This window comes from Macaca mulatta, chromosome 11, assembly GCF_049350105.2.
Source record: "Macaca mulatta isolate MMU2019108-1 chromosome 11, T2T-MMU8v2.0, whole genome shotgun sequence".
In the NCBI taxonomy this organism is placed as follows: domain Eukaryota; kingdom Metazoa; phylum Chordata; class Mammalia; order Primates; family Cercopithecidae; genus Macaca; species Macaca mulatta.
In genome coordinates this window covers 28,306,372-29,431,450 of record NC_133416.1, presented here as the reverse complement: position 1 = coordinate 29,431,450, position 1,125,079 = coordinate 28,306,372, and the positions used below count along the sequence as shown (strand labels likewise).

The 1,125,079-nt window shown below is 39.3% G+C and overlaps 8 protein-coding genes and 2 pseudogenes across 21 annotated transcripts; 6 read left to right on the top strand and 4 right to left on the bottom strand.

Annotated features, from left to right (window-relative positions):
* Nucleotides 1–27,816: 27,816 nt before the first annotated feature.
* On the bottom strand, nucleotides 27,817–41,477 carry MED21 (mediator complex subunit 21). The gene is given in 4 exon segments (NM_001258120.1): nucleotides 27,817–29,291; nucleotides 30,128–30,228; nucleotides 37,227–37,341; nucleotides 41,403–41,477. Coding segments are annotated over 4 exon segments (435 nt in total). The 5' UTR covers nucleotides 41,445–41,477; the 3' UTR covers nucleotides 27,817–29,114.
* Nucleotides 41,478–49,601: 8,124 nt separating this feature from the next.
* Nucleotides 49,602–94,284, top strand: TM7SF3 (transmembrane 7 superfamily member 3). The gene is made up of 12 exons (XM_001099269.5): nucleotides 49,602–49,908; nucleotides 65,022–65,176; nucleotides 68,635–68,785; nucleotides 71,150–71,270; nucleotides 72,593–72,764; nucleotides 77,033–77,210; nucleotides 84,709–84,795; nucleotides 86,929–87,009; nucleotides 87,635–87,787; nucleotides 91,273–91,370; nucleotides 91,964–92,126; nucleotides 93,695–94,284. Exons 1-12 carry the CDS (start codon nucleotides 49,818–49,820, stop codon nucleotides 93,955–93,957), a joined length of 1,713 nt encoding a protein of 570 aa, XP_001099269.4. The 5' UTR covers nucleotides 49,602–49,817; the 3' UTR covers nucleotides 93,958–94,284.
* Nucleotides 94,285–101,667: 7,383 nt separating this feature from the next.
* FGFR1OP2 (FGFR1 oncogene partner 2) lies at nucleotides 101,668–130,047 on the bottom strand. Of its 2 annotated transcripts, XM_015151148.3 has the most exons (7): nucleotides 129,809–130,047; nucleotides 114,299–114,447; nucleotides 111,936–112,053; nucleotides 110,525–110,667; nucleotides 107,682–107,795; nucleotides 104,854–104,967; nucleotides 101,676–103,681 (listed from the first exon to the last, which is right to left on the bottom strand). In XM_015151148.3, the coding sequence occupies exons 2-7, from the start codon at nucleotides 114,431–114,433 to the stop codon at nucleotides 103,544–103,546; spliced, it is 762 nt and encodes a 253-aa protein (XP_015006634.1). In that variant the 5' UTR covers nucleotides 114,434–114,447; nucleotides 129,809–130,047; the 3' UTR covers nucleotides 101,676–103,543.
* INTS13 (integrator complex subunit 13) lies at nucleotides 129,971–163,694 on the top strand. Of its 8 annotated transcripts, none has more exons than XM_015151324.3 (17): nucleotides 129,971–130,249; nucleotides 131,710–131,945; nucleotides 133,890–133,964; nucleotides 139,955–140,157; nucleotides 140,586–140,666; nucleotides 143,051–143,141; nucleotides 144,444–144,572; nucleotides 146,241–146,325; nucleotides 151,210–151,299; nucleotides 151,504–151,593; nucleotides 152,763–152,941; nucleotides 154,356–154,526; nucleotides 154,807–154,961; nucleotides 155,265–155,495; nucleotides 157,647–157,786; nucleotides 162,429–162,564; nucleotides 163,339–163,694. In XM_015151324.3, exons 1-17 carry the CDS (start codon nucleotides 130,138–130,140, stop codon nucleotides 163,376–163,378), a joined length of 2,244 nt encoding a protein of 747 aa, XP_015006810.2. In that variant the 5' UTR covers nucleotides 129,971–130,137; the 3' UTR covers nucleotides 163,379–163,694. The 8 variants fall into 8 exon arrangements, with proteins under 8 accessions (XP_015006810.2, XP_015006809.2, XP_077809880.1 ...); XM_015151323.3 differs by having other exon boundaries at nucleotides 151,486–151,593; XM_015151326.3 differs by lacking the exon at nucleotides 129,971–130,249 and adding an exon at nucleotides 130,531–130,714.
* An 86,240-nt stretch (nucleotides 163,695–249,934) lies between these two features.
* On the top strand, nucleotides 249,935–745,532 carry ITPR2 (inositol 1,4,5-trisphosphate receptor type 2). Of its 2 annotated transcripts, XM_028829349.2 has the most exons (57): nucleotides 249,935–250,443; nucleotides 293,552–293,622; nucleotides 350,150–350,265; nucleotides 351,172–351,258; nucleotides 353,361–353,519; nucleotides 360,071–360,169; nucleotides 360,478–360,561; nucleotides 360,850–360,996; nucleotides 365,041–365,136; nucleotides 380,564–380,608; nucleotides 393,500–393,648; nucleotides 397,496–397,595; nucleotides 398,132–398,292; nucleotides 406,930–407,071; nucleotides 409,138–409,299; nucleotides 413,829–414,001; nucleotides 414,972–415,091; nucleotides 415,210–415,395; nucleotides 416,543–416,794; nucleotides 417,242–417,386; nucleotides 418,665–418,815; nucleotides 440,169–440,362; nucleotides 444,003–444,132; nucleotides 448,177–448,234; nucleotides 450,115–450,280; nucleotides 451,226–451,399; nucleotides 468,038–468,127; nucleotides 468,249–468,374; nucleotides 477,775–477,897; nucleotides 478,555–478,755; nucleotides 483,243–483,494; nucleotides 486,725–486,850; nucleotides 502,203–502,331; nucleotides 503,518–503,638; nucleotides 519,522–519,712; nucleotides 525,120–525,262; nucleotides 531,130–531,238; nucleotides 587,134–587,242; nucleotides 588,063–588,250; nucleotides 594,829–595,012; nucleotides 595,738–595,994; nucleotides 598,228–598,428; nucleotides 600,888–600,998; nucleotides 605,068–605,163; nucleotides 606,659–606,781; nucleotides 639,020–639,127; nucleotides 643,363–643,555; nucleotides 646,352–646,477; nucleotides 654,834–655,009; nucleotides 664,079–664,243; nucleotides 667,801–667,996; nucleotides 672,181–672,273; nucleotides 684,043–684,173; nucleotides 685,351–685,516; nucleotides 697,294–697,454; nucleotides 742,079–742,240; nucleotides 742,933–745,532. In XM_028829349.2, the coding sequence occupies exons 1-57, from the start codon at nucleotides 250,352–250,354 to the stop codon at nucleotides 743,017–743,019; spliced, it is 8,103 nt and encodes a 2,700-aa protein (XP_028685182.1). In that variant the 5' UTR covers nucleotides 249,935–250,351; the 3' UTR covers nucleotides 743,020–745,532. The 2 variants fall into 2 exon arrangements, with proteins under 2 accessions (XP_028685182.1, XP_028685185.1); XM_028829352.2 differs by lacking the exons at nucleotides 684,043–684,173; nucleotides 685,351–685,516; nucleotides 697,294–697,454; nucleotides 742,079–742,240; nucleotides 742,933–745,532 and adding an exon at nucleotides 674,070–674,228.
* Nucleotides 480,623–481,865, top strand: LOC107000802 (protein tyrosine phosphatase type IVA 1 pseudogene; annotated as a pseudogene). The gene has a single exon (XR_001447951.3). The product of XR_001447951.3 is annotated as a protein tyrosine phosphatase type IVA 1 pseudogene (transcript).
* A 20,652-nt stretch (nucleotides 745,533–766,184) lies between the features above and the next one.
* LOC708597 (eukaryotic initiation factor 4A-III pseudogene) lies at nucleotides 766,185–767,668 on the top strand (annotated as a pseudogene).
* Nucleotides 767,669–848,869: 81,201 nt separating this feature from the next.
* On the bottom strand, nucleotides 848,870–961,609 carry SSPN (sarcospan). Of its 3 annotated transcripts, none has more exons than XM_028828917.2 (3): nucleotides 961,476–961,609; nucleotides 859,692–859,778; nucleotides 848,870–852,890 (listed from the first exon to the last, which is right to left on the bottom strand). In XM_028828917.2, exons 2-3 carry the CDS (start codon nucleotides 859,746–859,748, stop codon nucleotides 852,525–852,527), a joined length of 423 nt encoding a protein of 140 aa, XP_028684750.2. In that variant the 5' UTR covers nucleotides 859,749–859,778; nucleotides 961,476–961,609; the 3' UTR covers nucleotides 848,870–852,524.
* On the top strand, nucleotides 958,587–963,304 carry BHLHE41 (basic helix-loop-helix family member e41). The gene is made up of 5 exons (XM_015151321.3): nucleotides 958,587–958,905; nucleotides 959,041–959,104; nucleotides 959,447–959,554; nucleotides 959,885–959,996; nucleotides 960,460–963,304. Exons 1-5 carry the CDS (start codon nucleotides 958,844–958,846, stop codon nucleotides 961,560–961,562), a joined length of 1,449 nt encoding a protein of 482 aa, XP_015006807.2. The 5' UTR covers nucleotides 958,587–958,843; the 3' UTR covers nucleotides 961,563–963,304.
* Nucleotides 963,305–1,009,396: 46,092 nt separating this feature from the next.
* Nucleotides 1,009,397–1,124,612, bottom strand: RASSF8 (Ras association domain family member 8). Of its 2 annotated transcripts, NM_001266170.1 has the most exon segments (6): nucleotides 1,013,113–1,013,570; nucleotides 1,014,567–1,014,711; nucleotides 1,016,909–1,017,798; nucleotides 1,025,718–1,025,928; nucleotides 1,087,733–1,087,826; nucleotides 1,124,500–1,124,612. In NM_001266170.1, coding segments are annotated over 4 exon segments (1,260 nt in total). In that variant the 5' UTR covers nucleotides 1,025,821–1,025,928; nucleotides 1,087,733–1,087,826; nucleotides 1,124,500–1,124,612; the 3' UTR covers nucleotides 1,013,113–1,013,448.
* Nucleotides 1,124,613–1,125,079: the final 467 nt, after the last annotated feature.

The following is a 1,125,079-nucleotide window of genomic DNA, read 5'->3' as shown; positions in this document are numbered from 1 at the left end:
AGTAGCTGGGACTACAGGAGCCCGCCACCACGCCCAGCTAATTTTTTTGTATTTTTAGGAGAGACGGGAGTTTCACTGTGTTAGCCAAGATGGTCTCAATCTCCTCACCTTGTAATCTGCCCGCCTTGGCCTCCCAAAGAGCTGGGATTACAGGCATGACCCACCGCCCCAGCTGGGGTCAGGATTTTTTTATCCTTGCATCATCCACACTTGGGAGGCATTGTAATCTTGGATCAAGGTGGTGCCCTGCAGCCAAGAGCAATTTCAAATGAAGGATGCACCTATGAGCCAGCACTTCCAGCTGCTTAGGAATGAGTACATCATCCCTGAAGATGAGATCAAGATGGAGACCATAATACCTACCTTCTCCTTACAGACACATTTGTATTGGGACACATTCTCTTTTTCATTCTTCTACTCATTGTTCTGTATCAGGGCAGTTTACAGAGCACCTTATTACAGCCGTCCCAGTCTCTTTACATATCTCCCCTACCTCCTTTTCTTTGGGATTATTCACATTTATACAGTCAGATATCATTTTATAATTTCTTCCCTTTATTCTGTTACATATGCTGTATTTGTCTGTTCTCACACTGCTAATAAAGGCATACCCGAGGATGGGTAGTTCATAAAGGAAAGAGGTTTAATGGACTCACAGTTCCACATGGCTGAGGAGGCTTCACGATCATGGTGGAAGGCAAATGAGAAGCAAAGGCACGTTTTACATGGCAGCAGGCAAGAGAGAATGAGAGAGCCAAGCAAAGGGGGAAACCCCTTATAAAGCCATCAGATCTCATGAGACTTATTCACTGCCACAAGAACAGTGTGGGGGAAACCACCCCCATGATTCAATTATCTCCCACCCGGTCCTTCCCACAACATATGGGAATCATGCAAGCTACAATTCAAGATGAGATTTGGGTGAGACACAGCCAAACCATACCATATAGTGTTTTTCTGAATCTTTATAAATCTGCTTTCTTAAACCTATACATTCTGTTAGAATGCTATTATTTCATAGTAACTTTCTCCCATATAACCAATCTTTTCTTTCTTGTTGGTTGAAAAAAATTTTTTGAATATTATTTGCCATTTTGGTTTTATCTACTTTCTAAGAATGTTTTAGTTAGAGTTATTGGTTGTAAACAACAGAAAAGAAATCTGGCTCAGTTAAGGAGAAAACTAATTTTGGGAAGGGTTAAAGGTTGCACAATAAGCAAGAAAACTTACCAAACTTGGGCAGGAAGCTAGACAGACAAAGCACAGCCAAGGTCCTGCCCAAAGAGCCATTGGTGTAGGATGTTCTGCTGGCAATGATCCTGTTGGAGAGACAGCTGTGCTGCTGATGTCTGCAGCCTCTGGATGCTAACTCTCATGCCTCTGAACTTACAATGTCTCTGTAGATAAAGTAACTGTACTCATGTTACAGTCCATGCTCTAGCTACCAGAATTAAGGAGAAAGGCTGGGCCAGGCAGGGGGGCTCATGCCTGTAATCTCAGCACTTTGGGAGCCCAAGGCAGGTGGACTGCATGAGATCAGGAGTTCAAGACCAGCCTGACCAACATGGTGAAACCTCATCTCTATAAAAATACAAAAATTTGCCAGGCGTGGTGTCAGTTGCCTATAATTCCAGTTACTCAGGAGGCTGAGGCAGGAGAATGGCTTGAAGCCAGGAGGCGGAGGCTGCAGTGAGCCAAGATCATGCCACTGCACTCTGGAAGACAGAAGACTCTGTCTAAAAAAAAAAAACGAAGGGAGAAAAGCTATCATTCCCCTGCAGCTTCCATGTAGTGAACAGAGACTGGCATTCCTTATGTTTCCCCTTGTGACTCTCCCAAAGAGGAAGGTGGTCATATCATGATCTACCAAAATAATAAATGACCATTAACACAAGACTCAAGAAATGCAAGAATTGTAGCCGGGCACGGTGGCTCACGCCTGTAATCCCAGCACTTTGGGAGCCCGAGGCCGGAAGATCAACTGAGGTTAGGAGTTTGAGACCAGCCTGGCCAACATGGCGAAACCCCATCTCTACTAAAAATACAAAAATTAGCTGGGTGTGTTGGCGGGCACCTGTAGTCCCAGCTACTCAGGAGACTGAGGCAGGAGAGTCTCTGGAACCCAGGAGGCAGAGGCTGCAGTGAGCCATGATCATGCCACTGCACTCCAGCCTGGGAAAAGAGTAACACTGTCTCCAAAAAAAGAAAAAAAAGAAAAAAATGTAAGAATTTGTCAATAGTATCCCTCAAGATAATTAGTTTTCAGAATGTTGGTATACTTGGATTCTTACATGCCACTTTTACTTGCCCCTCTGAAATGTTTATAATTTATGTTAGGAGAGCATCTTTTTTAAAATAATTAATTAATTAATTTGAAAAGTTTTTGTAGAGAATGATGGTTTCCAGCTTCTCAGCAAACTATCGCAAGGACAGAAAACCAAACACCGCATGTTCTCACTCATAGGTGGGAACTGAACAATGAGAACACTTGGACACAGGAAGGGGAATATCACACACCCGGGCCTGTCATGAGGTGGGTGGAGGGGGAGGGATAGCATTAGGAGAAATACCTAATGTAAATGACCAATTAATGGGTGCAGCACACCAACATGGCACATGTATACATATGTAACAAACCTGCACGTTGTGCACATGTACCCTAGAACTTAAAGTATAATTTTAAAAAAAGAAAAGTTTAAAAAAATTTTTTTTTAAAATTTTTTATTGTAGACAAGGTCTCACTGCATTGCCCAGACTGGTCCTGAACTGGGTTCAAGTGATCCTCCGACCTTGGAGCACTCCCAAAGTGCTCCAATTACAAGTGTGAGGCACCCAGATAAGAAAGAGTTTTTTATATAATCTGCTGTTCTATGTCCTTATTATACTCCAACAACAATAGCATTTTTGTTTGTTTCTATTTTTTTCTAGGCTGAGGTTTTATCAGATGTTACAAATGTGTTCTGTGGGGGAAAATAATATGTCTTTAATCATATAAAATGAGAAGTGCCATAAACTATAACTCTCTTTTGAACACAGTAGCATATGAAAGGTTTTGAAAAATCCAGAAGTAAAGAGGTAGACATAGGTTGGGCACACTGGCTCACGCCTGTAATCCCAGCACTTTGGGAGGCAGAGGCAGGAGGATCTCTTGAGGCTAGGAGTCCAGCAAAAATGGGACAGTGGCTCCCAGAATCCTGAGCCATCACTGGAATTCCTAGCTTCTTGCAAAACAGCAGTGGCAGTGTGGTGTTAGAAATCTCCGCAGCACAGCACTCATGGGATCTGGGCAATGTTCCTTTCCCTTTTGCTCCTCCAGCCTTAGGAGTTGGCAGCTTCCAGTACTTACTGATATCTGGGTTGCATCCATTCACATTTTTGTCTCTTCAACCCCACTAACACTTTTGCAAACTACCTGCTGTGTTAATGGCTCAGTGTTAGAAATACCTAGAGTGGTTTCTGTTGTTCTGACAGATCAGTTAAATATTCAAACATGGCATTTTCCCCCCAAGAAAACATATTAACATTTGTATGACTACAGTATTCTGCACACCATAGTTTAGGAAATATAAAAAACCTAGAGTTATTTATATTGTTCTGACTAGACACTGAAATATACAAACATGGTATTTTCTCCCCAGAAAATATATTGACATCTTTTATGATGATGATATTCTGTATGACATAATTTATTTAGGAAATGCAAATAGACCAAATCCCCTTCACTTTTGTTTTCTAGTTGTTTTTTTCTGCAAATAGGAACTTTGACTACTACACTACTATTATTACTCACATTATATTACTTTTTTTTTTTTTTTTTTTTGAGACAGAGTCTCACTCTGTTGCCCAGGCTAGAGTACCGCAATCATGGCTCACTGCAGCCTCAACCTCCTGGGCTCAAGTAATCCTCCTACATCAGCCTCCTGAGTAGCTGGGAGGATCGCTTGAGACCAGGAGTTCAGGACCAGCCTGGGCAATGCAGCAAGACTTTTTAAAAATTAATTAATTAATTACTTTTTAAAAGATGCTTCCCTATATAAAAATACAAACCCCCATTGTATTTTTAGTAGCGACAGGGTTTCGCCATGTTGCCCAGGCTGGTTTCAAATTTCTGAGTTCAAACAATCTGCCTGCCTTGGCCTCCAAAAATGCTGGGATTATAGGTGTGAGCCACCAGGCCCAGCATATTACATATTTTTAACCAAAGTTTCACTTAAATTCTATATTCCACATACATGTTCCACCCAAGAATTCTTATTGATACCTATAAAATCAAATATCAAGCTTATTTTATTCACCATCATTCTGTCTACTGATATATGGACATAACTCTCAACCAACCCATTTATTTATTCTTGAGATAACTTATATGCAGTAAGGTGCATAAATCTTACATGTACAGCTTAATTAATTTTTACATAAGCATCAACTAAAGATACAGATATTTCCAGCATTCCACAAAGCTTCCTCATCCCATTCCATCAATATGTCACTAAAAATGATGACAGTCTGAACTTTACCACAGATTAGTTCTGCTTGCTTTTGAACTACATACAAATGAAATCATACAATATATTATTTTTATGTCTGTCTTCTTTTAATATTTTGTATGAGATTCATCTATGTTGTTGAATGTGGTTTGTTCATTCTTATTTCTGTATCATTATTATAGCATTATCATTCATTCACAATTTATTTGTTCATTCCACTCATGATGAACATTTGAATTTTTATCAGGTTAGGGCCATTACTGTAATTGCTATGAACACATTCATCCATGTCTTTTGGTGGATATAAGCACTCACTTCTGCAGTGTTCATACTCAAGAGTGGAACTGCTGGTTCAACGAGTGTGCATACGTTTGACTTTGTAGATACTGCCAGAATTTTTTCCAAAGTGGTGTACAAATTTGCACTCCCATGAGCAATGTATGAGAGTTCCATTTGCTCCGCATCCTCACCAAAACTTGCTGTTGACATTCTGGTGGAGGTATAGTATTATTTCATTATGGCTTATATTTGGTTTCTTGATACCTAAGCATGATGAACACCTTTTACACTTAGTGGCCATATAGATATTCTCTTTCTTTCAGTTACACATTTCCACTCATTTAAGAATATTGAATTGTCTGTCTTTTTATCATTAATTTGTAGGAGTTTCTTACAGGAGGAGCCTTGGAAAAGTTCACGGAAAATGTGTATTATGAAAAAAAAACAAAACTATGCATAGATTTATTTGTTTTTGCACCAAAATAAACTCATACTAACTTAATATAACATGTCTGAACAGGATCTAGTTTGAAGTCCTAAGAAGGATAAGACATCAATTTGAAAAGAGCCCTTATCAGAGCAACATGAATTCAGCTAAAATTGAAGCAATAACAAGACATCAAATTTATGGTGAAGCTTAAGTGGAAGAATGGTGAAATTACAGATGTTTTACAAAAAGTTTATGGGTACAATGCTTCAAAGACATTAGCAGTTTACAAACGGATAACTCATTTTAGGAGGAATGAGGTGATACTGAAGATGAAGCCTGCAACAACACACCACTCACATCAATTTGCAAGGAAAAAATGTAATTTTCTTCATGCCCTAATTAAAGAGGACTGACAATTAACAGCAGAAACAACAGCCAACACTATAGGCATCTCAATTGGTTCAGTTTACACAATTCTGACTAAAAAATTAAAGTTGAGCAAACTTTCCACTGGATGGGTGCCAGAACCATTGTGCCCCCAAGAGCACAACTTTCCATGGAAATTTTAAACAAGTAGGATCAAGATCCTAAAGTATTTCTTCAAAGAACTGTAATAGGAGATGAAACATGGTTTACTAGTACGATCCTGAAGACAAAGCACAATCAAAGCAATAGCTACCAAGAGGTGAAAGTGGTCCAGTCAAAGCAAAAGTGAACTGGTCAAGAGCAAGGGAGGGCTGAGCACAGTGGCTCATACCTGTAATCCTAGCACTTTGGGAGACCAAGGCAGGAGGATCACTTCTCAGGAATTCCAGACAAGCCTGACAACATAGTAAGACCTTGTCTCTACAAAAAATTTAAAAATTAGCCAGGCAAGGTGGTGTGTGCCTATAGTCTCAGCTACTTGGGTGGCTGAGGTGGGAAGATCGCTTGAGCCCAGGAGTCCCCTTACATAGTCTATGTATGAGTTTTTTATTGGATACATGTATTAAAGATATTTTCTCTCAAGGCCCGGCACAGTGGTTCACACCTGTAATCCCAGCAGTTTGGGAAGCTGAGGCAGACAGATCACTTGAGTCCAGCCTGGGTGACAGAGCAAAACCCTGTCTCAAAAAAAAAAAAAAACACACACACACACACACAAGAGCAAAGATGATGGCAACATTTTTGGGAGATGCTCAAGGCACTTTGCTTATTGACTTTCTAAAGGACCAAAGAATGACAATATTGCCAGGCGTGGTGGCTCAACGCCTGTAATCCCAGCTACTTGAGAGGCTGAGGCATGATATTTGCTTCAACCTGAGAGGCAGAGGTTGCAGTGAGACGAGATCACACCACTGCACACCAGCCTGGGTGACAGAGTGAGACTCTGTCTCAAAAAAAAAAAAAAAAAAAAAAAAAAAAAAAAAAAGCCAGTATTATGACAATGCTTATTGTGAGAGTTTTGAGAAAGTTGGCCAGTTAGCAGAAAAATGCCTGGAAAGCTTCACCAGAGAGTTCTTCTCCACCATGACAATGCTCCTGCTCATTCCTCTCATCAGTCAAGGGCCATTTGTGAGCATTTTGATGAGAACTCATTAGACATCTACCTTACAATCCTGATTTAGTTCCTCCTTACTTCTTTTTGCCTCAAAATATCTTTAAAGGGCACCAATTTTTCTTTACTTGATAATGTAAAAAAGACTTCATTGACATGGTTAAATTCCTAGGACCCTCAGTTCTTTAGGGGTGGACTAAATGGCTGGTATCTTCACTTACAAAAGTGTCTCGAGCCTGATGAAATATGTTGAGAAATAAAGTTTATGTTTTATCTTTTAATTTCATTTTTCATGAAGTTTTGGAGTCCTCTTGCGTAGTCTACGTATGAGTTTTTTATTGGATACATGTATTAAAGACATTTCCTCTCAAGGCCAGACACAGTGACTCACACCTGTAATCCCAGCAGTTTGGGAAGGTGAGGCAGGCAGATCACTTGAGGCCAGGAGTTCGAGACCAGCCTGGCCAACATGGCAAAACCACATCTCAAATGAAAATGCAAAAATTAGTGGGTGTGGTGGTGCGACTGCAATCCCAACTATTCAGGAGGCTGAGGCACAAGAACTGCTTGAACCCAGGAGGCAGAGGTTGCAGTGGGTTGAGACTGCCACTGTACTCCAGCCTGGGCAACAGAGCAAGACTCTATCTCAAAAAAATATGTTTATGTCTATATCTATCTTCCCTCAGTCCATTGCTTTTCTACTCGATTAATTCTGTCTTTTGATAAATAGAAGTTCTTAATTATTTTTTCTTTGAGACAAGGTCTCACTCTGTCACCCAGGTTGAAGTGCAGTGGCCCATTCATGGCTCACCGTAACCTCAACCTCCTGGGCTCAAGCTAATCTCCCACCTCAGCCTCCTGAATAGCTGGGACTACAGGCATGTGCCACCACACCTGGCTAATTTTTTTTAAATATTTTGTGCAGATGGAATCTTGCCATGTTGCCCAGGCTAGGACATGACCTCCTGGACTCAAGCTATCTGCCCACCTTGACCTCCCAAAGCATTGGGATTTCAGGTGTGAGCCAACACACCCAGCCTGAAGTTCTTCATTTTACTGAAGTATAATTCATCAGTCTTTTCTGTTACAGATAGTACATTTCTGTGCTGCTTATTATATTTTTCTCTACACTAAGGTCATGAAGATATTTTCCTATATTTTCTTCCAGAGCTTCATTTGGACTGGTCTAAACCTACATCTAGGTCTTTGACCATCTCAAATTAATTTTTTATGGTATACAGTAGGAATGAGGGTTAATTTTTTTCCACATTGATACCCAGTGGACCTGGCACCACTTATTGAAGAGACCATCCTTCCCCCTGATGAATTGTAGTGGTGTCTTTCTTACAAATCATGTGACTGTTTTCATGCAGATCTGTCCCAGGATCAGCATTCTGTCCTACTGATCTGTGTGTCTATTCTTGAACCAACATTACACAGTCTTAGTTATTAGAGTTTCAAAGTCAATCTTGTTATTTCTTGGCCCTTTGCATTTCAATGTATATATTTTCAAGGAGAATCTTCAGTCTAATTAAATGTAATTATCAAAATGCTTGGGTTTAAGTGTACCATCTTTCTACTCTTTGTCCCATCTGTTTTTTATTCCTTTATTTCACCCTTCGTGCCTTGTTTTGTATCAAACTATTGTTATTTCATTTTTCTCCTCTATCAGCTCTTAGAACTACAGGTGTGTGCCACAGTACCTGGCTTTATGTTTTTTTTCTCTTTTTTTCAGGCAGAATCTTGCTCTGTCACCTAGGCTGGGATGCAGCGGCACGATCTTGGCTCACTGCAACTTCTGCCTGCCAGGTTCAAGCGATTCTCATGCCTCAGCCTCCCAAGCAGCTGGGATTATAGGTATGTACCACCATGACCTGCTAATTTTCGTATTTTTAGTAGAGATGGGGTTTCACCATGTTGGCCAGGCTGGTCTTGAACTCCCTGCATCTGCTCACCTTGGCCTCCCAAAAGGCTAGGATTACAGGTGTGAGCCATGGTGCCTGGCCTGCGCCTGGCTTTCTATTAGCATTTTCAATAACTTTATTGAAATATAATTCATATATCATGTAATTCACCCATTTACAGTATACAATTCAATGGCTTTTAATCTATTAAAAAAGTTGTGCATCCATCACCTCAATTGCTTTCACATTTTCGTTGCCACAAAAAGGAATCCTGCAGCCCTTAGCTATTATCTTCAATTCCCCCATATCCCCCAGCCCTTGGTAACCACTAATTTTCTAACTCTATAGGGTTGCCTATTCTGGATATTTTGTATAAACATTTAGAAAACTGTACACAATGGATATTGGTGTGATATTATCTGAGTGTGTGTGTATATATAAGATAGTAAAAAGGAAAAAAGATAAACTTCTGAATAACATATGGAATGAGGAAAGAATGGGAAGAGAGAAAAAGTGGGGATAAATTTTTATATTTTCATGGGCATGGATAATCATGGGCACTTAAAGATCAGATTTATGTTTATAAGAAAAGAACAACTATTAAAAAGTGGGTGAAGGACATGAGCAGACACTTTTCAAAAGAAGACATATGTGTAGCCAACAAGCATATGGAAAAAAGCTCAACGTCACTAATCAATAGAAAAATGCAAATCAAACACACAATGAGATACCATCTCACACCAGTCTGAATGGCTCTTACTAAAAAGTCAAAAAATAACAGGTTCTGATGAGGTTGCAGAGAAAAAGGAGCACTTATATGCTGTTGGTAGGAGTGTAAATTAGTTCAACCATTGTGGAAAGCAGTGCGGTGATTCCTCAAAAAACCAAAAAACAAAACTACCATTTGACCCAGCAATCCCATTACTGGGTATATACCCAGAGGACAAATCGTCCTATCATAAAGACATATGCATGCATACATTCACTGCAGCACTATTAATAACAGCAAAGACATGAAATCAACCAAAATGCCCATCAGTGGTAGACTGGACAAAGAAAATGTGGTACATGTACACCATGGAATACTATGCAGCCATTAAAAAGAACAAGATCATGTCCTTTGTAGGAATGTGAATGGAGCTGGAGGTCATTATCCTTAGCAAACTAAGACAGGAACAAAAAGCCAAATACCACATGTTCTCACGTATATGTGGGAACTAAATGATATGAACACATGGACACATAGATGGGAACGATAGATACTAGGGCCTGCAGGAGGTTGAAGGGTGGAGGGTGGGAGGAGGGAGAGGATCAGAAAAAATAACTAATGGGTACGAGGTTTAATGCCTGGGTGACAAAATAATCTGTACAACAAACTCCCATGACACAAGTTTACCCATGTAACAAACCCGTACATGTACCCCGTACTTAAAAGTTAAAAAAGAAGAAATCAGATTTATAAATTAGGATGCTGAATTCCAGGTTCTTGGTGAAGTTTCTTAAAAGAAACTAACATTGCACAGATGTGCCAACAATCCTAAGCATAAAAGTTTTGGTTCTCAAATATCTGCTGAAGAAAGACTGGTACACATTTTGGCACTGTAATAAGAATCAACAAGCTGAAACCAGTTTTTTCCTTCAAAATACTTCAAAGGAAATGTGCATCTCAGCCACTCCTATCCTTTTTTCTAGAAGGTAAATAAAGATGACTGATGCAACTGGTGATTAAAAGCCTGTGTTGTTCTTAAATGGACAAAAAGGGCCTTGTAAGGATTTTTAGTTTCGTTATTTATAATTATTTTTTCTTTTTATTTCAAGAAAGTGCCAAGCTTGTTCCTACCTTAGAGTCTTTGCACTTGCTGTTCCCACTGAATGAGTCCTGGTTCTTTGCTCAGTGGTTTCCTCTAATGATCAAAGTATTGAGGGCCGGATGCAGTGGCTCATGCCTGTAATCCCAGCACTTTGGGAGGCTGAGGTGTGCTGATTACTTGAGGTCAGGAATTTGAGAACAGACTGGTCAACATGGCGAAACCCTGTCTCTACAAAAAATACAAAAGTTACCTGGGCATGGTGGCACATGCCTGTAATCCCAGCTGAGGCATGAGAATCGCTTGAACCCAGGAGGCAGAGGTTGCAGTTAGCCAAGATCGTGCCTCTGCACTCCAGCCTGGGCAACAGAGTGAGACTGTCTCAAAAAAAAAAAAAAAAAGAAATACTGAGTTCATATGCCACCTCCAAAGATAAGCCTTTCCATTTAACTATATCTAAGTCTTCCCCACTTCTCACCATCTCTTCCCATCTCCTGTATCATCCTGTTTTATTGTCTTCTTAGCTGTTATTTACACTATCTGAAATTGTCTTTTTTATGTATTTATTGATGGAATAAATGTTATTCTCCTCCCTCTACAATGTCATTTCTATAGGAACAAGAACTTTGTCTGATATATCTATTGCTGTATCTCAGTAGTGCCTGCATACAATAGGGGCTGCAATAAATATTTGCTGGATAAATTAATATATAAAAGAACTTTCCTAGTATCCTCAGTTTTTCAGGCCACTGTGCTGAACTCTCTACAATATTGTCTCTGCCCTATTATCACATTCAGGAAAAAACAACATATAGTCAACAGAAAATTAAATAAACTCAATAATTAAATAACATACGTTTTGTTCAAGGAGAGTCAAAGTTCAATATCATACACTTTTTTTTTTTTTTTTTTTTTTTGATACAGAGTCTCGTTCTGTCACCCAGGCTGGAGTGCAGTGGCGGGATCTTGGCTCACTGCAACCTCCGCCTCATGGGTTCAAGCAATTCTCCTGTCTCAGCCTCCTGAGTAGCTGGGACTACAGGCGTGCACCACCACTACTGGCTAATTTTTGTATTTTTAATGGAGACAGGGTTTTGCCATGTTGGCCAGGCTGGTCTGAAACTCCTGACCTCAGGTGATTCACCCACCTCAGCCTCCCAAAGTGCTGGGATTACAGGCATGAGCCATTGCACCCAGTCTCATACACTTATTAATTCTACAAATCTTCTTAATTCAGTGAAGTCTAAGACCATGTAAGACATTGAGCTTTTATGATGTTTCTGATTCCTACACTTACAAGACATAAATGAAATTTGTAGATTTAGAATGATATATTGGGAAGTGCCTTGTTTGGAACCACAGGAACTGCCACACACAGGCTCTGGGTCAATGGACAATTAACTTCTGAGCCTCAGTTTACTCTTGGGAATAAACTCAATTTACCCTTAGGGATACTGTCTTAGTCTGATTTGTGCTGCTATAACAGAATACTAGAGACTGGGTAATTTTAAGTGAATAGAAATTTATGTCTGCAGGCGGGGAAGTTCAAGATCGAGGTACCAGCATCTGATGAGGGTCTTCTTGTTATGACATCCCGTAGCAGGAGGTGGAAAAGCAAGAGAGCTTGAGAGACAGACAGAAACAAATGGGGCGCCAAACTTGTCCTTTTAGAAGGAACTCCGTCCTGTAATAATGAACCCACTGCCACAATAATGTCGTTAATACATTTATGAGAGCTCTCATGGCCTAATCACCTCTTAAAGGTTCCACTTCTTAGTACTGTTACAACAGCAATTAAATTTCAACATGATTTTTGGAGTAGACATTCAAACCATAGCAGATACCTACCCCACAATAACTACAGGGATGTTGTGAGGCTTAAGAAATAAATCAAACCAGCCTGGCATGGTGACTCACACCTGTAATCCCCGTACTTTGCAAGGCCAAGGCAGACAGATCACTTGAGCTCAGGAGTTCATGAGCAGCCTGGGGCAACATGGTGAAACCCTGTCTACAAAAAGTATTAAAAATTAGCAGGTTGGGCGTGGTGGCTCACGCCTATAATCCCAGCACTTTGGGAGGCCAAGGTGGGCAGATCATGAGATCAAGAGATGGAGACCATCATGGACAACATGGTGAAACCCCATCTCTACTAAAAATACAAAAATTTTTGTATTTGTGATGGCACACGCCTGTAGTCCCAGCTACTTGGGAGGCTGAGGCAGGAGAATCGCTTGAACCCAGGAGGTGGAGGTGGCAGTGAGCTGAGATCATGCCACTGCACTGCAGCCTGGTGACAGAGCAAGACTCTGTCTCGGAAAAAAAAAAAAAAAAAAATTAGCTGGCCATGGTGGTGTTTCTGTGGTCGCTGCTACTCGGGAGACTGAGGCAGGAGACTCACTTGAGTGCCACTGCACTCCAGCCTGGGCAATGGGAGTGAAACTCTGTCTAAATAAATAAATAATAAAGCAAACCAATTATAAACAACATTTACTGGTCGTTTAGTACCAGACTAAATCCTTTACATGTATTATTAATATAACCCACATATATAATATGTATATTATATAATATGTATATTATATATGTGGGTTATATTAATAATACATGTAAAGGATTTAGTAAGTATTTAGCAGTATGTTATTGTTATTTTGTATATATGGTAACCGAGACATGGAGTGATGATGGGACTTAACCACAGTCACATGATGCGTAAGTGGTGTTATAGCCAAGGTTCAAACCCAGAGCCTGTGCTCTCACTCATTGTTCTTTATGTTTTCCATATAGTAAAGAGTTTTTCAAGGATGATTTGTCAAAAATGCTTTGACCAAGAAGGTCTTGCAGCAATAATCAGGAGTTCACTTAGTAAGATTCTGCCTTTCCTAAACTCAACTCATGGCTACTAAACCTAAAGCCAATGCTACTGGTATTCTCGATAGCTGCATCTGATTCCCAGCAAAGTCATGAGACTAAAATGCAATGCTGAGTCATCTTATATGTCCCAGGTTCTGCATAATGTGCTTTACTTGGCAACAATTCCCTTGCTTTGCTTTAGCCAAACTGGGGGGGAAAAAAAAGCTGACATTGCACTTAAATCTCAAGTCTGAAAAAGCCTTTCTGAATTCCTATGCATCAACTGTAGTTAAAATAAGTACAAATCAAGAGAATTAAGTTTAATCCATCTAATAAATAAAGAGAGCCTTAGCCAGGGCTAGGGGAGTATCTGTTCCAGCAGTGTTCTAAGGAAGAATAGGTAATTACTGTACTCTTTGATTACTTGCTGATGCATTTAGAATAAGCCAGTGTCTGAGACAGCATTCTATGTGAGGATGGAACTTAACTGTCTTCTAAAATTACAATGCATATTTAATCTCTTATTGGATCTTTTTTCTTTGGAAGGGACTTGTTCTCAATAATTTCTTCATTGTGCTGAGAACAATAATTTTAAGATTATGGATATGACCATGGTATCTAGGAGTTTTATTACATTTTTGGCTCTGGCAGAAGAAAATTGTGATTTAAGAAAAGTTCTCCAACTTTTGCCAATTTGGGGTCTGAAAAATATAAATATAATTAATGTAAAAAGTCTGGATAATTCTTTTAAAAATGAACCTCTTTTACTCTCAGAAGAGTTATATGATTTATGAGGGTCATCTATATTATAAGAATTCTGATTTTTTTTTTTTTTTTTTTTAAAGTAGAGGTGGGGGTTTCACCATCCAGGGTGGTCTCGAACTCCTGGCCTCAAGTGATCTGTCTGCCTCGGCCTCCCAAAGTGCTGGGATTACAGGCATGAGCCGCTGCGCCCTCCCAAGAAATGTTTTAAAATATGCTTTGTTTTTATAAAATTTGGGTTGGTATTGATGGATTTCATTAAGCAATATTTCAAAAATAACAATTGTTAATATTATCACTGGTCTCATCATAAATATATCAGAAAAGTCTCTAAATATTGGGAAGCTGTCAAGCTCATAGGGAGGATACAAGTTTTCCAAAATTCCAGTTTTCACTTGAAAACTCAATTTTTTTTCACTAGCAAACAATACTGTTCAGTTGTGTTCCTAGAAGTGATGGGAATACTTGCTTCATTTTATGAGATAAAATGATATGATGGTCTGGTTATAAGTTTAGTTTACTTCAATATTTGATGTTAATGGCCCTCAAAGCTAAAAACAATCCTGCAGAGAAGTATGGATTCAAAGGGAAAGGTTAGCTTCACTTACTAAATCAGAGTATTAATTTTTCAGTTCATTCACCAATTAAAAAGATATGTTAATTACCCTGATCTAATCAGTATACAGTATATGTACTGAAACATCACTATGTACCCCATGAATATGTACAATTATTTTTCCAGTTATAAAAACAAAACAAAAAAGAAAGAGGAGCAGAAAAGGGAAATTTTTTAAGTAATAAATTTATATCTTCTCTGATGTCAATAAATTACTCTTGGAAGCAACAAAAGGTTTTGCATTTTCACATTTTAAACAAATAAGTTCAAAACTAACTTTGAAAATACTTAAAACTAGAGCAGATAAATTTGTTTTAGCAACATTTTAAATCTTCAGATAGGAGAGTTTTATAGATGGACATACATCATTTTTGACAATAAACTCTTACAACTATGGAAATATTTCCAATTATCTTGTGTCAAAATGCATTTTGTTTTGGAGTTTTTTTCAAAATGTGGATATATATGTTCTCACTTATTGTAAAGTGTTCCCTTTTTCTGGAAGTGAAACATTAAACATGTTTTGGTATATACATTTGTTTTATTTTGTTTATCATTTTTATTTCCATACAACCACTATGAAACATTTTACAGTTTTTTAAAAAAAATTAAATACTATATACACCTATTATATGATCCAGCCATTTTACTCCTAGGTATTTACCTAAGAGAAATTAAAGCTTAAGTCCATACAAATACTTCTTTGTAAATGTTCATAGTCACTTTATTTGTGTTGGGCAAAAATTAGAAACAACCCAAATGTCCTTCAACAAGTAAACTGATAATGGTTTAGCCATACAGTGAAATATGTCACAGTAACAAATATCTAAGTAACAAAAAGGTATGACCTATTGATACAAATAAAGTACATATTGTAGATTCCATTTATATAAAACTCTAGAAAATGCAAACTAATCTACAACGATAGAAGGAAGATTGGTTGTCTGGGGTAGGGAAGTAGGAGCAAGGAGGAGAGAGAAGATAGCATTTCATAGGGGTATGAGAAAACTTTATATATTTACCATCAATATCATCAAGATGATCAATATATTTGTCATCTTGATTGTGTTGGTTTCATTGGTGTATACATATGTCAAACTCATCAAGTTGTACAGTTTAAATAGGTGCAGTTCATTGTATGTCAATTATACCTCAATTTAAAAATGAAATGAAAAAACTACAGTGAGTTACCACTATACACCCACTAGAATGGCTAAAGTTAAAAGACTCTGCCCAGTGCTGGTGAAGGTGTGGGGCAGCTGGAACCCTCATACACTGCTGGTGAGAACGCAAAAGGGTACGATGACTTTGGAAAATAGATTGGCACTTTCATGAAAACTTAAAATACATTTGCCAAATATCCCAGCCATTCCACTCCTACATATTTATTTCAGAAATATGGGAACATGTCCACACAAAGACTTGTATATAAATATTCATAGCAGCTTTATTCATAATAGCCCAAACCTGGAAATAGCCCAAATGTCCATCAACAGGTCAATGGATAAACACATTTGATAGATCTATTAAATGGGATACACTATTCAACAATGAAAAGATTGATATACCAACAAGATATATAAATCTCAAAATCAATATACTTAATGAAAGTAGCCAGACCAAAAAAAAAAAGAATACATGCTGTATGATTCCGTTTATATAACATTCTAGAAATGCAAACTAACCTATCAGAAAGCAAATCAGGAGTTACCTGGGGCTGGGGGTAGAAGGAAGGATAAAATTAAAAGGAGCAGGAGGAAACTTTTGGGGTTGATGAAATGTTCGTTGTCTTGATTTTGATAATGGTTTTATAGATATATGTCGAAACTTACCAAATACGGAAGGTTAAGGTTGCAGTGAGCTATGATTGCGCCATTGCACTCCAGCCTGTGTGGCAGAGCAAGACCCTGTCTCAAAAACAAAAACAAACAAAAATTTAGCAAATTGTGCACTACACACACATACATACAAACACATATGTAGTTTATTGTCATCAATTATACTTCAATAAATCTGTAAACAAACAAAAAACTGGAATATGATGGTTGCTAAATGCTATCAATGAATACTTTGGGGGAAAAATGAAAGGCTAAGAGTATTAATCATCGATTGAAGGCAAAGTGTGAAAGCTAGAAGGCCTCTTTGGCAGCAGATGCTCATCTCTTGTAGTCTGGAGGCAGAAAAAACTGAGGATCAGATTCAGCCTTTAATTCCAAGAGTAGTGAACAAGCTCTAAAATATGTGATTCTCAACTCAGGCAAGTTGGCTTCATCAAGGTCAGGGAGGGTATTGATGAGAAGGACTGTGATCTCAAGACTTGGAATGGGTCCTCTTGGTTAATATACTGAAAATCTTGAATCGCAATTCCCCTGATTCCTCTGGGCTGGCACAAGCAGCCTTCTCTTCTCCCTCTCTTAAACGTTCTACCCATTTCCTGGAAGATGATACCAAGTCCTCTGCTTTGCAAGATAGATGCCACCCCCCACCCACCCACCTGTGCCACCTGATACACTTTGGATGTGTGTCCCCACCCAAATCTCATATAAAAAATCCCCAGCGTTGGAGGTAGGCCATGATCAGAGGTGACTGGATCATGGTGGCAGATTTCTCATGAATGGCTTAGCACCATCGTCTTGGTACTGTCATCATAATAGTGAGTGAGTTCTTGTGAGATCTGGTCGTTTAAAAGCACCTCCCCCTCATTCTCTTGCTCCTGCTCTGGCCATGTGATATGCCTGCTCCCCCTGCACCTTCTGCCATGGTTGTAAGTTTCCTGAGGCCTTCCCAGAAGCCAAGCACTCGTTAGCATTGTGCTTCCTGTACAGCCTGCAGAAATGTGAGCCAATTAAACCTCTTTTCTTTATTAATTACCTAATCGCAGGTATTTCTTTATGGCAACGTGAGAACAGAGTAGTGCAACTCCCACCTCATATTCTGGCTACCCAATAATAAATTAGGATCAATCATGATATAACACAGCTTGGGGGTGCTGGGCCTGTTATGGAGGAAAAGGTGCTGCAGGTCCTAGTTAGGATATACTGGCAGGAGCTGAGAAAATACACATGAGACTGGAACATGAAAATGCAGTCAAGGAGAATAATGTTGGATAAGGGAGAGTATATCGACATAGTGATGGATCATTCTCCTGTCATATTACATTCAACATCTTGGGTAACAACTGGTTCATAAAATTTCTACAAATGTAACAATCTTGTGAGAGTTGATGAGAACAAATCCATCTTGTGAGAGCTGGTTCTAGACACCACTGGCTAAGGCTGATGGTTGATGTTGGTACCAAACTACGCTACCTGATGGCAATGAGAATAACAGGATCCCCAAACAAAAGGTGCCTGGTGGCAAACCTAAATCATCAGAACCAAAATAAGCTTAATTACTCTAATAATAGTAAAGTCTGAGTAGCAAGTAATGGAGTTTCTGACCCTCGGAGAGCTATGAAGATTAAGAGAACATGAGTCCCTAAGAGCAAGAGAGATGGGCAGCATTGCAATCAATGGAATCAATTAATGGGATGCTATTCAAAAATAAAGACTGATGCACTAACAATATGTGTAAATCTCAAAATCATTGTACTTAATGAAAGAAGCCAGACAAGAAAGAGTATGCCATATGATATACAACAGATGACTAAAATCCTGAGAGCACTTCCCAACAAAAAGTCATGATCTCTTCCCTGTTTCAGAACTTGAGACCCTTTCAGATTCAGAACCCAATGACTGAATAACAATGAGGATCTTGCATGAGAAAAACCCTATAACACAAGTGTTTACAATGATTCTCTCATACCTATCCCAAAGAAACTTGTGGCCATTTACTCAGGTTACTGTATACAAGGGAAAGAGACAAGCCAAGGCATTTTGAGGAGTGTTGGTGGCAGAGTCTGTTTTGACATTAATACCTAAGAATTAATGCAGGATTAATTCAAAGGGGCATTATCAGTGGTCACCTTGTTGGGGAAGAGGGTTATGGTTGCCAGATAATACATGGGATCCTTGCAAAGATCCCACTCACAGTAGGTCCACTGGTCCACTGGTTTCATGACCCATCACTGATTATTTCCCTGGTCACTAACTTTGTAGTTAGCACAACCCGCACACTGGTTTCTTAACCAGTGGTGTAAGAGCTATGGAAGTAGGGAAAGTCAAGTGGAAACCCCGAAACTGTCCCTCTCATCCTGTCTCAGCCAATATAGTAAATTTTAAAAGAATACTGCATTGACAATATTGTACATAAAAGACAAATATTATAAATAATTGTAAAAATGTAAAAAAATTATAATATATTATAAATTAAAAACAATATTGCCTGGGATTATGGTAGACATTAAAGTCATCCTTAAAGACCCAAAAGTTGCAGGCACTGTGATCCCCATCACGTGCCTACTTAATTCACTGGTCTGACCCTATAAAAACCAGATGTCTTAAAAAGGATGATACTGGACTCCTGCTCATCTATAAACTGATTTACCTTCCATAAAAATGCCATGAGTTAGTTACTAATATTATCCTCATTTTACAGTTGCACTGAAACATAGGTAACTTGCCCAAGGTCACACAATTCAGTGGCAATGCTGGGGCTGGAAGGCACAAAAGCCTGTATTATTAATCATATTTTTATACTGCATTTTCATATAGGACTGTCCTTTGGCTATGAAGTGGCAGATTTCTCATGTGTGGTCTGTCAACACACACAACACATGCACATGCACATAGAAGATAATTTATCATCCAGAGAAAGTGCTCACACAACTTTCTTTGTGGTTGATGCCAGTGCTTCACTTCTTTATGGTGGGCCTAAATGGACACATACCACGAAGTTGTGTCCCTAATATTTTGTTTTGCTTTCAGATGAAATACACATTTGGTCATCATATTCATGTTACTGGCTCCAGGTATCTTCCTGACACTAGAATCATAACACCAGCTCTGTTTGGATTCCAGGGTAATCTTAACTTGTAGCTGCTGCTACCAAGCTAGCTAATCCCCAGTAGTATTTGAGTCAGGAAACATCCTTTCCAACCATTTCCTCCAACCACTTCCTGTATAAAACCAAAGTTCATGCCTGTAATCCCAGCACTTTAGGAAGCTGAGGCAGGCGGATCACGAGGTCAGCAGATCAAGGCCATCCAGGCTAACACGGTGAAACCTCGTCTCTATTAAAAACACAAAAAATTAGCCGGTGTGGTGGCACGCGCCTGTAGTCCCAGCTACTCGGGAGGCTGAGGCAGGGGAATCACTTGAACCCGGGAGGTGGAGGTTGCAGTGAGCCGAGATTGCGCCATTGCACTCCAGCTTGGACGACAGAGCGAGACTCCCTCTCAAAAAAAAAAAAAAAAAAAAGTTCAGGGTCAAACTGCCCTCTTGTGGTGAAATATTGCTATCTGGTCTTCAACACTTGCCCTTTGCATGTAAGTTTTCGATCCGCCTGGCATTATTATTTTTTTTATGTTATGTTATGTTATGTTATGTTATTTGAGACAGAGTCTCGCTCTGTCACCCAGGTTGGAGTACAGTAGCGCGATCTCGGCTCACTGCAAGCTCCGCCTCCCGGGTTCACGCCATTTTCTTGTCTCAGCTTTCCGAGTAGCTGGGACTACAGGCATGCACCACCACGACCGGCTAATTCTGTGCTTTTAGTAGAGACGGGTTTTCTCCATGTTGGTCAGGCTGGTCTAGAACTCCCGACCTCAGATGATCTGCCTGCCTTGGCTTCCCAAAGTGCTGGGATTACAGGTGTGAGTCACTGAGCCTGACCGGCATTGATTTTTTAATTTTTTTTCCCCACCCCACTCCCTACCCCTCTCTGTCGCCCAGGCTGGATGGAGTGCCAGTGGTGCCATCTCAGCTCACGGCAGCCTCTGCCTCCCGGGTTCAAGCGACTTTCCTGCCTCAGCCTCCTGAGTAGCTTAGATTACAGGCACGTGCCACCACATCCGGCTAATTTTTGTACTTTTAGTAGACATGGGGTTTCACCATCTTGGTCAGGCTGGTCTCGAACTCCTGACCTCATGATCCGCCCGCCTCGGTCTCCCAAAGTGCTGGTATTTTAAAAATATTTTTATAACAGTTTTATTGAGATTTTATTCACATACCATGCTTTAAAAATATGCATTTCAGTGGTTCTTAGTATATTCACAGAGTTGTGCAACCATCACATCTAATTCCAGAACATTTTGATCACTCCTCCCAACTCCACAGGCATTGACTTTAATGTAATGGCAATACACATATACAAATACATATATAAACCAATTATTCTAGCACCATTTCCATTCTTTCCCCAGGGACTGCAACCTCATCTCTCATAAATCAACTTTTCATGTCTGTGTGAATTTGGTTTTGATCTATTTAGAGACTGGTGTACAGTATTTGTCTATTCCTGCACAAATTATTAAAGCAAGCTTTGCCATTCTGTTATTCTTCCTCATGACTATCTTGATTACTATTGGCCCTAACTCATCAAGTTCCACAGAAATCCCAACTGGAATCTTAGTTAAAATTGTGTCATCTGTGGAGCAGTTGAAGAAAACTGACACATTTACAATACTGACTCTGTTCCACAAAGATGGTATCACTTTCTACTTACTTTGTTTAAAAATGTTTTAAATGAAGTTTTATAATTTTTTTTGTTATATGCATCCCTAGATATTTTACATTTTTGTTATATTCATTGTATTCCTGAATCCTTATTATTTAATGTCACTGAAAATGTGCTTAAAAAAAAAAACACCTGTTTTTCTTATCATTTGTTGCTGGTATGTTACATATTGTTTTTATGTCCAACGACCTTCCCAAAACCTATCCATGGAATCTTCTTGATTTTCTATGTAATTATATCATCTTTAAGTAATGAGAGTTTTGTTACCTTTTTCTCTTGCAATTTTTATTTCTTTCATGCTTAGATGTGTCGGTGAGAATCACCACCTCAAAGATGAGTAGATGTGGTGGTCTTAATAGGAAGCTCGGTCTTATTCCCAAGCTGAAAGGGAACAAATTTGACCTTCCAGTAAGATGGTTACTATAGTTTTGTACATACCCTTTATATTTTAAAAATTCTTTGCTGTTTCTCCTTTGTCAAGAGCTTTTTCATAAATGGATTTTGAATTTTATCAAATGCTTCTCGCAAATCAAGATAGATGATCATACTGATTCTGATTTTGATCTGTTAGAATGGCAAACTACATTATTATATTTGATCAAATCAAAGATTCTATCAATTTTAAAACACATCATTATTTTATGTTTCAGCAAGGAAGAAAATAAAACAGCTGCCCTTTGAACATTCCAATTTACAATGTTTTTTAAAAGGGCATCTCTAAATTGACAAAAATACAAAAACTACATTTTCTAAAGATAGAACTGCCATGCATTTCTGAGATTAAACACACATTTATTGGGATACATGTAATTTTTAATACCCACTGTCTCTAATTTGCTATTTTTCCATGTTTAAGAGTGAGACCTGGTTGTTATTTTTAATTTTTGTACTGATACTGTAAAATTTTGGCAAGAGTTTTATACTTTCTATATAAAATTGGAATTCAAAGAAACATGGCATATTTAGCAAAACTAACTCACTAACTCACTATTCTCATTAATAAAACTCTCTAGGCTTGGTAGCTAGAAAGTTTTATTACTGCCTTTTGTTTTTGTTTTGAGACAGGGTCTGTCAACAAGTCTGTCACCAGGCTGGTGTGTGGTGTCACGATCACGGCTAGCTGCAGCCTGTACCTCCCAGGCTCAAGCGATCCTCCCAACTGAGTAGCTGGAACTTCAGACATGCACTACCACACTGGGCTAATTAAGCGTTTTGACAGCTGGGCACAGTGGCTCATGCCTGTAATCCCAACACTTTGGGAGGCCGGGGGCAAGCAGATCACCTAAGGTCAGGAGTTCAAGACTAGCCTGGTCAACATGGTGAAACTCTGTCTCTACTAAAAATATAAAAATTAGCGAGGCGTGGTGACTGGTGCCTATAATCCCAGCTACTCAGGAGGCTGAGGCATGAGAATCGCTTGAACCCAGGAGACGGAGGTTGCAGTGAGCCAAGATCACGCCATGCACTCCAGCCTGGGAGACAAGAGTGAAACTCCGTCTCCAAAAAAAAGAGTTTTGACCATTGAGTCAAATCAGGTGTGGTGGCTCATGCATGTAATCCCAGCACTTTGGGAGGTCGAAATGGGCAGATTGGTCGAGCCCAGGAGTTTGAGATCAGCCTGGGCAACATTGCAAAACCCCATCTCTACTAAAAATACAAAAATTAGCTGGTGGAATAAGCCTGCCATCCCAGCTACTTGGGAGGCTGAGGTGGGAGGATAGCTTGAGCCCAGGAGGTCAAGGCTGCAATGAACTGTGATTGTGCCACTACACTGCAGCCTGGAAGACAAGAGTGAGACCTTGTTTAGCAATTTAAATTTATTTATTAAATTATGTATTAAACTTTTTTTTTTGAGATAGAGTTTCAGCTTTGTTGCCCAGGCTGGAGTGCTCGGCTCGCTGCAACCTCCTCCTCCCAGGCTCAAGCGATTCTCCTGCCTTAGCCTCTCAAGTAGCCAGGACTATAGGCGCCCACCAACACGCCTGGCTAATTTTTTCTATTTTTAGTAGAGACGGGGTTTCACCATGCTGGTCTTGAACACCTGACCTCAGGTGATCCACCCGCCTCAGCCTCCCAAAGTGCTGGGATTACAGGCGTGAGTTAGCCAAATTTAAACTTTTTTTGAAGTTTAAAGGATTAAGTTTGAAGGATTTAAAGGACAATTTAAATTTTAAATAATTCAATCAATAGTCAAAACTCTCTTTTTTTTGACCATACTCTTTTTGAATCTCAACTTTGGGCTTTGTTTATTCTATGGTATGGTTGTTTTCTTAATTTCTGCTGTTATCTTTATTGTTTCTTTCTCTTTCAGTTGGACACTTACCTTGCTAATTTTCAGCTTTTTATCCTAATATATGCAAGAAAGGTAATACTTGCATTTTCTCCTACATGCTGTCTTGACCGAATACCACAAGTTTCTATGTATAGTTTGTTTTCATTACGTTCTGAATTATGCTCTGATCTTTCTCATTTCTTCTTTTGACTCCTGAGTTACATCTTAGTATTGGATTTTTAACTCTTCACCTTTATTAATTTTATCCTGAATTGCACACAAGGTGATCTGAAACAGATTTCTTACCTCACAGTAAATGAGTGCCTCTGCTCTCTTTGCCCTAGCCTTACCCCTGGGGCTATCAATGAGAGTCTATGAGATTTTTTTCCTACCCAAGTGAATGAGGTCAAGCAAAACAAACAAAAATCCAGACTAGGTACAGAATGACTATATTTGAAATGATTATTAAAATAGCGCTATGCTCTGAATGCTTGTGTCCCTCCCAATCCCACAAATCTATATGTTGAAATCCTAACATATGAACGATGATGGGTCGAGCCTTTGAAAAGTGACTAGGTCAAGAAGGTGAAGGCCTCACGAGTGGGATTAGTACCTCTAAAGAGGCCAAGAGTTTCCTTTGCTGCTTCTACCATGTGAGGACAGTGAGAAGGTGCCCACCAGACATGAAATCTGCCAGTACTTTGATCTTTGACTTCCCAGGCTTCAGAACCACGGGAAATAAATTTCTATTGTCTATAAGCTATTGGCTTATGGTATTTTGCTATATATAGCAGCCCCAATGGATGAATACAAACAGGGAGAGAGGAACTATTGCAATAGGGTCAGGGAGACTATTGCAATAAGGAGAATGCTTCAAAGGTAAGATCTGCAAGCATCTCAAAGATCAGGTACAAACAGGTTTTTCTCTTTTTCTCTTACAGGGAGGAATAAACAGGCTAGAAAAAAACTAGTGTGGAGGAGAGGAGCAGGTGACATTAACGGGACAGTTGAACAGGAAATGTCCTTCCTGGTGGCTAGCCAATTTTCAGGAGGGGCGGTTAAGGGGGGACTATTCCACAGTCCAGTGCTGGTTCAGGCTGAGGGTGGATCAAAGTCCAGCGGTTTACCGGGAAGGGAGAAGCATAAAATTGGGTCAAGTTAAAGGGAATTTTGTTCAGATTAGTCTATGAGGAGAAATAGTTCAACTAATTATTCTGAGGCAAAGAATAGGATTTGGAGGGTCTGAGTCTGGCTTAATCATAGGTAAATGAAGGGGTTATTCACAGTTCTAGTGGTTCTTTGCAATAAGCCATTTCCTGAAATGTAACAAGAGGGAGAGATTTCTTAACTATCACTGTTTTCCAGGAGCACAGGGCTCAAGTAAAGGTTAATACTGTAGTCAGAGGCCAGGTACCACATAAGCAGGAGACAGGGAGACAGGTTGGGGACTGTTTTACATGTCATACTACTACCTCTCTACATTTAGCATGTCCTCAATGGGACTATTCTCACTGGCATTTGTGTTTAGGGGAATAATAATTATATCTATTCCAGCAACACATCTGAAGTATAAGCCATGATCACAATGTATCAAGTCAACCTGAAGGGTCTTAGCTACCAAGTAATATTCATCTCCCTACCTCACTGGTTACCTTGCCCAGCCCCCAAGTTGAATTCAGGTGCCCCTTCTCCTTACTGGACCAGTTATCATAGTAATTTAGGCACCCGTATTAAGAAACCATGAAGCTTTTCTTTCCTTCTTTCCTCCTTTCCCATAGGCTTCCAGAAAATTCCGCAGGGGTATAGAGTCTGTGGTCCTTCAAGAATAGAGAGAATATGGCTTAAACCTAAGGATATTTCTCCTTTAAACAACTTAGATATGGGTAAAAGAAGAAAGAGGGACCTGGGAATGCAAGACACAAACATCGTTTTTGGTCCTCTCGAAGCTGGGTACTAGGCAGTAAGGTCATTGCTGATAAATCCATTTTGGCTTTGAGAACCCCCTAATCCAATAGTCGTATCACACAGTTTTCCAAGTGGGGCCAAGGGGTGTGTATGTCTTGGGTGACCTGGACTTAACTGGCACTACAATAACCTTGTTAGCAATAATGGCTTCAGAGTGATGTGGTTAGTGAATTTTTTTTTATTCTCCTTCTTTCATTCTTTCACTTCCCTAACTCTTCCCGTATTTTGTGTAAATGCAATTCCTTGATCAAATTCCTTATTCCTGTAATGTTTGTAGGAGCATTATTTCTCATGGCTACATTGCATTAAGTCTACCTCATATTGACACGTTTTGCTACCAGAAGTGGTAGCGGAGACACAGAATCTTAGGGATGGAAATCTGGAATTTGTTCTCTGATCTGACTGGATCAAAAGGCAATAATGTTTCCATTGCCAAGGTAATTGACAGTCTATGGTAAAAGTTACTTATCACTTGTAGTCACTTGGTTTGTTAACTAATGCCTAGACACAGGATTTACTTATATTAAACCAAAGTGAAATGCCAGAATATCCTTCCTTGGTATACAGGGAATGGTATCAAGGAATGGTATCAAGGGGTGAAATTACACATAACTTACTCACTCACATCCTATCTTCTCTGGAAGGACCCAGAGGACACTCTCTTCATTAAGGCTTAAAAAAAAATCATTGGCAGGGGGTACTATTCTTGAAAAGCTCTAATGGCTATTATCACAGGTCAGGAGTGATAAAGGATACGCCCATTGAAATTGGCTTCTGGCCAGGGGCAGTGCCTCATGGCTGTAATCCCAGCACTTTGGGAGGCCGAGGTGGGTGGATCACCTGAGGTCGGGAGTTAGAGACCAGCCTGATAAATATGGAGAAACCTCGTCTCTACTAAAAATACAAAATTAGCCAGGCATGGTGGTGCATGCCTATAATCCCAGGTTATTTGGGAGGCTGAGGCAGGAGAATTGCTTGAACCCGGGAAGCGGAGGTTGCGGGAAGCCAAGATTGTGCCATTGCACTCCAGCCTGGGCAACAAGAGTGAAACTCCATCTCAAAAAAAGAAATTGGCTCCTTAAATTCAATGGAGATGATGGGAGTTAGGATGTAGTTAAAGCACAAGCGGAAAGATTTAACATCCAGAAACAAAGAGTTTGGTTACCATATCCGGCAGCAGAGCAAAACGGTAATCAAAATGGTTTCACCCACAAAAATCTTTAGGGTTAACTGACAGTGGTGCCTAGAACTGAAACAGAGAAGTAGGATATTAAACTTTTATTAATTTACATATGAAAAAAGCAAACTGTAGGTCGTGAATAAATTTCTATCTTTAATTACAAGCCACAGCTTCTTATCTAGTTTTTAGATTTAAATCAGCTTAGATCATTGACATTTAATTATTGCTTTATTAATGAAATAAAATAAAATTTAGGTTTACTATTGTTTTATTCTGTTTCTTGTTCCTGGGTTACCTGAATCTTTTTTAGTATTCTACCTTAATGTACTGATGCTTTTGAAAATAATCTGTGTAGGTTTTTAGGGAAAAAATCTGTGTTGCTCTAGGGATGATACAAATACTTAATTTCTTATAGTCTACTGTATAGTATCAATATCTTGAGGTCAGGAGTTTGACATTAGCCTGGGCAACAGAGTGAGACCCCATCTCTTAAAAAAAAAAAAAAAGAAAGAAAGAAAAAAATTAGCTGGACATGGTAGTACATGCCTGTAGTCCCAGTTAGTGAAGAGGCTGAAGTGGGTGAATCACCTGAACCTAGGTTGAAGCTGCAGTGAGTCATGATCACAGCACTGCACTTCAGCTTGGGTGACAGAGAATTCAACTTAAAAAAACAAACCTGTATATGCTCTACAGAGAATCACATAAAACAATGTTAATTTTTTTCTTTCAATTAACAAATGTAATTTTTAAAACCTCAAGAGAAGTCTGTTATATTTACCCTACACATTGTGCCTTCTTTATTCCCGCCATTCTAAGTTTCCTTCTGCTATAATTTCCCTTCTAGAAAGAAGGGAAATCTTTTTAGCAGCTGTTTTTTTAGAATTTTTTTTAGAAAAAAACTTCCCTTGACAATTCTTTTAGAGCAGGTTTACTAGTGATAAATCCTGTTAGTTCTCCTTCATTTGAAAAATATCTTGACCTTTTCTTTTTATTTGTACCTTTTTGACTCCTTTATAACACTTAGGTACTTTGAAAAAGTTTTCTGATCAAATCTTCTCTCCCCCCAAAACTATAATGAAGAGTACAGATTTATGCCAAATGTCTGTGATAGCAAAGTGTTTTTAATAAACATCAATGAAAATACACATAGTTAAAAGTTCAAAAAATTTCTATGACTAGCCAATAAATTGCTGCAACTTTTACAGTTAATGCTGGTGTTCCTGAAATTTGAAACATAGTACTTTTCAAGAACTGTGGACAAGTTTGATTACCACAAAAATAACAGGCAGAGTGTTCTATTGTTTTTTTTCCTCCTGAAACTTAAACTCTGAATAGCAACAGATTGCAGCAAATGTAGCTCAGGATATTCTGAAAAATACAGCCCCAGGAGATGGCCAGTTAAAATGTGGACCACATTTCAATTCCACCTTTCCAGTAGAGATAATCAGTAGACTCAAAGAGATCCAAGGGTTGGATGAGTAACCATAGTTGAAAATGCTGACACAAAGTATTATTTGGCAATAATAAACTGAGGTGAAATGGTGCCAAGTAACTGATGTAGTGGAAGTTATGTTCTGGTCTGACTAGAATACAGCAATAAAAGTTGAGAGGTTAATAAGCGTAAAAGACAGAACCTTCAGATAAATGAAGAGAATGAGAAAGAATTGATTCAAAAAACATACTTCATTGTGATGACAAGCAAATTAAGGAGAAGGATGAAAAAAAGCAAGGTGAAAAGAAATAGGAAAAATAGTTCAGGCTGTAGAAAAATTTTTTCACAACAGCAAGGAAATTCTCTTGACACAGAAATTTCTTGGTAAAATAAACATGGAGATGAACTAGAACAGGTATGAGGTTCTGGAAGAAGAAATATTTGCATAAATGTGACTTTCTTATCCAGCCACACTAACTCTATTTCTTAAGAGCAATACAATTTCCAAAACTTTCTTGTTCAAAGCTCAGATTTACACAATGCCACTTCTAAGAGGCAGGACACTAGCCTAAACTAAAATGTTCCTTATGTCTGTTCTTACTGTCTTCTCCTCTGGCTTGAGAGATGTTTTGATTTGCAAAAGTACTGGCCAATACAACAAAATAAAGACATAAATTAAGTCATAATAGAATTTTACATGTTTCCTTATATTATGTTCATTAATGCATTACCTGCCGCAATAATTTCACTCAGTTAAAAAATGAGTATGATGGTTTAAAGCTGGTTCAGTCATGATTTTATAAGCTTATTTATCAAGAGTGAAAATAGAAGACTATTAAAAATAGCTAAAAAGGTAACGTGTCATAGTGTTTAATGTTTCTGTAATTGTTGATAAGGCTTGTATCTAAGTCTGATGCAGAATTATTAATGGCACTCAAATAGTTCTTTTCTCAGCCACATAGTATCCACTGGTGCTATGAATCTGGAAGAGACTGGCTATGGCTACCACTTCTTGTCTTCAGTTGTGACTGTGCAATATCAGCAAGTGCGCTTTGTATCTTTTCCAGAAGCATGTCTCCTCGATAAACAACATCCTCCAGACATGTAGCAGCTTCATGGTTTTCTTCTTCTAGCTTATATAAGCTAGCAGCCTTTGTAAAACACAAATTTTAAAATCTTTAGAGTTTAGAAGGAGAGAAGCTGTCGCAGATGTACTTATTTTTAAATCTGGATGACTTTGCAATCATTGTGATATATTTTTCAGTAAAAAAATTCTAAAAATCAGATAACTTTTAAGAATTTTCCCCATGTGAATTATTAAAAAGAATGACTCTTCAATTAGAGATCTCTAGATATCTGTAACTCCCTTCCACACTACGTTTGGACACCATTATTCTACTCCACATCTAGAATGCCACCCTCCTCTCATTCTTCACTAGGAAAAGAGACAAAATTGAGGAAAATAAGAGGTTTTCTTATCAGGGAAAATTGAATATTATCACAAAAGGTACTACGATTTGAATGTGTCCCCTCCAAAATTCATACATTAAAATCTAATCCCCAATGTGATGGTACTAAGAGGGGGAGGGGCCTTTAAGAGGATATTAAGTCATGAAGGCAGAGCTCTCATAGATGGAATTAGTACCCTTAAAATATGGCTTGAGGTTGAAGAGGGAGCTCTTGCTCTTCTGCCCTTCTGCCTTCAGCCATGTGAGGAAACAGGAAGAAGGTCCTCAACATGGTCCTAAACATGGTACCATGTTTAATAAAAATTCATTACTCATGCACAATGAGTAATAAATGCCTTGATCTTGGACTTCCCAGACTCCAGAACTGTGAGAAAATTAATTTTTGTTCTTTATAAATTACTGTCTCAGGTATGTTGTTATAGCAGCACAAATGGACACAGACAAAAGGTATTAAATCTACCTCCTTTAATTCAAAATTCTCTATTACTGGTAAAATTCTCAAAGGAATAGAGGCTTACCTGTAAAGCAGCTGTAGATTCTTCACTGGGTAAGGAATCTATCAAAACATCAATGTCTTTTGCGGTTCGGGCAATCAGTGCTGCAAAAAGCTGGGCATACTCTAGAGATAAAGATACTGCTAGATTAGGATATTAGAAAACCTCAAGTTTTCAGAAACAAATTTTAAGTTCATGAAACCAGAAACTTCATATAGCTTTTTCTGTCCTAAGATTCTAATGATTCGGCCAGGCATGGTGGCTCACACCTGTAATCCCGGGACTTTGGAAGGCCAAGGTGGGCAGATCACAAGGTCAGGAGTTTGAGACCAGCCTGACCAACATGGTGAAATCCCTTCTCTACTAAAAATACAAAAATTAACCAGGCGTGGTGGCATGTGCCTGTAATCCCAGCTACTCAGGAGGCTGAGGCAGGAGAATCCCTTGAACCTGGGAGGAAAAAGTTGCAGTGAGCCAAGACTGCATCACTGCACTCCAGCCTGGGTGACAAAGCGAAACTCCATCTCAAAAAAAAGATTCTAATGAGTCTAATGATTAAATATGCACCAATCCTGTTATACATTTAGCTCAAATTGGGAATTAAGCATAATGTATGTCATTTCATTTATCATGACAATATAGTGGTCACTTGAATAAAGAAATTTATAGGGGGGTGGAGCAAGATGGCCGAATAGGAACAGCTCCAGTCTCCAACTCCCAGCGCGAGCGACACAGAAGACCCGTGATTTCTGCATTTTCAACTGAGGTACTGGGTTCATCTCACTGGGGAGTGCCGGACGATCGGTGCTGGTCAGCTGCTGCAGCCCGACCAGCAAGAGCTGAAGCAGGGCGAGGCATTGCCTCACCTGGGAAGCGCAAGGGGGAAGGGAATCCCTTTTCCTAGCCAGGGGAACTGAGACACACAACACCTGGAAAATCGGGTAACTCCCACCCCAATACTGCGCTTTAAGCAAACAGGCACACCAGAAGATCATATCCCACACCTGGCCCGGAGGGTCCCACACCCACGGAGCCTCCCTCATTGCTAGCACAGCAGTCTGTGATCTACCGGCAAGGCAGCAGCCAGGCTGGGGGAGGGGCGCCCGCCATTGCTGAGGCTTAAGTAGGTAAACAAAGCTGCTGGGAAGCTCGAACTAGGTGGAGCTCACAGCAGCTCAAGGAAACCTGCCTGTCTCTGTAGACTCCGCCTCTGGGGACAGGGCAATAACAAACGCAGCCGAAACCTCTGCAGACGCAAACGACTCTGTCTGACAGCTTTGAAGAGAGCAGTGGATCTCCCAACACGGAGGTTGAGATCTGAGAAGGGACAGACTCCCTGCTTAAGTGGGTCCCTGAACCCTGAGTAGCCTAACTGGGAGACATCCCCCACTAGGGGCAGTCTGACACCCCATACCTCACAGGGTGGAGTACACCCCTGAGAGGAAGCTTCCAAAGCAAGAATCAGACAGGTAGACTCGCTGTTCAGAAATATTCTATCTTCTGCAGCTTCTGCTGCTGATACCCAGGCAAACAGGGTCTGGAGTGGACCTCAAGCAATCTCCAACAGACCTACAGCTGAGGGTCCTGACTGTTAGAATGAAAACTATCAAACAGGAAGGACACCTACACCAAAACCCCATCAGTACATCACCATCATCAAAGACCAGAGGCAGATAAAACCACAAAGATGGGGAAAAAGCAGGGCAGAAAAGCTGGAAATTCAAAAAATAAGAGCGCATCTCCCCCGGCAAAGGAGCGCAGGTCATCGCCAGCAATGGATCAAAGCTGGACGGAGAATGACTTTGACGAGATGAGAGAAGAAGGCTTCAGTCCATCAAATTTCTCAGAGCTAAAGGAGGAATTACGTACCCAGCGCAAAGAAACTAAAAATCTTGAAAAAAAAGTGGAAGAATTGATGGCTAGAGTAATTAATGCAGAGAAGGTCATAAACGAAATGAAAGAGATGAAAACCATGACACAAGAAATACGTGACAAATGCACAAGCTTCAGTAACCGACTCGATCAACTGGAAGAAAGAGTATCTGCGATTGAGGATCAAATGAATGAAATGAAGCGAGAAGAGAAATCAAAAGAAAAAAGAAGAAAAAGAAATGAACAAAGCCTGCAAGAAGTATGGGATTATGTAAAAAGACCAAATCTACATCTGATTGGGGTGCCTGAAACTGAGGGGGAAAATGGAACCAACTTGGAAAACACTCTTCAGGATATCATCCAGGAGAACTTCCCCAACCTAGTAGGGCAGGCCAACATTCAAATCCAGGAAATACAGAGAACGCCACAAAGATACTCCTCGAGAAGAGCAACTCCAAGACACATCATTGCCAGATTCACCAAAGTTGAAATGAAGGAAAAAATCTTAAGGGCAGCCAGAGAGAAAGGTCGGGTTACCCACAAAGGGAAGCCCATCAGACTAACAGCAGATCTCTCGGCAGAAACTCTCCAAGCCAGAAGAGAGTGGGGGCCAATATTCAACATTCTAAAAGAAAAGAATTTTAAACCCAGAATTTCATATCCAGCCAAACTAAGTTTCATAAGTGAAGGAGAAATAAAATCCTTTACAGATAAGCAAATGCTTAGAGATTTTGTCACCACTAGGCCTGCCTTACAAGAGACCCTGAAGGAAGCACTAAACATGGAAAGAACAACCGGTACCAGCCATTGCAAAAACATGCCAAAATGTAAAGACCATCGAGGCTAGGAAGAAACTGCATCAACTAACGAGCAAAATAACCAGTTAATACCATAATGGCAGGATCAAGTTCACACATAACAATCTTAACCTTAAATGTAAATGGACTAAATGCTCCAATTAAAAGACACAGACTGGCAAACTGGATAAAGAGTCAAGACCCATCAGTCTGCTGTATTCAGGAGACCCATCTCACACGCAGAGACATACATAGGCTCAAAATAAAGGGATGGAGGAAGATTTACCAAGCAAATGGAGAACAAAAAAAAGCGGGGTTTGCAATACTAGTCTCTGATAAAACAGACTTTAAACCATCAAAGATCAAAAGAGACAAAGAAGGCCATTACATAATGGTAAAGGGATCAATTCAACAGGAAGAGCTAACTATCCTAAATATATATGCACCCAATACAGGAGCACCCAGATTCATCAAGCAAGTCCTTAGAGACTTACAAAGAGACTTAGACTCCCATACAATAATAATGGGAGACTTCAACACTCCACCGTCAACATTAGACAGATCAACGAGACAGAAAGTTAACAAGGATATCCAGGAATTGAACTCATCTCTGCAGCAAGCAGACCTAATAGACATCTATAGAACTCTCCACCCCAAATCAACAGAATATACATTCTTCTCAGCACCACATTGTACTTACTCCAAAATTGACCACGTAATTGGAAGTAAAGCACTCCTCAGCAAATGTACAAGAACAGAAATTATAACAATCTCTCAGACCACAGTGCAATCAAACTAGAACTCAGGACTAAGAAACTCAATCAAAACCGCTCAACTACATGGAAACTGAACAACCTGCTCCTGAATGACTACTGGGTACATAACGAAATGAAGGCAGAAATAAAGATGTTCTTTGAAACCAATGAGAGCAAAGATACAACATACCAGAATCTCTGGGACACATTTAAAGCAGTGTGTAGAGGGAAATTTATAGCACTAAATGCCCACAAGAGAAAGCAGGAAAGATCTAAAATTGACACTCTAACATCGCAATTAAAAGAACTAGAGAAGCAAGAGCAAACACATTCGAAAGCTAGCAGAAGGCAAGAAATAACTAAGATCAGAGCAGAACTGAAGGAGATAGAGACACAAAAAACTCTCCAAAAAATCAGTGAATCCAGGAGTTGGGTTTTTTGAAAAGATCAACAAAATTGACAGACCACTAGCAAGACTAATAAAGAAGAAAAGAGAGAAGAATCAAATCGACGCAATTAAAAATGATAAAGGGGATATCACCACCGACCCCACAGAAATACAAACTACCATCAGAGAATACTATAAACACCTCTAGGCAAATAAACTGGAAAATCCAGAAGAAATGGATAATTTCCTGGACACTTACACTCTTCCAAGACTAAACCAGGAAGAAGTTGAATCCCTGAATAGACCAATAGCAGGCTCTGAAATTGAGGCAATAATTAATAGCCTACCAACCAAAAAAAGTCCAGGACCAGATGGATTCACAGCTGAATTCTACCAGAGGTACAAGGAGGAGTTGGTACCATTCCTTCTGAAACTATTCCAATCAATAGAAAAAGAGGGAATCCTCCCTAACTCATTTTATGAGGCCAACATCATCCTGATACCAAAGCCTGGCAGAGACACAACAAAAAAAGAGCATTTTAGACCAATATCCCTGATGAACATCGATGCAAAAATCCTCAATAAAATACTGGCAAACCGGATTCAGCAACACATCAAAAAGCTTATCCACCATGATCAAGTGGGCTTCATCCCTGGGATGCAAGGCTGGTTCAACATTCGCAAATCAATAAACATAATCCAGCATATAAACAGAACCAAAGACAAGAACCACATGATTATCTCAATAGATGCAGAAAAGGCTTTTGACAAAATTCAACAGCCCTTCATGCTAAAAACGCTCAATAAATTCGGTATTGATGGAACGTTCCTCAAAATAATAACAGCTATTTATGACAAACCCACAGCCAATATCATAGTGAATGGGCAAAAACTGGAAAAATTCCCTTTGAAAACTGGCACAGGACAGGGATGCCCTCTCTCCCCACTCCTATTCAACATAGTGTTGGAAGTTCTGGCTAGGGCAATTAGGCAAGAGAAAGAAATCAAAGGTATTCAGTTAGGAAAAGAAGAAGTCAAATTGTCCCTGTTTGCAGATGACATGATTGTATATTTAGAAAACCCCATTGTCTCAGCCCAAAATCTCCTTAAGCTGATAAGCAACTTCAGCAAAGTCTCAGGATACAAAATTAATGTGCAAAAATCACAAGCATTCTTATACACCAGTAACAGACAAACAGAGAGCCAAATCAGGAATGAACTTCCATTCACAATTGCTTCAAAGAGAATAAAATACCTAGGAATCCAACTTACAAGGGATGTAAAGGACCTCTTCAAGGAGAACTACAAACCACTGCTCAGTGAAATCAAAGAGGACACAAACAAATGGAAGAACATACCATGCTCATGGATAGGAAGAATCAATATCGTGAAAATGGCCATACTGCCCAAGGTAATTTATAGATTCAATGTCATCCCCATCAAGCTACCAATGAGTTTCTTCACAGAATTGGAAAAAGCTTTAAAGTTCATATGGAACCAAAAAAGAGCCCGCATCTCCAAGACAATCCTAAGTCAAAAGAACAAAGCTGGAGGCATCACGCTACCTGACTTCAAACTATATTACAAGGCTACAGTAACCAAAACAGCATGGTACTGGTACCAAAACAGAGATATAGACCAATGGAACAGAACAGAGCCCTCAGAAATAATACCACACATCTACAGCCATCTGATCTTTGACAAACCTGACAAAAACAAGAAATGGGGAAAGGATTCCCTATTTCATAAATGGTGCTGGGAAAATTGGCTAGCCATAAGTAGAAAGCTGAAACTGGATCCTTTCCTTACTCCTTATACGAAAATTAATTCAAGATGGATTAGAGACTTAAATGTTAGACCTAATACCATAAAAATCCTAGAGGAAAACCTAGGTAGTACCATTCAGGACATAGGCATGGGGAAAGACTTCATGTCTAAAACACCAAAAGCAACGGCAGCAAAAGCCAAAATTGACAAATGGTATCTCATTAAACTAAAGAGCTTCTGCACAGCAAAAGAAACTACCATCAGAGTGAACAGGCAACCTACAGAATGGGAGAAAATTTTTGCAATCTACTCATCTGACAAAGGGCTAATATCCAGAACCTACAAAGAACTCAAACAAATTTACAAGAAAAAAACAAACAACCCCATCAAAAAGTGGGCAAAGGATATGAACAGACATTTCTCAAAAGAAGACATTCATACAGCCAACAGACACATGAAAAAATGCTCATCATCACTGGCCATCAGAGAAATGCAAATCAAAACCACAATGAGATACCATCTCACACAAGTTAGAATGGCGATCATTAAAAAGTCACGAAACAACAGGTGCTGGAGAGGATGTGGAGAAATAGGAACACTTTTACACTGTTGGTGGGATTGTAAACTAGTTCAACCATTATGGAAAACAGTATGGCGATTCCTCAAGGATCTAGAACTAGATGTACCATATGACCCAGCCATCCCATTACTGGGTATATACCCAAAGGATTATAAATTATGCTGCTATAAAGACACATGCACACGTATGTTTATTGCAGCACTATTCACAATAGCAAAGACTTGGAATCAACCCAAATGTCCATCAGTGACAGATTGGATTAAGAAAATGTGGCACATATACACCATGGAATACTATGCAGCCATCAAAAAGGATGAGTTTGTGTCCTTTGTAGGGACATGGATGCAGCTGGAAACCATCATTCTTAGCAAACTATCACAAGAACAGAAAACCAAACACCGCATGTTCTCACTCATAGGTGGGAACTGAACAATGAGATCACTTGGACTCAGGAAGGGGAACATCACACACCGGGGCCTATCATGGGGAGGGGGTAGGGGGGAGGGATTGCATTGGGAGTTATACCTGATGTAAATGACGAGTTGATGGGTGCAGCACACCAACATGGCACAAGTATACATATGTAACAAACCTGCACGTTATGCACATGTACCCTACAACTTAAAGTATAATAATAATAAATAAATTTAAAAAAAAAAAAAGATTTAGAAAAAAAAAAAAAAGAAATTTATAAATGGGATGCCTTCCTTGTTAAGGTCCCTCACTCAGCTAAATTAATACAAATTCTCCTCTAAAGGAGTAACAATCTATTATCTGACATGAACCAGAATTATGAGATGTTAGGTGAATTGACTAAGTTTTTTACAACAAACAAAACTTGCAATATCCTCAAGTAACAATATTTTTAGAAACAAAATAAGCTGAATTTCTCAAGAAATCTAATTTTAAAGTATAACAAAAAATGTGAGAGTCAAAATAAAAGAAGCTAAGAAAATCTGTTTACCTTCTGTAGGGTTAGCAGGCTGGTCTTTGTTAATTGCTGTCTGAATATTACTGAAAGAGGCAGGAGGACCACATTGCTGCAATACTCCAATGGCATTACAAAACTGATCTGCAAGCTTAGGCCAAAGAAAACATGTCAAGGTTAGAAAGGACTTATCAGTTTTAAGGACTTTATTGGTAACAGCAACAACAATAAGTTTCTGTAATGCTAATCTCTGAGCAAGGGAATAAAACAGAAAGGAGTAATTGTTGATAAAATAAGCCAGTTGATTACATGTTTTAATTCTGCAAAGAAACTAAGTTTGGTATCAATCTAGGTGAAGTTAAATTTGATATAAATCTAGTTGGAACAGTTGAAATACAAAACAATCTTTCTTTTCTTGTTATAGTAAAATGATAAGAGAACACTGGCCAATACTTATTTTAAGCCACAAGTAAAGACTTTTTGCGGACAGTGATGGAAAAGAGCAAATTTGACTTGTAAATATCTAAGTATGGCATCACGTTTAATAAAAATTTATTACTCATGCACAAAGTATATGATTCCTTTTCTGAGACTGGAGTAGTTATAAGTGTAAAAAAAATAGTGGGGAAAAGGCTGCTCAGAAAAGCACCTTGAGTAATCAGAAATGTATCTGTTCAAGACTCAATTTTTAAACTCTTGTACTCTAAAAGTACTCCGTAAGTACTTTTAAAGATGGAGAATATCAATTCCTTACCATCTCCAAATTAAATACACCTATCCTCCCCACCAATTTCTCTCACCTAGTCTTGACCTCTCAAACCTCCTATTTCTAATAAGCATTTCCTTTGGGTTTCTCTGCCATTGTTTCAATGACAGAACTCAAAGGCAACTGTTTCCTCTGTTTAATATTTAATTTGTATTGAAAGTCTCCTAGTCAACCAGTCTAACTTCAGATTCTTGCTTTCCTTTGATCTTCAAATTATGCTAATACTACAAATCTTCCTCTTTTCCTTCTATCATTATTGTTGCTTAGTTCAACCAATTATCTCACACCAGAATTATTACAATAGCCTTCTTGTTGTTTGCCAGTTCACCAAGTTATTTATTTTACCCTGATAAAAACATTTGAGCTTACTCCACCACTGTCTTCAAGGTAAATCTCCAACTCAGGCTGTTTTGAAGCTTTCAACAATCTAAGTCAACTCTACTGACTTGTTTTCCACTACTCCTTCATATTTACCTAACTAGTCATAAAGTCACTTATGACTAAATGGCTTTGCCCAGGTTTTAATAATAGTAATGGAGCAGTAAGTGCTCAGACGCTATACAAACGTAGATCCCAGCTCTATTAACCCAGGTAGCATTTTTCATTTTTAAATTGGATACATTCTCCTATTACAGCATTGTTGTGAGGAAGAGGAAATACACAAAATATTCAACACAGTGTCTATCTGTTCCATCCTTCAAAAACTTTTAGGCCAGGCGCGGTGGCTCAAGCCTGTAATCCCAGCACTTTGGGAGGCCCAGATGGGCGGATCACGAGGTCAGGAGATCGAAACCATCCTGGCTAACACGGTGAAATCCCGTCTCTACTAAAAAATACAAAAAACTAGCCGGGCGAGGTGGCGGGCGTCTGTAGTCCCAGCTACTGGGGAGGCTGAGGCAGGAGAATGGCTGAGGCAGGCGAGTGGCGTAAACTCGGGAGGCGGAGCTTGCAGTGAGCTGAGATCCGGCCACTGCACTCCAGCCTGGGCGACACAGAGAGACTCCGTCTCAAAAAAAAAAAAAAAAAAACTTTTAAGATCCATTTAGTCAACAAAACTTTATGGAAAATAACTATGACAAGTACTACATTTAAACACTATAGAGACATAGTGAATGCGACATAGCTTCTGCACTCATGGTTTTCAGAGGGTAGAACAAATGTTAAAAGTTATACAAATCTGATTAGGATAAATGCTAAGAAGATTCCCTCTATTTTGGTTCACATCACTCCATATTCCAATTTACTTCAGAACCTAAAGCTGAAAATACTCAATTCATTATAACTCCCTAACCACATACTGTTTTTCCATCACTTAAATGTCTCCTGAGTATATGACATTTTTTTAACCTCCTTAAGGAGTATCTCTTTGCAAACATGATAGTGCTTATACACAGTAGGCACTCATACTAGTTATCCTAAAGGCTTTTCTCCAAAATCCAATTATCAGCATGCCTAACCTGGAGTTAAGGCCATATTCACTCTGTCCTTACTATCCTTCTAGTTACAAGACATGTATGAATATGCAAAAGTTTCCCTAAAATAAGATTTCTATCCAGCAGCATCATTACAATTTGATTTTGTAAAATCTCAAAGGAGTAGTTCCCTGAGGAAGGCTGACTGGCAGCTCAGGCAAGTCCCTGCAGGGCAGAATTTATCTTGGTGAATTCAACATTTAGAAGCTGGTCCTCTCAGCCTTAAAAACTAGTGTTATTCACCCAGGGTAGATCAGTTTATCACAAGTAGATTCACACTCTTCAAGTGTACAAAGCCTGATGTATTAAGAAAAATGCCAAGTTATTAGCTTACAGTGAGGAAAAAAAACTGGCAAAGAAACCAGGTACTTAGGTTTTCCTCTCAGCATGTTTTCTCTCTAGCCCCTCATCTAGGACGTTAAATCACAATCAGACAATGAGAAACATAACTATCAATGGAAAACTATTTAACAGAAAACTATGTAACTGGTAATGGTAATAAGTATACCCATTGCAGCAAGAGAATACCCACTGACGTCTTGGTCAACGGGATGCATATATTATGTCGGTCCCCTATGGTTATAACAACGCTGAAAAATTCTTACTGCCTAGTGACATCATAGCGGTCTGTGCTTGTGGTGACGCTGCTGTAAAGCAACCTACGGCACTGCCAGTGTATGAAAGTCTAGCACATACAATTAAGTACAGTCCATGATACTTGATAATGATACTAAATGACTTTGTTACTGGTTTATGTATTTACTGTTTCCTCGTTATTATACATTGTACTTCTACTTATTAAAAAAAAAAGTTATCGCCGAAACCATGCATTTCTCAGAACATAACCCCTTCATTAAGGGCCCATGACTGTATGCGCATCCTCTGGCTTTGCTTCTGCTTTCCACTCAGGCATAGCTTGGAGGAAAAATTACCAGAAGGAACAAAGCTGGGGAGCTACCTACAAGACTTGGCCTTTAATAGAGCGTAGAATTTGGGGGAGACGTTAAAAAAGACTTGTAAGCCGGGCACGGTGGCTCACACCTGTAATCCCAGCACTCTGGCAGGCCGAGGCGGGAGAATCGCTTGAGGCCGGGAGTTCGAGACCAGCCTGGGCAACATGGTGAAACCCCGTCTCTACTAAAAATAGAAAAATCAGCCGGGCGTGGTGGAGGGCGCCTGTAATCCCAGCTACTTGTTTGGCGGAGGCGGAGGGTGCAGTGAGCCGAGATGGCACCACTGTACTCCAGCCTGGGCGACAGACACAGTCTCCAAAGTAAAAAAAAAAAAAAAAAAAAAGGAAAGAAAAGAAAAAAGAAAGACTCAAATAAACGGAAAGACATACGAGAATCAGAAGATTTCCTATCATAAAGATGTCCCCAAACTGATGCATTCTGAGGGGTGGCCAAGAGACAAGAGATGGAAGGAGGCTCTGGGCCCACAGGAAGGAGCGAAGATGAAAGAAAATCTCTCACCTCAGCGTCGCTCCGCACCAACCTGAAAGCGCTGGTGAAGGAATACTCTCGGCTGGCATTTCATTACAAAAACCCAGTCATCCACAGCACGAGATCTCCCTTGGTGGATTCAAATTGATGAGGAAAGAAAAGAGCTCCTGCTTCTCCTCCCAACCCCCAAAAGAGATCCCGTAAGCACCGCTGCCAAGAAAATAAAACTGTCCTCAGGGAATACGACAGGACCGCGCAGCCGACAAGTCTTGGCGGCCCCACCCGGACAAGAGCAATCTTCCCGGTCTCCTCAAGCGAAAGAGGCTGCTCCCTCCCGCACCTTCAAGCACCGCCCGGCAGCCGGCCTCACACCTCCGAGTTCGCGGTGGCGCCTCCCGAGAGAGCGCTTTATGCCGAAGCCCTGTTTCTCAGTCCGCTTTCCACTTCCAAGTTTTGCCTCTTGGGCCCCTTTTCTCCCTTGCTTTACCTCAGGAAAGAGAAAGACAGAGGCTAATCGAATGAAATTCCTCACCGAATTCACAGCGTCTTGAAGCTGCGTGAGCCGATCCGCCATGTTCTTCCTGCAGCAAACAGACGCCAAAACAGCTGCTCTTCCGCGACTGGGCAGCTCTGGTACGCGTCATGGCCAATCCCAGCGCTGCCTTCTTGGAAGGGGTGGGGTCGGAGAGAACTCCCCGCCCCGTCAGGAGTGGGTGGTACTGCCGAGGCGGCCTTAGAGCGGGCTACACCAGAGGAGAGGCTGGATCTTTTGAGTAACTGGGGAGCGGCCTGGGGTCCATCGCTTTGAGGGGCTGAAATACTCTCTTTGAGGTTGTTAGGTGTTAAAGGCTTCAGAGATTGTTGGATTCAGCGGGGATTTTTTTTTTTTTAGTGATTTCTCCTATCCTCTCATGTGTTTACTTATTGACTACATTGAAGAGTAGATATATTTATTTATTTTGAGACGGAGTCTGGCTCTGTCGCCTAGGCTGGAGTGCAGTGGCGCGATCTTGGCTCACTGCCAGCTCCGTCTCCCGGGTTCACGCCATTGTCCTGCCTCAGCCTCCCGAGTAGCTGGGACTTTAGGCGCCGCCACCACGCCCGGCTAAATTTTTTTTTTTTTTTTTTTTTTTTTTTTTTTTGTAGTAGAGACGGGGTTTCACCATGTTAGCCAGGATGGTCTCCGTCTCCTGACCTCGTGATCCGCCCTCCTTGGCCTCCCAAAGTGCTGTGATTACAGGCATGAGCCACCGCGCCCGGCCAAGAAAAATCAGCTGCACAATTTAGATTTAGAGTTGGGACTTATTGAGAGATTAAGTGTGAAGAGTGATAATAGAAACTTGGTATTTAAGGAAATTTAGCCTGAGGATAGTCTGGTAAGAAATGAGTTTGGAGTCGGCAAATAACAGGTTTGGAGACATCAAACAAACTCTCATATCCTCTTTCTCAGGTTGATTATCCGTGATTACCTTCCTGCGGCTGCGGGGTAGGTGGTGGACACAGTCCCCGGGGAACTCAGCTTGCTGGATTTATCCCAACCCTTGCTGGGAAGCACCACTTCTGCTTCACACCCATGCCCCACCCTCATCCCCAAACAGTCTACAGACTTACTGGGGCCTCATTAAGAACGTGGATGAGGCATGCTCCCCATAATGGAACTAATGAGAAATCACTCCATAATTTGTTCTAACTGTAACTTGGGGGAATCTACAACCTTTTCCTCCCACCTTCACTTGAGCGTGTACCTTACTGAATGCCTGCCACATGCCAGGAAGTATATCCAGTGCTCAGTGTGCAAAGATGAATAAGCCAAGGACTCACCAAGAGGAAGGTTTTGCAGTTGTCCAAGATTAAGGTGAGCTGGGCCTAGAATAGGGTGTTGGTTGACCCTGATAAGAGAGGAAAAAAAGACTAAAATATATTTTTGAGAAAAATAATTAATACGGATTGGTGACTGATTGAATACAGTTTAGTCCACTCCGTAAGGATACTAAGTTTTGCAGCGTGATTGAAGGGAACTTGGGCACTTGAAGTAGAGAAGTCACTTCAAGACAACTCATATTGTGACACAGTTTTTGTCCTGCCACTATCTTCCTAGTAGGTCTTCCGTGCCTCCACAGAGACCTCAGGTTGATGTCCAACTATCTCTGCCTAGTTGTCAAGATTTACTATAATCTGGCTCCAGCAAACAGACCCAGCCTCACCTCTTGATAATTTTCTGAGTGAAATAATCCTCTGTTTCAGCCAAGGGCCCTGACCCCTTGGTTTTTCTGGTTCTTCAGCCTCTTTTGGCCACGGATCTTTTTAAGAATCAGATAAAAGCTGTGGACCCTTTCCCCAGACCAGACTCTCAACTTAGCCTACATTTGAAAAGGGGTTTATGAAGCTCTTGAAGCCATAGACTTCAGGAATAACCCACCTGCCAAATATAGTCTGTGCATCTAGCTCAGGATTTCTCAATGGCCGCACTCTTGACTCTTTAGGCTAGATTATTCTTTGTTGTGGGATGCTGACCTGTGCATTGTAGGATGTTTAGCAGCATCCCTGTCCTCTACCCCGGAGATACCAGCAGCATCCCCCCAATCCATTTATGACAACATGAAGTATCTCCAGATAGTCCCAAATGTCCCCGGGGGGCAAAATTGCCCCCAACTGAGAACCACTGGTCTAGCTGTTTCCTCATTCTTTACCTTTCCCAAAGCAATTTCTTTCCTGCTATTTAATCCTTACCCTACCTTTTTAAGTTTCACACTTCTCATATAAATTTTATGAATTGCAAGAGTCCATAGGGACCTCTCCTTTCTTCCTTTCATGATTTGGACACTTTCTCATATGCTTTTTCATTTGCTTCTCTGGCATCACCAACTGGATTATATGGTTTTAGGAGCAGGAACCCAGTATTACAGATCTCATATTTTAAACACACAATTTTGGTGAATACTTTCTTTGAAACTTTATATTATTAAAAGTTTCAAAGATATAGAAGAGTAGAGAATATAGTGAACCCTCACATAACCTTCACCAGCTTCAGCAGTGAGCCACTCAATAGTCAATCTTGTAAGTGCTTTGGTTTTTATGACTGTAACAACTATTTTTTCAGAAAAACACCTTTAACAATTTTTAAATACCTTTAATACAGTTGCAATTTATTAAATATCTAAAATGTTCCTAGTGCCGGGATGAATAACTATAAATAAGCATTTTTCTACACCACACTCCTTGAAATTCCCTAAACATGTTCTGCTGTTTTACAAAAATGCACACCATATAAAAACACCTATAATTCTTTCTTCCATGTATGAAATGCCCACACTTCCATCCACATCTCCACTTTGCTCCCTTGGTGATTGTCCACACAGTCCTAAAACCTTATTTTATTATTTATTTGCTTATTTGAGACAGAATCTTACTCTGTCACCCAGGCTGGAATGCAGTGGTGGGATCTCGGCTCACTGCAACCTCTGCCCCCAGGGTTCTAGTGATTCTCCTACCTCAGCCTCCAGAGTAGCTGGGATTACAGGCGCCTACCACCACACCTGGGTAAGTTTTTTGTATTTGTAGTAGAGACGGGGTTTTGCGATGTTGGCCAAGCTGGTCTCGAACTCCTACCTGAGGTGATCCACCCACCTTGGCCTCCCGAAGTGCTAGGATTACAGGCGTGAGCCACTGTGCCCGGCCTATTATTATTTTTTTACTCACCACTATACTAGTGAACAAAATCTTATTTTGAACATATCTTTATAAAAGACTTTCCTGAATTCTGAAAGTAAGTTAAATGCTCCCAATCTTTAACATAATTGTTCCTTACACTTCTGTTATTGCACTTAGCACACTGAGGTATAATTATTTGTACCTCACGCTAATTCACCCACCAGTCCACGGGCTACTTGCAGGCAGAAAACATATCCTGTTTCGATATTTCCGGTACCTAGCACCTAACATTTAGCCTGGCACATATTTATCAACCAAATGAATGAGTTTCCTAGCATAATAATTTCCATATTATAGCTACTAAATAAGCATTTATTGAATTTAACTTAATGAACAGTCAAATAATGTAAATCACTACCCACAAAAGAGCACACGAATTAAAAAATACAGGATGAAGGTGAGATTAGAGTGGGAAAGAATGAACGGGCAAATTTCACAGAGGTTCAATCCTGCCTTTTCCCTGGATCCCCGCTCCCAGCTCCATTTAAGGTATCTTAGGTTTTATTTAAAAATCTAGGGTAAGTTTTTTTCCCTTCCTCCTTCTCCCCCTCCTGCCCTTCCTTCCTTTTCTAAATTTTAACAGACTTTTGTTTTATTAGATACAGAGTCTTGCTCTGTCACCCAGGCTGGAGTACAGTGGCATGATCATGACTTGCTGCAAACTCAAACTCCTAGGCTCAAACAATTCTCCTGCCTCAGCCGCTTGAGTATCTAGGACTACAGATGTGCCCCACCACGCCCAGCTAATTTTTTTTTCTGTGTGTGTGTGTTTTTTTTTTTTTTTGTAAGAATGGGGATCTCACTATGTCGTCCAGGCTGGTCTTGAACTCCTGGACTCCATAGATCCTCCTGTCTCGGCCTGCTAAAGTACTGGGATTACAGGCATGAGCCACTGAGTCTGGCCTAAACAGACTTTAAGGCTCTAGTAATGCGTATCTTGGATTTGGGAATCTTTTCAGTTTCTGCATTTCCTTTCAATACATAGGAAAAATGAACTCATCTGCAAAGTTGCTAAGCTTGTTTGCTTCTCAGCTCTCCAATGGAACTCTGACATGAGCATGGAACCCCAGCCAATCATCCTCCCAAACTGTCACAATACCGTACTTAGAAGCCAAGGTAATGAGGCCCTGTTCTGATTGCTGACACATCTGTGATCAGCTGTCATGCATGCACAGGCAACTGCAGGCCTGGGGAACTGCGATGCAAAGGTATGGAGGAGAGAGAATAGGCTCAGATCAGGAAATTGAAATTAATTCAACGTGACCCGCATGTAGAGGTCTGATTTTAGTTGCAGCAAGAACCTAGGGAAATGAACAGGAGTTGCATCACAAAAAGCATGTATGTGTCATACTTAGGAAGATGTACTTATATCTTGAATGCTTTTACAAGAAAACCTTTAAAATTATATGTATCTTTTACAAAATCATAATTTCTTATTCAAAAATGATACACTTCAATGTAGAATTTTTACACAGAAATGTGCAAAGAAAATCATTCTTAACCACCTAAAGATAACTATTTTAAACATTTTGGCATGTATTTTTCAACCTTTTTTTCTATGCACATAACCAGGAATGCATACTACAAAGAAAACAAGGCAGGCACAGTGGTTATGAGCCTGCAGTCCCAGTTAGTCTGGAGGCTGAGGTGGCAGGATTGCTTGAGTCTGGTGACAGAGCAGGAGCACCGTCATCTTGGACAAACACCGCCACTTTAAGTTCCAGCTCCCTTTCTAGCCTCATGCATTTCAAGGAAATCACTTCTCTTCTAACTATAAGCAGCCAGAAAGAGGAGACAGTAAAACACAGATAAGACAGCTCAGGCACAAAGGGAGGTGAGGGGAAAGTCTCTTGGGTAACTGCCAAACTTCACCCTCATACAATGGACCCCAGTAAAACAGTGGGCCTTAATAAGTACATTCCGTTCCCTTCAGATGCACTAAGATAGGGAAGGTAAAAGCAGACTCAGGGATATGCCTGCAGCTGCAAAAAGATGTATGGGAACAGACACACAACTCTCCCTCCCAGATAAGCACAACAGACACAGAAGCAATCTAAGCCTCTGATAAACACTCCCACCCTAAATCCTTAAAAACTCTTAGTCCGTAAGAGAGTGTGCCTCTAACCTAACTGGCCAGAAGCCCCTCTCAGGTTTGTTTTCTCTACAATAAACCCATCCTTGACTTCTAAGTCACCTTTCCTGTTTTTTTCTCTTTCTTCAATTCTTACATCTGGGAGTTTGAGGCCAGCCTGGGTAACATAGTGAGATCTTGTCTTTTAAAAAAAATTACAGGCCGGGTGTGGTGGCTTATAATCCCAGCACTTTGGGAGGCCAAGGCAGGCAGATCACAAGGTCAGGAGTTCGAGACCAGCCTGGCCAACATGGTGAAACCCCATCTCTACTAAAAAAATTAGCTGGACATGGTGGTGTGTGCCTCTAATCCCAGCTACTTGGGAGGCAGAGGCAAGAGAATTGCTTGAACCCAGGAGATGGACGTTGCAGTGAGCCAAGATTGCTTCACTGCACTCCAGCCTGGGAGACAGAACAAGACTCCATTTCAAAAAACAAACAAACAAACAAACAAACAACAAAAGTGTATCCATTCCTCTGAGTCAATAAAAGATGTGTTAGAAAAAAAAAGAAAAACCACATACTATATATACTTATTGCATCATCAGTTGCCTTTCCATAAAGACTTCAATCAGAATATAAATGAAGGGCTGCACAGGATTCTATTATAAAGCTGTATCATAGGTTATTTAATTCCTAATTGTTGGGCATTTAGGTTGTTTTAGATACTCTAAATAATACCTTCATGAATAGTTTTGTACACTAAATTTTTTTTAAGAGATGGGGTCTCACTATGTTGCCCAGGCCGGAGGGCAGTGGCTATTCACAGGTGCAATCATAGAGCACTGCCCCCTTGAACTCCTGGGCTGAAGCAATCCTCCTGCCTCAGCCTCCTGAGTATCTGGGACTACAGGCATGTACCACTTCCCCCAGCTTATACTAATTTTTATATGTGTATTTAATTACATACTTAAATCTTAAAGTGGATTATACCAAATCTACAAAAATAAGATTTTTAAACATTTTTGATGCGGATTACTTTATTGAAGTGTATATTCCCACTATCCCTACCTACTAAGAATGCCTCCTTCTCAGCTCTTTTATCCGTACTGGATGTTCTTATACTTTAAAAATATTTACATATTAATTTCTTAATTTGATTTGTTTGTTTACTAGTGAGATTGAACTTTTTTCATGTATTTACTGGTAATTTGTATTTCTTTTTTTTTTGGGTGAAATTCCCTATTCGTGTCCTTAGCTAATTTTTATTTTTTGGTCATCAACTTGCCTTTTCATATTGCTTACGTGTTTAATAAAATTTAAATATTTATGTAAAAAGTATTTATGTAGCCAAGTCTACCAATATTTTCCTTTATGGTTGTTTCCTTTGCTGTTTTGCTTCTTAGAAAGCTCCTCCCTTTTTGAGATCAATTTATTAAAAAAAAAAAAGAGAGAGAGCCCTCTTCTGCTAGTTCTTTTATGGTTTATTACTTTGCGGTTTTGTTTTCACAATTAGTGTGAGATAGTGTTCTGATTCTTTCTGCCCATAGTGCAGCTAATCAGTAATAACACAATTTATTGAATAATCCATCCACTGATTTAGATGCTACCCTTATCATAATTGTTCCTTTCATGTTCCTTGGATTTCATCTACTGAGGGTTATAGGAATAGGGGCACGTGGGAGAGTGAATAAGCATTACAGAAATAGATAGTAGTACCAAAGGTGTGAAAATTTGGACGGGGCAGTGTGAGAGCAGAAAAGGAACTGTGCCTGTGGCAAAGATTATTTGCTTGGCCAAACTTTAGTACGGCTTCTGAATCTTCTGCTAGGTCCATCTGTGCACTTCTTTGTAAAAATCCAGTTTTAGCGAAGATCCCCCCTTTCCTCCATATCTAATGTTTCCTCACCCTCCACCATGCCCCAGGTGATGTTCTGTCTTCAGGATGAGTCCTGTTAGAACGTCAGTTTCACTAAATGCCCCTTACCTCTGATGTTTCCTCTTAGTAATTTTCCATCCGCTGAACTCCATGCTGCTGGTTGGCTACCAATTCCCTCTTCCCCGTGCTGTATTCAGAGTTGAGCCCAGTCCCTCTTCCGCACTGCAAGACCCAGTTGCAGTGGTCCCTATGCCAACTGAGACAGTCCTCAATAGTCTTCGTTCGTTGCTTCAAGTATCATTGAATAATTTTGTCTTTAACACCTCTTCACATTATGGTCACAGCTATAGATGGTTAGTAGTAGGTTAACTGAACATGTAATTTCCAAGCTGTAAGTTGCTCATCAAAATATGTAAGTAAAAAAACCAAAACCAGGGAAGGAAAGCAAGACAATCCTCCCCAAATAACTTTAAATCTATGCGTCTAATTCCACATCATCGATGAGCCATCTGTCACATGGACTACTGTCCCTTAAACAGCACTCAGGTATGAGACTTGAGAGGAAGTTCAGACCAAGGCCGTGTCTTCGAGGATATTTCGCTTAGAGAAAACGAAACTGTTTTTAAATGTAGTGCTCATGACTAGTGCGCTACTACACAAACAGCATTCTCCTGGCGTTGTTACACTAACATAAGCCTCAGCAGCGAAGACAGTTGCTACCGGGGGAAATAACCTTCGACTGTGTTTTTCGCAACCGATTCCTCTTTTTTTTTGCTGTTGTAAAGGACCGTTAAAGACGGAAACAGAAGGTTGGTGACGTTAGTCCGCAACAGAAAGTTATTTTGTACTTTCACAGTGGCTTGCCTACTTGGTGAGATAAAAGTGGGAAGACTGGACCTCAAGCCAGGATGTCCTGGGGGCTCCCGGGAGCGTCGCGGGCTGCGTGTTCCCCGCGCGCCGGCAGGAGGCGCGCGCTGCCTGGAAATGCCCCAGCGCCGCCCGCGCCCGGAGACCCGCAGCAGTGACGCAGCGAGAGCCCGGGAGGAGGCGCGGGAACGCGCGCCTGGGGTCAGGTGCCGGAAGAGGAAACCTCTCGCTGGCGCTAGGAGTGCGGCGGGGCGCGCGCCGGCGGCTGCGGAGCTGGCAGGTGCTAGGCGTCTGCACCTGGCAGGCGATGACGCCCGGTGCGGACGCCCCGGGATAGCGCGGGCGAGGCTGCGGGGCCCCGGCGCGCACGCCCGCATCCCTCCCTGGCCCTGGCGTGGGCCCAGCCCGGCCCTGGCAGCAATGGGGCTCCTGCAGCTGCTGGTCGTAGCGGTGCTGGCATCCGAACGCCGGGTGGCGGGTGCAGCCGAGGTCTTCGGGAACTCCAGCGAGGGTAAGGTCGGGGCACCTGGCTTCTGCCTCCCAAAGTTGCTTTTGCATTTCTTGCAAGGTCAAAATCAGCCCGGGGTCTGTCAGCCTAGCAGGGCGATGGTGCTGGGGTACTTGCCGGGTGGTGAGTCCAGAACGGGCACGAATGGTGTTTCCTGCAGTGGAAACACGCATGGCTAAGGAGGCCTTATTATTAACCTCCTCATTTAGCGGAGAAAATGGGAAGAGACAAATAATTCTCTTTCTTTTAACGCAGTATTATCTCCCTTAGGGAGCAGCCATGTTTGTGGCTTTAATTTAACATACTAAAGCGCCTCTTTACTCCCCAGTGGACTGAGCTTCTGGACAGCAAGACTTGGGGTGGAACTAGGGGCTTAATGACTGATGGCTCTCAAGCTGCATGGAACTTTTACACCCCCCAAATCTAGAGGCTTTTCAAATTGGTTATGTTCTGCAGAGTTTGAGAGGAAAAATGAATCCAGAATGGGGCTTTATTTATTTTTAAAGAGCCTTTACCATCTAATTTATTAATACCATCTGGAGACAGGAAAACATTACATACTCACAATGAGAAATAAAGGACTTTCTGAATAACAGATACATAGACATATAGATAGAGAATGTACACCCTCAATTCTACAGGTTCAGCCACAGATGAAAAATAAACACAGAAACACAAAAGCTTGCCAGTCCAGGTATCAGAGTTGTTCTCCTTACTTGAGGGCAAGAAATTTCTCATCGATTTGACCTCAAAAAAGACAAGTGGACAAAAACTGTGTTCTCTGTTGTCTCATATCCAACAGGAAATAGGTCTCTATGAGATATTAATTCGTTTACAGATCACAAAATTCCCAATCATTGCAGCTACCAACAGGAAATAACTTGTCATCCATAAGTGAACTGTAAAAAGTAACAATTTAATAGAGAGTAAAACTAAAATGAGAAAAACAAGAATCAACGAAGTTCTCTTGCCACTTCAAATTCACCTGTGGGAGCCAAGAAGAAACATGCCTGGGCTTGGCTCCCTATGAGTACACCATTTTTGATGATTTCAGGTGCCTTTTTTTTTTTTTAGCCGGAGTCTCATTCTGTCACCCAGGCTGGAGTGCAGTGGCATGACCTTGGCTGACTGCAACCTCCGCCTCCTGGCTTCAAGCGATTCTCCTGCCTCAGCCTCCCTGGGTAGCTGCGATTACAGGTGCCCGCCACCACACCCAGCTAGTTTTTGTATTTTTAGTACAGACGGGGTTTCACCATGTGTGCAGGCTGGTCTCGAACTACTGACCTCGTAATCTGCCCGCCTTGGTCTCCCAGAGTGCTGGGATTACAGGCGTGAGACACCGCGCCCGGCCGATTTCAGGTGACTCTTGCTCATCTCAGTGAGAACTCAGAATGGAGTGTTAGATTGTAGGTCTTGTGCTTGGTGAATGAGTTTGGGCAACAGCTCATGGTTTGTTAATATAAAATGTCAAAGGCACTAGTTGTGCCAGGCAGATCATCATGTGCTTTTCCATGAAATTAAGCGCATTCTGTTTTGTTTTGAGGTTTATAGACTAGTCGCAGTTCTGAAACATAATATTTTCTGAATAATGTGATTGTGTTCCTATGCACTTATATTTGAAAAGCCCTCGTGCAAACTGAATTCTAGGATCTTTGTATAGGACTGAGGCCAAAGTTGAAAAGGGCAATTTTTTTTTTTTCCAGAAAAACCTTGCTTATAATAGAGCACTAACATTCCCTGTGTATAGTGTGTGCCAGGTGCTTTCCATGTGCAGTGTTATTTAATCCCTACCACCCTACAATATAATGATCTTCCTCACTTATCAGAGGAACAAATGAACAGCTGCTAGGGTTACAGATGGGACTTGGACCCAGGTGAGTCTCCCTGCAAATTTCATAGTCCTTCCACTTCAGTAAAGCTGCCTTCCAATAAGAATATCTTACATGGCATGGTGCTTTGTACTTAATCCTTCTGTGAATCCTCATTCTTCAAAGTAGCTTTATGATGGAGGTAGAAGAGATGCTATCTCCATTTTAACAGGTGAAAAATTTGAGATATTAGAGTTTTTACTTGATCGAGGCCAGCCCGAGTCAGAAGAGCAGGCATCCAGACCTTTTTCTTTCTAGTTGGTGTTTTAGTATTTCATACCTAGAAATTTTTATACAAAAGTTAAAATATATGAATAAGTTGAGAAATTAATATTTTTTCAGACACTATTTTTTTACCTCTCTGCTATGATTAATAGCACTGATATTCCTCAATGTTATTCTTTTTGCCTTGCATTGGTATTGTCATTCTGTGCAAAAGAGGGACAATGTGGGGACCTAACTGCTGAGTGATAATAAAAGCTGATATTCTCCACATCTGTCAGATAAAAATCAGTGTGGAAGGGTAGAAGGATGTAGTTCAGGATTTGCATAATCTTCCTAGAAAATGGCTGGATTGATGTTTGATGATGATGATTCTGATAACCATACAAACTGAAGAAACTGAGCATCTGCTGTAATTTAGGAGGATTTACCCATCTTTGGCAGGATGAGCTAACTTGCATGACTTCGGTAGTGGCCTGAATGCTAAATAAATTTTGGAACGTGGCAGATGGAGTTCCTAGAATGTCTGAGGAGGGTGCTTTCTGTGACCAGTGGGCACATGAGATGGATCACACTTTTAAGCAGTTTTTCCTTCTCTTGGAGTCCCAGTTCACTGCTGCCTTTAACATCTTTCATTTGCTTAGATTCATATCCAGTAACTCCCCTGGAATTTCATAGTAATTGGACTTGAGCACAGCATCATTTGGGCCTTGCAGTCTTCGTGCTGTTGATGGTGCTTTACCAAGGTAGCAGGCCATTTGTGGTTAGTTGCAAGTGCTGTCTTTCTCTAAAAAGTGTATGATGCTAATATGTTTATTTTTGTGTTTCCTTTCAACCTTTAGGGCTATTGAACATTTGTAAGAAGATAACAATGAGAAATTGGGAGGGGCAGTTGACAGCTGACCAACTCAAGTAGCTGAACTGTTTTTGTTTTTAATCTGAAGAGAAGACTAGGCTATGATAGATTTCTCTTAGAATTTGGTTGTTGTGTTGAAACACAAACAGTGGAAGTAAATTTTAGTAAAATAGTAAAAAGGAGGAGTTGGAAATTTTTATGGTTGCCAGATTAGGATCTGATTCGGAAAGAAAAAGGAAAAGGTTAGGATTGGGCAGCACTTTTTAAAGTGGAATTATTGGAAAGAAAAAGTGATTCTGAGTAAGAATGGAAGATGGGTGTGAAAATTGTTTCAAGTCCCTTCTATAGGTCAGATGGCAAAAAAAAGCCATTTCTTTTTAGAGGAAAGCTAGTGGAAGTGCCCCAACTTGATGTTAGCCATTTGCTTTGTAATATCTTTTGATGTGCTGTCTTTTTTCCTCCTACTCTCCAAGTCATAAGATCTAATTATGCCTCATAAAATGCTTCTAATAAATCCTTTTCCATATGCCTTAGAGGTGAAATTAAATTCCTGTTAGCTTCTTCAGGATATCTTTTGGGTATGTGTCTTCTTTTGCTAAATCTGTTTTTATGAGCAGAAATTGTATGAGTTTCTAACAGACTGAGCTGTTTAAGTTGCCTTGACTTTCAGTATCTTTTGTTGTCACTCTGTGGAAGTCTATTTCTCAACGTAATGCTTATGATGTGCCTGGAATTTCTGTGACTGCCCTGTACATGTTAGTCCCTTTCTTCCCGCTAATTTATTTGTAGGGCTGCTTTGAGTGCCTGATTCTTTTTCTTTCTTTCTTTCCTTTTCTTTCTTTCTTTCTTTTTTTTTTATTATTATTATACTTTAAGTTCTAGGGTACATGTGCACAACGTGCAAGTTTGTTAAATATGTATACTTGTGCCATGTTGGTGTGCTGCACCCATCAACTCATCAGCACCCATCAACTCGTCATTTACATCAGGTATAACTCCGAATGCCATTCCTCCCCCCTCCCCCCTCCCCATAATAGGCCCCGGTGTGTGATGTTCCCCTTCCCGAGTCCAAGTGATCTCATTGTTCAGTTCCCACCTATGAGTGAAAACATGCAGTGTTTGGTTTTCTGTTCTTGCGATAGTTTGCTGAGAATGATGGTTTCCAGCTGCATCCATGTCCCTACAAAGGACACAAACTCATCCTTTTTGATGGCTGCATAGTATTCCATGGTGTATATGTGCCACATTTTCTTAATCCACTCTGTCACTGATGGACATTTGGGTTGATTCCAAGTCTTTGCTATTGTGAATAGTGCCACAATAAACATACGTGTGCATGTGTCTTTATAGCAGCATGATTTATAGTCCTTTGGGTATATACCCAGTAATGGGATGGCTAGGTCATATGGTACTTCTAGTTATAGATCCTTGAGGAATCGCCATACTGTTTTCCATAATGGTTGAACTAGTTTACAATCCCACCAACAGTGTAAAAGTGTTCCTATTTCTCCACATCCTCTCCAGCACCTGTTGTTTCCTGACTTTTTAATGATTGCCATTCTAACTTGTGTGAGGTGGTATCTCATTGTGGTTTTGATTTGCATTTCTCTGATGGCCAGTGATGACGAGCATTTTTTCATGTGTCTGTTGGCTGTATGAATGTCTTCTTTTGAGAAATGTCTGTTCATATCCTTTGCCCACTTTTTGATGGGGTTGTTTGTTTTTTTCTTGTAAATTTGTTTGAGTTCTTTGTAGGTTCTAGATATTAGCCCTTTGTCAGATGAGTAGATTGCAAAAATTTTCTCCCATTCTGTAGGTTGCCTGTTCACTCTGATGGTAGTTTATTTTGCTGTGCAGAAGCTCTTTAGTTTAATGAGATACCATTTGTCAATTTTGGCTTTTGTTGCCGTTGCTTTTGGTGTTTTAGATATGAAGTCCTTGCCCATGCCTATGTCCTGAATGGTATTACCTAGGTTTTCTTCTAGAGTTTTTATGGTATTAGGTCTAACATTTAAGTCTCTAATCCATCTTGAATTAATTTTCGTATAAGGAGTAAGGAAAGGATCCAGTTTCAACTTTCTACTTATGGCTAGGCAATTTTCCCAGCACCATTTATGAAATAGGGAATCCTTTCCCCATTTCTTGTTTTTGTCAGGTTTGTCAAAGATCAGATGGCTGTAGATGTGTGGTATTATTTCTGAGGGCTCTGTTCTGTTCCATTGATCTATATCTCTGTTTTGGTACCAGTACCATGCTGTTTTGGTTACTGTAGCCTTGTAGTACAGTTTGAAGTCAGGTAGCGTGATGCCTCCAGCTTTGTTCTTTTGGCTTAGGATTGTCTTGGCAATGCAGGGTCTTTTTTGGTTCCATAAGAACTTTAAAGCAGTTTTTTCCAATTCTGTGAAGAAACTCATTGGTAGCTTGATGGGGATGGCATTGAATCTATAAATTACCTTGGGCAGTATGGCCATTTTCACAATATTGATTCTTCCTATCCATGAGCATGGTATGTTCTTCCATTTGTTTGTGTCCTCTTTTATTTCACTGAGCAGTGGTTTGTAGTTCTCCTAGAAGAGTTCCTTTACATCCCTTGTAATTTGGATTCCTAGGTATTTTATTCTCTTTGAAGCTATTGTGAATGGAAGTTCATTCATGATTTGGCTCTCTGTTTGTCTGTTACTGGTGTATAAGAATGCTTGTGATTTTTGCACACTGATTTTGTATCCTGAGACTTTGCTGAAGTTGCTTATCAGCTTAAGGAGATTTTGGGCTGAGATGATGGGGTTTTCTAAATATACAATCATGTCATCTGCAAACAGGGACAATTTGACTTTCTGTTTTCCTAACTGAATACCCTTTATTTCTTTCTCTTGCCTGATTGCCCTAGCCAGAACTTCCAACACTATGTTGAATAGGAGTGGTGAGAGAGGGCATCCCTGTCTTGTGCCAGTTTTCACAGGGAATGCTTCCAGTTTTTGCCCATTCAGTATGATATTGGCTGTGGGTTTGTCATAAATAGCTCTTATTTTGAGGTACGTTCCATCAATACCGAATTTATTGAGCGTTTTTAGCATGAAGGGCTGTTGAATTTTGTCAAAAGCCTTTTCTGCATCAATTGAGATAATCATGTGGTTTTTGTCTTTGGTTCTGTTTATATGCTGGATTACGTTTATTGATTTGCGTGTGTTGAACCAGCCTTGCATCCCAGGGATGAAGCCCACTTGATCATGGTGGATAGGTTTTTTGATGTGCTGCTGGATTTGGTTTGCCAGTATTTTATTGAGGATTTTTGCATTGATGTTCATCAGGGATATTGGTCTAAAATGCTCTTTTTTTGTTGTGTCTCTGCCAGGCTTTGGTATCAGGATGATGTTGGCCTCATAAAATGAATTAGGGAGGATTCCCTCTTTTTCTATTGATTGGAATAGTTTCGGAAGGAATAGTACCAGTTCCTCCTTATACCTCTGGTAGAATTCAGCTGTGAATCCATCTTGTCCTGGACTTTTTTTGGTTGGTAGGCTATTAATTATTGCCTCAATTTCAGAGCCTGCTATTGGTCTATTCAGGGATTCAACTTCTTCCTGGTTTAGTCTTGGGAGAGTGTAAATCCCCAGGAAATTATCCATTTCTTCTAGATTTTCTAGTTTATTTGTGTAGAGGTGTTTATAGTATTCTCTGACGGTAGTTCGTATTTCTAGGGGGTTGGTGGTGATATCCCCTTTATCATTTTTTATTGCATCTATTTGATTCTTTTCTCTTTTCTTCCCTATTAGTCTTGTTAGCAGTCTATCAATTTTGTTGATCTTTTCAAAAAGCCAACTCCTGGATTCATTGATTGTTTGGAGGGTTTGTTGTGTCTCTGTCTCCTTCAGTTCTGCTCTGATCTTAGTTATTTCTTGCCTTCTGCTAGCTTTCGAATGTGTTTGCTCTTGCTTCTCTAGTTCTTTTAATTGTGATGTTAGAGTGTCAATTTTAGATCTTTCCTGCTTTCTCTTGTGGGCATTTAGTGCTATAAATTTCCCTCTACACATTGCTTTAAATGTGTCCCAGAGATTCTGGTATGTTGTATCTTTGTTCTCATTGGTTTCAAAGAACATCTTTATTTCTGCCTTCATTTCGTTATGTACCCAGTAGTCATTCAGGAGCAGGTTGTTCAGTTTCCATGTAGTTGAGCGGTTTTGATTGAGTTTCTTAGTCCTGAGTTCTAGTTTGATTGCACTGTGGTCTGAGAGATTGCTATAATTTCTGTTCTTGTACATTTGCTGAGGAGTGCTTTACTTCCAATTATATTGTCAATTTTGGAATAAGTGTGATGTGGTGCTGAGAAGAATGTATATTCTGTTGATTTGGGGTGGAGAGTTCTGTAGATGTCTATTAGGTCCGCTTGGTGCAGAGATGAGTTCAATTCCTGGATATCCTTGTTAACTTTCTGTCTCGTTGATCTGTCTAATGTTGACAGTGGGGTGTTAAAGTCTCCCATTATTATTGTATGGGAGTCTAAGTCTCTTTGTAAGTCTCTAAGGACTTGCTTTATGAATCTGGGTGCTCCTGTATTGGGTGTATATATATTTAGATAGTTCGCTCTTCCTGTTGAATTGATCCCTTTACCATTATGTAATGGCCTTCTTTGTCTCTTTTGATCTTTGGTGGTTTAAAGTCTGTTTTATCAGAGACTAGGATTGCAACCCCTGCTTTTTTTTGTTCTCCATTTGCTTGGCAGATCTTCCTCCATCCCTTTAGTTTGAGCCTATGTATGTCTCTGCATGTGAGATGGGTCTCCTGAATACAGCAAACTGATGGGTCTTGACTCTTTATCCAATTTGCCAGTCTGTGTCTTTTAATTGGACCATTTAGTCCATTTACATTTAAGGTTAATATTGTTATATGTGAACTTGATCCTGTCATTATGATATTAGCTGGTTATTTTGCTTGTTAGTTGATGCGGTTTCTTTCTAGCATTGATGGTCTTTACATTTTGGCATGTTTTTGCAATGACTGGTACTGGTTGTTCCTTTCCATGTTTAGTGCTTCCTTCAGGGTCTCTTGTAGAGCAGGCCTGGGTGGTGACAAAATCTCTAAGCATTTGCTTGTCTGTAAAGGATTTTATTTCTCCTTCACTTATGAAACTTAGTTTGGCTAGATCCTTTTCTTTCAATAAGGAGACGAACCTGTGAAGCACAGGAAAGCTAATGGAAGTTAATAAATGATACTTTATTGTATAGCCTTGCGCAGTTTAAAAAATTGTTTCCCATTTGTTTGAAACTTTCAGCAGCCAATTGGTGGCACTCAGTTACCTCAATTTTACTTTGAGGGAACTGAAGCCCAGAGGAAATACATTACTTGCCTGAGGTCATGTAGTTCAGCCATCATTTAACAAACATTTACTATATGCCAGTTAGGTGACTATACTGTGTTAGACGTTGGAACATCAAAAATGACAAAATCCTGCACAGCCAAGAATCAAACCACAACTGGTTTGGTTAAAGCGATCTTCTGATAAAATTGTGCAATGGATGTCGGATTGCCAAGGTTACACTGCCAAAGTATTTTCACACAGAAGTTAGGTTAAAGATAACTAAGACTGGGAAAAAAATACATATATATCCTTTGCTTGTTTATCAAACACTGTGTTAGGAGTTCTCAAACCTGGCTAAGCATTAGAATTACATGGAGAACTTTTTATAAAAAGTATATTGGTGAAGAGACAGCTAGAAATAGAAATTTAAAAGAAAAAACAGGGCCAGGTACTGTGGTTCAGTCTGTAATCCCAGCACTTTGGCAGACTGAGTGGGGGAGGATCTCTTGAGGCCGAGCGTTCGAGACCAGTCTGATCAACATAGCAAGACCTCGTCTCTACATAACGTTAACAAATAAAATTAAAGAAAAGAAAAAGTACATTTAAAATAGCCTCAAGAAACATTACGTATTCTGGGATGATTATCATGGGATATGTAAAGAGCTCTACAGAGAAAATGACATAATACATCTCAACATTCTTTAGTTAAATTGAGAAACTAAAGAAATAGAGGAATATCGCAGATTCATAGATTACAAAATTCTAAAGATAAAGATATTTTAAAGATATTATTTCTCCCTAAATTAATGTATATAGTCAGGGCCATCCCAATCAAAATCCCAGCAGGGTTTTTTTTTTTTTTTTTTTTTTTTTTTTTTGGTGGATATTGACAGGCTGATTTCTAAAGCTTATATGGAAATGAAAAGGACCAGAAATAGTCAAGATAAATTTGAGGAGGAAGAACAAATTTGGAGCAGGAGTTAAGAGAGTTGTAATATTTGTGTTAGGATTGGTGTCTATAGCTAGACAAATAAGCCAGTAGAATACAATTGAGACTCCAGAAGCAAACACATACGTTCACTTGACTTATGTGAAAGGTGGAACTGCAAAGCAGTAGGGAGATGGTGGTATTTTTAAATTATTTTATTTGTATAAACTTATGGAGCACAAGTGTAGTTACAGGATATATTGTGTAGTGGTGAAGTCAGGGCTTTTAGTGTATCCATGGCTGGAATTACGTACATTGTACTCATTAAGTAATTTCTCATCTTCGGCCCCCTCCCACCTTCCTCAGTCTTCAGTGTCTATCAGTCCACAGTGTAGGCCCCTGTGTACACATTACATAGCTCCCATTTATCAGTGAGAGAACATGCAGTACCTACAGGGTGGTATTTTTAGTGAAGGTTGCTGTCAAGTAGATAAACATATGAAACAATGAACTGTGACTTCTATCTTACACCATGTATAAAAATCAATATCAGACTGATTTTTAGCTCTAAATGTGAAAGATAAAACAAACTTCTAGAAGTTAACATGGGACTGTATCTTCATGATCTTGGTATATGTTGGCAAAGATTTCTTTAAAATGACACAAAAAGTACTAATCATAAAGAAAAAATCTGAGAAATTGCTAAAATGAAAACTCTTAATCTAAAGGTAACAAGAGAGTGAAAAGACAAGCAACAAGAGTAGGAGAATATATTTGCAACATATCTGTCAAAATACTCATATCTATGATGTGTTAAAAACTCCTAAAATTGAAGAAGGGCAGACAGTTCCATTTTTAATATGTGTAAAAGACTTGAACAGACTGTTTTCACAAAGAGGATATCCAAATAGCCAATAAGCAAAGCAAAGGGTTCCCAACACCCATGAGTAATTAGGGAAGTGCAAATTAAAATCACAGTCAGATACCACTATCTACCCAGCAGATAAATGAATGATACCAAGTGTTGGTGAGACTGTTGGGCAGTTGGAATACTTTCCTACAGTAAGTTGATGAGGTATACATTGGCAAAACATTGTTGGAAGACTGGCAGTATCTACTGAAGCTGAAGATGAGAATACCCTATTACCTGATAATTCTACTCATAGATTCCACCCAACAGAAATGTGTATATGCATGTACCAAAAGACATGCACAGAAAATGTTTAGAGTTATTTATAACTCTAAACCAGAAATACAGATGTTTATTAACAGTAGAACAGATAAATACATTGTGGCATGCTCATTTCATGAAGTATACAAGAACGGTAATGAGTTATGGCTACTTATAGCAGCTGGAATGAATTGCACAAACATAGTGCTGATTTTAAAGAAGCCAAACACACAGAAATTGTGCGTACATTCTATTCAGTTGAATTCCCCCAACTAAATTCCTAGTGTTTGAACTTAGGACCCTGTTTCCCTCTGGGGGAGGAAAGAAGATGTGATTGGGAGGGGCCACAAGGGGACCCCTAAGGTGCTAGAATGCTGTTTAGGTGCTGTTTAATTCATGGGTGTGTAAACTTTGTGTATTTCTCTGCATAGTATTTAATGAATATTTGTTTTTTAATTGATACCTGGACCTTAGCCCCAGTGATTTTGATTTAACTCATCTGGAGAGGGTCCCAGGCAGCAGTGTTTTGGTTTTTTTTTTTTTTTTTTTTTTTTTTTTTTTTTTTAATCCACTGCAGATGTTGTAATAATGTATAGCCAGAGCGTATAATCACTGTATTATAATTTCTTATGAAGAGGACACCTTGTGGTCACTATAGAAAATTTTAAAAATAAGGAAATGTGTAATGAAAAGAAAAAAAAAATCACTTAAAATACACTCCCAGAGATGTTTCCTCTTAACACCTCTACCTATTTTGTCAAGTGACCAGGTTTTATATAATGTATACAATGTCCCTCCCTTTTATCATCTGGCTTCCCTCCCTTTTATCATCTGCCTGGTTCCCACTGTAGGCATTTGAGGAAAGGAAGATGATGAGGCATCATTTTCCTATAGCTTTTGGGAAATCCAGGAAGTAACAGCTGAAAGTTATAATTATTCCTGAAATGTAGGTATATTTCTTGAAGAAGAATTCAGAAGCAAAGACTGCAGATTAATTTTTGGTTCTAATCGTTATGTATTCTCTCATGGTCTGTTTGTTTTTATTTCTGGATTTCTTAGACTAAAACAAGACTTTTTAGGTACAGTTTAACCATTTAAGATCAAAGGTCATCTGTTACACTGTCAAAGCAAAAACTCTCTCAGATAGATTTATTGCCTGACACATATGCTTTCTGGAATAGTCTTCCACAAAATCAGAACTATTTTATTTCTTACTAATTTATTATTCATGCTGTAATGGTAACAGCCTAGATGTTCATTAATAGGAGATTGGGTAAATGATTATGGTACATACCCAGAATGGAATACTCTGTAGCTTTTAAAATGGTAAAGCTAGAATTATCTGTGTTGTTGTGGAAAGATACATTAGACCTGTTAAATGGGCAATATCAAACATACATATATCTTTTTCCATCTGTGTGGAAATATGCATGCTGATATCTGCCTAAGCCCTAAAAGATATATCCCAACTGTTAGCAGTGATGATTTCTGTACAGTGTGCTTGCTGGAGGAGTTGACTTTCTGTTTATTTTGCACCTTTTATAAGGATTATATATTTTCTAGAAAAATATTACCATTTTAAGGGAAAGCAAAACAGTGACAGAATGTTAACAGAGAGTGTATGTTCCTATTTTATAAACATTTAAAATGTAGAGTTGGCCTGGCGCGGTGGCTCATGCTTGGAATCCCAGCACTTTGGGAGGCTGAGGTGGGTGGATCACGAGGTCAAGAGATTGAGACCAGCATGGCCAACATGGTGAAACCCAGTGTCTACCAAAAATACAAAAAATTAGCCGGACGTGGTGGTGGGCACCTGTAGTCCCAGCTACTTGGGAGGCTGAGGCAGGAGAATCTCTTGAACCTGGGAGGTGGAGGTTGCAGTGAGCTGAGATCATGCCACTGCACTCCAGCCTGGCGACAGACCCAGACTCTGTGTCAAAAAAAAAAAAAAAAAAAAAAAAAAGAAAGAAAGAAAGAAAAAGAAGGACTTGTGTGAAAAAAAGAAAAGTCAGCTGGGAGGGGTAGCTCATGCTTGTAATACTACCACTTTGGGAGGCCGAGATGGGCGGATCACTTGAGGTCAGGAGTTCGAGACTAGCCTGGCCAACATAGTAAAACCCCGTCTCTACTAAAAATACAAAAATTAGCCAGGCGTGGTGGCACATGCCTGTAATCCCAGGTACTCAGGAGGCTGAGGCAGGAGAATTGCTTGAACCTGAGAGGTGGAGATTTCAGTGAGCTAAGATTGCCCCACTGCACTCCACCTAAGTGACAGAGTGAGACTGTCTCAAAAAAAAATAAAAATACAAAATAAAAAAAAGAGTCAGTTAAAATATGCTCCCAGAGATACCTGCTTTTAATATTCCCCTACTTATTTTGTCAAGTGATCAGTTGTTTAACAGTGTATTTTAGTTTCCATGGTTCTGTGTTTCCGTACTGTCTTTCCAAAGTTTTGTTTCTCCAAGTGTTTTTGAGTTGTGATTCATCCTCATCCTGGGTGATAGGTTAAGGGAAGGTTAAGAAAAGTTTACCATGAGGCCTTCTCTAGTTGATGGCTTCAGTCTCTTCCAGGGCTTTTAAAGGCTCTGTATGCTGTTCTGATGGAAGGCCCATGTCATGGGAGATAGACATAAGGATTATTAAAACATTTTCTAAAATATATCAAAGGGCAAATTTAAGTGATAATTACAGAAGTCTTGGATAACCTTTATGAATTTGTTTGTATCAGTTTTGATAATGGTGCCCAACAACTAGAGTGCCTACTCTACAAGTACCTTATAAATATTTGCCAAATAGGGAAAATGAGAACAAAAGGGAAAAACAGAAGATGTAGACTAGAAAAGGCAGGGTAGTGAGTGAGTTGAGTGCTGTGAACTGTGAAAGGATAGAAATCTTATTAATTTCTAGGAAAACAGGCTGACACTGCCAAAACGGGTGGGAATTTTTAAGACTTGGAGGATGCATGATGGATGGAACCAAACTTGAAGGGCAATACGTGAAACATTTTTAGTGTAATTTACTGAAATCCATGTAGTTTTATGTATAATTTGCTTTTCTAATAAAATAATCATGATGATGGGAAGGCCTGGAAAATATAAACATGTTTTTCTTGTTTCTCTTTAAAAAGAAAAAACACACGCACACAATTTTTTTCAGACTTCCCTACCCAGATTCTGTTGACCGCTCCTTAATATTTTAACCTCTGTTCCAGCTGGAGTTTGGTCCATATAAGATGTAAAATGTCTTTCTGGTTCCATAAATAGGAAATATACTATCTTCATTTGTCATTGTTAAAACTACTAAAATTTTCTCTAGAGTTTTAGAAATGAAGTTGTAACCATAAGTAACCTTGTGTTCTATCATGATTTTTTTTTTTAAAAAACAGTAAGTTATGAATGTAATATAGCATCACAGAACTTAGGGAAAATATATAGAGGTTAACATTATTCTAGTCTTAGCACTATTTGTGTCTTCTTTATAGCTCTTCTTCCACAGGCTACTCATTCTTGATTTTTTTTTTTTTTTTTTTTTGGTTCTGTTTGGTTTTAAATCATCCAGTGGAGCTATTGTACTAAAAAAACGAAGTGTTGAAAATTGACCTTCTTGGGACATGGTATATAAGAATGTGTTATTAAGTTATTTAGTATCTGAAATGTTTTCTTTTGCCACCCACTGACTCTAATTTCCTTCTAAAATAAAACATGACAGTTCCACTGTGGGACTCGGGTGAATTATAATCTTTTTTTCATCAACTCCTTTTCATCTATATTTAATCTAAATCTTCTGTTTATTTGTTTAGAATTGAACCCCGCAAGACTGCTTATGGGAAGCTTGGGATCTCTTCTGCTTTTCATGCAGACAGATACTGACTGTAGGATGGGGGGTCAGGTAGGAATCCAGGACTACACAGGAGTAAAAGCAACCTAATTAAAGGAATATTTGAGAGTTAGATCGAAAAAAGACAGAGCTAGTGTGCAGCTGGCAGAAACACACCATGGAGAAGTGGGGACAGAGTCAGTGAGATGCAGGCCATGGAGGAAGTAGACAGATGGGACAGGCCTGGAAGAGGTGTTGAAAAACTGTCCTTGTTTAACCTATCTTTTTTATGGACTCTGAGCTTGATCCTTAAGCAAACAAAAGCTCTCTTTTCCAGGATGCCTGTGGTTCACAATAGTATGTGCAGTGCCTGATGTGGGCCCTCAACAGACATTTTTGTCAGTACTGATGGCACCTTCCTTTGCAGTCTCCGTTAGACAGATGAGGAAATTGAGGCTTAAGGGGATTTAAGGAACTTGCCTAAAATCACACAGCTGGGAAACGCTGGTGTTAAATTGCAGCCACCTGTGTCTCTTCAGGCTATGCTGACTTCAGAATTCACTAGACAGTTACAGTACTTTAACCCCAGCACATTCATGATTGTTAGTAGCCCCACAGGATTGTCATCTTCAAATTCAAGGACTCTGTTCCGAAGATGATTGTTACAGCTGCTGCCAGAGGGGAAGTTTCTCTGGGCTCCAGGAGCCTGTCTTCAGCATATCTTTTGAAACACCTCTTGCATTTTAGTTCTGAGCTCTATCGTTCACTGGCTGGATGACCCTGGGTGGGCTGCATCACTTTTTAAGCCACATTGTCTTTAGCAGGGAAATAGGAGCAATAACCGTATTTACCTCAAAGAGTTTTTCTGAGGATTAAATTCCACATTCATTTATGAATGCGATTTCTGCAAATTGATATGAGAGTACAAGTGTTGTAATGAAAAGTTTATCTCGTTGTAGGTCTTATTGAATTTTCTGTGGGGAAATTTAGATACTTCGAGCTCAATAGGCCCTTTCCAGAGGAAGCTGTTTTGCATGATATTTCAAGCAATGTGACTTTTCTTATTTTCCAAATACACTCGCAGTATCAGAATACAACCGTTTCCTTTTCTCCGGTAAGTACAAATAATTATTTTAGTAAAAATCATTTCTATATTTTGGGGTCTGGTATTTAGTATGAGCATTAGAATTTGGTATCTCTCTCTCTCTTCTATGTTTATGACCTTATATCTTAAATTTTAAAAAATCAAAATAGGATGTTTTCAAGTTAGTGATTGAGAGTATCTCGGGCCTTTCTTGAGTGTGGCGGTCTCTGACCTAAAAAGGGGTAATGGAGACCTGAGTTGGGGGGAAGGGCCCCCTGTGCCAATTGTCACCACTGTGCAGGCAAGTTTTTTTCGTGATTTCCCACCTTTTCATTTTCTTACTTTAGTGGGGCCTTAATAATTTTTACCTGAGAATATACGTTTTAATGAATTTTCATTGTTGTTTAGCTATAGTATTGAACTTTACCAAGAACCCTATAATATCAACTTTATTCTTTGGACTCTGTCATGCAAACAACAAAAAAATTATAGTGCTCAGTTCATCCAGCCCTGTGCTGTGCCTCCAGCAGTGTTAAGGACTTTATTGTAGAGATCATCACTAAACCCCTTAACCTCAACCTCAGCTTTAGAAAGTTTTTAAAATTCCCTGGGTTAGCTAGCTTAAGCTATGAAGAATCTGCCATTTATGTAATCTTTTACACATCTATATTTAGTCTCTATGATGCCCTAGACCAATACATGCATTTCACCTTGTATGAAGTTATACTTCATTTTATTTGTTCTAAGCTTATCTTATAATATTCTGGAATTTGGTAAACAAATCTGTCTTAATCCAATTCGTATGTAATTTTTAAAAATTTTTATTTTTATTTTTTTAGAGATAGGATCTCGCTTCATCACCCAGGCCGGAATGTGGTTGTGTGATCATGGCTCAAATTCCTGGCCTTAAGTGATCCTGGAACTACCGGCACGTGTCACCACACTTGGCTAATTTTTAACATTTTTTTTGTAGAGATGGGGTTTTGCTATGTTGCCCAGGCTGGTCTTGAACTCCTGGCCTCAAGTGATCCTCCTGCCTGGGCATCCCAAAGTGCTGGGATTACAGGCATGAACCACTGCACCCCAGCCTATATATAATAGTATAGGCATTGGTCACACTACCTTTCTTACTATTGTATTTTTTTATTCCTGCCTTCTTGCCCCTACCATAGAGATTTGGAAATTGTGTGCATGTGGTTGTGCATGTGTGTGCGTGTGTATTGTGGGGGTGTGGGGGGGTAGTTAATAGACTGGGAATGGAAGAGTTCAGCTGAGGAAAAAAGGAAAGGAATAAATAGTATTAATTACAAGAGATACCGATGTCACGCATACGTTGAATTTGCCCAAGTTCTTTGCAGCTAGAGCAGAAGGTAAAGCATGTTAAATTTCATAACTTCCTTAGAAAGGAAGGAGCATGCCAGTTCCTCAGGGGAGGCAAGTTTTTTATGGCACTGAATTCAAAAGACAGCTTCCTATTCAGGCTCTTACATAGGAGACTTAGTAAAATGGCACATAGATGAGTTCTTTCTTCTTCTTTTTGAACTAGATCTATTAAAACAATTTTTAATTGACAAACAGTATGATTTTCTTCCTAATGACATTACAGCAAGACAACATTTGAAGGAAAAGAGAGAGGATGGGGGAAATAAGGATTTATATTTGTTGAATGCCTACTATGTGCTAGGCTAGTGGTTCTTAAGCTTCTGGAGCCGTAGACTGCTCAGGTCTGTGGACTCAAATATAAATATATAATTTCTTGGGGCCCTTCAGAAACCCTCAGGCCCCCAGTTAGGAACCCCTGTGTTTGGTTTCCATATGGTTAATTCTCATTAAAGCTCAACAAAGTGGTAGTGATACCTGTTTCTACATCTGAGGAAGCAGAGCTTGGATGAAGAGATGCCAGCATCACCAGTGATAAAATAGATCTGGATGGCAGCATCTTGGGCCTTGATTCCTATGCAGAAAGGGCCTTAGTTGTCCTTAATTATCATTTCATTTCTTGGACTGCCTTTAGTTCCCACTGTTATATTACTTAGAATATGATGGCCAGAACTGCACATGGCTCAGGAAGTGAGTGGTCTGTGTGAAGAGAAGTGCTTCTGTTTCCTGTGCCCTTCCTGATAAAGTGTGGTACTTTTGGTTTTTTTGGGTCGTGAGGGCAGTTGGCTCTTTGAAACTGTTGACTTGATCATTTATCAATTAATATTTGAGCCATTCTTTCTTGTGCTTATCAAATTGAAACTGCTCTGCTGCCTTTTCCTTCCCATTTCCTTAACTTTGATAGAACCTCTTGAATCTATTACCTCTTAGCTTAGCATTTTATTATTCAAAAAGCTTTCCAAGCAGATGGGAGTGGGGGATGGTAGAGAGGAAGTGTGTGAGGAAGGATTAGGAAGGGGCACAAGGAAACTTGGGGTGATGCATACATTTACTATTTTGATTGTGGTAATGGTTTCACAGGTGTCTATGTATATCAACACTTAAAAGTATACTTTATGGGCCAGATGCGGTGGCTCATGCCTGTAATCCCAGCACTTTGGGAGGCCAAGGCGGGCAGATCATGAGGTCAGGAGATCAAGACCATCCTGGCTAACACGGTGAAACCCTGTCTCTGGTAAAAATACAAAAAATTAGCTGGGCCTGGTGGCAGGTGCCTGTAGTCCCAGCTACTCGGGAGGCTGAGGCAGGAGAATGGCATGAACCTGGGAGGCAGAGCTGGCAGTGAGCCAAGATTGCGCCGCTGCACTCTAGCCTGGGTGACAGAGCTAGACTCCGTCTCAAAAAAAAAAAAAAAGTATACTTTATGTACAGTTATAACACAATTTAAAAGGTACTTCAAAAACTGAACTCCTTGGGGCCAGGTCTCATGTTTTTGTCTTAGTGGTCTTAGACACGAAGACAAAACATTATTTGACATAGTAAATCTTAATTCAAGTTAATTGAAACACTTGGGAATTTCACTGTGCATCTGCTATTCCTGCTCAAAGATTATTTTTACAGGCAGAATGTTTGTGTCTTCGCAAAATTCACAGTTGAAATCCTCATCCCCAGTGTGTTGTATTAGGAAGTGGAGTCTTTGGGAAGTGATGTGGTTCAACAAGAACAGGTGCAAGAGGTTGTTGTATCCTGAGTCTTCAGCCTATAAGAGGGCCCTCATCAGAACCCAGCTGTGTTGGCATCCCTATCTTGAACCACCAGAGTCTAGAATTGTGAAAATACATTTCTGTTGTTTATAACCACCTAACCTGTGGTACTTTGTTATAGCAGCCTTAACTAAGACAATCATATATTTTTCAAGAATGCTTTTTCCATGTATATGTGTGGGCATGTGAACATAGAGATGAAAAGAATTCCCTGGATATTTGAGGAAGGTTTTTTTTTTTCTATTTTGAGAAGATCTGGAATAGGACATGCGCACTGGATCAGCTCGGTAATTTATATGTTTTGCTCAACTTCCTATTCATGACGATGTTTCTTCTTGACTGCAGACTCTCCTTTCCAATGCCTCGGAAACAGGCACTGCCAGTGGACTGGTTTTCATCCTTAGACCGGAGCAGAGTACATGCACTTGGTACTTGGGGACTTCAGGCATAGAGCCTGTACAGAATATGGCTATCCTACTCTCCTACTCAGAAAGAGGTAACCCTTCTGTCTTCTCCTCCCTCCTTCTCTTTGGAATATGGAATGTGTTCATGAAACTTTAGGGAAAATGATCCTATTAAGATTGTTTGTTGCAAGTATAATGTATATAATCAGAAATATTTTACAGTAAGAGAATTAGCATGATGACTGAAAGCTCAGGTAGTAACTAGGAGAACACATTTATTCATTCAGAAAACATGTAGGGAGCCCTTGGAGAAGCAGTAATAGTTAAGGCAAGACATAGTCCTAACAGTGTAGTTATTCTGAGCAGAAGCAGTAAGCTCTACGTCATGAAGAAGAATGATTTGGAGAATGGCGCGTTGTGGGTGTGGCTGCCGCTGGAGTGTGGAGGGCCTTGCGTACAATTTGAGGTTTGTACTTTATTTCGAGGTAGGTTCTAAGGTGGCATAGAGTTTTTAAGCAGAGGAATGGTGTGGTCCATTTCATCTCTTAGAAAACCAATGCTAGAAGCAGTGTGGGGATGGATAGGAGAGGGCACAGCAGAGTCAGGACTCAGCACAAAATGAGAAATGAGGATCTGAACAGAGGCCATGAGAGGCAGGATGGAGAAGAGGAGCTGGATTTGAGATATCCAGAAGGTGGAATTGATAAACACAGTGACTGGTGGTCACGGATTATAAGAGGGAAGCATAGGTTTCCTATTTGGGCAGCAGGGAAATAGTGATACAAAATAGGTGTGGGAACAGGGTTATGGTGGTGCCAAATGTTTTGGGAGGTGGGATGGAGTAGATGATGACTTCAGTTTGGGACACAATCTGAGATGCTTGTAGGACATTTGGATGGAAATGCACAGTAGATAATTTAAATGACGGCCTGGAGTGGAGGGATGAGATTAGATTCCCAACTAAATAGCTGTTATTAAAAGCTGTGGCAGTGAATGAGATTATCCAGGCATGTACTTGGATATTTAGGGCAAAAATCATAGCAAATACTTTCATAGTGCCTACTGTGTGTCAGCTACTCTTTCTAGCAGATAGTAACTGCTGAGGAGTAAGCACAAGACTGTGTAGTAGTCAAGTAGGTAGGAAGAGAGCCTGGAGGTTCTGCCTTTAAAAGGGAGCAGGCCAGGCATGGTGGCTCACACCTGTAATCCTGTAATCCCAGCACTTTGGGAGGCTGAAGCTGGTGGATTACCTGAGGTCAGGAGTTTGAGACTAGCCTGGCCAACATGGTGAAACCCTGTCTCTACTAAAAATACAAAAATTAGCCAGGTGTGGTGGCGGGTGCCTATAATCCCAGGTACTCAGGAGGCTGCGGCAGGAGAGTTGCTTGAACCCGGCGGGTGGAGGTTGCAGTGAGCTGAGATTGCGCCACTTCACTCCAGCCTGGGTGACAGAGCGAGACTCCATCTCAAAAAAACAAAACAAAACAAAAAAAAAACGGAAGTGGTAAGTTATACTCTACAGAGAGGTCAAGAGAACTAACTGAAGGTGTCCATATGCTAGAGCAAGTAGGAGTCAGCAGTGGCCCTTTACGAGAGTCACTTTAGTGGCACAACAGTGATGGAGGAGTGAAGGTGAGGTGAATACATTTAGACTACTCTTAAAGCTTGGGGGTAAAGGGAAGGAGAGGGAGCACTAATTAGGAAAGGAGGTAGAATCCAGAAGATTACTGGAGTAGAAGATAGGAAATGTTAGCTGTAACAAAAGGCTAATTACCTGATAAGAAACCATAGACTTAATTAAGGCTCTCATCAAGGGCAGTGTACACAGAAAAATTATGAACAGAGGAGCTTCAGCTGGCATACGCACCATTTGTGGTGTGGTAAAGATCCGTAAGTGCAGAAAAAGGAGAGTATGAAAGAAGAGCATAGAATTTGAAGGAAGTTTCCAACATGATACTGAAACTTATATACACACTGTGTATCTGCATTCCAAACCTGGCCAGAAGTAGTCAACCAATAGCCAATCTTTTTAACTCTAGAGCAGAGGTTGGCAAACTACACACCATGAGCCAGATCCAGCCTGCTGCCTGTTTTTATACTTTTAAAGTTTTACTGAAACACAGCTATGCCTCTTCCTGTACGTATTGCCTGTGGCTGCTTTCTTGCCACAAGGACAGGAGTGGGTAGTTACTGCAGAGACCATCAGACTGACAAAGCCTAAAATACTATCAGGCCTTTTACGGAAAATGTTTGCTGTGCCCTGCTCTAGGGCCCTGAACCTCAGTTAACTCTACCCTCTTTAACCTCAGTTCATGAAATAGTATAAGACTAGAAGCTCTACATTTATATTTAACTTCTATTTGGAAAGTTCTTCTAAGAATAGAGTTCTGTTTTTCTGAGTATGATTTGGATATGTAAGAATTGTTTTTTTGGTAACTTCCCTATTTCTTATCCAGATCCTATCCCTGGAGGCTGTAATTTGGAGTTTGATTTAGATATTGATCCCAACATTTACTTGGAGTATAATTTCTTTGAAACGACTATCAAGTTTGCCCCGGCAAACCTAGGCTACGCGAGGTATGTCTGTCTCCCATCTCTGAGAAATGCTTTTAGAACATACATGACGACAGTTGTGTAGATTTGACCAGCTCTCTCAAGTCCCTAGTTCTCTGTAGTAAAATTGAGTTCTTTAATTTTTGGGGGTAATTGATGTAATTTAAACTTCATTATTAATCTTTGGGCTGTCATTTACAGTTAATATTTTCCCACTTCATTCTTGTGAACTCTTTTTATTTGAAGAGCCAGATGCGAGTCTATTATGAGCTTGAAAGTACATCCTGGTTTTTATAAAGCACTTTAAATATGGATAGCGCTCAGTAGCCCTGAAACATCCTTATATTTTTATAAAGATTCATTGTTTTAATTAAAGCTGTGCCTCAGTTTCTGCTTTAATAGTAATGATAGCTAACATTTGAGAACACTTGAATGCTTCCTGTGCATTGTCCGTGGTGCTGAGCGTTGTTATGTTCTTTGCCATTTAATCCTAACAATTTTATGAAGAAGGGCAATTGCTGTTATTTTACAGAAAGGTTCCCTAGGGGTTATGGAGGTTAAGCGACTTGCTAACAAATGACAAATCTGGTATATTCTTTTCTTTTTTTTTTTTTTTTTAAATCAGAGATGAGGTCTTTCTATGTTGCCCTGGCTGGTCTTGAACTTCTTAGCTCAAGCAATCCTCCTGCCTCAGCCTCCCAAAGTACTGGGATTACAGGCATAAGCCACTGTACCCAGCTTTTTTTTTTTTTTAATTTTTTTTGTCTCCCCAAAGCTGTAGTATTACTCTAGGCCTGACTGTTACCAGAATCCAGTGATGTAATCACCCTTGCCTGTTGGTGTTAGTCTTAGTTTGTGGTGCTGTAACAAAGTAGCACAGACTGGGTGGCTTATAAACTTCTTTCTCACAGTTGTAGAGGGTAGAAGTCCACGATCAGGATGCCAGCACAGTTGAGTTCTGGTGAAGGTTCTCGTCCAGGTGACAGACTGCTGGGTTGTCATTGTGTCCACACATGACAGAAAGAAGGCTAGAGGGCTCTCTGGGATCTCCTTTATGGGGGCAGTAATTCTATTCATTAGGGCTTCACCTTCATGACCTAATTACATCCTAATATCATCACATTGGGAGTGAGGATCTCAGCATATTAATTTTGGGGAGACACAAACATTCAGTCCATAACAGTGCGTTACTTTTCTTCAGAATACCAATTGTTGCCACTGCAAAAAGTGAACTGTTAAATTGTAATTATTGTTGCAAGTGTTTGAAATTAGGGCTCTTGGTTCCTTTTTATAGATGGGACTTGCACCACAAGAGATTGATGTTTCATTTTGTTGGTTGACTTTAGAGGTGTAGATCCCCCGCCATGTGATGCTGGGATGGACCAGGACTCCCGGTGGAGGTTGCAGTATGATGTCTATCAGTATTTTCTGCCTGAGAATGACCTCACTGAGGAGATGTTGCTGAAGCATCTGCAGAGGATGGTCAGCGTGCCCCAGGTGAAGGCCAATGCTCTCAAGGTAAATCTGAGTCCCATGATTTGTGTGGCTGGATTGTGACACCTGTGTCAGAGTTGAGACAGGGAGAAGCTACCAGGATCTTATTTCTTTACTCTTTTCTCCTTTACTGGGAACACTCACTTTATTCTCTTTTATTTTGTTATCATCTTGGGAGTCTTTGCTGGTGATACCTCAAAATGATGTTGGCCTTTGAGGAGATGCATGTTATGTTAAGTTTTAGTTGCAGCCACATCTATGACTTGGTAATCTGAAATGTGAATGGAAGGAGGTGGTAATTTTCTATGTACTCCCATGACTACTGGGTAAACATTTTTGGCAAGTATGAAGATTACATTGTTTTGAGAAAAAAAAAATGAGAAACTGCTTAAGGATACATACATTGGCATTCATATTTGAACCCAAACTCAAAGTCTGTAACTTGGAGCAAAATTCTTCTCTGAGCTTTTGAATCCATGGACCAGTGGCATTGGCATCACCAGAGAGTTTGTGAGAATTGTAATTCTTAAGCTCCACCCTGGAACTACTGAATCAGAATTTGCATTTTATAAGATCCCTCCAGTGATTCTGGCTGGGTGCAGTGGCTCACGCCTGTAATCCCAGCACTTTGGGAGGCCGAGGTGGGTGGATCACCTGAGGTCAGGAGTTCAAGACCAGCCTGTCTACCATAGTAAAACCCTTTCTCTACTAAAAAGACAAAAATTAGCCAGGCGTGTTGGTAGATGCCTGTAATACCAGCTACTCGGGAGGCAGAGGCAGGAGAATCATTTGAATCCAGGAGGTGGAGGTTGCAGTGAGCCCAGATCATGCTGTTGCACTCCAGCCTGGGCGACAAGAGTGAAACTCCATCTCAAAAAAAGAAAGAAAAAAAATATCTCTCAGGTGATTCTTATGCATATTAGATTTTGAGACTCACTCACTGCAATAGATCATTTTTGTGGAGGGCAGGATTTTATCTTTATGTCTTGAAAAGTGCCTAACTGCAATGTAACATATGAGGTCATCCTTCAGTCTAATGGTTGACGGGTGGAGTTTTTCTAGACAGCGTCATTGTGCTTATTCACAAAATAAGAAGGTCTGTTAGTAAGGTTTATTAGTTGCTTTATTAGATATGACATACTATTATTATTTTTATGAAGAATATAAGAACTTGTTTAATAGGCTCCTTTTAGGTTACTTTTTAACTTTTAGTTAAAAGAATATTTTGTTCCAGAATGTGGGGAAACCCTCAAAGACTAATGAGGGTGTGTCAGAGATTCAGGAGCCTGTTTGAAGGGCTTACACTACCAAATTTGGGGCAATTCAAGAATCAAGAAAAGAAAAAGATTGTGGTTGTCAGCCTTGAATAAATACAAATGAAATCTTCCTCAGTTGCCACCACTGGAGGAAACTCTTACACCAAATGACTCCAAAAATTGATAAAGGAATTTAGCCTGCCTTTTTAAAGGAGGAACTAATTCTTCCCCAGGTGGTGAGAGAAAGCTCTTTGCAGAAGAGCGCCAGCTAATATATGTAGAAGGAATAATAGAGAATTAGATGATCACCATTTTGTGACCCTCCATGAAATAAATCCAGCAAGGATCAGCAGGTGAAGGTTTTTAGGGGACAGGATATTTCTAGGGTGTCTAAGTAGCATCCTTCGATTAATTCTCATTGTAAAAGGAGAACCGCTTCAAAATGGAGTGACCTGATAGTCTCCACCTCTTCCAGGTGGGCAAAGCTAGTTTCACTGAAAATGGGTCAGCCTGTACTATGAGCTCATGTAGTGCAGTCTGACATTATCACCATCGCCTGTGGTATAGTCTAGCACAAAATGTCTAACCTGAATTTAGTCCATTGGATTCCCTATCTACAGGAAGTATGGGGGATAGAAGAATAAGTTAGACACAAGATTGTGGAATACTTTGTGAGAATACTGACTTCATCTCTTCTGCAGTCATTGGGTGGCTGAGAGAGAAAGGTGAGACAGACTGCTCTAGATTACTGAGATTGGCCATAAACAGTGTGCATGGAACTTGGTTTGATCTTGGGTAAGAAGGAGAAAAGCTAGAAAAGATGTTAGGGGTCAGGAACAGTGACACACACCTGTAATCCCAGCACTTTGGGAGGCTGAGGCGGGCAGATCGCTTGAGCTCAGGAGTTCGAGACCAGCCTGGGCAACGTGGCAAAACCTCATAACCACTAAAAAAACCCAAAAAGTCCCGAGCGTGGTGGTGCGTGCTTGTAGTCCCAGATGTTGAGGAGACTGAGGTTGGAGGATCACTTGAGCCTGGGAGAAGTTGCAGTTTGCTGAGATCACGCCACTGCACTCTAGCCTGGGTGACAGAGTGAGACCCTGTCTCACAAAAAAAGAAAAAAAAAAAAAAAGGAAAAGACATTAGGGAAAATCTGGATCATGTATTAGCTAATAAGAAATTACTCATTTTCTTAGGTGAGCTAAGGTATTGTGTTTATATAGGAGAATATTCTTGTACAGATGGTCCCTGACTTATGATGTCTTGACTTACGATCTTTTGATTTGAGTTTTGATCATTTCCTAGGCTAGCAATATGATACTTTTGCAACACTGAGCAGTGGCTGTGAGCCATAGCTCCTGCTTAACCACATTGGTAAACAGCTAACATTCTACAGTGTACTGTATTCAATAAATTACATGAGCAATTAAACACTTTATTATAAAATAGCCTTTGTGGGCTGGGCGCAGTGGCTCACGCCTATAATCCCAGCGCTTTGGGAGGCCAAGGCAGGAGGACGAGGTCAGGAGTTGGAGACCATCCTGGCTAACATGGTGAAAACCTGTTTCTACTAAAAATACAAAAAATTAGCTGGGCGTGGTGGTGGTGGGGGGTGCCTGTAGTCCCAGCTACTCGGGAGGCTGAGGCAGGAGAATGGCGTGAACCTGGGAGGCAGAGCTTGCAGTGAGCCAAGATTGCGCCACTGCACTCCAGCCTGGGCAACAGAGTGAGACTCCATCTCAAATAATAATAATAATAATTTAAAAATAGCCTTTATGTTAGATAATTTTGTTCAACTGAGTCTGATGTAAGTGTTCTGAGCACATTCAAGGTAGGCTAGGGTAAAACCGTGATGTTTGGTGGGTGAGGTATATTAAATGCATTTTGACTTTACGATGGGTTTATCCTGTTGTAACCCCCTTGTCAGTCTGTACTTAGACTTACATCTGTACTGAGTACCTTGTTACTCAGAGTGTGGTAGGTGGTTGCATAGCATTGGCATCATCTAAGATGATGTCTAGATCTGCTTTTTAACAAGACTGCCCCTCTGCGATTCACAAGCACATTAAATTTGAGAAATACTGTGGTAGGACATGCACAGTGAAGTGTCATGATATCTGTAACTTACTTTCAGCAGGAAAAAAACAGAGATGGGGAGAAAGGAGTGATAGAGAAGCAAATATGGTAAAATACTAACAATTGTTGATAGTAGGCAGTATATAGTCTATTTATTGTGTTATTCATTCAACTTTTCTGTGTGGTTTAAATTTCTCATGATAACTTGGGAGTAATATTAACAGTCTGTTGAACTTGATCAGACCTTTGCCCAGGAAACAAGTTATTGAAGGCTAAGCAGTATTTTTAAACAGTGGTACTCTGATGTAGTAGGGCTTGTAATTATTTACTCCTGAAACCCTAATATTTATTTTTCTCCAATTAGTAGGAACATAGGTATTATTGTTCTATAAAGCATTTGTTTTTTCTATTTTATAGTTTACAGTGGAATTTCTGAAGTTGAGAACTACTACTACATAGCAAAACCTTATGTAATATTTTCTTGTTTCAGAGACTGTTAGACAAAAATAAGTGGGTACTGTCTGTGAGATGTTAACAGACTGTCTACATTAGTCTGTGGCTAATATTGAACACATCCTCTGTGTTAGGCATTGGGCTGTACACTGAGGAAAGAGCAGTGCACAAGAGAAATACAGTTCCCATCCTTGTTTATAGTCTAGCAGAGGAGAAAAAAACCTTTTTACGTTGTCCTAACTAGCATTTATACATTATTTGTATCTCATTTTCCTTAAACTATTAAAAAAAAATCTTTGGAAGCATTTTGTGTAAGAGCTTGCTTACATTAGCACATACAAACCATGTAAGATGGCCTTTTGACCATATTAAATGGGTTGGTGAATATTTTAAACAAGAATTATAATTTATAAATATACCATTTAATATTACACGTAGGTTGGATTATCACAGAATAGCTTAAAAAAAATCCCCTAAACACTAATCATGTGTTATTTTTGGCTGCAGGTGGTTACCCTAACAGCTAATGATAAGACAAGCGTTTCCTTCTCCTCCCTCCCGGGACAAGGTGTCATATACAATGTCATTGTTCGGGACCCGTTTCTAAATACATCTGCTGCCTACGTTCCTGCTCACACATATGCTTGCAGCTTTGAGGCAGGAGAGGGTAGTTGTGCTTCCCTAGGTGAGTATATGGATTTAAACTTTTACAAATTCTCCTTTGGCCTTGCAGATAATGCTTTTGTCTAGTTCTCATTCATTCATTTAACACATAACCTTTTGAGCCCCTACATTATTCCGCTCTCTGTTCTAGGCACTAGGACATAGCAGTAAACAAAACAGCAAAAATACTTGTTCTCCTGGAGCTTATATTATAGTGAGGGAGATGAGACAGACAAGATAAATTTATAAAATATGTAATACATGAGAAACTGGTGAGTGCTAAGAAGATAAAGTAGGAAAGGGAGAGAACATGTGCCAGTAAGAGGAAAATTCGAGATAGATAGAATGGCCAGGGCAGTCCTTGCTGTGCCACGCATGTACCTGGGTGTGGCGTGTACCAGGCAGAGGGAGCAGCCAGGATGAGGGCCTGCACCTGGGAGCCTGCCTGAGGGTGTGAAGAGCTCTAGTGAGGACAGGGGTTGCAGGAGAACGAGGAGGGCAAGGGGAGTAGAGGTGAGGCGAGAGGTGCGGGGGCAGGCAGCTCGCGTGTGGCCTTGTAGATTGTAGTATGGGCTCTAGCTTCTATTCTGAACGAAAGGGAAAGGCATTGGAAGGTTTTGAGCAAATGGTGCCATGATCTGACATATTTTAACGGGATCACTGGCTGCTTTTTGAGAAAAGACGGAGGCAGGAGCAGACATGCAGATTGGTTAGGAGGCCACTGAAGTAATCCAGGGGAGAGAGAACAGTGGGTTAGGTAGAGTGAGGGCAGTGAAGGTGTTGTGAGGTGCATGTGTGTGTGTGTGTGTATATTTAGCAGTTTATCTTGAAATAGTTTCTCAGAAAATATGCAAAAATAGTATGAAGAATTTCTGTATAATCTTCATCCACATTCCTCAAAGCTTAATGTATTAGGCGATTTGCTTTTCATTCTCTCTTCTTCTCTCTTTCTTTCTATATACAATTAACCTTTGAACAGTGTAGGGTTTGTGGGGGTGACTCCTGTGCAGTGGAAAATCTGTGTATAACTCTTTTCTTTTTTTTCTGAGACAGGGTTTCATTCCTGTCTGGAGTGCAGTGACGTGATCTCGGCCCACTGCAACCTCTGCCTCCCAGGTTCAAATGATTCTCCTGCCTCAACCTCCCGAGTAGCTGGGATTAACAGGCACACACCACCATGCCTGGTTAGTAGAGTCGAGGTTTCGCCATGTTGGCCAGGCTGGTCTCAAACTCCTGGCCTCAAGTGATCCACCCGCCTTAGCCTCCCAAAGTACTGGGATTACAGGCATAAGCCACCAGACCTGGCCCGTGTATAACTTTTGACTTCCCCAAAACTTAACTACTATTAGCTTAGTGTTGACCAGAGAAGCCTTACTGATCATGTAAATACTTGATTAACACATATTTTGTATGTTATATTTGTCATAGACTATAGTCTTACAATAAAATGAGCTAGAGAAAAGTAAATGTTATTAAGGAAATCGTAAGGAAGAGAAAGTATATTTATGATTCATTAAGTGAGAATGGATCATCATAAAGGCCTTCATCTTCATCCTCTTCACATTGAATAGGAAGAGGAGGAGGAAGAGGAGGGGTTGGTGTTGCTGTCTCGGGGTGGCAGAGGTGGAAGGGGAGGCAGGAGAGGCAGGCACACTCAGTGTGACTTTTACTGAAAAAACATCTGTAAGTGGACCCATGTTGTTCAGGGGCCTACTGTATATGTATAGATATGTATGCACACACAAACACACACACTACTCTTTTCTTCTCTGAACCATTTGAGAATAAGCTGCAGATATAAAGACTTTTTTGCCCTTAAATACTTCTGTATTTATATCCTTACATACCCATAGTAAAATTATCAAAATTACAAAGTTAACATTGATACGGTTGTGATTTAATTCACATGTTACCACATTTGCTAGTTGTTCCAATAGTGTCCTTTTTAAGCAAAAAAAAATTTTTTTGTCTGGGTGCAGTGGTTCACGCCTGTAAGCCCAGCACATTGGGAGGTCAAGGTGGGCACATTGCTTGAGCTCCGGTGTTCAAGACCAGCCTGGGCAACATGGCGAAACTCTGTCTCTACAAAAAATACAAAAATTAGCTGGGTGTGGTGGCACTGCCTATGGTTCCAGCTACTTGGGAGTCTAAGGTGGGAAGATCACCTGAGCCCAGGAAGGTCGAGGCTGCAGTGAGCCATGATTGTGCTCCTATACTCCAGCCTGGGCAACAGAGCGAAACCCTGTCTCCCCATCAACAAAATTTATTTTTTCCTCTCACCAGAGTTCAGTTTAGGATCCCACATTGCATTTAACTGATGTATCTCTTTAGAGTCCTATAATCTGGAACAAGTCTTTTTTTTTTTTTTTTTTAAATTTTAATCTTTTAAGATCCTGACCTTTTTGAGAAGTACAGAATATTTATTTTTTTTTAGAGTGTCCTCAATTTGGGTTAGTTTGATATTTCCTCATAATTAAATTTTGATTATGCTTTTTTGGCAGGAATACAAAGGAAGTGATGTGTCCTTCGCAGGAGACACTTGTCTCTTTATTTATTTGTCTTTTTACTGGTGGTGACACCCTTCATAACTTGGTTAGTGGTGTCTTGCCAAGTTTCGCTACTGAAGTAACTGTTCCTTTTTTTTTTTTGAGACGGAGTCTGGCTCTGTGGCCCAGGCTGGAGTGCAGTGGCGTGATCTCGGCTCACTGCAAGCTCCGCCTCCTGGGTTCATGCCATTCTCCTGCCTCAGCCTGCCGAGTAGCTGGGACTACAGGCGCCTGCCACTACACCCAGCTAATTTTTTTGTATTTTTAGTAGAGACAGGGTTTCACCATGATAGCCAGGATGGTCTCGATCTCCTGACCTCGTGATCCACCCGTCTCGGCCTCCCAAAGTGCTGGGATTACAGGCAAGAGCCACTGTGCCTGGCCAATTGTTCCTTTTTTAAAGTGTCTTTAGGGAAAATACTTTGAGTGTCAGTAAATATCCCATTCTCAAACTCTCGCTTCCTAGTTTTGGCATCCAGTGATCTTTGCCTGGAACATTTATTACTAGGTGGTTGCCAAATGGTGTTTTTCTAATGTATCACTCCTTCTATGTTTATTTGTTGCCATTCTACTCTAAGGAAGAGTTTTCCCTCCCCTCCCATTTATTTATCCATGTATTTATTTTAAGCCTGGACCTGTAGATTCCTATTTTATTCTCTGGATGAAATCCTTTACTGTCATTTATTTTCATGTTCAAATTGTCCCAGATTTGGCTCATGAGTGGCTGGATATGTTTGGAGTACAGTGTACTGATGGATTGGATGAGGGGTTTGAGAGAAATAGGTGTAAAGGACTTTGTAGGTTTTGGCCTGAGCAACTGGAGAGAGAGAGCGCAACCATTCACTGAGGTGGGAAGGACTGTTGGAGGAGAAGGTTGGGAGGATACATTGAGAGTTCAGTTTTGGACAAGTTCAGTTTGAGAACCCTATTGAACGTTTATGTGCAGATGTTTAACTGATGGTTGATTATATATATAAAAGCCTGAAATTCAGAGGAAAGTCTTAGCTGGAGAGCATCTTGGAAGTCTTCAGACTGAATATATGGCATTTAAAGCCTCATGCTAGATGGTGTTATCTATAAAGGGGTGGCAGAGGTGGAAGGGGAGGCAAGAGAGGCAGGCACACTCAGTGTGACTTAGAGAAAACGGAGGGGTCTGAGGACTGAGCCCTGGGTAGTCCAGTGTTTAGAGCTCAGGAAATTGAAGATCCTACCAATGGGCTGAGCCAGATTGGTAAAAGGAAAGTGATGTTTGTTGAAGCCAAGGGGAGATGGTATTGCACGGAAGAGAGAGCAATCAACTTTGCGAATGCTGCTGATAGGTCAGCTAAGAAAGAGGCTGAAAATGACCCTTGGATTTAGCAACATGGAGGCCATTGGTACCAGTGAGAGCTGTTGCAGTGGAGAGGTGGGGTGGGAGCCTGACAGGAGCATGTTCAAGAACAAATGGGAGCTAGGAGCACAGAAATTGGAGAAAGTTCAAGTAGCTCTTTCAAGGAGTTTTGCTCTGAAGAAGAAAGTCTGGTAGTTGTGTTCAAGCCAGAGATTATGGTTCTCTCCCTCTGCTAGAGCCATACCCCACTGTTAAATGAAAAAAAAAAATCAGTGACACTAGTTAAAGCACAGTGAGGAAGATTTTATTCAAGGTAGGGGGTAGTATTACAATAGGCACGGGGACCACCGTGATGGAATTTTGCAGTGGGGAAGAAAGATTGGGCTCAACTCCTGAGTACAACATGGGCTAGTGGGAATTTGTAGCCACGGAGCAGGGTGGGAGTCAGTGGATAGAAAATTTCTAAGGGGAAACATGAGGGGCAAGGGGGCATTCTGTCTGCACTGACCTAAGGGGATTCTTACTGAAGACAGACCACGGTGGTCAGACATCACCTGGGGGATGGATGGTGGAGGGTGAAGAACTCGATTAGATATTGAGGGTGATTTGATATCAAGCATAGGGGATTCTTGCTAAGCTGGCTTATCAGAGTTCTTGCTGAAGCTGGATTTTACAAAGATGTGCTCAGATGGGCCTAGGAGGGGGTTCAGGAGACTGACTGAAATTTAGCCAAGCAAAGACTCTTTGTCACCACTCAGTCTTCCATTCTAGACAATCTTCCACTCAAGATCCTTGAGGGATACAATGCAAGAGACCTAGGCAGATATAAGTTTGTGTGTATGTATATATGTGTGTGTGTGTGTGTATATATATATATATATTTTTTTTTTTTTTGAGAGAGTCTCACTCTTGTCACCCAGGCTGGAGTACAGTGGCATGATCTCGGCTCACTGCAACTACTGCCTCCTAGGTTCAAGTAATTCTCGTGCCTTAGCCTCCAGAGTATCTGGGATTATAGGCGTGCACCACCATGCCCTGGTGATTTTTCGCATTTTTAGTAGAGACCTGACCAACCATGTTGGCCAGGTTGGTCTTGAACTCGTGACCTCAGGTGATCTGCCCTTGGCCTCCCAAAGTCCTGGGACTACAGGTGTATGCCACCTCGCCTGGCTAATTTTTGCATTTTTAGTTGAGACAGGAGTTTACCATGTTGGCCAGGCCGGTCTTGAACTCCTGGACTCAAGTGATCCACCCGCCTCAGCCACCCAAAGTGCTGGGATTACAGGTGTGAGCCACTGCGCCTGGCCCTGTATTTTTAACCCATGAACTGAAGTATGTCTCGGTTCCCCCATTTCTTTTCCTTGAACCCTCCATACAAAAGCCGCTTCTAAATAGAAAGCCCCCCAGGCCTGTCTCTCTCTCTTAGGCTTAGGAGACAGAGAGCTCTGAGCCAGTTGTTCTTCCCACCCAAAGTTGAACCTTCCTAGTGATGTTGGTTCTATTTTTCCTCTCATTTTCACAATTGATGAGTACTTGGGTGCTTTTCCTGAGCTTGGAATAGGAAGGCTATATCCATATTGCCTCCTAACTAAAACCTTGCCCTGTGGTTCATAACCCTTAGCAATACTGTCATAGTTAAAGACACTTTAACCTTCAACTTGCTCCTGTCCTAGTTTATTCACTCCTTTCGTTCCCCAAAGTGACTGCCTGTTTTATGTCTTGTTTTATCGTAGATTCTGCTTTTGATGAAACCTTCCATACCCTCTCACTTTACTTGTATAATTGTTTCTCTCCTTCCTTCCTGGTATTGTGATAAGGGATTTAGTTCCCCTGTAATGTTATGGAAGAGTATCTAACTGTGTCTTAGTTTTTATTGGGTTGGAAGACCTTGCTGTCTTGGTGATTATACTTGCTGAAGAGTTCCACGGGATTTTCGTTTGAGAAAATCATCCCAGCGAATTTAATGGTTTTGGTGTAAAAATTAAATTCTAGAACGATAGTCAACCACAGGTCTGAAATAAACAGAATGTGGTGTTTTTATCTTTCGTTTAATGTTTCTGGGTTTTTTTTGTTTGTTTGTTTTTTGTTTTTTGAGATGGAGTCTGGCTGCAACACCCGGGCTGGAGTGCAATGGCCTGATCTTGGCTCACTGCAACCTCTGCTTCCTGGGTTCAAGCAATTCTCCTGCCTTGGCCTCCAGAATAGCTGGGACTACAGGCATGTGTCACCAGGCCTGGCTAATTTTTGTATTTTTAGTAGAGATGGGGGGGGGTCTCACCATGTTGGCCAGGCTGGTCTCCTGACCTCAAGTGATCGCCCACCTCGGCCTCCCAAAGTGCTGGGATTACAGGTGTGAGCCACTGTGTGCAGCCATCGTTTAATCTTTCTTATGGGCTCCTTATTCTCAGAAAAGCTGATATGTAGGCATATACTATTCCCTGTGAATTCTGCTCTTCTGTCTTGTGTTTCTTATTTTACTGTATGTCTTCATGGTTTCTCCATTCTGAACACTGTTAGGCATTTTATGTATTTTGATTTGTAGCAACCTTGTTATATTTTAGCATGAGATTGTATAGATGTTTTGGTTTTTCATTCAGGGATTATTTTCTTGCATTTATCTCTGAGGAGTCATGATGGTGGGTGATGAATTTAGTGAGCATATTTTTCTCTTCAGTAAATAAATGATACCATGCTTCATCATTGGTTGTAATGCAACATTTTTCTCCAAGGCAATATATGTAATTGAGAAGACTGGTAGTAGTTTGTGTATGTGTGACTTACACGTGTAATACATGTTTTTAAATTGTGCGTTTTGGTTTAAATTTTTTATTGTGAAAAACTTCAGCGAACCTCCATATACCAATTATCCAGCCTTAACAATTTTGATTTATGGCCATTATCTTGTTTCAGCTGTGCTCTACCTGCTTCTCTGCCTCTCCACCTCATCACCCTCCTTTATCACTTGATAATTTTAAAGCAAATCCCTGATCATCATGTTACTCACAAATATTTCAGTATGTATGCCTTAAAGATAAGCACTTAAAAAATAGAACCACAGTGTCATTAACATAATTTTCATTTTAAAATATGGAAAATATTTCATTAATAGCATCAGATTAACAGCCAGAGTTTGCTTCTGGAGTCATCTCAATTGTTTTCCACAGTTTGTTTGAATCGGGTTTCAGATGAGATCTATACATAGTATTTAGTTGATGTATCTTTTAAATCTCTTTTAACCTGTATTTTCCCTCCATCTCCCCCACCGCCTCCTCCCCACTCCCCGCCACCTTTTGTCCATGCAGTTTGTTTGTTGAAGAAACAGGATTATTTGTTTTAGGAACACTCTCTCTCTGTTTCTCTCCACTCTACCGAGGAATATGTCATAGGAAGTGTTCCATACCTCTTTCAGCAAGCATATATTGTCTGGATTCTCTTTTTGTTATAGCAGCAGTTGTTGATATTGATTGTCTACATAGGTTCATTCATTAGGGGTGGCAAGGGTATTTTAAAGATAAATTTGTAATATACATGTATGGGATAAATTATGTCAGTTCACTTAGCTTTTTTGATGAAGGCGTTCTATAAATATTAATACAAAGTATCAAATTGGATGTATTATCCACTAAATTTTCATTATTTTGTAGGAAGAGTGTCTTCCAAAGTGTTCTTCACTCTTTTCGCCCTGCTTGGTTTCTTCGTTTGTTTCTTTGGACACAGATTCTGGAAAACAGGTATTATGTCCAATGTAGTTGCTGTTTCCATTTTGCGGTCTTTTCTCTTTAATGTTGCTGGGGAATGACCTGTGAGGAGAGTAAGCACTTATTTATCTGTATTATCTTCATAGATTTGTAGCTGGGGTCTGTAGTCATGAGTCTACTGAGTTGTACTGCATTTTTATTTTTTTCTCTTCTCCCTACAGTGGAGTATAACCTTCTTATTAACAGGGGAATACAATTATGCAGTGAATTTTATCAGCTGCTAGATCTGTTAGTTGACTAAAGATAACCAAGATTAGATATTGGTTGTCAGGGTCAGGCTCAGTGGCTCATGCCTGTAATCCCAGCACTTTGGGAAACTGAGGTGAGAGGACTATGTGGGGCCAGGAGTTTGAGACCAGTCTAGGCAACATAGTGAGATGCCTTCTCTACCAAAAAAAGAAAAGTTGGGGCTGGGTGTGGTGGCTCACACCTGTAATCCCAGCACTTTGGGAGGCTGAGGCAGGCAGATTACTTGAGCTCAGGAGTTTGAGACCAACCTGGGTAACTCGGTGAGACCCTGTCTCTCCCAAAAATACAAAAAAATAGCCAGGCTTGATGGTGTGTGCCTGTAGTCCCTGCTACATGGGGAGGCTGAGGTGGGAGGATTGCTTAAGCCTGGGAGATGGAGGTTGCAGTGAGCCAAGATGGTGCCACTGCACTCCAGCCTGGATGACAGTGAGATTCTGTCTCAAAAAAAAAAAAAAGTTGGTTGTCTTTGTAAAAATATGTGTGGATTGTGGTGATGGCAATTGACTTGGTTTCGCACGAATCAGGCTATGGGGCTGCAGTGTATAATGAGTTTGAAATGTCTGCTCAGACCTGAGAGATTCAGATGCCAAAGGGAACGCCAGCATCTACATCCGTGAAACACATTGAAGAACTGGGATGTAAATCATGCTCACTGAATTGGTTTGAATTATTTGGGCTGCCTTTTATATAAGTGATGTTTTTGATTACTAAAAAATCCTTATTTAATCAACAAGGTGTATAACTGAGAATCAAGGTAGCTCAACTGTAATCCTGATCTAATAAAGCTCTTTAAACTTGTCTCAAATTGTTTGAAATAGCAACTCCTTTCCTGCTGTTATGACACTTTTTTTTATTAATTGGGAAGAGAGTATTGTGAAGAATATATAATATCTCAACATGTAGATTGATTCTGTAACAAAGAACTTAGTTGCTAAGCTGTGGTCTCAAAGTTATCACTAGCTGTTTTTTTTCTTTTTGAAGAGATGGAGTCTCACCGTGTCTTCTAGGCTGGAGTGCAGTGTAGTGGCTGTTCACAGGTACAATCATAGTGCACTACAGCCTCAAATTCCTAGCCTCAAGTGATCCTCCCACCTCAGCCTCCCAAGTAGCTGAGACTACAGGCACAAGCCACCATGCCCCACTCTGGGTTTTTTTGATATGTTGATATGTATCATTTTATATTTATTGAAACTGAGATACAGTACAAGTATTACCAAGAACAACTGTGAAGCAATTTAAGAAAATAGGTAGAGCTGTGGCCTCCATGATCAGGATTAGGCTTATTTGTGGGAACAAAGTTATCTGTATGCTTGCATTACCAACTGTTTTAATGGATGAAGGTAATGATTGATCATTCTAAACAGGATAGGATGAATTAAAAGAAGATATAAAAGTTATATTTTGCTTTGGAACAGTTTGGGTTTCTTTTACCTTTTACGTTTTGTTTTTACTTACAAAACTATTAAAATGTGTAATTTCATATCAGACACACGTGATAAAGTGCTATTCTTGTTTTAAGCAGAAAAAATAAATATATTAAAATGAGCTATGAAATGAACAAATAACCATTTAACAATGGAAACTGACCTATATACAAGAAAGTGTATCCTGTAGTTAGTACTTCAATATTGTATCTGTTTAATAATAACTACTCCCATGACTGCTGAATTTCTTCTGCCTTTCAGATGTTTTTTTTCCTCTGAATGCTGTAACATGTAAATTCCAGGAGCTTAAGCATGTATTTGTAGATTAAGCATGTATTTGTAGATTAACTATTTAAATTGCACTGTAAAAAGAGTGCCTAACCATAGCTTTCGTTGTTTTGCTTTTTTCCTTTCCTGGTGGTTTGCCACTTAGAATTATTCTTCATAGGCTTTATCATCATGGGATTCTTCTTTTACATACTGATTACAAGACTGACACCTATCAAGTATGATGGTAAGTGAAAATTATATAGTTTAACTGGGTATTCAAGAAGGCAGGTGCTGTGTTTTACTTTACCTTTCCTTCTACAGTTTGTGGTATTGTGTGTGACAGCCTGTTACGCGTGTAAAATAATGGTCCACCTAGGCTCGGAACACCTTTTCTGAACTACTCATTCAGACCTTCTGGGTTTTTAATCTGTATGGTGAATTCCTTGGTACTTAGGGAAAGGAGGATCCATGTTGATTATAGACCTGTGTTCTGGTTATGTGATATGTTGAAGATAGGAGATGTACAGCAAGCAAAATGTTGAGGTTTTCTTTACCTGAAAACAGACACCCCCCTGCCCCATTACATTTGACAGAATGCTTGTCACCTTTTCCTTCTCAATCCCAATTTATTGACAAGCCAAGCCTGTCACTGGTCCTGTGAGGTTTAGCTCCCTGGCTAATTTCCTTGTCTCAGCCCAGACCCCTCCCTAGAGAGGGTTGCTCAATGCTGGCTTCGTGGCGCCACTGAAGAGCCCTTGGTGCCTGACCTACAGAAAGCCAAAGCTGGCGTTGGTAACGGTATTGTATGTCTAAGGCACGCAGTTGGAAGTACTGCCGGTGATCCAGCAGTTCATCCTCTCTCTGTGCAGTGCATCTGATTCTGACAGCTGTCGCTGGAAGCGTCGGTGGGATGTTCTTGGTAGCTGTGTGGTGGCGATTTGGAATCCTCTCGATCTGCATGCTCTGTGTTGGACTAGTGCTGGGGTTCCTCATCTCATCAGTGACTTTCTTTACTCCACTGGGTAAGCGATAAGTAACTGATGTTTTGTGTGAGTCACTGTTTGAATACTGCCTAATTGGATTTGCATCCTGGAGTGGCATTGCATGTCAATGCTGCTTCTGTGGAGTTCTGCAGATGCATTGATGGTGTGACACTGTCAGACAGCACCCGTACCAGTAAAAGTCCCTCCTTCCTCAAAGGCACATTAGATGAAATATAGAATGTCTGTAGAGGTAGCTTTGTGTCTATTTGTTGTGTTAAGGGGTGTGTGTTTATTAGAAATAATGGAGGTAAAGGGGCACTGCTCTGATGGCAGCTGAGTTGGGGAACCTGCTACTTTGTTTCTGGTCTTGTACCCTCAACTTCCACTCCCACCCTTTGCCAAACCCCAGGTGTCCCTGAGGTACTTAATCACCCTGGGGCAGTAGCACAGGGATGGTTCTGGGGTTTTTTGGTGTTTTTTAAAAAACTAATTCAATTGCTATCAGTTTTTAAAATCTGGTTAACTTATAAGTTAACTTTCTTTGCCATTGTTTAATAATTTACATTTCCTGATTGTTGTCAAAAACAAAGTATCTGTACTCAAAAGTATTCTATTTGGCTGTTTCCTTTCTGTGACAGTGTTCTTAAAACACTGGAATAAAGTTGATGGGACTTTAGATATAAAAATAGCCATTTCATGAGGCTGTCAACTCTATAGAGAATGCAGGATATAATGGAGTACAAGTCTTGTGTCCCTTGTCTCCCTGAAGATTTTTTTTTTCTAAGACTACAGAGAATTGACAACCTGTGTTTACTGTCTAAAGCCCTTTGTTCTGACTTTAGCAAACCTAGAGGCAAGCATATTCCTTCTGGCCCTGCTATAGGTAGCCTTTTATCTGGATAGTCTGATGAAAAGCAGTGTTGTGTAGGCTCAGCTAAATGACAGATTCACATGGGGATGTTTTGGAAAATACAGATTCAAGGCTCTACCCAAGATGTGCTAAATAAAATACTACCTAATGACTGGGCATGGTGGCTCATGCCTATAATCCCAGCACTTTGGGAGACCAAGTGGGAGGATTACTTGAGCTCGAGTTTGAGACCAGCCTGGGCAACATAGTGAGTCCCCATCTCTACTGGAAAAAAAAAAAAAATAGCCAGGTGTTGTAGTGCACACCCGTGGGCTCAGCTACCCTGGGAGGCTGAGGCTAGAGGATGCTTGAACCTGGGAGGTTGAGGCTGCAGTGAGCTATCATGGTGCCACTGCACTCCGGCCTGGGCGACTGAACAAGACTCTGTCTCAAAACAAAACAAAAAGACCACAAAAACCAACTATTACTTAATGGGCTTCCCCGCTTTCGTTAATGCTTAGAGGATGGAGGGATGATAGGTTAGAATTTCTATTAATTTAATGTACTTTTCATGAGTTGAATGAGCATAAATTATACAGTCAGGAAAAAACCCTCTATATGCATTCTGGCTCTGTCACTAGTTCTCTTTCTAGCTTATAACCTTGGACAAGGTATTGAAACTTTGTTCCATCATCTGTGAAACGATCTGATAGGACAGATGTGAGGAATGAGAAAACAGAAGTAAAGAGGTCTCTTAATTTTCATCTTTATAAAAGTCTAGAGCAGTTGTCTCTAAACTTTTTGACATACTATTCCTATTGTTAAAAATTATTTTAGCGTATTCCCTTTATATATGTTTATTTATGAACTATCTCATAGCTCAAGGACAGAGTGATCATCTCCTCACTGCTAGTGGGTGCAAACCCATATTTTTATTTTTTAGAGACAGGATCTCTTTATGTCACCCATGCTGGACTGCAGTGACACTATCATAGCTCACTGCAACCTCAAACTCCAAGGCTCAAGCCATCCTCTTACCTTAGCCTCCCAAGTAGCTGGGACTACAGGTGTGTGCTGCCATACCTGCTATTTTTTTTAGTAGAGACAGAGTTTCATTGTTGCCTACGGTGGTCTTAAACTGGGCTCAGGCAGCCCTCCCACCTTGGTCTCCCAAAGTGTTGGTATTACAGGCTTGAGCCACTACACGTGGCCTACATACACACACACGAAATATATATATATATATATTTTTTTTTTTTTTTCCCCCGTGAGACAAAGTCTCACTCTGTCTCTCTGGGTAGAGTGCAGTGGCGCAGTCTTGGTTCACTGCACCCTCCACCTCCCAAGTTCAAGTGATTTTCCTGCCTCAGCCTCCCGAGTAGCTGGGACTAGAGGTACGCACTACCACGTCCAGCTAATTTTTATATTTTTAGTAGAAATGGGGTTTCTCCATATTGGCGAGGCTGGTCTCAAACTCCTGACCTCAAGTGATCTGCTCGCCTCAGCCTCCCAAAGTACTGGGATTACAGGTGTGAGCCACCATGCCCGGCCAGGAGGCCTATGCATATTTTTAAGCATAAGCATTTGAAAAATATTTGGCTGACCGCTACAATCTGATTAGATTGTTAGTTTTCACCTTATGGGGGAAGCAATGAGCTTATTCTCAGAAAGGGTCCGTTCTTCATATGCATACATCATAACTGTTTTTAATACCTAGATTTCTTGAAAGCCTTTTAAAAAAAAAGCCATGTATGTATGTGAAGGTGAATTTATAGTTAAACTAGAGAATATAATCTGTAAGTTCACCTCAATGGCATGTTGCTGTTGGCTTCAGAGAATATGGAGTCTCAAGGTCCAATCCTGTAGCCGAGGGACTCCCACTCTTCCACTCTGACCTGGATATGTAGGTCTTGAGGCATGGGGCCATTTACAGATGGACTGAACGGTGGTGCCAGTGTCAGTATTAAACAGCAGTCAGGCTATTCTTGCTTTTTAAACTTAATTTATAAAGAGGAGTTCTTATATATTTGTTCTGGGTCAGCCTAAGTTGTGCAGCATTTTAGAGTCCAGCAGCAGGAGAAGGGTTTAGGAAGAGCAGATGGTTGGTTGGTTCCCCTTTCTTGATACGTGAGGAAATCACACGTCACAGTGTGCAGTGGCATGACAGGACATGCTTTGATGGTAAAAATCTGTTAAGTGGATTTGCTGTTTACATTGGGTTCATGGCTTAACTTCTTAACTTTGAATGCCTTTTATTTATATTTTTTTATTTTGCAGTACGAAATCATGAAGTCAGAAATGTAGAGCTAACGGGTGATTTAGAGCTTGGAGATATAATTCAATGTCGTTTTGAGGGTTAGGAAACTGAGGCTCAAGTTCATAGAGCTAGTGAATGGAAGAGCTTGGGCTATTCCAGTCTCTTCTAAATGATTGTTAATAAATGTGCAGAGCATTGACCTACTTGATTCCCCCCACCCACTTTCTAGAACACATCCTTCAAAGAAGATTGTATTGACAGTTAAATGAAGAAAATTAGAATTCATTTCTAGTTGCCAACATATTCCCTGGTTGTTACTTTAAGCCTTTGATGTATATGTGTGTTCATATGTTCCAAGAAACTAAATCTAACTTGGTAAAGCTGTTGTTTACTCTTAGTTTCTTTTTGCTTTTTCAGGAAACCTAAAGATTTTTCATGATGATGGTGTATTCTGGGTCACTTTCTCTTGCATAGCTATCCTCATTCCAGTAGTTTTCATGGGCTGCCTAAGAATAGTAAGTGTTTCATCAAAAGTTAGATTTATTCATTATGCTATCCTGTGTTCAGCTGATCACTTATTTCATCATTTTGCATGTTTACTGGGGAGGGCTGTGTTATCTGTATCAGATGATTGCTTCTAAATAGCCTTGTTACTATGAAAGCAAAGGAAATTCTATTTATGATTACCACATGGTGTTTGGCTTTTTCCCCCCCCATCAAATGGAGCATCCCAGTCAGTATGCTTTTAAGTGGGAGCAGAGAAGGTAGTGCTTACTCTAGTACACCAACCCGATGGGTCATTAGTTTCCGCTGGCTTCAGAAGAGTGATTCTTCCTCTAGTTAGATTTTATTGTTGAAGTTCCTTCACAGGGAAGATGTTTTCCATAGTATTTGGATAAGCTGAACTGTGTTTTAAGAACTCATATGGATGTTGAAGGTTGTTTTCAGTTTATCTTTCCAGGGAACTTCTGTTCAGCTCTGAGTGGGTCTGGTCCCTTTTCATGCCTGAGGGAGCAGAGGTGATTTCCTGTGACTGAAGCCAGTGGAGGGTTAGAAACTATTTTTGTTCTACCATGGATGATGCCTAAACTCTTCCACTCTTCCACAGCTGAACATACTGACCTGTGGAGTCATTGGCTCCTATTCGGTGGTTTTAGCCGTTGGCAGTTACTTGTCCACAAGCCTTTCCTACATCACTTTGAATGTACTCAAGAGAGCGCTCAACAAGGATTTCCACAGAGCTTTCACAAATGTGCCTTTTCAAACTAATGGTAAGACTCTTAAATCCAAAAACCAGTGTGACAGCACAGTAGGAGTCTTAACCCACCTATGCTAACCAGAGCACTTGGAGACTAAATTTGAAGAAAGTCAACTGGGACAAAAGGAGGGAACACAGCATAACAATGCTGTGAGAACCCTCTGTTATGATAACTTAGGATCGTGGGAACAAAGCATTTAAAATTTTAAGATGAAGATAAAAATCTACTAAATGAATTTCCTTAAGAAATTTCCAAGATTATTTAGGTTTACCTGGTCATTCTCAGTGGGGAGAAAAATGCTGACAGTAAAGACATTTGACACTTATGGGTGGGGATGGAATGAGGGATGAGAATGACAACCTGATTGAATTTTAAGTTATTCCCTTGTTTCCCTCCTTTAATGAAGCATGCAGTTTGCTAGTTGAAAGAGTTTTTAATTAGCAAGCATGTAGTTTCCCTCACTTGTAAGATTCTATCCATTACAGATTTTCTATAAATTTTTTGAAGAAAAAAATAACTGCCACATGAATTGTTCAAATTGTAAGACACGTTGACTTCAGAAATGTTGAAGTGTGGAGAGTGAAAAACCATGTCTTAGAATTGAAGATATATTGCATAAGCACAATTGTGACTGTTGCGATTTTATTTTAGGGCAAGTCTTTCCCTCTACCATCCAGAGCAGGGGATAAGAGGTTGATGGTAGAGACCTCGAAATCCTCGAAAACCTTAAAACTCTTGCAAATTTTAAGTACCAGACAGTGTTTTGCCGAGCCTTTTACTAGAAGCTGAGTACTGGCCGGGCGCGGTGGCTTATGCCTGTAATCCCAGCACTTTGGGAGGCCGAGGTGGGTGGATCACGAGGTCAGGAGATCGAGACCATCCTGGCTAACACGGTGAAACCCTGTCTCCACTAAAAATACAAAAAATTAGCCAGGCGTGGTGGCGGGCGCCTGTAGTCCCAGCTACTCGGGAGGCTGAGGTAGGAGAATGGTGTGAACCCGGGAGACAGAGCTTGCAGTGAGCCAAGATCGCGCCACTGTACTCTAGCCTGGGCGACAGAGCAAGAGTCTGTCTCAAAAACAAAACAAAACAAAAAACAGTACAATTGGTTGAATCTTTTCATGCGCTTCTGTACCTACACTGTGAGTGCAGTAGGGCCCCATATGGAGTGGAATGGGAAAGAAATGAGCATGGTGGCATCTGATGTTCCATGACGTACATATGTGAAGTATAACAAGATCACTGCCTTCCTCCCTGAACTCCCTCTGAAAAAACACACAACCAACTGTGGGTACTTGTTACATAATGTTGGAAGGCCAAGGATCCAAACAACTGATTTTTTTACAACCTGTCTGGACTTTCAAATGCCTGTAATAGAAAAATCCTAGTTTCAAAAATAAGACTGTGGCTTCCCCACTGATTCCTTGGTTTGTAAGTGAGGAACTACATATGTGTTTGGACTAACTCACCAGAAAGTCTGTTAGAAAGGAAGATACAGATTTAGTCCATGAAGGCTTGTGTTATTATGTTAGATTTTAAAATACTAGAGTTCAAACTGTACTTTTTCTACTGTTTTTTAGACTTTATTATCCTGGCAGTATGGGGCATGCTGGCTGTAAGTGGAATTACATTACAGATTCGAAGAGAGAGAGGACGACCGTTCTTCCCTCCCCACCCATACAAGTTATGGAAGCAAGAGAGAGAGCGCCGAGTTACGAACATTCTGGACCCTAGCTACCACATTCCTCCACTGAGAGAGAGGCTCTATGGCCGATTAACTCAGATCAAAGAGCTCTTCCAGAAGGAGCAGCCAGCTGGAGAGAGAACGCCCCTGCTTCTGTAGATGTCCAGGGGTTTGGTTAGTGTGCCTCAGCTTTGGAGTTCATGCCTGGAGTGATTCAGCAGTCTCTGGTGCAAGTCTAATAAGAGATCAGGCATATAGATCTGTGCTTTGCATAATATTATGGTGCCCTTATTGATATATGGTAAGGGTATACTAGGGGATTAGGATGATTCTAAGAGAATGAGAAAGATGGCCAAAAGGTTGGTGGTAGGGAGGCTTTTCCTTATTTCCAAATACTTGAGAAATTACCTTTTGGTTTACAAATCTATGATCAACTTATTCCATTAAATAGATACATTTAGAAAATTAAAAACTGATTCTCCTGCAGAGCCCTGGTGTTTCTTTTTATAGCCCCTTGAAACAAGTCTCTCACCTGAGTTTGTCTAAACTTTTGGAGGGAGTTTATTATTGAGTCTTTATTTGTGACAGTATTTGGACATTTAGGGATTTGATACTTAGGCCTTTGAATTTTAGAATACAAAAAGAGAAGCAGGCCAGGCATGGTGGCTCACACCTGTAATCGCAATTCTGGGAAGCCAAGGTGGGAGTATCGCTTGAGTCCAGGAGTTTGAGACCAACATGGGCAACACGACAAGACCCCATCTCTACAAAAAAATTAAAAAATTAGCCAGGCATGGTGGCATGTGCCTACTCCCAGCTCCCAAGGAGACTGAGATAGAAGGATCTCTTGAGCCCTGAAGATTGAGGCTACAATAAGCCACTGCACTCCAGCTTGGGTGACAGAGACCCTATCTCAAAAAGCGAAAGAAAAAAACAAAAGCAACTTATTTTCTTACTAAAAGCAGTCTGATTACTTAGTTGCATGTCCTTCTTAGTATCATACATTATCCAAAAGTTACCCTTTTGTTTAAAAATTTTTAAATCGTGATAAAATACACATAAAATTTACCTTCTTATTCATGTTTAAGTGTACAATTCAGGAGGTTCCCTTTGTTTTTGCCTTTTATGGCTTAAAATGGTCATTGAAATAGCTAAATTATTATTTGAAAATAGGCCAATTTATATAGATAATAGAATTTTACAAGGGTGATTTATTTATATTCCAAATAAAGGCGCCCCCTTTTTTTCAAGGCCTTTTAAAATACTGTCAACAGGTGATCTTTAACTGCATTAGATGACATATGGCTTATGTTTGTTTTTAGGAAATAACCCCCACCTTAATCAATATTGCCTACCGGGTGCGGTGGCTCACGCCTATAATTGCAGGATTTTGGGAGGTCAAGGTGAATGGATCACCTGGGATCAGGAGTTCAAGACCAGCCTGGCCAACATAGTGGTCTCTACTATATTCTAGTATAGTAGAATATATACTCCTATACCCCATCTCTACTAAAAATACAAAAATTAGCTGGGCATTGTAATGCAGGTGCCTGTAATCCCAGCTACTCAGGAGGCTGAGGCAGGAGAATTGCTTGAACCCAGGAGGCAGAGGTTGCAGTGAGCCAAGATCATGCCACTGCACTCCAGCCTGGGCAACAGAGTGAGACTCTGTCTCAAAATAAATAAATAAATAAATAAATAAAGTCTATATTGCCATTAATAAGAAAACCTTAGAAAAATTTGTACTTCATAGTTCTTTCTGCTCAGTTAGCTGTGTTAGCATTAGTATAAAATATAACTCTTAATAATTTCTTTTCTGTACAAAGCCTTTGTACAGAAAGGCTTCATCCTTAAAGTGATGAGGGTGGAGTCAAAAAGGATTCAGGCGTTTAGAGGAGCTGCTTTTCATTATGACCTTGGAGAGTCCCCTCAGTTTTGACACCCTTGTTTCACCACAAGAAAGCACCCGACACCCTGGGTTGCATACTTACTACTCAGGGGCTTTCCCCCCAGCTTTCAGAGCACTAAATTATTGTGAGCTGGTGCCTCTGCAGGCCTGAGTATTAGGGTTGGTGAACGCTGTTGCATACACATTTGTGAGTTAACCACTATTTAAATGATGCTGCTTTTTAAAGTTTTTTCAAAGTACAATAGGTTTTTGAAGTTTCAGGTAACTGGAAAAATCTTTAACTTTTACTTTAAGTGTTTGGGGCAGGATAAAACAACATACAAAATATAAAACAATTTTTGCTTTGAAAAATTCAATGCAGGTGACCATTTACTGCTTATTCTGTAATGCTTACTGTCTATAACCAACTTCAGTAACACTGAAACTTGATGAAAAGTTTTTTTAAATTATTTACTGTAGGGACAAGGTTATATGGAATGTTTGTGAGTTGGTTTCTACACCATCTGAATGTACCGCCAGTGAAGACTGTAAAGACACAACACACTATTTAGGAGGGAGGATACAAATTGTTTAAAATTTTTCATAATTTGTGAATGATAAAAAGTTTGTATAGTTTTTATAATAAATCCCTATTTTGAAAAAAATGCTAAAAAGCTTCATTAAATACTTTCATAAATTTTTTCAGATTATATTTGTACAATAGCAACAAGACAAGGAATTTCATAGCTATAAAAAAGTTATTTAATATGGGCAAACAATATAGTTCTTCATTTTTAAAAAATCACAAAGATAATTAACAGGAAGTGAAACCTGGGGCAATGTGTTAAAAGATTAATTTGGTGTTATTAGCACTTCAGGTGTGTCAAACTAAAGAAAAGTAGTAGTTAACAGGAAACGCTGTTGAACTGTTCTTTAAAATGTTTTCAGAAATTTCTGAAAATTTTATGTTATAGGTTAGCTACCAGATTGCCAAACCATACTAGGTATATTGTACCACAGGCCAGTTGAGTTTTCTGTAGCAGGTGAAATAGAAAACTGATTCCAACAAAGAAATTGCTAGAATATTAAACCTTCAAAGGACTTTAGAGATCATGTTCACTGACCTCTTTATTTAATACCTGAGGAAATTCTTAAATTAATGATATGAAGTCACAGAGTTATCAAGAAGTAACAGTGCTCAGACCAAAACTGGGATGCCTGACTCCCTATCCAAATGTGCTTTACACTCGTCATGATGAAGATGTAAAGCACCAGGTATTTTCTATTTTCTTCTGCTGATGAATTGATAGGATGTTTCTAATATAAATATTACTTTTTATTGTTCTTTTTGAAAATTATTAATTTTACACAGTGATAGCATGTTTTTCCAAGTTAATTCTCTGAAGTAATGGACCATTTATTTCAAATGATTGGTACATAATATTTAAAATTTCCAATATCCATATCTCCACAGCATCATCTGTAGAAACTTGGTCCAAAGTTCACTCCTAGGTGATGTACTTAATAACTGTTAGTAACATTCATTCAAACCCAGAGTTCTTGGCTCTAATTTCCTGAGAACAGGGACTTGCCCTAAGGCACAGCCCCTCATTGTACCCCAGCCCTTGTTGGGAGGGCAGCTATCTATGGTTTTCTGATAAACTAAGCTGTGCCCCCCAACAAATTTATATGTCGAATCCCTAACACCCAGTACCTCAGAATGTGACCTTATTTGGAGATGGGGCCTTTAAAGAGGTTCCAAATTAAATTGAGACTATTACAGTGGGTCCTAATCCAATCTGACTAATGTCTTTGTAAGAAGGGGAGATTAGGGCACAGAAACACCAGGTGCATGTGCTCACAGGGGAAAAACAGTGTGAAGAACAACAAGAAGGTAGCCATCTGCAAGCAGAGGAAACCATCCCTGCTGGCACCTTGGTCATGAACTTCCAGCCTCCAGAACTGTGAGAAACGTACTTCTGTTGTTTAAGCCATTCAGTCAGTGGTATTTTGTTATGTCAAAAGAATTCACGTTGCAAACCTTTTTACCCTGATTGTTGATTGAAATGCCTCTTGGCAATTTGGCCATTGTATTTGCAAGGACCACTCTTTATGAAATTGACACAAAGAGGGGCTTAAGTTAGTGGGAAATCTGGACTTACCCAGGGACTACCATGTAATCATTACACTGGAGAGGCTGGTAGGTCTGGATCAAGCTTAAGATTTTTTAAAAAATTGTTATACAGGAGTGGTGTGGTGGCTCACACCTGTAATCCCAGCACTTGGAGAGGCCGAGGCAGGCAGATTACTTTAAGTCAGAAGTTCTAGACCAGCCTGGCCAACATGGTGAAACCCTATCTCTACTAAATATATATATATATATATATATATAAATAAATGAGCCAGGCATGATGGCACACACCTGTCAGCTACTTGGGAGGCTGAGGTGGAAGAATCACTTGAACCCAGAGGGTGAAGGCTGCAGTGAGCCAAGATTGCACTATTGCACTCCAGCCTGGACAACAAAGCAAGACACTGTCTCAAAAAAATACATAAAAATTATATATATATATGATAGTGAGGCTTTGACTTATATCTCACATTCACTCATTAAATATTTGTTGAGTTCCTGTATGCCAGGCAATGCCTTAAGCACTAGGAGATGGAAAACACAGGCATGGTCTTTGCTGTCTGGGACTGGAGTGAAGTGAGACAGATACTAAAACAGTTACACAAGATGTATAATATGCAATGAAAATGTATAATGGGGTAAGGGTAGAAAGTGGGATGCCAGGGAAGGAGTCCTTGAGGAAGTGACATTCCAGCTGAAACTTGGAGGTTGAGTAGGAGTAGCCAAAAGTATGTCCCGTGTAGGAGGGGGAGTATTAACAGAAGCCTCAAGGCCTCCCCTTCTCATTGTGGAGAGCTATAAAACCAACACATGCCAATTGTAACCTTGGGTCTGCAACCTAAGTGTAACTCTTAAAACCAAGTTTTGTTAAATCTCACACTGACAATGCTGATAACAAGGTTATCTTCGCATGTACAGAATAAGGATGAGACAAGATCAACCACTCTTCTGCCTACCCTGAGACAGATGGATAATTGAGTCTTTACTACCTTTTTTCAGTTTACCTTATCTTATATGAAACATAGATTTACTGAGCATTAATCAGAGCCTCACAAGAAGGTAATCATTTGCCTCACTGCCTAACCCCTCTCCCTTTTCCCTCCTCACTCTCTCCCGTAAATAATGAGTTTCCAAAACCCTCTTTAGAAAGCTCAGGTCACAGATGCTCATGTGACTTGCATTTTTTCCCTGGCATGTCTTTAAACTTTGGCTCAATAAACCTGATTTATCAAAGACACTTGACTCAGTCACTTTTTTTGGTTAACAAGTTTTCTGATTCACAAGAAACTTATGACCTCTAGGAAGACAAGAGGCTGTAGGAAGAGGTTTACTCTGAATTGCAAATTTTTTACTGTGCTAGATTTTTAAGTGTACATTTATTTTTTCATTTAAAAAATAAAACATGACCTAACAAACTTCTGGGAATTTGCATGCTAGAAATTACAATAAATAAAGGTATGTATATGGATGTTTACTGCAGCATTATTTTATGTTAAACTTTGCAAACTAAATAGCCATCAATTGGGGGAATTGATGAATAAATTACAACTCCATAATGGGAGCTACAAAATGCTTGATTTATAGGCATCAGAAACTGACTGGCTAAACCATACAATTAGCTGGAAGAATACTGATGCTATTTGTTTCAGGACATTTCCCTGTATGCATCTGATTTTTACATATTTGTAATTATATATGTAATTTATGTTAAGCTTTTTAATGCAAATTTAGGTACTTTTTTCTTCCTGTTGCTAGCATCTTCAAGCCAGAGTGTAATCAACTGTATTGAGTGGATACTGATACTTAACTATTCCCCTACTGTAGGATATTTAGGTTGACTCCAGTTTGTATACCTTAACACTACCATAATGTAGCTTTGACCAGGGGTAGCAGTGGAGGAGAGAAATGGTTGGATTCTGATATATTTGGAAGGAAGAGCCAACAACAGGATTTGCTGATGAACAGGATGCATGATATGAGAAAGTGGAGTCAAAGTTGCCTCCTAGGTTTTTGGCCTTAGCAACTCAAAGGATGGAGTTGTCATCAAGCAGGATGGGAAAGAGTGTGGAGAGGTTCTGGGAGATCTGGAGTTTGGCTTTAGACATCTTAAGCTTAAAATGTCTCTTTGACAGTCACAGCTGCATGAATCCGGGATGAGAGGTCTATGCTGGAACTGAATTTAGCAGCCATCAAGCATAAAGGTGGTATTTATTTATTTATTTATTTATTTATTTATTTATTTATTTATTTTGAGACGGAGTCTCGCTCTGTCGCCCAGCCCAGGCTGGAGTGCAGTGGCGCGATCTCGGCTCACTGCAAGCTCCGCCTCCCGGGTTCACGCCATTCTCCTGCCTCAGCCTCCCGAGTAGCTGGGACTACAGGCGCCCACAACCGCGCCTGGCTAATTTTTTGTAATTTTTAGTAGAGACGGGGTTTCACCGTGGTCTCGATCTCCTGACCTTGTGATCCGCCCGCCTCGGCCTCCCAAAGTGCTGGGATTACAGGCGTGAGCCACCGCGCCCGGCCAGAGGTGGTATTTAATCATGAGACTGGGGGAGATCACCAAAGTGAGTAGAGATACTGCACAGAATAGGTATAAGGACTGAGCCCAATGGCTCTCTAATGTTAAGAGGTCAGAGAGAAGAAACAAAGGAGACTGAGGAGCAGCCAGTGAGGTAAAAGGAAAATGTCTCCTCAAATTCCAATTAGAAATTATCTTCATCAGTATTTTACTAAAAAATGTTCTATTTCACTCTGACAATGAAAAAAGGTAGTGACCACCAAGATTAAGTTATGGATCTATGATCTTCCATTTTTCATTGAAGCAATTTCTTTTTTTTTTTGAGATGGAGTTTCACTATTATTGCCCAGGCTAGAGTGCAATGGCACAGTCTCGGCTCACTGCAACCTCTGCTTCCCAGGTTCAAGCGATTCTCCTGCCTCAACCTCCCGCGTAGCTGAGATTACAGGCACCGGCCACCACCCCCAGCTAACTTTTTGTATTTTTAGTAGAGACAGGGTTTACCATGTTGGCTAGGCTGGTCTTCGAGATCACTCCTGACCTCAAGTGATCCACCCCTCTTGGCGTCCCAAAGTGCTGAGATTACAGGGAAGCAATTTATTTCTATAAAATCTTAGAAGTCACCTTGATATTGAAGAATATAAAATTAGAGCAGAAATTATCTGTGAGGTTATAAATAATTGGTTTTTAAGAGCTGTTCTTTCTTATATAAAATAAAAAATATAGTTGATAGATGATAAATAAATGATGTCTTAAGTTTCCTAGGGTTACTGTAACAGATTACCACAGGCTGGGTGAATGAAAACAACAGAAACTTATTTCCTCACAGTTCTGGAGGCCAGAAGTCTGAAATCAAACAGGCTTCGTCCTTTCTGGAGGCCGTGAAGAACCCATTCCATGCCTCTTGCAGCTTCTGGTGGTGACTAGCAGTCCCTGCGTAGTTCACTGCCTCTGTCCTCATGCAGCTATGTCTGTGTTTCATGTCTCCTTCTCTCTTATTATAAGGACACTAGCCACTGGGTTTGGAGCCCACCCTAAATCCAGGGTAATTGTATCATAAGATCCCCTAATGACATCTGTAAAGACTATTTCCAAATATGGTCACCTTCCCAGGTGTATCAGGTTAGGACTCAGACTTAACCTTCTAGGGGACATGACTCAACCTACTACAGATTGTAAGAAATTCTGCAGGATCCCACACTAAGAAGCTGCTAATTCCTAAGGCATACAGATAGAGGTCACTGCTTTGTAGTAAGAAGAGACAAAAGACCTTAAAATTAAACCATATATAAGAATAAATGTAAGCACTTTTCAAATTAAATTGGGGACCATACCAATTTTAATCACTCATCTTTAATAATAAAATAGGTTCCTATACAGTACATACCTCAAACATAAACTTAAGGTTCTGTTTAACAATAACCAAAAAAAAAAGATGGAAAAGCGTCACTAAATAACAAAGTAAATGTCTTTTTAAACATGAAGACCTTAAATTCATATCCAAGCAAAAAGACCAGTAAGTTAATCCAACTTGTTTACAAAAATAATTATTTATCAAGCAATCTTTTATAGCAGAGTTGCCTCAATGAACTGCCTCAGACTTAATCTCAATTGTGTAGCTTATTTCGTTTCTTTATTATCAGGGATAAAAAGTATCTGAATGAATGTGTCATTAAATTAAGGGATACTTTCCCAAAAACAATAAAAAAGTTTCAAAATAAAAACTTGTCATTTATTTATAAAATATCAAATAAGGCCTCTGACTGAAAAAAGAAATCTATGTCATGTTTGGGCCATTAGCCCTTTTCTATTCAATCAGTCTCATCGACCCCACTCACCCCAAACTTAAGATAAAAAAATTCTAAAGTGTAGTTTTAAATTTTACCAATATACGAAATTATACACAATTACCATATAAAGTAATATTTAACAAATTATATACTCAAAGTATAATTTTGTCTTAATATGTATTCAACAAAAATAAGTACAATATATTTAATCATGTTTGACACTCTTCTTTTATCCCTTTTTAATATAATCACAACATAAGAAAATTTAGGTTTCAAATGATGTCAAAGCACATTTCTGCATCTGGTGGTTTTTTAAAAAATTTACATATTTGACATTTTAAAAGACAACAGAAACAAATCCACAGATTACTCCGCCTCTACCCCACTTTCAGCTGAAAGGTTTTAAGAAAAAAGTTACAGGTTATGAGGACCAGATGGAGCTTAAAAACAGATCCGGAATTTTTTTTTTGAAAATTTAATTTACCTTTTTTTTTGTATCTCAAGAATACTTAAAGAAAAAAAAAGGGTTATATGAGCCAGAGGAATTCCCAATTCACTTTGAAATTACCATACCTATCTTGCTATATCAAACATTTCAAGTCTGTTGACTAAATGAACTACATAATATCCTTAAAAATCAGCCAGAGAAGAGAAAAACAAATCTCATCTTCTTTATCAACTTTGAACCAAAACTTATCCTTTTAAAGTAGTTTAACCTACTAACTATTATAAGATCTTCTTTCTTAGAAAGTAGTATTCCTTCTTTTTCATTCCTGAAATGATATTTCTTACACTTAAACTAAGTTATGGACAATTGTTAGCTAAGTATCAGTTATGGTAAATTGCTAAAATTAAATTATCTGTTTAAGGTACATATAACACATTCCTATAGCCTTTAAAACTAAATTTTCTTTCACAAAAATTTAAATAAATGTGAAAGTAGGCAATCACTAGAAGTCTCATGGTACATAAACTTTTTATTAACTTTGACGCCAAATAAGAAGGATGAAATTTAGGATACAAATCTTCCGTTCACAAAACAGTGGCAAAAATTTATATTTTTAAATTGGTATAATTTATGAATTCTCAAACATTTATTGGGAATATTCAAGTTTACCTAATTAATCACCCAGAAAGCCAGCAGTACTGCCAAAAGCTCTTGGTATATTCAGGAGTCACTGTGAAAACCTTTCATTTCTCTACCAACTAGCAATGGCTCAGTTTCTATTTTCCAATTATGTTTTGGAATAAAGTCTATGACCATTAACTATGCATTTTTTTGTTGCTATCTCATAGCCAGTGCACTGTACATATTTACAGAGAAAAAAATAAAGGATTGAATTTTCTGTCCATTCATTCATTCACTTATTTGACCATTTGGAGTCATGTAAGAAGCTCACAGACTCAGAAGCTCTTCAGCTCTTCCTCAGACTCAAGTCACTGTTGGTCACTAATGCTGACAAAGAAGTACTTTCCGATGCGTCATCTTTCCTTAGGTTCAAAAATGATTCTCGAGTTATTTGAAGGATCTCTCTCAAGCCTTTGTTTTCTTGCTATAAGAAGGCAAGCAAAAACAAAAATGCAGTCACCATCTACAAGGTAGCTACAACAGCACAAACATATGTTAGGAAAAACTAAACATATGAAAGTATAACAAATAAGCAAGTTCTGTAATTGGTATTAATCTACTCAATGATATATGCAGTTGGCAACTTGAATCTAAAGAACACTTATGCAGCTAGGAATTGTGTTCAACATCTTCCACCACTGCAAAGCCTTCTAATTAAGCAGCTACAATTGTAAGTAGAAGCTCAGAAATTGCCTTATTTTACAATCACATTAGAGATGAAGACAATAACATCTAGATTTATTTTTATTTAAACTTATAAAGCCAGTGAATAGGCTAGAATCTCTCAGTACTTTTTGGTATTTTTATTACTTTCCATGATAGCACAGAATGCAGGACAAGTTTATCTCACTGGTATTTGAGAGCAGCAGAGTAAGGGTAGCTGATGATATTTTTCAAGAAGGAAAGTAAGTGACCAAATCTGGCACTGGTAGATAGCTTTACTTTCCGGCCTCCTTTTGGTTAGTTACTGTAAAAATATTTGTAGACATTTAACAATAACCTTTCATAATTTATTCTCTATCACTGTCTTTCTAAATTTTAGTACTCACTTTCTAAATTCAGTCTCACTTTCTAAATTTTAGTACTCTAAAGCAGATTCCCCACCATGATTTCAAAATGAAGCTCTTAAAGCATAAAAGTCTATTGTACTGATTTCAGTTATTCAGAGACTGGTACTTTCACTATCACAAAATAAAGGACAGATGAGACAAAGGTTTTTAGAATCCCCAGAAAAAGTAAGAATGCCCCTAAATATTTGTGGATTAAAAAAAATTGCCCTGTATCACTATGATCTCAAATAGAATAAACAAAATTTTAAAAATTACTCAATTGAAGAAGTACATTCACTTCATAAGATAAGCAATATAGAATCAAACATCAATTTTCTACATTACTGATATATTGTAAATTACTAATAATCCGAGATTCTTGCATCACCACATAAATGGTCTTGCATAATATGCCCACATAAACAGCATCCAGGAGACCATTACCAGTACCCAAGAAAAGTAAATATGTATTTAAAAATGGGATATATTTTCTGGCATAAATCTTTGTATGCACAGTTTTCATCTACATTTGCAATGTAAAACTTACTTCAAGTTGAAATATTCGTTCTTGTTCCTTGCAACCCTGTTGCTCGTCAATTTCAATGGCTTTCCTCATTACTGCTGCCATTTCAGTTATCTGGTCAACATGTGCTTGCAGTTCCTGAAAGAGAGGGATGGGAGTTGGAAATCAGCAAAATACTTTATTTTTGGATCCTCTCCTTTTTATAAAATCTGCAGTACCACTTAACATGAATATTCTTACATTGTCACTTCATATGAATAAAACAAATATTAACAATGAAGTTGGTTGACCACAGATGGGCTTTTGAAATCAGATTTGTCAGGACTAAAATTAAGAATAAGCAGCACAATAAAACTAAACCTAGCAGCAAGAAAAATATTCATATTTTACATTCCTCTCACCACAATGATCAACTTTGTCTTTTTTTTTGCACTTACATACACTATTGTTCAAAGTAATGTGAAAGATAAAAATTGCCGACGCATTCAATCTCTTTTCCTCGCTGAAGTCGTCAATGATTTAGAAATCTTTTCTGTATTTGTTCAGGCCTATAAATTTATCTCAATCCAATCTGTAACCTTTTCTAGGTCATAATCCTCTCTGACAGCAGGAACTGCATCTTTACATCTGCCTTCTATTTAGTGTATGGTATATGATAAATACTGAATAAAATGAGCACAATTCTGCTTTTCAGTGTTAAAATATTAAATGGCCTTCTTTGCCAACTGTTGAAAATATAGTATCACTGTAATACAGACATCCACATTTGTTAGGCGCAGCAAGTAACATAAATTCTTCCAATCTCATTTTCTTATTTTGCACACCTATGATGTGCCAGCACTATGCTAAACAACAGGAATACAAAGACTGTTAAGACATGTTCCCTGATCTGAAGAAGCTTACAGTCTAGTGAAAGAAGACAGACAAAAAAAGGTTTAAAATCAACAGAAACTTGAGAATAATCATTTTCTCAATGAACAGCTTCTATAGACCATTATTCACTGGCAATTGAGAGATATTTTATCATATTAAGCCCAAGACTTAAATATAAAAGTGAGTAACTCCCCAAATAAACATTGTCTCTTCAGTAATTATATATATATTTTTTGTAAAAAGGATTTTACAGTACTCCAAGAAACCCACGGAACTAATAAGCTGGAAGAAATGACAATAGTATCTCTGGCAAACCACATTTAATAACCTCTTAACCAACAAAAATGTAGGTCCTTCTAATGGGGAAACCTAAACACTGCTAGTACTCAGCAAGAAGGTACTAGAAAAGGCTAATCTGTGCTGTCCAAAACAATCTTATTTAAACTTAATTAAAATCAATACACTTTTAAAAATTAACAATTCAGTCCCTCAATTGCATTAGTGACACTGCAAGTGCTCAACAGCCACATGTGGCTACTGGCTTCCACACTGGACAGCACAGAGAAAAAACATTCCCATCATTTCAGAAAGTTCTACTGGATAGTTTTGAATTAGATTATGGTAGGAAGAATGATATGAAGAAAAATATGTCATATTCTGCAAGTTAATCATTAAAATTCCTCCCATTGTCAAGGAAGTATAATATGTAAAAGCAGGTAAGTACAGATCATTGCAGCAGCAAACTGAGTAAGGGTAATGAGTAAAAATTTTGAATACCAACAGCATGCTCAACTTATGATTTGGTCAGTCCTATGGCACTGACCTAAGTTAAAAAACTACACAGAAAGCAAGTATTTCTTTCCCTTTTTTTATGAGATAGTCTCGCTCTTGTTGCCCAGGCTGGAGTGCAATGGCCAGACCTTGGCTCACTGCAACCTCCCCCTCCCAGGTTCAAGCAATCCTCTTGCCTCAGCCTCCCGAGCAGCTGGGATTACAGGAACCCGCTACCACGCCCAGCTAACTTTTCGTATTTTTAGTAGAGATGGGGTTTCACCATGTTGGTCAGGCTGGTCTCCAATTCCTGACATCAGGTGATCCGCCCACCTCAGCCTCCCAATTACAGGCATGAGCCACCAAGCCTGGCTGAAGCAAGTAATTCCTTGCCTTTAAAATAGAAGGAAAAAAACTACTGATTGTTTCAGTACCAAGTCTAACAAAGCTCATCATGAGAAAAAACCCAATACTTCAAGTAGGACAGCATTTTTATAGGCCAGGGTAATGATTCACTTATTAACTATAAAATCTTCAGAGAAGTATCACAGACTTTTTAACAAGCACAAGAGGCAAGATCTGTGCTTTCAAAACTGTCTGGAAGACAAGAAGTATCACCAACATAACCCTTGAACTGTCTTGAAATGTCTTTCGTTTCTAACTCCCTGTCTAGGTTTATTCCTCCTTTATTCAATAAAGACCTGCCACAAGTGAGTTAAAAAAAAGTCGAGACACAATGGAGAGAGCACTACTAGACTTAATCCTAACATCTAAACAAAGGCATTTTAATTTCATTTGCAAAATCAAAGGACTACAAACTATCCACAATCTGAATTAAAACATTTAATACTTTGACCAAAATTTTTATGAAATCAGGTTAAAATTAATGCCAAGAAAACATCTTTGATGTCCAGAAAGGAAATGACTGTTTTACAGCAACAGCTAACAAGAGCAAATAAATAAAGAGTTGGACTGAATAACCTATAAAACCTGCAAATATCTAACAGGCTGTACATAACACACAGAAAATTAATGAGAGATTTAAAGTTTCTACACTGAACAGCATGGCTATTAACGACACAACATTCTTTTAACGAATCTCATTTATTTGCTGATCTAATCTGGGAGGGAAATTCAACGTAAAAGAACTTTTGAAATGGACCCCCCTTCCATCCACACCCCAAAAGTTGACTGTTTATTTAGTGTACATTCTGATTTGCTTCCAAGTGCCTTCTCTCCAGTCCATGTTGAGGTGCTTCAAGGATGTGTCGAGATGCATCAAGGAAGAATCCTTCGGACTTGTTACGATGTACCATGTCAATCTGTAGTATAGAGTCATTATAATGTTAATACGGATATCATCCGTAATTTAAAAACTGAATGAGTGTTAGTTCATGCGTGTTAGCCAACTGTTTGAAATGTTTGCTTTTTTAAGATTTCCAAAAAGGCATCTGTTCAAAAATAACATGAAAATCATTATTTGGGTAAAAATGAGCTCTCAAACTTTCTACTGATTTTTTAAGTATGTGCTCAAAAACTTCTAGGTAAGGGCAAAGTTCTGTATTACAACAGTCTCGAAAGGATCTCTTACTCCAATCCAAAATGCTGTTATCTGTAACTCTGTTTCTTAACCCTAAATGTGTTGTAAAATTACTTTTGTGTTTAGGCATATCAGAGCACTAGTACCTAAACACATCCTAGAATACCATACTTTTTGTGCTTTTATTATATACAAGTTTCTCTGCCCATTCACTTCTGCTTGTTTACCTACCTGCCCATAATTAATTCAAGGCTGGACTGAGACAGATTTTCTTCCCTTCCTTGACACCGTTCCAGATTTTCCTTATGACAGTTAATATTGCTCCCTCTAGCATTCCAGTAACAATTCATATCTCTACTTTGGGATTCATGAAACCCTCCCTTATACAGGTTGTTATGTTTGTGTCTGCATCTCCCACTATACTGCAAGCTTGTACATTCCTCTTATTATTACCCATAACTAATCCAGTGCAAGTATTAATGTTTGTTTAATTAAGTCAAAGTGTCTCCTTTTTGGGAAAAATCAAAATCACAAACATTAATATGTATTAGTGAGAATTAATAACAAGTAACTGAATAGTCATTTTATGGGAGGCAAGGATCATCTGAACTTAGATGAAGAATTCAGTCTACATAATAAAAAAGGATGGCTTACAGCTATCTTAGGAAATGTTTAACCTTACTAATTAATAAACCAGCTCTGGTGAATAGTAAAATCTAATGCATTTTAGAAAACATTTGCTTCTGTCATAGTTGCTACCAGATGAGATGGTATTCTTCCCTTGAGATCCTTAACATTTTATTTTTAGGTTATAAAACATACAAACCTTTTAGAAATTCTCAAGATTACATTTATTTTACTAATAATACTAAGTCAACTCCTCTTAGTGCCTTTAAAAAAGTCTTAGTTATTATAGTTATTATTATACCTTTAAATTTAAATGATTTTAGAATGGTCTCATTAACAATAGTTACAATTTGTATTCAAAAGATCACCACTTAAACATCAACGGATTGCCATTTGATTAGGAGATGAATAGCATAATTAGAAAACTTTTTTTGTTTTTTAATTAAACACAGATTTTTAATTTATTATTTTACTGGTTGACATAAGAGGTACCTATCATTAGGTTTTCTAATATATAAAGGCATATAAAGAGCTATTTGATAGGTATTTAATTCTAATAGAATTAATTACTAATAAGTGAAAAACACCTACAAGCACCAAAATGGAAGAAGTAGTTTAAAGAATCTAAAATGTGTTTCAATAATAGAGAAATATAAAAAGACGTCCTTTCCTATTTCTGCTGTAACAAATGGGGAAAAGAAGGCTCATAATCACTATTTCTTAAATAATATTGATAATAATAGTCAGATCATCATTATCTAATACAGATAACAGCTTAAGTTTCCATAATCTAGTTTAATATTTTTATTTCATATCAGCAACTAAAACTCAGTTTAAAATAAATATAAGTGAGAAAGGATTATTCTACTTGTCTTCATAGCAGTTGCCATAAAATATGGAGCCATACCAAAGGGAATAAACACAGGGATGACAAAGGGATGAAAAGCAGGTAAAACACTAATTTCTAACTACTTCAGCTTTGTTTCTAAAAAATGATGTCAATTGGTATATAATACTGGGGCAAGGGAGCAAAATTTTAATATGTTGGTTCTTCTCCTCAACCCCATGTTTTTTCCATTATAATAAACAAGATGATTTATAGTCTGGATGAATTAGCCTTATTCAGAAAATAGTCCTAAGAAAAACAAATCTACATTAAACTGCTTTCAGGTTTTACAAAAAAGTTTTCAGTATTTTTTGTTTATGCAAGAGAAGTCAATACACAAATTTATTAACAAAAAAAATTATTAAAAAATTATGTTTTTTAAGAGACAGGGTCTCACTCGGTTGTCTAGATGGGAGTTGGCATGACCATAGCTCACTGTAACCTCAAACTCCTGAGCTGAAGCGGTCTATCCACCTCAGCCTCCTGAGAAGCTAGGACTGCAGGCATGTGCTACCACACCCAGCTAGTATTTTTACTTTTTGAAGAGATGGAGTCGCACTATGTTGCCCAGGCTGGTCTTGAACTTCTGGCCTCAAGCGATCCTCCTACCTTGGCCTCCCAAAGTGCTGGGATTATAGGCGCGAGCCACCATGCCCAGCCTTTTAAGAAATATTTCTTAAAAGCACATAGCCCTACAAAAATAATGTTGAATAGAACAGACTTACCTTTATATCCAAAATAAAACTTATTTTTCAATGTACAAATTAAAGTTTCTAAGAAACAGTGAGAGTTATAAATCAAACAGAAAATGATACATAACAAGCAAGAAATGGAAAAATAAGAAAAAGGAGAAAATGGCAATTAAAAAGATGAAACATTCAACATCATGTTAAAATGCCATTACTAGATACCTGTGATTTTTTACAAAAAAAATCTGAACACAGGATAATCAATCGTCTCTCTTTTCCATTTCAGGTCACATTTATAGAATGGATTACCTTGGAGTGCTGCTCTTTTAACTTCATTATTATACCCGGATCATCTTTTTTGCTAGCCATTAGCAATCTGAACATTTGTTCTCGATACTTGCTCATTATAAGTTCCAAGGCCGACTGATGTTCTTCCAGAGATGTACGCAATTCTATCAAGAATAATATTGTACTTTATTCCAACTTGAGTTAAAAGTACATAAAATTTTCCACTAAGCAACTTATGAATAGGACATTTTAAAAAGAAAACACAATGCACAAAAATCTAGCCATATAACAATAAGAGACACCAAATGAAGTCCCTTATTAGATTTCTGAATGAGCATTTTAACCTTATTTTTTGAGAATCATTTCAACAAAGATGTACTTAAACAGCAATTAAATACCAGCCCAGGCTCTCTCTATATTAATACCAAAGGGCCACAGACCTCAAGAGTCTAGCAGAGAAAACAAGCATGTGGTTGGTGCAGAGTGGAGTGTCAGTCAAATAGATTTAAGAGATATCTGTGGGAAAAAATTGGTGGAAGCTTTGTAAAAGTACAGTGTGAGTTCCCTCAGTTGAAAAGTGAAGGAAAGGACCTTCTAAGCAGGGAGGCATGAAAACAGATGATGTGTTTAGGAAGTGATTTGTGTTGGCAAGAGCAAAGGGTTCACGGTGAAGAAAGCTGTGGGAATAAGATTTAAAAAAAAAAAAAAGGCTGGGAATTGATTTTTAGGGTCCCTGTAAAAGGTAATACATATACAATGAAAGTTCTTAGGCAAAAGAATTACATGATCAGGGCTGGGCACAGTGGCTCACGCCTGTAATCCCAGCACTTTGAGAGGTTGAGGCGGGCAGATAACAAGGTCAGGAGATTGAGACCATCCTGGCTAACACGGTGAAACCCCATCTCTACTAAAAATACAAAAAATTAGCCGGGCGTGGTGGCAGGCGCCTGTTGTACCAGCTACTTGGGAGGCTGAGGCAGGAGAATGGCATGACCCCAGGAGGCGGAGCTTGCAGTGAGCTGAGCTGGCACCACGGCACTCTAGCCTGGGTGAAAGAGCAAGACTCCGTCTCAAAAAAAAAAAAAGAATTACACGATCAGATTGATTTTTGAAATATCAATCTGATGGTCATATTGAAGACAGCTTGGACAGGAAGGGGGAAGAGAGACCGGAATCAGGGAGATAAGTTTGGACATTTCAGGCAAGAGACTGAGCATCTAATCTGGGGGCTAATGCAGTGGGACTGCAGAGAATGAAGCTGAGTTATTTCATAGCTAACAACAGCAGTGCTAACTGGATTATTGAGGATGAGAATCTAAGAGGATGTCAAGCAAGGCAGACGTTCAAATGTGGGACAGGATAAAGAGCAATAAATATGATTCAGGAATACAGACTAGAAACGGGATTAATGTCAAAAAGTAACGTATCTTGCCTTTGTTTTCTTGTTGCAATTCTCTGATTTGTCTGTTTTCTTGCTGGATTCCCATAACTAACGTGGACCGTGGCCGATGTCTTGCGACTTCATTAAGTTCTTGAATTTCTTCCTGATACTAATGGGGAAAAAACATGCAGGATGAAAATATCTGCAAATATATATATCTGATATATAAATACAAATATATCTGAAATATACATATAAACAAATATCTGATAAGAGCTTAGTATCCAGAATGTATAAAGAACTCTTACAACTCAACAATAAAATGAAAATAACCCCATTTTTAAAAGTGGCAAAGGATTTGAATAAACATTTATCTAAAGAAGATATACAAATGGCCAATAAGCACATGACAAGATGTTTAATTAAAATAACTAGTCATTAGGAGAATGCAATTCAATATATCCCACTAGGATGATTATAATGAAAAAGACAATAACAATTGTTGGAGAGGATGTGAAGAAATTGCAACCTTCCATACATTGTTGATGGAATGTAAAATGATGTAGCTCAGAGGTGTCCAATCTTTTGGCTTCCCTGGGCACACTGGAAGAAGAATTGTCAGGCCGCACATAAAATACACTAACACTAACGATAGCTGATGACCTTTTTTTTTAAAAAAAAAATCTCATAATGTTTTAAGAAAGTTTGCAAATTTGTATTGGGCTGCATTCAAAGCCATCCTGGACCATATGCAGCCAGCAAGTCACAAGTCGGACAAGCTTGGTGTAGTTGCTTTGGGAAACAACGTGCCAGATCCTCAAAAAATTTAACAGAGTTATTACGTGACCCATCCATTCTACTTCTACATATATACCCAAGAAAACTGAAAACATATGTCTACACAGAAACGTGTACACAAATATTCATAGTAGCATATATTCTTACCAGCCAAAAAAGTAAAATAATCCAAATGCCTATCAAATGACGAATGGATAAGCACAATGTGCTGTATCCTTACAATGCAATATTATTTGGTAATAAACAGGAATGAAGTACGGATAACATGCTACAACATAGATGAACCTTAAAAACATTATGTTAAGAAGCCAATCACAAAAAGCTGCATATTTTATCATTTCATTCATATAAAATGTCCAGAATAGGCAAATCCATACAGACAGAAATATTAGTGGTTGCCAGAGACTGAGGAAAGGGGAAACTAGAGAGAGACCACTGATGGATGTAAGGTTTTGTGGTGATGAAAATGTTCTGGAATCAGATAGTGGTTATACTGTATAACCTGCAAATGTGTACTAAAATCCAATGAACTATACCCTTCAAAAAAGTAAATTTTATGGTATGTGAATATCTTAATAATAATAATAGCACATGTACAAAAGAAATGCAGAAAGACTTTCCATTAAGAAAATGAGAATCTTATTTTACAATTGCACTAATTTATTTTCAAGGCATTCTCACGAGACACTTAGTAATATATTCATTATAACACTCCTGGTTCTTAACTTCAGATGTGAAACTCCCTTTTTAACAACTCAATACCAGATATATGTTCACTGAAGTGCCTGAGTCTAGCTGGACAGTTGGTTAGGGATGCAGGTAATCTGTTTAGGGCAACACAGTTGTAAAACCAAATAACTAAACTTGCTCCACTATTTCCAGTAGCTTTGTTAAAAATACTATCCCAGAATTGCTTCCTTTTACAAAACAGATGAGGAGAGTTAGCCGTGAATATACATTCTCCCCCTCTGATTTCCATCATAATGTCAAAGATTTTATAATTTTCTTAAATGACTTGAAAATTTTTACCAGAAGGTTAAAATAGTGTCTAAACTCCGTGGCCCATGGGAATATTCTGTTACACAACAGTAAAAATAGCAAGAAGAAAGCCCTTTTTATGTATTCTTTAATTGGTAGCACTGAATGAAAAATAAGGCAGCAAGTATGGGTATAATAACTGCACAGAGTGTAAATCACATATTACCTTGCATCATTTTCAAAAGCTATTTTGTTGTTAAACAGCATCACCTTAAGTACTTTTATAAAGAAAAATATGAACATTTCCACATTATACAAGACAGAACAAAATGTGTACCAACATTAGTAAAAGGTATTATCTGGTCTTTATCAAATGTTTCTAGATCTAACAAATTCATTTATTTTCTAAACTCAAATGCGCAACTTTGTCAGCAAAATAAGTAATCAAATCTAGGGTTTAGAAATATATGTCCATGTATGTCACCTGAACACGACAAAATTAAAGTAAATCTGAAATACACAGGTCAAGCTACTTTAAAATTTTAGAGAATGTTGAAAAAACTAGATACTAATTAGCCAGCAATACATAAATGTCAATGACTGCTTTTGATAAATGGAATGAACAAGAAAAATCAAACCTGTTTCATGGCTTCTACTCGCTTGTTGAGAGCTGTGGTTTGCTCAATCAGAGATTCTGCGGCATCGTCATGATCTCTTAATCTTTCAACAAGAGCTTTAGCATCAGCAAGTGCCTTCTCAATTGTGCAACTCATTTCTAAAGATATATCTATAATTAAAATTAAAATCAAGACTCAAAGTCAACATATCTATTTTAGTTTCAGGTCAACACAGATATGCTTCTTAAGACACATTTGTTACAGTATTGTTCACTGTCCAGGGAGGAAAAAACACCTAAGAACACTGTGGTTTTGCTTCTGTTAGGATGGTACAAACTTGAAAGTAAATTTACACTGCTACAAAAAAATTAGAACACAGTTAAAAGATTTACAGATGGAACTAGAGTGTATTTAAAACACTCAGAACTTACAGTGGGGAAAAAAGTACATGTCCAGTGAATATAACGTTATATAGAAATTTGCCCTTTATGAAGGCATTCCCTATCTTGTCACTTTTGAGAAAGATCATTTGGTTCGTTGTTCTGTATTCTGGGGTCAATGACCATCAGATCTCTGACTGTAAGAATGCTTCCTAACCTCTGCTTGGTCAGGGGACTTGAGACACCGTTCACAAACACTGCTGACCAGCCAAAGTGGCCTCAATGTGTCATGCTACATCAAAGTCTCAACCTCCTCTTGGAAGAACTTTTGCTTCTTACATAAAGTTGCATTATAATTCTAACGCTTGCGTCTTCCTTAGTAAATTGCAAAAAAAGAGTTTTGACTTAGGACAAAACTGGTAATTACAGGAAACGTCCAATATGTTAAAATCAGTAAGTAATATGTTTAAGAGTAGCTGAAAAAATTATGAGACAAAACATGAAACAGTCAATTGTCAGCTTCTTCAACTGGTATACAGAAACCTCAAACAAAATTTTAATAATTTTAAACAGTCTCTTTCCAAAACTTAAGTTTCTTCTGAAACTTACCCTCCTTGAAATCTTTTATCTTTCTTTTTTTTCAATTTGAAATAGAGTCTCGCTCTGTTGACCAGGCTGGAGTGCAATGGCATGATCTCAGCTCACTGCAAGCTCTGCCTCCCAGGTTCATGCCATTCTCCTGCCTCAGCCTCCCAAGTAGCTGGGACTACAGGCACCCGCCACCACACCTAGCTAATTTTTTTTTATTTTTAGTAGAGACGGGGTTTCACCATGTTAGCCAGATGGTCTCGATCTCCTGACCTCATGATCTGCCCACCTCGGCCCCCTCAAAGTGCTGGGATTACAGGCGTGAGCCACCATGCCCGGCCGAAATCTTTTCTTTCTACTAAGTTTTACCTAACTTTCAATGCAAGCCATCCTTTCTTCAGAGTTTTCTCAAAAAATAAAATCACACTAAATTACCAGGCCAGAAGCCAGGTCTACAGAAGTTAAATTAAAACTTTGGTGTAGATCCAAGTGAAGGGTTATAAACAAAGATTTTCATTAACTGTAGTAAAACAGCGATTTGCCACAGAATTCAGGACTCTGTTATGTAACACTGCCCTGGACTACAGATCTGTACTAGTTCAATTAATGATTATCCCCTCCAATACACACCCACACACACACCCACACACACACAAAGCAACAAGTAGAAAAGAGAAGATTTAAATAACTCAACAGTATAAAATATTTCATAAAACATATTAGGCAATTTCAGAAGACTTTCTCCTGTTATTTAAATCGCCAATTTAGAAAATGTCCAATATATGACCAGACATTTCCACGGAGCCTTAAGAAGTAAACAAGCTGGAAATTAATATAACTTCTGGCTCTCTAGAGAAAACAACCACAAGATCTGTCTTGTAAGATTCAGGAGGTTTAGATAAGGATACCTGAAAATATGACAAGTAAAAGGGCCATTAAAGGAACCAATATTGTCTGATACTGGCTAATACCCAAAAGGACAACTACCCAAAAATCTATCCAAAGATGCTGCTCTGAGAGAGCCATTAGCGCCCAACAATACCCTGTACTTCCTCTAAATTTCCAAAGGGAATTATCTAAAATTGTAGATAGACAACTTTCTTACTTGTTAAGAAAGTTAACATAAATGGGTTAAATGGATATCACTACAACTCCATTAATCCCATTACTATAGAACATCAGATCCTTCTTAGTAAGCTTTTAAAGCTGTCTGTAAAGCAAAATTAAAAAAAAAAAAAAAAACAGGACAGGTGCTGACTTGTAATAAGAAAAATGAAATAACCAAAAAAAAAGGTTTTATAGTAAAAATAATAGGTTGTAACACATGGTGAAAAAAATAAAAGACAAATCTGAAATTCTACAACAAATTATAAAAGATTTGAGAGAAAATAAAGTTTATCTTGGTTTAATATAACTCTCTTGGTTTAATAGAACTCTCTAACGGTCCTAATCTGTAAATGATATTGCTGGGACCACAAGAAGAACCCTTCTTTATTCACTAAAGCGTAACATCTACAAATGCAATAGATAGGATCTGTTTCCCAAAAAAATGCAGTAAGGTCCTATATATGATCAGATAGCTCGACAGCCCTCAGTCTAGACAGTCTTCCTACATAATCATAGATCTTTTTGAGTACAAAAATAGTACACTGTGTTCAGGGAGCATTAACAACATGACATCAAAAACCCCACCTGCCTATTATATTGCGTACCTTAGGCTGGGTGCACTGGCTCACTCAGCACTTTGGGAGGTCGAGGAGGGCAGATCACTTGAAGTCAGGAGTTTGAGACCAGCCTGGCCAACATGGTAAAACACTGTCTCTACTAAAAATACAAAAATTACCTGGGTGTGGGGGCACACACCTATAATCCCAGCTACTCCGGAGGCTGAGGCAAGAGAATTGCTTCAACCTGGGAGGCAGAGGTTGCGATGAGCCAAAATTGCACCACTGCACTACAGCTTGGGCAACAGAGACTCTGTCTCAATAGATAAATAAATACATACATACATACATACAAAAATTAGCCAGGCTTGGTGGGGAGTGCCTGTAATCCCAGCTATTTGGGAGGCTGAGGCAGGAGAATCGCTTAAACCTGGGAGGCAGAAGTTGCAGTGAGCCATAGCACCACTGCATTCCAGCCTGGGCCACAGAGTGAGGAGCCGTCTCAAAAAACAAAAAAAACAAAAAAAAACAAAAAAAGAAAGAAAGAAAGAAATCGTATACCTTAATTCAGTAGCTACGGTTTAGCTTCCCTGCCTCAGAGCAATTATAAACCTCAACTGAATTAATCAAAGCATCTTCAGAGGTTATACTAGGTCTTTAAACCTCAGGTTACCATGCATAGTAAATCCCTGTTGCTAAAGGAAACCACCCAAAATTTCTGTCACTTGAGTAATTATGAAATATTGTTACTCTCTCTTTTTCACATTACCATCCACTGGTGTAACAGTGTTAATTCAACAACCTTTACCTACTGCAAGGAAAAATCTCATGATTGTGATTCCATAACTCAAGAAGTATTCAAGTCCAAAACAAAACTTTTTAATTTTCTAGTACCAAATCCTGACTTTACTGTTTGTTAATGGGTTTTATCTTAAAAACAAAAATCAGCAATATCAGGCTTGATATGCAAGAGGTACATCAGTTACTGTGGTAAAATTCAATTTTTTACCAGAAGCTAGACTGATCAAGTGACTTAACTGTAGTCCACTAAGATAGAGCAACTTACTAAAAGTAAATATATACGCGAATAGCTGATATGCTTTTAGAATAATTCACTTCTCTGAAATGCTGCAAAGAAAAGAGTTCCCTCCGATATCCTTTAAAAAACAATGAATACATTAACTACTTGATGGCTTGATGGTAGCTGCCTAATATAACTGCTATCATAAAGGTAGAAACAATATTGTAGATACCACAGAAATACCTTAAAGTTCATTACTATAAGCGGGATGCTTTGACTAAACATCATTATGCAAAGGCTTCATATGAAACTGTAAAATAAATCCAAGAAGAAGTTCAAAGATTCCATGACAGATACACAAAATTTGGCCTGTCAAGTTTCAAAAGAACCATATGACCATCAAGTTGTAAGATCCATGAAGATAAAAACTGTCACAACCAGAATGGCTACTTGATAGTACCACATAACACCTCAAACAGGGTCAGGCATGGTGGCTCACTCCTGTAATCCCAGCACTTTGGCAGGCTGAGGCAGGTGGATCACCTGAGGTCAGGAGTTCGAGACCATCCTGACCAATATGATGAAACCCCATCTCTACTAAAAATACAAAAATTAGCTGGTGTGGTGGCATGCGCCTGTAATCCCAGCAACTCAGGAAGCTGAGATAGGAGAATCTCTTGAACCCGGGAGGCAGACGTTGCAGTGAGCCGAGATCGCGCCATTGCACTAGCCTGGGCAACAAGTGCAAAACTCCATCTCAAACAAAACAAAACCTCAAATAGATACTACTCTATGAAACATTTCATTTAAGTAGAAAAAAATGGCCACAATATTAAACACAGATGGGAAAACTTACCTTGCATAGCATAGGATATTGGTCAATTCATGATTCACTTATAAATAAATTTAATCTGGAAAAATTGTAGGCCAGGTGTGGTGGTGCACGCCTGTAATCCCAGCACTTTGGGAGACCGAGGTGGGTGGATCGCCTGAGGTCAGGAGTTTGCGCAGCCTGACTAACATGATGAAACCCCGTCTCTACTAAATATAAAAATTTTAGCAGGGTGTGGTGGCACAAGCCTGTAATCCGAGCTACTTGGGAGGCTGAGAAAGGAAAATCGCTTGTACCTGGGAGGTGGAGGTTGCAATGAGCTGAGATCACGCCATTGCACTCCAGCCTGGGCAACAAGAACGAAACTCCATCTCAAAATAAAAAAAAAAACAACTGTAATGGTAAATCAAGGACTAAAACCATTCCTAAACAACTTTCTAAACATCTCTAAGATTTTATAGAGTTGCCTCTATCTTTTAGAAATATTTATTATTATTTTTAAAATGTTAATTATTTTAAGAGATGAGGTCTTGCTGTCACCCAGGCTGGAACTCCTGGACTCCAAAGACCCTCCACTTCAGTCCCCTGAGCAGCTGAGACTATAGGTGCATGCCACCATGCCGGGCAATATTGTTAAATATACTAGTATGTTTATGTTATGAATCCCTTAGAAGAGTCCCCTATTGAAAAGACGCAATATTCACAATCACTGAAATACTATATTTTGTGTATTTTCCCAAGGGCATTCTAACTTGTCATCCAATAATATAAAAACATATTTAACTGCAATAGTTGAAACTTATACATTTCGACGATATAACACTTTGCTTCTTTCTAAGAAACTTTGTCTTCATCATTCCCAGTCCTCAGGAAACCCCACGTAGGAGTTTCCAACAAGATCTAAGTCCAGACACATTGTCATCACATTTCCGAAAACTAAAGACAAAGAAAAAATCTGGAAAGCAGCCACAGAAAAATGATACATTACTCATACAGAACAATTTGAGTAGCTATAGGTTTCCCATCAGAAATGAAGGCCAGAAAAAAGTAGAACAACATTTTCAAAATGCTGAAATAACAGACCTATCAACCCAAAACTCTATATCCAGCAAAAATGTTTCATATATGAAGGTAAAATAAAAATCATTCTCAGCTGAAGAGAAAGAAGAATTTATTTCCAGTAGACTTATTATAAAGAATAATCTAGTTAGAAGCAAAGCGTTGTCAGAAGGAAACTTAGAACATCAGGAACAAAGGGAGATCAACGGAAATTATAAATATCTGGGTAAATATTTTCCTCTTAGTTCTTTTAAACATCTAATGTTTAAAAACAAGAATTATAATATTTATCTAACGAGATTTTTAATTTATGCAGGGAAATATACAACTACAACAAAAAGGGAGGAGGCTAAAAAGGCTTTTATAGTGATCAGATTTCTACATTTCACTTGAAGTCGTAAAAATAACAATTTTATGTAGACTTAAAAATTTACATATACTGTAATTCCTAAGAAATCCCTAAAATAACTGTACAGAGATAATAGTCAAAACTACAATAGGTTAATTGAAATGAATTAAAAAGTGTTCAATAACCCAAAAGACAGAGAAAAGGCAAAACAAAGGAATATCAAAGGAACAAAAAGAAAACAAATGGTAAGATGGCAGAACTAAATCCAAACATGTTAATAATTTCACTAAATATAAATGTCCTCAACACATGGATTAAGATAGATGATCAGAATTTTAAAAGAGGACCCAACTATGCATTATTTATATGAAATTCACTTTAAACATGATATGGGTAGGTTAAAAGTAAAAGGACAGGCTGGGCGTAGTGGCTCACACCTGTAATCCCAGCACTTTGAGAGGCTGAGATCGGAGGATCGCCTGAGCCCAGGAATTCAAGACCAGCCTGGGCAACATGGCAAAACGCTGTCTCTACAAAAAATTTAAAAATTAGCTGAGTTTGGTGGCACATGCCTGTAGTCTCAGCTACTTGGAACAGTGAGGGTGCAGTCAACCCTGGCTGTGCCACTGCATTCCTGCCTGGGTGACAGAGTGAGACCTTGTCTCCAAAAAAAAAAAAGTTAAAAGGATGGAAAATAGGATATATTATACAAATACTAGTCAAAAGAAAACCAGAGGGCTAACAACATGAAAACACACTCAACATAACTAGCCATCACTGAAATGCAATTCAAAACCACAATGAGATATACCTACTAAGATGGCTATAATAGAAAAGATAGAAGTATTGGCTAGGATATAAAGAATGTGAAATGGTATAGCCACTCTGGAAAAGTCTGACAGTTACTCAAAAGGTTAAACACGTGATCCAACAATTCCACTCCTAGGTACACACCAAGAAAATGAAAGTATGTCAATGCAAAAAACTGTATGTGAATGTTCACAGCATTATTCAACTGATAAATGAATAAATACGATGTGTTCATACAGTGGAATATTTGGCAAAAAAAAAAAAAAAAAAGTAGGGGGGAATAATGTCCTGAAACAGGCTACAACATGAATGAAAACTGAAAAAATTATGCTAAGTGAAAGAAGTCAGTCACAAAGACAATGTATGATGCCATTTATATAGTGTCCAAAAGAGGCAAATCTACAGAGGCTGAAAGTAGATCAGTGGATGCTTAAGCCTGGGGGAGTAGGAAAAGGTAGGAGGAACGGAAAGTGACTGTTAATGAACATATGGTTTCTTTTTGTGTGGGAAAAATGTTCTAAAATCGATTTTGTTGTGATGGTTACACAACTCTGAATACAATGAAAACCCTAAAAGTGTATACTTTAAATAGGTGAATAGTATGGTATATGAATTATATCTCATGGAGGCGTTATATTTAAGAAAGAGCTAGAGCGGCTATATAATATCAGACAAAGCCAGGCGCAGTGGCCCACGCCCATATAATCCCAGCATTTTGGGAGTCTGAGACTGGCGGATCGTGAAGCCAGGGGTTCCAGAACAGCCTGGGAAACATGGTGAAACCCCATCTCTACTAAAAATACAAAAGATTAACCGGGCATGGTGGTACACACCCGCAGTCACAGCTACCTGGGAGGTGGAGGTAGGAGGATCACCTAAGCCCAGGAGGGTGAGGCTGCAGTCAGCCATGATCATGCCACTACACTCTAGCCTGGGCAACAAAGTGAGACTTGCCTCAAAAAATAAGTAAGTATCAGACAAAGTAAACTTCAGAGAAAAGAAAATTACTGGGACAGAGGAACATTACATGATGATAAAAAGCCCAATTCACCAAGAAAATATAAGCAACCTAAATGTATATACAACTATAATTAAAGAGCTTCAAAACACAAAAGCACTAACTCAAACAACTGAAGGGATATACAGGCACATCCCACCCTTACTGCTGAGAAATTAAACACTCCTTTCTCAGTAACTGGCAGACCCTGTACACAAAAATCAGCAAGAATATAGACAAAATGAACACCATCTACTAAATGGCTTGAATTGATATTTATGAAATGCTACAACCAACAACAGCAGAGTACACATTCTTTTTAAGTGCACAAGACATTCACAAGGATAGATCATATCCTGGATCACAAAACAAACCTTAACAAATTTAAAAGAACTGTAATCATACAAATTATGCTCTTTTTTGAGATGGAGTTTCACTCTTGTCACCCAGGCTGGAGTGCAATGGCACAATCTCGGCTCACTGCAATCTCTGCCTCCTGGGTTCAAGCGGTTCTTCTGCCTCAGCCTCCTGAGTAGCTGGGATTACAGGCTCATGCTACCATGCCTGGCTAATTTTTGTATTTTTAGTAGAGATGGGGTTTCACCACGTTGGCCAGGCTGGTCCCGAATGCCTGACCTCAGGTGATCCACTCGCCTCGGTCTCCCAAAATACTGGGATTACAGGCGTGAGTCACCGCAACCAGCCAGTACAAATTAAGCTCTTTGATTACAACGAAATCAAACTAAAGTAAATAATTAAGATATAACAAGAAAATCTCCAAACACCTGGAAGTTAAACAATGTACTTCTACACAATAAGTCAAAAAGGAAGTCTCTGGAAATTAGAAGATACTTTGATCTAAATAAACATGAAAATACAAAATATCAAAAATTTTGGCATGTACGTAAAACTCTACTTTGAGGCAAATTTATAGCATTAAATGCTTATATTAGAAAATTAGAAAGATCTCAAATCAATTATATAAGCCTCAACCTTTAGGAACTTGGAGAAGAAGAGCAAAATAAACCTAAATTAAATAGAAGGAAATAATAAAGAGTAAAAATCAATGAAATTGAAAACAGGAAAGCAACAGAGAAAACCCCATGAAATCAAGCCAGTTCTTTGAAAAAAATAAAAATTGAAAAACCTCCTGCAAAATTAACCAAGAAAAAAGACAGCAGACATAAAGTACTAACGGAAAGAAGAAACAGGAAAGAAGGGATATTAGGAAAGACGAGATATCACTACAGGCCTCTAATTCATTCAAAGGATAAGTGAATACAATAATAAATTCCATACACATGAATCGGATAATTTAAATGAAATGGACTAATTCTTCAAAAAACACAAACTACATAAAGTCACAGAAGATGTAACAGACAACTATGAATAGTCCTATTATAACTATTTTAAGAAACTGAATTTGTAATTAGAAATCTATAAAAAATCTCCAGACCTGGATGGATTCAAGGACAAATTCCATCACACATTTAAAGTAGTAACACCAATTATTATAGAATTTCCTAAAAAAAGAATAGAAGAAAAGGAAATACTTGTACTTTGAAACTCGTAAAATCATGTATTACTGATACCAAAACCAAAGAGAATACAAGAAAACCACAGACTAATATCCTTCATTAACATAAACAAAATATCCTTAAGGAAATATTTGTAACTCAAATTCAGCAACTCATAATGAGAGTAATATACCCTGACCAATGCAACTTTATCCCAGATTCAAGGCTGTCTCCAGTGTAATCCACCGAAGATGAAAATCACTTAGGCATACCAATTGGAGTATTATTTTAAAATTCAGCATCCTTTCATAATAAAAATTTTCTGCAAGCTAGGACTAGAAGAGGATTTTTTTAAACTGAGAAAGGGCATTTTCAAAAAACTTATAGCAAACATCATACTTCATAATGAAAGACTGACTGCTTTCCCAATAAAATTAGGAACAAGGGAAGGATGTCTCCAGTCACCAGTCCTGTTCAATACATTAGTGCAATAAGGCTAGGAAGGGGGGAGAAAGCATATAGGTTGCAAAAGGAGAAATAAAATGGCCCCTTTTCACAGCCAACATTGATGTCTATGTAGAAAACCCCAAAGAATCCAAAAAAGAACTTCTAAAACTAATATATGATTTTAGCAACGTCACAGGATACAAGCACAAGAATCAACTATTTTTCTATATACTGGCAACAAACAAATGGAAACCAAAACTTTTTTTTTGTTAAACACACATTTACAATAGCAAAAAAAAAAAAAAGAAGAAGAAGAAGAAAGAAAAGGAAAAAAAAACAAAACAAAACTGAGATTCCTGGGCATAAATTAAAACATATGCAAAATCTGTGCTGATAACTACAAAACGCTAATGAAAGAAACTAGAGAGGATCTAAATGAATGGAGAAACATACTGTGTTCAAGGACTGGAAGACTCAACATAGTAGAGAAGTTTTCTTTTTCTTTTTTTTGAGACAGAGTCTTAGTCTGTCGCCCAGGCTACTGGAGTGCAGTGGTTCGATCTCGGCTCACTGCAACCTCCGCCTCCTGGGTTCAAGCGATTCTCTTGCCTCAGCCTCCAGAGTAGTTGAGATTACAGGCGTGCGCCACCACGCCAAGCTAATTTTTGTATTTTTAGTAGAGGCAGGGTTTTGCCATGCTGGCCAGGATGGACTCGAACTCTTGACCTCAAGTGATCCTCCTGCCTCAACTTCCCAAAGTGCTGGGATTACAGGCGTGAGCCACCATGCCCAGCCGAAACGTCAAGTTTTCTGTAACTATTCTACAAACAGTACAATTTCCAATCAAAGTCCCAGCAAGATTTTTTTAGAGAAATTGATAAGCTAATTCTAAAATTTCTATGGAAATGCAAAGAAACTAGATAAAACAACTATGAAAACAAAAAAAAGTTGAAGAAACTATTTTTCAGAGTTTTTTCCACACTACCAAAGTTTAAGACTTACTATAAAGCTACTGCAATCAAGGTGGCATAGAGCTGAGAGACAGAATAAGTTTAGAAACAGGGCCATACAAAAATGACCAACTGATTTTTGAAAAGGTGCAAAGGCAAGTCAGAGGAGAAAGGTTGGCTTTTTCAACAAATGTTGTTGGAGGAACTGGACATCTATATGCCAAAAGTTTAATCCCAACGTAATTCTTACACTTTATACCAAAATTAACTCAAAATGGACCATAAGTCTAAATGCAAAATTAAAAACAATAACACTTCCAGGAAAAAATTAAGAGAAAATATTTGTGACCTGGGGTTAGGCAAAGGTTTTTGTAAACATGACACTAAAAGCATGATTCATAAAAGAAAAATTTGATAAACTGAACCTCATCAAAACCACAAACTTTTGTTCTGGGAAAGACACTGTTTAGAGAGTTTGAAAAGACAAGCTACAGGCTGGGAGAAAATATTTTCAAATTACTTATCCAACAAAGGACTTGTATCTAGAACACATAAAAACCTCTCGAAACAGTAAGAAAATAATCCAAATAAAAATGAATAAAAGACTTTACTCGTGAACCAAAAAGATATGGACAAATAAGAAACAAGAAAAGATGTTCAACATCATCAGCCATTAAAGAAACGCAATTAGAACCATGATGAAACCTGCCCTCTTAAAATGACGATTTATTTCTGCATCAATACCACATTGCCTCAAATGTAACAGCTGTAAAATAAACTCTTGCTAATATGTATAAGTCACTGTTTTCTTCTTTAAAATTGCTTCACCTATTCTTTGCCTTCTCTCTAACCTAACTCTATCCAAATGGATCTCTAGAGTACCCTAAAGGAAAATCAAACTGTTAGGTAATAATTTTAATTAATTCAAACTGTTGGTAGCCTTCTGAATCTGAGCAATAACTACTTTATACTGTCATTTGGGCAAGAGGACAAGTGTTATTCCCATTTTACCAATGAGGAAATAGACCCAGGAATTCCAAATCTAAAAAGCTGAGTGGCTCACGCCTGTAATCCCAGTACTCTGGGAGGCCAAGGCAGGCGGATCACAAGGCCAGGAGATCGAGACGAGCCTGACCAACATGAAACCCTGTCCCTACTAAAAATGCAACAATTAGCCGGGTGTGGTGGCGCACGCCTGTAATCCCAGCTACTCGGGAGGCTGAGGCAGGAGAACTGCTTGAGCCCGGGAGGTGGAGGTTGCAGTGAGCTGAGATTGCGCCATTGCACCCCAGCCTGGGCGACAGAGCGAGACTCCAACTCAAACAAAAAAGCCGAATGACAGCGCCACAAAGAAAGGAAGGAGCCAAACTACCAACAAAAATAGAACTTCTGATCCCCAGTCTAGTGTCCTATTCTTAAGTCACACTGGATTCCCAGGGTTCTGTTTGCTTTTCACCTATACAGAAATCATTTCAATCTCATTAGGTGGAAAACAAAAGAAAGTAAATTCTCTGACCCTACCCCACAAATGGAACATCCAAGATATTTTTTAAAATTTTCAAGCCGCCATAGAAAAGAAATGGGAATGTATATGAAGACAAATTTTAAAGAATTAAAAAAATTCAAATATTTTCCAGACTTAACAGCCTAGCAAGCAACCATTTTAATTAGGTGTCACAGTTAATTACAAGATTAATGAATGTTTACTGATTGGCTTTTTAAAATTGCAATTAACATCCACTTTATGAAAAACATTCTCTCCTCTCCAGATTGCATAATGAAATACTACTATCAAAATGAACTACATTTAAAATTTGTTAACTATAAAAACCTACCTATTCAGGGAAAGGAATTATAAACAGTAGATAGCTCAAAGCATAATTTTTTTAGCATTTCAGAAACACAGTGACAACAGTTTCTAAGAATTTGCATGTTCATTTCCTGTAAGTGAAACCACACAAAAGTTTAAAATATTTTTTAATATGCATTTACTTTATCACCTTTTTTGAAGACCATTATGCTTCCCCTCTTTTTTGGCCAGGAAGTGGAGTGGGAGGAAGAAGACTGTTTTCCAAACTCTCTAACAAGTTTCAAATTTTAAAAAACAGACTTCACTGGGAGGCCGAGACGGGCAGATCATGTGGTCAGGAGATTGAGACCATCCTGGCTAACAGGGTGAAACCCTATCTCTACTAAAAATACAAAAAATTAGCCGGGCGTGGTGGCGGGTGCCTGTAGTCCCAGCTACTCGGGAGGCTGAGGCAGGAGAATGGCCTGAACCCAGGAGGTGGAGGTGGAGCTTGCAGTAAGCCGAGATGGCGCCACTGCACTCCAGCCTGGGCGACAGAGCAAGACTCCATCTCAAAAAAAAAAAAAAAAAACAGACTTCAGTAAAAAAGGAATATTCTAAACTTTTTGACCTATTTTTGTAGTGCCTATCTTAACTGGCCATAATACACTTACTTACATTATTTTCTCTAGGCAGGTCCAAATTACAGGTGAATCTTTTTTTTTTTTTTAGCAAGTTAAAAAAATTATTTTTTTCTTTTCTGCATTAGTCACATTCTCGCCCACTTTACCACCCAAAGACTTTTGCAGTCAGACTCCTGGCAGAAGGCTCAGAACATTCTGCTGCTGATAAAAGAGAAACCACCACCCACCCAAGACAGCAATTGCCAGCTGTTTACTTTCAGATTTTGGTTAAGAAAAATTTAAGGAAATTCAAGTCATATTTTTCAAGCCAACCTCAGAAAATAAATGGGAATATATATGAAATGTAAGAGAAATTTTAAGGACTAAAAAAATTTCAAGTATTTTCTAGATAATAAAAGCCTAGCAACCATTTTAATTAGGCGTCACATTAACTATAAGATCAATGAATGTTTACTGATTGGAAACTTTGTTTCCCTTATCGGCCAATCCACTACTCCTACCACTACATCTACACAGAAATACTGTGGCTACTGATACACCACAGATGTGTTTTTAAATGTCGACAATCTAGTTTAAATTTTTTCATGTTCAGGTATATATCTCTAATATTATATGAACTGACCCATATGAAAATAAAAAAACTAAAAGGTATAGTCATGGTTTTCAAATAAACTTATAATCTTAAGAATGCAAGAAAGAATGCATGTAAATTACATATAAAAACAAGCATTTACACAGACATATCGCTGTATCTGAAAGCAAAGAAAATTTTCACTGTTCTTGAAAACAGTGGAATGAATATACGTTTGTAAATGTATAGACACTTTCTGAAGAAAATTAATTTTTAAAGTTGGAAGAAAGATTTTGGAAGTAATGACACGAGGATTTTTTAAAATATTACACGTTCCCTTAGAATTATGGCTGAATATAAGTTTCATATACATATGTTTAAACAGTTATGACAATTCAAGAAGGAACCTAATATAAACCAGCTATTTCTAACCTACAGGCGAAGGAGTCAGTGGAAGAGTTGCCTGAATGCACATACTCCAAGCACTGTCTGTAGTCAATGGAGATTTCTGCTCCATTTCTCAAATATAAAGATACTACAAAAATAAAATACAAAATCATTTAAAAGCATAGTAGTTTTCTGTCATTATACGTAATTTCAATCAACAATTACTAAAAGTACAACTGCGTGTGTATTAGAAGTGCAGGGTTTCTCACATTCAAAACAGGTCAGGAGCCTTTAAGCCAATGTACAGAGTTCCTTCTGGCTCCAAAATTCTATGATTTTAAAGGATGAAGAACTCTTATGGTGAATTCTTTAGAACTATTCAATTTCAATAAATATACATATGTATATATAAATAATGCTTGCTACGTGTCAAGTATTGGACTTTTTCTCAGAGATGAGTAAGACCTGATTCCAGACAGACCCAGGTTCAAATTGGCAGGAGAGGCAGATACAGAAACAAATAATACAACCTAATAAATACTGCAGAAGAAATGTTTCAAATGCGTAGGGAGCACAGCGGTATCAATGTCACCTGGGGGAGTATGAGAAGACAATGATTTATGAATTGGGTTTTGATAGGCGGTAAAAGAGAGGAACAGTAAGTATCCTAGACAGATGGTACTGCACGTACAAAAGTACAGAGCTGTCAAAGTGCATGGCATGTTTGGGGAAACAGCCAGTATAATCTGGTATGGTCGGATATTAAAGCAAGACTAAAAGGTAAAATGGATTGGGGCAGACTGTAAAAGATCCTGAATGATGATGTGCTTAACAATTAGGATTTGATTCTGTCAGCAATACAGTTACTAAAAAGTTTAAGGAAAGGACAGAGATAAATATGTATTTTAGAATAACTCTATGGAAGGATTATAGCAGAGAAACCAGTGGAGGGCGGGGGGCGGGAGGGCAACCGCACTAATTCTGGCGAAAAAAATAATAATAATACAATGCAGTGTGAGTGGAAATGAAGAACCAAGGATGATTCCTGGTTTTCCAGTTTGGATAGCAGGACAGATACTGGAACCGTTATCAGAGATGGGATACAGAAGAAAGGCAAGAAGTAAACCAGAAAAGAGTAATACCCCTTGGAGAGCAGTTTCAAGAAACAAGTTATCTCCATTAGACGCTGCAAACAGGTGACTGAAAGGGTCCCCCGTCCGGTGGTGAGCCCGCAGGTGGCCAAGGCAGGATGAAAGTAGATACGGAAGGTGTGTCCAAAGCGTTAGGGCCAAGGCTTTTCACTAAACTTTCCGCACCCCATCTCCATTATGAGGAGCTCGGAGCCGGAGGGGTGCGGAGAGGAACTCCGGTTCCCAGGAGCTGGGAACCTGCGGCTGGAAGCGGCCAGGGCTGCGCGCCGGTGGTTCAAGAGGCGCAAGGCACCGGCCCGGGCGAAAGACTGCCCCAGCGAAGGACGCCTCCGAGTCGCCCACCCCTGCTCCCGTCCCTGGATTTAGTCCACTTACTCTGCTCTTAGTCCCTCGCAGCCGTCAGCTGTGGCGATGCGGACTCAAAGCCTCTACTAACCGGGACCTAGGCACTCAAAGGAAGAGACTCTGCGCCCCTAATCCGCCTCCTCAGCAAGCAGACGCAGAGCCGCACGGAGGCAGCGTAGGGGTGTCCGGGCAGACAGTGGCGTTCAGCCCCATCACCGGATGGGTAGACACCTCCGCCGACCGCCTCCGACAGGCTCTCCCGGAGGACTCCAGCCTCGCGAGATTTCCTTCCTCGCGTTACGGTGGGGCAAAACCGACCACTCTCCGCTTTGCGCGAGAAAGCGGGGCGGGGCCCTTGTATGTCCCTCCCTATTCCTCCCCTCCCAGGCCTTCGCTCGGCCTCTCGCAAAGTCTCGCGAGTTTTTCCAGGGGAAACCGGCCAGGGTGGAGAGACAGAGAAGGGGAGACCGGGTGGGTGGGCCGTACGCTCAGGGGGCCGTGGTTGGTACTTCGCTGTTGGGGAGGCTTTCAGGTCGCCCAGATCCTGCTTCCCAATGGGTGACTGGGAAAATTAGTGGGTGGAAAATCTCGAGGGGTGGAGGCTTTTTTTTCCTCTTTGGCCCCGCCCTCTTCCTGTTCGGCGACTGGGAAGCCTGGCCCTCCGAGGGGGAAGGGAGACTTGGCGGGGCTGTCGGAGATCGCTGTGCGCACGCGCGAGCCCGAGTGTGTGAGTGTGCACGCGCACGCGCGCTCTTGCTCTCAGGAAGCCTGGGAAGGACCGGTGTGCTAGGAGATGATCGGGGAAAGCATAGTCCCCTGTCTGTGGCACCAGACACTCCCGACTGTGCGCTGACTCTCCCCACCCAGCCAGCAGCCTTTTCCAGAGAGGCTGTGGTCCATAGCCTCTTCGTTTTCACTGCAGGACCAGGCACGAAAGTAAGCGAACCTCGATCCTGAGGTCTTATCCACTCACCTTGTATTTTCCACCCCCCACCCTGCAGCAAAGTGGGTCTAGAAGGTTTCTCAGAGAGTTTTGCGTGAAGGGGAGATGCGTCTTGAAAGCAGGAGGTGAAAATAGCTGGATCGTAAGAAATCAGTTCGTTTTGATTAACACTTTGGCTTTGCTTGCCATGTGCTTTTCGAATGTGGATTGTCTATTCAGTATAAGATTTTGTTAGCGAAGCAGGGGAGTACCATATGCTCTGTTTTAATAAGTAAAAGTTTTAAAAGTTTTAAATTTCCTCTTCCACACCAGTGTGATGGTAACAACTAAGTTTTTCTGCTCTACCTTGTAAATTACTGTGATGTTTCAAAAGCTAAGGGGAGAGTGTGAAGTTGGGGTCCTCATCCTAAGGCGAAGACCTAATGTGCGGTTATCTTAGGAGATGTTTATCTTTGTTTTGGCCTTTTCTTTTGCTGTCACTCCACTTTCCTGTTAATTCCGCACCCCTACCCCCCAGTCCCCCTTTTCCAGAAATCTTCAAACGTTTTTCTAGGAGGGAAGTCCAAAAATACTGGCTTGGGGTTTATATGTGACGAACGTCAATTAGCAAGGACCATAAAGGTGTATTTCAAGAGTATTTGTCACTTACTATGTTTCGTATATGTAAGGGAATCAAATACAATTAAATGTCAAAATGTTTCCCTCTGACAATTTTAAGTTCATTTTAAAAGCAAAACCAAAAATGTATGCACTAGTAATTTTGTCTGTGCCTGGTAGAGTAACAGCCTCATATGGTGTATTGATACCGTTGCTTTCTGGTCATGACCTCATTAAACTGTCCTTTGTTGGACAGATTTCTTTGAACATATTACTCATGTTCCCTATCAAGTCTTCTTGAGGAAAAGAATCTTCTTGAGAAAATAAGAAAAAATTTAAGATACTAAATGTTATGTATAAATATTTGGCTAATATGTTTTTCCCTTTACAGGTCAAAACAAAATGAAGATTTTTTCTGAATCTCATAAAACAGTGTTTGTTGTGGATCACTGCCCTTATATGGCAGAATCATGCAGGCAGCATGTCGAGTTTGATATGCTGGTGAAGAATAGAACCCAAGGAATCATTCCTTTGGCCCCCATATCTAAATCATTGTGGACTTGCTCAGTAGAATCTTCCATGGAATATTGTAGAATAATGTATGATATATTTCCTTTCAAAAAGCTGGTGAGTGTGAAGTACAAACAAAATCATGATTTTGGGGATGTACTTAACTGCATAAATGAATTTTTTATATGAATTTGCTGTAGATTATGACTGTGTGTTTATTACTTAAAATGTGGTACATAACGCTGCCCTTTGGGATGAATATATAATGGATGTTTAATTGGGGCCGGTAATAATAACAGCTAACAATTATTGAGCACTTACATGTACCAGACATATTTCAAAGTGCTTCATGCTTATTAATTTCTTTAATTCTCATAACAGTCATCTTAGGTAGGAACTGTAGTTATTGAAGCAATGGTCAAAGTATGTAACAACCAGTATAGAACACAGACTGACCATTGAGAGCTGTTGTCAAACTGTGCTGGCATGTAGCAGCTGAGTGTCAGTCTTGTTTGTTGCTTCCCTGTTGTAGATCCAGAAACTGAGGTAAAGAGAAGAAACTTGTCCTGAGTCACATAGTTACTTAGAGGCAAAGCCAGAATTTGAACCTAAGCTGGCTGGCTGCTTGCAAGTTTAGCAAATATATACTAAACCGCTGTATTGTTTGGCCATATTAGAAAGAAATACTTCTTTAAGAACGCTGAGTGGAAATGGTTTATCAATAAGAAGAGAAATGGATGATTGATAGAAATTACAGGTATTAAAGTTTAGTCTTAGAATTCAGTATCTTAAATGTCTTATTTTGGGGAAGTCATTTGGTTAGCCACAAGTGGAAGACTTGCTTTCTGTCTTACTTGAAGCAGCCTAGACTGGGACCTAGCCAATTCTTAGACTGAGGAAGGTAGGGCAGTAGAGTAAAGGTGAACATAGTCTGATATTATACATTCAGATATATTCCAAATTAAAATATAAGCCCTTCTTAAAATTTGTGTGCATTCTGTGTACGATAAAAATATATAATGAGAGGGAATATAACTGATGTAGAGCACAGGCTTTGGTTCAGACCTTGGCATGGTTAGCTACCAGCCGTGTGACTTTGATCATATGTCTTAATCTCTCCAAGCCTCAGTTTCCTCCCATGTCAATATAACACTTCCTTGATGTAAGCTTTAAAAGAGATACATCTAAGTGAAGTGGCTTGTAAAATATGTCCCTGTCAGATAAGCCTTGGAAGAGAAGACCAATTATCAGACTTCTTGGGGGAGGAAGGAAAACTAGTATTTCATCGATATATAAGGAAAAAGATCATAGATTAGATCGTGTTGTCCAGAGTAAAGAGAGAACTCTAACCCTCTACCCAAAAAGGAACATGGGTCAGAATCATCATTTGATAAGTTTTCGAAAATATTCCTTGTCATTATCTTACCTGATAGCAGGTAATTTTAAATTTTCAAATTTGCATTTTACTTTAAAACTTAGCGTAAAGTCCATATACATTATTTTGGCTTTCAGTGCCCTATACGATACAGCTCCTGCCTATTTCTCTGAGTTTGTCTCCTCTCCCACTGCCTGCTCTGACTTTCGCCCTTTCCAGTGTATGTGCTCAGATGCCTTTGCATTTGTTGTTTGCTGTACCCAGATATTCCCTGATTTACAGTGGCTGGTTTTGGATTGCCTTCAGTTGCCACTGCTATGGAGAGTCCTTCTCTGATCACCCAATCTAAAGTAGCTAATTAACTTATTTTTCATAACGTTTATCACTCTCTGAAATTATCTTGTTCATTTATTTGTTTGTAATCTTCCTGCAATGCCCTTTGTCCTGGTAGACTCCCCTCCCCTGACTTTCCCCACATTGTAACAGAACGTTTTTATTCATCACTGTATTCCCATATACTCAGTGCCAGCAATAACACCTGGCATGTACTACACATTCTGTGACTATAAAATGAGTGAATGAATGAATCAGTGAAACAGCGTTAGAAATTGCATGTTACTTGAAAATATGTTGGTAATTGAGTGAAATTGGAGTTGAATACTAATTGTTTCTTTGGAATCTATTAGGTGAATTTTATTGTGAGTGATTCTGGAGCACATGTTTTAAATTCTTGGACTCAAGAAGACCAAAATTTACAGGAGGTATGGTTAGATTTTGAGATGTGGCCATTTGTAAAAATTATCTAAATGTAGTAATACTTTTTTAAAAATGACCAATTTTTTAAATCACTCTAGGATTTGCATATAGTGTTAAAATGCCAAGTTATATGAAAAGAAAACAGCTATCTCCATTCTAGTCATTCCCTACCCCGAGCACCCCCAAGCAAACTTCCATGTTTTAGCGGTTGTCGTATTTACTTGCAGATTTCTAAATAACGTGTTTTTATTCCTGTTTATTGAGTTTTCTGTTTGTTCATCTACTTATTTATTTATTTATTTATTTTGAGACGGAGTCTTGCTCTCACCCAGACTGGGGTGCATCGCGCCATCTCAGCTCACTGCAACCTCTGTCTCACAGGTTCAATAGATTCTCCTACCTAAGCCTCCTGAGTAGCTGAGACTACAGGCACGTGCCACCACGCCCAGCTAATTTTTGTAGTTTTTAGTAGAAATAGGGTTTAGCCATGTTGGCCAGGCTGGTCTTGAACTCCTGACCTTCATGTGTCCAATGCCTGCGCCCTTCCCTTGTGTTCTCAATATTAATATGTCAGTTTTCAAAGTTTCATGTTTGCATTATAACATCTACGTAAAGTATTATTCACTGTTAAGCCAAGTAATATATATGGTTAGTTCCTTATATAGCTTTTTGTTTATTCCTAGAATTATTTAGTATCTCCTTTTTGTCCCCTTCATGTGCTTTCTTTTCATAATATCCATTGCTGCTTTTCCTCATGCTTCTACAAAACCGCCCAATATTGTGATCATAAATGTATTAGATAATTCAGCTGTTTGGTTTTGTCCCCTGAGGAATTTCTTGGAGCACAGTCTTCTGCTCCAGTTTGAACTGGCTGCTTTCTAGGCCCACTGCACTGCTATCATCCTTCTCTCCCTATTTTTCAGATCCCATTTTTTTCCTCTCATTTTCTTTTTTTTTTTTTTTTTTTTTTTTTTGAGACGGAGTCTAGCTCTGCCGCCCAGGCTGGAGTGCAGTGGCCAGATCTCAGCTCACTGCAAGCTCCGCCTCCCGGGTTCACGCCATTCTCCTGCCTCAGCTTCCCGAGTAGCTGGGACTACAGGCGCCCGCCACCTCGCCCGGCTAGTTTTTTTTTGTATTTTTTAGTAGAGACGGGGTTTCACCGTGTTAGCCAGGATGGTCTCGATCTCCTGACCTCGTGATCCGCCCGTCTTGGCCTCCCAGAGTGCTGGGATTACAGGCTTGAGCCACCGCGCCCGGCCTCTCTCATTTTCTTTGTGTAATCTTTTGTTTTGGTAGAACGTAACCTCTGGGATGCCTGTAGTTTACCTTGCCCTTTGCTGATACTTTGGGTGTAGAAAATCCGTGTTGGAAATAACTTTTTCCTCAAAATTTTGAGGGCATTATATACTCCACAAAATTATATGTTTTATAGCCTCCAATGCTGAGAAACCTAACACCATTTTTCTTTATAATTTCCCTCTGAAAGCTGTTAGAATCTCAGTGATGTGCCTTGGTGTTGATCTGTTCTCATCCGTAGTGCTAGGCTTCGTATTTTCTAGTACAGGGAAATTTCCCTGCATTGTTCTTTGATAATGTTCTTGTCTCTGTGTTCTGTGTCTTTCTGGAATATCCATTCTTGGGATGTTAGACCTCCTGCATTAAATTCCTTACTCTTTTTCTCACTGATCATCTCATTGTCAGTCATTCTGCTTTTTTGAAGCTTTTAACCCTTGTATAGAACTCTTTATTTGGTTGTACTTTTAATTTCCAAGAACTTTGACTTACACTCTAATTATGTCTATTTTTGGCATATCCTTTTCTTGTTTTACGGGTGTAATTTTACCTGCAAGTATTAACATTAGTTTATTTGAGGTTTTCTTTTGTTCCTTCTGTGTTCTCAAGTTCTTTTCATGTTGAGGCTTTTCTTAAATGCCTGCTGATACTTAGGTAGGCAGTCTTATTTAAAAGCAAGGCACTAAATGGCAGATTAGAAAATCTACACGTTGTGGAGTAGGTATTGCTGACTATACTTCATTGTAGTTTAAGCCAATGGTTTGCACTAGGGAACCTCCAAACATTGGAGTTGACAGATGGTCTCTCTGGGACTGTTCTTCTACTCTTTTATCTGTATGACAACTTGGTTGTCAGCTCTCTGGGAGACAGGGGAGAGGGTAAGTTATACCATTTCCCCTGTAGCATTAGCCATATTCAGATGCACAGTAAGTCTCACATGGATAGCGGCTACTGTATTGGACAGCACAGATAGAGAACATTTCCATCATCACAGTAAGTTCTATTGTGCAGTAGTGATTTAGTATCTTACCTTTACTCTCTCATGTGCTTTTGGTATCCATGTTTGATACCTTTCAGTTTCAGTTTTTCCAAGGAGTGTGATTCTGTATCTTGTCGGGTAGGGGAGAGGTAGTCACTTACACAGGTAGGGTGTAAGTAAGATCTGGGAGTCAAGTTGTTCTTTAAACTGACTTCAAGCTATTGACATTTTTAGTATCTTGCCTTACCCCGCTGTGTTTGGTAATTGGTGCCTCCAGTTCTTGAACTTCTCCTGGATTCTGCAGGGTATATTATTTTGCCTTTTACCTTCCACGGGCACTTAGATTTCTGCATATTCAGTCCTATTAAGTTCATCACCGCTTCTTCATCCATTTTTATACATTCTTGTTGGTGTCTATCTTGTTTGTTCTTGTCTCTTCCACTCACTTCATGCTTGTGGGTTTATGCTTTCTTTTTTGGTTTCTGTGTTGTTTTTGTTTGTTTGTTTTGAGACTGAGTTTCGCTCTTGTTGCCCAGGCTGGAGTGCAGTGGCGCGATCTAGGCTCACTGCAACCTCTGCCTCCTGGGTTCGAACAATTCTCCTGCCTCAGCCTCCTGAGTAGCTGGAATTACAGGCACCTGCCACCACGCCTGGCTAATTTTTGTATTTTTAGTAGAGATGAGGTTTCATCATGTTGGCCAGGCTGGTCTTGAACTCCTGACCTCAGGTGATCCGCCCGCCTCGGCCTCCCAAAGTGATAGGATTATAGGTGTGAGCCACCACGACCAGCCCTGGTTTATGTTTTTTAAAAAGTAAAATCTTTTACTTCGATTTTAGTGGAGGAAGCAGAAACCAACTCATGCTCAACCAGTTAGGTTTATGTTTTAACATTGTATAAAGATATTGAGTTACTAGTAGCTTATGTTCTTTGCTGTTATTTAATTGGATAGAAGACTTCAGTCTATGAGGTCCTTCACAATGAATATGAACAACATGAGAAACAAGGCTTTAGTGAAATAATTGAACACATTATTTGAATTATTTAATGTCAAAATTTTTTTGTGAATGGGTGCTATACAGTGGTAACAATCCCATCTGAGGTGTTTTTTTTTTTATTACTATTTTTTGTTTTCCTTTTCTTTTCCTTTTTGTTTTTTTGAGACGGAGTCTCACTCGGTTGCCCAGGCTGGAGTGCAGTGGTGCAATCCCGGCTTACTGCAACATCCGCCTCCCTGGTTCAAGCGATTCTCCTGCCTCAGTCTCCCAAGTAGCTGGGACTACAGGTGTGTGCCACCACGCCTGGCTAATTTTTTGTGTTTTTAGTAGAGATGGGGTTTCATCGTGTTAGCCAGGATGGTCTCGATCTCCTGACCTCAAGTGATCTGCCCGCCTCGGCCTCCCAAAGTGCTGGGATTACAGGTATGAGCCACCACGCCCGGCCTCTTTTTCTTTTTTTTAATTTAATGTAATTTTATTTTTCTCCGAGGTTAGTTTTAAATGGAACACTTTTAAAGAAAATGTGTTTTATCATACTGTTTGGTCTTAAAATGTGATTAGTATAATACATGTAAGCATAGCTAATTTTTCATTCTTTTGAGGAAATTCACTCAGTAGGCTTTGATTGACTTGGCTTTGCACTAATATCATTACAGAATGTTCTTAATATACTATTACCTGAAAAAACAATTTTAAGAATTCCATACATTTCCACTGTACTGTCTTTTTTAAATACTGTGAAAGAAATGTTTTACCTTTTTCAAGAGGTACTGTGAAAGAAGTGTGAAGGCTTTCTAGCAGTATATGAATAAAAATAAGTACAAATCTACGCAGATTTGTACCTACTGTACCTCTGCAGTTCAGTAAAAGTGTGCTTTTGATGGACAGGTATGCTGGTCATAAAGGAATTATTACTTTTTTCTGCTTTCCCAAGGTGAAGATACATGATATCCCATTCATTGCTTTTAAATTTTGAATGGAGGGGGAGACTCCACTTGTGAAAGCAACTGTATAGCAAATCACTGGTGTTCAAGAATATGTAAAAGAATTTACATTTTGTATAAATTATGTATCATCTTGTCTATATTTAATGTTTAGCTTTAGTTATCCATTTCACACCTTTTCCCTATGTTAACCTTTCTATGTCTCTGTATCTATCCTGTGCCAGTACCACACTATCTTGATTACCATTGTTTTGTAGTAAGTTTTAAAATAGGAAGTGTGACTCTTCTTACCTTGTTCTTTTTGAAGATTGTTTTGGCCAGTCTGGGTCCCTTGCAATTCCATATGAATTTTAGAATCACCTTATCAATTACTACAAAGAAGTTGGGGATTATGTTGACACTGTAGGTCAGTTTGGATAATATGGCCATCTTAACAATATTAACTCTTCCAATCCATGAGCTTGGTATGTTTTTTCATTTTTTAGATTTTTAATTTCTTTCAACAATGTTTTGTTGTTTTCAGAGTGTAAGTTTTATAGTTCTTGTTAAATTTATTTCTAAGTATTTTATTTTTGATGCTGTTTTAAGTGGGATTTAAAAGAAAATTAGTCTTCGGATTGTTTATTATAAGTATATAGAAATACAATTGATTTTTGTGTATTAATCTTGTATACTACAAGTTTGCCAAACTTGTATATTAGTTGTAATAGTTTTTTAGTGGATATCTTGGGATTTTGTAAATTCAGCATAATGTTCTCTGCAACATAGAAATAGGTTTACCTCTTTCTCTTCAATCTGGATTCTGTTCATCCTCTCTCTCTCTCTCTCTCTCTCCCTTCCTTCCTTCCTCTTCCCTCTCCTTCCTTCCCTTTTTCCTTCTTCCTTCCTTTCTCTCTTTCTTCCTTCCTTTCTTCCCTTTCTTTCTCTCTCTCCCCTTCCTTCCTTCCTTTCTTCCTTCCTTTCTGTCTTTCTGTCTTTCTCTCTCTCTTATCTCTCTTCATCAATTAGGCCAGAGTTCAGAGGCTGACCTCCCGGACTCAAGCAATCCTTCTGCCTCAGCTTTCTAAGTAGCTAGGACTATGGGTGTACACTACCACACCAGCTGATTTTTTAGGTTTTTTTTCTTTCTTTTTGTAGAAATGGTGTCTTGCTTTGTTGCCTAGCCTGGTCTTGAACTCTTGGCCTCAAGCAATTGTCCTGCCTTGGCTTCCCAAAGTACTGGGATTACAGGCATGAGCCACTGAGCTTGGCATGGATTTCTTTTATTTCTTTTTCTTTCCTATCGCCCTGGCTAGAGCTTCCAGTACAGCGTTGAATAGAAGTGATGAGAATAAACTTCTTTGTTACTGATGTGTAGGGAGAATTCATCCAATCTTTCACCATTAAGTATGATGTTAGCAGTGGGATTTTCATAGGTGTCCTTTGTCTTCTTGAGGAAGTTCCCTTCTGTTCCTAATTTTTTTAATTATGAAAAGGTCTTGGATCTTGTCAAGTGCTGTTTCTGTGTTTATTGAGATGATCGTGTGAGTTTTATTTTATTGATGTATGATGTATTGTAATAATTGATATTTGTATATTAAATAAACTTTGCATTCCTAGAATAAATCCCACTTGTTCATGGTGTATAATTCTTCTTTGTGTGTTGCTGGCTTTCGTACTGTTTTTTTAAGAATGATCGTGTCCATATATATAAGATACATTGGTGTGTAGTTTTCTTTCTTGTGATATTTTTATCTGAATTGCACATACTCTTGTCAACATAATTGTTTTCCCTTTTACTTAGCTAATGGCGGCATTAGCTGCTGTTGGGCCTCCTAATCCTCGGGCAGATCCAGAGTGCTGCAGTATTCTGCATGGTCTTGTTGCAGCAGTGGAAACTCTCTGCAAAATTACCGAATACCAACATGAGGCTCGTACTCTACTCATGGAGAATGCAGAACGTGTTGGAAATAGAGGACGAATAATCTGCATTACTAATGCAAAAAGGTGAGGTGTTGATTATAGCAATTCTTTCACTGTGGGAATTTTTAAATCCTATTGTAGTTTTTCAAAAAACTAGAGACAGCATGTTCACATGTTTACGTTTAAGCATATTACAAGTGGCCTTTCTGATTTTTTTTCCTTTTATTTTTTTGTTTTGCCTTTTAATATTGAGGCTGTGTTCCATTCTAAAATAAAGACTCATCTCATTGAAAACTGTTTAGATTGCCATCGTGTAGATAAATTTAACATTTTTCCTCAATGGATTTTCATCTAGTTGTTTAGTGGTATGACTGAGCACACTAAAGATAGTCCTTATTGAAGTAACTTTAATGTCTATAACATGGTAATAGAAGAATATAACACAGCAGAAGAGTGTTTTGAACTTTTACTGTTTATTCCTTTAAATTTGCTACATCTTTTTTATGCCATAGTGATAGTCATGTGCGAATGCTTGAAGATTGTGTCCAGGAAACGATTCATGAACATAACAAGCTTGCTGCAAATTCAGATCAGTAAGTATAATTCATAATTCATAAATGAAATAAATATATTCACATTGATAGATATATGTTATAATTATTTCCAATAACTTAAAAGTGACTGGTAGCATTTCCCTGAATTCTCTACTGACTCAACAAATTAGTCAAAAAACGTATGTTTGATCAGAAACTTTTTTTTTCATTTTCTCTTTCACTTTAATATTTTACTTTTCTCCCACAAGAAAGGTGGTCAAAAGGATAAAATGATACATAAATTTATAATGTGTATTTGTTTTGATGGTTTAGTCTCATAGTTGTGTTTCAAATTTCTAAAATGTGCTGGGTGTAGTGGCTTATGCCTGTTGTTCCAGCTCTTTGGGGGGCTGAAGCAGGTAGATAACCTGAGCTCAGGAGTTGAAGACCAGCCTAGGCAACATGGCAAAATCCTGTCTCTACACTACGAAAAATACAAAAATTAGCCAGGCCTGGTGGCATGTGCCTGTAGTCCCAGCTACTCAGGCCCCTGAGGCAGGAGAATTGCTTGAGCCTTGGAGGCAGAGGTTGCATTGAACCGAGACTGTGCCACTACACTCCAGCCTGGGCAGCTACACTCCAGAGCAAGACCATGTCTCAAAAAAAAATAAATAACATTTTCATTTTAATTTTTTAAAAATTGTAAAATATGCAAGTTGTTAGTGGCATTATTCACTATGTACCACATCTAAACGTAACAAGTAGTTCATTGTGTGATTTTTCAAAAAACTTTTTCTGTTTCTGAAAAGGAAAACAGTTTTTTTTTTCCTCTATACTCACTCTAGTACTTTTGATCAAATGTGTGGGTTTTTCTTCCACACCAATTAATTCTCCAACTCTGTGGATACCAACTGTGTGTCCTACAATTCAATTGTGACACTCCTTGGAGTTAATACAGACCCCACAGATTAGTTATTGCAGACTCAGTTCCACAAGACTGTACCCCACTTAGACACAAATCTCGACTAGTGGTTCCCCACACTTTCGTCTGACTTGGCTACAAATTAGGTGTTTCCACAATCCCCTCCTCACATTCAATACTTTGTTCTGATGGGCTCATAGAACTCAGGGAAACATTTCAGTTTTCTGATTTATTATAAAGGAAACAGATGAACAGCCACATGAAGAGGGTGAGGTTGGAAGGATCCCAAGTGCATCAGGTTCTGTCCCTGTGGAGTTAGGGTGTACCACCCTCCCAGCACATGGATGTGTTTACTAACCTAGAAGCTCTCTGAGCCCCATACGTAGGGATTTTTATAGAGGCTTCGTTTGGGTGTGATTGATTATTAACTCACTATCTAGCTTCTCTGCCCTCTCTGGAGGATAGCAGAGCGGGGCTGAATGCTGCTGAGCTTCTAATCATTGCTTGTTCTTTCTGGTGTCCAGACCCCATTGGGGAGCTGTCCAGGATCCCACTAAAGTTGCTTCAGTAGAAGAAAAGATGTTCCTGTCACCCAGGAAATTCCAAGGAACTTAAGAGCTATGTGTCAAGAACTGGGGTCAGAAACCAAATGCTAGAGCAAAAGATGCTCCTAGCGCCCCTGTCATTTAGGAAGTTACAAGGATTTCAGGAGCTCTGTGCTAGGAAGCATGAGCAGAGACCAATATGTATATTTGTGATTGTGTCACAGCTAGTAAAGACATGTTTGGATATTGCAATGTGGACTTTTTTAGAGTGATTATTAATTTTCTTAGGTGCAGTCATAGTATTGTTATGAGTAGGATTGTTCTCACTAGGAGAAGCATGCTGAAGTGTTTAGGACTGCACGTCAAGCCCTCTGCAACTTACTCTCAAATAGTTTAATTAAAAAGTGTGTATCTACTTAGTTATAGTATATAGAGAAAGCAAATATAGCTAACAGTGACTCTAGGTGAAGGACATATGGTTGTTCATTTAATAGTACTTTTCTTTCAACTTTCCTGTAGGTCTGGAAATTTCAAAATAAAAAGTTGGGGGAAATTTTTAGCATTACCAATCCTATATTCTTGGAAATAACTAATTATAGCTAATGGTTAGTATTGCCTGATTTTATCCTTAAGAAACATTAGTATAAGGGAAATTAATACAATATTTATTCATTTTTACTGTTGCAGTTGTCTATTGAAAATTATACTTAATTATAAGAGTTTTATCTTTATTTTATCCTTCAAACACAGCAAATTATTATTTTTTGCATTTAAATTAAATTTGTATACTCATTAAGTGTTCATACTGGTATAGCAATTGCTTATACTGCCTATCTAATATTTAGCTTTTGGGTTAAGAGTAATATCTGATTGTAGCAATATGCTGTTTTAATACGTTAAGGTTTTAATAGTTCACCTGCCTGAATTCATTACATACTATGTATTCTTATATTTTAAGTCAAAAATTTCTCTTTAAGTCTCATGCAGATTCAAAAATGTGAGTTGGTCTTGATCCATACCTACCCAGTTGGTGAAGACAGCCTTGTATCTGATCGTTCTAAAAAAGAGGTGAGTGTTGAAATAATGAAAGAAAAGACCATTGTGGTTAATAATAATAAATACTGAGAAGGGTTATTATTAAAATGATCCATTACCAATATTTTCTGCCAAGAAAATATTTTGAGTTTTCAAAGTAAACCTCTATGGCAAGACATCTAGGGTGGTTCTTTATGGTCTAATTGTAGATTTTAAAGTGTTTTCTATTCTGCCTGCCTCTTGATGTTTATCAAAAAGTATTACAAACCATACATAGTTTGTATTGCTCCTAAAATTTTTATTACTTTAGTGATTATTTTTATTCTATAAAAATATTTTCCTTATTAGAGAAGCAATACACTCTTTAACAAAAATATATTCCAATAAAAAATTAATTTTACACATTCAGAGGGAGAAATCTTATTTTCCAACGTTAGTTTTACCTTTTAAATAAGTTTGAACAATTTTAAAGGAAAAGATGATCCTGTTGATTGTTAAATGGATCCACATCATAATATTCTCTATCAGTAATTTATGTTTAGAAATGTAGATATATTCTATATATCTGAGTTTTCATTTTGCATTATTTAATATAAACATCGCGAGTATTACCTTAGTCCATGAATTTTTGTAGTTAAGTGGTATTTTTAGTCATTATTGCTATCATTGTGTTTTTAAGTGGTTTCCAGTTAAAAACTGGAAACTGTTTTTAAGTGGTTTCCAGTGTAAGCCTCTTTTTTATTAACTTTTTTCTGCCTTTTTTGATAATGTGGCAATGTTAGTTTTATTTTATGATAATGAAAATTTATTTGTAATTAATATTATTGCCCTGGAATGAGTAAGATTTTGTGTTATCTTGTTGTACACTACTTCTAGCTGCCTTATTATTGATGACAGAAAGAAATTTTTGTAGTGATTTCTACATTCTTTCTTTTAGTTTTATCTGCAGGGTTTTGTCCTCTCAACAAAATAAATTATTTTTCTACAGTATCCTTCAAATCCATTTTGCATATAGATAGAAAGTAATAATTATAAAGAAATCTATTTAAATATTTCACTGTAAATTTCAGGAGGACAGGGATCATGTCTATTCACTGCTGTGTTCAATATACTCAGTTTCTGGTATCTAGCAAACTGATTAATACATATGTGGTGAGTGAATGAGTGCATGAAAATATATCGCTAAAATAGTTGTCATGGTTAATTTATGGACCTTTTTTTTCCAACTTCTAAAAAGTTAAAAATACTTAATTTTAATGGATTTATAGTAAAATAGCAGTACGTTACAATGAATTAATATTTTGTGGATAATTTTTCTTGCATATTTTTCTGTAGTTGTCCCCAGTTTTAACCAGTGAAGTTCATAGTGTTCGTGCAGGACGGCATCTTGCTACCAAACTGAATATTTTAGTACAGCAACATTTTGACTTGGCTTCAACTACTATTACAAATATTCCAATGAAGGTAGGCAGTTTTTTTTCCTGCTGTTTTGAAAGCACTGCTTTGCTTTTTAAGTATTTGTTTGAGGCCAGGAGCGGTAGCTCATGCCTGTAATTCCAGCACTTTGGGAGGCTGAGATGGGAGGATTACTTGAGGCCAGGAGTTTGAGACTAGTCTAGTCGACATAGTAAGATCCCATCTCAATATAAAAAAATAAAAATAAAAAATTGTTGGACATGTATTATTTATTTTAATTGAACCTTTACCTTTTCTCCCCATATCGTATTTTCTGTTTTGCTAGCCCACATTCAATGTCTTTGACCAGGTCAGTAAATACTGAAAAGCAACCGGAAAGGATCACAGAATAAAATGCTATATTTTTGTTTTCTAAAAGAACATGTTATGTGAGCTCTCTTAAAAAAAAACAAAAAAAAACAAAAACAAAACGCTCTCATTGTTTTCATCAAAATACAATTTCTATTTTAAATTATTATTCTGTGATTCTTTCCCTGACAGCTGTGTTATTAGATTTTGCTTACTTTGTGTATTCTAGTGGATCTTTTATTCTCTATATTTTTGATGTTGCCCACTCGGTATAAAGGTGTCTATAGCTAATAGGTCTAACTAGGGGAAAATAGCTCATAGTTTTAAATTAGTTTATTACTCTCTAAGTGAAAGACCGTAGATGTGAGCCCTGTGATTTTACTGGTGGATTTTTTAAGGAACGTATTGCTACCTGTTGCTTTTCATCATATTAACGCTATCATTAAGTTGTTCTAGGGCTCGCATAGTGGCTGGCCTGTAGTAAGCTTCAAATGAGTTTTTACTGAGTGAAATTGAATTTAATTGTATTGATTATGTTTACAAATATAAAGTAGCCACTATATCTGAAAATTCAAATTTTTCTTACATTCCAGTTTCTATTTTCTGCCACTATATTATGAATAATAAATAGCATGAGAAATATAATCTTTTCATTATTTCTTAATGCCATTGGCTGGTTTTTCACTACAAATTTTAGGCTTACCCTGTAGAACCTTTTGGATGCAGAAGTAAATAACATAATAGGTACACTTTAATATATATAATGTCACGTTATAAGAAAAATACTCTGATAGCTTGCCTGTTAATTTTGATCATATTTGTGTGCTACTGGTGTGACTCTTCAATCTTTGTGTTTTTTGGTAAATAGATAATGTTGAAATTCCTATTTCCTATTACTGAAAACAAGTTACTAAACTTGTTTGTTAGTTTGTATTTTATATAATTGATATTTGCTAATTCACTGTAGGTATTTAAAGATGCTATTTCCTCTTTTTAACAATGATTTCACTTTAAATGTATGTAAATTATTTCAATTACATTATATTTGCATATTAAAAATATTGGCAAGACAATGCATTTGGAGTAAAAAAAATTCAAAATTTCTGAATTAGTCATCTTTGTTAATTCTGACATAATGTAAAAAAATCATTAAATACTGTATTACCTGTATATGGCCAGTTGTTTTTTAATGGAGTTTATGTTGCATGGAAAACTTGCATCTTTAAATAGATTATCCCATTGTTTTAGCTAATTATTATTGAATGTATTTGACCTCATTTTAAACAAAAAGCAAAATGAATAATTAATGATTTTATTATTTTGAAAGCAAAACCATGTTTTTTTAAATGTTTGAAATTTTGCTTCAAGGAAGAACAGCATGCTAACACATCTGCCAATTATGATGTGGAGCTACTTCATCACAAAGATGCACATGTAGATTTCCTGAAAAGTGGTAAGAGACATTTGAAAGTATTATTTTGTATGATCTAACATATGAAAGCATATTACAGTAGCCCCCATATCCTCAGGGAAGACATTCCAAGAACCCCAGTGGATGCCTGAAACCTCAGATGGTCTCGAACCCTATACTGTATATACTGTTTTCTCCTATACATACATACCTATGATAAAGTGTAATTTATAAATTAGGCAAAGCAGGAGGAGATCAAGAACAATAAGAATAAAATAGGACAATTTTAGCAATATATTATAATAAAAGTTATATGAATGTAGTCTCTTGGTCTCTCTCCCTCTTTCTCAAAATATCTTATTTTACTGTACTCATCCTTCTTGGGATGATGTGAGATGATAAAATACCTACATGATGAGATAAACTGAGATGAATGATATAGGTACTGTGACATAGCGTTAGGCTACTATGGACCTTGAACACAAGCACCATGATACCTCGACCATGGATCTGATAACCAAGAAGGCTACTAATGGGCTCGTAGCGTTTATAGCATGGATATGCTGGAAAAGGAATGATTCACGTTCCAGGCAGGACAGAGTGGCCTAGTGTGAGACGTCATCATGCTACTCAGAATAGCATGCAGTGTAAAACTTATGAATTGTTTATTTCTGGACTTTTGTATTTAATATTTTTGGGCTGCAGGCTGGGCGTGGTGGCTCACACCTGTAATCCTACCACTTTGGGAGGCCAAGGTGGGCAGATCACTTGAGGTCAGGAGTTCGAGACCAGCTTGGCCAACATGGCAAAGGCCCATGTCTACTAAAACTTAAAAAATGAGCTGGGTGTGGTGGCGCATACCTGTAGTCCCAGTTACTTGTGAGGCTGAGGCAGGAGACTCTCTTGAACCCGGGAGGTGGAGGTTGCAGTGAGCCGAGATCATGCCACTGCACCCCAGCCTAGGCAACAGGGTGAGACTCCATCTCAAAAAATACATGTATATCTTGGGACTGCAGTTGACCACAGGTAATGAAACCATGGAAAGCGACACAGCAAAGTTGGGGGACTACTGTAACAGCTTTGAGAAGTTCTTCAGTACAAGCCAGACTGACTATAGTTCATCCCTGTGCAAACTTATCTGTCAATATCACCTATTAATGGCCATGGAACTAGTGTCCTGTGGAATTTACTTCAGAAAAGACTGGGCTAATACAACAAATACTGAGAAAGATAGCCATGGCTTTCTCAAACTCATTACAGTTTCATTTGCAGGCAGACAACCTTGAGGAAGGGAAAAGAATAGGAGCAAACTCAAAAGAGTGATAGACTTTCAACTTGGCCTAGAAATTAAATTTGGAAATTTAAATTAGTTTTTTTTCCTCTAAAAATTATTTCAGTCCATAGATCTCATCTCCCAAACTGATTTCTGCAACTGTATTGGCTTGGTTTAGGGGAGAAGACTCTGGAGTTAGGAAATAAGTTTTAGCTAAAGCTTTGCCACCAACTGGCAAGTCCCATATGTTTCTAGATGTATGTTTGCATGCTTATGAATTAAAGATGCTGGATTAGATGAGCTGTAGTATTCCATTCAATTCTAAAATACAATGAAAATTTTAAGACTTTGAAGGTCATTTTAAAAGCTTTTAAGCTTTGACATTTGGTTAAATTCTTTAGAATGTTTTCTAGTAAATTGATGCTGCCAGAGAAACGGTTGACTTTGATTATGTTGTATGCATCTTCTGAAGCATAATCATGAGCCAGTCCTGACATTTGTTACATATCTGAGGAATCTTAGAATAAACCTAATGAGTTGCTAACATGAAAGAAACTATTATGATACAGAAATATATGAACATTTAACAAAGGAATATAGAGAACTTGTTTTTGAAAATATATTACATGGAAATTGCTATGAACCTGTGATGTTATATCAATTTTTAAAATGTTATTTTAAAAACTTACAAAAATGAGCCAGGCATGGTGGCTCACGCCTGTAATCCCAGCACTTTGGGAGGCTGAGGCAGGAGGATCATGAGGTCAAGAGATCATCCTGGTCAACATGGTGAAACCCTGTCTCTACTAGAAAATACAAAAAATTAGCTGGGCATGGTGGCACGCACCTGTAGTCCCAGCTGCTCGGGAGGCTGAGGCAGGGGAATCGCTTGAACCCGGGAGGCAGAGGTTGCAGTGAGCTGAGATTGCACCACTGCACTCCAGCCTGGCAACAGAGTGAGACTCTGTCTCCAAAAAAAAAAAAAAAACTTACAAAAATGTCAAAAATATCCTTTGTAACACAAAATAGTTCTTTAAAATAGTTAGTTGTTGACTTGGCCTGTAGTTATATGCATTACTTGTGGACACTATGTGTCAAATTTATTTTAACAATGGGAACAGAGCACTGTGGGAGCACACAGGAGGCTGCCTGTGGTGCCAGTAAGAGTTAGGCAAGTTTTACTGAGGTGGTAACAGGGTAGCTGGGTCTTGGTGAGTAGGCTTATACTTTAACCCAGATACCTTCTTTTTTTTTTTTTTTTTTTTTTTTTTGAGACAGTCTCACTCTGTCTCCCAGGCTGGAGTGCAGTGGCACGATCTTGGCTCACTGCAAGCAAGCTCTGCCTCCCAGGTTCACGCCATTTTCCTACCTCAGCCGCCCGAGTAGTTGGGACTACAGGCGTCCGGCACCACGCCTGGCTAATATTTTGTATTTTTAGTAGAGACAGGATTTCACTGTGTTAACCAGGATGGTCTCGATCTCCTGACCTCGTGATCCGCCCGCCTTGGCCTCCCAAAGTGCTGGGATTACAGGCGTGAGTCATGGCACCCGGCCCCTAAATTCCAGATCTTTATATTCTGCTGCCTAATTGTATCTCTTAGATGTCTCTCAGGCACCTACATCTCAACATGCCCAAAACAACTTAGGAGCTTTGCCACCTGAACTAGTCTCCCTTTTCAGTGAATGGCCCTGTTGTCTATTCATTTATATAAGGCGGAAACCTCAGAATCACTTCTGAGGCATCTAATCCATCATCACATTTTCTTGATTTCATCTACTAATATTTCTCACATACATCAAAATCTCCATCTCAGCTACCAATAACATTTCCCTAATCCAGCCTTTCATTTTCTTACCTGTTATCTCACAGTAGCCTCCTAAATGGCCTGTCCCTATCTACTCTTTACCCTCCAGCTACAGTAACTTTCAGAATGCTAATCCTGACCATGTTCTCATGACCTTAAACCTGCCCCCTGCCCATGCTTTTCTGTTGCCCTTAGGAAAAGACAGAGCTGTTTAATGTCTTACAAGGCCCTTCATTGTCTGCTCCCCTCCCCGTTTTTATTCTCATCTCAGAACATACTAATCTTCTCTGTTTCAGCCACACAGATCTAATATTTTTCATGCTTCCTCCTGCCACAGTATCTTGGTATCTACTGTTCTTTTGCCTGAGTAGTCTTTCCTCTATTTCTTTTTTTTTTTTTTTTTTTTGAGACGGAGTCTCACTTTGTTGCTCAGACTGGAGTACAATAGTGTGATCATAGCTTACTGCAGCATCAACCTCTTGGGCTACCAGCAGTCCTTCCACCTCAGCCTCCAGAGTAGCTGGGACTGCAGGTGCAAACCACGAAGCCTGGCTAATTTTTGTATTTTTTCCATAGAGACAGGGTCTCACTATGTTGCCCAGGCTGGTTTCCTGACCCCCTAGCAATCCTCCCACTTAGGACTCATAAAGTGCTGAGATTTTAGATGTGAGGCACTGCATCGGGTCCGTTTCTTTAGTTAATTTCTACTCATCCCCTTGTAACTCAGACCAGTCTTCACTTCGCAAGGAAACTTCCCCTGGTGTCTTGGAATAGGACAAATCTCCCTCTTTAGGCACTCATAGCACTAGATATTTCCTTCAAAGCCTTGTCAGCTTTATGGTTGCACATTTGTTTATTATTATTAGATTAATATCTCCTTATGTATTTACTTTCCAGATCCCTTGGTTTGTGTTTCTTCTAACTAAACTTACTAGAATTCAGTATAGGTGTGCATTTTAGATTCCTTAATCTTTTTCTGAGTACTTAACCATGTCATTTTATCATTTAATAGTGTGGGCAGGGAAGAGCAGTTGTAGATGCTTGAAATTTTTAAAATTTTCGCTATTGACTTTCAGTGCAGTGACCTAAATGATTGGTTTAATAATGAATGTGGAGGAAAATTACTATTTATTTTAATTATAGATAATATCTATACTTTATTTGGTATTTGTCCAGGGGACCTGATAAAAAGATGTTGTCTCAGAGATATTTTCTCTTACAGAGTTTAACCTCATTTGGAAATCTTGGTAAACAATTTGAAGCTTGTGATCTACTTGATAATGTTAGTGTTTCTCTGACATTTTTTTCATTGTTGTTTTTAAATGAACTTTTAATTTTAGAGTAGTTTCAGATTTACAAAATAATTGTGAAAACAGTACAGAGTTCCAGTTACTCCACACCCAGTTTGCTCTATTACTTTTTTTGCTTTTATTATTACTATTTTTTTTTATTATTTTTTTGAGGTGGAGTCTCACTCTGTTGCCCAGGCTGGAGTACTGTGTCGCGATCTCAGCTCACTGCAACCTCTGCTGCCCAGGTTCAAGTGATTCTTCTGCCTCAGCCTCCCGAATAGCTGGGATTACAGGCACCTGCTGCTGCGCCTGGCACATTTTTGTAGTTTTAGTAGGGACAGGGTTTCATCATCTTGACCAGGCTGGTCTTGAACTCCTGACCTCGTGATCCACTCATCTCAGCCTCCCAAAGTGCTGGGATTACAGGCGTGAGCCACCATGCCCAGCCGCTTTTATTATTTTTTAAATTAACACATAATTGTACATATTTATGGGATATGGTGTGATGTTTTGATACATGTATACAATGTGTAATGTCTCTGACATATTTTTAAAGGTGATTCACACCTAGGTGGTGGCAGTCGAGAAGGCCCGTTTAAAGAAACGATAACATTAAAGTGGTGTACACCAAGGACAAATAACATTGGTAGGTATTTAAGAATAACTGAAAAAGACTAAATCAAAAGATTCTTCAGGTATTATGTGGGGGTCAATTAATTGATTCTGTTTTGCATTTTCGTTTTTCATTGTTTCAGGACTGAATGAACTCAGTGAACAAGTTTTTTTTTTTCTTTTAATTGTGGGAATATTTCTTTATATTCTTTCAAATCAGTGTTTTCTTCTATTTCAGAATTACACTATTGTACTGGAGCTTATCGGATTTCACCTGTAGACGTAAATAGTAGACCTTCCTCCTGCCTTACTAATTTTCTTCTAAATGGTAACTTTCATCATTTAATGGTTTTGCCTGAAATTATTTATATTATTTGAATTATTTATATTATTATTAAATTATTATTTGAGTGAAATTATTAAGAGTATGAACTCTGGAAAGCTATTTTCATCACTATAGCTTTGCCATTTATTTGTGAAAGCTGTTTTAAACTTATGTAATTTGAAATACCCTTTAACAGCTTTTACTAACATTTAAAAGATGACTGTAGGTTTGGCTTTCAGGCTATTATATCTAAGCAAGTTTTATTTAATAAAATTGTGAGTATTTCTATTTTAAAAATTTGACCTTTAGAGTCTAAATTGATTTGTTTTAGAAGCTATAATTAGAAAATAGATTAAAAAAATAAAATAGAAGCTGGAATAATGTAGACTATTTATCTTGGCCCACTGAATTTTAAATCAAAGCAAAGATGGACTTAACTTGAACACGATACCTTTATCATAAATAAATATTATGTTTTTAATATTATACCATATGATTCTTACCTATGACCTTAAATCTGTGGTTTCATTGTGTGAAATTTTTTTTACAAGTCTAAATTATTGGATTCCAAATTAAAAGCTTCTCTGGTAATTCTTATGATCATCTCAGGTTTTGGAACTAGTGATCTAAAGAGTCAGTCTGTCTTTATCATAAGGTTATGTCATTGTTAATTAAGCATAATTTGATTATCAGACTAGGTGCAATTCAGATTAACATTTGGACATGTAGAATAGAAAGTAGTTATGATTACGGTGTGGATGAGGAACTGTTATGTAAGTGAACTGGGACTGTGCCTTCTCCCTAAATGTTCTGTAGCATTAATAACCTGAGGATTATGGAGCAGTTGTCTCACTTTTCTTCTTGAGGTCCAGGAGGAAAATTCAATATGTACATGTAAATTGGATGAACCATATAGCCAAATGTATTATTTCAGAGACCACTATAGTTGTTGTGGGAAACTGTATAACTATGTAACCTTGGAGTAACTAAGATATAGTTAAGGCTAGAATTCAGATTTTTAGGCATGGAAGAGTAGATACACTAAATTAGCAATGCAGGTTAAAATACGGGGATCAATAAATAAAATGAAAAAATCTAGATGTAAATCTCAAGGAAATAAATGAGAGCCCGTTTGAGTTTCATTACTGATAGTGTAATCTTATTTTTGACAGGTCGTTCTGTTTTACTGGAACAACCACGAAAATCAGGTTCTAAAGTCATTAGTCATATGCTTAGTAGCCATGGAGGAGAGATTTTTTTGCACGTCCTTAGCAGTTCTCGATCCATTCTAGAAGATCCGCCTTCAATTAGTGAAGGATGTGGAGGAAGAGTTACAGACTACCGGATTACAGTAAGACTCTAATATCTATAAATTTTAAGTTTTGAATGTGTCATCATTCAGCAAGTAGTTATCAAGTGCTCGTTAAATGCTAAGATCTGTGGAAAAAAAGAGATTTGGAAGAAGTTGATTATTATTTTAATTAGGTGAATTTCCTGCAATATTTGCTCAAAAGTTCTATTTATCATTGTTTAATCTTATTTTATATTCAGTGTATAGTGAGATGTATCTGAATTGCAATGACACACTGGAATTGTAGGAAATAATAAATTTATTTGAACTAATATTTTAGGTGAAACTTAATTTCTAGTAATTTAAATGGCAAACAGAAACCTGGAATATTTGGATTGCTGCTACTTTGAAATAACATAAACTTTTGTATTACTGGGAAGAACATAAAAGGAAATATATGTCCTTTTTTGGTAGAAATTCTGTTCTAATTTTGATTTTTTATTCTCCCTCCTCTCTTTCCTATTTGGTATTTCATAGCTGTTTACTTCTTGAGGTGGTTGTAAAAACTAAGTGTGATATATGTATATGAATATACTTTGTAAACTACAAAGTGTTATATACTGTAAGTAACTTTTTAATTAGGATTTTTTTAAAAACATAATATTTAAATAAGGAAAAGCCTAATCAATATTTATTGTAGAAAATTTAGAGAATATAGATGTCTTAAAAAAACACTCCACCTGTAAATTACCTATAATTTCGTCATTCACAGATAACTCTTGTTAACATGTTTATGTTATGTGAAGGTAGTTTGTTTGTTTGTTTTGAGACAGAGTTTCACTCTTGTTGCCCAGGTTAGAGTGCAGTGGTGCAATCTTGGCTCACTGCAACCTCCGCCTCCTGGGTTCAAGTGATTCTCTTGCCTCAGCTTCCCGAGTAGATAAGATTATAGGTGCCTGCCACCATGCCCAGCTAATTTTTGTATTTTTAGTAAAGACGGGGTTTCACCATGTTGGCCAGGCTAGTCTCAAACTCCTGACCTTAGGTGATCCACCTGTCTCGGCCTCCCAAAGTGTTGGGATTACAGGTGTGAGCCACCGTCCCCAGGCTCAAGGTAGTTTTAAATAAGCAAATGAGTCTTCTAATATGATTAACTGACTCTTTTATCTTTATGTGATAGAAAAGTTAAATTATAGAAGGGGGAAAAAAGTGTTTCTTGGTTTTTACAAAAGGTGGGGAAAACATACCATGAATGCATTTATGTTTGAGGCTTTCTTCATTTTCATCGTATAAAGGCTGATAGGTTTCAAGTTCAGAAAGGATAAAAAAGTAGTGGAATTGAGGGATACTGTTAGAAAAAATGTTTTGTTGCACATCACAGGACAGAAGACATCAGGGAAACAGACTAGTACATGTAATCCATACTGAAACATTAGATATAGTTTCTAATTTTATCTTATTTGGTTATCATTAGGATTTTGGTGAATTTATGAGGGAAAACAGATTAACTCCTTTTCTAGACCCCAGATATAAAATCGATGGAAGTCTTGAGGTCCCTTTGGAACGAGCAAAAGATCAGTTAGAAAAACACACCCGTTACTGGCCTATGATCATTTCACAAACCACCATTTTTAACATGCAAGCGGTAAGTGTTAAGTATCTTCAACTTTTCTTATAGATTAGTTATATATTCTTTATAGAAACAAATTAGAAAATTTGTAATTTATACCATTTCTTAAGCAAAGAGTGAAATATATGAGCTTGCTAAAGTTAAAGAATTAATAATTAAAAATTGAAGTGATAGTTACAGATTCCTTCACCATGATAGTCTTTAAAATCCTTTCAAAAATCAAGTTCTGCCTAGATGTTTTGATATTTATTTTTCAAGACAGATTTTCTTTTTTCTTTAAAAAAATATCTAACAGGTAGTTCCATTAGCCAGTGTTATTGTGAAAGAATCTCTGACAGAAGAAGATGTGTTAAACTGTCAAAAAACAATATACAACTTAGTTGATATGGAAAGAAAAAATGATCCTCTACCTATTTCCACAGTTGGTACAAGAGGAAAGGGCCCTAAAAGGTAGATTTTTTTTCTTATTTTCTTTATAGATCACATTTACTTGATACATACTGTTTCTCAAGATAACTTACTCTATATGTAAATTTTATTTGAGGACTTGTGTGTGTGTGTGTGTATATATATATATATGTTTGAGATGAAATAATACAAAATCATAGAAAATGATATATTATAGCTTAGAATTTCACTATTAACTACCAAGAAAGAGGAAGGAAGTCCACATTTCATTATTTCTTTTTACTTTACCAGTAGAAAGTGACACTTCAATATTATTTAAAGAGTATTTCCAAATCTCTACTGCAGAGATGAACAATACCGTATCATGTGGAATGAATTAGAAACCCTTGTCAGAGCCCATATCAACAACTCAGAGAAACATCAGAGGGTCTTGGAATGTCTGATGGCATGCAGGAGCAAACCCCCGGAAGAAGAAGAACGAAAGAAACGAGGAAGAAAGAGGGAAGACAAAGAGGACAAGTCGGAGAAAGCAGTGAAAGATTATGAACAGGAAAAGTCTTGGCAAGACTCAGAGAGGTGACTTCTTGGCACTGATATAGCACCACGGTGCCTTTTGTTATATCACATTCTGCATAGAGCATTTTCATACATTCTAACCTGATTTAATAGTAGTTCATTTAATACATGTTTATTCATTTTCATTACTGTAATTTTATCATTCTTAAAATCTAAAGGATCTTTCTTAGATGTAAAAAAGTGTGAATTTTTACTGTTGGGGCAAAGTTAGTGTTAGTTTTTCCTAATTAACTTCTGAAAATCATAATGCATGATGTTTGATATCAGTATGTGCTTTATGTTTTGTGAACTTCACAGATGTAATTTTATTCCTCTGTTCACTAAATATTTATTGAATGCTTAGGATGTGCCAGGCATTTGGCACAAGATCCCTACCCTTGAAGAACATACAGTGTGATGATAGAGACAGACAATTAAATTAGTGATTGCAGGCTGGGCGCAGTGGCTCACACCTGTAATCCCAGGACTTTGGGAGACCGAGGCGGGTGGATCAGTTGAGGCCAGGAGTTTGAGACCAACCTGGCCAACACGGCAAAATCCAGTCTCTACTTAAAAAAAATACAAAAATTAGCTGGGTTTGGGAGCACATGCCTGTAATCTCAGCTACTCAGGTGGCTGAGGCATGAGAATCGCTTGAACCTGGGAGGCAGAGGTTGCTGTGAGCCGAGATCACTCCGCTGCACTGCAGCCTGGGCAGTAGAGTAAGACTCTGTCTCAAAACAAACAAACAAACAAACAAACAAAAATAGTGATTGCAGCAAAGTGTGGAAGGTGCTATTTTAAAAATAGGCATAGGATGGCCTTGGAAGCACAGAAGAGCATACAGTCTATTCTGAAAATGTTCCTTAATAGTATACTCTTTTCCTTTAGTTTGTGATTTATATTATGATGTCAAAGTTAAATCTGAAAAAAAATAAAAATAATAAAGGCTTATAAATAGAAATAGCGTATCAGCTGGCTATATCTTCTGTCCCCTTGCCAGAAATCAGACCAACACCAGGTAACTTTTTTTTTAATTAATTAATTTTTATTTATTTTTTTGAGACAGAATCTCACTCTATCACCCCGGCTGGAATGCAGTGGCATGATCTCGACTCACTGCAGCCTCTGCCTCCTGGGTTCAAGTGATTCTCATGCCTCAGCCTCTCAGGTAGCTGGGATTATAGGTATACACCACCATGCCTAGCCAATTTTTTGTATTTGTGGTAGAGATGGAGTTTCACCATGTTGCCTAGGCTGTTCTCGATCTCCTGACCTTAGGAGATCTGCCCACCTTGGCTTCCCCAAGTGCTTGGGATTACAGGCATGAGCCACTGCGACTGACCAAAAACACATCTTTTTATGATGGAAAATTTCAAACATATGTAGCAATAGAACAGATAGTTACTCATCATCTACCTTCAATGATTAACAATTCATGGCAGATCTCATTTCATATATATCTTCATCCACTACCTTCACCACTACCCCATAGGAATACTTTGAAGCTAATTCTGGAAATCGTATAATTTTATCCATTAATAATAGAATGCTTCTATTCTCTTTGACTTTAGAAGCTCATGTTTTCCTTAGGGCTACTGAGCTTCTGAAACAAAACTGGCTCACCGTAAGAGGGAAAAAGTACTATCATTCAGATCCCACTGAGCTTCAAGTACACTCTTGTGTATTTTGCAAGTGTTTTTGTTCTCTAATGAAACTCTATAAAAGCTTAGGGTTAAGTTTCTGATTTGCAGAGCATAAATACATCTGCACAATACATAGACTAGAGAATAAATGGGATTAAACTTATTTGTAATTTGAAATTCGGTATTATTTTGTTCATATCTTTAAAAATCAAAATTGTGCAGTTTCTTCTCAAGATCACATCATTTCCTACCTTTTAAATTTTAATTTAATTATTCTTTTTTTAATATTTTACAGCTAATTCCTGAATTGTTACGTTATTATGATGAAGGAAAAGGGAAACTTGTATTTAATTGATTAATTTCTGTTACTGGTTTTAGATTGAAGTTTTTGATTAGTCCCTAGGTTTATTTTATGAGATTAACCATCTTCTATAAAGGTTGATATGCAAAGGTAGTTTAATTATTAGACCATTTTTAGACTTCTAAAAATTTAAACTTTACATTTCATTATTTGTCACTCTAAAAGATTAAAAGGAATCTTAGAGCGTGGAAAAGAAGACTTGGCTGAAGCTGAGATTATAAAAGATTCGCCTGATTCCCCAGAACCTCCAAACAAAAAACCCCTTGTTGAAATGGATGAAACTCCACAAGTGGAAAAATCGAAAGGTAAGGTACAGCTGTGGTAACTAGGTTTATACAAAGTTTTCCGGGCTGGGTGCGCTGACTCACCCCTGTAATCCCAGCACTTTGGGAGGCCGAGGCAGGCAGATCACCTGAGGTCAGGAGTTTAGACCAGCCTGGCCAGCATGGTGAAACCCCACCTCTACTAAAAATACAAAAATTAGCTGGGCGTGATGGCACACACCTGGAATCCCAGCTACTCAGGAGGCTGAGGCAGGAGAATCACTTGCACCTAGGAGGCAGAGGTTGCAATGAGCCAAGATCGCACCATTGCACTTCAGCCTGGGCGACAGAGCAAGACTCTGTCTCAGAAAAAAAAAAAAGTTTTCCAATGAAGCTCTGTTTTGTACAGTGTTATTTAATATTGTCGTGTATATGTGAGGAAGAGTTCTTAGGTATTCGTGGATGCTGTTAAGGAGATTCTCTGTTTACAGCCTGTATTAGTCCAGTCTCATGCTGCTAATAAAGACATACTGGAGACTGGGTAATTTTTAAAGGAAAGAGGTTTAATTGACTCACAGTTCCAGCATGGCTGGGAGGCCTCAGAAAACTTACAGTCGTGGCAGAAGGAGAAGCAAACATGTCCTTCTTCACGTGGCGGCAGCAAGGAGAAGGGCAGAGCAAAGGGAGAGGAAGCCCCTTATGAAACCATCAGATTTAGTGAGAACTCACTCACTGTCACGAGAACAGCGTGGAAATTTGGGTGGGCACACAGCCAAACCATATCACAGCCTTAGAGAATGTAGGCAGTAAATATGTTTGTCAGTGTTAAAAACAGAAACAAGTAGTGTCATACTTTCATTAATGAAGCCTTTGGAAAATAAGTATATAAAGTTTGTGTTTTAAGAAATTTTACATATGTAAATTTGAATCTGTTTATGTTCCTGATACTATAGTAAGAGCTGGGATATTGAATACAAACTCTTTTACCCTAAACTCTTACTAAACCTAGAAATAATGTATTATAACTCATTTAATGCTATATTAAAATGTGTTTGAGTTTCAGTGTAGTTATAATTATAAACAATATTTTCACTGTAAAGCCTCTTAATCTCTTACTTATAGGTTAAAAGTTTAGTTTCCTCTTGAAGGAATTCTAGGCACCAAGGATATGATTTGGGATTGGCAGCTCCTGAAATCCTTCTAGGCCTTAGTTATCTTGAAGGCAAACTAGATTTAGTCTTTTTAGGATACATGTGTAATGGTATGCCATCATTAGACTACCTGATGTCCTGCCACTGTGCCTCTCCTAAGGCAGTAGAACCAACTTGTGAATATTGGCAGCTCATCCTAGGGAGAAGGCAGGCTTGTTTGCTTTTGATATGCTTGTTATAGTGTATATATATAGTGATACATATTATATTCTTCAGTTCACTAGTTTCTTTGAAGCCAGAGATCACCCTTGAGGTGATCTTCTTATATTTGCCTTTCAGGCATTTGCTAGAGGGCCCAGAAAATAATAGGATTTAAGTAGATGTTTTTTGATAAATTGTTTCTCATATGACAAAATACACTACTGTTCATTAGGATGAGAAATTTAGGTATACTCTAAACAGTGTTTCAGCATTGCTTGGCAAATAGAACTCTCAAGGAGGATTACTGAGGCGGAGATTGCAGTGAGCCAAGATTCTTGCCACTGTACTCCAGCCTGGGCGACAGAGTAAGACTCAGTCTCAAAAAAAAGAGTATTTATACTGGCAAAAATTGCAAGCAACTAAAAGCCACATTAGTAAGAAAATGACTGAATAATGGTGTGTCCATAGGGTGGTATGTATGTATTTATTTATTTATTGAGACGGAGTCCACTCTTGTTGCCCAGGGTGGAGTGCAATGGCACTGTCTCAGCCCACTGCAGCCTCTGCCTCCTGGGTTCAAGTGATTCTCCTGCCTCAGCCTCCCTAGTAGCTGGGATTACAGGTGCCTGCCACCATGCCCGGCTGATTTTTATATTTTCAGTAGAGACAGGGTTTCACCATGCTGGCCAGGTTGGTCTCGAACTCCTGACCTCAGGTGATTCGCCTGCCTCAGCCACCCAAAGTGCTGGGATTACAGGTATGAATTACCACGCCCAGCCCCCACAGGGTGGTATTTATATAGCCCAAGAATAATTATTGAATGAATATGTAAATGAGTAAGTTTTTTTTAAAGCAGATTACATAAACATATGTACTGTGATCTCAATTTTAAGTTTTCATACACATATGTACTAGCTTGTCACTTAGATGAAATATCAGCTACCATTAAATTAAATGGATCCCTGATGCTTTTCACCATAGAAATATATGGAATAGCTCATATGAGAAGCAACTTGATGGCACATTACTGCCTTTCCTTGTAACTTTCTGTTTGAGCCTGATATTTGAAAAGTGTTTGTTTTTTCTTTCATTCTATTTTATAACCTAAATTGCATATCTCTTCTGATCAGCAACTTATCTGGGCCTTTTATTATACCTCAGTTTTATCTGCTTTGGAAGATGACTTCCCAGGCCTCCCCAAAGTGAATTTTGTGCCTGCTGTATACACTGCACTTAAGGTTGGGCTATTCCAAATGTGCCATCTAGATTTGGCAAACGTCTATTCACCTGTCTTTGTAAGATGCAGTAACAAAACAAAACAAAAAATTTGTTGATATAGATTGGCACTGGAAAAAAGAGTAAAATTTTTAGTTGTTAGAGCAGTGGCAATAGGATGATTTTATTTCCTTCTTTATGTGTTTTATTGTTTTCTAAATTTGTTCTCATGAACACGTATTAGTTTTATAATAAGAAAAATAAGAATTTTTAAATATATATGACAATATTAGCTCTTTTTGACGTACAGTTCTATGAGTTTAGACAATGCATACCACCATCACAATCAGGGTACACAACAGTCTGTCACCTGAAAAGATTTCCTTGTATTGCCCCTTTGTAGTCATCCTTCACTCTCCTTCTCCCGAATCCCTGGTAACTACTGATATGTTTTCTCTTCCTATAATCGTGCTCCCTGTAATTTTTCAGAATGTCTTATAAATGAAAGAAAATATCATGCCACCCTTTGAGATTGGCTTTTTTCACATAGTATTATAATGACTAATTGTATAAGAAACTGCCAACTTATTTTTCCAAAGTGGTGGCACCATTTTGCATTCCCACCACCAGTGTATGAGAGTTCTGGGGGTTCTGCATCCTTGTCCACTTACTGTTGTCAGGGTTACTGTTTTTGTTTTGTTTTGTTTTTCATCCTATAAGGTATGTAGTGGTATTTCATTGGTGTTTTAATTTACGTTTCTCTCATGATTAATGATGGTAAAACTCTTTTCCTTTGCTTATTTTTTATCTGTTTGTCTTCTTGGGTGAAAGGTCCATTAAAATATTTTGTACATTTTTAAATTGGGTTGTTTGTTTTCTTATTAGTGGATTTATTTATCTGGATACAAGTTCTGTGTTGGATATGTGATTTGCAAGTATTTTCACCCAGTCTGTGACTTGTTCTTCTCTTAAACAATGACTTTTGCACAACAGAAGCTTTGTATTTTGATGAAGTCAAATATATCCTGTCAAATATATGAAGTCAAAAATTTTGCTTTTATGATTATGCTTTAGGTGTTACATGTTAGAAATCTAACCCAAGGTCACAAATGCTGATTTTCTTATAGGAGTTCTGTAATTTTAGGTTTACATTTAGGCCATGATCAATTTTTGAGTTATTTTCTATAAGGTACAAAGCATGGGTCAATATTAATCCTTTTGCATACAATGTCCTAATGTTCCACCAGCATTTATTGAAAAGATTATCCTTTCTTCATTGAAGTATTGTACATTTATCAGAAATTTGTTGACTATGTATATAGTCACAGTCACTTCAAATTAAGTCTTGTAATGAGGAAGTAAGAATCTTCTTTTTTCTTCTTTTTTGAAATTGTTTTGGCTCTTGTAATTCTTTTGCCTTATCATATTGTGCAGGAGACAGTTAACATAGTAGGCCTGAGACTATTATAATTAGAAAAGCCTGCTTGCAGGTTTGGCTCTTGGCTGACATCTGGGAACTTGGCTTTTGAGATGTTGCCCAGATAATGAACTGAACACCTGCTTCCCTTCTGAAAGTCTAGAACTTTGGTCGTTGTGGTTAGGCAGAGAATACCCACCTGATCAGCCCCCAGTAAAAACCCTGGACTCTACTCAAACAGGCTTTCCTGGCAGAAATATTGCACACGTGTGGCTGCATGTTTGCCTATGGAGGTGGTATGCACTCTTCATAAAACTCATTGGAGAGAGTGAGCATGGGAAGCCTACAAATGGATTCTGCCAGTCTCCACCTCATGTGATTCTTCTGCTTACCAACCTGGCTGTGTCTCCTTACTGTATTGCTGTAATCATTCTTAACCAGGAGTATAACTTTACATGTAGTCATTTGAGTCCTTCTATCAATCACTGAACTAGTGGTTGCTCTTGGGGACCCTGAAACACATTAATTTCAGAATAAGAGGAAAATGATTGCCTTAATTGTGTAAAATGAACTACAGAATTAACTACCTTAATTGTGTCAAATGAACAACAGAATTAAAGGTAAGTGTAAATTTGTAAATTCGGAAGTAGTAAATTATTCTATCTTTTTTTTCTCTCTCTCCTTTTAAATATAACACCAGGGCCAGTGTCCTTATTATCCTTGTGGAGTAATAGAATCAATACTGCCAATTCCAGAAAACATCAGGAATTTGCTGGACGTTTGAACTCTGTTAATAACAGAGCTGAACTGTATCAACATCTTAAAGAGGAAAATGGGTTTGTGTTATTTATTGTCAAAATTGGTTTTGTCAATTGCCTGTACAGTACCTTAACAAACATTGCTTATTTGTAATAATCAGCAATTTTTTATTACTAATATTATGAACTAATACATGTTCCCCATAAGGAGAAAAAATTAACCTCTTTGATTTTTGCTTGTAAAAGGCTCAATTATATTGATTGTAACCCTGAAAGTATTTACTCCTTAGAGCATTTCTTTTCAATGCTTAGTAAACATTATAGAGGGAAAAATTATACCACTTAGGATATAATACCAATCTCTGTATAATAACAGGGAAATGTTTTCCTATTAAGGAATACAATATTAAGAATATTGATTATAATAAAATAAATCTCAGATCTGATTATTTTGATTTTTTTTTTTTCAGAAGAAATCCTCTTTAAAAATTTGTTGGTAGAAATACATTTATTTAGTGCAAAAGGAAGTAAATTCTGACTAAATCGTAGAGATTTTTTCCTTAGTTTTGCTTGGAAAGGGAGAGTGTGGTATAGTCAAACAAACAAACAAAAAACAGTAGCCTTTGACATGTGACCTTGGGAAAGTCACTTGGTCTCTCAGGGCCTCAATTTTCACTGTAAAATGAAGCTGGCTTAGCTAGAGGAACCCTATCGTTAGTCTTTTCCTAAAATGCTGATGTTCTGTTCTGTGAATGTATTATTTTAAGTTTCATGTGAAAGGTAGATAATTAAGGAGACAAAAATGTTAATGAATATTTATTTTATCAACTCATTTTTTCCTCCTATTTTCAGGATGGAGACAACAGAAAATGGAAAAGCCAGCCGGCAGTGAAGAGTGACTTGAAGAACTAAATTTAGTGTATTGCAAAAATATTTTGGGTGGAATTCGATATAAGTACTTTTACAGCGAGATTGTATAGTTATGTTGCCTGGACTGGTTTTTACATTTTTAAAATATTTCAACTATCGTTTTTGTACTAATTATAAAATTGGCACATAATTCAAAAATATACATTTGAGATGATTTGCCCTCCCAAATTATACAAGTTTATTTTATGGTATAAAGTGTTCTCTCTGGAAATGTTTTTAAAAAAATTCTTAGGCTTCTCTTTGCCAAATAAAACTATTAAAATATTTGAAATGCAAAACATTTGAGAATTCCTTTAGAAAATACATTAGTCACTTAATGACTGAAAACAACCTGTAGGAATTTTTAAAAATTTGATGAGAGTTTAAGATTTGCAATACTTAATATAAAATCTTTCCTATTAAGCTGCATCGTATATTGTGCTTTTCTAAAAAAGAACATTGTTTTTATTTTGTTTTAAGTTATTTTGCATATGTGTTCTTAATCCATTTAAAAGTAGAGTTTTCAGTTAGGTTGTGTAATTTGATATATACTAGTATTGGGTAGTTTTACTCTTTACGTTTTTCTGCCAAATATTTTCCATCCATTTGCTTTTCTTACTGAAAGAGAAGCATAAAGGAAATCACTTCACAGATTTAGAAGCAAGGAAAGTTACTAGGTTGTTTTTATCTCTGGATGAATCTTAGTCTCATTTCTCAGAAATGTCATGGTTATATGTTACATGTTTCTTGGGCCTTTTTCCTGTGCTTCTTCATCTAGAGGTTTATAACATGTTACAAGAGGTAGGTGATTTCAATGTTAAATGCTAATTGTAAGTTTGCCATTTTTTTCCTTGAGTGTTTATTAGAGAAAGGAAGCTCTTTATACAGACTCAGTATTTTCAACTGAAAAAAACAACTGGTCTTTACACAGGGGTTCAGCAGCCTTCCAGGTCAGCCTGGTGAAATTGACATTACTCTCCTTTATCGACTCCTGTCTCATTCTCAGCCCTCTTCCCTAAGATAGAGCTACTTTTACTCAATTCCACTGTGTTTAGATATACATTGACACAAACCATACACAGGCAGGGCCAGGCCTAATTAGCATCTTAGACTTGTGGGGTTTAAGGAACTGTATCTCAGTAGCTAATTAATAGATCATATTTACATTTGAATGGGCTCTGACCTTATATTTATTTATTTATTTACTTATTTATTTATTTATTTTACTTTAAGTTCTGGGATACATGTCCAGAACGTGCAGGTTTGTTACATAGGTATACATGTGCCATGGTGGTTTGCTGCACCCATCAACTTGTCATCTGTATTAGGTATTTCTCCTTATCTTATCCCTCCCCTTGTCCCCCACCCCGCCAATAGGTCCCGGTGTGTGATGTTCCCCTCCCTGTGCCCATATGTTCTCATTGTTCAGCTCCTACTTAAGTGTGAGGACATGCAGTATTTGATTTTCTGTTCCTGGAAACCATGGATGGTTTCCAGCTTCATCCATGTCCCTGCAAAGGACAGAACTCATCCTTTTTTCTGGCTGCATAGTATTCCATGGTGTATATGTGCCACGTTTTCTTTATCCAGTCTAACATTGATGGGCATTTGGGTTGGTTCCAAGTCTTTACTATAGTGAATAGTGCTGTGATAAACATATGTGTGCATGTGTCTTTATAGTAGAATGATTTTTAATCCTTTGGGTGTATACCCAGTAATGGGATTGCTGAGTCAAATGGTATTTCTGGTTCTAGATCCTTGAGGAATTGCCACACTGTCTTCCACAATGGTTGAACTAATTTACACTCCCACCAACAGTGTAAAAGTGTTCCTATTTCTCTACATCCTCTCTAGCATCTGTTATTTCCTGACTTTCAATGATCGACATTCTAACTGGTGTGAGATGGTATCTCATTGTGGTTTTGATTCGCATTTCTCTAATGACCAGTGATCATGAGCTTTTTTTCATATGTTTGTTGGCCACATAAATGTCTTCTTTTGTGAAATGTCTATTCATACTCTTCGCCCACTTTTTGATGGGGTTGTTTTTTTTCTTGTAAATTTGTTTTAAGTTCCTTGTAGATTCTGTATATTAGCCCTTTGTTTAATGGATAGATTGCAAAAACTTTCTCCCATTCTGTAGGTTGCCCGTTCACTCTGATGTAGTTTCTTTTGCTGTGCAGAAGCTCTTTAGTTAGATCCCATTTGTCAGTTTTGGCTTTTGTTGCCATTGCTTTTGATGTTTTAGTCATGAAGTCCTTGCCCATGCCTATGTCCTGAATAGTATTGCCTTGGTTTTCCTCTAGGGTTTTTATGGTTTTTCTTCTTATGTTTAAATCTTTAATCCATCTTGAGTTAATTTTTGTATAAGGTATAAGGAAGGGGTCTAGTTTCAGTTTTCTGCATATGGCTTGCCAGTTCTCCTAGCACCATTTATTAAATAGAGAATCCTTTCCCCATTGTTTGTTTGTGTCAGGTGTGTCAAAGATCAGATGGTTGTAGATGTGTGGTGTTATTTCTGAGGCCTCTGTTCTGTTGGTCTATATATCTGTTTTGGTACCAGTACCATGCTATTTTGGTTACTGTAGCCTTGTAATATAGTCTGAAGTCAGGTAGCGTGACGCCTCCAGCTTTGTTCTTTTTACTTAGGATTGTCTTGGCCATACGGCCTCTTTTTTGGTTCCATATGAAATTTAAAGTAGTTTTTTTCTAATTCTGTGAAGAAAATCAGTGGTAGCTTGATGGGAATAGCATTGAATCAAATTACTTTAGGAGGTGTGGCCATTTTCACAATATTGATTCTTCCTGTCCATGAGCATGAAATGTTTTTCCATTTATTTGTGTCCTCTCTTATTTCCTTGAGCAGTAGTTTGTAGTTCTTCTTGAAGAGGTCCTTCATATCCCTTGTAAGTTGTATTCCTAGGTAATTTATTTGCTTTGTAGCAACTGTGAATGGGAGTTTGCTCATGCTTTGGCTTTCTGTTTGTCTGTTATTGGTGTTTAGGAATGTTTGTGGTTTTCGCACATTTACTTTGTATCCTGAGACTTTGCTGAAGTTGCCTATCAGCTTAAGGAGTTTTGGGGCTGAGACGATGGGGTTTTTTAAATATACAGTCATGTAATTTGCAGAGATAATTTGACTTTCTCTCTTCCTATTTGAATACACTTTATTTCTTTCTCTTGTCCGATTGCCCTGGCCAGAACTTCTAATACTGTGTTGAATAGGAGTGGTGAGAGAGGGCATCCTTGTCTTGTACCAGATCTCAAAGGGAATGCTTCCAGCTTACATTCAGTATAACATGGACTGTGGGTTTGTCATAAATAGCTCCTATTAATTTTCAGGTAGATTCCATCAATACCTACTTTATTGAGTGTTTTTAGCATGAAGGGGTGTTGAATTTAACAAAGGCCTTTTCTGCATCTATTGAAATAATCATGGTTTTTGTCATTAGTTCTGTTTATGTGATGGATTACATTTATTGATATGCATATGTTGAACCAGCCTTGCATCCCAGGGATGAAGTCGACTTGATTGTGGTGAATAAGCTTTTTAATATGCTGCTGGATTCGGTTTGCCAGTGTTTTATTGAGGATTTGCACATCGATGTTCAGCAGGGATATTGGCCTGAAATTTTCTTTTTTTGTTGTGTCTCTGCCAGGTTTCAGTATCAGGATGATGCTGGCTTCATAAAATGAGTTAGGGAGGAGTCCCTCTTTTTCTGTTGTTTGGAATAGTTTCAGAAGGAATGTTACCAGCTCCTCTCTATAGTAGGATTCAGCTGTGAATCCATCTGGTCCTGGGCTTTTTTTGGTTGGTAGGCTATTAATTACTGCCTTAATTTCAGAGCTTATTGGACTATTCAGGGATTCAACTTCTTCCTGGTTTAGTCTTGGGAGGGTGTATGTGTTTAGGAATTTTTCCATTTTTTCTAGATTTTCTAGTTTATTTGGATAGAGGTGTTTATAGTATTCTCTGATGGTAGTTTGTATTTCTGTGGGATCAGTGGTTCCCCTTTATCATTTTTTATTGTGTCTGTTGGATTCTTCTCTCTTTTCTTCTTTATTAGTCTGGCTAGCGGTCTATCAATTTTGTTGATCTTTTCAAAAAACCACCTCCTGGATTCATTCATTTTTTGAAGAGTTTTTCATGTCTCTGTCTCCTTCAGTTCTGCTCTGATCTTAGTTATTTCTTATCTTCTGCTAGCTTTTGAATTTGTTTTTGCTTCTGTAGTTCTTTTAATTGTGATGTTAGGGTGTCGATTCTAGATCTTTCCTGCTTTTTCTTGTGGGCATTTAGTCCTTTAAATTTTCTTCCAAACACTGCTTTAGCTGTGTCCCAGAGATTCTGGTACATTCTGTCTTCGTTCTCATTGGTTTCAAAGAACTTATTTATTTCTGCCTTAATTTTGTTATGTACCCAGTAGTCATTCAGGAGCAAGTTGTTCAGTTTCCGTGTAGCTGTGCGGTTTTGAGTGACTTTCTTAATCCTGAGTTCCAATTTGATTGCACTGTGGTCTGAGAGACTGTTTGTTACGATTTCCATTCTTTTGCATTTGCTGAGGAGTGTTTTACTGCCAATTATGTGGTCAGTTTTAGAATAAGTGTGATATGGTGCTGAGAATAATGTATATTCTGTTGATTTGAGGTGGAGAGTCTTGTAGATGTCTATTAGGTCCAGTTGGTCCAGAGCTGAGTTCAAGTCCTGAATATCCTTGTTAATTTTCTGTCTTGTTGATCTGTCTAATGTTGACAGTGGGGTGTTAAAGTCTCCCACTATTATTGTGTGGGAGTCTTAAGTATCTTCGTGGGTGTCTGAGAACTTGCTTTATAAATCTGGGTGCCCCTGTATTAGATGCATATATATTTAGGATAGTTAGCTCTTCTTATTGCATTGATCCCTTTACCACCATTATGTAGTGTCCTTTTTCTTTTTTGATCTTTATTGGTTTAAAGTCTATTTTATCAGGGACTAGGATTGCAACCCCTGCTCTTTTTTGCTTTCCATTTGCTTGGTAAATCTTCCTTCATCCCTTTATTTTGAGCCTATGTGTGTCTGCATGTGAGATGGGTCTCCTGAATACAGCACACTGAAGGGTCCTGACTCTTTATCCAATTTGCCAGTCTGTGTCTTTTATTTGGGGCATTTAGCCCGTTTACTTTCAAGGTTAATATTGTTATGTGTGAATCTGATCCTTCCATTATGATGCTAGCTGGTTATTTTGCCCATTAGTTGATGCAGTTTCTTCATAGTGTTGATGGTCTTTACAATTTGATTTGTTTTTACAGTGGCTGGTACCAGTTTTTTCCTTTCCATGTTTAGTGCTTCTTTCAGGATGTCTTGTAAGGCAGGCCCACTGGTGGTGACAGAATCCCTCAGCTTTTGCTTGTCTGTAAAGGGTTTTATTTCTTCTTCACTTATGAAGCTCAGTTTGGCTGGATATGAAATTCTGGTTTGAAAATTCTTTTCTTAAAGAATGTTGAATATTGGCCCCCACTCTCTTCTGGCTTGTAGGGTTTCTGTGGAGAGATCCACTGTTAGTCTGATGTGCTTCCCTTTGTGGGTAACCCGACCTTTCTCTCTGGCTGCCCTTAACATTTTTTCCTTCATTTCAACCTTGGTGAATCTGATGATTATGTGTCTTGGGGTTGTTCTTCTCAATGAGTATCTTTGTGATGTTCTTTGTGTTTCCTGAATTTGAATGTTGGCCTGTCTTGCTAGGTTGGGGAAGTTCTCTGGAATAATATCCTGAAGTGTGTTTTCCAACTTGGTTCCATTCTCCCTATCACTTTCAGGTACACCAATCAAACAGAGGTTTGGTCTTTTCACATAGTCTCATATTTCTTGGAGGGTTTGATTTTTCCTTTTCATTCTTTTTTCTCTCATCTTGTCTTCGTACTTTATTTCATTAAGTTGATCTTCAGTCTCTGATATCCTTTCTTCTGCTTGATCGATTCGGCTATTGATACTTGTGTATGCTTCACAAAGTTCTTGTGCTGTATTTTTCAGCTCCATCAGGTGATTTATGTTCTTCTCTAAACTGGTTATTCTAGTTGGCAGTTCCTCTAACCTTTTATCAGGGTTCTTAGCTTTTTTGCATTAGGTTAGAAATGCTCCTTTAGCTTGGAGTAGTTTGTTATTACCCACCTTCTGAAGCCTACTTCTGTCAGTTCATCAAACTCATTCTCCATCCAGTTTTGTGTCCTTGCTGGCGAGGAGTTGTGATCCTTTGGAGGAGAAGAGGCATTCTGGTTTTTGGAATTTTCATCCTTTTTGTGCTGATTTTTCCTTATCTTCGTGGATTTATCTACCTTTGGTCTTTGCTGTTGGTAACCTTTGGGTGGAGTTTTTGGGTAGTCATCCTTTTTGTTGATGTTGATGCTATTGCTTTCTGTTTGTTTGTTTTCCTTCTAACAGGCCTCTCTGCTGCGGGTCTGCTGGAGTTTGCTGGGGGTTCACTCCAGACCCTGTTTGCCTGGGTATCACCAATGCAGGCTGCAGAACAGCAAAGATTGCTGCCTGCTCCTACCTCTAGAAGCTTTGTCCCAGAGGGCTACCCACCACATACCAGTTGGAGCTCTCCTGTATGAGGTGTCTGTTGACCCCTGCTAGGAGATGTCTCCTGGTGAGGAGTCATAGGTGTCAGGGACCAGCTTGAGGAGGCAGTCTGTCCCTTAGCAGAGCTTGAGCACTGTGCTGGGAGAACCTCTGCTCTCTTCAGGGCCGGCAAGCAGGAACCTTTAAGTCTACTGAAGCTGTGCCCACAGCTGCCCCTTCTCCCAGGTGCTCTGTCCCAGGGAGATGGAAGTCTTATCTATAAGCCCCTAAATGGGGCTGCTGCCTTTCTTTCAGAGATGTCCTGCCCAGAGAGGAGGAATCTAGAGAAGCAGTCTGGCTACAGTGGCTTTGCGGAGCTGAGGTAGACTCTGCCCAGTTCGAACTTCAGGCAGCTTTGTTTATACTGTGAGGGGAAAACCGCCTAGTCAAGCCTCAGGAATGACAGACGCCCCTCCCTGCACCTAGCTTCAGCATCCCAGGTCGATTTCAGACTGCTGTATTGGCAGCGAGAATTTCAAACCAGTGGATCTTAGCTTGCTGTGCTCCGTGGGGACAGGATTCGCTGAGCTAAACCACTTGGCTCCCTGGCTTTAGCCCCTTTTCCAGGGAAGTGAATGGTTCTGTTTTGCTGGCATTCCAGGTGACACTGGGGTATGAAAATAACCTCCTGTAACTAGCTCAGGGTCTGCCCAAACAGCCGCCCAGTTTTGTGCTTGTAACCCAGGGCCCTGGTGGCGTAGGCATCTGAGGGAATCTCCTGGTCTGTGGACTGCGAAGACCGTGGGAAAAACATAGAATCTGGGCCAGATAGCACTGTCCTCATGGCAGGGTCCCTCACAGCTTCCCTTGGCTAAGGGAGGGAGTTCCTCGACCCCTGGCACTTCCCAGGTGAGGCAGTGCCCCAACCTGCTTCTGCTCACCTTCCATGGGCTGTACCCACTGTCTAACCAGTCCCAATGAGATGAACCAGGTACCTCAGCTGGAAATGCAGAAATCACCCGCCTTCTGCATTGGTCTCACTGGAAGCTGCAGACCGGAGCTGTTCCTATTCGGCCATCTTGCTCTGATCTTTTATATCTTATTCTTGTTATACAGTTTTCATCTTGTGCTGTCCATTTCTTTCATTTGGGGTCCCTGGTTTATTTCTTGATCCAGAGTTCTTTCCTTCACAACCCATCTTCAAAGACTGGGATCTTGTTTTACTCTGAGTTTATGTTCCTTCCTTTTTCATGGTCTAAGGCCATGCTACTGGTTGACAGTCATATCTACTTTTCAGCCTCCATTTGTATATACTATTTATTAACTCCTGTTACTTTGCTCTACCGACTGGGAGACTATTTCTATGGCTGAATTTCTAACTGTGCCAGTAGCTTTCTATATTACTCCATATTGTTGATTGATAGGCTCTCCAGCTAACAATTATTATTATTATTATTTTTTTTTGAGATGGAGTCTCGCTTTGTCGCCCAGGCTGGAGTGCAGTAGCGCAATCTCAGCTCACTGCAAGCTCCCCCTCCTGGGTTCATGCCATTCTCCTGCCTCAGCCTCCCAAGTAACTGAGACTAGAGGTGCCCACCACCATGCCTAGCTTATTTTCTGTATTTTTAGTAGGGACAGGGTTTCACCGTGTTAGCCAGGATGGTCTCGATCTCCTGACCTCGTGATCTGCCCGCCTTGGCCTCCCAAAGTGCTGGGATTACAGGCATGAACCACCATACCTGGCCTCTCCAGCTAACAATTCTGCAGGATTAACCAGATGTTCTTTGGACACCCACTTCACCCTCCAGAGATGGTTCATATTGAGGATTTAATTAATCAAGAGAAGTGGACAAAATGTAAATTATAAAATACTTATCACTCATGGTTTTATTCCATTTTCTGCTGCTTTAACAATATCACAGACTGGGTAAATTATAAAGGAAATAAATTTATTTAGCTCAAAGTTCTAGAAGCTGGGAAGTCCAAGATCAAGGGGCCACTCCTGGTGAAGGCCCTTGTGCTGTGTCATTACATGGCAGTTGGGCGGGTGAGCATGAGAGACAGAGAGAGGAAATTGGGCCAAACTCCATTCTTTTATCAGGAACCCACCCCTGCAACAATTAACCCAGTCCTGTGATAATGGCATTAATGTATCCATGAATGGGAGCTCTCATAGACTAATCATCTCTTAAAGATCCCACCTCTTCATACTGTTACGATGGCAATGAAGTTTCGACACGAGTTTTGATAAGAGCATGGAAACCATAGCACTCATCTATACTGGAATCTTAAGTCCAGACTTAATGATTGTGGGAATCAAAGTTACACTAACAGAGAATATATGTACTTTCAGTTATATTAAAACATTCTACTGACTGAAGTTATTTTTATAACTATAAGGCAAAATTTTTACAGCACTCTTACTATCACATGGTATGTTTGACAAACGATTACACACAATCATAAATACAGTGAGATTTTTCTCCAGAAAATTCCAGTGTATTGGAATATTGTTCAAAATCACCATATGGACGTGCAACCATCATTACAACTTGCATAGAATTATTAATACGAACATTGACGTTAATGCTTTGGGTAAGAATTAAGAATCAGCTTGAACAATACACAGCTTGGTTTTGGAGGACCATCAATTATTTGAATTCTTTAGTACTGGCATTCTTTACAGTGAACTAAGGTGCTCTTAGAGCAAAACAATTTACAGTACTTTAAGATTGTTTTATGAAGCACTGAGTTATTTGCTTTGTTATTTCTGGCACATTTCAATTAAAATCATTAGCGTAATTTCACATATGTGGAGAACAAAAGCATCCAAATGGTAATTTTGTTACAGAGGTGCTGCTAAATGTGAGCAAATCTAAAAATTTCCGTATCATAATGATGGGAAGCATTAGACTTAATTTAGGAGATTCCAGGATCTGAATTTATTCTTAAGATGTTTGATTTCATCGAGATTTCTATCTCAGTGATTAAAATGAACATCTTAGCTTGAATAATGAAATTACCATTTTTATATGCAAAGTATATTGAATATTGGCAATTTGTTATGGTACAATATGTATGTTTGTCTTTATATCCTGTCTGAATATTCAATAGAAACTAAATTTAGCAGCTTGTGTATATTGAAACAAGTTCCTCCTAAAGAAAGGTACAAATTTAATTTAGTGTTTAATTAGAAATTTTCTTATTTGTAACATTTTAAATTAATTCCACAGCTGTTTTGAATCAGTTGAAAGTGAAAAGACCCAAAGGAGAAAAGGTGATATTAAGTGCCCCTATAATTTCTTAGTAAGAAATGGGGTAGTAAACAATAAACTCTTTAGATTAGAAGATTAAAAAGAAAATATTGTCTTACTTTAAAATAATCACCTTAAGTTTGTGTACTTACCAAGTTCAAGAACAGGCCTTGGGGATCAAGTTTAAAGGGACAGAAGAGGGAAAAAAAAGGTCAAAGAGGTGGGCATAAACTGCCACGGGAGCTGCAGAGATGTTCAGAAGACACAGTTAAAACAGTGCATTTGGATATGCCAACCAAGATGCTGGTAATGACTTCCAAAAGGCCATTTCCATGGAATGGTGGGAATAGAAACAATTGTAACAATTAAAATGTTACATGAATGAAGTTAAAAGTAGAGGATGATGAATGTTGTCAGCTGTTTCAGAAATACGGTAACAAAAAATGCTCTTGCCTGTTGTGGTAGCTTGGTAGAAGAGAATTGAGAGAAGTTTTGTTATTTTTTGGTAGTCTTTTTATATCATCCAGTGTGTGGATTTTTAGAACAGTGGCATGAGCTTGTTTGTAAGCGAAAAGTAAAATACAACGAAGAGGTAAAGATTCCATAATTTTTTGCCCATACATAGTAGGACATCAACCTATTCGTGTATTTATTGTTGTTAAATTAATCATGCCTTTATGTGGAGGGTTGTAATGAGTGCCTTGCACTGGTGGTTTATAGCACTTCTCACATTTGGAGATGGGATTGCCAGTGGTGGCATTGCTGACCATAATGGATGAATCATTACATGAATTGTTTATGGTAGTGGTGGCCTGGGTGATGGCCACCAATTTATAATTGATATCCAGGCTTTCAAGGGGATATAACTGATACAATTGACTAGGCTTTCAAGGGGAAATAACTGATTAGAATTCACTGGGAGTATGTTAATACAATTAACACAGAGGACAAATTATTGCTTATCTTTTGACAATCTGATTGTTGATTTTACCTAATTTCCATATTGATTAGTCCTATTTCTTGAACAGTAGTTGATGCATTTAGATTTCTGATGACAAATTTATTTACTCTTCCTCTGACTAATGAGATCCATTTCATAATGAAATAGGGGTTGATATTTTGGAGGTAGGAGAAATATCTGCTCTTGTTTCCATGCCAGCGATCACATTTTCTCTGTAAGCTTGATGTTGAGAAGACAGTGGTAACCCTCGCCATAACTGAGGGGAAGGTGGAACTTCACACTCCAGAATGGGTGGCTTTCGGGGCCTTAGCACATCCATTTCTTGGGCGGTGTTACTTGTTAGCATTCTTCCTTGAAACACCAGGGACTGAGGAACAAGAAAAGTCCGACAACTCTTACGGAAATGGTAAGCTACACTTGCTGCTGCCGCTACCACAACTAGTAGACCGTACTTAGCAGCAAGGCCATGAGAACATTTCTAATCCAGGGACTATTTTCTGTGTTAGATGAAGCTACAATGCTGTTTCCAGTTAACCCCATTGTCTAGCTCCAGAGTAAGGCAGATTCCACTATATGTGATGTTCTCAACTGTGCCAATTTTGTATTCTGGCAGCGCAGTATATACAAAGTTGGGATGGACATTTCCATCAGGCCTCCTTAGTTTAAACATTGTTTCCTGGATTTCTTTGTTAGGACACCGTTTCAGAGAACTGCTGTTGACTAAACATAAGGCCCTGTTATACCAGGATATAATAGTAGACCCTGATCTCAGAGTAATTAATACAATCTGTTCAGGGTTACTAGAGTTTAGTCAGTCAGTGAGTTTAGCAAAAAATAAACCAATCCTCTCTCTCCTTTTAAGGAATGAGTAGAAACTGTTTTTTGTGCGCAGAGTGTAAGCGTGGCAGGGAGTATTTCTGGGCAGTTTCAGTTCAATAGTCAAAGGCATCTGAGCAACCAGGCCCCCGGAATCAGTGGCACAGAGAAGAAATTCCTGAGGGGAGTATTGGAAATCCAGTTCTAGGGGATACCCATACAGTATTTGATGAATCACAGCTTTCTGGGCCCGAAGGATACTCATTTGCTGATTTTATTTCCAGGGTCAAGTGAGTTGAGTTGCCATCTTCCTGGTCATAAAACGTGTCAGGAGGGATTGGGAAATGAAATGTGTGCCCAACAGTTGCTGTTATCAATTGGATTGAATTAACAACTGTTGGAAATGTGTTGGGTTGACCTAGAAGAAGCGAACAAGAAATACATTTCAATAAATACTACTATTTATTTAAATGCTTAAGGTTGTCTTGATGGTTAACTTGTTTCCTCCCTTAGTTTTACATAGGGAAGTAGGAACACTTCTATTGATCTCCTCTCTGTCTCTCTCTCTCTCTCTGTATACACACACAAAGATACATTTATATACACAAAGATATATATATATACACACACACACAAAGATATACACACACACACACACACACACAAAGATATTAGTATTACCAACTAATCAAATCTGGTTTAGGGGACTTCAGAAAAACAATATTTTGGCAAAGAGCCTAAATTCTTAAAACTGATTTTTTTGTTTGTTCGTTAAAAATTGAACAGGAAAAGTTTCGTTTTTTTGTTTTTTGAGGTTTTTTTTGAGACGGAGTCTCGCTCTGTCTCCCAGGCTGGAGTGCGGTGGCGCAATCTTGGTTCACTGCAAGCTCTGCCTCCCTGGTTCATGCCATTCTCCTGCCTCAGCCTCCTGAGTAGTTGGGACTGCAGGTGCCCGCCACCACGCCCGGCTATTTTTTTTTTATTTTTTTATTTTTTTGTATTGTTAGTAGAGACGGGGTTTCACCGTGTTAGCCAGGATGGTCTCGATCTGACCTCGTGATCCGCCTGCCTCGGCCTCCCAAAATGCTGGGATTACAGGCGTGAGCCACCACGCCTGGCCCAGGAAAAGTTTTAAAGATCAGTACATACAAGTTACATAATGGTGCATGTTAGTTACATAATGGAACAGAATCATAGTAACAAACTAGTGCTCAAATTTCAATTAACATTTAAATCTCAAACTACAAAACATTTCAAGCTCTGCATAGATACATTTTGGTGTTTTCTGAGCAAGATGAGATAACATCACAAAAATGGGGCTATGATGCAATATAGCAAAGGCAGGTGGCTCTAGATATTGTGGGGAGCATTAAGTTGGAAAGAAGAGGTGTATCATGCTACTGAAAAAAAATGAATCAAGATAGAGTAGTGCAATCACCTGATAAACAGAAAGACTATTTGAAAGTGACATCTAAGTACTGTTGCATATTTAATGGGATTGATTAACAGTGTAAGTCCTAACTAGTAGGGAGATCTGTTTCTACTGAATTTCAAACAGCATCAAGTTCCATCAGCGTTACCATTCCATGATGATAGAATTGCTTACCTGGGTGTGACATGGTCTCAGGTTTCTGAGATTCAGAATGCAGAGCACATGTCAGCATCTATGTTACTTGAAGCAGGTCATATTTAGTGACAGATAAACTGGTTGCACCTTGTCCAACTAATGTTTCTGTAAACTTTGTAGTTACTCCAAAGGAACCTCTTTTTGTTGTTGTTGTTGTTTTGTTTTTATTTTTTAAGACAGGGTCTCACTCTGTTGCCCAGGCTGGAGTGCAGTGGCATAGTCATGGCTCACTGCAGCCTCAACCTCCCAGGCTCAAGTGATCCTCCCACCTCAGCCTCCAGAGTAGTTGGGACTACAGTCATGCGCCACTACACCCGGCTAAATTTTTAAATTTTTAAATTTTTGTTTGTTTGTTTTTGTAGAGACAGGCTCTCACTATGTTGCCCAGGCTGGTTGCAGATTCATGAGCTCAAGCAATCTTCCTGCCTCAGCCTCCCAAAGTGCTAGGATTCAGGTGTGTGCCACCACACCTGGCCCTTAATTTAGACATTTAATTTAAACAAGGAAATCTCCCCCAAATTAAAGATCAATGAAAATTTCCATGGAAATTGCCATACAAGTATGTTTCAATTTGAAACAAGTTCTAAAGCAATCACTCTGATATGAGTTAGCTAGTTGAGAGAAGAGAAGATGAGCAGAGATGATGGCTTGCATTTAATGAATCATGTGTCAGGCACTGTGCTAAGTACATATTTCATTTTATCTTCACAAACTTTTGGAATAATTATCCTCAGTTTATGAATGATAAAAGTAATATACTAATGTGAATACCTAATATTACACATATAGTACATTATACAGCTAGATTTCAAACCCCTTTTTCACCATAGATACTGAGTTCTTAATCATCATACTGCCTGTTTGCAGTATATCATGAGATAAATAAACTAAATGAAAGAGGATGGTTTTAACTTTAGTTGTAAAGTTTGAATCTGTTAGCAAGCATTTTTCTAACTGTGGTGGTCTGTAAGACTGCAACAGGGTCGGGCACGGTGGCTCACGCCTGTAATCCCAGCACTCTGGGAGGCTTAGGCGGGTGGATCACCTGAGGTCAGGAGTTTGAGACCACCCTGGCCAACATGGTGAAACCCCATCTCTACTAATAATACAAAAAAAAAAAAAAATTAGCCAGGCGTGGTGGACACCTGTAATTCCAGCTACTTGGGAAGCTGAGGCAGAAGAATTGCTTGAACCCAGGAGGTGGAGATTGCGGTGAGCTGAGATCACACCATTGTACTCCAGCCTGGGCAACAACAGTGAAACTCAGTCTCAAAAATAAAATAAAGACTGCAACAGATGAATCATTTAGGAATAATAATAACTGGACGGAGTAATGGCTTGAAGTTCCTTCCAGATTTGTGAGTCTTTGATCAATCTATTGTAAACACAGTACACATTAAATAATGTGTATAAGGCATAAGATGGGTACCATATTTTGTTATTGACTTTTTTTTTTTTTTTTTTTTTTGAGATGGAGTTTCACACTTGTTGCCCAGGCTCTTGCCCGATCCTCCGGAGTAGCTGGGATTACATGTACCTGCCACCACGCCCAGCTAATTTTTTGTACTTTTAGTAGAGATGGGGTTTCACCATGTTGGCCAGGCTGCTCTCGAACTCCTGACCTCAGGTGATCCTCCTGCCTCGGCCTCCCAGAGTGCTGGGATTACAGGTATGAGCCACCGCACCCTGGCCTGTTGTTGACTTTTCTTACATGATATGTTCTTAAAGTTTTTTCTCCTAAAAATAACTCTGTTCCTTGAAAAAGTTGGAAAATATAGACAAATGTGGAGAATAAAATCAAGCATATATAGTCTCATCACATGGTTACCACTAGGTTATTCTGTTTTAATTATTTAGATGGTTGCTGCTGGTTAGTGTAAAGATTCTCTGAAAAATATGGCAAAGAGAAAACTCAACAACTCCCATGATCTTACCTTGTACCTTGTTAAAGTCAGAAATAGTCCCGTATCTTGTTGTTAATACATTTTTGGAGGTATGTGGGTAACTTAGAACCGTTTCAGTGGAATCCAGGTTAAGTACTGTATTGCCTGGCAAAATCTGGCTAGTTCTTGAGAATCCACTGAAAGCTCAATGTTCTGTGCCTGAGAACCAGTCACTAAGAATATGCATCATAGTTTTTGAGCCCATATTTTCGAGTAACTCAAATGCATTTGAAAATTTAGACAGCTCAGAAAGGGACAGTTCAGATAAATCATGTAATTGAGTATATGATGGGGTCTCCTTAGAATATGATTGAGTTTTCATTATCACATCACTATCACACAATAAGCCTTCATCTATGAGGTTGCTGGTGAAACAATCAGTTTCCATGGGCAAAAGAGTTGAGTCAGATGTACTATTCCATAGAAATTTTGTATTTATGCTCATGCCGGGAGCTGAAATTATTTCTGTAGGAATGGTGAATGAATGAATCTGTTGAGAAACTTCAAGAGTGTCAGATGTATGATTATGCTCATGAAGGTGCTGTTGACTTAGCTGATTTGACAGGGGTACTTGACTGAACTCAAGGGGAAAATGGGAGGCTGCCAGTGTCTCCCTTGCTGATGCTGTAGGTGTCAAGAGACTGTCAGGTGAATGTACAGATTTTTCCCGGTGGACTGGAAGAGAGCCACTCCATTTGCTGAGAAATGTTGTCATTGAAGACAGTACTTCTGAAGGCATGACTGTATCCTGCATTACTGAGGGCTTAAGAAAATGAGAGTACTTGGATAATGAAATGAGAGCTTGTGAATGCTGGGCTTGACTAATTGATTCTGAGACAGGTCCGGTAAAATAGTGTGCTTTTGTATTTCTGTCCTGTGGATTAGGGTGTGCCCTTTTAGTCCCCACTCTGGAGAGTCTAGTTTTTCTAATAACATTGACACAGTAGAAGTTCTACCCTGAAGGAAGTAAAAATCTGTGAATGCAGTAGCTGTTAGTACCATCGAAGGAGTGACTTCCGGAAAAGCAGGTGAATATTCAAGGTTTGTAGTCAAGGACATTTCCTGTAGTGAATTCTGCGACACTGCTGTATGCTGTGGCCTTTTGGTCTTTGTGCACTTTTGGAGTAAACTCCTTGCAGTATTTGGAATAAAGTTGGGATCAAGGATAGGAGTGATCTGTCTTAAGGCAGCACATATGCTGGGAACTGGCGATGCCTCATCTTTGGGCATCCAGTGAGTCATTGAAGTGGGTAACAAAACAGAGAAAGGTTTGCTTAGCTTCGTAGTCAGTTCAGTTGGCCCCATTGTTGAAGTGGGGATTGCTCTTAACTGCCTGGGTCTTCTTGTTTGAGATTTTTGAAGTAATCTCCAACCTTCAATTGTATATCCTAAAACTTGGGCAAGATATTTAGAGGAAGCTTGCTTTTGAAACCCTTGCATTAGCTCTGGCAGTACTGTGGAAACCTTATATCCTATAGGCCAGTGGAATTGTAGAAGGTCACCTTGTGAAGTAATGACATGCCTAGGATCTTCAGCCATCACTGGAAGATTCCACAGATGCTTGTTTATCTTGCTTCGGAATGGGCTCATCGTCACTGAAGAAGGATCTAAGTGGAAATAGTCGGCCAGTGTGTATACCAAAAAGAGACGCTCCTGGACACCAAGAGCTTCAGCAGCTACTTTAAGAGTAATTTCAGCTATAATGGCAGAAAATTCCCTTGAACCTCCTTGGGCCCTAACGCTGAAGATTTAAAACAAAAACACAGCATGGATTACTGCTTGATTAGCAATCCCTTATTTTTATATATTCCTTCAGAGTTTATATGGTATTCTCACATACATCATCTCATTGCTACATCCAACAACTAGGAGGGAAGAGAGGGCAGCTATTATTGTTCTTAGTTTATAGTTGAAGAAACTGAGGTTCAAAGTAGCTAAGTACTCAAAGACGTAGAGTAGGCACCTGATAAATCCAGGTATTCTAACTTCAGATGGGAAAGCAGGGGATTTCAATGGAAAAACTATGGGTGTTGGAGTTTAAACGTTTAAACTCCAATTTATCACTTAGACTGGCATTATTTTGAGGTATTTAACCGATCTGAGTCTCAGTTTCTTCAAATAAAAAAGGGGAACAGCATTTAACTTGCAGGGATGTTCTGAATATTAATTGAGGTAAGACACTTTGCGAGTGGGCTGGCACACTGATGAGCCTTTCACTCTCCTGGGCCTTTACTGTTCCTTCCTTTCCTTTCTCTTCCCCTCCCTCTGGCCTTCCCTATCCTTCCTTTCCTCATGCCCCTCCCTCTGGCCTTCCCTATCCTTCCTTTCCTCATGCCCCTCCCTCTGGCCTTCCCTATCCTTCCTTTCCTCATGCCCCTCCCTCTGGCCTTCCCTATCCTTCCTTTCCTCATGCCCCTCCCTCTGGCCTTCCCTATCCTTCCTTTCCTCATGCCCCTCCCTCTGGCCTTCCCTATCCTTCCTTTCCTCATGCCCCTCCCTCTGGCCTTCCCTATCCTTCCTTTCCTCATGCCCCTCCCTCTGGCCTTCCCTATCCTTCCTTTCCTCATGCCCCTCCCTCTGGCCTTCCCTATCCTTCCTTTCCTCATGCCCCTCCCTCTGGCCTTCCCTATCCTTCCTTTCCTCATGCCCCTCCCTCTGGCCTTCCCTATCCTTCCTTTCCTCATGCCCCTCCCTCTGACCTTCCCTTCATTATTCCTTGTGTCCTTTCCTTCCCCATATCCTTCCTTTCTTTCATCTGTCTTTATCCCTTCTGCTTTGCTTGTTTATATATATATGTGTGTGTGTGTGGCACACTTTTTTTTGTTTTTTAAGATGGAGTCTCACTCTGTCTCCAGGCTGGAGTGCAGTAAATGGTGCGATCTCGGCTCACTGCAACCTCCGCCTCCCGGGTTCAAGCAATTCTTCTGCCTCAGCCTCTGGAGTAGCTGGGACTACAGGTGTGCGCCACAACGCCCAGCTAATTTTTGTAATTTTAGTAGAGTTGGGGTTTCACCATATTGGTCAGGCTGGTCTTGAACTCCTGATCTCAGGTGATGCACCTGCACTGGCCTCCCAAAGTGCTGGGATTACAGGCATGAGCCACTGCTTTGCTACATTTCTTTATCTCTTATCTTTTTTGCAGCTAGAGACGGTGAGTCCTCTCTCAGATGCAAATACTGGTCAGTGGCCCCTGCAGTTACTGAATGTGCTCTTTTCAGTAACAGCCCATGGTGGGGCTGCAGTTCAGAGCTGGAGTCGGAAGCCAGCGGCTCTAGAAGAGTGTGGCTTCGCTGAATGGAAACCAAAGTAGTAATTCTCACAGGCCCAGAAAGGCTCTGAGGGTGGGACAGCCCAGTTGAAATGAGCAGGCATGCTAAAAAATAAGCATATGATAGTGTAAAAACAAGTCTAGGTTCTTCAAGAAAAGGAAAATAGGGTTAAATGAATCGATTTTTAGGGGTGAAATGAATAGATTCTGTACTTAATCCATTCTTCCATTTTGTTCTTCCATCTCCGACTTTCAAATACAGTAATTGTCATAGAGTCCACATGGTTTTCCAAGATCCAGGTTCTGCTCCACTCTCCAGCCTCATTTCCTGCCACTCCCCAACTCATACCATGTTCCAGCAATAGCAGATTTTATGTAGCTTGCCAAGCACACCATGCTATTTAATGTTTCTGTAACTATTGGAACAGGTTCTTCTTTGAACCTATAATGCATTTCCTCCTTTCTGGCTAACTTTTTCAACTTTAGAAATCCTTTATGGGCTGGGCGCGGTGGCTCACACCTGTAATCCCAGCACTTTGGGAGGCCAAAGCGGGTGGGTTGCTTGAGGTCAGGAGTTTGAGACCAGCCTGACCAACATGGTGAAACCCCGTCTCTACTAAAAATACAAAAAATTAGCCAGGCACGGTGGCAGGTGCCTGTAATCCCACCTACCTGGGAGGCTGAGGCAGGAGAATCACTTGAACCTGGGAGGTGGAGGTAGCAGTGAGCCAAGGTCACGCTACTGCACTCCAGCCTGGGCGACAAAGCTAGACTCCCTCTCAAAAAAAAAAAAGAAAGAAAGAAATCTATTATGGGCATTCTGTTTTTGCCAACACCCTCCACCCTCCATCTTCATTCTGTTTTTGCCAACACCCTCCATCCAAATTAAAACAACCATATTAGTTAAAGCTACTAATTTAGTCTCTGTATCTTATATATGGTTCTGTTATTGTGGTCATTATACTTTTAAATACTTTTATATATTTTTAAATTTTATTTATAAAATAAATTTATAAAAATATTTAAAAATTTATAAATAATAAAATAATAAATAACAATTTAAAATTTATTATAAAAATTTATAAAAATAGAAAAATCCTTTTTTTAATTTTTATATTTTACATTTCTGTATACCCTACTGGAATACTACACTATGAGTTGCTTGACAGCAACTTATTCATATTATCTTCAACTCCTATCTCAGGAGTCTTGTATAAAATAGGCACTCACCAAATTCTTATTGAACAAATGAGTGAGTCAATGAACAAAAGAATGAAAACAGATGGAATGACATATGTGAAAGTACTTTATAAATTGTGAATTGCTGTGTGGGAGTTAGTTATTATTGGCCTGATCTATAATTTTCACAATTTTGCATAAAAATTCTTTTAGAAGATAGAGGCAACTTTCTAGAGAGAAAACTTCAAAGTTTAGGTTGAGAGAGTAAATGACATGGTTATGTCTATATTTGAAAATAATTTGAGGAAGATAAAAATACTTGAATGTGAATCGTTAAGCTATGTAGAAATGCCTTTTAACGTTTTAAAAATAGATAATACATGAACACAATATAAAAATTCAAAAGGTAAAATAGATTAGTTGCCCAATCTCCTAGTTTCTTTCACTTATGTTACCAGAATATTCAGATACGTTCTATGCTTTTATAGACGTATACATACATAAGAAGCTGCCTTTCGAAAGAGAAAAAGAGAAAGGACTGTTTTCAGCTAGTGCCTGGGCCATGAGTGTAAAATAAAATGATATGAGAAATAAAAACTAAGTTCTCCAATTTTCATTTACTTGGGAGTTGTTTTCCCATTCAAGGGATTATCTCGTAAGAAGCTTTGTTTGAAGGTCTTATTGTTTAGCAACATTATGAAAACATCTCTATGTCTTCTGTTCTTCATTCTTTTTTAAATACAAGATTTTATTTCTTCAAATCCTACCCTTGCTTTTTGACTACACTCGTAAACTGAGCATTACACACAGCTACCCTGGTACTTACGCATTTGGAGAAGGAACCAAGCTTTCCCTCACCTCATTCCCAGCCAGCACATGAAGGGTAAAGATGAAAGTTGTTTGTGTTTGCTGAAAACAGAGATCCCCAGACACTAGCACCATGATTTGGTAACTTCCTCCCTCATCTTCTAAGGGCAGTCCTTGCAAGGTCTTGGTGGGAGAATGATATTCTAGCCATCTTGGCAGTTTGACATCATCAGCCAGTGTAACCTGTTCAGGTATACAAGAAACAAAGTCTGAACCTGCCTTTAGGAAGAGGTTTGAAACTTGCTTGCTCTGTCCCTGTGGCAGCGCATTAATACTGAGTTAGGCTGGGCACGGTGGCTCACGCCTGTAATTCCAGCAGTTTGGGAGGCTGAGGTGGGCAGATCACAAGGTCAGGAGTTTGAGACCAGCCTGACCAACATGGTGAAACCCCGTTTCTACTAAAAATACAAAAATTAGCCGGGCGTGGTGGCACGCGCCTGTAATCCCAGCTGCTCAGGAGGCTGAGGCAGGAGAATCGCTTGAACCTGGGAGGCAGAGGTTGCAGTGAGACAAGATTCCACAACTGCACTCCAGCCTGGGCGACACAGCGAGACTCTGTCTCAAACAACAACAACAACAACAAAACCCCTAAGACCTCTGCTGAGGTATAAATGTCAAGTTTCCTTACAAACCTGTTTTTTTGTTTTTGTTTTTATTAAATTCTTAGAAAGACATTCTTTCATCTCAGGTTTATAAGTCCTTATAAAAAATACAAACTTTTGCTAGAAACCACAAAATAATCACTAGGCTCATTAAAATATTTGGCTAAGTATTTTTCTTAAAAATTTTTTTACCAAAGCCTAACAACTACCTAATATAACTGATGATTAAGGTTTGTGTCTTAAAAAATGCTATATTCTATTAAGGTATTAAGTTCCTCTTCCCAAATTGGGTTCCCCATAATCAATTATTATTTATGAGCCTTTAAAAGTACTTTTATTTTCTCAGTTAATGCTCTGAGACACCAACATAAAAATTATTATGGGAGTAACTTGAAAAATTTGGGTTCTATTTATTTTAATATCTATGAGAGCACAACGCTGAACAGATAGGTTAGAGATACATAGATGCTTACCTGAAACTGACTTATGTTCCCATGGAAGGCATAGGGAGAAATTGGATAAGAGAATAATTTTCCAATAATAGCAACCGTGTCTGGCACACCATGATGAACTTGGATCTCTTCACATGAGTAGTGGATAGTCACAGCTAGCATATTCACAAAGAAAGATGTCAGCACCAGCACAAGATATGGTATTGCTGAAACTCTTCTGATCCATTTCAGGGGCAGATGGGTGCCAGCGATGCCTGCCCCCATGCTTTTCTTACTGGTATCCATTGCCTCAGTATAGTTAGCTCTCCTTGGGTAACTGGATATCACTTCACTGAACCTTACACTGCTTAAAAACAAAAGCAAAAACATTTGAGCTCAATTAATTGGCACTTCTTGGGAGGAGGAAATAGATTTTATCTATTTTTGGAGCAATATTTAAAGTTTAGAATTCTTTTGTTTTCATATATCATTTGCATCAGCTAATGGAGAGTTAAAATAAAAACCCCTACTACCTCCAAACATCACTGCTCTGTGGTGACTATGAAACGAGTAAGAGAAACCATAGATGCATTTTGACCTGGTGTCCGCCTTGCACTGCTCCTTTAGGGATGATCATGCTCCCGTATCCAGCTCTACTTGGAGTTTAACATCGACTCTTAAGAGGACAAATGAATTAATGTAATAATATATTGAAAATATAAAACAAACATAAACTACAACAAACAAAAGCCTTTCTCCGCATTGGCCTTATTCCCATTTTTCCTCTGTGACCCTGTGAGAGACATTAGAGGTTTATGCCTTTCAGAAGCTTTGTTTTGTTTTTGTTTTTTTTTTTTTTTTTGAGATGGAGTCTCGCTCTGTTGCCCAGGCTGGAGTGCAGTGGCGTGATCTTGGCTCACTGCAGCCACCACCTCCCGGGTTCAAGCAGTTCTCCTGTCTCAGCCTCCCAAGTAGCTGGAACTACAGGCGCACGCCACCATGCCCGGCTAATTTTTGTATTTTTAGTAAAGATGGCATTTCACTATATTGGCCAGGCTGGTCTTGAACTTTTGACCTCGGGTGATCCACCCGCCTTGGCCTCCCAAAGTGCTGAGATTACAGGTGTGAGCCACAGCACCCAGCCTAGAACCTTTTCATCTATGTTCCCTTTTTAGTAGTAACAGCTTTCCTTTGGGAAAATTTTCCTCTCCTACCTCATGATGAGCTGACAGCTGCCAATCAGTCACCCATCTTTTTGGTCGAAGGAGTAAGCAAATGATTCAGGCCTCCTCAATAATAATACTCAGCATCTCTTGCTAGGGGGAAAAACCCATTAGAGTAGGAGACCCAGGCTCAGCTCACCAGAGTCTTTTACTGTTTTCTGTGATTTTATATGGAGACGCTGGGGCATTAAATCTCTCACTTTCTCTCGGGTTGCTCTGATGTTGCCATGTTAACCTACAGCATCACTACTGCTATTACCACAGTGATGACTATCACTACTGTCAGTACGCATCTCTACCTCCTCCTACCTATCTCCATTTCCTCTGTCCACTCTATCCTAGCCCTTTCTCAGTCCACCAAATCCAGCTTCACTGGTTTCTGTTACTTGCTATGAAAAAGCTCAGCGATACACAGGTACCTTTGAAAATGTCGAATAACCACTTGTTTCAACTGTCAATTTATTTCCTCTTAGCTCCTGTATCCTCTATGATGGGCTACCCTACAGCATTTGTCCCTCGTAGTGAGCACAATTTTCAGACTTGTCAGTAGAGGGCGATAAAGAGACACTGCGGAGGGAAAAGGCGCTCTTGGTTTCAGTCCACGTTGTGTGTGAACCGGTATATCCAGTGGCGCTCCGCTGCAGCCACTCTGCTCCCTTGGTGATTTGTATGCAGCCCAGCCCAGGCCTAGTGACCCACTTCATCATGACTCTCCTGACAAGGACACTGGCATGTTCCAGACCTCCCGTTGGCAGTGGCACCCCAACTCTCTCTGTGTACCTGCCCACCGGCCTTTGGCTCATCTGTGCCCTGGAGGGCTGTTTCCTGCTGCCTGGTGGCTGTGGACCGGCGCTGGCCCAGGCAGCCCAGCTGACATCTCTGCATAAAGTGGGCTGCACCCATACTTTCTCTAATGAAGTCTAAATCTCACTCGTTGGGGGGTGGACTTTCCTCCAGGTTTTCCTTTCCTTGGGTGGTACTCTATTACCCTTAAGACACGCTTTTCCTTCCTTCCTTCCTTCCTTCCTTCCTTCCTTCCTTCCTTCCTTCCTTCCTTCCTTCCTTCCTTCCTTCTTTTTCTTTCTTTTCTTTCTTTCTCTCTCCCTTTCTTTCTTTTTCTCTTTCTTTCTTTTTCCTTCCTTCCTTCCTTCCTTCCTTCCTTCCTTCCTTCCTTCCTTCCTTCCTTCCTTCCTTTCTTCTTTTCTTCCTTTCTCTTTCACCAGGTCTCACTCTGTCACCCAGGTTGGAATGCAGTGACTGCAATCATGGCTCACTGGAGCCTCCACCTCCCAGGCCCAAGAGATCCTCCCCCATCAGCCACCTGAGTAGCTGGGACCACAGCCACCACACTTGGCTAATTTTTTAATTTTTGTAGAGACAGGGTCTTGCCATGTTGCCCAGACTGGTCTCAAACTCCTGGGCTCAGTGATTCTCCCACCTCGGCCTCCCAAAATGCTGGGATTATAGGTGTGAGTCACTGTGCCTGGCCTCTAGTTCCCTTTCCATCTTTTTTAGTTTAGAAGTAGAATATAAATTGCTAAATCTTAGTTTAGCAATTTATATTCCACTTCTTCTGTTCAAGTTACTGAGTGGTTTCTGTCTCCTGATGGGACCCAGATTAACCCTTATTCTTACCATTGCTTGACTCCTAGTTTCTGTGACCAGCTTGATTTTTTTTTTTTTTTTTTTTAATTTATTTATTATTATTATACTTTAAGTTGTAGGGTACACGTGCATAACGTGCAGTTTTGTTACATATGTATACTTGTGCCATGTTGCTGTGCTGCACCCATCAACTCGTCATTTACATGAGGTATAACTCCCAATGCAATCCCTCCCCCCTCCCCCCTCCCCATGATAGGCCCCGGTGTGTGATGTTCCCCTTCCTGAGTCCGAGTGATCTCATTGTTCAGTTCCCACCTATGAGTGAGAACATGCGGTGTTTGGTTTTCTGTTCTTGTGATAGTTTGCTAAGAATGATGGATTCCAGCTGCATCCAAGTCCCTACAAAGGACTCAAACTCATCCTTTTTTATGGCTGCATAGTATTCCATGGTGTATATGTGCCACATTTTCTTAATCCAATCTGTCACTGATGGACATTTGGGTTGATTCCAAGTCTTTGCTATTGTGAATAGTGCTGCAATAAACATACGTGTGCATGTGTCTTTATAGCAGCATAATTTATAATCCTTTGGGTATATACCCAGTAATGGGATGGCTGGGTCATATGGTACATCTAGTTCTAGATCCTTGAGGAATCGCCATACTGTTTTCCATAATGGTTGAACTAGCTTACAATCCCACCAACAGTGTAAAAGTGTTCCTATTTCTCCACATCCTCTCCAGCACCTGTTGTTTCCTGACTTTTTAATGATTGCCATTCTAACTTGTGTGAGATGGTATCTCATTGTGGTTTTGATTTGCATTTCTCTGATGGCCAGTGATGATGAGCATTTTTTCATGTGTCTGTTGGCTGTATGAATGTCTTCTTTTGAGAAATGTCTGTTCATGTCCTTTGCCCACTTTTTGATGGGGTTGTTTGTTTTTTTCTTGTAAATTTGTTTGAGTTCTTTGTAGGTTCTGGATATTAGCCCTTTGTCAGATGAGTAGATTGCAAAAATTTTCTCCCATTCTGTAGGTTGCCTGTTCACTCTGATGGTAGTGTCTTTTGCTGTGCAGAAGCTCTTTAGTTTAATGAGATCCCATTTGTCAATTTTGGCTTTTGCTGCCGTTGCTTTTGGTGTTTTAGACATGAAATCTTTGCCCATGCCTATGTCCTGAATGGTACTACCTAGGTTTTCCTCTAGGATTTTTATGGTATTAGGTCTAACATTTAAGTCTCTAATCCATCTTGAATTAATTTTCGTATAAGGAGTAAGGAAAGGATCCAGTTTCAGCTTTCTACTTATGGCTAGCCAATTTTCCCAGCACCATTTATTAAATAGGGAATCCTTTCCCCATTTCTTGTTTCTCTCAGGTTTGTCAAAGATCAGATGGCTGTAGATGTGTGGTATTATTTCTGAGGACTCTGTTCTGTTCCATTGGTCTATATCTCTGTTTTGGTACCAGTACCATGCTGTTTTGGTTACTGTAGCCTTGTAGTATAGTTTGAAGTCAGGTAGCGTGATGCCTCCAGCTTTGTTCTTTTGACTTAGGATTGTCTTGGAGATGCGGGCTCTTTTTTGGTTCCATATGAACTTTAAAGCAGTTTTTTCCAATTCTGTGAAGAAACTCATTGGTAGCTTGATGGGGATGGCATTGAATCTATAAATTACCTTGGGCAGTATGGCCATTTTCACGATATTGATTCTTCCTATCCATGAGCATGGTATGTTCTTCCATTTGTTTGTGTCCTCTTTGATTTCACTGAGCAGTGGTTTGTAGTTCTCCTTGAAGAGGTCCTTTACATCCCTTGTAAGTTGGATTCCTAGGTATTTTATTCTCTTTGAAGCAATTGTGAATGGAAGTTCATTCCTGATTTGGCTCTCTGTTTGTCTGTTACTGGTGTATAAGAATGCTTGTGATTTTTGCACATTAATTTTGTATCCTGAGACTTTGCTGAAGTTGCTTATCAGCTTAAGGAGATTTTGGGCTGAGACAATGGGGTTTTCTAAATATACAATCATGTCATCTGCAAACAGGGACAGTTTGACTTCTTCTTTTCCTAACTGAATACCCTTGATTTCTTTCTCTTGCCTGATTGCCCTAGCCAGAACTTCCAACACTATGTTGAATAGGAGTGGTGAGAGAGGGCATCCCTGTCTTGTGCCAGTTTTCAAAGGGAATTTTTCCAGTTTTTGCCCATTCAGTATGATATTGGCTGTGGGTTTGTCATAAATAGCTCTTATTATTTTGAGGTACGTTCCATCAATACCGAATTTATTGAGCGTTTTTAGCATGAAGGGCTGTTGAATTTTGTCAAAAGCCTTTTCTGCATCTATTGAGATAATCATGTGGTTCTTGTCTTTGGTTCTGTTTATATGCTGGATTATGTTTATTGATTTGCGAATGTTGAACCAGCCTTGCATCCCAGGGATGAAGCCCACTTGATCATGGTGGATAAGCTTTTTGATGTGTTGCTGAATCCGGTTTGCCAGTATTTTATTGAGGATTTTTGCATCGATGTTCATCAGAGATATTGGTCTAAAATTCTCTTTTTTTGTTGTGTCCTTGCCAGGCTTTGGTATCAGGATGATATTGGCCTCATAAAATGAGTTAGGGAGGATTCCCTCTTTTTCTATTGATTGGAATAGTTTCAGAAGGAATGGTACCAACTCCTCCTTGTACCTCTGGTAGAATTCAGCTGTGAATCCATCTGGTCCTGGACTTTTTTTGGTTGGTAGGCTATTAATTGTTGCCTCAATTTCAGAGCCTGCTATTGGTCTATTCAGGGATTCAACTTCTTCCTGGTTTAGTCTTGGAAGAGTGTAAGTGTCCAGGAAATTATCCATTTCTTCTAGATTTTCCAGTTTATTTGCATAGAGGTGTTTATAGTATTCTCTGATGGTAGTTTGTATTTCTGTGGGGTCGGTGGTGATATCCCCTTTATCATTTTTAATTGCGTCGATTTGATTCTTCTCTCTTTTCTTCTTTATTAGTCTGGCTAGTGGTCTGTCAATTTTGTTGATCTTTTCAAAAAACCAACTCCTGGATTCATTGATTTTTTGGAGGGTTTTTTGTGTCTCTATCTCCTTCAGTTCTGCTCTGATCTTAGTTATTTCTTGCCTTCTGCTAGCTTTCGAATGTGTTTGCTCTTGCTTCTCTAGTTCTTTTAATTGCGATGTTAGAGTGTCAATTTTGCATCTTTCCTGCTTTCTCTTGTGGGCATTTAGTGCTATAAATTTCCCTCTACACACTGCTTTAAATGTGTCCCAGAGATTCTGGTATGTTGTATCTTTGTTCTCATTGGTTTCAAAGAACATCTTTATTTCTGCCTTCATTTCGTTATGTACCCAGTAGTCATTCAGGAGCAGGTTGTTCAGTTTCCATGTAGTTGAGCGGTTTTGAGTGAGTTTCTTAGTCCTGAGTTCTAGTTTGATTGCACTGTGGTCTGAGAGACAGTTTGTTATAATTTCTGTTCTTGTACATTTGCTGAGGAGTGCTTTACTTCCAATTACGTGGTCGATTTTGGAGTAAGTATGATGTGGTGCTGAGAAGAATGTATATTCTGTTGATTTGGGGTGGAGAGTTCTATAGATGTCTATTAGGTCTGCTTGCTGCAGAGATGAGTTCAATTCCTGGATATCCTTGTTAACTTTCTGTCTCGTTGATCTGTCTAATGTTGACAGTGGAGTGTTGAAGTCTCCCATTATTATTGTATGGGAGTCTAAGTCTCTTTGTAAGTCTCTAAGGACTTGCTTTATGAATCTGGGTGCTCCTGTATTGGGTGCATATATATTTAGGATAGTTAGCTCTTCCTGTTGAATTGATCCCTTTACCATTATGTAATGGCCTTCTTTGTCTCTTTTGATCTTTGATGGTTTAAAGTCTGTTTTATCAGAGACTAGTATTGCAACCCCTGCTTTTTTTTGTTCTCCATTTGCTTGGTAAATCTTCCTCCATCCCTTTATTTTGAGCCTATGTATGTCTCTGCGTGTGAGATGGGTCTCCTGAATACAGCAGACTGATGGGTCTTGACTCTTTATCCAGTTTGCCAGTCTGTGTCTTTTAATTGGAGCATTTAGTCCATTTACATTTAAGGTTAATATTGTTATGTGTGAACTTGATCCTGCCATTATGATATTAACTGGTTATTTTGCTCATTAGTTGATGCAGTTTCTTCCTAGCCTCAATGGTCTTTACATTTTGGCATGTTTTTGCAATGGCTGGTACCGGTTGTTCCTTTCCATGTTTAGTGCTTCCTTCAGGGTCTCTTGTAAGGCAGGCCTAGTGGTGACAAAATCTCTAAGCATTTGCTTATCTGTAAAGGATTTTATTTCTCCTTCACTTATGAAACTTAGTTTGGCTGGATATGAAATTCTGGGTTTAAAATTCTTTTCTTTAAGAATGTTGAATATTGGCCCCCACTCTCTTCTGGCTTGTAGAGTTTCTGCTGAGAGATCTGCTGTTAGTCTGATGGGCTTCCCTTTGTGGGTAACCCGACCTTTCTCTCTGGCTGCCCTTAAGATTTTTTCCTTCATTTCAACTTTGGTGAATCTGGCAATTATGTGTCTTGGAGTTGCTCTTCTCGAGGAGTATCTTTGTGGCGTTCTCTGTATTTCCTGGATTTGAATGTTGGCCTGCCCTACTAGGTTGGGGAAGTTCTCCTGGATGATATCCTGAAGAGTGTTTTCCAACTTGGTTCCATTTTCCCCCTCACTTTCAGGCACCCCAATCAGACGTAGATTTGGTCTTTTTACATAATCCCATACTTCTTGCAGGCTTTGTTCATTTCTTTTTCTTCTTTTTTCTTTTGGTTTCTCTTCTCGCTTCATTTCATTCATTTGATCCTCAATCGCTGATACTCTTTCTTCCAGTTGATCGAGTCGGTTACTGAAGCTTGTGCATTTGTCACGTATTTCTCGTGTCATGGTTTTCATCTCTTTCATTTCGTTTAGGACCTTCTCTGCATTAATTACTCTAGCCATCAATTCTTCCACTTTTTTTTCAAGATTTTTAGTTTCTTTGCGCTGGGTACGTAATTCCTCCTTTAGCTCTGAGAAATTTGATGGACTGAAGCCTTCTTCTCTCATCTCGTCAAAGTCATTCTCCGTCCAGCTTTGATCCGTTGCTGGCGATGAGCTGCGCTCCTTTGCCGGGGGAGATGCGCTCTTATTTTTGGAATTTCCAGCTTTTCTGCCCTGCTTTTTCCCCATCTTTGTGGTTTTATCTGCCTCTGGTCTTTGATGATGGTGATGTACTGATGGGGTTTTGGTGTAGGTGTCCTTCCTGTTTGATAGTTTTCCTTCTAACAGTCAGGACCCTCAGCTGTAGGTCTGTTGGAGATTGCTTGAGGTCCACTCCAGACCCTGTTTGCCTGGGTATCAGCAGCAGAGGCTGCAGAAGATAGAATATTTCTGAACAGCGAGTGTACCTGTCTGATTCTTGCTTTGGAAGCTTCCTCTCAGGGGTGTACTCCTCCCTGTGAGGTGTGGGGTGTCAGACTGCCCCTAGTGGGGGATGTCTCCCAGTTAGGCTACTCAGGGGTCAGGGACCCACTTGAGCAGGGAGTCTGTCCCTTCTCAGATCTCAACCTCCGTGTTGGGAGATCCACTGCTCTCTTCAAAGCTGTCAGACAGAGTCGTTTGCGGCTGTGCAGAGGTGTCTGTGTGTCTTAGTTTACTGTGCCCTGTCCCCAGAGGTGGAGTCTACAGAGACAGGCAGGTTTCCTTGAGCTGCTGTGAGCTCCACCCAGTTCGAGCTTCCCAGCAGCTTTGTTTACCTACTTAAGCCTCAGCAATGGCGGGCGCCCCTCCCCCAGCCTCGCTGCTGCCTTGCCGGTAGATCACAGACTGCTGCGCTAGCAATGAGGGAGGCTCCGTGGGTGTGGGACCCTCCCGGCCAGGTGTGGGATATGATCTCCTGGTGTGCCTGTTTCCTAAAGCGCAGTATTGGGGTGGGAGTTACCCGATTTTCCAGGTGTTGTGTGTCTCAGTTCCCCTGGCTGGGAAAAGGGACTCCCTTCCCCCTTGCGCTTCCCAGGTGAGGCAATGCCTCGCCCTGCTTCAGCTCTCGCTGGTCGGGCTGCAGCAGCTGACCAGCACCGATCGTCCGGCACTCCCCAGTGAGATGAACCCAGTACCTCAGTTGAAAATGCAGAAATCACCGGTCTTCTGTGTCGCTCGCGCTGGGAGTTGGAGACTGGAGCTGCTCCTCTTCGGCCATCTTGCTCCGCCCCGTAGCTTGATTTTTGTCTTACCTTTATATCATCATCATCATCACCATCATCATCATCATCACCATCATCATCATCGTCATCACCATCATCATCATATCTCTGAAGTCTGTAAAATGGGAGAAACAATGCCTCTCTTACCTAATGCTGCATGTATGGGAGAGTTTGTAAATTATAGGATGATATTTTATGTTTGCTGTATGTATTACCGAACACTTCCTTATCTTTGCTGGATTTTCTTCCATCCCTTCCTCTCTCTAAACATTCCCAGGAGGTTGGTGCTTGGCTTTTGCCTTCTCTCTGTTCCTGGGCTTTCCCAATCTATTGCTTCATCCAAATATCTTGCTTAAACTCTCCCCCTACTCCACCCCGCCCCCCGTCTCTACTACTGTCATCACTTATTCTCCATGGTCTTCATGCTGGAAGATAATGACCTAAATTTTTAATTTTATGGTCAAACTTTATTCATTCAACACACATGAGGCCCTATCATGGGCACACAGTTGTGGGTACTGAGCACAAAGAATTGAACAAGACAAGCAAAGCGCCTGCTCTTACGGAGTTTACATTCCACAATGTAACCCTACTCTAATCTTCCAGACTTCTCTCTCTACATTAACTTGTGCTCCAGGGGAAAGTGAATGTCTCAATGTTATTTTTCTGCCTTTCTACCAATTATCCCACCTGGAATGACCTCCATCCCCTCTGTCTGCCCAAACCCTGTGCATTTTCCAAGACCCAGTTTAAATCCATCAATGAATCCTCAGTAGAAAACTCCAAATCACTTCTTACAGCAGTGATTCACAACTATTTCCAGTAGCAACATATTTGAGAGATAACACTGCTTTTTTGTAACAGTGACTCCATATGCATTGACTCTCAATGAGTAAAGGGAGATTTTTACCAGAATCTCAGCACTTAGGTATGGAGAGCATGCAGTTTCAAAGAATCTCTCCATTGATTCTGATATGTCTCCATAGAGGGCGTCCTTCCCTCTACGGAGTTCCTTCCTTCTTCTCCACACCCTGTTGAGAATCACTGGTATTGGTTATACGTGTCAGAAGCATGAGTCGATTGGACCATTCTTCCTGGTGGCAATTGCAGGAAAAGTAACAGAAGTAACTACCCTTGCTTGCTTGGCTTTCAAGAGGGAAACGGTTTTAGTACATTGGAGCTGCTATAACCAATTACCATAGACTAATTGGCTTATTAACAACAGAGGTTTTGTTTGTTTGTTTGTTTTGTTTTGTTTTGTTTTTTTGAAACAGGTTCTGACTCTCTCACACAGGCTGGAGTGCAGTGGCATGATCTCGGCTCACTGTAACCTCCACCTCCTGGGTTCAAGCGATTCTCCTGCCTCAGCCTCCTGAGTAGCTGGGATTACAGGCGCATGCCACCACGCCCAGCAGAATTATTATATCATTTATTCTTACACTGATGACGTAGCCTTTTAGGACCCCAGTTTAGATTCTTCCTTTTTGTGGGGCCCTTCAGCTTTGTTTCCTGTCCCCCATGTCCCATGCAGCCATTTAAGTAGGGATGCAGTCTTCAAGGTCACTCAGGAATGCTCAAGGGCAAAGCTTGCTTACCTTGTAAGGTGCCTGCCTTTACTAGGTTTGGAGAGCCGAGTATTTCTTGCTTTCTGCTGTCTCAAGAGTTTAAAAAGATACTTTTATCCAACATTTTATTTGTTTCTATTGGGAAAGTCATTTAGGGCATCTAATCTGCATTACTACTGAAAATGGAAAAGTCTGGTAAAATTCCAACTTGAATGCAATTTATTTTTATCAATAGGATTTCTTTTTCGACACAAAGAACCCAGTGACTAGAAAGCCTCCAAATTTGGATTCAGTTTAGCAGACAGAGAAAAGGAGAATTTATTACAAGGTAGAGGAACTATAGTTCTAGCTATTTTCTTTAGGCCTTTGTGGCTGCCAGGGCACCCAGAACCTGTCATTTGCTGGCTTTCAGATTTGACTATTCAAGATCTGTATCATTGACACTGAAATGTGAAATGTGAGTTTTGAAAGAGATGTGGATGAAATTCCCCCTAGTAACTTACTGTTTATAAACAAGTTATATGGAGGTAAGTGAGAGATTCACTCTGGGAGTGGTGAGTACTTGATACTAGATAGGATAATGTAAACTCCACTGATAGATGTAGCCAGGTGTGCTGTACTGACACCCAGAGAAAACAGTTCTCCTTGCCTTACCTTTTTTCTTTTGACTTGCTCAGTTGTCTCGAGATCAAAACAGATATTGTTTTCTGAGAACATTTCTGAAAAATAGTTTACTTTTTAAATTCATGTGAGCGAACTACTCTCAACACCAATAGCAAGACAATAAATGCTGTGTTCTTTAAAAAGGCAAATGACTATCTTCCTCTTTCTTCCACTCTAGGGACAATGAAGCCTGGTGTAGTGAGAGTTCCTGGAGCAAACCAACAAAATGAGGCACACTCCATGCTCTACGTCTGCTGCCTGGAGCCCACATTGACCCAAGATTTCTTCCAGCTTAAAAGTGCTGTCATTTTCAAGAAAATGTGGCACATATACACCATGGAATACTATGCAGCCATAAAAAAGAATGAGTTCATGTCCTTTGTAGGGACATGGATGAAGTTGGAAATCATCATCTCCAGTAAACTAACATGGGAACAGAAAACCAAACACTGCATGTTCTCACTCATAAGTGGGAGTTGAACAATGAGAACACATGGACACAGGAAGGGGAACATCACACACCAGGGCCTGTCGGAGGGTGGAGGGAAAAGGGAAGGAGAGCATTAGGACAACTACCTAAAGTATGAGGGGTTTAAAACCTAGATGGTGGGTTGATAGATGCAACAAACTGCCATGGCACATGTATACCTATGTAACAAACCTGCATGTTCAGCACATGTATCCCAGAACTTAAAGTAAAAAAAAAAAAAAAAAAAAAAAAAAAAAAGGCTGTCATTTCTCTGATGTACTGCAGGCTGCTAATAGAAACTTCCATGATCAGTCAGAAGCAGTTAGCTGAATGTGGCTTCTCAATATATGGTGAGCAGCTCATGGCCAGTGACAAGACCATCCGCTTCCCCTACAAGTCTTGTTCACTGGCCAAAAAGACACCGGTAAGCAGTTTAGAATGCCTGAGTTAAAGCTCCCACAAACAGCAGATTATTCAATAATTTTATAAACATTTCTTGGCCAGATGTGGTGGCTCACACCTGTAATCCCAACACTTTGGGAGACTGAGAGGCGGGTGGATCACCTGAGGTCAGGAGTTTGAGACCAGTCTGACCAAGATGGAGAAACCCTGTCTCTACTAAAAATACAAAATTAGATGGGTATGGTGGCACATGCTTGTAATCGCAGCTACTCAGGAGGCTGAGGCAGGAGAATCGCTCGAACCTGGGAGGCGGATGTTGCAGTGAGCCGAGATCATGCCTTAGCACTCCAGCCTGCGTGACAGAGCATGACTCCATCTCAAAACAAAACAAACAAACAAACAAAACACATTTCTTGAGTGCCCACTATGGTCTGGTTTTGTGTTGAGTGCTAGAGATAAAACAGTGGACGAGACCCATCCCCTACCGACTTGCACAGCTCGTAATCCTCTAGTGGAGGACACAGACAAGAAAAGAGGCAATTCTGTTAGAGTTTGGTGACTGCCAGGATAGGGGTGGTAGACGCTGCTACCTAAATCATCTCTGTGTCTACTTTACTGAAAGGATTACTGGCTGCCCATTGAGAATTTTAGTCAAAATTATAATACACAGCATAACAACACGTATAATATGGTATGCTGGAAATGAACTGCCATGCATAAAAGAGGAGATTTGGAGGATAGGGGAGGGTGGCAAGAAATGATGTTGGAAATATTATAATTATTTGACTTTTTTTTAACCTTTCAGAGGGTTTTCAGACACATTATATCAAGAGAAGTTGTTTCATAAATGACACATTGGTACATTTTCCGGGCATGTACAACACGTAGAAAAGAGTAGGGAAAGGAAATAAAGAACATTTTTCATTTGGAACGAAGATATCAAATTTTAGCATTTTTTTCATCACCACAAAACTCTTATTTTTAAAATTAAAATCCTTATGTAAAGAATGTTTGACATCTTCATTGTGAGCTCTGAGCACACCTCTTTTCTAAGGCAGCCACGTAAGCAAATCAGACATTCATGTACCAAAAAGTTCATCAACACACAGGCTTGTCAATGAACAGGAATGGCAGGAGCACCAGAATGTGCTGGTGTTTTCTAAGGAATAAGAGTTAAATAAAGCTTGACTCTCTCAGTGGCACACGGCGCCAGCACGCTGGCCCACAGACACTTCATGGTTAGGTAGTTCCTGCTTGTCAGCACCTGTGCTTCTCTGTGCTTCTTTTGCTTGAGCTCTGGGCCCAAAAGTGGAGTCTGATAGTTAAGTATTTTAGCAACTGTCTCCATGGTGACTGGGCCAGGAAACCAGCTTTGACCTGACTCTATTGTATGTAGTGGGAGCCCGGCTCCAGGCCCTGAGCCTTCTTCTGCACCTTGCCTGGAGAAGCTACAGCTGGCATCCTTCCCCTTGGGCCCTGGCCAGCTGGCCCACTTGCCAGGGATTGTTTTCTCCACATCAGGAGATCTGGGGAACCACTCCCCTCTGAGAGGCAGCTGCGAGGGAGGGTGTGGGAGTGGAAAGCCTATTTTAAGTAGGGAATAATGGGAGACACAAGGCTTCCCAGGACAGCCTGGTGTGGAAAGAAAATTTTATTTCAGTTTTTTGATATCTTCAACAACATTCTTCTGTGCAGAATGTCTTTCTCAGTACTAGTTCTACCTGGAATGTTTATACTTATTGTCTCTTATTGAGCGAAACATCTTGGTTCATTTAAAAACATTCCATTATTTTAGAGGGCTGTTTTCAGTACTGGGCTCTTTGCCTCACATTGTCAGGTCACGAAGAGAAGTTGTCTTAGCGAATGGGACATAAAAGACAGTGTGGTTTGATGCGTTCCAGGAAAATGAAATGCCATCTCCTGGGACACAGTCTGTGGGTGGGATCCTGTGTGGGAACCCTGCATGCCAGTGACTGTTAGTGTTGGTGGGAGTGAGTTAGGCATCTAGAGGGGAGGGATGGAACAGGAAAGAAGGTTAACTTGCCCTACCTTATTCATTTTGCTTAGGGCATAATTAGCATCATAGCATAGATTCATCCAGAGGTAATTTTCCTAATTACCAGAGGGGGACCTGGCTGACTATAGTCAGGTGATTGCGATTTTTTTTTTTTTTTTTTTTTGGAAACGGAGTCTGGCTCTGCCGCTCAGGCTGGAGGGCAGTGGTACGATCTCGATCTCGGCTCACTGCAACCTCTGCCTCCCGCGTTCAAGCGATTCTCCTGCCTCAGCCTCCCCAATAGCTGGGATTGCAGGCACCTGCCACTGTGCCTGGCTAATTTTTGTATTTTTAGTAGAGACAGGGGTTTACCATGTTGACCAGGCTGATCTCAAACTCCTGACCTCAGGCAACTCACCCGCCTTGGCCTCCCAAAGTTCTGGGATTACAGGCATGAGCCACCGCACCCGGCCTGCATTCTGCACTCTACATCTAGAGAAGGAAAACCAACTGGTTTTCAGGATGAATTGGGGAAGTCCAGCTTTTCATATAGCTGTTAAATCAGATGCAACTTCATGCTTTATGTGGATCCTTACTGGCAGATTAAAAAGCTTGATTAGATTGAGGTGGTGGTGGTTGTTTATCCATGATGGCTTCCATTTTTACTAAATTTTTAAAAAATATTCACTCAAGTTTCTGCACACCTGTAGTCCCAGCTAATTGGGAAGCTGAGGCAGGAGGATCCCTTGAACCCAGGAGTTTCAGACCAGCCTGGGCAACATAGTGAGACCTTGTTTCTAAGAAAACAAACAAAAATTTATAAGAATTCAAGTTTCCTTTTTTTTTTTTTTTTGGTCTGGTTGGTTGGTTTCCAAGACTACAGTATGTACGTATGTATGTATGTATGTATCTTGAGACAGAGTTTCACTCTGTCACCTAGGCTGGAGTGCAGTGGCGTGATTTGGCTCACTGCAACTTCTACCTCCTGGGCTCAAGCGATTCTCCTGGCTCAGCCTCCCGAGTAGCTGGGATTACTGGGGCCTGCTACCACGCCCGGCTAATTTTTATATTTTTAGTAGAAACAGGGTTTTGCCATGTTTGCCACCTGGTCCTGAACTCCTGACCTCAGGTGATCTCTCTGCCTCAGTCTCAAAAAGTGCTGGGATTACAGGGTTGAGTTACACACCTGGCCCAATTGGAGTTTTTAAACCTACCGTCAGGCACGTTTCATCCATTCCTGTGAGATTCCAACTGATTGTGGTTGGCAAAGGAATCAGATCTGACCCTTTTATCTCATACACTACATCCAAATCCTATTGGTTTAACTTTCAGGATAGAGTATATTTTTATTCCAAGTACATCTCAACATTACCATCTTAGTTCAAAGTACCATATCTGTTTCCTGGACCACTGCAAAGTCCTGTAATGGTTTCTTTTCTTCCCCTACCCTTCTCCCCCCAATGGTCTATTTTCAAAACATCAGTCAGAATGATATTTTAAAATAAAAATCTGACCATAACATTCTCCTGCCCTGTAATGGACAGGTGAGGGAGGCAGGCAGGTTGGGGGAAAAGACCCTTCCGTCAGTGTCTCACCACGTTTAGAAAATGCCTTATCAGGCCTCACCAAGCCCTCCAGCATTTGGCCCGGGTGTCTCTGCCAGACTTCACCTCCCATCCCCTTTCCCTCCAGGCACGTTGGGCTTCTTTATGTCTGAAACAGATGCTCTAACATTTGCAGTGCCCTCCGTCTGGTGCATTACTTGCCCAGACTTTACATTTTACTTCTTCATATCACTCAGGCCTGTCTTCTGACTTCCCTATCTAAAGTATCATCATCCTCCCTCTTTATCCCTTGGTCTGTTTAATCCATTTGTAGATTATTATTGCTGTAAGCAATTTTTTTTTTTTTGGAGATGGAGTCTTGCTCAGTCGCCCTGGCTGGAGTGCAGTGGCTGGATCTCGGCTCACTGCAAGCTCCGCCTCCCGGGTTCACACCGTTCTCCTGCCTCAGCCTCCTGAGTAGCTGGGACTACAGGCGCCCGCCACCATGCCCAGCTAATTTTTATATTTTTAGTAGAGTCGGGGTTTCACCATGTTAGCCAGGATGGTCTCGATCTCCTGACCTCGTGATCCATCCGTCTCGGCCTCCCAAGTGCTGGGATTACAGGCGTGAGCCACCGCGCCCGGCGCTGTAAGCAATTTCATCTTCTTTTTACTTCTTTCCTTATGTATCATTTTTCTCCCTTACTAGGAGAAAAAACGTCTGCCTCTGCCTTGCTAACTGGGGGCTCAGGGGGAAGTGGGGGTGATAGGGGTGAGGGATAAACGACTACACATAGGGTACAGTGTACACTGCTTGGGCAATGGGTGCACCAACATCTCAGAAATTGCCACTAAATAACATCCATGTAACATACAAACCACCTGTTCCTCAAAAACTATTGAAATTAAAAAATATATTAAAAACTAAAACCTGTCAATCCCCAGCACCTAAACAGTGCCTTGCACAGAGCAGACACTGAATACAAATATAAAATAAAGGCACCTAACAAACTTACATCTGGCAGGTACATCTCCTCATGGGTTCCTCCTAGCACCTCTCCAGCTCTTCCTTGCTTAATCCGAGAAAAGTTTCCATTTCTCCAGCTTGAACCATCTCATTACCCTATTCCTTCACATACTTTCATCTTCTCCTCCTCTTTCCTTCTCTCCCAGGCATTAGTTTGCTAGGATTCCACTGATTGCAAACATCAGACATTGTGCTAAGGACTTGACTTGCATCGTGCTGTGTGTCATCCCTGACAGTCCTATGAGTTAGAAGCTATTATGATCCCAGTTTTGCAGATAAGAAACAGCAGCTCAGAGAGGCTAACCAACTTGACCAGATTCACATGGCTCGGTGAGTGGCAGAGCCAGAATCAGACCTGGTCTAATGCCAGAGCCCATGCTCTCAATCTTTTTGCTGTCAGGAAGGTGCTTTTGTAGAAAAGGAATCTTAAAATCATCACTGGTAAATATAATATTTACAGATGGAAACAGTACAAAGAAGAAGCCTAGGTTAAATATATCAATTGGGTAAACATTTTTTTCAATTCCTACCATGTGCCAGGTATAGTTTCAATACATAAGACTGGGTAATATGATAATTTCAAAATTAAGTTTATGTATGATTCTAAATCCTTTGTTGTCATTTCAACAGTATTCACAGCAACTACACCAAGAGTAGATTCCATCTCAAGAAACCACTTTCTTTGTTCAACCATCAGAAACAATTCCTCATCTGTACAAGTTTTATCATGACATTGCAATAATTCAGTCACATCTTTAGGATCCATTTCTAATTTTAGCTCTTGCTGTTTCCACATCTATAATTACTTCCTCCACTGAAACCTTGAACCCCCCAAAGTCATCCATGAGGGTTGGAATCAGCCTCTTACAAACTCCTATTAATGTGGATATTTTGACTTCCTTCCATGAATTACGAATGTTCTTAGTGGCATCTGGGCCATGCTTGGTGGCTCACACCTGTCATCCCAGCACTTTGGGAGGCCAAGGCAGGTGGATCACTTGAAGTAAGGAGTTCCAGACCAGCCTAGCTAACTTGGTGAAACCCCATCTCTACTAAAAATACAAAAATTACCTGGGTGTGGTGGTGCATGCCAGTGATCCTAGCTACTCAGGAGACTGAGGCAGGCAGGAGCATTGCTTGAACCTGGGAAGCAAAGGTTGCAGTGAGCTGAGCCTGAGCAGCAGAGTGAGACTCTGTCTCCAAAAAAAAAAAAAAAAAAAAAAAAAAAGTGTTCTTAGTGGCATCTGGAATGGTGAATCCTTTCTAGAAGGATTTCAATTTACTTTGTCCAGATTCATCAGAGAAATCACTATCTGTGGCAGCAATCGCCGCAGAAAATGCATTTCTTTAATAAGACTTGAAATTCAAAAGGGCTTCTTGATCCAAGGGCTGCAGAGTGGATGCGCATCAGCAGGCAAGAAAATAACATTAATCGCCTTGTACACCTCCAACACAGTTCTTGGGTGACCAGGTGCATTGTCAATAAGCACTAATATTTGGAGAGTAATCTTATCTTTTTCTGAGCAGTAGGTCTCAATAGTGGGCTTAAAATATTTTGTAAACCACGCTATAGAAGATGTGCTGTTATCCAGGCTTTGTTGTTCCATCATTCAGAAATCACAGGCAGAATACATTTAGCATACTTCTTAAGGGCGGTAGGATGTTCAAAATGGTAAATGAGCATTGACTTCAACTTAAAGTCACCAGCTGCATTAGTGTCAACAAGACAATCTGCCTGTCCTTTGAAGCTTTGAAGCCAGGCATTGACTTCTCCTCTCTAGCTCTGAAAGTCCCGGGATGGCATCTTCTTCCAATAGAAGGCTGTTTAATCTAATTGAAAATGTGTTATTCAGTTTAGCCATCTTCCAACAGTGATCTTAACTAGATCTTCTTTTTTTTTTTTTTTTTTTTTTTTTGAGACAGAGTCTTGCTCTGTTGTTGCCCAGGCTGGAGTGCAGTGGCACGATCTTGGCTCACTGCAACCTCTGCTTCCCAAGTTCAAATGATTCTCCTTCCTCGGCCTCCTGAGTAGCTGGAATTACAGATGCCCGCCACCACGCCCAGCTAATTTTTGTATTTTTAGTAGAGACGGGGTTTTGCTATGTTGGCCAGGGTGGTCCGGAACTCCTGACCTCAGGTGATCTGCCTGCCTCGGCCTCCCAAAGTGCTGGGATTACGGGCATGAGCTACCGTGCCTGGCTTAACTAGATCTTGTGGATAACTTGCTACAGCCTCTCCATCAGCACTTGCTGCCTCAGCTTGCACTTTATGTTATGGAGACAGCTTCTTTCCGTAAACCTCATAAATCAACACCTGCCAGCTTCAGACTTTTCTTCTGCAGCTTCTTCACCTCTCTCAGCCTTTATAGAATTGAAAAGAGTTAAGACCTTCACCTGAATTAGGCTTTGGCTTAAGGAAATGTGTTGGTTGGTTTGATCTTCTATACGGACCACTAAAACCTTCTTCATATCAGCAATGAGGTGGCTGTATTGCTTTCTTATCATCGGTGTGTTCACTGGAGTAGAATGTTTAATTTCCATCAAGAACTTTTTCTTTGCATTCACACCTTGGCTAACTGTCTAGCACAAGAGGCCTAGGTTTTTGTTTTTGTTTTTTTTTCCAATCTATCTTAGCTTTCCACATGCCTTCCTCACTAAGCTTAATCATTTTTAGCTTTTGATTTTAAGTGAGAGACTTGAGACTCTTCCTTTCTTTTGAACACTTATAGGCCATTGTAGGGTTATTAGTTGGCCTAATTTCAATATTGCATATTGCTATGTTTCAGGAAAGAGGGAAGCTAGAGGAGAGGGAGAGAGATGGGAGAATGGCCGATCAATGGAGCAGTCAGAACACACACAGCATTCATTGATGAAGCTCACCGTCGTATATGGGTCTCGTTCATGGCACCACAAAACAATTCCAATAGTAACCATCGAAGACCACTGATCACACATCACCACAACAGATACCATCATTTAAAAGTTTGGGCCAGTTCAGTGACTCATGCCTGTCATCCCAGCACTTTGGGAAGCCGAGGGAAGAGGATTGCTTGAGCCCAGGAGTTTGAAACCAGACTGGGCAATGAATGTAGTGAGACCTCATCTCTAAAAATATATATATTTTTTAGTTTGAAATACCATAGGACTTACTAAAATGTCAAACAGAGATAGAAAGTGAGCACATGCTGTCAGAAGAAGAGTGCAGATAGATTTGCCTGATTGAGGTTGCCTTAAACCTTCAATTTTTTTTTAAACACAGTATCTGTAAAGTGTAATAAGAGAGGTGACAGTAGAACGAGGTACACCTGTACAACGTATTTGCTCCTGATTCCCTTAACCTAAGTTAGAAAATCATCTAACATGGCTGGTGCGGTGGCTTATGCCTCTAATCCCAGCACTTTGGGAGGCTGAGGCGGGCAGATCACCTGAGGTCAGGAGTTCAATACCAGCCTGGCCAACAAGGTGAAACCCTATCTCTACTAAAAATACAAAACTAGCTGGGTGTGGTGGCAGGTACCTGTAGTCCCAGCTACTCGGGAAGCTGAGGCACAAGAATTGCTTGAACCCAGGAGGCAGAGGTTGCAGTGAGCTGAGATTGCACCACTGCACTCCAGCCTGGGCGACAAAACAAGACTCCATCTCCAAAGAAGAAAAACAGAAAATCATCTAAGAATCTCCTTTTCCCAAGTCACACACCTCTATCTTTCCCTCCTTTGGACCCAGGGATCACATCAGCTGTCTTCTATTCTTCTTGGGCCTATCTTCTCTTGGGCCTTCTGCTGAACTGAATTCAGCTCTTCAACCTCTCTTCACATCTCTTCATTCCCTTTTCAGACACTCCCCCTCAAAACTCTTGACTTTAGAAAAATATTTGTAGTCTTTAGGAACTATATTGAAGTGAACACATGAAGGTAAAAATGAAAAAATAAAACCAAACATCAGAAAATTACTAAATTTAAGAAAAGAAGAATGAAAGCTGAAAAGTATGCATCTGCAGTTCCCAAATAGGTGTGCAGTGAAATTTGTTTTGCTGGTCACGAGTAAGCAGGCAGGAAAGTGTTTTGTATTCAAAGCTTGGAAACTCTGGCTTAAACAAAGTTATGTCGGTTTATTTGTTGCAGACCTTCTCAGCTCCTTTAATATGCCATAATAATTTTGAGTTTCCATGAGGAATTTTAGGCCTTGGTGTTCCTAACTTCTCTGACCATTTTATGGCATGGTGATAATATTTCTTGCACCGATGGCTGTCCTTGGCCAATTGTAGATGGGGCGGAGCCTGGTCTGTCCTATGTGCAATTGTCTTCCACTTATACTCACTTATAGTATAGGAAATTCTTATAGGAATTGGCGCTATTCACTCTCCTCTCCCAATCCACTCCCCATTTCTGAGACTGGTTTTCCCTGCTTGGGTCAGCAAGACTTGTCCTTGGTCCTTTCTCCTTTTGCCTGACAACGTAAGTCAAAGAAGTGGAACAACAGCTGTTGTTAGGCCGCTGAGTCTCTAGTGGTTCAAGTGGCAACATTTCCTCAAAGAAATTGGCTGTGTGGTCAATTTGTTTTTGTCTCTTTGGGGAGGGTCATCTCTGGATCATTCCTGCACAGGTGCTTTCCCCACTGGATCATTCCCCACAGGTGGGGAACTGGAAACTATTAAGTAAGACTGAAGGAGCTGCTGTGGTGTGTGCTGCACAGAGAAGAGCCATATACATACTATAGCTTGTGTTGGACAGGAGGACTCTTGCAAAGAATTCAACCAATAAATGACTCTCATCAAAAAAACTTCTGCTTCACTCTAAACAAATCCCAGGGTGAAGGTTTACGATCAGAGACTCTGAAGCATATAAGCAGGGAAGTCCTGTTAACTCACCAGGAATAACGTGCAGGTATTTTCAATCAAAGATAAACTTGGGGTTCTACCAATAGGATGACCTCAGTGAAATATAATGGCTTTAAAAGCAGTGGACAAGCTGAAAGGGACATTTTGTCCCTAATGAGTTTCTTTTCTCCCCTGGATTTCCATTTGTAAGCCTCACATACTGTTCCCTCCTTGGACTGTTCTATCTGAAGTAGGACTATCTACCGCAGGTACAACTGTAGTGATGTGAACGCCAGGCCGCATATGTAACTGTACAAGAAATCTATGTTTATTTTCCTGTAACGCAATCTAATTTTTGTTTGCCTCCATCCTTTCAATGTAGCAGAAATCCATCTCTGTCAATTTGGGGAGTTCGCCCACCCTTCCCAGGATTGCACCTAACTTCTGGAGGATGTTCCCAGTGACAAAAGGTGGCACATGGGGGTATAGGGTTTGAGTCTGGTCTCTGGCCATTCTCTGGTCTAAGGCATTCACTGTGACGGCCAACACTAGGGTCACAAAAAATCTCCCACCACTCCAGCTCCCATGGAGCTCACACCTCAATATTAATCTCCTGGATGCACCTCAAAATCATTTCTCTTCCAGGATATTCTTGCTTTATCTCTTTGATCTAGGAATCTACAGACCTGTCTGAAGCTTGAGTAATCCTTCCTTCCCTTCTGACACTTGAATGGGGGAGGGAGGGAGGGAAGGGCCCTTCTCAGTGGTCACCTTCACATCCCTGTGCTCTTGACTTCCAACCCCTTCCTTCCCCCCACAGCTGGGGAATCTCTGTGTAATCTTGAGTGAGATTTCTTCCTCTCGCTTAGCAAATAGGCTTCTAAATCTTATGTAGGCCTGTATCTTTCCCATTCCCCATGGGGACTTGAGTTTTGGAGACTCAAAAGTCAAAAGAAGCTCATTTTTTCTCTACTTTCTGTTAACCTACCCTGCCTAGGGGTAGGGGAACTCAGAATAGTCTATCTGCTATTTGAAAGATGGTAAGAATGAGGTCAGAGAAAATATTACAGGAAAACAGTGACTAATGCTTCAAAAGTATGTCGTACCTCGTTGATTAATTCCCTAACAGAAGTGGCTGGAATGGCATTTGGAACAAAGATGAAACCTTTTGATATGTGCTAAATGGCACATAGAAGCTCTAATATAATACATAGGAGATCTTAAGAAAAATATTATTTGTAACAAATAGAAATTATTTAGGATATTCATGGATTATATGGAGGTCCCTCTCTGCTGTGACTTGGCTGTAGAACCTGAGGCTCATTGCTTCTCCTTCTAAGTACCGGTTTTCTCGTTTGTTAAGTAGTGATAATAACCCTGACTTCACAAGATTTTTGTGAGAATTAAATTCAATTAAATCATCAAGGAGATGCATGATAGCTATTTAGCAAATGCTTGTTTGCCCATTTGCTCTTTCATCCATTCACGTTTATCTTTTCTCATCAGATATGCACACCTTACTCCTCCATAGCAAGACCACAGCCACTGTTAATAAACCTTGTGTAATACATATAATAGGTGGTTGGGTGGGTGTGGCTCCATCCTACCCACTTATCTCATCCGTTACAAATGTACACCCTAAGTAAAATCCATAAAGGTGAGCCTTGGGTTCACTATTCCCATAGAGCTGATGAATCAATATTTATGACTAAGACCTCCCCATGGCCCTTAGTGGTTCCTAATGAATGAGTTTTGAGCAGAAACATTATCTTTAATGACAGCCTTTAAGCACGCACAGCACCCGCCTCCCCACATCTCTAAGTGAACGTTATCAATGATATTTTCCAGGCTTCACATACAGCATTGGAGGAGATAAAATCTTAGATCTAGAGTGGAATTCATAACTGCTATGTTTCTTTTTTAAATTGAGGTACAGTTTTCACACAATAAAGTGCACAGGTCTTAAGTGTTCAATTTAGTGAGTTTTGACAATTCCATACAGCCATGTAACTGCTACCCAAAACAAAAATTTAACATTTTCATCACCCCAGACATTTCCTTATGCTCCTTTCCGGTCAACCCGCCCCCAAGTATGGCAGCATTTTTCAGTATGAGAGCTCCCACATGTTCTTAGGGGTGTGCTTTCTATTTTATTTAACATTGAAATGCTCACAACTGCCTTCTGTTGGAAGTAGGCTAATAATGAGAGCCCACACTTGCTAAGAAGAGATTTGCATGCATCATCGCACTTAATATTTATAACTATCTTATGAGGTAGGAACTATTATTTCTTCATTTTACAGATAAGAAAACTGAAGCTTAACGAGATAAAGTTGCTCATGGGTCAATGAGCTCTTCAGTAGCAGAGCTGGGATTTGAACCCAGATTGGTCTGATTCCAGAGCTTGACTTCGAAACCACTATGCTACTGTGCTAAGGAGCAGAGGCACCCCAAGGTTTAGACAATGAGTGCAATTTTACCAGGTCTGGATTTTGTGAGAAAGGAAAAAAAGTGTAAGCGGTCTGATATATATATATATATGTGTATGTATATACACACTCACAGTATAATCCCATTTCATTTAATATCCTTATGAGACTTGTTCCCCTTTCATTAAATTGTGCCAGCAAGATTTTTACCAGTTGACTCTTAAAAACGGGTAATAATAATAATGATCATAATAATGATGACTTTCATGAGAGCAATCATTTTTAAATGCTTACTATGTGTCAGGTGCAGCGTGTCAGGTGCTGTGTGAAACACTGCACCTAAATTTCCTTATTTAGTTCTCGTAATCACTCTAATCACGTAATCACGTAAACAGGTAGTGTCTGTTACTAACATCTTTTTTTCTTTTTTTGAGACAGGGTCTTGCTCTGTCACCCAGCCTGGAGTGCAGTGGCAAAATCATGGCTCACTGCAACCTTGACCTCCTGGGCTCAAGTGATTCTCCCACCTTAGCCTCCTGAGTAGCTGCGACCCACCATGCCCGGCTAATTTTTTAGTTTTGTGGAGATGGGGTCTCGCCATGTTGCCCAGGTTGATCTTGCATTCTGGGGCTAAGCAGTCCTCCCACCTCAGCCTCCCAAAGTGCTGGGATTACAGGTGTGAGACACTGCGCCCAGCCCATTTTTACAGACTAAAAGTGTGAGGCTTAGAGAGTCTGAGTGACTTGTGAGAGCTGAACAGCTAGAAAGTGGTGGAGCCGATTTTGAATCCTGGCAGTCTATACACCGAGAGCCTCTACTTTCAACCACTACATCCTCTTGATCCTCTGCGTATGCCCTCAGTGCTGTTGATCAAGAACGGTCTTGGTTCCTGCCTGAACCAGCTTTCATCAGAATTCAATGTGTGTGTGTGAATTCTGCCAGCTGGCTCTCTTTTAGATAAGATCCTGTTAGTTCCAAACACTTAGGTCCACCTGGGCTTCAGGACTTGGAAAATAGCCAGGCTGGTCCTGGGCCCAGTTGTGAAGTACAGGAAGTGCGTCTGGGACATTTTATCCTCCTCTGCATGCTGCCATACCCTCTAACGATCCTGTCAACCAGAGACTGCTCACCTTTCAATTCCTGGAGCCCAAATCTTGCCAGAGGGACTGAGTCCTGTAGCTGTGGACTTCTTGAGAGCCCTGCTTTTGCCCCTCCCTCGCCCCAGCCTGTGGTGGCTTCTCCCATTTATATGGAAGCCAGTTTCACTCTAGCTTTCCTGTCCAAGCCTGTGCTGATAGCCTTAGGAAGGGAGGCTGGTAGAGGCTCTCCGGACATCCAAGGCTCTCTAGAAATAGGGCCTTTATTAATTTTTGGCAACCTCAGAGGTGTGTCTTCCAGTACTGATAGGAAAGGCAGGCAGGGCAATCTTACTAATAACAACAGCTCATCTGCAGATCGCATTGAATCTGTGCACTGTGCTTTTCTGAGTGCTTTATAATATGTATTGGTTTATTTAATCCTCACTACAGCCCCAGGCAGTGTGTTTGTCAAGGCCCCGGCAAGAGACGGGGGTCACACAGGTGGAATTCTGAAGAGAATTTAAGGAAGGGACTATTTACAGATGAGTAGGTAGATTTAAGTGAATCCATGAGGGATGGGGAGGCATCCAGGAAACTAGCATCAGTGGGCAGCTGTTCCCAGCCCTGGGCGGAAGGGGCAAGCCAACGACCTCGTGTAACCGGAACCTGACGAGGAGCTGCTGTAGGAAGGGCAGCTCTGCGGAGCTGTGTCTAGAGGGATGTGGCCAGAGCCCCAGTGGTGTGTGGGCAGGTGAGGAGTGAGGGAAACACTGACGCTTTCTCTTTCCTGTTTCTTTCCCATTTCCCAATTGGCTGAAACAACCAAAAGCCTGAGGTCAAGGGGTCAGTCCAGGTGATACAGGCTTGATGTGTCAGTCCCCAGAGGGCTCAGTACAGGGCCTAAGGGCACACCAAGAATAATCAGCCCATGAAGGAACTGAGGCAGAGACAGGCTGAGCCATAGGCCCACATTCAAGGAACTGGGAACTGGTGGAACCGGGATCTGAACTGAGGCTGATTAATCTGTTCTTAACCACTCCACCACAATGGCTCTAGTATTTTCTTTCACACTTACATAGTGTCTTACAGTTTTCAGATTGGTGCCAAAAGACCTGAGGAAAGTATTTTAGAAGGTGCCCCAGTCATATTATTCCCATCGAACTGCTTCTAGGATCAGATTTTTGGTGTCACTATTAGGTAGAACTACTGGGATGAATGCAGTCCAATCTATGTAAGTCGTAAATTAAAAATAATATCGTAAGTCCCCCACCAACTGAGTGGAACTGTTTTGGCCAAGAGGACCCCAGAAAAACCTTAAAAACTGAGTTGCCAGGCTGGGCTCAGTGGCTCACATCTATAATCTCACCACTTTAGGAGGCTGAGGCAGGCGAAAAGCTTGAGCAGCCTAGGCAACAAAGTGAGAACCCCATCTCTACAAAAAATACAAAAGTTAACTGGGCGTGTTAGCAAATGCCTATGGTCCTAGCTACTTGGGAGGCTGAGATGGGAGGATAGCCTGAGCCTGGGAGGCAGAGGTTGCAGTGAGCTGAAATCACACCACTGCACTCCACTGGGCAACAGAGCCAGACCCCGTCTCAACAAAGTTGCCAGCCATGATGGGACAGGCGGCCAGACATGCCTTATTATGTCCCCTCTTTTTTGGAGTTTAGACAGAACAACTGACCAACATTCATGTCAAAATAGAGATCATAAGACTGACAGAACAGACTGAGGCAATAAGATATTAAATGATAAACAAGACCTTAGGCCATGCCAGGCAAAGGTGAAGTCAGATACCGCTACACTTAAGGAATAGACTATGTTCTAACTGCCACAGAGCTTTTTTCTTTTTCTGTAACAGCTAAACAAGCACTAGCCTCCAGATGAGCATCATTAAAACAATCAGTAGCTCCACCAGATGCTGACTAACTAGCCCCCAGTCACTGTTCCACCAGCCGTCACGGCAGCTCTGACTGGACAAGAGACTGATTTCAGTCAGTGATCTCCTGGTAAGAAGACCACCCACCGTGAACTGGGTCCTGGCTGGTTTACAGGGACTATGCACTTGTATGCCTTCATGTCCTGCAGAAACCTTTTGACATATAGAACCTGATTATAATACGTTTAAATGTTAAGTCTCCACCGGAAGTGAACATGGGATGTACATTATATGTGTGCTTGTCTTGGGACCAACTTTGTGAATATTCATAGCTCCTCGTGTGACCTGTTGAATATGTATGTTTAGTCAATGGTTCAGCATAAAGCTCTTATTCCGACCCCTCCTCCTTTGAAGCGCCTATCTTTGGTCTTGGCCTGAGGCACATTTCCCAGCCTGTGGGATGGCCAGCCACCTTGCAGGCTGTAATTCTTTCTTTTCTTTCTTTTGTTAAAATTATACTTTAAGTTCTGGGGTACATGTGCGGAACGTGCAGGTGTGTTACATAGTTATACATGTGCCATGGTGGTTTGCTGCACCCATCAACCTGTCATCTGCATCAGGTATTTCTCCTAATGCTATCCCTCCGCTAGCTCCCCACCCCCGACAGGCCCTGGTGTGTGATGTTCCCCTCCCTGTGTCCGTGTGTTCTCATTGTTCAACTCCCACTTATGAGAACATACGGTGTTTGGTTTTCTCTTCTTGTGTTAGTTTGCCAAGAATGACGGTTTCCAGCTTCATCCATGTCCCTGCAAAGGACATGAAATCATCCTTTTTTATGGCTGCATAGTATTCCATGGTGTGTATGTGCCACATTTTGTTTATCCAGTCTATCATTAATGGGCATTTGGGTTAGTTCCAAGTCTTTGCTATTGTGAATAGTGCTGCAATAAACATATGTGTGCATGTGTCCTTATAGTAGAATGATTTTTAATCCTTTGGGTATATACCCAGTAATGGAATTGCTGGGTCAAATGGTATTTCTGGTTCTAGATCCTTGAGGAATTGCCACACTGTCTTCCACAAGTTGAACTAATTTACACTCCCACCAACAGTGTAAAAGTGTTCCTATTTCTCCACATCCTCTCCAGCATCTGTTGTTTCCTGATCGCCATTCTAACCGGCATGAGATGGCATCTCATTGTGGTTTTGATTTGCATTTCTCTAATGATCAGTGATGATGAGCTTTTCTTCATATGTTTGCTGGCTGCATAAATATCTTCTTTTGAGAAGGGTCTGTTCACATCCTTTGCCCACTTTTTGATGGAGTTGTTTGTTTTTTTCTTGTAAATTTTGTTTAAGTTCTTTGCAGATTCTGGATATTGGCAGGCTGTAATTCTTTACAAGAAATAGTCTCCTTTCTAAATTTATAAATTACATTTTTTTTTAAGTTAACAAAACACATGTGTGTCTTAAAATGGTTCCCACCGGTAACAGAGATCCTAGTGATGGAGAAAAAAAGCTTTATTCATCTGCTTAAAAAGTCCTTGTAAATAGTAGGCCCTAAACAGAAATTACTCGTGATAGACACAGGTGACGGTAGGCCTTGGCCAATTCAGTCAGTTGATAACTAAGATGGTCAAGTGTATGAAACAGAAAGATCACAAACTACTAAATGACGGAAAACTGCTGGTAAGACGGGGAGAATCATTTTGTTTCAAGTTAAGAAAGACTGACACTTGTGGTTTCCGTGTGAGAGGAGTCAGTATTCAGTTTGAGCAACTTCTGCAAAAAAAAAAAAAAAAAGTACCCTCCTGGGTTGAATCCAGTTGAGGCAAGCCAACTGATAAAAAATACAAGCACTGTGTAGAAAGGAGGTATTAAAAAGCACTCTTTTGTGAAAAAGATACAAACTTCAATCAAGATAAATAAAAAGATTAGAATAAGCTCTTCTTATATTAAAGAAGTAAAGTCTAATGATAGTCTTTTATGGTTTATTATTTCATTTCTAATTAAGGTTTATTCTAATAAAATTTTATTTCTAAATAAAATCTTAATTAGAAATAAAATATTAATATTTAATAGAAATAAAATAAAATTATTGCTGGAATAATTAGCCAGCAAGCTTACTAAAGTACAATTTTTTTCTCCTTTTTGAGACAAGGTCTTGCTCAGTTTCCCAAGCTGGAGTGCAATGGTATGAACATAGCTTACTGCAGCCTCAACCTCCCAGGCTCAAGTAATCCTCCCACTCCGGCCTCCTGAGTAGCTGGGACTACAGGTGTGTGCCACCCCACCTGGCTAATTAAAAAAAAATTTTTGTTTTTTTTTTTTTATAGAGACAGGAGCCTCACTGTCTTGCCCAGGCTGGTCTCAAATTCCTGAGCTCAAGCAGTCCTACCAACTCAGCCTACCAAAGTGTTGGGATTACAGATATCAGCCACCTCACCCAGCTAAAGTACACCTTTAATGTTAGGCAGACAATAGTTTCTAGAAAGAAACAGGATGAGAGAGCTGTGTGTGGTGGCTCATGCCTGTAATCCCAGCTACTGGGGAGGCTGAAGTGGGAGGGTTGCTGGAGTCCAGGAATTCGAGCTTGCAGTGAGTGAGCAATGATAGTGCCGCTGCACTCCAGCCTGGGCAACGGAGTGAGACCTTGTCTTTAAAAAAAGAAAAAGTAAAAGAGTGAAATTGGGAAGGAGAGTAGAATAAAGGAGATAGAAAACAGAGATTAAAAGTATGCTTTGTCTCTTGTCTCTTACCTTGGGAGGTAAGAAAAAAAAATATGTCTGTTGGGGTCTGACAACACATTATCACCATTTACATTTTAGTTGTCCCTGAGTGCTGGTGGAAAGGCAAAGTTATCCTTAATGGGGGGATTACTTCTAAACTGCAGGCTGTAATTTTACGACAGCTATCCCCTGTAGACTCATGTGCCTGCCAGAAAAGTAGGGCTTCCATGAGGTAAATCCACCCTTTCTATCCACCCAACTGCCCTTCTCTGGAATCTGGCGCCCACCTTTGGGAACTGCATGTCTCCTGGCATTGATTCATCCTCAATAGACAGGTACCCCCCACCCCTGCAGCCCACACTCTTTCCTGTACTTTTCTTGATTTAATTGCCTGGACCCTCCCTGCCCTAGGTAACTGGTGTCTCTTAAGAGATGATAACACTATCAAGGATGAGTGTTTCCAAATGTAAGAACACACCTGGGGAGACAATTTTAAAGTAAGGGAGGTTTAGATATTAAAAAACAAGTATTTTTGTAAATACCAGCTTTCCGGACATCTAACTCTCAGTGGGTCATTGAAAGTTTCTCCCCTCCCCTGTCTTACTGTCCCCAGAAACTGGAGTTTTAGTTAAGAGGGGACTGGTGAAGCAGGAGAGGGATGAGGCAGCACCTGCAGCGGCCACCACTTGCTGAGCTATTGTGCTGCTTCTCTACCTGCCTGTCCTCATCTTTAGGTTAAATTACAGACATCATTAAATATCACCCATAACCAAGATACTATTATAATACCTAACCCAATTAACACCAGTTCTCCACAACCCAGACCATATGCAAATTGTTCCTGTTGGCAGGGTCTCAATATTTTGCCCAGGCTGGTCTCAAACTCCTAAGCTCAAGTGATCCTCCCACCTCGGACTCCCAAAGTGCTGGAATTACAGGTGTGAGCCACCACACCCAGCCTCTATCATCCATAAGTTGGAAAGAAAAGGGTTATTATCTCAAAGGATTTTTATGATTATTTAATGAGTCAATACATGTGAAGAAATTGCATTGCTTCTGGCACATCGTAATGGTTCAATAAAAGTACTTGTTATTTTTTGAGAGATTTGGAGATGAGAGGGAGAATCAGAGCAATAAGATTATGAAATGAGATAAAATACAATGACTCTCACAATATAATTACAATATTTTTATTAAAAAGATATGATTCAGTATATGACAGCCCTGAAACTACTTTCAACATTTTCTTTTCTGGTAAAGATGTCAGTTTCTCATCACACGGGCTTGGTTGAAGTTACCTTCATGCATTTCATGATTTGCAGAGAGGAACGAGAAATTAATATTAAATCGAAAAATTCAAATATTAATTTATACATGTAAATATATATAGACAGAGATGATGGAAATAAGGTTCAGAGAGGTTAACATTCCCAAGAATAGACGAACTAGTAAGACGAGAACAGGGATTAGGTCCCAGAGGGTTAGGTCCCAGGGCCCAAACACTCAACCACTAACTTCAAGTGTCTCTGTAGATTTTTTGATGAGTTACACTGCAGAAATGGTCAGCCTACTTCTCATCTTTGTTCTGATGCATGCTGCTTATAAACATGGCTGACGGCTTAAGGCGCCATACACATGTCCTCTTCACTCCTGCCCTGTGTCCTAATTTCCTGTCGTCCGTGTTCCTTATGTTCTCCTTGAGGTCCCCTCATCTGATGCCATAGTACTCTGATCACTATGTCCAGGGAAGCTTGCCTCTTAGCTGGTTGGTGGATGTATTGTTGATCATCCTCCCTGTCTAGATATCTGAATCATTAGGAAATCTCATGTCAACCAGAGATGCAGGAAAATGGGAAGACTGGGTCTCCAGGATCCGATTATTCTCTGTAGATAATGGAAAAGGGATTAGCCTTCTAAGAAGAGCCACTTTGGATTTCTTATGAAGCTGTGGCCCTCAAAATTCTTTTTTTTTTTTTTTTTTTGAGATGGAGTCTCGCTCTGTCACCCAGGCTGGAGTGCAGTGGCCGGATCTCAGCTCACTGCAAGCTCCACCTCCCGGGTTCACGCCATTCTCCTGCCTCAGCCTCCCGAGTAGCTGGGACTACAGGCGCCTGCCACCTCGCCCGGCTAAGTTTTTTTGTATTTTTAGTAGAGACGGGGTTTCACTGTGTTAGCCAGGATGGTCTCGATCTCCTGACCTCGTGATCCGCCCGTCTCGGCCTCCCAAAGTGCTGGGATTACAGGCTTGAGCCACCGTGCCCGGCCGGCCCTCAAAATTCTTGATCACCACCGTAAGAAATAGGTTTTCTGGCCGGGCGCGGTGGCTCATGCCTGTAATCCCAGCACTTTGGGAGGCCGAGGTGGGTGGATCACGAGGTCAGGAGATTGAGACCATCCTGGCTAACACGGCAAAACCCCATCTCTACTAAAAATACAAAAAATTAACTGGGCATGGTAGTAGCACCTGTAGTCCCAGCTACTCGGGAGGCTGAAGCAGGAGAATGGCATGAACCCAGGAGGCGGAGGTTGCAGTGAGCCGAGATCACACCACTGCACTCCAGCCTGGGCGACAGAGCGAGAGTCCGTCAAAAAAAAGAAATAGATTTCTATTGCAACTTACAACACATATATTTACATACATATAATTGAAAAAACATGTCATAAAACAACACTTACTATGTAGAATGTGCTCTGAAAGTTTCTATTCTGTTCTATTCTTTCTTTAAAAAAAATACTGGTGGAAATCCAGTAAATTGACTTCACAATTCCCTGATGGGTCATGATTGGCAGCTTAAAACCACCACCATAGGCCAGGCGCAGTGGTTCATGCCTGTATTCCCAGTACATTTGGAGGCCAAGGCAGGAGGATCACCTGAGGTCAGGAGTTGGAGACCAATCTGGCCAACATGGCAAAACCCCATCTCTACAAAAAATACAAAAATTAGCCAGGCGGGGTGGTGCACGCCTGTAATCCCAGCAACTCGGGAAGCTGAGGCAGGAGAATCACTTGAACCTGGGTGGGGAAGGTTGCAGTGAGCCGAGACTTAGGCACTGCACTCTAGCCTGGGCAACAGAGCGAGGGGTTCTGTCTCAAACAAACAAACCAAGAAAAAAAAAATGCTACCATAAATATTTATTTCTAACTCAGCATACAATGATTTTTCATAAATGATAGATTTAGAGCAAAATATGAATTCATTGTTTAGATTTGAAAAGGTTTTTCAAATGATTAGTGCTTTCCTCTGTTCCATGTCCTTGCTAGAGATCAGCGTGGCCATCGGGGGAGCAGTATGTGGGAAAGATGTTAATTAAGATTAGATGTAAAGGCTGAGGTTGTGTTCGTATGTGGACACGTGATTATGGCCTTTCTTTACAGGTCAGCTAAAGATTACCCCTACAGTGCTAATATAATCCTTTAAAATATGAAGATTTGGTCCTTTACATCTTGGGGTCAACAGGAACAATTTGTGTATGGTCTGGGTTGTGGAGAACTGGTGTTAATTGGGTTAGGTATTATAATAGTATCTTGGTTATGGGTGACATTTAATGATGTCTGTAATTTAACTTAAAGATGAGGACAGGCAGGTAGAGAAGCAGCACAATCGCTCAGCAAGTGGTGGCCGCTGCAGGTGCCGCCTCATCCCTCTCCTGCTTCACCAGTCCCCTCTTAACTAAAACTCCAGTTTCTGGGGACAGTAAGACAGGGGAGGGGAGAAACTTTCAATGACCCACTGAGAGTTAGATGTCCAGAAAGCTGGTGTCATGGTTCTGGTTCCAGGATAGATGGAGTAAACGCACTGCTCCCTGTCTCTTATCTCTTAAAGTGTGCAGCTATAAAATCTGAAAAGAACACTGGAACTAGCTCTCTGAGGACTCTGAAAAGTAATAGAATCAGGCAGGTTGGGAACAAAGAGTAGAATTCAAAGTAACATGAGACTGGCAGTGAGTTTACTTTTTTTTTTTTTTTTTTTTTTGAGACCGAGTCTCACTCTGTTGCCCAAGCTGGAGTGCAATGGCACCATCTCAGCTCATTGCAACCTCTGCCTCCCAGGTTCAAGTAATTCTCATGTCTCAGTCTCCCAAGCAGCTGAGATCACAGGTGTGCACCACCATGCCCAGCTGATTGTTGTTGTTGTTGTAGTTTTAGTAGAGACAGGGTTTTGTCATGTTGGCCAGGCTGGTCTCAAACTCCTGGCCTCCAGTGATCCGCCCACATCAGCCTCACAAAGTGCTGGGATTACAGTCGTGAGCTACGGCACCTGGATGAGTTTACCTTTTTTTTAAAAAAAAAAAAAAAAGAAAACAAAACTTTAATATTGCCTAGCCTAGATTCAAGGCTGCCTGCAATCTGGAACTGAACAACGGTATGGACAGAGAGAGAGAGCTCCACGACAAGCCTCTAGTTCAAGCTTGATGAGCAGGAAACAGGTTAGACAAAGGCACAATCTGTAAAAGAAAACCTTTGTCAATTAGACTCCATTAACACTTAAAACTTTTGCTCTATAAAGACATTACTAAGAGAATGAAAAGACAAAGTACAAACAGTGAAAAATTTTATAAATCACACATTCAACAAAGGACTTCTATCCAGAAAACTGTAAAAAGGCAAATAACCCAATTAAAAAACATGAGCAAGGCCGGGCGCAGTGGCTCATACCTGTAATCCCAGCACTTTAGGAGGCCGAGGCAGGTGGATCACTTGAGATGTGGAGTTCAAGACCAGCCTGGCCATCATGGTGAAATCCCGTCTCTACTAAAAATACAAAAATTAGCCAGGTGTGGTGGTGTGTGCCTGTAATCCCAGCTACTCAGGAGGCTGAGGCAGGAGAATCGCTTGCACCCGGCACGTGGACGCTGCAGTGAGCTTAGATCGTGCCACTGCACTCCAGTCTGGGCAACAAAGTGAGACTCACAACAACAACAACAACAACAACAACAAACCATGAGCAAAAGACTTGCACAGATCTACTTAAGAGGATATGCAGAAGACAAATAAACACCTGAAAAATGTCCATCTTTAGCCCTTAGGGAAATGCAAATTAGAAGGACAATGAGGTATGAATATACACTTATAAGAATGACTGAAATTAAAAAAAAATAGTAATAATACCAAGTGCTAGCAAAGATGTGGGGCAATTAAAACTCTCAAACATTGCTAGTGAGAATGTAACATAGTATCCCCACTCTGGGTTTTCAGTTTCTTATAAAGTTAAACAGTTACCATATACCATGGAAACAATGCTACTGGGTATATACCCTGGAAAAATACAACTATGTTCACATAAAAACGTACACATGAATGTTTATATCTGTTCCATTCGTAATTGCCTCAAACTGGAAACAGGCCAACTGTCTTTCAATGGATGAATGGATAAACTGTGTGGCATTTTTATTTTGGAATATTAGTTCTGCAATGCCTTGGAGAGATCTCAAAGGCATTACTCTGTAAAAGATGCCAGTCTTGGCTGGGCATAGTGGCTCACACCTGTAATCCCAGCACTTTGGAAGGCTGAGGCAGGCGGATCACCTGAGGTCAGGAGTTCAAGATCAGCCTGACCAACATGGTGAAACCTCATCTCTACAAAAATACAAAAATTAGCCAGGCATGATGGTGGGTGCCTGAAATCCCAGCTACTCAGGAGGCTGAGGAGGGAGAATCGCTTGAACCCGGGAGACAGAGGTTATAGTGAGCCGAGATTGCACTGCTGCACTCCAGCCCGGATGACAGAGCAAGACTCCGTCTCAAAAAACAAACAAACAAAAAAGATGCCAGTCTTAATAGGCTACATATTATATGATTGCGTTTATAGCACATTCTCAAAAAGACAAACTTATAGTGACAGACACCAATTCAGTGGTTTCCAGGAGTTACAGGTGCGAGGAGAGTGTGATTACACAGCTATTCTGTGAGAGATTTTTTCGGGCAATGGAACTACTGTATCCTGATTGTGATGGTGGTTACATGAATTTATACATGTATTAAAATTCATGGAACTGTACACCAAAAATATGAGTTTTACTGTATGTTGGTTGAAAAATCAAAGTTATAAAAGATGAGTTAAAATTGCTAAAATATTAACAATTTTTAAATATAGAAAATGGGTAAAGGAATATGCATTGTACTCCTGCCTCTACTTTGCTGTATGTTTGAAATTTTTCAAAATGAAAAGTCAATTTTAAAAAGTTTAGTAAGAATAGTAGTTTACAGCACAGCACGACACATCAGACAGCTTCTGATGTTTTTATTCTTTAGGTTTAAGTTCTGTCTCTGCATCTAACTAGTTGTGCTAGCAGGTTAGTAAACCATCTGAGGCCTCAGTTTCTGAGTCTGTCAGATGGGAATAGCAATAGTATCTACCTCTTACGGCTTTTGTAAGGATTGAGTGTCTAAATAGTTACTACATACATATAGTAACTACTGATACATGTTATCCGTTATTGTTTTATTACCTTCAACTGTTGACATAAATTGGAGGTTTAAACATTAATTCTTTAACAGATTTAATAAAAGTCTGTCTCTGATTCTTATTCTAAGAATAAGTCAAATATGACACAGAACATCACTGTTTTTCCACTATTACAGAAATTCTTTACTTGATTTCCTTCCAGTCTCAGGAAAAGGAAAAGTTGATTAAGAAAGTACTTGGATACTATGGTGGGAATTGTTGTTTTCTAAGATCATTATTAGGTGCTAGTATTCTAGAAAATCTTCAAGAGAAGAGAAGGTAGATTCAAATTAGTTTTAATATAATTTAAATTAATTCATTAAGTAATTTTTGAGATGAAGTCTTGCTCTGTCACCCAAGCTAGAATGCAGTGGCACAATCTTGGCTCCCTGTAACCTCTGCCTCCCAGGTTTAGGCAATCATCCAACCTCAGCCTCCTGAGTAACTGGGGCCACAGACACTTGCCATCACACCTGGCTAATTTTTGCATTCTTTGTAGAGATAGGTTTTGCTGTGTAGCCAAGGCTGGTCTAGAACTCCTGGGCTCAAGTGATCCACCTGCCTCAGCTACCCAAAGTTTTGAGATTACAGGCATGAGCCACCATGCCCTGCCTTAACATAATTTTTAAAAAGGATAAACAATATACATATATTCTGATATCTTCTGAATATTATGCAATCATTCTCTTTTTGAAAAGAAAAAAATAATTTATATTCATCAAACTGAAGCCTATGAACCCGTTATTGGTCATGCACAAGTTACTAGATCAGATTTGTAAAGTAATGGTCTATGAAGGACTAGAAAAGAAAGCTGTGATTATCAGAAACCAGCACAGATTAACAAAGAGCAAGTTCATTGTATTAACTTCATTTCCTTTTTTGATGGGGTTACTACCTGGAAAGTTTGGACTAGTTCAAGGCATTTTGTGAAAGTCTTATGATAATCTTTTGGATGTAATTGAATAATACACACTGGCATGGTGGCTCACGCCTGTAATCCCAGTACTTTAGGAGGGCAAGGCAAGAGGATCACCTGATGTCAGGAGTTCGAGACCAGCCTGGCCAACATGGTGAAACCTCATCTCTACTAAAAATACAAAAATTAGCCAGGCATGGTGGCATGTGCCTGTAGTCCCACCTACTCAGGAGGCTGAGGTAGGAGAATCGCTTGAACCCGGGAGGTGGAGGTTTCAGTGAGCTGAGACCACACCACTGCACTGTAACCTGGGCAAGAGTCAGACTCTGTCTCAAAAAAAAAAAAAAAAAAGAAAAAATTGAAAAATGTAGACTAAATGAAATATAAGGTCACGAATAAATGATGGTTCACCAAACCAAGAGGGAGATCCATCTTTCTTGGTTTTTCTCTTTGTCCTCCCTTATTCAACAATTTGATGATTTATTTATACAGGAAGACATGCTTATAAAAATATCAGAAGATTCCATGAAGAACTAAAGGACTGTGCACAGTTGGATATGGGAAGCAGTTTTAAATTAATTCTTCATAATTGAAGGGAGAGATGAAGCAAGCAAAATAAAATTAACGGCAATAAGCATTAAGATTTTGTTCTTATGTCCAGAAAACCAACTATACACATGTAATATGTAGTTTAGCTAAAATATATATAAGTAAGACTTTGCAACTTAAGCTAAATATGAGCATATTAGCTTCTTATTTCTGCTGTAACAAATAACCACACCCTTAGTGGCTTAAAGGAACACAAATTTATTCTCTGACAGTCCTGGAGGTCAGAGGCTAAATGGGCCAGCAGGGCTGGGTTCCCTCTGGAGGCTCTGCGGGAGAACTGGTTTCCTTGCCTTTTCCAGCTTCTAGAGGCTGCTCACATTCCTTGGCCCAGGATCATGCATCACTTCAGTGACCACTTCGGTTGTCACATGTCCTTCTCGCCTCTTTTATGTAAGAAGCCTTGTGATTATACTGGCCCATCTAGATAATCCAGGATAATTTCCCCTTCTCAATATCTTTAATTTAACCACATCTGCAAGGCCTTTTTTTGCCACATAAGTTAACATATTCACAGGTTCTAGGGATTAAGACATGGACCTTAATAATGGTCCTTTGGGGGACCATTATTCAGCCTACTACAGTGAGTCAATAGTGTGATGTCATTGCCATGAAAGTTATGGAATCATTGAATGCATTGATATTTTTAATGAAATATTATTTTGATAATGTGTAATAAATAATATAGCAAACAATAAATATATTTATATAACATATATTTATAATAAATATAACATTTACATAATAATATTTTTATAACATTATATATGTAATAAATATTACATATATAAACACAATACTCAAATTACATATATATAAATATAATACTCAAATAAGAGATTATAGTTTCACTCTACCCATCCTTATCAGAGAATACTGAGATAATTATCTTCAGCTCTGGGCACTACACTTTAAATTATAATCATACTGAGATACAATCAGATAAATATTATAAAAGGACATAAGAAGGTGAAAATAAAAGAAGTTGAGATGTGTACTGGAGAAAAAAGTTGGGTAAGTGTATGATAGCTATCTTCTTTCTTCGAAGGGTGAGCATGTGGAATAAGCATTAGTGTAGTTGTGACAAATTTTGATGGGGTAAATCCGGAATTGCTAGAAACAGCAGGTAGATGATTTCAGTGGAATGGAAGAAAGAGCCTTCCAACCTGGAATGGGTTCCCTTGATAGCTATTGAGTTCTCTGTCACTGGAGACTGCACAGACTCCTTGTGATTTATTTTTAAAAAGTGATAACACTTGGAGAGTACTGAGCTAGATCAACGTCAACACCCCTCCCACATTTCAGGTTTCGTGATTGGAATGACTAAATGTTCCTGCTTCAGGGAAGGCAAGAGAAACAACCACAGCAGCAGAGTCAGGCAGCAGATAAGGCCTTTGTAATGGGCTAAATGGGCTGTTTTGATGACTGACAGTTTTACGATGGAATAACTTCCTCTGTTTGTCCTTTAATGAGTGTTTGTACCTTGAGTTTGCAGCAAACTCCTTGCCCTGTGAACATTTCCAGATGGATTTCAAAGAAAGGAAATGGTTTTGCTTAAGTGACAATCTAACAGAATTCCTGCTGATTAATTTTTTTTCCTTGTTGTTTTTATCACAGGCAATAGGTAGCTATTTGTTTCAGGGCAATAAATCTGAAGTCTTATGATTTCAAGATAAAAGTTCACATTAATTTTATTTACACAGTCTGTAATGTCCTTCATGCCTAAACTTTGTGTGAATTCTTTTATTTTGAATACAGAAATATGAACGTTATTACTCCAGAAACATCTTAACACCCTCTCATAGCAAGTGTTGCTTTCCGAGGAAGTTGTCAATCTATTCACTTTCTATTTTACAAATAAGAATTTTCCTCTCACCCTTTTTGGTTATTTTGCACATTTCCCTCTCTCTCTTAACCCTACCACTTTCTCTTACTGTTTCCTTTGCTTTGTCCTAGTTCATGGAGAAAAAAAGGTGTTAGACTGAGCTCTCCCATTTTTCCCACAGCAATCCTGTGAACATTCCCGTTTCTGCACCTATCATCTTCCTGCTCCTTCTATGTCAATGGAAGAAGTGTCCCCCTTCTTGAAGGGTCAGTCCCATCATTTGCTCTCTGGATCCCCTTCCATTTCCAAGGACTTCACCAAAACTGTTCTTGGCAAGCTCATTAGTGACTTCCAAATTGCCTAATTCAAAGGACACTTTTCAGTTCTTATCTTAATTTATTGATCAGTAGTGTTTGATACAGTTTTATATTTTTAATCTCATCATGTCTAGTGAGTTTCAATTTTATATATTCCAGTTAATTTACAAACATTACCAACTGGATGTGTCAAGCATCTGGAACTTCAGTCGTTCAAAAACCGGACTTTTATCTTCCAACTCTTCCAAGGGAGCCAAACCTATTTCCCTCCTGTTTTCCACACCTCATTTAGTAGCCCTATCATTTTCCCCATTGTCCAACCCATATGCTGGAAGCCATCTTTGGTTCTTTCTCTTCCTTTCCACCTCCATCCAATCCATCATTAAATCTTTTGATTCCACCTAATTTTAAGCAAATCAACTTCTTTCTTTTTCTATCACCACCATGGGCATTCATACCAATATTATTTCTTGCCTAGACTACTACATTAGCCTTCTCACTTGTGTACCTACATTAATTCTTATTCTTTTGGGGTCCCTTCTTCACACAGCAGACAAAGCAATCTTGTATCATATGTTGCTGAGCCTGCAAGGTGTCCATTAGACAAACAAGTACAGATGTCTAGGCAGTTGGATATAGACTTTGGGGTTCAAGTTGGAATGGAAAATTTGTGAGTGAAGGTAGACTGAGAAGAGAGAGGTCCAATGTCTGAGACGTGGGGCACTCTATTGTTTAAATGTTGAAAATATAAAAAAAGAACCAGCAAAAGAGACTGAGAAGTAGTGTAGTACAAGGAAAACCAGGAAAGTGTGGTGTCCCTGGAAGCCAAGAAAATGTATCAAAGAGGAGGGAGCCATCAGCTATACAAAATGCTGGCAGTAGATCAAGTAAGATGAAGACACATAAATAACTGATCATTCTTTAGCATCATGACGGTCACAGGTGACCTTGACAAGAGCAGCCTCAGTGGATTCATGGGGCAGAGCCACAGTGTTTAAAAGAAAATGGGCGGGGAAAAACTAGAGACAGTAAATACACACAGTTCTTTGTGAGAGATTTTCTGTAAGGGGATTAGCTGGGGTGGGGGTGAGTTCATAACAGCAGGATGAGAGGCATAGAAAATGGCACAGATGCATTGGCAGGTGCTTGTGGAAATTCTGTTTTGATTGCTTCTATTTTTTCCTTAAAACAGGAAGCAAGACTAACAGCAGGTTGAGAGTAAGGACTGGGGAGAAGGTGTTGGCATTTGAGGAGGCGAGGAAGAAGGTATGAAGTAGTCATCTAAGAGAAAGAATGGATTAAGATAATGTATTATGACTCCCACACTCACTTGAGGTTCAGTAGTTATGAATTCAGAATGAGACTGGCTAGTGTCATTTTACATTTTTCTCTAGCCATGTGAGTCGGGGGTGCAGGAATAGAGTAGGCTGAACATTGGACTTAACCAGGGTTGGAGTTTATCAGGTGAATAATACAAAGAAGGAAAGGACAAAGAGAGTTGAAGGTAGTGCATGGGAATGATTATAATAATTAACTGTAATCCAACTGAGTTAGAAGGGAAAATAGGGCATGTGAGAGGCAGGTTACCACGTAATAGTGGTGGATCAATGGGTTTTGGGGTTGAAAGCTGTTGGAGTTAGGGTATTTAGGGGGTGCAAGTAGAAAGACAGGATGTAGATGCTAGTAAGGGAGTAAGCTGCTTGAAAATGATTTTGGGCCAGGTGCGATGGCTCATGCCTGTAATTCCGGAACTTTGGGAAGCTGAGGTTGGCAGATTGCTTGAACCTGGGAACTCAATACCACCTGGGCAATGCGTGGACACCTTGTCTCTACAAAAAATTAAAAAAAAATTAGCCGGGCATGGTGGAGTGCACCTGTGGTCCCAGTTACTTGGGAGTCTGAGGTGGGAGGGTCACCTGAACTCAGAAAGAGGAGGCTGCAGTGGGCTGTGATAGTGCCACTGTACTCCAGCCTGGATGAGAGAGTGAGCCCCTGTCTCACAAAAAGAAAGGAAGGAAGGAAGGAAGGAAGGAAGGAAGGAAGGAAGGAAGGAAGGAAGGAAGGGAGGGAGGGAGGGAGGGAGGGAAAGGAAGGAAGGAAGGGAAAGGAAGGAAGGAAGGAAGGAAGGAAGGATGGAAGGAACGATGGAAGGAAGGAAGGAAGGGAGGAAGGAAGAAAGGAAGGAAGGAAGGATGGAAGGAAGGAATGAAGGAAGAAATGAAGGAAGAAAGGAAGGAAGGAAGGAAGGATGGAAGGAAGGAAGGATAGAAGGAAGAAAGGAAGGAAGGAGGGAGGGAGGGAGGGAAGGAAGGAAGGAAAAGAAAGAAAGAGAGAGAGAGAAAGAGATAGATATTATGAGTTGTAACTATAGAGTGACGGACTAAAGCAGAGAGGAGGAATTGGGACTAAGCGAGAAACCAGGGTAGAAGATAGGTCATTTATATAGATATTGAAAGTATTGTGAGTTATGACCAGAGAACTGTTGGCAAGAGTAACAGTTAGCTAGGAGCTAAATCTGCAAGGAATTGAGAAGGATGATTCAGGCGTCGATAGGTGACTGCGGCAAGGATGAACCATGTAAATTTATAGTCTGATGACATCAAATATTCAAACCTGGGAGCTGCAGGACAGTAAAACTAAAAAAAAAAAAAAAAAAAAAAAAATTCCACAATGCAATAGATCTCCCAGAATAGCACAAAGTGCTCTCAGAGTACTTGTTAAATGATTTGTTAAAATATGGATTACTGGGCCTCACTCCTCAGAGTTTCTGCTACAGTAGTTCTGGGATAGGATCTGACAATTTGCATTTCTAACATACTCTCAGGTGATGCTATGATGATGGTCCAGGAACCACACTTTGAGAGCCTATGTGCTAGGAACATTCAGAAGAAGAAGGGGTTGCTTCTGGTTGGAGAGATCAAGGAAAGTTCCTGGAGAGTATTTTTTATTTATTTATCTGCATGTGGTTAGAAACAGTGGCTTGACATAATCAGATATCATACATTGACTAATTAGAAAGAAAGTTGTACTTTTATGTTGGGTTACATATTTCCTGGCTCTGCAAGTCAGAAGAGCAGAGGAAATGTAGTTCCTTCATTTGTCTAAAACTTCATCGTCTACTGCTGATCTGATCAATGCATGGCTCCACCTGCTGGATGGCCAGGAAACCTTCTTTAACCCTTCTTCAGTCCCTTCTTTAAAATTTGATTCAGTGACAAAAACGCAATCTCTTGAGGTAAATATCTACTCTCTTTCGAAGAAAATGTTTCATCTTTCAGATTTCACCTGGTAGTATGTGGTTTTGTGACCTTGTGGCTGTGGGGGGCTAGGGTTCCGAGGTCCGTTTGATGTCCTCGTTCTGTGCTCTGGCCTCTCTGGGGGCAATGTCTCCTGTCTGCCAGGTTGCTGTCCATTCTGTTGGCACTCCTGGCTGAGGTCCACCAGAGGTTTAACTCATGGCTGGGCCACTTTCTCAGTGTGATGGGACCCAGTGGTTCTCCTTGACTGACTTGGCAGTACCTTCCTCACTGTGGTCCCTTCTGAGTTTCTGCCCTGTTCTCTATCTGGCCCCTGGCCCAGTGGATGATGGGATCATCTCACCCTTTGCCACAGAGTTGCCACTGGGTCTCAGTTAATGTGCCTTCACATTCTCACTCTCGGGACCAGCACTTTGGCTCCTATCTGAACCATATAGGAGTAGAGGTAAACTTGGGGACCTGGCTTTCACCTCCCTTTCTGCCCCATTACACCGAGTCACTGCTTTTTCTCTGACATGGCCCCCCACTTGTCTGCATTAGTGTGAGGAGTGCCCAAGAGGCAGCCTCCCCTCCAAACCCTACTGGAAGCAGGGCAAGACCCCTGCCCCCAGCGGGGGCTTCAGCTGAGCTTTAAAGCCCTCGAGTGGGCAGATCAGAGCATCGCACCTGGCCTTCTTGCTTCCTCTTTTGTCCTTTCTTTTACTCTATTTCATGCATTCTAAGATGCACTCTCCAACCCCCTCCATATTTTCACATCTTTGAAATGGGGTCTTAGAATTCCTGTCATGTCCTAGTTTAATTAGCAGAATGTTTTTCTTTGTTGGTGGTATAGTGGTGCACCTTGTAATCAATGCTCTCTTAGACTCTATCAAACGCAGTATGTCTCCATTTCTCCCATATCACATTTTCCTACTTTTCACTTTAGCCACAGAGCTGAGTGCATTAATGGCACCAAAGGCACATTCCCTACCCTGTAGCAGATGGTCTTTGCTAAGTGGGAGACAAAGGATTTAGTAAATTCTTTTGCCACCAGCCTGGATTTCTAGCTTATTGTCTTGATCAAGAAGCCCCCAAAAGTCCATTCTAGCCATAGTACAAAAAATCTGCAGGGCTTGATATCTGAGGGAGAAACCTGATTTAAGGAGTTGGGAGGTATAAAATGGGTCCATTTAATATTTGCAAAATGAATACAATACCTGTTACACATTTAAAAATCAGAGTAAAAAATACTTTCATAAAGGTATTTGCTGATAGTGATGGCAACAATTTCAAATATGTGGTCATCTCAATAAATTTTAATTGTTAATAACTAAATTTCTAAAATTAATTGGTAAGTATTAATATAGATTGAACTATCTTTAAATTCTTTATAACTGAAGTAAGCATTTGAAAAACAAAGCACATAAAATGTATTCATAATGGAAATCTAGGATTGTCCCATTTTTGTAAAAGAATATATTATCTGTATAAATATACATAAATAACAAATACTAAAAGGGGCCAGGTGCAGTAAATCCAGCACTTTGAGAGGCTGAGGCAGGTGGACCACTTGAGGTCAGGAGTTCAAGGCCAGCCTGGCCAACACAGTGAAACCCCGTCTCTACTAAAAATACAAAAGTTAGCCAAGTGTGGTGGCATGCACCTATTGTCCAAGCTACTCAGGAAGCTGATGCAGGAGAATCACTTGAACCTGGGAGATGAAGGTTCCAGTGAGCCAAGATCACACCACTGCACTCCAACCTGGGCTACAGAGCGAGACTCCATCTCAAATAATAATAATAATAATAATAATAATAATAATAATAAATGCTAAAAGAGTACACCATGACAATTAGAGCACTTATCTCTGGAAGGATAAATGGGTGTTTTTTTCCCCTCTAATTAATCTTTATTTTCTATTTTTCTATTAAAGCATGATTTATCTGTATATTATTTTAAAATTAGGCATAGTTACTACAATTAGGATTAACAATGAAAAGACAGATTCGAAAAAGAAAGTTATGATTTAATTTCTGATTTATGGATGAGTCACCCAATTTATTTGGTCCTTAGTTTTTTTTCATTTCCACATTGGGAAAAAGATGATATTCATCTAGGTGTGGAGATGTTACCAAGTCTGGGAGTGTACTGTTTGCAAAATCAATGGAAAATTGAGTTCAAACAAAACAACAAAATAGAAAGAAAAGCACATACCTAAGCTTAAACTCAAGAAGTTGGCTATTTCATAGGGCATGAATCATCCAGAGAACTGCTTCAGTTCTCCACCTTGTTTTGCACTGTTAGTAAACACCAACAGAAACATCCACAAAACTAAGTGTTTCTACTTACCTACAAAATGTTAAGTAATTTAAAAATATTAACTGAAGGTTATCTATAGAAATAGTCACCTTATTATTGCTATTTTAGGGACATTAAAGATAATTAATTTTGTTGATTCAGTCATTTCTCATACTAGGGTTGAGTAATATAAAGTTCATGATCATTGATTCCTTTCACTTCTCTCAGGGACACCCTCTACTCCTATAATACATCTTGGAGTATATAGTATGTTGAACAAACTGATGAATAAGGAATTTCCTGTTCGTCTGGAATAGTCAAGTGTTACAGTGAGATAAAAGAATTTTCACTCTAAAGTTAATGGCGACATTATAGAGTATCTTCCAGGAATAGAGATTTGATCTTTACAGAATTTGTTGCAAATTTATATGGTAATTTTCTCCAGGTTACGTGGAATTTAACAATATAAACTTCGGCATTGTCCCACATAGAGAAAAGTTACATTTTCTGCTAATGAAGTCCAATTTGAGAAATTCCTCTATTAACTCAGAATGAAGATAAAAAATCCAATGGTGGACAAACTAAGTACACAGCTGGAAGCTCTTAGGGTGTTTTTCGTTAAAAATTAGGAGATTGATAATAATTGAGAAAATACTATTCATTTTTGTTTGCCCAGAAAAGTCACCAAAGAAACAAATTCTAGTAATTTAAGTATATACCTCACAGTCTTGCTTGCATTTACTCTTATCCTTCTTATTTTTGGACCCATAATGCCAGCATTTCCCCCCTTTTTTCACTGTACCTATTTGAGCATAATTCAACTAAGTATAAAAGTAATTCTGAAAATTCTAAAAATTATTAGAATATGTGATAAGTGGCAAAGTTGTTCTAAGCAGTCCTTATTAGGTTAGGCTAAGATAATTTTGTTATTAGAATTTAGATTTAATATTAATATTTACACAAGTCTGTGTCTTTATACATAGACCATGTTATTGAGAAGGGATTGTGATATGGAGGTTTTTTCCCTTGCTGGGCTTCGATGAGTCCTGGTGAGCTGAAAATTGCCAATGAACAATAGGTAGTTGATGATAAGTGGTATACGCTGGTTTGATAATTACTACAATTTTCTGCTTTGTTTTGGCTTTGCAAACATTTCTTTATTATCCACATTACTACATACTAACTTTAAAAAGGCATAAGACCAACTGTGTACCCTCAACTGCAACTTTTGCAAATATGACATGAACCCAAAATATACCATATATTTGATTAAAATTAATATGCAAATTCTAAGTCTGTAAAACTTTTTAGAAATTCATAATTTTGCCTTCTTTAGAAGTTAAAAAACACATTTGCAAGTGTCATTATACTTATATTAAAGATACACTTCCAAAATAATGTTTGACTGTAAGATGTTCACACACACAAAGCAAACACTATGCATCTATTTCAATTTGGGATAAATAATGAAAACAGATAATAAAAAAATTTGGCTTTTATAAGTAGAAAATACTGTTCACAGAAATGCTGAACCTTATTGCTTAGCTATTTTGTTGAGCTTATATATACATACATATATAATCTCTATCTCTATCTCTATCTCCATCTCTATCTCTATCTCTATCTCTATCTCTATCTCTATCTCTATCTATCTCTATCTCTATCTCTATCTCTATCTCTAGCTCTAGCTCTAGCTCTAGCTCTATCTCTAGCTCTATCTCTATCTGTATATTTTGGAGACAGGATCTTGCTCTGTCAGCACCCAGTCTGGAGTGCAGTGGTGCCTGGTCCCATCATAGCTCACTGCAGCCTCAAACACCTGGGCTCAAGCTATCCTTCTGCCCCTACTCTCTGAGTAGCTGGGACTACAGGCACATGCCACCATGCCTGTCTAATTAAAATTTTTTTTTTTGTAGAGACAGGGTCTTGCTGTGTTGCCCAAGCTGTTAATATATTTTGTGATTGAAAATATTTAACATTCTTCTATTGTCATACAAATAACTCACCTACCTTTTCTATAATTAATAGTCTCTATAATTAATAATTATCTTAAAATATTATGTTTTGAAGGTTTTTTTGGCATGTATGACTTGGAGGACATGTGTCATTATACTTATTGTTTATGAATGACCATATATGGTTTGATTCTTTTTTTTCCCCTCAGATTATTGGTTTTCTAAACCCTTATTTCCCCCACCCCACCATGTGCTTTTTAACAACATATATGACCATATCTCTCTGTTACTGGAATGTGGCAGCTCAAGAAATTTAGGGGCTTAATTTTTATTATGTGAAGTAGAAGCACAGTCCAGTTTAATTTGGCTTAATCTTTTGTTTAGAAAATAAAGAGGAAAATAACCATTTTAGTAGTGGAGGAGACTTTGCCTGCTTCTCACTAGGGTTAGCACCTGGAAAGAATGTGAGAAGGGAATTGTTCATTTGCACCATGCCTTTGGGAGAGTGAGTATCTGACCATTCTTGATGAGATTCTAATGCTTAAAAGCTAATTTTTTCAGCCTGGGCAGCATAATGAGACTCCATCTCTACAAAATATATAAAAAAATAACCAGGCATGGTAGTGCACACTTGTGGTCCCAGCTACTTGGTAGGCTGTGGGGGGAAGATCACTTGAGCCAGGGATGTTGAGGCTGCAGTGAGCCGTGATGGCGCCACTGCATGCTAGCCTGTATGAAAAGTGAGACTCTCTCTCTGAAAAAAAAGTTTTGTTCTTTAGTTAACTCAGTTTTTGCTTTAATTCTGATTTTAGATGTCAATCTTCAAACAAGATGTAACCGGACTCTGTAATTCATAAAAAATATTAATTTTTCCTTTTTCCCTAAGACCATTTTACATGGCTTACAAAAATGGCCTAATGTTTTATAAGCGATAGTTAGGTCCAACTCCTTGCTGGATCTTGTATAACTACCACTTAACATAATGCTTGCCACATAGTAGGTGCTCAATAAATATTTGCTGCATGAGTAAAATGACTGCCAGTGTATTCCGTTAACTTTCAATAAACAGTTACTATTTGTTCAATTTATTTTTGAGACAGGGTTTTGCTGTATCCCTCAGGCTGCAGTACAGTGGTGCGATCTCCTGAGTAGCTGGGACTACAGGTGCGCTACGCTATGCCAAACTAATTCTGTTCATTTTTTGTAAAGACAAGGTCTCACTATGTTGCCCAAGGCTTGGGATTGCGGGTGCGAGCCACCACAGACCAGTTACATTTTAAAGCATTAACATGTTCATATCTGCTTGCTTTATAAATAGAACGTTGTCAGAGGACAACATCGTCTTTTTCCCCCCAAATCCTGTACCTGATTGGCTACAAGTTGACCCAGTCATGGTGCACACCAGTTTAGAGAAAAATGAAAGCTGATATTTTTATTAGTGTGGGGGAAGAAACGGGTGAATATTAAGAAGTGGAGGCTGGATGTGGTGACTTACACCTATAATCCCAGCACTTTGGGAGGCTCAGGTGGGAGGACTGCTCAAGCCTGGGAGCTCGAGACTAGCCTGGGCAACATGGCCAGACCCTGTCTCTACAAAAAAAACAAAACAAGTTAGTCAGGTGTGGTGGCGTTATGCTTGTGTGCCTTGCTATTCAGGAAGCTGAGGTGGGAAAATTGCTTGAGCCCAGGAGGTTGAGACTGCAGTGAGCCTTGATCACACCAGCCCGGGCAACAGAGGGAGACCCCATCTCAAAAAAAAAAAAAAAAAAAAAAAAAGGGCAGGGAGCAAGGTAAAAGCATCTAATGCAACATTGACTTACACAAAAGCTATATTATTAGGTTAGTGCAAAAGTTGTTGCAGTTTTGCTATTAAAAGTAACTTTTGTACCAACCTAATAGAAACAACCACGATGGCTGGGAATAGTGGTGTGCACCTGTATGTAGTCCCAGTTACTCAGGAGGCTGAGGCACAGGATCGCCCGAGCACGGTAACTCAAGCCTGCAGTGAACTGTGATTGGGCCACTACATTCCAGTCTGGGCAACAGAGTGAGACCTTGTCTTTAAAAGCAAAAAACAAACCAAAATCATGAATGGTGCCTGATGACTGATGCTGTTTGGATTGACGGGATGTGTCTTAGCAGGGTGAGAGTAGAGAGAAAGAGATCTCTCTCCCAAAATACTCATCTTTGGTTGAAGAATAGGCTGACAAGAAGAAAATCTGTAGGGAAAAAAAAAAGTTAGATAAACATCAAGTTAGAAGAAAATACTGACTAACAACCAGATAATAATTTTAAACTTCAAGAGTGAAAGTGCGGCCGGGCGCGGTGGCTCAAGCCTGTAATCCCAGCACTTTGGGAGGCCGAGGCGGGTGGATCATGAGGTCAGGAGATCGAGACTATCCTGGCTAACATGGTGAAACCCCGTCTCTACTAAAAATACAAAAAACTAGCCGGGCGAGGTGGCGGGCGCCTGTAGTCCCAACTACTTGGGAGGCTGAGGCGGGAGAATGGCGTGAACCCGGGAGGCAGAGCTTGCAGTGAGCCGAGATCACGCCACTGCACTCCAGCCTGGGAGACACAGCGAGACTCCGTCTCAAAAAAAAAAAAAAAAAAAAAAAAAAAAAAAAAAAAAGAGTGAAAGTAAAGTTAATGTAGCTTTTTAATATAGTTGCTGAAAAACCAATATAATAGAACTTTATATGGATGTGTGTATACCTGTGTGTTGGAGGAATGACATATATTAAGAATCCTTAGTATCAGAGATACAGGCAATTATGGAACAACTCTAGGAGAAAACATTCCGGACAAGTGGGAATGGAGAAATTGTGGCCTATGGGTAAAATAGCATGCTTTTAGGAAGCAAACAGAACAGTTACTGCTGGCCAGTTTTCTTAATCTACCTGCCTACCCTTTAGTTCCACACATTGCCATTTACACATTCTTTCAGAAATTCCACAATACAGATGCTTAAACAGTCTCAAGGAAGTGAGCACATATTCAAAACCTGGTGTCCTGTTATCTCAGTTTACATACAAATATGGGTAGGAAGTGACGTATGGAGCAGGTGTCTATCATTTCAGGGAAATGAAAGTCCGTGTGAAGCAGCTGTGATGGGTATATTCATACTATTTGAAAAACATTTTGAGTTTTCTGTAGTGTAAACCTATTTCAATGGAAAAATACTGATTAGATTCACACCTGTCTTAGAACATTCTTCAGAGTAGATGGAAGCTGATCTGGAAGAGTTTGGGGAGCTAAGTTTAGATCCATATATTTGACTATCTCTGAAAAGCTCCTATTGAAAAGAGTTTAGCATCTTACCTCTCTGTCAGTGTCTCTGTGTCATTTATTGCCAGTTTTATTCAATGCAAAGCCTGCTCCAGTTTGATAAGCAGAGATTGTAATGGTGAGCGAGGCCAGATGTGTGTTTAGCCGGGAGCTCATAGCTACCGCAAAAATGGTAACAAGTTTAGTTGCAACACTTTCCTGGAACATGGTACTCAGAAATAAGCAGACACCAGACGCTGATAAGGTTGTCATGGAGAACTACATTCCAGTCTTCAGAAATCTATTTCTGCCAAGAAGGGTGGATTCAAATCCTACTGGCTTCCTGAATTTCCACATGTACTTCTTTTCCTCATATGCCAGGAGATACCGGCCCAGGAAAAATGAATTACTAAAATGCCACGAAGCTGTATGTGCTGTCCTTATGATTTCACTACAAAGAACATGATAATCATTTTCTTAAAAATATGCACCAATAGGAAAAGATCAATTAAAACACCAAGAGGGAATTTCCCATCATGTCTTCTGCACCGCGGAAACTGATGATTCCATCTTTTACTGCTCTGCCCTCACTCTACTGTGCCATGATCAAATTTTGCTGGAAAAAGCCTTTCTTATAATTATGGGGGGAATTTTTTTTCTTAAAAGCAAAAATTTTTAAGAACAGTTTATATTTTTCTTTAAAAAATAGATCCTCTCTAAAACACTAGGAAAGGAGAAAAAATTACCATAGTTTTATAATAATAGTCTTTTTTGTTGGTTTTTTTTTCCCTAGTGATTCTACCTTGCTTTTATTTATTTTTTTGTTCTTTTTTTTAACAAATAAATTTTATTTTGTATATGTGAGGTTTACAACATTATGTTATGGGAACTATAGAAATAATAAAATAGTTACTATAGTGAAGTAGATTAACATAGCAATCACTTCATGTAGTTACTTTTATAAGCTTTTTTGTTAAATTTATTTAACAAAATCTCTAATACAGTTTTATCAGCTATAATTCTCATGTTGCACATCTGTAGATGTCTAGACTTGCTCACTCTACATATCTGCTACTTTGTATCCTTTGCCCTGTATCTCCCTATTTCTCCCCTCTCCCACACCCCACTGTTCTCTATCTCTGTATACAGTCGAGCATCAATAATGATGTTTTAGTCAACAACAGACTGCTTATATGACAGTGGTCCCATAAGATAATAATGGAGCTGGACATTTTCCATAGTCTAGTGATGTTATAGCAGTCACAATGCATTCATTACTCAAGTGTTTGTGGTGACGCTGGTGTAAACAAACTTACTGTGCTGCCAGTCATGTAAAAGCATAACACATTCAATTATGTGTCACACATAATAATAATGATAACAAATGACTGTTACTGGTTATGTGTTTACTGTATTATATATTTTTATTGCTAGTTTAAAATGTACTCCTACGTATTCAAAAAAAGTTAACTGTAAAGCAGCCTCAGCCAGGTCTTTCAGGAGGTATTCCAGAAGAAGGCATTGGCATCACAGGAGATGACAGCTCCACGAGTGTTACTGTCCCTGAAGGCCTTCCAGTGGGACAAGATGTGGAGGTGGAAGACCATGATATTCATGATCCTGCCCTGTGTAGGCCTAGGCTAATGGGTGGGTCTGTGTCTTCTTCTTTTTTTTTTTTTATACTTTAAGTTCTAGGGTACATGTGCACAACGTGCAGGTTTGTTACATGTGTATACATGTGCCATGTTGGTGTGCTGCACCCATTAACTCGTCATTTACATTAGGTATATATCCTAATGCTATCCCTCCCCCCGCTCCATCCCCACAATAGGACCCGGTGTGTGATGATCCCCTTCCTGTATCCAAGTGATCTCATTGTTCAATTCCCACCTATGAGTGAGAACATGCAGTGTTTGGTTTTCTGTTCTTGCGATAGTTTGCTGAGAATGATGGTTTCCAGCTGCATCCATGTCCCTACAAAGGACACGAACTCATCCTTTTTTATGGCTGCATAGTATTCCATGGTGTATATGTGCCACATTTTCTTAATCCAGTCTGTCACTGATGGACATTTGGGTTGATTCCAAGTCTTTGCTATTGTGAACAGTACCGTAATAAACATACGTGTGCATGTGTCTTTATAGCAGCCTGACTTATAACCCTTTGGGTATATCCCCAGTAATGGGATGGCTGGGTCAAATGGTATTTCTAGTTCTCGATCCTTGAGGAATCGCCACACTGTTTTCCACAATGGTTGAACTAGTTTACAGTCCCACCAACAGTGTAAAAGTGTTCTTATTTCTTCACATCCTCTCCAGCACTTGATTTTTTTAATGATTGCCATTCTAACTGGTGTGAGATGGTATCTCATTGTGGTTTTGATTTGCATTTCTCTGATGGCCAGTGATGATGAGCATTTTTTTAATGTGTCTGTTGGCTGTATGCATGTCTTCTTTTGAGAAGTGTCTGTTCATATCCTTTGCCCACTTTTTGATGGGGTTGTTTGTTTTTTTCTTGTAAATTTGATTGAGTTCTTCATAGGTTCTGGATATTAGCCCTTTGTCAGATGTGTAGATTGTGAAAATTTTCTCCCATTCTGTAGGTTACCTATTCACTCTGATGGTAGGTTCTTTTGCTGTGCAGAAGCTCTTTAGTTTAACGAGATCCCATTTGTCAATTTTGGCTTTTGTTGCCATTGCTTTTGGTGTTTTAGACATGAAGTCCTTGCCCATGCCTATGACCTGAATGGTATTACCTAGGTTTTCTTCTAGCGTTTTTATGGTTTTAGGTCTAACATTTAAGTCTCTAATCCATCTTGAATTAATTTTCGTATAAGGAGTAAGGAAAGGATCCAGTTTCAGCTTTCTACTCATGGCTAGCCAATTTTCCCAGCACCATTTATTAAATAGGGAATCCTTTCCCCATTTCTTGTTTTTGTCAGGTTTGTCAAAGATCAGACGGCTGTAGATGTGTGGTATTATTTCTTTTAAAGTCATCATATAGGCAGGGCATGATGGCTCACACCTTTAATCCCAGTACTTTGGGAGGCCGAGGTGGGTGAATCACCTGAGGTCAGGAGCTCGAGACCAGCCTGGCTAACATGGTGAAACCCTGTCTGTCTCTACTAAAAATACAAAGATTAGCTGGGCATGGTGGTGGGTGCCTGTAATCACAGCTACTCGGGAGGCTGAGGCAGGAGAATTACTTGAGCCCAGGAGGTGGAGGTTGCAGTGATCCAAGACCGCGCCACGGTACTCCAGCTGGGTTGATAAGCAAAACTCTGTTTCAAAAAAATAAATAAATTAATTAATTAACTAAAATAAAGTCATCATATAAATCATTTTATATGTTATTACATATTCTTAGTAAGAATTGCTTACTATATTCCCTGTCAGCTGCTACAGTGTAATCACTAATTTGCTACTGTTCAATATTTATTTTCTTCTCCATTCTTATTATTATTACTATGATAAACATAATTGTGAATAAAGCACTTTTCATACATAGGATTATTTCTTTAGGTTATATTCCATATGTCCACATTGCCATTAAAATGGTTGTACAAAATACAAGATTGGTTGTTTGACTAGTAGCATTGGTTACAACAATTAAAAACCTATTTTGCTAATCTAATGCATGAGAAATGATATCTCACTATTATACCTTTTTTGCCTATAACCAACCTTTGCCTATAGTATTTGTTGCAAACTATTCCCACTTTGTTGTTTTACTTTCATTTGAATTTTTTATTACATTTTAAAAATAGAAGTAAAATGTACATATATAATTTACCATCTTTAGCATTTAAAGTATGCAGTTCAGCGGTAGTAAATACATTTATATTCCTTTTTGTTTCCTTCACTTGCCTTTCCCTTTCCCTTACTGGTGTTAGAATTTTTACATAAAATTTAAAGTTGTAAGAATTAAACTGACTTGATAATTTGCTCTATGTTTTTATATTAATGCATATGTATTTCTAAGCAGAGATATGCCTTGTTCTTAAGATGGCAAATATTCAATTCCCTTTATTTTGGTGAATTTTGAATTCAGGTGAATACATCAAGTCATTAAATATAAAATTAAATAATTAATTTATTTTTGAGACAAGGTCTGTGTCACCCAGGCTGGAGTGCAGTGGCACCATCGTGTGTCTCACTGAAGCCTCAAACTCCTGATCTAAAAAGATCTTCCTGTCTCAGCCTCTGAGTAACTGGGACTATGGGTGTAGTTTTTAAAATTTTTTAAATTAAATTTTTTTTGAAAGATGGGGTCTGGCTGTGTTGTCCAGACTGGTCTCAAACTCCTGACCACAAGTGATCCTTCCACCTTGGCCTCCCAAAGTGCTGGGATTACAGGCGTGAATCACTGCATCTGGCCCTGGATTTATTTTTAAGATATGTGATAGCTTAAAACTGCTAAACTAGTATCCTCCATATAAGTAAATAACATCATTTCTTGCATAATTTTATGCTTTCCCATTGATTTCTGATGTTTTCTTTTTTATATGTTGAGTTCTTACATATAATCAGGACTGTAGACTGTGGTACTGTGCCTATAGGCGCAAAAAACAGGTACAAAACAGCTTCCTCCACGTCTAGGCGTTCACTCTGAAACAAAAAGTACAGCACAGAGATCTTGCCTTAAACAAATTGATGCTAATTAGTTGGGTAATCAGGATGTATACATCTGAAATAATGCACTAAAGTAGACCCACATTACTGCATCTCAAACTAGATTCATAAATGAGAGAAAACAAAGGTAAACTTGGGGGAACCACAGGCGTGAGAAAAAGGACTCCAGAAAGTTTCCCTGGGTTTATCCTCCCTGGTTTTGCCCAACTAAAGCATTATGTTTTCCCAAAAATCAGGAACTACAAGCACGACAGCACTCTCTGGTGTTAGATGGCAGTTTTCTCTGTGGGTTTTATCTGCTACCTTCCTTGAAGAGATAAAAAGCTGTCAGCTTGTGGAAGGCAGAGTTCTCATGTGACAATTGTGGGTGGTTTTATAGCACCAGGCTGGAAATTTAGCCATTCTGTTTCTTTTGTTTCAAAATTTGCTTTTCCCTGTTGTCTGAAATGTGTCTGTTAAAAACATTGATTGCTTTCTCTTAAGCATATTTTTTTAAAAAATTCAAATTCCTTGAAAGAGAAAAATTTAATAATTATCAAGCATTTTGGCCTGGCTCAGTGGCTCATGCTTGTAATCCTAGCACTTTGGGAGGCAGAGGCGGGTAGCTCACTTGAGGCCAGGAGTGCGAGACCAGCCTGACCAACATGTGAAACCCCGTCTCTACTAAAAATACAAAAAATAGCTGGGTATGGTGGTGGGTGCCTGTAATACCAGCTATTCCAGAGGCTGAGGCAGGTGAATCACTTTAACCTGGGAGGTGTAGGTTGCCGTGAGCCGAGATGGCACCACTACCCTCCAGCCTGGGCGACAGAGCGAGACTCATCTTAAAAAAAGCACACAAAAAACCCAAAAAAGCAACAAAAACAAAAGAATTCACTACTATTGATGGAAGGGATTGATCTGTAAATGACAGAGCTGGTGGCCCAGAGGCTCTGGAGACAGCTCTGGTGTGGGTTCAGTCACTGGCATGTCTTATTGCACAGACAGCAACACCTCCGATGCTTGGTTTTATTTATTTATTTATTTATTTATTTATTTATTTATTTATTTATTTATTTATTTTGAGATGGAGTCTCGCTCTGTCACCCAGGCTGGAGTGCAGTGGCCGGATCTCGGCTCACTGCAAGCTCCGCCTCCTGGGTTCACGCCATTCTCCTGCCTCAGCCTCCTGAGTAGCTGGGACTACAGGCGCCTGCCACCTCGCCCAGCTAATTTTTTGTTTTTTTGTTTTTTTGTTTTTTTGAGACAGAGTCTCGCTCTGTCGCCCAGGCTGGAGTGCAGTGGCCAAATCTCAGCTCACTGCAAGCTCCGCCTGCCGGGTTCACGCCATTCTCCTGCCTCAGCCTCCTGAGTAGCTGGGACTACAGGCGTGCACCACCATGCCTGGCTAATTTTTGTATTTTTTGTGGAGATGGGGTTTCGCCATGCTGCCCAGGTTGGTCTCCTGGGCTCAAGCAATCCACCTACTTTGGTCTCCCAAAGAATTGGAATTACAGGTGTGGGCCACAGCACCTGGCTCATTTTTATCTGAAAACTCCCCATTCTTTTCTGTTATAGAGACTGGGCTATTTTCTCTTTTCTTCAATATTTTGATGATTCTCAGTTCTAACTGATCACAGTTCTTAGAACCAAATGGTATCAGCTGTATCAGTTCTTCATAAAATACTTCTAATTGCAACATCTCTCCTCTTTTTCATTTCCAAGCCCTTATAGAATTGTGACATTAGGGTCAGATCAAGCCATAAGTGATTCAGCAGCAAGTAGTGTAAATACTTCTAAGAGCTGTGACCCTCAAATAGGTCAGAAGAATATTTTAATGGGATGTTAAGTTGGGAGTTTCAGTGGAGGCATGGAAATACCATCAATAACACCAAGATGCAAATTTTGAAAGAAAATATTTGACCACAAGGGATACAATGCTTAAAAGTCTTTCTCCCAGACCAAGGATATAAAACAGTTGCGCTGTTGGAGATGTGAGTGTTTTGGAATGAGCTACTGCTCTGTTGGGTCCCACACCGTACATACCCAGTGCAGGACAGAAGAATGTGTGCACGCATGTGTGCGTGCGTGTGTGTGTGTGTGTTAGTCATGGGGAGGGAAATCTTTGACTCTCAGAGCTAATCTAGCGAGAAGAACTTCAAAGGCACCACTTGGAAAGCTTATATTTGTCTCCTGCAGGTAGGGAAACACAGTAGATTAATATCAAATTCTGGCTTTGGAAACAGACTGGGTAAGGGTCAAAAGATGCGTCAGACAATATTTTTGAGATGAATGTCAGACTTTTTGTGCCTGGAGATTGGCCTGCAATTCCAGAGTTTTCCCAGGCTAAGATTGTTTCTTCTGGGCTACATCTTCAAAAGAGATCTGGTTTGGGATAATTCCTAAATTCCTGTCCACTAGACAACACTCTGAGAGTGATCAAAACTAACACCATCAACAAAGAGCAGGTATAGATATACATCGTGTGCCTAAGGTGAGGGTGCCCTGGGAAGAACACATAATCATTTTTGTAGTATTCTGGCTAGAAATGCTTAACCTAATTGTGAAATACAAGACAAATCCAATATGGAACAGCCTATAAGTAAATGGCTTGTATTCTTTTTTCTTTTTTCTCTTCCCTCCCTCCCTCCCTCCCTCCCTCCCTTCCTTCCTTCCTTCCTCCCTCCCTCCCTCCCTCCCTCCCTTCCTTTTTTCTTTCTCTCTCTCTCTCTCTCTCTCTCCTTTCTTTCTTTTTGAGACAGTCTTGCACTGTCACTCAGGCTGGAGTGCAGTGGCACGATCTCGGCTCACTGCAACCTCCACCTCCCAGGTTCAAGCAATTCTCCTGCCTCAGTCTCTTGAGTAGCTGGGACTACAGGCACCCGCCACCACACCCAGCTAATTTTTGTATATTTAGTAGAGACGGGGAGTCACCATGTTGGCCAGGATGATCTCGAACTCCTGACCTCCAGTGATCTGCCTGCCTCGACTTCCCAAAGTGATGGGATTACAGGCGTGAGCCACTGTACCTAGCCAAATGGCTTGTATTCTTAAAAAATGTCAATGTCACTGAAGCAAAGTGTGGCTAAAGAATTGTTACAGATTGAAAGAGACAAAAAAGACATGAAAACTGAATGCTCTATGTGATTCTAAATAGCATTCTGAACTGGAAAAAAAATGATGTAAAAGACACCATTGGGACAGTGGTATATCAGAGTTAAATTTCCTGAACTTGATGGTTGTTCTTTGCTATATATTTGTTCTTAGGTATACATGAAGTGTTAAAAGGCGACAGGGCATGATGTATGCAACCTACACTCAAATGGTTCTGAAAATAAATTGCATGCGTACGTGTGTAAAGGCAGTGATAAAACAAACGTGGCAAATTATAAAAATTACTGAATTTAGGTCACAGTTAGGTATTCTTGTAACTTTTCTGTAAATTGGGGGTTATTTATGTAAGTTTGAGGTTCTTTCAAAATAAAAATTAAAAAAAAACCATTTTCTTAGCCACTAGCGAGGGTTTGTTTCAGCTTCCTCTCCCCAACCCCTGCCCACATACAATCACCCGCTTCAGGAATGTTAGTAAGTCCCCCTGCAAGACCAGCTAAATCAGAATCTCAGGAGATAAGGCCCAGGGATTTGTGTTTTAACAAGTTCTCCAGATGGTTCTTAGGTGTACTAAAGCTTGAGAAGCACTTGTTTAGACTAGTTAAGAACCATGCTTGGAGTAGGGGGTGGGGTTAACCCCATTGGGCTGTTACACTATGGGGGAAAGGTGGCTGGGTATAGGGGAAATGGCCACAGGATCTGCCTCACAGGAGTGTTAAGATGATAGTGGCTGAGATGGTTACATTCTCCCCTATCCCGTCCACCTTTTTCCTTTTAGCTTTGACCCAGAGGCCTTAAGGACACATTTTTAGTCCAACATTTCACAACAGGAGATATACATGACTAATGTATATTTATTAGAGAGCAAATTCACAAAACTCTCCACACTGAATACAAATTGATTATGGTGAATTAGCAGAGTTGTCCATTTTTGGTCTAGTGAGGAGTAGTAGAGATTTCCCCTTGTCTAATTAGAGGATATTTCAGAAGGAAATTTGTAAAGAGTGGTAGTGCCTACAAGAACCTGGCCTGGGATGTTCTAATTGGAAGTCATTTGGTATGTCAGATTTGTTGATCTGTCTGAGTAGGGAAAAAGGAATTGGAGATTGATAGAAAGATTGATGGAATGAGGGGGATCAGTGGAACAGTTTACACGCCCAGTCTCTGGCATGGTAAGGATGCCTGTATCCAGAACTACCTACATAAATTTTCATGGCTCAGTGCAAAATAAAATTGTGGGGCCTCTTATTAAAAAATAATCAAGAATTTCAGGATGACACCAACAAAACATCAAACCAATCACCGGGCTCTGTGCTATTACATGGGTTGCAACACCATGAAGCAGACCCTGCCTAAATCTCTTATGGTCAAAAGGAGGCCAGACTTGCTAGAACCCTCCCAAGAGGTTGGTTGGCCTGTGGATGATAGTGTCGGGGTGGAGCTGAAGGGTTGAGAAGTCAGGCTGGGGCAAGCTCTCCCACTTCGAAGAACTGTGCACTGCGAGGTCTTTCAGAGCTTTTAAAATCTTCACCCACATGCCCAGCATAGAACTGCCATTTGACAACCACCTGACAAGAAGGCCCCTGCAACCAGTCAGAGTTTACTAGATGAGCAGTGGAGTCCTGAGGACTGAAATTGCAAACCAGGTCAGAATGATACGTTTGCTCATTTCATCCTGATCCTGCGTTCCCTTCCCAACACCCAAGTAGCTCAAATGTGAAGATGTATGGGAAGGAGTAAGAGAGCAGACCACATCCCTCCCTGATGCTGGCCTATTGATCTAAGGAAGTCTGGAGTGTGTGTGTGTGTGTGTGTGTGTGTGTGTGTGTGTGTGTATGTTTTGAGACGGTCTCGCTCTGTCACTCAGGCTGGAGTGCAGTGGCGTGATCTCAGCTCACTGCGACCTCCACCTCTTGGGTTAAAGCGATTCTCATGCCTCAGCCTCCAGAGTAGCTGGGATTACAGGCATGTACCACTACGCTCTGCTAATTTTTGTATTTTTAGTAGAGATGGGGTTTCACCATGTTGGCCAGGCTGGTCTTGAACTCCCTACCTCAGGTGATCTGCCCACCTCGGCCTCCCAAAGTGCTGGGATTACAGGTGTGACCCATCGCACCCGGCCATGTGTGTGTATTTTTAATAACTGAAAATAACAATGACTCTAAATCTAAGGGCTCTCCTTGAAATACTATTAAAAGACAGAACATATAGATTTGATAGAACATTTCCCTTTGTTGAAAGGGAATGATTTAAAACCCCGTATTTTATTTGCACCTCATGAAGCAGACTGCTCAATAAACCAGTTACTATTAAAAATTATATTTAGGCCAGGCACGGTGGCTCACGTCTGTAATCCCAGCACTTTGGGAGGCTGAGGTGGGCAGATCACCTGAGGTCAGGAGTTCCAGGCCGGCCTGGCCAACATGGTGAAAACCCATCTCTACTAAAAATACAAAAATTAGCCAGGCATGGTGGCGGGCGCCTGTAATCCCAGCTACTTGGGAGCCTGAGGCAGGAGAATTGCTTGAACCCAGGAGGTGGAGGTAGAAGTGAGCCAAGATTGTGCCACTGCACTCCAGCCTCGGCAACAAAGAGCGAAACTCTTTCTCAAAAAAAGAGATTATATTTATTACAATGCAGGGAGTAAGAAAAGGAATTCACAAAACACTCAGTTGACAGATAATAGATTGCAAACCCTTTCACTTCTAGTATTGATCTGAGGATATCCAAATGAACACTGAATGTAAATTACCCTGAGAACATCTCCGCTAGAAGAACTGGTTACTGAAACCTTATTTTTAATATAGGCAATCCTTTGGGAGTAAACATTTCAAATATTACACTGTGCTCTATTTATTATCTCTCCCTATGGGTTTTTTAGGGCATGATAACTTGGGCTTTTGCTAAAGTGACTCATAGTCTCAGCACAGGAGACTTTTTGAATATCATTTGGTGGACTATTCTCATCATCTAAAGTAATAAAAATATTTAAGCATTCAAAAATTCTACATTAGTTATTTCATTTATCTATTAAATATTTATTGAAGTCATAAATGGGTACTGCTAGGCCCCATGAGGGATAAAACATGAATTAGACACTGTTCTCATTTTCAGGATGTTTCTAGTTTGGTAAGACTCAAGATGTACAGATATAACAAGAAGGCAAGGTGGAAAGTGTTGAGAGGTACCTTTAAAGGGATGTGCCCTTAGACCAGGCAACTGAGTTCCTGACCTGGGCTCTGAGTTTTACAGGATCTTCTTCTGGATTAAGGGGACATGCTCACCAGGAGCCTGAACCTCCTCCTCCTTCTAAACTGTGTTCTGAGTGTCCAAGATCCCAGAATCTCATGCATAAATTCATTTTCTCAAGTGTAGAGACAGAACCTGGAAACGTGGGCCAACTCTCTCGACACTACACCACCTTGTACAGTTTATTAGCCAGTTAGCAACCTTTAATATTTAGATTATGTAATAAGGGCCTCTGATACTCTTGGCATGGAAACCCACGAATGTTAGGTGGCAAGTTGGCCTGGCTATGGGAATTCAGGAGGACGTAGAACTGTGCCTTGGCAGTATATGGGACGTTCCACTGGGGAAGTAGAGCTTGGGCATGCAGAGGTGGGAGAAGGGAGAAGAGGGACCTCTGGCAGAGGGAACATCACACTCAAAGACATGGAGACTAAAAGTGCCAGGTTACATGTGGGAAGTCTGGCTTTCCTGGATACCAGGAATGGAAGGGCAGAAACTCAGGTTGTAAAAGGAGAAGGAGACCAGATCATGGATGGTGTGGAATATAGGACATGGTGAGAGAGGGTTTGGCAAACTGTCTCATATTCTCAGCACAGGAGAATCTATTTAGAGTGACTGGGGTTCACATCTAACACTCACATCAGCAGGTAGGCCTTACTGTAGACAATAAGCTGTCATTGGAGGTTTGAGCAGTTTTGAAGAGATCAACTTTATAAGTATAAAGCTCTGGCTTGCTATGGAATAGCACATGGGAGAGACTGGAAGGGTAGAAACAGGCAACTGTGTAGAAGAGAGTAATGATATAGGGGAAGGTGAAAAAGAGACATATTTGAGATAACAGAAAAGAAGAACTAGGTAGAAAAAGAAACAAAAAGTGATCACAAGACTTTATATGAATCCCTTGGCCATCCCTTAGGCCACCCCTGTGTGGCCAGCTAACTATCTTTGCCATGCCAACACAGAAGAGTGACAAGCTCCAGTCCCCAGACTATGTTGGATGCCTCTGTGGGTGTTGAGTGGTGGGGGGTGGGGACAGGGTGAAGAGGAAGGAAGACATTGGATTTGGGTACATGGTTTGAAGTTTGCACCTGTTCAGTAGCATAAACAACCACTACTCGTTTTGTATGTGTTGTCTGCAGATAGTTTGTGACTTGAAACAAAGATCATTCACGATTTCGATCAATAATTTGGGTACATGGTTTGAAGTTTGCACCTGTTCATTAGCATAAACAACCACTACTCATTTTGTTTTGTTTTTTGAGATGAAGTTTCGCTCGTTGCCCAGGCTGGAATGCAATGGAGCAATCTCGGTTCACTGCAACTTCCACCTCCCAGAATCAAGCAATTCTCTTGCCTCGGCCTCCTAAGTAGCTGGGATTACAGGCACCCACCACCAGGCCTGGCTAATGTTTTTGTATTTTTAGTAGAGACGGGGTTTCACTGTGTTGGCCAGGCTGGTCTCAAACTACTGACCTCAGGTGATCCACCCACCTCTGCCTCCCAAAGTGTTGGAATTACAGGCGTGAGCCACCACGGCTGGCCAACCACTACTCATTTTGTATGTGTTGGCCACAGATAGTTTGTGACTTAAAACAAAGATCATTCATGATTTTGATCAATAATTGAGCATCCACTGGATGTATAGCACAGTAGTGCTGTCAATATGGGGAACAATAGAATGTAATGCATAGCTCTCCTGGATAAACAGAAACTTCCATTTCCAGGGTCATTATGTTGTTCCGTCTCAAGCTTTTTAATAACTCCTATGCCCAATGCCTTGGTGGCTCCCAACAGTGATATGTGTGTAGACAGAGCAGGGCTGGATCGTGTAACAGGCATTTCTAAGTTGTCAAGTAACTTTTTACAAAAGAGGACACAAAAAAGGAGATCTGTCAGCTGCATGCTATTACAATGACTGGGTCTAGTTTATCTCAACACACACAGGCTTTACACTGGTGTTTCCTGGATTCAGTGTCTATTCTCTTCTAACTAGCAGGCTTTTTAAACACAAACTTTTGTTTCTTTGAGACACAGTATTGCTCTGTCGCCCAGGTTGGAGTGCAGTGGTGCCATCTCTGCTCACAGCAACCTTTGCCTCCTGGCTTCAAGCAATTCTCCTGCCTCAGCCTCCGGAGTAGCTGGGATTATAGGCCTGTGCCAACATGCCCGGCTAATTTTTGTATTTTTAGTAGAGACGGGGTTTCACCATGTTGGCCAAGCTGGTCTTGAACTCCTGACCCCAAGTGATCCTCCCGCCTCAGTCTCTCAAAGTGCTGGGATTACAGGAGTGAGCCACCCCGCTTGGCCTTTTGAATTCTGGGCTAATTCTTTCATTTTCTATTATGTGATTATAAGTCTCAATGTAAACCATCTTTGAACTCTAAGACATGTAAGACATCTGACTGTAAGTTACATTTTGGTCAGTTGCACAATTTGACACAACATGCTTCTGCACACCCCCAGTTCCTCCGCCCTTCTGCAAACTTTGCTCTGTGGGGATTACTTATGTAGCACTTTTAAATTAGGTGGCTGGTATCAAAACCGCCACACAGTTTGCCTCCAACATGTCTTCTAGAAGGGAAGGACAAAAGGTTTTTAAAATCATGTTCTAAGAAGAGGGCTACAGAAGCAACAGAGAAGGCGTGGAAAAGTGTCTAGCTGCGTTTTGTTTATAACGGCTGGAGCTTTAAGAGTCAGCAGCTTTAAACGTAAACAAGCTAGGGCCGTCTTGAGCAGGAGACCTACGGCTGATGGGGGTGGAAGGTTAACCTCGGCTTGGAGTTAAGGAAGCGCAGGAGGCGCGGCCTCGGAGGCTTAAAGCTCAGTTCCACTGAGCCCTCGCCGCCGAAGGTTGGCTACAAAAACTGACTCGGCCAAGTGACGTTTACCTCCCTGGAGGTTCGCGTCCACCTGGACATCAGCGGACGGGTCGAGTTTCATTAACGCCGCATACTTGAGAAAAGAAGAGTTTGAAAAGACCACCCAAACTACGTAACTAAATCGAGATCATCCTCCTTCCCTCAGTCTCTTTCTTCCTCTCTTCTACTTTCTTTATCATGCATTTTTTTTAATTTGTACTTTTTTTCCTTTACTTCAACGCCTACCTCTTCCTTGGCCAACAAATTACCCACCCGGCTCGGGCTCCACCTTTTCGTCTCCAGCGGCTCCGGGGCTCTCTCCACTGTGCCGGGGTCCTACAGTGCGCTCGCCGGGCCGCCAACTCTCACCCTCCCTGCCCCCATAAGCTCCTTCGCTTTCCCAGACAGCGGCTGTCGCGCCCCAGGTCCGGCCTCTCCAGGGCGGCCGCACGCGCCCGCTCCCCAGTCCGGGTACCCCGTCACCCCTCCAGCGCCGCCCAGCGTCGCGTCCCCTAGCGGCCCGGTGCGGCGGCAGCGGTTTCCCGGGTGGCCCGGCCTCCCGAGGGTCGCCCCGCCCCGGCCCAGCTCCGCCCCCGGCCGCCGCTCCCTGATTGGCCGCCCCCCCACCTCTCCCGGGCTCCTCTCCTCCCCCTCGCCCAATGGGCACCCGCACCTGGTCCAAAAATTCCCCCGAGGGGACCGAGGGGGCTCTGCCACTTCGAGCTCCCGCCCGGCGGCGTGACTGCCCCGGCGAGTCGCAGAGCGGGGAGTGGACACGGAGTAGGGAGCGGAGAGGGAAGGAGGAGGAGGAGCAAAGGTGTTGGAAAGAAAACTTCAGAAAGGAACAGGAAACCTGCCGGGGAGGCGGCGGCGGCTGCGGCTTCTCTGGGCGCCCGGGCTGCGCTCTTCGCGGGGTGTCCGCAGCTGCGGCTTGGCCCCTGCCTGGCTTCCCAGGCGCGCACGCACGGCTGAGCCGCGACGCTTGGTGGCTCGGGCCGTGCCCTCCGCCGCGACTCTTGGCCGCTGCCGTCCCGTGCTCCAATCCGCTCGTGCCTCGGCGGCTCCCTGGAGAGAGAGCGGCGAGGGCGCAGGGAAGAGGAGGGACGTCCACTGTGGAACATGAAGCAGCATGACTGATAAAATGTCCAGCTTCCTCTACATAGGGGACATCGTGTCCCTGTACGCGGAGGGCTCGGTCAACGGCTTCATCAGCACCTTGGGGTAAGCGGGAGACGCGGGCTGGGCAGTGCTCGCGCTCCGGGTCCTGGGAACCCGTCCCTGTCCCTCCTCCGCCTCCAGGTCCTCCCGCTGCCGCGTGCAGTGGCCCGGCCGGGCAGGGTCGGCGCCCGCGGACAGTGCCGTGCGCTCGGCTCTCTTGCTCGCCCGCTCGCAGGAAGCTGCCCTGAGAGGCAAGACTTTCTCAGCAACTTCGTAATCTCGAGCTCAGAGACACATCAGAAAGGAGGAAGTGATTCAGAAGCCCGGAGACGGGCCCGGCGAAGAGGTCTTCGCTGGCTTTTCCCTGGGTTGTTTTGATTAAAATGTGTGCTTGTTTTCTCTGGAAGGTAAAACAAAACACCCCCCTTTTCCACCGTTTCTCGCCACCGTTCTCAGCCCCTGGTCTCTCAGTGCCGGGTTTGAAAGAGCAGTCGATAAAAGTCCGTGGCCTTGGACCTGAGATTCAAGCGATGTGGTGAGCCGAAGTGTGGCGTTGTCCTGCGGGAGGAGCTCACTGTCCCCTCTTCGCTGGAGCAGTTTCCTTTTGGCCTTGCCGAACGAGGACTCGCCCCACCAGCCTGGGCAGCCCTAGGGGCATCCGCAGCGCTGTGACCCTTGGACGTCTCTGAGGGCTTCCTGGGTTCTAGAACTCAGACCTGCTATCTCCCCTTCCCAGGCCTTGGCCCACTGAAATGCTGAGCCTCTCTTGGAATTTAGCCAAGTGAAGAGTTCTTGAGATTCGAGTTGGATGGGGAAAAAAAAAAAAAAAAAATATATATATATATATATATATACACACACACACACACACACACACATATATGTATATATTTATGTTTATGAATGAGGGAAATATATAAATATGTTTATATATTTTATGTATATGATACATATATATATATATATAAACAGTGTGCTAAATGGTTAAATAGGACTTCCTTGTTTTCTCTCTGTTCTAATTGGAAATAGCAGTGTGCAGTTTAATTGCTCGCTGCAGTATATTTTGATGCACAGGAAATGTTTTGTTACCTCATTTGAGCACTTAGATCCCCCCGCCCCACATTTCAGGCTGTGGAACTGGTGTTTCCACTCCTATCTGGCTATGGTTTTCAGCTGTTAAGCTTTGAGGCAGATGACTTAACCTGCAGTGTCCCTGGACAGTGACTTTGAGCTGTGTTGTAACGGAGTGCTGCCTACTAAACACTGGGACTTGGAAATCACCAGTGCTTCCACAGTTCCTGTTACTTGTGCATTCCCCCTAATGAGTGAAAGAAGGGAGGTAGATTTAATTCAGTCCCTTTTCCATCAGTGTTACTTTCTTATGCAACTAAAGTGTGGAAGGAAAACCATGTTAGTGCCAAGTGCTTCTGCTGGATTTGTGAATCAGGAGCTACCACTGTTTTTGAGATCATTCATGATACAAGTTCAGTTTCTGGGCCCCCTGCAACATTTTGCAGGTGGCCTCTGCTGCTCTTCACCCTCCGTAGACTCTCCAGGTGTGTGTGTGATGTAGTAGTTAAGCAGAGGGGGTTCCATGGACAGAATACTTGGGGTTTGAATTCTGGCCCTTCCACTTGTAAACCTTATGACCTTGGGAAAGTTACATAATCTCTCTGTGCCCCAGTCTCCTCAATTCTACAAATGGGAATAAGCATGGTTTCTACCTCATAGGGTTGTGGTGAGAAAGAAGAGATGAATATATGTAAAGTGCTTAGCATGGTACCTGGCGCATTATAAGCACTTATGTGTTAGCTATTGTAATTATCATTGCCTTGGTGACTGTGAGCCGTAGTGTGGACAAAATAATAACAAGGACTAGGAATAGAGTACAAAACCTAGACAAAGAAAAGAACTTTTTTTTAGTGTCTTATTCAGCAAAGGTATGCTTATAGATAACTTATAAAACAAATACCAGAAGGACTACAGATGGCAAATCAGGAAGCTACAAGTTTAACAGTTATGGAGTCGACCCTGATCATTTTAGAGATTAGGAATTGAGGTTAAGAGAAACGAAGCTACTAACCCAAGAAACAGAGGGCATTGATGCCAAAAGCTGGAACTCTAACCCTGTCTCCAGATTTCCAGCCAAGAGTGCTTTTCTTTGGTTATATATAATAATCTTTAAACCTTGAGAAAAATAAGCTAGAATAACCTTTAATGTACAATATACATTTGTGTAAATATTTCTAATATGTATTCAATTTTCTTGTTGGTGTTTTGAAGGTTGAGCTTCCTTAGTATGTTTTTGTGCAATATATTATTTTTCTGTTAATGAACTGAGTCTTGTTAAAGTTAATATGACAAAGTCTTCGGGCTGCTGGATTCTAAGGTGAAGAAGGGTCTTTAGAAATGCTGCCACTGGACTGGGCGCGGTGACTCATGCCTGTAATCCCAGGACTTTGGGAGGCCGAGGCAGGCAGATCAGTTGAGGTCAGGAGTTTGAGACCAGCCTGGCCAACATGGGGAAATGCCATCTCTGTTAAAAATAAAAAAATTAGCCGGGCATGGTGGCGGACGCCTGTAGTCCCAGCTACTTGGGAGGCTAAGGCAGGAGAATCACTTGAACCTGGTAGGCGGAGGTTGCAGTGAGCCGAAATTGCGCTACTGCACTCCAGTCTGGGGGAAAGAGCGAGACTCTGTCTCAAAAAAACAAGCAAAACAAAACAAAAAGAAATGCTACCGTTGGTGAAACTTGGTGCTTTGATTGGATATTCTTTTCCTGAGATAGACTGCTCAGAGTTTCTTTTTCTAGTACTCTAGAAGTCAGGGGTTGGATATGACCGTGCCTCCCTCCTGGTACTTGCTTCTGAACATCTTTTCAAAGAGCAGTTATAGTAAAAGTCATCGCTGATGTGCCCTGATGCAGTTTCCTGGCTTTCACTGGAATAGTGTCCAAAGGATACTCAAGGGAAGCATGGTGAGCCTAGGACTTAAATGGGCCCTGGGTGGAGTGAATCTATTTATAGAACAATTAAGACAAACTGTAAAATTAAAAATGCCGTGGTCCAGCCTGGGAAACATACGGAGACCCTGTCTGTACAAAAAATATAAAAAATTAGCCAGGTGTGGTGGTGCACTCCTGTGGTCCCAGCTGGCCCCAGCTACTTGGGAGGCTGAGGTGGGATGATCACTTGAGCTTGGGAGGTCAAGCCTGCAGTGAGCCACAATCACATCATTGCATTCCAGCCTGGGTGACAGATAGCCCCTGTCTAAAAAAAAAAAAAAAAAAAAAAAAACACAACGGTGCTGTGAAATCTCACTTGACAAATGTGCATCAAGTTTTAATGATGCATAAAAATATAGCACTTTTCTACTTTGCAAACACGGCAGTGCAGAAAGCATTAATTTTTTATAATAAAAAATTGGGAATATCAAAAAATTAAACCTGAAATTATTATTTTATTAATGAACATTTCCAAATTCTGCTGTATGTCAGCTATGCAAATAATGTTGCAAACACTTGAAAGTTGCTTTCAGAAAGCATCTGGCACCTCATTGAAAAAGGCTCATGTAATTTCTGACGAAACCATGCTGTTCATTTGCTATTCTTCTAAATATTAAATTTAAAATTCATATAAGAGAGAAGAGGAAGCTTAGGAAGAAAGAAATGAATTGATTTTCCTGACCATAAGTCTTCCATCTCAACAGAACTATGTGAGCTCTTGTGCCCAGGGATGTCGGTTTGCCCACGGCTCCTTGCAGTCCTCTACTCTGTACCTCCAGCCATCAGAGTGCGTATTTCTGTGGCAGTTGTTAGATAAGATGCTAAAACTGACTTTTGGCTTTGATAACTAAACCAAAATACTTTATCCTAATTTAAACTGAAGTATTTTGTGCTAAAAATCTCATCGATTTTTATTAACATGTGGGTGGTTTTCAAAGTTGGGGATTCCGTAAATAAAATAATTTCCTAAAATTCAGGGGTGAAAAAGTTTTAGCTGTTGAGAAATATTCCCATTTAATTTCATAATGGCTTAATTAAGGCCATTTGATGCTTTTATCCTGAGAAGTCAGACTGATTCATGATTTTGTTCCTTCTGCTTTCTGTCTGTGACATTGCAGTTTTTAAATGGTCGGTCGTGCTTGATTTTAGTACTTTCTTAAGGCTGTAGACTCACATTGGGCTCAGATTTTTAGGAGTTGTAAAACTCATGGGAACATATGTCTGTGCCACGTGAAATCTTATCTAGGTACATGTTGGGGTAGCACCCCCTATATTTTACCTCGGAGTACAGTTGGTAGGTATTTTATTTTGAAGTTGGTTTTAGGGCTGTGAAACCAAAGCAGAGTGGTAGTTGTAATTTCTCATTGTCTTGTTGTGGGGTCATTATATGTACACATCCTGCGTCAAAGACACAGTACATCTCTCTAGCTGAATTTTCTTTCTCTTCTGTTAGTTGGAGGTCTGTTGTTCCAGGTCTGCTGCTAATTAGCCTTGTGGCCTTGTTCCTATCGTTTATTCTTTTTTCATGTCCGCATGTCTTCCTGAAAACTAAGAAGGGGAGAAGATGCTGTTGCCCATACCCCTGGGGGTATTATAAAAGCAAGTGATAGAGACAGAAAGAAAAGATTTCTTTTTTAGAAAATTGCTAGGAAAATCTACATTATGCTTATATTTTTGCATGTCAAATTGCACATTTTCTTCAAAGGCGTATGAATTGTTAAAGTGAATCAGATTGGAGACATTGACACTGTATATATTTAGCCGAAATTTATTCTACTGTCATATTAAAAACACAACGGGGGAGCTAAAAATTAGACTAAAAGTTTTTGATTTCCATTTTAGCTCTTCATCCATGCATGATGGTTAGTAGCATGATGCTTTTTCAAAGTCAGCTTAGCAAGGTGTTTAATGAGAACTGAGTTTACACAGTATTTCAAGATAATGAATAGACATTTATTTGCAAATAAATCTTGTTTGATTTTAATGTTTAGCGTGTAAATATGTTTTGGATGATATATATTTTTACTATGTAGTTGCTGGGTATTTTTGCCATAAGGTAATGAATTTTTCAGCTGGAAAAGTCATGGAGTTTCACTATATTTGAGTTTACCAGGCCCCTCTTGGAGGCCCCTCTGACTGGAGATGTGGGAGGATTTTCTTAGGCTTAGTGACCCAGCTTCTCAGGTTGATTTATCAGTCTGTTTGTGTAAAATTTGAATGCCCTAGTTGCAAAGATTGGCATTTCTCCTTTTTTCCCCATTATCCTTTACCTGTATTTACTAGATGTTTCCGAATCTTGAATTGTTGCAAGCCAAGTTACAGTTATTGTTCTTTTCTCTGTGTAAGTGCAAAGGGGCCTGGTTTGTATTTCCTAATTTAAAATTTCATCTAAAGAATCAATGTAAGAAATACTTGTATTGACTTATGGACAGTTGCTTTAAATCCCATTGGGTGAAGATGGTGAATATATTTTAAATAAACTATTTTTATTTTCTACTGGCACGTCTTAAGGTTATAGTTTTTGTGTCTCTTTTAAAGGTGAAGGAGGAAGTCTTGGGATATGCTGTCCAATTTCGAATGTAGTGTTGATTGTCCCTTTCTCCTCCTTCCATTTTTTCTATACTAGGATTTGTCTTTCTTGTTGCTGCCACATCTGATGACAACAGATATTCACATTTCTGTGTACATCAACTTGACCAATGGTCAGGTACCACAGAGTAGGGACTGAGCATAGCAGAATTCTTGGGATAGTGGGATAGTAGAATCAGTGAAAGGTGCATCAGTCCTTCCTTGGCTGTTCTCGGCATGGTTGAGGGGTTAGTAAATGATAAGTATGTATATGTGTGTGTGTGTGTGTGTGTGTGTGTGTGTGTGTGTACGTCTGTATATGTATGTTTAAGTGATAGCTACCTTTGCCTTGAGGTTTCTTCTCAGGATCGCCTCAGAACCAACATCTAGGGGTTAAGGTCTCAGTAACTATCCGGTGACTACCAATTGATACGCTGACTTCAAAGCATCATAAGCATCATCATCATAGTCTCTTAGTCAGAGTGACAAAGGATTGGAGTCCTTATTTTTACTTCCTGCTTGATTTTGGCCAATGCAATTAACTTTTCCATTCTTTTGTTTCCATGTTCAGGGATGGATGTCTGGTAGGGTGATGGGGAGGGGGAGTCACACAGTTTATAATTCTGACTTAATTCCTTAGATGAATGAGATCGTGTAACTGTTTACATTTTACTATTCCCAATTGTGGTCCCTCAAATTTCTCTTCCTGATCTTTTTTCCTGCTAAACATTTTTGAGGTTTAACTAGTTGTAGATTTGGTTTATTATCTTATTTAATTATGCTGTTTTTATTATAGTTTTAAAAATATTTTCCTCAATAGGCCTTTTTTTTTTTTGAGGTGTGACCACGGCTCACTGTAACCCTGAACTCCCGGGCTCAAGTGATCCCTCCACCTCAGCCTCCCAAAGTTCTAGGATTACAGGTGTGAGCCATGACACCTGGCCTCAATAGGACTTTTTGATCAGTGGGGAGTTGTAGATGAAGCTTGGAATGGTTGTAATTAACTTTTATTTTTGTATAAGATGTTTAGTATCTTCCAAACAGAACCCTTCCAAATGACGGCTGTTGTTTCCTGCCATAACCAGGCATATAAGCTTAGCATTGTTTTGGCTAAGGCATATGATAATGTGATAAATATATCTAAAAGTCCATTGGACATTTGCATGTGTGTTCACTGTGGAGGAAGAAGATGACAGAAGCTTGAATACTGAGTTGTTTTGGAAAGTCTAAGTGTTAGAAGTGTGATGTTGTGGAACTTGAAATTAACTCAAGTACAAAGAGAGTTTCTGAAGTGGTGAACATTAAGTATTTAAAGCTGAAAGGGTGACTATTTCTTAAACCTAAAAGTCATTCTATAAATACCATTGCAGCTTTTCAGCCCCCTGTGGCAATGAGAGCTCAGTCAAGTAAACAACCACCCCTCCTCAAGAGCCCTAATGGCTTGACTTTGATAGAAGAGAATTCAGAGGCAACTGCTGGGCTTCATTCTAGGTGTAACAGGGGCATTTTCTTTTTGCACAGGTAGTGCTTTTCACAATGACACTTTTTTTTTTGTAACTGTTCTCATGTAGATAGTGTGTAGATAACTTAGAGAATATAGACAGAATACTATAGACTCAAACTTTAAAACTTACATTCCAGGCAGAGGGTCTTCATATATAAATATAAAACAAGTAACAGTGGACTTTTATGACCAATTTATATTCTAATAACAGCAAATTTTATGGTTTTTTAGATATCAGGACTTGGTAATAGATCACTGCATTATAATCAGATGTGAACTTTTAATGATCATTCATTCGTTCATTCACTTATTTTTATTTTTTATTTTCTTCGGAGACAGGGTCTTGCTCTGTTGTCCAGGATGGAGTGCAGTGGCGTGATCTCGGCTCACTGCAACCTCTGCCTCCTGGGTTCAAGTGATTCCTGTGCCTCAGTTTTCAGAGTACCTGGGATTACAGGTGTGCGCCACCATGTTCGGCTAATTTATTGTATTTTTAGTAGAGATAGGGTGTTGCCGTGTTGGCCAGGCCGGTCTCAAACTCCTAACTTCAGGTGATCTACTTGCCTTGGTTTCCCAAATTGCTGGGATTACAGGCATGAGCCACTGCGTCCAGCCCATTTGCTTATTTAATGAATAAAACTGTGCCTTTTGAATGTATTGATGGCATTTTTTGGTGTCATGTTTCTACTCCCATGATGACTTAGATGGGAATGTTTAAAAATATAAGCTATATAAGCTTTAGAAATATAAGCCATATAAGCTTTAGAAAACCACAATTTTAATAAAAAATTTTCAAAACAATATATATGGAAACTAGAACAGCATATTAGCAGTGGTTGACTCTTTATGGTGAGTATGTAGATGATTTTAATTCCAATTTTTATTTCTTCTGTATTTCCCAGTTTTATGTATGTTTTTAAAATTAAACATCTATTACTTTTATAGCCAGGAAAGTTAACTAAAATGGTTTTTAGGGACTCTTCAATTTCTTATTACTGTTAATCAACAATATTTACATTAAAAAGCATAAATAAATTATTTTCCTAGTTATGGTCAGTGGAGGAAAACCACCAACTGAGAAACTGTTATTATTGAAATAGACAGTCATATATTTCCCATGAAAATTTTTTTCCTGGTTATTATTGGTATTTTAAAGTGTATTGTGGAAAAAATGTTTGATCAGTAATGCTGAGCAATTAAGTGGGTTGATTTAACTCATGTAGTAAATGTATACAGATGATAACGATTTACAAAGGTTTGATAGTTTGATTTACAATTTTTCAACTTTATGATGGTGCAAAAGTAATATTCAGTAGACACCATATTAGAGTACTCATATAACCATTCTGTTTTCAACTTTCAGTATATAGTGTTCAGTAAATTACATGAGCTATTCAACACTTTTATTACAAAATAGGCTTTGTATTTGCCCAGTGTAGGCTAATGTAAGTGTTCAGAGAACATGTGAAGAAGGTTAGGCTAAGCTATGTTGTTTGGCAGGTTAGGTGTATTAAATGAATTTTTGACTTAGAATATTTTCAACTTACAATGGGTTTATTGGGATGTAACCCCATTGTAAGTTGAAGAGTATTGGTAGTCTTTTATTTTAGAAGTCTATTGACACATGTAAGAAGTATCCATTTTAGCATGGCTGACTTGTTCATTTTAGTAATCTTAGTACTCACTATGAAACTTTTATTGCTTGAGTCAACTTCTATAGTATTAGTTTTTGAGGAGTTTTGTGTGTGTGTGTAATTGAAATTTAATAAACTGTTTTTGTTGACTATCTTTGAAACAGATGGATTAGCTCTCTTGAAATTCAAATCAATAATGGGTTAACAATAGCTATTATACAGTTTATACCAACCTATCCAAAGATTTCCAACCTTGAATTAAGAATAAGTTAAAATATCAGGTTATTTAGACAAAACTTTAATCATATAATTTAAAATGTGAAAATGTGTCCACATTAAGACACATGTGACTATCCTGGCGATGTGGTTTATGTCTGAAGCATGCTGCAGAATGACTCATTAATTCATTCAGTAGATATTTCTTGAGCCCTTTCTGTGTGCCCGGGAATATGTGTAAAGAGATGCCAGATATAAAGCTGTTTTTAATTATTATCTCAATGGATTAATTAATTAATTTGTTATTTTAATTGTTATCTGAAAAGCTTACTCTTCCTTTGCGAATTTGTAGTATGGCTCTTGGCTACGATCTGTGGGAAACATCAAGGCATTTAACACTTTTTTTGCTCTCAGCGTTGCAAATGTTGCCAGGTCAGGAATGGACACTGTCTTAATCTTGTATGCTCAGCACCTGACAAAATTGCTGGTATAGAGTAGGTGTTTAATCAATATTTGTGCAATTATTGTAGTTATTATTTAGCAATGGAGATAACACTGGTATTGAATAACTGCAATATCAGGCAATTTTTTTTTCAAATGCCCAAAAAGATGATTAAAACAGCACCATAGAAAGTCAGAAGAGTCAGATTCTTTCTCTCCTGATTGGGATGACCTGGTGGGAACTTCAAGGAGGCGGCAGCATTTTCGCTGAACTTGGAAGGATTATTAGAATGGATATTTGTCTCAAACCTATGCCCATGATTGATCATGTATTCTTGGTACTTTTTTCTTTCTTTTAAAAGAATTGGTAAAATTTTACTGTCCATTTTAATAGCTCCAAAAAACTAAAGCAAACAATTCAATATTGTTGAGATATGCAAAGACAGAAGAAATTATCTGAGAACCTATTTTATGCTTATTTTCCAAATGCGAGAGGTTTAAGCTTGGTTCAGATCCTCTGAGATTAAGATGGCATTCCATCCTTGTCACATATGGTGAATTTACTGAGACCTGAGATAATGAGGCTAGGACTATAAAGCCCAGTCGGGAAGAAACTTGGCAGTTGCTTGGGAGAAATTTATGCGACATACCCAGTACCTTTGGCTATTATATTTTTACTTCGTTTCCCCGTATTTGTTTCTATCTCTAGTATTTCATAGTAGTTTTTCTTCATGAATCACGAACTTAAGTAGAATTGTATAAATGCCTGGAAACATTGGCAATATGGACATCTTTTTATCGAATATTAAGAAATATTTTAATGGTTCTTAATATAGCACACACATACACGAGTTTCCCACTTGGTATAGAATACCCTGCTGGTATGTATCGAGTCTGTCATGCTCTGTTTTCCTTTTGGTGTTTTAACATGTTTAAAAAGCCATAGATAGATTCCCATGAATGTAGGGAAGACTAAAAGAAGTGAACAAAGCAAAATCTGAGTTCTTAGACTTCAACTATGTGTTAATGAGTTTCTATCTATTACTGAGATGTTTGATTCACTGTACAAATATCATCATAAAAATTTCTTTGTGCAGATTACAAAATGCTGGACTTTTATTATATATTAATTATCCCAGAGATTTCCTCAACAGAGTCCTAGAGAAAACTTAGATTTTTAGTGAAGTAATATCTAGTTCTCTAGCTCTCTGAGATCCTGGAAGGACTAATTATGAAATAATCACTAAGGAAAAGAGGATTCTTCTCATTATGTAGGGAACTTATATGGATCATCAGAGCTAAAGATAAGAGCTCAAATGACCAGAAAGGCAAACAAAACCCAACAAAAACCCAATAAACAAAACTGGTTTAAAACCTGTTAATTTTCTAATGGCAAATCAAAATGTATTATCTGTAAAAATTTCAGAGAATAGAGTACTCACGAACTCAAGTTGCAGCTCACATTTAATTAAATTATTTGCAAACCTTGTAGTGAATTGCTCTGAAACTCTTGAAAACAATTTTTAGGCATCCCTTATTATCCTCATTCTTACTATTTGATCTCAAAAGCTCTAAAGATTTGGAAAGCAAGGGATACTTGGATATCACTTTGCCCACATGGATGAAGTTTAAGAATTGAAAAACTCTATTAGAAGTAACGTTCTTTGTTGGTAAGGAACAGAAACCGTCTCTGACTAGCTTACAGAAAGAAGGAAATTTATTGTGAGAATACTGGAGGAGCTCCAAGAAATAAAATGATGAGCTCAACAACTGAGTATCAGGAGAGGCAGGAACCTAGGGCTGCTGTTGGAATCTCAATAGCAGGACCTACTCTCTGGGTCCCATCATATCCACGACTTGAATCTAGCAATTTCTGTATTCAGTGTCCCTCTCTTTAAACTGCAAATTATGAGGTGACAGAATTTGGCCCCACTTGGATCAGGATTAATCATTAATATCCATAAAGGCAAGTGCAGTGCCCAGATCTGGCTATCGGGGGAATCACTGTGACCAGAGCACTGTGACCATTTCTGCTTGCTGCGGGGGCAGTGTGGTATGGGGGACAGAGAACAAAGACGCTGGGTGTGAGCTGGATTTCACTGCTTACTAGGCACCTTAATAGTGAGATTTTAGTGCCTTTTAAAGTAAATTGTTATAAAATATACATAAAATTTATCATTTTAACCATTTAAAAAGGTACAATTCAGTGATATTAAGGACATACACAATGTTGAGCAACCATCACTGCTCTCCATTTCCAGAACTTGTTTTTACTATGCCAAACAGAAGCCCTGTATCCTTTAGATAATAAATTCCCATTCTTTCCCTCTCCCAGCCCCTGGTAACCTCTAGTCTACTTTCTGTCTCTATGAATTTGCGTATTCTAGGTACCATGTATAAGTAAAAACATGCAATATTCGTCCATCCTTTCGTGTGTCTGGCTTGTTTTACTTAATGTTTTCAAGGTTCATCCATGTTGCAGCAAGTGTTAGTACTTCATTCCTGTTTATTGAGAATACTATTCCGTTGTAGACATATGACTCATTGTGTTTATCCATTCGTCAGTGGATGGACATTTGGGTTGTTTCCACTTTTGGGCTATTATGAATAATGCAACTGTGAATATTTATGTACAAGAAGTTGTGTAGACATATATTTTTAAAAATTCTTTTAGGTTTATACTTAGCAGTGGAATTTCTGGGTCATATGGTAATGCTATGTTTAACATTTCACCTTGGCCTTTGCTATTTGCTTTACCCTGTGTTACCTTTCCTTCCTCCATATAATCTTATTACATACAATATAATTTATTATTTATTGTATCCATTGGGTATCTGTCTACCTCGATAGACTGTAAGTTCTTTGAAGGCAGGGATCTTTTTGTTTTGCCACTGAATATCTCAAGCGCTTGGCTCTATAAATATTAATAAATATTTGTTGCATTACCATATACATATTTTATTTTAAAATCTCTAAGTAGCTGTTAACATCAGTCCCACTCTGGAAAAAAGTCAATATAATTTTTCGTATTTCTTAAATACTTTGAGATTCATGGGCAATTCTTTTAAAATGGTTGGAAGTTGTCACTGGGTTTATGGTATCATTAAATCTTGCCATTATCAGTCTTTTAATAATCTCTTGTGTCGTATCTCTCTACACACTCAGATCAATATTGGTAAAACTTACACTCTGAAAAAGTAATGTACATGGCCTTTTCATTTTTTGAGACTGAATCTCACTCTGCTGTCACCCAGGCTGGAGTGCACTGGCATGATCTTGGCTCACTGCAACCTCCGGCTCCCGGGTTCAAGTGATTCTCCTGCCTCAGCCTCTGGAGTAGCTGTGACTACAGGCTTGTGCCACGATGCCCAGCTAATTTTTTTTGGTATTTTTAGTAGAGATGGGGTTTTGCCATGTTGTCCAGGCGGGTCTCCAACTACTGGCCCCAAGTGATCCACCTGCCTTGGCCTCCCTACAAGGCCTTTTTTGATGATTTGTATGCTATAGCCACATTAAAGAAAGGTTGATATTTCTGTAAATTCAGTTTTGTTTTTACATGAAGAGTAAATTTGTAAGCATTTTGTGAAGCCATTTCTTAATTTACATGGGCCTTTTCTCTTAGTGGGTAGTACATTGTACATGCAGGGAGACATTTTATACTTTAACTACTATTGACAGAAAAGTTTATTTAAAAAGAATTTACTGATAAAAATGCAGCGAGTAGTTGGGAAATTTATAGTACTTTAGAAAAATAGAATAGAGCATAGGACACTTTGTAATTTTCTTTTTAAAATTCAAGAATAAGTGTTTGGAAAATGATAAGCCTTTAAACACAGATTAAGGGGAACAAATGGGCAGTATTTTGTTCCTCGTTAATTTATATCATATCTATTGACTAAGTCTGTTGTAATGAGCTTTGCCTTAAGTCAATACCAAAAGATACAATATCCAGCCAATTTCTTCAAGAATTTGAAATTCTCCAATGTTATTATTGACTCATGCTAGGAATCTTCATTGGCAGCAGTGTTACAAATGAGGACTTGTTTGAGAGTTATTTGCATATAGGACAGAGAAATAAAGTGAGCAATATAGATATGTACAAATTACAAAATAACTTGAAAAATAAAACAATATATTTTGATTTCTTCTGGTTCTAACATCCTGTAATGCTCTTTGCTAGATATTTAAAAATGTAATATCTTTAGAAAAGCAATTTTGAGGTGAAGATACCAAATATTATCAGAATTTTGTTTCATTTCTATAACATCCACGCTTATAACATACTTATAACATTTAAGTATATCATACCAATAAAGATAGTGAGTTAAAAAAAAATTCTGTTACCCAAATCACGAAACACAGTTACATGAGGAATCCAAAGTAAGTTAATGATTTAAGGAACAGTTACTGTGTTTGGCTAAAGTTTCAAGGTCATCACTAATATTGGGGACATAACTACTTAAACATTTGCATTTCAGGTAGATCTTTGACTTCAACCATATTTTCAAAGACGATGATTTCAGTTCTGGTTCTTTACAGTAGCAGGGAAGGTAAAGAAAGGAATTTTGTTGTACTCAGAGTCCTATACTTGTGGCTAGGAATGATAAATATTAAGTGACCTTTTAAGTTAAATCAAGATTTACTGTCAGTGAAAATGTTAGTTATTAAAAACTTGACCACTAATCCATGTGCAGGAATATTAATAAATGAGAAAAGGACTTTTATTTACCTTTCTTCCTTTATTTACCTGACAGGCCATGATTTAATAGTTGAGTTCCAATTTAAAACCCATGCAAAGAATGAGCCTCCTTTCCTGGTCAGTACAAACGAAGTCATTGTTATCTGTTAGGGGAGAAACCAAATGGATCCTTTCAAAAAGTCTCAGTGGCTAAAGAATCTCTCAGAAGGTCTTTTAAAGTATTATCACATTGCAAATGTAAAAGCACTTTGTTAAGAATGGGAGAATCTGAATGAAGAACTATTTGGGTAAGTTGTCACATAGGAGTTCTGAGAGGCAATCATTTCTTTGGCAATAGATACCCATAAAGTGATTCTATAAACATTTACTAAAGATTAGATCAATATTTGTATTACACATTTTTTTTCAAAATGGAAGTTATAATTAATCCAATAAATTCCAAACAATAACCACATTATTTAGTTTTAAACATATTTAATTTAACAAAATGCATGCTAATTTTAGTTTTTGTATCATAGACTGCTAGTGATTTCTCCAAATTCATTTTTCCCTTCTTCCATACTAATATAAGTACTTGAGTTTGTAGGTACTCAGAATAAAGACCACATTTTCTAGCCTCCCTTGTAACCAGGTGTGGCCACAGACTATACTTTGCAGTCAGGTCTTTTAAGGAAGTATTTATTGCCTCCCCCACCCTCCCTCTGCTCCTACCCCATTCAACTGTTTGAAATATGGACATGGGAAAATGGCACCTTGGATCATACAGATGAGGTCAATCACTAGGGATAACGGAGCATCAAGAAATGAACCAGTTCTCCAGATGTCCTCAAATCCTGGCTCTACTATATATGGTCTAAAAAGATGAAACTAGGTGGGTAGACAAAAGCCAGATTATGTATTCCCTTTTAGGTGATAGGAAGTTATTGAAGGATTTTGAAGCAGGAGAATGAAATAATCAGACTTTGCTCTAGAAAAATCAGTCAGTGGTAAAAAGGAGGAATAGAGAAAGGCTGAAAATGGCAGGCAGAGGAGGACTTGGTACACAGCAGCCTGCACCAAACAGCTGTAGTGGGGCTGAAAAGCAGCTTGTCAGCCGAAGCACTGAAGGACAGTGTCTTTAGTGTTTCACTTTAGGCCTAGAAGAGATGTATGAATTAAGATAGTCACCACCGCTGTCGAGGCCTTATTACTTTTGAAAACTGAGCATACAGATTTGAAGTTTCTCTTTCATTTGCTCACATTTGAATAACATGTCATTATACCCAACATTACTGCAGGCTTTTGAGGTTTCTGAGATACAAACGTCATCTTGTGTCATTTCTCCTTCCTCTAGCTCTCTGCTTTGTGTGTACTGCGTTTTTTTCAAAGGGACTCTTGCTCTGTCGCTCAGGCTGGAGTGCAGTGGTGTGATCTCGGCTCACTGCAACCTCCGCCTCCCAGGTTCAAGCAATTCTCCTGCCTCAGCCTCCCCAGTAGCTGGGACTACAGGCTCATGCCACCACGCCTGGCTAATTTTTTTGTATTTTTTAGTAGAGATGGGGTTTCACCATGTTAGCCAGGATGGTCTTGATCTCCTGACCTCATGATCTGCCCGCCTCGGCCTCCCAAAGTGACCTTTTTTACCTTTCTAGTTACACAAACATTCTGAGTTCCCTTTCACCACAGAGCCTTTTTACATGCTTTTCCCTCTGTCTGGTCAATTTCCCATCTTACCTGCACACCTCTCACTTGTTTGTTATGTAGATTTCCAGTTCTCTGACTCATCTGGAATGAACTGTTCCTGATCTCCCAGACTATGTGAGGCCCCTTTGCTGTATCCTCAGATAGCACCATATTCTTTTCCTTCACAAAACTTATTGCGATTGTGGTTTTAATTTTGCTTCTGTTTCTGTGAATATTGGATTCTGTTTGTTTCACCTACTATACTTTAAACTCTGTAAGGGCTGTGACTATGTCTGACTTTGCTAATAATCATGTCCTCGGATCTTTCACGATATCTCTCACGTAGTAGATACTCAAGAATTATGTTGAGGGAATGAAAAATGTTTTAGCATATGGTTAACACGAGCTTTTGGTTCCGACAAACCTGGTTTTATATGATGACTCCCCTCTCTCATGGTGTGATCTTCAGAAGTTATATTTAATACTGAACACCTCAGTTTCCTTATCTGTAAAGCAGGATTATTGTTCAGTTTGTAGTATCACCATGACATTAATGGCAACTAACATATGTAAAACACTTAGTAAGTGTCAGGCTCATAGCATCAGATAACTAAAGTATGAAATACAAGGAAGCTATTCTTATTTATATTATTAGTAGTGTATCTGAAAAATCAGCATGAGTCTCTTTTTGGAAGCTTGGTTAAGTTCATATTACATTGATATTAAAAGTTCTGCTGTATTATATCATTTTTGCAGTACACTTGTTTTTTTTGTTTTTTTTTTTTTTTGCGACAGAGTCTCGCTCTGTCGCCCAGGCTGGAGCACAGTGGCGCAATATCGGCTCACTGCAAGCTCTGCCTCCCAGGTGCACGTCATTCTCCTGCCTCAGCCTCCCGAGTAGCTGGGACTACAGGTGCCCGCCACCACGCCTGGCTAATTTTCTGTGTTTTTAGTAGACATGGGATTTCACCATGTTAGCCAGGATGGTCTCTATCTCCTGACCCCGTGATCTGCCCGCCTCGGCCTCCCAAAGTGCTGGGATTACAGGTGTGAGCCACTGCGCTCAGCCACAGTACACCTGTTTTTAAGCTGATATTTGTTTAATAGGCTGTTCAAAGGCATATTGCCTTATCTATTATTTATTTTGGTTTTGGTCTTTTTTTTTTTCCTCCCTTACTTTGATAATGCATGCTACTCAGTTGCAGGTACTTGTGTTTATCTTTTGTTAATGGTTTGATGCATGCTATCCTTTTGATGTAATGCAAACACCTGAACTATATCAACATTAATAATAACATTAGAATTGCTTGGCATATATATATACAACATCTTCCTTGACTAGAATTTTCAACTTTTTAAGTATTTTAAAGCCAGCATGTTATTTTAGTTGCTAATATTTCATCCCGATTAGAACATAGTAATAGAAAGAAACAATTTAGTTTTATTTTTTGAGATAAAATGAGTGTTTGTTTTGGAGCCATTAGAATAGCTTTTGCATGTTTTCACTGGACAGATGGTGCTACTGTCCCTTCTCTGAGACTTCCTTTTTTTTTTTTTTTTTTTTTTTTGAGACTGAGTCTTACTCTGTCACCCAGGCCAGAGTGCAGTGGCACAATCCTGGCTTTCTGAAACTTCTGCCTCCTGGGTTCAAGTGATTCTCCTGCCTCAGCCTCCTGAGTAGCTGGGGACTATAGGCATGTACCACCACACCTGGCTAATTTTTGGTGGAGATGAGGTTTCACCATGTTGCCCAGGATGGTCTCAAACTCCTGACCTCAAGTGATTAACCCATCTCGGCCTCCCAGAGTGCTGGGATTACAGGCATGAGCTACTGTGCCTAGAGTCATATTCTGTTGGCTAAGAATTCTGATTAAACTTTTGTGACTGTTAGAGGAATTGGCAAAAACACTTATCTAGTTTGGATAATTAACCATTTTACAGATAAACAAATTTATTTAGGAAAATCTTGTCAAATTTTAAACAGTAACTTTCAAATTATTATGCTTACTTCTCTTGTAAATATTAATGATTTTTAGACAAGCCATTGGGATTGAAAAGGTGTAGAGTGTATTTTATTTCTGCTTCTTAGATCTACCTAATGAATAAAAATTATTCAGGCCCTAGCCTTCTTTCAGTTGTGCCACAAAAGGAGATTTTACTCTTTATTGGAAACTTAGTATATACATGTATACAAAATATTGAAAAACCTTTAAAAAAATTAAAGCATTAAAAAACACTTTGAAGAATAAACCACTTTATAAACTCTTATTTGAAAATTTCTCTGTGAGAAAATATTTCTTTTTAGCTAACATAAATTCCTGATGGTGAAGTCTGAGCTAGTTTGCTATTTCTAGGGATTCTGGAGTACCTGGTGATGGAGAAGAGCTTGCAAAGTGCCACACTCCTGGATGTGACAAAGAACTGGTGTATCTATTTTGTAACTCTTAATTTATTTTTATTTTGAATTTTGAAATTCATTCCTTCAACAGAACTGGTGTATCTGAAGACACTAGTTTTATTAGTTAGGGTGTTTTTTGGTTGCAAAAGTGAGAAAACTCAACTGAAGCAATTTTCACCCCAAAAGAGGACCTGGTGAACAAGGTAACTGAGAAATTTGGCATAATCTCCTAAGTCCCTTCATTCTGTGTCATCATTGGTGTTAGTCCTGCCCTTTGGCAGGTCTTTTGTTTATGGCATGGCTGCTAGCCACTCCAGCCTTACCTCTGTCCTCTTATACCAGAGCTGAAAAGAGTGCCTCATTCCCCTAAGCTCCACAAAAAAAAACACTATAGTTATTACTGTTGCAATGGCTGGCTCGATGATGGTCCAGCTGCTCTGATGGCAGAGATGACGTCATCATGAGTGGGAGAAGAGCAGTTCTCCATTCTTCAGGCTGTGTTGCCAGAGGAAGGATGATGGATAGGCAGAGACAACACATGTACACTGTGGCCAAATAAAATCACCCCTTTACCTTCATGAAGCCACATTTCCTAAGTCCTTACACGCAGGATATAAAAATTGGAAGCCTTTAATGATTTTGGTATTGATACTATTCTTATTTCCAGTTCACTGCTCTGGGGCTTTATTTTAGGACTCTTTACGGTGGCGTACCCTTCCTGATGGAAAGGAGAATTATCTGAGTCTTTCTGCATGCCACAAAGCCTTAACGCTCTGGTCTGGTCTAAACTTCACCTTGACATCAGCTAATGAAAAACAGGATTCTAAGGAAATCAAGGGTGGGGGTAACGGTGAGGGGTCAAAGAGGAAAGGCAGCAGTTTGATGTGGCTAAATTATACCTCAGTAATGCTGCTATGAGATTTAAAAAGGGAGGGGAGTTTCTGAAACAAACTTCCCAAATAATCACATTATTCATAATAACAGAACTTTGATAAATGAATCTCATTCATAGAAGCATATGTTTATGAATATTTCTCCCAGTAAATTTGTGAATATTCCCACTTTTAGCGTAGATGCAAGTAGCTTATCTTGTGTCTATGAATAATTGTGGCTCTTTATGTGTACACAACAAGCATGAATTAATTATTGTGATGGAGATGAACACAAAGCAAGGTGTAATATAAGCAGGGTTTACAATTTTCAAAATTTAAAATTTAAATTTTATAAGTAAGGAATTGTTAATTTAGATCTCAGAAATTAGAAAATCTTACTGCTAAAATGCTTTTTATTAAAAATTCCCTAGTAGAACAAATATAATTTATTTTATGCTACAACTAAATAGGAACTATAACATAATATTTGAAATGTGATCTTTATGTAACTTTTTTGAAAAGTCAAAGTAAAGTTTTTGCATTCTTAAAAGTCAATATCTTCAACTTATTTTTGTTTCTTTTGTTTTAAGTATTTAAAACTCAGGTCCATGTTGTACTATTGAAGACATTGGTTGGTTATGACATGACTATCTAGAAAATCAAATTTAATTTCAAGGTTAAAGTTAAATCATTGAATAAATGGATGTTTGATAGTGGCTTTTTAAAGGCAGTGTTGTTTGCAGAGAGAGCTGCTCAAGCCCTTGGGTCTGAATTCTGTTCTGTCCTGAAGGAATTCTGAGAAATTGAACACTTCATTTAACGTCTGAATTCAATTCTTCATCTTTATATTGGGAGTACTAGTAACACTTCTCTTGTGTTCCTCAGTGGCCCTTTGGAGTTAAGAAATGACATTATACCTGTTTCAGTATCTGGAAAGCTGTAAGCTGTACTGGTACAGCTAGACATTTAAAAATTAGTATTAGTTTGCCTTTTTTTTTTTTTGAGACGGAGTCTCTCTTTGTCGCCTAGGCTGGAGTGCAGTGATGCGATCTCGGCTCATTGCAAGCTCCGCCTCCCGGGTTCATGCCATTCTCCTGCCTCAGCCTCCCGAGTAGCTGGGACTACAGGCACCCGCCACCACACCTGGCTAATTTTTTATTTTTATTTTTAGTAGGGACGGGGTTTCACTGTGTTAGCCAGGATGGTCTCGATCTCTTGTTCTCATGATCCGCCCACCTCGGCCTCCCAAAGTCCTGGGATTACAGGTGTGAGCCACCACACCCGGCCGTATTAGTTTTTTTTTTAAATGATAAAATCATAAGGTTACCTAAACTTATTTATTAGCAGGAATTGAATCATATGACACATTTTAGTGCCAATGGATTATTTTTCTATATTTCTGTACCTTTTTTTTGTTTTTTTTGAGATGGAGTCTTGCTCTGTTGCCCAGGCTGGAGTGCAGTGGCATGAGCTTGGCTCACTGCAACCTCTGCCTCCTAGGTTCAAGCGATTCTCCTGCCTCAGCCTCCTGAGTAGCAGGGACTACAGGTGTGTGCCACCATGCCCAGCTAATTTTTTTGTATTTTTAGTAGAGACAGGATTTTGCCATGTTGGCCAGGCTGGTCTTGAATTCCTGGCCTCAAGTGATCCACTCCTTGGCCTCCCAAAGTGCTGGGATTGCAGGTGTGATCTACCATGCCCAGCCCTAGATTTTTTTTTTTTTTTTGAGACGGAGTCTTGCCCTGTTGCCCAGGCTGGAGTGCAGTGGCATGATCTTGGATCACTGCAAGCTCCACCTCCCGGGTTCACACCATTCTCCTGCCTCAGCCTCCCAAGCAGCTGGGACTACAGGCGCCCGCCACCACGCCAGGCTAATTTTTTGTATTTTGTTAGTAGAGATGGGGTTTCACTGTGTTAGCCAGGATGGTCTCGATCTCCTGACCTCGTGATCCGCCTCAGCCTCCCAAAGTGCTGGGATTACAGGCGTGAGTCACCGCGCCCGGCCGCCCGGCCCTAGATCTCTATACTTTGAAAAACAGAACAATATTTCCTCTTCTGCAGTGATGCAAATAGGAAGAAAATGTTGAATTAGTTTCATATCCAGGTATTTTCTTGATTTTATTTTGTGTTTATTGATGAAGAAACATATTTGGAAAACAGAAATAATTTAGGTTCTATACAAAATTAAACATCTTGTTTTAGGCAGTCATGTTAAAACTACATTCCAAATATCTAACTATAATCCAGCAGGTCTGTCATGATATTTTGAGTGTCATTAGGGTATCCTTCCCTTTTTTTTTTTTTTTTTTTTTTAAAACTTAAAACACAAGAGAGGAGATGAGACATGAATTTAAACTTCGCTGTTGTTTAAAAAAACAGAACAGGCCAGCTGTGGTGGCTCATGCATGTAATCCCAGCATTTTGGGAGGCTGACGCAGGAGGATTGCTTATGCCCAGGAGTTTGAGACCCGTCTGGGCAGCATAGTGAGATCCTGTCTATGAAAATAAATAAATGAAACCAAACAAAAAATGCAACTGGTCTAACTGTTTCTTCAAACTCCAGCAGCATTCAGGGAAGTTAAAGGGCGAAATACTAAACACAATTATGTGTCTAAGTCAAGATGTACATCCGTGAAAGGAAATGTAACATTAGGGGAGAGAAAACATTTCCTATCACATCCTTTTTGTTCCTGTTTTTAAATCCCAAGTCCTTTAAAGAAAACTGCTGCTGCTTAGCAAGTCTTCAGGCAACGCTTGGAATGTTGCTGCAGAGACTGGCCCAGCGACAGCCCTGGACTGCCAAGTTCTTGGAATGGAGACAGTCAGGGAAGAGGCTTTTGATTGGTGTGTGAAAGGAAGGGAGGCTGAATGTCCGAGCGGGGCTGTGCTGAGCAGAAGGGAAGTAGGAAAAAGGTTGGACACAGGGATAATAGTGAATCCCCACTTTATGCCTTTTTTTTGTGTTTCGAACATTGAATAAAGAGGTAACTGATGAGATGTCATTTCACTGATTTAACACTGAAATATAGGACACTATGAAAAAAAAGCTCTAAGGATTTGGGGCAACCGTTCACCATAGGAACTATCCGCAAAATTACTTTATAAGAAAACTAAAAAAGGAATGGGGTAGTTCTACTGGCAATACTAAATCTCCTTCCAGAGTGAACCTTTCAGTCATGTGCCCATCACAGACCCTCTTCAGACTAGACAAAAGCATGGGCAAAGTGAGATTGCAAAAGTTATTTTATTCTTTTATGATTTAGGATAAGTCTTACTTCCCCTGGCAGGAGATGCCATCATCTTGCGTGGATGTGGCCTTTCAGTGACAAAGCCCTTAGTGTAAAATCCAGAAACAACACACAGTTGAGGAATTGTTTGTCTTCTAATGGATGTATTTTTCCATGTAATTTGTATTTATGAATGGCATTATGACTTAATGTGCAAAGCTAAGAAAACTGAAAAAAGAAAAGCTGAAATCTGTATTGGAGTGTGGGACAGAGGGAGTCTATTATTAAATCTGTGCTTGTTATTTATAGCATGCCCAACAAGATAAGGTAACTGTGGAGGTTTGTCTCTCTCATGATTAGGTTTGGTTGGAAATCATCAGATTGGCAAGACCATCAAACCCTAGGAACAGCTGCTAAACTACCCACCCCCAGCAAGCCCCTGAAAACCAGTTAAAAATATTTTGGATAAGTTTTACTCAAAATATCTTTAAAGCCTGACATTATAAAAGAGAATGAGAAAGGCAGATATGGATAGAAGGTCATACCCACTTGGGGAGAACTGGTAAAATCTTACCAAAATGTCAAATGAGATTGCCTGTTCCTAGGGAGATATTTCATAGGGAAGAGTGAGGTAGTGGAGATTATGAATTAGTGAATTATTTGGGCAGGATAAAAAAAGTCATTGTGTACATTTGATTACATAGTCTTCAGTTTCATTCCATAGGATAGCAGAAGGTTGAGAAAGAAGTTGTTTTGCATTGAAAAGGAATCTGCTTTTGGGAGTCTATAAGTAGGAACAGCCAGAATATAAGCCACTGAGTCACATTCTTAGGGGAAGTTTAGGGACAAAATAATTATAATGAAATTAGCTGCTGTTTAGACATCTCTGGAAGGCATTTTTTGAATAAGGAAAAGCAGCAGCCCTGGTTCCTGTTTTTCCTTTTAACCAGAGAGAAATCTGATCAGTATCAGTTTAGAAGAAAACCATTTTGCAGGTGAAAGGAGATACCCTTTCCTTTTGGGTCCAGGAAATGCAGGTATGAAACATATGCTTCAAAAGGAATAAGAAAGTAGAGACTGAGATGTTCACCACCCACTCAAATGAAGGGCAGAACAGAGGTGGTTAAGGCTCCAGTTGTTAGCTGTTAGTTTTGTTTTCATAGGAAAAAGGATTATTAAAGGAATTAATCTCTTAATGTATTGTAAAGGCGTGTAGTATTTCTGTGAAACGCCTGTTAAATAGAGTGTGTTCTCTTTGAACACACTTCTGTGTTAGGGTTAAGAGATCAGAATTTCCATAATCATTTCGAGACATATTGATGCCAAGGCATGCTTATGTTCTTAGAGTTTTTCTTAATGTTTTCTGGGGTCATAGGTGTCTTTAAGATTCTGAGAAAATTTATTGTGCAGCTTCCCATAACTATGCCTAAACACAAGATTTTACAATATTTGAGGGTCTTCAAGATTCCTTGAAGCCTACCCTTTGGACCCAAGCTTGGGGTACTTGTGCTAACACTCAATAATGGCTCTAACATTAAAATTTAAGTTCTAGATTTGATCTGTCGTGTATACTGCTCTATCCCCAGTGCTTAGAACAGTGCCTGGTTCATAATCAACACTCAATAAATATTTGTTGAATGAAGAAATCAATGACAAAAGGAGCATTTTATTTTTTTAGTATGTGGCAAGCGTGAATTTTTTTGGTTACTTATATTTTATCAGTTCTTTACTAGCCGTGTGACCTTCATGGCTACATTTACTTCTACTGAAAGGAACAGACACCCACATAAGCGAAATAGAAGCTGGCTGGTTTGTATTGCTGGGAAGTTCAAGGGAGGGATCTGGCTTTAGGTACAACTGGAACCAAGGGCTCCATTGATGACACCAGGATTTTGCCTCTCTTTCTTGACTTCTCTCCTTCTTGTAGGCTTTGTTCTCTGGCAGATTTTTTCCCAGCCATGGTGGGGAAGAATGGTTTCTAGGCCTATAATTTTCCTCTTGATGCTTGATCTTAGAAGGAAGTGGAACCTGTGTGGCATATCTGCTTCTCGAAAAGCACTTTGGCCCTGCTTGGGTTAAGTACTTGCTCCTTTGGATCAAGAGCTGTGTCTGGGGGTAATGGGAGAGAAAGAAGCCAGCTTAGGTCTCATACCTTTCCTTGGGTGGTGGAGGAATTCTGTTGATTCTTCATGCCATGTTAAGAGTTGTACCTGGGAAAGAGAAGTCTCTGAAAGGGAAAGAAAAAGACTAAACTGTAACTGATATCCATGGCTCCTTTCATGAATAGTTTAATTTGGTGTTGATATTATGGTCTTAAGATGTCGGCAGGTCCATTGAGTGTCACTTACCAGGCAGCTGGTTTTCTGCATGCTATCACCAAAGACACTTACATTCTGAAAGTAAAGACTATCTTTCTTGCAGAATTTTTAATAATTAGGAGAATAAATACCGACATCTGTACAAAAGAAAAAAACTAGGAGAGCATTATAGGAATCTTGTAAAACCTGTTATATAACACGGAGAGCTGCTGTCTTCAGACTACAGAGGCAATGATTTGGATTCCTCACATGTGACATTGTGTTCCAGCTTTGACTTCTCACCTGCCCTCTGATGCCTCCAGCAGGACATTGGCATGGACTGAACACATTGTACTTGGCTGGGTTCATAAGTGGAATCAGTGCAGGTTGATTTTGAGTGGGGAAGGAAATACTTTGCAATGTATGGGTATTGCTGAAATACTTTTCTATGTGTTTTATTACAGTGGAACATAGTATCAATGACCAAGATTTCAAATGACTACAATTTCAATTATTCTTTTTTTGACATCTATTTCATTTAACATGGATTTTCGAATAATGCATATATATGTATATATGTGTATATATATGTATATATTTATGTGTGTGTATATATATCTCCCTTCTTTTTAATTTTTTTGAGACCGTGTCTTGCTGTTACCCAGGCCCGAGTGCAGTGGTGCAATCTCGGCTCACTGTAACCTCCACCTGCCGGGTTCAAGTGATTCTCGGGCCTTAGCCTCCTGAATAGCTGAGATTACAGGTGCGCACCACCATGCCTGGCTGAATTTTGTATTTTTAATAGAGACGAGGTTTCACCATGTTGGCCAGGCTGGTCTAATAGTGCATATATATATATATTTCTTAAAGAGAAGAGGGATCTTTTCTTTGTATAATTATTGTGAAAGTTTGAGAATAACACCCTTAGGATGATTCAAATGCATTTAAATCTTTCACATGTATTTTGATAAATTGAGATGGTTGCAATGGGCCGGGCATGGTGGCTCATACCTGTAATCCCAGCACTTTGGGAGGCCGAGGCAAGAGGATTGCTTGAGCAAACGTGCTTGAGACCAGAGTGGGAAACGTGGTGAAACCCTGTCTCTACAAAAAGACAAGAATTACCCAGGCATGGTGGCAGGTGCCTGTAGTCCCAGCTGCTACCACTCAGTAGTTCCAGATCCTTATCCTGAAGTTCTTTTCATGTTTAGTAACAAAATGTGAACTTACCCAGAATATTCCCACACATTTATTCTTTTATTTCCCCTTAAGACATAGTGAAGGGATTCAACTAGAAGGTAGTGTGGTACTTGACACACAATGGGTGGTCAGCTATATTTGTTTAAAAAAGGATGAGTGAATGTAAATTAATGTTTAACAAACAGTATAGTGTCAGAGTAGAGGGTACCACAGTCTCTTTTTTTTTTTTCTTTTTTTTTTTTTTTTTTTTGAGACGGAGTCTCGCTCTGTCGCCCAGGCTGGAGTGCAGTGGCGTGATCTCGGCTCACTGCAAGCTCCGCCTCCCGGGTTCCCGCCATTCTCCTGCCTCAGCCTCCTGAGTAGCTGGGACTACAGGCGCCCACAACCGCGCCCAGCTAATTTTTTTTTTGTATTTTTAGTAGAGACGGGGTTTCACTGTGGTCTCGATCTCCTGACCTTGTGATCTGCCCGCCTCGGCCTCCCAAAGTGCTGGGATTACAGGCTTGAGCCACCGCGCCCGGCCTCTTGTTTTTTTTTTCCAAGGCTTTTTCTATGTCTTGATTTTTCCTATTAAAAATCATGTTTGAATAACATTTTCCACCAAGAAGTTGAGTCCATTCATATTTACTGAACTCAGTAAGTGAATATTCAGTGTTTACTCTGTGCCAGGCAGGGTCTAGTTTTTGGACTCTGAAGTACTTAACTGCACCATATTTATGGTCATTACTGTCTTGCCATATATAATTCCACTCCAAAATCAATATAACAGCTCTCAAAGAAAGAGCAACTGTTTGTATCTCCACTGAAATTTCCTGCTGTGCTCCCTAGTTGGGAGATTGATAGCTTTTGACAAACGTATTTATGGACCCTCACTTTTCTTACCTGGATTGCTCTGCTGGTTTCCAAAGCGGTCTTCCCACTTCTGTCTCTCTCTTCCCCACCAGTCTATCTATTCTCAACTCAGCAGCCAGAGGGATCTTTTTAGAAATAGGCCAGATCATGTTGACCTATCTGCGCTCGCAATGCTCCTGTCTCACTCAGAATGAAAACAAGAGTGTTTCCTATGACTTGGGAGGCCCTGCAGGTCTGGCCTTCCATTCCCTGATGGTTCAGATGTCCTTGCCAATCACCTCCTTCCTGGCTCCTGCCAGCCATATTGGCTTCTTTGCAGATCTTGGAACATGCTGAACGTGGTCTCACTGTAGAGTCATTGCCCTGGAAGGCAGTTCTCCTACATGTCTCCCTCACCTTCTTTAAGTCTTTTTACCATGTTTTTTTTTTTTTTTTTTAAATGGAGTTTCGTTCTTGTTGCCCTGGCTGGAGTGCAATGGCGTGATCTTAGCTTACTACAACTTCCACCTCCTGAGTTCAAGCAATTATCCTGCCTCAGCCTACCAAGTAGCTGGGATTACAGGCACCCGCCACCACGCCCGACTATTTTTTTTTTTTTGTATTTTTAGTAGAGACGGGGTTTCACTATGTTGGCCAGGCTGGTCTTGAACTCCTGACCTTGTGATCCACCTGCCTTGGCCTCCCAAATGCTGGGATTACAGGCGTGAGCCACGTGCCCAGCCAGTTTTACTGTGCTTCCTTTTTTCTATAGTGTTTATCCCTTAGCGCGCTATGTAATTTATTGATTTACTATGCATATTGCTTGTGATTTGTCTCCTCCCCACTCCCTCCTGCAAGAGTATTAGTTTTGTTTGCTCTTAGATCAATGCCTGGCACAAAGTAGCTGGTCAGTAAATATTTGCGGAATGAATGCATTTCTTTGTGAAGATATTTAAATTCATTTTTTTCTGAAATTACTGTCTTACTGGTGAACTTCTTTCAACAATTAAGCAGTAATAAATAATGATGATGAAAATGGCAATAGCCAATCATTTTTGAGTATGTACTTGGTGTCAGGTGTTGAATAAATAACATTAATAATGATGATAATGATGACTAACCTTTATTGTATATAACTTTGTACTGAACATTTTGCTTTATTAAATCAGTTAATTTTCAAATAAACCCTATGAGGTTAGTACTAGTATTATCTCAATTTTGTAGTTAGGCCAGAGAAATGACTTTTCCGACATTATAGATTTAGCATGGGACAGATAACAATTGTGATATTAGACTCTTAAATAGAAAAATATATTGTTAAATTTATATTTTCCCATTTTAGTCCTATTGGGTTAGAAACCAGTATGTCTCTTTAGGAGTTTTTATTTGTGGTGATGATCACTGTCTGAACGATTCGGGCTTAGAATTAGGGGTCTCTGGCATGGTATGGTAGTTTACGCCTGCAATCCCAGCACTTTGGGAGGCTGAGGTGGGTGGATCTCTTGAGCCCAGGAGTTCAAGACCAGCCTAGGCAACATGGCAAAACCCCATCTCTACTAAAAGTACAAAAATTAGCCAGGTGTGGTGGTGCATGCCTGTAGTCTCAACTAATAGGGAGGCTGAAGTGGGATGAGTGCTTGAACAGGGAGATCGAGGTTGTAGTGAGCCGAGATTGCAGCACTGCACTCCAGCCTGGGTGACAGAGTGAGACCTTGTCTCAAAATAAAAAATAAATAAAATAAATAAATTAGGAGTCTGTTGTATTTATAGATAAATTCATTATCTATTATTAATTATAAATTCTACTTTAAGAGTACTACTATTTCTGCCTCTAGGGGTTAGAAATAATATCCAGCCTATAAGCCAGGGAAATGATTTAATTTAATGCATACAGATGTAGCTCTTTTCAGCCATCTGACTTTTCTGCTTGTTTTTGTTTCCTTTTGATTTTCCCCTTGGTTGGCTCAGCTTTCAGAGGGCATGTGGGTTGCTTCATTATTTTCAGGTAAGGACTTATTCACTCCCTCCCAGAAAGAGAGGTCTCTGCACTTTAATTAAAATGCTTCAGAAGAAGGCGTATCTGTCATTCTAGCCACAATTAGTCCCTTGCCAGTAACTTGAATAAATCTGAGAATATTTTCTTTGTGTACAGAAATGTCTTAAAAGAGGGATTGTACGCCCATTGAGTCCATCCATACCAATTAAAGGTGTGAATTTGGAGTGACAACTGTATTTTTCTTCTAAAACCCACATTTATTCACATTTAGCCAATGTCAAATGTTGGAAGTTCTGTCTGAAGGAATTACCTGGGAATGGGAAGTCGTTTTGTTTTTTAGCTTTTTCCTTTTCTGGTAGTTTTCAGAAAGATTCTAGTTTTTAGTTGACTCAGAAACAACAGTCATCTGCTTGTAACTTTCACAAGGTAACTTAAAATTATTTCTTTATTTTTTATTTATATATAATAGTTGCACGTATTTTGAGAGTACATGTGATATTTTGTTACTTGTGTATAATGTGTAATGATCAGATTTACACCCTCAAGTTTCTGGTAGTATGAGTCTAGTTTCTCATGCTGTAATGACTCTGGGAATTGGTCTACAGTCGCCCGAGGTTTTTCTGGCCAGGGAAGTTCTCTTGCCAACTATTTCCTCCTAAGAATGTTTCTCTTTTATGTCTGATCAGTCAGGAAGTGGTAGTTGGTTCTCATGTTCATCTCTTTTTGAAGAAGGAGGCATGAAGAACAGGGAAGAGGCAGGTCCTTAGGCTACAGAACGAATCACTGACTGCATTGTAGTCTGAAGATTTCAAAGGAAAAAAATATTTTGGTTAACTGATGTTCTGTTCTCTGTAGGAGCTCTTACTAACTGGATTATTTTCAGAGGTCTCCTCTAGCCATCCACTTCTAGAATATGTAATTAAATGTTACTTTATGGTTTGCTGAGGGTATGAGCCAAGGACAAACAGCTATATCATTATTACATACTTGCTTCATCTTTCCTTCCTATAATCTTTCTTTCTTTCTGCTCTATCATCGCTTACCTCATTTTGTCTTCTGCAGTTTGTTTTCTTTACCTTTAAAATATCAATGGATTCATTTAACATTTTTTTTTTTTGCACTTACTATATGACAGTCACTGTGCTGGGTATTGAGGAGATAAAGATTAAAAATATACTGTGCTGTCCCCAAGGAGCTCATTGTTTATTGGAGACATGTAGTTAGAGGTATCATACAATAAGATAACAGCTTGAACTATAATACAATAAGATAACAGCATGTCAAATATGGTGGGATCCTAGGAGACCCTAAGCCCCTGGAGGATGGGTGAGCGTGGGGGTTTTTAGTTAAACATAAGTTCAGTGTAAGCCAAGAAAATAATAGTTTTTTAAAAGCCAAACCTGTAAATTTAGGCTATATTTTAGAAATAGAATGGAGATATGAAAACCATATGATGAAAACAGTTAAGGAAACTGGCATGTTAATATTCCATATATGCTCAAAAAGAATATATTTTCTATTTTATGTGCGTCCATTAGATCAGGCTTGTTGATTATAAGTTTCAAAGCTTATATCCTTACAAATTTTGTCAGTTTGCTCTATCAGTAATTAAGAAGTGTGTTGAAATCTCCCAGTAAGATAGTGTATTGTTAATTTCTCCCTGTAGTTTTGTAAATTATGTTTATTTTGAGGCTGTTGCATATACATTTAGAATTTGTGTATCTTCTTAAAGCAGTGAAACACTTCTCATGATGTAATGGCTCTCTTTATTCTGAATAAAGCTTTTTTCTTTTTTTGATTTTTCTGATCTATAGATATCTATCTCTGTCTATCTAGATAGATATATATATCTCCTCTGCAGTTTGTTGAGAAACATTTCTAGGAGGAAATAGTTGGATATATATATAAATTTAAAGAGACAGAGTCTCACTACGTGGCCCAGGCTGGTCTTGAACTTCTGAGCTCAAATGCTCCTCCTGTCTCAGCCTTGCAAAGTGCTAGCATTACAGGCATGAGCCACCATGCCTGGCCTATTTGTCTGATATTATCACTGCTACTATACTTTTCTTTTTAAAAAATTATTTTTATTTTTTTTAGAGACAAGGTCTTGCTCTGTTGCCCAGGCTGGAGTGCAGTGACATGATCATAGCTCATTATAGCCTCCACTTCCCAGGCTCAAGTGATCCGCCTCAGCCTTCAAGTAGCTGAGACCACAGGTGCATGCAATACGCCAGGCTAATTTTTAAAATTTTTTTGTAGAGACAGGGTCTTGCTATGTTGCCCAGGCTGATCTTGAACTCCTTGCCTCAAGTGATCTTCTCATCTCACCTTCCCAAAGCACTGGGATTATAGGCATAAGCTACCACCCCTGGCCCATACCTTCCATTGGCTAGTATTTTCCTGCTTTGTTTTGTTCTGTCCTTATATTCTAGGTATGACTCTTGTAAATAGCCTATGGCTGGATTTTTTCATCCAACTACAAAATCTAGCTTGTTTTTTTAACATGAGGTATTTTTATTTTGTTAAATCCTTACAACAGTTTCATTTTGCAGATGAGAAAGCTGAGGCCCAGAGTTTAAACAATTTGTCCAAAATTATACAGTGAGTAACTGGCAAAGAGCTGGGATCTGCAGTCTGACTTCTGGCACATGTACAACCAATACCAGAGTTTATTATCTCTATTGTCCAGAGGAAAAAAACTAGGGGTATCTTAAAATCTCTTGACATCTCTAGTTAGTACCTGATAACTGAGGGAGAGGTTAGGGCCTGAGAACCAATGATACAAAGACCCAGAGGGATCTATTTTAATTCTTCTTCATTTGAGTAGAGAGAGAGAGAGACAGGCATTCTCCAAAGCAAATCCAACCCTAGCGTGACGTCAAGGAAGGTAGCAGTAGGTGGTATGGTCAGCATCTTGGTTCCAGGCATCATGCCAATCATATCATATCTCTCATCATCCTTATGGAGGAACCGAAGCCCAGAGAGGTGAAATGACGAGGGCAGTCCTGATGCAAATTTTCCTTCTGGATCCTGTTGTTCAAGGTACGCATCTCCCATGCTGAAGGTTAAATGGAGGTCATTTGCCAACACATTTTGGGGGTTGGTTCTCTGTGCCACGTTTCCAGCCAGTCCCAGGTTGGAATGTTCTGGGCATAAAATATCCCTTAAGTGGCCATCCCTGATGCAGTGTCCACGTCCATGCCTTGGTCAGTGGCTACGTTGCCCAACCGCATGGCAGTGGGAGACTGGGACAGGACCTCCTGGGCCAGTGCTTGCCCCCAGTGGTAGGCGACATCACCCTCCTTGTTTTGGGCCACAGCGTGATTCACCAGCCCCAGTGCCCACTCAGTTGTCAGCCTGTGAAGATGAGCTCCTTCACCAGGGTCACCCCCAGGCAGCGTGGCAGCCTCTGAGTGCCTCCTGTCCCTGGGAGGAGCCCTCGAGTGGTCTCTCAATCAGTCCTGTGACTTTCGAGGAAGCTGCCACTTGGAGGTCGCAGGCCAGGGCAAGCTCCAGGCCTCCACCCAAGGCGAACCCATCCATAGCCACAATGGCTATGGATGCTAACTATATATGTGTGATAACCTTCTCATCTAATGCTTTATATATCTTAAACTTCTTTCATATTTTCTCTATCCTTGTTGTCCTCTGCTTCATTCCAAGTAATTATTAAAACCTTTCTTCTAACATATTAATTAGCTGTGTCTGATTTACTGTCTTCAATCCACCTGCTTATTCAATAATTATTTTTCATTCCTAGGAATTCTTTACTAAATCTATCTGGCCATATTTTTTAAGGCGATGGGGTCTTGCTATGTCACCCAGGCTCAACTCAAACTCCTGGGCTCAAGCAATTCCCCTGCCTCAACCTCCCAGGTAGCTGAGACTACAGGGGTGTACCACCATGCCAAGCTATCTGACCATTTTTGATGTGTTCTTCCTCCTTGCCCTTTTTATAAAATTTATCTTCCATTTCTTCAAACATTTCATAATAGTTATTTTATATTTTTTTAGTTGATAATTACAATATTTGTTATTGTTTTTGGTGACTCATGCATAGTAACTTGTTTCCTTGTCTTATTAGTAATTTTAAAAATATTTGAGTTCATATTTCTTTGAATTTAATCTGTAGTATATCAAGTATAAAATTTTTTTTGGTCTTTTTTTCTGAACGGAAAGTTTTTTCTTGATCACAACTGTAAATTCTGGACAAAATGTAAAAAACAACTATGTGTAGGTCACCGAGAGTGACCAAAAGCAGACAGAAACCTGGGGTGGTGGAGGTGTCTGTACTTGGAAGAAGAGAGTGAAACTAGGTGGGTTTCTGATTTTTATGGCCCTTTTTCCCCCGAGAGCACCTGCAAATTGGTGTCAACCAGGTGGTGAAAACTCAGATAGGAATGACAGTGTGGTGGTGGTAAAGATCTGGACTTGAACTTGTCTAGTGAGTCACTTTTACTAGCACCAATGATTTTCTGGCTCTTTGCAGGTGGTTGAGAACTGGTAGTAGTTAAGGTCAGCTCAGCCACCACTAAATAATTGACCTCAACTGGTAGAGATGCCTGTTCATATTCTGAGAAAGGTACTTTGCAGATGCTTTGACTTTCATGAGAACTGTAATGGACAAGCTAGGACAAAATGCTTCACAAACTGACTTACAGTAACACTGGGTTCAAAGAGGTTGAGGAGGCAGGGTCAAGAGGATCAAGAAAAGGAAGTTATTAGATGGAGAAAGAGAAGCCCAGAAGAAAAAGTTATGATTATTTTTCTTTGGCTGGATTAGGACTGTAAGCTTTCAAAATATACAGGCAAATCCTCTCTGAAATCATTGTCAGATAGATGTGTTTCTCTTTGAAAGGTTGTATGTAACTTTTTAAGTTGCTTTTCCCCATAGTTTCAAAAGTACTGATACTCTGAAGATAATCGCTTCACAAGATGATGGCTTCTTGCAGTGCTTTTTTTTTTTTTTTTTTTAAATTATTAAGACGAAGTCTCGCTCTGTCGCCCAGGCTGGAGTGCAGTGGCAAAGCGATCTCAGCTCACTGCAAGCTCCGCCTGCCGGGTTCCCGCCATTCTCCCGCCTCAGACTCCTGAGTAACTGAGACTACAGGTGTCCACCACCGCGCCCAGCCAATTTTTTGTATTTTTAGTAGAGACGGAGTTTCACCGTGGTCTCGATCTCTTGACCTCGTGATCCGCCTGCCTCGGCCTCCCAAAGTGCTGGGATTACAGGTGTGAGCCACCACGTCCGGCCCTGCAGTGCTTTATAAAAAGATTAATATGTCAGAAACAGCATTCTCTTTGTAGTCATGTGATACCCATATTTTAAAAAGGTAGTTAATAGTTCAATCATTTGGTCAGAGTGATAGCATTCATCAAAAAAAATTTGAATTTATGGATTCATCCAGTATTTTTAGTAGTACTTCAAAGTTTAGTGTTTATGCTGTAATTTATGTGTGGGTATAGATTAATTATGTCTTTCATGGAAAAATAAGTGGGAATATTTTGAATACCTAAGAGCAAGCACAATTCTAACTCTGAGTGAAACCAGTTTTAGAAATATTGGCAGCAACAAACCTATGCTTGATTGAAAAACTTATATATGGAATTAAACATACTTTTAATGTTTAAGCCAAAGTATGTGTTAGTCAAGAACATTATTGAAATTAGACATGTCTTAAAAGAGGAGATAATGCTAAATTTGTTTGTTTAATTTTAAAAACCATTGAAAACCACACATTTCAAGTGGCAAACAAACGTGCACTTAACTCCTCTTGTCATCATAGACAGGCAAAATATGAGCGTAGCTGTGAGTGAATGTGGCATGTTATATCTGTTTTGCATTTATAAGTTAGAAACATTTTGGCAGAAAGTTTTGCAATGAAATTACTTGCTTCTTAGCATGATTTGAATTATTTATGGTCTTGTACAGGAGAGTCCATAGGACCTCCTATATAAGGAGATGTAAGGTGGGAAACTGGACATTTGTAGAACCTTGCATTTCTTAAGTTATTCTGGATTATGAGAAAAATTAATTACCATACAAACATGAATTAACATCCTTGGGATCGACTTCTTATTTGGGCAACTTGAGTGTTGGCTAAATTAAAAAATATACATATTACTAAATGGCAAGATACTACATTTTAAAAATAATGTGTTCTAAGACGATGGTGAATGAATGGAACAAAACCACTTAGTGCTAGTATTTAGCTTGTAATGATAAAATAATTTGTAAGCTTCTAAAAAATAGATGCTAAACACTTAAACTTTCAAACTACAGTGTATAAATTATGATACATGTCAGAGGGCGCTAGTGAAGGATGATAAGCCAACTCTAGTCACAAAACAGGAGAAGAGAAACAAGAAACCACAGAAATATGAGGAACTTGTGGGAACACAGCTGCCCCATTTAAAAAATGCGGCACAGTGAGGTTCAGTAACTAGCATAAACACAGCTGGTCAAGGATGAGAAGTCAGGTTTTTTTCTTCTCTTCTACTGCTGCTTCTAAATGCAGGTGAAGGAGGGAGTTGAATGACGTGCCAGAGTTGTGGGGGGCCTGTGGTAGATTGGTGGGGTGGAGGGATAGTTTAGGTGAGAAGCCAGAAGATTGCAGCTGAGGGAGAAATTCATGTAGTCAAGCAGAGTGAAAATCCCAGTGTTGGGGGATCAAGTTATTTGTGATAAAGTTCTGAAAGTTCTTTTAAAGACAATTCTGCTGGGCACAGGGGCTCACGCCTATAATCCCAGCACTTTGGGAGGCCGAGGTGGGCGGATCACCTGAGGTCAGGAGTTCGAGACCAGCCTGACCAATCTCTACTAAAAATACAAAAATTTTCCGGGCACGGTGGCGTGCGCCTGTAATCCCAGCTACTTGGGAGCGTGAGACAGGAGAGTCACGTGAACCTGGGAGGCAGAGGTTGCAGTGAGCCGAGATCCCGTCGTTGCACTTCAGCCTGGGCAACAAAAGCAAAACTCCATCTCAAAATAAAAATAAAAATAAAAATAAAAATAAAAATAATTCCATGATGCTTATGAACCTGGTCACATCTTAACCGCCTCTCTAGTAAAAGCTTTTAGTAATGTCCGTTGTGGATGCCCCACCTTCTCTTTTTCCCCAAATTCATTTTATTTAAATGCATTTCAGAGCCATTTTGTTAGAAATGAACTATATCACTTAGTGGTAAATGGATCAGATATATGTGGTAAACAAACATCAGGAAAATAATATGCTGATTTTATAATGTATGCCAGATGGAAATAGCATTTATGGCTTCATCAGAGAAAAGATACAACTAATATTTTATCAGTTATGTGGCATTTTCTTTGTAGCTGTTGGAATAATGAGGGACTGGAGACAAAGGAATTACTTGCTTTCTTTCAGAAATCTATTTAAAAATCTGATAGCCATACATTTTATACATTAATTTTTTATACCCCGTGTGTATTCCTAAAACATATGCTGTTTAGTATAGCCTATATATGCATCTATACAATGGAATTATATAACATTTATTATTTTTGGACTTGAGTTTTTTAAAGCTCAACTTCATGTTTTTGAGATTTTTAGTGTCATTGCATGCAGTACAATTTATTAATTTTTTTGGTAGTTATCTATTGTATGAAATTATTCATTTAGTCATACCTTTTTTTTTTTTTTTTTTTTTTGAGACGGAGTCTCTGTCGCCCAGGCTGGAGGGCAGTGGTGCGATCTCAGCCCACTGCAACCTCCACCTCCCTGGTTCGAGCAATTCCCCTGTCTCCGCCTTCTGAGTAGCTGGGATTACAGGTGCAGGCCACCAAGCCCAGCTAATTTTTTTTTTTGTATTTTTAGTAGAGACAGGGTCTCACCATGTTGGCCAGACTGGTTTTGAACTCCTGACCTCAGGCAATCCGCCCGCCTCAGCCTTCCAAAGTGCTGGGATTACAGGTGTGAGCTACCACGCCCGACCTAGTCATAACTTCTTTATCCATGTTACTATTGATGAAAATTGTGTTTTTTTCAGTTGTTGCTATCATAAACAGTTTTGCCTCGAACACTCTTGTTCATACATGTCTTCAGATGCAAGTTTGTAAGATTTCTGTAGAGCATATATGTGTCTAGAAATACAAATGGTGAATAGAAGGGCAAGCACATGTTCAACTTTTAAATGTCACATTTTTTCCAAAGTACTTTTTCTAATTTCTACTCCCTATGGCAGTGAATGAAAATTTGCATTCATCCAAAACCTTACTAACATTTAAATTTTTTCCTACCTTACTTTTTACCAATTTGTTGGATATGTAGTAAGATTTTAATTTGACTTAAATTTTTTTCTGATTACAAATGAAGTTGAACATTTTGTCAGACTTCTAAAAGATATTAGTGTTTCCTCAGGCTTGTTGATGAGTTATTTTGCATTTTTCTGTTTGGTTGTCTTTTTCTTATTGATTCTTAGGCATTCCTTATAAATTTCTGATACTAAACGTTTATAGCAAATGTCTTCTCCTAGTTTGTAACTTATGTGTTAAGGGATGCCGTTAGTATTTATGGCTTCTTTGTATGAATGAGAAAAAAGGCCTCTGTTGGCTGCACAGGCTGTTCTCTTGCACAAACATATGATTACTTCTGGGCAGATGCAGCTTGTGCCACGGTATATGGCTTCAACAGTGGAACATAGACCACATTTCAGAACTGATTTTGTGTACTGCCACCTTTTTTTTTTTTTTGAAACAGAGTCTCACTCTGTTGCTCAAGCTGGAGTGCAGTGGCCGTGATCTGGGCTCACTGCAACCTCCGCCTCCTGGGTTCAAGCGATTCTCCCACCTCAGTCTCCAGAGTAGCTGGGATTACAGGTGCGCGCCACCATGCCCTGCTAATTTTTGTATTTTTTGTAGTGATGGGGTTTCGCCATATTGACCATGCTGGTCTCGAACTCCTGACCTCAGGTGATCTGCCCACCTCAGCCTCCCAAAGTGCTGGGATTAGAGGCCTGAGCCTCTGTGCCCGGATGCTACCACCTTTTTTATAATATGCTTGTACAAATGAACAAGCATAGCAGTGGCCTTGTGAGTCTTCTGTCTCTTTATATTGTCCTTGGGTGGATGGAAGTCTTACTTTTAATGTAGACAAACTTACTGGTCTTTTACATTTTATCCTTTTTATTTAGTCTGGCTTAAATAATTTTTTCTACTCTCCTGTTCATAAATATCATCATCCATGTATTCTAAATGTTTTATAGCTTTACTTATCACATTTGAGACTTTAATTCATGTGGTATTAACTTTTTATGTGAAGAAGGGATTGTGTCATTTTTCCCCAAATAGACAACTAATTATCCTAACATCATTTAATAGTTCATCCTTTCCTTACCTTAATGTGTTTTGGTGTTGAGTTTCTAGATATGGCACAAATCAGGAAGGCATTATGCAAATTAATGATGTTTATAAAATACTTGAGTATACAATTGTGCTTTCTAATTTTAGATACTATAAAAATGGAATTACGGAATTATGAGATGTTAAAGCTGGAATAGACATCAATGAAAGTCAGTTAGCATTTCAGTAAAAAATATTGGAGTGTCTACTACATCTCCATTATTGTAACATGCATGTATACTTGGAAAGCAGAGTATGTGGATATATAAGAGAATACAAGTTCAGCTGGGTAGAACAGAAGGAGGGAGCCAAGTCTTTGGTCTTGTAGATCTGGGTCCAAATCTTAGCTTTGCTCATGAGCTGTCATCTCCACCATTATCATCTGATCTCTCTAATCTGCAAGAGAAAATATTTTGCAAAATTGTTTTGAAATTAGTAATTATGTTTATAAACATATAGAGCAGTACTTGGCATGCAGTTAGTGATTGATAGATTATAGTTGTTATTTGGTTGGGAAGATAAGACTAATGTGTATGTCATACTTATATCTTGTAAACTAGAAGATACTCTAAAATTGCTATGAGATTTCAGAGAAGATTCTCCCATCAGGGGGAATATAGCTTCAATGAAGAAATGAAACTTGAAGATGTGTTCAAAGGATGGATTTCAGGTAATTTCTGTAGATTGAAGCCAGGTTGGAAGGATGGATTTCAGTTATGTTTCTGGACATGGACAGCAGTAGAGTGTCTTTTTTTGTTTTTGAGACAGAATCTCGCTCCATCGCCCAGGCTGGAGTGCAGTGGCACCATCTCCGCTCACTGCAAGCTCCGCCTCCTGGATTCGCGCCATTCTCCTGCCTCAGCCTCCCCAGTAGCTGCGACTACAGGCGCCCGCCACCACGCCCGGCTAATTTTTTGTATTTTTAGTAGAGATGGGGTTTCACCGGGTTAGCCAGGATGGTCTCGATCTCCTGACTTCGTGATCCGCCTGCCTCGGCCTCCCAGAGTGCTGGGATTACAGGCGTGAGCCACCGCGCCCGGCCAGCAGAGTGTCTTAAACAACAGAAACCTAGAAATCAGATAAGAAAGCAATGCATTTTCTCTTGACTGTTGGCATTTGTGAAAATAATTAATAGTGTACTTTATTTTTAACAAGGTATCAGTGGACTTGAATTTAATGCATAAACATAGCTTTTTCATGTAGATATTATACTTCTCACAGAATTTTTAAGACTCTTGTTATGTCCAGTTAAAATTCCATTCACATTTACAAAATTCATACTTATGTATAAAATCAAAGTAGCTATTAAATTTTCCTTATACTTTCGAAGATCTAATCGTTGAGTGATTTTTTGTTGTAAGTAAATTTGAACAAATAATTTACAGTTATGACCATATGAAGAGAAAAATAGGTAGAAAAAACAATGGGTTTTATGTTAGATGAGTTTTAGTGAAAAATTGAGAATTTTAGGCTAGTGCTATAAATCACTAGTTAGTTCTAAGAAAAATAAATGTAGCCCATTAAGATGTGCACTGAGGGATTGGATTGAAAGATGCTACCTGAGATATTGTTTTTTAGAGCAGGCTCTTTTGGCCTTTTTCAGGATATGACATTTTTGATAATTTTCTGGGACATACCTACATAGGGAATATTTCCAAATCTCTCTTCCGTCTCCTATTAGTCAACCGTTTATTGCTTCTAGTTATTTTATTGTTTATGTTAACTATCAAAAATAGCATCACTGATTTTAAATGTCACTTTAATCATCAATTAATTATTTAGCACCATCTATATTTTAAGCATAATGCTTAAAGATAGCCCTATAATGGTGAGTAAGACAGAAATGGGCTGACTCTCTTGGAGCTTATAATGATGTTGCATATATATATATATGTGTGTGTGTGTGTGTGTGTGTATATATGTATATATGAAATTATAAAGTTATACTGGACTGTGATACAGTCTATTGGTAGAGGATGGCCTAGAGTATTGTAGGAGTGCAGAGCAGATCCTCCTACTCCATTTAAAGAGCGTTAGAGAGCTTTTTAAAACACACAGTCCTTGTCCCCAGAAAGTTTTATTCTAATAGGTCTGGACAAAGGAAAGATTTTTTTTGGTTATCCTTACTATTTTTAACTCCCCAAATGATTCAGCCAAATTTGGGGAACATTGATCATGAGTGGTTAAAATGGACAAAATCATGACATGGTCTAAATGAGTTAACTAGGGATGGAATAGATCAATGTTTTTCAGATGATTTTCTTCTCATGGACCAAAGGTCAGTCTTTATATTTATCCCTGTTTGGTTGTAAATTCTGGTCCTTAGGTTATAAAAGTTAACTGCCCTACTGGTGGGTGGGAGAACCTGGCTTATCAGTGGTACACATGTAAAGGACCTGGAATTATTGTTTACTATAAACCCAATGAAAGTCAGAGGGGAACCTTAACTGCCACAGGAGCTACTAAAATTGTAGGATGCATTTCTGTAAGTTTAGTATCAGAAAGAAGGAGGTAATAGTCCTCTGTACTCTGCCCTTGTTGGGGCGCATCTAGACTCATGTGGATAGTCTCTAGGATCACAGGTGAGGGGATGCTGGCACTTGGGGTGTATGAAGGATGTTGAACTCCTGGTAAATATCCACATGGGGAAGGACTGGAGAGAAATCAGTTTGCTCATCTCAGAAAAAGAAAACTTAGTCTATATAGTTCCAGAAGAAAGAACTGGGAACAGACAGGGAGAGTTAGTTGGGAAGCCGACATCATTTATTCACTGACTCATTTATTTATTTAACAAATATATATTTAGTATCTATTGCACTTCATTCTAGTAGATGCCAAGGATATAATGATAAACAAGATGGATTCAATCTCTGACTTCATGGAGCTTAAAATTTATTGGAAGACTCAAGACAGTTAGGCAAGTAGATAGAAGAAAATGGGATAAGTACTGGGAAAGATAAGGTACTATTTCACCTCCATATAAAACACATTTCTAATATTAGTGCTGTCAGAATGATGGTAAATGGTAAATACATTGGCCTTGGAAGTATTCAAGAAGAGGCTGTTGGGGATATTGTAGAAGTTGTTCTAGGATTTTGGCATTAAAAGTCAAAAAGGATTCCAACTACCATTAAAATCCTGTTTGACTTTTAATGCCAGTGTCATGTATGTCTTGTAACAGATTTAGACTCCTTGCTTCTTCGTGTCCTTTCCTTCCTTCCATTCTCTTCAAATTCAGTTCCAATTCTTTGAGTCTTCAGGATGAAATGACTGCCTTTGTGATTTTCACAGACGTTTTTGTGTAAGGAATAGGACCAATTTTTAGAACTGAAGTCATTCTTAGTTATTATGCTTTTATCTGGGCTATCAGATAATTGAGGATAGATATTAGCGTTCACATAAATACACTGCCATCTGATTTATAGCTTCAGTTCCCATTCTTCTTGATGGCTGGTCCACACAGGCAGGGACTCAGTGACATTCATAGGAGTCTGTGTTTTTGTGGGAATGCACAGGTACAAGGAATGAATAGAATGTCAGTGTCATTTGTAATTTTTACATTATCAAATTTTTATGTGCTCTAAATAAGACCGTTTTGACCATTGTATTCGAATTCTTAACATGTCTTGACCAATTAGAAAAGCCAACCTTTCCCTCACAGCCCTTTTATTTACATCTTATGTTGTAATATTCTCAGAACTATTGGAGCCTTTCAGATTCAATGTTACAGGCTGAAGTTGGACATTGTGGAAGTTTGGGTTTGCTTTCTCTTGACCCAATGTGACTTCCTGTTTCTAATAAATCAGTTTTTAGAGACTCTTAAAAGGAATTTCTTGCATGCCTGGCAGCTCTTGTAAAACCACATTTTAGTAAACCAGTGTGAATGAAGGATATATTAAAAAAATCAAAGAACTGTATTTCTTGACCAAATCAGCATATTGTTTTATGGAAATTGAATCCCACAGAAAAATCTGTTGATTTAGGAAGTGTCTGCTTCCAGTAACTAGATAAACTAGGAACCAAAAGTTTCATTTTGATTAAGTCAGTCATCCTAGTTCAACTCCTATGGTGGAGTTGATGCATGCTAGTGAGTCTGGTTAATACTTCTTCTTCTTCTTTTTTTTTCTTTTTTAAACTACCAGGTTGCAATTTGGACATCTCCCTTTAAATGATTCATATACATGTAATTAATTAACATGCATTCTCACAATATTCTGGCGAAAAACCTGGGTATTCACATCACGTAACCGATGGAGAAATGAACGTTAGTGAGTCTGGTGTTAACAGATCTTTCTCTTTGAGCAAGAGATTCATGTCTCTTGGCTCTCAGTTCAGAGATTCAGCTTCTCTGTCTTGAAATTGTCCTACAAATTGTCTTCTCATAAATATTTTAATAGAGATTAAACATGTTGTGGCTACAAAGGCAGTTTATTCATCTGACTTATATTTGTTGAGCACTTGTAGTGTGTCAGACACTCTTCTAGAAGCAGAGAATATGTGAAGACACAAGGTTCTTGATTTTATTTGTCCATTGAATGGAAACTGCCAGAAGTCGTACTAGGTACTTTAAAAATACTAAGTCATTTAATCTTTCTAACAATGCAGTGAGGTAGATATTTTTATCCTTATTGTTTAGGTATAAAGAAGGAGGCCTGAAGTCACCTAGCTAGGAAGTGGCCAAGCCAGAGATTGAATGCAGGCCAGGAAGGCATAACCACCTACTCTATGGGCACTCCAGAAGCCTGATCTCATAAGCTTACATCTTCCCTGTAAAACATACGTACACGCAGGAAAAAAAAAAAAAAGACAGGAAAATAAAAACTGTGGGTAATCTGACCACTCTTAATATTTTGCTGTGTTCCATTTCTTATATATGTATGTGTAGAAGTGCATGTGTGTGTGTTTAAGCATACATGTATCTTATTGATTGGTTACCACTACATTCACAACACACTGTAAACATTTTGCAGGCCAGTGCATTTTGTTTAATGTAGTTTTAAACAGCTCCACAGTGTTCCATGTCATGAGTTATCTAACTAGTTTCCTACTACTTAACAATGTTTCCTATGTTTCAATTTCATAAACCAGGCTTTAATTAATATCTCTACAACCAAATCTTTTTACAGACCCATGATTATTAAAAAATTACTTAGTGAAGAAAGGTATTAAAACTTTTGGTAAATATTTATGCAATATCCATGTGCAGTCTACGATTTATGAATATGACAAGGATGTTAACAATGTAAACATGCTTTTCCTTCTAGGTTAGTGGATGACAGATGTGTGGTGCACCCAGAGGCCGGGGACCTTGCCAACCCTCCCAAGAAGTTCAGAGGTAAGAAATACATATATATATTTTTTATTGTATGAGCTAAGAGGGAGGATTATTTTTGTGTCTCAAAGTAAGTAATGTTAAAACTTTATTCAATGTGAAACTTTCAGATATAAATATGTTCACTGAAAATTCTTTCAACAATTTTTCCATTGTTTTTCTTTTACATATTGAGGGATTTGCAATGAAAGAATAGTTTTAATTTTTGTTTTGCCAGACAATGGTCTATCTGTTAAAAGGAAATCTTGGTAATTAACTGTGAAAGGCTACTTGTCAAGCCAGTAAATGCAGCTGAACAGTATTTATTTATATACTTCTCTGACAATTATAAATGTTATAGTGTTTCATTGTTAGCTTTTTAATTTATCTTTGTAAACTCAGGAGTGTGGCAATGATGTGTTAGCTTACTTTTTAAAATAGCAGTTTTGATGGTGTGTAATAACTGACAATTGTCTTAGAACCCCTAAGTATAATTTTAGAAATAGCTTGATAATTTCCTCAAATGAGAAACTGATCCTAGTAAGAGATTGATTATAACTCAACTCTTACAAAAGGAGGATTAATGGAATCTATAATCACAGAAAGCTAAAACTAGTCATTAAAAGCTTGCCCAAATCAATTTCATAATTGATACATACTTATAATAATAAAAATAATTTTAAAACAGCATTTATTTTGAACAATGTATAACCATTCATTCTCATAATGGTGAAAAACGGCCTTAATAAAGGATTAAAAACTGGAGAGAGACGGAGGGATTCTCAGAGCCACCAGCCCAAGTGAAGATTGCTGCTTACTGCAATGGAAAAGGGAGACAATTAGCATTGGGTTAATGTTTACCATGTTTTACTCTCTGGGATAGGCATTTTATTTACACTATCTCTTATGGGAATATTTTATTTATTTCATTTTCTCTAGACTGAGATCCTTGCAGAGAAACTGACGTGCACAAAAAATGTCCTTTGAGTTAAATTGGTCACTTTATCCAGATGTCTCCCCAAGTAGAGAAATTTGCGTAAGACAGAATGTGGAAGACAAACTGCCCATTGGAAACATCTGCAAAACCACTCAGTAGGGATACTCTCCTAACCCTGGGCAAGTGAGGTCTTCCTGCAGTAAACAGTTTCCACTGAGGATGGACTTAGAATGAAGCTACCTTGAGGGTAACATGTAGGAACAACCTGCCAGAGACAATGCAGGAAGTGTGTGTGAAATGACCCAAAAGATAAGAGGGTAGAGAAACCCTAATGGAAGGACAGATAGTGTGAATAAAGGTAGATTCGGAAAAGAATGAGCTAGCACATTGTGTAAAGATGAGGAGAGAATTAGGGCTCTGGAGGAGAGATCTGAGGAAACTACCCAGAATGTAGCACAGAGAGATACAAAGAAGGAAAATTTGGATGAGTCATGAAAAGCTTGGAGGATAGGCTGAGAAGTTCCCACAGTATCTAACTGAATTCTAGAACGAAAGACTAGGGAGACTGGGATAGAGGCCATATGTGAAGGAATGTGGGTGAGAACTTGCTAAACTGAGGAAAAACACTCTTCCCCAGGTGGAAGAGGCACATTGAGTTCAGAGCAGTGATGGTAAATACAACCACATCTACCGCTAGACACTCTTTGGTGAACTGTAGACAAAGAAAAATTCTAAAAGCAAACTGGGACAACAAATCTGTATTTGTAGCAGGAAAAAGCATGAGGTTCAGGTTTTGACTATACTGCTTGCTGGCTGTGTCATTTTAAGTAGGTCACTTGCCTGCTTTGAGCCTCAGAGGACCTCTGTCATTGGCTAATGGGAGTAGAAGTGGTTAATAACAAGAACAATGACTACCACACAAGGTTTTATGAGCCTTGAAATATTTCCAGAGAATAAATATAAAAGCATTTTAAGTCATTATACAAATGGGCCGGGCACGGTGGCTCACACCTGTAATCTCAGCACTTTGGGAGGCCGAGGTGGGTGGATCGCCTGAGGTCGGGAGTTCGAGACCAGCCTGACCAACATGGAAAAACCCTATCTCTACTAAAAATGCAAAATTAGCTGGGCGTGGTGGCTCATGCCTGTAATCCCAGCTACTCAGGAGGCTGAGGCAGGAGAATCACTTGAACCTAGGAGGCAGAGGTTGCAGTGAGCCGAGATCGCGCCACTGCACTCCAGCCTGGGCAACAAAAGCGAAACTCCATCTCAAAAATAAATAAATAAATAAATAAATAAAGGATAGTTACCTTATGATAGAAAAGCATAATGCATTTCTATTAAGCATATTTGACTCAACCCTTACATTATTGCCTCTCCAAGAGCAGGATTTTATTTACTTCTTTTTGTGTTTTCCAGGCATAGTGCTCTGCCCATAGTCTGTATCCCTCAAAATAGCCATTAGGTACTTTTGGATGAGACACCCAAACTTTTTCTGGGATCATGTGATAAAACTTGGTTTCCAGGGGTGCCCACATTTCACAGGCGTGAGCCTGGGCAGCCTTGCTCCTCTGTTGGTCAGAATTAATCTTTCAAAGACAAACATTTATGCTTCATGGGTGCCTTTCTTTTCCTCTTTCAATCCACAGTGAAGTGAATTGTTTTAAATTTGCAAAGATTATTTTAGAGTGTTTAAGGGAACCTGGGATAACAGCTCTGTACCCACTAGGTAATTATATGCAGATACTTGGTCTCATATTATTCACTGGGCACTGGTTCAGAGCATGAATCACTTTTTCAGACACTCCATCCTTCTGGTGAAAGGCTGGCTTTTCCTGTAATCCAGTCATTGAGGTCATTATCCTTGCTGGTTTACTCTCATTTTCTACCTCCAGTGTTAGATTAAACCATTTATCTTACTACACTCATCATTGGAAAAGGAGGGTTCTTTCCTATTGGGAACTCAGGGTTCTCTCTTATCTTAAAGCCCCAGCCTTTCTTCCATGATGCATTGTTTATGCAGCTGGATTCTCAAAGAATTCCCTGAACAGGGCTTGCCTCTGCCCTGGACTTCTTAACAGTAAGGAGCAGACAGTGCCTGACCAAATGCCTCATCCTTTTGCATAGCTTGTCGTTATGGCTCTTGCCTTAGGCCATTCTCTGCATGAATATATTTCCCCCATTTTTTTTTTTTTTGGCTTTAAAAGCCATTGCTGTTTCATAGATTTGCCTCCCAGAATCACCATCCCAGCATTTCCAGACTCCCCTGCCAAGTTTCCTGAGCACCCTCCCTTATTGTTACTTTTTAGATAAGGTGAAGAAACAATAGCATATCAACAGTTCAGCTGTACCTCAGTTCCTCTTGCCTCAGCCAGACACATGATATTCTCAAATTAATTTTAAAAGATTTTTGTTTTTCATACTCATGCTATAATTTGTTCAAGCGAATCATAACATTTTAGAGCCAGTAGGCAATTAAAAGTAAATCTAGTACAACTCCAATTTTTTTGACTGTGGCAACCAAGTTCCACAGTGAAATGTTCTTTTGTGTCGCATTACCTCACTTGTGAACTAAGTTTTACCAAATAAACAATTTCCAAAGGGTTATTTCAAACCTGGTGGACAGCCATTTTTGTGTAGAAACCATGCAATAGATTGATACTAACAGAAACATAGTAGCTTTTTCTTATGTGAGTAACATTTCTTTAATGATCAAATATTCTGCATTTTTAAGAGAAACTGTAAACATTGGAATATATGTAGCTGTACCGAAGACTTGTGAAAACCTACAGAGAGTTCTCTTCCACTCTGTTTCCCCTGTTATTTGCATCTCACTGGGGACATTAGTCTAAACTAAGAATTTACCGTTTGTACATCACTACTGACTGCATTTCCAGACTTTAGTCGTGTTTCACCAGCTTTTCCACTAAAGTCCTTTTCCTGTTCCTGATGCCATCCATGATCCTGTGTTGCATTTAGTCATTGTGTCTCCTTAGTCTGCTCTATTCTGTGACCCGGTCTCAGTCTGCCCTGGTTTTTCATGATCTTGATACTTTTGAAGAGTACTAGCTAGGTATTTTATAGAATGTGCCTTGTGTGTCTGTCTGACGCTTTTGTCATGGTTGGACTGGAGTTAAAATTTTGAGACTACCACAGTGGTTATGCGCTCTTCTCTCTGCATCATACCAGAGGGCATGTAATACCAACAGAGTTCATCACAGGTCTTATTTTTTTGATGTACACTTTAATCCTCTTCCCTTTAATAAAGGCAGTTATTTTAATTTTTGATTTTATATTCTTTTGCTTTTTCCTGTTCCTTTCCACCCTTCTCCCCCTTCTCTAGAAAACTCTTCTTAGTATTATTTTTCTAAAAGTCTGCGTATTTATGTATGTGCCATTTCTTTTAGGAGAAGTCAACTTAAATCAACTTAAAGAGAGGTTTATGTCCTTCTCTTACCATCAGGGTGATAAAAGATGGAAGTAGTGGAGAACCCAGGGACCATTTCCTGGAGGATGGAGGGAAGAGAAGACAGCCCCTTCTCCTGGTTGATTAGGTATTTCCCAGTGTTGGGCCATTTGGTCTTGAAATTTCCAGTTCTGAGATTCTCCGATCATTTGTCACTTACCTATTTAATAATGTACCACGCCTACCTTGGGGCCACTTGTAGCAAACAACAATCAGTCATTTTGAAGTAATAAGTCAGAATGCTTCAGGAATTGGAACTAATATAGAGAATTTCTTTGCTGTGCAATGAACACTAAAGCAGGTAGTAAAAATTAGGGACTTGGGGGAAAATGGGCAAAATCTCTGCTTTAACTCAGTTCCTTTTCTTCAAATAATTCAGGGAAGCCCTTTTGAAGGCTGGACCTAACATTTTGCCTCTGCTCATGGAGGTTGCACACTCACATGCATAAACGAAAGTGTGTTCTTGCTAGGCAGTTGCTTTGACTTTATATGGAGTCGAACATGTCAAGCTTGTCTAACAGAGTGATTCCCCACGCTCAGCCCATGATGAATATTTGCTCCATCAGCTTAACAATTGCTATATTGAATTTCTTCAGGTTTGGTGTTAGAATACTTTCAGTTGTTATTGTCAAAGACTGAAACTATTTCAGATTTGAAATCAACGAAGATTTATTGAATATGTAATACATGCTACACTGTACTTGAGGCTTCCCGTGCATTATTATTTAGTCATCACATGAAGTAGAAATTATTGCTATCCTAATTTTGCAGTGGAGAAAGTAAGTAAAAAGAAGTTATGCAACCAACTTAAAGTTGCTGAGCTTCTTAGTGGTAGGACTGGGGCTTAAACCAAGGTCTATGACTCTAGAACTGTTTGTTTTTAACCACTGTGCCATATTATCTATTGAATTAGTCCCACCTATAAATTCTACCTGTTAGTCCTATAAAGTCAGATGGATTGAATCTAATCCTTTTTCCACACAATAGCCCTTTAAGTATTTCTTTAGAATGACCATATTCCTGTGACTCTTTTCTTCTAGTCTTACTTTTTTTTTTTTTTTTTTTAGTTCTTTTAACTGTTGCCAGCTACAAATTCTTTAGGGATTTTTCTGTCTTCATTATACTACTTTGTTTGTTTTATGGTTAGGCTCCTGTTTGTCAATTTAATTCTGAGCCATGTAGAAAGAACTGAACATAGTGCATTTGAGTTTTGTCTAATGAGAACTCCTCACATTTTTGGATGCCACATTTGCAGCCTCTTTAGTCAGGGTTCTCTAATAGGGGCAGAACTAATAGGATATAGTTCTGTATAATAGGATAATAGGATATAAAGGAGAGTTTATGTTATATATATGAGTTTATTAAGAACCTATTAAGAACTAATAGGATCTCTCTCTCTCTCTCTCTCTCTCTCTCTCTGTGTGTGTGTATATATATATGTGTGTGTATATATATATATATATTTAAGTAGTATTAACTCACATGATCACAAGGTCCCACAATAGGCCGTCCGAGTCCCAAAGCTGAAGAACTTTGAGGGCAGGAAGCATCCAGCACAGGAGAAAGATGTAGGCTGGGAGGCTAAGCCAGTTCAGCCTTTTCACGATTTTCTGCCGCTTTATATTCTGGTCGTGCTGGCAGCTGATTAGATGGTGCCCACCCAGATTAAGGGTGGGTCTGCCTTTCCTAGCCCACTGACTCAGATGTTAATCTCCTTTGGCAGCACCCTCACAGACACACCCAGGATCAATACTTTGCAATCAAGTTGATCACTTTAATCCAATCAAGTTGACACTCAGTATTAACCATCACAAGTCCACCCCTTGTCAACTTGAACTCATAAACATCTCCTGAGATCATACATAATCTTCAAATAAAGACAGTAATAAGGTCATAATTATGCCTGATATGACGCAACTATCCTTTGTACAACTGGAAATGCACCAATCCCCGACCCAAATACTATTACATAAAGTTAACAATACTTAAATGCTGATGTAAAGTCAATAAATCTTATGCCACATAATAAACGAAAAAGAGAATAAAATGAAGATATTTTCTTAGTACAAGTTTATACATATATGTACATGCTAAAAATATGTTTTTAGCAAAAGGAGGAGGAAATAATCATGGCAATTACAGTCCTAATTTTTGCAACTAATCATGTGGTCATAACTGGTACTAATGACTACCTTCTTCTACAACCCATTCTGTATTCCTTTTACCTTCAGCAAGCACCTCAGCAGGTCGTGGTTTTTCCCTGGTGAAGTGACCCAAACCTTCATTCCTGAAGGGTCTGGGCCATTTGTAATCCTGCCTGAATTGGGCTGTTGTAGTTTCTCATTGACCTTAATCACAGGGCATGGTAATACTAAGAGATGCCCCAAGGGATCTCCTGTATTTCCTGCATACTCTTCCTTACTTCCATTGTGGAGTAGTAGACTGATTTCATCTTGATAGCCTTGGTCAGTCACCCCAGCTAACACTATAACTCCCTTCTTAGCCTGTTGATTTAAAGGTAAGAGGAACCCAAAGTGTCCAGGTGGCAATCTTAACTTCCAGTTTAATGGAATTGTTGCTGTGTGCCCTGGTGGCAGTGTTCCTTCCTCTGGAGCTAAGACCTCTGGGCCAGCAGAACATAATATTTGAATGAACAGAAAGCAAAAATTTTGTTAGTGGATCACTGTGGGTGGTAGTGAGTGGTGCCTCTTCCATTTCTACCCCTTGATTCCTGGACCCGTGAATCCTGGCTATGAGAGAAATAGTACCATATATTGGAGGCTGATTCGGAACATATACAGCTTTCTGGAGAACTTTGCCCCAACCCTGCAAAGTATTGTCACCTAGTTGGCATTGTAATTATGACTTCAAAAGGCCATTCCACTGTTCTGTCAACCCAGCTGCTTCAGGATGATGGGGAACATAGTAAGACCAGTAAATTCCACGAGCATGAGCCCACTGTTGCACTTCTTTAGCTGTAAAGTGAGTGCCTTGGTCAGTGGCAATGCTGCGTGGAATACCATGATGGTAGATAAGGCCTTCCGTGAGTCCACAGATGGTAGTCTTGGCAGAAGCATTGTGTGCAGGATAGGCAAACTCATATCTGGAGTAAGTGTCTATTTAAGTGAGGACAAACCTCTGCCCTGAGCTGCAACATTAAATGCAGAGTCCCTACTTGGTGGGCTCAAATCAATAAATTCAGCCTGATCCAACTCTGTGTTCCTTCCACCATTATTCCATACCCTTAATATCTATTCCCATGTATTTTCTCCAGATTTCTGCTAATATAAATTAGAAAACTCAAGCAATTCTTTTCGAGTGTAGTGCACCTCCTCATGGGTCTCACTCTGAACCTCACCTCTAGGGGCCTGCTAGGACTTTTGTCTAGTTATAGGTCTAGAAGCAAACAGGGGTGTTGAGGATGGCTCCTGAGGAGAATCTACATTATCTTGCCTGGCAACTGCCTCAGGGGAGCCTTCACTGTTGCTTCAGGCAGTGCAGGGTTTATCAACTCAGACAAACATGGAAAGGCTGGTGGTAACATGAGTTGGGGAGGGGATGTTGCCACTACTGGGGATGGGGAAGATGTTTCTTCTGGCAAACATGGTTCATCAGAGTTTACAAGCTCAGTGTCCCCAGCTTCATCAGGGTCCTCCCACACATCCCCATTCCTAGTTGCAGGGTCCCGTTCTTTTCCAGTCAACGCCCTCACTTTAGCAGTAGACACCTGGCAAGGCTGTGCATGCACTTTTTGTTGCAGGTCAGCCACTTGCATGATAAGAGCTTGTGTCTATTTTTCTACAGTTTCAGCTCTTTCTCTACAGGAGATAAGACTCTTACTCAGGACAATCTTAGCAGATTTGAGGCTCAGTAGCTGCTTCTGAAGCCAGGAGTTAGAATCCCTGAGTTCCTTATTTTCTTTCATCACTTTGTCCAGTGAACTTAGGAGCAACCAACCAACTTCATTAGGTTCCTTGGTTCTCTACATATGATCAAAGGTATTATGTATAGAGTCACTAAACTCCTTGCTTCTCATGAGTGGTGAGTCAGGAGTGTCAAATGCATTTATTTTGCATAATTCTCTAAACAGTTCACGCTAAGGACTATCAGTGTTCTCCATACTATTAGAAGTAGAATCCTTAGCATTTTGGGGTCTAATCATGTTAAGCAGCCAGCTCCAGAAACCCCAAAACCAATGAAAGAACTCCATCCTTAATATTCTGTTCCTCTAGAATCACTCCTGGTACCAAAATCTGTATTAGTCAGGGTTCTGTAGCGGGACAGAACTAATAGGATATATATATATATATCCTGGAATTTTATAAATTACTCTCACTCATATCTCATATGTATATATATGTAGAGGGGAGTTTATTAAGTAGTATTGACTCACGATCACAGGGTCCCGCAATAGGCCACAGCAAGCCGAGGAGCAAGGGAGCCAGTCCGAGTCCCAAAGCTGAAGAAGCATCCAGCATAGGAGAAAGATGTAGGCTGGGAGGCTAATCCAGTCTAGCCTTTTCAGGTTTTTCTACCTGCTTTATATTCTGGCCATGCTGGCAGCTGATTAGATGGTGCCCGCCCAGATTAAGGGTGGATCTGCTTTTCCCAGCCCACTGACTCAAATGTTAATCTCCTTTGGCAACACCCTCACAGACATACCCAAGATCAATACTTTGCATCCTTCAATCCAGTCAAGTTGACACTTAATATTAACCATCACACAGCCCAAGAATCTTGGCCCAAGAATCTTGGGCCAGAGTCCCTGACTCTCCTTTGCTTTTAGTCAACTCAGACTCCTGATGCTTTTTCATTTGCATCTCTGGATTCTGTTTCGTTCCCCCTGTGCTGTGTGATTGGTTCTTTGGAATCAAGTGGAGAACCTGTTACTTTTCACCTTGTTGCATTGGTTCATTGTTCTAGGTTTGTTTTAGCCTAATAAACTTATGTTTTATTCTTTTTCTTTAAATCTTAACTCTCATTCAAATTATTTATTCTAATTCCCAACCTCATGACATCTTGAAATTTGTAAAGTTAATAAAAGGTACGTATTGTGATAATCTCATTTCATGTTATTCTGGTGTTATTGAATATATCTGAGGAGAAATAGATTGGATAGTATAAGTTGGGGTACCTGTGGATCAGACCCTGGAAGACTTGGTAGAGGTAATCTATTTGGGAGGTGATCCCAGGAAGCACAGATGAGGACTTGGGGGAGAATGGGGTGAAAGGAAGGAAAGGCAAGATGGTGTGCATTAGTGAAGCTCAATCCTGGTGGAAGCAACTGAAGTTCAGTCCCACGGGGCCTCTGGGAATCCATGCAGAACATGCCTTAGAACCTCCTACCCAAGGACAGGAAGGCTGGGGCCAACTTCCATCCATCAAAGGTTTTGGTTTGCACCAGAGGGTGTTGTCATTTCGTTCCATAATATGCTTCTGCACTGTTCATACTGTTTCTCCATGTGGCAGGGAGACTCTCATGCAGAGAAAAAGAGAGATCTAGGAAGTTGAGATGGGAAGCTGTTCGCATGTTGGAAATTATCTACTACACTTGTTGGTGAACTTGGGTCTGAGGACGCATGTTCACATTCTTGTGGATCGTCAGAATTTTATCTGTTTCTTTAACTGAAAGACCTGTGATTAGACTGTAAACTGTATGAGGGTCAGGACTGTGTTAGCCTTGTGCTCTGCTCAGTCACCAAGATCAAGCACAGTGTTTAGCATATTGTTGGTGCTGACTTAATTTTTGTTGAATTAATGAATAAAGTTCTAGAAAAGAATTAATTAATTAATTAATTTTTCTATAAACAAGGTTTCACTATGTTGACCAGGCTGGTTTCGAACTCCTGGCCTCAAATGATCCTTTCACCTCAGCCTTCCAAAGTGCTGGAATTAGAGGCATGAGCCACCACACCCAGGCTAAGAACTATAATTTTTAAAGGCAATATAGTTTCAGTTCTGTCTCCAGATGCTTTTTCAGTGTCTTACTACTATCCAGCATGTAACATAGTTGTTTGACTAGTTGTTTTATGTTAAAGCAAGGTGTAGACCTATTAGTTTGTTATAGTCTTAAATTCTACACCTTTAGATTTAAGTTCACAGGTGGATTCTAACAAATCTTTAGTGTAAATAACAGAAGACAAAAACTTCTCCATGTATTAAGTGAAGATGTTTTTAGTAGTTTGTAATTTGCCGCTACTCAAAGAAGTTCAGAAAATTGCAGTGGATTTCCAAGTCAGTAGTTACATGCTTTATACTAAAAGAAAAAAAAAATCATTAAAACTCTCCAGTTGAATGTTGTTGCTATGTTTATCCTGTGTGTTTGTGGTGAGTCATCCTGTTTATAACCCTTACTGCTAATGCCATATTATTAAACTCTTAAGTGGCAGTGGAAATTGGATAATAAGTTTATTCTCCTCCATGAGGTTTCGGAGAAGGGCCAAAGGATGAAATGAGAACACATTGCTTTGCCTCTTTGCCTCTCCTGTCAAAGCTAGTCAGGATTGTAAAAGTGCTTATGCTTTAAATTAGTCTCCGTATTGGGAAGAGGGAAGTTGCTGTGGTTCTGAGTGATAGTAGGACTGTTTTGGAAGTCTCATGAACCACTGTTTAAGGCAGCACTCACACAATTAATTGTGTCTCTGAGTTATGAACAATGTGTGAATTTTGAGTGATTTGTGGCTTTAATTGTGAGATTCGGTTCTCTCCCTTCAGAATAGGAACTGATGGGCAGAAAAGGAACAATCGTGGTGCATGTGGTGTAGTGGGGTAAGAACAGCTCTCCAGTTCCCTCACTTACCCATCCTGTGTCCTGGGGTTAATTTTCCTGAGCTGCAGGCTCGTGTGTAAAAATCTCCCTTCCCGTGGTGTATATGAAGTGAGTTGCGTGTCTAAATTCTTAGTGAGTGCTGAATGAATATCTTTTTTTTTTTTCTGTGAGTATTTTAACAGCCAAGACTATTCAAGAATAGAAAGTCCTAAATATTAAAATTCTTAACTTTGAGTACTTATAACGGCCTTTCTCCATATTAGCCTACTTAATCCTGAATAGCCTTGTTTTACAAATGTGGAAACCACACTTTAGAGAAGCAGCATGCTTAAGTCACATAGGTGGTAGGTGGGAAGGTAGGCTTGTTTTTCAACACTGTAAGATCTTGGGCAGCCATAAAAAAGCATGAGTTCATGTCCTTTCCAGGGAATGGATGAAGCTGGAAGCCATCATTCTCAGCAAACTAACACAGGAACAGAAAACCAAACTCCGCATGTTCTCACTCATAAGTGGGAGTTGAACAATGAGAACACATGGACACAGGGAGGGGAAAATCACATACCGGGGCCTCTTTGGGGGTGGTGGACAAGGGAAAGGAGACTATTAGGACAAGTACCTAATGCATGCGGGGCTTAAAACGTAGATGACGGGTCAATAGGTGCAGCACACCACCATGGCACATGTACATCTATATAACAAACCTGCACGTTCTCCACATGTATCCCAGAACTTAAAGTAAAAAAAAAAAAAAAAAGAAAAAAAAGATCTTGGATACATGTAGCAGATTTATGAAATATACACCATGTGCAGTGCAGTGTATGAAGTAGTTACTACAGCTCAGACGAGTCAGAAACGAATGCTGCTCTCAAGGAATTTATAATCTAATGAGGAAGATAAGATACATATATGTAATATAACACAAGGTAGAAAGTGATAAGGGCTAAATAAAAAGATACAATGACGTGTTGTGGGAGGATGAAGATTTTAATTTCCTGTTTCGAGTGATGAGGAAAGCTTCTTAATTAAGATGGCATTTGGCCTGAAAGATTTGTGCCTGTGGGGAAGGAGAGGTAGATTTTTTGGGCCCAATACGCATCTTTATGAGAAATTAGTTCCTAGGATGATGTTTGGTGTGCCAAGTTTGGTTGCATTTCTTCTTTAAACAGTAATGGAATGGTTAGTATTCTTTTGAGTATAATACTGAGATGAAAGTGCCAAGCCTTTGTCCTAATCCATTTGACCTTCTGCAGGTGTTACACAGTAAATCAATGACAACTAAATGTGACAAGGGTACCACTACTATAAATAACTAATATTTATTTAGTTCTTACTACATGTCAGGTAATGTTCCAGCTGCTTTATATTCTATTAATGCATTTAATCTTTTGCAGCAATATGAGGTATATATTATTATTAAATATTATCTCCATGTATTAAAGTGCTGTGACATAAATGCCCCCAAAGCCCAAAAAACAAACAAGCAGTCTGGGCGCAGTGGCTCACGCCTATAATCCCAGCACTTTGGGAGGCCGAGCAGGAGGATCATGAGGTCAGGAGATTGAGACCATCCTGGCTAACACGGTGAAACCCTGTCTCTACTAAAAAATACAAAAAGTTAGCCAGGTGTGGTGGTGGGCACCTCTAGTCCCACCTACTCAGGAGGCTGAGGCAGGAGAATGGCGTGAACCTGGGAGGCGGAGCTTGCAGTGAGCTGAGATCGCACCACTGCACTCCAACCTGGGTGACAGAGCGAGACTCTGTCTAAAAAAAACAAAAACAAAAACACAACAAACAAAAAAAAATAAACAACCCACAATGACTTCTATATGTAGTAGAAATATATTTCTCTTTCATCTAATAGTCCCTAGGTGAATGGTCCAGTACCATCTTGGCAACTCTGTCATTCTCAGCACGTGGCTTCCAAGGTTGTTCCAGTAGTCAGCATTTCCTAGTTGGTAGACAGGGGGTAAAGGGAATACAAGGAAAGTAGATTCTTCCTTCAGGAGGGCTCCCGGAATTTTATAAATTACTCTCACTCATATCTTGTAGTCATGTAGCTTATTGAATCGAATGGTGGCCCTGCAAACTATATGTCCATGTCTTTATGTATAACGTCTTTTTATATAATATCTGGGCACTATAAGTGTGATGTTATTAGGAAGAATGGTCTATGGAAATTAAATTAAGCATCTTGAGATGAGATCACCTTGGATTGCCCAGGTGGATTCTACATCTTATATATCCTTGTACAAGACATACGAATAAAAGGCATACACAGAAGACCACATAAAGACACAGTGAGAAAAGGACTTTTGCTGCCATAAGCTGAGGAGGCCTTCGAGCCACCAGAAGCTGGAAGAGGCAAATGAGAATTTTCTCCTAGAGCCTTCAGAGGGAACATGGCTCTGTGTACACCTTGACTTTAGACTTTTGGCTTCTAGAACTATGAGAGTGTCAATTGCTGTTGTTTTAAGCCACCGATTTTGTGTTGATTTGTTGTGGCAGTCACAGGAAACTAATAAACTTGACTCCCTGTTGCTGCAAGGAGCCTGAGGAACATGGTGGTTAGTGGACTGGTCATGTGCCAACCTAAAACTACCTAAAGGAAGAAAAGAATGGATATAGGGTGGGAGGAGGAGTAACATTCTCTATCATATCTCATTTTATAGATGAGGAAGCTGAGGCACAGAGAAGTTAAGTAACTTGTTCCTTGTCATACATCTAGGAGGAAGAAAGCAAAGTTGTGATTGAAATCTAGACACTTAACTACCAACTATACTGTCTTTAAACCCAAGAGACTGTAGAAACAGAGAAGAGAATTGTGATTGGCTTTGGAATTCAGAGGAAGAATGACCAGTTGTTAACCAGGCAGAGAGGAGGGGATGATGGAGAAAGAGGCATTTCTGGCTGAGGCACAGAGGTATGAAATAGCATGACCAGTTTGTGGGGGTAGTTAGAAGCTCAGTTGACCCAGAAATACCCCTTGACTTCACTGAAAAAAGAATAAGCCTCCCCAGTCTACAGTTCTGTGACTTTTTTCACCTCTAAGGCTGGCTGTGTGGGAAGATGGAGAAAGACCTTATTTATTCAATCCTTGCCTCTCTCAACCCATATAGGAAGGTCCTTGGTGAAGTCTTCAGATATTTATATGATACAGATCTACTTTTGGAGAAAAGGATGATCCTTATAACAGTACAACAGAGTACATTTTAATCATTTTTATGGGATGTTGCTCTCCTAAATGATGTGGAGGTTATAGGATTAGAGTATTTCTATCTATGCTATATTCATTATTAAGTTTGTATTCTTTAGGAAGTTATTCCCAATCATGTTACACCAATAGAATTTCCCTTGGAAAATGCATTCTTTTGATAATGTATTTCTAGGAACAGCTGTGGTGAGAAGCATGGACTGTTTGTGGAAATGAAACTTTGGCTCACTCAAAATACTTTTCATCAATTAAATATAGCTGTTTTTAAGTAAACCATTCCCCCATCCGCTCTTCTCTTGTGTCATGTATTAGGCATATTAAAATATCAAATCAGTTCCCTTTTTACCTATTCTGTAGTATAAAGTGTCTCCACTGAGAAGGAGGGTATTATATACATATTTATTATTTTATGTGGAAATATGTGTGCATTAATATTAATATTAATATTGGTAGGTGGGCCTTACTTGTTTTTCTCTCTTCGGAGTATTAAACAGATTAACAAAAGTTATATTTTGTTTATGGAAGTCTCTGTGTTGCTCCATAATCTTAATAATCATTAACTTATTCAAGCTACCACCAAGAGTTTTAGATAAAAGATTGATTTGTACACTGTGTATTCAAGCCCAAGTCAACTGCCTTTCCTTCCCAGGTGTTGATTTAGTGAGTGAGCAGTTTGAAGATCTTCTCTGAACAGGTGCCCTTGTTTACAGTTTGTGGTTTTCAAGGTAAATACGGCAATTTCAGAATAAAGCAAACATTGCTGGTGGGTGGCAGTGTTTGTTTTACAAGTGCTTGGAAGTGGTTTAGAAATTGTCTTTTAAAGAATAAGGTGGATAATAACCCAATAGAGCAGCCCACATGAATAGAGATCAAGTCTCAGTTGGCAAGGCACCACTGACTCACCCTTGTTCTCCTGGAGCCTTGCTTGCCCTTTAGCTGGCACCCCTGTAAGAGAGACTTATGGCCTGAAGATGAAAGTGATGGCTCCCCAGGAACCCACTAAGTCCTGGTGCTTCTGTAATGTTTACTATATGACTGAGATTGGGGTGTGTGTGTGTGTGTATGTGTGTGTGTGTGTGTGTGTGTGTTCTACTGGATGACTTGGAGGTGGTCAAACTTACAGAGACTCTGAAGGGCCATGAAGAACTGGAGGATAATACGCTTACCTAGAGAGTGTCCTATCTTGGAAGAACCCTAAAAGTGGTTTTTACTAGCATTTTTGAAAGAGCTGAAGCTTCAGGTCTGTTTAGAAATTGGACTGTGGACATTTGTCCTTGCTTCAGCTCTGTTTAGAAATAGGGCTGTGGACATTTGTCCTTCTGTTTCTATTTAGACAGGCTGCATGAAACACAAGTGCAGTTACAAATTGTTGGAGGAAGCCTCACAGTTATGCAACTTGAACTCTGATTATATCTGCATAATTAAATACCCGGATATGGGTCCTTAATAATTTTTAAGAGTGCGAAGGGGTCCTGTCACCAAAAAGTTTGAGAAATGCTTGCTAGAGGAACAGTCAGGAAACAGGAGTCTTTTTTTTTAATACTTTAAGTTCTGGGATACATGTGCAGAATGTGCAGTATTACATAGGTATACATGTGCCATAGTGGTTTGCTGCACACACCAACCTGTCATCTACATTAGATATCCATAAGCTTAGTTCAGCTATAGGGAAAAAGCATGTTAAAAGCAGTAGATAGGCAAGGATTAGGTAAGAACCATGGTCAGGGAAAGTAATTAGAAATCAGGAAATCAGCGGGTATACCAAGGAGGCAGCATGAAATAAGGGAGCAAGAGAAAGCCTATTTTCTGTGAGCTTTCTGAGGGCCCACATTGTATCCCTACCACTGAGCTTATAGCAGGATATTTGTCAATGATTGACTTGATAAGTATAAATAACGTTGAATCAAACATATGTTAAGAAACATATGAGATGAGATGTTTACCGCAGGATTGTTTATAATGGAAGAAACAAATATATAAAAAGAAAAAGATTTAATGCATCGTAATTTATTCTAGGAGGGAATTAATGTTTTCAGGTAATATTTAATGACATTACAAAATGTGAAATGGAAGGGAGACTTCTTGTGAAACTGTGTATATAATACATTTCTGGTTATCTAAAATATATATGCATGTGTAAGTGTACACTTTGGCAAACTTGTCTGTCTCTCTAAAGATACATAACAAAATGATAATCATGTTTAACTCTGCGGCATGAAAAGAGGTGTGACATTTTCTTTATAGTCTTTTGATTTTCCAAAATGTTTTCAGTGGTGATACATCAATTTTACATTTAGAAAAAAGTCCAGGTTTTTCACACATACATACATGCTTTTTCTAAGCCTCTAGAGAAAGGTTCAAGTCAAGTTTCTATATTGAAAGAGCTTTCTGCCCTAGACTCAGAACTTTATTTATTTGCCGCCTGTGTGAAGCCGCTCTGAACCTCTGGAGGGAGCAGAGGCAGGTCAGAGTTCCAGGCAGAGGTGGGCATTGGCAGCCAGATACTGCCTACACTAGAGGAAAGACACAAGTATAAGAAATTGCTTTAATTTGAACTGCAATACTTGATGCTCCATGTGAAGAACTTTTAACAAACTCCAGGCTCAGAAGGAGGCCAGCCTGCTGCAGGGCCATCAAGGAAAGCACAAGAAAGCTTGTAGCAGTGAGAACAAGAAAGGAAAGAAAGAATGACTGGGGGACTGGCAGCCTTGCTTTCCCTTTGCCATTTGGAAGGAAAATAACCTAGGCTTATTATAGGAGGAAAAAATAATAATTAAAAGTATGTATGATATATATTATATATACACACACATGCACATGCATATATACATAGCACTAGCTAATGTTTTCAGTGGTTTGCACTTTCTGGTGCTATAGAACACAAATGGTCCTATATTGCCTCAATTTTACCTTTTTTCCTTCTCTCAAAGTGGATCATAGACCTCAGTATAAGAACTAAAACTATATGACAATCAGAAGCAAACATAGGAGTAAATCTGCATGACCTTGGGTTAGGCAGTGATTTCTTAGATACAACACCAAACCATAGGCGACAACAGAAAAAAATGGATAAACTGGACTTCTTAAAAATTAAAAACTCTTGTGCTTCAAAGGACACCATCAACAAAGTGAAAATGCAGTCCAAGGAAAGGGAGAAGATATTTCCAAATAATTTATCTGGTAAGGGACTTGAATCTAGAATATATAAAGAACTTTTAAAAATTGGTAATAAAAAGACAACAAAAAGACAACCCAATTGAAAAATGGGCAAATGATCTGAATAGATATTTCTCAAAAAATACATAAAAATGGTCATTAAATACATGGAAAGATGCTCAACATCATTAAACATCAGGAAAAATGCAAATAAAAACTGCAATGAGATATCACTTGAAATCTAGTCCTTATCATTCCCTCATTTCTGAAGGAGAGTCTTGCTGAGTGTAATAATCTTGGTTGGCAGTCCTTTCTTTCAGCACTTTGAATATATCATCCCACTGTCTCCTGGCCTGCAAGGTTTCTGCTGATAAATCTGCTGATAGTCTTATGTAAGTTTTCTTAATTGTGATGAGTTGCTTCTCTGTTGCTGCTTTCAAAATTCACTTTGACTTTTGAGAATGATTTAATGTGTTTTAGTGAAGATCTCTTTATAGTTTATCTATTTAGTGTTATTTGGAATTCAGGAATCTGAATGTTCATTTCCTGTCCAAATTAGGGAAGTATTCTGTTATTATTTCTTTAAATAACTGTTCTGCCCCCTTTTCTTTCTCTATTCCTTCTGGGACCCTGTACGTAATTCCTGTATCGTTTCTCTTGATGATATCCTATACACATGTAGGCTTTTTTCAGTCTTTTTAAATTCTTTTTTTCTCACGTTTCTCTGACTGACTAGTTTCAAATGACCTGCCTTTGAGTTCACCTTCTACAGCTTGATCAAATCTGCTGTTAAAGTCCTTTATGGAATTTTTTAGTTAAGACATTGTATTCTTTAGCTCCAGAATTTCTATTTAGTTCTTTTTATGGCTTCTGTTTCTTTGTTGAACTTCTAATTTTGTGTAATTGTTTTCCTGATTTTTGTTTGGTTGTCAGTCTGAGATCTTACAGTTTACTGCTTCTTTTTTAGAGACAGGATCTTGCTCTGTTGCCCAGGCTGAAGTATGGTGGCATGATCATAGTTCAGTGCAGCCTTGAATCCCCAGATTAAAGTGATCCTCCTGCCTCAGCCTCCTGAGTAGCCGGAACTACAGGCATGTGCCACTATGCCCGGCTAATTTTTGAAAAGTTTTCTGTATAAATGTGTTCTTACTGTGTTGCCCAGACTGGTCTCAAACTTCTGGCCTCAAGTGATTCTCTCACATCCACTTCCAAAGTGTTGGGAATTACAGGCATAAGGCACCATGCCCAGCCTCACTGAACTTTTTAAAGAAGATTATTTTGACCTCTTTATCAGAAAATGTTTAGCTCTCCATTTCTTTAGGGTTGTTCATTGTTGCTTTGTTTTGTTTCTTGTTGGTGATTTTGTGTTTCTCTGATTATTTGTGATTTTTGTGACCTTGTGTTGGTGTCTGCACATTTCAAGAATTAAGTGTCTAGTCTAGTCTTAACTAACTTCAGCAAGGAAAGTCCTTCACCAGTCATCCCGTCCAGAGATTCTTGATGAGCTGTCTGGTGGATTTATCAGGCAGGATTGCTGATAGAGTCCTTGAGCAGGCTGGCCTGGTGCCTGGGTAAGTAGGTATATGAGTCTGGTGCTAGAGTCTATGGGGTTAGGCCTGGAGCCTTGGTCCACTAGGCTTGCTTGGCACTTAGGTCCATGGGGGTGGACCTGAAACCTATAACCATGGGGCCTGGCCTGAAGCCTGGCTCTACGCAACTTGCCAGGTGCTGGGGTGGGCCTTAAGCCCGAACCTGTGGGAACCAGGTTAGAACCTGGGTCCACAGGGGTGTTCCTGAAGGCTGGATCTGTAGATGCCAGCCTGGTGTCTGGGACCATGGAGGCTAGCCTCATTGCCTTCAATTATGAATGTAGATAATAAATTGTTATTCTGGGAGGTTCCATCAGCTTTACCAGAGTACCATGGCACATTCCTAATAGAGTATTTTCCTAGGAGTAGCTTTGCTGGATCATCTCAGGGAATGTGTTTTCACACTCTTTTTTTTTTTTTTTTTTTTTTGAGACGGAGTCTCGCTCTGTCGCCCAGGCTGGAGTGCAGTGGCCGGATCTCAGCTCGCTGCAAGCTCCGCCTCCCGGGTTTACGCCATTCTCCTGCCTCAGCCTCCCGAGTAGCTGGGACTACAGGCGCCCGCCACCGCGCCCGGCTAGTTTTTTGTATTTTTTAGTAGAGACGGGGTTTCATCGTGTTAGCCAGGATGGTCTCGATCTCCTGACCTCGTGATCCGCCCGTCTCGGCCTCCCAAAGTGCTGGGATTACAGGCTTGAGCCACCGCGCCCGGCCTGTTTTCACACTCTTAATAGGAAACCATCATACTCTTCATTCCAGTCCTTCTTGCCAGGATTCCTAATCTATCACAGAACACAGATAATAATGTGTACAACTGTTTTCTTAGTTCTCCAAAGGATAATATATAACCTTCCTTTTCATTTTGAATGGGTAGGAGAGAAGTTCATTTGTTATATACAAGGGATTTGTTAGGACATTAGAGCTTACTTCTCTCCTGGAACCACACACAGTTTTGGTATCAAGTTCTTTATTGGTGCTATGAAACTTCTCTTTCCAGCCTTGGGGTATGATAGGGTCAAACTGATTTGTACTTAGACCCTGGCACTGCCACTTACTGGGAGTGTGACTTTGAGTGGTTATTTAAACCTATTTCATTTTCAGTGCACACACTGTAAAATGATGGTGATATAGACATCTTGGGGTTATTTAGAAATTAAAATAATTTGTGAAAAGTAACTAGCACATTTATTGGCACAAAATAGAATGGCACTGCCATTCTCTGTATTATAAGAAATCAGAGATGTGTATGTTAATATATATAGTTGGCCCTTTGTGTCCGTGGATTCTGCATCTATGGATTCAGCCAACTGCAGATTGAAAATATTTGAAAAAAATTCTGCCAAATTCCATAAAGCAAAACTTGAATTTGCTGCACCCTGAGTACTGCATTGAATCTATATGAATAAAGTGATGGATAGGGAGTATTAGGTGTTATAAGTAATCTAGAGATGGTTTAAAGTGTACAGGAGAATGTGCATAGGCTGTATGCAAATACTACAGCATTTTATATAAGGGACTTGAGCTTCTGTAGATTTTGGTATCTGCGGGGGGTCCTGGAATCCATTCCTCAGCAGATACCCAGGGGTTACTAATTATATCTTCCATCTCTTTCTTTCTTCCTTGAAATGCCGAGAGTTATTTTTAATTTTATTTTTGTTAATGCAGTGAAATCAGATTTGATTCTGTTGGCTTCCATATTGCTATTAGTTTTTTTAGTTCAGACTTTGCTTGGGCTTAGTGGAAGAGTTGTCACTAATCACTAGAAGCTCTAGAAAAGATGATGTGGAGGTCATAAAGAGCCCTTTTTTTTGACTTGTCAAAAGCTGCTATTTCAGTGTCATTATTGCACCCTGCTTTAGTTGTGCTCTGCTACGTCTAATTGCTCTTTTGTCTTTGAAGTAATTCTTGTCACTTTGCCTTAGTAAGATTGTGTGTTCCAGCTCCTACTATCAGTAACTCTGTATTTAATTTGGCTAGATTTGCTTCGTATTTGCCAAATTAGTGCAATTTCCTTAGGTAAAATATAATTTACAACAGGATGACACCTCATAATTTAAATAGCAGCTGTTGAAGGAAGGCAAACAGTTACAAATTACTCTTTCTCTTCCTTTGAAAAAGAGCTGTGCTATGGTGCTGTGAGGAAATGAACGAAGTGTTTTAGGACATTCTTGGGCTTATGTTGTTTGATTTACATGGACAAAGGGAAAAAAAAACTACTCATTTGAATTTGCTTTGAAATGTTAACACAACTTAGATTCCTGTAAGATAATTTTGAAAGAACAACTCTCTTGTTACTAAGAGAAAGAAATTCTTCGTGTTTGCTAGTTCACGTAATGGATAATGGCCCAATTCACCTACATCTGGGGAGGGGAGGGGGTGTTTCTTTTTTGAAAGGTGAGAATTTCTGTGCATGTACCATTCATTTATTTCTGAAGTATTTACTGAACACTTTTTATGTGTTAGGTACTTTGATAGACATTGGAGATATAATCGTAGGCAGTATGGATACTGTTTCTGCTTTCCAGGTGCGAATGGTCCATGATGTCTAGAAGGTTTAAATTTGATCTCTTGATCTCAGTCATGGAAGAGACTGTATGCAGGAGGATGTGATTCACAGAGGATCAATAACCTGTTGTTTGAAAAACTATAAGTTTAGTGTATATTTCCTTTGGCAATTAAGAACGTTTAAAAGAAAGTGCTGGTGGATTTCATTTGAGCTAAGTAGAACGTAGGAAATTCTTCTGCCATCCATATGCCTTGTTCTATGTAGGCAGCCACAGACCAATGAGGGAAGAGTATGTAAGTTGCATCAGGTGAAACAGCCTTACTGGAAATTGACACTTATTAAGGCAATCTGGCTGCTGGGTCAGATGCCCTGTCTTACCTGGAGCTTCTCATTCCAGTGCCTCATCTGTGAAGACTTGAATATCCTGTGTTCTAATAAGAGGCCTTATATACTAGACATGCAACTTTTAACAGTAACATTATAAAGTTGGATTTTTGGGGACCATTATGGCTAGAAAGACTGTGCAATGGAGAAAGGCTAGCATTAAGATGGGGAGTCCTGTTTTCTCCCCATTAAGAGCCATTGATCCTGACAAAATTAATCAAGGGCCAATTGTAAGGCAAAAATATACAACAAATAAACTAAATGGGGAAATGAGTGAACATTAACAAACATCTATTAGGTACTAGGTAGTATTTCGTTATTTCTAAATTTTTATATTCAACTAATCTTTTATAACTTAGAAAAGGAGACATCAATGTGTATTAAATGAATACTTAAAATATGCTTTTTTGTATACTATCTCTAGTTAAGGAAGTAAGAAGGTTAGAAATGGGGGATGGAGAGTGAGAAAGGTGAGAGAAAAGGATGGGGATGACACTGACTCAGGTGAAATTGACAGAGACAGAGGAGAAGCTACATGGAGGGAAAAGGAAGCAGGTGGAGAGGTTCTCACCCGGATTAGTAATTTGGGCAGTTACTTCAGAATCAAATTTTAGTGACTACTACTCTTCTTTAGAATTCAAATTAATGCTTAAGCAATTACTTTTTTAATGCTTCTAGAACTATTGTTGAATTTCTAGAAATCATCAAACAGTAGTCACAGCAGCCATCTCCACCCTTACTTTCCCATCTTCCACATCCCCAAGAGGATATTTTGCTAAGGACTCTGCCTAAATCACTATCACAGTATGGGATATTTCCTGAGAGTCCAGTAAAATTAAACAGAGATAGACTTGGATCAGATAGAGAAAGAATGACAGTTGAATTAAGTATTTTCATGTATTTGAAAAGTCATGCAAAGTATGAGAACCAACCACAGTTGTCCCTCAAATTACAATGGGGACATGTCCTGATAAACCCATCACAAATCAAAAATATCATAAGTCAAGCTGTTCCAGGAAGGGGTCCCAATCCAGACCTCAAGAGAGGGTTCCTGGATTTCATGCACAGAAAAATTCAGGGCAAGCCCATAGAGTAAAGTGAAAGCAAATTTATTAAGAAAGTAAAGGAATAAGGCTGGGTGTGGTGGCTCATGCCTGTAATCCCAGCACTTTGGGAGGCTGAGGTGGGCAGATCACCTGAGGTCAGGAGTTGGAGACCAGCCTGAGCAACATGGCAAAACCCTGTCTGTACTAAAAATACAAAAATTAGCTGGGCATGGTGGTGGGTGCATATAATCCCAACTACTGGGGAGGCTGAGGCAGGAGAATCGCTTGAACCCGGGAGGCAGAGGTTGCAGTGAGCTGAGATTGTGCCATTGCACTCCAGCCTGACGACAGAGTGAAACTCCATCTCAAAAAAAAGATCCCAGCACTTTGGGAGGCTGAGGTAGGTGGATCACAAGGTCAGGAGATTGAGACCATCCTGGCTAACATGGTGTGAAACCCTGTCTCTACTGAAAAATCCAAAAAAAAAAAACCCAAAATTAGCCAGGCATGGTGGCAGGTACCTGTAGTCCGAGCCACTCGGGAGGCTGAGGCAGGAGAATGGCGTGAACCCGGGAGGTGGAGCTTGCAGCGAGCCAAGATCGTGCCACTGCACTCCAGCCTGGGCAACAGAACGAGACTCTGTCTCAAAAAAAAAAAAAAAGAAAAGAAAGTAAAGGAATAAAAGAATGGCTACCCCATAGACAGAGCAGCCCTATTGGCTGTTGCTTGCCCATTTTTATGGTTATTTCTTGATAATATGCTAAACAAGGGGTGGATTATTCATGCCTCCCCTTTTTAGACCATATAGGGTAATTCCTGACATTGCCATGGCATTTGTAAACTGTTATGGCACTGGTGGAGGTGTAGTGGTGAGGATGACCAGAGGTCACTCTTGTGGTTATCTTGGTAAAGGCTTCTTTACTGCAACCTGTTTTATCAGCAGGGTCTTTATGACCTGTGTCTTCTGCTGACCTCCTCTCTCATCCTGTGACTTAGAATGCCTTAACCATCTGGGTATGCAGCACAATAGGTCTCAGCCTCATTTAACCGAGCTCATATTCAAGATGGAGTTGCTCTGGTTTAAACACCTCTGACATTTCCTCCCTCCCCTTTAAAAGAGAACCTTTAATCCTAAGGGTTGCAGAGGGATGAAGATCCATCTCTGTAACTTTTTCAGGCTGAATAGGGGCGATGGTATTTCTACCTATTAGTGTCTCTTGTGTTCAGGGTAGGGAGGAGCTCAGTCAGAAAGTATCAGTATGACGAGGGCTATCCATGACTCTTGAGTTCCAACACGAGGCAATATCTGAAAGATTAATAAGTGTTCAGTTTAAGAAAACATTCGGAAAGCTTGTCCTGCATTTCTACACAAAGACTACAACAGCAATATATTCCACAACAGTAAAGCAACATAAGTAAAATTACTTCAAGAAAACTAAGTAAGAAGGCTTTCCATGAACTGGGCAACTGTTAGAACTAAGCTGAAATAGGGTTGCTAGCCAATTCCAATATATGCACAGAATTAGAATACTGATCCAGATTTTTCCAATACCCATCCATTTTGTTTTTTTCTGAGCAGCAGTCAGAGATCACTGGTTGGTTCACAGGAATAAGCAGCATTAGCCTAAGTTGCAGAAACAAACTTAAAAACAACTGATGAGACTAGAATCTGATAACAAGTGTACCATAGTTCTTGAAACATATTTTTTCTCTCTCCAGTTTCCCATTTTTACTAAAGACAAATCATGGTAAGACTGATTTGCTTTATTATACTTGGCCTGATTATTTGTGTAAAGTGCAGCAAGAATAATTATTTTTCACATATGCTCTTTCAAATTGGCTTTGATGGAACTCTGTTCCATAGAAGGAATCTTAGATAAGACTTTTTTAAGAGCTGAGTCCTGCTGTGGGTTTGTACTCTCAAATACCAAGAGTTGGGTAAATTCCTTTCCTTTTGAGGTCCAAAGATAACTTGGGGCTCCTGGACTTGTTGGAAAGTGACTTCTTTACTTACCACAGGTCAGAAACTCTGTAAAGGGACTGTTGTAGACAAGGTCTAATGCCAGTTCCCCAAGTGGCTTTCATTGACTTTACAAGTCAAGTTTGATTCCTTAAAGGAAAGCACACCATTCCAGTCAAAGCCTTGGTAAAATAACCAGTTTCTTCAATTGTGTCTTAGTATTGCAAAAGAAAACAGATTTGTATTGCACTTATGCAAGTTACTATATCACCATAAATTAAGAGTACTTACAACTACTTTCCAAATTCTGGAGAAATAAAGTAGAGAGAAACAAATATGCTCCAAATTTTGTTCACAGGAGTTTGCTCAATTGTTACAAGCCTTAAATAGCTCAAAACAAAAGTCTTTTAGACTCTGAAAAACAAAGGATCAGCAACATTTTAAGCACAGTTAAAGAGATTACTTTAGACTTCTGTTGGTTCAGTCAATTCAGTTAACTCCTGTTTTGCTTGATATTCATAAACATTTCAGCTTTCCATGAATCCTGAAAGTTTTTCCCTTTTTTTCTGATGTCACAATCTCCAAAGTTATCAGAACCCTGCATTCAAGAACACCTGCTAGAAGTTTATAGTTAATTATAAATCAACTTCTGAAGAGGACCAAAACAAGACAACAATTATTTGTGGATGACAAAATATCTTGGGACAACCACAGTCAGAAAACACGATTGATAAAGAAATTTGGTTACCTTTGTGGCATACAATGATTTTATGTAACAATTATTAAAAGCATACACTAAGTCATATTAGAATTATAGGAGTTTCCCATAATTTTGGAACATAGACCAAAAACCGGTTATACAAATACATCCCAAAGGAAATGAAACACCATTTTGTGTTTGACAATGCTTCTTGTAGGATTTTAATATCAAGTAAGCCAAATGTCACTGTTGCATTAGTGCACTACTGATGTTAAACCCAATTTTTAATGAAACCTTATAGACAAATGTATTCAATCTTAATCAGTTTGATTATAAGTTAAAATTTTAATAAACCTTTTATAACCCTTTACAATTTTTTAGAGCAGATTGTAAGCAGATTTTTGCTGTAAGAAAAACCTATTATGCTTTTATTCCAATATTTAATTTATGAAAAACAGAATAATACCCCTTTAACTTTAGCCAATATGTTCACAAACATAATTTGTTTTACAAGATTAATTTTTCACAAACTTTCCACAACTAGCTTAAAAGTTCAGCTTTCCCTATCTTACTTAAAACAATCTTTTAGCCCTCTAAACTTAGACAAAAAAACTCCACATTCCCATGGCTTCTTATAATCTTTTACCAAAAACACATTTCACTTTCTTTATCCACTTTGCATGTAAAACTGTTCCTTCAGCAGTCTCAATTACATGTAACAGTGTTAACTCTTAGCAACTTTTACTTTTGCTGAAAACCTTGGTAAGTTCGGGATTTTAATTATGTGCCAGGTGTGGAGCCTAAGACAGCAGACAGAAGTGCAGATGAGGCTGACTTTTTCCACCATAGCCAGGGGTGTGGCTAACTCCACATGTCCCTAGCTGTATCTAGAATCTAATGCTCCAAAATTAATTGAACGGTTTTCAAAAGTCAAAGAAGCAGTTTATGACCTTAAAGCATTCACTAAACTTAATATCTAACCAGCATAATTTAGACTAAATGTTTGCATTTCTGAAGATATTTTTATTTTACCAATAATCTTTTACAACTATCTTTATTTCCCAAAGATTACTTAAATCACATGAACTAAATAAAAGGCATTATGCCTTTTACTTTTCTCACAAAATATTTTATTTAACCTCTTATTATTAAACCAATTAATTAAAGCTCTTTCATATATAAACATCACACACACAATACATATAAATATGCAGACAGAAGAAGATAAAGGACTCATCCCCTAGGCTGGGAATCGAACCCTGAACCCAGGCTGCCATTGTGAAAAGAGAAAGCATGGCCACATGGTTACAAGGCTAAGCTCCCAAGGGCATACAAGACAAGAGGGAAACCTCATCCATTTTTTTTCAGGGACCTGCAGCAAAGTTTGTAACTGACCAGTTTGTTGAGTCATCTTGAACAGCAGGCTTATAGATGTCCAAAGCCTGTGTTTTATCCTAAGGTACCCCTCTTGGTGACAGAACAATACAGAAAGACATACCGGATTCGTTACTGCTTAAGACTAGCCTCACAAATCCTTTTTCCCATGAATCAAAACTTTACAGGAGATAAACAATGATTTTTACCATTCATTCAACCAGTTTGTGCAAAGAGAGAGAGAGGGAAGCATTGCCTGAAGCAGGGTGGGGAAGACGAGTCACTTAGGGAGGCCAAGGAAGATCCACCCATTGCAGCGACACTGAAAATTTCAGGTGGCCACTTGTCGGTAATGAAGGGATATTTTCCAGCAGTCCCATCAGCTCTCGAGTTTCAAGCTTTCTCGCGAAAAAAGCTCCCCATGTCCCACAATCCTGTACATGCCTAATTCTGTCACCCATAGCTGTCAGCAAAGAGTACAAGGCAGATTATTCCAAACAGAATAGCAGTTAACATCCCATAGTGTCAAATCTGTTCTTAGGCAAAAGGGACTTTACCAAGAGGGACTTTACTGAGCGAGGCCTTTAACCCCCTAAGTCTTAGAAGGGACTTTAACCCTCCTAAGTTAGGGGCTTTTAACCCAAGGTCATTCAAGTGTCCTTGCCTTTTATTAAGAGTGTCCTCTAATCCGCTCTGTCTTAGGAGAGACTCTAATTCCCCTAAGTTGGGCCTCTAACCCAGTCCCATTCTTTACTCAGCTACGCCACCACTTACGCAAAGTCATCGAATCAGTGCTGCAGTCTGTTTCCTTTGGGTGGGGGGTCACCTCAGTATCATCCATTCTGTGGTTCACCAGAAAGATGTTACTGGATTTCCGCACTATACCAGGAAGATGTTATAGGACACCACCACTTACCCAAAAGTTAGCCTTTGGGTCAGGGTTTCCTCACTGTAGTCCCTTGGTGGTCGCCAGAATAATGTTACAGGAAAGGGGTCCTGATCCAGACCCCAAGAGAGGGTTCTTGGATCTCGTGCATGAAAGAATTCAGGGCAAGTCCATAGAGTAAAGTGAAAGCAAGTTTATTAAGAAATTAAACACATAAAAGAATGGCTACCCCATAGAGCAGCCTCCAAAGGCAGCTGCTTGCCCTTTTTTATGGTTATTTCTTGATAATACGCTAAACAAGGAGTGGATTATTCATGCCTCCCCTTTTTAGACCATATAGGGTAATTCTTGACATTGCCATGGCATTTGTAAACTATCATGGTGCTGGTGGAAGTATAGCAGTGAGGACGACCAGAGGTCACTCTTGTGGCTATGTTGGTTTTGGTAGGTTTTAGCCAGCTTCTTTACCGCAACTTGTTTCATCAGCAAAGTCTTTATGACCTGTATCTTGTGCTGATCTCCTGTCTCATCCTGTGACTTAGAATGCCTTAACCATCTGGGAATGCAGCCCAGTAGGTCTCAGCCTCATTTTACCCAGCCCCTATTCAAGATGGAGTTGCTCTGGTTTAAATGCCTCTGACAAAACCATTATAAGTCAAGGACTATGTGTATAGTGATTATCTGAACTGATAATGTAATAGGAGAAACAAACTCAAGTATTCTGAGGAACTTAGCATAGACAATAAGAACTTAATTACTAACAAAGAGGGCTATTAAAATTAAGGTGGGTTTTTAGATGTCTAATGTGAAAATGTAACAAATTTTTGGAAAAGGAGACTGTTTACCCATGAAAATTAATTGTTAATTTTGTATATGCATTGATCCACTTAAGACTATAGACATATCTCTGTAATTCTGGGATTATGCACGTGATAAAAATAATTTTATGTCTGGGTATAAAATTATGTGGTTTTAGAGTGTTGGTTTTAGGACCTGGAAATTTTTTTTTTTTTTTTTTTTTTTGACAGAGTCTCACTCTGTCGCCCAGGCTGGAGTGCAGTGGCACCATCTTGGCTCACTGCAACCTCTGCCTCCCAGGTTCAAGTGATTCTCCTGCTTTGCCTCCCAAGTAGCTGGACTACAGTGCCCGCTACCACGCCGGCTAATTTTTGTATTTTTAGTTGAGACGGAGTTTCACTGTATTGCTAGGCTAGTCTCGAACTTCTGACCTTGTGATCCGCCCACTTCGGCCTCCCAAAGTGCTGGGATTACAGGAGTGAGCCACCACACTTGGCCTGTAAAACTTTTTATATAAGATGATATTTTTTATATTTCAAGGTCAGATGATTTGTGTTGATGGGAGTTCATTGTCAGAATACATAGAGTAGTAAGAACATGAATTGATCTCGTTCCCCCTGACCTGGGCCTCAAGGCTACAACACTGGTTCTAGTAGTTTGAGATTAGTCCTGTTTATGCCACAGTAACTGTAAAAGCAGTTCTAAACTCTAGGACAATGACCTTTCAACTTTTTTATTTTAACATTTATTTTAGGTTCAGGGGTACTCGTGTAGGTTTGTTATTATATAGGTAAACTCCCTGTGACATGATCTTTCAACTTTTTGGATCATATGTCCCATCAGAAAAAAAGTGCGCATAATTGATACACACTTATTTATAAGTTATGTATGTATGTATTACTATAATACTGAGTTGTGTACATTATTGAACATAAGCAGAAGAAAGTTTTTAAATAGGGAATAAGTAAAAGTAAATCCGATTTCTGGAATTTTCCTCCACATCCTAGTAGATTGTTTGGGTACTCCCCTGAAATGTGCACACCCTTTTTGAACCCCCTGCCCTGGTCCTTTGCCAGTATGGTGACTCAGCCATTTTTGTTGCTTGGGCGGTGTTAACTACCTGCATGATCTTGAGCAGATATCTTTATTTAACTGATTTGTAAAATGATGGTAATTGTACATATCTCATAGCATTGCTTTGGAGATTAAATGCAACCTGATCTCTAAAGTTTTTAGCACAGTGTATGAAACATTAGCTGTTTTTTCCCATTGATGAGTTTCTCTTTATTTTCCTCTATTTCACAACTTTTCATTCATATACCTATTTCCTTTCCTTCTGCATTAGGACTTTGCTTAGAGCCTTCTGTGTGTTTCTTCTGGTTTCCTTTGTAAGTCTCATGTACAGAGAGGGGATCTGTTTGGGCTAATTGGTTAGAGCTGTATGACCCATTTTGCCTGGAGCAATCCTGGTTTCCACCAGTTGTCCCAGTATGACTATGGTGGTTCTTTTACCTTTTTGAGGGTCCTGAGTTGGAAATAAAGCACAGGATGAACTTCTTAGTAAGTCACCATCAAGTATAGATGACCTGTTTAGGGGGTAGATATCTTGTATGAAGGATGCCTCCTTATCATTGCACAACTTAGAGGTGGCTTTCTGGCTATCTTCAGATGATGTGTTAACCAGAAGAGGAGGGTCCTATCTGTAAGGACATGATGGGATGGCATGGTGAGTGTGACATGACCTCAGAGAGATATCTAGTACTAGAGGTGACTATTAATCCACAGAACAATAGATGACTTTAGGAGAGGGTTGGACAGTTGGAGTCTATAACCATGGTGGCTGTCTACCCAGATTGCAAAAATGAAAATCCAGAATTTATTGGGTATTGAACTTGGAAATCTGAACCTGCAATCTGAGGCTCAACATCATGGTGAATATTTTCTAAGTTGAGAAAATGTTCTTTTGATTTGGAATAAAATGTGCTACTCTTATGTAAGGTTACACTCACACTCATAGCAGGAATTCGAAATAGGTCTTCTTGTTCTGCACCAGGTGCTCTAGAAAGAGCAGAATAGCTTCTTGTTCTCCTAATGTTTACTAAAAACTTGTTGCTACTTGTCTTGTGGGTTTTTCAATTCTGGCTTCATGTTTTAACCCTACTAGACACTCATCAAATATGAATTAACAATTGTGAAGTTTATTCTAACAGTGTCAGCAAAAAAAAAAAAAAAAAACCCCAAAACCCGTATATGATTACTGAATAATGCACATTTTCTTCACTTTCAAGTAATTTCTGTAACTGTGTTATTGAGGCATAGTATTTAAAATTACTACTTTACTTAGGAAGTCATAGATAGGGGACACATGACACTATGAAGAAAATGGAATATTAAGGTGTTTTGGTTTTTAATCCTATTTCATGACCTTTATTGGAATTGGTAACATAAGAAACTAATGGAGAAGTTAACTTTTATCTTTCCTGAGGTCTGTAGGCTTGGATTTCTAAAGCGAACATAATCCTGTGATCATCAACCTGAAATTTTACAAGTCTGACACAATACTTGAAAACAAAGTTTTTTTTTTATTTCCTCTCTTAGAATCAGGAGCTGGTGGTGAATGTATTAGACCACATCAATATTTCATTGTTTCTTCAGGAGAAAAAAAATAGTGATTGAAACCTTATGATTACTAGAGTTAAAAAATCAGTTACGACTTAAAAGATAGCTGCAGTTCAGACTTTTCCACTAATGCTTGACATTTTACATTATGGAATAAGCAGTAACTTTTCTTTCAGAAATGTATGAGTCATATGTCCGAGTGGTTGCTGCTTTGGATCAGAGTTCATTTTTAATGACCTGACTTGGATATTTAAAAGTCAGTCCTAACTAATCATAATCATGAGTTCAATTTCTTCCTCTAGTTTTCATCTTGAACTTTCAAAATGCAGAGTAGAGATAATAACCCATAAATGATTAATAGGGAATCAAGCTAATACTTTTGAAGAAAGGCTGCAGGTATTTGAGTATACCTGATATCACACAGTCAAATCTGAGTAATGAATCTCACTTCTTTTAGTCATTTAACACATACATAAAAGGTATGATTTCCCTAGGGTTTGCCCATTTCCTTCACGCTCTTTGTACTTTCATTTTTAAATGTTATCTATTTCTGTGGCTTAAATTACTAAAAACTTGTTGCTACTTGTCTTGTGGGTTTTTCAATTCTGGCTTCATGTTTTAACCCTACTAGACATCTTTGTACTGATGGACTGAACAATTTACATTTTAAGTTCCTTGTAACTTCCCCAGTCTCCCCCGTGACTCATCACCCATGGGTTTCCTGAAGGAAATGGTATTTTAGAATCCCACCTACTGTTTCACAGTTTAAAAAAATAACTTAAGCAAGTGTCAAGGATAACCATCATAATTCTCACTAAGACTAAAATGCAAATCTGTCTCACATGAAAAATGGGACACCCAGTGGATATATTCTGCAGACAATTTAGAAGTCATCGTACTTCTCTTGTGAGAAGGTAGTTTAAAGATATATATCTGAAATTCAGATAGGAGCAATTGTCAAAACTATTAGTTTGGTGCAAACATAATTGTGGCTTTTACTATTACTTTTAATGGCAAAAATTGCAATTATATTTGCACCAGCCTAATATTAGAAAGAATGATTTCTTTGTAATAGTGCAGGATTGAATGTAATAAAGTTAATTAGGAAAGCCTTGGCTGGGTGCTGTGGCTCACGCCTATAATCCCAGCACTTTGGGAGGCGAGGTGGGTAGATCATTTGAGGTCAGGAGTTCGAGACCAGCCTGGTCAACACGATGAAACCCTGTCTCTACTAAAAATATAAAAATTAGTGGAGCGTGGTGGCAGGTTCCTGTAGTCCCAGTTACTTGGGAGGCTGAGGCAGGAAAATCACTTGAACCCAGGAGGCGGAGGTGGCAGTGAGCCGAGATCACGCCATTGTACTCCAGCCTGGGTAACAGATGAGACTCCATCTCAAAAAAACAAAAAAACAAAAAAACCCCACAAACTCTTAGAAAGCCTTCCTGGAAAAATTATTTCTTCAGGGTTTTGACATTAGAAGGGACTTGCATTGGTGGAAGTTGATAGACTGAATTATTCAGATACTGGAGTAGCACACAGAAGTCCCTTAGGAAGGAAGAACAAGCTATTGAGTTTGGGGCAGCGAATTTTGTCTAAAATAGAAATCTGTTGGAGAATAATGAAAAAAGGCTAATGAAATAATGACATGAGACTGGTGACGTGGTGTAGGATGCTCAAGAAGAGATACATTTGCATTTGATACGGAAGAATTCTTGAACAGGGAAACAGAAGCATTGTTGGAAGAACCTGAACCATTTGTCTCAAGATTGGATTGGAACGGGAGAGTCAAACAAGGATACATTCTCACTTGTTCTGCTGAGAGGTGATGAGCCATGAGCTTCAGTGATGTTTAGGAAGTGGAGAAGTGTGGTAGTAAAAATAGAGCAAGAGACATATAGAATAGAACATATACACATAAAATAGAACAAGGAAAGACCTCATGGATTTGATTAGATAAATCTTTATAACGTTTGCATGGGTGACATGAAGAGGCATCGAAGATGTTTATAAACCTACATTAGGGTTAACCTGTATGAAGTTACTAGTATTTTACTTTTTAAACCCACAAAGGTGGTAGTTTTAAATGGTTCCTTGTAATACACACCTGGCTTGGGTTGGAGATGACTACTCTCCAAAATGGATAATGGCATCAGTGAAGAACCAAGAATTGCAAAGATAGTAGTACTACCAGTTAAATGAGGACAAGAGCCTTAAGTGATTACGGGCATTTTCAGAGCTCTAAGCTGGTAGCATAGTGAATTATAGTATTGAGAACAAAGGGAAGGAAGGAAGGAAAGGAGAAAGCAAGCAAGCAAATTTCATGAATACTTTTTCTTTGAAATTTCAAACATGTATGTTTTTATGTACAACAGAAAGTCTCGTATAAAACAATACAGGCTTTGACTATATGGCATTTAACTAGTGTAGAGAAATTTTGGGAGATTGATTACTTCATCAGACAGTTTGACCCTGATCTGGTCAATTGCTCAATTTGAAGTTACTTGAATATTTAGCAAGAGAAAAAGTATTGTTGTGCATTTGAAAAGGAAGCATGTTTTTGCTTACTTTTCTAGTCATTTTTAGATAGCCACTAAGAGGATCAGACCCAAGTTAGTTAAGAAAGTAAATGAAATGACACTCCCTAGCATGCTGTCTCACACACACACACACACACACACACACACCCCTGATAAGAGAACACTTGTGCTCTTTGGAGAGAAAGGTAGATACATGCAACAACACACTGTTTTAAGATACCCAATTTGGCTGCATTACCTTGAAAATTCTCTCCACTGCTTCATGCAGATCTGATTGGTGAGCATAAATTAGTCACAAATGGCACATGTGTGCATCAGTAATAAAGAAGATAACAGCACTGCGACGCTAAGTTTGTGATGCTCTCAACAAGCCAGGGGTGGTAGGAGTCTATGGATGAAATCCCCCACAGATTCCTTTGAGAAAGACATGAGTCATGACACCAGATCGCTAAGAGGCAGGACACACTCCGTTAGGACCAAGCCGCAGCTAGGGAAAGTTTACATGTTTTAGAGTGGCAAATTGTCAGGTTGTTTCTGCTCATTTTCTATTCAAACTCACGTCCCGGGCTTCCTGAGTACCACAGCAAACACTAGCTCTGTCTTCTCTAAGCTCAGTGAATGTGGGACATGGGGCAAACCAGAATGGGCTCATTCTCCAGGTTCCCTCCATTTGCATGCATATTTTATTAGGTCTTCAAAGAAGCAGCTCGTGAAGAGGCATGCAGGAACATTTGTGTGTGTGTTTGTGTGCGTGTGTGTGTTGTAGGAATACACAGCTATTTGTGCTCATGTGGGATGAATGGGGTGAGATGTTTCATATTTATCCTACTCTGTGCCCTCACAGAACCCCTATTCTTCTGCGTAATTCAGAAGAAATTTAATGTGTAGTCTTTGAATTTGAGGGATTCACAGTCTAGGTGGGGAGATAAGGATCTATACAAAAAATCATTACAGAACAAGAATAGTTTGTAATCGTTGGATAGTAAGTATTACAGGAGTCTGAGAAGTGGGTTTCTTGTGAGCTAATATAATCAGGGAAGACTTCTTGGAAACATGAGGTTTCAGTTTTAAATCTCATTAAATGTCAATTAAATTGACATTTATTGAATATTTATTATGCCTGTGTGCTCAATCATGGGACTAAAATTTGAGTTATGAGTGAGAAACCATTCTGGTGTAATCCTCTTTGTATTAGGTGGAGCCATGTCAATGCTTTTTGATAATTGTGTTCCACAAAAAACACATTATAACTACATCTCTCTCTCTCTCTTTGAAACCAAGTATTTTCTGATTTTTGCTTCATTAAATTGTGATTCCCCTATAGACTTCTACGCCTTTGGTAAGTGAGGAATTTGTTAGGGAATTTCTTCTTTCTTGAGGCTGTGATTCTGGGAAGGAGTTCAAGCGTGCTTCTTCAAACAATGAAAGTCAGCTGTCTTGGTAGCAATTGTCCTAACAAGCAGATAGTTCAACTTTGTAGTTTGGGCTATAGAAAAATAATGCTGTAAACGGATTGTTAGAGTATTCAGAACTTATGCCTCAAATAAACTTTTATGTCTGTGGTGCAGAGGGTTGCTTTTGTCTTTTGCCTGGATTCAGTCCTACAGAGTGGGAACATCACCATGTGCAATCATTAGAAGTGCAATCGAAACTGAGCATCAGTTGAACCAGCTCATATTTAGTGAGGTCACATCTGCTGTATGTCTGTGTTTGTTCAAGGATAAAAGGAAAGAAGCGCCAGGGCTTCTTTATGTTCTCATGTTTTCATCTAGCGGGCAAGGAGCACAGGAGGTCTGTTGTTCGTCATTCCTGGATAACATCAAAGCCCGTTCTGGCAAAGCCGTTGCTAATCTGTGGGCAGGATGACCCTGAGAACACTTATAATGCTGCTACTTGGGAAATATTTCTCATTTTTGCAAAACATTTTATCTGAAAAAGGTTGTACCTACCATCGTTTGCCTAACTTTTAACAGAAAACTTCTGACAATCTGTACGTGCCTAACAGTTTGCCTGCAAAATTGTTGTCTTCCATACTCACATTTTCCTTTTAAAAGCTCACAGTAACCTCTTTCTTTATAAGGCTATGTATTTGATGAGGCAAACAAGAAAAGAGAGTATATTTCCTTTTGCTTTCTGGGTTTTTGTTGTTCTTTTTAGGCAGATCATGAATAGAATCCAGTGAAATTATAGGCTGCTATGACTGTGTTCTCTACTTTCTGTTTGTGATCCAAAACAATCCACATTTGTGATAAAAATTCAAATTGTACCAAGGGTTTTAGGATTTCATTCCATATTCAGGAATTAATACAACTAATGTTTGTTCCTTTTATTCATATATTCATGTCTGTGTTCCTTCAGGAAACATTCATTGAGCACCTACTAAGTGCTAGGCATTTATCAGAGGGTGACATACTATGTAGAGAAATAAAGCAAGGTGACCAAGAGTGCTAGCTTGGGAAGTGTTGCTGTTTTTGCAGTGCCAGGGCAGTCCTCACTGATACTTGAGTGGAGGCCTGAGTAGGGGCAAAGTTGCCTATGCAGAAATCTTGGGGAACAGGCAGAGCTGGAGAGAGTGTCCAGGACAAAGTCCCTGAAGTGGAGATGTCCTAGATAAGTTCCAGTAATGGCAAGTAGGATGGTGTGGCTGGGGTGGAGCCAGTGAGTGGCCAGGTGGTGGTGGGGAGGTCAGGCCGGTCATTAGGAGTGGCAGAGCCAGAGAGCAGCTCATATAGGGCCCTGTAGGCCACAGGGAGGCCTTTGGCTTTTGCTTTGAGTAAGGTGGAGCCATTGAAGGGTTTTGAGCAGAGGCTGATGGGCCCTGACTTCCGTTTAACAGGCTTACAGTGCTTGCTGCATGAAGAATCCACAGTCGGGCAGGGGCAGAAGTAGAGACTTGTTAGTAGGCTGTTGCTGCAGCCAGGAGGGAAATTATGGTGATTTAGATTAGGATCATGAGTTGGTAAGAAATCAGTTGCTAGATCTATTTTAAAGGTAGAACCTATAGAAGTTTCATTGTTTTAGACATGAGGTTTTTTGTTGTTGTTGTTGTTGTTTCTGTTTTTTTTTTTTTGAGATGGAGTTTTGCTCTTGTTGCCCAGGCTGGAGTGCAATGGCGCAATCTTGGCTCATCTCCTAGGTTCAAGTGATTCTCCTGCCTCAGCCTCCTGAGTAGCTGGGACTACAGGCATGCGCCACCACGCCCGGCTAATTTTATATTTTTAGTAGAGGTGGGATTTCTCCATGTTGGTCAGGCTGGTCTCGAACTCCCAACCTCAGGTATGATTTCCCCCCACCTCAGCCTCCCAAAGTGTTGGAATTACAGGCATGAGCCACTGCACCTGGCCTGGACATGAGGTGTTTAATGTAGGTAACTAGCAAAATTGCTAAAATTACTAAAATTGCTTCACTGAGCATATTATATGTTCTAAACATGGTTCTAGGGGTTTATATCTAATAATGCATTGATCCTCATCACAATGCTATGGAAAAAATATTTTTTCTAAAATATCTGCTGAAATACTTAACATTCAATGAAACACATAAATCTTAAGTGTAAGCTTAAGTGTATTAATGTAAGCTTGATACATTTTTATATGTGTATGTATATACAAACATATATACATATATAAAATATAAATATAAATATTTATGTAAGTATCACCTAGATCATGATATAAAACATTTATACCCTGCCGAGGTTCCTCTGCCAAAGGTAACATTGTTTTTACCCTCATACCATAGATTGTTTTAGTCTGTTTTCAAATTTCATATAAATGAAACCATACTATACCTATCATTTCTTTAATTGGTTTTATTGATATAATTTTATATCGCAAAATTCATCTTTTAAAGTATACAATTCAGTAGTTTTTAGTGTATTCACAAGTTTGTGCAACCCTTGTCACTTTCTATTCTAGAAGTTTTTCATCACCCCCAAAAGATGTAGCCATTAGCAGTCACTCCGTTTCCCCCTCCTCCCAGCGAAGCTCCTTTCCATCTATATACATTTGCCTATTCTGAACATTTCATGGAAATGGAACCATACCTTATGTGGCCTTTTGTGACTGGCTTCTTTCATTTAGATAATGTTTTCAAAGTTTGTCCGTGTTTTAGCATGAATCAGTACATCATTCCTTTTTTTTTTTTCCCAAGATGGAGTCTTGCTCTGTCACCCAGGCTGGAGTGCAGTGGTGTGATCTCGGCTCACTGCAACCTCTGCTTCTGGATTCAAGGGATTCCCCTGCCTCAGCCTCCTGAGTAGTTGAGATTACAGGCGCCTGCCACCACTCCCGGCTAATTTTTGTATTTTTAGTAGGGACGGGGTTTCACCATGTTGGCCAGTCTGGTCTCAAACTCCTGACCTTAGGCGATCCACCCGCCTCAGCCTCCCAAAGTGCTGGAATTACAGGTATGAGCCACTGCACCTGGCCACATCATTCCTTTTTAAGGCTGGATAATATTCCAAGATGTGGATATATCGTATTTTGGGTGTCCATCTATCAGTAAATGGACATTTAGGTTTTTCTCTTTTTGACTGTTATGAATAATGCTGCTCCTAACATTAGGTTTTGTGTGGACATGGACAGGTTTTCCGTCATACGCTCTTGTGGCTGTTTCTTTGTTCAACATGATATCTATGTAATTCTTTAATGTTATTACATGTAGCAGTTCATTCTTTCTTGTTACTTTCTACAATTCCATTCTGTGACCATACTACTATTTATTTATCGCTTATCCAATCAGTGGGCTGTGATGAATCCTGTGACATGTTTCGCATGTCTTTTGGTGGGCAAACGCACTCATTTCTCTTTGGTAAATACTTGGCCATGGAATTGCTGGCTCATTCATCTTTTTCTTTATCTGTCCTCTCACAGTGTTCTGTCATGCTTGTTCATGTTGGTGTGGGCACTCCCTTGCAGAGGAAATGTGCTTCCTGTAGACCTGGTCCAGGAACCTCCCTTCCCTGCCTGGGCCCACATTTAGGACTGACTTATCTTCTTTCTACTTCTCTAAAGCATCTTTTAGGAACCCTCTCCGTCCTAATGTATTTCCTCTTCCATTGTTTAACAAAGGAGAGTTTAACTCATGCCTGCTTGCAACTGACTGTGTTTGTATAGTTACTGGCTCGAGAGCCTAAGATGACTTATAATGGCACACTGCCTTTCAGGTGTGATTACTATGGGTTTCTGAGGGGCCTAGATCCCTCTCAGAATCTGATAACAGCATGCATCCTCCCATAGAGAAATGGATCTGTGAATGCGCACACACACACACAGTTTTTCTTACACGTTCAGGGAATTTGTCGACCTCCATGAATCCCATCCACTGTAGGCTTGTGGTTCCCACATTAAGAATCCTTCTTTTCTACTTTGTAATGCCTTGACATTTTTTTTTTTTTTTCCAAATAAAACTTCCCCTGTGTCAACTGACATGGGTACATGGAAGGACTGTATTTCCACAGATGTATATAAAACATCTGTGTATAAAACGTGTGTATATGTTTATAATGTGTATAAAACTGACTGAAACAGAGGCCCTGACTTGTACCCAGCTGGCAAAGGAGGTGAGAATTATCAGCACTTAGAAAAGTAATTTTAATTGTTATGGAATCCTCATTCTTTTCAGTTCTGCTAGCAGTTGAGAACGTTTCTAATTATATCCTTTGCTCCTCCTGTTAAACTTCTTAACTAGAGATTAAAATGAATGCACTGCCATTGATCTGGGCCCTCCCAGGCCTGGAAGGCACCGCCTCTGCCACAGGGACAGCTGGCATCAGAGTGGGATGTGCTCACCCCAGGCTCTCCCCGTCAATGGGAGCCTCCCCTCCTCAGCCTGAGTTTCCTGTCTCACGTGTTTAATGGATGAATAATTGGGTGCCACTCAATTGCTGAGTTCCTTGGAAAAGAGCAGGCGTGGACTAAGTAAAGTAGAAAATTAAATAGATATTTTCTAAATGTTGGTATTTAAAATAATTTGATGACAGTAGTAGCAGAAGTGGAATCATAATGGCCCATTTTCATTCTCTGGTCCATTTCTCCTAAGACAGAAAGAGAAACAGCAACATTAGAGTAAGCTCTTCTTACTTACATCTTTTGAAATTTGTATTTTATACTTTTTACTCTAAGAACAAATTTGGGCTTCATCCAGTAGGCAGTGCAGCATCATTACAAGGCATTAACATATAGTCCATAATAAGTTAGATTTTTTTTCCCCTGGGAAAACAAAAAAGTTTTGTCTAGAAATTTATTGCTTTAAAATTTTCACAAAAGTAATAAAACATACAAAGTGAAAATCTTTTCTCCTCCTCCACAACATCCATTTCCATATCTTACGGGTAACTGCGGTAAATAGTTTATCTTCCTTGAGTTTTTATTGAAGTCTATAAAAGCATTGTGTAGATTTGTTTGTTTTTATAACTTTGGGATCACCTTATACGGTGGAGAGAAGCTTACTTTTTCTAACGTATTTCCCTTTATCTTCCAGTTTTTAGAATGAGTTGGTACTCTAACCTCCAAAGATGACTAATACGTGTTTTTAAAAATAATTATGAACTCATGGATTTTAACGTATTTGGTGTGTTTTAATCCAATGTGGCCATTCATCTCAATGCTCAGTAGTCTCAATTTTGTTAGTGGGGACTCTCAGGTATTTTTGGCATGACTCAGTAGTCTCTTCCTCTCTTTCAGATATGACAAGGTATTCCAGGCTATTCCAAATTGAAATTAAATTGTGGATTAAATCTTAATTTTATTGTGTGCTGTGTTGAGAAAAATGTATCTCACTAGATTTAATTAGATGTACCTGCTGAACCCCTGGGTGTGCCTTATCAGTCAATCACCAAATGATTTTGAGAGCTGCCATGTGCGGGGAAGTCAAGCTAGATCCTGTGATTTAGCAAACAAGTCAACCCAGTGTTCCTCTTCCCACATACCAAGCAAACCAAACCACAACAACTATTAATACAACAAATCCTTATTATGTCTTTAAAGTTTATCTTTTTCCTTAAAAATATTTATGAGAAACAATTGATCCATAGAAAAGTGAACAATTGAGGACTATATACAACTGTAGTAATTTTATTTTCAACTTGATTGAATAGTAACTTATATACCATAAAACGTACTCCTTTTAAATATTCATCTTAATGAGTTTTGTTAAATGTATACAGCGGTGAAGCCAATACTTAAATCACTTCCATCACCTCAAAAAGTTCTTTTTTGTCCTTTTGCAGTCAATCCTTGGTTCTACCCCACTTCCAGGTAACCCTTGACCTTCTTTTGGATGCTGTAGTTTTGCCTTTTCTAGAATTCATGTAAATGGCCTCATGTGGTATGTAGTCTTTTATGTCTGGCTCCTTTCACTTAATAAGATGTTTTTGAGATTCATCCATGTTCAGAATCTGTACTGCATGTGTCAGTATTTGTTCCTTTGTTTTTGGTAGTAGTATTCCATTGTATGGATATACCACTACATTTGGAGTTGGACATTTGGTTTGTTTTCCCCCATTTTTGGGAAATTGTGAATAATGTAAGTGGACATTTGGATACAGTGCTTTGTGTGGACATAGGTTCTAATTCTCTTGGGTAGATGCCTTGGAATGGGATTACTGGATCATGTAATAAGTATCTTTTAACTTTTCAAGAAACTACCAAAATGTTCTCCAAAGTAGGGAACCATTTTGTGTTCATACCACCAATGTATGAGAATTCCAGTTGCTCCACATCCTCATAACACATGACATTGTCATTCTTTTTAATTGTAGCCATTCTAGTGGTTTTGTAGTGGTATCTAATTGTGGTCACAGTTTGCATTTCTCTAATGATCAGTGGTATTGGGCGCATTTTTATGTACTTGTTAGCCTTCCCTTTTTTTGTGAAACATCTGTTTAAATCTTATTGGATTGTATGTCTTCTTTTATTGAGTTGTAAAAGCACTTTCTGTATTCTGGATCCAAGTCCTCTGTTAGAAATGTGCTTGTTTTTGCAACTTACTTTCAGGTTGAGTTTTGATAAGAAAATGTTCAACTCATCTAAGTTTTTATTTGAAATAGAAAAGACCTAATCTTATCCAAAGGACATGGTACATTTTTAAAGAATAATTTTATAATCATGTAAGGGAGAGAAAGAAAAGAAAAAGTTTGGAGAAGAGATAAAAGAAATATTGGGAAGAGAGTGAAATAAGAGAATGTAAAAGGAAGAAAATGAAGAAAAGAGAAGGGGATAAAACTACAAAGAGACCCAAGCTCATTCTTGTTGATAAAAAGAAAAAACAAGAACAACCCCCTTCCCAAAAACCGACAAAAAGAGATGTAATGAGAGAGAGAAGCTAAAAAGTACACGAAGAGAACAACAAACAAATTTACAGTTATGGAGAATAAAATAATAGGTATAAAAGGAGGAGACAAAAAAATGCCAAGAGAAGAACACACCACCACCATTGCTTTCATTTCCCATGGCCTGTCTGCCATGTTGTCTCCTCTCTACTCTGTTATCTGGTCTCTCCATTCCCCACTTCTCATGTCCAGTCCACTTTCTGGAAGTCCTGCCTTTCTTCCCACATCCCAATTCTTTAATATTTTACTGTTATACTTTACAAACATACAAAATAGCTGGGTTATGTCCTTTCTATCTTTAGTGTATAAAAGAACAGACTCCAAAGTTAGTTGTTTGGGTTTGAATCCTACCTCCGTGACCCTGGGCAGAATCTAACCTTTAAAATTTCCAGTTTCGTGATCTGTAACATGGGAACAATAGTAATACTGGTCTCAAAGTTTTCTACAGAGATTAAAGAATCTGTGTAAAGCTTTTATCATTGTGCTTGGCATAAAATGCTCAGTCAGTATTATAGCTGCTATTTGTGTAGTGTGTGTGTGTGTGTGTGTGTGTGTGTTGTGGGGAAGGGGTGTTTCTTGGTTATTATTCCTTCCACCTTTGACTCTCTGTTCATCTTCTTTTAATCTGGGAGTATTTTGCCAAACTAAAAACTTAAGTGACAAAATACCACAGCAAGCATCATGCTTCTGAAACTGCAAAATATAAACACAACTGTATTTGTTCATGTGGAATGTAAAGTTGGAAGTAATAATAATACATATTTACATAGTGCTTTAACTTTGAGCATTTTAATGTAGCACTGACAGATATTTAGTAGTAGAAGGCTTATGGGGTCCGGGAGCTGAAACTTCCTGGTTTCTATAATACTGAGATGCCAAACCAACCACGGTTTTATAAATACAGCTGAGGCAGGTGAGGTGTCTGAACTATTTATGTAAATGCAGAACATGAACTCCTTCCCTTTTTGCCAGTCACCTCTACCACTGTTCCCATTGAAAAATAGAAGGTAGACCGGGCACGGTGGCTTATGCCTGTAATCCCAGCACTTTGGGAGGCGGAGGCAGGCAGATCACAAGGTCAGGAGTTTGAGACCAGCCTGACCAATATGGCGAAACCCATCTCTACTGAAAATACAACAATTAGCTGGGCGAGTTAGGGCATGCCAGTAATCCCAGCTACTCTGGAGGCTGAGGCAGGAGAATCGCTTGAACCTGGAAGGTAGAGGTTGCAGTGAGCTGAGTTAGCACTGTCCTCCAGCCTGGGCGACAGAGCGAGCCTCCATATAAAAAAAAAAAAAGAAAGAAAAGAAAATTTAAAAAAAAGAAAAATAGAAGGTAGTATTTGGGAAAGACCTCCCCAAGGCAAGATTCCTGCTGCACTGTTTCTCATCTGCCTCTGCCTCAACATGATGAGTACAAGTTTATTTGCCTCTGAGTAATTTGTGTTTTTTGGATTTTTTCCAGTTGCTGGCAAGTTTCCCCTTGCATGGAAAGAAAATTTTCTTTGATCCTGGATCAATATAGGGAAAAACTTTCCTCCCTCGTTTACATGTAGAAGTTTAGCTACACAAAGTGGGATTATACCAACGCTTTGTTTTCTCTCTGTTAGGCAACATTTCCCAGTTTGAACTGTCGTTGCTCAAATAACATGACTTGTGTATTTTGCTTGCTTTCCCCCTTGCTGAACTTTGGATACTGGCTAATTTGTTAGGATGCTGCTTAAAATGTGGCTCCTGTAGAACTGGACCCAATATGGATGTGTTCCTTCTTCCTCTACTTGAGGAATCATTCTTCTATGAATCAGCCTAAAATGGCGGCGTCAGCTTTTCCGCTGGTTCGGCACAGTATTCACTTACTTATATTTGGAGTGATAATATACTTATCACCCAGAGCAGGACATTCTTGAGAGTGAAAGGGGGACATGGCTAATAATTAAGCTCAGGCAACAGGCATAAACCAGAATTGTCCTGGCCACACAGGGCTATACGGCATTCTAATTATGTTAAGTTGAACTCAAGCCTAAGGTCTAGGCTATTTTCAATTTTTAGAAAATATTATTTGCTAATAAATAGCCTTGTGCTCCTCTGTATCATGTACCAAAGTAGTTGACTTTTTTCTGACCTTATATTTATGTTTGCATAAAGTTAATTGCATTGATGTTTGGATTTAAAAAAAAATCTAGATTTTAATCTGCCTAATTAGCTGCTACTCTTCACTCTGCATCATCTGCAAATTTGATCAACAGCTTTCCTGTGTATTTTTCCCAGTCATTGGTAATCTAAAAGGTGCCTTTCCCAGATGCTCAGTACGAATCACCTCACCCTCATGAAGCTCTCAGGCAGCAGGAGTCAACTGACAACCAAGATCTGAGGGTGTTCCCTTCTCAGGTGTTTGTATTTTAATAGGAGACCTCCCCCGACCCCGCAAAAAGATGGTAAAACCCTTCAGAGCAGAAAGAATAGATACCTAATGATTGTTTCTCAGGTAACGTGGCAGGAACTTTCTTTTGCAAACAGATTTGGAGCATCTTCCATATAGCAGCTAATAGGTGCTGAATATAGAGTCACATATAAACATGTTATCTAATAGGAAGTACTATCTGATAGATGGGTGCTATAGTAAAGGTAGAGGCCAACCAGCGTGGGGCTAAAAAGAGGAAGACATTTTTAAAAGGGCATCTTCCCATTCCATTGTAATTGTCTATATACAAATTTGACAGGGCAGTTAATTTAAAAATATAGTTTTTATATATTTCAGAAGTCATTTATAGAGCAAAGGAAAGTTTCCTGGTCTCAGTTTCCTTTCCTCTTGACCACAGGATATGTTTATATAAATTTGAAGTTCATTTAACCCTAACCTGTACACATGTGCAGACCTCTAGAAGTGTGGCTTTTGAATACTTTTAGTTGCAACTCTCAGTAAGAAATACATTATACATTGTAATCCCACATGTGCATATGTGTGTGTGCACATGCACAAACCCACACACAACCAGAAACAAAAGTTTCTTGAAAGAATACTTGCTACTTTGCAATGTCCTCTGCTTCCCTCCTCTTCTCCTCCCTTCCCCCTCGTTTCCCCTTTTCCCTCTCCTCTCTTCTCCTTCCCTGTCCCCTTCCCTATGCTTCCCCTACCCTTACTCTTTTCCTTCCCATTTGTTTCCCTTGACCTTCCCTTCCCCTTCCCTTTCTCTTCCTGTTCCATTCCATTCAGAAAGCTGGTTGAGACCAAATACATTGATTTCAAGCTGGCTAGGCCAGGTGCAGTGGCTCACATCTGTAATCCCAGCACTTTGGGAGGCTGAGGTGGGTGGATCAGCTGAGGTCAGGAGTTTGACACCAGCCTGGCTAACATGGTGAAACCCCATTTCTACTAAAAATACAAAAAATTAGCTGGGTGTGGTGACGCGTGCCTGTAATCCCAGCTTCTCAGGAGGCTGAGGCAGGCAAATCATTTGAACTCAGGAGGTGGAGGCTATGGTGAGCTGAGATTGCGCCATTGCATTCTGGCTTGGTCAACAAGAGCGAAACTCCGTCTTAAAAAAAAAAAAAAAAGCCTGGCTTGCACAATTATACAATTACAGTTTGCTAAACTTTGCTCTGGAGTTGTCCATTGACTCCTAAATTATCTGTAGGTGCTTTTTGGTAGTAATCATAATCAAAAGAAAGCTAGTCCTATTGGAGCATAAATATATAATAATAATGATGAATAAGACTCCATTATCTTTTTGTTATTATGAATAAATCTCTGCTCACGGAGGAACTAGCATAACAAACTGATTTTATTTTAGGTCACCCATATGAGAACAGCAATTAATTCAGTACCAGGGCAGTGAACAGCAAGAAGTTCTTTACTCTAAATATTGATATTACGTAAGTGTGACTTGGCATAAAATACCCTGTGTTAGACTTTTTTTTTTAAGTTTAGGACAGGAGTTGTTACAGTCATGCTAAAGTTGGTTGAAAAAGGCAAGCTTACCACTATAATTTACCTGTATTAATAGTTCAATTGTTCACCTATTAGAAAATTATTGCTTTCTGAGTGGAGGGCTTGGAGCCGTGAACTTCTCTGCCCAAGTGCTTCTGGCTTGCTGCTGTGCTCTTCTGTTGTATTTATAGTGACAGGTGTTCAGATTGGCTCTTTTAACACGTTTTTGGGCCCTTGTAGGAGTATTTCAGCAAGGAATCTGGGAATTTGAAACCAGAGAACGTGGGCTGTCACATTATGTGTTTTAATTTCAGTGAATGTACCTCAATGTATTTGTTAAAGTTTTAACTTGATAAATATAAAGCATCTTCTATTAAATTATGAAGATGGGCTTTGGCGGCAGGTTGATGTGGACTAAATTTGAAAACTAGTTTTGAAATTTTAGGTTAGAGCTCTAAAACATTCTGAGTTTCTTTTTCCTCATTTATAGAACTAATACTTCAAAGTGTTGGTGAAAGAATTAAATGAGATAATGTGTGTGACAAAATCTGATGTAAAAGGAGGCACTATGGAAGTACATACTCCTATGTAAACATACATAAAATATGTTATGAATTTATAAATGTTATATATGTATGTATCTTATCTGCATATATGTGTGTAGAAACATATATATGTAAAAAATCACTTCCTTTTCTTTCAGATCTGACACTTATGCGATGAAATTTAGAGGCTTGCATTTGATTTCTGAATCACTCAGCTTATTACGTTTTTAGATTATTAGTGTTAACATGGCACATTGAGAATGGGAAAAATGATTGAAAAATTATATATTATGATTTTCTGTTAGCAGATTTCACTTACATCTAGTGTAGTGGCTTGCTCAATCAATGCTGAAATTCAAATCTTGACATGAATATAAATTAGCATTAATGCATTTGAATTTTACTTTTTCTCCCCACTCCAAATGAGGCAAAAGATAAAGCTTCATTTGTTCTTGAGTGTTTACCTATTAGTGTATGAATCAGGCAATTAATCTCTTTGAGACTAAGATTTCATAATATTTTATTTATGTTTTAGCATTTATTTAATTATATATACATGTAGTATGTTTCTCATTGAAAACCAATCATTAGTTTCTTTTTAAGTATCATAACTGTGGCACATATGTATATGTATCTTGATAATATTTTTCTAGAGGTTGTGTTATGTTGCAAGACTGTGGTAGGGATGAGAACTGAGGCACATGCATATTTTACTCTTTGGCCAGTGGTTTTCTTTATTCTTTTCTTTTTTTTTTTTTTTGAGGTGGAGTCTTGCTTTGTCACCGAGGCTGGAGTGCAGTGGCACGATCTTGGCTCACTGCAACCTCTGCCTCCTAATTTCAAATGATTCTCCTGCCTCAGCTTCCTGAGTAGCTGGGATTATAGGCACACGCCACTGTGCCTGGCTAATTTTTGTGTTTTTAGTAGAGACAAGGTTTTGCCATGTTGGCCAGGCTGGTCTTGAACTCCTGACCTCAGCCTCCCAAAGTGCTGGGATTACAGGCGTGAGCCACCATGCCTGGGCTGACCAGTGGTTGTTACCATCTGTATTTGTAAAATAATAGATGCTTTAAAAATTTAGTCTTTAATTGACTAAAATCACATCTAATATGGGAAAGAGGCACTTAGTATTTAGTAGTAAAAATGCTAACTTTTTTTTTTTTAAATTTATTTATTATTATTATACTATAAGTTGTAGGGTACATGTGCATAACGTGCAGGTTTGTTACATATGTATACTTGTGCCATGTTGGTGTGCTGCACCCATCAACTCGTCATTTACATCAGGTATGACTCCCAATGCAATCCCTCCCCCCTCCCCCCTCCCCATGATAGGCCCCGGTGTGTGATGTTCCCCTTCCTGAGTCCAAGTGATCTCATTGTTCAGTTCCCACCTATGAGTGAGAACATGCGGTGTTTGGTTTTCTGTTCTTGTGATAGTTTGCTAAGAATGATGGTTTCCAGTTGCATCCATGTCCCTACAAAGGACACAAACTCATCCTTTTTGATGGCTGCATAGTATTCCATGGTGTATATGTGCCACATTTTCTTAATCCAATCTGTCACTGATGGACATTTGGGTTGATTGCAAGTCTTTGCTATTGTGAATAGTGCTGCAATAAACATACGTGTGCATGTGTCTTTATAGCAGCATAATTTATAATCCTTTGGGTATATACCCAGTAATGGGATGGCTGGGTCATATGGTACATCTAGTTCTAGATCCTTGAGGAATCGCCATACTGTTTTCCATAATGGTTGAACTAGTTTACAATCCCACCAACAGTGTAAAAGTGTTCCTATTTCTCCACATCCTCTCCAGCACCTGTTGTTTCCTGACTTTTTAATGATCGCCATTCTAACTGGTACTGGTACCAAAACAGAGATATAGACCAATGGAACAGAACAGAGCCCTCAGAAATAATACCACACATCTACAGCCATCTGATCTTTGACAAACCTGAGAGAAACAAGAAATGGGGAAAGGATTCCCTATTTAATAAATGGTGCTGGGAAAATTGGCTAGCCATAAGTAGAAAGCTGAAACTGGGTCCTTTCCTTACTCCTTATACGAAAATTAATTCAAGATGGATTAGAGACTTAAATGTTAGACCTAATACCATAAAAATCCTAGAGGAAAACCTAGGTAGTACCATTCAGGACATAGGCATGGGCAAAGACTTCATGTCTAAAACACCAAAAGCAACAGCAGCAAAAGCCAAAATTGACAAATGGGATCTAATTAAACTAAAGAGCTTCTGCACAGCAAAAGAAACTACCATCAGAGTGAACAGGCAACCTACAGAATGGGAGAAAATTTTTGCAATCTACACATCTGACAAAGGGCTAATATCCAGAACCTACAAAGAACTCAAACAAATTTACAAGAAAAAAACAAACAACCCCATCAAAAAGTGGGCAAAGGATATGAACAGACATTTCTCAAAAGAAGACATTCATACAGCCAACAGACACATGAAAAAATGCTCATCATCACTGGCCATCAGAGAAATGCAAATCAAAACCACAATGAGATACCAAAAATGCTAACTTTTTGAGGAGATCTTGCCATGATGATCAAATCAAAGTTGGGGTAGAGAAGTCAGAAGGATGATGTCTGAGGATATTTAGGGCTGTTAAGTAGGAGCCAGATTAGATTTGTTCTAAATGGCCTTGAGGTATACATGTATAATTACGAACAGCATTTAAACAGAGACAGATTTTGCCTCAACATGACAACCTGCTCCCAATGGCATCTCTGCGTGGCTATAGCACACTGCATTGGGTTCAGAGGATCTTGGTTCATATTTCAGGTCAATTCCTCATGAAGAAAAGTCTCAGTGTCCTTCTCTGTAACATGGAGAAAATAACCCTGGCTGACTCTTGAGGGTCTTGTGAAGATCCAGTGATCTTTATTGTCAATGTGTAGTGTTGTTTATAGTTTACAAAGCGCTCCATGGTAGTAAACTGTATTGAACACACCAAGCATGGCATTAGTGTCCCTACCACTAAGAGGTCAGGTAGTCACTTGTCAGGGCATTCAAGCATCCTATGTGTGGTTGAACTTGTTCATATTTATAATATTCTAATCTAGAAATACTATCCTGAAGGATCTATGGAATTTGCTTTTTGAGTTTTTGCTTCTTTGCTTCAAAGAAGGGAAAGATAGGATTTTATCTGAGGCTTCTTTGAGTGCTAACATTTTATCAGTCTACAAGTCTGTAATGACAAAATGCCGTTTCTCTTCCTCTTTCATAGTGAAATAATTGACTTTCAGCTAGAGGAATTTACATTGCAATCCTCATGGTTGCTAACCCATGTGTTGTGATTAATTTTCATGTTTGCTAACACATGCAATACATTTCCTTGAGCCTTCATAGCATTCTAGAGGGCATTTTTCCCTCTTAGATCCTCTCTTTACAGTTGCCTTAGGCAAGGCAGGTGGGGGGATAGATGTTTGGTTTGAAATTTGTGTTCTTAAAACACATTCCTTTTTAAAACTTCTAAAAATAAAAGAGTTTTATACAAACACTGTATTTCAGGATGCATTTCTTAGAGAAACTGAAAAACAAAAACCACCCAGAGTTGTATTTTCAGCTAATGAATGCATTCCTCTCCTTGCATCAACTCTGAATTCTATTATTTTTAATTTTTAAAGTTTGTATTTTGTAAGAGACAAGTTCTTGCTTTGTCCTCCAGGCTGGAGTGCAGTGGTGTGATCATAGCCCATTGCAGCCTTGAACTCCTAGGCTCAAGCGATCCTCTTGTCTCAGCCTCCCAAGTAGCTGGGACTACAGGCACACACCATTGCACCCAGCTGATTTAAAAAAAATTTTTGTCATAGAGACAGGGTCTCGATTTGTCACCCAGGCTGGTCTTGAACTCTTGGCTTCAAGCAATCCCTCTGTATCAGCCTCCCAGAGTGCTGGGATTATAGGCGTGAACCACTGTGCCTGACCTGAATTCTATTTTCTAGTGGCTAGTGGCTCCTTGTCTGCCTGCCCCTTATCCTAAGGAGAGACTTTTTTTATCATTATTTTTTTATTTTTATTTTTTTAACCATTTCCATTTTTTCATTGGGAAGGTTCTAGCTTGCTTTTCTGTCTCAGAGACCATTGTCTTCATTGAATTCTCCTGGGTCCACTTTAAGTCAAAAAGAAAGAAATAAAAGTCCCCGAGGCTTTCCCAGCCCCAACTTTCTCCACGTGGGGAGAATAAAGCCCTTGGTAACCATGTTCCCTATGGTTATGAGGTGTTTTTTACAGGCTACCATGAAAGAGGCATTTGTTGAATGCCTGCCTTGTGACAGGCACTTGCATCATTTAAATCTTAAGACATCTTTAGGAGGAAGGAGAAATGAAAAACCAAATTTTCTTTCCACCATTGCCAAACGATACTGCTGGCCAAGATATAACTTGAACTTTACATATGATAGCCCTGAATAGAGTCCTAAAGTCAGTTTCTGGGGTTCAGGAGTAGCCTCAGATACAAATATTGTAGAAAGTACCTTCACAGGTACAAAGCAAAACATTTCAAAACTATTTAGACAGGTATTGTAAGTGGAGGTATAGACTGGTTTCCTGCCAGATTTCCACGGAATCATGGGCAAAGGTTGGCTCTTTGACTTACAGTGTTAACGTGCTGTGGGTTACGCGCTCCATACCGTTTGAATGGCTTTTGTATTTCTTCTCTCTGCTAGCATTTGTAAGTAAGCAGGCTAAAATGCCACCAATGCTATCAGTTTAAAATGAACACTTCTGAGTGGCTTGATTTCCTTCCATAACTGTTCAAAAAATAAATAAATAAAAGTTGTAATTCTAAGCCATTGTTCTTATAATATTGTCTGACTGAACATATGTCTGGTTGGATTACTAACATTTCCTGAACTTTTGTAATTCTGCAAAATTGTTGGCCTCAGGTCTTAAGGTTAAGCTTTTAAAAGAATTAAACAAAAATAACTTCCTTTTATTTGTATTGTTGATGCTCGCTCTATGAGATAAACCTTTCCTTTTTTTATTCCTTGAGTCTTGAAATGCTGAAGAGATTGTTGTTAGAATTAAAAAATGACACTGAGTCTGTTTCTGATTGGACTCCATACAACATTTTTCTTAACAGTATTACACCTCTACAGATCAAGGAATACTAGAGAGTTTAGAAGCAGGATGAGGAGGGCAGGTGAGACCGGGTTGCTCTGAAATAGCTGTGATCCTGCACACTGAAAAAAAGTAGGCTTGTCAAGGGCTCCGCCCTTACTGATGTTAGTGATGGCATCTGCATTTCTCAAAAGATATTACATGGTAATGAAGATTTAATCCTCTTCTTACTGTATTTGTTCCAAGGAATTTGAGAAGTTTATACAAAGACACACTGTGGCATCTTAAACCAAAGGAGTGAACACCTTGTCATTAACTGGGCACTCTTGGTGTGTGTTCAGGTTTCATCTGAGACTTTTCTTTTCTTTTCTCTTTTCTTCTCTTCTCTTCTCTTCTCTTCTCTTCTCTTCTCTTCTCTTCTCTTCTCTTCTCTTCTCTTCTCTTCTCTTCTCTTCTCTTCTCTTTTCTTTTCTTTTCTTGGCTTATTTCAGCTTCCCAGTTGCATGCCTAACTTCCCTCTCTATCCCCTTTTTAAAAAACTTCTATTTTAACTTCAGGGTTACAAGTGCAGTTTTGTTACATAGGTAAACTTGTGTCTTGGGGGATTGTTGTACAGATTATTTCATCACCCAGGTTTAAGCCTTGTACTCATTAGTTATTTTTCCTGATCCTCTCCCTCCTTTCATCTCCACCCTCCAAAAGGCTCCAGTGTGAGTTGTTCCCCTCTATGTGTCCATGTGTTCTCATCTTTTAGCTTCACTTATAAGTGGGAGCTAAATGTAACTTATTTGATTTTCATTAGCTTGCTAGGGATAATGGCCTCCAGCTCCATTCGTGTCCCTGAAAAAGACATGATCTCATTCTTTTTTTGTGGCTGCATAGTATTCCATGGTCTATATGTACCATGTTTTCTTTATCTAGTCTATGATTGATGGGCATTTAGGTTGATTCCATGTCTTTGCTATCGTGGATAGTGCTGCAATGAACATATGTGTGCATGTGTCTTCATAACAGAATGGTTTATATTCCTTTGGGCATATACCCAGTAATGAAATAGCTGGGTCCAGTGGTATTTCTGTCTTTTGGCCTTTGAGAAATTGTCTTCCACAATGGCTGTACTATTTTACACTCCCACCAATAGTGTAGAAGTGTTAATTTTTCTTCATAACCTCACTAGCATCTATTTTTTTTTGACGCTTTAGTCGTAGCCATTCTGACTGATGTGAGATAGTATCTCATTGTGGTTTTGATTTGCATTTCCCTAATGATCAATGATGTTGACCTTTTTTTTTTTCATATGATTGTTGGCCGCATGTGTGTTTTCTTTTGAAAAGTGTCTGTTCATGTCCTTTGCCCACTTTTTAATGGGGTTGTTTGCTTTTTACTTGTAAATTTGTTTAAGTTCCAGAAGCAATTGCAACAAAAGCAAAAATTGACAACTGGGATCTAATTAAACTAGCTTCTGCACAGCAAAAGAAGCTATCAACAGAGTAAACGGACGACCCACAGAATGGGAGAAAATTTTTGCAAACTATGCATCCAACAAAGGTCTAATATCCAGCATCTGTAATGAACTTAAACTACTTTTCATTACTCTTTGCTGAGAGCTCTGTAAGGATTTAGTCATCTCTTCATCTTAGTGAGGCTATTGCTGAAAGAATGAAGCAATATCAATAATAATGCCTTACATTTATAATAGGACTTTAAAGTTCACAGAGAACTTTCACACAGATTTTCTTTTTGCTCATCTCAGCAACCCTGTGAATTAGGTGTGGCAGCAGGTATTAGCACTTTTATTATGCAGTAAATTTAGAATCAGACAAAATGTGTGACCAGCCCAAGAACAGTAGATTTTTAAAAATGTGTTCTAAAGGAGGCAGAGAGAGAATTAAGCATGCACACACCCTACTGCCACCAAGGAAAGCTTTTTAGCAGAAGTCTGTGCGTGCCCCACCTTCCCTCCTATTGTCCAGAACAATCCTGCAAGATTAGTTCCCATGCAGAAACAGATCAATTATTTACTGTAATATAAAATGAGATGTCCCCTGTGGGAGGCTGCTGAGAGGGACTGTAAAACTAAGGCCCTGAAATGAAAAGGGCTTTTGAAACCCAAGACTTTGCACTTCAGATAGAGTGGGTGGAAGCTTGTTCATTTGACTGTCTTCACTTACCCCTCCCTCACCTTTTCCCACCCCTGCATCTAGTCGATTATTAAGCCTCTGGTTTGGCTGCTTTATTTTACATGTAGGGCTACCCCAAAACTACCGTACAGTTCCATCGCTACTGTCTTTTCACAACAGCAGCAGGCTTTGGGGATGGCCTTCCTGCCCCTTGCTCATGCCATCTTTCACATGCCCTAAGAGCTTAAAAGTCTGTAGGAGTTCAGCATTTTCCATGGGATATAGTCCATCCTCCTTAGCCTAGAACATAACACTGTAGATCTTGACATCAGCCTACCATTCCATTTTTATTTCGCTGCCTCAGTGGTGGTTTTCCTGCATGGTTAGGGGTCCCTTAGCATTCTTTTCTGCCTTCATACCAGCCACTGGCTCTGTTTGGAATGCCCCTCACCTCAGCATGGGAGCCCTCTTGCCCCTGTGCTGAATGAGTATTGGTTCTTTAAAATTTGGCTGTGTTTTCCCCTTTCTTCTCCTTTTTGGAAGTCTTTTCTGACCTCCGTTGCCTGTGAAGTTGGCCACGTGCATCTTTGTGGCTCATAGCATCTTCTCCAGAGCTCCTTTGTGAAGCTTCAAGTAGACCGTGAGCTTTCTGAGGACAGGGTCTGAGGCTTAACACCTGTTCGTGCAGGGCGTGACCCCCTGTAGGGGATTACAGTAAACACAGTTTGGCTGAATGTTTGGCCTCACTTCACAGTGACCTCAGCCACCACTCAGGAGCATTTGGCCGGACAGCCAGTATGCTGACTCCCCAAAGATATTGCTAATTAGGAGTGCTATTGAGGTGGTCTGGGATTTACAAAAATGTTTTCTCTGTTAAAGGATCATTTCCAATTGAGCTTAATTAGGAATCTGTAATAATGGAGAGAAACACAATTTTTTCTCTTTCCTTTTTATACATGAAGAAAGTCAGAAGCATAAACTCCAGATTATGGAGTTCAGTTCCCCTTGATCATGGATTTGTGCTTTTGCTGAATGCAGACAGTGTAGAGTTTTACCACTTACCTAATGCAGGATAGTCATCAGAGTCTGCTGTATTAAACTGGGAGCACTCTTATGGAAATATTTGCAAACAACCTGTGGATTTGTGCTTCAAGAAATTAGTAAAATTTTCTTTGTAGTTGCTAAGGTACAGGAAGTAACTTTTAGGGCTTGTATGATACACTGCCAAGAAAAACATTTTCCGGGCTGTCAGTCTTTGGTCACACACGTGCTACGTGTTGATTCTTGTATCATATTGTAATTGTGGTGGCCTCTCAGCCTACTTTCAGCAGTTTGAAGGTATCTGTTTTCTACTACCTATGTTTACTCATCCATATCAGTACCCTTTAAACTAGAAATTAAGGTTAGTTTGCTGTTACCTTGTCTGTGTATGGGGGGGTGGAACATTCAATGGAATATGTGTTTGTATAGAAAAAAATAATCATTGTCTTGTTTTTCCTACATTCCTTAAAAATTTTACAGCCATATTTCTTGATCATTTATGCCATTAGAACCATGAGAAGGTGATATTTGAAAAGATACCATCTTTTTAAACACAATCAATTTTAAGGAAAATAGTGGAACAAGCATATTATATAATATAGTCAATAATGTGGCTAAAGTGGCTATTTGAGTTGACTGAATTTTATTTTTGTGATAGTTATTTGTCAAATGAGAATGACCCTAAGTATCAACACATCAGTCAAAATAAAGTAAATTAGTTATTTTGAACTCACACAGCTTTTTGTGAGAAAAATGAAAATAAGGTTTGAATTTTCTGTATTACTACTCTTTCGTGGTAGAATACTGAGAATTAACCTTTATTCTAGATTGTATTCTATTCCATAGCTTACAAAATCATTAGCATGTGGCTAAACTATTGAGTTCTTCCATTCTTCTCATTGAAAATAAAACGTTTATTTTGCTTCTTGACTTAGAGATATCACAACTGTAATATTCCTGTATGATTTTCTATCTCGGTGTTTAGTAGTAGAGTCAGGACTGTAATCTTGGTTTATGTGTTTTATTTTGCTTTATGTTTCCATCATATCATACTGTCTTTCAGATTTTCACATCATATTCACCCGGGTATTTGGAAACTTGGGGAGTGAATAACTCTAATGGTCAGCTGGGATCTACTTCCTGGATCATTTTGGCTGTCAAATACACACAGCACAACTATGTATTAATTGTGCAAAGTCAGATGAGGCAGTGAAAGTCACTAATCTCATTCTATTTGCTTTCTAAGACCAGGTCCCCCATTATAATTAATCCATGCCTTATAATATCACAGTTACATGGGTTTGATTTCTTTATACGCTGGCTATAGTAGTCTTTAAAAAACTTAAACTAATGAAGAAGGGGATATTTTAACTGAGTCTAAATAATTATTTGAAAAGGATGTTATAGAGTGAATGGAGAGTTGGCCGGAGGATGGACTATGACTTTTAACTGTTCTGTATAATAAGGGATTCCAAGATTCCAAAACTGAGCTATAAGGGAAATCTAAGAAATGCTGGTTGCCTTAGTTACAGTGTTTTTGTTTGTTGGTTTGTCACAGACTGCCTTTTCAAGGTGTGCCCTATGAACCGATATTCTGCCCAGAAGCAATATTGGAAAGCCAAGCAAGCCAAACAAGGGAACCACACCGAGGCAGCCTTGCTGAAGAAACTACAGGTAAGGACCAGGCTTCCAATTGTCTGGCTTAGGCTAACCAAGTACAGCAATAACAATAGATGTATTTGGAGCTTTCTAGCTTTGTCCTTTCACCCAATACACAGAGGTTTAGAATACATATAGCAACACATTGATAGTAGAAGGGCTTTTCAAGTAATAGGGTGTGACCGTTTATTTTCTGGCATGTAGGTAGCGCATTATTGCTGCTGTTTTTTAGGGTGTGCCAGACTAATTCAAAGCTTCCCATCAAGATGAAAACCAATTCAGAATCTCTGTAAGAATATTAAATCCAGTTATATTTTACTTGACATAATCCTTCATATTTTTCCGGAAAGACTATGGAGAAAAATAATTGAAAGACCATTGTTTATGGTTTGTCTGAGTGTAAATTCGATAGAACTTAATTTTGCCTCATTAAAATTCCTGGTACTTTCAGAATTAAGAACTGTACTTCTCAAGACTTTGGAAATTCTCCTATTATCCTGATTGGCTTTTCTAGCAATATACCTTCTTAAAGTAATTTTATAAGAACAAAGAGCCTAGTACTTTTCTGAAATGTCCAGCATAAAAGTGGCCCAAGACATGTTGGAGGGCATTTCAGCGTACATTGAGAAATCATCACACTGCGTTATAATCATTTATTTAATTAGTGCTCCCTTTGGGGAGTCATCCACTCCCCAAGTTTGCAAGTACCTGGGTGAATATGATGTGAAAATCTGAAAGACAATATGATATGATGGAAACATAAAGCAAAACAAAACACCTAAACCAAGATTACAGTCCTGACGCTACTACTAGCCTATTTTATTCCTGGCTATAGTCTTGTTCCTAAAAAGTATGTCTTTGTCAGTTATTGTACTCTGTTTACTATATTTCCACACTGAATATTTGATAATCATCTTATAGCACGCTGCAGAACTGGAACAAAAACAAAATGAATCAGAGAATAAGAAGCTGTTGGGAGAAATTGTGAAATACAGTAATGTTATACAAGTAAGTATTTTATCTTAAACGAAGTATTTTATGGGGAGTTGGTCAATAAGTTGGCAGGAAAGCCAAACTGCATTGAAATTTTGAGAGACAATAGTTTGTTCTTTGAGGGGAATTATAGATGTTGTGATGTATTGTAATGTATTTAGTTGATATTCAGTGCACTATTCTGTATGTTTAAGAATAAATCTGATATTTACACATAAAGAAGTGATCTTATCTGGATGCATGCACAAGTTACTACATCAAAAAGAAGAGGGTCAGGAAACAATTTCTAAAGGCCTGTTCTAAAATAGTCCTTTAGCTTAATGGGACCATGTTTAACGTACGGAGCTTAGCTTTTCATTTTGTGAAGAGAGAAAAGTTTTCACTTTCAGCTGGAAGTCATCCTTGAATTGTTATTCGAAGGTCTTCTATTTCAATTAGTATGCACACTCTGTTTTATCTCAGCTGCATTCCTTTCCTGTGTTTCATTTAGATCTTTTTAGCTTCTTACTTGGTTATTTGCTAATATGTGCCCCACCTTTTTCAAAAAAGAATGTCAGGCACTTTCCAAAATGCAGAGCACATAGTGAGATAAAATAGAAATAAATAAAGCAATTGGGTCACAGGGAAAATCATGGTCAGATGAATAAACTGAACTCAGGAGTGAGGCATGTTTATAAAAACCATGTTGTAAAGTCTGGTAAATTTTGACTTGAAGGCTTTTTCTTGCCCACTTAGCCATAGGGAAGCATAGTCTGTTACAGCATTGGCTGGGAGATTGGCAGCACAGAGCCAAATCAGAGGTCTATAAGCACAGCTGTTCCCAGGAGTAAGACCAGGGAAGTGTTTCTCCTATGTATCCTCATAAAGAGAACACTGTGTAATATAGTAAACAATAGCCTTGACAACTTCCTTACAGTAAATGCTACAATGAAGCATTTCATAGAGCTGTTTTTTAAAATAATATCCCTGATATTTTGTTATTGGCCAATGGCAAAATGCCAGAGCGCAGGGCAGTCAAAGCAGTGCACTGTTGGGATAAGATGAGAGAAGCTGGGTCGGCAGCTCCCTGAATGTATGACTTAATCGAATGATGGATAATGTGAAACCTGCAACCTGAGTGGGCTGGATGTCCCTGGGGCAATCCTTCATAAATAGAGTTTCTCTTAACCGAGTTTTGATTAAATGTCAGCAAGTGGAACTTATGTTCCTTGTCAAGTACCTGAAGTGCAGATGTTAGCTTGGTCAGTGAGGGGCTGAGCCATGTTCTTTAACATGGTGGATCCCAGAGGCCAGCCCAGGAGGGTTTCCATTGGTTTATGGTAACATAAGGACCCAAGAGTATGATAATGAGCATTTCAAAATGCTGATTTTTTTTTTCAATTAAAGAACTGTCCTTTATTTTGAGATAATTTCTTTCTTATATTGTGAATACTAAAATGACCATTGTTTTTTGAAATGATTGTAATAATAGATGGAAAGAGTATTTTGTTTTGGTTTTGCTACTCAGTAGAATCATGTTTTGGCAAGATTTTGTTCACAAAGTCCAAAAACATCTGAGAAGTGATGCTTTTACACTCATCTGGGAGGAGGTAGGGTCAGCATCCCCTGGCAGAAGGTATAGAGCCTATTTAGGATGAGCAGCTGCCTCTTTACAGAGGAAGAATCAGAGCTGACTGTGGGCAGGGCTGGTTAATACTAAGTGGGCTGGTGCATTATTTGAGTTTCTTGGCCTTTCTTTAGTATATGCTGTTTTGTGGCTGTGCAGGCATTGAGAAAGGATGTGCTTTTGGGGAAACTCAAGGTCTCCTTTGGAAAACCTAGTTTTAGCCAGTATTTATCAGTAGATGAAAATCATTCAGAGGGGTCCCCTCTTTTTGTTTTTTTTTTTTTGCTCCCTATTATGCCCATTTCATTATGAAGCAGAATTGGGGTGAAGGGGAAGAAGAACCCAAAGAAAGTCAAGTAGGAAAGATGGTGAGTGTGGAGGCTGAAAATACTCCTTTGTTTAACTTTCACCTCAAGCCGTGTTAGATGAATATATATGTATAAAACATATGAATGTAATTATCAGAGGAGAGCAAAGAATAAAGGTGGTAATCTATGTCTTTTCCCTATAGCTACTGCATATAAAAAGCAACAAATATCTTACTGTCAACAAGAGATTGCCTGCTTTACTGGAGAAGAATGCCATGCGTGTGTCCTTGGATGCTGCGGGAAACGAAGGGTCTTGGTTTTATATTCATCCCTTCTGGAAGCTGAGAAGCGAGGGTGACAATGTATGTAATATACGATTAAGAGGGAAATAGTGGGTTCATAAAGAAAATAATTCATAGTAAGAGGATCCAGAAAGTACAAAATGAAAATATAGATTTTACTCAATACATGATTTTTATGTTAGTATCTACTAGGTTACACATGTTTATTTATAGTACAAATTGTGCTCAGAAATCATAAGACAAAGTTCAGATTCATTTAAAATCTTCCAGCTAGAATTTGTGTGAAAGAACTTAAGCAACCTTAATATTGGCTGAGACTTTTAAAAGAGAAGGAGAATTTACTTTTTTGCCTAATCAGGAGGGAGCTTGGTCTGTGTTTAGGAAATAGTGTGTGCCCTTTGAATGAATGGAGTGGCACCGTGAATCATGACAGGATTCCATTTACTGGCTCTATGGCCAGCTGCTGACAGTCTATAAGGTCTTAAAAGAGATGGAGTAGAGGAGCTGCAGGTTGGCATCTGCTCATTGATGACAACTATGTTTATGATATGTTGTGGACTGGTTGGGGCACTGAGGCAGGAGAATCACTTGAGCCCACCAATTCAAGACCAGCCTGGGCAACATAGTGAGACCTTGTTTCTAAAAAAATTTTTTAAAAATGTTGTGGAATATGTGTGTATTTCATGTAAATTTTAGTGGTTGCTAAAATATTTTCTGCTACTTTATAAAATAGAGAATAAATTATGAGAAATAGTCAATAAGATCAAGAGTGTGATATTTTTGTGTGTAATAAATAAAATATTGGGTGAGAGTCCATAGCACATGGATGATGCTCAGGAAATGCTGCTAGACACTGAGAGCTGAATAAGTTTCATAAATACCTGCAAATATTGCATCGGGGGATCAGTAGTTAAGATTTTAAAAAAATAACATGAATTCAAAGCAATATAAAAGTATAATTATTCTGATGGAGTTTTTTTTTTTCAGTTGAAACTTTGATTACATTTTAAATGTGTTTTGGATATTTCTTGTCTTAGGAATGTCTTTATAGTGAATCTAATTTTTCCAGTGAATTTTGAAGTACAAATTCAATTCCACAGGATGCAAGCTTCTGGATTTAATTTGGTTAATAAATTATCTGGTGATGTCTTCCTTTGGTAAGGTTTGGTAGAAGCATGGCATGCAGGAATGTGATGCACTTTAAGTCTTGTGTTGGTTGGATTTCTTAAAAAAAAATCTTACTTTTTTTTTCTTTTGACATCAGGTGATGTGTGCTGTGAGCATGATACACATTTTAGTTTCATTAAATAGTTCATTACAATCAACTCTCAGTTGTTCAGGGACTGATTATGTAGTTTACGAACAACTTGTGCCTTTGAGGCCCTTTCTTGCAATGCTTGTTCCCATCCCCAGCCCTCCACTGAATAGTGTCCCTGTCTACAGGAGGTCCATGAAAATTAAATATGAAAACAAACAAAACCTGAGCTCAAGCTCGGAAGGAATGTGATGAAATAATTGAATGAATTGGAGTTTTTACATTAGTTGTGGATTATATTAATTCATCCTATCTGCTTATTTATTCATTTTATCTATTCTTTTCCTTGCTGCTTTTACACAGTCAATAGAGAGTTGAATGTAATGAACTATTTCAAATAATTAGTTGTACTGTAAAAACAAAGTGAAACAAAACCTACCACCCAAACACTCAATCTTGGTGAAAATGGACAATGTAATTGTTAAGTGCAATACAGGAGTTCTCCTTATCTGGATGTGCTTCAGAAAGCATGGCTGAAACAACCTTCCACACTGCTTTGTGCTGAAACAGCTCACTGTTTTTGTTTGCCACTGTGTAGCTTTTGTGTGTAATTACGGTTGCTGAAAGCATAAGCACACCCACAGCCCTATATTGGTCACATAAATAATTGTATTGTAATACTCATTTTTTCCCCCTAAAATAGGTAGCATATTTCTAAAATATAAACTGACTATGTGAAAGACAGTTGGAAATACGGTCACTTCATAACCAGTGGTTCAACTACTACTGATTTTCCTTAAAAACATATTAAATTAGAAAGAGGAAATTGCAATGTTTAGAGGACTTTTAAAATGCTATTTTACTGTTTAACAATAGATGAGGCCGGGCACAGTGGCTCACGCCTGTAATCCCAGCACTTTGGGAGGCCGAGGCAGGCGGATCACGAGGTCAGGAGATCGAGACCATCCTGGCTAAGACGGTGAACCCCTGTCTCTACTAAAAATACAAAAAATTAGCCGGGTGTGGTGGCAGGCACCTGTAGTCCCAGCTACTCGGGAGTCTGAGGCAGGAGAATGGCGTGAACCCGAGAGGTGGAGTTTGCAGTGAGCCGAGATCGCACCACTGCACTCCAGCCTGGGCGATAGAGCAAGACTCTGTCTCAAAACAAAACAAAAAAAAAAAAGAAAAAAAATTAGCTGGGTGTGCTTGTGGGTGCCTGTAGTCCCAGCCACTTGGGAGGCTGAGGCAGGAGAATGGTGTGAACCCAGGAGCTTGCAGTGAGCTGAGATTGTGCCACTGCACTCCAGCCTGGATGACAGAGTGAGACTCCGTCTCAAACAAACAGACAAACAAACAAACAAACAAAAAACCCAAGAACAATAGATGAGGTTTTAAGATGATATTTTAAGATGAGGTTTTCACATCCAGCAAGACGTTCTATGACCCAAATGAAATGCAATAAATAGGGTCATGATTGTCTGGGAGAAAGGAAACCCTATCTTCAAAAGGAAATAGTTCCTACTTCTTAAGGGCAACTTTATGATATATCTTATGGAATTGTGGGATGGATGGTTTTGGGGAGAAAATAGACTCATGGATCCCTCTACTTTCAGCTGTATACAAAGCCCGTGATTGCAGTTGAACTGCAAAGTCACTAGGGACAGCTATGAGCAGAGAACATAAATATTTCATTTTTCTTTCTTTCTTTTTTTATTTTTATGTATCTTCCCACGGTTGAGTAGTTAATTTTTCATTTTCAATTTTGATCTAAGAAATCTTGGGTTCTTTACCTTTATGGTAGGTTTTAAAAGGGAATAAAAGTCAGATATTCTTTAAATAAAGAGAAAATTTTAACTCTTGAAAAAAGAAACTCTTCAAACAGCAAGTAGACTTCGCCATTTTAGAAAAAATATGTGCCTTGAATTTCTAGCTACGGTGGAACTAGAACCCTGGGGTTTAGATTCCTACTGTGATGTTCTTTTCACCATACCAGGTGCCACTTCAAAAGAAGGGTAGCTGCTGGTGATGTTATATCCCTCTTTATTTTCAGCAAAATCTCAGCTTGAATCTTACATGGCTCTTACATAGAATCAACAGAAGTGCTTTTGGAATTGCAATTTATAAAAAACATGTTTGTGTACTAGAGCAAATGTGATGGCTGATCCTAGGATGTGGCAGAAAATGTCTTCACCCTCAAATTCTTTTTTTTTTTTTTTTTTTGGAGACAGAGTCTCACTCTGTCCCCCTCAAGTTCTATATTAAATACATAGCAGAAAGCACCTGACCCCATCTGTGAATCACGTCCTGAGCTTCACTATTCTGAAAATACTACCATATTCCATATTTGCTAAATTATCTAATTAGGTATGAATTCCGTGAGAATAGGGACTACTTCTTAGACCTTTTTGTTTTCTCCCTGGCACTTCTTAATATTCTTTTTATTTCACATGATTGGTATTTTATCCATTTCACTTGCAAGTTTTATTCATCTTGCTTAGGCAAGGTAATCATTGTCAAGAATAAGAATGAGGACCTGAAAACTACTGAATTAATATTAGATTCTACTTACGAATACCATTTTTATGAACCACTGGAAGCTGTTTCACAGATATCAAGGAACGTTTTGGCTATATGATTGGTCTCTTAAAAATATATACAATGTTAGGCTGGGCACAGTGGCTCACACCTGTAATCCCAGCACTCTGGGAGGCTGAGGCAGGTGAATCACCTGCGGTCAGGATTTCGAAACCAGCCTGATCAACACAGTGAAACCCTGTATCTACTAAAAATACAAAAATTAGCTGGGTGTGATGGTGCACGTCTGTAATCCCAGCTACTCGGGAGGCTGAGGCAGGAGAATCTCTTGATCCTGGGAAGCAGAGGTTGCAGTGAGTTGAGACTGTGCCACTATACTCCAGCCTGGGTGACAGAGCAAGACCCCCATCTCAAAAAAAAAGAAAAAACTCTTCCTCTCTCTCTCTCTCTATGTATACACACACACACATATATATACTTATATATACACACATTTATATATATTATATATATTTAAATATATATGTATTTAAAACCATATATATATACACACACATAGCTTTATGGGTGGTGTTTTGAAATAAATATATGGATTGACCCAAAACTTACAGACAACTATAGTAAAATAGCAGGACTTAGAGCAGCTAATGTAGGTGCAACCAAAAGTATTCTCGAATTGGAAGGACATGGTTAAAATATGTCATTATATTTAGAAACTTATTGGCTAGGATTTACATGGCACAGATGATAATAAAATAGTCAACCGAATCCAATTGTTCTTCAAGAAATTGGAATTTGAGAACACATGGACACAGAGAGGTGAACAACACACCCCAGGGCCTGTCGGGGGTTGGGGGGTGAGGGGAGGGAACTTAGAGGATGGGTCAATAGGTGCAGTAAGCCACCAGGGCACATGTATACCTATGTAACAAACCTGCACGTTCTGCACATGTATTCTGTTTTTGTTTTGTTTTGTTTTGTTTTCTTTGGAAGAAATAAAGAAAAAAATGTAATTGGAAGACCAGATGCAGCACTGGCAAAATGTGGTATCAAGCTCCCAGTACTTTAGAGTATGGATGATGACTCAGGCCTCTACATGGCCCTGTGACTTGGAGCTGCCTTGGTGTCACGTGCAACAGCACAAGTTTTCCTAGGGAGAAAGGGGATTGGGAATATGCTTACGTCATGTTGACTTTCATTTGTTTTTGCTCATAATTTAATTTTTAAAAGGGATACCAATTCATGGTTCAAAGATAGAAAACAATGTAAAGATATATTGTGAAAAATCTCTCTTCTACTTTTTTATTTCATTTGCCCAATTTCTACCCTTCTTCCTCAAGTGTGCACTGGAGACATTCCTTTATGCAGATACTCCTATTCTCTCCCTCACATTTTTATACAAATGAGCATACTACATGCCTTGCTCTGCCTATTCATCTTTTCACTTAATACTGCTCCTTAATGATCTTTCCTTAACTGTATATAGAGAGCTTCTATGATGAATCTTTGTGAGTTACAGCATCTGACTACTTATGGACGTGATGAGTAGAGACCAGTCCTGTAAACAGCAGGAGCTATTTCCACAAACCAAAGCGCAACCTTTCTTTGGTTGGTTGGTGAGCTTGAGGCTTCGCTATTATGTTTTGATTGCCAGATATAGTTTGTGATAACAGTACCATATGTGAGTGTGGACTCTTCCGTATCATCCATGTGAGGTTATCTGATATCGAAAATATGAAATCATGTTTTTTAAAGTTTGGGTTTAGATTAAGTTACACTACGTGGAGAAGTTCTGTTTATTTGTATCAACTGAATTATGATTTGTTTTTTCATTTGTATATCAAACTAATTCATTCTAACATTTACTTGGTATAAAATATACAAAGAGAGGGTTTTGGTTTTCATTTTTGAGATAGTGATCATTCTTTAAGTGAGATTTTATTTACTACAATAATATGTCTTCTAAATAAATTCAGCAACGTAAGTAACTTTAATAATGAAAATTAAACTGTTCTTTGTTATCATGAAGAAAGGATAACTTCGATTCCCCACAATTTGAGTTATGAATAAAAATACTTAAAGATAAGGTGGATATTGCTACAATAGCATACATTTAAAAATCAATTAGACTTACTTCTTTAGAGGACTTTTCCCATAATCAATTTTAGTTTTTATTAAAAATGAACATCAGGTTTAAGGAGCGATATTAGTTTAATGTATTTAAGATATGAGTGAATCAGATGCCCAAGGCTCAAACACAAAATGTATTTCTACAAGGTCATGCCTAATCCTGCATTTCCTGAATTGAGCTGACATTAGAATTTTTAATACACTTCTGAGACTATGGGAAGATCAAATATACTCATCTCTCATCGCAAAGATGATACAAGTGTATCACATTTTCTGCTTGCTTTTGCAGTGGTTCTAATATTTGGATAGATTGCTTTTTTTTTTTTTGGGCGGCAGATGCATTTACTCTCTCTGTTGTGCTTGTGGCATAAGACCTCATGGATGGGGAGGGATAATGGCCTATTTATTGACTTTAAGAAAGCTCTAACTGAAATGGGAGATGAATATGAAAAAGATCCACAGTAGCTTTCTCAATCCAGACTGATAGGCACTATGGGACATGCTTCTATGATCATTTATTAGAAGATATTTTACCTCAAAGAGAAAAAGAATTGAACGAAAATTTGTGTGAAGGATAAAAGAACCAGATGTCAGATCAATAACGCGGACTCTTGTGCAGTTATTTCTAGCTTCAAATATAGCACCAAAGATCCATGTAGTATCTCAATTGTGATTTATTTCTGCTTCCTAGATTGTTGTAGGAGATAAAGTTGTTTTGATGCCTGTGAATGCAGGACAGCCACTACATGCCAGCAACATAGAGCTTCTTGATAACCCAGGGTGTAAAGAGGTAAGTTCAAGTGGAAAAGGAATGAATGTGTTGATTTTTCTCATGAGACAGAGGGAGAAAAAAGTAATATGGTTTCTTTCACTGTTTTCATGAGCATAATCCCAGTTATTCTAATTAATATCCCTAAGGTACATATAGCTATGATTAGCTATTGCTATTTTTGGATGATCTCTCAGAGATACTTGTATTGAGCTATATACTTCATTATCCAAAGTTGTCTTTAATTTCTTGTTACTAGTTGAACTAATAATTTCTGGTAGAGAATGGAATCTGTAGTCTTACAACTTTGAACATTTCTTCATTTATAGGTGAATGCTGTTAATTGCAACACCAGCTGGAAAATCACTTTATTCATGAAATATAGTTCCTATCGAGAGGATGTATTAAAAGGAGTAAGTATGTGCTACATAGGACATTTGCTGGAGAAATGAAGGTAGTCTTACTGAAATGCTAGATGCAAAACCTATGTATTCACTGGTGTTCACAATTTAGAATGTGACTACACATGTTAATACTTACTCTAAGTGTTTTACTGAATTTCCCCCCCACCAATATTTTTCAATGTTTAAATAAGCATTAACAGCCAAATAGCTAGCAGAAGGGCCCAGAGTATCAAAACCAGAAAGAGTCACCTTCTTCTCACATGTGTGTGTTCAGATGTCTCTTGACTTTTTTTCTAGGGGGACGTTGTTAGATTGTTTCATGCGGAACAAGAGAAGTTTTTGACTTGTGATGAATACGAGAAAAAACAGCACATTTTCCTTCGTACAACCTTGCGCCAATCAGCTACTTCTGCTACTAGTTCTAAAGCGCTGTGGGAAATAGAGGTATGTAAATGCTTTTTGGCACTTAATAAATATGTAGATCAAAAAGGCAAGATTCACTGGGCCAATTGTTTTATTGTTACAGGCATCATTTGTGATAGAATCATAAAATAAAATAATTTTTGTGAACCAACTTGTGCCTATTCATTGCTGCGACCAGTTTGAAAGGAAACTATTTCCTAAGCTGTCTTCTCTGTGGTATCTCTCATTTTTTCTTTCTCTCCTTCTCTGTCAAATACACACACACACACACACACACACACACACGCGCGCGCACACACATTTTAAGACGGTACATTACAACCTTTTAACAAATCAGTAGTGAAATGTCAAGACTAGTTAGACTGAAGACCATGTGCCTCAAATGGCACTGGAGTCAAGATAGAGTAGGAGGCCTCACTTTGAGGAAGGTTGATGCCAGAACTACTCAGTCCCTGAGGAGAACAATATTTATTTCTTCTGCGGATGCCATTTCTATTGGAATCAGGAGACCCATAGTTAAGAATTCATTCATCTTTTTAAAAGTGTCACTTAAATGTGGAACATGATAGAGTAATTAAGGAAATGTAATCTATGGATTTTTCCTTAAAGGATCTTTTTATAGGTGGAGGAGATAAGATCTACAGAATTGCCTATGAACAAGAGATTTACTAAACATCTAAGCCGCTAGCTATGGTTCTCAACCATTTCAAATTCTTCACTTGCCCTCAATTTTTAAAACATATATTTTGTGATATTCCCTTTAATATTCTAAAATGAAATTTATAGGCAGTAATATTTATATATTCTAATAGGTAGAATTAGCATAATGCTCAAATTCTAAGATAAAGAAAAAATAAAAGGAAAATACTTTATAATATAATAATATGTATTTCAACATGAGAATGACTATCTAAACAATACAATATTTATGCCTATCTTGGATGGATATGTTTGGATTTGAGAGAAGTGGTTGAAGAGGATCAGAAGACAACCCATCCAAGTACAGGAAAATGAAAAAGCAAAGGTAAATGTGGGCCCTTGAATGATAACCAGTGTTAGGAGACGTAGTAGCGGGACAAACTGAAAAACGGAGAGATAACCATAATCAAAGTAGGGATAATACTTTAGGCAAATTACTGATGAGATGCAGAAAATGAGGAAGTGTGATGCCTATGCAAATGAGCTGAGCCTTGTTTATAAATATGACACTGAAAAAGAACTCTCTGAAGTTTATGACATGGTTTAGAATCGAGACAAAATTGTACAAAAGAACTTCTCTTCTATCTGAAACTCCACAACGTATTGAGGAATAATTTCAGTTGCTAGCATGCAGATGGACTTTGGAGACCTAATCATCAACAGGTGATGGAACTGAGAAGCTCTGGGGAAAACAGCTATGACTAAAGCTACTAACACACGAGGCTGCATGAAACCCCTCCCAGAAGTCTGCCCCATTCTTAAGAGTAAAACTGAAAAATAACAGGCCATCCTAAAATAAATGCATAATTACAGCATGCATTTTCATACCATAAAGTTCTTAATATTCTGCTCTTTTTAAAAATTTAAAAAATATAGAGGTAGCAATAAGATGAGATATTATTTAAAACTCTGTTAATGAAATACAGTGAGTTACCTGCATTTGATGTGTCTCGGCTTATTTAATATTGGTTCTGAGTCTGTTAAAAGGAGTTTTGAAAATTCTCTCATATTTTTGCTTTCAGTTTTATAGCTTTTGCTGTAACTGTACCACTGCCGTGAACCCTTTCCATCAAAATGCATAGTTGGAAATGCTGTGAGACATTGAACAGAATAGGGAACGAATAAATAGTTTAATAATTTTGAGATGTCTTTACTTCATTTAAACGTCCCTCACCATAATGAATTTCATATAACTTGATGTAAAATGTTTTTACCTGCTGATGTACTGAAGTATTGCCAGTTTATATCGATGGTAGGCTTATTTCTGTCTGAGATTTGAAAGATGCAGGCTTCAGGACGTTTCTCTATTGTGTGCTGTCACAGTTGGGCTTCAGTGAGGAAAGGACTGTACTTACCCAGCATAAGCATCAGGTGTTTCAAGCAAGAGGGAAATTATGTTCAACATGATTGGGAGGGCTGGGGAGGAAACGTGGAATGGGAGACATGGGCTTATCTGAATGCAGATAAGCAATGCAATGACTGCTCCTCCTCTCAGCCTGCAGGCCTCTGCTCACATGCTGAGGGGTCCTTACCCACGCACCTTGTAGGAGCGGGCACTAGTCAGCTGCTCCCACTGTTACTGCAGCCCAAAGAGGAGCCTCTCTTCTACTGTCCCCTGCTTTCCATTCTAATGGGAATGTCCTCAGAGCCCCACTGGGTGAGGCTTTCAGCCCCTGTGATGCAGGGGAGCACTTAGCAGGGTGGGGCTGGTTCTGAGGGCCACACACAATGTTGATCACATTCTGGAATTCCCTGTAAATTGCAGCGTAGATAATATCTTGGTCACTGCATATTAAATGCCAATAGCATCCCTCCAAAATCATCGTGATAAACAAAAACACCCTCCCTTCCAAATCTCTAGAATATCCCCGCTAGGGAACTGTACTGCCTTTGCCAGACCCACTGATGTATACGAGAGTAGTTCTTGAGATCTTCAGATTTGTTAACCTTAGCAATTATATACAAATCACGAAGTGTGTGTGTGTGTGTGTGTGTGTGTATGTGTGTATTTGAGACAAACATTAGATTTTATCAGATTCTTGCAGATATCTCTGCCTCCCCCAAAGAATTAAGATTTCAAACACTGAGAAGATCACAGTGGCCAGTGTGATTAGCAAAGGATTTGTGGAAGAAATGTGATGTGAGAATTTGAAGGATAGGTGGGCTTTTGGCCACAGAGGGAGTGTTTTGTAAGACCTCAAGGGCTTTGAAGTATTTTCATAATTATTATTTTATCTGGGTTATGAGAGTATGGGAAGACAGTTGCTGGAGTCTAGCAAAAGGCATTAGCAAGTGAAGTATGTTAACATACAGAATTCACGGTTGCAGCAGGAGCCAAAGGGTGGTCAATACTAGCAAAAAGGATGTAATGTGCTCAGGGAGAGTCATGAAAGTTATCCTAGCACTCTGATATGCCTTATGATATTTAATCTTCACAACAATCCTGTGAATCAACCCATTTTGTACACGAAGAAATAAGGCTCAAAGATGTTAAATTCCTTTCTGTGGTCATACCCCAGTAATTGGTGGACCTGGGACTCACATGCCTGAGTCTGAGTGTAAAACCCGAGCTTTTCTGCCACCCCATCCCACCTGTTGCAACCAGGTGTGTCAGAGCTTCTACTGCGTTCATTCCCAGTGAGCCTAGGGACTCTGCCTCTGGGCAAGGCCAATTCAAAGACAGGTATCAAAAGACATGCTGTCAATAAAAAGCATGTATGGAAAGGGTCAAGAATTAAGTAGTTTAGACCTTAGGCCTTGACATTTGTGATTCTCTCTTCCAATCTGCGTGGCTTTCTCATCCTCTAGGTTTCAGCTCACATGACATCTCCAAGTGGCCCATACTCATGATGGTCATATCTAAAGTTGCCTTCCCTAGGTGCTCAATCATGCACTTCTCTTGTGTCATTTCTGGCACTTGTCAAATCTTACTTCTTTGTTCGCTAGCTCTCTCTTTTCCATTAGAATGGAAGCTCTAGCTTTATCCACTGCTGTGTTTCTCTTCTCTTGAAGGTACTTGGCACATAGTGGGCTCTTAATGCAATCTGCCAAGAAAATGTTTGAAAAACAAAGGGAAGAAAATCTCAGTGTTTCCACTTTGGTCTTGGAAACATGTCTTTCTGAGTAAAGCTGTGTTTGCAGATGTAAGGCACGAGTGTCACGCATGCACGAGTTAACAACTGTTATAACATGTCTCTTGCTCATTTATGGGGAATTTTGTTTTTCTGCCACATTATACTCTCATGGAAACTTATATTAGGTTTGACAGATCAGCACTAACAGGAGGGCGGACATGTAAACTGTTGGCATTTGCTTGCCAGGAACATAAATATTGTTTTGCCATTACTGTTGTTGCTCTCTTTGTAGGTGGTTCATCATGACCCATGCCGTGGGGGTGCAGGACAGTGGAACAGCTTGTTCAGATTTAAACATCTTGCAACTGGAAACTATTTAGCTGCAGAGGTAAGACTGATGGATAAAGTGGTATTAAGTTTCTGACTCTGAATTAGTGAGAGAGGCAATCGGGTTCTCCACAAGACATTATATTTGCAGGAACAGTCATTATACAAATTTGATTGTTGCTTCTAGTATTCTGGATTGGCATATAAATTATTTTTAAGATGTAAATGCTAAGAGAACAATGATAATAACAACAAAACTCTGCAGTTGGTTTACTGGAAGGTCAACTGGAATGAGGCATCTGATTTGCATATGTATGTGATGTGGCCTAAATTTTCTATTTAGCTTCACCTTTTCAGAATGTCCGCATCAGAGATATGATGAGTTCATTGCTCATGTCATATAGCCTAGCTAGCTTTGGGTTCATCTGCAGTGGCCTCTTTCACCGTGGGTGGCTTTTATTGTTCAAAACGTTGGGAAGGAAACTGTTTTCTTCCTAAAACTGTCAATAAAAATGGTAAAAACATACAAAAGCTTTTTCTTTATCCACTAAAAATATGTTGACAGACAGATATGAAGGCTATCAGAAGATATGAAGGATGGGCGGAAATAACATCATGGAAGTTTTATAAATGTTTTAATTAAAGTTTGGTTATCTAATTTAAAAATAATTTTGAAGCTAGTCTTTTCCAGATGTATGAACATTTCCATTCATGGAACTGTGCTGGGCACTTAGAAAGCATTTGATGACTACTTTGTGAATGGATAGAGGATGGGAAGAAGGAGATTTCCGGATTTGTATGTGAGAGGCATTTGGAGACATATTGGGCAAATTAATCACACTACACTCCAATTTCTTCTTCTGGAAAATGGGGAAAATCAAATTTATTTCTATTTCTCTTAACTTATTAGAATTAAATGAGGCAAAATGCTTGCAGACGTTGTGGCTTATGGTAAGCACAGGGTAAGTGATGCTGGCATGACTAATTTTTTTTTTTTTAAGACAGATTCTTGCCCTGTTGCCCAGGCTGGAGTGCCATGATGCACTCAATCTGTGCCTCCCAGGTTCAAGCAATCCTCTTGCCTCAGCCTCCTGATTAGCTGGGACTACAGGTTCATGCCACCAGGCCTGGCTACAGTTTACATTTTTAGTAGAGAAGGGGTTTTGCCCTGTTGGCCAGGCTGGTCTCAGACTCCTGGACTCAAGCGCCTGCCTCGACCTCTCAAAGTCCTGGGATTATAGGCATGAGCCACTGTGCCCAGCCTAATTTTATGTGATAAACAGGGATTATTTTTACTTTTTAAAGTATCTAACACATTATTTAGTGCTCAACTAGATGAAATACAGCTTTGCAATTTACAGTCTGTTTATAGTATAAATGGTTTAAAGTAACCCTTTTGAAAAACAACTCATTGAAGCAAAAATCATTAGTAAGGTAGAGAACCTTGTCTAAAATAAAAATTACAAAAGCCTAACTAGATATCCTATAAAAGATAAGAAATTAGGATTAAAATCCTCTGGGATCTTATGTTAGTGGCTCTTTTCCCCAATTCACTTTTCAAGCAAATCTACTGATGTGCCGTAGAAAACTGACATGATGTACGTGTATATTACTAGTTTTCTTTGTTAATTTCTATAATTAAAACATGTATCATTTGATGCATTCAAATGATTAGATTTTTAAGAATTAAATTGTTCATTAATCTTAGTGAAGACCCAAGATTTCAATACATACATGAATTAATTAAAAATGGAGAAGTAGAAAGCAATTCATTCCTTGAAAAGATTTGAAAGACTGTCTTTCATCCTGTCTCTAGAGAATGCAGCTTTAAATGCCAGGTGCCGTCTCGTTCATTAAAGAGTCTGGTGTATTTAGAGGACCTTTTCTTTGACCTTTAATACTTTAGATAACATCTTTTTTATGGTCTAGTGGGAGGAGGAAAATTAAGTATTAAGTACATATCTGAAAATTGAAAGCTAGGAATTTATTTTCTACTGATTTTAACTAGTGTAATAGAATGGGTGCTCTGTGTTCTAATATTAAAATAGCAATCATAGTCTCAAAATCCTGGCATCCATACATTGGTGTTTTGTATCTTCTATGTCAGTTGGGACAAAATCTGGGTGTGCTCATGTCTCAGGATGCTTGTCCTTACTGGTGTGAAAGTGTCTAGAGGTGTGGCCAAATCACAGGGATTTCCAATCCAGGAACAGCTGGTGACTAGCCTCTGACAGCAGTTGAGAAACAATGATTACACTTTTATCATTTTGCTTTCTAAAAATGCCCAGGTCTTTATTTCTTGTTTAAACTTTTTAATTTTTATGGGTACATAGTATATATATATCCTTATGGGGCACATGTGATGTCCTGGTACAGGTATACAATGTGTAATAATCACATAGGGTATTTGGGATATCGGTTACCTCAAGCATTTACCATTTCATGTTAGGAACTTTCCAGTTCTACTCTTTTAGTTATTTTGAAATATACAATAAATTATTGTTAACTGTGCAGTTACCCCGTTGGAGTATCAAATTCTAGATCTTACTCCTTTTATCTAACTATATTTTTGTACCCATCAATCATTTCCACCTTTTCTCTCCCTCCCTGCCACCCTTCCTAGCCTCTGGTAACCATCCTTCTACTCCCTAGCTTCATAAGTTCAATTGTTTTAGTTTTTAGCTCCCACATATGAGTGAGAACTTGTGAAATTTGTCATTCTGTGCCTGGCTTATTTCACTTAACATCATGTCCTCCAGTTTTATCCATATTGTTGCAAATGACAGGATCTCATTCTTTTTTATGGCTGAATACTATTCCAGTGTGAACAGGTACTGCATTTTCTTTATCCATTCATCTGTTGATGTATACTTAGGTTGATTCCAAATCTTGGCTATTGTGCGTAGTGCTGTAATAAACATGGGAATGCAAGTATCTTTTCCATGTACTGATTTCCTTCCTTTTGGGTATATACCTAGCAGTAGGATTGCTGGATCATATGGTAGCTCTATTTTTAGTGTTTTGAGGAACCGCCATACTGTTCTCTGTAGTGGCTGCACTAATCTACATTCCTACCACCTATGTGAGAGTTCCCCTTTCTCCACAACATCAGCATTTTTATTGCCTTTCTTTTGGATAAAAGTCATTTTAACTGGGGTGAGATGATATCTTATTGTAGTTTTGGTTAGCATTTCTCTGATGATTAATGATGTTAAGCATTTTTTAATATATTTGTTTGCCATTTGTATGTCTTGAGAAATATCTATTCAGATCTTTTGCTCATTTTTAAAATCAGATTATTAGTTTTTTTTTTTTTGTCTGTTGAGTTGTTTTAGCTCCTTACATATTCTGGGTATTAATCTCTTGTCAAAAAATGCCCAGGATGGCCGGACGTGGTGGCTCACATCTGTATTACCAGCACTTTGAGAGGCTGAGGAGGGTGGATCACCTGAGGTCAAGAGTTCAAGACTAACCTGGCCAACATGGTGAAACCCTGTCTCTACAAACATACAAAAATTAGCCAGGCATGATGGTGGGTGCCTGTAATCCCAGCTACTTGGGAGGCAGAGGTGGGAGAATTACTTGAACCTGGGAGGTGGAGGTTGCAGTGAGCCAAGATCATGCCATTGCACTCAGCCTGGGTGACAGAACAAGACTCCATCTCAAAAAAAAAAAAAAAAAAAAGCTCAGGTTTTTAATTTCAAAACATTAGTCATGTCGTTCAAATAGGATGGGGGTTCTCAATATTTTGAGTGACAACCTCCTAGAATTATTTGTTTTATTACACTGTACCCTTATTCTTAGGTGGTAAAGGCTCCATGTCACGTATTTATTTTACTTATTCAGTTTTCTCTTTAATATCTAGATATTATTTTTTAAAAAGACACATATTGGGATGTGGGGAATGCGAGCATTGGGAATGATTATTTTTGGAATTCATAAAATTGCAAACATAGTCTTTAAGATTTCATGCAACCTTCAGTATATGTTTTTTCAGTGCCTGGTAAATGCACAGCATGGTAGAATGCTGCAGGTACGGCAAAGGAAGCTGAGGACTCAGTCTTTGCCTTCAAAGAACGGAGCTGCTAGTTCAGAAGACAGCGCTGCACAATCGGGGAGGGCTTATTATATATGCAGGTAGAATTGGGTCATATTCCCATGAGAGAATCTGGAGTGAGGTTAGTTGAAGATTCTTGCTTGGGGCAAACTGGTTCTGAAAGAAAATAATAGACGTGGACTGTTAGAGAAATCAAAGGGCAGTCCTGTGTAAGTTGCTAAGGAGGTACATCAGAGATATGGAATATCCAAATCATACATAGACAATATTAAAACTGAGGCCCAGCCCAAGGAAGGGGTTGTGAAAGGAATGATTGAGTGATTGGTCTCCTTACTTTAAGATTTTGAATGAAGGGTTTGACTTTTATCTAGTTTGTAACAGGAATGAAGTTTGAGGAAGTTTATCTTGGTAACTACCTCGAGGCTGGGACTGGTCAGCTACTAGCAGGCCTTTGGTAGAGATCAGTGATGTCATTCAAAAAATCCCAGTACAGTGTGATAAATGTATGATAGCAATATGAATAGTGGCGTGCTTACGAATAGTGGCCCACACTTTTCTCAGGGGGTGTCAGGGATGTGCAAGGAATGGTCAGGAGCTCAGAGGCGTTGCTGTTTGATGAATGAGTAAGGCACATGGGGAAGAGGGAGAAAGGGCGTTCAGGCAGCGAGGGCAGCTTGTACACAAGAAAGGAGGTATGTGGTGCCATACAAACTAGTGTCGTGTATAGGACTTGTGAGTTTGGAAGTAATGCTAGAAGGTGAGAGGGAAGCGATGGGGCCAGAAAGGTAGTGCAGCTGATAGTTCAGGCCATATGTATTAAGGAGAATGCATTTTATCTTTAAAGTACAGAGGAGTATAATAAATAAATTTATGATTAAAGAAGACCACTCCAGAGTTGTACTGTCTAATATAGTAGTTTCTAGCCACATGTTGGCTATTAAATTAAAATTAATATTACCACAATTAAATAAAATTAAAAAGTCAGTTTCTCATTTACAATAGCCACATTTCAAGTTGCTCAACAGCCATGCCACGTGAAATAATGCACATTTCCAAAGAGACCGTTGTAGTGGGCAGCGCTGCTCTGGAGGCTTTGCGAAGTTACTAGAAGAAATTGAATCTAGAGGCAGTGAGGCCAGATAAGAGTCTGAATGATCTGCTGCTTTCTACATTTTCTTTCTTTGCCATCTGGTGGAAGTTTTGCCTATCTACAAACAAATAGGGTAGTTGTCTTTAAAAGGGCTATATTACAATCTTTAACAAAGAAAATTATTTTGCGTTACTTGACCTATATTGCTTTGGAAGGGTCATCAGCAGTTTTTGCTTTAGTAATTTTAAGGACTTGAACAAAGGGAGAGCCTTCGGTAATGGTGATGAAGGGAAGAGTTGAAGGTGTTCTTGGGAGACAGAACTGATGCAGTGGTAAGCCGTCAGGTGTTAGGGGTTAAGGAATAGGATTCTGGCTTTGGAGAATTAGTGATGTCGTTCACCAAATTAGGAAAAATGAGAAGAGGTGCCAAATTGGTGAGGGAAATAATCCATTCAAATTTGATTATGCTTATAAAATGTCTGGGTGAAGTTGTCCACTAGGGAAGATTTCAAAACATCTGGAAGTTTGAGGATTGACCAGTGTTAGATTTGGGTTTTCAGAGCACAGGTAAGATCATTAGGGAGTAGAAAGAGAGTGGGAGGACGTTTGAAGGTAGAATCATGAGGAAATTATCTTTGAAGGATTAGGGAGAGACTGGGAGCCTGAGAAGCCAGAAGCACCTGGAAAATCAAATGGGCTGAATTACAAATGCCAAGCGAGGGAGGAGAGAGTTGCACAAAGGAGGGAGTGCTACTGAACAGGCCGGAAACAAATCTCTTTACATCATCTGGCAAAAATGCAATCATTTCTTACTTACAGGGAACATTTTTAGTGGAAACCAGAATGCAGGAGTGGAGGAATGATCAGGAAGCTGGGAAGCAGAAGTGGGTGCAGACTGAGTTTTCATAGCACGGCTGTGAAAAGGGGAAGTGGAGTAGTAGGCCAGGGGAAATTAAGAGTCCTATTAGATGATTTTTATAAAATGTATTTTTTACAATGAGGTGGTTGAGGATGCTGCTGTTTTTGCATCAAAGGGAAGTACCTAACAGTGCAGCTAGACATTGCAGAGTATTAACCTTTTTTCCCATGGCCTTTCCAACTTTAACAGACATATTTATAATTTAAAATATTACTTTCATGTGCTGTAGGCATTCCTGGTAAATTGGATTATGTAATTCTTGAATTGCCTTTGAGTTTATGGTGTTTATATTGGCCAGTGTGACAGAGCCTAGCATAGTGGGAAAAAAATCCCATGCGTACTGTTTACAATCTGTCTGACTTTAAGCAAATATTTAACCCCTCTGGACCTGAGTTCCTTTGTGTGTAAAAAAGTTAAGAATGTATATTATATGGTATTATTCTGGAATTAACGAAGATAGGGGATGTACAGCACCTTGTACATAAGAGGTATGCAGTAAATATTAAGTCCATTTACTTTCTTGGAGAGGAAGCAGAAAATGCAGAGTAGTGTTTTATTATTAGTATCGTTATTAATAACTGGCATGTCTTAGATAACTTAAGGAAGGTAAGTATTTAGGGGCAAAGTTTAGTTATTTAACTTGTTTTTCTGGAAAAGATTACTACGATGCTTTGACATCGGAAACACGGCCTCATGGAGCCACTGAAAATCCTTCCAATAATATCTCATGATCTCTTGTACAGTTCCTATGTCAGGTATAACACACAGCCAGCCAGTCACTACCATGATTTATAAATAGACATTTTGGGTGACATTACTCTTAATCAATTGGGCAAAGTATGCTGAGTGCTTATCCAGAACAGCTGAAAAGACTATCTATGCCTTGGATTATTAGAATATTTTAACATATATTGCTTTTCTTTCTCTAAGTTCTTTAGATAAATTTTTCTAAAGCAGAAATGAAGTTTCTTTTGAATAACTTGAAATAGTGTTTTTTATTGTCTATATGTTTGAGTTTAACTCAAGCTATTGTGTAATAACTTAAATTGTGGTCTTTCAAATAATATAGCGCAGTTAGAATTCATTGAGCATTTTAGAATTTTAAAAGCCTTTGATTCTGGATAATGCCACAGTTATTCTCCATAAACTTGAGATATTGCAGAAATCCCCCACTTAGGGAGGAAATGCTTATAGCATTTCTTTGAGCTTATCACAGTTCGCAGTTAGCTATGTATTTGTTTGTTACCCGTTGTGTATATTGTGTATATCTATTCAATGGCTATTTTGTTCCCTGCAATGAAAGGCCTGTATCTGTTTCACTCATCGCTGGATACCTTGTGCCTAGAAGAGTGCCTGACACTTAATTTGCCTTCAGTAACTGTTGGAAGATGGGATGAATGAATCATAGGGACTATGACTGTTGTTTTAAATCCAGGAATTTTACTTTACAGAAAAAGAAATCCAGGCTCACAGAGGTGATTTATTTTGTTAAAATGGAAAAAACCAATGTAACGAAAGTATTAGGAATGAATGCTCTCAACTGAGGGCGATGATGGCAATGTCTAGAGACATTTTTATTTTGACAGTTGGGAAATGGGAGCTGCTATTTATTGTCACAGTTAGGGAATGGGATGTAGCTAAACATTCTACTATACACAGGACAACCCCTCATAACAAAGAATTATCTGGTTCAAGATACCAGTAATGCTAAGGGTTGAGAAACCCTGATCTGTGTTATACTGAAAGTATACATTTATTGAATGCCTACTAGGTAGAAGTACTTACTTTGACATTGTGAAGAAAACAGAGATGATTAACACATGGTCCTTGTCCTCTAAGAGTTTAGAGGACAATTTAGATTAACTCAATCTCTGGGACATTGAGATCTCTTTTGCTATTGCTTCCACCATACATGCACATCTGAGATAAATGGCTCTAGGTAATGTCTAATTGTTAACATCTGTAGGTGACCGTACTGTGTCTCATAGTAAGTTTAAAGAACTGCAACCTTAAATCTAAGCGCAAATTAGATTAAAAGATCTAAAGTTTACTTATAGATACAGTGCCCAAGTATGATACTCTATGTTAACCAGCACTTAACTGGATGGTTTAGTTATTCAGAAAAATGTAATAAACCTAATTATTTATGTAGAAGTGAAGGGGGCACTATCCAAAGGAAATTGGACCATTTGATATGCTGGAAATTCTGTAGTTGAATTATATAGAGAAAACACATATGTTGCAAGCTATTTAAGAATATCATCTTTTTTTTTTTTGGTGACGTGTGGAAAACACCTGGGAACTCGGATAATGATACAAGATTTAACACGGTTTAAGTTTTATTCTGCAAGATAGTAAAGCAAACGAGGGTTAGAAATGGTCCCTTATTCAATGCAAAGATATACAATAGGATAGTTTAGGGATTCGGATTAATTTTAAAGAAATACTCAGTGCTAACCTGTAACCCCAGCACTTTGGGAAGCCGAGGTGGGCAGATCCCTTGAGGTCAGGAGTTCAAGACCAGCCTGGCCAATATGGTGAAACCCCCTTCTCTACTAAAAATACAAAAATTAACCGGGCATGGTGGCACACACCTGTAGCCCCAGCTACTCAGGAGGCTGAGGCAGGAGAATCGCTTGAACCCAGGAGGTGGAGGTTGCAGTGAGCCGAGATCACACCATTGCACTATAGCCTGGGCAACAGAGTGAGAGTCCGTCTCAAACAAACAAACAAAAAACCTAAAAACCAAACCAAACCAAAAACCTCAACGCTAGAAACCTATGGATAAAATGTGGAACAAAGTATCTAATTATGAAAAGATAAAGATTTTTGATCTCATGAGGTAATAACAGAGCATATTATTAGACCCTTTCCCTTGCAATGTCAGTTTTTTGGGGCATATATGTGGTTAGGTGGCGTGAGGGGAAGGTAAATATACACTGATATTTTTGACGCAGCTGTCCACACACTCATCTACACTTTGTCATAGATGTTTTGCTTGTATTACTGTAGTGGTGCAAGTGAGTTCACAACGACGTCTGTGGGGGAGAAAGTAATTTTACCATATTTTTCATAGGAAAATATGGGGACCTCAGTAAATGGTTCTTCCACAGTTGTAGGAAGAATTATAAATCCACCTTCACAATTTCTGATCTGCTGCTTTCTACATTTTCTTTCTTTGGATATTACTAAAGCAAAAACTTTTGATGACCTTTCCAAAGCAATATAGATCAAGTAATGCATAATAATGTCATTTATTCAAGATTGGAATAAAAGCCCTTTTAAAGACAACTAGCTTATTTGTTTGTAGATAGGCAAAACTTCCACCAGATGGCAGTAAACACTTATTTCCTGACTACTCAGCAGTCTTTGGATTTAATTAATTAGCTAAAAACTCAGTACTCAAGAAACTGTATAGTAGCATATAATTTTATGACTATTGGGGCTATAGTTTTAAATGTTTAATTCTCTCTCAAATGTATCAGCCATAGTATGTGGAAAGGGCCTGGTTTGTATGCATGTATATGTATACATAAACACAGTAGATGAACATACAGACCAGACCCTATACATACGTATAAAATGTTATATATCAAAATATAGAAACTGTACCTGACACACATATACACCCAGTAAAGGTTATTTTCCCTCCTTTCTTTTCTAGGCTTATCAATCACAATAATAAACCTGAAACGCCAGTCATTGGAAAGAGGAACATTTAATATAATTATTTAAAAATACACACGTGATAAATTTATGATTTCAGTATTATATATAATAAAAATTGATCAAAACACATTTCATTGTTAAAAAAAAAAAGCAAAGCTCCTCTTTTAAGAAAATAAATGGGTATTATGTACTTAAAAACTTCCGGTCTGCTTCTTCCTATTGTGTTAGATGGAAGGGTGCAGTTGTTTTTCAGTTGATTGTGGTACAATCATGACTTTCACGGCCTAGGCATTTATGATGTTTCTCTCTCTCTGTCATTTTGCACCACACCTGACTTCTTTATATTCCTCTTTGGCCATTTAATTGAAGACTGTCTTCAAAGATTAGTAATGGGTCTCTACATTCCCTCTCTGTCACTCACTCCCATGGCGGCAGTGGACCCTGCCTTTGGTCTTGAATATGCCATCGCCATACAAAATCAGTAAATTTATCTAAAATGTGTTTCCTTGCAAAATAGTGATGTTTTTTAGTTCATAGTTAAAGATGTGAGAGTCATGATTAACAGTTTTCTGAGTTTACACGTTCAGATTCTCCTGATTCTGTCTCTGCACAATCTTTCACATCCACTTTCTCCTTTTTATTCCAGCATTATTATCTTCATTTGGGTCCACCCACCTCTTCCTTGGACCACTGCCCTTAGTTACTTTCCCTCTTTCATCCTCTGTCCCCTTGCATCTTCTGAATATGGATGCAAACTCTCTGGCCTGTGGTTTAAAGGCCTGGATGGTCTGGGCTGACCCTCCTTCCCAGCTTGCATCACACCTCTCCGCTTTATGGAGGCAGGAGGGAAGCAGCATGCTACAGGAGCTGAAAGATGTGGCTTTGGAGCCCTTAGACGTGTGCTTGCCCACCCTGCCACTCCCCAGTGGTGTGACTTTGCATAAAGCACTTCAGTTGATGTGCTCCAAGTGCCTCATCTGTAAACTGTGTTAAGAATCTTGTCTTATAGTATAATTGTAAGGTTAAATGAATTAACCTTTAAGAGAGTATAAAAAAGTATTTCATAAGTGACACCGATAGGTATTCTCTATAGAAGTCTCATTTTTCTCATCTATATGGCAGTGGCCCCTCCAGCCTTGCTGCCTTCTTCACTCCCTCGTTCCTGCTCTGCCAGTTAAAATTCTACCTGTCCTTCAAGGCTTATCTCAAATGCTACCTTCTCCATGAATAATTTGTGAATAAATTTGCCCACCACAGAGCCCTCCTTCCTCTGACCTATATTATTTATAAATTATTCATTCCTGTCTTATGTCCCTTGTCACATTTTATTTTGTATTTCAGCTGACTGTATTTATGTCTTATTTTCCCTCCTAGGTTGTAATGTCTTATGGTCAGGGACCATATTCTCTTTGTCTTTGCTAAAATACCAATGCCGCAAAGCTTTGCCCATTATAGATGCTCTATTAATATTTATTGAATAAATGATTGAATGGCATATTAGCTCTCCAATGCCAAATTTATAATTTATTTTTTTAACATAAAGACTTTGAGTCCTAAAAGACCTCCATATGACCATGTTTTTTTCCTGCTTCTTTAAAAAGTAATTTTTTTCTATTCATCTTATAGTCTGTTTGATAATTACAGCTATTATCCTATTTAGAGATGGGAAGCAGCAGTATAATTTAAAGCATATATTTATTTGGCCTTTAATAGTTAATGTTAGTAAATTTATATGGCCCTGAATTTATTTGGGTGGCTTTTTCTCCTCCTTTCCCTTCTCCTCTTCCTTTTCTTCCTCATCATTATTGTTATTATTTATACTTTATTGAGTTTACTGAGGTGATCGCTCTATGTTAATTATTTAAAAAATCATATTGCAGCCTGAGAGACACAGATGAGGCAAAATCTAACTGATTGGCACCATCTGTAGTTTTGCTGCCAAAGATATGAATATGTAAAATTTATTGACATAGAGTCATGGTTTAGTCATAGTCTTTTTCTCATTTTGCAGATGAGGACACTGAGTTCCATGGGCATTAGGCCACCTTCCCTAAAGACGCTGGTGTTTCCTTATAGAGCAGAGACTGGAATTCACTTCCCCAGACAGCCAGTCAGGGACGGGTAATCCTAAGCGGGGGAAATACGTAAAGACTGATTTTAGAAGGTAACATTGTCTTTGGGGTAGAATATATGATCTAAGTTTCAGAGAGCATAAATTATTTTATTTTGTGTTTGATGTAGGTACATTAATTCCTGTTTTTGTGTGTGTTTTACTGAGGGATATATCATGGTTTCCAGCATGAATTTAAAGTATCTGTAATAACCATTCTAATGTGTACTGAGTGAAAACTTGGGCCATAAGGTACATCCTTGGTTGAACATGTTGCGTATCATTTGGATATAATTTAGCTAAAATTTTAGTATGGATTTTTTTTAATTTAAAAGAAAAGTTGAAATTTTTCAAACAGAAAACAGTTTTTAAAAGCTGTGGTGAAACTTGACTAAAATAGATGAATAAACTTCTTCTGAACACTGTGCTACAATTTTCTTTACTATCCAGTGAAAATGTTTTCTTTAATCAGTAGAAAGGAGGCCAGTTAACTCACTCTTTGCCCTCTACCTTTCACTCTTGGATTCTTGGAACTAATTCTGTTACTCATAATTGAAGGGAAGTTAAGGAGTCTGAGGGAAAGTCTGGGTCTCTGTAGACAAAGGCCAGCCTCAAGTCCCCTCAATAGCTGTCCCAGGATTAACAGGTGACCTGTATCTTTTTACCCTTCTTGTGTGTCAGTTCTGAAAACTGAAAGACGGCTGTCATGAGACTCTTGGGCTGGGTACTGCTTTCCATCCTTACTTCCTTCCCTCATACCCCTACTCATTTTCTGATTTGTTTCACCATAGTGTAGTTTTGTTTGTTTATTTCATTTAAATGGAATCATGCAGTATGTTGTTTTTTGTGTGTGCCTTCCTCTACTTAACGTTTTTGAGATTCATTCTTGTTGCTTGCATGAGAAGCTCGTCATGTTCATTGCCGAGTAGTACTCCATCGTTTGAATATACCATATTTAGTTTATCATTCTTTTCTTACATGACATGCTTTTAAAAGCCTAATTTCTGGCTCTGTTTTACGTCCCTACCACTGTTTTCTCTGCCTTTTCCCCTTATCATCTTGAAATGAATGTGTCAATCTTTTGTGGTTGATTTCCACGGATAGGGTAACCTCTGCATACACAATTCTTTCTTCAGCTGAGGAAAGGTTTTTATCTTCTATTATCTTTGATTATTACTTGTGTTCCACTTATTCTCTCTTCATTTTGAGAGGTCTAATGGTCTCCCGTTAGTTGTTGTCCCTTCTCTGGTTGTCTGTGACCATTTTCTTTTTCCTAATTCTCATTTCTGGATACCTTCCTTCTGTATGGAGGGGTAGCCACTCAGCTGCTCATCCTCTGCATTGCTGATTTTCTGTAACTATGCTTTCTATTAGTGCTAATGTGAATTTTAATTTTGTATTTATGTTTTCATGTATATTGAAATCTTCCTTAACTTCTCTTATTTTGTATTATTTATATTATTATTTTATTATGTATATATTATTATTATTATAATTATTTTGAGACAATGTCTACTTCATCATCCAGGCTGGAGTGCAATGGCGCAATCTCAGCTCACTGCAACATCTGCTTCCTGGGTACAAGCAATTATCATGCCTCAGCCTCCCAAGTAGCTGGAATCACAGGTGTCCGCCACCATGCCCAGCTAATTTTTGTATTTTTAGTAGAGACGGGGTTTTACCATGTTGACCAGGATGATCTCGAACTCCTGATCTTAGGTGATCCACCCACCTTGGCCTCCCAAAGTGCTGGGATTAAAGGCATGAGCCACCACTCCCGGCAATACACTATCATTTTAACTCTTTATGTTATTTTGTTGCCTTTATGTAGAGGTCATGTTTATTTGTACTTTGCTGAGAATGCCAAACCATTTCCTGAAAATTCGTTTTGCATCATATCATAGGAAATGTTGAGAGAGACTCTGAGAAGGAATTTCCCTTGTTCTAACTTAGTGTTCCATCAGTCCTATTTTGTTTTTTCCTTCCTTTCTTCTTTCCTTGTTATCCTCAGATGAGTGAGCTCTGCGCAGAACCAGAGGGTTGAGTGGATTGTCCTTTCGTTCCATTTTTAAATTCTCTAGCGTGACAATTCAATCCTCTTTCTAAATGTTCAGCTGCAGGACTGGCTGATGGGTGCACTTGCAATGCAGTTCCCAGATTGAGCAGACATGGACTCTGTGGATTCTATGGACTCTACACACCCGGGCTCAACAGCAGTTGCTTTGCTTCTGTGTCCTACCCCTTTGCTATTTCTGTATCATCATGCAATGTCGTTCCAGCATACAGCATTCCTTTTCTCTCTTCACACCATGCTTCCCAGAAAGGCCTTGGCCATCATCTTTTCCCTCCACTTTCTGCCCACTTGTTTTCTGGGCATCTCTTTGGTCATGTAAAGACAGAGACAGGTAGCAGACTAGGGAAGCAGGTTTCTGCATAATTTCACGGCAGCTTGCCAGTGACAGAGAAACCCTTCTCTATAGGTTTTTGGTCGGTAAATTCTCTGGTTTTCTACGTCAGCGTTCAAACTGACTCAGTATCTTCTTATCTTTGTGTACATGGCCACTAGCTTAAAGAGACGTTGAAGTTTGCCACATGATAAAAACCGGGTCATTACCTGCCTGTCCCCAAGAACTATCTACTTTATAATTAGCATCAGGTCTTTGAAGATTTGGAATTTCGTTTTTTTTTTCAGCCTTAGTTCTTAATGAGATTGGGAGTTTCTTCCTTTCATTTTGCTTTGCTTTTGGTTTTTTCAGAACCCTCATTGGTATTTAGTGATAAGTTGGAAGGGGCAATTCTCAGAGCTGCTAGATAAATGGTATTATGAGGAAGACTCCTGACCTTACGTTTTAAATGATAACTTTACTGGGATTGTGCATTGTGTACACCAGTTGAGTCACATTAAAATGATTAAATTCAGTTGGACAACTTGATGTTTCAAGAAACACACCTCATACATCTATTGCTTTATGAGTGATCAACTAGTTCAGAACAACTAAGAATCGCTTTGAGTCTGAGGACAAGTGGGAGTGAGGAGTCATGGATTTCAATCAGCCACATGACGCAAGGGTCCGTACTCAACACATCCAGAACTCATCTTTGTCATCAGATTGGCTCCAAAATGCCACTATCCAAGCCTGAAGACATGTGTTTGTTAGTTTCAGTAGTCCTCATGTATTTGCTCACATACCTGATACGTAGCTCCTTTTTTGCTCTGGTTCGTTTTCCTTTTCTTTGTGTGCATAACATGTAAAGCATGATCTCAAATCATCAATTTCCCTTTTTTTAAATTTCAATTTGTGTCTGAGTTATTGGTAAACGGCACTTGTTGCAAAGGGTAAAATGGTGAACTCTGTTGAATGTTTTTCCAGAGGAGGTGATATGGTCAATTCTTACTTCTTCAAAGATGTCTACAGTTCTGATATAAACCAAGGCAATGAACTTGGCATGTTAGCTTTTGTCTCCTGCAACTAGGGTTTGATGGTAATATTTTAAATTGTCATATTTCCTGATAGTTTCTTTCTTAGCTTCTTTTTATATTAAATTTAGTTGAGGATAGAATAATTAATTGAATTGAAGATCACTGGTCTTGTTAACATGCCTTTCATAGCAATGAAAAACTAATCTTCCTTTGTTTTTCTAGCTTAATCCTGATTATCGAGATGCCCAAAATGAAGGAAAAAATGTGGTGAGTAGAATTGGCGTTTCTCCAACAAATCTCAAACATATTGTTTGTATTTTATATGGACAGATTGGAATTTTAATAGTAAATTTGAAGAGTAGAAACTCAGAGATTTTCTGAGTAGAGCCTGTGGATCACAGGTAAAAGGTGATACAGTTTAGATTATGAGAAAATGTTCAATAATGGGTGCTTGGGAAGATTTTTGCAATGCAACTTGGAGGCCATTGTTGGTGGAGTGCTGAAGGCAGCTGGCATCTGAGAGATCTGATGGGTCTAGGTTTCGTTTCCAGAAATGCACAGAAATTAAGAAGGATAAATGGAATTATGGTGTGTGATGATGTTAAAATAGGACAATAGGACATTCCTTTTGGATTCAAAATAATTTGGGTTTTATTTTTGGAGAACTTGAAGCATCTAGCTGACTGATTTTTCTGATTTTCAAACATGTCCTACTTGAAAAACATCTCAATCTTATTTTAACACCAGTTTTCATGACAATCTTTATGATTATTTACCCTGCTTATTTAGCCATCTGTGAAGAAGAAAGCTTCATAGTGACAACATGGCTTCTTTATTCAATCAAAAATTCAGAAATTCAGGATAATTTGATGTGATGCAGACAGAATCTCTGGATGATGGGCTAGATTTTAAAAAAGTTTTAAAAAGCAATTTAACTAGATATTTTGATATAATCTAGATACAGTCTATAATTCAGTTTTCTTAGAAGTTTAGCAATTCCTTTTGAAATTGGTAGGTATTATTACTGCATCATTCAAAATTCTACCCTTTGACAGAAAGAATTGGAATGTTTCATTAACACGGCCAGTATCTTTGCGTTGGTACATAGCTTTAGGTTTTATGAGGATATTGACCTGGGGGAGGTAAATCCGATCAGAATTTCTGTACCTCATTCAATCCCTTCTGTTTGACTCCCTTCTCTGACTGCCAGGCTTACAATAGAAATAAAGCTGTGAAGTATTAGGTAATTGGCCCAATAAAACTTTAACATATCAAAATGTCTCTAAACATAGAGATAGGTTTATTTGGTCAATTGGATCTCCTATTTATAATTCAATTTTAGCGTACTGAGTGGGCTCTTCTCTTGTTGGTTTTCACATGGCTGCCTCAGGATTGTTGGGTTCTTACTCTCATATGATTTAGGAAAATGCTGTCAGTAACCAGGTTTAAAAAGCAAAGTGTGAATCATGGCTTCTTTGGTTCTTACTATAAGCTTGTCAATGGCCTCCACCCAAAGACCACCAGGAACACATGGGTAGTTGAACAAGTTGGGTTTATTACTTACGCAGCGGGAAAGGACACCTACCATGGGGAGCTGTGGGGCATCTCAGAGCATGTCAGAAAGAACTTACTAGAGGATTTGTGTTTTGTGTAAGGTGATTTGGGGAGGATTTAAGGAAGTGAGGCTTTGCTGTGGATGAGAATGCTGTCAGGAAGAGGAATTCTGTAATTGGTATCTTAATAAATTTTATCTGTAGGGAGGACAGGCTTCTAAGGAAGCAACAGTCACTCATATTAGTTGGGGGAGAGGGATGTTTAGTCATTTTGTGGCTTGGACAATATTCATATTTTGTCTATGTTTAGACATAATTAGGGAATGGTCTTGTTTTGTCTTGATCCATCACAGTCACAGAGTGGCCTTGTCTGATGACATTCTGTGAAATTGTTCAAGACAGAACAGCATGGCCTTGCTAAGAGGACCAGACCACCTATTGGATGACAGGGGCTGCTGCTTTTCTCTTTCACAAGGTTTATTTTTGTAATATTCTGTGTGACTTCTTCAGCATGGTGTAGGGCCAAGAGAGTCTTGTTCTAGCACCACCATTAACTTGTGTGGCCTTGGACAAGTGAGATAGCTTTCTTGAGACTCAGTTTCCCCATCTGTGTAATGGGATGAACATGTTTGTCTTCTGTACTTCACCTGCATGCCGTGAGGATAAAATAAGATCAGACAGATGGAAACTCTTTGAGTTTGTAAGTTATTTCTATTAAAAGAGCATCATATCAAAATTTCAAACTGTACAACTGAATTAAATCTTTGTGCATCTCCTTTCTACTACATAATATTTGCTGATACTACTGATGATTTTGGCCTGAACAGAGTGGGAGAATACAGTCTTCCTCCCTATCCAGGGGTTTTGCATCTATGTATTCAAACATCCACAGATCAAAAACACCAAAATATAATAATATAAATTAAAAAACAATATGATATAACAAGTATTTACCTGGCACTTACACTGTATTAGATATTATGACTAATCTACAGATGATTTAAAGTATATAAGAGGATATGTATAGGTTATATGCAAATACTATGCAATTTTACATAAGAAACTTGAGCAGATTTTTCTGTATGCAGGGGGTCCTGGAACCAATCCCCTGCAGATACCGAGCGTTGACTACATAGGGCATGGAGGTTCTATGGAACAGCACAAACTATATAAATAATCGTACATCCATGGTGAAGTTCACTCTTTCTGTTAATCAAACTTTTAGTTAGACTTGATAGTTTTTCTTCTTTTTATTCCAAAACACGACTTCTTCATTGACCTCTAAAGGTGAGAAAGAGTGCTCTTCTATTTAAGCTGTTGTTACTGGCAGCACTTTAATTGCGTTCAACACAGATGGGTCTGCTTTTGCTGTGGATGTTTATGACTGAGTCTCATCTGTCATCTCAGGGAGACATCCAACTGGAGACAGTTGATTTAATTTTTTTCCTCTCCAGAATACCTAGCTTGAGAGCAAAGAAAATTGGGAATGTGGAGCCATAAAGCTACCAATACAGCTTCCTATTTTATAGACCATTTGCCACAGAGCAATAATTATTTTTCTGTCTAAAGAAGAAAACAAAGGAGCTGTTAGAGTTTATCTCCAGCCTGTGAAATATGCAATCATTTCCCAAAACAGAATACTGTTTCACCTCAGATCTGGGTTCCAGTAACACTGACTTTATTATGACCATGCTGATTTTTTCTTTCCTCGTTCTCCTGATGTTGTCTATTTAATGCCCAGTTAATATTTTTTTGTTGTAATTTAGAAACCTTTATCAAAATGTTGCCTTCCATATTTGAAGTTTCAAAGGTTCACGCATGGTGCCGCTGAAATGAGGCAGTGTGTGTCAGAGCTCCCATTAAGACACAAATTGCTGTATTTATTCTACAAAGGAGTCTGTTATTTCCAATCTTACAAATGTACAGCATCCACAGGGACCCTGTAAACATTGGAACCGTATCAAGCCCAGCTGGGAACCTGACAGTCATTGGTTTCTTCTTGAAAGGCTGCATCTTTTCAAATGGCTCTTTGAAGGGGCATTTTTTGGAATTAACGCTACCCATCTTAACATTACCATATTTATGTGGAATGTGATCTGATTTTTCTTGGGAATGTCTGTTTTAGATGTCGGGGTTTCTGGCCATATTGGGCCAGATAATTCTTTGTTGTGGTGGGATGACTTTTGCCTGTAGGATGTTTAGCAGCGTCTACAGCCTCTACTCACCAGGTGCCAATAGCAGGCCCCTGATTGTGGCGACTAACAGTTGCCCAGAAATTGCCAAATGCCCCCTGGGGGGCAAATATTCCCTGTTGAGAACCACTAGTCTATGTGCATTTATATACATCAACAGAAATGCTCCAGGAACCAGGGAACTTTGTGGAAATACAACTGAAAATCCTATTCCATAGAATGTGGGGGGTGGGGGGTGTACCAGATTCTGACAGACCCTCAAATTTTCCTGAGTACCAGATTCTGACCCCCGAATTTCCTTGTTTTACTATATATTCATCAGTGACAAGGTGATAAGGAAAACACAGAAACAAAGATTCTATCAGAAATTAATTTGAGAGTAGCAGTTTGTTAAGGAACCTCAGCAAGAGAAGTATTTGCAGCTGTAAATGGCAGTGTTATGTGCGGTTACATAAAGTCAGTAGTGAGAGCCCCGGAGGATGTGAACAAAAACACACGTGCCTGCACGTCGTTACGCTGCTGTGGCCACTCACAGGTCTGAACCAACTCTGCAAATGCAGACATTTCTTACAGAATGTCTCTGGCTCCCAACAACAGAATTGCAACGTGATGTCTGTGCTAAAAATTCGATGACTCACAAATGAGTCAACAGAGAAGGTGTTCTAGGAGCTGACTGCTTTGCGGATGCCTGCAGGCCCCAGGATGGCATGGAAAGCAAGGAGAGCCATTAGTTGAGTTGACTCAGCTGGCTTTTCATAGCGGATTTTCTCCATGTACAACCTGAGAGGCTGCGTGGCTTTCTTTTGAGTAAAAAATGCTCGTTTAATTAAGAGCTCAATAGACCAGGTTAACATTCAAGTCCCTGCGTTACCCTAAATTGAGAGTGTTTTGGAGAGCTAGCTGAGGTTAAATTTAATACCTGTTTAAGTTCTGTCATACCTTAATGTATTTTCATGATGCAAGAGAGAGGGCATTGCACTTCTGTAATTCTCTGTGGGAAACTAGTGTTTCTGTGTCTTTTTTCTTAAAAAAATCAATATAAGTTTATAAACAAAAGCCACAAGGACACAATTTTAAACTGAATTGTCTTCAGGTTATAGATATATTTTTGACTTTTTTCTATATTGAGGCTTGAGCCATACATTAAAAATTGTATACTTATCACACATTATTCAGATGTCATTAGAGGCTGGCTTGAGGGCACATTCCAAGGAGTGGGCTTGACGTTTACTGTCAGACTGTCTACCAAGAGAGTTTATTAAGCAAATTAACAGAGTACAAGAGAATGAAAGCAGAATGCTTAAGGCTACAGCACAGTGCACGGTGGCTCACGCCTCTAATCCCAGCACTTTGGGAGGCTGAGGCGGGTGGATCATGAGATCAGGAGTTCAATACCAGCCTGACCAGAAGGGTGAAACCTCGTCTTTACTAAAAATACAAAAAAAAAAAAAAAAAAAAAAAAAAAAAAAAAATTAGCTGGGCTGGGTGGCAGGTGCCTGTAATCTCAGCTACTTGGGAGGCTGAGGCAGGAGAATCTCTTGAACCTGGGCATCAGAGGTTGCAGTGAGCCGAGATCACACCACTGCACTCAAGCCTGGGTGACAGAGACTCTGTCTTAAACAAAACAAAACAAACAAACAAAAAAATCTTCTAAACATGTTTGAATTTCTTATTCACACATAAACAAGTGTTGTATGCTATTTATAAATGGAGATTTTCATTTCATTAAAGCCATTTTCCAGGAACCTAAATGAACTGTTGAAGGGTGGAATAGCGCATTCCACTTATCCTATGTAATTAAAATAAAACCACAAGTCTTAAACAGTATAAGTAATTCAGAGTGACCTCTTTTAATTAACCCTAATTGGTGAGTTTTTTCTGTGTTTGGAAGAGAGTCTAATTGTTGTAGCGTGAGAATGTCAAAATAGAGAGGTCCCTGACTACTCTTGTTAGGCCTTTACAGGGAGACATTACCACGGAGGCTAGGGTAGGAGGGCAATGTCTAGGAACCTGGGTCCGATCTCTTCTTATGAGTCTAGAAAATTTATTTCATTAGCATTTTAAAAGAGGAATAAATGCAGGAGGATTAACTCCTGCTAAATGAACTCACAAAAGACTGATGAATAAACCACAATGCCAACTTTCAATTGCCAAATAGATCTAAATATTTGGGCCAGTTGGTGCATTTTCCTTGAAGTAGAATATGTATCAAAGGCTAAATTACAATATTGGGGTGCAGGAGACTCAGGAAATTAGATGACACGTACTCCTTTTAAGGATATGCTATTTTTCCAAGAAGACTGGCCATTTATTGAATCTACACGAGGCAATGGTGAGAGAAACTGTTTGATTCTCCATTTATTTGGGTTACGTGCTGATCTTCTGTTAATAAGCCTTTATTCAAACATGGTTCAATATGACTGATAACGTTTTATCTTCGTTAGTTAATATTATGTTTTAATTGTGCCTTCCCAATATTCCACTTAAGCCACTTGTGCCCAAATCCTATTGCCTATAATAGTCACAAAAATCCTTTGGGTTATTTGTATAACTGATTGATCTTGTTCATAATTTCTGTGTCCTTATATTCCAAGGCAATCTTCTCTCACATGTATTAACAACACTTAGTGTGCTTGTGGCTCTTTCTTTTGGCTGCAATAGGATTGCAAATTCCCTAAAGCTCTTTCCAGTATTTCTTTGTGACTGTAATTCTCCTGGTCTATTTCTCTCCAAGTTTTCATGTTACTGAGGATATCATTAAAAACAAACATCCTTTGCTTTCTTTTAGAATTATCACTTCCTCTTCTAAACCTCCTCCTTCCTTCCTTTTGTATGCCATGTTCTTCATAATCATTGTCCTCTTCAGTATCAGATGTCACTATAGTTTTTAACCTTGAGAAGGAATTCCTACTTGCACATGGTCTTCTACTGGTCCCTGTGAAAGAGGATTGCATAGACCTTGTTCAGGCCTTTTTGCCTCAGCTGTTTGCAGTTGGACAGCAGTGTGGCTTTAGTGTCACTATCAGATTTCAAGGCCTTCGGTTCAAAAACTGTGTTTTTGCCATCCTAATCGTATTATAACACCTAGATTTTAATGTTGAGCTACATGATATAGATCGATGAAGCAACACACTTTTGAGTTTGCCCTTCACTCCATCCTTCCCTCCATCCCTTCCTTCCCTTTCCTCCCCACCTGCCTCCCTCCCTCACTTTTTTCTTTTCTCCTTTTTGAGACAGAGTTTTACTCTGTCGCTGAGGCTGGAATGCAGTGATGCAATCTCGGCTCACTGTAGCCTCGACCTCCTGGGCTCAGGTGATCCTCCCACCACAGCCTCCTAAGTAGCTGAGACCATAGGCATGTGCCACCATGCCTAATTTTTGCACTTTTTGTAGAGATGGGATTTTGCCATGTTGCTCAGGCTGGTCTTGAACTTCTGAGCTCAGGTGATCCACCTGCCTCGGCCTCCCAAAGTGCTAGGTTTATAGGCATGAGCCACTTTTTCATTTTAAAATTGTATATAGTTAAGGTATATAACATGATGTTTTGATACACATATGTATAGTAAAATGTTACTGTAGTCAATCAAATTAACATATCCATCATGTCACATAGTTACCTTTTATTTTTGTGATAAAAATACCTAAAATTGGCTCTCTTAGCAAATTTCCAGTATAGAATACACGATTATTAACTATACTCCACATGCCCTGCATTAGATCTCTAGCCCTATTCATCCTACAGATATGTGACTTTGTACACTGTGACCTCAATTTCCCCATTCCCCCTGCTCCTGGTAATCATCGTTCTATTCTGTTCTCTTTATTTCTATGTATTGTGTGTTTTTTTTTCTGTTTTGTTGTTGTTGTTTAGATTCCACATATAAGTGAGAGCATGTGCTTTTTTTCCTTTCTGTGTATTTTTTTTTTAACTTAGCATAATGTTCTCTAGTTTCATCCATGTTGTCACAAATGGCAGGATCTCCTTTTACAAGGATGAATCATATTTTGTATATAAACATATATTATATATAGCGCAAATTTCTTTATCTGTTCATCTGTTGATGGATACTTAAGTTGTTTCCGTGTCTTGGCTATTGTGAATAATACTGCAATGAGTGTGAGGGTGTATGTTTCTTTATGAGGTGGTATTTCATTTCCTTTGGGAATATGCCCAGAAGAGGTACTACTAGAGCTTATAGTAGTATTATTTTTAATTTCTTTAGGAACTTCCATATTGTTTTCCACAATGGCCATGCCAATCTGTGGTCCCACCAACAATGCAATGCACAAGGGTTTCCTTTTCTTCACACCTTCCTCAGCACTTGTTATCTCTTGTCTTTTTGAAAATAGCCATTCTAACAGGCATGAGGTGACATCTCATTGTGGTTTTGATTTGCATTTCCTTGATGATTAGTGCTGTTGGGCACCTTTTCTTATACCTGTTAGCTATTTGAATGTCTTCTTTTGAGAAATGTCTATTCAGGTCCTTTGTCCATTTTTTAATTGAGTTACTTGTTTCTTGGCTGAGTTTTGTGAATTCCTTATATATTTTGTATATTAAACTTTTATCTGGCTTAGTTTGCAAATATATTTTTTTAATTCCTTGGCTGCTTTTTCATTTTGATGATTGTTTCCTTTGCTGTGTATAGCTTTTTAGTCTGATGTAGTCCCACTTTGTTTATTTTTGCTTTTGTTGCCTGTGCTTTTGGTGAGATAGCCAAAAAATCCTTGTCAACATCAATATGAAGAAGCTTTGCTTCTGTATTTTCTTCTAGGAGTTTTTTGGTTTCAGATCTTATGCTCAGATCTTTTGAGTTGATTTTTATGTATGGTGTATGATAAGGGTCCAGTTTCATTTTTTTTTTTTGCATGTGGATATCTCGTTTTCCCATCACAATTTATTGAAGAGACTATACTTTCCCATTGTGTCATCTTGATGGCCTTGTCAAAAATTAGTTGACTGTGTATGCTTGGGTTTATTTTTGGGCTTTCTATTCTATTCCATTGGTCTATGTATCTGTTTTTATGCCAATACCATACTGTTTTGATTAATGTTGTTTTGTAATATAATTTGAAATCAGGAAGTATGATGGCTCCAACTTTGCATTTCTTTTTTAAGATTGTTTTGAAGACTCTGGGTCTTTGGCGGTTCCATACAACTTTTAGGGTTGTTATTTCTATTTCCAATTGAAAATGCCTTTGGAATTTTCATAGGGATTGCACTGAATCTGTATATTGCTTTAGGTAGTATGGACATTTTACTAATATTGATTCTTTCAATCTATGAACATGAGATATCTTTCCATTGATTTGTATCTTCTTCAGTTTCTTTCCTCTGTGTTTTATAGTTTTCAGAGTACAGATCTTTCACTTCTTTGGTTAAATTTATTCCTAAATATTTTATTCTCTTTGACGCTATTATAAATGGAATTGTTTTTGACGCTAATATAAATGGAATTGATATCTTTTCAGATAGATTCTTATTGGTAAAAAGAAATGTGACTGATTTTTGTATGTGGATTTTGTATCCTGCAACTTTACTAAATTCATTGATTAGTTCTAACAGTTTTTAGTGGAGTGTTTAAGATTTCTACATATAAGATCCTGTCACTTGAAACAGGGATAATTTTACCTCTTCTTTCCCAATCTTTATTTCTTTTTCTTGTCTATGTGCTCTTGCTAATAATTCCAGTACTGTGTTAAATAGAAATGGTGAGAGTGGGCAGTTTTGCCTTGTACTAAGTCTTGGAAGAAAAGCATTCAGGTTTTCCCCATTGACTATGATATCAGCTATGGGCTTTTCATAAATGGCCTTCATCATGTTCAGGAAATTTCCTTCTACACCTATTTTGTTGAGAGTTTTTTTTTTTAATCATGAAAGGATGTTGAACTTTGTCAAGTGCTTTCTCTGCATTGATTGAGATGATCGTGTGCTTTTTATGTTTTATTCTGTTAATGTAGTATATCACATTGGTAGTTTTGCATACGTTTAAACCAACCTTGCATCCTAGGGATAAATCCCACTTAGTCATGGTGTATACACTTTTTGACCTGTTGTTGAATTTGGTTTGCTGGTATTTTGATGAGAATTTTTGCATCTATATTAATAGATACTGGCCTATAGATTTTTTCTTGTGGTATCTTTGTCTGGCTTTGGTATTAGGATAATGATGGCCTCATAAAATGAGTTTGATAGTATCTTTTCTACTTCTTTTTTTTTTTTTTTTTTTTTTTGGAAGAGTTTAAGAAGGATTGGTGTTCTTTGAATGTTTGGTAGAATTCAGCTGTGAAGCCATCTGGTCCTGGGCTTTTCTTGGCATCTTGGTTTCTTTTGTTTTAAAAAAATAAATCCAGCAATAGGCAGTCACAGAAGTAGAGCAAAACAGGAAAACATGGAGAGTCCATTATGTTTATCTTCTCCAGGTTGTTAGTTGATGGTTTTCTGGGAGCCTTCTTGATGATCAAGGTCTCTCTGTAGCATAATAGTTAACAGGTTAGGACTGTGGAGTCAGCTAGAGCTGGATTTGCTATTCAGCTCTACCACATGAGAATTATGCAAACTTGGCCCCTAAAGCCTCAGTGTTCTCATCTAAAAAATGGGTTAATAATATTAACTCATAGCTCTCACTCCTTAGTAAGCTATACATATTTTTAGACATCATTTTTTTCCCTGCCAATAAAAAGAATATTCAGTGACACTGGACCAGAGGCCATTTTTCTTGCACACTCCTGCTTTTCTTCTAGTGTACCACTCTCACTTCCCTTTTCTTCCTTTTCCCCTCTTGCTACCTTTCCATTCAAACTAGCTCACTCTCCCCGACTTTTTTTTTTTTTTTTTAAAGGCTCTTACTCACAACCCATTGTGGGAATTGCAATGCAGGATAAAACTGTGAAAGCGCTGTCTAAAGTTTCAAAGAGACTAATTAAAACCCAGGGAATAAATTTCAATAGAATTTCACTTGAGTAACTGCCAACTACCACTAGAGGTTAACTGCTAACTACTACTAGAGATTATTTGGGAAGAGAGTCCATGATCCTAAGCTATTAAGGCCATTGCGCCAGCCATCTCTTCAAACTCATTTGTCTGGACAGACTACTTATTATTGGGTTATTTAAAGGCATTTAGACTTTCTTCTTGAGGGATGAGAGGGTGGGTTCCCCCCTCATAAATTTTGTCTCCAGTTCTTAGACTTCTTCATCCTTCATGCAAATCACCATGAAAGTGGGTCTCATGACCCAAGGTAACTTTTTCAGAAGACTTGGGGGAGGGGGAGGGTCTTAGCCGTGAGTTCTTATTTACTCTTAGAGGAGTGACTCTTACCGTATTTAAGGGCCTCAGGCCTGGCCTCTGGCTTGGGTTGGCTTGGATTCAGGCCCTGGTCAGTTGAATTTGGGGCTGAGCGTTCATTACCACCATCCACTGCTCCCTTCCGGTTCTCCATCCTTTCTCCCCACCCCCTCTCCTTCCTTCTTTCCCTCTTTTCCCGTCTCCTTCTTCTTCCTCTCCTCCTTCTTCCTCCCCTTTCTTTTTCCCCTTCCCTCATCTTTCATCTCTTTTTAGGTAACTGCACTCATCTCTTTGCTCAATGGAAATTATAATGCTTACTTTTCTCTCTTAAATTTTTTGTTGTGGGATTAATGAGAACAACCAAAGGAATGGCTTTGGTATTGTGAGAAGCTCTGGATAAATTTAGAAATATCAGCCAGGTGCCGTGGCCCACTCCTGTAATCCCAACCTTTGGGAGGCCGAGCAGGGAGGATCGCTTGAACTCAAGAGTTCGAGACCAGCCTCAGCAACATAGTGAGGTCCAGTTAGTACAATAATTATAAAAATTAGCCAGTGTGATGGCACACGTCTGTAGCCCCAGCTACCCGGGAAGCTGAGGTGGGAGGATCTCTTGAGCCCTGGAGAGTGAGACTATTGTGAGCCTTGATTGTGCCACTGCACTCCAGCCTGGGCAACAGAGTGAGACCTTGTCTTAAAAAAAATTCAGAAGTATTATTTGCTAACTGTTTCTGCATTTTCTTCGTTCCCACATGCCCATACTCCCTTACGATGTATAGTATGCCAAGTATGCCCTTTTCTAGTCAATAAACAGCGTTTATATTTACAAATAAGAAACTACTGTTATGAGGGTCACCCTTTGTGGATAGTTTGCTGAACCCCTGCTTTCATTTAACTATGAATTTTGATCTCTGTGGAAGACACAGAAGTCAAAGATGACAAGAGCTACCTGGTGCTGCAAGGCTGTGAGGCTTTTAGCAGATAACAATCCTCCTCCTGTTTAGGAAACCTGGCAGTTCCCTCTGCGCATTCCCATTTCAACGGTGCTACCAATTTATGCACCATTTACAGAAGAGGCCAGAAACAAAACTGCAAGGCTGTTTTGATCCAAGTAAAATGATATTGCCACTCTCTGGGAGGGGGTAGGGACTCCAAGTGAATGATCTGGGATGATCAGGAGTAATATCTTGTCGCAGCAGCCATTAAAGAAACACTTGCCCATGGATATAGTATGCTGCTTGCATTTGCCTTTTGAGCATCCCTTCCTTCCCTCAGTTTCATTCACCGTCCTGTGATGGTGCAGTGACAGTGTCTCTATCTGTCTTTCTCTCTTCCACTCTCATTTTCAAATTTCACCTGTTTTAATAAATATGTGTAAGTCGCTATTTTTATCTACTAACTACCAAGCTTATATTGCATCCCCTGTTTTGGTTTCTTGTGCAACCAGTTCTTCCATGGGGTACTGGGACTTGCGGAAGTTCAAGTAGAAGCACAAACTCATTAATCTCGTGTTGGCATTTGCTTAAAATGGTAGGGTGTGCTGGAACCTTTGACCAAGTTTCACATCATTATGAAGGTGTCTGTTTGTGGAGATCTCCTTTTATTTTGTTTCTTATGGAATTATAGTATGTTCTTAAATCTAGGGCCGCAAGCAGGTGGTGAATGGGAATGTTGCTGTTGATTCTGCTCTTCTCCAAGTATTATTATGGCTGAGGAGTTAGGTATGAACTCCTGCACACTGCCATGCTTACTTTAACTTAAGAAATCTAGATAATTCAACACACAGGCTCTTCTCTGTATTTGTTTTAACTGTGGAATGGTCAAAATTGCTACTTTGTAAATAGGTGTAAGAGAACGAGGGAAGGGTCCATAACTATTGGTACCATTAGTGCCTTAACGATGTGGACAGATCAAGCCACCTCACCCCAGGAGTGTGGGACTCATCCCTGTTGACAGTAATTACCTCAATGGCTGTCAGTCTAGAGCTAGTGTTTCTGGGTGATGTGAAATAGACACTTCTCCAATCCAAGGAAGAAATAACATGCACATTTAAACCCTGTCATCTGATTAATTGGAGAGTTTAGCAAGAAACCAGATAAAAGTAAATAACCTTGTACTTCCTCAACAGAGAGATGACCATCCAACTTCAAAGAAAAAACGCCAGGCAGGGGAGAAGATCATGTATACTTTGGTTTCAGTCCCACATGGCAATGACATTGCATCCCTTTTTGAACTCGATGCCACAACTCTTCAGAGAGCTGACTGCCTGGTTCCAAGGTAAAAAAAATATTATGGTTAAAAGATGTTTCTTTGAATAATTATACCAGTAGGTAAGGAATGAAAATAATAATATTAATATATTTTTATGATATCATGGGAGCAAACGTAAGTGAAGAAAAAATGTGTAAAACATTGTGCCTCTTCTGTGAGGAGGTTAACATAATTTGTTTTATTCTTATAAATAATTAAAATGTGCAGGAACAAAGAAATTCTGAAAAATTTATAAGAATCATTTATTCTTATTACTTACCTGGCCTTTGGTTACTAAAATGAAAAATAATATAAAAACATTTCTATTTATATATTTATCATTTATTTTTATTATGTCAGATTTCCCATTTCATTCATCCATTTGTTCATTTATGTAGTCATTCAGTCAACAAATATCTATTGAACATCCATTACATTCCAGGCATTGCCCTTGGCATTGGGAGGACAACAGTGAACAAACTGGTTATACTCTCACATTCAAATGGGGGAGACAGGCAGTAAACAAAACAATAGACATAAAATATTAATAAAAGGTCAGGTAATAAAAGTGCTTTGAAGAAAAAATGGAGGGTGTGGAGAGAGTTCTCTTAGGTAGGAGAGTTCAACTGTGTCCTCTCTGAGTTAGTATGTTTGAAGAATGATCTGAATGAATTGAGGAACCAAGTCCTCTCTTCCTGAGAGGAATATTTCAAGCAGCAGGAACACGAAATGAAAAATGTTGAAATTTACTGGGTGTTTTTAAGGACGAGTGAGAAGGCCAGAGTAATTAGATAAAAGTGAGTGAGAGGGTGTGGGATTGGAAATAAGATTGACAGAACTTAAGGTAAGACAATATCTTACATTCTTTTGCTTGAATTTGACCATTTTATTTTACTTTTCATTTATCTTTTTTGAGACAGGATCTCACTCTGTGGCCCAGGGTGTAGTGCAGAAGCATAATCATAGCTCACTGCATCCTCTACCTCTGGTACTCAGGTGATCCTCCCACCTCAGCCTCCTGAGTAGCTGGGACTATAGGCATGCACAACCATGCCCTGCTAACTTTTGTATATTTTTGTAGAGATGAGTCTTTGCCATATTGCCTAGGCTGGTCTTGAACTCCTGGGCTCGAGGGATCCACCCACCTCAGCTTCTCAAAGTGCCGAAATTACAGGCATGAGCCACCATGCCCAGGCTAAATTTGACTATTTTAGTTAAGCTTTTCTGTCTATAACTGTCCATCTTTCAACCATAAGGCTGTGATGCAGTCTCTAGATGCATCGAGGAGTCTTGCCCATATTATTAGGGTTAGTGGGATGGCTCTAAATGGGCCTTGATGGAGCGCTAGTGTGCTTGGCCTTGGCAGATGGCAGTGGTGAAGCCGAAGGCACCTATGCAAAAAGGCAGACATTGTGTGGGTTTCCTCCAGGGAGGGTAAAAAGTTACTATAATAACACTATTGAGAAACATTGCTGGTAGAGCTTCCCAGGGTGTTTTGTGGCTATTCTCATTCATGAGAAATGTTGCCAAATTTCATACCTTATATGAGTCCATCTCTCACTCTTTTTTGTTCCATCAATATAAGCCTGTAAAGAGATCCTCTCTGGTTTTACCTGACCCAGGTCTCTGGCTTTCTCCTCCCAGGACTGGGACCTTAATCAATCCTTACTATGACTTGACTTATTTTAGATTTAAGTCAGCAAAAAGGGAGCCCTTCTTGAACTCTAACCAAGAGAGTTTGCTTAAGGAAATGATAAAAGGGTCTTACTAGAAAGTGTATAGAACCACGATGATGGCCACCGAGCCTCCCTTTATATGGAATCATTAATCTATTACTTTTCAGAACTGTGGAAGCCCTATTCAGTATAGTGCAGAATTTTGTATTAACATCAATTCATCTGTCATTAATTGTATTAAAGCCAACATTAATTAATGCTTAATAATAACTACTATTATAATATAACTCTTGAGCACTTTTTATGTACTAAGTCCTGTGTCAGGTTCTTAATAAATATTATCTTATTGAATACTGGCAGTAACCCTTACAGATCAGGAACTAGAGACTGAGTTAGAACCAGTGGTTCTCAAGTTGACTGTAAATTAGACTCACTTGGGTAATGTTGACACCTTGCCATGCCCTGGCCACGCTGAGACCATGAAATCAGAGTCTCACAGGTGGCGTGCAGGCTTTACTCTTTTTAAAGCATTTATTACCTAAGTGATTCCACTGTGGAGTCCAGTGTTTCTCAAACTTTATAGTCCAGTGCTGCTTAAACTAAATCACTGTACTAAATCACTTGGGGACCTGATGACAACTGAGTACAAATTACGTCTCTTGTGTAATTCAATGCGGAAGATGCTAAGTGATAAAACAGAGGCATTTCAGAATTTCTAGATATTTGAACAAAGATTGGAGGACTGCTATTTTAGATTTGTGAAGCTCAGTTTGTATTTTATCTACTTCTGTAAAGGAGCAGAACCAGGTTGTTGAATGAATCTCTTTGCCTGAGGCCCTTGGCATTTTATTTGGTTTTCTTTTCTTGGCCCTAATGCTTTTTACCTTATGTTGTAAGACATATTTATGCCTTATCTTTATACTGATCTGTAAGCAACCTGAAGGCAGAGTACCTATTGTGCTTTTCTTTTAATAGGCACTATACACATATTTGTTAAAGAAATAACAAAAGATTATAAAAGATTTACTAAAAATGGTAATACTTGAGTAGGATGAAGTTCTAGGTGTCCTTTCTTAGGCACTCTGTCACAGTTCATATCTAGTCAATTTTTAAAGTATATGTTACATGGAATTAGCAAATACTGAACCATTGTTCCTAGGGGAAATACAGAGTTAGATTCCTGTGAGCTTCTGGTCACATTTTTGTTGACCAATACATAGCCTTGTTCTATGTGTGCTTCTGTTTAAATACACCTTATTCAATATATGTTGCTGATTCATTAACATTGAATTTGTGGTCAGTAGCACTATAACTCATGCATGAACGAAGCTCATATAGCACAAGTATTTTCTTTGTAAGGCATATCACAGCCTTCTTGTGCTTGGGAACACTAGACGTGCGTAACTTTAGGAACTTCTACACCTCATGTGGGGGCCATCTTAAACATCAAAATCACCAAAAAAAAGCACAGAAGTGTGAAAAACATGGCACTAAATAGAGCACAAAAAGGACACTTGTTTATAGCATGAGAACTGAGACAAGACGCAGAGCATCACCTTGTTCTACTTCAGCTTGGAAATGTGCCTACTGGGCCACTTAAATTTTTGTCACTCTATGTGTGTCCTGAAATGACCACAAAAGCTCCTTGAACACTGATTGGGGGGTTACAAATAAATTTTAGTGAGCAGGAGAATTCACAAGTACAGAAGCCACAAATAATGAGGATTTATTGTACATTAATACTTTTACATACAAATAATTAAACTACACAAACTACACTACTGTCTGCCAGCAGTGTTAGCTGAGTTATTTGTTATTTGATCAATGTTCTTAGTTTAGCATGCATCAGAACTGCCTGGAGAACCTATTAAACTACTCATTGTTGGGCTACACCCCCAAAGTTTCTGATTCAGTCGATGGGGATGAAGTTTCAGAATTTGTATTAATAACAAGCTCCCAGGCGATGCTGATGCCACTGGTCTAGGGACCACACTTTGAGAACTACTGGCTTAGGCAATAATGCTGCATGCTTTGAAATAGTCTATAATTCAGAATTTCCCCTTAAAGCAGAGGGATCTTGAGTCAATTACTAGTTAATATATATTTATGTTCATATCATATATGAAGTTGTTAAAGATGTCAATATGTAAATGTGCTAATTTTTTATAATTTGTTTTTTTATATTGTTTTGCTTTTAGGAACTCATATGTTCGGTTAAGGCATTTATGCACCAACACATGGGTAACCAGTACTAGTATCCCCATAGACACAGATGAAGAGAGGCCTGTTATGTTAAAGGTAAATGTCACTGAATATGGTTTAATTTTTAGCCACATGTCATCCGAATAGGATTAGGATAGGAATGCTGTGTGACATGTTCCTTATACTCCATCTTCACCAATATTAGATATCATTGCAATTAATTACATCAAGCATGCATGTCTGCCAGTTGCTTAGGTAGCTGATCTAAATGGGTTGGAGGCAGCAAAGCTGTGATTCAGGAGGATGTTACGGAGACATCGAAAAGAACGGTAGCGGCATGTGGATGGAGAAGTAGAATCCAGGAGTGCCTTTTCTCTACTGTCAAAACTGGAGCAGAGGGCAAGTGTGAAAGGGAGAGGTTTCCAGTGGGGCTTTGGAACAGGGCAGGAAGTGGGCACAGGAAATCTCTGTGTCCCCACAGCCTTTCGTAGTGGACGAAGCAGGTGGGAGTTACTGTGTTTGCGTGATCTATTCTTGTCTTATATTTCTTAAATAGTACTAGATGTATTAGTCCTCAACGAATATTGTATAGTTGTTTATAAAACTAATCTTAATGGAAAAACACATTTCAGATTGGAACCTGCCAAACCAAAGAAGATAAAGAAGCGTTCGCCATCGTGTCTGTCCCACTGTCTGAAGTTCGAGACTTAGACTTTGCCAATGATGCCAATAAAGTACTAGCGACCACAGTTAAAAAGCTAGAAAATGGCACAATAACTCAGAATGAAAGGAGGTGAGTAACTTTAAATGGGTCTTAAATAATCAAGAGTCAGTTGTCAGTTGTTATAGTAAGCCTGATGTGAATGAATGACTCTAAGGGAATATTTATAACATTCTCAATAGCACACCTGCTTCTGAATGAGGTGGGAACTTACTCCTCTTGATCATAGCGAGTGAATGAAATTTGTCAAATTTAAATCTGGTGAAATATTTACTTGTCCTGTTTTAGCTTTGCTTGAAAACAGTTGTTTTAAGTTATTTTCTGGTCATTCTTTTTTAAATCCTTTGTGGGAGATTTGCAATACCTTTTGCTGTGCATGATTTGATATTTGGATTTAGAGTTCTAAAGGACCTAAAGAAAGTTTTGTGTTTCTCTGTTGTTATTTATTCAAGATGCATTTCTCAGCTCTGGTACCAGAAAACAAACAGATATGTAAAACCAGAAAAATTATCTGCAGGCTGTAGCTCTCTGCCCTCATAGCTTGTTCAGAGAAACTGGATCCTTGATTCTTTTTTTTTTTTTTTTTTTTTTTGAGACGGAGTCTCGCTCTGTCGCCCAGGCTGGAGTGCAGTGGCGCGATCTCGGCTCACTGCAAGCTCCACCTCCCGGGTTCACGCCATTCTCCCGCCTCAGCCTCTGAGTAGCTGGGACTACAGGCGCCCGCCACCACGCCCGGCTAGTTTTTTTTTTTTTGTATTTTTAGTAGAGACGGGGTTTCACCATGTTAGCCAGGATGGTCTCGATCTCCTGACCTCGTGATCCACCCGCCTCGGCCTCCCAAAGTGCTGGGATTACAGGCTTGAGCCACCGTGCCCGGCCGATCCTTGATTCTTAAGCTCTGGTTTTGGAAATAAGTAAGAAAGAGAATGATATTGACAGCTAGCGATTATTGCATGCCTGCTTTGTGTCAGTTACTAGGTTGGACACTGTAAATATATTTTATCTAATCCTTCAAATAGCCTTGAAATAGGTATTCTCGTTTTACATAAAGGAAAACTGAGGAGGGTAAGCAAACAAGGTAAGGCTGCATAGTTAATACTAAGGGGGGATTCAGTCCTGCATGGTTTAAAGTCCATATGCTTTCCAGTGTGCCCAAGCACAAGCATCCTCTGTATTTCCTCTCTTCATGATCTGCTACATGCCTGTTAATTTAAACAAGAAAAAGCTATTTGCCAATTTCCCAGGCATTCAGACGCTGGAACTCTCATACACAGCTGGTGAGATGATAATTGATATATGCACCTTGGAAAATAGTTTGGCAGTAACTAGCAAAATTAAAGAAGCAAACACCCCATGACTCACCAATTCCACTCCTAGGCTGAACATTCTTGAACATCTGTCCAAAAGACTCTCCTCCACATGTGCACCAGGACACATGTTCAAGAATGTTCAGCTTTGTTTGAAATAACCCCAAATGGAAAACCATCCAAATGTCCAACACCAGTTGAATAGACGATGAAAATTGTGTTATTTTCATACAATGGAATACAGTTTTGCGATGAAAATAAATGAACTACATCTATGTGCAATGGCGTGGCTAAATTTGACAAACGGATTCGGTGAAAACTAGACACAACAAATACATTCACTGTAATACTATGTGTAACATACAAAAACAAGCAAAAACAAACTCCACTCCATTTCTTTGGGGGCCTTTAAGCAATTAGAAGAACCATAAAGAAATGCAAGGAAGTCATTGTGACAAAAATCAGGATGGTGTTTCTTCTTAGAGGGGAGGGAGGAATTATGCTCCCTGAAGGTTTGAAAGGTGCCTGCAGGGTTCCATTTCCTGCTGTTGGTGGTGGCTTCATGGGATTCACTTATCAGTAGTCCTTAGCTATATGTTTTAGAACTTTTTAGATACACATCTTACAATACAGAAGAACAAAAAATCCAAGTTTGCTTCCCTCCATCCCTGTCAATGAGAAAAAAATCCTAAATATGCAAACAAATGGAAAAGCTGTTTCTCAGCTTCCTCTCTGTTCTTACCTCTGTTTTTTCCCCTGCCAAACTTACATTTCAAAACAACTATTGTATATTCAGTCACACCTCCAACCCTGTTAGGGGAAATGAATAAAGGCCGGAAGCAGAAACAAGTGGCCACTTTTATGGGCTATAGACAATTAAATATCAGAGCTACATTAAGGCAGGAAAGGGATTCTAATGTGCAGATAGGAATTTTTATTTGTCTGTTATTGATCTCACTTTTCCTTTCATGCATCTATTTCCTTGTTTCTAACACTCTTACATATGCACAGCAATTTTCTTGGCTTCACTTAAAAAGTCTCCCTTGCTAAGCATTAAGGTATTCCTTGAAGAAAAGGACAGATAAAAATTCAGATTATGGGCTCTCCACCATCACTGGCTGGAATCCTGTGCAAGTCACTCTTCTTCAGTCATGGCTGGAGATTATCTTAACCTCTCAAGATGATTCTAAGGAAGGTGGTGGACTAGGACTAACTAGAGAGCATGCATTTTTATTTCCTTTGCTTCTTTCTTTCCCTACTGTTTTGGAGTGAAAAACATCGTATTAATAGCAAAGAGAAGGCTTTGCCTAAGAAATATGAAGGTACAATTATTGATCTTAATTTAGTAATTTCAGAAAAGCCACCTCCTATCAAAATTCATTCAAAGCTGCCTGTCAGTAAGGTAGAGCTTGTTGGCAGAGTTGAATGCATTTGTATTATTTTCTCATGTTTGGAATTGAATATAAAATTATTTCTGAAAATAACTGACAACTCTGACTTTTTTCCCCCTATGGAAAATGAAGCGATTATTATCTGTGTCAAAAAGCCTGTGTTGTTGGAATTTTTTTTTTTCTCTCTCTCTGTCTCTCTCTCTGTCTTCCCTCTTTACTTATCCCAGGAATGAACATGAGCTCTGGAAGTACAGCTCCTGTGTTATGCTTCGAGATCCTCAACCTTAAATATTTTCAGTGGAATTTTCTAATCTTATTCTACATGATCACACCCACAAAATAGAGAGGACTGGGAACGTGTCATCAGAGAGAGAGGAGGGAAGATGGAGGGGTGTTAACTGCCATCCAGAACTTGAGGAAGTGACACAGGCAGTCCTTGACCAGCATTTCTGCACTGTGTTTACCTCTGAGGGTGCACAAAATACTGGGGTTTCTCTCAAGCAGTGAGAGTTCAGAGATGGGATTAATTCAGTATTACTAAACTCCTGGTACATGCCAGGCACTTGGCCACGCAGCATGGGTATATGTGGTGCTAATGTGGTGGTGAAGGCCACAGACTATCCCATGTCTCTGTGAAACTTACCCTCTTGAGGGATGGTTCTCATTCCCCATGATAGGAGCTCAGGATCTAGAACAGGGGTCATCCACCGTGTGATCACCAGATCAGATGTCGTTCTGATGTTGCTTCTCAGAGCAACATCATTTTCTCTTAAATTTTATTTGCCAGGTATGACTATCCTGACACCAGCAATCTTTAGTTTAACATTTGCCTGATGTCTCTTTTTCCATATCTTTTTATTTCATGTTTCCTGGTCATTTTGTTTTAGTGAGCAGCAGAAGGTTGATTGTAATAATCTAATCTGATAGTCTATTTTATTTATTTTTTTGAGGCAGGGTCTTGCTCTGTTGCCAAGGCTGGAGTGCAGTGGTCCAATCATGGCTTACTGCAGCCTCAACCTCCTGGGTTCAGGTGATCCTCTCGCCTCAGACTCCCAAGTAGCTGGGAACACAGGCACGTGCCACCACACCCAGCTAATTTTTTGGATTTTTCTAAAGACAGGGTTTGCCATGTTGCCCAGGCTAATCTCAAACTCCTGAGCTTAAGCAATCTGCCTTTCTTGGCCTCCCAAAGTGCTGGGATTACAGGCGTGAACCACCGTGCCTGACTGATAGTCTATTTTCATTTGCAAGTTTAATGACTTTGTATTTGATCAATTTATTTGAATACATTTTTATTTCTGTTTTTCTTTCTTTAGTGTAGCTTGTTTTCATTTCCTTTACTTCTTTCTTGCTTTTTGCTAGATTAATAAAGTTTGTATTCCCCTCCCACCATTTTACTGTTTTCTGTACCGATTTAGAAGCTTTCGGTCATATTTTTATTCATTAGCAATTACGCTTGAATTCTTATCATACATTTTGACTGTATATTCTTCTTGATAAACTTGAAGTTACTAATTTTTTTCTCCCTCCCATGAAAGAAAAGTGTTGCAGCATGCTTTGGTTTTGCCCTGACTTTCTCCCTCCCATCTTTCTTGCAGTAGTTGTCTAGAACCATAGTTCTGTGTTTATTCTCTTCATTTGTAAAATTTTATTTTAATTTGATAAATACGAAAGAATAAATGTATCATTATAAGTCATGATGCACCACCTTTTGTTTCTACCGATAAATTGTATTCCTTTCTTCTAAAGACAATGAAACATCTTTTTTTTTTAACCTAAAACATTTATTTTATTTTTTAATCTTATTTCAGTAGTTTTTGGGGAGAGAAATTTAGTTTCTAAATTTTTTTTAGTGATTAATTTTATTTTTAAAATAATTTTACCTCTTCTTCTGCCCCTTTCTTTATGTTTTCCTCCTGTCTTTATTACTTGTATCTCACTTATTCGTTCTCATTCGTTCTCTTTTCATCTTGCTGAAATTTATTCTTTAGTCCATTCAGTGGAGAGGCTTATGGGTTATAATCTTTTTAGTTTTTACATATATGAAAATATCTTTATTTTGCCTTTACTTTTTTTTTTTTTTAAGACAGAGTCTCACTCTGTCGCCCAGGCTGGAGTGCAGTGGTGTGATCTTGGCTCACTGCAAGCTCCGCCTCCCAGGCTCAGCGATTCTTCTGCCTCAGCCTCCTGAGTAGCTGGGATTATAGGCACCCACCACCACACCCGGCTAATTTTGTATTTTTAGTAGATACGGGGTTTCACCGTGTTAGCCAGGATGGTCTCGAACTCCTGACCTCAGGTAATCTGCCCGCCTTGGCCTGCCAAAGTGCTGGGATTACAGACATGAGCCACCACACCCAGCCGGAATTTACTCTCTTAGCACATTTCTTTTTTATTTTTTTGAGATGGAGTCTTGCTCTGTCTCCCAGGCTGGAGTGCAGTGGCACAATCTTGGCTCACTGCAACCTCCGCCTCCTGGGTTCAAGTGATTCTCCTGCCTCAGCCTCCCGAGTTGCTGGGATTACAGGTGTGAGCCACCGTGCCCTTGCTTTACTCTTAAGTGATACTTTATGTATGAGATGTCAGATTGATTATTACTTTCTCTCAGTATTTTAAAGCTATAATTTAATTACTTGCTAGCATATCTTGTTGCTGTTAAGAAATCTGTTGTCAATAGACTTGTTATTCTTTATTGGTAATTTTTCTTGTCTTGGTAATTTTATATATTATTTTTCTTTGCTTTTGATGTCTTAAGATTTCACCATGATGTGTTTACAAAGGAGTTTTATTTTGTTTTTTCTCATTTGACATTTAAGGTATACTTTTAATCTGAATACTTATTTCTTCCTTCAATTCTTGGATTTTTTCAGCCATTTTCCTGCAAATATTGCTTCTTTGTCTTTTTCTTCCTTTCTGTCTTTTGGAACTTTTATGAGATATATGTTGGATCCTCTTAATTCATCATTTTTGTCTCTTAACTTCCCTTTTATTATTTGCCTTTTAATATTTCTCTGTGCTATTATCTGGATCGATTTTTGATACTACCTGAGTAGCTGGGACAACAGGAGCATGCCACCTCACCCAACTAATTTTTTAATTGTTTCGTGCAAACAGGGTTTCACTCTGTTGCCCTGGCTGATTTTGAACTCGGGCTCAAGCAATCCTCCTGCCTCTACCTCCCAAAATGCCAGGATTACAGGCATGAGTCGCTGTGCTCGGCATATAATTATTATCTCTCAGATTTTTTTTTGTATATCCACCTATTTTTCATTTATATTGGCCCTTTTAAAATATGTTGTCTTTTTAATATATTGCTTTCTTTATCTCTTTGAAGACTGAATACACACTCATTTAAAACTTATTTTGAAACTGTTTTGTTACTCGGATTTTGTCGGTGGTGGAGTAGCCTCCTAATGCTTTAGTATGGAGGCTGTCTTCTTCAATGTCAGCTTTCCTTATGTGCTTTGGACTTTTACTATGTGTGATTTTCTTAGGTGGGAGATTTCTGTTTTTCCTTTATCTACATGCACTTGTCTTCTTTGTCAGTTTTATGCTGGCTTCTACCTGGTTTCCTCAACTAGACCAGAGCCAGATCTGATATCGAGAGCTGAGAGTCCATGTTCTCTGGTAATATGATACTTTAATCATGGAGATAGCTGGTGGCTGGGTCCAGCCCTATCCATGTGCATCCATTGTTTCCTCCTATCACTGCACAGCCAAAGCCTGAATAAGGGCCACTGAACTTTAAGTTTTCTTTAAGAGGTTAGAGAAGCCGTATGTTCGTCTCTGCTGCATATGTTTAGTTTATTTCCCTACCATGTGTTTTTGGTCCCTCTTACCTTGCAAGAGTTGAACATCATTCCTGTTCCTCACTGTTTTTCTTATTTTGTTCATTTTCCATAAAGCTTAAAAAGCAAACTAGTAAGATTGCGTGAGTTAGTAGGAGCTCACCACTGCCCAGTATAGAATCAGAGTTTGAGCTAAATTGAAAACAAACCAGCTCTTTGTTTTGCCACAAAAGGGATGCTTGAGGCGCAAGGTCAAAAAAAGGTTTCAACAGTTTCAGAGGTCAAAAGAGAAGGTTGCTCTTCCTGGCTTCCATGGCCTTGTCATGAAGAGGTGGGCTTTATATGTAGGGTTGACGTATCATGATTTGCAATCTAGACTGTTAATATTCGTCATGATCATTCTATTAACCATCTTCAATTTTCAGGGCATTTGAATGACTTTGAAACAGAGCAATCTGTAGTTGCTCACAAAATTTTACTTTCTTAGATATCTAAATATTTGATTACAGTTATTGAAACAGTAAGAGAAAAGGAATCTTAATAATTTAAAAAAGAAAATGCAAATATTTATGGCCAAACTGGACTTGCATTGGGCATATAGAAACTGAAGTTCAACTTTTTTTCATTGTGCTGAAGTAACCTCAGCTCCAAATTTCTTTTGTTTTGTTTTAAGAGCAACAGAATGATTTGGAGGACATTAAATCACAATTTCAAAAGAAGTTCACACCACATTTGGATGCACATGAAACGCGTTTTACGTTTCTGTGGCTGCCTTCAGAGATTCAACGTAACTATGTCTGTGAATTATGTCAGACACAATTTTCCAAAAGAAACAGACTGGGTTAAAATTTAAAATAGGCATACCAAGAAAACATAGAATCCCAGGAATTTTGGAGGGAAGTTTATGATCCCTGGAAGTATACTGAAATTTCTCTGGGTGACTAAATTATGGATTCTAGGTGTGTCCACTTGGCTTCACGAAGCGCATTCTCTTTCAAGACATAAATCGGGAGATAAGATCAAGATGTTTTCCTACCAAAGGTATTGAAAGAGAAGAAAAGAGATGTTTTCCAACTGAATACATTCTATACTTTCCTGGAATTGTTGAAGCTCTTAAAATGTAGTGTTCTTATGAATGTGTTCATGATTAGCATCATTGTATTCACATGCTAGCAACAGCAAATAAAGATGCTAACACTATATGGATAAAGCTAATTTAACAATTTATTGGTCAGCTTTTGTCTTATTCCAAAAAAATTATGTGTTTATTGAATAATTAAGTTGTACTTTACCACTAATACAATTTAAAAAATGCCTTGACCCTTCCAATACAGATTCCTCCTCTGTTTACCCATTTTTGCAATAGCTTGAACCCTTGCCCCCTCCCTCAATTGACTAACAGAAATGGAAAATGACAAAGAGCAGGCAGAGGAAGGAGGAGGAAAAAAGTGAAGAGAGGAAGGGCTTTCAAGACACTTCCTGTACTAAATGCCACTGAAGTTCAAGTAATAGTTGTAATAATAACCAAAATATAGATTTAAAAGTGAACATTGGTGTATGGTTTTAGAATTTCATGATTTTGATAGGTCATTTAATACTTCCAGTATTTTGAGTGTCAGATTGCTTACTCTGTCTCTATTCGCAGGTCATTTAAGTTTTTCCTATTCTGTACATTGGGTAAGTTGAAATGTGGGGAGTACTAGGAAATGTCGTTTGAGTTAACAGTAAAAAAATAAAGAAAAAGAATTGAAATTTAGGAATTTAGTATAGCTGTTTTCCCTTAAGCAGAAATATGCTGTTTTGCTAGTCAGTTGTGGAAAGTCATCTGGTGGTGTCATCCTACCTACTCGTGTGTAGTTGCGACTCACATGGCTTTATTTGATAATAGTCTGCAAACACTTGAGAACTGGAGGCACAAGTAGAGGTTGGAGATGCTAGAGAAGGAATTTTCTTTGTAAAGGTTTAGGTAAACAGTAACTGTCTTAGAGACTATTTTGTCAATTAAATACCTTTTTTGTTATAAAATACCTTGTTTTCAAGTGTTTCAGTTCTTATTACTTAATAAAAAGAAATTTCCATGGATTTGAGTTCCACTCCTGAAGAAAAAGTAAAAAAATCTATCTGCCTCTCTATCTATACCTACCTACCTACCTATCATATATCTATACATTTTCCAAAATTAAGCACACCGTAAAGTAAAATTTCCTTTTCATTTTGTAATAGGTTTGTAACCAAATTATTGGAAGACCTCATCTTCTTTGTTGCTGATGTGCCTAATAATGGACAAGAAGTTCTGGATGTGGTTATCACTAAGCCAAACCGAGAGCGTCAAAAATTGATGAGGGAACAAAACATACTGGCGCAGGTGAATTTTTTCATGTACTAAATTTGTATATTTTATTTTCTGAATTACAGTATCAGGAAAGTACTTGTATTAGTTATCTATTACTATGAAGCAAATGATCCCAAAACTTAGTGGCTGAAAACAAGATATTTCCTATTTCACAGTTTCTGTGGACTAGCGATCTAGGCGTGGCTTACATGGGCCGATCTTGTTCAGGGTCTCTCACCAGGCTACAGTCAAGGTGTTTGCTGGGGCTGCAGGCATCTCAAGGTTCAACTGAGAGAGGACTCGCCTTCCAGTCCTCTCACATGGGCGTCTCTCAGGAGTGCCTCAAGACAAGGCAGCTTGCTTTCCTTAGAACTGAGGGATCCAAGAGAAAACTAGAGGGGACGCTCACGTGGAAGCTACCATCTTTGTATAACCTAATCTTAGAAGTAACATCAGTTCTACTGTGTTCTATTAGTTAGAAATGAGTTAATAAATCTAACCCATAGTTAAGGAGAGAGGATTCTATGAGGCTGTGAATATCAGGAGGCAGGAATATCAGAGACCATTGTAGAGACAGCCTACCATGGACCTCCAAAAACCCTGTATAGTCAGACTATCTCCAGAAAATATGCTGGAAAAATTCCTAGGTAGAATTTCCAGGTGAACTTGGAAAGTGCGATCTCCATCTGCTTCCTACTTCTTTCCTTCTCTTCCCTAGGAAAGTAGGGCAGTCTGTTCATCAGCTGACAAGTGCTCTGTACAATATTCTAGGTTTTTTTCCCTGAAAGTACAGAACTGGTCATATATTACATCTTTTTGAAATTGTTTATAACACATCAAATTGATTCACTTCCTAATGATATGCACATATGGACATGCCTATATTTATGTATTATTTTTATTCTATTAATTGCTATTTGAATTAATGAGTTTCTTCATTAATGAAGTACAGACTCAAGGAAGATACTTAAAACATAAAAATCATGCTCTTGATACACATATTCTTATTGATTTGGGAAAGGCAAATAGTAGACATAATATTAGTTATTATATGTAGCTGATTGTCTGAAAATACAAAATCAACATTTTTCTCAAATAAAATAAAGGTTGCAAATCTAATAGGACTTTTTTTGAGTAATTATTCTATAAAAACATTTGATTTCAAATAATTTTAGGACCTTGGATGATTTATTAATAATATCTGAACCAACATATGTCAAATATTTTATTTTTGTATGATAAATATAAAATTAAAGGCTCAGTGAATACAAAGTTATTAAAGAAACTTTACTTCATATCATATTTCATGAATTCCAAAGAATAATTCCTTTCTGTTTTGCTTTCATGCATTAATGCTCATGCCCTTGACTCTGCTCTTTCATAGACAATTTCCTAATTCTAGCAGCTCATCTCCAGGTGATCCCTCCTGCTGTCTTGCTGCCGAAAAGAGTTATATTCCTCAGTGCTTTTTAAATGCTTCCTAACTGCTAACCCTCTTACAAGAATCTGGCTTCCTGGGTGCCACCAGCTGCCCATGTGGCTCCTAATTTGTCACATTTGAATGCTGATACGTTCATCGATTTGGCCACATCTTTGTGTACAAACAACAATAAATTAACTCTTTTATAAAGTAGTTTACAAGCAATGTTTGGAAGTCATTTTCTGATGTCAGTTTTAATGAAAAGTAAATGTTTTCTTTATATTATTTTGATTTTGAAAGGTTCTAGAAAATAATAGAAGAAACTATAGAGCCCCTAGAAATCAAGCTACATTTTAGTTCATCTGAATATGTTCATGTAACTTGGTGAAATTAAACATCTTCATATTTCTTATTTTATAAAATATGAGTTCTAAACAAAATTAAGCATTTTATTTAAAGAATGTTTTTGTCATTCAATGTAGGGGACCCTTTTAGCAGTGCTTTTCTGATCCTTGATATATTGGTCCTGTAAAGTAAATCCTCTTTGTTTTCCCCCTTTACGCTAACAATACTCAAATTTATATAAGTGTTTTTTGAATCAATGTTCTTATTTGTTTAAAAAAAAAGGTTGCACAACATTTTATTCATCAGAATAGGTGGCTGTTTTTATTCCTGGTAGGTATTTGGAATTCTTAAAGCACCCTTTAAAGAGAAAGCAGGAGAAGGCTCAATGCTGCGACTTGAAGATCTTGGGGATCAAAGATATGCACCCTACAAGTACATGCTGCGGCTCTGTTACCGTGTCCTGAGACACTCTCAGCAGGATTACCGGAAAAATCAGGTCGGAGAGTAGCCCCCATTTAAAACTGTTTCATATTTAAAAAGTATGGGCAAGGTTCTTTGATTGCAATTCTACAGCATAGAAAATATGAATGGGAAATTTCACTTAGAAATTTTATGTTGGGCAATACATAAAAATGATTTGTAAGTATTTTTGAATTGTATTGACCATGGCTTTATTCTTCCATATGAAATTAGAATCACTGGGGGAGGATGTCCTGAGTACTAATATGTGCCTGTTATTGGCTCCTGGTGGCCAGGACATCCTGGATCTATTATTTAAGGCGGAATGGAACATTTTTGGCTTGAGGAACATGTGAGGTACAGCATCCCTGTGTATGGACCAAAGAGGTTATAATTTAATGGAAAAGATATGATGGGAGACAAAAGACACAGAGAAAAAACAGAGTTATGGGAATTCACAAGAGAGAGAGCCCAGTGGTGGCTTTGGGAACCAAGGAAGGATTCTTGGAGAAGGAAGCCTTTGGGTAGGATGAGAATCATTTTCATAAATTGTACGGGAAGAGGTATTTGTGAAGAGAGATCTATGAAGTGAGAATGATAGATGCTAGAAAGGGCATGTTTGCCCTAAGATATTTGCAACTGCTGAGGTCAGGGAACCCAGGTGGATCTAGGGGTACAGCTAACAGTTACCAGTTGCAAGTGAAATTTCTCTTTAAGTCTCATTTTTATCTTAAAAATACAAGCCAGGTGTTGTGGCTCAAGCCTGTAATCCCAACACTTGAGGAGGCCACGGTTGGGGGATTACTCGAGGCCAGGAGTTCTAGACCAGCCTAGGCAATATAGGGAGGTCCCCATCTCTACAAAAATGAAAAATAACTGGGTATGGTGGTGTGTGCCTGTAGTCCCAGCTACTAAAGAGGCTAAGGCTGGAGGATAGATGATAGCTTCAGCCTCAGAGTTTGAGGCTGTAGTGAGTTACGATCACACTAGTACACTCCAGCCTGAGTAACAGACCCTGCCTCATACAAAACAAAGCAATCACAAGCTTAATCTTTCGCAATATGTTCAATAATGTAAATGTCTAACATAAAATTGCATAAAACTCATCATTGTTTGATAAATTAGTGTTTCTCTTAATCCATTTGAGGACAGAGTGCATCACTGTAAGTTTCATTGACGAGTTTGGTCCATGAAGAAAGATGATGTGGGAGAGGGCTGGAAGGGCAGGGCGAGCTAAGCCACTAGGGCCTAGGATGTCAATCCTAGAAGGTGGAGGTTATTTGGGAAGAGTTAGTAGTATTTATTGTGTGCTTACTTTGTACCAGGCTCAGTTCTGCATACTTGTCATGAATTAATTCAGTAACACTGAATTAAGATGAAGGACAGAGGCACAGAAAGGTTAAGTAACTTGTCCAAGGTGATAGTTTAAGAATGGAGCCAGTCTGCAAACCCAGGCTCTGAATCATCGCACTGTTGCACCTTGGTAGTTTGAACATTTTTGGGGAAGAAAAAAAGATTTGTTTTAAGAAGATTGTGTTAAAATATTTTGGCTTCATAATTGTGTTTGAAGAGTAAGAAAGGTCTGAAAAGAGTATGTAAAAACATTAGCTAGAAGATAAATCATATGGCAAGGAATAGGAGTAAGAGCAAGGGGACGATATAAACAAATCCTTAAATATTGTCTAATATAATCTTAGTTATAAACACCCTTCTTGCTAGTCCAAATGCTGTCACTAGAATTATTTTTCCCAACTTCATTGGGTTCCTTTAAGATGGCAAGATGAAGTAGATAGCGTTGTTCATATTTTTTTGGAAGAAGAATTAAGTACCAGAACATTAAATGGCCTTCCTTCAAGCACTCAGAGGCAGTGATGGGGCATGCTCCTAGTATCAGACCCTGAGTTCTTAGTGGAGATCTGGAGTGGGGAAGGAGAATGAGAGGCTGCTCAATGTTTTCTCCTTGCTCTCAGTTTTCTTCTTGGGTTTGGAGAAATACTCTTGAGAGAAAGGTCACCACTTCACCCATACGAGCAATGCTGTATTACAGAGATTGACATTAACAGGAAAAAAAAAAAAAACAAACCCAACAGGTCTATAGAGGTTACCCAGGGCCTTCAGGCCCATCAGGTCCCATGATGTGCACCCTGCTTGATGGCTGTTAGCCTTTGGAAGGGTGCTTAGGGCCTCTTCCCTTTTCTGCAGCCCAGTGCTTCAGGATGGCGGGGAGCCAGATCACTTTGGATTTGGTTATTTCGCTAGTCACTAGTAGGTTCCCTGGGCGGCATGTCTTAACTGGTGTCAGTTCTGTCTCTCAAGATCTGGCACACATGGTTCTTTCTCACTCCCCTCTCGGTCTTGGCCAAGTATCAGTGTGTACGTACACACACCCCCCACACACACATGTGTGTGCACACCTCCCCCCCGACACACATACCCCTACCTAGTCATATTACTCCTTTCAGGTACATGTTTATGCACTTCAAGGACCTGCTTTCTGGGTTTCTTTGGAGCATAGAGATAGAGTATAGATGATAAAGGAATAAAGAATCCCTAGCATTTGTTAAGGGTTATATTTTATTTTTCTTCCCTTTCTATTGTGTGTTCTAATTGAATCTCAGTGATAGCTGAGAAATGTTTTCTCATTTCTATTGAATTAAGAATGCTTTGTAGAAAGCATAAAACAGCTTTCTGATGTTTTCAGAACATGATTTTAAAATGTTCTGTATTATTATGTAGTATATGTTATATAGTATTATAGCTATAATTACTTTTTTTTTATCTTTACCTATATGTTATAGTCCTAATAGGAAGTTCATTTGTGACTTAACACTAATCCATGTATTTAATATTGAATCTCTATTTATTACTATTTATAAAATTTGATACCACCTCTAATTTCATTTAGTTATTTATTAACATCTTTGGATGTTTACCTTATACCAGGGTATGACTACAGTAGGCATGAAAGTGTATAAATCAATATGTATCCTTAAAATGATATACTAACAGAAGACATTTACTTTACTTAACTGGCTACCCAATACACAAAGCCATCATTCTGAAAGGCCACAAAAATGCTGCTTAGCATGTAATTAGATTTGTGCAATCAATATCATTTTCAAGGAATAGGTACATTCCAGTAAATTTTACCTAAGGCAAAATCACTTTCTAATCAATAAATTCTCTCATCATAGAAACAAAGACACATTTCCAGGGAGAATCCCAAGGAATCAAAGTAAGAACCTTTCATGGTAGAAGGGGGTGAAGCTCACCAGTTCCATGGCAGTGTGAGATGTGCTGCTTGTAGACAGAACATGGGAGATGAACAATAGTGGTTTGGGATATAGGAAAATTAGTGTGATGAATAAGGAGTAGATCAAACAATAACATGATTGAACCTCCCCAGTGGCATTCTCTTACTTTTAGAATAACCTCTTTGCTCTTTACCATGGCTCACAAGGATTCTTTTGACCTACCTCTCCAACTTCAACTTTGCCTTCTGCCTCTTACCACTGCCTAGCTACAGTGGCCACCTTCTGTTGATAGAACACAAGCTTGGTTCTACTACCACAGGGCCTTTGCACTGGCTGCTCCCACTGCCTAGATGACTTCCCTCTAGGTCTTCCAATGGCTGCCTCGTTCTCTTCATTCCCATCCTAGCTCACATGTCACTTCTTCAGCATCCACCCTATCTAACGTTGATACCTTCCTCCATTCCTCTGTTTGTTTCATTTCACTTGTCAACATGGAATGGAATATAGTAGGCCTTCAAGAACAAGAAACATTTATTGGGCGAATGGATCTAATCAATAAAATGATTAATCACATTGCCCTGCTTGGTAGCTTTTTAAAGATAAAAATTATATGATGGGGGAGGGGGGAGGGATAGCATTAGGAGATATACCTAATGTAAATGACAAGTTAATGGGTGCAGCACACCAACATGGCACATGTATACATATGTAAGAAACCTGCACGTTGTGCACATGTACCCTAGAACTTAAAGTATAATAATAAAAAAAATTAGATGACATTTTACCATTATTTTAAAGAAAAGATCTTGCATATCATTCTAGCCTATTCACAAAAAAGGAATCAACCCAAGTCCATCTAGGATCTTCAAGTAACAACCCAGATCTCATGTCTCATGAATGAAATATCAGGCAGTCATCTTCTTTTCTATAATTATGCCCAAATCATTGGCTGTGACTTTAAGTAAGAGATTGAAGAAAAGCCTCTGTTAGACTGATGAAATCCAAAGTTATTGTGTCATAAAAACTTATTTTAATTAGATTTATTTTTTCCACTTAGACTGTAAATACTTCTGTTGATAATTATGTCTAGGTGTATAACTTTTTGGTAGAAGTTCAATAATGTATATCCAGTATGTTTTCATGTCTTTCCTCAAAAAGTTCTATTTATTGAAAAATTTACTTGCTTTTCTTTTGAGAAAATTTTTAGTGAACTTTCTGTTATGAATAAATTAATCAATGTTGTTGACCCTAATAGAACGTGTTATTTGTAAACTGTTTGGCAGTGTATTCTGACAGCCTTTCTTCTTTGCAGGAATATATTGCTAAGAATTTCTGTGTCATGCAGTCCCAGATTGGCTATGATATTTTGGCAGAAGATACTATCACAGCTTTGTTGCACAACAACAGAAAACTACTAGAGAAACATATCACAGCAAAAGAAATAGAAACATTTGTCAGTTTACTCAGGAGAAATCGGGAGCCAAGGTTTGAAATGATTCATGCGGTATTCTTTCCTAGTGGAGACTGTGGCTTTGTGTTTTATTTTTAGAACTTTTAAAAGTTAGAATTCTTTCATATCACTAACTTTTATGGACAAACTATGTTGGGCTTATTGCTATAATAATTGTATATAATAAAGAGTTACTACCTCATAAGAGATCAAAGCCCTTTATAGACACACTTAAGTATGATTGATTTTCACTCGGAATCCTCATGATTTTATAGACCTTTATGGTTTCTCAAAATACATTCATATTATTTAGATCCTTGCACATTTGTGTGAGATACACTGGTTGTATATTATTGCCCCCATTTTAGAGATGAGACAATAGAAGCCTACTGAGCAACTTGCCCAGGTGTACCCTAATAGGAATAGAACGCAAGGTAAATCAAGGGTTTCTGATTCCACATCAAGTTCTTTTTCTGTTGTACCATGCTGCCTTATCTTGAAGAAATGAGTGCAGAAAAGTCAAGCCAATTGGCAGTGTTTCCTTAGCTAATTAGTACAGCAAATAAATGCTAGAAGGTAGAAATGGGCCTCTGACTTGACCAGGTCATAGTAATTTTCATTAGGCGTGTGCTCTATTTCTATTTTATTCAGTACAGCATTAGCTTTGATCTGCTTTTGGTTTGATATTCAGCTCTGGGGAGACTCACTTTAGGGGAGATGAATGATTTTCTAAATGTAAGTCACGGTGCTGTGGGAGGAATATCATAAAATAAATAGAAGCAAACACGTCGGTTTTGAAACAAGACTTGTATTAAATGAAAAAAAATTATATGTTTAATTTGTTTCTAATGATGCAGTAAACAGCACATTAGACAAATGTTGCGTGGAAATAATATTAAAACATATAATAAGTTTATTTTATTATATTCCAAATTATGTCTTTATTCTGATGCTTTTATAAAATGCTTCGTCTTCATATTCCATTTAATTTTTTTCTCTTGCCAGGTTTTTGGATTATTTGTCAGATCTGTGTGTGTCTAATACCACTGCTATTCCTGTAACTCAAGAACTCATCTGTAAATTTATGTTGAGTCCAGGCAATGCAGACATTCTCATTCAAACTAAGTAAGCCCAGATAATGGATGCATCATTTTCCTGTTGATTATTTGTAAGCATTGTAGTTGTTTGTCATATTTACAAGTGTACTTTTTAGTAGATTTTTGTATGTGCTATTTATTTGAAGGGTGGTCTCAATGCAAGCAGACAACCCCATGGAGAGCTCCATCCTTTCCGATGACATTGACGATGAAGAAGTTTGGCTCTATTGGATTGACAGCAACAGGGAACCTCATGGCAAAGCTATCAGGCACCTTGCTCAAGAGGCAAAAGAAGGCACCAAAGCTGACTTAGAAGTTCTTACCTATTACAGGTTAAGTATTGTAGACAATCTTACAATAATTCTCAATCTCACGTATTAATTGAGAACTGCTTCTCTGTAGCCACTAGAAGTTAGGCATCTATGAAGAGGCAATTTTAAAAGTCATGTCGGAACTAGGGTAGCTGAAATATTTAGTATTATTTAAAATATTCAAAATACAAGTTAACATGTCTATTTTCTGCATACACCACTTGTAATTTCCTGGTTTTTCACCAGCTTGGAATTGTTGTGCAGCCAAAGGCTTTGTCCTCGTATTGAGTAGAGTGGAGGCAGATGAGAGACATGTTAGGACCTAGGTGATGGAGTCGAGAGTGATATAGACATGGGGCTAAGGAAATTGATCTGGCCACAAGGGTAGCCAGTAGTTTAGTATAGAGTGGATTATGAATATGTGGTGACCTAGGGCCTAAGAGAAACTGGTGCCTGTAGTTATGAAAGTTCAGCACTGGAATATGGCAGCAGAAGTACTGAAGGCAGTTCCTGGTGGTCAGCATATTGGGAGCAAGAACCTAGCTGGCGTCTTTGAGTTGCAGGGATAGAAACCTTGGGGCAGAAGCCTTGGGGCCAACTTGGGCCCAAATGGCAAGAATCAGACAAAGACAGATGACGCGTTGTGTTCCCTGGTTTCTACAACTATAGCAACCAAATCAAAGGCTAATTCTTAATCTCAAAACTGGGCTGATAAGCCAAGTGCACTCATGCCATTTGGACTGATCATTTTTGGTTTGGGAACTGAATGGGGTGAAACCTGGAGTGTAGACACTAGAGCCTGAAGCTGAGTGAGGCTGAGGAAGGTGGAGAGAGATGGTTTCACGTGAGCTGTTGCCCAGAGCCTTCAGCCTGAGTGCAGTGTTTGTAATCCTAGGAAACCCAGACTGGAGTGCCTAGTGACACTCTCCAGCAGACACATTTTGCTGAAACAAGTAAGAGGTATTGTAACTGAAGGGACAGAGAGACAGTTCCATATATGTCTTGTCATTTGATCTTAATGGTTAACATACTACAATCAAGAGTTTGACTCCAATATCATGAATGCTTGGAAATACAGGTGTCTTAAACATAGATACTGATTGGTACTATGATGTTTAAAGATTTCTTCGAGATAAGGCAATAATGTAATATGTTTATCATTTTTAAGGTACCAGCTAAACCTCTTTGCAAGGATGTGCTTGGATCGCCAGTATCTGGCCATAAACCAGATTTCTACACAGCTCTCTGTAGACCTGATCCTGCGGTGTGTGTCGGATGAGAGCCTGCCGTTCGACCTCCGAGCGTCCTTCTGTCGCCTCATGCTCCACATGCACGTTGACCGGGATCCCCAGGAGTCTGTGGTGCCTGTTCGCTATGCCAGGCTCTGGACAGAAATCCCCACAAAGATCACAATTCATGAGTATGTTTGGAAAAAGGTCTTGAGGCTTTGGAGTCCAGCAGATGAACTCCACATCAAATGGCTACAGTTTTGAAATGTAACATGTGCAAAGGCATTTGTGTGTCCTGTCGCGGGTTGTTAATCTTCTAAATGCAAATAAGATACTCGTTTTTGAGGGTGAAATAACTCTCAGTGGGAATAAAGGCATTTTCTAGAAAACAATAAGCAAATAATGTTGCTGTAATTGGCAAGAATTTTAAGTACTTCATATTGTGGTAGACTGCTACAACTGCTTTACACATCGCTCATTTCACAACAGCCCCGTTTTACAGATGAGGACCCAGGCCCTAGGAAGGCTAACTAATTTATCCAGGATTATGCAGCCAGGAAGCTAAAGTACATATGTTTTATTATTTTTAAATGATTGCAATCAGTTTAACTTGCATTATCTTCTTTCTGTATTTCCAGATATGATTCTATAACAGACTCTTCCCGAAATGATATGAAGAGGAAATTTGCCCTGACAATGGAATTTGTTGAAGAATATTTGAAAGAAGTCGTAAACCAGCCCTTTCCTTTTGGGGATAAAGAAAAAAATAAACTGACATTTGAGGTACTTTTTCCCTCCAATATTTAGGATGTTTTGGTAACTGGGTAGTTTAGTTCATGAAGATATTCTTTTCTCTGCCATTTTTAAAATATAGTTTTGGTGCTTTAATGTCCAGTAGAAAACATTTTATTTATAATTGTCTATTAATTACAGTTTCCCTTGATTTTTTTTGTTTCATTCGTGTAAGATTTTTTGCATGTAATAAGCACAGGCAGTTTTGCATATTTTGTGGAATGTTTGGATCCTTTTTTTTGTCTCTAAGGAGATGATGTTTTTATTCTCATTGAACTGAATTGAAATATCTTCAGTTTGGGGATGTAGTGACAAAACTAGAGAAAGGATGCTATTACTTGATACCTGGTGTATTAGCTACCTACTGGTGTATAACAAATTACTCCAAAACTTTGCAGCCTGAAGCAACAAACATTATCATAGCTTCTATGGGTCAGGAAGCCAGGAGTAGCTTAGCTGGGTGGTTCTGGCTCAGGGTCTGTGATGGGGTAGCCAGCAAGCTGTTGACTGGGATTGCAGCCATCTGGGGCTGGACAGTCTGTTTCTAAGGTCACTGGAGGGGTTGTTGGTGGCCACACCTCCTTGCTGGCTGTTGGCACCTCAGCTTCCTGCCATGTGGGCCTTTCTGTAGGCTGCCTGGGTGTCCTCATGACATGGCACCTGGCTTCCTCAAAGCAAGCCATCTGAGAGAGAGAGAGAGTCCAAGATGGAAGTTGCAGTCTTCTGTAATCTAATCTTGGAAGTGACATGTCATCAATTCTGTTGGTCACTTGGACCAACTCTGATACAGTGTGGTAGGGGGAGACTATTCACTGGGGGCCACATGTTGGAGGTAGACTCTTGCACTTGGAATGTCCTCTGCAATCCACAAGACCACAAAGCAGCATAGGGAACATGGATTTCTGGGCAAATTTCTTGGATAATAGCCATTTATTAAAGTAATTAATTGGTGCAACCATTTATTAAGTGGCATCCTGCTGACTTAAATTACTTAAATGTTTAATTAAGATGTAAATAATTCTAGTGTAAATTTTGTTAAGTACCTTAAAGCACTCTGAATCTTACTTGGATTTAGTTCTAGACTTGAATAAATCAAAGTTCAAGTGGTTGCTTTTGCAAGTATTTTAATTCCTAGGTGTTAAAGAATTAGGAAGTTTAGAAATAGCTGTGCTAATTTAGATAATAAAAAGCCAATGTTTATTGCAATTCCCAATTTTTTTTCCAGTCTTTCACCCTCCCCCTCCCTGCTTTTTTTTTTTTTTTATTAAGGTGGTCCACTTGGCTCGGAATCTTATATACTTTGGATTTTATAGTTTCAGTGAGTTATTAAGGCTAACAAGAACACTTCTGGCTATTTTAGACATTGTCCAGGCCCCCATGTCGTCATACTTTGAAAGATTAAGCAAATTTCAAGATGGAGGTAAGAATTTTGAGAAATGTGATAATATCATTGTTATTACTTGGAAGCAAGATAAAAAACAAAACTACAGAGAAGGTGTTGCTATTGTGTACCTGCTAATATATGTGTGCATATGAACACAATTCCTGTGACAGGGCTGAGTGATAATAAGGTGGATTTATAAACATGCATCTCTGTTTATAATGCTAAAGCTTTGAAAGATGAATTCATAAGGTCAGATTCCATCTTTAGCAGCTAACATTATAGCCAAACCACTTGTGAAAATATTATGTGTTAAAAAATGAAAACATCTTGATATTTGTGGTCATCTGGTTCAAGCAATTCTCCTGCCTCAGCCTCCTTTATTTTTACAAATACAGATTAAATTATAAGGTGTCAAAGAGAGAATAGATTTGAAGGCTATGCTCCACAGCAGAGCTTAGACAGATGCAAGGGAGACCAGGCACAGTGGCCCACCCCTGTAATCCCAGCACTTTGTGAGGCCAAGGCGGGCAGATCATGAGGTCAGGAGATCGAGACTATCCTGGCCAACATGATGAAAACCCGTCTCTACTAAAAATGCAAAAATTAGCTGGGCATGGTGGCGCGTGCCTGTAATCACAGCTCCTCAGGAGGCTGAGGTAGGAGAATTGTTTGAAACAGGGAGTCAGACGTTGCAGTGAGCCAAGATCGTGCCACTGCGCTCCAGCCAGACGACAGAATGAGACTCCATCTCAAAAAAAAAAAAAAAAAAAAAGAAAAGAAAAAAAAAGAAAGATTCAAGGAAAGGGCTGGCGAAGTATCATGCCAGAGAAGGAGCGAATGCCACGCCAGTGTGGGAACCTGTGGAGTGAAGTGGATAAGAGAATGGGCTTTCAAGTTAGAGTGCCTGTATTCAAATCCTGCCTTGACCATTTATAAGGTACTTATCTTCTCTATGATTTTTCTTTTCTCATCTGAGATACGAATATGATAATAATATCCTTCTCACAGTTTCCTTGCAAAAATTAAGGGAATGTATATAATACATTCAATGGGCTTTCAACAGTGACTGTCTCATAAGTCAATACAAAGTTTTTATGACGATTGTCTTGGGTTGGATACCCTAAAAACACCCTGAGATAGAGGCTTGTTTGCAGAAGGTATATGGAGGAGTGCACTTGGATATATACCTGTTAGGAAGTGAGGAAGGTAGGACTGGGCAGGCAGAGAAGCTCATCTGCAATGCAGTCATGACTGAGACCTCAGGTCATCCTGTAGGGAGCTCTGGAGCTGGGATGCTCTTTGGAATTGTCACAAATTAAGGCAAAGGGGGCCACACTTGGTGTCTTTGCATCAGCCAGCTATTACTACTTGGCTTTGTCCCGGAGGGGGCTGTGTAACATTGGGTAAGAGTCCGTCCTAGCGAGAGGTACAGCTGTAAATAGCAACAAGGATGCCCAGCAGCTGGGGCAGTAAGAGCCTCAGCCCTGAAAAGGGGACACAGGTGGAGCACAGTAGTATCCACTACAACATCCACTACAGGATTAAAAGGGCAAAAACCAGAAACCTAATTTCAGACATAAAGAAGAAATATCTAGTTAAGAATTATAAATGAGCAGCTTACGTAACCTAAAGTAATTAATTGCTGCTGCTCAAATCTCAATTCCTTTTTTAGCTTTCAAAAAACTATATAAATCATTAAGAAGCCAACTGAACCACATAAATCACTCACCTTCAGCATAACTAGAAGCGAGGGGACAATGCAAATGCTAGTTACTGTAAGCAGAAAAATATTCATTCATTTTTAGTACAGCTGCCTAGTGGAGCTCCCATTGCAAGCTTTGAGGATGGTGAACGGTTTTCGGAGAAACTGGGGAAGAGAAAAGGGATCGTATGCAAAGGGAATGAAATGAAATTGTATGAAAATCACCCTCAGAAAGAGAAAGTCTATGTAGGTGTGAAAACATGGAAAAAGTATCCAGGTAGATAAGAGCACCAACTAAACAGGAAGGGACTTGAAATAGCACAGGGAGCAGTTGTGGAAAAGCAGTGCTTCTAGGGATGAACAAGTTCGCAGGTAAGGGAAGGGCACGCCTTCGAGTCTTTTGGTGAAGGAAAAAGAGGCAAGATGGGGAGATCTAGAATACCACAAGACAAAAGAAACCTGAAACATCGATGGGCATATCACTCCACCGACCTCCACCAAAAGCCAAATTTTAAAGAAACTGCACTTCATGACTCTGACAGGAGGGGGCGCCCTTGAACCAGAGATCCTGTAAACCCGCTCATTGTTAATCCTGTCTGCTGAATGTGTCAGTGTCATCAGTCTCACTATGTGAAACCGCTGTTTAAGACAAAAACAGAATGGAAAAATCTAAACACCTCAGTGGATGGAAATTCCTCCCTGAAAAGCAACTGTGAAGCAGAAGAATATTGTAACATGATACTCTAAATGGAATTAAGTAGCTTCAAGCACAGTGAACTATGGAAAACACTTTGATTCATAAATTCAAAAACTAAGATCAGAAATGGACCAAAACCCAAGAAGAAATGAAATGAAAATTGATTGAACTTAGGAAAGAAATAGAATAAAATGGTTGGCTTTATTTATTTATTTATTTTTACCAACACAGATTAAATTATAAGGTGTCAAAGGGAGAATAGATTTGAAGGAAAATCAAATAGGTGACATTGAAGAAAGGCAGGAGAATAATGAAGAAAATGACAATGATCCAAAGAAACAAGTGATGAGGGTGAGAGGGAAAGAGGCTGAAATGGAAGAAAGGCAAAGAAGAGCCACCATATGAATAATTGGAGTCCCTGAAGAAGAAAAACAAGAAAATGGAACAGAATTGAGTATTTAAAATTGCAATCCAAGAGAACCTTTTGGAAATAAAAGACAACCTGAATCTACATGGTATAATTATCCAGAATGGTAATCTCTAAGAACATAATAAAATTATTATATGTAGTATACATTCAGAGAGAGAATAATAAGGGTTTGAGGGAGGAACCATGAGAGCAAATGGAGAAAAAAGGAAAGCGTATTTGAATATTCTTTACTATTATTGCATCTTTAAAGTAAATTGAATGTTTTATAAAAATAAATCCATGAACAACATACGAATGAGAGCAAAGCAAAGACCAAGAACTGTAGTTGTTAATCAAAGAGCAGGGGCATGCAGGGGTCTATATTAATTCTGCTGCCTGAATCTCACTAGTGAGACTCCTTTTACCACTCCCAGAGGGTACATAACACTTGAAATGTCTGTATGAAAGCTTCTTGTTATGCTTTTACAGTCTTCAGTCTAAACTAAATTATTCTTAAAAAGCTCGAAGTTGATCCTGACTTTTGATCTCAGTGCTTACAGTCTGCCTTCAGTGTTTCACCATGAAGAGTATTTTATTAAAGACTTACTTTTTTTTAGAGCAGTTTTAGGTTCATGGCAAAATTAAGAGGAAGATACAGAGATTTTTTTATTTATCACCTGCCCCCCAACATGCATAGCCTCCCCATATCAACATCCTCCACCACAGGGGTACATTTGTTACAATTGATAAACCAACATTGACGTCATTATGTCAAGTTCGTCCTTGACATTGGGGTTCACTGTTGGTGTTGCACATTCTATGTATTTGGACAAATATATAATGACACGTATCTAACATTATAGTATCATACAGCATCTTTTCACTGCCCTAAAAATTCTCTGTGCTCTGCATATTCAACCCCTCTCCCACCTCCTCACCGCCCCCTGGCAACTGCTGATTTTTTTCTCTCTCTATAGTTTTGCCTAAGGAAAGTATTTTTTTTCTTGGAAAAGTTGTAACTTGTTTGCACTCTCCACCGTCCTGTTTATATCTGCCCTCAAAGACACATAAATTTAATTTTTATAATTCTCATATTTTTAGTGAATTCCATTGACTTCTAGATACCTTGATTATTTCTTTCAGCAATCTGATAATAATTTATTATTTTATTTAACAAGAATCTATTGAAGAATTACAATATGCCAGACACAGTTCTAGTCACTGGTAATAAGTAATGAACAAGATAACCAAAGTTGTTAGTCACAGGGAAGACAATTAATAAATAAATAGGCAAAATTTTTCCTTTCTCCTATTAAGAGAAACGGCCAGATTATCTATCTATCTATCTATCTATCTATCTATCTATCTATCTATCTATCTATCTATCTTGTAACATCTGATAATGCTGTGAAGAAAAATAAAGTAGGTCAATGATATGGAGACTGATGGAGTGAGGGAGGGTATTATTTTAAGTTTGATGGGCAATCTCTGGAGGGATTTGAGAAGGGACTGATGTGCTCTGATCATGTTGGCTGCTGAATGGAGAATAGAGAATATCTATGTGGGCAAAAATGTTGAAGACTGAGAAACTGTTTCAGATTAGAGGAGATTAAAGAGACATGACAACTAAAATTCAATATGCAATTCAGCACTGGATCCTGAATTAGGAGAAATATTATCTATAGAAGATATTATTGGCACAAGTGATAAAATTTGAAAATGAATTATAGGAATATGGATTGCAGGTTATATTTGAATATTGATTATGTCAGTTAGATTCCCTGACTTTTGTAATTGCACTGTGCTTAGCTAAGCTAATATACTTGTTTTTAGCGAATACGTGCTGAAGAATTGAAAGTTGAAAGGTCATGACGTCTGGAACTAACTTTCAAATAGAGCAGGAAAGATGTGTGTGTGCGTGCATGTGCGTGTGTGTGTGTGTGTGTGTGAGTGTGTGGAGACAGAGAGATGCAAATGTGGCAGCATTTGTGAATCTAATCAATCTGGGCAGAGTCTATGTGGGAGTTCTTTGTACTGTTCTTGCAACTCTTCCTATAAATTTGAAAGTTTTCTAAAACAAAAAAGTTAAGAACTTAAGTAATTAACTTGGTAGGAAAAGGATTTATGTTATGCAAGATGACAATTCAAACCTCAAGAATGATCTTACAACTCTACTAGGAGATGTGTTATTAATATTATAGTTAGGTTCTCTATTAGACTATAAATTCCTAACAAAAGTTCTAATAGACTGTATAAATTCTTAACAGAAGAAGCAAGAAGAAACACTTTTCTGGGATCTCCAAATATGGAGACAGGATTGTCAAGCATGGGAAAAATTCCTGTGGTGCAGGGTGAGACAAAGGTCGATGCCAGAGAGGAAATCCCAGATTGTGGAAAGTACCTAGAGGAAAAAAAAGAACTATTATTTTAAAGATCAACTGCTAGGAGTCATAGCAGTGTTACCACATTACAATACTCTGTATCATCATCTTGGCTCTTCGATATCTAAATGCTTTGGATTGTATTTTCTTCTTCTTTTTTTTCATATGGACTCCTCTCATACTATAAATATTTTTTCTCTTTTAAAGAAACTTTATCTTCAATGGGAAGTCATTTGCAAAGTACAATTTAAAAAAAAGTGGTTTTATAAACATTGTTGCTAGGTAGACCAGTTCCTTTAAGTAAATGATACAGTTCTGTATGCTCATATCATGTCTGGAAAATTTTATGCACTAGAACTACATCTTTTTTTATCCCTCTTAGTTCCCACTTACTAACTTTTCTCCAGCACAGTTGGGGTTGGACATGCAGAAAAATGTGTTTGGCAGGTCAGACGCAGGGAGCGGAAGAGGAGGCATATCTAGAAGGAAAAGGCTTTACAGTTCCTGGAGTTCCATTTTGTGCCAGCCTCAGTGGCGCCAGGCTTAAATGGGATGGGCACGCACAGCATCCATTTGATTTTTCTGGGAAATCCTGTAGCTTTAGATGCCAGTGATGAGTGTTTGAGGTTGTAGAGATGGCTGGCTTGGAAAGTGGCAATTACAGAAATTTTCTTCTTCTGCATCCTCGGTCACACAGCAGCCCACTTCGGCGTCACTGTAAGTTGTCCTCATCCCAGATCTGGTTGGGGGTCTGTGTCTAGCTTCCAGGCCGTGGCTGCTCCCTGTCACAATGGCTTATAGTTGGCACACTCGGCAGAAATTGCTAGGTTCAGAAGCGGCTTTTCATCTTCATACCTAAAGGTGGTCCGTTCAGAAAATGATTGAGGCTTGTTCATATGGAGACACAGGGAGCTGGCACTGGCCTTCACTGGCCGTCACTGTAGTGAAATAGAAGATTCAGAACTTCAGAACTATCAATCCAATACTTTCATTGGCTATACATTTACTTAAGAAATATTGTTTTCAAACCAATGTACCTGCTCCCAGGAGGCTGTGTTGTTGAGTGAATTTGCTTTGCCTAATACTTATGATTTGCTCTCAGTGATTTTAAATGCACAGGCACCATTCAGTGTAATTGATCTTTTGAGTAGAAGGATTATGGCAAGCTGTGTTCTTCTTTGTCGCTTATAGAAGTTAAAAGCAAATGCACATACAAGCTGATGAACTGGATATTTTCCATATTCTTTGCAAACATTTCACTTTTAAAAGTATACATCTTTTTATACTTGCCGAAGGATGGACAATCCAAAGCTTTCTATTTCTACTAATAATTAAGAGCCCTTTTTTCTTTTACAACAGCATGGGTATGTTTTGTTCTACTGGAGAGTCACTTAAATAGTTGAGGGCAAATGTGAATCCCACTTATGCATCTTCTGTGGAACAGCATGATATGTGTATAACTCTGGATCATTCGAGTATCATCTCCATGTAAGTGTGTGTGTGGTTAGAATAGAGAAGTTGACACAGTCTGGAAATGGTTTGGGTCTGGTTTTTTATTTATTTATCCTGTTAATATCCTTCTACCGATCTGTGTTTGCTGTTTGAATGGGACTGGGGTTCAACTTTGAATCTCCACCATGGAACAATAAAGTCTACATCATTCAGTGAACTTTGGGCATAATTAGTGTGTCTAGGAAACTACTACAATGTCTTTTCACTATTGCCTTCCTTCCCATCCTTGAACTCACCATAATTTGAAAAGGCAGTAGATCATAGAAAATTACCAAAAGACCAACCAAGAGCTAAATAGTTTATTCATAGCTTCTCTCATTTTGCTTTTTCACAACAATTTCAAATTCTTGGGAGTTTCCATAGCTAAGCACTGAAATGTGGGCCTGTTCCCAGTCAGTAACCAGATAATCTCTTTCGTTGGTATATATGTTATGATGTAGAAAATGGGGAGTCACTAAAAAAAATTAAAGGAGAATTCCATTTACTTGTAGGATTTCTTTTTCTTTGAGGTTTCAGGGTCGAAAATGAAGTGCCTTTGGCCTTAGGGAATAAGATACAGGCAACCTCAACAGCCTGTAATTATCCTCCTTCCCTAAAATAATTCTGCTGTCCCAAGTGACATACAGACCTGTGGACCCAACCCAGGGTAGGGCGGAGATAGGAGGCAGGGTAATGAGATGCGCTTTGAATATGTCTGTGTCCGGGAGTACCGCTTGCCCTAGGAGATTTGGGGAACAAAGTAAGAGGATGTCAACTTTCCATCTCCTGGCAAAGCACCACTTACTTCTTCAATTTAAGTTTTTGTTTGTCTGTTTACCTTTATAGGGACTGCACATTATCTACCTTGAGATGCTTTTTGTGGCAGCATGGTTACTGTTAAAAAGGAGAAGGGAAATTGAGATGAGAGGGGTAGGGCAGAAACATTTTAAAATATTGCTTTATGGGTGAGAAAGGAAGAAAATATTTGCAGACAAAAAAAATCTGCCAGGAAATAATTTCTTCTTCTTTTATAAAACTACGAGGTTAGTCTAAATATGATCTTTGCAATCGCTTTTAGTTCAAAACTGATTCTTTGAAGATTAGTATGTAATCTTCCTTCATTCATTGAATGGCATTCTTTTTTTATGTGTGTTGTAAAACAACCTTTTTAGCAAATATCTGTGAAGCTTATCTTCTGATTAATAGCTATGATTGTTCTTTGTAAGACACCAGCTTGAATGTCTTGAAACTGGAAGCCCTAGTTCACTGAATATACTCAGAGTATCTTACAAAAGAAAAAAAAGGAAGGAAAGAAAAAAAGAAAGGGAGAAAAAAAAAAGACTTAACTGAGTGTGAGGTGAGACCATGAGGAAGTGTATATGTGGAGATGGGGGATCAGAAAGAACAGAAAAGGGTTTAATATAAGGATCAAAACCAAAGAACACATGCCTCAGGTACAAGCTAGTGTCCTATTAAAGACTTTTCTCAGTGTTCATCTCTTGAATTTTTCACCAGACTGAACTCTTTTCAGGTCTCTGCAAAGGAGTTAAGTTTGCAGTAGAGTTCACAGTGCTAAGAAGTGTTAGCAAAGTTTACATGCAAAGGGAAGGCACACCAATTACTGTTCATCACTTGAAAAACTCAGATGTCTGGACTTAGCTCTTCCCAGCACCATGCTGCCTCTGGGCATTCAAGCTTATTCTTCTTGAGATGGCCCGATTCTGTCTGTCCTCCCCCTGTCCATGCTGTGCTTTCAGTGAGGTCCCTTTGCTTCTGAAAGAACTATCTTATCTCCATTTTGTACCATGTTCACCACACTCACCCATCTTACATATGCGGTTCCCTTCTCCCTACACCTTCTTGCCTTGCAAATCATACACTTAAATCAAGGGAAGCTTTGCCATCCAAATCATACACTTAAATCAAGAAAAGGCAGGAACATGGGTATAATCCCATCCACAGTGGTAGGTTTCCTTCTTGTCCCTTTGTGTCTGTATGTATTGTATCAGATGAGCATGTTCTTCTCATAACATCTTGAAATTCTTGCACTGATTTTTAAATAACAGCAGCAATGACCACAATTCTCAGCAACTCTAGAATTACAAATTGCCAGTTGTGTACCTCAGGAAGCAGATTCTGGGACAGGATTAGCATGAAGAAGACTTATTAGGGAGAGCTCTTAGGATCAACACCAGCAGAATGGGAAGGAAAGCAGGATTGGGAAGGGGAGAAGTTGGCTTGTGATGCAGTTTAGTGAAGGCTTCTGGGAGGTTGAAGTTGGGATGTCCTTCAGGGCTGTCTCCATTAGGGTGACGGGGCTGAGCCTTTTTGTCCCCATAGGCTGCTCTGGAATGGGTGAGTGACCTTGCCTAAAGTACCTGTCTTCAGACTAGTTGTCTTAGTCTGCCTGGGCTACTGTAACAAAAATACCATAGACTGGGTGGCTTATAAACAACAAGCAATTATTTCTCACAGTTCAGGAGGCTGGGAAGTGCAAGATCATGGTTGATATGGTTTGGCTGTGTCCTCACCCAAATCTCATCTTGAATTGTAGCTCCCATAATTCCCATATGTCATGGGAGGGGCCCAGTGGGAGGGAATTGAATCATGGGGTCAGGTTCTTCCCCTGCTATTCTTGTGATAGTGAATAAGTCTCACGAGATCTGATGGTTTTATAAAGGGGAGTTCCCTTGCACATGCTCTGTGCCTGCTGCCGTGTAAGATATTACTTTGCCCCTCATTTGCCTTCAGCCATGATTGTGAGGCCTCCCCAGCCATGTGGCACTGTGAGTCAATTAAACTTCTTTGCTTTATAAATTACCAAGTATCGGGTGTGTCTTTATTAGCAGTGTGAGGACAGGCTAATATGATGGTGCCAGCAGATTCAGTGTCTGGTGAGAGCCTGCTTCCTGGTTGATAGATGGTGCTTTCTATTGCCTGGGCCCCACAGCTCATCAGGGTATCCTTTGAAATTTGGGTGGAAGCAGCAACTCCTCCCCACTCAACTCCCCCACAGCTTTGCTGGATACCGTGCATGCTGTAATGGGGCCCCCTGGAGCAGCCCAGGAGCCCAGTCGCAGGGCATGGGGAAGTGAAGCCCATGATGTGAGGTGGCAACCCCTCCTTTGAAATCTTTTTGGCCCGTAGCTCCTTATATTCTGTTCCTGTGATGGGAGGGGCATCCCTGGTGATCTCCTAAATCTGCTGGGGTCATTCTTCCATTGTTTCAGACAGTAGGTCCTGACTTCTTTTTAGGTGGCTAACTCATCTCCCCATTGCCATGATAGATAGCATCTGGCTTCCCTTAAGATGCCTGATCCATAGTAAACTCTTTATCAAATGGTCACTTGGCCACACTTCCAAACAGACTTTCTCGTTTTTTTCAATATGGATAGGCTGAGGATTTTCCAAAAATTGAAGTTCCGTTTCCTTTTTAATTAGCAATTCCATCTTTAAGCCATTTCTCTTTTCTCATATTTTACTGTAACCAGTCAAGAGGAACCAGACGTTCTGTTAACACTTTGCTTACATATTTTTCACCCAAATATTCAATTTCATCTCTGGCAAGTTCTACCTTCCATAAATCATTAGGGCATGAATACAATTCAGCCAAGTTTATTGCTACTTTATACAATGATGGCCTCTTCTGTAGTTTCCAATAAGACGTTCCTCATTTCCATCTGAGACCTCCTCCACATGACCTTTACCATCCATATTTCTACCAGTGTTCTGTTTGTGACCTTCTATGAAGTCTTTAAGAATACTCTTAGAGAATTTGAAGCGTGTTAGAGCTACAGGCTTTCTCTGTAGCTCTCTTCCTCTCCTCTGAGACTTCACAGAATCATCCTTAATGATCTGTTTATTGCAATGTTGGCTTTTTCTAGGATGCACCTCAAAACTCTTCCAGCCTCTACTCACTACCCAGTTTCAAAGCACTTCTACATCTTAGATGTTTGTTATAGCAGTATCCCACTTCTTGGTAAGACAGTTTTCTGTCTTAGACTATTTGGACTGCTATAACAACAACAACAACAAAAATACCACAAACTAGGCAGCTTCTAAACAACAAACATTTATTTCTCATAGTTCTGGAGGCTGGGAAGTCCAGGATTATGGTGCCTGCAGATCTGGTGTCCAGTGGGGGTCTGCTTTTTGGATCAAAGATGACACCTTCTTACTGTGTCCTGACTTGGGGAAAGGGACAAGGGGCAAGGGGAATCTCTCTTGGGCATCTTTTAAAAGAGCCCTAATCCCATTCATGAAGACTCCTCCTCCATGACCTAATCACCTCCCAAAGGTTCTACTTCTAACACCGTCACCTTGGGAGAGAGTATCTCAATGTACGAATTTTGGGGGGACACAAACACAGAGGCGGGCAGTTGAGGGCTGTCTTCTGAGTAGCACTCCAGCAGCTTGGGGAGTAGTCCTTCACTTCTGAAAGGGAATCTGGGCAGGACCATCACAGCCTCCACCACAGTTATCTTCCTAGAAAATGCCCTGATTGGAAACATTTTGGGTCAAGACTAAGATCTTATCTTGATCCATTTTGCACAGCAGGCCTTTTGTGGAATCCTGTTTTTCAGACATTGAGGAACATTTCTATGCCATTGTCATGTTCTGAGTCTGGTTCTCTTATCAGCTTGGTGCTCTGTTGGGTGCACCTCTAAGTCCTTTCTGGATTAATGAGTAACATCTTTTGCAGAATTCCTGAGACTGGGTAATGTATAAGGAACAGAAATTTATTGCTCACAGTTCTGGAGGCTGGGAAGCCAAGGGTTGAGGAGACCAGCATCTGGAAAAATCTTCTTGCTGTGTCGTCTCTTAGTGGGAGGGCAAAGAGAAAGCAAGAGTATGAGAGAGCAAGATGGCACTGAACTTATTCTTTTACAAAAACCCACTCCTGGGATAATGCCATTAATCCATTAATAAGGGTGGTGCTCTCATGGCCTAAACACCCCTTAAAGGGGTCCCACCTCCCAAGCTTACGACACTGGGGATCCAGTTTCCAACACATGACCTTTGGGGGACACATTCAAGCCATAGCAGATGTCATAGGAAATAGAGATTATGGAGAAAAATAAAAATAAATTAAAACATTTAAACATGTAACAAAATTTTAGACATGAAAACAATGGCTAGAAGCTTCCTATTTCCAGGTGTCCCGGAATATCTGGCATCGGAAACCTGCTCTAGGCAGCAAGCCTTTTGCAGGATGCTGTTCCTCAGGAGCTGAGAAAGATTTCTGTGCCGTTCTAATGTTCTGTGCCGTTTGTTCTAATGTCCTGAGTCTGGTTCTCTCACCAGCTTTGTGCTATGCTGGCTGTGCCTCCAAGTCCTTTCTGGCTTAATGTATAATGTCTTTTACTTTTCTGTTTGTTTGCTTGTTTTTTTTTTTTTTCCTTCTAAGCTTTTATACGTTTTAGAAAAAGTATCTGTATAACTATCGGATTTTCTTTTAGTTATCAATGGTGTCTAAAAGGACTCTCCTCATTCCACCTCCCAGCTTCTCTCTGTGTCAAGAGGGTGTCAAACACATGGTCTACACTAGATCATGTTCCTTTTAAAAATCAAATGCACATAGTAAAATAGGGGGAGAATAACTATGTAATGGATGCCAGGCTGCACATCAGGCAAGGGATTACTCTGTAAATGTATCTATTATTTATATAGAACACCTAGCATACCTCTAGGTCTTTTGCATATTTTTATTGTTAATCCTTATCACAGTCCAGCGTGTCGGATATTATGGTCCTGATTGTGTCCAGGAAATAAGCTTTTAGACAGGTTGTATACTTTGCCTAAGATCATACAGCTTGTATGTAGCTTGCTGGAAATTTTGAATTCAGGTTTCTTTTTCTTTTTCTCTCTTCTTTAAAAAAAACCTACAGCTTTACAGTTGATGTTCTTTCTATAATTATTTTATTGCTTTCTTTATACACAGATGACTTCCTCACGTGCAGGGACTCTTTTCTGCTTTTTCCAAGTTTCCCAAGAAAGTTCAGCACAACAGAGTACATATCTATGAAAGAGTTTTGGTTTGGCTGGAAGTTATTTTTCAGGCCATATTAAAGAAGATTTTTTTTTTTTAAACAAAGAATCACTCCTTTGTCAATGGTTGTTTGGCTTGTCTCAGAAAAGTTTCAATCGCAAGTCTTAAAAGTTTTACCAGCTCACAATCTTTTGAAGCTAGATATTCCTCTTCCTTTCCTGAAATAAATTTCTGATTGTTCTCTCTGACTCTGTGTTTTGGCTCTTTCTCCACATTCCAACGTAAGGATCTTTCTAAATCACATACTCTACTTCTTTATTTAGCTCTCATCATCTCCAGAGAATAACAACTCAGCTCTTTAAATTGGTGCCCAAGGGTCTTCATAATCTGAGTTAGACATCTCTAGCTCTGTCTCCTGCTGTTTCCCCAGTAATACTAAGCAATTGTATCTCCTTAGACACCTTTCTGCGAACTACTCATATGAGTATCTCATATATACTTTCATATCTCACTATCGTTAGGATGAATGTGTGTGACATGCCTTATGAAGCATTTATGCATTTGAAGCACAAAAATATTTAGAGACCCTAATATTTCAAATATATACTTGTATCTTTCTTTCCTTAATTTTATGATTATTTGTCATAAGCTTATCTTCCAATAGACTTACAGAAGACTTTATGACTCTTAGTGTTACTACACAGATTATTCAATAACAGAGATTCAGATGTATTAACTAAGAGTATCATACTGGGGGGAAAACTATCAAAATAGATTCTATTTCTGGTTCTATGGGACACCTATACCCTGCCTAATGTATTACTCTATACCTAATTGGTTTTCAAAAATATTTATTGAGTGAAACGAATTTAATATATGTAAATTACCTGCTTTATACAAATATGTTTGAATCAAAACGGTATTACTAGATTGTGACATCTAAGCATATGATTTTTTAATTAAATGTAATTTTTTTTGAAGTTCTGGGATACATGTTTAAGATGTACTGGTTTGTTACACAGGTAAACATGTGCCATGGTGGTTTCCTGATTGTTTTTCTACTCACATTAACTAAGTGAGTTAATAGGGCAGGATCAATCCCTAAGAATGACCTTACAAATAATGAGAATGACTGAAGAGGGTCACGTTGTTCTAAGGTCTCTACTCCAGTTATTTTTCTATAGTTACAAATATTGCTTGAGCCTTAGCATCTGGTGTCTTTCAGGATTAATACAATTGCGTAGGCTTCCCAGTTCTCACAATCTCTGGTGCTTATTGTTGGAACCCAACACAAATTTATAGAATGCTGGCATAGAAAGGAACCATATAAATTATCTATACAATATATGAGCTTCATATCTTCATGCAGCACCCATTACAAATGGTCACATAGGATCTCCTTGAACACCTGGAGTGACTAAGATTTTACTTCTGCAAAGAGTAGGCCTTTCTTATTTTTAATAGCTCTAATTATTAGGTCTTTTTCGTTTGGTTATCCTATATGTACAATTCCCTCTCACTTCCAGAAAGTAGCCCTACCTCTGTTTGTTGAACTGCACAGAAATCCAACATCCCTTCCACATGTCAGGTTTTTCTGTGCTTGAAAATGGCTAGCACATCACCTGTATTCCCCCACGTTTCTGTGTAGTCCTGTGCAATTCCTTTAGCAGTTCCTGTTATGACTCAATCTAATTTATCACTGATTCGACTGGCACAGAGGCAAAGACAGCTATGTTCGCCTTCATTCTGAACCCTTTTATAATGTAGCCTAGGTGAAAATGAGTGTTTTGTTAACAATGACATAGTATTGATTCCTACTAAACTTGAACTCAACTACAATTCTAATTGGTTTTCTTTTATGTCACATTTTCCACATCATGAACTTCAGTTGGTTTTATTTGGCCCTAAGCATATAGGACCTTTTATATTTTGAATTTACCGTGTTGGATTTAACCTGTTATTTTCAACCTATTTATGTAGTTTTGGAATTTAATAGGGTCATTCACTGTATTAGCCATCCTCTCTTGTTTGATGTAATCTTTGCCTTTGAGAAACATGCTATCTCTGACTTTACCCAAGTCAGTGACAAAACTACTGATCTAGTCAAGGCAAGAACAAAGCAGCAAAGAACTAAAGGCCCTTCTGTGCTTTAACATTGATCAGTTACCCAGTTTTCTTTGGCATAATCACTTAACCAAAATCATACCTATGAAGCTCTACATTAGCCAATACATGCGTCTGTGGTGTGAGAAATCAAGAGCATGGTTGCCTTTGATGGTGTGGCTGGGGAGAAATTTTGGGGGAAGTGGCTGTGAAAGGGCAGAAGAGAGCTTTCTAGGGTGATGGAAATTTTCAGTAACTGGTTTGCGTGTGGTTCATATGGTATATGCCTTTATGAGAACTACTCAAACCTTTCATTTATGATCTGTGGATTTCACTGTAAGTAAATTACATCTCACTTATAAAAACAGCATGCACATTCATTTATTACTGCCATTACCAACTATTAACCATTGAAGATCAGTTCTGCAAATTGAAATATTGAGATTTGGAATATTAAGATGACTTTGTTAATATTTGACAGTGATGAAATCCAAAATAAGATGTAGAACACAGCCACTATTTTATGTGAATTGCTTTTTCAATTCATCCTTTGAATAACACTTCTTTAGTGTGTGGGATGTAAAACAGTTTTCTTCTAAGTAGTCTACTTGATATTCAATAAAAGAGGGATAATAACATTACTACACTTTGGTTACATGCTTTTGGCTGGTTTTTATTGTGTTCTATTTCTAAGCCCTTGGAAACTTGGAATCTGTAAGCAGTCTATTAATACACTGTATTCAGTGGTGTTTTATTTAGAATGAAGAAAATTGGGTATCATATTATCTGCTTCTTCCATTAAGTGTTCTTTATTAAACACTCTTCTGAGGGACATCCACATTTAGTGTCAATATTGCGTTTCAGTCATGCTGTATTATAAGACATTATGAACTATAATTATATGATGGAACCACATATTCATTAGTAAGGCAGTGACCACTATAATGGAACATAATTAAATGGAGAAGAGCTGTTTTTCAGAGGTGTAGTGAAAGCATGCAGATGTCCTCTACTTTTCATTTTGAAAGTAATACCTTACAATTACATGGCACTTTTTATTGTTCATGGCTTTTTTTGCACATATTATATAATTTTATTCTTACAAGAAGGCCCAAACTATTTTATAGGATTAAGATTTTGAACATAGGATGATGACATGATTTGACAAAGATCACACTTCTGTAATCTAAATCTTTCACTTCATTCAAAACCTCGTTAAAAATTGTGTATCCTCTGCGAAGCTGTCCTTCACTGCCCTCGCTCTTAAGATAATTTCCCAGTTAAAAAAAAAATCCTAAGCAATTTCGTAGGCTGTCCATACTGTACTATTACCATCATATCTGTCTTGTACGTGTTCTTAATTTTTTTATGGACACATTTGATGTTTTCCTGACCCTATTGTAAATTCTTCTGCTTTTCTTCTGCCTTCCCACCTGAGATGTCCCTGCCAGATGAACATTAGGTACTTTATGAATACTTTCCGAACAAGGGCTGCCCCTAAAATTAAGTTGTATAATATAAGAAAAATACCACTAGTAGTATGTGGCACATCATATGTAATAAAAGCTGGTTGGGTAAAATCACTTGAGAATAATGTGAGCAAATTTATTATATGGTTAATAGAAATTCTACATTTTCAGAACACAGTTTTAATTGGAATCTTTTCTTTCTGTAATTGCATTAGGGCTTTCTGAGTTCTAGTATAAAATTTTTAGAATTTTGTAAAGTCTGTTAGTGAACCAACGTGGTGTGGGAAAACATGATTCATGTTGAGATCAGTTGACCTGTACTTGAGACTCTGCCACTTCCTGGCTTTGTAAACTGGGATTCGCCTCCCAACCCCCACCATGCTGTGAGGCTCCAATGAGGTGTATGTGGCCTGTGGTCTAGCAAGGTACATACAATATGATAAGCCCTTGATAAAGACAGCTTTCATTATTTTCCCTTATCTCATTGGTATCCATTTTATTAATTTCTTCCTTTTAATACATTTTTAAGTAATATGAAATTATGTATGCTTTTTGAAGAAAGAGAGAAGTATAAAGGAAAGTAAGCAAAAACTCAACTTGATGAAAGATGAAGTACCTTTAATTTAATGAGATCCAACTTTTTATATAAACCTTATTAAAATAAGTCATTCTCATTTTTAATAGTTCATTTTATTATCCAATCTTTGTTATTCATGCGTTAATTTGACAAACATTTATTAAATGAGAGTTGGGCATCTGACACTATTCCGGATGTTGGAAAAAGGTAGACTCCCTGTCTTCATGGAACTTGTGTTCTTTTATGTTGTTGGAGAGGAGGACTACAGTAAACACCTAGACAAATATATGATATGATGTGAGAGAGTGTTAATGCCCTGATCGAAATTTACATGCATGGATTAAGAGTGATGGAAGCTCTTCAGAGAGGGTGACCAGAAGAGGTCTACCTAAGGAGGTGACATTGCACCACAAATCAGAAAGGAGTGAGGGACCAAGTTGTGTGACCGTCTGGACACATGAACGCAAGGCAAAGGTATAGGAAGTTCCCTGTAGGTTCGGCACATGGAATAAAAGCCATGCATGTATGTACTATGTAGAACTATCTAGCTATCCAGCTTTCCAAATACCGTGATCTTACTTGGAATTGGGAGGGCTGGTTAGATAAAATTGCTTTCTCCGGCTGTTTAATCTTGATCTTCTCCTTAACCTGGGTTGCTACCATTTTACCTACTGCTCTGTGGTTAGTAGCTTAATTAAGGCTTTGATCTTATGCTAATATATTTTTTTTCTCTGCATACAGAAAAGTCTTTTTATAACCCAGACCCTTAACCACTGGGAGGAAGCACTGCTCCAGAGAATGTTTGAAATAGAAAACTGCTCTAGTTCTAGAAAGTAAAGACATTTTCCAGCAAGGGCAGGTTTAAAAGGAGCTGCTAAGCTGGGATGGGAAATAGGAAGACTTCCAGAGTCATGTCTTTATGGTGGAACATCATTCGGTTTCAGATGAGTTATTATAACAGCTGATGGATTTACTCAAATCCAACTATAAAAATATGTTTCAGGGAAAATAATAGTTTTTGGATTATCCATTTTTGGCCTCTATTATCATAGAACATTGAGCTGATTTTAGTAGTCACAGAACAATTAAATGGCTGTGAACAATTATTCACAAAACTCTGAATCAAATGTGTCTGTTTTCTCTTATAAATGCTGAGAATGTTTCAGAAATGTCTGATATCTAAACAACAAGAAAATTCAAATTACCATTTTCTTATATGTTCATAAGAGAAAAGCATTTCTAATAAAAAGAAAGAATAAATATAACTTTAAATAAAGTAAATACCAACAGACTTAAGTAAATTTCAATCAATATTCTGTTAAATCTCTTACACCTGCTATAAATTCATGTAACTGCTAGTGCTTGTTGAAACCAATAGTGTGATCACCACAATAAAATTATTTCTGAATAGGGCAAAATTAAATTATGGTCAGCACAGCTGTCGTGTTAGGTTGGTTAATTCCTTATTGCTTTTTACTTTCCTGAAATGGGCAATAGAAACTTGGCTCACTGGAACAATCAAAGAACAAAGCAACATATTCCCCAAGCATTCCCAGTTACCACTCGCAGTATGCATCTGCTATACCTGTCTTTTAGATTTTTTTCTTGAGGGAATTAAGGTTAGTAAAAATATCTGTGTAATCATATAATGAAAGAACCTGAAAAGTTGACCAGTCATTCTTTCTAAGCAGCCCCTTCCTTTTTTTATTTTTATTTTTATTTTTATTTTTATTTTTATTGAGATGAAGTCTTGCTCTGTTGCCTGGGCTGGAGTGCGGTGGTGCAATCTCAGCTCACTGGAACCTCTGCCTCCCAGCTTCAAGCAATACTCCTGCCTCAGCCTCCTGAGTAACTGAAATTACCGGCACTCACCACCATGCCTGGCTAATTTTTGTATTTTTAACAGAGACGGGGTTTTACCATGTTGGTCACGCTGGTCTCCATCTCCTGGCCTCAAGTGATCCACCTGCCTTGGCCTCCCAAAGTGCTGGGATTACAGGCATGAGCCACCGTGCCCAGTGTTTCCTTTCTTCTTACTTTGTACTAAGCAAAGATGACTTCCATATTTTCAAATTATCTCAATACACTTTGTACACAAATGCCAATTCTGGCTGCTGGGTTTGTGTAAAAGACACAGAAAAGCTGAATTTGTAAGCATTAGGTTGTTCAGAGAATTTATATTATAGTAGGCTTTTTCATTGAATACTTTCTAGTCAATATTAACTAATTATGGTTGAGAAGTAGTACAATTTCTTGTTTTGCAATGTTGAGGATTAATCACCTCTGATTTATCTCAACAGTTTAGAATTAGAAGTTTTTCTGTGGAGGAATGGATACTAGAAGCTTTGCATGGCTGTGATTTATGTAGTGTCTGACTTCATGTTTTTCAAGCTGTAATAGTTCACAATCTTAGCACTTCTCATCATCACCAAGCAAATCCAGAAAATACAGCATTTTTAATTTGAGGCCTCTGAGCTGGCTGTACATGGAAATGTCAAGTGAGGTTTGTGGCGACCATGTGCCACAGGCATCTGAGAATGTGGTATGACTGAGTGAACCCTCCCATTTCATTGACGACATGTGTTACAAATTACTATGGATCTGGCCTCTGGATTTTAATTCCTTGGTGACAGGATCTATATCTGGGGGAAAGAATTGTCTGGGCTAACTTTCTGTGTAGTAATCATTTGGATTAAATGATTATCTTCCATTCAAATCTAAATAAGATGCAGACACTGTGGGTGCCAAGGATTTATGTGTGAGTCAGGGGTAAGAATAACAAAGGAGCCTGTTCTGTATTAGTGGTGAGAAAGCATCTCTTGGAGGCAAACACGTATACGTACTCGAATCAAGTCTCGGATAAAGGTAGTGGTTGGACATCGATGGCTCAAAACCATTGCCAACAACCAGATGTGCCTCCCTGCAGTCCATGTAACGAGCAGGGGGAGGGATGTGGAAATACTCAATTGCTGTGATTGTTTAAGAACCACAGACAATGAAGCATTCTGCCTCAAGGCTATTCTGATAGAAAAGAGGGGCTGTCTCAAATCCTGTTGCCTCAATTTTGTCCTAACTTGGAAGTTACCCTTATATATACATTTTATCGTGTTTTTTGGCTTATGCAACTAGCAGTGTAATAAAAGGTCTCAGACCTTCAAAATGAAAACTTCTGCCTGGAATATGCCACTTTAGGAAAAATTTAACTTCTTTGTGCACTCTAAGATGTATTATTGAAGCATTACCCTCTTACACTTAAATTGATTCCATATCTAGATAAGATAATGAATTTTCAAAGGCATTTTACCTTTCAGCAATGTACAGATAATAGTTGTTACCAGTGGCTTAATGGTAATTGTGGTCTGGACCATTCAGATTCTCTTGTCATCTTTTATATATTTTCTTTTTATTTGTTTGCCTGTCGATCCTGTAGGTATTACCATGGTTTACATTCTTCTCTTAGAGCTGACAGCTTTTTTTTTTCTTTTTTTAATAAAAATCTCATCCAATCTTATTTCCATTTCCCCTTCTCTTGGTTTACGCCCTGAGACACTGAGGGAAAGGAAAATTCTTAGCCAGATTCTTAGGCCTTAGCTTAAGGCAGAGCTCCATGAACACCCACGAAGCAAAGGCCACTGTTGGGAAAGGAATGGAGACAGCCATTCTTTTGCATCCTTATTGCTTCTTGTAGGACCTTAGAAGTGAGAAGCAGCAGTCAGGCTGGAGAACGTAAATTGTCATAGTGTCAAGGAGGATCCTTGGATACAGCTATTTGTGGTCAGTGTAAGGAACGTGTGTATGATACGAATGATGACATTTTATCAGCAAATAAATAAAGGAGAAGCCAAATTCAGGAAGAGACGGAAAGAGCATGATCCCTCATTGAAAATGATCATGTTTTTCACTAGCTTGTTTCCATAATCACCTCAAACATTATTGCTTTCTGTGGATTTTGAGTAATGGTTTTCTATTCAAATTGGATAAAGGAATGGGAAGTGTATTGGCTAATGTATATGTCTTCCCCAGATGAGACTGTTTCTTCTTAAAATAAAGGTAACAATCCCCCTCACAAGCTCTTTTTATAAGTGTTGTGAAAGGAAAGCTAAAAAATCATTAGTTTGAGGATTGAATTATGATGCTAGAATTCAACATGTAAGTGTTTTTATGCAATCTTTGTATCCCCACTTGCAACTAACTTTATCTTGGCGATTAGTAATCTTCTTTTGCGTTATTTTAAAAGCAAGGGCCTATTGGTATGACAGTTAGTAGGACATACTGTATTACAGAAGAACCTGATTTGGATGGTAGAGCAACCAGCTCACCTTTGGTACATGATTTGAAAGCATTTTCTGAGAAAGGAAAACTTCCATTTTGAAAAGTTGTTATTTTGAAACATATCTGCAGTATCTTAATTTTATCTGTAAAGAAAGAGCCCAAACGATGCTGATGCTATTCTGTCTTATCCTGAATCCTTTTCCTGGCTGCTTTTCAGTGTGTTTGTGACCAGCTGAATTTTATAGTTACATGTTCTCCAGGGGTTGTGTGTGTTGACTTACGGCATTTTCTCATGTCAGGAAACAATGTGATGAGAACCATTCATGGGGTGGGAGAGATGATGACCCAGATGGTACTCAGTAGAGGCTCCATCTTCCCCATGAGCGTGCCAGATGTGCCACCCAGCATCCACCCGAGCAAGCAAGGGAGCCCCGCCGAGCATGAGGATGTGACTGTGATGGACACCAAGCTGAAGATCATTGAGATTTTGCAGGTGTGTTGCCTAACAGAAGCTAGGTGACAAAGATGTGATTTTGCTTATTGGTTTAACTTCTTACCCTTTTTGTTCCAAATCACTGTGTAAATATTCTGAAATGCAATCGATATAATTTTATTTTTTTTAAGTTAATGACAAACCTGGTAAGAAATATCATAGACACTATTTAACATATGAATCACATTTGTCCCTTCCCATTAAATATACTAATGATAATATCTAACAATTGTGGGGTGCTTTGAGGTTGATAAACTGCTTTCATGTGTATTAAAAAAAAAGTTAATATTGACCTTGATTGAACTTTACCTTCATTTGAGAAGGATTTCAGAGCAAACAAAGTTATTGATTCATTTCCAGCTCTTTTCCTATTTGTAATTGAATTGAACATATGATTCTGTATATCCAGATTTATTGTTTTAGCAAGAAACACAAATAAAATTTTGTTTCTTATTAACAAAAATTGTTAATCATTGGTTTTGGTATTTTATATGTGACAATCTCTCTCTGTTTTTGTTTCTGAAGGACAAGGAATAACTAGAAAAAATTAACCTAGTGTAATGCCTAATTTTAAGAATTTAAAGGAGATAAATTATTCCATGCCCATTGGTTTAGTGAATAGACTTCCCATTACTATAGCTATGAATTCTTAGCAGTTTGTAAGTTTGAAAATAACTTTTTTGATACCTTAATTATAGCATTTATTCCAGATTTGGAGAATGGAGTTTGACGTTTCCAAGTACCTATTAGGAATCTGGGTACAGTTTACTGTGTCTTTTATCATAATTTAATATAGACCGAGCTACCAGAAGTGGGTTAGTAGTCCTGGAAGGGTCTGTACGTTGTTCATTTAAAGTAATTAGATTTATAATCATAAAAGGTTTCACAGTTCCTCTAGGAATTTCAAAGGCTGAATCCTGAGAAATATTGGCAGGCCTCCCAATGCTGTGTTCATGACCCTGAAAAATCGTTTAAAGTTTTCCTGTTCTTAAACTGAGAAAGGTAGCGATCACCTGACCCGTGGACCTATTGAGCCCCAGCTTACCGTCATCCGACTCATGGGACAAACTCTAAAATATGTGACCTCATTTTAGCCCACATTTACAGAAAAGAAGCATTAGAAAAACAATCTCCAGCAGCTAAAAAATGATGAGATGGAGCTTCTACGGCTTGGCACTCTGGGGCTGATTCATTTCTGCAGCGTCTCCTTGAACGCTGTTCACTCTGATTTTCTGTCCCTGTGGCTGCGCTGGCTTCACCATGCCCGTATGCCTGAATACTGTTTCTGAATGTCTTTCTTGGAATGGCTCTTCGAGAATTTCTTTGTAGCCCCACTCCTTGGTGCTACAAGGACTTCAAGGTCCTGTGCCTTGTGCCACCTCCTCTCTTCCCCTGGGTCTTCTTTTTTTTTTGTCCCCCATCACTTTGTAGATCTCTCTCTGTCCCTCTCTTTTCATTTCTCTCTCATTCTCTCTCTTTCTCTTCCTGGCCCTTTCTTAACTCTCTTTCTCTGCCTTTGTTTTTATCCTTCACTTTCCTCCTTTCTTTCTACTTTCCACTTGTTTTTCCTGAGTAGGCATATTAGAGAATGAAAGTTTTAATTTTGATTATGTTTATGGAATACAATGCTACATGTAAACATCATCAACTGAAAGTTGGTGTTTCATTTGTTTATGATTTATCCTTTACTTTTTAAAATAGGATTTTAAACACCCTTCCCTGTGAAGCACCTGCAGTCCAGCTCTGCCCCCTGCCTTCTGCTCATGGCTGCCAAATCCCATACCCTTTCTCAGTCCTTTTTTCCCATGAGTTATCTCCTGCTCTGCACATCCCTTTGCTACCAAGAATCAGTTCAACCAATATGTGTTGCAGCCCTCACCACACGTTACTAGGAGTCTCTGGTGTTTGCTTTCCCCTCTAGACCGTAAGTTCTTGAAAGGCACGATTGAGATCCTTGGCACCTTTTCATGCCCTTGGTGCCTTCCTCAGTACCTTGTTTAACACATGTCTGGTGAATTAACCAGCTGAGTACAGCTGACATGGAGGAAGTTTCCATAAAAAGCATAAAAGTCTAGCCAAGGTGGGGTGGTGAAGAGAGAGAGAGAGAGAGAAACTGAGACAGACACAGGACAGAGGGAGGGAGGGAGGGAGGAAAGGAGGGAGATTGATTCAGGTTATGACTGGGGAACCAGTGAAAGCTGCATTAAAAAAGAATTTAAACTGGACCTTGGAGAATTTTTTTTTTTTTTTTGAGACAGGATCTTCCTGTGTCACCCAGGCAGGAATGCAGTGGCACAGTCTTGGCTCACTGTAGCCTTGACCTCATGGGTTCAAATGTTCTTCCACGTCAGCATCCATGGTAGCTGGGATTACAGGCGTGCACCACCATGCCTGGCTAATTTGTTGTATTTTTGTAGAGATGGGGCTTTGCCACGTTGCCCAGACTGGTCTTGAACTCCTGGGGTCAAGCGATCCCCCATCTCAGCCTCCCAAAGAGCTGGGATTACAGGAATGAGCCACTGTGCCCTGACAGAGGATATCTTAACATGTAATTATTATGAAGTGGAGGAGAATATTCAAAGTAAAGTGGACACTGTGAGCACCTGTGTGGAGCCAAGAGTGGAAGTGCAGGCACTCCAGTGCTGTTAGAATGGGAAAGAGGATGAGAGAAGGGGCGTAGGAGGAGGGAGGGATGGGACACAGGTGGTTTGGATAGAGATAAAGTTAAATGATGCCTTGTAATGCCAATCTTCCTAAAACTTGGGTGACCACAAAAATGTGACACTTTTGAGAATGTAGGGGCACCGTTAATAATTATGCTGAAACAAAAGGTCAAATAGGGCCTATCTCAGGCAGACAGGAACAGATGGTACCTATGTAAAAACCCCTCCTTTGATCTGCAGCACATCCCAGCTTTTTCTTCTTTGATTTCTGTTGTATTTAGACCACATGATTTAGCTCTCAATAGTTTCCTAATTATGCTAACAGTGCTATATTTTTTTCCCCAACTCGACTATTGGCTTTTTGAGGGCAGTAGGCTTCACCTGTTTGCATTCCTTGTGGTACCTAGCACAGTCTGGAGCCTTGCTAGGTACTTAGTTTCTATCCATGCATCCATGAATGAGAACAATGACAGCAACCCAAACCCAAGAAAATGCAAATACCAGTGAGGAAAATCCATGGTGTATAGATGCTGGTACTTCAACTGTTCTTTTAGAACCTGGCTTTAGGACTGATCATGGTATAGTCACAGTCATACTGTTGTAGCTGAATTCTTGCCCTACTGTGTAAGAAATGAGGGTCACACCTTCAACAGTCTAAGTGTTCAGTGAAATGACATCATCATTACCTCTTCATCCAGACCCCCATGGTGCCTCTAGCTGGAATATTCAGAGAGCAATCATAGGGAGTCAAATGTTCTTTCCAAAAATGGCTTAGGGATTTTACTGACATTAGCTAGTGGAAATGAGTTCCCTTACTTAGTCTGAAGGCTGACAAGCATGTGGCAACTGGTGTTAAAATCTTCTAACTAGTTCCTTCGAAAGGTTGATACTTCCACTGGTATTGGTGTGTCGTGAATTGCATTTTTAAATACTATGCTAATGAAAGAAATTTATGTTGTTCTTAATCTTTCTTATAGTTTATCCTGAGTGTCAGACTAGATTATAGGATCTCATATATGCTGTCGATATATAAGAAGGAGTTTGGAGAGGACAATGACAATGCGGAGACATCTGCCAGTGGATCTCCAGATACTTTACTACCATCAGGTATCTCTTTGTGACAATATTTACTCTTTGTATTTTGTTCTTCTGAGAACTTGAAAGTACCTATCATATTTTAAAACATGATTATATTTTTTGTGCTTTTATTTTTTATTTTTTTATTATAATTCAAGTTCTGGGATACACGTGCAGAACGTGCAGGTTCATTACATAGGTATAGACGTGTCATGTTGGTTTGCTGCATCCATCAACCTGTCATGTACATTTGGTATTTCTCCTAATGCTATCCCTCCCCTTGCCTCCTACTCCCTGACAGGCCCTGGTGTGTGATGTTCCCCTCCCTGTGTCCATGTGTTCTCATTGTTCAACTCCCACTTATGAATGAGAACATGTAGTGTTTTCTGTTCCTGTGTTAGTTTGCTGAGAATGATGGTTTCCAGCTTCATCATATTTTTACGCGACAAAAATGTAGATATAATCTCCACTAATGACATCAAAGAACTGAGACAGATGATGAAATAACTCTCTGAGAATGGTGTGGAAGGTGTTTGCTGTTGTTTGTCGCTAACTCCTATGAATGCCTTTTCCTTGTAATCTTCAGGACTCTATAAAATAGATGCACTGTTCACTGTGTCATTATACAGAGGAGAAAACCAAGGTCAGAAAGGTTAAGTTACTTGCCAAAGGTCCTGAAGGTAGTGGCACAAGGATTCTCTCTGAGGTCTCTCCAGCTCCAGAGTCCAAATCTTTCCAGCATCATGATGTTTTGGTGAAAATCCAAGAGAAGTTTTTCTGCCAGGATCAAAGAGCAGTGTGAAATGTAGTTATCAGGATAGGTGTTTTGAAGAGAAGCCATTGCCGGATCCAAGAATAAAGACATGGCATTCCCCAAAGACCTGAATGTGGTTGTTGGTATCATTTTGTGTGTGTGGATTTTTTTTTTTAATTTACTTTGTATGGTTATAAACTGGAACTATATTTCAATTTTCATATTTAAAAAGTGTAAAAATGCAGCTAATTTATCTCTGAGCATTGGAGCATAACAACAAAAGAGCACAAATATGATTGTAAAAATTTTGTGACTATTGAAAGGACTTTAGAAAAACTAAGAAATATTAAATTACCATTTTTTTTGGACAGGTCAGGCCAAGTCATTGTAGGCTGAAAAGTATGTCTTATTGAAGATTTAGCCAGCTAATGGAATTCTTTTCCTGAGAATAGGATTTGTACACAGATGTGAAACTTCCTTCTAACTGCCACCAATGTGACATTAGGAACTCTCCCCTTTTCTTCGTCCATCAATCAGTTAGGAATGATTTAGTGATTACAAGCATGTAGTTAAAATGGATACTAGACCAACTGTCCTGCTGTCTGAATCATTAGTCCCATCAAAAGGCAGCACACCTCTGCAGAAGGACTTGAACATGCCTAAGCAAGACTTCTCTTCTGGCACGTTTGCAATGGTGTTGTTTTTCTGCTTCTCAGAAGTATAGAACCCAAAGGGCTATTTCCAGGAATGATATGGCAGAACCAGAAAGTCTTGCTGGCGGTTGCATTGACAGTAGCATAAAAATTATTAACTCCCAGAGGCCAGGCTTCTGGAAACATGAGCTTTAAGTGTTAGTAAAGTACCAGAGGGAAAGTCTAGGGGCACCCCAGAAAACCCTTTCTCTCTAATTTACTTGATCTCCTTCCTTTTTTTGTACCAGTAAGGGATACCTTTCAGGGAGAATTGTTTTTCTATTTTTATATCTTACTGTGTTTCTTTTTATGCTTTGGAGATGACAAATAAATGGTGTATTTTATTATTTAAACATGTTACCTTGGCTAGGTATGGTGGCTCACACCTGTAATCCCAACACTTTGGGAGGCTGAGGGGGGTGGATTCGTTGAGCCCAGGAGTTTGAGACCAGACTGGGCAACATGGCGAAACCCCATCTCTACAAAAAAATACAAAAAAATTAGCCAGTACTGGAGGCACATGTCTTTGGTCCCAGCTACTCAGGAGGCTGAGGCAGGAGGATTGCTTGAGCCTGGAAGGTCGAGGCTGCCGTGAGTTGAAGTTGTGCCACCGTACCCCAGCCTGGGCAACAGAGCGAGACCCTGTTTCAATAACAAACAAACAAACAAACAAATGAAAAACCCCATGGTATCTTAGGAAGGATATCTTCAAAATGTTAGTGGTGTGGGACAGTAAGGAATCATGATTGGTTCACATAGAAAAAAAAAATGCCCTTTCCCACAAGAAAAAGGGATGGAATTTTAGTACTAGTAAGCTTAGGTAAAAAGACCATGGTGTTTGGAAATAACCATATAATAACAATTATTGTATTGTTATGTATGTATATTTTGTATGTATATTTTGATTCTTTAATTATCCTCCCATGTTATCACTCATTTAAATTATATGTAAGTATGTGCATATATGTGTATATATGATCTATATATACACACACACTTCTCCAGATAAGAGGCACCTTTGTAACTGGTGCTTTCTGATCTTTTAAACATATTTTTGATTACAGCAATACATTAGTTTAAAACATAGTTTACATTAAAAAATTACATTGATGTCTTAGTGGAACTATATTGGGATTTTTTTCAAACTGTCAATTGACTTAAAATTTTTTAATTTTTAATTTTTGTGGGTATATAGTTGATATATATATTTGTGGGGTATATGGAGTATTTTGATACAGGTATACAATGTGTAATAATCATATCAGGATATGGCCGGGCGCGGTGGCTCACGCCTGTAATCCCAGCACTTTGGGAGGCCGAGACGGGCGGATCACGAGGTCAGGAGATCGAGACCATCCTGGCTGACACGGTGAAACCCCGTCTCTACTAAAAAATACAAAAAACTAGCCGGGCGAGGTGGCGGGCGCCTATAGTCCCAGCTACTCGGGAGGCTGAGGCAGGAGAATGGCGTGAACCCGGGAGGCGGAGCTTGCAGTGAGCTGAGATCCGGCCACCGCACTCCAGCCTGGGTGACAGACCGAGACTCCGTCTCAAAAAAAAAAAAAAAAAAAAAAAAAAATCATATCAGGATAAATGAGGTTACCTCATTTGTCATCACCTCAAGCATTTATCATCACCTCAAGCATTCATCTTTTGTGTTACAAATAATCTAATTATAGTCTTTCAGTTATTAAAAATGTACAACAAATTATTATTGACTATAGTTACTCTGTATACTAGATCTTATTCATTCTATCATACTATATTTTTATAACCGTTAACCATCCCCACTTCACCCACCCCAGTACCTTTCCCAGCCTCTAGTAACTATTATTCTACTCTCTATCTCCATGAGTTCAGTTGTTTTAATTTTTAGCTCCCACAAATGAGTGAGAATATGAGAAGTTTGTCTTTCTGTGCCTGGCTAATTTCATTTAATTAGCCAGTTCCATCCATGTTGTTGCAGATGACAGGATCTCATTCTTTTTTTTTTTTTTTAATGGCTGAATAGCACTTCATTGTGTCTGTCTACCACACTTCTTTATCCATTTGTCTGTTGATGGACACTTAGGTTGATTCCAAATCTTAGCTATTGTAAATAGCACCTCAGTAAACATGGGAATGCAGATATCTCTTTGTTATACAAATTTCCTTTCTTTTGCATATACGCCTAGCAGTGGAATTACTGGATCAATTTTTAGGTTTTTTTGAGAAACCACCAAACTGTTCTCCATAGCAGTTGTACTAATTTACCTTCCCGCCAACAGTGTACGAGGGTTCCCTTGTCTCCAAATTCTCACCAGCATTTATTATTGCCTGTTTCTTGATAAAAGCCATTTTAACTGGGGTGAGATGATATCTCATTGTAGTTCTGATTTGTATTTCTCTGATGATCAGTGATGTTGAGCACCTTTTCATCAACCTGTTTGCCATCTGTATGTTTTCTTTTGAGAAATGTCTATTCAGATCTTTTGCCCATTTTAAAATCAGATTATTAGTGTTAATGGACTTTTGGGAGAATAAAGAAATTAAGACAAAAATATTTTCACATCAATTGGTATTAATATGACTATTATGGCTCCTAATTAAAATAGGATAAAGAAGAGATTTTACCATTTATTTTTGCAGCTATTGTTCCTGATATAGATGAAATTGCAGCTCAGGCAGAAACTATGTTTGCGGGAAGGTATAGTAACATTTATATATCTTTATCTTACTTGTGAATAAGACTTTACTTAGAATTCTGTTGATACTTTGATATTGCTCACTGTATATCTATTTATTTTTAGAGCCTCTATTGTTGCTAACATAATTTCTGCCAGAAATGAAGCTGCTAATTTACTCTAGAGGAGAAAGCATAGCCTTTCTTTAGGTCAGGTGAAAAAAAAAAGGACAAGAGAGATGAGATCAGTGTATTGAACTTTCCTCTGAATTCTTTGCTTTTCTTTCCTCAAATAATGACAGCCCAAGAATGCCCTTTAACTCCCCTGGTATAAATATCACCGCATCTTGTAAAACATTGCTTCCCTGAATCTTAGATATTTGAGGCAAGAAAGTAACTTCTTTAATGTTATTATCATTAACTTTATATGAGAGAAATAAAGCTATTTTTTGCCAGTTGGAAATACCCATGATTAAATAAAACAAGACACCTTTGACATGACTAGCCTCCTTTGCCATCAGGAATCCTGCCATTTATTGTTTTAATATTGTTTCTTTCTTCTTCAGAAATGAAATTAATAGCGATCAAAAAGAAAAATTAAAACATTTAAGCTACAAATTATTAAGCTTCTGGTGCTCATTTTTATTACAGACCTGACATGAGAACCTAAAAACAATCTGTACAGTAGTCTTTCCTTATCTGCTAGGGATACATTCCAAGACCCCCAGTGGATGCCTGAAACCACAGCTAGTACCAAACCCTGTATACACTGTGTTTTTGCCTATATATACAGACTTATGATAAAATTTAATATATAAATTAGGCATACTAAGAGATTAACAACGTAACTAATAATAAAATAATTATAACAATACGCCAGCATCACCACTCTTGCAGTTTGGGACCATTATTAAGTAAAATAAGGGTTACTTGAACAAGCACTGTGACCCTGAGACAGTCATGTGATGACTGAGACAGCTACTAAGCGACTAATGAGGGGGGAACACGTACAGCGTGGAGATGCTGGCGAAGGGGTGATTCATGTCCCAAATGGGACAGGCAGGATGGCACAAAATTTAGAACTCGTGAATTATGTATTTCTGAAGTTTTCCATTTCATATTTTAGGACCATGGTTGACCATGGGCAACTGAAACCACAGAAAGTAAAACCACAGATAGAGTTGGCGAGGGTAGTGGGGGCGACTACACTAAGCATCTTGTTGCAGTTTGTGTTGTTGTCATTGGAAAGACAAACAGGAATTAAGAATTAGGAGCACCAAAAAAGGATTTTTATCTCTAGTGAACATTTAGTTTAGTTTTGTTGTTGTGTTTTCCTACTGAAGAATTTCATTATTCCCTAGGAGAATGAACCAGTATGATTTCACCTTGAAATAGACGGACCTTCTGTTTTAGTGGAACCTCACCCAGAATCCTCCTACGCCACACCCGTGGCTGCTCTGGTGATGGTTCACGCACATGCGTGCTGGCCTTCCCCACTCCTCCCCACCTGTCATGTAGGGGTCTGTAGGGCCCCTGGGGAAATCAGTCACTGGTGTCCATCCAGCCTAGCACAGCTCCTCCCATAAATGCTTTTGGATTGACGCAGATGCCCATTTTTTTGTCTATGCTGAGGTGACCAACTCATCCCAGTTTGCCTAGGAACCCGTGAGTCTTGGATAAACTAGGAGGTTCGATCACCCCTGCTTTCGTGGACAGGCACAAGCTTTTCTTTGTGATTGTTTCCTCATCAGTTACATGAGGAAAACAAAGAAAATATTTTCCTGTTCACTTCCTAATTTGGAAAAACAAATGATATACTTCTGAGAATATGTATACAATTCTAATACTGAAGTGTAGATGTTATATAAATATGAGTCACTTTAGAAATATTTTTGGTTCTATAGAAAGGAAAAAAACCCAGTTCAACTTGATGATGAAGGAGGCAGGACATTTTTACGGGTCCTCATTCATCTGATCATGCACGACTACCCGCCTTTGCTGTCTGGAGCCCTGCAGCTGTTGTTTAAGCACTTCAGCCAGAGGGCGGAGGTTTTACAGGCATTTAAGCAGGTAAGATTGGAGGGCCCTCAATACATTCAAGGTAAAAGCTCTGAAAGTGTTAATAACATCCAACCTGACTTCATGGCTGCAGGGGTAATGACACTGTGTGGCTTTTCCTGGAGACACTTTCAATTTTTAAACAGAGACATGGCCTTGTCTATGCCAGGACGTGATCTATTTAGAAGGCATTCCCCACAAGTGATTTTTTAGTTAATGTCTTTAAAACAAATGAAAGGCACCAAGATTTGGGAAGGCACTGGGAGATAACAACATGTTAGGAATTTTATTACCACTGCTATTATTTTATCCTTAAATTTTACTGATGAATTTGGGTAGGAGCACCAATAGCCCTGAAATAGTTATTTTGTGATTGAAAACTGCATAAATCCAAAAGAAAGGAACTGGTATGGATCTAATGTTTTTCTCTGTGGTCTTTGAATAAGACATCAATCTTGAGATTATTAATTAGTAATACTTAAGTGCTTATATATGTTTCACTATTTATTTAACATAATAGGGTATTGATCATTTAGGCAGTTTTACAGGAATATGTTAAAAGAATATGAAATAAAAGGGTAGTTCTATATTAAATACATATATGTATATGTCATATAATACATGAAAATTATAAGAAAATAAAAACTTGTATGATGAGGTTTAGATTGTGTCTATTGATATTTTCTCCCACTTATTTTTGTTTCTGTCTCTTCTCAAACAGAGTCTCAGAAAAATTAACTTCAGCAGTGAAAATAAAGTTAGGGTGTCTTTTAATATTAAATCACTTTGAAAAGTTTTTCTAGGGCTCAGTTAAAAAATTCTAATATGTGAAAATACTGGTTAAAAGTTCACTCTTACTTCCAGGTAGGTTTTCATAGTCAATATACATCTAAAATATTCATAAATGTTCTAGAAATAGTGAACTTCAACTAAGAGATTGAAATTATTCTGTTTTAGGTGCAATTACTGGTGTCTAATCAAGATGTAGATAACTACAAGCAAATCAAGGCAGATCTAGACCAGCTTCGACTGACAGTGGAGAAGTCTGAGCTATGGGTTGAGAAGAGCAGCAACTATGAGAACGGAGAAATAGGGGAAAGTCAAGTGAAAGGCGGTGAAGAGCCAATTGAGGTTCGTTTCAAGATCTATTTTGAAATCCTCCAAATGATATCTTTTAAGTCAGATATGTGACCACATGCTCTACAATCAAAATTGTTCATAAAGAAAAATTCTGTTTTGAGCAACAGAGCACAAAATTTTCATTTGCCAGGTTGTCAGTTAACTCCATAAACTGGTACTTTGCTTAGCTCTTGTCAATTTCTACCACTTCTTACCTCATCTATCTAGTGTTTCACTCTGTCATTTCCACTGTAAATTCTAGAATCCAGCAATCAGGAAAATAGGAAGGAGTGGAAGGAGAAAAAAGGAGTGGACTCTGAGACCTGTGGGGAGAGGTGAATTTTTGTGGACCCTTTCGCTGTGGCCATTTTTTTGCCAACCAGTAATTAATTCCTATCATTATGCGTATCCTTATATAATATATAAAAATATCTAAATAGAAGACCAATATGCTTTACTGCCTGTATGAAAATACCAAAAGTCTAAAGGGTGACTGTCGTCTTCTGTTGTATTGGCTTTTTTAGTGTGTTAATTAGTTGCTGTTTTCACATTTCACTAAGTACATATGATCACTTAAAAAATGTTAAATACTGCTTTAGTAGTCATGCTTAGATAAAGCAGACTAGTACCAATATCATAACTGTTAATACAAAAAGTTTTGTAAATGACTGTCTGTTGTTTTATATAGTTGTTTTTTAATCTGCAGGCATATAAACCCTTTTGATGGGTTTACCTGCCTTAGCTTTTGTGTTTGTTGGAGTACCCAAAATATTGTGAAGTGAAAAGTGAAAACAGAGCAAGAGATAATTAGAGTAATCAAAATGCTTCTGAAATGCTTTGGAAGTTTGTGACAAGCTACTGGAACGTGGGCTTCATTGCACATTCATGTCTACTGGGATTTCCTTTGCAGCCCTCACAGCCACAAGTAGATGCCCTTTATTTCCCTTTTGGCTTTTAAGTTCCACATGAGTTTATCTTATTGGCAGAAGCTGAATTGAATTTAGGACTTCAGCTGCAGGGGAATTTGAGAAACCAGCTCTGTGATACAGAGGGACCCTCAGGGGTGGGAATGCTTGCTGAATGCCAGGTAATAATATGCATCATAGAAAGGACAATGTGTAGGTTATTAGCATGGGTTTTGAAATCAGACACCCCAGAATTTGCCTCTTGGTATATGTGTGACTTTGAGCAACTTATTTTCATTCTCTAAGTTTTATTTTTATTGACTATCAAATGGATATCATCATGGTAGTTTGCTCCTGGAATTGCTGTAAAGATTAAATGAGGAAATCCTATGCACCTGGTAAGTGTGTCAGTTAATATGGCTTCAGTGGGAAAATATGAACAACATGAAAATATATACGATAAGATGACATATTACTTACCAACAAGTCAAGAAGTAAGACTCCAGCTTTAATTCCTTGCCTCAGTGTTGTCATCATGGATCAATTGGCTTAGTTTTGAAGCCAGTCTTTCTCCTGATGACATCATGGCAGTAGCATTCTAGATGTCACATCTGTGCACGACAACATCAAGAAAGAATACCTATTTCTGGGTCTCCTGTTTAGGGGCAAGGAAACATTTCTTAGACATCCCTCACCTTATTTCATGTCTCTTTGGCCAGAACAGGGCCAGATGTTAAAACTCTATACCAGTGGAGTACAAGATTAGTTTAGATTAAGTAAAAGATGTCCCTCAAGCTAGGATACACCACCTTGGGTTACATGGGAGAAGGAAAGATGGCTGAACAAAATTGGATTCTTCTAGCAGAGAAGAATAAGAAAGAATGTTGGTTAGCAACCAGCAGTGTTTTTCAACATTAGCAGTCAGTCAGTGTTTGTTGTAATTATTATTTGTTTTTATGTGTATCACACTGTGTTGTTTACTATGGTGGATATGGAATTATGAAATTTTAGAGTTACAAGATCCTTGTAGGGATAATCACCTCCAATTCCCTATGTGATATATGTGTTCTCTATCTCTAAATGTCTCACCTGAGTGACATTATTTCTTCAAACAAAGCAAACTTCTGTGGCTGGAAATTCAGTACCACCTGAGGTAGCATATTCTGTTGATATTAAGGTACAGCTTAAAGAATACAGTATTACCAGGAAGAAGTTGATGTGGTCCCTCCCTATATAACAGAGGAAACCACTGTCATGAATTTAACAATTTCCTTGCTTAGTAGTTTTATCATGTGTCTGTATTTCTAAAACATAAGAAATATATGAGGAATATTTATTTAGCCGATTTTGCACGTTTTCATTGTTTATCCCTGTTGATGTATAACTGCAACTCATTCATTTTCTCTAATATATATTATTACATTTATGCACATGTTTATCCAGTTAGCTGTGGATGGACATTTGGGCTCTTTCTGGTTTGGGTGTTTTAAAAGAAAATTTGCTACTAAAAGCAGTGCCGCTGTGAAAGCTGTTGTATGTCACCTGGTGCACATGTTTGGGAGATTTTTCGGGATATCTACATAGGAGTAACACACGCAGTATGTTCCCCTCTACCAGACAATGCCAGTTGTTTTCCCTCCACTAGTGTACGAGCGTTCTCCTACTCCCCATCCTTATCATGGGTGTTTTCTCACTTTCCCACTTTTGATCATTGAGTACACTTGATATATTATCTCCGTTGTGATTTTCATTTTGCTGAATTAGTTATGAGTTGAGTTTTTTTTATGTTTATTTGCCATTTTACTTCCTCTTCCTGTTTAGATAAAGCTAAATTCTATACAGGCAAATAGTTAATTCCTACCAATTCATGTGTACCTATTAATAAGGTTAAAAATACTCACTTCAAGTCAGGTAATGCTATAAGTTCAAACTTGAACATGATCTTTTATTTATTTTTTTTCTTGCTTTATTGTGTTCATAGGATTTTCTAGTACAAGGTAAAATAGAAGTGGTAATGGCATCCCTGTCTTATTTCTGATTTTAAAGGGAATGGTTCTAATATTTCACTATTGAGCATAATGTTTACTGTACATTCTTTTATAGATACCCTTTATGGAGGAGCACATTCTCTTCCTAGTTTACTTTTTAAAAACTACAAATGGTTATTGACTTTAATTAAATGTAATTTATGCATCTATTAAGATTATATTATTTTTTATTTAATCAGTTCACCTAAATGACATAAATCTTAAATAGAGCTTCTACCATAGTAACTTTGCATTCTAGGTTTAAAATATCTTGGTGATTTGGTTTTACATTGCTAGATTCTGTTTGCTAATACTTTGTGTAGAATTTTACATCTGTGTTGCCAGTGACATTAGCCTGTAATTTTTCCTTCCTTCCTTCCTTCCTTCCTTCCTTCCTTCCTTCCTTCCTTCCCTCCCTCCCTGCTTCCCTCCCTCCCTCCCTCTCTTTTACTGTTCCTATCAAGCGGTAGTATTGAGGTTACACTAGTCCCATGAGCTATAGACTATTTGTTTTTTTGTGTGTAACATTAGAATGATCTGTTCATAAATGTTCGGTAAAACCTGTCTGCAAAACTGTCTGGGCGTGATATTTACATTGTGGGAACATTTTGACTACTGATTCAATTTTTTAATGATTATAAATTCATTCAAATTTTCTACTTTGAGTTAATTTGTTGTGCATTTTTCTAGCCATATATTGAAATCTTCAAATTTATTGGCATAAATTTGTTCATATTCTTTTGCTATCTTTTACGTTTCCACTGTATTCATAGCTTTATACCCCTTTTTCATTCTTTATATGTTTTGCTGTGGCTCTCTTCTTTTCTCTAGCTCTATCCAGCTCAATCTTTCTGGAGTTTTATGTACAGTTTACCCTTGAACAGTGTTTGGGGGATGGTTAGGGGTGCCAACCTCCCGCACAGTTGAAAATTTGTTTATAGCTTCTGACTCCATCAGAACTTAAGTACTAATAGTCTACTGTTGACTGGAAGCCTTACTGATAACATAGACAGTCAATTAACATATATTTTCTGTGTTGTGTGAATTATGTAGTGTATTTTTACAATAAAATAAGCTAGAGAAAAGAAAATGTTAAGAAAATCATGAGGAAGAGAAAATATATTTGCTGTCTATTAACTGGAAATGGATCATCATAAAGGTCTTCATCCTCATCATCTTCATGCTGAGTAGGCTCAGGAGGAGGAGGAAGAGGGAGGGTTGGTCCTGCTGTCTCAAGGGGGGCAGAGGTAAAAGAAAATCTGTGTGTAAGTGGATCTGCACAGTTCAAATTCATGTCGTTCAAGGTCATCTGAATTTTACTCATGTTTTAAACATAGTCTGTTTTGGGGTTTGTTGAGATTCTGGATTTGTTTGCTATTTTATTATACTTATCCTACTATACTCTATCGTTTTATGTTGACAGACTTTTCGATTTAAAAAAAAATTGGTAGTATAATTTCCTTCAAAGGAGCTGCATTCCCTGAGTTTTGACAAATGATATTTTTTATTTTTCAATATTAGATATTAAAAATTTTTCCATTGCGAGTTCTTTGTCTTAGAATTACTTGGAAGTGAGTTTTTAAATTTCTACATGCATAGGCAAATTTTACCTTTTTTGTTAATTGAATTCTTAATTAACTTGTGACAAGATAATTTAGTTATTATGATATCATTTCTCCAAAATTCACTGAGATTTGCTTTCCGATCCATTGTGCATCCAGATTTTGTAAGTGTCCAATGTGGCCTGAGAAGAATGTGAATGGATGTAGGATTCTTAATAGATGACTGGCAAATCAAGCCTATTAATTGTGTTTAATTAATATATTGAATATTATTTTTATTTTCTTGACACATCAATAAGTGAGAGAGATTTGTTCACATTTCCCACTACAATGGTAGGTTTATCAATTTCCCCTTGCATTTCTATTAATTTTTACTCCACGTGGTTTGAGATTATATCATTAGATGCCTGTAAATTTGAAATTATTATATTTTTACTGCAGAACAAAAAGGTTTATCAACTGTGAATTATTTCCCCTCACTTCTTATTATTTTATTCCATGTCTTCTGGCTTTCATTGCTGCTGTTGAGAAGTTTGCTCTGTTAAATAGTGGTGATTTAACTTTGAAACTCCAGTTAAGTGCTTGTTAAACTTTATTAGTGAATATGTTACTATACAGTACATATCTGTTCATTTCCTTTTTATATTTTCTCTACCTATGACTTTGTATGGCATATGGATAATTTCTTTAGACTCATCTGAATCTCTCTTCAGGTCTGTCTTCTTTGCAGTTTTCTCTACCAATTTACTTTTAAACTTCAGCCACTCTATCTTTTTCATACTTGAAATTTCATTTTTTTCAAACCTGAAATTTGATTTTTTTTCAAATATATTTGGTCATTTTTGATCATGCTTTGTTTTTTTCTATTTTTTTGTGATTCCCTATGACTCTTTTAGGGTCTGCATGTAATAACTCTGAGATCCGATGTACTTGAGATTTTCTTGTGATCCTTACTCATGTTGTGTTTCATTATATTTTTGATCATGTTTGATTATGTGCTCATATCTTTTTTCAAATTGACTTCATTTTTAGAGCAGTTTTAGGTTTAGAGAAAAATTACACAGAAAGCACAGAGTTCCCATATAGTTCCTCTTTTCCTCTTTCTTTTTCTCTGATTGTTAACATCTAGGATAAGTGTGATACATTCATTATAATTGATAAGCCAATATTGACACAGTATTTTTAAACGAAAATTCATTATTTATTAAGGTTCATTCTTTGTGTTGTTTAGTTATGGGTTTTGACAAATGCATAATGTCATGTATCCACCATTGCAGTGTCCAACAGAATAGCTTCATTGCCCTAAAAATTCTGTGTGTTTCACCTATTTGTCTCTCCCTATGGACCCCTGAGTCCCTGGCAACCACTGATTTTTTAAAATAATTTCTGTAGTTTTGCCTTTTCTAGAATTTCATATAATTAGAATGATACAGTATATAGCTTTTCCAGACTGGTTTCTTTCACTTAGCAGTATGTGTTTAAGTTGTTCCATGTCCTTTTGCAGTTTAATGGCTCATTTTTTGTTATTGCTGAATAATAGTCCCTTGTACTATTTATCCATTCACCTATTGAAGGACATCTTGGTTGCTTCCAGATTTTGGCAATTATGAATAAAGCTGCTACAAACATTTGGGTGCAGGTTTTGAGCGCCTATCTTTTGACATTAGTCCTGGGGTTGACATAGGGTATGTTTTCCTCCTTAGAGTATTTGTGATTGCCTTTGCCTATTGGCAGGGGGCGCTGCTAGCCTGAGACCACATTACTCCCTTCCTATATACCTGTTTTAAGGCAGGAGTCTTGGGTTTAGCTCCCCAAACTAGACACTTGCTCAGAGTTTACTTAGTCTTTGGGTTGCAGATCTAGTATTGTCATTTGCCTTCAGGGAAACTTATCTTGTGCCCTTGTTGCTTGGAGCTCTCTGTTCCGGTTTCGGGTTACATTTTTCCCTTAGAAGATGGAGGGTGGGGTCCCTGGGAGTTGTCCTTTGTTTTCTATGGGCCCAGAAATGCTGTGTAAAGTGTACATTTCAGTCCCATTGCTTTCATGCTCACTTGCCTTTGTGCACACTTGAATTTCTCCTTTCTGTTCTTAAAGTTTGGTATCTGGACTCAAATCTCATGTTCCATTTGCCCTCAGAGAATGAACACGCTTCATGAACACCCAAAAAACAGGGTGACGAAGTAGTTGATTAAATACTGAACTATGTGGTACAGAAAAAGGAGAGACCAGCATGGGCCTGATGACTGGAAGAAGGCCCCACTCCAGATTCTGCACATAGGCCTATTCTGAAGGATTGGGAGGAGTTAGCTAACGTATTCAAGAATAATAAGAGAAGTAAAGTTCAAGAATAAGCGATTTGTATTTGCAATGGCTGGAAACAAGGAGCCTGTGAAGATTCTTGGGTAGGGAGGTGGGCATACTATTTTGGAAAATTTAGTCTGACAGAATCCAGAATGCTACAGAAGAACAAGAGGCTGGCTCTTGTACAAATTCAGGTGGGAGCTTCTGAAAGCGTGCAGTAGTGAGGTAGCAGTAGAAATGTATGCAAATAAGTGGATTGGGAAGCCAGGAGAATGGTATCTATATAATGGATTAATATAAGGGGAACAAAAGTGAGAAACTATGAAGTTACTAATTTATATACAGCCAAATAATCTGTATTATGCAATAACCCAGCAGCCAAAGATAGTGGCAATGTATTGTAAACAGGATGAAATATATCACAGTATCAATGGAAACAGCCAGTAGCAGGCAGCACACACGCTAGCAGGCCAATACAAACAATACTCCTTTGTTGTTTAGTAAATCTTACAAAGGCTGTAAACACAGCACCATCAGCATTGTTCTGAAACAGCTCATAATGGTCTAACTTTGTGCCTGCTTAGATATCAGAAGACCAGATAACTTTAATGTGATTATTCATTTTGAGAATAAAAAATATCTCCATAACATAAAAGTATGAGGGAAAAAAAGTGTTTTCCCTCAGTGGTAAATTTGGTATACTCTGTTGACAATAAATTCCCTCAGTGGTAAATTTGGTATACTCTGTTGACAATAAATATGAATTGATGGTCTGTCTACTAATCCTAACAAATCTCAGTTTATAATCCAAAATTATACCATTACCATACTTGATCTCTTATAAATAAGGAGAAGGGGATGGATTTGGTCATCTATTAAGCCCACTGCGTCCCTAGAGCCTAGGAGCTTTATTATCTATTGTATAGTATAGTTTTTCCCTTTATTAAACTTATCGTCCCCAGCGTTAAAAGATTGTACCATCATTTCTGAAAGCTTAAAGGCTAAAATATAACAAGTTGACAATATCAGTAGCATTAGGAGCAATTACTAATTCATCACTTTCAAATATGCATTGACTTCTAAATATAGGAAGGAGAGATTAACTCAGGAAACCATACCCGAGTAGGTTAAGTCAGGATTACCCTTTACGTTCATCCACCGCTTTATTTAGGGTTGAGAAGCAGGTCACATGGGCATTGCAGTGCTTCAAAGGAAAGTTCCTCCTCATGTTGTTTATTTTGATTGTTAATTTTTCTTACAGTGATTTTGCTTCTATATTTGTGTGTATACCTATATTTATCTCTATATCTATCTACTCACTTATATATGGTTGCCAGCTTCTTTTTCTTTACTGTTTTTTAGAGATGGGTCTTGCTCTGTCACCCAGCTAGAGTGCAGTGGCCCTTTTTAAAAATTTGACTTAGACTCTCACTGATGTAAAGTCTCATGTTTAAACTATCTACCTAGTTTTTACTTCAAGGACTATATAGTTCATTTTCAGGTTATTTAATTGGTTCTTTTTCATATTCATCTATTCTAGATTCATATCTGTCTGTTTTTACGTCGTAATTATTTTTGTTCTTTTAATGGATGTGTGATGTAAGGAGCAGAATTAACTAAAAAATGTCCCTAGGGGCTCACTCTGGGTTGTCTGGACAACGAGGTGGCTGGGACTGTTTTTGCAGAATGAGGAGTGCCTCTCTTCCAAGGGACTGTGTACTGATTTTGGCTTCTCCTAGGACCTGTGGCTTCTGCCCCTCAGCAGGGACAGTTCAGTTTCTATGGGCCACAGGCTAGTGTTCAAAAGATTCCTGTAAACAACAGGCACTGCCTGGTACTGGAACAGTTTCCGTGTCCCTTTATTGAGAAGGTTACGCTCCAGCTTGCCCCATAGGTAGTTACTGTGGCATTGGGGGAGTGGTTGCTTGGAAATCTAGACCCACTCTATCCAGCAGGGCACCCAGCACTCCTGTGTGGGGAGATGGGAGGAGGGGGGACCTGTGCCTTCTCTTCTCTTGCTATTGCCTGACTTGTAGCCTGTCCTTTCCCTGAAAAGGCTATCTTTCCTTATCCATGCTGAGTGATGCTGTGACATCATCCTCAACACTATTGCATGGCACATGGCAACCACAGAGGTGCCCATCGGGCATGAGGGATGCTATTCCTCACTATCTCTATGATTATTTAAAACATACCTACTTACAAGGCCTGTCAGAAAAGCTCTTGATTGTTTATATTTCACTGGGCATGATATAATATTATTATGAGTTTTTTACTTGACTTTTTTAGTATTGATGTTCCTCATAGGAGTTTGAATTATAGTTTGCAGATGTATCTTATTATTTATTAATTATATTACTTTATTAATTGTGAATTAATTCCTGCTTTCCCTCCCTCCCCTCTCTTTCCTCTTCTCCATTGATTTTTCTCTAGTTCTCCCTGAGCACACTTTCTCTATCTGATGGTTTTTCTATTACCTCCACATCTCATTACTTTTTAAAAGCAAAAACTGTATTCCATTCTTTGCCTGCCACTTCTGATCTTTTTTCCTTTGATGAAGCAAGCAAAGTTGCAAATCCCCCTAGCAGGATATATATTAAGAAGCTTCTCCTTTTCCAAGTGTTAGTATGAGATTCTCTGCAGTGGGAAAATAGTTCTACATAAACTTGTGTCTTCAGCTAAACTTGTGATTGATTAGTTGACTTTTGACACAATCTGGTAGAATGTCTAACCCCGATGTCCTGGGACAGGAGCAGTCCATGTGTTCTAGACAGAATCTTGCAGCTTGACCTGATCAGTCAGGGACACTATGGTAATTTCATGAAGAGCTTTTATTCATTAGTTTTGAACAGTGCTTTCCTGAATTTTCCTTTTATGGAATCTGTTTTCTTGTCTCCAGTTTCTATTTTTGCCTCCAACCTAATTGTATAATTTATTTATTTGTTTATATCACTATACATATTCCCATACGTATGTCTGAGCTAATTCCACTGAAGGTGATGATGACAGATGAGTTTCAATTAACAAGCCCCTTCACAGGACAGACATGTGAAAAATAACTTTTGGTTTATACTAAAATGCTTGTTTTACACATTCTCATCCTATTTGGTTATAATATAAATTCTTAAATGTAACAATTATACTTCCAGAATGTGTTATTTCAATTCCTTGGTTATTAGATCTTTTTTATGAGAATTTTTCCCTTCTCATTTTCTAACCACATTTAAATTGATACTGTTTTGGCATAAGCTTACTATTTCCCTTCATGCTATAAATAAGTTACTATCTTACTTTTTTTTTTAACTTTCCCATTTGTTCTTTTTTTTAGACAGGGTCTTGCTCTGTCATTCAGGCTGGAGTGCACTGGTGTGATCACAGCTCACTGCAGCCTCGACTTCCTAGGCTCCAAAAATCCTCTCCTAGCTTCCTGAGTAGCTGGGACCGTAAGTGTGCACCACCACGCCTGGCTAATTTTTGTATTTTTTGTAGGGATGGGGTTTCTCCATATTGCCCAGGCTGATCTTGAACTCTTGAGCTCAAGCAAGCCACCTGCTTTAGCCTCCCAGAGTGCTGGGATTACAGGTGTGAGCCCCTAGGGGCACCTGGCCTCCACTTGTTCTTAATTCACTACAAGTTGTTAGTGAAGATTCTATGTTCTCATATGGTTTCTTTTTTTTCAGCAAGTGGCTAACAAGGAAATAATAGTGGCTGATTCATTCAAATCAAAGCATACATTTGTTTTTAGATCAGGCAACAACATTACTGTAATGATTTCTTGCGGAACAAGTGAGTGTAAAAGGCAGTGCTGATTCCTCCCCCTCACACATTTCATATATACACCCCCCTTCTCACAACCATGTCCGACTGGGCGAGCTATAACCCTATTGTGACTAGGGAAGCTTCCTTCATACAATGTATCAGTATCAAAGTCAGTCTCTAAGGGTTCTATTATGTTGCTGTTTTCACTTCCTGTACAGTGCTTTGTATGCCATTCTGTTGATCAAAAGGTTGCCCACGCTTTCTACATTTTATATAATACTGGTGAGTTTTTAGCCATCCCTGGAGTTACATCAGAAAAATTCTGGGACATATTGCTGTATGATAATAGGTTCCTGCTGTGCTTTTTTTTTTTTTTAATTTAAAAGTAAACTTTAATGTCAAAAATGCAAACTTGGGGAGCGCGGAAAGATCACACACAAGGCTACCACTTCACACTTGGAGGGTTGCACGGCGGCCAGGCGGAGGCGCACCTCACTTCACAGACGGTGGAGGGGCCAGGCAGAGGCGCTCCTCATTTCACAGACTGTGGGGCGGCCGGGCAGAGGCGCTCCTCACTTCACAGACGGTGGAGGGGCCAGGCAGAGGCGCTCCTCACTTCACAGACGGTGGGGCGGGGGCGCTCCTCACTTCACAGACGGTGGGGCGGCCGGGTGGAGGCGCCCCTCACTTCACAGACGGTGGGGCGGCCGGGCGGAGGCGCCCCTCACTTCACAGACGGTGGGGCGGCCGGGCGGAGGCGCCCCTCACTTCACAGACGGCGGAGGGGCCGGGGAGAGGCGCCCCTCACTTCACAGACGGCGGAGGGGCCGGGGAGAGGCGCTACTCACTAGGTTCCTGATGTGTTCTTACGAAAGCAGTTACTAGTTACATTAAACGTTTCCAGTTTTTCCTAATACCTGTCTAAGCAAAGTTCCGCAGTGGCACGAACTTTTTTTGTTAGCTTATTTATCAGAGATGCAGATTGTAAAGGAGATTTGGGTTGTGTTTTAGAACATCAGCTTAAACATTATCAAATACTAACTAAAATGACATCAAATGAGTCAGAAAAATGCCGTTATTTTGTCTTATTATGGAGCGAAAGGGAAAAAGGTTTGGGGTAAAGTTATGAATATGTATGTATTCTCTAGAAGGGTAGAGCTTTGCCTCTCTGACTTGAGCAAACATCTGGAAGGAAGTTATCTGCAAGTAATGCTGGTCACAGCCTCTTCTGTCCATTGTGGATTTTGAATCAAGCCTTCAAGCAGCCTTAGGTGCTTCCCAGGGAAGCAGAAACTGACAACCATGATACCAAGATGGTCCAAAGTAGCTTTCCAGGCAAGGTCATAGAAGTAGATCTAGGGTGATATCTTCCTAAATGACTAGTACATGATGTTATCATTAGATGGGGGGGGGGGAGAAAAAAATACCTCCTTATCCCATAGAGGGTTATCATTCAGTTATCTGAAAGAGGCAGTATTTATTCTGAACAGCTTCAACTACATTATAATCTATAATCTGACTGGCGAATCAAATATAAAAGACTCGTTATTAAAAAATTGTTTTTGTATGTTTTGAAGGGAGATGAGGATAGAAGAAGGACAGCATTTGGCACCTGAAGTTGAGGGGAGGGTGGGTGGTTTATGGTGTCACTGACTACTTTAAAGAGTGGTTACACCAGAGAAGGCTACCAGTACAGATGGTGAGCAGAAGGCCTTGCAGTCTTGCTGACTTGGCAACTTCACTGAGGATGGACCTCCTTAAACTTCAGTGGGATAGGGATAAATAGAAGGCATGCACCAAGCTATTTTAATCATGCAGCTGCAGATGTAGGCAGCTCTACATTGTAGGATTTGGAAAATTCTATTTTTAAAAGCATGATTGCCCTTGGTTAAATTAAGGAGCTGGATTCCCATTAATTAGTGCCAGTATTTACTTATTTATTGAGATGGGTCTCACTCTGTTGCCCAGGCTGGAGTGATTAGCACAATCATAGCTCACTACAGCCTCAAACTCTTGGCCCAAATGGTCCTCCTGCCTCAGTTTCCTGAATAGCTAGGGCTATAGGTGAGCCCACCATGCCCAACTAATAATTTTTTTTTATTTTTTATTTTTTATAGAGACAGAGTCTTTCTATGTGGCCCAGGGTAACCTCAAACTCTTAGCCTCAAGCAGTCCTCCCACCTTGGCCTCCCAAAGTATGGGGGTTATAGACATGAGTCATCATACCTAGCCAGTGCTAAAATTTAGTTTACCATATAGTTCACATAATATTACTTTCTTATATCATTTTTTGCTATTGATATAAAAGTTTCCTTACCTGATTAAAAAAAAAAAAGAAAGAAACTATCTTTAGAACCAATATTCACTCTTTGTGTCTCGCCTAGAACCCTGATGCCCACCCAATTTCTAGACTCTTCTTGCTCTCTTGTTTTTGAACCTACTGTTTTATGTTATGGTATATACTATGCAATTAAAAATATAACTACCTCTAAAATCACTGAACTAAGCTGTTTCCCATATTCTGTTAGGGGGAATACATTTAAGTTCTCCAGATGATAGGAAGCAGTTACAATAAAGTGCAAGGACGTTTGGAGCGCCGTATTTAGTTTTCATCACTATTGTCAAAAGGATCATTTGGAGATGTGCTACGAGCCTGACACTGTTCTAAGTGTCACACTTTTTTCTTTTTTCTGGACCCATTCAGCTCTGGGATGCTGCATAAATCATACTTCTACATTTTGCACTTTTCTAATGTTTTGTCATTAGAATAAATACAAGGTTTTGTAGATTAGACCAGTGATGTAGGGCTAAAGTTTATAGAATGTAAAGCATTGTATAAGACATAAAGAATACAGCCAATTTCAGCTCTTTCAGAAGGAAAACTTTTGCAGCACTTTATTTAGACCATTTTGGCATCAGAATTAGAAAACAAAACCTAATTGTAGTTATATAGTTTACATATTTCTTAAATTACCTTGATCACTGCTTTGGAATCATCCAGATGTTCCATGGGTTTTTGTTCAATTTAATTAAATTGAATTATTTTCTGAAATTAAAAGGGGTTGTTTATTGAATTTTCCAACGTTGCTGCCTTTTGTTGACTGCTAGCAATTTTAAATCAAAATCACTATTTTTCATAATTCCCACACATACAGAGTTTAGCATTGTATATATCTTCACCTGGGCTGAACTAAAGAGCATAACTTTTTGTCATGTAGTACATTTTACCTAAGATTACTTTTGTTAAAACAAGACAGTTGCTTTTTCTTCAGATTATTGCTTGTAAAACAGGCTTAAGGATATCTACCAAAGCTTCACCTGCCTTTGTAACAGTTTTCTTTAAAGTTGACATATATCAAAAATATCTCTTTTCTAACTAAGGAGCTTTGTCAATCTTTAGAGCTGGTAATATCTTAATCCTGGTTTGTGGTACAAGTGTGTGTGTGTTTGTGTGTATGTTTTAGTATTTCTTCTCTTACAGAAAAAAATGAAATGGCCTTTTAAAAATCCAGCCTTCACCTTTGTGATCAGAAAAAGGAAATGTAATTATATTTCTAGCTTTTGCAGTTTCTACTTCTCATCAATAAATTATTTTTGCTATCAAATGGAAAATCTATTTGTTTCATACTCTCACCTCTAGCCTCTTTTCATCTAAATAGTTTTCATTCATCTTAGCCACTGGGTTGTGTTTTCTCTTCTACAATGGTTTTACTTTCATATATAGTTTAACACTGTCTCCTATTTTTTTTTTTTTTTTGAGACAGAGTCTTGCTCTGTTGCCCAGGCTGCAGTGCAGTGGTGTGATCTCAGCTCACTGCCACCTCTGCCCCTCAGATTCAAGCGTTTCTCCTGCCTCTGCTTCCTGAGTAGCTGGGATTACAGGCACCACACATCACCACACCCAGCTAATTTTTGTATTTTTAGTAGAGATGGGATTTCACTATGCTGGCCAGGCTGGTCTCGAACTCCTGACCTTGTGATCCACCCCCCCCCCCCTTGGCCTCCCAAAGTGCTGGGATTACAGCTGTGAGCCACCGCACCCGGCCTCTCCTATAATTTTCAAGATTCACTTCATGGTTAATGTCTTGCAGGTAATATCCTGCATTCTTTTCTCTCTTTTATTTCCCTGGAGTGGTGGTTGGACTGCTTTCATTTCTGTCTAAATATTCATTATGATAGCTAGGCGATACAGCTCTGGAGTCTAACTTAGTGATGTTTTGAAGGCTTTCAGTGTTTGGATCTTTTACTTTTTGCAGTTCCAATTCTAGTGAGTATGAGTGACAAGTGGTCAGGAGGTAGAAGCTAAAAGATGAGAAAGAGTCGTTAAAGGGTAGAACCTGCTGTTGTACTAGAAACAGGGATGAAACAGGGAGATGAGGAAGAGGAGATGGAATTTTTGATTTTATGCATCAAAAATTTTGTTCTCTGAGACACAGTAGGGAAGATAGACAGGTTTGTGGATATAACTGGAAATTTTTGGATGGAAAAGAGAAAGTGTCCATGTAAAGGAATATCTGTCTGCTCAGTAAAATGGGAGGAGGAGGTCACTTGTTAAAGTGAAGTTGAGACTGGGAACCTCGGGACAATATTTGCCAGAAAAGAAGCAAAGGAAAAATATAAAGCTGAGTGAGGAGTGTGCTGGCTCAACGTGGGTTAAGTCACTCTGCTGCTTGAAGCCTTTCATCAGAACTGTCTGATTAACAAGGAAAGTAGTTTTTTTCTTTCTTGATGTTTATTAATTTTGTGATTTGTCCTGGAGCACAGTAGGAGAAGCAACTTGGGACGAATAAATTGTATCAATTGGCTTCCTGTATCTTTGTAACTTTCTCCTGAGCTTAAACTAGGGTCCCCTTTCACGGCAAGTGCCTAACTAACACCATCATTATGGTCAGGAGTTTTGGACCCATGTTGAACTTGACATTCCTCCCAAGTGCAATTTTGCATGGATTGTAAGTGAGGGAGGCCATCAGACCCCACTCTGATTGCCCAGTCTTTGCAATGGACCCTGTCAGTTCTTGCCGTTTTCCATATAACTAGTGTGCTTGTTCTTGCTGCAGTACTTTTGGCTAGACATCCTTTATGCCTAACTAGACAGTTTTGATCATTGTAGACCTTGCCGTACACTTGACCTCCTTCGTAACACTTGTCTAAAGCTGCAGCTGTTCTCTTTCTATCTCTCTCTGAATAGTGAATTCTGCCCAGTTCCAATCCTTATTGATATATTTCTCCCTGTTTTCTTAGGTAGACTGTAATTTTCTTGTGAGAAGGACCATATCTTCTATGCATCTCTTTTAGATCCATTCACCGTAGTCTAGTACCAGGTGTGCATGACATCTTCATAAATGTTCAGAATGGAATTGTCACTGGTGTTTGATTTTCATAAGGTGACACCAGTAGTTGATGTTTCAAATATGTCCACTCACCATATTTGCGATGCTACAGATAATAGTTATTATAAGTATTTTTGCTGTTTCAGGTTTCCTTAATAAGCTTCATTAATTTGATAATTTAAACATTTTATTTTAATTTTCTTTTTGTTTTTCTTTCTTCATTTTCATGGTTCTGTATGTTGGCCCTGAGTCATGACTCTTTAGGATGCCGTGGTGACCTGTCAGAGCATTGTTGCGTTAAGTTGTTCCTTGCTCCCTTCTCTGTGATGTGCTCAGCTATGATCATCTGCTCCGTCACTCTTTTTTTCTTGCAGTTCATTCCTAGTGATTAAATTATATCTTTTATGCCCTGTATTTTCACTGTTTCTTCTCATATAGGCAATATAAAGCCACAGCATGTCTGAGGTATATATGTCTCTTATGGATATGCACTAATAATATGTATGAAAACTTTACAGTTTAACTCATAATTCTGGGTCATTCCAGTTAACTTGTCATTGTGTTCTCACTGGGTAGCGGTAATTTGCATGGCTAAGTCAATCCAAGGAACATTTTATGCAATAAAAAAGTACAAAAGAACCATTTAAGTTGAGTAATAGATTTATTACAAAATAATTACAAAATATATTTATTATTTAATACAAAAGAAATAAATTTACCACAAAGCTACAAATGGCGTAAAAGTACATATTTGTGTTCCTTTTAGGAATCGAACATTTTAAGTCCAGTGCAGGATGGAACAAAGAAACCTCAGATTGACAGCAACAAGAGCAATAACTACCGGATTGTAAAGGAGGTCAGCAGATATAAAATATTCTTATATAGGTTTATATTTGCATGCCAAATAAGTTTTGCTTATAGATTATACTTAATATTGTTATTTGTTATATTTGATGCTTTCCCTCTTCTTTTTAAAGATTTTGATTAGGCTAAGTAAACTCTGTGTACAGAATAAAAAGTGTCGGATTCAACATCAACGATTACTGAAAAATATGGGGGCACATTCAGTGGTGCTAGATCTTCTCCAGATACCCTACGAAAAGGTTAGTCCTGGTTATTTTTTGTTCTTTAGCTTGAGCTTGTTATTTTGATACAGTTTAAAAATGTTTCACAGAGTTCCAATAAATTTTTTCTTTATTATTTTAGAATAAATCACCCACCAGGTGCCCCATCACCCCTGAGCCCTTTTGTGTATGTTTCCGACAAACAAGGGTACACTACCACATCACCACACTAGAGCCTTCCAAATCAGGAAAGAGCATGGTGCTTTACCACCACCTAGTCCCTACACACTCCTCAGGTTTGTCCCTTTGTCCCAATTGTTTTCGGCTTGAAAAAAAGATCAACTTCAGAATCACGCGCTGTTCAGTTGTCATGTTTATTTAAATCTCTTCATGTGGGAACTCCCATAACATTGACACTCTTAAAAATAGCCAGTTATTTTGAAGGATGTGCCGTAATGTGGATCATCTGATATTTCCTCCTGATTAACACAATTACGCATATTTGGCAGGAACATAACAGGAGTAATGCTAAGTTCGTCTCATTGCTTCCTATTAGTTGGTGCACAATTTTGATTTGTCCCATGACTGATGATGTTCACTTTGATCAATTGATTGAGGTTGTGTCTTCCAGGCTTCTCTGATTTTCCCTTTGTAATTCCTTTGTAATTAATAAGTATTTTGTGGAGCAGTTCTGTGAAACTAATATCCCATTCTTCATGAAACTTTCAACGTATTCATTTACTGTGTTTATTTTTATCAGTATGGGTTTGTATATGTTCATTTTATTCCATAGGTTATAAAGGGTTCTATCATTATTTATTTTGATTTCCAAAATGTCTCAGATTTGGTCAGTGGAGTTCCTTTGAGCTAGATTATCTGTCTTCTAATATACCCCCACCATTCTTTGAGTACTTCCTTGCTTTCTGGCACAATAAAATGTTCCAGGCTCATCTTGTGTTTTTCTTGCTTCAACTCTAGAATCAGCCATTTCTTTAAGAAGCCCCATTTCTATTTGGTGGGGAATGGTATTTAGGAGCAAAGTTCTGAGAACTGAGTGGGCTTATTGCTTTGGGGTGTTGTCTCCATAGCCTCTCTAAATAGGCAAAGCTAGGGAATATGCATATGGGTGGGTGCATGTATAAATTTATTTAATATTAACATAAAATTCCACTCAAAACATGAGTCCATCTGAATTTCTAACAATGACCACATGACAAATGGTACAGTCAACTACACAGGGAAATTTTACGTAGTTTCACTGATATTGTCACAAGACCACTTTTAAGAAGACAGATTTGTTTCTCTGTGAATTTTAAGAGTTAAGTTTCTTGTTAAGATTCTTTTTTTTTTTTAAATAATTTATTGAGATTTTATTTGTGCCAAATGCATCTTCACATACTCCTTGCCCATATACCCCCTGCCCAATGATGTTTAATTGAAATGCTTTAAAATATGGAAAACAGAGAGAAGAGAAAATAATCTTCACTTTATTTTTTACAAAATGATAATTAAAAGCAGAAAATTCTTTTTGTTTATAAGTACGTATAAAAGAGAAGTGTTCCAATAACTTCACTGCATTTACATTTTCATAGTTTAATTATAAGCAAATTTTCATTCCTTTTTGAATTTTTTGAAGTATAACATATAGAAAAGTTGAGAAATCGTACGTGTATGGTTTGATGACTTCTTACAATTTAAATTCCCCCATGCAACCAGCACCTAGATCAAAAAGCAGAACATTGACAGCACTCCAGAAGTCCCTTTAATGCACCCTTTTATTCATTGTGCCTAAAGGGTAACCACTATTCTCCTTTTAATGCCATATATTATATTAGATTTTCAAAAACCTTTTATCCTGAGAACCATACAAATAAAGATTGAATTTTATTAATTCAACCATATGTTGTGAGATACATTCATGTTTGTAGTTGTAATTCATTCACTTTCATTGTTCTACAGTATTCTAATTGATAAACAGTTGAAAATTTATTCCTACATTTTACCTATGGTAGTTGCCAGTATTCTACCATTATGACTAAGGCTCTTACTTTCATTCTTGTGCATATCATTTGAACATGTATGTGCATTTCTGTTAGGAATATACTTAGAGGTTAAATGGCTGGTTATGGATATGCTCTCCTCTAGCAAACACTGCCAAATGATAGAATAAATTACTGTACAACCAGCAATGTGTGGATTTTTAGTTGCTCCATATGTCTACCTTTTTGCTTTTCTCTTATTTTCATTTGAGCAATTGTGAGTATGCAGCAGAATTGTAATGTGATTTGAATCTGCACTTGCCTGATAAATAATAAAGTTGATCACCTTTTCTTATTTTTTTTAATTTATTTATTATTATTATACTTTAAGTTGTAGGGTATATGTGCATAACGTGCAGGTTTGTTACATATGTATACTTGTGCCATGTTGGTGTGCTGCACCCATCAACTCGTCATTTACATCAGGTATAACTCCCAATGCAATCCCTCCCCCCGCCCCCCTCCCCATGATAGGTCCCAGTGTGTGATGTTCCCCTTCCTGAGTCCAAATGATCTCATTGTTCAGTTCCCACCTATGAGTGAGAACATGCGGTGTTTGGTTTTCTGTTCTTGTGATAGTTTGCTAAGAATGATGGTTTCCAGCTGCATCCATGTCCCTACAAAGGACACAAACTCATCCTTTTTGATGGCTGCATAGTATTCCATGGTGTATATGTGCCACATTTTCTTAATCCAGTCTGTCACTGATGGACATTTGGGTTGATTCCAAGTCTTTGCTATTGTGAATAGTGCTGCAATAAACATACGTGTGCATGTGTCTTTATAGCAGCATAATTTATAATCCCTTGGGTATATACCCAGTAATGGGATGGCTGGGTCATATGGTACATCTAGTTCTAGATCCTTGAGGAATCGCCATACTGTTTTCCATAATGGTTGAACTAGTTTACAATCCCACCAACAGTGTAAAAGTGTTCCTATTTCTCCACATCCTCTCCAACATCTGTTGTTTCCTGACTTTTTAATGATCGCCATTCTAACTGGTGTGAGATGGTATCTCATTGTGGTTTTGATTTGCATTTCTCTGATGGCCAGTGATGATGAGCATTTTTTCATGTGTCTGTTGGCTGTATGAATGTCTTCTTTTGAGAAATGTCTGTTCATATCCTTTGCCCACTTTTTGATGGGGTTGTTTGTTTTTTCTTGTAAATTTGTTTGAGTTCTTTGTAGGTTCTGGATATTAGCCCTTTGTCAGACGAGTAGATTGCAAAAATTTTCTCCCATTCTGTAGGTTGCCTGTTCACTCTGATGGTAGTTTCTTTTGCTGTGCAGAAGCTCTTTAGTTTAATGAGATCCCATTTGTCAATTTTGGCTTTTGCTGCCGTTGCTTTTGGTGTTTTAGACATGATGTCTTTGCCCATGCCTATGTCCTGAATGGTACTACCTAGGTTTTCCTCCAGGATTTTTATGGTATTAGGTCTAACATTTAAGTCTCTAATCCATCTTGAATTAATTTTCGTATAAGGAGTAAGGAAAGGATCCAGTTTCAGCTTTCTACTTATGGCTAGCCAATTTTCCCAGCACCATTTATGAAATAGGGAATCCTTTCCCCATTTCTTGTTTCTCTCAGGTTTGTCAAAGATCAGATGGCTGTAGATGTGTGGTATTATTTCTGAGGACTCTGTTCTGTTCCATTGGTCTATATCTCTGTTTTGGTACCAGTACCATGCTGTTTTGGTTACTGTAGCCTTGTAGTATAGTTTGAAGTCAGGTAGCGTGATGCCTCCAGCTTTGTTCTTTTGACTTAGGATTGTCTTGGAGATGCGGGCTCTTTTTTGGTTCCATATGAACTTTAAAGCAGTTTTTTCCAATTCTGTGAAGAAACTCATTGGTAGCTTGATGGGGATGGCATTGAATCTATAAATTACCTTGGGCAGTATGGCCATTTTCACGATATTGATTCTTCCTATCCATGAGCATGGTATGTTCTTCCATTTGTTTGTGTCCTCTTTTATTTCACTGAGCAGTGGTTTGTAGTTCTCCTTGAAGAGGTCCTTTACATCCCTTGTAAGTTGGATTCCTAGGTATTTTATTCTCTTTGAAGCAATTGTGAATGGAAGTTCATTCCTGATTTGGCTCTCTGTTTGTCTGTTACTGGTGTACAAGAATGCTTGTGATTTTTGCACATTAATTTTGTATCCTGAGACTTTGCTGAAGTTGCTTATCAGCTTAAGGAGATTTTGGGCTGAGACAATAGGGTTTTCTAAATATACAATCATGTCATCTGCAAACAGGGACAATTTGACTTCTTCTTTTCCTAACTGAATACCCTTGATTTCTTTCTCTTGCCTAATTGCCCTAGCCAGAACTTCCAACACTATGTTGAATAGGAGTGGTGAGAGAGGGCATCCCTGTCTTGTGCCAGTTTTCAAAGGGAATTTTTCCAGTTTTTGCCCATTCAGTATGATATTGGCTGTGGGTTTGTCATAAATAGTTGTTATTATTTTGAGGTACGTTCCATCAATACCGAATTTATTGAGCGTTTTTAGCATGAAGGGCTGTTGAATTTTGTCAAAAGCCTTTTCTGCATCTATTGAGATAATCATGTGGTTCTTGTCTTTGGTTCTGTTTATATGCTGGATTATGTTTATTGATTTGCGAATGTTGAACCATCCCAGGGATGAAGTCCACTTGATCATGGTGGATAAGCTTTTTGATGTGTTGCTGAATCCGGTTTGCCAGTATTTTATTGAGGATTTTTGCATCGATGTTCATCAGGGATATTGGTCTAAAATGCTCTTTTTTTGTTGTGTCTCTGCCAGGCTTTGGTATCAGGATGATGTTGGCCTCATAAAATGAGTTAGGGAGGATTCCCTCTTTTTCTATTGATTGGAATAGTTTCAGAAGGAATGGTACCAACTCCTCCTTGTACCTCTGGTAGAATTCAGCTGTGAATCCATCTGGTCCTGGACTTTTTTTGGTTGGTAGGCTATTAATTATTGCCTCAATTTCAGAGCCTGCTATTGGTCTATTCAGGGATTCAACTTCTTCCTGGTTTAGTCTTGGAAGAGTGTAAGTGTCCAGGAAGTTATCCATTTCTTCTAGATTTTCCAGTTTATTTGCGTAGAGGTGTTTATAGTATTCTCTGATGGTAGTTTGTATTTCTGTGGGGTCGGTGGTGATATCCCCTTTATCATTTTTAATTGCGTCGATTTGATTCTTCTCTCTTTTCTTCTTTATTAGTCTTGCTAGTGGTCTGTCAATTTTGTTGATCTTTTCAAAAAACCAACTCCTGGATTCATTGATTTTTTGGAGGGTTTTTTGTGTCTCTATCTCCTTCAGTTCTGCTCTGATCTTAGTTATATCTTGCCTTCTGCTAGCTTTCGAATGTGTTTGCTCTTGCTTCTCTAGTTCTTTTAATTGCGATGTTAGAGTGTCAATTTTAGATCTTTCCTGCTTTCTCTTGTGGGCATTTAGTGCTATAAATTTCCCTCTACACACTGCTTTAAATGTGTCCCAGAGATTCTGGTATGTTGTATGTTTGTTCTCATTGGTTTCAAAGAACATCTTTATTTCTGCCTTCATTTCGTTATGTACCCAGTAGTCATTCAGGAGCAGGTTGTTCAGTTTCCATGTAGTTGAGCGGTTTTGATTGAGTTTCTTAGTCCTGAGTTCTAGTTTGATTGCACTGTGGTCTGAGAGACAGTTTGTTATAATTTCTGTTCTTGTACATTTGCTGAGGAGTGCTTTACTTCCAATTACATGGTCGATTTTGGAGTAAGTACGATGTGGTGCTGAGAAGAATGTATATTCTGTTGATTTGGGGTGGAGAGTTCTATAGATGTCTATTAGGTCTGCTTGCTGCAGAGATGAGTTCAATTCCTGGATATCCTTGTTAACTTTCTGTCTCGTTGATCTGTCTAATGTTGACAGTGGAGTGTTGAAGTCTCCCATTATTATTGTATGGGAGTCTAAGTCTCTTTGTAAGTCTCTAAGGACTTGCTTGATGAATCTGGGTGCTCCTGTATTGGGTGCATATATATTTAGGATAGTTAGCTCTTCCTGTTGAATTGATCCCTTTACCATTATGTAATGGCCTTCTTTGTCTCTTTTGATCTTTGATGGTTTAAAGTCTGTTTTATCAGAGACTAGTATTGCAACCCCCGCTTTTTTTTGTTCTCCATTTGCTTGGTAAATCTTCCTCCATCCCTTTATTTTGAGCCTATGTATGTCTCTGCGTGTGAGATGGGTCTCCTGAATACAGCAGACTGATGGGTCTTGACTCTTTATCCAGTTTGCCAGTCTGTGTCTTTTAATTGGAGCATTTAGTCCATTTACATTTAAGGTTAAGATTGTTATGTGTGAACTTGATCCTGCCATTATGATATTAACTGGTTATTTTGCTCGTTAGTTGATGCAGTTTCTTCCTAGCCTCGATGGTCTTTACATTTTGGCATGTTTTTGCAATGGCTGGTACCGGTTGTTCCTTTCCATGTTTAGTGCTTCCTTCAGGGTCTCTTGTAAGGCAGGCCTAGTGGTGACAAAATCTCTAAGCATTTGCTTATCTGTAAAGGATTTTATTTCTCCTTCACTTATGAAACTTAGTTTGGCTGGATATGAAATTCTGGGTTTAAAATTCTTTTCTTTAAGAATGTTGAATATTGGCCCCCACTCTCTTCTGGCTTGGAGAGTTTCTGCCGAGAGATCTGCTGTTAGTCTGATGGGCTTCCCTTTGTGGGTAACCCGACCTTTCTCTCTGGCTGCCCTTAAGATTTTTTCCTTCATTTCAACTTTGGTGAATCTGGCAATGATGTGTCTTGGAGTTGCTCTTCTCGAGGAGTATCTTTGTGGCGTTCTCTGTATTTCCTGGATTTGAATGTTGGCCTGCCCTACTAGGTTGGGGAAGTTCTCCTGGATGATATCCTGAAGAGTGTTTTCCAACTTGGTTCCATTTTCCCCCTCAGTTTCAGGCACCCCAATCAGACGTAGATTTGGTCTTTTTACATAATCCCATACTTCTTGCAGGCTTTGTTCATTTCTTTTTCTTCTTTTTTCTTTTGGTTTCTCTTCTCGCTTCATTTCATTCATTTGATCCTCAATCGCTGATACTCTTTCTTCCAGTTGATCGAGTCGGTTACTGAAGCTTGTGCATTTGTCACGTATTTCTCGTGTCATGGTTTTCATCTCTTTCATTTCGTTTAGGACCTTCTCTGCATTAATTACTCTAGCCATCAATTCTTCCACTTTTTTTTCAAGATTTTTAGTTTCTTTGCGCTGGGTACGTAATTCCTCCTTCAGCTCTGAGAAATTTGATGGACTGAAGCCTTCTTCTCTCATCTCGTCAAAGTCATTCTCCGTCCAGCTTTGATCCGTTGCTGGCGATGAGCTGCGCTCCTTTGCCAGGGGAGATGCGCTCTTATTTTTTGAATTTCCAGCTTTTCTGCCCTGCTTTTTCCCCATCTTTGTGGTTTTATCTGCCTCTGGTCTTTGATGATGGTGATGTACTGATGGGGTTTTGGTGTAGGTGTCCTTCCTGTTTGATAGTTTTCCTTCTAACAGTCAGGACCCTCAGCTGTAGGTCTGTTGGAGATTGCTTGAGGTCCACTCCAGACCCTGTTTGCCTGGGTATCAGCAGCAGAGGCTGCAGAAGATAGAATATTTCTGAACAGCGAGTGTACCTGTCTGATTTTTGCTTTGGAAGCTTCCTCTCAGGGGTGTACTCCACCCTGTGAGGTGTGGGGTGTCAGACTGCCCCTAGTGGGGGATGTCTCTCAGTTAGGCTACTCAGGGGTCAGGGACCCACTTGAGCAGGGAGTCTGTCCCTTCTCAGATCTCAACCTCCGTGTTGGGAGATCCACTGCTCTCTTCAAAGCTGTCAGACAGAGTCGTTTGCGTTTGCAGAGGTTTCGGCTGAGTTTGTTATTGTTTACTGTGCCCTGTCCCCAGAGGTGGAGTCTACAGGGACAGGCAGGTTTCCTTGAGCTGCTGTGAGCTCCACCCAGTTCGAGCTTCCCAGCAGCTTTGTTTACCTACTTAAGCCTCAGCAATGGCGGGCGCCCCTCCCCCAGCCTCGCTGCTGCCTTGCGGGTAGATCACAGACTGCTGTGCTAGCAATGAGGGAGGCTCCGTGGGTGTGGGACCCTCCCGGCCAGGTGTGGGATATGATCTCCTGGTGTGCCTGTTTGCTTAAAGCGCAGTATTGGGGTGGGAGTTACCTGATTTTCCAGGTGTTGTGTGTCTCAGTTCCCCTGGCTAGGAAAAGGGATTCCCTTCCCCCTTGCGCTTCCCAGGTGAGGCAATGCCTCGCCCTGCTTCAGCTCTTGCTGGTCGGGCTGCAGCAGCTGACCAGCACCGATCGTCCGGCACTCCCCAGTGAGATGAACCTAGTACCTCAGTTGAAAATGCAGAAATCACCGGTCTTCTGTGTCGCTCGCGCTGGGAGTTGGAGACTGGAGCTGTTCCTATTCGGCCATCTTGCTCCGCCCAAGATTCTTATAACCAAATGATAGTAGCTTAGTATAGGACTTTGGCAAATGGCAACGAATAAGGGATATTCATTATTAAGAGTGTTAAGAAACAGGGGGACAAAAAGGAGGAGAAAATAGAAGAGAAAGCAAAGAGGAAAAGAAAAATAAATAGTTGGAAATAAGAGACAAGGTAAATAGCAAGAGGAAGGGACAGAGAGATTGGAGAGAGGAAGAACTGAGATGAGTGAGTAATAAATATATATACAGAGATGACTGACAGAGTGGAGGAAGAGAGGAAGTTTGAATGGAGAGGAAACGGAGTGAGAGCAGAGCAGGAGAATAGGGGATGGGAGAAGAAGAAATAATAGATGGGACAAGAGGAGAAGAGAGGAGATGAAATAGACATGGGAGAAAGAGTAGCAAGGAAGATGTATGAGAGAGAGAGAGAAATGGAGTAGGGAAAGAGAGACAAAGAAGAAAAGAAGCAGAATGATGGAGATATGTAGACATACTGCAAAATGAGACATTTAAAGGAAGGGAAGAATTATGGGGACTGGGGAGTACAGCAGAGAAGGGAGGAGAAACAGAGAAAGATAGGGACAGAGGAAAGGAGGACAGAGGGAGTGTGGGGATGAAGCAGAGGAGGAAAATGTGGCTATGTACAGAGATGGGGAAACGTGAACAATTGGAAAGATTGGGGAGAAAGAGAAGGGCTGTGAAATGAAGGGGGCATTGGAAGAGTAGAGCAGAATAGAATCAGGAGGAATAACAGAGAAGGTGAGAAAGATTTAGAGAACAGAGAAGAGGGACAGGAGGGGAAACTGGGAGAGGTGTGAAACATAAAGAACACAGAGAAACGAGAGCAAAGATGGGCAGAGAGAAAAATGGTATGTGGGTGAAAGGACAGATTTTTGCATAACATTTGCAGTCTTCTATGTTTGTTTCTATCATGTGCTATTCTTTCACTTACAGAACGATGAAAAGATGAACGAAGTAATGAATCTAGCCCATACGTTTCTGCAGAATTTCTGTCGAGGAAATCCACAGAATCAAGTTCTTCTTCATAAACATCTGAATTTGTTTTTAACTCCAGGTGTAAGTATTTTAGTGGCTTCTAATATTTCTAGTAAAGTGTGCATCAAACTTGTCTTAGTAACATTCTTGAAGAGAATTTTGTTACACTTCATTGCTGCCTTTTTTTTTCCTTGTGGAAATTCTCTCTCCAAAAGCAAGTGTCTTTTTTTTTTTTTCTTTTTTTTTCCCCATTAAGGAAACTTTTAAAGAAACTTGAAAAATTGCACAAGTTTTACATGCAAATGACAACGTCTTTTATATGTATATAGTTAAATGTTAGGAAAAAGATATGGTAGAACAAAGAACTAACTCACAATACCCTGAGTAAGGTAAATATGGAAAACTCAGAGGTGGAGTTTGCCCTTGTCTGTAAAATGTGTTTGAGCAGATTTTATGGAAGACCTAACTTTGAATTCATAATTAATCTCGAGAATACTGTTGCCAGTATGTTGCACTTTATGATAATAAGCTCCTTTCTCCAACTAAATTCCTCTGTGAACTCAGTTTTCTTTTAATGGTTAATGATCTCATTGCATTTTTTGAAAGACTTGCACAGAAAATTCACTGTGGCTTCGTATAAAATATAAAACTGATCACAAGCGGGGCAATTAGTCTAAGTACTGTAGAATAGAAAATTGATCTTGTCAGAATTACAAGGGCACGTTCCTCTGTGTTTAGCTCCTTGAAGCAGAAACCATGCGGCACATCTTCATGAACAATTACCATCTGTGCAACGAAATTAGCGAGAGAGTTGTACAGCACTTTGTGCACTGCATTGAGACACATGGCCGCCACGTGGAGTACCTGAGGTTTTTGCAAACAATTGTGAAAGCAGATGGTAAATATGTGAAGAAATGCCAGGATATGGTAATGACAGAGGTATGTTCTCAGTTTGCCTTTTATCAGCTTCACCTAAACAGTATGTTCAAATATGTATTTTCTATTAGAGTGAAAAAACCCCCAACCGCATAGGTTTGAGAAGTTATTTAATTTAATCATGACTACTCAAGTGCAAATATATTTTGCTTTAATCTAGTGAAGCAACATATCTTAAGTTGGTTTTATGATTTTTCTAATATTTTTCTTTTTGACCTATAAAAATTTGTGTATTTTAAATAATGGGCAAAATCCTATGAAATGTTATCGATTGTTTGGAATGAAAGTGACACAATTTTATATTTTTGAGTTTCCAGTGATATAAGAAAGACAGACTGAACTGTGCTTTTCCGGTGCCTTTATTGCTCTGTTTCTGAAATATAGAATGGGTGTTCTCTGCTACTATTTGTAGAAAGGTTTGAAGAGAATCAAACTAAGTAATACAAACTACCCAACAGTGATTTTTTTTTTTTTTTACAACATGTGGAAACTTATTATTTAGAGTAAGTTGTACCTTTCAGCAAATGAATAGATGAAGGCACTTCATCTATTGCCTTCAAGTATGATGCATTGGAGAAGTAGCAGCTTAAAGAGCCCGTTGATTAAATCATTACTCTGTGACCAAATGGTTCTCTAGTGGCCCATATGGACTAAGGGAGCTTCCACCTATGGCTACCAAATAGTTACATGGTAGATTTTTATTGGTTTCTGGGCATTTTCATTAGTATATACCTTAAATTTGGGAATGGAGGAAATTTCCATAATGCTTCAAGGAGTCCCTCCTGCCACTTAGAAATCTTAAAATTAATTTAGCTTAAAGCCTTGAATTTTTAAATGTAAATTATTGTTATTAAACATTTTAAGGAACATTTTAAGCTTGTAAAATGCACCTTTTTCTTCTCTGCATTTACCTTCACATTAGCTCTTCATTGTCTGGAAATGTGAGAACTAAATGGATTTTGTGTTATGATCAGCAAGGAAAGAATTAGAATGGGGAAGCAGCAAACAGTGAAACCATCCCTATGACACTGTTGGGTGAAGTGTTTCTGTGCACAAAGAAGTATTTGTAATATTATATTATGTTAATATGTAATACATATTTTTGATAAATATACATTCTCTTTCAACAAAACTTTCAAAGTAAGCCAACTAATTGGCTTATAGATTTAAATATGTTGTCACTTTAAATATAATACATAGAGAAAAAATTGTATATCCTTAGTTACCTACCAACATGTCTCACACTGGGGTTAGAAAATTGGTACTGATAATAGACAATAAGATAGTATGGAGTTTGAGCAATAAAACTGCCATCTGATGGAATTTTCTACTAAAATTATATAAACAAAATATGAAGGAAAATTTATGTCCTAAAAGCCCCTACCTATTCATATCTTTGTTTCTCTTGGTTTTTTGGTCTTAGTTTTCTACTTATTTCTCTTGTCTCTGCTTTTACCTTCATTCTCTACTGATGCCTTCTTATGACACATGGAATTTTTTAGACTTTTGTAGAGCTGTAATTAGCTCGATGTACTTGCTTATGCAGTCACTATTACAATGGATGAGGATATTTTACTCTGCTTTAGTAAAATTATGAGATTTCTTGTGCTTTGGCCATAGTCTCCTGGCCAAAAAAAGGTAGAGGAAAATAACTATTTTTTTACAGGTTTAATTTGAGTGTGATGAACAATTTACTATCATCCATATTGTTTCATTCTTGCCCCATCTGCTGCTTCCATATCACCCCAACTGATTTTGATAGCATTCATAGCTGGTTCCTTGGCATGGGACCATAATCTTTTCACCACCCTCCCCCAGCTTAGCTCTGCTTTTGCCATATTATATATGTTTTTACAAAGAGATACATGTGGCCTCGGCGCGTGTATTGGCTCCTTCGGCTGCGGGCCGGCTCGGCTACGCGCTCTGCTCCGAGCCACTCACTGCATGGTAGAGTCTGGTGCCCCCGCCGCCGCCGCCTGCATCGCCGCCACCGCCGCTCCGCCACGACCACCGCCGCCTCCTGCCCTGCAGCCGCCACCACCGCCTGTGTCGCCGCCGCCTCGGGACCGGCTGTATGATTAGGCCACAATCTTCAATGAGTAAACATATTCCTCAATTCTGTGGTGTTCTTGGTCACACATTTATGGAGTTTCTGAAGGGCAGTGGAGATTACTGCCAGGCACAGCACGACCTCTATGCAGACAAGTGAACTGTAGAAACTGATTACTACTCCACCAAGAAGCCCCCATAAGAGTGGTTATCCTGGACACAGAAGTGTTGAATTGAAATCCACAGAGCATTTTACAAGAGTTCTGACCTGGATGGGGTAAACCTCAGTGCACTTCTTTTCTGTTGGCCTCAGTATTACTGGATTGAAGAATTGCTGCTTCTTGTTAGGAGGTTCATTTCATTTATCATTACTTACAACTTCATACTCAAGCACTGAGAATTTCAAGTGGAGTATATTGAAGTAGACTTCAGTTTCTTTGCATCATTTCTGTATTCGATTTTTAAAAAATTATTTCATAACCCTATTGAGTGTTTTTTAACTAAATTAACATGGCTCGAATGAACCGCCCAGCTCCTGTGGAAGTCACATACAAGAACATGAGATTTCTTATTACACACAATCCAACCAATGCGACCTTAAACAAATTTATAGAGGAACTTAAGAAGTATGGAGTTACCACAATAGTAAGAGTGTGTGAAGCAACTTACGACACTACTCTTGTGGAGAAAGAAGGTATCCATGTTCTTGATTGGCCTTTTGATGATGGCGCACCACCATCCAACCAGATGGTCGATGACTGGTTAAGTCTTGTAAAAATTAAGTTTCGTGAAGAACCTGGTTGTTGTATTGCTGTTCATTGCATTGCAGGCCTTGGGAGAGCTCCAGTACTTGTTGCCCTAGCATTAATTGAAGGTGGAATGAAATACGAAGATGCAGTGCAATTCATAAGACAAAAGCGGCGTGGAGCTTTTAACAGCAAGCAACTTTTGTATTTGGAGAAGTATCGTCCTAAAATGCGGCTGCGTTTCAAAGATTCCAACGGTCATAGAAACAACTGTTGCATTCAATAAAATTGGGGTGCCTAATGCTATTGGAAGTGGAACTTGAGATAGGGTCTAATTTGTTATACATATTAGCCAACATGTTGGCTTAGTAAGTCTAATGAAGCTTCCATAGGAGTATTGAAAGGCAGTTTTACCAGGCCACAAGCTAGACAGATTTGGCAACCTCTGTATTTGGGTTACAGTCAACCTATTTGGATACTTGGCAAAAGATTCTTGCTGTCAGCGTATAAAATGTGCTTGTCATTTGTATCAATTGACCTTTCCCAAAATCATGGAGTATTGAGTTGTGACTTGTTTAAATCTATTCCCATGCCAGAATCTTATCAATACATAAGAAATTTAGGAAGATTAGGTGCCAAAATACCCAGCACAATACTTGTATATTTTTAGTACCATATAGAACTAAAATCCCAGGAACTAGGAACACTCTAGACCTTATGTGGTTTATTCCTTCACTCATTTCAAACATTGAAAGTAGGGCCTACATGGTTATTTGCCTGCTCACTTTATGTTTACATCTCCCACATTCATACCGGTATACATCAGGTTTGCTTAACCATTGATTTTTTTTTTTTCTTTTTTTTTACCAAGTCTTACAGTGATCATTTAATATGTTTCTATAAATCTCACTTTGTGCTGTTATTAAAAAAACCTCCATTTTGAAAATCTACATTGTACAGAAGCACATGTCTTTAATGTCTTCAGACAAAAAAGCCTTACATTAATTTAATGTTTGCACTCTGAGGTGCAACTTAACAGGGAGGGCCTGAGAAAAGAATGGGAGGGGGCTATTAATTATTTTTAGCAAAATGTTGCCTTTGTCTTGTGCAGAACATGTAGAATATGCTCTTTAATTTAGTAAAATATTTTTTTAAAAGGTAGAGATGCTTTGTTATTGTAATCATAAACTTCCTGAAATTCTTGTAATTTTTTTTCCATACTTATCAGAAGCGTGTTTACCAACTTATTTTTGTTTGAAAGTGTGATTTTTTTTTTCCTTCCCAACCTCTCTTGCAAAAAAAGAAATGGGTTTCTGCTAATGAATTGAGCAGACATCTAATATTTTATATGCCTTTTGAGCTGTGTAACTTAATATTTGGATACTTGATAATTTGTTTTATTATGTAATTGATAAAATGGTGATGTGTATTAATGTTAGTTCAACCATATATTTATACTGTCTGGGGATGTGTGGTTATAGTTCTGTGGGAGAAATAATTTTGTCAGTGTTCACCAGCTTGTAAAAACTTAGTGCGAGAGCTGAAACATCTAAATAAATAATGACATGCATTTATCATAAAAAAAAAAAAACAAAACAAAGAGATACATGTGTTTCCAGATATATCAAGCCTTTGGAATTAACTGCAAGGATAAATGTTTGGACGGCTCTGTAGACTCTCTTATTATCTTTTCAGTTGATAAATGGGGGTGAAGACGTGCTGATATTTTACAATGATAGAGCGTCATTTCCCATCCTTCTCCATATGATGTGTTCAGAGAGAGACCGAGGGGATGAGAGTGGCCCCTTAGCCTACCACATCACCCTGGTGGAGCTGCTGGCAGCATGCACAGAGGGGAAAAATGTCTACACTGAAATCAAGTGTAATTCCCTTCTCCCGCTGGACGACATAGTGAGGGTGGTGACCCATGACGACTGCATCCCTGAGGTAAGCCTGGCAAAAGCTTGGCAGCTCTAATAGAATCATTATTAATTTTTAAAGTTCATGTAGGTGCCAGAAGTCCCCCATACTAATATTTATAATGAGATCATATATTTAGTCAGGGAATTGTATTTAACTATATAATTTGGAAAATGTAAAGCAGCATAAAAGGTCTGCTTTTTAATAAGAAGTTCTAAAAGAAGTTCTGAAAGATGATAAACTTTTTTTGTTGGTTTTTTTGAGACAGAGTTTTGCTCTGTTGCCCAGGCTGGAGTGCAAAGGCAAGATCTCGGCTCACTGCAACCTCTGCCTCCTGGGTTCAAGTGATTCTCCTGCCTCAGCCTCCTGAGTGGCTGGGATTACAGGCATGTGCCACCACACCCAGCTAATTTTTGTATTTTTAGTAGAGACGGGGTTTCACCATGTTGCCCAGGCTGGTCTCGAACTCCTGACCTCAGGTGATGCACCCACCTCGGCCTCCCAAAGTGTTGGATTTACCGGCATGAGCCACCGCAGCCAGCCTATGAGAAACTTTTAAGACGTATAGCCACTGCTCGTTTAGTGGAAGCTACTAGACAGCTCTCTTAAAATTCTAAACATGGCAATATGATCAAACTGAAAGGTTTACTTGAACCTTTAGTATGTACTTGAGCATAAAATAGGTGTTTCAAAAATGATTCATAATCATTGATTGGAGAGGCTAGGATAGTGCTGCAGGATCACATAAAAGACTCTGCAGGTTTACCTGGTTTTATGGAATAGATGCATTCTTGAAAATATGCACACACAGTTTGCTTTATTCCTACATCATTTACCCTCTGTCCTGGTTTGACTCTGATGATAGAAAAAGCCTCAGTAGCAGCTGGTTGTCTGCCAATAGGCTTCTATTAATGAGGCATCCAGGAATGTACATTGCAATAATTTCTTTCTTTTCTACTGTTGTATGTTGTTCCAAAGCTTATAAATGTGTGACACCCTGAAAAAGATATGGAGTCAAACATTTAAAATCACAGTAACTTAAAAAGGTGTCAGATGAGGTTAACGGAAATTCCCTACTTTTAGATAATCGTATGGTAGTGATGGACTTGAAAGCACATTTTTGTGAAATTTTGTGGAATTGTCGACATGTCACTCCAAGAGTACTTCATGCCTGATTGGTCTGAAATAAGATGACAAAGAGGGGAAGTCTAGTCTAATGATGAAATCCCTGGGTTCTGTCCTTACTTGAGAGCCTGATTCTGGGTATATTTCTTCCTGCATGTAGTTCCCTCTGACACTACCACTCTTACCTCTTACATTCATCTAAGTAACTCCTCCTTATCCTTTAGATCTTGATTCAAGCCTTACTTCTCCAGGGAGGACTTCCTTGGCCTCCCTTAGTAGAGTCTGTAAGAATATATAATTTGAAATTTGACATTTCCATTTTATTAGTTAGCAAAGACCTGTAACCCTCATGCCCATGCCCAAGATTGTAAGCTCTATGAGAATAACAACAACTGGATCTGTTTCTTTTCACTGTTTTATTGTTTGAGCCAGAGCCTACACTCAATAAATAAGTTTTGAATGAATACACAAAAGAATTACAGAATATTTTATCCTGGATACATTACATTCTAGTTGTGTGGCTGACTCCAACAGGTTACTTTAACCTTTTTAATCTTAAATTCCTACAATTTTAAGGTGGAATAATTATCGTATATACCTGATAGGATTGTTGGAGGATTAAAGTAAATAATTCATACAAGATGCTGAGGGTATTTGGCACATAGGAAACACTGAGTACATTTTAGCTGCTGTCATGATAGGTGTGAGAATGCACTGAGTGGCCCGCGTCTCTGTACCCTGTGGCCATCCTTGAGACGGGCACTCTGCCGTTGACGGTTTGTTTAGGATCAGTGAGGTACAGAGAAGCACCAAGGGCATGAAAGCTGTCCCATATTTTTTATGGTTCCAATTTGGATTCCATGAGTCCCTGAAATTGTTCATATGATTTTTTATGTATATGTATTTTTCCAGAGAGATTTATAGCATTCATCAGATTTTCATAATGAAGGAAACAAAAAAATGCAAAACAAAAATTCCTGTCCTATGTACTTTAGAAATGGTGTATGTTAGTGAAATTCATCCCAACCCTTTATGAGGAATTTCACTAATTCTGGAAAGGAATTTTACTACATCTGTATCTTAAAATAGTATACATTTTTGGGGGTAAACTAGGAGCTTATTTCTTCTCAGAAAAAAGTAATTTAAATATTTTTGAATGGTAATGAAGAATTATTTGGTCAAAATATTTTGATGTTTTATTAGGACTCTCTTGGTTACAAGTGACAGAAACCTAACATAAACTAGTTTAAATTAAAAAAGGGAATTTTATTGGCTCCAGTACATAGGAATTTGAAGGATGGTTGTTCAGATGGATCCAGAGGTTGAAAGAGTGTCAGAATTTATTCTATTTCTCATCCCTTTTTCCTTCATTTTTCTGCCTCATTCTCTTCTGGGTATAATTTTCCTCTGTATACCTGGAGAAGATGGTTTTTTGAAGTTAAGGTTTACCTTGTTTCATTTTAGCAATGAGAGAAAAAGGAAAGAGTTATTGAGAAGAAGGAAGAGGAGGAGGAAGAGGGCGGGGACTCATGTATTTAGTCAAGTAATTGTGTTTATGTAATTTGGAAAATTTAAAAGAGCATAAAAGCTCTACTTTTTAATAAGTTCTGTAAGAAGTTCTGAAAGATGACAAACTTTTAAGAACTATAGCCACTGCTAGTTTAGTGGAAGCTACTACACAACTCTTAAATTCTAAACATGGCATTGTTATCAAAGTGAAATTTTAGTTGAACTTTAAGTATGTTCTTGAGCATAAAACAGGTGCTCAAGATGGGGAAGGGATTGGGGGTACAGAGAAGGAGAGGGGAAGAAGAAAGAAAGGGAAAGAGAGAGGAAGGAGGGGTTGCTTTTGACTCCTAGAATCTCAAATATGATAGGCTTGTTTTGTGTAAAGTTCTTTCTCACAGCAATTGTTGGGCCCAGGGGGATGGAGTTACTTGGCCCCACGTTTTCACCCCTAGGTCAGTGAACTCTTAGCAAAAGAAGAGAAATGGGAATGCTTTCTGGATAGACAAAACTATGCTATGATCTACCATGAAAACTAACAGATTTTATATTAACCTTTCATAGTTGATATTTCAAAGTCATCAATAAAGAAAACTAACTTTCTTTTGTATTTGGAACTTGCACAGGTTAAAATTGCTTATGTGAACTTTGTTAATCACTGTTATGTTGACACTGAAGTGGAAATGAAAGAAATCTATACAAGTAACCACATTTGGAAATTATTTGAGAACTTCTTGGTGGATATGGCAAGGGTAAGTTAGATTTTGACCACTGAAGGACGTCAATAGATATTTTGACTCAATAGTATTAAGCATCTGGATGAAGACTCACAGTTAAATTCACTACCTTTTGATTTAATGCATTCATTCATAAAGTTATGAATAAATTTCAGAAGATTGTGAATGAGATTTAATGAGTTAATATATACACAGAATGCTTAGTACATTGTAGATAGCAGCAGGTAAAGTGTTCATTTTCACCTTTATGAGTGACTATATTTGTCTGTTATTAAATGGAATCTTAGTGGCCTTCTTATATTGGTTAGAGAAGATATTTGGCAGAGGTCAATTTGCATTTAATCTCTTATTCTAAGTGCAGTTACAAAGCACAGATCAAGAGACCTGAAGAGGTCTTGACTACTGCTTTCAGGCAGATAGGTACTTGACCAGCCAACTAAGGACTTAGCCTTGCTCACTGTTGACAATTCAAAATCTTCTTTGGAAGTGTACTCCAGTAGTTTAATCATCTGGCATTTTCACTCATGTCCACCAAATTATATTCTGCTTGTTGCTGTTTGTTTTGTTGGGGGCTGTTGGGGAGGACAACATTTTCTAGATACTGCCTGGCATATGTTTTTGCTCTGTTAATATTGAGTAAATGAATGAATGAAGAAATATAAGAAAGAAGGAATCTCTTTGATGGACAACACAATTTTCTTTAGCACATCTTAGCCTTTTTTTTATGCATACTGAATTATCATAACAGCCAGGGTCTAAAAAAAATCTCTGATTTTCCCTTTAAAGAAGTTATGGGACTTGATGTTCAAATAAGGTTACACTAAAGAAAACGGTGTATAGATAACTCCTTAGACCTATTATGAATGGTGGTGGCCAGACTCAGCCGCTTTGGCCTTCCAGCATTCCTGAGCGCTGGTTGCTTTGTATAGGCCTTATATCGATGTATTTGGAGGAGAAAGATTAGTGAAGTCCATATTTTCATTGTATTAATTACAAGAACAGATGCTGTTATCTATTAGCTCACTGCCTCTCTACACCTTTTTCTGAAAGGAGGGATGACAAGACATGTGAGAGCACCCTTGGATAATACAGTGAATCATGTGTTATTCCAGACCATGCACTCTTTTTATTTAGCCAAGGTTTCCAAGTGAAATGTGCTTAGTTTACTTTTGGTGTGGTGCAGTGTGGTGAGTGAGGTAGTTCTTGTTTTACTTCATTTCCATACAGCTAAAAACTGCTTATTGCCTATCTCAGGTAAATATGCACCTGTAGAGAAATCCTCCTGTTTTATGCAGCATTTAACGTAGTACTCATATATGTCCCCATTGACCTTGTGAAAACCTTGATTCTGACCAGCTGTAGTATCTCCAGAGACCTTGAAGTAATGAGTGACTTCCATGCCAATGACTGAGCTTTAAAACTGCACGTGCAGGAGAATATTAAAGAGATTATAGACTGATTTGCAGAGTTGCACAGTGCTACTGACTAAAGATAAACTTGAAACAGATCAAGGTCACATTGTAGGCAGCATGAGCTTTAAAGCTGAAAGGATTTTTATTTTTTAAACCAAAGAACGCCAATGATAACTTCCATTGATAATGCTACCTGGGAAATACTGTTTTCACTGATATATGTGCCAGGCAAAGGTGTACAAATTTACATTCTTTTTTTGAAAACAAAACAAAACACATATAGCAACAATTTTAACTATTGCTTAATTAGATAATTAATGTTATTATATTAAAGCTCTAGGGGAATTTCAGTATCTTCTTGATCTATTTATTCTTTATGTCTAACCACAATAACTTAGCTATATTGCAAAAAGGTTTTTAAAAATATTTCCTTCTTGTTTATTTTAAAACAGCAGCTCTCTAATCCCTTCACCAGGGTTGACAGGAATCGCCTTGCCTTTTTCAGGGAAGGAAATAGGAACCTGACTTTTTCATGTCTGGGATTTTTCTCTCTCCCCATGAAGAAAGATCAAAGTCACCACAAACTTTCAAATTCAGGTTATAAAACTAAGTGTGGTTAAATGAGTAGAATGTGGCCTTCTAGGTAAATTTTCAGTTCAGTTGGGCAGTTTTTAAGCTTTAGTGAGCATCAGGCTTAGCTGAAGGACTTTGTAAAATACAGATTGCTGGGCCTTGTCCCCAGAGTTTCTGATTTCCATACATGAGAGACTTTGCATTTTTAACAAATTCCTAGGTGATGCTGCAGATGCTGGTCCAGGGACCACACTTTGAAAATCACTGTAGTAGATAGAGCCTGGTAGCTAAGAGTAGGAATTTCAAAGGATTTAGCCAGACCAGAGTTCAAGTCTAGAATCTACCTCTCAGTAGCTCAGTTTATCTTGGGCAAAGTACTTAACCCCTCTGGGCCCGAGTTTCCTGATTTGTAAAATGAATACAATAAGTTCACATTCCCCATAGGATTAGTGGGAGAATCTAATGAGATAATGTGTATAAAATTCTTAACACGTATTAGCATCAGTAAGAGAGTTGGTAACATGAGCCATATCATTGTATCCAGAGGACCATTCAGCATAGGCAAAAACTGGAAATTGTGTCCATAAAGCTGGACATCCCCAACAGTAGTTGACATAAATAGCCACGTATGAGATAAACCAAATCCAGGTGTTCCAACAAAGTTATGAAATCCTGGAAGAACTGATTTATATCCGTGAGAGATGATGAAGGTAATCTGGAGGAAAGGAATTTGGTAAGTTGAACCTAAAGAATCATAGCATCTTAGGGTTGGAAGAGACTAGTAGTCAAATTTATACCCAGTTCATAGTCTTCGGCACTTACTTAAATATCTGACTAACAACGATCTTACTACTTTTTTCTTTTTCTTTTTAATTTTTGTGGATAAATACTAGCTATATATATTTATGAGGTACAGGAGATATCTTTATACTGCCATATGATGTGTAATGAACACATCAAGGTAAATGGGATATCCATCACCTGAAGCATTTATCCTTTCTTTGTGTTACAAATAGCCCAATTATATTTCTTTAGTTATTTTAAAATATACAAGAAATTATTCTTGACTGTAGTCACTCTGTTGTGCTATCAAATATTAGATTTTATTCATTCTTTTTAACTATATGTTTGTACCCATTAAGCATCCCCACTTCCCCTCTGCTCCACTACCCTTCCTAGCCTCTGGTAACCATCCTTTTATTCTCTATCTCCATGAATATAATTGTTGCAATTTTTTAGTGCCCACAAATAAGTGAGAACATCCAAAATTTGTCTTTGTGTGCCTGGCTTATTTCACTTAACATAATGACCTCCAGTTCCATCCCTGTTGTTGCAGATGACTGGATCTCATTCTTTTTTAATGGCTGAATAGTACTCCACTGTGTGTATGTACCACATTTTCTTTATCCATTCATCTGTTGGTGGGCGCTTAGGTTGCTTCCAAATTTTGGCTATTGTGAGCCGTGCTGCAACAAACACGGGAGTGCAGATATCTCTTCAGTGTACAATTTCCTTTCTTGTGGGAATATATCCAGAAGTGAGATTGTTGGATCATATGGTAGCTCTATTTTTAGATTTTTTTTTTTTTTTTTTTTTTGAGATGGAGTCTGGTTCTGTCACCCAGGCTGGAGTACAGTGGTGTGATCTCAGCTCACTGCAACCTCCACCTCCAGGATTTAACCATCTCCCACCTCAGCCTCCCAAGTAGCTGGGACTACAGGCATGCACCACCATGCCTGGCTAATTTTCATATTTTTTTAAGTAGAGATGGGGTTTCACCATGTTGGCCAGGCTGGTCTTGAATTCCTGACCTCAAGTGATCCACCTATCTTGGCCTCCCAAAGTGCTGGGATTACAGGCGTGAGCCTCTGCACCCGGCTATTTTTAGTTTTTTGAGGAACCTCCAAAATGTTCTCCCTAGTGATTGTACAAATTTACATTCCCACCAGTGGTGTACGAGAGTTTCCATTTCTCCACGTGCTCTTCAGCATTTGTTATTGCCTCTCTTTTGGATAAAAGCCACTGTAACTGGGGTGAGATGATATCTCATCGTAGTTTCAATTTGCATTTCTCTTGTGATCAGTGATGTTGAGCACCTTTTCATATACCTGTTTGCCATTTGTATGTCATCTTTTGAGAAATGTCTATTCAGATCTTTGCCCATTTTTAAATCAGATTATTCTATTTTTTTCCTATAGAGTTGTTTGAGCTCCTAATAGATTCTGGTTATTAATCCCTTGTCAGATGGATAGTTTGCAAATATTTTCTCCCATTCTGTGGATTATCTCTTCACTTTGTTGATTGTTTCCTTTGCTGCACAAAAAGCTTTTTCTTTTCTTTTTTCTTTCTTTTTTTTTTTTTTTTTTTGGAGATGGGGTCTCACTCACCCAGGCTGGAGTGCAGTGGTGCTACCTCAGGTCACTACAACACCTGCCTCCTGGGTTCCAGTGATTCTCCTGCCTCAGCCTCCCGAGTAGCTGGGACTACAGGCACCCACCACCACGCCCAGCTAATTTTTATTATTTTAGTAGAGATGGGGCTTTACCATATTGGCCAGTTGGCCAGGCTGGTCTCAAACTCCTGACCTCAAGTGATCTGCCCACCTCGGCCTCCCAAAGTGCTGGGATTACAGGCGTGAGCCACTGTGCCCGACCTGAAGCCTTTTAACTTAATGTCATCCCATTTGTCCATTTTTGCTTTGGTTGCCTGTGCTTGTTGGGTGTTACTCTAGAAATTTTTGCCCAGACCAATGTCCTGGACAGGTTCCCTGATGTTTTCTTGTAGTAGTTTCAAGGTTTGAGATCTTAGATTTAAGTCTTTAATCCATTTGGATTCAATTTTTGTATATCATGAGAGATAGGGATATAGTTTCATTTCTTCTGCTTATGGATATTTGGTTTTCCTAGCACTATTTATTGAAGAGACTGTCTTTTCCCCAGTGTATGTTTTTGGCACCTTTGTGGAAAATGAGTTCATTGTAGGTGTGTGGATTTGTTTCTGAGTCCTCTTTTCTGTTCTTTTGGTGTATGTGTGTTTTTATGCCAGAATCATGCTGTCAAATTTTTCCATATTATAATTTTTACCTAGTTATTTTTTCTCCAGCAACACAAAATAATTCAGTTAAAGATGTGTTTACTATAAACACCTCCTCACTATTCTTGCTAGTGACCTATTTTGAAATGACAAAATTATATAACTTGAAGAAAATGAAGATCATCTTAGTCGGTCTCATAATTTTGCCTGTGGCTTCTACAGAGAGAATTTTCTGGTTGACTCTCCTAGCTAGTTATAGAGTGGGAGGGCTGCTCTAGCATCATCCAGTGCTTTTCCCCAACAGCTGGTCAAGTGTTTTATGATAGCCGTCATGTCTTCCATCATTTTCTCCATTTCTTTCAGTGATTCCTGTTCTGATACAGTTACTGGGATTCTAGTTTCAACATACTTTTGAGATCCCTCTAGTTTCTGTGTTTTGTTGAAAGGTATGACATTCAGGATGGAACCCAGTACTTCAGGCAGCAGATGACTCAGCACAGTTTAGTAGACATTTGGAGAAATATATATATATATATATATATATATATTTTTTTTTTTTTTTTGAGACAGAGTTTCACTGTTTCACCCAGGCTGGAGTGCAGTGGGGTGATCTCAGCTCACTGCAACCTCTGTCTTCCAGTTTCAAGTGATTCTCCTGCCTCAGCCTCCTGAGTAGCTGGGATTATAGGCGCCCACCACCACGCCCGACTAATTTTTCTATTTTTAGTAGAGACGGGGTTTCACCATGTTGGCCAGGCTGGTCTCAAGCTCCTGACCTCGTGATCTGCCCGCCTTAGCCTCCCAAAGTGCTGGGATTCCATATGTGAGCTACTGCACCTGAACTGACAATATTTTTAAAAATGCAGATGAAATAGTAATGAAATTACTAATAATAATGAAATTGGCACTCATACCACCTTCCACCATTCTTCTCTTGTTTTTCTGGAGTCAGCACTACCAGGGTCTTTTTGTCTGTCCTTGAGTACGGCTGTCTAAAGTCACCTTTTTTGGGGTTTTTCATTTTCGTATTGGCATTTCTTTGTCTCTTATCTTGTTAAGACCCATACAAGAAAATCTTTCCCAAAAGATTATTTTTAATAAACTGGTGCTAGATTGTTTCACATTCTCATTCCATTCTAATATCCTGACAGAGACAGTATCCATGTGCTGTAAGCACACCAGATCTAGGCAGGCAGCAATGCTATTAGACCCATGGAAAGTTGTTACACTGTCTTTCAGAGCATTTAATGACAGCCCACTTTGATCTATGTTCCAGTGCAGCTAAAACTGGTGTTTGTAGCGCAGAAAAGCTCTTCTTTGGCTTTATAACTGATTGTTGTTGATAGTCAGGGGATTTGAGTCATTATGAGAAGGCACATAAAGAGGGTAGACTATGATCAATGTTAGCCTCAGACTATATTTTTTTCTTTGAAGATGTTTCCAATTTTGCTATCAATGTCAGGATCCTATGAGGACCAACAGTACTCTTAAGTGATATACTGGCAGAATGAAATTAGACCGAGAAATAATTTAGGAGGCTCACCTAACTCTCTGTCATGTCAGTGTCCCATTAGTCACTGGTTAACAAGACAAACTTGTGTATTTCACTTTCAGGTAGATAACTTGAGCCATTTTTTTGATATAATTGGTTTCATTATTCTACATCTTTAATTGTTAACAACTCTTATATTGAGTCAAGTTTTTACTTAAAATTTTTGCTCCCTTAACTTACCAAATAAATATGTAGGAGGTTGGAGTAAAGATACAAGTTATATGCACATTGAAACACACTTTCCTAGTTCTTTAATTTGGTGACATTAAGTCAATTTAAAAAAATATTTTTTTTGAATTTCTTAAGTCAAATGAGCTATTAAAAAATCTCATTTGAAAGGGCTCATTTTATATGGTCTTCTAACTAACATTTCAGGGAAGTGAAGAAGTATATTCTATAACTTACATAAGGCTTATGCAAGGCTTCTTCCCTTGGACCCCAGGATGTCAATTCCATTCTATTTGCCACCCACCACACTGTCCACTCCTCAGTCTCTTGTCTGTTTTCTCTGCATCTTCCCAACTTCTAAATATTGGAGTGTGCCAGACTCAGACTTTGGAACAGATCCCTTCTCTGTCTATAGTCACTGTTTGCTAATCTCATTTACTCACAACTTTCTATGCTTCTCCTGATGTCTGGTTTCACATATTTAACTGTCTACATGATACCTCCACTTGGCTGTCTAACCTCAAACTCTTTATTCATTCCCATGTCCCACTCTAAAATAATCCCTTTTCAAGACTGTGGCATCTCTATAAATGGCAATTCTATTACTCACTGTAGGCATTCAGGCAAACCATTTTGGTGCCATCTGTAAATCTTATTTTCTTCTACCCAAAATCCAGTCCTTCCACAAATTCTGCAAGTTCTAATCATAAAATTTTGCAAATTTGACTACTCCTGAACACTCCCATCACAACTACCCTACCCCGAGGCACCATTCTCTCTCATTTGGATGATTGCAATAGCTTCAAACCTGTTTCCAAGCTTCTGCTCTTGTCCCTCTCTCTGTCTGTCCTTTATCTAGCAGCCATCATGATTGAAGGAAGAGGAAGAGGAGGTGGAGGAGATGGAGGAGAAGGGGGTGAAGGGGAAAGAGAGGGAGAAGAAGGAGAAGACGATTGTCACTCCTCTGCTCAGATTCCTCCAGTGACTTCCTGTCTTGCTCAGAGTAAACCCCTGTGTGACTTAGCCTCCACCCTATGACCACCCTTCTTCCCCTTGTCCTCTTATTCTCCCCCTAGCTAGCTCTCTGTTCCATCCTGTGGTCTCCTTGCTGCTCCTCAGGTATGCCGAATGCATTCCTATCTCAGCAACTGTACATTTCTCTGGGATGCTGGACTCCCCAGTATCTGCATAACTTCTTCCTTGTCTCTTAGGTTCTTCCTTCAAAGTCACTCCTTCAGAGAGGGCTTTGCCAACCACCCTATATAAAGTAACTGCCTCTTTTCTCTATCCTCCATACACTTGCTTCATTTTTCTCCATAGAACGTAATGCCACCTGACATTTACATATATATATTTATTTGTATTTGTTTCAGTAGAAACAAATGAAAGACAGGAATTTTATCTCCGTTCACTGCTGCATACCTGACCTAGAACAATGTGTCACACATACTAGCTACTCAATAAATATTTGTGAAATAAATAAATAAATGTCATATGAAGCTAAAAATATTTAAAAAGTGGATTTGAAAACAAAGAAAATGTGGTCTGAACATAGAATTAAGTAGGCAAATCAATGAAATGAAATGAATAGCCAGAAATAGCCTTTTACATATATATTAATATATAATAAATTATCACCTATTAGTGGAAAGGGATTGGATATTTCTAGGGACTGGTAAACTTTTTCTGTAAACAGCAAAATAGTAAATATTTCAACTTTGTAGACTACTGTTGCCACTATTATGACAATTACTATAGAGAAAGGAGTCCCAGGCAGTGCAAACATGAATGGATCTGGCTAAATTTGATGCATGCGCTGTGTTTGCCCACCCTTGGATTATTAGTAATAGAAACTCCATTAGAATAGTGGTTTTTATATATTTTGTTTACTGATGGATCTCAAGTATGTAGAATATTCTTGGCATGGAATGGACACTCAATAAAAATTGTTGATTTGAAGTAAAAATGACTGTTGATGACACTAGCTATTTAGGGGGAAATGAACTCACATAATAGCAATAATTGAAATGGATTTCATAGCTAAATAGAAAAAAACCTGAACCAGTAAAAATGGATGGAAACGTAGATAATATTTATCTGTCTTTAGATGAAAGCAACAGATGAAATTAGCTAAGGAAAATCATAGCCATTTCATTGTTTGAAAATTTAATACTTAAGTACATAAAAACATCATAAATAAAAATTAAAAATATCCTCACATTTGTAAACCCAGTGTTTTGGGGGGCCCAGTTCAGGGATTGCTTAAGGCCAGAAGCTCGAGACTCAGCTTGGGTAATATAGAGGGAGCCTGTCTCTACAAAAAAAATAAGCTAGGCATGGTGGTATATGCCTGTAGTCCCAGCTACTAGGGAGGCTGAGGGGGGAGGATCCCCTGAGTCCAGGAGTTTGAGACTATAGAGAGCTGAGATCATGCCCCTGCACTCCAGCCTGGGCAACAGAGCAAGACCCTGTCTCTAAAAATAAATGAATAAATAAAGTAAAACACATCAAAATGTAAATAGCTATGATACAGTTTTAAAAAGGGCAATAACCATCACATGAAGAACTTACATATATTTATAAGAAAAACTCTTTAACAATTTAATAGAAAAATGGGAAAAACAAAGCATTCATGATTTATAGAACAGGAAATACAAGTAGTTAATAAACCTCTGAAAATGTTCAAATATTAATAACTTTTAAAACAACACAAAAAAGAAATAAGATCCAAATTTCTTTTTTATTATTATTATTATGCTTTAAGTTATAGGGTATATGTGCACAATTTCAACCATCTAAGTTGCAAGCTTGGAAAGAGCATATTAAATGTCGGTGATGGTTCAGGGTATGTATTTGCATACCCTGCTGATGAGAGTATAGTTTCCTGCAGCCTTTGTAAAAAGCATTTAGAAAAAACCTCCATACTTTTCTAATATGTCAAGTAATTTACCCTCCAAAAATCTGTCCTTGGGAAATAATTAGAAATGCTATAAAGGGTCGGGGACAGTGGCTCAGACCTGTAATCCCAGTACTTTGGGAGGCTGAGGCAGCCGGATTGCTTGAGCCCAGGAGCTCGAGACCAGCCTGGACAACATGGTGAAACCCCCTCTCTACGAAACAAATACAAAAATTAGCCGGGTGTTGTGGCATGTGCCTGTAGTCCCAGCTATTTGGAGAGCTGAGGTAGGAGGATTCCTTGAATCTAGGAGGCAGAGGTTGCAGTGGGCCGATTGCATCACTGCACTCCAACCTGGGAGACAGAGTGAGACTCTGTCTCAAAAAAACAAAAGCAAAAGCAAATGCTACAAGGGATTTATGGTCAAAGAAGCTCAACATACTTTTATGATAATATTCAGTAGGAAATAGCTTAAATATTTAATATTTGAGAAATGGTTAAGTAAGTTATGATATATCTATATGGTGGATGTTAGAGTCACTGAGATTATTTTTTAAGGATTTTTAATAATGTGAGAAATACTTAAGCTTGAAGTATAAAAGGGAAGATGTGAAACAGATAATCTAGAATGATTTCAATTATGTAAAATATAATTGGCAGACCAAAAAGATTAGAAGAAAAAATTCCAACATGTTAATCATAGTCTTATCTGAATTATAGGATTATAGATAATTTTTATTTTTCCATTTTATATTTTCTGTATTTTTAGAGTTCCTACAATTAATATGTATTGCTATTACGAAAATGTTGTCTGTTTAAAAAAAAGAATTTAGAATTCTAAGAAAGCCAATTGAGTGTATGAGCTGATGATTCACATAAAAAGGAGATATAGAAGGCAAATGCTTGGAAAAGTTTTGGCCTCACAAGTAACGGAATGCAAATTAAAATAAATATGAGATATCCCCTCAGATATTTAGAGGAACACTTTTACTGTCTATGTAAAATACTAAAGTGATCTTAGGAGTTGTATTCCTTATGATCAAAAGTATGCGACTGGCTCTAGAGCTGCCCTGCCCTGTGAGGTAGCCGCTTGCCAACTGTGGCTATTTAAATGTAAATTTTAATTCAGATAAATAAAATGTAGAAATTCAGTTCCTCAGTTGCACTAGCCACATTTCAAATGTTCAGTATGCACCTGTGTCTACTGGCTACCATATTGGACATCACAGATATAGACGATTCCATCATTATAGGAAGTTCTGTAGGACAGTGCTGCTTAACATATGGTAACTTATTTACCATAGACAACCATCCTTGGAAGGGTAGCAGTCACTTTTAGAGCAGAAGAGAGGAAGGACATCATATATGCAAGGGGAGAAGTTCAGACACAATTGTGTCTAGAATTTCACTTAATATCTGCTTGTTCAACAAGTAATTTTAGAATATCTGTTATGTGCTGAAGTGCTGCATGTGCAGTGGTGAGCAAGACAGGCTTGTTCCTGGTGTCCAGGAGCATATATCCTAATGGCAGAGACAACTTTTTACTTGCTCTTCCCACAGAAATGTTGATGGCTGCTTCCAACTTCAGTTCTTTGTGAAACGTGCTCGCTTCGGCAGCACATATACAGTTCTTTGTGAAATGTTGCCTTATATAGGGATACCACCCAAGCTGTTTAAATAAACAGGAATCCTTGACCATCCCCACCCTGCCTACTGCATTCCCTGTACCACTTGCCCTGCTTTATTTTTCTCTAGTCTGTTATTTTCTTTATTTTTACCACTTAGCATGTTATGTATTTATTACTTTGTCTATTGTGTATCTCTCTTGATTGGGAAAGAGGTTCTAATAGAGTAGGGGTATTGTTTTGTTTGATTCATTGTTCTAACTTCTAGTCCAATATGTAGCTTCAATTTAATAATTTGTGTCCTTATGTGATAGGCCATTAAATCTGACAGACATATAGTAAAATTCATCTGGAAGTAGAAGAAGACAAATCAAAACTATGGATTTTTTTTTCCTTGGAAAAGACAATGATGGTCGACTTGGTTGTTTCAGGTTGTGAAACATATTACAGATTGGGAGTCATTTCATTCTGTGGAGTTAGGTTAAAATAGTTTTTAAAAATCCATGGAGTATATTAGAGATTTGGGGAGAGATTTAGGTAGTCAGTAGTGACACACTATAAGACAAACCTCAAGTAACCTAGGAATGCAGCAGGAATTAATATTTAATAAATGTTTTGAGGACAATTGAATATCCATATGGAGAAAAAATAATCAGAATTCATAAATTAGGTCACCTACAGCAGCAAATTGCAGATATTTTAAAGAGTTAAAAACTAGAATAAAAATGTATAGACTATTCTTTTCTTTTTAAGAGGGAGTTTTTTCTTGTTTATATTAAATATTAATAAATAGTAATGAACAAAATAAATAACAGTGCCTGGATGTTGAAAAGTAGTTTACACAATGAAATATAATGAAATATTCTAAATGGAATGAAAAATTACATATGAAATGACAACTGAAAAGAGCTCATAAAAATATGTTACTCATACTAAATGTACAGTCATTAGGTTTTTGGAAAATGGTTTACAGGGCTTGAATTGTTTGTATGACAGAAGATAGAAATGAAATGATTCCACGAAAAGTGGCCAACCTTGTTAACAGCGAGGGAAATAAAAAATAACTTTTAGGTATAATTAAATTGATAAAAACAATTATAATTTACTGGTGTAGCAGTCAGTTATAGTAGGAAACACATGGCACAATTCAAGAAACAAAGGCAGATTTAACAAGAAGGGATAGGAGAGTACTGAGGGATTTCACCACCTCTAGACCCTGAAGGTACGTGGAGCAGGCACTATTACTAGATCCTGGGGACAGCTTGGAGATGTGGAGGAAGGGCTTCAGTAGCAGCTGTATCCAGAACACAGAAGCCCCTACAAGGAGAGGGAGATGGGGATGGAGGCAGAGGTAGAGTAGGTGCCTGACTTCTTTCTCTTCCACTTTATAATCTCCTGCAAGAACCTCATATTAGATGAATACAACCAGAGCCCCAAAGCAAAAGCTATTTGGTGGTAATAAGGGAACATCCTGTGTATCTGTGGATAGTTTGCTGACAGTATTGTAAATTTATTATTTTAGAGGATCAGCCCAGCAGTATAAAACTGTCTACATACCCTCATCTGTTGACTCCTCTTTTGCTGAAATATGCCAAAAAAATCTGAAAGTAAATGCAGTAATTTTGCACAATTCTTTGTAATAGCCAAAAAAAAATACATCATAAAAGATGAACAAGAAGGAAATAACTAAGAAGATAAGAAAATGATTTGTAATATTGCTAATGTGTACCTCAACTCATTCCAAAAATGGATTAAAGCATGATGGTGCATTAGAATGATGGAATAAATATAGCCTTTTAAAATAAGTATTTAAATAATGGCAGTACATGAAAGCATTTTATAGGAAAGAATGTTATGTGAATAATATGTGCAAATGGATTAAAACTTTTAAACTGTATGTATTACACATAAAAATATAATTTGATATGATGTAATTTTATTTGAGCCATGTCCAATCTTTATTGTAAAGAGAAAATAAATAAAAATAAAAGAAAATAAAGAGATGTTCATATGTATGAGGTTCTTTTTCCTGAAAAATTTTTAAAGATTTTCATAAGTGCTTCCTACATTTCTTGGCTATCCATGATATTATAAGATGCAAGGTGAAATGTTATCATTCATAGGGAACAGAAAAAACATCTTGAAAAATTATTTGAATTTCTTGTTTAAATGAAGTGAGTAATAGATTCCACGTAACTTTGTAAAACACAGACTTTTCGTAACCCAGGATTTTGAAGAAAGTCTTGATCCAGAAATAGATTATTTTTATTAATCCACTGACTAAAAAGCAAATTTCTGGGTGGTTTTTTGGCAAGTGTCCAGTTGCAGAAAATGCAGTGTGGTATACTCTAATGACTCTGGAGAGCCCCACATAATTCCTTGAAATGTCGCTGAATGAGGGAGGTCTTTTGTTTTGGTTGTGATGGAATTGGTCTGCTACGTCTTCAACTTTATTATATTTTTAACCTATGTGTCAGAAGGTTTCACTGTAAAGCAAGTGTTAGGAAGATGCTAAAAGAAGTAAATCCTAATTCTTATCCATCATAGAAAGATCAATTTTATATTAGATCTGGGACCATGTAAATTAAATTAAATTTTAATCCTAGGTTAGATGCTCCAGGAATATAGCCCAACCTAAAGTTAACCTAAAACAAAATAAGAGTCCTTTATCCCTCTTTCATTTAAAAATTTACTAAATTATTCATTCATTTCACAAACGTTTGTTGAACATCTTGTGTGTGCCAGGCACTAAGTTATATGCTGGAGCAATAACTAGAAGATTACATAATTCGATGTAATTTATTTCCGTTAATTGCACTGTGCCTGCAATTACCCTATGAAATTAGATACACTAAAAATCTTTAAAAACAAAGTCAGGTAGGGGTCAATTAATAGATGAGGAAAAAGCGAACTGCTCAGATGGGAAGTGACTTCGACGCAAAATGTTCTCTTTCTCCCACCTCCATTTGGCAAATGCTGGCATTAGTGTTCCCAGATCCCAGAACAAAAGCCCCGGGACACATGGTTTGAGAAGAGAAATTTTCTCTTTTATGAATTTGTGTGAAAGCTTTTTAAACAATATCAGATTAAGTGACATTGACTTACTCTTTTGGTTAAGCAACTTATTGAAAATTTTTAAAAATTACATAAAAATTTGGATGGTCTAAGAACGTCTGGAACATCTGGCCCCCATATTACCCACCACAATTTTGTGAAAATTTAAACTTTCTCTGCTGCAGTTTTTCAGTCTTTTCTCACATTCTCTGTCCACCACTCCCACTTCTTTTTCTTTTTATCTCTATGTTTTTCTGTCTTTTCACCAGCCAACTTTTTTTCGTGTGTTTTTAATTAGGTATCTTAGCTTTTGCAATTTGATCATGCTGATGTTGAAATTTACAGCAAAATGCAAAATGACCAATTACTGCCTCATTTCATCAGATGTAAAGATCAGAGCAGGAACCAGGGCTGCTCTTTTCTGGTCTTTCTCCAGCTTCAGCATTGTCTCTTTGGCTGAGTCCACTCTGAGAAGAATGCATGCAAACCTATACTTCCATGCTTCTCAGATAATCCATGGATAAAAACGTCGAAATTATTGGGAGGATTTTGATTTATCTTCTCCTACCTATCTGTTTTCCTGTCCAGATGCGTTCTGTGTTTGTGTCCTCCAATTTGAGTGAGGGTTAGGAGTGAAAATGTCTGGAATTACTAACTGCCATTAATCACCTTTCTTATACTTAGAATGACTGTTTCATCTTTGGTCACCTTACATTGAGTGGAAAAGTGTTCTCCAGCAAAGCCAAACTTGGAGGCTGAGGGAAAGGTTGGTGTACCAGAGAAGGGAGAAGCAAATTAGGAAGAAGAGGCTGGGGGTCTGTGAAAGAATTTTGGTTTCAAGGCTGAAATGACAGGCTAACTTGATGGAGAAGCTACTGAAGAATGATACAGTTTGCATGATTTCAGGCTGAAATGCTTCTCTTCTAAGCAACTTTAAAAAACAGAAGAAATGTTATTGACAACTATTTCAGGACAATTTTTAGGTGGTTCCAATACTGAGTTGTAGTTTAAAAATATGATAAAACATACTGAGTTGTTTTGTTTTTCTCTCCAGGTTTGCAACACAACTACAGACAGGAAACATGCAGACATCTTTTTGGAAAAGTGTGTTACTGAGTCAATAATGAATATTGTGAGCGGCTTCTTTAATTCCCCCTTTTCAGACAATAGTACCAGCCTCCAGGTAAGTCAAACAATTGCAAAGCATTCTGTTGCAAAGAGTTTCTCTTATTTGAGTAGGGGAAATTTTTTCTGCTCAGAAAGTTATTTCCTACACTTGAAATGTTTGTTCTTCTCTTATATTATTTACTATTATGCCTCTTTCTGAGTTTACCAAACTTTATTTTAAATAAAGAGACCTCATCTTTAAATTGAATTATTTTTCCTCTTTCTCTAAGCAGACTAAGAGCTTTCGTATCTGTATGTTGATTGTTTGCCAAGTGTTGAAATAACTGCACAGTTAATTCTTTAAATGATAGACATTTTGCCCCTGAAGTTATACTTATCCAAATAGAATTAACAAAGGTTTATATAATAAAACTTTTAATCTGAGTATTTATAATACTAAAAATTTAATCAATTAAACATCCTTAAAAGGAGGAAAAGCTAAATAAATTATGATGTATCTGTAGGATGGTCTATTATATAGCAATTAAAAATCATATTTTAAAGGAAAAATTGATGACCAAGAAAATAAACATGAAGTAATATTAGGCCACTGAATTCCATTATAGTATCATCCAAATTTGTTTGTGTAAAGAATATATAAACATACATGCATCAAAAAACTCAGGGAGTAAATGTCTTTAAATATTGATACTGTATCTCTGTGTTGTAGGATTCTTGATGATTTACATTTCTGTGGTCCACAGATATTCTACAGTGATTGTGTATTACTCTTCTAAAATATCATTTCAATTATACTTTCTTTAGGGAAAAATTTTAAACCATTAGATAGAACCACAGGAAATTGTTTCTGTAGTTCAAAATGGTTGTCTCCTCTACTTGCCCATCATATGAAACCAAAACAAACCAACCAACCCAGAAACACCTGCTTATTTGCACATGGGAATAAACCATGGATTATAAAAAATATTCATGTCATTGGCTTCAGGAAATGGCATATTTTTCTGGTTTAGAATATAATTAAAATGAAAATAATCCATTTTCTATAGTGTGTAGCATGTTGCCTCTCATGAAGAGAGTACCTAATGAATGTTTGACAAATGAGATATTTATTAGCTAGCACTGAAACTTGAAAGATTGTATTTTAGGTTATTTTCGTGAACCTTGCTGATAATGCATAGATGCTACATCAGGGCTGTTAATAGTTTAGCATCTCTTTTTGCCTACCTTCTTTCTGGTTTTAGACACATCAGCCAGTTTTTATTCAGCTACTGCAATCTGCCTTCAGAATTTACAATTGCACCTGGCCAAACCCATCACAGAAAGCCTCGGTGGAATCCTGTATCAGAACTTTGGCTGAAGTGGGTAAGTCATGGTTTGAGTTTTGCTTATTTTTACATTTCTGGAAGAAATTAGGTTTTTGGCTAATGGGCACCACAAGTAGCTTCCCAATTTACAACTTAATATGAAAACAGGTATGTTTTCTGTGAAATTGAAGAGCAGCCATCAGCAAATGATTCCGAATGTTGCATATACTTTTTGGGAGGAGGACATAATCATTATATTAAAAATCTTAAATTTAATATTATTGCATATGGAACTTTAATATGGCTCAGTCAGATTTTACAGAATTTTAGTTAATTGTTACCTCAGATTTCATTATGGAATTGTCTTGTCTATTAAGTGACCTGACTTATTAATACCTTCATATGACGTAGAACTTTTTGAGGGTCTTGTAGTTTTCCAATTTTGTTTGAAGTCCATCAGTATTTATTGGGGGCCTATTATATATAGAAGGCTTCAGAAATTACAAATGAAATTGAAGGCAAGGGAATTACAGCTAAAGGGAGGTAAGCAGAGAGAGAGAGAGAGAGAAAGAGAGAGAGAGAGAAAGTTAATAAGTTAATTAGGGTCATTCCCCCAATGGTGGAGGGGAAAGGAGAAGAAATGCACACTTGGCTGTACTGAACAAAGAAAGGAAGAGCTTGATCATCCTCTCAACTAATGGTGGCTCTGCAGGCATTGGGAACGACAGTTTATAGCATATTTCTTTACCAGTCATCATCACTGTTAACATTTACTGAGTACTTACCATGTGCAATGCCAGCAATTTATATGCATTATCTCATTTAGCATTTAGTCCTTAGGTTAATTATTTACATTTTATAGTTAAGAAAACAGAGAGTTTTATAGGTTATGTAATTTGGCCAGGGTTATAGCATACCTCAACAAATATGTGAGAAATGAATAAATGACTTAACTGATGAATGACCATTTAAAATGTTTTTATTCATTTCTTTCTGTTTGCAGTTTGACCTAGGTTCTTTTATATTAACAAAATTTAGTGACAGCCCCAATTTTAATTTCAATACATTGAAAGGCAGTTATAACCCAAGAGGATCAATTGAAAATTAGTAGAACTAATAGACTAATAATACAGTTGACTTAGGTAATTAATTATAAATGAGTATTATACTTAATAGACTTCCTGTATTCCACAAAAGAGAACATAATGTGAAAAGGACATCATTATCAATAGCAACAAAAACATTAAACATCTAAGAGTAAACTTAATATGAGAGAATAAAATTTTACTATATTAAAGGATATAAAAGATTTTAATAAATAGAGAAACAAATAATTTCTTGATTGGAAAATTCCATGGATAAAGATGCCAGTTCTCCTCAAATAAACTAATAACTTTAATGTTTCCACACCTGGAACCATTCTTTGCACATACCCTCCTCACCTCAGAGCCCACATGAGCTGGGATGCCCCTTGGTGGGCCACACCCCACAAGTATGCTGTCCTTTTGCAGTTTGGCCTCTGCTACCCTCCTATGGAGGGACGTCGTCCTCATCTCCGGTCTTAGTCTGTTTTGTGCTTACTGTGTTTTGTGCTGCTATAACAGTGCTTGAGACTGAGCAATTTATCAAGAATAGAGATTTGTTTTTTACAGTTCTGGAGGCTGGGAAGTCCAGAATGGAGAGGCTTGCATCTGGTGAGGGCCTTCTTGCTGCATCGTCCCATGGGGAAGGCAGAAGGTGGAAAGCAAGAGAGGAAAAGAGAGAGAGTAAAAGGAGAGGGGTTAAACTCACATTTTTATTAGAAACCCACCCCTGGGATAATTAACCCACTCATAACAGTATCAATTCATTCACAAGGGCTCTGCCCTCTTAAAAGTCCCACCTCTCACCTCTGTTGTATTGAGGATTAAGTTTCTAACACACGAACTTCGAGGGACACAATCAAAACATAGCACCTCCCTTGGGCTGGTGCTAGGTCAGGCTGCTGCTCTGCAGGGGATCTTCTTCACCTGGCTTGGCCTCTACCTCTCTATCCTGGGCCACTCCTTTGCATGGATACACTCCTTGCCTGTAACCAGGCTGCTCCTCGCATGGACACCCTCCTCACCCCACTTGAGTACTGATTCTCTGCAGGCAGTCCTGCTACATAGACCTTCCACTCCCTTTTGGGCCTCCACATTCTGGAGCGCCATGGCTCCTTTGCACATCTTACCCAGCACAGACACTTACTGTGCTGCGCTCCTTCTAAAGATTTTAGAACTGAATGGTGTGGGAGGGGAAATGAAGAGGTACAAGAAGAGGAAGAGATCACAATTGTATCGTATCAAGAATAAAGAAGGACACATAAAAGTAAAGAAGGAGAAATAAAGAAAGAGAACCTAATTTTTATTTTAAAAGGATACACAGAGGAAAGTGTTCAGAGAGATAAATGAAATTTTAACATTGATTATCTCTGAGTGGTGGATGGACGATGTGTGGATCTGGTTTCTTCTTGACACTTTTATGTAATTTCTGATATTACTTTCAAGTTATAATGAAACAGCAGTAAATGTATTTTTATTTGGGTCAAATCAGTTAGGAAACACATTAACCATTAAAAGATAAAATCCAAAGGAAAAGCAAAGAAACATGATGGTGTTAATTTTTACATAGGAATACACTGTCTTAGCTGCTAAGTATTTTTCTGTATTTCACGTATTAAGGCAGTCTCTCCCCTTTTTCCTCCTTTCTCTCTCCTCACTCCTCTTGTTCCTCCTCCTCCACTCCTCAAATTTAGCAAACGCAAGGCGGGGAAATGCCAGTTGGCCCTACACAGGGCATAGCGGGCATGTTGTTGATCATATGTATACATTGAGAGAAAAACTTGGAGCCACAAGTGAAATTCCATATTGTGACTGCTTTCTGAATTCTGACTTCAGTGATACGCATTGTGTAATCCAATCAGTTCATGCATAGAATTGCAGATTTGGGGGCTTAATATAGTTACTGAAACTATATTAGTCTAAATACATCTTTTATTTCTAAGTAATAAGATTTCATTTCCTACCATTTCCATAGTGGCCAAAACATTATAATTTAAGAGGAAATTTTAGTTTCTTTTTGCATGCTATAAAGATATGTGTGATAAGTCTAAAAATAATTATATGGAAGTATATAATCCAGATACGTGAAGAGTGAGGTTTCTGTGTCAATCTCAGTTTTCTCTTGGTGAGAAGGCATGCCTTCTTCATTTTCCTTGTTGGTCCCTTCCATCTGAACAGTTAAAGCTCTGGAAATTCTATCCCCAGTCTCCCTCTGCATTCGTTTCTCCCCTCCCCTTCTCCCCATTGTGGCCTCATTAACCCTTCATTACTTTCTTCTTGGACCACTGCAAGAAATTAATATTATCTCCTTCTGTCTTCCCTTATTTAAATAAGCCTGATACCAGAGTAGTCTTTCTGAAGTGAAATTATTTCTTTTGGTTTAAAAAATCAACACTATTTCCTCAACCTTCAGCAACATCCCTTTACCTAACACTCTAAGGCTAGATTTCACTGTTACATCTAAGATGCCCCCACATGGCTCACACTAGCTTTCTCCAGTTCCCACCACTGCCACTCCTCAGCATCTTTCCCATTACTCAACTTTTTTTTCTGTTCAAATTCCTCCATAACCATCCTTGGCTCCTACATCCAAATCTGAACTCTCCCCCATTGGTCCACGTATGCCTTCCTTAGAGTCTGTGATATGGTTTAGATGTTTGTCCCCTCCAAATCTCATGTGGAAATGGGATTCCAATGTTGGAGGTGGGGTCTGGTGGGAGGTGATTGGATCATGGGGGCAGATCTCTCATGAATGGTTTAGCACCATCCCCTTGGTGATAAGTGAGTTCTTACTTCGTGAGTTCCCGTGAGATCTAGTTGTTCATAAGTTTGGGACTTGCCCCCACTCCTTGCTCCTGCCATTGCCACGTGACCCCGTCTGCTCTCCCTGTGCCTTCCACCAAGAGTGGAAGCTTCCTGAGGCCTCACCAGAAGCCGGACAGGTGCAGAGGCCATGCCTGTATGGCCCGCAGAATGATGAGCCAGTTAAAACTCTTTTCTTTATCAATTATCCAGCACCAGGTATTTCTTTTTAGCAACACAAGAACAGCCTGATACAGTCTCATTTCATTCTAACTTACATCATCACAGGCACTGTTCTTGTCTCCCATATTAGATTTTGACGGGCAACTATAAAGTTAAAAGAAATTAATAGAAAGTTGTTACCTAGGATGAAGGTGAAAAGCAGATTCTGCTTAATGATGATTAGACTGTATGCTTTTTGGTGATTGTTGGATGCTGGTCATAGAAACAGAGAACCAAAGTCGAACACATTCAGAAGTGAACCCTCACAGTTGTCAAGGGATCTAAAATCACCTCACTTTAGTGTTTGAAAACATTTGAAATATTTAGACAAAGAAACGAAATCTGAGGAGGAACACAGTAATTATTTTTAAACTTTTGAAGGTTAGAATGGGCTGTTTTTTTTTTTTTTAAACAGGTTCCCAAAGACAGAATTATAGCTCATATATGGCAGCTGCAAGAGGCAGATTTCTGTGCTACTTGAAAAAGAACTCTTTTGCAGTTAGTACTCTTTTAAAACCTTAGGTGTCACAATGGATTCTGCCCTTTTGTTTACTCTCATTAAACACAGCAGCAAATTCTGTCAGACCCATTTCCAGAATCTCTCTTTTTCTTTCTTTTGTGTCAGCCTTGTCCAAATCCACCATCATCGGACATGGATAACAGAAGAGTGTCCTTACTAAATGTGCCACTGCAATCCATTGCGTGCACAGTTGTTAGAGGATCTTAACATGTAAACCAGAGCATGTCACTCATCCACTGACAACTCCCCATTGCACTTACAAAAGCTCTTCCTCATCTGAGCTGCATCTAGTCTGATCTTTTCCCATCACCCTCCATCTCCTCCAACTCTGCTCCAACCACACTGACCTTCTTTCTGAATCTCTCATCTGCTTCAGGCATTTCCTCACCTGAGGACATTTGCATACGCCATTCCCTCTGTTTGGATCCTCTTCCTGGAGATTGTCACTTGCTGGTTTCTTCCCATCAGTCAGATCTCAGCTCAAAATATAAGTGCTCGGTGAAGTATTCCTGAACACCCGCGCCCCCATGCAGTGTCTCAGCTTCTTCCTGCTCCTTATCATCTTAGACCATTTCATTTTCCTCTTAGCTCTTGTCCCTATTTGAAAGCAGCTTGTTTGTTTATTTATTGCTTCTTTGTTATTTGCCCCACCCCCCTTTAGAATGTAAGCTATAAAAAGAGGGACTTTCCTTTCTTCACCACTGGAGCCTGAAAGTGTTTGTTCTTGACTAAGCAGATGAATAAGTGTTTGTTGACTGACAGTAATCCATAGGCTAGGTGTTTCACAGATAGTGAAAGGTTAAGTAACTTGTCCAATTAATAAGTATTTGAGTTGGGTTTGAAATCCAAGTTTCAGCCAGGGACAATAGCTCATGCCTACAATCCCAGCACTTTGGGAGGCCAAAGTGAGAGGACGGTTTGAGGCCAGGAGTTTGAGACCAGCCTGGGTAACATAGTGAGACCCTGTCTCTACAAAACAAAAACAAAAACAAAATTAGCTGGGCGTGGTGGTGCACACCTGTAGTCCTAGCTACTTAGGAGCTTAAGTGGGAGATCTTTTCTGCCCAGGAGTTCCTGGCTTCGGTGAGCTATGTTCCCACCACTACACTCCAGCCTGGGTGACAGAGCCAGACCCTGTTTCTAAAATAAATAAATAAATAAATGAAATCCAGGTTTCTTTGAGTATGAAGTTTATGCTTTATCATGTTGCCCTGGAAGTCCTATCTTAGGAAGTCCTAACATATAAACTAGAACGATGGACATTTGGCTTACTGGAGTCAAAAGACAAAATTATAACAAATTTAATTTGAAGATCTAATTGCCTTTTATCTGCCACTATTACCATGTCAACCCTGTCTCTACTACACTCATTAATACTTTCAACATGAAACTAGAAATTTAGATTAAGTCAGACCAAGAACCTTGAAAGCCCTAAGTAAGGAAAACATACTTAATTTATGTTAACTAAAAGTAAGGACTGCAAGATCTTATCTTACATCAGTTGAACGCAAATCAATCACTTTAATTGAGCTAACTCCTTCCTAGATTGGTGGGATCCAACCCCACGAAAATTTAGCCATCAGCTAAATAGCCTAGTCAACTGGCTTCAGTCTACTTAACGATTCCATTCTAGAATAAAGCAGCACCTCCTCAGTTGCTTTTTAGGCAGAAAAGGGCTGAAGAAAGTAGAAACATGGAACAAGAAGCAAATTGGCCTTTTCAAAGTTCCCTTCCTTAAAGGGTTAAAATATCGTGCCAAACTAGGCCCCTTTCAACTGATTGCCATGCATCTCCTGTTTTCTTGGATAAGCGGCCCATTTCAGAGTTCTGTTTGATCATGTGACACTTAGCATGAATGACTCCATTCTGGCCTGGTCTGCTGGGGCCTAGTGCAGGAGGCTAGACCAAAACAATGGCCTCCCATAAACTTTGTTGGGTGGGGATCTGTCTGACATTTTACAACTCAGGTGCAAAATTATTTCTGTGTTTCAGCAATTCTTTAAAAACACATAGAGGCACTAAAGTTTAGCAGAATTCAAATATGCAAGAATTTTTAGTATTAAAGAGAACAAGGGATGTGCATATTTAAAATGCAACAAAGTCAAGAGAGTACTTTGTTTACAAGACAGATTTTCAGTGCATTTACAAGTTGGTAAACACATTGCTGTCAATGTAAAGATCAATTATAGTCATATTTACATAACATTTTATGATTTGTAAATTGCTCTCAAGTACAGTAGCTCAACTCATCTAGCATCAAAAATACTTCGTTCTCTTTCTTATTTGTACATGGAATACAAAAGGTAGTAAAAATCAGCAAAAGCACTCTCTAAGTCAGTGTTTGCCTTGCTGAGAGCAGCAAGCATTTACTGAGTGTTGGAAAATCTAGTAAAATCCATGATGCGGACATAATTCTTAGCTCCATTTTATAGATGGGGAAATGACATTATCAGGGTTTAGCAGCTTTCTGAAGGTCACACAGGTGGGCAGGGGCTGAGCCAGGATCTGAATCCCTTCTGCACTGACACGCTAGTAGGCATTAACCTCTGCTATCACAAATCTCTGCTCTGCTGTCACAAATCAGTTTAAGCAGATGCATTACCTGTTTTATACCATTAAGATATGCATTATGGATCAAGGTGGTAATTTAAGCTATACATGAAACAAATATATAGAATTTTCAAATAAAGTAAAAAGAAGGTGAAGAGCTAGTGAACTGAGTTATAAGGGTTTTGGGGAAGCCCTTTATAGAAAAAGAATACTTCCTATCATCTATTGCTTTTTCTCCTTTCCCTGGATTGCTCCAGAAGTTTGCTGTAACTTTATCTGTTGCCATTAATGTTTTGAGGCAATGATCCTTTGTGAGTTTACTGTGTCATGTCAAATTTTTCTGATAAAACTTCAGAAGTTTTAAAAACTGAAACTGTGATCATTTGTGAATATATCATGTATATCGTGTCAGATTTTTCTGATAAAACGTTTTAAACTTTTAAAGGCTAAAGTGCTTTTGAATGTCTTTTTATATGTAGAAATTACTCATATTTACCTCCATTGCTACACTGTCTTCTAAGATGTAGGACTTGAAATTGATAAGATACAAGCTTTTAAGTGATCATAAATGCGACTTCCCCAGCAAAGTCATTACATGCAGGGGGGCTAACTGGAATGTAAGGGATAAACATCTTTATCATCCTCTGCCCTCAATGAGCTAAATTAAGGGTGATGATGGGAGCAAGTAAGGATAGAGAACTCTGCAGTAAATGCACACCATGGTATTCACAGAAATTTGAGAAATGTTCAGGCCATTAAGGCTATGTGAACTTTTTTAATGCACTTGGTCAAATGCTGTTCCTCAGTTTATTCATTTATTTAAAGTAAAATAGCACATAGTAGAAATATAGAACTTTGAGAAAAAGCATCCAAGAATTACTTCCATATTATTGCACTCAAAAAGGAATTTTGTTCCATGTGTTTCATAATCTTCAAATGATTTGGGGGGATTAATGCTGGGTACTTTGTTGGCAACATAATCTATTTTCCAAGTGGAAATTCCGTAAAATATCTTTTACAAATGGTTTGAATAATAAACATCAATTTTCAAGCCAACTGGTCCCGAAAGATTTGTACATGTAGAAAATGTTAACCCTTTAAGAAGAGAGATTAAGTCTCTATTAAATAAACATACCTATTTTAATCTATCTAAGGTATTGTGGTTGATTTCAGAAAGAGCTTGACATCATACACCCCAGTGATCACAGTTTTTAAAAACTCCAATACTACTTAAAAAAATTAAATCTGAGTAAGTTATAAAATAGGATAATATCATACAGCTTTTCACATATTTATTAACTCAACTGATTTATAGCGATTCCTCATTATCTGAAAGGCATTATTCTAGTTTTGGAGGAAATGCAATGTGTCAAACCACATTTTCTACCCTCGATTAATTTCCAGTATGTTAGGGGTAGACATAACATGTACAGAAGGAATAAAGCAGAATAAAACTAAGTACCCTACCTGTTATAAAATTCTAAAGCCTGATCTTGTCTACAGCACAGTAGGCACTCAATGTATATTTATCACATGAATAAAATAAATGAATACAAATAAATGAATGAGTATCTAATTCTTCTCTTTGGCTGCATAACATCCCATTGCATGACTATTAAAATAGATTTAACCTCACTATTGAATATTTATGTTGTTTTCAATCATTTTGCACATGTGAATAAGGTAAATACCTAGGAGTGGAATTTCTGGGTTATTTCACTTTTGACAGATGCTGCCCTCTGTAGAGACTGTTCAGTTTACACTCCACCAGCAATGTAGGAGAATATCTTTCTTCTTGATAATGCAGTGTGTTAGATTTTTGCCAATCTTGTAAGTAAAAATATTTTTATAGTTTTAATGTGTACTTCTCTTTTTTATGAGTGAGGGAAAAAAACATTATATGATTGGTATTTCCTTTTCTGTGAGCTGTCACTTCTTGTGCTTTCCTTATTTATCCTAATGGGTTTTTTCTTAATAATTCGTATAACCATTTAGATATTAAGAAAATGATCTCTTTGCCTATAAGTAACAATTTTTTTTCTCTTTTCTGATTTTTTTTTTTTTTTTTTTTGAGAGAGAGTCTTACTCCATCGCCCAGGGTAGAGTGCAGTGGCACAATCATGGCTGGCTACAGCCTCAACCCCCCTGGGCTCAAGTGACCCTCCCATCTCAGCCTCCTGAGTAGCTGGGACTACAGGCAGGTGCTGCCACACCTGGCTAATTTTTGTATTTTGTTATAAAGAGTTTTTGCCATGTTACCCAGGCTGGTCTCAAATTTCTGGGCTCAATCAGTCCACCCGCCTTGACCTCCCAAATTGTGGGGATTACAGGTGTGAACCACTGTGCCCACCAATTTTTTTTTTCTTGCCATTTGTCATTTGAACTTTTAGTTATTTTTTGGCATGCAATATTTTAAAATTTTCTTTTAGGCTTTTTAGGTTTTCTTTCATCTTTGGAATAACCCTTATCAGTCTAAGATGTTTTTTGAATTCTCATGGATAATTTTCATAGTTTTGTTTTGTCTGTGTTTTGGGAGTTGCTGTTCAAAATTGTGAGCTATCTGGGATACATTTAGTTATAAGGTATATGGAATCAACTTTATTTTTTCCAGATGACTAGTCAAGTGTGCCAATACTAGTTCTTCAATAACCCATAAAAATTACATGCATTATTCAATGTAAGGATTAATTGAGGATTCACCTGCTATAATTTGAGTGCCAAACAGGAAAGATGCGTTTAATGTATTTAATGTTCTTCCTGTTTATGTACACTAGTGCTTCAGTACAGATTTATTTTGGGTCCTTTGACATGATACAGGAAATGTGCCATTCTCTGCCCCTGTCATTCCACTCTCCTGTGTTCCACCTGGGCTGTACAGTAGAGCTTGACAACCAACCAGGTTTTCTAATTAGTGCTTACACTTTCCATTGCCTTTCCCCCCTACCTGTCAGTGTATCTAGCTAAGCATTTTTCTCCATGGCACCTATCACTGCATTGTATGTATTCTCAGAGATTTTGGTCTGGCAGATACCATCAGTAATTCCATCTAATTAAAACATTTTTACATAATAAGCAATATTTAATAATAATTAGAAATAGATTTTGATTACATCTTAAAATCACTGCAAAGACTTGTCATATCCAGAGAATTTCCTAGATTTATAAACCTAATTAGACAGTTGCCTAATAATAAAAAAAATTGTGGATAAAGATAGCTCATTTTAGAGGACTGGTTATCTCTAGGCAGAGCTCTACAAAAGATAAATGCATTGATAACAACCCATTCTCTCTCTTATTAGTTATTTAAGGGATCCATATACTTACTTGCTGACAGTGTATCCTTAAGGTGTATCTCAATTGCATTCCAACTTAAAAGTGAAATAGGAACAAGTATTTTAAAAAATATTTTAAACTTTAAAGTGACCCTTTGTGTTAAAGTACATAGTTGGAGTTAATGCTATAGGCCAGAAGAATGGCTAACTGTAGTAAATGTGTTAGCTTTTCCTTATTGAGAGACAGGTGGGGCAGAGAATAACTGCTAATCCCAAGAATACATTCTAGTTCACATTTTGACACACTATGTGTATGTGTATGTGTATGTGTATGTGTATGTGTGTGTGTGTATATATATACAGGCTATATATATACATATACACATATATACATATATACAAATATATATATACACATATATACACACACACACACACCAGAATATATATAGAGAGACAGCATATATATATATATAGCGCATATATATGTGTATATATACATGCTGGCTATAGAGGAATGTGTTCCATCAGCAGCTTACAAGAGATTCTGGTGGTGGATGAGATTTCTCTGAAGTCACTAATAAAAAGGCTGCATTGTTAATAACAGAGGTGCTGCCATTGAACTAAATTTTCACTGGCATCATTAGAAAAATATTCATTGAGCGCTTCTTTGTGTAAGTCATCTTCATAGCAACAACACTTATTTGATGGTCAATTTCACCTAATGTACCTGATTCCTGAAGGGCAGATAAATCCCAATCTCCTCCCCAATTTGTTTAAATGTCAGTGGAAACTTGTTTTGTAACATGTTTTGAGAAACACTGAAGTTTATAATTTTTGTTATTTTTGTTGCTTAGAAAATAACATAGAAGTAGTATTGTCTTCTGTTTGATTTTTGAATGTTTAGAGCAAACCCAGTTTATGTGTGAAGCAGCCAGAAAAGGATGAAAATCTTGCCAGGATTTGATCATGGTGCAGGATTAAGTATTTATAAAACTATGCGCTGCTTGGCAGAGTTGAGGCCGTCTGTCCTTCAGATGAGACAGAAGTGCAATTGCATTGCTGTGTGTGAAGGACATAAACAGAGATATTGCATGCTTGGGAAAGAGAAACTTATCATGAATATTAGGAAAACATTTACTAGGGAAATTTAAGCAGTGGTGAAATTGATTGTTTAAGGTTGCCTTGTAGCTGTTACTATTTCTATAAAACTGCAGCGTGAGTTTTTATCTAAATTGGTAAATGTTTTTGGTGTGGCTAGTGAAAATTATCTATTTTCTGTCTTCCTTTCTTTTCCTCTCCTCTCCTGTTCTCCTTATCCTTCTCCTCTCCTCTTTCCTCTCCTCGTCCTCCTCCACTCTCTCCTCCTCCTCCACTCCTTCTTCCTCCTCCTCTCCCTCCTCTTCCTCTCCTCTCCCCTCCTCTCCTCTCTTTTCCTCTCCTCTCCTCTTTCCTCTCTTTCTCCTCTCCTTCCCCGCCCCTCCCCTTCCCTCTCTTCTCCTCTCCTCTTCCTTCTCCTCTCCTTCTTCTCTCCCTCTCCCTCTCCTCTCCTCCTTCTTCTCCTCTCCTTCTTCTCTCCCTCTCCCTCTCCTTTCCTCTCCTCTCCTCTCACCTCTCTTCTTCCTTCTCCTCCTTCCCCTTCTCCTTCTCCTCTCCCTCTCCTCTCCATCTTCCTGTCCCCTCCCTGTCCCCTCCATCTCCCTGTCCTCTCCTCTCACCTCTCCTCTTTTCTCCTCCTTCTCTTCACTTCTCCTTCTCCTCTCCGTCTCCTCTCCTCTCTCTCTCCTCCTCCTCTCCCTCTCCTCCTCCTGTCCCTCTCCTCTTCCTCTCCCTCTCCTACTACTATCCCTCTCCTCCTCCTCTCCCTTTCCTATCCTTCTCCTTTCCTCTTCTTCTCCCCTTCCCTCCCCTCTCCTCCCCTCCCCTCTCCTCCCTTCCTCTCCCATCCCCTCTCCCCTCTCCCACTTCCCTTTCCCCTCTTCCTCTTCCCTCTCCCCTCTCTTCTCTTCTTTCGTTTTTAGAGACAGGGTTTTGCTGTGTTGCCCAGGCTAGATGCAGTGGCTATTCATATCATAGTGCACTACAGCCTCAAACTTCCGGACTCAAGTGATCCACCTGACTCAGCCTCCTGAATATCTGAGGCTACCACTGCATCCAGCAAATTGTCTATTTTCAAACAAGTTTTTGAGTATCTTTAAGCTTCAGAGAATTTTCACCAGCTGGTAATATTATCTACTATTTGCTTTCCTTTCATCATGTGAAGCAAGCCAGATTATCTATCTATCTATCTATCTATCTATCTATCTATCTATCTATCTATCTATCTATCTATCTATCTATCTATGTATCCATCCATCCAATTTTTTATCCCTTCCTTCTAAAATAAATAAGCCTTCTGGGGACTATCATTATAAGTTTAAATATGATCTATATAGCTCTGCTATAACCATTTAGGACAAAAATGTAGCACTATGATATTAAAACTTTTCCAAGTAGGAGAGAATTTCCTAACCATGGAAATAGCTCATGGATCTTTTTTCGTTTGTTTCTAACTTTATTTTCTTCTTCAGGTTCATACTTAGTTGCCATAGTTTCTCATATCCATGTAGACATTTAAAAACTATTTGCTCTTTTTTAAAATTTTTCATGGTGGATTCATTGAAGAATTTCTGAGCCTTTACATATTTTTCTAATGTTTTTGTTTGGGAATTACATTTGATTTTTAGTTTAGATGGACATAAAGTCCTTTTATCAAAATTTTTCATCTATAAAGGTATTCTATCTTTTAGCATTCAATGCTGATGATAAGTCTGATGCTGGTCAGATTCTTTTTAGGAATCGTCTTTTCTCTCTGGAAGTACTTGACATTTTCTCCATACTGTTGACATTAGTGTAGTTTCTACAGCTGGCCGTAAATTAGCATAACTGTGTAGCTCAAAACAACAGAAATTTTACCTTCTCATAATTTGGAGACTAGGAGTCTGGAATCAAAGTGTCATCAGCACCATGCTCTCTCTGAAGGCTCCAGGGAAGAATTCATTCCATGCCTTTCTCTTAGCTTCTGGGGTTTGCTAACAGTCTTTGGCATTCTTTGGCTTGCAGCTGCATAAATCCAGTCTCTGCCTCCATCTTCACATTGTGTGTGTCCCTCAGGTATTTTTCTGTGTCTCTCCTTCCCTTCTTATAAGGACACCAGTTGAATTGGATTGGGGCCCACGGTGATTCAGTATGACCTCAACTTAACTTGATTACATCTGCAAAGACCCTATTTCCAAATAAGGTCACAGTCAGAGGGAGTGATGATTAATACTTCAACATATACTTTTTGGGGATGCAGTTCAACCCACAACAGCATTCTAAAGTTCTACCAGAATACGGCCAATATACTTACTTAATCCTGTTTAACATACTGGGGACCTTTTCAATTTGGATATGTACATGTGTCTTAAGTTCAAGGAAGTTGTCTTCTATTGTTTTCTTAATAATTTCTTCTCTCACATTGTATTTGCTGTTTCTTTCTGGAACTTATATTTGTTAGATGTTTAAATTCCTGGGTTGACCCTCTTTATTTCACGATCTCTGTGTTTTATTCTCCGTTTTGATATTTTATGCTTAATTTTTAGAAGATTCCTTGACTTCCTTTCCAGATTACCAACTGTGTTTCTATCAATTATTTTTCAGCCAGTTTTTCACATGTTTATGTATGCAATCACATTTTAATTTCTAAGATGTCATTCTTCTTTCTGACTTTCTAATTTTTTGGATGCAGTATATTTTCAAATTCTCTGAGGACAATACTTAGGATTATTTAAATATTTTTTGCTTTTCCTTGAGTCATCCCTGTTTTCACTAGGATTAGTTATTCTTAATGGTATTGGTTTTCCTTGTGATCCTTGGTGGTGTGTTTGTAGTTAGGAAAGTCCGTAATGACTGGCATAGGTTTCCACTGCAGTTTTAAAGGCCTGTTTCCTTCCTAGAATTCTTGTGTAAATGACAGGGCTGACCTGGAATTCTGTATGAGAGGCCAAAGGCTGACCAAATGACATGCAGACTTTCCTTCAGGCTGTGTGTGTGTGTATGTGTGCGCGCACATGTGTGCATATATGCATGTGTGTATATAGCAGAGGTCAGGCTAGGAACACCAGTAAGTGTTAAAGTAAGGAGGGCTTTGCTCAGGAGTTGGAGAATTTAATATATTTCCTCTCTCTGCTGGTGCTGCCTCTTCTCTCTCCCCACATTCTACGTCTTTTTTTTTTTTTTGAGATGGAGTCTAGCTCTGTCGCTACGCTGCAGTGCAGTGGCGTACAACCTCCGCCTACTGGGTTTAAGCAATTCTCCTGCCTCAGCTTCCCGAGTAGCTGGGATTACAGGCACGCACCACCACACCCGGTTAATTTTTGTATTTTTAGTAGTATGTTATCCAGGATGGTCTCGATCTCCTGACCTCATGATCCGCCCGCCTTGGCCTCCCAGAGTGCTGGGATTACTTGCGTGAGCCACCTCGCCTGGCCCACATTTTACCTCTTACTTGATCTCTGGCGTTACTTCAAGCTCCATTCTGCTTCTCTATCAAGTTCTAACGTCTTCATTTGGCATTCTCTCCAGTCAGGTATTCTACTTTCTTGAGAGAACATTTCTTCATTTCTCTGACTTTATCCTCTGGGTAAAAACTGCTTCTGCCAACTGCTCTGTCTATGCCAATCAGAGGGAGGAGGGCCTTAGCTTCCCAGCTGTTCAGCTGTTATTCTTTAATCAGTTGCCCATATCCCTGCCCAACCCTTTGTTTTGGTTGACTGCGCACCTGGAAAGACCTTTTCTAACTCTAATCTCCTGTGGGGCAGTTTCTTCTCTTCTTTCTCTGATGGACTAATCCCATCTTCATTTTGCCTTGCAAAAATGCTTCAACATTACTCCTTTCTTTGTGACAGGCATTCTCAATTTTCAGTATTGATGTGATGTAAACTTGTTAAAATATAAATTTCAGTGGATCTTGGGAAGAAAGACACATATTAAGATGTGCCCTCTTCCAATGCAGATTTTTTACACTCTTCAACTTTTTATTTCTATTCTCAGATGTTTCATCACGTACAATTTTGTGTGCACACAAGCACTACTTAAATTAATGAATGGAGTGGAAGAATTATATCATGTGTTTTATGTCTGCTTTCTTATTTATGTTGGCATCTGGGAAGGTGCAAATATGCTGGTTGTTATACAGCGTTTTTCTGTATTGATGCTGTGTAAAGTACATTTCAAGCATGAATCATTAAGAAATCAAATAAGTTCTTGAATGTTTCATGTACCCACTTCACTAATTGGTCTTAAGAAATGAAATACATTCAGGTTAGAAGCTTTTACAGTTATATAAAACAAGCTAATGGCAGAGTTTAAAGATTTAATATTATTTCCTTTATGTTTATAAGATTGTATGGATAATGTGTAAGAAACTTTAGTCAAATTAAGAGGGAAATATTTTAAATCTTTCTTTTTCAGCAAAAAATCGTGGAATTGCCATTCCAGTGGATTTGGACGGCCAAGTTAATACTCTTTTCATGAAGAGCCATTCAAATATGGTGCAGAGAGCAGCAATGGGTTGGAGACTATCAGCTCGCTCTGGGCCACGCTTTAAGGAAGCTCTTGGAGGGCCTTCTTGGGATTACAGAAATATTATTGAAAAGTTACAGGTACATGAGAGCATGAAATAGCATTCATATTTTCTAAATTACACTTTTTAAAGAATATGTAGTCACATAAATAAAATATGGCTAAAAATATCAAGTTCTATTTGGGGACCAGGCCTTACTTTACAACTCTCTACTACCACTGCTCTTTTTAAACATATAGCTTACATATGTTGTGAGTTACTTTTTAATGAGTGTATATTAATTACTGTGTTTTGATAGTATGGTAGTGAATAGTAGGTCTTAATACCAAAATAATAATCATAATACCAATGATAACACTGGTAAAGAAACTCAATATTCATAGCCTTGCTTCAACTTATGTTTCAGTATTCCCTTCTAATCCTTTGGTCAGAACGATCCAAGCACCTTGCTCCCAAATGACTTGTATAGTACTCACTCTTGATTTTGGCCTGGAAATTATATTAGTTTGCCAGGGCTGCTGTTACAGAATGTCACAGACTTGGTGGTTTAAACAACAGCAATTTATTTTCTCATAGTTCTGGAGGCTAGAAGTCCAAGATCAAGGTATCAGCAGGTATGCTTTCTCCTGAGGCTTCTCTCCTGGGCTTGCCGATGGCTGACTTCCTGCTGTGTCTTCATAGGCTCTTTCCTCTGTGTTTGTACATGTCTGTGTCCTAATCCCTTCTTCTTATAAGGATACCAGTTATTTTGGATTAGGGCCTGCTCATATGAACTCATTTTTTCTTAATTACACTTTTGAAAACCCTAGCTCTAAATAGAGTCACATTCTGAGGTACTGTGAGTTAGGCCTTCAACATACGAAATCCAGGGGAGTTATAATACAGCCCATAACAGACATCTTCCCATTCACATAATTAGTAGTAGCACATTACATGGAGTTGAATTGGGATATAATTTGAAGAAGTTTTTTTTTTTTTCCTACAAAATGGCCAAGACATTAACTGAAATAAATATTATGAGAAGTCACATGTAGATGAGTGTTATATGGGGTTGGAAACACAAGTTAGATTCAGAGAGTATGAGAAACCTAAAGGGTGTGAGACATTAAAAATTTTGGGGAAAATGCCAGTATAAGTGGTTCTTGATTTGTAGGATAGGGTTATCAAAAAGAGACTAGAGGAAGAGCGACTAGTGAGAAGTTACTTAAGATCTAAGCCAAGTGGTGATATGGATGAAATGAAGAAATGAGTGTTACAGATAATAATGAAGCCAGGGTCAGCAGACCTGGAGGCTCTTAGATGGAAATAGAGAGTGGGCATGAGAGGAGTTTAAGAGGCCCTGTTGATTGGAGACTAGATAGTATTATTAAGACTGTTTGTTGTAAGAGCAGAGGAGAAGAGAACGCAATAGGAGGGCAATGGAAAATGCAGTGAACTAGGGTAGCAGGCTACTGAGTATATTGGAAGTTAAGTCTATATTTGAAGATAATAGTTGGAGCAAGGATAGTGGTTGGTATTGCTAAAAGAGAAAATACAGTGATAGAAAAAAAAAGAACACCCTATGCGAGGCTAAGAGTAGCAGAATGGCCCACATAAAGAGTGGGGGAAAAAAAAGCACGTCAGAGAGGAGGAGGGTCAGGAGAGCAAAGGGAGTGGAACATTTCAGAGGAGAGGTATATAGTAGTGTCAACCAGCACAGAGAGGGTGTGCCTTAAACTTCTTTTAGTAAACTTCTTTTAATAGATTGATATCCATTAAGTAAGTATTTATTTAGTGAAAATTCTATACTAGCCACTGTGTGAAGTGCTAAAGAGAGAGCCATAGGGTCTATGCTCTTCTGGGACATGCATTTTAACTCATTAAATAATTGATAAATTGTTGGATAATTAAAACTACAGTGAATAAAATAGAGCAAAGTAACAACATGGTGGAGAATTACTGAAAGAATGACCCTGTAATTGTGAAGTTCATTTCTACCAGGATAACAGTTTTGTTGACACCTGAATAATGAAGATGAATAATCTATTCCAAGATTTGAGTTCAGATAGTTTTATGGGAAGGAAATAGGAAATGCAAAGGTGCTTAGGCAGGAGTGAGGCTGATGGGTTTGAAGATCCAAGAAAAGCCCATTGGGGCAGGAGTTTAGTGAGTAAAGGAAGAAAATATTATGAGATAAGGGGCAAATCATGTAGAGACTTGTATGGTGCTGTGGCTGTGCCCTGAGTGTTTGTGTCCTCCCCCACCCCAAATTCATATGCTGAAATTCTGACCCCCATGGTGATAGTATTAGGAGGTAAGGTCTTCTGGGAGTTGAGATTAGAGTCCCTATAAAATAAGCCCATGCAAACTCATTCAGCCCTTCCACCATGTGAGGACACAGCAAGAGAGGCACCGTCTATGAACCAGAAAGTGCATCCTCACTAGACAACAAATCTGCTGCTGCCTGATCTTGGACTTCCCAGCCTCCAGAACTACAAGAAATGATTTCTGTTGCTTATAAGCTACTCAGTTTATGGTATTTTGTTATAGCAGCCTGAACAGATTAAGGCGCATATTAAGGCATTTTAATTGTATTCTATGTGTGATGACAAGTCATTGAAGATTTTCAGCAGAGGAGGGGCTGACTTGGTTTACTTTTTAAAAGATCACTGTGAATTCTAAGCGTATTTCTAAGATCCAGACATGGAAGCAGTGTATCTAGTTATGTAGCTTTGCATTAATTCAGGCAAAAGGTGATGGTAGCTTGGCTTAAGGAGGTTGCAATAGTAATGCAGAGAAGTGTATTAATTTTGTGTATATTTAGTTGTAGAACTAATAGAACTTGGTGGAGGAATCGATTGATGTGTTGTAGGATAATGAAAAGAAGAATCAAGGATGACTCTGGTTTTGATATGATATGGTTGTGTTATTTACTAAGATAGGAAGTAATGGGAGAGAAAGAGGTTGGGGCTGAGTTGAAATTAGCAGTTCTATTTGGGGAATTTTAAAGTTGAGATGCCTATTTAGGTACCTGAGTGTGTCAACTTGGCTGTTTGATATATGAGTCTGAAGTGGAAAGATGTCCATGCTGGAAATATAAATGTGGGAGTTCCAACATATAGATGATATTAAAACCATAGAATTGGACGAGATTTTTCAGAAGAAAGTGTAGATATCAAAGAGAAAAGGAGCAGGAGCTATCAGGAGTTGATGAAGAAATAGTAAGGACATAGGTGGAAAATAAAGTGTGATGTCATAGACGTCAAGAGCAGAAAGTGTTTCAAAGAGCAGAAACCAGTGTGTAAAATGCTTAGCAGTGATTAAGATGAAGACAAGCAAGTAAACCACCGAGTTTGGGTGATGATCACAGCTAACCCATGCTCAGTAGTAAAGATTACTAGTATTTACAGGGAATAAGTGGCTAGTGTGTGTTAGAGGATGTTCTATGCACTTACCTTTAATCCTTGCAGCAAGCTTATGTGATTGTTAGTATCATCCTAAGCTTTCACATGGGGAAACAATGACCTAGGGAGGTTGCATAGTTGCCTCATGACCAAAATTAGAGTTAAAGACAGAATTCATATCATAGCAGCCTGAGCACTATTTCTTTAGTAGATGAAACAAAGAAGAGGTAATCTAAACAACAGGGACATTTAATTAAATATGGTCATATTTGATAAACATACTCTCCCCACTTTTATATAATATCTAGTTTTCCCCTTTATGCTATTTCCCTTTAGTCTCTTTTAATTGTTTTCAGACATTTCTCAGAAAGCTTATTTAGAGTGGTTGAAGTAGAAATAATCACTTTTGCAGAAAGAGAAAGAGTTAAAACACGAATTAACATAATTCATAAGAAATCAAGAGGATGACATCCCCATCTGTGCTTCTGTAGCTAAGAGTGACAATAAGCAATTGGCAATGTTCTGCTTAATAAAAATACACCATAGCTATGGGTGAATAAATTGTTCTTTTATGTAAGAAGTTTTTTTTTTTTTCTTCTAACATAGTTTAAAAATAAAATGGGGGTGCTTTAACCATTAAAGAATGTTTGGGAAATTATAATTACCTGTGGTTCATTTTAGAAACATATCAGTTAAGATGCTTTCAGCTTTAATTAACACAGCATTCAACTAAAAGTGACTTAAATAATAAAGACCATATCATTTAACATAGCAAGAAACCTGGAACTGTGGCTCTCCTTGAGTTTGCTAATTGTAGACCTGGGCCCCTAAAACCAAAGGTCTGTAGGCATTCAGCTTAATGCTGGTCTCCCAGGGTAACATGAGGGCTGTCTTAGATTTTGGATTCACACCCTCAAGCTGCCTTGAGAGCAGTAGGTGGTTATGAAAGAACCTCCCCACCCGCAACACGTACCCCACTCTCTCAGCTGACTTCACCTGATGTCTCATTGACTGGGACTGTGTCACATAATCATGCCTAGACAGCTTGCTAGAGGTGGAAATGGGATAACCATGCCTGCCTTAGAGTAATCAACCTCGACCGTAAGCTGAGGGGGCTCATCCCCTGAGAATATTGTTGCTTGACTCAGAAATGACGTTGAGATTCTGGTAGCAAGGAAGAGGGTAAAGAAAGGCTGTTGGGTAAGTGACCAATAGGGTCTCTCAAAAAATATAATTTGAAATTCTGTTGAATGTCATTGAATCCATGTATAGTACTAATATTGCTTCAAATAATATTTCAGTGAGTTTCCCCATTGGATGAAATGATTCGTTTTGAATAACCAATGACCCATGGGAATTTATTTATTTATTTATTTATTTATTTATTTATTTATTTAATTTGAGATAGGGTTTCGCTCTGTCACCCAGGCTGGAGTGCAATGACGCTATCTTGGGTCACTGCAACCTCCACCTCCTAGGCTCAGATTATTCTCCCACCTTAGCCTCCTGAGTAGCTGGGACCACAGGCGCACATCACCAAGCCCAGGTGATTTTTGTATTTTTAGTAGAGACAGGGTTTCACCATGTTGACCAGGCTGGTCCCCAAATCCTGGCCTCATGCAATCCACCTGTCTCGGCCTCCCGAAGTACTGGGATTACATGCATGAGGCACTGCACCTGGCTGGAAATCTTTTTTTTTTTTTTTTTTTTTTTAAGCTGTTCCCTGGGTATGCCCCTAATTTATTGCAATGTAATGAGTACCTGTCATGTTTCCATTATAATCCTAGGCACTGCAGGGCACATACAGTGGCCTAACTGACTTTTCCTCTTATAGGTGTATATCCTTAGAAATAACTACCTGTCCCTCCCTTATCTTGTAAATGACACACACACATGCACACACACACACACACGCACAAATAGAGACTCAGGCAGTATTCATACATAAAACCAGACTATAATCATGGTACAGACATGTGGTGCTATGGAAATAGAGGGGGTAATCTATAAAATTCCCATTAGTATTCTTAGGCTTGTCTTATCTTCGAAAGATGAAATCTTACTTAGGCCTTCACGTGGGTTCTCCTGTGTTTCATTCCCTAGGATGTAGTGGCCTCCTTGGAGCACCAGTTCAGCCCAATGATGCAGGCTGAATTCTCAGTGTTGGTTGATGTATTGTACAGTCCAGAGCTGCTGTTCCCTGAGGGAAGCGATGCAAGAATAAGATGTGGCGCTTTCATGTCAAAGTAAGTGGATCCAATCTGAGATTCTGCTAGTGTCGTCAAACTGAGATGGCCTCTAACATTGCCGCTTTACACTTCACTGATATAAAATGACAGTCCACAAAGTATGTGAAAGGTCTAAAATCCATGTTAAAATATACTGCCAGAATAATTAAATTGAGTCACTTGAAATTTTATTTTGGTGAAGGTCAAGTTATCATATTTTACTAAATTTACTGAAAATAAAGTGTGTCATTATGGGGCACAAAGGATCATGCAAAATAATATTTTGGTCCTAATTCCTTTCCATAATTATATTTTGTGACCTTTTAAAAAATTCTTGTTTAAAGTCACTTATTTTCATTAACATAGGGAGAAAGGAAAAGGAGCTAGCATTTATTGAGGTCTTAATACTGTCATATGTTTTTAACTATTATTTTATCTAATCTGCATAAACACCCAGAGACTGAGAGGTCAGCCTGATTCAGAGAGGAGATTGCTGAGGACCAGGTGTGCTTCAGGTGCAGGGTTAGTAAGACTCAGACCCAGCACGTGGCCATGCTGCCTGGATGATCCTCATCTGCAGCTCTGTCGTTTACTGATGTTTCTCAGCGTTTGTGGTATTGCAGATCTATTATAGCTGATATGTTTACCCTAGAGAATCTTCATCTTAATGGTAAGTGAAAAATTCTCAAGGGAGATGTGCACAAGGAGAAGCAGTTGTGAGAAAAAGCATAACTAGCTCCAGAAAGAAGAGACTTGTCTTTATGTGGAGGGCACGTTATTGAGGGAGATCTGCAGGTCGTCACATGTAGACCCTGGATGACCAGTCAGAAAGAGGGTGCTTGGTTTTCCTGGGAGGAGTACCTGGATGGAGAGTCAGTGAGATGAGCTTGCCAAGCCCCTTGACCATGACCCATCCCAGCTAATTCCTGTATGGTAGAGGGTATTGCTGAAAGAGATCTGGAAACCTCTTCTATCGTCTGTGATGTATCGAGGCAGAGCTTGAAGGACTAGGGCACACAAGAAGTGTGTTCCTTTCTTTCACCATTTAAGGTGGGACCTTGGGAGTGAAAACAAGGCATGGGATGAGAAAAACTGACTACAGGGATCATGTTGAAGAATAGGTGGGGTTTTTATACTATGGCCAGAATCAGGTATTTTTGGCTTTAGACTCATCGTGTCTTAGGGAGATTGGGAAGAATGTATTTGTCCGGACACCTGCCAGTCTTGCGAGTAAGGATTTTAAAGTGAAGAGGCTCCAAGTGTACAACGGATGACTGCTGAGAACATTAGAAAGAAAATTGTAAGTGGAGGTATTGCCTAGTAATTCACTATAAAAATAGGATGTTGAGCACAGTTCACTATTCAGATGATGGGTATGTTGAAAGCCCAGACTTCACCACTACACATATATGCATGTGAGAACTCTGCACCTGTACCCATTACAGATCTAAACATAAGAACTAAATGAAAAAAAAAAAAAAGGAAAGATAATAGGATCTTTGATAAATACCCTTCACCTCCTATGAATATATGTCAATATATGGAATATGGGTTAAAAATTAGGCGATAAACCTGTTAAGTTCAGTAAATTAATGTAATACAATAGCTATATCCCCGAGTTGTGACAGCCTGGAACAGGGGTTGGCAAGCTCTGGCCCTCAGGCTAAATTGGTCCTGCTACTCATTTCTGTAAATAAAGTTTTACTGAAACACAGTGGTGCTCATTCATTTCTGGATTGTCTGTGGCTGCTTTCATGCCACTGTGGCAGAATCAGCTAGTTGCCACAGAGACTGTGTACCCCACAAAGCCTAAAATATTTACTATCTGATCCTTTAGGTTTCCTGACTCCTTGTCGAGAACTGGGGTGCCAATATGGTAGCTACTAGCCACACATGGTTATTTAAGTTATTGTTTAAATGAATTAAAATGAAATAAAAATCCACTTCCTCAGTCATGTTTGCAACATTTCAAGCGCTCAATAGCCACTTGTGGCTAATGGCTACCAAATTTGGCAGCACAAATATGGAACATGTGTATTATTGCAGAGAGTTCTGTTAGACAGCACTGGTCTAGGACTTGGAGATATTGGTCTATGAGAAAGTGATAGGAAGTAACTCATGATGTCAAGTAAATATTGAGCTGTGCTGCAGATGGAGACAAGCCTGTGACACCATTAGGTAACCTGAAAGGAGAGAAGCAGAAGTGATATGATAATAGGAATACATTGCAGATCCTACACCCACATGAAGGAAAATGATGTTGTGTTTACATGAGTGATTCTAGAAGAGATTTTTGTGCTATTGCAATTGTATTACAGCCAGAGCCTCAGGAGTGTCTATTTTCTGCCTTAGTGCTCACCCTACTCCTTCCCCAACTCTGTAAAAAAACCAAGGGTTTCCTTTGTAAGAATATCTTACAAAATTAGAATCTGACTTTATGAATAGCCAGGGGTCTTCTTTTTTTTTTTTTTTTTGAGATGGAGTCTTGCTCTGTCACCCAGGCTGGAGTACAGTGGTGCAATCTTGGCTCACTGCAAGCTCCACCTCCCAGGTTCACGCCAATCTTCTGCCTCAGCCTCCTGAGTAGCTGGGACTACAGGCACCCGCCACCACACCCAGCTAATTTTTTGTGTTTTTTTATAGATGGGGTTTCACTGTGTTAGCCAGGATGGTCTCTATCTCCTGACCTTGTGATCTGCCTGCCTCGGCCTCCCAAAGTGTTGGGATTACAGGCGTGAGCCACCGTGCCTGGCTACCAGGGGTCTTGTATTGCTGTGCATACTATCCTGGTAAAGCTTAGCTGGAGAATATAAATTTAGGGGCAAGCGCTAAGTAGGGCTTCCTACTTTCTCTAATGAATCTAATTCTTGGAATCTTTTGACTCAGATGAGTCTGGAGGAGAATATGAGGATAGACTCCAGGACAGGGGTCTACTTAACACATAGAGTGAAAGAGAAGAGAATAGGTCAATGACACTGTTAACCTTTAAGACAGCTGATTAGAGTCCGTTCAAATCAACACCTATTCCTTCCTTGTGAAGGAGAATCTCAGTGTTTTTCAAACTGTGGGGTGTGCTCCATTTATAGATTTTTAAACTGACTTAGGTGGAGGCAACCAGCAAATTTAAAAAATGAATTAGAGAAGATACAAATTATCAGAGTGCATCTCATAGTGAGGGTGACATTAGTGTGAGTTTACACACACACTCCCACACAGGTACTTCTTTACTGGGTGGTTTTGTGAAATATAGATGGAAATAATATTTGGAAGTCACCGACCTAACTCAACCAAACATTATGTGAATACCTTTTATAAATCTGTAGCAAGTGGTCATTCAACCTTATGGTTATTTTCAATATGGTTAATGAATTAAATCCTTTATCTAAGGAAGAGTTAAAGAAAATGGAAATACTTAGCCTGAGAGAGCAAAAAACAAAATCAAAAGAAATTTTTTGTGTCCACCAAAACTGTTTTCACATATTTAAATACTATTATGTGAATGTATATACCTACTATGTATCCACAAAAATTAAAAATTAGAAAAAGACTATTGTGTGAAAGAAAGAATTAAATAGTAGAAGTTTTAGAAAGGCAGGCTTCATTTTCCTTGCCAGGAGAACTTTTGAAATTCTTCTGCCTGCTAGGCCTGACCTAGACTCAACATGTCTAAAAGGACATCGGTGTTACTTTCATTGTGTGTTTGCTACTTCTTCACCATGGAACAGTGTCATTTTAAAGTGTCACCATTGGGCTGGGTGTGGTGGCTCACACTTCTAATCCCAACACTTTGGGAGGCTGAAGCAGGGGGATCCCTTGAGTTTGAAACCAGCCTGGGCCACAAAGCAAGACCCTATCTCTGCAAAAAGTAAAAAAAATTAGCCAGGCATGGTGGCTATACCTGCGGTCCCAGCTACTCAGGAGGCTGAGGTGGGAGGATAGCTTGAGCCTAGGAGGTCTAGGCTGCAATGAGCTATGATCACATCACTGCACTTCAGCCTGGGTGACAGAGACCCTGTCTCATTAAACAAATTTTAAAAATTGAAAAAAAAACTGATCACCATCCACGTATTAGCCTAGTCTCTACATTTCAGGGGCCTCTGATCTGCCCTGCTTCCTCTTCCACTTCCCACATGTCATCATTTACAAGTCTCTGCTGTGGGTCTTCTCTGTTGCTTCCTATGTCCTCACCCGACCTCTGCCACTGCTCTCTTGCCTTGCTCCGTCTCCTCTGCTTCATCTTTCCTGCTGCCCTCGTTGGTCTCTTTCTCACAGTGGGAAGAGGCATTTAGGTCCTTTAGAACAGTGGTTCCCTATTTTCTCTAGAAAACATTCAAGACTCTTGAGGTTAATATTCCAGTCCCGTCTTTCCACACCACATCTCTTACACTTTCCTTTTCCAGGTCTTTAAGTGTCAGCGGGCAATTGGCATGCTTCTCATTTCCTGGACATGTCGGCCAGGTTTCTGCTTCTGCCCTGTGTTCATACCATTCCCTTTGCAGGGATGTCTTCTCTCCCGAGCTTTCCTTGACGGGTGACATCTTCGTTAGTTGCATGCTATCTCTTCGCTGAAACCTTCTTTGATCAGCCCTAGGTAACTACCCCCAGCAGAATGAAGTGGTTTCATGTGTGGTTCACAGCATTTGCCAATGCCTCTGTTGTGGCACTTGCTCATTCAGGGGGCTGTGTGCAGCCTAGCATGTGTGGGGACTCTGCACAAGACCCCTGAGACTCAGGAGATCAATGACCTGAGTCCTGTCACCACAGAGTTGTTCTTAAGAATTTGGGCTCTGAGGTCAGATGGACCTGAGTGCATTTGCGGGTCTCGCCACTTAACAATTTATGTAACCAGAGGTAAGTTGCTGTATCTCCCTGGGCCTCTGTTATGTCATGAGCAAAATTAGTCTGAACCTGTCTCATGGGCTTGGTGTGAGGATAAATTAGGAGAGTCCCTGGGCTGTCCTTACACTTGACCCTGACACCTGATAAGCACTTGCTAGCCATTAACCAGTGAAAGTTCACTTTTTCCCCAGGGTTATGTCCCACAGTACTCATGTTATGTCACTGAAATTGGATCATTTGAGGAAGACATCTCACAGGGTCATTTTGAGGATCAGCTTTTTAACAACATGAGCTATATATGCTATATATATAGCTATATAAGCTCAATTCTGATAATGAAAATTTATTTGCTTTTAAGTTCTTGGGGATGGTGATCCTGAAACTCTTCTAACAGAGCACCAGTGCATAGTGTACCACTTGATTAAAATGATGGGAGTTTTTGCCCAAATTACACCAAAGCTGGTAAATGGATAGTTTGTCTCGATGTCACTTTTTTTGTTTTGTTTTTTGCTTTTAATAAAAAAACTGCTTGTTTCTACCAAACCCTGGCAGTGAAAAATAGCATATTATTATGAATGGAAACTGGAAAGCAGCCTGTTATATTAAGATTGCAGAGTTGTATACAGCCACTGCTACTGTATGCTTAATGTAATACAGTACATAAAAATAATATAGTGTAACATAACATAATAAAATGTAATATATAAATATTTATATTTCTGTACTAATACATTTGTTTTAGTTCATATATTGGGGTGATAATATTAGTATTTCATTGTTTCTCAGAGTATTGTATCCCACTAAAAGAATGCCACCTGAGTAAGTTTGAGAAGCCCTGAGATATACTACCTGTAAAACAAAAATAATGTGTTGTAATACAAAATTTATAAGCTGAAGTGTAATCTTAAAACTTTTGAAAACATGTAACTGGTTTACTTCATATTCTCAAATAATGGTGTGATTTTTTTCCCCTACAGCCTTTGATGTTTGTATATAGCTTGAAGAGAAATCACTGTCTTTCTAAAGGTTTAATGTTTTGCTTTAAGGTTGATTAATCATACAAAGAAACTAATGGAGAAAGAAGAAAAACTGTGCATTAAAATTCTTCAGACATTACGAGAAATGTTAGAGAAGAAAGACAGCTTTGTGGAAGAGGTATTGTTTTAAAAAAAATTCATTATTTAAAAATAAAGTAGGATTTCTACAATACTGGAACCTATGAATTACAGTAGGCTATTACATACTTACTTGCATTGTATTTTAATGGTGCATGTACTTAGATGAATTATGTGATTTGAATTTTTATGGTATTCATCTCTCATGCCTTGTTTTAAATTGGGAAATAACCAAAATTAGAGTGGCCTAGATATTTGTTTTGTTTTATTATATTCTTGGATCTGTGTTTTTTCCTCTTACGGCTTTAGTGGACCAAATGACCTTTTTAAACAATGAGCAACTGAAATGCATTATTTAGATTTTGTGTAAAGTTCTGCTGCATATTGAGAATGTCTGCATTTTGGCATATGTTGACTTTTTATTATGAATATATATTCATGTTATTTTTTATAATATTCTGCCAGGTATTATAAAATAATACTATTTTAGTAAATGGAATAGTCAGTTTCTATTCTTAACTATATTAACTTGAGATTCACAAATGATTTTCAGGGAAATATCAACCTATAGATAATAATTGTCAGTCTGTTATTAAAAATGACAGCTCAGGTGCTCATTAAGAGATAGCTAGCAGCATGTTTAATACCCGAGGTGATACACTTAAATAGAAAATATAAATCTAGAGAATTTTTTTTTGCTAGCTATCTGTACTTTTATGTTAGATATTAAACAAAATTTGTACCACATTCCTCAATAACTTTTTGGTCTGTTTCGGTAAATACTAATCATCTGATATTTTACAACTGGAAGGATTTTATTTACTACTTTATGTATATGCTAAATTCCAGAAAGATTATAGTGGTTGGGTTTTTTAAAGTGCATTCCCAAAAAATGCAATGGAAACTTAGATATTAATAGAAAGAGCATTGCTTCAAAATATTCCATGTGAATCAATGTTTGTTTCAGCAATCAAAATGCCTTCTACTTTGCATTAGTTCTCTGCATCACTTAAATTATATTTGGAAAACAAGTGATCAAAATAAAGGTGGTCAATGCAATTTTAGCAAATGTTTCTCTAAGATAGGACTCAAAAACACGCTTCTATATTTAAAAAATGATAAAGAGAATTCCTCGGGACTTACTGTTGTCTTTCTCTTAAAATATTGCTGTAGATTGTGTGATATTGACTGAAGTACCAGATTCTGAAGTAGAAAAATGAGGTCAATATACTTTTCTGGCAGAGGATGAGGTTCACAATAAAAATGACTTGTACTTAACAGGAGATACATGACAAGTCTTCCATTTTTATGTAACAGATTTTTATGAATCACTCCAAAGGAAAATCGGAAAGAAATCAGGTTAAGATTTTACTTTGGCTAGTCAAAAGTATTTTTGTGTGTCTCCCAAACCACTCTAAAATAAATCACTTATTTTCTCCTTTCCATTCCCACTGCTACCAGTAGTTCAGGCTTTTATTATCTCCTGTCGAGAAAATTCCAGGAGTGCAATTTCCTGAGACAGAACTGCCCCCTTGGGCGGAGGCAGAGCCGCTGTTTTCCTAACTCCAAGGGTCCCCATTTATGCAAGACGTGATGTAAAGGACACCCCCAGCACACAGCCCTCATGGAAGAGTTGAGATGAGAAAGGCTAATTGCAAGTTCTTCATTCAGTCACCCAACACATATGTTGTAAGCAAACTATTAAATGGTGATTATTGTGCCTGGGAACTGGTGATACTGAGATGAATGACACAGCTTGCCAAGGGCCATGAATGAGTACAATTCCTGTGCTAGTGGACTCCCTTAATAATAGTGTAGGGAAGAGATCACTAGAGCCCTTCAGAAACCGTCAGGGGCTCTGCACAGCGTCAGTGTTCCAGGCCCACCATTTGTCCTCTCTACTCCCCCATCTGTCTTCATCCATTAGCCTCCAGAAATCTGTGCTACTCAATGTACCTGTAAGGTACCGCAGGCTTTTCCTGCCCTGAGCTTTGCTTCATCAGGAATCACAGATTGCAAAAAATCCAATCAAGCCTCAATGCCGCCAGCTATCTTTGTAGAAGAGCTACTGGGTAGTAGTTATCAGTTGTTCTAGCAAGTAGTGATTACTTTCTCAATAGAATTACCAAAATACCTCATGCTGCTATTTTAGGACACTTTAGGCTGTATCCGGATATTTAGTCCAAGCTCCTTATTTTATAGATGATGCCACAGAGTCCCAGAGAGGTGATGTGATTTGACTGAGGTTACACAGCAAGAGCTAGAACCAGAGTTTAAATAGGAACTCCTTCCTCTCTGTCTCATCTTCTTACTCCTTTGGTCATAGCCAAGTTTTACAAATGTTTTGCATTGCTGTTAAGAAAGGTTAGTATACTTTGTCTAGCAGGTTTATGGCTCCGAATTTTAAGACATAGGAAGACAGAATATAAAACAGAATAACATCCAAAATAGGTAAAGATTCAGATAAACTTCTAAGAAAATAGTAAAGATGGGGGAAATGAAGTCATTTAAGAAAGAAAAACCTGATTTCATTTTTTTATGGCTGAATAAAATTCCATTGCATATATATCCATCACATTTTCTTGACCCATTCATCCGTCGAGGGACATGTGGGTTGATTCCATATCTTTGCTGTGGTGAATAATGTTGCAGTAAACAGGCGAGTGCAGGTATCCCTTTGATATGTTGATTTCTTTTCCTTGGATAGACACTCAGTAGTGGGAATGCTGAATCCAATGGTAATTCTGTTTTTCGTTTTTTGAGAAGTCTGTGTACTGTTTTTCATAGTGGCTCTACTAGTTCCATTCCCACCAGCAAGGTTTGAGTTTCCTTTTCTCCACATCCTCATCAACGTCTGTTATTTTTTTTTGGGGGGGGGGGTCTTTTTAATAATAGCCATTCTGGCTGGGGAAAGATACTATCCTGTTGTCATTTTGAGTTGCATTTCTCTGACAATTAGTGATGTTGAGGAGTTTTTCATATGCTTATTGGCCGTTTCTCTGTCTTCCTTTGAGAAATGTCTAGTCATGTCTTTTGCCCACTTTCTAATGAGGTTACTTGCTTTTGTCCTGTTGAGTTGTTTGAGTTTCTTGTATATTTTGGTTACTAGTCTCCTGGCAGATAAATAATTTGCAAATATTTTCTCCCATTCAACAGGTTGTCTCTTCATTTTGTTGAGTGTTTCCTCTGCTGTGCAGGAGCTTTTTAGTTTAAGATAGTCCCATTTGTCTATTTTTGTTTCTGTAGCCTGTGCTTTTCAGATCTTAGCATAAATTCTTTGCCTAGACCAATGTCCAGGAGAGTTTCCTCTAGGTTTTCTTCCAGTATTTTTACCATTTCAAGTTTTTTGTTTAAGTCTTTAATCTATTTTGAATTGAATTTTTTATATGGTGAGAGATAGGAATCCAGTTTCTTCTGCATGTGACTATCCAATTTTCCCAGTGTCATTTATTGGAGAGGGTGTTCTTTCCCCGGTATAAGTTCTTATCTGCTTTGTTGAAGATCAGTTGGCTGTAACTATATGGCTTTGTTCCTGGATTCTTCATTCAGTTACATTGGTCTGTGTGTCTATTTTTATACCAACACCGTGCTGCTTTGGTTAGTATAGTATAGCCCTGCAATATATTATAAGTTAGATAATATGATGCCTCCAGCTTTGTTCTTTTTGCTCAGGATTGCTTTGGCTATTCCAACTCTTTTTTGGTTCCATATGAGTTTTAGGATTCTTCCAAAATAATGATATCATGTCATTTGCAGCAACGTGGATGCTGTATGGAACTGAAGGTCATCTTAAGTGAAATAAGCCAAGTACAAAAAAGACAAATACGACATGTTCTCACTTATATGTGGGAGCTAACACATTTGATCATATGAAGGTAAAGTGTGGAACAGAGACTGGCAAGGGTGAGAGTGGGAGAATGAAGGGAACTGGGCTAAAGGGTGCAAACATACAGTATGACAGAAGGAATACATTCAATGCTTGATAGCAGAGTAGGGTGACTATACTTAACAAAATATATTGTACTTGAGTGATGGACACATCAAATACACTGACTTGATCACTACACATTTATATACATGTAACAAAATGTCCCATTTATCCTATAAATTTATAAAAACAAAAAAAGAAAAAGGAAAAACCTAATAAAAAGCATATGTATCTTATTTATTAATTATCCTGTTTCTTAATTTTCACGTTTACCAAGGACAGAATAAAAAAATTATAGCTAAAGCAATTCTAGCTCTTAGACAACTTTTTAATTCTAAGTGTTTTGAAATGAGAAGTATTTCTATCAGTGGGAGCAGAAGACATCTCATCCTCCTCTCAGGAAATCTTAAAGAAAAGCATATTGGATCTAGAAGGATTCAAACAACCAGTCTGGGAACGAGTCGGGACTACATGATCTCTATATTTTGTCCATTGGTCCTTCTGAAACAGCTGGTGCTCAGTGATCCATGCCAGTGGAGGAGAGCTAAATGGCTCACATCTGGGTGAAATGGCATTGGATACTAGATTCAAAAAGTAGCCAAAGATGCTATTGTGCAACTAATGGTGGGCTCTAATAACAAACTCTAACTATCAGTTGTGGGATAAGAGGTGACTGTGTTTCCATGATTGTATTGTTTCCTACTGACCAAAAACTTCATGGCGTGTAAAACCACACAAATTTATTATCTTACAGGTTTGAAAGTCAAAAGCTTAAAATCCAGCTGTGAGCAGTAGTGTGTTCCTTCTGCAGACTCTAGGGGAGAGTTCATTTCCTTGCCTTTTCTGGATTCTGGAAGCCACTTGCATTCCTTGGCTTGTGGCCCCATCCCCTATCTTTAAAGCCAGTAGTGTAATGCCTTCCAATCTCCAGTCCCTGTTTCCCCCGCCTCCCCGCTCCCACAATTGTCACATCTCCTCCTTCTCTGATGCTCTTGCCTCCTTCCTATAAGAACACTTGTGATTACATTGGAACCACCTGGATAATCCGGTATAATTTTCCCATCTCAAGAGCCTTAACTCAAATCACACCTGCCAAATCCCTTTTGCTATGAGAGGCAACATGTTTACAGCTTCTGGTAACTTGGAAAGGGATTGTGAGGGCATGTGCATCTTTGGGGAGGGCCATTATTCTGTCTATCACAATAACTCTTTTATTGACAGTGAAAAATAACATCTAGAATGTAGATGCAGTATTTACTTGTGGCTGATTAATATTACTACATAGGGCAATTTAAATGCAAATGAATAGAACAAAAATGCTTGGAATCTGTAGCACTTTGCTGTTTTCAAAATATTTTAGGATATTTTGCTACCTTTCAACAATTCTAACAAGTACACAGAAGAGGCAGGGTTACCTCCACATTGCAAACGTGAAAAGGGAGACTCAGAAAAGTGAATTGCGTTAAGTCACATAGGTTACCTAATACCTGTCCTGTAATGCCTAACCAGCTGGGTTTCGACTGTGTATTGAAGCATTCCCAAGAGATTTATCAGAATTAAATCAAAACAGAAAATGCAAACCAGGGTTTTTCACACGAGCTATTCTAATATTACATTTGAGACTCCACTTATTTGAATTTAAAATGTCAACTTAAAAGAAAATTACTATTTTTATTTCCTTGGTTCCTGACACCAGAAGTGGTGTGTGTGTATGTGTATGTCTGTGTGTATGTGTGTGTGTCTATGTGTGAAACTGGTAAAAATTTAAAAATAGGGCAATGAAGCATAAATTTGCTTCGTGGTTGAACCAAATGTCCTTTAAAGCAATTCCCAACCCTGGGATTCTAAATTTCCCATTTGTTAGCCTTCTCTGTGTGATGTATTAAGTAAGTACGTTAAGGATATTTAATATAACCAAATGTAACTAGATTTTACCTACTAGTCAATTATTTATTAAAAGCTTATAATTTAGAATACCCTTGAGTACAATTTCTAAATTAATTATACTTAGGGATATTCTTCCTTGACCCATGTTTCTTAGTTTGTGCCTAAGATACTGAGAAATAAGATGTGGGTGGGCAACATCTTAAAGATTCTTAAAAGACTAAAATAAATAAAGGAAAATTTAATTTTCTGTGATGTGCGCCTGTATGTGAAATCATCTAGGGATCATATAGTTAGTTAAGCTACAGTATTTATTTTTAATGGAAGGATAAAATGTGAAATTTTTAAATAGAAAGTCTGTAAGGAGAAAATTACCTAAGTGAGTTTTAGGAAAATCCCCCTTAAAATATTGTTTGTTTAGGTGACTGTGATAGAAAAGCAAGAGTTTACAAAAGATATAACTAACAACCCTAACAAGTCTGAGAGCTTAGTATTCCTTTGGGGCTGGCATATTTAGAAGGCTTTTTAAAGGTAACAACAGTAGGCATATTTATTTGTACTTTAAAAAAATATGTATGTTGGAACATTGGGGGAAGGAAAGAGAAGAGAAGGAATGCTTCAAAATGGCTTGAGAGCAGTGTGATTTTTTTTATTTTATTTCATTTTTCTTTGAGACAGTGTCTTGCTCTGTCACCCAGGCTGGAGTGCAGTGGCACTCTCTTGGCTCACTGCAACCTCCACCTCCTAGGTTCAAGTGATTCTCCTGCTTCAGCCTCCCGAATAGCTGGGATTACAGGCACCTGCCACCCAGCTAATTTTTGTATTTTTACTAGAAATGAGGTCTCACCATCTTGGTCAGGCCGGTCTTGAACTCCTGATCTCAAGCAATCCACCTGCCTCAGCCTCCCAAAGTGCTGAGATTACAGACGTGAGCCACCGCACCCAACCTGAGGGCAGTGTGATTTCTATAATTCTCTATCCTTAAAGCCATTTTGTCCTACTGTTATTTGCAAGACCTCTCTCTCTCTCTCTCTCCATCACACACACACACACACACACACACACACACACACACACACACACACACACAATATCAGGTAGTATATGTGTACTGTTGAAGAGAGTAGCTTTATTACAGTACCGTGGCTTTGTTCTGTATTTAAAGATACTTTAGGTCCAGATCTGTGCAGTGGTGAGTTGGTAATGGAGATAGAAAGAGCTTATGTGGATTGGATAAAGGCGGGCTGATGAGGGGAAGCAGGAAATGAGGACTGTGCTCAGAGGAATGGTTTGGTTTGGTTTGTTTTTAAGGATTTTGGGGGTCAATTTCCTGTATCTTTTACTCTTTGGTATACATTTTCATTAAGATTTATAGAGCATTACAAATTATTTCTCTCATGAAAAGGGAAAAACATATATAAATCATAAAAGTAGAGATGTCTGTAAACTCCAATCCTAAGTATATCAAATTCATAGCTTCTGTGCTTTAGAATTGGAGAAGAGAATGAGCACTGAAAATATTCATGGATCGCCTGTGGAATTGGTAATTTGCAGTTACTCTCTTTACATTCTAGTCAAAGATGTTGACCTATTTAGAATGACAGTCACAATTTCCCCGTGACTATATTCCTATCTATTAATGTTACACTGGCATACATATAATCTATAGGGCAACAAAGATGTTTAGTAAAGTTCAATATTCTTAAAATGATCAGATTTAAAATACCATCTATCCTTGCCATATTGTTGCAAAGATATTGAGAGCTGCCTCTGCAATAGCTATGGTACAGTTTTAAGCAGTGGTTTTAAAAATTAATAGCTAGCATTTATTAAGAGCTTACTGTATGACATTGTTATTATCAGACAGTACTATCAGACACTGTTCCTAATCATTTATATATGTTACCTGATTTATTCTTCAACCCCATGTCATCGTTTTATTATCTCCCTTTTACTAGTTAGGAAACTGAGGTATAGAAAGTTTACAGTCACACATCTTAGGAGAAAGAGACCTGGGATTCCCACCTAAACAGTTGGGCTTCTGAGCTCACACTCTTAATTGGCATGTTACATCCAAACAGGTTATAGAACTTCTAATCACAACTCATTTATTTTCTCAGTTATAAAATCAAATAACATGAAAAGGTCTTCAGTTTTATTCTTGATAAAATTTGCGTAAGTGCGTACTGGAAAGCATAATCCATTTATTCAGTGAGCTGCCCAGGAAAGGCTTGACACCCACCTTGCGATCATGATCTGAGTTGTTATTAACTAGAATATTAATTATAAAAGTTCTAAACAGTATTTTGTGAGATGACTACTGGAGATAGCCCCTTGTCGAAGTGTGGCATTCAACAAATAGCATAGCATCTAATTGAGAGCTGTGATCTTTACAAATGCCCAGGTGGGGTAGGTGATATTTATACATTGAACAGTGATAGCAGACAATGGATTCTTGATTTGAAAGTTGATATCTGGAGTGATATGGAACAAAGATCTTTAAGAAATGATGCCTGAATTAATTTTAAGATGTCCTCTTTTTTTTAACTCTAAAATATACTGTCTCCTGAGTTAACAAGAAATTTATTCTTATCCTCAGCAGGAAAAAAATATTGTAACTAATCTTTTACTTCTAATTTTGAGAAGTCACAAAAAGAATGTCGTAATTATACCAAGTGACTTAACTCCTACATCAGAAATGCATGTGTCAGTCCCAGCAATAATTGCATTGTTGCAAATTTGTAAATTGTATCAAACTCCTCTTATTGTAATAATCTGTGCAGAATCATTCACATATGTGCATAACTCATTTCAGTTTCTAGCAGGCAAATAAATGAATTTAAATGGGAATGCTACATAGACTGCATTGTAGCTTAAAAATTGGATAATAACTGTTTTGCCGAGAGAAATACATTTTAGTTTTCGTATCAGCTGTATTTTAAAATATTTCTTATTAAATATATTTTAGAGGTGAGTGCATTTGTTTTGTAATATAAGTGCTCTAATGTTGTTTTAAATCAAATATTAGTGATGCTGCAAATGTGTGCCGTCTTAATCCTTCCCATGTATATTGTGGTTGTGTGCATCTGTGCATGTTATTTTATTATTTTATTATTTTTTGAGATGGAGTTTCACTCTTGTCGCCCAGGCTGGAGTGCAATGGCGCAGTCTCAGCTCACTGCAGCCTCCACCTCCCATGTTCAAGTGATTCTCCTGTCTCAGCCTCCCGAGTAGCTGGGATTACAGTCACCTGCCACCATGTCCAGCTAATTTTTGTTTTTTATTTTATTTTTTAGTAGAGATGGGATTTCACCATGTTGACCAGGCTGGTCTTGAACTCCTGACCTATGGTGATCCACCTGCCTAGGCCTCCCAAAGTGCTGAGATTATAGGTGTGAGCCACCGCACCTGGCCGTGTTATGTTTTAACACATGTGCTATGTTGCTAAATGGTTGGAAATACAAAAATGAGAATGATGTGTTGTAATAAGAGATCTGCTGTAGTATACATTATTAGCATGCTTTTCCACTTTGGAATTTTTATTGTATATTTTCTCCTAGGCAAAAATAATTTCAACCATTAAAGTGGGCATAAAAGCAACAGTTGCTTTTAGAAATTTACTCTTTTCAGTTGCTGGGCTGGTTTGGTCACTTGCTAGACTATACAAGTGATAAATTTACTGGACGAATTATAGTCATTGTAACCTCATTATTACAAAAAAATTACAAAGTTCTTAACTGTGCCTCACATTTACTTTACTCTTTCAAAATCTCACATAATAACACTCATTGCTTCAAGAGTTTTTGAGATATGCTACGACTCTTTAGAGATCTATGACTAAAAAGTCCTATTGAAAATATTGCCTGTACTCAGAAGGTAACCACCATTCATTGCCTCTAGTAAGTATAGGATGTTTGGTAGCTAATGAATGTAGGTGAAAAATGGCATTGTGATTAAAAAACAAACTTGGATAACATTAAAAGAAAAAAAAGAAGAGAATAAGGAACTAAAAGAAGAATCACTAAAATCAATGTATTAGTAAGTTATCATGTTCATCATTTCCACCTAAATCTAACCTAAAACCTTTTCCAGGAAGTATTTCCCATTTAGTTTAATTCCATATCATTCTAATTTGTAATCATTTCTGCACTGATAAAATTATAGTTATCTTATTAGTGTAGACCTTTTCATATCGTGCCTTATGAAGGTTTCCTTTGGTGTACGTACTGCCATTTTAAGTACGTTAGAAACTCCTTGGGGATAGGTCTGATGCATAATGTAAGGTGAAAAGATGCCTGAAAGGCCTTTCAGTGCTGAGATTCTAGGAGGGTAGAGTACTGGATTTCTCTCCAGTTCCAGCCCACACTCCACAAAATGCTGCACTATTTGAAGGCAGAGACTGTTGATCTTATTCACTGACGTATTCCCGTGTCTAGCATTGTGCCCTGCACTTAGTTGCTGCTCAATAAATGTTTGCAGACTGAGACTGACACATGGTAGATGTAAATGTTACCAGCTCTCTGCAGTGCAGCACATTGACCTTCCCTAGTCCTATCCAAGAAGTAGATTCTTGGCCGGGCGCGGTGGCTCAAGCCTGTAATCCCAGCACTTTGGGAGGCCCAGACGGGCGGATCACGAGGTCAGGAGATCGAGACCATCCTGGCTAACCCAGTGAAACCCCGTCTCTACCAAAAAATACAAAAAACTAGCCGGGCGAGGTGGCGGGCACCTGTAGTCCCAGCTACTCAGGAGGCTGAGGCAGGAGAATGGCATAAACCCGGGAGGTGGAGCTTGCAGTGAGCTGAGATCCGGCCACTGCACTCCAGCCTGGGCGACAGAGCGAGACTCCGTCTCAAAAAAAAAAAAAAAAAAAAAAAGAAGAAGTAGATTCTAGACCGTATCATGTCATGTTATACTTTACATATCTCTGTTACCCAGGTAACAGCAGGTTTCTTTGATTTGACATACCTGCAAACTTGGGTGGGCAGCAGAGAACCACAGCATAGAGGGCTGAGGAAGAAGACGTCTTGCAGAAAGCACTGGGACCAGTGGACTGCTGTTGTCTTTTGCTCACTGTATGGCTTAGAAAGCAAAAGGGGATCCCAGACACTGTGCACAATAATGGTGTGAACTCAGCCAAGGGGGATTGGAGCAGATGATGACCAAATCTGAAGGCCAACAAGTGGGGAGGGGGTTCCAGCCATGGGGCTTCTGTCCCAAGAAGGGCACTTTTCCCCGGAAAGGGACCCAATAGGAACAAGCAAGAGACCCAGGCTACAAAAAGAAACCATGTAGGTTTTCAACAAGAAAAACCATGTAGGCTTTGAACCAGGAAAACAACAACAACAACAACAACAACAACAAACTTACCATAAAACCAGGAGAACATGGCAGCAATTGGGACTCATGGAGAGAGGCCAAGGTCCAGTCACCTGAACTGGGACACTGAGTTACATTAATGAGAGCAGATAGCTACGGAGTCCAAGAACTATTGATCTCAAGCAGCATCAGGCCCTCCTGCTACAGGATGAAATTGGTGTTCTGAACTGCTCAATGGTGTTACCGTTGAGAGGAGAAGGAATAGAAAGGCTGTGGAGAAGACTGGGCCAGATACAGTTCACCTTTTCTATCAAATACACTAATTTTGGGATACTGTTTGAACAGGTGCTCACAGAGAAGATTTGCAACCTGGTATAAGAGGCACTAAAACCACACTATTATTGTTGTTATTATTTAACTGCTATTGACTATGCATATCTAGAGAAGCTGTTTGCAAGGTAACAATGTGTCTGTGTCTACTTGGATCTTCACACTAACTCACTGAGGAAAGAAAGTATTTTAATCTCCAGTTTTTAGATAAAAAGAAAGCCACAGTAGGTGAAATGACCTGGTAAGAATCACAGGCTGGCTGGGCGCAGTGGCTCATGCCTGTAATCCTAGCACTTTGGGAGGTGGAGGCAGACGGATCACGAGGTCAGGAGTTCGAGACCAGCCTGGCCAGCATGGTGAAACCCCGTCTCCACTAAAAATACAAAAATTAGCCTGGCATGGTGGTGAGCACCTGTAGTCCCAGCTACTCTGGAGGCTGAGGCAGAAGAATTGCTTGTACCCGGAAGGCGGAGGTTGCAGTGAGCTGAGATCATGCTACTGCACTCCAGCCTGGGTGACAGAGTGAGATTCTGTCTCAAAAAGAAAAAAAAACAATGACAGGCTTCGTAAATGGCAGAGCAGGAATATGAATCAAGGTTTTCTGATTCTGCTTTCTTTGATGCTTCTCCACATAGTAGGGAATTAAATAATGCTGGTGAAAGTAAATGATAATTTGAATTTGATTTCAGTTTTTCAAGTCACTTCTTTCAGACTTATTTCTTTTGCTAGTTCTGGCAACCTGAAGGTTAAGCAAATCTTTTTTTTATTTTTTAAGTGTGTTTGTGGGGAATTATTCTTATGTAATTTTCAGGTACATGCCACAAATAATAGTAACAGCTTAAACTTTTATGAGGTTTACTCTGTTTGTTTAACAATCGTAACACATTGAAGACCTGTAGCACACAAAGGTTAAGAAACTTGCCCAAGATCGCACAACAAAAGATGACAGAACCAGGAGGAAAATCCAGTCAATCTGGCCCTAGAGCCCATGTTTCCAATCACTACATGATACTGTCTCTCATTCTATGATGGTATCAATTTGCAAGGCTGTAGGAATTTCACACATGGCTGCCAGAAGAAACTATTTTCTTATGTAAAATAACAGAAGCCAACTTAAGGTACTTCTTATGTATAATGATTTTGAGTATCTACCATTTACTGATTTCTTCAGAGTGGGCCTGGTTCCTGCATATTCCATCTGGTGCTTGAACATCTTAAACATTTTTGGATAAATCTTAGTTTCTTAAAACAAAACAACACAGAACATTTTGAATATTTGCAGATTGCTCGGTGAAGTTGTTAGGTCTATCTTATCTCTGTTATTGCTGGCTTTTGGCTGGGTTTTTAATTAAAACTCAATATAGACTATATTACTTATACAGTCATGGAATACAGAAAACAAATGTGATATGTTAATGAGCACAGCATGGCAGCTTGATAAAATGAATCTGTGGCACAAAATAATTTAAATGAGGACACATGGACAATTAAAATCTAATCAAATGCTTGTAATTAATATCACATAGCTGGAATGATGTTGAAGATATTGACTCAGAGACATGTACTTATGTAATTCCATCCCAGGTATTGAGTTGATTTTATTTTCTCTGACAATGCCGGAGTATAGTAATCAGGGAAACGTTCACCAGAAAGTAAGTGATAACTGGGCAATAATCTCATACTTGGGTACGCCTTTGAGGATGCTTCTTTAGGCTTCTTGCCATCTACCACCCTGGTGTTTGCAGCCTTGTATTCATTCAACAAATAGACTGCAGCATATGTATAATTGGCAAAGAGTCCCCCATCCTCTTGGCTGAGTTAGGCAAGACTTCTGGCTGCTAGGCCAACTGCCCATTCTCTTGAAAGAAACTGTTGGTATCAACTCCACCATGCTTGGACCAGTTAATGCATGAAATGTACAGACCAGACCCTTCCTATCACCCCCATGACGTCGAACATCTCCTTGCCATTTCTTAACACTTCCTCTCCTGCTCTGGAACTGCCACTCAGCAAGCTCTCCTCTATCCTTGTCCTCTTCTTTAAGCGGTCCCTCCAGCTTCTTGCTTTATTTGAAGACTCCCTGTCCCCCAAAGTCAGCCCACTTTCTCAGCAGCTGTGTCAAGTGCTGTCTCTTTTCTCTTTGTCTTCCAGGGGAAGAAGCTTTTTGTCCCTGTGGTTTCCCATTGTTATTTCAAGACCGATTCCTCTGCCTTCTTTTAAAATTCTTAGCTGCTTTGAAGTTAAGACCCTCCAACTATATCACCACAACATCAGCCCTCATCCCAGTCAATTCCTCTCATCCATCTGAGACTTTGGAACCTTGATCTTGGCCCTCAGCACTGCCATCATCAGGGGTGACTCCAGTCCATCTGGGCTGTGTAGCCAACACTGGCCTGGTGGATCCTGCCAACTGTTGGCAGGTGACAGCGTAACTGACACTGGCCTGGTAGATCCAGCCAACACTGGCCTGGTGGATCTGCACTGACCATCTCTCCTCCACAGTCCACCACCCAGTTCTTGCTGCTACTCCACAATTGCTAATTCAGGCAGTAATTGCTGCTACTCCATAATTGCCAATTCAGGCATCCCAGTACTCTGACATTTACTCCTTTCCATTCAGTTTGCTCGTTCACTTACATCTATTTCAACTGTCCTTCAACCTGATGAAAACCACTGACCCCTCCAATTTCCCAGTTCTTCAGCTTGCCCCCTTCCTCTACTTATTCACCTCAGATTTCATAGTCACAAGTTCTACTGTTGAGCATCTGTTTAAGACAGGGGACTAACAAACTGTCCTAATAAAACAGCATAGAAGAGGGAAGGGGCTGTTCCTCCTGAGAAAATTACAGTATTGTTGCCAAAAGATGGGAGCAGGGATGGCAGGCAGGCCAGAACCACCAGTGACCACCCTGAGTTCTTCGGCAAAATTTTGAAAGATTGAGTTATTTGGATTATTTAAGTTATTTGGCTGCTTTTCTTTTAATGTTCCACCTAAATGTATATGCTGCCTCTTTCCAAATGAAGCCAGAAATCTTGGCTCAAAGTTCTCATACAAAAAAAGCTTCTACTTTGCTATACACACAGGCACTCTGTGTTCTCCAAAATTCAAATGACTGAGGATATTCTTTCTTAAGGCTGAGAAAACATATGGACAAAAGTATGCTGCTTCTCATCGTCTGTAGCCTCTTGACAAGACATCTGTTGCAACAGTTTTTGTTCTTCGATCATGGACGGTTGTTTGCCAATTGTTTTCATAAATATTAATCTTTGAAATCTTGACTGACATACAAGTTGTTCTTTTTGGATTCCTTTCTCCTTTTCTTATTTATGTGCACCATCTTTAAATGATTGCGCCACAGTACAACAACAAAAAAAGATTTTCTTATGAAAAATTCTTATTTTAAAAGTGGAAGCCATATAATGTCTAATTTGAAAGCTTGTGATTTTTTTTCTTTACATTTGAAATCTCCTTTTTCTTTTGCTCAACTAAATTTATTCCATTGGAATGATGCTTCTGCATTAATTTTGCAAAAATAATTCTTTTACTTCAGCTCTTTCAATTACCCAAGGAAGACATCTAAGCTCAACTTCCACAAGTACTTGACTGATTTAGTCCCAAGGTAGATAACTGTTTCTTCTTTCTGTGAAGCTGTAAACTTTAGAACCGAATAATTATTTTGAATTGGACAGTGATAGCTAAGGTGTTCTCCAGTGGTATTTGATGCATCTTAATTTCTAATCACACTTTTTCATGGCAAGATAATTGAAACATCTGTAATGGAACATACAACACTGTCCACCAATGGGTATTATTTAATGACATTGATAAAGTTTTATTGGTCTTCTGCGACCTCTACCATACTCTTAAGTAGAACATGTGGAGCATTTTAAATGCCATATATAGCATTTTTGGAATCATTTTTATTATGTATAGTAGTTCCTGATTTATTTTAATGTTACCTCTAGGAATAAGTAATTCAGCATATTTTAAATTGTTCCAATTATTGCTCAATTAGTAGAACAACTTTTATGGACATGATTGTACATATTTATGGGGTACTGTGTGATATTTTGATACATGTTTACGTTACATAAAAATCAAATGAAGGTATTCAGCATATCTATCACCTCATACACATATCATTTATTTATGGTGAGAACTTAAAAAATCCTCTCTTGTAGTTATTTTGAAATATACAGTAGAGTTAACCATAGTCCCCTTGCTGTGCAATAGAATACCAGAACTTATTTCTCTTAATGAAACAATTTTTAACCTTAAGAATGAAAAATGCTTCATGCAGATATTGATCTTAACCCTGTTAGTGAAGAATCCTCAGTTCGTGTGAAGCTAATGATGCAAAATACAACAAGTGACTAATTTTGAAAGACTATTTGATTACAGTGCCATAGTGTCTTTTCTTCCGTAGTAAACCACCTGTTCAGCATCTAAACTAGGGACAATTCCTTAAGTGTTCAACATTTAAACTAAATAATGTTTGACATTCCTTAAATCTAGGTGTTCAACATATTTTTAAAAAATTTACATCATAAAATCTTGAGAGGGAAGCTCCATTCTCTGGTTTTCATGAAGCTTTGGGTTTTCTTTTGCTTTTTCTTTATTTTTTTTGAGTGAGAATACTCCATTGTTAAATGAGAGTTAATAAATTGGAAAATATACTAACTCATTGATAAGTGATGAAATTTCTATGTCTTCAGTTTTATCTAGATCATGTGAAATTTATGTTTAGAATAGAAGATATTTTTTTTTTATACATCTTTTACTCTCTTCGAGGGCCATATCAGGGATTAGGAATTTATCTCTTAGTTGAGATCAAACCATTTCCTCTGAGATCTGTTGGCAAGTGTCATCTGTCTTCCACAGCTGCCATTTTTCTGAAAGCAAAATGAAACTCACATGTTTGCATACCATTTTGCTGATTCTTGCCAAGAATGCTTCCTGGAAAAAGCATGCTGAATATTTCTGCAGTGCTTCAATTTTAGGAAGAAAAGGGAATATTACAAAAATTTGGAACTATCCCATGACAGAGCCAGGAGCTGAGGAGCAGATGAAGGACCTACTTCTGGAAGGCCACTGACGTGATGGCTGGTGTCTCCACGGGCTTAGGAGAATGGACGTGTCAAGCAGTGGCCCTCTGGATCAGGGATTAGATGCCAGGGAGAGGATTACTTGGAGAAAAGGCTGGGCTGACTTGTATGGTTCTAGTCAGGTAACTGACACCTAGGGGGAATCTGCCATGTATTGTATCATCTTCTGTGGGAAGGCACAAAGGAAGGAAATGATGCCACCTGTGGTGTGTTAGTTTTTAGGGCTGCCATCACAAAGTCCCACAGATCACGTGGCTTAAACAACAGAAATCCGTTTTCTTATAGCTCTGGAGGCTGGAAGTCAGAGATGCAGGGATCAACAGGTGGTTTCCTTCCAAGGGCCAGGAGGGAAGGATCTGTCCCAGGTGTTTCTCCTTGGCTTGTAGATGGCCACCCTCTCGTTGTGTCTTCATATTATTTTCTTTCTATACATGTGTCTGTGTCCAAATTTCCTCTTCTTATAGGGGCACTAGTAATATTGAATTAGGGTCCACCCTAATGACCTCATTTTAATGTAATTACCTCTTCAAAGATCTTATTTCTGAATATGGTTATATTCTAAGGTGCTGCGGGTTAAGGTGTAATTCAGCCCATGACATACCTAAGTCTTTAATTTTTTCATAGATGAGATGTGCAAAGGTTTTCTGTATGCTTCTCTTGTGCTCGTTTTGTTGAGGGCAGCCACAATGCACCAAGCAGCTTGTAGGCATCTACAAACAGATTTAGGAAGTGATTTCTAAACACTATTGGTTAAGTCGGTCTAAACCCACAGAAGAAAAAGAAAAGAGGTTTTTCTCTTGTTTCCTATCTTAGGTTAAGGTTGAAAAAAACCAGTTGATTGGAATAAAAACTCAAGTGACAATTACAACCAAATACATAGGTTTTTTAGCAGAAAGTCAAAACATCGTATAGACCGGTTCCAAGATAAGTGGGAAAATTTGAAAATTTGATAGCAATGTGTTTGTGGTGGTTTTTAGCCTTGGGCTGACTCAAATATAGAGTCCAGTTTCTTACCGAGCGCTTTTCGACTGTGTTTCAGCATAATGAAGAATGCACAATTTAGGTAGGATCTTTGGGGTTTTCTATTTGCTACAAATTAAATTAAAGAATTATTCTGGGCTGGGCACGGTGACTCATGCCTGTAATCCCAGCTCTTTGGGATGTCAAGATTGGGGGAGGGATCACCTGAGATCAGGAGTTCGAAACCAGCCTGGTAAACATGGTGAGACCCCGTCTCTACTAAAAATACAAAAATTAGCCGGGCGTGGTGGTGGGTGCCTGTAATCCTAGCTATTTGGGAGGCTGAGGTAGAGAATCATTTGAATCCAAGAGATGGAGGTTGCAGTGAGCCAAGATTGCACCACTGTACTCCAGCCTGGGCAACAGCAAAAACTCTGTCTCCAAAAAAAAAAAAAAAAATTATTCTGGAATATCATTTCATCAATTCATCATTACAGTCCATTGTGTGCAAAATACACACTTAAAATCTTTTATTGGGGGCTGGGCACAGTGGCTCATGCCTGTAATCCCAACACTTTACAAAAAGTTATTTAAAAAAAATTAGCTGGGCCTAGTGGCACACACCTGTAGCCCCAGCTACTTAGGAGGCTGCGGTGGGAGGATTGCTGGAGCTTGGGAGGTTGAGGATGCAGTGAGCCATGATTGTGCTGTTGCACTCCAGCCTGTGCAACAAAGTGAGACCCTGTCTCAAAAAAAGAAAAAATATTTCATTGAAAACTGTCCCTTTTCTGGAGGAGTGTTTTATACTGTTTACAAGTTTTTATAAACTACACCTACACAATTTTGCTATTTGTTTTGGCAAGTGGCCAGTTTTTAAAATGCTGGTGGTTGCTTTTAATATCTACCTAAAGATAGAGTGAATTTTACAGAACATAACACAAACAAGAACTCTCTACTTTTAGCCCATGATACAGCCAAACCTCAATGACTTATCTCTTGCACCTGTATGTGGGAGATAACAATGAAATAATACATTTTCATTATTTTAAGAAAGAAAATGACTCATGTCATAGTATTACTTTTGTAAATATCCTTTTACAAATATCTTATCATTTTAAGATTTGTTTTTAAATCTTAAAAATAGTTATAGAATACTTTTCTGATATTTAATATTTTAGGAAAATATTACCATATTTTCTTATGTGTAAAGTTTTCCTACTTCTAGTATATTTTAACCAGTTCTCTTATGCCAAACAAAGGCGAATATGGAGTATCAGAAAAATAAACTTCAAGATAAACTCACAGTAATTCCTTCTGCCCTCAGGCAAGTATCTATTCCATATCTGAATTAAGATGATTGATCGTTTTTTGTTTTGGTGTTGGTATAATCTTTCCTGTGAGATTCTGAGTGGTGGGGTACTTCACTGACTGTACAGGAAAAGGGAATTTTCTGGAATCATTCAGATATACACTTGTGTGTGTGTGTGCGTGTGTGTGTGTGTAAATACAGTAAACATGAAGCATAGAACATGGTAGAAAATCAGAGGTGTACGTGAGAAAATATCACCTGTTAAAAATCTGAGATACATCACCCTGGAAGTGAAGAGGCAATCTAATCTGCACAAGAATAACAGTTGTCAGGGCATTGCTTTAGATGGATCACAAAGCTAAGACGAATGAAAAAATCAAGGAGCGTTTTAAAAAGCCACTATTTATACTTGTCTGCTGCCGAATTTCTCTACAGTTAGCTTCTGCTCCAGTTTATTACACATGACCGGTGTTATGTGATAAATGAATGGTTAAAAATGAGTTATAGACTTTAATGTGAAAATCTTTTGTCTGATTTTATTGTTCACTGCTGTTACCCTCAGTACATTTATTGAAATGTCTTACACACTTTAATGCTGTAGTGTGTTATGCATGTTTGTACTTCTCACTGCCTCCGATATTTCAGTGGGCAGAATACAATGAGGTGCATTAGGAAAGCCCAATGAATATTTATGGTAATCCAAGGGAACCAGACACAGAAATGGACTTGCTTGGTTCCCAGACCTCTATCTTTTATCTTACTCTTAAGGGTATTTAAGATAAAAACAATTTACTGTAATTGATTTATTTTACCAAATCTACTTAGCATTCAGTGGCTATATCCAAATCTAAAAATATTGATAGTTCAGCATTAAAAGTGGGTTTAAATTTAATCACAGAAGAGTTTAACTCTGAAAAGATTTATGATTTATTTTGGGCTTTTATCTATCATCAACTCTTCTTTGCTGAATGTAATTTTTATGACTTCACATTTATAAATTAGACAGTTGCATTAAGAGAACTCAAAATGACAAAAGAAAATAGTTCTGGAAAGAATTATTTTTTTTCTGAATGTATTGGTACAATCCTATGTAGATATACTACAGTGTTTGAGAAAGCTACATAAACATGGCCTTTCTACCTACAACCACATCCATAGTATTTAGGAACCCAGTAGGGGAGAATTGAAGGCTGAGGCTGACTTCAGAGAATCCTACACTAGGCAGAGTTCCTCGAGTTGGAGTCCAAAGTAGGATACCTTATGTGTACAAATAATAGCTGTCTTGATTCTAGTAGTTCATAGCCCCAATTGGGGAGCCAGAGAACAATGGTCTTCTTCCTACATTTACTTCTGACCATCAAGAAAGTAAAAATCTCCAGGATTCATGGGGAAAATGATCCTCAGTGAATAGTATCATTGGATGATGATGACTGTTGGCAACACAAACAATGAATTTTCCAAAATACAGACGCAGACACAAGAGAATAGTCCAAATAATTTCAAGTATTCTGTGGCTTCTGGGCCTGTCTTTGTGGACTTCAGGTGTAGAAAATTCCAGAATAAGTGTTTGAGATGTTAGCTGGTTTTTTGACCCCATACGAATGAGAAAGCAAAGTATCATCTATAGTTTCCTGGTTATATACAATGATTTAAAATGAACTTGGTCAATCTGGCTCCGTACACAGACCAAATATGGCATTTAAAGTAACCTCAGACCGTGTTGAGAGTGCTGATCTGGGACACTGAGGCCCTTGCTACATCACATATTGGCTGTGGGATCCTAGGACCCTTGGCTCTAACCTGCATCATCTGTTAAATTAAATTAAAATCCCAATTGAGCCAGGTGAGCTTTTGAGGTCTGTATCCTGATTCTCTGATCTCCTTCTGTCTTATGGATTTAGATTCTTAATGGGACTACAAAGCATATAAATTCCTTTTCAGAAATATAGGAGGTAGACTTAAACTGCAAAAATAAAAATTTGATTCGATGCCTATCATGTGCCAGGAGCTATGCCAGTTACTGAAGATACAGTTGTGAAAGAAAACAAGCCAGAATGAAAGGGCAAAGTCCATTCTTATATTGGAGCTTACATTCTGGAGGGGGAGCAGATGATACGTAAATAGATCAACAAATACACGTCGGGAAGGGGTAAATGCTGTGATGAAGAATGCACTAGCCATCATGTATTGAATCTTTATAGGTACCAGGAATCATTTTAAGGATATTAGACGTGCTTTATATAGAGATTTGATCCTCACATTTCAATGTCCATTTTACAGATGGAAAAATTGAGGTTTAGAGAGATTTGGTTATTTTACTTGTTCCAGGTTCCACAGACAGAACCAGCCCATGACGCAGCTGCCATTAGAACCCAGGCAGTGTGGTTATAGGATCTTTAATAGAAACCTATTCTGCCTATTCTGCTACCTGTCTCAGGATAAAAGGAGAGCAAGAAGGCTGAAGAGAAATGGGGTTTGTGTTTTGTATGGTGTGTTGAGAGAATGCCTCTTTGACAGGGTCCTGTGTGGCAGAGACTGAGGAAGGCCACGCAGCCATCCTGGGCAGAGGAAACAGCACACACCCAAAGATCTGCATTAGCAGCTGGATTCCTGGTTTGAGAATCAGCAAGGAAGCCAGTGTGGCTAGAAAGGGCTCAGTGACAGGTAGCACTAGGCCGTGAGATCAGAGCAGTGGGAGAAGGGGCTGGATCACGTAGGCCCTTTGTAGGATATGGTAAGAACTTTGGTGTCTCAGAGTTTCTAAGCATTAGACAGAAAGCCATTGGAAGGTTTGAGTATAGGAGTGAGTGAAATCTGATCTATGATTGGCAAAGACTACTGTGTCAGCTTAAGTGTAGCGAGTGCACTTAAGAGGGCAAGAGTGAAAGCAGAGATAATTTTTAAGAAGTGATTGCAGTTATCTAGGTGAGACATGATGCGGGCTTAACCTAGGGAGACAGTGGAGGCAAGAAGTTGTAGGATTCTGGATGTGGAGTGAAGTTTGAGTGGACAGTTTTTGAATGTGAGGCTGAATGTGAGATAAAGGAGAACGAGGAGTCCAAAATGTCTCTGAGGATTGCAGCATGAGTAACTGGAAGAATGGAAGTGCCATTTGTTGTAAAGGGGAAGATGAAAGGAGGAACCTCACCCACTCTGTACCTCCAGTGCACAGCACAGCACAGCACAGCACAGCACATGGGTTCAGTATGGAGCTGAACTAGTTAGGCATGGAATTACTCCTATTCCTGCCAGGTCTCCTCAAACAAATACCAAAGTCCAGGACAGCGAAGTTTAGTGGAGAAACCTTGTCCCCCTTTGCATGATATTCTGAGCATCCCGATGACAGCAATGTCAAAAGGGAAAGTGCACTTTTAATTTGGAGGGAGATTGAATCTCATTTACAATAAACCTGAACATAAAGATGTAATCAACATTTCATTCTTGTACAATGTAAAGAGTTATTTTAAGCACGTATTCAGTGACCTGTGAAGAAATGGTATTTCAGTACAACTTCTTCCTTCAGGTTCTCATACTGATGGTCATTGTTATAAGTGGCTAAGAAAGATATGGCAGAGGACATGATAGGATAGAAACTATTTTTCTGGGATAAATGCAGTGTTCCTCGAACATACAAGTGCATTGAATCTTATATTTACTTTTGTAGCCCTAAACAAAAATCCAACATCCTTTGTGGTTCTATTTCAAACAATTTATTAGTGTTAGGGCTTGCAGAGGCCCCAAGGTAACATCCGTCTCTCAGGAGTGGGAACCATTGAAAGTCATAGGAGTCATTCAGGTTGAGATTAAAATGTCAGGTTCATAACTGGAATATGCAACCGGAAAACATGTCTTGAGATCTGTGGGTGTGTTTGCTGATATTTCCCCCCAACCTAATGGCAACGCCAGACTCTCCAAAGGGGCAAGCCTCTTAGAATATGGCAGAGAGCAGTTCAGAAGTCACCTGCTCTTGGGGTCAGGCAGAACTTGGGGAAGACTTTGCTAAGCATCTCTTATTCCTTCTTTCTAAACCACCAGTCACGTAAGGCACTTCCCTTTTCCAAGGCAGGCATGAGTGAGTGGGCAGAGAGAGGCCAAAGGCATCACTAGCAGAAGTTCCTCCACCTGGGGCACATGAGGTAAGGAGAAGGGCACTTCCCTACTGACCTTTCTCCATTGGGAGCTTTATCTCATTACGTAGTAAGTTGTCATTACCTTTATCCATGCCAAGTTCGTGTTTCTGTGGGAAATATTGTAGGTCTGGACACCTTGCTTTATTGTATAGGAGAAGTATGTCTCAACTTGTTTTCCCACAGAGGCATATCTGATGAATAACAAACCATCAGTATTGGTATCTCATTAGCTGCTACCACTAAACTATGCATTACTTCCAGTTTCACTGGTGCCAAATCCATTCTTTTCTCTATGAGATTGAGAACTATTAATGTAGATATGTTTCAGTCAAGACTAAGGAATGTTTCTATGAAATGAATATTTGGAATTGAGTATCTCAACAAGTCTACCAGTATACCTGAACTGAAAGGGATTCCCCAACATGCCAAATATTCAGCTATACCAGAACTCTACTGATTGGTGGTGTAATGTTTTGTAGAATTTTCAGAATTTGATGACACTTTCTGGCATTCTATCATTATCAACAACAGCAAACATTTATCAAAGGCCTTCTTCCTACAAAGTGCAATGCCAAGTCTGAGGACACACCAAGAAGTATCAGTTGTCTGGACACAAGAAATCTGTACTCCAATATAGAATATATGCCACATGGGTACATGTGAAAAGTAAATAATATATATGTACCCTATAGTACCTGCTGAGTGGATTACATCAGCATTACAGGCAGAATGTTAAGCCATGCACCAAAGACATTTTTGACAGGTTTGGGATGACTAAGCCATTTCCTAGGAATTGTTCATAAAGCTTGAGACACTAGAAGTGAGTGTTAACTTTTCAGGAATAGATCATTAGGGGCTGTTTGGTACTAGGATATTTCATAAAGAAGGTAGAAATTGAGCCAGGCTTCAAATATCCCAGGACTGAGTGTTTGGTTCTCTTGTCCACTCCATCTGCGTTCCTCTTATTAATAAATAATATCACCATCCATCAAACTGCTCACCAAAACTTTAGGTGTCATTCTTGATTTCTCCTTATCTCTCGCCCCTTATGGAAAATGCATCAGCTAGTCTTGTTGATTTTACCTATAAGTGTTTATTGAATACACCCAGCTGCCTGTCTGCCCTGCCACCCCCTTGTCTAAATCCATTATCCTGGTCCAAGAAACTATCATCTCCTGCCTAGACTACCGCATGACCTCCTAACTCTTCTTCCTGATTTCAGTATTTGTAACCTCCAATCCTTTTTTTTTCCCATATAGTAACAGTTGTAAATAGTAAATCAGATAATGTCATTCTTCTTAAAAAAAAAACCCTTTGATGTTTTTCTATTGCTCTTTAAAAGAAAATGTACATTTCTTACCAAAATTAGTAGGACCCAGCACAACACAGCTTGGGCCATCTTTTCAACCTCTTTCCCTTATTATAGTGTAGTGTAGTCACAGTGGTGTCCTTTCTGTTCCTCAAACAGAATCACCTCTTTCTATGTAGAGGTTTTGCATTTGCTATTCCTTCTGCCTGGAATGCCATTCTCTTGGCTATTTGTGTGCCTGACTCCTTTTATGTTTTTTAGGTCTCAGTACTAATGTCACATTCTCAGCTTGACAACACTGTCTAACATAACTTCCCCCGTTCTTCTCTATTACAACATCTTAGTCATTTTTTTCATAGCAAATTTCAGAAAATGTACGTTTTTTTCTTATTTCCATGAGTCTAAGAGTCTTGTTTATTACTCTAGCTGCAGTGCATATCACAGTGTCTTGGACTACCCAATAAACACTTGTAAAATGAATAAATAGTGCAGCTGATATAAGCAGAGGGGAAAGAAAGGGGACATTCTCATCTGGGTGAGAGTGTGAGCAAAGAGCTGGAGACAGAGTGTGCATAGTATTGTAGAGAGCAATACCCGAGTTCTGCTCAAAGGACTGGAGGAGCCTAGCAGGAATGCTGGCAGTGGTGGCTTGGATTGGAGGTTGGGACCTGGGATTGAATTATAGTGACTGAAAGTGAGACAGTCTAATGGGTAGGTACAAATTGTGTTCAAAGAAGGAAACGGGAGAAGTATCATGTTAAGCAGTAGGTCTGAGCCCAAAGTTGTAGAGAGAAAAGATTAAATACTAAACAACATCAGGAAGGAACAGGGCATAGTAGGGAGAACAAGGGTAAGTGAAAAATGTTTTGTTCAGGATGTGGTTTGTGAACAAGTCATCTAGAGTACTGTTCTTATTGAGAGCAATCCTATTTATATGGTGTAAAGTTTTGTTTCAGTAGTACTGATATATGAATTTGGAGAATAAAAACAAACATATAGAGAGGGTCTTAAAGTCAAAGCTGGATGGATGGAATTCACCTTACAGTCAGTCAACTTGAAGTTACTGAGGAAATATTTTTGGTTAAGAGTGACTCTATAAGATTAATCCTGCTGGCCGGGCGCAGTGGCTCAAGCCTGTAATCCCAGCACTTTGGGAGGCCGAGACGGGCGGATCACGAGGTCAGGAGATCGGGACCATCCTGGCGAACACCGTGAAACCCCATCTCTACTAAAAAATACAAAAAACTAGCCGGGCGAGGTGGCGGGCGCCTGTAGTCCCAGCTACTCGGGAGGCTGAGGCAGGAGAATGGCGTAAACCCGGGAGGCGGAGCTCGCAGTGAGCTGAGATCCGGCCACTGCACTCCAGCCCGGGCTACAGAGCGAGACTCCGTCTCAAAAAAAAAAAAAAAAAAAAAAAAAAGATTAATCCTGCTGTGATATTATTGGTTACAAATGCTGTAGGTAGAGATGCTAGGAGGAAAGGATTGTATCTGTCCAGGTGAGAGCTTCTGAAATGTATTTCTAAGTCTGTTTCACTTAAAAAGGATATACTTTATATGTCTGTCATAAATCCCATACTAAAAAGTATTCAAAGGAAGTTGTTACAGAATGAAAGACATGAAGACCTGAACTTTGGGAAGCTTTAGCAACAGAAAGTTTGGCAGGGATATTAGATTATCTCTAATTTGCCATCCCCTCCCTTCCATGCCCACACTCTCCTCATGGTAGTGATATCCATATTTTACAATAAAATATTTGGAAATTTATTCATCCTGCTTCTTCCCTGAGATGGTGAATGGACGGCCTGTAGAGCTGGGCTGCAATATCACAACTCATCACTAGGTGTCACCCTCTCACCAATGACTTATTTCACTCAGTTTCTGGGGTTTATTTTTAAATTATATAAATGTTTTATTTTTATTCCATCTATATTTTGAGTTCTCACTCCATAATTATAAATAATTTTTTGAGTCACATGAAATCAAAGCAAAAATTTTCTAAATCTGGTTACAGTAACAGTCACATTTTGTTTAGAATTCTCTTTTAGTGATATTTTTATACAATTGATAACCTGCTTAATTTTAACTACAGTAGTATTACACTATTTATTTTGATAATATTTTAATAGTCGGTGGAGATATAAACAAGTCATGGCATCAGAATATATCTGGTTTGTGTACTTTGTTTTCAGCCCTTGTATGGATGAAACCGATCTCTCTTTTTTTTTTTTTTTTGAAAAAATCTGCAGACACTGCCATGTACCTGAGTTTAAGATCTTGTATATAGACCTGTTTTTTAAAAATTTAAAAAAATGTGGGTAGGAATTTGTTTAGCATGTATTGTATTTCATTATCAATTTTAGAGATATTTTTACATTTGGGCAAAACATTAGCAGTAAAATGATAAGAAGGCAAGGGTAAATATTTTTATACATATATAATGGTTCAATATTTATAAATCCAATGGCGTTACTTAAAACCCAGATGTATCTAATATTTCATAGTTATACATATTTTTTGATTAATCCCTGCAAATAAAATGAGTATATGAGGTTTAGAATGTATAGTACCCCCTGTGGCTCATGTTCAGGAATATCTGGCTCATGTTTGTCAATTGGTTATATTCTATGTAGTATCTGAAATATATTATTCCCACATCTTCCCAATTTGAAAACTCATTTGAAATGGCAGAGATACTATTAGATAGCCTTATTCATTTGAAAAATTGAGTATTTGAAATTTGCTTTCTCTGTTGCTTGCTTAGAAGCATCTGTGTTATATATGCCTTCTATTCTGTTATAATCTTGTGTGCTGTGTGACTGGTTTTAATGAACTGTTTCTACCAGTAGGGAAATGGTCCCTGTTTTATTTGCTGCTATGAAAGTCCCAAAACATGTGACAGTACATGTGAACACTCCGTGCAGATTAAAGCTGCGGGGCATGATTGGAGGAGACACAGACTGCCAAGCCACTGAGGCAGCTCTGCCAACAACAGCATGTGATTATGTAACGCCTGCAGTGTCTGGCACTGTGCTCCACTGGAGACACGTCACGTGTTGTGCAATACTCTTGGCCCTGAAATTCAATTAGATTGCTTTGAACGATCCGTGAGTCTGCATGAGATAAGCTTTTACTGCTCTACACTAGAAAGCAAATGGGTTGATTAGCTGCACATAAATTGATAAATTGCCATTGTAATTCCAGCAAGGATATTTGCATTATGTATACATCATCATGCCCCTGAAGAACTGAGTTTAAGCATTATATAACCTGGATAAATAATGTGGGGGTGGGCGAGTACCAACCTTCACAAGTAGAGAAAAATGTTTTCTTACAGACAGCAGTAGGCTTTTTTAAAAATAGATTTTGCCATTGTTTTTGAGAATCTGCTTAAAAGGCTGCTAGTATTTTATTTGTCAATGCAATTATCTATGAGTGAGATTAAAGAAATTGATACAGTGATAATTTGGTGGGGGGAAGGAAGATTAGTGAGAAAAAGTGTTAAATTGTGAGTTCAATTAAATTAAAACTAAATTGTGAGCTAAAATGGTCTTTTAATATTGAGCAAATTAACTTTTTGTGAGATTATAGCTGATCAATTTAAGGAACCATCAGAAATTAACCCTATATTGTTTGGTTGAGGCTTCTAGATACATTTTTACAAAAAGATTTGGGATAAAAGAAGAAAGGTAATAGAAGTTGAGAAATCGGGGCTTGGGAAAGAAGTTGAGGATTATTATCATACTAGAGGCTTAAGAGCCTCTGGGAAACAACCAAAATCAATGATATGAGCTTGGCTATCCACCTCCCTCTACCTCTGTTTTGCTCCAAATGGGATTTCGTTTTTTAACCAAAAGCCCTGGCGAGATGCTCATTAGAATTGTTCAGACGCTGAGCTGAAACCAAAGGCATCGAAATGTTATGCAGAATGCTTCCATTTTGTTATATCAACAGGGATTAGGTGTACAATTCTTTTGTGATTTTAGGTAAAACAGTCTTGAACTGTAGCAAAACCGGTGTTGTTGGGGTTTTATTTTCGCTGTGAAAGAATGGCTTTTTTTCTTCTATTCTTTGAAAATCTTCTCAAGAATTTGCTTAAGGTAAATTCTTATATCCTGATTTTAATGTGAGTAGATTATTTTCTAATATGTACTAAAACCCAGAATTTAACAATTTTTCAATTTAATAGATTATCTAAATGACGTGTGAGATTTAACTTGCACAGGTACTTTCCCATTCAGTTAATTTCCGCAACTATCTGCCCTAGGTATTATTCCATTTAACCAAAGGGAAAACGGATGCATCAAGAAGCATAATGAACTGCTTGGGGTCACACTGCTCAGAGGTGACTGAATAGGGGTTGCAAAGCAGATCTTAGATGTTTTTTTCCACTATCATAATGGTCCCCAAATACTGACCCACAAACTGGGACAAGTAGGGCCATATTTTGAGGAAATCCTGATTTATTATGTCTAATAAATAAGCCTGGGGATATATAGTTTTAAAATAACTTCCCAGGTGATTGTGATATAAGATCAGGATTGGTGGCTACCTCATGTCTAATAGTCTAAGCTACAGAGATAGCATTAGAACATCTCTATGCTGTATTTCTGATGTGTGTGTGTATAAACAGGATGAACACTGTATAATATCTAAAAAAACTTCAGGTAATTAAATTAAATCACTATTGTACAGGTTGGTTAACTGAAGTTTTGAGTATTTATACTATATAGCATTCATCCTGTTTATTCAAATCAAATTGTAAAAACATAGTTTATTCTTTTTGGTTCTTAGTAAAACTTTAATAGAAAATATATCTTGCTAGAATAGACATAAAATATTCTGTGTCTGACACTGTAGTATTTTATAATAGTCAAAAGAATATAGTGGGAAATGTAATTCAGTAAATGGCATCTGCTATAAAAAGGCTAGCCTCCAGGTCTTAAATTGATGCTAGCTGGAGTAACTTTGTTAATGAGTGAATTCAGAGTTGGTTTAATGAGTTGGTGATAGAGGGATAACTCATTATCATCAGGGAATGTAACTCGCTGCTGTATCTTTGCAAAATAATAAAAAGGGACTAGCTAATCCCTTACCCTGACATAATTGAGTCTGGCTTTGTTGTTGTTGTTGTTTCCTTTCCTATCTGCATCTATTAAAGATGAGATATGATCCATCACTGTTGGGGATGGGACTCCCTGAGCATCTCTCCTTTCTTCATTCCTCCCTCCCACTCTTTTTACAAAGATCGTCTTGTTTGTACCACAAATATTTGTTTTAAAGGAAAGTGTTTGAAAAGGCCAAATTAAGTCTGTGAACCTACATGCTTCATGACCAAAGCATTCTGGCTCAAGCTTTGGAAAGACTCCAGAGGGGCCCCTGACTGCATATAATGAATCTGAAAAATGTTGACAGTTAATAACAGGGTACACGCAACTTTGCAGAACATGTATTTTCTAGAAACGCATTCTTAATGGTTCAGCTGTCATAGTGCATTACCAAGTATATGATTGACAGCTATTAAGGTATTTTTATCTTAAATTTTAGTATTTATATTACATAATTAATAGAAATTATTTTTCATGCTTTACACTTACAAAAATAAATAATAATAAAGTATCATGGTTTTCTGAAACTCAGTTAAGAGTGTGTAAACTTTTCTTTACAAATGAACTAAATATTAATGACAGTTTTATATAACTATTGAAAATACACCACCTCCCCAAAATATCTTCAGGTAATAAAATAAATCAGCATTATACATGTTGGTTAACTGGAGTTTCTATTTGTGTATTTATACCATAGAAAGGAAGCTACTTAGGGGCAAAATCTGTCTTTAATGTACTTTCTTTCACAATGACTCATATTGCTACTTCAATGTGATGTTTGGTTCAAGAAATAATTTATCCAGATGCTCTAAAAAAGAACACCTTATATTCCTTACATAAACTAATTCTACTTGATACCTGACTTGTTCTGCTACAATTTTTCAAAGTTATATCAGCTTATAGAAGATCCACACCCCATAAATATCTAATCAATCAAATTCATATATAGATATAGTATGTGCTTAAAAAATAAAGAGAAAGCTTTGCTTGGTTGGTCTATCAATCAGGTTTGAATCAGGAGACAAAAATCCACAAATTATTTTAACAAAAAATTTAATATGAAGAATTGATAGCTAGGAATGAAGAAATGAAAGATGAAAAGAAAATACTAACGTGACACAAAGATAGCCATTTCATGAAGCAGATCTCACCCCTACATCAGGAGCAAAGAGAAGCAACTTAAAACTTGGATGAGAGGTCCCATGTGGCTGGAACTCAGACTTTGGGGACCACTGGCAAAGGCCAGGAGCAGCTATTTCTGAGGGAAAGGCATGCTGGAAAAACTACAGACTGCGTTACTTGTGGCTTTGAGCAGGAACCACCCTTGCCAGAATAAAGTGTGTTTGGAATGACACTCACAAAATAAGAAGCAAAAACAGGAAGTCAACAGGAAGCCCATAGGAAGCAGAGAAGAGGAACAAGTCTCTTCTTCCTTCCTGGAGTCTCTTCTTCCTCCCAGGTTGCATGCAATCTCCCTCTCATACTTCCTGCTGGCAAAGTCTATCCTAGATCTAGCCAGCAAAGCAGAAATGTGATCTATAAAATTTCAGCCCCAAATCACAAGGGCCAGTTTGGAGCTGAGAGGCAATAGCTCAGTAACTGGTATGTTTCTCTGACAATGTTAAGAAAACTATCTCAATTAAAAGTTATTTTACATTTAATTTTTGAATAGGTAATATACTGCATAGTACCAAAATGTAACAAGAATAGTTTCTCTCCCACCTGCATGGCCCTAACACCTTGTTCCCATCCTCCCACCTACCTCCCAGTCAGATAATCACTATTATTGGTTTCTTATGTATCTTTTCAGAGTTCCTTTATGTATATATAAGCAAACACAATATGTATATTTCTGTAATATCACTTATCATACCACCATTTCACACCTTGTTCTTTTTACTTAATATATCTCATTCATTTTGCCATATTAGTTCCTAAAGAACCTCTTTTTTTTCTAGTTTAAATGTTTTATTTGAATAATTCTGTTTTCTTTTTTTTCTTTTTTTATTATAGTTTATGAGGTATCAGTAATTAGGAGAACATCTTTATGTTTTAAGCCTCATTACCTTAATAAATTCTCTTACTGTTTTCAGTAGTTTTTCGTTTTATTGTCTTTGGTGTTCACAGGACAAAATGACATCATCTGCAAATATTGATGGTTTCTAAATATTTTGTCCCTACATCATTTATCTCTGCTAATTGTTTTGGCTTGTACATCCAGCACATGTTAAATATTAATGATAATGAACATCTTTGTTTCTATCCAGCCTTATTGAGAATGCCTTTAATATTTCCCATTAAGCATGATGCTGGCTTTTGGGACAAGATAAATATATTTTATTTTGTTAAAGAAGCATCTATTTATTATACTCATTTTTAAAATCAAAATTGAAATTAAATTTTGTCAAATGGCTCTTCAGCATCTATAAAGCATAATCATAGGACTTTTGATATTTTATATACATACTATATTTCTGTAAACTTTTAATTTTGTTAGCGATTTCCTAATATTTCTAATATTGAGCCATCTTTGCATTCCTGAAATAAATTCCACTGAGTCATGGAATTCACCAACACACACACACAACCACACATGTGTGTGTTTGTACACAATGATACCTATAAAAATATTGTAGTTTTTTTTATTGTTGATCACTATTTGTTAGGTTTTTATTTGTTTCATCAGAAGACTTTGGAAGTTTTTCTTATTTTCTTCTGCTCTGAAACAGTTTAAAAGTGCTGGATTGATCTTCTCTTTGGGAGAAGTTCCCTGTGAAACTATCTGGGCTTGGTGCTTTTTGGGCTGGTTGCTCTTTGACAATTTTCCTTTATTTATTATGTGAAAATGGTCCCTTTAGATTTTCTGTCTCATTTGGGTTCAATTTTGATAAATTTTATTTTTCTAGAAAATTATTCATTTTATGCAGTCTTTCAAAAACGTTTACATAGTTGAAAAATCTTGTTGATCATAGAAAATCTTATGATCATTTAATTTTTTTCTGTTTCTTTAGTTATTTCCTTCTTGCAATGTTTTACTTAGTATTTCAGGCTTTTCTTCTTTACTAGGGTTTCTGCTGGTTAATCTGCTCAGAAAGCAAATTTTTTCAAAATGTATTTATTAGTGCTATTTATGTTTCTTTTCAACCTCGTTACACCATGCTTCTATATTTAATAAGTTGGTTTAAAATTTCTCTATTTTTTATTTTTGGATATGACATTTATTTTTGTTTCTATGGATGTTTTGAGGATACAGATTTTTCTCTTAGCGCTACTTTATTTTTTATTTGTATGTATTCCTGCCCCCCTCCCCGACAACATTTATTTTAGGTTCAGGGGTACATGTGTTTGTTATATTAGGTAAATTGCATGTCGCAGGGGTTTAATGGATAGATTATTTTGTCACCCTGGTAATAAGCATAGTTCCCGATAGCTAGTTTTTAGATCATCACCCTTCTTCAACCCTCCATCCTCAAGTAGGACCCGGTGTCTGTTATTCCCTTCTTCGTGTTCATATGTACTCAATGTTTAGCTCCTCCTTATAAGTGAGAACATGGGGTATTTGGTTTTCTGTTCCTGTGTTAGTTCGCTTAGGATAATGGCCTCCAGCTCCATCCATGTTGCTGCAAAGGACATGATCTCATTCTTTTTTAGGGCTGTGTAGTATTTCCATGGTATATATGTGCTACATTTTCTTTATCCATTCCACCGTTGATGGATATTTAAGTTGATTTCATGTCTGTGCAATTGTGAATGATGTTGTGATGAACATCCTGTATATGTGACTTTATGTTAAAATAATTTATATTCCTTTGGTCTGGTATCGAACTCCTGACCTCAGGTGAACCACCCGCCTTGGCCTCCCAAAGTGCTAGGATTACAGGCGTGAGCCACCATGCCTGGTCAGCATCTGTTAGTTTTTTACTTTTTAAAAATAGCTTTTTTGACTGGTGTAAGATATCTCATTGTGGTTTTGATTTACATTTCTCTAGTGATTAGTAACATTGAGCATTTTTTCATACACTTGTTGGCCACATGTATGTCTTCTTTTGAGAATTGTCTGTTCGTGTCCTTTGCCTGTTTTTTTAATGGGGTTGTTTCCTTTTTGCTTGTTAATTTTGTTTAAAATCCTTATAGATTCTGGATATTAGACCTTCATTGGATGCAGAGTTTGCAAATATTTTCTCCCATTCTGTAGGTTGTCTGTTAAGTCAGTTGATAGTTTCTTTTGCTGTTAGCAGTACTTTAGTTGCATCCCATAGCATCTCCCTATATACAGTATTTTAATTATTATTGTTTTTCAGAAAGTCTCTTTAGAATTTCTCTCTTCTAACAGTTATTTAAGGAGAGTTTATTTTCTAGATGCAAAGGATCTTTTAAAGTTTAAAAAACTAGTTCCTAGTTTTCTCATTTGTCATCGATGTTATACTCTTTAAATATTCTTACATTTAAGATAATTCTATTACAGTATATATTGTAAAACTATTTATTAACTTCCATTTCTTTTGTTTCCTTCTTCAGATCTCCAATTATGTATGCCGAGTCTTCCATTCGCTGTCTTTTTTCTTTTACGTTCTCTTTTAACTTTTGAAGAGATTTTTGAAATACTCATTTTATTTTTTTCTCATATCTATCCTCTGCATCCCTTTGTTTGCTGTAGTGTCGAGCTTGTTTGTGTCCCTTCCAATTATTGATTCATTTCCAAAGAAATACTTTTTAAGTTTTCATCTCCTACTATTTTTTCCACAATTGCTTCCTGAATTTCTTATCTCTTTGCTATGCAGCATTCCTTTATGGACGTGATTTCATCATCATGTTAAAGATGCACGTCAAAAATTTGTTATAATGATTTTAATTTGTTTGTATAATCCACAAGTGCTATCTATTGATAAGCTTTGCTCTTGCATCTCTCACCTTTCCCTTCCCCTTTATGTCCCTTATATATATTCTTTCCGTTGATACAACCGGTAATTTATGGGAAGTCTTTGAAGACCCCCAAAGTGCTTTTCTTTTCTGCTGTCACAAAGCAGGAGCACATCCTAAAAATATGGCTACTCTGATGGTATCTTTCATAACAGTAGTTCCTCAGCTTCCCTTCCCTTACCTTCCCTCCCCTCCCCTTCCCTTCCCTCCCCTCCCCTCCCCCCTCCCCCTCTCCCCCTCCCCTCCCCTCTTCTCCCCTCTTCTCCCCTCTCCTCCCCTTCCCATTCCCCTTCACTTCCTTTCCTTCTTCTTTTTTATTTTCTTTTGAGACAGGGTCTCACTCTGTCACCCGGGCTGGAGTTCAGTCGTGCAATCATGGCTCACTGCAACCTCTGCCTTCAGGGCTCAAGCAATCCTCCTGCCTCAGCCTCCTAAGTAGCTGGGACTACATGCTCATGACACCACACCACCACACCCAGCGGTTTTTTTTTTTTTTTTTTTTTTTTTTTTTTTTTTTTTTTGTAGAGATGGGATTTTTCCATGTTGCTCAGGCTGGTCTTGAACTCCTGGGCTCAAGCAGTCTGCCTGCCTCAGCCTCCCAAAGTGCTGGGACTACAGGCATGAGCCACCATACCCATCCCCTCTGCATTTCTGACATTGCCTTTTATCCCCCTAATTCTGACTTCTGTGGATACAAATATGAGTTGCAGCTTTGGTGTTTCTTGGTGGGCTCCTTCACTTCAGGAGATAGATTTTTGCCTTAACTTCCTGGGGCTGCGGCTGGGCCATGTGGCCACTCTCAGTGCTTCTCTGTACTTTCTCCTGCTTGGCTTCTGCCTGATGGCTGCTGATATGGGCAGCTCTTATATGTCTTCTGTAGTTTATGGATTATATCTGTCTCTTCCTTTTGCTGAAAACTGAGTTTTCAGGCTTTTGTTTTCTTCTCCTTCTTTTTGTTGATTTCCACAGAAGTATAATGATACTGAATTCATTAGCCATGCACATACCAGAAGTCAGTATGGGCCTTAAGGAATAGCAGTTTAATATCAGGGCTTTGGTAGTTTACACAGGCAATACAAAAATTATAGCAGGTGCTGTTCAAATGTGGAAGTAAAATAATGTTCACACTTGCCCCAGAAAATCACTACAGAAAATGAGAGACATGCTGCTTTTCTCTTTTTTGCCTTTCATTTATTTTAAAGAAAAGTTTTAGTATTAGAATTTGGTGCTAATATTTGAGCATTCCAAGAACATTACTTTCTTTGATAAATGATGCAAAGTTCCTATTTTCTCCCTGTGTCTTTTAACTTATAGATTCTTTTTTCTTGTTATTTTGCTGATACTGGAGTAAACTGGTTCAATCTGAGTAAGATCTTGTAGACCCTGTTTTTCACTGTTCTGTTGGTATTTTGCTACTGAGGTGGAAATTACTCTGTGTATTTGTTAAACTACCTGGAATTTAGGAGGATAATTTTCCATCATCTTACTTTTAACTGATGAGAAAATACATAGATACTATTCTGATTGAAGGCTAATTTCTTGGTCTTTTGTTATAGTTTCAGACAGTAGAAATAATTATGTTTTGCCTGGCTAATTAGTCATAGCTACAATGCAAGTTTTAATTGATATTAAAATAAGAACGATTTTATAGTCAGCTCTTCATTAAATCGTATTTATTTTTTATTATTATGAGTAACCAAATTGAAAATGGTGTGAATTTAGATTAAAGGTGAAGCTTTATACTTAATTTTCCTTTTAACATACAGCTCTTGGCAACAGGCAGAAAACAAATGAAATGAAGTCAGTGTTCCAATAGTGAAACTGTACAAACAGTAGCAAGTTACTGGAGCTGACAGTTTTCAAATGATAGTAGCGGGTTATGTAAGTCACCCAAGATGGCTCAATGTACTATTATTTCCAGACAGAGTTGGAAATAGCACGTGCCAAGGCAACAGGCAGTCAGACAAAAACATAACAATTTACTTTCCAATAATTATCATCACTTCTTGCCAGGCTGGAACTCAATTGATCTGATACAGCAGAATATCTTTTTGTATGGATTTCTTTCAAGCCTAGAAATATCATGACTGCAGTAAATACTCCCCTAAATCATTTTTGGGACTTCATTAAAGGAAACAGCAATACTGTAATCACTTTGTTTTTTGCATATCAAACATAAATTGATACAAATCCCAGCCAGTGCTATCCTTCAATTCATTCACCCTTTCTTCTTTTCCCTCCCTGTTTCTAAACTCTTTCCCTTTTTTTTAAAAAAAAAAATTGCAGTTAATTGGAAGCTTTTAACAAAAGAGCTGATTACACTAAGGAATTTAGCTCACTCTTCTTCCATAGCTGATAAAATATTAAAAAATAAGACCAAAATTATGCATTCTATGGTTTATAAGTATCACATTGTTCTTAAGATACATATTTAATTGACAGATTTCTAAGGAGGCTTATTAATCCTTCAGCCATTATTGTGAAAGGGAAATATTTCCAGAAGTTCAAACATGGGACAAATGAAAATGGACAAATGACAAGTTTGGTGGAAACGCAGCAAATGGATGTTAGAGATAATTTTGAAATAGTCGATGACATACATGTGTCCTGAAGTCCGTTGATTTTCCTCCTGGATGGCTTTTATGTATGAGACTTTCGTTCAGGGACTACCATGGGGGGAAAAAAGTAGGGCTGCGTGTGTGTGTCTGTGTGTGTGTGTGTGTGTGTGTGTGTGTGTGTGTGTGTGAGAGAGAGAGATAATTGCAATAAAGGAAATTTGGAGACAGTGGAAAAATTGGATAGAAGACATAAGGCAAAGGTGCTGGAAAGAGGGAATGCTGAGACAAGAGAAACCTGAAAAACTCGGGTGTAGATGAAATTATATTCCCAGATGACTTTTCATGGCAGCTTCGTGGCTGGCTTGTGCTCAAAGTCAGGGTTTCTGCAGAGAGAGAGAGGTCTGAACAAAGTATCGGAGGAAGAGTCACAGCTGGAGCTGCCCAGGACGGGAAGTAATTGCCCATTCAGAGTGACCCAAACTGGCCTGTATTATTTAAGGTAAACTAGCTAATGAAACAATTAAACCTGAAATTCTCTGTGGCTTAGTATAACAAAAGTTCACTCGAGTTGTATAGCAAAAGTTAAAATTCCAGTGAGTGCTTCTAGTCGGGCAGCATTTCTGTGAGCTGGCTTCCCTGGTAGTTCAGCGTCCTACGTTGCTTCCATGATGGGCTCGGAATCTCCCTAGGCCACTTAGCTTTTCCGCATTAAGCTACGGCAGAGGAAAGGACACAAGATTCCCACAAGGGCCATTTCCATGGCACTTCTGCTTACCTTCAGTTTGCCTAGACTCAGCCACACGGCCCCACCTAGCTGGACAGAAGACTAAGAAATGTAGTCTTGTTGTGTGCCCAGAAGAAAAGGGAGAGGATTTGGTAAGCAGCCAGCCAGCCTTTGACACTTGGCTTCTTGTAGCAGTAAACTAGCGGGTCTGTCTTTCACTCTCTTGTGTTGGTAACTACAGATTTATGGGGCATGGATATCTGATGGTATCTTTGACACTGGATCTTTAGAAAACATTTTACTTTTTCCAGAATAAAAAGAATATTAATATTCTTTTTTCACTGGGTTAAAATGTTAGTATCATGGCAAAAGCATAATGAATCTTAATTCGAATTTAAGCAGGGGTTTTAAAATGCAGGATGGAAATGGCTTTAAATCCCCTGGGCATACAGGCAGCATTCTATGTTTCACAATAACTGCAGACTGTCTTACAGTAAAGTGTCTGCTCATATGCTTTAGAGTTAAAAATTGCTTCCCGGCTGGGCGCGGTGGCTCACGCTGGTAATCCCAGCACTTTGGGAGGCCGAGGTGGGTGGATCACGAGGTCAGGAGTTCAAGATCAGCCTGGCCAAGATGGTGAAACCCCGTCTCTACTAAAAATACAAAAAGTTAGCTGGGCGAGGTGGTGGGCGCCTGTAATCCCAGCTACTCAGGAGGCTGAAGCAGAGAATTGCTTGAACCCGGGAGGCAGAGGTTGTAGTGAGCCGAGATCACACCACTGCATTCCAGCCTGGGCAACGGAGCAAAACTCCGTCTCAAAAAAAAAAAAATGTTTCCCTTCCCTGTCCATTGAGAGGTGTGAACCCCAAAGTATCTGAGACAGGTATCAGTCAATGTAGAAAGTTTATTTTGCCAAGGTTAAGGATGCACCCATGACACAGCCTCAGGAGGTCCTGACGACATGTGTCCAAGGAGGTCAGGACACAGCTTACTCTTATACATTTTAGGGTGACATGAGACATCAATCAATATGTGTAAGAGGTACTTTGGCTAGGTCTGGAAAGGTGAGACAACTCAAAGCAGGGGCTTCCAGGTTATAGGTAGATAAGAGACAAAAGGTTGCATTCTTTTGAGTCTTTGATCAGCCTTTCACTTGATACACAATTTCCATGTGGGGGGTGGGTAGAGAAATAGGCACTTATGCCTTAGTCTGGCCCAGTGAACCTGCATTTTTACATAAGCAGTAGGGCAGAGGAAGCAATCAGATATGCATTTGTCTCAGATGAACAGAGAGATGACTTTGAGTTATGTCCTGCACCTGTGAAGAAAAGCTGTCAATTTACGTTGCCAGAGTGAAATTCAACAGACTTGTTTTAGGGTAAAGATCTGGAGGCCCACAAGGAATTTTCTTGTAGGCAAATTGTGAGGGAGGTCTGCAGGGTTTGTTGTTGTTGTTGTTTTTTTAAATCTTTGTAACTATCTTATTTAGGAATAAAATGGGAGGCAAGTTTGCCTGACACGGTTCCCAGCTTGATTTTCCCTTTGGCTTAGTCATTTTGGGGTCCTGGGACTTATTTTCCTTTCACAGGGGTAAAGCCAAGAGCAAAAGATATTTTTGACTGAGGATGGAAATGAGATGAAGAGTAGATGAGGCAGAGAGGTACCGGGAGGTTGTTTAGGATGACAGACGTTGCAGAGAAGATTTTAGTGTCAGGAATAGTCAGATTGTGTGGAAAGGCATTGAGGAGGACAGAACTGAAGAAACTGATGGGGCCTGAGGGTGAAAATGGCAGACAAAAATGGCTTAGACTTCAAGACTTTATTTGTGGCTATGTTCTACCAGCCTCCAGCTGTCTATGTGTTGGCCTCACACATGTCCCAAACGTGGTCCCACACATGTTTACACATCAGTCCCACATATGCTGAGAGTAATTACTTTCTATTCATCAGAGGTCAAAATAGGATAAATAATGTTTATGTCATAGTATGACTTTTTAGGTGATTTTGAAAAGCAAGAATATGAATTCTATGAAAAAAATCTATTAGGAAATTATGGAAATGACAGAATGTAGAGGTATTTGGAAATAGAAAAAAAATGAGTGAGACAGTAAATACATATAAAAAAAGTTACTGAATGTCTGCTCAGCCCTGGAAAGGCAATGATGAACAATCACTCCACCTTCTTGGCGTTTAGTGAGAAAATCATATACCAACCAAATAGTTGGACAGGGATTAATTAATTTCTGTTTTAAATTTACTCCGAAGGAGAAGTCCAGAGTGCTGTATGAGTGTGCAACCAGAGGGCACAAACTGGGCTAAGGGAGGGGTGTCAGAAACAGCTTCTTCAAGACAGTGACATTAAACAGACCAGAAGAGCAAGGAGGATTTGGTGGGAAAGGCCCTGGGAGCAGTGGAATGCACAGAGGTGTGAAGTGTGCTCCTCTTCCACTGACTGGGTGATCACTTGTAAGCACTCTGCTATTTTAAAGCAATTAGCCACCCAGAAGAAGCAAGAAGGATGGACAGGAAATGATTGGTTACAGCTCGGGAAAAAAGAGACTGAGAAAACAGAATTTGGGGAAGTCAAGATGATAGTGAATTTGAAATAGGGGAGAAGAGTTGACAATAGCATAGAAAATGTTTTTCGAGCAGAGATATACTTAATATAAGTATCTTTCTTGGTATAGTTCTTTTTGTGATCTTTCACTATCAACTTCTGCCCTCAACATGTCTAGTGAACATTTTATAATTTTTCAAAAAGCTGTCGTTATTTTGCTTTAAAACAAATGCACACTCCTCAAAAAATTTTGGAAGAGCAGATAATGCAGTTGCCCCTTGCTGCTAAGCTAGGTGTTATTTTGCTATGAGCACCAAATGAGATGACATTTGTGAAACTGTCCTGATACATAATCAAATATTAGTTTAATTCAAATCGAATTGACTGATTCGTTCATCTCCATTATTAAAACAATTTGTGTTCTTTACCTTAGTCCTGCGGGTCCTCCTGTAATGACTAGATTAAGTGGTCCAAAGAAAATGACTGCATCTCTATGCATGCTGATTGCCTTTGGCGTTCTGGGACCTGACTGCTTAACAGTGGAAGTGATTTGGGGACCTGGAAAAAGCTGACAATGTGATCTTCTCACTCCTCCTTCTCTAGCCTGCTAAAGCTGTAAATAAACAGGTGTGTGGTCAGGTCTTGTCAACAAAGTCTGTGGGAAGCATCTTCTTTTCTTATGGAAGCTACATGTCGTCTTCTCATCCTTTATTATGCTTAATTCTGAAATGGTTGGCAAATACCACGATGGCTTTTCTGTCACATCTGGAAGATGTGTAGTCTTATTTCATGGGAAGGAGTAAAAGGATGGTGGGTGGAGTAGCCTGGTTGTAATTATAGTGTACGTTTATTTGGAAAGACTAGCATATTAATATGCAGTGGCTAGATTAATTAAACTCAGCTGGCATAATTCAATATGGTTAGTTCCTGTAAAAGCAAACTGTCTTTAAACTCTTGAGGTTTGCTATAAAGCTTATGATGAGAGCAACATTTTGGATGTCTCTTCCTCCCTTATGAATTACAAAGGAACTTAAAAGCTGTCCTTTTAAAAATTTGTTCCCCTTCTTTCCCCACCCCTACCCACAAAAAAGAAAAAAAAAAACCCTTATCTACTTGATAACAAAATAAATTCCAGGATTATTTTTAGGAAGATGAGGGCTTTTTTAACTAATATACTTTGTGAACCATAATTTCCATGAAGTTGTTTATAATTTTGAGTTTCTACACCTCAAGTAGTGTGAGGTATCCATGGAAACTGTCTAGCCTATATTCAGTGCACTGGACTGCCTTCCTACACAGGTCAAGACTCAAACAGTTCCAGATACTAGCTTGATTTATTGTGCCCTAAACTTTAGACAGTTTTAAAAAGAAATTGGCTCCTAATTGACACATACAATTTCATGTTTAATTAGCAATTTGAGCCTGTCTACATTTACTAACAGATGTAACATTCAAAACATGTGCCATTATATCTGTTGCACAGATGCACTTAAATGCAGAACTTTCTGGCAAATAGCAGTTCAGCTGCTTAGCAAAAATTTGGACAGAACTGACATTATTTTCCTTAAGAGATGTACTTCAATATTATTTAAGGAGTGATTTTCCTTAACCAGTCTAATGGATTTATTTTATATTTTGGTAACAGCTTTATTGAGATATTCACATGCTATAAAATTCACTCTACAAAAGTATACAATTTAGAGTTTTTTGATATATTTATAGATTTACAACCAATACCACTGTTTAATTTTAGAACATTTTCATCACCCTTAAAAGAAACCCCATGCCTCTTAGAAGGCACTCTCCGTTCTTCCCAGCCCCAGCCCTTGCCTGTCTATTTTCTGTCTAATCTATTTTCTGTCTTTTTCTGTCTCTAAATTTGCCTCTTGTGGACATTTCATGTAAATGGAATCATACAATATGTAGTCTTTTGTGACTGCCTCCTTTCACTTGGCATAATGTTTTCAATGCTCATCTATGTTCTAGCAGGTATCAGCACTTCAGTCCCATTTTATTGCCAAAGAATATTCTCTTATGTGCATATACCATGTTGTGTTTATCCAGTCATCGTTTGGTGGACATTTGGATTGTCTCTACAATTATGGATCATGCTGCAATGAACATTCTGTACAAGTTTTTGTGTGGACCTCTGTTTTAATTTCTCTAGGGTAAATACTTAGGAGTGGAATTGCCGAGATGTATGGTTACTCTACATTTAATTTTTTGGAACTGCCAAAGTGACAGTTTTCTATTCCCATTAGCAGTTTATGAGGGTCCCAATTTCTCCACATCCTCACCAACATGTGTTATTGTTCAGATCACAATGTCAGCTTTTTCCATGTCTCCACATCACTTATTTTAGCCATTCTAGTGGATGTGAGATGGTATCAAGGGGCAACTTTTTTTAAAAGGAGAGAAATGTAATATTGTCCATGGTTCAGAGATTAGTTCCATTTGTGTCTCTTACTTATTTACTTTTCCATTACTCTTGATTTGTAAGATAAATATACCTCTCATCTCTATCAATATTGTCACTTTCCTTACTAATTTTAATGTAAGCCCACTCAGGGCCTATGATATCAAAATTTACAGTGGTGAATTGGGCTACATGTAGAAAATGTATCATGAAAAAGGGGAAAACACTGAAAACTGTTTGATTGCAAAGGTTAAATCTCTAAATTTCTGTATGTTTTCATCTTACTTTAACTAGAAAACAGATATAATACTGATGCTACATACTGTGAAGCAATGAATATTTGATATGATGCGAGATTAAAAGGTGTACTTATTTTTTGACTCAATATAGTTCGTCAATCCATAATTTTATGTATCCCTAAAAAGAAATAAATGCTGCCAATTAAACTAAAGCACACCATTGATTTTAAAGTGACCTGTAATTTAGAAATGTTAAAACATGCGGGAAAGAAATGGGTGCGTTAGAATCAATGAAATAAAGCAGAAAAGAGATGTGTTTGCTCACTTTTTTTTTGAAGGCAACCCAGTCATTTATGCTTACCAACACCCAGGGGAGAAAGCAAGAATCTTCAAAGACCTAATTCATTTTACAAATATGCATCAATATCCATAAGTACAAAAATATATATATGTATATATTACACACATACACACTGACATACACACACAGAGAGAGAGAGAGAGAGAAAGAGAGAGAGAGAGAGAGAGAGAAAGAGAGAGAGAGAGAAGAGTAGAGAGATACTCATTGACTCATTCTTCCCTGCCTTAGGAGTATTAGATCAGCATCAGCAACCTGTAGTTCACTGAAATGAGTCTTCCTCTCTTCAGTTCACTAATTCAGAAAAGCTGGTTTACCTCAAATCAAGTTTATTAAAGATTTTACACTTTCTTTTCAGCCTGAGAATGTTTCATCTTGTTTTATCCAGAAGCTCATTTCAATAGGTGATTCACAAACCTGTGAAAATCCACATTTATAATTCAGAGGCTAGCACCACAGTACTACCAAACAGCCATGCTTCCTTACCAGCAAATGTGCTTTTCATGTTATTCAAAATAAAGGTTTACTTTCTTTGTGCCCTGGATTCTAGTTATAGTTCTAAATGCATTAAAGTCGTGAAATATCTATCATGGTGTATGCCACAGGGAATCAAACTGATTTCCAAAATAGTGTTCATACAACCATAATAAGTCTAATAAAGCCTTTCTCAAAAAGACCTTTCTAAGGTAAGCATTTGGCACTTGGCCCCTTTAATTAGCTCAGGCATCTCCACGTTTGTTTGAACTGAGACCTCATAGTAATAATTGTTTTAGTGCTTTGAAATGTTGATGAAAATTTAAGGGATTTCTATTTTTCATTAGTTCTAAATCATTGTCTCATAGTTTTCTCTCTGCAAAATTCTTTGAAAATTATGGTTTACATATAAAACACAATTAGGAGCTCATGGGAGCAGATAATTGCTCCTATTAAAGTAGGCCAAATATGTGGCCTCCTGGACAAATAGATGCAAGAAATGATTAAGATTAGATTTGTATAATTTTTAATGTAGCAATAAACACTATAGTAATGAAATTATTTATTTCATGAGGAAAAATGAGATAAAAGAATTATCTTTATCTTCTATTATAAATTATGACACATTCAAACATAATATTTTAAAAAGAGAATAGTGAATTTGTATCTCTTCAAATTGACATATTCACATAATATTAAGAATTATGTTGCTGAGTCAGATCCTTGCATGATGTGCAGCCTTAAGGTGGTTTCTTTGTTTTTTAGTAAAATATGAAAATCCTATTGCAATAGACACATTGTAGCAGGGGGATAACCTGGACTGGACGTTTGGGATATTAGTGTGTTCTCTTGTATTAGGCTACATTTGCGATGATTAATTGGTATTTTACCTTCCAATCTTTCAGGCTAAATATAGAAATTGTCCGTCTTTTAAGTGTTCTAACATTTTGCTTGTTGGATTTCAACACAATTTCCTTCTTTCAGCCAACCATAGGTAATGAATTTTATGTGCTTTTTTTTTTTTTTTTTTGAGACAGGATTCCCAGGCTGGACAGGGTGTCCCAGGCTGGAGTGCAGTGTGCAGTCATGCCTCGCTCCTGCCTTGATTTCCCAGGCTCAAGTGATCCTCCCACCTCAGCCTCCTAGTAGCTGGGACCACAGGCGTATGTTACCACACCCAGATTATTTTCCTATTTTTATTAGAGATGAAGTCTTGCTAAGTTTCCCAGGCCAGTCGTAAACTCCTGAGCTCAAGTGATCCTCTTGCCTAGGCCTCCTGAGTAACTGGGACCCTAGACGTATGTTATCACACCAGGCTAATTTTTTTTTTTTTAAATTTTGTAGAGGAGAGGTCTCTCTATATTGCCTAGGCTGGTCTTGAACTCCTGGGCTCAAGAAATCCTTATGCCTTGGCCTCCGAAAGTGCTGGGTTTACAGGCATGAGCCAGTAATACAATTTAATATTTGCATATTAACTATTTTTAGTACAAGGCTGGGCATCTTATATTTTTAGTACTATGCTAAATATTTAAATTTTTAGTACAAGGCTGGGTACCTTGTAGTTTTAGTATTAATACAAGGCACCCAGCCTTTTACTAAAAATATGTAATGTACAAGTAACATTGAATAAATCTCAAATGTTTTCCAAAGCTATCAGACATGATATACAACATATATCAGCCATCCTTGAATAGGAGGGCACTCAGCATCAAATTTTGTTGATAAATTGAGTGATCTCTATTCAAAATCATTGATTCATACATTCAGTCAAAAATATTTATTGAGTACTTAATTTGCTGGCTTTGGGGCTAGGTGTTGGAATCAATGGTCAGCCAAAAAGGAAAAAAAAGGTACAGTTCCTTTCCTCATGGTACTTATAATCTAATAGAGGGTGATAGAAATCATTGAAAGATTGGTATAAGTAAATATACAGCTAAAGTACATGGTGATGTATATGCTATTATAAGAGGACTTAATGAGAATTGACTTGGTGAGGTTAGAGAGGATGACCCTGAGGAAGTATGGTTGAGCTGAGATCTAAAGGTTAAGTAGGAGTTAAGTAAAGCTAGGAGGACTCAGGGTTGGGGGACAGAAAGCATGGCTGGTGAAAGAGAACATCATCTGCTGATGTCTTGAAGCAAAAGGGAGCATGAAAAGACACTAAGAAGCTGTATGGCAAGAGGAAGATGTGGATTGTTCTGAGGTCAGTGAGACAGTGGCTCAAATCTATAGGTGTTGCATCGTGTATCATCCCCTAAAATAGTGCTTTGGATTTTAGCCAGGATTCAAAGAGAGCTGGAAAGCAACAGAACGTCCCACGTAGGAAGTACGTCCCAGCTTCCCAGTAGGAAGCTGTCATCATGATGTCTAATATTTCTTGAGCATTTTCTTTTACTATGATACTGGATTTTTATGAAGAAATATATACAACATAAATTTTAACTATAAAGCATTATAATATAATTATTATAATATAATAAAGACTTATGAATTCATCACCCAACTGAAGAATGAGAACATTACGTGTAACTTGTGTCTACCAATGTGTTCTGGCGTCCCCTTCCAGAGGCCACTGGTAGCTCACATTTTGAATACCATACTGCACGTCTTCTAGGACTTCCCTTTTTTTCCCTGTCATCATTCTATTTCTAACATTCATCAAAGTAGTTGTGTGTTACGGTGAGGCTCTGTTTAATCTATGTTTACTACTGTGTAATATTCCAGTTTGGGAATATTCCATAATTTATTTGTCCATTTTCCTGTCACTTGTTATTTGGGTTGATTCCAGGTGATGTTTTGCTTGTTGTTTGCTTTGCTATTACTATCAATGCAGATCTAAATGTCTAGGATATGAGGATATGATACTATTTGTTTCCATGAGCACATTCCCCTGGGGAGTGAAATTGGTGGCTAAGAGCATATATTGATGTATTTTCCAAAGTAGTTGTACCAATTTGCATCCCACATTCTGTTGATCTACGTCCTCTTCAACACTTGATTTTGTAAGACTTCTTAATTTTTGTCAATTTATTGGGTATAAAATGGTGTCTTCACCATTTTATTAGCATTTCTTTGATTACCAGTGAAAGTGAGCATTTTTTTCATGTTTATTGGCCATATGTATTTCTTATATGAAATGCCAGTTCAGTTCTTCTGTCAGCTTTTCTACAAGATTCTTATTGTTTTATAAACACTCTTTGTATAGTCATGTATTCTGAATACCAGTCATCTGTTGTTTTGCAAGGCTCCGAATGTTAAGGGAAGAATGACTTAGAGGGGCACCCTGTGGCTATGGAAAGACTTATGAATATGTGTTAGGAAGCACAGCCTTTCCACTAATGAGCAATTGTTGCATGATAATAACTTTATAAATATACTTAATATGTTTCTTGTGTTAAAACTAAATAGGAGGGAAAATAGCTCTTTTCCCACAGAACATGGAATATTCGTTTTCCTTTTAACACTACTTCCAGGAAAGTCTGTCTAATTATCCTCTGAAGAATTCTGCTTTGTACATGTAATAGGGGTGATTGAAACCTATCCACAAGTAAGTGTTATTTTTAAGAAATTATAGCGTCAAATTGGTTTCAAAGTAGTCTTTCACAAAATGAATGCTTCTCATTTTGCCTTCTCTTGAAAAATTTTTTCATTTGCCTTCTCTTGAAAAATTATAGAAGATTGGAGCTGGATATTGATGTCAGCTGTGAAAGCCATGGCTGTCTTGTGGCACTGGGCATTGTAACACCCTCTTTATGTCACCAATTGTGCAAGTCTTCCCCAGATTGAAACTTATTAATACTTTCCTTTAAACACAAAATAAAATATTACAGTAGCTGTTTATTTAGTACTTGTTATGGGCTAAGAACATAAAACTTTTCCTATTTAATTTCCTAATCTTTAAATCTTTAAATAGCCTTGCAGTGTAAATACTATTATTCATAGATGGGGAAACTGAGCCTTGGGGCAGTTAATTAAAATTCTTCAGATCACAAAGCCAGTAAGTGGAAGAACCCAGACTCAAGCCAATTACGTTACTCTCTGAGACATCATTTCCTCTAAGGTCCACTAACGTGCATTATCATTGCCAATGCGGGGAGCATTCATAAACTGAACTTCTTATGTATTAAACTGTGTGTAGATATTATCTCATTTAATTCTCAAGGCTTCCCTTTGAAGTTGTACCATGTACAACTCCTCTATTCCATAGATTCCATAGACTGTCCTATCTGAGGAACTTCTAAATATATTCTGAATTTATTAAAATTTAGCTTCGTACATATTTTGTCAAATATTACATTGATAAGCAATACCAGTGCTAGTTTTCTTCCTCTGTTTTAAGAATAATTTATTTCTAGTATTCTGGGGAAAAATAATGAGGTCTTTATCTCTCACTTACTCCGTGTGTGCGTGTGTGTGCGCGTGTGTGTGTGTGCGCGTGTGTGTGCGTGTGTGTGTGCGTGTGTGCACGTGTGTGTGCGTGTGTGTGTGCGTGTGTGTGTGCGTGTGTGGGTGTGTGTGTGTGCGTGTGTGTGTGCATGTGTGTGTGTGTGGTGGTGGGGGTGGGTCTTCTGCCCCATTGTTTCCTTGCCAGCTCTTCGGAGCCATGCACTCGTCTCACTGCCCTGTGAGCCAGCCACACTCTTTTGTTTGTGGATCAGGAGGTCACAGCTTGAAGATCAAGGACTGCTGCACTACAGTTGAGAATGCAAGAAATTCCATAGAAACAGGAAGGCCAATATAGGGCAGGATAGTGCTGGTGATACGTCCCTGTATGTATTGTTCCTCATCTTCTGTGACACCACCTTCCAAAGTTGCACCTAACTTCACTAAATGATTGTGGAAATATAACAGATGTCACAGAATCTGGGGTTAGAACTTTAAAACAGCAAACTAGTTACGACTTTCCCCATTGTCCAGGAGGAAGACCTTTCTCCCACTGAAGTTCATATTGCTATTCAGATCAGTGTCAGTCTTCTCGTTTATTTAAATCTCCTTCCCTCTCCTGCTGTTTCCCATTGTGCTCTCTGGGATGGACTGTAAGCTGAGTCCATTACTGAGTTATATACCTCCCATACAACAACATGGTCTTTGCAGAAGCTTTGAAATTACCTCTTGAAGTTCCATTTTCCCCAGTGTTTGGCAAGCTTGCACACGCCTGCACTGGCACCACTGATTTCAGTCTTTTCAGTAACAAATAGTACTCTAGTAGGTGTTTATACTGTGTGCCAGGGGACTATGGGCTTCACTTTATTGATTGTGTGCCACTGTCTTTGAGTGTGATTTTATGAGGCACTGATTTATGTTATGTGAATACAGTCATTTTCCTTCAGTAAGGAGATTGTATCTAAAGCTTATCTGCTCATTTCTTGCTTGCTTACCCTCCTCTCAGCTTTTGTTCTGAAAGTCAGAAGACTGCTTATTCCGAAAACTAAACAATTACAAACAGTGAAATCCATTCTCAAGTCCTACTGGTGAGGGATTGCGTAAGTTCTCAAACTCTGAATTTCAGCAAACCCTGTATTTAAAATGGTTGAGGTAGAAGGGTCTGTTGGGTTTCATGTTAGTTAGTATGCTTCCTGGAATTCAAATACTGGGAGGTTTTAATTAATGCCCCAAAGAAAACAAATACAGTTTTCTTTATTCCTTGCTATCTATGGAGTATAGAATAATCTCCTAACAAAACCTTCTCAGCAACCCTGTTTGTCTTGAGGCTAGGATATTTGATAAACTCAGGGTGGTTATTGAAGTCACTCTTTCATTCAGCAGCAGCATCATCAAATATTTATACCTCATCATTTACTGTTTAAACATTTAAATTTCACCAATGGAATCAAATGGTCTGGCGAGGATTATTTATATTGGAAAACAGTGCCATATGTCTCCACTCTACATATCTGAAAATTCTTTCAGCATATGCTGCAGAATTACTTTTTGCATTCACTTTTCTACTTCCTGACACATGGTAGAAATGTAATAAATGTCTTTACAATTAATAAGAACGAGGAAAGAAGAAATTTGGAAGTTGGTTGCCATTATAGTGAATGAATATTTGGATCTAACATTTTCCACAGTCTTGTGGAAAGTAAGGCTCTTTACTAGAATCATTGAGACATCATATATTTTTCAAGATTGTAATGAGTGTGTCATTGTGTTGATGAGAAGAGCATCTTCTGAGTGCACATAACTACTATTGAAATTTGTGTCTCCAATCTTAAGAAAGCTAGGCAAAGGCAACAGGGAGAGAAATTGACATACAACTTCTTGGACAGAGAGACTAAGATGTTCAAATGATTAGACAGCTAGATTATAAGAGATTAACCCATATTTTCCCAACGGAGTTATCTGAAAATATAGTTGATTATAATGATGGACAGAATATCACTCCACAAAGATACAGTTGTTACAATAATGCATTAAAATGGGAAATGTACCTTTTTACCCCTGGGAATTCAAATGAGGAAAAATACCTAATCAGATATATTGTTACTAAACCAAAAGGTTACGGAAACACTAATTATGCTAATCCCAAATTTAATGTTAAAATGGGACTATGGGGAGACCAACAAGTACATATCATCACCTCCTTGTAGATCTCAGCTGATTAGTAGCTAATTATGAATCTTTGAGGATAAGTCTTAAATCAGGCATATTTAGTTTGCAGTTTTCATTACCTTTTGAATTTTTAGTTGAGGACTTAGTTTTCTAGGATGCTGGTTGTCATTTTTTCATGATATCTTGATTATATTTTACATAATGGAAAAATATTACTTTATTAAATTGTTTTTCTAAGGGGATGGGAATGAATGTGAGTATCTGTACCTCAAATATCACACATCCTTGAATTCTTTATTCCTAAGGCTATTAATCTCCCATTAAGGCAAACAGAGTTGTGCTTTCTCAAAAATGATACAAAATTTTAGTCCTTTCTAGGAGGCATAAATTTGATTATCCTTTCTATCAGTGAAAGGCAACGATTTCTGAGCTGTTTAATTTTTGATGCCTTGGACTCGGTGTAATAGGGAGTGGGCGGGAAACACCCAGTCCTCCCAGATATTCGCAAACCATCAGCACGACTTCTCTGGCCACAAAAGATGTCTTTTTATGGAGATATTTTGTTGTAATTTCAGAAGGTGGTTGTTAGTTATCTTGGCTACATTACATTTAGCACATCTGGGATGTGTTCACATGAAGACATTGGCTAAAAGTAGTGTCTTGTGGCCTGGAAGTGACTCTGATATTGAAAAGGCTGTGAAGGACATTCCTTGCTTGTCTTCACTCAGCAAAGAGACTTTCCATGGGAGGCATATCAGGAATGCATTTTGGATTTCAAGAACCAGCACAGAAGTCAAACTTCTCAACTGTGGTGAAATTTTTTTCACAATGGCCTAATGTGCTTTTAGTTCTTCCCTCATATCTGCCATGGCAATTACAGCTCTGAGACAATTATTTGCAACCCTGACACAAGAATTTCTGACAATGGTTCTACAGTTACTTTTGAATTAAAGTAATTTGGGGAAATGACTCACATTTAAGCTACCACCACTGTACAGATAGTGTAAACTATCAAGAATGCCCCTAAGCAAATTGGGACACAGTACTTGTCTCTCACCGCTTAAGTCAGAACTGGATAGTTGTCAAGAGAAGTCAGTTTCTGCTGAACTTGTGATGTAGCAATATCTGAATTTTTTTATTCTTAAATGAAGATTACTAAGACATAATAGAATCTTGTTCTGTTTATACCTATTCATTAATCACTTTTAGCACCAGAGTTTGTCTTAGCACAAAACTATGAAGTTTGAACCAAGACAGAATTTGTTTCAACTTTTAGTTGAAGTTGTAAGGGTATATTTTATATAGTGAAGTATGTTTATGCTTTAGGGTGACTTTGCCATGTTAGCTAATAAGTATATAATTCCAAGGACTGATTAATAGTTAAAAAGCTAGGATTTGGGGGGAGTTTATCATTTATTATTTTTGCCATTTTCTTAATATACTAGAAATTTATTTCACTTTTGTGGGGAGGTTTGGTATAACGTAAGAAAGTGTCTACAAAAGCACTTTGCAAGTTGTAGACTATTCCCATGATCTGGATAATACTAGCAGGGATAACATCAACAATGCACAACTTTTATAGCACTTACTATGTGTTGAAAACTGTTCCAAGTACTTTCAGTAAATTTTAACTATTTAATTATCACAGAAGTCTTCTGAGAGTAGATATTAGCAATTTCATTTGACAATTGAGGGACTGAGGCCCAGAGTGATGAAGTAACTTGTTTAAGATCCCAAGTTAGTATATGGCGTAGAGGGGATTTAAACCCAGGCAGAGTGGCTTCAGAGTTGAGAACAGAAAAATAGGAAGCCCCTGCCTTTTCTATGGCAGTCTGAATATTAAATAGTGAGTAAATAGATGCTTCTAAGAGGCTATAATTGAATGAGAAGAGTGTTGCTCATTTGATTTTGATGTCTATGAATCTGATAGGCACTGTGATTTTATCTGCCAAAGCGAATTTAAAAATAATCACAAATATGCTTATTTTGATTTGGTGTGACATAATTCTACTCTTTGGCTGGTTTTCAATAGTTTTATTATTCTAGCAGTATAAAGGGCATTTTAAAAAGTAAATGGTAAAAAAAGTTTTTCTATTTCATCTTTAAAAAAACTCATTGGTTTATCTCTTGGTTGGGTTCTTGCAGCAGTGTGACAAAAAGGTATGATTAAAAGACTCTCCCAGGGGCAGGTGCAGTAGTTCATGTCTATAATCCCAGAACTTTGGGAGGCCAAGGTGAGAGGATTGCTTGAGGTCGGGAGTGTGAGGTTGCAATGAGCTATGATTGTGCCACTGTACTCCAGCCTGGGCAACACAACAAGACCCTATCTCTAAATAATAATAGAAATAGTAATACATAAAAGATTCTTGCAGAGACTAAAAGGGAAACTAGTTCATAAGGGTTCAGTCATCTTCACAACAGGTTGCCTTTCAGACAGTGATGCTGACTTGTGCAATTTCAAGAAAAAGTCCTGGATTTTCATATTGTCAGCTTCAGTTATTACAGGTGGGCCAACTGTCTCCTACAGGGTTAGAGTGAGTGGTCTGTAGAGGCGAGATCCATGAATAGTACAACAAACTGAGCTACCCTTTAAAAAAATTAGTGCTTCAGTTAATATGACCTCACATTTTTCTCCCCAACTATAACTTTAACCCTGTAGTTTATGGGTCTAAAAGATTTTTCATAGCATCTCCTTCTGCTATAATGAGAGTCACAGTAATTGCTCAAAGGCGTTGACTCCAAAGAAATGCTTTATTTTGTTTTTCCATTCCTTTTGGAAGAAATATCCTTTGCCCAGGTGGATTTAATTCAACTCAAAGGACTTTCTCTTAAAAAAAGAAAAAGTAAGGACTATTTTCATTTCTTATGTTTCTTCTAGGTGCTGTATTTAAGTTTTATAAGGGATAGTGGATAGTAGAGTTTTATTCCTTGGTAGAGTAAGTTCTTACACGTCACTATTTCTTTTGAGACTAGTCACCACTTTTACTTTTACACCCCATTATGAAGAGGTCTTAAAGAAAGAAAACATGAAACAGGAAGCAATAATAAATGTCTGTGTTCTAAGAATTTAAGTACCAATAAATAAAAGTTGTTATAAGGATAAGCAAACTCCAGACACTCCCAGTGTCTATTAGAATTCTTGGCACTGGCCGGGCGTGGTGGCTCATGCCTGTAATCCCAGCACTTTGGGAGGCCGAGGCAGCCAGATTGCCTGAGGTCATGAGTTTGAGACCAGTCTGGCCAACATGGTAAAACCCAGTCCCGACTAAAAATACAAAAAAAAAAAAAAAAAAAAAAAGAAAATTAGCCAGGCATGGTGTAATCCCAGCTACTCAAGAGGCTGAGGCAGGGGAATTGCTTGAACCAGGGAGGTGGAAATTGCAGTGAGCTGAGATTGCACCACTATACTCCAGCCTGGGCAACAGAGTGAGACTCCATCTCAAAATAAATAAATAAATAAATAAATAAATAAAAATTCTTGGCACTGTGACATTTAGGACGTGTTAGTTGGGTGTTAACTGTGCACAAGACAGGTCTGTCTGATGATCACATAAGTTAGTAGACAGGCTATGCCATGTAGAGCCTCCTCAGAGTCAATGGCTCCTCTTATGCTTCCAGAAGACTTGGTAGATGTTCCTATTATTGCGCTCATCTCATTGTGAACTCTTTGAGGGGAGGGTTATATCTTATTGACTTAAAATGGTGCCTAAAACAATTGGCACCTAATGAATATTGTAGAATGAAGAGGGAAGATAGGACTGGTTCATAAGTAAGATGGAGGAAGATCATTTCAGGCAATGAATATAATAGGAGGAAAGGAAAGACATGAAAGGCTCTGCAGGCGCAGTGGCTCATGCCTGTAATCCCAGCACTTTAGGAGGCCGAGGCGGGTGGATCATGAGGTCAGGGGATCGAGACCATCTTGGCTAACACGGCGAAACCCTGTCTCTACTAAAAATACAAAAAAATTAGCCAGGTGTGGTGGTGGGTGCCTGTAGTCCCAGCTACTCCAGAGTCTGAGGCAGGAGAATGGCATGAAGCTGGGAGGTGGAGCTTGCAGTGAGCCAAGATCGCGCCACTGCACTCCAGCCTGGATGACAGAGCGAGACTCTTCTCAAAAAAAAAAAAAAAAGAGAGAGAGAGAGAAATGATCACGTGGTTGAATTTGGTTAAAATGTAATTTAAGAAGGCACTATTGGAAGCTACAACTGAAAAGGTAGAACGGGCAGGATTTCATGTCATTTGACATTTCAAATCATTGTCAAGTTGGGGTGGGGGGGTAGTAGGTGATTCCTTAAATTTGGAGCTTAAATGACGAGAATGGGTGTGATCTTCTTAAAAGAAATTAAAATTAAGGGGAAAACATTTGAAAGAGAAGGAATATTCTGTTCTGAAAAATTGAGTTTGAGCTTCCAGTGGAGCCTCAAGACACAGGTAAGGAAATCTAAATGGAAACAGAATGAGAAGCTTAGGAAAGCAAGGTCCAGGCTGGAGGAAACACATTTGGCAGGCAGACCAGCAGAAGTGATTGTGTAACTAAGGATAAGATGAAATTGCCAAACAGAAGAGGAGCACAACAAAATAACTGAGGATAATACCTAAAGAACTTGAGAAAGAATAACCAAAATATGAGAAAGTGAAGGGGCAATGAGAGCTACGTGTCACAGCATGAATGTTGGATGCAGCATGACATGAAGAAATGGCTGGATTTTGTAGCCAAGAGTTGAGTCAGGTGTTGCTCAATCACCTGTTAGCTGCATGATCTGCAGCCAATTACCTAAGCTCTTGGGCCACAGTTTCCTTACCTTACCTGCAAGGTGGGAATAACATCTCTGAAGTTGTGTTAATATAAATAGATTAAACAAGTATTCCTTAAATAATGCTTTTAAATCACTCCTTTTATTAAAATAATAATCACCAATAAAAGAGAAGATTTGGAGTTATCTGTGTTTCTTATGTACATGCAAGCAATTATATTACAAAATGTATTATTGTAAAAATGTCCTGTAATGAGTACAAAATTAAAGACTTAGGATGTTTTGGATTATGTAATTTGTAAAGGAATACACTGTCTTTTGCCCACAGTCTTCTGAGTAAAGCATTTTGGAGTTTAAATATAATTCAGTCTGTTTTATCAAGGTTAATTTTTTGAGAACCTGCTCTGTTCCCAACTCTTTTCTTGCTCTTCTGACTAAATTCCTCTACCTAAGCCCTTTGCTTTCCAATTCTTAGGGTGTTTATTATTCTGAGTCTTCTTTAGGTGACTGATACTCCCCAACTCTGGGAACTACAGCTTTTGAAGCAATCTTAAATTTATAGCGTTTGTGATTTTTCTAGTACATTCTATTGAACACACTCTTCTTTTTTATTTTTGACAGAATAAAATTATATTTAAAACTGTTTATTGAGTTATGATTAATTGGCATACAAAAAGCTGTACATATTTAATGTCTTCAACTTGATGAGTTTGGAGATAAGTATACACTATGAAACCACCAGCATAATATCTGCCATAAACCTGTTCATCACCTCCAAAAAGCTTCTCCCATCCTCTTTATTTATTATGAGAAGCAAAATTATTATTTTATTGGGATGCATTTGTAAATTTTTGCCTCAGAAAATATTATCTGATATAAAGTTAATTTTTCCATGACTCAACATCATTCACAAAATGCTTTTAAAGCATTTAACATACTGGCATTTTTCACTTTTATTAGAAAAGGAAACAATAACTCTTTGTTATCCTTCTTATTAGGGTAACACATTAAGAAAGATACTTCTGAATCGATACTTTAAAGGTGATTATAGTATTGGCATGAATGGACACCTATCAGGAGCCTACTCCAAAACTGCACAGGTGGGAGGTAAGTCCTGTCATTTGTTTTTTCGTTTTAGGATTCTCTTGATACATCTCCATGTCATTGTTACTCTCGTATTTTACTGAAATGGCAGAGATATAAAAGAGTCATTTAAAAATCACTATTAAAAACTTTCATACAATTTGGGGTTCATAAAACAACAGATTTGAACATCAGAATTAATTTTGCTTTTTGACTTTGGAAAAATAGTTAAGTTATAATCTCTTAAGTAGAAATTAAGGACAAAATAAGCTAGTTTTCTTTTTCTATTTTTAAGCAAAACATTTAATCACATGTGTCAAACATTTAATAAAGAGTTCTGTTTTTACAAACTTTGATTTTTTAAACTCAAGCTTGTTTGTTTGTTTGTTTTGTTTCTTTTTTTTTTTCTTTTTTCCGAGACAGAGCCTCGCTCTGTCACCCAGGCCAGAGTGCAGTGGCACAATCTTGGCTCACTGCAACCTCCGCCTCCCAGGTTCAAGCGATTCTCCTGCCTCAGCCTCCCAAGTAGCTATGATTGCAATCATGTGCCACCACACCCGGCTAATTTTTGTATTTTTAGTAGAATTGGACTTTCACTCTGTTGGCCAGGCTGGTCTCGGACTCCTGACCTCAAGTCATCTGCCCGCCTTAGCTTCCCAAAGTGCTGGGATTACAGGCATGAGCCACCATGCCCAGCCTCAAGCTTCTATTATATTTAACTTTGTAGGGAAAAATCTCAATGATTAATATTTTTATTAAAATAATAAAATTTAAGAATTTGAAAACCTTACACGTTGATAGTGTCTATAATTAAGATTTATTTATTTATTTTTCCTAATCACAGGAAGCTTTTCTGGACAAGATTCAGATAAGATGGGGATATCAATGTCAGATATTCAGTGTCTGCTGGATAAAGAAGGTGCCTCAGAACTTGTCATCGATGTTATAGTGAACACCAAAAATGACAGAATTTTTTCAGAAGGCATTTTCCTCGGCATTGCCTTGCTCGAAGGAGGAAATACACAAACACAGGTACTTGTTCATCAATCATGGGGATTACATTTATTATTGGTATTTCTTGTTTACTTGTCACAGAAACCAAGGAAAAGTAATGTGTTTCTTTTAGCTCTTATTACTATAAAAAAAATCCATGTATCACACTTTTCTTAAATTTATTTGTTTGCTGTAGAAACTACAGAGCTTCACAATTTATTCTGTCAAGCAGAACATTCCTCTGAAACTTCCTTCTGACATTATTCCAGGAATTCCACAACAGTGAGCAATATGCTTACCTGCACACAGGAGATTAGGCCACTATTTCCAGAAGGCACATGTTTTCTTTTGAAACTTCTGCCAAGTAGCCCGTAGGCTTGACTACACCCAAAGGCAAAACATGCTGTATGAGCTGGAGAGCTGGGGAGTGTTCCCAGATGACAGACATTTTCCTCCAGTCTTTTTTTTTTTTTATCATTATGGTTAAATAGTAATAATTGTACATATTTATTGGGTACAGTGTGATATTTTGATACATGTATATAATATGTAATGATCAAATCAAGGTAATTAGCACATCCTTCACCTCAAACATTTATCATTTTTTTGTGTTGGGAACACTCAAAATTCACTTTTCTAGCTATTTGAAAATATACAATAAATTGTTAATTATGGCCACCCTACTGAGGATTAGAACACAGGAATTTATTCCTCCCATATAACTGTCTGTTTTGCTGCTTGGTAGCCTGCTCTTTCTAGGTTTGCCTTGGTCAGTAAAGAAAACTACCTACTTACAACTAAGTATGTTATTAGAAATTCCAAAAGCCATTTTCTCGACTCATGGCCAGCAGAAGCCATGTCTAATTTGAAACTTGGATATTGTGCTTCATTTAACTGTCAAATACATTGAACGATAGGAACATTACCATCTAACACATCCAATCACAGTGGCTTTAGGAATAAAGGCCTCGAGCAGCAAGTGGCATGGTGACAAAACAACGCTACATCTATAGTACTTAGTTGAGAAAAGAAAGTGTTTAAAATTCTCATGATGCTGTAGCTGCAGCATAGATTTCCTCTGCAGGAAGTTGAGGAAGGAGGTGATGGAGGAAGTTGAGTGAGTTTTCTTGGAAATTATCTTATCTGAACCAGGTGTTCAGTTGGGGCTTTTTAAAAATTGTATTTTATTTTTAATTGATAAATAATCATTGTGTATATTTATGGGGTACAATCTGATGCTTTGAGATATATATATATATATATATATATATGTTGTGTAATGATCAAATGAGGATATTTAGCATATCCATCACCTCAAATATTTATCATTTACTTGTAGTGAGAGCATTTAAAATTCTTTCAGCTATTTGAAAATATATAACATATTATTGTTATTAAGTATCATTGCCTTGCTTTGCAGTAGAACACCGAAACTTACTCCTCCTGTTTAACTGAAACTGGACTCTATGACCAATGTTCCACTGTCTACTTCTATGACTTCAGCATTTTTAGCTTCCACTATTTTACTTATCAATGGATGAATGATTTTTTAAAATGTGGTTTATGAACATGACAAAATACTATTCAGACTTAAACCAGGAAGTTCTGTCAACTGGGACTTTCTAGAGGAAGTGTCCAGGCAACCACATAACATTAGATAGAGACTTTTCAGTGGACAGAAGTGACAGTATTTTTTTTTTTTTGGTAGCGGGCATCTCTAGAAGAAATCCTTAGGATTACAGTCTTTTCTAGATTTCTGTTTCTAGGCCACTAAGGGTCACCAGATGGGATCATCCTTCATCCTTTGCACTTATTTTTGCTTACTTGTATCCTCATATTGCTGCGGAATAAGCCAGCTCCCATTGGAAACTGCACCTTCTATTTATAAATTCCTGGCAAGTTGTTCCCCCAAGATCTCTTCACAACCAAAATATTTTTCAGTCCTTCTTTACATGATTTTCTGTGGCATTTGCCACTAGTGACTTTTTCTTTCTTCTTGAAAGCTTTTCTGCCTGGGTCTTGGGACACTACCCTCTCCAGCTTGTCTTCTACCTCCTACCATTTCTTCTTAGCCTTCTGCAAAGGTTTTTCTTCCTCTGCTTAACTCTTGCATCCTGACATCTCCCAAGTCTCTTTGCACTCTGTCTTCTCACTCTGTTTGTTCTCCAGCCTGACCTCATTCATTTCCACACCTTTAATGTTTACTGTGTTTGGATGCTTCTGAACTCACTGACGTTCTAGACTCTGTATCCAGCTGTCTTCCAGAATATTTAGTGGGATGTGCACAAATGCCTTAAGCTCAACAAATCTCACATGGAATCTGCTGTTGTTCTCCATACACCCACTGCTCCTTTTGCCATTATCTCTCTCAATGACTGGCACTCCATCTACCCAGTTGTCTGATCAGAAAATGATAGTCAGCCTTGAACTTAACTTCTCCACCCTCACTTACTCTCTTCCTTAACATCCCACTGATGACCAACTTCTGTGATTCTACCCCCTTAATATCCCTCATATCCATACTCTATTATTTTCAATCCCTGCTTTTCCAACTCTCACTACAGATCCTCTTTGTCTTTTCCTGGACAGTGACAAATAGTCTTATAAGAGGTGTCCCTGCTTCCAGTTTTGCTCTTCTCCAAATCATTCTTCATGTTGCCTTCAAAGATGCCTTTCCAAAAACATGCTATTCTTCTGCTTAAAATCTGTCACCTGCCCTATAAAGACAGACTCCCTGCTATAGTCCATAAGATCCTTCCTGTTCTCTTCAAATTTTCCAACTTTCCCTTGTTCTTCCACCCTCTTGCCTCCTGCATCCTTCCTCTTATGCATCAGCTACACTTAGCTCTTTGTCATTCCTCAAATGCGTTGTGTTATTTCTCATGCTGCTTTCTCCTCTTTGAGGATTCAACTCAATACATTTCTCCTAGAAGCCTTTTCAGGCTCTGTATCTCACTGGGTAGAATTGATTACTGCTTACTGTGTGCCCCTGTTATAACCTGTGAACGTCTTTAATGACATTTCTGCCACTTTTTTTTGTTTGTTTGTTTTTGAGATGGAGTTTCACCCTTGTTGCCCAGGCTGGAGTGCAATGGTGCAATCTCGGCTCACTTCAACTTCCGCCTCCCCGGTTCAAGCGATTCTCCTACCTCAGCCTCCTGAGTAGCTGGGATTACAGGAACCCACCACCATGCCCGGCTAATTTTTTGTATTTTTAGTAGAGGTGGGGTTTCATCCTGTTGGCCAGGCTGGTCTTCAACTCCTGACCTCAGGTGATCCACCTGCTTTGGCCTCCAAAAGTGCTGGGATTACAGGCGTGAGCCACCGGGCCCGGCCATTTCTGCCACTTTTTTGTGCCTCTTCATGTGTGTATCAGGTGCCATCTAGTAAATTATAAGTCCTTCAAGGTTGCAACTACATTTTATTCATCTTGGTACCCCTTGTGTCTGGACCAATCTTGGGGTTCAATCAGTGTGCAGGAGGGAATGGATCTGTGAATGAATAGTCCTAATCAAATTCTTTCTTCTTCATAAAGTCTTTCCTAGCTCGTCTGGGGCATTTGGTATCCATTCCCTTGTCTCAGCTCCTATGCACTTGTTTCTTTAATACCCACTTGGCATTTTGCACGTGCTACTTTGTTTAGTTGTAATTTGTATTATACCCTGCCTCTCCAGTTGAATTTCAACTTCTTCAGTATGGGGGATCATATCCTATTCTTTATGTCTACAATACTTTACAGCCATTCAACAAATATTTGTTGATGAAACAGCGTTAAATTACTTTTATATATGAAAATCTTCTTTTAAGATGGATTATGACAATAGGTACCAGCCTTCCTCTACTCGGATGTCTCACATTGTACAACCCAGATGGCAACTATGTTTTCCTGGCTCTAAGAGGTCTAGTTGAGATTAGCTCAAATCTTATTCCTTGCCCTATAGCAGTCTAAAGCACACTCCTCCCCAATATACTTGCCAGTTCCCCGGGGGTTTTACATTCTCACTGTCTCCTTAGCCAGAAACAGTCTTGCTTTCTCAGCACATAGATTCTTAACACCCCTGCTTCTGTCATGCTGAGAATTGCAGCCCCTTCCTTAATTTCTTCCTTTCTAGCTACATTAAGTCAACGTATGTATGTTCTATACTTTGTTAAAGATCAACTGAAGGGGAGGATACAGGAGGTACTTATATTACAGTTTCACATGGAACCTAATGATAGCAATAAGAAAAATCATACCTACTAAATATGAGGCACTGTTCTTTGTGATTTGTATGTTTTACCTTGGCTAATATTCAAACAACCTGCGAGGTAACTGGTGTGTTATCCTATTTTACTAAAGAAGAAACTGAGATAGACCCAAGCTTACGTCGCTAGTTAGAGATAGAGCCAGGTTTCAAATCCATGCAGTCTGGCTCCAGATCTGTGCTCTTAGATGCAATAAGCATCTATTTTCTAGGAATAATCATCTCCATCCTCACCCCTAGGATATTTCACTTGAGGATTCTCCCTGCATCATGCTCTTGTCTTTCTCCATTCTCACTTCCCTTCCCTTTTCTGCCTCTTCCACTCCCCTGTCACACATATCTGTTTATCCATCCCCGTTAGTTCCAAAACACTTGGAGTTTCTTTCCTCTTACACTCTGTGCAGCTAATGGAGGTAGTTTCCTAAGCAAAAATCATATCTTTAGTGAGAGGAATCCTTATGCTACTTATTGAGATTATATAAATATATATGGAACCTACTTTTCCTTTTTAAAATCGTGTTGTTAAGCATTGTAGATACCTGGTTCTGAAAAGGTATTATCTGTGTAAATAATCTAGCGTTTTGATCGTAAGAGGTTGTTTTATACATTTAGTGATTTAGAGTCAGAAAATCTAGATTTAAATCCTAGCTCTACCCCTTACTAGTTACATAATATTGGGCAAGTCACTCATCTTTACTAAACCTCATTTTATGAATCTATAAAATGGAACTAAGAATACTCTATTCATCACACTGGTGAATTGAAAGTATCTATGAAGTGATGTATACGTAAGAACTACATAAATTATGAAACTTTGTTTTAATAGAGCCACAAAGTTCTCATAACTCCTCATTAATATATTGGAAACTCCTTCCACCTTCTAACCCCATTATATTGAAAAGATTCTAACTTTATCATCTGCTTAATTCATGGGATTGTAGAGGTCTGTGGATGCTGCATTTATTGTTTGAATTAACAAAACCAGCTTGACTGCTTTACTGTGGTTGCTATGGTTACCATGACTTTTTGGCCTTATTTCTTGAGGGTTGCTCGCCTTCTGTGTAGGAACTTACCCTTGTAGGTGTGCAGCTGACATCTAAGGCTTCATAAGACATTCTGTGTATATACATTGCGCATAGAGAAAATTGCAGGGTAGGCAACCATTTCAAGACCTGATGTCATTAGAGTCTCGGTTATGGATCCCAAGACCTGTGGGTCATGGTTCCAGGAATTCCTAAAGGAAAGCATATCCTGGAGGCAAACTCCCCAAATTTGGCTATTTAAATGTTCTTATATTGGAATAGGACCAGTTCTGCTTGATCTGGAAATTATTTTTTCTTATGTTTACTTCATACTATCTCTCCTCGAGCTTATATAACTCTTTTATTCACTACAGTTAGGGAGTTACTATCTTTATTAATTTACAAATGATATTTATCTTGTCTTGTGTCTATCTCATAATCTTGGTAGTAAGAAGTTATAATTTCCCCACCCACTTCAAATTCTATCTTCCCTGGAATGTGTTATCTTTCCTACCTCCTACTGCTTCTCCTGGACACTTCCATAAGGCATTGAGCAGACAAGAATTGGGTAAATCTTCCCAGGGCTGAATATTTCCACATCTTACAAAGATACATTTTATCATACTTTTGTTTCTGAACCACTTCTGCATCATTATTGACTAAATTTATTTTAAGGTGGATTTGTCTGAGACCCCATGCAAAACAATGTAGCTAATGAGGAACCAAAAGAAGTTGGTACCTGTTTATCAGTGAGATCCCATGAGTCAGGCTACCGTGGTAACACTTTCTAAATTTCTAAAATGTACTGTAATTTAGATAAAGAGAAAAATAGTCCTTTGTAACTTTCCGTAAACTCATGTTTATACAGGGTGATCATTGGGTTGATGGCTATTTTCCACTTTAGATTACAAACTCATGAGAGCAAGGATTGTGGTTGGTTTCCATTTTTGTTCTATCCCTATTAACAGAGGGCTTGACACATAGTAGGCACTCAATACATTCATGTTGAATCAATGCATGACTTTATAATAATATAAAAATCAAAGAATTCTTTCCATACAACTTCTTATAATGTCCCTGTACATTTTTAAAAATATATAACCAGTAAGGATAAATTAAACAGCATATGAAAATATGTTGGAGTTTAGTGGAAAATGCTAAGTAAATACCAACTATTATTAGTACACATTAAATAGTACAAGAAACTGGCAAAGGCTGTCAATTTATGAAATAATAATGGGTAGTGCATTAAGTATGTGCTTTTACCTATAATGCTTATGTTTATTTCAAGCATAAAAACACTATTTGTCTCCCCTTGGGTATTGATGTCTTAAAATATGTTTTCTTGCAGTATTCTTTCTACCAGCAGTTGCATGAACAAAAAAAGTCAGAAAAATTCTTTAAAGTTCTCTATGATCGAATGAAGGCTGCTCAGAAAGAAATAAGATCAACAGTGACAGTTAATACCATAGATTTAGGTAGCAAAAAAAGGGATGATGACAATGAATTGATGACATCTGGTCCACGAATGAGAGGTAAAGAAGCATTTGAGTATTTGGGAGAACAGAGTGAGAGAAAAGAGGGGAATAGTGTTTAAATCTCATTAACATTTGTCATCTCTCTTCTCTTGGTTTAATTATCCCCACTGTGGCTCTGATCATCCATAAAGAATTTTGGTCATGGGTTGACCCTAAAACGGCTCTGCAGGACTAGACTTAAATGAGACATAATCAGTACAAAGCAACCAACGACATGAAAAATGTTTGATTTCACTGTTGCATGCATGGTAAAGAATAACTGCCCCAAATCTTTTAAGTTACCATGAAAATAAAACTTTAAAAACAGAAATTACCACACCAAACTCCAATGAAAGATTCTTGGTATTAGAATGACAAAATCATCCATGTATTAAATACAAATCATAAAGACACTAACATTTTGAAGTTTGTCACATTTTCCTACCTTCTTGAACATGAAACTCATATATATATGTTTATATATATGAATATATATATTATATATATCAGAAAGACATGAGTCCTTTTAAAATTTGCTAAGCATTGAGATCTTTTTTATGACCCACTGCAAATTTAACTTTTAAGTGCTATCTCAAATCCTTTTTGGAAATTGTTGCACCTTTTTTCAGATTATTTGTAATTCAGTTGTTAGAGAATTTGGGTACCTGGTTGTTTTTCTTTTTTTCTAAAAATTAGCGAAAGCAAATTGGCTCAGAAATATAAAAGTACTGCTTTGTTTTCAGTAAGAGATTCAACACTACATTTAAAAGAGGGAATGAAAGGGCAATTAACAGAAGCTTCTTCAGCAACATCCAAAGCATATTGTGTATACAGAAGAGAAATGGATCCAGAAATAGACATTATGTGCACAGGACCAGAAGCAGGAAACACTGAGGAAAAATCTGCAGAGGAAGTAACAATGAGTCCTGCAATTGCCATCATGCAGCCAATACTGAGATTTCTTCAGTTACTGTGTGAGAATCACAACCGGGAATTACAGGTATTTGTTCTGTTTTGTGTGAAAGCTGAGAATACAACCTATGTTTGTAAGTAATTAAATTCCAATAAAACCAACAAGTAGTTTTGGAGAGAGTTTTGGAAAGATAATCAATAAAAGCAATTGTCCTCTTCTGAAATGGGAAGAAACTTTGGTATCAGTGAAGAAAAGGAAGAAGAAAATCCTTTTATACAAAAAAAAAAAAAAAATCAGCCTCATACAGTATCATCCTCATCAATATTTTTAGCCTCAAATATTTTTAACCTCAGTGGGCATCCTCTTCCTAGTATTCTCTGGTAAGGTTATGTTGTTGAGAGAGATCATATTTGTCTCATCTATATCTTTCATGGTTTTATAGTCTTAAGGGGCTTTCATTATTTTCAAGCCAATTCATATTTCTCAAGTGAGAATACTGAGTATATTTGTATGTCTTCATTTGAAACAGAATTAACATAGAAGAGGATGTTTTTAACTAGAGTGAAGGTGGATACATTCAAAAATGAATGTAGTCAGTGTCTTATATCTTCTTTCCTGCATTTTCCTTTGTTAGATAGATGAACTTAGGAGTGCCTATGAATTTTGACTTTTGGCCACTTTTTTGCATTGTTTGTACACAGGCAGGCCAAGGCCAGAAACACTGCTTCTGGAGGGACAATACTGGATCAGTGCCCACGGGCATATCCTAACCCATTTCATCTGTCAGTGTAGGAAATAGACATATAGGGTATATAACACATTAGATAGTATCTGATTGAACAGTTTACTGATAGGAGTGTGGGATCAGTATAGAAAATACTACTTTTAAAATTGTCTTAAGAAGAATAAATGGTAGATATAAATTCAAATAAACACATTAAATAATAAATTAATAGAAATAAATACTAAATTGAAATATAAAACAAGTTTCCTTCCCAGCTTACCCTTTTACTAGGTTTACTCCCCAGAGAAAATCACTGTTAACAGGTGATTAATCTGGAGAACTTCACTGAATATTGTCAGGGTCTAGGTTTTTTCTTCTAGAAATTTTTATGCATGCATAAGCATGTTGATCTGTGCAGGTAAACATTTTTTAAAAATCATATTCTGTGGTATTCCGGCCAGGCGCGGTGGCTCACGCCTGTAATCCCAGCACTTTGGGTGGCCGAGATGGGTGGATCACAAGGTCAGAAGATCAAGACCATCCTGGCTAACATGGTGAAACCCTGTCTCTACTAAAAAAATACAAAAAATTAGCTGGGCGTGGTGGTGGGCACCTGTAGTCCCAGCTAGTCTGGAGGCTGAGACAGGAGAATGGTGTGAACCCGGGAGGCGGAGCTTGCAGTGAGCCGAGCCGAGATCTTGCCACTGCACTCCAGCCTGGGTGACAGAGTGAGACTCCATCTCAAGAAAAAAATAATCATATTTTATGGTATTCCTCAACTTACATTTTTCATTTAGTAATATCTGTTATTAGTCAATTACTTATTGCCAGGTTATGTTTATTGGTACATGTTGAAGTACCGAATTTTTATAGTTTTACAGTATTCTAATGTTTGGATATACTATTGTTTATTAAGCCAGTCACATTACCATAATTATGAGATGGTTTCTGGTGTTTGTATAACAAGCAGTATGCAGGGAACCTGTTGGTGTACTTGTGTACATATATCTAGAAAAGTTAGAAGTGGAGCTGTATGTTAACTGAAAATTTTGATAGATACTTCCAGGTGCCCTTCATAATGGTTATATCGTTTATAATCAATGAACAATGAAGTTGCACTGTTCATATGAGATTATTTATAATTGAAAATTTGCTTCTCTCCCTAATGAACTTCTTTCTGCCTAGTTTTTTTTCTCTTTTTCCCACTTCTCATTACTTTTGCCCTCTGTGTGTAGTTTGATGATAATGACACTGAGAAATGTTTATTATGAACTATCTTGAGATATATATATAAAAAATATATATATACACACAAAGGCACAATATATTATATATTATATATAGTACATATATGTGTGTGTATATGTGTGTGTGTGTGTGTGTGTGTGTATATATATATAGATAGATAGAGAGTTGCTTGAGGAAAAACCTAAGGCCTAAGGGCCTTTCTCCCTCCTTAAATGGAGGACAATTTTAATAAATGCGAATAATTTTCTTACAAAGAAGAGTTAGAAAAGCGCACATATGGGGAGAACAACAAACAATCAGCACAGTGAATTTTTGTAACCCTTCAGGTTTATTTTCTTTTGCCTTCAGAACTTCTTGAGGAATCAAAACAACAAAACAAATTACAACCTTGTCTGTGAGACCCTTCAGTTTCTGGACTGCATTTGCGGAAGTACAACCGGTGGCCTGGGCCTGTTGGGTCTCTACATCAATGAGAAGAACGTCGCACTGGTCAACCAGACCCTGGAGAGCTTGACTGAGTATTGCCAGGGCCCCTGCCATGAAAATCAGGTAACGAGAAGTATTCATGACTAATTAGTAAAGGGATTAAGTTGGGGAAGGAGCCAATCTTTGTGTGCACTTGAAAGATCTTTCTTCTTGCTGTGCCAGACATTTTTACTTTCCTAAGAAAACATACAAAGACTGAATTATAGACGAGGAAATGCTATGCTGCATTTGTATATAATTTCATTGTAAAAACAATTCCCATGAAAATGTTCAAGATAAAAATCGACTTACTGAGAAAAGTGAAATATGTGTCATGACCACCACCCAGTTTTCATCTTTAGTGAACCTTTCCGGGATTTGTGGAATAAACTTTCTTTGGCTCTTTTGGCACCCCTACAAGGAGTAGTATATGTTGTTTCTTTTATATGCACAATACACTTGTGAATAGGTGTCATTATTCCTACTTTGCTGATGAATAGGCTCTAACTCAAAGATTAAGTGACTTTCCAGAGTTTCAGAGTGACAGAATCAGTAAGTTGTAGAGCCACTCTTACAACTAAGGATTTTTTATTCTGGGTCTAAATCGAGTGCTCTTTCGACTATATTACATTCTGGAGGGCACAGTTTCAAGTCTCGTTTCCAGAATGTTTGCCTCTAATTTTGTTTACTTGGATATCAAGGACATATTATGGGAGTAGAAGGCAGGACACTTGGGTCAATTAAGGGAAGGGATGCCACCTGAAAGTTTGCCAGTTGACTGTATCACCTCCTCTCAGGCATCATGGAGCTACCATCATTGGCATGGATCAGTCCAGAAGACAGAGTTTTCAAGTCATAAACATTTCTGGATATAAATATTAAAGAAGCCATTGAGAGCAAAAACAACAATGATTGACATAGAAAAATGTGAAAAAGAAATTTGCTTTTTTAAAAATTGCAATTTACATGAGATGTACACACACATGCACATGGTGTCTATGCACACACACATATATTTATGAACATATGCACACATATGTACATGCATAGTTGTATAAAATAAAAACAGGACAATTTTGGCATAAACAATTTGTTATGGAGGTATTTTCCCTTTCTGTACTGTACATATGAAATACCAAAAGAGTTTGTGGATTTTTCCCTGCATTTTTCTGGGTTATATTTCAGTCTCCCAGAGCAATGATACAAGAAAACCTAGATGTTGATTTAAAGTTAAGGAAAAGCATACAAATTCAAAGATTTGGTTTTGTTGTTGATAAAAACTTGTACATCTATAATAGAAAATAATTATACCATTTGTCTCTTCTGCTGTTTCCGGGAAAGCTTGTGAGAATGTTCCCCAGTTTTGGTCTCATAAGAGAATGGAAGTGAACTTTGAAAGTAATTTACTAAAACCAAATATGTTCTAAAAGTAAAAGCTAATTTTCAAATAACATGAACCTCACAAATACTTCCCCATTGCCCTGAAAATGTGTGGGAGGAAAGATTGCTGGCAAATTCTGGAGATGATCTGCAAAAAGATTCTCTTTAAGTTTGGCAAATATTTTAATGAGCAAAAGAACCTCAGGAAAGGTAGGAGATGGGTAGAAAACACCTTTCCTCTGTGTCAGAGGAATAAAAACTCCATTGTATGAAGGGAGAAATAAAGCCCATGCTGAAAAAGCAGTCATTTCGAAATTGTCTTGATTTTGTTCTTTCTCATTTAACTTGCCAGGATTTCAGTTTTTCATACCCCTTGACAAGGTGCTACATTGTTAACACATAGTCCTACAAATCTGGCTCACAAGTTCCTGATTTAAGACCTGTAACATTAAATTCAGAATCCCAGCACAGTTGATCTTAACCTTCAAAATGTGGATGTTTATCTCACAGGATGTTTCATAAATTTTCCCCAATGAAGATCCCTCATGTAAGTTTAAGAAATTCAGTAAATTTTTCCTTTGGCCATCATTATTGACAGCATGTCCCCAGACATCAGGAGAGTCTCTATATTACTTGTCTTCGCTTCCACCTGGCATGGACAGCAGCATCTCTTGTCATCAGTTTAGCATTAAGTAGCAATCAATTTAAATTGCTTCATCAGTACTGTAAAATTTGCCTACAAATCTCAGGTATGAGGGACACACGTCTTTCATAAATGGGAAAATTGTTTTATTGAGGATAATTCAGATCTTAAAATTCTGACCTTAAAGAACTCCTCCGTTGATTGGTATATTAAAGTTTATTGAATGAAAGGATATTTAACTTAACCAGTAGTCTCCGAAATTCTATAAACACAGTATATTTTAAAAGATATATGCTTCACGCAGTGTCTCTCTCAGTGTTCTGCATACAAGGCCATTTGATCAATACTAATCAATTAATTGCCAGACCCTATACAAAAGAATAAGTCAAATGCTCAAAGGCAAATCTTAGCTATTTTTTAAAGGTTAAAAATTAAGGTTTTTATGTTGCTTTATATCCTGTTAGTTCTGTGCTATTCTGTTGTGAATCAAATGCTGTTCTACAAATATTTTGTTTTCTAGACCTGTATCGCTACACATGAGTCTAATGGGATTGATATCATCATTGCTTTGATTCTGAATGACATAAACCCTCTTGGTAAATACCGAATGGATCTGGTGCTCCAGCTAAAGGTAGAGCGAATCCACTGTTCAGGCCAGAAAAGCTACAGTTTCTATAGTACAATCTTTAAGCAGCTCTTGTCAAAAGCATACTATCATGTTTTCAACGAATCAATTGACAGAAAGGGATAGTGAAAGTCCAATGCTTACTAAACTCCAGATGCAATGTGAAGTTAGCTTTGAGGTAATATTCCATGGCAAGGTCCTTTCCTGGAAGTTCTCCAAGCAGCCACTGTGTTTATGATTTCCCTTTTGCTTTTATTTTTATTTTTATTTTATTTTACTTGACTTTTTGAGATGGAGTCTAGCTCTGCTGCCTAAGCTGGAGTGCAGTGGCGCGATCCCAGCTCACTGCAACCTTCTCCTCCCAGGTTTAAGCAATTCTTCTGCCTCAGCTTCCCGAGTAGCTGGGATTACAGGTGCCTGCCACCACGCCCAGCTAATTTTTGTATTTTTAGTAGAGATAGAGTTTCACTGTGTTGGCCAGACTTGTCTGGAACTCCTGACCTCATGATCCACCTGCCTCGGCCTCCCAAAGTGCTGGCATTACAAACATGAGCCATCGCACCCGGTCTAGTTTTTATTTTATATTTTTCATTATAGGGAGAAGCAAAAGGTGTTGATATATTTTTAAAACACATTGACCACAGAATTCCACCCAGAAAGTCACAAGGAATTAGACAAAGTCAAAGGAGTGCTGCATTTTAGTTTTATGGCTCTCTTCTTTCTAAAAGTTGTTCTCTTTTACATTAAAATATTATTTTTCCCCAAAATACTTTCAGTGATATCCACACTCTAAGAGATTTCTTTAATTTAAGCCTTGTACACAGTTCCCAGCAGTTTCATTTATAAGAGCTCGGGAGCACAAATTAATATACACAATAAATTGTATAAAGCCCAAATGCTAAAGCATGATATTCAATTGAGATGAGCTAGTAAAGACCACATTATTGTGTTTAGGGTTAACGAGGAAAAAATAATCCTTGCTTAAATTACAATTTCTCTGTGAAGCCTGGTCTATCCAAGACTATAAAGAATGTATAATTAAATTTAACTTTGTTTGGGTAAATTTGTAGCCAAGAAGAATAGGAATGATATTTTTCTAATTCCGTTTCTAAATTTAGGTTTAGGTATTACAATGGAAAGTACATATGTTTATGTGAAGATTGTGCTAAAGGCTCTTAGTAAGCATATGCTGCTTTATCTTTATTTTATTTTTTTGAGTTGGAGTCTCACTATGTTGCCCAGGCTGATATTGAACTCCTGGGCCCATGTGATCCTCCAGCATCCACCTCCTGATAAGCTGGGATTACAGGTGCATGCCACCACACCCAGCTTAACTGCTTCTTTAATAGAAGAGATGGGTTTGTATTTTTTCATGTTTTCAGTTGTAATATGTATAAGCTTCTGTTCTTTCTATTCATAGATTAGAAAAGGTGATTCTTACGTAGATGTACTTTTGTGCTTTGATTCATTACCATCATGCTTCAGTTAATGAAACCAGCCTGTGAGATAGTCAGCTTAAATTCAAGTTATTAGAAAAATTTTTGTTGTTTTATCTTAAATTCATCTTTAACCATAATTCATTAAGAAACAACATAGACAGGTCTTGATCTTTGGCTTTTAAAATCCTTCATTAGTCTAAAGACTATAACTTTAAATTTCTTTTGTAGTTAATTAAACTTAATGGGCAGAAATACTGAATGACTCATCCATGTAAAATAAAGTATAAGCATATAGATTATTTACAAATCAAAGCATGTGTAAAAAAATTAAGTGAGAGGGCATCACTTAACAGCACAAAGATATTATCAACTATTCAAATGAAAATGCTTTTTAAAAAAAGTTATTTAAATTTTTGTTAATTTTAGTATGTACAATTGTTACCTTTTAAAAATATGACAGTTGGATAAGTCAAAATACCAAATATAGATTTGACTTGAAATATTTAAAGTATAGTCTTTTTTTCTTAGTGAATGAGGTATGTGTACTTTTCTAAACAATCTTTGAGGCTTTGTACATGTTGTCCAATATAAGAACAATGTTTGTAAGACAGAATAATATATATTAGAAATTTAAGGGATTTCCATGCATAGGGTACTTTAAATAATAAATTATCTTTAACATTAGAAAGATATCATATTAATAATTATTAAGGTTTTATTTTATGTCATTCATTCCTGAATTTAATTGCTGAATCATCCCTAATTTTAAGTATACTTAGCTTTATATACTCATTTAGTACGAGATTCTATTACTTTTTGATATTTGGTGTCCTTTTTATTTTCATTTGCAAAACTGACCTGTAAATATGAAGTGCTTCATTTGTAAATAGGTAAAGATTTCTGTTTTGTTTTGTTTTTAAAGAATGTGGCTTCTTTAAGAAGAAACTCCTGCACTAACACTGATATTTCCATTTGATTTTGTGGTATTTATAGACTCTTATACTATCAATTTGATTCATATTTCATTAGGCCGTTTATAAGATTTCTATTCTTCTGACATAATATGGAAAAGAAGATTGGCTAGAAAAAATACCATATTGCCAATAGCATTCTGAAATTGGATGTATTTTTAAGCTATCATGTATTGGGCCTGCTGAGGGAAGGTTCATTAGGTAACACTGTCAGTGTTGCCAAGGTTTTAGCTTTGAATTCCATGATCTGTTCAGATTATTCCTAGGATTTAAGCTCTCCATTAATCCTAGAACCTTACTCTTTTAGGTATGTTATTTATGTGGGATACTAGATTGTTGAAGAGAATTTTAGGATTGGTTCAAGTCTGCAAAATATGAAAATGGAGCAGAAAAGGATAATACTCCCCTTCCCCCAAAATACTAAAGTCTTTTCATAATGAGTCAGTGACATTAGTGTCAATCATCATCTTCATCATTGTCACTGTTATTGGTCACTTAAAATGATTTTTAGGCTATACCTCTTGGCAGGGGGGTGGAAATAGTTGGATAGAATTTGGTGTTAAAACTACCTAGGAGAATTAATTTGCGCAACCTTAACAAAATTTGTATGATCGTTATTTATTTAGACCAAATACAATTCATTTTAATTTTCATCCTATGATATGTTAACTTTGAGTCACTTAGAAGCATCTTAAAGCCATGTTAACTCCAATTCTTTTGTACTTCTATCAAAGATTGTGTGTGGAGGTTAAGATTGTTATCTAAATGAATATTATGAGCACACTGTAGAAGTAAATCCTGGATATTTAATTTCATATTGCAATTTGCCAAAATTCTATGCCAGCACTATTAAAAACACAGTATAACGTAACATCTTTCAAAATGTTTAGGATATTGTGCTTTCTTGGCTAAGATTTTCTGTAACTCTGAGTATCTATTTTGGATTATAAATTGTATCAGAAATATTTTTGATATCTGTAGGTAGAAATGGTTGAGATAATATATTGATAAAACAAATTAGAACACTTCAAAGACAACATAAGCTATTTTCATTTTCTGTTAAGCGAAAATAGAAGATATTCTTTCATAACCCAAAGGGAAACAAGTTGCATATCACCTGCCATATAGTGAGACTAGGAAGCCATTATCAATAAATTTATATTTCTAACACATGAATTTGTAATTTTATAGATTAATTCTAATTATTGCTCATATAGTTTTAGATTTCGATATGCTGATATGTATTAATATTTCATTTTAACAATTGTGCTAAATTCTTTAAATTGTATACCGTTTCTGTAAAATATGTTACTGATACCTGTTCACCTTGTTTTTTGAAATGCCTATTTAGGACACAGTGAGGAAAAATATGATTATGTTTTAGTGCGATATATAGTAAATCAATTTTGCATTTGAAGTACCTTTTCACCAATATTTAAAATATCTCTTGTAACATAGGTCTCATGATTCATTAGTTATATTTTGTGTTGACAGTGAAGTAAAATGTTCTATTTTAGAATGTTAACAAGACAAATGAAATTAGCAGTTTTAAATTTCGTTTGATTAAAAAAGAGGTCCTAGTAATCTCAACTAAAACAAATGCAGAGAAATCATTAATCCATGAAATTGACTTTGCATGCACATTAACTCAAACTGTGTCTCTAGAACAATGCATCTAAACTTTTGCTGGCCATTATGGAAAGCAGACATGACAGCGAGAACGCAGAAAGAATTCTTTTTAACATGAGACCCAGAGAACTGGTAAGAAAACTTTTAGAAGCTTGGTTAATATTGAGTAACCTAAAAGGAACAAGTTTAGAGAATGCATGTCAGAAAAAAATGTTGATTGATTTTCATTGCTCTACTGAGACAAATGGAGCATCATGACCTACCATTTCCAATACCTCAGAAGGCCCTGTGTTGGCAAAGGCCTGTGTGATCTGGGCCTTATGACTTCAGTAGTTTTATCCACTCCAAGCGCTTTTCTTAGCCAACTTATCACACTATACTAAACTGTATGCAAATGTGTATTGCCAGAAAAAAAGTTGGCTTTAGTTTAATGGTGTATTGGAGCATATGAGGAAGGGATGTAAAAAAAAAATGTTTGTACTCTTCAAAAATTTTATTTATACCTCTTTCTGAAAAATAAAATAAAATTAGTTTTTTTTTGTAGTTGTTCTTCTCAGTGATATGTTGTACAATGCTTGGCCTCAAGGAAACTGTGCAGACTCTAGTAGAGATTCCACAGAGATCATTAGTGTGTCTTCCTATTGTAGAAGTTATCTTTTCCTTTTCACTCATGGCATGCACATTATGAAATAATGCAGGTGTATTTTAACAGCATTGGGTTCCAAAAGCATTGAGAACATACTCACATAATATAGCTCAGTGCCCTGGTGATTAAGCTCCACTCACATCAGGGCTGTTGTTGGTGCTATGGGCATCTCCTATGAAAGCCTGGCACAACACTCTTTTGCTATCACTTTGTTAGTAAAGAATGGAGTCATGGAGGTCAGACAAAAAGAGAGATAAAGTGAAGTTTGATTTAATATATATTTAATGAGAGCCCAGTGTCTATCTGCAAGCAGTGAGTTACAAGGACCAACACATTTCCTATCCTATGGTTAAATGTGGCAGTGAATTATATTATTTATTCAACAATGGCACTGTGCAATAGCCCTTTGAAAATACTAGTTCCTCTGTGGACAACACCTTTATCCTGTCATCCCCTTCCTCCTTGTGGCCCACCCTCCACCTCTTGCTTGAGTATATGCCCCTGCTCTGCACTTCCTTAGAAACATACATAGCCCTGGAGTAGGACTGACAGCACCCCACTGTGTTTGCCTCCTTCCTTGCTTGTCCCACTGGACAGTAAATTCCTTGAGGGTACTCTCTCCTATCCACTGTTGGGAACCTCAGTTCCCAGGGCAATTTCTAGCACCATGTCTGCCTGTTACTTAGTGGGCACTTAGTAAATAATGGATGTTTACTGGGGTTCTCGATTCTCCTAATTCTTGGGAACTTTGACACTATAAACATTCAAATTTCAAACAAAAATTTCGAAGGAAAAGGGGAATATTGTAGGAAAATACTTTCATGTTCATTGAAATAAAGATGGTTTCCAAGGCCATTTTCATTTAGAGTCCTTTTATACTTTTGAGGCTCATGAAGCTGCCCAATTGTTAATTAAACCTCATAAACAATGTAAAGCGGATATTGTTTCTGGCATTTCAGTCTTCTTTTTTTTTTTCGATAGGTGGATGTGATGAAGAATGCCTACAACCAAGGATTGGAATGTGACCATGGGGATGACGAGGGTGGAGATGATGGTGTTTCTCCAAAAGATGTTGGACACAATATCTATATTCTGGCCCATCAGGTGTCACATTTTATATCTTTACATTATTTTGCTCATTCTATCAATCGTGTTTTGTATCCGTGGCTTGTTGCCATATTTTCAAGTTCTGGTCCCTTCATTTATTCAGCACTTACACCTAGGTTTGGGCTAAAGAGAGAATGCCCAAAATGCCTGACTATGCACCCCAAGGTATGCTAGGGGACAGTCCACAAGAAAACAGTTCTTGGTACCCAAAACTATTGGGCCAGAAGGGAGGAGAATTCCCATGTCAGCCTGAGCCGTGGATAAACCATGGCAACAAATGAGGGCCCTGAAGGAGAGGGGAAGAGAGGCTACTGCGGAGACAGAGTATGAAGTGAGGGGGTGCATTCAGTCCTAATCAGGACGAATTTGGCAGGTAGTCTCTGGCCTCCTTGAATTGTAGGTTGACGTACTTTCTGTAGAAGCCATAAACTGGCAACCTCTGATTGGAAGTGTGAGTCTAAACTTTAAATTCTTTTGAAGGAACTGTTTCCATTTTATAACTTTAAAAAACAGGTGCCTGATGAGTACTATTCATAAATTTAATACCATTAACATGAAGATCAACATTAAATTGGCATCTCTGCAAATTTGTTTAGAAGGTAAACATTTTAAATGTACATTTGCCAATTTGATTTTGTCTATGATAGCTCCTTTGTTTTTACAAAATGAAGTTCAAACTTTAGAGACTTGCTCTATCTTTCTTTCTCATCATTTTCTCCCATTGGCGATCATTCCCTTCTGTTTCCCTGTACGTTTTATCAGTTGATTGAATAAACATCAATAGATATAAAGTCAGATTCTCAGAAGATTTATTTTGAAGGTTGCTCTTTAGACATTTCTTATGCCCTTTTCTACCCTTTCTATAAATGTCTAATATATGTGAACTTGACTATAATTGTTACAAAACCTTCCAGGAGGGAGTCAGATTCTGAAAGATACTAACAAAAGACACCACTATTGTTTTATAATATATCTGGCTCATTGAGAAGATTTTAAGGTCTCTCATAGTGTATCAAAATGCCTATGTAGAACAGAAAGTGGTAAGGGCAGACGAGTTTTAGCTGGACAGATGAGCATTTTAGCTGCTGAGCAACTGAAAGCTAGGATGATGGACAAGTTGAAGGAAGCAGAAAGTGGAGATTTAGGATGTGGAAAAGGTGTCATTTTAGAGAGAAAGAGAAGTCAAGTGACACAAAGTGAGTCAGTCTAGCAAAGGAATGACTAGAGATTGAATGTGAGTAGAAAGAAAAAAATCCCAGGCTGAGAATTAAAATCACATTTGCTATAGAATGAACACAGAAACATGCTGAGACATATGTGTACAGGGTCAAGGAGTTACTTTAGAGGCTGTAGCACTGTGGAGGGAAGGAGGCAAGGAAGATGAGCAAGGTCAAAAAGGCAAGGTCAAAATGAGCAGTAGTAAGTTTCAGAAGAAAGTAGGGAAGTAGAGCCACCTCTGTTTTCTTGACTGCAAGATAGTCTTGCTGTGTGTGGGGGAGGTTGTCTTCTTGCACGAGTGAGCAGCTGTGAATAAGATCTGACTGTGTAGCTGTTGAGTGGGGAATGAACAACCAGACCAGCTAAGCTTGCCCTGGAGCCAGCAGAGTGACAGACTGACCAGCAGACAATAAATGAACCACCTCACATCCATTAAGAAGTTTAAAAAAGCAATCTCAGATGACCAGTATCTTAGGAGTAACAGTGAACATGTCAAGGTAAAGAAAAGACTTATGTTAGGTCACTTCGGTTTGAAGCAGACCAAGCATAAGAGTAGAGGATGCAGGCCAGGTGCAGTGGCTCACACCTGTAATCCCAGCACTTTGGGAGGCTGAGGTAGGTGGATCACTTGAAGTCAAGAGTTCAAGACCAGCCTGGCTAACATGGCAAAACCTCATCTCTACTAAAAATACAAAAATGAGTTGGGTGTGGTGGCGCATGACTGTAATCCAAGCTACTTGAGTGGCTGAGGCACGAGAATTACTTGAACCTGGAAGGTGGAGGTTGCAGTGAGCCGAGATCGCTCCACTGTGCTCCAGTGGGCAACAGAGTAAGACTCTGTCTCAGAACAAACAAACAACAACAACAACGCAAAAAACCAGAGTACAGAATACAAATTTTTAAAAGGACATTGTTACATGCTGAGAAGAATGGACAAAGAGGGTAAAGAATGCAAGCACTGCTCAGAGATGGAAAGATGATAGAAAAAATAAAGCAACCTATATATGAAATAAATTCAAAATGAAGATGGCATAAAGGCCAGTTATTTCAATGAATTTGAGTTTATTACAGTGCTTGAAGAGGAGAATAGACATATGCAAAGAGGATGGTGGAATTGTCCAAAAAGTGGAAATTTAGAAGTGGTAAAAAAAAATGTTACAAGGGGTTAAAACAACTTGTTGAAAGGAAGAGAAATCAATGATATGAAAATGATTGGGGTGGATATATTGAGATTTTTTTTTTAACTTCCCAGAAGAAAAATGTTGGAAAAGCAATGATTTGTAGAGCAATGAAAGTCCAATACAGAAGTACAGAAACAAAGCCAGGCCTCTAGAAGAGAGAGAACAAACATCAAAACGAAAGAGAATAAAGAGAAAAGGAGATTCTGAATTGCTGAATACTTTAAGCCTTGTGATTACACTGTAAAAGATTAAATATTAAATAAGAGTCCACATGAGTCCCTGTTAGAACCCAAAAAGGGCACAAGTATGGAAGGAAAGTAGGCCAGTTGTATGTAACTGACAGTGTAGAGTTAAGCAATTGCTTGCTTATTCTTTTATAGTGACACAAGGAGTGATTTTCTTGCCACCATATAAATGTATTATTTATGGGTTAACCCCTTCACCAATTTTCCATGAAAAATTATGAGCTTTTACTCACAGAAGGGAGACCAGTGTGCTCTGCTGATCTTTCTGCAAGTGACTCCTTGGCTTTCTCTAGGCTAGGATGTCATATTTGGTTTCTTAGGAGGCCAATCTCTAAGATTGTTGCCAAGTTCCTCATAAATCTATTGTGCTCCACAAACTCACAAGGACTGGTTGGTTGTAAGCACTGCTTCAGAAGCGGCCATGTAGCTGTGCTATAGGGATTTGGTAGAGTCCAGTTTCCACTGTTTTCGTTGTGGATATGCAATCACTGGGCTCCTGCAGGCAAATAACTGTGCAAATTGGTTTCTGGCTTTGCACAGTTCAGTACTTCCAAAACCAAGATGCAACTTCCTCTTTGTTTTACTATAATCGTCTTTTGTGCAGACAGTTTATTCTGGTGCTCTCAGACTTTCAATTTTTGTTGTTGTTCTTTTCATGGTAGTAAGGTAGTTCTGCTTTTTCTGCCGTGACATCCCTTTTGGCCTTTCCTGTGGTTGGTGTTACAAGAAACAAATAATGCTTCTTGTAAGTGTCTTGTCTGATCTACATAAAACTATAAATACCTCAAAAAGGGAATTTCTTAACTTCTAATACTATAGTGTTGTGCAGAGAATTTCCTTAAAATCCAACTAATTGTACTTTTTGACTTTCTATCTTCTGCATATTTTCCTTAAGCCTCTGCCCCATCTTCTGCTTTACTCTTGGTCTTTTACATTCTTTTCTTGCTTTCTGTAGAAACAGTCTCTACACACAGTCCAGAGCACTGTTCAGTACTTTGTGTATGTCCAGTATATATTAAACCATATTGTTTCATTCTCTCCTGAAGCAATTACTGTTCTTCTGTCTGAGACCCTGCATTTAATGCCTACCTGAAGTAAGAAGCATATGGAGAAATGTTATATGCTTTTCAGGTTGGGGAGAAGTATTAGATAGCAAACTGTAGGAAGCAAAAATAACTCCTGGATCATAAGGCAAGAGAGAATGGGTCACTCTGATTGGTTATATTTAATTCTTTTCAAAATGCAGGCTTGAAAATTTTTCATGAGCATTTTCCTATATCACTAAATGGTCTTTGAAAACATAATTTTAATGCTACATAATTGTTCCTCATTTGAATATACCATGATTTGTGTAATCACTCCTTATTGTTAGACATTTAGGTTTGTAATGTATTTGATATTATAAATTATGCCATGATTGACATCCTCATACATTAATCTTTGTCTGCCACACTGATTATTTCTCTAGGATAAATTCCAAGAAGCTTAATTACTGGGTCACAGGGTAGTAACTATTTTATGGTTCCTGATGCATACTGTAAAATTGTTTTCCACAGTTTATTATGGTACTTCTCTTACTGAATCCTAAAATTATTACCATTTAAAAAAATACTGGTCACACTGATAGTATTTGGAAAAACAATGTTTGCTGAATGAATTAACATATGATAGATGAAAGGAGAATCGCATTTTGATTTATATCTTTTGGATTACTGGTAAAATGGGCTATCTTTTAATATTTTCTTTGGTTATTTGTATTTCTTCTGTGAATTACTTGAAAGTATATTTATCTCTTATTTTATAAGGTTCATTTTCCTTAATGAAGTTTAATTAGGGATAATAACTTTTTGTCAGTCATATTAGTTAGATGTACTTCTTTCTGATTTACTGGCTTTTATGTTTTCATAATAGTTTTCTTTCAGCACCTCGAGATCATTTAAACACTCACCTAGATTTTCTTTTGGTGTATAATGAATTCAGGTTTTGTATGTAATTATATAATCTTTCCATGTCATAATGCAAAAATAATAAGGAGGAAAGCTCTGATGCTTCATCTATAAAGACATATTCCAAAATTTAGTGTGACAGCAATCCATGAGGGCAGGATTTGCAGGAATTTTAGGAGGGTGCTGTAGAGCGTGGGTCACAGAGAAAGCTTTAGTAGAAGAGATTAGGGCCAAAATCTAGCCACCTTCAGGGCCAGACAGGGTATGTGAATGAGTGATCTAGGGGCTGATGAGGTTGGGACAGTCTGATGTTCCTCTTCCAAAGCAGGGAGCCGTTACTCACTTCTGCTGACTTGCCAACTGGGCTCGCAGGCCCTCGATTTCCACTTGTTCCAGTATTTCAAAAGAAGCCTATATTTTGAAATTTTGTAAAAATCTGGAATCTCCTAACTTTTAAAAGTTGGCAGGTCATTCAGGATTTTTACAAACACCAAACAGGCCAAAGAAAACTCAGCAGCAAGCTGAATGCGGCCCTCGATCCATCAGTTTACCACTGTGGAGTAAAGGATTTACATTTCTCGTTGTTTCTTTCATTGAGTTTCATAGATGCATTGAGTGCTTACTAGATGCCAAGCACTGTGCCAGATACTAGGAGTGCAGTGGTAAAGAAGATCCACAACAGATCAGCTCTCAGGGAATTTGCATTCTGGCTGGGAGCAGTGAAGAGTAGACAATGAACCAGAAGGATGCCAGATGGTCATATAAGCTATGCAGTGAATAAGAATAGATCATGGTGAAAGACAGTTACTAGAGGCTATTAGAGATTGGTTGATCTGGAGGGTTTTCTGAGGAGCAATTTAAATTAGATCTAAGTCAAAAATCAAAAGCCAGCAGGATACCATGGGGGTGGGGGGGGTTTGCAGGGCAACATCCCAGTGGCTTGAAAGTGGCAATGAGCTTGGCATATTTAAAGGAGCAAAAGAAGGCCTGGGTAGCTTGACACTTCCCCCAGCCAGCTATTAGTACTTGAATATTATACTAATCACCTGCAGTTCACCTCAGGCTTATTTATTGTAAGATACTTTCAACAACATTTATTGAACACCTCTTATGTCAGGCATTGTGCTAGTTTCTAAGATGGAAAGATGACTAAAACTGCAATCAAGAAGCTCACAATGAAGTGTATATAAAAGGAAGAGAGAGAGAGATAAATCATTATAGTTGAATGTGCATGTCTTAACATGGAGGTTATGTACAAGCTGTACTTCCCCTAGGAGTCAAGAGAGCTTCCTGGAAGAGGTGACATTTGAACTAAATCTTGAAAGAGAGGAATGGAGGAAGACAGTCCAGGCAGGCAGAAGAACTTCTGCAAAAAGGAGCCAGAAATATTTTAGGGAGAGAAACGTCTTTTGGTCATATTAGTAGGGATCTTGTGTGGTATCTACATATGTTTTTATGTGAAGTAAACTACAATAATTTGAATTATGTAAACATCTTTGATAACTGTAATGACTCTGTAGGCACTTAACAAATGTTGCACAAATGCATGAATAATTGAAGGATGAATGAATGAGTGTCTAGGACATGATATACTCTAAAGCTTTGATATTTTATAGTTTAAGTATTATAATTTAAAAAACTGAATAAAGATATTTTTCTGTTACTATCATTCCCATGATAAAAGTTAATGATAATTTCTGCCACTGGAGCACACATTTCTTGGGTACAGATACAATTAGCTTTTTTTTTTTTCCATGTGAAGTACAGTGCCTAGAATATAGCAGACACTCTAGAAGAGTTTGAAGGAATAACTTCTGGCAAAAATGCTTGCATGCTGATAATATTTCTAGGTAATACCTCCACTATGTAAGATTAGTAGACTCCTACAAAGCTTCTAATAGCATGCTGGCAATCCATAATCTTATTCAACTGCTCTTGACTTTCTTTTTAGTTTTATACATTACTCTTTGCTGATATTGTTAGTAAACTCTGTATCAACAGACCCTATAATATCTTCTTTCTTGCTAGGCACTTTTCTTATTTTTGTTCATGATACCATCTTTCTGTTTTACTAATAGAATATCTCCTCCTATTGTTACAATTCATTTTAGTGTTACCTTCATACCCTTAAGATCCAAACTGAGACCTACCTAACCCATTTCCTAGATAAATTACAGCCAGCAACTATCTATTCTTTGTTTTGATTTCTTACATTTGTTATGTCCACCTAGAACCACATACTTACTTTTACACTAGGTTATGCTGTGTATCATCCTGGAATTGTTCTTTGTTTCACATATATCGGATCTGGCTACAAAATTAATAGTGGATCCACAAAATCTGGACACCCAGGAGGCCTTATTTTTACAAAAGAAACTTTCCACAAAGTATAATGGGGAAAAAATGCCTAGGTATTATAGAATAGATTTAAACTCTCTAATAGGCACTTCCGTATCTTTCACTGAGCAACTAAGAACCTTTGGGTTATGGCCATTTAAATGACCTCTCAAATTGATGGGTACAATAAAATGGGTACAATAAAAAATGCAATCTAGGAAATGGATTGAAATGGGACTCGCTAATTATTGGTTTGGTGTAAAGATCATGAAGTGGAAGCAATTATTTGTTTGCTTAACATTCCATGTTTGTTAGATATATATTTATTTCTGAGTGACATAATTATTAGAGCATCAGTCTGAATTCTAGCAATGTAAAATGCCATTGTTGTGTCTTCCACGCCTCCTTCTGCCTGCTTTGACTATCCATTGAATTCAAAGTCTAATGGGAGAGCTGGAGATACCAGGCAAGGCTTTTATGATTAGTTTTTCCAGGAAAAGGAAAATACGTAGCACTCCCTAGTATATTTCAGATCCTTGAATTTTTACCTTATCCCTAATCAAAGTCAATAACTCTTTCTTAACTTTGGGGGGGGGGGAGGGAGGGAGGGAGGGAGAGAGAGAGAGAGAGAGAGAGAGAGAGAATGGTAGGAATGGCCGTGGCATTTTAAGGACAGGGATTCTTTATGACATGCTAAAGAAATTTTCTGGATTTCCTGATAGTCTTCATTAATCCACTTTTTTCTTTAAAAAGTCTGTTTCTAATAACTAACTACAATTGCTTGAGCTATATTCATTTTAAGGGATATGCATGTAAATTACTCCAAATAAAGTTTAATTTATACTGAAACCATATGAAGTATATCTATCACTCAGACTACTTACAGTGTTTTCCTTAGAGATTTATGCTCTTCACCTTTTTGCAGCTTCTATTTTCTTATGCTAATATGTAGTAATCAGCATTGCTTCATTTACTTTATTTGCAGATGCAGAAGGATGGTTTGTAATTGGATACATAACTTCCATCTCTAATATCTTTGAAGGGTTTTAAGTAACTTACCATTACTTCATCTTTATTATTGCTTGTAGTGCAGAACGTAGAAAACACAGCTGGGTTTCTCAACTCACAGAGGCACTTTTAGCTCAGTAATATGTTGGCTAGAATATTGTACCAAGAATATTATGCAAACAGCTTAGCTATTATTCCACCCCTGCACCCTGTATTTTCTCTGTGAGCTATTTACATCGCTTAACTTCTCTGGCTTCAGCCTTCTCATCTATAAAAATATGATGGCTGTCAGTGAGCTGCATTTGCAAAGTAAACTTTCAGAGACTTATGTGCTCCAGAGAGTAGTTGGACTGTGATGGCTCTTTTACTGGATTCAATTATGTTTTAAATGATGTAACAATAACTAATCAGCTACTAGATAGTTATGTATTTATTTACATGTCATCAGTTATAAACAGAATTTGAGGTTGAATGAGAAGTGCGTGTGTATAATTAGCTTGTTAGAATACAAGATCAAAAGCCATGAGAAAGAAAGAGGATCTAAGTACACCAGAGGTCTTGACTAACATTCTTACAGTTTATCAGTGGTGGCTCTGAGCTTCTTGGTAACCAAGAGTATAATTGATACCTATAGTATTCATTAATGACCAACTTTTTACTGGCATTTAATTCAGAAAGGAGTTTATACAAGGATATAGTACAACACAGTGGACAGAACCATTCTGCAGAACACACCAGATGAAATAATGCACATAGCTGTCTTTTGGTCCTCAGAGACAATGATCAACACTTCTGATTTATTAGCAGGAGTGAATGTAATTAATCTTGAAGTGTGTTTAATCCAACAGCCATTATGAAAATAGATATTACATTCACTCTATAGACAGCCTTTGATAATGTAGGACTTTTCTAATATGTGAACTTAGTTGGAAAACAACTTTTGTAAACATGAAGAGATTATCATATTAAATCACAGACAATAGACTTATCCTACTTGCACAGATATGTGAAAAGCCTGCTGCTCTCAGGGCTGGAGATAAAGTAGTGAGCAGAGACACCCAAATCCCTTTCCTCTGGGAGCTTACGTGCTAGCAGGGATGTCTCCCTCTTTGAGACCACATGATTCCTTTTGGGGCATGTGCTTTATAGATGCAGTTGTGGGATGGGTAGGGAATGCATGGGATATGGAAAGGAGGCATTGTCTCTTCCCCATGGAGTATACCTTTATTACGGGAGGGAGACACAAAAACAACCACATTGCATCAAGTCCTAGGAAAAATGTGTATCTGAGGTTCTCTGGGATCTCAGGTTAGGAGTGTGCTTGGGAAAGTGAGTGTGGCAGAGCGCGCGCGCGCGCGCGCGCGCGCGAGAGAGAGCACCAGAGGGAGCAAGAGGAACAGAGAGATATCGCTTTCCCTCTGTACTCCCTCATTTGATCATTTGCTCAGCATTCGTGCATGCAAACCTGCTTCTTTAAAAAAAACTCTAGCCCACTGGCTCATAACTTGCTGTCTTTTATAGCAAAAGTGCTCAAAAGATTGTATATAATTGCTGTCTCCTATTCCTCGCTTTCTATTCTCTCTCTAACCCATTTCTGCCAGGCTTTCATTTTCTCTGTGCCACCTAAACCACTCTTGGTGAGGCCACTAGTCACTGCTTCTTTGATCAATCTAAAGATTGCCCCCATTCCGCATCTTTTGTCCTGTCACTAACATTTGACACAGTTGGCCACTCTACTTTCTGTGAAATATTCTTCACTTAGTTTTTGCCCAGCACAGTCTCCTGGTCTTTCTCTCTGCTTCACTGGCTTCTATTTCTTTCTCTGGCTTCTGTTAGAGGTGTTCTAGTCAGATCCATTCCATGGATCTCTGGTCTTCTTAATCGACGCTCACTCCCTGAATGTCACTTAGTCACATGACTTTAAACACCAGCTGTACCATGATAAATTCCAAATGTACATCTTCAGCGTGGGCCTGTCTTCTGAACACCAGACTGGTTCCTCCAACTGCTTGCTCAGGATCTGCATTTGGATGTCTTTTTAGGCATCTCACACTTAACATTATCCATAATAGAACTCTTGGTCCTCCCACCATGTGTACAACTCAGATACCCCAGACACTCAGACTCCATAGCCTCAGCTCCTTAGCATTCCTGTAGCCCAAGCCTGGGTGGATGTCCCTCTTGCATGTGCCCATGGCACGCCATGCCTGCTGTTATCATAGAACATATATCACCAAATTCACATGGCCTATTGACTTGTCTCCTCCACCAGACTCCAAACTTCATAAAGGCAGGAGTTAGGTTTTACTCATGAATGTCACCCAGTGCATAGTACTGTGTTTGATATAGTAAATACTTCTGATTCACTGAGTGAGAGAGTAAGTAAATGAGTGACTGTGATAGTCAGCAAGTGCTGTAGGTCAAGGGTTCCCAACCCCCAAACCCCAGACGGGTACCAGTCCGTGGCCTGTTAGGAACCGGGCCACACAGCAGGAGGTGAGTGGCAGGCAAGCAAGCATGACCACCTGAGCTCTGCCTCCTGTTAGGTCAGTGGTGCTATTAGATTCTCATAAGAGCGTGAACCTTGTTGTGAACTGTACTGTGTGAGGGATCTAGGTTACATCCTCCTTATCTAATGCTTGGTGATCTGTCACTGTCTTCTGTTCACCCCCAGATGGGATCCTGTAGTTGCAGGAAAACAAGCTCAGGGCTCCCACTGATTCTATATTATGGTGAGTGTGTAACAATAGTAGAAATAACGTGCACAATAAGTATAATGTGCTTTAATCATCCCAAAACCATTCCCCCCCATGCCCCGGTCCATGGAAAAATTGCTTTCCACAAAACTGATCCCTGGTGCCAAAAAGGCTGGGGACTGCTGCTACAGATGGCTAGAAAGGAAACAGGTGAAATAGGTTAATATTGGCTGGAGTTACTGTATAAGGCTTTGTGGTGGGGCTTGCATTTTAGATGAATCTTATGGATTGATAAGATTTAGATAAACCGAGGAAAGCATTTTCATCATAGAGAAAATATGCACAGAGATGGGGGCAATATTCAGCATGCTGTGTGTGTGTATGTGACAGCCAGCTTCTCTGGGACCTTACATCAAGAAGAGAGAAAGCCGTGTGTTGCAACTGTGGGAGGTAGCTAGGTTGGGACACGTCCTATCAAATTCTGAAGGATTTTAAGTACCAAAAACTAATTACGTAGAAATATTTATTGAAATGTGATATAGTATACATTTCTGCTAATTAATAGTTCCTTAGAGTACTTAGTTCTTTTTTTTTTTTTTTTTTTTTTTTGAGATGGAGTTTCACTCTTATTGCCCAGGCTGGAGTGCAATGGTGTGATCTTGGCTCACTGCAACCTCTGCCTCCCCGGTTCAAGCGATTCTCCTGCCTCAGCCTCCCGAGTAGCTGGGATTACAGGCGCACATCACCACACCCGGCTAATTTTGTATTTTTAGTAGAGATGTGGTTTCTCCGTGTTGGTCAGGCTGGTCTCAAACTCCTGACCTCAGATGATCCACCCGCCTCAGCCTCCCTAAGTGCTGGGATTACAAGGCGTGAGCCACTGAGCCCGGCCAGAGTACTTAGTTCTTACTTCTGTTGCATAAAATAAATGAGACGGTAATGATTCTATAAGATGCTGAACAGAATAATGCAGAGACAAATAGCACAGAAGTCTGCTTTAGAAAATATCCACCAACCCCAAAGCAATGCTATAAGTTTTAAAATGATTATTTATTGATTGTACTTTTATTCATTTATAACCTGACATTATTATGCAAGTATTTGCAGATAAATCAATTATAAATAAACCCATGAGAAAATGTAATTAGTAAACACATAAGCCAATATAAAAATACTTACGTCAGAGCACTAAGTAATATTCTGTATATATGGGTTTATGTGTGTACTTGCATGTATCTGCATATAATATTTATTGATTAACTTATTTTTCCTGCTCAGACATAAATGAAGAAAGCTTAACCATAGCTCAGGCACCATGGATCACACCTGTAATCCCAGCACTTTGAGAGGCTGAGGCAGGTGGATCATTTGAGGTCAGGAGTTTGAGACCAGCCTGACCAACATAGTGAAACCCCATCTCTACTAAAACTACAAAAATCAACCAGGCATAGTGGCAGGCACCTGTAATCCCAGCTACTTGGGAGGCTAAGGCAGAAGAATTGCTTGAACCCGGGAGGCAGTGGTTACCGTGAGCTGGGATGGTGTCATTGCACTGCAGCCTGGGCGACAGAGCGAGACTCCGTTTCAAAAAAAAAAAAAAAAAAAAGAAAGCTTAACTATATAGCTGACATTTACACTGAGGAAGTATGAGCTAGGACAGAATGTCAGGACAGAGAGAGCCAACTAATTCTCATTTAGTCAGTAGATCCAGTACTATAATATCAAAGTGGTGTATGGAAACAGTTTTTCCTGCCAGGCACAGGGGCTCATGCCTGTAATTCCAGCACTTTGAGAGGCTGAGGTGGGCAGATCACTTGAGGTCAGGAGTTCCAGACCAACATGATGAAACAACGTCTCTGCTATTTTTACCAATGACGAAAACCACAATCACTTTTGCACCAACCTAAATCTACTCATCTGACAAAGGGCTAATATCCAGAACCTACAAAGAACTCCAACAAATTTACAAGAAAAAAACAAACAACCCCATCAAAAAGTGGGCAAAGGATATGAACAGACATTTCTCAAAAGAAGACATTCATACAGCCAACAGACACATGAAAAAATGCTCATCATCACTGGCCATCAGAGAAATGCAAATCAAAACCACAATGAGATACCATCTCACACCAGTTAGAATGGCGATCATTAAAAAGTCAGGAAACAACAGGTGCTGGAGAGGATGTGGAGAAATAGGAACACTTTTACACTGTTGGTGGGATTGTAAACTAGTTCAACCATTATGGAAAACAGTATGGCAATTCCTCAAGGATCTAGAACTAGATGTACCATATGACCCAGCCATCCCATTACTGGGTATATACCCAAAGGATTATAAATTATGCTGCTACAAAGACACATGCACACGTATGTTTATTGCAGCACTATTCACAATAGCAAAGACTTGGAATCAACCCAAATGTCCATCAGTGACAGATTGGATTAAGAAAATGTGGCACATATACACCATGGAATACTATGCAGCCATCAAAAAGGATGAGTTTGTGTCCTTTGTAGGGACATGGATGCAGCTGGAAACCATCATTCTTAGCAAACTATCACAAGAACAGAAAACCAAACACCGCATGTTCTCACTCATAGGTGGGAACTGAACAATGAGATCACTTGGACTCAGGAAGGGGAACATCACACACCGGGACCTATCATGGGGAGGGGGGCGGGGGGAGGGATTGCATTGGGAGTTATACCTGATGTAAATGACGAGTTGATGGGTGCAGCACACCAACATGGCACAAGTATACATATGTAACAAACCTGCACGTTATGCACATGTACCCTACAACTTAAAGTATAATAATAATAAATAAATTAAAAAAAAAGAAAAAAGAAAAAAAAAATACAAAAATTAGTTTGGCATGGTGGCATGTGCCTGTAGTCCCACCTACTCAGGAAGCTGAGGCACGAGCAGTGAGCTGAGATCGCACCACTGCACTCCAGTCTGGGCTGCAGAGGAAGACTTTGTCTCAAAAAAAAAAAAAAAAAAAAGTCAGCTTTCCTTGTGTAGTAACCCATGGAATTGTGTAGGTATATGAGTCTTACTATTATGTGATGAGATTGCTCAGCTTTTCTGTTTTATGGCTGTTGGTGCATTTTGAGTTTCAGAATTATTTACAGAGCACAGCAAAGTGGCAGACCATTGTGACAAACTAATGCTGAAAGACAAATTGTTGAGCTAAAAAAAAAAAGTCAGGCTTCAGAAAGGGAAATAGTTACCCTTAGCCAGACCAAAAAAAAAAGAAAAAAAAAAAAGTCCCCTTCTATGTCACAACCAAGTGATTATTTGAAATTATAAGGTAGGGGAAAATTCTGAAAAGTCCCTTGTCAGGATTTATATTATTGACAAAATGTGATCGATTTTAGAAATATGAAATTAGCTGCTCTCAGAAAACTTCTAGAAATGTATCTCTATACATATATATGTAACTTTATATATGTGTGTGTATATATATGTATGTATGTATGTATGTATGTATGTATCTATCTATCTATCTATCTATCTATCTATCTATCTATCTATCTATGCTTTTCTGTTTCTTGTCCGCTGTGTGAGACCTGAAAACAATTTGCAGGTTTCTGTTACTATGCCAGGGATTTGCAAAGTATTACATAGCAAATATTTTAGGCTTTTCAGGTTATACTGTCTCTTTTGAAAATACTCAACTCTTTCATTCTAGAGCAAAACAGCCATAGACAATATGTAAACAAATAAGCCTGGCTGTGTTCAAATATCACTTTATTTTAAAAAACAGGTGGCACACTGAATTTGACCTAGGAGCTGTATGTAGTTGGCCAAACCCTTCTTTAGATTATTTTTATAATCTTCACAGTTGAGAAGTTTCCTGTGTCCCATATCGGAAATATCCTTGTAGAACTGAGTCATTTATTTTTAAATATTTTTCATGCTTATATTTATAGTGTTTAATTCACTTTGTATGTGAATGTAACTAACACACATACCCACAGACAGAGTGACATACATGTAGAGGTTCTGACTGCATAAAAAAGAACACTCCAGAGGTTCTTTCTCTGATTGCTGCAGTTCTGTGATTTAAGCATTCTATGGACAGTGGAAGCCTGATCATAAATGAGAATTGACTAGCAATTGACAGGGCAGGCACATGTTCATTCAGTAGATTCAGAATAGGAATGAATCAAGTATGAACCAGGTATGTGGATGAATCAAGTAGAACAGAGGCAGAAGAAGAAGAAATGAAGGCAGAAGTCATTGAAATGAGATAGATCTAGGCATCCAGTCAGAGGGCAAACTAAAGAACCCTAGCTGGGGGCAAAGGTAGTCTTCTGCTTCCATCTGATATACAACTTGGGGAACACTGTGTATTAGAGTTGAGCTCTAAAGCAGTGGTTCTCAAGTTGTAGTGCATTAAATTCTGGGACTCTGACCCCAGACACTCTGATTGAGAAGATCTGGAGTAGGGCCTGCAATTGCTTTTTACCATATATCCTGGATATTTTTATTCAAGTTGTCTGCAGACCACAGTTTCAAAAAAAGCTGCTCCAGACTTTTCACCTTCTCAGCTTCCTTCCCTATTTGTCTGATAGCCTGATCATCTGATCCAGAGACAGCCTCTTCTCATTTCCTTCCCTTCCTTCTCTTTTTGTGCTCTCCACCTTCCTGGTACCAACCTAAGCTGATTGTTACTAACTTCATTTCTGTTAACTCTCCTTCTCAGAAATTAAAGACATTAACCTCTGCCATTTATACACATGAAAATATATGTTGAAAAATAGCTTGCACCAAAACAAACGAGTAAAAACCACAACACTCTCCTCCATGGGCGTGCACTTCTTGTCCCCATAAGGCCATGTGAGAATCTGGAGTCTCTTACTGCTTTATATGCAAAGTCCCTAATGACCAAACAATAAGAAATGGCCAGAATAGCTAGGGTGCCGTAAGAGAGAGGACCAGGGGTGAGACACATGAGGGAGGCAGGGCCGGATCAGGAGGACATGCAGATCTTGCTAAGGGTTTTGGCCTATATCCCAGGAGCAAGGAGAATCCATCACCACTGCCCTTTCCTAAGTCCAAGAACCACTTCATCTCTAGCTGATTGAATGTCTGGGAATGCCTTAAGGTGAGAGAAAATGAAGTGAGAGTCTTGGATGGTTCTAGGTATAGAGCTGGCTGGTGGACAGATGATGTTGCATTTCGAAAGACTGGAGACAGAGGAGGCTCATGGTGAAATGGAAAGAGGAGCAGCTTAGTTCTAGACTTTTGGTATTTAAGGAACTGATGGGACACTGGGATGGAGGTGTACAATAGGCAGTTGGTTCTATGTCCTTGATTCTCAGGAAGGAGAGCCAGGCTAGGAACATAGATGTACGGAGACATTGGCATATAGATGCTGTTTGAACTTGCAGTTGTAGATGAGATTTCCTGGGAAAATCAATTGGAATGAGAGGAGTAAAAGATCAAGAGTTGAATCCTGAGAAATGGCAAACTTTAAAGGAAAGAAGGAGGAATTGAAACCCACAGAAATCGGTTGAAAATGAGAGGCCCGAGGGAATGTGATATCAAAGAAAGGGAGGAGAGAGATTCACAAAAGAAGGTGGGGCCAAAGGCCCTCAAGAACTCAATAAAGGAGGTGCAGCTATAAACTAGACCCATGGCTTTGGCCCCCAGCAGGTCACCAGCAGCCTTCTAACAACAATCTATTGATAGACGGGAAGTAAGGGACACAAACTGGACTGCAATGAACAGAGGACGCTGTGGGATTTACTACCTGCAAAGCAGCCACACGCCAGAATGCACAGTAGAGTCAGAGAAGCAGTGACTCAAAGCAGCTCAGCCAGAGTGTCCTCTTCAGATCCCTGTCTTAAGCGGAATGAGGGCAAAATATCAGTTATAAAACCCAGCACAGATTGTCTTGCTGTCACTGAGCAAGTGTGTTATTTGTTCCCTAAATAAACTGCAATTGCTCTTCAGCAGAAGTATGTGTACGTTTAAAATGTCCACCCTCCTAGATTTCCTGAGACTCCTCATATTTGTATTTGTTTCCCCTTAGCACAGCAGCATTGCCTAAAAGCAGTACCAGTAAAGGACTGATAGGAAATATTCACAGACTCCAGTTTGCAAATGCAGCTCTTTATCTACCAGACTAGGAATTTGTTTAGCTTGTATTGTGCCCACTCTGTGCGGTGCTTTGTAGTTCTCATCGGGGAAGGCCCGCTATGGGATCACAGCGACTGTGCTAATTAAATGTCAGTGGGTTTGGGAGCTGTGACGAGGCCTTCACGCTCAGCTCACCAAGACCCAAGCAGGAGGGAGAGGCACGTCAGCCTTCCTGAAGCTCATTAGGGTAGGAAGTACTCAGACTCAGACAGCTTCAGTGTTCAGATCCGAAATGGATGCTGCAAGAGGGCTCACAAATGAGCTCCAAAAGGAATAAACAAACTCAAGTCTATGTAGTTTTAACAGAAAACAATTTTTATTTGGGCAAGTTTTCCTTGAAAATGTTCCCCTCCATCACCCCTCATTTTATTAGCTGTATCATTGATTCTAGAAGTGTCTCATGTTTATCTTGTTTTTATCGTTGATCACGCCCTCATGTTTAACATTGACACAAACCAAGGGAGAACAAAGTAATAAACACACATATCAAGAAAATATCAATGCTTTGGGTGCATTGCAACCCAGTTGGTGGTGACAGGCAACCAGGCCCTTTCTGGCTTCCCCTAGAGGGCCCTGACATTTTTCTTTCTTGGTTGTTCCGATCTGAGTGTGCTGCGTTGCAGGGAAACTGAGTCTTGATGTCATCAGCCTCTCCCTAAAATAACTCAGAGCCCCTTTTCTCCATGAGTGGCACAGTTCTCTAAGCGGCTACCAACTGGAAGGGCATTCACCAGGCCCCCTGTACCATCCTCACCCGGACAGCCTGGCAGAGCTGCTGACTCCTCTCCACTCGTACTGCCAGTGTCTTCCTGCTGCCATCTTCATTTTGTGCCTGGACAACTGCAGTAGCCTCCTGTCTCTGTCTCCGGTTAAGTCCCTCTTCAATCCACTCTCCACAGGGAAGCCAAAATGATTAATTTCACTAAAAGATCAGCTGCTCCTGTCTGTCTCCTCACCAAATATTTCCATAACTTCTGATAAAACAGAGTATGTACGTGCTCACCAGTATGCTCAGGCGACCCTTAGTGAGCATGCTCCTGGTTACTCTTATTTTTTTCTGTTATTTTAGTTCATATTTATCGAGCATAATACATACTTACTTCGTGTCAGGTGCCATGTCTCATCTAAATATCACAATAACTCTCTGAGGTAAATATTCATAAAGTTCTCTTAGGAACCTCACTTGCAGAAGAAGAAAGTGAAGCTTAGAGAAGCTAAATGATTTCCCTGTGGCTGTTCAGTTAACAAGGAGGATACAGTGGAGTTGAACCCAGGTCTGTCCAGAGCCCGCGATGCTAACCACTGTACAATCTCACCCTCTAGCCATGTCTGTGACTGCCCCTCTTCATTGCACCGTATGTTACAGAATCTGCCCATATCCTTCACTACCACCTGGTCCAAACGAGCACCATCTTTCACCTGGGTTATTTGCAGTAGGCTTCTGACTCTTCCTGCTTCTGTTCATCCATGCATTCTGTAGAGTCTTCTCTAACACAGTAGCAACAGTGAACCCTTAAAAATGTAACACAGATTATGTCACCTCTCTGCTCAACACTTCCACAGCAAAAGTCAACTCTTGTGTTGGCTTCACAAGTCTCCCAATATGACCTGGCCCTCTTCCCCATCTCCCCTCTCTCTCTGGCCACTTTCCTCTTTACTTATTCTGCTCAAGCCACACTGGCCTCCTGGCTGTGGCTTGGCGTCAATAACCTACTTTGTGTCTATAAGTTTCTGTTTCATAATCCTGCTTTGTATCTAGAAGTTTCTGTTAAAATGGTCTCTAACCATTTGATTTAAAATGGCAACCTCCATCCCCCAGTGCTCATTACTTCCATCCTCTGCTTTATTTTCTCCTTAGCACTTGCACATTTTGATAGATGATATATTTGCTTCTGTCTCCTCCGCCAACAGAAAGTTAGCTCTAGGAGGGCAGGAGCTTTGGTCTGTTTTGTTCACTATTATAGCCCAGAAGCCTAGAGCATTATTTGTTATACATCAGAGGTTCATTAACAATTATAGAATTGTTACCGGAGGCTGGGCAAGGTGGCTCACACCTGTAATCCCAGCACTTTGGGAGGCCAAGGCAGGCAGATCATGAGGTCAGGAGTTCAAGACCAGCCTGACCTACAAGGTGAAACCCTGACTCTACTAAAAAGTACAAAAATTAGCCGGGCGTGGTGGCACGTGCCTGTAATCCCAGCAACTCGAGAGACTGAGGCAGGAGAATCGCTTGAACCCAGGAGGTAGAGGTTACAGTGAGCGGAGATCATGCCATTGCACTCCAGCCTGGGCGACACAGTGAGACTCTGTCTAAAAAACAAAACAACCAAACAAAAAAAAGAATTGTTACTGGAAAGGGGTCCTGATCCAGACCCCATTAGAGGGTTCTTGGACCTTGTGCAAGAAAGAATTTTGGGCAAGTCCATAGAGGAAAGTGGAAGCAAGTTTATTAAGAAAGTAATGGAATAAAGAATGGCTACTCCATAAACAGAGCAGCACCGAGGGCAGCTGGTTGGCTGTTTTAATGATTATTTCTTGATTATATCCTAAACAAGGGGTGGATTATTCATGAGTTTTCTAGGAAAGGGGTGGGAAATTCCTGGAACTGAAGGTTCCTCCCCTTTTTAGACCACGTAGGATAAGTTCCTGACATTGCCCTGGCATTTGTAAACTGTCATGGCACTGGTAGGAGTATCTTTAATCATGCTAATGCAATATAATTAGTGTATAATGAGCAGTAAGGACAACCAGAGGTCACTTTCATTGCCATCTTGGTTTTGGTGGGTTTTGGCCCGCTTCTTTACTGCAACCTGTTTTATCAGCAAGGTCTTTGTGACCTGTGCCTTGTGCTAACCTCCTATCTCATCCTGTGACTAAGAATGCCTAACCTCCTGGGAATGTAGCCCAGTAGATCTCAGTCTCATTTTATCCAGCCCCTATTTAAGATGGAGTCACTCTGGTTCAAATGCCTCTGAAAGAATGAACATACAAGGCATATATTAATTATTGTGTTTAGCTCATGATGGCTTAGGTCATAGGAGAATTCTGTTTTAGTATTGAATGAGAGAAGTGGGTCTTTATGTTATGTTAATATTGCATATAAAGTACTTCATGTATCTGAAACTATTAATAACATCGTTTTACTTATAGATAATTCATGACCTCATTGTATAATCCCCAAGACACTTACAATGCAGGCAGTAACTGTTCATATATCTATATGTTTATGTTCAATACCCCTCTTTAAATGGCTTCTTTACCAGTTGGTTATATATTTCTTAAGAAAGGACAATAAGTTTTTCTAAATGAGTTTTTCTTTACATTTTCTCTTTCTTCCCTTCCTCTCCTTACTTTTCATGCCCTGTCTTTGTCTTTTCATTTGCAACCTGGCTCATTTAACTTCTGAATGACTAGATAACATTTAAAGGGTGTTGGGTGTCACAGAATGAACAAGTAACAAAATATGACTGCTCAAAATTCTTTGTCTCTTTTCAGTTTAATTCAACTGATCCGAATCCCTACTTAGAGTTGAAATTCACCTTGCCACCTCATTTCCTCCTTTATTAGGTTTGCCTTTGAAACGCAGAAGTTCATTTGAGCAGTAATTCTCTCACCTTTAAGAACCACTCTATCTCACAAAAGCTGACCTTTTTTATTTTTTTTTTTAGCAGCTTTTGATTAGACAGTTAAACAGAGAGATAGCAATGGCATATTTCTCAGTCTGACATAACTCAGAAATAGAAAGCTGAAGAAACCTGAAGTTGAAATGCTTTCAAGCAATTGAGCTTAAAGTTCCTGAAAATTATCTCGTAGTGCTTCTTCTCAGCTCCCCACATTCCACCCCCGATTTTACATCTGGCTAATTTGCGCACTTCAGATTGGATTCCTGAGCGCACACTGGCAGTGTGAGAACTGTTGCGGAACTCATCATTATAATTTCAAGCCTCTAATTAACCCACTTTAAAGTGGCTTTGTCAAGACTATGAGCAACAGAAAAGCAATTGACTCATTCTTGGAATAGGTATATCATAGAGAAAAGTAGAATAGTAAGATTGTGCTCTTCACTAAGCCTCATTGGTTCAAGAACTTAAGGAGCATTAAGAGCACAGATCCTGCAGTAATTCTCTTTGGTATATTATTGCAGGTGTTGTTATTTCACAGTTAGGTAAATTAGACATAAAGAGGTCAAACGACTTGAATGTGCTACCACTGTGATAAAGCCAGAAATCATTTCTCAGTGTCGATCACAAGCCACCCTCATGCCCCACAGCAATTACTTTGAGAACAGGAACCCTCTAAGTTTTCCCAGTCAACCACAGGTACTATTTTAACATGGTCCAACATCTCAAAAAGATGACTTTCTTCACCTTTTGATGTTTGCCTTAAAAAAGTCCCCAGAAACAGTGAAAGAATCAGTATGCTTTTAAAAGATAAGTGATGCTATCATTCCCATTTTTCTTATTGTTGTATATAAATGACTAGGAATTAAAACATTTCTGGCCAGACACGGTAGCTCAAGCCTGTAATCCCAGGACTTTGGGAGGCTGAGGCGGGCAGATCACAAGGTCAAGAGATCTCAAGACCATCCTGGCCAATATGGTGAAACCCCAACTCTACTAAACATACAAAAAATTAGCTGGTTGTGGTGGTACGTGCCTGTAGTCCCAGCTACTCAGGAGGCTGAGGCAGGAGAATCGCTTGAACCTGGGAGGCGGAGGTTGCCGTGAGCCGAGATTGCGACACTGCACTCCAGCCTGGGTGATAGAGCAAGACTCTGTCTCAAAAATCAGACAAACAATCAAACAAACAAAACACCACTTTTCTCATATTTACATATAACATTGTAATTCATCATTTTCTAAAAACTCAATTTATTTCAGAAAATTAAACATATATGCCATTAAAATTGAACTGACAAATAAGCAAAAAATACTCTATGCCATCCTTCCATCCATCCGTCCATCCATCCCTCCATCCGTCCATCCATCTATCCATCCAGAAAGTATTTGTTAAACAACTCTTCTGTGCCAGACACTGTCCTAGATTATGAATACAACAGTAAACAAAACAAAATCCCTGTCCTTCTGTAAACTACATTCTAGGTGGAGGACATACTAAAATCAAATGAAGAATATTTCATACTTACATATTGTCTGAATTATCATGGAGAAAGATTCTTCTGTTCTGCTAGTGTTTCCCAAACCACACTTGAAATATGTGGGAGGGGACATGGATGGGAAATATCCAGCAAATTCATTTCTGGATGCTGGAAGAAGCAACTCAAGTAATATTACCTGGTCATCTCTGGATCTGAGGAAAGCATATTATTTCCTGTGTGGGCGTAGTGAGACCCAGAAATTTCAAAGACTTGTCTTTAGTTACATCAAAAAGAAATCAGGTTGAAGAGATGTCTCTTTTCCATCAGCTCTACATAACAAAAGCAAAAACTCCTAGTGTACCTAATTTCAGGGTTTCCCAGAAATCAGTTTCTATGTCTATCTGTGCTTTAGATAACCCCACTTCACATGTGGAATTAGTTTCTTTTCTTGCTTCCTCACCCTGAAATGTTTTAACTCTTTTGACTAGAACACTACCGTTATGATTACTTTAGAATATTTTTGGTGGAATACTGATTTCAGATAAGATGATCTACGTACACATTATTTTCATTTCATTTCATTTCATTTTAGTCACTCAGAAAATATTGATATATATTCTTACATGGATATCAAAACCAATTAAGAATTATACCTCATTAAATTTCACATGAAAAATACAAAATAGTAAGCATTTTCCATTAAAGTGATGAATTATTTATAAAATCTTAAATCAGTAGTTTCTGAAGTATCAAAGTAGAAGTAGGAAAAGGTATAACCTGTTTTAGTTGAAAATGGAACTAAAGAATAAAATTTGCCTTAAATAACTGTAGGGGAAAATCTTGTTTTAGAAGATAAATTTTTTATCTCTTTTCATGAAAATAAACATATAAATTAATTCATAAACTAATATATTTCATATATATTATATATAATTATACAAACCTCCTGGGATTAAAGTAGTTTTTACTCTTTTAGTACATGTCTTAGTCCATTTTCTGTTGCTATAAGAGAGTACCTGAGACTGGGCAATTAATAAAGACAAGAGATTTATCTAGTAGCTGGGAAGTCCGAGATGCAGGCATCTGCATCTGGTCACCTTCTGGTGAGGGTCTCGTGCTGCATCATCACATGGTGGAGAAAGGAAAAGGAAGCAAGCATGTGCTACCATGGCAAAGCCCAAAGCAGCCTTTCTGCATAACCTCCTGCTCTCAAGATACCAAGTCCAGTCCCTTGAGAGCGCGAATGCACTCACTTCCTCTGAAAATTAACCCAGTCCTCTCAGGAACAGCATTAATCCCTCTTAATGACCTAATCACTTCCCAAAAACCCGACCTGCCAAAATCACCACACTGGGGACAAAATTTCCAACACATGCACTCTGGGTGACACGCTCCATGCAAAGCATTATGGAAATTCATGGGCCCAGAAATTAGAAGCCATGGGTGACAAATAACCAATTGTTTAAAATTAAGTGGAGCATATTTTGTACTTCTGATCCTAATCTCAATTTTTTTGAAAATGTGTTCAGTGAATGTACTGCTATAGAGTATCTACATGTTAACATTTCTCCTGTATGCTTTTAAAGGAAAAAAAAAAAACTTCTTTAAAAACACTCGATTCTTTTATGTTTAAGTTTGGTTAAAAAAAAAAAACTGGTGGATTTTCACTCAAGAATCCAAATTGCTTATGGTGATAACATCTACTATCTATTAGAACAGTGGTTTACAAATGTTAGCAGGATTGAAATCACTTGGAGGACTTGTTAAAACAGATTGTGGGGTGCAGCAGGAGAGGGGTGTACTCCTTCGTAGTTTCTGATTTGGAAAGCTTGAGGTGGGGCCAGAGAACTTGCATTTCTTATATGCTTCCTGGTAATGCTGTTTAGCTGTCCCAGAAACCCCATTTTGAGAACCATTCTATTAGGATGAGTGTTAGCAATCTGTAGGAAGGTTAGCTCCATCAAACATCACAACACGTTGTTATGCTTGATGATAAAATCATAGTACAAAGATATCATACTTACTAAAAACTGCCCTAAATCATTTTAAAGTGCATTTTTTTGTGTGTGTGGAACGTTTTCCTCCTTTTTTCTCTCCTGCTTTGCCCTGCTTCAAGGGTTGAGCTGTCGTGAATCATTTGTTTATTATTATCACTAAGGTCTTTTATCAATTTTACTATAGTTTAAGACAGACCCTAATGAGTAGGAGTCTAAATCATTTGAAATTAGGATATGTTTGCTTCATTTTTTAATTCTGACAAATTTCTTGTTATTTTGCACCTATCTCCGTCTTAGTTTGGCTACCATTATAAAGGAAATAACAAACTGATAGCTAAGAACCATAGTGGATTTTTAAAAAGATAATAGATAAATGTAACTTACAATATTCTTAAAACTCCTTGGGTGAAGGTTGTGTAGTGCAGAGTGATGCTGGTGGCATTGTAGAGTCGCTCCTTCAGTACTGCTGGGGAGGGGAGGGATCAGTTGCTTACTTTCCTACAGTGTGTGGGGTTTGTGGTATGTGTGTGTGTGTTTGTGTGTGTGTGTGTGTGTGTGTGTGTGTGTGTGTGATGAGAGAAAGCTGTCTTGAGAGCTCATGATTTCCCTTAGGTCTGTGGTCCTTTGTTCTGGTTGTCCATGAATCCTCCAGAGCTGTCTTGCAAGGTACTCGAGAGTTTGTGTTGTCTCTTCCCGAGGTTTGTCTGTATTCTTTGGAATGATCACCCCTGCTGTCCTTTCTGTCCACTGCCACATTTTCCTTCTGGCTGTGCTTTCTTTAAGGCTTTCTCTTTAGATTCTCAAAAACCTACTTTGAAAGTTGAGAAACATGAACATTGCTTCTTTCTTTTTCCATTCCAGTTATATACCAAAATCGACTCAAGATGATATGGACAACTCTGTTTGACTAGGGAACAAGGGTGTCTGGGAAAGAAAAAAGGACAAGAATTAACTTTCCAAGAACGACAGATTTGTTAGCTTTTCTAACTAATCCATTCCATTGTACTATTTGGTGGGGTATAAGGGCTTTCATCTGCTTCCCATGGCCCATCTCATACCCTTTCCCATTTTTCCTCCTGACTTTCCCCTCCCGCTCCACTCTAAGGTTCTCAACCTCTCCGGAAACTACTATCTCCTCTTTGAGAAAAGAGTGCATACAGCCCTTCATGTGTCTTCTGAATTGTTTAGCTTCAGATTATGCTGCATATTCCTGGTGGTTTCTGGCTGCCTCAATTCTGCTGACTAAAGTGGGGAGAATGTGCTCCTCCCTACTAGGAATTCCTGAAGCTGATCTTCTAAAGTGGTCTAAGTACCAAATATTCACTTGCCATAGAGCCATAGTGAATATTTTCTGACTGAGACCACACAGTTGAGTCTCATGTGGGAAAGCCTTTTCTTCTTTCTCACAGGACTCTGACCTTACTAACGGAGGAGTGATTCTGGCATCAGTATTTGGGAAGACCAGTTATTTTTTCTTTGGTCTGTGTTCTTTATGAAGGACCTCACAGTACTGCAAGGAACCCTGAGCAGATGGCACCATGCCCAAATGGATCCTGTCTTATCCCCAAATTCCGTATTTAAGAGAAAGGAAAAAAGAGATGAATAGAATCTCAGTTTATCTTGCCATAGTTGAGAGAAAAGTTCCTTGGTGGTTTTTATTAACTTCCTAGGGCTGCCATAACAAATATCCACAACTTGGAAGCTCGCAATGGCAGACATTTCTTGTCTCACGGTTCTGGAAGCTGAAAGTCCTAAGCCAAGGTGTTAGCAGGAACATGCTCTCTCTGAAGGCGGTCGAGGAGGATCCTTCCTTGCCTCTTTTCAGTGTCTGGTGTTTGCCAGAAGTTCTTGGCATATGTTGGCTTATATCACTCCAATATCTCCTGTGTCATTACATGGCATTCTCCTTTTGTGTCTAACTGTGCCCATATTTCCCTGTTCTTGTAAGGACTCTAGTCGTAGGATTAAGGCCCACCCTAATCCAGTGTGACCTCATTTAACTTCATCACAGCTGCAAACTCCTGTTTCTGAATAAGATCACATTCATAGGTACCAGGAGACAAGATTTGAACATGTGTATCTTTTTGGCTTGATTTGGACACAATTCAACCCACCACAGTATTCTGTGTTTGAACTCACACAGGCATTTAGTGTAGCTCCCAATTCCCTTCTAGTCCTCTTCTCATTGCCCATCCTCCATGGCTTGGCTCATGGGATCCCTCTCTCTATGCAGAACCACTTCCTCATGCCATTCTTTCTTCCTCCTTTCTACCTGGACATTTCATCCATTCTTTAAAACCTTTATCAGATGCACTTCTTACAGGGTTCCTTTCCTCATGCCACCAAATCTAATGTGATTCCTTGTAATTCTGCCCTCATTTTTCCTTGTATTAATTACATGTCTATCATTGTTTTAATTCCTCCAACTAGAAAGTCGGTTGCCTGAAAGAAGAAAATAAGTATTGCTCATCTCTATCATCCCACGGTAGCTAAAACCGTGCTTTGCACTTTACAGGGTCACAGAATCAGAGAAAAAAAAAAAAAAGTAGATGTTTTGAAAACAAGAGGCTTCCATATTTTGCACACTAGAATAGGTAAAGCCTTAGTTTTTGCCCCCTTTTGCTGATTTTTCTCTGCTTCAAATAGGGGTAGTGTTTGGCATGAAGGCATTGTATTGTAATACAGTCGCCTGAATATACAAGGCAATTATTCTGACTTCAGGCTCCAGCTCACTTTGTGATCTTGGGAAAGCCAATTGCTATGTCACAGTTTTACCAATTAATAAAATTGGAACTCACATAAAGAAAATACAGATGAAAAGTAGTAAGGAATAATTATTATTGAATGTCATTGAAGTATGGTTTCTTGACTTTTTTTCTCCATCCTTACTTGGACCCAAACTGAAATGAACATTAAAATCCTAGTGATAAGAAGATAAATGTGAAATGGATAATAAAGGATACCACTAAAAATAAAAAGCCCAAGTCTGTCATCTTTATTCCCTAATCTTGGATTCAAAAAATACATGGTGTTGCTCAAAGACCCTGCTGCAGGTTATATATGTTTATGTATAAGGTTTGCACTTATGTGTCTGTCTGTATTTTATGAATATATACATATACATGTTTTTATTCCTATTGAGTGATGCATCTGTATTTAAATTACAAATGTGTCATGATTGATAATGATATGCATGATTTTCCTTTTGTCTTCAACATATAATGAAAGAATCTCTTGGTAGTCTTTCCTGTGGGGAATGTCTTTATTTTTTCTTAAGGCTGACTATCCACCAATGCTTTGGATCCTCTCCTCACTAATCTGTATGCATGCACTATATCTACCCATGTGTTCATTGCATTGTTATAAAACTTTAATATTATGATATGTAATAAATTATCTCAGGCCTAGTTTTTCTATTTGTAATAAGGACCTAATAAGTGTTCCTTGTTGCTAAAATTCTTTTGAAACTGCATACTAACTGGGTGGGCATCATTTGCGCACCATATATAAAACAATTGCTACCATTTTGGCTCATAAAGATTGTTGTGGAATACAAGTATTTCTAAGACCCAGAGATTTCCCCCCATGGCAAATTCAGACTCTCATTATCATTAATATTGATTGTTGGTTGGCTTTCTGGAACATGTTTGTATAGTGACATCAGCTAATTTCAAGTCCTGTTGGGAGCATCTTTGTCAATAGTAAAGTTGGCTATCGTTAAGACAGCAGTCCTTGAATATCTTCATTAGCAGTTTTTCAGTTTTTAATTAGGTTCTAAATTAAATTTCTTATTGTTACAACTCTCCACAGATGTGCCATACTTGTGCAGAAACTTACCAGGTATTTTTACCTTTGGTTTCCAAAGCACATAATAGTAAATGGTGTGATTGCTGCTTTGGATGCTGGGGTTTTTTTCTTTTTTTTTTTTTAAGTCATATGAAAGGATACGTGGCATATAAAAGTGTGGAGGAGACAAATGTGGCTAAAGAGTCCATCACTAAGACAACCGAATATCTTTGGTTGGCAGTGCGTTCATTCTACAGAATATTTTAAATCAGATTGCATGTATAGGGGACTAAATCCTTTAAAAACTATTGAGCATATGTTAATTGGCTTCTAAGACATTGTATTGTGCTTTCAGTAAACTGCTAATTTGGACCAGGAAAGCTCTGTATTGATATCAGTCATTTTTATGCATTTCACAATCATCAAGATATTCCTTAATTCTTTTGCATTTTGTCTATATAATAGGAACGCTATCCTTGCTTTATCGTATAGGGTTCCATTCAACATTGATTGGGTACCCAATAAAAGTGGAACTCACATTAAAAAAACACAGATGAAAAGTACTAAGAAATAATTATTATTGAATGTCATCAAAGTGTAGTTTCTTGATTTTTTTTTTTACCTTGTCCTTACTTGGACCCAAACTGAAATGAACATTAAAATCCCAATGGTAAGAAGATAAATGTGAAATGGATAATAAAGGATGCCACTAAAAATGGTTATTTCCTTCCTCCAAATAGCTTATAATCTATCGGAATACATATGAGTACATAAATAACTATCAAACAAGAAAAAATATTAAAATTTTTTTCTACAAATACTGGAATTTGTACCATTGTCTGATTTCTAATCAGATTTATTTGCCCTTCTTCTTTACAGAGGATGAAACAGAGAGAGAATTCATTGAGGCTTAAGAGTTGTTGTCCACTTTAAATTTATGAATATATGTTACTAACTAGCCCATTTCTTCATTGATTTCACCAAATATTTATTGAGTCTATTTTATGTATCAAGTTCTGTTTTTGGCGCCGAGAACAAAGAGATGAGTAAGACCAGGCCCTTTATTTGAGGATGTCACAGACCACTGGAGAGAAATAATAGTTACTCAGATACAATATGAGAAATTTCATAATATAGATATGTGCAGGGCGCTATCAGAACACAGAACAGGGAGGAGCAAATAAGCCTCATTAGTCAAGACCCTCTATTACAAAGAATATGAAAGATTTCCAGGTAGAAAAAAACAGTGAAGTTTTCTCTGTTTTGTTTGTATTGTTCTTTTTCAATTATATATTTCAAATTTTCAAAGATATGTAAAGATGGCTTATCTAATCATGAATGAAAATATTGTTCTAATACTTTGAACATGTGAAGGGAGGCCTAGGTGGGTGTTTTTTTGTTTGTTTGTTTGTGTTTTTTTTTGAGTCCCTTTTAGAACGCCTCTTCTCTGCAATAAAACAAGACAAATGCAGAATCATGTCATTAAGTCAACAGGAGGAAGAGAGGCCCACAAATGTTTCTGTTAAGCAGGATATACTGTTTACTATTACATTAAATAACATTATTGGTTTCTTAAAATAACTGCAGCAATTTTTGACCCTATGAAGTGATCATAAAGAAGTAAAAGTTTTTTAATAAATAAACTTAGCAGAAATTATTCAAATTACTATCTCACCTTGGGAGACTATCAGTTATGTAAGATTTAAAGAGTTCCAGTATTTAAGTATCTCTTTTTTATGTGTTGTTGACCTTACCCAACAAAACTATAGATCTCATTATTTACAACTCTCTTTATACTCCATGACTTTACCCAGGCAGCTGAATATTGCCGGAGAAAAACACACAAATATGGTTCCTGGCCTCCCTTTGACCATAACATAAGGGAGACCCTTAAGGCTTCCTGGCAGTACTACTGTATTTCCAAGTCCATGTACTTTCACTAGCTATTTTATAGCTGCTTTTCATCAGTTATCCAACACCTCCTCTCTCGTCCTCATTATCAGCTTCCTACTGCACTGAGAAAAAAAGTAACCAGAAAAGAACTTCTCAGTGTTCCCATCATCACAACCACCCAACCTCCTGAATCTGTGCCCATATTCCCTGCTGTCTCTAAGGGTAAATTTATTCCTATCTAAGGCAAACCCCTTTACAAATGTTCTAGATCGTTCCACTCTCACCTAGTCAAGATGTTGCTCTAGTGAATAGTCCCTTTCAAAACCAAACAAACACGATGTTCTATTTTCTGTATTTAAAAAATCCACCTTTATCCCTGCCCTTTTATCTACCTGCCATCCTATTTCTTGGCTCTACCTCACACCTGCAGTCCTCAAGAGTTGTTTCTACTCACACTCCTTGTATATACCTCCTCGCCTCCCATTCTTTTTTAAACTCACTACAATTAAGCTTTGGTATCCACCACTTCCTAAAACTGCTGCTGTGAAGCTTTTCAGTGATTTCTGAGTTGCTAAACCAAATGACATTTCCCTGTCCTCATTTGGTTGGACTTACCTGCTGCATTTAACGCAGATAATCACTCCCTCCCTCTTGAAATTATTTCTTCCCTTGGCTGCAATACACCTGGCTGCGTGGGGTTTTGTTCCTACCTTGCTTAACCAACTTTCTTAGTCTAATTTGCTGGTGTCTTTTCTCTTACTAACCTATATTGGAGTTCCATGGAGCTCCTTTCTCTGTCTAAGCTCACTTTTAGGTGATCTCACTAAGGCTCATGATTTTAAGTATCAGCCATATACTGACGACCCCTCCATGCACAGCTCCAGCCCTGACCTCTGCCCAGAATTCCTGACAAACAAATCCAACAGCCCACTCCTCATCTAAAGCTTCACATGTCCACAACCAAAGTCCTGATTTTATCCTGCTAAATGTACTCCTCCTCCATTTTTTCTTAGTAAATGGCAAACAAATCCAATAGCCCACTCCTCATCTAAAGCTTCACATGTCCACAAAGTCCTGATTTTATCCTGCTAAATGTACTCCTACATTTTTTCTTAGTAAATGACATTTCTAAACTATTAATTGCTCAGGTCAATAACTTTGGAATCATCCTTAATTCTCTTTCTTTCATGCCCCAGATCCAATCAGTAAAGAAATCATGCCAGTTTTGCCTTCAAGAACTGGCCACTTCTTAAAACATGCTGAGGTACCTAAATGATTACAGTAATTTTATGCTTTCAAACTCATTGAGATTTTTAGAAACCCCTATAAGTCACAACAAGTTTCATGACTATGGTTTGTAGTAAAAATGTGTATAATTCAAATTTAGTTCAAAAAAACATAAATAGAAAATAGGAAATGGTTTTTTTGAGTGATTGATTAATGACCCTGAAAACCAATTCTGAAATAACAATTTTCAAAATGATTTGCTCTAGAGCAACATCAGTGTAATGAATATTTAGCTTACCAAATTATCACTTATAAGGATAATGTTCATTTGGTTTTCTAGGTTCTGAATTATTATTTAAAATTCATCTCCATGATTATAATCACAGTTTGTATTAAGATCTCATGAATCATAGGAAAACTTATCGCTCTATAATGTTGATAAAATACTGGCTCTACCATTTTCTAGCTATGTTATCACAAACAAGTTCCTCACACTCTCCGTGCTTCAGTTTCCTCATCTGTCAATGGCAATAATAAAGAGTGCCTACCACTGAATTTCTTAGTAGGTTCAAGTAAGATCATGTACTTGAAGTACTTAGAATTAGTACCTGGCATGGAGTTGGAGGCAGGCACTGTGCTAGGAATGAGAGAGTTCTGTGGTACAGTCTTTGTTAGTAGAAGCCCTCAGGAAATTCAAGCATTAATAGGATATTTGATAAGTGAAAGACATTGCAAGATTTCAGGAATTGCTCGAGACAACCATAAAAGAGACATCTGAAGGCAACATGTATTACTAATGTACACAGTGAGAGAACTAGCCAGCAAATGCTGTAGACATTCAAATGAGAGAGAAAGATGACTTCCACCACCAGCAGTTTAAAATAATTTATGGTGAAATTTTTGCTTTTTTAAATGCCCAATTTCAATGACAATAAAATCAAGATCTATACCCAGAAAACACTAATTTTGGCTTACAAACGTGCAGAAACATAGGACTTTATACCAACTACTAATGTAGAGCTTAGATTACATGCTATAAGAGAAACTCTTCTGAAATACAGATACCTATTTATGTGTGTGTAGGAAAAACACACATTTATATTGTCCCCACTACTCACTGATTTATTGCACTGTTGATCACTTTGTTTTTGTGTGTATGTAGTTTAAATTTACTATAGACAGTATCAATTACGTATCACTGGGAACATTTCTTCTTCCTACAGTCATATATTTACTGAAGACATAAAGTTAATCAACAAATATTAATGGCTGATCATTGTGATTTCATTATCTCTGCCTTTCAAATACAGACATGCTTTCCTGAAGTGTAACTAATTGTCCTTAACCCTAGGACTGTGAAGCTATGTGTACAAGTAGACAAAGTTATTTCAAAGTTCGACCCCAGGAAAGGGTAAAAAAGGACCTAAAACCTTTATCTTTTCCCCGCTCTAGTTGGCCCGCCACAATAAACTGTTGCAGCAGATGCTCAAACCAGGATCGGATCCAGATGAAGGAGATGAAGCCTTAAAGTATTATGCCAACCACACTGCACAGATTGAGGTAACCATCTATTATTTATTGAAAGGGACCAACTGTGAAAAGTTATGCTTACTTTCTATTTTAGACCATTTTCATATTTTTTTCTAGAGCAATGATGCAGAATTGAGTGGTTTAAACTGAAAAATGTATAGTAAAAGGATGAGTGAGGAGTGATGTATAGGAAAATGAGGTGTACATCTTTCGAAGTTGTCTTTTTACTAAGACTATATGTAAAATTTCTTTTGTAATTAATAGATTTTTTTAACCATAGAAGCAATTAATCATTGCAGAGCAATAGTGTTTGAGAGATGGTATTATTATAATAGAAGCCTTCATTCAGGAAAAGGTTTCTTTTTAAAAATTGTGGAAGGCTTATTAAAATAGAGATCTCCAACAATTCACAAGTGGAGTAAACATGAAAGAAACTAATACAGTTTTCATATTGATACCATAGCCTTGGAAAGGTTTAACAGTTTCCATTTTCAGTATGCAGCAATTGACCTCCCCCGACCCTCATAAATGAGACATTATTTAATGGTTGGTGGCAGTTCAGGAGGTGTGGGTCAAAATGGACTTGTCATTATGTGTTCTGAGACCCATCTGGCTGACATTTACTAGCTATGGTATCATTTTGACACTGGCTGGCAGAGCTAATCAGGCAGAAGTGAGCAGAGTAGTTGACACTTGTCACTCCTATAATTTACGTTTATACATTCATTCATTTTGGCAGATATTTTTTACTTTTCAGCAGAGTGCATAATGGGCATCACTGTGTTCACTCTCGGGATATATAACCCCTACACTGTATTGTTTACTGTTGCCAAACCTTTGTGTCACAGAAATGGATACCTTGCTCACATTTGTAAACATTAATAGTACCACAACTTTGGTGTTGGATTTGACTTAGTGGAACCCATGAGCTGGACTAGCAGGAAAAAAATTTCTGTACAAGTAGAAATAGGTCATCAAACCATGAAATTCTTAAAGAAGATCCCAGAAGTCAAAGTACCAAGCTAGGAGATCAGAAGAGACCAGGGAATAGGAAATAGAGTGAGCAGGCCATGGAGAGAAGTTTGGTTAATGTCTGTGAGAGATGGGAGCTGTTGTTTGATGTTGTTTTATTGATTCCAGCAGTGAGGAGAGATTTAGCTATAAATACACACATTCAGCAAATATTTACTGAGCACTTACTCTCTACCAGTTCACACATATAGAAGATCATTCTGTGTCATAAGTATATAAACAAAGGGCCAAGGAAATGTAGAGAAAATAATAATTAGTGGTGCCTGAGCAATTTCAGGATAGATTTCACTGAGAAGTTACCTTTAAGAATGTATTAAAGATTGAGTATGAGTTTCTCCTTCAGAAAGGGGATTTCAGAAGGAAGAAAGTAAGTGAAGGGAAGGTAAAAAACACAGGAAGGAGATGACTATTTTCAAAAGATCAATCTGGTTGCTGTTTGGAGACAAGACTGGAAAAGAGAGTGGGATCGAAAACACACATAGATCAGATAGAAAGATATTATAATGGTAAATGTGAGAGATGATGATATCGAAGATGGCTGGACTGGAAAATACATATATATAGATACATGCATGTACATATCTATATAGTGATATATATAGAGAGAGTAAATACACACATATACATATACATATTGACAGGGCTTGAAGTTGAATTGCACATGTTAGGAGAATGGTGTGCAAAAGGATGTCCTCGGGCTACTCATTTGAATAAATGAGCAAAAGTTGGTGCCATGTATGAGAATGCTAGGAGAGAGTGAAGTTTGGTAGCTAAAAGGTAGAAGAAGATTATTTGTTCATTATTGGATAGATTGAATTCGAGGTGACTTTCAGTCATCCATGGAGTTCGATATACAAGTCCAGGTTTCAAAGGAGTGGTCCAGGCTGATGAACTCATTGATCAGTTCTCATGTTCACCCAAAGCCAGCTCACATGACCTACTCAGAGAGGCCTTCTTCCCTTCTCCAGGCATTCATTAATTTCATCTCACTGTGTATGCTTCCACAGCAGTTTGGTTATTCTGTTAGTTTAATATTTATCACATTGGAATATTACTATCTTCATATATGTAACTTCTCCTTTACTTGAGGCAGGGACTGGTCTTGGTCATCTTTGTATTTCCAAAACTGAACCCTGTGCCTTGAACGTAACCACAACAATTCATGTTATTGAGAATAATAGTTTGTCTGCAAGTTATAGACTTAAAGACCCTGGGAATAGGAAGAGCCTCGTGTCTAATCACCCATCTAAGAAGATATTGCCCTGTAATAATCTGCTTCTGCTTTAAATTCTTCCTGCCATAGAGTTCTCACTACATCACAAGGAAACTGATCTGATTTTGAATGACTCTAATAATTAGAAACTTTTTTTTTAAATAAAGAATTAACATTAGCCCATTTTAATATTTACTTTCAGAACATTTTTCCCCCTCAACATGATAGCTTGATTCTAACATCTGAAGAGCCATCATGATTACTAAACTACAAGCTCTTACCCATTGGGGTTCGTGTTGTTTTTTCTCCAACATGCCTCACCTAAAGACTGAATAAGCATTTGTTGAATAAATGTATTGAAAAATTATCCATCTCTGGTTTTTTGCAGTTAACACACCTCCATTTCCTTCAGTAATCCCTCCAGTTTGTCCATGCTGTTTGCAAAATGTGGCAACTGTAATCAAACGTAACATTTCATAAAAGGACTGAAGAACTTGGCTTATAATAATCTAGACATGATTTCTTTGATGCACCCTGAGATTTTTAAAATAATATTTGACACTATTGGATCAAGTAAAGCTTTTTTTCCCCATATGGTTGCCTGTCATACCAAATGTGTCCAATTATTTTGTACAATTGATTTTAGTAACCTATATCCAGGAATTTTCATTTACCTTACTAAATTTCATGTAGTTTGCTTTATGACAGTATTCTAGTATGTAATTGAATATATCACATATCATTTAGGATACCTTCAGTTACAAGTTTAATAGAATACCACACTGACAATTGTTTAGACAGTAAAATTTTATCTGATGGGAAGTCTGGAGTACCAGCAGTTCTATAATTGATTCAGTGACTCAGTGATGTCTTAAAATATGCAAACTCTTCACATATTTATACTAGGTTCCTTATCATGCTGACACTATCTCACCTCATGGTTGCAAAATGGCTGCTAGAGTTCCAAGCATCATGCCCTTAGACCCTTTTGTTCTAAGCAAGAAGAAAGATGATACAGGCAAACCAAAGAAACAAAAACAAACAAACAAAAAACTTTTGTTTTTGTGTATTTGGTTTTCATTTTTGTTTTTGTTGTTGTTGTTGCTGTTGTTGTTTTGTGTGTCTCTTATGGCTCTCTGCCTTTACCAACAAGCAAAATCTCTCCTGGAAGCCCTTTCGGGAGATTTCTCTTTATGCCTCACTTTCTAGAGGTACAGCCCATGACCACCACCACACCAGTCAGTAGCAAAGGGAACAGAATTACTCTTTTGGGTTAAGCCAATCCTTATTCATTCCTGAGAACTGGGCACTGTACGTAAATGTGAACCTTGAAATTTAGGCTTCATGAACCCTTGTTACATAGTAAAGCTATATGAAAATAATCAGCCTTTTTTTTTTTTTTTAGTCTAAAGTTAAACAGTCACAAATAACAAATAAGGGAGGCTCAAAATTATGAGTATTTAAATATGGGTATATGTTTACATGGATGTTGTACCTACAAAAATATGTTTTGCCATGAGTAAGAGAACATTTTAATGATATAAAGCACTTTTCTCTGTAGAGTTCAGACACATAATGTTGAATATGTCATTTGTTACCCGAAAGCCTCTTTTAGGACAAAGAGGCTAAGAACAAGATACAAATAGTATAAATGCTATATTTAAGCCTACCCAGCCAGTCACTTTCTAATTAAGACTGTCTTCGTTTTAGGATGTACTTCACAAAAATAAAAATGGGTGGCAGAAGTATAATGCTAACCCAGAAAGAATAAAAGGTTTTTATTTTTTGTTATTTTAAACAAAGTATAGTGTTTTTCATATATTAGTCAATTAATTTCTCTTTTTTAAGAGAAAAATGCAAAGTAGTATAGTAAAAAGGGTTCTTTCAGATATTTCAAGTTGGCATATTTTTTCACAACTGAGTTCATAAAACATCATCTTCAAACTCATTTTAAAAACAAAAGCAAGTCTAAGGCTGAGGTGTCCAAAAGGCTAAAAACAATGCAAATTAATGTTTTCAGATTGTCCGGCATGATAGGACCATGGAACAAATAGTTTTTCCTGTCCCCAATATATGTGAATACCTCACTCGAGAATCCAAGTGCCGTGTGTTCAATACAACTGAAAGGGATGAACAAGGAAGTAAAGTGAATGACTTTTTCCAGCAAACAGAAGATCTCTACAATGAAATGAAGTGGCAAAAGAAAATCAGAAGTAAGTACAGTAAACTGAAATGGTTAGTTTTGTGCGTAGTGGTAGATAATTTGGTACTTTGGGACACATGATGCAGCTCATTTAAATTGTTTTTTAATTTCTTGCCAGTCTGACACACTGAAATCACTTTCAGGCTTAAGGGTGTCCGCTTAGTCTACCACTGGAGCCAAGACACCTGCAGCTTAAGGAAAACAGAAAGCCCTAACTAATTACATCAACTCTTCATGATGATCCCATTTTTTAAATAAATATTATGAAATGCAGGGTTGCAGCTGTACGTTTTCAAATGTTGAACAGCTGCAGGTTTGAAGCCCGTGAGTGGGCCCTGACTGGCCTATCAGTGAATAGGATTGAGAGACATCAGCTCCTGCACACTCTTCCTCTATTGTCCTGAGATTGAGGGGATTGTTTCATGTTTTGCTGAGAGTAAGTCTTTCTTTGAACATATCTTTACCTCCCCTCACCAAACAAGCTGTACATGTCATGACACTTGTATTTAAATAGAGCAATGTTATAATATTCCAGTTAAAAAATCAGTTTAGTACAGTTCCCATGACTTATCTCTTAGGTCCCAAGTCTATTAGGAAACACTGACTTTTAAAATTTAAAATTTTAGAATTTTTAAATAAACTTTAGTTTATTTTCCAAGATAAGGGATCTCATGAGTTTTTCACAAAAGTCAATGGGGGAAACTCTTGAGTAGGTCTTTTTCAGTCCCTTGGAGTTTTCTAGACAAACAGGATATGTTCTCAATACTTCTATTCAACAGTATTTCATTATGCTAGTTTTCAGGAACTTTAGTAGGTATGATTTATGAATTCGAGTGGTACTTGAGAAATATCATCTTTAGGTATAGGGGTGTGGTATGCATTTTCAGGCTTTTAAAACAGAATGTTTTTTTAAAAATCAAAATTATTCTCCCTTAGCAATTTACCATGTAGAGCCTTATGGAATTCAGTGAAAATTTTGGGTGTCTAAAATACATATGAAGACACAATTTCATTTGGAGCATTTTAAAAACATACATTTTCTGGCCAGGCATGGTGGCTCATGCCTGTAAATCCCAACACTTTGGGAGGCTGAGGCAGGCAGATCATGAGGTCAGGAGATTGAGACCATCCTGGCTAACACAGTGAAACCCTGTCTCTACTAAAAATATAAAATATTAACCAGACGTGGTGGCGGGCGCCTGTAGTCCCAGCTACTTGGGGGGCTGAGGCAGAAGAATCACTTGAAATCAGGAGGCAGAGGTTGCAGTGAGCCAAGATTGCACCACTGCACTCCAGCCTGGGCAACAGAGCGAGACTCTGCCTCAGTAAAACAAACAAACAAACAAAAAACAAAACAAAACAAAAAACACATATATTTTCTCCTTGACAACAAAGTGAATACTGGACTAGTGCTTTGGGGGGGTCTGTGCTTTTAAAAAAAATAAGTTTTTTGTCATTTACCAAAAATTAATTCTTAAAATAATTTTCAGTGTACATTTTACTTTAAAATTTGGAAGCAGCTTATTATGAGGCCATAGGCAGAATCTAATTCATTTGGTGGATTCAATAGTGAGGATTTGTTATTACAAATGCATGCATCAACATCTTCTAATTTTGTCTTAATAGTCTACCTTTAAAAACGAGGACTCCTAATTGAGGAATGATGGAGATGCAGATGTTTACAGTTTATGGTACATTAGTCAATTAAATGGCATAGCTAATCATAGCATATTTCAGCATTGGAATGTTCCCTTCCAAGAGAAGGAAAACAAGATGTACTGAAGAGAAGTACAGTTTGTAAGTAGGCAATAGGCACTAGGTTGAAATTCACAGGATTTATCTACGAAGTTTATCATTTCCATTTGAAAATCAATGTGCCTTTCCCCCTTGATTAACTTAAATTTTTTAATTCTGGTGTTAAGTTTTTAAAAGTTAGAGAGTGAACAAGACCTATAGGAGCCATGTGAGTGCCCAGGGCAGGCTAGTAAGTTTGGCTCTCATTCAAACTTACATGCATTACAAATCTGTTCAGTTATTTAACAGAGGTGGAAAGAACTAATTTTTGGTTAATGTAAACTGTATTCGATTGATGCATTTAGTAATTCATTTCTGATGACAGACACAGAGTCCTTTGTTGAATATATTCAGCAAAGCCTGTTCCACTTATTAGCAGTTTTTATTGTAGTGCTCATTTTCTTCTGCTGTTTCAAACCCAACAAGTTCTTAGGAAGATTTAAGGTTTAAAATGTAGATAATACTGTAAATCACTAGTTCCCTGTCAGGAGTACTATGTCTCATGATTAGGTTTCATAGTTTCAGCTAACTGTGAGTGTGTCATAGGAATTTTCATTAGAAATATATCTGTGCTATGGGTTTGGAGTTTTTTTATTTGACTTTAAGGCATGGGAGTGGGACCAATTTATCAATACTACCAAATTATACAATGAAGTATATCATTTCATTAAAAGGGACCCCAGGCAACTGCTAAACTGCTCTGCAGATAGATTACAGAGAATTATTACAGAATCACCTTTTCTGACCACCTTTAGCGATTGCAAAATTCCTCGCCCTTCTGCAGTAGTTTAGGCCTAAACTGGCTGAAGGATGAAAAAAGGAATCAAATTTCACTCCTTTATGGTTCTGATTGTTTTTAATAAACTTACTCAAGTCAAATATTTATTTAAATAGGTTTTTATAATAGTTTACAAAAATGATGCATTTAGTAAAATATTGTTTTGGTAAGCCTCATGTGTTGAAACCAAAATTTATTTTTCTGTTCTGCTCCTTTACGCTTCTCATTTCCTAGATAACCCTGCACTGTTCTGGTTCTCGAGGCACATCTCTCTCTGGGGGAGCATTTCCTTCAACCTGGCTGTGTTCATCAATTTAGCTGTTGCTCTCTTCTACCCATTCGGGGATGATGGAGATGAAGGCAAGTGCTCGTTTTTCCTTAAAAGATAAATATTTTAAAGTTTCCACTTAACTATTTAGATCTTCAAAATAAGAATAGTTTCATTCCTGTTAAATGGATTTTTCTATACTTGTTGGAAGTAGATTATGATAGTAAATAGAATAGGCAGAAAAGTGTGGTCAATAGAATTGTTATTTTTTAAAAAGCTCGTATACACAATTGTTATTAGAGCTATATTATATCTTGGCAAATAAAGCAATGAAAAGATTTGTCATTTCTACCTAATTGTTACGACTCCAAACATTTTTATACTGTATCATCTCAATTATGCAAATGACAGCTCTGTGCCCAAATATTAATTGTTGTTACCTAAATACTGGCATTTATATTTTACTCTCTTTGTTTTCTGTCTTGTCTAAGGTTTCTATAGTGAGCGTACATGTAATCTAGAAATAATTTTTAATTCTATACTAAAGTCAGGGATTCTTAAGATAATTAAATGTGTGTCATCTGAGATTTCAAAAGTGAACAGCATATGACAAGACAATAATAGGAAATAAAGGATACTGAATATGAAACTAATATTATTAAACTAATAATACAGAAGCAAAAATGAGAAAGTATACCATTTTAGGTGCAATTAGAAATATAGGAGAAATATACTGAATCGTGAGACTTTGGGAAGTAAGTTTTGTGTAAGTTTGGTGGAGAGCATGGGAAGTATGTTACAGGTTTGGGCTACAATCTGGTAAATTACTTTGGAATGGGCATGGAAAGAATGGCTTGGAAGAAAAGATAGAGAAATAAGCTAATAATAACCATGCAGTGCTTTTGCCTCTCATCATTTCATGGGATTACTGTGAGAATTTAATGAGATGATGTAGGTAAAGCATTTAGAATAGTACCTGATAAACCTTCAGTAAAGTTCAATGGTGGTGGTTGCTGTTTAAAAGGTACATATTTGTACTACAGAAAGAAGCCTCGAGGAAAGAGAGTATGATAAGAGCAACAGGTATTTCAGCCTATTTCAGAAGAACTGGGGGTGGGCAGGAAAGGAAATGGGAGTCCGAAAGTCATTTGCTCTTTTACAGATTCATTACAGGTAACATAGATATCAAAGTTCTAAACTTTAGCTGTAATCTGAGTAGTCATGAATAACCACTGTTTTTGGAAGGCATACCCAGAATAAAAGAAGAATATTAAGCAATGGAGTGGATGTGTGAGTTAAATTTGGCCATCCATTATAGAGCAACTGCACATTCACCAGGAAGTAAAAATGGCTTTCTCTTCACTATGTTTAGTTTCCTTTAGTGATAAACTCTTAGCATAGAGGAATATAACTCTTGGGAGGAAAGAAGTCCAGCATGAAATGATAAATCAATATCATCTGCACACAGAATGCGGGCAAGATTATAGAGTCCCAGTTAGTAGAAGCATAAAGTCTTAAAAAAGGAAGCAATTCTGGAAATCATCTAATATCAAGCACTCATTTGACAGATGAACAGATGGAAGTCCAGAAAGCCTAAAAAATGGCAGATCTTAGAGTAGAAGACTAACCCTTTTGTGTCCAATCTAGGATCTTTCTCCATGGATTGGAAGCATGTCATTAACAGGCGCCCCTTCTTCATACAGGACCTAATTTCCCTTGAGTTCCATTCCATGATCTCCCTTTCTTGACCACCGGAGCCAATGTATGTAGGCTCTGCTGCCACCTATTGTACATGAAATATAAGAGTGATGGGAAATGCCACCCCTCTGGGCAGTTGCTCTTTACTCATTCAGGAGAAGCAGAACACATGGTATTTGTAACACTTGCCTGGCCAATAATAGTTATAAAAGTAATACTACTAATAATAACAGCAGCGGAGGTTGTTCACCACTTAGACTGGGTCAGGGAAAATGCTAAGCACTTCGCATACATTTCACTTAATCTTCCTGACAAATCTGTATTCTTATGAAGGAAGAATATCCTTATGGATGAAGAATATTTTTATGGATGAAGAAACTGAGGCTGAAGATTTGCCTTGTAATTAGAGTTCAAAAATATGTATTTTTAAATAAGCTCACCAGGTATTGCTGGTGCAACTGGTCCTTGAAAAAGGACTTGAAATAACAGATTTTCAAAGACATTCTTTACCCATCAATGGTGGGACGGGAGGAGCATTTTCTCTCCTTAATACTTTATATATGTATCCATTTTCTATAATAAACGTATTATTTTAATAATACAAATGTTTTTTAATTTACCCTATATATTTTTAAAGCTCAAAAAGTATGAAGTTTATCTTTTTAAAAATAAAATCCAGAAAGCAAAATTGCAAACTTCAATCCAGTTCACATCATGGAGCTCTGCTATCTACCTCATGCAGACTCTAGAGTTTCCTGCACAGAACATGCTGCTGCTTACTTCCCTCTTTCTCTCCATCCCTCTGCCTCCCAAGTAGCCTTATGAGATCTTTCTGTTTCCTCTACCTCAGTCCAGCTAAAGTAGATATCCACTCAGAAATCCCTGGGTGGCCTTTACTATTGTGCCTTATTCATTTATTGGTCCCTTAACTAGACTGTGAACTCTTTGAGGACAAGGACAAGTTTACTAATCTTTGTAATTTTTAAAATACAAAGATGGTAAAATCTTTGTATTTAACAGTGCCTGGCGCATAGTGGCACTCCATCAACAGTTGTTGAAGGAATTGAAATCACCAAATTTCAATTTGAAGGAATTGAAATTGAAAATGAAGAACTCATTTTCTTTAACACAAAGCACTTGGCAGAAAGAAAGAATTACACTACAAATTTTAATATAATTTTAAAAAATCACATGCTATCTTGGTATAAGACATTCCCATGGCATCAATTTTCTCCTAGTTATGGGAGGTATAAGTTTGTTAGTCCCGGAAATAGGACTAACAAACGCAACGCTGGAAGACATGGTGCGCTATCATCAGGTGCAGATGCAGACTTTACTTCTGGAAAAGGACTAGACAGCAGTTAACAGCAGTAACCAAGGTAGAGCCTCAGCTTAGGATATTTAAGTGGATGTGGTGCTTTGAGGGAAGGGAAGGCATGAGCTGCCATTTTGGCAATGTCAAACCCCAAGGTTATGTCTGGGTCATCTGGTTATAGTTCTGGATGAGTTATTTAATTTAATGAGCTCCACGAATAAGGTTAACATTTTGGTCAGGATTAGCTTAGTCTTAATCTGTTGCACACTGCATAGCTATGAATTCTGAGGAAACAGAGCTAAGACTGTTACACACACTTGGCCATCAGAATTGTCTGGAGGAAGAAAGCTCTGTGCTGGTGGTGAAGGTTCTCTGATGCTGGATTTGGTCTAACAGGCTGAACAACTGTTTGCCAGGGCCACTATGAAGTGATTTAGAGATGGGTGAGATTAAAGATGGATGAAAATTCCTTCAAGAAGTGCTTAAAAATGATGGAGACATGTCAGAGAACCCAGGATCCAACTTGAAAGGTCTCCAGGTGGTCAAATATGAGAAAATTTAGAGAAAAAGATTATTGACAGTGACACATTATCTCCCATAGCATAAAATAAGAATCCAGGAGTTCCTGTTGATAGTAGAAAGAGAAAACTCTTTTTTAATAATTGTATTCCAATTAATAAAATACAGACAGAATGATGGAAATAGAATGTCACCATTTGGCAAACATCACAGTAGTAAAAATTATCCATGGATGCTAAAATTAATGGGTGACCATATGATGAAAAGTATATAACCTGTGTATAATGTACAAGTCTCTCCCCACAATATACTTAATTATGAAAGGAAAAATAATAACTTAAAAGTGGGGGAAATCGCTTTAACTAAGTGATCAGCATTAATGGCACCAGTAATGAAACCCAGCAACATCACGTGCCTCCTGATACAATCACTGACAAGGACGTAACATCATCTTCCAAAAATGAATTAACTGAGAAAATTTCAGACAAACCCCAAATGAGGGCTATGCTACGACATAATTGGCCAGTACTCTTCAAGGTGTCAAGCTTATGAAAGACAAAGAAAGATTGAGGAACTATCCAAATTAAAAGATATTAAAGAGACATGACAACTGAATCCCGTGTGTGACCCTGGTTCAGAAGAAGGACATAAATTGGGCAAATGACCAACTTTGACTAGATAGATGGTAAAAGTGGTCTATCAATGTTAATTTCCTGATACTGATCATTGTAATGTGGTTATATGAGGTGTTGACATTTGGGGAATCTAGGTAAAGGATAAAGTTAAAAAAGAAAAAATAATAATAAATGTAAGGATTCTGTCCAACCCTGAAGTTCCTTGACTCGGTGTAGAAGCTGATTATGAAATCAGCTGATAAGTCTTGCACTACAAAAAAAGAGCTCTGCTTAAAATATGCCACCCTTCTAACCCCAGATCCTAATACATGCTGGTACCAGTGTGGTGGTGAGAACAGAGGGATTGGCAGAGGGAAGGAGCCATGTATGCTTCCTCCAAGTATATTTTCCGGTCTGAACACCTGAACTGCTAGGAGTTTCTTGTGCTCAAATAATTGATTCACACTTGGGTTATGATATTAACTGAGAGAGTAGTTTCCCTCCTCAACCAGGTAGTGGGGTACAGTAACCAAAAGGAGACATTTAAGGCAGAGATAATTCTCAGAGGACCAGCCTGTTGGACACTCTTCACCCTCTACTGCAGATAGAGAATCTCCTTTAATTGCCAGGCTTTGAAGAGTTTGGTTTCAATTTGTTCAGGAGTACAGGGCCTATTTTTTATGGCTAAAGGTTTTGGGTTGGGTTTCTTTGGCTGATTGATTTTTGTGGCGTTTGTTTATCATATGCTTCTCTAAAAAGGAAAAGTGCCAATGTTGAGGAATGAGGCTACACTGGTTGTGGCTGAAGCAGCAGCTTCTGGTGCTGGGAATGTCCTGGGAGTCCACTCAGAAGCTGATGGCTGCCACGCCAGATACCCCTATCCTGGATTTCATTTGGCAAAGGCAGACTAGTTAGTGGAGAAAATTGATGCCATGGGAATTCCTTATACCAAGATAGCATGTGATTTTTTAAAATTATATTAAAATTTGTAGTGTAATTCTTTCTTTCTGCCAAGTGCTTTGTGTTAAAGAAAATGAGTTCTTCATGGTGATTTCAATTCCTTCAACTTAACTGTTGATGGAGTGCCACTATGTGCCAGGTACTGTTAAATACAAAGATTGTAAAATACAAAGATTAGTAAATTTGTCCTTGTCCTCAAAGAGTTCACAGTCTAGTTAAGGGACCAATAAATGAATAAGGCACAATAGTAAAGGCCACCCAGGGATTTCTGAGTGGATATCTACTTTAGCTGGACTGAGGTAGAGGAAACAGAAAGATCTCATAAGGCTACTTGGGAGACAGAGGGATGGAGAGAAACAGGGAATTAAGAAGCAGCATGTTCTGTACAGGAAATTATAGAGTCTGCATGAGGTAGATAGCAGAGCTCCATGATGTGAACTGGATTGAAGCTTGCAATTTTGCTTTCTGGATTTTCTTTCATAAAGGATAAACTTCATACTTTCTAAGATTTATAAATGTATAGGGTAAATTATAAAACTTTTTGTATTATTAAAATAATATGCTTATTATAGAAAATGGATACATATATAGAGTATTAAGGAGAGAAATGGGAAAAGAATGGCTTTGAAAATCTGTACTGTCGGCTGGACTAGGTGGCTCATGCTTGTAATCCCAGCACTTTGGGAGGCCAAGGCAGGCAGATCACCCGAGGTCAGGAGTTTGAGACCAGCCTGGCCAACAGGGTGAAACCCCAACTCTACTGAAAATACAAAATTTAGCCAGGCGAGCAAGACTTTGTGCAAGACTCAAAGAAAATCTGCACTGTCTTTACTCTAGAGTTTGTCAGAGAGACTTCAGTTCTCTTTTTAGCATTGAATCTTCAGATAGAAACCAATATGATCATTCTTAGAGAAGAGAATTATAAACATAGCTGTTGGTTTTTTTTTGTTTTTTGTTTTTTTGTTTGTTTGTTTTTTGTTTTTTTTTTTTTGAGACGGAGTCTCGCTCTGTCGCCCAGGCTGGAGTGCAGTGGGCGATCTCAGCTCACTGCAAGCTCCGCCTTCCGGGTTTACGCCATTCTCCTGCCTCAGCCTCCCGAGTAGCTGGGACTACAGGCGCCCGCCACCTCACCTGGCTAGTTTTTTGTATTTTTTAGTAGAGACGGGATTTCACCGTGTTAGCCAGGATGGTCTCCATCTCCTGACCTCGTGATCCACCCGTCTTGGCCTCCCAAAGTGCTGGGATTACAGGCTTGAGCCACCGCGCCTGGCCCGTCAATAGCTGTTTTAAATAACTTTTGAGTTTATTCATTCAAATACGTATTTAGTGTGAACCTATGTGCTAGCTACTATACTAGACAATTGAGTCCTTTTCACAAAGGTATCAAACACCCAATTTTAATTGTATGACTATAATTTCTGTTTGATCAAGGGAAAATCTCAGCAAACCAGATATTGTCTTGAAAAGAATAGGAAAGAGGTAGATAGTTTATCAGGAATTAGTGACAATGCACAATGTGACCATCTATGCCAAATTATTCTAGAATAAGAATGTCACCAAGACATTGCTTATGAATTATGCTGAAAAGTCAGATGTAAATGTGCCTTGAATATGTTGTCAGTTCTAGTGAACTTAAAACCTAAGCTGTGTGACTTGGGGAGTTGATAACTGGAGACTTAGTTATTTATTCAAAACAAACTCACAGAATATATTTTTGTTTATTTACTCAATCAACAAATTTTTATTTGTTGTTCTGTAACAGGCATGGCGATAGGCCTAGGGATGGCCCTCATCCTTTTAGAGTTTACATTCTGATGGAGTCTCAAGTCCCAGTAAGCAAGAGAGAAAGTTGAAGGCATTATTTACTCTATGGCTGTTTGAGATCTGTGAGGTCAAGGCAGTTGGTGGTCAGTCTGTATTTTGGTAGATGTAGAGTGCTTACAAGCCAACATCATCGTAAACACGAGTAGGGTACCTGTATGTTAGCATTGCCAGAGGACAGGAATTGAAGGTAACTTTCAGAGCAGTTTACCCTTTTTCTTTCCCCATCTCCAAATTAATCTTATGAGATTATAAATTTGGTGGGGGGGGGGGATATCACATCTCTTTTCCCAACCTCCTTTCATCATTATGTGCTTTCAGAGACAGCATAAGAACAAACCTTGCAAAAGTAAACATGTCTAAATGAATGCTGTTCATTATCTGATTTTTTGTTTGTCTTTTAACAACTAGCAGGATCTTCCTGCCTATTTCTGAGATGTTAGCACACACTGTGAACTAAGAGTTTTATACAGAATTCATTAAAGGAGTCAAATAATCCCAGAGTTTTGATGACAGTACAAAAGCTATGCACACCAAGTCCTTGAGGTGTTTTGCATGCAGCAGCAAATTTTATAAATAAAGATAAGAGGTGTGGCCAAAAGAATAAGACTGTTATTGAATATTTACCAGAGGACGTAGTGGAAAATCTCCATTTTGTTGTTTCCTTTCTATGTCAGCCTATAGACATGCATTTGAGGCCCCAGAGCAGATCCAACCAGCCCAAGAATGTTGCCTCTTAATTTACTTCTGCAAATGCAGCACCACGTGACCTTCAGGAAAGGATTCCTTGAATGCACATGTCAGTGCAAATGTCAATGAATTGTACTACTTATTAAAGAAAGAATATTTTTGAGCCTCTCTTTTGGGGAGTTTCTAAGAAATCTTATGTGTAACGGAGTTTGTTTTTTAAGACATTTGGAATGTGAATTTTCTGATGATTAAATAGCTAACCATTTTATTTAGAAGTTGAGCTGGCCTTCAAATACACACACTCTTGCGCGTATTCATACACATATCTATGCATGTGTGTTTAGCAGTTAAAGCGTGTGTCTATTTTATAAAGGTTATTCTACTAGATTCTTCAGAGGAATCTAGAATATGGAAACTTGATACTAATAGGACAAGACAAGGTTTGAATTCAATTTTTTAATGATTTAGCTATATAACTAATGGTCATTAATCATAAACTTTGAATTAAGGTTCCTGAGAGAGATGTCTATCAAAAGTATTTAGAGAATCATCCTCATATGAGAGAAAGATGAACAATTGTCTGACTTAATAAAAGGAACATTAGTGAGTGTTTAAGTAGCTTGAAAGTAATCACAGGTTTTCTGGAAATGTAATAATGAGTAACGTGTTCAAAGACATTTCCTTGAAATATGAAGAATGTAGATGGGGTCATTTTGAAATTTAGTGGATTATGGCTTTGACTTAATGATAACATATAAAGTAGAGCAGCAAATATTTTAGCATTTTTTAGTTTTATTCTTAATAACAATACATTTTTTCCACATTTTACAGGTACACTTTCTCCATTGTTCTCGGTTCTTCTTTGGATAGCAGTTGCAATCTGCACATCTATGCTGTTTTTCTTCTCCAAGCCTGTGGGTATTCGGCCGTTTCTTGTATCAATAATGCTCAGATCAATATACACAATAGGTCTTGGGCCTACCTTGATACTTCTTGGTGCAGCTAATGTAAGTACTTTACTTAGCTTTATACTTGTTACAGAATTAGTTTAAAAATGTATGAAATATAAAAATATAACTATATGCTTTTCATTCATGTGTGCATGGTGAATTCTAATTTATTATAAATCTAAATTAACCAGAGCATGATTTGTACATTTTTTTTATTTAATTTAGAGTGAAAGAAAAAATGACAGATAAAAGACTGCTATATTTAAGAAAGTAACATTTGGGGAATGACCCAGTTCTGCCATCAATTTAATCCAATCCAATTTTAATGCATTCTGCATCCTGTACCCACAGCTATTGACAAAAATGACTGAGCCATTGTTAATATTCCAAAGTGACATCGTAAATCATCCAAAAAAGATTAAATTATGTTCAATAGAATTTTGAAAGTGAGCACCTTTCATCAAATGACCTAAGAAAAAGGATTTCTATATGAGAAAGTACTAAATTGGGTTCTTTTTATGTGAACAAATTTTATAAACTGATGAAAGTCATAGATATGATGATTTTTTTTACCAAATTTTGAAATATTAGAATAAGGAAGCACATTGTTAAGCTTGAGTTAGGTGAGTTTAGAATAAGTAAACCAGAGTAGTAGTATTTCAAAAAGCAAGTGATACATTTATAGAAATAATTTTACCCGAGAAATACAATTTTGAAGGGACTACCCAACGTTATGCATGGCACAGCCATACAGGGATATTAAAAGGTAAAACCATCAGGCTGATGAAATAACAAATGGCCAGGTAAGAAAATAAGTATTGCTAATCTATATGTTGAATACCTAGGCACTTTTGATCTTTTCCTGGGTTTCCAATGTAATGTCCTATATTCTGGTATCTGTAATTAGGACTAATCTCCCTTACTACCTTTTACTATATTTAAGGATTGATCATTCAATATCAAGAACATTATAGGTGCTCAGTAAATATTTCCTAAATAAATAAATTAATGAGTGAGTGAATGAATAAGTGAACAATTATCTTTGTATTCTTATATATTTACAGTGGCTTGCAAGTAAAATATATAGCAAATATTTATTTAGTAATAAATATTTAATATTTAGCGAAGATTTAATAATAACTAATATTTAGCAAATATTTGATTAATAAAATGTATTATATTTATTTATTAAAATGAATTAATTAATAAAATAGTCAACCAAACTTTCAAGAATTATAAAGCTGAGCTAATATGGCCAATTCTGTGTTTCTGTGTTTCTGACCTCTATTTTACTACAATTCTTCAAAAATTAGACATGATGTATTTGACAGCTCCCAATTAGCTACAACATTCAGGCAACCAAATTGCCAATTATCCTCAATCATTGTCAATGAAGGGAAGTGTACTATACCTACAAATAAGTCTATCAGTAAATAATTTTGTAAAATTCCAAATATATTATTCTGTAAGTTTCTTGAGGGGAGAAGTTGTCACATTTATAAATGTAATCCTACCTGCCTTACTCCTTCCCAGCTCCGTGTTTCTCTGCTTTAACAGCTGGCATTGAAACATTCAGAAGGTGTTTACATGAACTGAACATGTACCTTCAATGCCTTGGAAATAAGCTAATTTTACATATTACCAAACAAGCAAATTAGAGAATCTTCATGAATTTGTCTAAATTTTTCTAAGCCTATGTGTTTGACTTTTTTTTCTTTAAAAACATACATTGCATATTGAACTATATTATTTGAAGAAGCAAATAATATTTGTAAACTGGTAACTGGCCCTCAAGAAGACATAAATCCAAGTGAAAAAAAAATATGAGTCTGACAAAGTGAAATAATAGCTAGAGTTGGGCCAAAAGTAATAATCATTTACTGGGCCTCTGTTATATAATAGACACTAAAAATACCAAGACGATAAAGGAAATGGTTCTTGCCATCCAGAAGCTGATGTGTCATACTCACCGATTTGCATTTCCTTTGTTTTTGGACCAAGAATATATAAAGAGATAAGGAATAACATTCTAATGTCTATTAGGGGAAACCAAAGACATTTGGTATATTTTTCCCCCTCATGGGAGAGGATAAGAAGATAGCTTTTGCCAGGTTTGGTGAAAATAATTCCACTATAGCAAATGACTCTTCATAGAAGAGGCAAGTTTTATATTTCACTTTATTTATGAGAAAAAATATACATGTAGATATGCCACATCTCTCCCTTATTAACTGTAGAAATCTGGGGATTCTAATGACCTTCACAGAATAGAACATCTGTTTGCACAATCAAATGATACATTATGGTCTACCAACTCAGAGCATTTTTTTTTTTTTTTAGACAGAGTCTCGCTCTGTCGCTCAGGCTGGAGTGCAGTGGCGTGATCTCGGCTCACTGCAACCTCCACCTCCCAGTTCAAGCAATTTTCCTGCCTCAGCCTCCTGAGTAGCTGGGACTACAGGTGCGTGCCACCACACCTGGCTACTTTTTTGTATTTTTAGTGGAGACGAGGTTTCACCGTGTTAGCCAGGACGGTCTCGATCTTCTGACCTCATGATCCACCCGCCTTGGCCTCCCAAAGTGCTGGTATTACATGCATGAGCCACTGTGTCTGGCTGCTCAGAGTATTTTGACCAAAAAAAAAAAAAAATCAACTTTAATTTGGGATAAACACATTCAATGGAATAATTGTCATTTTTATATTGTAGATATAGATAGAAAAAATTTTATCTATAAGTTTAATATTATGTGGATTAATAAAAATGTTTTAGGTTGGGTGCTATGGCTCATGCCTGTAATCCCAATACTTTGGGAGGCTGAGGCAGGAGGATTGCTTGAAGACAGGAGTTCGAGACCAGCGTGGTCAACATAGTGAGACCTCATCTCTACAAAAAATAAAATAAAAATGTTTTAGTGAGTATCATCTACCTTCATTTTAACATAACAAGTTCACTGCTGGGGATAGTGGCTGATGCCTGTCATCCCAGCACTTTGAGAGGCTGAGGTGGGCGGATCACGCAAGGTCAGGAGTTTGTGACCAACCTGGCCAACATCGTGAAACCCTGTCTCTACTAAAATATAAAAATTAGTATGGCATGGTGGTGCACACCTGTAGTCCCAGCTACTCGGGAGGCTGAGGCCAGAGAATCCCTTGAACCCGGGAGGTAGAAGTTGCACTGAGCTGACATCAGGCCACTGCACTACAGCCTGGGTGACAAAATGGGATTCTGTTTCAAAAACAAAACAAAACAAAACAAAAATTAGCTGGTCATGGTGGCTTGTGCCTGTAATACCAGCTACTCAGGAGGCTGAGGCAGGAGAATCACTTGAACCCAGGAGGTGGAGGTTGCAGTGAGCCGAGATCGTGCCATTGCACTCCAGCCTGCGCAACAGAGCGAGACTCCATCTCAAAAAGGAAAAAACGGCCGGGCGCGGTGGCTCAAGCCTGTAATCCCAGCACTTTGGGAGGCCGAGACGGGCGGATCACAAGGTCAGGAGATCGAGACCAGCCTGGCTAATACGGTGAAACCCCTTCTCTACTAAAAAATACAAAAAACTAGCCGGGTGAGGTGGCGGGCGCCTGTAGTCCCAGCTACTTGGGAGGCTGAGGCAGGAGAATGGCGTAGACCCGGGAGGCGGAGCTTGCAGTGAGATGAGATGCGGCCACTGCACTCCAGCCTGGGCGACAGAGCGAGACTCCGTCTCAAAAAAAAAAAAAAAAAAAAAAGGAAAAAACAAAAACCAAAAAACAAGTTCACTACAAAGCTATCTATGGTTTATTATTACCCAGGAGGTAGGAAATAAATACATGAAAACATCAATTAGTCATATTTTGTACCTTAAGTTTTAGTACATTTATTAACTTAATTTATTTACACTTAAAAGTTTGCATTGTGTAAGGGGTGAAACTATAAATGCTAAAAGTATAGGTGTCAGAAATAAGAAAAACAGAAGAAGACATCTACCTGACAGTTTTGCCTTAATGACCATCCGAGTTCTAGACTTTAGGCAAATCAGCAAGACTTTGAATTTCATTCTTCTCATTAGTGAAGGGAAGATGCTAAAGCCTGATCTATCTTCACTGGGTTGTTGAGAAGGTGAGTTGAAAAGATTTAGAAAAGATTAGTAACGGTGATAATGATAGAATAGTAACAATAGCAGCTGTTTACCAACTATCTGTAATAATAGATGAAGCACCCTTTAATTGTAAAACATTCTTATTCTGATTGTAAAAACATTTGTGTTTTGGTTCTCGGGGAGTTTTTTCTGGACTCTGTCTTTCACAATGTTAAGCCAATGCAGAAAGTCTTATTTTTGGAAAAGGAATCAAGAGGGAGGAAAATCCTCAACCTGTGTTATGTTACTCAACCACTTAGTACTGGCTTCTTTTTTATTGTCTTCATTCATTTCTAAAACTAGCAGTTGGTCTAGATTTCAACTAGTTTGCCTTGTCACAGAAGTGATCTCAATATTTGAGATATTTCAAAAAATCCAAGTGTTTTCTTCTCAGTTATAAAGCATATCTTATAACCCAGTCTAGTTTTCTTCCCTCTGCACTGCATTGTTGGTTATTGGTAATGGAAATTAATATATTATTCTGACAAATATAAGCACACATTTTATAAATTCGGGGTCACTTAATATTTTTTCATGCCATTAAAATTATTTGTAAATCTCATTTTAATAACTGTTATTTCCAGTCATATGGGTGTTATATAATCTGTTTAACCACTCCATTAATTTTTGTTGTTCAGACTTTTAAATAAATAACAATGTAGTAAAATATCAGCAAAAGATCTTTTAATATCTTCTAAACTTCTTATCTACAATGATTTTTCCTTTCTAATAGTACCTGGAAATGTGTAATTCATTTAATAACTTGGTCTCACCATTTGCAGAGAGAAGAAGCAAATGGAGCTTAGCAGATAGCTAGTCTACTAACAATGAGCCACTGTGTTCAGATTTAATAGGGTAATGTCCCTAGTTACTTACCTGTAGATAGCTTTCTGGGAGACCTCATGTTACTGCTAATTTGTGAGGTTGAGTTCCACCATACGTTCATTTAACTTACACAAATTCAATGATATATTCAGAGTAAACAACTTTCATTTTATCTCTCTCTCTCTCTCTCTCTCTCTCTCTGTCTCTCTGTCTCTCTCTCCACACACACAGACACACACACACTCTTTTTCACATAATATGGTCACTGAATGCTCCTAACTACTTCTAGTTGCAGAAACAGAAAACTGCTGCAGTGTTGGGGTTAAAGTAGGATGAGCTGAATTTAGTAAGAGACACTACCATTTACATGACCTGTGCTTACTGTTCTGTTTTGTCAGCAATTTAAGAGATTTCCAGGGTGATTTTGACTGCATGCAAATTTTGCCTTACACATTGATCTTAGAACCTTGTCCTGCCTTAGATGTAATGCCCCTGAAATGGAGATTTTTGAATCAAACCATCTCATTTTTAGTAAGAAGTTTAACTTACATGGTTGATGAAAATATGGTAATTGAGTTGAAAATCATAAATTCAGTTTTACCTTTCAATAAATAAGTAGACAGTCTTTTTCTTATATGATTTATTCCTAAAAAATAGGTCATGTTTTCCCATACGAACAATGTAAGATGGGGATAGAATTCTTGATCAGGGACGGAGTACCAAATAACACCAAATGAATAAGGTAAAGACAAAGATAAAGCAGCTATAAATGTCTGTGATCAAGTAAAATAGTAACATGTAAAGGATATCACACAGAATTCTACAGCTATGAGGGAGCTTAAGGATTATTCCCTTCTAAGCATTTCATTTTAGATATGAGAAAACAAAGTCCTATAGACACCAGGAGGATTTACCAAAGCAAGAAATTAGTGGCAGAGCCAAGACTGCAACCAGATGACCCGCCTTCGAATTCAGTGTCTTTCCACTATACTGTACTGTTAAAAGTCCTGCAAAGACATATCAATAACTATAAAGTATATATGAAAACACTACTTTCTTGAATAACTTATTTAACTGATAAAGTATCTAATTAAATAATTAAATTATTCAATAAAGTAGCATTTTATTATTATTCGGTAATAATCGTTACATTATTGGTTAAATAAGTAGTATTTTCATATATACTTTATAGTTTAATTAGTTAAATTATTTACTAATTAATTACTATATTGTTAACTAAATTAATTAAATATATTAATTATTTAGTAAATAATTAGTAAGTAATTTAGTTGTTTAGTAAATAATTAGTAATGATTTCATAATTCACAAATAGGTAATTTAAGTAAATTTAAATTAATGAACTTACTTTAGTATACATTAATTAAACAAACATTAATTTTGCTTTTTTTTTCCAGAAGACCTATTGGTAAATCATTTGGATGGTGTATTATCATTTTTAAAAAACTGTCCCAAAGCTTGCATTGATGCTGTTTCAATTCCATCCCTTTCCCCACCATCACACAATTCACCTCATCCCCAACAAAAACTGTATCAGGGATGGCTTTGAATAATAGACAGAGTAAGAAAATATATATAATAGGACAGTTATGGTCCTTCAAATTGACATTTGTGTGTTGACTTGAGGAACCTCTTAGCACCAGCTCAGAAGAGCCTTGTGACCATCTTGCCCAGTTTCCTGGGCACACCATCCACTTTTCGTCACCCACATGGACCCTTGCTGTAATGGCATTGACAAATGAAGAACTGGTTAGACAATGTCCACTTTTTAATGACATGAAAAGGGAAACTGTTTTAGCAACTTGCTCATTGTTGGCATAAATATTCCAAGCTTTCATGGAAAATTCTGTATGAAAACAATTTGTAAATTTCATGAAGAAAGGAGAATTCACAGTTCAACTTCTTTCCCACCCAAATCATTTATTCCTGCACATATTTCCCCTTCACATGAACACTTTAAAACAAAAGGACACCAAGTTCCCTGTTTTTGATCTCAGCAGAAATAGGTAGACGCCACTGTCAGTATCAACTCCACTCCACGTCAAGACTTAGTGAAGAGAACAGGAATCTATTCGTCAAGCTCTAGATCAAGGTTCAAAAATAAAACAAAAACCAAAACCTGAAAACAAATAAGGCAAATCTTTATTTTTCAGGTGAAAATGGTGGAGTCTCTTTTAGGAAGAAATGTAGCCTTGTTTTTGCATTATTTGAGAAATGAAACGTATTGTTCTTTTTGATAATTTAAATTCAGTGTATTTTTTTCCTCAGTATATGGAGCTTATAAATAGTTTTTCTGCATCATTTTTATGATTTCATTTAGAGAATTAGAGATCATATAAACAATGTGTCTTAAACATATTCATCTTTCTGAAAATTCATGACTCCATTTATTAATTTTATTTTTATACAACTTATTTCTATTTCATATTGAACTCTGGTGGGTGAATCAAGGTAAATAGTACAAATTTAAATAATAATGGGCATTCAAAACAATTTAAATAACTACTGAGTATTCTTCTTCTGGACATTCTTTTTCACCATTTTCAGGGGTGTTTATTGTTAAATATGTCATATAGATTAGCATTTTTATATATTTCCTGGGTTTTAAGATAATAAGTTCTTATAATATTAAACCTGCTCTTGGGCTGAAAATATAAAGGCATCCATTCTGCTACAGCTATCCTTAATAATAGCATAAAATATTGATGATGAAACACTAAACAGTGAAGTAAGACATGAATGAAGTAACAACATTGATTATTGAGAGGATGCTTAATCAGCGGGGGAGAAATTTAGGAAAGTTTTGGCCTTTTTAGTTGCTATGTTAATTTGGTTGGCTCTTCAAAACATGTAGTAGTAACCCATTTCTCACTTCATCTGTACTGATTTGAACTTCAGAAATGGAAAGGAAAAGGTTTTCCAATCCCCCAAATTTTGCATCTACTTCAAAGTGTTATGGTCCTTCTTGTGTTATTTAAAAATCATTCCTCATAATTTGTTAATATATATTGAACAAATCAACAATGTTGCAAAGAGCAACCTGTTTTTCCAAAGTTAGGACTGGACATTTAAGGACAAATATGGTTCCATTAGATAACCTAAAGAACTCGGAACAATTAAGAAGAGCAAACTGTAAACCCTTGAAATCTGTAATTCTTTCCTTGATGACTTAGACACAAAATTGGCTCTTTGGTTTATAATTACTGCAGTGATTCTAGAACTAAATAGATGGTGCTAAGTTTATAAATCAGTGCACACACATCGTTGTTATTGCCAAAGGATCTCAGTATAAATTTCTGCATTCGAAAATTATGCCACAAAAGGCAATATAAAATGTGGTTTGAATATAAATACTGTACATGGTCAGAAGCGTAATAAACACTCCAAAATGTTTATTGAATTATTATCACACATAGGGCTTAGAAAATATATACATACATTAATTTGACTCAGGTATGTAAGTATATTTATATTTTCTATGTATATAAAGTAAATTAAATGCAAAAATAATTTTAATCACTTACTTGTTTAAAATACTACTCAGTAGACAAAGTCCAGAATGAAAACACAAAATCAAGAACAGCTCTCTGGATATTTTCTGAAAAGATATTTTTCTGTTATATTTACAGCATAATAAAAACATTTTACATATTACAGTTACTATAAAAATATAATAAAAGTAATATTTTTAGGAGTCATTGTATTAAGGACTTCATACGTATTATATCATTTAATCATCTGAGGGGTTCTATGAGGTGGAAGTTCTTTTATTCCAGTTTTTCAGAATAAACCATTAAGTCCTTCAACTGCATGGACTAGGTCATACAACAGTAATGGAAGAGCCAAGATTTAAATCCAGACCTGTCTTGATTGCATAGTCTCTTATCATTCTCTCTCTTCCTGAAGCTGCAAAGGATGCAAGTTTTGCATGTGTAATGTTTACCTGCCAATTTGTAAGCAATACTGAAGAACGATAAAATGAGAAATTATGAAAAAAGTCATGGACTTTATGAATAATAGTTTTCATCCGTGTCAAAAAGTCATAGATTTTAATGAATAATAGTTTCATCCATGTCAAAAAGTCATGGACTTCATGAATAATAGTTTTCATTCATGTGAGTTTCAGGATAAATAAGACAGTAATCTCTAATCCTTTCCTCCCTTTAGCTTTGTAATAAAATTGTATTTCTGGTGAGTTTTGTTGGAAATCGTGGCACGTTCACCCGTGGGTACCGAGCAGTCATCCTGGATATGGCCTTTCTCTATCACGTGGCGTATGTCCTGGTTTGCATGCTGGGCCTTTTTGTCCATGAATTCTTCTATAGCTTCCTGGTGAGTACATCGCTATGTGGACAATCACTGCTGAAAAAGTACACAATACTGCTGCTTCTTATGCCTCTTCCTTTGATTTTTTTTTTAAGCAAAGCCTGACATTTAGGACAAATTATGTTATTTTTAGAATTTCCTAGGAAAAGCGTGAATTATTATCATTCGTAGTCTTTTTTTCTTTGGGAAACCACACAGGTGGTGGAGTTCTTTATTTCCTCTCTGAGAAGCAACCAGTCACCCCACCTCTTGACCCAGGCTTCACATGACAAGGGCTGCTTTTGCTTTCAGCCAACTAATATTTCCCTTTACATTTAAAGATTCTCCTACAGAGTGTGGGAGACAAAATAGGAGTATATTTTCTTCGGTACTGAAATCACTGTATTTTATTTATAATATCAAAAATTGTGTGTACCTTTAGAGTGGCATGTAAGTAAAATGAGGGGAATTTTAAAAAATCATAGCAAAAAGGCAGTTGTTTTAAGAACAGTCTTTTAGTTTTCGGTTTAATATGTCATTGCTGTTAAACTTATCTACATATATTTAACTCATTAAGCAGCTCTTTCAGATTTTTTTTCTAAAGGTTGCTTTTTAAAAAAATTCTGATTTACCTTCCTACATATGTACTGGTTTATAGCCATAAACCAGGAGAGGAGTCAATACACATATGTGATAATATTTTGAAACTTAAAAAGCACTACCAGGTTACCATCATGATGCTATAGGAACAATTTATTTATCTTTCCAGTTCATAGTTGGCATGCAGTGGAGAGCATTGTCCAATGAGATGATCCCTGAAAACAAGTTAAAGATCTAAAAACATTTTGTTGAAAAATTTGGCTGAGTCATGAGGGACAAATCCAGCACCTCCTGCCTCCCTATTATCTAGCACACCCATTTGAGAAGACTGAAATGAGGCCAATTTTCCATATACCCTCAAACATTTGAAAGAGCCACAGTGAAGAGTAGATTTGTCTATTGTATTTTCATATAAACTTATAGGCAGTTAAGTTATTCATTAGTAGATATTTTTTCTGTTCTAACAATCTATATGAATTCTTTTTGCCCTGATTCACCAGAAAAAGTTCATTTTTTAACCTGTTTGTGATATATAAAGTCCTATTATACCCAGCACTTTTACCTGACATGTAATATTCTATAATTTTTAAACCACTTTACTAAAGTATGATTGACATACAGAAAGCTCTACCCATTTAATGTATAGGATTTGATGAATTTATAATGCTTTTGTGCTCAACTTTCTTGTTTATAAAATGGATAGGGATACTATGGGAGACTAGGAATATCAAGATCCATTAAACAGAGAATGTGTTAGTCCATTCTCACATGGCTATGAAGATACTACCTGAGACCGAGTAATTTATAAACAAAAGAGTTTTGATTGATTCACAGTTCCACATGGCTGGGGAGGCCTCAGGAAAGTTACAATCATGGTGGAAGTTGAAGGGGAAGCAAGGCATGTCTTACATGGTGGCAAAAGAAAGAGAGAAGAGCACAGGGGAAACTGCCACTTTAAAAACCATCAGATCTCCAGAGGACTCCCTCACCATCTCAAGAACAGCATGAGGGAAATCACCCCCATGATCCAGTCACTTCCAACCAGGTCCTTCCCCTGACACATGGCGATTACAATTCGAGATGAAATTTGGGTGGAGACGTGGAGCCACCCATATCAGATAATACGAAAAACATGTGAAATTATGTACTCATGTTTATGTTTTTACTAACCCCATTTTCTAATTGTATTTTCCTCTGGTCTTTTATCTTTCAAATCTTACAGTATTGATGCTAGTTTGTTCTTATTGGGTTGGTTCTGAAAAGGATATAGTCTATTTTGATGTTTAGAGTACTAGAAGAAAATCGTAATATACATAATACCAAAAATCATATGTAAGCATATTTTTTAAAGATTTTTTATATTTGAAAAATATGTGAATATTAATTCCCTGTTGTACCCAAAATTGGCAGTCCTTTATCCAGAATAATAAAAACCACACTCTAGATTTTGTTTTCAGAAATAAATGGAAAGAACAATCAGCCTGCCCAATGTCAACAGCTTTTGTAAGATTCTGATTCCATGGGCCTAGAATGGAACCCAGGCATGTGAATTTTTAGCAAGCATCCCAGGAGCTTCTGAAAGCTATAAACCTTCTCTAGAGCTGAACTACAGCACATTGCCAGATTTTTTTTTCTTTAAACCTCTGCAGAGTTAACTTAAAGAAAAATCTCGACTATGTCAACTTTCTGCTTAAATAAATTTAATAAGCCACAATGTTGACAATTTGGAAGTTGAATGTGCATTAGTTAATTTGTCTGTACTGAAGAATATTGACTTTATTTCTAAAGCTGACTGCTCCTTCCAGGAGGTAAATAGATAGCAAAATAGACTTTAAAAAAAATTAACCATCATAAAATAGCAGTTTCCTAAGGTGAGCAAACAAGTTAATATCTAGATAGCAATTATTTGCAAGACTACAATTAAATTGGACAGTAACTGTATAACCCTCAGTACTCAGAAAAAAAATAGACCAAGGCCCTGAAAGGGTATATGACACATAATTGATCATTTCAGCCAGTTCAGAAACTCTAATTACTGCCCACAGATAGAAGACAAACTCCAATTATTCCAATTTTTTAAATACTATTCATTTCCAAACAGACATTTATACCTTTCTAAAAGTGAATGTGATTTTATTGCATTTAACCAGATTTTAATAATAAAACATGTACTTTCTAATGTATAATTTCAACTTTATAATGTAGCAATAAATTAAATTGTCCTTAGTGTCTACTACAGATTGCAAACACAGAGCTTGACTAGTGCGTAGATTTTCTATTACTGAAGACAAAATAGGCAGTAACCTATTAGAGAAAGTCAATTAGCAAAATTACATATTATATTTTTGTTTCTACTTCCATTTCCAAGTATATACTTAAGTAATAGGTTTTTTCCTCATTATACCCTGTTACTAAGGAAGGATGTTTGCATTTTCCAAATATTTTTAAATTTCATACTTTTCCCACTGCATCAGACTCATGAAACTCTTCTTACAATTTCACCTCTAATCCCTTGATTAAATAATACACTTAATGAATTTCTCAATTATTCATCACTTACGAGGACCTAATTTGCATTCTCACTTAAGCCATTTTACATATTCCAGAAGTAACTGCAGAATATCAGTAAGACCAAAAATAAAGAATAAGTAGCTCAGTTGGTAAAGTACAATATAACTTTTCTGAATTCAAATGTAAAACTAAGCTATTTTTATAATGTTTTAGTAAATTGATATTATGTTGGTTATGAAACCCACAGATTCACATTATATGTTGTGCTATATGTATCTTTACAGAAAAACAGTTTATTAATATAGTCTAGCTAGAGAAGAAATAAATACTTTGGTTCATTTTAAGGTGGTTTAGGTTATTTCTTTATATATAAACTAGAATGGTTTGCATTTGTATTTGTAATTATATTTATGTTTGTTCACCTTTTCCTCCAATGCCTTCTTTTCTTATTAGTGTTTTCTTTATCTTTGTAGCTTTTTGATTTGGTGTACAGAGAAGAGACTCTGCTGAATGTCATAAAAAGTGTCACACGAAATGGCCGCTCTATTATTCTAACTGCAGTCCTGGCTCTCATCCTCGTCTACCTGTTTTCCATTATTGGGTTCCTTTTTTTGAAGGATGACTTCACTATGGAAGTTGATAGGCTGAAAAACCGAACTCCTGTTACAGGTATTGCTATTACCACTAAATGAGGTTTCTATGATGGCAGATATGACTTGTGTGTAGCTTGTTAACAGGATTACAGATAAACACGAACGGAGGAAATGTTTTCTTTTATTCCTTTGAGAATATGTTTGTTTACTACTAAGAGTCAGGAATGTGAAATACTCTTAGGCTGTATATTAGCTGTCAGTGTGTACAGGGAAATACTTACACGAGAAACATCATCCTAGCTCAGTGTCAGTAAAAAGTTTCAATAGGCTGGGCGCGGTGGCTCAAGCCTGTAATCCCAGCACTTTGGGAGGCCGAGATGGGCGGATCACAAGGTCAGGAGATCGAGACCATCCTGGCTAACCTGGTGAAACCCCGTGTCTACTAAAAAATACAAAAAACTAGCTGGGCGAGGTGGCGGGCGCCTGTAGTCCCAGCTACTTGGGAGGCTGAGGCAGGAGAATGGTATAAACCCGGGAGGCGGAGCTTGCAGTGAGCTGAGATCCGGCCACTGCACTCCAGCCTGGGCGACAGAGCGAGACTCCGTCTCAAAAAACAAAACAAAACAAACAAACAAGCAAAAAAGTTTCAATAAAGCTGAGGACACCCCCCCATCCAAAAGATAGTCAGCAACTTCAGTGCAGGATAATAACTTTAAAAATCTTTTCTTCCTCTTTTTCCCTGTCTCCCCAAAAGTAACAGCTAGCATCATTCACAATCATTATTCCATACATGTTTGATCATAGTATATAATATTATACTTAAATAATTGAAAATGATAAATGCTTTGATTTGAAACCACCAGATCATAAGAAATTTGCTCAAAATATTGAGCAAAACAAAGAAGACATGCTCAAAATATTGGGATTAATGGGCCAAATCTATCAGTGTGTGACTTTCAGAACTTTAATACTCTCTTTATTTTTGTTGCTACTGGTTAGACACCATCCATTTATAATCAATGTGATTCCTGTGGTGTTAGGCTTTATTCTCTCTGTGTTATTTTGATTTATTTATTGAGCTTTCTAAAGTGTTTTTCCCCCTTTCCTACCTTGTATTGTTTTGGTTAAGCTTCCGAAGTTTATTATTCTTTTTCCTCCTCTCCTGCTTTGCTGGGTAGAAATCATAGTTCTGCGCTTTGCTAATGGTTTCTCTGGGTGATTCTGTTGACTATGGGTTGTAGAGAATGGAAACCAAAATATGACACTCTTTCTCCTCAAGCCATTAAATATAAAACTAGGATTTAATTAGTGATGCCTGGAAAATGGTATTCTCTCTTGCCTTTAACAAACATTTCCTAATTACTAAATTGATGATATATGGTAGTATCTTTCTTAGATTATGGCATTTAAGTCTATTAGTAAGTCTCAGTCATCGGAGCACAGAATGGAAACATCATATATGTGGACTGGAAGTTATTAAACTTGAGACTGTCCTGAATTTTATACCTAGGTATTATTCTTTATTCACAAGAACATAAAGTATTTTCTGTTACTGTCTTTCTTGTTCTTCTTCCTTAAATGTTACTTTTCCCAGAATTTTACAGGTGTAAATATAGGGACCTGTGTTTGTATGTATGTGTGTGTATATATATATATAGACTGTCTGCTTCCCAAAACCTCCACATTAATTATATTAATTACTTACTAGATTTGAGGCATGATGACACTGAGTAACTCAGTACAGATTGAGTCTAAAGCTGAATCATAATTTATGAATTCAAAATGCGTGCAGCAGTTATTGTCTTATGAATCAAGTGGCAAATATTTTGTGCTCTTTAAAAAGTAACTTGGTTATCATTGTATTATGAATATAAATATTTTCCTTGGAGAAATGCCTTTTTTCTTTTTTTTTTGTTTTTTACAAAATGGACAACAGTAGACCAGAAGTTTCAAGCTCTTTATTAAAAATATATGCACATTCATATAGAATGCTGTTAAATAAGATTTTATAAATACGATGAAAACTCAGCATATGGGAACAGTTAACAAAGTTAACTGTTAAAAACCCTTGATTATTCATAGATTAAGAGTGTTTGTTTCATAGATTGAGATTATACATGACATGATGCCCTAGGAAAAACACCCTTGTTTTCACAATATTTTAAATTTCATGTCTAATGCCATATATTGTCTCTATTGATACACAGAGCTAAGTTTATTCTTTCATGTATTGAACACTATTTACTTGCAAAGTTGACTGTATATTGAGTGACATTATTGAGAACACCCCTGGGTAGCCAGTGAAATTTGGAGAGAAGTATGCAACTCTTTAGCGAATGAGAAGAAAAGATCAGAAAACCAGTTGGTGGGAGCAACGGGGAGAGGTTGAGAGTTCTAAAGCTGAATGGTAAAGCCATCACAGGGTCCTGTGAGAGGAGAGGATGGGTAATTGGCAAATGCCATTGGAAACACAGATCCTGCCTGTAGGACCAGAGGAATCTGGCTTGATAGATGAAGTAGCTGCCACTTAAGCAATGATCAGGAAATTGGTGTCTTAGAAAAGTCTGTGAACTTGGAGAGAAGGATGTGTTGAGAAGTGGAGGTGATAGTTTCTCTCACCCACACCTGTCCCTCTTCCCCATTTTCAGGGCCACTCTCCTGTTTCTCACCCTTCTGTTTCTCACCTTCATTTCCACTCACCCAGAATTCTGCAGGAGCCGCCATGTAGCTTCCCCACCTGCAGCCTCTCTTCTGCCTGCCCAAATTATTCATTCCAACCACAGCTCTCACTGTCTCTCATTGGTTCACAGCCTTTGGATCTGCACTGGATGTGGGGTTCTTGGTTTAAAGTAGTGGCTGGTAGCTCTGGTCACTCTGGCTGGTCCATGCCTTTGTTGACCTCTGCGCCTTTTGTCAGACAAATTGCACCTGGAATCCCCCCTTTGCTCCCTGCCTTACCTTGATGAATCTAAGTCCTATGACTCCTTTAGATGGATCCTTTTCCAAAAAGCTTTCTGTTTTTTTTCCCCCTCCTAGAATTCACTTCTTCCTCCTCTAATGTATTATATTAAAAAAAAATCTGTACTTCACTCTCTCCATTCAATTGTAGGGTCCACAGATTTATCTCCATGTCCTCTAGTTGACAGTTGTTCTCCCAAGCCTCAGCTCTGGGCCTGTGGAGCCTAGCAGGATGCTTCAGTAAGTAAGGGAATGCTTTAAGTAAGGGAATGGCCACAGGGCATACTCCTCTCCTCTCACTTTCTGACCCCCACACCCACCCACCCTCAACTCAGGGCTAATGGAGATGTGCCCACCCTCAGGGGATGGAGGTAAATCTGTGGACCCTTTCTGGGGAGGACACTAGCTCTCTCAGCCTCACTCTGCCTCCTCATGTTTCCTCCAAACTCCAGCTTTCCTTTGCCACTTCTACCCCATCTCAGCTGATGAGTCAGAGTCAGGGTAACCATGGTGTGGCATTGCTGGGAAATGCACGCCAATACTGCTACAACCTTTGTTGGATCCACTCTTGTCTCTCCATCATAAAGATTTCCCTTGATGGCTCTATGTGAAAAATAGGTTTGAGAGGAACCTCTTTACTTCATATTTGTTACTAACAGAAACACTTTTAAAAACGAAACATTGTTTCATACGAATAGGAGGGTGCCTATTTTCTATTCTGTTCTGGGTCAGGAAAATAGGTGGTGAGCCAGGAAGCAGATAGATTCCTGGGGACTATGGAAGAACAGAAGATCCTGAACACAGATCTGGCAGAAGATTCTTGCTCCCCAAGGCATATGATGCCCTTAGTTCCCTAGAGCCTGTACCTGACCATTAGAACCACTACCAGCAGCAGTCCCTGCCTCAGCTGTAGGGACCAGTGGCTTAGGGCTCAGGGACTGCTAACTGCATTGAGGGAAATACGTTCCTGGCATCCCAAGTCAGAACCCTGAATGAGTTTGCCCATAGAAACGTTATTACACATGGTTGTAAAGGTCTACAGTATTAATACTTTATCTCAACCACTTAAAAAAGGTATAAAAGCCTTTTAGTGGGTTGGGCTATGAACCTATTCTCCATTTATAAAATTGCTTCAATAGGCAAAACTGTGTTCAGAATTCCATACTAACTTCCTAGGACTTTAGGAACACAGCTAAGTTGTAGTATGAATGGCTTTAATTTACATATCTTTAGAACTGTAGGTTCAGTTTTCATCAGGTGCATATTTGACTCTATATTATGTACTACTTTGTATTTTCTTAGGCAGTCATCAAGTGCCTACCATGACTTTAACTACCATGATGGAAGCATGTGCCAAGGAGAACTGTTCACCCACAATTCCAGCTTCAAATACAGGTTTGTATAAAGGACTCTGGGTCAGTATGAACTTGATATCTCTGAAGTTTTATTTGGTAAATATTATTACGTCTTAGGGAGTTGCTCTACAAATTTCATGATGGACTGAAATAGAAGAATAGAGGGTAAAAGAACCAAGATGATTTGAACTGGAGAAAAGATTCCCACATTGGTCATTCTGTACCCCTCTCCTGTCCCTTGTATTGTTTCTATTCAGGAGGATTCAGCACATTTACCCAGTGGTATGTGCTGCTGAAGATTCTATTACCATATTGCAAACCACACTGAGTCCCTTTTAGCTGTGCAGCCTTTAACACAGGATAGGGAAGAGCATGGGCTTATAACTCAAAAGAATTGGTAATAATCCTGGACCTCACACCCTATAGCTCTATGTCTTGGACAAGTTATGCAAATTTCCTGGACTTTGTTCAGATGACTTGCCTGCCTATCTCTCTCTCTCTAGAGAGAGAATGAGAACGAAACTTTCCCTTTCTCCACAGGATCAAATGGAACCACACATACAAAAATAATTTTTTAAACTATGAATTGATCTCATAGGATGTGGCAGTCTGGAAACTATGGCATGTGTGATATTTAATGAACTGTAGAAGTTAGTGATCTGTTTCCTGAAGCAGCAAAGATTTAGGGAGTTTATGTCTTCAAATATCTCAAGGGTTGTCATATACAAAAAGGAGCAGATTTAGTAGGAGTTGATGTGTTGTATCTACAGAAGGCAAAGTTAGACTTAGGACAGATAAGGGAAGAAAGAGTTAAGCATAGTGTAGGTGTGGAGTTCCCCAGTTTCCATTTGGGACCACACTGTTTGTCTGGTCATAATGATAGTGCTTTCTTTCCTAAACGTCCTTTTCCTTGAGATGTTGGACTATTGATTGAGGAATAATGAATAGACCCTTCTACTGACAAATATTTTATGCTTTTTGACCTAAAGAGAGAATTAAGCACCTGAAATACATTCCATCCAGTGTCCCAGCAGCCATAGGCACTGTGGGCAGCTGTCACCAGAACTTCTCTCCCCTGCTGCCTGCTCTCCCAGTCAAGGCTCACAATAAGAACCAGCTCATTCTTGACTCGTATAGCATTATTGTGCTCTGCAGTTTGTAAAATCCTGTTATTTGCATCCTCCAGTCTAAACACCTCCAATTTCTTCAACCTTCCTCACATACTGTAACAGTGACTACTGCCATGACACTCCAGGGCAAGCAGTTGAAAGGTGCTATCTTATTCTGGATACTGGAGTTTAGAACCACATCACACTCTTGACCCATATTTGGCTGACCGTTGGCTAAAATGCCATCCTTCACTGGTTCAACTGTCAAGTCATAAACAGCCACCCTGTTCTCATATAATTAGGAGTCTGGGACTTCAAATAGAAGCCCATGCATTTTTTTCTATATATTTTTGCCAGCCCATAATCCCAGGATATCCCAGTTTGACCAGTGAACAGATCAGGAGGTCTTTGCCCAGATGATCTCCAGGTTTCAGGTCCCTTCCAGTTCTAATGTGCCACGAGCCTCACGGTGTCTGTATGGATCCTGATTCTGTCAAGCAATATATTTATTCTCCCTCATGTCCTCAAGTTTGACACACCCTTAGACAGAAGATGGCAAACTATGTCCCATGGGAAAATATGACTTGCCCTAGTTTTATACAGCCGTAGAGCTAAGAATGATTGTAAAATTTTTATTTTTATTTTTCAAGAAAAACATGTGAGGGAAACTGTATGTAAGCCTAAGATATTTGCCATCTGGCTACCGAATTTTTTTTTTTTTTGCCAGCCTCTGTTCTAGAAGATTTCCATTAAAGGTGCCAGAAATGCACAGGACAGCAGCGCAGTGCTAAGCTCTAGAACATGCTCTCACATGGACACGGTTGCATTTTGTGCAATTCTTCAGTTGCATAGAAATCTCTCTTAAATAAACTGTTAATATCATTCAGCCCATGTTTCTCTATCTTTTTTGAAATGATATCATGAGACTCTTTATCAAAGACTTTTTGCCAAAGCCCAGATACATGATGTCTGCTACGTTTCTAATTTGAGGTTAGTCTGAACACGTACTGAATGCGCTGATAGCGTGGGTTGGTCCTAACTCACGCTGTCTCTTTAGTGATCCACTTTAGTATCTTATCTTGGTGTCAAACAGCATTTTTCATCAGCTTGCAGGGTCTGTCACAGTCTCAAATTCAGCTCTACAGGTGTCCCTCATTTTCCATCATTATCCATGACTTTTTAAAAAATCACTTTTTAAAAAGAGATATTTTGAAAACTTGAACATAGTTGAAATAGCTGGGTAAAATTAAATGACTCTTGGGATCTCTTTGGCCACCTCAGAGTTCAAATGATTGTCATCAGTATTTATTTCTTTTTCAATTCACCATTTTCCCCCTTAACAGAGTATGAAAAATAATATGTTAAAAAGTTTATTATTAACTTTTTATTATTTCATTTTAACAACATGGTTCCAAGTATCAGTGGCCCTATGCTTGCATTGGTCTTCTTTCTCTGAATATTTCTTTACTATTGTTTCCTTTATTTTAAAGCAAATATACTTTAACTGTGGTTTGATTTCAAGACAAAATATTGCTTTGCTAGTGAACCAACAACAAAGTTAGTATTCCTTCTTCCAGAGTGTACAGAGAGGGCTGACCCAGTGGGCCCAGAAGAGGATCTGAGTCTCACCCACAGTGTGGTAGCCAGGGCTCCCAAGGCACAGACAGAGAGAACTGCCAGGGCCACTCTCGTAGAATGAGGTCTTCCAGGTCATTCATAGTGTGAGACTCCCCCAGGATGGTTAACTGCCCAGCTCTGTGTAATCCTGCAAATGTTAGGCTTTATACAGCTCCCCAGGCATGACTGTTGATGCTCAACCAAATGGTCTATTGTAATTATTTCACATGTTAATACTATTGTGACATTTTGATCTTAAAATTTAAAAAGTAAATACTTTTAGAAAACAGGAGAGTAGTTAAGTCTACTCGGTATAAACCTTGATGATGAGGATGATAATATAATAAAAGCCTTGTATATTCATTCCTTCATTAATTCTTTCATATAGTTACATTTGTTGAGCCCCTACTCTGGGCCAGCCGCCATGCTAGATGTTGAGGACACAGTGTTGAATAAACAAACATGATTCTGGCCTTTATAGAACTTATAGTAAGGGAAACATAAAAAGTTATAAGATAAGGTGAGTATTACTAGCAGTGCTATGGCTGATCATCACAATAGAGATTGGCTGTTGGGAGATTAGACAGAGAGACCTTTCTTTTTCTTTTTGAGATGGAGTCTTGCTCTGTCGCCCAGGCTGGAGTGCGGTGGCACAATCTCGGCTCACTGCAAACTCTGCCTCCCGGGTTCACACCATTCTCCTGCCTCAGCCTCCCAAGTAGCTGGGACTACAGGCGCCCGCCACCACGCCCAGCCAATTTTTTGTATTTTTAGTAGAGACGGGGTTTCACCGTGTTAGCCAGGGTGGTCTCAATCTCCTAACCTCGTGATCCGCCTGCCTCGGCCCCCCAAAGTGCTGGGATTACAGGTGTGAGCCACCGCGCCCGGCCGACAGAGAGACCTTTCTAAGAGGAATTACTTAAGTTGAGACTTGGAGGATGAGAAGGAACTAGTCAGGCCAAGAGGAGGGAGAAGTGTGTTCAGGGCACATGGAACATCCGAGAGTGAACGCCCTGAGACATGTTCAAGGATGTGGAGAAGGCTTACTCATTTCAGGTACTGTGCTGAGCACATTGTGTGCATTATGTCACTTAATTATCACAACAACCCTGTGAGATAGATAGATACTACTAGTTATCCTTACGTTTTAGGTAAGGACCTAAGGAAAGAGGCATTAAATAGGTTGCCAAGATCACATAGGTAGTTAGTCAATATATATCGACATAGATTTCAAAGCCTAGGTTCCAACCTTCTGTCTTATTGCCTCCAAATTAAAGGATCACTATAAATTATTTTTTCCCTAACAAAAATTTGAGATTATTTCATTTCACTGAGTATGTTTGGATAGATTTTCTTTAATCCTTTCTTTATACCTACTAAAGGCAATTTCTTGAATATAAATATTCTTTATTACATATTTATGAACTGGAGTTTATTTTGTCCCCACCCATACACCAACCCCCCAGGAACATCTGACAATGTCTAGAGACATGTCTGGTTGTCACAACTGGGATGGGGTGCTACTGGCATCTAGTGGGTAGAGTTCAGGGAAGCTGCCAAGTATCCCGCATTGCACAGGACAGCCCACAACAAAGAATCATCCAGCCCAAAATATTAATAATGTTAAGCTTGATAAACTGTTATTCATGAACCTGAATACTAACTCTTATAAAAGGCTTCCCAGGAAACCCTCTATAACCTGCACTTCACCTAATATATTACACAAAGAACATCATTTCTCCTTCCTATGGACAAATGGTGACTTGTTCCTCCCAGGCACATTGGAGAAGGTCTCCATCTTTTAGGCTGCAGCAGAGCTAGGAGTTGGGGGAAGAGGTGGAGATGATTTTGTAAGGATAGCTGCCAGAGTAGGGAGGAAAGCGAGCATTCCATCTGGAGAGTGGAGGAGTTTCATCTCTGGAGGTGTGTCACAGATACTGCTGGAAGCCAGAGATGGTGGCAATAGCTTTTCACAATTGGGGAGTATTCCTCCATCAGTAATGAAAATACAGGAATGCCTGTATTAATCTACTCTTTCTCCCATACACTTTTTGTATTTGGCATTGTGAGTGATAAAATTCATCTGTTTGAAAATGTTATGGATTTGATCTGCTAGCCTTTGCCACTTTTAAATTTTGACTGCATGTAGTTAACTGCAAAAGTAGAGTGAAAGCTAGAACCTGGGGTTTGTTGTGCAGCATGTGTCACTTAAATTTAAAAATAACTTCTATGTCTAAGACCAGGATTAAATTTTAACTTGCAAACCCTAGTGTGCATCTGTGACAGCCTTAGTTTGTTACCTTGTGGACAGCAGGTCCATGTTACAAAAGGCGCAGACATACACAGTAGCTTAATAACAAGCCTCACGGTGACTAGGAGGCAGAGTGGCCAGCTCCCTCGGAGGGCTCCTGTGGATGCAGGGAAGGTCATTGTCCCAGTGCCAGAAAATTCACACAGTAACTGGCAACCAACTGTGTTTAAAAAAAAAAAAAAGTTCATATTTCATTTGCTGCAGACCTCCCTGGTTCCTGAACAAAAATATTCACCTTAAAAAAACCAAGGCCTTTTTGCAACAATTTACAAAACACAATTATAGTTATTTTACAAGTAAAAATCATTTGAATGTACAGGAAAAAGGACAAAGTTCACAGACACTTAACATTTATGAATAATTCAAATTTAATATGTTTGGGTATTTTACTTTAATAGAAAAGATTGATGAATACCGAAACCAGCCAGCCTTAATGCATTCTACATTTTCGCTTCCCACTGGGTCCCCAGTGTTTTACTTTTTTTTCTCGTTAAAATTTTTATTTCTTGTTATTTATTTATTTTTCCAGCAGTACTGACAGTTTGGATCTAGTTGAAATTTTTAAAATCAGCATTTCCACCAATGAATTGATTATAATTAAAGCTTAAGACTAACAAGCACGAGGTTTGTTCTTTCTCTCTCTCTTTCTCTTTCCTTCCTTCCTTCCTTCTTTCTTTTTTTCTTTTCTTTTCTTTTCTCTTTTCTTTTCTTTGCTTTTCTTTTCTTTCTTTCTTTTTTGAGACCGAGTCTCGCTCTGTCATCTAGGCTGGAGTACAATGGCGCAATCTCAGCTCATTGCAACCTCCACTTCCCGGGTTCAAGTGATTCTCCTGCCTTAGCCACCTGAGTGGCTGGGATTACAGGCATGTGCCACCATACCTGGCTAATTTTTGTATTTTAGTAGAGAAGGTATTTCACCATGTTGACCAGGCTGGTCTTGAACTCCTGACCTCAGGTGTTCCACCCACAAGAGGTGTCCATTTGCATTCATACTTTCAAACGAGTCTCAGCGACAATCCCTTGTTTTCTAAGAAACCATAACACTGAATAATTTAATTATTAAAGCAGAAAAATGGCATTATTAAATACTGTTATTCAAGCATGGCCAATATTTTTTAAAATTTATAGATTAACACGTCAGATTAGAGGGAACTGTTTTAGAGCCACTAAAATATAGAGCCACTAAAATATATATATAAAATATATATTCCTTCCCTCATATAAAAGATTTTATTTGCATTATAAATTAAGAAAAAATACTGTATTTTACTAGTCAACTGAAAATGAGGATTTTATTTAACCTCATAGAATTCAAGCATAGAATTTGTTGATTGTTTTAAAACCAAAACTTTTCATAAGATTTAACTACCATCTCTCAGTAAGGATAATTGCGATAGCTAGAATGTATTGAATCCCAACTATACGCCAAGCACTGTTCTAAGTCCTTCATAGGTGTATATTTAGTTCTTTTAAATGTCTCCACATTAAAAGTCTATTTTCACTAATTCTTTCCTTTTGTTTGTAAGCAATATGTTCTCTCCCTTCTTCTTTTTTTTACATTTTTAATTTTTAATTTTTTTTTGAGATGGAGTTTTGCTCTTGTTGCCCAGGCTGGAGTACAATGGCACGATCCTGGCTCACTGCAACCTCTGCCTCCCAGGTTCACGTGATTCTCCTGCCTCAGCCTCCTGAGTAGCTAGCATTACAGGCTTGTGCCACCATGCTCAGCTAATTTTTGTATGTTTAGTAGAGACAGGGTTTCACCATGTTGGCCAGGCTGTTCTTGAACTCCTGACCTCAGGTAGTCTGCCCGCCTCAGCCTCCCTAAGTGCTGGGGTTACAGGCATAAGCCACTGCACCTGGCCCTCTCCCTTCTTTTATAATTACCCCTGTGTTTATCATTACTTCATGGCCACCATCAACTGGACCATTGTTCTTACCTCTGAAATCTTTTCCTTGTCATCATCTGTTCTCTCTCTCTCTCTTCCTACACACATCTTAGGTCCTAATTCAACCTTCCTCTGGGTTTTCTTATTCCCCAGAACTCATATCCTACTAGTCTCCTTTCTTTAATGCCAAATTTTTCTGTAAAACAGTTGACCGACCCTCTCTCCTTTAATTTCTGCACGGCTTTTTCTCTACTATTTGCCTTCTTCCTACTGTTTCCTGATGACCCTATTGTTTAATCCAGAGACCGTTTCTTTGCTTCTCATTGCCTTTGACTATTCTGCAATTTTGACATCTTTAAAATTACTGTCTTCCTTAATTTGGATCACAGTATCCTCTGAACTCTCTTGTCCTCTCTGACGTTTAAAAATGTTTTATCGTCTTCTCATTCTATAAACATACAAATCATCTGAGATGCTTTCCTTGCCTTCATCAAAACACCCTACATCCAGTTCTTCCTTCTAAATGGCCTATTTATATGGTCTAATGGGACGATCCTTCTCCTAAGTCACCCATGGCTGGGAGGCCTCAGAGTTGTATTTAATGCTGCCTTCCCCCTTCTGCCTACAGTTCTATCGGCTTCCTTTCATTCATCCTTTGCCTCTTCTCTCCCATTACCCTAGTTGAGGCTCATAGAACATCATGCCTGAATTATTGCAACTGCCTCCTAAGTGGTCCTTCCACCTCCAGTCATTCTTTCCTCTTCAATTCATCCAGTATATCACCCCTAGACTATTTGTCAGAAATCACCGCCTTGAATATTTCCTCCCCTACCCCAACTCAGGCTTTCCATGATGCTCCATTACCTGCCCAATAACTCCAAACTCCCTACAGCTTCACAGAGAGCTCCCAGTTTATTGCTCCAGCTTCGTCTTCCACTCCTCTCACCCATACTTACTGGTTTATTTGCTGTTCGTCATACAAGCATACATTTTTCTACCTCTGGGGCGTTCTGTCCCTGGCATGTGAAATGCCTTTCTACTCAAGTCTTAGAGCATTGACGAGTCAAGGCAAACTCAATTCTACTACTTAATATAGAGTCTACATTAATTAGAGGGACTCCCCTCTAATTATCTGTGTACAGTTTCTCTCCCTATTTCTATCTCTTTGCATCACTGCTACTTCTGCATTTTTGTTTGTTTGTTGTTTGCTTTTTTTTTTTCCTTTTTTAAAAATTTTTTATTATACTTTAAGTTCTAGGGTACATGTACACAACGTGCAGATTTGTTACATATGTATAAATGTGCCATATTGGTGTGCTGCACCCATTAACTCATCATTTACATTAGCATCTCCTAATGCTATCCCTCCCTCCTCCCTGATCCCCACTTCGCACAATAGGCCCCGGTGTGTGATGTTCCCCTTCCTGTGTCTGAGTGTTCTCATTGTTCAATTCCCACCTATGAGTGAGAACATGCGGTGTTTGGTTTTCTGTTCTTGTGATAGTTTGCTGAGAATTCTGGGGTTTTTTTTTAAGAGACAGAGTCTCTCTGTCACCCAGGCTGGAGTGCAGTGGTGTGATTATAGCTCACTGCAGTCTCCAACGTTTGGGCTCATGTGACCCTCCCCCTTCAGCCTCCTGAGTAGCAGAGCCTACACATGTGTATCACCATGCCTGGCTTCCACTTCTGTGTCTTTTACTGCATGCGAATTTGTCTTGTACGTGTTTTATCTTGTACTGTTTCACCAACTAGCTGGAAAGCCACCTTACCCTGTTGAAAGTCTTCCAGTGCCTCCCCCTAATTTCAGGATGAAGTTTAAATTCTTCAGCTTGATGTATGAGTCTCCTCATGACCTGGTACCCTCTTGCGTTTCTTCTCACACCTCCCACACCCTTCTGCGTTTACCAAAGTCCCAGTCATTCCCAACTTCCTGAGTTTCCCAAAACACCCCACTGCTTTCGTGCCTGTTTGCCTTTGTTCATCCACAGGATGAACAAAGGCCTGGAATGTCTTCCCTCATTGATTTTACTGGCCAATCATGACCCTCTTTCAAAATCCAACTCAGGTGATACCCCCTTCAGGATACTGATGCCCCCGTCTGTGAGATGTGCATCTGTTTTGCCTCCGCAGCATCCTGTGATACTGCACTGCCCCTGTTCAGCTGCTGACCCACCTTTACTAGGGACTGTAAATTTTCTGCAGATGGGACACTTCCGTCCTTCTCCCATATATTCCTAGCACCTCATCCAGCGGCTGCTGGAGTAGTGAAAGGAGGCAGGTGTGGCATGGGCAAGGCCAGCTGATCACACAGGTAACCACAAGGTGGCATTTACTAGATGAATTTACCATGACTCAGAGCCTGACTTTCAGGCTGGATGCCTGGTAACTTGGCTTACCATATTGAGAGTGGCTGCATCTCAGGAAGGTAAACCTTATTAACCGAAGGCATAGAGGCTCCTCTATAAAATCAGCGTGCCTGTGTACTGATTATCTTGAACAGGATGATTGCTGGCATTGACCTGACCGGGGTGTTCTCCTCTCATTTACATGCCACACAGAAAACAAATTCTCTCGTTATAGATTTTCAGCCAATTCCTTTTGTTTCACAATGGCTAATCACATGAATTGTGTGTGGATTTTACTGAGCTCACCTCTTAGAGAACAATCTTATTTCTAAATTCTTGGAGAGAGGTAGAAACCCTCTCCTGTAGTGTTTACGTGCTGATTAATCTGACATTTACTAAGCCTTTAGCAAACACTTGTTGTGACATGACCAGGTAGTTCCTGAATGAATAAATGAATGCAGATCGTGACACTAGATAGACGGCAGTGATGGAAAGTCCAGTTGTGGCAAAGTAGCATGTAGACATGCTCCACATGACCTGATTATTGGAAAATGATTTTCCCCTTAAAAGCTCCTTTTGCTCCCTTACACATTTCTGACTCTTTTTCCTCATATTCTTCTCAGCCATCATGTTGGCATCTACTGCCGTGTATGGGGGAACCTCACTAGCACATTCCAGACTGAGCTTCCCCCACCCTTGGTCTGGCTTCCTTGTCTGCCCTGCTGCTCTGATTGCTCTCACCACAGGCCCTACCTTTTCCCCATTTCTCCTTCCTCCAAAGGAGTTCTAGTTCTCCTGCTGTTTAAATCAGAATATGCCTTGGAGTCGGTACTAAGGTAAGTGACCAAGCACAGATTCTGCTGACGTCTCTGATGCTGCATTTTGAACTCGCGCCTTCGTCTCTGACTTCAGCCCTCCTCTCGAGGTGTATTCCAGCATGTTTTGAAAGGAAACAGCTCCAAAGAAAGTAAAAATATCAGGATCCCTTATCCGTAGGATGTTAAAATAAAGTCGGCTCAGAAGAGGACAATTAGCCTTTTCTTAACAAAGTATCAAAGGTACTGTAGGCATGAAGCATGTCGATAAAGTTGGACTGAATTGTTCTTGTTGTTTTTATACTCATGCCTTGACGTGCATATTGTGGCTGCATAATCCCAAAATTTATCACCCCTGTGGTTCTTTAACCTTGTGGTGAGAAAATTACATTTCTGGTCATTTGCCAGTGTTAGGAATTTCTGATTCTAATATCCAACTTAGTATTAATTTTTCACTATTTTAAATGGCTAAGAAATTATGTTTCAAGTTGGATACCAATACCTTTAAACAAAATAAGAATAGGAATTTTTCTTTCACATTGTATCTTTTTCTCTTTCCCCCTTCATCCCTAAATAGAGTTTTTTACATAAATACATTGTGCTTCTTATCAAGAACTCCAGGTTGGTCCTCAAGAAAGCTTAGACACTTAACTGCAATAAAGAAATAATATCTGCCCCAATTTTTAAGCAACTATTGTGTGTATGCCAATTTCTGTGCAAAGTATAATATTTTACATACCCTAAATGTATTTTTTCTTTACTTTTCTTTTTTTTTTTTTTTTTGAGACAGAGTCTTGCTCTGTTACCCAGGCTGGAGTGCAGTGGCGTGATCTTGGCTCACTGCAACCTCCACTTCCTGAGTTCAGGTGATTCTCTTGCCTCAGCTTCCCAAGTAGCTAGGATTATAGGCACACACCACCATGTCCAGCAAATTTTTGTATTTTTAGTAGAGATGGGGTTTCTCCATGTTGACCAGGCTGGTCTCGAACTCGTGACCTCAAGTGATCCACCCTCCTCGACTTCCCAAAGTGCTGGGATTATAGGCATGAGCCACTGCCCCTGGACCCCTAAATGTAATTCTTAAACAACCCTCTGAAGAGTGTCACCCCCAGACAGCTCTCCCCATTTTACAGATGAGGATCCTAATATTGCCCAAGTCCCAGTGCGGGAACAGAGCAGAACTGGAAGCCAAGCACACTTCCTTGTTCACGCTCTTTCCCCTGTAGTACTTCTGCCTTCTTGGTAACATGGCTGTGTTTCCAGGTTTTGCCACAATGTCTTCCTACCATAACAAGCACAACGAATGTGCGCCTTATGTTTTGTGCTTTTCGTCCTGTTATTTTCCACCTATAGAAGGAATAAAATATTTGAGGACATTATATATGTGGCTTCATTATTATGTGTCAGTCATGTGCTGCCACATATGGAACAGATGCTGTGTGACTTCCAAAAGTTGTGTCATGGCACAATTAGAAATAGCCCGTTAGAAGGAGGTAACAGTATATATTTTTAAACGTAAGTTTGCTACACTGTTTTTAATATTATATTCTTATATATTTGTATGTATCTTTTATGTATGTTTATTTTATGTATATTTACATATGTGTATATATACATACTTATGTATATGTATGTGTATTTATTGTATGTATATTTCATTTTATGTGTATTTTATTTTATATATTTTTACATAGTTTATATCATATATTTCTGTGTTTTTTAGCTGATGAAGAGTATGAAGATGGAATTGAAAGGACGTGTGACACTCTCCTTATGTGCATTGTCACCGTGCTGAACCAGGGCCTCAGGAACGGTGGTGGTGTGGGGGATGTGCTAAGAAGGCCATCAAAAGATGTAAGCCAGAGTAAAAGTATTTTTTCAGGAAGCACATCTTTTTTTTAAACCTTTCTTCGCAGCATTTATAATTTGGGTTTGGTTTTCAGGATAATATATTGTACCATTTGCTTTAAAAGTATAGCCATGGCTGTTAAAGCCAATTAATTGTTTGCTAGGATTACATGGAAACAGCTAATGTACTACAATTCTTTGTGTGTTTGTAGAGTGGTGAAGTGTTTCCAAGTTAATCTGTGTATTGCATTACAGCAATGAAATCATGACTGGGAACTTTATATAGGAGTTGATTATTACATAAATAACATAAACGAGGTTTCCTCTTGCCTATCAGGTTTCTTGAGCATGAAGATTTACTCTTTGATTCTGCATAGGAATAGCCTCCATCATTTATCCATGATAAATACAATTGAGCCAATTCTAACAGGATTTCATATATTAAAATGGCAAAGTGGAAACATTTCTCACTAGCTGGAAAATCTCAAGTGCCAGGCGGGGAGCTTGAAGCATCTTAGCTCTGCTCAGGCCAGTTGTATCATATTGTCAAGTCATCTAACCTCTTAACCTCAGGTTCCTCTTCAGTTAAAAAACTGGATTGCATGGTCTCTAATTTGCATTTTAATACTGTTCCTCAGGTAGAAATAAGAAGGAGCTGTATATACTTGACACTGTATGGCTGAGATAAAGCTTACTCCAGAAATTGACAGATCATTAGGTCCTCCTTAGCTCCCTAATCACTGAATTTTGGAACTGGCATTTAACTACCTTTTCTACAATGTCTGGGATAGGAGACCACTGTGCCAAAATGCATTTAGCAGAATGGCATAATAAAGTCATTTCTAAAGAAAGCAAAGTCCCACCATTGTGGGAAAGACATGTGTCACTCCTAGAGAAATTTAAGTGGTTCTGGAAATAGGCTAGGAAGTTTTTCTTACAACACTTCAAGTAAAGATGGAAAGTGAGCCTTATTTTTCCAACTTGGGATACTATTTATATTCATTTCGCAAACATTTATTGAATATATTCTCTATGCTAGACAGTGTCCTCAATCAATATGCCTAGAAAGTGTGTGTGTATATATATGTGTATACACACACACACACACATACACATATATATATACATATACATGTATATATCTATATACACACACACATTTTTTTTTAAATTTTTATTTCAGGAGCCCTTGTTTGCTGCCCGAGTGGTTTATGACCTTCTTTTTTATTTCATTGTTATCATTATTGTTCTGAACTTGATTTTTGGTGTTATCATCGACACTTTTGCTGATCTCAGAAGTGAAAAACAGAAAAAAGAAGAAATTCTAAAGACAACTTGTTTCATCTGTGGTAAGTGTTCTGCAGATGCTAAAATAATAGATGAATAAACTGTTTGCAGGAAAGAGGGGCTAGAGGGATTTTTATTTTTCATGCTTTTGGAAAAATTATTTCAAAATGAAGGCTGGATAAAATTCAGATTATGTAACTAAGCATTAGACTGGAATTCTCTGCTTCTATAAATAGAGAGAGGAATTATACCCCAAAGCTATCCTGTCATTATTTCTATGATTTACATGATTCTCTGACTATAGAAATGTGATGCAAAATGCCAAAAGATTTCACCAACTGGCAAACAGGCTTTTAATCACATTAACATATTTATTACACAACAGAATGATATTTAATTTTGTTAGAATATGAATCCGAATATGATTTTCCAGCAGCTTGAACTTCTACTCACTGATATCACTATGTTTTGGATTCTGAACTGAGTATTCTCTCAGTTTGTTTGTTTGTTTGCTTGTTTGTTTATTTATTTATTTAGAAATGGAGTCTTGCTCTGTCACCCAGGCTGGAGTATAGTGGCACGATCTCAGCTCATGCAACCTCCGCCTCCTGTGTTCAACTGATTCTTCTGCCTCAGCCTCCCAAGTAGCTGGGACTACAGGCGTGTACCACCACGCCCGGCTAATTTTTGTATTTTCTGTAGAGCCAGGGTTTCTCCATGTTGGCTGGGCTGGTCTCGAACTCCTGACCTCAGGTGATCCACCCACCTTGGCCTCCCGAAGTGCTGGGATTGCAGGTGTAAGCCACCGTGCCTGGCCCTTCTCTCAGTTTTTAATTTCTCTCTCTCCTCTCTCTCTCTTTCTCTCTCTCTGTCTCTCTTACACACACACAAACACACACACACACACACACACACACACACACATCACTCCCCTCCCCTTCTCCCATCATCATCTCTCCCAGTGTACACAGCCTTCTCCTTCCTTCTCGCTGCCCTCATCATCCCCCTCGGCTCTGCCCTCTTCTCTGTACCCACCACCTCTTTCTGGCTTCAGATGTCTTTGTAGATGGTCTCTTGGCACCCTAGAATCTATCCTCCTCTTTGGGTGATCACCCACTCTAGGTTTCAGTCACCTTCCTTGTTTCCACATTAGGCTGAAAAAAATCTTTTGGTGATAGTCACAAAACAAGCCTAAGGGGTTCACTACAACATTACTCTATGTAATAGATTGGGCCCTCAATACATTTCATTCTCTCCTTGGTTCAACTTTTGTTGAGTGACTTACTCACCTCAGTGGCTCTCCAAACCTTTTCTACCTTCCTCCAACAGTTGAAGGTGTACCAGGTGATAATGTAAAATAATATGCTATATTCAGTGGAAACAAATAGAAAGTAGTCATTCCCTGTTTTGGTGTGTTCACGATCTATTTTGGGATATAAACCCAATAAATAGCCTTGCTATCTCATGCATGGAAGGAAATGGTAGAGAAGTTTACAGGAAGCTGCAGGTACCCAGAGGAGAAATACCTCTCCAGGGTGGGGTAGGGAGTGAGAAAGAAGAGTCAGGAAAGCCTTTAGAAGAGATGGTAACTGAGCTGGTGGTAAAAGATGAAAGGGAGAGGTTGCCAGATCAAAGTGAATACAAGCAGAAAGGCCAGGACAAGCAAAGTCATGGAGGTGGAAGAACAGTACAAGGGCCTTCACTTACTCTAAAGCAGCTCAGTGTTTCTGACATAAACTTCAGAGCAGGGCACGCTAAGAGAGGAGATTGGCCAGACCACGTGTGGCCTTTTATGTTAGGCAGCTTGGACTTTATCATCCGGACTTACCGGGGAAGATGAACCATTAAAGAATTTTAAGTAGAACAGTGCAGGGTCTAATTTTTTTTTTGTTTTAGAGCACTGTGGCAGCTTTGGGAGGTCATTCATCAGGAAACAGTACCAGAAGCAGAGTCATCAGGTAGGAGGTCATTACCACAGTCCAAGTGAAAGGTAACGAAAGCAGGAGAGTTAGTGGTGGCAGTATTAAGGGTAGAAGACAAAGTCAAGAAATATTTAGGAGATCACATCTTTAAATCTTGATGGTTAGGAAAGGATATGAAAGACAGCTTGGGTGCCCAAGCGGATGGTAATACTAACAAGCGATTAAGCTTGAGAATAGGTGAAAAAAACAATTTAGGTAGGAATATGCTGAGTTTAACTTTGAAAATCCTGAAATTGAGGTGTATACTGACCCACCCCAGAGGGATACAGCACAGGTCAGTTCATGAGTCTGAGCCTCAGAGATTGAGTCTTCACTGGAGACTTAACTGGGGAATCCTCAGCCTATATGTGATAGTGAAATCTGGAGTGTGGAGGAGGGTGTCCAAGTGAGACGAGAAGCAGAGAGACTACAAGTGGAAAGCCCCAGCTTTGAAGAGTTAGAAGAGAAAGAGGAGCACACACCAACAACTCAGAGTACCAAGTCAGAATACTGTGAGGAGAGCCAGGAAGGGGTGGCCTGTGGAAGAGAGGGGAGAAAACAATTTGGAAAGAAATGAATTCATTATCAACTCTCTCCAAGCAGAGAAAGCCAGTAACATGGTCTGAAAAAGCCTTCTGATTTCTTATTTAGGAGGCTTTGGTGAATTCAGGTAGAGTGGATTGTGCAGTGCTGAGTAGAGATTTGCTAGAAGGAAACTGAGAGTGATCCAAGAGTCTTCTGTTTAATGTCTCAATTAGATGGGGAAAGCAAAATTGAGATGTAATCAAGGAAGATGTCATACAATTCGGGGGTTTGGGGAAGAGGCTGAGAGGACACTCCTTCAACCTTGGAAGATAAATATACCTCCTCCTACCTTTATAGAAAAATAACCCATACCCTGTATTTTTTTCTATTTTTCTCTTCTTTATGTGACAACTATCACCACCTCCATTTCTTCACAATAGATGTATGTGTGTCTCCTTTCTTCTCTTCTCAGCCTTTCCAAGGATGATCCTCTCTTCCCTTGGGTCACCTCACCTGGAGCTCTGTCCCCTTTCAGCCTCATCATAAACATTTTTTTAAATGATTATTTATTGAATACTTACTACATTTCTGGCTTTTTACTTAGGTATTTATTTTGATACTATGTATGATGTATATTACCACCCCTTTACAAACATAGGAACAGAGACTTGGCTCCCATCAACATCCAGTTAGTAAGCAGAAGAGCCAAGATTTGAACAGAGGACTACCTAACTCAAAAGTCCATTCAGTTATCCTATTCTAAAATGACAAAGTGACAGGTTCTCATTCAAGTATAACCAAGCCTAAGGACAGATCCTGGTGGAAGGGTATAGCGTTATGGGGCCAAGCTGTTGTTTAGAAGAGTGAGTCCCATACAGGAGAATGACGCTGCCCTCGGAAACTTCTCGGTGTATCTCATGGTCTTTCTTTTGCACTGCTTCTTCCTCTATGCCCTTTTCTTCATGGTCGTGATCATCATCATGTTGGTACACTACCTCTGAGAGAGATGCTCTTTGGAAGAATGGACCAGAGGCTGGAAGCCTCATTCTAAGACATGATATTGTCTCCTATGTTTTAACGAAAAACATGAACAGCAACCTAAGCCCATTGCTTACCCATGATTCCTGCTCCTCTAAGCTTTCCCTTCACAGTCAGAATTCTCTTTGGCTTTCACAGTTATTAAAAAGCCAGTCACCTATAAATTCCTTTAAACATCATAATAACTGTCGTCAACAAACTGAAGTGTTCTTGAATCTCACTGTTAACTTCCCGCTGACCTTTTCTTCTTCCTCTGCTTGCTTTTTCTTGGTCACAGGGTCCTATTCCTTCTCTCAAAACCCCATAATAGGAGGTTTTGATTTTGCCCTTGACTCCTTGTCTCTTCTCTCTGTCCCTCTTTGACATCACTTTTATGCAGATTATTGCCAAGTATGCACGCTCAGCTCCAACCTTTTCCCCAGGCTTTCCCCTCTGTTTTCAGTCGCTCACTGGACAGTTAGACAGGCATGTCTTCCTGGCAGCCAAACCGGCCATGTCTGAAGCCAGTGCATCATCCCTTTCCGTCTCCCCCCTCAAGCCTAGCTCTTTATCCTGACGTGCATATAGCTATTAATAATATCCCACAGTGCCTTCAGTTATCTGAGGGAACCACACCATCATGTTTAGCATCTCCTTTTTTCTCTTCCAGGTGCCCTAGCTACCATGTGCTAATGAATCCACTTTCACAATCTCACCCACATCCTTCCACACATTCCCACAGCCACATCTTAGTTTTTCAGGCTAACCCTGGCTCACAACCCCAAATGGCCGGCTCAGTGTTGCCAGACTAATTTTTCCAGTTTGAATTATTCATTTCCCTACTCAAAAAGCCATCAATAACATTGCACAGTCTATAACTCTGAAACTCTAATTTTCCTGGCATCTAAGCTACCCCACAATCTGGCCCCTTCTTTTTTTGCCTACCTTCTCCCCCACCATTCTCCCATTTATAGCTCAAGTTCCAGGGCAACTACATTACTTACCTTTAACTTCCTAGACTCTCCATGTATTCTTAGTTGTGGGAGAACAATTTCATTCGGAATGCCCCAATTCCTACGCTCTGAGACACAGCTCTAATGCCATTGTTCTAGAAGTCTTCTCTGATCTCACACATCTGCCCCTATATTCCTCACATCGCACTTAGTGATATGGCACTGTACATATTTCTGTTGTCTGATCACCTCTGCTGGATGCCATGCATTCTCACATCAAAGAAAATGCATGAACTTTATAGTCAAGTAGTCATAGGTCTACACTGGTTCTGCATCCTAGCTATGTGATCTTGGCCAAATTTCTAATCATCCTGAGCTACTGTTTCCTCACCTGGAAAATGAAGAATATAATGCCACGGTTTGGTGTTGTGGTAAGTATAAATGAGATCATGTATATCAAAATCTCTAGCAGGAGGCTTAACTGAAGGTCTGCCCTCAACACATGTTAATTTCTCTTCTTTAAGAGAACCAGATCCATGTCTTACCCATTTTTTTTCACTTTTATAATGTGTATTGGTGAAGATCCGTAAATATTTGCTTAATGAATGACTATCCAATAAGTCAGCCTCAGGCTGATACTGTCTCTATACTTGTCTGGCTTATAATCTACGAAAGGAAGATAAAATACTGAGATCGTATGTACTGCAGACAGCAGGTGTGCTGATTCCAGGTTGCTCCAGATTTTGTTACATGCAGGGTATTGTTTCTGTGGAGTGCTGCCCACAGGAATATAGGGTGACATCGCAGGATGCTCAAAGAGATGTAAGATCAATATTGTCTGTTTTCTAGAAGCTTCACATTTATTCAAAAATCTGAGGGAACACTTAGGTAATTTAACCTAAGTGTAATCTTAAATAGTATTTTTATACTAGAACAAACAGATTATCGTAAAATAGAGCAAATTCAGTGTGAATATTTAAAATAAAATAGAAACTTTTTAAAAAATGGATAATTGGCTTCAGGTACTTTTAGCTGCTACTTTCTGGGACCTCAGTAAAAGAAACATATACATTTTCTGCTCTCTTCCCTTAAAGGACCTTCATCAGAAACACATAAGAAGCATTATGATAGTGTATATCTGATATATATGATAATGTATATTCATTCATTCCTAGAAGCTCCAACCACACAAATGATATAATTCATCTCATATATGTTAGGAGAACTTAGTTAACAAGAATGATTTAAATGGTTGGTATATTTGGGGGTTGTGCTAGTAGGCTGTAAAATAGTGACTGGTCTAGAAATGGTTCTTGGTAAAGTTGGATGTGAAGTTGTGATCCAAAGAAGGACATAGTACCAAATAACAAAGGAGAGAATCTCCACAGTAGGAGAGAACTGGCTCCTGGTGTGTGCCAAGGGACACCCAGAGTAGGACAAGAGGATGTAGATTCTGTGACAGGCAGTGGACTAGTTGGAACTTTCCCAGCCTTGAAGACAATGTCCAGATGTTTGAAAGTGAAGCCTGACTCAGAAAAACAATAGCCAGTGATCCAGAAGGTGGCCGTGGGAGGGCGATGATTAGCAGATGACAGAGCTGAGCAGGAAGCAGAGACACAGATTAGCTCTTGCATCCATATTAATTATGAACGTTGAGTTACTAGAGGCTGAAAATCCAGTAAGAAAGAGATGTCAAAAGACCAGGTGTGACAAAACAACAGCACGGAGAAAGGATTTGATGACAAGTCAGAATTCCTATTCTGAGGCCAGGCGCGGTGGCTCACGCCTGTAATCCCAGCACTTTGGGAGGCCGAGGTGGGCAGATCACGAGGTCAGGAGATCGAGACCATCCTGGCTAACATGGTGAAACCCCGTCTCTACTAAAAATACAAAAAAAAATAACCGGGTGTGGTGGCAGGTGCCTGTAGTCCCAGCTACTCAGGAGGCTGAGGCAGGAGAATGGCCTGAACCTGGGAGGTGGAGCTTGCAGTGAGCCAAGATTGCGCCACTGCACTCCAGCCTGGATGACTGAGCGAGACTCTGTCTCAAATAAATAAATAAATAAATAAATAAAAATAAATTCCTATTCTAAGGATAGGGTATCTTGCTGTGCCGATATTATCATAAACTCAAGTCATTCAAGTCAGAAAATTCAGAGTCATTATTGATTTCTCCTTCTTCCTCAATCTATACCTCTGATTGGGCATCAAGTCCTTTCAAGTTTTCATTCCAAAATGCCTCTTCAGTCTCTCTTATTCATTTATTTAATTATTCTGTCAAATTTAGTTGTGTGCCTACTGTTCTCCAGACATTCTGCCAGGTGCTGGTAATGCAAAAATGAGTCAGACAGTAAAATGGTAGAGGCTAAGATAGAAACAGACACATTTTCATAGTGAAGTGTTGTGGGCCCAGAAGATCAAACAGCTGGTTGTGTCTGTGGGAGTCGGTGGTGGAAGTGGGGGAGCTGAGTCTTGAAGAAGGAATACTTGAAAGGCAGAAAAGAGAGTAGATGAAGGTGTCTTGGTGTATTTGGCAAATGATGAGAAAGGCAACATTCTACAAGAACTGTGCTGAGTGGAATGTCAGTGCCTGAGTCTAAGAATGACTTTAAGTTCTCTGGTCAATGGGGACTTCATTAACAGAGGCGAAGAAGAGGGCTCAAGAAACAAATTTTTGATGAGCTAAGTTTGACATCCCCCACAAGCTATCCAGGTGGATATATCCAGCTGGCAGCTGGAATAGGAATGGAAGTTGAGAAGAAAGATCAATACTGGGGATAAGTATTGAGAAAACATTAGCAAGATGATGCTAAAACCGCAGAATGGATGATGAAGCTTAGAGAGCAAGAACTTATGAAGATGAAGAACAACCAGTTTCCCTCTTTTACATTTCCCCCTCCACTGCCCTGGTGCCTGGGTCTTGCATCCTCAGTCTCTTATCCCAATCTTCCCCTGAATCCTGCCACAGGAATGACTTGAAGTATATCTCTGAATACACTAGTTTCTCCTCAGAAGTTTTCAGAATAGCCTGGGTACGGTGGCTCATGCCTGTAGTCTCAGCAACTTTGGGAGGCTGAGGCAAACATATAACCTGAAGTCAGGAGTTTAAGACCAGCCTGGCCAACATGGTGAAACCCCATCTCTAGTAAAAATACGAAAATTAGTTGGGCATGGTGGCGCATTCCTGTAACCCCAGCTACTCAGGAGGCTGAGGCAGGAGAATCGCTTGAACCTGGAAGGCGGAGGTTGCAGTGAGCTGAGATTGCACCACTGCACTCCAGCCTGGGTGACAGAGCAAGACTGTCAAAGAACAAGAAGGAGAAGGAGAAGAAGAAGAAGAGGAAGAGGAGGAGGAAGAGTAGGAAGAAGCAGAGGAAGAAGAGGAAGGGGAGGAAGAGGAAGAAGCAGCTTTCAGAATAAAATACAGATGCCTTAGCTTTGAGTTTAAAGCTTGCCATTGTTTCTGCCAGATGTACCATTTCGTCTGCATCTCCAAATGTTCCCTTTCTGCCACACCAGAGTAACTGACATTCCCCAAACAGGTCATGTACTTTCATCTCTGGTTTTTCCATGCCATTTCTCCTGCCCAGATGGCAAAAGAACATGGGCTTTAGAGTCAGAAATATTTGTATTTAAATACTGACCGACTCTTCTGCTAAATAGGGGTATTAACTTGAGCAATTTATTGAATCATTCTGAATCTATTTCCTCACATGCTAAAAGGTCAGATTGGATTACTGTAATTATAATAGCATATTTAAACATCTTTATAGTTGTCAGCATCAATAGGTGCACAATAAAAATCAAGTACCTTTTATTACCATCTGCCTCTTCTCCACTTACCATAATCATGTACTGAGGCTGGATTTTTCAAGCTTTATACCTCTTGGAAACCTTTTAAAATGACCCTCATCAGAATTCATTTTGTCCTTCTTTATGCTCCCTTGGCAGTTTATACCTCTTCAGAATATAACACGAATTGTCTGTTTCCTCTACTGTATTACAGATTAATTGATAGTAAGAACCTTATTTTTATAGCCTCATTACCTTGCAACTGGTAGATGTTTGAATTGAATTCTGGGGAAATTACTTTAACATTTTCTCTCTTTTGTTTGGTTTGTTTTTCTCTCTTTTGTTTGTTTTTAGTGTTTTGTGTTTGTTATTAATAGCTCTATTGAGATATCATTCACACACCATATAATTCATCCATTTAATATGTACAATTCAGTGGTTTTTAGTATATTCAGAGTTGTGCATCCATCACCATAATTGATTTTAGAACATTTTCATTGTCCCAGAAAGAAACCCCATACCCTTTAGCCATCATCTGATCCCTAACCTTCCATCTCCACCTCCCCCCAGCCATCCACCGATCTACTTTTTGCCTCTGTGAATTTGCCTATATTGGACATTTTATTTAAATGGAACCATAATATGTGGACTTTCGCAACTAGCTTCTTTCACTTAGTAGGATGTTTTAAAGGTTCATGTTGTAGCAGGTATAGGTGCCTCATTCCTTTTTATTGTAAAAAATTATCCTGTCAATGGATATACCATATTTTATCCTTTCATCAATTAATGGACATTGGGGTTGTTTCCATTTTTGGTTATTATGAATAATGCTGCTATGAACATTCATGTACAAGTTTTTATGTGAACATACATTTTCAGTTCTCTTGAATATATACCCAGGAGTGGAGTATGCTTAGTTATATGGTAACTCTATTTAACCCTTTGAGGAATTGCCAAACTGTTTTCCAAAGTAGCAGCTGCACTATTTTACATTTCTGTTAGCAGTGTATGAGGATTCTAATTTCTCCACATCTTCACCATCACTTATTATTATCTGGTTTTGGTTATAGCCATTCTAGTGGAACAATATTTTAGTAGTAGAACATTCTTAATTCAATCAATCAGTATTTAATTGAGTGCCAACTATGTACCAAATATCATTCTGAGCTATTGGGACCATTGGTGAAGAAAAGAAACAAATATATCTGCCCAGGTGGCTCTTATACTCTAGTGAGAGGACAAACACAATACTTAATAAACATAATAAATTTTTATCCAAGTTGCTAGATGAAATAACATTTCTTTTTTCTTTGCTGATTATCAGACAGGCTTTTTCTTACACAGTCATTTTACCTCCTTATCTTAGAGATGTAATCCAGTTTAATTTAACAACTTTGATATGGCTATATTCAGCCTATAAGGAGGTAGTAAGCCCTATAAGAAAAAGAGAGGAAAAGAGAAAAGGTGATCAAGAAGGTCAGCAGAAAGGAAGGGATTGGTTGTGTTGTTAAACAGGGTGATCAAGTTAAACCACATTGAGATGGTGGGATTTCAGCAAAAACTTGTAGGTGAATGAGTTAGTTAAAGAGATGTCAGTGAGAAGAGTTTTGTGATCAGAGGAAACAACCATTCCAAAGGTCCTGAAGTCCAAAGGCCCTGTGTTTAAAACAAAGCAAAGAGGCCAGTATGGTTGCATGGGAGGTAGCAAGGGAGAGAATAGTAAGAGGTAAGGTTAGTGTGGCTATGAGGCCAAGTCACATAGGATTTAGCAAATACATATTGCATGGGACTCATACTAAAGAATTATTTATTGTTATCTGAAATTCAAACATAACTGACCATGCTGTAGCTTATCTAGCAACTCTACTTGTAGGCACTTGTAAGGACTTTGACCTTTGTCTTCAAGGGGGTGGGGGAGCCATTGTTGGGTTTGCAACAGAAGGGAGACACTATTTCTCTTAGGTTTTTAAAGGATCACTCTGGCTGCTGTGTTGAGAATGGGCTGTGGAGAGTAAAGATGGAAACAGGGAGGCCTGGGAGTCTACTGCAGTAATACACATGAGGGATGACAATGGCTCAGACTAGAGTGTAGCAGCAGAGCGGATGAGAAGTGGTCAGATTCTGGATATATTTTGCAGGTAGAGCCAAAAGCATTTCAACATGGATTGGATGTGGTGTGTGAGAGGCAGAGAGGATTCAAGAATGACGTCTAGGCTTTTGGCTTGAACAACTAGAACAGAGCTGCCATCGAATAAAATGGGAGGACTGTGGTTGAAGCAGGTTTAGCGAAGAGAATTGGAGTTTATTTGGGCATGCTGAGTTGATGATAGGTCAAATAAGATGAGGCCTAGCCATTAGCCAGCAGAATTTTATGGTATTTTCCATACAGATATCCAATAATGTAAATAAAAAGTCACCCCTTCACTGGGGACAGATTTTTTACTTATTGTGCTTTATATCTTATTATTTAAAAAGGGTCTTCAGGCTGGGCAACATTGTCAAGCCCCATGTCTACAAAAACAAACAAACAAACAAACAAACAAAAATTAGCCAGGCATGGTGGTGCATGCCTCTAGTCCCAGGTACTTAGGAGGTGGAGGTGGGAGGATCAATTGAACCTGGGAGGTTGAGGCTGCAGTGAGCCACTGCACTTCAACCTGGGAAACAGAGTGAGACTCTGTCTCAGAAAAGTAAATAAATAAAAAGGTTTTCTACATCCCGGAGTGAACTTACAAAAAATGCTTAGAGAAAGAATAGCCAGGGTTGGATTTCAGTTTCCTGGTTTCTTCTTCAATATCCGAGCTCTAAAAACCAAACTGAATCCCAACATCCCACTTCACTTGGCATTCGAATTCATGTTTCCATAGATGTTTTTTTTTTTCATCTCTATTCATTTCTTTTCATCTGTTCTCTAACTTTGAGAGAAAAGAATTTTATTATCTAGATACTTTCTTTACTGTACTTCCAAAGGCTTGAAAATGTGCCTTGGAAATGGAACATATCACCCCCTCCCCAAAATGCCTGAAACATGGTACCCTAGAGGGCTGGCGTAGTGTGATCCCTCATTGTCCTCAGTATGTGGACAGCCATCTCCTTTGTGTTCCTTTCACTGACTCCAAGTGGTTGAAAACGGATGACTCTCTCAATTCCTTCCCTCTTTTAATCCAAGTTCCTGGGTAAAATGATGTGTGTGTGTGTGTTATTTCTTTTTTTCCTGTCCTGATTAGCAAGCATACCTTTTCTTGCATGATCATTTTTACCTCTTTTTCTCAGACTTGTGGTACGGTTTAATTTGAAAATTTTGATATGGCTATATTTAAAATTATCTGCAACTTTTTAATCTATTATAGAACTGCACATTTCCAAGGATCCATGGGGAAAAATAAATGTTAGTTGGTAAAAAAATCTATAAACGATGGCCTCTTTTCTGGAGGTCTTATGTGCTGTGTTGTTTTTAATCATAACATTTTAAATTGGCACACTCTTACTGAAAGCATTTTTTCACAATAATTATTATGTTTTGTTTTTATGCTAAGAAGCAAGTACTGATTAAATGATGAATTACATATATTATGTTGCCTGTGTTTTGCAGGACTTGAGAGAGACAAGTTTGATAATAAAACGGTTTCATTTGAGGAGCACATTAAGTCAGAACACAATATGTGGCATTATTTGTACTTCATAGTCCTGGTGAAAGTTAAAGACCCAACAGAATACACTGGACCTGAAAGTTACGTGGCTCAAATGATTGTGGTGAGTGACCAGAAGGTTTTAATTTCTGACTATATTGCATCTTGTAGGTTTTCATCTTCTCTACCCTACCATCCTCCCAAAATATGGAGATTGTAGCATTCATTTTTTGTTAATATTTAAATAGGCCTGTCAATCACTGAAGAACATCTACACTGACTAAGTCATTGGTTCCCAGTAGACTCCTTGGTTATTCAAACCAAATTTGAGTCTCCAGTGCACAGATGATATTTCCTGGATTCTCTGTGCAATAACTAGCACCATCTCAGTAATGTCCATCACCTTCTGACCTCATACCTATTATCATTGCTGATGTCCCACTTCCTGAAATCTGGAACTTTCCCATTGTTAAATATGAACAGAAGATTCATACCTTAAGGAATCCCTTGGATTTCAAAAATCAAGAGTTTAAGAAATTGAATTATGTTTGGAGATAGTATGATGTTCAGTCCTAATGGGAGAGCACTGATTTTTCCATCAACACATACTTCGGATTGTTTTACCAATGTTGCTGATGAATTTGCACTGATCTTGCCATATCCAGTTGCTTATAACTCCTCAGTAAGATCATGTGGTTGTCCATGATTTGAAGTTTCTTCTGTCTCATAGAAAATTAAAACAAATTGGCCCAAAAGGGAAATTAAAGTTACAACTTCAGTGTATATAGATACACGTTCAGTGAGTATCATTGCATCTGATATAAATGTTTGCATTTTTATAATTAAATATAGCTATATATTGGATATCCCCCCCCAAAAAAAATCTAACAAAATTGTGTTCACTATTTGAGAAAGAGGCCTTAGATAACTCATGATCCTCCTTGCTACTTGGTCCTAAGGAAAACACTTAATAAGCACCAATATTTGCACCAATGCTGAAGTGTCAGCAAACTTATCATCTACTTAGGAAGAGACTATAGTTAGGGATCAACCAAAGAATATTTTTGGAGGATAACATATTAATAATTATAAGTTCATATCGTCACAGTTTACCTTACTTGCCAATATTTATGTCACAAGAGAGCTACATGTAAATTGGATGTTTATATTTCAGCATTTTCATGCTTTGTTATTAATGACTTGCATTCTACTCTAAGTTGTTTTCTCTTCATTCTTCATTTGACAATGGACAAAACCTAACATTGTTTGTCTTCTCCACTTTTGCCTTTCTGCCTCCTCCTCCTTTTAAATCAGAGGAAAAAGGTAATCATTTTAAGGATATATATTCATGGTCATCATTTATACTTTCTTGATCTCATTTGTGAAAAACATTTTGTTTCTGCTTGCCGGGGGGAAAACCATGTAAAACATTATATTTGACCTCACATCGCTGTCTTTTATCAAAGTTTGAGTAAGTTTAATCAATATATATTTATTAGACTCCTGTTATATGTCTTGAATGAATAGATGTTTGGATATACACTACAGAGTATCATATATTCCCTCTCTGCCAAGGAACATAGACCTTGGTAAGAGGAAGGGGGGAATAACAAACCCAAAATAGAATATGCCAGGTTTTGCAAGAGAAGTCCAAGTGAAAACCTGTGAGGGCTTCAAGATGGAGAGTGGCATCCAATGAGAGCAGGTGGAAGGAATTGATGCGGGAGTGGGGTGGCAATACGCCCGAGAGAGGAGGATTTCTGTAGATGGGGAGTGTCTGTCTATAAGAAGGAGTAGCCTGAATAAAAGCATAAACATGAGACACTTGGACACTCGGGGGATCATGAGTTGCCCAGTTTCACTGGCACGTGGTCCACTTATAGGGAAACTCTGAGAGATCTGACAGGAAATGTAGATTGGAACTTTGAATAAAAAAGATAGGCATTTGGATGTTATTTCATCAACAAGGGAAACCTCTAAAGGTTATAACTAAGGGAATAATGTGACCTAGGCAAAAAGGCAGACAGCAGTGTGCAGGTTGGTTTGGAGAGGAGAAAGAAGAAGTTAAAGATGGAATTTGGCAGCAGATGAGATTAGGGGTGAGGATATGTGAGGACCAGGGAAGTCAAAGAGAGCAAGATGAGCCTGAGATGCCAGCCAGTGTGAGCCTGGTCATTGGGAGAAAGGCGGTGGGTCATTTCAGAAGGCATCTTTGTTAGGGAGAGAAGTTGGTCAGAGAAAAATTCTTGTTGATTTTGAGGTGAGACTGGAGGCCAGGAGTCATGGGTAGGAGGAGCAGTGGTGGGGCAACAGCTTGAGCCTTGGAGCCAGGAGTATCAAACCATTGCACTGTCACTTATCTGCTGGGTGGTCTTAGATTTCATGGATGAGTCTTGAAACCTGCCTGAGCCTCTGCCTCCTCATCTAAATGGAGGAACTGTTGCATTGCCCACAGGAGGGTTGTGCACTCAGTGAGATGATGTGTAGAAAGTGCCTCATAGAGTGCAGAGACTCTATCTGTAAATGACAGTTCTCACTGTGACAGTTCACATAGAATGACCATGGAAGCCGTCAGATTAGAGAATGGTGGGGAAAGGGAAAGAGTGTAAAGACAGAAGAGAAAACTTGAGACAGAACCCAGGGGATCCCCCATTCAGGAAAAAGAAGAAAGACAAGCAGAGAAGTAAGAAAGGAGACAATAAAGAAGGCATAAGGACAGCCAGGAAGAGGCGTATGTCCAAAGCCAAGAGTTGAGGATTTCAGTGTCAGAGTCCAACAGCATCAATTGCTGCGAAGAGGCCAGAAAGAAGAGACAGGTCAAAGCCTTTGGATTTTATGATGTAGAAATCACCAGGTGACTTTTTACCTTAAGAGAAGACTGCTGTGAAAATGTTGACCCATCTCTAGCCTTAACATTAAAAGCAGCATTTTCCCAGGCACTTGTACTTGACTTTTTAAGTATCCAAGTACTTATCCATGTTTCTGCCCAGCCTCTTCTGTCAGAGCTTTCTCCAGAGCCATGACAAGAGGGATGAGAGCTCACAAGCTTATTCCAACATGAAATGTTTCATTTTCATCCAAGCAGTGCACATCCAAGAGAACAGGCTCCATTCCTGAATTTTAATGGCCAGGAGAAGGAAGAGTGATATTAACTTAGGTCTGAAGGAAATGAAAAGTTGTTTGCATGGAAGGTTATTTATGGAAATAGCCTTTTTGGAAAAGATCTAAAAATCTGTAGCTGAAAAACCCATTTCAGAAAATCTGTTACTCCAAGCTCTGTGGAGATGATGGCCTTCTGACTATCCTCCTAGAGAGAGAGAAGATTTTGTAGCACGCGGAAAGTTGAAGCACATCTACAGTTCAGTTCAAAGACTGTTCTTTCTCTTCTATTTCTCTACTCCTGAGGTAACTACTCTTCAAACTTTGGTAGGAAACCTTCCAGACATTTTCCTGCCACTCTTATTTTTGTTCCTTAAAAATAGGTTCACTTAACAAGTTTATTTAGGTGCTTATCAATAGGGCTTTGGAAGAAGTTTCAAATTGATAATTTATAATTGATGTTGCTTTCACTCTTATGGATTTATGCAAAGGAAAATGTGAAAGGTCCTTTCTCATATTAGTTCACAAAACAACTCATCTGAATCCTGCTACACTGTTTATGTAAATCTAATTTATACCTTGGGACCCTTAGAAAATGCCTCCTACCTTTCCGGGAAATGGGAAAAACAAGAATAGAGGCCAGGCACGGTGGCTCACGCCTGTAATCCCAGCACTTTGGGAGACTGAGACGGGTGGATCACGAGGTCAGGAGATCAAGACCATCCTGGCTAACGCGGTGAAACCCCATCTCTACTAAAAATACAAAATAGTAATAATAATAATAATAAATTAGCTGGGCATGGGGGTGGGCGCATGTAGTCCCAGCTACTCGGGAGGCTGAGGCAGGAGAATGGTGTGAACCCAGGAGGCCGAGCTTGCAGTGAGCCGAGATTGCGCCACTGCACTCCAGCCTGGGCAACAGAGCGAGACTCTATCTCAAAAAATAAATAAATAAATAAATAAATAGAATAAGTTCTAAGAATGTTCCTCCCTCTGTATATTTTTTCACCTCAAATGCTTCAACTTTGTTACCATGTCAGTAAGGAATATTTGTACTAATATTCATTGAAGCACTGTGTCAGTCTGTTCTGCATTGCTGTAACGGAATACCCAAGACTGGGCAATTTACAAAGAAAAGAGGTTTATTTGCTTTCACAAGAACAGAAAACCAAATACTGCATGTTCTCACTCATACGTGGGAATTGAACAATGAGATCACTTGGACACAGGAAGGGGAACATCACACTCCAGGGCCTGTTGTGGGGTGGGGGGAGGGTGGAGGGATAGCATTAGGAGATATAGGTAATGTAAATGATGAGTTAATGGGTGCAGCACACCAACATGTCACATGTATACATATGTAACAAACCTGCACATGGTGTGCATGTACCCTAGAAATTAAAGTATAATAATAATAATTTAAAAAAAAAGAAAGAAAAAAGAAAAGAGGTTTATTTGGCTCACAGTTCTGCAGGCTGTACAAACATGAAACTGGCATCTGCTCAGCTTCTGGTGGGGCCTCAGGAAGCTTTGACTCATGGCAGAAGGTGAAGTGGGAGTAGGTGTGTCACATGCAAGTGAAGGAACAAGAGAGAGAGGGGAGAGAAGTGCCATACTCTTTAACAACAAGTCTAGAGTGAACTAATAGAGTGAGAAATCATTCATTACTGTAGGGAGGGTACCAAACCGTTCATATAAGATCTGCCCCCATAACCCAAAAGCCTCCCACTAAGCCCCACCTCCAACACCAGGGATCAAATTTCAGCACGAGGTTTGGAGGAGACAAACCATATCCAAGCCATAGCACCTCAGTTTCTTCATTTGTAAAATTCAGATAATAGATAATATTGTATCTATTGATGACATTTTAATATGAAATTTGGAGGGGACAAATACCGTACTATATCAAACATACATTGTACATAAAGTAATACGTTGCTTCTAGGGGTTAGAATTGCAGGAAACACATTTGTGTCTTTGTATCCATCCAATGATAGGATCAGGGGTCTGAAATATTAATCAAAACTTAAAACTTTCTTACCTCTGCCTTCAAATTCGTGTGTGTGTGTGTGTGTGTGTGTGTATGTGTGTGTGTGACAAATTCTTGCTGTTTTGCCCAGGCTGGAGTGCAGTGGCACAGTCTTGGCTCACTGCAACCTCTGCCTCCCAGGTTCAAGAGATCCTCCTGCCTTAGCCTCCCAAGTAGCTGGGACTACAGACCTGCACCACCACACCTTGCTAAGTTTTGTATTTTTAGTAGAGACGGGGTTTCACCACATTGGCCAGGCTCGTCTCAAACTCCTAACCTCAAGTGATCTGCCTCCTTCAACCTCCCAAAGTGCTGGGATTACAGGCGTGAGCCACAGCACCCAACCGTGCCTTCAGATTCTAAACCAAGCTATTTAAATAGCCACTGTTTGATTATTTGAATTAACATGGAGCATCTTCTTGGATATTGTTCAGGGAAATGTGACTAGATCAAGGTGTTTTGAGGATGTATTTTCTTGTCAAGTAAACCCTCATGTTTGATAAAATAAATGATATTTTGAGGTAGTGTTTACTGGGAACAGAAAGTAAGAAGGGAAAAGGAGGGACCATACAGGAAAGTAAAAATAATAAAAGAAAATTTAGAAAACTAGAGGAAAAGGTATGAAAGGATAAATCTTCCATCCCGTACTGATAATGGCCTTTGAGCACCACTAAGCCCCTTTGCTTCTCCCATTAAGGAAAGGATGATAACTGAGGAGGAACAAACAAAAATAGACATCATTAGAAAAAAATACCCAAGACTTTTAGATGTTTCTCTAACATTTTGAGGTCATTTTCAGATTACCAGTGTTCATTTGCTGAGGTATATGAAGGGATATTTACTACTTAATTTGACAAATAGCAGGATCCAAACCAGAGGTGTGTATAAGAGCAGGAGCCATGTGTGTCTGGAGAGCTGCTGCCTCCACAAGTATCCTGATGGCACTGGGCTTCTAGTGAGACCTGGCTGGCCACCCTCCCCATGTCATGGCCATGGGTTTTTTGGGAACCATTTCCTCCTTTTACTGATTCACAGTTGTAAACTCTTCTATTTATTTTTCTCTTGAGTAACAACTGCACCCTGACATTGCGGCAGTGTCGATGAAGACTATTTAACTCATATTTTTGTTAACATAATACTTGTCTGTCTTAACCAAAAACTAAGTTTCCTGAAAGCCATAATCAGGTATAGAGAAGGTCTTTGTTCTGCACAATACCAGGGCAGGTAATATCTGTAATGTGTATTAACAGCAATTCACTAAACATTGAATGTCTCTGTATGCTAGCAACTGTGCTAAAGATTGCTGTATAAAGATGAATAGGAAATTGCCTCTTCTCCCAGGAAACTCAAAACATTTATTGAATGAATAAATAAAATAATAGGTACATTAATAAATGAATGGTTTCTTTTTAGCCCTCTGGGAGTTGGACATAATTTACAGGAAGCGATACCAAAATGATGTGAGACATTGCAACACAAATTTCTCATTAGTCAAATGCTATCTGTCCCTTCTTTTAAAACCAAAGGATAAAGATACAGCAGGAAGGGTTATGTCCCCTGACCCAAATTGGAGGGCTGATTTGAAATATGAGGCTGTAGGCGCTTTAATCTGTCTGTGGTCTCTCTCATCGTGTCTCTCCAACCCAGCCTCTCCCTCCCACAAGAATAGGCCTTCCCCTGCTCTTCTAGCAGAGGGGTGGGGATGACACTGGTGGGGTTTTCAGCTTAACTCACCCTGAAGAATGAATTCTTCCTTGCCATGATCTGTTAAGACCTTAAAAAGAAAGGTCATTCTTTTAATGAGATAGGAAATAAATCTACCCATCTAGTCACCCACTACTTTAGCCAAATAAGGAAGGGAAAGAACTAGCAATTTCCCAAATGTTGTTTTCTGAGTCTGGAAATCAAAATCAGTCTTGTTTAGTTAAAACATATTTTTGAGCAGTAACTGTTGGAGGGGAGATATTTGGACTCATGAAAGCCATCAAGTCTTCTAAGATTTATATGCACCCCTCCTGCTTTAGCACCACTGGCCAACTTAATCTCTGCATTATTGTTATGTGTCATAATTATGAAATTATATGTTCTGTTCTATTACTTCTAATTTACACTAATTTTGTAATTGGATCTCATTAAACCAATTATGTAACTGCTTAATTTTTAACTAAACACTATCTTAAAGACTTTAGAACTTAATTTTAAATGTTTACGTTTCAAGGAAAGCCAAGGGGGTCTTTGCAGCTCAGAATGCACAATTAAGAAGTACATTTGAGCATTCAAGGAGATACCACCCTCACTTCCCACATTTTAAGTCCAGACATGTGTCTGTGATTTAAGAGGGATCTTTTAAAATGCCCCTCTCTGGATTTTTATTGTCACCGTGGCATCTGTCCCCTATGTTATTCTCATTTTCTATTTAATATTCATGTGTAAGATCCATGAATTACTTCATTTTTGCACAGATGTTAACATCTTTCTGTTCCTCTTTTTAGTTTATGAAACAGAGACAGAAGTAGTAGGTACTTAACAGTGTGGCTGAATGCTGTCTTCTTCATCTTAAGGATTCCGGTCCAGTGCTTAGGTTGTTAGACTTTGGTGCTGGAAGTGAGGATAAAAGGATTTGGACCAAATAGTGTTTAAATGATTTTCATGGTGGAAGTGGCATGGAGAATAAGAACGAGGGAAGGCAGATAAGACACTGAACCTGAGATGTTCTAGGTTACTTCCTGAATTGATCAGAAACTGTAGATCTGCTAGTGTTCGGGTGATTGACCACAGAGTTACAGAACACAAGTGGCTTTTGTTGGCTTTTCTAATCAGTGTTTAAGGAGAAGTTCCATGCGAAGGAATAAACCTGAGCATATGAATCTGAAGTTTGATTTCTTAGGATTTCCATTTACAAGATTGGTGACTTTACTTATCTCCTCCATACTTCAATGTACCCATTGATAAAATATGTATAATGGGCCAGTTAGAACTCAGAATAGAAGGCAATGGAACTGAGCTAGGACTCTGGAGGCCTCTGGCTGTACCAGGCATTAACCCTTCAGTTGTTGGATCATGCAGAGGAGGTGTTGTGGGGATCCCAGGGGCAGATTAGGGCAAATAAATCTGCAGGGGGAGGGAGTATTTGGAGGGCTTATGAAAGTGGCTTAGTTGACAATCAGGAGATATTGCAGTATTTTGGCAATTAGTACAGCCATATCTTTGCATACCAGCTAAATATTGGTACTGAGTATAACCGCACTTTTTTTGCAGAGTTGCTATGAGGATTCAATAAAATCATGCCACTAACAACACTACAACTAATATAACTGACATGGATAAGTATTGCCTATGGATAATAGCCACTAATCATGCCACTAACAACACTACTGCTAATATAACTGACATGGGTGAATGTTGACTAGTTATCCAGCTGACATTAGATAAGTGCCTGTGCTGTGCTAAGTGCTTTATATGCATGATCTCCTTTAAAGCCTCATGACAATTCTAGGAGGCAAATCCTATTGTTCTTATTATCCCCATTGTACACATGAGGAAACTGAGGCTCTGAGAGGAGTGGTAGCTTGCCCAGAGTGGCACAGCTTGCACAAAGGGATGCCATGCCCATAATGTGCCAGGTGCATGCAAGTGATCGATAAATGTCTGTTAGTATCCGATCCCATACAGTATGTAAAGCTAGAAGCTGTGATTCCTTTGGGAACAAGCAAGGCCAGCTGTACCCAGCCTTCTTAGCAGCGCGCATGGCACTTTACAGAAGGACTATAAAAATTCAGTCCACAGGGCAGGGAGTAGACCTGGCTAGGAGACAGGAAGTCAGATGACAATCCTACAATGGCAGGAAGGCCTGAGAGGAATTCAAATAAGAAAAAAAAAGAACTCGTTCAGAGCTGGTTGGCAACTGCATACTTCCTACGAAGATTAGAAGTGTTATAATTACAATTATTACAATTGCAGGCAAGAAAGAAAAAGAGGCTGCAGGATGTTTCAATTTAATTTGACGAGTATTTACTGCGGAGAACTATGCATGAGGCACTGATAAGAATAAGAATAAAATATCCCTGCCCTCTGAGGACCACACTGTAACTAGAAGGACAGCTTTATTCACCAGAAACGATTGTGCAAATCAGATTGAACTCTGGTACAGACATCCAGCAGCCAGAGAAACCTTAAGACAGATCACACCACTGCACCCCTGCTTAAAACCTGTCCACGACACTTAGATTAAAATCCAGAATCCTTCATAGACTGCTTATATAGTCTGGCCCCATTCCACCTTACCAGTCTCATTTCATCCCACTTCCCTTAGCCGACTACAGTCCAGCCACACTGGCGCTTCTTCTTTTCTCAAACATGCCATGCTTTTCTCTAGTGGGAGCCTTGGCCCACGTGTGCCTTCTGCTTGCGGTCATGGCCCTCTGGCTCTTTGCATGTCTGTGCCTTCCCTGACATCCCCATTCCCGTTACTTCCTAGCCCACCACCCTTTATTTCCTTTAGCGTTTATATTGATCTGACCTTAAATTGTTTTTATATTTATTGGTGTGTTTATTGTTTATCATTACCATATATACCCCAGGAAGACATTTACACGTCTGCTTTGTTCTCTTCTGTATTCCCAGCGCCTAAATTAATGCCCGGCACATAGTAGGCACTCAGCATAAATTGCTGAACAAAATAAATAAGATATAGAGCCACTGGAGCACAGAGGACAGGTTCTTTCTGGCCAAAGTCACTAAGGACAGTTTCACCAAGAAGATTTTGAGGAGAGTCGAGCTAAAAATGAGGAGGATTTTGATAGAAGGATGGAGGGGAATATGTTCCAGGCAAAGTGTGTAGCTTAAAAGAAAAGTGTGAGAACAAGAAAGGAAACTAATTAAGTATATGATATGTGTTAGCAGCTTAGCATGCTATCTTATTTATACCCGTTTTATGTGAATTGAGGCTCAGAAAAATGTGAGTCATCCCAGGTGCCCTGTAAATGAGTACTTGAACCAGGATGCAAATCCAGATTTTCCTGGGACCAGTGTCTATGATTTTACCTTTAGCTATGCCTTCTTCTAGTAAATAATCAGGTAAAATTTGACAAAGACTAAATAAATGTAAATCAAGTATTGAAGAACAGGTAGGAAAAACCTCAAAACCAAAAGCCAAATGACATCCTTTAGAAGGAAGAAAGCTGTTTCTGTTTCTCCAGTATTTTTAGGAGTTAGAATTTTTAATCTCTAAGCTGCATTCGTGGAGGTGTGATCTAAAATGCCTTGAAAACGCAGGACAATGAATCATTTTTTATTTTTTAATGATGTGTTTATTCAACAAATGCAGATTGAGTGTCATTGTGTTCGAGGTGCTAGGCTTGGTTTAGAGACACAGAGTCGAGGCAGATTCTCTAACTTCCCTTGGGAAGCTTTGGTAAAATAAAGGAAATAGATAAAGGGTGATGATAACACACGGCAGCAGTGGAGTCTGCCAGAGCCTAGGGCCTGGGAAGGGAGGCTTCATGGAGGTCATGCCTGGATGCTTGAGGCTGATCAGGTAAATGAGGATGGAACACGTAGAGAGAGCAGATAGGTATGTCTGGAAAAACAGTGAGGACATTTGGGAGGGCAGTAACCAGGAGTAGTAACCAGGAGCCAGGTTGCAAAGGGCCTTGTGTGCTTAGAAATTTTTACTTTATCCTGGGCTGGGCGTGGTGGCTCACGCCTGTAATCCCAGCACTTTGGGAGGCCGGGACAGGTGGATCACCTGAGGTCAGGAGTTGGAGACCAATCTGGCCAACATGGTGAAACCCTGTCTCTATTAAAAATACAAAAATTAGCCGGGCATGGAGACACACACCTGTATTCCCAGCTACTAAAGAGGCTGAGGCAGGAGAATCGCCTGAGACCAGGAGGTGGAGGTTGCGGTGAGCTACTGTACTTATGCCTGGGTGACCAAGTGAGACTCAGTCTCAAAAAAAAAAAAAAACAAAACAAAACAAAAAACAAAACAAAACAAAAAGCAAGAAAGAAATGTTTACTTTATCCTCCAAGTTAAGGGAAGTCCTACAGAGATATTAAACCAAAGAGACAGGAGCAGATTTACGTTTTAGAAGACATGTTCTATAGCAGCACAAGAAATGGATTCAAGGGGGCCATCCTGGAAGAAAAAAACAAAAATGAAACAGGTAGAAAGATTTTATTACCCAGCAACAATAATGCGAGCTGGTGCTAAGGAAATGCCACTGGAAATTGAAAAGAAATGATGGCCATGAGAAAATTAAGATAGAAGTTTTAATGAAGGTAAGGGGAAGGCTGTTTAGGTCCCTGGCCTCAGAGAGTCAGAGGAGGGAGAGCTGAGCACTGGGGAAAGGGAAAGGGTTCCACAGAAATAAGTTGAGGAGATGTGATCATCTCAGTTTGGGTTATAGGGCTTAAGTGCGTATGTGGACTTGGACATTTTCAAGGCATTTTCATGTTCGAGATGTTTTAGGTGATACCTCTACAACTGTAAGTTAGAAATTAAGAATTCTAATAAGAAGCTGAGTATGTGGGTCTGTAATTCAGATGAGAAATCTAAAATGGATAGTCCACTAAGAAAAAGTTAACTACCACAAGGATAAGATTTTAGTGTCTTTTTGGAGACAGTCTCTTGCCCTGTTGCTCAGGCATGATCCTGGCTCACTGCAGCCTCGACCTCCCAAGGCTAGGTGATCCTCCTGCCTCGGTGCCCCCAAGTAGCTGGGACTACAGGCACACGCCACCATGCCTGGCTAATTTTTCTATTTTTAGTCGAGGCGGGGTTTTGCCATGTTGCCCAGGCTGGTTTCGAGCTCCTGAGCTCAAGTGATCTGCCGACCTTGGCCTCCTAAAGTGCTGCCAGATTTTATTTTATGCACTAGGGCATCCCAGGAGAATAGAAAAGTGCCTGGTATATATTAGATACTCAATAAAGATTTCTTAAATGATCACAAAGATTTGTAAGTTGCTGGAGTATACTTGATAGCTGAAATCACAGATCTGGATAAGGCTATGCAAAGGAAACTATATAGACTGAGAAATTCAGAAAAAGCATGCCCTCATACTTGAAATAGCACAGACCTTTTCCTATTATTTAGTAATAATGATGATAATAATGTCAAAAGTCTACTACTCAGATTTTACTCAGCAAAAAGTAGAACCAGGAGAAAAACAATTTTCATAGTGGGGCTCTGAAAGAGGATGTTAACTTTTCATTAGCCAGTGAACCTAGAGGTGGTGTGGTCAGTTTGTGGATATCATGTGATCTGACATTGATTACATTTTAGTATGAGATTATGCTGCAAACCCAAATGTTTAGAGCAAAACAACTTGGACATGTTCAGTATATAGAAGCTTTTTTGAAATGGTAACCCATCCTAAGTCATTTATTTTAGACTTATGAAGGGATGTTCACTTCTCTGATTCTCATAACCTTAATAAAAAGATTTCCTCCTGCTGTGCTGAAGAAAATTCTTGTTTCCCAGTTCTAGTCATTACGGTAAGATCTTGTTCAATTCTCAGTTGGCTTTCTGGAATAATAATGTCCACATTGTTAGGACTGATACATTTTACTCAGAAACTCTGGCTTTCTTCCAGGGAGTAACAGATGCCATCAAAATGTAAGTTGTGGGAATGAGAACTATATACTGTAAAGCCACACGACTTCTGTGTAATGGTTTTTAATAGGCTAGCATAGCCCGTGTCATATCGTAAGTAATTAGTTACGATGGCAATTAAGCTGAAATACTACTCTTGGGTTAGATACGGTTATCAGGCAACCGCATGTCCATAGGATTTTGGACTAATTTTATCTAAGGGAATTTCTGAAAAATAATTGCTGAATTTTACAAAAGTGATTCAGCGCTTGGATTTCAGAGATTAGTCATTTAATATCAGGTTAGTGGAGCCTGCTACTTTCATGGGATTTAGAGATCAAGATGTTTTGGAAATAATAGCATCTGAGGTAAGTTACCGCAGCCCTCTGAGTCTGTTTCCTCCTCTGTAAATGGGGATAATACTCCCCTTTACTAGGATTCCTGTGTGGATTAAACACAATCACATCTATCCTAGCACCTAACATGGTGTCTGGCTCACAGTTACTGTTCAACAAACGTTTGATCTCCTACGTCTACTTAAAATATTTGGCTAAATAAATAATAAGGCTAACTTTAAATACTATTTTGTGGATTCAAAACATTCTTAAACCATTCAGTGTTCAAACTCTTCACTGATTCTACATAGCGTTTCTTTTATAGGTTAGGCAAAGGTCAACTTTCATTTGTTCAATAAATACATGGCACCTATAATGTCCCAGACACTGCGCCCACACCTGGAAAGGGACACAGAGGAGATAAAGACGGCTATGGCCTGTTGCACAGTTACCTGTTTAGAACTGAAGGCAGATCCTAGACAAGTCACCACATGTTTTACATAGCTGAATAGTGACTATTACCATCGGGCAAAGGTCAGGCAGAGGGGCTTCCTATATTGTTGTCTGACACAACCAAAAGTTGGGAGCTTCCATAAATATTTGCATTGCTGGAACTGTTGAATCCATTTGAGTTTACAAGTGATTTTAGGACAGATCTTACCACAAAGAGGTGTGGTATGATACCATCTGGAGTGTCCCAGAGAGGACATGGGGACAGACGTACTGTGAAAGGGAGTGGTAGGAGCTAATTCTGAGTCAGAACCCAAATTACATAAGAAGAAATGTCATCTAGTTTACTTCTATCCTTACCCCGGGAGGCTAGGGGCAAGCTCTACCTGATTCTAGGTTATATGATGAAAGCAACAAAGGATGTTTATTTCATTTTCCAAAGAACACATTTTAGGCTCCTTCAAGTGAAGAACTCGAGGCATTTTTCACACATGTAATCAGCTTTGTCATTTTTTCCGACATCTGAAAAAGTTCCAGTATAAAGCACATATTTTCTGCTTTAGAAATAATATTCTGGTCTATGTCCATACCACCCTGAATGCTCCCTGTCTCCTCTGGTCTCAGAAGCTAAGCAGAGTTGGGCCTGGTTAGTACTTGGAGAAATAATATTCCAGCCCTCCAAGTTTCCTTCTGAATTGGTGTTCTACTGAGATTGCTAACTCTTAAGAAAGATTTCAAGTGTTTATGCCATTCTGTGAGCTTATTGATAAACATTCCAAATACAAATGACATAAGAAGCACCAGTTCACCAGAACCTGAAATTCAAAAATGGCCAGATTCAATGGTGGTTTATTTGCAGAGATACCTGTAACTTTTCAAAGAGGTAATTACTCAGGGATTTCTTTTGACTATCTTGGCAACAAGTTGTGATATAAAGGCCCTGGGTCCCAGATGCACTAGGTAGGCCTGTGACTTTCAGAAGAGACTTGATTGCCGCAGATGTGGATTCTTCATTCATAATGAGAATCCGAGTGACTTCCATTATCTCTTCTGTCCTGGTTCTGAAATCCTAATAACTCTAAATATGTAAAATATTTCTTTATATCAAGTTGTGGGTATATTAATGTTTATTTTATCTTACAAACCAGAAGCAATTGGGACAGGAGTTTTAGAGTGGTCCAGATTTGGCTATTTCCATTGTGTTCCTTGGGGGAGATCATATGTGGATCAGCTTTCCCTGGCTGCTGTCTGGCGGTTAAGTCCTGATGTTACATAGTCCACATGATTACACCCTTGTGCTGCAGCCTTTTCTGTAGGACAGCACTGATTATGGACAGACAATGAATTTTCCTTGAATATCTGGAGCCAGACCCTCTGTGAGAAAATTAAGCTGTGATTCTGGCTGGGGTCAGAGGGCGGTGGGAGGGGTGAGGAATTTCCACTGTCTCAGGCTGCACCTATGCTGAAGGGCCTGTGAGAATTTGTCTCCCAAGCTTAGGAGCCAGTACCATTTGGAAGCATTAAACCCAGTTTGAAAATGTCGTTTTAGAAGACAAAGACCTACTGCCAACAGATATATAATAAGATAAACCATTTTATTGGGGTGATAAAAGTTATTCTTACTTGAGAGTATCACAATTGCCTCACTTTATTTTCTGGTGTATAACTCACTGTGTCAAAGAATAATGAAATTAAGAGTCTGGATTGTAGAAAGAGCATTAGTGGAAGGGGTGCTGTGTGTGTTAGACACAGTGCAGTGTGGTGGTTTAGACACAGACTCGGGGATTTTGGAAGCCTTGAGCAGACCTTTAACCTCCCTATGCCTCAGTTTCTTCATCTGTAAAATGCGTAAACATCCGTATCTATAGGGTTTCCTAAAGATTAAACAATTTAATGTTTTTGCATTATCTAACAGACAGTACATTTTAAATTAAACTGTAAAATATGTATGAGTGTTAGAATAGCATTTCAGAGCTCAAGAAATTATTATTTATTCAACAACTTTTGCTAGTGCCTACCTACCATAATCTAGGGCAATGGATAAGATCCTGCAGGAGAGCACTAATAAAGGATGAATAAATTCCCTGCTTCAGGAATCTTGGGCCTAATGAGAAATAATAATATATGGTCATAAAGATGAGTTAATAGCAGGCAGCAATATTTGATGAGCTAAGATGAGGAGCCATCCTCTAGCATGGGAAGAGGACCTTGTATGTAAGGGAAATAGGTAGATCTGAGGAATTGAAGCTCAGAGAGTAGGTGGACCCACCTGGATTAGGTTGGAGCTAAAGGGTAACAGGAATTAATTCTCAGGGTAAGGAGTTCCTATTTGATCCTTCAAACACAGGAGAGGCGTTGACGACTTTTATTTAGGGGAATTATGTGATTTTTTTAAAAATCAGATTTTAAGGAAGTATCAAAGAGTCTATAGCAGGATTTCATGAAGGGGCAAGAGTCTGGCAGAAGGAAAATCAGTAACCATCACACTGATGGAAAATGTGATAGAAGGAACCGGAAATAGGAAGAGATGCGTGTGGTGGAAAGAAGATTTGACCAAGAGTGACAATCCATAAACCAAGAGGGCTCGGTTCCCGCACACCCAACCCCATCCCTGCCTCTCTCACTAGGCTCAGCCTTCCCGGTCTTCTTTATGAGGCTTTCAATTCTGCCAACCTTGGCTCCTGCTGTTTGCTTCACCTGGAATGCTTATCTTCAGAAATTAAAATCTTCCTTTTGTGGCCAATCCACCTAACGACCTCAGGCCCTCTATAAGAGCACTTTGTCATATTCTATCCAAAGCATTTACCACTATTTCAAATTATTTGCCTTTGGAGTTGTTACCTGTTTTTCACTGTCTTTGTTTCCTTGTGAACTGGACTCTTGATGTCTTGGTAACTATTTCCCCAGTACCTAGAACTATTTCTGAAACCAAAAGGGTCTTAATAAATATTTATTGAGTAAATGAATGAAATAATTGATCTCTAAGGTCCTTTCTAGCACCAGTTTTCTGACTCCCTGATTTTAGGTGAAAGAGAAATTAAGAAAACTGTTTGCTGACAGCGTATTTAGGAGAAAGGAAAAAAGACTAAGGTTTTGAGTTTGGGTGACTTGAAGAATACTTTTAATGACTGAAATATCAGTTTTTATCCTCTTTCCTCAAACATTCAGGGAAACTGATTTTGGTTGCCAGCTCATTCCATGTATGGTGTCAATGGGCCATCCAGAGGGCAATGATATCCTGGTCCCTGGAGACAACAAAACTGGGATGATTCAGGAGAGAAAACAGAATGAAATTGAAGATGAGAGTTTTGGAAATCATACATAAGACTCATGTTTGGCCGGGCACAGTGGCTCACGCCTGTAATCTCAGCACTTTGGGAGGCCAAGGCGGGTGGATCACGAGGTCAGGAGTTCGAGACCAGCCTGGCCAACATGGTGAAACCCTGTCTCTACTAAAAATACAAAAATTAGCCAGTGGTAGTGGCAGGCGCCTGTAATCCCAGCTACTAGGGAGGCTGAGGTAGGAGAATCACTTGAACCTGGGAGGCAGAGGTTGCAGTGAGCCAAGATCATGCCACTGCACTTCAGCCTGGGCAACAGAGCAAGACTGCATCAAAACAAACAAAAACAAACAACAACAACAAATTCGTGTTTGCCAACTAGTAGTAACAGAGATTGATTTATTTGAAACTGTTAGTGGAGCTAGTTATATTTTAGTGAAAATTCCACATGGGGAAAAATAACCCAAAAGAAAATGTTAAGAGATTTTAGCAGGTAAGTCAATTTTATCATGTAATATTTACATGGATTTGCTCATTGCTTAGGAGAGTGTGGCAGTGGAACTAAAACACTCCCTTCCCATTAAGACCTGGCTGTGGATAAAAGTTTCTCCCCAGGTCCATCCCACCTTATGCAGTGATGATGACCTGTAATGCTATCCTGACACCAACTGGTAACATACTGCAGTATAATTCCCAGGCTAACCACCCAGAGTCAGCACAGACCACACAAGTTCCAGGGCATAGTTCCCAAAAAGATGCCCTTACTTCCTACACCAACTGCTCTTTGGGTGACCCCAGGCCACTCATAGTTCGGACCAAATAGGTACAGATCCAGGGGTTACCATCATCTCATCATCCCTTCAGTTTGATAATTCACTAGAATGACTCACAGAATTCACAGGAGCACTGTACTTGCTATTACAGTTTTATTATAAAGGACACAGATCAGCAACCGCCAAATAAAGAGACACATGGGGCAAGATCTGAGTAGGTTTTGAATGCAGGGCTTCTGTGCCCTGTCTCTGTGGAATCTGGGCACAACACCCTCCTGGCACAGTGATGTGTTTACCAACCAGGAAGCTCCACTGAGCTTCGATGTCCAAAGTTTTCATAGGGGTTTCATTACATAGGCATGATTGACCTAGTCATCTGCCATATAATTGAGCTCAGTCTCAGCCCCCTTGTCCTTTCCAGAACCGGACTGACTCAAAGCTGTCTAATCATGCAGTTGGTCTTTCTGGAGACCAGACTCCCTCCTGCTGAGTCATCCCATCTCTTAGCCTAAACTCAGATGTGATCCAAGGGGCTCATGAATAACACAGAAACTTCTGTCACTTGGGAAACTCCAGGGGTTTTAGAATCTCCCTCCCAAGGATCAGGGACAAAGCTAGTATAATTCTTTATTATACATCAGGCGTACTGCATTTTTCTGCGCATTTATTTGTTGCTTTTTACTTTAAGCACTTAATTGGAAAGAAATTTTAAATCTTAACTGAAAGCCCTTCTCATTCCTCTATCCCTCTTATACGCGATGTATACTCCGTCAAAATATCTCTTTCACATTATTTAATAAAACTGATTTAATCCACTACTTTCTGAAACTTTTACCATTCTAATTCAAATAGCCTTCGACTTTCACCTAGACCATTACAGGTGCCACTCAACTAGTCTTTTTTCTTCCATACTTGCCCCTCTACTGACTATGCCTCAAAGAATAAAGTGAAAAAAATTTAAAATGTAAATCAGAATATGTCACCCGTGCCCTGCTCCAAACCTTGCACTGGCTTTCTACTCTACATAGAATAAACCTGAACTTTCTTGTCCAGACCTACAAAGTCTGGCACCTGGTGTGCTCTGCCCTTTCCTCCCATTCATAGGCTCCAGCTACCCGGACTTTGCTGTTTCCATAACATGCCAAGCTTGTTTCTACCTGAGGGCCTTTGCAAATGTTCTTCTTTCAGACTGCAGCACTCTACTTGTTCCTTTACATCCTGCACATCTCTGCTTAAATGTCATCAACTCAGAGAGGCTTTCTCCGGTCACCTTTTCTAAAGAGGTCTCTTCTCCCCACTATGTCATTCTTTATCCTCTTACCCTGATTTTTCATTTCCCCAAAACACATATCATAATCTGACATCGTGCTGCTTTTTAATGTGTGTTTCCCTCATTTGAATGTAATCGGCATTAGGGCAACAACTTTGTTTTGTTCATTGTTGTATTATCAGGACTTAGAGCAGTGGCTGGCTTATAGTGGGTGCTTAGTAAATATTTACTGAATGAATAAATGACTGAATAGGCAAATGAATAAGTGATGATATATCTTGAGTGACTTAGCCTAGATTCTTAATAATGCAGGTGATAGCTAGAGTAAAAATGTATGGCAGCTGAAAGCACAGGTATTAGACTGTCTCAGCTCACATGCCAACTTGGCTTCTTCCTAGCTGTGTGACCTTAGGGAATTTGCTTAGCCTCTCTGAGCTTTATTTTGTCTCTTAAGAAAAAAGAAAATATAATAATATTATCTACCTTTACATTTAAAACTGTATTCAAAGACCTTTTATAAAAAGGAATTTACTCTCTCCCAATACCTATAATTCTTCAATCTACACACATTCAGTGGAACCTCTGATTAAAGGATCCAACAGATCTAAGATAGACCTTTTAAATATACAAGACTAGATTAGAAACTAAGAAATATAAAATAATTTGGCCAAGTTACTGCTTCTTTCTTCCTTTTTTGAAAAACAAGGATGTTGAATTAAATCTATCCAAAGACTCTTTGAGCACTGATATTTTGTGGTGTTATAATTAAAACCACAAGTCTGGACAAACTTGGAAGCCAGAGAATGATAGGGAAATCATATACCAAACTTGAAGAAAAGCAGTGGGCTCTCTTCCTTATTATAAGGTTCTGCTCATTTAAATAGTCACCAAAGAGTCCTACAATGTCAAATAAACTACTTTGCAGAATAATCAGAAGAGCATGGTTCAGTTGGCTATGATTAGGTTGCCAGCTCTGGTCTGCAGGGGAAAAGCACAAAGAAAATGTAGTCGAAGCTCGAGTGGGATTTAGTCAACAACCCATGTGAGCCATCTCTTTCTCTAATAAAGTACTATCTAAGAAGGACTAGAAATTCATTGATATCATTAGTGAAATATAGTGCACTGTTTAAGGAGAACTAGAAACAAACAGTGGTAGAAACACGGGCTAACACACATGAATACAATTTCTGTATCTGGCAACCCATGCAAATTATTTGATCTTTTCAAATCATAATAACACAGAAAGTCTTCCCAGAAGAAATAATTTGTTCCTACTGCTCATTCTTATTTGTTCCAAGTTTGTGTATTAGTTTGACTCTATTGCCAGATTACTTCTCTTCATGTCACTTCATTGTTCATTTACTTTCCCTACCTGCATTAAAGGTTTTTGTCAGATTTTTATATTTGATTGTAAACCTGCTTTGTGAAATCTTAATGTTTACTATCTTCATCTTTGCATCTCTGGTTTTTTTTCCTCAATAGTTTGGTGGATGTGAAAATGATAGAAGCTAAGATTATATCATCTTTAATAAAGAAAAAAATATAGAATATGTAGAATGCAGGTGAGCCATGGGGAAAGAAAGCATTCAGGTTGGCAAATTGTATCAGTAGGACAAGGTGCAAAATGCTTGTTTCATGCAGTATTTATTGAACAAGTTTGTTGAAATATAGTTAAAATGTATATGGAAAAGTAAGGAACCATTTTGTTCAATTTAAATGACATTGATATATTTTTTTACATCATAAAGTCTTTCAATATTTCGAACAACAATCTTTGGCACAGTACAATTTTCTCAGAGGCCCTTCAGAGATAAAAGTACATATCTAAGGTTATAAATTGGGTATATCCAATCTACATATAATAGAAGCCACTACAGTCACTCTGTAGAATTAAATAGATCAAGAATTATATTCAGGGATTATACAGATCAAGTATTGTTCTTGAGAATTTGGGAGAAGTTGAGGTTTTGAATAATCCTCAAAGCCCTCAGTTAACTGTCATTGTTTTCAATCGATCCCAGTTCTAATGGCATCTGGATGATTTTTTGTAGGACCAAGTAATCAACTCATGCTCTCTTCTCTTCATGTGGAAAGGAAGTCTTAACGTTGTTTTTAGAGAACCAGAAGAATGTATTCTTCCAAAATTAGCAGAAAGGGAAAAATGACTTTCCTTTTCTTATGGTTTTGGAACTACCAAATAGGCATCCTTTCTAGAAGTGACTGCTCTACAGGTTGCTTTTATTGCTATTTCTCAAAAGGGAACATTTGCTTAAAGTACACCCTCCCAGATCAAGGGGGTCCTTCCCTCCTGTGGCAGAGGTAAATAGGGGTTTACAACAAGATGAGGAGTATTCTCTTTAAAACTTGCATTCCCTTTAGTCTTCCCATCCTGAAAGAAATCATAAAACAACAGTGGCGAAGAACTGGGTAGATTGTATTTGAGTTATTTCAACAAAAAGAAAATGTATTTTATTTTGAAAGTAGAGGAGAAATAGGACCACAGTTGGGTGATTCTTGGTAAAGACATCCCTGAAAAATATGAACACAATCTGAAGCTACTTTCTGGAAAACAGATAACTATACACATCAAAATATCAAACTAAAATTAGCAGAAATAATTGTTGACAAAGGTTTTGTTAAAGAACAGTTGCACAGGGCACAAAATTGTAGTGAAAGTCCACATAGCTTTTCATTACTTATTTGTCATTTAGTTGGATTTTCTCACTTGTCCCTCCTGTTGCTATAATTAGCCATTAAGCTAGCAGAAACAACATTTTCCACATCACATGGGCAATGTCTTTAAAGTTTGCAAAGAGAACAAGGAAAGCAGGTTACACTGTTTCATGAAAAGACCAACCGATGTAGGAAAATAAGAATATTTGTTGTATAATCACTGAAAATCTGTCAGCAAGCAGAAGATGTTTAACTGGTAATTACTTTAAAATAGATTTCTCTTCTGGTGCCTTTTTAAAGATATTCTATGTGTTATTTTTATTTTCTAGTTTAAAATAATTTATAGTTTTCATGGTAAATTTGACAATGTGCAAGAATAATACTGTAATACTTAAATAAATAATATTCAAAAAGGAATGGTTTCTAAGCAGGCACCAGCTGTGGGATCAGTGTTTGTGTAAGACTTTTCCTTTGCACGCTCATTGGCTTTTGTGTTTGAACACGTTGGCTGCCCTCTTCATTGACATTGTCTTAGTCAGATAGAATTGTTTTAAACAAGCATTCTATTTAAACTCCTTAAGTGATAGATTTGCCTTTTAATTAAAACATTATTCCTTTAACTAGTATGCAAGTATTATCCACAGTTTATTTTCCAAAGAAAACACATTCTCTTTCCTACTTCCTAACTTCTAGAATAAATGCACAGATAAGCAAATTTATTTCAGAATTTAAAATGGTAAACTTACATATATAATGGTAAACAAGCATGAACAATTTAACATTTCTAGGGTGTCATGTGTACTTAATGAAAATTCTGATCTATTACTTCTGAACTCCTATTTCGTGAGTCTGGGGATACAGTACGCCAAGGAGAAAAAAATACAGTTTCAGGGAAAAAAAAAAATGATTCATGTAATTAAAGTTGCAGGAGCCATTTCTTGAATCCTACAATGGGAAATATACAATGTCCTACTCTTACATTAAAAATATTGTTAGGTACCCAGGTTTCAGGAATCACTAAGCTTCAAATTACATTTCCATTCTTTGTAGTAACACTGTTCATTTTCCTTTCCTCAAGTCCTCTGTGTTCAGGCATGAAAACTGTCTGACTTGCCTAGAGTTTCCGGTTTAACTTTGCTAAACCGGAAACTTTGCTAAAATAAAACTGACTCCCTTCTGTGTTCTACCTGGGCCAGTGTGATACCAGTGAGTCTCGCTTCACAATTCATGTTCATTACCATCATTCCCCAATTATACCAGATAACTGTAGTCAGAATACTGCTTTGTTTGAAATAGAATACAGCAATATTGGGTTATCACATGGGGAGGCCGACCTGAAGATCACCAGATGGTCTCTCAGGACAGTGCTCCAGACAGTCTCTCTCTTACGGGACAAAGGTCCAGGCCCAGCGCTAAAGTTTACAGACTCATCCTAGATGTTGTCAGGGTACACAGAACAAATTGGGGGTAGGAACACACTAACCAGGGTCAAAAGACAGAAATGTGAATAAATCAGAATGCCTATGCATTGATTTAACAAGATAAATTGATTTCCAAGCAGGACAGACAAACATGATGGCCGGTCAGTGTATTTTTCCCTGAGAAGCCAGACTATAACGAGAAGGTTGGTTGCTGAATGAGCAGAGGTTGGGAGCAAAGGGAGTTAGTAGGTTGCATGATTTGAATGTTTAGTTGACCAGACTGAGATAAACAGATGTAACTTCCTTGCTGCATCCAGCTGAAGACTAGAGTTTAGACAAGGGCTCGCTTGAATCCTCCATATGAGTCCTGGCTATCCCACTTCCCAGCTCTGTGACCTTGGGAAACACTGATTAGTATCTACCTTAGGGTTATTGTGAATGTTCATTCATTTATTCATTTATACTATGTATAAAGCACTTATTGTGTGCCAGGAATTATTTTAGGCCCATATCCCAGAGTAGCAGTAAACAAAACAGATAAAAATCCCTTCCTTCATGATGTTTACATTCTAACACACAAGCCATCAATACGATTAATAAATAATATAGTCTGCCTGATGGTGATGGATGCTACAGAGAAAAATAAAGCAGAGGAGGGAAAATCCCCAGGACAGGTGGATTCACTGTTGAATAAAGTAAAATCTTAAATGTAAAGATGACGGTATCTGACTCACCATTTTTTTTATTCTGATGTATTGTTATTATTACGACTTTCATTTTATCTTCTATGAGGAACAGGCAGGGCCTAGCCAAACATTCACAGAGAGTGCCAGACACATAAGCTAGTTCGGTCTCATCCCAACCCATTTGTTCCAAGCTCAGTGCAGTCTCCCTAATTGCCAGTGTTGCCTTTAGATTTGTAAATTCCATTGATTAACAGTTGGGTCCTTCTTTGTTTTGGAAGATATTTTATCCATAAAGGTGTCGTTGTACACATTTCATTTCCTTTGTCATGAGTCGAGATTTAGGTCTAACTTCAAGCATTTTAGAGCTATCTCCATACTTAGTGCAATTTGTAGGACTTTTTTTTTTTTTTAAAGTTCTGGGATCCATGTGCTGAATGTGCGGGTTTGTTACATAGGTATACATGTGCCATAGTGGTTTGCCGCACCTATCAATCCGTCATCTAGGTTTTAAGCCCCACCTTTTCTAAGATCGGTTCACAAAAATGGTATCAGTGCATCGTGATCTCGAGAGAAAGTCTTAGAGCCTGGAAATAAATAAATCTGTATTCTAGTTTTGCTTTCTCATTAACTAGGTCAGCAGTCCCCAATCTTTTTGGCACCAGTGACCAGTTTCATGGAAGACAATTTTTCCAGGCACTGGGGTCGGGGGTGAAGGGGTGGAGGTGGGAATGGTTTAGGGATGATTCAAGTGCATTACATTTATTGTGAACACTTTATTTGTTATTATTACATTGTAGCATATAATGAAATAAGTATACAACTCACTATAATGTACAATCAGTGGGAGCCCTGAGCCTATTTTCCTGCAACTAGACAGTCCCATCTGGGGGTGATGGGAGACAGTGACAGATCAGCAGTCATTAAGATTCTTAAAAGGAGCATATAACCTAGATCCCTCAAATGCACAGTTCATAGTAGGAGGTTCACACTTCTATGAGTGTGTGACAGGAGGTGGAGCTCAGGCAGTAATGCAAGCGATGGGGAGCGGCTGTAAATACAGATGAAGCTTCACTCACTCACCCGACACTCACTTGCTGCTATGCAGCCCAGTTCCTAACAGGCCATGGACTGGTACTGGTCCATGGCCCAGGGTTTGGGGACCCTGATCTACGTGACTCGTGATGCCGCCATAACTATGTAGCTTAGTTTTCCTTCCTGTGTTTTGGGGAGCGTTGGGGCTACCTTTCATAGGGTCCATGAGAGAATAAAATAAGACTTGCCCAAGATCACCCATCAGTAGGTTCCCCATCTTTTATCCCCCAGTTATGCATTCTTTCAGCTACACTAGGAAGAGGCAATGAGGGAGTGCGAAGATGCTGGGATAGAAGAGAAAATACCTGTAAATAGTTTAGGTAACTTGATAATGGTTGGGCTCTAATGTTATTATCACAAGAGACCAAGAACTTTAGATTTGATAGGTTGGAAAATGGTGGTGTTTGAGCAGAAGAGCAGTTTATGAGGATGATGTTAAAGGAGTCCTGGCAGCACTGTATTAGAGAAAAGGGATCTGATTTGAGAGTCATAAGAAAAATATGATTGTAAGTAATCAGTGACTAACTGAAAGTAGCTGTGAGGAAGAGATAGACAGTAAAAAGTCTATCCATATTCTTGCATGTATGCATCTACCTCCAAATATTCGAGTACTTGCTGGGCTTGTGGGCTAGGCACTAAGAGAAAAATCTGAGTGGCCCTCAGATGCATGTGGTTCTGTTGGTGCTTAGGTCTCAGAAGGCCTATGGAAGTTTTGATTTTGGTATGAAACGTCCTTGCGAGTTCTGGGTTTGACCTTAAGCTCAGGCTGGAAATAAATTGCTAGTGCCCAGCTCTGAGGAAGTGCAGGTTGAACTAGGGCAGGTGACACACTGCCTTGTGGAACGTCAATCTGCAAGTGATTCCATCCTGCTTAATGGAGCTTTAGCACTTTGACCCCAGCTTGAAGCCTGGGAATACAGCACCCTCTAACCCCTGAACCACAAGCCACTTGCAAGTTGGGCATATCAGAAATACCTTGCTTTGATCCAGTCATCATAAGTGTATTTATTGCAATGGGATTCTACACAATAAGGTGATGTTATTGTGAATTAGAGAATAACAGAAGACTTACGTATTCAAAGTGGGATTTGGTGGGTAGAAAATTTACACCATACATTGCATCAGCTACTATCATTCTATAAAATTTGACTGTGCAATAAAATGATAGTCAGTATAAATAGGATTTTTCTAAATTGCTGCCTAAACTGATAGTGCACATGGAAATAATTTCAACCTCACGTTATACATTAGGCATGTTATTGAAATGTTGCTTATAAATGTATTTTGTGTTGAAAGGTAAATCATGTTTTCAATGTACCTGGGAAAATTGTTAGTTAAAGAAATCTGGTGATCATTCCTTTAGGAAAGAATCCTTTGGAAATTAATAGTAGATAATCTGTTTTTGATGGATTTTGTAAACTTCATTTTCATATATCACATTACCCTAAAACCACCTGTATCTTAGGTTAAAATAATTCAGTTACCTTTATTCTTGAAGTCGTTGGTAATTGTGCATAGTCTAAACCAATACAAGCTGGATTGTATAATTGTTTTGCCAAATCTTTCCCCATGTTTTTAAACAAATAAGAATTATGATGCAATGTGGTGGGGTGGGGGGTGAACAAAGATTACTCTGAGCAGCAGGAATGAGAGGATGTTGTGATAAATCTTATATGATATATAAACCATGACCAGGGATTAAAGCATAACTAGACCACTTAAATAATGCTATGTAGATCTTGCTATGATTTCAATAGATAACATAATTCAAAACCCAGCTTCCAGCACAGTTAAATATGAAGCTATTGGTAACTTTTTTTTTTTTTTTTTTTAAAGACAGAGTTTTGCTCTTGTTGCCCAGGCTGGAGTGCAATGGTGCCATCTCGGCTCACTGCAACCTCCACCTCCTGGGTTCAAGTGATTCTCCTGCCTCAGCCTCCCGGGTAGCTGGGATTACAGGCTCCTGCTACCATGCCCGGCTAATTTTTTCGATTTTTAGTAGAGATGGGGTTTCACTATGTTGACCAGGCTGGTCTCAAACTCCTGACCTCAGGTGATCTACCGCCCTCAGCGTCCCAAAGTTCTGGGATTACAGGTGTGAGCCATGCACCCAGCTGCTAACATTGTTTTAAGTTCTCAGTAAGTACCCCAATTGCAAAAAAAAAAAAAAAAAAAAAAAAAAAATTAGTAAACTTAGAGGTGATGATTACAATGTATTTTTTAAATACTTACAATGATCTCGCAAAGATGTCATCAAGCTAAATTAACATCTTAGTAGTGGAAAGGAAAAAAGAAATTTTTTGGTGAAATTTACAGGAAGTAACAGAACATCTGTTGAAGAGCTAGGGATAAATTTGAGTTCAACAAGACCTCGGAAATCTTGGCTACTAACATTGGCAAGACCATCCATTTTCCATTTCTGGTGATAAATTTTAAATCCAAATAAATTCTGTTTGTTAGGGCACTAAAAAGCCTTGTCAGCTCTGAAGTTAAGTAGGCATGTATTCACTGGCAGCATGTGGAAGCCACAAACTGGGCCAAGCTTTAGACATCTCCTATAATCTAATTTTCAAGCACAAAGTATGGCAGAGCCAAAAGCAGCTCTCAGGGCGAGGCTTCCTGGGCTCAATTCATGACCATGGGCTTTGGGACCAGGGAAAGCTAAAGATCATCATCACTTCTGCAAAATAGCAGACTTCGAAGACGGGAAACAACAAGGCCAGGGTGGGAGCGAGAAGAGATGAACTTCCCTCTCGAAGTGGTTCTCTGAGCTCCCCCGGTAAGAGAAATAATGAAGGAGGAAGCGAGAGAAGATTCGTGGTGTGTTTAGTAAAACATGGAACAGCTACAGATATGCTGGAACAAAGCCTTAGAGCTTTCTTTCCAAGTCGCAGTCCAGATACACAAATGGGTCAGCGCTGACTGTGTGGGCACCACCCCTTAGGAAGCCTGACCACAGACTGCCCCTTGCAAAGAAACGGAGACAAAAATAGAGTCCTTCCATCCTGCAGTGGCCTCCTTCTTCTCTTTGTGTGTCAGTGATTTTCAATCAGTACATTACAAAAGCCATGGCAACTTGAGGAATTTACATTTTAAAAAGTGGGCACGTAGAGGCGAAAGTGGTATTTGGGGACGTGGAACAGATGAATGGGTTCCTCGTTCCCACAAGGTTACCAAGCAGTAGGGTGGGGCAGAGTGGATGGAAACCCCCAAATTGCAATTGACATGGGAAGGTTTGAAAACTCACATCCGGGTGACGCCATGTGCTTGTCCCTGAAAATGTGTTAACTCCGGGGATGTCATCATCCCATGAGGCCAATCACAGATAATTCCTCCCACTCTCCTTGTGCTTTGCCCCAAACCATATGTTCCCTTGTGACACACCTACACTTCCCCACCCTGACCCCCTGCCATCGCCTCCCACCCAAAGCATGTTCTAAATATTAGCTTTTTTTTTCCCCACAAGAGAAAAGCTTTGCGCTAGTTTCTCTACATCATTTTATGAAATCCTTACAGAAATCCTAAAGGATAGACATTCTTACCCCTATTTTCAGAAGAAGAAACTTTAATACTAATCTGATCACTTGCATAATGAGAGGTGAGGCTGGGATTCAGACTGAGATTGCCCTGCCTCCAAAACCCCTGACTTTTAAATCATAGCCTGCTTTCTTGGTACCCCGTATATCTGAGCATCCTCTCATTTGGATGATGCCAAGACTGGTTTCATCCCCGCTAGCATTAATATGGTGCACAGACCTTTCCAGCACAGGACAGGTCACTTCACCTCCAGACCTTGGAAAAAATGAAGTAGCGGTGGGGGGCACTTCCTTCCATTTTGACCTCTGTATTTCTTCACTTATTCAGCTAGCATTTAATGAAAACCTGCTATGCACCTGACACTGTTCTAGGCTCTAGAAACAAGTGAAGTGAAGCCCTGCCCTCCTAGAACTTGCATTCTATTATTGGAGACAAACAACTATATGATGTAGGCAATGTCAGCTAATGATGGAAAGCAAAGCAAGTTGAAGGAGCAGAGAGGAATGAAGGTGTGCTAGGTAGGGTTGTCAATGGCAGCCTCTCTGAGGAGGAACATTGGAGCAGAGCCCTCTATGGAGTAAGTGAGCAAACCATGGAGAGGTCTAGGAATCAGCAGGAGCCAACCCCTGGTGGGAACAGATTGGACATGGCAGAAAACCAGCAGGACAGCTCATGTGGCCGGAGTTAGTGAGGGTGGCAGGTGGCGGCTACAGATGGGGGAGGGGAGGGGGACAGAGACTGGATGACGTAAGGCCCCCTGGGCTAGGAAAGGAGTTAAGAATTTATGCCAGAAAAATATTAAAAACATATCAGTGCCTTTTTTTTTTTTTTTGATTCTGAGATGTGCCTGATGTCATCAATTATTTGTAATACACAGAATTCATTCCTGACAAGGAAATGGGTAGAACATACAAGAATAAATAGTTTAATCCACAAAACACACCCAGGATGATGGATTTCAAATTGTTGCCAACTCTTCAGGCAGAATGGGTAAGAAATAAAGAGAGAATGTATGTAAGATCACAGTCCAACAGCACGCTTTTCATGCTCAAGGCTCAAGGAAAAACAAGGAAAACGACTTTATTCTTTATCCATAGACCCCGGATAAATCTTTTCTGCCTTGCCTGATCATATCCTAAATATGTATATAGCTGCAGGTTTCTGGGTGTATTCTAGCTTCTGTAGCTCTCTTTGTAATAGTTCAACCGAATGTCCACTATTTATAGGTCTCCAAGTAGCAACAGTTAGCAAAAGTAAACCCAGCAACCTGAGCTAGCCACCCTGCAGCTTCCTTACCTTTGCCACCAAGGTCACCCTTTCCCTCTGGCCACGAGCAGCAGCCGATGGCCACATGGGCCACAACCAGAGGTGTTTAGGGTGGGTGCCTTGTCTGACACCAGCTATTCAGTTTCAATCGCAACTGGGTGCACTGCAACTCAATTTTGGCACTGCCCACTCAGAGTTAGTGCAGACTCCACAAGTTAGAAAGCATGATCTCCAACAACACTGCCCTATGTCAGATGCCAGCCACACTTTGGGAGTCCCCAGGCTACAGCATTTATGACTGGCTGGATATAAATTTGGGGGTTCCCACAACCCTCTCTTGTCAATAATTTGCTATAACAGCACACAGAAGTCAGAAAAACACTAATGAAGACAGTTTTATTATTATATAAAGCATACAAATCAAGAGAATCTGCCAAATGAAGTGACACATGCGGTGAGGTCTGAGAGGGAACATGGAGTTTCTATGGCCTCTCCTCATGGAACCAGGGCAGATCACCCTCCCTACACATTAGCGTGTCCACCAACGAAATTCAACCAAGCCCTAGTGTCCAGAGGTTTTTTTAGGGCTTCATTACATAGGCCTGATTGATTGAATCATTGGCCATGTGAATGAACTCAATCTCCAGCATCCCTCCTTCCCTGTCCAGAGGTTGGGCTGACTTGAAATCCCAACCCTGCAATCATGTGTGCTTGGTCTCTCTGGTAACCAGCCCCTTTCCTCCTACTCCATAACCTCCCAACACTATGTAGGGGCCCACCAAGAGCCACCTCATTAGCATAAACCCAGGTGTGCTCTGGCAGCTCATCAATAACAAAGACACTCTGTCACTCGGGAAATAACAAGTGATATGATTGGCCGATCATAAAACATTATGTTATTTCATCAGACTGGCTTCATCATGTATTAGAAACAAGTTTTACATGTAGAAATTGCTTCAATATCCATTTCAGTATTTTAAAGTCTTTTTCTATCAGATTGATATCCCATAAAACAAATAATCAGTGAAATGTTTCAAAAATAGAAAAAAATGTATAAAGTGGGCTGGACACAGTAGCTCACACTTGTAATCCTAGCACTTTGGGAAGCCAAAGCAGGAGGATCCCTTGAGACCAGGAGTTGGTGACCAGCCTGGGCAACATAGCAAGACCCCACCCTACAATCAATCAATCAATGAGAAAAATGTATAAAATGCATATAACCTAAGTAGCCTCAGTTTAAAACATGGGGAATTTATTTGTGAAATTGCACAAAAATTAGAAATGCAACACCTACTGCATGATCAACAGTTGTTTCCATACTCCATTTGTGTAAAACTAATCTATGGCTCGTGGCTGTAATTCCTGTTCACCAATACCTTGTGCCTTTTGTGTCTATGCATCTTATAATTATGATCAGACAGAGCCATTATTTGAAAAGAGCCAGCATCCTGTGGAATTAGAGCATATCATATTCTTTCAGTCTCACTTGTCTCCTGGGAATTCCATGGCCAGGCTTCATCATTTTAAGTTTCTTATGCTCACCCTACTTGGCATTACTTCGTTTCTTCTCACCATGTAACATCTGCTTGGCAGAGCAGGTGAAGACCTACAGCTGCTGGGTAAGGGTAGAGGTGAATGTGTGTACAGGGCCACATGGTCTGGGACCCACCTAGCCAGCTGTCGATGCATTGGTGATGACGGTGAAATGCCTTTCCAGCTGTGCACCACCCTGTACTGGGTCCAGTTCCCAGAGCCAGCAAGACAGTGGTCACTGCTATACTCTGCAAAGCTATAATCTAACTTAGAGTTGAATCCCATTTTGACATCACACCCTGTTTGCCCCACCCCTCCCAGAATAACATATTGGTCTGTACTCAATTCAGATTTTTAAATTCAGCATCCCTCATGCCACATGATGCCCTGTTTCAAAAATCGAGTGAAGAATGTTTAGGTCTCTGATGCTAATGAGAAAGTTTGGTCTGAGTGCAAGGTCTCTTTAGTGCAACCTGGCACATCACCTTCATCCAACTTTGAATTTTTTATTAGACCTCTGTGTTGTGCTGACCCCCAAAAGCCATTCAAGATCTTTAACCTGAGTGTGCCCCAGCCCGTTGGCAATGGACTTTTGGAAAGCTCAGAGATCAGGAGAGAGGCCAGGGACAAAAGACTGAGGGGAAAAAATAGGGATTTTCTAGAAAAAGGTATTTGGAATCAAAGAGGAATTTCAGGGGAATATTAGCAGCTGTCTATTTTAAAAAAAGACTTAAAGGAGAGAATGGGTAATAATGAAGTGGGAGTGGCCAGTATGGACCACTCTCACATAAGAAATACGTTAAAACCCATTGTTATAGGCATTTTTTAGGTGACCAGAATGCTTATGACTTCCCAGTAGATAATACCTCAAAGTCATGCTCTCACAATTTTACACATGTAAATGGGACTTTCTAATCTTGAGAAGCTGCCCAATACTGTCACAGAATTATTTCATTCTCTTACTTAGGTGGTCCAGATCCCATAAATGATAGTCTAGGTTTTAATGAAACCCAGAGGAACCACAGTTTTGACTGGAGCAGTCTTTCATCTAATGTCCTTGTCTCTACATAATTATTAGTAGCACTCCTTTTATGCTCCAATGTGTACATATTTAGCCAACAAATTGTATGATTACCAAATCAACATGTACAATAAGTATGGTTAAGAATTTTCTTTACAGTTCATCCAATGAGTAGTGATGTTAGGAAATCATTGATTAGACCTTAAGTTATCTACAGTGGTCATTCTCAAACTTTAGCGTGCATCACAATCACCTGGAGGTCTCATTAAAACACCAATTATTGGGCCTTCAACCCTGGAGTTTCTGATTCTGTAGATCTGGAGTAAGGCCTAAGAATTTGTATTTCTAACCATTTCCCAGGTGATCTAGAGAAGACAGACTTTGAGAACCACCAACTTGCCGGGCGTGGTGGCTCACACCTGGAATCCCAGTACTTTGGGAGGCCAAAGCAGGCAGATCACCTGAGGTCAGGAGTTCGAGACCAACGTGGAGAAGCCCTGTCTCTACTAAAAATACAAAAATTGGCCAGTTGTGGTGACGTGCACTTGTCATCCCTCCAGGGGAAAACTGTTGTCTGTCAAGTGTACAGTTTCAAGCACTCAGTTTCCGACTTCAAAGCCCCCTTGGCAGACATTGCTGTGGTAGCACTTCCGTGTGTCCCACTCTTGCCACCCCTTCTGAAGCCACCGTCAGTGCCCACATGGGCTCATGCAGTGGTTCTGCATTGCAAACAACAGCAACTGACTCTGGTTATCTTAGGGAGAGAAGGAATTTGTGGAAAGGATTACAACATTCAGAGGAAAGCAGAAACCAGACTCAGTATGAGCAGATTCTGAGAGAAAATCCAAGAGCTGGCCAGAGGTCCCACCTGGGGACAGCCTGGTTAGAGGAAGAGTGCCATTGCTGAGTGCTGGAAGCTGGCTCCAGCACAGAGGGCATCGCCACGGCCAGAAGCCACCTCTCCAACCACCGTGAATGGAAAGAATTCTGTACTATTTTGCTTCTTGGCATCCCTTGTTCCATATGAAAATCTCAAGCAAGAGCATCTGATGGGCCACCCTTTGGTCACATGACTGAGCTCTAGCTGCCACAGGGAGAGCAGACAGAGTATCAGCCTTTTCAGCTTCTGTCGCAGAAGACTGGACCCAGATTTCCATCAGGACCCCACAGTAATGATTTCCTCAGATACAGGAAGGAGCTTCAGATTCTGGGCAGCCACACATTGGACGAATGCCCCCTCGAGTATTCAATGCCCTATTCCAAATGTTTTCCCCTAATCTCACCATGAAGAAATCTCTAGATTTTTTCTATCTCAGTGAGACTTGCAAATGTTTCTACTTCATATTATTTGCAGAAGAAAATAAACATTTATGTTCTTTTCGAAGGAGGACAGGAGGTGATAACTTAGATTAAAATATGGAAATTAATAAATAGTAAGATTAAGAAAGGCTTTTAAGGTCCCAAGAAGAAAATATGTAGAGATTCAGTGGAATTCAGAATTGACAGGAAAAGAAAAACCCAAGCAGGAAGGGACATGACTGGCCCTGAGGAAGTCCATTGGTAGGACCCTGGGTTGCTGGTGTCCCCAACAGTCTCTTCCTTTTTTGAGACAGGGTCTCACCCTGTCACCTAGGCTGGAGTGTAGTGGCACAATCTCAGCTCGCTGCAGCATTGACTTCCCAGAGCTCAAGCAATCCTCCTGCCTTAATCTCCTGAGTAGCTGGGACTACATGTGTGTGCCGCCACTCCCGGCTAATTTGCCTCTTCTGATGCCAAAGCTTTACCTAATTATTTTTCCTTTATGGGCAGAATGTTTCCCACTTGACACTTCTGTAGGAAAAACAGCAGTAGGGATCCTGGAGAATGCTGGGCAGGTCCCTTGCTCAGACCTCCTTTTCCATCGTTGCATCATCAAATGCATCTCCAGATTCCCAGAGACCTTTAACAGACTGGGCCCCAGTCCCTGAGTCTGATGCCACTACAGCATCTGGGAATCAGCTGGCTGATGGCTCAAAGCAATTCTGGGAGCTGGACTCCACCTCCCCTCTCTGAGTGTTCCTCACCGTCATGTTGGCTCAACACTGGGACCAGTGCCCATCCCCAGAGCCTCCCAGCAAGTCACTCATCAGAGGTGGTCACTCATCCTAGAGTCTTGCTTCTTCGTGTTCCCGGTTACTGTGCTAGCAGTGCTGCTGAACTGATGGATAAGAGGCCTGTAGCTTGCCAATTGTCTAAGCTGCCGTTGGATCTGAGCCTTCTTAGACCTCCCCAGTCCTGAGCTACTCCCTCTTCTCTCTGTGGCTGTATCCCTTGGTGCCCTGTTGGCTGGGAATGGGCAGGACCCCACCATGAGCAGATGTAGCTGATGCATTCTGTAGACAGCTAAGGCTTATGGTTGGCTGGATCAGGGATGAGAAGTCTGGGGCCAAAAGAAGACACAAGTAATTTCACTGCTTTGTGTAGCCTCTGCACTCCTGCTCATGGGGGTCAGAAAGTTTCTAAGAGGGAGAGTTGGGAAGGAGGAAGGAGGAGGAATGGGCCAGAGAAGTAAGGTGGGTTCTCGGGGTCTGTGGTCTCTATTCATAGTCCAGGCTTTTTTCTGGGCGGGGGGGGGGGGGTGAGACCCACCACTTGCCACCACAGGAACAAAGCTAAGCTCAAGGGTCCTCATCACACTTGGTATCCACACCTGTTTTCCCAAGTCACTGCCCAGAGCCCTGCTTTCAAACTTGGTGCTATTTCAGGCCACCTGGGAGAGGTAGGTCTTGAAGATCACAGTTCTCTCAATGCCCCCAAACAATTAAGAGCCACCATCTGACATGCAGCCCATCCCAGAGGATGATTTGCAGGTGAGGGCTAGTACATACAGTGCTTCTCGCCCCCAGGATGCCCACTGCAGAAGTCTTTACTGCCTGCCATCTGTATTTCCCCATACCAACTCCGCCACTGGTCTGGAAACAGTCTAAGGATGGGAATTCTTACCCATGAGTCTTTGAAACTCCAGAGCCCAGTGCTCTTCCTGACACCTCACAGCATGTTTGGAAATGTTGGTTGAACTATTTGGATCCTCTTTTTGGCTGAGGGGGTCCTCACTTACCTGCTTCCCTCTGCCTCCCTAAAGTCAGGAAGCCAGTAGGGATAGGGGCCTTCAGGCTCACACCTACAGAAGCTTAGAGCCCGCAGGACCATCCATAACATGATAGTGGGCAGTCCTGTCCTCCTGCAAGCCCTGTGCTGGGCAAGGGTCATGCCCCCTCCCACCATGGCTGTGCTGCCTATAAAGTCAGGGGTGATAGAATCAGCCCATCTCTCAGTACCTTCCAGCTGTAGTTTTTTTATTGTATACCTGGGCCCTGCTGAGATTAGGAGTCCCGTGAAGTCATTTTCATCCCGGAACTCTCCTCCTTCATGGGCACTTTCATGGAGCCTCTTTTTCCCTCTGCCTTTGGGAGCAATGACTGGATTAAATAGCCTTGTCCCTGGAAGGCTCCTAGGCCAGGAGCTCCTTCCCACCAGCACACTGAAAATGGTGCCATGAAAAAGGGGCCAGGCAGGAACACGGCAGTGACACCAGCCTTTGTTGGGTGCCATGCACAGCTCTAAGGCGCGGCCTTCAGCCACTCTGCATATGGCCTCAGCTAACCAAGGATGCTTTCTGTTTGTAATATTGCTTTATAATTTTGTAAAAATTCACAAATTTATAATATGTGAATATATAATATAAACCTGAGATTTGAGCATTTAGATTTGAGCAATATTTCAAGGTATGATGATAACACTCTGAAGGGATTTGTAGCTTTACAAAATCTTTCAATCCTGTTTTGCTTTGTGCAACTAACACATTCCAGATTTCTCAATCCACACAAATTCGGTACTTACCACATTTACAGGAACCTAACAGTTCACAAGGAAGATCTGGGGAGATCCAGACAGAATACACAGGGAGACACAGAAAGATGGTTCTGGTTAATAAGAGCTTGAAAATGAATCTTCAACTCCTGTCACATGTTTTTCTAATGGAGCAAAATTCACTCTTACTCTTCTTCCCTAACCCTAACCCTCTTTTTAGAATGAGTTGAGGTTTTCATTTATTTGTCAGTAGAAGAATAGTTTTTGTTTTTGTTGTTGTTTTAGAGACAGTGTCTCTATGTGTTGCCCAGACTAGAGTACAATGGCATGATCATAGCTCACTACAGTCTCTACCTCCTAGGCTCGAACAATCCTCCCACCTCAGCCTCCCAAGTAGCTTGGACTATAGGTGTGCACCACCACACGCAGTTAACTTTTTAATTTTTAGTAGAGATGAGGTCTTGCTATGTTGACCAAGATGGACTATAGGTGTGTACCACCACACCCAGTTATTTTTTTAATTTTTAGTAGAGATGAGGTCTTACTATGTTGACCAAGATGGTCTCAAACTCCCAGGCTCAAGCAATCCTCCCACCTTGGCTCCCAAAATTCTGGGATTATAGGCATGCGCCGTCACACCTAGCCTTAGTGTTTTAATTTCAAAGAACACAGCTGTATCCTTTCTCTGTCACCTGCAGTCCCTGATACTTGTTAAACAAGACTATGTTTTCTAACCCATTCCTCCTCCCTCATGAATGCAAGGCCCACATCTGAGCCTCTGTGAGAACCAGTTGTTTTGTTGCTCACAGTCCTTGTTGTATACAGGTGGGTGTTCACTAGAAACTAGATGAGGAGTCCCAATGCCAATGTCATGGGTATCTCCTGATTTTTTTAGATAATGCCTAATCTGCCCTCAAGGCCACCATGTTGATGCAAAGGTAAGAAGCTCATCATGCCCTTACTGAAATTGAGCAGAGGTGCTGGGGTCCATGAGACACGCCCCCATAACCATACCCCATAACCAAATGATTACTTCAACTTCAGAAAGAATTCTTGTTCCAGATTATTTTCTAGGTCTAAAGTTCTAGGAAATAAGAAATGCTGTCTTTCCCTAAGGGATCTTCCAGTAAGTAGGCAGTAGCAGCATGACTTGTGTGGCTTTTGAGAGCCATTTCTGCTGATGTCTTCAGACCAAAAGTGCAAAGAGAGGAATGCAATAGGTCATGCTGAGGCTTTGGGGAAATGCTTATGCTCCTCAGCCTAGAAGGCTCTGTGAATGAATTTTAGAATGGAAAAATGCAGTATAAACATAAAGCTCAGGAAAGGATGGTAACCAAGAAAAACCTTAGGAAATGGTCTTGTGACAGCACATTCTAAGCATAGCCATCAAGTCTGTGGGCAGAGGTGAAGGTACATATTAAATGGTTTACTGATACTCCATTACAATACATAGTACATTTTGTGGGTTGTTCTTTATTAGCAGTATTTCAGAGCATTCTACAAAATCACAGTGAATGTCAACTGTTGCTGCACTTCTATCAGTACCTGCACGTGCATCCATGATACCATGCCTAGAGGATTTGTTTCCGATTTTTAATAAATCAACCTTTAGCATACCCCAGAAGAAGAAATCAAAGGGGGCCCAAGGTATAGTAGCTTCTGTTTGGAGATTTACTATAGTCTTTGTTTTCCTTAGCAAGTTCAGAAGCTAAGCATAGATATCTCCATTTGACATGCAGAGTAGTCTGGTGCAGTGACAGGATACACGCTTTTCAATCAAATAGGGTGGAGGCCAAACCCTGGTTTAGCCACTAACACCACCTATATGACCTTGGACAAGTAACTGATCCGCTTGCCTCAGTATTGTCATCTGCAAAATGGGATGGAAATAGTCCCTACCTTATGGAATTGTGGGTATTGGTCATAGCATGATTAAAATGTGCCTGACATTTGGTAGGCAGCCCACAAGTAGGATATGTTACTATGATGTAGAACCACAATTCTTGCTTTCTGTAGCTTACCTACAGTCAGCTTTTAATATGTACTTAATAGAGCTAAAAAGACCAAGACAATTTCTCCAATGTTCGGCTAACATAAGTCAATCGCATTATTTCTTAATCTCATTCTGATATGGAGAAAAATTATTACATCCTTTATATTTTCTTGAGCCAGTGGACAATTAGGTAAGAATAGGGATAGGCTATATAAGAGCTAGTCCACTATGTAATATGGAAGAACTTGCCCAGAAGTGGGAGTCAAGTGCAGGATATTTGCTGCTATTGTGCCTTGAGACCTCAAGGAAACCTAAACTTTCTAGGTTTCAGGCTAGGCATTTGCAGTATACTGGGTGTGGGCTGTGTGGTTTTGAGGCTGCTTCTAGCCAAAATGCCATGTTTCTGTTTGCTCACTTGGCGAGCTCAATCTTCTCTCAACAATTTGGTTTTTAAAGCTCTTTACATCATTGTTCACAGAATGACGAGCTGGAAGAGACACAGACACCACCTAGGGTGACAGTCTGATTTTACAGATAAAGAAACTGGGACTCAGAGAATAAGGCTTTCTTCCTCCTAAAATCTTATTGCTAGATTTTGCTAAGGTAAAACCAGAACCGGGGTGTCCTGACTCATAGATTGGTGCTCTTTCCATCATACCCCCATTGTCTTTTCCCACAGATCAGGTATCACATTTAAGAACCAAATATGAAAACATAACACAGCTGATTTTTTTTTTAAGACAGAGCCTTTACTCTTGTAGCCAAGGCTGGAGTGCTGTGGCATGATCTCAGCTCACTGCAACCTCCACCACCTGGGTTCAAGCGATTCTCCTGCCTCAGCCTCTTGAGTAGCTGGGATTACAGGCACCCGCCACCACACCTGGCTAATTTTTGTTATTTTAGCAGAGACAAGGTTTCACCACGATGGCCAGGCTGGTCTAGAACTCCTGAGCTCAGGTTATCTGCCCACCTCGGTCTCCCAAAGTGCTGGAATTATAGGCAGGAGCCACCGTGCCTGGCCCAGCACAGCTGACTTTTGACACTTGCAACCTAATCATTTTATTGAATGACTACAAGGTTTCTACACTTCTATCTAATGGTCTTTTAATCACCCAGAGAAATAGATAACTATTAGAATTTAGGGATAAAAGGGTATGGTTGACATAGTGTGTGAGCCCTCAAGGGACTTCTCAGGGACATGACGGTTCATCTTTGAGTTTTGCATTTTAGAATCTTTGAGAAGCTCTGGATTTCCCCTCACCCACTTTCTAGGACCATACATTATAGCCTCAGAATCTAACAGTTAATCCACATCTTCCCTGACTTTATAGTACCCTGTGGTCAAATATGTTTATTCCTGGTGAAGTAAGGAGATTATTTCATTTTGACACAAGTCATCATGGGAATCTAATAACCATATGCATGATCACAAGATGTACATAGCATGCATGAGTAAATCAAGAAATAACAAACCAAATCAAACTGCTTTGTTAGATGGCATACATATTACAAGTTGACATGGAGAGGAAGTGGTGTCCTGTTAACTAGTATCTTCTCTGTGTGTCTGTCCTATGGTTCTGGCTCAGGTTAAAGTCGGATTTACCTTCCTCTTCCCCTGCTCAGATTGAGCCTTCTGTGGAAGCCATAAGAACAGAGAGAGAAACTTCTGAGTGTTTAGTTGGCAGCTACTTTCAATGGAAAAGCATATTCACCATTTAAGAATGCTGCTGTATTGGAGTTAATTTTCGTGAAAAGAATATACAGTAATCCCCCTTCTCCATGGCTTCGTTTTCTGTGCTTTCAGTTACCCACAGTCAAGTATAGTCCGAAATGGTAAGATATTTTGAGAGAGAGAAAGAGACCACTTTTATTACAGTATATTGTTTTAATTGTACTATTTTATTATTAGTTATTGTTAATCTCTTACTGTGCCTAATTTATAAATTATCCTTTATCATAGATATGTATATATATGAAAAATCATAGTATATCTAGGGTTCAGTACTCTCCACAGTTTCAGATATCCACTAGGGGTTTTGAAATGTATCCACTTCAAATAACGGGGAATACTGTACTTTCTGCAGTAATTTTGAAGAAAAATCAGTTGTGGAACTGATTTTTAAAAGACTGCTTTCTTTAAAAAAGAGAACAGAAAGCAATCAATTTAAGCTGGGTTTTTTTCCCCCCATTGTAGTGAGAAATGTAAAGCATTCAACTCAAGTCTCTTAAAAATTAAGAAAAGGAACCATAAAATGTCCAATATTAAAACAATTTTTAGTTGTACATTATATATTTGTCTCAGATTAAGATCAGCAGATATACAAGGGAAGGGAGGAGTGAAGCAAGAAGCAGAAAAGTAGGAGAGAAAAGGCTGAGAAACAAACCAAAATACAGACGATACAAGGAGTGAAGAAAGATTAGAAAAACCAGAAGAGGGTTGGAAGACAGGATAATATTTAGGAACGAAGAGAAAGGATGACAGGACTGTGTAGCTTTTGCACTTAAGCACAGCTTCTCATTACTTTTATCATCCTTTGTTTGAAGTCTTACTCTCCACCTATGAACTACACGCTCCATAAGCATGAGAATTGTGCTGGATTTTGCTTACTATTGTTTTCCCAGTGCCTAACAGAGACATAGTAAACACAGCAAGGATTATTAAGTGAATGGGTGAACAAAGAAACAAATGAAAAAAGAGAGTATAGGGAAAGGGAATTCTGTGGCTCAAATGACACCAGCTATGGTCCACTGAGAGCTACCATTGTTTCCTCAAAAGCAAGAGGTCGTGGACTTGGCTTATCCTGGCCCCTGAGATGCTTGCAATAGTGTTTCTTTGGAGGCAGCTTTACAAACGCTCACACATTATCTGTGAGAGTTGCAGTCTACTGTTAGAACAAGGTTTTGCATCTGTTTCTTTCGGAAACTTTTTGAAGGTTGATGTTTTCACCATCCCTCCCGTTCCTGGTACCTTCTTACCCCAAGCCCAGTCTGTGATGCTCCCAAATCCTCCTGCCCCAACAGCCCCTCTGGAATCCTTGTCCTGTTGTATGTTGAAAAAATCTCTCCCAGAATGCTGCTTTCTTGGCTCTCCCAAGACAAGCCCTGTCTTAGTCCGTTTTGTGTTGCTGTAACAGAATACATGAGACTGGGTGATTTATAATGAACAGAAATTTTTTGGCTCACAGTTCTGGAGGCTGAGAAGTCTATTTTCAAAGTGCCCGCGTCTGGTGAGGGCCTTCTTGCTGCGTAATCACAGAATAGAAGGTGAGGGGGTGAGAGAAAGAGAGGACCGAACTTGCCCTTTTGTTACAGCACCAATCATCACCCCCATGAGGTGGAAGTTCACACATTAGCCTCATGGTCTAATCACTTCCTGAAGGTCCCACATCTTAATACTGTTACAATGCCAATCAAATTTTAAAATTAAATTGAATTTTGGAGTGGACAAGCATTCAAACCATGGCAAGCCCCGTCTCCTTTAGCTCCTTGGTGGTAACTGCCTATTTTTCCCAACCTGTCTGTATTAAGAGCCCTAGAAAAGGGTCAGCACTCTGGGCTCCTCATCACCAAGAAATCAACATACCTCAAACCTCCCCAAAAAATGCACTTTTCTAGTCCTTCCCATCCTATCCTTTAATACCTCCTGGTCACTCTTGTTTATTCATACAGATTTTAGCCCTTGGCCACCCACAGCCTCCTCATCTACCCCGACTACTGACCTGCAGGATGACTTCAGGAGTTTTGTGCACAATTCATCTAAAAATTAGCCTCTGCAAATTCTGGGATTTTTTTTTAATGGTGGTAAAATATATATAACACACAATTTACCATCTTACCATTGAAGTGTACAGTTTTGTGGCATGAAGCACATTCATACTGTTCTGCAACCATCACTAATCTATCTCCAGAAATTTCTTATCTTCTCCAGCTAATGGTCTGTATCCATTAAACACTAACTTCCCAAGTTCAGTGATATTTACTTTTACCAGGCTTAAGGCACTCTCACCTCAAAATTTTTCATTTCATAAAGTTGTTTTACCTTCAGAATTTTAAATTTTGTTATTTTACTTTCTGTCCACAATCTCCTGTCTTGCCAACAGACCATGGTGCAGACAGATCTGAGTTGGGATCCCAGCTAATCCGGTTACCAGCTTCATTTCTTAATCTATTTTGTGTTGCTGTGAAGAAATATCTGGGACTGGGTAATTTATAAAGAAAAGAAAGTTATTTAGGGAATGGTTCTGAAGGCTACACAAGAAGCATGGTGCCAGCATCTGCTTGGTTTCTGGTGAAGGCTTTTGTGCTGCATCAAAATATGGCAGAGAAGGGCCAAAGGGGAAGTGGGCATATGCAAAAAGACACCAAACCCTAGGGGCACCCTGGCTTGTAACATCGCACTCTCACAGGAACTAATCCATTCCCCCGAGAACCCATCGAGGCTCCTAAGAGGGAGAACTCACCGGACGCGGTGGCTCACGCCTGTAATCCCAGAACTTTGGGAAGCCGAGGCAGGTGGATCACCTGAGGTCGCAAGTTCGAGACCAGCCTGACCAACATGAAGAAACCCCATCTCTACTAAAAATACAAAATTAGCCAGGTGTGGTGGCGCATGTCTGTAATCCCAACTACTCAGGAGGCTGAGGCAGGAGAATCGCTTGAACCCAGGAGGTGGAGGTTGTGGTGAGCGGAGATTGCGCCATTGCACTCCAGCTGGACAACAACAAGACTGAAACTCAGTCTTAAAAAAAACAGTGATAGCTCACTTACTACTGTGAGAATGGCACCAAGCCAATTCCTGAGGGATCTGCCCCCATGACCCAAATACCTCTCATTCGGCCCACTTCCAACACCGGAGATCAAATTTCAACAGGAGGTTTGGAGAACACAGACAAACCATATCTAAACCATGGTACCTCACTTTCTTCAGTTGTAAAATTCACATAATAAGTAATGTAAATTAATTTTAAATTCACACATTAATGTGTGAACTCCCTTAAACCTTGATCTTTCTGATGCTCATCCCAGGGAGACACAGCATGCTGTATCAGTCAAGCTTTCTATCTCATCTGCACATCCATCTGGGCTGTGGGTGAGCAGCTGGACCAGCCACACTACCGTGCAAGCATTTCATGGATCCCTGTTAGGTTTCCTCTGCTCTTCCCCCACAGGCCTATTTCAGATCTTTCCCCTTTGCTCCATCTCCCTACCCAGCCAGTCTTCCCTGTTTCTATAAACCAGAGTCCTTAACACTTTAATGATATTAGAACCACACACATTCCCTGAGGTCCTGATTTGGTAAGAGGTGGTGGGGTGGGAATCTGCAGTTTTCAAAAGCAACCAGGGGATTTCGGTACACACAGTGTACAGCCCACTGTTTGTGGAGGGCTGTCCTGAGCCATAAGCTCCTTGAGAGCAGACACACAGTCTTATCTGACTTTCACCCCTAAATACCTAACAATAGATGCTGAAGGATTGATTGAATGAATGAATCTGTCACTCTGCACTTCAGAGTAAGTTACTGTTCGCCTTTGAAATGCTAATTAGCTACAGCTGTTTAAATGCAGTTTAAAACTTCAATATGTTTTATCTTTAGTTCTTTATCAGCCCTTTTCACTGCCATTGGGGGCAGGGAACTATAAAGAACTTGTTATTCTCTGCCTAGCAACAACAACAAAAAGCCAACCCAAGGGCCAGGTAAGATTGAGCCTGCAGTCTAGAGATACACAAATTGGGCCTTGCCACTGTCACTTAGGGAAGAACACTGATGACTCTCATTCTAGGGATTCCACAGGCAGAGGCTGTTATAGCCATTTCAGTGGACTTTTCTGGAATGGAAAGTTTCAAGCACAATGCTCACTGCTAGGGATGTTAGGAGAAGGTGATTTAGAGAAATAGGTGGGTAGACAGAGACAAAGACTGGCACACCCCGTCAATGCTGCAGAGGCTTCAAATCCCAGCTTGGCCATTTACTAGCTTGTGACAAGTGTAATGAAACTTAGAACCTCTTGTTTCCTTATCTGTAAAATGGGGACCACATGATTTACCTTGCGGAGCTTTGGGGAGGATGGAAAAATGTCATATAAGTAATATATAGTGATTCTATGATGTTAGACAATTGAGCAGAGTCTTGAAGAAAGCATCTGTCAGTCTCTACCACTATTGGAGGGAAAACACACACACACACACAACACCTACACCCAGGCTGCCTACAAAAACAGAAGTGGAACCAGCTATTGCCCTGTGGGGAAGTCTAACTCTCACCCATTGCAATAAAATATTTCCAAAGGGAGCAGACAGAGTAACCTCAGGCCATGCCCTCCCACTTCCCTCTTCCTCAAGTGGAGCTCGGAGGGAGGCAGAGCTGGTGGGGAGCCTTTATAGAGGAAGTGGGAGGTAAAGTAGTGTGGGTGGCTGAGGCTGAAACATTTCTTTCACCACCTTCCTATACCGTCCCCCACCTTCTCTTCTGTGCCAGGGGGAAAGAGAAACAGTGCATGCCTATGCTGTACCCACACACACTTGGATCTGCTCCCCCAGCCTCCAGATCCCACCTCATCATTCGTCATCATTCACTGAATGCCTGTAGCCCTCACGGTGCTTTCTAAATGCCTCAGCTGGAACCTCCCTGGGAGCCCATATAAAGTTTGCTTCAATATTTGGGGTCTTCCCCCAGCCCATGAAGACCAGCGTCTAAGCCCTACTTCAGCCCTTCCCTGTGCCTGGTTTTCTCTCTCCAATTTAAGTGCTAAGAGACTTTGGTTTATATGTTAATAATAATAAACAGCTATAGACGTTCTCCCCTTCCATACTTATTCCCTTATTCCCACACATTTATTTACTTTCAGGAGAAGAATTTGGATTGGTTTCCTCGGATGCGAGCCATGTCCCTCGTTAGCAATGAAGGCGACAGTGAGCAAAATGAAATTCGGAACCTTCAGGAGAAGTTGGAATCGACCATGAGTCTAGTCAAACAGCTGTCGGGTCAGCTGGCAGAGCTCAAGGAGCAGGTGGGTGCATTCAGGGAGACGGTGCTGGGTGGGATAAAATCATTCACCACCTCTGGTGAGGGGAGACAGAGGGTCCAGGGAGCCAGGTCATTAGCCATAGAGGATTGCAAACTCCGAGAAAGAAACCTCACATCGTACTGTAGAACCGCATCCCAGCAAACGGGGACTTCCACTTATCCCATCTCCCTGAGCCTTGTGCGACACTTCTCCTTCTGTGGAAGGGGGAAAGGAGAAAATGCCAAACTACAAGCATCTCTTTGCATTAAAAAAAAAAAATCATTTTCTGCCATGATAGTAATTACTAAGCCCATGGGAAAGGCAGATCCTCATTAGTATCTGCCATTTCAATGCTATAATCAACGCCTTTATCATATAAAATTGTTAGTATTAGTAAAAATATCAACAGTAACCATGGTAGCTATTAAAATGACTGTGGTGATGGTGACAGCTATGTGACAGGCAAGATCTGTTTTCTAAAATGGCTCCTGCTTCCTAACCACAAAGAGGGGTTTGCTCTTTTTCTCTGATTATGGAAATTCACTTTAAAAAAGAATCCATTTTTTGATAAATATATTCTATATGATGCTGGACAGTAGGTAGTTGGGGAATATTAACTCAAAACGGTTGTGGCCCACCAGCACTGGATAAGAGCGAGAAAATCCGCTGAACACACGCTCTCTCTTTTCCCCCAGATGACAGAACAAAGGAAGAATAAGCAGAGACTGGGCTTCCTCGGATCAAACACACCCCATGTGAATCATCACATGCCACCACACTGATACCATGGGGGGAAGCCGTGACTAGCCTTTCATCAGTGTCCTGCCTGATCACTGAATAAAGAACTGAGATGGAGGGGAGTGAACAGTGCCTATTGTTGAAAAGTTAAAAACAACCAAGTGCCAAGATGTTGAGTGGGTTAGCTCTGAGAACAATTTATAACTGTGTTTTCATGGTTGCGAAGACCTAACCTCAAATGCATCTGCTAGAAAGCGTACATCACACATTCGCAATGCAACAGGAAGAAAAGGCTTGCCCAAAAGGCTGGAGAGGGCAGGGAGCATCAGGGTGGAAGGAGACACGGGGCAGAGAGAACTATCTTCTGCTAAATCGATAGGAGTCAGTTTTGTCTTAAATGCTGACTACAGCCACTGACATGGTTGGCTGGAATTTCTTTCTTTTAATTGTGGCATATAGGTTCGTGATACAAGAAGTCATACTTTGGTGGCTAAGTTTTCCTAAGGAAAATAACTGAAAAGATGAAAAGTGAGAGTTGAAAAGAGAAATGATAATGCTTCCAAACTGTAGCTGTCTCAGGGCAATTTCTTTATTTATAACATGAAGCACAATGGATTTACAGCTCTAGGAACTTAGTACTTTGGAGCTTTTGCCTCTCATGCTGACAACATAACAGAATGTGATTGCCTTCTCTGGATTCCGACAGGCTCTGTCAATGTGGAGCACAAAAGGAGATTTTCGTATAACTTGTTGAAAACGTGCTCTAAGTCATGGATAGGCTAAGATTTTTTAAAGATCTGGGGGAATAAAAAGCCAACAGTAAACCCCAGGAAAGGGTTTTTAGAGACCGTGTGCATGCTATTAAAATATATTGAGATTAATACATGAACATGCTTAAAGGTGATAGGAATTACTGAGAAACTTATGGTGGTGGCATTGCCTTTTCTAAACCTGCAGTGAAAGCTATTTGACTCATGTTTGCTGTGCCTAAAGAATTGCTTCAGGAACTGAGCGTGTTTATTTATGGTATTCCTGCAGTTAGGAAAAAAAAAAATCCAAGAAATGTATTGAATACTCAAGAAAATGCTGCATTTCAATTACGTATTTAAAACTGTATCTGAAAGGGCTTTTCAAAATGTAGAAAGACAAAAACCTCTTATTCGAATTGTTTTTATGTTAAATCATGCACTCAGAATTTGTGGAGGGAGAGAACCTGGCGTGTTCAGGTTATTCTTAGAGACTACACGTTTGGAATAGCAGAGCAAAATGTGGATAATTAAAGTGTTAGGAAAAGAAGCGGTGTGTTGGGACCCAGAGCAATGAATTTTTGAACTGAAGCTACTGGTACTCCCCAGCACCACCTCATACTAAGAATTCCTCACTCTGACATGGTAGTATTTTTTCTGACCAGGAGTTGAAAGACCCTGACATTCGTGATCCAAAGATATAAGAAATTTTGATATGTCTGCATGTAGCACAGAACTTTGAACCTAACAGGCAGTCAATAAATACAAGAGAAATTTAGTTGTCATTCAGTTACTCTTAATTCTTTATAAAACTTTAAGCGATAGCACATATTTGTTTGTTTTAAATGGCTTTCCCAAAATCAAAGTAGACTAAAGCAGCCATCTTTAAAATCCAGGATCATCAATGCTATTAACAGTATCAGGTTAAAAGTACACTTTAAAATATTTTAATCAGGCAGAGTTTTATGGATAGAGAATAGAAGAGAAAGGTGGTAAATACTGAACATATTCCAATATAGGAACCTATCTCTATTTTAGTACAAAATAAAATATTTCTGACATCTGAACTAGAGGTCAAGAGAATAAATTCATTTGTACACATCTGAGCAACCTGTCTTTCAGATGATAAAGTATCTAGCCTTTTCTGACACCATAATAGTTCATTTTGTAGGGAATAAGCCATTAGGTGTATATAATTGCTATCTAGAAATGACCTAATGTCCCCAACCACTGTGTAGTGGCAGATCACTGTTTCACAGCGTATTTTCTCCTAAGGAAAGTATTCAAAAGAGACTGCAACTAACAAGACTCTTATTTCATCAAAATTTAAATATTTCTTAGTTGTATTTTTAATGCCTCTTTCTTTTCTGCCTAAATGCTTAGAAAAGGCACTTTTCAGAACATCAAATTCCTAATGGAGAAGATAATGGGGAAATTTGACATTTGTTATAAATTTATATTTGTTATGTGTATGTTTGTTAATGCAACTGGAATATTTGACCTAGGTAAGTATCAGTTAACATCCTTGTATTTATATAGTGACATCAAAATAAATGCAATCATCTTGGACTTTGATGTTAAGGGAGATTTTGAAAAAAATATTTAGTTATTTAAAATCCATATTGGTTCAAAAATATTAGTTTCTGCTGAATAATATTTTTAATTTCAAAAGGGTTTTGTTCCCTCTGTACTCCATTCTGAGGCTCAAGAGCTTAATGCAAGTCTGTTTTCTGAGTTAACACTTTTAGATGAGAAAATGCTTGTATCATATAGGACTATAATATAAATAAATAATTTATATGTATGCAAAATATATCATATTTTCTACCCCTTAAAAAGTTAAATTAGAAATGAGCTTATTTTCTTACACATCAACATTTTTCTGTTGGTAAAGAGGACACAACTTCTAGGGATTGTTAATAATATCAGGAAGATATTTCATTCATCAGAACTAATTGTGTGCTTCTTCCCATATTCTCAGCTCATAACTCCCTGTTTTGGCTGCTCTCTTTATTTTACAATTGTTTTATTGCAAACAGCAAGGCAGTATGGCCCACACTCAGCCCCCAGCCCCCAGCCCCCAGGACTGAGAATGAGTGGGGAGGCTGGGGAGTTGGTGAGAGAAGGTGGAGATAGGGATTTCTGCTTCCCAGTACTCTTATCATTAGAGAAAAGGAGGGGTAAATATTACCTAATAAGAAGAAAAAAGCTTATTCTTCAGGGACCCAGTAGATTGGATATAAGCAAGTAAATATCGCACAGGCATCATGATATAACAGTTGATGGACCCCAGAGATACCCCTTACCCATGCAGAGAACAAAGCTGTGTGGAAGAGCAACTGCCATAAGACGGTGTGTTCCCTCCAGCGGCTGTTAAAGCCAACCTGAATCACAAATCAGCTATTTCGACCTACAGACCCATTCCAATATGCTGTGATACACGACACGGTGCACCGCAGAGGAGACTGACACCTTCAGCACAAACACAGATGCCTGCGGGAGCTTGGCAAGTCACTGAATTGCACGAAATTGTGAGGGGCACACCAAATGCAGGGATGGGGAAGGCCGTGGGAAGCTCCGTATTCTCAAAGTTTGACAGCTAGTTCTGGTTTGTAGAAAATGCCTGAGGCCAGTAGAGGCCCTGTAGTCACTCATTGCTGCTGTTTCTGATATAATTATTGAGAAAGCTATCTCATTTAATAGAAGAAAACATGCACCATCAAAACCAGAGAGCCTAACGTGCATGTGAAAATCGAGAAATCTGAAAACAAATCCAGGTACCCTTCTCTGAACTGGAGTGTTTCCACAGACTTGAATAATTTATGAAATTATCACACCAGTACTTCTCATATCACCAAGAAGACTTTCTATCCTGCCGTAGAGGGTTACTATATTTGCCTAAAAACACAATTCCAATATATGTCAAGGGCAGATAATTTATAAGTAAATGTTAATAAAATTGGATGTGTATAACTTTTTTGTTTGCAATACTTTAAAGTGTTTATTTCTAAGTAATAATGTTTCTAAGTAATATCTGCTTTGGTATGAAAAGGCATTATGATTGCTATTTTACAGAGCAAGACATTAGTTATAAAAAATTTGGTGACTTGAACCACACCGATGAGCTAATCCAGATGGACTAGTGTCCCTAAGGCTTATTGGGATTTGGCCAGTTCCCCAGTGTACCAACTCGTACTGGTGCATCACATGGTGTCTGATGGCCTGCTTGAGCTCAGTGGGCACAGACCATTGGGTGGCTTAGGATTTCCTGATTCTTAACACGCACAGCTTTAAATGATACTTCCCCTCAGAAGAGAACCGAGTGTGCAACAGCTGAAGTCAACATGGGTGGCACAAATCACATGCACTCTAGAAATAGAATTCTTTACTCATATGGGTATTTTCCAGTGTGCCACAGTTCCTTGAAGTAGTGTGGAAACATTTGTTTGTTTTGTTTGTAATCAGAGGAAAGGTTGGGGGAGGGCAATTGGACAGGGAGTTCCTCTTCTGGTGAGAGTAATTGGCACGAAGAGCGGGCAGTAGTGTGCATGTGGGGGCAGTGTGGTGGAAGTCCGCAAGTCACCCTTCCTTTGCCTGGTCAACTGGGGTGCTTTGAGGAAGTCCTAATGTTCAGAGAACAACTCCAGGCCAGAATGTGTGTACTTCAGCCTCACCTATGTTCCTCACCCACATCAGAGGTGCTGGCATCTCACACAGAGCCACATGGCAAACAAAAACAGACACCAAATATGATGCTGGGAGAAAAATGTATAGAAACAGAGATAAGTTGTTAAACTCAGTTTGACTCTGTTTCACAGAAAATGATGGCTTTTACTGCCTCAGTGTGGGTTTCCCCCCAGATTAGCCTGTTCCCCTTTAACTCTGGTCCTTGGGGCAAGATCAGCTCCAGGGAGAGTGGCCGTACTCACAGATGTGGGAATGTGGCCACAGGCATGGACTTCCTGTACGATCCACTCCAGACATCCGTGCAAAGCTCCCCTCCCCTCAGGTCTACTTGCATAGGACAGAGCTGCTTCGAATGCTCTAATGACTGTGCTTTCTGGTTTTTCAGTAATAATTATCTTCACTTTGGACAATTATATCCTCCCTTCTCTATACCATAACCCACTCCCTCTTCTCCTTTTACGTGGGTCAGGTGTATCTTTGTGATCTTGGCCTTCTAAGCAGTAAATTCAAATAAAAAGTCTGTAACCACAATACCTTAAAATTAGGCCCTGCAGTATTAAAAATATGAGTGTACAACTATCAATTAGGGTTTCTCAGGGAAACAAAATAGGTATTGGTATCATGGGCTGAAGATTTTGTTTTAGGCATTAGATACCATGCAGTTATGGTAAAGAACTCTCCGGAAGGCTAATGCTTCTGTGTCTGGTGGAAGGCCTGAAGTCACTGTGAGTCAGTGGGGCCGGCAGTCAGGAAGGAAAGCTGGGTATGAAGCAGGAGAGAGCAAGGATAAGCTAGAACTCATGAAGACAAACCAAAATTTGCATCTAGCTCTCACCACCATACTGCGGTGGTGCGGATGACCTAAACTCCATAGTGCGGATGACCTAAAAACAAAGCTGGCACCCTTCCTCATGGAATTGCATGTGCATCTGGCCCAGGACTCAGACGAGCTGAAGGAAGAGATCTCATGTGAGCTGGAGAACTGTAGGCTAGCTACTGCCCACACCGACAGAGTGAGCCAGGAGATGAGGCTGGGTGTTGCAGCGGCACCTGTTGCCTGCTACTTCTGAGCTTAGTGACTGCATCACTTCCACCTTCCAAATCTCATGAAGATATCTCCTGTGGTCATATCTAACGTGTAACCCTATGAGTAAGGGAATTCTAGGAAATTCTGTAGTTACAGGTTAACTAGTCATAGTTCAGAACCTCTCCACTGAAGTAGACCTCAGTAGTGATACCCCTTTGCCTAGTTTATGCACAGAAGTCACACTTCTCAGCACCCATTGCAATTGAGTGGCAACACATGGCTACTTCTCACCAGTGGATTGTGAGGCCAGCTGACAATCTGAGGTTTCAAAAGCCCCCATACGGCCTTCAGTTCTTTTCCTGCCACATCAATCATGGAGGCCAAGATGGAACCACCCTAAATCCCTGAGATTTAAATCTCTGAATCATTGAAGGGAGCTACCTTGAGACCTACAGCAGAATTGGTGAGAAATAAACTTTTATGTGTTAAGCCATTAAAATTTAAGGATTTTTATTTCTTTTTGGTTGTTAAATAAATGTATGTGATAACTTGTTACTGCAACATAACCCAGCCCACCTGACTAACACAGACATATGTATTAGGCATCAGGATGTTACTGGCGGAAGAGATCTGAGTTACCCTGAGTTACCGGCAGCGAACCTGTACAGGTCTGCAGCAACCTCAACTCTTGCCTTCTCGGAAGAAATAATTCAACTGAGGGGCATAAAGCAGAAAAAAGGACTGAGGGAAGTTTCAGAGCAGGAGTAAAAAAGCTTTAGAACTGTAAGGAAAGGAAGGAAAGAAAAGAAGGAAAGTATAACTTGCAAGAGGGCCAAGTGAATGACTTGAGAAACCAAGTACGTAGCTTGACCTCTTGACTCGGGCCTACTTCCAGGATTTGCCTTACTTCTCCCTACTCCTGAGATCTTATTGGGAAGCTGCTGATCAGTTTCAGGTGTTTTCTGTGCATTGGGAAACTGCCTTTCTCTGGCGCTGGCTGTGACCAATTATTACTCTAGAGAAACGGTTAACAACTGCCTGACCATCACCTGATGGTCGCCCAGTGCTTTTGGTGTGTGTGTCAGGCTGGGGGTCCTCTCCTGCCCTGCTCATACATGACTAGCTACCTACTGTAATGAGAAAATCTCTAACTTCTGGGATTTATCCAAGAGAAATGTAAACTAAGAAAAAGATCTATACAGTTGTACCTTCGTATTTGTGGAGTATTGGTTCCAGGACCTCCCCCGCCTCCCACTCCCCTCGTCCCCCGCCCAGATATTGATACTGAATTCCACAGACGTTCAAGTCCCTGATATAAAATGACATAGTATTTGTATACAACCAACAAACCTCCTTCTGTGTACTTTAAATAATCTCTAAGTTACTTATAACACCTAATACAATGTAAATGGTATATAAGTTACTGTTATGCTGTATTGTTTAGGAGATAATGACAAGAAAAAAGTCTGTACGTGTTCAGTACAGATGTAAACATTCATTTCTTTTGCCAAATATTTTTTATCTGCAGTTGATCGAATCCACAGATGCAGGACCTACAGATACAGAGGGCCAACTATGTATACAAAATACTCATCATATTATTATTTATAATTTAAAAATTGAACACAGTCCAAATGTCCAGCAACTTGGGTGTGTTTAAAAATTTATCATTCAGACATAGGCTGGAATGTTATGAAACCTATGAGAAGTATATAAATTGAGGCAATACTGGAAAATAGGCAGAATAAATGTTTTAAATGGCTACAAAATTGTATATACACTATTATCTTCATGATACAAAAAAGCCAACTTCTCCAAAAAATTTGAACAGAATATATTGCAATGATATTCATTGTAAAATAGCTATAGGATATACATTTTCTTTTTCTTTACTTTCTAAACTTTTTATCATTTTAAAAATTGCTTTTATAGTTTAATAATAACATTTTTTTAAAATAAATGAAGATCCTAATGACTAAAATCCAGCCAGTATTTCCTAAGAACAAGTTCTTCCAAACTCATTTGCATTTTTATAGGATCACTAGAATTGTAGATTAAGTAAATACCATAGCCACAGTTTAAATTGATTTCAACAAGACATTTAAGAAAAGTTTCCATGATGTTCCTGTTGACAAGATAGAGAAACTTATCCTGGATGACAATGGAGCTTACCAATTTGCATGCAAGTGAACAATTTCGCTTAATATGAGACTAGAGTAAAATATCCTTGGCCTGCTGTTAGATCTCTGTCCTTGGCTTTTCCCAACCAACATTTATTTAAATGTCTGGAAGAAAGAAATAGCAAAATTATAAAATGTGGAAATGACATAAAGTTGGAAAGTAGATTTAACATGATTGATGACAGAGTAACAATAATATCAGAAAACTGGAACAATGAACAAAGCTGTTCTGAATAACTTTAACTGAAAAATGCAAAGTTTAGCTCCAAAAAGCTCAGTTTCATAAATATAGGATAGAACAGATAGCCATTCATGTGAAAAACAAACAAATACTGAGATTTTTGAATAGCCTCTACCTCCATGCCTGTATATTTATTTGTCTCAACAACTATTTATTTAGTACTTGTTATATTTAAGGAATTTTTCAGTGGTCCAGGCAAGACAGGATAATGGTTTTATCTTAAGGAGTAGGCTCTAGGGACAGAAAAAGGAGTTGGTTGCAAAAAGTATTCAAAATGATGAGCTTATCCTTGGATATGTGAGTTTTAGTTATTTTAGAGACATCCAGGAAGAAATATTTGTTTGACCGTTGGATATATAGGTTTGGACTATGAAAAAAAAGGGCTAGAAATAAAAGATGACAGAGTCATCGGGACATACATGGTAATGAGATCAAAGGAACAAATGAATGCTGAAAGAGAGAGTAGATACTAAGAAGAGAAGTTTGAGGACACAGCCCCAAAGAAAATCTAGCAAGAAATAGTTAATAAGAAAGAAAAACCAGAGAGCTAGTGAGAGAAAAGGAAATGATGTTTCAGAAGTTAAGAGAAGAGTTTCAAAAAGATGTAGAACTTCCAGGCAAGTAAGCAGGTAGACCATCAGAGCCTGATTAGCTCCTCCTAACTCTATTCACAAACATAGAAAACACAGAAAGGAAACCATACCTCATAGTAAAACATAAAAATAAAACATTTTAATCATTCATAAACTAAATAACATAATACCATTACTGAAGCTAAGAAAAATCTGTTAAGGAACTTTTCTAACTATATCTTTTACAACACACTAGACATTCCATTCTAGAATTAGTTCATGGATAGCTGAAAGAAAGAAACTAGGAGAAAACTTTGACTGATTCCCACAATTTGTCACTAATTTCAGGACACGGGCCACACTCAACTGGATAGGTGGCCATCCCATTTATTTATTTTTATTTTTTGTTTTTTTGAGGCAGAGTCTTGCTCTGTCACCCAGGCTGTAGTGCGGTGGCAGGATCTCAGCTCACTGCAACCACTGCCTCCCGGGCTCAAACAGTTCTCCTGCCTCAGCCTCCTGAGTAGTTGGAATTCCAAGTGTGTGCCACCATGCCTGGCTAATTTTTGTATTTTTAGTGGAGATGGGATTTCACCATGTTGGCCAGGCTGGTCTCAAACTCCTGATCTCGTGATCCCCCCGCCTTGGCCTCCCAAAGTGCTGAGATTACAGGCATGAGCCACCATTGCCCGGCCAGCCATCCCTTTTAACGTGAGAACTATTTCTGAGTTCTTCAGTTCCAGTGTCAACTTCCCCTTTCTCCCTTGCATTCCCATCAGATCTTCTCATTCCACCTCTAAAGATAAACTTCCTGTACATGGCACTACAGGAAGTAGAACAGGTTAGTAGAGAAGCTAGGTGCATCTTGGCATATTTAATCAATGAAGGAAAGTGTTAGGAGCCTGGGTAAGATTTCTGGAACTAGTACTTGCTGGGCACTGTGGGTCTGTGTATATATATTAATGGAAAATAATGCACTGCCTCTGACTCTAAGAGAAGCTAGAATCAGTGTGGGATGATGCACTTTGGCTCTGTAAGGATTGCTTATTGGGCACTGCAATTTGGGATGCCAGCCATGCATATCAACCTGCCTCAAACAAGAAGAGCAAAGAGGAACTCTGCATTCTTCTTCCTTCAGCATTGCTGATTGAGAGCACCCGGAAAGGTGGTGCAGAATTGCTTCAGTGTAGCGGGAGATGCACTAGAGAAGATAGCCTGGCCAGACTTTCAAGTCAGCCTTCACACAGTAGGGATGCCACTGAATATCGAACTAAAGGAAGTGGTGGCAGAAGAGCCTTCTCTGCATCTCAATTTTTTAATGCCCCTCTAAATTCGATTACAGGAAAACCTACAAATAGTGTGATAGAAGATTTTAAATGAGAAGCACATTACTATCGTCGTTCAAACTCACCTCTATAGGCTCAAATGTTCTGGCTTCAAGATACACAGCAGATGGCCATTTGCCTGTGCTACTCAACAATTTTAACATACTTCTACTGCTTCGACACATATATTGTAGTGTGTCCCTTTCTTGGCTTAACGCAGCAGGGCTGCGTGTAGGCATGCACACAGATAAACACAAGTAACAAATGCACTATATTACAAAGTGTTGAGACTGATTTTGTTTGCACCCTTCACAAGCTCATTATTCTTTACCCCCTGGGCTGGCTCAGTGAATGAACTATGAAGGCAGCCAACTCACACAGCATGATGGTCGATTCTGGGAGGGCCATGCCCCTCCCCACTGTCTCCTATCTAATTTGAACTGTCCATTATTCATTAGTCACTTTTTAAAATTCAATGTAATTGTGGAAGAATTGGGGATACAGTGGATAAATGGCTTTAGAAGACACTCTATTGAAAAAGCACTATTGGGAGGAGAACGATGACTGTGATATTCTGTCACTTTTCCATTAGATCTTATTGGCTAATAGTCGATGATGTACCCCTAAATTAGGTAATTTATTTAGTGCCAACTCTGTGCCTATATGTTCTAGGGGAGAGTGGCAGGCAGGGAGTGAATCAAAAAGATATGGCATGTCTTAAAATGACATGCTACTGAGAGGTACAGGTGCACAGACAATTTTGAAGCCAGGTGGCAGGTGAGATAAGAGAGGTAGACTGTGGGGCCCAGAGGAAGGAGTTTGGAGGAGAGGAGAGAGAGGCTTACCAATGGAGAATTCATATTCTTATAAAACTAGTAACAGCTAACATTTCCTGTATGCGTCCTCAGGGTCAGGTCCTCTTTTAAAGACTGCACATGTTTGAACTCATTTAATGCTCATACAACCCCATGAAATAAGTATATAACTATCTCTAGTTTAAAGATGAGGAAACTGAGGCATGGGGTGGTTGAGCAATTTGCGAAAAGTTTCACAACAGGTAAGTGGGGATGAGAATAGAGGCAGTCTCATTCCAGAATCCATCCTCTTTGCCTACATTCTGTGTCCTAAAGACAAATAGAAGAAGCGGAATGAATAAAGTTCAAGGAGGAATGGGACTGTAGCTATTATGACTGCATGTTCTTGGCCCCCCACACCAAATTAATATGCTGAAATCCTAACCTGCAGTATGATGGTAGTAGGAAATGGGTCCTTTGAGGAGTAATTAGGTAGAGGCCTCATGTGTGGAATGAGTGTCTTTACCAAAGGACCCCACAGAGCTCTCTCTCTTTCCATCCTGTGACGATACAGTGAGAAGTCATCAATCTGCAACCCAGAAGAGGACCTTCACCAGGAACCGTATCAGCTGACACTATGATCTTGGACTTCCCAGCCTCCAGAACTGTGAGATATAAATTTCTGTTGTTTAAGCCACCCAGTCTACAGTATTCTGTTATGGCAGACCCAATCACTAAGACCACCGCAGTGCTGTTTAATATTTAAAGGATGGTAAAAGCAGGAGGAAAGCTAGGCAGCTCTTGGAACAGGATCATGCAGGATAAACACCCGAAAGAAGGGAAGTAATGAAGCCAAGCTCTGCCTCTTCCTACCTTTATTAACAAACATCCATCAGACCCAGGACCATTCCAGGCACTAAGCGAGGCACTGGGGATACAAAGATAAATAAAACAAGCATTGTTTTGGGGGAGCTCACATTTCAAGGATGTGACAAGCCAAAAATAGATTTTAATACAATGTGGTAAATCTATGGGCAGGTTATAGAAGGCGCTGTGGGTGCTCAAAAGAAGAAGTTGCTATGTCCAAAGTGTTGAGAGAGCTTGTGAAGAACTGAATGGGAATTTAGAAGTGGCCAAGGAAAGGGCTCAGGGAGAGGGACCTGAAGTCATAGGAAGCGTGAAATCAGAGAGGAGAGAAAGAAACAGGCTTCATGGAACAGCCAATCAAAAGGGCCTTTGTGTCATGGAGCGGTAGCTGTGAAATTGTTCTAGATTATTATGCCAAGGAATAATGCGGGAAGCCCCAGAGCTTTTATATAGGAAGCAGAACACAATCATATTTAGTTTTAGGGATATGACTGAAGGAAGAAGGAAGGAAGGGGTGTATTAAGGTTCTCTAGAGGGACAGAATGAATAGGATATATATACACACACATATATATGTGTATATATGTATATGTATATATATGTATGTATGTATATAAAGGAGAGTTTATTAAGTATTAAATCACAGGATCACAAGGTCTCACAATAGGCCGTCTGCAAGCTGAGGAGCAAGGAAAGCCAGTTTGAGTCCGAAAACTGAAGAACTTGGAGTCCCATGTTCGAGGGCAGGAGGGATAGAGCATGGGAGAAAGATGTAGGCCAATCTAGCCTTTTCGCATTTTTCTGTCTGCTTTATATTCTAACCAGGCTGGCAGCTGATTAGATTGTACCCACCGACATTAAGGGTGGGTCTTCCTTTCCCAGCCCACTGACTCAAATGTTAATCTCCTTTGGCAACACCCTCCAAGACACACCCAAGATCAATACTTTGCATCTTTCAATCCAGTCAAGTTGACGCTCAGTATTAACCATCACAGATGGGTTTGAGAGGAAGAAGCCATTAACAAGAAGTTCTGCTCGATTGAAGGTTGTTGCAAAGACCTACCCAAGAGAACAGAAGGCCTGTCCCAGAGCAGTGGTTGTCTGATGAATGAAAGTAAACAGACCCAAGAGACATGAATGAGGTAGAGGATTTTAGATCAATAATAAGTCAGGAAGGGAGAGTTTTTCAGGATTAGCTGAAAGTTCTAATTTGGGAGACAGAGTAAATGTCATTAGCAGGGAGAGAAAATTCTAAAGAGTGGTTATGTTAGTGACCTGTTGAGCTTGAGGAATCTACAAGGCATCCAGATGAGTATTATAGTACACTCTCTAATTGCCGTGGCAAAATAATATCATCATTTTGATTTCCTAACACCTTATTTGGAATGCCAGACAGCTTCACTGAAAAGATATGACGCATAGTGGATATTAGGTAATTGAATCAGTTCCTTGGATATTCTAGATAGAGAAGCAATGATCACAAAGTACTTTAAGTTCAGTTAAGAACCAAGGTTTGTGTTGAGTTTTATAGTACTATGACATATGTTGTTTCTTTTAATCCCTCCAGCAGTCCTAAAGGCAGGCAATATTTAATATCTTTCCATTTTTATAGATGAGGGATCTGAGTCCAAATCAGTTGTCTTAGTTACCACATAATGAGTAGCAGAGCTCCCGCATGACTACCTCCTTCCTCCTTTGCCTCCAGAGAGAAATCATCCTCCTAAGACTGCAGACCCACTGAGGGCAGGAGGGTGATCTTGTGACCTGACGCCAGGCACAGTGCCTAGTGTATGGTAGCATGGTATCATCTGTTTGCGGAATGAATGAATGGATGCCACACATCTAACATTCTAGAATTGTTTACCTTATCAAATAACATGACTACATCCTGAGTAAATATCTCCATGGAGATGAAAAATTAAAGACACTAGCCAGGCAGTTTCTACTTGATGTGAAATAGCTGGAAGAGTGAGTAGATTCTATTAGTAAAAATAACAAGTATGGAGAATTAACATTTTAAAAATGAATATATAAAAAGATATTTCCATGTAATATAATTAATTTCCCAAACTACTAGCAGGAAGGCCCTTTCCTGTATCTCACCTGAACAAGTGTTTTTGTTGCTTGATTTCCAAGGGTGTGTCTACACATCGACTCTCATCACCTTCTCTGTCTGCCTCTCTCTATTTTATTGCATGACATTTTCATTGAGCTATTGAAATTGGATGTGTCAGACACATTAAAAGCAATGGCAGCTGTGGCAAGTTAGTTGATATATTTTAAAATAAACCAAGAGGGCCATGCAGATGTCAGGGGAATAAATTGCTCTGTTTAGCAACAAGTGATTTATTTAACCACTGTAGACAGGGTCCAAGGGAATGCCAAGCTGCATACATTTTGGTTGGGAAAAGCTGAGCTATTTTCTCAGAAATCTCTCCTGTGGGATCAAAATAAGAGTGGGAGAAGTTTATGAGAAGATTAATTAAATTCTTGATTTGGGAATGACCCTGAAGAATGAGTTTTATTTCCCATGTGCTTCAAAATTGACCTCTTAGTGTTTCTGCAGGTGAGACACGTTCTGGAAGCATCAGGTATTGGCAATAACCCTGACTTCATGGGTGTCACTCAAACTGCAGCAGCAGCATTTCTCTGTAGCTTGCCTTTGAGGGAAAAGTGTGATGTTTCCAAGAGTGTGATAAAAATAAATAAATAAATAGGGCCGGAGGCTGGGAATTTCACTCTTTCTTCCTCTCGCCATTCAACCTTGGCCAGGGACTGCTAGATACGAAGTAATCAATAAACGTGAATTGATTGGAATCTAAAGTTGCAGACGTGCAGCACAGCAGTGAAAGCACAGGATCTGGAAACAGAAGGTCCAGATTTGCATCCTGGTTCTGTCGCTTAATGACCATGTGCCCATGAGCCAGTTTCTGACCTTTCTTTGCTTCATTTTTCTCATCCATAGATGAAGATAGGAACAGTACTCACCACATACAGTGGATGTGAAGTTAAGTAAGTTACTGCAATCACAGAAGGGGTTCCGCCTGCAGTGCTGACTTCACCTATCCACATCATCAGTTCTCCTGTCTATTGGTTCATTCCCCCAGCATACATATGTTGTACTCCTTTTAAAAAGAATCTGCGATCCTACATCCTCCTTCAGTTGTGACCTTATTCCCTTTCTCCCATTTACATCAAAACTCCTGGAAAATAGAAAGTAGAAAGATGGTTACCAAAGGCTGGGAAGGGTAGTTGGGGATTGGAGGAAGGTGGGGATGGTTAATGTGTATGAAAAAAAAATAGAAAAGAAAATGAATAAGACCTACTATTTGATAGCACAATAGGGTGACTATAGTCAATGGTAACTTAATTATATATTTTAAAATAATAGAGAATGTAATTGGATTGTTTGTAACTCAAAGGATAAATGCTTGAGGAGATGGATACCTCATTCTTCATGATGTGCTTATTTCACATTGCATATCTGTATCAAGACATCTCATGTACCCCATAAATATATACACCTACTATGTACTACACAATTTTTTTTAACATAATTAAAAATTAAAAATACATATATATATATATATATATTTTTTTTTGAGACACAGTCTGGCTCTGTCGCCCCGACTAGAGTGTAGTGGCATGATCTCGGCTCTCTGCAACCTCCATGTCCCAGGTTTAGGCTATTCTCCTGCCTCAGCCTCCTGAGTTGCTGGGATTATAGGCACTTGCCACCACACCCAGCTAATTTTTGTATTATTAGTAGAGATGGGGTTTCACCATGTTGGCCAGGCTGCTCTTGAACTCCTGACCTCTTGTGATCCCCTACTTCAACTTCCCAAAGTGCTGGGGTTACAGGTGTGAGCCACTGCACCTGGCCTGATAAATTGAATTTTAGAAACAATAAAAGAAATTCCTGGAAAGAATTGTGCATTTGCTCTTTGATCCACTCAGACTTTTACCTCCAGTGTTCAAATGAAACTGTTCATCCAAATCACCTGTGCCCTTCATCTTGCCTAATCTAAAGGTTCATTCTTACGTCTCATGAGACTCGATGTTTCAGCAGCATTGACCCATTCCTGACTCCCTCCATCATTCTTAAAACACGACTCTTTCCTTTCCTGGTTTTTTTCTCACTCCACTATTTGCTCTTTCACAGTCTCCTTTGCAGGCACCTTCTCACTGTAGTGCCCCTGGATCCAGTCTCTGGAACTCTTCTATTATTTTTCTACACTCCTAAGATCATTTCATCCAGTTTCATGCAGGATATAGAGATTTAGATACATGGCAATGACTCCCAGATCAGTGCCTCTACCTCCAGCTTTCTCCTCATTTTTCATATCTCCACTTACATGAATAATAGGCCTCTCAACCTTCAGACAGTTCAGTCCTCGTTACTCACAAATTCCATATTTACAAATTTTCTTATTCACTAAAATCTATTTGTGACCCCTAGATCAGTACTCATGGCAATTTCATAGTCATTGCAGTCACGTGCAGGCCTATAAAAATTTTGAGTCACCCGACATGTACGTTCCAGATGAGATGAGACAAGACATTCTACCTTCTTGTTCTAACCCTCACGATGTAAATAAGCATCCTTTTCATGATCTATTTAATGCCACTCTTTTACACTTTTGTGCTTTTTGTTAGTGACCTTGTTCTTTAAAATGGCACCCAAATCTTCCTTTGAAATTGCCCCACTTCCTACACCTTCATTATGTCAAGCCTAGTCCCAACCACGATTGCCTTGATTGTGGCAGTTACATCCTAGTTGGTTACCCTCCTCTCATCTGTAACCATGCCCGCTCCCAGCACACATAAGGCAGATCGTGTCCCTCCTCTGCTGAGAACCCTTCAAAGATGAGAGTCTTATGTGAAGCCACACTGTCATCTTTGTTCCTAATATATCATGGCATGCTCTCAGCTCAAGGCCTTGCATTTGCTCTTTTCTCTATTTCATGTTTTCTTTTCTTTTCTTTTTTTTTTTTTCTTTTTTTGGAGACAGAGTCTCACTGTGTTTCGTAGGCTGGAGTGCAATGGCGCGATCTTGGCTCACTGTAACCTCTGCCTCTGGGGTTCCAGCACTTCGCCTGCCTCAGCTTCCCAAGTAGCTGGGATTACAGGCGCATGCCACTACACTCAGCTTGTTTTTGTATTTTTAGTAGAAACAGGGTTTCTCCATGTTGACCAGGCTGATCTCCAACTCCTGACCTCAGATGATCCGCCTGCTTTGGCCTCCCAAAGTGCTGGGATTACAGGCGTGAGCCATCGTGCCCAGCACTTCTTTTCTCTATTTCAAACATTTGTCCTGCAAGGATGCAAGTGGCTCACTCTTCCCTGCCTTTTTGTCTCTGCTCAAACATCAGTTTATCAGAAAAAACTTCCCTAGTTACTCTATATAGAACTGCACTTCCTTTAGTCTCTATCCTCTTACTCAGCCTTACTTTTCTTCATATCGATTATCACCCTGTATATTAAAACTCTGCTTATTGATTACTCTCAAAAGAATGTAAACTTCTTGAGGGCAAAGACTTGATCTATTTTGTTCACTGCTGTTTTCCCAGTGCCTGAAACATTACCAAACACAAAGTAGGTGCTCAATAAAATTTATTTTGATGAGGATTCATACTTTGGTTTCTTCTGTGTGAAATGGAGATAATACGACTCTCTTTCACACTGGAATTTATCTATTACAGTATTAGATTGTACTTCAGACTGCCTGCCAGGCCCTTGGGCCATCTCCAATAAGTCAGCTCAGGGAAGGCTAGTGTCCACTATTGACCTAAGCAAGCCAATGACAGCCTACACCTGAAGCAGAGATCAGGAATGTTGAGATTATCTACTGCCCCTTGGCTTTGGTAAGAGGAATCAAAAATGGCTGTGTTGTTTTAGAAAATATCACCTTGAAAGCTCCATGATGATGTACCAATTTGCTCTGATTGTCTCATAAAGCACCATTTTCCTTCCCCATATATTATGGAGGAGATGGCTCTCTTCTCAAAGGGATCTGTGCCATTTTAAAACTTTTCTTCCCATGCAGGATGAGCCACTGGCTGAAATGGTTAGATCACCATCCATCCAGCCATGCTATTGTAACACAGGACACTCATGTAGGATTGAGGCCTGGAAAGTTAAATGCATGATTCCCAGGTGTTAGGGCTCCTTACCAAGAATGTTTGCTTAACTTTGAAAGGAAAGTTTCCCTGGGAACATACATCCTGGTGAACAGGATCAGGTGTTGCTTAATAGATATTATGCAGATACAGAGTAAACGTTGGGCTTACCTAGGGGAGTTGGCTGCCGAGGCAATTTCATTCTTCGGCCTTGGCCAGCAACCCAGAATTTTAGGGAAGAGTCAAGGCTGGAAGCCACGTGCATTGAGGATCTAGGAAACCACCCACAGAGTCATCCTTCTTCCAGACTCAGCCTCCTCAGACAAAAAATCCCACTCTGTTCCCAGGCCGGAGAGCCTCTGGGATTGGAATTGCTCAAGCCTGGGCTCACAGACATATCACTGTATTCATTTGCTCCACAGGTAGGTGCGTAGTTTGGCCCCATATGCAACCAAGTTAACAGAAACTCGGGAAATTTCAAAATTGATTTTTATGGCAAAAAGAACACATGACCATTGTGATAGAAAACATTGGAACATACAGGCAAGCACCATAAATTTTAAAAAGAGCTCATAATCCCCAAACGCATAGATTAAACATCATTAATAATTTCTTGTCTCACGTTCCAGACTTTTGTCTATCACGTGGGAGTACATACAGTGTAAAACAAATTGGATTACTCTAACAATGGTGTTTTATGGTCCTTCTCTATATACTATCCTACGGTAGACATTTTCCCAGGTCATTGATTATTCTGTTCTAGTGAGTTTTTAATGGCCATACAACATTCCAACATAAAAATGTACCATAGTTTGTTGAACAATGCTTTACAGTTGAACATTTAGATAATTTTCAGGTTTTCGTTATTAAAGATAACACTATGATGAGCATGATTGAACTTACATATTTGTGTATGCCTCTGATTCCTGTCTAAGAATAAATTCATTCAAATGAAATCATGCAACCAAAACATATGAGTATTTTCAAGGCTTCAAAAACGTTTTGCTAATTTATACTCCTACACTTGCAGCATGAAACAGGCCCTTTCCCAAAGGTGACTTTTAGGTAAGGCTGCTTTGGTGACCCAAACTAGGGTCCCCCTGCCTCTGATGAAGCTAAACTGTGCCGCTGGAAGCTGCCCCAGGGCAGCTGTGTGCAGAAGGCTGTTTTTGCCCTTTGGGGCCTTCCGGCTGCACTTTCTCATCTCTACAGCCGGGCCAGCTGAAGCATGTGGAGGTCAGGTGATGTGTGTGGGGTCATGCAGCCAGCAGTGACTCAGCCAAACCCACTCCAGCTCCTGAACCTTGCTCAGATCACAAGGCTGAGAGCACTCGCTTTCCCTGCGGCCCACAATTTCCAAATAATTAAAAGAGGCTCCTTGCGCTTGAGTTTGTAGATATTAAGTTTTTGGAATGAGTGGTTCAGCCCCATGACCTTGTTAATTGGTGACACTAAATGCTGTATAATCCTGCCTTCCTTTTTCTTTCTGGAAACAATCAGAATAATTTGTTGAGCTTCCCTGCACTGTATAATTTGCAATGAAGCTTTGTGATGAGTCTATTCAGGTGCCCATCTGAGACTCAGATTCAAAGACATAACTGCTGAGCTGAATCAAAACAACAATTCTGGTACATCTGATTCATTATGACTCATGCATCAAACTCAAGCTGCCTGTTAAGATACTAGAACACTCTCACCAACATAAGAAAACCCCTGATGACAAAGATTGGCCAACTCTTGGGAATAATTGTCTCCTTCATCCATAATTCAGTAAGCCAAATTAAATTCAGGTGACCCATAGTCAAGTCAACCTAACAAGACTGTCTCTTCTCAGTGGCTGGGCCAGCATGGGGGATGACTACAGCTATTCCACAGGGAGTCTTTGCTTCCAATGGTTTACTATCGCTGTATTACTCTCTGGAATGGAGCCTGTGAGCTCAAGGTCCTCTGTGGACATCATACTTTGTTCTGATACTTAGCCATACACAGTGGGAGTTGAATCCCACATGTCCTCTTATGGCCCAGCACCATTTTCACAGGGTTAAGAGAAAATGGAAGAGCATCAACCTCAGCTGGGAAATGACTCTTGACTCTTTCCCCGGGAGAGTATATCAGTTACATCCTCTGGGCATTCAGAGATGAGCCTAATATGTAAAAATTAAACAAAGTAAACAGGCCAAAAAGACACCTACTTGTAGTATAGCTGCTGTGTTATTTATCTGCTAATATAAATGCACAGTCACATAACCTAGCTGATTCTAAACTGCACAGGTGAGTGTTTGCAGAATTGGGGGCTGGGAAATTTTCTCAGTACCTATTTGCATGAGACTGTGTTTCAGGAAGGCTTTTGGTTGTTAGCTGAAGGATGATGATGGAATTTAATGAGAAGTCCTTGGGACAGAGACTGAAATGGTGGGATGGCCTGGTACTTGGTTCCTATCAGGACATTGGGGGCGATTTGAGCTCAGAGGAATAAGGGATGACAGCCATGTCCTGGGCTTCGGCACTGCTCTAACGTTCTGAAGGTCAGCAGATTTGAGAGCCTTGCAGGGGAGATGTTGGCATGGATGCTGGTGATGCTCATGACAGGTTCTGCCAGTCATGGCAGGACTGAGGCTCCTTCAGAAGGTGTTGTGAGTAGAGGATGCTGAGGAGGGAGAGGGGGAAAAAGAGAAAGAATAAGGCAAACACCACATGTGATTATATCTAATAGTCTGACTTATGAGTTCCTGTGGGAGAACTTTGGGGAAGACCAGAAATGCTTGGGGAGACCTTGCAGGAGTCTACAGGGCAGGTTAGGCTAGGGCAGGAAACCCTGTTGTAAATGCTGATGCATCCATCACACCAAGCCCCCCCCCCACCCTGTTTTTGCACATCAGTCTTTTATTTCTTGGCATTTAGGTAATGGCTGGATTTTTTTTTGTTGTTGTTTTTGAGACAGGGTCTCATTCTGTTGCCCAGGATGGAGTACAGTGACGTGATCTCAGCTCACTGAAGTCTTGACCTCCCAGGTTCAAGTGATTCTCACACCTCAGCCTCCCAAGTAGCTGGGACTGTAGGTACACCACTGCCCCCACCAAAGTTTTGTATTTTCAGTAGAGATGGGGTTTCATTATGTGCTCCAGGCTGGTCTCAAACTCCTGACCTCAAGCAATCCACCAACCTCAGCCTCCCAGAGTGTTGGGATTACAGGCAGGAGCCACTACCCAGCCAATTTCTGTTTTTTTATTATTGAAAATAACAATGAGGAGGGGGCAAGATGGCTGAATAGGAGCAACTCCTGTCTGCAGCTCTCATCTAGACCAACGCAGAGGGTGGGTGGTTTCTGCATTTACAACTGAGGTACCCGGTTCATCTCACTGGAACTGAGTAGACAGTGGGTGCAGCCCACAGAGGGCAAGCCAAAGCAGGGTGGGGCATTGCCTCACCTGGGAAACACAAAGGGTCAGGGAACTCCCTCCCCTACCTAAGGGAAGCTGTGAGGAACTGTGCACTCTGGCCGAGATACTTCGCTTTTCCCATGGTCTTCCCAACCCACAGGCCAGGAGATTCCCTTCAGTGCCTTTGCCACCAGGGCCCTGGGTTTCAAGCACAAAACTGGATGGCCATTTGGACAGACACTGAGCTAGCTGCAGCAGTTTTTGTTTCGTTTTGTTTTGTTTTGTTTTGTTTTGTTTTGGTACCTCAGTGGTGCTTGGGAGCCCAGTGAGAGAACCATTCACTCCCAGGGAAAGAGGGCTGAAGCCAGGGAGCCAAGTGGTCTTGCTCAGTAGGTACCACCACCATGGAGCCCAGCAAGCTAAGATCCACCAGCTTGAAATTCTCGCTGCCAGCACGGCAATCTGAAGTCAGCTGGGGATGCTCAAGCTTGGTTGGGGGAGGGATGTCCACCATTACTGAGGCTTGAGTAGCTGGTTTTCCCCTCACAGTGTAAAGAAAGCTGCCAGAAAGTTTGGACTGGGTGGAGCCTACCACAGCATGGCAAAGCTGCTGTAGCCAGACTACCTCTCTAGATTCCTCCTCTCTGGGCAGGGCATCTCTAAAAGAAAGGCAGCAGCCCCAGTCAGGGGATTATAGATAAAACTCCCTTCTTCCTGGGACAGAGCACCTGGGGAAAGGGGTGGCTGTGGGCGCAGCTTCAGCAGACTTAAATGTTCCTGCCTGCCAGCTCTGAAGACAGCAGCAGATCTCCCAGCACAGCCTTCAAGCTCTGCTAAGGGACAGACTGCCTCCCCAGATGGGTCCCTGACTCCCATGCCTCCTAACTAAGAGACACCTAACAGCAGGGGTTGACAGACACCTCATACAGGAGAGCCCCGGCTGTCATCTGTAGGGTGCCCCTCTGGGATAAAGCTTCCAGAGGAAGGAACAGGCAGCAATCTTTGCTGTTCTGCAGCCTCCACTGGTGATACCCAGGCAAAGAGGGTCTGGACTGGATCTTCAGCAAACTCCAGCAGACCTGCAGAAGAGTGGCCTGACTGTTAGAAGGAAAAATAACAAACAGAAAGCAATAGCATTAACATAAACAAAAACCCCACCCAAAGGTCATCAGCATCAAAGATCAAAGGTAGATAAATCCACGAAGATGAGGAAAAACCAGCACAAAAATGTTAAAAATTTCAAAAACCAGAAGGCCTCTTCTCCTTCAAAGGATCACAGCTCCTTACCGGCAAGGGAACAAAACTGGATGGAGAATGACTTTGACAAATTGGCATAAGTAGGCTTCAGAAGGTGGGTAATAACAGACTCCTCCAAGCTACAGGAGCAAGGTTCTAAGGAAGCTAAGACCGATGATGAAAGGTTACAGGAAGTGCTAACTAGAATAAGCCGTTTAGAGAAGAACATAAATGACCTGATGGAGCTGAAAAACACAGCATGAAAACTTCGTGAAGTACACAAAAGTATCAATAGCCAAATCAATCAAGCAGAAGAAAGGATATCAGAGATTGAAGCTCAACTTAATGAAATAAAGTGTGAAGACAAGATTACAGAAAAAAGAATGAAAAGGAATGAACAAAGCCTCCAAGAAATATGGGACTATGTGAAAAGACCAAACCTACAATTTATTGGTGTACCTGAAAGTGATGGAGAGAATGGAACCAAGTTGGAAAACACACTTCAGGATATTATCCAGGAGACCTTCCCCAACCTAGCAAGACAGGCCAAAATCCAAATTCAGGAAATATAGAGAACACCACTAAGATACTCCTGGAGAAGAGCAATCCCAAGACACATAATCATCAGATTCACCAAGGTAGAAATGAAGGAAAAAATGTTAAAGACAGCCAAAGAGAAAGGTCAGATTACCTACAAAGTGAAGCCCATCACTGCAGAAACCTTACAAGCCAGGTTTCTCTCTGCAGAAACCTTACAAGCCAGAAGAGAGTGGGGGCCAATATTCAACATTCTGAAAGAAAAGAATTTTCAACCCAGAACTTCGTATCCAGCCAAACTAAGCTTCATGAGCGAAGGAGAAATAAAATCCTTTTCAGACAAGCAGATGCTGGGGGATTTTGTCACCACCAGGCCTGCCTTACAAGAGCTCCTGAAGGAAGCACTAAATATAAAAAGGAAAAACTGATACCAACCACTGCAAAAACATACCAAAATATAAAGACCAATGACACTATGAAGAAACTGCATCGGCGGACTCTAAATCATGGCGACCACGGCCACGATGGCGACCTCGGGCTCGGCGCGAAAGCGTCTGCTCAAAGAGAAGACATGACCAAAGTGGAATTCGAGACCAGCGAGGAGGTGGATGTGACCCCCACGTTCGACACCATGGGCCTGCGGGAGGACCTACTGCGGGGCATCTACACTTACGGTTTTGAAAAACCATCAGCAATCCAGCAACGAGCAACCAAGCAGATCATCAAAGGGAGAGATGTCATCGCGCAGTCTCAGTCCGGCACAGGCAAAACAGCCATCTTCAGTATCTCAGTCCTCCAGTGTTTGGATATTCAGGTTCGTGAAACTCAAGCTTTGATCTTGGCTCCCACAAGAGAGTTAGCTGTGCAGATCCAGAAGGGGCTGCTCGCTCTCGGCGACTACATGAACGTCCAGTGCCATGCCTGCATTGGAGGCACCAATGTTGGGGAGGACATCAGGAAGCTGGATTATGGACTGCATGTTGTTGCAGGCACTCCTGGGTGTTTTTGATATGATTCGTCGCTGAAGCTTAAGGACATGTGCCATCAAAATGTTGGTTTTGGATGAAGCTGATGAAATGTTGAATAAAGGTTTCAAAGAGCAGATCTATGACGTATACAGGTACCTGCCTCCAGCCACACAGGTGGTTCTCATCAGTGCCACGCTGCCACACGAGATCCTGGAGATGACCAACAAGTTCATGACTGACCCAATCCACATCTTGGCGAAACGTGATGAATTGACTCTGGAAGGCATCAAGCAATTTTTTGTGGCAGTGGAGAGGGAAGAGTGGAAATTTGACACTCTGTGTGACCTCTACGACACACTGACCATCACTCAGGCGGTCATCTTCTGCAACACCAAAAGAAAGGTGGACTGGCTGACAGAAAAAATGAGAGAAGCCAACTTCACTGTGTCCTCAATGCACGGAGACATGCCCCAGAAAGAGCGGGAGTCCCTCATGAAGGAGTTCCGGTCGGGCGCCAGGCGAGTGCTTATTTCTACAGACGTCTGGGCCAGGGGGTTGGATGTCCCTCATGTGTCCCTCATCATCAACTATGATCTCCCCAATAACAGAGAATTGTACATACACAAAATTGGGAGATCAGGTCGATACGGCCGGAAGGGTGTCGCCATTAACCTTGTAAAGAACAATGACATCCGCATCCTCAGAGATACTGAGCAGTACTATTCCACTCAGATTGATGAGATGCCTATGAACGTTGCTGATCTGATCTGAAGCAGATCAATGGGATGAGTGGAGACTGTTCACCTGTTCTGTACTCCTGTTTGGAAGTATTTAGGTCCAGCTTCTATTTAATGGGGTTTATATGGACTCTCTTCTCATAAACGGCCTCCTGTCTCCCTCTGAAGAGGATGTGGGGATTCTGCTCTCTTTTCTTATTTACATGTAAATAATACATTGTTCTAAGTCTTTTTCATTAAAAATTTAAAACTTTTCCCATAAAAAAAAAAAAAGAAACTGCATCAACTAATGTGCAAAATAACCAACTAGTATCATAATGACAGGATCAAACTCACAAATAAAAATATTCACCTTAAATGTAAATGGGCTAAATGTACCGATTGAAAGACACAGACTGTGGATAAAGAGTCAAGATCCATCAATGGTATTCAGGAGACCTCTCTCATGTGCAAAGACGTACATAGGCTCAAAATAAAGGAATGGAGGGAGATTTACCAAGCAAATGGAAAGTGAAAAAAAAAAGCAGGGATTCCAATCCTAGTCTCTAATAAAACAGACATTAAACCAACAAAGATCAAAAAAGACAAAGAAGTGTGTTACATAAGAAGAGCTAAGTATCCTAAATATATATGCACCCAATACAGGAGCACCCAGCTTCACAAAGCAAGTTCTTAGAAACCTACAAAGAGACTTAGACTCCCACACAATAATAGTGGGAGACTTTAACACGCCACTGTCAATATTAGACAGATCAATGAGACAGAAAATTAACATCGATATTCAGGACTTGAACTTGGCTCTGGACCAAGTGGACCTAATAGACATCTACAGAACTCTCCACCCCAAATCAACAGAATAAACATTCTTGTCAGCACCACATCACTTATTCTAAAATCAACCACATAATTGGAAGTAAAACACTCCTCAGCAAATGCAAAAGAATGGAAATCATAACAAACAGTCTCTCAGACCACAGTGCAATCAAATTAGAACTCAGGATTAAGAAACTCACTCAAAACCATGCAACTACATGGAAACTGAACAACTGCTCCTGAATGACTACTGGGTAAATAACAAAATTAAGGTAGAAATAAATAAGTTATTTGAAACCAGTGAGAACAAAGACACAACGTACCAGAATCTCTGGGAAATAGCTAAAGCAGTATTTAGAGGAAAATTTATAGCACTAAATGCCCAAAGAAGGAAGCAGAAAAGATCCAAAATCGACACCCTAACTTCACAATTAAAAAAACTAGAGAAGCAAGAGCAAATAAACTCAAAAGCTAGCAGAAGATAAGAAATATCTGAGATCAGAGCAGAACTGAAGGAGATAGACACACACACACACACACACACACACACACAACATTCAAAAAATCAATTAATCCAGGAGCTTGGTTTTTGAAAAGATTAACAAAATAGATAGACCACTAGCCAGGCTAATAAAGAAGAAAAGAGAAAATAATCAAAGAGACACAATAAAAAATGGTAACGGGGAGATCACCACCTATCCCACAGAAATAAAAACTACCATCAGAGAATACTACAAACACCTCTACACAAATAAACTAGAAAATCTAGAAGAAATGGATAAATTCCTGGATACATACACCCTCCCAAGGCTAAACCAGAAAGAACTCCAGTGCCTCAACTGACCAATAAGTTCTGAAATTGAGGTAGTAATTAATAGCCTACCAACCAAAAAAAGCCCAGGACCAGACAGATTCACAGTCAAATTCTACCAGTGGTACAAAAAGGAGCTGGTACCATTCCTTCTGAAACTATTCCAAACAATAGAAAAACAGGGACTCCTCCCTAACTTATTTTATGAGGCCACCATCATCCTGATACCAAAACCTGGCAGAGATACAACAACAACAAAAAAAATTCAGGCCAATGTCCCTGATGAACATCAGTGCAAAAATCCTCCATAAAATACTGGCAAACTGAATCCAGCAGCACATCAAAAAGCTTATACACCACAATCAAGTCAGCTTCATCCATGGGATGCAAGGCTGGTCCAACATACGCAAATCAATAAATGTAATCCGTCACATAAACAACCAATGACAAAAACCACCTGATTATCTCAATAGATGCAGAAAAGGCCTTTGATAAAATTCAACACCCCTTCATGGTAAAAACACTCAATAAACTTTTTAGGTATTGATGGAACATATCTCAAGATAATAAGAACTATTTATGACAAATCCACAGCCAATATCATACTGAATGGGCAAAAGCTGGAAGCATTCCTTTTGACAGCTGGCACCACACAAGGATGCCCTCTCTCACCACTCCTATTCAACATAGTATTGGAAGTTCTGGCCAAGGCAATCAGGCAACAGCAAAAAATAAAGCGTATTCCAATAGAAAGAGAGGAAGTCAATTGTTTCTATTTGTAGATGACATGACTGTATATTTAGAAAACCCCTTCGCCTCAGCCCCAAAACTTTTTAAGTTGGTAAGCAACTTCAGCAAAGAGTGAGGATATGAAATCAATGTACAAAAATCGCAAGCATTCATATACACCAGTAACAGACAGAGAGCCAAATCATGAGTGAACTGCCATTCACAATTGTTACAAAAAGAATAAAATACCCAGGAATACAACTTACAAGGGATGTGAAGGACTTCTTCAAGGAGAGCTACAAACCACTGCTCAAGAAAATAAGAGAGGACACAAACAAACAGGAAGAATCAATATCATGAAAATGGCTGTACTGCCCAAAGTAATTTGTAGACTCAATGCCATTCTCATCAAGCTACTATTGACTTTCTTCACAGAATTAGAAAAAGCTACTTTAAATTTCATATGGAACAACAAAAAAAGTCTGCATAGCCAAGACAATCCTAGGCAAAAAGAACAAAGCTGGAGGCATCACGCTACCTGACTTCGAACTATACTACAATGCTACAGTAACCAAAACTGCACGGTACTGGTACCAAAACAGATATATAGACCAATGGAACAGAACAGAAGCCTCAGAAATAACACTGCACATCTACAACCATCTGATCTTTGACAAACCTGACAAAAACAAGAAATGGGGAAATGATTACCTATTTAATAAATGGTGTTGGGAAAACTGGCTAGCCATATACAGAAAACTGAAACTGGACCCCTTCCTTACACCTTATACAAAAGTTAACTCAAGATGGATTAAAGACTTAAACATAAGACCCAAAACCATAAAAAGCCTAGAAGAAAACCTAGGCAATGCCATTCAAGACATAGGCATGGGGAAAGACTCCATGACTCAAACACCAAAAGCAATTGCGACAAAAGCCAAAATTGACAAATGGTATCTAATTAAACTAAAGAGCTTCTGCACAACAAAAGAAACTATCATTAGAGTGAACAGGCAAACTACAGAATGGGAGAAAATTTTTACTATCTATCCATCTGACAAAGGTCTAATATCCAGAATCTACAAGGAACTTAAACAAATTTACATGACAAACAACTCCATTAAAAAGTGGGCAAAGGATATAAACAGACACTTCTCAAAAGAGGACATTTATGCAGCCAACAGACATCTGAAAAAAGGCCCATCATCACTGATCATTAGAGAAATACAATCAAAACTACAATGAGATACCATCTCACACCAGTTAGAATGGTAATCATTAAAAAGTCAGGAAACAAGAGATGCTGGTGAGGATGTAGAGAAACAGGAACACTTTTACACTGTTGGTGGAGTATAAATTAGTTCAACCATTGTGGAAGACAGTGTGGTGATTCCTGAAGGATCTAGAGCCAGAATTACCATTTGACCCAGCAATCCCATTACTGGGTATATACCCAAAGCATTATAAATCAGTCTACTATAAAGACACATGCGCACGTATGTTTATTGTGGTGCTATTTACAATAGCAAAGACTTGGAACCAACCTAAATGCCCATTGATGATAGACTGGATAAAGAAAATGTGGCATATATACACCATGGAATACTAATGCAGCCATAAAAAAGAAGATCATGTATTTTTCAGGGACATGGATGAAGCTGAAAACCATCATTCTCAGCAAACTAACACAGGAACAGAAAACCAAACACTGCATGTTCTCACTCATAAGTTGGAGTTGAACAATGAGAACATATGGACACAGGGAGGGGAACATCACAGGATGGGGCCTGTTGGTGGGGGGAGCAAAGGAAAGGATAGCAGTAGGAGAAATACCTAATGCATGTGGGGCTTAAAACCTAGATGATGAGTTGATGGGTGCAGCAAACCACCATGGCGCATGTATACCTATGTAACAAATCAGCAGGATCTGCACATGTATCTGAGAACTTACAGTACAATAATAAAAAATAGCAGTGAGAAACATCCTCAAACATAATTTTTATGTTAATTGCTGATTAAATTCATATACATATGTCAACACATTTAATATTGTGTCTATCCACATAAAAATCAAATTTATTGAATTGTTATATACAATAATATTCACATATGTAAATATACAATTTGATGACTTTTTAATTATCTTAACCTCTATTATCATTCATGCTGATAGAATCATCCTAAAACATGTAGACTGACAGAGCCCATGTTATATTTTTATGATAATTATTCCAAACACCAACTTCATAATTAAGTAATATAATTGATGAATTAATTAAATCAGTACCAAAAGCATCCCAAATATTTTTTGGCAATAAAAAGACTACATTCTTTACAGTGAAAATGATTTACTGTAGTCAAGAGTACCAGAGGAGTGGGAAGTGAAATGGGGCAGTGAAGGAAACCAATAAGTTGTGAATTATTGTGATTATCCCTACGGGAAAAAGGCTTAATCCCGTTTCAGAACACTGGGAGACAGTGTAGACCATACTATGTAGACCATACTACAGAATTACCCCAGCTGATTGATAGATGAGGAAGCTGGGGTACTTATTTACCTACTGCCTTTTTATCGTTGGTGTTGTTTTCATTTTTCTTTTCTTTTTTTTTTGAGACGGAGTTTTGCTCTGTCCCCCAGGCTGGAGTGCAGTAGCCGGATCTCAGCTCACTGCAAGCTCCGCCTCCCGGGTTTACGCCATTCTCCTGCCTCAGCCTCCCCAGTAGCTGGGACTACAGGCACCCGCCACCACACCTGGCTAGTTTTTTTTATTTTTTCAGTAGAGACGGGGTTTCACCGTGCTAGCCAGGATGGTCTCAATCTCCTGACCTCGTGATCCACCCGTCTCGGCCTCCCAAAGTGCTGGGATTACAGGCTTGAGCCACCGCACCCGGCCCATTTTTCTTTTTATTGTGATGAGAACACTTGGCATGAAATCTACCCTCTTAATAGACTTTTAAATGTAAAATACAGTAATGCTATCTATAGACACAAAGTTGCGTATCCTGTACAATTGAAATATTGTGGCTAGGCATGATGGCTCACGCCTGTAATCCCAGCACTTTGGGAGGCTGAGGCAGGAGGATCATTTGAGATCTGGAGTTTGAGACCAGTCTGACCAACACGGTGAAACCCTGTCTCTACTAAAAATACAAAAATTATTAGCTGGGTGTGGTGGCACACATCTGTAGTCCCAGCTACTTGGGAGGCTGAGGCAGGAGAATCACTTGAACCCAGAAGGTGGAGGTTGCAGTGAGCTAAGATCATGCCACTGGACTCCAACTTGGGTGACAGGGTGAGACTGTCTCAAAAACAAAAAACAAACAAAAAAACCCATTGTGCCTATTGATTAGCAACTTTCCATTTTCCCCATACCCCTGCCCCTAACAATAACTATTCTACCCTCTGTTTCTAAGAGTTTGCCTGTTTTAGACACTTCATGTAAGTGAAATTATGCAGTATTTGTTCTTTCGTGACTGGCTCATTTCACTTAATATAATGTTCTCAACGTTTATACATGTTGTTGCATGTTGCAGGCTTCCTTGTATGACTAAATAGTATTCTATTACATGTCTATATGACATTGTTAAAAATCCATTCATCTGTCAATGAACACTTAGTTTTTATGTCTACAGCTTGACGATTATAAATAGTGCTGCAATGAACATGGGAATGGTAATATCTCTTTGACATCCTGATTTCAGTTCTTTTGGACAAATACCAAGAAGTGAGTTTGCTGAATCCTATGGTAGTTGTATTTTTAATATTTTGAAAAATCTCCATACCTTTTTTCATAGTGGCAGCACCATTTTGCATTCCCCTCCAACACTGTATAAGGATTCAAATTTCTTTACATTTTATCAACATGTGTTGTCTTTGTGTGTGTGTGTGTATTTTTATAATAGTCATCCTAACCAGTGTGAGGTGATATCTCATGGTGGTTTATACTTGCATTTCCCTGATAACTAGTGACACTGGGCATCTTTTCATAAACCTTTTGGCCATTTGTATGTCCACTTTGGAAAAATGTGTATTCAAGTCTTTAGCCCAATTATTTAAGCAGATTATTCATTTTGTTGTTGTTGTTGTTGTTTGTTTTTGTTTTTGTTTTTTTACTACTGAGTTATTGGAGTTTCTTATATATAAGCCTTCTTACACATTTTGGAAATTAACCTTTTATCAGAAATATGGTTTGCAAATATTTCCCAATTTTATAGGTTATCTTTTCACTCTGTTGACTGTTTCTTTGCTGGTAGAAGCTTTTTCGTTTGAGGCAGTCCCACTTGTCTATTTTGCTTTGTTACCTATGTTTTTTTGGTGTCATATCCACAAAATTATTGTCAAGGCCAAAGTCATGAAGATTTCTCCCTATGTTTTCTTCTAGGAGTTTTACAGTTCCAGGTCTTACCTTTAAGACTTTAATCCATTTTGAGTTGATTTTTGTGTATGGTATAAAATAAAGGTCCAATTTTATTATTTTGCATGTGGATTTCCAGCTTTCTCAACACCATTTGTTGAAGAGACTATCCTTTCCCCATTTGTATATTGTTGACATCATTGTTACAAATCAGTTGACCATATATGTGTGGGTTTACTTCTGGATAACTGGTCTATATGTCTGTCTTTATCCCACTACCACACTCTTTTGATTAGTATAACTTTGTATTATATTTTGAAATCAGAAACTCTGATGCCTCTACCTTTGTTAGTTTTCAAGATTGCATTGACTGTTCAGGTTCTTTTGTGGCTCCATATGAACTGTGGAATTGGGTATTTTTTTCTATTTCTATAAAAAATGTCATTGGAATTTTGATAGGAATTGCATTGATCTGTAGATCATTTGGGGACATTTTAACAATATTAAGTATTCAAATCCATGAATGTAGGATGTCTTTCCATTTGTTTGCATCTTCTTTGATATCTTTTATCAGTGTTTTGTAGCTTTTCAGGATATAAGCCTTTTACTTTCCTACTTTAGTTGTATTCCTAAAAATCTTATTTTTTGATGTTATTGTAAGTGGGATTGTTTTCTTACTTTCTCAGATAGTTCATTATTAGTGAACTATGTTCATCAGTTTTGTAGTTTTCAGTATACAAGTCTTTTACTTTCCTAGTTAATTTCATTCCTAAAAATCTTTTTTCATGTTATTGTAAATGGGATTGCTTTCTTAGTGTCTCAGATAGTTCATTATTAGTTTACAGAAATGTAATTGATTTTCATATGTTAATTTTGTTTCTTATAGCTTTACTGAATTTATTATTTGTAACAGTTTTTTAGTGGAGTCTTTAGGCTTTTCTATATAAAATAATGTCATCTGAAAATACGGACAATTTTACTTATTCCTTTCTAATTTGGGTACCTTTTATTTCTTTTTCTTGCCTAGTTACTCTAGCTAGGACTTCCAGTACTCTGTTGAATAGAAAGGACTTGGTATCTATGCCTTCTTTCTGATCTTAGTGAAAAAGCTTTCAGTTTTCACCATTGACTATGATGACAGCTGTGAGCTTTCTGTATGTAACATTTATTATGTTGAGGTACTTTCTTCCTATTCCTAGTTTGCTGAGGGTTTTTATCATGAAAATGTGTTGAATTTTATCAAATTATTCTGCATCTATTGAGATAGTCATGCCATTTTATCCTTTATTCTGTTAATGTGATGTATCACATTAATTAATTTCCATATATTAAACCATCCTTGCATCCCAGGGATAAATCCCACTTATATGCTGTTGAATTGGTTTGCTGGCATTTTGTTGAAGATTTTTGTATGTATGTTCATCAGGACTATTAGCATATAGTTTTCTTATAGTGTCTTTGTTTAGTTTTGATATCAAGGTATTGCTGGCTTCATAAAAATGAGTTTGGAAGTGTTAGTTCCTTTTCAATTTTTGAAAAGAGTTTGAGAAAGCTTGGCATTAATTCTTCTTTAAATGTTTGGCAGAATTCACCAATGAAGCCATCTGGACCTGGAATTTTCTTCGTTAGAAGGTTTTTGATTACTGGCTGCTATGACTTGAGTGTGTACCCCAAAGTTCATGTGTTAGAAACTTAATCCCCAATGCAACAATGTTGAGAGGTGGGGCCTTTAAGGGATGATTATGTCATGAAGGCTCTGCCTTCATGGATGGGATAAAAGCATTAGCCTTATCACAGGAATGGGTTATTTATCATAGAAGTTGGTTCCTGATAAAGGGATGAGTTTGGCTTCTTTCCATTTACTTTTGCCCTCTTACCCTTCTGCCTTCCATCAGGGGATAATGCAGCACTAAGGCCCACTAAGATGCCAACAGCATGCTCTTGGACTTCCCAGCCTCCAGAATTGTGAGCCAAATAAATTTCTTTTCTTTATAAATTATCCGGTTTCAGGTATTCTGTTGTAGCAACACAAAATGGACTAGGATGCTGATTCAATCTCCTTATTAGTTATAGATCTGTTCAGACTTTATACTTCTTCGTGACGCAGTCTTGGTAGATTATATGTCTAGGAATGTATCCATTTCTTCAAGATTATCCAGTTTGTTGGCATTCATAATAGTCTCTTATGATCCTTTTTGTTCCTGTGGCATCAGTTGTAATGTTTCCTCTTTTACTTCTGATTTTATTTGAATTCTGTCTCTTTTTTCTTAGTCTAGCTAAAGGTGTGTCAACTTAAAAAATCCAATTCTTGGTTGTAATTATTTTTCTGTTGATTTTCTATTATATATTTCATTAATTTCTTCTCTAATATTTATTATTTACTTCCTTCTGTTAACTTTGGGCTTAGTTTGTTCTTCTAGTTTGTTGAGGTGTAAAGTTAGAGATATTTTTTCTTTTTTAATATAGGTATTTATTACTATAAACTTTTCTCTTAGAACTGCTTTTGCTGCATCTCATTAGTTTGGTATATTGTTTTTTCAGTTTGTTTGTCTCAAGATGTTTTCTAATTTTCCTTTTGATTTCTTCTTTGACCCATTAGTTGCTCAAAAACTATTGTATATTGTATTGCAGTCTTATAAGTTGAGAACTTTTGACACACACACGCACACACCCCCACACACATACATATGCACATATAACAAACTTCTCATTTAAGACGTAGACTATTTTCATCTCTTCAGAAAATTATTTTGTGTTCCTTTATGATCTCCTATCCCCTTTCACAGCTCTCAGACAATCACTGATCTGATTTCAGCCAATCACTGATCTGATTTCTATCATCATAGATTAATTTTTGCCAGTTCTAGAAATTCTTAGAAATGCAATCATACAGTGTATAATCTCTCATAAGTGGACTATTTTGCTTAGAATGATGTATTTTATATTTATCCATGTTGTTCTATGTATCAGTAGTTTGTATCTTTCTATTGCTAAGAATTTCATTATATGGAAATACCCCAATGTATTTGTTTTATTTATTTGTAGTTGGCGATTTGTGTTGTTTTCCAAACTTTTAACAAATAAAGTTGCTATAAATATTTTTCTATAAGTTATTTATTTATTTATTTTTGCACGCACTTTTTGTCTTGTGGGTAGATATCTAGGAGCAGAATTGCTGAGTGGTTTGGAAAGTTTATATTTCACATTTAGAAATCTGCCAAACTGTTTTCCAAAGTTGCTATACTGTTTTGAAGAGTTCCAGTTGTTCTAAATTCTAACCAACAGTTGGAATTTTCAGTCCTTTTACTTTTAGCAATTCTGATGAGTATAAGATATTTTGTGGTATTAATTTTCATTTCTCTGACGCTTAATGATGTTGAAGATCTTTTCATGTGTTTATTGGCCATTTAGCTCTTCTTTTGTGAACTCTTCGTTCACATTTTGCCTATTTTTGTTTTATCTTCTTACTGCTGAGTTATAAGAGCTTTTAATATACTCTGGTTACAAGTTCTTTTCCAGATATGTGCATTGAAAATATTTTCTCCTAGCCGGGCGTGGTGGCTCACGCCTGTAATCCCAGCACTTTGGGAGGCCAAGACGGGCGGATCACGAGGTCAGGAGATCGAGACCATCCTGGCTAACACGGTGAAACCTCGTCTCTACTAAAAATGCAAAAAATTAGCCGGGCCTGGCGGAGGGCGCCTGTAGTCCCAGCTACTCGGAGGCTGAGGCAGGAGAATGGTGTGAACCTGGGAGGCGGAGCTTGCAGTGAGCTGAGATCGCGCCACTGCACTCCAGCCTGGGTGACAGAGCAAGACTCCATCTCAAAAAAAAAAAAAGAAAATATTTTCTCCTGTTTGTGGCTTGTGTTTTATTTTCTTTTTTGAAGAACAGAAGGTTTTAATTTTATATAAAGTCCAATTTATAATTTTTATAGCTAATAAAGTTAATATTTGTGTAAATCATGAAGTATAGACATCCATTTGTTTTTAAGACTCTAAATAGCTTAGTATTTATAACTGGTTATAGTTCAGGTAATAAAGAGCACAGGACAAAAGCCAACAAATGTGTATTTCAAAAGCTTAATTACAAAACAACATATCTTAAACCAAGAGCTTTGAGGTTTAGTAAATGGGTCACAGGTACAAAGTAATCATTTTCTAAAGCGGAAGATGGCACAGTATATCCATGTGTCGTATCCATGTTGTTTCGCATTTAAAGCCTTGAGAAGGAGTCTTCTAGACGGTTTGCTTAGCATTTGTTTTTCCACCTGTTGACTCCTTCCCAGGAAGAGATTTGAAACCCATGCCACTCTAGTAATCTGCTTCCATGTGACTGAGGCTGTAGGATAGCAAAGTAACTACAGGTTAACAAAAGTAATTTTGTTGATACTTATTTGAAAATGCAGATGAATGGCAGTTTTGAAAATAATGTAGAAACATATAGAAAAGTGACCTTCTAACCCTTTTATGTTGGGCAAAAGCATGGTGCTCCTCTACGCCTTGCTATTGTGTAGGCAGACTATGGACAGACAGCATAAGAGATTTCATAAACTCAGCTGGTCATGAATATCATCAGTCTGTGCCCTGGATGTTAGAGGACCTGTGTTTGAATTCAGCTCACTTTGACTTTCAGTGAATAAATTACCCTTTCTGAGTATCTGTGTTTTAGTTTGTAAAGGAGGGATGCTACCTTTGATGTTTGTTGTAATCATTAAATGATATAACACATGAGGAAACACCTAGTACATGGCGTTGTCTTATCTGCACAGGGTAAATACTTGATAGATGTTTGTTGAATCTGAATAAGTTGGATATTCAAGGTTGTTATTTAAACCAGAATATTCTATGAAAGCTACCACAGGCTGTTAGCACCTTATCTCAAGGTAGCCTTTCAGACTTCTCTGTTTACTGGCCAGGATCCTCTGGGAATGTACTACCAGATAGTCACTTTTGAGCAGGAAAAAAAAAAGTCCTATCAAAAAATGAAGAAGAAAATATCAAAAACATAAGGTATTTCCCAAAGTGGCATTCATCTGTTGGTGGGGTTTCACCTCTGGAGTAGGTTTCACACTTGGGCAGGCAGAGTAGATTATGTTGGCTGGGTGACCTTGGAGGGAGAGAAAAAAAGCCATAAGGGAAACATTAATGAGAAAGAAGCAGAATGCAAGGTCAGAAAGTCAGTGCTTTCTTATTTCACATTTAGCCTTTATCTTAGATCGTTAATGCTTCAACAGATTTTTCCACGTCACAGCAGGCAGACCTAGCATTCTGCCGGATAATATAGACAATTCAGAAACCAGTGTCTATTCTCTGCAAAGAGTAAGCCGGATAGATATAAAATACTAATTCAGGACCAAAATGATTGACAGACCATGAGCATTTTAGAGTTCAAAAGGAAGCGATATGGAGAATGGGGCTGCCCATGAAGGGCTTCAAAACAAGGGTTAGAAATATGATAGACATGCTCTCAGGGATGGATTAAACCTGGAAGGACACAAAGGAAACAAGGCTCCCCTGGGTCTTTAGGCCTTCATAAGTCTCAGTTCTAGTGTTACTCTACCGCTGTTACCCTTCTTGCTCTAATAAGTTGCTATCTCCAAAAAGAAATGGGTAAACTTGACATCCAACATTATACTCCACTATGATATCTTCAGCTATCATGTGGGTTCTTAAACTTTAAAAAAAAAAGAGGTACTATATTATTTTTCAAGTTCTCCTTTCCCCTGCAGCCCTGGCATAAGTAACTGGGTATGTGGGGCTGGAGGTAAGATTGAAGGGGTGAATAGGCATGGCATGATTTCAGCATCAAAGACTTCTCTTCACTGAAAATTACGTCTCTCCCATGATACTGACCCTGTGCTTCTGATAAAGCTTACGGGTTTGTCTTCCAAAACTGATGTATTTTCCAGAGCCTCTCTCATCTCCAAATCCATAAACATATTGAAACTTTTAAGATTGGACTATGCTTAGACTAATAACCGAGACCTCCTAACCCACAGGACTGTCTAATAAGTAGCACATCAGCTCCTTCAATATCTACCCGTGGGATCAAAGTAGAGGTTGTAGTGGAGCCATTGTGGGAACATAGTGGAGGTGGGGGATAAAAACACAGGCTTGTATCATCTAAAATGACTAAGCCCAAAGAAGGAATGGAGGAAACAAGAGAGTGTGAACATGAAGGAAAGTTCACTAAAGATATGGACAAAAAGAGCATTTTGTTTTTGTTTTTGTTTTTTGTTTTTTGTTTTTGAGATAGAGTCTCACTCTGTTGCCCAGGCTGGAGTGCAGTGGCGCAATTTCGGCTCACTGCAAGCTCCAGCTCACTGCAACTTTGGCTTCCCATGTTCAAGTCATTCTCCTGCCTCAGCCTCCCAAGTAGCTGGGACTACAGGCATCCGCTACCCAAAAAAAGAAGCATTTTTAAGACAAGAGAATAAAATCTTATTGTTGGCAATACCCGTTCCTTATAGACAGGCTCTTTCAGTTTGCCCACTTTAGGGTGGCATTTGGTTGACTAGCCCCTCGTCCATGCAATACTTTCTTGTTGCTGGTATAAATCACTACTCTGGGCATATTATCTTTTGTTAGTTTCCATCCCCATTGTAGAACCTGAGGGGTCAGATAGAGAACAGCAGCATGGGTAATGGTGTAGAGTTGAGATGAACCGTGGCTTTGGTTGAGAGATCAGATTTATCAATGTGGAAGACTCATGGGGAGAAACAATGGAAGATTCATTCGTTAAGTTGATACTTGCAAAGCCCTCACTTCCACTACATGGAAAGACAGATAATAGAGAGTAAAAGACTGAAGACACTGAAAAGTCAAAAAGAAGATAGAAGTGAATACATTTTCCTCTGGATCTCAGTAGTAAAGGTGAAAGTATACATGTCAAGGAGTAAGTCATCTCAGGCAAACACTGGAGAGTTATTCATGAAAACTTGTACTGAGAATTCACTACCTGGCAAGCAGTTTTCTATGAGCTACAGAGGGGCTGTGCGATGAAGGAGAGGGGAGTGGGAGACAACAAGGAGTGAAATATAAACCTGACAGTCAAAAGGTTTAAAGCTTATGGGAGAATCAGATAAACAAATAAGAAAAGTATAATGTTCCAAATGCCATAGTAAAAACATAAATCCACCGAGAAGTCCCCTTCTCAGTTCCCCCTAATCTGGGTCCTGACGTTGGCATGAGACCTGCTTTGGCTGAGAGTTTAACCACCTTTGAAGTTCAGTCCTCAGATTATCAGGCTGGGCTCTTTCTCTTCTTGCAGCTTCAGGAGATGAGGACTTCTGCATGAAAACAACAGAACCACTGTTCAATTATCTGTTACTCAGATATTTGTTGTGTTTCTGCAGAGCATCAATGGCCTTAGCAATCGGTATTGAGGAATATCATTATCCTTTTCGCTATAATTTCCTTCGTATGTCTCAGAAACCTGATACATCATACCCTCTAGTGCATTCTTTTCTACCAGTACACCTTCCCAGTTCACCACCAGTAAAAGTTTAACCATCAGATCAACACACTGGGCCAGGGGCTATCTGTGATCCATCTTCCACCAGCAATGGTATCCAGTACCCTCACTGCCAGCTGGAAATGAGACTGTAACTTACTGCGTATTTCCTAGGACTACTCTTACACTGGGTTCTCTAGAAGGAGACACTAAGACACATTTTGGGGTCAAGCCACTCATTATGGATGGACACCCAAAAAGGAAGAACAAAGAAGCAGGATTAAACAGAGAAAGTTGAAGATGACAGGGAGCTTAAGAGTTAAGATTCCAAGTCAATAATCCTGCAGTGGCTGAAACAACCAGGCCTTTAGACCCACTTTTCTCTGGCATGGATGTGGACCACTCCTGCAAGGATGCAAGACAAGGCAACTGAGGCAGACCCTAAAGAAGATGACAGCTGGACAGTATCAGCTAATCACACTGTCCACAACTGGGTGGCAGGTCATTCCTTGAAAGGGGATCTGGACCACCTACCATAGGCCTGAGCTAAGACAGAATGCAATCAGGAGATGATAGATGATAGACAGATAGATTGACAAATGGATATAGAGATGTGTGTATGCATATATATATACACACATATGTATACATGTAGACCAGAGAGAAGAGGAAGGAGGAGGTGGAGAAGGAGAAAAAGAAATTATGGAATAACATTAATATTACCTATAAATCTAGAAGATTAATTTGCAAAGATCAAGGATTATGTGGCTGGATATTTGAAGAAAATAAAGTATTTGGACATACTGGCCAGGAGAAACGTTTTAAGCCTTCTGACAGAATTTTAAAATCTCCCTAATGTTGCAGATCAGTTGGACTTTATAGTGTAAATTTACAGAAGGCCTGTCCCATAAGATTTTGAGTCTTTATCTCACAGCCTGATATTGTCAAAGGCAGGTCCAGAGAACATAGTGGGTGCAGACCAGTTTGGGGGTGGCATGATGGATGTGGCTAAGTGCCAAATGGATAAAGGTGTCTAGGATGATGGGGACATTGTTGTAATTGCTGACCATGGACTTTAAGCTGAATGGAGCATTGAGTGGAGTCAGAAGGGCTGCTGTGTCCTGGTGTGATGGAAAAATGTGATAAGTGATTTAATCTAGCAGAAGGGTAGAAGAGGATTTTTAGTTCTTATGAGTGAGTGGAAGAGAGAACAGATGGAAAGGTTTCAAGAGAAAGATGAAAGGACCAATTTGAAATCTTGATTGGGACATCTCCCATGAAAAGACCCAGGATAAAGCTATGCAGGTGGAAGGCTGGTATGGATTCGAGATGAAGGCTGCTAAAATCATATAAGGCAAGAGAATGTGAGGAATGTTATCATCATTGTCATCAAGATGCTTTTAGCAAAGCCTGGAATAATCAGATTTGAATTTCAGGTTCTGCACAGAGCAAGGTAGTAGATGCCATATCTGGCCACTAGGAATTTACAATCTGTCCCTTCTGGGAGGAGATGAAAACCAGTCTCCCCATTCCTGGAAAAAAGACCTCTCTTGTTTTTTGCAAACTGAGAGGAACCAGGAAAACATTTTGGTGACAGGTATTAGCCTAAAATGCTAAAATATCTTGAAGCCTACTTTGGTGGACTGAGGGACAGAACACATTTTTAAAAACAGACGTCGAATGGCTTCTTCCTCTTTCACTTTCTGCCACAATGTCTGCTAGGCAAGGAAAATGACTCATTAATAAATTTAGCCCCAGAGGCCTGACTCATTCAGAAACCTCTTAACAACCACCTCACCCAATCTTACTCTACTTTAGCTAATGATATTCTCCAGCTTAGGCTGTCAGAATTATGCCTTACACATGGGTAATGGGTTTTATAGCTTGTACTAGAAGTACACTAATAGTATGAATTCACATTTTAGTGATGTTAAAGCTGAATGAAGTGAATCACCTTAGGCTAAATATCGAAGAGAGGATTAGATCGTACTTCTTATCCCCAAAATAGCAAGTGTCCACAGCAAAGCACTTAGCTTTAGAGCAGACACTCCAGTTGATAGGTTAAGGTCTGAACCCAGTGACCTCACAGAAATAACTACTACCAAATTTGAAGAAGTGGTAGCAGCTGTTTTAATGAGCAATTGAAGGGTAGGAATCATTTTTTATGAAATTTTGTATTTTCTGTACCTAGCACAGAACTTGGTAATAGATATTCAAAACAGATATTTGTTAAATGATTGAATAAATGAAGTATCTTAAATATCAATTTTTTTGTGATCACTGTCATCCCAGAGAGGAAATAAGAAAATGCATACTTTCTAGCTAAGGCAAACTGTGCAGTTTCAGCAGTGAAGTGTGCTCAAATCTAAGTATCAAGGATAAAGAAATCTATTGTATTGCAGATCTTCAGTATCCTTGATCTTATTCTTTTGATTCGTGTTGATGCTAATATCCATGTAGTTTCTCGAGCAGAGGTAGGGGAGGAGCTCAACGTGATTTCAAACAGACCTCCAGCTTCCTGGCTTGGACTCCCCAAAGCTTCAACTTTTTATATTTATCATCTAAATCTCAGAAGTTTCTATTGCATCATCTGTGGTGTTAGTCAAGGTAGAGAATCATTGTGTATCATTGAGAAGTCAAATCCAACCAATTCATATTTACTGGCACATCTATAAGAAAGTAATTGAAGAGTTATAAGGTATAGGCTTTGCCTCAGGTCTTTTAATCTACTTGGGAGGAAGCGATATGAAAAATATGAAAAGATGACAATAAAAGGTGTAAATAGCAATTCAAGATAAATACTTGTCACAGGGCAACACATGACATTCATCTCCCCTTTTCTTGATTCCTACCAGACCTCAACTTTATTAAAGTATCCACTCCTCCTAGGTGATATGGGGGAGGTTCAGGTGTAGGTCCTAATTAGTATAAGACTTAGCATGTGCATTCTGATTGAGCCAACATTGGTGACATGCCGACTGCTGGACCAGTAACGGTAACAATGCTACTGCCAGCAATAGGCATGTGACTGGTGTTGGCTCAGTCAGACTGAAAGGAGAGACTGAGTCACTGCCTGGGGAGAGAGTTCCTGCTCTCTGCCACTAGGTGTAAACAAAGAAGTGCGTCTCCCTAGCTGCTTTTGACGGCCATCTTATGCCCATGAAGAAAGCAGACATTGGATGGCAGTGTGGAGAAAACATGGATCTCCAACAACTCTTTTAAGTTCCCAAATCAACCTTGGAGCCTGTCCTAACTCAGGGCTCTTGCTGTGTGAGAAAATAAATTTCCCTTCTTGCTTAAGGTGGTTTGGTGGGGGATTTGTTTCCAGTAGGATTTCGAAGAGACAATGACCAATTGCCAAATGCGTGGGCAGATAATAATTACCGAGAGTCCAGAATGAGAAGAGTTCACATCAGGCTAGAGCGGTCAGGACAGCATTCAGAGAAACAGACGTGTTAAGAATGAATAGGGTTTGTACAGAGGAAGCGGCAGGAGAAAAGCATTCCAGTCAAAAATCAGAAGATGGAGGGAGTTTTAGGAGCAGAAAAGGAGTAGGGAGTGCAGAGCTGGGAAGGCAATGTCAGAGAAGATTTCAGAAGACCTTGAATTCTTACCACATGAAAGTCCCTGGAACCTTTCTATTTAGGCAGGAAGGCTTTAGGGGATCAAATTTTAACATGAGATTTGAGGGGACAAACACCCAAACTTCAGCAATGGCTTGCCCCATGGTTAGCACTGAAGTTGTTTTAAGGGAAGTCAAATAAGAGGTTGATATATACGCTATACAAAGAGCTGTTTGAAGTTGACAAGAAAAATGCAAACAATCCAATAGAAAAATGAGTAAATGGTTAACCATCATGAAAGGGTGCTTGAATTCCCTAAAATTATGGAACTGCAAATTAAAGAATCAGTGAGGCCGGGCGCGGTGGCTCACGCCTGTAATCCCAGCACTTTGGGAGGCCGAGGAGGGCGGATCACAAGGTCAAGAGATCAAGACCATCCTGGCCAACATGGTGAAATCCCGTCTCTATTAAAAATACAAAAATTAACTGGGCTTGGTGGCGAGTGCCTGTAGTCCCAGCTACTCAGGAGTCTGAGGCAGGAGAATTGCTTGAACCCAGGAGACAGAGGTTGCAGTGAGCCAAGATCACAGCACTGTACTCCAGCTTGGCAACAGAGCAAGACTCCATCTCAATAAATAAATAAATAAATAATAAAAAATTAGTGAAGTATCAACTTCTATGGCAAAAGTTAAAAAGAACTCTACTATCTAGCATTGGTGAGCATGTAGGGAAAACTGTACTTTTATATATTACTGGAGAAAATATGAAGACTTACTTGCAGCCTTATTTAGTGGAGGCAAAATGACAACATCTTTTAAAATTAAAAATGCATATAGCCTTCACTCCAACCATCCACTTCGGGTTTTAATGTTATAGAAATCAAATACAGAAAGACATAAGTACACAGATATATATTGCAATGCTGCTTGTATGAGGGGGAAGAAATGGGGAAAAAGAGAAAACTCATAAAAAGAAGAGAGATTGAATAAATTGCAGAATATTATATGCCATCACAATCAATTGGTGCTGTTGTCAGTTGACATGAAAAGATTTACATGGGAATAATGATGGCTTAGATTTGTCTAGTGCTTACTAGGTGATAGGTGTGATTTCAAGTTCTTTACATATATGGCACACCTCATCTTATTGCACACACTTTACTGTGCTTCACAAATACCACATTTTCACAAGTGGAAGATGTGTGGCAGCCCGGCACGGAGAAAGTCTATCAGCACCATTTTTCCAACCATGTGCTCACTTCCTGTCTCTGTGTCACATTTTGGTAATTTTCACAATATTTCAAACTTTTCATTATTATTATATCTGTTATGGTGATCTGTGATCCATGATTTTAAAAAAATTTTACTATTATAATTGTTTTGGGGCATCACAAACTGGACCCGTTTAAGACAGCAAACTTAATCAATGTTGTGTGTGTTCTGCCTACTCCACCAACCGGCTGTTCCCCTATTTCTCTACCTCTCCCCCAAGTCCCTGAGACACAAAAATATTGAAATTAGGTCAATTAATGACCCTGCAATGGCCTCTAGCTGTTAAAGTGAAAGGAAGGGTCACACTTCTCATACTTTAAATCAAAACCAGAAACGATGAAACTTGGTGAGGAAGGCATGTCAAAAATCAAGGCAGGTCAAAAGCTAGGCTTCTTCTATCAAACATTTAGCCAAGATGTGAATGCAGAAGAAAGGTTCTTGAAGGAAATTAAAAGTGCTACTCCAGTGAACACACAAATTCCGAGAAATTGAAACAGCCCTATTGCTGATATGGAGAATGTTGGAGTGGTCTGGAAAGAAGATCAAAGCAGCCACAACGTTCCTTTAAGCCAAAGCCTAATCCAGAGCAAGGCCCTAACTCACTTCAAGTCTATGAAGGCTGAGAAGAATGAGGAAGCTACAGAAGAAAATGTTGAATTTTGCAGAGGTTTGCTCTTGAGGTTTAAGGAAAGAAGCCCTTCCCATAAACTCCCAGAGCCCAGAGTTGTGGGGACAGGAAGCAGAGGTCTCCCAAGTGGGTCACTGGGAGTGATGGGAAGCAAGGCCATTCTTACGGCCACACTGTGTTTCCCAGATCCATTTATTCTACCTACTGGGGCCACAGCACAATACAATGGTCATTGATTTATGGCTGCTATTCTTACCAAGGATTCTCCAAGATGATTAATCCTGAATGCACTGAGACATCCATTCTACATAACGGATTAACTTTCTGCCTAAGAGTCTAGGGTAGTATTAGCTGTGGACCATCCTTGGAAGAAACAGGAGAATGGAGAAAATAGTTATGCAAATCGTTTTCAGTATGCCTTAACTCTCTCATGGAATTCTGATTTAGAAAGACAGAAGGTGTATCCCATATCCTACAAGACAGCATCTCATCTATACAAGTTAATATCTCCAAGTAGGTACTATGCTTCTGAAAGACCATTTCATCATTGTATCTGGCTAGTAACTTCTGGATGATGCATTGTGTGATAAGACCAGTAGATTTTATGATCATATATTCACTGCCACATCTTCTTTGCTATAAAACAGTGGTTCTCTAGCATTGGTGTATATTAACATCACCTGAAGAAGGACTGAGTGGGGATAGTGGGCATGGTTAATGGGTACAGAAAGATACATACAGTTGAAAAGAATGAATAAGACCTAGTATTTGATAACACAACAGGGTGACTATAACCAATAATTATTGTACATTTTAAAATAACTTAAAGAGTACAACTGGATTGTTTATAACACAAAGGATAAATGCTTGAGAGAATAGATACCCCATTTTCCATGATACGATTATTGCTTATTGTATGCCTGTATCAAAGTATTTCATGCACCCCATTAATATACATACCTACTATGTACCCACAGTTAAAAAGAAGATCACCTGATGGGCTTGTTAAAACACAGATTTATGGGTGCTGCCTCAGAGTCTCATTCAGTAAGTCTGGGGTGGGACCCAAGAATTTGCATTTCTAATAAGTTCCCAAGTGATGCTGATGCCACTGGTCCAGAGACAACACTTTGAGAACCACTGCTTGACTGCTTGGGTTCCTTTGTCCAGTGCATTATTACACAAGCTGCTAAGTCAATGCATCGAACACTCTATAAGCGTTTGGATAGTACTGCAGGTTGTAGCCCTGCAGGCAGGAAAGACAAACCCATACCCAGAATATGTGCCACTGTTCCTTCCAAGTGGAGGGGATCCAATGTAATCAACTTACCATCAAGTGGTAGGTTGAACTCCTGGAAGGACTGGGTCATATCAGGGGCCTGACGATGGCAGACTGACAATTGTCAGTGGGAGTATCTAGATCAGCTTTGGTGAGTGGGAGCCTACGCTGTTGAACTCATGAATAGCTTCCAATCATGCTACTACAGTACTTCATTCACACACACATTGTGCCAGCACTCTCACCAATGAGAGAGACTTGCTGGTGTCAACTAGCTAAGTCGTTCTGTCTGCTTGATATTTTAGTGCTCTGTTTGTGGTTAATGCTCTCTGGTAAGTGGATAGTATGGATACAATGATTTTCACATTGTGTGTATTCCAGTAAGACCATTCACATGCCTCTTTCTCAGATTTCATTGTCCAATCTTTCAATCTTTCTCTTTCCAGACCCCTGACAAAGCAGCTGAACCATTTACTACTGCCTATGAACCCACCTGTATTCTTACTGCAGGCCACTTTCTTTTCTACATGAAGTAGCTGACCAGGTATACCACCTGAGGCTCTGCCTATTGGGAGGATTTCTATTCACTGCTGTCTTTCAAGGTGTACTCTGAGTAAGGTAGCAGCACTCACTTTTGGCTTGTACCCACAAGCTCAGCCTTTTTTTTTTTCCTCCATCACTTGGTTATAAGGGACTTTCATGCAGCCACAGGTGTGAGCTGAGAGATGTGGCCAGACAGTGGGAGGTGACATGGGAGTCCAAGTCACCTGCTTGTGTGACTTCCTTGTTCCTTCTGGCCTTGCTTGTGACCTGTCCTGGATGTGTTATTTCCCTCTTACAATGGATTGTGGCTGATCCACCTGACTTTATGACTTGGTGAGTCTGCTAGGACCCAGGTCATGGGCAATTCTGACCACATGTTCACTTGCTGTTCCATTGTCAGGGATTTCATCTCTACCATAGTCGAGTAGCATTTAAGTAGTTATCTTTTGAAAGGTGTATAATTCTCTGCTGTACATAGTAGGCCTTAATCTAAAACCCTTGGAGTCTATATTATGATTCTCCTACTAGTCTTGCCTTAAACACCACATGACAGCTTTTCTTACCATGGATGTCTCAAATATTATAGCATCTGCTGGGTCATATTGTCCAAAAAGCATGGTGGCCTGGACCACAGTCTGGACCTGCTACAGAGCTCTTCCTTGCTCTGGGCCTGTCTCAGAGCTGGACGCCTATGTCACCCAATAAATGGGTTTTATTAGCATTCTCCCATCCTCACAATGCCTAGTTAATCCTTTCACCAGTACATGGCTACCAGAGTAAGTGATGGTAGGACCCTTTGGGGCAGGACTGGGTGACTCATTACCATCTGTTTGCTGTGGTGTTGCAGTGTCCTGTCTCCCAGGAAAGCATCTCCTTCTTATAATGGGTTCTGCATTTGAAAACTAGTTCAGACCAGAAACTGAGTCATGAACTTACCTTCTTTGTTCCTTTCAGTCTTTACTTCCAATCTTTCAGAAAGTCTGTTGGCTTCATCTACAAAGCGTCCATTTAGGCTTGCTTTCTCTCTTTCTTTCTTTCTCTCTCTCTTTCTTTCTCTCTTTCTTTCTTTCTTTCTTTCTTTCTTTCTTTCTTTCTTTCTTTCTTTCTTTCTTTCTTTCTTTCTCTTTCTCTCTCTTTCTTTCTTTCTTTCTTTCTTTCTTTCTTTCTTTCTTTCTTTCTTTCTTTCTTTCTTTTTCTTTCTTTCTTTCTTTCTTTCTTTTTGATAGAGTTTCACTCTTGTTGCCCAGGCAGGAGTGCAGTGGCACTATCTTGGCTCACTGCAACCTCCGCTTTCCAGTTTCAAGCAATTCTCCTGCCTCAGCTTCCCAAGTAGCTGGGATTACAGGCACCAACCACCACGCCCGGCTAATTTTTATATTTTTAGTAGAGACAGGGTTTTGCCATGTTGGTCAGGCTCATCTAGAACTCCTGACCTTATGATCCACCCACTTTGGCCTCCCAAAGTGCTGGGATTATAGGCATGAACCACCTCACCCAGCCCACTTAGCCTTTCTATTCTAGGTGCTTAGGATTACAGAAGTAAAGAGAAAAACCCCAGAATCCATGTTGCATGTATTTTAGTGAGTTATGCAGACCACAGATATGAATAGGTAAACATATAATATCAGATGACAAGCACCTGAAGGATAATAAAATGGGATAAGAGACTACAGCATGATGGGGGCAGGGAGTGGAAGTGGGGTGGAGTGGGCTGTGCTTTTGTAGATAGGGTGGCCAGGGCAGGTCTCTTTGAAAAGGTGACATTTAGGTAGAGACATACCTCAGGTGGAGAACTAAGGCAAGTGAGTGAATGGAGGAAGTGTATTCCAAACCCTGCCTAGTTATCTCCATCTACGTTCCTGCCATCCTAGCTCGTGGTGCCACTCTCAGCAACCTCCTAACTAGTGTTCCTGTTTTGATCTTCCCATTTGCACAATCCATTCAACATGTAGCAAATGATCTTTCCAAAGCATAAGTTTAATTCAAGCCACTCATCTGCTGAAAACCTTCCAATGCCTTCCTATTGCACTTAGAAAGAGACCCAAACTCCTCACTGTTACTCTCAAGTTTCCACATCATCTGGCCCTGTCTACCTTTCTAACCTTATTTCTTCCCACCTTCCTCTCACTGACCACCCTCTAGTCACTCTGGCTTACTTTCTATTTGAAACTGTGGAGGTAGGGTTCTCCCTCAGTGCTATCATGTGTGGCTCCCTCTGCTCAGATTATTTCCGCCCCCCGCCCCACCGCCCCCGATCCCTTAACACTTTGGATTCATCTTACAATTCAGAACTCATCTCCTATGTCACCTTCTCAGAGGTGCTTGTCCTGACATCCTCCCCACCTAAAATTGACTGCACTCATCTCCACTGTCAGTCCACCTTATCACTTTTTCTTCACAGCACATATCACTATATGAAATGTTATGTATTTAATTGCTATTCTGTTCCTATTTTGTCTCTCCCTCCCCCATTTCTCAGTGAGCTCCATCACTGAAAGGCTCTTGCCCCTTTCATTCAGTGCTCTATCCTCTGCATCCCAATAAAATAGTCACTCAACTCATATTTGTAGAAAAAAGAAATGAGTCAATAAGAAACCCCTTCACCTGATGCTTGAGTCTCTCTCCACCAACATTTTATTGGTATGTGCGAAATTAAACCCAATAATGTGGCCGGGCATGGTGGCTCACGCCTGTAACCCCAGCACTTTGGGAGGCCGAGGCAGGCGAATCACGAGGTTAGGAGATCGAGATCATCCTGGCTAACATGGTGAAACCCCGTCTCTACTAAAAATATAAAAAATTAGCCAGGTGTGGTGGTGGGCACCTGTAGTCCCAGCTACTTGAGAGGCTGAGGCAGGAGAATGGCGTGAACCTGGGAGGTGGAGCTTGCAGTGAGCCGAGATCGCGCCACTGCACTCCAGCCTGGGCAACAGAGTGAGACTCCGTCTCAAAAAATAAATAAATAAATAAATAAATAAATAAATAAATAAACCCAATAATGTGTTTATGGCCCAGTCCTGAACATTTTAAGAAGCCACGCTCCACTCACCACCTCCCACTCTCATACATTAGCCAGTTCTCAATAACCCCTGGCAACCTGGAGAAGATCTCAGCTTCTTTCTTCAATGTAATCAATGCAAACCACTCTGGGACCAATTTCATAACCTGTTCCTGCCTCTTAGCCTCCTGGACTCCTGCTTTGTTCCTCGACTTAGGGCATGCACATGCTTTGAAGTGTCCTTAGGCATCAGTAACAGAGGACCAGATGCCTGCATCATCACCCCATCTCCACTTGTGAATTTTCCATACAATGTGCACTGATACTGAAGACTGTTTCCCACTTTCACTTGTGACTTTTCCATTCTATTTCTTCTTTCTATGTTTTTATCTGCTATGCTCTAAGGCAACTGTGTTCCCAGATTTATCTGACTGTTTTTCGCCCCACAACACACTATGTTGAGTTAAAAGTCTAGCCTCTCCCCAGACACATTCTTTCTGTGCATGTGAAATGTAAACCACCCATGGCCAAGAACCTAGTATTCCAGGATTTTAAGCCAGTGGGCCCCAAATCCAAATCCAGTTTGTCAACACCACCTGGGTAGGCAGTCATCGATCTCCTAGCTCTTTCCCTTTCATCTCAAATCCAGATTCTCAGTAGTATTAAGTGATAGAAAACAGCACCTGTGCCCCAAGTTATTTGGTGTTTTTATTCGAGAGTTAATATTCTCTGAAGATACTTTCCTAAGGGCCTCTAATTGTCTGTTTTCAGACCCAAATACTGCTTCTGTTTTCCCTCTGCAACAATCAGGTTTCCCGTGGACAGGTTTTAGTTTTGAAGGTCTCTTTACAATCAATTCTGATATAGGCCAATAATCTCTTTGTTCTCATATTTCCGTATATCTAGAGCTCTTTCTATTAGATGTATTGAAACTATTCGTGCCTTAAAAATATAGTTCCATATGGAGATGAAATCTAGAGTCAAGAGATATGTGTGTCCCACATGAAGAAGAATGGGTAGGTGAAAACAAAAAGGAGATAATAGAGGAAAAATGGACTCAGTTCCTGGCAAGAATTATGATGCCCACGGATACATGAGAACTTCTAAAACCTGCCAATGGAAAAGGAGGAGTCGATGAGTTTACCTCATGTTGTACTTTTTTGCCTTTCATCATGGGCCATAAACTTTGTAGAATAATCAGAATTTTTGCAGGAGTACCTTCCACATTTAAGTTATAGATCTAATATTAAACAACAATAACTACTGGAAAATGGGAACACAAAGCTCTTTTCCAAATAGATTGGCCAGTTTATTCATGTAATTATGAATGTAGCTAATGTTTCAAGCTGCAAAGCTGGAGCATGAAGTGGTTGAAGAAACAAGTAGTTCAAAACAGCCACCACCAGGAGAACAGAATCCAGCAGGGCAACCCAGAATCCCCATGGTTTAGAATGAAACCTAGGTTCCAACGTCAGCTTTCTCAGATATGTGCTCTATAACCTTTAATCTCTCTGGATGTTGCTATCCTCCTATGTAAAAATGGGAGTGAAGGCTCCTTTCCAGGTTATTCTAAGGATGTAATGAGATAATACACAGGACAGCACCAGCGTGGTGCTTGGCACCTGAGTACTCAAAAAGTGTGAGTTTACTCTTCTTTTTACTAGACGGCCATCCCAAACTCAGAGATTTTAGACCCCATACAACTATTAGACACTCCTTGCTGTGCCGCTTTAAAAAGTAAGAGGATATAGCTTTGTTCAACCTTCTTAAAAGGCCATTGGCCAGAACAACATCCTTCCATACCTACTTAATAATGGTTAGAAAGGAAAACCTCAAGCTTTGCTACCAGAGGGATGTTTGATATTGGAATGCAGGGAGTGTCATGGTATCCATGTTTCAGCCCAATGGGAACTTCAACTTAGACTGCAAACGAGAGAAATCTTAATTCTGTCAAAAAGTGTATACATGGAAGAGGAGCAATAGAAGCTGATAAGTCAAAACTCGATGAGAACAGAATAATCCAGTGCACTGAGGAAGAGCACCTGATTTGTTTGTTTAGTGATGAAGACCTGGACTTCTACGTCTTTAATTTGCTGTGGACAATTTTGTTGTCTAAATTAACACAGAGCAAGGTTTTAAAACCATGGTTTTCATTTCAAATTACCTCAGTCATTCCCAACAAAACATTTAATTGTCTTTGTGAAATTAAAGAAATCTCCAAGTTAAGCAAAACCCAGGAAGAGCAAAACCCTGGCCACTGCCAGTGTGCCCTGACTCTCCTCTTCCTGTTTCTGTGGCAGACTCACCCCGCAGTGCACATTCCCTCTGACATGGGATGTCTGTCAGATTTGTAGTTAAGGTTTGGGGCCCAGAACAAGTAAAGGCAGGTGAGCACTCTGATGACAGGGCTCCATTTGTCTAGGGGTACTGCGTGCTGTGTTGGCCATGGGCAGAGCTCCCTTCACAAGGAGGAGGAGGAATGTGTTCTCTTAGATAGTGCCAATGGATATTGACCACTGATTGGCCCCAACTAGCCCCTCTGTTTCTACTCTCCGCTCTTTGTATATCACTAGCTTTGTTCCTGCTTTTCTGAATACCAGGCCTGCTTCCATGTAGCACACAGCTCTGCTTCCTCCCTGGTACCCACTTAGATTCAGGCCTCACTTCAGATCCTCACTGCTATTGTTCACTGAACACAGGTCTCTAGGTCTTGCCTAGCAACCAGCTGTTTTTTATTACTCCTCCTGGGCAGAGCCTGCGTGGCCTTAGCAGGCAGCCATTCTAGGTTGTCTTCACCTGGTCTGGTTAACCTAGGTCTGGGAAGCTGCCCGTGGGGTCCAGCCTGGCCTGCCCTGGCCTTGTCTGGCCTTGGCACTGTGGGTTGGGGGTGTCCCACAGCTTTCCTCAAGGGACAGCCTGTACCTGAGTTGGCCAAAGCCAAAAAGGAGGCCTCCTCTTCCTTTTCTGGATTTGTGGTTCGCTAGTTATTCCCCAACCCTACCACAGTTGCCTTGGCAGCAACACACCCTGGGGCCTGCTGGGAAAATTCCACACTCTAATTTGGCACCTGTTCCTGGTAGCAGACCAGCCTGAGCTGCCGGGGAAGAACACAGGCATGATGAGTTAGATATTGAACTGATTGGGGCAGCAGGGGAGTTCCTTTCTATGAGAGTGGCCTGCAAAGCAGAATTAAGGAAATAGCTTCTTTTCTTTCCTCTGTTAGCAATAAATCTCTGTGCCCCAGGATGGCCTCAGCTTGGCAGGTTGATACTCAGATGATTTCTGATGGCCTACGTGCCAACCGCAAGGCAAGCTTGAGCACTGCCAACTCAGCCTCCACAGAGAATCCCTTCTCTGGGGATGAGAGGTGCTGTTCCAAACCCCAGCGAGCTGGAATGTGTCCACTCCTACCCCTTGCATGTCGCTACAGGGCACAGTGGTCAGCTGAATCAGGAGGGCAGGGGAGCGGCCTGTCTGTACGGGAAATGTTAGGCCATGCTCTGAAACCTGAGACATAAAGAGAAATTTGGCCATCGAGGAGCTGTGGTTCCAAAACTGATAAAAATGTTCCAAAATCTTGCTCTGTCATATGCTTGATTGCACCAATCCTCAGAATGGCAAATGAGCTTCCATCTTAATTACAGCTTGGGAAGGACGTGTAGACAGCTCTTTGACTTCTGTTTCGTTCTGTCCATTCCAAATGGCTGCTTCCAAAAGGGGGAAAAGGAAGAAGAAAAGAAGAGACATAAATAACACTCCATGGACTGTCTCATTTGCCCTGGAAACTCTCCTAAAAGGTTGATGTTGCTCCTCATGCTTCTGGACATGTGCGGGTAGCATGCTGGGGGCTGGGAAGTCTCTCCAGACTCTGCTGCTAGAATGCCTGACCAGCCGGAGAGGGACGGGTACCGGGCGACACAGAAACAAGTTTGGGTAAACCCTTGTTGCCATCAGGGTTATGTCCGTAACAAGAAATCTCATGAGGAGAGAAATCTATTTCCTTCCCTGAGAAAAGAAAGGAGCAAGAAAGGGAAGGGAAGAGTGGTTATAATGCCTTCAGGGTGCCCAGAAGAAAGAGAAGCCCTTGGGCAATGAGGAGATCAAATCCCCGTCTGCCTCAGATGATGCTGGGAACATCTGGAGCCCCAAGGAAAGGGGCCTTCACTTCCTGCTTGGAACATGACAGATTTCCGGTGCCATGTATCCTGACCAAGGCATTTTGTGGCAAAGATAAAAGAGAGGAGGAAATGGGTGGAAAACCCCAGTGTAGACTGTCTTTGGGGAAAGAGCCAAAGAGCCGAGTTATTCTATCTTCATCTAGTCTGAATCCTTAAACGACAAAGCAGGGAGCCCAGCCTCACCCAACTGAATAGGCCATAAGGTGCCAGAAGACGTGGCCAGAATGTAGCTCTGCTGTAAGGGAGAAACTTCCCAGAGTCCTGCTGGAAGGTGTGGGACTCCTTTTGGTGAAGAGAAGGTATCCATGGGGAAGGCATAGAAGTCACCCAAAAGAGGCAGAGATGCAGGATGCCTGTGAAAGTGAGGCAGGAATTCAGTTAGTACAAGTGGAAGGCAAATAGGGCTATAAACAGGGCTGCCCTAAGTAGGCTAATGGAGAAACAGACCAAAGGCCACAGAGGGCAAAAGCAAGATGCAATGAGTTTGGCCACTGGATTCCCTGGGCCATGAGAATAGCCCCTTTCTCCTGCCACCTCCCAGCCTCATGTGATTCTCATGTGTTGAGCAGAGGCTGGCGGAGGGCTTTGAAATCAGCTCCCACTGGTGCTGGAGGTGGGCCGCGTGCCCGGATGCCCTATGAATCACCTGCAGCAGGAGGAGCTCATCACTTTCCCATCTGCCATCCCTGCTCTCAGCCTCCAAATCGAGTTGGCAGCAGGAAATGGGCCCAGGGACCTCAGCCTTCTCCCTCTTTCCTGCCCCGCTCACTGGGAAAGGAGTCAGCCTTGAGTCATTAACCTTGAGGCTCCCTGGCTGTCCAGGGTGGGCCTGTTGTAGCTGTGGGGCCCAAACCCCAGCCTGCTAGAGACCCCTGTATAGGTCGGCTTGGGCTGCCATATAAAATACTACAGATAGAGTGGCTCAAATAACAGAAATGTATTTCCTCACCGTTCTGGAGGCTGGAAGTCCAAGATCAAGTGCCAAAAGGCTTGGTTTCTAGTGAGACCCCTCTTCCTGGCTTGCAGACACTCATCTTCTGGCTGTGTCCTCACATAATTTTTCCTCTGTGCAAAGTACCCCGGTACCTGTCTTCTTAAAAGACCACCCGTCATATTGGATGAGGGACCCATCCTTATGACCTTATTTAACCTTAATTACCTCTTAAAGGTCCTGTCTCCAAATACGGTCACATTTGGAGTTAGGGCTTCAACATATGTATCTGGGGAGGAGGACACAGTTCGCTCCCTTATGGTGCTCCAGCAAGTGTAATTGCTTATGAGGGGTGCTGGAATGAATTCCTTGGAATCACGAAGCACACAGTCTGTCTGGGGACTTCAGAACCAGCACCTCAGCCCTGTCGGCACATGAGGCATCCAGTGTGCCTCATCTGCTCTTGTGATCTGGCTGGGGATGGGGCACCGGCATGGCCATCTGAAAGAGCCTTTATTGTTGGCTTATTTTTCCACTTGGTGGGGGCAGGGGTTAGAGGCAAATTCCTGTTGTGCCTCTGCTTCTATTAATATTCTTCAACCACACACATTTATTTAGGAAATCACATAATCTTAAAGATGCTAGGGACCTCGAGGGGTCTTCTGGCGTGGTCGCTTGCTTCTGGGTAGCTCTGTGCCATGAAATCATTCAAGGCAGAAGAAGAATGATCCTAGCTGCAAAGATCCATTTTTCTCCCACTTCCAGCATCTGCCAGATGCTCTGAAAATTTCACAGATGAAAGAAATCACTCCATTAACAATGATAAGTACTCAAACTAAACAAAATTTATAGAGCAGGCTAGGATTGATTTCTTAAAAAAAAAAAAAAAAGTATTGATTGCTTAGTATATATCAGTCACCAGTGAAACTGAGGGTTGGAGGGATTTATTAACTCCCCATAGACCTAGCTAATACATAGGAGGATCAGAGTTAAGACACACATCTTCTCCACTCCCACTTCAGTACCCTTATTATAATGCCATAAGGAAGGGAAGGAAACAAGAAATCTGAATTAAACAATAAAAACTTTAATTATGGAATTTCTTTTAAATAGTACATTTTCAAGAAAATGTATTTGTGACTCGGCAAAAATATCTTTGCTGGAAAAATCCAAAAGCCACCCAAATCCTATATAATCAGGTGATTCTAAGATGTATGAGGAGCCCGACTTGGTTGCTCATACATGTAATCCCGCCTACTTGGGAGGCTGAGGCAGGAGGATTGCTTTAGCCCCAGAGTTCAAGACAAGCTTGGACAAGATAGTGAGACCCCCATCTCTTTAGAAAAAAACAAAACAAAACACTACTTATGAAAGCAAGGTTTTCACTAGCAGGGTGAGCATGGCCCTGATAATTTGATTTCTGACACCATGCTTAGCAAAACCCTTCCTTTCAGCCACTCCCATCTTAATGAGTACGAAGTCAAATAAGTGAGGCCCCCAAGCAAGGAGCAGGCTTACAGAATGAGGGCCATGACTCTCCTAAGGTGAGGCAGGCTCACCATGTGCCATTTGGTCCACTCACAAACTTTCTTTAAAAGCCAGAGAGCACTTAAAACTTCTCCTGTTGCTACTTCTGTCAGAAGAGATCAAATTGGTCCTTCTCAGCACATCTGCTCCCTCAAGGATGGCAAATTGGGGAAGACGTGTTAGGGCTCTCCAGGGGGACAAAACCAATAGGAGAGAGATATATGTGTGTGTGTGTGTGTGTGTGTGTATGTGTGTGTGTGAGAGAGAGAGAGAGAGAGAGAGAGAGAGTTTATTGTGTGTGTGTGTGTGTATATATATATGAGTTTACTATATAAATATGAGTTTACTCTCTATATATGAGTTTACTATATATAGTAATATATACTATATATAGTAATTTACTATATATATAGTAATATATAATATATAGTAATTTACTATATACAAACACACACACACACACACACACAGAGCTAGTACAAGTTGAAGGCAAATAGGGCTATAAACAGGGCTATCCTAAGTAGGCTAACGGAGAAATGGAGAAACTCATATATATATATACATATATATATATATATATGAGTTTACTAGGGAGAATTGGCTCATGTGATTACAAGATGACATCTCACCATAGGCTGTCTGCAAGCTAGGGAAAGACAGAAGTCAGTAGTGGCTTAGTCCAAGTCCAAAAGCCTTAAAACCAGGGAAGGCAACAGTGCAGCCTTCAGTCTGTGACCGAAGGCACAGGAATCCCTGCGAAGCTGCTGGGGCAAGTCCCAGAATCCAAAGGCAGAGGAACCTGGAGTTTGATGTCCAAGGGCAGGAGGGGAGGAAGCAAGCTTCTGGCATGGGAAGAAAAAGGGAGTCAGAAGCCTGAGCAAGCAAACTTCTGCCTGCTTCTGCCTGCTTTGTTCTAGCCTCACTGCCACCTACATTGAGGGTGGGTCTTCCTCTTCCAGTACACCGACTCAAATGTCAGTCTTCTCTGGAAGCAATCCCACAGACACACCCAGAAACAATACTTTACCAGCCATCTAGGCATCCTTCGATCTGATCAAGCTGACACTTAATATTAACCATCACAGAAGGTATGCTGGGAGTCTCCCATCCCTCACCAATGCAGTCATAGCCAGCCTGGCATGCGTGGCCTCTTTCCCACTGACCTCTGATGTGATTCAGAGTCCCTCTCAACATAGCACTCAAGAGGGAGTTGACATGTGAACCAACACCCAGTTGTCAGCTTGGTTTTTTTTTTTTTTTTTACTTGTTGGTTTCGATTCAGAAGGGTGCTGGAAGCTCTCACCCTTCTCTTCAGTTTTCTCTTTATTTACATTCAACCATGGCAGGGTCACAAATTAACTTTATGCCATGAAGATGTCTAGATAAAGTGTTTTTGTATTGCTCCATAACTGCTCTCTGTTGCCCTTACTGGACAGTGGGGAGGGGGCAAGGAAGGGTTCTGTACTTTAGATCAGCACTGCTCAAACCCGAATGTGCCTGTGAATCTGCTAGGGGCCTGATCAATATGCAGATTCTGATACTTTAGGTCTGGAGTCTCAGGTCTGGGACCTCAGAGTCTGTTTCTAATGAGTTTCCACCTGAAGCTGTTGGTTTGGGGCTCATACTTTGAGTAGTAAGGCTTTTAGATACTACAAGAAGCCTAGTCTGGTATCATAATTTAAATAGTCTCCTTATGAAACTCTTTAGTCTCTCTTACATACAATACTTAGTTGTTCAGAGTTCTGTTCCCTCCCCTTGCTCCTCTCAGGGATGGTGTCTGGGTATATGAAGAGGGAGTGTGTCTTCAGTACCTCCGTGGCAGAATGGGGAGAGAGTATCCATGAGTCTACATGGAGTCTCCAAGGTCACCCCATGGCAGGTCTGGGCTGCTTCGTGGTCTGGTGACCACTAAATTACCACCAGGCTCCTCTCTGGACCTGTGTCCAGACTAAGAAGTTAATCTGAAAGAGTGATCTTGTGAAGATATTAATAAATGACATTGACTTCTTGTGTCAACACAGAGAATCTATGAGCATCCAGAGAATTCTAAGCACAATGGCAGCCTGGTGTTTGGCGACAGAGGGGATTTCCATTGACTCTCACGTCACATGCAGCTGTGTATTCCATTTAGGAGTAAGGCTGAGCTAAGATGCTCGATGTCTCCAGACCTCAGTTTCTTTTTCTGTAAGTCATATCTCTTGGTAGTACTTTTTACTGTCCTCCTTTAGCTGCGGAGAAGTACAGTGAATCTACTTTTGGTTTCACCTCAATCCAAATGCAACCTGAACCCTCCTGAAGTAAAAGAGGATGGATGGAAGTTAATATCAAGTATGCCTGAGGATCCTGAACCCCAAATCGTGAGAATTCCAGAGCTAGGGGAAAACTTAACAATAGGTGACTTTGTACTAACTATGATTTAGCCCGCTATTCATCGAGCTATCTGGCCATCAACATTTGTTAAGCATTTAAATGGGTCACAGAGCAATGCACTAGGCAACAGTCAATCATTTGAGATAAATGAACATATAAAGTTCAAGGCCACACTTCAAAGCATAAATTTCCTGTTGCCTTAATTCTCAACAGGAATGGAGCATAATTTCATTTCTGTGTGAAACTTGCTTCACGGGAGTCTTGACGTGAGTCCTGTTGAAAGCCCCTTTAAGGAACACTGTCAAGAGTCCCTGACATTTTCTCTGGACAATTCAAACCAGAGGCTTTTAGAATGCTCCACAGATTGTCGCCAGAGCTCCCATTTACTTGCAAATCCACTTGACTACCAAGAGTGAAATGAGGAGAGCAGCCAGTCTTCTAAATAGAAAGAGGTCATTATTGCGCTGATGGAAACAAGTGGCCCAGACCCTTCCACCAAACTAACGCATTCTCCCAGCCCCGTTTCAGTTTGTTTCACATTTTGGAAAGAAGGAGTGGACAGATTGGGTGACTTGCCCAAGGCCACAAAATGTGCCACGACCGAGGTTTGGAATGAGACATGTCGTTTCTGGTTTGCAGTACCTTTCCCTCACAGTGCTACCTCTCTGTGGCTACAGGGATACCAGGGCTGCCATGAAGACAAAAAGGAACAAAGTAGAAAGTGTCATGCAGCTGTATTATTTTTATAGCCCTATTATGTGTGACATCTTCCTGTTGTGAATTTGCTCTGCAGATGAAGAAAGCTAAGGATTTCATCATTCGGACAGCAAATAAGGTCTGGTCACCAGTCCTGGAATTTATGGGAGGGCAGCCAGTCCTTGAGACTTTGAAAAGGGAATGCTGATGGGCTTCGCCTCCAGCCCTGCCTCAGCTTGAGCCAACCATGTCAAAGGCAAGCAACTTAGCCGTGTACTATGGAGCAGAAAATTAACTCAAGGTCAGCAGTCCCAAGAGTGGAGATGTGAACGATGCACTGTGAATGCCCAAATGTATCTCAGCCTCAGTACCCTAACCATCCCAAAATACTGACCAACTTCATGAAATGAATATGAATTGTCTTACCTAGCACTCTTGTAATTCACTAAGATGAGAAGGCGGCCCTGAGCCTCAAATTCCTTAACCAACTCTTGCTAACTCCCAACCTTTGGGGTCACAAGGCACTGGATGGATCCTATGCTTCAGCCGGTCAGGACCTGGCTGGATCCAAGCCTTGAATGAACAGACCAACAGAAGCTATGTTTTTCTACACTTCCCTGCACACCACTCATGTCTGGAATTCCCATCTTGACCATAGCTTGGAGGATGGCTTCTCCCCAGCACCTATGAAAACCATACCTGATGTTCGAACACACATCAGATGCCCATTGGATCCTGTCCTCAGACCTTCTGGCTAACCTGGCTGAAGTAGCCTCTGCAACTGGGGTTGTTTGCCTTTCACCTAAGTCTGTTTCTTAGATTTTTTTCTTCTTCCCACCAGTATAAGTTTTGGCAAGTGCAGCAAGTGTGCCAGCTCCCATTATGACATACATGGTCAGGGTCAGTGTGGAGTTAGGTGCAGGACCATGTATTAGAAAGTGTAGAAGTAGTAAGGGTGTTTTTTTTGTTTTGTTTTGTTTTGGTATAAATGTATGGAGTACAAGTGTAATTTTGTTACATGAATATATTGAGTAATGGGAAAGTCAGGGCTTTTAGTATATCCATCACTTGAATAACATACATTGTATCCATTAAGGAATATCTCATCATTTACCTCCCTCCCTTATCCTTCCTAGTCTCCAGTGTCTATCCTTCTACACTCTACATCCCTGTACACACGTTATTTAGCTCCCACTCATAAATGAGAATATGTGGTATTTGTCACCCTGTTTCTGAGCTGTTTCACTTAAAATAATGACCTCCAGTTCCATCCATGTTTTTGCAAAAGACATGATTTTATTCTTTTTATGGTTTAATAGTATTCCATTGTGTATATATGCCACATTTTCTTTACTGATCATCCATTGATGGACATTTAGGTTGATTTTATGACTTTGCTATTGAGAACAGTGCCGTGATAAACACATGAGTGCAGTCATCTTTCTGGTATAATGATTTCTTTTTCAAGACAGGAAGTAGATGCCCAGTAGTGGAATTTCTGGATCAAATGGTAGTTCTATGCTTAGTTCTTTGGGTAATCTGTAGCTGTAGTCCAGGGATTGGCAGAGCGAGTTATACACGCTCCCTTCCTAGGGCCTGTACCTCAGCTTCCTAGAGAAATGGCCTTGATTACTCTGATGACTATAACCAGCACAGTACCTCCCTTAGATCTGGCAGCCAGGGCCCTGCCCCGTGTCTCATGCTTTAGAAGTTTCTGCCCTGACCTGGCCTGCTCTGATCCTAGTCAGATGAGTGAGGAGCCCATAGGTCTGAGGGGCTTGCTTGCCCAGTCTACACACTATCTCTTCTAGACCACTCTCTGGAGTCCTGGGGCCCTGTAATTTCCATCCAAAAAGCTCAAGGCCAAATTCTAGGACTTGCCTGATGCCTTTCCTCATGTTTGTCCTGGAGTAATAGCAAATGCGTGCTTTGTGAGAGGCAGGTGGTAGGGGTTGGGGGCTGTGCACCACTGGGCTGAGGTGTCCAACATCTGTGCATGAGGTCCCCATGATGTGGGTTACAGCCTCTGTGTGTACTCCTGCCCAGATGCCCATGCAGGCCACAGGGTGAGAAACCCCACATATTCTTTTCTGGAATGCTTTTCTTTTCCCATCGGCTAGGTCAGCTCATCAATTCTCATGGTTTCAAATACCAGCTTCATACTAATGACACCTAAATCTGTATTTGCCTCTGCTGAACTCAAGAATATTTCCTTGATAATTTCCACTTGGATATTACAGATAACCCAGACTTAACATGGTTTAAACAGATTTCTTAATATATTCCCTGAGATTATTGTGTTTCCACCTCCAGTCTTCACCATCTTAGTAAACAATGTCACCATCCACTCAATGGCTCAAGATGAAGGACCTAGAAGCATCCTTATTGGAACCCTTCCTTTATTCCTTGATATCAAACCCATCAACAAATTCTCCTGGTTCAAGCAAGCTCAAATGTCTTTCCTCTCCCTCTCTGCTGCTATCCCTTTGATTCAAACCACCATTGTCTCTTGCCTGTACTACTGAGATAACCTCCTCAATGGTTGCTCTGCTTCCACTATTGGTCTCCTACAATCCGTCCTCCCCATAGTGGCAAAAGTGCTTTTCTGTTCATGTGAGCTGGATCGTGCCCTTCTCCTGTGTGAAAGGGAGAAATGACTTCTCACAGCCTTGTGAGCATGGCCCTTGCCCGCCTCCCCCTCCTCCTCTCATGCACTCTTCCTTCTTCTGCACACCTCTTCAGGCTGGCCCTTCAGTTCCTGCAGCACAGAGGCCTTTCCACACCTTGCACAGTCATCGGCATCTCACATGGGTTCTCTGCTGAAACACTGACTCTGAGAGTCTTCCCTGACCCATCTAGCTAAAGATCACTCATTCCCTGCATTCATTCTCCTTCTCAGCCCCTTCTGTGTCCCCAGCATAGCACTTAATGTATTTGAAATTATTACATTGTTTTGTTTTTTGTTCTTTTGAGACAGAACCTCACTCTGTCACCTAGGCTAGAGTGCAGTGGTGCAACCATGGCTTCAAATTCTTGGCTTCAAGCAATCCTCCCACCTCAGCCTTCTGACTAGCTGGGACCACAGGTGCATGGCACCATGCCCAGCTAATTTTTCATTTTCTATGGAGACAGAGTTCCACTCTGTTGCCCAGGCTGGTCTCAAACTCCTGAGCTCAAGCGATCCTCCCACTTCAGCCTCTGAAAATGCTGGGATTACAGGCATGAGCCATTGTGCCTAGCCAAAATTTGTATTTCAAATCATGTGTGTTTTAAATCGTCTATCCTACTAGGATATAAGCTCTTTAAAGGCAAGGGCTCTGACTGTCTTGTTCACAGTTCTCTCCCCTGTGCCCAAGGCAGTGCAAGGCATGTGGCTGGCACTGGATAAACATTTGTTATGTGTACAATGAATACCAGGGAAGGATTGCTGGGTGTGGCACACAGATAAGTGAGAATGCCATCTTCTATGTCCCTCGGGGACTCAGGCCCACACGTTTTTCCACACGCCAGAGTCAACCACTGATGTTTCAATTTCCCTTTTCTCCTGATCACTCATGTTGGTTTCTAGATCCTCTGGATGTGCCCTCAGAGGGTCCCTGTTAATCTGTGTCTAAAGAAAGAATGTAAGACCCTGGCTAAAGCTTAAGCTAAGAAATTCCACTAGGCCTTAGCTATTGAAGGAAACAGATTCCCACCCAAGAGTGACAGGTTACAGCTCTGCTCACACAGACAGACCCGTCCTCAGAGAGCCCCGTGGGGTTGCTGAGGCACAGAATTTACAGAAAGCCTTTCTGTTTGGGGTGGTGGGTTTTCTCTGCTTTGTTGTCTTGTGTGCTCAGTGGCTTGTTCCTAACTCGCGGCCAATCACCACACTGCCAGATGGTGCAAAAGATTTACCGGAATTTCGTTTTCAAATAAACCACAAGCTTGGATGAGCTAATGTTGTTCCACATAAAAAAGCCACAAAACTGGACAAATTAACGTTGTTTCAAGAAAAGAAACTTGTCCTGGCCATCAGGTCTGCCCTCTCAGGGGGCACCAATAGCTGCACCAACACACTGCGGACGCCCCTGCCTCCTTTACCGCTGACTCCACAGAATAACTTAGGGGGAATTTTATTTACCGGTGGAACTGAATCATTTCTGTCAAGTTCATCTCAGTTACACCAAGAGCCTGAGGATGGCAATGCCTCTTCCAGCCTGTCAGCAATGGCTGCAGTCTCTCCCAGCACTGCCTGTGAGCGCTCCCCAGACAGGGCCACTAGCCCAGCAGGTCAGCTTGGGCTGCTTAGCAGGGACATTTAGCATGATTTATAAACCACAGTGGCATGGGTGGGAGTGGCTTCCGGGAAGGCCCCACCCTCAGCAGCAGTAGCCATAAAGTCTAATGGAAAAAGCTTCCAAGATTGGGATCCTAGATTCTCACCCCTGCTGTACCACTTAGTGGCAGAATCATGAACAAATTGAAAGACTCTAAAGAACATGATTTTCTCATTCTTAAGATGGAAACGGACTGGGTGCAGTGGCTCACACCTGTAATCCCAGCACTTTGGGAGGCCGAGGCAGGAGGATAACTTAAGGCCAGGAGTTTGAGACAAGCCTGGACAACATAGCGAGAACGCCCCACTGCCCTTCTCAACAACAAAAAAGAGCCAGATGTGGTGGCACATGCTTATTGTCCTAGCTCAGGAGAATGAAGCAGGTGGATTGCTTGAGCCAAGGAGTTCAAGGCTACAGTGAGCTATGATCATGCTAGTGCACTCCAGCCTGGGTGACAGAATAAGATCCTGTCTCTAAATAGATAAATAAATAAATAAAGAAAAATTAAAAAGATAGAGATAATAATATTAAGCCAACAAGATTGTTGTAAGGATAAAACTGAGTTAATAGGTAAAGTCCTTTAGTGCTGTGCTCAACACACAAGAAGGGCTCCTCCCTACATGTGGACACTACATGGGATGATGATGATGACGATGTCAGCCATGTGGCTGCCCCTCATCTTACAGCACTTATCTTGTCCATCTGGTGCTAAGGAGCCAGTCTCAGAGGAGGTATGTCATCTGCTTCCTATGGTCAGCTGAGTTGAACAAAATACCACGAAGTGATTCAAGCCAGGAAGTCAATCAATATAACTCAAGCTGAAAGAGCCCTTCTTTAAAGAATCTAAAGAATTGCCTCATCTTTCCTCCCTCCTTTTCTTAACCAAACAACAAAATGTTTTGCCTTAAGAATTAGATGCCTTAAGAATTTTGTTTTAAATTAGAATTTTATGAATATCCTTCCTCTCTGAAATTTTATATTATAAATATATGTAGAAATACTCTAAAGGGATGTCTGTGATCTGGGTGTTGGAATTTCATCTTGCTACATGGGATAATGAAATATGGAACTTATTTGAGCAGAGATTCAGGTCTATTGAACTGAGAATTTTAACCAAAATAACTACCGCTTACTGAGCACTTTCTAAGCTAAACGACTTTATATACTTTATTTTATCGAATGCTTACTACAAATGTATATTTTCCCCATTTTGCAAATGAAAATTCTAAAGAAAAATTTTACTAGTTGTAAAAAGGCCATATCTGCTTGACCATAAGAGCTGTTTATGCTAGTCTGTCTCACTAACAAATTTTTAGATAGAAGTCACTAGAGATGAACATTAAGCTAATCTTAAAGGATAATGATGGAGAAAAAGAAAAACATTCAAAATGCTTTACAAGTTTTACTTTAGTCTTCACAACCACCCTATGAGGTAGCAGCTTTTGTTGCCTTCATTTTACGGATGAGAGAACCAAGCAGAGAAATCAGTTGTGTGCCAGACTCACATAGCTGGTGGCGGATAGCAGAGCTGGGATTCAAACCCAGGCAGTTTGACCTTGAGCTTTGTGTTATGCTGTCATAGGCAGGGGTCAGCCTCCTGAAGCCTCGCACAGGGAAGGAAATGTTCCCTACCTTGTGCATTAGGCAAGCTGCCCTGAACTTCTTGCAGCACCCACCACAGTGTAACCCACCAACTCCACAGGAAACCTCGCTTATGCACCCAGATCTGGGCTGTGATTTGCTACAGAAAGACAAGAAGTGGCCTGTGGCTTCTTGCTGGGCATGTTGAAAAGCATGGCGGGTGGGAGTGCAAGCCATGATTAATTGTTTGCTGATGTGGAAAGTCTATAAAGTTTGAACTACATTTCTCAGAAACATGAAGAGGGACAAATAATTTCTGGTCCATTAAACCTTTCCTTACAGGGCTTCATATTGTTTTCTCAGGGTTTTGTTTGTTTGTTTGACCTCAGAATGTGAGCAATAATGTATCTTTTTTTCCCTTTCTGGCGAAACCAAACCTTTTGACTTCTCAGTTGATATAAATGTGCCCTTTCTGCCACCCCTCAGACTTGTTTCATTTCTTTTTTTTTTTTAAGATGGAGTCTCACCCCGTCACCCAGGCTGGAGTGCAGTGGCGCAATCTTGGTTCACTGCAACCTCCGCCTCCTGGGTTCAAGCAATTCTCCTGCCTCAGTCTACATAGTAGCTGGGATTATAGGCGCTCGCTACTACGCCCAGCTAATTTTTTGTATCTTTAGTAGAGATGGGGTTTCACCATGTTGGCCAGTCTGGTCTCAAACTCCTGACCTCATGATCCGCCCGCCTCAGCCTCCCAAAATGCTGGGATTACAGCAGGGCCACTGCGTCCAGCTGACTTGTTTCATTTCTTACAGCTAAAATGAGGTTTGGAGAAAGCTCTGTTCATTTTGAAGCCTCAGTCTTCACCCCAGCACTCCTGGATCCTGGCTGGACCCTGGAAGAGAGCTGTGATTACCCGAGATAGGAAAACCCCGGCAGCTCAGCTACAGGCCTAAATAAACAGTGACTCTTCTTGCAAGCAGCCCAGCTGGGCTTCAAATGCCCCCAGAGTCTCCTTCAGCCTGGTGCGTGGGCTCTGTGGGGCCTGCATTTCACAGCCTCCTGTGGTGCTTCCCCTTCCAGGGCAGGCCCCACTGGGCACTGACTCAGGGCTTATTCTTTACTAGAAGTTCCGGATGAAGCAATGCAGGGGAGAGAGTCACTATTTCTGCTCCCTAACTCTGACCATGACTCATTATTCAGCAAACACCAAACGGTTCCACATCCTCCTCCTGAGAAGGAGGCACAGAGCCCATTACATAAGTGGCAGTCTACAGCTGCTCTTGGGTAATTGAAAGTGAAGCCCTCGACTGGAAGCCCTGCTGGGATGGCATGACTCTCTCTCCTCACCCCTTGATACCAATCTTTATGAGCAGAGAAACCCTCTCCAGGAGAGGGCCCCCAAAGCCAGGGGGTTTGTTTTTTGCACAGTAGGCCTGATGTTTGGAATAGCTTGTATTTTCTGCCTTGTTAAAACCTGGCCCTTCCGTAGTGTCTCTGATCTTATCTCTCGATGAGCCAAAGCTGAGCTGCGGGAGGCAGAATCTGCCCAGCTTGCTGAGCAGAGGAGGAAACATGGCCTGGGGTTTCTGTGCCCAGGGACCCACCCAAGAAGGACCACCCAGGAACGATCATCTTAGGGAGAGGATTCACAAGAGCTGTGTTTGTTTAATAAGCTCAGCACTGCGATCATAGAAAATAGAGTTGAACTGCAAAGCTCAGAGTAAAGGGGACGGTTGTTGATCTGGTTCAGGGATAGGAAAAGTAACTTTAAATTGATCTGAAAAAAAACCCCAAAAACCAGAGGGGTTAAAAGAGATCATCTCTGGGCTCAGTAATCCTGTCTTCTTTTCCAGCCTGCACTACTGCAATTACTTTTCAGGAGTGCCAAACAAATTCTGAACATCCTTATCTGGAACCTGTTTCATGCAGAGAAGGCCTGCTTGTAAACACAACAGGAAGTACAAGCTGATGAAGAGAAGGCTATCTTTTTGAACGCTGCTCCTGGGGGACTGGGAGGTCTGCTAGCCCTGGCTCCTCGGGCAAGACCACAGCCCTGTAACTGGGCCTCGCTCTCTGCTTTGGCTGAGCTGGGAACGGCCAGCAAGGGAGGAGTCGCGGGTGAGGGAGCACACTGGCCACCACCTTGGCAATGCTACTGTCCCCAAGGGAAATGTTCCAGGAAATGTCCTCAGCACCACAGAGAACTGAGGTCCTGGAGAAAACTGGCCTAAGGAGCTCAGAAAGGCCAGTAAAACTGGGGCATTTGGGTAAGAAGAGGAGATGGAACGGCATTATCGAATGATTCAAATGTGGTGTGTCGCTATGGTTCCCAGTCTTCCTGAAAGTCACAGACATGGTGTATGGGCTGAATTGTGTCTCCCCAAAACTCACATGTTGAGTACAGTACTACGAAATGTATTTGAAGACATTCGAGTTACAGTATTACACATTTGAGTTACAGTACTACAAAATGTATTTGAAGACAGAGCCTTTGAAAGGGTAATTGAGTTAAAATGAGGTCGTAAGGCGGTCCCTAATCCAAGGTGATTGGTGCCCTTATAAACAGAGAGGACACCACAGAAGGAAGACCCTGCAAAGATAAAGGGAAGAGACAACCATCTGCAAGCCGAGGAAAGAGACTTCAAAGAAACCAGCTCTACCAACACCTTGATCTTGGACTTCTAGCATCTAGAACCATGAGAAAATAAATGTATGTTGTTTAAGCCACCCAGTCTATAGTATTAATACTTTGTTACGGCAGTCCAAGCCGAGTAACGTACAAGGTGACCCTGCTATTCCCTAGATTTGGAGTGCTTGGCTTTTGTAGCTCAATGCCTGTATATTTTACAGGTAGCTCTCGGAAGACAAGTGAGGGGACACGCAGAAAGGGAGGTCCTTCTTCCCCCACTGCAATTCCTGAGCATGGATGGAGATGGGAGGGCTGGGATCCTCAGTTCCCATCTCTCTCCCAGAAGGGAGAGTCTCCCCGAGGCACTAGTAAGGAAGTGACCTGGACCTGGACCTTCCACTCCAGGACATTTTAACCAGCCCTGTGTCAACAGAGCATGCACAACCCAGAGGACATTTTCTTTGAGCCCCACTTTACAGCCTCGTTTACCTGGAGCCTGGCTGGGCTCCATCAGCCCCCATTCAGTTAAGAAACTGCCAAAGGAGCAGTTTATCCGTATGCCTGGAGGATATTAAGGGAAATGAATCTTGTGTTCTGGCGGAGAGGGCCTCAGTGGACATTTCCAAAAGGAACCCTGATTCACAGTATTCGATACTTGGTTATTGGCTTCGGTAGAGCTTGGTTTTGCGTTCTGTCTTCTGAGAGGCAGGTACTGGACACCAGAAGCAGTAGGATAATGACCCTGAAGGAGTCCTGACTGCTGCCCCCTGACCACTACCACCAGAGAATTTGTTCCAGCTTTACTCTCTTCTGACTTTCCAGAAATCTGGCATTTTAACTAGCTATTTTGTGTTGGCCTCCTTTCTTCCTTTCTAAAAAGTATGTTTTAATTAAATGTTCTTTGGTTCCTGGCTAAGCTAACCCCAAAGGTTGGTGTCCCTGGTGTGGGCGGGAGAGGTTGAGTTCATACTGCCTTTCAAAGCAGTGCCAGTCCCTTCTGCCCTCTGTGAAGCCCACGTGAAGGGAAGACAATGGGTTACTGAGGGCCACAGAGCCATGTCCCCTCACACTGCTCTCCCCTCAGGGCTGCTAGGTGTGGGTGGGGCCTGAGAAAAGCTTCTCACCTCATTATTCCTTTGGAGACAACACTTAAAACAGAGAGGCCTTCAGAAGGAAACAGCAACCAGCGTCTCAGCACATGCGGCAATTCAGAGAGGAAGTACGTTCTAGAACAAAAATTAAACCCTAAACCTATAGGTACCAGCTCCATCCTGCCATAAATGCCTCATATGCTTGGAACTTCCAACACAGCCCCGAGAATGCGGCTCGCTCCCACGCGCTGATGGCAGGCCTGGCCCTCCGCCAGGGAGTTCAGTTGCAAAGCTGGAAACTCCCTAACTTAAAACAATGTGTTGGTGTTTTCTGTTTCACAGGGGCTCAGAAGGAAGGTAAAAAGCTCAGTAAATTTGTTGTTTGACGTCTCACTCTGAGTACTGTGTGTTTCATCTGCCTTCACTATCTCACAATTATTATCAAGTTGCCGGCTATAAAAGGCAGGGGCTACAAACACAGTGAGCCAAATGCCGTGCTTGCTTCCTATCTGTGGTCCATTGCATAGCAGTGTGCTTGGGTGCTGCGTAAGACAATTCCCCCCCCCCTACCGCCTCCAAAAAAATAGGACATGGTCCACTGCAGGAGTTCATAATCTAGGAGTCCAGAGAGTCCAGGCTCATCATCCCTTCAGGTATGCATTGCTAAAATCAATTTTCTTCTTATTTCTTCATCTTTTTCCTCATCTTTACCCATCTCTCTGCTTCCTCCCGCTTCATTCCCTCCTTGCTGTCTTCCTCCTCCTGGTCCTCCTCTACTGAGCTAGAGGTAAGAGCACACAGCTCATCTTTCACTGCTGTGGGGGTCAAGAGTAAAGAGGAGTGACTTGCAGTTGTCTTTGAAGTAATCTTCCCTTCCCAACCCTACTTATCTTAGCTGAAGTTGGGTTTTAGGAGAAGAGGTTGATCAAGAAGGTAAAAGAAATAAATGCAGGAACACCACATCAAAGAGTATTTGCTAGCACTGAAGAATATGGGTGAAGACAAAAATGGTCAGTCATGGAATTCCAGAGCTAACGACGACTTTGGGTGCCGTGAACTTATCTCCTCACTTTACAGATAAGAAAAATGAGACCCAGGAAGTTTGGTGACTTACGCAAGGAGACAGAGTAATCGTCAAAGGCTCTAGACTCAGCCCTTCTTGTTTCTAAGTTGGTGCTTCTAAGTCAATGCACTAGATAACAAAAGTCTGTCATTAGGAAGATCATCCACGGGCCTAATCCTACCCCACCTTCACCTTCATTTGCAAGTTTTTTCCTCTTATCCCATTATATTAAAGGAAACTCCCCAAGGATGTTACTGTAAGCTGTTATCTGTCAATTACGTCTCCATGTAAATGAATCTCACGTGGGGATGGTGGAAAGGAGAGAGCACTTAGTTAGGAGTCCTGCCCTGTCTCCAATGATCCAGATAGCCTTGAGAAGGCATTTAGCAAAACGATGGAAACCACTGCTGTTCAATACAATTATAATTTAGCAAGCCATGAACGTATGCCACTGTGTAATTTTGAATTTTCTTATAGTCACATTTTAAAAAGTAAAATGAAACAAATGAGATTACTTTTAATAATATTTTTTATTGGACCTGATCTATCCAAACTATTATTATTCCTGCATGTGTTTTACGAACGCAGCACACCCCGGTTCAGACTAGCCATTCAAATGCTCAGTGGCCACCTGGGACTAGTGGCTTCTACATTAGACAGGAAAGACCTAGAGTGGCTTTCTCATCTATAAAAATGAAAAAAATGACACTATCAGGTCTTTTCTAACTGTCTCTGCTTAGAGTCCTAAGAATTCTATAGAGGTACCTCAATGAGTGTCTGTGAGTGTGTGTGTGCCTGTGTGTGTGTGGGGGGGTGAATTTTGGTGTGGTCGAGAAAGCCAGCTTTGGTTCATCTACTACCATTTCATGCCAAATACTTCCAGAACTAACTGTTTTTATATATCGGGCTTTGGCCTGAGAGTTTGTTGGGAGATGAGGTTCCATGGCTAAATAAAGAAACTAAAAACCCTTGCACAGCATAACCTGTGACCTGCACTGACAGTCCCAGATTCTGGAGAGCCTGCAAGAGGAATCGACAGTCACTTGCCAGGGCAGAAAAGGGCCAGGTGACAAGCAGGGGATCAGCCCCACACTCCAGCTGGCCGTAAAAGACATATGGCCTCATGGCTGTGGCCTATCAACTACACACACCAACTCCCTCCCGCCTGGTCAGGTTCATGGATAACAGTTTGAGTTATCGGTCTGGGCTTTGCCCCGTGGACCTGTCCTGGGGCCCTATCCAGGATAGAGTGTCTAGAATCTGGGCTGATTGATACACAGAGGTCACAGAAGCCCAGGCTTTCTGCAGAACACAGAGCCTTGGCTCTCTTACTCCCAGAATGTCCCAGCTTGAGGACTCTGCCCATGGGGGTTCTATATGTGGCCCCAAGAGTTTTTCCTGCTCTCCTCATTTTAAACAGTGACATATAAGCAAGAGCACAACAGCTGCAAGATTCAAACAGCTGTATCAGCAAAGGATGCAGTTGTTGGAGGGTATCATTAAAGCCAGCTTCAAGTGCAGCCGCCGGCACACCCACTCACTTCCCGGGGCCAAGCCACGTGAGATGGACTTTGTGGCTGCAGTCCTTTGAAACCCAACTGCTGAGGACAGCACACATTTCTTTATTATTATTATCCTTTCATTCAATGAGTGATTAAGCAGCTTTACTGAGTTCAGTTAGACACATGGTCCCTACCCTTCTGGAACTTTTACAATATTGTGGTAAAACAAAGATGTCCTCCTCATCTACTGGCTAAGGATTCCCAGAGTCTTAGGCCAGCGAGAGACGAGCAAAATATACAGCAGTCCCTGGTGTGTTTATATTACCAAGGAGATAATTAAAAACATAGCCTGTACATTCCCCACTTTCCAACTCTTTTATTTCCCTGTTCTAGTGGTATGTGGGTCTTTAGGTTGTGTATTGTAACATTATGATGTAATAGGAAATATATATTTTGATCTTCGTATCTGGTTTCTGGCCAGGAATCTTGAAACCCTTGGAATTTTCTATGTGATAAGAGCAATAAAGGTCTTTTGTTATTCATAACAAGCTCCTTTCAAACACACCTGAGTTTAATAATGAGATGACTTTTGGAAAGCCCCAAAGGATGGGAGGCTGGTTGCCGGGGAAACCAACCCTGGGATTAGAGGATTGCAACCTTCAGCCTCACCCCTCCACCTCTGGGGAGGGAAAAGGGGTGGGAGATTGAGTTAATCATGAATGATCAATGATTTAATCAATCATGCTTATGGAATTAGGCCTCTAGAAAAACTCAAAGAGTTGGGGTTCACAGAGCTTCCTGGTTGCTGAACACTGGGAGGTGCTGGGAGGGCTGTCCACCCAGCGAGGGCATGTAGCTCCATGCCACATCTCCCGTACCTTGCTCTATGTATCTGGCTGTTCAGTTGTATCCTTTAACGTAGCCTTTGTAATCAACCAGTAATCTAGTAAGTAAACTGTTTTCTTGGGTCTGTGAGCAGCTCTAGCAAATTACTGAACCCAAGAGGAGGATCATGAGAACTTCTGATTTGCAGCCAAGTGGGACAGAAGTTGTGGTTAACATGGGGACCTACTGCTTATGATTGGCATCTGAAGTCGGGGTCAATCGTGGGATTGAACCCTTAACCTGTGATGCCTGTGCTAACTTGGACTGGTATCAGGATTGTATTGAACTCTAGGACACCCAGTTGGTATCTGCAGAGAATTAGAGAATTGCTTGGTGTGGGTAAAAAAGCCCATACATTTTAATGGCCAGAAATGAAGTACTGAGTGTTTTGAGTGACAGTATAGTGAAAAACTATATATATATATATATGTAATGCATGTGTGTGTGTGTGTGTAAAGCTGGATTTCCCAATACAAGTTTAAGCAGAAATCTTTAGAGAGAGCTTTAGATGCTTCTCCAGGTATAAGGGAAGATAACACCTAAGTGTCTAGCAATATACAATTCATAATGATAGCCCTTTCAATATGCCAGACACAGGCCTGCGCACTTACTATGACATGTTGTTTCACTTAATTTCATAACAACCTTCATCAGTAGCCGTGATTTAGAGAAGAGGAAAGTGTCTCAGTGAGATTAGGACATTTTCCCAGTATCACAAAGTTAGAATGCAAAAGAACTTGGATTCTAAAGCAAGCTTCAGCGATATGCCAGAGCCCATGTGCCTTATGTCAAGCGTTCTTTTGCCATCCTTGAGGTAAGAGAACATATTTTTTAAAAAAGAAAATTCTGGGCTGGGCGCGGTGTTTCATGCCTGTAATCCCAGCACTTTGGGAGGCCAAGGCGGGTGGATCACTTTGAGGTCAGAAGTTCGAGACCAGCCTGGTCAACATGGTGAAACCCTGTCTGTACTGCAAATACAAAAATTAGCCAGGCGTGGTGGTGCAGGCCTGTAATCCCAGCTATTCGGGAGGCTGAGGCAGGAGAATTGCTTGAATCGAGGAGGCAGAGGGTGCCGTGAGCCGAAGCAGTGCCACCGCACTCCAGCCTAGGAGATAGAGCAAGACTCCGTCTCAATAAATAAAAAAATAAAAAAATAAATAAATAAATAAATGTAATTCAATTTAAAAAAAGAAAATTCTGTAGAAATTCTTTGACCCTAATAGTAGAAGACAGGACAAGTTAGTATGTTCCTGCTCAGTATTTGTTAATACTGGATGTATTTGGGATGGAGTATTAGTTCAATGATGCTTAGGTTTGACAGACACCGAGAAAATCTCCCTAATTATAAAGTAACTATTAGTCTGAAACAACATCTTTCCTTCAGTAGGAGACCCCTTTCCTCCTTTGTAAGAACAGATGTCTCTCCTACCACCACTTACTTGGTGCTCACCAAAGGCCTGGTCTTACGTCTTATTTCTACAAGAAAATAATTGGGACAAACGGCTTGATAAGTTATTTTTCTGATATGTGGATTTCACCGTATTAAATCTTGCAAAGCTTTTCAAGTGAATTACATTCAGTTTTACATTTAATAAATTACTTTCCCTGAAACAGATAAGAGAAGGTGAAATTTAGATTTCCCAGTAACAATCAAGTAAGAGCATCAGGACCTGAGGATCTGACTCACACTGCCTCACAGCTCAGACATCCTCTGACACAAATGTGTTAATCAAGAAAACCAGCTGAAAAGCACCTGGGTTCCCAAATATTTGCATTCTAATAGGGGCCCCTTGAAAACCAAACTTTTCCAGACCAAGTACTGAGACTGGAAGGATGAAGTGACCTGTAGTTGGGCAAATGCTTTAGCTGAGAGTCGCCATTTTCCTGGATGTTCATTTCACACCTTCTCTCTTCTGAAAATTCCAATGCTTCCTCTGATCTTCACTGCCAACTTACAACCTTTTATCTAATCCACTGAAAGACAGAAACAATCTGGAGGGAGTCCCAGTGTCAGCCACATCTCCCTCCATAGCGGCATCTGTCTCCATACATCCTGCTTTCTCTCCATGAACTGAGGATGACTTGTCTCTGCTTCTATCCAAGTCTAAGCCCTCTACTTGATCATCCTCTCTCAATTTTTCATTCACATCCTTTAATTTCCTCTCTCATGTATCAATATTTTTTTTCCCTTTCTACTGGACCATTTCCACCAGCATACAAATGTGCCATTTTACTCATTCTTAAACCAAAACCAAAACCAAAAAAAAAAAACCCTCCTGTTCCTATGTTATTCTCTGGCTTCTGCCATATTTCTCTACTTCTTTTTATAGAAAATGCCTCAAAAGAGTTATCTTCACTCACCATCTTCTATTCTCCTCCTCCTGTTTCTTGAAGTAGCCAATATGTAAATTCCCAATTCTTTCTTACATGACCAATTATGACATTTAACACAGTTGCCCACTTCCTCCTCCTTCAAACAGTTTCTTTACTTGGCTTTCAGGATGTCAAGGTCTTTGGCCATTCGTCTGTGTTTCCTGATAGTTTGTCTGCATATTTAAATATTGCATGGCCTCAAGCTTGGTCATTGGTCCTCTCCTCTTCTGCATCTGTTCTCCCTTGGAAATCTCATCAGTTTCATTTTCAAATGCCATCTTTACATAGATGACCACTGAATGTATCTCTCCAGCCAAGACCATTCTCCTTAACTCCAGACTTCTTCAACCAACTGCCCACTTGACATCTCCATGAAGTTGTTTCAGCCATCTCAACATTAACATCAGCCTTAACATATCATCTTGAACCTCTTCTTTATACTGTCTTCTCTAAGTAAATGACAATTCCATCCTCCCAGCTTCTCAGAGCCAAAACCTTGAAGGCAGGAAAATGAGGATAAAGAAATAGTATCTATTGCACAGGGCTATTGCAAATATTGAGTCAATATTTGTCAAGAACCTGGAACAGTGCCTGCCATATAATTAGTATTACATAAACTTTTGTTAAGTGGTTAAAGTAAGTAATCATTTTTGACCCTTCTCTTTCTCTCTCACACCCTATATCTAATCATCAGTTACTCTTGTTGGCTTTTCCTTAAAAACATATACAAAACATGATCACTTCTCACTGCTAACACCCTGATCTAAGCCACAACCACCTCTTACCTGGATTACTGCAATAGCATCTTGAGTGGTCTCCCCACTTCTACCTCTACTCTACTATAGCCAACCTCAACACAGTAGCTAGAGTAATCCCTTTATTTAAAAAGTCAGATTATGTCACTTCTTTGCTCAGTCCTTCAATAGCTCCTACTTCACTCAGACTAAAATCCAAAGGCCTTAAAATGCCCTGCAAGGTCCTTCATGCTCTACAAGCCACATCACCTCTGCTTCTTTGAACTTATCTCTACCATGTACCCCTTATATTCTGTGCTACAGCTACATGCTTTTCCTCCTTTCTCTTGCTTGAATATGCCGAGAATCCTCCTGCCCACAATCCTTTGTATTTTCTGTTCTTTCTGCCTGGGTTGCTTTTTTCCAAGTTAGCTGCACAGTTCCCTCCCTCGTTTCCTTCAGATACATTCAAATGTCATTCTGTTAGGAAGGCCTTGGCTGGCCACTCCTATCCAATTGTAACTGCCACTTCCACATTCCCACATTCTCCTTTTCACTTTTCAAGGTTTTCCAAAACTCTCACAGCTTAAGTATCAGTGTCTCTTTGTCTATTGTTTGTTTCTCTCCCAATACAATCTATGCCCCATGAGGGCAGAGACTTTGTTTTGTACAGTGCTGTGTCTCCAATACCCAGATTAGCACTTGGGACAGAGCAGACACTGAATAAACATTGGTTGAAGAATTAATACATGAAGCCCCATTGCCTGTGTACGTACCCACTTGCTCCCTCATAAGGTTGGCTTTTGTGTGCACACAGCCCAAGAGCACACATTTCAGAAAAATTCTGAGCCATGAGATACTTCATACTCAAATTCTGCTGAGAAAGATTAAAAAAAAAAAAGATTTATCCTATGAGTGTGAGTTAAAGTTGTCTAATTGTATCTGATAAAGACCGTTGCCAGCTTTTGACTTACCCATCTGACATTCTTCACATCTTGTGTCTCCCTCTCTTAAACTACCCTGAAGTCATTCTGGACAGCAACCAGGCTACACAGGCCAAAAGCACCACATAGTGGCTGAAGGGTACAGTGTATGCACAGGCACAGAGATGAAAAAGCAGGTGGAAAAAGCTGCTTTTAGGGAAAAAAAGAGTAGTTAAAAGATAATTAGTATGACAAGGACATGTAGCTACTTAAATGTCATAGTCCATGGAACATGATTAGTTTTTTAAAGCTCAATTGAGTAATTGACTAAAAAAATGATTGAGCAATCCTAATGAGCTGTGCTCCAAAGAGAACATAATAAAGATCTACCTCTTGCTCATAGTAGCTTCTACTGATAAGAATGAGGGACTTTAGCCATTTTTTATTTTTTGAATAGCTATACAGATGTGTAATTTACCTATAATAAAATGTATCCATTGTAAACCTAAAATTAAATTATTGTAGTAAATTTAGAGAATTGTACAAAAGCCACCAAATCCACAAGTTGAAGAAGTTCCCTTCTACTCTTTTGTTTTTCCTTTTAATTTTTATTTTAAGTTCCAGGGCACATGTGCGGGATGTGCAGGTTTGTTACTTTGCTAAACATGTGCCATGGAGATTTGCTGTACCTATCAACCCATCACCCTGGTATTAAGCCCAGCATGCATTTGCTATTTTTCCTAATGCTCTCCTTCCCTGCAACCCACCTGCCAACAGGACCCAGTGTGTGTTGTTCTCCTTCCCATGTGTTCTCATTGTTCAGCTCCCACTTATAGGTGAGAACATAGGGTGTCTTATTTTCTGTTTCTGTGTTAGTTTGCTGAGGATGATGGTTTCCAGCTCCATCCATGTCCCTGCAAAGGACATGATCTCGTTCCTTTTTATGGCTTCATAGTATGCCACGGTGTATATGTACCACATTTTCTTTATCCAGTCTATCATTGATGGGCATCTGGGTTGATTCCATGTCTTTGCTATGGTGAATAGTGATGCAATGAACATATGCATGCATATATCTTTGTAATATAATGATTTATATTCCTTTGGGAATGTCTCCAGTAAAGGGATTGCTAGGTCAAATGATATTTCTGGTTTTAGATCCTTGAGGAATCACGTGCCATCTTCCACAATGGTTGAACTAATTTACATTCCCACAAACAGTGTAAAAGCATTCCTATTTCTCTGCAACCTTGCCAGCATCTGTTGTTTCTTGACTTTTTAATAATCACCATTCTGACTGGTGTGAGATGGTATCTCATTGGTTTTGATTTGCATTTCTCTAATGTTCAGTGATATTGAGCTTTTTTCATATGTTTATTGGCTGCATGAATGTCTTCTTTTGAGAAGTGCCTGTTCATGTCCTTTGCCCATTTTTAATGGGGTTATTTTTGTTTTTCATGGAGTTTTTTTTTCTTGTTTATTCTTAATTTGTTGAGAGTTTTTAATCGTAAGTGGACATTAGGTTTTGTCAAATGCTTTTTCTGTATCTATTGAAATAGGCATTGTGGTATTTGTCCTTCCTGTTTTAGGTTGATTTTCAGATCAGAAAGCAACTTTACTTTCCTGGGATAAACTTTGATAACTCTGGGATACTTTGTCTTGGTGTATAATTCATTTTATATGTTGCTGGATTTAATTTAATAATATTGTGGTAGTAATTATTATGTCTGTGTTCATGAAGGCTATTTGTCTATAGTTTCCTTTTCTTGTGAGGTCTTTTTTTGGCTTTGGTACTGGGGAAATACTGGTTTCATAGAATGAACTGGGAAGTGTTCCCTCCTTTACTTCCTAAACAAATTTGTAAAGGACTGACAGTACGTCTTTAAATATTAGATAGAATTCACCAGTAAAGCTATCTGAGCCTGGGTTTGTCTTTGTGGGAAGATTCTTAATAACTAATTTACTTTATTTATTTATTATATGCCTACTCAAATTTTCTATTTCTTCCTGGGTCAAATGTGTTAACTGTGACTTTTTGGAAATGTGTTCTTTTCATGTAAGTTTCCTAAATTATCAGAATAAAGTTATTAATAATATCCCTTACAATCCTTTTAGTTTAGTTTTTTTTTTTTTTTGGTAATTTGTGTCTTTTTTATTTTTTTCTTTATTTATTCTAAAAAAGAAAAAAAGGGATATATGTGCAGAATGTACAGGTTTGTTACATAGGTATACATGTGCCATGGTGGTTTGCTGCACCTATTGACCCGTCCTCTGAGTTCCTTTCCTTCACCCCCCACCCCCCACCCCGCAATAGGCCCTGATGTGTGTTGTTCCCCTCTCTGTGTCCATGTGTTCTCAATGTTCCACTCCCACTTATGAGTGAGAGCATGCAGTGTTTGGTTTTCTGTTCCTGTGTTAGTTTGCTAAGGATGATGGCTTCCAGCTTCATCCATGTCCCTGCAAAGGACATGATCTCATTCCTCTTTATGGCTGTGTAGTATGCCATGGTGTATATGTACCATATTTTCTTTATCCAGTCTATCATTGATGGGCATTTGGGTTGGCTCCATGTCTTTGCTGTTGTAAATAGTGCTGCAATAAACATACGTGTGCATGTGTCTTTATAGTAGAATGATTTATATTCCTTTGGGTATATACCCAGTAATGGGATTGCTGGGTCAAATGGTATTTCTGGTTCTAGCTCCTTAAGGAATCACCATACTGTCTTTCACAATGATTGAACTAATTTACATTCCCACCAACAATGTAAAAGCATTCATATTTCTCCACAGCCTCACCAACATCTATTATTTCCTGATGTTTTAATAATCATCATTCTGACTGGTGTGATTTGGTACTTCATTGTGGTTTTGATTTACATTTCTCTGATGATCAGTGATGTTGAGATTTTTTCGTGCTTATTAGCTGCATAAATGTCTTCTTTTAAGAAGTGTCTGTTCATCTCTTTTGCCCACTTTTTGATGGGGTTGTCTTTTTCTTGTAAATATATTTAAGTTCCTTGTAAATTCTGGATATTAGACCCTTGTCAGATGGGTGGATTGCCAAAATTTTCTCCCATTCTGTAGGTTGCCTGTTCACTCTAATGATAATTTCTTTTGCTGTGCAGAAACGTTTTAGTTTAATTAGATCCAATTTGTCAATTTTGGCTTTTGTTGCAATTGCTTTTCACATTTTTCTCATGAAGTCTTTGCCTATGCCTGTGTCCTGAATGGTATTGCCTAGGGTTTCTTCTAGGGTTTTTATGGTTTTAGGTTTTACATATAACTCTTTAATCCATCTTGAGTTAATGTGTAGGGTGTAAGGAGGAGGTCCAGTTTCTATTTTCTGCATATAGCTAGCCAGTTTTCCCAGCACCATTTACTGAATAGGAGATCCTTTCCCTATTGCTTTTGTCAGGTTTGTTGAAGATTAGATGGTTGTAGATGTGTGGTGTTATTTCTGAGGTCTCTATTCTACTCCATTGGTCTATATGTCTGTTTTGGTACCAGTGCCATTCTGTTTTGGTTACTGTTGTCTTGTAGTATAGTTTGAAGTCAGGTAGCATGATGCCTCCAGCTTTGTTCTTTTTGCTTAGAATTGTCTTGGCTATACAGGGTCTTCTTCGATTCCATATGAAACTTAAAATAGTTTTTCTAATTCTGTGAAGAATGTCAATGGTAGTTTGATGGGTATAGCATTGAATCTATAAATTACTTTGGGCAGTATGGCCATTTTCATAATTGTGATTTTTCCTATCTGTGGAGATGGAATTTTTTTCCACTTATTTGTGTCCTCTCTTATTTTCTTGAGCAGCAGTTTGTAGTTCTCCTTGAAGAGGTCCTTCACATCCCTTGTTAGGTGTATTCCTAGGTATTTTATTCTCTTTGTAGCGATTGTGAATGGGAGTTCATTCATGATTTGGCTCTCTGCTTCCGTTGGTGTATAGGAAGGCTTGTGATTTTTGCACATTGATTTTGTATCCTGAGACTTTGCTAAAGTTGCTTCTCAGCTTAAGGAGCTTTTGGGCTGAGACAGTGGGGTTTTCTAGATATAGGATCATGTTGTCTGCAAATAGACAGTTTTAATTCCTCTCTTCCTATTTGAATACACTTTATTTCTTTCTCTTGCCTGATTACCCTGGCCAGAACCTCCAATACTATGTGGAACAGAAGTGGTGAGAGAGAGCATCCTTGTCTTGTACCAGTTTTCAAAGGGAATGCTCCCAGTTTTTGCCCACTCAATATGCTATTGGTTGTAGGCTTGTCTTCAATAGCTCTTATTATTTTGAGATATGTTCCATTAATACCTAGTTTATTGAGAATTTTTAACAGGAAAGGATGCTGAAGTTTATCAAGGCCTTTTCTGCATCTATTGAGATAATCATGTGGTTTCTGTCATTGGTTCCAGATATGTGATGGATTACTTTTATTGATGTGCATGTGTTGAACCAGCCTTGAATCCCAGGGATGAAGCCAACTTGATCATGGTGGATAAGTTTTTTTGACGTGCTGCTGGATTCAGTTTGCCAGTATTTTATTGAGGATTTTTGTATCAATGTTCATCAGGGATATTGCCCTGAAGTTTTCTTTTTTTGTTGTGTCTCTTCCCAATTTTGGTACCAGGATGACACTGGCTTCATAAAGTGAGTTAGGGAGGAGTCCCTCCTTTTCAGTAGTTTGCAATAGTTTCAGAAGGAATGGTACCAGCTCCTCTTTGTATTTCTGGTAGAATTCAGCTGTGAATCTGTCTGTTTCTGGGCTTTCTTTGGTTGGTAGGTTATTAATTACTGCCTCAATTTCAGAAATTGTTATCGTTCTATTCAGGGTTTCAGCTGCTTCCTGGTTTAGGGTGTATTCATCCAGGATTTTATCCATTTCTCCTAGATCTTCTAGTTTATTTGCATAGAGGTGTTTATAGTATTCTCTGATGGTAGTTTGTACTTCTGTGGGGTCAGTGGTGATATCCCCTTTATCATTTTTTATTGTTTCTGTTTGATTCTTCTCCCTCTTACTCTTTATTAGTCTAGCTAGTCTATCTATTTTGTTAATTTAAAAAAAGAAAAGAAAAGAAAAAAAAAAAACAGCCAGGGGCAGTGGCTCACACCTGTAATCCCAGCACTTTGGGAGGCCAAGGTGGGCAATCATGAGGTAATGAGATTGAGATCATCCTGGCTAACACAGTGAAACCCTGTCTCTACTAAAAATACAAAAAATTAGCTGGGCGTGGTGGCATGCGCCTGTAGTCCCAGCTACTCAGGAGGCTGAGGCAGGAGAATCGCTTGAACCTGGGAGGCAAAGGTTGCAGTGAGCCAAGATCATGCCACTATACTCCAGCCTGGATGACAGAGCAAGCAAAACTCCATCTCAAACAAGCAAACAACCCAGCTTCTGGATTCGTTGATTTTTGGGAGGGTTTTTGTGTTTCTATCTCCTTCAATTATTCTCTGATCTTAGTTTATTTCTTGTCTTCTGCTAGCTTTTGGATTAGTTTGTTCTTGCCTTTCTAGATCTTTTAATAGTGATGTTAGGGTGTCAATTTTAGATCTTTCTAGCTTTCTGATGTGGGCATTTAGTGCTATAAATTTCCCTCCTAACACTGCTTTAGCTGTGTCCCAGAGATTCTGGTACTTGCCTCTTTGTTTTCATTGGTTTCAAAGAACTTCTTGATCTCTGCCTTAATTTCATTACTTACCCAGGAGTCATTCAGGAACAGGTTGTTCAATTTCCATGAAATTGTGCGGTTTGAGTGAGTTTCTTAATCCTGAATTCTAATTTGATCACACTGTGGTCTGAGAGACTGTTTGTTATTATTTCAGTTCTTTTGCATTTGCTGAGGAGTGTTTTACCTCCAGTTATGTGGTCTATTTTAGAATAAGTGTCATGTGGCACTGAGAAGAATGTATATTCTGTTGATGTGGGGTAGAGAGTTCTGTAGACATCTAGTAGGTCCACGTGATCCAGAGCTGAGTTCAAGTCCTGAATATCCTTGTTAATTTCCTGTCTCATTGATCTAATACTGACAGTGGGGTATTAAAGTCTCCCACCATTACTGTATGGGAGTCTGTCTCTTTGTTGGTCTCTAAGAACCTGTTTTGTGAATCTGGGTGTTCCTGTATTGGGTGCATGTGTATTCAGAATAGTTAGCTCTTCTTGTTGCATTGATCCCTTTACCACTATGTAATGCCCTTCTTTGTCTTTTTTGATCTTTGTTGGTTTAAAGTCTGTTTTGTCAGAGACTAGTATTGCAACTCCTGCTTTTTTTTTTTTTTTTTTGCTTTCCATATGCTTGTTAAATTTTCCTCCCTCCTTTTATTTTGAGCCTGTGTGAGTCTTTGCATGTAAGATGGGTCTCCTGAATACAGCACACCGATGGGTCTTGACTCTTTAATCCAATTTGCCAGTCTGTGTCTTTAATTTGTGCATTTAGCCCATTTACATTTAAAGTTAGTATTGTTATGTGTGAATTTGATCCTGTCGTCATGATATTATCTGGTTATTTTGCACACTAGTTGATGCAGCTTCTTCATAGTGTCATTGGTCTTAATATTTTATGTTTTTGCAATGGCTAGTACCAGTTTTTCCTTTCCATATTTAGTGCTTCTTTTAGGAGCTCTTGCAAGGCAGGCCTGGTGGTAACAAAATCCTCGGCATTTGCTTGTCTGGAAAGGATTTTATTTCTCCTTTGCTTGTGAAGCTTAGTTTGGCTGGATAAGAAATTCTGGGTTATAAATTCTTTTCTTCAAGAATGTTGAATATTGACCCCCCAATATCTTATGGCCTGTAGGGTTTCTGCTGAGAAGTCCACAGTTAGTCTGTTGGGCTTCCCTTTATAGGTGACCTGGCCTTTCTTTCTGGCTGCCCTTAGTTTTTCCTTCATTTTGACCTTGGAGAATCTGATGATTATGTGTCTCGTGGAGTATCTCAATGGTGTTCTCTGCATTTCCTGAATTTGCATTTTGGCCTGTCTTGCTAGGTTGGGGAAGTTCTCCTGGGTAATATCCTTAAGTGTGTTTTCCATCTTGTTTCCACTCCTCCCATCTCCTTCTGGTACTCCTATTAATCGTAAGTTCAGTCTTTTTATAAAGTCCCATATTTCTTGGAGGCTTTCTCCATTCCTTTTCATTATTCTCTATTCTTGTCTGCATGTCTTATTTCAGTAAGGTTGTCTTCAAACTCTGATACCCTTTCTTCCCTTAGTGGATTCAGCTGTTGATACTTGTGTATGCTTCATGAAGTTCTCATGCCGTGTTTTTCAGCTCCATCAGATCATTTATGTTTCTCTCTAAACTGGTTATTTTTGTTAGCAATTCCTCTAACCTTTTATCAAGTTTCTTACCTTTGCATTGGGTTAGAACATGCTCCTTTAGCTCATCATGGTTTTTTATCACTCATCTTCTGAGGCCTACTTCTGTCAATTCGTCCATCTGATTCTCCGTCCAGTTCTGCACCCTTGATGGAGAGACACTGCAATCATTTGGAGGAGAAGAGGCACTCTGGCCTTCTGGGTTTTCAGCATTTTTATGTTGATTATTTCTCATCCTCATGAATTTGTTTAGTTTCAGTCTTTGAGGCTGCTGATGCTCGGATGGGATTTTTGTGGGGGCCTTTTTGTTGTTGTTGTTTTTCTTGTTGCTGTTGTTGTTGTCACTTTCTGCTTGGTTGTTTTCTTTCAATAGTCAGGTCTGTCTTCTGTAGGACTGCTGCAGTTTACTGGGGGTTCACTTCAGGCCTTATTCATTTGATTCACTCCCGTGCCTGGAGATGTTACTCAAGGAGGCTGGAGGGCAGCAAAGGTGGGTGCCTTCTCCTTCTTCTGGGACCTCTGACCTCAAGGGACACCAATCTGATGCCAGTAGGATCGCTCCTGTATAGGGTGTCTGAAAACCCCTGTTGGAGGGTCTCACCCAGTTGGGTGGCATGGGGAGCAGGACCCATTTAACAAAGCATTTTGTCCCTTGGTGGAGAGGGTATTTTGCTCGGGGGAAACCCACTCATTTGGGCTGCCTGGATTCCTCAGAACTACCAGGAGGAGAGGCTAAGTCTGCTGGTCCACAGAGACTTTGGCCACCCCTTTCCAGGTCCAACCCACAGACCCTGGCTGAATGACAGATGAACAAATGCACTCATAGATACCCAGTAAAAGAGTGGGCTAGGGGACCTGGCCGCCCACAGACACTGATGAGGGTGCTGTAAAGAGTTGGCAGCTGCATCCCGACCAGCTGGCACTGCGGGCATTTATTCAGTATAGATTTAATGACAAAGGCCTTGAATCAACACACTTGTAGGCAGCTCACATGGACTACCCACCCGCAGAAAGTAGTCGGTTCTGAGGCCTGAGGCCTAAGTAAACTAACTTATCTAGATCAATTCCCTTACACTTCCTTGTTATCTACTCTGAGATAATTCAGCTGCCTTCAGCCAAACCCTCTTCTGAAGCTTTTGCAAAACCTTCCAGCCTTCCAAGAAGGTTTGCATCTTTCTACAATTTTCCTACCACCCTGACCGATCTCCTACAACCCCTCCCTCTAGGGACTCAGGCCCAGGGAGATGTGAATTCTGTCCCTGAGCTTCTGCCTGGAGTTATTGGAGATCTTGCAGGGAAGCCCCACCCACTGAGGAAGGATGGGTCAGGGTTAGACCTGAAGAGGCACTCTGGCCACTGACTGCCACAGCCCGTGTGTTGGACTGTGGGAACAAGTCTTGGGACCAAGCCATCCAGCCTCCCTGGCTCCAACAGGGGAAAAGTGCAGCCTGGAGCTATAGAAATGGGTGCTGCCCTTCCCCCACCCAGGGAGCTTAGCATGTTAGGCAGTTCCAAGTCCCAGTGCTGGCTGCTGCCCCTCCCCCAAGAAGCTCAAAGGGCATAGACAGCAGGCAACCCCATCTGGTGCTGGTCACTCCTTCCCTTGGGAATTCAGTTGGCTTAGGCAGATTCCAGCTGAGAAGCTGTAAGAATCTGTGCATTCAACGGTTGGGACACTAGGCCCCAGTGGTATGGGTTTGCAAGTGGGATCTTCCAATCTGTGGGTTGTACAGTCCCGTGGAAAAAGCAGTTTCGCCAGCTCGGTAGTGCGCTCACTTGCCACCTTCCTTGACTAGGGGTGGGGGTTCCTCTTCCCCATGTGGGTCTCAAGTGGCACCACACTGCTCCTCCTTTTTTCCATGGGTCATGCCAGCCTTGTAGTCAATTTTGATGAGACAACTTGGATACCTCGGTTGCTAGTGATGGATTCACATGCTTATCATGCTTTTTTTTTCTTGATGGGAACCTCCAGATGGAGCTACTTCTAGTCAGCCATCTTGGCCCCACCTGTTAATTTGTGTCTTCTCTTTTTCTTGGTCAGCCTAGCTGATGGTTTGTCAGTTTTCTTGATTACTAAAAGAAAACACAATTGCCTTTCTTTTTTTAGTTTCTTTAAGTGAAAACTTAGGTTATTGATTTCCAGCTTTCTTCTTCTTGATATAGGCATTTAAAACTATAAATTTGCCTCTAAGCACTACTTTAATTTGGGCATATTTTGCCTAAAATATTTTCTGATTTTCCTTGTGAGTTCTTTGAACCTTGGGTTATTTAGAAGCAAGTTATGTAATTTTCCAATATTTAGGAATTTCTCAGATTTCTTTTTGTTGTTGATTTCTAATTCTGTTGTGATTGGACAGCATACTTTGTATAATCTTAATTCTTTTAAATTTATTGAGACTTGTTTTAGGGCCAAGCATATGGCCTATTATGGTCTAACCATGTGTGCTTGAAAAGAATGTGTATTCTGCAGTTGTTGGATAGAATGTCTTTATATGCCACTTGGGTTGAGTTTGTTGACAGTATAGTTAAAGTTTTCTGTATTTCTGAAAATTTTTTGTTTAACATTTCTATTAATTATTGAGAATGGTATTGAAATCTCTAACTGTAATTGTTGAGTTTTCTAATTCTATTTTAATTCTGTTAGATTTTTTTCATGCATGTTGGGGCTCAACTGTTAGGTGCATTTACATTTATAATTATTATACTTTTTTGATGTAGTGACATGGAAGTCTCACCAATTTTCATTTTTAAGATTGTATTGTCTCAACTTCCTATTCATTATCTCAATTTCCTCACAAGTTAAATAGGGTTAATGGTATTGGTGGGGTTCAGGACACATGACCCCAAAATATGATTGTACCCCCCAAAATATGCCTATTTGGAAAATTGATTATTTTGAGCTGGTTATTTAGAGAAACTAAAGACCCAGGAGTAGTCTCTTTATTTGAGATCTACTCTAGAGATTTATTTACTCATTTATCTGGATTTCTCCAATGTATGTATGAGATATACATGTTAGTAAACTTCTGTTTGTTTTTGTCTTGATAATCTATCTTTTGTTATGGAGAGTTCCAGTTAAGCATTATTAAGGGTAGAGAAAACCTATTTTTTTCTCCTTTACCATATCCACTGTGTTAGATGGTTGTTAACAAACAAGTAAAATGGAAAGAAACTTTAGCACATTGCTGAGCATGTAGCAGCTACTAAATAAATGTTAAGCCCCTTTCCATTTGCTTCTCTCTTCATGCCATGGGATGTGAGCACAAAGTTGGCTTTGAAAACAGTTCTAAAAAGAACAATTTCTAATCGTACTTTTGCTTCCAGTAAATATTGTTATGCCCCACAAGAAAATGGCATAAAAGGGCATCAGACAAGCTGGAAACAGAGCATGGCTTTATTTTTCATCACTATAAGCTGCTGAAGAGCAAACAGTATATCACTTTATTAGTTTCTGTACAGTTTTCACACACTATGTCCCTCAATAAATATGAAATCAATACACCAAACTTTCTTAGGCAACTCAATAAGTTGTCTATGGCTTATCTTTAGGTAATAAAACTAAAAACATAGCATGGAAGTATTTACCATATATGTTTAAGACAATTAGAATTAAATAACAGTTACTCTTAAGGTGCAAGGAAGTATTTCTGATGGGGAAGAAGTAAAGGGGTAGAAAGTAGTGAGGGATGATAGCAATGGATTTTTAAAACCTGTTTATTTGCTATCTGTGTATTCATTTTACTATTATTGGTTAAATAGAATGTTTGCATTTTATACTTTTTCTTTTGTGTTTTATATTCCAGTTAAAAATAAATAATTCTCATTGAATGGATTAAGTAAATGCTGAAAGGGTGATTAGCTGCAGTCATTGACTAATGATGATTATAACTCCCATTTAGTAAGCATTTACTACATACCTGGTACCATGCACAGGGCTTACACTCACTATCTCATTTAATTTGCCATCTTCAGAATTATCAGACATGTGCTGTTATCATCATTCTAAAGATGACACTGAAGCTCTGAAAAGTTCATTATTTGCCTAAGATCTCCTGGTGAGGAAATGATGAGGTAGGGTTAGAACTCAGGAGTGTTTGACCTCAAAGCTGGTTGTCTTCCTCATGGGACTATTCCAATCCATGATTATCATACTGACAGAAGTTTCCAGGAAAATGTAGTTTTTACCACGATCTTTTTTTTTTCTGATCACTAGAAAAAAAGTGTTCAAGTATTTACCAGACAATCTCAGGTTGGCTGCCATTTCACAGCTTAGAGAACTAGTCTAGATTGGAGCTGAGGGATATTTCCGGAGAGAGAGGAGATTCTTGGAATTTTTTTGAATTCTTAAAAGACTGAATGATTTTGAAGCATTATAAAATAATTTATTTTGTTACGAAGAGAAAATTTTAAATCTGTACACAACAGTTATTGTTCTATCTAAAATAAGTTAAAATATGGCAAATTTTTGAGAATTGATGACGTATAAGAAAAAAATAGTATCCATTTTACCTTGATTCTGGAAACATTCTCTTTCAAATAGCTCAGAAGTCATGACAATGGATCTGCAGATAAATACTGAATATAAGCACACCATTTGGCACTGCTGTAAAAAATTTACTTAGTGTCATTTAAGTAAATGCAATTTATTACTTTTCAAGTTTTAGAATAAACTAATAGTCCAATCACGAAATACATAAACATAATCTTAAGTTACTATTAATATTATGGGCTAGTCCCTCTTCTAACCACGTTACATACATGGACTCATTTGTTTCTCACAACAGCACTATGAAGTAGGACCTATTTTTCTTCATCTATAAAATACAGATGAAGAAACTGAGTTACAGATAGAGTATCTTGCTTGACCAAATTTAATCAGCTAATGTGAGTAGAACCAGGTTCAAACAACGCCAGTCTGCTACAGACCCTTCTCATAACCATGGCACTATCATATCTCAGAACAGAAAGTAAATTTTTTTTTTTTTTTTTTTTTTTTTGAGACGGAATCTCACTATGTCGCCCAGGCTGGAGTGCAGTGGTGTGATCTCTGCTCACTGCAACCTCCACTGCCTGAGTTCAAGAGATTCTCCTGCCTCAGCCTCCCTGGTAGCTGGGATTACAGTTGCCCACCACCACGCCCAGCTAACTTTTCTGTAGTTTTAGTAGACACAGGGCTTCACCATGTTGGCCAGGCTGGTTTTGAATTCCTGACCTCAAGTGATCCGCCGGCCTTGGTCTCCCAAAGTGCTGGGATTACGGGCGTGAGACACCGCACCCGGCTAATGTAAATATTACTATCCTTGAAAATATAAAAATAAATGTATAGTGGATACAAACTAGGATTCAGGAAACAGAGAAGTGATATTAAGGGAACAGTAAGAGTCACGATATCTTCATCCTGTTTGGCTAGTATTTTAGCTTTCTCTTGATACATAACAAATTACCACAAACTTAGCAGCCTAAAACAACACTCATTATCTCCTAGTTTTCGTAGATCAGACGTCTTGGCATGAACCAGCTGGGTTTTCTGCTCAGTGTCTTGCCAAGCTGCAATCAAGGAGTCAGCCAGGGCTGTACTCTAATCGTAGGTGGGGGCCCTCTTCCCAGTCCGCTGGTTGTGGTAGATTTTCAGCTCCTTGTTGTTGTAAGATTGGTGTTCCTCATGGAATATTCCAGAGGTAGTTCATGACATTGTTGTTTGCTTTCTTCCAGGCCAGCTGGAGAGCATCTCTGTTGCTTCACTTTCTTTAAATGACTCACCTGATTAGGTCAGGCCCACCCAGGACACCTCCTGTTGATTAACTCGAACTTAACTGATTTGTAACGGGCCCTGCCCACACTTAAAGGAAAAGAATTACACAAGGTATGCACACCAAGGAATCTTGGGGGGTCATCTTAGAATTCTACCTACTATAGTTAGGAATCAGGAAATAGATATTTAACTATACTGTTTTTTTGGGTTTTTTTGTTTGTTTGTTTTTTTGGGTTTTTTTGAGATGGAGTATCACTCTGTCGCCAGGCTGAGGTGCAGTGACGCGATCTTGGCTCACTGCAAACTCCGCCTCCCGAGTTCAAGCAATTCTCCTGCCTCAGCCTCCCGAGTTGCTGGGACTACAGACATGCACCACCATGCCAAGTTAATTTTTGTATTTTTAGTAGAGACAGGGTTTCACCATTTTGGCCAGGATGGTCTCGATCTCCTGACCTCAAGTGATCTGCCTGCCTAGGCCTCCCAAAGTGCTGGGATTACAGGCATTAGCCACCACACACAGCCTATATTTTTAAAATAAAGATTAATACCATAAAAACACCTAAAAAAAAAAAAAAGAAGAAGAAAGTATGTAATAGTAGTAAATGTCAGGAGGAAGGAAGGAAGGAATTCAGGGATTGAATGCGAGCCAAATTAGTAGTTCAGTCCTGATTTAACAGCAGAATCATCTGAGTATCTTGAAAAATGACTAATACTTAGAACCTGCCCAAGACAAAATAAGTCAGAATTTATAGAGGTGGGGACAAGTTATAGATATGTTTTAAAAGCTCTTCAGGTGATTTTAATCTGCATCCGGGTAGAAAACCTCAGAGCTGAATCTTCATCTTTCTTAATAGAGCGGTCATTGGAATTCTCCCCAACCTAAAGTTGATAATAGAGATATAATCATGTTATTTGGAATTGTGAAAATAACCATCAGAAGCACTGCCTCCAATGAAGAGTGGGGCTGGGAAGTTTGGGAGTGTAGAATTAGCCACTTAGTGCCCAGTCCAAATCTGCCTGCACTATTTTTTTTAAATCATCTTCATGTATGATGTTGACTTATTTTAAAAATATTTCAGTTGGGTGCAGTGGCTCATGCCTATAATTCTAGTACTTTGGGAGGCTGAGGTGGCCAGATTGCTTGACTTCATGAGTTCAAGACCAGCCTGGGCAACGTGGTGAGACCTCATCTCTACAAAAAAATACAGAAGTTAGCCTGGCATGGTGACACGCACCTGTAGTCCCAGCTACTCGAGAGGCTGAGGTGGGAAGACAGCTTGAGCCAAGGAGATTGAGGCTGCAGTGAGCCATGATTGAGCCACTGCACTACAGCCTGGCAACAGAGCGAGACCCTGTCTTAAAAAAAAAAAAAAAAGAAGAAGAAAGAAAGAAAAAGAAAAAGAAAAAAAAATGTTGCAGAACTTGTAGTCCCTTCAGCAAGTAAAGAATCAATGCTTCCTATATGATTAGTACTAATCAATTATGTGCTTTTCTTTAAAAACACATGCCCTAAACCTAATGAAATAAATACTGGGGTTTGTTACTTTGGTGTAGAAATGCATATAATTTTAATGCTATCTCATTTTTTAAAAATTCTGCCTCCTCACCACCCTTTTCACTTCCTTTGTCAGTAAGCATTAATTCAGAATAGCTTTTGTATGCATTTCCTATGGCTGCTGTAACAAATAACCACAAACTGGATGTCCAAAAACAACAGATTATCTGTAGTAGTTTGGTAGTCCATAAATCTGAAATTCGTTTCACCACCCTGAAAACCAGGTGTGAGTTGACAGGGCTGCAGATCTTCCAAAGCCTCTGGGGTAAATCCACTCCTTGCCCCTTCCAGTTCCTGGTGGTTGCCAGCATTCCTTGGTTTGTGGCCACATCACACCAATCTGTGGTCAGATTGCCTTCTTCTCTTCTGTGTCAAACTCCCTCTGTGTCTCTCTTATGAGGATACACGTGATTGCACTTAGAGCCCTCCTGGATAGTCCAGGATAACCTCCCCACTTCAAGATCCTTCACTGCAAAGTCTCTTTTTTCCATATAAGGTAACATTTACAGCATAAGGTAACATTACAGGTGCCCTAACCCCCAGGCCACAAACCAGTACAGGTCCTAGGCCTGTTAGGAACCAGGCCACATGGAAGGAGGTAAGCGGCAGGCAAGCGAGCGAAGCTTCGTCTGTATTTACAGCTGCTACCCTTTGCTCACATTACTGCCTGAGCTCTGCCTCATGTCAGATCAGCGGCACCATTCGATTCTCATAAGAGCATGAACCTTATGGTGAACTGTGCATGTGGGGGATCTAGGCTGCATGCTCTTTATGAGAATCTAATGCCTGATGATCTGTCACTGTCTCCCATCACCCCCAGATGGGACCATCTAGTTGCAGGAAAACAAGCTCAGCGCTCTCACTGATTCTACATTATGCTGAGTTGTATAATTATCTCATTATCTATTACAGTGTAATAACAATGAAATAAAGTGCACAATAAATATAATGTGTTACAATCATCCCAAAACCACTACCCTTCTACCCCGTCCATGGAAAAACTGTCTTCCACAAAACGGATCCCTGGTGCCAAAAAGGTTGGGGCCCACTGAACATGGATATTAATGTAGGACTTCAGTCTACCATTATTTTTTACATTTTTAATCATTGAGCTAGCTTCCAATGTCTGTTCAGATGAAGGAAATATATCTGAGGTGAAAATGAAATTTTAAAATCTAATTTATTTGGAGCTCTGGAAACACTATGAAAGGAAAATACATGATAATGGGAAGTGTCCATATTTTTCAGAGTTAAGTATTTTATTTGTCTTGTTTATAGTAGATTCTCCTACTTTTTTATGTAGATTCTCCCTATTTTTTTTACTATTTGATTTCTGTTTTTTAGTCTTAAAATATTTTATTTCGTTATATCTTTCTTTTAAGTTGGTAAAGAGTAAATAAGATCAACTGAATATACCTACAAGTAATTCATGTTTTCATGTATTCTTTGCTAAAAACTACTCTGTTCAAGACCATCATAATTTTCTTCAACGTTAACTTTGGTTTTTTAAAAAAGATATTTGTTTGCCTTCTGTACATATTTGCTTTCAACAACAAGAAGCTCTGTGGCTATGAAGTCTGTTTACTTGTAGTCTCAGAGAATACCAGGTTTTTAAAACCTCATCCTTTCAGAAGAATAATATTATGTAATTTTAGCCATATTGCATATACTCACAATTTGTAATAAAAATAATCATCTCCTAACTCTTAGAATTGTCTGTATCTCTTTTAAAGTTCTTGACAGAAAATAAAGAAGGAAGGAAAAGAGGGAGGGTGGGAGGGAGGAAAGGAAGGAAGGAAGGAAGGAAGGAAAGAAAGAAGGAAGGAAAGAAGGAAGGAAGGAAGGAAGGAAGGAAGGAAGGGAGGGAGGGAGGAAGATAGTCAATAGAAAAGAAGTATTTGAAGGAATTTCATAGGTCAACACCCCAAAACGTTTACTTGCTCCAAGAACTTTCATTGACTGGGTCTTCCAGGGTGGTGCAATGTCTTTGGACAAAGAGAGACCATTGTGGTTAAGCACGAGGGTAAAACTGAAAGTTCTCGTCTGGGTCTCAGAGGGAGGCTTAGTGCTCTGAGCAAATACGGATAAACCACGCCACTTGTAAATTACTGGGTTTTGGTTCCTTAAACCAAGTTGTGCCTTCTTTTAATGGATATGTAAGTCCAAGGGGCTTAGTGAAAAAGCCATCCAGCTTTTTCTTCCCTATTGTGACCCTGTTCTGGTCACGAAGAAATATCTTAAAGGTTCACTTTCAATAGTCAATGTCCAGCATGACTTCTGTGTGGATGGTGCTGTTCCATTTCAGGTATTAATTTTATAAAAGGCTTCCAAGAAATACTTGACTTATTTTCTAATTTAGCCGTTCCTTTTATACTTCTGAGAAATTGTTCATCTTTCTAAATATCCAATTTGCAGTAATAATCAATTATAAAAACATAAAATATTTTCACAAACTGAGTCTCTGCCCACTCATATATCTTCCCTGTGTTTATGTGTGGGTTTATATGTATGTGTCACATGTGTGAGTGGGAAACACAGGTAATAAACTTCATGTCACTCCACTGCTTGCAAACACTCCAATGGCTCCCAACTTCCTTACAGTGGCTTGTAAACCCCTCTGCAATCTGACAGCAACTGGGCACTTCATTCCCGTGTGGTAGTAGCCTGCCCCGCAGACACTCTGATCAAGGGATCCATGTCTTCTTTCTGTTGCTCTGATTGCCCAGTCTCATTCCTGGGCTTGGCATTTGCTGTTCCCTCTACCTATAATGCTTTTTCCCCATATCGTTGGCTGGCTATCATTTATTATTCAGGTTAAAGATCAAATGGCATGTCCTTCCCTCACCATCCTTCCCAGTATTGCCCTACCCCTTTTCTCTTTTCTGTAAGAGCACCCTCTTCATAGCACTTGCCCACTATCTAAAATGTTCTATTTATTTTTTCATTGTCTGTCTCTCCTTCTTGGATGTAGTGAGCTTGTCTGTTTTATGGGTCCTATATATCCAACTCCTAGAACAATGACTAGCACAAAATAGGTATATTAAAGCTTTTACATTTCCTTTCCCTCTTGCCCTCATTTCTTATCCTGTGACCAAGAGGAGAAGCTCAGATGACTCAAAGATCTATAGATCCAGTGATAATAAAATATACCTCGTGGCAGAAGATCAAGGAAGGGCTTGGAGTGCTAGGATCTTGACAAAGGCTTGGGGGTTGGTGACACTAACACCTCCTTCTCTACCCACCACGTTCCCACTCAACCACTCCAACCTCAGCTGACCAAGCAATATCTTGGTCACCTCTTCCCCAAATTCCACTTGGACTATGGAGCACATCAATAATTTAATGATCCAGGAGGTATTGGGCATTTCTAACAGAGGCCCTTCAGGCACAGGTGATTAAGGAAGCTGGAGAGATGGTGCACATTCCTCCAGCCTTGGTACACAAGCCCTGCCCTCGCTCACACCCTGGGCTGATGTGGTGAGTCACTCCAGGTAAGGGGTAACACACGGCTAGAGGCGACAGCAGTGAGGCCTGTGTTTTTCTTGCTTCAGAGGAGGAGAGCTGAAATGGAAACTCCTAGCCACACAGAACTGGGAGGCAGGGAGCAGTGAAAGTGGCGGTCCAGTCTCTGCCCAGGCAGAACTACTTTCATTATTGCTCAATTTGAGTTAGGTTAAAAGCAGATCGATTATTTTTTAAGTCTTTTTTCTCCTTTCAGTAGATATCGCAAAGTCTAGAAATTGATATAATTTAGAGGTAATGAAAAGAAAGTTTAGCAGCTGCATCATGTTTCATGCTGTCCTTCCCTTCTCCTGGGGTGGGACCTCTCCCCCTTCCTCCAGCCTTCTGTTGTGTTGCCAAGGGCACTGCTCAGAGTGGAGGAGATGGTTCTGAGGCCATGGCAGGCTTCCCCGGGCTCATTTCACATTAGCCACTTACCAAGATAAGCTGGAGCCGGTTCCTTTTTTCAGGTTGAGCTGGTGAAGAAAGTTTCTAACTGTTCCGGCAGCATGACCGATGATGGTGCTTATTTCTGTTGTACCTACGGACTCCCACGTCCAACGTGTGTTAGCTTTAAGTTGCATATTTGGTCGCTCTCTCAAATGCAATGGAGAGGGCTAAGACCTGATCATTTTGGAAGGAGTTTACACAATTAATCGGGTTCTCCATTCATTATGGGTGTTGTGCGTTTGCACTGGTGGTTGTAGGAAAGACACAGACAAAAAAATCAGAAACATGGGAAGGTTTTCCTGCTGCATGATTTCATTAGCAGGATCAGGGACTTCCAGATCACTGTTTTTCTTTCCAGCATAAAATGGCCTTCAGAATGTTTTGGCGTCAAGCCAATTAATTGCCATTGGCAATTGTCTTTAGATTCCCTCTCTACTTTCCACCTCTTCCTCGTGTGCTAGTAATTACATGATATCTCCTGAGAGTTCCACTGCAAACTCACTGAAAGCAAAAGCACTGACACAGAACTGGAAGGACTGAGGATCTGATGGAAAAGAGAAAGTCCCATTGCTTGCTCACTATCCCTTTTCAGGCATCATAGTGGCGTTGGCTCTGAAATCCTGGGGCTTTTTAGAAGTCCCAGCATGTATCTCCCCTGGAGGACCTTTGAGAAGGGCATCACAAATGGCACAAGAAGAGGGCTGAGCAGAAATATCGAATGCTTATTGGCAATAGGGGCATTAGCAACAGAGTCTAAAACCTAATTCCACTGCTGAAGACTTGGTGGCAGGAGTGTCACTTCCTGTTGTAGATCTGATGCCACAATGAGAAAGCGCAGTGCATACTGGGCTAGTTTCAGAGAGGACTCATTATATTAGCCAGAAACTAGACTTTAATGTAAAAGTCTGAAGCCTATCAGGGATTTCTCTAAGAAAGCACACTCTGGGAACTGCTCTCTATTTCAATGTTAACTGCAAGCATGCATGCCTTCATGGTTACAGCTGGGTTTAGGTACAGGAAAAAGGATTCCTCATGCTCTCATCAAGTTGTAACTCTAATGTTCCTGAGCACCTAGTCAAATACAATAAAATAATTCCCCTCCTCTTCCATCTGTAGCCCATATTTTCCGATTCAAAGATGAGCTGGGAAACAGGGTTGATAACAGGTAATGATAATGATGAGCACAGATTGCACCCTTAGAATGTTCCAGGCACTCTTGCCAGCACATTACAGAGACAAACCCATGTATGCCTCACAATGACTCTATGAGACGGGTGCTCTTATTACTCCCGTTTTATGGATGAGGGAATGAACTTGGGTATAGAGTAGTTGAGGAATTTGTCCACATATATATATAGCTAGTAAATGGTAGCAAAACCTAAGCTTGGACACGAAGCAATATAACTGGTCTCAAGTCTGTTTTTAACCACTGAACCACACTGTGGCAGGCGGGCAGCTTCCTTGGGGATTGCAGTCACCAATGTTATATAATCAACACCAAGGGCTCATTCTCAAAGAAAGAGGCTGTTTGGTCTGCCCCGTACTGTTTTCTAGTCACACTTACAGCTACCCTTCTTCAAATAGGTCTCAGATCCCCCGAATCACCTTTTCCCTTTCTTCACTCTCAGAGAAGACGAGTAACTTTCATTTTACTTTCTTTTATTCTAAAAAAAATATAGAAGAAAAATCCTGGATATATTAGCAAAATTAATGTTGACATTTTGCCCTATCCCAGAGAAAAAGAAAAAATAATGAGTTCTTGCTCAGTATCCTTGAGAATACTGGGCAGAGGTTTCAGACCTGTTGAAATTGGGGTTTATACAAAATCCCAATCAAATAGGAAAAAAAATTAAATCATAAGACAAAGAGTAAAGGGGGGAAAAAGGAGGGGGAGAAAAACAAATGCTAGTTTTAAGCCAAGAATTTATGTTAATAAGAAAAAGATTTGAGGTGAGTGAGCCTAAGCGAGTCATCTAACTGGCCTCAGTTTGCTTTTCTGCAAAATACACAAGCTGGATGGGAAGGAATCTTTCCAGCTCTAACACAGTGATTTTAAGATAAAAAGTAACTGCAAAGGTGATCGAATTGGGAGTAAGCTAAAAGAGGTTGCAATAATATTTCCTTTTCTCTTTTCATACTTTTCCTTATTACAGGAAAACAGTGTAACAGATAACTTGTGACTACAAGTAACAAGATCTAAAATTAAGAGCAGAAGATTTTAATATATTATACTAAATACATGACTTTTGACTCTAAGTAACAAGACCTAAACTAAAGAGCAGAAGATTTCTCACCTTTGCTTATGTCAAGGGCCATGACTGCACTGGGGCAACAATGCCCAGAGGTAGAATGTGGATGAGAGTATAATCTGGGGGTGGAAGAAGAGAAGAATCCCTTTAAAACACACTAAAATCCAGTAATTTCATAAAAACCCCACCTGAAGCCTAATTCCTCTTACAAAAGAGTCCATGAAACCTTCAGTAAATCCTAGGTTTGCCAGAACACAGTGTGAAAACCTTAGTGCCTATCTTTAAGTACCTCATATGTTCATTCACTGTGACCTTCAACTCTTGTTCATCCAGAAACTCTTTTGTGTTATACAAGGAATGAATGTAAAGCCCTGTAGGCAGCTATCCAAGGGTTTTCACGCTAGTGTCTCCTTGGTCCTTCGCCCTGGTTTTATTTCTCCTTCCTCTGCATGAAAGAAAAGCAGAGGAAGAAAGAACTTGGAGTAGGAGGGGAGGTGGCTTGGGGTTGAGCATAGTGTTGGCCATACCCCTCTTTTTTTTTTTTTTTTTGAGACGGAGTCTCCCTCTGTTGCCCAGGGTGGAGTGCAGTGGCGCGATCTCGGCTCACTGTAAGCTCCACTTCCAGGGTTCACACCATTCTCCTGCCTCAGCCTCCTGAGTAGCTGGGACCACAGGCACCCTCCACCACGCCCGGCTAATTTTTTTTGTATTTTTAGTAGAGACTGGGTTTCACCGTGTTAACCAGGTTGGTCTCGATCTCCTGACCTCGTGATCCACCTGCCTTGGCCTCCCAAAGTGCTGGGATTACAGGCGTGAGCCACCGCGCCTGGCCCATACCCCTCTTTTGACCTCATAGATCCACTACTTTTGGAGCAATGACTGTGGCTGGGAGTGTCTGTTCATGGTCTGATCAGATCCCATGACATTTCTCCCAAAGGCGGGAAGACATCTCTCCCCAGCAAGATTATTTGGTCCTGTCTATATTTCATGTCTATTTTTAATTCACCAGGATGCTGCAAATCTAAATCTCATCTATCTTAGCCCTTAAGGGTACCTAAGATGTCAATTTATAGAACTCTACGTTTAGGTTTGAACAGAGTAGCCTTGCATTTTAAGCCCACTTCTGACACCACCACATGGAGCCTGGGGCAGGCAATGTGGCCTGGTAAGAATAGCTTTGGGAAAGGCCTCTGAAGGTGTTGTTTCTTAGATTCCAGGGCTGACCTTGACTGTCTGGACATGAATCTATAAAATTTGAGGGAACTAGTTTGCTCTGCACCTTCTTTACTGTCACACAAAAGTCCCTACCAGGGCTTTGCCAAAGTCCAGCTCTTATATGGAACCTGAGTTACTACTGGCGCTGGGCAGGGCTCAGGGACAGAGCTAATAGAGGGGCAGGAAGAACATAACTTGGCCAGCTGGGTTGAAGAAAGGAGCCATATATATCTGTGCAAACACTTAATTCATAAAACCTACCAGAGTCTGAAAAACAAAGGTGGTGGGATTTTCCTTCCCAATGTACACTGCTCGTTACCCTAAGCTTTTGTTAAATTTTTACTCCCTGAAAGGTTGTATAAGGTATTTATTATAATCTGAAGTTACCTGTAGTTATGGAAGTAGGGGAGTGGCCATTGGGATGACTCTGGGCTCTGAAAGTCTTATTCTGTCCCTGGCATCATTCTCCCAGGTCGGTGAGCCTCAGGATTCCTAGATGCCAGGACTTGGAAGCCTGACCCAGTTTGCCCATGGAGTAGAGATTATGGCTTGGGAACAAACACAAGAAAATCTTCTTTGTTGCCCTTTCTAATGTTTGCAGAGGGCAGAGGGATTGCTGTTTTGTATTTAGGCTCCAGCGGATACAAACTGTTGTCTTATGTTTCTGCAAAGTGTTTTGCTACAGGAATTTTAGGTGCTACTGTTATTTTCCTGATTTCCTGATGTTCCTATGAATTTCTATTTGTTGACAGTTTCTCACCATCACCATTATCATCACTACCATCATCAAACACTTGCATAGCATTGTTCTAATCTATTATATAAAATAATAATCATTCATTCTTCACAAGTCCCTATTTATTATCCTTCAGATGAGGAAACTGAGGCAAGGAGGCACAAACAGATTAGTTGGCTTGTCCAAGGGCGTACTGGAATTCAAACCCAGGCAGACTTGTTCCAGAACTTTTCTCTTAGTGACTATAATATGTGGCCTCTCAGATATATATAAATACTAATTCAAGGGCTCTTTAAAATATTTTGTGGGATTTCCCAAGTCTAGTTAAAGACCATGGTTTGCATGTTATTTTCATGTACTTAAAATATGTAGACTATTCTTAAGGAGTTTTTTGCTTTAAGTTTTATTGTTATTGTGATCTTGAAGTGATAATGTATTGATATTTCAATTCTACTCCTTGCTTCAGTCCTTAAACTTCCCCATTTTTTATCTTGTCTCTAAAATTCCCTAAACTAGAAGTAATTTTTAGAGCCAGAAGAGGCCAGGGGACAAATAAGAAGGGAAAATGACTCTATTAGAACTCTCTATTGGCTTGGTAAATTCCCATAATTTCCAGTTGGAAAATTCTTTTTCCTTATAATTTTTGGGTAGCATTTGAATGAAGACACTCTAGAAAGAGAGTGTTATACTATTTTATTAATAATCTTCAGAGGAGATTTACTTAATATACTGCATAAATAGGGATTATACAAAGATCCTTTGGTAATTTCTTCCATCTCTTACAGATTCATAGTTAGGAATTTTATCCTAATGTCTATTCTAAATTCTTCCTAGTCAGTTAGTGTTGAAAAAGAAAATGGATTTGTAATAACACTTCCATGAGCATTTTGAGCACTGCCTTTTGAGTTCTTGTCCTTGCAGTATAGGTAGCCCCACCCAGTTTGGATGCAGATTGTATTCACATAAAGCAGAAGCAATTTCATTTTCTTATCTGAGGTAGACTTGAACTTCACCTTGTCTCCTGGGGATAATAAATCAAAAGGAGTTGATTTTTTTTTCACATTAAAGTTAGTGGAGTTTTCAAATTGTGTGTTCTAAAATTTTACCCTGTAAAGTAGGCAAGTAGCTCCTTCAAGAAGCTTGGGCCTGAAGACTGAAGAGGTGTCTTCAATGATCCTTGAGGAAATCTCTCTTAAAGCCAGAATGAAAAACCCTTTCTACTGTCAGCATTTTGAAATGCGATGAGCTGAAGATGATGAGACCTGAACCACATGTATACACAAAACTGAGTATAGCACAATTTCTGGAACTCTCAGTTTGGCAACTGCCGTCCAAAGATCCATGCAGTGAACCTGATGGACTGGCTTTAAGGGAGGTGGGAGGGACAGCCACAGCATGGGTTGGCAGCCTCTCACCTCTCCTTCTGCGTGCTGCCCAGGGATACTCCACAAGTCAGCTGGAGATGCCTGTACCTCACCAAGTTCAGGAATCCCTTCTGAAAGCTTGTCGAGGACTCACATGTCACTGAACAGGGAAAGAAATGTGCCTCCACCTGAAACGAGTCACGTAGCTGGTCCCAGATGAGAAAATGTCTGCTGCAGAAAGAAAGAAGCAAAGGACTTGCAGGATCCTTGAAAGACCATGAGGTCCATGGGGAGGAGAGAGCAGGCTGGAGCAGGCTGTCCCCTCTCTTTCTCCTGCTCCTCTCCCCAGGGCTGCTCTGGCAGCAGAAACAGATGGAAATGTCACCTAATGCAGTGTGTTTTATTCTTCCTGGTCTACACCGCTGCCTTAAACAGTGAGAGCTCTTTGGCAACATCATGCAGAGGTTCTTTTCATTTTTAATTAAATCCTAAGAGATATTTTTTTTTCCCTAAAGGTGCCAGCTTAAAATAATTACTAGAATTCCCAACAGGGCTAATCAAAGACTTATAGAAAATAAAAATGAAGGAGAACGCCCTACCCAATGGGTTTCTGTCATTTTGCTCAGAAGGCTCTTGCAGTCTGGGGCAGCGATCACAGTTCTTGGCATTACGGGCTATTAATAGGAGCCTTGAAATAAATCCCTGTCCAGTGAGATAAGGGAAACTTATTTCACTGCCTGGGTATCTCTCCTCTGATGACCAGACACCTTCCATTTTCATCAGCTGTTTATCAAAATCAGATTAGTAAAAGAATAATCAGATCAGAATTGTTTATGCCTGTCTCAATCTTGAATTACAAATGACTTTCATGTGCTGCTTGGGCAAAGTACCGTGACCTATAGATGAACTAGCCTTTGTATTTCCTGCACCTTGTACTGAACTTATAATTTCCCAAAGACCACAAGTCATTAAGTCTCATTGTTGATTATTGATCTAAGTAAGATAGGTGAGGCTAGCTCCACGGGGGCTGTGGATATGTGGGCAATAGATTCTCTTTGTGATAAGTCATAAGTCACTAATGGGTTATTTTGAGCTCTCCCAAGTGGAAGACAATGGAGCCTTTAGTAGGTTGTGGAGTTACGTAAGACATCTCTTTCCAAACAAAGAGGAGGCAGGACACCCAGCCAAAGGGTTGAGCACAGGAGGCTGTGTGGTCTGGTGGTTCCAGGGAGAGACGTGGGGCCAGGGCTTCCTGGGTTCAGCTACCAGCCGAGACTCTGAGTCAGGGGGGAGCAGAGCCAAGTCTCTTGGCTTGAGGCAGATAGACTGTAAAACCAGGAGAGAGAAAACCGCAGGTCTGTGCTCAAGGACTCTAGGGGAAAAACACATTCTGGAAATTTAAAAAAAGAGAGAGAGAGCGAGAGAGAGAGATCACCCTGTTAAGTTACAATTTGGGACTTTTTCAACAAAAAATGAGCATCTTTCCTGCTGATTGGCTGACATGTCCTCCTCTGGGCAGCACTGTGAAGCCCAGCCAGTGTCTGAGGGTGTTCTGTGTAGAATGAATAGAGAAGCCCAGGGGTCTGAGCAAAGCCAGTCAACCTTGATGAGTTGTCACAAGGAATGCTTACGGAGCAGGGCCCTGGGAGCAAAGAGGTTCTGCATGAATTCTTCCCTTTCACTCATCCTGTCTTCCACAATAAAATGTCCTCTGAAATCATGGGAGGAAAAATCCTTTCCTGCCGGCTTCTTCTGGATACCTCCCTTCCACCAGTCTGGGCACAGAGTTGTTCAGATGTAACCAGCAACCTGTTTAGCCACAAATCCACACAGGTTTCCAAGCCACAGCCAGGGCTGGGGCTGATGGTCGATGTTCTCCAAGTCCCACGGGCTCTGAAAGTCTGATAATTCTGGTCAGACAGAGTGGGTGGCCACCTACATGATGAGTTTGAAGGATGACTGGGTGGGTCTCCACTCCTTGGCAGGGTGCCGCGTTTCTCTGGATCTGAAAGTTTTTCTGATTGTTAGAAATAGCCTCTTAAAATGAAAACCATATTTATGAAGAAATCTCTGTATTCAGCATTAGCACTTGAGTCAATAATATCTTAATAGAGTCCCATAGAAATGGGACGGGAAATGAAGGAGGGGCAGATTTTGCTGTGGAATAAGGTTGGGGGAGGACGTTTCTTATCTGGAGGAGCAGAGGGAGCCCAGGAGGGGACAGAGAGATGAATCAGGTGGAGGGAGCCTTTCTAATCGTTTCTCCCGGAGTGTCTGGAACAATGTTAAAATCTGGTTATGGGTGGGTGTGAGTTGTACCAGGAGCATTGCTTTTACTCTAATTCAAACCAGACCAAATGGAATCCAGGTTTTCACTTGTGGGCACCTTGTCCAGCCACCAAGTACACTCATGATGTCGCTCCTCCCTGCATTTGCCTGAGTGCACATTCTCTGCCATTGGTTAAATAGCCATGCTCAATGTCCCAAGTCCTAAGCTTCCCCATATTAAAATGAAGCAGCGATCTCTTCTTTTGCAATTTTGTAACCATCCTTTTGTCACTTTGTTGCAATCTAGGGAAAAATTAATAAAAAAGTAAGTCTACTCTTGCCGGCAAAGGTATCTGAGGAAGGAACATTATCTATTTTGTAAGAATACCTGAGTGAAAGAATGAAGACTAATCCACTGAGGTTAGTGACAGCTTTAATCGCATAATTTTCAGATTCTGCTTCCTCTGCTTATGATAATTCACTAGGGCTGGCGCACCACTTTCAGGCCCTCCCGGGGTAACCAGTGCTCTAACAAACACGTGTCTAGGAAAACGTAGAGAGACCACTTGGGGGTGGATTTCACAAGATTACTCTCATCTTCTCTGGTCACAGTGCCACTGTCCCCTGTGGTCCTTGAGAGTCCTCCTCCTGCTCTCTACAATCACACCTGGCCAAGCGAGGATAGCACATGAGAATTTCTGGGGGGAAAGGTCTCGGTAGGAAGTCAGACAAAGGAAACAAGGCACCCTGCCTAGAAAGAGGTGCCGTTCAAAGTCTCCAGATTTGGGGTCTCTAAAGCGCCCACTGACCTCTCCTTGTTCAGTTGCCTTATTGGGTGTCGTCTAAGTGTCCTTCACAATTCCTGGCAGCACCAGGTGGGTCTCGGTCCCATTTGGGGCCCTGCCTTCCTCTCCAGCAGGCTTTCCTGTGGGAGAGGAAGGACCAGCCCACATCCCACAAAAGTGACTCCAGGCTTCCTCATCCCTCAGTCAGAGAGTCTTGTTAAACAGAAGACTTCACGTCTCAGATAAAATCGGTGTTTTAGTATTACTGTTGTAGTATGTTTTAATAATATGTTATACTATATTCATGTAGACATGAATATATCTCCCCCATCCCTTTGATTAAAGGAACTGTCCAATGACACCCTCAAACAACAACAAAAAAACTTCCTTTAAGTACCCATGCTGTGGAAGGGATCAATAAACATATATAAATAAATGTTTGCTGGATATAATGAGTTGTTGTCTCTGAGCTGGCATCCCCATATATTGGTTTTATTTTCACTTACAATCTGAATTTTAAAAAATATAATATCTAATATTAGTCTTATACTTTACAAAGGCTAACTTATAAAATATATGAGTGTGCTAAGTGAAAAATAAAATAGCATATCATGACCTATTAAGACAGATAGGCTCCATCAAGGGAAAAAGTCAATTAATGGCTGTTTAACTTCAATAACTAAATCTGCCACAAATTTGAAGGTTCGTGTTAATGTTTTCATATCCAGTTTGCAGAATGAAGCTCAATTTGGTATTTTCTGATTGTGCTCAAAGTAAACCTTGTATGATTCTTAAATCAGAATCAGTGGCCCGCAGGGTCAAGCATACCAAAGGTGCTTGATGGTTGCTTTTAAAATAAATGAGGAATTGTACATTATAACCTAATATATGGTGGACTGATAGTGTACAAAAGATTGGTTTCTAAAAGTTGGGGTACAATATGCTTCTATTACATTAAGTTAGAAGTTATACGAAACACAGGAGAAATATCTCCAGTTCTACTTCTTCCTGGGAGAAGAACTGAGAGAAGACAGTCACATTCAAGGCACATCCAAATATGCAAAACAACAAAGGGATCCAATCAGTACATAATTTTGTGTGCTGTATGTCTATCTTCAAAAGTTGGTGCTATCTTATTTTAAAAGCAGGATTTCTGTTTGAGGCCCATTTCATGTTTCTGGTTTACAAAAAGGAAGTCACGGGCAGCAAAGCAGAGCTCCTTTTCTACTTTGATGTGAGGACAGGAGCCTGCAGCAATGAGGAGACCAGTCCCAGGCTATGTGGAACTGGGCTAAGGTAGGAAGAAACCAAATGTGTATTAAGCACCATCTAGAAGCCAGTTGCTTTGGTAAGTGCTGCTTCATTTAACCTTCCCCATGATGTTGTGAAGTAGTTATATTTTTCTCCACTTTACGCATGAGGAAACTACAGATGGAATGCTTTGTCCAAAGTCACACAGCAGTAAGTGGCAGCCAGACTTGCAACTCAAGGCCCTACCACCTTAACACGAATGATAGAAAGTCCAGATCATTGAGAAGTGTCTGTTCATATCCTTTGTCCACTTTTTGATGGGGTTGTTTCTTTCTTGTAAATTATATGTTTAAGTTCCTTGTAGATTCTGGATATTAGCCCTTTGTCAGATGGATAGATTGAAAAATTTTCTCCCATTCTGTAGGTTGCCCGTTCACTGTACTGATAGTTTCTTTTGCTGTGCAGATGCTTTTTAGTCTAATTAGATCCCATTTGTCAATTTATACGGCCAAAAAACATATGAAAAAAAAGCTCATCATGCAAATCAAAACAACAATGAGAAACCATCTTACACCAGTTAGAATGATGATCATTAAAAAGTCAGGAAACAACAGGTGCTGGAGAGGATGTGGAGAAATAGGAATGTGTTTACACTGTTGGTGGGAGTGTAAATTACTTCACCATTGTGGAAGGCAGTGTGTCAATTCCCCAAGGATCTAGAACCAGAAATATCATTTCACCCAGCAATCCCATTACTGGGTATATACCCAAAGGATTATAAATCATTCTACTATAAAGACACGTGCACACGTATGTTTATTGCAGCACTATTCACAATAGCAAAGACTTGGAACCAACCCAAATGCCCATCAATGACAGACTAGATAAAGCGAATGTGGCACATATACACCATGGAATACTATGCAGCCATTAAAAAGGATGAGTTCATGTCCTTTGCAGGGACATGGATGTAGCTGGAAACCATCATTCTCAGCAAACTAACACAGGAACAGAAAACCAAACACTGCATGTTCTCGCTCATAAGTGGGAGTTGAACAATGAGAACACATGGACAGAGGGAGGGGAACACACACCAGGGCCTGTTGGGGAGTGGGGGGCTAGGGGAGGGATAGCATTAGGAGAAACACCTAATGTAGATGACGGGTTGATGGGTGCAGCAAACCACCATAGCATGTGTATACCTATATAACAAACCTGAACATTCTGCACATGTACCCCAGAACTTAAAGTATAATTTAAAAAAAAAAAAGAAAAGAAAAGAAAAAGAAAAGAAAGTCCAGAAAAGAGAGTGTGTCCTGGGCTTGTGTGTCCTGGGCTTTACTAAGAACATAAAAAGAACCACTGTATTTTACAGTAGAATCAACTATTTAAATTGCCTCGGAGTTGGTAAGAGGGAGTCCTTGGGTTCTGATCTGAAATGGAAAAGGCTGTCTGTTTTCTTTATAATGAAATAGAGAATATGACTGAGTACATGTGCATCCCATTCTCCAGGACAAACTTTAGTTGCTATTGGTAGATATAAAGTAAGAATCAGCATTCCAGGTACGTTTTACAAGACTTTTTCCAGCCAGACTCTCTTTGCCTTGGGAGCAATTACAACCTTGACTTCTAGGATGGATACAGAGTAGCAAAACAGAGACAGTCACTGGAACAAAGGAGTCACAATATAATATTAGTTTTTGTCTTTTCAAAAACAGATTTTTGAAATAAACGCTAATGAGAGATTTTATGTGGACCAGTTCATTTGTAACATAAGTTACTTTAAAGCACATCCAAACAGTGTTTTCAGAAATTATGAAAATTTTATTAATAAAGAAAATCAGCATTACACGTATCCCCTTTAAAAACAACCACCTCAAACATGTAGAAATGCTTTATTTCGTATTTGCTATTTGATCAATGTCAGAAAAATGAAACCACAACACCAAAGTACAGACCAGTATTTCTGAAGGGGATAATAATCATTTGAGATAATAAACTACTAGAAAATCAGAAGAAATGATTCAAGGTATTCATTTCAAAGGCTAAACCACTAATTCTTCATCCAAACAAATGTTTCCACTGTGAGTCAATACATTTGCCATCAGTTCTTTTTAATGCTATCCTGAATACACAATGTACACCTAAAAACATGATAGAGTGCTCTGAGAATAGTAAGAACTGATAGCCAACATGATTTACAGAAATTTATGGCTATGTAGCAATGGTTCAGAGACAATCTCTAGAAAATATGAAGGTACTCTTCATGATAGGAAGGATTGGTTTTGCAGGGCAGCTTTGAAGTTCCTTTCTGATTATCTTTAAATAACCACTCTACCCTCGTTCCTTGATCTCACCCTTTGCTAAAATTTTATAAATATATTCCAGACACACTGCATGCAAAAAGGGAAGTACAAGAATATTAAGATTCTCATGCCCTGGACATGAATAGAAAACATGTATATAATGTGTTCTCACTGTCAGAACAACCCATTGAAGTGTAAAGCTGGAAACCCCACAGTAGAGAGATATACACTTTTAATCCAAAGGAAAAAAAAAAAGTGAGGCCTGTTACTTGACTACAGTTTCCAGGGCTCTGGTGTAGCTATATTTTAGGCATAGCTCCAAGGAGCAGCCTACACAAATTTGGATGGAGCGAGGGAGGCACAGATGGTGGTCACGTGAAGGCACAGACCGATCGAGTGGGCTCGGCTACAAAGTCTGTACATTTAGGCTGCTGTATTCCTCCCATTTCAAGTACTGCCAAGTCCCGGCTCTTCCCCGTCTTTCCAAAGTCTTGATTCATTTAATTCTCCTGAAGGAGGTGGAAGAGGAGGAGGGTTGCGCAAATCTTACTCTTTCATGGTTTAGAGGAGACAGTCACCATCTTGGCGCCTTGTCAGATTTTAAATGTAACATTTTGCTAAGTGTAAAGCTGTGTATCTGTTCCTTTTCTGTTGCCATTATTGTAACTTCAATATTTGCAAAACACAACATCAAAATACTTCAAATCTAGCCCAAAGCAGTTATTCAGGCAACACAATTCTTACACTTATCAATATACAGCGAGCTCATAGCAAAGAAATCTTTTCTTTCTTTCTTTTCTGTTTAGTTCTTTCTATTCACTTATGACTTTTTTTTCTCTTTGGGACGTAAGAATGATTTAATCATACCACAGTAATATCCCCATTTTATATATGTATAGTATACATATTATACTATTATATGGTTATACTATTATAGTGCTTATTACAATGTCAGCTCTTACAGGTTGCATTATTTAGAAAAAGGAAGCACAGAAGCTAAAATGATTCTACCATTTGAAATACCCTGTGAATCACTGGTAAAGCCTAGGGCACCTTAAGGATATACAGAGTCTTAATTTTTAAATATAAAAACTTGCAGTGTTCACTATAAAATGTTGTTCCTAAAGAAATTCAGGATGCGCTTTCCGTGGTGCCTAATTCACGGTTACTAGCATTAAAGTGCTACTTTCTTACTCTTTAAAGATTCTCAGTTATTTTCTTCTTTGTGTAGGAAACTCTATCAAAAATCAAAACGGATTCAGTTACTGGCTTTTGTTGTTGTTGTTGTTTAAACAGGGCACAAGGTATTTTACAGGTCCTCATCATTCTTCTTGGTATTCTGTTGGTGTAACTTTTGTGTGTGATCAGTTCTGCTCCGGAGACTTGTCCACTAAGCTCTCCAATGTGTCTTTTTGGCTGGAGCTAATGTGTAGGAAGGCCATTTTTAAAGCAAATCAAAACATTCAAAGGTTTAACATCTGTTAATCGGGTGTTTTATCTAGAGGACATAAAAGATATTTACAATCCTCTAGCTTACTGACTTAACGCTTTCCTTTATATTGGATATTTATATTGTGTAGAAATGGACATCGTTATCACAATCCATGGAATTATTCCACTTTCTTCTAAAACAAACAAGAAAATGTTTTCCTTTTAGGTTAGAATTTCTTGATTAGTAAAGTATATCAATAGGCAATGCAGAGAGGCGAATTGAACTCAATTATTATCTTAATTTCTGCTTTCAACAAAGCATACTGATAAAGAAAGTTCTTGATACTATTTATGTTTCATGAATTTCCATTTTTAGCTCTTTCCTTAAAATATGGATAGTTCAGAATTTAAAAATAACAATAGTCACAGAGGGAAGTCTCCCCACCTTGGGGCATTTGTAATTTAAACCACAGTCACTTAACAACAAAACAACTAAAACTACCCTCCAATTCAAGGCCATATTGCTCAAATAAGAACTTCAGAATATTATTTTGATTTTGTAGGTTGACTAAGCATACGAATTAATAATAGGATTATGTATCAAATACAGTTTCATGAATGGAACACATCAGCATTACCCAATCTTCCTCAGACATAGGTTGGTTGCCAAGAGAGATACTTTTCAACATATCACAAACGTGCTATTTGTATAAACACTTCCCATTACGAATGCTCTTGTTTTTGTTTAAATGAGTGTTTTTAACCCGAGCTATTAATCACATTTTTTTTTTCCTTGTGGTGCTTGGCTTTCAGAAGAGAGAATCTTCAGCCCTCTGCTCTTGTGAGAGTAATTTCTCTTAACACCGACAGTGTAGCGTAAGTACAGCCAGAGCTCATTAAATAGACTTCTGAGCATAATTATAATTAACAATTAGCTAGAAATTAGTTTTAATGATTTGTTTTAGATGATAGAATAGAAGCATAATGTAATTATTTTTAAACCTTCTACATCATTAAGAATACAACTACCACCACCTTTCAATTATTGAGAGGCAATCATCTAAAGCATTTAGCAAGTGATCTACTTACAGAGCCAAGCTAAGGGAGCTGAAGAGAAGGGCCGCCGCCCCAACCCAGGTGTTTATAATTATCTAGCCTTTTGCAAAGCCTCTTCCGTTTCTATTCTGCTCTTTAAGCTATTTCATGCCTTGAAGACGTCTCTACCAGGGAAAATAAAGAGACTCAGCTCTTCCCCCACCTCCTGCCTGTCTCCAAGACAGTGTGGCGCTGATGACTAGAGGTGGGAAGGACCAGAGGAAGATGCCACAACATTTAGCAACTGGGCCTGAAATTCACCATTCACACCATCAAACTGGACTAACAGGAAAGAAGATTATGTAAGTAATGGATAAAATGAGTAATATGAATTAACGCCAGACTGTAAAGATAGAGCTATGCCATTCTTTCCTTGTTCAGTGTTCTGTTAACTTTTAATATTCCAAAATCAGTTTGGATCTTGCGTTCTCTTGAAGAATGTTAAAAAAAAAAATACAATAGAAACCTGAAGAAATGCTATTTTATAAAAATATAAAAATATTCATTTAGAAGAGTGACTATTATTTGTTGTCAATGTTTTTTCCTTTCTTTGTTTAAAAATTTGTTTTTGTTTAACCTTGGCTACTCCATGTGCTATTTTTCTCTCGCAGCTTTGAGCAAGAATGTCAGATCTTTTGCTGGGGACCCTCGGAAGCCGTGAGGGAGCGCATCCTGATACCCACATAGAAGACCTGGTACCTATGTTTCCACATCACAAAGCAGGCCAACAAGCACACAAGGCCGCAGACCAAATTAAGAATCATCTGGATGAGTAAGAACAGTTTGAAAGTGCCAGTGACGCTGGTACAGTCCGTCACATCCCGGTAAACAAAGGTCCTGCTGAGCGGCTCCGAGGAGGGCAGTTTGCACTGGCAAGAGTCGAGTGTGGTCTCACAGGTAAACTGTGTGAGCTGCGAATAGTGGTGGGCAGCAAAGGCCACGGCCAGCACACAGACCGTCAGGCCCAGGGCACTCAGCAGAAAGTATAACAGCTGCAAGAAAGCAGAAGAAAGCCTTTCTGGTTACAAAGAACATTGGATGATGATTTGCAAAGCTAATTCATCAAAACTATTCTTTTTCTTCTCTCCCAGAAATTTGCTGATGGAAAGGCTGTCTCTTCTTAGAAACACAGCACCTAAGACACGGAAATAGTTCCATGTTTATTTATTAGCAGGTAGTTCTTAAACCCTGATCACATTTTCACTTGCCATCCAGATGTTGGGCCCTTTTCAAGAGTTATGACAACCATATTAGCTGTATTGTGGGATGTTTTCGTCTAGATATTGCCACAGTTTAGATGAATCCCAAACAAGCTAGCCATCCCTGGATGACCTGTTGTGCTTATTTTGAACTCAGGAACTTCTGATATTAAGGCTGAAACAAGACTAGGAAGTAAAGAACAGGCTTCTGCAATACAAACACTGTGTGGGCCAAAATTAGCAATGATGGGTCAACTAATAGAATAGGTTCATTTTTTAAAAGACTATATTCAGGCCGGGCGCGGCGGCTCAAGCCTGTAATCCCAGCACTTTGGGAGGCCGAGACGGGCGGATCACGAGGTCAGGAGATCGAGACCATCCTGGCTAACACAATGAAACCCCGTCTCCACTAAAAATACAAAAAAATTAGCCGGGCGTGGTGGCGGCGCCTGTAGTCCCAGCTACTCGGGAGGCTGAGGCAGGAGAATGGCGGGAACCCGGGAGGCGGAGCTTGCAGTGAGCCGAGATCGCGCCACTGCACTCCAGCCTGGGCGACAGAGCGAGACTCCGCCTCAAAAAAAAAAAAAAAAAAAAAAAAAGACTATATTCAATGTAGTGATTGCCAAACTGTATCCATAAACATGAGAATCCCCAGCAAGAGGTTGCTGGGAGAAAACAAATTATGGCTCCAGAAGTCAAGTAACTTGATGTCAGCTTCACTGCCTGTGAAACGTACCCCAAGCCCAACAATGACCATGTGATTCCTGAGCATGAAAATCCACTTCTAAATGGTTCCGCAGTCACCAAGGTTTTGAACTCTGTTGGCCTCCAGGTTAACTTTTGGATTGAAAAAGTCTGGTTAAAGTTCTCACTCTGCTGCTAAAGGGCTGTGAGAACTCTGAATAATTTAGAGGTTTAGCTTACACCTGAAACATTCTGAGCAAAACTTGTGGGTGTTCACTGACATGGCCACAATAAAATCTATGGAACAAGAAATATTTTTGTGATTGAACTCACCTGCTAGAAATGTTGCTCTTAATGATCCACCTGCTGAGATTCTAGGTAAGGCTCAGAGTCCCCAGTTTTTGAGACTAGCATACATAGTTCTTAGTGCAAGAATTATATTACCACAGTCAAAATTTGCTCTCCACAGAGAACAATTCTGGTGAATGGCCTCTTCACAAAGTAATATTAGTTCCAGCCATTTCCAGGTTCAGATGAAAGTAGCTCTGAAAAGATGATGCCCTTCCCCCACCTTCCCTTATATATAATTCAAAATTAAAACATACATGTGACACTGTAAAATATGTGTACAAAAGTCCTCCAAATGAGTGTTTTCCACACAGTGATGATTTCAAGTGTTTTCAAGTCTTAAATTTGGAATTCTGTATTTACATTTTTACTTTTTCTCTTTCTTGAGTGGTATGTGTGCATGTATGTGTGAGTGTGGGTGCACATACTGGTTGCTGGTGCCCTAAGCTTATGTCTGGTTTGCCTGTAAGGGAATCCATCAGGGATTACATACAGCTTGACTGTATACCTAAGGTCACTGGAAGAGAGTAGAATTAGTTAAAGCCATTAATTTTCTTAATACATCTTAATTAGTATCATGGATTCTTTAGATCTTTTCATCAAAGAGATCTTAAACACACATTCTTTTTCCTTTTCAAATCATTTAAAGGATTGTCAGATGTAACCTAAGTATCTTCATCTGTGAAACAGTTTATAGAAACATCTTATATCTCAGGAACATAACAAGGATTATACTCAATATTAGTGTTCCTTGGAGGAAGAGAACCAGATAAATACAAAGTGGCACCATCATAAAACTTTTTTTTTTTAAGAGATGGAGTCTTGCTATGTTGCCCAGGCTGGTCTCAAACTCCAAGCCTCAAGTGATCCTCCCACCTCAGCCTCCCAAAGTATTGAGATTAGAGCTGTGAACCACTTCATCTGGACCTCAATATTTTCAGTGACTATACTTTATGCAAAAATTGGAGTTTTTAGCCTAAAAATATGGATTTATTTTGTAGGACCAATGGAGCAGAATATTTGAATAATTCTGGGTTGTTCTGAAATATTCAGGCTTGATTACTGACTTCAAACTCTTGGTGCCAAGAGCCAAATTAAACTGTCTTGACCACACTCTGTGTGTGTGTGTGTGTGTGTGTGTGTATGTATGTGTGTACCCAAGTAGCTGTGTTCCCAGTACAGCCAGCAGAGAACTGGGAACAGTTTGCTCTGGGAACAATGGTATATCTATGACTTTACTAGCAGGAAAGGCCCAGGTTAAAGTGATCATTTCCCACCTAGTAATCATCTGCTTAGTAGAATGGCCCCAAATGGAGTTTCTCTACTTGTTTTATCGCCATCAGTGGATGGAAGTGGGGGGTAGGGTTCTTGTGATAACCTTCCTACCTCTAACATACATACATCCTTAGATAGCAACTACTTCTTCTTCTTCTTCTTCTTCTTCTTCTTCTTCTTCTTCTTCTTCTTCTTCTTCTTCTTCTTCTTCTTCTTCTTCTTCTTCTTCTTCTTCTCCTTCTCCTTCTTCTTCTTCTTCTCGTCTTCTTCTTCTTCTTCTTCTTTGAGACAGAGTACAGTGGCTTGATTTCAGCTCACTGCAACTTCTGCCTCCTGGGTTCAAGCAATTCTCGTGCCTCAGCCTCCTGAGTAACTGGGACTACAGGTGCGTGCCACCACACCCAACTAATTTTTGTATTTTTTTGGTAGAGACAGGGTTTCACCATGTTGCCCAGGCTGGTCTCGAACTCCTGACCTCAAGTGATCCTCCTGACTCAGCCTCCCAAAGTGCTGAGATTACAGGCATGAGCCACTGCATCCAGTTCCTTAGATAGCAATTTTCTGTAACATTTGTTGGGGCAATATCTTGAAGCAATGACAATAATCCCTCATTCTCAATCTGCAAATAATTCAAATAGTTGAAAAATATTTTATTCATGATAGTCACAAAAATCCATTTGCTGAAAATGGGAATTTTGTCTATTTTAAAAGATGACTTTTTGGCTCAGAGATTAAAAGATGTGCCCAAGACCATTTAACACGTGTGCAGCAGTACTGGCTGATGATTAACAGCCTGAACCAGGGAGTCAGGTTGCCTGGGTCGGTATCCTGGTTCTCCCCTCACTAGCCATGGTCCTTGGGCAAATTCATCAATCCCTGTGCACCTGTATTTCTTCATCTGTAAACCTGGCATGATCATAATAGCGCCTACTTCACAGGATAATTACAAGGATCAAAAGAGTTGATGTCTGTAAAGAGCTTAGAACAGCGTCTGGTATACAGGAGCACTATTTAAGTATTTGTGAAATAATAAGCAAATTAGTAGGGATGGAAAGAGCTGCCAGTTCTCAGGACTGAGGATATTAATTCGACTGCCTTTGTCTTATTTTGTCATGTGGGAGTAACAACGCATTCTTGGCTTGTAGGAAGGATGTAAACATTTACACAAACACAGTGGTTGCTCAATTTTAATTGAACCGTTTATGCTAGAACCCAAGGAGAACACAAAGAAAAACCATGCCCCTTAGCTTCCCTGAGTATGAATAAATTTACATCGTGCATATCTATCTCACACATAATGACTCGGCTTCTCCCAGTCGGGAAAGCATCAGGCCAAGTAAACTAGAAGCCACGGAATCAAGTTTCTTATCCATTTTAAGACATAAATACATACTCGATCCCCCCTAAAGCCTGCGGGCTGCATCTGCAGCGCTGTGGCATTCTTCCTTCATGGCTTTTAACTCATCTGACAGCAACAAGCTTCTGGGTTAGAATCTGTAATTTAAAATCAAGTGGCTTGTTTTACCTACACGACACGAATAAACTATAAGGAAGAGTGTTTACGATGACCTTGGGAATCCGAGCAAATACATCTTGATAAAAGCCCGGCGCCCGAGGCATCTGTCTTGCGGGTGTCAGCCCATCAGCCTGGCGCTGCGCAGCGGGCGGAGGCGCGGTGGCCCCGGGCGCTTATGTAACAGCAGCGCCCGGGCGCGTCTCCGCTCGCTCGCTGCCTTTAATTGGTACCCGGCCTGCAGCTTTCACGTTCGGTGACCTCGGGAGGAGGGTGTTTCTGCTCCAATTTAATTACCTTCCCCGGTGGCCTGAACGGGAAGGGCCCCTCTGCAGCGCGCCGCTTGGGAGGAGGCTGCCGCAGCAGCTCAGGGCCTCCTGGATGTGGACAGGAGGGAACGTGCCCCGGAATGTTTCCGCAGGCACATGCCCCCGACACGTTTCGGAACCTCCAGGGGAGCCCTGAGAAAGTCAGGCCACTGGGGAAGACAGAAAGCGTGACCTGCGGCCGATGCCCAGCCAAGACCAGAGGCAGAGCCCAGGGAGGAAGAAGGAAAGCGCTGGTGGCATCGAGGGCCTGCGAAAGGACCCCACCCCCAATTCCCGACCCCCTAGAGGACTGTCTCAGCTTGAGAAAAAAAAAAAAAAAAAAGAGCCCGTGACTATTGTCTGTAAGAGAAAGGGAGGGTGCGTGTGTGTGCACACGTGCTGACTACAATGAGACTGTCATCATGGCCTGTTTGCTTGTCCTGGCTATCTGTGCACTCAACAGGAGGAAATAAATCCTCAAACAAAGCTTAGGCCAGGGTCCAGAGATGGGGGCACCAAAACGCGGCTATGCTGATGAGAAACGCCCTATGAAGATGCATGTTATGCCTCCTTCCCCACAGTAGTGTGAGAAGCATAAGGGAAGTCAGCTGTCCCCTGTTGTGTCATTGGAAAATCTGGAGATGGGCTGAAGCTCACTTTCAAACTGAAGATAATGTAGCATGCAACCTTAGAGAGCTAGCAGCAAGCATCAAGAAAGGTCATGTTCAGGAGAAGAGAAAAGTGCCTCAGTATTTGTCAATGCCTGTCACGGGTGGAAAAAAGAGGCAGCTAATAGATCTTCCTAGTGGGGAATCCTCAACCTGGCTGACATTGGCAGTGATTTTTTTTTCTATTTTTTTTTCTCTTACTCCCTATTTTTACTAAGGTGCAGATGTTGAGATGGTATTGGGGCCTCTCTCAAGCTGATGCTTTTGCCTCTGCTGTTTTCTGGGATCATCTCGGGGGAAAATGAAGGCATTTCACATAAACTAATAAAAACCTAGTTTGAGGTGTTCTTCAGCCACTGGATGAAGTTCTTGTAATTTAACAGGCCATTTCTTACTAAGCTTTCTGGCTTCATTTTTTTTTTATTTTTTTAAATCACCAAGCCTTGCTGTTTAGTCAAACCTCTACAAAAAAATAGTAAACATAGACTGATGTCTACGCTATCTGGCCTTCTTTCAAGGAAAGTCCTCAGACAGAAAAGTATAATTTCCAAATGAAGGCATATCCACCAAAATTCTAACTTCATCATTTAAAAAAGTAGTATCTATTAATTTTTTACCTAGAAAAGTTACAACTATTGGAGAACATTTCAAAATTAGAGAAAAACTGAAAAATGCACATACAATCCCACCACTGATAGATAATTGTATTTTCTATGCTCATTAAGAGCTTTTATTTTTTCTGTAAGATAATGTCATATATTTTGTGTAATCAGCTTTTAAAAATTAGTTATTATAATGTAAACTTTTGTATTCTATTACTTTTTGTAGCATGATTTTAAAAGGTATCATCCCATTGCTTTTTTATGTCAACAGCTTCAATTATACTGGAATCTTCCAACACATCTTATTTTTTTCACCTTAGTCACTTCCAAATAATGTCATTCACTTACTTTTATGTCTGATGTTTTCTTATTGTAGTGAACAAAAAAATCCAGTTTTTATACGTTTTCTTGTGGAAGAAAAAACAAGTCAGTGGACAAAATTTAAAAAAAAAAAAAAAGATTAAAGAAAGCTTTGTATTCTTTGCTACAGTGGTTGAGAGAAAATGTAGGAATTTGCTTTCTACTAGCTCTGATTGCTAAGTTCTGTGTCTATGTCCTCATACTCTGAAAGCGAATGTCTTTGCTTCCCTTTGGGGTAGATTCTGTTGTGCAGTGAAAGTGCTGTGTACTTGAATTGGCTCCAGCCAAATGCACTGTCCCTAACAGAAAAAAGATACACACAAATGAAAGACACACTTGCTTGCCAAACCACGCATATCCCATCGCCCGTCCCCCACTTTGCCCTGAGAGTCTTGGCACAGAGCATTTGGATGCACCCAATGTACTTTTTCTGTCCCAGTGATCCCACCTACAAGAGGAAATACACTTAGACTGCTTCATTATTAAAATATCCCAAATAACCCCCGAGATATGGAAGTGGGCACTGAAAGAGACACTTTTTTCTGGCCAAGTGTTTTGTTGAACTGATGAATTTTCAATATTCCTTTTAAGGGCATTGAAGGACAGACTTCATATCCTCCAGGCCAACCCAGTTCATGGAAATTAAGACTTAAAAAACAAAATCAGCATTACCTTTGAGGTCTGGATCAATGCCCTCTTAAAACATTTTTTGGCGTGCCTAAAAATGCAATTTCTAGACTAATCAGATATGCAACCCCTTCAGAAGGCACTCCCTTATTTTGTACTTGGGTTTCTTTCTATGTGATGATAAAAGAGAAAGAACAATCACAACTTACTTTCATAGAAAATTGAATACATGTCCGTTCGTCAACCTGATATGAGACACAAAGCATAAACAAGCCAAGATAGGCCACTAAGCAGACCTGCAATGGAGAACACAGAAGAAAGGATGTTATCAGGGCACGTTGTGCGTTCAAATGACATCAGTCTCAGCGTCTTGCCCCAGTCACATCCATGTTATAAAGCTGTTCATTTCATTTACTTATCTTTATGTACTGTGTTTTTCTTTCAACTGTTGGAAAACCACTTTAAAATTAGTAAAATCAATTGATTTCCACTTAGCCAGCATTTACTAAGTTCTTTTGATATGCCAGGTACTATACAAAATCCTTCAGAGTATGTGATGAGGAATAAAGTTTACTCAGTGTTCATCAGTTTACAATCCAGTGAAAGCCAAAATAAATGCACACCATATTCTAAGGTAGGACATTTCACGTTAAATATTACTCAAAGAAGTACAAAAAGAGGAAGAAATTACATTGAGTTGGGCGATATAAAAGGCTTCCATTAAGACATGGATTTGAAATGGTCCTTGAAAGAAATGAAACATGATTACTAACATTAGCTGAATATTTACTACATGCTGGGGCTCTTCTAAGGGCTTTGTATTATATTCCTCCTGTAATTGCTTTATATTGTATGCCCTCCTGTAATTGCCACAAAATCCTATAAGGTAGGTGATACTATGATCCTCATATTGTAAGTGAGAAAGAAAAGGCACAAAGCCTTTTCTTTGGAACCAGGATTCAAATCAGGTAGCTTGGGATAAAGCAGCACCATAAGCAATAGCACAGAGGAAGAGCCGCACAGAGAATGTGTTGAAAGAACAGCAAATGCACACCCATAGTTTAAAATAACGACATATAGGTTGGGTGCGGTGCCTCACGCCTGTCATCCCAGCACTTTGGGAGGCTGAGGCGGGTGAATCACCTGAGGTCAGGAGTTTGAGACCAGCCTGGCCAACATGGTGAAACCCTGTCTCTACTGAAAATACAAAAATTAGCCGGGCGTGGTGGTGCACACCTGTAATCCCAGGTACTCGGGAGACTGAGGCAGAAGAATCGCTTGAACCTGGGAAGCAGAGATTGCAGTGAGCTGAGACTGTACCATTGCACACCAGTCTGGGCAACAAGAGTGAAATTCCATCTCAAAAACAAACAAACAAACAAAAAATATAGAGCACAAAGGGTAGGATGAAAATCTGGGGACACAGGATTGATTTAGTACGTAGTGGCACTCCCTTGAAAATTTCTGAGAAGAGAATGACATGATTTGAGAGACACATTTCAGGAAAATTAGCAGTGATGTTGGGTGGGTCGGCAGTGAGAACATCAGGGTATTATTTTACTAACCTGAGCAAGATCAACATATCAGGTGAGCCAGAGCTCAGATAGTAGCACGCAAATTCAGAAAAAGAGATGGAGATGACAGGCACAGTAAAAGCTGAATCTATACATCTTGGCTATTGCATAACTGATGGGAGGACCTGGAGAGGGAGAAACCGGAAGTGACCTCCACGCTTTGGAGCATCAGTGACAAAAAGACGGTGGACGTGCCTACTGAAAGAAGGCTGGCCAGAGAAACGGCAGCTTTGAGGGAAAATATACTCCATCTGTTCGTTAAACTGCATTTTCTTTTTCATGAACTAGACTTTTTAGAACCAGGATTTAGAGTTTCTAATCAAAGCATATCTATTCACATTGAATTTTGGAAAGCTTAAAACATTGATAAATTTCCACACTTTTAAAATAGAAAATATAAGCAACAGAATTGCATTTCCTGATAAGCACAATTATCCTAGAGACAGATGTTGAAAGAGTGGCTGAGAGTCACCTAGCAAGTCATTAAACAACTGGTTTGCACATACTCATACTTGCTACCCCGGGGTCAGCTTCAAACCATAGGCAGTCTCTGTTAGGGTGGAGAAATCATTTGCAAAGCCAACATGGCATTTTCAGGTAAAACTTCTATCCTCTTCTCCCTTTGATTACACAATCAATAAGCTACCTATGCCCTCATCCATTGCCAAGTTTTAGGTTGTTCAGATTTCTATTGGACCATGAAGTCAAAAGCCAAGCCTTCTCTTACTACAGACTGTTTCCAGGGTTTTCCATCATTGAATGGAAATGGTTGCTAGGTTTAATAGCAGGATATAATATTTGCAGTGGAGAGACACAGCATTAAAACATGTGAGCATGGCATGGACTGAAGAGATCTGGAGAGAAAATAAAACAGATAGGACCCAGGGAGGCAGCTTTTCAGCAGAAGACTTGCAGATACAAAAGTAAAGATACTGAAGTTATTCGTGTAGCCCCTAACATGGCATTTTCAAGTCAGGATGAAGCTCTTTTGTAAAGTTTATTTGTAAAAAATACTAAATTGAAGGATAAGTTTGATAAGAACTGTAGGGGTTTACTATTTATTCTCACATTAAGAATTTACAAAACTTGAAACAATCAAAGAAAGACCTACTTTTTGTTTATTGGTGACACACCAGATTGAGGGTTGTAATCCTGCTTATATCCCTAGACACATGCCTGTGAGTTTCTGTCTGCAGGTGCAAAGGGTCAGGCTCTCCCACATAACTGCCTTCTTCCCTAGAGACTACCAGCTGAAGTTGGCAATCGCCAAGACTTTCCTCTTTGTCTTCATAAGAGACACATTCCAGTAATAAGGCCTAACTAGCACCTTAAAAATCTGATTCAGTGCCTCTACTTGAACAAAATTTCTGATTTCAGCAGTAGCTCCTTCTTTGTAGCCTTCATTTACCCTGGTATCCAGAAAGAAGTTGCATAGGAACACATGACCTCATTCTAGAGCATTTCACTTATTCAAGTCACAGAATTTTATGGAGGACATACAATAAGCAGGCCCTGTGTTATTGTATGATCCTGGGAAATGAGAGATGGAAAAACAGGCCCTAACACCAAGGACTAACCAGCATCTAAGGATCTCCCAGTCCAGTGAGAAAAGAGAGGATAATGCAGTTGGGCTATTGTAAAAGTACTAGGACTACATCTGCTATAGGAATACCCAGAAGGAATAACTACCCTGATGGAAACTTGGGGAGACTTCCTGGAGAAAGATGAGTTTTGAGGATATGCAGAAAGTGGCTAGGAGAGTGTGAGGAAAGGTATTCTGTGCAGAGAGTAATAGAGGTGCAAAGGCACGAAGAAAGGCAGAGTAAACATTTGAGGATTCCTCTAGGTCCGGTGCAGAGAAAAAAATAAAAGGCAAAAGACGTATTTGCAGCAATGGACAGGAAGTAGATCACAAAGGACTTTGATTTCAGCTAGGACATTTTCAGCAGCAGAAGGGCGTGACTGACTTTGCCTTTTAGAATGGTCCTTCTGGCTATGAAGAATGGATTGGATGGGGGCAATTCTTGGGAAGAGAAGACCACCTACAGGCCATTCTTCACCTGAGAAATGATGAGTGTCTGAGCTCAGGTAGAAGTAGTGATAGGGAGTGGGTGTGTTTGAATGACAGTAAAAAAACTGAATCCACAGGTTCTAAAGACTGATTAAGGTAAAGATGTAACAGCTGAGGAGAGGGAGAGGTCAGGAAGGTGCTGCCAGGTGGGTGCTGTGGACATTTAATGAGATAAGATAGAAAAGGAGGGGCAGAATGGGAGTGGGAATGATGATCCCACATGGACACAAAGTGCAGCCATATGGGCTTAGAGCTCAGGAACGAGACCTGGGCTGGAGACAAGGATTTGTTAGTCATCACCATATGTGAAGCAATTGACACCACAGGAAACAGTGGCCCATCCAGAGAGAGTCTGAAAACAGAAAAGGGTCCAGTTAGTTACCCAGTTATGAAGAATCTTTGAATTTTTTGAACAGAAAGCATCTCAGGTATATTTCTTATAATTATAGTTCTATGTCATGTCATATCTAAAAATTACGAAATGGATTGTCCTTTTAGATTTGTCCTTTTAGATTTTTGAAAGCTTCAATTTAGGTTCTTGTACAGGGTATTTGCTATAAAGCTTAAATGTATTGAACATATTTTAATTTCTTGGCCTTCTGATAGGGCTTGATATGGTCTAAGGTGAGAGGGGACTTTCATTTTTTTTACCTACAGCTTTGCATGTTATAACAAGACTTCTTTATCAGAGAGTTTATTGATGTTCAGTGTAAGCATGTTTTAGAAGGGTAGGCTTTACTGATACTGAACTAAAGGTTTTCTGGCCATGGAGAGAAAACCAGATTTCTCATGCTAGACTAAGGGTTTTGTTTCCTGAGCTGGCAGGATGTGTACGTGCCAGGAAGACACGGCATTCTGGCTTCCCAGCAAGGAAGGGGGAGCTCATGTTAGTGGGCAGTGAGACCCGCCAGGCCTATCTGGAACGACATTCCTAGAGTCCAGGCCAGAGCTCCCATTAGATATGGTGAGGTGAAGCCCACGGCACAGGAAGAAGGCAGTTATGTAAGGATTTCAAGAAGGCGCTTGTTGGACCAGACACCCAGATGGCGGTGTCACAGAGCACAAAGCCAAATGGCACATGTGTGGCACTGGGAAGGCTAGTGCTGAGAGGGCAAAGGGCAACTAGCATTTAAAAGCTTGTTGAGATTTAGTCAATGTGCGTGCAAATAATTAAGTTGATAAGAAAAACTTAAAGTGATTTTTAATGGAAAAAAGAAAGACAGTAATCATGACTTTTAACTTATTTTCGGATGTGTGTTTCTACAATTGGTTTAGCGTGAAGAGAAAACTGAAGTCCTAAATTCCACATTCTGCCTGAAGATATCCTTTTTGTCCATGCAGAGTGAAGTCTGCATTTTCTCTTGTGAGCTAGAAAGTTAGACAGGGCTGAAATGGTCTCTGAATGTTAAATCCATTTTTGTAGATGTGCGAGTCCTGAGTCTTGTCACACATTGTCTTTGTCTTTGTTATTTGGCCTATTACACCTGCGGTGGTGTCTTTTGAGGGTTTGTACTATGAATAAAAGGTAGATACTGGACCAGTGTCTCGGAGATTTACCTGCTTGTTATTTTTTTTTTCCTTTTGATTTTGTCATAGCTGGAAGGTACCACCCTAAAACATTTTGCGAGAATGAGAATTATTGATATTTACTCTCTCCATGTCGTATGTATTTATATTCTGGTCTTGTGACATTCACACAACCTCCAATTTATTTGTTTTCTTCTTTTTGTTGTCAACCGAGCTGCTTGACAGGGTTATCTGGGGAATACAACCTTTCCCTGTCAAATGCCTTTCAATGTTTTTCTTCTCCTTCCTTACCCCCGTTTCATTGTGTACCTGCAATGGGACTCTATTTCTGTTAGTTAATCAACTTTCACCTTTGTATTTAAAGTGCTTTAATCCAATCAATATAGTAACAAGATGAACTCTCATCTCATGTTTACAAAATCAATTGGTCAACAACAGAAGTAGCAGAACTGTAAATGTTTCTCCGAATATTTCTTAAGAGAATTTCCATGGATTGTCACCTATTTAATAAACATTAAGGTAAACTATTAGAATTCATTTTCAACAAATGATAAATATATTACAGTCTGTTAATTGAGGATAGTCTTAGGAGGATTGTTTACACATAATAGACCAGAAAATTAAATGGCATGCAACAGAACATTTCACACGGATCTATTAAAGGCTGCTTATCCAATCAAGATTTCAGAAAGACTGGAGAGAATATTTTAGCCTGACTTAAACATTTTTACTGGATTCTCATTGCCACTGCCTTATGGTAAGACAAAGCCTAAGAGAGTGGTTCAGAATCACTTGAAGAGGTGGGTAAATACTGGCCTCATCCTCAGAATTTCTGATCCAATAGGTCTGGGGTAAGGACTGAGAATTTGCATTTCTAACAAATTCCCAGGAAATGCTAATGCTGCCAGTGCTGGGACGACCCTTTTGAGAACCACTAGGCTAAGCTGTAAGCACAGTGCTCTAAATGCTGATGTCTGGGGTGGGGTTTATCGAAATGGTTAGGGGTCCAGAGTGACACTGACTACTGGAATTTCCTATAGAGAGTTGTTTATTATAAACAATAATATAATAACAATAGTATACCATTTATGAGTATTTACAGAGTGTTAAGCCCAGTGCTGAACACCTGACATGCATTCTTGCATTTAATCATCTCAAGAATGCATTTTTCAAGGGAGAGAAAACTGAGTTTTTAGAAATGTAAAAGGCTAGATATACATTCATTGCCCTTGAATTGTTTGTATTACTATTATGTTACAAAGGTGTTGGCTCCATTTGTTTCCCCATAAAGAAATGTAGTCTCTGCTATCATAGGAGTCCTTCAAATTGGGGGAGAAATCCCTCTGTCTTCACTGCTATTTAAATATGACCTCACTGCAGAGCCTGTTTCCTCAATGTATCTGACTGGTGGTTTGAGGAACATCTCTAAATCTTCGAGTGTGATGTGGCATTCTGCTACTGTTAAAGGTCATCAGCCACTCCAACCCAAAGCAAAACAATCACCTCGAAAATTGCACCACCTCTACAGTGGTGTGATGGTAAATGTCTAACAACCAATTAGAGAAGGGCTATTTGTAGCATTTGCTAATTTCCATGGTATGACTACTTCTACCATGGCTGATTTCAAGATAACCAACACGAAGTCACTGAGCAAAGCTGGGAAGAGGTGCATGCCATCAGCTGTTACAAGTCCATCAGAAATGCTCCAGCATGCTCCTGCACCTCCATCCCATTTCTGCCTTTTCTGGGTCCCTCTTTTGACAGAAGTATCTGATTAACAAGTGAGATTGGTTTGTATCTAAGTTTGGCACATTACTCATTACTAATTGCTTGGAATCCCTACAATCAGCCTACATAATCTGTATAAAGATACAGGGGAGGGTGCCAAGGAGAAATCATAGTACTTATTTCCTGATTTGTGGGAATAGAGGAAGAATGGTTACAGCATAAGCTTTGAGATCTTGCTATCAATGGCCACCCTAATCTAGGTATCACTCTCCAACTGAATTTAGCTCAACCTTTACTGTGGTAGGGACTGGGAGTATAAAGAAGAAGATATGGTCTTCGCCCTTTAGAAAATCACAGTTTAATCCCCAGAGGAACGGAGGCACAGGAAAATGTATTGCCATGGGTAATGTCATTTGACCAGTCCATGCCAGGTGTAAATATGAGCGGCTGACAGCAGCTTATACAACCCCTGCCTTGCTGATCACTTACCAAAATCCCTCATCCATTTTATAATGTAAGAAGCACTGAATCAGCTACCTTTTTTTCCCCCAATGTATTATGTTTTTAAAGGCAAAATTTTTGGTGTTAATCATATAGGGCTTCAATATGGTAGAATTATGAATGATATCCCCTTCCTACATTTGTTATTATTATTATTAATTCTTTTTCATTATATTTTTAGATAAAAGCAAGATAAAGGAACACAAAATGTACTCTTTTCCCTAACTGGATAAGGCAAGAAAGGTGAAGATGGTGCAAAGCATGAAACATCAAGTAACAGTTCATTCAATAAATGATAACTGCTTATTTGGTTCTGTAAAATCAAGTATAGAACTATAAACATAATTAAGGAGACAGGGTTACATAGTGGGAAGAAGATGGGCATTAAAGTTTGAATCTTGACTCAATTACTTTGCTAGCCAAATGATCTTGGACAAAGCTGTTTAATTTTTTTAGCCTCAGTTTCCCTATCTGTAAAATGGAGATGATAATGTCATGTTCACATGGCAAATATACTGTATATCACAGAATCGATAGCTGTGCTGTCAGAGTGCAGAGCCTGGCTCTTAGCCACTGCATGGCACAGTCACCTGCCTGAAGGAATCTTGACAGCACTATAAGCAAGAACTGCAGAGATCTGAAGAACATTCTACCATCTGCTCCTCTCCTGAATTGCTGAAGCACCAATCCTGAGGCAGTGTGAAAAACAAAGTCTTTGAGGTCCAAATGACCATGCGGGCTGGGGGACCGTGACTTAGTCATTGAGACTCAGTCTTATCACGTAGAAGATGGAGAAAATGAGAGTTAGTAATTGACTTTTAAATATCATAAATAACGTGTCTGGAATTGTAGTAGGTATTTTTCCCCATCTCACAGGAACTCAAACTGTGCTTAAGTTCAAGCCGAAAATGAATAACAGATGTAAACATAAGCACTCAGTCACATCTTAGAAATAATCTCATTCTGCTCATTTAACAAATATTCCTTGTGTAACTACCATGTGCCAGGTACTCTTTGAGGCTTGGAGATACCACAGTGAAAAGAAGAGAGAAAAATCCCTGCCTTGATGGGGCTAAAGTGGAGAGGCAGACCATAAACAAATAAATAAGTATATATATAACCTGTCAGCTCTTGAGAAGAGCTATGGAGAATATAGCAATTATCATCATAGTTTCTTTTCCCAACAAACATGACATACAGTGATTAGTAAAATACAAATAATAAATCCTTAAAGTGATATGTTCTCCCTTAAAAAATGAATTGGTAATGCCCAGCAACCCTTTTAAAAAAAAGGTAGATGTTTGAGAGCCTTGCAGGCTCTGTTATTTCAACAACATGCATCCACTATAAGTATCTAAGAATTCACAGGTTTCATAGACAACATACGAATGCCCCTGAGAAAGGACAACAAAAGTGAACTGTAAAGTATTATGGCAAGATAGGCCACATACCTAAAGACAGAGAACAAGGTGGTGCATGCATGTTAGCTCTGGGTCTAGTGGAATGGTTCAAAACCCACCTCCACCACTTTCCAGCTGACTGACCAAGTTAACCCTTGGAGCCTCGATTTCATCATCTCTAGGATGATATTTTGCTTTCATAGTAAGGACCCACTTTTCAAAAATCTTTCCAACCACGTTGACATAGTTTGCAAATACCTAAGAGAGTTATAAAACTTCTTTTCCTGCCTCTATTTATTTCTGCTACAAACCTACATATAATCTACCACCCAGGAAATGCCAATCTTAGGAACTATGTCCCATGCCCAGCTGCATGTTTCTCTGATTACACTACTGTGGTTTTACAATGACAATCATTTAACTTCTGGAAAAAATGCCGTTCAATTAAAACTATTGGCCGGGCGTGGTGGCTCAAGCCTGTAATCCCAGCACTTTGGGAGGCTGAGGCGGGTGGATCACGAGGTAAGGAGATCGAGACTATCCTGGCTAACATGGTGAAACCCCGTCTCTACTAAAAATACAAAAAACCAGCCGGGCGTGGTGGCGGGCGCCTGTAGTCTCAGCTACTTGGGAGGCTGAGGCGGAAGAATGGCGTGAACCCGGGAGGCGGAGCTTGCAGTGAGCCGAGATCAGGCCACTGCACTCCAGCCTGGGAGACACAGGGAGACTCCGTCTCAAAAAAAAAAAAAAAAAACTATTTTCTGGCCATATGAGATCCTCAAGTTAATATTACTTTTTTAGAAAACACAATTGTTTCAGCCAAACTTAGTGTGCAGATATTCACGGCGAATTCCAAAAATAATAGGGGTGCAAATATCAAGTGAAGAGTTTACGGCAGAACTGACCACCAAGAGGAGGGGAGCATTGTAACAATCTGTCTGTCTCTAAACACTAACATTAGTGGACCAGCATTAAAACTCAGACCACTAATTATAACCTTGAAAAAAAAATGTTTTTTCTTCGTTTTATCTAACCAAGCTCAAAATAGAAGCTTCTTTTTCACTGTGAACAAAACTGTAGCTAGCAACAATTTTTTATATCTAGGAAGCTTTGCAAATGACTACTTTATTTGGCCTATGATATATCTGGAAGATTTTCAATGCCTTTTCATTTGTCTTAGGAATCGCCAACCCCAGAGCTTCACTGATTTTACTTTTTTTTTTTTTTTTTTTTTTGCCATTAGAGTAAAAGTTGCCGATGAAAAGCTCTAGTGCAGAAATCCTATTCATGGAAGAACTAAGTTCTGCCTGCCCACAAGGGGTTTGGGTTTCGACACAGAGCCTCATCTGGTCATTTCCACATCTTTCTGGGGAGTTGGGGGAAACAATTTGTAATATTGACTTTGCAAAGATGACATGTGAGATTACTTTTAAAAGAGGCTGGTAGAAATCCAGGTCAAAATTTCTCAGTGAAAAGTCAATTATAGACAAGAAATTCTATCACAGAAAAGTATTTCCTTTCAGGATCTAAAGAGAAAAGACACTTGCTCAATCACACCTAAGTTTAGCCATGTTTAACACACACCTCTTTATTATTTTAACTGTCCTTCTACCTGAGGAGTTGATATCTGACAGGTCTACATCTGAATTATTGTAAATGTATGTATTTTTCATATGAGTATGCAAAGACATTCAAAGTAAACAAAAATAAATGCTAATTAATTAAAGTATAATGCAAAAGCAGGTCTTCCTCACCTACAACTTTGTTAAATTTGGATATCTTTGGAAAACACACTGTAAAAACAAAATATCTAAGAATTTATAGGCAATTTTCTTAAGAAAGTTTTGCTTATGCAATTGCCAGAAATGAGAGTGGATTCACCTGGTATGTTGTGATAAAAGTTCTGATTGGTTGGTAAAGAAGTATGGAATACTTACGTGCCAAGTCGAAGTGCTTTGTATGGCTAGATACATCCTTTCTAATTCAAAGTGGTACGTTTTGTCATTGTTTGAAACTACTTGAAAACTAGAATTTTATATAATTTTTCCCACCAAAGTTACATTGTAATTTGCATTGCTGTGTAGTTTAGCCAGATCTGTTGTCCAAGCACAGAAAGAGTGGGAGGAAAAATGTGCTCGTTAAGTGACTGCCCTGTTTCTCAGTACACACTGTGCTTTGCAGATGTTCACTTGTATCTCCTATGTTGCTTTATAGGGTATTAGAAGACGACCCAATGAAACTGATAAAAATGAGTTGCAACTTGTGACCAGCAGCTGGATGAGAGGAGTGTGAATCCCCCAAATCTTATGGATATAGTGTGCTTTCTTTGATGTTCCTGCCAAAATGAGGCTGGAAAGCTAGGAAGATCTGTAAAATGTGTGCCAACACAAAGTACTACATAAGTTCCAAAAACCTTGCTTGAAACAATTGCAAATAGCTCATCATTTTATACCAGTGAACCCAAGGCTGAGTGTTTCATCAATTTACACAAAACCAAGAAGAGAAATCTGACAACTATCCCAGTGTATGACTTACCACGGACATCTTCAAGTAGAATCACTTTGGTTTGGGTCTCGTTTTCATATTATAACACAAATTTGTGTATCTGGGTTAAGATACACATTTGATAGGAACTGCTGGGAATTCTTGCAGTTATATCCTCAAAAGACAAAATAAGCACAACCAACAGAACTGTGAAGCAATAAAGTTGGTTATGGATGAAAACTGGGCTGAACAGTCATAGGACATGAATTGTGCCTTTGACCTAAAATGTGCTTTTCTTTCCTTATCTACCCAGTGTAATGGTGCTACTCTTTCAACCATCTTGAATTCACTCACATTTATTCGTCAAACCCTGCTCAGCTATCCCCACTTCCCAGAAAGTGTATCTTTTTTGTATTACTTACTTTTTATACATTAGCTCATTTTCCCCCAAACAATGCAATCAAGTAAAAAATATTACTCTATTTTATAGAAACTTGCAGCTCAGAGAGGTTAAGAAACTTGCAAGTTGATCCAAAATAAATTTCTAAAAAGCATCAAGAGGTTTTATTTCTGCATAATATTAAGGACTAAATGATAGGAAAACTCTCCCTGTAAAACGCTGGATAAAACGTAGCATCACTTATAAGATGAGAAAACAATTAGCCCACTAGCACTGGAAGTCATCCAGAAAATTGTTCTGTCTCAACAGATGCAGGGGGGCAGTTTGAGGTTTTTCTACTACTTTCTTAGTCCTGGAACCTATTAAGATGAGAAGGTAACATGAAAGTGATCCTGAAAAAATAACCCAAAACCTGGCTGTTTCAATAAGTAAATTGTAAGGGGAGAAAGACAGAGAGACAGAGACAGAGAGAGAGAGAGAGAGAGAGAGAGAGAGAGAGAGACTAGAAAAGAGAGAAAAAGGATAACTTTTTGAGTAAAGGAAACATTAGAAATATATGAATCAACTGCAGTGTACAGATCTTATTGAGATCCTGATTTTGACAAACCTAGGAAGAACTATTAATGAGCTAATCATGAATATTTGAACAGTGGTTTGATTCTATTAAGAAATTAACTTGTTAGGTGTATTATTAGTATATTGATTATTTTTTAGTTTTCATCTTTTGACTTACATAGCAAAATATTTATAAATAAAATGATATAAAAGTCTTGGATTTAGTGCAAAATCATCCACTGTGTAGTGTCTGTAGTGTGTGGGTGTGAAGGAAATATAGGAGCATACAGATAAGATAAGATTGAGCATGAGTTGATAGTTATGGAGGCTGAGTGATGAGAATAGAGGTTCATTATACAATTGTATCTGCTCTTGTGTATGCCTGAAATTTTTCATAATAAGTGAGTTAAGAAAACAAAGTGGCTCTAGGTCTATAACACCACTGGGACACATGGCAAGACAAACCCGTCTGGAAGGGTTGTATTCTCAAATAGGCTATACCAAGTTATCATACCTAAGCCTCTTGGAAGATGAACTCACAAACCAAAATTAGCAAACACTTGAAGAATTAATTATTAGTGAAGGCCAACTCTTACATGCATGTACATGTACACACACACACACACACACACACACACACTTTGTAGGGACATGGATGAAGCCGGAAACAATCATTCTCAGCAAACTATCACAAGGACAAAAAAACAAACACCGCAAGTTCTCACTCATAGGTGAAAGTTGAACAATGAGAACACTTGGACACAGGAAGGGGAACATCACACACCGTGACCTGTCATGGGGTGGGGGAAGGGTGAAGGGATAGCATTAGGAGATATACCTAATGTAAATGATGAGTTACTGGGTGCAGCACACCAACATGGCACATGTATACATATGTAACAAACCTGCACGCTGTGCACACGTACCCTAGAACTTAAACTATAATTAAAAAAAAAAAGAATTAGAGCTATAAGAATTCCAAATAATGGAAGTAATGAACAGAGCCTATAAAAAGTACATTCAAAACAATTAAAGACATGAAGGAAGGAAATGAAAACATAAAGAACAGGGCAATTTTTGAAGCACCAGGAATATATGAAAATAACATCAGTAACAACATCAGTGAGTTCTAGAAATGAAAAATTAAAATTGCTAGAAGGAAGAACTCAATGGACAGGTAAAAGGCAGATTAAACCTAAATGAAGAAGGGAATAGTGAACCAGAAGATCTGAGAAAATAACCCAAGATACAGCACAGAGAGATAAAGAGAGATGAAACATACTAGACAGGATAAGAAATACGGAGCGAGAATAAGAAGGTTCTAAATATACATCTGACAGCGATTCCAGGCAAATGGATCAAAGAGAAGGGAGAACCAATATTAGGGAAAAAAAGGCTCAAATTTTTTCAGAATTCATGAAAAACCCAAAAATCTTAGATTCAGGAAACATAGCCAGTCCCTAGTAGGATTAACAAAAGCCAAATCCACTTTTAGACATACTGTAGCAAACTGTAGAAACCAAAAACAGAGAGAAAATCTGTAAAGCAACCAGAAGGGGCATGTTTCCTCTAAAGGAACAACAATTAGATGTTTGGCAAATGTCTTAGCAGCAATAACTGAAGTCCAGTGATAATAGGATAATATTTTCAAAAAACTGAGAGAAAATAGCTGTCAACCTAGGACCAGAGGAACGTTTTATAATCATTAACTTGTATGTAGCTATTAAGTGGACTAAAAATGTTACATGAAAATGGGCAGAATTATAAGGAGAAATAAAACCACATAATTTTAGGACATTTAACTCACATCTCTCAGTAACCTTTAGATGAAGCAGTAATGATGTAGAAGCTGAAAAAACATGACTAACAAGCTTAATTTTAAAATTGAGTATAGAACTTTAAACCCCAAAATGAGAGAATCCACATTTTTTCCAAGCATTCATGAACTGTTTATAAAAATTAGTCACAAAATAAGTCTAATCAAATATCCAATAATTGATATGAAAAACACATGAACTGAGTATAAAGCAATTAAAGTAAACTCAATAATCAAAAGAATAGATAAAAGACATTAGAGAAGACCCAAATAAATGGTGAGATCATCTTTGGTCATGTATAGAAAGTACAAATCCCAGGAAATTACCAAAAGTATTTTTCTTGGAACTTGAAAAGCCCATTCTAAAGTGTATATGCAAGAGAAAATGGCTAAGATTCACCAAGAAAATTTTGAAGAAGAATAAAATGAAGGAGGATGGGTTGGGGTGGGCTGCTTATCCTATCATCTTTATAACAAGATGCATTATAGCATTATTTTAATTTAGACAATGGTATTGGCATAGTGATAGCCAAATAAAATAATAGAACTAAGGAAAGTCACAAAGCAAATCTAATATGGAAACTTGACAGATGATAAATGAGTGTAACAGATCAGTGTGAAAAGGACTGATTATTTATTAAATGGTGCTAAAACAATTATCAATCCATGTGAGAAAAAAATACATAGACCTTTCACATCATTGCAAAAAGTTAAACCACTTATAATAAAGATATGAATGCCCAAAAGCAAACCTTTAACATTTTTAGAAAATGGAATAGAAAAGTATTTTTATAGCCTTGGAGTAGGGAAAAATTTCTTTAAGCTATATCAAATCCATAAAAAAGGAATTGATACATATAAATATATTAAGATCAAATCTTTTTTCATAACAAAAACACCATAAATAAAAGACATGATACCAACCAGAAAAAGATATTTGTAGTACCTAAAACCACAAAGATTATGTAACAAAAGTAACAAATCCTATAAATAAATAAGAAACAAACAACCCATGGAAAATATTTTTGAATAAATAAATCATAGAAAACAAAATAAAATGGCCAATCAACATAAAATAAGCCCAAAATGCAAATTAAAACAAGATACCATTGCACACAAATAAGATAGGTAAAGAACCCTGATTTACCATTGGTGCAGGTGAGGTGTAAGTTAGTTCAATTTGGATTTGTGGTAGTGACTTGGCAATATCTAGAAATTTGACAATGCCTATATCTTATGACCCAACAATTTGACCTCTAGGAATACGCCTTAATAAGACTTTAAAACATGTGCACAGCGAGTCATAAACAAGAATATCCACTGTTAACACTGTAATTGCAAAATAAAAAATCATTTTTGAAAACAATTTCTCTTCAACAGGAGAATGCATAAATTAACTGTTATATATCCCCCCACCACCACTTTTTTTTGAGACAGGGTCTTGATCTGTTGCCCAGGCTGAAGTGCAGTGGTGCAATCATGGCTCACCACTGTCTTAATCTCCCAGGTTCACATGATCCTCCCACCTCAGCCTCCTGAGTAGCTGGAACAACAGGCACATGCCACCACACCCAGCTAATTTTTGTATGTTTTTGTAGAGACAGGGTTTTGCCATGTTGCCCAGGCTTGAACTCCTAGGCTCAAGCAATCCTCCCGCCTTGGCCTCCCAATGTGCTGGGATTACAGGTGTTAGCCACTGTATCTGGCCAATGCTGTATATTCCTAACAGTGAAATTCAGTACAGCAAACATTAATGAATGGTATCTGTGTACTATTATAAATAAATCTCAAAAACGATGTTGAGCAGAAATGATAGGATACTATCTGTATAAAAATTAAAATATGATGTGTTGGTTATGGATATATACATATTTTCCAAGTATGAAAACAGGCTTAGGCATAAAAAATACCAAATTCAGGATAGTACATATCTCTGGGGAAGATGGGAGGGGTAGGGGAATTTGATTAAGAAACAAAACACAGGGGACTTCAATGCAATATAGTGTTTTCCTTCTTAAAAAGTAAAAAAAGCAATTATTACAAAATATTTAAATTTAGCACAGCTAGGAATGGATAAATGGGCATTTTATTATTTTCTATGTTATTATGCAATTTAAATGTTTATAATTTTAAAAATCATAGAATTGCACAGAATTACTGACATTTGTTCAAATTCATACAGAAATGAAAATTTAAAAATCATTACCAAACATTTTTTGGAAAATGATTCTACATTGTTAGTAGAGCCAGAATTCTACCCATACTCCTAAGCTGGAGCCACTCCTCAAATTTCAAACCCTCTCTCCTTTCCTTTTCTGATCTTACCCTGAGGGTTCATCACGTTCTTCTCTGTGCTAGCACAGTACATTGTTTAAGGCACCACCTTGGCATTTTGTGTTTAAAACTAAATTGCAGTTAGTTGTACCTGTGTTCCCTCACCCAGGGACTAAGCTCCTGGGGGCACTATACCTGGCGTCTGAAAATACAGAGGGAGAGTGGCTAGGGCGTGAGACGGTTCTGTTTCACCAGTAAGCACCCTTCTATAGGCTTCTGATATGTTTCTTCTCAACCTCCTAACTCACTCTTGGGATGACTTACCAGAAACTAATCACCAAGTTCCATAAATACTTATTCTTGCAAAATAATCAATTTCCAAAGAATGTAAGAGAATCAAAGATTGTGTTCCAGCCTTTCTCATGAATCAACAGGAGGGGCAGAATGGTTACAAACAGTATTTGTGGGAAGAAATAAACAATCCATAGTTTATTTGTTTCACTTGAGGATTTTTCAAGCCCTCAGAAGAGGGAAAGGAATCTTGCTGATGTGGACTGAGCCTACCCCAGTGGTAGAGTCATGGGCTGGATTTCATTGCTTAGCCATAATTAAGTCAGTTCTCAAATTAGGTCCCATTCTAGAAATCACTGCAGAGATAATTCTACATTAAACTTCTGGGTTCATATATGTCTAATAGTGCAATAAATAAATATAAACATATTAAATAGCACGGTGCATAGAAATTGTACAGTAAATCAATATACATTGAATTACGTAATATTGGAATGGGAGTATAAATGAGAGAACCATCTTGTTCAACCTTTAAAAATATTATCAAGTGGCTTTTCTAATTGAGAGCACTTTATGAAAAACAGTGTAAGGGAACATAAAGTAATAGATATTATAATATAACTTCTCCTTTGAAAGTGTTTTGTCCTTTTCAACATGAGGAGGTCAGTGTCCCCAAGCAGCCTGCAGCCTCTCCCACGTTTCCCCCTCGCCTCCCATGGCAACACGGGTTAGCCAGACACTGAGCTTTTTGTGATGTGTGTGTGAGGACAGAGAGAAGGGGAGCAAAGCTTCAGGGAGGTCTTGAGGTGGAAAAATTTGTGACGCACACGATTTGGTGACTGAAGAAGAATTCTTTCTTGAGGGTTGTATAACACAATAGTCATGGTCACCCTATGTGCATTTAAAAATTCCTAGTTGGTCTCGAGCCCTTAATGCACACCAAAACCCTTTAAGAGGCTTCTCAAGCTACTTGTTCACGGAAAGATTATGAGACGAAGCCAACCTGTGTGGGTTTGGTCCTTCTGTTTCAGAACCTGACTAGCAAAGAGCCTGGGAGAAGTACATAAACTTATTGAACATGTAACTCATAAACTAAAAGATTCAAATTCTGTACACAGAATTCTGTATGCAGTCATGAAGAAATCCCTTCTCATTTATGATCATATGTTTGCCTTAAGGAGTCTGAGTTTGCCCTCTTCACTGCCTTGGGTGCCCCACTGTCTTCCTGAGGTAGGCACAGTCCTCCTGCAAGTTTCTCCCTGAGAGAAGAGCACCTCCATCCTCCAACAGAATTGATGAGGACTGAAATGCTGTTGCCCTTATCTTAGAAAATGCCTCCTTCATAGCTTTCCTGGCATAGCTAAATGTGAGATGGGGCTAAGCCTGTGAGATCAGGCTAATGGCCTGATATGCATGCCACACCTGATACTTCAGAAGGAAGCCAGCCAGGGAAATGTTTTTCTCCCCACCTAGTAATAAAGCTAAAACTCTCTCCCTCGTCAAAGTCTAGTTAACACATTAGCAGCCCTTGCCCCCTTTTCTGGTCTCCGGTCATTATCTTCCATATGAAAGAGAGGGCTTGATAATAACATATCTAAAAGGGGTTTTTAATTGCTCCTTACAATGAATGCTGAATCTAACGCTTTAAAAACAACTGAGTGGGATGCCACTTAAAAGCACATCCTCCAGGTTTCTCACCACTTCTCTCAGTACCATGGCACTCCTAGCCAGGGGAGAGTTGCTCATTTCTGCAAAGATTAGAAGCAGGTCCAACAGAACTTCTTCAGCAGAATCTGAGAACGCTCATTTGTGAACAAACTGTTTGCTTTCCAATGTCCTGTCACTTACTGGACTTTTGCCAGCCCCAGGAAACACCGTACTGAAACATTCACATTTATGAAATTCATAATTAAGAGGGGACTGTGGCTCTAGCAACATTAGGTCAGAGAGCATTGACTTTAAATAAGATCAAAAATCAAACTGGAGAGTTTACAGTATCCCATTGTGGCCATGCCTTTTCGTTTTGGAACTGAGATTGGATCAATTGTTACAAAAGGCTGCATGTTTTAGTTTTCCCTGGTCTTTCCCTCTTGGGTGACTTGGGTTTCTGCAATAGAGTACTTAGTGAAGGAAAAGCAGAGCCCAACTCAGGACTTCTTAAGTGAGTGAACAGAATCCAATGAGAAGCCCTTAAATGTGTGTCAAAGTGAAGATCTACCAAAGAGCGAAGGCACCTACTGAAGGCTATTACCTCATAAGGTTCAAAGGGAGGGTAGGGGGTGCCCACAGTGTGCGATCACTACTCCCCACAGGACAGCAGGCTTGATCAATGGCTGAACATATAAGCATTTCCCAACCATACCACTCAGCCAGCCGCCTTTGTGTCAGAAGCCAAAGCATCCTTAAGCTACATCTTGACATCAGGGTACTCCCTGGAGCATAAAGAAATGAAGGAATTTACAGCATGGAGTTTCCTAAGCCTTAAAGAGTTAATGCAGCAAAGGAAATGCCTAAGTTAACCTTAGGATTGTATTCACTAGCTAGATTTACTTGATTTTATTTTTACAGAAATTTGACAAAAGAAGCAATCTGTAAATGCAATGAAAACAACCTCCTCCATATGTCTCACTACTGGCATGAGCACAGAGCCACACCACCCCATCGTACCTCCACGTGTCAGTTTACTGGCTCAGAATCCCTATCAGAAACACTCAGACTTCTAGCTGTTCCAAGAAAGCCGTAGGGCTTTCAATAATAAGCTGTGAAACGAGCTTAAGAATCACTGATTCTTAAGGGCAAATGTATAACCCTCACCGGAAGTGCTATGGACTGAACTGTGTCCCCCTAAGTTCCTATGTTGAAGTTCTAACCGCAAAAGTAACTATATTTGAAGATAGGGCTTTTAGGAGGTAATTAAGGCTAAATAAGATCTTAAGCATGGGGTCCTAATCCAACAGGACTGCAGGATTCATGAGAGGGGAAGAGAACGAGATCTCTTCCTCTCTTCACATGCATGAACTGAGAAAGGACCATGTGAGCACACAGCAAGAAGGCAGCCGCCTGCAAGCCAGGAAGAGAACCCTACCCAGCCCCTAACCATGCTGACACCCTGATCTTGGACTTCCAGTCTCCAGAACTGTGAGAAAATGAATGTTTGCTGTTTAAGCCACCCAGTCTACAGTATCTTGTTATAGCAGCCTGAGCCGACTAAGACAGAAAGAAAAATGTATTTTAGTTAATGCCATATGTGTAGGTGTACACATATGAATTTTAAAATTAACCAGGGTGATGGAGTGAGCTGCTTCACTCAGGCATCTGAGAGTTACTCTTGCCAAGTTTTATCTCAATACACAGAGATCTGAGACTGTATCCAAACCATCTGAAAGAGGGTGTGCCTATGGAACAGGTTTTTATATAGCTTATGCTGTAAAGCCTGTTCCCAGCATCTATTTTTTTAAAAGAAGTTCACTGTAAGCTTATGAACTCATCGTGATAAACCTAGACTTGAACATTCACAGCAAATAATAACTGGAAGGTTAAACTATGACATCATGAGGTCCCATCCAGCTCTGGATTTTGATGGACTTTTTTTGACCAGTACTTCCTTAGTTTGCCAGGATGGAAGACCTAAAAATGAACTGCATTTTGCAGTGAATTATACCTAATTAAAGTTTAATGACTAGATTACATTCCTGTCTGATATGATTTGGTTCTGTGTCCCCACCCAAATCTCTCTCGAATTGTAATCCCCACGTGTTGAGGGGGAACCTGGTGGAAGCTGGTTTGATCATGGGGGTGGTTCCCCCTATGCTGTTCTCGTGATAGTCAGTGAGTTCTCATGAGATCTAATGGTTTACAAGCGGCAGTTTCCCCAGTGCTTTCTCTCCTGCAGCCATATAAGACATGACTTTCTTCTCCTTTGCCTCTGCCATGATTGTAAGTTTCCTGAGGCCTCCTCAGCCACGTGGAATGGTTAGTCAATTAAACTTCCTTTCTTTATAAATCAATCAGTCTCAGGTAGTATCTTTACAGCAGTGTGAGAACAGACTAATACACTGTCCTACAGTAACATAGACACATATATGCTGAACTCTTCAACATAACCTTTGTCTTTCCTTTTAATGTTATCATTAACCCTTTTGGGCACAGTACAACCAAGTGGATCCAGTGAAAGAACACCCTTAATAGAAATGTCTCAGATACAGCTAAAGGCAAGAGCAAGTCTAGAAAACATCCATTTTCTCAGAACACATTGAAAGAGGAGGTCATATTGGCAATTTAGCTATTCAACTGTTAGACTAAACATTAGTGAAATCTATGCCATTGCTTTCTTCATAAAAGGTGAGAGTGGTAATATCAACATCTAGCATTCAGTCACATCAATCCTAATACGTCCTATTCTAGTTAGGAGAGTGCAAAATAAGTCAAATGACCTTCCTGAGTTCTGCCATTTTATAACATGAAATAAAAAATCTAAGTAATGCTAAGTTAATATGTTCTGAATTATTCTAGAATCCAGAAGCCAAAATGGAATAATAACACATTCCTTACCATTACCTCATAGTTGTCTTAAATGTCATAAATAAATTTGTCTGTGTTTGAATATACAACTACAGTCAGCCCTTTGTATCAGTGGGTTCCATATCTATGAATTTAATCAACCACGGATCGAAAACATTTGGACAAAAAAAGGATGATTGCATCTGTGTTGAACATGTACAGACTTTCTCATGTCATTATTCCCTAAATAATATAGTATGTCAACTGTTTACATAGTATTTACATTGTATTAGGTATTATAAGTAATCTAGAAATGATTTAAAGTATATGGTAGGATGTGCATAAATTATATGCAAATACTACACCAGTTTATAGCAGGGACTTGAGTATCTGTGAATTTTGGTATCAGGAGTCCCAGAACCAATCCCCTGCAGATACTAAGGGGTGACTGTATGTAGTTTAAAAATGGGTATATGCATGTTCAAACACAAGCTCTGATAATGGCAAGTATGGAATAAATAGATTTCAATTCAACATTTATTAACTATCCATTATGTGTCAGGGAATATATAGTGGCCCTGAGAATATTACTTAAAGTAAGAGAATGAATTATTTTATTTTTCATTTGATTATCCCAAAATCTATGTGCCAGTATTTCTATCAAAAAATTAAATCCAAAATGATGACTGACATCTCAAAAGCTTGCAGACATTAACTTTCTGAGTTGAATATATCCACAACACAGGATTGAAAAACATCAGAACCTGCCCCTTCTCCTCCTTATTTCAAACGAAAAAAAAGGAAGAAGATTTAGGGACAACTTCGTCATTATATATAAGCACTCTCTTGGCCTTTGCATATCAGGCTTAGTATAAGGCTGTAAGTAGAGGTGAAAACACATTTCTCCTGCTGATCCTGAACATCTAATGATTTTACTCAATCTTAATCTATCTTATTCTTTATTCTATTCCTGAAATTCTTTCAGGAAACATTTCGCCAAATTCTTTCTTTCTTTCTTTTTTTTTTTTTTTCCTGTTACGGGGTCTCACTCTGTTGCCCAGGCTGGAGTGCAGTGGTGCAATCTCAGCTCACTGCAACCTCTGCCTCCCTAGCTCAAGTGATCCTCCCACCTCAGCCTCCCGATTAGCTGGGACTACAGGTGGGTGCCACCACACCCAGCTAAATTTTTGTATTTTGGGTAGAGATGGGATTTTGCCATGTTGCCCAGGCTGGTCTCAAAATCCTGAGCTTGTGCAATTTGCCTGCCTAGGCCTCCCAAAGTGCCAGGATTACAGGTGTAAGACAATGTGCCCAGCCTCACCAAATTCTTGAATATTCCATTTTATTTCCATATATATTAAAATTAACTTCTTTTGCCAAAATAATTCAATTGCATTCCATTTTTATACTTACTATGAGAACTTCCTATGCCTATAGATAATTTTCCTGTCATTATTGTTCTATGTATTCAGTGGAGATTGAGATGGGCCATGTAATTATCTCTCCTCAGTTCCTAACAATCCTGTGGCAGTTGCCATAATAAAAATTATTTCCCAGGGATACCAGGGATGCTACACTATATTTTGGAAGCATAATAAAGTCCCAAAATGAAGAATAATCTGTTACTATGCAGTGTACGCCTAAAAATGTAATTCCAGATTAAAATTTTCTAATGTCAGTACACCTCTATAGAAAGTTAACACCACATTTAGCTTCTTGACTTGAGGGTTTATCCCATACCCTAATGCCAAACCTTTCTCTCTTCTAGTTACTTTTTGTAACTATGATCAAACCATTTAGCTAAATTATTAACTTACTTTCTCTACTTATAAAATCTGGATAACAATCACATTTGTTTGTTATTTGCTACATGTCATATGTCTACTTGTGAGTTTCGTGGTATATTCTGCTTTAAAATAAATGACCACCCAATTTCCCCTTCCATTAAGGCAAGACTTAAAATCAGTTTTTAAAACCTGAATAAACCTGCAACTTGAATTTCTTAGGATAAGTTCACATATGAAAGCTGTTACTGAAATTTTTGACAGGACTTTTAATCATTACAGATTCGTGTGATGAGTTTTACGAATGGCATTAAATAAAAGAAATATTCTTCCCTTTCTTTTAAGCCCTTGCCTTAAACTTTCCAATCTGATTAATACGGTATTTATCTCAGGGTGTTTATTCCACTGAGTGGGGTATGGGAGCAATGGAGGGAGAGTGGGGGAAGTTAAAAAGCACAATAAGGCAAAGAAATTCCTACTTTCCATGGGAATATTCCCTACAAGGGCCAAGAGAATATTGAATACTAAGTATTTTCACTGGGGATGAGACGCAAGAGTTTGCACTTAAATTGACTTTGGAGTAGAGATGCCAAAGCAAATAAATCACTGCAAGTGGAATACTTTGAAAGGTAAATGGGTCTTAACAATATTTGTGTAGGTTAAATTTTCTAATCGGAAGTATTCATTACTGTCAGATATAATCAGGGCATGTGTCCATCAGGATCTGGAGATCTCCTCCAGGTAGCTGATTCATTATTTTTAGGCCATTGCGTAGCACAGCAGACACCCTCCCCAGATGTTACTGAATGAAGAAGGGAAAACAAAAGGTTAAGCATGCAATGCTTTACCTAAACTAAAACGGTATTCATTTGAGTGAGAAGTAAAATCCTCAAAGTCCTTAGATTACTTCAATCCTTACACACTTTTCATCAATAAGAATTCCAGAAAAATGAGCAAACTTGAATTCCCATCTGACTTAGCTACTAAAGCCATTAACAGAATAAAATGCAGAACAAACTTCTTTGTCCTAGGATGCCCTGTACCCAGCCAAGTGAATCCTCAAAAGTTGCTATTTCACTTTGTTTTGTCATTGCGGTATGACTTACATCCCTCAAACCATCTATAAAGAATTATAAGACATGAACAGCACTTTTACAAGTTACGTAGTCTCCATAGTGACTCCATTCTGGAGTTTCCCCCCACCCCTTACAGTAATCTTTTGTAATCAAAGTAAAAAGACTTCAATCATCTTTTGACTGGGGATTGGAGTCACATTTATGGATAGATAAAAAATGACCTATTTGTTTTTCTAAAATTCCACTGGACATAAATTTCTTATCATAGATCACCAAGGGCCTCTTTAGTCTGTAACCACACCTTGAATATACATCAAGTCAGTCAGGCATTGGTCAAAGAAAAGTCACCTAAGTGGATTTACCCATATATCCAGGTTCTGTTAAGAAAATGGCAATCCCCAAATTCCAAGTTAATGGGATAGTGGCCCCTGTAAAATTAAGTGATAACCACATGAGAAGAGGCAACCAGAAAAAAGGGAAACAGAAGAGTGGAACATGGAAAGTTGTAGATGGCGTGGGTGCCTCCCTCAGCTTGACTTCGGCCTAAATCCTGGGGCTAGTGTGACTCAGCCTCAGCCCCAGCGATGGGCTTGGATTGCTTTGGTTTGGTGGGGCTCCTGAACAGGGAAAACTGATATAACCCAGCAGGATATACCAGCCCTGAATCACTGCATATCCCAAAGGAAAAATGACCTTGAGGAGGCCACTCTCCTCCAAGTTCCTTTTTATAAACCTCCAGAAAGATTCAGAAAGTACTGGACCAATCAAATACCACTGCGATTGCTAAATAGTGACTTGGCTGAGAACAGAGAAAGGTGAGACAGCCAAACTGATATTTTCTTCAGGGTTCAAACTAGTCTTGGAAATGTAGCAAGTCAAAAATGATAGTTTTGCAAGTCTAGAGATGAAATAAAGCCACCTTTCCTCTGAAGAGTGACACCACCAGTGACTGCTTCCCAAGCAGCTGATAAGTAAAGCTAACTCATTGAACCATGCCATTTGTTGGCACTATTTTAAGTGCTTTACATGTATTAATTTATTTCATCCTCAAAGCAACCCGAAAAGGTAGGAATTATTATCATTCTGATTTGGTTAGTAAAGAAATGGAAACCTAGAGAAGTCAAGTAACTTGTCCAAAATTATTCGGCACACAAGTTAGGGGTGGCGGCGCACGCCCGTAATTCCAGCCACTTAGGAGGCTGAAGCACAAGAATCTCTTGAACCTGGGAGGGGGAGGTTGCAGTGAGCCAAAATCATGCCACAGCACTCCAGCCTGGGTGACAGAACAAGTCTCTGTCTCCAAAAAAACCCCCAAAACCCAAAGTTATTCGGCACACAGTGGCTGAGCTAGGGCTCAACACCAGGTGTGGTGCGTACACATCTGCACTTCGCCATCTACCTTGCTTCTTTTCCCTTCCCTGAAAGCTTGGAAGAGTGCCCCGTGACCAACCACAGACAGCGTGGTGGGGACAAGCAGACCGTGGTGTCTGTGTGAGACAGTGACACATTGCCCAAATTCTGGCCCTGCTAGGATGACAGTTGCTCCTGGCCCGGTTTCTCAGAGACCCTCCTCACTAGTCTCGGGACATCTCTACTAGCTGCTCTGCTCTACATAGTTTCTCAGCTGAAAGAAAATCTAAGATGACAGATTTCATGAGGGCTATGTACTGAGAGCAAACTTCAAATGAATCCTAGATGATAAAAAAGAAAACCAGAAAGAGCAGAGACCTGGCTGTATATAATGCCCTTTGTGCAACACCCAGGGAGCTTCCAGGGCAATTAGGAACATCATTTCCCCCAGGAGATTTAGTTCATAACATTTCTGGGTTGCACGGTTCGTATGTTCATGCCTTAAACCTTAAAATAGGTTTTTTCTCTATCTAATTTACCTCTTTGGTGCTAAGCTTTTTGAAGTTGCAATAAAGAAAGGATGGGGAACACATTCGCAAATGATATTTAAAAACATTGAATGAAAGAGCTTCATTCTTTGTTTTAATTCCCCTGGCATTAAAGGCCAGACATTTTTTCCCCCTGGGTATGTGGATAGTCATTGAGGTGTCTGAAATACCCAGTATATCTTACTGAAAAGCTATTTTTAAAATCACTTGATTTAGAAAACGCCAATCATGATAATTTCATGGGAATTCTTAGCACAAAAATTAAAGTTTTAAATTACTATGCAAAAATTTGTGTATTCAAATAATCTTAATTAGGAAATACCTCCATCAATGCATATATATCAGGTCTCTCTAATGTCTGTCCGTGATACAAAATTATTTTGAGGGATGTTTTGTGAGTTATAGTTCCTGTGGTCAGTAATAGCAGTAAGGATGCAATATGAGACTAGGAGTCAAAAATGTCATTTCTAGTCTTTCCTGATTCGACCACATTCAATCTCTGGGCTTGAGAATGTCATCTAACTTCTCTTAGCCTATTTCCTCACATCCGAAAGGAATAACAATTCCCACTTCAAAGTGTTGTTTCATGGGTCAAATGAAATAACGCATGTGAAAGAGTTTAATAAGCTACAAGACACTGTAATATAACATAATATTAAAGTTACAAACCAAATGTGGTGGCAGCGTGGTTCAATGAGGAAAATGCAGATATAGTCTAGCATAAAAAGCAATCAGCATGGCTGAATGCTATACTCACTCATGACCCTGGGTGAGTCTGGCGTGGGTTCTCTCATTTGAGAAATGAGAATGATTAAAACGATCCCATCAGGATGATGTGGGGATTAGAAATAATACATGTAAGGCCTCTAGCAGGGCGTGCACACAGTAGGTATTCAATAAGTGGCACCCGTTTTACATTAAAGAATTCATTTAACCAAGCCAAGTATGCTATACGTTTCAACACTCACAACAGCTGAGTACTGTTCTACTTAGAACAGTACATCCATCAGGGGAGTCCCAAATATACTTCTGCCATGGCCAGCGCCCTGAGTTTATCCCACTTTAGACTCCAGTGGATTAAGGCTGTGCTTGCTGTATTCGCATTTCCTGCCTTAGCCCATCATTTCATGAAACTTACTAATGGAGCTTCAGTTTAAAACATAAAATGAATGCTACTCAATGTGGCAACTCCAAGTACAGGCTTTCTCCTCTGCTGCTTTTACTAGATGAACTTAATTCACTTTTTGCCACTTGCTTAAGGACAGGGGTGGGGTCTGGTAATAGGATAAGGAAAAAGCCCGAATGAATCTGCTGTTGTTATTGAGGTTGTTCAGTCTGACCAAAATAAGCAGCTTTTGAAATGAACTCCCCCGCTTCAGAGCGTCAGAGTCAGGCCCCGTGCAGGCTCTGGGAGCGGCGAGCAGGAGAGGGGCAGGAGTTCTATCGCGTCCAGCCGTGCCCCGCCCGGGAAAACCCAGTGCCCCACGCATCAGTCACCAAGCAGAGCGCGAGTTAGAGGAGTGAACCCGGGGAAGGGCACATGCAGCTGGGTTAGTCTCAACTCGACCATGCGACTTCGCATTCCTGTTTGGCAAACGCGCTTAGGCAAAACAGACTCGATGCTTACAATGATCCCAGCCCAAAATGGAGTGTCCCTGACTAGCAGGGAGGAGCTGATGCTCGCCATGAGGAAGCCCACCACGGTCACGGCGATGCCCAGGGCCAGCTGCAGCAGGGCGAGCAGCAGCGGGAACCGGCAGCCGCAGCAGGTCCGGGGCTCCTCCTCCCCGCACTCCTTGGGGGCCCCCGTGCCCTTCTTCGGCTCCATGTCGTCGGGCCCAGCGGCGTCCGCGGCCGGCGGCCCCCCCTGCCTCTGCTGGCCGCGGGGCTGCTTGTTCTTGCCCATGGTGCTGCGAGGCTGGGTGGGTGGGTGCGTGAGCGGCGCCCTGGGCCCTGGAGCGCGGCGCACGGCTGGCTCGGCCTGCCCTGGTATTCGAATTATGGAGGCTGAACAAATATGGAAAACATTTGGAGCCGACTCACCGAGCCTCCAAAGGCCACGGGGAGCCCGCAGCAGAGGGGGATTCGAGGGGGGTCGCCAACTGCCAACGCGCCGGGACGCAGCGCCTGCTGGGCCCCAGGCAGGGTTTGCAGGTCGCCCGCGGGAACCGGCGCGGGTCCCTTGGCCGCCTGAGCCTGTGCACTTTAGACAGCCTGCGAGTGCGCGCGTGTGAGAGTGCGGGGTGTCTGTTTTCCTCACTCAAAACTCCAGGATTGTTTTGGTTTTGCTTTCTGTGAGGTGCAGTGCAACGTGATGAATGTTGAAATCGTTTGAGCTTAATTAATACACAGTTTAATCCAAAATAGGCATTGCTGGGCTCTAAGCTGCGAAGTCATTTCCAGAAGTTAAGTCGTTGTTACTTTCCTACAGAGGCACAGGCTCTCTTTTCTTTCTGCTCTCTGTAATCCAGCTGACAAACGAATACAGACATTTTTCGCATTTAGGTGTTTTTGAATCTTTCTAAAGATGTTAGAACTCTCTAATTGGGAACTCTCTTTCACATATATTATTAATTATTATTATTTTCCAAACAGGGGCTCACTGTGTTGCCCAGGCTGGAGTGCAGTGTCACCATCCTAGCTCACTGCAGCCTCGGACTCCTCGACTCAATAGCTTCTCTCTCCTCAGTCTCCCAAGTGGCTGGGACTACAGGCAATCGCCAACACACCTGGCTAATTTTTTTTTATTTTTTCATAGAGATGGCATCTCATTATGTTGTCCAAGCTGGTCTTGAACTCCTGGTTTCAAGGGATTCTGCTGCTTCAGCTTCCCAAAGTGCTGGGATTACAGACAAGAGCCACCATGCACCTGGCCTCTCACGTGTATTTGTTTTTAAAAGCTCTGTTGGCCGGGCGCGATGGCTCATGCCTGTAATCCCAGCACTTTGGGAGGCCAAGGTGGGTGGATCACAAGATCAAGAGTTCAAGACCAGCCTGGCCAACATGGTGAAACCCCGTCTCCACTAAAAATACAAAAATTAGCCAGGCATGGTGGCATGCGCCTGCAGTCCCAGCTACTTGGGAGGCTGAGGCAGGAGAATCACTTGAACCCGGGAGGCAGAGGTTGTAGTGAGCCGCGATCAGGGCACTGCACTCCAGCCTGGGAGACAAAGCAAGACTCCTAGTTAGTCTTCACTCATCTCCACAACAGTGCTTAGGGGGATTGGATTGTCCATCTTAGAGACAAACACTTTTACTCAGTCAATATTTAAGAGTTATTTTTAAAGCACCTACAATGTGCTAAGATATAAAGATGTTCAAAATAGACTTGGTCCTGGCCCAAAGTCACAGAAGAAATCAATAAAACTGATTATTCTTATTCCCGCATACCTCTACTCGGTAGCACTTAGGGCAAATTTCAGTGAAACCACTAAAAAATGGTCCCATCACTTTGGGGGTATTTATATCTCCTTTGGTATGGTCATTGTAACATTCAGAAAGCTAGATTCAAAAATAAGTGACGTTGCCAAGATGTTAGGATAAAGGCTACTCCTAGGTTGTTCGCTATCAGCAAATTTAAAGAAAGTCCAACTCCCTGCTGTTTGCTTTAGAATTAGAAACTAATCATCATCAGCTCTTTTTGTAAACTGCCAAGTCCCCACAAAAGTAACTTTGAAGACAAAAAGTACGTACTTCACCCTTACTTATTTTATGATCTTCGGTGTTCTCCTTATGCCTTCCTTCTGGACCAGTGAGAAAAATAATGGTTCATGGAACAAATACATTTGCTTAGAAAACAGAATCTAAACCACACATCCCAGTCCCATGCAGAGGCAGTAGAAACAGCACTCACTCTCACCAGAGAAACAGAGTGGCTGAGGCAAGGTTATGGTCAGCTTTGAGGCCATCACACCACAAGGGGTTTCTATTGTGAACAGACAAACAAAACCAGGCATTACACCAAGATACCCACCTGACTTGGGCCTGACTGAGAAGAACCCAAATGACAAAACAAGAAAATGCTTGGTTTTCCCATGTAAATACAGTAAATATTTATAGAAAGTCAACTGACTATCTGGAATCAAGTATGTGTTGTTATTAGCTACCTATTGCTGAGTATTCTGTAACAAACACATGACTGGTGCTTTACATATTTTACTGTCACCCCTTATAACCACCTTATAATTATAGTTTCCACTTTTAAAGATGAAAAAATTCGAGTATCAGAATTATTAAGTAATTGGATTAAAGTCACTAACCTACTTATGAATGGGGGTAAGTGGAACCAGATGTGAACTCCAAAGCCAATGGTCTAGAGGATTAACTGTTTTATTAATTATTTCCTGTATGTATATTGCCTATAGGCAAACAAGTGGCTAGACTGTTTAAATTGTGATTTTAAACAATTTAATTGTCATGGGTAGCATAGTATCTATAACAGAGTTAATTACAAACTTAGACCTAAAGATGAGTACTATACAAAAATATCTTGATTCATCACCATAATATATATTTAATGGCCAAAGGAGACCATTATTCCATTAGTACTAGTTTATAACTAGATACAAGCTCTATTTGCTGACCATACTGCCAAACTGCCATGTAATTCGAAGTGAAACATTTTTAGCCTTTTCCTCAAAACCTTAAATTATATGTAAGTTTAAATAGTCGAACAAGATAATAGGATATTGCTGTACATTTGTCTTCTGAGTTTCACAACTAGTGGCTTACAGTTATAAAACAGTTGTACATATATTCTTTTTTAAAAAGCTTACTTTTTAATTGCCTCACTGAGACACATTACAAATGAAAGCAATGTAAATGAACAACATCCCAGATGTATTGAAATTCTTCTAGTCTGATTACAACTGCAGACTACAATTTTCAGCCTTTGGTGGTCTAGGGAAACTCACACCTGCTCAGTTTCCCAACGGCATGGTTGAGTCTGTGTTTAAGGAGGCCTGGTCTTTGGTAACACCATGAGTTGATAGTGACGAGGATGTCATTTTCACTTAATTGATATCGGAAAGTAAAAACAAAGAAAAGTTACTGTCAAATAGTGATAGAGAGTAATCAAGGCTAAAATAGATCAGACTCTCATTACGGCTACAACAAATAAAACTTCCTTTTACACGTACCTTCCACTGAGAAAAAATCATCACGTCTAGCTCATCACAGAGTTTAACAGAAATGAACCAGGTTTTTCAGTATTCATAAATTATGATGTCACCATTTTATAGGTTAAGCAATAACCTCATCAGATATTTATATTACCGGGAAAAAAGGCACAGTAGGAACAAAGTGTTTTCGGATACTCTTGGCTGCTTCCATAATTCAAAACTGACAAAGATTGTAAATTAGAAATTGCAGAAGAGTAGTTAATATATGGTTTAGATTATTTTGATCCTCTTGGGGGAGAAAACAAAATCAAGCCAGTATCTCTATCTTTGCAGTCCATCTCAAACTTAACATTATTTTCAAGTATTTATGCATCAGAAGTTCAGAACAGGGAAGATGATAACTCTTTAAAACTAGTGTGATTAACAAAATGTCCTTAGGAAACCCAAGTAGAAATAATTTTTAAACCAACATATTCTCAAACACATGATCTTACAGTCCCCAAGAACAAAAAGGGATTTAAGAAAAAAATTATTACATCTCCAAGTTTTATATCAAGCCTTTTTCATATGTAACTAAATATATGTAAAGTGTTCAATTAGATTCGATTTAAAGAAGTATCAAATACTCTGCCGAAAACAATTAGGAATTCATTTGTGATATGCAGGCTGCTGCCCCCATATGCCTTGCTGGCCTCCATACCTAAAATGACTCTAGGGATATTGCTGACCTCTGTGTGTGTATTTGTGTGTGAGTGTGTGTGTAGAACAAATTAAAGCAACTCCTATTTTTTTTATTTTCTTTATTTCTATGTCATTAATTCTAAATGTGTCTTTGGGCTCAATTTTTTCTCAGCAGAATTGACCCATTTATAATTTTTGCTTGGCAGTTTGTATTTTCAAGTTAAATATCATTTGGACAATGCAATCTTTATGGTCAACAAAGGGCTTATGACTTTCTCATTCTCTCTCTCTCTTTTTTCCCCTGGAGATGGGGTCTCACTATGTTGCCCAGGCTGGACTCAAACCTGTGCTCAAACAATACTCCCAGCTCAGCTTCCTGAGCAGCTAGGACTATAGACACATGCCACCACACCTGGCTTAACTTCTTCATTCTCTGGAGAACTATAGAAATGATAAATCTCAATCACCTATTTTTAAGGTGCTATTTATAATACCAAATTTTTCTACATGTAATTTTGATTTTTCCACTGTATATGATACTGTAGAAATAACTAACTGTATTGTAATTGAGAAATACAGGAGAAGAATGGATAAACAAATTGTGGCATATCCATACAGTGGAATACCACTTGCTAATAAGAAAAGGGGTGAACTATTGATACAGGCAATGACTTGGATAAATCTCATTAACAGTGTGCTGAGTGAAAGAAACCAGACACAAAATAATACATACTGCATAATTCCATTTATATAAAAATTTTAGAAGGCAAAATGAATCTACCGTAATTTAAAAAGTGATTGTGGAGTTGGGAAGAGAGAATTGTCTCGAAAAGAGTAAGAGGTGACTTTCTGGGTGATGGAAGTAAGTCTTCTATATCTTAGGGGGTGACCATATGGGTGTTAGTTGTCAAAAGTCACTGAACAACACTTACGATCTGTGCATGTTATTGTATATAACGACATCTCGATTTTTTAAAGTAAAATAAAAGAGAAATACAGGGAGTCACTGGATGTCCCTCAGTAACTAACAATAGAACAAGTAGGAGGTTTTTTGTAAATTTAAGTTATCTCACCAAACTCTCCTAATGCCTCTACTGCCATTCTAGATCCTCTGCATTAATTATCTATTGCCACAATAACAAATCACCCCAATATTTAGTGGTTTGAAACAATAATTATTATTTCATGGTTTCTGTGGGTCAAATATTCAAACAGCACACAGTAGGGATGGTTTGTTTCTTCCTGTTATCTCTTGACTCTCTGCTGAAAGACTTAACGACTGGAGGCCTGTGATCAGGAGGATCCCGTCTTAGTTGAAGCAGGAAGATCTACTTCCCAGGCGGCTAGTGCATCTTGTTTCCTTTCCAGATGGCCTATCCACAGGGCTGCTTGAGTATCCTCACAACATGGTGGCTGACTTTAGAATAACTGATTCCGAGATTGAGAAAACAAGGTAAATGCAATTCTTTGCATGATACAGCCCCAGAAGTCACTTAGCAACACTTGAGTTTTCAGCTCTTTAAAATCAAGTCACAAAGCCCAGCCCACATGCAAGGGGAGAATAAGATCCATTTATTGAAAGGAAGCACACCAAAAAATCAAAGGGTATTAAAGGTATATTTTTAAATCATCATATCCTCCTTCTCAAGTTTCTTCACGGATTGTTCTTCTTTTGCTGATCTCCTAAACATTGGTAAACCTCATGATTCCTTTCTTCAGCCTCTTTCTTCTTACACTACATGTTCCACGGCTTCACTGAAGACTCCCAAATCTATCTATCTTAGGAGACCAGACTTCTCTCCTTAGCTCTAGGTCTGCAAATGCAAATACCTATCCACATCTCCATATAAAAGTTCCAAAAGTGCCTCAAATTCACTCTGTCCTTGATCTCCACAGAGAAATCACATGAAATAAATATAAGGTATCCACAGACTTTAATGACAAGGCGGTCATTGGTTACCTTTTCCAGAGCAATCTGGAAAATCTGGCAGTTTCAAGATTTTGAAGAGTTTAAGAATGAATAGGAGGTGAAAAAGGAGGAGAGTACAGGTAAAGGAATCTATCGAGACACTTAGCTGTGAAGGGAAGGAAAGAGAAAAAGCTGCAGCTAAAGGGACAATATAAAGTCAAGGAATGGTTTGCTTTTTTTTTTTTTTTTTAATGGAAGACACTTGAGTATGCCTGTGTGCTGAGGTAGAAAGTGATAGAGATGCCTGAGGGAGGGGACATTTGATCAGACAAGTTCCTTGAGGTGGGAGAGTCTGAGAGGAAAGTTCTTCACAGGCTGAGGTGGGAGGAAAGAATGTAAGACTATATAGAATGCAGTTGAGTTTGCAGGGTGGGAGAAAGACAGCTGAGAGTTCCTAGATACGTACATATGAAGGTAGGATCAGTATTTTTCTTCTCAATGACGCAGTTTTGGGATATAGAGACATTCTGCTTTCATATCCTATCCCACAGCACATTTTATTGCTATATCTTGAAAGCACAGGTTTTAATAAGACATTTTTGAACAATTCCTCTAAAATAGGCAAAAACATATTTTCTGTAAATTATAATTACAATGACAACTTATTTACAGAAAGGTTTATGTATCTTTATAGGCTACAAAGTACTCTTACTTATTATTTCTTTAAATCTGACCAAAACCATGTGAAGTTGGAATTTCTTCGGAGTGGCTAAGTAACCTTTTCAGGTTACATTAAAAAAAAAAAAATCCTAGATCTTCTTGCTCTAAGTTCAGTGCCCTTTCCACTTACATTTTATCTTAGCCGAATGACTTAGATGTTTTATTGTACAAAAAAATTGCATGAGTACATTGCACATATAGGCAATCAGACAGGTTAAGAGAATACAGTGCTGTGTGGACAGACATCCCTGACACATACCAGGTTAGTGAGAACAAAGGCTGTCGAGAGTCCTGACCGTAAGTCCCATGAGTGTAGAAACAATGCTTCCTCAATCACCATTGGTCCCACGGTGCCTAGCACAGTGCAAAGGTCGTAATATGGCTTTAATAAATATTTATAAATTCTAAATAGTCATGGTGTGATCTGGATTCAGATATTTCTGATACAAACAACATTTCTTTAAAATCCTTGAACAGCATATTTTGTCTGTCCATTTTTATTTTGTTTGGAGAGTTGTCTTTAGGAGTAACTCAACCAGGACACAGGGATGAATTATAATTAGGTTTTCTAAGTAATAACATTAAACACCCTGTGTCATATATAAACTATAAGATTTTCATTTTGACCAGTAATCCTCTTCTTTAGTTAGAATAGCTGAGTCATTGTCTGACTCTAAGCCAGACTGACATCTTTGATCATTTGTATAATATGCATGTTTCCATGGACTTACTTCCCTGTATTTGGTTCCATATCTAGTCATTACCACCTTTAAAGACATCTTTGGCCCTATGACAAAGCCTTGTGGGCCATGTTCTTTTTCCCCTACACTTCTATGAATGCTTTCATTTTTATGTGGTTATGAGTACAGATGCTGAGCCCAGACTGCCTGAGTCCCAATCTCAGCTCTAATTCTTACCAGCTGTGTGATTGTGGACACGTTCCTTAACCTCTCTAAGCCTCAGCTTCCTCTCTGCAAAATGTGAATATTACAAATACCTACCTCAGAAGGTTGCTATGAACTATAAGTACAATAGTTGATGCAAACATGGAGAACATTTCCTGATGTGGGTAAATAATCAGTCATTGTTAGCCAGTATCCCAGCCCTGCCCTCTTTTCCTATACAGTTTTCCCTTCCTATGCATTATCTTTCTGTAAAATTTCTCTTCGGCAATCTTGTCCTCATTCTTTCTCTTCCTATACTCTCCACAAAAACTATCATCCTCCCTGTTCTTCTCTTACACTCACTGCCTGGTATCACTGAAGTTTTTCAACTGCTGAATTAGTGCTTTGCTTCACAATATCATTTTACTTTTCCTTACCACCACTCTCTGCACTCACACCTAACTCTGTAATTGAGACTTTTCCAGAATGATCCCTAGAGGAACATGGTGCAGTGCTCTTTCTTCTGTAAGTGCACTGTTAGCCCATTCCCCTCATTCTACCTCTGACCCCACCTGCTGGTGCAGGGAAGTGACTATACTCAAATGCTATGTTGCCCACCCCAGCCAATCATAAAAAGTCTGCCGTTTGATTTCTGACCTTTTGCCGTGCACCTCATGACAGTTACATCAAAATAAGTAGAAAATTCACATTGGATTTCCCAACTGATTTCAAATTATCTCATAGAAGTCACTGAATTGCTGGTGTATCAAAAACAATGTTTCAATAATCTAACATTAAGCTACATTTAGTCAGATCTTGGCAAGAAAATGTTCACATTTCCCTAATGTTTTCCTCCCTAAAATCTCACACATGGTGTATTGGACATCGTTTTGGGGGCCTAAAAATCTCTCTTTATATTGTGGAAAGATCCCTCACCCACGCCAACATGATCTATGGGACTGCTGCCCACTTCATGACCGTAACAGCAGGCCCTGGGGCCTGGCCTGGCCAAGCTTGGCATCTCTACCCTGGGGTGAAGGGTTGGGCACAGGGAGGACTAAGCCAGAGCAGGATGAATGAGAACCCTTCCACCCGGCATGAGACAAGGATTCTGGGGTGAAGGGTGCAGGCCCTTCTTCGTTTTGGAAGGGGAGCTACCAATGGTGGGCTTCCTTTCCCACTACTTGAAGACAGTCTTTCTATGACAGTAGAGAATAAGGCCAATGTACAAAGAGAAACAGAGGCTAAAATAACCAAAAAGATGGAGTGGGGAAGGGGGAAGAAAGAGAGAGAGAGGCTTGATGACATTATTTGAGCCCCAGAAAATAATTACAGCTGAAGCAAACTCATCCTGAACATCCCAAGGCAAGAGACTGTCTTGTTTAGCTCTGCATCACCATAGCTGACACGCACTTAGAGGCTCAATCCTTACTTGTTGAATGGTTAATACGTAACCAAGTCAGTAAATATTCCTTTTCTTTAAGTGAGTTATTTCTATCTCTTAAAAGTGAAGGTTCCCTGACTTAGGCAGTAACCCAGATGAATCTCACTCAGCACAGCCTATGGCATCCTCATCTCTACAATAACAGACTTGCAGGAGCAAAAGAAAGCATTTGAAATGACAAATGAGCAGTGAGTTCATTTCCAAAAAGACAAGAAAGCTGAATAACAGAATGTTTTTTCAACTTGCGTGGGAAGATATGAAACCATTCTAGGGCAGGAGAGATATTTTATAGGGTGTCTATTTACAATGCTTTTGCAATTTGGCATATGACAAAATGCCAGATGCCTTTTAATAATCGGTACTACTTTTAGCTGATATGTATTTGTATCAGTTAAGTGCCATGCTCAATTATTTAATTATACCTGGAACTTTTGTTGCTCCTTTATTAACCTAAATCATAAAATTAAGTGGTATGTTAATAGATACTTATATGCACCGGTTTTTAGCCAGAGATGCAGGTTAGAAGCACCTGTAAAGCACTTAAAACATTTTTTTTTTTAACATTCCTGATGTAGTTATGTTTGGGGTGTACCCTCATGATTAAGTCCTCTAAAAACCTGCCAGGACACATCCCAAGTTAAGCTCAACACCTGCCGTCCCTTAAGGCAAAAGGAAGCATTCATTTTCTAAAGACTAACTTTTGCCTTTTCATTTTATTTCTTCTCAGTAGTAAACTGCTTACAAAGCATTCTTTCTTTAGTTCATTCAAGAAACATTTAGGGAGTGCCTGATATTGCCAAGCAACCTGGGAGGCACTGGTGACAAAAAGGCAGGTTCCTGCCCTCAAGGAGCTCACATTCGACTGAAGGGAGACAGACATATCATCAGGGAAGTGTCATAAAACATGACACATGCTGGGACAGAATTGTGTATAAGGCACAGACAGGCACACAGGGCAAAGGCACTCTACTACAGCACGTCAATCTCAGGTACCGTCTGCGTTGGGAAATGTGCTGGGAACTCACATCAGGTGGTCACTCATGGCTTGTGGTTATTTATCTCTGAGGTAACTCTGCCATGTGTCAGGGTGGACCTACTGGTTCGGTCAGGTCATTATCTCAGACTGACCTCAACTTTTCACCTAGCCTACAGCCGCTTCCCTATCCCTAGTCCTTGGAAACAATGCTTCCTAGTGTCACTTATTTTCTCCTCTGCCCAGGGGAGTAAAGGTATAATCAGACCAGTACAAGGTGCTGTGTGAGTGGGGGAAGAGCTGATCGACTAAATACCCAACCCTTTCGTCGGTCCCTGAGAAGACAGCAGACCTCAATACTAAAGAAACAAAGTCTGGCCAGAGTTTAGGAATCCCAAGCCTGTCAATCATTTGCAATCTTCCTCAGCAACTATTTTTTACTTAACATGATTTTTGTCCATAAGCAAGTTGCTTCTCACGGGCAGGAACCTGCGTTTTCATCACTAGTGCCTACCAGGTTGCTTGGCAGTATTAGGAACTCAATAAATGTTTATTGAATGAACTAAAGAAAGAATGCTGTATAGGCAGCCCATACTGAGACATTGACTATATCATGTAAATTTTGGAAAGGAGTATTTCTTTCCACAGCATGGATTATTTTCAGTTCAAGCATTAGTTTAAGTTCTGTTTCTAAAACCTAAGCAATCCATATTTTAAATCAAAATAATTTAATCTTAGCGTACATTCTGTTTAGAGACAGCAGGGGAAGTATCATAAGAGAAGAAAAGGAAGGATATGTGAAATGTTTATTGAAGCAAGCTGTCTGAGGTTTCTAGCACCTAGAAAAAAACTCACTGAGATGTAAAAATGGTTGCTGATGGGATGTGGATATTTTCCTTTTCTCCCTATTTTTGTTGTCTTCTAATGAGCACATTACATTATGATGTTAAAAAAAAAACAAAAAAAAACAAAAGAAAACAAAAAAAAAACTTAGCTTTCAAAAAAAAAAAAAGTAACTTCAGTTGATGTACAGGTTGCATTTTTACTCCCTTCCTCTCTATGAGAAACATTTTTTTCACTTTATTTACCATTTTCTGTAATAGTCTTTCCTCTGTGGATGCTCATCTAGAAGAGAAATTAATCATACCACTAAGTGATCTATATATTGACCATATAGACCACTAAAGTTCTTTGGACAGATTTCCAATTTATGTTAACTTTCAAAGTGTCAGCTGATTGTCACTTTCCTCCAACATCCAAAAAGAGAGTCCACAGTCCAGGTCAGATATATGTAAATAAAAAGTTTACTCTGTGTAAGGGTCTATCCCAAGCCCACTTTCTCTGTGAAGATTTTCCTAACTATCGAGGCCATTGAACTGTGTCTTTCTTGAACTTCTATAGAGTGGCATGTGTCACATCAGTTATTATTTATATAGTTTTGGATTCTGTAATTGTTTTATATGATAGTTTTCATTCATTTATAAGGCATTATGGTTACTGCGTGCTAGGAACTGTGCTAGCACTAAGGAAAATGAGTAGGAGGGATTGCAGAAAACAGACACTTAAAATATGTTGTTGTAAATAACTTCAGTGTATAAATATGCACAGTGCTTTGCAAACCCCAAAAAGGAGTTCCTTACTCTTTGCCCATTCAGATTGTCATCTGCAGGCTTTACAGTAGGAAAGTTCCATTTTTCCACCCCACACCTTGACTGCCACCCCTCACAAGTAACTGTGGATTTACTGGATTCCAGCACACCCTCTAGCTCATTGGTTGGAAGCTGGGTGAGCGTGCTTGCTCCTTTTCTCCTCAAGTGTCCACGCAGAACCAAAGGTAGCTGGCTGAGTCAGGGGCTGCTCCCTTAGAAGGCTTATGGCTCTCTGGTGCTGTTACTCACTGACAATTTCCTTTTTTTCTGGTTTCTTCCTTTCATGTTGTCATCGAAAGTGCAGTAAAATTTGGGGTGATGACCAGGACTGTGAAGAGGCTCACTATGAGTGTCTAGCCTAGGCTTTGTGATCCAGCTCAGAATCACCCTCCGATCCTCAGTGGTGTCTGGGTACAAAGCCCAGCTAGCAACTTGCAGCTTTCCGTGTTTATATCCTCAGGGATTCATAAGAATATTCTGAATGCCCCTTTCATAATACTATCAACATCTTCCCTAATTTCTGAAATTGGTCATTTTGGCTACAGACTGAATTTTAATTTTCTTTTATAGTCAGTCACCCATACAACAAACACAGAATTGATTACATAATAAATGCTCAATTAAAGAGATGTTACAACTCAGTAGACGGAGAAATTCTCTCTGGATCAGATTTCCATATATTCATTGAATTTAGTTTTGATAAGATGTGCTAAGATAACATTTTTTAAAGGAAAGTTAGGGCCCGGCACAGTGGCTCACGTCTGTAATCCCAACACTTTGGGAGGCTAAGAAGGGCCAATTATTTGAGGCTAGGAGTTTGAGACCAGCCTGGGAAAAAATAGCAAAACCCCATTTCTACAAGAAAGTTTTATGAGAAAAGGTAGGTATAATATACTAATACAAAGGTAGAAATTTCTAAAAGTACAAGGGGTTATTATAAACCCGGTTCTTATTCTGAATTGCATGTCCAAGTCACCCATGTTTCTTTTTTTATATGCCTATGACTTAGACCTTCCTCAGGAAATTCTAATTCAGGAAGAGGGTTGGCATATAGCACCTGTGTGTACTTTTTAAAGTATGTACTTTTAGGCTGGGCACGGTGGCTCACACCTGTAATCAAAGCACTTTGGAAGGCTGAGGCAGGCGGATCACTTGAGGTCATGAGTTCTAGACCAGCCTGGCCAACAGGGTAAACTTCTGTCTCTACTAAAAAAAAAAAAAAAAAAAATACAAAAATTAGCCAGCCGTGGTGGCGTGTGCCTGTAATCCCATCTACTCGGAAGGCTGAGGCTGGAGAATTGCTTGAACTCAGGAGGCGGAGGTTGCAGTAAGCACAGATTGCGCTACTTCACTTTAGCCTGGGTGACTGAGAGACTCCATCTCAAAAAAAAAAAAAAAAAATTTAAAAGACTCCACATACTTAAAAGCCTCTACATATTTTTCAGTACTTTTCAAAGATACCATAGATTATTTGCTGCATGACTAGGACTGCAAGTCACTGGAGGGGAGGAAAGGAAAGGAAAAGAAAGGAAAGGAGGGAAAGGGAAAGGGAAAGGGGAAGAGGAAGGGGAAGGGGGAAGGGATCCAGATACCAAACTAATGCACCTGAAATAAGCCTGGTCCTTCACCTTTGTCAATTAAAAAAGTTGAATTTTTACTTACTAAAACTATAGTCGTTCAAAAGATTTTCTTTGGAAAATTTCATCAATGATGATTTAAAAGCCATCCAAAATATATCATTCTTATTGCTTAATGCTAGTGTAAACTTAGTCTGTTATTTTTAATTTTTAAAAAGATTAATCACCAACCTAGGACAGAAATGTAGAGTCAGAGGTAATCACTCCATCCCTCATCTTCTGTTATCCACTCCCCATAGTGAATGCTCAGTACACCTCTATGGAATGCCTGAGTGACTGACTGAGTGAGTGAGTAACTGCTCCAGTGAGGCTCACATCAGTTGTTTGACTCACCCATGATCTTACTACAAGTAGATGACAGTGCTGGACTCAAATTCAGGAGAGCCCATTCCCAGCACTAAACTCTTCTGATTCTGACACGTGATTTACTCACCTCTAAACAACTGTCTATTGTTCTAAAGCCTAAAGCCATCCTTCAAGAATGCTATTGGCTCCCATATAGACTATTCAAAACAATGTGTCACATAGAGTTTAAAAACAATGCTAAAAATAATAACTAACAAAAAGACATGGAGAAATAGCAAGACTGCATGAGTGGAAGGTCTCCCAAAACAACTATCAATACTTTGAAAAGGACAAAGTTTATTTCTACATATACATTTCCATTTCTTAAAAGGAAATCTTTGACCTTCTGTTTTTAAGTTGCACAGTGCTATCCTCCATTCATAGGTGTTCTAATGACAGGCATCAATGTGCTGCATTTAGTTTACTGGGTTCTGTCAGGCGATTTATCTCACTAGACAAGCTCGACTAACAAAGCCAAAAAAAAAAAAAAGGAAGAAGAAAGAAAGGAAAGAAAGGAAAGGAAGGAAGGAAGGAAGGAAGGAAGGAAGGAAGGAAGGAAGGAAGAGCCTAAACTTTGATCCATAATTGGTGTCTGTTTTCACAGTCATATGTTTTTAGATAACATTGCCTACAGAATTGCCTTTTGTAAACTGATCTGTAGCACCAAGAAATTGTGGTTTTAGAATGAGTTCTTACCACGCTCCCTTTTTAAGCCACCACTGAGAAAACAACTATAATATTACATGTTCTTAAAAATAAGACAGTGGAAAACAGCTACCATTGTTGACCAATCTCCCTTCAACAATGAGAAAGTTAACTGATTTTTGTTCCTAAATAATAATTTTGTTTTACAGTAGGATTTCTGCTGTTCACGGAGAAGAAAACGCAGAATTCTGATAAAGAGAGAAGTGGATCAAATGACAGTTTTTCCAACTATATTGAGTAACTTTATTCAGAACAGCTGCTTTGGACCAAAAAAAAAAAAATTGAGTAGTAAACTTTAAAAATAAGGAAAAAGATTTCCACAGAGATCACGGTTTATCTACTGATGCGACCTCAATGAGAAAGAAAGTAGATCTTCTTGTATACATAGCACAAAAGTAAAACTTGTTTGAGATTCCATGCAGTCTAAGGGAATCATTCTACTTTCTTTCCAGCCTGCTTCTTGTCCTCTAACACTGTCTTCCCTGGAGCACAACCGAACTGGGGAGAACTAGAGTGGCCAGCCCAGTGAATCTCCTAGACAGACTGGCAGACAGTAGGAACTGTTGCCTCCTTGAAATTTTTTTATTCTTCCTTTCCAGAGTTGTCACCTCTCTGAATACCCCTCCACTTTTTTGCTTCCCTCCATATGCTCTATTTATGTAAACCTTTGATAGATGCTTTAGCTTGGAGCTTCAACATTCTTGAGTCCCTAGCTATGTAGAAGATGCTGTATGATTCTACAGAATATGAAAAGGCAAATATCTGATTGCTTGCTCATTCCTCACAAAAGATCTCAAATACTGTTCAAGTTTTTGTGTATCTTAAACTTCAGCATATATCTCTTGACTAAAAACCTGCTTAGTTATTTAACAGTGAACTTTAAAGCTAAATTTTAAGATTAGGAGAAAATACGCGATGTGCTCAGAAAGCACAGGGGACAGTTATGGGGGAGAAATCGAATTTCTTAAATGTAGTGGTTAGTTTATATTTTGTGGCATGAGATTGTGTATGTAATTTTGCGTGACGGTGGGGCTTTCTGGAGTGGTGTGGGAGGTGAAGGGCAAGTTCCTTCCCTTGTTGTCGCCTCAGACTACATTCTGCAAGCACCTAATGTCTCAAGGCGTCAGGACACTGTTCATCGTGACAAGCAAAAAAATCTCGCTGCTGCCATGAGCACAGTCGTGTGAATGAATATTCAGCACCTCCAACTCAGATTTGCAGCTAATGATCTAGATTTTGAATTTGCAAGGTCCAATTGTGCAGCCTCCTTCTTTCATGCTGTCTTTCTCCTTAGCAGTTTCATTATTCGTTCATACCTCCAGGAGAAGAGGTAGAGATGGAAGAAGAAACAGAAATTCATCAACTTTTTTCAACTCAATCCTTAGTCCTGCTGGTTCTCTGGTTCTGAGATGGGTTGTGGAAGAGCAGGAAACGCTTGGAGGAACAGTCCTCTACAGTGCCATGAGCAAACAACACAGAGCACATCCTCAAGCCAGGGCAAACCGTATCCTGTTCACACAAAAAGACAGCAGGCTAAGTAAATATTTCACTATGGCACTGCAAAAAAAAAAAAAAAAAAAAAAAAAACCTAGCTAAAAACGAAGCCAATCATTTGAGGGTTTCAATTACCAAGTGATGTACATCATCAGAGGCACTGCAACACCGTATGTGTATGTGTGTGTGTATGTGTATGTGTGAGGGTTGTAGAAAAACTACCCAGTTGGGTCTATTGCCTCCTTCAAGAGGTAGCCTGAAACTAAGAGAAACATGGAATTGTGTTTGTTTCATTTTAATGACTTTCAGATAGTCCACTGGCATCAATTTTAGGGCCTCTTAGGAGGCACTTGGAACTAAGGCGGGACAGTAAAATCGGGATTTCTGAGGCTGTATGGGGTGCAGTCATGAAAAACTGAAAACACATCCATGCAGAGATTTGGTTTCCTGGTGGTGGTTTAAGGAATACAAGGCCCCTAAGCAAAATTGTGAAGTCAAAGAAGTTGCTCTTGATGCAGACCCACCTGGCTCTTGAATTCTCCTCTGCCCTGATGGTACCGTGGCCCCTGCTTCCCCTTCAGAGTGCCTGGCTCCTATCCCCAGCAAAACAGGAGAGGGCAAATCCATCAGTATGAGTGAGATCCAGTCATCCAGTCTGCAGGTGACAAACTCAGTCTCATTGCCCAGAGTATAAAAGCACCACCTCTTGGCATGGCCCTGCTGGCCCCTCCACCCTCACCTTCTCCTGTCCAGCCACACTAGGATCCTTTCGTTCCTCAAGCACTGCTCTCTTTCTTGCTGTCAGGCCTTTGAGCACACAGTTCTCTGTGCCTGAGATGCTCTTCTTCCCTCTTCCCCTCCCAGCGTTCCTCCACTCAGCCTTTGTAGTTTCCTCCAGGAAGCCTACCTTGATTGACCCCACAGCCTAGGTCAGCTCTGCTCCTCCAGCCCTTTCCCAGGGCTTCAGCTTTGCTTCTTCTTTGCAAGTCTTCCTGCCATTGTCCATCCTTCATGGGACATTATGTTCCCTCCTATGCTGTAAGCTGTAGGACTCTGAGCTCTGTTTATGGCTGTACCTCCAGCACAGCGCCTGGCCCATGGTGAGTGCCAAATGACTATTTTATAAGTGAATGATTGAATGAATTAATCTAGTCTGGATATCTACAGTAACATCATATCTCAAGAGAATATAGTATTTTTAAACTCTTCAGGAAGTTTTCAGGTTTTTATCCTAGACCAGCTGCTCTTGCTGGGGGAACAGACCCGGGGCCAGAGTTGCTGAAGATCCATTTGGAAGATGCTGTGACCATAAGGGCATATCCAAGCTTCCTGTGTGTGTGCTGCTGAGGCATATATCTGCACCTGAGCCAGACCCACTCTGTTCCTTTTTGCTGTCCTATGTCCCTAACCCCTCCCATATCTCTGTCCCCCAAATTTCAACTGATGAATTCTGAATTCATTCTTACTGTGCTCATGTATTTGCTTTTGTTCCCCACCCCTCTCTACTTTAGCTGAATTTCACCCTCTATCCGGGCAGATATTATACAACTAGTCATCTACAGCCCTTCTTAAATTGCCTTATTCTGTGCTTCAGATTTCCATCCCTATAATGATTGCTAGCACTTATATATATCTTTTACCAAGCATGAAGGGCTTAAACACACACACACACACACACACACACACACACACACACACACACACACATTTAGTCCTTACAATAACACTATGATATGGGTACTATTATAATCTCCATTCAACAGATGAGGAAACCAAAGCACACAGAGAAGTTAAGTAACTTACCCAAGGTTACCTGGTGAAGCCAAGTTTGAACAACGTGGTCTGGCTTCAGAGTCTACACTTTTCAGTGCTACATTCTGTTGCTTCTCAGTTATTAGGGATGTGAACTATCATTGCTGTAGTCACATTGCTTTCTTGAAGAATTCTCACTCTAGTGCCTACTAAGTGAGCATCAAAACACATGACCTTGTATTTTGTGGCCTCAAGTAATTGGGTAACTAGTGAGTACCTAACCCGGGTGACCTGACCCATAGGCCAGTCAGTGGGCTTAGACTTGGGGGTCTTGCTCAAATGACAATTTGGACCATTCATACTGGAATATATGGGACTGGAAATGAACAACTAGGGCTGTTGTTAGTGGACGTTGGAGATGAGCAGTCATGACACACATGAAAGATACGGAACTGGAGGGGGCCATGCAGGGTCCTGTGCACGATGAGTGAGTAGAGAGCCTGCTGGCATAGAAGAGCAGAGCACCTTGTCAGATGCAGATGTGAGACAGACCATACGACCCTTAGGATCTCCAGACTAGCTCCAGCTGCTGATTTTTCTAGTTCCCAGTTTCTAGGATTTCTGTTCCTTGCATTCAAAGGATTCATGACTAGAACCTATTGCCTCAAGACTTCTGGTCCTCAAAGGCTTCCACAGCCCTTCACAGTTAGTCCAACAAGAGGAGGCAAAAACAAGGAGCTCCTTGATGGGAGGGGAAGCTACAGGTGGGGCAGAATGGGTCTGAGTCATGCGTGGTGCCTGGGGAACTTCCGCCACCTTCACAGTTCCTCTCTCAGAATGACCCTGACTTACTGAACACTGGGCAGCATGACTGTTCAAGGTTACACCTCTAAGCACTGGGGATGCAGACGAAGGTGTCCAGGGGTTCAAGATTTATCTGAGTGTCTAGAGCCATGTAGCAACCAGCCCCATGTCCCAGGGTTTCATGAGCCTAGGCTGGAATAACACACCACTTAAAAGTGAAATTTCTGGTATTCAGTAATCCTCAGAGATTCACTGAGAGACAGGTGGGAATAATAATATGATAGTAGCCTTAAAATAGTGTTTTATGTCTCACAAATCCCTTTTAATTAAATCATCTCATTGAATCCTCACCACGACCCTATATCCATTCAATCATTAAGCTTTGCTCATTTTGTATTCTGAACTTTTTTTCTTTCTATCTCCCTCTCTTCTCCTATTGTTATTACCTTAAGAATAAAGTCCAACAAGGAAAACCTTGCAAAGTCCCACTAAAAAATTTGGACTTTATTCTTAAGGTAATAAAAAGCTATGGCAAATATTTGAGCAGGAAAGTAATGTGTTTGATTTATATTTTGAAAATATCACTTGGCAACAGTGTGAATAATGGACTGATGGAGGAAGAGAACGGAGGCAGGTACATCAAGAGGGAGGCTGCTGTCCTCATCCAGCAGAGGCACGATGGTGGCTTGAACAGGGTGGTAGAATTGGGAATGAGAAAGAAAGAAAACTGTGCCCAAGTATCTATCTGACTTCAGCAACTGGGGGAGACGGTGTTTCCATGTTAGAGGACAAAGTTGCTACTTCCCAAGAATATCTAGACCATGCACCTCTCAACTATTTTTGGAAGAATATTTTTAATTGGTGCAAGCACTTGAGAAGAGAAGAAACAAGGGAGAAGATTTTTGATAAAGAAGTTACTGAGTAGAGCTGTGCAGTGACGCTCAGCCTCCCATTGACTGCAGAAAAGGCATAAGCAAGTCTAGGGTGCTGGCTTTAACAGAGCGTTTGAACATCTTCATTTACAGTTTGTCTTAATTCCAGAAGTAAATTTAGCAGAATTTTGATACTGCTTTAAGGATTTAGAGGGGCTTGTAAAAGGTGTAGGGCCATCTCTCATAGTCTTCCCTTTCATTATTACTGAATGTGACTCACATAATCAAATATTCTATGGCAACCTAATGATTGTGAGTCTTCTATCTATAAAAGGTTGAAAGATAGAGAGGCTGAATAAATTATTTCATCGGAATAATTTAGGCTAAAATATCTACATGAAGAGAGAGACAGAGAAACTGAGAGAGCTAGAAGAAATACTACATTTGAAATATTTTTTGCAATTTAAGAAACTCAGAATAGGCCAGAGGCTGTGGCTCACGCCTGTAATCCCAGCACTTTGGGAGGCCAAGGTGGGCAGATCGCACGAGTTCAGGGGTTTGAGACCAGCCTGGCCAACACGGCGAAACCCCATCTCTACTAAAATTACAAAAATTAGCCAGGCGTGAAGGCATATGCCTGTAATACTGGCTACGTGGGAGGCTGAGGCAGGAGAATCGCTTGCACCTTGGAGGCAGATGCTGCAGTAAGCCAAGATCATGCTACTGCGCTCCAGTCCGGGTGACAGAGCAAAACTTTGTCTCAAAACAAACAAACAAAACAATCCCTCAAAATAATTTTTTTATACTCAGAATTGAATTTGCTTTTTAAGCCCATTAAAATTATAGTTTTTGTAATTTTTAAATTATTAACAAGTAAGCTCTGTGAATTTCATAGAATTGTATTTCCCATTCTAGATTCATATCTCACAGCTGAAGTGACCTGCTTTTTTCAAATGTTGGTTTATTGAGCTAAACTTTTGGCATCGCCTCAGCTTTTCTGTATAGCTCTCTAAAACAAACAGATTCCTGGATATGCTAATGATAAATATGAATATTATCATTGTTTAAAACATAAATATTCCCATAAAATCACAAAAAAATAAAACTAGCTACATGGCAAGAGAATGAAATGGTGAGTTATAGACTGGGAGAAAATATTTACAAATCACATATTGATAAAGGACTTGTATCCAGAATATATAAAGAACTCTCCAACTCAGTAATCAGAACACAAATAATCCGATAAAAAATGGAAAAGATTTGGACAGACACTTCACAAGAGAAGATATATGGCAAATAAACACCTGAGAAAATGTATGGTATCATTGGTCATCAGGAAAATGCAAATTAAATCACAATGAGGTGTCACTTCACAGGTATGAGAATAGCTAAAATTGAAAAGAACGGGCATTTCAAGTGTTCATGAGGATGTAGAGAAACTGCAGTTGTCACACGCTGCTGGTAGGCACACAAAATGCTACACCCACTTCAGAAAAGAGTTTGGTAATTTCTTAAGAAGTTAAAGGCATCTATCATATGACCTCGCCCAGGATAAGTAAAAGCCTACACCCACAAATGAAGATTTGTAGGCAAATGTTCATAACAACTTTATTTGTAATATTCCTAACATGGAAATAAACCCATGGCTGGATTGCAAAACAATCATTCGAGAGAAAAAAGCCAGACCAAAAAAAAAAAAATACATCTAATGAGTCCATTTGTATAAAATCTTAGAAAATGCAAACTAATCTATAGAGGCAGAAAGTAGATCAATGGTTTCCTAGAAATGGTAGGGGGAGGCCAGGCACGGTGACTCACGCCTGTTATCCCAGCACTTTGGGAGGCTGAGGTGGGTGGATCACCTGAGGTCAGGAGTTCGAAACCAGCCTGGCCAACATGGTGAAACCCCATCCCTACTAAAAATACAAAAATGAGCAGGGTGTGGCATGTGCCTGTAGTCCCAGCTACTTGGGAGGCTGAGGCAGGAGAATCACTTGAACCTGGGAGGTGGAGGTTGCAGTGAGCCAGGATTTCGCCACTGCACTCCAGCCTGGGCAATAGAGCGAGATTCTATCTCAGAAATAAATAAATAAATAAATAAATAAATAAATAAATAAATAAATGGTAGGGGGTTAGGAGATGGGGGAGGGAGGGATTACTAAGGGACACAAGAAAATTTTAGAAGGTGATGGGAAAACTTACCAAACTGTACACTTTAAATATGTGCAGTGTATTATATGCCAATCATACCTCAATAAAGATGTCAATGAGAAAAATAGGTAGATGTGGTCAGTATTTGCAGTTTAAGTGGAGCTTGAAGCATGATCAATATTTAACCAAGGTAGTATTTAGAGATCAGGGGTGTATAAGTGATAATGCCTTGAAAGTGTGAGTTTGACCTTCAAATAATGCCTAATATTTCTCATGGCTACCGCAAAGAAGTTTCCTGATTTTTTTCACCTTTACCGGGTTTAAGCAGGGTGTATTTATCTTCCTGGTGACCAGTGAAACCCTGGCCATTTCCTCCCTGGGATGCTTTTAGCCAGGGGAGCTTGCCTTCCATGTCATAGGATGGTTCACTTAAAAAATTTATAAACTTAATATAGAAATCTCATGTATCACATATTTCTTTGAGTTTCGGAGATGGCTGCAAATGAATTTTTCCTTGTCTAGTAGTTTTATGGTATTGCTTAAATAAATCTTCATTGCTTCATTCATCCTTGAAGACACTATTTAAGTTTAATCGTCCACATAAATAAGCCACAGTCGACATAATAAACAAAAAGAGATAACAAAAATGGTAAGGGCAATACATTTTAATGTATTGGGATTTAGTTTCCAAATTCCTTGAAATATAAAATTTGAAGATACAATGGCTTGTCAATCAATGATTAAAATAGCTTTCTAAGATAAATACCACAGGCTTCTTATAAAAGATAATGACTGAACATATGTATTTGCGTACTTTCCTTCCTAAGACCCTATGGAAATGGCCATGAAGTAGTAAAACAGGAAGAGAAAAAAGAAGAAACCTGTAAGAGTAAGGAGAAAGTGAAGAAGATATCAGCATATGAAAGAGATCAGCAAGTATCTGAACACCGGAAAAAGAAAAAGAGCATGTTAGCAGAAGAGGCCCTGGATATCCCCAAAAAGAAAGGCTCCAGAGTAGGGATGCACCAGGGTTCCCAGGAGAGGCCGAATCTGTAGTTACAGGGGCAAAGTTCAAAGGTGAACCTGAAACCTGGGGACCTCATTAAAGATCTATTTAGAGAACAGTTGCACCCATCACCCCTACTTCCACCCTTAAATGCAGAGCAACACCCTTACAGGCCACCCTGACATTTGTCCCCACGCTCTTTTCTAAAGAAAGGAAACACACAGACACTCCTAGAATGGCAGTTCACACCCCTGAGTAAAGTTTCCCAGTTCTGGAAGTTGGAAATCACCCAGAAGCCCGTCAGTCATTATATCTTGTCCTGTGTCTTAAGTACGAACAGGCAGTGAAGGATCATGAAATGTGTAAGTCAAATCAACAACACAAAACAGAAGGATCAAAACGAACAGCCCTCAAAAGGAATGGGGAGAATTCAGCAAGCAGAAGAGAGCTTGTTAAAAATTTTTCATTACTATCCTCAGGACTGTTGATAAAGATATGGTATCCATAAAACAAAAATTGGAAGCTAATCCACATAGAAGATCGGAACAATAGATACATGATTCATGGGGAAAGATAGACAGAGAGGGAGAGAGAGAGAGAGAGATCTGTAAAGAAAGTGGATTATAATTGTGCCACTGCACTCCAGCCTGGCGACAGAGCAAGACTCCGTTTCAAAAAAAAAAAAAATAGATAGCCAGGCGCGGTGGCTTAAGCCTGTAATCCCAGCACTTTGGGAGGCCGAGGCCGGCGGATCACGAGGTCAGGAGATCGAGACCATCCTGACTGACACGGTGAACCCCGTCTCTACTAAAAAATACAAAAAACTAGCCGGGCGAGGTGGCAGGCGCCTGTAGTCCCAGCTACTTGGGAGGCTGAGGCAGGAGAATGGCGTAAACCCGGGAGGCGGAGCTTGCAGTGAGCTGAGATCCGGCCACTGCACTCCAGCCTGGGCGGCAGAGCGAGACTCCGTCTCAAAAAAAAAAAAAAATAGAGAAAGTGGATTCTATGTAACAAAATGATTAAAAACAAGCGTTTTTGAGGATATTCTGAAAACACATTTGTATTTTATGCTGGAAACCCTCTCCAAGTGGCACAAAGATTAATCTTGGCTTTGAGCCTATAGAGAAGAACATGTAGGCCACATTATTTACAATGTCATAGCAATGCAAATGCCATTTATTGAAAATTACTTTATTTCTGTTAAAAATCATAGATTAGCATCTAATAGGAGATGATATAATACAAATGAGTTATATCCTCATCTTTCACATCAGGGACTTGTTAGACACAGTCTAAAAATGTTCATCAAGAAATAGAGGAATTAGCCTATTATGCAGAATTGTGATGGTAACTACCTAAGGAACTGAAAACAGCAGTGAGCAAGCGTGGATATTTACCTCCAGGGAGCGGGAGTGATGGGGTAAAGGCTAGCAGACTTTTCCACAAAAAGTCCTTCTGGAATATTCAACATTTTGACCATTTAAATGTGTAAAACACATTTAAAAAATTCTAAGGTGAATGTATACTTCACACTGAATAAGTGGAATCTATTACCCATCAAATATTATGTCCATTCAAGGGACTGAGGCAGGAGGATTGTTTGAAGTCAGGAGTTCAATACCAGCCTGAGCAACAATAGTGAGACTCCTGTCTCAAAATAAATAAATAAATAAATAATAATAATAAAATGAAATTATAAGAGACTCTCATGAATGGGGTGACTTTGCACATATTATTGCATTTGGTCTACACCTAGGAGGCAGGTAGGTGCTGTTATCCTGTCACTGCTGTCAGTGAGAAAATTAAGGTTGGCATGTTTAGATGGCTTCCCCCACATCACAGAGGTGACAAGTGGTAGAGGTGAAGCCTTGGCTGGAGTCTTCCGATGCCAATTCCAAGATTCCTTCCTCTAGTCCAGCAGTCCCAAAAAGCTAGGTTTTCGGAACTCTTTATGCTCTTAAGAATTACTAAGGAGCTCAAAGATATTTGGTTTATGTGAATTATATCTATTGATACTTATTGTGTTAAAAGTTAAAACTGAGACCTTGTAAAATATTTATTTATTAATTCATTTAAAAACAAAATTATAAACTCACATAAATACTTTGATGAAAAATAACTATAGTTCTTTGACAAAAAAAAAAAAGTGAAAACGGGCATTATTTTAAATATTTGTAAATCTCGAGATTGATTAGAAGACAGCTAGATTCTCATAACCCCTTCAGTATTCATTGTATTTAGTAGAACATATCAAGCAGCCTCAGGAAAAATTCCACTGTACACATTAAAAAGGGCAAACAATTTTTGGCATTATTAAGAATATAGTTTTGCCTTTGTAAACCCCCTAGAAGGGTCTCAGGGACCTCCAGGGGTCACCAACCATTGTTTGAGAATGGCTTTTCAACAGCACAGCTGCCTGATGAAGTTTGAGATAACTAAAAATTAATAAACCAAAACTATTAGGAAAATGTCAGGAGTGTTATGGCTATTACAATGGCAAATTCAAAAATGTATATACACACACATTTATTTACATACATACTCATTTATTGAGTAACCCACCTCTGCTTCTGATTCGACCTTACTTTGTAGGCCTAAACTCAGGCTAAAAGTGACCTCTGTATCCTGGAGGACATGAAGGAGAGCCCACAATATCATCCCAAAATAGCAGAAGGAGGCAAAGAACCATGTTAAAGGGAAAGGTTTCAATCTCATCACTATCACTTACTAACTGTATGATTTTTTACCAATTTACTTAATCTCTCTAAGTCTCAGTTTTCTCATTTGTAAAATAAGGATAAAAACAACTCCTATTTGTAGAGTTACTATGTGGCGAAATGTGATAATTTATATAAAGTAATTATAATTACATACAATGCTTGACAAATGACGAACACTTACATTTATTATTACTTGTATTATTGAATGAGCAAAGCTGTTTCTCTCAATCTCCCCAATTCGACTGCTAAGCAGGGTTACAGATGGGGAGACAAATACCTAACCGGGAAGAAGAACTTGCTCGGTAAGTATTTATTCAATGAATTCCAAAACACAAAGTATCAGATTCTGAATTAAAGCAAATTTCTTCTAGCTTACTTAGAATTAGCAAATCATAGACCACAGGGAAAAATTAGAGTAATGACAATAGATAATTAAAGAACAAGAGGTGAAGCATATAATTCAAGGATGTTTGTATAGATTTTCTTTATAATGCTTTGTTACTTGAAAGGATTTCAATAGTGGCAATCAATCCAATTGTTTGGATCTCAGAAAATAAATGAAGACTCTTAAAATAGCACTATATTATGAAGTCTGCTTTAACGTCATTGGAGGAATATGGTCTATTAAGGGTTTAGGACAGTTCTTACTCAGAGCCATAGGAATTAATGCCATATTCCGAAGACAAGTTTCTTAGTTCCGCTTTATTCTAGATCTAGAGTTACAGTGAGAAACAGAATAATTTATTGTAGTCAATCCTCATTTAATTCCTAATTTTAACTTTGTATGGTACCAAGAATATTCACTCACATTGTATAAACTTAGGTGCACAAAGAAATGCAGCTTTTTAATTTCACTATAGCTTTTTAGATTTCCTCATGAGTCCCCGTATTGTTGAGAATTGGGGGAGTGTAGGGAGGCCAGTGGGTTATATTTTGTGTAATCTACAAAGCTTAGTCCTGTCCAATCCTTTGTACTGTCTCTTCAGATGATACTTGCTTGAATCTTTGGTGCTCAGAAGTCACCTCTCTGCAAGTTCTCTCTACACCTCTGGAACCCCTCAATAGAGAATTTGGGTCTTTAAGGTCAAATTTGTGGTAGGAGGAACCAGTCGCTCTAAGGCTAGAGCATTTTCTAGGGTCCACAGCCTACTCTGCAACCCTCAGAAAAGGAAGACATGAGTCCAATGTCTTTCCACTTCCACATAACTACCTAAATATTTCTAAAATCTTACTTGCTGAATTTTCAAACTTAACATAGGAAAGAAGGGTGAGAACTTTGATATTTGACCTCCTCAAACTCCTTGTCTTCCTTTCCTTGGATCAGAAGGGCCAGACTTAGACCTACTCCTTCCTCTATGTCATATCTTCTTCTCTCTTTCATTAGCCACCCCCATAGCCTGGCTGTCCTAAGAGGAGGAGCTATACTCTCTGCACTAAGAAAAAAAAAAAATCTATGATTTGAATCCTCCTAGCTTAGTCTTGGTAGCTAATGGTAAAGAGATTTAGAAAACTCTTTCTCAGCAAAATCTGGCTTACATGACTATTGTCTGTTTGAAAATCCTATTTTGATATCAGAGGCTAAATACTAAGCCTCCTATCCCTTTGTATGCCTTCTATAATGTTCCTAAATCTTCTCAAGGCAAATGAGTGCTTCTGGAAAAATAAAGAAAATACAACAGAGACAATCTCATTAGGATATTTCAAAAATATCCCCCATTATGAGTGGTTGTCGTTACTCCAAATTCAGGCAATTTGTATGGACAACATCAATTTGCATATTAACTGAGAGCCTTCCAATTGCTTTTGAAAGAGTGAAGCAAAGACACAGCAAAAAAAAAAAAAAAAAAAAGTTAGTAGAAAGCAGAATCAATTCTTTGGGAGTTTCAAAACTAAAGAAATAAAGAAATACTCAATGAATACAGGAATGCTCTTCAAGCACTCCCCCAGTATTCCAGTCAGCTAGCTAGATACTTGATGTCAGAATGACCATCATTACCTTAAGTTGTTTGTTTTTTGTTTTTTGTTTTTCAAAATGAGGCCCATAATCTTTCTTTTAAAAAATAAAAAAAAATCACTAGCATTATTTCTTTACCTTGTAATCTTGTTAATAGTACCACATTTCTCCCAGCATAACAATCACCTCCAACTCAATTTCATTCAAAGCACATTGGCTACAAACATGGTAGGTACCACATTAACCATTGTGGCATGTCAAGGGCACAGACTCTGCCCCCAGGGAATGTCTAATAATGCCTTCCATCTAACCAATCACTAAGTCATATGGATTTTTCCTTTGAAATGGGTCTCGTGTTTTCCTCTTGGCCCTCTTTTCTGCTGTCACCATCTCATATCTGAATCACAGCCGTGGTGGCATTATGACCCATCCCCTCCACAAAACCTTCTTCCTGCTGCCCAGAATGCAAGTGTCTTCCATTATTTCTTAACCCCACTATTGTTGGTGCTCAATAAGTATTTATTAGATTTAATTAAGTTTTTCAATCCCCACAGTTGTCTCTGAACAGCCTAACTGTATCCAGAAGTAAAGTGAGAGGATGTCTGTAAAGTCAATGCAACTTTATTCATACAGAGCAACAGTTGATGCTTGCACGCTTGCCCCACCCTCATCCCCAATCAGGGGTTATCCCTGCCTTGCAGCCTCCGAACACTGGGTGGGGTGGATACAGAGCAACAGTTGATGCTTGTACGCTTGCCCCACCCCCTATCCCCAACTGGGGGTTATCCCTGCCTCTCAGCCTCCGAACACTGGGTGGGGTGGATTGCCCATTTGATCATTTTAGCATTTTTAAAACTTCCTTTCTTCATCTTTCCTTGGATGCCCTATGTGCGTAACAATTTCTTAGTGCCCTTCCCTTTAGTGTCTGTGCCAATCACATATGTAATCTTACAAATATGTTGCCCTTGTTATTCCTTTTTTGGGGGGGGTGGGGACAGGGTCTCACTCTGTTGCCCAGGCTGGGGTGCAGTGGTGCGATCACAGCTCACTGCAGACTCAAGCTCCCTGGCTCAAGCGACCCTCCCACCTCAGCCTCTCGAGTAGGTAGGACTGCAAGCCTGTGCCACCACATCCTGTTAATTTTGTATTTTTTGTAGAGATGGGGTTTCACCACATTGCCCAGGCTGGTCTCAAACTACTAGACTCAAGCTGTCCTTCCACCTCAGCCTCCCAAAATGCTGAGATTACAGTTGTAAGCCACCATGCCCAGCTGCCCTTGTTATTAATTTCATCCTTCTATGTCTTAAAACATTCAAAAGCAAGGTTAATGAGTGGCTGTACTTTTATTTTAAAGACTGCGATGTAATGTAACAGATGGCATTTTCCTGACTGGGGAGGAACAGGGTGTTCAGTATCTAGGCTGTAGAACCAATTCTACTTCAGAAAAACTCCCACTTCAACCTTGCTCAGGTGTGAGTTACTAAGTCACATGAAGGGCATGGAATACCATTTAAATCTCTTCAAAGACGGAGAGAGAGAAAGAGAGAGACAGAGAGAGTTGCAGTCTGCTCAGATGGTAAACTGACGGTAAATAAGCTTGTTTATATTTATTGAATGGAGGCAAAGTTTTTCATGCCTGCTGGCTCCCTGGGTTGGTCGGGGAAGAAAGTAGAAGAGATTGTAAAGGGAAGCCTGCTCTTCTCTTTTATAAAGATACGTCATAAAGGAGGAGACAGAAATTGCTGGAGCAGAACAAGCTGCTATCCTCAGTGTCAGGGACCCTCCGCAAACCTCACCAGACAGTTTCAGTCTTATAGAGAGCTGCTTATTGTCCTTTTATACACTCTGCTGCTTTTTCCAATCTTTGTCCATAAGGTTTTTAATATGTAGGTAGCATAAACATCATAGAGGAAAAAAGTAAAATTGAGATGAAAAAAATCAACAAAATATATGACTTTTAAGCAATCACTATAAACACTTTCTAGGTTTTTTAAAAATCTAACATATATGGTGTATGCCTCAATAATGTTCTAGTTCTCAATAAATGTTTGTTGGATAACTGAATTAATTGACTAATTAAAGGCTATCATCATACAGTGACACAGGTTGGTGCTCTATTTTTCCATTATAATTAACATAACTATTTTATTTTTCAATATTGGTAGATAGTCATTGCCTTCTGTTTTATTGGTTTTGTAAAGCTCCATTGAGTGGGTATTCCAAAACTGATTCAATAATATCTATATACCTGGAAAACCTTTAATGTTTTTCTAATTCTTCCATAATAGATAAAACTACATTGACAATCTTTCTCCATACTGCTTATTCCACAGTTAACGAGCCACTTCCTTGGGTTAGAGTCTCCAGATCAGAGACAGCAAACTTTTCCTATAAAGGGGCAGACAGTAAATACTTTTGGCTTTGCAGGCTATATGATCTCTGTCTCAGTTACTCAGCTCTACTGATGGATTATGAAAGCAGCCACAAACAGTACATAAATGAACAAGCATGTCTATGTTCCAATGAAGCTGGGTATATGTGCAATGAAATTTGAATTTATTTAGTTTCCAATGTGTCATGAAATATAACTTGTTTTTATTTTATTTCAACCATTTAAAAACATAAAAGCCACTCTTAGAGATGTAAAAATAGGCAACAGGGCAGAAGCTGGCAATTTGCTGATCCCTGCTCTGGGTCAAAGGCCATGAGCAGTCTATGGCTCTCAATATACAATCAGCCAGTTTTTTAGCTGGTAATTTTGATGGTTCCTTTCAACTATATCTCTTAATTGCTACATTTCTGAGTTCAGGCATTTATATAGTGTTTTGATCACTAGACTACATAATTATTAAGGGACTATGCAAAAGAACTAGTCTTGCTGCTCATTATCTTTGGCCAGTAACCATGTTATTTTATTATTGTTATTATTATTATTATACTTTAAGTTCTGGGGTACATGTGCAGAACGTGCAGGTTTGTTACATAGGTATATATGTGCCATGGTGGTTTGCTGCACCCATCAACCGTCATCTACATTAGGTATTTCTCCTGATGTTATCCCTCCCCACTAGCCCCCCAACCCCTGACAGGCCCCGGTGTGTGATGTTCCCCTCTCTGTGTCCATGTGTTCTCATTGTTCAACTCCCACTTAGGAGTGAGAGCATGTGGTGTTTGCCGTAACCATATTCTGAAAGTCAACTTAGAGTGACGGGGCTGTACAAGAGCTGATCTTGTCCAACCTTCTGTCATGGCCATCTGAAGCAAGAGCCTAGTTAAAAGCTGTTCAGAAGGGGCTCTCCAGAATTTCTTCATCTAACCTCAGTCTTTTCCAGTCAAACACATTTCATTCTAATTCTTCATCTGAGCCTGAGAACACCTGGCCACCTGCCACCTTCAAACACAAAGACAATTATTAAGTTAATTCCTCTGCATTTCTTTCTCTATCCTAAGTTGATAATGATGAACAAAAATTATTTCCTTTTGTGGACTGTGAAACTAACATATTAAAGTGCCTTATCTCTGATTGGAAGGTGACTAGAGAAAAGGAAAACTAACTCAAAATTTCATGTTCCCTGCCCCTAGGGCTACCTGTCACAATCATAAATTAATATTTGTTCAGCATCTATTGATTGCATGCCACTGTGTGAGGCACAATAGCAATTAGTCCCACTCATTATTGAACATTTTTAATATTTTTTCAATGTATTAAATTGTATTCTGGATGATTAAATTGCTCCAGGCCATAAGTGCAAAATCGAAAATATTCAATTAGGACGCACAGAACAAAGCAGCAGCAGTTAAAACATTTTGCATAGTCCCTTAATAATTAAAATATCAGCTTCACAGCTACCGATCTTAAAATCTGGAAGGCTTAGATTTTACCAGAAGTTCTGATGGCCAGAGGACTTGAACCAGAAAGGGCAGTGAACTCCTTATAAAGAGGAAAACACTTTCCCCAGCTCTGTATAGATCGAATTTGAGACCCGAGCCTTGCAGGTGGCTCATATCATCTGCCAGAGTTTTCCTAAATTATTTCTTAATTTTAAGGTACAAAAAAGGTACACTCCCTGTTCTTATTCCAACTAGAAGTTCAGAAATTTTCAAATAAAAATACTAGTTCAAAAATTCTTCTTTATATCCCACCCCTTATGCTCTAAGCATTTTTTAAATGAGATGTTTGCATAAACCAAACAATATACTATATACAAAGAAAATAGTCATTTCTCTTTATGAGACTGTCCTACAAGCTAAGGCCAATGTTATTCATGGCTGAGAGTCATTAATAGGTAGAGCAGAAATCAGTCTGAAGAGGAGGATCGAGAGGAGGTTTGCTTGTCGTTATCTTTACAGACATGGGTTCAGTAAATTTGTGACTGGTTCTAATCACATGGCGCTGTTAATACTGCAGAGAAAAGAGGTAAATTCAAAATAGCTTTGACCAGGTTTTTTAATGCTTTTACAAAAACAGGGTAAAATTTAATAGCTACAAATATAAAATGGTATAACTAGAAGGAAAAGAAAAGTCAACCATGAATACAAATGCAATATAGAAAAGGGCTGGCTTATATTTGACAATGAACTGAATAAATCAATAAGAAGAGTGTCACTGGAATATAAGCCAATATAAATTTAGGATATTTTGATGTCTGTCATCACGTCCCAGGTTTATTTGTTTAGAGAAAGAGTCTGACTCTGTCACCTAGGCTGGAATACAGTGACAGCCTAGAAAACAGGGCCTCAAGCAGTCCTTCCACTTCGGCCTCCCGAAGTGCTGGGATTATATCATAGGTTTAGATGTGTGAATGTCATTCTGTGTTAGACCCAAACAGCATGATGCTGAAATAGACTAAGAATCACCTGGTGAGATTCTTTAAAACAAAGACTCCAGCGCCTAACACTGTAAATATGACATAGTAAGTTCTTGGGAAGGATCCTGAGAATCCATTTTAAACAAGCTTGTGCCATGATTCATATGCAGGTTGGTCTCTGAAGCATGCTTTGAGAAACACTGCTCTCAAGAATGATCAATTCTTTTTAGTCTCTTTAGTCACTCTGTCTGCAGTTCAGATGATTATCAGTGGTATGTGATGCTGCTGTGACTTTCAGTTGAGTGATCTGCTTATTGGGCTTTGCACAGACCTGAGAATTAAGATAAACTACATTAATGTGCAGGCCATCTACTTCTGATTTTTATTTCTTTATTAAGATAAACACTCAAATGATATGTACCATGATTGAACATTCTTCTGTCCTCTAAGTTTCTTGAGAGCAGGGACTGCTTTTGTTCACCTTGGTGGCCTTGGTGTTTAGCACAGTGGAGTTCACAAATAATTTTAATTTGTTGAATACTAGACAAAATGTAATTGATTTATTAATCTAAATTATATAAGAGATAACATATCAGTATTTAAAGAATTATAAACCCATGGTTTGAATGTCTTTATCTCCTCCAAAATTCATATTGAAACTTAATTCTCTCTAAAATTCAGTTGTTGACAATGTGGCAATATTAAGAGGTGGGGCCTTTAAGAAGTGAATAAGCCATGACGGCTGCTCCCTCTTAATGAGATTAATGCCCTTTTAAAGGAGGCTTCAGGATGCATTCAGCTAGCTAACTACCTTACTCTTTCTGTTCTCACTTGCCCTTTTGCCTTCTGCCATGTGACGACACAGCAAGAAGGCCCTCAGAAGATGCTGACACCTTGATCTTGGACTTCCCAGCCTCCAGAACTGTAAGAAACAAATTTCAACTCTTTATAAATTACCCAATCTTAGGTATTCTGTTAGAGCAGCACAAACAGACTAAAACAAATGGAAAATGTTTACTCACTTATTCTTGTGCTAGACATTCACCCAATTTTACCTGTTCTGGTTCTGAGGTTTCAGAGACATTTCAGATTACCTTAACAATTGATTACTACTTATTATAGAGAAGGTATTAATTGCCTTCTTAAGAAAAACATTGTGTCTTACTCCCCACGCCACATTTAACTCTTAGTCCATTCAGGTGTAAACCTTCCCTCTTTCAATAAAGGACTGCTTTCAGTTCTTCATGGTGTGAGTTGTAGCCATATTTGCATGCAAAGTTCTGAGGTCTCAAGCCTCATGTTTTCTTGTTTTCTTCATTAGCAGACACACACACACACACACACACACACGTCTTGAAGCATATTGTGTTTGAATCTGCCTAATCCTCTTCTAACTCCTCATCAGGTCTAGTTAAACATCCTTCTACCAATTCATCAACTTAATTTAGGTATTACTCTATATTTACATAGTTTTTCAGGCAACATATTAACTTATCTTCCCAAGCTTTCAGATCGTTTTGAAGTTGTATCTTAATGGGATTTCTCCTGCTGTCATGAAAATTTTACTCCTTTAACCAAGCAAAACTCTTTAAACCAAGTTATATTATGGTTTCCTTATAAAGGCAATCCTTGCTCACCACTTTAAATTTGAGCTTTACTAAATTGTTTCATTCACTAAACTGTTGTAGTACACATTTGCATGCCATGTTTTGAAGTTTACTTACTAAAGTTACAGGTTTCAAAATAAAAAGTATGTCCCCTGGTGAAAGTTAATGATATTGGAGCGGTTTCATTGATAAGACCAAAATGCTGAAGGCTAGCTTTACTTTCTTCAGCTCCATGAAGGGCTTCTGGGGAAGAGATCTCTAGTAACTAGTTATCCATGTCTAGATAGAATAAATAAGGGCTTAAGTTAAAGCGGGAGAGCCACAAATTTATCAGCAGAAGGAACTCATGCTATTAACAGTATGCTGAGGGTAAGAATAGCAAATGTGTCAGAAAGTTTGGGCCTTCGTTGACCTAAAAGAAAGATTGGCTCAGGGGCTATCTTGAAGCCCTATTGAGCAGAATTATAAAAAGAAAAATGATTAACTGCATAGGTGAATCTTGTAATAATTTTTCTCAAGTTAAAACAAAAAAAAGAGTTTTGATATCATTTGCACATAAGATGATCAAATTAGATAGCAACAGGTACCCAAACAATAAATGAGGAGTTGACCAAATGGACTGGCCAGGGATACGTTTCACAGATGAATGATAAATGTCTGGATGACAAAATATGCACCAAAAACATTCATTTGCTCACTTCTTAATTCAATAATACTGTCTAGGTACTTATTAAATGCCAGATGGTATTCTAGACCACCGGTCCCCAACCCCCCGGCCATTGACTGGTACCTGTCCATGGCCAATTAGGAACTGGGCTGCACAGCACAGGGTGAATGGCTGGTGAGTGAGCATTACCGCCTGAGCTCCCACTTCTGTCAAATCAGTGATGGCATTAGATTCTCATAGGAGCATGAGCCCTATTGTGAACTGCACATGCAAGGAATCTAGGTTGTGCTCTTTGTGAAAATCTAACTAATACTTCATGATGTGACGTGGAACAATTTCATCCCAAAACCATTCTCCACACCATGTCTGTGGAAAAATTGTCTTCCATGAAACTGGTCCCTGGTGCCAAAAAGATTGGGGAACCACTGCTCTAGGCACTTGAACAAAAGAGAGACCCCGACCTTGTGTAGTTTACATTTAGTTTGGGGAGGCTAACAATAAAAAATAAATATAATAAATAAGTAAATCATAAAGTATGTTACGAAATGATAAGCAATGAGGAAGAAGGAAAAAAGCAGAGCCAATTAAGGGGGATCAGGAGTACAGTGGTGGGCGCTAAATTGCAGAATTAGATGGGGCAGGGCAGGCAAAGAGTTGAGCAAAGATTTGAAGAGATGGAGTGAACCCAGAGGATGCCATTGGGAAGACTGCTCCAGGCAGAGAGCTAAAGCCAAGACCCTCAGGCATAGGTACCTGGTAGGTTCAAGAAGCAGCAAGCAGGCCACATGGGTGGAATGGAGTAAAGGGAAAGAAACAGAGGAGGAGATTATAGGTAAGAGGGGTGGAAACTGATCATGAAGGGCTGTGTAGACTTCAGTCAATACTCTGAATTTCACTATCAGCAAAATGGAAGCCATGCAAGGTTTGAAGCACAGGGAAGACAGGCAGAACATGACTTTGATTTTTTTTTTTGAGACAGAGTCTTACTGTGTCACCCAGGTTGGAATGTAGTGGCACAATCTCAGCTCACTGCGACCTCTGCCTCCTGTGTTCAAATGATCATCCTGCCTCGGCCTCCCAAGTAGCTGGGACTACAGATGTGTGCCGCCATGCCCAGCTAATTTTTGTATTTTTAGTAGAGACAGGCATGTGGGCCAGGCTGGTCTCGAACTCCTGACCTCAAGTGATCTGCACCCCCCCCTTGGCCTCCCAATGCGCCAGGGTTACAGGTGTGAGTCACCGCACCCGGTTAACTTTGATTTTTTTAAATGCCCACTCACACTGCTGTGTTAGGAATAGGCTGAAGAGGGAAAGGGGCCTTCATGAGGCTCAGGATAAGATGAGAGATAGTAGTGGTTCTGGTATGGGTAGTCGCAGTCAAGATAATAGATAAGGGAGACTAGGATGATAGCAGGTTATGAGTAAGGAAGAAAAATGGTTCAAGAACTACCATAGACAAATTGTATCCCACAAAGGAAAAATTCACACAGTCCCTGTATGTTGATATTGTTTATACTGAATATTGCTGCTTGCATAATTTTTCAAAGTGATTGACAGCATTTGATGTAAAGATAAGTTTGCCCTGGCTCTTATTGTAAAATAGCAGAGTGATTTATCTTGAAACTGAACACATTGATGTTATTTGTATGTTCAGATTGCAGTGATTACTTAGACCCGCAAAAAAATATAAATTGACTTTAAAAATAAATTGGAAGCTCATTTAACAGCAAAAGGCCACTTGGAGGGACAGGGGTAAATGAGGAATATAAAATAAGGGTTCACTTGTATACAAGGGCATTTTCCTATTTTCTTTATCTTGATCAAATATTAAATATCATAGACTGAGACACCCTATGCTGTTGGATTCTCTCTTTGAAAATAGAGTTCAACCTATCCCTTGTAGCCTGGATCAAACAGTGCAGTGCCTGCTCCAACCAGGACAGATCTGGTTCCAGCTTCTCACCCCTTCTGCACTCCCCAGACCTTTGTGCTGAAATTTCCCAGTCTTGCCCTCAGTGACTGATAGTGCTTCAAGGAACAGGTTTACCCAGACGTGCGGAATCATCTACAAACGCTTATCAAGAGGCAGATGTCACAGCCAATCCCCTTCATGGTCCAGACTCTTACAGAGAGGATCCCTTCTCTAATAGGGGATCCTGATCAAGGGCCATCCATTCAGTTACCCATTCAATGAATGGATACTGTCTCCCAGGCACTGGGCTTGGTACTCAGGATGCCATTCAGGGAGCATTTGCTGCTGCTGGAATGTTAGAAGTGGGCTTTTTGGTTTTTTTTCATTCAGTCAACATCTGCCTCTTTGTAGGTTCTGCTTCCATTTGGGATTCTGTCCTCTGGAGAGGAGTACTAAAAAATCATACCTATTCCTGCAACCACTCATCAGCCCTTCTGCCTTTGTAAACACAACCATTCTCATGAACGAGTGCAGACTGAATCCTACTTCTTAAAACATGAGCTACCCTGGAACAGCTTCTGCCATCATCCAGAAAGACAAAACCACTGATGGCTCAGTGGGGCATCCCCCTTGCACTGTTCTACCTGCCCCACCTGTGGGATCTTCACCTGAGTGCACACAACCCATCTTTCCAGACCTCCGGGACTCTATGGGCTCCCCTGATGTTCTTCTGGTGGCCAGTCTTTAGTCTGGTCATGCTGCCTAGGTATCTTCCCCGCCTGTTCCAGTTTACTTATTTTTCCCACCATTGTTTCTAGGGTATTAACCAAACTCCTGCCTGCATGACTAAATTAATTCATTGGGCAGAGAGTTTGCCTTGGGGCCCCTCTGTGGCCTTAGATGACCCCTTCTTTCTGCCCAGGGCATGTCCCAGCAGGGTCACACCTCTCAGCCCATCACCCTCTGTCAGTCTGTCACAACCCATGGCTGGTTCTGCACTCCAGGCAGCTCCACCTCCCCTCCCCATCCAGCCTGGCCAGGGCTGAGTGGAGCCAGGCTCCAGCCATGTGCAGAGGTGCCTTTCCTGACCCCAGAGCTGGTCACATGGCTGCTGTGCCCATGAGGAGACTTAATGAAAAGCAAAAGGGCAAAGGAGAGCGTGGCCTAACCTAGCTCCTGACCAGCTGTTTCTGCTGTTGTCAGTCGCATTGGAAGGTATCCTGACCCCAGATCTCCTCCTCTGTGCCTCTGAGCTTGACCACACAATGGACTCTACTGGCAAGAGCAGGCAGTCAATGTCCTGCCCATAGTATGAGGCCAATCTTGTACTAGCGTTCAGCTAAGACTCACAACACCTTGCTTTAAAGGAACCACTGTGTGCAGTGGGCAAGCCAGAGAGTCCTAGACACAAAGCAAAAAGGGGTTCCAGGGGTCTGCTGCAGGAGCAGCCCTGCCCTGAGGCGCCTCAGCTGTGTGTGTGCAGCAACCCTCTACCCAGCCTTCCTCAGCCAGGACTCATCTGCCTCTTCTGGTTATCAAAAGAATTGCTGCAGACTGTTCAGAGTGGACCAGCAAAATCAGAGGGACTTCCTGCAGATCCTGTAATGCAGGTGGTAGGAGTTCCTGTCACTCAGAGCCTGAGGGGCCATGACCAAGCAGTCAAGCCTTCTCAGTTCCTACCAGGTTGTTGTCTGGGGAGATGGATGTGCCCAGGAAGGTTATGAGTCTGTTTACAGAACGTGGGCAGGGTAGGCCGCTACACTAGCATATTATGGGGAGGAAATGCCCATAGTGGGAAGTAAGGATTCACAAATTCAAATGAATTAGAAAGAAAGGGAAAGGAAAGAAGGGAGGAGGAAAAGAAGACAGAGAAAGAAAAGAAAGAAGGATGGATGGGAGGGAGGAAAAGAAGGAAGAAAAGAAGGAAAAAGAAAGAAAGATTATAATAAAGTGGGAAAGAGCTGAACAATGCATAGGAGTTGGCATTTAAGATGATCACATCAAGCTACACGAATTAATATCCTACTTGTGTTTTTTGAAATAATTAAAATCAACATATTTTCTGCCTCCTAAAACAAAACCTATTCTCCATTTCTAGTTGCCTTAGATTTGGGAATTTAAGGAAAAAAAGAAAAAGACAAAGTAACTGCTCCTTCATGATGACTTTACCACAGGTCAGAAGGTAGATAATGAGATTTGTGGGGTTTTCCTTATGAAAATACTTTGAATCCTAAATAAAATGTTAAAAGGAGAAATGAGTACATTGCCCATCTGGACCCAAGAAACAGCTGATTTCTTCATAAAGAGGCCATACAATGGTCAAGACATTGACCTTTGTCCCATAGTTTAGGGTTGCCATAGCGTCACTGAGTCACTTAAATCTAATCAAAAACTGGGAAATATTCATTTTGTCAAAGCAGAATGAAGCAAGGGTATAGAATATAGCCATGAACTGTCTAGAGACAATTAACAGGGACTTCAAAGTTACCTTGACCATGATTTCTAGTGTTTTCAGCCTAGCACAATAATCTGGGTATGTGTGAGCATTCTCCCAGATTTTTTTTAAAAGAAGCAAAATGAGTCATCTGAACTGCCTGAGAGTGTCAGTGTGGCATTGATAATTATGAGTACAGTATATCCAATGTGAATTTTTGTGGGCCTGAGGATGAGTTGATCCAATTTGAATGGACCAAAGTTAATTCACTCCAATTTACTCAAAAATGCTTATGTGTCAAACCAAGACTCCAGGGTCCAAGAGTGAGAATGTATTTCCCAGAAGTCAGTTTACTTTATTAATGGTATAGAATTAGCCATCAAAGAACCACCTTCCACATGATCATTGTATCCTAGACAGTTGCAAACAAAAGAACTTGCAGTAAAATCTGCAATCACTTTGTGAAGTCAGCAGCCACTTTTGTTAATTATTAGCCAATACAAAGTTAAGGTGCTATGAATCTGCACCTGGAAAACGCTACCACAAACAAAACAGCACTAACAAGATTGGGCTGCATGCCATTCATCTGGAGAGCAGAGCTGTTTTTACTAAACACGAAAAAGCATCTGAAAAGAGCTACCTGTATAGAACAAAGTAAAGATCCCTGCTCGAAACTTTTTTCCCCCGATATATGATACCTCAAATTTACCATTAGAAATATATTTGTTTAAATGAAAATGGTACAGTATTCAGCACACTAGATTTTGAGTCAGACACCTGGATTCTAAAACTCAGGCACCACAGGCAAGTCCTCAAACGCTATGGGCCAGTTTCCTCATATGCAAAACCGTGATACACAAACCTACGCTACAAACCTCACAGGGTTGTTTTTCATGTCCAGCTAGATCTCGCTGTGTCCTCTACAGCAACCGTACTTCCTGCCAACCACCTTTACAGAGCGTGTCTTCCTGAGCTGCTCTCTATATTTGTCCCTTTTAAAAATTATTTTCTATGAAACTTCTGTCACAGTCAGCAGTGTGTCAATTGTCTGGAATCTTTCTTGTCATTGTCAGGGGTTTCTCCGCATCACATGTTTCGCTGTCAGTGAACATTCCAGGCGATGACCAGTGGAAGAATCCGCGGGCCTCTCTGAGCTACTCGGTTGCTTTGTTTGTTACTCAGCCTCCATGAGGGACCTCTTCAGTCAAAGGAAGAACAGGTGGTGTGAGGCTAATTATCACTCTGTGATCCTCCCTTTCTCATTTCCCTTTTTTGTCTTTCTAGTCATGCTTTATTTGCATCTTTACCCTACCATTCGAGGTAGATGCCATCTCTGCTCCCTCACACCCTGGCTTAGCACTTCCTTTCCCAAGTTCGAATGAAAATACTGTGGGCTTTCTAATGCTGCAGACAGCGGTTCTAATCCTGGCTCGGGTATTTGTGAGCTATGTGATTAACGGTGACTTCTCTGAACTTGTATCTCCTCATCTGTGTAAACGGAAGTCATGTGTACTTCACGGAGTTCTGGTGTGAACTAAAAGGAGATTGTATTCGTGCATCTTAATCACACAAGGTGGCCAACAAATACTGATTTCTTTACTCCTTTAGATATGCTTTCTTCCTTTTGTTCTTTGCCATGTCTTACTTTCATTCTAAGATTCTTTACCATCAAAGTTCTTTGCACTTTCCTTCTCAATCTGCTCCCAATCTTCTTCTTCATCCTTCCGCAGCCCTTTGAGCAAGCACTTCAGCTGAATGGTTACACTCAGGAGCTTTTGTCTGAGAGAGGTGAGGTTCAGAACTCAGAACTTCTACCTGCCAGCTCTATCACAAGGAAACTACTGACTTGCCCTGTTCACTGGGGCTATCAACAGGACTCACCCCACAGGTTGCTGTGGTAACAATGTAATGGTACCTGGGAAAAGCTTAGCACAGTGGGCTTCATATGCAGTAAGTGGCCATTAATGTTAGCTCTATTTTTTGTGCCCCTGATTCATAATTAAATCTTGCTCTTTCCTTCACATTTATCATGAATGATTTGCCTTCATGTTCTTCTAGCTTCAAATTTCCTCTTTCAGATTAACTCTTCCTCTTTCTGCCAAATTACTCTCTTGCCTACACATATATTAACAAAACCATCCAGTGGTCATCACTCTATTACTGAGGTGCCTGAAGACTCTTTTTTAAAGTTAGTGTACATATTCCTTTTGAGGCTTTCAGGTTGTGTGCCATTACCATTTAAGGGTAAAGTGAGGGTCACATTTATGTTATTGAAGGTTTGATGATCTTTTGCTCTTTTCCTCTGTCCACAACACCATCCCCTTCCATTTCCAGATACGTGCTCCCATCCCTGTCATCTGCAGCCCTCCTTTCCGTGTTAGTAATTGTTTCTTCTTCAATTTTCACCCTCTCATCTTCTAATTCACCTTTCCCTGATCAGTCTGAACAAGTAACTTTAACTTGTGATTCACTATTATTTGATTTACCCAATTTAAGAAGAAAGAGGTGTTACCCAATGGCCTTGCTGTATACCATGAATACACTAGTTATAACTTTAAAAGCAGCCATCTGCCAAGTTCTTCTCATTTGATATTCATAGAACATAGTTTTGCTTTTCTCCCCCTAAAAAGTCGATATTCCATAAAGAATAGATGTTCTCTAGTAATCTGATAGAGATCTAGATATCACTACTAACACAGTTTCCCATTATAAAAATTAATCTATCCTGAGCTCCATAGACTCTTTTCTCTGTTATTATACTGTCATGCCCAGCTTCCTCACCATACACTACCATCACCATCCCTCAAACCTCGGGCCCAAACCCCACTACTTCCTCATATAATTCTGGTCCAGGATCTGATGTGGCCCCATGTTCCTGGGCCCAATTCTACTCTGCCCTAGACCTCTCTGCCCCTTAATCTGCATCCTGATCATACACAAACAGAAAACACTCCATGAGATTCATATCAACAATAATTGAATGTACAGAAGATACTGGGTTCTCAGCCGAAATAATTACCTACTCTATCTCAGTTAATCGTTATAGGTACCATTTGTTCCCATTTTATAAATTAGAAAGGTTAAGTAACTTCCCCACGGTCACTTAATTAGTCATTCTGTAAGTCATTTAACTAGTGCCAGAACCTGAAGCCACATTTGTCTGATTCCAAAGCCTGCCTCCTTTCTGCTTAGTGCCTCCTTAAGAGGCACTGGTGAAGGAGGCAGGGAGGATCTCCCTGGAACTCTACAGAGTTTCAGCAAGGCCCGGCTACTAAGATTTCAGGTGCCGTACTCTAACGCAATGTTGTTCTGAACATGGAAGTCTGTCTTGCATCTATAGGTTACTGCTCAGTGCAAGGCTCGGAGCTAGGTACTCGTGTGTAACGGTGAATAACACACATGGGCTGCCCTCAAAAAGCTTACTGTAGAGTAAAGCAGCTTGGTATTCCAGATCAACCGAGGGTGACTTACAGAAAATCTTCATGAACCCTGTCATATTTTGACATATCAGGGACCTAAATGAAAAGTGAAAAATATAGAAACGGGCCTTGTCATAGTGCCTTTTTGAGTGACTGCTCAGGTTCAAGAGAAGTAAGCCCAAGATAAGGTTTTTGCCATAGGTTTTTTTTGCACATATCTGCTCTAAATGTAACCACTACAAAAGCAAAGGATGGTAGTCTTTCTGAGGCTGCTCCAAGTTTTTCCACAAGGGGTACCCCATGACTGAGTTCTTTCACTGAGCAGAACAAATGTTCAGAGGCACTGACCTTCCTTGCCCTTGGCTGCTTCAGGAATCATAGCTCATAGTTCTTCTGCTTCTGGGCTCCTTCTCATTGTTCAGGTTCTAGCTGAAGTATCATCTTCTAAAAGAAGTCTGTCCTGACTATTTTATCTAAAGTGAACCCCATTCCCCATACCACCACTCTCTGTCATATTCCCTTGTTCTCAGGAACTCAGGAAAATTAGCCTCTAAACCTCAGTTTTCTCATTTGTTAAATGGAAGTAACTGTAGTGCACATTCCTCATAGGGTTGTGAGGATCAAACGAGTTAATATATGTAAAGCACTTTGAACCCTGCTTGGATCTTATTAAGCACTATCCTTCCATCAGGAGGAACCATAAGCTACTAGTTCTCACAACTTAGACTTCACTATGAGAGCTAAGCATAGCCACAATAGTCCTGATGATTGGGACCACTGGGACATCAGCTACTCAGCACTCAAGAAGGACTAGAAACCAGAATTCGTGGAAGACCTTGCAACAGACATGCAACAGGAGTCCAGAAGTTCCACCACCTACAAAAAAGGTTGTGTCCTTCCAACCACGCTGACTGCAAGCCTCTGTAATCACATTTTCTAAAAATAAACCAAGGCTCAGAATGGTGTCACCAGCAGTTCTTGTGTTTATTCATTTATGCACACATTCATTCAAAAAATATTTAAGTACTTAGTGTGTGGCAGGCACTATTCTAGGTGACGGAACACAGCAGGGCATGAATCATTCCAGGTCACTGCTCTCATGGAGCTCAAATGCCGGTAGAGGAGAAAGGAAATAAGAAAACAAACAAATAGATAAAATATTCTTAGACAGTGATAGATACTTTGAATACTCCAATAATAATGAAGATTATAATAATACTTCAATAAAAATGATGATGATAATATTAGCAGCTAAACTTATATAGATAGTGCTTAAAAGATCCAAGCAGGGTTCAAAGTGCTTTACATATATTAAATCGTTTGATCCTCACAACCCTATGAGGAATGTGCACTACAGTTACTTCCATTTAACAAATGAGAAAACTGAGGTTTAGAGGCTAATTTTCCTGAGTTCCTGAGAACAAGGGAATATGACAGAGAGTGGTGGTATGGGGAATGGGGTTCACTTTAGACAAAATAGTCAGGACAGATTTCATTTAGGAGATGATACTTCAGCTAGAACCTGAACAATGAGAAGGAGCCAGCCTTGGAATGCTGTGGGGGAAGAGCATTCCTGGCAGAGGGAACAAGTGCTACGGCCCAGAAGCAGCTACACAGCAGGTATGTTTTAGGAGAAGAAAAATGGCCAGCATGACTGGAATGAAGTGCTGAGTCAGACAATGGCAAGATGAAGTTGGAAGGGAGGCTGCAGCCAGATAAGATAGGCCCTTACTGGGCATAGTAAGAGCTTGAGTTTTCTTCTAGGAACAACAGGAAGACGTTGAAGGGTTTAAGATGGGAAGTGATATGGTACATACATTTTAAAAATATGACTGGCTCCTGTGTGGGAGAGTGGACTATGAGACACAGATAAGGAATGAACTAGGGAGAACAGCTAGAGGCTATTGCAGGGATACAGGTGAATGGTGAGGGTGATGAGAACTATTGTTGCAGTAGCGAAGTGGTCAAGATATGTTTTGGAGGTAGAGTCTGCATGATTGGCTGTTGGATTAAAATAGAGTGATAAGGGAGAGACGGCATTTATGATTACCGTGGTTTTGCCCTGACATAGTGACTTTTGAGAGCTGATTATTAAATTGTCAGGAATTTTGCAAGCCAGTTGCTAAACATAGCCGTTATTAAAAATTAAATGTTATAAATTTACAATTATATAAATTATATTAGGCAAAAGTAACACATGCCTAAAACTTATCACTTCCTAATTGTTTTACTTATACCACATTTTTATTGTTATCTATGATCTTGAGGTTATTGATGGCTACATATCTGTTTGGTGGAAATATTACTTAATGGTAAGCTGGTGCACATCTTTCCCGCAAGCAGTGACCTCACATTGGTTACTTTAAATTAGCCACGGTGGGACTATTTACACCATGGAAATGAGCAAATGTGACAGATCAGGGCTTCTTCACTTACTGTTTTGTGGATTGCCTAGAATGAAGAAAATGATGAGGGAAATGTCAATAATGCAGATTAGACTTAAAAGTGTATTGCGTTTGTAGTCACTGAATTATGAATAGCATAAAATATTGAGAAATTCTTCTTTCAGGATTCAAAAGTATTATCTGGTGTGACATCTCTTTCCCCTCCTTCTCTCTTTCAATCTAGGGACTAAGCATTATCCAAAAGCAATGGTTACATTACTGCATTGGATGAGACAAATTCTAGTTGCTTCGTTTTGTTTTTATTTTCTACCACGCAGGGGCACATGAGGAAGATGTGACCAGGTATGGACAAAATTCTAAGATATATTTATTTTATCCACATGTAGCATAGTGTGTTAGAAAATTGTGCAGCCCTGTTACAAGAAATTTGTACTAGATCCCCCTGGACCACAGGGAACCTTTAAGTATGCTGAGGGTCAGGTCTTGTCATGCATAGGTAAATTAGATCCTCTGCATGAGCTAAACTGCAAGCTCCATGGGGGCAGGGAGCTTTGTCTGTTTGTTCACTGATTTACTCCCAAGAACTCTGAATAGTGCCTGACACACACTAGGTATTTAGTGTTGAATGAATAAATGATTTGCTTTTCAATGCAATAGCGAAAGCTTTCTGTGAAAGGGTGCCTCAGAAAAGCTTAGAACCCAACTGAGGATTTTAAGAGGGCAGTTGTGCTGGGTAACAGCAAGAGAAAAATAACACAAGGTATGTGATTTTTCTTTTATGGTTGAGAAGAGATCTAAATAGGGAAATAATGCCAGTTCTAATCTAAATATTTTGGAATGAACTGTAACTTCCTTCAGTTTCTCTCTAGCCTCTCCAAAAGGATTTAGCAATGTTTGGTGGTTTTGCCTAGGTATTTTAACAAAAGTTGATCTCATGCTGGCATTATAGCACAATTGTATTTTTTTCCTCAAGAAAACCTGTTCAAAAGACTAACAGGGCACTCAAGCGTTCTCTGAGAGAAAGAACAGTCATAGAAATATTAAAATATAGACTTGCCCCTTTTTTTCCTAAGTTCCACCTGAAAAGCCCACCAAAATGTGCCATTCCAGTGCCTGAAAAGCAATGCGGAAGAATTTCTGTATCTCAAAAAATTCTGGAAATGATTATTACAGCAAGTCATTTCTCAACCACTGTTCACACTGGCCGATGAATAGCATTCTTGAGTTCTCCAGTGAGCAGAGCCAAACAAGTGACTTCAGACTTCAAAATCCCAGGAGTGATTTTGGCCTGGCTCTGATTTTCCCAGAGGCAAAATTATCCTCCTGCAGAATACATCACAAATCCCTGTGAGGACTGTCCCTTTCCAGGTCTTAAGAGAGGGCTAAAAAAATCGAAAGCCTTATGCCTCTTTCCAAAATCCACTAACACTCAGCATTTGGCTTTATGCTGGTTTATGACAAAATATTCTCAACCGTGGGGCCTCAAGGGTTTCCCTTAAAATATTTTTTTAGTAAGCAAATACATTATAATGATGCAGATGACTCCCCAAATTAAACATGTACAAGGATTTGCACAAAAATTTTAAAATGCTTCTCATTTGGCTTCCGTTTTAAAAGCACACTTGTAAATGAGCTCTTTTTCAAGGATATATAAATTGTATATACAGGACAAAGAAACAATGTAGTCATTCCAGGGAAAATAAAAACATTAACTTAAATGAAAAAAAAAATAATGAAACCAGTTTATAGCATCAGTCTGTGAAACTCAAACTGGGTAAGAGACTGAAATGTGACGATGCCATATTTGGGAGGGCGTCGCATACACATTAGCGAAACCTTTTACTGAACTTTGCTGCTCAGTGTCAAAATACCCAGCTGTGCGATGGTGCTACCAGGTGTTGTGGGAAGCCTGCTGTGTGAGACCTGGGAGGCGAAATAAAGCATCCCCGAGCTGCCCCAGAGTCAAACCCATTTCTGCTTTCTCCAAAGTGCTCCCTTTCTTGTGGCTAATGTGAGCTTGACCTTGAGCCCGTCCTGACACAATCAAGAAGAAGCTATAAACCATGGGTGCCCTAGGTTAGGATGGTGTTCAGTCGACCAGAAACATCTTCAAGTTTGAGACAGTCCCCCATATAGCATAGTTATGTGCCCATGTTTCTTCCTACCTTTCAGAAGATGTGAGGAAGTATTGACCTTGAGAGTATATGTGCACATGTACAAAAGGATTTAAATTCTAGAACCTCTCCTTAAAGATTTCAGGTGCATCATGGTTCACTTAAAGGCTCTAAAAATATTAAAATTAAAAAACATTTCAGGTGCAGTATGTATGGATGTGTGCATGCACATGTCTACTAATCTACATATGTTAACTGTATAATAAAAGGTGTAGTAATTGAGTAATGGGTTTTCCCATTATTTGGCTAACAAAAATTATAGCATATGCTCCACACAGACTATTTCCAAGGTATTATTATTGTTTTCGTTGCTGTTGTGGATGGTAACAGGCAACAGGTACTGAGTAAAAATTATGCACCAGACACGTACATTTATTGTCTTGTTCAACTCTCACAAGAAACCTATAAGCTAGATAGGATTATTCATAAGAGAAAGATGGGTAGAATGAAGCTGAGAAAGGTGAAGTCACTTGCCACGGGGCAGCACTAGGGAAAGGGGAAGCTGGGCTTCAAGTCTGGTGTTTGGCTGCTCTAAAGCTGATTTTTTTTTGCCCCCAAATAAAGTGAGCAAAATATGGAAATCATTAGGGACAGAATTTGACCTTTCTTTGACAATTTTAAAAATAATTCTTGCTTTCACAGTGCCCCTAAATCACCATTATGGTAGATGTATACAAATAAAAGGAATTGTAGATACATACAAATGCAAGGTAGATGTATACAAATACAAGGAATTAAGAGTTTCTAATCCCAAGAGTTATAGACAACTAGACTTTTATTGAATGTTTACAAACCCAGCAACACAAGCAAACAGCCATAGTGATGTTGACTTGGAATATAGAAACTCCATCAAATCTATTGCATCAGGTAAAGGGAGTAAGCTCTGTATTCACCAATTTATAGTAAGTGCTTCTCCACATAAGATAAATGTTCCAGAAGAAAAATCTACCATTACTTTAAAATCCAAGATGGCTTGAAGTTTTTCAAGTTGAAAACCTTAAACAGGAATAATGTGTGATGGAGAACAAAGAGAATTTCTGATTTTAAAAAATCCAGGCATTTGTGTGCATGTTGGGGGAGGTTGGGGAAGGCACCTGGCATGTCTGCAAGTGTGATAACACAAATGAGATCAGTAATTGCACTAGATTAGCCAGTCAGGAAGGGCATTTTGTCCACTGTAATTCTCATAACATCTTCATTTATTTTCAAGACATTTCTGAATGGAAATGTCACATAGAAGCACAACTGAGAGAATTTCATCCTAAAGCAAGCTTTTTAAAAAGAAAAATGCACCATGTTACAGTCTTTAGAGGTCATGTTTTTACCTGATATAGACATAGTTTTAGAAAACCATGCCTGAAACAAGATGAAACTGGGTTAAAATATTATAGAATGCAAGATGCCAAAATCGTAAAACGTTAAGTAGGGGAATTATGACCTGCTCCAACCCCGGAATTTTTCACTTACATCCACTCTGTAAAGCAGCGCGTTGTGCTGGCCCGTTCTTTATCATCACACAAGCCTGCCTTGTTCATCTTTATCTCAAAAAGTCAGTTCTAAAGCATTCAACAGGATTATTCACTGTCTAGATTTTATTCAAATCAATTTAAGATCTCCTCCCCATCGGTGCCCAGAACAAAAATACAAACTGTGCAGCATCTTCATTTCCTTCAGAGTAACACAACTACAGGCCAATCGCCCAATTCGAATTTGGGGAAGAAGCTGGTCACCCCAAAATAGCCCCCATGTAAGGCTTCACACACAGCCATGGAGATGGCCTGGCACTCAGCTGGCGGGAGGATGGGAAGGCAGCAGGGCCCATGCAGATAGGTTCTCAATAAGAGCCCCATGTTAATTCATGGGTTGCTGGCCACAGATGAGTTATTTGAGTCCCTCCCTTGAGAGAAATTTATAAAACAGAATTCCAGACTATAGAATAAGCTTATCAATTGTCTTAAAAATCCCCAGGCATGTCTATTTTATAAAGTTAAGCATTACTCATTAAATAAATATTAAGATATATTCTAGAATTCCAAAAAGTTGTCTTAACTACAATATTTGTAACAAGAAGATTCTATTAGGGCAAACGCAGAGGTACAAACGTGCACCTGCCCCCTCCCACATACATTTTGAGAGCCTTGCTGTTAACCCCAAACTATAGCAACCTAACCACCTACACATAGGACCTGTGGCTCTGCACACATTCACTTGATGATAGACAGGGGTAGATCGTTGAAAAGCAAGCACTTGCTCCCTTAAAAGCCTTCTATTGTCAGGCTTGCAGAGGAAGAGTGGGGAGAAACAAGTTCTGCATCTTTTATGGTTATTTCTGCTCACACAAAAATTTCTGATGTTGCATTAAGTAGTAATCAAAAAATACCTCCATGCCTTTTTTCATTTGTAAATAGTATGGCTGGGCTGGGGGTGGTGGCTCATGCCTGTAATCTCAGCACTTTGGGAGGCCAAGACAGGTGGAACACCTGAGGTCAGGAGTTCACGACCAACCTGGCCAACATGGTAAAACCCCATCTCTACAAAAATACAAAATTCAGCTGGGCATGATGGCAGGTACCTGTAATCCCAGCTACTCAGGAGGCTGAGGCAGGAGAATCACTTGAACCGGGAGGCGGAGGTTGCAGTGAGCCAAGATCATGCCATTGTACTACAGCCTAGGCTACAGAGCAAGACTCTGTCTCAAAAAAAAAAAAAGAAAGAAAGAAAAACAAAACCCAAAATTATTTTTTTTTATTTTCTCACATCCTACCTTCATTGCATATTGCTTTATTATATATGTTACAAGATGTCTTGGCTGAGCTAAAGCTCAGATATGGATATTTCCAGAAAGTGGAATTAAGCAAGACTCTTACTTCACCTATCCACTTGTATTTATCAATTTGCTTACGTTTTGAAGAGCATCCTTGGAAAAAGAGTCAAACCCTACCAACCTGAAATCTTTGTTCAGGTACCTGAATCCTTGCTATCAGTCGTTTTAAAACCTGTGGGATAAACTTGCACTGCACATCGAAGCTTTATTCTTATATATTACTTAGCCTTGTGTGTTTGTAAGTAAAAGTATGTAATTTAAATACTGCTTTTTTGGTTGAATCAATCAAATCTTAAAGTTTAAAGCTTATTGACCTTATTGTCGGTAAATTAAAGAGAAATAATGATTTATTTTATTTTATTTTATTTTATTTTATTTTTGAGACAGTCTTGCTCTGTCATCCAGGCTGGAGTGCCGTGGCCGATCTCGGCTCACTGCAACCTCCTCTTCCCCAGTTCAAGCAATTCTCTTGCTTCAGCCTCCAGAGTAGCTGGGATTACAGGCCTGTGCCACCACATCTGGCTAATTTTTGTATTTTCAGTAGAGATTGGGTTTTGCCATGTTGGCCAGGCTGGTCTTAAACTCCTGACCTCAAGTGATCTGCCTGTCTTCACCTGAAGGCCAAGGTTTGAAGGATCACTCAAACACTGAACTGTTGACTCCCAGTTGTGGTATGGAGAGGCTGTGGTTCCTACTAATACTAAAGTTTAGGTGAATCAGTATTTTGAGGAATTAGATGACTAAATCAACTCATAGCAAAGAATCACTTCTGGGTGGTACAATTGAACAGCATAAATGTCCCTTACCATTCTTACATGGAAATGAGCGCAACAGGAGTCAGAACGAGGGTGAGACTGAGGGTGCTCCAAGAAGCCACCCTAAGAACGAGGGTATCTAGTGTAACTGTCCATCTGCACATAACTTGGAAAGTGATGATGAATCCATCCCATCTCAGGCCATCTGCCTCGGCAGGTTGCACACTCTGGGGAAGACTTGATAGGTCTGACTTGGAGAAGGTGAACCACCACCACTTGCCCCACTTTGCTATGTAGGGGGAAAGGCACCACCCTTCTCTTCACTTGTCTCTTCTGGGTGGCAACTGCTTCTCTGGATTTACAGAACAGCACCACTGCTGTCATTTAGCCAACATCAGGGAAGGCTGACTTCCAGCTCCATGGGCAGCAAAAGGTCAATGTCAGCTAAGGTGAGAGGGCAACGGTCAACAGGAACAGGAACAGAGTTTCAGCCTTCCAAGTGGCATGTGCCCAATGGGTGAACATGTGTACATGGGTCCACAAAGTCCTGACCCAGCCAGCTGTAGCACCAAAGCAGTGAACTGTACCATGAGTTCATGGGGCACAAGGAGTCATGTTATGTCTTCTCCATCCTAGCTCCTAAAAGAAGCATTCGTCATAGGGGCATGAGGACGGAATACTAGTTCTGTCTACATGGAGTTGTACTCATATCCACCCAATCTGAGGCCATGGTGGTGGCGCCATTCCTGCCTCATAAGAGGAATTGCATGAGCACGTCCAAGACTGCAAGAGTCACAGTCGAGAGTGAAAACCAAGACTGAGCCTTGGATACTTGGAGGCACCTTGAGGATGCCCAGAAGTGTTAGCAGCAGAGGCTCTGTATGAGACAGAATGTCCTGCCATCTCCTAACAGGGTACCAATGCTAATGTCCCGGGCACAGTGGACGCCACTGTGTTGTCTGCCCTGCACTTTTCCCCAACTCCATTGACACACATTTCACTCCACCCCCAACCATGAGGGTGGGCTCATTCCTGACACTGGATGAATCAGAGCCCTTCACCAGCCCTCCCAGGACACAGTGATTGATCAAGTGCCCCAAGAGGAGCTGTGCGGAGTCCTTTCCCAGCCTTTCTTGAACTGAAGGTGGAAGGATCTGGTTACAAAGTGAAGATAGGCCTTAAAGCTGCAGGCCCCCATCTCCAACCTCGGTTAAGTCTTGAGGAAGAAACTGGCTTGAGAAAATAAAGCTCGTTTGCAGAGGTAACCTGACATGGAACTGGAGCAAAAGACAGCTAATGATGCTCACATCTGCAGGTCCAGTCACCTTGCCTCCCTTCAGTTGGTTACATGGACCAATAATCTCTCACTGCTTCAGCTAATGTGAATTTGGTTTTTGCCACTTGCGTTGGGGTGAAGTTATAATACAACAATGCTATCTGGCCAGTGAAGTCTGAGTTATTTCAGTTACACAAAGGTAGATGTGATAAGAGTTTGACAGATGTGACAATCCTAGTTTTTCCTAATAAACTAAAAAATAGACTAGACACAATTCATAAAATATGGATTTGAGTGGGTAATGTCTCACATTAGAATTCTCTTCTCCAATAATATAATAAGATAGTTAATCACTTGTTTACTCTATTATTAAATTAATTGAAATAATAGTTGGAAATATACCTATATGGTGCTATAGAAATGATTATTTTTAGCAAATTTGTCATTATGTTGAATGATCTGGAAAAGTATACTTAAAAATAAACAGAGTTCATACTGCATTGGCAGAGAAGGAGAGTGACCAACTCATAACTTTTGATATGAATTTAGACTATGAATAATATAATCAGAGACCCTGGAAACAGAAAGATTTAGTAGACGATCCATTCTACCTCTCGGATGATATAAAACCATGCTATAAAACCATCTATTCTTTCAACAAATATTTACTGAGCTCAGTATCTGTCTTGAAGGATCAGAGGTAAACAAAAACAGCAAAGTTCCTACTGTCTTGGAGCTCACATCTGCTTTAGATTGCAATAATTGTCATAAGTTGTATCCTATTCATTGCCTGCTCTTGTTCTGTATTTGACACAGAAAAATGGAAAAACTGAGCTCTATTCTTGAGAGGCTCACAGTCCAAGAGAAACTCAGAATGTACATGTTACATGCTACAATGTTACCATGCTGGGGGAATGAAAACCATGCCTTACCTGGTTGATAAACAGGAAAGAACAGGAGGGATGGTTATTACTAGGGATACAATAACATAAGACATCTTAAAACTCTCCTAGCTTAGGCACCAAACTCTTTTCTGGGTCTTTTACTCCATTCCATTCACTTGTTCCTGCCTTAGAGCCTGGTGGCCAGCATTTGATTTTTGTGCTATGGTAAACTGTGGCAAAGTTCTGCATTCTAAATCACTTGCTGAAAGAACTGATCTTACTCTAGTATTTGTTTAAATCAGCAAGTCTTTGTTTTAAGGCAGCGGTCCCCAACCTTTTTGGCACCAGAGACCAGTTTCATGGAAGACAATTTTTCCATAGACTGGGTTGGTGGCGATGGTTTCAGGATGATTCAAGTGCATGACATTTATTGTGCACTTTATTTCTATTATTATGACATTGTAATATATAATGAAATAATTATACAACTCACCATAATGTAGAATCAGTGGGAGACCTGAGCTTGTTTTCCTGCAACTGGATGGTCCCATGTAGGGGTGATGGGAGACAGTGAAGGATCATCAGGCATCAGATTCTCATAAGGAGCACACAACCTAGATCCCTCGCATGCGCAGTTCACAATAGGGTTTGCACTCCCCTGAGAATCTGACAGGAGGTGGAGCTCAGGCAGCAATGCAAGCAATGCGGAGTGGCTGTAAATACAGATGAAGCTTCACTTGCATGTCCACCGCCCACCTTCTGCTGTGGGGGTTAGGGACCTTTGTTTTAAGGTACATCACAAAAATGTAACTATTTGCTTCACATGCTAATATGTCAAGTATTTCTTTCTAACTGTTCAAAATGTCTACCTGATTCCCGGCAATTAAATTAGCCTAATCCTTTTACAGGCCCCTGAAGTACCCATTCTGCATCCCACCTGCCTCAGCTCAGGATTTCCCTAATGTCACCTAAAAGGCCCTCGAGAGGCACTTAGAACACCAGCTCTGCAGGCACGCTGTCTAGCTTTAAATCTTAGCTCTTTACTGACTGTGTTATCTTGGGCACGTTACTCAGCCTCTCTGAGATTCCTATCTTCCATCTGTGAAATAAGAATAATGATGCCCAGCGATAGGTGAAGATTAAATGAAATCACGCGTATAAAGCACTCAACAGAACACCTGGAACATAATAAGCACGCAATTAATATTTCTCTATTATGATTACACAGGAGCTCATGATGATCAAGTATATTAAGATGATACACTACCATCATCTTAAAGAAATATTTTGCTTAGCTGTTTGATACCACTTATACTTAATCAAATGACTACTATTTCTTTAAAATACGAATAAAGGCTACTTTCCAAAATATCTGCTATATTCAGCGGCCATATTAATTTGTCATAAAGGTAATATGTGTATGATATCCTACTGAGAACTACAAAGAATGATAAGTAAGTCATAGTCCTTGCTTTCAAGAAGTTTACTATCTAGGAGTAGGATAATTAGACCAGCATAAAAAATAGGTATATACAATGTGACAATCATTATAATAAAAGTACAGTAAAGTGAAAAGCAACTGAATCCATTTGAGAGGACCTGGAAGAGGTGACATTGGAAGTCTCACTAAATTTCAGGTACAGATGAAGGAGCTAGGCATTTCTGTAGATGACAGCACATTCTTTATTCTTTCCTTCTTCTCTGACTATTCTTTCTTGGTCTCAGTCTTGGACATACATCTTTCATCCAATGTGTAAAATTCAGTATTCCCCAGGATTCCACCCTCAACCTACTTCTCTTCTAATCTCCATATCCTGAAATAGCTCACTCATATCACATATTCCATTCACTCCAGATATAAATCTCTAGCCCTGATCTTTCCCAAGATTCAGACTTAAATCCAGCTTCCTCTGAGATGCCTCTTCCACCCATGGCACATCACAAACTTGTCACAGTGAAATTTGTCTCATATCCTCCTCCCATATTCCTTATTCTCATTGGAGATACTACTCTCTGTCCAGTCACCCAAGCCAAACTCTGAGTGTCCCACACAATAAATTGGTCACCAATCCTACAGAACCTACCTCTAAAATACTTCCACAGATCTCCCTATCATTCTCCATTTTCACTGTTACTGTCCTACAATCTTTCTTCTTGAAAATGGCCATATCGTCCCAACTGGTGTCCCATCTCCAGTATTACTCCCCTTCAATATACTATCAATAGTGTCATCCGAATACATTTTCTACAATGCAAAACTGGTACTGCTTAAAACCCTTTCCTGCCACCTAGACAAATCCAACATTTCTTGTTAAGTCATACGAAGTCCCTGTGGTAAGACACCTTCTTACCTTTCATTTTAGGCTCCAAAGTAAACAAATCACCTGCAGTTCCTTTAATACCTGTGTATTCTTTTTCACAACCTCCAACATCCTCTGCCTGAAAATCCACCTGCTCCTTTTTACCAGGCTTTTGCTTTCCTACTTTCTCTTCAAGGTTGTGCCCGATAGTCATTCCTCTGGAGAGCCTGCTAAGGTGCTTTTCCTATGGGTGCCTGTGACTCCCCATATGAGTCCCTTTTATAGCCTTCATTATACTGCTGTGTAATCATTGCTTTACTCATCTTCTCTCCCATAGACTGTGCATATCCTGAGCAAGACATCATGTTTTCATTCATTTTTCAAACATATGTTCACAGAGTGTTTACTGGATGAAAATGATACACTAGGTCCCTGACTTCCTGAAGTTTATATGTTAATGGTATATGTCTGGTAAGAGGGTATAAAGACAAAAACAAATTATTAAGACAATTTCATATTCTCACAGAAGCTATTAAGAAAATAAAGCACAGAGTAAAAAGTGACTAGGTGGTGGTGGTGCCTTTTTGAGGAGATTCTGGAAATCCAAATGATGAGTAACCAGCTTTGTGAGGATCTTGAGGAGAAAGTTGTAGGGTCTTGCAGGTTACTGTATTAGTTTTCTGTGGCTATGCTAACAAATTACAACAAATTTACCAGCTTAAACAACACAAATGTATTATCTAAGAGTTCTTTGAGATAGAAGTCTTCCATGGGTCTCATTGGGCTAAACTCAAGATGTTCGCAGGGCAGCACTCCTTTTTGGAGACTCTGGGGAAGAATTCATTTCCTTACATTTTCCAGCTTCTGGAGGCACCCGTAGTCCTTGGGTTTTGCCTCTCTTCCTCCATCCTCAAACACAGCAGTGCTGCATCTACCTGGCTCTTCCATCGCTACCTCTCCCTCTAATTCTCTTCTGCCCCCTGCTTCCACTTGTAAACATCCTTTTGACTACATTGTGCCCACCTGGATAATCCTGGATAATCTCTCCTTTCCAAGGTCCTTAATGTAGTCACATTTACAAAGTTCCCTGTGCCATGTAAGGTAATATATTCACAGGTTCCAGGGATTAGGACATGGACATTTATGGAGGCCCATTATTCTGCCTACTACAGATTGGACTTTGATCTAACTGAAGTACATTAACCAGTGGAGAGATTTTAAGCAAAAAAGTGACATGAGCTGCTTTATATTTTAAGAGTTCCTTCTTCATACCATGTGAAAGATCTGTGTAACGAAAAAGGGAAAGCAGGAAGAACAAATATGAGTGTATTCATTCGTTCTCGCATTGCTGTAAAGAACTACCTGAGACTGGGTAATTTATAAAGAAAAGGGGTTTAATTGGTTCACTGTTCTGCAGGCAGTACAAGCTGGGGAGGCCTCAGGAAATTTACAATCATGACAGAAGGTGAAGAGGAAGGAGTAATGTCCTACATGGCCGTAGCAGGAGGAATAGAGTGGAGGGGAAGGTGCTACACAATTTTAAACAACCAGATCTCATGAGAACTCACTCAATATCATGAGAACAGCAAGGGTAAAATCCACTCTCATGATCCAATCACTTCCCCCGCTCCCCAGCCCCTTTTCCAATACTGGGGATTACAATTCGACATGAGATTTGGGTGGGAACCAAATCCAAACCAGGTCGAGTCTCTCAGTAGTCCCAATAAGAGACAGTGACTTTGACTAGGGTGACAGTAGTGAAGATGGTGAGGACTGCCAGATTTGAGAAGTATTTTGGAATAGAAGAAACAGAACTTGCCGATAGGTTCAATGTAGAAAGTTAATAAAAGAAAAGGACCAAGGATGATTCCTAAAATCAGAGCTCAATTAACTGGTTCATGGTAGTGTCACTGACTGAGAATGATGGAGAGTGGAGGAAGACTACATGGGTTTGGAGCAAAACATGGACATTAAGGTGTACCAGGCTAGAATGGTCATGATTTCATGCAGTCATTTCTAAAAACAACTATATTTCATGAAATAACTATATGAAATCCAAACGGAGTTATCAGGTAGGAAGTTGAATTTATGAGACTGGAGCTTGCAGTAGAAAAGCAGAGATGGAAACATAAATTTGGGATTATCATCATAAAGATGATATTGAAACCACGAGCCTGGATGAGCTCATCCAGGGAGGAAAAGTAGACAAGAGAGGAGGGCAAGAGCATATCCAGGAAAACTCAAATCTTGACAGGACTTATTCATATTTATAGCCCTAGCACCTAGTGCTGGCAAAGAGTGTCTGCTTCATAAATTGCTGATAAACACAGGACCAACATTCTGGGACTCCATACTATTAGGAATTAAGTTATAAAAATTTACCACTAAATAAATTACAGTAAAAACAAAGGTAATAAACACCCAAAGCCCATCAGTTCCTAGTCGTTTTACGACATTTATTATTATTTTACTGTTTACCACATTTTACTATTATCTTACCATTTACCACATTTTACTATTTGCTCTTGAGATTAGTTATTACATCTATTATATTGTCCTAACTCCACTGTCCGTGATGTCACATTAGTAATGGTGTGAGTATTTACACCATGGAAATTGGCAAGTGCCACAAGTTTATTATTTTGCCAATTGTTGGACTCAAAAAAGAGATAGAGAAAATGTTAATCAGACAGATTCCATTTAAAGTGTCACATTTATAGTTATCACATTGTGAATAGCACACAAAAATGGGGAAATATTTTTCCAGTATGTGAAAATTATTACCTGATTTAGTGAAAACGTTGCTCATATCAATGATGAATAAATGAGGTTCTAACAAATGTCTTCATTGTTTGGCTTTCACCTTAATCATTAACATAAAGGAAAATTTCCGTCAACATTAATGTCAGAATTACACTTGCGAATTAATCACACTCTTAGGTTGGCAAGAGATAGAAGAATTTAGCAAAAATCAATAAAAGCATTCAGTGAAAATCAATTGGTTATATGGCATTCAGAGGAGTAACATATATTTTATTCTTATGTGTAAGTGTGTGTTTTGCTACACAACATTTATAATAACATGGCATATAATAAACCATACACACACATGCTCTTAGGCACACACCTACATTTTTCATAAAGAACCAGTTAAACATTTACCAGCACACCACCGCTTACATCTAAACCTAATTAATTGCTATATGGTATCATATGCAGAATTAAAATTATTATATTACTATTTGTTTTTGGAAGTAGCTAAAATATTCATAGCAAATTCATGATCACTGTTTTAAGATATTGATAAGTTATGTCATTTGAGTTCCAGTAAAATTAAAATGGGTTATAGTTTATCTTTATTAGCCTGAATTTATGCTCCATCATTGATTTTTTTTTTCTTCCTACACAGATTCTGAGCACCATAGACAACTTAAAAAAGAACAGGTTAAAAAAATGTCTTGGCTTTTGTCAAAGAATTATTTATGGATCGATCAGTATGTGGGCCTGATTAAAGCATCCAGGCTTTCCTTGTGCAATGTGATAGTCACTAACATGTGGCTATTTAAAATTACATTTAAATTAGTTAAAATTAAATAAAAATTTAAAATTCAGTACCTTAGTTAAACGAAGCAATTTTAACTGCTCAATAACCACATGTGGCTAACAGCTACCACATTGGACAGGCCGGATTATAGAATATTTCTATCATTGCAGAAAGTTCTGTTGGATAGCCCCTATCTAGAAAATGCCTTGCACATAGAAGATACTCTACTACTGTTAACTCAGTGATCAAATTTCACCCTATTTTGGAAAGCTGAAAAGTTTAATAAAATCAAAAATTTCTTTTTCAGGAGAAAATAAACCACCAAAATGATGGCGTATTTGGATATCTTTAGATACAGTTGGCCCTCTGTATCTACAGGTTCTACATCCACAGATTCACCAATCGTGGATCAAAAATATTTGAATCAAAATAAATAAATGACAATACAAACTTTAAATTTCAGTGTTTATATAGTGTTTATGTCATATTAGGTACTATAAGTAATCTAGAGATGATTTCAAATATACGGGAGGATGTGCATAGGTTATAAGCAAATGCTATGCCTTATTTACATGGAACTAGAACATCCACAGATTTTAGTATCATGGGGTGGGGGGAGGTCCTGGAACCAATCCCCTGTGGATACTGAGGAATAACTGTTAATATTCAGTGTAGTAGACTGGGTGCGGTGACTCATGCCTATAATCCCAGCACTTTGGGAGGCTGAGGTGGGTAGATCACTTGAGGACAGGAGTTCGAGACCAGTCTCGCCAACAGGGTGAAACCCGTCTCTACTAAAATACAAAAAAATTAGCCGGGCATGGTGATGGGCCCCTGTAATCCCAGCTACTCGGGAAGCTGAGGCAGGAGAATCACTTGAAAACAAGAGGTGGGAGTTGCAATGAGCCAAGATTGTACCACTGTACTCCAGCCTGGGCAACAGAGCAAGACTCCATCTCAAATATATATACATAATATATATAACATATATTATATATATACACACATATATATGTATGCATACATATATATTCAAGGTAGTGACATATTTATTGGACATCTTCTATGTGACAGAAATACTAGTCACCTCACAACAGGCATATAAGATCCTCATTCTATAAATGAGGACACTGAGGTTTAGGGAAGTTCAAAACCTTGCCTCTCCCAACTAGGCAAACAGGTATTTGTAAAGCTTAACCTTATGCTCACAGTTTCAGACCCCAAAGCCATGCTCTTTCTGGCATCATGAAGCCTCACTTCTCTAAACATTACTTAACCTGTGCTGCAGTTTTTTCCTTTTTGGAATGGCGTTAACACACTATCTATATCAAAGCGTTGTTGAGCAATTAAATGAGTTAAGACTTGCAAAACACTAAAAGAGAGCATGGCACAGAGTAACTGCCATAAAAAAGTCTTGCTATTATTAAATGTAGAATGGCTGAGATAAAGAAGAAATAAGTCAAGATACCTCCCATGGCCAGCTAACAAAGTTTGAAACTTAATTCACCCATGTCATTCATTTAAGACCTGAACAAAGCTTTAACTTACGACAAAGCACGGGCTAACAGGATTTCCCCCAATTTGTGCACAAATATAGAACTATGTGACCTCTCAGAGGAGCTGTCTAAATAGCATGATTTAAAAGGATAAGGTTGTGACCAGTACTGCCTATTTCCAAGTAGCACATGAAGTACCGTGGACTCTTAACTACGTCTCATTAATGGAAAATCATGTTGACAGGTCTGGCCTTCTTTTTTATTGTTATTCACCTATTACTAGAGGAAAGGGCAATGGAAAGCAATAGGTTTACCTCTTGAACTTAAAATGTTACTCAATTCATCAATTATTTTCATATACCCATATTTTCTATGACACTCATAATTTTAACCAAGCAGCTCAAATGGAAAAAATAATAGCTACCATTTATTGCTCATCTACTAGGATGTGGGTGTTCTCTGTGTATTGTCACGGACACGCAATAAACAGTCAGAGGGAGGTACTGCTATTTCTCTGTAGTTACATTTGAGAAAACCGACTCCTTCATAATTTGTCCAAGGTCACACAGCTACTCAGGGGAAAACAGCATTTAAACTCAGGTCCTCTTGATCTTAAAGCCTAAGTCCATACCAACTCTGCCACCACATGTAGCAACATGAAACACACTCATCTCTTGATATCTGCGGGGTATTGATTCCAGGATCTCCGGTGGATACCAAAATTCTTGGGTGCTCAAGTCCCTGATATAAAATGGCATAGTCTTTTATATATAGCCTACACACATCATCCCATACACTTTAAAGCATCTCTAGATTACTTATAACACCTAATACAATGTAAATGCTAAATAAATAGTTAAACTGTATTGTTTAGAGAATAATGACAAGGGAAAAATGTCTGTACATGTTCAATACAGACACAATTTATTTCCAAATATTTCTATTCCAAGGTTGGTTGAATCCATGGATGGGAGCCCACAGATAGGGAGGGTGGACTGTAATATGAAACAAGGACTGAAATATGTGATGTGTCTATTTCATTACCTTTGGTATGTCTGAAGCAGAATTTCTAAAACAGAATAAAAAGCCTGGGTTCCAGAAAAATCAGTAGTCCCATTATCCAATAACAAAATTGACTCAGAATTGTATCTCAGCGGGATCACCACTGGCAATGCAGGAATGTTGAGCAGGTGTGAACTCAGACCCAGGCCTGCTGATGGCTTGTGGTCACCGGGGCTATGTTTGGCAAGCGTAGTTTGATTTTTGCAAGAAACCCTTGACCAGAAAAATCAAAACTTTCTTTCTGAATACATAATTAGAGAAATGAGAGCTATGTGTTTTTGCAAGTACGAGTGCCAGGAGCAAATGCAAAGTTGTTTTGAGGGTGAGGGTTGATGCGTTTCTGACCCTATTTCCAGCCTATCAAGGGCATGACTGACTGACCACCTCCAGGAGAATTCCTCCACATTCGTAGTGCATCCTCCAGACCTGGTCACTGCCTCCCGCATCTTGCCCCAGCTCTCTTTTGTCTGTACTGACCCCTCGCTCCTTGCCTCCTCTGTGCCTACCAGCTTGGCATTCTGATGGATTGGCTTCGCTGGCTCTCAATCCTCCCACTTTGTTCCGGAGTCTGAGGCTTGACTCCTACATCTTGGCACAGTGCTTGCTTCTTTCTGCACTCCTGGTAACCAAGCTCTTTGGCTCTGCCCCAGGACCCCCTCCTGTGATCCACTCAGCCCAGCAAACCTGTAAACACAGCTTGCCAGGCCAAACTCTGTGCCCCCTCCCCACTTCTGGCCTCTGAGAGCCATGCCCTGGATGTTACCTCACCAACCCACGGTCTCTGGAGCACCTGTGGAATTCGACTGGACTGGCTCCAGCTTTTACAGTCTCTCTGATTTGCTAATGTACACTGTGAAAGGAAGTAAAAGTTCTGCAAGTGAGAAACTCAACTTACCAAGGCTGCTAGGGAGCAGAGCTTACTGCCTTCTGGGCACAGAACACATCCATCCTGGTACAATGACAAACAGCAATTCCACAGCCACAGGTCCTACCCCATGACAGAACTTCCCACTACTTCACTAAAGACTGTGCCAGACTACTGGGTTTCCTGCAACATCAGGAGCATTTTATGATCCTTCATGGTACCTACTTTCTAATCTCCATGTGCCTGGTAAAGCCAAGAAGTAAATATGCAGTACTCCAAGTATAGTGAGGGTGTCCCTGCCCGTAAAAGCCACACCAATATAGGAAAGTCCTGGTGGGGGATGGGAGGGTGGGAACCAACATTCTATTCCTCACCCTCAACAGGTACAAGGACACTTCAAATGTTATGTGGCTTGGTTATGACTTGTCATTCAAGTGTTTTCCTGGAACAAGCCAACTTTGGTGTATAGATGATTTGGTGGAGCACATTTAGGAATCATTCAGAAAAGAGTTGTGTGTCTGTTCTGTGCTCAACACTGTCCTAGACATTGGGGATACAGCAGTAAACAATTCAGGTGTCTGTCTTCACGGAGCTTACAAACTAGTGTGGAAGACAGACACTGAAAAGTCATATGAGTCTTTCAGGCAGTAGAAGTTATGAAAGAGAATTACAGGCACAAAGGGAGCTGACAAAAGGAGACAAATCTGGTCTAGGAACTCAGAGAAGGCTTCTTGGAGAAAGTGATGTTTCAGATGACACCTGAAGGTTGAGTAGGAAGAAGAGAAGGGAAAGGCATTGGGGAAGTGGGCACAAAACATTCTAATCAATCAAAACAGTATGAGTGAAGGACCTGAGACAGCAAGAGCAGGGTACATTAAAAAATATTTTTTGAAAAAAAGCCGGTATGCTGGATTCTAGAAAGGCGGGCAGAGAAATGAGCGATGAGACTGAGATGTAGGTAAGAACTAAATCATATTCAGGCCACTGAAGAGTTTCAAGTTTGATTTTAACTTAATGGAAATAGGAAGCTATTAAAGGGTTTAGATCAAGAGAATGACATGAACAGAAAAATTGCTCTGGCTATGACTTAGTGATTGAATTCAGTGTGGTGGAGGGAGAGAGAAGGCATATACGGTGGATACAGGTGTGAGATATGCCAACTCAGCACCAGCTGCACTGCCTTCTCCACTCTGTCCTCATTACATAATAGAAACCTGGAATCACATTTTTCCGGAATCCCTTCCCCACCTCTTTCTAACTTAGATTCTGCCTTTGAGAGGCCCCTGTGCAAGATGTGGAAAGTGATGGAGACACACCGTATTTCTCCCCTGGCAGCTGTGTGCAGATGTGAGGTTTACGGGAGCTTCTGGACAAGCTCCTGCAAGTCAGCCTCTTCCACATGGCAAGCAGCTGAGCTCAATGGGATTTAGGTTTCCCTGAACCAATTGATTGTCAAGATTTCCTGGAAGTCAATAACAGTTTTTCCCAAAACTGATAATCCTAGCCTTTCTAAAGTTTATGATTATGCCTTTAATCTCCTCTGTCAAATTCCTCCTACTTGAAATATCTAGGGTGGTTTTCATCTTCCTTACTAGACCCCAACTGTTAAAAGCAGGGAAGAAGCTCTTGCAACATTTGGGGTGAGAGATCGTGGGGGCCTGGTCTGGAGTGTGGGCAGTTAGGATGAAAGGGGGATGGATTTATAGATATTTAAGAGGTGGAATCTTCAGATATTGTTATTAATTGGATGGGGGAAGTGAGGGAATGAAGGGGTTAAGAATCATCACTGCATTCTTCGTTTAAAGGTCAGGCAGTCTTGCTAAATTTGCCATCCAGTCCCTGCACCTGAAAGTGATGTAGACATTAAGTTGGCCAAATTCGCCAGCCCTGTCAGGTCCCTTTCCAGGTTGAACTGCTGAGGTCAAAGAACTGAGGGAGTCAAATATATGATGATGAGTAAGTTGTCCTTTGCAGGATGTGAAAATCTATGTGTCAAAGGTTATGGGTCATTGTAATGAGTTATCCTCTTGTATGAAACCATTCGTGCCTTCTCTAGAGCAAAGGAAATTAGCTAAGTCTAACCCTATCCAATCTCCCCCTAAAAGAAACCTGCTAGGGCAATGACCAAGCAACTGTGGTCAGGGCGAGGGCTGAGGGGCTGGGGATGAGAAGGAGCTTCCTAACAGAGACTACAGAGGATGTGGAACACCAAGAAGTAGACCAAATTACAATCCAGAGCAATATTAGCTTCAAACACCAAAGAGAGAAAGTTTAAACACTAAGCCATAAGAAGATCCTACTTGTCAAGGGAGGTGGCAGAATCCCAGGGGAAGGTGGAGAGCAGAACAGGAGCACAGACAGTGAAATTATATATGCTTGGAAGGTGTGGATGTTGAACAGTCATCCTCACCATCAGGGAACTAGGGCAAATTGGGGAGGTAAATATAATGAAGGTCTAGATGGCTCAGGAAAGCAGGGAAGAAAGCATTTTCTCTGCCAGTGGTCTTTACAGGACAAGCTTTACCCACAGACCAAGGCCATTGACTACATATTCTGGAACGATTTCTAAAGTGCAATACCAAAGAAGTAGAGCTGTTTAAGTGTATCTCAAATGTACCAAAAAGGAGGCTTTTTTGGAACATAAAATAGCTTTAGGATAATTATTTCACTTTCTTAGTGATATTTTCTCTTAAGAGAAATTTAATCCATTAAATTGTAAACTCATTGAAGACAACGTTCACTATTGAATCCCTAAAACCCATCACAGTGCATAGCTCATATAAGCACAGTAAATACTCATTCAATGGATGAGGATTGGATAGGAGATCCCAAGATGCTAGACACGGGGCAGCTTTATTCAGTGAGCTAACCACACACCCTTACCCTTGTGTCTGTCTTTGGGAAATACGTGCAGAATTCCCATTCAAACATCAGAAATTCGAAGTCAACTAGAATGGGGTTAAGAATTTCCCCTCCCACCATCTTCCTCATCTCTCAACAACTCCTCTAAACACCAACCCTCCGGCAGGGGCTCCCATGACCTGAAGTAGAGGTTTCACCAAGGGAGGTGAAATGCTTGGATAGGAGATCCTCTCAGGGGCTGAGGGGAGAAGGTAACTGTTAAAACTCAAGACTCTTGCCAGTGACAACACCCAGGAGCACATATAGGTCCCTATTGCCTGGCTTTGCCATTACTACATGACAACAGACAAGTTACCTAAGGTCTCTGAGCCTGAGTTTGTTCATCTGTAGAGTTGATGGTGCCTAGTTTAAAGGATTGAGAGAACTGGACATTGTATATAAGACACCTGCCTTAATACCTGTCCATAGTAAAATGCTCCAAAGATACATTCCCTTCCAGCATTCACCTCCCAATCCCAGCCTTAGAAATTAGTCCCTCTTCTCCCATTGCACTGCACTTACTTACCTCTTCTTTCCTCCCTCATCTATTCCAGAACCCAACTGGATAGCATAGCTCTCCCACAATCTTCTGACCCTAAAGCAATTGTATAAATGTGGCTAGAAGTGAATGAAGTGCAAAATCCTAGCTGTATTCAAGGAATTATCAGAGAGTGCCTTTCTCCTGGAAGTTGCTCTCTTCAAGCCAACTGCTAGAGGCAGAACACACAGCTGCAGGGACAGGACAACCAGAGGACAGGTCTGCTACATAAAAAGACAGACAATCATTTCCAAGAAAACATGCAGCTGAAATTTGCATTCTACAGGAAGAAGAGCAAACTCTATTAAATTTCCTCCCTAAGCAGATGTCTACAATTATTAGAACTTAAAAATACAGATGTTAAGGACCATGTGCTTAAGGAGTTAGTTAAGTTTGTGCAATTGCAGATAGGAGGATTGACATTTTTCTGAAATTGGAATTAAATACCCTAATACAATAAAATGATGCTGCCAACTCATGGCATAATAGAGGGGAACAGACTCACTGATGAAAAAAGAAGAGGACATGGACAAATCATTTCCTTCTAGTCACATCACGGCCGATATGGCTAGTGCCAACCCAGTATCTAGTCTACACTTCCCCTTTACTAAAAAAACCCCTATATTGCTGTGTAGTCTCAGCTAGAAAACTACATTTCTAACCCCTTGCAATGGGATTGGACAATGAGATGGGTGGAGCTTGGAAAAAAAAAAAAAAAAGCTCCTTAAAGGGACCTTGCTCAACTGGCAGGCACCCTTTCATCCTTCCCTGCAGGAGTTCCGGCAGCCATCTTCTGACCATGGGGTGATCTTGCAGATGGACGCTGGTGGAAAGTGGAAAAGCAGAAGTCTGGGACACTGATGGCACTTTTACCACTTCACATTACTCCTGGACTGCTTACCTTCCTTTTATGTGACCAAAAAATAACTTCCTAATTTAAGTTGCTGTTATTTTGGCTAAAATGCAGATCTTAACTAATATACACATCCTAGATTTCAATCAGTTTCCTTACTAATGGTGATTATAAGTTAACACCAGAACCATAGCACTTTTTGGGTAATTGTTATATACGATTTATTGCTTTAACTGTGAAATAAAAAGTTTTATACCAATAGTTTTGATTGTAAGTCTAGATTTAACCCTCCTAAGCTAGTTTTCTGTTGTTGTTGCTTTTTTAAAGTAGGAGTACCTTTAAAGTCGGAAGAAGTATCTATTACCGACAGCTCTCTGCACCAGGTGGACACCATCTGACAATTGATGTAAGGACCCTATGGAGCCCATAGTGGGGGGGTGAGAGAAGTGGACGTTTAGTGTATCTTATTTCTATTTGAATGTGACTCATATTTTATAAGCATGTTTCTCTTGGAAGATTTTTCCAAGAATTTTCATCAGCAGTAACAAGGGAAACATGCCCCTCTTCAGCAGACTTCCACCATCCAACTAGTCCAGGAGAATCCAGAGAAATGGTGGAGAACACTTTGTGAAAATCCTTACGGGGTTGTCATCTTCTCCTCATGCTACTTTTCTGGTTTCATTATGGATCTACCTCAATCAGTGTGAGAAGCACATGGGCACCATGAGGGACCAGGCAGACACTTAGGGGCAGAAGGGCCAGGGAATCCTATTGTGGTCTTTGGGCTTGGCTCTCTCCTAGTTGTCTTTTGTATGTTAAGAACTCCAGGAATGTTGAGCACACATGAAATTCAGAACAGCCTGCATAAATGGTTTTGATAGCCACATAAATATGAAAATACAAATGATTTCAGCAGGAATAAAATTTATTTCTAATACTCAATATTATCTGCTCCTTGAAGCTATGCAAAGACTAATAAGTGCATAAACTTCTTGAGCAGTGTTACATAAATATAAAACATGATTCATAGATATGTTTATGGCCACAGACACATTAATTGATAGTCTACAGAAAGACTTACGTTCCTTTACAAATTAAAAGGGGACACGTGTGCTGTTTCTGCTCATTTGCTGAGTATGCAACTGGAAAACCCAATCTTCTATTCTGGGATTTAAAATCTGGTACTTTCAGCAAATAACATCATCAATATTTTAAAGTCATACTGGCTTCTGGTAAGTAGCAGAGGAATTGCCGTCCCTCCTTAAATCCTTCTCTGAGGCACCCTTCTCTCTGTGATGCCCCACAACATTAACTCTTCTCCTTTGAGAGCAGGTGTGCATGCCAAGAGCAGAAATTCCTAGGGAAGCTTTTGTAAGTCCAGATCCCACCCTGCCGTCCCCTCCAGGCCTTGATTTTAGCATCAACCCAAAACTTTTTTGGATTTTTGTGGACTCTGCTTAACTTTGATGTAGAATGTCTGTAGATTCTTGTCCACTGTCTAAAACAGAGTTGATCAAGAATGGCTTCTGCCCTTCAGAAGGGCCATTTTCACAGTATCACAGGCAGGAGACTCTACGCCCCTAAGCAGATCTTAGGCCTTTAAGGCCATCAGAGATGTACAGTTAGTTTGGATCAGACTTCGGTTCCTAAAACACCCTGGAGTTAATTATCCAGAAGGGCAGTAGGGCTTGCAGAACCCTAAAGAGGCAGAAAACCCTCTATTCCCCCATGGAAACTTTAATCCTTTCAGGTGAGTTTTGTTTCTGTTGGAAATCCAAGACTTTGCAAACAGGATAAGACCTTCTAAAGTCACAGGTTGAATATAATGAGTGCAGGACTTAGGATACTTAGGCAGGGGGGAGAATTGGCCTTAGTATTTCCTTTCATTAGCGTCTCTATAGGTAATGATTTCCTTACTTAACCAAAGAAAAGCAATGGAAGCGGCTACCCCTCGCCTATTAAAAGGAGAAAGATGGATACCTTTAATTGAAAGCAAAGCATCACAAAATTCTTTAATTATAAGCTCAAATGGGGCTTTGAGCTCATCTTGTATCTTCTTGGCTTTCAGCAGGATAGCATTAAGCTTTCCTAAAAAGATAAGACTCAATCTATTTTAAAACATATCCAAAGACGGCATTCCAGTTTCTGTTCCTTTGTTAGGGTACTTTTTTCCCTTTCTAACCTCACCACAGGTGAACTTTTCCTGTTGCTAACCTGAAGTCTTCACATTAGAGCTTGGCTCAGTTTGCTCAGCAGAGCTGGTGGATAGCTGGTCACCATCAGCCTTTTCTAAACTGTACTTCCATCTGTCCATCTGTACAAAATTATAACAATTAATTAGGATATTTGGATTTAAATCAATAAATTTGAACCCAGATGCCAACTGAATGACTCACTGACATGGCAAAAGACTGCCTCCCTTCTTTTTGTCATAGTTTTTCTTATCTCTGCCATCAGCTCCAATGCTAACATCTCTCCCTTTTCCATCTCTCTTGCAAAACTCCCCACACAAGTTCATTCACACACAGGCACACACAAATGTGCACATTTATACTGGTAAATAGAAAAACATCCCTGAAGCAGCTAGTTAAAACTTACACCTTACCCCTCACTATTCACATTGAGGGGTAAGAGTTCAGGGTCCAGACTCTGGAACCCATTGTCTGGGCCTAAATCCTGGCTCTGGGACCTTGGAAACATTTTGTAATCTCACTTTGTAAGCATTTTCTCATCTGTAGAATGGAAACAATAATAGTACCTACCTTAGAGGGTTGTGGAAATGATTAATGAGTTAATACATAAAAGCTCTTTGAATGCAGTCTGGTACTCTAATACTAAAGACTATATAGTTGTTAGCTATTGTTACACCCTTCTTGCAGCAAAGGGATATTCAGAGGCATCAAACTATGCCCAATATTCCAGAAGCCAAGAGTTTGAGAAAGAACAGGAGTGGGATTCAAGTTTAAGGGAAGTGGGGGTAAGCAAGAAGAGTCGCCAGGGTGAAAGATCAAAGAAAAATAGGGCAAAAAGCAAACAGGAGATTAACAAAACTACAGAGAAAGGGCAAAAGCTGGCATTTAACCGGGAAAAGGTAGACAGAGAACATAAGGGAAAGGAAGATAAAGAAGAAACGAAAATGGGAAACATGAGTAAAAGGTGAGTACGTAAAGGAAAGACAGCAAAGAAGAGGAAAAGGGGGCGGAGAACAACAAAGGAGATCAAAAATGGGAAAAGACGGCATTTGCAGTTCGAGTAGGTATCGCGGGAAAAGGGTATGGAAGTAGGGAAGCTTGCGGCAGAAGGGATGGGGGAAAGAGGAGATTCAAAGAGATAACAGATAAAAGTTTCATTTGTCATTTGCAGCATTTTGTCCCTTTAAATTATGGCGCGCTGCAAGCTTACTTAACTCACCCTTGAGCCTCAAGGCTCCTGATCATGTTCCTTCTATTCCAACTTGCATTTAATCTCTGCCCCAGACTTAGCTTCTAAGGTTTGCCCTGGTCAGATGTCTGCCTTGTGTTTTTAGCCCAACAAGGCCAAAATGCAGTGATCTTGTCTTTATTTCATTTTCCCTAACCAGTCATCCTTTTCAAGTGAAATTTAGCTCTGGAGCAAATGTTTGCATCCCCTTTCTACTCCAAACATTCGGAAATCTAGAAGGGGAACTGGTGTTTTAATTTTTAAATTATTCACCTAACGGCATTCCCATTTTTAGTCAATTAAAAAGAGGTAAAAATGATACAGTACTGCAAGAATAGGTCGCTTTTAGGTCTCCAACGTGCCCTCACCATTAAAGGGTCTTAATTACCTAACCTTTTGGAAATAGGACAGAGGTCGGACGGAGGTTTAAAATAAAGTCGGCATTTTAAAAATACTTTTTAAATTAAGAACCATCGTGATTAAATTGCCTGTTTGGTGCAAAATACGTCCCCCTATTTGAGGAACTCCAGAGACCTTAAAAGGCCCTCTAAACAGATGAACCGAACGGACCGCGAGCGTCTCCTCACGCCGGGGTGATCCTGGGCCGCCGCCGCCGCCCGAGTCACGAAGCCAGACGCAGTGCGCGTCTCCGCCCAGGACTCCGGAGACTGCAGCAGCGCGAGCGGCCGCCGCGGCCTGGGCTGCTCCTGGAGTCGGGGAGGAGACGCGACTCCCGCAGACACGTGACCTCCTCCCAGCCGCCGCTTCCCGCGACCCAGATCCGTCCCCGGAACCCGTGCCCGGCGGGGCGGGCTGGGGGACACGTAGCTGGCGCCCCAGTCCCTGCTGCGCCCTGGTGCGTGTGCCTTCGGCGTTCTCCCCTCGGTTCACTTATCACTGCCAATAATCAGTGTTTCGGAGATCACCCCGGGAAGAATGTAAATATCCCTCTCGGTGCAGGAAAGACCTTGGTTTTATCTCTATGCTTTTATGTGTATCTAGAGAAATATATATATTCCCTCCATCCCACCCCTGGGAGTCCCTCAAGACATGCTTTCCCCTGGACTCGCAGGGCGGCGTGGGCAGTGCGCATCCCCGGGCACCTCCCGGTAACTCTCACTAGCAGTGAGTCAGGCTCCCGGGGTGGCTCTGGGGAAAGGTAACTCGGCTCTTGCTGGCCTGTGCTTCCCAGCGCCGAGCGCCGCGGCTGCAGGGCGAGCGCGCGCGCGCACGGGTTCCCCGAGCAGTGATGTGGCAGCAGCGGCAGGTCGGATCACGTTGCTGGCCCTGTGCTGGTACCCGTTTGAGACAGGATTAAGGAGGGAGGCTTTGGAGGTGCCAGCGGTAGTAAACGTGGGCTCTGCACACTCCGGGCGTCTCTTATCGCGCGGGGGGACGGGGGGATGGGGAAAGCACGTAGCGTCACCGGAGGCTCGGAACGCGGCGGAGTTGAGCGGGCGGGTGATAAATGCTGCATAGCTTTCCTGTGATAGCCCCTCTCGTGCCACCCCCTTCTCCCTCCCCAGCCCCCACTCAACCCCGGCTCGCTCCCCGCCGCGTTCCTCCAGGAGCACACGCGGCTCCAAACGTCGTCATCTGCTGCTGTGATTAGTGGCACCGCAATTCCGGCTGCTGCGGGGAAGTTTAGGTGGCCCAGGAACGCCGTGTCACCGAAAGACACTTGGATTGCGACATTCGGACCCGGTGACAACGTTTTCAAGTGTCTTAAATCCTTCAAGGAGCAGATTGCAAGTTGCTTCTTCTCGAGGCAACCTCTCCGCCCCACTGATCAGTGAGCAAACAAGTCTCCAAAATTTCCTTTGGGACTCAAGTTTACCCACCGCGAATTCTCTTTTTCTTTCCTTTTTATGGTTCAAACCAACAGCACAGTCGGTGGAAAAGCAAAAAGCCACGTTCACATTCCTGCACCGTAATAACGGACGAACCCAGGGAGTCGCATTTCCGAGCCAAGGAAGCTCAGGCTGCCGCGCACCCCCGCACCCCCACTTCCCCCTCCCCCTGCCGACTCCGTCGCCTTTGGGAAGATGAATAGCTTGGCCGAAGTTGTTTTTCCTTTCCGGTGGCCCTGATCAGGTGTCCCCGCCCCCTCCTGCCGTTCGCCTTCTCTCGCCGCCTTCTCCCGACGCCCCCTCCCGGCCCGGCCCCTCCTCCCCCGCCCCCCTCCGGGCTGGACCGCGGATGGTACGTTCCGCACGTGAGCTGGGTGCTGGTCTGGCCGGCGACGCGCGTGCCCTGTGGCCAAACACTGCCTGGAGTGAGAGCAAACTACCAGCGCAGTGGGGCCGGCGCGAGTGTGCGTGTGTGTGCGTGTGTGTGTGCGAGCGCGGTGGAGGGGGGACCAACTGCTTCACACTTTCAACACTGCACTGAAGAGGGAGAGCGAGAGAGAGAGACTGGAGACGCACAGATCCCCCCAAGATCTCCCAAGCCTACCGTCCCACAGATTATTGTACAGAGCCCCAAAAATCGAAACAGAGGAAACGAACAGCAGTTGAACATGGACGAAGGAATTCCTCATTTGCAAGAGAGACAGTTACTGGAACATAGAGATTTTATAGGGTAAGGTGCACGCACCCTTGCGACTATCTGTCTAGGCTTTGGTTTGATTTTTCTCTTCTCCAGAAAGTGGTATGGAGCTGGCGAGGGCAGAGCCCCTCCCCGAATGGGTGCCTGATGCTGATTTCTGTTTTGCAGACTGGATTATTCCTCTTTGTATATGTGTAAACCCAAAAGGAGCATGAAACGAGACGATACCAAGGTAAGTGTAAGTTCTCGATATTCCTCATAACCTGCATGGGTAGTTAATTAGGGCCATTGATTTCACAGCCAAGCTCTGCCTGCAAATATATTCCAGCCCCTGAGCTTCCCCAACTGTGAATTTTAAGTGGCTTGCTGGGTACTCTCAAGGGGATATTAAACATCATACCTGAATTTAAATTGCATTGCAGAACAGTCCAGAGGAAAGAGGTTTCTTGGGTGTAGTTTATCACATAGTATGTTTTATGGTGGTGGGGGGCGGGGAGGGACAGAGGAGGGTAATATCCAATAAATGAATGTTTCGCTTACTGTTTTCTCTTTTCCATGACTCTCATATATTAAGGATACCTACAAATTACCGCACAGATTAATAGAAAAGAAAAGAAGAGACCGAATTAATGAATGCATTGCTCAGCTGAAAGATTTACTGCCTGAACATCTGAAATTGACAGTAAGATGCACGTTTTCATTCTTTGCTGCTCTCCAAGGGCGTTTTAATAGTCTGGTGCGACTCCCAGAAAATATAAGAATAAATGTAAATATAAGTTCCTGATTTACAACTTGTGCTATACCGTACAGAGTTTCCCGCAAACTGAGTCGGTGCTCCCAGCTGAAGGCAAGAAATCATTTATAACCTGTCTTGTGGAAAGCTCAAGAAGTATAAGAATAGTACTTCTTTCAAAGTGTTTGCTTAAATTGCTGTGCTGAATGGACAGCCAATTAAGCCAAATGTGTGTTTTTTAAGTAACCAAGTGCCCCTTTCTTTTTTGCACTACTGCAGACTCTGGGGCATCTGGAGAAAGCCGTAGTCTTGGAATTAACTCTGAAACACCTAAAAGCTTTAACCGCCTTAACCGAGCAACAGCATCAGAAGATAATTGCTTTACAGAATGGTAAGTCAGTTCAGAGAGGCCAACCTACCCTGATGAAGCGGGGCAGCCCACAGGGGAGCAGTGTCAGGACTCCTTCACCTGCACCCCACCTCTTTCGGTGGGCTCATGGGTTCCCTCTCATTTGTTAAATTGCTTCATACTTTCCCTTCATTGGAACGAGCCCATTTCCCGAAGCATCCTAGAGGCTTTCAGCAGAACTCGGAGGAATCAGGTTTTAAAGTGGCGGTTGCACCCGCTCCACTTTGGTTTTCAGCTGGGAGGAGAGCGCCCTCTCCCAGCTCCGCACCTCCGCCACCCCCCTTCTCTCAGCAACCGGTGGATTATATCACTTGAATACTGGGGAAAAACCGAGATCACTTTAGTCGATGCAGGACCCACGTGATAAGCAGATGTTTTAACGTGGGTATGTTTCTTCTTGCCTCCACTCCTCCGTCCCCACCCCCCCATCCCTTCCTCATCCTAGGGGAGCGATCTCTGAAATCGCCCATTCAGTCCGACTTGGATGCGTTCCACTCGGGATTTCAAACATGCGCCAAAGAAGTCTTGCAATACCTCTCCCGGTTTGAGAGCTGGACACCCAGGGAGCCGCGGTGTGTCCAGCTGATCAACCACTTGCACGCCGTGGCCACCCAGTTCTTGCCCACCCCGCAGCTGTTGACTCAACAGGTCCCTCTGAGCAAAGGCACCGGCGCTCCCTCGGCCGCCGGGTCCGCGGCCGCCCCCTGCCTGGAGCGCGCGGGGCAGAAGCTGGAGCCCCTCGCCTACTGCGTGCCGGTCATCCAGCGGACTCAGCCCAGCGCCGAGCTCGCCGCCGAGAACGACACGGACACCGACAGCGGCTACGGCGGTGAAGCCGAGGCCCGGCCGGACCGCGAGAAAGGCAAAGGCGCGGGGGCGAGTCGCGTCACCATCAAGCAGGAGCCTCCCGGGGAGGACTTGCCGGCGCCCAAGAGGATGAAGCTGGATTCCCGCGGCGGCGGCAGCGGCGGCGGCCCGGGGGGCGGCGCGGCGGCGGCGGCAGCTGCGCTCCTGGGGCCCGACCCTGCTGCCGCGGCCGCGCTGCTGAGACCCGACGCCGCCCTGCTCAGCTCGCTGGTGGCGTTCGGCGGAGGCGGGGGCGCGCCCTTCCCGCAGCCCGCGGCCGCCGCGGCCCCCTTCTGCCTGCCCTTCTGCTTCCTCTCGCCTTCTGCAGCCGCCGCCTACGTGCAGCCCTTCCTGGACAAGAGCGGCCTGGAGAAGTATCTGTACCCGGCGGCGGCCGCCGCCCCGTTCCCACTGCTATACCCCGGCATCCCTGCCCCGGCCGCAGCCGCGGCCGCCGCCGCCGCCGCTGCCGCCGCCGCCGCCGCCTTCCCCTGCCTGTCCTCGGTGTTGTCGCCCCCTCCCGAGAAGGCGGGCGCCGCCGCCGCGACCCTCCTGCCGCACGAGGTGGCGCCCCTTGGGGCGCCGCACCCACAACACCCGCACGGCCGCACCCACCTGCCCTTCGCCGGCCCCCGCGAGCCGGGGAACCCGGAGAGCTCTGCTCAGGAAGATCCCTCGCAGCCAGGAAAGGAAGCACCCTGAATCCTTGCGTCTCAAAGGACGGAGGTTCAAGCGGAGTGAGAAGTTAAAACACCCTTAACGTCTTTAAGGGAGGAAGTGTAATAGATGCACGACAGGCATAAACAAGAACAACAAAACAGGTGTTATGTGTACATTTGGAGTTCCTGTTTTGCTCATCCCTCACCACCCCACCCTCCACACACTAACATCCCTTTCTTCCCCCCACCAGCTGTAAAAGATCCTCTGCGAAAGAGATATATATATATATATTTTAATAATCCCCCAAATAAGTTTTGTCCCCTTTTAGGCCATGTTCCATTATCTCTTAAAATTGGAACCTAATTCGAGAGGAAGTCAGAAGGGTCTGTTCTATGGGTAAGCTAGGTGAACCCCGGGGTAGGGGAAGCATGTTAACACCTTTGACGTCTTTGACTGAAGTTGACATGGAACAGCAGATAGTTGTTATGTAGAGGTAGTTCTCAAAGCTGCCCTGCCTGTTTTAGGAGACTTTCCACAAACAGATTGAGGATCTTTTAGAATTGAATTTACTCTTCAGTATTTTCTAATGTTCAGCTTTCTAAAAGGCATCTATTTTTCAAAGAAGTGAGGATGCAGTTGCTCACGTTGCAACTTATTCTGAAGTGGTTTAAATGGTATCTCTTAGTAACTTGCACTTGTTAAAGAAACACGGAGCTGGGCCATCGTCAGAACTAAGTCAGGGAAGGTGATGGATGAGAAGGCCAGAATCATTCCTAGTACATTTGCTAACACTTTATTGAGAAATTGACCATGAATCAATGGACTCACCTTAATTTCTTTATCTATCTATACAAATTTCTGTTTATCCATAGATAGGTATCTATACATACACATCTCGAGTGCATCTATTCCCACTCTCATTAATCCATCGTGTTCCTAAATTTTTGTAATCTTACTGTAAAAAAGTGCACTGAACTTAAAAACAAAACAAAACAAAAGTCCAAACTGATATATCCTATATTCTGCTAAACGACAAAAGTGAACGAAAGCATTTAACTGGTCAATTTTGATTGGAAATGCTGTAAAGATATGGAATGAAGTCCTGTGAGGCCTTCCTATCTCCAAGTCTATGTATTTTCTGGAGACCAAACCAGATACCAGATAATCACAAAGAAAGCTTTTTTAATAAGGCTTAAACCAAGACCTTGTCTAGATATTTTTAGTTTGTTGCCAAGGTAGCACTGTGAGAAATCTCACTTGGATGTTATGTAAGGGGTGAGACACAACAGTCTGACTATGAGTGAGGAAAATATCTGGGTCTTTTCGTCAGTTTGGTGCATTTGCTGCTGCTGTTGCTACTGTTTGCCTCAAACGCTGTGTTTAAACAACGTTAAACTCTTAGCCTACAAGGTGGCTCTTATGTACATAGTTGTTAATACATCCAATTAATGATGTCTGACATGCTATTTTTGTAGGGAGAAAATATGTGCTAATGATATTTTGAGTTAAAATATCTTTTGGGGAGGATTTGCTGAAAAGTTGCACTTTTGTTACAACGCTTATGCTTGGTACAAGCTTATGCTGTCTTAAATTATTTTAAAAAAATAAATACTGTCTGCAAGAAACCAGCTGGTTTAGAAAAGTTTAGTATGTGAAGATAAACTAGAAATTATCTTTATATTCTAGTATTTTCAGCACTCCATAAATTCTATTACCTAAATATTGCCACACTATTTTGTGATTTAAAAATTCTTACTAAGGAATAAAAACTTTAATATACAGTATGATATTGTCTAATAATTAAAAAAGACAATGGATGCTCAATTAGGTTTGAGATATCTATGACTGTAGGGATACAAATCACTGAGGTTCTCAGATATACAGCTTTTTTTGTCATTGGCTTGATGTCACACATTTCCAATCTCTTGCAAGCCTCCAGGCTCTGGCTGTGTCTACTTGCTTGTTTCCAATGTATCTTAATGAAAAGTGCAAAAGAAAAACCTACCAATTAACTTGTGTGATTTGTTTATGTTAGACCCAATTTTCTATTGTTTTAATGATTGACAAGGTTTTCACTTTTTGTCTGTGACATCAGATAGCCTCTCTAGTATGGTCAGGTGTTTCTCTTTCACTGGGTCTTGTATAAATAGATGATCACATAGGGGTGCTTAACATGAGAGTGTTTTGGCTTCTTAATTTTTATAAAATAATTCTGTCATGGGACTTTATCATGGAATTCCAGGATCAGAAATAATTTCTAGACTTTTCTCAAATTTCCATTCAAATCTGTGACATGATACAAACTGAGTGAAGGATTGTCAGCTTTTAGTTTCAGGAATGTTCTTCACAACCCCCTTGATTTTTGAAAAATGTTTAAATGAGAGTCACATTGTATAAGATGTAGAAAAAGTGCTCCCTCTGCTGACTTCATGGCAACTGAACTGCAAGTCGTAACAGTGTGGAGCCAGGAGCCAGGGCTCATCAAGGCCCCTGCATTTCCTCATAGGAAAAAAAGAAAGGAAGCCCAGAGATATTAAGTATCTTCCCAAGGTCACAGAGCTACCTAGAGTCAGCACTAGCACTAGTGGCCAGCTCTATCATATCCCTCAGTCAGTCAACTACTTCCCATTGCAGTATCTTGGACCAAGTAAGCTGAACTTGATTGAGCACCCTTCATGAAGCTTTGTAACAAACCATAGAACAAAGGAAACTGAAATTAACACTGGAAAACTATGTAGGATTTTCAAGCATTGTTAATTTATTGAACTTTAGAAAAATTATCTGAATCAGAATGGGAAAAACAGCATTTCAAATATTTTGAGCTATATTTTGATGCTACTACTGTAGTAATATTAGTTTCATAACCAAAAAGGATTAAGAGTGAATCAGAGGATAATACAATGTTTTTAGCATGTGTATAATTTTGGTAGAATGAGATAAAAAAACTTCAGAGTTGGGCCAGATTTTATAAGTCAGTTATTTAGTCCAAGTACCCATATGGTAACATGATAAGATAAAGTTAGAACAGAAATGCAAAAATAATATTATCTATATTGATTCTAAAATCTGAAAAAATGTTATTCTGGTCATTGATTTATTTTAATGAATTAAAAGGCTTAAGTCATTATAATTCATTAAAGAGGCTTCTATACTTGTAGTGGTGAAATTTCAGCTAAAATGATTTTCCAACTTCAGGCAAATATGAATCTTGAGTCAGTGTTTTTATTAACATAGTAGTATACTCATAAAAATTTAATTTTACATACATATATTTTACGTAATATTTTAAAAGATTAATTTTATATACACATATTTCTTAGCAAACTTTATATTGAATTGAAAAAAAGGCCCTTCCCTCCCCTCCAAAGAGCTAACCTTAAGCACGTTTTCAAGGCAGTAGAAACAATACTTTAATAGCTATGTAAAATTTGGAGTTTTAGTTCCTATCATTGTGAAACTATTTTTCATTTAGTTCCCTGTTTCTGGCCATCCAGGCCATGACTTTGGTTATTGCCGGTCACCTGAGATTTGTTCAAAAGTTATGTAAAAGGAGGCTCAGCCTGCTCCTTTCTATGTCACAGGTCAATTCTTAACCTTTCCATGGAAAGTGATTGCCAGCAGAGCCTCTGGAGAGACATGGCTGGGCAAACACACGAAGGATTTTACATTAGCTAGAAATGAACGGAGCTCTCATGAATGACTTAAGACCATTATATTGCCAAAAGCTGGCTGTAGTGTTGTGATCATGGTATTCTACTTCAGGTAGCAACCTGATATTTTTCATTAAACAAAAATTCTTAACCTATTGGGACCCTCAGCTCAATATATTTAGACCCATCCATTGTTCTCACTGTTATTTTAAACAAGTTCAAGATGGATTTACAGTGCATGCTAAAGTCCCATGGAAGTTCCAGTTTTTCATAGAAGAATTTAAGTAAGGGATTGATGTGGGAAATTATCACATATTTTCTGTGATTAAGATGGGATTTATACTAGAAAACATGCACAGCATGTACTTTAAAAATATGCTATTCTAGGAGTTCTACGTTTGTTTTAAAATTGGGTTTCTTATGCTTGTTCAGAGATTCCATATTGAAAACTCCAAACAAATATAAAACCACCTTTTAAAAGTTGATATTTTAAAATTCTAAATTCAGTGATGCCTAATTTGTCTGACACGAGGGACAAACAGTCAATGGTTTAGAAAACTAAAGCTTCTATGTTCAAATGCCAATGCTGTTTTTCATTTTTGAATTTTATTTTAGTGGAAAGCATACTAAAATGTATTACACATATCCTCTAAAATGTCTTACCCTGGACATACTTAACCTTTCTCAATAATTCAGGGTCAGCATTGTAAACATCATTTTTGCACTATGCATGACATCTGGGAGTAATTGCACCTGCACCAAATTCTTTTTGAGTTCTACCTGCTTTTTATAGGGTTTTTCAGTCTCTTTACGCACAGCTAGCCTGTCAGCTGTCACGTCTTGAAGCCTCAGAGTGCTTCCTCCAACTCTTATCTAATTTGCTACCTCTGACTTACTGTGGGCTGGGAAACCATTTAAACACACTACCACACCCATTTGAAATGTGCTAAAATTAGAGTAAATAGGCTCTGACAGAGGACCTGAAGGGTTGTTCTACAAGTAAGTTGTGTGAATTTGTAGAATCTGTGACCTTTTCTTCCCAAAGCTTTTTGTTTCCTTTAACTTCCAGATTCTCAGCGATGCTTCTTATTAGATTACTTATGCAAAAGCCTTCAAATACATTATATATTTCGCCATCATTTTATTACATAAAAATAAAAGCAACTTGCTAATGGTTTTAGCCCACAACTAACCACAAAGTAAACAAATTTGCATGTCAGGAATAAGTTATTTGATTGGATGAACACTTCTCTCCAGTTGCTAAGAATAGGGGATGGAGGGCCACTAGTGAAACTGATTCAGCATTTTGATTTAAGGATGACTCTGGCTCCTGCTTCTAGTATGTAACCTCTTCTGCCTCTGGGTGTTGGACCTCTTGGGTGGCCGGTAGAATGCAAAAGTATTCTGGGGAACTGGCAGGATGGGTGTGTAGGCCCAGATGCTGCCTCTGAATTTAGACACACCCATGGTGAGAGGTTTCAGACTCCTCATTGATTACAGCGTATTCCTTTTTTTTGTTGAGTTTATGTATTCAATAAATAGTGTGGGGATTTGTTTTGCTCACTGTATGTGAGGTGCCATGGTAAGTACTAGAGAATCAAAGATTCACCTCTGAAGATCTCAGAGTCTAATGTGGGTGATAGACCTATACTAAAATAAATTACATTGCAACACAGTAAGTGCTATCCAGGGATGGATACAATGCTGTGCTGGGGGTGGGAGCTACTAATTGCATCTAAGTGAGGAGGCCTAGGTGAGAAGTAGCTGGGTTTTACAGAAGGAACAGCAGCACAATAAGGGCATGAGGCCATCTCCAAAGAGAAGGCTCTGGCCTACCCTGCTCCCGTGTTAAGCTGCACTACAGTTTATGTATGTTTTTACAGTAAAATTCTCTATATTTAGACATGACATTATCAGGTACATAAATCATAGGGAATCAATCTACCAAAAAAAAAATCCTCCTAGAACAAACACACGAATTTAGAAAAGTTACAGAAGAAAACATCAATAAACAAATATACATTGTATTTTTATACACTAGCAATGAACAACTGGAAATGAAACTTTAAAAAGTGCCACTTAAAATAAGCTGCAGTGCAGTTTAATTGGCTATATATGACTTGAGGTCTGAGCAAGGATTTCCTAACTTGCCAGTCTCTTTAGAATTTGACTGCTATCCTGGCTCTCACCAAAATCGCCTCCTGAGGATTTGAACCATGGGCTGGGACTAGGGAGTCATGATATTTCCTGCTGCAAAGTGAGACATGATAGTATTCAGAGCATGATCATATCTCATGTGGTAGGGGAAAAAACAGCAGTACCTCATGAGCAGCTCTGTGTCTCACCTCCTCCATCTATCTGTTTTACAAAAGAAACTAATGGTGACTTCTTTCCCTTCGAGTAAGGGAGTGAGAGAGACAGAGCAGCTCTAGAGGGAAACACGGCATCCTAAGGCCTGACTTTCAAAAACCTTTGGGAGGAAACTGAGGCAAAGAACTAGTCCAAGGTCACATAGCTCAGTAACAGAACCAGGATTTTTGGTTCTGAGTCTAGTGCTCTTTATACTTTTATACCAAGTTTTAGTAATGGGGAGGGACAGGCTGAGGTTTTCTCACGGAATGAGTTGAGCTAGTCCGTGTGCGATCCTCAGAGGCAGAGTATACTTGACGGTGAAGAAGGAAAGATGATCAGCATAATAACCTTGCTAAATTATGGCATAGAGTATGCAATCATTTTGAGAGAGATGAAATTCTAGGGAAATAATTTTCAAAGTCTCCTACAAACAACCATACTATTCCATCGTCCACTCACTTCGGAGACATCCAGAAATGTGCCTTTCCTAGTTAGGAAGTCTCCACATTATCTGGTGGGCTTTCTACCTCTCTATACCTGTGTGGTCCCGTTGTGCCCTAGAGGTTCTCTATAACAGAAGGGATCACGACCAAAATAACCTATGAAGCTGGTCAGAGAGAACCTCTAGAATCCAGCAAGCTGGAGACAGGGCCATGTGCTACAGTTTTTATATGGAGTATTTTTAGGGCACTGTGAACTTTAGCTAAGGTTTCAATTTTGGAGCCTTTTCCATATGGGTGTGCACACAGAGTATTATGTGCTTCACAACAGAGATATTGAATATCTGCCAGATAGTTTAATACATGTTGCTTCCATATGCGGCCTTGCGGCTTCCTCACTGTGATTCGAAAATTAGCTGTAACAGGGGGGACTTCAGTCTGGACCCAACTCCTGCCGACCTGTAACTCAGAGCAACCAGAAAAACTCTTATAACATAGTATTATAAAGACACAGGATTCTAAGACACCTTAAGCAGGACTTAGTTTTCAAATATATATTACCTTGAACAAGGCTCATCTATCTGCATAGCCATATCGTGGCTGTGTAAACCGCGTATGACCAGAGAGGCACCTGACTGCATGCACCCCCGAAGGTCTCTGCAGACCCAAGTGGGTGCGATAATGGATTGATTTCTAAGCTGTGCCTGTTAAGATCCTCAAGCAAACCAACCCTTGCTCCTTGAATCAACGTTTGAGCGCTGCATGGGGGGCTGGGGGGAAAGGAAGGAGGGGGGAATAATGTCATCAGCCTTGAGCTCTTCAAGGAGCTCTAGGATTGGAGAGAGAGGAGAAGCATTCTTAGGTTGCCTAGCGATAAAGCTGCAGATGATATCATTCTCCCCGAGGCCGGCCTCCCCGCCCGGTTTTCCTTCCTCCCTTCCCCGCTCCAGTCTCCCACGCCTGGGTTCAAAGTACAGCCGCGCGGGGTTAGGGAACCGGGGCCGGACGCGGCGCTGTCACGTGCGTCCGCACATGTCTGGGCGCACGCTGAGCAGCACGTGAGAGGGGGCGGGGAGGGGCGGGACCTGCTCGCAGCCCTGGCGCGTGCGCGCTGCCCCTCTGCGTCCGTACTTCTCCAGACGCTGGCCCCGGGACGGTGGCTGGCGGCGGGTTGGGGGACCGCGGGGACCGTCGGGCCGAGGGCGGAGCCGGGGCGGCCGGGCCCGGGCGCGCTCTCCCGACAGCCGCACCACACCCTTCCCGGCTGCGTCTCCGCAGGCCAGCCCTGGGTAGTCATCCCTCCCGAATTAAAGCTGGCTCTGACTCAGGACTCCTCGAACCATTCTGACACAGCAGTTTCCAAGGGGCCCTCCTGGGCGCGGGTTACGCGAAGGTCGACACCCGCCTCAAAAGGGCCTTGGGGCGGGAACTCCGGTCTAGGGCGGGCCGCGGCCGGGCGGGACCCCAGCAGTCCCTGGGCCAGGACTTGCGGGGAAAACCCCGGGCGGTGGGTGGGGGTGGGGAGAAAGTCCTAGAGCAGAGTTCTGGGCAAACGAGGTGTCGCAGTACCGGTTCTCGGAGGCATTACATCTTTTCACTGGTCTCACATGGAGTTTTGCAAATTGAATTCCCACTAATTAAGCACTAGGCCATTTAATCGTGATGAAATACAATACACTGTGACTTTCCGTTCAAGGCGTAAAGTAAGAGAAGTGATTTTATGGCACTAACGGATTTTGCATGGTGCAGTAAAACGAGGGAAACTAACGTAGCCAGGGGCCGGGGGATGGATTTGTTTTTTGTTTTCTTGTTTGTTTTTTAAGTTACCGTCTAGAAAGTTACTTACAAACCCCTTTTGGGCAAATTGATCATCTAACACTTTCACTCTTAGAAGTAACCACGTCGATTTTGTAACACTTTCTGAAACATGCCTGTTTATAAACAGTCTAAAATGAACAATTAGTTTGGAGAAATTTGGAGTTCATAGTTTCTTTTAGATAACTGAATATACCCAAGGGTGTTGCAAAAGTAGGGAAGTACCACCACCCTCTGCAAATACGGCTTTGGTCATGTGATGGAAAAAGATCTCAGACGTTGCCAGAAATATCTGGACAGGTCAGGTGCCAGTATTTGCTAAGACATTACAGAATGGTTGTAATCTCTCCAGTCTAAATGGCACAGTGAGTGCCACCCTGGAGACAGGCTGCTGGAAGCTAACAGACATTAACAAAACACAAGGCATCCTTTGTTTGTTGTTTGCCTGTTAATGATATGTATGCATAATGTCCTATAGGTTGAGTTTCAATTGCACTTCCTCCCCCCCCCGGCCCCCCACCACGTTAGATTGTTTTCACGAGACAATTTAGTCATTAATATTCTGAAAGGTTGAAAAAGCAAAGATAAACTTCAAACATTCACTCAAATATATATTGAGCTTCTACTATGTGCCAGGCGTTGGAAATACACCAGCGACCATACAGACAAGGTTATAACCCCTCATGATGTTTACGACTCCTAGCAAAGTCTCAAAGCTTCCCAGGCATTTGCCAACACAATGATTATTTATAACAATTAGTCATCCTCTTCCTCAGCACGAATTTTTTTCGGTTGACCCTTAGGAAGAATGTCAGGTGAAAGGGCTGGATCTCAATTCCTACTCACTGTCTCCTTTTTCTTCTCTCCTTTCCTCACGCTTTTCATGCTAGCCTCCCTGCTGGTCTTCCAGCAGGACAGGCTTGATTCTTTACCAGAATATTTGCATTTTTTTCCTTCTTCTGCCTGCCAGACTGAGTCCCCAGATATCTGGAAAGCCAATTCCATCACCTCCTCTCCCCCACCTTTTGTAAGTCTTTTTTCAAATACCGTTCTTTAGAAAGGCCTTCCCCGAGCAGCCCATAGGCAATATATAAAAATAGTTCCTCCCCACCAACAACATTCTTTTATTTTTACTTTTTTGTTTTTCTTCATAGCAGATATCACCTCTGTCATAGTGTATGTACAACAGTGTTCTGTGTGTGTATAAACACTCATAATCTGTTTATGACTTGTCCGCCTCAATAGGATAAGCAGGGACTTGGATTGGTTCGTTGCTTTGTGCAATGCAAGAATGGTGTCTGGCAATAAATAAGTAAATAAATATGGCCTTTTGTAAATAAATATGTATTGACTCTCAATAAATATATTCTGGATGGATGAATGAACATTTCTAGCAACTAGTTCAGTTTGATCACCTCCAAAGATAACAGCGCACAACTTCTCAAAGCATCGCATTGTGTGTTACGAATCCATTTCCTCCACTCTTACTGAACACTTGCTATGTCCCAGGCACTGTGTGACCCAAAGAATAAACTACATAGAGAAATCAGCAAGTGGGAAGGAGGCAAAGTTAGTGAACACCTTACACCTGCAAATGGGAAAAGATTCAGCCTGATTTGGAAGCTTATGGGAAACAGTGATGAAGCATTAATAGAGTTAATTCAATTTCACCTTAGTCCAAATTATGGCAAGTTACCTGTCTAAAAAATTGCTCATCTAGTGAGGTTCCTTCTGTAAAATTGAAAATTAAAGGAGATTTTGATCATTTGATCCCTTTAGTCAGCAAGAATAGCTGTAAGGGCCCTGTAGAAGAACTGAGTTTCAAAACTTGCAAAATAGGTTGTATCTCACCTCTTAGATGGCCCCAACCCCTGTGTGGAAACAGATCCTCAGAATGTGACCCATAATGGAATGTACAACACATGTGACTAAGGCTTGACAGTCTCAGCTACTTCAGCTCTAGGCTGGCTCTACCATGTGTGGTCATCTTTGTCCCTTTATCAATGAGTTTCTTCAACGCAAGTCTCAGTATTTATTTGTGTAATCTCAGCACCTAGCACAATGCCTGGCACACAGTAAGTATTCAATAAATGGCTATTGAAATTCAAACTCGCCTTTCCATTCCCACAGTGACTGTTCTAGTTCAAACCCTTATCAACTCTCACCTGGACTGTTGCAAGAGACTACTTAATGGCCTTTGTCCAATCTCCCTTTCCCCAAGCATTGACCACACAGCCAGCACAATTAACTTTCTTTCCCCCCCCCCCCCAAAATGGAGTCTTGCTCAGTCCCACAGAGCTGGAGTGCAGTGGCGTGATCTTGGCTCACTGCAACCTCTGCCTCCGGGTTCAAGCAATTCTCCTGCCTCAGCCTCCCGAGTAGCTGGGATTACAGGCACCGCCACCATGCCCAGCTAAATTTTGTATTTTTATCACAGACGGGGTTTCACCATATTGGCCACACTGGTCTCGAACTCCTGATCTTGTGATCTGCTCGCCTTGGCCTCCCAAAGTGCTGGGATTACAGATGTGAGCCACTGCGCCCAGTCAATTAACTTTCTAAACACAAAGTATACCAAAGCATAGTCAGAACTCCCTTCATAGTCATGAAGACTGTGAAGGCTTAAACCCTCCCTTCTGGTTTCACTCTCTTCCATTTCCTCCCTTGTCCTGTTTCCCCTGACCGAACAATGGGCATCTAATGGCCTAGTTGCACCAAACTACTGCAGGTTCCCTGAATATGCTTTGCACTCTCAAATGTTTGTCTTTAGGTAGATTAACTTACATTTGGATACCTCCTACTCATCCTTCAAAACTCAGCTCAAATTGCACCTCCTCTGTGAAAACTTCCATAACTATTTTAGTCAACACTTAACCTCACCCACTTTTTTACTCTTAGCCCTTTCTTTAAATCTCCATTTTGATGTTTAACATCTTATTCCACAAACGTGCATGTACAAGAAGTGATGGATATTCTTATTTTCTCTCATGAAGTCTGACTTCACGCCACCTCCCCAAGGGCTGTTGGAAAATGATCTCAGTCATCGTGGACTCTTCTGCCCCCCTCCCTTCCCCAAACTCTTTAGGATTTTTCACAAGGACCCGGGATTTCAGGAACCAGGGAAAGGACCCCTTCTTTCTCAGACTGCCCTCGATAATTGTCAGTGTCAGAGCCGGCTGTTTAGTATCCTTGCCTTCTCTGCCACTTTCTGGGTAGGAGTCTTTGCTGATGCTGGAAACCCCAGGCCTTAGGGGCGTGGTGTCCCTATTTCCCTCCTGGGCTTTGCCACGCCCAAGGAGCTGCACACCTGTGCCCCACTGCTTATTGTTTCTGTCTCCACTCCTTCCCCCTAACAAAATCTCCAGCTTTATTTAGAGAGGGCTGCAGAGACCAGGCAGCTAACCTGAATGAATGGTATTGGCAGAGAAAATGGTAGGGACCAGAGTGAACTGGAGGTTGCGCCTCCTTTAAAAGGGACAGACATTACTCAGCTCCAAGCAATTGCAGCCTGGTGAAAATGTAGGCCCAGTATTGCGAGATCACTTAATTTTTCCAGGAAAAGCTGAAATCTAGATTTTATGTGAAATCTACTTTCAAAGTTTTGGCAATTATTTTTGAAAACTTCAAAACACTATTCATTACACATGAAACCTATCTGTAAAAGTATTATTCAATCTGGAGAAGCCTGCTTTGAGACCTCTGCTTTAACAAAGGAAAAAAAAAGGCCCAGCAGGAGGTTTTCTTCAAAACTCCCATGATATAACCAGCCCCAGAGCCATTCTTGAAAATGGTTGAGAGGGAAAATGCAAGGAGAACAGACACAGAGTAATGTCTTAATAAATTATCCTGTCACATTGAGACTCTTCACATTGTATTGTAATTAATTGTGTATGTCTCCAGCACCTGGACACACTAACACTCCTGTCAGGCAGATTGGCACCACCTCCAGCCTTTGCTTGGCCTGCACTTCTGTCTGTCAGACTGTTTACTTGTTCTTAGCTCCTTCTCGAATTTCCTTATGACCCTCCCAGACCTCTCCCTCCCACTTACCCCAAGACCTTGGCTTATTTCCAGACTCCTCTCTCTCAGGAAAATCCCTATTTCACCAAGAAAATTCTGCCGATGGTCATGCTCTCCCCAACTTTCAGCCCTCCCTACTTTCCTCCTCCCGTGTCCTCACTTTCCTTCCAGCTGCAGAGGAAACGTGACCCTCCTCCTGCTCAAAGCCAAGGCTTCCATTTGTGCCATTGGTGATGCGTTGAAACTACCTGTTAAAACTCCCCTATCGCTGCATGTAACACGTCTGGACCTCTGTTAAGAGAGATCTGTTGCTCATTCATCATTGCATTCCTGGAGTCTAGTACACTCCCTGGGACAGGGAAGAGGATCAATAAACATTTATTGAATAAATACCTTTTTAAAAACTCTGGAGGCTGGGCCAGTCCTGAAACTTTCTAGAGACACGAGACAACTGTTGAAACCCGAGTTTTCATAGGTTATTGATCTAGGGAGGGTAGTTTCCCTGACTCTGTGTGTGGGCTAATTTTGGAGGAGATAATCCAGGAAGGAATGTAGCTGGCAGGCCAGGGAGTTTCTCCTGGGTCAGGTTGGTGCCATCCAGCTGTGAGTTCGCTGTATGAAACCTCCTGTCTGTCTTCTCTGGTTACTGCTAGTGAGGCTGGCCTTCTGGTACTTGCTGAGGGGAGCAAAGGGGAGCCTCCGTGACCAAGGTGTCACATTGCTCTCTGTCCTCTTGCGTTTTTCCCCCATTAAGACACCACTACTCCATTAACAGATTTGTTTTTGGGGAAAAGACAGTAAGCACCAAGCCCTCTTACTCCTTGTATGTTTTCTCTTCTTTTTTCTTCTAACTTAAACTTTTTTTTTTTAGTTTGATGGTATCTTAACATCCATATAAATCATCTGATTATTTTTATCTTTAATCCTACTCTCACGTAGGATTAAAGTATCTCATGTCCTATTTTAAATCTTACCTATTACCCTGTTGGCTTTCAACCTTTACTTAGAATATCTGTTGTAAATTATTTCATAACTGACCTCATTTTTAACTTTGACCTTAGTTATTTTAACCTACTAATTTTCTCTTTAAATTTATATTCTTGCTCCAAACTTTATTCAGTTTATCTTATAGCTCATCTTACACTTCTGTTTTATTAGGGTTTTTAAAATATAATTTTCTTGGTTCAAAGTTTGCTTTGCTATTTCAAATTTAAAATTTTTTTATTCTTATTTCTAAATTTACAGTTTTTACTTGGTTTAAAGTTCTGTAGCATCATTTAGCATCACATTCTAATATTTTATTTTTTCTTCGTTTCTTTTTTGGCATCATAACTTTTTTTTTAACCCTTTTCTCTTATCTACAAGTTTGTCATTCAACCTAGCTCAAATAATGACTTTTAAGATGCCCATTGAATTCAGAAATCTCCTTTGCCCTTGCCCTTCTTTCTGCCAGTCACCACTGTAACTACATTTTTTTTTTTGCATTAATGTTGCCTTTTGCCACAGCATTCTATGCAGTCTCTATTTTTACTTTCTCTGGTTTAAAATCCATAGTCTTTAATTTTTTTGATTGCAAAGAACAAACCCATTTGATTGTAACAAATGCATAAATAAGGAAACCAGAACCTCAGTCACTAGGTAGGCCAGGCATCCTGTCAATCCTATGAAAAGTCCTCAGGAAGAGCTGAAAGTCTTTTGGAGTTAGGCCTCACAGACACAAGAACAAAGAGGGGTTCAGAGGCAAAGGCAATATCAATGTGGGAATCTTTTCTTTATGCCTTAACTCATGTAACCTAACTATATCTGAATTTCAAAGATAAGAAGAAAATCATATTAACGTCCAAGAAAAAGAAGCGAGCCACTCAGGAGGGAAACAACGGCCATGTTCGGGTAGCCCCAGATTCCTCCATAGCAATTCTCATTACAGGAGACAGAGGAGCAGGATTTATACCATGGCTACTCAAAAGTGTGGTCCATGAACCAGCAGCATTGGCATCACCTGTGAGCTTATTAGAAATGCAGTATCTCAGTTGCCATTCCAGATCTACTGAATCAGAATCTGCATTTTGACCAGATGCGAGGATGATTCCGATGGACCAATGCACATTAAAATTTGAAACGCACCAGTCTATATAGTTGTGAGAGAAAGAAAAAAGTGATGCCATTTTTAAAAATATTCCAAGAAGTTCCTTTAGTATAAAGGCAACAAACTAACATTCTCAAATCAACACTGTGTTTTTGCACTTCACTTGCAACTTTCTTTGGCTTATCTTTGCCCCACTAAGAGAGCCTGTTTGTGTAATTTCTTTGAGATTGGAGATATTCATTTGCATATTAGACTCAGTGGAGGAATTTTTTTTTTTTTTTAAATACTGTTGCATGGATCTTACCCTCAGAGAACCTGACTGAACTGGTCTGGGATGATGCCCAAAAGTCAGTAGTTTTTCAAAGGTTTTCAAGTTCATTACAATACGTGGCCAAGGTGATAATCATGGAACCAAGGGAAACCAAATCCATGAAGCTTTCTTGAAAAAAGTACTGAAAGATGGACACCAGACAATAAAGAAAGGAATCAAAATGCAGTACTCAGAAAGGAAGAAGCTGTGGTAAGAGGTAATAAGTGAGTCAATTTAAAAACAAACTACAACTAAATAACTGGGAGTTTTTGTTAAAGAGATAGCAAATATGCCATTCTCTACCCCCTACATTTCTATTTATGTTCGGTGCACTCTCTTACTAAATCTGTTATTTTCTGAGTTTTACGACGTCGGTTCTCTGGGTTTCAAACCAATGATTCTTGGGCCACGTCCCTCGTTTTACACACCTTATCACTGGCAGGTTTTCCCTCGGCTAGGAAACTGGACAGTGGAAATGGTGACTTTGCCAGCCTGCTCTCAAACCGGGCTTCTGAAAGGGAGCCAGAAATATGGGCTGGGGGAAGGCTGGGGAAAGCGTAGTGCTATTATATTGGAAGTAGAGGTATTAGTATGAACTCATGATTGTATTTATGTAACATGCACAGCTCCCATCTCCGGGCCTTGCCTTGCAGATTCTGGCACTTCAGTTGCCCCAACCTCCGATCTCTTCCTCTTCAGTTCAGAGGGACTGCTGTGCTCTGCTTGGATTCTGGATCACTACTCTGCAGTCAGGAAAATTTCTCCAGGCAGGGAGCCAGGCTCATCATGAGGTTCACCTCTTAGGTTTCCCTACCTTCAGGGATTGATTGCAGTCTTGCATTGCCTACTCTGCCTCGTGTTGCTTGTTCTCCAATGTCTGAAAACACTTGCCTTTGATATTTCATCCAGTTTTACAGTTGAGGCAAGAGGACTAGTACCAGATACTCCATCAGAGACAAAAGTGGAAGTGCTGGTCTCTATATTGGATAATAGCATTATATTAATGTTAAATTTCCTGAAATTGGTTACTGTATTATGAAGATGAAAGAGTTGCTTGTTCTTAGGGTATACATGATGAAGTATATGGGATAAAAGGTTATGATGTCTTCAACTTACTTTCAAATAGTTCAGTCCAAATAGTCATATGAATAGCAATAATATGTATATTTGTAGAGGGAGCAGGAGAGATCTTGATAAGCCACATATGGAAAATGTTATCAGTGGTGAATCTAGATGAAGTGTATATGGGAATTTGTAGCATTTTTGTAACTTTTCTAAAAGTTAAAAAAAAAATTGAAATAAGGAATAAATAAAGCATCCCCTTCAGCGTGGACTGGACTTAATGATTCATTTCTAAAGACTAGAGTAGGGAAAAAAATAGTAACTCTACGGTGGAGAAAGTTGACAGACACCACCTTAACCAAGTGTATTAACCGAGTGATCATGGTTAATAACACTAGTGATAAGGTGGATATCATGTACCCATTTATATTAAGTGATGCAAGGGCACCTCACCTCTGTGATTTTCTCACTCACAATTTATAACCCAGATTGACTGGGTGCTGTGGGTCAGCCTGTAATCCCAGCATTTTGGGAGGCCAAGGTGGGTGGATCACTCAAGGTCAGAAGTTCGAGACCAGCCTGCTCAACATGGTGAAACCTCATCTTTACTAAAAATACAAAAATTAGCTGGGTGTGATGGGGAGTGCCTGTAATCCCAGCTACTCAGGAGGCTGAGGCAGGAGAATCACTTGAACCCGGGAGGCAGAGGTTGCAGTGAGCTGAGATTGTGCCAGTACCCTCCAGACGGGGCGACAGAACAAGACTCTGTCTCAAAAAACAAAAAAATTTATGACCCAAATTAAAAACTGAGTGTCCTTAATATACCTTTCCTTAGATACCCTTTCAAACTGGGTACATATTAGCCGTTTCATTTTCTTTCTACCTAAATAATATGCATCCATCTCTAGAGAAATGAGGATATGTGTTTATAAATTTTATTTCAATTTTAGAGTCCAGAGAAATTTATGATATTTTTATAATACAGTGATTTTTAAAATGTGTGGTCCCATTTTAATACAAATGTCAGTGTTACTAAATAAATGCCATTCATAACATTTAAAGAAGGAAGAGGAAAGAGGAAAACCTTGAATTGTGAGAGGGACTCACATATCTGGCTTTGAAGATGGAGGCAGGGGGCCAGCACTAAGGAATGCAGGAAGTCTCCAGAAGCCAGGAGCAGCCTTCAGCTGACAGACAGCAAGGAAACAGGGACCTCTGTCCTACAAGGGAACCTCCCCTAGAGCATTCAAAGGGAACACAGACTGTCCCCTTCGATTATAGCATCATCTCGATTTTAGTTTGATATGACCCACTCTGACTCTCTGACCTATAGAATTATAAGAAAATGAATCTGTATTGTTTTATGCCACATGAAGTATATGTGGGAATTCACCCTATATATACTAAGCCAGTAAGTTGTGGTTGTTATAGCTGCAATAAAAAATGAATACACTTGGCCTCATTGAGACAGTAGGAAAGTCTTGAAGGAGGTGAGAAAGGGGGGCCATGAGGAAATCAGGGGGAAGAGCGTGCCAGGCACACAGAACAGCAAGTGCAAAGGCCCTTGATAGGAGCATGCGCAGCACATCTAAGGAACAGTCAGGAGGCCAGTGTGCATACGATAGAGTGAGCAAGGAATAGATTTGTAGGAGAAGACATCAAAACAGGAGGATTTGCCTTCTCTGTTGTGAAATCAGACTGATTGCACTTCCTACCCAAGCTGGGTGGAGGAGAACCACCTTGCCCTTTATCTGATTGAGAAATTGGGTACTCAGCCCTAAATCCTGTCCCCCACTGCCCAACTCTGTTCACTCTAATGGTAGTTTTGAAGCATCCTCGTGTGTTTGGCTACTTCACCAATAAGGACGACTCTCATATCGTTGGTCCTACCAGCCATCTCCAAATCGCCCATTTCCAGGAGATGGTTGTCAGACCTGATGAGGTGGCTTGCTGTGGCTCTGCCCACTTTGAAGGTTAGCATGGCCATACTCCTTTATAAACAGTAATCTTTCTTATACCTGCCTTTCGGAGATTAGGATTCCTTTCCTGAAAGTTGGTTACAACAAGAACCCTGATGTGCTGGTTTTTCTCATAGGATTTAGCATCAGCCTGCAAAACATATGGAATTTTCAATATTCAACTCTTCACATTGTGGTTTTAGGCATTTTATCTTTCTGGTTTTGGAGACTATATATTTTGGCAGATGTAAACGTGATTGGCTGTCTCTACATCTGTCAAGCTCCAAAGCACTGTTACCAAGCCTCAGAGGCCATATTTCAGGGAATACTTTCCTTCTATTTTAACTGAGTCTGTGATAAACTGGATGTGATTTGTCTTAATATTGACAGTTTCTGCCCAAAGCACATGTGATTGGTTTGGGTTGAATGGTCCCCCCTTTCTCTCATGGTGGGAGAATATGTGCTCTCCAGCTTGTACAGAGAACAAAGTAATTGAACCAGAATAGGACGAAAGGAATGTCTCCTTGTTTCTATTTTTGTATTCTCCCGAAAGTCCCCAAGTTGAATACTTCTGATGTGCTTACATTTATTGTTCCTGTTCTTGAAATTAATTTCGAGGGTGGGTATTGGGTCCTGGCTAATTATTAGTTTGAGTGCCCCTAGTACCTACCACCATGTCTAGCATCCAGTAAATATTTTAAAAATTAATTCACTCGACCATCCCCTCATAAAATGAATGGCCTTTCTACATTTTTTATGTCTCTAATATTGGAAATTGGTAACATTCGGTGGTATTGACCATTTATTATGTACCCGATACAAGCATTCCATTATCCTTTACTTCATTGGTTGAAAATAGTTTGGAGGAAGTGTTAGCTCATGAGAATAATACACTCTGAATTTATTAAACATTTACAGTAAATTAACAGAGAAACTTAAATAAAATTTAAAAGTGAGCCCAAAGGGATGAATTCATGAAACATTATATCAAGTTTTATAACTGAAAATATGGTCTCCTAGATAGATACATTCAGTATCCTGTGGGTGAGGAGATGTGGTAAAATGGGTGTGAAGTAACTGATCTCAGTAACACTCCTCTTTCTTTAGTAACTGAGGTCTCCATGTGACTGCAGACATCAACCGAGCACTCAGAACTTCCTTGTGATGCCTGGCCAGTGATATGATACTAGGCAACCCAGTGTCTCAGGACCAACAGCAGAATAAACTTTGGCAGAGATCTATGCGGGTTATTTCCTTTCTTACACTGCACAATTTCCTAGACATTCAGCTACCCTCTCATCATCAGACCTGCTGAAATCCATAATAAGCAACAGGCTATTAGATAAAAGTAGTGGAATAAATCTGCAAATAACATTTTCCCCAAAATGCAGAGAGATGTCTGTCCTCTGGGAATATTTTATTCAGCTTGGGCGGCTATAGCGAAATACCATAAACTGGATGGCTTAAACAACAAATACTTATTTCTCACGGTTTCAGAGGTTGGAAGTCCAAAATGAGAGTGTCAGCAGGCTTGGGTTCTTCATGAAGGCCCTCTTCCAGCCGCAGACTGCTGACTTCTCATCGTATCCTCACGTGGCGGAAAGAGGGTTCACTAGCTCTCTGAGGCTTCTTATCAGAGCACTAATCCCATTCATGAGGGCTCTACCCTCATGATCTTATTAGCTCCCAAAGGACCCACGTCCAAATACCATCTCATTGGGAATTCAATTTCAATATATGAATTTGGGGGTGGGGGGCACAAACATTCAGTCTATAACATAAAGGATGGAAGATTCTCATCCTGTGATCTCCTTTTTGGACCAGTAGTATTTGCTTATTAAACCAGGACAGATTTCCAAGTGCAGCTAAGTACACTTGACATGTTAATTTAAGGATATTGCTTAAATCCAATTGTGCTATCTCCAATATTCATCTTCAACAGAGAAGACATATCTAGATTATATAAATCTTACATGTCATCTAGAGAAAGGTAATGTATCCAGAATGTACAAATTGCAAGTTATCATCAGATAATTGTATTCATGTAAAAACATTGTCTGGGCAGACAAAGCAAAGGCAAAAATAAGCTAAGGCCCTGACTACAGAACTCTGCTCTCTTAAGCTTTGTGCTCAGTATAACTCACCCCATTCTGCTTGAGTGTTCCTCTTGTAAATTCTGCTTAGATTCAAAAGACCAGGGTTTCAAATCCTGGCTCTACCACCTAATTGCATAAACATGGGAAAACCACTCATACATCTTTTTGTCTGTTTCCTTATCTATAGAATGGGGATGGTGATAAGGTAAGGTCCACCCTACAGTGTCCTGGGATTCTGAGCTTGATGAATGTTAAAGTCCTAAACAAACATTAGTTGTAATTGGCTCCTAGAAGGCAATCTCATCGACAGCATGAAATCAGAAATGAGACAGCCTGGCTCATAAGTCTCATTCATCAGCTTTGTGACATTAAGCAACCTACTTCTCGAAATTTATGTTTCTGTAAAGAGGATTATTTTAATGAGAGTAGCGTCTCTGTAGGACAGTTACAAGCATGAAATGACATAATCTAAGACCTCCTGCATGTCTTTTTGGGTGAGTTCAGTTGTCATTCAATACACTGTGGAGAGACTAGAAGGAAGGCAGACAGGTGTAGTTTCCATTTGGCATCATGGGCCAGCATGCCCCAGTGGCATCAGGGTTCTTTTCTTTGGCTGCAGAGCTGCATTCCCATGCTATGCTAATGCCCCCTGCAAAACACAGTGGACCTGATCTTCCTGCTCTTTCCAGATAATGTGACCAACCTTCAGCTACCACTTGCTCACTTACCCGATAGGTTGTAAAACCAGTTTTTTTTTTGGCATCTTGCCACCTCATCAGTGCTCACCTGCATATTTTTTTTTTTCTGGGTTAGAGGATCATGAGTTCTTGGGTTCGCTGTGGTCTGAGTCAATAACTGTCTATCAGGAAGTTGCTTTATTAATGAGATAATTCAGAAGTTCTTCCGGAACTTCAATCTGTTGCTGGGTAACGACTTGTACCTAAAAGCTACACAGATCTTCAATTATCGCTTAGTTAGGAACATGCTAGGATTGCCCGGCTGTCAAAAACTCTTAATTACACTAGGACTGGTTGGTGTCTCATGCATTTGGAGCACAAAAGCACTGAGCAAAGCATATGACTGTCTGGTCAGGTCAAGCCTGCCGTTCCAACATTAGGCAATTGTACCCATGAACAGTTTTCACGCTTCTGGTATGGAAAAGAGATATGATCATGGCTATTATTTGCTTTGTGCTTCTAATATGCCAAGCAGTGTTTTACGCATGTAACAACTGCTAATTCATTTAATTTATGAGGTAAATGTAATTATATAAAGAAACCTATGTGCTCAGAGGTTAAGCAACATGCTCCTAGTCATACAGCCACCCTTCACTAGGCTACTTTGCCTTTTGTTATTGCAAAGGCTGGGGGCAGGGGAAATACCTGCAATAACATTAATTTGTTTCTCGTAATGGCAGAAGACTGTTTCTTTCTTTTACTAAATTTACTATGAAGAATTTCATTGCAAACAGTTATGCAAAAGACCTTTTACAACTATAGTAATTTAACAGTGGTATAATCTTGATTCTAAAAAATATATATTTGGGTCAGAAAGAGTCTCACCATTTCATTTATTGTATTTTCCCCAATATTAAAATTGTTTTGTAAAGTTTTAGCATTTTTTCCCTTTCATATCTATTCTGATTTGTCTTTTGGGAACTGATTGGCTTTTGGGACCAATATGAGTGACAAATTAGATATTTTCTAAAATATCTAGTTGAACATTTCACTCAGTCAATTGTTTTGTTGCCTATTGTAATATCCATTTGTTCCCCCAGAGAGAGATTTTCTTCAGTGTAGCAATGATTTTGGTGCTTTTTAGACACCATCCATTTAATAGCAAAATGCCTTACACCTCGCAGCTACATAGTAATACTTAACAAATGAAATAACTCACGAATGAATCTGAACTTTGGACAATCCTATATTTATATCCATATCACATAAGAATGCTCAGCTTACAACTGTCTTTTAAAGAAAATTATTCATCAGAGTATAATTTGCTTCATGGGCCTAGCTCCTAATAATTTATTATTACTGACCATTTCCTTCTTTTAAGTGGTAAGATGGATAGGAAAGAGGGAGGAATAGTGAGGAATTCACAAATGAAAGAGAGACCCTTAGAATCTTGGTTCTCAAGCTTACGAGATCTAAAGGTCCCCTTTTATAACAAATATTTTCTTATGCTCCTTTACTAGCTTAAAATGAAATTTATAGAAAATATAGTCTATAATGCATGTTAATTTTAAAAAACAACATATAGGCCGGGCGCGGTGGCTCAAGCCTGTAATCCCAGCACTTTGGGAGGCCGAGACGGGCGGATCACGAGGTCAGGAGATCGAGACCATCCTGGCTAACACGGTGAAACCCCATCTCTACTAAAAAATACAAAAAACTAGCCGGGCGAAGTGGCGGGCGCCTGTGGTCCCAGCTACTCAGGAGGCTGAGGCAGGAGAATGGCGTAAACCCGGGAGGCGGAGCTTGCAGTGAGCTGAGATCCGGCCACTGCACTCCAGCCTGGGCGACAGAGCCAGACTCAGTCTCAAAAAAAATAAATAAATAAAAATTAAAAAAAAATAAAAAACAACATATACCTATTATATATCAATAACAATATTTTTAAAATAACATAATGCCTTAACTTTGACATAAAGGAGAAATAAAAGGAATTACATATATGTTTACATATAATAAAATATATAAATATATATATTTAGGTATGGAAAGGCACAGATGATAGCTATGCTACAAAACATAATGAAGTAGTCAGGTGCTTATACTGATAATATATTGATGCCAATATATTATCTTCAAGTTGACTCTTCTTTTCATATTTGATATTTTGAATAAAGACTAAAAAGTATATTTAAATATATACTTAGAACCACCATGAATCAAGAGCTACAAACACAGATTGTTACCAGTTTATTCTATTGGTGACTCAGTTCCAGAAGTTCAGATGCTCCTGTGACATGAACTTCAAAGATGGTTAACAACTCTGGGTAAAGTTCTGAATTAAATAAAGCATAATCTCCCCTCAACTCAACGGTTAGTTGTATTCTTGGAACACTCAATTTTATTAAAATGATGCTAGGGCTGTGCATGGTGGCATGTACCTGTGATTCCAACACTTGGGAAGGCTGAGGCGGAAGGATTGTTTAAGCCCAGGAGAACAAGGCTACAGCAAGCCATGATCATGCCACTGCACTCCAGCCTGGGCATGAGATCTTGTCTCTGAAAACAAAAAGGGAGGAAAAAAAAAAAAAACATGCTAAAAACAATTTATGCTTATATGTAAAACAGATAGGGCATAAAACATTGTAAGAGATAGGACAATAATTTTTCATTGTCAGGGGTTGACCTATGCTTTGTAATTCGTTTAACATCCCTGGCTCTCTCCAGCATATTTTTTTAAATTCACATTATTTTAATTGACAAATGATAATTTTATACGTTTATGGGGTACAATGTGGAATGATTAAACCAGGCTAATTAACATACCAATTACCTCACTTACCATTTTTTCTTGGGAGATATTCTAAATTTATTCTCTTAGCTATTTTGAAATATACATTATTATTAACTATATCACCCTGATATGCAATAGATCTCAAAAGATTATTACTTCTGTCTAACTGAAACTTTGTACCCTTTGACCAACGTCTCCCTATACCCTCCCACTCCTTCTCCCTTAGCCTTTGGTAGCCCCCACTTTATTTGTATGAGTTCGACTTTTTTAGATTCTGCATGTCATTGAGATCATGTGGTATTTGCCTTTCTGTGCCTGGCTTATCTCACTTAGTATAATGCCTCCATGTTCATTCGTGTTGTCACAAATGGCAGAATTTCCTTCTTTTTATAAGGTGGAATAGTATTTCCCCGTGTCTATGTACCACATTTCTTTATCCGCTCATCTGTTGATGAACGCTTTAGGTTGCTTCCATGTTTTGGCATTCACATTCTTGTGAATAATGCTGCAGTGAACATAAGAATGCAGGCATCTCTTTTGCATGTTGATTTCAACACCTTTGAATACATACTCAGAGGTGGGATTGCTTGATCATGTGGTAGCTTTATTTTCAGTTTTATGAGGAACCCCCATACCATTTTCCATAATGGCTATACTCATGTACATTCTCACTAACAGTGTAAAGGATTCCCTTTTCTCCACATCCTTGCTAACATGTGTTATCTTTTGTGTGTGATGTAGTATCTCATTGTGGCTTTAATTTGTATTTTCCTAATGATTGGTGCTGTTGAGCATTTTTTCATGAACTTATTGACCATTTGTATGTCATCTTTTGAGAAATGTCTGTTCAGGTTCTTGGCCCATTGGTAAACTTGTTTGTTTTTTTTCTTGCTATTGTTTTCCCACCATCTTGAAAGGAGGTAGTTCCTCTAATCACTGAGACCACCAAAAACACCCCTGCAAAATGTCAAAGCTCTCTTGTAGATGGAACTATCTCAGTTGAGAACCACCACCCTGAAGGTTTATAGTAAGCTGGGATAAAAGGAACTTCTTTATGAAATATTGCCAGAGAATTTGGAATTCACAACAGTGGTTTCTTAGCAAGATTATTTAATGGGACTTTCAATCTACCTTTCATTAAATTTGTATTTGGAAAATTGTGTTGGAACAAATGAATGCTATATTGCAAGCTATATTTGAGCCAACTCACTTGTAGGACAATGCTATTCTTAGCACAAACTGACTAACTTTCCACATCTTTGAAAATATACCTATCTTCACATACTCTTTTTTTGTTTTTAAATAAAGTCTGGACTTCTGGATTCTTGTTCATAGTTAGGACACCCTGATTCTTTAATAATTCAAGCCAAGCTGAGTGAGTGTGGATCTGTAATAATTGAGTAATCCCTTGACTCAGCAGTTTCCCTCTAAAATCTGTACTCTTCATGAATTACAAAATTATCACTTGGTATCACTCGATACCTTAGTGTCCTCAGTGCAATGAGTTGTTCCTTTTGATCAAGTCCATAGTAGATAAAAATGACCAGTTACTACTAGGCTGTACAGAGAAACTAAGTTTAAAAAGATCTTTCAGACCATGTTACTCTGTCACTTCAGAAATGAGTCACGGAGTGTGAGCAGAAAAAATATGTTCATTGCTATTTCTTTCTTGTCAAAGAAACACCTTAAGTCTTCGGAGCAAGTGGCCCATTCTCTTTCAGAAACACTGCAGCAAAGCAAATTAATATGAAGATAATATGGAAACTTCTTAGGTAATGTGCTTTCCTTCATTTTCTCAGGATCTGTTCAAGTAAGGGTTTATCTAAGGCGCAGCTTTGGAGCCCTGGAAGGTGGATGGACGGTAGCTGCTGCCCCCTAGTGTAAGACTCGTTGTTACTGCAGACATTGGATTCTTGAAATTACCAGGGACTCTCCCTACCCCCAGGGCCAGGTGAATGGGAAGTAAATTAATGTGCTTTGTTTAAATGATAGAGGTAATTGAGAAAGTTATAGTATATTATTCTTTCAGAATGAATAGTTAGAACACTTTTTGCTGACTCTCTGCAGAAATAGTGGTTTAATATTTTTCTGTCATTGCTTCAAGTTTAATTTTCTCATCATTTTCTGTTTTTCTCGCCTACAGGCTGGCTACAAAATTTGCAGGACCCAGCACCAAATGAAAAATGTGATGCCCTTTGTTCAACAAACAGGAAAAAGTGCCACTAAAGGTACTAAAATACCTTTTCCTTTCTTCCATAGTCTCTCTCCTGACTAGTTACGGAAAAATTTGCTATTTAATGCCACTCTAAAGAAAAATGAAAATTTTAATGATTAGCATACATTTTACCATTTATCTTTATGATCTGCAAAGCCTGTAAGCACAAATATAAGAGCAAATGTAACTTTCATTACGTACAAATATACCTCGTGCTTTGGTATTATCAAAATTACACAATTTGAATTTTGTAACTCACACATGCATGTGTATTTGATTCTTACCAAAATAGTGAAAATGCTGGACAAAACTACTTTGTTTTTATGTCACTTCTTGATTCGTGCATATTCAACCAACACTGTCTATGAGTAAGGAAGGACTGAAACGTAAAGGGACTGTGGGTTGCCCTATCTTTTGCTTTCCTTCCATGTCAAATTTTCCGCCTAAGTGCTGGCTGAGGAAGAAAGGATGTGACATAGTTTCTGAGAATGCCATTATTTTTATCCGTGTTAGAAGCAAGTTGTGGCTCAAAAGGAAAGAGCGGCCTCTCAGTGTCCTCTCTTGCTCAGGTATAGATAAAACACGCCTGCTTTATGAACTTTGAGTCTCACTGAACTCCCTTGCACTATGGGCCCCCTGGAATTCTGTGCTCTGGGACACTATGAATTCCGTATGTAGGTGAGGAGGGAAAGCATGGCAGGTAGGCATGTTGCGTGCATCTCTTCGCTCACACATGCTCCATTGTCCTATCAGACTTCGCTTACAAAACACAAGTTCAAAAATAAAATTGTTAAACATTTCACGATGGTGAGAGCAGAGCAGTGAACTAAGCACAGGGCCTTTCTGAATTCTAGGCCCTGTACAACCACACAGGTTACATACGCATGAAGCTGGCCCTAACTTGAATCAGTTTCACAAAAGTACAACCAAAATAAGTTTTCGCTTGTTTGAGCTTCCATTAGTTCCCAATAGGAATGTATAATTCAGGCTCTTTGGAAGAATGTGGAGGAACTTTTAGTGAACAGCCACTGGCCAGCAGTTACTCTCAGGCAGGCACAGCTGAAATGGGATTCTGTTGCTAGAGTCATGTGCTTGTTTGCTGGCCTCATAGCACCTTGACTTGCACACCGTTTTGAGTTCAGAGCCACCATTTTGAGGTGGGGATAAAGATTATTAATGTGGATATTATAAGATGTTTTCTACATCTAATGAGATATGTTTTAAAAGACTAGAATACTGAAGGATATTTGCTATAAAGAAACCTGTGTAAATATGTGACAAGAAGCAAAATCAAGTTCACATTTAAAACTCAGTAGTACTTAAGAGTAGACAAGTACTAGGATTTCTTCAGCTCAACTTTTCAAAAAGTGTGACTGTGCTTGCTAGGAGGAGTCATTTTAAATTGAAAATTAATAATTTATGAAAGATTCAGTAAAAATGCACTTGTTCTATGAGTTCCAGCCCTGGGGAATGTGCTGAGTGAACATGGGAAGAGGAAGTCCAAAGGTAGAAGGCAAAGTTCCTGCCTTCCGGGACCCATCTGGTTTGGAAGATCAGGACAATATCTCTGAAATAATAAGAAAAACAGTAGAAAATTCCATTTAAATTTTTTACTAGGCTGGTAGTAAAATTTCATTTTACTCCATTTAGACAACAATCTTTTAAAGACATATCTCAGCTCCCGCCCTGTGCCTTCTCAAATGGTATCCTGAACTTCGGTTGGTCTTTGCTTGATGACTGATTGACATTAGCCTATTAGAATTTTTAAATGATTTCTTTTCTCCTCCCCTCTTTGTCCTTCTTCTCTATGGTTAATTTTATGTGCCAGTTTGACTGGATTATGGGTGCCCAAACACAGGCTACACGTGATTTCTGGGAAAGTCTGAAGGGTGGGTCCAGGTGAGGTTAGCATTTGGATGGGCTGAGTAGAGTAGTTTGCCCTCCCTCTGTGGGCAGGCATTATCCAATCTGTTGAGGGCCTGATTAGAACAAAAAGACAGAGAAAGGGAGAATTCGTGCTATCTGCCTGACCACTTAAGCTGAGACATTGCTTTTCTCCTGTCTTCAAACTGGGACTTAAACCAACAGTACTCTTGCTTCTCAGACCTCCAGAGCTATGCTGGACTATACACCACTGGCTTTTCTGGATCTCCACCTTGCAGACAGCAGATTGTGGGGAGGTCTCAGTGATTCCTTGTAATAGGTCACTTTCTGGAGACACAGATACAAATATTCATCTCTATCTGTCTATCTATCTATCTATCTATCTATCTATCTATCCATCCATCCATCCATCCATCTATCCATCCATCCATGCTCTTGGTTCTGTTTCTCTGGAGAACCTTTACGAATAAATCTTCCAATAAATTCTCTCTTTCTGGTTCTCTTCCCTGAGTGTAGAGTTGTCATCTGTTCCTTCTCTGAATGATCAGTCTATCTGTTTCTACCAGATCTCTCTTCTTCATTTCTTCATTTGCTGCCTCAGACCTGCTAATGAAATATGCAAATGAAATATGTGTCTTTGTGCTTATCATTTCTGGAGCTCTTTCTTCCTTTATGTAGATCCATATTTCTAAGTGGGATCATTTTCTTTCTGCCTGAAGAAATTTATTTAACATTTATTATAGTTCAGGTTTCTGGCGAATTCATTCAACTTGGTTTCACCATGGGTTTTGAAAGATAATGATGATCCTTGCAGCCAGTTGTGAGATTCATTTTTGAATGCATGTGCCCATTTTAATTAAGTGAGTTTTTATTCCACTGATTTTGTGTCCTCAAACAGTTAGTAGTCAGTCTCCCACTATGGATCGAAAACAGACATGGCTGGGCATGTAAATACATTTTCCTTTGATGGAAGTTTTAGTAGATTTTGCTTCATTCCTACTGGTCCTTATAAAGAAATAAAATTCTACCTCTTAACAACTATTAAAAGCACTATATAATTGGAATTCCAAACCACAGATGTGTAAGAGTTAGAAAGCTTCCTGGAATTGTGTGGCCCAATCCCTGCCTACCTCTGCACATGCAGCTTACATGAAGCTGAGCCAGTCATGCTAAGAATTAAGTTCATTTGCCACACGTATATAACAGAAGCCACATTTTATATACAAAGGTCACATTCTTTGCCTTAGGTTATTTTTTCATATCAGTGAATATAGATTCAGTGTTTTGGGATAGAGAAGGAATAAAAAGGAAGGAGCTGCACATTAACTTCCTTATTTTTTTATTTGTATTTATTTATTTATTTATTTATTGAGACAGGGTCTCACTTTTGTCACCCAGGCTGGAGTGCAGTGGCGCAATCTCGGCTCACTGCAACCTCTGCCTCCTGGGTTCCAGCAATTCTCCTGCTTCAGCCTTCTGAGTAGCTGAGATTACAGGTGCACACCGCCACGCCCGACTAATCTTTTATATTTTAGTAGAGACGGGATTTCACCATGTTGCCCAGGCTGGTCTAGAACTCCTGAGCTCAGGCAATCCATCTGCCTTGGCCTCCCAAGGTGCTGGGATTACAGGTGTGAGACACCGTGCCCGGCTGCACATTAACTTCTAAATGTACAGGAACATGTCCCCTTAGCCTTAGTTGACAAGGTCAAGGGTTTGTCTGTCTTTGTATTCATAGCAACTAGCAGAATTTCCAACACATAGTAAGTACTCAATAAATATTTTCATTGTTAGACGATGAATATCATTAACTATTATCCCTGTTAAGAAACTAATGCTGAATTTGAAAAAAAGAAAATCTACAGAGTGAAAAAACTATTTATATAAGTTATAAATAATTTGGTAAGGGGACAGTGAAAAAACTCCTTTTTTGAAATTTAAAAATACGACCATAATGACTATGTCATTGTCTTTCATGAACGATCTCTATGTAAAAACACTGATCTCTGTTTAGAATAAAGCAAATACAACAGAGCTATCCATGTGACCATCAAAAACCACAAAAGACATGGTAGGAAATACCACTAATGTGTAAGACTTCTTCAAAAAAAAAAAAAAAAGAAAAGAAAAGAAAAAAAAAGCAGTATATCTTCTGGGCCTGTTTCAGAAAAAAAGAAAAGAAACATTAAAAGGATGAGTTTATGTCCTTTGTAGGGACATGGATGAAGCTGGAAACCATCATTCTCAGCAAACTATCGCAAGGACAGAAAACCAAACACTGCATGTTCTCACTCATAGGTGAGAATTGAACAATGAGAACACTTGGACACAGGAAGGGGAACATCAGACACTGGGGCCTGTCGTGGGGGTAGGGGGAGGGTGGAGGGATAGCATTAGGAGATATACCTAATGTAAATGATGAGTTAATGGGTGCAGCACACCAACATGGCACATGTATACATATGTAACAAACCTGCACGTGGTGCACATGTACTCTAGAACTTAAAGTATAATAATATAATAATAATAATAATAAAGATTAAAAATAAAAGCAGTAAATACTAACCGGGAGGGAGGGGTGACCTAGGAGTAAGCATGAAGTGACAATATTCAGAACTGGAAGAAATTTTAGGTATCATCATGGCCAGCCTCTTTATTTTACAGATCATGCTAATTTTCTGCTACTTACTATGTGGCCTTGAAAAATCGTCTCATGAGCAGGCCAGGTGAAAACACAGAAAGAGCTGCGGGGAAAATAAACCAGGCCGTAGGCCAATTTTCTGCTGCAGTAAGTAGCTACAGTAAGCAGCAGAAAACTAGGCCTACAATCTGGTTTATTTTCCCACAGCTCTTTCTATGCTTTCATCTAGCCTGCTCCAAATGTTTTCTTTTCAATATGGGGGATCAAATAAAAATACAGACTTGGGGTGAAGATCTAGAACAAAAGAAAAACAAGAAGGCAACTAATTGTACATACCAATAATTTTTCTTAAAGTAAATTAAAATCAGAATATTAATATTCCTATCAGAACATCCCCCCCAAATTTGAAAGTCTCCCAAGCACCAGAGTTTCTTAGTAGAGACAGACTTTTCTTAGTGATAGTTAGTGGCATGAAAACAAATCCTAAACTTTAAACAGATGAGAATTTTGGGGCTAATGACAGGTAATATTAACAGTGTCACAAGATCAGGTTCTGATTTCGTAAAGATTGAAAGAGCATAACTTCAAGGAGCTCTTGATACAGTACAGCCAAATCAGAGTCCTCCTGCAGAGGGCATAGGATGACCAGGCGGTGAGGAGAGCCCACATTGCAATGCAGTGTGTAATCCTGGGAGAGACCCTCTTTAATCCTGCTCTGTTAGAAAACTGGAGAATGCCATGGCACTTTGAGCAGAAGGAAAGATTTTCTCCACACAGGAAACTTTATAGCTCTTTCTACAGTCTCGGCACTGCAAGCTGGTTTAAAGAATGTTAAGCTTTTTCTAAATAAATTGTAAATGGAGGTTGAGGAAAGGCTATTGGGAATGCATTTTCTCTGAGTTATGATGAACAGAACAAATCAGGAAAAGAATCGTTACAAAGTACTTTGAGCCGCTCAATCTTTGAGAATTTGCTCTGATGACATTATAGGGTGAAGAAAGGCAGTTAAGCTAATTTTTGTTTGGAAAAAAAAATGTGTTTATGCTGTTTATCTTAAATGCGAGATATTATGCTTTATGGATTTTTGAAAAAAAAATTAAGAAGGAGCTGTGCCCATGGAAGAGAGAAGGAGGTAAGCAGATGCAGCGGGTGGAGTGCGCATGTTGAGGAACGTAGCTCCAGGCAAGAGAGAGGAAATGGAGGCAAAGGACACCTGGGCTTTGGAAATGGACCTGCAGCTTCACATGGGCGGATCAAAGGCTGACCACAGGTTACATAGCCCAAGAATCTGGGACAGAGATGGAAATGCTGCCTTAGGAACGAGAGGTGATTCTGAATTGAGTCCCCTGGAGAAATACACATACCATATATCTCCAGCGTGAGTGTTCATGCGCTGGAATCCATGGCATGCATGAAGGTAGATGACAGGTGAGAAGTCATAGTTCTGAATGCTTCAGTACCTCATTCCCCACATAGGGAAAAGGCCACGGAGCCATATGTTAAGACCTTCTGCAAACAGGCAGTCTTCTTCCAAGTAGGCCTGAGTGCATACTCATGAAGCATATACTAAGCACTGGCGAACAGAGGAAGGACATCACATCAGTGTGTGTCCTTGCCTCTATTCCTCCTTCTCCCTCTCAGCCTCCCCTAGCACCGGTACTATTGCCAGGAGACTGAAGTCTAGGAGACAGAAGAGGAGGCCACCAGGAATGGAGAATATAGGCTGCAGAGCCAGTGAGAACAGATTCATTTTTTCTGTTGTCACACTTGTGAGTAATTTGACTTGGGCAAAGAGTTTTTGTCTTCTTATATGCAAGATGGGACTCACACATTCGCCTTTTCATTGAATTCAAATTTGCTGAAGGCATATTATATGCCAGGGCCTGTAATAGGTTCTAGGAATTGAGGGGTGAACAAAACAAACATGGTCCCTGCCCTTGTGCTGCTTACAGATAGGAATCAAATAACCAGAAAAATCACTGTATAATTACATAACTGTGTGACAGAAAGCAAAGAATGCTATTAGCATTTAATAGGTGAGCCTCATCTGGTGGGAAGGGAAGGAAGGTTGTTAGGTAAGCCTTTTTTTTTTTTTTTTTAAACGGAGTCTTGCTCTGTCGCCAGGCTGGAGTGCAGTGGCGCAATCTTGGCTCACTACAACCTCCATCTCCTGGGTTCAAGTGATTCTCCTGTCTCAGCCTCCTGAGTAGCTGGGACTACAGGCGCCCGCCACCACGCCTGGCTAATTTGTGTATTTTTAGTAGAGATGGGGTTTCACCATGTTGGCCAGGATGATCTCAATCGCTTGACCTCGTGATCCACCTGCCTCGGCCTCCCAAAGTGCTGGGATTACAGGTGTGAGGCACCGCGTCCGGCCCAGGTATGACTTCTCAGTTAAAACTGGTACGGCAGGCTGAGGATTGGAGACACAGAGATCTCTCGGAGCAGGATCAGTCCTTAAGAGCAACAAGCAGCCTGATGTGCAAGAGCACCCTGCCGCCTTGAGAGAGGCCTGCAGGGAGGAGGCCAGTCCAGCCACACAGTGGGGACACTGGATCCCCAGACTAGGGAGCTGTGTTCGGAGTTATTGACCTTTCTTCCATCTGTTGCCTCTTCATTGTTCTGTGGACAATGCTTAGTGAAGAACTTTGAAGAGATTGCATTGACTGACAAATTTAAGTTGCAGCCATGTTTGTGATTTCTGTTCTTCATCGGTGTGATTTTCAAACCTTTCTGTGTTTATTGTCCTTAATACAAATCAGAGAATCGTGGAGTGCTAGCACTGGGAAAGACAGAAATGAGCTCACCTTAGCTCTTTATTTTACACAAGTGGGAACTAAGGCCCAGAGAGACTCAATGCCTTGCCCAGTGTTCAATGGCTGTTAGGGAATACAGATGATTTAGAACTGCTAGGCCTCCAGCCTCCTTTCTACTTTCTAATTTACTATTTGCTTTCTCTTAAAGTACCTGATAGAGTCAGGAAATGGGGAATTTAAACAAATATGAAGTCAACCTATTGGAAACTACTTCCCATAAAAATCTATCAGAAATGAAGCAACTCTGGCAATAGAGGGTATGCCAGAAGCAAAATGAAGCAGGCATATATCGCTCCACAACACTGAAAGTTAAATATTATAAACATTATACTTATTTTTTTCTTTTTTTCTTTTTTTTTTTTTTGGTTGAGATGGAGTCTCGCTCTGTCGCCCAGGGTGGAGTGCAGTGGCCAGATCTCAGCTCACTGCAAGCTCCGCCTCCCGGGTTTACGCCATTCTCCTGCCTCAGCCTCCCAAGTGGCTGGGACTACAGGCGCCCGCCACCTCGCCCGGCTAGTTTTTTGTATTTTTTTAGTAGAGACGGGGTTTCACCGTGTTAGCCAGTATGGTCTCGATCTCCTGACCTCGTGATCCGCCCGTCTCGGCCTCCCAAAGTGCTAGGATTACAGGCTTGAGCCACCGCGCCCGGCCACTTATTTTTTTCTTAATTAAATACAGCATCAGCTAATTTTTGGCACTTTCCCTATTCTCCTTATGTCTTTATCTTCGGATGGCATAAGAACCCCTGAGCTAATATAATTCAGGGAAAAAGGCGAGCGGTCGGGTTCTCAGCCCCTGTTGAGGGAGAAGCATTCAAAGGTAGCTGACTAAGCCAGCAGCTCTGCTCACCTTCCTCCACACACAAACGCATGCACATACACAGGCATGCATACACACACATACTCCAGGCAAGCTCAGCATGGGAAACTCCCCCAGGCTGCCATGATGCCTCAGAAGCACTGTGCAAACAGCTTTGCAACCCTCATCCACTCTCAGTCTTGAGCAATACTGTCTCCAGGTGGTGTCTTACTTCCCTGTTCAACCTCACTCCTCAGGTCCAGTGCAGCTTATTCATTTCATTGTGTTGGCTTATTATCTCTAAAACATAAGCATTGTCTGCAGGGCATTCTACTCCTATCTCAAAATTATCTTCACTGACGCATTACCACCCGCATACAAAAAGCAATTTACTACCCTAAGAGGTAAGAAGAGCCCAGATACTTGACTCCCTAATAATCTTCTTTCCTTTCTGGGCATGGGGGCTGGAGAGAAAAGAAAGGTAATGTTGATAGTCTCTAGAAAATCTAGAGTTGCTAAAACCAAAACAAAAGAAACTAAAAACTAAAAAAGACATCGGTTAAATTTGTCCTCATACGGTCCTGTTACCTAAGTACAATTCGGTTTAGACAAGTGTCCCATCCACCTGTTGTTAGATGGTGACTGCTATGGTCTGAATGTTTGTGTCACCCAAAATTCATCTGTTGAAATCTTAGCCCCGTAATAAGTGATGGTGTTAAGAGAAGAGACCTTTGGGAGGTGGTTATGTCATGGGGGGTGGCCCAAGGGAGCTTGTTTGCCCCTTTCATCATGTGAGGCCACAGCAAGAAGGCAACGTCTACGAGGAGTGGGCCCCTCACCAGACACCAAATCTGCTGGCACCTTTATCTTGAATTTCTCAGCTTCCAGAACTGTGAGAAATAAATTTCAGTTGTTTATAAGGCACCCAGTTAACAGCATTTTTGTTACAGCAGTCCGAACAGATGGAGACACTAACTCTTCTCCTGGTGCTTTTAGCTTCTAATTCCTCCTGGTCTCCTTCTCCGGCCTCTTCTGCCCGTGGGCATCATAATCGTAGATGTGTGATCTACATAATTGTAGATGCTCCTGTCCTTGGCCCTCTTCTTGGATGACACCAGCACTTATGCAACTTGAATGTCCATGCAAGTAACATGGAATCTCACTAAAATATATATTCTAGCTCAGTAAGTGGGGCCTGAGGCTCTACATTTACAACCAATTCCCAGGCGACACCAAGGCTGCTGGTCCTATGACCATCCTGGGTAATAAATGCTTACATTTTTCTCTGAGAAAGTTTACCTCGTCTTCATTTTTAAATATATTTGTATGTATTTCGGGGCTGGGCGCTGTGGCTCACACCTGTAATCTCAGCACTTTGGGAGGCCAAGGCGGGCAGATCATGAGGTCACAAGATCGAGACCAGCCTGACCAACATGGTGAAACCCCGTCTCTACTAAAAATACAAAAATTAGCTGGGCGTGGTGGCACACATCTGTAATCCCAGCTACTCGGGAGGCTGAGGCAGGAGAATTGCTTGAACCCGGGAGGCGGAGCTTGCAGTGAGCCGAGATCTGGCCACTGTACTCCAGCCTGAGCGACAGAGCGAGACTCTGTCTCAAAATAAATAAATAAATAAATAAATATAAAAATAAAAAATAAAATAAAGTAAAATAAAATAAAATAAAATAAAATAAATAAAATAAAATAAAATGCAAGATTAGCTGGGCGTGGTGGTTCATGCCTGTAATTCCAGCTACTCAAGAGGCTGATGAAGGAGAATTGCTTGAACCTGAGAGGCGGAGGTTGTAGTGAGCTGAGATCATGCCATTGCACTCCAGCCTGGTCAACAAGAGTGAAACTCAAATATATATATATGCATTTGGGTGGTGTTGGGGTGGGGGAGTTCTCCTACATTTTAAACTATTGTCTCTGTGCAGATAGTTTCTATATGTCTGCCTCCAGCTTTGTTTCTTCGTCAAACTTCAGACATGCAAATTCAAACCCTTTCTGGAGATCTCAGTGCAGATCCTACCAGGATCTCAACAGGACAAGTATAAAACTTTACTCATCATCTTGTAAATATCTCCTTTCCTAGTGGATCCCATGTCCACTAAAGATATCACGAAGTGATAGAATTTCAGAGTTGATGAGGACAGAGGAAGTCTTCCTCCATTTACAGTTGATGAGGACAGAGGGCTTCCTCCATTTATGGATAAGGAAGCAGAAAATGAGAGCAGTTACATGGCCTTTCCCAGATTACACCATGAGTAGATGGCAGAGCTAGAATCAGAAGTAGGCTATGCCGGATATTTCCCCACTAGAGCAGATTGAATCTTCCTCATTACCTCACTCGAAACTCGTGACTATTCTCCCTTCATCCCCATAGGTAGTTGGACAACAATTATATCAATATTACCCCTAAAAGTGTCTCTTGAATATATTCAGCAATTTCCATTTCTCTGTCCCTGTTAGTTCATCCCTATCCACTCTTGAGTTAATATTAGAATAATTTTTAAGCCAGTCTCCTCATATCCCCTTCTTCCTTCTCAATCCTGCACAGAAGTCTCTGGGTTTATCTTCTAAAAGAGATATCACTTCTATTTGCTGATTTTCTCCAACCTCATCTCCCATCACATTTACCCATTCGTCTTGAAATTTGAGGCACACCAGATTATGAAAAGTTCATCACACTTTTCCATCTTTGCTGTTTATTTTTTGTAGTCTCCATAACTGATGAAATATTTTTTTAAATGTTGTGAGCTAACTCAAAGGCTACTTCCTCTGTGAAGTGTTTTCTTTTTTCCAGTAAAAGTTAAAACAGTTAAAAAAAAGTTACTCTTGGCCGGGCGCAGTGGCTCATGCCTGTAATCCCAGCACTTTGGGAGGATGAGGTGGGCGGATCACAAGGTCAGGAGTTCGAGACCAGTCTAGCCAACATAGTGAAACCCTGTGTCTACTAAGAATACCAAAAACTAGCTGGGTGTGGTGGTGTGTACCTGTACCAGCTACTTGGGAGGCTGAAGCAGGAGAATGGCATCGTGAACCTGGGAGGTGGAGGTTGCAGTGAGCCGAGAGTGCGCCACTGCACTCCAGCCTAGGCGACAGTGCGAGACTCCATCTCAAAAAAATAATAATAATAAATAAAAAGTAAATAAAAAATAAAAGTTACTGTCATCCCAGAATACTGTTTGACTAAATATCTGGGCACCCTATGGCTCAGTCAAGCTGACATACAAAGCTAATTGTCACAGTATATATGTATATGTGTGTATATATAGTCATACAAAATGTATACATAATGTTTAGATTATAATACATATAATAGCAACCAAATAAAACCTTTCTTCTAGGTCTGGCACAGTGGCTCATGCCTGTAATCCCAGCACTTTGGGGGGCTGAAGTAAGAAGATTGCTTGAGCCCAGCAATTTGAGACCAGACTGGGCAACATAGCAAGACTCCATTTCTACAAAAAATAAAAAAATTAGCCAAGTGTGGTGGCACACAACTGTAGTCCCAGCTACTTTGGGAGGCTGAGGCAGGAGGATTTGATTGAGCCTAGGAGTTTGATGCTGCAGTAAGCTGTGATCACACCACTGAACTCCAGTGTGGATGACAGCGTGAGATTCTGTCTTGATATGGTTTGGCTCTGTGTCACCATCCAAATCTCATCTCGAATTGTAATCCCCACGTGTCAAGGGAGGGACTTGGTGGGAAGTGATTGGATCATGAGAGCGGTTTCCCCCATGCTATTCTTGTGATAGTGAGGGAGTTGTCATGAGATCTGATGGTTTAAAAGTGGCACTTCTCCCTTTGCACTTTCTGTCTCTCTCTCCCTCTCTCTCCTGCCACCTTGTAAAGACTGTGCCTGCTTCCCCTTTACCTTTCACCATGATTTTAAGTTTCCTGAGGCCGTGTGGAACTGTGAGTCAATTAAACCTCTTTTGTTTATAAATTTCCTAGTCTCAGGTAGTATCTTTATACTAGTGTGAAAATGGACTAATGCAGAGAATTGGTACTGGGAGTGGGGCACTGCTAGAAAGATAACCTGAAAATGTGGAAGCAATTTTGGAGCTGGGTAATGAGCAGAACAGTTTGGAGGGCTCAGAAGAAGACAGGAAGGTGTGGGAAACTTTGGAACTTCCTAGAGACTTTTTGAATGGTTTTGACCAAAATGCTGTTAGTGATATGGACAATGAAGTCCAGGCTGAGGTGATCTCAGATGGAGATGAGGAACTTACTGGAAACTGGAGTAAAGGTCACATATGCTATGCTTTAGCAGACAGACTAGTGGCATTTTGCCCCTGCTCTAGAGATCTGTGGAACTTTGAACTTAAAAAAACATAATTTAGCATATCTGCTTAGAAGAAATTTCTAAGCAGCAAAGCATTCAAGAGATAACCTGGCTTTTCCTGAAACTATTGTCATATACATTCATAAAGAGATGGTTTGGCTGGGCGCAGTGGCTCACACCTGTAATCCCAGCACTTTGGGAGGTCAAGGTGTGTGGATCACAAGGTCAGGAGTTTGAGACCATCCTGGCCAATATGGTGAAACCCCGTCTCTACTAAAAATACAAAAAAAATTAGCTGGGCATGGTGGCACATGCCTGTAATCCCAGCTCTCGGGAGGTCAAGGCAGGAGAATTGCTCAAATCCGGGAGGCAGAGGTTGCAGTGAGCCAAGATCACGCCACTGCACTCCAGCATGGGTGACAGAGTGAGACTCCATCTCAAAAAAAAAAAAAAAAAAAAGAGAAGGTTTGAAATTGAAACTTATTTTTTAAAGGGAAGCAGAGCATACAGGAAAATTTGTAGCCTGACCATGTGGTAGAAAAGAAAAACCCATTTTCTGGGGAGGAATTCAAGCTGCAGAAATTCACATCAGTAACAAGAAGCCAAATGTTAACAGCCAAGAGAATGGGGAAAAAGTCTCCAGGCCAGTCCATGTCAGAGATCTTCATGGCAGCCCCTCCCATCACAGGCTTGGAGGCCTAGGAGGGAAAAATAGTTTTGTGGGCTGGGTCCAGAGCCTGGCTACTTTGTGCAACCCCAGGTCTTGGTGCCTTGCATCCCAGCCACTGCAGCTCCAGCTGTGGCTAAAAGAGGCCAAAGTATAGCTCAGGCTGTAGCTTCAAAAGGTGTAAGCCCCAAGTCTTAGTGACTTCCATGTGGTGTTGGGCCTGTGGGTGCACAAAAGACAAGAATTGGGCTTTGGGAGCCTCTGCCTAGATTTCAGAGGATGTATGAAAAGGCCTGGATGTCCCAGCAGAAGTCTGCTGCAGTATCAGAGCCCTCATGGAGAACTTCTCCTAGGCAATGCAGCCAGGAAATGTGTGGTTGGAGCCCTCTCAGAGTCTCCACTGGGCCACTGCGTAAGTGGAGCTGTGAGAAGAGGGCCACTGTCCTCCAGTCCCCAGGGTGGTAGATACACCAACAGCTTGCACTGTGTGCTTGGAAAAGTTGCAGGCACTCAATACCAAAACATGAAAGTAGCTGTGAAGGCTGTACCCTACAGAACCTCAGAGTTGGGGCTCCCCAAGGCCTTGAGAGATTACTCCTTGCATCAGCATGCCCTGGAAGTAAGACATGGAGTCAAAGAAGATTATTTTGGAGCTTTAAGATTTAATGAGTGCCCTGCTGGGTTTTGGACTTGCATGGGGCCTCTGGCCCCTTTGCTTTGGCCAATTTCTCCCATTTGGAATAGTAATATTTACCCAATGTCTGTACCCCCATTGTATCTTGGAGGTATCAAACTTTTTTTTCATTTTACAGGCTCATAGGCAGAAGGGACTTGCCTTGTCTCAGACAAGACTTTGGACTTGGACTTCTGAGTTAATGCTGGAATGAGTTAAGACTTTGGGGGACTGTTGGGGAGGCATGATTGGTTTTGAAATGTGAAAAGGACATGAGATTTGGGAGGGGCCAAGTGTGGAATAATATGGTTTGGCTTTATGTCCCCACCCAAATCTCATATCAAATTGTAATCCCCATGGATCAAGGGAGGCACTGATGGGAGGTGATTGGATCATGGGGGCAGTTTCCCCATGCTGTTCTTGTGAGAGTGAAGGAGTTGTTATGATATCTGATGGCTTAAAAGTGGTACTTCTCCCTTTGCTCTTTCTCTGTCTCTCCTGCCTCCTTGTAAAGAAAGTGCCTACTTCCCCTTTGCCTTTTGCCATGATTGTAAGTTTCCTCAGGCCCTACCAGCCATGTGGAACTGTGTCAGTTAAATCTCTTTTGTTTATAAATTACTCAGTCTCAGACAGTATCTTTAGAGCAGTGTGAAAGCAGACTAATACCTGTCTCAAAAGCAAAATAAACCCTTTTTTCTTATTGAATACCACCAGATTCTCCAATTTGACTCTCAAGTAAACCACTCAAATTGCTATATTGCTATTGCAATATGACCTTATCTCTCTTGCCAGGACCTCTGACACCAAATAAATTTAGAAGATTTAGAGAAAACATAGTGGATAAACTCTTTACAGTGTCCTGTCTAAGCAAATACTCCTGGAGGGTTTGCATCTACCATGTGGTAAATGGAGCTTCCAATGGAAGACTGGGCAAGTTCTTGGAAACCTGTTTTATGGGAACCAATTTGTTTTTATTTAACCATCATAATACACCATAAGTGACTTGTCTTGATAATTTCCTCTTTTTTCTAAAAAAAAAAATAGTGTATCTATTTAAGGTGTGAAACATGGTATTTTGATATACAGAGTACAAGTATTACTTATAGGTAAGCAAATGAACATATATATCACCTTCCAGAGTTACCTTTGTGTGTGTGTGTGTGTGTGTGTGTGTGTGTGTGGTCAGATCACCTAAAATCTACCCCCTTAGCAAATTTTCAACATGTAATGCAATATTATTAACTATAGTCCTCCTGCAGGGCATTAGATCTCTAGGCTTATTCATCCTACATAACTGCAAGTTCGTACCCTTTGCCCTATGGCTCCCTATCCTCCCACCCCTTCAGCCCTGGTAACCACTGTTCTACTCTCTGTTCCTATGTATTTGACTTAAAAATTCCACATGTAAGTGAGACCATGCAGTATTTTTTTTTCTGTGTCTGGCTTATTTCACTTAGCATAATGTTCTCCAGGGTTATCCATGTTGTCACAAATGGCAGTATCTCATTTTTTAAGGCCGAATAATGTGTATATATATATGTGTGTGTGTGTGTGTGTGTGTGTGTGTGTGTGTGTGTGTGTGTGTGTATACACACAATTTCTTTATTCATCCATCCACTAATGGTCATTGAGGTTGAATCTTGGCTATTGCGAATAATTCTTCAATGAACATGGAGTGCAGATATCTCTACAAGATGCTGATTCCATTTCCTTTGGGTATCTATTCAGCACAGGGACTGCTGGGTTGTATGATAGTTTTAGTTTTTTGAGAAACTGCTCCAGTGTTTTCCACAATAGCTATACTGATTTACATTCCCACCAACAGTATACAAAGGTTCCCTTTTCTCCAGATCCTTGCCAACACTTGCTATCTCTTATCTTTTTGATAATAGCTGGTGTAACCTAACAGGTGTGAGGTGGTGTCATTGTGGCTTTGATGTGCATTTCCCTGCTGATCAGTGATGTTGAGCACTTTTTCATATACCTGTTGGCTGTTTTTATGTCTTCTTTGGAAAAATATCTATTCATATCCTTTGCCCTTTTTAAAAAATTTTTCTTGGCAGTAGTGCGATCTCGGCTCACTGCAACCTCTACCTCCCAGATTCAAGCAATTCTCCTGCCTCAGCCTCCCAAGTAGCTGGCATTACAGGCATGTGCCACCACACCCAGCTAATGTTTAGTGTTTTTAGTAGAGATGGGGTTTCATGGTGTTAGCCAGGATGGTCTCAGTCTCCTGACCTTGTGATCCTCCCGCCTCAGCCTCCCAAAGTGCTGGGATTATAGGCGTGAGCCACCGTGCCCAGCCTCTTTGACCATTTTTAATTGGATTATTTGTTTTCTGTTAAGTTCTGTGAGTTCCTTATATAGTTTGGATATTAAACCCTTACCAGATAATGGTTTGCAAATATTTTCTCCCAATCTATAGTCCACCTTTTCATTTTGGTGATTGTTTCCTTTGTTGTGCAGGAGCTTTTGGGTTTGATGTAGTCCCACTTGTTCATTTTTGCTTTTGTTGCCTGAGCTTTTGGTGTGATATCTAGTTTTCACACTCCTGCTTATCAGAAAGAATGATGATCCCTAGATAAAACAGAGGAAACATATAACAACAAAAAAAGAGGTGAGGTTGGTAAATTTGTCTTTGTATATATAATCATGATCTTAATTACTAGCTTTAGTTTGGGTCTTTGTCTTTTTGGTTAGAGCCTTTTTTTTTTTTTTTGAGACGCTTCTAGAAATATTCATTTAACTTTACAAGAGTACTTGACAATGGATTATTTTTGTTTAATGTCCTGAATTTTAAAAATACATATCTCTAGGTTATAAAGCTGTATTACATTTGGAGGACGATATGTAAAAGAAAGCACCATTAGATCCAATGGTTATTCCTCACCACTATTTGGGAAATAGACTAAACCAAGTTTGTGTCTATTCATAGAAGGACATCTTACCTATGAATTTAATTTTAATTTGGGAAGAATTAAGGGTAATTCAATTCAGATTTTAAACATTTGTTTATATTTAAAATATCTTCTTCCTGCATTATATTAGATCTGAGAAGATTGGTGAAGTGAGTACTTGGAAGGGGTTACTAACTCGCAGTCAGGGAAAGGCCTATATATTACAAATCTGTTGCTTAAAAACAGAAAGCTGGACTCTGGAGGCCTCCCAGGCTTCTCAGACCTCTCTCACTGAAGCCTGATGTGGGTTATGTGGCCCAGATTACTACTCTTCATTTCTGCACGGCCTGCCCATACTTCCTTTGCCTTTACTCCAAGGCCATCTTTTAAGAGAGGCCTTCTCAAGCTACCTGTATAAAATCACAAACACTTCCTATCCTTTGCTGCTTTTATTTTTCGCCTTAATTCTTATCACAATTGAAGACACCAATTTTTTGCTTCTTTGTTTATCATCTGTCTTCCTCTTTAGGATACGAACTCCACGTGGGCAGGGATTTGGTTTTTGTGGTTCACTGCTGTATCTCCAGTGTCTACTACACAGTAGGCATTCAATAAATATGACTCAGTGAAAACCTGTTTACTCTTCAAAAGCCTAATTCACCTCCTCATCAGAATCTTCCTGGATTTACCCAGTTATCACCTGCTTATGCTTCTGTAGAACTCTGCCCTCAACAAAATTAACCTCAATTTTGACCTGACATTAAAGCCCACATCTTCCCTCTTTATTATTTCAGATGTTTTAGAGATAAGTATTTTAACAAAGTATGATCCTGCATATGCACTCTGAAACTCAATTACATACATACAAGTTATGGAAGATTTCCAGTAGAAAATGTGAAAAACTGGATTTTAATGAACTGTCAGTTCAATGATTCAGTAAGATGAAGTTCTAAAAAAACCAGCCAACCAAACCAGTTTAGTTTGAGCCTGATTCCTACCAATGAGCCAGGTTCCTAGTTTAAAGAGAGTTTTCAAACTATACTACAAGGTTACAGTAACCAAAACAGCATGGTACTGGTATCAAAACAGAGATATAGACAAAGGGAACAGAACAGAGGCCTCGGAAATAACACCACACATCTACAACCATCTGATCTTTGACAAACCTGACAAAAACAAGAAATGGGGAAAGGATTCCCTATTTAATAAATGGTGCTGGGAAAACTGGCCAGCCATATGTAGAAAGTTGAAACTGGATCCCTTCCTTACACCTTATACAAAAATTAATTCAAGTTGGATTAAAGACTTAAGTGTTAGACCTAAAACCATAAAAACTCTAGAAGAAAACCTAGGCAATACCATTCAGGACATAGGCATGGGCAAGGAATTCATGACTAAAATACCAAAAGCAATGGCAACAAAAGCCAAAATTGACAAACGGGATCTCATTAAACCAAAGAGCTTCTGCACAGCAAAAGAAACTACCATCAGAGTAAAGAGGCAAACTACAGAATGGGAGAAAATTTTTACAATCTACCCATCTGACAAAGGGCTAATATCCAGAATCTACAAAGAACTTAAACAAATTTACAAGAAAAAAGCAACCTCATCAAAAAGTGGGCAAAGGCTATGAACAGACACTTCTCAAAAGAAGATATTTATGTAGCCAACAGACACATGAAAAAATGTTCATTATCATTGGGCACCAGAGAAATGCAAAGCAAAACCACAATGAGATACCATCTCACACCAGTTAGAATGGCAATCATTAAAAAGTCAGGAAACAACAGATGCTGGAGAGGATGTGGAGAAATAGGAACACTTTTACACTGTTGGTGGGAGTGTAAACTAGTTCAACCATTGTGGAAGACAGTGTGGTGATTCCTCAATGGTCTAGAACTAGAAATACCATTTGACCCAGCAATCCCATTATTGGGTATATACCCAAAGGATTATAAATCATGCTACTATAAAGACACATGCACACGTATGTTTACTGTGGCACTATTCACAATAGCAAAGACTTGGAACCAACCCAAATGTCCATCAATGATAGACTAGATTAAGGAAATGTGGCACATATACACCATGGAATACTATACAGCCATAAAAAAGGATGAGTTCATGTCCTTTGCTGGAACATGGGTGAAGGTGGAAATGATCATTCTCAGCAAACTATCACAAGGACAGAAAACCAAACACCACATGTTCTCACTCGTGGGTGGGAACTGAACAATGAGAACACTTGAACACAGGGTGGGGAACATCACACACTGGGGCCTGTTGTAGGGTGTGGGGCTGGGGGAGGGATAGCATTAGGAGAAATATCTAATGTAAATGACGAGTTAATGGGTGCAGCAAACCAACATGGCACATGTACACCTATGTAACATACTTGCACGTTGTGCACATGTACCCTAGAACTTAAGGTATAATTAAGAAAAAAAAAAAAAACGTTTTGTTATCAGTCCTGGCTGCCACATTTAAGATTGGTGTAGAGCGTGTTCAGGAGAGAGGAGACTGAAGACTGCACTATTTGCAAGAATCAGGAATATGTAGCCTGGGAAAGAGAAGACTAGGCGGCATCATAGATGTCCCCAAATACCTGAAGTGCTGTCCTATCGATGGGAAATTGTTTCTTCTATGTGGCCTTAAAGAAAGTTGAAATTACAAGGAAATCTACTTTGGCTCAATAAAAAGGAGACCTTTTTAGCTTGTCGAGGTGGGCTGGGATGGTGTGGCCCTCAAAGGGTTCAGATGTAGGCTGGCGTTGGTGGGTGATGTAGGAGCAGTTTGTGGCTGTGCCCAATGACTGTCACAGTGCTTTGTCTGGCGAGCCCCTCCCTTGGCTGAGTGAGTTGTTCCTGGTGTACATGCCACATTCCTCCCTGTCTCCCCGGCCTCCTTTTGTGTGGTGACTATTGCTGATTGTTTCTAGTTTGAAGTGCCTGTGACTTGCTTTATGCTTACAAATATTTTGTTACAAAGTATTCCAATTTATTTGATCTTCACACTTCCATCATTGCAGCAGACTTGTAAATATTGACTTTGCATACACGGAATTTGTATTGTCCACTTTCTTCACTTCCTTCAATCTGGACCATGTCGGACCCTCTATCACCTTGGACACAAACATATGGCAGATACAGGAGAGTGGTGGATATAGAACATATAGTCAAGTATAATGCTGGGAAAACAGGATTCCAACATACTGGATGATGATATTTGGATGGCTGAATCTGGTGCAGAGAAGAGCACTTCTTCCAAATCCATGTCATTCTCACAGGGAACACTGCAAAAATACTCTACAAAAAGGAAGCCCATCTGAAGGCCCACCTCTTGAATACATATTCTATTCTCCATGTTTTCATTCTTTTTCCTTGCTCCTGTACCAACCCCTTGCCCACCACCACAAAGAACAGATTATCTGTGACTAGTCACTGAGAGACCCACAGCATCATTTCCACCACCCTTTAAGGGATGTGGATAAGTGGTAAACACCTGGATTATCTTTGATTCGTATTGTCTACTTAGGATATCTATAACCTGCTTGGTTCATTTCCTGGCTCAAAGAAGGTGCTCAATAAAAATTTGTTACATGCACAAACTGCTGTCTTAGTTCGAGTTACCATCACCTCTGGCCTGGACTACTACATGCCCCTTAAGTAGTCTTTCTGGCCTCTAGTCTTGACCCTTTAGTCAGTTCTTCACATATCCAGTCAGAATTATCTTCCTAACATGCTAATCATTTAATTTCCACGCTTAAAATTCACCTGTGGCTCTCAGGATAAAGTCCAAACTCCTTACCATGGCAACCAAGGCCCCTTATGATCAGATGCCTACCTACCATCTCTCTTGGACCTCCCTGGCTCTTCACTGTCTGGCTATAGCTCCACCAGACAGCTCTTTTGGTTTATATCACCTTCTCCAGGATCTTCCAACACACTGGGCTGGGGTAAGCATCTCCTAATGTGTTTGTCTCCATGACACCCTATCCTTGCCCCTATAGCGGTTCTTAACATGTTGTACTGAAGTTGTCATCATTAAGACTGTAAACCAGCCGGGCGGGGTTGCTCACCCCTGTAATCCCAGCACTTTGGGAGGACGAGGTGGGTGGAACACGAGGTCAGGAGTTCGAGACCAGTCCGGCCAACATAGTGAAAGCCCGTCTCTACTAAAAAAAAAAAAAAAAAAAAAAAAAAAAAAAAAATTAGCCGGGCATGGTGGCAGACGCCTGTAATCCCAGCTACTCAGGACGCTGAGGCAGGAGAATCGCTTGAACCCAGGAGGCGGAGGTTGCAGTGAGCTGAGATCGGGCTATTGCACTCCAGCCTGGGCAACAATGAGAGACTCCATCTCAAAAAAAAAAGAGTGTAAACCTCCTTAGAGAACAAATATATGCTTCTCAGTCCAGTGTCCGCACAAAAACGGGCTCACTAAATGTCTGTGGAAAGCATAAACACATCCTGCATATTTATGCCCATTTTATAGGATTCCACTGATCTTTCCTAATAGACACAGCACACATATGTGGAGTGGGCGGTGGCTGAAGTTAACAGTAGTTCCTGTTTCTTGCTCCGCCATTAACAAAACATGATTTTAGAGGACAGGATGGATAATTAAAATTTTAAAAGTCCCCCAAATCAGGGCTTATTGGTATTTTGAATGACTTTGAGTTTCTCATTTCATCTTTGTTTTTATAACATACTATTATTCCCATATATATAAAGTGAGACTTTTTTTCAGAGCAAGACTCTTTCTCTCTCTATATATACATAGATGGGAAATTGTTTCTTCTATGTGGCCTTAAAGAAAGTTGAAATTACAAGGAAATTTACTTTGGCTCAATAAATACTACTTTGGCTAAATATATATAGAGAGAGTCTCCCTCTTGTCGCCCAGGTTGGAATGCAGTGGCGTGATCTTGGCTCACTCCAACCTCCCGCCTCCCAGGTTCAAGTGGTTCTCCTGCCTCAGCCTCCTGAGTAGCTGGGACTACAGGCGCCCGCCACCACGCCTGGCTATTTTTTTTACTTTTAGTAGAGACGGGATTTCGCCACGTTGGCCAGGCTGGTCTCGAACTCCTGACCTCAAGTCATCTGCCTACCTTGGTCTCCCAAAGTGCTTGGATTATAGGCGTGAGCCACCACACCTGGCCCCCATGTGTAATTTCTAAGTAAAGGTTTAACTTCTTATAAAAATATTCCTATAACAATGAGTTTATATACTTCCACATTAAAAAGTGGTTAAAATGCAGAAACTGGGCACTGTAAAGCTCATGCATCTCTCCCATGGAATACAGAAAAGTGCCTTGAGGTCTGAAACATCTAGGTTCAAATGCTGAGTCAGTTACTTAGGGGTTGTGATTTAGGAGCAGTTCCTTGGATGGCTGTGAATGTTAAAAGTGTGACAAGTACTCCACATTGCACTTGGCATGTGGTAGGGGCTGAAATGTTAGTTCTCTTCCTCTCACTTATGGTTTTTAGGGAAATCTGGGAATGCAGAGGTTCATTAAGATATCATTTCTTCTTTCGCTTTTGAAATAAAAGGCGTATTAGTTTCTTAATTCAGTTTTAATAAGCCACCTTTTGAGCAATAGATGACTCTTTAAGTATATATGAAAAATGTAATTATGTGTAGTGATATGTGCCCCTATTGTCTCCAGTATCTTTTAAAGGAAGTAAAATTGTATTTTAAAATATAAAGGATGTAAGAAACAAACTGACAACTGTAATGTCCCAATGAATCCTGAAAATTTATTATTTGGGAGAATATCCAATATTGATTCTTTGTTTTACAGCTCATAATGATCAGAAAATATACATTTAAAATGAAAGTCAAAGAAAAGAATAATTACATATAATACATATTACAGATTTATTTGTACATAAGCAAAGCAGTACTAAAAGCATATTTATGTGCTCACAATTAGTGAACATGGCAATTTTCTGTTTAAAGCTGCAGCAACTCAAATCCTCCCAGGGTCAATAAAGAAAAACATATTGAGAAATACATTTAGGGCTATCACCATGTCTGGCTGTAAATCTATTTTTTAATCTTTCCCCTCCCCCCTTATATATGTATATACTTTATTGCCTTTATATTTCTGCTGGTTTAATATAATTAGTATACTAAATAGTTTTCTGCATTTATTTGGTTTCTAAAAATATATAAAATGCATTGAAAAGAGCTCCTGCAGCTTTCAGGCAGTCACTGTCCTGGCATCGAAAGCTTATTCTGGAGATGTAAAGCAGCAATACTGAATAAATAGTGATTGTTTTGTCTTTTTGATACAGCTGATGGCCTTCACCCCAAACTTAAAAATACTGTAGCAAATAGTATAAACATGCAACTTAAAAACAGAACATAATATAAAAGTAACACTTATGAGCTAATTTTAACACAATATAAACCAATAAAGACAACTTTAGGTAGAAGAGGGATGTGAACACAGCACAGGTATATAAATTAAGGCCCAATTTATCAAAGGCAATGCACAACAGGAACTGTCCATCTGCCCACGCACTTTGCACGCCTGAAATCAAAAGTTTTTGTCTTTTCTGTGTTATTTCCTCAATCCATTACAGTTCTATCTTGGAAGATGTTCACAGAAATGGCTTCAAATGAACAGTTTGTTTCTCTAAAGACCATTTTGCTCTTATTCACAGAGAAAATTATCCTTTAATGCAAGTGTAAATTATACTTATGCTGTGCAAGCAAGTGCTTACATATTCTCGTTATATACTGCTATACTTCACATTTCACACCATAAATTATATTTTTTACTGTATTTATATAGTTTTTACTCTATCAGTCTTGCTGTAGCTCTTGTCTATGACTGATTTGAACTAAAGGAATTGATAGTTAGCTCATTGATGACTGGGAGAATTAAATAGGTAACTCCTATTAATACCAACTGAAGTCTCATATTATAAAAAAGTCCCTGTGCATCAAGATAAAAAAGAAAATAACAAATGGTATCAAACCAAAATATCTCAGAAGGACAACAAAAGGACTAGGGACACTATGTCCACAGGTGACACACTATGGGCCATTCTCTGAGGATGACAGACACTCAAAAGATCAAATATACCAGTGCTATCTATTCCAAATTATTTCTTGGCAAGATAAAAAGATCTTTAAATGTATTTAATACTTATAGAAAATCACAATAAAACAAGTTGCAATATGTTTTTATTTTAAAAAAAACACAAAAGATTGTAATCTAATTTAGTATTTAGAACCTGAATATTCCCCCCAGATGAAAATTTTATATTTGGTATTTTTGTATACCATTGCCCACTCCCCTCCGAAATGTGTCCAAGATGTGGCACTTACCTAAGTCATTTGTATTTGCAATAGATAAAAATGATCACAAATATACTAAAGTATCTTCAGATGTTCCTATGAAAACGAGTTTTTTTCCTCTGATTCTTAGAAAATATTCCTTAGATATGTGCTTCCAGAAGTAATATAACTAATTAAAAAGTACAGTTTCTCAATGTATTCATCATATTCACATTTCTATACTTTCCTCATCTAGGAAATTTTTAAAAATCTGTAATCAGGTCTATGAAGATTATTTGGCAGCTTGGAAATTCTGATGAAGTTGTCAGAGAGGTTAACTGTGACACTATGCTGGGAACCCAAGACTACTGCAAGTTGCTAGGATGCTGCTTGTCCTTCTTTAAAGTTATTAGGTTAATTCTGATAACAATTTATAATAAGTTGGATATTGACAGTGTTTTTCATGGTACGCTAAGGCATCTCTGAAACTTCTAATTGCAAAGTTTAATACTGCCTCCAGTTTAACATTTTGACTTAAATAAAATGTGATCAATTTATAAAATGTTTTTCTTTGTGAATAAGATCTTGATTTCTCTGAACAACAAAATGACTTTATACAGAATGACTTATTTAGAAATAAGGCATATATTGGGCATATGTAAATCACTACTGTCACAAAAGCTATAAATTATTTTTTAATCATTCTAATTTTAAATATAGGTAGATAGAAAATAATTATTATAAATTGTAAGCAAATGTGTACAGGTTGTGGTTATTTAGGTAAGAATCATTTACTTCAATTATTTGCAAAGTAACATAATGGCAAGATCAATTTGATAACTCCAAGAACCCAAAGAAAATCATATCTTCAGTTGAGGTCCGCCACTTAGCTGCACTAGAAAAGGCAACTCTGCATTATTACTTTCAGTTCTCTAGAAGCTTCTACACAGTCTCATAGCCATTCTTAAAATTTTTCATAGGAAACCTAAGTAGAGCAGCATTGTCAGCATTCACTAAACCAAAGTAAGTCAAATGTGTTAAAACATCCAAGGTTGCCTTCATGCATAAGATATATCTCTATTGTTACCATGGCATTACTATATTAATTCACTTTTATTTTGTTGCATGTAAATAATAGAGGATATAATTTCTTCAGAATTAAAACTACTTTAAATTTCAGATTAAAGTCTTAATTATACTGTACCAAATGTAACCAGAGGGAATGTAAAAATGGCTAAGTGGTGTCTGACTGAATCTGTCTAAATATTACTTGTAAATCTTAGTTAAGTCACTACTCATGAAAAAGGTGTTGACTCATTTTTGGTTTTACAAATAAAAAACATATGTACAAATGGAGATTAATGTCTTGTAAAAGTCAAGCCTAAAAATAAAAACATATGCTGAATTTGACTTTATTTCCTTGCTAAAAAGTACCGAGGGTTTAATCTCCTTTCCATCAAAGTGACTGGAAGAAAACACAATGGTCCGTAATACACAGAGTAAATGATGTGCAAGTAATACCTTACCCATGGTGTGTACACCAATAGATCATACACATGAAGCGGGTTATTTTAAAATACATTGCTTAAAGCAATGTTCCTGAAGTAGACCAACCCAGCCCTCAGATACCTATAACTTATATGTTAGATCAATTCTGAAGATCCGTGAGTGTAAATGATAAGACAGGGCAGAAACAAAACACATGATGTATCAGGAAACCCCATGCCTGTTTGGATACATACTTAACAATTACATTTTTGTTCAACAGTATCTGAAACACTGCAAATGTTTTAGACATACAATTTACCTCATGAAAAATATCTGTTATGCTATGTGGCCACAAATATATTTGGAAATATTGTAAAGGAAAGACTAAATTCCAGATTTAAAAAAAACCTGAATTCTTTCACCTAATTAAGCAGTGGCTAGGACAGTTTCACAAAATAAATGCAAGCGGCTTCCTCTGGAGTTAGTTTTGATGGTGGAGCACCCTAGGACACTTGTGTAGTGTAAATCAGCAATGCATGGATGGAGTCTGGCAACATGCACACAGTCATAATCACACAATATATAACGTAAGTCAGTCACAGGATAAGTCAATAAAAATATTAAAACATCAACATTCACACATTAATTGATTACATGAAATAAATTAAACTAAGCCAGTCACAAATTTCTCTTCACTCTTAAGTCACGGTTTATTTATGTAACACACTATATAATACTTTCCTAAAGCTCTCAAAATACTACAAATAAAAACGAAGGCTTTGCATTACAGCTGCTGGACAAAAATATCAACACTGTTGATGTGTGAAAACACAGTTTCTTTGTTCTTTAGCATCAGTGCACAGGGTATGGCTCCAAGTGGTATGCAATTTAGGAGAGAAAAAGCATACAGCGGCTTGTGGAATAGATCCTCTGTTCATCATTGGCACAAATCAAAAAGGAAGTTTGCTGTCCTTGGTACCTCTTTTGTGTCTCCCCCCTAAAGACAGATAATGTCATACATATATGCCTTCAGGATTAAAACCAGATGAGATAGGATTCTGCAGAATGCGGAGATTACTGGGGAGCTGCCGAGATGAACCAGGTCGCTTCAGGGACCCAGACTGGAATGGTGCCTCTAAACAGGAAACAAAGAAAGCCACCTGATGAACTAGTCAACTTGGAGTACTTAGCAATATAACAAATTAGACTGCTTCCTGCCCCGAAAGAGAAAACTGCACAGAGCAATAACTGCAATCCTCTGTGTGCCCTGGACTGGGGGAGAAGAGGCTAAAACCTTCTCAAGTCTCTTTGATAAACTAGTTTTTGGTGATTTGAACAGTGAATGATCTTTACAAAAGGCAAATATTTTGCTTCTTTTTTTGGTTGCTCACACCATATGCATACACAGGTTTGGAATTGTCTTTTAAATATCAGTACAAATAAATAATAGTTTTTAGAAGAAAAAGAAGGAAAAAGAGGCATAAGGAACAGAGACAAAATTCAAATTAACAGACTATGACTCATACACTTCAGAAAAAAATTTTAATAAAGGAGCAGTTTAAAACTAATGATATGACATTTGGTGATTACATGCTCACCTAAATAAATAAATAACCTAAATGTTACTGGTTTTCCTCTAGAAATGGGAAATAAGTTAAAAAAAAAAAAAAAAGAAAAGAATTTTTAAGTGTCCCACTTAAAAATTAGCTATGAATGTGAGGGTAATATTTTAACTGAATACAAGTAGTTTATTCAAAATTAAGCAGATGGTCAGGCATGCTGGTTCATGCCTGTCATTCCAGCACTTTGGGAAGCTGAGGCAGGCAGATTGCTTGAGCTCAGGAGGTCGAGACCAGTCTGGGCAACATGGTGAAACTTCATCTCTACAAAAAAATACAAAAAAAGAAAAGCAGCCAGGTGTGGTGGCATGCACCCGTAGCCCCAGCTACCCAGGAGGCTGAGGTAGGAGCATCACCTGAGCCCAGGAGGTCAAGGCTGCAGTAAGCTGTAGTTACACCACTGGCGTTCCAGCCTGGGTGACACAGGGGGACACTGTCTCAAAAAGCAAAAAACAAAAAAAGTTAAGCAGTGAGAATAAAGGGAAAATAAACCATATTTCTCAACATCTTACCTCTTTCAATGTCTGCATGTGAGGCCTCTATTTCAATGGGCTCCGCTGGCAAAACGGTAACTTTTGTCCCCGTCTGCTGGATAAACTGCTGGAGATTGACTTGCCGCAACTCCTTAGTCAACTGCTCCAGTTCCTGTTCTTTGTCCTAGATGGAAATTATTACTTTTTAAATTTGAGGATTCACTACTGGACAGTGCAAGACATCTTAGTGACAATCCTTCTACTACAGGGGTTAAATGTGGGGTGTCTGCTTTCATAAAAGGACATGTAACAAATCTGGTTTATATGGATACGATGGGCTAAAGAGGTCACTTCCACTCTGTGGTGTAGGCCGAGATATAAGCCAGAGAAAACAATAGTTTCATCAGTCTGTCCTCTTACATGCGATGCTTTACTCTGGAAAACCATTATGCACCCTTATGGAATAAGCATGTCTATAAACTTTCATTGAAAAACAAAAACTAAAACAAAAACGGGTTTCTCAGCCTGTAAACTCATTGGTGGAAAATAAAAAGAAAAAAACCCCACAGGTTTTTACCCATCTCTGTGTTATAGCAGTCTTGCTAAGTTGGTCACAAATTTACATATTAACCACTTCACATTAACATATGACTACAAAGTTAACTGAAATTTGGTCCATGGATTTAGAGTTCTTGTTTTTTGTAAGCTGTTTCAATTTTCATGTGATATATTATTGAGATTTATCTTACAGCATAAGGAAAGCAAGATTCCCACAAGATTCTCACGATGGAATTCTTAAATCCTTGACAAAGATTAGAGAACTACAGAGCCTTAAAGAAGGAGATCAAGTTTGGACAGCTGGAAAGCTGTATAAGCAAAGAGGGGCATCCTATTATTTAAACAGCTTTTTCTTTCTTTCCTTCCTCTACTGTATACAAGAAAAAGTGCCCTGGCTCTACCCAAGCTGGGTGGGTCTCAAAGATTTGGTAGGGGTTGGGAAGAGATTAGAAGTGAATGGTTGTTTTCTCCATTTATTTGAGTATAGGGGGTACTTGGGGACATATCAATATTTGATTATCAGACACTTTTCAGTGGGTTAGTGGGATTTACTAGTAATGACTGTGTTGTTAGTGTTTTCTGTAAGTGATATCAAAAGCAACACAACTTCCAATTATACCTTTTTTTAAATGTCAAAATGAATCTCAATAGTAAAATACTGACAAATTAGAGGCTGCCAACCTTCTACTGCATGAGAAATTCTTGATTTTCAAAATTTGGGTGGTAGTTTTATCTCTTACTACAGATAGTCACGAAGAAAGGAGACCACATCAGTTCTTCCTAAAACCTCAGCTTTCTCTGATTGTGAAACTAACTGTTGATATTCTAAAGCAGCTCTTCTCAAACCTCACTGTACACAGGCACTACTTGGGCATCTTGTTTCAAAGTAGATTCTGAATTTCTTACAAGTGTCCCCTGAAGCTGCCTGGCATGGACTACACTTTGAATAGTAAGCTCTAAACCAGCCCAGTCCAACAGAACCTCCCCCAATGGTGGAGATGTTCTGTGTCTGCACGGCCAGTACAACAGCCACATGTGCTACTGGGCACTTGAAATGCGACCATGTGTGACTAAAAACAGTTTAAAATATTTAATATTTTAATTGCCTTATTATTTAATCTTAATTTAAATTTAAATAGCCATATTGTAATCAATTGTGTCTTTCTCATCTCATCTGATAGACACTGTTTGATACATCTTTGCAACTTTCACAACATAATCACAAGGTCTTTTCAAGAATGGGTATATCCAGGAAAAGTAAGTTGAGTGATTAGGGTTTAAGTGGCAAAATATAAATCTTCCTGTACGTGAACTAGAAAGGGGGAAAATCAGACAGAAATCTTTGTGCCTCTCTCAGGAAAGCAAAGGAGGGTACTGTGGAGAGGGGAGAAGAGAGAAGGGCTGTTTATGTGTCAGGAAGGAAGCTGGGATTGGCTGGCTACAATGGAGAAGTGACAGAGAAGCAGTCAGCTACCCACAACAATCCCTGGCCAACCAATCCGTGGACAGCTCTTTCAGCTCTGGTTTCCCTATCTCTGAAAGGAGAAGGTGAGATTCACTATCTCATCATTAGTGTCCGTTCCATCCCATTATCTAATGCTACAACTGCCGCAGTAAGACAAGGCTCTTCCGTGGAGAAGGATCCGCATGGCTACTGCTCTCATCTAAGCTGTCGTAAGTCACAAGAATTCGACAAAACTTTTAAACAAGGCTGGGTTTCTAATTCTTTGAATATAAGGAAAAACTGACATTGATGAAAAGGAGATTCCAAGAAGGTATTATTTTAAATGGGCCACACATTCTATTTATCAAAATGTGGTTACCTGTAAGCGTTTGGTGGCTTGTCCAAGAGATCTTTCCACAGCTTTAATGCCATTTTCCAACCTCAGACTCTGCTGGCCTTGAATGTCAATTTCCCCTTTGACCTTACCGATCTTTCCTTTAACCTCTTCCTCATTGACCTGTGCCTCCTGAACTTCCCGCTGCAATTTTTCTGCTTCAAGACCACTTTCCATAGTCCGGATCTGTGCCAAATAGTCCTTTAATTTGTTTTCGCATTCTGTTATTTTCTGTCTTATTTCTTGAAGTTGATCCTTCAGCTGTTTTTCATTTTCCTGTTCAATCTGTAATTCATTTTCCCAGAATTCTTCCTCCTCAATTTCTACATCGTTTCTTTTGATCTTTTGCTCTAGACGGACAATTTCCTCTTCAAGGTTGGAATTATACTTTTGCTCCCAAAATCGTATTTCTATTTCATTAGATTCCAGCTGTTTCTCAATGGATTGAAGCTTCTCTGTCTGCAGACGGATCAGCTTCTTCAACTCATCTGCTGTTGTTTTGCAGTTATTCAGCACCTTTTGCTTAAACTCAGTTTCTTTACCTTTTCCAAAAATGTCCATTAATCCTTTGGCACCTCCTGTAAATGTCAGTGATTTCCTTTTCGGTTCTCTCCTTTTGATTGATTTGTCGATCTGAGGCCTCAGTTTAGCTAAGGGGGGCAGACTCTGCCTGTATAAAGTTCTTTCAGGAATTCGAGCCACACTGTCTGAAGTGGGTCGCTCACTGAGCGACGGCCCGGTTCGTCGTAGAATGAGCTGCACATCACTAGCATACTGCCCCCATTTGTTTAAGGATATGATAGGATTTTCATGAGGTGCTAAGTGTCTTTCGGTATCTCTCCATTTCTCTATAAGGGTGTACCTTCCAGTTCGACCTATGTAAAAAAGGTAAGAATAAGTTGTCAAAATGGGATATGTAATAGTTTAAAAATAGAGTAAGAATGCCATTTGATGATTGCGTATTTTTGATTAGCATCAGAGGGTCAAGTTTTAGAGTCTAGTCCAGGTTGCCTTTAAAACCTTTACTTGAAGACACCAAACCCCTCACGACATGCAACAACATAAAATCAGAAGATGTGTATTGCACATACTCTTCAGGCTTGCTTAGAAATTCAACTTTATACTTTAAACCTGGGTGAGACCCTTACACTCTTGCCAAATACCTGACTGCCTAGAACTTCTCATTTGGGGCAAGACTGAACAAAGTTTATTTTCTAGCTGAAACAAAGGACAATAGAATCGCCATGTGAAGCATGAGGGGCTAGTCCAGGAACGAGGTGGAACTTCAAAACTCAAATACATTCCCACTGTGCAAATCTCTTGAATTTTTCTACCTCAGAACTTGGGAGGGCTGGAGGCCCTATTTCTCCTCCTCAAAGGAGACATGGGGACCAGTGGAGAATCTGTGACTCAGCCACAGGAGCTGCCCAGGTCTCCTCTCCATCTCCACCTGAGTGCTCTACCAACCCGTTGCTCACACAGCTGACATCTTCCTGGACACCCATGGCAAATAAAAAATCAGTTTGATGAAAAAACTCTTCAAACCAAATTCACATAAAAACAGGGGCCTGAAAAGAAGACTTGTTCAGTTTTGGTAATATGATAGTATCAAAGATTCTTCTAAAAAAAAAAAAAAAAAAAACTCAGAGCAAAATATTATTAAAAACCAACCAGCAGGCTGGGTGCAGTGGCTCACGCCTGTAATACCAGCATTTTGGGAGGCAAAGGTGGGCAGATTTCTTGAGCCCAGGAGTTCGAGACCAGCCTGGGCAACATGGTGAAACCCTATCTCTACAAATAAAATATGAAAAAATTAGCTGGGCATGGTGCTGTGCGTCTGTAGTCCTAGCTACCCGAGAGGGTGAAATGGGAGAATCGCCTGATCCTGGGAGGTCAAGGCTTCAGTGAGCTGTATTGTGTCACTGCCCTCCAGCCTGGGCGACAGAGTAAGACTCTGTCAACACAAAACAAAAACAGAATACAATCACATATAAATTGAAAAATATACTGAATCTAATAATTATGAAAGATGAAGTTTCAGAAGAGTATGAGTGTAATGCCATAAGCTTGAACATGCTTCTTATTTTCATTTAAGGTGAGTGGGTCAGATGGATTATTTAAATTTTGTGAAAAGCGTACATAGTTAATTACAAAGAAAAAAAAAAACCAACGCTGCCATCCAGCAATTATACTTGTATAAACAGCTATTGATTTACCTTCCTGGCTTTCTTTTTTAAATTTCATGAGCTTCTGAGCCAATAGTAGTATTTTTGCAATTACTGCATCAATAAATGGAAATCTAGATGTATAAATATCAACACCCATGTATGCAATTCATAAGTAGCACATTAAACAATGATTTCGCTATAAGCATATGGGTGTGTTCTCCTTTAGGGAGACCTGAATTTGGGGTGCAGCTGGAAGTTGGGGCTTTGAAGGCAAATAATCCTACGTGAGTTCCTTACTAGATAAGCAGCACAACTTCCCTTCTAAAATGCTTCGCAGATTCTGAGGGTTAGCACCTACCACACTGCCTGGCCCACAGCAGGCATTCAACACGTGGTACCTATTAAGACATTTTTCCTGTAACAAAAGGGTTGACCACAGAATTCCTTTAAATAGTGATGTGCCATCACAATAATCTCTTATTTATTTATTTATTTATTTATCCATTTATTTATTTTTTTTCTTTTCCCCTCCCTTGCCCAACAACCTGACTTTTAAAAAGCAACTCTTCCAACTATGTAAAGCTAGACACAGTAGATGGGACAAGGGTTCTGGAGTAGAAAGGTTTGGGTTCAAATGTGGTTCTGCTTCCTACTGTGCTTACATGATCTGAACAATTAAATTTCCTTTAGCCTCAGTCTCCTCATCTGTGGAATAAGAGTAGTATTTCCTTATCTGACAAGGTTGTTCTGAGAGTCACGTGAGAATGTAAAATATAAAAATGTTTGTGAAATTGAAAAGTGCTAGATAATATTATTTGTTTATCAAAATGCCCAGGCTAATAAAGGGGATGTAAAGGAAAACCTTAGCACAATAGATTAGCTTCTTGAAATAAAAAAATGTTTCCAATAATTTTCAGTTAAAAATTACTCTAATTGCTCCCAAAGAAAAACCACGTGACACATCTGCAATGTTAAAACTGTCCCATGTGTACAAACTGCTTCAAAGGTCACAACACTCTGCCTATCAACTACTTTTAGGAATCTTACTCTTCTCTGACCCTCTGTGTCCTCCTTCAGTAACAGGAGGGGTTAGATAAACCAGCAGAGTTCTTTCCAATTCTATCAGCCCAGTGAAGTATCTTTAAAAGGAAAACTGAATCATCACATTATATGAACTAAACAAAAAATTTTAAAGATCCTAATTTATTCATAATTAAAAATAAATCTAATCTTCCAGAGCTTACTGGTACTGCTACCCTCTGAGATTGTCTTAGTAGAAGATTATTTATAATTGCTTTTACTGCCAGTATTTGCTTTTGCTAAATAATGCACATTTAGTACTACTGGGCCAAAAATTCCATCCAGCAGTATAAAAAAGCTTTTTTTTTTTAAAAAAAAGGTAAATGAATAGATTTGATTTTATTATATAAATTGGGTTTTAAATATTTTATATAGGAATTAAATTCCATAATCACTGTTTTTAATACCCATAACTTGGCAGTGCTCTACAAACTCTATTTCCTTCATTTACACAGATTCTGATTCCTCCTGCAAAACTCCTTTTAGTGTATTTGACCACATGGATACATTTAGTTATACCTTGTGTACTATTTTGATGTAATCTTAAAATGAATAAAAAGGAATATCTATCTGTCTATCTATCTATGGCATTTGTAGTTTAAGCTGTATTTGCATTGTAGGACTGTGTGACACTGTCAAGTAATTTTGATCCAACATGGGGTAAAAAAATATTAATTATACTTTTAAATACTGAAGCGACTGAGACTAATCCCAAGAATCGTTAAATTTATATACTGAAGAAACTCACATACAGATTTTAATGCATTAATGAAATCTTACTGAATGACTGATTGACATAAATTAAAAGAAAACAGGATAACAGCTTACTTTCACTTAAGAAAGCAGAATACACAACTATGAAGTAACATAACATTGTTGAAAATACACACCAAAACTCAAACAAGGGTCACTCAGAAATTTATGCCCTGAATTCAACCATTTTTTAAGACTCTTAACAATTTTTATAATTTTAGGAAATTTCTCCTTAGAGTCATAAATCAAAATCATGATTTAAAAGTTACATCTTGCTATTTAGTTAACAAATATATATTGAACACCACATATTTGTCAGAAACAGTGCCAGGCTCCAGAGAAATAGATTCTACTAAACACCTTCATCACCAACCCTCTGGAGTTTTCATTTTAACTGACATTTGATGTCTTCTTCAGTATCAAATCCTCCACACCCCGAAGATGAATATTGGACATTATTCAAAAGAACATGACAAATAAATGACACTAATCTCTTATGAATTTAATGCTAACATATTTTCAGGTTTCTGGACATATGAGAAACAATGTCAGTAACACCTGACTTATTCTTTATCTATGGAGGATAAGCTATCCAACAGCACTGAATTTTTCTGAGAGTAGATACTTTGCTTCTTATCAACATTTTAATGAAAATTTTGTAAAATATATTACATAGTCCAGGATTCTTATGCAAACTCTAGTGAACACAATTAGCTTTTTCCATAATGACTTAGAATTCTTACAGTGAGTGTTGATCTCTCCCTGTAAGATCTCTGTAACAGAACTTATACTTTATTATCTTATAGCCTGTAAAAGGCTTTTGATGCTTTTATATATATCATCTTAGTTAGTTCTGTGAGTTAAGCAATATAGATATTATGATCCTCATCTTATCAGTGAAGAAAAAAAGCTTAAAGAATTTTAAGTAATTTTCTGATGACATTTACTTATTTTTTACTATACTATTTAAGTTCTGAGTGAAACTACTAAAATAACTCTTACCTCACAGTATTTCTTAGAATGACAGTGATACAATAAAAATTACCTGTGAATATACCTGTCAGCCAGTTGTGCATTCAAACCATAGTTACATCATCCACAGTATATTTTCCCAGTGTGTTGATAAGGATATCATGTAATCACAGAATTACTGTCTACTTAGAATTATATGATAAGCTCACTACTACTAAACATAATAAAAACAGTTACAGAGTACCTGTGATTTCTTGGGCATTGTGCTGGTTACATAAAAAAAATATAAACCAAAATAAATAGAAGACACGTGTCACTACAAACCAGAAGATTTTGGGAGCTGTTCGTTAACACAGCATAATCTAACCCATCTTAACTGATGCATGCTATGAATTAACATGTATTCACATTCATTAAAATAATATTCTATAGATGTGGAAAATACAGAAGCTAATTAAAATAAAAATTAGACTATTGTTATAAATATTAATATTGTAAATGAATATGTGGAAAATTAATTCACAATACAACAAATGAAAAATGAGACAATGAGACTCAAAACTACAAAAAGCATATGAAGAGTATAATTTCTTAAAAGCTTGTCCATGGGTACACAAAAAACATTGTTTATTGCTAGGAAGTAGAATCATGGGTGATTCTCTTACCGTCTTTGTGTTTTCTAAATTTCAAGATAATCTTCAATAAATAATATGACTTTATAAACATAGAAAACTAATAAATTTTAAAATATCTAAAATTGATATTTTACATGTGAAACTAAGAGTTAAATGTGACAACATAAAATACATATTCCTTTCCTTGTCTTCTCAAGGACACCAAATATCAAAGTACTGTGGATCAGAAATCCTTTCCCTCAATCTCCTTGATTTCTTTCTCTTCCTTCTTTCCTCTCTCATCTTTTGTTAGCCGGACTTTTATTTCTGTGTTAAGCTCTAAGCTGCCTGAGGGCAGAAATACATCCTTGTCATATTTTTGGTTTGAGATATGTAAAAGCAAATGCATTTTCGCCACTGTAACTTGAGACAGATGATCTGTCAAAGGCTTTCTGTTTCACTTAGATTTGACAAGCAGTTTAGACTCTGAAAAAAATATATTTCCGAGACATTTTACAGGGGAAACAAAGTAGAACATTTAAATTGGGAATGCTTCAGAAAGCTCAGGGTGTACAGTGACAAACTCTGAGTGCACTCTTGCAGGGCAGTTGAACCACTTCATGACAAGAAGAGGTTTCAACTAAGGTTTCACTTTTAGTTATTCTGTCATCATTTCAGCATGTGTCCCACATCCATCACCTAAATCTAATCTGTCAAGGTTGTCAGATTAGTGTAGAAAAGATTTCTTCCTATAGTAGTAGATAAATTCAACATCTTTCATCAAACTATGTTGTTTTTAGCTCTTTGCTAATACAATTTGATTGATTAGTAGCATGAAGAAAACGTTAGCTGTCATATATATATTTGCAGGTTGACATCTTGTGTGCATATTTTCATAGTAAGTCATTTTGATAGTTTCTATGGTTTCCTAAAAATAATTTTAACTATCCAGAAAAAAACCAGTAACTCCTAATCAAGAATACTGTGTGTGTGTGTGTGTGTGTGTGTGTGTGTGTGTGTGTGTGTGTAGTGCCCCTATGAGGCAAAGACATGCACTTAAACCTAAGAAACCAGTCTACAAGTTCCTTCGCTATAGATTCCTGACAGCCACCTGCGGTTCTGTTCATCAGTCCACGCTCTACTAATAATCCAGCTAGCCACTTACTGTGTTAGGCCTTGGATGTTCTGGGGTTGCTTTTCAGAGGGGCAATTTTCTCTAATTAACAAGCCCTCACCACAGAAACCAGAACCCACAGCTTTTGGCTATTTGCCAGTGGAGTCATCTCTAGATGAATTCTGAATTCAGTGAAGTATTTATGATACAGAAAGAGTTGTTTGGCCAAGTTTGGAGGAATATCATAAAACATTTGTATTCAAGTTGTCAACTTTTCAAAACAGCTCCTGGATTGAGTTATTGAGAAAGTAAAAGTGGGAGGGTAGATGAGTTAAAATGTCTTTTTGGCTTGTTCACAAGTATATACTCTGTAGTCCCAGGGGGCAAGCACATACATGGTACCTCTGGGCCTTTTTCCCTCGAAATTCTGTGTAAAAAGTGTGATTATGGACAGATGCAGCTTATGGCACTACTCAACTACTTTGACTTTTGCAAAAAACTACTCTTTCTTTTTTTAGTACTGTTCATGGCTTAATTCCCAAATATAACAAGGAAAGCCAGGTTTGACAATTAATAAACGTATTCTTCACTAAGAAAATAAGCTGTGTATTTTAATTCAAATAAATTAAGTGAAGCTCTTAATAGGGACAATTACTAAATAAGCTTGAAGAATATGAAAAAATTAAATGCCTTAATTTTCTCCTCCTTAATAATTAAACTTAAGTCTACATATATATGATTCCCAAATGCAAAAAGAGTTTCACTGGATGTGAAAGCCCAGAATTTTCAGCATTGCTGCAATATATTCGTGTGTGATAGTGTTTAAGGAAAAATCAAAAGATGTCACTATTAGAAGAAAGTCTCTGCCTTGTATAGGGCACTGTAAACCTCTGACAGTGCATCTGCCACATCACAGGTGGCACAATCTTCTCCACCAAATGCTAAAGTGCCTTGGCAACAGTATGACTCATTTCAATGCTGAGCTAACTGACATGCTTCCAACATAAACTGGCAAGACATAAAATCAACTTTTGATAAGGAGCTCAAAGACAAAGAGGCCCCGAGCACTTAGCATAGTGCTGGTCACACAGCTTCCTCTTAATACATGTTTGTTAAATGAAAGATTTAAGATGCAAATATAAACTTGGACCCATATTGCTGGTTTTACTGATGCAGGTGTTCACGCCCTCGTCATTTAAGGCAACTAAACATACATAAACTATGATGAAGATAAGCTTAAAATAAACAAGAAGAAAGGGTAAAACATGGTAGGAGAATAACACGAAGCCAAGAGCTATGCTTCATCTTCACTATATAATAGGATTTTATTTTATTTTTAATTTAATTTTATTGATTGATTGAGACCGAGTTTCGCTCTGTCACTCAAGCTGTAGTGCAGTGGCATGATCCCGGCTCACTGCAACCTCCGTCTCCTGGGTTCAAGAAATTCTCCTTTCTCAGTCTATAACTAGGATTACAGGTGTGTGCCACCACGCCTGGCTAATTTTTGTAGTTTTATTAAAGACGGGTTTGACCACGTTTGCCAGGCTGGTCTTGAACTCCTGACCTCAAGTGATCTGCCCGCCTCAGTCTCCCAAAGTGCTAGGATCACAGGCATGAGCCACCGTGCCTGGCCAATCATAAGATTTTAAAAGTATATATTATCTTTCCAGTGAAGAACGATGTTATTTCATTTGTTGTATTTTCTAAAAGTATGGAGAAATAAACAGTAAGTGGGATTTTTCCTAATGACGGATTCTGGGAACCAAGAATCTAAATTCTTAATCTGGGTCTAAATTTTGGCTCAAGGAAACATCTGTAGTTTCAGAAGTCATTGTTTGGGCTGAACAACAGGAGAGGAGAAGGCGGTGTACGTGCTAACTCAGGGTTAGTAAAATCTAGGGGTGTCAGAGAAGCATCATTATCACAGATTTACCTAAACACTGGAAAACTGTAATAAGTACAAGTGTGCCTGTGAGACTTATTATGGAACCAAATGAACAAAATCCATTAGAAATCTATATTTAAAACAAACACATACAACGAAAGGAAGCATAATGTACTTTTCTCAGATACTCACAGAGTTCACTTACCTATTGCTTGAGCTAAGGCTATGACAACCTCCTGGCAAGTTGTGACTTCAGTGACTCCACAAACAATCCTCTGAACTCCATCCACCCATACTTTAAGTTCCATGGTGCAGCAGCCAGTCACTCAAGGGCCCTGAGAGTGGTCATCAGGGTGTTAGGTCATGTCTCTAGCTGCAGGAACACGGAGTGAAGAAGGTTGAGTCTGTGGAGTCAGCTAAAAAAAGGGCAAAAAATCACTTGTAATAAAATGAATCAACATTTCTTCTAGTAAGCATGTAAGTATTACACAAAACCAATTTTAACATATCATAATCTTACTGAAGTACACAGGCTTATTTTACAGAAATGAATTAAGCAACACAAATGTAACTACAGTCACCTATCATGACACTGTTTCATGTTACAACTATTTTTTATAATAATTTTAATCATGAACTCTTGCTCCATTAGGTTAAAAATTCCTATTTAGTTGCCAAGCCCTATTCGCGTTGTTTTTCTGTCCTGTTTTTTCTTTCTGGATTATTTCATTAGGGTAATTTCTGAGGCAAAAATAAAGAAAAAAAGTTTGTCATTTTAGGAATTATCAATAAAATTGAACCAATTTGCAGTGCTTTGCCAATACTGAGTATTAATAAATTTAAGAACAGTTGTCAAGGTATCTTACTCAGTTCACATTCGTGATTAAAAAAAAAAAAAAGAAAGAAACTGCTACCTGCCTGCCTTCCTAATATTTTTTTCCCTTATTATGTCACTCTCTCTTCTCATGTATGATGTCTTGACAACTGTTTTTAATGTGTCCCTTGCCTCCCTCTCCTCACAGGGCAAAGAGTGTCTTCCCCGCTGAAATGCCAACACCAGGCACAGCATAAGGACAGGCGGGTAAAAAATCTTAGTTGAAGGAAACGAATTCCTTTGACGACCAACAATATATCCTCATGTATGAACTGTTTATCATTTTCTCACTTAACTGGGTTTGACAGTTTCCTTAAATTACAAGAGTTATTCAAAAATTATAAACACTAACCCTTTGTTCTACTTGCTGTTGTTTACCCAGTATTTGATTTTGCATTTGGCTGCGTTATATGCCAAGCAGAAATTTTTACTTTGTCATATAGTCAAACCAAATATTCTTTATTTCCTACATTGATAAGAATGTTACTCGCCTGCTAAAAATGATCACAATTCTTTTTCCTGTGGGTTTAAAAAAATCTCAACTCTTCCTATGTAAATTCTCTAATCAATCTACAATTTTTTCTTTGTCCATTGTTTTGTGGTCTTCCCACATCTTTGTTGTTTTTACAAAAGAACGTTAAAATTCAGGAGATGTAATAAACATTGATTTAATTAAGAGAATATTTGGATTTGTTTATAGGTTTACAGTGGCACTGGTATTACAGAATTAATGGCTTATTTAAAAGCTTATTTTAAAAACACTAAAAATTTTTCTTGTAAAACAGTAGTTACTACAAACAGTGGCTTAGTCCTTTGCACATTCTTTTAAAAGACCTAAGACAGTTCTAGGCCATCTGGTCACCTGGATAGATGAGTCAGAACACATGCAAGGGGAAGGAGAATAAACCTAATTACTTTCTCCAGAGAAGGTACACAAATCCTTTTTGTCATCCTAAAAACAAGGAAGGCCTGCCTGAACATTAATCTCTTAGCAAGTTGCTTTAGCTCTCGGCATACAACACAGCATAGGTTTCATTACCCCCATATGAAGAAAGAAGGGGCCACCTTGCCAATGACAAGCTGAATCCATAACTGTGTTCCTCAGTTATAAGGGCCTGCGAGATGTTAAAGTTACTGGGGATAAAAGGCTTCCAAAGTTAAAGAAATGTAAGAAAGCCAGTAAATAAAGTTAAACAAGTTCCTTTACAGCTAGACTTCTCTGGAGACTTTAATAGGCTGGTGTGAATTTAAATTTCAAAGGAGAGTTTTATATGCTGCCCAACCTAGAGAATGTTTAAGAAAACAGAAGTTCTGACTTGTTTCCTCTACTGCAAGGCATTCTATTTACTAAAAATAGAATATGTTTTATTCTTTCTTGGGATAAAATTAAGGTATCAAAAATGGCCAAAGATTAATATATTGCTTTATTAAATTTTTGTGAAAGCTGGATTAAAGTCTATGTAAAGTGCCTTATTATTCATTAAAAGATCTTAAACTTGGGAAATCAAGCAAGAAAGGGTACAGATCTCATTAAAGTCCCCCCGCCACCAAGAAACCCATCATTTAAAATGATCCTATGGGACTTCCCCCCCCCCCAAATTGTGGAAGAAAACATAAGCTCTATCCTTTTAACACATTTTTAAGTACATGATACAGTATTATTAACTACAGGCACCATATTGGACAGCAGATCTCTAGAACTTACTCATTTTGTGTAAATGAAACTTTAGACCCCTTCAACAAGCAACTGCCCATTTCGCCCTGTCCGCAGCCCCCAACAACTTCCATTCTAGTCTCCGTTTCTATAAATCTGACGTTAGGTATCTCACAGAAGTTTTACATTCCTTTTTAGACTTTAGCATACTGCCACATATTTTCCTATCTGAATTATTGTTGTTTCACTTTGAACTTTTAATCATATATTGAATCATTAATTCAACATAGTATTGGAAATGCAGGCCAAGGCAAGCAGGCAAGAGAAAAAAATAAAGTGTAGTCAAATGGGAAGAGAGGAAGTCAAATTGTCTTTCTTTGCAGACGACAAGATCCAACATCTGGAAAACACCGTCGTCTCAGCTCAAAAGCTTCTTAAGATGATAAGCAACTTCAGTCAAGTCTCAAGATACAAAATCGATTGGCAAAAATCAACAGCATTCCTACACACCAATAACAGGCCAGCAGAGAGCCAAATTATGAATGAGCTCCCATTCACAATTGTTACACAGAGAAGAAAATAACCAGGAATACAGCTAACAAGGGAAGTGAAGGACCTCTTCAAGGAGGACTACAAGCCACTGTTAAAGGAAATCAAAGATGATACAAACAAATGGAAAAACATTCCATGCTCATGAATAGGAAGAATCAATATCATGAAAATGGCCATTCTGCCCAAAATAATTTATAGATTCAATGCTATTCCCATTAAACTACCACATTCTTCACAGAACTAGAATAAACTATTTAAAAATTCATATGGAACCAAAAAAGAACCCAAATAGCCAAGACACTCCTCAGCAAAAAGAACAAAGTCGGAGTCATCACGCTACCCAACTTCAAACTATACTACAAGGCAACAGTAACCAAAACAGCATGGTACTTATAGCAAAACAGACCCACAGACCAATGGAACAGAATACAGAACTCAGAAATGAGACTGCACACCTACAACCAACTGATCTTCAACATACATGACAAAAACAAGCAATGGGGAAAGGATTCCCTATTTAATATATGGTGCTGGGTGAACTGGCTAGCCATATGCAGAAAATTGAAACTCGACCCCTTCCTTACACCTTATACAAAAATTGACTTAAGATGGATTAAAGACTTAAATGTAAACCCCAAAACTATAAAAGCCCTAGAAGAAAATCTAGGCAATATCACTGAGGACACAGACATGGGCAAAGATTTCATGAAAAATGCCAAAAACAGTTCCAACAAAAGCAAAAATTGACAAATGGGATCCAACTAAAGATCCTTTGCACAGCAAAAGAAACTATCATCAGAGTCAAAAGACAACCTATGGAATGGGAGAAAAATTTTGCTGGCCGGGCGCGGTGGCTCAAGCCTGTAATCCCAGCACTTTGGGAGGCTGAGACGGGCGGATCACGAGGTCAGGAGATCGAGACCATCCTGGCTGACACGGTGAAACCCCGTCTCTACTTTAAAAAAAATACAAAAAACTAGCCGGGCGAGGTGGCGGGCGCCTGTGGTCCCAGCTACTCCGGAGGCTGAGGCAGGAGAATGGCGTGAACCCGGGAGGCGGAGCTTGCAGTGAGCTGAGATCCGGCCACTGCACTCCAGCCTGGGCGGCAGAGCGAGACTCCGTCTCAAAAAAAAAAAAAAAAAGAAAAGAAAAATTTTGCAATCTATCCATCTGACAAAGGTCTAATATCCCGAGTCTACAAGGAATTTAAACAAATTTACAAGAACAAAAAATAACCCCATTAAAAAGTGGGCAAAGGACATGAACAGACACTTCTCAAAAGAAAACATAGATGTAGCCAACAAACATATGAAAAAAGCTCAGCATCACTGATCATTAGAGAAATGCAAATCAAAACCACAATGAGATATTTAAAAGTCCAGAAATAACAGAGGCTGGCAAGGTTGTGGAGAAAAAGGAACATTTTTACATTGTTGATGAGAGTGTAAATTAGTTCAACCATTGTGGAAGACAGTGTGGCAATTCCTCAAAGATCTAGATGTGGAAATACCATTTGACCCAGCAATCCCGTTACTGGGTATATACCCAAAAGAATATAAATCACTCTATTATAAAGATACATGCACATGTATGCTCACTGCAGCACTATTCACAATAGCAAAGACATGGAATCAACCCAAATGTCTATCAATGATAGACTGGATAAAGAAAATGTAGCACATGTACAACATGGAATACTATGTAGCCATAAAAAGGAATAAGATCATGTCCTTTGCAGGGACATGGATGGAGCTAGAAGCCTATTATCCTGAGCCAACTAATACAGGAACAGAAAAACAAATACTGCATGTTCTCACTTATAAGTGGGAGCTGAATGATGAGAACACATGGATACATGGAGCGGGGACAACATACACTGGGGCTTGTTGTGGGGTGGGGAGGGAGAGTATCAGAAAGAATCGCTAGTGGTTGCTGGGCTTAATACTTAGGTGATGGGTTGACCTGGGTAGTAAACCACCATGGCACACATTTACCTAGGTAACAAACCTGTACATCCTGCTCATATATCCCAGAACTTAAAAATTGAAAAAAAAAAAAGAAAAAAAGAAAAAAGAAAAATAGAAAAGCAAGTTTAAACCATGAAAAAAATCATGGCATTATTCATGAAGTCATCCGAAGAGCCCATCTCTCCACCTTCCCAGCAGAAGCCCCCAGTAACCCCCTCTAGGAGCTGTAACCCTGATCTTTCCTTCATATCAACTCCAACAGTTCTATGTCCAGCCCCAGAACTAGACTACAGAGGAAAATGGAAGTCCTACAATGTAGGTGCGTGTGGTGGATCGGTCATCGTTCAGACTAAAGACCTAGGAAGCAAAAGGACATTCCAATTGGAATTTGGAATATATTTTTCCATGGAAACAGTGATGCAGGTAGAAGGAAGGTTCTACTGCAAAGGTTTCAATATAGTTCAGTTATCGTTTTCATTATGAGGTTTCTAGATGCAAGTCACTATTATTTTAATAATTTTTACAATGAAGCACTACTAGGCTTATTCACTAACGTGCTACCAGGGAGTATTCTTTAGCTAAGGACCATTTATTGTCATAATATCCTCCTGGAACTGAGCATTTGCATCTGTGGAAACATATTATCTCAAGATCAATGCTTTCTTAAAGGAATTACAGCCATTCTTCATTATTTGCAGATTCCGTATTTGTGAAATCTGCCCAGTTGCTAAAATTTTGTTTGCAATCCCCAAATCACTATCTGTGGTGCTTTCAGGGTTATTTGTGGATATGCATAGAGTGTGAAAGTTTTGAGCTGCCTGACACACACATTCCCAGCTGAGACTGAACAAGGTGACGTTGTCTTTGTGTTTCAGCTCTTGTACTGTCAACATGTGTCCTTTCTCAGTCTATTTGGTGCCATGTTTTTTGTGAGTTTTGTTGGTGGGATTTCACCATTTGAAATGGCCCCCAAGCATAGTGCTGAAGTGGTGTCCAGGGTTTCTCAGGCAAGAAGGCTGCGATGTGCCTCATGGGGAAAAAATACGTATTATGTAAGCTTTGTTTAGGCACGAGTTACAGTGCTGTTGGGTGTGGGTTCAACATTAATGAATCAATAAGCACTCAGTTGAGTTTCTTATTCAAAGCCCATCTCCAGATAGTTTATTGACAATTATATGTTTCTCAACCATATGCAAGGTTAAAACTCTCTGACTGAAACAGAGACTTCTCTCATACCCAGAGGTGTTCATCAACAGTGCATAAAACAGTATTGGAAATCTTTTGGAGGTACAATATTTTGTAGAATAACTAAAGAATAGCATTTATTTCTGAATTAACAATTTGAGTAAATTTTGGCCTGTCAATATTTATATTTATTGCATAATAAATATAAATATAAATGTTTATATTTAATGTTTATTAAATAAATTAAAACGGAAAAACACACATAAAGCAAAGTTATGTATTGATGGGTTACCAAAAATGTTGTGACCAGAAACTCCCTGAAAACTAACAGGAATATTCATTATTAAATTGAACAAGCTCATGTTCTTTCTTCTACTATTCATTACCCTCAGGTGCCAGCATTCACACATGCCCAGTGATTTAACACTCTCAAACATTACACACTTGAGTATTCGACAATTGTGGAAATAAATGGCACAAGTGCTTATTACATGCGAGGCACTGTGCACCATGTTTCCTTTATTCCTCACCACATAATTCATCAAGTTAGATAGGATTAGTCTCATTTCAACATGAGAAACGTGAGTCTCAGAGAGCTTCAATAACTTTTTCCAGTGTCAAAAAAATCTAGTAATTTGGGACACATATTTGAAATTTGGCTGAACACAGAAACTAAAGAATAAATAAGGCTAGGATTCCCCAAAAGGATTCACTATACCCAATAAATGTTTTTTAGAAATGTCCTAAACCACCCTAAGAAATCTTATCTTTAATCACCTGGAAACTGGTTTTTGTCAATAAAAAACAATCAGACAATATATACAAACTTGTCATTTCAAAAGAAAGAAAAGAGGTGCTAAATCATGCTTAAAAAAAAAAAACTGCAAAGAATGAATTAAGTCAAAGAATCAATTAATCCAAAGAATCTATGAAAAACACACGCCAGCAAAACGAGCATCTGATGCTCAGGTTCCTTTTTCAGCATCAATGAATTATTCCTTCAGTTTTGGAAAATCACATCCAGCTTTATTTCTACAGAATTCTAAATAAAATGTGTCTGAACATACACATTAATTTTAACTCCTGTCTTAAACACAAAGCAAAATTTCTTGGAGATTTCCTGCATTTTCATTAAATTCACACTATTAAAATATATGTTCTGGAATAAGCCATTTTGTTTGAGGCAATATTGATTAGTGGAAACAAGATGCACCAAGGTTCAAATCCCAAGTCTACTACTTCTTGTGTGATTTGAGTCAAGATGCATATTTTTCCAGGCAGCAGTTGTAAGAAATGGAATGAAATAATGTCTTTTCAAATTGTACCTTATCTAGTACAGGGCTTGGCACACAGTTTGAATTCAAGACTTAGGTCTGGGTACGGAAGTGAAAGTTCTAACTCAAAAAGTATAAACTTTTTTATGGAAGGACAAATCAACAGCAATGCAAATTTTCAGAAACATTTATACTAATAAGAGCATCTGAAAATAAAGACGTTTTAGGTTATTAATCCACATACCTAAGAGCAGCAGCACATTCAAAAATTGTAAGTAGATATTAGAAATGGTAATTCATATTTTAAAATTTCAGTCACATCTAGTATAAAAGATGCTATGAATTGGCCAAGTGCAGTGGCTCACGCCTGTAATCCCAGCACTTTGGGAGGCCGAGGCGGCGGATCACGAGGTCAAGAGATCGAGACCATCCCGGCTAACATGGCGAAACCCCGTTTCTACTAAAAATACAAAAAATTAGCTGGGTGTCGTGGCGGGCGCTTGTAGTACCAGCTACTTGGGAGGCTGAGGCAGGAGAATGGCGTGAACCTGGGAGGCAGAGCTTGCAGTGAGCCAAGATCACATGCCACTGCAATCCAGCCTGGGGCAAGACTCTGTCTCAAAAAACAAAACAAAACAAAAAAAATGGTATGAATCAAGTTAAAATTATTGGTATGAGAATACTGATCCTTCTATTAAGAATTACGTCTTTTCCTTAGGATAAACTTTTTAAATGAATATAACTAGTAACTTTAGTTTTTCATTTAGCATCAACTTTAAACTGAATGCTATAAGGATACTCAGTTGAGTTTCTTATTAAAAGCCCATCTCCAGAAAGCTTATTGACAATTATATTTTTTCAACCATATACTTTGTTAAGAGCTCTATGACTTTCAAGTAGAGACTTCTCTCATACCCAGCAGGGTTAATAAACAGTGCATAAAACAGCAGTGAAAATCTTTTGGGAGTACAATATTCTGCAGAATAACTAAAGGATGACACTTATTTCTAAATTAACAATTTGAGTAAGTTTTTACCTGTCAATTAAAGTTCACCATGGAAATATAAGATTTTTATGTAGTAACTGTAATTCAAGAAAAAGCAAAATCTTTATGTAAAATTACCTGTTTTAGAAAACCAAGAGATATGTTTTCAATAATCAAAAGCTTGTCTCAAAAATTAGCCCAGCTTCAGAATAATTCCTCTAACTAATCTAATCTACTAACCAACACCACTAAACAAGTCATTTCTTCCCATTCCTTCCAAGTTACGTTTTGTAAAATCATTCTAATACCCCAAGGAAACACAAGAACATGCTTATTAGACTGATTTCTTCTTTGACGTCTATCTGACAGAAGAACACTTACAAAGCAAGTATTTAGCTTGGGATTTTAAGCCCAGAACATCATACCTTAAAAAAGGTGAGGGAGGGCTGGGCGCAGTGGTTCACGCCTGTAATCCCAGCACTTTGGGAGGCCAAGGCAGACAGATCACCTGAGGTCAGGAGTTCGAGACCAGCCTGGCCAATATGGTGAAACCCTGTCTCTACTGAAAACACACAAAAAATTAGCTTGGTGTGGTGGTGGGCACCTGTAATCCCAGCTACTAGGGAGGCTGAGGCAGGAGAATCGCTTGAACCCAAGAAGTGGAGGTTGTGGTGAGCCGAGAACGCACCATTGCACTTCAGCCTGGGCAACAAGAGTGAAACTGTCTCAAAAAAAAAAAAAAAAAAAAAAAAAAAAGGTGAGGGAGGAAGAAGGAACAGAGAGTCCAGAAAGCCATGAGTGGCATGAAAAAATGGCCACTTGGGAGGTATGAAAAATGAAAACAGTAGAAAGGAATGGAGAGCAACACACAGAGTGTACAATTCAGTCTCGGTCAAGGCTTCCAATGGCCCCGTAGCCCTTATTACAAGCCAATTCCTGATGGGCCCAATCTCTCCAGTATTAGCAGCTCTGAGCCAATTCTAACTGGGATGCCACCATTCCATACAAATGCCATTATTCTCGGCATATGCATCTTTCTACTCTTTTTTCCCCCTCCTCTACCACTCCAGCTTTGCTATATTTTTCTTGCCAAGTCATAAGCCTACCAACAACACTCAAAAATACATTTGGTTTTACCTGGTGAAGGCTCTAAAGAAGCTGTCAAGCTTCTCATACCTAAAGATGTCAGGGATGGGTCAATGATGGTACTTTCTCCAGGCAAGTGAAAGGTTATTCATTTCAGAGTTCACGGAAACCAAATGGATCAGCACAGTGCACAGTGAGTGTTTTTAATTTTATGCTGCCTCAGCATCCATTTTTAAATATAAGTCAGCCTGGCTCAATTGCCCTTGACACAGTTTCCAGTACTACAGCCTACTCAAATGGTTCCAGCCAGTAGCCAGGGATAAAAACTTGGAGGTATCTCTCCTGCCTCATGGACTGGGCTTCCCGCTTTCCAGCTGCTTCCTTTAAATGGATCCTTCAGGCATCTGCCTGTGACTTACATTTCATTATCAAAAATAGAATGCTACTTGCCAGCTCCCTTTCTCTCTCTACCTGCTTGCGACCTGACCTACCTACACGTGGCCTCCAGGCATGCTGTGTACCCCCCAGGGTCTGTAAGTACTACAGACTCTTAAACTTTCACAGTGTGGCTGTCTTTGAAGCCATGCCTGCGATCTGACCCGATGGCAGGGCAGCCCTGAAGGGACCCAGGCAGGGGGATCCCCTGCTAGTGCTCTTTTGTCCAGGTCTCTCTGCTGCTGGAGACTGTAGTTACCAGCTAAGTCAACACAGTTTCCTTCAAAGCATTAATATGTCTCACCTTTCATAGCTGGCAGCCCACTGGCCATCAACTAGTACAGCCATTTCACTGAATGCAGAAGGCTGAGGCCTGGCCAGGTTATACACAGGATCAAGGTCCCATGCACAGGTGACAGCAGAGCCAATCTTTGCACAAAACTAATTTAGATTATTCAGAAAACTGAAATTAAATTATTTTACATATATTTAAATAAATAAAGTGCCCAGTACAGATGTTGAGGGAGTTGCCCCTCTCAAGAATTCTAGTTAAAACAGATCATAAAATGAGTTATTATTGATACAAGAACATTAGCAAGAAAAAACTACGTGTGGTCTGTTCTTGCTAATTTTCTTAAATGTTTATGGAAGGTGGAACAATATGGGACTTTACAATTTGACTTTCCCGGCACAAAATCTCATAAATAAGAAATATAAAAATAATATACCATTGGGCTCAATTTCTTGCCGCAGTATTATAAAAAAGGAACATAAAAAGCCATCTGTTTTGCAATTATACTTTCTGTTAGGATCCCAGACTACTTTGCAACCCTTCAGAGATGGTTTGAGGCATGCGTGTAGTGCCAAGTTCTATGATGGTTTAATTCTTGTTAAAGCTCTCAGAACTGGGATTAGACCACACTCTCAAAGTCTTCATGTGAAAATCTCTGAGCTCTGCCATCAATTAAATTATGCTTTCTACTACATGTGCTATTTCATGGCTTTCTTTCACAAATCATGAGAAAACTGGCAGTGAGTATAATACACTCCTATGGAAAAACAAAATTAGTGAAAACTTGGTGATATTTTAAGGTAGATTTAAGTATAACTGTATCTGTGATATTTCTCTTTAAGTAGGTACACATTGGTACCTTCATCGAAAACCAACTAGCCAAATGGTAACCTCTTGCTTTTACTGAATTTGGCAACAAGAATTCTTAACTATGTGAAAGATGCAATGTTGATTGCTTTATATAAATACTATTTTTTTTTTAAGAGATGGGGTCTCCTTAAGTTGCCTAGCTGGTCTTAAACTTCTGGCCTCACGTGATTCTCCCAACTTGACCTCCCAAAATGCTGGGATTATAGCCGTGAGCCACTGTGCCCAGCCACTCTATTATTTAATCCTTTAAAAAAAGTTTAAAAATCTTTTAGGTTGTCACCAAGGCAGAACAGATATTTAATCCTTTTAACACTTATCTGTTGCTCTCTGTGACATGAATTATTAAACAAAAGAGGAAATGGAGGCATAAAGAATCAGTAACTTACTCAGGGTTACCCACCCAGTAAGTGGCAGATGCAAATCTAACACAGTTACTTCTATTCATGAAATAAAGTTATTAGCAAAGTTTGCAAGGACATTTGTAATCACTAATTCTAGCTTAGGAGAGAAAGTAATCAAGTAAATGTGATCATGTCAGTTATAATTTCCAACACTACTAAACCAAATGATATAAATTTAGTCAATTATTGCTACAGAAATGAGGAGAAGAAAGAGCTGGTGTTCAATAACCAAATCAGACTTAGGAATGTATGTTCCCTGAGGTTCCCGGTGAAAGCTGCTCCTTCTCATCTCTCTCATCTCAGTAAAGCAGGAATAGAGCTATGGTCCGAATCCAGATGTTATATGATCGCCCAAATCTATGTCCTTTCCATTAAAATCTGTCTGCCAAAAATAGAATCACTTTTCTTCTGCCCACTTGAATAGGTATGGGCCACCTGATTAGGGACTTTTTTTCCATGAAAGAGACGGCAAATTAAGTTCATTACCTTTTAGTCACCATTCAGGTATAATGAATCTAATTCCTGAATTTAATATTTAAAAATCAAACTACTTGAATTATTTACATATTTAATATTTAACATTTTGCAATGAAATCCACCATTTTCTTTAATAGGGGATAAAAAGACATTTATTTTTTATCCATGAAACCAAGATGACTATGAACTTCTCATTTATGGTATTGTAAATATTAAGCCCATAAATCCTGACAAACAGGAACATTTCTATAGTTACAATAAAGTAAATGTGAAAACTTTTCAACAAACCTTGTCCATTGTTAGGACTACAGTGGTGGCTTCAAAGAGTCAAACCTCACATATCAAAGCATATTTCTTTGCAGGTACACATTTTTAAAGCTAAGTTGGTATGGAAATACTTCAAAGACAAAACAAAATAATTTTGTGAGGAAATGGTAATAAAATATGTAAGACTGAGGAAAATCTGAGCCCCTGACTCATGAGTCAGAGTGGCTGCTGGACTATAAAACTTCTATTGGACTTCAATGTTAAAATTTAATGAGCACAGTAGACAAAGCAGAAAACTTTAATGTTTCTTAAAATTTCTTTACTATACTTATTCAGTTGATAAAGTACTAAATGCTTTAAGAATATGGAAGCCGAAAATCATATTTGGCAAAACTAACCATGCATGATCCCTATGAGTCTTTGTCAAATTAAGGCTATTTCAGTTAATAGAGAACAAAAAAAAGTGTCCACTCAAACAATTTGAAAAGGCGTTAGTTTTTCCTTAATCTCTAAGGGTTAAGAATAATTTCGATTGTTCTATTTGTTTTCTGAAGAAAATCTAAGCCAATTAAATAATTAAGTCCCTAGATGACATGCAAAAATAGGTACATCCTTTGGTGATATTTCAAAGTAACAGGTATCTTTCAGTGTAGCAAAATTTGAAGAGAGGCTCATTATTCAGTGTAATAAAACAAATAATGCTTTTGTTCCAAACAGCTATACTTTATTCTTCACACTCTCTATAGCTGCCATTCTCTTTAAAGAGATATTGTGTGCTGCTCTGCAATTAATTGGGAAAGTTTTGGGCTTTAAATAATCTAGGAGGTACTGTATTGTTTAATGAGCATTTCACACTACTGGAGAAGATAGACACTAAGTTTAAGATGTGCATCGTGAAATTCCAGGGCAAAAGACCTGATATTTATTGTAAATATCAATGATACTGATTAAAGTGGTACTCTATTTTACAGTATTCTATAAATAGAATTGAGCTTAGGCCTATTCCCTGTCCTTTATTGAAAGTACATCACCAGGTGTAGATGAATGTGACACAGTCATCAGCAGTCAGAATGAATGAGCTATACAACCTAACCTAGAGCACATGAATAATATAAATAGCCCAACTGTAGGGTACAGCTACTGAATCAATTAACTGTATAAAATTCTAACATACTTTTCAAAATAAACTGCATGCTTAAGGGGAGGAAAACCCTAATTTTTGCTATGCTTACATAAATATATTTGCATTTCATTAATATATCTGACTTCCACTATGTGTTTATATTTAAGTCCTACATTTTCATAGTAAAAGCTAAACTCAAGCACTGCGACAGCAGTCATTCTGGCAGAGGTAGCTTGCGGAATCTCTGCCAGGAAACCCATGGAATGCAATGGGTTAAGCAAACTGGCAAAAATCACTCCAGCAGTCACAAAAGTCTCCAGCCTGCCTCAGTGAGTTGCAAAGTGGGAGGAAGTAGCAGCATGGCAATAGTGACTATTTGGATAGAAGAGGGCTGGGAATAGTATTGAGAGAGTGTTCATGCCTAGCAGTTTGAGGAAACTAGATTTTTAAAGAAACATTTTAATTGCAGTATAACATACAGAAAAATTCAGAAATCCTGAATTATGAATTTTCACAAAGTGAACACACTCGTCTAATCATCTCGAAGATCAAGAAACGCCCTTCTCCTAGGCCCAACGCCCTTCCTCAAAGGCAACTATTATGATCTTTATCATCACAGACTAGTTTTGCCTGTTTTTGGACTCTATAAATGGACTGCATCATATGTAATGGTGCCTGGTTTCTTTGGCGTTACATTATGTTTGCTGAGCTTCATCTGCGTTGCTGTGCATAGCAATCGTTCATTCTTTCTCTCTGCAGTAGAGATTTCCATTGTAAAACAAACCACAATTTATTCATCTATTCTACTGCTGACAGGCAATTGGGTTTCCAGTTTTTTGGCTATTACAAATAATGCTGCTTTGAGCACTTGTACCTAGGAATGAAACTGCTGCATTCTGCAATTGCCTGCTAACTGATCTCCCTGCCTTCTCATCCTGTCTCCCTCCTTCCACATCCACTTTGCAGATTACTGCTGGAGGTAAATGGTTTTCAAATACAAATCGGATTCCATTCTCCTGGTCAGAATCCTCCAATGGCTCTCCACTGTCTTCAGGATAAAATCCAAACTCTGCATAGGTTACTGATGTGCTACCCTTTCATCATCTTGCAACTCTCCCAATTCCCCTCTACCCTTATGCCAAAACACTTCTGTTCTCTAAATCTATCACTCTCCCAAGCATCTCTGAGCTGCATATGCTGCTCTTTTTCCTTGGTAAATGCTTTGCATTCTTCTCTGCTAATTCTTGCACATCCTTCAACAGGCAGCATACCAGTTTTTTGGTATGGAGGCGGGCACTCTCCCTGTGCTTTCAAAGCATTAGGTGGTTTTGTTTCATATCAAAGTGTTTATCTGGCTACTCCTCTCATTGTTCTATTACCTCTGGAACCCCTCAGTATAGCGGCTGGCACAGAATGGGTGAACCATGTGTGTTTGTCGAATAATATAGGCACTAATCGTACAGGACAGAAACAGTTTATGCTTAACTAGGAGGGGAATGGGCACAATACTAATGAGAACATGTCAGTGTGATCCCAGAGGGAATAAAATTGGCATTCAAGTATTTTAAGCAATACTGCGGAAAAGCCCTGCAGTATTGATTTAAACTCCTGAAATAAATCTTACCACTAATTGATGCTACTGTGAATATTATATCACACTATAAAACCCTTAAATATATCCCAATGCATTATCTCAAGAAAAAATGCTATTGTTCTAACCTACAATTTGTGGTTTCCATATGATCTTAAATAAAACAGTTAATTGAAATAATTTGTAAATATTTTAAAAAAGCTCAGTGACAGGAAATGCTCAAGTAAATCATACTTATAAAAGAGGCAGAAAATTACAAAGATAACATCTACTATAGCTTAGAAATGAAAAAAAAAAATCAGTACAGTATAAAATTATCCTGATACATTTCTTAACACCTTACCACTTAAGCAAAGGCTTTTACTCCCTAAAAACAAATTAATCAAAATAGACTGAATCTCACCAGGAAAGAAGACATGCTCCCCCCTACAAACTCAGAAGGTTTTAATAAAAAGAATGTAAGGAATCTAATGAAATCAAAACAAAGGAATTCATAAAGTAAACTATGCAGACTTTTCAAGCCATTTTCAGATTCTGGTTTATAAATTATCTATCTGAATAACTTGCCTTAGATTATGGAAAAAAAAATCCAGACCCACAGATAGGCCTGGATTGGCTGTGATGAACATTGTCACCCACTCCTAGGCTTGGGAATGTATAGAGTGAACATAGCACAGCAGGTGCTCTTTCTCTAACCCTTCCTTCAAATGTGTTGTTTTCTCAGATTGCCATGCTCTCCCCTTTAACTGGAGAAATAATAAACCAACCTTTCTGATTTAGAACTATATTTCAGAAAAGAACTATATTAAACAAATATACACCTTGTTTCATTTTTAAAATCAGACTAAAAATTCCAAAACATTTACAATCACCAGCAATTCATTCTCTCAGTATGATTCTGTCATAAATAAAACAGTTGTTAGGTTTTGGGTATTTTGAATTTGTAAGGACAATACATATTTCTGTAGAGCTATCCAGCAAAATTTGAAATTTGCATCTAGAACTAAGACAGGCACAATATATCAAATTATCAGAGATGTGACATTATAAAACTCATTTAAGTATACTCTATACTTTAAATAGCATCTCCTTAGCATTATTATACAAATTCGCATCATATTGTCCTATGTTTCCATTTTAAGACTGATCTAGGCTTGGAATTTAGTATTTTACTGTGTGTGTGTATATATATATATTTATGTATGTAGATATATGTGTGTGTATACATATATTTATGTATGTAGATATATATGGGTGTGTGTACACACACCCCCCCCACTCTGCTTCTTCAGCTATCATTTAAGCTAGAAATCAGAGTTTTCCCCACTTCTTTACAATTCCTAGTCTTGTGAACATAGTGCATACTCATTAAATCAACTGTATTATCCAGTTGATAAACTGTTCAAGTTACACAATTACCCAGTGTCAAAGCCAAGGAGATTCATGCATTTCTGATTACCTAAAATTCTGCAAATTCGAAATAACATTAATCCAACTGAGCTCCTGAAGAAGCAAAATAGTATAGACCTCTAAGAAAGAATGAAAACTCTAAAAGCTGTATATATGAAAACATAAGAAATCCTCAAAACCTCAGCTTGTGTTTCAACATGATAGACAACAACATATTCAGCAGAAAGGACAGATTAAATAAACTATTAAGAATACTATGTATAATTGTTAGTATAACAATACTAATAAAAAATAAGAATAACCTATGCAAAAATCATGGTCTAACCAACTGAACTCAAATATTCATGTTAGTCCTATATGAATATATTGAATGCCCAGAAAGGAGGAAAAAGCCACAGTCTAAGAAAGGGTCAGCAGTCACCTTGCTATTAAAATGGGAAGCAGGGATTCAAGGACTAAGTCGGTTACTCCTGAGGAGGCCAGGTGAAGTGCGGTGTCAGGCAAGATGTCAGCAGTGTGGCATGGGACAGATGCTTTCACAGTCAAGAGGTGTCTATCTATAACTATTCAACTGAAGCACTAGTAGGAGCTGCAGCTTCTACTGACCTGGTTCTCAAACTTTGTGGCACAAGCCCATCAGAAAAAAACATTTCCTACCCTTTTCTGCCTCTTCCAAACTTTAGACCAAAATATTTTTCTCCTCCAGGTAAGATGCCACTTCACCACTCCCCTCAGCCACTATTAGCCCCCAATAACCTTCACCGCATGTCCCACCTCACTGACACTAGCCCATTTTAGAAGTCTTTCCACTGCTCAAAGTTTACTTACTAGTGGCAGAATGATAAGGGAATGAAGTTGGGAAATTTTCTGGTTCCAATCCAAGGAGCCAATTATTTGTGTTTAGCTATTAAACTAAAAATCTTATGTCAAGGAGATAAACAATTTCCTAATTTCTTTTTTAAAAGTCAAGAATACTAATATATTTAAAGTTATGATTCAACCATTAAAAAGGCAAAAAAGTTACAAAAAATAAAACAAAAGAGCCACAGTTTAAGTGAATCTCAATGCTCAAATGGTGTTGAGAGAATAATCAAAGTCAAGAAAATGAAGTCATAATTTAAACACCTGATGTGATTCATAAGCTCTATGTTAATTACAGTATTACCCGGGTCAGACATTCAGTAACATACATGATTATGTAGAAAAGACACAAATGACAAACATTATTTCTCTGTCTAAAGTTATTTATTCATTAAATCCAGGCAAATAAATTTATTTACATTAAGCCATTAGTTATACCTTTTATTTAAACAGATCTACTCAAGAAGTAAATAACAAGTAAAAGCAAAAGTTTTCGCCTCAACTTCCAGGTCACAGGGTGATTCTTTCAAAAGTAACATGGCAGAAACACTGAATGCAAATTCATACTATTAGAAAAATCAATGGAAGATGACATGGGAATCACCAACTACCGGTATTGTTAATGTATCACGAAGTTTATGCAATAGGCAATAGGTTAACTGCAACTCTGAGATAACGCCTTCTGCGTTTTTTTCTCTGAAAAATTCAAAATAGTGTTGACAAGTCTTAGATAATTTATAAAGGCATTTAACACTATCATTTTGTAACAGGGACCCCCCCTCCACCCCTCTCCTTCCAAAACAGCAAACAGCTGAGATTCACTGATCTACTCAAGAGTTAAGTTACAAGAACTGAATACAGAACTCAAGTCCCAAGCCCTCCATCCTCTAACACCCAGCCTCAACAGGAGTCTACCACTGAAATCAGAACTCTGCCCCCCCTGGACCTGCTATTCTCCCCCACTGACTCCAAGGGAACTATGAGCAGCAGACAGAGAGATCACGTTCCACCTGCCTAAGGAAAAAACGGGATGAAGACTGTCCTATCTACTTAACAAAAGCTAATTCTTCTGGCAATGCTGTGAAAGTTACCTTAAGAATGCACCTTCTGAGTCTGACCTGAGCAGTATGTCAAATTTCACAGGAGGAGGATCCCCAATGAAAATCACTGCTGTGGACCTTCCTTTCCCAATCACAAGGAACATCCATGATGTCCCTTCCAGTTCTGTGATTCTAATGCTTCACACTGTGAAACAATTAAAATAGCTTTTTAAAAAGAGAATTCAAAAGCAAACTTTAAAAACATAAACATTTTCTAGAAAAATAAGGGAAAAAGTCTTACACTTACGTAGAAAGAATAAATATCTGTAATGTACCACAAAGCTCTAAGTAGAAAAAACTGACACAGACCTGAATGATAGGAAGGATTTGTCTTTGAAAACAAAGGAGTAATTTATCAGGGCAATAAAATTCATTGTGAGGACGCTAAAGTCAAATTAAATAAAACCAACAAGAGACAAAACAATGTCCTAGTTTTGTGCACTGGGAGCTAAGGCTTCACTGAGCACTAATTACATCTGTTGGAAACCAAGCAAATTAAATATGTCCCCTTTTAAACGTGTGTGTGTGTGTGTGTGTGCGCGCGCGCGCATGTTTTAACAAGAACATTTCAAAAAACAAAGCATTTGAGTTATTTTCCCAAATTAATCTTGGGAATTAAAGAGCAGGTTATACAAGGTTTTTGGATTTTTTCAAACGTGCCCTGGGTAACAGTGATGAATATGTATGCTGAAGATACATTTAAAAGCCAAATGTTTTGTAGTTTTGGCCTTTCCAGTATGCCTCAAAGCTGAGGTTCTAAACACAAAGTATAAAAACATGTAAGTACATTTGCAGGATCTACGGTGCTCATAAATGAAAATGCAAAATACTTTCAAGGAAACAGTCAAAACCGCAGTTTTTAGCTTATTTATTTTTGTGATCTTCATTGTATTTCATCTAGTCAGTTCTACTTCCAAAGGGACTGAGGTTCTTTGAGACCTTGATCATGAAACAAAGCTTCACTCTAAGAATAAAGGTACAAAACAGTAGGGAAGACCCTATTCTGAGAGCAAACTATTTGATCACAGTGCCATTAGTTCATCCAAAGCATATACATCACGTGCAACATGACTCCAGAAGTTTACAAGCCCAACTCGATATGACTGTGATGGGGGTGTGTACAAGGTAGAAAGACAACACACCGAAGAGGAGGGGATGCCGTGCAAATACACACAGCACAGGCACTCAGCCCAGTCCTAGAATTGAGCTGGCCTTGGTTAATACATAGCTGCTTTCCTCCCTCTCTCCACCTTAAAATTGTTTTACCCTTAAGCTAGCTGGCTAGGGCACAATTTTCCTTTAGTCTCTGACTAAGAAAACAAGCTTGCTGTGGTGACCCTTTAGGGAAAGCTCTTGGTTTCAGGACACAGCCACTCCTCTGAAGCTTCCCCCTGCATCCCATACAAGTATCTCTTTAGCACCCACCTCCAAACAAAAACTAGAGGGGCCCATGTCATGAAGGCCCACCAGCCACATAAAGGCTATCCATGCAATGAAATATATTTGCTTGTGAAAATAAATAACTACCTGAATTCACTGTGCTAAGCTTGTTGTTTCTATGCCAATCTGATTGCTAGTTATAAACATCTCATAATAAAAACAAAAATATTATTAACTAAACACAATTTGGTAATAAAAATGTTTAAAAATGGAATGAAGGTTTTGGGAACAGTATAATAAAATGGGAACTTGGTAGTAAAATAATTATAAACTCTACTCCCTTTCTTTTTTTTTTTTTTTTTTTTTTTTGAGACGGAGTCTCGCTATGTCGCCCAGGGTGGAGTGCAGTGGCCGGATCTCAGCTCACTGCAAGCTCCGCCTCCCGGGTTTTTACGCCATTCTCCTGCCTCAGCCTCCCGAGTAGCCGGGACTACAGGCGCCCACCACCTCGCCCGGCTAGTTTTTTGTATTTTTTAGTAGAGACGGGGTTTCACCGTGTTAGCCAGGATGGTCTCGAACTCCTGACCTCGTGATCCGCCCGTCTCGGCCTCCCAAAGTGCTGGGATTACAGGCTTGAGCCACCGCGCCCAGCCTCTACTCCCTTTCTAAATATGCCCTAAGAAGTATACAAAATACAAAAACTACACAAAATAACTTGTATGAAAATTTAAACTTATTTGTATAGCATTTACTTTTAAAAGAGTATACCAAAGGGAGTGAGGGTGGTGTTTGGCAGTGGCAAAGATCCACAGAGGTGACAAAAGAGCATCCATCACTGATATTGCTTATAATTTCTGGACCATGGTGATAAGGAAGGTCAGCTTTTAGGAGTCTTAATTTTATTGTTTTCAAATTCTCTACAGACACTGTTTCCCACCTTGCCTCTTCCTACTAACCGCCCTGGGTACAGCACTGTCAAGGGGTTATCCGAATTTAATCTTTACAGCTTTTATAGTCCCTGGGTAGACTTTTTCACACAGTAAAAGAAGGGGATTTTAAACAAATTATTAGGCAACAAGCAATACTGTTAATAGTAAAATTAGATAAACTCTGAGATATAAAAGGAAAACACCAACTTCCTATCACTTAGATACTACTTTATCATAGTGTAATAGACATACACTTTTTTTTTTGTGATGGAGTCTTGCTCTGTCGCCCAGATTGGAGTGCAGTGGTGTTATCTTGGCTCACTGCAATCTCTCCCTCAGAGGAGGGAAGGCCTCAGCCTTCACAATAGTTGGGATTACAGGCGTGTGTCACTAAGCCTGGCTAACTTTTCATTTTTTTTAGTAGAGACAGGGTTTCACCACGTTGGCCAGGCTAGTCTCGAACTCCTGACCTCAGGTGATCCACTCGCCTTAGCCTCCAAAGTATTGGGATTATGGGCGTGAGCCACCACGCTCAACCAGACATACACGTTTTAAAAAATTCAAGTTACCAGTCTTCTGGGCTATATTAAATATTAGCTTAAATATTAGTCTCAAAGTCATCTTTGCTCTTTTAAAATAAAAATTAGGACACCTCACATTAAAATTTTAAAAATGAAACTGTTCCAAATCACCCATATAAAAAATAATTTTCTAAAAAATAATAAATACTGAAATAAGTATCAAATTTTTAAGAATAGCTTAAAATTTTGTTAAATGCTTTTCTATTTATTCCTCAGTAAGAATTTTTCAGTTCAAGCAAACAGAAACCTTCTCTTTTTCTTGAAGGGATGGATGAAACAAAACAAAACAGAAACAGAAGCCATTGGTTTCCCCCGACATGCCCTCCATTTATAAAGATATGATTCACAAAAAATATTCAGGGCATCTCTGCCATTGCTGAGCTTATCCTGAAGTTAGTGACAAACATGGATTTAAGCAAGAGAGGCCCCGATGTATATAATATTAAAGAGATTAATGAGTGATCATTGGGAGTAAACTAGGCTGTTCTTGGATGGATTTGGGCTGAAGTAAAAAGCTAAAATGAAGAAGCTGTCATGGTATCTGCCCTTTAGACTGAGTTTGGGCCCTTGTGCTCAGAGGAGTGAAATCATGGATGGCTATACACACACACACATAAATTATAAATATATAAAAGAATCAAATATATGAAATTATATAATATATAATGTATGAAATTATAGATATCATATATAAAATTATATATAATTTCACATATTATGAAATATACAAAATATATATAAACATAATTATATGAAATTATTATATTATCATATAATATATAACTGTGAAATATATGTTATAATTATATATCATATATAATTATATAGTATATGAAATAATTATATATTATAATTATATGATTGTATATTTCATATGTAATTATTATAAATGAAATAATTATATATTATATGTAATTTCATGTTATATATCTAGTGATATATATCAGATATATAGTGATATACATCACTAGATATATATATTTCATATATTATATATCTAATGATAGCTAGTCTCCGTCTTCACAGTTGGCTGAGAAGAATGCTACTTGGGCTAGAAACCGAAGAACTTCTTCAAGAACAGTTAACATTTATTTAAAGAAAACAAAGGTGTTTATTGTAAGAGAAAAAATTTTAAACCCAGGAAATACTGAAAAGGTGAAATTATATATATAATTATATAAAATTACATATACAATATATAATGCAAAACATATATACTATATATAATTTTTATATATAATTTCATATTATATTATATAATAATATATATAACTTCATTTTTTCAGTATTTTCTGGGCTTAAAATTTTTTCTCTTACAATAAACCCTTTTGTTTTCTTTTTTAAAAAGAAATGTTAACTGTGTGAAGAAGTTCTTCCCTTTCTAGCCTAGGTAGCATTCTTCTCACTAACTGTGAAGACATGGACTAGCTATCACTAGACCCTACAAATTATCATACAAGAGTAAAACTGGTTGGAAAGCCATTTCCACAGAGTAGGTGTCAGTGCCTTAGTACAGCCTAGAAGAGAAGTTCATTAACTAACCTTACCTCGAGATATTAATAATGTTAACCAGTAGTATTGGGCAACTGGAAAAATGTCTATTAAAGTTTACAGGGCAACACCAGAGTAATCATCATAAATACCAAAAATAGGATAGTTCATAGTGACTAATGCACATAGAAATTAAAAACCAAATGCTATGACAAATAGAAAGTACCTAGAAAGGCAAAAGCAGTTTACAACAAACCAATTAGAATGCATCTACACTTGATGAATCTGCTGTATGGTGTTTTTTAATTAGACTGTTTTTTTAAAATGTAGTTTAAATATCATGAATTTTAATAGGCATGTTACATGGAAAAGATATAATAAATAATTCTGCTGTCTTTGCATCTTATCCCACTCTTGTTTGATTTCCCCTATGCATTTTAGCTAAGATGTAAAAAGTAGGAGGTTCCTTAATTTCGAAATATGGGAAATAAACGCTGGAGGAAAAGAAATAGGAGTTACTTAGCCTGTCAGAAAGAATAATGATTTATTTTTTCCACTAAGAATATTTGCTTAGTCATTCCCACTGAAAAGAACGAGTTTAATTTTGGAAGTGGTGGGAATGATAGAAATCCTAGATCAAGCTTGTCCAACCCATGGCCTTCAGGCCGCATGCGGCCCAACACAAATGCATGATCTTTCTTAAAACATTGATGAGTGAGTTTGTTTGTTTTTTTAAAGTTCATCTGCTATTGTTAGTGTATTTTATGGGTGGCCCAAGTCAATTCTTCTTCTTCCAATGTGGCCCAGGGAAGTCCAGGAAACACCTCTGTCCTAGACAGACCATGGGGCTATTTTGTCCTGCCCCTGTGGACTTAGGGACATTGACACATGTCCCTTCACTCCTACTCCTTCACCCCTAAATCCCAGCTAATGCTGTGATTATCTTAGTTGATCAGTTTGCGATGTGCCTACCATTTGCCCACCTCACTCCAGCCTGTTCCTCAACTACTCCCCACCTTTGTGAGGCAGCCACATCTCCCTGCCCTGCCATGTACTGCTTCCTCTGCTTGGAACATCTTTCTCCCCACTCCACTACCACCTCCCTGCTAGCTTGCCAGGGTCTGGTCGACGTGATGGTGGTGGGGAGAAAGCACCAGCAGATCCAAGTGCTTCCTCTTTGCTAGGCACATACAATGACTCAAAATAATCCACTGAAGTTATGTTATTATCCCCATGCCCATTTTACAAATGAGGCCCTGGAGGCTCTGAAAGGTGAACTAGCTAGCTGGAGACAATACAGCTGGTACGAAGTGGTAACTGAGATATGAATGGAGGCTGATTCGAGAGTCCTGGCACTCAACCTTTACCTGGAAGGTGGCAAACTGGATGGGGACAAGGCAGATTTGCATATTAAATGCAAATAAACAGTTTTCACCTCCACAAAGAAATATGCCATTAAAAAATTTCAGTACTTCACGCTGTACATTTCTTTCTTTCTATGAAGATGGATACTATTCATGTTCATATTATGCCTCTATCATTAAAGAAAGGGAACCCAACAGTGTTTGCAGAACTTATTTCCTTTTTCCCTCCAAAATAACAATCTGGATAATCATATTAATATCATTTTTCTAGTGAAACCACTTACATTCTAGAAAATGGTAATGTGCTTTTAGCATGAAAGAATGAAAATAATACCTAAGCTTTAACACAAATATAGTGGAAAAATATAAAAAGATGTGGAAGATCTCACTATTCTTGTCATTTTATATTGTGAAAACAAGAATATGCTATAAAACAATGTGTTGGTTTTCTGTTATGACCTGAAACATCACAATTTTTACTTAGTGCTTCAATACGTACATGAGAAAATACCAAATTCTTTTGCTCAAAGGAGCTCCACCATACCTTGTAATGGCCTGAGAGAGGAGCCTCAGTTTTGGTAAGAATGTGGTCTCCTGCTGATCAACTTGATCCCCCCTTTGGTCTCATTACAGAGTATTCATGGTTCAGCTGAACCATTTAGCAACATTTAAACCATTCTTAGTATTTACCTCAGGGGAAAAGTCACATTTCAAGGATAGCTGAAGTATCTAATATATTTAGTTGCTACTCTAAAGTAGACAGGCCTGCTTGAAAACAAGATCACAGCATACATTGCTCTCTGCAGGACCTCTGTGGGTAGGAAGCTCTTTTTTTAACTGATTATGTAATATTTTAGTTTTGGTAGTAAAAGATTCCAGATGTTTACTCTAACAGCTCTGTAGACACACGGGGATTGATGTTAGACACATAATCACTGGTTTTGGAGCAGGGCCAATTGTGTACATATGCTGTTTAATTATGTCGACACTCCAGGCATTTCAAACATCAACAGAATTTCTCGGCTCATATTCCCATTACGATTCCTGATTTAAATGATTATAGAGGGGTATGGAAACTGGGCATTACACATGCTAATGAAATCTATCTAGCTCTTTTTACTTTTAATAGATTTGGAGGTTTCATGGGTTAAAACTCTCTTAGGCTATAAATAGCAGGTAAATATAATATAAAAACTGCCAGGAAACATTTGCCTCAGAATTTTTTGCTGCATGCTAATGTGGCAGTTTCAAAAAAATTTTTTTTGTCATTGTTCTCCTTCCTAAAACTTCTCACATCACAAGGGAACCTTTGACTCCACCATGAAATAGTCCCAAGAGTCCTAGAATTTGACTTTGGGATATACTTCTCTATACAAACAGTGCTAGAAGTTAGTTTTGTATCAACATTCCAAAGTTCCTTACCTAGATGATTCTGAACAACCTGCTATGAGTATGAAAAACATACACAGAATTTTGATGTATATTAATGACTAAAATTTCTCCCACTTCCTTTCGGGGAAAATGAAGCAGTAACATATACAATATTCCCACAAACTTTCTAAAAGACATTTCAAAGTTTTATATGTGAAAATGCAAAATGAGTAGCTCATCACAAGAAAGGATAAACTGGGCTAACAAACTGCTACAAACTGAAGGACTTGTTCAAAAGAGCAAGCTCAATGGAAAAATTCCTGATTGGTAAATTTTCCAGATACAAAATTTCCCAGCATCTCAAGATCATAGTTCTCCTAAGTTACTACTTATCCTGGGACATGGGAAGTTTCCTTCATGTACTGTAGGCTGCTGACATCATGCACATAAATTTAAACTAAATACATACATCAAAACATATATTTCATCAAAGTAACTAACATGATGATGAGAAGTAAGTTATTTTGGTAAATTTATTTGAATCATATTTATAAGCAACACACATAGGTCAGATCAAGCCATTGCATCTCCTCAGATTTTTTAGATTACTCTGAATAAGAAATATTTTCAAAAATGATGAAAATATCTGTAGTTTTACATCTGTAGCTGCCACTGAAATCTCTATTAAACCCTCTTTTTCTCTCAAGTTCTCCCATTCCCACTCTGATCCCACAGACCCTACTTAACATGTGCCTTTAGAAGCAGGCAAGCATTTTCTAGTCCTTTACTTTCAAGTCTGTCAGACCATCAACTACTTACCATTCTTACTGCCAACAGCGATAGTTCCAAACCTTTATCATCTCATAATTTTATAGTTGCTTATACCTCTCTGTGATCCACCTGGCACACTGCTACCAAATCTGACCCTACCCTCAGCTGGGCTCAAATCCTGTTAGTAACTCTACTGTGCCTGTGGCAGAAGCTTAACAAAGGGCTGCTGATTGAGTTCAAGAACTCTACACTGACTTCACACCATCACGATGAGGATGGACGGGTCTCATGTGTAACGATGAGCCAAAATACACTTTGAGAATCCAAGTTAAATGGCAGTGTTTAAAAAACAAAAATACTCAAACAATCTAGCATATTGGGGTGTTGGAATTTTAAAGGTTTGACAATTGGCAAAATCAAAGTAATCCAGAAATCTAGCCTAATGTACTGGCAGAGTATCATAAAGTCATAATACCCATAATACCTCAACAAAAAAAAAAATGGGGCCGGGGGAGTCTACAAGTTAATTTGGCACCAAGTTACCAGTTGTAAAATAAACCTTATTTGGTTGTTGTCTCAGGCATTATGTAACTGTAAAGAGTCTTCATTTATACTGAAAGCTGCAACAGTAAAGCTGGTCAGAAATCAGACATATTTAAGAGAAAAATCTCGTATTTCCTACTGCTTCAACTCACTGTTCCTGATCATCTTGAAGTGGTCTGCAAGTTATGGCCCGCTACCTGGTTTGTAAATAAAGTTGAATGGAAAACAGTCGGCTTCATTCATTTATGTACTATCTATGGCTGCTCACGTGCTACAATGAAGTTGAGTAGTAACAACAGAGACCATATTGCCTGCAAAGCCTAAAATATGTATTTACCTAGCCCCAAAATCAGCCACTTGTCTGGTACAGCATGGGTGAGGAAATACTTTCTGAGTCCTAACTTTGTTCTAGAAGTTAATCTGGGCTGCTTTATCTACTAAAATCTAAGTTTAGGAAAAAAAAAAAAAAAGATAACTTCGGGGATGTCTATTTGGTTTGTAAAAGAAAGAAGTTAAATATTATTCACTCGACTAACATGTATTTCTGTGTGGGAATTTCTGTTGCACTGCAACATCTCAGCATTTTTACTATGGCATTAGTAACAGCACTGCAGAGCACCACAGGCTGTAAAAACATTTCCGTGTGTGATAGACAAAAACTCAATATTGGAATAAAAGGAATAGAATACTCCATCTTATCTGGACAAGTGGTTTTTAAAAGTCATCCTACAGAGCCCTGCAGAACTTTCATTGAAAACAAGCACAATCACATGGAATGAATTCATTTCTGCTTCTTAGAGCCCCTCTACCTGGGCTTATAAACCATGAGAAAGAATGACTGTCACAGAAAATACTTAAAAACCAAGGCTTTTGAACAAAATGGTTTTATTTTCTCCTGAATAAAACATTATTTGGATCATGGAGGGGAGGGGAAACTACTAAGAATTATTTTATCACTAAGTGTACTTAATATAAGTTGCTATAACGTTTATCAATTATATATTAGAAAACAAATGAATTGAAATCAACCTTCAGGCAGTTCAGACATACGGCATCATAATCAAAATCCCGAAAGCAAGATACTTTATCTTTTTGCCTCATTTTTATTTCAACTCTTATTTTTACGAAACATAAATTAGTTGCCCTAAACTCTTTTTAAATAAAGTGATGCACAAATAAGCAAACCAGCAAAGATTGAAATAAAAACAAAACTGACAATTTGGCGGTCATTTACTGGCAGACTAAGCAAGTTCAGAATAAATATCTCTTAGGAAGCAAGCCAATTAAATGTTGGTTTGATGGCTGATTCAAAGATAAGTAGTAGCCAGGAGTATAACTCAGACGTCATAGTTTGAGATTGATTTTTTTTTCCTTTAACCAGTGGGTAAAACTGTTTTTCTGTTATAATAAGAATGGTCAACACTTAACCAACAGAGAAGTTTTAAATTTTAATAACAAAAGAGTGCCAAGGAGATGGTCTTGTTCCTCAGAACAAAAAATGTTAAGGAAATATTTTGGATCTTAAATTAAGGCCAATCATGAGTACAGAGCACAGCTGATGATTAACAGAAGATGCTGCTGCATTTAAACATGGTGGCAGAAGACACTGATTTACTTCGAATGAATACACGGTACATTATAAAAAGTGACAAAACATAAACATATGAACATAATGTAAACAACGGTAAAAAGAAAGCTTTTTGTTTCTTGAAATTGGGGCTTATGGTTTTAGCCACCAGAGGTCACCCTTCCCCAGAGAGATTAAAAAGCAGGGCTTCCGAAGCACTGTCACTTACTGTGTATTTGTTAAAGGAATACAATAAAAAATAACAAGGGTTGGCAATATTCTTCTTTCCCCAGCTAAAACATATGTGAGGCTGGACCTGTCCCACACCTCTCCCTAATGCAGACATGCTGGTAATGGAGAAGAGGAGAGCTGCAAACAGCCTGAGAGGTTACAGTGATCTACAAGATAGACATGAGACAAATCACTGAGGGGCGGGGGTCAGGATACAGTTCCCTGGGAGAAGAGACTTGTGGAATAGCACCATGCTAATGAGGGATAATGGAGAGAACTGGAAGAGTTTTCCAGAACTCTTACTGTATTATAACTACAACCATTCCTGGACATTCTTCAGCTAACACTGCAGTAAAATTTTATATGGCTTTTTTTTCAATTAGTTTTGCATGTCAAACCTAAGTATCATGTACCAAATTTGGCTTTTTTTAAAAAAGGCAAATTAGCCAGGGTTCCTCCAGAATTCAACATATACCTTTACAATCGAATTGGAGAGAAGGAGATCTTTAATCTATCATAGTGCCTTGTACAAAATATACTCAGCAAACACTCTTCCTCATTCACCCCTCCTTACACATAATACAAGAAGGATCTGACAACCAAAAGTTTCAACCTCTTTTGTTTCAATTCTGTTCGTTAAGAGGGCCCAATTCTATTTACTGCCACTTACTGTAGCTGCAAGAAGTAAAAATCAAAGGTTAGAGTGGTTTTTAATAATTTCATGTACGTGGCCAAGGAACATATAGACATTTATGACTACCAAGAAATTACAACCTTCCAAAGCACAGTATTTATTCCATGTAGCACCAAAGGAAATCCCAAAGAAAAGGTACTTAGCAGCCCAGAAGTCCTTGCAATTTCTTTGTGAAATACTTGGTTAGAATTCACTGTTTCACATTCCAACATACTGGCAAATAAGGTTATCACACATCATTATGTCTTTTGATACCTAACAACTTTTTTTCCCAACTACACAGGAAAGGTATGTTCATTAAAAAATATTCAGAAAATGAAAAAAGCTCTTAGAAAATAAAATCACCTATACTCCCACAGAGTACAGGGAAAGAAAATGAAGTTCTGAGTGAAACATTTTTAAAACACACAAATTAAACTTATACAGTATCAAATTCTTTTAATTATAATTCATCTACATTATTCCCAAATCTACTATAATCTGTCCCGGGTTTTACCAATAACATAGTTCCAACAGGTTCACCAAGAACCCGACACTGCGTGGGCTTTCTTCATACTGTTTCCTATGTCCTTGCATCATCTTTGATGTCCCCAGAGCATCTGCACAGCTGACGTTCCTCACAGCCACTCCTCTGTCCTGACTTCCACATCTCGTTTTCCATGGCTTCTCCCACCCATCTGGTCATTCCCCTGTTATCTTCTGGGCTATTCTTTTTCACGCTAACATTATTGATTTCTGGCTCAGTCCTCTATGCTTCTAATTCTATCCCCTCTCTCCCTAGGTGACCAAAGTCACCCTCATGGCATCAACTACTGAAACTACATGTTGATGTGCCTAACACATAATAGGTGCTTAATAAATGTTTAGTTTTATTAATGGCTTAATGATTAATAACTTTCCAATCTAATATCCAGGAAATTCTCAGCTCCAAGGCCACAACCACACAGCAGAGGCCTCTTACCACAGCTGAGACTGGTAACTGGCTGATTAATCATAAAAGCAGGTTAAAGCAGTGAGTCATGAAAACATGAAAGAATTTTGTACATTTAACTTTAACCAGATTCATTCATCTGCCAATATTTTTAACCCATTCATCTGCCAATATTTTTAGAGTCAAGGCCAACTCTTAAGTGAGGGCCTGCTGACCCTTCAGTGTCCTTCTTGCCTAAATCACACCCATGGCGAATTATCGGTGCTATCCAGCTTCTGTTTGTTTGTTTAAACAACAGCTTTATTGAGATATCATTAACATGCCATACAATTCACTTACTTAAGGCACACAGCTTGATAGTTTTAAATATATTCACAAAATTATGGAACTATCACCAGTCACTTTTGGGACATTCTCATTACCCAAAAAGGAACCTGCATACCTATTGGCATTCACTGCCCATTTCCCATCAAATCCCCAGCTATAGGCGATCATTTACTTCCTTTCAGTCTCTACGGATTTGCCTACTCTGGATATTTCATAAAAATAAAATCATACATGTGGTCAAGAATCATCCAAATTGTAGTATCTGTATTTCACTTTTCATTGCCAAATAATATTTCATTGTATCATTATATCACATTTATTAATTCAGATAATTTGGGTTGTTTCTATTTTTGTCTATTATGAATAATGCTGCTACGAACATTCATGTAAAACTTTTTGCATGGACATATATTTTAACTTCACTTGGGTATGTAATTAGGAGTAGAATTGCTGGGTCATATGATAACTCTATGTGTAACATTTTCGAGAAATGCTGGACTCTTTTTCAAGGTAGCTGTAATATTTTACATTCCCACCAGCAGTGTATGACAGTTCCTATTCTTCACAATCTCACTCACACTCCTTATTATCTGCCTTTTAAAATTAATATTATGCCTGTAATCCCAGCACTTTGTGGGATCAAGGCGGGTGGACCACTTGAGGTCAGGAGTTCAAGACCAGCCTGGGCAACATGGTGAAACCCCATCCCCACTAAAAATACGAAAATTAGCTGGACATGGTGGTGTGCGCCTGTAATCCCAGTAACTTGGGAGGCTGAGGCAGGAAAGCCACTTGAACCCGGGAGGTGGAGGTTGCAGTGAGCTGAGATCACGCTACTGCACTCCAGCCTAAGCAACAAAGCAAGACTTCATCTCAAAACATAAAAAATAAACTAATATTACAGCCAACTTAGTATGAAATGATATTTTCATTTTGAATTGCATTTCGCTGAAGGCGAATAATGTCAAACATCTTTTCATTTGCTGATTGGCCATTTGTATATAGATATTTGCCTAGTCAGACACTTTGTCTATGTTCTAATGGGGCTATTTGTCTTTTTTATAATGAAGTTCTTATATATTCTAAAAAAAAGCTCCTTATCAAATTATTTGCAGATATTTCCCCATTAAAGTTGTCTTTTCACTTTTTGATGGTGTCATGTGAACACAAATGTTTAATTTTGATGATGTCCTGTTTACCTATCTTTTCTTTTGTTGCTTGAACATTTGATGTCATATCTAAGCAACTACTATTTAATTCAGGATCAAGAGGATGTATGCCTAAGTTTACATCTAAGAGTTTTATAGTTTTACTTCTTACATTTAAGTCTTTGATCTACTTAATTTTTATATACCTGTACATAAGGGGCTAACTTCACTCTCTTGCATGTGGATATCCAACAGATCCATGAACATGAGATGTCTTTTTTTTTGGTCTTTAATTTCTTTCAACAATGTATTACAGTTTTCAATGTATAACTTTCACAATTTTTGTGAAATTTATTACTAAGCATTTTATTCTTTTGATATTAGAAATATTTTCTGAATTTCATTTTTCAATTGTTTACTGACAGTATATAGAAATGCAATTAAATTTTGTATACTGATCTTGTATCCAGCAATCTTGTTGGATAGTTCTAATAGGTTTTTAATGGATTCCTCAAGATTTTTCCACATGCAAGCTTGTATTCTCTGCAAACAGAGGTAGTTCTACTTTTTCCTTTCCAATCTGAATACCTCTTATCTCATGTTCTTGCCTAATTGTCTTGCCTAAAACCTCCACCACAATGTTGAATAGAAATGGCAAGGGTGGAAATCCTTTTTCTGATCTTAAGGAGAAAGCATTCAGTCTTTTACCATTAAGTATGACACTCGTTGCATGTGTGCGTGTGTTTAGGTGCCATTTATCAGGCTGACAAAGTTCCCTTCTATTCCTAGTTTGTTGAGTGTTTTTATCATAAAGAGGTGTTGAATTTTGTCAAATGCTTTTTTAAAATTGAAATAATCATGTAGTTTTTGTTCTTTATTCTATTGATGCAGTGTATTAAATTGATTTTTTGTTTTGTTTTGTTTTGACACGGCGTCTCCCTCAGTTGCTCAGGCTGGAGTGCAGTGGCGTGATCTCGGCTCACTGCAAGCTCTACCTCCTGGATTCACGCCATTCTCCTGCCTCAGCCTCCTGGTAGCTGAGGCTACAGGTGCCCCCACCACGCCCGGCTAATTTTTTGTATTTTTTAGTAGAGACGGGGTTTCACCATGTTAGCCAGGATGGTCTCGATCTCCTGACCTCGTGATTCGCCCACACGGCCTCCCAAAGTGCTGGGATTAAGTGAGCCACCGCGCCCAGCCTGAATTGACTTTTTATATGTTTAACCAACCCTTGCATTCCTAGGAAAAATCCCACTTGGTTCCAGTGTACGGTCATTTTTATATGCTGCTAAATTTAGTTTGCAAGTGTTTTCTGAGAATTTTTGCATCTATATTTATTAAAAATATTGCTGTGTAGTTTTCTTGTAAAGTTTTGTCTGGTCTCAGTATCAGGGTAATTCTGGCCTCACAGAATGAGCTGAGACATGTTCGATCCTATTTTTGGAAGAGTTCATGAAGAATTGGTATTAACTCTTGCTAAAATGTTTGGCAGAATTTGCCAGTGAAGCCACTTGGACACAGACGTTTCTTTGTGAGGAGATCTTTATTCCAATGAGATATAGAAATGTTACTTCAGGCTGGGTGTGGTGGCTCATGCCTGTAATCCTAGCATGTGGGGAAGCTGGGGTGGGAAGATTGCTTGAGGCCAGGAGTTCAAGACCGCCTGGGCAACAGAGCAAAACCTCATCTCAATTCAAAATTTAAAAAAAGAAAATAAAGAATTGTTACTCCAGTACAAGTATTTCCTCTTCCCAGTTTTTGTGTCTTTATTGTGATAAATACTATGTAAGACAATATCTATGTGCCTTACAAACCCCAAAATAAACCATTACACATAAAACTTTGTAGAATTATTTGACTATTAAATGAGCTGAGGTAAGTAAGAATGGCAGGCATATAGAGAGAATTTGCCATGTTAATCTTATTTACCATGCTTTGTTCTCTTCATTTCTTCCTGTGAATTTATCATGTGGTATAATTTCCTTATTCCAATACATCTTTGCATCACCTATCATCTCCTTTGTGTTAGCATTATGAAATATATTACATTTCCATCTTTTGAAAACTCAACAATTTTATCTATACTTTTCAATAATTTATTTTAAAATCAGTTACTAGAATAAAAAAGGAACAAACATGCATCTATACTATCTTTTGTAATTAACTAATTAGCTTTCCTGTTTTTTTTTTTTTAAATGCGGACTCAAATTACTGTCTGGAGTTACTTGCTTTTATCCCAAAGAACTTCCTTTAGTATTTCTTGTTAAGATGCATCTGTTAAATTCAAGTTTAGTTGATATGGAAATGTGTTCACTTTGCATAAAATTCTTAAAAATTCTTTTTTAGCTTTTTGAAAGTCATCCCACTCACTGACTTCTGATTTTCATTGTATCTGATGAGAAATCAGCTATTAATATTAATGCTTCCTTTTAAGTAATATCACTTTTCCTATTGCTGCTTTTTAAGATTTTCTCTTTATCTTTCAGCATTTTTACTATGATGTGTCTCTTTGTGTTCATCTTACTCGGAAATTGTTGAGTTTTTTCAGTGTATAATGTTTTCTATCAAATCTCAGAAGTTTTTAGCTACATCTTTAAATTTTTTAAATTACTTTTTCTTCCCTCTCTCCTTCTAGTACTTCCATTACATAGGTCAGGGCCCTTAATGATGTCCATATTTTTCTCTGAGGCTGTGTTCATTTTACATCTTTGTTTTTCTACTTTTTGAATTGCATAATCTCTACCGATCCACCTTCAGGCTCATTAGTTATTTCTTCTGCCAGTTGAAATCTACTGGCTGGGCGCAGTGACCCATGCCTGTAATCCCAGCACTTTGAGAGGCAAAGGTGGGTGATCACCTCAGGTCGGGAGTTTGAGACCAGCCTGACCAAGATGGAGAAACCCTGTTTCTACTAAAAATACAAAATTACAGACATGTGAAGGCACATGCCTGTAATCCCAGCTACTCAGGAGGCTGAGGCAGGAGAATTGCTTGAACCTGGGAGGCAGAGGTTGCGGTGAGCCAAGATCAAAAAAAAAAAAAAAAAAAAAAAGAAAGAAAGAAATCTACTGTGGAGTCCCTTTAGTAAATTTTTTTAGTTATTATACTTTTTACTCTAGAATTCCTATTTGGTTCTTTTTTATAATTTTTTTAAAATTTCTATCTCTTTACCAATATTCTCAATTTGATGAGGCAGCGTATCACACCTTCCTTTACTTCTGTAAGCGTGGTTTCCTCTGCCCTTTAAGTTTTTCTGTTGAATTTCACATCTGGGTACTTTCATAATTTGCTGTTACTGTTTTTCTTGTGTATGGGGCACACTTTCCTGGTTCTTTGCACGTGTCAGTTTTTTGCTCAAACCTGGACATTTTAGGTAATATATTGAGTCAACTGAAGATACCTTTCTGGGCTTGTCTTTGTTGCTTATTTGTTGAGTAATTTGACGATTGTGGGAAGTCTATTTCTCCTGCAGCGTGAAGCCTTTGGTGCTACTCCTCAGAGGGTCAGCGCTGGGCATGCACACAGTTACCAGGAATGACAGTGTCATGTTAGCAGGACTCTCTGTCTCTTTCCCTCATCTCTCTTTTGCCTCATCTGGTATCCCGCTCAGCTGTGTAACTTCAAGTAATTGCCAGCTCTATTGTTTTCAACAATGTTCTAGAGTATAAACTGCTTCACAGTCTCATCCAAATAAATTGTGGGGGTAGGGTTCTTTGGCCAGTCTTTGAGGTTTGATCTGATCCCTCAAGGAGGAGGGCTCTTCTTAGCTCCTTCTCTGATTCTCTTTTGAGAACTAGTTGGCCTATGTTTAGCCTGCTGCTCTTAAAAGCTAGCAGTCGGCTCTTATTTGCTTACCACCAAAGCCTCTATTGTTTCTGAAAGCATCCTTAGGCTTAAATTTCCCCACACTGTGCTTCAAATAAAATCAATTCCTTTGGGGAGGGTTTCTGGAGTTCTCTGTTCTTACAGACTGCTTCTCTCAGTGGGCAAAATCTCTCAGCCACTGCTCTGGGGGCTGGGTAGGGGTAGTAGTCTTTGATATTCTTGGCTTGCCCTTCCCAGTGTTGAACTTCTCTCCCTTACAAGCAAGGTGATGGCAGCTTCAGAAGCTGCACAGACCTGCACCTTACAAGCAAGGTGGGGTGAGGGCGATTGGAGCCCCAATATTCTAGGCTTGCTATACCTGGAGTAGAAACTCTGCCCTATGCATAGGGGCTGGGTGGAGGAAGAGAACCTCCGACCACACCGGCATCCTCACCAGGAGTTTAGCCTCTGTAACTTAAAGCTGGAGGGGATGATAAAGGCTAGCAGTTTGCTCTCCCAGTGAAATATGGTATCCCCTCATTGGGATCTGTAGAGTCCTTAGGACCTAATCACCTCATAAAGGTCTCACCTTAATACTGTTGCAATGGCAACTAAACTTCGTTTTGCAGGGGACAACATTCAAACCATGACAGAGTGGGTCATAGTTCAAGTGCAGGACTTACTGCTCTGACCAAGTTTTAGATTTTCTTAAATATGTGTTTCTTCATTTGTTGAGTGTCTGTAGGACAATTTCCAGTATTTTATTTTTTTAAAAAAATTAGTTTTTACCAATTATGTTTGTTTTGCTGTGGAGCAGGTCTGTGCAACTTCTCAAGCTGCCATTTTCAAAGGGGAGCTCCAGTTTCTATATTTTAAGTACAGAAAGAAGGAAAAGTTTTCTGAAGTAATTGGAGTAAAGAATTCTCCTAGATTTTTACATTTTATTCCAACAGTTATGATAAACATAAAACAAATACTGAAACTTTACAAAGTGTTAGGCATTGTCCTGAGTGCTTAGAAAATATTAATATATTTAGTCCTTCGTAAGATACACGTTGTTTTACTTTCCTCATCTTATAGATGAGAACATAGGCCCCAAAAGCTTCAGAAATTTTCTCAGGTCACACAGCTAAGTGGAAAAGCAAGGTTTAAACAAAGGAAAATTAACTTCACAGACTGTATTTTTTTATTTCACTTTTTTCCCTAGAAATAGATACTTAAAATTTGGTTCATTATGTAAGTAAATTTTTAAGTAGTTTTCACTTAGTATTAAAAAGTAGTCTTTTTTTACCTTAAATATTGTTTAAATGTAATTTCCAATGCCTGCATAATCTTGTTCCATACTGCCAATTTACTTTTCACTTTCACAGCAGATAGCTCAGCTGTCTCATTACCTCCTCATCCTCACTGAAAACAATATTCTTTTTTTAAAAAAAGTTTCAATCTCTTTGTAAAGTCTTTTCTCTTATGGTTGGTTTATTTTATATTTACACTCTATTTTTACATTTGTTTCATTACAAAGTGCAGTAGTTCCCTGGAGACGCAGTGGCAAATTACCACAAACTGGGGGAACAAAAAACAACAAAAATGTTCCTCTCATAGTTCTGGGGGCCAGAAGCTCAAAATCACTTTCACTGGGCTGAAATCAAAGTGCCAGCTGGGCCAGGGTCCCTCCAATGGTTCCAGGAGGTAATCCTTTCCTTGTTCTTCAAGCTTTTGGTGGCTTCAGGTGTTCCTTAGCTTGTGACCACGTCACTCTAATCTATGCCTCCACAGTCCAACTGCCTCACCATCTTCTGTCTTAAAAACTCCCTCTACCACTCTAAGGACCCACCAAGATAATGCAGGGTAAGTCCCTCTTCTCCAGATTTTTAACTGATTTATTTTGCTATATACAGTAATATTCGCTATTTTGCCATATAAGGTGATAAGAATATACTTGAGATATATACCAAATGTGATCCTTAGCACATTCATTCTCTTCCTGTTACATCCTAGACAAATGCCATAAAGCTGCAAATTTTAAGCTGTAGCTCTGAGGCACCTCAGAGACACACAGTTTAAAAATCACTATCAACCAATCAATATCCAGAATAATTAATTCCCCCTTATAAGAGAATTATCTAAGTCACAGTTTAAAATACGGCATTAAAATCTAAGTAGTATGTTTTTGCCTAATCCAAACATTTCTTTAAAAGAAAAATAACTCCTACTGGGGCTACAATGTGACATAATAAAAAATAGTAATAATTTTTAAAAATAACATGGTACCCTTCTGCAAAATGATAAATCTTTTCTACAATCAGGAATCCTTTTAAATTTCAAGATTTCTTTTAAGTCAATTTAGTTATACACACACACACACACACACACACACACACACACCCGTGTGTGTGCCCGAACTTGCACACAAGCCTGTGCCTGAAGAACATTTATGTTATTTAGTCTGTTCTGGGAGCCATAAGAAAGTTTAGATTTTGTTGCACCAAAGTTATTTATAAGAATTAATGGTTGTAATGTAATGAGACTACATTTTTATTTAATATATAATTTCATGCATGCAGATGGGTGTTATACCTAATAAGGCAGGCAATTTGGGAAATACATACTTATTTTTTTTTTTGCTCCTTCTCAAAATATATTTGAACTCCTCTTTTAGAAATTGTTTCTAATACTTTTTATAGTCATATGGTCTTTAAAAACAGCATTCCTAAACTCAATCATCAGCAAAACTTAACTCATATGACATGTTTTTGTTATTACTAAGATTATTTTGAAAGAATATACCACAATAGAGTATATTCTGGACTGCTCATACTGGAGATACTCGAAGAGACAGTTATGATCACTCCATAATAACCTGAGCCAACTAACTCCTCAGTCACCTTTGTGTAATCCATCCCCATGCCACCTATGACCCAAAAGACCTCCTCTAAATGCCTGTTTGATTAAACGACAGCATATCACACCACTTCACCACTATGGCTGAACCAAGCCAGGTGGAAGTCAATAACCTCACTTAGCCATGATGCATGGGAGGACCAGATTCACCAGAATTTAGTCCAGCTCTTGAGAAAGGCTTACTGGGCAAGTATGGATGCATCAACCCAAGCCACTCATGAAACAGTTGTTCTAAATAACTTATCTGATTGCCAAGAGGCCAACATCAGACATTGGGTCTGGGGCCATATCAAATCTGCCAATGTACTTCCTCATTGTAATGACTCCTCTGGTTGGCAGGTAATTATCCCTGGTTTGACTCAGTATTCATCCTCTTTCCTCTAACAGTGGCAGGGGGTACAACAAGAACAACATAGGGTCACCTACACCCCCTTTCTGCCGGTTCTTGCAACTATGTAATTTCTGGTCAGTGATTCCAAGTTGTAAGTGTTGTTTCCTTACAACTTTATCATCCCCTAAGAAATTAAAATCGCATTCTATGGTTACTAATGCTGGGATCCACATTTGGTTTTATAAAAATTCCTAATGCTAGTTTCGTTTTTTTAGTACATGAATTTTATGTGTCAATAAAAAATGTTAAAGTGACATGTTAGAAAATTTTAGTCTAGTTATATAATGTAAATAATTTTTAAATTTAAAAAATTGATTTAAAAAACAAGGTTCTAGAGCTATTTCAAAAATATTTTAAGAATAAAATCTTCATAGGCAGCTCCAAATTTGCTAAATTTGCTACACAAGTTTAAATGACTTGCATAGCATTTAAATTTATATTCTAATGGATATAGCTAAGAAACATGATTAAATGAAGCAATCCTTTCAAAAAGTAAACAAAAACTGGCGTTTACAGTGACAAATTCTCAAAGATCCCTCTCAAGAATACAGATACCCTCCAATGAAAAATATTAATAAATGTTAACAGAAGTTAATAAATTAGTATGTCGAACAATCCATATAACTCTTACAGACATTTCAGTAGACATGAAATCACGCAATCTCACAAACTGTCATAGTCAATGGGAAAGGGAAAGTGTTTTCTCACCATGAAAGATTTTTCGGGTTGTGTGGGCTACTAGTGATTGCCTCTGTTCCAACTTCAACCTTTTTGCTTGTTTTACGAAAATGTATCTGGACCCTTAAAATACTTTTTCCTAGATAGTCGCCCCAGGTGAAGTTTTGTCAAGAGAGGGCACTAGTGAGTCACGGGAAAGGGCAAGAGGAGCGGCTTTTGCTTTCTGGGGTCCTCCTGTGGCATGGGGGCTTCCCCAGTGTTCAGGTCCTGCAGCAAATACAGTTCCTCCTGTGCCCAGCTCCTACAGTGTACAAGAGCCAGCAGCAACCAGCAGGTTCCCTCGACACTCACCTTGGATGGGTTTTTGGTAGAGTGCCCCTGCAAGACACCACCCTAGTAAGGTGGACTGCTGGTAGGTTCCATCAACAAGGTGACTTCCCTGCTTTCCAGTGAGCCTGAGCCAGGCCCTCTCCATCACGATATGGATCTCAGTCCCAGGGGGCCTCTTCTTTGGGCATTTTATCTCAGCCTTAGCAGTAGTAGCTCTCAAGTTTACATTATATAATATTACATCTGCTAGTCTTATATTCTTTAGAGTCTCTTTACCTCTTATCAATCTCTAACTTCCAATCCCTGGTTATATTTATAGTCTTTTATATTAAACTTTCCCTATTCAAATTATCATGCAGTTTCTCTCTCCTGACTGGACAAAGATTGATATCCGATTCTAGCAAATGAATGTGCAACAGAAAACACTGGTTTCTAATTCTTCTTTGTGTACCTTAGGATAAATATTCCTACTTACAATTAATAATACTGATATAAACACAAAAGCAACCAAATATTTTTGTAAAAATATTTTATTTACTTACGGCTAAATAACTTTTTACTCCCATATGAAAAATCAAAGAAAACCAAGTAAGAATGTTTCCTCATTTAATATTATTCACGCATAAGGGGAAAAAATTCCAGTGGAAAGTACTAAAAACATGAAGCAAATAAATTTGTGGAAAAAAATACTTGTCTAGTTTGTACATAGCAGATAAATGAAAGAATTAGGTCAATTTTACAAACCACTAGAAATGAAAAGAAAAAGATCTCAACCAATGAATGAGCTTCAGAAGATATTTTCATTATCCTGTTTTGTTAATGTGAGTAGAAAATCACGTAAACAAACATCTATACAACAGGACAGATGAAAATCAAATAACGTTAGGCAAGAAAAAAATATATTCACACCTTATGAAATGGACTGATGTGGATAACTGCCAACAAACTAATTTTATAAGCAACTTAAACTCTGAAGGAAGTCTATTGGTTTTTAGAAATTTTATATTTTATACTTAGAATTACCTAAAAAGTTTGTCACTCAATATAAAATTTGCAATTTACAAAGCTCTTTCGCACAGATTTACATGTAGATAACAATATCAACAAAAAAGATTACTCCCCTTCCTGTACCCTAGATCCCAGATTGTGAACTTCTAGAACAGACAGCAAAAATGTGCATATTAAGTTAACATGGCAAGAAAAAATCTGGACATGAGGGCTACAGTTACAGATTATTGGGAGGATCTTAAAATCTCAGGCCAAAGAAGAAGCTAATTCTTTATTTAAAGGATCACTATAACCAAAGCAAAAACAGCAAAAGCAAAAGCACTGGTTATTAGACTTTAAAAACTGGGAGATTCATTATATAATCCAGAAGCAAAACAAAAACCAACCAATCAAACAAACAAACAAAAAAGCCCTTAATAACTTCCAGATTTTTAAAAGTTTAAAACAAACAAAAATGAATGAATTTCCCACGCATTTCAAGGGAAAATCAGCTCTTCCTGCCTCTAGTTAAACAAACTCTTCATAGTTGAAGGTTCTGAGTCTCCAATTTTAGAGATTATGACTGCTTGACAGGCAAAATACAGGTTAAAAATAAAGATAATTAGTGATTTGGTAACAAATTATAAACTCCAACTGGCCACAAGCACTTGAAAGTAACCATTAGTCAGAGTTAGTGGGGTCTGTGATCATGTGATCACAGTTATAGAGAAGTGCCGCCTTCTGTTCTTAAAGTATGCACAGCTAGGACCTTATCAATAAACAAAAAAGAGAAATGGTATCACTGAACAGGCAAAGTAAAACTGAAAAAAAAATTACTAATGAGTTATTTTCTTTAATTTCATTTATTTTTCCAAAGCACATCCAAATCAGCATTTCTTACAGCACAATGATAGGTCCACTAACTTTAGGTATTCTGTTTTCTTCTTCTAACAACATCACTACAAAAATAAGTAGGCATAATTTCTGCTTCTTTGCAAAATGAGTTATGTAACTTAAAAGTATAATCTTGGCCAGGCGCAGTGGCTCATGCCTGTAATCCCAGCACTTTGGAAGGCCGAGGTAGGTGGATCATGAGGTCAAGAGATGGAGACCATCCTGGCCAACATGGTGAAACCTCATCTCTACTAAAAACACAAAAAATTAGCCAGGTGTGGTGGCAGGCACCTGAAATCCCAGCTACACGGGAGGCAGAGGTTGCAGTGAGCGGAGATCACGCCATTGTACTCCAGCCTGGGCAAAAGGAGCGAAACTCCATCCCCCCCCCCAAAAAAAAGTATGATCTTACTTAACTTTAAAGACAAACACAAAATATAAGCAGTTTTCCATGGCCTCACATATTAATTTGGATTAAATTTCACCTCAATCCTCTTTGCTTGTCAGGTAGCCTATCAATGGAAAAATATTTTGACATAAATTTTTTCTATTTCTCAGCTCTGTGTCTCAGATTTCAGAGAAGAAAACTGAAGACAGCATTTTCTAGAAACAAACGCTAAGCAGCAGGCAGGAATAATTGATTATAGGCAGTTTTTGTGGTCTTTGGCTCAAACATTCCAACCCTGATCTCCATGACAAAGTGCTCCTCAATAATCTTGCAGTAAGTGTGGCATCTTTTATCAAGGGATCAGTAGAGAGCCTAAAATACCTTTTGACCTTATATGGAATTTTGTTTTTGAGATGGCGTCTCATTCTGTTGCCCAGGCTGGAGTTCAATGGCATGATCTCGGCTCACTGAAGCCTCAACTTCCCAGGCCAAAGTGATCCTCCCACCTCTGCCTCCCAAATAGCTGAGACTACAGGTGTGCACCATGATGCCTGGCTAATTTTTTAATTTTTTTTTTTTTTTGTAGAGACGGGGTCTCGCCATGGTGACAAGGCTGGTCTCAAACTCCTGGGCTCAAGGGATCCTCCCACCTTGGCCTCTCAAAGTTCTAGGATTACAGGCGTGAGCCACCATGTCCAGCCTGTATGGAATATTTTTTTAAATGCTATTTTCAACTGAAATACTAGTAAGGTTTCAAAGGAAAAAGGACAAAATAAACAAAAGCTATAATCCTAAACTTAACAAGTTTTTATTTCCACAATTACAACCATATCACAGAGTTTTAAATTCAATTCTTAAAGGATTAGTATTTTGTTCCATGATTAGAATTTAATGAAAACTTCAGTTTCTGCTAATTATATAAAAAGATCTAAGTTCATTATGGTAAACTATGAGTATTGTCAAAATTTGTTTCTTATTTCAAATATCTATTTGAAAAATAATTTTCAAATAAATATATCCTATGAATCAGTAATCAAACTGAAAAAATTTTGACATGGAGACTTTTACATGCTATTAAAAATGAAAATGACCCGTATTAAGTGCAATTGTCCAAACCAATCAAGACATACAGAAAAATGCTGTCTTCTCTTCCTATAAAACACAGCAATAATTTATCTTATTATTTCCCAAAACATATTGGGAGAAAGTTAACACAGACACACTTAGAGCCAAGGACAGCACATATGTTTTACTTTGCCTACTAAGCTTGAGTGTCTGACTATAGATGCCAAGAATGTGATGCTTAAAAGGATGATCAGGCTCAGCATGAACACATACCATGATCAACTAATTATGTCTGCCATGGGCATAGGAAACACATACATATGTTTTCATCGCTAGTATGAACGTTATTAGTTAAAACACATTGCTGAAGTTTGCTGCTGTAGCGAGTGAGCGCCCACTTGGCAAGTCACCGGGCACATGGCACCAGCGGCTGTGCCTATACCTGCTGTGCAGAGGCACTGGCAGCTCAGGCAAGGCACAAGAACACAACTTCACAAAGCAACAAAGGTCCACACTCTCATAATCCTCAAACCAACACTACAGGTCTGAGTTTTGTCCACAAAATATAAAAATGTGCCATTTACTCAGATGGGGTTTAGAAAAATAAGTTTTCAACAGCAAACAAGTTGTACAATATTATTGGAATTATAACTCCATGGTTATGATTTCTAAAGAAGAGGCCTGGCTACTACTCCAGGTGTTACTACTATGATTTTACCGAGCCTGCGTGAATTTGATGGAAATAGTAAAACTTGAAGGACACAGGATTTAAAGAATCAGCAGACTTGAGTTCACAGCACCATGTAACCTGAGCTATAACCCTGAACTCCCTTAAGCTCATGGAGGCTTATTTCTTCATCTATAAGAATATCTCTGTTGGTTTGCTGTAAGCAATTAAAATACACTCAGCTATTTAAAAATGTCTTATGAATTTTAAAGTAGTGTCCCACCAGGTGGCTATCACTAGAGAAGCCAAATTTTCCTATGGGTTTACTAGATTACTAGCCTTGGATTACTCGAAATGAGAAAGAGCTGGCAGGGCAGTCTTGCAGACACACCACACAGCGAGAACACAGCCCTTTTTATTGGACAGGACCGCCAATAACAAAGGACCCTGTGGAAAACATGCTGCTAATTACATGGAAACCTGGTTAGTTTTTAATTCTGGGAGATATACTGTCCTTTATTTTGATTCTACAAATTTGAATGTAGGAACAGAGCAAGAAGACAGAACAAACTAGCACAGCTCTTAAAACTCACGTGAGGCCAGGTGCAGTGGCTCATGCCTGCAGTCCCAGCATTTTGGGAAGACGAGGCAGGAGGATTGCTTCAGCCCAGCAGTTTGAGACCAGCCTGGGCAACAAAGTGAGACTCCGTCTTTACAAAAATAATTTAAAAATTACCTAGGCATGGTGGCCTGTGGTCCCAACTACATGGGAGACTGAGACAAGAGGACTGTTAGAGCCTAGGAGTTCGAGGCTCCAGTGAGCTATGTTCACATCACTGCACTCCACCCTGGGCAGCAGAGTGAGACCCTATCAAGAAAAGAAAAAAGAGGAGAGGAGAGGGGAGGGGAGGGGAGGGGAGAGGTGGGGAGAGGAGGAGGGGAGGGGAGAGGTGGGGAGAGGGGGAGGGGAGGGGAGGGGAGAGGAGAGAAGAGAAGCCTTACATGGAAGGAACATCATGCCCAGAAAAAACAAATCTCGATACTAATCATAGGCCCACATATTTTAAAAATTCAACTCACATAATTAGCAATGATATAAATAATATATGGATATAGTTATGTTTAGGTGTCACGAGTGACATACTGGTGGTAGACTGGATGAGGAGATGCTGTCTATTCCCCCTTTTTCAGAAACACAGGAAGCTGTTTATAGCCACTGAAAAAAGGCTAAATAATGATAGTTCACACAACCAACACTCAAATATTCATTGCCAGTTATACTGCTATTTGAGGAAAAAGAGGAGATTTGGTTTTCTTGCTTTTTAAATATTAAATGCCTGAGAGCTTTTGTTATATCTGTTAAATTCTTAGTATATGCCAGGAGATGTTCTAAGTGCTTTGAATGTATCAATTTATTTAAGTCTCATAATAATCTTATAAGGTAGGTATCATTATTATTGTTTCTGCAACTCAGCACAGAGCAGTTATAAAACTTGCCCAAGATCACACATTTCATTAGAGGAAAAGCCAAGATTTCAATTCAGAACTTTAACTAACATACTCTACTGCCTAATAAAATAAAGAAAAACAATATACATTGTACCCAACTGTTTCAAAAAACATTTACTACAGGCCTACTACATGCCATGGATATGTTATACATATATCATAGGTACGATATGCATAAAATAACAAAGCTTTAAAGACACTAGATTTAAACTGAAGTTCGCGAGTCAGTGTCTTAGTCCCTTTGGGCTGATACAATAAAATACCATAAAATGGGTGGCTTATAAACAACACAAATTTTCTTCTCACTGTTCTGGAAGCTGGAAAGTCCAAGGTCAAGCCACCGTCAGACTCAGCGTCGGGTGAGGGCCTACTTTCTGGTTCGCTGATGGTGATGGTGCCTTCTAGCTGTGCCCTCCCATGGCGGAAGGGGCAAGATAGCTCTCTGGGGCCTCTTTTATGAAGGCACTAATCCCATTTATGATGGCCCTACTTTCATGACTCCCCATGACCTAATCACCTCCCAAAGGTCACAACTCCTAACACCATCACATTGGTGATTAGGTTTCAACATATTAATTTGGAGGAGGGGATGGGGGAGATACACAAACATTCCAACCACAGCACTCAGTCTCAATTAATTAATAATGTCCAGTTATCATAATTACTTGACTCAGGTGTTTTTGGGACTGGAGGCAGGGAGCAAGCAAGGCTTAGAAGAGTAATCTACCACTATCAAAAATAATATTGCTCATCAGGAAGAGGAAAGTTCTGGGAAACATCTGGCTAATCTTTTTGGAAAACAGGTTCTGAGGAAATTCTTAAAGAGGACTGATTATGCAATCCTGGCTACAGTCAGTACCTACTATTTTCAATGGGGATTTCTTTCCATGAACACATGACTGACTCAGTTCTTAGGCATAACTGGGGCTAACACAAACCAGAATAGCAGCAGGCCTCAACCCAAAGAAACTGCAACATAAACTTACGCCTCGAGAATTATTTTCCAGATGCTGTAGATGTTCCTGTAAGGGTTCCTTTGGTTTCTAAGGTACAAAGATGGACAATTCCTCAGATGGCCTCAGGAGACGGCTCTTAGATCTGCACTGGGCAGAACCCTGGGATTAACAAGGTGAGCGATATCTATCACTTTTGGATTTCAAGGAAGGAAAGACAAAATGATATGAGGGCCCTTACAACACTTAAAAACGACAAGGGTACTTAAGGTGGAGAGGAGCTGTTTTTTTCTGGTCTTTTTGACCAGGATTGACCCTCTTTTATCTCCTTTCTATCCCCCAGTTCCCGCTCACCTGCATCTCAGGTATACGGACGTCTCTCACGTTGTCCCTTTGCTGTGCAAAGGCCCAGAATCAATTCTTCCCTGCCCTCTCCTTTCACCAACAACAGAATTGTTCAGCCCAGAAGCATTCCCTTCCCTCCTCACCACGCCCTCCTCTTATTCCTTAAAGTGGCTGAAGTCAACTAAACATAAAGGGGGAAAGGAAATATGATTAAACTAAAGCATAATCAATTAATCTCCAGTTGGTAATATGAGAAGAGATAATTACGGAAAGAGCTTTCCTACTGTTTCCCTTAAACCACAGTGCCATCCCCAGGGCAGGGGTAATCAGGAGTGGCAGGTTAGGCAGCTGGGGCACAAATGTATGGGAGTTCCGCTCTCACGTGCTGGCGCTGTGCCTGCATGACCCTGAGCGATGCCTCCTTCTGCTTCGTGCCCTCCTGCATGACTCACTTGCTTTATTCTATAGGCTCTGTGCCATCTTGGTAAAGATGGTCCCAGGGGACAAGAAGGAAAAACTTCAGCTGCTCTCAAGTCATTGCCTATGGAGAAAAAGCCATTGGTTCTACTCTCCCTTCTAATTTCTCACTAATTTCTAATTTAATTTCTGACTTAAAACTCAAACGCTTTGCTGGTGCCTGAACAACTCTCCTACATGAAAGAGGAACAAATGGTGGAGAGTAAGGACACCTTCTGGCCCCAAGGCCTCAGAATGGATTAGGCATTCGTTAGCCATTCCTGGGGCATGGTACGCAGGGGGCCTGGACACCAGTACTATTGCAGGCACAGGACCCTGTGGGCATCAGGATGCCAACCCCTCGCCCTCACCCCAGGACCACCACTCTCTCCATCAGTTTTTCTTTTTGAACAAAGAATAAATATGTGGCTATTTTACCCATCTTAAACGAAACAGTCTTCTGATCCCTCTCCACCCACTGATGACATTCCCTTTTGCAGCAGAACTCCTTTCAAGAATTGTCTACACTTGCTTTCATTTTCTCACCTTCCATTCTCTATCAAGCTCATTCCTGCCATGCTTTTACGCCTACCATCTAACCAAACTACTCTTATTGAGGTCACTAATCACCTTCACCTTGCTAAATATAAGGGTCAGTTTGTCACTCCTTCCTCCTGATCTACTTTCTTCACTGTCTTCCAGGACACAGCACTTTTTCTTGGTTTTCCCCCTACTTTACCGGGGTTCCTTCTCAGTCTCCTCTGCTCTAGGAATTTTTAATATTTGAATATCCCAGGTATCAATCATTAGTCCTCTTCTCTTCTCCATTTCTATCCACAGCCTTGGGGATCTCATCTAGTCTCATAACTTGGAAATACCATCGTGGGTCATTTGGAAGTCGTTATGTGGAACAGTCCTGTGCACTACAGGATGCCTGGCATCTCCACCACCACCCATACAATAAATGCCAGCAACAGCCTTCCTATCATTGCAACAACCAAAAATTCCCTCACCAATTTCCCAAACAGCCCTGATGGCAGAATCACTCCTGCTTAGAAACACTACTTAGAAATAGGGTCTACGCTCCTGTAGGTATAGCTTTATTCTATAGTTTGATTAGTAGAAGTGTTAACGACATATTGAAAAGCACAAAATTCCATCTTGAGTGTGGATTTAAAATTTATTCAAGAATATCCTCATATATCCATTGGTTCTCAGCCCAGATAGTCCTTATCCTAACACGTCGATGAGCTTGGATTTCTTGTGAGAAAAGGATGGTGTTATGATAGCTGGCAGCTAAGCATCAGATAACTTGAAACTTGGGAATGCTGCTATAGAAATCCATTTTGTGGTAAGAAAAAAGATGGGGAACCAGTGTGCAAGAAAAAACACTGGACTGATTTGGAAGTCAAAAGATGTGGGTTGTAATTCAGGCTCTGTGAATATACAGATATATCTGCTCATTTGGCAGAGCTTTATCTACTGGCTATGCACCAGGACCACCAAGATGAATAAAAGAGTGATGTGACCTAGAAGGGAAGGCTAGAGGGAGCATATCAGTCTCTAACTGTGTCTTGATTCCTCTAACCTTAAATCTGAATCTCCAAAGTACCTTCCAAGTAAAAAAGAAAATTAAGATTCTATGCCTCAAATCTGAATCTCCAAAGTACCTTCCAAGTAAAAAAGAAAATTAAGATTCTATGCAGATGCTGGCAATATGCCTCATACAGCACACAGAAAACACAAACAGAAGCAGACACTATGGTACTAGAGAGCTGAGGTCAAGCCACCCATATGACATTATTTTATGTTCAAATTAGAACACAAATGTTACTATAAGAAATTACTGTTATTAATGTAAAAATCACTGCATTTCTACTTCTTAATATAAGAAAGATTTAGAGTATACACTCAAACGATCCTTTGGAGCAAAATGGAATAGAAATGACAATATCAGCCTGTTTTTCTGAAAGCATTATTTGTTGTACCAAAAATAATGTGATCTTTAATCACTGTATCCCTTACATAATTCCCACTCTAATAAGGCAAATTTGCAAAGAATTTACACAGTAAAATTGTCTAGTAGCTATAGCAGCTCACAGGAGAACATGCTAAAGGGGATGGAACAACATTACGTCAACTGGCTGGAAACAGTATAGCTTCTAATATCTATCTATATCTAACATTTAAGTGAGAATTATTTTATTTTATTTATTTTATTTTTGAGATGGACTCTTGCTCTGTTGCCCAGGCTGGAGTCCAGTGGCTATCTCGCCTCACTGCAAACTCTGTCTCCCGGATTCATGCCATTCTCCTGCCTCAGCCTCCCGAGTAGCTGGGACTACAGGCACCCACCACCAAGCCTGGCTAATTTTTTGTATTTTTAGTAGAGACGGGGTTTCACTGTGTTAGCCAGGATGGTCTCGATCTCCTGACCTCGTGATAGAGGCCTGCCTCGGCCTCCCAAAGTGCTGGGATTACAGGGGTAAGCCACCGTGCCCGGTGTGAGAACATTTTAAAGTAATATCCTTTTGAAGAATGAGGATGTATTAAATATTTAAAGTCTTGAGATGATAAAGAAATGACCAGGAATAAAAAATGTAATTTTCTACTTACACAGATGTGAGGTTTAGGTTACTCCAAATTGTTAATACTTCTGCTTATCCTCCAACTAGAACTTTATGTACTTATATAAATAATTTTGATCCTTTCAATTACCATATGGCCCAGTGCCACTAAAAGGCTGTTTCTATTAAACTAGAGTAAGAATGCTGCTTTTAAGTCAGCCATCCCCTGCCCACACTCGGCTGTACTTGCTTTTCCCCAAACACACTATGCCCCTGTTCCTTTCTGGGCTTTGCAGAGGCTACTTCCTGTGAGAGTAGGCCTCTCTAAAGACCCACTCACCTCTACAAACTCAGCTACACTGACATCAAACAAGAAGCCCTCCTTCACCTCTGCACAGATGAAGGAGCTCCTTCCGCGCTCCCAGGCACCTTCTTCACTCTGCTCTTGCAGTATATACAACATGACTATTACCACTTACTACCTACCTGTCCTTCCAATAGATGCTGTAAGCCTAAAGTCTAGGTAATGCCAGGTATGAGAGACAGATTTGCTAGTGAGGAGAACAACTATGAAAGATAATGGTGAAAAGGCTTTGTTCCTTTTACAAAAGATCCAAACTTTGAGGTCTATTACTTCCTCCAGTCTGGTGGTATGTTGAAATTTGAACCCCAGTGTGGCTGTGTTGGGAGGTGGGGCCTAGTGGGAGGTGTCAGTGTCATGGGGGCAGATTCTTCATAAATAGATTAATGCTCTCCCCTGATGGTGAGTGAGTTCTCACTATGAACTCTGCCAGAGCTGGTTGCTGAAAAGAGCCTGGCACCTCCTCCCTCCGGCCAACCCCAAAGTATTTCCTCTCTCCCCATGTGATCTCTGCACACACTGGCTCCCCTTCACTTTCCACCATGAGTGGAAGCAGCCTGAGGCCCTCACCAGATGCCCAATTTTGAACTTTTTGAGACATCAGAATTGTAAGCCAAATAAACCTTTTTTCTTTATAAATTACCTAGTCTCGGGTATTCCTCTATAGCAACCCAAAATGAACTAAGTATTGTTAAACTCAATTTTAATGAGTAAGAACTAAAGCCAAGAAAGATGAATGTGACCTCGTTTTTCCCATGTTCCACTATTCCCACATTGTCCCACTCAATGGACAAAGGCCCTTGTTCTCTGAACATGCACCATGAGTCAGAAACAAGGCGTACAGCTAGAGTGACTACAGATCCTGGTTTACCTGGAACAGCAATGGTTTAAACTGTTATTCTGGTGTAATTACCAATAGTGCCCTGCCCTGGTTCACTCTCCAAAGCGTCTGGTTTAAACAACTACCCCTAAGTATAAAAGACTGAAAGTCCACTTATATAAACATATATGTAGTCCATGTCTAGAGCGAGACAAGCATTTGGGAAAAACAGTGCTATTTTAATAAAAAGGATGACAGTTATCATTCACTGAATTGTTTACATGCTAAGTCCTTTACATATGTAATTTAATCTTCAAACATCTACTAAAGCAGATATCATTATATCCAATATTCAAGTAAGGAGACTGGAGGTCTTAGAGACCTAAAAGAGATCTTAGAGAAACCAAGTACTCAAGGGCACACAATTAATTAACATGAGAAGCTGACTTGCATCTAGATTAATCATTCCAGATGATATATGGCAATTCCTGAAACTACAGAACACAGACACAGTTCCTTGGGACATCCTGAAGGGGTGGGAAGAAGAAAAGATGAGAGATAAGGATGAAGCTAGGGACCAAGAAGAAATTAAGGCTGCCCTTCCTACAATATGAGTATCTTTTTTCTAACTCCTGGGCCTTTGGTAGCTCTACTAAGCAGGGTGTGTGAGGGTGTGTGTGTGTGTGTGTGTGTGTGTCTGTATCTGTGCACATATGCACCCATATTTGTCTTTTAATAAAAACCAATGGAAGAGATAGGTTTAATGTTTAAAGCTTTAAAGGGCAAAACCGAAGACTACACATTGAAGGAGATGACAAAGACAGATGAAAAGCCATTCAACTGATACAGAACTCTGGACTTAGGAGAATCACAGGGAAACTGTCACAAGTATTGAAATTGGAGGTTCAAGACAAGTTTTCCTAAAATTTCTAAGGAGCAAGTATAGCCTAGTTGAAGTCTGGGAGAAAGTAAAAGAAAGTAGGGGAGAGAGAGACAGGGCATTAGCTGATATAATATGGTATTATGTGGCAATAAAAGCTGTATTTTTCCCATCTGATATGAACCTTAACATGGTGAGACTGTATGTTCTTCAAAGGCAGAAACAATGGATTTCATCCTATTCTAATATTATAACTTTCACAAAGCTCACTTTAGAGGAAACAAATAGTCTTTGCAAAATTATCTTAGTAGAGCTTAAAAACAAACAAACAAAAAAGATTTTATATTCTAACCTTGTCTTATTTTTACATTTTCTCTACTGTATTCAGGTTAATATAGATACAGTCTCAATATCCAGGTATTAAAACCAGGTCACAGAGAATGACTTGAGTAAGATGACAGTCACCGGTGCAATGAGGAGGAGAATCAGTTGCAGTCTCACACCTACCAGGTAATTACACACTGACCCCATTTTTACAAACTCAGCCAAATTAAAGAATGCAAACCAATAATAAATGGTCACCAAACTCTCACCAATTCAATCTGCAATCTAGTAATCATATCTGCCTTTAAGATTAATGTGGCAATTAAACAAATCAATCTGTAAAACAAAACAAAACAAAACAAAAAACTAGTGTAAAACACATACACACACACACACACCATCCGTAAAAATTTAGAAAGACATAAATACACATGCTATATGTACACATTTCTTTTTCTGCAGAGAAAACCAAGAAACTGCTAATAATGATTACCTTTGGATAGAGGAAAAACAATGAGAAAAAAGGAAATCTTATTTTTCATTTCATAACTTCCATTTTTTTTTAACTTTGTAAAGACAGGGTCTCCCTTTATTGCCCAGACTGGCCCCAAACCCATGACCTCAGGTGATCCTTCTGCCTTGGCCTCCCAAAGTGCTGGGATTGTAAGTATGAACCACCTCATATTATACCTTTCACTTACTGTATTACTTTTTTTCAATAAACAATTTATACAATGACTCATACTTTGTGCTAAAAACCTATTTTTTTCCAGAATTTCAGAAAAGAAGGTACCAGACACCTCATGTCAGAAGAGCTCCCCTTCCTCCTCCTCCTCTTCCTCAGCCTACTCAACATGAAGACCTTTCTGATGATCTACTTCTACTTACTGTATAGTAAATACATGTTCTCTTCCTTATGATTTTCCTAACAACACTGTCTTTTCTCTTACTTTATTGCACAAATACACTATATAATACATATAACATATAAAATATGTGTTAATTGACTGTGTATGTTATTGGTAAGCCTTCTGGTCAACAATAGGCTATTAGTAGTTAAGTTCTGGGGTAGTCAAGAGTTATATGCAGAGTTCTGACTCCATAGGAGACTGGCACTCCCTAACCCCCATGTTGCGTGCAAGGGTCAACTGCAGACTAAGACAGGAACACACTGCTCTTTCTCATTCCCGGAGATGCTGAGCACCACACCTCCAGGAAGCATGATACTGATAATGTAGGCATACATCTCAGTCAAATCATTCATTAACAACAGTGCAGGAGTTCAGTATATTCAGCCCTGCCTAGAGACTGTGATATGCCCCTTGTTATTCAATTCTGTGTATAGTCCACTCTCAAGAAGTTTTGTTTTTATGTTTGAGACAGGGTCTCAGTCTGTCACCCAGTCTTGAGTGCAGTGGTGCAATCACAGCTCACTGCAGCCTTGACCTCCCAGGCTCAAGCAATCCTTTCACCCTAGCCTCCCCAGTAGCTGGGACTACAGGCATACACCACCACACCTGGCTAATTTTTGCATTTTTTTGTAGAGGTAGGTAGGGTTTTGTCATGTTGCCCAGGCTGGTCTCAAACTCCTGGGCTCAAGTGATCCTCCCACCTCAGCCTCCTAAAGATTACATGCATGAGCCACCACATCTGGCCCCTTGATACATTTATCCTTATGGAAAATGTATTTTTTACTGTAAATACATATGTATTTTTAAAGGCATATAATGAAATCACAGACATCAGGTCAACCTTAGATTTTTTTTTAATATAATCTGTATTAAAATTTCTGATTATTAACATGGTACATACTTGCTTTACATAATCTGTATTTTAAATGAACACAGTAATTATTTTCCTATAGTTCTACCACTTGGAGAAAATCATCATTAACACTTTAGTATGTTTTCTCCTAGGTTTTTATCCCCCCATATAGTGTTTTTTTTTTTGAGACTGAGTTTCACTCTTATTGCCCAGGCTGGAGTGCAATGGCGCAATCTCAGCTCACCACAACCTCCACCTCCCAGGTTCAAGTGATTCTCCTGCCTCAGCCTCCCGAGTAGCTGGGATTAGAGGCATGCACCACAACGCCCGGCTAATTATATATTTTTTAGCAGAGATGGGGTTTCTCTATGTTGGTCAGGCTGGTCTCGAACTCCTGACCTCTCGCGAGGTGATCCACTCGCCTCGGCCTCCCAAAGTGTTGGGATTACAGGCGTGAGCCACCGCGCCCAACAGTTTTTGTTTTATTTTAAAGGTTATAATATATTATGTCCTGATAATGTCACTTTTCAGGTTATCATTTTTACATTTCATTAAAGAGTTAAAAAAATCTATAGATAGGCAGGTAGATAAACTCTCTTATGGCTGCATAATAGTCTGCCTTCTAGTTGCACTGTATGCGCATTCTTATCTTTCTTCTCCCACTGCCAAAATTGGGAATTACAGAGGTCTGCAATATCCCTGATGAACACAGATGCGAAAATCCTCAACAAAACATGACCTCACTGAACTCAACAGCACATCAAAAAGATAATCCATTATGATCAAATGGGTTTTATATCAGGCATGCAAGGATGGTTCAACATATGCAAATCAACAAATGTAATACATCACCTAAACAGAATCAAGGATAAAAACCATATGATTATCTCAATAGACACAGAAACAGCATTTGATAAAATTTAACATCGCTTCATGATAAAAACATCAACAAACTAGGCACAGAAGGAACATACCATACATGGGGAAATGACACCCTCTTCAATATATGGTGCTGGGAAATTAAATAGCTGAATGTAGATGAATGAAACTGGATCCCTGTCACCATATATAAAAATCAACTATAGATGAATGAGTTACATTTATGTACACATTATTTATATGTGTGTCATGTATATGTTTTTGAATCTTCAATAATACAACATGTTAAAATTAATAATGGTCATGTACCATAAATCCACAGCTAACATCATACTAAATGAGGAAAATTGAAAGCATTTTCTCCCAAAAACTGGAATAAGACAAGGATGCCTACTTTCACCACTCCTATTCAATATAGTACTGGAGGTTCTAACCAGAGAAATAAGGCAACAGAAATAAATAAAATACATCCAAGGGTACGCATGGTGGCTCACACCTGTAATCCCAGCACTTTGGGAGGCCAAGGCAGGTGGACAGCTTGACCTCAGGAGTTCAAGACTAGCTGGGCAACATGGCAGAACCCCGTCTCTGCAAAAAATACAAAAATTAGCCAGCTGTGGTGGCACACCCCTGTGGTGCCAGATACTCAGGAGTCTGAGTTAGGAGGATTGCTTGAGCCCCAGAGGCCAAGACTGCAGTAAGCTCTGAGTGTGCCACTGCAGTCTAGCCTAGATGATACAGCAAGACTCTGTCTCAAAAAAATAATAAAAAAGAAAAAAAGAAATAAAAGGACAAATTAAAAAATTACAAAAGGAGAAGCCAACTTATCCTTATTTGCTGATATTATCTTATATCTAGAAAAACCTAAAGACTTCACCAAAAAACTCTTCAGATTTGATGATTCATAAAGTTACAGGATACAAAATCATTGTACAAAAACAGAGTGTTTCTACACATCAATAATGATTGAACTGAGGAAGAAATCAAGAAGCCAAACCTCATGTACAACAGCAAGAAAAGCCTCAGGCAGGTCCTTCAGGAGATATTCCAGAAGAAGGCTTTGTTATCATAGGAGATGACAGCTCTATGAGTCTTATGGCCCCTGAAGACCTTCCAATACAAGATGTGGAGGTGGAAAGTGATATTGGTAATCTTGACCCTGTATAGGCCTAGGCTAAAATGTGTGTTTGTGTCTTAGTTTTTAACAAGAAAGTTTGAAAAGAAATAATTTTAAAAATAGAAAAAAGCTTATAGAACAGGAACATAAATAAAACATATTTGCACAGCTGTACAATGTATTTGTATTTTAAGCTAAGTGTTACTACAAAAGAATCAAAAAGTTAAAATTTAAAAGTTCATAAAGTAAAAGTTACATAGTAAGCTAAGGTTAATTTCATATTGAAGAATAAAAATTATGAATAGGCAGGGCACAGTGGATAAAAATTTTTAATTTTTAAAAATTAAAAATAGGCCTGTTATCCCACCTCTTCGAGAGGCTGAGGAGGGTGGATTGCTTGAGCCCAGGATTTCGACACCAGCCTAGGCAACACAGTGAGACCTTGTTTCTACAAAAAAAAAAAAAAAAAAAAAATTAAAAATTAGCTGGGTGTGGTGAAATGCACTTGTAGTCCCAGCTACTTGATAGGCTGAAGCAGGCGGATCACTTGAGCCCAGGAGGTCAAGGCTTCAGTGAGCTGTGACAATGCCACTGCACTCCACTCTGGGTGACAGAGACCCTAGTCTCAAAAACAAAAAAAAAAAAAAGAAATTTCAAAATAAATGTGCAGCTTAAGTACACAGTGTTTACAAAGTATACAGAAAAGTGCAATAATGTCCTAGGCCCTCACATTCACTAAATACTCACTGCCTCACCCAGGGCAACTTCCAGACCTGCAAGCTCCATTCTAGGCAATACCCCATACGGGTGTACCACTTTTAAATCTTTTAAACTGTATTTTTACCATACCTTTTCTATGTTTAGATACACAAATATCTACCACTGTATTACAATTGCCTAGAGTATTTAGTACAGTCATATGCTGTAAAGGTTTGTGGCCCTAGGAGCCATGGGCTATCATACAGCCTGGGTGTGTAGGAGGCTATACCATCCAGGTTTGTAGAAGTACACTCTATAATATTCGCACCTCAACAACAATCACCTAAAGACACATTTCTCAATATGTATTCCTGTTAAATGACAGATGACTGTATATTACCAATGTAATTATATATTAATATTATAATGTAATTACATATTATATAAAGAAAAAATCTGAATACACGACTTGAATATTTTCCCCAGGTGACTGCCTTTTTGTGATTTGATATAAGCAAAATTAAATTATTTAAATTTTTAATATCAGTATACATATGAATTGTTCTGTTTTAACCTTTGCTTCTATGTTTTAGTACATTCTTTCTCCCAAGCCCAAGATCAGATATTCATATACACTCTTTTCTAGTATATGCATTACTACATTTTTACATTCATTATTTGCAGTGGCACTTTTATCAATACAACATTCTTCTGAGCTTTCCATTCTGCTCCAAGTATTTTCTATTTTATCAACATCATACCATTTTCAAATTAATATCTAGCATTACAACTTTCCCTTCATTATTATTCTTTACTGTATAAACATTTCTTGGCTCTTATATATTCTATAAAAATGTAAAACAATTCAGAATCACTGATCTATGAGAAACTCCCGAGATTTTGCTTGGAGTTATATTCAACTTACAAATCAATATAAAATACTAAAACTAAAGAATTGTCTTCCTATCCAGAAACATGAGTCTCCTCATCATCTTCAGAGCAAAGTTTACTAGTTTCCTTTCTATAGGCCATTTGAGTTTCTTACCAAGTTTAATTCCCAGCATATTTTGTGTTGCTACTATGAATGGGCTTTTTTTCTCGTATTTTTAAACTGGTTATTATCATACACAAAAGATCATGATATTTACATGATTTATAGTGGAACCCTACGAAACTCCATTTTAGTTGATTGCCTTGGGAACTTTTTATTATCTGCAAATAATTTTTAGTCTCCTTTTCAACAGTTCTCTCTGTCACCCAGGGTGGAGTGCAGTGGTATAATCCTCCCACCTCAGCCTCCGGAGTAGCTGGAACTACAGGTTGCAATTACTGTGCCCAGCTGATTTTTTAAAATTTTTTTGCAGAGACAGGGTCTTGAACTCCTGAACTCAAGTGATCCTCCTGCCTCGGCCTCCCAAAATGCTGGGATTACAGGTGTGAGCCACTATGTGTGGCCCATCAGTGCTACCTTAGACAGTACTGATAACAGCAAGTATGTTGCTAATTCTAATACAATTTTAGGTCAAATTCACCGTTTTAGTATTTTGGCTGAGTTTGACCTGAATATTGTTTACAAAATTATAGATACTTCCCATAAAATATTAACAGTAAATATCTCTAAACATTGACAGGAGTGAAGTTCTTTTCCTTCACATTTTCCCAGTAAACAGATTTCTGATTTTCTTTCTATTAATTAGACTAGCCATGAACTCTCCCTATTTATTTTCCAAGTTTCCTTAAATGAATGGACACACGTACATGCCCACACATACTCACTCTTATCACCTTATTTCTCCTAGTGTTCTTTGTTTTGAGAATTTTTAACTTTGAATAATCTTGGCTAGCAATCAATATCTTGCAGAAGGCAAGAGAGAATCAAACCTTAAGAAAAGCTTTCTCCCCAGGCGCAGTGGCTCACGCTTGTAATCCCAGCACTTTGGGAGGCTGAGGCGGGCAGATTATGAGGTCAAGAGATCGAGACCATGTTGGTCAACATGGTGTAACCCCGTCTCTACTAAAAATACAAAATTAGCCAGGTGTGGTGGTGTATGCCTGTGATCCCAGCTACTCGGGAGGTTGAGGCAGGAGAATCGCTTGAGCCCAGGAGGCGGAGGTTGCGGTGAGCTGAGATCGCGCCGCTGCACTCCAGCCTGGGCACCAAGAGTGAGACTCTATCTCAAAAAAAGAGAAAAAAAAAATAGCTTTCTTTTCAGAAACAATATTCTACAGTCCTTTGTGAAAGATAGGACATCTAAAAATGATGTCTGGATACAAATTTCTCAAAGTAAGCTGACTCCACTAATAAAAATGATGCCTCATTCTTTTTACTAAAATATATTTGTACCCAATTAAGACTGCAGTACAAAATGCCATAACATAAAAATATTAGCAAACTGATAATAGGGAAGTCATAACATTCTCAACTCAGAGCTTCATAAAAACCAAATTCCAATATTCTTAATATTAGACTTGCACGTTAACCAATGGATATGGCAATTTCTTCAATCAGTATCAAATCCTGTTTCTTTCATATTTCATTAGGTAATCATCACGCCAAACCTATCTCAAAATCTGAAATAACTAGTTTGCGATACATTATCAGAAAATGTCAATCTCAAATATAAACAGCTGAACTTTTCATTTTTATTCTACTAGGGAAGTTTCAAAGCGCTGAAACATGCAAACTGTTACTCATCTTCTAAAAACAGAAATAAAATAATTAGGTCACAATGGATGGCTCCTTTCTTGGCCAAAAAAAGGATGATGAATGCAACTGGAATGTTTATTGTCACTGAAATTCTTCAGGCCTGGATTCCAAGTATGCGTCTTGATGCAGGTTACTATGACAACTTAAACTACAGAAAATGTCACACCCCCTCCTATCAAGTAGTTTTCTCTGCAAGATCATTTCAAGCCTTCTAAAACTTGCATGCACAAATTATCTGTAACAACAATAAACACCTCATTACAAGTTTTATTCAAAATGCCCCATCTAAACCTGTAAAAACAGGTATAAGCATATAAAAATAATTCCATTAAATCTACACGGGATAGAAAAACCTGAAAACACACACACTCACATACACATACGTACACATACCCTTTAAAATATAAAATATTGAGAGTATTTTTAAACTACTTTCCATTACCAGAGGCACAGTACATTACTACCATATGTTTCATTCCAGAAACTATGGAAAATTACTTGCAAGGCAGTTTTGAACTATTATAGAACTAAGTCCTGTTTATCATTATTTTCCCTTCACTAATGCATCTTATGGGAAGGTACTAGAAAGGGGGGATATGGGAAGATACAGTCCTATCTAGAACAGAAAGAGAAGCAAACAAATAATCTGTAAAAGTTATTGTTTTACCCAATCTGTCTTTTTACACAAAATATGAGCTTTAAAGTTTCTTTTCACACAGCATAACAAACTTGTGATAAACTGTAAATTATTCTCTAATATCACATGCTCTAAAAGAAAAATGGCTCAAGAGAAGCTGCATCATTATGGAAAAAAATGTGAGTCAGTAGAAAGATACTCTGATTGCAAAAAATTAACAATTTTAACTAGCTCCATGAAAAAAAAATTAAGACAGTTTTACAGTGTAGCAATTCTGAGACTACAAAGCTGGTTTTGCTGCCCATCAAAGTTAACATGACTAGAACTGGATGTTTCATTCCGAAAGCTTTAGGGAAGTCCCTCTCCTGTAAAGTGGGTACAGTAGCCACCACAGGCAAACAAGTTTCCTAAGTTTCAGATATAAATATACCTCAATGCTAGGCAGACCCTTCATTTATCTAAAACATTTTAAAATAACACTTCATTCAAAAAGGGAAACAAAGTAGTAAGCTAAAGGAGTCTCTTTGTTCTGTAAGTCAAGGATCAAAATCAAAGGCTGCTGATCTAGAGAATATTGAGTGTTTGAGAAGAACCCGCAAAAAATGAAAATTCTTCAGCAGCAAACTCCAAGCAACTCATACAATCCCCACCTGTATTAGTGGATAACTACTAGTGATCCAGAGGAACAAAACAACTAAAATGTTCAAACCCAAATACACAAAATCCCCAAACATTAAGCCTCAACCACAGTTCCTGTTGGTATAACTTACACAGAGATTCTCCTTAATAAAAAATAATTAATGTATAAAAGAAAGCTTTATTGCACAGCTTCATCAGTAATGGTAGCCAAAACTAAAATTTAAGTGACTATCAGAGAGAACTTTAGTCAATTGTACTACATAGTACATTTCTTTTTTCTTATGCTTTTCCTTTTTAGGCCATATTACAAATGGCAGGGCCTTAAACATAGGGTCTGAATAGGCCTTTTTGACTCTCACGTGGATAGAACAAAATTGCCTCATTAGAACCAGGCTATCTTTTGACTCTCAACATTTGTGGCCTTCTAGTCATGGTTTTTGCTAATGCTGTAAGCAACATACCAGGGTCTACAAAAGGGAAACTGAACTGGTGAGGATATGGATTTGCGGTTTTAGGAGTCCAGTCTCTCCATATAATCTAGCAATTATTAGAAAGCTGCGAAGTTAGTTTTTTATTTCGGGGGAAATCAGTTTATGTGAGACCGTCGAGATCCAGCATTTAGTTAAAAATTCACGCACATAACTTTTGCAAATGAGAGATTAAGGAATTTATGAGACAGCACGCTGGCTGGTGCCCTCACAGAGTTTATTCACCTGTAAAGTGTGAACAATTTATTCATAAGTGATTTACCCATTACAAACAAGGTCAAATTATTTTCCCTCCTGGGACCAATAAGTAATTTAAATGCTCAAGGGACAAGAGATGACATACAGCAAACATACTAAAACTGAGACGTAATTTAGTTGAATATCCTCACCCAAGGAGATTTTTATGCCCCCCTTGACTTAATAGACACTATTAAAGAAATGGAAACACAAGCTATAGGATTTTCCAGACTTAACCAAGATTATCACAGAGAAAAGTCTGAAAAACTAGTTAGCCATCAAGATTTTCTAGCCTTTCACTATGAGAAATACTTCTCTACTTTAAAAGAGGTTGCCAATTTATAGCATTAATAGAACAGTGCTCAGAAAGCCCAAGAGTGGTGACACACAGCTTTGAAATATTTTGCCTCAGACTCCAAACGTGAAACCCACGGCATGTTTTTTTTTTTTTTTTTTTGAGACGGAGTCTCGCTCTGTCACCCAGGCTGGAGTGCAGTGGCCGGATCTCAGCTCACTGCAAGCTCCGCCTCCCGGGTTCACGCCATTCTCCTGCCTCAGCCTCCTGAGTAGCTGGGACTACAGGCGCCTGCCACCTCGCCCGGCTAAGTTTTTGTATTTTTAGTAGAGACGGGGTTTCACTGTGTTAGCCAGGATGGTCTCGATCTCCTGACCTCGTGATCCGCCCGTCTCGGCCTCCCAAAGTGCTGGGATTACAGGCTTGAGCCACCGCGCCCGGCCCCACGGCATGTTTTATGATGCTTTTAGTGTCGACCCAAATTTGGACCTAGGAATTATACTGCAGTGGCAACAGATACCATCACCAACTATACTTAGTCCTTCTCTAAATAAAGGGCTTACAAATGATGATTCTTAAGAGTTTACTAATGAACATGACCTATGAAAGTCTCCCAAAACTTTGAAAGATTTTTTTAAAAAGCCATTGAAAGTGCTACTCTTCTAGGATGTAATGCATGTAAGGAGTATACCTGAGCACCACTCACCTCAGCACGCAGGAGTCTCCCAGCCAGTGAGAACGAGGTAGTCTTGAGGAAGGACAGCACCACACAGGTATTCTAGGAGGATCTACACAGGCACCTGCAAAAAGTGTGTAAAAATTAGTCCTGGCTAATTTTTATCTTAAAAATACTAAATCATTCCATTTTAACATACAATCACCAAAGAGCAAAATACAAGTACATGGCTTCAAATAAATTTCCCAAGAATTTTCCTCCCCTGACCCCACTCTTCCCCCTTAGCCATTTGAATTGCAGTTCTTGTGGGGTGGGTTTGTTTGGTTTGGTTTCAATTAGCATTTTTGTGCTTTTGAAAAAGGAATTTCAGTTGTTTCTAGAAAAGGTCATTTGATTGGCCCATGGAGTTCTAGGAGAGACTTTGTGTCTTCTTTTTCTACGGACCCCAGCTCCCTGTGATACCACACTAATTTCTTGAAAGCAGTTTTACATTTGGAAAAATTGCCTAAGGCCAGGGCTAAAACTGAAGTTGAAGGAGACCTCTCAGGTCCTAAAAAATAAAAACAAAAAATACACTGCACTTCTCCTTGGTGAGTACAAATTCCTACTACTGACTAACCTAAGAAAGAGGGTAACTTGGCACCGTTTCTTTTGACCATTTTATTGCCTAATGCTGTGAGAATGTGAAACTTTGCCACAACATTAGCTATAAAGAAAGCCCAAAGAAGAAATCTTGGCCACAAGATGGGAATTGATGCAATTCATATGTCTGCCACATTCAGACTATGCCCTTCACAGATGTTTCTGCATTTATTTATAGAAAGATTTACTTTAGCAACAAGACCAGCTTCCATCAACCATTTTTTTTTAATCTATCCAGACACGAAACTACTTTTATTATGAATAGAAAATGCCACCCCCAAATGTTAAAATCCTTAAATTTCTTAGTCATGAAATAGTATGAAATATCAAATTAGAGCACAAGGCGAAAGAGCTGGCAGACCTCAAATCTGATGCAAATGTAAGAAAATATACACATTTCAAACACCATTGAGGAAAGGGGAAGTTAGTCGAAAGTTTCCCCTTTCATAGCTGGGCTCTCCCTGCACAGCTGCTATATCCCTGAATGAAGACTTTGTCTCCAAAGCTGGTTACTACACTCACACTTCATATAACTTAATAGTTGTTATAAAAATGCCAATGGCTTCCTGATTATTTTTTACATAGTGCTAGAGTTGTAACACAAAGGTGCATTAGTGCCCGCTTCCAAATCTTAAAAAGAAGGTAGCAGTCACATTAATTTTTTTTTCCTAATAAAAATATATAGGTTTAAGCTAGCTAGATATCACAGAATTTCTACTCCATCTTCTTATACCAGATGTTGGGTTAGAGTCTTCTGGCTTCAAGTAGACCTACCTACCTACCTCCTAAAGAAGCTAAAAGAAATATACACATCTGAGGGTGACAGGATTTGGAAAAAGAGCCTGTCTGTGGAGGGTGTCATCCAAAAAGCAATGAAGGGTCAATCCTGCTGGGAAAGAGGACTGGGTGGCAAATTCAAAACCAAGTGAGAAGAGACTAAATGGACTAACAACCACCCTAATTCCCATCCTTGGGCCTGGGAGCTGTCTGGAGTCTAGCCTGGTTGTCAAAAGTATTCTTACTCACCTAAATCAAAATCTCTTCCTAACCAACTTTTCTTCAGCAAAGCCTCATCTCTCTTTTTAGTTGTGTTTTCAAGAAAAACTTTTGAGAGTGGGAAGTGGATAGCTGAGAATGAGTTTCAAAAACTGACATATAATTGTTATCATCTTTGTCCATAAAATAAGGTTGTCACTAGAGCCAGAGATTTAAAGGCCAAAAAGATTATGGTGCTTATTCTCTCATATGTAATTCACACTGACACTAATATATATGCAGAGATTAAAATCTCTCCTTCTTAGATTTTTATAATTGCAAAATTCACTTTGAGATGAGATGAGCGGTGCAGGGAGCAGGAGCAGTTCTGTGGTACCCTGGGAATGTAATGTGCTCAGGATGCCTCTGGGAAATGCCAAGCTTGACAAAAGTCAGGGCTTGGGCTCTTGTGAACCTGCATCCCCTCCCCACCTCCTGTCGATTCCTACAACCTCCTAACTACTCAGCCCATTGTTCACTCTTCACCAGGTCACTGGTGAAGATCCAATCCTATCATCCTACTGCTTTTGAAAGTCTCCACAAAAAAGTTCAATCTTCTTTTGTTGGTCAGGTAACTGCAGTGACAAAATGTTCCTAACCACAAATGCAAATATGAGCTCTGGGAGGTGTGGGAGTACTAGGAAGGCAGTGAGAAACAAGAGCTTAAGTGAAGATGGTCTCAGGAAACTGCATGCACTGCGTTTTTTCCACGAGCCCCTTCGCATCCCTTCCCGCGGCTGTCCAGGCCCATCTCCAGTGTCTCCCCTGAAGCCACCACGTGGCATACACGGCCTCACCCCACTTCAGTTTCCCTGCCTGTCCTTCAAGTTGGCATCCCAGGTGCAGGCCTTACCAAATTTTTATGCTGGCCAAACTCCAACTCACTCTCCAAGACTCCACTCAAATATGACCTCATCACTCCCTTATCAAAACTAGTCACTCCAGGTATTCTCAAGTGGCTGACACTTAGTACTCACTGGTACTGTTCATCGAATCCTCACAACAACCCTGAGGCAGGTAATCTGTAATAAGGGAATAATTAGAAAAGAACTGAAAGGTTAAATAACCAGCCCAGGGTCACACAGCTAAACAGGAGAGGCAAGAACTGAACTCGAGCAAATTGACTTCAGAGCCCATGATCTTTAATAACTATTTGAAATGTTTGCTTCTTCTTGAGGGCAGAGACACTTTGTACTGACACCTGCATTCTCGATGCCTAGCACGTAAGTGGGGCTCGATAAACATCTGCTGAAGGCTTGATGAATTCAGAGGGTTTTACAGAATGGCAGCAGATTGTACAGTGGTTCTGAGCTTATCCTCAGTGAAAGTTCTGCTTTACCTAAACGATTCCTTTTACCTAGATACAATACTCCTATTACCACATGTCTGAAAAACAGGTATCTATTATACTTGAAATGACCATAAATCAATGAACGCCAACATGTAATTGTGGGGAAAAGAAGAGGATAAAAATTGGGGAAGCCCCACCAATAATTATATTATTTTTGGTAAAACTTAAGGTGATTCAAACATTAATTGGACACTTATAAAAATGTGCTAAGGATTAAGCATTCTTTTATTATGGCAGCTAGCTTCCATAATGGCCCCCAATGATTTTCACACCCTTGTGTATTCTTCTCCTACAATGAACAGAGGTAACCTGGACAGCCCATAGGATATTGTGGAATGATGTCATAAAGACATGGTAGCTTCCATCTTGCTCTCTTCGATCACTTGTCCTGATATGAGCCAGACATTCAAGCAGCCCTGTGGAGACATCCATATGGCGAGGAACTGAGCCCTCCCGCCAACAACCTGCGCAAATTTGCGAGGCATGTGAGTGAACCACCTTCGAAGTGGATTTTCCAGCCCCAGTCAAACCTTCATGTAGGCTACATACAAAATGGACTGACACCTGGGTTGCAATCTTATTAAAGATCCAGAATCAAAATCATTCACCCAAGCCATTCCTGGATCCCTGATCCAAAGAAAAGAGGTGAGAGTTTAAAAAAAAAAAAAAAAAAAGAAGTTAGGTCTCTAGGCATGGGGCAACTTGTTATGCAGTAATACGTAATTAAATTAAATAGTTTATAGTAATGCAAATAGAAGTTATTGATGTTAACACAATATCAGGTTATTGCAATTCCTAAACACTAAACACAAGCAAATTAGAATGCTCAAGAATAACTCAAGAGCAAAATAAATTCCAGTTTCCAAGAGGCTCTGCTTTTTTTTTTAAACAAGAGAAGAATGCAAACCCTTCAATTCCTTGTAGATGTTTTTTAATGACTGCGATTAATTGTTGGGTGTGTTCTCTTCCTTCAAACTAGGCCCACCAGGAGAGATAATCAATAGACAATACTGACATTTCTACTACTGTAAAAATGAGAAGAGTTTATTGCTCTGGTTATTTAAGTATTATAGGTCAGATAAAAAGTCTAGAAGTTTTGGAGGAAACCAGCTACTCTCTACTCTGTCATTCCAAGATCCCCAAAATGTTCTTCTGTGTGTGGATTTTTTTTTTTAAAAAGCACATTTCTTTTTATTGAAAAGAGAAAACCCATTTGAAATTCTAAATATTCAACTACAAATAAACTATGGTAGCACATTTTCATAGGTGATATCCCTGTGCATCCACAAAATAAACTATACATATTATGGAATTCTAAACTACTCCTAAATTTTTGTTGTCCAATAAAAGAGTGGGAATATTTAAGGTGGTTTTTTTGCCTTGTCATCAAAACACATAGACACACATCTCCACATATAATTCAGTTCTGCTAACAGCAAGACACAATGTTAGTAAGGAACGTATCTTAGGTTTTACACAGTCCCTGTGAAGGTTAATAAGATGATCACAGAAACAATAAGGGAGATATTCTGTGGAAATAAATCCATTATGATACTATTAAGCTATATTAGCTTAAAAAGCAGAGAACAATGGTAATACCAAACTTAATTGTTTATATAATAAACCTTTACCAAGCTCTTACCATATTTAAAATACCACAGGGATTACAAAGATGAAGATACGGGTTTCATTCCACTAACTACAATATTTGTGAAATGTAACTAATGTATAGTAACAATAGTATCAAATAAATGTTTGATAAACACCAAAGAGACTTGGAAAAAAGCTACAGCAGAGTTCATATAAGAGAAATCACTAATGGCTGGAGGATATCCAGGAAGCCTTCATGAAATAAGCCCTTTATGCTTATATATGGCTGTAAATTTTTTAGCTTTTTCACATTAATATGTCAATATTCCCATTATACAGGTTATACAAAGTTGAGGTTAAGATTAGGTGACTTGATCAGGATGCAGTTTCTGGCATTAAAAAGTAATAACAGGCACTCAACAAATAAGTGCCAGGCACCACTCTATGCCCAGTTCAGACACTGTTCACAACCTTGTGAAGGTCAATCCTAGTCTCCATTTTGCACATGAAGAAACTAAGATTTCAGATTTAGTACCCTCCCAGGTTCAGGTGGCTAGTAAAGGCGGAGCCCTGATTTGAACTCAGATGTACTTCATTTTAAAACTTCTGCCAGACTCCTACACTGGGTAAATTCACCTATCCCATGCTGCTCTTAGCAAATGTTTGTACTCTCTACCGTACTTCCTCCCACCGCCATGCCCCACCCCACCCTTGACCTAATAAACTGATCCATAAACCATAAGGAATTGAAATGCATCCTTGTTAGTCTTATGATTTGTTATTAAATGTTATGCAAGAAATCAGAAGAGTGGCAGACGAGATGAGATAAGACAAGAAAGAGATATGATCAATTGTGTTTTAAATAGCTAAGTAATCATTTTTGTCTAAACCAGTTTGGAAAACGAATTTCATCAACTTTAGTAGACAAGCTATAAGATGACTATTTGAATAAAGTATTCTTCTCCTGGATAACACTTCAATATCTCACATAACAGAGAGCTTTTTTCAGAAAACCAACTTCGGAGTTTTGATAAGTATTCATCATATTATTTAGGTGTCTTCTATTATTCCAATTTGAATCAGAAAGAGAGGGGTGGGGGGAAAGAAAGACTGTTAAATGCCTATAGATTAAAAGACAAATATAAACCACATTAGTAGTAGAAACTGTGTTTCACTATAAAACACACATCAGAAAATGTGAAATCAGGACATATTAAAGGTTTACACCAAGGAAGCCCTGAGAAAAGAACAATATGGCTGTGGGTGTGACCAGTGATTGTAAGAAAACGTATGGTTGGGCCTTAGTTTTAGGAGAAAATATTCCGACAGTCAGAAATGTTGGGAGGGAAAGAAACCTGAAGAATAGACAAGTAGAATCATTCTGCAAAGGAGACATCATAAATCTGTCTTTACTATCACTTGGTAAGTACGAGGCTCTGTTGGACGCACAGTGAGTCTGCAGAAGAATTCCGGCAAGATAGGCATATCCTTCAGAGATGCTTTCTAAAATCAAGAAAAATTCAAAAAAGCTAACTAGTTTTTAACTTAAGTGAAGACAATTACAAAGGTAATTAAACAGATGCTGTGAACCATCCTCCAGGAGATACAGTTTCTCTAAACATACTACAGGAATTCTTGGGAGGTTTCCACACTGTTTTGTGTTACTTGTTTAGACCCATTTCCCTACTGTACCATGGAATCTCATCCCATTTCTTCCTTATGGTCCCACCACCTAGCACAGGATCTGGCAAACTCAATAAATGAGGACCAGAGGAAGGCCAGGAGGGGTTCCTGATAAAGCAGGGATTTGACATACTATTTCCCGGACTGGCCGTGCAGGTGGCTGATACAAATCTCTCTTCTTCTCCCCTATAAGAAATGATTGTTTAGTGATGGGGGGAGGGCTATTTTCTAAATAAAAGAAAAACATTTTTATTAAAACGAATTGTGACTTTAAGTTGTATTTTTGTACTAACAGAAATGAATCCCAAATAATGATTGCAGTCACCATTCCCCAATCACCCTGGAATTTTTTCTAAATACTACAGATTGCTCTAGTTAACCCCATCTTAGCTCATCAGATTTGATTATCCAGCTTATTGTGTGAATTAGCCATCTGTTCAATAATACTGCTACCAGACAACAAGAAAAGTTTCAAGATTGCTTTTAAAGACCTGACAGTTTTGAGTTGAAGGCTGTCTGCACTGATGTTTTATACTTTTTCCCATTTTGTTCCCTTTATGGTCTCAAAAAAAGTTATCTTAAAAAGAGCCTACTAAAAAAAGTAAGCTCAACTGCTAGGAAGGAATTCATTTTTTAAAAAATAACATTAATTTCGACCGGGCATGGTGGTTCACGCCTGTAATCCCAGCACTTTGGGAGGCCGAGGCAGGTGGATCATGAGGTCAGGAGTTCGACACCAGCCTAGTCAGCATGGTGAAACCTCGTCTCTACTAAAAATACAAAAAGAAAAATTAGCTGGGCATGGTGGCGCATGCCTGTAGCCTCAGCTACTTGGGAGGCTGAGGTAGGAGAGTTGCTTGAACCCGGGAGGCAGAGGTTGCAGTGAGCCGAGATTGCGCCACTGCACTCCAGCCTGGGCGACAGAGTGAGATTCCATCTCAAAAAATAAATAAATAAATAAATAATAAAAAAACAAAAATTAATTTCAAGCAACAATGACCTTCATTCTCTTTTTAAAACAAGAGCTGGTAGAAATTTTTGCATAGAATTTAAAAGGCAAAAAAATATAGAAAGTGAATAACATTCTACTGTTGGATAGAAAATGAATTACAATATGTTGGAAGGTTCAAGTATATTTTAAACAACTAATTTCCTAAATTGACCTGTTGCATAATGTATGTTAATTCTGAATATTGTCCTTATTTCAGTTCAAAGAAAAGCATAAACAATAAAGCCACTTCAAGTTGAAGAAAAAATTATCTTTAGGTTTAAACACGACTTAAACCAGGCACTTGTACAGATTATACTTTACCTGTTTCTGAAACCTTATCATTTCCTGCCTTAGCGCAGAATTACAGCATCCCAGTTTTTGGCTCAATTTTGGTATACTCTTTCCTCTTAATGAAAGCATATATTGGTTATAATGCTGTGTTAATAACATTCAATTTGGCTCCAGGCTAGCCAAAAGAAAGCTAAGAGGCATGATTGTATAGCTCACAAGATGTACTGTGGATTTTGGTCAGTTCATATCATGAACACTCACTGCCTAGCAACAGCTCCAAAAGTCAAGAGTTCAATCCTGGGCCAGGCATGGTGGCTCACGCCTGTAATCCCAGCACTTTGGGAGGCCGAGGTGGGCGGATCACCTCAGCAGGTTGGGAGTTCGAGACCAGCCTTATCAGCATGGAGAAATCCTGTCTCTACTAAAAATACAAAATTAGCTGGGCATGGTGGTACATGCCTATAATCCCAGCTACTTGGGAGGGTGAGACAGAAGATCACTTGAATCCGGGAGGTGAGGTTGTGGTGAGCTGAGATGGCGCCATTGCACTCTAGTCTGGGTGACGAGCAAAACTCCGTTGCAAAAAGAAAAAAAAAAAAAAAGTTCAATCCTGCCCCAAGTTACAAAAAAATGGTAGAAATACACAAGTGACACTGTGTACGAATCCATAAGAGGGGAGGAGAGGATAAAGAAAGGAAATTAAAGCAAAGAGAAGAGGCAGCAAAAGAAGAGAGAGGTAGCAGTCAGTACGTAACTACGAACCTTGTCAGGGTTATAAGAAGCCAATGGCCACTGGAAAGAATAGGTAAGACTACAAGAAACACATGAAGGAGTCAATGAATGTCTAGTCCCTACACAATTTAGAGGGAAACTGGGTTAAGAGGAGCAGCCAAAAGAGGTGCTCTAAGAAGTAGTAAGGTGCTCTTGAAGGGCTTGAAAGCTGGGAGCAGCCTGCACATCATAGCCCCCAAAAGGGCACAGAGAACCTACAAGTCTTGATAGTCCAGTGGACCAAGATATGTGAGGTCATCCACCTTGTATGAAATTAAGGCTTCAAAGAGAAAACTGTCCTTTTCCTCTGTACATTCTAGAGGTAACACAGATAATAGCAAACATTCTTATTTTAGCTCTGCTGTTATGTGAACCTGGGACAGTCATAACCTCCCTGAGCTTCAGTTTCCTCATCTGCAGAGCAAGTTCTTGGGAATAAGTACACCTGGTGTGTCTTTTAAAAACTGTTACTGGCAGGTTTCTATAGCCCTGGGAAGTGCAGGATCTTGGAGGAAGAAGAACTAATGAATGTAAATCAAGGCCACGCCTACCCTCTGGGTAGGTCTGAACCCAACTTGGGATGCTGGGAAACTCTACTGGATATAAATATCTTACCCCTTTAAGACTGAGGACAGACTCTGCTACAGGGTCACAGAGATCAAGAGAATCACTTGCTACAAGCCAGCATAGAAATAAACTTCACCAAACACTTCACTTTTATAGCCCTATGTGCCAAGCCACTGTTCAAAGTACTTTATGTATGTTAATTCATTTAATTATCTTAACAATCTCATGAAACAGGGGTTTTCCTTATTTTCTGATGATATAAGAGGCACAGGTAGTTAAAGAACATATGTCCCAGGTGTCCCTGCTAGTAAATGACAGCCCGCATACGAATCCAGCCCTGTCTGCTGCCATCTGTGCTCCTAACCACACCACATAGTGCCTTTAGCCAGGACTCCACAGCCCTAGCACTGCACTGCTGAAAGCTTGCTCTCCTGTCCTTTTTCTCCCCCATAAATATTAATTTTGGCGACCCCTCCCTAAATTCCACATCTGTAAGATGGGGATAAGACCACTTCCTTCCCTGTGAAGTGGAATATTTTTATGAGAAAACACCTAACAACAGTTGGCACATTGCAGATCCTCGATAATTGCTGATTTACTCATTTACTTCAAGTAATTATTATCCAGACAAATGCTGCCATCTGCCTACCCCTCCTTGTTTACACAGAGCTAAGGCCCTGGCCAGAGGAACTGCATCCCTGCACTGCCATAGACAGAAAACCATAGGATTTAGTCTCTGAAAGGCACCAAACTAAATTATCCTCATGTATGTCCCTTCGGTGGATACTACCTGAATCTACCGATGCCTTCAGGAGCTGTGGACAGCAGAGGATTTGTCTGATCCCAGCAATGAAAGATCCCTTGTTTCTGAGCTATTATTTTATAATACAGTAACATGCCATAGGGTCTATAGCTACAGCATTAGATGCCTCCCTCCCACATACAAAAAAAAAAACCTTATAGCAAACCATCACACTACAGAACATTTGTGGAACTTCTTGGAACTCATTTCTGATAGGTGCAGCAAAAAGTGCAATACCCTGGGAGTTAAGAAGGTTTGCATTAAGCACTAGCAGACGGACCTGGGGAAGTCAAAACCACCCACAGTGAGAATGCATGTGAATCTGCATCTGAAAAATGAAAGGCTCAGGACCAGGGTGGTGGTTTATATCACCACCCTGGATGCTTTCCTCTGGACACATTCCAGTTTGTTAATGTCCATAAAATTTGGCACCCAAAACTAAAGACAACTTTCCAAAAATGGTCTGATCAGCATAAATGACTTACTGCCTGTGTTAATCCTGCCTTGACTTTTAAAATTAATTTTACTAAATGTTGAACAGGCAAAAGAGTACTCATAAAATGAGTAAGGTATAAAGAATTGAAACATTCATGTACCCACAATTTTAAGAAGAAAAAGTTACCTCTGAAGCTCCTTTTGTGACCCTTCTTAATCCACCCTCTTGTCCTCCACTAAAAGGTAACAATTCTCCTTAATTTTGTGTGTACCCTTGCCTTTTAGGCAGGGCACAGTGGTTCGTTCACGCCTGTAATTCCAACACTTTGGGAGGCCAAGGTGGGCATATGATGAGATCAAGAGATCAAGACTATCCTGGCCAACATGGTGAAACCCCGTCTCTACTAAAAATACAAAAATTAGCTGGGTGTGGTGGTGGGCACCTGTAGTCCCAGCTACTCAGCAGGCCGAGGCCAGAGAATCGCTTGAACCCGGGAGGCAGAGGTTGCAGTGAGCCGAGATTGTGCCACTGCACTCCAGCCTGGGTGACAGAGCAGAATTCCGCCTCGGAAAAAAAAAAAAATTATACATACAGTTTAGGCCGGGCACAGTGGCTCACACCTGTAAGCCCATCACTTTGGAAGGCTGAAGCAGGAGGATGGCTTGAGCCCAGGGGTTTGAGACCAGCCTGGGCAACATAACAAGACCCGAATCTCTACAAAAGAACCAAAAAAAACCAAAACCAAAAACAAAAACAAAAAAACATGCCTAGGTGTGGCAGTGCATATACTCCCAGCTACTGAGGAGGCTGAATGAAGCAGGAGGATTGCTCGAGTCCAAGAGTTAGAGAGTGCAGTGAGCAATGATCATGCGACTGCACTCTAGCCTTGGTGACAGGGTCAGACTCTGTCTCCAGAAATAAACAAACACATGCTTGTATCCCTATATACTACTTAAGTTTTGTCCAAATTTCTGAAGTTTGTATGAATGGAATCATACTACATAAAATCTTTTAGAACTTGTTTTTCTGCTGTTGATGCATGAACTAGTAGTTCATTCATTTTCAAAGGTGTAGAAAGGGCTGTTAGTAGGCTGGCATACATGAGTATGGGCTGGGGCTTGCTGTTTACGGGCAGCAGCCACACTGACTGCATGGTGTCTACACTGTACAGGTTGTTCATTAGTTTTAGTATCACCCCTGTCCTATAGTAATCCACTGTACAGATAAACCACACCTTATACTTTCTGCAATCCATGTTTTTTTCTCCAGTTTTTTTGTTTTGTTTTTTTCTTTTTTTGGTGCCATACAAAGTGCTCTGAACTATGCTGGACATGTGCTGGGTTGTAGGGTATACACATTTTCAATGTTATTAAAATCAGTTTTCTTTGAAACTATGGTCATGGCCCACTATAGTTTATAAAATTTCCTGGGTTGGTTCCAATATTTTTAATGAAAAAGAATAAATAAGAAAAGCAAAATAGCAGAGAACATTACCTTTAGTAGAGAACTGATAAAATCAGCTTCTAGATACTTTGGCTTAAATCATACACATGCATACATCATATGCATACACATGTGCCAGTAAGTGAATTTCTTTCCATTGGTCACAGTCAAAAAGCTCAGAACTGTCTTCCAGTTGCTTAATTCTTTCTCTGGCTATGTCTAATTTGCCATTAAACCTATTTGCTGATTTTTAAATTCCAATTACATGTTTAATTTCTCCAAGAACTATTTCGTTTTTTTCAGATCTTTTTTGTCATTTTTATATTCACTTGCAATTTACTCACACTTTTAATCTTTCCATTTCTTTAAAAGTTATTTTACATTCTTTCTGACAACTATAATATCTGAGATTATTACACATCTAATTCTGTTATCTACTATTTTGGCTGGTTCTATCGATGATGGCTTGTTTACTTTGTTTTGTGATTCTTGACTGTCATTAAAAATTTCTTTAAACTTTTAAACTCTTAAAGGCTTGCCCTGAAGAAAGATTCCTCCAAAAAGGACCTGCACTGGCTTCTGCCTTGTGCTACTATAGTGGAACCACTCTGTAACTATACATTTGCCTTTTCTTTGGACCACCCATAGGTCTAAATTAGAACTGCAAACTTCCATGAATGCTGATTATTATTGGTTATAAAATATTAGGCAGTTTTTCTGAGATTTTCTGTGGACTGGGAGGTGGTCAAGGGAAAAGTTGTATTTCTAGTTCTACAATACACTATGAAAGTCGTCTTTAGGGGTCCCAGCTGTATGTGGAGACACTGTCTACGAAACTTTTTTCCCCAAAGCAGGCTCTGGGCTTTGTCTCTTGTCTCCAGCCAACAAGGGCACCAAGAAAATTCAAGCTCAATTGGACTCAGCAAGTGCTCTCCAACCATGTGTTCCCCTTATCTCTCTGATTTCTTGCTTTCACTTTCAGGCCAATGTTTGGTCTTTTATTTTCATGTTTTCTTGCCATTTAGAGATGCATCTTACATCATTTATCCAGCATTTTTATTTGTATTCATTTTTACTAGAGGAGTAATTCAGAGTATCTAGTCTCACATGCCATCAGAAACCAAAGTACACTGACATTCTAAACAGCCATTATACCGAGTTTGTGTTGAACTAAAACCATTATGTCTTTTTCATATGAACTATGTTGTTTCCTTATTCCTGCACTTGCATAACTACTATTTGTAATCTAAATGCAGAAATTCATATTCTGACCTATTCAACTTAGTCTGTATTTCAGGGATTGTTTTAAGCTATTAAAGAATTCTCAATCTCTCATTTAAAAATATTATTTACAACTTCGAACTTTTTCAATCACAAATTTAACATGCCTTCTATATTTTACTCTAAGTTGAAAAAGATGTGGAACACTGTATCATTCAGCATATAAATCATTTTAAGTTTCTAAAGAAAAAAAAAAAGGATCCACCTGCAAAGTAGTACCCGGTACCACCAATTTCATACCCCAAAAATGTTTGTCTGAAAACGTGCCTTTTAAAAATTCATGTTATATTATCTTTACTTCAGTATCATTTAAGGACGATTATTAAGAAACATACCCTTGAAATAGGGATTGCTATGCCTCCCTCCCATACCACAAATTAAATTTGATACAGACCTAACAATAGGTTAAAGTTAACAGGGAGGATGGCTTTGAAAGCTGTAATACAGAAATAATCAATCATGTTTTTGATGGTGCTGACAAGTTAAAGCCCTGACAAGCAATAGTAAAGATCATTCAGGGAAGGCTGAGAGTCATTCTAAGGTTTAGCTTTTAGCTTTGGTGATTAATTTTACAAGAAACAGCAAGGTCATTCAGCATACCTGCCTCATTCCACCTCTATGAGAAAGGGACCAGCAACTAAAAATCATATTAACATCATGTAGGGCGACCATACAATTTATCAGTGCATGGCAAATGCATCTGACAGCAATAACTTAAGCATACCCTGAGAATAACCCTGTATGGCAGAAGCACCTGAATATTCCAAGTTAGGGAATCCTGGAGTTGCCAACCAGGAGATTTGTTCTTTGTCTATGAGGAACATCAGAACCCCCAACCGCACAACCTCTGAGGTCTGGTGGAATGCAGGCCAGACAGAGGATCATGGCCCTTAGTTTTGGATTGAGGGAAGGTTACCATATGGAGACTGTTGAGCGGGCGGACACTAAGCAAAAATGCTATATAAACTGCATGCTTTTGGGGCTGGTTCTCCTACCCAGTCCACTGCCACTAGACTCTCTTCCTTGGAAGTAGGCCCCCAATAAAACCCCACGTCATCTCGCTTGCTGGCTCTGGGTCTCTTCTTTGGCCTCAGGAATCTGGTACCATCCCTGGTGGAGTCAAAGGGGTTTAACACAACAATCGTCCAGGATGAAAGGTCCTGTTATTATGCCCAAACAACAGGAGTGAGCCAGAACCAACCCAGCAAACCAGGACGCATCCCACCCTGATCATACACTTCCGTCTTTTAATAAAGCAACTGCCTCAGTATACTTACTGCCCATAAAAAGTACCCACCCATTGCCTGTTTTCTACTGGACATCAATAGTTTTAGGATAATATGCTAATAATGCCCCTTAATCCCCCAAAATATGTTTAATATACTGTTAAAGGAGACAGGATGATATACTTTTTCTTAAAAGTGTTTAAGAAACTTGTCTAAAACAATTCACTGAATTGAAATATCTCATTCCATGAATTTTTTAAAATTAGAGCGATTTTTAAATTATTCTTGCAATGAGACTCTCTCAACAGCCTTTCTGATATCCACATCCCTTCTGTGGCTTCACCTGCTCATAGCTGGCCAAAATCTCTTCTCATAGGACTCAGAACTTAGTACTACCCCCCAACTCACTCCCACCAGCTAACCAGAAGATACTGATACAACTGTAAAGCACAAATCCAGCTTCCATAAGTGTTTTGGTTGGCCAACATAGTGTTTTGATGCTTTTAAAGAATGGAAATCATCCCCAAAAATCTCAATCCCTGAAAAAAAAAACCCCTGTGTTTGGAAGACGCAGTCTCTGGAAGTCCAGTGTTTGGTGAAGGCACAGAAATGATTATGGAGGAAGGGTCTTTCCTACTCCATGCAGAAAACATAGCAGTTACTGCATTTACTCTTTAATCTCTTTTTAAAATTAAAGATAATGACCATTTTGTTGTATATATGGCATTTATCTTAGAATAGTTTATGGCAAGAGTCATATTACCCAACTCTAAAGCAAATATACAATCAAGTTATGAGTATTACAGTATAATGGCCCACCTAGCCAAACAACAACAGAAAGTTCTCGTTTGTGGGTTAAGTACCTTGTTAAGATAAACCCACTGGAGACTTTTAAAGACAAGGTATATTTGCTTAAGTTGGTTTTTAACCATGGAGGTTGGTACTTAGAAAACCTGATGAAAGCAGAAAGAAGTAACCCTTAAGGATAGGAGCTAGCTTCTCATGCCTAAATTTTCATAACTACTACTCTGAATTTTGTCACTGTGAACCTCTATTTAAGGGTCACCTCTTCCGAGAAACCTTTCCTGATGCCTCCCTTCCTCTTCCAACAGTAAAAGCTGGCAGCTGCCTTCCCTACCTGCTACATCCTTCACCCGCCCCAGCAACTGAAACACTCCCAGTACTGCTGATCCAGCTCCCCTACTGCACTTGTAAAAACTGCTCAAGAGTATTGTCTTTGTTTCCCCATCACTTACACGGCACCAAGAGGAACATGGGTACTCAACCTCTCTCCTCTACAGTGAAGCATCAAGCATGGAATGGTAGTTAAAACCAACAGTAGTGGAGCTGCCCTTGGCCTCGAATCCTAGCACTGCCCCACCTCTTCTTACCTATGTGAGTTTGGGCAAATTATTCTGTCTCAGTTTTTACAGAAGTAAAATGGGGAATAAAAAAGCACAGACTTTTATGGGGTTATTGTGAGACTTAAATGAGTTAATACATGTAAAGTCTTGGGACCTAGCGCATCACAGATACTCAAATATAGATTATAAATTACCTTTTTTTTTTAAGTCTCCAATTGTTCGCAATCCTCAACTCAGTGCTAATCTGACTGTTCTTCAGAAAATCCTCAATGATTTCCTTGTTGCCAAAAGTCAAGCCCTTATCTACATGATTTGTATCTCAGCTTTGATACTGCTGGCCAATTCTTTGTTCTTGAGGCTCTTTTCCCCTTTGTTTCTAGGGAGGGCACTGATCTCATTTTCTCTCTCTGGGCTTCTCTTCTTGCCTGGGGCCAGCTGCTAGAGCTCCCTACTGCTTGGTTCTCTCTTTAAACTGCCTGCTGCAGGACAAGCTTATCTACTAGTTGGTCTTCAAATACCAACAATGTGTCCAGTCTGTCTTATGACTGATCATGTCGAATAAGTGACTGGAAGAATGATTGGGCTATATCACTATTTCCAGCCCAAGCTTCTTTTTGAGCTTCTAATCTTTATTGCTTACTGCCTTCTAGGTAATATCCATCTAGAAGTGAACATACTACCTTTTCTTTTTCTACTCCCTCAAATGTGCTACACTTAACTAGCATGAGGTACTGTGACTTCTTTCTCTCTCCAGATCTGGTATCCTATTAGTTATTAAATCCTACCTATTCTGACATCCAATAGTGGGCAAGAAACATCCTCTCTTCCCTATTACCAACGTGAGATCCTTTCATTAAGGTTTCCATGCTCTCGTTTTTATTACTGTGCTACCTTCTGATCTCTTGGCTTCTAGTGCTGCTGGAAGGGAAATAGGCACCTCATAAATAATGCCACCAGAATGACCAGCCTATAATGATCTGATCCCATCATGCCCCTGGTTTAAAAAAAAAAAATTAACCTACATGTATGCATTTGAATACAATCTATTTACTAGCATATACTTAATGAGTGCCTCCCGTGCTGAATAAAGCCCTGAGTCCCAAAGAGTTCTAATAAGAAACTGTTCCTGTCTCTAAGGACCTAGTTTGGCAAAAGCTACTTTGTTGCTTATAAAGTGCACACGCACATGCTTCTGTCTAAAATCTAAAACACTCTGGACTGGAAATGAGATAAGCAATACTAATTATTAACAGTTTTCTGTAGTACACATATAATTAACGTAATATCAAGAATTAATAAAGACAGGAAGGAGGGAAAGTGGAGGTTTGTGACTGCCACTGCAGGTGCTCTTCTTAGGCGCAGTTGGTCAGTCTAACTTCCAGAATATATAAGGGTGTTATATTTAGGCCCAGTCCTAGTCATTTAGGAGCTTAAAAATAACTTGATTTGACCTGAATTAACCAGTGTTCCAGATCGGCTTTCTGCATCAGAATCTCAGAAGCTTCTACATACTCAGCTAGAATGTACTGTATGGTTTTTTTAAAAAATTGTGTTAGAAGGTTCATGTTTGTTTCCATGATAGGCCTGAACCCACTGTCATTAATAAAAAGTCATCAAAGAGAATTCGCTCAGCACAGATAAGCAAGTGGGTAGAAGGGCCAGGCCAAGGAGTGACCCTCTCAGCAACAGGGAGCCACTGAGACAGAGGATTTGAAGAGGAGTGTCGCAAGTCCTATGCCCCATGTTACCACTATGACTTTCCACTTCTACTCTTCAGTGACTGCTCTTTTGAAAGGTGGTACCATGACTTCCCAAGTGTCTCTCAGTGTCAATACCACCCGTCACTAGGAATTCCACAGACTATTTGGTGTCAGTGATCCTTAATGATAAAAACTAGGCCGGGCGCGGTGGCTCAAGCCTGTAATCCCAGCACTTTGGGAGGCCGAGACGGGCGGATCATGAGGTCAGGAGATCGAGACCATCCTGGCTAACACGGTGAAACCCCGTCTCTACTAAGAAATACAAAAAAAAAAACTAGCCGGGCGAGGTGGTGGGCGCCTGTAGTCCCAGCTACTCGGGAGGCTGAGGCAGGAGAATGGCGTAAACCCGGGAGGCGGAGCTTGCAGTGAGCTGAGATCCGGCCACTGCACTCCAGCCTGGGCTACAGAGTGAGACTCTGTCTCAAAAAAAAAAAAAAAAAAAAAAACTAGTACCTTTGCCCTTACTGTAGCTGCCTCACAACCGTGTTGTTCTCAATGATAATTTTTCAAAGGCCAACTTGGTAACTGTTGGCAAAATCAAAGTATACTTGGTAAAGCAAGATTCTCAATTTTTTTTTTTGCCTTACAAATATTTTAACTTGCATACTTAAGTTGGCAAATCCTATTGCCAGCTAAATTCACTAAATTAGTTACACTTAACTTTGTTAGCTTGCTGAATATCTGAAAAATGGAAAACAACTTTCCTGTTAAATACATGAGGTCAAGAACAAGAACTGCAATGATGTGGGTTATTTCCAGAAAAAAAAAATCAAAATAATAATATAAATGAAAGGCTTAGTAGGAAGCTGGGTTGTTCCTTAAAGAGAAGAAAAATGAATAAGATGGTCACAGGCAAACTACCATATAAGCCAGTTAGTTAATCTCTGTGTAATGGTCACGGTTATAGCCCATAATCTCAGCCATTTCAAAATACTTAAGTCACAGCCCAACAAGGATGAATCCATGTAAACTTCTCAGTGATGCCGTAAGGACTAAGGACGTGGCTGGCATGTATTCACTGGTAATAAGTCAGAATCAGTCAGGTGGAAGGCTGTGGTGTAATGACTTAATGGAAGGAAGCCTGAAACAAACAGGGTCATAATGACAATGTTGCTAATCTCATCTGCGGCTATTCTTTTAGGCTTTCTGAGCTTAATTTTCCTACCTATAAATTGCCAGACCTGATTATTTCCAATGACTGTTAAGAACCAAATTAGATAATGGACACGAAAGTGGCTGAAAGACTAAAATCGTGCTCTGTAAAAATGTAAGGTGAGGAGAACCAACAATGAGGGGATAAACTGTGAACCAGGGAAACATCTTAAAATTACAGACTAAATTCACAACTTTTGTGCAAAAACCAGGAGTCCCAGGCATGTGGTGTTAGGCTTTGGGAGTAACACACTGGGCTTGTTCTTAATGCACCAGGGGGAAGAGAGGCTGGAGAAACTTGTGTCACAGGTAGAGGGTCGTGACTACAAGCTGTCCAGGTTCTTGGCATTTTGAACAAAGAATTGGACAAAACGTCCAGCAAAGCAAAGAAAGAATAAAGCACAAAAGAACGAAGGCAGGGATTTACTGAAAACGAAAGTACACTCTGGGAGCAGACCCAAGCAGTGGCTCAATGGCCCAGATACAGATTCTTCTTGGGTCCAAATACCCACGAGAAGTTTCCCGTTGGCCACTTCATGCTCACCTCATGTAACTGAAGTGGTAGCCCACAATCAGTCTGATTGGTTGCAGAAAGCAGCCAACCAGAGGCTGAAGAGAAGTTACAAATGTCACACTCAAAGGAAAAAGCCACCAATCAGAGGCTAGGGTGAAGCTACAAAGTTATAGTTCTGTGCAAACCAAGACTCTGCTGGTGTGCACAGCAACCATTCCGACGCTGGAATGAAGTTACAAAGTTGCAAAGGAAGACTCCACCTGCACTCACTATGATTTGTGGCAGACAGCCAATTTCCCATCCTCCAGACAGAAAAGGTCAAAGGGAGTAACCTCTGGTCCTTTTGTTACTTAAGCGGAGGGTTACGGTTCTCCTTTCAATTGAGTTCTAGGAAGTCGGTGTGATGTGTCTTCCTTTCAATTGAGTTCTAGGAAGTCGGTGTGATGGGTTTTCCTTTCATTTTAGTTCTAGGAAGTTGGCATGAAACAGCCTTAGGTTCCCTGCCTCCAGACCCTATTCTCCTGCCTCAGTGGCAGCCTGGGTGAGAAGAGGAGACCAAGAGACCTGTTCATAAAAGCCTACTGGCTTGGAATAAAGTCCAAAATTTCTCGGTACAGCATGTAAGACCCTCTACACCTGGTCCCAGTCACATTATGGGCCCATTTCTCTCTAGTCTCATCCCATGCTGAGTGACTCTAGACACTGTGCTGCCTCCCAAAGGTATTCTGCACATCCATGCTCCAGGGCCAGCTACCACCATGGTTTTCTGGCTGTGGTGGCCTCTCCCCAGAGCACCCCATCACCTCTCATCCACCTTTGTGCCACTGTCCCCAGGTATTATTTCTTCTGGTGCTTTGGTCCTTGATCAGTATGTACTACCTTCTAAATAGCTTTCTGTTTCTCCTTCCTCTTTCCTTTGCATTTATCCCTATTTCTAAAATAAGTCTTTTTAAAATTCAACTTTTGCTTTGTTAGATTGAAAGGGTTTTAAAAGGCAGAGGCCATTTCTTATCTTTGTAACACCAACCACTACAAGTATTGTTCCTTTAACTTAATTTACATAAATGTTTATAGAGTGAATATAAACACGGCAATCTCAATACACTCCACTGGAAGACACTGAGCAGTATGCTGAACCTAGGTTATTCTAAAGCAATCCCAACGTTCTCTAATCTAAAATCTGAGTATGTCGAAATCTTAATTCAGGACAAAGACAGGAAAAGCTGCTTCTCATAACCAAGCTTGCTACCAACGGAAAGCTAAGCAAACTCTAGTACAGCATGAATATCCTTTACCCTGGTGGGGTGGGTAATTATTCCTAACCTCAGCTCCAGCCACTCCCCCAGCCCACTGTGCACATCTAACTTTAATGATATCAAGACTACTTGTTCTCCGGCAGATCACATTTTCCCTTATATCCTGTGCCTTTGGACCTGTTGTCCTGTTTGTATGGAGTGTCCTCCCAGAAAAATGCCTTTCATCCTCAAGTCTTAGCTCAAACTGAACTTTCCTCTTTAACATTCCCTGATTTCTTCAGGTGGACTTAGGAAGATCTTTCCAGAAGCACTCACTCCCAACCCCACCCTGGGAACCCACATCTCTATTTTATCCATTATCACACTTCACAAACTATTTGTTTAAAGGCCCCTCTTTTAACAAAGTGTCTCAAAGATAAGATTGGTTCTTATTGTTTTTGCATAGCTAGCTTGCAAACATTCAACAGATACTGAATGAATGAATCAACAACGAATAAAGGCACCACCCAATCTACCAACATCAATTATCTACCAATAGCTACCCTACCCACACTGTGTTCAGGATTCAGTGCTCACTGGTCGATATGTCTAGAAGAGGCAAACGCAGACTGCAGCACCAACAGTTTTCACCTACCTAAGCAATATTCCCACAGAAACAATACTACCATCAATGTATAGGTTTGCAAGCTGGCCCATCAAGCCCTGTTCAATTTGAAAAATCTAAAATAGTTAAAGCTGTATTGAGGGAAATTAAGATTTCTACTTATTCAGATTCTACATTAGGAAATGTTGGGATTACTTTAGAACTAACTTGGGCTTAGAGTATTTCTCTGTGTCTGCCAGCATAGTGCCATGACTAAAAATGAGAAGTATTTTAGTACAACTCCCTGTCTGTTTTGTAGACTCTCATGGACTAAAAAAAAACCTAGCCGTCCCTTATAGGATAAACATCTTTGGAAAAACATGTTCCAATTCACTGTGGACTTCTACATTGCTCACATTTAAAATCAGAGGTTTCCTTTAAACATAATCTCCATTCTCTTTGCAGATTAGCCATGGCACTTCTCGCGTGTTGGCTGGGCTTTCCACCTCCCTCCCTCTTCTTTCTTTCACCTCCTCCACTTGTATGATCAGGAAAAATTAGTTAAATATTGGCCAAAATAAAACAATAATAAATAAATCTTCTAGGGGAAAAAATTACACTCCATTTACATTGCTCCAACCTCAGTGGGGGCCTCAACACTGCTGAGCCCTGCTCCTTTCTCTCTGGACTACCGAACTCGCAGAGACCTTAGCCACCACTTGCCCCAAACTTCTCTGTTTTGCTCAAACTCCCATCTCAATGCCATCTGTTTTCACTTCCAAATAACACCCTTCTCTCATCCCTCACTTCACAGAGAAATTTACGGCAGCCGGACACGGGTTGTCTTACTCCATTTGGGCTGCTCTAACAAAATGCTATAAACTGGGTAGCTTACCAATAACAGAAAATGGTATTTCTCACAGTTCTGGAGACTGGAAAGTCCATGATTATGGCACCAGTGGATCAGGTGTCTGGCAAGGGTCCACTTTTTGGTTCATGGATGGCACCTTCTTGCTGTGTCCTCACATGGTAGAAGGGAATAGCTAGTTCTCTTTTATAAGGGCACTAATTCCATTCATGAAAGCTCTACCTCCAAGAGCTAATCATCTTCCAAAGGCCCCACCTCCAAATGCCATCACCTTGGAGGTGAGGATGTCAACATAGGGACTTGAAGGAGACACAAACATTCAGACTATAGCAGGCTCCCTCTCTAATTTTTAAATAAAGGACCTCACTGTCTGGCAGTCTGTCTCACAAACTCAGTATCTCAAATTAAGCCTCATGGTCAGTTTATAAGGAAGATACATCACACCCAGCTGACAGATGATGAGCAAACTGAGGATCAAAGGGATTAAATGATGTGTCCACAGTCCCATGACTACTAAGTGACAAACAGAACCTGGTTATCCTAACCCTCAGTTCACACTGCATGCACCACATCTGTTTCAGGATAGTCCCATTTTATCTTCTCATTCCCCCTTCATATGTCCCACAGTCTAGCCAAACTGGCCAAATGAACCTACCCAAGCATTTTAACAAATAAACTAGCCTTTGCTTCTTAAAAAAAAAAAAAAAAAAAAAAAAAAAAAAAAAAAAAAAAGCGATCTTTTTATGATTGCAGAATATTTGCTTATTCTGGGGAGACTGAAGAGGAAGGATCCCTTGAACCCAAGAGCTCAAGTTTGCAGTGAGCTATGATCTCGCCAACACACTCCAGCCTGGGCAACAGAATGAGATCCTCTCTCAAGAAAAAAAAAAAAAAAAGAAAAAGAAAAAAAGAAAGTCATCCATAAAAAATAAAAAGAATGAACAATCTACAGTTATACACAATATGAATGAATCACACAACTTTGGGTGCCAGAAACCAAGACACCAAAGAGCACATGCTGTATGATTTCATTTATACGAGGAAAAAAACCAGTCAAAACTATGAGATGCCAATAGAAGTGAGGAACACAGGGCCTATGGAGATGCTGATAATGCTGTTATTCTCGATCTGTCCACTTGATGCATGGATTTGTTCTGTGTATGAAAATTCAATAAACTGTATGTGCATGTGCATATACATGTACACACAGATACAACATACTTGAAGTCAAAAATCAATGTTAATATGTTAATATTTTGGTATGTCTTCATTCTGGTGCTGTTTTTTCCTTTTGGTATTACTGTTTTTAAAAATACAAAAATTCTTATCACCTTGTATGTATAATTTTGTATTCTGTCATTTTTTCCTTATAAAAAAGTAAAGCATTTACCTAAAGTACTGTAAATTCTTCATAAATATTTTAATGGCTGTATAACAATCCATCTGGAGTCTGTACCATAATTTACTTAACCAGTGCCCTGATATCAACCATTAGATGTTTCTAATGTTTATTATTATAAATACTGCTGGAGTAAATGCCCTTACTATTTTAGTTTTTTAGCCACTCTCTCCTCTTACTCAGCTTTTTATGTTTATATTACATATTATAGCTTATATAATATTTATGTACTTACTGTATCCTTAATGGTTGATAATAAACTTCCCCAAATCACAGACCACTTCATTCTTCCTCATAACCTCATGTCAGTCTCCTGAATATGGTCAGGTACTTACTATTTGTTGAAGTGTTTTCGGAAGCCGAGTAAAACTTCCATTCCCATTAATCTAGATTTCAGTATCACCTAAGTCATCCATGTAATATGCATGATTAAGTCAGTCATATTCCAAATTATTCGTTTGGTCTTCACACCTAGTGTTTACTGGCAGTTTGGCATGGTCCTGATTTAGGGTATAAATTCACTCACCGACTAGCTGTGCTGGGCCCACGGATCCACTGAGAATCAGTGAGAGTCAGACAAGTGCCTGCCATTAAAGAGCTTACAGTCAGTGGATAACTAAATATGGATCCTGCTTTCCAGGAGACCCAAAGTCTAGCAGGGAAAGCAATACTAAACCAATCTGGACTTCTCACTCTCGTGATTGAAATCACAAGTGCTCAGATGGGAACAAATACCAATTCCAGAGCCAAACTCTGAAAACTTCTCCTGGGTGGTTACCGTCATGTTTGTTAGTCTGTGGATGAATGTGTCTGCCGTATTTACAATAAATTTTGAAGTGTTTTACAAACATTACTAATGCTATCGTATCTGCCAATGCAAAAGCACAGTACATTTTTAAAGTGCTAATAAAAAGAGACACACACCATAACAGAAACAAAAAGAAAGCTCATTGGAAACAGCTGAGAGTGGTGAAAAAATATTTTTCTTCTTCTGTGTTTTTTTTTTCCATATGAAATGAAAACTAGGAAGATTCCTGGAGGGCAAAGGATGAAATACAAGCATTAGTGACTGACCAGAACACAGAAGAGAGATCATCAGAAGTTTTTCCATTCTGAAAGTGCAACAGGATGATCAGTGCCAAAGGTGGGAACTTGGCCCAATGTTAGTTCAGGAGGCCAGAAAATTGTTCCACAACAGAAAGGCTGTGCATAACCAAGGTTCCTTACAATTCAAGAGGTAAGGAGTGAACCTGGAGATCAAGGGCTACTGAGGGGCTCCCCAGAGTCCCACGAAAATCATTAAGAAGCCATGTGCTTGCAGAGATTTTTAATGCAGACAAAGCTGCTCCATTTTAGAAAAAGATACCCCTAGAACATCCAGCAGCAAGGACATAATCAGTTATAATGCTTCAAAGAATCAACTTGCATTCCTTGAACTGCATCAAGGACCACAAGCTCAAAGACCTCTTAGTCACTTGAAACTCATGAAGAAATGAGCTTAAGAAGAGCCTCTCAGAAGCTTAGTTGTTTGAAGTAGAGGGCTTCTAAAATTACAGCAAAGGAATAAGAACTATGTATGCATCTGATATAGAAAAAAGGCACGGTCACCTCCTAAGGGAGTGAGATCCTCCTTCAGGAGAAAGGGACAGCCAGGCTGGTTTTAGTGTTGTCAAGTGCTCTGGCAGGCAAAAAAGACAATGAACCATTTCTTCATGTCATCAAATAGCATGTTCAGATTTTTCAGCATCAATGCATGGGAAGTCTTATTAATGTAGTCCTGCTGACACCTGGTGCTCCGTGCCTGAGAACGGTCAAGGGATGGGAGGGCAGACAAGCAGTAAGGCAGGGCAGCCACCTGGCCAGCCCAGGGTGTGAGACCAGAGCCAGATGTCCGAAGTCCTGTGTATCATAACAGAGTCTGAACTCAATCCTGTGGGCACTGAGAGTTGGGCTTTTAGCAGGTCAGTGACCCAGTGAGATTTCTGTGTCCAAGAGCTCATCTGGCAACATGGAGGATGGGTTTCAGTCGGGGAGACCAGTTAAGAGGAAACAATCTAAATGAGAGATGATAAATTAGGGTAGTGAATGATGGAAGATGGAGAAAATTTCCTCAGCTGTCCAGGAAGTAAAATCAGAACTAGATGAATTAGTGAAGGCGAGGTGGCACAGGAAAGACAATAATAAGAGTAAGATGAATGATGGTCCCACAAATCCTGGCAGGAAATCAAGGAGGAAGTTAGGTGACACACTGATCCCAAGAAACTGACAGAGTTCAGTGGGCAGGGGCCCGGAAATCAGGGCACAGAGCACTGCAGGAGCACAGATTTGGACATTCGGCACCATAAAGGTTGGAGTAAAAACAATGAAGGCGGGTGATGAGTGAGATCACTCATAACAGAAATTCTTACATTCTTAGGATGTGAACTCCTTTCAGAAGTTGATGAAAAATTCTGCAACCTCTCACCAAAAAAAAAAAAAAAAAAAAAAAAAAAAGCGGGATGGTGTGGGAAGAAAGAGAGTTTAAAAGCATATGAACATTTTGAAAAAACATATTAGGGAGCTCGTGGCCTTCCCTGCTGCCCACACGGGGACTACACCTTAAGAAATCTTAAGGAGGCAGGTGAGCAAGGGAGACAGGAGGTGAGTGGGGGTCAGGGGAAATAAAGGTCTAAAGCAGCATTTCTCATCCAGGATGTCACTGGCACAATGCGAGGAAATCTTCACCAGATAGGATGCTGAGTACCCCTGGCATAGCCCCAGGCCACTAAATACCAGATATACCCATATCTTCAGTCTGCAACAACCAAAACATGTCCCCACATATGCCAGAATGGCACCACCCCACTGGAGAACCCCTGTTCAAGAGGGAGCAGACAAGGCAGCAAAGAAAACTTGGAAAGTTCCAGGATGGAAAGAAAAGCAGATCCAATCCTCCAGCCACCCCTCCAAAATATACCCAGGATGTGACCCTTATCACTTCCCCACCTCCACCATCAGCAAATTAGCCATCCCTTGCAGGGATTGTTGCAATTATCTCCTAACTGGTCTTTCTACTTCTAGCCTTACTTCCCCTTAGCAAACACTTTCCATATAACAGCAGAGTGAGCCTTTTCAATTTTACTAATTCTATGTAACAAACACTTTTATAATACTATCTGCCATGCTCTGTTCTTTACTAATATTAACTCATCTAATCCTTACAACACTATGAGACAAGTATCATTGCTATCTCCATTTTACCGATAAGGCACAGAGAAGTTATGGAACTAATCCATGATCCTACAGCCAGCACGTAGAGGGTTGGGTTTTTACCACAGAAGCCAGCTCCGGAGTCTGTGCTCCTGCCTGCTACCCAGGCTGCACTCCAGTTTATTCATTCCTCTATTCAAGACTCTCAACTGTCTTCTCACTCAGAGTCAAAACCAAGATCCTTGTCATAGCCAATAAGGTCCGAGTTACAGGGACCCCCATTACCTGCTCTGCCTCATCTCCAGCCCTTTGCTCCCTCCAGCCTTACCCACCTGGCGGCTGGGATGTGCGCACACGTGCAAGCACTGGCTCCAGGGCCTCTGCACTGTGCCCTCTATCCAGAGCGTTCTTCCTGCAGACAGCTAGAGAGCTGGCTCCTTCATTTCATTAAGGTCTCTACTCTAATGTGCTCATATTAGCAAGGGCTTCCTATCCATCCAATATCAAACAACACCTCTACTCCCACCCCTAGCATTTTCAATCCCCCCATCTTACTTTTTTCTCTAAAGCATTTATCATCACATAAAGTGAAAATACTTGTTCATTTATTATCTCTCTCCCCCTAGTAGAGAGTGCTCTCCATGCAAACAGGAGCTTTGTGTGTTTTACTCTCTGCTATATCCTCATTCATGGAAGGGAGTGCAGTTCGGCTTTGAATGAACAACTAAAAGAATTAACAAAGAGGCAGGGTGTGGTGGCTTATGCCTGTAATCCCAGCACTTTGGGAGGCTGAGGTGGGCGGATTACCTGAGGTCAGGAGTTTGAGACCAGGCTGGCCAACATGGTAAAACCCCCATCTCTACTGAAAATACAAAAATTAGATGGGCGTGGCGGCACATGCCTATAATCCCAGCTACTCAGGAGGCTGAGGCAGGAGAATTGCTTGAGCCGGAGGCGGAGGTTGCAGTGAGCCGAGATCGTGCCACTGCACTCCAGCCTGGCCGATAGAGCAAGACTGATTCAAAAAAAATAAATAAATAAATAAAAAATAATGAACAAAGTAAGAGTGATGCCAAGGAAGCAACGTTTCAAGATGAAGGGAGATAGCCCAACAGTGTAAACATGCTGCAAACAACTTCAGTTATATTACGGCTGAAAAGTTTCCACTGGTTTAGGCAATTAAAATATGGATGCCTGTGGCATGAAATGTTTCTAAGAAATAGAACCTGGCTGGGGAGTGAGTTAGCAGGTGAAGTAGTAGCAGCAATAAGCACAGACAACCCCTGTAAGAAGCTGGCTGAGAAAGGAGACAGCTAGAAGCAGCACCAGGATCAATGGACTTGACATATTGTTTCCAGGCCCAGGGCAAGAAGTCAAGGAAAGGCGAGACTGAGTTCGGGAGAGAGAATGGATTACTGATAGAGAAGGGCCTGGAAGACAGCAGGCTACAGGGTGTGCATGGTGAGGAGCTCTTCTCCTACCCTTGCATGACTTAAACAGACGGGGTTGTCTCTAACTCCAGTTATCTTCAGAGCTACTTGCCTGGATAGACTGAAGAGGGGTCAGTGCCTGTCCTCGCCAGACAGCGGAGGTCTGTCCTGCCTCCCAGTTCAAACAAAATGATTATTCAGAGCTCATGGAGTTGGGTAAGGGGAAGGCACAAACTCTCCACTGAGGTATTTCATATCCATTTGTTTCTGTATGTGGATATACATAAACATCTCCTTTATTTCAAAACAACCCAGAGTGAAGAATCAGTGGCCCCATTTAGATATTACAAACTTGAGGCTTGGTAAGGCTCACAACTTCTTCAAGGTTACACCTGTGTAGCCAGGCTTTAATTTAAGTGGGCACTCTTTCCAAATCATGGCGTTACTCAATAGAATACAACAGGGGAAGAACACATAATCAAGACTAGAAAAATTAAAACTAAGTGAATGATCTAGGTTGGGAGGTTTTCAAAGAAAGAAAAGTAATATAATTATCAATAGGAAAGACTGAAAAAAAGTGTATTTGAGATCAGTCAAAAGGGGCAACGTATGTATGTACCATCATCACCAGATTTTATTATTGTAACAGAGAGCAAATAACAAAAAAAGAAAGGAAAAGAGGGAGAAGGAATGTCTGAGTAGGAAAGCCTTCCACAAAGGCTATTGTAAGGAAACTAGAAATGTGATTAAACGTGACAAAAACACATTATCAAGTACTGGCTTGGAGATAGTTACTTTTCCTTTAGTTGGTTATCCAGCTGTGACACAATACCAATACTGTGTGATACCGTGTGTATATCAACTGATATAATAAAAAAGGATGTAACAGACAACTGATTTTTGGCAAGGGTGCAAAGGCAATTCAGTAGAGAAAGAATAGTCTTTTCAACAGTGTTGGAACAACTGAATTTTCATATGTAGGAAATTAACTTCCATCCATAACTCACGCCATATAAGAAACACAAAATGCATCACAGATCTAAATCTAAAACATAAAACTTCTAGAAGAAAACATAGGAGAAAATCTTTATGACCTTAGGCTAGGCAAAGATTTCTTTTTTTTTTTTTTTTTTTTTTTTTGAGACGGAGTCTCGCTCTGTCACCCAGGCTGCAGTGCAGTGGCCGGATCTCAGCTCACTGCAAGCTCCGCCTCCCGGGTTCACGCCATTCTCCTGCCTCAGCCTCCCGAGTAGCTGGGACTACAGGCGCCCGCCACCTCGCCTGGCTAGTTTTTTGTATTTTTTAGTAGAGACAGGGTTTCACCGTGTTAGCCAGGATGGTCTCGATCTCCTGACGTCGTGATCCACCCATCTCGGCCTCCCAAAGTGCTGGGATTACAGGCTTGAGCCACCGCGCCCGGCCCTAGGCAAAGATTTCTTAAATACCACACCAAAAGCCCAATCTATAAAAAACAAATTTGTAAGTTGAACCTCATCAAAATTAAAACCTTCTGCTTTTCAAAAGTCACTGTTAAGAAAAAGATGAAACACAAATGGAGAAATTCTTTGCAAAGCATATATTTGATGAAACACTTGTATTCAAAATATGTAAGAATTCTCAAAATTTAACAATAAGAAAACAGTCAACCCAATAAAAACACCAGCAAAAGACTAGGACACTTCACCAAACAAGATACAAATACAGCACAAAAAAGCACATAAAAAGATACTTAACATCCGTAGTTATTAGAGAAATGGAAATTAAAACCACAATGATGGCTGGACACATGGCTCATGCCTGTGATCTCAACACTGGGAGGCCGAGGCGGGAAGACTGCTTGAGGCCAGAAGTTCAAGACCAGCCTGGGCAACACAGCAAGACCTCATCTCTACAAAATAAAATATTTTAAAAAACAGCTGGGCATGGTGGCACATGCCTGTGGTCCTAGCTACTTAGCAGCTATGACTGTACTACTGTACTCCAGCCTGGGCAACAGAGCAAGACTGTAAAAATTCACAACAAAATACCACAAATGGCTAAAAAAGACCAACTATGCCAAGTGTTGACAAGGATGCAAAGGAAACAGCATGTTTACCTGCTGGTGGTAAGAATATAAAATGGTACAATCACTTGGGAAAACAGTTTGATAGTTTCTTAAAAAGCTAAGCACACAGCTACCATATGAGCCAGTCATTCCACTCCTGGGTACTTATCCAAGATAAATGAAAGTATAAGTCTATACAATACTTGTATGCAAGTATTCATAATAGCTTTATTTGTAATAGCCAAAAATTAGCAACAATTCTAATGTTCATCAAAAGGTAGATAAATGAGTTGTTGTATACTCACACAATGAAATACTACTCAGCAACGAAAAGGAATAAACTACTACTACATACATCAACATGAATGAATCTCCAAATAATTATTCTGAGTTTAAGAAACCTCAACAAAAAAAGTACATTGCTGCATAATTCCATTAATCTAAAATTCTAGAAAATTTGAACTACTCTATAGTGACAGACCAGTGGTTTAGAGGAAAGGGGAGAATGGAAGGAAAAGAAATTACAAAGGAGAATGAGAAAATTTGGGTTGGGCATGGTGGCTCTTGCCTGTAATCCCAGTACTTTGGGAGGCGAAGGTGGGCGGATCATTTGAGGTCAATAGATAAGCCTGGCCAACGTGGCAAAACCCAGTCTCTACTAAAAATGCAAAACTCAGCCAGCCATGGTGGCACAAGCCTGTAGTGCCAGCTACTTGGGAAGCTGGGCAGAACTGCCTGAACCTAGGAGGCAGTGGTTGAGTGAGCCAAGATCATGCCTCTATACTCTAGCCTGGGCAATAGAGCAAGACCCTGTCTCAAAAAAAAAAGGAAAGAAATTTGGGAGAGTGATGTGGGAATGATTTCATGTGTATACATAGATCAAATCTTGTAAAATTGTACAGTTAGGTATGTGCAGTTTACTGTGTGTCAATGATACCTCAACAAAGCTATTTAAGGCTGGGTGTGGTGGCTCATGCCTGCAATCCCAGCACTTTGGGAGGCCGAGGCGGGCATATCACGAGGTCAGGAGATCGCGACCATCCTGGCTAACATGGTGAAACCCCATCTCTACTAAAAATGTAAAAAATTAGCCAGTTGTGGTGGTGGGCGCCAGCAGTCCCAGCTACTCCGGAGGCTGAGGCAGGAGAATGGCATGAACCCGGGAGGCGGAGCTTGCAGTGAGCTGATATGTGCCACTGGACTCCAGCCTGGGAGACAGAGTGAGACTCTGTCTCAAAAAATCAATTAATCAATCAATAAAATAAAGCTGTTTTAAAAAAGAAATATAAGGGAAGGAAGTCATTATACACTAAAAAAGAAAAAATATAGCACAAATAAACTACTATAAGATATTCTGACATTTAACATATTAGAACTTTCTGTAGAAATGAACAAATTTTACCTTCAACATTACAAAACGTCTCTATTTGTCACTGGTATGTCTACAGTAGAGTTTCATAGATTATAAATCCATTCAAATATTTTAAGCAAAAATAAGGGTAAAACTTACTTTCTGCCCAATATCTATCCATTAAAGAAAACTCCAATTTCTTTTAAACATACATACTTGTATCTGGAAGAATAATTTAGTCTTAAGCAATTTTCCAATAGTAAAATTACTATAAGGATAAACATGATTTAGCACTCATGAGCCAATGATAGCTAACAACAGTGACAAAATATAACACCAGTGACAAAATATATTACCTACATAAAACCTGGTGGCAAACTATCACAGCTCTCCTCTTGTTATAACCTGCATTTACATCTGATTTCTTTTCAAAACAAAGAGTAAAACATATGTTAATGAGTAAGAAAATATGTTTCTACATACATAAAATTTGGACAGCCCTACAGTTCACTGTAATATCTTGTGATATATCTGAATGTGATTTTTTAAAAAACAAAAACAAAAACGCTTGCTAAGAATAGCCTTCCACATCCTATAGCAAGTCTGTGAAATAAATGGGTAATAAATATTATTGGTGTCAAAAAGCTCCAGGCAACTTTTTCAAGGTCACCCAAGTAACCAGTGGACATATATACATATAAAAAAAAAATAACAAGGGTTCCCAACCATAACTTTCCTCTCCTCCACAGCGGCAGCTACTCGTGATGCGAATGTCCTGCAGGCACAGAGGCCTTGCACAAGGCAAATCACCTGGTGTACCCCTCTCAGGGCTTGCTCTCAACATTTTTTAAATCACGTCTAAATAAGCACCAAGGTAAGGGTCTGGCTTGCAGGGGCATCTCTCTCTTCTCATGCCTTCCTGGTTAGAAAATCAGGAGTGGGGAAATGTAGGAACAAAAGGAACAATTTTCTTTTGTGAAGCAAATGTATGGAAAGAAAGCCTAAGCTTCACTTTTCCAATTCTGACCAGATAAACTACTCACTCCTCCTCTAATAGAGCACCCAACAGGGGCTCAAAGATGCTGCTTTCATCCTCCTTGCTCTCCCAACCCAAGAGCACCCGGGCTTGGGAAACCTCAGGGTCCAGACCACTCAAATGATCACAGTTTGGGAACCCCCGAGGTGGACTGCAGAGGAGTATGTTCTGAAGGAGAATCAGCCCCAAAGTGCCCCCGCACACTCAGTGATCTATAAGATACAAAACTAGAAAGAACTAGAACTACACTCTAAGGGTGTGAGGAAATAATTTTTAAGGAATACTAAGGTCCTAAAAAACAAGTCAAGAGAAAAATGCAGAATTATGTAAGAAGTAGAGATTACAAACATCAATAACAGACATAAGTACTTCAGAGTTAAGAGGACATCAAGCTAATATTTCGTAAAGAGCAACCACATGACAAAAATACTCAAAGCTGTAAGCCTTCCTCAGACTTGGAAGGTCATGAGACTTTTTTTGGCTAAAATAAGGAATGCTTTAATGACAGAGAAGAAAAGAACTTCCAGACTTCTAGGTGGCTCCCATTTAAAAACAAAAACAAAACGAAACAAAAAAAACTCCTCCTCTCTCTTAAGTGTATGGTCCAGTGATGTCTAGTTACCATGCAAGTCACATCAACAGCTGGACAGCACTGAGCATCCTTAGAACTCTAACTTCTTGTTTTTCTACTAAAGTTTTCCCAGCCTTCCTTTGATGTCTGGCACTACCATCCAACAGCAGCTGACTAACGTGTTACCATGTGACGCTGTGTAAAATAGTAAGGCATAGTAAGATTTTTTTTCCTTTCAGTAAGCCTCTGCTGATTTAAAAAAAAAAAAAAGGATAATTATTTTAATGACATATTTAGAAAAAGGATTATGTACAACAGAAAGTCACAAGGGTAACACTAATTAAAAGGTGTCTCAATTTATTACTGTGAATCTTTCACAGAGCCTACATGCATTTTTACCTGATATTTGCAAAGGTCATTTCATACTACACGTACAATCAGCAAAGAAGGAATACAGAAAACTGTGGGTCTGGCTTTTCTATAAAGAAAAACAAATTTAACAGTGATAAACAAGGCAATCAAGATACAAATACAGAAGCCAGGCATGGTGGCACACACCTGTAGTCCCAGCTACTCAGGAGGCTGAGGCAGGAGGATCACTTGAGACCAGGAGTTAAAGACCAACTGGGCAACATAGTAAGACTCCATTTCAAAAAAGAGATAAAGATACAAATTGATATTACGATCTTACTCATTATATCAACATATTTATTGAGCACCTACTACATATACCAGGCACTGGTGAATAAACCAGGTATTATTAACTTCATATTAACCTCTAGGGCAAGAGGAGGACCCTAAGTGATCAAATAATATATAAACTGTGGTAAATATTCAGAAGGAAAAGTGATTATGTTATGAGGGAGAAAATAAAGGACCTCCAATTCACATGATGATAAGGGTGGCCTTGTCAGAGAAGACCTTTATGAGAAAGGATATTTGAGCTAGCACTCAAGGATGAGAAGTTACTCAAGGAGCTGATCCTAAATAGACCAACAGCATGAGCCACAGCCCTGAGGCTAGCCTGCTGGAGAACTAGCCAAGATGACAGCAAGATATCCAAGTGGAGGTAGGGACCAAATCATGCAGGACCCTGAAGTAACGTCAAGGATTTGGTATCTTATCCCAAAAATAAAGAAATGTGTTTCCTGAGAATCTTGACAACTTTAAGATGGCAAATGACTTTTTTTTTTTTTTCTTTTTCAGGCTGCTGGTAGGAAAACAGACTGGAAGGGGTGCAGAGTGTGTGCAGGAGGCACTGCACCAAGGAAAGATAGTACAATACAGTGGCTTGCATTAGGATGGTGGAATAGTGGGGACTGAAAATCAGACCAGTTTGAAAGGGATTTTTGCAATAAAAATGGACAGCAGGACTTCATGATGGACTGGTTTGCTAGGGCTAACAGAAGAAAAGAGAGAGTGGAGCGAGCTACTCCTTGGATGGATGAGATGAAAAATGGAGGAGGAACAGTTTGAAAGTTTGAGTGACCAAGAGCTCAATTCTGAAGGAGTTTGAGATGTTGCCATTTATTGGCTGAAATGTGCCAGGCACATCTAATATATATTATATGTTCTACTCACCATAGCATCCCTTTCAGTAGTAGTATCCCCATTTTCCAGATATCCAACTGTAGATCACAGAGGCTGAAGGGGCATGGCCGAGCTCGCTCACCTCGGGAGTGACAAAGTCACATGTGCAACCCAAGTCTGGCTGGCAGTGGGGTAAACATTCTTTCCACTATACGGAATACTTGGAAACTCTCTCTATACTTTGAATTTTTAAGTCTATTTAGGGTTGGAGCAAGTTAGCACCAAAGAAGAGTAAATAAACGTTATATTATTTTTTAATCCATATCTTTAATTTATGATGCATGTATTTCTATCCAACTCCCATTCCCACTCCACTTTTACCTGCAAAGAGTTTTGTAATGTTTTGAACACTAGCACGATATCTAAGATCTTAATGTTTTATAATAAAGGAGCAAAGCCATTATGCCAGGAATTACCCATAAGAAAAGGGCAACAATATCCCGCAACAAACAATATTTTTACTTCCAAGTCATTATATACATCAACATAAAACAGATAATAAATGAGTCAGAAACCCTTAAGAACTAACCATTTCTCAAAATACAAGGCAGTCAGGTCAAAAACTGACGTAAGTCACCATGTACAGAAGCCTACAAGAGCCAAACACTGAAGACTCAGGTTAAAAGGTTGCAACTTTAAAAAATAAATAAAAGGCAAAACAAATTATACAACTATGTCGAATTTTAAATCTGTATTTCCCAAATATCTGAACCAAATGCCAAATTCAGGAAACACGCAACCTATAAACAACTTCAACACTCTCTGTTCTTTGTAATTGCTTTTTCCTGAAGCACACTGACACTTCTGCAAAGTGAAGTGCCTTTCCTGCCTGCACAGCCCCATGATTTGCTCCCTCTCAGGGCCCTCGAATGCACCCCTAAGCTACTAAAGCCCAGAAATAAGGTTTGATCAATAAACCTAGAAAGAACTCGATGTATTGCTGCCAATTGTGCCCATCACAGAAAGTACCACCTGGAGACTCTTGAGGAAAAAATGAGGAAGGGGGAGATTTTTGAAAGGTTTTATCATCTGTATAAATACAGCAGTATAGACACATCTGTATAAATACATCTGTATAGATACAACAAATGTATCTGTATAATACAACAAAGTATAACAAATTATAACAAATTATACTTTGTTGTATTTGGTCCCTGAATAGAATCATCATCAAACATATGTTCAGTCTTCTTCAAGTGGGGGATGGTCATGTGTAATTTTATGGTTTGGGGAGAGTGCCTCATGGAGATAAAAAAAATTAAAAGTACCATTAGTATGCCCGCTAAAAGATAAAACTCACACAAACCACTTCCCCAAATGATAGTGCTGTCTCCTGCGTCCTGATTTTTGCGTCTACCCTGCACCTCTCCCTGCAGAGCTGGCTGGCATTCACTACCGCCTCACTCAGGCAAAGAACAGTATGTCGAAAACCCATTAAGAAAGCTTCTCATTTTCTGTTCCTTCACAACATGATGGCAACTCCTGGCAACTCCAAGAGGAAAGGCAAAAAAGAAAATAAAAACTACCTGGGGCCCCCTACCAGAATGAGTGGTTAATCTAATGGAGAGAAAAGCAGAGATGCATACATATTTAAAAATGCTTCCTGGGGACAAAGCAGGTCTAATGAATTGCTGAGCCACAATCTACTGGAAAATCCATAAATGTTCGTCCCTGTTGTCACAGGGCTAGAGGAATTTTTTTTTAATGCAATGCTTTAATGCTAACCTGACAGGGCTAACCTGACAGGTTTAAGTCATCTATGAAACGTGATTTGCATTCATTTCGCTTCTAACTCCCTAAAGATCAGGAACAATATTGACCCGCAATTATATATCCTACGTTGCACCGTTCAAGATGCCATTTGATGCTGGGAAAGTAGTGGTTTAGCAACACCAGGCGGCTCTATGATGCTAAAATAACAACCAACACTGGATTCCGAACCCAAGCACTTATCTTTTAAAACCCAGTGCCGCACCAGGACCCATATTCAAAGCTCGCGTCCCTTCAGGTTGAATCTTTCGGCTTTGTGCGATTTACCCTCTCAAACTTTCTAGTTTGCAAGACAGAATTACTTTGAACGTCCCCTCTTTTGGACTCCTCTCCCCAAAGGGACTGGCGGCAAAGGAGAATAGAATGCAGATGGTTAATAGTTCAAATGAAATTTAAAAACCTATAAAATAAGCGTTCACCAAACCGCCATCCCGCAAGCGAGCATCCGATTTCCATTCGAAGGAAAAAATATTTTAAAAACCAGACATAAAATTTCCTTCTCAAGAAAAGTGGCCTCTAAACTCCCTTGCCAAGGACACTGGGAGGAAGCAGAAAAGCAAAACCAAGCTCGTACTTTTCAGTCCGCGGCTTGTGTGCCGCGGGAAGAGGCGCAAAGGGTGACACACCAGGAAAGGTGAACGCAGCGGGAGCGGGAGCCCGCGGCGGGGCAGGGTGGGGGCGCAACGGACGAGGGACCCAAGGTGCGGAGAGAGGGGCAACCGCGCGGAGGGCAGCTCCGAGGCTGCAGGCAGCGCGGGCGGGGTCTCCGGCGCAGCCCGGATCGCCGCCGCAGAGTAAAGTTAATACTTACTCAGTTTCGCAACTGCGCCGCTCCCGCAGGCCGCCCGGCAGGGCCGGCCGGGGCGCTGGGGACGCGGCGGCACCCGGAGCTCCGCGGCCGCCCAGCGCCTGTCCCCGCGCCGCACTCCCCGGCGCGCCGCGCGCCGCGCGCCCCGCACCCCGCACCGGCGGGAGGCCCCGGGCCCCCGGCGCTTCCTCTCCGCGCACCTCCCGGCCCGCGCTAGGTGAGTGTGGACGCCACTGGCGGGGGTGCCGCGGTGCGCGAGCGCTCGGCCAGGGGCAGAGACGCCGCGGGAGCCGCCCCCAGTGCCACCGCCGCCGCGGGCGGGAAGGGCGAGGCTCGGCGAGGCTGGGCGAGGACCTGGGCGGCAGACGCTGAGCGGGGAGCGGCGCGGAGCGCCGGACGAACGCGGGCGTAGAAGTCGGCGGCCCGCTCGCTCCCGCGGCTGGTGCCTCTGGGCTGGGGGCCGGGCTGGGGGCCGGGCCGGGCCGGTCGGCCGGGCGGCTCCGCCCCTTCGCCGGGCCGCGGCTGAGCGCGCGAGAGGAGCGGCGCGGGGGCGCCCCCCTCAGCCCGGCGCTCGGGTTTCAGC

What these genes read in the sequence shown, in the direction of transcription:
- TM7SF3 (XM_001099269.5), top strand. Translation starts at nt 49,818, where the DNA reads ATGGGGCTCCTGCAGCTGCTGGTCGTAGCGGTGCTGGCATCCGAACGC. An exon ending in GCAAACCTAGGCTACGCGAG is followed by an intron (nt 71,271 to 72,592) that starts GTATGTCTGTCT and finishes GGTTGACTTTAG; the next exon opens with AGGTGTAGATCCCCCGCCAT. An exon ending in TCATGGGCTGCCTAAGAATA is followed by an intron (nt 91,371 to 91,963) that starts GTAAGTGTTTCA and finishes ACTCTTCCACAG; the next exon opens with CTGAACATACTGACCTGTGG.
- FGFR1OP2 (XM_015151148.3), bottom strand. Translation starts at nt 114,433, where the DNA reads ATGAGTTGCACAATTGAGAAGGCACTTGCTGATGCTAAAGCTCTTGTT. An exon ending in ATTGCAACAAGAAAACAAAG is followed by an intron (nt 110,668 to 111,935) that starts GCAAGATACGTT and finishes TATTCTTGATAG; the next exon opens with AATTGCGTACATCTCTGGAA. An exon ending in ACTTGGAAGCAAATCAGAAT is followed by an intron (nt 104,968 to 107,681) that starts GTACACTAAATA and finishes CCTCTCTTTCAG; the next exon opens with GAACTGCAAGCACATGTTGA.
- INTS13 (XM_015151323.3), top strand. Translation starts at nt 130,138, where the DNA reads ATGTCCCTCCCTATTCCTCCCCTCCCAGGCCTTCGCTCGGCCTCTCGC. An exon ending in AAGACCAAAATTTACAGGAG is followed by an intron (nt 133,965 to 139,954) that starts GTATGGTTAGAT and finishes CCTTTTACTTAG; the next exon opens with CTAATGGCGGCATTAGCTGC. An exon ending in TGCATTACTAATGCAAAAAG is followed by an intron (nt 140,158 to 140,585) that starts GTGAGGTGTTGA and finishes TTTATGCCATAG; the next exon opens with TGATAGTCATGTGCGAATGC.
- ITPR2 (XM_028829349.2), top strand. Translation starts at nt 250,352, where the DNA reads ATGACTGATAAAATGTCCAGCTTCCTCTACATAGGGGACATCGTGTCC. An exon ending in TCCAGATACCCTACGAAAAG is followed by an intron (nt 468,375 to 477,774) that starts GTTAGTCCTGGT and finishes TTTCACTTACAG; the next exon opens with AACGATGAAAAGATGAACGA. An exon ending in ATCTGGTCCACGAATGAGAG is followed by an intron (nt 595,013 to 595,737) that starts GTAAAGAAGCAT and finishes CTTTGTTTTCAG; the next exon opens with TAAGAGATTCAACACTACAT.
- SSPN (XM_028828917.2), bottom strand. Translation starts at nt 859,748, where the DNA reads ATGCTTTGTGTCTCATATCAGGTTGACGAACGGACATGTATTCAATTT. An exon ending in GTATTCAATTTTCTATGAAA is followed by an intron (nt 852,891 to 859,691) that starts GTAAGTTGTGAT and finishes GCTTTCTTGCAG; the next exon opens with CTGTTATACTTTCTGCTGAG.
- BHLHE41 (XM_015151321.3), top strand. Translation starts at nt 958,844, where the DNA reads ATGGACGAAGGAATTCCTCATTTGCAAGAGAGACAGTTACTGGAACAT. An exon ending in TGAAACGAGACGATACCAAG is followed by an intron (nt 959,105 to 959,446) that starts GTAAGTGTAAGT and finishes TCATATATTAAG; the next exon opens with GATACCTACAAATTACCGCA. An exon ending in CTGAACATCTGAAATTGACA is followed by an intron (nt 959,555 to 959,884) that starts GTAAGATGCACG and finishes GCACTACTGCAG; the next exon opens with ACTCTGGGGCATCTGGAGAA.
- RASSF8 (XM_028828915.2), bottom strand. Translation starts at nt 1,025,820, where the DNA reads ATGGAACTTAAAGTATGGGTGGATGGAGTTCAGAGGATTGTTTGTGGA. An exon ending in AAGCCACCAAACGCTTACAG is followed by an intron (nt 1,014,712 to 1,016,908) that starts GTAACCACATTT and finishes ATTTCCATCTAG; the next exon opens with GACAAAGAACAGGAACTGGA. An exon ending in ACATGCAGACATTGAAAGAG is followed by an intron (nt 1,013,571 to 1,014,566) that starts GTAAGATGTTGA and finishes TTTCCTGTTTAG; the next exon opens with AGGCACCATTCCAGTCTGGG.